The following is a 978539-nucleotide window of genomic DNA, read 5'->3' as shown; positions in this document are numbered from 1 at the left end:
GATCAGTTTTCTAAATCCCCACTATTGAAAATATGTAGTTTCTCAGTATCTATCATTTCAATATTTGTTGTGTTTATGAGAAATTTAAAGTAATCTTTGCCTTGAAAGAACTTAAAATATAAAAAGATCGTATCTGAGCACAGATAACTATTTAGAGAATCTTCTAATAACTTGCATAAAAGTGTCCAAGACAAATGCTTTAGGGTTTAGGAAAGATTACTGGTTTTTTGTTTTTGTTGTTGTTGGGAGGGAAGTCAGCCAAGAGACCCTTTGAGCTGCCACTTGAAGAGTAAGTACAATTTCAAGGGCAAAGAGTTGGAGAAAGGCATGAGGGAAAAAGTGTGTATTTAGAAAACTCTAGAATGTCATTCTAGAACAATGTGAGTACTCAAACCTTCCTGATGTTGGAGATCTTACTTAAAAAAAAAAAAAATCTGAGAATCACAAAGATTCCTTCATGATACAATTTGTGGATCCACTGTCTGCACAAGCACAGGAGCGTCCTTGCTCAGGAAGTACTTTGAAACAGTGCAGAGGTTCCCCTTCATGTAAATAAGATACATCCAAACCATTATTGAAAGTAATAACACTTTCTTTTAAAATCTCTCAAGAGAAGGACATTAGGCAAAAACTTCATTTGTATTATGTGACAGTGCCCCAGAGTTGCAAGCAATTTTTAATTGCCCAGTGTGTTTGAAAGCAAGGGGAATGATTTGTTGTCATTGAGGGCACTTCCAGTGGTGCCAAGCCACGCTGAAAGGGTGGCCGGTAAGACTAGCTCAATTTCAAACCTCCAGAATACCTTGGATTAATGATTGAAAAAGAGACGCTGATGCCTGAGGCAGAAAAGTGTCCTGAAGGCATGTTTATATCTCCTCACGTTTCTCTTTCTGACAAGGGGCTAACTGGGACTCTACCTATGTTGAGAAGATTCCAGAACCCTCAGGGCAACACAGCCTTTTTCTTCAAAACTGTTATTCTGTCATGAGGATGCATGGCCACTGGCATCAGGAAGGGATGACACTGCTTCCAGACAAGCCCTCAGCCCAGCTCCCACCTTAGCATCTACCTGCAAAGCTCTGCCCTCCCTCCTTCTCCAGCCCTCCTTTCCCAGTGTCACATTCTGTGCCCAGCCTGTGCAGGGACACTGAGGGCACAGGCTCAGCATTGGCTTTCACACAAAGGAGGTCAGAGAGAGAAGCAGTTCCTCAGTTTACCCCAGGAAAACCAGATGTGATGAGGCCATTGCAAAAACATCTGACTTTTTAGCCCACGGGCCCCAGGAATGAAACTAACCTTGAGAATGCCTCACGGAAGGAAGGGGTCATGGATACTTGAGAATGGTCAAGAATCCCATCTTGTAACCGTTAACTTTGCTGGCAGATGGAGCGGCTCCAGTGTATAAATGGGAAGAGAAAAGATAACAGGAAGCTATGCACATGGCTTGGCGGGCATGAGCTATCATGAGCAGTCTCCGGTTAACATGCTGGCCACTTCAAGGAAGAACAACGACAAAGCGCAGAAACAGTCTTAAAATGACTCCAGCGTATCTTCCTTTAGGAGGAGGCTACTTTTAGGCATATTCCAAGCATCTCAAAGCCAATTTTATTCCTAAAACGTTTAAGTGTTAGGAATAAGTTCTGACAGAGCACAGAAGGCAGATGGCTTAAGCCCATATTTGGCTCAAGCATTACGGTGCACCTGCTGTGTGCCGTGAACCAGGCAGGAAACAGAAAGTAGAGTCAGGAGAGCAGGTGTCGGGAAATCTGGAAAGAATCTCTTCCAGTTGCATCTTTAGGCCTGGAAAAAGCCATTTTTCTTAAGCAGTTTTCTGGCCAGTCCATTTATGTCTAAAAACGCCTTATTCTATCAATAGGCTTCTTTGAAAAATATATGCATTTCCCTATTCACTTTTTCATTCACCACAGTTACTCATTCACCTTTTCTCCCCCCATGTTTGTCAGCCCAACATCTCTCCCTGGCCACTTTGACACTGATTAACATCAGCACATGGCCATATGTGTTTCTGATGGTGGCTCTATGATGGGACACTGCTGCTCCCTTTTTTGAAAACCACCAATAGTACATAAAGATTGCTGAACCCTAAGCCAGAGAACTCACAGTCAAGTAAGTCCCCACTCTGCCTCTGGTTTGGCTGTGTGACCTTGAATCAGCCACTAACCCTCTTAGTCATAACTTTTTAGAAGTAACAATACCTCATCTAAATCAGTTGAGAAAGTATATATAAAAGTGCTTTATCTCACAATAACGTATTATTTGAAAGTAAAGCAAAGAAGAATATTTCTTTAATGCCTCCTCAACATCAGGCACTGAATTATAAGCATTTTATTTAATCCTCCCAGCAGCTCTGTAGCATGAAACATTAATCTCATTTTAGCAGATGATTTTTTTTTATTTTTTTTATTTATTTATTTTTTTTTTTTTTTGTCTTTTTGCCATTTTCTTGGGCCGCTCTCGCGGCATATGGAGGTTCCCAGGCTAGGGGTTGAATCGGAGCTGTAGCCACCGGCCTACGCCAGAGCCACAGCAACGCGGGATCCGAGCCATGTCTGCAACCTACACCACAGCTCCCGGCAACGCCGGATCATTAACCCACTGAGCAAGGGCAGGGACCGAACCCGCAACCTCATGGTTCCTAGTCGGGTTCGTTAACCACTGCGCCACAACGGGAACTCCTTAGCACATGATTTTAAAGGGCTTAGAGAACTTGCATTCAACTAATGCAACTAATCTAATACAGATTCAGAGTTCCCTGGTGGCTCAATGGGTTAAGGACCCAGTGTTGTCACTGCCGTGGCACAGGTTTGACCCCTGGCCCAGGAATTTGTGCATGTCACAGACGTGGGCAAAAAAAATACAGATTTGGCTGAAAAAAAAAACCTGCAGTATGAATCCAGATTTTTCTGTGTCTCAAACACAAATTCTTCCTACCCCATCATACTATTTTTGTTACATTACCAACTGGTTCTATGAAAAGAAATAACTTATGAAATGGTAGCTGGACACCAGTAATATGGGAGAGGTCACCAAGGGAACAAGACAGGATTTGCCTCAAGGACTGTGCAGGGTAGATCCGGAAGGACCTGGCTCCCATCTCCATACAGGTAACAGGTAGCCTATGAGCAGACATCCTGTACCTGCCCTACCTATGGAATCTGCCACAGCATTGGTTTTTTTTTTATATTAAAGTGTAGTTGATTTTCAATGTTGTGTGAGTTTCAGATATATGGCAAAGTGATTCAGGTTTTATGTTGTTTTTCACATTCTTTTCCCTTATAGGATATTACAAAATACTGAGCATAGTTCCCTGTGCTATGCAAGTAGGTCCTTGTTGGTCATCTATTTTATATATACCGTGGTGTGTAAATGTTAATCCTAAATCCTAATTTATGCTCCCCCCACCTCTTTCCTCTTTGGTAACCGTAAGTTTGTTTTGTATGTCTTTGGGTCTATTTCTGTTTCATGTATAAGTCCATTTGCATCATTTTTTAAGATTCTACATATAAGTGATACTCATATGGTATTTGTCTTTCTCTTTCTAACTTAGCTTAGTCTGATAATCTTTAGGTCCATTCATGTTGCTGCAGATGGCGAGACTTCATTCTTTTCATGGCTGAGTAGTATTCCATTGTGTATATGTACCACATCTTTATCCATTCATCTGTTGACGGGCATTTAGGTTGCTTCCATGTCTTGGTGATTGTCAACAGTGCACCACCGCATTTGATCCAAAGCCACACTCAATCCTTCAGCCCGGGCCAGTGACAGAGCATGGCAGGATGTGAGGGTCTGGCTGTTTCTACCCAAAGAAGCACTCCGTTCTGGGCAAACTTGACTCCAGGATGTGGGCTAGCCGAGAGACTTCCTTAGAACTGTGCTGTAGTAAGAGGCTTTTCCTGCCCAAGAGTCCTTCTTCCTGTCCTTTCATAGACACTGAACCCACACGGCAAGTCTGAAGGCTCTGCCTGCCTCCTTCCACTCCTTCACCCCTTGATCTTTCATAGGCATCACCTCCAACAGTTGTCTTGCACTTGTTCTAACTTTATCTTGGCATCTGCTTCCTAGAGGGCCTGGCTGACTGACAGAGAAGGATAATACATTTTAAACAACTGACTTACTCTTGCTTCATTTCTCAAATGACATAAGGTAGCTTAGGAAAAATGCACAGACTATAAAAGAAATACTGGAAGGAGTCAAGGAAGTTATGAAAGAAAATAAAAGCCAAAGTTAGAAGAGAGCATCCACTAAGTTTGGAGTTACTAGAGAAAAAGGCCATCAACTTTGCATTATGTTTCTTAGCTGACAAAGCAGGGCAAGAAGCATGTTCAGTTACAACTTAACAATGTCCATTTCCTGAAAAAGAGCAAAGCAAGGGAGTTCCTGTTGTGGCTCAGGGGGTTATGAACCTGACTAATATCCATGAGGATGCAGGTTCAACCCCTGGCCTTGCTCAGTGTGTTAAGGATCCGGCATTGCCGCGAGCTGTGGTATAGGTCACATACGTGGCTCAGATCCAGCGTTGCTGTGGCTGTGGCATAGGCTGGCAGCTGCAGCTCCGATTCGACACCTAGCCTGGAAACTTCCATATGCTGCACAGGTGTGGCCCTGAAAAGCAAAAGCAAAATAAAAGAGCGAAGCAGGTATTTGAGCCTAGTCTTAAAGGATGGACAGGTTTTGACAAGCACAAACCGAAAGAGCATTCCAGGGAAAGAGTGTAGCGAAACTAAGGTGCTGATGTGCTTCTCAGAAGTGTAAGTAAGCTGCTTTGCTTAATTAATTCATTTAATAAATAGTTGAGCACCTGTTCTATATCCACACTTGATGGGACATGCTCATGAGGGTGGGAACGATATGCCCAGTTGTTTAGTAACCATGACTTACAGGTGGAAGGTGCCTGATGGACAAACTGTACGAGTCAGTGAGTAAATACATGCCGCGCTCTGCTGCGTGCCCGAGATGAGACAGTCACAAAATACAAATACAGAGGCATCTAAGTAACACCATGTTGTCAAGAACGATAATCCAATTTTCTAATAGTAAAAGAGAACATGTGTTAAGGGCTCCCAGTGGCTCCCAGTAATACACGGGTGTGGTAGGCAGAATAACAGCCCCTCAGATATGCCCACATCCCAATCCCCAGCAGATGTGAGCATGTCACCTTACACGGCAAAAGGAACTTTGCAGATGTGATTAAGGGTACAGACCTTGAACTGGGGCGATATACCTGGATTAATCCGGTAGGCTCGATAGAACCACGAGAATCCTAACATGGGAAAGAGGAGGCGAGAAGTTCAGTCAGAGGAGATGTGATGACAGAAGCAGAGTTCAAAGATACGGCCTCGAAGACCCCATACTGTTGGATCTGAAGAGGAAGGAGGCAGCCAGGAACCAAGGGATGCAGGCAGCCCTGAGAAACTGGAAAAGGCAAGGCAAGGACTTCTCTGCTGGAGCCTCCGGAAGGCATGCAGCTCTACCATCATCTTGATTTTAGCACAAGTAGACTTCTGACCCCACCCCCTCCCCCAAACTGTGCAATGACAAAGTCCTGCTGTTTCAAGCCGCTGAGTCTGTGGTGACAGGAAACAAGTACAATGGGATTCATGTGCATTATGACATTTTCATCTTCCACAAACTTATGGAAACTTTTTTTTAAGGCCGCACTCACAGCCTATGGATGTTCCCAGGCCAGGGATTGAATCTGAGTTGTATCTGAGATCTATGCCACAGCTGTGGCAACACTGAGTCTCTAACCCACTGTACTGGGCCAGGGATAGAACTCATGCCTCCATAGCAACCCAAGCTGCTGCAGTCAGCTTCTTAGCCCACTTTGCCATAGCAGGAACTCCTCATTTTTCTTTTGCAGATGAGGCAACTGAGTCTCACAGAGGTTAAATAATTATTTCCAAAAAAAAAAAAAATTGCAAAGCCCCAGTATCAAAATACAAAGAATTTTAAATATCACAATTTTTTTAATTGCTCACATATAAAATGAATAATGTTTTGGGTATACTGAGTTAAAATGTTAAATATTAAAATTAATTCTGCCTATTTCTTTTTACCTTTTTAATGTGGATTCTAGAAATGTTTAACATATATATATATATATGGCTTATATGTATTTCTAAATGATTTTTTTTTTTTAGCAAGAGACACCCGCTTTAGGAAGGTAATGCAGGAAGCGACTAGAATGTGGTTTGAAAGACACTGCCCTTGGAGAAGCCCAGCTGGGAAGCTGTGACTGTGGTCTCAGGAAGAGTTGATAAAGGTTCTTGTCAGTCTTGAAACAGACTTCTTTCCTTTGAGGAGTCTACAGTCTAACCCTAGAGAGTTAAAATAGAAATTTATGGCCTAAAATGAAATAGTTCCCTTGGGCTACTTTGCCTGAGAGGGAGATGTATGTTGGAATAACTGAGGAGCGATGCAGCGTTGCCATAGAGACATGAGTCCTCAGTTGTAGAGCTGGAGCCAATAGTAATAATAAGAGCAATGGAGCTAACACTTACTGAGCATTTACATGCCTGCCACTGATTTACATGCTTTGCGTACATCAACTCATTCTTTTTTTTTTTTTTTTGCTTTTTAAGGCTGCACCCACGGCACATGGAAGTTCCCAGGCTAGGGGCGGAACGGGGGCTACAGCTGCTGGCCTACACCACAGCCACAGGCAGCAATGCAGGATCCAAGCCTCGTCTGCGACCTATACCACTGCTCACGACAACGCCAGATCCTTAACCCACCGAGCAAGGCCAGGGATTGAATCTGCAACCTCATGGTTCCTAGTCAGATTCATTTCTGCTTCACCACGATGGGAACTCCAACTCATTCATTTCTAATGGCAAATCTATGTGGTAGATATAATAATAATGATAATAATATTATTATTCCCATTTTACAGATGAGGAAAGTGAAGAAAAAAGAAATTTAGGAACTTGTCCATGCTCTCATATTCAGGAAAGACAGAACTAGGATCAAAACCTGAGGATCCTGCATTGCCACGAGCTGTGGTGTAGGTGGCAGACATGGCTCATATCTGGTGTTGCTGTGGCTGCAGCCCTAGAAAAAGCAACAACAACAACAGCAAAAGCTGCTAGCAAACAACTGAGTGGGTGTTCACGGCAGATTCCAATCCTGGGCAGGAGTTGAGCACAAGGACCTTCTAATTACGATTCTTTCATCTTACCAGCTCACAACCTGATGCTCTCCTTCCCATTTGAATGGATTGCCTGCCTCTCTTCTGCCCAATTCCAATATTTACTTCAAGATTTGATTCAAAACTGACCTTGATCAATGAATGAGCGCTCCCTGTCTGTCCCTCTTCTACTCTGTATCTCGTGCCCTCAGCTCTTCCGTGTATTTTATTAGGAACCTATTCATACATAGCTGTACAAGTGTTTTCTAATTTCCTCAGTGGATGTTATCCCTTCAGACAGTCATAGAAGGACACAGACCTTGTCTCTTTCCTCCTTTGCAACAATCAAGGGCTTTGTAGACAGTAGAAGAAAAAGAGGCGGGGGAGGAAGAAGAGGACCTTGGCAACTAGTTTCTTTCTCCTGTTCTTTTAACAGATTTCCTGTTTTCTGTGAGGAGGCTCCCTGCTCCTCATGGGACTTGTGCTATTATTGGTGAATCATAATAGCACAGGGTTCCTGGAGTTCCCGTCATGGTTCAGTGGTTAACGAATCCGACTAGGAACCATGGGTTCAATCCCTGGCCTTGCTCAGTGGGTTAAGGATCCGGCGTTGCCATGAGCTGTGGTGTAGGTCACGGATTCGGCTCAGATCCCGTGTTGCTGTGGCTCTGGCGTCGGCTGGTGGCTGCAGCTCCGATTCAACCCCTAGCCTGGGAACCTCCATATGCTGTGGGAGCGGCCCTAGAAAAGGCAAAAAGACAAAACAACAACAACAAACAAACAAACAAACAAAAAACCTCACAGGGTTCCTTGTATGATCTGGAGCCTCTGGTCCATAAGCAAACTCCCTTCTGCCCTCTTATCACCACCCCAGCCCCCTCTTAGGATTCTTCCTCCCCTGTAGCATTTATCTGCCCATCTTCTCCCCATGGTGGCATTTTAGTTGTAACATGGCTCAAATCCAGGACACTACACCATGTAATATAAACAGAAGTCTTGTCCTGCCCTGTTCTTTCACTCTTCAAAGGAACATTTACCCAGCCAAGAACTGTTCCAGGAACCTAGCATCTGTGAACAGACCAGACTAAGACTCAGGTTTTCATGGTGCTTATTATATCTGAGTTGGGACATTAAAAGCCAGGGGGCTCCAGAGTGTTATTGTCAGTGTTTTGTTCTGGTTTTGCTTATTTTTTGTTTTGGTAGTAATGTTGAATTCGATTAATTTTTTCTTTTTGAATTTTTGCACCAATTTTTCATAAAGGAAATAGGGGTTTCAGTTTTCTCATATTTTCTTTGGGAATCATGATGACACTAGCGTCATAAAATGACATGGGCAGCTTTTCCTCTTCATCATTTTTCAGCGGCAACTGTATAAAAAAGGATAACTCTTACTAGGAAGTCCAGGAGGGCTTGCTGGCAACTCCATTTGGGCCTAGGCTTATTTGGGAGGAAAGGGCTTTGCTAATTACTTCAATTGCTTATTAATTTGTTCAAATTCTTTCTTCCTGCCAGTTCTAGCATTTAATATTTTTCCCAGGCCTTTATTCAGAGCTTCCAACTTAATTAGCTAATAATTATTTACAATATACTTTCATTGGTTTAAATATCTATGGTGTCTACATTTGTTCCTCCTTTTAAAAAATTCTGTATTTTGTTAATTTGCAACATTTTTTCTTGACCAGTCTGACTAGCGTTTTATCTACCTTATTTGCTTTTATTTGAAACAGGTTTTATTCTTGATAATCCTCTTTTTGTAACTTAAATTTTATTGATTCTGGTCCTTGTCTTTATTATTTAATTCTCTGCCACCTGTCTATGTTTGTATGACCAACCACTCAGTGCTTACTGGATTGAAACAGGTGTTTATTATTGTCTCTCATGGTTCACTGGGTGTTGCTCCATGAGGGTTTGTTTTCTTTTAACATGGTGACTGGTTCTTTTGACACACCCTGAAGAGTAAGTGTTCCAAGACACCCAAATAAAAGCCACAAGGCTTCCTAAGACCTAGTCTCAGAAGTTTGTTTGTTTGTTTCTCATCTTTTGTCTTTTCAGGGCCGCACCCACAGCATATGGAGGTTCCCAGACTAGGGCTCGAATCAGAGCTACAGCTGCCGGCCTACACCACAGCCACAGCAGTGAGGGATCCAAGCCACGTCTGTGACCTACACCACAGCCACAGCAACGCCAGATCCAAGCCGCTTCTGCGACCTACACCACAGCTCATGGCAACACCAGAACCTTAACCCACTGAGCGAGGCCAGGGATCAAACTTGCATCCTCATGGATCCTAGTCGGGTTCATTAACCGCTGAGCCATAAAGGGAACTCCCTAGACATCATGTCCTAGAAGCAGCATCTGACTGCGAGAACGGGAAGAATAGATGGTAGCCATTTGTAAAAAACATTTTAGTATCCTTGATGTTTGGGATTTTTCTGTTGATTTTTTTTATGACTTATTGGGTTAAATATTTGGTTTTCGTCAAATTGTACTTGTTTCCGGGTAACAATATTGAAAATTATGAATATCACTCTAAGTGTTGGTATAGATGTTTCTCACAAATACTGATATAGAACATTTTCATTATCATACAAGAAAGTTTTTCTTTTCTTTTCTTTTTTTTTTTTTTTTGTCTTTTCTAGGGCTGCACCTGTGGCATATGGAGGTTCCCAGGCTAGGGGTTGAATTGGAGCTGTAGCTGCCGGCCTACACCACAGCCACAGCAACATGGGATCCAAGCCGTGTCTGTGACCTACACCACAGCAACACCGGATCCTTAACCCACTGAGCAAGGCCAGGGATCAAACCCACGACCTCATGGTCCCTAGTTGAATTCGTTAACCACTGAGCCACGACGGGAACCCCACAAGAAAATCTTTTTTAATCTCTTTTATGATTGACTTTATAACTTACGTTTTATTATAATTATGTTATTTAATATCCAAACAAATGGCATTTTTAGCTCTCCTTTTGTTAGTTATTTCTAACTTTATTGCATTCTTTTTTTTTTTTTTTTTTTTGCTATTTCTTGGGCCGCTCCTGCAGCATATGGAGGTTCCCAGGCTAGGGGTCGAATTGGAGCTGTAGCCACCAGCCTACGCCAGAGCCACAGCAATGCAGGATCCGAGCCATGTCTGCAACCTACACCACAGCTCACGGCAACGCCGGATCGTTAACCCACTGAGCAAGGGCAGGGACCGAACCCGCAACCTCATGGTTCCTAGTCGGATTCGTTAACCACTGCGCCACGACGGGAACTCCCCACTTTATTGCATTCTGTCTTACAAACACTGTATGATGGAATTTAAATTTCTTTTGTGGCCTAATTTATGGTCTATCTCCTAAAGTGTTTTGTTTTCTATAGTAATTTTCTGCAGTACAAAATTCTAGGAGTTCCCATCGTGGCGCAGAAGAAACAAATCTGACTAGGAACCATGAGGTTGCGGGTTCGATCCCTGCCCTTGCTCAGTGGGTTAACGATCCGGTGTTGCCGTGAGCTGTGGTGTAGGTTGCAGACTCGGCTTGGATTCGGCGTTGCTGTGGCTCTGGCGTAGGCCGGCAGCTGTAGCTCTGATTCGACCCCCAGTCTGGGAACATCCATATGCTGAGGGTGTGGCCCTAAAAAAAAAAAAAAAAAAAAGACCAAACGAAGAAAGGGATACATTTGGAGTGTGAAAGTTTTAATGTGATATATTAATATATACTGGTTATGTTTGCTGATTTGGTTTAATGTGGTTTGCTGATCATTTATTCTGTTAACATCCCTTTAAATAAATGGACCTGTATTTTCTTGTTTTTCTTCCTCTAATAATTATCACTGCCTGTCTTCCTATTGTCCTTTATCATCCAGTCACAGAGGCACCTAAACAATGTTGCAGTGCAGGTACAGCCACATTATTTTGTTTCTAGAAACTTCGTGCAGTTTGACTTGCTGATCAGACAGCCAAGCCCTAACAGAACAGCGGCATTTCCTCCCTTCCCCCCATTGAAGAGTACCATAAATTTTACACAAGGCTTCCTAGCTCAATCTGGGGAGGGGGGAGTCATAGAAGAGCGGGCATCACAGTCTTCCAGTCTCCTACACATGGGTCAGATATTCAAAAAGACATATTTGGATGGAAAACTACTTGCTTTATTTTCGAAGGAGAGAGGATGCATGACTCACGTTATGATTTTGCAACTAAGGACAGTTCTAACTTTAAGAAAACCTAGTATTCAAAAATTAAAACTTTAAAACAAACTAGGTAGCAGTTACACACATATCTCTGTTTACCAAAGGTTTCACCAGAGTTTTAAGCAGACATCTAGTCCTTTACACTTTCCTCATTGTGTTTCAGAAAGCTATTTATAAACTTCAGGAGTCTATTTACTTTATAAAGCTGTTTTTGTTGTTGTTTTTTCAGGGGCGGGCCCGCGGCATAGGGAAGTTCCCAGGCTAAGGGTCCAACCCGAGCTGCCACTGCTGGTCTACACCACAGCCACAGTAACCCCAGATAGCAGCAAGGGCTGCGACCTACACGCAGCTTACCACATCGCGGAATCCTTAACCCACTGAGCAGGCCAGGGGTGGAACCCGAGGGCTCATGGAAACTAGTCGGGTTCGAGTTACCGCTGAGCAACAGGGGAATTCCCTAAAGGCGATTGTTAAACAGTAATAACCCTGATGACAAAAATCATTTTTAGGAAAATTGAAAAAATAAAAATACTTTAAAATTTATAAATCATCATCATCAAAATCATCTGTAATCCCAACGTTAACACTGTCATCACTTTGCTTTAATTTCCCGCAGTTTATGAAAACACCGTATGTGTACACGATGTATATTATTATGACATACCCGTTAAGGGATACAAGGCGTGTATCATTAGAGCCCGTATTTTACCCACTTGGGTTACGCGGGGCGGGCGTGGCCTTCTGAGGCCCCGCCTGGCGCGCGGAGGTGTGTCAACTGCAGCAGCTGCTGTTTATCCCCCGAGCCCGGAACCAGCTGCTGGGCTAAGGCCGGCCCTAAAGACTCTCGCTCCTTTCTTCTTGCTGCTCCACCTCCTCAAACTTTCCGCTTTCCACCGTTGAAAGTCTCCTGGGCATCTAGCTGGCTCCAGCCCTCCCACATTCGCTGCAAGACGAAAAACCCTCTAAAAGCCGCAGTCTCATCAGAGAGAGGAAAGCAGCCGACACTCCGCCCGGAACCAGAAGGACGAAGCACCGAGGCGGGCGGGGTGGCGCGCGCTCCCGCTTGGGCGCGGCCCCCTCCAGCCCCCGACCCCGCCCTCCGCGGACGCGCCGCGGCGGACACGCGCCCGCCCCCCTCGACGGAGACGCGCCGGGGGAAGCGCGCGGCCGTCAGTCCGGGCGCCATTTTGGACTCGGTGTCTGGGCCCGCGGTGCAGGGGTAACTACGCGGGGCTCGCAGCTCGCTGAAGGCGGCTCTTGAGGGGACTGGGGGTCCCGGCAGAAGCACGCAGGCCGCGCGGGACTGAGAAGAGAGGCTTTTCCCTCGGCCGTCAGAGCCGCAAAGGTGGAGCCGAGTTGGCGCCCGCCCCGGGACCAGCGCCTCGGATGCGAGCGGAGCGCGGGGGGCGGCGGAGGCGGGAGCGCGAGGCGCGGGGCCCCGGGGGCCTCATGTGAGAGCCACGGGACCAGCCGCCCCCGGAGCCCGGGGTGCTGTGTTGGGGAAGCCGCCCCTGGCAGCAGGTAACGTTGGAGGGCCGGGGCCTTCGGACCTTGGCCCGCGCCGGGGCGGGCCGACAGGGAGAGGGGGTCCCGGGCGCGCGCCGGCCGCCCCTCGGGAGCGCGGGGCGGGGCGCGGCGCCCGGGCGGTGGAGCCTGCTCGGGGGCGTTGCCCCGTGTCTGCTTCAAAACAAGTCAAAAAGGCGTGGTGTGTGTGCGGCGGCCGCTTGCAGCCTTCCCGCGACAGCGCCGCCCCTGCCGTCGGCTTTGTTACCCTCGGCGGGGGCTGGGGACCGGCACCGTGGAGCTCTTGTTCTGCCAGGCTCTTCCCGGTGTCTGTTACGGCCGTGCTTGTAGCGTGAGAAAAGAGACTTTAAGGTGTCAAAACAGACTGCCCTGGGTAGGGCGCAGGAGAAATGTCTGGGAAAGCCTATTTTCGGGAGTGGCGCGGGAGGAGGGGACACCCCTGCGCGCGTCCCCGGGTGGAAAACTTGGTCAACTTGTGATGGGCTGCTTCCCGCCTGCTATGAGCGAGAGCAGCCCTTTCAGGTGGGATTGCAGACATGGAACAGGAGGCAACCCATTAAATGATGGGCCTGCACCTCCAAGCTAAGAGATGAGATGACTGTTATTTTCTGATCCTGTCCATTGCGGCCCAGATCTTTCAGAGTCTTCCTATCCCTGAAATCTTTACAAAAATGCCGTCAATTCCCAATTATCTACAAATGACCGCTAAACAGATTTTCACTACCACACTCTCTGATACCATTTATTTCTGAGTTAGTCTCTGCACTGTTTTATGTTTTACTCTTGTATTTCAGCCAAAGAATGCATACTAATTTTGATATTATGAAAGACTTTTTAGAGCTAAATACAAAAGGGCTTTTAAAATTACTGCAAGTGCAGGGTGCTAAAAGTGCCTAATACAATGAGGGACACATGGCTGAGTGTTCTCTTAGGCTCTTCATTTGATGAACAAGTTGACTGCTTCTTTCAGAGACTCCGGAAATGTGAGGAGTTAATTCTGTAACTCCCTGTGCTGCCCGACTAGGCCAGAAACTGTTAGTTCGCCTTTTTTTTTTTTTTTTTTTTTGTCTTTTTAGAGCCACACCCACAGCATATGGAAGTTCCCAGGCCAGGGGTTGAATCAGCTACAGCTGCCAGCCTACACCACAGCCACAGCAACGCAGGATCCAAACCACGTCTGCGACCTGCACCTTAGCTCATGACATCACCCTATAGTTAACCCAGTGAGCGGAGGCCAGTCATGGAACCCTCATCCTCATGGTTCCTAATGGAATTTGTTTCCACTGAACCACAATGGCAACTCCTTAGTTTACTTTTTGATGCTTCTTAGTAGCATCAGTCCCTCACCAAACACTTTTAGTGGCCGAAGTGGCATTAGTTGTTTGGAGCCGGGAAAAGTTGTAGTTTGAAGTGAACTCCCAGAGCCGTAAAGAGGCCAAGTATGCTAGGTGCTCTACAGAGGTGTAGGTGCTCCACAGAGTCTCTTAGACATTGATGGCGCAGCTTCTCTTCTGCACTCCTGTTCAAACGTAAGAGGTGTTTTCTGCACACAGAAGTTCCAGGGCCAGGGATTGAACCCACACCACAGCAGCAGCCCAAGCCATAGCAGTGACGATGCTGATATCCTTAACTCACTGAGCTATCCCGGAACTCCAAGAGGTGTTTTCATTTTGATTAAAAGTAGGAAATAAGTAGTCCATTGAGTTAATCCTTTGCAGACAGGTGGAGGCTCTGAATTGTTTAGCTTTCTATGTAGCAGAGATTCGTGTGTATAGAGATTTAATAAGAATACTTTTGAAAGCAGTGTACATTTTTGCATGAATAAGTGAAATCATCTTGGAATAGAATTTGACATTTAAAATTTTTCTTAGGCACCCACTATGATTGGTTACTTTTTATGCATAAATGAGGATAATACAAAGACCATTTTTATTAGCATTTAGTTTTACATTTTTTCTTTTGCTTAATAGACTATAATTCTGACATATTACAGTCCTCTATAACAATTTACTACTTGTTCAGCTAATCATAGTCTAGTAAGTGCTTAAATATACTTTGGTGATCATGTAGTCTTAGATATCTAGACCAAGACATACCGTACCTCAGTGTTGCATGCTTCTTTTTAATGTGTCAACTTTTTTCTTTCCTCAACTTGGAAAAGTATTGAAATATGCTTTATTTGAAATGGGGCTGCAGTAGACAAAAGAAAGTGTGTGTTATTAGGATCAAAAAAGCATTGTCAAAAGTAGTTGTGTAAATAAGGCTGTCGTTTTATTTTTGTATTTTCATTTGTATTTTCCACGTACTTTAGAGTAAAATGAATCATTCTCTTTTTAAGTTGAATAGTTCTCGTTTTAGAAGACTTCTCCAGAAACAGGAGATGAACATTCTGTAATAAGGAGTGGAAATTCTAAAGACAACTTCATTCTTTTTTGAATCTCTGTATCTCAGTAGTTTTAGGTAGTCAGAAGAGAAATTATAAGCCCTAGGTAGCAAACTCTTTGTTCTCTGACCCAAATTTTATATGCTAAAATTAAAGTAAGCCTTCAGGATAAGTTAAAGCAGAAAAATGGGTCATAATGACAGTGTTATCTTAACCTCTATTGGGGCATTATGCCTAGGAGAGAAATTATTTTAAAGAGGACAATGTAGATTATATTATCTTTTCTCTAAACATATTTAAAAAAATTAATTCTTAAATTCACATGTAAGTTTTAGCCTTCCATAAAACTACTCTCTTGCCATCACCCCGTCACTGTTTTCTTCCTTCCTCTTCCTCTGCTCAGTAGTATATACATCATTTACTTCACTTACAGTTGGAAGTAGGAGTAATGAAGAATAGCAGTGTATTGCACAGGTACTAAGACTTCTTGGGCTGGTTTTAATGGCATGAAAGCCAGGGTCCTGTGCCATTTTCCTTTAGCCCCAGTACTGTACAGTTTTTACTAGCTCCTGGATAGACAGTCTGCAGAGACGTATTTGGTTAAGAGCCATGCATGGGTACATCGTTTGCCCCACGCAGGAATCAGAATTCTTACAGGCTAATGTGCCAGAAGAAGGGAGTTGGAATCACAAGCAATCCTTTGCAAAAAAGCTGTAAGTCTAAATCCAAACCATTACCCTGCCAGAACTGCTGTCTAGAGACAAGTATTATAGGCTCTGAACTAAACTGGAGTACCAGTAAATGGTTTGGAATTACCCCCTTTAGTAGAGCCTGCAGTACTTATTTTTCCAAATAAATCAAAATTGGATCTTTTTATCTGATTACAGTGTAATTCACTGACATTAAATGTGTAGGCGTTCCCACTGTGGTGTGGTGGATTAAGGATCTGGCATTGTTTCTGTGGCAGTGTGGGTTCAATCCTGTACCTGGCACAGTGGGTTAAGGATCTGGCATTGCCACAGCTGTGGCTTGGATTCAGTCCCTGGTCTGGGAACTTCCATATGCCGCCGGTGCAGCCGAAAAAGAAAAAGAAAAAAGAAATATGCAAAATAGAAGCATGTTGGCCAAGAAAAAAAAAAAAAACCTATAATCCCACCACTATTGTTTTCCCACTATTATGAATATAATATTCTATAATCCCCAAGTTGCAGTTAGTTACTAGTGTGGTGAATCTACTTTTAATGTGTTTTTCACGTACGTAAGCTTGTGTTCTCACACTCTTTGTCACACACACTTCATTTTAAAACAAATCTAGGATCATTCTTTGCCTTCTGGTTGATAACTTCTGTTTTTAATGTGTCTTGCACTTTAATGTCTTTAATACTGGACTGCTTTACTGTACCTGAGTTCAACTGTCATGGATATCTCCTTTCAAAACCCTAATGTTACTTAATTCCTCACAAGAACCATGTGTGTTTCTCTTGTCCCCATTTTACAAACTGAAGCACAGGAAGGTCAAGTAATTTGTTAAAGGCCACATAACCAGTGAGAGGAACAGCCAGGAATTAAACCCAGGGAGCTTGATTCCAGAACCCATTCTCTTTAACCATACTACTGCTTTACAACAACAGCAAAAAACACTATTTCCAGAAATACAACTTCAGTAAAACATTGCAACAGCATGTGATGCGTTGAAAGAAAAAACCACATCCCAGATCGAACTATGCATAGTAGACATGAGTTGGCTCATTTTAAGCAAAGGTTGGGTCTGGCAGGAACACATATCGCAGGTCACTCAGTGTGGAAAGATTTTTTTCTTTTCTTTTTTTTTTGGTGTTTTTCTGGGGCTGCTCCCTCGGCATATGGAGGTTCCCAGGCTAGGGGTCTAATCAGAGTTGTAGTCATTGGCCTACGCCAGAGCCACAGCAACGCGGGATCCGAGCCGCGTCTGCAAACTACACCGTAGCTCATGGCAACACCGGATCCTTAACCCACTGAGCAAGGCCAGGGATGGAACCCTCAACCTTATGGTTCCTAGTCGGATTCGTTAACCACTGTGCCACGACGGGAACTCCGGAAAGATTTGTTGACTGCTTAATTCACATCCTTTCTGAAGGTTCCTGGGACTCTGCCTTGAATTCAGGAACTCAAATATAGTAGATATCCCTAGACAAATTTTAAGAAATCTTGAGTAAGTGTCACTGTAGGTTATCTTTTATATTTCTTTTAGTTGCCTATAACTTTTGAAATATAAATTCTTGTTTAGTTTCAAAATTAAGATAAACTTATCTCCCAGGTAGTACAGTACAAATACAAATGTTTTAAAAGCACCTGCCAAAGATGTAAGTTTGTAAAATGACAGTTGGTCTCTGTTGGCATTTTTTATTATATTTCGTTTTGATATTCTTCTTGAATTACTGTCCAGTTCTTCCTGCATGCTTGCATTTATATTTATAACTACATGTACACACACCTCAGTGACAGAAGAATGAATTTTGGATTTATTTATCTTGAAAAGTTAAGTATGAAAAAAAGATGATTTTACTTTTCTGAATAGGATGAAACGAGGAGGAGGAAGAGATAGTGACCATAATTCATCAGAAGAAGGTACCGCAGAGAAATCCAAGAAACTGAGGACTACAAGTGAGCCTTCTCAGACTTGTGATTGGGGTAATCTCCTTCAGGACATTATTCTTCAAGTATTTAAGTATTTGCCTCTTCTTGACCGGGCTCATGCTTCGCAAGTTTGCCGCAACTGGAACCAGGTATTTCACATGCCTGACTTGTGGAGATGTTTTGAATTTGAACTGAATCAGCCAGCTACATCTTATTTGAAAGCTACACATCCAGAGCTGATTAAACAGATTATTAAAAGACATTCAAACCATCTACAATATGTCAGCTTCAAGGTAATACTTTAAATCCTTTTGTTTAAAAATAAAGCATATTTAGTGGCTTTTGTATCATAAACCAGTACATATTGTCTTGTATTTAAACCATTGTCTTTTTAGGGAAAGTGCTTAAAGATTTAGAGTAATTGGGTACCTTAGAAGCTGTCACAAATAACTACATTGAGCTTCACTGTTCCATTTTATTATAAATTTTAGTTTCTTAAAAGAGCAGAAGGTGGCATTAAATAAGCATAAATCATGTACCAAAGCTGTCACATTGAATTGGTATGAACAAATTTGAGGCAGAAGAAATATCTGATAAAACTAAATATGTGGAGGAGTTCCTGTTGTGGCTCAGCACGCTAAGAATCTGACTACTACCTATGAAGATTCAATCCCTGGCCTCGTTCAGTGGGTTAAGGATCTGGCCTTGCAGCAAGCTGAGGCCTAGGTTGCAGACATGGCTCAGATCCTGTGTTGCTGTGGTGTAGGCTGGCAGCTGCAGCTTTGATTTGACCCCTAGCCTGGGAACTTCTATATACTGCAGGTGTGGCCCTAAAAAAAAAAAAAAAAAAACTACAAATGTGTAGATTTTCACTTATTTGCTATTTCTATCTAATAGGGACCGGGTTTTGGCTTATTGATGGCTTTATGATACAGGGTCTTTTAAAAAAAAAGGAGGTACAAAAACTTTATGTAAACTTGGTTTAGATGAATATATTTTAGATAGGAATAGAAATAGGCATATGGAAGAATGCCAGTGAGAACTGTTGTTTCTTTTCATTGCCAGCAGGAACATACTGGAAGTTAGGCAGTGATGAGATAAATGAAGTGGTGTGGCTTTTTGAGATGTGCAGCATAGTTTAAGGAATCATTTGTATGAGTACAGAGGCTTGTCATGTTTTGTTTTGGGAATGAATAATATGGGCATGTTTATTTACTAAATCCTTAACAAACTTGGTGACTATTGTTGGAAAGTAGTGCATGCATACCTGATTGGCTATATGTAGCTGTTGTTAAACAGGCAAGTTAAATCCAGGTGTAGCAGTGCTTCTTAACCCAAAGAGCCTTGCCAAAACTAAAGTCTTCTCCCAAGACTCAGTCCTTTTTAGGTGGAGATTACCTGTTTATTCGCCCATGTGTGTCTGAGGAGGAGGACAGACAGTGGTTTTGGGAATGGCTGGGTGTATTTAAGGCCATTTTCCTGGAATAATGCACAAAGTAGCCCCTTTAGGCCACTGAGTGTAGGATTGCTAGGTTTACACATAAAAAATAGAGGATGCCTAGTTAAATTTGAATTTCAGATAGTCACTGGATAATTTTTAGTATAACTATGTCCCTTACATTGTTGGGACATGCTTAATACTTAATTGGTTGTTCTGTATGTTAGGTGGCAGCCCTCACTGGGGGAAAGGTGGGGGAATGGTGGGAAAATAGAATAAACAAAAATCCAGGAACTCGTCTTGTGTTGTCCCTCTCTCAGCTGCCCATGAGGAGACCTGAAGAGTCTTCCCTTTGGTTTCAATCATCTTTGAGTTGTCTAAGTGTGTTCTAATGGTAAATCCTATAAACAGATGGGTAGAACACATTAATCTCATAGGTCTAAAGACCATTTCCATCCAGTGGATTGGCTGAGTCAGTGTTCAGCTGTATCCAACTTGTGTAACCTTTACAAAGCCATTTGTCTGGAGTTCCTGCTGTGGCATAGTGGGCTAAGGATCTGGTGTTGCCAGATCCCTGGCCTGGGAACTTCCATATGCTGTAGGTGTGGCAAAAAAAAAAGAAAAGAACAGAAAAACAAATCCCATTTGTCCTATAAATTTAAACATTTTCATTAGGGATTGTTTATGTTTCTGAGGAAATAATTTGCATTTTACAAAAACAGCCACATCCTAGGATTCTTTTGAGCTCTCCTGATAATATTTGTGTTTAATTCATCACTGACTATAGGCCCAAAGAGGCTTGTAGTCAGAGTTACTAGTGTAGAACAGTGGTTCTGAAACTTTATGTGCGTCAGAAATGCCTGGAGAGCTAATTAAGACAATTGCTGGGTGCCAGCTGCAGAGTTTCTGATTCAGATGCTCTGAACTGAGCATGAGAATTTGCATTTCTAACAAGTTCCCAGGTGATGTTGATGCTGCTGGTCCAGGACCACAATAGTTCTCAAAAGAACGACTGGTATAGGAAACTTAGCCAAAGGGTAGTATTAAAAGTAGTTCTGAAGCTGTAATATAAATCAGTACATTAAAAACAAGCTCTTTGGAACATTTTTGGGTTAAGGTACTGTACATCAATCTGGAAATTAAAGGAATGATATTACTTTTACCTATTTTAAGATGCCTTTTAGCCCAGGGGACAACTTTGTTTTTGATAGAAGAGCTCCCTCTTATAACTTTAGGGAGTGTTTTTGCCTTATTATCTTTACCCCGGCAAATGCCTATGCAGAAGATTGTGTGGGAGCAGCCACTTCTCATTTAGTTCAGATTTTCATGCTTCACCAGTTGGATGTCATCATTTTACTTCACATTCATTTTCCCATTAGTAACACTGATGATGAATCTCAGGTTGTGATTCACCTGAGTAAAGACTCATTCGTTCTGTTTTGAAGCATCTGTATCATAGGCACTGTCTTTACATGTATGATCTGATCCACTCCCAAATATATAATTCTTTTCAGAGCTTATAAATTCATGTCTCCATTAGGTTGTGTAGTCTGTTTGGAATAAATCTAGCTTAAAAGCCGAGTCCTTTCAGCGTTAAATGTATATATCTTAGTGAAAGTTAAGTCTTGGCAGTTGACCTTATAATTTTTCAGGGGGATTCAGAAAAGGCTGACATTGTATGTGAGGGTAGATAATTGAAAGGATACATATTAATTATTATAATACAGTAAATTAATAACTGTCTTTCTTGGTGTTGTGATGTTAAAATATGCACAGAGAATTGTGACTATATGCATGTGTTAAGGATTTTTTTCCCCCAGGTGGACAGTAGCAAAGAATCAGCTGAAGCAGCTTGTGATATATTATCACAACTTGTGAATTGCTCTTTAAAAACACTTGGGCTTATTTCAACTGCTCGGCCAAGCTTTATGGATTTACCAAAGGTATGATGGTTTTGTTTTTTTAGCTGTTACTGAGAAACTCATTGAAACCCTACCCATTTCTTGCACTGACAGTGGGAATATAAGAAAAGTGATATGTATGATGGAAAACAAGTTACTATTTAGGATGTTAAAGATGATATTTTAGAGAGATTTTCCCCTTTTTTTCATCATCCTGTGCTTCTTTATGGGATATATATGTATAGGTATATAGTAAAGGGAATGATATTAATTGATATATACATATGCTAAAAGTACATTAAATTATAATAGGTTTGAAAATATTGTAAGTTCCCTTCATGGTTCAGTGAGTTAAGAACCTGACTTAGTGTCCCTGAGGATGCAGGTTTGATCCCTGGCCTCACTCAGTGCTTAAGGATCTGGCTTTGCCATGTGCTACAGTGTAGGTTACAAATGCGGCTTGGATCCAGTGTTGCTGTGGCTGTGGTGTAGACCCGAAGTGAAGGAAAATACTATAGATAATTTAGCATATGTAAAGGAGTTCTGACTTTGGAATTTTATTTAGTTATGATTTTTATTATTTTAAAATCAAATTTTGTATATGCTTCCATACTCCAAATGAATCTGTCAAAACTTCTAGGTTGACTGTTAATTTTTGGTGCTTATGCTAATAATTATTACTATTTTTAGGGTCATTACTATCACTAAAAAAGAAAGCATTTCAGTGTTACAATACACTGGTGTAGGGTTTCCAGATAAGGTGATATGCGGTGTCTCAGAGGTATTTTCATTTTTTCCAGAATTCCTTTTTTACTTATCAATGATTGGTGTGATTAGAGACACACATCCTGAGGCTTGAAATCTTTTTTCTCCCTCAGGTAAAATGGCCCTTCTCAAAGATGGCCTATCTTTACCATATTCCCACAGTAGAGTGAGGGGCTGCTACCCAAACACAGTTGTGAAATGTATCGTTAAGGTTCCAGTGAACTATATGCTTAATATATGAAAAACCCTCAATTCTCATTTGTAAGAACTGAAACAATGTCTTAAATTTTGTGTTTTTCAGTCTCACTTTATCTCTGCACTGACAGTCGTGTTTGTAAACTCCAAATCCTTATCCTCGCTTAAGATAGATGATACCCCAGTAGATGATCCATCCCTCAAAGTACTAGTGGCCAACAACAGTGATACGCTCAAGCTGCTGAAAATGAGCAGCTGTCCTCATGTCTCTCCAGCAGGTTTGTTGCAATTCTTGCCAGATAACGTTTTAGTAAAATGTATTGATGTGTTTATCTAACAAAGGAGAGTTATGATCATTACTGTGAAGGTGGGTTCAAATGATTTCCTCTCTACTGTATACACATTTTTAAATGTCATAATACAATAGCATAAATTGTGTAGCACTCCTAGCCTAGACACTTATTTTCAAATCTTATTTGGCAGTTTGTGTCCAACCTGTGCTAGGAAACGGATAAATTAAAGGACAGTGTGAGGTTGGCCTGAGATGTAAGATAGGATTTTCTCTAATTGTGGTTGAGCTAACAGGGTTTTGAGTCAGAGCCATATCATAGTTGCTTTTCTTCCCACTATGTAGAGAAAGAAGGATTGTGCAGAAGTTGTTGCCTTAGATTTTGCAAGATAATGCTTTTCCTAAGTTGAGTTTTGGAGTCAAGAACCCATCAGATGGAGGAATAGCTTTATAAAAGTTCTTTCCAACTTTTCTTGTGTTTACTTTTCTAAGTGTTACTACATTATTGAATTTGAGATCATTTAAACTTTAAGTGGTTTGCACTGTGAAGCAAATATAAACCTACACTTCATATTAGTCTGTAGCTTCACTCCTGACTCACCCTCCCATTGTTGACCTCCCAACCCTTTGGCTGTGTTATTTGGGAAACCTGTTTTTTTTTTTTTTTTTTTTTTTTTTTTCTCTCCTGTCTTTTTAGGGCTGCACCCACGGCTTATGGAAGTTCCCAGGCTAAGGGTCGAATCGCAGCTGTAGCTACGGGCCTACACCACAGCCACAGCAACCCACTGAGGCCAGGGATCTAACCCACATCCTCATGGATGCTAGTCGGGTTCGTTAACTGCTGAGCCACGACAGAACTCCTGGGAAACCTGTTTTGATCTCTTTACGGAACATGTCCCACCTTCTTGTTAAATCTAAAGGCTGGCCTTTCCCCAGGAAAATGATTCCGTCTCAGATGGAGATTGCTCGCTGCCCTTCCATGTCTCCCACATGGAAGAGCTGGTGATGGGAATGTCGAGGTCGGCTGCAGTGTTTTCCTAGCTTTTCCTGCTTCCTCTAGATCATTAGTGAAGGTGATACACTAAATAAAACAGAGGCTTAGAAGAGTGGGCTTCAGCTCTTCCTTCTTATGTGACCTTGGTCACATTTTACTTTCTACTGTGTGGGTTTCCCATGAGAGTAAGGTTCATACTTCGTAGCTTGAGTGTACAAAGTTCTTTGTATCCTGACCTCCACCTATCTCTTTAATCTTGCTTGCTGTTTACTCACGTGCAGCTTTATTTGAGCCCTATGTAGTGACAGTTCTTTGTACATGTCTGTGGTCAGTACAGTTTATCTTGTGGAGTACCTTTAAGAATTTTTTTTTTTCCACTTCATCCATCTAACTCCAGTTCAGCCTTCAAAATTCAGTTCAAGTGTTCCAGTTTTGTTCCTCTTTCACCCTCCTCCCAGGTTTAGAACCCCTGCCTGTTTCCATAGCACCCTGAACATAACTTGTAGCACTTACCACACTGTATGAGAGCCTTTGGGGCTCTGATTTCTTTGTGAAATTGAGAGCTTATTTTTCTTTTTATCCTGGTACATCCAGTGTTCATTTATTTTTTTTAAATATACACATCAATTCTCATAGTATGTTAAGACCAACCTTGCTTGGTCTTAACAAGCTCTAATGGCATTTGGACTAGTTGTTTTGGGAACAGAAAAGAAAGAGCGCCTGTAATACTTTTTTAACATAAGGGTATAAACATAGAGGATTTTATTTTCAAATTTAACATTTGTTTGGAGTGTCTGTCATGGCTCAGCGGGTAAGAAACCCAACAGAGTGTCTGTGAGGATGTAGGTTCGATCCCTGGCCTCACTCAGTGGGTTAAAGGATCCAGCATTGCCCCCAGCTGCAGCATAGGTCGCAGATGTGGCTTGGGTCTGGTGTTGCTGTGGCTGTGGCTGTGGCATAGGCCTGGCAGCTGCAGCTCCCATTCAGCCTGTAGCCTGGAACTTCCATATGCTTCAGGTGTGGCCATAAAAGATAACAACAGCAAAAACCCCCAAGAATCTACTGTCTAGCACAGGAAAATCTACTCAATAGTTAGTAATAAACTATATGGGAAAAAAGAATGGATATTAAAAAAAATAAAATTAAACATTTGTATATTTTCTTTCTATCCATATTTTGCATATTTAGATGGTTTCTTTATCTAAGTTAAATTAAGGGCTACTTTCTGTTCTACCTTTTTTCCTATTTCATATAGTCCTTACAATTGACTGTCTATTACCAGACCACTAAGCACCATTTGACACTACTGACTATTATTATTTTTTTTTTTGGTCTTTTGTCTTTTTAGGGCTGCACCCAAGGCATATGGAGGTTCCCAGGCTAGGGGTCCAATCGGAGCCGTAGCCACCGCCTACGCCAGAGCCACAGCCACAAGGGATCTGAGCCGCGTCTGCAACCTACACCACAGCTCACGGCAACGCCAGATCCTTAACCCATGGAGCAAGGCCAGGGATCGAACCCACAACCTCATGTTTCCGCTGTGCCAGGATGGGAACTCCACTACTGACTATTCTTGATTTTCCTCCTCCTCTGATTTTTCCTACTCTATTTCCTTTTCTAGTTTCTCTTTTCATTGCTTAAATTTTTGTGTTTCACTGTGTTCTATTCTGGGCCCTTCATCATTTTATTCTGTAAACCTCTGGTCTATGTTATCTTCATCAGGGGCTTCAGTTATGTTCTCTGTGTTAACACCTACGTTGAGTGCTTCTGGAACTCCAGAGCTGTGTGTTGAGCTGATGATGGCCCAGCGCCTCTAGAATGTCTCACTGCTACTTCAGATTAATGAACATCCTTTTCCCTATTGAAATCTCTGGCTTCTCCCTTTTTTACTGTCTCAGTGAATGGTACCACCCATTTAGTTGCAGGGACCTGAGAGACATCCTTGACTCCTCCTACCCTTTGCATTCCTTCAATCACTGAGGTCTAGTGATTCTCTCACTGATTCATGCTCTGAATCTCTTTGCTGTGAACTGAATGTTTGCGTTGTTCTCTTCCACCCCTCACCCCCTGCCACGAGTCACATGTTGAGGCCCTACTCCCTAGTGTTGGTGTTTGAAAATGAGTTGGGAGGTATTAGGTCCTAAGGGAGAAACCCTCATAAATATTAGTGCCCTTCTAAGAAGGGGTAGGAAAGATGATTTGATCTCCTTTTCTGCCATGTAAAGACACAGTGAGAAGGTGGCCATGTGCAAGCCAGAAAGAGTTTTGGCCCTCACCAGAACCCAGCCTTGCTGGCATCCTCACCTTGGACTTGTAGCCCCCAGAACTCGGAGAAGTAACTGTTGTTTGAGCCATCCAGCCTGTGGTATTCTGTTGAGCAGTCGAAATTAACACACTCTGTCTTCATCACTGTTCTGGTCTAGCCCTATAATCTTTGTGAGTACCCTCTTAGCTGATTATCTAACTTGCCCTTCTCGAATTTGATTTCTATGGTATAGCCAGATTAATCTTTCTAAAACGTTAAGTCTGATTTTTTTCCCCCTTCAGTTTCCTTCAAAACTTCTCACTATGCTGTAGGTAAGATCCAAACTCCTTACTGAGGTTGACAATGCCCCATGTGATCTGGTCCTTGCCTGTCTATTGGATTTCAGCCTTTAAGGTACTCTTTTACTTACAGAGCTCCCTTCATTTCTTAGAACACTTGGTTTTTGTCCATGTCTGGTGTTCGGAGAGGAAATACTGTTTACTTTCCTTTTCTACTCTCCTTTTGCCCTAAGCTTGATCCTTCTAGTTCTGTAGGTCTGTGTTAGTTCTGGAAATTCTTCCTGATTCTCTTCCTGTGATTCCCAGAGTGTTTTTGTTTAATTATCTGTGGCTTCTATTAGGTTAAAGATGTCTTGTTCCTATTGACTCTTTACCATCATAGTACCAATGCTAAACATTGTTCATTAATTATCAGCTGAACTAATGAACATTTAGCTACTTAGTTTTCTTTCTTGCTGATAAACCAACATTTGCTTCATAGTTTTTTTACAGCTGAACATCTAACTTGTTTCCATATATTTGCTGTGATTAAAAAAATGAACTATTTGGGAACATAGTTTGCTTCTGATAATTTCTTCCTTGGGACAAATTATTAAGAAGTGGAAGAGCTAGGTGAAAACATTTGCATTCTTTTTATGCTTCTTGCTGTGTTTTTTCCAAAATGAGCTGTATGAATTTATGTGTCACCACCAATGGTTTTCTGTACCAGTTTTGTAACAGCTCTATTGAGATATAATTCATATATCATACAGTTCACAATTTATTGGTTTTTAGTGTATTGACACAGGTGCATCCATCACTACAATTTTAGAACACTTATACTAATCCAGAAAGGCTCCCATACCTCTTAGCTGTCACCTCCCAAGCCCTCATCTCAACCAGCCACAGGCAACTACTAATCTACTTTTTGTCTTTGTAGAGGCACCTATTCTGGACACTTCATGCAAATGGAATCATAGGTGGTCCTTTGTGACTGGCTTCTTTCATTTAGCATGATGTTTTGAAGGTTCATCCATATTGTAGCGTGTCTTTCATTTCTTTTTATTGCCAAATAATATTCCAGTGTGTGAATAATACCACATTTTTCTGGTGATCAGTTGATGGATATTTGGGTTGTTTCCACCCTTGGACTATTATGAATAATGCTGCTGTGAAAATTTATATACAGGTTTTTGTGTGGCTGTATGATTAATTTTTCTTGGGTGTATAACTAGGAGTGAAATCACTGAATTATGTAGTAACTCTGTTTAACCATTTGAAGAACTGCTTGACTATTTTCCAGAGCAGCTGAACCATTGTACATCTCCATTAGCAGTGTATGAAGGGTCCAACTTTTTTATATTCTCATCAACACTGTCCTTTGGATTATAGCCATCCTAGTGAATGTGAACTGGTATCTCATTGTGGTTTTGATTTGTATTTTGATGACTCAGATGTCTTATCATATGTTTACTGACTATTTGTATGTATATCTTCTTTGGAGAGATGTCTCTCTACATCCTTTGCCTATGTTTTAATTACGTAATGTCTTTTTATTATAAAGTTGGAATAATTTACTAGTTTTATATTTGTGACTATTTTCTGTTAAGTACTTGAACACTTGTAACTGTGTGTTAGTTTCCTGTTGCTGCATAACAAACAATTACACCTAGCAGCTTAAACTACCACCCATTTATTAACACCACAGTTCTGTAGGTCAGAGGTGGAGGCATGGCTCAGCTAGAGCCAGAGAAGCTCAGAATCTCTCTGGCTTCCTCTTCTGCAACCAGTCAGAGAAAAACCTGCTTTTTAGGGCTCCTGTGATTAGAGTAGGTGATTAGGATCCCTAGGTAATCTTGTTTTAAAGCTAACTGTGCTATCTATAGCACAGTATAATGGGTGTGATCATTTTATCACATTCACTGTTTCAGAGGTTAGGGAATGGGATCTTGGGGACAACTTAGAATTATGCCTGCCACAACTATTTTAGTAGTTACTATTAAGTGATTATCTTCCAAGTTTATTTTATTTGCATCTTTATCATTTACCGTGTGTTTGTTTTCCTTTTAATCAGGCTTTATGAGATTGCAAAGAACAGATGTGTTCAGGTTACAAAGTTGGATGATCTGGGTTTCTGAGTACATAACATGGAGAACAGAAACTTTGCAGACTGAATAGTGAAACACATGTCTTTTACTCCCCCTGCTGGTGACTCTTATACTAGTGATTCAGTTTATCTCTTCACTGATTCTATTTTCCTTCAGCTGCTATAATGCTTTGTCTTATTGGTGACCTTCACGTTGTCACTTCTTAGGCAGTAGGTGAGTGCATGAACTTAAGAGTCACTCAGGCTGTGTTTGAATTCCATCTGTGGCTTAGCTGCCCCGATTTCTAAATAGAAAAGATACTTATTTTTCTAGGTTTTTTTGAGTATTTGTGGGATAATACATCTAGCACCTGATATATTGTACAGTAAATAGCAGAAGTAAGATGTATGTTTTGCTGTTCCTATCTTTGTTTCTAAGCACAGGAAAAATGGTTTGAGTGGGTCATTTATCAAGTAGTAAGTATGAGAGTATCTCTTTGGAGCAGTTCTTACACCAGCGCTCTTTAGAGATCAGGTACTGACCTTTGGTAAAATCTGCTATAGCTAGGGGTTTGGGCAGTTTCGAAACACAGTAAGTGCCCAAAGTGTAAGGAACCATTTAAGGAATTGTTTTCTGGGTATGTTAGAGCTTTAAAAGGCATAATCATGTGTTTCCATCAATGTAAGTAGAGCAGTTCTCTTTTGACTCATTTATCTAGTGATATCTTGGAATTTTTTTAGAAATTTGACAGGCTTATTATTAGCAGTTAAACTGTGCTCATTTGATGGAAGCCTTTTTTAAGTTTTTCAAGTGATTTATTATATAAATTATATTTTATATGGTTTTACCTAAGTTTAGAATTTGAATTTCAAAAAATGTCTTTTAGTCTTTGTTGCAATGACCATGTAATTTTTCTTGCTTATAATGTTAGTAATCAGTTTTTTTAAAGACTGTGACACTGTCCAGCATTACTGAGATAAATCTTATTTAGTCATGGTATATTTTAAAATGATGGTGAATAATTTATGATTTTTCCAAGTTGGTAAATGAGCTTTATTTAAGGTGTCAGATTTAGAATTGGTCTCATTTTCTTATGTGCAGAATTGGTTAATAGATTTTTAAACATGTGACTTGCTGCTTTTTAATCAGTACAACTGAATTTTAAGTTGTATAGCTTTATGGTCAGGGAAATGTAAAATTTTATTGTAGGACATGTACTTGATTAATTTTTTGAACAGATGATGAACTTGTACAAAACTTGATAAAAATGGGTCTTTTTTCTTCCCAGGTATCCTCTGTGTGGCAGATCAGTGTCATGGCTTACGTGAGCTGGCCCTGAATTACCATTTGTTAAGTGACGAATTGCTGCTTGCTTTATCTTCTGAAAAACATGTTCGATTAGAACATTTGCGCATTGATGTGGTCAGTGAGAATCCTGGACAGACACACTTCCATACTATTCAGAAGAGCAGCTGGGATGCTTTCATCAGACATTCACCAAAAGTGAACTTAGTGATGTATTTTTTTTTATATGAAGAGGAATTTGATCCATTCTTTCGGTATGAAATACCTGCCACCCATCTTTACTTTGGGAGATCAGTAAGCAAAGATGTGCTTGGCCGTGTGGGAATGACATGCCCTAGACTAGTTGAACTAGTAGTGTGTGCTAATGGGTTACGGCCACTTGATGAAGAGTTAATTCGCATTGCAGAACGTTGCAAAAACTTGTCAGCTATCGGACTAGGGGAATGCGAAGTCTCATGTAGTGCCTTTGTTGAGTTTGTGAAGATGTGTGGCGGCCGCCTGTCTCAATTATCCATTATGGAAGAAGTATTAATTCCTGACCAAAAGTATAGTTTGGAGCAGATTCACTGGGAGGTGTCCAAGCATCTTGGTAGAGTATGGTTTCCAGACATGATGCCCACTTGGTAAAGACCAAATGACATAGGGCATGATGAGCAGCACCTTCACTTTAAGCGTATTGTATTATAATAGAAGTTTATTTCCTGTGCGTCTGATGTAATTCTACTATTTTGTGGCACAGAAATTTGGTATCTTCACTGAGTATATAAGGATTGTTTTTTGGAAGACCCATGGACCAGCTTTGGTCAGAAAACTTCATCTATTTCTTTAGCCTAATAGTCAAATCAAAAAAAGTGATTCAAATCTGAAAGGAATGACCAGTAATAAAGATTAAGCATTTTACAGTCTGAGGGAAATGAAACCTATATATTACAGTATCTAATTGAATAGTAATAGGTTTTCCAAAATGTTATGTTCTCTATGCATTTTTTAAAAATGTAAACTTGACATTTTAGGGTCTTCAGTTATACATACACACCTGTTATAAGGTGTTTAATATAGCTCAGGAAAGTGAGCATTTTGTGAGAAAAATGTAGGATATATCGTATCTAATGAAAAATACTGAATGTTCTAAAATGTTACAAAGCTGTTTTAAAGAGGTACATATAATTAATTGGAATACTTAAACTGATAAATGTCACATAGTATGTGAAGGATAATAAACAGAGCCAAGATCAAATTAAAAGAAAATGAATGGAATAGAAGGAAGGCAGTGTTTATTAGCTTTGTATAAACTTTTAGGATTGCTCTATAATCTGCTAAACTATCAGTTCTTTTCTGTGATACATTACTATGTATGTGGCACTTGGGGCATCATATATAAAGTAACGAATGGTTTACCAGTTCTCCTTGGGCTTATCTCTGTTTAAACTAGTTTTGAAGTATTATACTGTAATCGAAATGAGAAGTTTATCTGTTTTAAAAAGCCAAATTGAAATAATTAAAAGTAGAACTTCAAAATGTTTGTTTATAAGTTGTTTCCATGCAAGGATAGTAGTCTCCAGTAAATTTTAGTGATGGTTCATTTTTACATTTTGGAATTACAGTTATGTAAATAGAATTTTCAAAAATCCTAAAAGGAGCACCAGTGTACAGTTTAGCATAAACAGTAAATTTAAAAGAGTATATATTTAAGTTTATAATCAAATTTTTAAGTAAATATTCTTAGTGGACTGGAAAATTTTAATAGAAAAATGTCTGCAATTTTGTGATTGTTACTTTGGTTAAACTGATATTATTTAAGTAAGGTAGCATTTTTACTTTCATACATTGTAGAATCTGCAAAAATACTAAGTTTGGGGGTACATTTATTTTTTTTTGTTTTTTGATATTATATAAACTTTGATTCTGAGCACTAGTGCTAGTAGATAATTACCTCCTGAGGGAAATAAGAAGTGATTTACCCCCAGTGGAATATATTAATGCTTGAAGCTTAGAAAGCATCTTGGTAGATATGGAAGCTGATGTCTCATGGATCTAATCTATTTTTAAAAATAGATTACCTCCCTAAGAATTAATTAAAGGGTGATTTTTCTGTATAATTTATGCTTTCAAAAGTGATGGTATTCTGACCACATATAAATGAGAAGAAAAAAAAGCTGATCCAGACATGGAAATTAAAAGCAGTTATTGTAATGTTCCTTCCTCTTACTAAACAGTTAAAATCTTTTGATTGTACAAGAAATACCTGTGTTTGTGGATGAAGCTTTTTTCCCTTGAATAACTTTGGAAAATGGATTTGACAGTATGTAATCAGTTCTACTAACCAAATCTTAACTTGGAAATTTACTTTTTGTACAAATTGAATTATACAGTGCTTGAAATACTTGTAAGTCACTTTATAAGCAAAATGCATAGCACTTAATTTGTTTAAACTATAGAATATATGCTAAATGCTTTTATCAGTTTAAGAATAAAAATAGTTACTAATGCTGTTGTATTAGTTTTTAAAACTACCCTCATAAATGGACTTAAATTTTTTTAAAACAAACTTATAAATTTATGTTTTAGTTTCAAATCCATATTTGATGGAAATGTTTAATATTAAATAATGTTTATGGTAGACTTTTTTTAAGATACAAAATTTGGGAATTTCCGTTATGGCGCTGTGGAAATGAATCTGACTAGGAACCATGAGGTTGCAGGTTCAATCCCTGGCCTCGCTCAGTGGGTCAAGGATCCGGTGTTGCCGTGAGCTGTGGTGAAGGCTCATGTGAGGTACAGGTCGCAGATGCGGCTCAGATCTGGCGTTGCTGTGGCTGTGGTGTAGGCCAGCAGCTGGGGCTCTGATTAGACCCCTAGCCTGGGAACCTCCATATGCCGTGGGTGTGGCCCTTAAAAAAAAAAAAAAAGATTTAGCATTTAGAACAAGAATTTACAAAAGATTTTTTTAGGAATAGAATTCTTAAGATCCTTAAACCCAGCTAGCCTTTTTAGAGGAAAATGTCTTTATATAAATCCATTCAAACATAATAGTTTTTAAACTATTAAAATTATATGCATCTCCTGTTGTCAATTTACCTTGGTAATCTGGGCTACTTTATTAACAATATTATTAGAAAAAACAGTGAAAATTAAATCAATTTAACTGCATTCAAGGAGGAATTTTTATATTTATGGAAAAGCTTAGGATAGAAGGGGAGAGGTTGGTATGAAGAAGGCTCAGGCCTGAACTAGCTCCTTTAATAAGCTGTAAGTAATCTCTGTCTCATGAGTTGCTGGGAACTATCTTTGCACAGGTTCCAGCCTCAGTTTATTTGTGGGGCTGTTTTAAATGTTACCAAGCAGCTAGAAAGATAGTACCTACATGCTGATACCCAACTACCCAACTTTCCTCTTTTTTTTTTTTTTTTTTTTGCTTTTTAGGACCATGCTCGCTCACGGCAAAAAGAAGTTCCCACGCTAGGGGTCAAATCAGAGCTGTAGCTCCCAGCCTACACCACAGCCCCAGCAACACTGGGTCCGAGCCGCCTCTGTGACCCACACCACAGCTCATGGAAACGCTGGATCCTGAACCCACTGATCGGGGCCAGGGATCGAACCCACATCCTCATGGATACTAGTGGGATTCATTTCCACTGCGCCACAACAGGAACTCCCCCCAACTTTCCTTTGAAAAAGGACATGTTGTATGATACATAAAAAAGAATACAAAGCCTTTTACTCCAAAGTGAATTAAGAGCTTATCCTTAGAATTTAATCAGTCCAGTAAAAGAATATATGATTAACATATATTTTAAAGAGGGGAGAGAAGATGTGGTAGGTTTGAGGATCAGGAGGCTATTTGGACAGTAAAGGATAAATATGAGGAAGATGCTGGAAACAAACTTTGGTCAACTCATTTGCTGCGAGTAGGGAAAAGCACGTGTGTGGTTTTGAAACATTGCTCTTTCTATAACATACCAATAACTTCTTAAATAAAAATAAGATCATCATCTTAAAGGAACCATAGTCCCAGAGAATTCATTAAGTACCACCAAAGCAGATTATAAAACTGGATGAAACTTGCGAAGTTTTTTTTTTCTCTAATTTCTAATGATCCAGTAGTGATTGAGGGTTCTAAGTATATAACATTTAATAATCATTTTCGCCTTTTGACTATATTCCTGTGCCTACAAAATATGACACTTGTGGGTATACTTACCTAATATGGAGCCAGAATTAATGAATGAGGATGTACTTACTCTAAAGCCCTAATATAATTCAAACTTTAATAAGATGGTTTCTCTTAGAGGAAATTTTATACATTTATACATTTATTGAACAGAAAAACAGAAATCACATTTAAACTATAAAGTAGTTCAAAGGGAAACAAACTTGAACTGGCAAATTCCTGCCTGGCCCATGTTTTGGTTTCCCAGCTACCATTTTTAAAAGTTTGTTCCCGAATCTTCTCTACTTCAAAGCCCTACTTCATCTTCTAAGTACAGATAAAAGGTTGGATAAATTCTTAAGAAGTACTTACTGGAGTTCCCTTCATGGCTCTATGGTTAATGAACCCGATTAGGATCCTTGAGGATGCAGGTTCAATTCCTGGTCTCGCTCAGTGGATTAAGGATCCGGCTTTGCCGTGAGCTGTGGTGTAGGTCATATACTCGGTTCAGATCCTGCGTTGCTGTGACTCTGATGTAGGCTGGCAGCTGTAGCTCCGATTCGACCCCTAGCCTGGGAACCTCCATATGCTGTGAGTGTGGCCCTTAAAAAGAAAAAAAAAAAAAGAAGTACTTACTTATTTGAATACTGTACACTCTGTTATAGTCACCCGAGTCTAGGTACTTGCAAAGGATTTTCATTTATTAATGTTCTTAGGAACAGTGAAAAATCATGAATGCTTTTTAATATAACTACTAGAATCTTGCTTTAATATTCAAGTTTCATGTACAGATGTCCTCGTCTTCAATGTGGAACCAACTTCTGTGATTTACAGTTAACACAAACTTGTCACAGGAGTTTTTGTTTGTTACCCCAATGCAGTTCTGGAAATCCAAAATACTGTTTCCCCAGAGCAATTTTCCTAAGAATCTTGCTCCATTATAGCCACTAGATGGTGATAATGCAAAGGTCCAAGTTTTCTTGTGATACATTCTAAAGACAACCAGCAAGTCAGAGGCAACAGTGGTCAGAAATGTTTGGCACTATTAACATGAGTCGACAGGCTAAATGACGGGGTGAAAGCACGTTCTCCCTGTGCACACAAGACACCCTCTGTGTGGCAGGCATACTGGTGCAGTGCCTCTCAAGCTGTCTGGGTAAAATAGTGGATTTTTATTTTCAGATTGTGTTTTAGTGCCTGTAGTTTTGAAGAAGAAAATAAAAATAAACTCCTAGACAAAATAAAAGCAAAGACAAGGCACAAGCCCCAGTATTTTTTTATTAGATTCAACAGAAACAAAATTAGTCTCAAATTGCTTTAGAAGTACTTGTCTCCTCACAGACCAGTAACATAAGGTATTCGTAACATGTGGTCCAGGCACTGGTCTGAGGACCACAAAACTCTGAGCAGCGCTGAAACGCCTACATGATAATGCATCCCATTCAGTCAGCAGAACCCGACAAAATGTGGCTCCGTTCCCACTAGCTTTTAGCTGGGTAGCTGAGGAAAGGCTGCACAATCTATCTAAGCCTCAGTTCACTCATTTGAATCAGGTAAGTAAGGTCTATGCTTAGGCCTTTTTTGAGAGTTCAATGATAAAGTACTCGCCTCTTAGGAAGCACCCAAATGTGGGTAGAAACAGTAGAAGTGGTACATGTACATATTAAATACAGGCTTTTTCCTCTGATCTCCGCATCATCATTTTACTGACTGGTATTTTTTTCATGAAACAATGCGTTGAGGTGATCAGTAAACACTCGACCTTGAAGCCTTGTTTGATGGTCTGAACAGAAGCACAGCTACTTAGAAATCCTCAGTAAGAACGTGCCCTCTCTCTAGGAAGTGTACTCTCTCCCACTGTGGGCAGCTCGAGTGGGCGTCAGGAGGACTGCGTGAAGCAGTGGAGGAGGACGGGGCGCCCGTTCAGCCAGACGTATCTGCAGTCACCTACTTCCACGTCCCGTCTAAAGAGCTGCAGCGGCACTGTCCGCCCGCTCAAAGTCTAGGTCATCATTACAAAACCAGGGAGGGTTGGCACATAAACCACCTTAGGCAAGATCAAAACTGGCAGTTTTTTTCTTTGATTAATCACTGTTACCATTTATTGTGACATTATGAGGCCAAACTACAATGGCTTCAATCTTTACAACAATCCTAACAGGTGAGTCATTTTCGAGATAAGAACTAGGCTAAGGTTCAGAAATGTTAAGTTGCTTAAATCACAACATGCCAGTTACCAGCTAGGTCTAAAATGCTAGCCAGAAACCTATACTCTTTATCACTGTATTCACCACATCTGGCAGCATAACCACTCCAGCTATGATGTCCAAACTACTCTTTAAGGATACATTCCTGCTGTATAGCACTGGGAACTATATGTAGTCACTTATGATGGAGAATAATGTGAGAAAAAATGTACTCGGATGTGTGACTGGGTCACTTTGCTGTACAGTAGAAAAGTGACAAAACCCTATAAGCCAGCTATAATGGAAAAAATAAAAGTCACTTAAAAAAGTGTACAGAACAAAATTAAACTATTAGACCTGGTGCCAAAATTTACAAAGCCTGTAAAGTCAACTAAAACTACCAAAAAGTACCAAAATAAGAAAGCGTAACTACCATACCGGAAAAAAGTAGCTCCCACCATGAAAATGTCACTGATAGTAATTTAAAAGCCCTGGAACACCCTATCTATAATTTTAAATTGAGTCCAAACATCTTATATACCCGGTATGAACTATAATGCTCCATAATAACAAAGGCTGAAGATTGAAATCAAGAATCAAGATCACCTAATGGACTCACTTTGGCCAAAACAGAAGAGTTTTAAGCTTCCTTCCAAAAAAAATTCCTGAGAGGTTATTATGTGGTAACTCTGCCCATGTGTATTTTACCTCTCTGCCTCAAAGAAGAGAGGCCTAAGAAATCCACACATGTAAAACCACTCCATGGTAGAAAAAAAGCAGTAAAGGTTTTATAAACCAAAGTATGTTTTGTTTCTTTGAGGTAAAGGGATTTCTTCGTATGTTATTTTAATAAAAGGAAATTTCATAGGTAAAAACCAGTATTCAAAATTATAAAACAAATAAAACTGTCTATGTATAATCACTGCATCAAAAATTTGCAAGAGACTCAACAGAAACTCTTTGGTTGACAAATGTGGTTTAAAAGGGTAATAAAATCTTTTTATGGCTAAAGCAAGAGTCTTGTTTCCTGTTGGCCCAAAAACAGATGTTTCATTTCCCAAATAAGTAGGTTCTCCACTGTAAAGAAATATTCTTGTATAGTTGGTTTCTGTCTTCTTGAATTCGGCCCCAAGTTCAGCCAACTTCTCGTATGTCCTTAATACAAATTTGGAACAGTCGTAGGATTCAAACCATGTCTCTGCCCCCTTTTCTGGGCTGGCTTGAACAGTCCATGTCTCATAATAAATCCCTGTTTCATTGTCCTGTTTTACCCACTGTGCCATTTTGTTAAACATGTTTCCTAGTTGAAAAAACAAAAAACACTATATGAACATCAAAGCTAATCATGTTCGAGTGATATGTTCTAACCAGATTAAGGCCATGAGTACATGAATAAATCATAGCTTCTGAATTTCCAAACCTGCATCTCACAATAGGAATCCAAGTTGAGCCAATTTTTTTTCCATTTTTCAAGGCCCAAAGTATTTCTGAACTGTAAACACTGGATATGATAGGAGTATAAAGAGAAGTCTTACATACTAATTGTATAATCATTTAAGTTATAGTCAAAAGCTAAGTTATGCAGAAACCCTCTTTCTCTACCCCACTCAACAAATCTTGGATTTAGAGGCAACAGAGAAAAGGAAGCATGGGGAAAACTGGAAGAGGGAAGAGTGAATGGGGCAAAGACAGTGTCAGAAAACCTAGGAGAGCGAAACACGAAGCTTTTCTGGGCAGAGCATGATCTGCGCACAGTATGACAGCTGCCCGAGGACAGCTACTTGAGAAGGCGGCACCAAAACCCATCCACCTTGAGTATCTGGTGCTTCCCTTTGCTCCCTGTACCTGAACTACTTCTGTTCTACTTACAACCTTCTTACCTACCACACAAATTCTTCCAGTGAACTAAGCTGGAAATGCTTTTGGCCAAGTTCAGGGATTATACAGACTGCAGGACAGACAACACTCTCTCCCACCACCTTGTTCCAGACCAGAGGAACCTCTCCAAATGTTACCACTACTCTTCATGGTCACGACCTCATCTGGGCCTGAAAGAATTGGTCCCAGCATTTCACTTTGTCACTGTATTTGAGTCTTTCTTAGTTTACTCCACCTTGAGTCCATAAAATCAATACTTCGAGTCCTACAGAATGAATAGAATGGCTACCTTTATCAATTGTATGGTATTAAAATTGTGGAATAATGTAAATCCTGTTTTCTTAGTGTTCTTCAACTTTGAAAAGCCACTGCAGTAATGAAGAGCTAAGACTGCTTCGGAGACACCTGCAATCAATCAATCTTAAAAGGAGGCAAGACTATAAAATGCAAAAAAGTCTTTTCAGCAAGTGGTGCTGGGAAAACTGGAGAGCAGCATGTAAATCAATGAAACAAGAACATACTCTCATACCATACACAAAAATAAACTCAAAAGGCTTAAAGAGGCGTTCCCGTGTGGCGCAGCAGAAACCAATCCAACTAGGAATCATGAGGTTGTGGGTTCGATCCCTGGCCTCACTCAGTGGGTTAAGGATCTGGTGTTGCCATGAGCTGTAGTGTAGGCTGCAGATGCGGCTCAGATCTGGCATTGCTGTGGCTGTGGTGTAGGCCAGCAGCTGTAGCTCTGATTCGACCCCTAGTATGGAAACCTCCATATGCCACGAATGCGGGCCTAAAAAGCAAAGAAAGAAAAAAAGCTTAAAGACTTAAACACAAGACATGATACCATAACAGTCCTAGAAGACAACATAGGCAAAACATTCTCTGACATCAACTGTAGAAATGTTTTCTTAGGTCAGTCTCCCAAGGCAATAGAAATACAAACAAAAATAAACCAATGGGACCTAATCAAACTTACAAGTTTTGCACAGCACAGAAAACCATAAAAAACCAAAAAGACGAAGTTGTCGTTGTGGCTCAGTGGGTTAAGGATCCGACGTTGTCTCTGTGAGGATGTGGGTTTGATCCCTAGCCTGGTTCAGTGGGTTTTAAGGATCTGGCGATGCCAGAAGCTTTGGCGTAGGTTGCAGATGTGGTTTGGGTCTGTTGTTGCTGTAGCTGTGACACAGGCCAGCAGCTGCAGTTCCAATTTGATCCCTGGCCTGGGAACTTCCATGTGCTGCAGGTGCAGCCATAAAACAAAACACCCCAAAAAGACAACCTATGAAATGGGAGAAAATAGTTGGAAACAATGCAACTGACAAGGGCTTAATCTCCAAAATATACAAACAACCACTACAACTCAACAACAACAAAAAATAAACAACCCTATCAAATAAATAGGCAGAAGATCTAAATAGACATTTCTCCACAGAAGACATATGGATGGTCAGTAGGTACAAGAAAAAATGGTTTATATCACTTATTATTAGAGAAATGCAAATCAAAACTACAATGAGATACCACCACACACCAGTCACAATGGCCATCATTTATAAGTTCCCAAATAACAAATGCTGGAAAGGGTGAAGAGAAAAGGGAACCCTCCTGCACTGTTGGTGGGAAGGTAAACTGGTACAACCACTATGGAAAAGAGTATGGGGGTTCCTCGGAAAACTAAATATAGAACTACCATATGATCCAGCAATCCCACCCTGGGCATATATCCAGATAAAACTACAATTCAAAAAGATAAATGCACCCCTATGTTCAATGCAACACTATTCACAATAGCCAAGACACAGAAACAACATAAATGTCCACAGACAGACGACGGGATTAAGAAGATGTGGTACATATATAAAATGGAATACTACTCATCCATAGAAAGAATGAAATAATGCCATTTGCAGCAAGGTGGATGCAACTAGAGATTCTCATACTGAGAGAAATAAGTCAGAAAAAGACAAATACCATATGGTATCATTTCTATGTAGAATCTAAAATATGGTACAAACAATCCTATCTACAAAAACACAGTAGATTACAGACATGGAGAGCAGACTTGTGGTTACCAGTGGGAAGAAGGGAGGGAGTAGGATGGACAGGGAGTTTGGGGTTGGTAGATGCAAACTATTACACTTAGAACGGATAAACAATGGGGTCCTACCATCCAGCACAGAGTACTATGTCCAGGCTCTTGGAATAGATCATAATGGAAGATACTATGAAAAAAAGAATGTACATATATGTGCGACTGGGTCACCATGCTGTATAGCAGAAATTGGCAGACCATTGTAAATCAACTATACTTTAGTAAAAATAAATAAATTTTATTTTACCTTTGTCTTTTTAGGGCCACACTCACGGCACATGGAGGTTCCCAGGCTAGCGGTCTCATCGGAGCTGCAGCTGCCAGCCTATGCCAGAGCCACAGCAACGCAGGATCCAAGCCACGTCTGCAACCTACACCACAGCTCATGGCAATGCCAGATCCTTAACCCACTGAGCGAGGCCAGGGATTGAACCTGCAACCTCAGGGTTCCTAGTCAGATTCGTGCCACGACAGGAACTCCAAAAATAAATAAATTTTAAAAAGAATGCTTTGAAACACATTCCATGATGTGAAAAAAAGGCCAGTGAAGAGGATTAATCAATCACAAGGCAGATGGATAACTTAAAAGATTTAAGTGCTAGCATATGACCAACTTTTTTACAGAATATAATGATCATTTGTTCATATGATCCTATTTGATGTAGAAGGAAGAATTTACAGATAATGAGGTAGTTGGAAGCAGAGACAGGAGAGAAATGAACTGGCCTGGAATGAAAGAACATTTATTACAGCACTGTTAAAAGAAAAATGGACTTTTATATTGTTCAGATGGTTTGGGACACACTGATTAGAAAACAGGAAGAAAGATTAGAAAAAAGCATGATGTACAGTTAAAAGAGTCTCAGATTACATTTAGAAGACATCAATTCTACAAATCAAAACCACAAAGAGATAGGACCTCACACCCATCAGAATGGTTATTATTGAAAAGACAACAAATAACAAGTGTTGGTGAGGATATGGAGAAAAGAGAACCCTCATGCACTGTTGGTGGGAATGTAAACTGGTGCAGCCACTATGGAAAACAGTACAGTGGTTCCTCAAAAAATTAAAAACATAACTATCATAGGATCCAGCAACTCCACTTCTGAGTATTTACCTGAAGAAAACAATGCAATGCAACGTACACAGCACCATTATTTACAACACCTAAGATACAGAAGCAACCTAGGAATGCATCCATTGATAGACGAATGGGTAAAGAAGATGTGGTGTGTACACACGCACACACACATACACACACGCAGGAATATTACTCAGTCATAAACAAGAATGAACTCTTGTCATTTGTGACAACACGAATGGACCTAGAGGATATTATGTTTAGTGAATAATTCAGAAAGAGAAAGACAAATTACTGGATGATTTCATACAGTATATAGAATCGAAAAATAAAACAAATGAACAAACAAAATAAAATAAAACAGACCTATAGAGAGCAAACTGGTGATCATCAGAGGGGAGCAGAGTGGGTGCAGGTGGGAGAAAGAGGTGAAGGGAATCAAGAGATATAAACTTCCAGTTAAAAAATAATTAAGTCACAGGTTTTTAATGCAAAGCACAGGGAAATGTAATACTGTAATAACTTGGAATGGTGACAGAAGGTTACTAGACTTAAGGTGATAAGTTCCTAATGTATATAAATATTGAAGGTTGTATGCCTGACACTAACACAATATAGTATGTCAATTATACTTCAAGTTAAAAAAAAAAAGGAAAAAAAATTTAAAATAAAAAAGACACCAATTCTATCCAATTCTATTCCTGGTTCTACATTCAGCTCTGCAACCTTAAGAGAAGGTAAGTCACACAACCTGGCTGAGCCTCAATTCCTCATGGGTAAACGGAAGAAGAGTAACTCATTCTCCCGCTGAACTGTGAGATCACATCCTCAGAAATGCTCTGTAAAGAGCGGCATGAGTGGAAAGCATGCTAATTTCTTCATGGATTATGATCAAGGGGCCTCCAATGCGTAAGATCATATATGTTTTGGGAAGCAATGTGGTGAAGTGGTCGACTGGGAGTCTGGGGTTTATAGATGCAAACTATATATAGCACTTGGAGTAGATAAGCAATGAGATCCTGCTGTACGGCACAGGGAATTATTATCTAGTCCCTCAGGATGGAACATGATGGAGGAAAATGTGAGAAAAAGAGTGTGTGTGTACATATATATGTATGTCTGCCTGGGTCACTTTGCTGTACAGCAGAAAACAAACAAACACTGTAAACCAACTATAATGGAAAAAATTAAAATCATCAAAAAATAAATAAATAAATAAATAAAATGGTCAGTAGGGCCTGACTGCCAGGGTTGGAGTCCCACTTCACGTAGTTGTGTGACTTTTACCTCACTGTGCCTTGGTTTCCCCATCTGTAAAATGGTGAAAATCATAATGACTATCTCAGGGGTTGGGGTGAGGATAAATGCTGTGATATTCATGTTCACGAAAGCACTCAGAACACTGCCAGGCCCACATGAGTGGTAGTTATGACTATTTCTTGATATAAAAACATTTTAATTCATTATCACTAAAAGCCTTTTTCCAGTTACAGTTAACAGGTCCTTTAATCAATTATTTTTTTAGGCATTTTAGGGATTTACTTCTACTACTTTATTTAGAAAGTCCAACTGTAGGAAGCTTTTGATCATTTATTTTTACTGTGAGAATAAGGAAGATAATCTAGAGATAAGGCGAAGTTTTGCCAAGAGTAACAGTTTGGGTGAAAGGTTAATGCTTCCACAGTGCATTTTATAAGGTGAGCTCTCAAGAGCAGAACTGGAGTTCCCGTTGTGGTTCAGCAGTAATGAACCTGACTAGCAACCATGAGAATGCAGGTTCCATCCCTGGCCTCGGTCAGCGGGCTAAGGATCCGGCGTTGCCATGAGCTGTGGTGTAGGTCACAACAACCTCTCAGATCCTGTGTTGCTGTGGCTGTGGCACAGGCCAGCAGCTGTTTCTCCAGTTTGACCCGTAGCCTGGGAACCTCCGTATGCCACAGGTGCAGCCCTAAAAAGCAAAAATAAATACATAAGTAATAGAACTTGGTAAACTGCCTCAGTGAAATTAATTTCTATCATTTGGCTATTGATGAAACCATCAAATACTGCCATATTTTTTGAAACTTACCTGATATGGTTGCAACTAGCACTAATGTCCCATTTTCTTTCCAGTGATTGTCATCAATTCCTTCAAAAAAGCAGGCAGCTCCTTGATTACACCAGAAAGGGGCATTCATTTCAGGTCGGAGATGGGGAAACGTGCAGTTTCCAAGTTGGAAAAGTTCATACCATTCCATGGTGTAGTTCTTGTCAGTTAAAGTGCTTCTGAATCCAATGGCATCATGCATAATTTTCTGTGTAAAGATCAGACATGTATAAAGCACTGGGGCAGTAACCACTGTTTCAGGAGCCAGACGGGAGAAAATGTGGCATCACAACGGCGTATCAAGTAGGGCGGCTGTTTGTCTTCCCCGTTGCTATTCTCATGCCTACTCTGTAGCTCCTCAAACTCCCGGCCTTCATCTGCTCTGGTTTTGGCCACTGCAGCTCATCTCAGATAGGAAGGATGAAGGCTATGTGAGCACAGTCAGAATTTCCTTACAGCTTATTATGAGTGCAAGAAGCCTCCATGCCACAGATTCAGGAAGGATCTCAGCACCTTGAGGTCACGAGAGGCTCGAATGGTGAGCTAACCAAGGAAAAGTATGTACAACAGGGACTGGAAAGTGATTCTTTCTTTTCTCTTTCTTTGCTTTTTTTTTTCCCTTTCATTCATTCTTTCTTCCCTTGTTTTAGCTTTTTGGGGCCGCACCCAAGGCACATGGAGGTTCCCGGGCTAGGGGTCTAATTGGAGCTGTAGCTGCCGGCTTACACCACAGGCACAGCAACACCAGATCCGAGCCATGTCTGCAACCTACTCCACAGCTCATATCAACACTGGATCCTTAACCCACTGAGCAAGGCTAGGGATCGAACCCTAGTTCATGGTTCCTAGTCGGATTTGTTCTGCTGTACCACTAAAGGAACCCCCCCTTCCTTCCTTCCTTTCTCTTTTCCTTCCTTCCCTCCATCCCTTCCTTCCTTCTTTCCTTCCTCCCTTTTTCCCTTCCTGCCTCCTCCCTTCCTTCCTTCCTAGAATTTAGGTATAGGAGTTGGGTTTGGATTCAGAATATTAAGAGGGAATAAAGCAATTGCATTGATTACTGTCATAAACACAAAATCTGGTGATTTTTTTTTCACCATCCATTTTAAATTTGTTAAGAGGAACACCAATAAACATGCTCTAAAATGAGCCCTCTGGAGTTCCCTGGTGGCCCAGTGAATTAAGGATTCAGCATTGTCACTGCTGTGGCTCAGGCTGCTGCTGTGGAGTGCATTTGATCCCTGGCCCCAGAACGTCCAAATATCAGAGGCATAGCCAAAAAAATAAATAAATAAATAAATAAAAATAAGCCTTCTAAATAGTGATTATTCCCAAGTCCACCTAATAATCAAATCACTTATCTAACCCGTTACAGGATCAAGATGCAGCCTTACCAAGTGTCCCAGGAGGTCTCCATATTTAAATTCCCACACTGGGGCTTGTAACCGGAAGACTTCAATGACGTCATCATCCTTCATTACTGGAATGGGGGAGCCCGTGGGACAGAAAGTGTATTTAGCTTGACAATATGGATCTGGTTCTGGACGGAAAGAAAAGCGTCTAAAAAAAAAAAAGAAAGAAATCATCAATGTAGATTATAGCAGGAATTTGGCTCTTCTTGCAGATTTTAGAATCCATTTTTTTTTTAATTTCACTGTCAATAACATTTTTAGAGAAAATATTCAAGGCTCAGCCCACAGTGCATAAATACACCTTTTATTTGTTATCCTGTGAACAAACTTCAATGATGTTTTTAATAGCAAATAATACATTAAAAGCACTTTGATAACTGCATCCTTCCCAGGTCCCTACTCCCACGGGGAGTATTCTGAAGACGGGGACCAGATCTGAAAATGTTTATACCTCCACATCTTATTTAGCAGATATATTTACTGAATGCAGGAATATTTTTCTTTTCTTTTTTTCTTTTGTCTTTTTAGGGCATATGGAGGTTTCCAGGCTGCTGGCCTATGACAGAGCCACAGCAATGCCACATCCGAGCCGCATCTGTGACCTACACCACAGCTCACGGCAACACCGGATCCTTAACCCACTGAGTGCGGCCAAGGATCGAACACGAAACCTCATGGTTCCTAGTCAGATTCATTTCCACTGCACCACGATGGTAACTCCAGGAATATTTTTCAAATGATATTTAACTTCCCACATAATCCATGTTAAGATTATTAAAAAATAATCAAAATTAAATAAAACATATTTTATATATATATTTTTTTATGGTCGCACCTGTGGCATATGCAAATTCCCAGGCTAGGGGCTGAAACAGAGCTGCAACTGCTGGCCTACACCACAGCCACAGCAACGCCAAATCCAAGGAGCCACACTTGTGACCTATGCCACATCCTGTGGCAACACCAGATCCTTAGTGCACTGAGCGAGGTCAGGGATCAAACCTGCATCCTCATAATATTAGTCAAGTTCTTAACACGCTGAACCACAGTAAGAACTCTATTAAGAATTAGCCACGGAGATGGCATTATGAAGGTGGAATAGAAGGAGTGGAGCTCAACTTCTCTCCTAAAAACAAAATTTACAACCAATGCTGTGCGATCTTCAACCAAATGGACCGGAAACTTTCAAAAAGATATCCTACTCCGGAAGACAAAGAGGAGGCCACATCAAGAGGTAGAAGGAGCGATTACGTGATATAAGCAACCCCATACCTCCCAGGTGGGAAGGCCCACAGACTGGAAAGTAACTGGTTCACAGAGGTTCACCTACAGAAGTGAGAGTTCTAAGACCCACATCAAACTCCTACCAGTGGGGATCTGGCACTGGGAGAAAGAGCCCCCAGAGCATCTGGCATTGAAGGCCAGTGGGGCTTGTGTGCAGGAGTTCCACAGGACTGGGGGAAATGGAGACCCCGTTTTTAAAAGGTACACACAGACTTTCATGTGCACTGGGTCTCAGGGGAGAGCAAAGTCTCCATAGGAATCTGGGTCAAACCTGACTGAGGTTCTTGGAGAACCTCCCGGGAAAACAGGGGTGAATGTGGCTTGTTGTGGAGGAAACTTTTTTGAAACTTACCTGATATGGTTGCAACTAGCACTAATGTCCCATTTTCTGTCATAAACACAAAACCTGATGATTTTTTGGAAGCAAAGCTCTCAGGAGTATTCATCAGCATGTCTTTCTCTGGAGGTGGCTATTTTTGGAAAATCTGGTCCCAACTGTCAGTCTGTGCTGAGAAGCCCCAGGGCAAACAACAATCCAGGTGGATCACAGCCCCACCCATCAGTAAACAGGCTGCCTAAAGACCCCCCAGGCACACAGCTACCTCTAATCTCACCCAGAGAAAAAGCCCCACCCATCAGAGGGATGGGAATCAGCTCCACCTACAAGTGGGCAGGCATCAGTTCCTCCCAGCAGGAAGCCTGCAGCAAGCACCCCCCCCCACCCCTTACCAACTTCGGCCACAAGGGGGCCAGACACCAGAAGTAAGAAAGGCTACAACTCTATTATCTGTAAAAAGGTCACCACACCAAAAACCTATAAAAATGAAAATACAGAGAACTATAACGTAGATGAGAGAGAAAGAAAAAACCCAGAAAAATAGCCAAGTGATTAGGAGATTCTCAGCCTCCTGAGACTTTAGATTGTTGATGCTGAAGATGATGCAAGACATTGGAAATAAACTGGAGGCAAAGATGGAAAATTTACAGGAAACACTGAGCAAAGAGATACAAGACATAAAACATAAACAAGAAGAGATGCAAAATACAATAACTGAAATAAAAAAATTCACTAGAAGCAGCAAAGAGCAGAATACAGGAGGCAGAAGAAGGAAGAAGCGAGGTGGAGGACAGATTAGTGGAAATCACAGATGCGGAACAGAAAAAAGATTGAAAACAAATGAAAGAGAGTCTCAGAGAACTCTGGGACAATGTTAAATGCATCAACAACCATATTATAGGGGTGCCAGAAGGAGAAGAGAGAGAGAAGGGGACAGTAAAAATATTCCAAGAGATAATAGCTGAAAACTTCCCTAACATGGGAAAAGAACTACTCACTCAAATCCAGAAAGCACAAGTACCATATAAAATAAACCCAAAGAGGAATACACCGAGACACATGTTAATCAAACTGACCAAAATTAAAGACAAAGAGAAAATCTTGAAAGCAGCTAGGGTAAAGAAACAAATAACATACACGGGAACCCCGATAAGGTTATTGGCAGAAACTCTGCAGGCCAGAAGGGAGTGGCATGATATACTCATCGTGATAAAAGGAAAAAACCTCCAACCAAGATTACTTTTCCCAGCGGGCTCTCATTCTGATTTGAAGGAGACATCAAAACCTTCACAGATAAGCAAAAGCTAAGAGAATTCAGCAATACTAAACCAGCTTTACAACAAATAATAAAGGAACTTCTCTAGGCAGAAAAGAAAAGGGCTTGACAGAAACAAAAATACCACAGATGACAAGGCTAACCAATAAAGGTATATATACAGTAAAGACACAAAACCATCCATGTACAATTATGCCACCAAAATCAGAAATCGTGAGAAGAGGAGGGTACAAATGCAGGACACTGGAGATGCACTTGCAATTAAGAGCACACAACTTAAAACAATCTCTTATACATATAGACTCTTATATCAAAACTTCAGAATAACTGCAAACCAAAAATCTACAATTGATACACAAACAAATAAGAAAAATCAACACAAATACAACACTAAAGATAATCAATGAACCACAAGAGGAGAGAACAAGAGAAGGGAAGAAAAAAGAGCAACAAAAATAAATTCAAAACAATTAATAAAGTGGCAATAAGAACATACATATATCAATAATTACCTCAAATATTAATGGACTAAATGCCCCAGCCAAAAGACACAGACTGGCTGAATGAATACAAAAGCAATACCCATATATATGCTGTCTTCAAGGGACCCACTTCACTTCTACGGACACATACAAATTGAACATGTGAGGATGGAAGAAAATATTCCATGCAAATGGGAATCAAAAGAAAGCTGGAATAGCAATATTCGTATCAGACAAAATAGACTTTAAAAATGAAGAATATTTTAAGGGACAAGGAAGGTCACTACATAATGATCAAAGGATCAATCCGAGAAGATGTAAAAATTTTAAATACCTATGCACCCAACACAGGTTCACCACAATATATAAGGCAACTGCTAACAACCTTAAAAGGATGAACTGACAATAACACAATCATAGTGAGGGAATTTAACACCCCACTTACCGCAATGGACAGATCATCCAGACAGAAAATTAATAAGGAAACATAGGCCCTGAATGAAGCATTAGACCAGATGGACTTAATAGATATTTATAAGACATTCCATCCAAAAGCAACAGAATACACATGCTTCTCAAGTGCGCATGGAATGTTCTCTAAGATTGATCACATCCTGGGCTACAAATCAAATCTCGGTAACTTTAAGACAATTGAAATCATATCAAGCATCTTCTCTGATCACAATGCTACATGACTTGAAATCAACAACAAGAAAAAAACTGCAAAAAACACAAACACGTGGAGACTCAACAACATTGTACTAAACAACCAATGGATCACTGAAAAATCAAAGAGGAAATTAAAAAATACCTAGAAGCAAATGACAACAAAGATATGACACTCCAAAACCTATGGGATACAGCCAAAAATGTTCTAAGAGGAAAGTTTAGAGCAATACAAGCCCACATCAGGAAACAAGAAAAAGCTCAAATAAACAAGCTAACTTTACATCTAAAGCAGCTCGAGAGAGAAGAACAGACAAGATATAAAGTTAGAGAAGGAAAGAAATCATAAAGATCAGAGCAGAAATCAATGAAATAGAAACAAAGAAAACTATAGAAAAGGTCAATGAAACGAAAAGGTGGCTCTTTGAAAAGATCAACGAAATTGATAAACCCTTAGCCACACTCATCAAGCAAAAAAGAGAGAGGACTCAAATCAATAAAATTAGAAATGCAAAAGGAGAAGTAACAACACACATCACAGAAATACAAAGGATCATAAGAAACTACTATATGCAACTATACACCAATAAAACGGAAAACCTAGAAGAAATGGACAAATTCTTAGAAAAGCACAATCTTCCAAGACTAAACCAAGATGAAATAGAAAAGATGAATGGACCAATCACAAGAACTAAAATTGAAACTGTGACTGAAAAACTTCCAACAAACATAAGTCTAGGACCAGATGGCTTCACAGGAGAATTCTATCAAACATTTAGAGAAGAGATAACACCTATCCTTATGAAACTATTCCAAAAAATTGCAGAGGAAGGGACACTCCCAAACTCATTCTATGAGGCCACCATCACCCTGATACCAAAACCAGACAAAGATACCACAAAAAAAGAAAACTACGGGCCAATTTCACTGACAAACATAGATGCAAAAATCCTCAACAAATACTAGCAAACCACATCCAACAATACATTCAAAGGACTGTAGATCATGATCAAGTGGGATTTATCCCAGAGATGCAAGGATTCCTCAATATCTGCAAATCAATCAGTGTGATACACCACATTAACAAACTGAAGAATAAAAATCATATGATCCTCTCAATAGATGCGGAGAAAGCCTTTGACAAAATCCAACACCCATTTCTGATAAAAACCCTTCAGAAAGTGGGCATAGAGGGAAACTACCTCAACATAATAAAGGCCATATATGACAAACCCACAGCTGACTTCATTCTCAATGGTGAAAAGCTGAAACAATTCCCACTGAAATCAGGAATAAGACAAGGATGTCCTCTCTCACCACTACTATTCAACATAGTTTTCGAAGTCCTAGCCACAGCAATCAGAGAAGTAGGAGAGGTTAAAAAAAAAAAAATCTAAATTGGAAAGGAAGAAGTAAAACTATCCCTATTTGCAGATGATATGATACTGTACCTAGAGAATCCTAAAGACTCAACCAGAAAACTGTTAGAGATCATCAATGAATTTGGCAAAGTTGCAGGATACAAAATTAATACACAGAAATTGACTGCATTTCTATATACTAAAAATGAAAGATCAGAAAGGGAGATTAGGGAAGCAATCCCATTTACCATCGCATCCAAAATAATAAAATACCTAGGAGTAAACCTACCTAAAGTGACAAAAGACCTGTACTCTGAAAACTATAAGACACTGATAAAAGAAATCAAAGATGACAGAAATAGATGGAAAGACATACCATGCTCTTGGATTGGAAGAGTCACTATTATCAAAATGATGTTACTACCCAAGGCAATCTACAGATTCAATGCAATCCCTATCAAATTACCAAGGACATTTTTCACAGAACTTGAACAAAATATTTCAAAGTTTGGAAGCACAAAAGACCCAGAATAGCCAAAAACATCCTGAAAAAGAAAAATGGAGCTGGAGGAATCAGGCTCCCAGACATCAGACTATATATACTACAAAGTAACAGTCATCAAAACTGTATGGTACTGGCACAAAGACAGAAATATAGATCAGTGAAACAGGATAGAAATCCCAGAATTAAAACCACACACCTACAGCCAACTCATCTATAACAAAGAGAGAAGAATATACAATGGAGGAAAGACAGCCTGTTCAATAAATGGTGTTGGGAAAACTGGACAGCCACATGTAAAATAAATTAGAATACTTCCTAACATCATACACAAAAATAAAATAAAAATGCATTAAAGACCTAGATATAAGACCAGACACTATTAAACTCTTTGAGGAAAACAAAGTCCACTCTCTGACATAAACCACAGCAACATCTTCTCAGACCCACCTCCTAGAGTAATGACAATAAAAACAAAAATAAACAAATGGGACCTATTTCTGCACAGCAAAGGAAACCTTAAACAAGATGAAAAGACAACCCATAGAATGGGAGAAAATCTTTGCAAATAAATCAACTGATACAGGATTAATCTCCAAAATTTTACACTTTCTACAGCTCAATACCAAAAAACAACCCCATTAAAAAATGGGCAGAAGATCTAAACAGACAATTCTCCAAAGAAGACATACAGATGGCCAAAAAACACATGAAAAGATGTTCAACATCACTCATTATTAGAGAAATGCAAATCAAAACCACGATGAGGTACCACCTTACACCAGCCAGAATGGCCATCATCCAAAAGTCTACAAACAATCAGTGCTGGAGAGGGTGTGGAGAAAAAGGAACCCTAGTACACTCTTGGTGGGACTGTAAATTGGTGCAACCACTGTGGAAAACAGTATGGAGATGCCTCAGAAAACTAAAAATAGAACTACCATTGGATCCAGCAATCCCACTCCTGGGCATTTATCCAGAGAAAACCATGACTCAAAAAGACACATGTACTCCAGTGTTCACTGCAGCACTATATACAATAGCCAAGACATGGAAACAACCTAAATGTCCCTTGACAGAGGAGTGGATCAAGAAGAGGTGGTACATATACACAATGGAATATTACTCAGCCATTAAAAGGAATGAAATACAGCATTTTTAGCAACAAGGATGGACCTAGAAATTATCGTGCTAAATGAAGTCAGTCAGACAATGAGACACCAACATCAAATGCTTTCACTGACATGTGGAATCTGAAAAAAGGACAGACTGAACTTCTTTACAGAACGGACTCATAGACTTTGAAAAACTTATGGTTTCCAAAGGAGACATTTTGGGGGGTGGAGGGATGTGCTGGGTGTGTGGGATGGAAATCCTATAAAACTGGATTGTGATGATCATTGTACAACTATAAATGCAATAAATTCATTAAGCAATAAAAAAAGGGATATAAAAAAACAAAACAGGTGGTGCTGGACCATTTGGATATGCATATGAATAAAAAAAGGAAGATGCGGTATATATACACAACGGAATACTACTCAGCCATAAAAAAGAACAAAATAATGCCATTTGCAGCAACATGGATGGAACTAGAGACTCTCATCCTGAGTGAAGTCAGTCAGAATGGGAAAGACAAATACCATATGATATCACTTATATCTGGAATCTAATATACGGCACTAAATGAACCTTTCCACAGAAAAGAAAATCATGCACCTGGAGAATAGATTTGTGGTTACCAAGGGGGAAGGGAAGGGAGTGGGAGGGACTGGGAGCTTGGGGTAAATGGAGAATGCTGCCTTTGGGATGGATTAGCAATGGGATCCTGCTGTATAGCACTGGGGACTCTGTCTAGTCAACTATGATGGAACATGTAATGTGAGAAAAAAGAATATATAGAACATGCAATGTGAGAAAAAAGAATGTATACATGTAAGTGTAACTGGGCCACTATGCTATACAGTAGAAAAAATATATATATATAAATAAAAGATTTAAAAAAAGAAAAAAAGAAAAAAAAAGAATTAGCCAACATCTCCTTCAACCAGTATGTATGTATGTATTTTTAGGGCTGCACTTGCGGGGTTCCCAGGCCAGGGGCTGAATCAGAGCTGTAGACACTGGCCTACGCCACAGCCACAGCAATGCCAGATCCGGGACTTGTTTGTGACCTACACCACAGCTCACAGGAACGCTGGATCCTTAACCCACTGAATGAAGCCAGGGATCAAATCTGCATCCTCATGGATCCTAGTCAGATTCGTTTCTGCTGCGCCACGATAGGAACTCCATTGAGGATCTACTACTATAGCGGAAGGAGGGAAACAAAACTTAACATATTGCTCCCTTCCTCAAGGAGCTCTGGGGTGGAAGTTGAGGGGGGGGTCTGGCAAAACATTACATAAGCAGTGAAGTACAGTGTGGTAAGTACTAAACCAAAGGAATATACAAAATCCTGGGGGCACAAACCAGACAGAAACCATTTGTACCTGATGTGGGATGTGTGGGGGTGAGACGTGTAAGCAGAAAGGTTAGGGAGTTCCTGGAGAAAGAGAACCAGGAATGGTTTTCTTGACCGAAGAGAATCTATTTTAGCCTAAGCATTTTGTGATCTAAGCCTGCCTACAATGCTTAGAACAGGGTCTCAGTAATTAATGACTTTAAGCAAACAAAGGAAGGCAGAACACAGAAAAGGCCATCAAACAACAGTGCAGTGATAGAGCAGAGTCCTAGTTCCTTCAGCTCTTTGAGTCGTGCAGAACCTAAGGCCCTGGAGGATGAAATGGTGATGTTGACTCTCCTGACTTTAATCAGCTAAAGCTTGGACTCTCTGGACCTTTGTGCAGGCTCAAGCCCTTCATGAATATGCATGTACCCTTAGCTTAAAACTTCCCCAGTTTTGCTGTTCCAGGAGATACTGCTTTGGGAAAGCTTCCCGGTGGTGGTCTCCTTAGTTGCTGCAAGTAACAACTTCGTTCTCCTGCGCTTTGGCCTGGTTGTATCATTGGGTTCCACACCCACCAAGAGGTGAACCCAGTTTTTGGGTAACAGAAGCGCAAAGAAAGAGGTGAAGACCTGGCCTAGGTTTTTTAAATACTTTAGCAAGTTAGTACAGAAAAGGAGAGAAAACACTAAATATTTTAAGACAAGCATGGCATGCTAGAAGTGTCTCAAGTACGTAAAGAAGACTAGAATTCAGGCTTCAAGGCAGGACTGTCATCCTGCCCTAATGGCCTAATTTAGGCGCGCCTTGGAGAGAGTGTGGGTTTGATTCCTGACCACTGTAATAAATGGAATAACCTTAGAAAAAAAAGTCACATGAATTTTGTAGTTTCCCAATGCATATAAAAGTTATGTTGACACTGCACTGTGGCCTATTAAGTGTTCAGTATTATTACATCTAAAAAAACAATGTACATATCTTAATTTAAATACACTTGGGAGTTCCCGTTGTGGTTCAGTGGAAACGAATCTGACTAGCATCCATGAGGGCGCATGTCCAATCCCTGGCTTAACTCAGTGGGTCAAGGAGCTGGCGTTGCCATGAGCTGTGGTGTAGGTTGCAGACGCGGCCCTCACCTGGTGTGGCTGTGGCTCTGGTGTAAGGCCGGCAGCTGCAGCTCCATTTCAGCCCCTAGCCTGGGAACCTCCATATGCCATGGGTGCAGCCTTAAAAGGACAAAAAAAAAAAAAAAAAAGTTTTACTGCTAAAAAATGCTAACCATCACCTGACAACACAGGGTTGCCACACATTTTCAGTCTGTAAAAAATGCAGAATTTGAGAAGCGCAATAAAATGAGGTGTGCCTGGTAATGTGAAGGGCACCCAGCCGTTGAAGTCCCACAACTGGAAAGGGCTGAGCCTGGCACAGGGCTTCAGGGGTCTCAAGCAGCAGATGTGACAGAACTGAATTTGTTCTGAAATAAACCTTATTTTATGAATTAGAAGAGGGAGGGGAGAGAGGCTGAGAGGTCAGTAAGGTGGTCAGGGCAATAATGCAACAAGAGAAGAAGGGGCCTGAGGCCATGGCAATAGGACCGGGGGACTACGGTGAATTCAGGTGAGCAGCACCATGCCACGGCACCTCCCACATTTGGCACTGGGAGTGATGGATGGAAGAGAGAAAGAAGCTGCCTCTGTCTTCTCAGAGTCCTAGATCCCTAAGGCTCCTAGCCAGATCTACTGTTTTATAGTCCTAACACGAGGACAAAAATGTCTATTTTAAGAAGGTAACAAAATCTGGGTTTAGACAAAAATATTAACAACCCTCCTAAAAGTTTAAGAGAACTGGATCTACCTGTTTTATAGGTGCTTACCTGGTCTAAACAAGTAACTATATATAGGTTTCACCTGCCCACAGCAAACTATTTTACATCAAAGGTAATTTCAAAAGTATATACACACACAAAAAAACTTTACGTAAAAATAAAACTTGTATGTTACGTCAAAGGTAATTTCAAAAGTATATATGTATATATATACACACACACATACACACCCACACACAAAAACACATATACATATACATCTAAACAAATAAGTAACTATATATAGGTTTCACCTGCCCACAGCAAAATCTATTTTACGTCAAAGGTAATTTCAAAAGTATATATATGAGAAATAGCAACAATAACAACAACAACAACAACAAAAAAGACAAAAGACAAAAAAAAAAGAAAAAAAAAAAAAAGGAGTTCCCGTCGTGGCGCAGTGGTTAACGAATCCGACTAGGAACCATGAGGTCGTGGGTTCGGTCCCTGCCCTTGCTCAGTGGGTTGGCGATCCGGCGTTGCCATGAGCTGTGGTGTAGGTTGCAGATGCGGCTCGGATCCCGCGTTGCTGTGGCTCTGGCGTAGGCCGGTGGCTGCAGCTCCGATTCGACCCCTAGCCTGGGAACCTCCATATGCCACGGGAGCGGCCCAAGAAATAGCAACAATAACAACAACAACAACAACAACAAAGACAAAAGACAAAAAAAAAAAAAAAAAAAAAAAGTATATATATGTATATACATACACACACATACATGTGCCACGTCTTTGGCATGCAGGAGTTCCCTGGCCAGGGATTGAACCCTTGCCACAGCAACGACAATGCTGGATCCTTAACCCAATGAGCCACCAAGGAATGCCTCTAAAGTATGACATAAGTGTGAACTTAAAGTTAAAATTTTATTATGGGGATTAGATGAAGGCACTATTTAATACTTGAAAATTTAAAGAAACACAAGAAGTCATAGTCAATACTCTGCCCTTAAATCAAGTAGTTTTGGATTTCCAGTCTCTTCCTTGTTTTATTAAGTTTTACTTTTTCCTTAACATTTCATTAACATTTTCAAGAAAAGCAGGTTCAAGGAGTTCCCACCGTGGCACAGCGGAAACGAATCTGATTAGGAACCATGAGGTGGCGGGTTCGGATCCCTGGCCTCGCTCAGTGGGTTAAGGATCCAGCACTGCCATAAGCTGTGGTGTAGGTCGCAGAAGCGGCCTGGATCCCACGTGGCTGTGGTGTAGGCCAGCAGCTGTAACTTCGATTCGACCCCTAGCTTGGGAACCTCCGTATGCCTCGGGTGTGACCCTGAAAAGCCAAAAAAGGGGAAAAAATAATAAAAAATAAAGAAAAAGAAAGAAAAGCAGCTTCAAACTCAAAATTTCTCTTGGAGTTCCCATCGTGGCGCAGTGGTTAACGAATCCGACTAGGAACCATGAGGTTGCGGGTTCGGTCCCTGCCCTTGCTCAGTGGGTTAACGATCCGGCGTTGCCGTGAGCTGTGGTGTAGGTTGCAGACGCGGCTCGGATCCCGCGTTGCTGTGGCTCTGGCGTAGGCCGGTGGCTACAGCTCCGATTCAACCCCTAGCCTGGGAACCTCCATATGCCGCGGGAGCGGCCCAAGAAATAGCAACAACAACAACAAAAAAGACAAAAGACAAAAAAAAAAAATTTCTCTTTACACGTGTATCAAGGAAAACAAAGCACTGCAAGCTATTCAGTGAGCAGAAGACACTAATTTTGTATCCAGAATTGACAACAGCTGCCATTGACGAGATTTAATCTCCTCAACAAACCTGAAGTTATTTCTAACTTTCTGACTCAGACCTGTGGGCACAGAGATACTGAGTAACTTTCCCAAGGTCACACAGCTAGTGATGGTGGAGACTGACTTGATTCGCAGTGGTCAGAGTCCAGAACTCGCTCGCGACGACTAGGTTATCCTGCCTCCCAACTCACTATTTTGTCATCCAAAATAGTTGTGCGCTTTCAAAAGCTGCTGGCCTTTCCCCCGCCTGAGGTTGACACCAGGCTTTCGTTTTCTCTGTTTAGCCATCTCCGACAATACTCTTCTGGATCAAAGGCTCATATGTGCTTCATATGCCCTCTCTGTCCTCAGCTTATGACCAACGTCCTATCTCCAGGCTGAGGACAGTGGACAAACGAGGTCACCAACCGAGCGGGCGAGGGGATTCCCGAGACACCAGACTTTTCGTGCAAAAAAACGGGAAGTCCCAGCCAAACACAGACCAGCTGCGTAAGGTGGAAAGTGAGCATGCAAATGTTATGCAGTCAAGATAACTAATGAGTGCAAGACATAGCAATAACTGCGTTACTAAATGTCTCTCCAAATTATTCAGAGTCAGTTATTTGTGTCCGAAAGTCAGACCGCGAAATAACATTACTCCCCTTGTCTTTCACGATTCGGGACACTCAGAGCCTAGGTCTTCTGGTAACCGGCTCAAAGGTCCCGGGAGGAGAGGAGCCCCCAGGGCGCCGCGCAACCAGCAGCCGCGACTCGGGATTTCTCCACCTTCAGGGTGGCCGGGCGCTGCCCTGCACAACCGCGTGACTGGACCCAGAGCCACACAGCCACACCCCCACCTACACCCAGCCCGCCGCGCGCGCGCCCGCCCGCGCACTCACTTGTAGGGCACCGGCCACCGGCGCAGGGAGCGGCTGCCTGCTGTCGCTGCCACCGCGGCCACCAGCCAGAGCAGGGCCGTGCCCCAGCTCCAAGGCGCGCGCCCCAGGGCTACGCCCGCGCACCGCCGCACCCCGGCCCCGGGGCCGGTGCTCGTGGCGGGCACCATGAAGAGGCTTCGGCTGCTTCCGGTGCCTCCCGAACCGGGCGACGGCGGAGGGCAGGCGAGCTGAGCATGCGCAGGCGGCGGGGCCGCTCGCGGCCCCGCCCTCTGCGCCCGGCGTCCTGACAGAGGATGCGCTCCCCGCTGCTGGGGACGCCGCCTTGAGCGTCGGGGTGCGAGGACTCGGGTCTCCGCGCGGCCCGGTCTCCTCTCGGAGGCTGCTGGACTTGGGCGACCCGAAAAGCGCTTCGGGCGGGGCTCCCGCGAGCACCGATGCAGGCCGTGGGTCACCTTTTTCTCCACTGTTATTGCCCAGTTCTTTTGACCTCGCGTCTCAGTTTAAGGACGACCGCTTCTGTGGAGCCTTGGCTGACCTCCCTCCAACCACAGTCTCCAAAACCAAACCGAAAATCCAGCTGTGGGCACCTTTGGATTCTCTAGCCCTGAACTGTCACCTGGTCCCTCAGGGCCCAGACTAGGCGACAGCACACATTGAGTGAAGGAGACTTTTTGGGGGAGGTCAGTGCAGCGAGGAAGACAGTCATGGGGGAGTGACTGCTTCCCAGGAGACCAAGCCAGTGTGACAAAGGCCACACTCACAATTTACAGCCCAGGCTGCTACTCTCAGGCTGTCAATCCACCCCGCCCACCTTCCCCGAGGTCCTCCCTTGTTTGGATTTACAACTTCAGTTGAAAGAAGGTTCTACAGTACTGGTCTTCTTTGACCCTCCAACCACCTCAAGAAAACAGTGGGATCAACTGTTGTGCTTCTGAAGAGACCCTCATGGCCTGCCGTGTTCTCATACACAGAGTTTGACTGTGTCTAGAAACAGTACATTAAAGGCATGGCCACTTATAGTCACTCGTTTTCCAAGAGGGCGGCCTAGGTAACTCTTAGGCCGGGGCTTTCCAACGCCTTCACTTCACCCACAACACCAGTGAACCATCATAATATTTGTAAGTATATTATAATGAGTAGGGTGTCTGCAATGGCCAGAGGTGACCACCATGACCCTTGTGGGGTGGGGTCGGGGAGGGTTGGGAGCCTCACTGGCCTTCCCACTCCTGCCAGGCCTCCTGAGGGTTGATGACAATTGTTCCTCTCTACACACACACACACACACACACACACACACACACACACACCTTTGTCCACTTGCCCCACCATTTTGGGGAGTTCTGGGCAGGTTCAGGCAGGGCATCATTTATAAACACTCACCTAAGACTTTAGGTGGCACCAATCCTAGCCCTCTTCCATTTACTGTCACCACTTCAACATCACCAAGCTAAACTGGTTTCTCCAAAGACCCACTCAACATGAGAGGAAAACTCATCCTAGCAGTGAACAGACAGGTACTGTCTGATTTGAGGAGCACCTGGGGGATTCTGAGTGGGCCTCAACTCCAGCATGGCTTAAAACTAAATGAAGCAGCTCTCAAGAAATAGTATAGCTTTTATAAATGAGAGGACCAGACGCTAGTGGGCCACAGTGGAACTTTCGATTTCCCAGAGCTACAAAAACAAGCTTCAGGTTGACCTCTGTTAGTGGCGGGGATCTCCCCTCTTGGGTCTGCAGTCCCTTCACTCTGTGTGCAGGGAGCTCTAATGGTGAGAAAACGTTTCCTCATATTAGCCCTAACTCAGCCTCTCGGTAACTCCCATCTGCTCTGCTCTGGTTCTGCCTTCTGTTCCTCTTGGCTAGGACCCCAGCACCCCAGGCTAAGGATGTTTGTAGACTACTATTGCCTGATCCATCATTGGACTGGTTACTGCTCTCTAGTCTGAGATTTTTAAGCTTTGAGGACTCAACTACAGACTGAGTTTTAAACCACTGGTTTCCCTTTTCGAATTAGCCTAAGATCACCATAGTGGCACAGTACCATAGTCCACTAAAATCAGGCTAATCAACCATTGCTTTGTGATAGACTGCACACAGAGGAACTGTGTGACATCTCCCCAAACAATGGATAAGACAGAGTTTTCGGATTCTGAGGTAAGGTGGGATTTAGGTGAAATTTAAATGAGCAGTATTCTGGTAGACTCAAAGCAAAGTTGTGTGTCAACACACAGAGTCAATGCGCAGTCTAGGTGACAAAGTGGACCTAGGGTCCTATTTCCATGGCAACTAAGATGGAATTTTGTGTCTAGAAACCCCTTATTGGAAGCTCTGCACCTGGGCTGTAAAGGTTATAATTGAGGCTGCTCTTCTGTGTCAAGTGATTGAGAATCTCCAGACAAAAGTGAGGTATTTCATTCTTTTAAAAACTTTTTTACCTTTTATCAGTATAAATTTTTTTCATTTATAAAAGTTTTATTGAAGTAGAGTTGATTTACAAGGTTGTGATAATTCCTATTGTACAATAGAGTGATGCAGTTATACATGTACACACATGCATTCTCTTTCAGATTCTTTTCCCACATAGATTATCACAGAATATTGGGTAGAGTTCTCTGTGCTATACAGCAGGTGGGTGTATCATTCTTACTTATGTGATTTCCGACCAAAAAAAAAAACCTCTCAGTTTTTTTTTTTTTAATTTTATTTATTTATTTATTTATTTATTTTGCTTTTTAGGGCCACACCCGCATCATATGGAAGTTCTCAGGCTAGGGGTCCAGTTGGAGCTACAGCTGCTGGCCTACACCACAGCCACGCCAGATCTGAGCCGCATCTGTGACCTACACTGCAGCTCATGGCAACACCGGATCCTTAACCCACTGAACAAGGCCAGGGATTGAACCCTCATGGACACTAATCGGGTTCATTACTACTGGGCCACAACAGGAACACCAAGATTAATGATTTTAATCGTGGAAATCCAGATATGGGAAGAAGCCACAAGGAGAGACTGTGACCTGAACCATGACAGGTTAATAAAACAGGCAGTCCAGAGGCTTTTAGCTAGGGATAACAGGGCCTAGTTCAGTAGCAGCCTGTCAACAAAATCCTCACCTGACCTGGGAATGAGCATTCCTAGCACCTTTGGACAAATCAATCAAGAAATGCCTCCCAATCTTGGTTGAAAGTATTGCCTCCCTTGGCTGAAAGGAAAGGGATAGGAAAATAAAGAGTGTTGCCCACCAACCAGTTCTACAAGAATCAAGTCTTTAGCCACTCTAGTCACTGACCTAGAATATACCCTGATAGGAATTCAGGGCGGAGATCAGGATGAGACACTTTGTGCTCTGGGAAAACTGACAGAACTGACCCTCAGAGAATTCGACATTTCAGGAGAAAAATTTTATGAACCTGGATTCTTGCATCGTCCCATGCTTAGAAAAGCACTAAACCTACTCAGATACCTCTTTCTCATGACCAGCAGCAACTTTCTACCAAGGTGTATGCTTGACTGCATGTACCCACTTCCTTAAAGTCCTGTACATACTGACCTTCCTTCTTACCTCTTCAGAACGGTTCTCAGAGCTCTCGGAGAGACTGTCTCCTGAGTTACAATCCTCAGTTTGGCTTGGAAAAGATTTTCCATTTCTTTCTTGCATTGACTGTTGATTAATTTTTCCCACTGAGATTTATAATCCAGTCAATATTGTAAATCCAGTGCAATAAAATGTAAGTCTGAGAGGAAGTTTAACCAGGCTGCCGAAGAGGTTCATGGAACATGAAGAAAGGCTAAGGCCCCCTGCCCTGGACATGCTACTATTTGGCACTAATTTTAATGCAAGTGATTAATAGTCTCTTGATGTTAAAACATTAAGAGTTCCCCCCCAAAGCTTATGAAACTTGGATACATGTGTCTGCTTTATAGGTGCTTGACTGGCTTAAACAAGTAATCAACGTCTATATAGAAGCCCTATTTTCAGATTTTTATTAGCAGTATCTCTTATCTACAGCATAACTTATTTTAGGTCAAACAATTTAGTAGTATAATTTAGTGTGAATTTAATAAGGTTAGAAATTATGTTCACTTAAAGGAATTAGTGTCACATACTTAATATGTAACACTTTATAGCAAAAAAACTATGGAGCTATAGTTAACACCGCACCCTAATCCTAAATCCAATAATTTTGGACTTATACTCTTTTATTTGTTACAGCTTTTAAACAATTCTTTACAATTTTCTAGTTATTTATTGAATATATTTTTTACTTCTCTTGTGAACAGTTTGTTAATATTGTCAAGGAAGCCAGCTTCAGAACAAAAACTTCTCTTCTTTCACGTATATCAAACAAAAGGAAGCAGTGCCTACCCTTTGGTGAACAGAAATACACTATTATTAAGGTTTTGATGCAGCTGACATTTACTATATTTAGGCTTTCCAACAGCCCTATGCTAAAGGTGCTACTTCCTCTTTCAGATGAGGAAATGTAGATGAGATATTGAGTAACCTTCCCAGTATCACACAAGGTAAATCCCCAGCAGACAGACCTGGAACCTGCTCCCACCACCAGGATATGTTACTTCTCAATTTGACTGATGCTCTCCTCCTCCTTCTTCTTCTATTGCTCCTTATCCTCAATGACATGGGCAGATTCATAGGTATTTTCATAGGCAGCCGACCTTTCCCCTACCCGATGTTGGCGCCATGTACACTTCTTTCTAAATTCGAGCATCACTGATGGTCTTAGGCTATGAAAATGTCCTCCTGGGTCAGGGGTAGAATCAACCTCACGGGTATGCAATCTTCCATCTATGGCTTATGACCAGCATCTCACTTCCAGGCTAAGAAAGGTAGGTTTCTTCTTGAAAGTAGATATAGTGCTGTATTTAGCATATGGCACATAACAAGGGCTTAGTAAATTTTTATTGGAGGAAGATAGGGCTAATAATTTAAAGATCTAGTAGAGAAGTAGAGCTGTAATCTGTCAATATATGAAGTTGTATGAAGGAACACTCAGGGAGCACCCTAGCTAAACCAGGTTAACACATTCTTTGCTCTTTCTTCCCTGTGATTATAGAGGAAAACTAAGTTACACATAGGGATTTTGGACTTTCTAAAAACTTGGTACCTCTGTGAAACGCAAAATATCAGGAGGAACATTGTATCCTAGCCAAGACTGCCTTCTTTCACTGCCCTTAGTTACAGTCCACTCCACATTATATCTGGACACCAGTCTTTCCTTTTTTTTTTTTTTTGTTTGTTTGTCTTTTTGTCTTTTTCTAGGGCTGCAGCTGGAGCATATGGAGGTTCCCAGGCTAGGGGTCTAATCGGAGCTGTAGCTGCCAGCCTACGCCACAGGAACAGCAACTCGGGATCTGAGGCACGTCTGTGACCTACACCACAGCTCACGCCAACGCCGGATCCTTAACCCACTGAGCAAGGCCAGGGATCGAACCCTCAACCTCATGGTTCCTAGTCGGATTCGTTAACCACTAAGCCACGACGGGAACTCCAGTCTTTCCATTTTAAGTGTCCTAAGAAACGATTTGTCCTTCAGCTCTGATGCAGATAAAATGTGCAGTGGCATGTCTCATTCAGTTTCATCTGTCAAAAACACCAGTTAGGCTTCTAGCTTTGGAGCCCAGCAGTTAAAAAAACCTATTGTATAGGATGAAAAAGAAAAATTGTTTTCAACTGAAGTGTAATTTGTTTGCAATACTGTGTTAGTTTCAGGTGTACAGCAAAGCAATTCAGTTATGTATGTGTGTGCATGCTTATTTTCCATTTTGAATTATTACAAGATACTGAGTATAGTTCTCCGTGCTATGCAATAAGTCCTTGTTGCTTATCTATTTTACACATAATGCTTTGTATGTTAATCCTGCACTCCCAAATTATCCCTCTCCCCCTCTCTTTCCCCTTTGGTAATCATAAGTTTGTTTTCTATGTCCGTGAGCCTGTTTCTATTTGTTGTTGTTGTTTTTTCACCCTCAGCATGTGGAAGTTCCCAGGCTAGGGGTCGAATCTGGGCTGCAGCTACTGGCCTACACCACAGCTCACCGCAGCACTGGATACTAACCCACAGAGCGAGGCCAGGGATCAAACCCACATCCTCATGGATACTATTGAGGTTCCTTACCGCTGAGCCACCATGGGAACCCCTGTTTCTGTTTTGTATATAGATTCATTTGTATAAGTGAAATGTTTTAAATTTAATAATTGTGTGTATAAATACAGAGGTTCTCTTTTGAAATAAGTTGCCTGGAAGTTACTTTAGTCCAGCTAAAGATAGAATCCATTTTTTTTCCTTTTTAATTAAAGATAACTTTGAAAGTTACGGGTTAATGGTCAGTAAAATCTAGGTTGTCCCTTCCACACCTTCTCTTCTGTCCAACACAAAGGACAGAAGAGCTGCAGCCTTCTCAGATCAGGATGTGCAGCTTGAGCTGGCTTGCTGTCTCCTACTCCTGACTGGTGACCTCTGGGAACACCCTCTTTGTAGGACTGTGCATTTAGACCAATTCGCCGACAGGGGGCGCGTGGGTGCAGCCCGCCGACGCCACATCCCAGAGCTGGGCTCAGCGGTCCAGCCTTCCTCCTGGCGTCAGCAGCGTTTCTAGGGCTGCCAAGTGCATCAGATTTACCCGGGGCTGTGCACCTGAGGTGCTGGGACGAGGACGAGACAACCTGCGGGCGGAGTAGGGTGTGGCTTACTTCTTTCTACTTTGGCATTACATACTTTTCCATTGTCCCTTCCATTACTGAACTGTGCCTTAGACCAAAAATGGGTGTTCACCATCCAAGTGTGAAAGCAGGGCTTCCGTGGCTTTAGCGGCCCCCTTGCAGCAGCCTGAGAAACACACCCAAGGGGCTGCCCCTCGCCAACAGATGTTTTTTTGTTTTATTTTGGTAGTAAAATGTACATGATAAACTTTATCATTGTAAGCATTTTCAAATGTACAATTCAGTGGCTTTAGGTACTTTCACAATATTTTGCAACCATACCCCTATCCATTTCCAGGACTTTTTCATCCTCAAACTGAAAGTCTGTACCTTTTTGTGATATTGTCATTTACTATACATATCTATTTGGTCATCCTGCAGTTTTTTGTCTCAAAGCTCCTAAAACTTACAGAGTTTGATGCGACCATTAAATGTGTCTTTTGTTATGTTAAGGAGGTGCCTTTTAGATGCACCTAAAGGGGCTGATTACCAGGGGACCCAACCAGGTGGTTAGAGGATTGGAACTTTCAGTCCCAGCCCCCTGACATCTGGGTAAGAGGAGAGGGACTGGAGCTTGACCCCAAGCCAGTGGCCAATGACTGAATTAATCACGCCTATGAATGATGCCTCCTTAAATTCTCAAAAAGACAGGGTTGGGAGAGCTTCTGGGTTGGCGAACATATGGAGATTTGGGGAGAGCGGAGGGTTCAGAGAGGGCTTGGAGGCTCCGCAGCTTTCCCCATACCTTGTCCTATGCTTCTCTTCCATCTGACTCTTCCTGAGTTAAATCCTTTTATAGTAAACGGGTCATGTTTACTATAATTCATGTTGCTCTGAGGTGTTGCTCTAGCTGCTCTAGCAAATTAATCAAGTCCAAGGAGGGGATATTGGATTTTTTTGATCTATAGCTGGTTGGTCAGAAGCACAGGTGACAAGTTGGGCTTGTGATTGGTGCCTGAAGTGGGAGCAGTCTTGTAGGACAAAGTCCTTACCCTGTGGGATCGGAAGCTATTTCCGGGTAGAGAGTGTCAGAATTGAGGTGAATTTGTGGGACACCCAGCAGGTGTATGAGAATTGCTTGTTGGCTCAGGGGGGAAAAGCCACACACTAAAGGTGGTTGCAGAATCTTACCAGTAAACAATAATTCTCCATTCTGCTCTCTCCCCAGCCTCTGGTAACCTCTACTTTCTGTCTCCCTGAATTTCACTACTCTAGGTACCTGATATAAATGGAATCATACAATATTTGTCCTTTTGCGACTGGCTTATTTCACTTAATATAATTCCTTTAAGGCTCATCCAAGTTGTAGCATGTATCAAAATTCCATTCCTTTTTAAGGCTGAATAATATTCCCTTGCATGCATATATCACATCAGTTGTTCCATCCAGGATGTTTGGGTTGTTTTTACCTTTTGGCTGTACTGAATAATGCCACCATGAACATTGGTGTGGAAGTGTCTGCTGAGTCCCTGCTTTTCGTTCTTTTTGTATACATCTAGAAGTGGAATTTTTGGATTATAGGGTAATTCTATGTATAACCTTTTTTTTCGTCTTTTCGTCTTTTCTAGGGCCACACCTGAGGCATATGGAGGTTCCTAGGCTAGGGGTCTAATTGGAGCTGTAGCCGCCAGCCTACACCAGAGCTACAGTAGCAGGATCCGAGCCAAGTCTGCAACCTACACCACAGCTCACAGCAACTCCCGATCTATGTTTAACTTTTTGAGGACCCACTATACTGATTTCCACAGTAATGGCTACACCATTCTTTTAAATAATAATTTGAGATATACTACTCCATAATTTTTTTTTGGTCATTTTTGTCTTTTTAGGGCCGTGCCCATGGCATATATGGAGGTTCCCAGGCTAGGGGTCTAATGGGAGCCACAGCAATGCTGGATCCTAGCTGTGTCTGCAACCTACACAACAACTCATGGCAACGCCAGATCCTTAACCCACTGAATGAGGCCAGGGATTGAACCCGCAACCTATGGTTCCTAGTTGGATTCGTTTCCGCTGTGCCATGATGGGAACTCTGGCTCCATGATTTTTTGACTGTAGGACTTGAAGTTTGAAGACAAAGGACATACCTATTCCTACAGAACTCACTGAGTTTCCCCAGGAGGAAAAATGACTTATTCAAGGTCATTACGAGTTAGTGACAAAGCTTATTCTTTTAGAAGCTAGACATCCTCTAAAACTTAGGAAAAGAAACTATTTAACACCTGTTTAACTTGGAGGGTATTACAATTTATGTGGCTGATATTCACTCATTTGTTCAACAAGTAATTATTGACTTTCCTAGACGGTGAAGGGCAATGTCCTACCTGCTTGGGTTTGTTGTTGTTTCATGAGCCCAGGTGTCTGTCCTTGAGATGAAGTCCCTCAGATATAGAGGGATTTGTTTATCCTTTTTTTTTTTTCCTTTTTTTTTTAGGGCCACACTGCAGCATGTGGAGGTTCCCAGGCTAGGGGTCAAATCAGAGCTCTTGCTGCCAGCCTATGCCACAGCCACAGCAAAGCCAGATCCCAGCAGCATCTCTGACCTACACCACAGCTCAGGGCAATGCTGATCCTTAACCCACTGAGCGAGGCCAGGGATCGAACCTGTGTCCTCATGGATACTAGTTGGCTTCATTACTGCTGAGCCACAAGGAGAATTCCAAGGGACTTGTTTACTCTTGATTACAGTGCAGCACTTTTTTAAACAGTCCAAGGGACACGCAAGTGTTCCCACTTCCAAGTGTGTTTGATCTTTACCTCCACCTTCAGCAGGTGCATCCAATTCACTCCATAAAGCAACCATAGGCTGATCTCTTTCCAGAATTACGGGTTTAAAAACCAGTCTGGGCATCTGTCTGGACAAAACTCTACTTAAAAGAGACACATGCACCCGCATGTTCATTGCAGCACTATTCACAATAGCCAGGACATGGAAACAACCCAAATGTACATCGACAGATGATTGGATTCGGAAGAAGTGGTATATATACACAATGGACTACTACTCAGCCATAAAAAAGAATGACATAATGCCATTTGCAGCAACATGGATGGAACTAGAGAATCTCATCCTGAGTGAAATGAGCCAGAAAGACAAAGACAAATACCATATGATATCACTTATAACTGGAATCTAATATCCAGCACAAATGAACATCTCCTCAGAAAAGAAAATCATGGACTTGGAGAAGAGACTTGTGGCTGCCTGGTGGGAGGGATCGGGAGCTTGGGCTTATCAGACACAACTTAGAATAGATTTACAAGGAGATCCTGCTGAATAGCATTGAGAACTACGTCTAGATACTCATGTTGCAACAGAAGAAAGGGTGGGGGAAAAAATGTAATTGTAATGTATACATGTAAGGATAACCTGACCCCCTTGCTGTACAGTGGGAAAATAAAAAAAATATATATTAAAAAAAAAAAACCAGTTTGTGTTTGTTTGCAGCTGTCCTTCTTGCCCTTCAGAATATTCTAAGTCTTTTCACGAATAATGGGACCTGTGCATGCTTAGGATCTCCCTCATATATATCACAGATGGGAGATATTACTCAGTTTTGCAAAACCAAAACTATGGGGCAGAGAGAATGTTTAGATTATTAACATACATTTTAATCAAATACAGAGTTTATCACGGGAGGCTGAGACTCATGACCTTATGCTTTCTAGCCCTAATGATGCCCTCTCAGAGTCAGGGGACATTTGACTCAGACCAGCCTTGTCCACCTCCAGGTGAAGTGGACCTCCAGCTGGGGGTAGAGAAGAAGGCACTGAAGAAGTTATGACTCAAAGGCCACCCTCAGTATATGGCGTCTGCCCTGAGCTTTCTCTGTTGCCTCCAAAGCCTGTCTCCCCAGATCAGTGCCGCTGCAGGTTTGAAGAGTTGGGGGCAAGGGAATTGGAGTGATCCCTCCCCCTCCACATGTTTTTGATGGCAAACCAAGGGTGCTAATCCAGAGTTTGGTGGGGCTGGGTGTCTGGACGTGGGGCAAGTGAGCACTTCCAAATCTGCTTTGGGATCTTGGCATTAAAGCCCCTGGGATTTTAACCCAGAGACCCAAGGTTATGAGTTTTATCTCTCATTTGCTTTAGATCAGCAGTTGCCAACCCTGACAAGTGGTGAACTCCTAATACGAAGCCAGGGTTGGGAATCACTGCTTTGGAAATATTTCAAGGGCTAATTTCATCAATTCTCCCATGTTTTGGAGTCCTGTGTAAGTCCTATCTATAACATTGGATCATTTCTCTGTCTCTTTAAAAAGCACACACACGCAGAACACAAGCACACGTGTGTGTGCTTTTTATATATGCTTTTCATAAATATATATATACATATATACACACACATATAAATATAAATGCAACCAACCTTTCTTTCTGGAAACTAATTTATAGCTCTATTTTTTTTTTCTTCTAAAAGTCCCCTGCAGTTTCTTCCTTCTGGTTGAGCTGTAATATTTGCCATCGGTGTTGGCCCTGAAGGCATACAGAATTACGTAGTGGTTTTCGGACTTTCCTTTCTGGTTTAAGCTCTGAGATTGATTTGCTTGGTTGTTTTCATAGAGGCAATGACATCATTTGTTTTTATTTCTATTTTTGAAGGTGAAGATATTCGCTCCTAATGCTGAGCAGATGCACATCATTAATCACTTGAAAGAGAGCCCGACAGAAGAGAAGAGAAATGTGCTGGCGGAAGGTGCCAGGAGAGCCCGTGGGGATGCTCAAGACTTGGCAGACCTGAACTTCAGCGAGCTTGATGCTGTCAGGATACCTGGTGAGTTAGCTGAAAGCTGTGAGGCCAACTGTTCATTTTAATTAGTGCTCACTGACGTCCAAACCCTCTTCTTCCCAAAAGAGTGGTGTAGGCTCCGGTACCATTTTGAACCCCTGTCCCAGGCTCTAGGTCTGTGGCACTCGAGAATGATTTGGAGAGTTTTTTAGATGTCCTAACAGGAGTTCCCCTGTGACACAGCCAGTTAAGGATCTGGCATTTTCAGTGGCTCGAGTTGGGGATTCGGATCCCTGGCCCGTGCCAAGGACACAGCCAAAAACAAAAACAAAGCCTCCTAGTGCCTGGTCACACCTGAGACCAGTTACATGAGACTCTGGGGGTGGAAATAGACATTGATGCTCCCCAAGGTGATTCTACTGTGCGGCCAAGGTTGAAAACCAGCTCTACCCAGAGTGACTGGTGGTTCACAGACTTGGCTGCACCCAGAATCGCCTGGTGGGCTTCAAAACCATCAATGCCCATGGCCTGAATTTTGGAATTAAGATTCCCAAATGATTCTCATATGCAGGCAACTTTGGGAACCAGTCAGTGATTTTACCAACGTGTCTTAACTTTAATGAGTTGAGTATATGAGTCACCTGGAGATTTTGTTACACTGCAGATTCTGATTCAGCTCCTACGTGACAGGTGATCTATGGACTAGAGCCCACATTTTAAGGCCTCGAGACTCTGGGAATCACAATGGACAGTTGCCTGTTTCTGGACTTTTCTGTGCAGGAATCATTATGGATAGGTGATTGAAAGATAAAAGATTGATTTACAAGTGTAACTGACTTAGACATGTTTTATTTCTTTTCCTTTAGTCCCCTTCATAAGGAGCTCTACGTTATATTTTATTTTTCAAACAATTCAGTTTTAAGATTATTTTAAACACTCACAATATTCTTGATATTTTGGAGGGCAGTTTGGAGATGTCCCACAGTGAGAACTGGGAGTCATTGTATTGGATCAGGAGTGTATTGCTTGTGGATACTTGTACATATCTATTTAAATAGGTTGCTTACTGCTCTTTTACATATAGAGTTTTCCAGATGTCCGTAGCTGTATAATAAACGCCACCAAAATGTAGTGGCTTAAATAGTAATGTATGATCTTTCCTGTATCTGTAGGATGACTGGGCTTAGCTGGGTTTGCATAAGATCTCTCATGCAGTTGCAGTCAGATAGTGGCTGAAGCTGCAAACCTCTGAAGGCTCTGCTGGGTTGGAAAACACTACAATGATGTCCTCACTCTCATGTTTGGTGCCTGGGCGGAGAATGGCTGGAACAGTTGAGGGCTGGCTGTGTGGCCATGTGGGCATTCCAGGTGATAGTCTTGGGCTTCCTTATAACTCATAAACCTGGCATTGTCTGGAACAAGCATTCCAAGACACCCAGGCTTTCCTCTTACGGTCCAGCCACAGAAGTTCCTCAGCATCATTTCTGCTACATTCTGTTGATCAAAAGTGAGACCAGATTCAAGGAGAGGAGAGCATAAAAGGGCATGAATATCGGGAGGCATGGATCCTGGACACCATCCTTGCAGACTGCTGTACATCATGTGTACACCGAGTTTATTTTGTATGCAACACCCCGGTGGGAGAAGCTGAGGAAAATTTCTTGTATTTGGGCTGCTGGTGTTTTGACAGTTTACTGTTTTCTTTCATTGCAAATAGGTTTGCCATAATACAACTTTGTAAAAAATTATTGCCCTTTAGGTCTGATGCTAGAATTAGCGTTTGCATATCTAAGACAGTATTACTTGTCAATCAATACAAAAATTACTGCTATTAAAAAATCTTTTATTCTAGCACATAGGGAGAGGTTTTTGTTTTTAGGAGAAATGAAGTTATCTCAAATGCTTTAAAAATATACAGTCCTACTTTGTACTAAAATTGAAATGTTTAGCAAAAATTAGCATCATGGTGGGTTTCCCAGCTTGTGTCTTCGGAATGTCATACTGTCGATGCAAAATGTTGATTATTTCTATGATTATTAGGTTGCTGTAATGTCTTTATGTCTGTCTATACAGCCCACTTGCTGCAAGGACTACATCAAAGCCATGTAAAGGCCCTCATGATTGGGTCTGAGTTCTAGCATTTGGCACCAATTTTTTACAAAAACATCTCTGAGCCACTTTGACAAATATAGGTTGCTATCCTGACTTTAAATTAATGAATTAAAGTCATTATCCACTCTGGAAGATTTAAAGAAATGCTCTTTTTCTATTCGATTCACATGTGTTATTGCTCTTCTATGCCTTAATTCTTTGCTTAAGAATGAATTGTTCAGAAGTTCTTTTTGTCAGCTGCCTCACATCAGCCAGGGTCCCGTCTTTGCAGGTGGTTTTGGGGTGGCCCAGAACTGCCCTGTCTTCAGTTCTATAAAGGGCGCTTCCAGCCTTCCACTGTGCTAGGAAGCCCATCAGCTGGTGCTGCATTTCCCGGTGCTGGCAGCTGAAAGCTTCCTGCTTGTGAAGTCACAGTGGGTCAGGAAAATATTGTGGATGGAGGGGAAGAAAAGGATTGAAAAGCTTCCTGCCGGGTAAGCAACTTCTCCTGCGCGCCCTATCTTCCTTTCTGCAGATGAATGTAAGTGTGACTGCTTTTCCGATAGCTTAACAAATTATCTTCCATTATGGGGCTGCGGTATTTGGTGATTGGCATTAAGGTGGGGGTGGGCAGGGTAAGGGACTGTGGTTGAAAGGGATAAGACCAGGTGGCATTGAATCAGAGAGAGGATGTATTCTTAAAAAATACCCTGGCTTAGACTGTAAGAAAAAATATTTCAACATAACCCTTCTCTTGTATGATATCATTCAGCTACATGGGTCCAATTGTGCTTTAATTATTTCCTATTGATTCTAGTATGTATAGCCCTCGTTTCTCTTACTCATTGGCTGTTTCATTGAAGCTTCATGTTGGGACAGATTTCCTGTGTGCCAGTGCCTGGGAGCTTTGTTCTGATATTACAGTGTTTGCGAGGCCCCCGTGAGCTGATGATTCTAACTCTCTTCACAGTCGTCCTGTCAGGTGCCTAAGAAACGGTTTTTCCCACTTGGTTAGATCTCATCTTCTGATAGGTTTGTTGATGCCGACCCAGCCACTGCCACCCCCAGAAGCCTAGATGCAAACACAGCTGCAGCCAAGTGAGAGGATCCTGCCAGTTTCCTACCAACAAAATGATGCAGACCTGTGCCTTCAGGGCCTGGCCCTGAGCATGAAAATTGTGATGGAATAGGAAAAACGATGCGGGGTGTTTTATGATGTATTTGAAAAGTGATACTTTATAGTATGTTGAGGAAGTTATTCAAATAAAATAAATTTCAGCTCCAACCAAATGAATTACACACTCTGTCACTTGATGACAGGTGCTTTCAGAGGGATCTTGACTCTCAGACGAAATAACCTTCGTTGAATTATCCAGATATCCATGGTTACTAGACAGGCACACTGTCATTTCTATTTTTCATTTTTTTAAAGTCAGAAATAATGCTTTCATGCCATGTTTCAAACAGATGGGCATCAGCTGTTCCAAAGCCTTTTTCCTGAATCTCCAGGTTGGCTTCTCTGTGGGTACTGACTATAACTAGGGTAGGCTGACTTGTTTTTAGTAATAACTCCAACAAAAAGCAGGGAGAATTTTGAGACTTTTTAAATGCAACAACGATGTCTTGAGTGTTTATCTGCATTAACAACTGAATTACGTGACTAGACTGATTTTCATGATTTCTGTAAGGTATTTATTCTGTTTTGTATGATTCAGATAAAGCCAGGATACTTTAATCACGATATGTTCCTCTGAGGTGCTAGGCAGCTGTCAATGGGGCACCCAGGGTTTTATCAGGAACCACAGTAGTGGCTTCTGAAACCCTCACCTGCTTTGGATGTTTTTTGAGTGATTGCTGTCTATGAATTATCGCTATGCATTTTTTTTTTAAATGTAGGGTAGGAGATGGGAGGAACAGTGGAGCACTTTCACTAATGAGTAATAAAACCTGCAGTGGTGCAGATGGATTTCATTGGCGGGAAGAGAGCACACGTGTACCTGCACACGCAGTCACATGCCCGCACACACACATGCACCTCTGCTGGAAGGAGAGTGCTGTGGCTGGTCGTGGCTTTGCCCCCTTCCTTGGCTTCCTTGAAACTTTGCTCTGGGCAGGGAAGTCCCGCCAGGATTGACAGGGAAGCCACAGTCCTGCAGTTCCACACGTCCTTCGGTGTCACAGATTACATTCTTCCAGGAAGAGCTGGAAACCCTTGATTCTATTGAAGGAAGGTTCACATATATTGGGCATCCTGGTCCCTGAGCTCAGCTCGGCCTTCAGAAGCTCTCAGTCCCACCAGGGGAAGAATGAAGGAAGCACAGCTGGCCCAGAAGAGGTGCAGTGCGCTTTCGTTGTCCTACTTATTGACTCTGCTCACCCCTCTGCGCACTCTAGATTATAAACTCATGGCTCTAAGATTGTTGCCTAGTTTGTTCACTGTTCTACCACCTGCACCAAGAACGTCCTCTGCACACATTAAGCCTTCAGTTCACATTCGCCGAATTGAATAGATGCCCACCATTCACTCTGCGTCCCCAAAGAGGTTCTCCTGCATAAGCTGTTGCAGACATGAAGGTGATCTCCGTTTTCACAGGGGACCTACCTGTCTGTGATACCTTTTTTGACAGGACTTCTAAGTAAAGTTGTAAAAGATAATATATAAAAATTGCCTTTAAATGCATATTCTCATTTTAAGCACCTGGGTGAAAATCGTTACAGCTCTTTGGTCTGTGGCAGCTCTAAGCCTACTGGGGGTATCAGTTTTAGTTTATAGGATGACAAAACTTACCATTTACGGAGCTCAAATGCTATAGGGCAGAGACAATTCTTAAGGTGGAGGCCAAGTCTAATTTTTCTGTATCATTTTTCTACTACAAAGCTGCACAAACCAGAAAGGAAGGCATTTCAGGATGGGACAAGATGCGCCGAAAAGGGATAACAAAGCAGGCCGGAGGCCACTGTCTTTGTTAGAGCCTCTTTACAAGGTTGGTGCTTGGCTGGTGCCTGGGAACTTGGCACTTGACCCATTCCCTAACTGGTAAAAATGATCCCCTTCGCCTAGACTGTGCAAACAATGTGAATTATGCTGAACACCTGCTTTCCTTTCTGAGGTTTTGAATCATGACTGTTGCTGGGCTGAGGGCGCCTTCATGACCTGCTGTTTATAAAAGCCTTGGATAGTCAGTCTCTTCCCAGGGCAAAAACGTCATACACACTTTACTGAATTTTTCACTGCTGAAGAAAGGAGCGCCTTGTCTCTTCACTGGAGGGAGAGAGCATTGAAAGTCTCAGCAGGGGTTTCTTTAGACCTCTGCCTGTGCCTTTTTCTCCTGTTGATCCTGTCATTTATCGTGTCTCTCTAATAAACTTTAGGCATGAGCACAGCCAGATGTGGAGTCTCATGGGTTCTTTTGGTGCATGCGTGAATTGTGTGCATGGTCCTGGGGATACCCCAAATATGTCCTAGCACTAGGGCTCCTCAGAACTGGCAAAGATGTGTCTGGTGACTGAGGCACTTTGGCCCAAGGTCATGGAGGTGTGCTGAGGGTTCAGAAGTACAGAAAGGGAGCTGGGATAAACTTCTCTGTCAGCTGAAGCCTTTGTCCCAGTCTCAGTGGGTTTTCTCCCTGGCAATCTGGCCCAATCCATGCAGAGGACTCATTTGCCTACATGTCGGGCCTATCACACAATGACAGTGGGCTGAGCAGCATCCTCTGTTGCTGTCCCCAAGGAAGTAGAGGGGAAAAGCTGGCATTTGCCACAATGCCTGGACATCAGGTCAGAGCTGTCCGAGCCCCGTCTTGGGCCTTCTCAGGGTAGCTTACAAGTTGTCCTTGTTCCTTAGCCTCATGGACAGAAGAGCTGCAGGCTCAGCTTTAACTCTCTCCTTCCATCCAAAGTCTCCACTAGCACTGTGGCCCAAAGATGCCCTAGCTTTTGATCCTCATAGAAAGGAATCATCTAGAGGAGAATGTGGGGAGCCTATCTCTCTCTTTCCTACCTTTCTCCTTTTCTCCATGTTTTTGTATGTGGTCAGGTGAGGGGTGGCTGGTGTGTGGGGCTGACAGCGAAGAGGACCCTTCAGCTCCCCCAGAGGCCCATATTCCTGCCTTCAGTTGACTCTGTGGGTGTAATAACCAATATCAAGGTCACCTTGAGTACTTTTGTCTCCCTCAGGAGAGATTGTCTTCCCCAACACCTGCTGTTGGTCTGAAGCAAGCTTTAGGGGTGTCAGAGGATAAATTGAGTCATTTAAATGTTAAAGAGGGTTTAGTTGAGCAAAAATTGATTTGAATCATGCAGCACCCAATCTAGCAAGTAAAAAGGGGCTCCAAGAAGCAGTATGAAATGAATTTCATAGACAGAAGGGTGTGGGAACAAGGAAGTTATACTAGGAAAAAGAGTGGACTGGTCATTGCAAGGTTTCTTTCCTTTAGAGGATGGCTGGGGTCTACCAGGCTGATTAACTTAATAGTGCTAATCAGAGTTCTGATTGTCTGGTTTAAAATTCCACTCCTGGGAGAGCTAAAGTAGTAATTCAGTTAAGTCTCAATTTGGTGGATATGGGCTTAGCATAAACAACTTCATTTTGGGTCTGTTGTCTTGTTTTCAACAGGAGTTATGTGAGCTTATTATTAACGGCCCTTATATCTTGCCCCTAGAAACTTTTGAAATGTAGCAAGACAGGATAATTAAATTTAATCTCAAGGTCACAATAGAAACCATCTCTTCTCTCACTTCCCTTTCAAATCCATCAGCAGTAAAATGATGTGTCCTGCTGCACATTCCAGGTGCTAAAGATGCAGCAATAGAAAATTCTAAGTACTGCTTTTGCAGCATTCTACAAATTTTGATATGTGGTATTTTGTTACTGGTTAGTTAGAAATGCTTTATAATTTTCACTACAATTTATTCTGTGACCCAAGAGTTATTTATAGGAATGTTTATTTTTAAACGCTTCAGGCTTTCCTAATTATCTTTTTATATTGATTTTTACCTTGATTGCCCTGTGATTAGAGAAAATGATCTGTATGATCCATTGCTTTGAAAATTTGGGATTTTTTTTTTCTTTTTTGCTGTTTTTGGAGCTGCACCCACAGCATATGGAGGTTCCCAGTCTAAGGGTCTAATCGGAGCTACTGTTGCCAGCCTACGCCACAGCCACAGCAACACAGGATCCAAGCCACGTCTGTGACCTACACCATAGCTCACGGCAATGATGGATCCTTAACCCACTGAGGAAGACCAGAGATTGAACCTGCAACCTCATGGTTCCTAGTTGGATTCATTTTTGCTGCGCCATGATGGGAACTCTGAAAAGTTGAGATTTTACGTCTATGATTGATTTTTGCAAATGTTCTGTGAGATTTTTAAAAGATTGTGACTTCTCTGGTTGTTGAGTGCAGAGTTCTCTATGTGTCCATCAGGTAAGACATAGTGATTGTATTTAAACCTTGGAAGTGATTGTATAATGGAATTGTTAAGCACTAGATAGATTTTGAAACCATCTCTGATAGAGAGTGTTCTTTCAGAAGTGCAGTTAACACAGAACAGTCTTCCAGGTCTTCTAGGTTGTCCACTATCTTGATAAGCTTTTCTACTGTGTGACAGGACAATGCCTTGGTGGCATTGGCTCTGAACTTTTCCTGTAGGTCCCTCTGGCTCAGAGGCTTCCTCCAATGACCGTAGAAGGTATCAGAGCGTTCTGTGAAGATGGCTCCATCCTTGAGGACAATGCTTATCTCACAGTACATTGTGTCAAAGTTTGGTAGGTTGTCCTGAGGGTGCTCTAGCTCCACCTTACCAAGCAGCTCTCTCACTTGTGGCCTGTCAATCTGGCATTTGTGGAATGATGGGACAGCAATGGCACCATCGAGCAGGGTGGCACAGGCCACGTACTGGAAAGAGTGGCGTGCTTCATGCTCTGAGTCTGGGAAGGGCCTGTTCACATACTGGACATTTGGAATTCTAAGCACAATTCTCTCAATGTGATCAATGGGGAGCAGGGTGCTGTCTCTCACAAGGTGCTTTCTCACAGATGCTGCTGCTTCTGCCACCCAGTGGGTAGCCAAGTGTGCAGGGAAAATCTTGAAAGCCACATCCTGCTGGTCTAGCAGCCAAGTGTGTGAATCTGGGTCTGGAAGAACTTTTGGGGAATAGTTGGCATAGAAGGCCCCAAACCCTGTCTTCATGTCCAAGACTTGCTTGTTTCCTTGGAGGCCCAGCATTGCCAGAAAAACAGCTTCTATCCCATGCCTGGCAGCGTTGCCAATATGAAGAGGCTTGGTCTGGGTGGCCGCATTTGCCATGGGTGCCCCAGCATGAGAAACAGCAATAGCCAGAGCATCTTGACAATTTCTCATGCTGAGCCCCAAAAACTTTGATGCGGCAGCAGCACTTCCCAAAGTTCCTACCACTGATGGGGGATGAAATCTGAAAAGTAAAAGAGCAAAGAGTTGGAGACTTATAAACCATAAGGAGGCAATATAATGCAGTGATCAGGAGCTTAGATAATGGAGCCCTACCATCTAGGTTTAAATCTTGTCTCTTCTCTTATTAGCTGTGTGATCTTAGAGAAACATCTCTATGTCAGAAAGCTTCTCTGTACCTATTTCGGATTCTCTGTACCTGTTTTCCCTTATATAAAATAGTGATAATGATAGCATCTATCTCATAATGTTCTGTGAGTTTTGAATGAATTCACATGCTTATATAACATGTGGTATGTTATTTGTAAATGGTACTGTTACAGTTATTGCCAGAAAGGCAAAAGTTTTTAATTGCTGAAAGCCTATGTAAATAACTGTAAAAATTAAGGGCCTTGGAGTTCCCTGGTGGCTCAATGGGTTAGGGATCTGGTGTTGTCACTGCTGTGGCACAGGTGTGATCCCTGGCCTGGGAATCCACATGCTTTGGCTGTGGTAAAAAAAAAAAAAAATGAGGGCCTTGTAGAAATTGAAAATTCACTGGGGGAGTTCCCATTGTGGCTCAGCAGTATTGAGCCCAACTCTTATTCATGAGGATGCCAGTTTGATCCCTGGCCTCACTCAGTGGGTTAAGGACCAGCATTGCTCTGAGCTGTGGTGTAGGTCGCAGATTCGGCTAAGATTCCAAGTTGCTGTGGCTGTGGCTGTGTCGTAGGCTGGTGGCTGCAGCTCTGATTCAACCCCTAGCCTGGGAACCTCTATATGCTGTGGGCGTGACCCTAAAAAAGACAAAAAAATTAAAAATAAATAAAATTCACTTGGTATTCCAATTGAATAAATTGGAATTTATTCCTTCCTCCAGAAGGCTGGGTCACATGGCACAATAAATATTAGATTGAACCATATGATACAGTCAGCATTTGACTAATTTTGATCTATAGGTTGAGCAGTTGGGTTTATGGTATTCTGAATGTTCTCATTTGTCTGAAGGGCCTTAGCAAATATCGAAGGAGATTCTGCTTTGAGATGAGATGAGGGATACTCAGAGTATCCACGGAAGCCAGGATGTATATTATCACCCTGGGGTGAGAGGCTCCAGTTTAGTTCATGGTCCTGGTTGCTGAATGGTTGCTGAAGTCTCCTCTCTAAACCCAGAGGAGACTTTTCTCAGGCACTTCTGGGGTCACACCTTTGTGACTGGATATACAGTTGGATATGTGACCGGTGAGTTGGCTTATCTGCCAGCATTACTGTTTACATCTTCAACTGAGCCAACCTCTGTGTCAGAAAGCTCTACAGAGATGGCGACTAATGGACGAAGGGGAAAGTGGCACCTGTGCTGGGTGCCTTTTCTCCATACCTCTTTGGTATGTCATTAGCTTCCTTGGAGAAATGCATGAGTCGGCCTTGCACTTCAATACCAACATTGAAAGCCAGCAGCAGGTCAAGGCCAGAACACTTTGGACTTGGAGGCAGGGCTTCTGATAAAGCCATGAGGACAGGAAGGACAGCTCCAGAAGGGTGGGTGGCAGGGTACCACGTGTCATCAAAATCCATTGAGTGAATCTGTGTGAACAGAAAGACAAACAACAACCAAAACCAAAATGTATTTCCTTGAATGCAATGGCTTTTGGACCAGTAAGTGTTCAGATCAGTAATAACCTTGTTTGATGTGAGATTTTTAGATCTGATTCTCTCAAGATAAAATCTATGAACTGACTGAGATTAATCACATGGCTGGGCATGAGACATGCTGTCTTCTGGCTGGATCGGGTGGGACGTTGGGGAGCAGCTAGTGACCCCAAGGAGCTTGGGTCTTACTCAGAGTCTGCAGGTCCTGGAAAGATCTATATCCCCCTTATAAACAAAGCTGTAGAACTAGGTGGCTCCCTTCCTCCCACTTCCACCCTTCAAAAAAGTCACATTAAAAGGTTAATGTCATTTATTCCATATCAGGCCATATTTTTTGTACCCTTTTATTATGAAATAATTGCAAACTTGTGGAGAAGTTGCAGGAACTCTTGAATAAGATTAAGCTATATTTTTATTATTTATTTATTTATTTTGCATTTCCTTTTTTATATGAAATAGTTGTAATAGCCAGAAGTTCATTTAAAAATAGATTTTTGGAGTTCTTTCTGTGGCATAGTAGGTTAAGAATCTGACTGCAGCATCTCAGGTCACTGCAGAGCTCAGGGCTTGATCCCCAGCTTGGCGCAACCTTGGGTTAAAGAATCTGGCACTGTCGCCACCACAGCTCAGGATTCAATCCCTGGGCTGAGAACTTTCATATGCCGTGGGTACAGCCATAAAAAAATAGATTTTTATGTCTATTGGTTGTGGCTGGTGCCTTTCCCATTGCTTACTGGAACATACTCCTAAATGCACAATTAGGTTTGACTTTTAATATTCTGAGCTACTGTCCCCAAAGCCATAAAAATATCTCAGAAATCCCAACACGTTCATGTCCAAATTATATATATTGCCGATTGTCCCTAACATACTGAAAAACGTAAAAATTGTCAGATGAGAAGTGCTGATTTTTGGTTCAGAAAATATAAACACCATATGGCCATCGTTTCCTTCTCAATAAGCATCTGCTGAATGAATGAATGAATGAATGAATGAAAGGCAGGTTATTGGATAGAAACCAATACTGGCCACAAGAGAAGGAATTGAGTCTGGTTGTTTAATTTAGATTTGAGATACCTTAGGGGTGGTTTTATCTAAATACTTCCATTTTATTTCTCTACTTCTCAACTGAAAAGGATCAATTCACTGTAAAAACATGAAAACTGAAATTGCTACATAGGAGAGAAGGCAGGCCACTTCACCTCTTTTAACTTCAATGGTCTCGGCAATAAAATATGGAAACCGGGCAATTTCTGAGATATTTTCTGGCCCTGAAACTGTTATGATTATTGAACCATTGAAAAGACATGGAAACTGCCTTACAGCCACACCGTTAACAAAAGCAGCATATGTTGGTGGAAGCCTGAAGTCTGGCCGGCCCCAAACAGTGCTGGATACACTGGAACTGTAGATCTGGAACGAAAGAATATCAGTCAGTGATACAAAGTGTGAGCCCAGCATGCCAAGTCACCATTGCAAGGGTTGTTCTCCATCTTCGAAGGCCTTACTTTAATACTTCTTATTTGAACCTTTTATGCTGGACTGAAGCCCTCGTCACTGGATCTCTGCCTTCCTGGTTGAATATACAGCTTTCTCCATGGAATGGAGAGGAAATGCTAGTTGCTCCATCTGATCCCAGACGGTGATCCCATCCATAAGTGCTCCAGGGTGTAAAGTCCAGGGAATTACTGTCACTTATTCCTTGAGGGTACATACTGGGAAGGTAGACTGGTCATCTAGAGCATGTACATTCTATGGAGAGTGGATGCTACATCTCCCACATAAACACTCTGCCCAGGGCGCTGGCCCAGGCTTTTCTCCAGAGAATCTTATAGTCTTTGCATGAACAAATAAATGGTCTGGGACAGGTGCTACTGCCACCGAGATTCTTAGGTAAAAATGTGCTTTCAGTCGTAGTTGCAATAAACTTTGAAATATCGCTAGCCTTAAGATTAAAACTGGTCTTAAGATAAGTAAAGGATATGGATATTTAGTAAATACTTAGATAAACTTAGTAAAGGATATGGATGCTTGGTAAATACTTAGGCATACTTCGTAAAGGATATGGATGAATATTAAGACTTAGGTAATAAAGCATAGACAAGTACTAAACTATGTACAACAGTGCTATATACGCCACGCACGATCTCTGAAATGGAGAGGAGAGCAGTGGCATAGGACACAAATGCACACCCCTGGGTACACTCCTGGGTCCACCTTGTGAGCAGGTGTGTGTGCACACTTGGTTTTATCTCTGAAGTAGTCATTGAGCTTCTTACTTTACTGTATTCACCGGCTTTGTGAAACACTTCTGTACTGGTTCCCAGGAAGCCAACACCCAGGGTGTCCAGAATCATCCTCTTGCTCCTCTGAATGACGTGATCAGTCAGGTGTCCCACTTTCAAGCCGTGGATCACTTTGGCAAAGCTTTCTGTGACAGACTTTAAAGGGACGAGTGTTAGAACAGTGCTGCACTCACTCTGTATTCACACACTTCCTTTCTACCTGAGAACTCTGAGGTATTTTTATGCCAAGTTTACTCCACTGCAGGAAACCCATTTGGTCGAATTAGGTCCAATTCCTGAAAAATGATGTGTGTTAAACACATGTGTGAGGCAGAGGGGTGTGGACATGCACCGCAGCCAGTTTCTGTCTTCAGCTGAGTTGAGGACACAGCCTAGCAGGCAGGTGATGACCACAGAGCGTGCTAGGCTGTGGAGGAGGCTGGGAGGGATGTCTTGGCCATCACGCGGACATGCCTGGGCTGGGGGAGCATTCAGACAGCCAGGAGCTGTCACTAGCAGATGCGAGCCAGGATCTCCTTCATACACACAGGTCTCCAGGGAGGTCTCACGAGTCTCACTTTTCAGGTGAGGAGATCAAGACTATGAAAGGTGATGTCCCCAAGTCACACAGCTGTAACTTAGTTGAGTCTGGACACAGACCCCTGTAGATCTAACCCCTAAATCAGTGCATCTAGCTCTGAAGCCCCCATCTCCTGAAGTGTAGTCTGAGGAGCATGAACAGAAACCTGGGCTTTTTGCTGAAAAAATGAACATGTCTGGTTTTCCACCCCAGATCTCCAGAATGAGACCCTTCGTAGAACTAGAACATTTGGAAGCATAGCCCAGGGCTCTAGATTTCCCTTAAGCTCTCAAGGTGATTCCTAAGTGCTCTAGTGCTGTCGCATCCTATGCGGTGGGCACTCTCCATATGTGGCAATGGAAATGTGACTAGTCCAAACCGAGCCCTGTCACCAGAGGAGAAGAAAACATTGGGTTTTTAAGGCTTAGTAGGAAGAAAAGGAATATAAAGGATCTCATTAATGATACTGTTTGGAGTAGACAGTTAAATAAAATGTATTGTTAAAATTCATTTCATCAGTTTCTTCTTTTTAAAATATGGCTACTAGAAAATTAAAAATTACACTTGAGAACCACTGCCTGCTCTTTCTGTTGGTGGAGACTTCCTGGAGGTGTAGATACCTGAGCTGGTAATGCAGACTTAGCAGAGTCAGCCAGGTGAAGGTGCTGAGGATGAAGATGGGGTTTAAAGGCAAGAGGAGGTGGCCTGGGCTGGGCCTTGGAGATGTGAGGGGGTGCAGTGAGTTTGGCAAACTCCAGCTGCAGGGCTGCACACAGGAGGCAGAGAGGAGAGGGAGAATGGGTTTGCAGGCTAGGGCTGGATGGTGAAAGCTACATTCTGCTCTAGACTGTGACATCCACAGGGAGCCATAGCGCTGTCTTAAGAAAGGAAGAGGTATGATCAGAACTGTGTTTTGCAAAGATGCGTGTAGGTGGAGAATGGATGGAGAGGGTAGAGAGGGCAGGTGAGAGACTGCTGCAGTAGATTGTGGATGGGGAAACAGCAGTGCCATTTGCCATGAGAAGCCACACAGAAGAGAAGCAGACTTCTGGGCAACAAGGCTGGGCCCATCGCAAACTTGTTGAATGTGAAGTGCAGGTCGTCAGTCATCCTAGCGGAGGAGGCCTTCTGCTTCTACCCACAAACCAGTTAATGAAAACCTGCAGGATTATTTGTACTTCGTAAGCAGCAGAGTGCTTTGCATTTCCACTAAATATCAAGTTCCTTGATATTTGTTTGTTTTCTACATGTCTTTATAAGAGCGTGTCTGTTATTTATAGTTAAAAACATCTTCTCTTAAGTCATGTCTCACTATATGCCTAGAGCTTAGTAACACATTGTAAATGTTAGATTGCTTCCCTTCCCTGCTCTGATTATTGACTCATTGTACAGCTTCTTTGTCTCTCTCTCTCTCTGAGCATCAGATACCTCATTCTTTCTTTTCCTTTTTTTTTTCTTTTTTTCCTTTTTAGGGCCACATTCACAGCATAAGGAGGTTCCCAGGCTAGGGGTCTATTGGGAGACTTGTTTCTACAATCTTTTCTTAGCCTCTCTGTTTCTATTTTCTATGCTGAAAACTCCATCTTGTCCTGCTTTACTTTTACCCTATATTCCTGCTTGAAAAACAGTCGCAGTGCTGGTAAATGACTTGAGAACGAAGACCTAAAGGCATAAGTTATTCATGTGGTCAGGTGAATGAGGACATAATGCATTGGTCTAGGCATGCTGACCCGTGCAGATAGGCACGCTGTTTGCACAGCATGATATGTCCTGTTAAAATAAGAGGAAGAGGAGCCTCAAGGCCCTAGGGGGTTTATGAGGCATCGTTAGTGGCATATGCATCAGCAAGGAGAATGAGGTGCAAACCTAGGCATGCAGGGTTGCCACAGATAGGCACATGGCAGCACAATGGTGATTCTCTAGATGCTGTGCTTGGTCAGTTAATGCCAATCTTCCTCAATGCTAATGATTGTTAAATGCCTAAAGGTCAGAGTAAAAGCTTAACCAGCTACCAGCTACGTGACTTAAAAAAAAAAAAATAAAAAACTGTTCTGCACCTATAGCCCCCTCCTCACTGTTCTTTGTAATCCTAAAGAACACAATAAAAGCAATGTGGTTTCTTGAGGTGGCGCTTTATGTCCCTGAGACCTTGAGTTTCCCCGTTCCCACCTTTGACTAAGATAAATGTCTCTGTGTCTTGCTTTATGTTTACCTTTTCTTAAGTTTCACAGCACCTGTTCTTCAGCCCTCACCTGCTGAGCTGGTCTTGGCAGGGGTGGAATCAGAGCTATAGTTGCCAGCCTATGCTCATGGCAACACTGGATACTTAACCCACTGAGCGAGGCCAGAGATCGAACCCCTGTCCTCATGGATACTAGTCAGGTTCTAGTGATACCTCATTTTAAAACTGAAGGATGGATGGAGGGTTATTTTTTTGTTGTTGTTGTTGTTGTTGTTGTTGCTATTTCTTGGGCCGCTCCCGCGGCATATGGAGGTTCCCAGGCTAGGGGTTGAATCGGAGCTGTAGCCACCGGCCTACGCCAGAGCCACAGCAACGCGGGATCAGAGCCGCGTCTGCAACCTACACCACAGCTCACGGCAACGCCAGATCGTTAACCCACTGAGCAAGGGCAGGGACCGAACCCGCAACCTCATGGTTCCTAGTCGGATTCGTTAACCACTGCGCCACGACGGGAACTCCATGGATGGAGGGTTATTAGATAGAGGATCTGGGATGTCTGAGGCTCTCTGATGCTAAGCTTAGTGCCAGAGCGGAGGTACAAAGGTGGAACCAGTTCCCACCAATTAGTGCCATATTTTCAATTTCTAAATTATCCAGTCAGGGAAACCTTGCCATGTTCCAAACAATGGGCTGCCTTTTAAGTCTCTGAAGCTTTGATAGAATAATGAGGGGGGGCCAGAGTCAACCAGGAGAGAGGATGGCTGGAATGGGGAACGGGTGCTGGGATGGGGAGTTTGGGGTTAGGGTGGAGAATAACAATAACTTTGCTTTTCGTGTGCTAGAAATTTGGGTAAACATACGCAGGGACAGAGAAGGGGAGGGGAAGAGAACTGGCTTGATGATCTGCCAAGGGAAGCTTAGAGATTCAAGCGGTGGTTGGATCCCTTCTTAGAAGCAAAACTTGCTCTTTTTGACCTCTCTTCCCAGCCCTGCAGTTCCCGTTGAGGGCATTTAGTGATGGATGGTCTCTTCAGGGTTAGATCTGACCCAGGAGTGCCTTCTGGGGAAATGTGTTTCCCTGGGGAGCTTGTGTTGGCTGGGTGCCCACAGGGAGCGTGGGAGGTGATCAGCTATCCATCCGTACAGTCCCATAGCACTAATGACTTTGCAAGTAGGGCCCCACTGTCCCCTGACAAGTCCTGAACCCACCCTGTGTGCCAAAGAATAAATGGCCTCTTTCTGGCTCCTGAGGGAGAGAACACAAGGAAATAAACATGCAGCTGCTCAGCTGACTTTCGCCCTGTGCTCATTCGTTCCTAAAATGTCTTTTTGGTTGTTTTGATTTTCTCCTGGCATTTAAATCTGTTCTTAGTAAAATGCTACGACTAATGTATAAATTAAGGCAAAGTATACAATTATTTAATGAGTATTTCATGAGTTCGTGCCCTGTGCCAGGTGCCCTAGAATACCCAACCAAGATGCTATGGCTCCTGCCACAAGAAGCGTATCTTCTCCAGGGGCCTAAGGACAGTAAACAGACAACTAGAAATGCAGTCTGGCAATGCCCTAACGAATACACGCCACACCAGAAGGTTAAAACTCCATGAACTTATAATGATTCATTTTCTTCCTAATTTTATACCAGAGAATAACATCTTTTCTTGGTAAAACACTGATGAAAAACAAGATGCAGTTAAGTAGACCACCCAGAGGCTATGAGAAAAGTTAAAAGGCCTTTGTTGAAGTAGGAGTGGGTAGCTCTTAAAAGGAGAGGGCAACTGAAGAAATTGAGAAGGAAAGGAAAGCTAGAAAAACCAATTTAAATAAGCCACTTAAAAGGAAACAATACCTTGAGCTTCATGTTGTTCCAGAGAGGAGGTTTGCCTCAGGAATGAACTGGGGAGTAACTGCTGTGCAGCTGTCTTTATATCCTGTTCTCTGAAACCCATTCTCTTTCACTGTGTTCTATCTTAAAAATTTCCACCATTTCAACACCTCCCAACTAATCTTACTTCAACTTCCTCTGCAATGAGTTGTTTAACTTGCCAGTAAATAAGCTAGGAAATACAGTAGCGATGATTTTTCGCAGGCCTCAGAAAAGTACATTGAAGGCAAAACTAGTGTCTTGTTAGACGCCATACATCAAAATCAGAAAAATATTCACACTCTTTCATCTGGGTATTCTATTTCTGAAATCTATCTGAAGGAAATAGACATGGATGTATGGGGGGAAAATAGCAAAAAATAAAAGAAAATTCACAGACTGACTTCCAAGTTTAAAAATTGGAAAAAATCAAATATCCCGGGAGTTCCCATCATGGCTTAGTGGTTAACGAATCCAACTAGGAATCATGAGCTTGCGGGTTTGATCTCTGGCCTTGCTCAGTGTGTTGAGGATCCCGAGTTGCCGTGAGCTGTGGTGTAGGTTGCAGACGCGGCTTGGATCCTGCGTTGCTGTGGCTGTGGAGTAGACTGGTGGCTACAGCTCCAGTTAGACCCCTAGCCTGGGAACCTCCCTATGCCGCGGGAGTGGTCCTAGAAAAGGCAAAAATGTCCAAACCTTTTGCCTATTCTCAGTCATGGTGAAGTTGCTAGTCTGAACCTAGCTCTGGTCCTCTAGGGAACTGTTGCCCTTGGGTTGTCTGGTCCTGGCCAATTGGTTTGTACTTACAATGGGTACAAAAATCAGGTTATTTAAAATCTGAGCTTGTTGTTCCAGATGTAGTTGCAGAATTCTTCTTTGGGGGAGAATTGCTTTCAGTTTTGGAGGAAATCTCTGTGAGCCCTGCAGCTCTACCTCATCCTGTTACAGGAAGGAGAGTTGGAACAAAGAGGAACTAAATGGTTCTTCATAAAAAAATGCAAAAGCTTTCTAATGGTTGGGTGATATCTGTGGGAGAAGATGTTATAGTAGTTTGCTTCTCTTGGTTGGAGCCTGTGGGGAAAGAGTGTTGCCAGTCTGGAGGCAGGATTAGGGCAGGGTCAGTGGGAACCCCCATGGATTGATGTGATATTCTGGTTATAAGCCAGAACTACTCATGGCGGGGGGGGTGGGGTGGCTGGAGGTGGGGAGGTGGTCAGCAGGGAACCCCAAGTGAAACAGGCAGACAAATTTAAGAAGCAACAAAATCAAATACCTAAAGTTTCTCTGCAATAGAATAATTTGTTGTCACCCTCAGCAAAGTTTGTTATATACTTCAACCTAGTGTCAGCCATGCTTTGGGGAGTGAAGGCAGGGAGGTTGTTTGTATTTGGAGTAAAGAAGGCTAGAGGTACCGAGGGAGAAGCAGAGAGCAGCGACCTGGGGAAGGTACCCTGGTTATCCTAAGTAGTTAAGGAGCAGTCAGAGGAAGGGGGTCCAGTTGTACCCAGTTGGATGGTACAGCGAAGAGGGTCTTGGAAGGATGCATCTGGGGGATGTTTGGATTTTCTTCTTAAGCCAACTGCTGCCTGAAGTGGGCTTCCCAACTGGGGCCCAGACTGGGGAGAGCCAGAGCGAGGCTCAGTATTGGCACACACATTGTGGGCATCAGAATACCATTTCAGACCATCTATTTTATTTTATTTATTTATTTTTTTTAATTTTCATTTCTATTTATTTATTTATTTATTTGGTCTTTTTGCTGTTTCTTTGGGCCGCTCCCACGGCATGGTAGGGGTCCAATTGGAGCTGTAGCCACCAGCCTACGCCAGAGACACAGCAACGCGGGATCAGAGCCGCGTCTGCAACCTACACCACAGCTCACGGCAACGCCAGATCGTTAACCCACTGAGCAAGGGCAGGGACTGAACCCGCAACCTCATGGTTCCTAGTTGGATTCGTTAACCACTGCGCCACGACGGGAACTCCCAGACCATCTATTTTGTATCAGTGGACTCCCAAGGCAGCTTTCAGTGGAAGGGGAATTTCTGTGTCCAAAAATAAATTGAGTTATTTGGGGTTGGGGTGCAAGATGGGTATTTGAGGGCCATTTGGATAGATTCCAGCAAGGAAGAAAAATCACATTGTAAGATTTCGTGGCTTATTGCTGGATAGTAACAGAAATGCATGTGGATAGTAATCTCATCCAGTTGAAAGGAAATAGACATTTAGTTTGAAAAACACTTAAAATAGAATTCTCCAAGTATTATCTCAGTTGGGAGTTCTGGAGTTTTCAGCTTACTCAGATATTTAAAGACTCCTAAGACTGCTGCTTTTACATGAAGGTAAAGAATGGGCTTCACCCACCTCACTGTGGATAAAGTGATGATGAGCTTTATCAAGTCTGATGGACTTTAATGAAAGCGCTGTCATTTAGCTTCTCTGAGCTCTCTGCTTTTTCCACTCTTGAATTCAGAAGACAAGTTAGTTCAGTTATTTGCTTGCTTAATTACTTTGTGCCTTTATGGAACTGTGACCAATTTAAAGACTGAGGCTCTCTGTAATTAGAGTCACTTTCTAACTATCCAGGGGCTTAAATGGTAAATCATAGATTGACTGGGATCTCTCTAATCAAAACCAATTCCAGTCACCTTTTGCTTCTAGCTGTAGAAGCCACTTTGTTTTTAGGAGCAAATTTGATTTTCCATCGTGATCTGGAGAAAAAGCAGTGCCGAGAGCAGCTCCATGAAAGCCTTCGTGGGGAGGAGCTGAAGCCTCCTAACGGTGGGTTTGGGTGCAAGTGTTTCCACAGCAAGCCCTGTCTTCAGAGACACGGCCAGCAGCTTAGCCACAACCTCCTGAGAGAGCAACGCCTCCTAGCTGAGCTGCCCCAGGATACCTGACCCTCAGAAACTAAGATAATAAAGGTTTGTTCCTTTAAGTGGAAAAGTCTTGAAGGTAATTTGTTACACAGGAATAGATAATTCATACCAACTCTAACCTGTTAGTGTGCCTAACATGGGACCTTAGGACCTGGCCTGTGTTCTCTCTTCATTCTCACATTGGGTTTAGCATCTCCCTTAGAACCAAGGGGCGAGATCTTCTTGTCTTTGGGATCTTAGGGAACCTTCATGCCTTAGGGAATGAGTGATTCCCTTTCGCTTCTTGTACCTTCTCCCCACACCCCACAGCTTTCTTTTCCTCATCTTCCTTCTAAGTCAGTGGTTATTAGACAGAGATGAGTTTGTCCTCCAAGGGACGTTGGACAGTGTCTGGAGACATTCACCCCGTTGTAGCATCTAGTGGGTAGCGTCCTGGATGTTGCTAAACTTCCTACTGTGTGCAGGACAGCTCCCACAACGGTTTCAATTCATTGGTCGAAAATGTGAATAGCATCAAAGTTGAGAAAATGCCTGCCTAAATAAAGAGGAGGCCTCCCAAACATCCTAAGTTTAGGTTAAATGCCCACCTGTATAATTCCATGGGGCACAAATTTCCCTCTTTATATCCCTTATTAGATAGGAAAGTTCTGTTCAGGAAGGGAGCTGAACTACCCTGCCAATCACTACATTCAGAACCTCACACATAGCAGGTCTGACAACAAATAGGATACAGTGAACGGATCTTTCTCTTTATCTAAACAACAGCAAGTCCAGCTATAAGGGGTGGAATGTGAGCTATCAGAGTAAATCAGGAATATTTGAAACAACAAATCAGAAATGTGAGAATGCAGATTGTTCTATAAAGAAAAAACCCTTTAATCTGATCAGCTTTGCCCAGAAGAGCTGACTGGATGTATTCGAGTTTCAGTTTTCCTTTTTCTGCTTTTCCTTTCCCATGAAAAATCTGATGAGTCAATCACTGGACTGTAATTAGGAAGTTTCATTTTTTGAAATGAAACTTTTATTGGAAATAAAACTTATGTTTTATCAGAGAGCACAGTAACAACTGGGGTCTCTGTCCTTGATTAGTTCTTTGTTAATTCCTTTGGGATATTGAAACATACCATAAGGATGTTTTAGAAAAGAGAAAATTTGGGGGCAAAATATTTTTAATTTCCTTAAGACAGCAACAACACCACAGTAATAACAGCCATTAAAATCTCCACTGCATAGGCCATTATCTATCTGCCATTGTTCTGGTTTCATTTTCCCCAGACCCTAGACAAAAAGATAAAACCAGATTTTAACATGAAAATATCAAGAGAGGATATTTAAAGCAATATATAAGAGAGTCAATGGCTCTCCCCTCTGCCACCCTCCCTGCTTTTCTCTGTGTGAACTTTACCAACTTATTAAATTTTGGATGGAATCTTGAAAGTGTCAAGGAAGGAATTAGGTTCCTATCAAGTGAGGACTTTGACCTATTGAAGAAATGTGTGGCTGTAAAATCATTGCTTCACTATAATCGACTCATCATGTTTTATTGTGATGATATCTTACCATGTGTAGAAGCTCAGTATGGCTATGGTAGGGACAGAGTAAAGAGACAAAGTAAGTGATTAAATAGTTAATCCCACTAGGGGATTGTAAGTAGAAAGAAGTATGGGAGACCCCTGTAAGTTAATGATCACTCAAGAAAGCAGGCTGGCTTAGCACCAAAACCATGCAACAGAAGCATGAGCCATGCCCCCAAACAATAAAACAATGGTAGAATGAGAACCATATCCTGCCCAGTGAGGTTAGTTAATATTTCCTAGGACACGCTTCTCTGCATAGACTAAAAACAAAAATATAGGAAAAGGTGGACATTATACTGAAACCTGAGATGATTTACCATATTTTTCTATATGCTATCACCTTTATGCTCATTTCCATCGCATCACAACAAGCCCAGTTTGACCATGTAGGGACAGAAAGACTCCGCTGCCAGACGTAGAGAAGAGTCTACTCAAGAATGAGGAAGAAGGTGGTCTTCTCCCCTTCCCCATTCTTCTTTTGATGATTAAACTCTAGCCCACAAGTTCTGGGTATGGCACCCCCTTGCCCACTCACTTGTATTTCTCACAAGCATCCTATACTAATAAACTCTTTGCTTACCTGTCACTCTGCCTCTCGACGATGAATTCTCTCTGCACCAAGACAGAAGAACCTACACTTTGCTAAGTTCTGAGAATGTGTTCTGCTGGTTCCAATTATACTTTATGCTTTCAGGCACTCTAGCTCGAAGAAAAGGATTGTTTGTAGCTGTCCTTATCAGCACAGATAGTCTGCCAGTGTTAGTTAACTAGCAAATACTGAGTGATTATCCACTGGCCATATTGCCCCACATTGAATGTTGGCAAAAAGAATAAAAGGGTGGTTGCCTTATTTGAAGAAATGAGACATTTGAGAAATGGCAGACGTTTAAAAAATATTCCATGCAGGAAGTGTGTCTGCACATTTAGCAGACAGAATAGATTCTAGATAATTCCTCTTCTTTTGAAGCTTTATTTATAGAATTGTCTTGGATCATGAAAGGAATGTGGTTAAGCATTTCAGCAGCCATTTGATATTCCCATTTCATTTCACACCAGAGGCTCTTTTTAGATGATACAGTCTTTCTTCAGCTTAAGGAAATTTTCTTCTATTGTTTTCTTGATTCAGTTCCCTGTCTGTTCTCCTTCTGAGCACATATTGGGTAGACATTATTTCTCTTGCCTTTATCCTCTGCGTTGCCACTTGATTCTTGTAATTTCCACGTTTTTACATTTCTGTTTAATGCTCTGATAGGATTGCATAACTTGGTCTCCCAATCACTAATTTGGTCTTCAGTTGTGCCTGTTCTGCTATTCAGCTCTTTAAATGCGTTTCTTATTTTGGCAAGAATTGTTTTTTATTTTATTAGAACGTATTTTTATTTTTATTATTTTAATTTTCTTTGTTCTCTGGTTAATGTTTTCCATAATAGCATCTTCTACTTTTATGAATACTGTAATTTAATTTTCTATGAGAAAATTACTTTAAAATTAGAACATTTTTTCCTGTTTCTTCTGGAATCATTCACAATACTTCATCATCTGGTACCTTTCCTTGATGCTCTTGGTTTTCCTTATGTTTATTCATTATGAATTCCAGGTGAATCAGACTGGTCACAGTTATTGGGACATGACTCTTGACGGCAGTATCACTCTGTCTGCGGTGGATGCTCGTCTGTCCCCTCAATCCCCCAATCTAGATGATGACCCTTAGGCTTGGAGACCAAGGGGCCTCCTCCCTGGTCAGATCTTAAGGAAGCTCTTAAACTCAGCTTAGGTGAGAGGTACTGGTCAGGGTGTAAAAACAGGGCTAACATGGTCAGCCATGCTTGCATATTATAGTTTAAAGATTAAAAAAATGTATATATAGGCCACAGAACCTACAGAGAGAACTTCAAGTTTTTTCACTGACATCTCACTTCAGTAGAAATTTTGGATTAAATCACCACCAGACCACTGGTGGGCTCTAGATTGCTTTCCTTGGATCAATGTCCGTTGCTGGGCTAATCAGTCATGGTGGGGGTGGTGGGGTCTTGTGGGATCTGTGTGATCACTTAGTCAACAGAGGGGGACCACAAACTCGGGGACCACGAGTGTGCTGCACATTATTTGTCTTGGCTTATAAGGTGTGATGATCTTCTCCCAAGAATTATCATCATTGACTTTTATTTTTTTTTTTTTACTTATTTTTCATGTTCCATGTGGCTTTGACTGCTCTATTCCATTAAGCATAGAACATTAAGCAGGATATTTTACTGATGTCTCAATGATTTTATCCCCTGTCTTTCATTTGCACATATTCTTCCTGGCTGATAAACTAGAATTCTAAAACTTAACTTTATGAAATTAGCAGGAAGAGAGAGAACAAAGAGATACCAACTGAAAGTTGAGGCTGGGCCTCACAGAACCATCAGCTATGGGCCCCTATTGGTACTGAGCACATTCATAGGACTGGCTATCAGTTTTGCAGGTCTTGATTTTTATCGATGCATCCAAAGTTGACTAGAGTCTTGGGGACTGACTCTCACTAACCCAAATAATTTGAGAACAAAGAGTCAATCAGAATACTAATTTGTTTTTTTTGTTTGTTTTTTGTTTTTTTACTTATTTATTTATTTTTGTCTTTTTGCCATTTCTTGGGCCGCTTTGGCGGCATATGGAGGTTCCCAGGCTAGGGGTCGAATCGGAGCCGTAGCCACCAGCCTACGCCAGAGCCACAGCAATGCGGGATCCGAGCCGCGTCTGCGACCTACACCACAGCTCAGGGCAACGCCGGATCGTTAACCCACTGAGCAAGGGCAGGGATCGAACCCGCAACCTCATGGTTCCTAGTTGGATTCGTTAACCACTGCGCCACGACGGGAACTCCCAGAATGCTAATTTGTTAATTTACATTGATTAGAATTCCATAGAGTCTGCTACTCAAGCCCTTTTTCTCTGTCAAGAAGGCAAATTAGCGATGGTCATAGCAGAGGAGCAGGCTGAGAGCTGCTTTGCCCAGACTGTGGAAGCGCCACTGTCCTTGCCCCAGGAAATCTCCTATCTCCCTGGTACCCAGATGCCTGCATCCACCAGATGCTCTACTAGATGCATTTGACTATATTCGTATTTTGCTTTCCATAAATGACCTTTATGTCGTTGGCCTTTTAGCATTTGCTCTATGAAGACATGATGGTACCTTATAGCACAGGGTGATCAGACATCCCTGGGTTTTACATTTTAGGCTCCAAACACATCAGCCTTGTCAGTCGGGGGGGATGGATGAGCTCTGTACCCTCCAAGTTTACTACATGAAAAAAACATGGACTCTGGGTGTCAGCAGCATGACAACAAATAGGGGAACTCACTGTCGTCATGTTTCAGTGAGAGAAAAATTCCTGTCAGTTGAAATAGCTGTCATGATTCATTCAAAATATACACATTAGCCATGCATTTCAACATCTTAGTATTTCCTCAAAACATTGTTGGAAAAATATTTAGAATTAACATTACCTCTTCTGATTTTTCTGACACTTGGTATTTTCCTTATGACTACTTAGGTTCTGCTTTGTGGAATTCTTAGCCTTGCTCCTTTCCTTCCTCCCTCTGTAATTCACAAAGCACAGTCTCCTTTTTCTTCAGTTTAACATAACAAAATCTAATTTGCAAAGGTTTTAATACTCTCTGATTATAGCATCATTTCTGAATCAGTGGTATTCTTTTTTTCCACCAACTTAAATTTGTCTTGTTCTCAGATGGGTGAAAAATGGGAAAAGGAATGGTCAAAATCAAGAGTTCTGTGTGGAGGGGAGAAAAGTGCTCAGCAAGTTCCACAGAACAAGCAGGCCTTGGGCTTTGGTGAAGGGATTCAGATAACAGGGTAGGGGGAGGGAAGTCTGGCTCAGGGGCCCATGAGAGCCAGCTTCTCTTTCTCAGCTTCTCCCTGCCACCAAGGAAAGGGCAAGTCTTGGACCTCATGCTTTTTATGGCTTGCTCTGTGGTGGGAGTGGAGTCTTCCTACTGGCAAAAATTGGCAAGAGTAGGGGAGTTCCTGTCGTGGCGCAGTGGTTAATAAATCCGACTAGGAACCATGAGGTTGCGGGTTTGATCCCTGGCCTTGCTCAGTGGGTTGACGATTCGGCGTTGCCATGAGCTGTGGTGTAGGTTGCAGACAGGGCTCGGATCCCGTATTGCTGTGGCTCTGGCGTAGGCTGGTGGCTACAGCTCCGATTCGACCCCTAGCCTGGGAACCTCCATATGCTGCGGGAGCGGCCCAAGAAATAGCAAAAAGACAAAAAAAAAAAAAAAAAAAAAAAAAAAAAAAAAGAAATTGGCAAGAGTAGTAGGAGGGGGATTTGGAGGCCAGTGGGCTTAATTTCTCTCCCTCCCCCCTTCCCTCCCTCCCTCCTTCCTTCTTTCCCACCTGCCTTCTTTTCCAGCCAAGGAATCACTAACGCCTCTAGGTAGGTGTGCCTTCTGATCTGAGTTTTCTGAGGGAATCCAAAAGGCCTTGAAAATTTATTTGCATCTCCCTCCTCTGGAAGCTTCCTACCAAGGTTAGCAAGTCTGGTGGTAAAGAATTATAGGGAAGAGTTCACAGGCAACAGATTATTTTAGAAAACATCCTGCACTTTTTTCAATGATAAAAAACTGTGTGTGTGTGTGTGAGAGAGAGAGAGATGGTGGAGGTGGTTTTGGGGGCGAGATGATTAGGATGGAGGGGAATCTGGAAACAGCTCTATCTGGGTCTGTGGGACATAATGCACTATAAACCTATAATGGTTGGAATTCCCATCATGGCTCAGAGGAAAGGAATCTGACTAGTACCCGTGAGGACACAGGTTCAATCCCTGGCCTTGCTCTGTAGGCTAAGGATCCGGTGTTACCGTGAGCTGTGGTGTAGGTCACAGATGCAGCTTGGATCAGGCATTGCTGTGCCTGTGGTGTAGGCTGGCAGATGCAGCTCTGATTCAACCCGTAGCCTAGGAACCTCCATATGCCGTGGGTGTGGCCCTAAAAAGACAAAACAAACAAACAAACAAAACCAACAAAAAACCTATGGTGGTTAATGTTATGTGTCAACTTGGCTATGGTATCCAGTAGTTTGGTCAAACACCAATCTAGATGTTGCTTAGGAGGTATTTTTCAGATGTGATAACATTTAAGTCAGTGGACTTTGAGTAAAGCAGTTTACCCTCCATAATGGGCCTCAGCCAATCAGTTGGAAGCCTTAAGAGGAAAAAACTGAGATCACTCAAGGAGGAAGGAATTCTGCTCCAGACTGCTGTTCAAAATCAAGACTTCAACATCAGCTCTTCTTTGGGTCTCCAGCCTGCAGATTACACAGTTGCTAGCCTGAACTATCACATGACCAGCTCTGTAAAATCTCCCCCTCTCTCGTTTGTATTAATTCTAATCACACACACACACACACACACACACACCATTGATTCCGTTTCTCTGGGGAAGCCGGGTTAATACAAAGTGCCAAAGTGCAAAGGGCAGGGAGATTCCATATCTTTTGTCTTTGTATCTCCAGTACCTGTTTGTCCAGGATCTCCAGTCTCTGCCTCTTTGTGGACATTGTGTGAGTGAGCATGTGAGGGTGTGCATACCTGTGGACCTAGGTGAGTATGGTGGTACCATGTCCCTACCTTGTTCTGCTTTTTGACCAGCTGAGAAACTGCATTTTAGTCCTGGGGGTGACATTCTGCATGTATATCCTACAATGGACAGGGGGCACTTTCCTGAAAGACTCTGGAATTGCTCTGCAGCCATGGACTTCTGGCATGTTGGGGACCAGTTACCATTAGGAAGTAATGATGGGGAATATCAGGAGGCCAGCTGGCCACCTCAACAGGGTCTTCCTGGGAAAATGCCTTCATGAGGTCACCTGAGTGAACAGGCTCAATCCAGCCACGAGTACTGAGCTCCTCTGATATCTCACCCCTTGTAGGAAGCTGAAGCATGGACCAGAATGCCAGTGTTTCAGGTAATTTTTTAATATATTTGTATTTTGGCCATACTCATGGCATGCAGAAGTTCCTGGACCAGGAATCAAATAGCAGTGGCCTGAGCCACAGCAGTGATGTTGGATCCTTAACCTGCTGAGCCACCAGGGAACTCAGCTAGTGTGTCATTTTACACTCCAGATGCTCCTTCACATTACAAGGCTAGGTGTGTTCACTGTGTAGGGTCCTTCCCTATGGCATCATGGCTGGGAGATCAGATGAGTAATGGGATATTGCTTGCCGAGTATAAAACTGGAGAAAAAAAGTGAAAGAAATTTGAGGGATGTTTCCCAAGACTTTGGGAAAGCTCGAAGTCCTTGTTCCACACATTGGGTTCTTCTCTTTGATCTTCACTAAATGCAGGGTCTTGCCAGGACATGCTAATAAGAATTCTTTGCTTTTTTTTGTTCCTCTTTTAAAATCCCATATTGATCATCTTCCTGTTGTTGCAACACACAGACATATGACAGCACATTCTTGGTCTTTTTTTTTCTTTTTTGTCTTTTTGCCATTTCTTGGGCTGCTCCTGCAGCATATGGAGGTTCCCAGGCTAGGGGTCGAATCGGAGCCACAGCTGCCGGCCTACGCCAGAGGCACAGCAACTCTGGATCCGAGCTGCATTTGCAACCTACACCACAGCTCACAGCAACGCCGGATCCGCAACACACTAAGTAAGGCCAGGGGTTGAACCCGCAACCTCATGGTTCCTACTCAGATTTGTTAACCACTGAGCCACGACGGGAACTCCTCTGACAGCACATTCTTGTTTGGCCACCTTTTCAGTATAGTTCTAACAAAAGATTAAAATTGAGTTCATGGAGTTCCCATCGTAGTTCAGAAGTTAACGAACCCTACTAATATCCATGAGGACACGGATTCAGTCCATGGCCTTGCTCAGCGGGTTAAGGATCCCGTGTTGCCGTGAGCTGTGGTGTAATTTGCAGATGTGGCTTGGATCCCGAGTTGCTGTGGCTGTGGTATAGGCCAGCAGCTGTAGCTCCGATTCCACTCCTAGCCTGGGAACCTCCATATGCCACAGGTGTGGCCCTAAAAAGACAAAAAAAAAAAAAAAAAAACCCAAAAAAACCCAAAAAAACCCCCACCAAAAACCACAAAAAAACCCATGAAATTGAGTTCTTGTAACTAGGAACATGGCAGGTTACTTGTGGCACATCATGTCTCCTTGACATATCCTCGTGGTCCTGAGTTCCCGTTATAATCCTTAGAAATCTCTTGTTTCCTCTCATCCTTAGTCTAGGTCATTTGTATAGAACTCAGTCATTATATGTGGATTTGGCCAGGGTTATTCTGAATGCTCATCTGTGCATCCTAGTCTAGGGGGTGCCCTATGTAACCCCAGTATGCTAATAATTGGGATTATACCCACAACATTGTGAGGCTGATCATATCTGAAAGTATCAAAGTCTGAAGGTAAATAATTAATAAAAAGTTGGGGTGGAAGAAAGAAAATGATTAGGAATGAGATGATTGGAAAAATAATTCCAAATGCAAGTTTGCATAGGAGCCAACAAGGATAGGGGTAGGAGAACAAGATAAAAAAATGAGACACAATGCCCCAGGACACAGTTGTGCAGGTTGTGAACTGCTCAACGATGCCATACCTAACAGAGCTCTGTTCACATCATAGACATTGTAGTTTTGCACATTTATTATGATAGTTGCATGGTAGAGGACATAAGGTTATGTCCTTTATAGTTTTTTAATTCTAATAAAATCAGAATATTATAGTGATTTTTCAGACAGTGAAAATATTCTGGGAGATAATTCCCCTTGGGTCTCACATGTATCTTCACATTTTACTGGCAGAAGCACCGACTATTTATTCTGGATCACCTTTTCAAGGATGTATAGAGCAAATAGCCGCAGAAGGTTGAAATATTTTGTGTCTGGAGTAAAGGGTAGGCAGGCTTACTGCTCATTATAAAATATTTAGGTTCCTTAAATTCAGGATTGCTCTCCTGTAACAAAACCCACTGCATGTACAAATGTTACCTGGCCCTCTTTGCATCCTTGTGGGCAAGGGAGCTTAGGGAATTGGTGCAAGAAAAAGTGGATACTCTGGCTACTGCTATTTGTGTGAATGATAAAGTCTTTGTCTTTGGCCACCATCCATGAAACTGCGGCTGGTCAATGTCTTAGCTTGTGTGTGGAGTGATACCTCAGACCTTTCTGGGATCTTAACACATTCTCTTAAAGAAGCGGAACGTTTTTGTGAATTGAGAAAAGGTATTATGTAGTAGCCAAGGCGGAGGTATATCCAGAGCATAAATAGAAAAGAGGAGGGTATAAATAAGCAGGGATTGTGTTTTTTGAGGCATTTTGTTTCTCATTTACCTATATTTGAGCCCATCAAAACTTTCAGGATCAACAGTGATGAGCATAAAGGAGAGGAAGATGCTCAACCCTGGCTAATAAAGTCATTTAGGGAGATTTCAGAAATCTGATGCCCAGACTGATGAAACAGACTCTTGGGGTAAGACTCACACATGTCATTTTTAAAGCTCCTTGGGTGATTCCATTTGCAGCCAAGATGTGAGCCAGTGATCCAGCTTAAAGTTCTGAGGTTTACTGATGCTGTTACCCCCTCGTGGGTGGCCAGCACTCACAAGTGTCCTGGTTTGTGCTTCTCTTCCTGATATGAACTTGACACGCGGAGCCCCACGGTTTCTCTGGTTCTATCCTGCTCTTGCTGGGTCTTTCCTGGGACCCAAAGATCCCTCAAGATGCTGTATCTTTCTCCTTGCATTTCTGACTTTGATTTCTTTCAAGCTGTATTAGGCTCCATTGGGGGAACAAATGAATTCGTTGAAGACTCTAAGCACTGAAAAAAGAAATGTAGGGCTTTTCTGCTCTTTCCACCCACTTATTAATAAATGTTAATGTTTATTAATATTTATGAAGCACTTACTGTATACCAGGTGCTGTTCTAAGAGCTTTACACATGCTTTATTAATATAAAGTTTAATTCCCATGAAACATCACTGTCTCCACTTCACAGATGAGGCAACTGAGGCAGTGAGGGCTGAGTAACTTGCCCCAGATTACATAGCTGGTGTGTGGTGCAGCCAGGGTATAGGGTCAGGCAGTCTGACTCCAGAGACTCCACTAAGCCACTCGAAATGGTAAGATTAGTTCACAGAAGGTGAATAATGTGATGTCCCCACGAAGTCTACTTTGATGCATTTTTTTTTCAGAAATGTCGAATGCTTTCAGAATTTTTTTCTCATTCTTTTAGTGCCCCTGCTTGCAGATGCCTTAAACACATGCCTATTCCCCTGTTGGGCGATCTAGCACTGCTCAGTTAACTCATGTGAGGCTTCTCTGATGCTGAAAGCTCATGCCCATGCCACCTGAATATTTGCATGCAGAGAACATACCTGCTTCCATGAGGCTTCAGCCTGCAGCTGGCAGGGCCTGTCTCCCCAAAGCCCACTGGTCAGTGTGGGTGTGTCTGTTACGTGCTCCTTTCCTGCAGCTAACTGAACACTGGCTTGTCTGTTCTGGTTGTCTCAGCCCCAGCACAGTCTTGGTTCCCTTCCCCGTGGGAAACAACACGGTACGTGGTCCTCCTAGGCAAGCTTCCCAAACTTTGTGTGTATTAGAGTCACCTGGAAGGCTTGCTCAAACCCAGAAGACTTGTCAGAAATGCAAATCCTTGAGTCCCACCCCAGACTAGAGAAAGCCTGGGATGGTACCTGAGAATTTGCATTTCTGACAAGTTCCCAAGTGATGCTCATGCTGCTGGTGCAATGACCACACTCAGACCTGTTGCCTTAGACCCGGGCTGCTGCAGTGTGGTCCAAAGGTTGGCACCACTTGGGAACTTGCTAGAAAGGAAGAATTGCAGGCCACAGCTCAGGCCTCTAGGAATCAGAATCTGTGTTTAGTAAGTTTCTCAAAATGTGGTATGTATGCACATTACAGTTTGAGAGGCACTGGTTTCGATCACCTGCTTTGATTCCTTTGAGGACTTTTATTGTCAGTCGAAGATAAACCTTATTTGACAGCCATATCGAAATAGTTACAACATTAAAATAAATTCTGACCACAAAAAGGACCAAATAAGATTATATGGGTGGCTTGGAACAAATCTATCACCACTCACTCCATGTGGCTCAGCATCACGTCCTTCTAACAGAGGGAGGATCATGTGTTCAAAATGACAGCAATGTAAAAGGTTGTTAATACACACATGCTCAGTGCAGCCTGATGCCTGGGTGGGGGTGGGAAATGAACTTTTTAACTCCTTTTCTATCAGTAAAACAATGACATAAAATATACACTCAATTTAAAGGTTATTTAGAGTTTGAATACTTTGAAAATCAGTCAGAAATGAAACTGCTAGTTCTGGGTCACTGAGTGTAAGAGATGGGAAAAAGAGAAAGCTGTTTTCATTGTTAAAAAAAAAAAGATAGGCAGGCAAGATAAATGTCAAGTTTGTTCTTTAAAAAGTGGAGAAAATAGTTATTGAGATGATTGTTATTTCCCCTAAGTCTTGATAAAGATTTTTGGGTTTCAAAAGTCAAAGGAGAAATCAGATAAGTCTCTGACACAGTTAGAGAAAATAATTTGCATCTGTTGCTAGATTCTGACATGCTAGGTGAGAATAATAAAGCAGTATCAGCAAAGCTGCTACTTCAAATGAAAAATGTGGAAAAATGGAAGAATTTAATAAATGTTTCTGAAGTATAAAATCTAAGTGCTGCAAAAATCTGAAACTTAATAATCAAAATAGGAGTTCCTGTCGTGGCTCAGTGGAAATGAATCTGACTTGTGTCCATGAGGACGCAGGTTTGACTCCTGGCCTCGCTCAGTGGGTTAAGGATCTGGTGTTGCCGTGAGCTGTGGTGCAGATTGAAAATACAGCTTGGATCTGGCGTTGCTGTGGCTGTGATATAGGCCAGTGGCTATAGCTCCGATTGGACTTCTAGCCTGGGTACCTCCATGTGCCACGGGTGTGGCCCTAAAAAGATTAAAAAAAAAAAAAAAGATCTTTCTTTGGTGGTTACTGTGTACCAGCAATTAAGCCAGATGCTAAATTTATCTATGTTCTACATGATCTCATTAATCCTCACCAAAACCTTCTTCTATAGTGATTTGTATTTTGCAGATGAGGAAACTGAAGCTCAAGGAGGCTTAAGAATGGAGTTCCCGTTGTGACGCAGTGGTTACCGAATCTGACTAGGAACTATGAGGTTGTAGGTTCGACCCCTGGCCTTGCTCAGTGGGTTAAGGATCCGGCGTTGCTGTGACCTGTGGTGTAGGTCGCAGACACGGCTCGGATCCCGCCTTGCTGTGGCTCTGGTGTAGGCTGGTAGCTACAGCTCCGATTGGACCCCTAGCCTGGGAACCTCCATATGCCGAGGGAGCGGCCCTAGAAGAGGCAAAAAGACAAACAAACAAAAAGAGTGTGTATATATGCATGTTAATACGTGTAGTTATACGGGTACCAGACACTCTGCAAAACCTACCTCCCAAAGAAATAATTATTAGCCTATTTTGCCTGAATGTTGCTGGTAGGGGGAGAAAGAGGAAAACCTTCACAGATTTACTTAATTTGCCTTTAACTGGGATGAAGAATGCTTCCTGTGACAAGCTGTCTTGGATTTTTTTTCAGTGCTAAAATGAGAAAGTCTCGGGCAAATTGGGACAGCTGATCAGCCTACTCGGAATTTCAGGAAATTGAAGCATTGGAACCAAGCCTTTAAAAAGCAGATCACTCAAGCTTTTTTTGTTTTGGTTAACAAGTGGTCCTTATGACAAAAGTGAAGAACTAAAAGAACTAAAATTCCTGAAGGTCTATTCTTAACGGCTTAAAGAATGCTGAACCTGCTGTCACTTGAACTGGCTTTTTGTTTGTTTGTTTTGCTTTGTTATTCTTATTAGCGATGGGTGGCCGGGTGAAAGTCAGTCTGAAGTCAGGGAATTGAATACTGTGATTTGCCCCACTAAAGGAATACAGGGAAGAAATCAGCTTTGAAGGACCCTCACTATGGACTTGTCTCCAAGGTTTTGTGCCCTTTGACCTTTTTCAGCTGGCAAGGGAAATAGCCTCCCTTGTTGACTGTATACAAACATCCCCCCTCCCACCTGTGTTTTGTGGTTTGGGACTGCGAGCTTATCTTGAGGGAGTCTCTGCCGATAGACTTCCACAGTGGCTCGAGTTCAGGGTGTGACACCTCCCCACCCAGAGCAAGTTCGTATTTGCCTCTACTGGGAGTCTTGGGGTACCATGGTCCAGGGGACATTTCTTATACTCGTTTCTCACTTGGTAGATGAGGATCATGCATGCAGTATAAAATTGAATCATAAATCCATGTGAGGGCAGGCCCATGGCTGTTAGTTCTTGTGAGAATACACCCCGCTCTGGCCCAGAATGGGAGCCCGCGTGGAGATGGGCACGTATTCTTGTTGTCTTCCTCTTCTGCTGAGTAATTTGGGCGGCCAGATGAAATATAGAACTCCCAGTTAAATATGAATTTCAGATAAACAGCAAATAATTATCGATAAACAACAAATAGTTTTCTAGTTATGAGTGGATCCCAAATACTGCCCTGGATATGCTCGTATTACATATTTAGTTGTTGTTCATCGGCAATACCAATTTAACAGATGTCTTGTATTTGTATTTGTCTAATCTGGCAACCCCAAGTGTAACTTTCACTTAGGCTGAGGTCTTCTGAGAATTCTAGCTTTATTGGGGGACTCAGTGGTAACCCTAACAAGAAGGCACTTTCCTGCTTCCGTGAAGCCTTGGAAACCTGTGTCAGGGTTTTGCAATGCTGGCATTGAACCAGAAACCTCTCACCCACTTGACTGCTGCACGCTTGGTCTCTGGATTCCTGCTGCAGTTTTTAGTTTGTTTAACTTTTGGAGCTTTCTTTCTTTTTTTTTTTTTTTTTTTTTTTTTTTTTTTTTTTTTTTTGTCTTTTTGCCTTTTCTAGGGCCGCTCCCTCGGCATATGGAGGTTCCCAGGCTAGGGGTCCAATCAGAGCTGCAGCCACTGGCCTACACCACAGCTGCAGCAACCCCAGATCCAAGCTGCATCTGTGACCTACACCACAAGTCATGGCAATGCCGGATCCTTAACCCACTGAGCAAGGCCAGGGATTGAACCCGAAACCTCATGGTTCCTAGTCGGATTCGTTAACCACTGAGCCACAATGGGAGCTCCATGGAGCTTTCTTTTTTTAAAAATTTTTAAAAATGATTTTAATTTTTTCCATCATAGCTGCCATGGAGCTTTCTTGTCTTCTTCCAAACTTAGACAAACCTTGAAGAGAATGTTTCTTATGTTCTGTTCAGGATTTTCAGATGTTTTGAAGTGAAAAGGTTTCAGGTTATCTGGTCTACCCTATTGTAGGTGGTTATGACACAGGTTCTGTAGCAATCAGTTAAGGCCCCTGATATTATATTGGTGTTGGCAAAATTAATATGCTGTTAAAAAGTTAAAAGTCTCCAGACTTTCTGTGTTGTTAATAGGAGGGATTTATAATACATAATAAAGAATATTTGACTGAAGTATAACAAAGTCTGTGATATGCTGAGACACTTTGACATCAGGTTATTATAAAACAAACAATTTCAAATGTACCAAGGGTTAAGAATACATAGGAAGAAATAATTAAAGAGCACCTAACTAATTTAAGGACAGGTGACACAGTTCCTAGGGTAGTGTAAATAGATGGTATTACTGATAATCAGGTGGTCTGTTCCCTCCTTGCAGTGCCCCTCCCTGGGAGGGGTACACATTTCTTTCCTGGCCATGCGACTGACGTCTGGCTGGTGAAGCAGAAGTGCCAGCAAGTGATCTGTGGCTTGTCATACCTTGTTCCTCTTTGCCATGACAATCTTCTAGTGGATATGAGGTCCAGCTGGGCTCTAGCCTCTATGATGGATATGCAGCATGAGCAAGAAAAAAAAAACAAAAAAAAAACCTTTATTCTTAAGCTACTGTGGTTTTCAGGCTGTTTGTTACTGCAGCACAGCTTGGTCTGTCTTGACTGACACAGGTACCGTCACCCCTCAGGTGCGAAATCAGGCACTGAAGGTGTAATAGTGAGCAGATTAGGTTGGTCTTTCTTTTTTCTTTCTTTCTTTCTTCTTTTTTTTTTTTTTTTTTTTTTTTTTTTGTTTGCTTGTTTAGTGCTGCACTAAAAGCATATGGAGGTTTCCAGGCTAGGGGTCAAATTGCAGCTGTAGCTGCTGGCCTGTGCCACAGCCACAGCAAAGCAGGATCTGAGCCACGTCTGTGACCTATACCACAGTTCATGACAACGCTGGATCATTAATCCACTGAGCGAGGCCAGGGATCAAACCCTCAACCTCATGGTTTCTAGTCAGATTCATTTCTGCTGTGCCATGACAGGAACTCCAGATTAGGTTGGTCTTTCCTTCATGGAACTTAGGTTCTAAGAAAGGTGACAAAAATTATTCAAATGGAAAAAATTAACATAAAGTAAAAGTGAAACAAAAGTTTTGAAGGAAGCCAATTCTTGGTAAAATTAAAAGGCATTTTAAAAGTGATTCCCCCACCTATTTCCAGAAAAGCATGAAGTTGTTTACAAAATCAAACATAACGTAAGCCTTAGACCAGAGACACATTTACGTAGCAAAGGAATCAATGTCACAGGGCCTGTGCGATTAATCAGTTACTGCAGTGGGGCATAATAATTGTCTTCACTCTGGAGCAAAAAGGGAGAGAGTTGGGTAATACAATTCTTATTGTTTGACAGCAGAATGCAGGCTAGATCTTTGAGGAACTGAACTTTTTCTTGCCCTGAATCAAGAAGCAATTTATTAACTTGATCTTCATATGAGGGATATTTAAGAACTGAACAGGAAATAACTGTTAATTCGGCCTTGCAGAAGTCATGGGAACCTTGTTGAAGTGGATATTCCTGGTATAAACCCTCTTTAAAAGCTGAAGGCAACAAAAATCTTAATTAAAGGAAGCCATCTTTGCAGGGAGGTTAGGTAAAATAAGTCAGATTGGTTGCTTTCTGCTGTCTAGCCCAAGGCTGTGGTGGGGAAACGAGAGTGGTGCTGCTAGAAGAGGGACAAGGAAGTATACACTGAGACTCTCTACTGCTAGAGGCCTCATATGAGTCTATGGAAGGGGCTGCTTCGATTGACTGACTGATTGATTGATTGATTGCTGCACCTGCAGTGTATGGAAGTTCCCAGGCCAGGGATTGAATCTGAGCTACAGCTGAAACCTATGCCACAGCTGCAGCAACACCAGATCCTTAACCCACTGCACTGGGCCAGGGCCCAAACCTACTCCACAGTGACCCCAGCTGCTGCAGTGGGATTCTTAACCCACTGCACCACAGCGGGAACTCCAGGGCCACTTTTAAATTGGCTTGTGGTTGTTTTTGTTTTTTTTTTTCAAACTGGACCTTTAGCTATGTTCTGTTTTTGGCAAAAGAATCCATTTATCCACTCATTTAGGGTCCAGAAGGGGGCAGAATTTCCAATGCGCTATGGAAGTTCAAGAGCCTGTCTTCTGTCATATGGCAATCACACAGGGTCCTGTGGGAAGGATCCATATTTTCCTCAAAGAGGAGCACCAGCCTCTCCTGGTTCTCCCCTAGCCTCTCTAACCACACTTCCCTGTGACCTCTGTGGCTCCTCTTCCTCAGCCAGCCCACTTCACCTGGTGCTGTTGGAGCCCTGCCTTGCCTTTCTTCTTCTCATGCTGAACCCTCTCGCCAGGCACTCTTCGTAGGTCTCATGGACCCTGATTACCAGTCGAGGGCAGGTGACTCCTTGAACTGTCTCCTTGGCTCATTCTGCTCCCCCGAGCTTCAGGCTCAGACATTCCACTGCCTCTTAGCTGTCACCACTGGGATGCCTTTGGGCACCTAATGCATCACCTTTCCCCCTAAACTGACTTCTGTGTACTCCAGGTCTCATGTGGGCATCCATGCTGGAAAGCTAGGACTCATCTTTCCCTTCATCCACCAGTGTATTTAATCACCAAGTTTGGGGATTCATTTTTCCCTTGACTACTACTCTGGGTGGAGCCCTTATCATTTTTTACTTTGGCTGCTGAAAAAGCCTCTTAAGTGGTCTCTGCTTCCAGTCCCCTCCTCTTCAATGTCTCCTTTAAACCGGGAAAGTCATCTCTCCAAAACACAATTCTTTACTATTTGTTTGTGTAAATCCCTCAAAGGCTTCCTCCGGTCATTTTACAGAAGTGTTTCTTTAAAATGTAGTTCTTAGGCAAGATGCATCAGAGCCACATGAGAGTTTGTTAAAATGGAAGATTTCTGGCCCTTGTCCAGACCTATTAAATCAACACCTCTGGGGGTGCAGCGTAGGGATGTGTACTTTCATGATACTACCAGGCTGACGCCTAATCTGCCAACTGGATAAAATCTAAGCATCCTAACAGGACATGAATAGTCTGATCTCTGTTCCTCTCTCCATCCTTATCTTTTACCAGACTCTGAGCTTCCCCAAACTCCCAGCAGCTTGTATGTTCTACCCAACCCCACACACACATTACTCTTAGCAGACTTTCCACTGTCCCCTCTGCCTGGTCATTAACTACTCCTTCCATTGCCTGGCTCAGGTATCCTTTGGTCTCATTAGGCCTCCAATGCACCCTCTTTCCAAGCCCAGTAATCTGTGCCTCTTCTGTGTTTCCCCAACGCCCCCACTACCACCCCTGCATGTCTTTGTCCATCGTTGCTGTGCCATCCTGTTATCACATGCCATCCTGTGTCTAGTTTGCCAGCTTATTGACAGGAGACCCTCTGTGCCATTTATCTTTGTTTCCAGAACTGGACACAATGTCTGATCCATGCCAGATGCTCGATGCATTTTTGCTGAAGAAATAAATGAATGAGTATAAAATGTTAGTGCAGCAAAACAGGGCATGGCTAGAGCACTGAGGAACCCCTGAAGTAGGGGTTACAAGTTCGCCTTGGAAGACTGAGGTGGCTGCCACAGGGGAGGAGACATTTCATTAAGGTCTTAGGGGAAAAGGAGGAGAGATTTACTAGTAGAGCGAAGGGGAAAAGGGACTCGCTGGCAGAGGGGACTCTCAGGGTGAGCTGGGCACTGTGGCATGGCTGGACCCAGGGTGACCAGGGATCATGGCACCTTCCTGAAGAGGGCTCCGTGGCACCCTGACTGAGAAACCCAGGGGAGGCAGTGCCACCTATTGTGCCAGATGGTTTTCCAGCACCCCCTTGAGTGGGAAGAAGCTAGAAAGTCATTCATTATCTTGTCAACACAAGGAAAGTTTTAAGTTAAAATCCCTTATAAAAGTTAGAAAACCCAAGTGTATGATGTATAAAACACATTCACCAAATGATGTGTTATTCTACCTTGTGACATTTTCATGTATTCAACATTTTAAAAAAGGTCCTGTCTTTTTATTATTTTATGGAATGATCTCACTTACATGGTTTTCTCTTTATCTTTCTTAACATTTGCCTTCTAAAGTTATGTAAATATTGGAGATTTAATCGCTGCTGCTACTTTTAGTAACCTTCATTCACTGCTAAGATTTTTATTTCCATATAATTGTGACACACACTAAGAATTATATCACAATTATTGGTAGAGATAATAGGAATCCAGCTTTTTCAATATTACTTCTTTTATCAATAATGCTCAGAGTTCAAACAGTTACAATCTGTATAGAATCTGACATAGTTCTGAGCACCTCATGGGATGTTAGGTAAACTGCAGTGTGTAGAAAGAAAGCATTGCTTTCAATCAGTTTGACCTTGTGAACTACAAGTGTTGACACAGTGCTGTTTCAATTTAAGGCTTTTTCCTCCAAATTTTCAGAGTTAAGCCCTTGAGACTATTCTGGAGTGAAGAACAGGTGACTGTGTAGACCAGTTCACTGTCCAAGTCTTTCTGAAGAATCAGAAGTTCCCAAGGGCATCCCTTCTTTGCCATTCATTCTACTTCCATTCATTTGTTAAAATGAGTTGGTTCTATGAGTTGTACTTTTTAAGATTCCACATGTAAGTGAGATCATACTGTATTTCTATGTTTGGCTCATTTCACTTAGCACAACATCCTCTATGTTGTCACAAATAGCAGGATTTCCATCTATTTTTATGACTTGAATGTTATTCCCATGTCTATAACCAGAGAGTAGAATGGTTCTGTAAGTAGAACCACTTTTAGAACTAGAGAGTGGAATGGTGGTTGCCAGGGGTAGCAGGTTGGGGAGATGGGGAGATGTTGGTTACATAGGGTAAACTTTCAGTTGTAAGATGAATGATTTCTGGGGATGTGTGTTAAGGTGGCTGTAGTTAACACCATGTTGTATACTTGAAATTTGCTAAGAGAGTAGTTGTTCTCCCCATATACACACACACACACACACACAAATGGTAACTAGGTGAGGCGACAGATGTGTTAATTGACTTGATTATGGTAATCATTTCACAATGTATGTTAATGTGTATCAGGGCACTTAATCTAATCTCTTCTAGGTCAACTCAGTCCTGTTAGCAATTTCTCATACAAACTTCCTTTAACAGCTGAAGCTCCTGAGATCATGATGTGATGAGACAGGGGTCTTTCTGGGGCCATTTCTGCTGACATCAGCTAATGTGCAGACTCATCTGATCTTGGGGTTTGCTCCCCTTCTGATGGCACCTGCTGAAGTGTCCTTGATCCCCCTGGCCTCTGTGCCATCTGGGCCTGTGTGACCCTTTTGAGCCCACCCACCCTCAAAGTCCCATCTACCTTCACTTTCCTTTTGGGGTTCAGAGGCTCATGAAGCTGCCCTTGTTTCCCACCATCCCATCTCTCCTCTCCCTTGCCGAGGTGGCTTAGAGGAACCACAGGAAGCTCTCAGGGCAATGGCTCCCTTACGCTCAGACCCCAAACTCACACAAGCTCTCTACCATCTTTCTTACAGAGACTGCAGAGGTGGGAGTGGGTGCAGGAAACCTGCTTCCAGCTACTAAATATTTTTTCATAACTCCATGCAGGGAGTAACAGAAAAACAGATGCTCCCTCATTGTGTCTTTCCATCTCACACCCATTCTGGTCAAAATTGCCCTAAAGCCAGAAACTTGATAACTTTATTCTTGGATTCTTCCTGGTTTTCCACACAGGGGTGGGTTACATAGTTAAATCAAATTCAGGAGAACCTACATCAGCTTTGGTGAACTTCTCACAATTTTGCTAAGTGTTGTCATGGGAGCACGTGAGGTCACTTGAGCATGTGCTGTAGAGCAGTATTCCTCAAACTTTAGAGAGCGTCAGAATCACCTGGAGGGCTCATTAAAACACAGATAATGGTCTCACCCCCAGAATTTCAGTAGGACTGTAATAGGGACCAGTAATTTGCATTTGGGATGGCAAGATTTAGCAAATAAAAATACCAGATCCAATTAAATATGAATTTCAGATAAACAACAATTTTTTAAGGATAGATGGGTCCCAAATATTGCATGGGACACACTTATCCTGAATTTTTTTTATCATAAAGTTTATTCATTGCTTTTCTGAAATTCCAGTTTGGTCTAGAGAAAAGACAGTGGAACAGAAGGACTCAAGATCACCTCCTCTCACACCAAAATCACAACTAACTGCTGAACAACCATCGGCAAAATAGACTGGAAACTACCAAAAAAGATATCCTACACCAAAAGACAAAGAAGCCACAATGAGGGAGGCGCAAACACCAGAAGCAAGAGGGGGCCACAAGCCTGCAGCCTGTTGGAAAGGAGACCACATACACAGAAAGATAGACAAAATGTTACGGCCATGAAATTCCAGTGTAACTGGGTGTTCTATATTCTATCTGGCACCCAAATTTGCATTTTTTTTAAAGGGCTGCGCCCTTGGCATATGGAGGTTCCCAGGCTAGGGGTCAAGTTGGAGCTGTAGCCTATGCCACAGCCACAGCAACGCCAGATCTGAACCGCATCTGCAGCCTATACCAAAGCTCATGGCAATGCCAGATCCTTAACACTGAGGGAGGCCAGGGACTGAACCTTCATCCTCATGGATACTAGTCAGATTCCTTTCGCTGAGCCACCACAGGAACTCCCCCAATTTGCATTTCTACCTGAGGCCCTGGTGATGGGGATGTTGGGTCTGGAGACCACAGTTTGGACACATGTGCACACTAGCATGAGTGTGGAGCCCTGGGTAATATCAACATTTAACCAGCAAAAGAATCTGAGCAGAAAGGTAAGGGAGGCAGCAGAATCGAGTGTTTTCTCAGAACCCAACGGAGAAACAATTTCAAAGATGTGGAATGATCAACAGAGTCACATGTCACAGAGAGTTTGGCGGAAGCTGAGGATTGAAAAGAAATTAGATTTGGCAGTGAGGAGGCCTCTGGGGAATCTCTGTTATTTTCAGCGCATTAATAGGGGCAGGAGCAGCAGCGAGCAGTGAAGAAAGTGGGAGCAGCCGAGTAAGGATGACAGTTTACATATGATTGTTTGGGGGGGGGCTACTTTGTGAAGCAAAATAGAGGGGGCACTTGAGAGTATTATTTTGATGAAAAGAGACAAGGAATATTCTTATAGCCAGAGAAGAAGTCAGTAGAGAGGGAATATCTGAGGTTACAGAAGACAGAATAGCGAGTGGGATGCAAGACTGAGGGATCGCCAGCTGGGGAGCAGGGCGAAGATGGAAGAGGAGGCAAAGTGAGGGTCATAGCTGGACTGGGTGCAGACTCAGTATCCCAGCCCAGGGCAAACCCTCGGATGTCAGTAGTACAATTTGGCTCCTAAAGGAGAAAAATATCTGCTTAGAAAAATCTCTGCTGACCCTGAAGGTTACTATTGTAAAGTAGAAAAACGTGTGTGTGTGTGTGTGTGTGTGTGTGTGTGTGTGTGTGTGTAGGAATGCTGAATAATACTTTAAAAGAAATCTGTGTGCTTGAAAAACTTTTTTTTTTTTTGAAAATCATGGACTTGGAGAACAGACTTGCTGCCAAGGGGGAGGGGGAAGGAGTGGGATGGACTGGGAGTCTGGGGTTAATAGATGCAGACTGTTGCCTTTGGAATGGGTAGGCAATGAGATCCTGCTGTATAGCACTGGGAACTATATCTAATCACTTCTGATGAATCTCTGCATGTATGTGTAACCTGGTCAACATGCTGTATAGTAGAAAATTGACAGAACACTGTAAACCAGCTATAACGAAAAAAACAAAAACCTGAACACTTTTTTTTTTTTTTTTTGCTGTAATTTATCCTTTAAGTTTATCTTGCACTTGGTTTTATGAGGCCATATTCACAATTTTCCAAAATTCATTTTTCCTCCTCAGGGCTTCTTTTTTTCTCATGGACAAAGCCATTTTAATCTGTGTCTTGGGGCTGCAGCTTCTGATTTAGTTTGTGCCTCGTGTATTTCCTTCCAGGGCTGCGTTCCTCCCTGGCTGTGCTTTATCCACAAACATCCCCATGCAGCCTCACTTGTTTGTCTCTGATGCTTTTCATCCTTGCCTCTCCCAGTAATTTCTGTATTTAATTAAAAAGCATTGGTCTTATATACTCAACAACCTAAGTCCTATCTTTAAAGCATCGTTTTACTCTATCGTATTAAAACAATCTCAGGCTCAGTTTGCTTAAAATGTTGGAGTTTCTCAAATTGTAATCTTGGGAGCATCTGTCCCAGAATCATTTACTGAGTTAAGCTTTAGGTGGTGTCCAGAAGGGTGAATCTCTTATGAGCCACAGAATACCATTTTGAGAAATCCTGGAAGGAACAGGAGTCTTTGAGGCAGAGCCACCAGTCTCCTCCTCCCCTACTTTTGCTTGGTTGGCTGGTTCTCCGTGACTCCAGGAAAGAATACTTCTTGCTCTATTTCTTTCCCCTCTCTAAAGTGAGTTAGGTAGATGCGGTGATTAGAGCTCTAGCAGCCTTCTTGGACCATGAGGGGAATTAGAGGATGGAAGCTAGTGATACGACAGAACAGAAACAAATTATTGTTTTTTTATTTTTATTTTATTTATTTATTTATTTATTTTTTGCTATTTCTTTGGGCCGCTCCTGCGGCATATGGAGGTTCCCAGGCTAGGGGTCGAATCGGAGCTGTAGCCACTGGCCCACGCCAGAGCCACAGCAAGGCGGGATCCGAGCCGCGTCTGCAACCTACACCACAGCTCACGGCAACGCCAGATTGTTAACCCACTGAGCAAGGGCAGGGACCGAACCCGCAACCTCATGGTTCCTAGTCGGATTCGTTAACCACTGCGCCACGACAGGAACTCCCTATTGTTTTTTTAAATCAAAGTGTAATTGATTTACAACATTGAGTTTGTTTCGGTTTTATAGCAAAGTGATTGTTATGCGCACGCACATATACACATGTATATTCTTCTTCAGATTCTTTTCCATCATAGGTTATTATAAGATATTGAATATAGTTCCCTATGCCAATACAGTAAATCCTTGTTGTTTATCTATTTTATATATAGTAGTGTATATCTGTTAATTCAAACTCCCAATTTTTCTACACCCCTTTCCCCTTTGGTAATCATAAATTTGTTCTCTGAGTCTGTTTCCGTTTTGTAAATAAGTTCATTTCTGTCATTTTTTAAGATTCCACATAGAAGTGATACCATAGGATATTTGTCTTTCTCTGACTTACTTCACTCGGTATAATAATCTCTAGGTCAATCCATGTTGCTAATGACATTATTTCATTTTTTTTTATGGCTGAGTAATAATCCCTGTGTGTGTGTATACTCTATTTTTAGTTTTTTAAGGAACCTCCATACTGCTTTCCATCATTACGTCTTATTTTAAAAATGCAGTATGAGTCAGTTCTCTTTAGGTTGAAGAAACATGTCTCAAAGCAGATCTTGTCTCAACGAGATTTATGAGAGAAACAGGAACAGCAAACAGGAGCCAGGGACCTCAGTAACCAGAACAAGAAACTCGTGCCCTAGAGGCTCTTTCTCTTCTCCTCTCTCCTATTTTACTTCATTCTCTGCTGCGCCAAGTTTCTTATGGTTGGAGTATCCCCTCTGACAGCTGCCCATCAAAGGGGGAAAGAACAGATTCCTCTGCCAGCTCTGGTTCAAGATATCACTTCTGTAAGCTACACTTTCATTGGACAATCTGGGAATAATCCCAAAGGCCAGGGAGTGGGATACAGTGATTGGCCTGGCCTGTGTGTGTATGTGGCAGTGTGATGCCTGCCACTAGAAAAAGGAGCTTGGGGAATAAAAACAAAATAGGTGTAATGTGAATTTCACAATTCTTTTTACATCATGGTCTCAAAGACAGAAGACACATTAGTATGCTTACACTCCCACCAAGGGAATAAAATTTTAGTTGAATTTACATTTAATTTAGGAATGGAAGTATGCACAAATGCTTATTCACAATTTTTCCAATTATTTCTCTTTACCACTGTCATCATCAAACTGTAAGCTATATGATTAAAACTAGTTTCCACTATAAAAGTTTTTAAATGCTCAATTAAGTGAATGTACGCCCAAAGTGCATGAAATACTGTACAATGCTTATGACATCCATCACCGGAAGAAAAGAAAATTTGAGTAGCTGTTTACAGGTATCTTCAAGTTCTTGAAATACTCTCAGTGAAATACAACTTCTTGCTTAAGAAAGCAACAGTCTTTCGCTCAAATGTTAGTAGACTTAGATAAGTAATTATTAAATAAACTCTCAGTCTAAGAAATGTATTTTGTTTTAACCTTTCACATTTTACTATACATGCTTTGGGTATTTGTGAAAAGTTCAGAAAATTTCAAAAATATATTCAAGAATTTCTAAGTTCTTGGATACATTGATCATCTATACATTTTATTTGAAAGTATTTAAACACATTAAGTTGACTTAAATCTGTAACCATACATGATAAACACTCATCTCAGGAACTGAAGATGCCAGCTTTGGTGTTTTATGTGCCTGAAACCCTTCCTGGAAGCCCCTGGTGGGTGCAGCTCATACTTTCTACCACTAGGTGCTACTCTTCCTCCATCACATATGAATCTAGTGTCCCAAAAGCAGCCTTGTGGATGCAAAACCAACAAACTTCTCCATCTCCAGGCTACTCTTTAAACACAAGATACAACTTTACCTTGAATATTTCCCCTTTTTATAACCATACATTGTTTTGAAAGCATTGACCAAACACTCTACGCCACAGAAAGTGCAGTTTATTTCTGCCTGGTGTAGCATTGTCCGTCACCACATGTCAGGAAACTAGCAATATACCCTTGGTTGCTTTTAATTCTTCTTCCTCAAAGGAAGTGACAGGGTTATAATTTCATTAAAGAGACAGTCAACATGCTCATTTTTCTCCCTGAAAAGATGATATTTTAATATCTAAACAATTTTACATGTGAGATAATAAAATACAAAATTCTAAGTTATTGCTTATGTATTATCAATCACCCAAAGGAATTACTACTGATAATTCCTGTACATCCATGAAAGAGGGAAATGTATAGAATATGTTTATAGGTTCCTGCTAAATGTTTTGAGATGGAAGATAAGCAGCTGATAGGGATCCTCTTTGTTGAACTTATGTGGGAGCAATTCTCCTACCCTCTGGCCTATAAATGAACAGTACACATTTTTGAAGATGAAGAGGACTAAACCACTCTCATATTTATGTCCACTGGACCCTCTTGAGGAAACATGTATACATTTTACCAAAGCATATGATTTTAAATTCTGTAATTCTAAATATTGGAACTTAATTTTTTCTCCCCAATGGATCAACAAATATGAGGCAGGAAATAATTGAAACTAAGCAAATTGTGATTTAAAAATTAAAACAAGCTGACCAGGCAAATTAGATACTTGGATCATATTTATTTGCATCTTCCCTCAGATTCACTCATCCAGTTTAGCTGTTCATGCACTGTCTCATTCATTCATTTATTCACTGAACAGACTTTTAGTGGGTGAGCCCATGTATTTCAGATACAAAAATAAAATGAAATGGCCTCTATTTTGTGGAGGCTTAAAGTTTAGGGTACAGTGGGGATAACAAGGAGAAAGATTTGTTAATTTGTTAATTTGACAATTGACAAGTGACAGCTTATTTTATTTGGACATAACAACAGGATATGACCATAGAATCTTTTGATGGCTTTAACACAAGTGGATGAAAACGTTCCACCATCTGGGTAGATGTGTTGCTGGACCTGCTGGTGGCTTGCTGTCCATCACCTGATAGTCGTCCGGGTAGAACTGCTTCCACCTGCCCACTCTTGTTATGCTACTGCACTGGGTATGGTCACATGACTAAGTTTTAGCCAAAGAGACTGATATGAAAATGTTGGACAGCACCTCTGGGAAGGTGAAAGGCCAGGCATTGCCTACTTTCCTCTTGGCCACCAGCATGTGCCATGGTCAGGAGTAGTGAGATCTATTCCTATTCATTGTAATGGGGTCAAGCACTAGTTTTTGTTGTATTCAAATCTGTTGAGTCTAGTTTCCCTGATAAGAATCTATTTTGATTATAGGAATAAGCACCTACTTTTTGTTTTCACTTTGGAAATAGAACAATAATCTTAAACCAGACAGAAATAAAAGAGAAACAATATAATGATCAAAGCTGTTCAATCCCTTTCACACAAGCAAGAGTGCAAGTCACCAACAAAGGTTACTTTTGAAGGTGGAAGGAGAATTTAAGTGAAAGGAAAGTTGATTAATGCAGGAGAAGCTGGAAAGCCTCGCTCTGAGGGTGGACTTGGAGCTGCAGCCTTCAGACATGTGATGTTGATAAAGGAGGCAAAAGATACTGAGAGACTGAAAAGGCAAGAGGTGGGAAACGATCTTCCCTTTATCTCCTCTTGGTTAGAAACCCCATTATATGCTCTCCTGCCTCCCTGAACTCCTTATTTGAGGAGAAAAGAATTTCGAAGGCTACTCCCACGGCTTTTAAGTGCTATTTTGAGCAGGCCCTACTCATGGCTCCTTTCCCTTCTTGCACAAGTTGGATTCATTCTATCCTTTTAATCACTCCCTTGCCTACACCTTCATCTCCCTCCCTGGGTAAATCCAACTCTTAGCTTCACCTGAGTAGCTGGAAATAGCTGGAGGAAGAAAACATAGGCCTTTTGATGGTTCTGCAGAGGGTGCATTATTACGGCTTTATCCTGCTGGTAGGACAAAAAAAGAGTTCGCTCACTACTTCTCTGGATGGAATATCTGAAGGTTTGCTCAGAGTGTTTAAATACCTAACACACATTAGTATAAATTTCGCCACCCTAAAGTGTTCTGACAAAGCAAGCAGGGATAGTCATTTGGTCGGTTGAAGTTGCTGTCTAACTAGGAAAAATATTATTCTTAAGTTTAAAAAGAAGAGCTTATTTGAAACATTTGAAACATTAAATAAATGGTTATACCAATATTTTAAAGACATTCAGTTTAAGGAGGTTGAATATGCATACATTATTCTATAATATTATTTTTCTTAGTAAACTCTTTTAGGTGGTATAAAGGAAAAATTTAATTAAGTCCAGGTGATTTTTTTAATCAGTTGAGTTCTCATTCATTCAACCAATATTTGTTGAGTGTACATTATGGGATGTGATAAACATGGAGTTGCTTATTTACTGTAAAATTAGTTTATTGCCTGTCTGCATTCTCTGCTGAGAATAGGAACTCTGCCTGCCTTAGACAGAGCTGTCTCCCCACAACTCAACACAGTGCCTTACATGTGATGGGCATACAACAGCTCCTTCCACTGACTGAAAGAGCATCCCTGAATACCTAGGCAGTGTAGGATGGGTCAGTGTAACTTCTAGTTAGGTGGCTAGAAGGGTCATAAAGGTGATGAAGATTGTTTCAGGAAAAGGGACCAGATAATCCAAACATATATAAAATTCTTAATCATGGAAAAACTATCCCAACTGTTGTTGGGATATGTGAAGGACGCCCGGTTTATATTAAATTGGGTAAGATTAAGTTAAATTTCCAGATTGTGACAATATCATCCATTGGGACTGAATGAAACTGTTTCTTCATGTCTTTAGTATCTCTGTGGATGAGATATTTGTAAATGCAGGGCTGTAGAACGTTTGGGGGCATGGACCAAGGGTAAATGATCAGAGGGCTGATGATATTTTGACTGCTTCTTTTTTTAAAAAAAAATTAATAGATTTTATTTCTTAGGGAAGTTTTAGGTGTACAGAAAAATTGAGTAGAAATTGTAGTGTTTTCCCCCATGCTCCACTGTTTCTTCTATTGTTATAGCCTTGCATTGGTGTGGCACATTTGTTACAATTGATGAACCAATATGAATATGTTATTATTCACAAAAGTCCATATTTTACCTTAGGATTTACTCTGCATTGTACAATTCTGTGGATTTTGCCTATTGCATAATGGCTACTTCAGTTTTTATCTAGCATAATGGCTAAATCATCTGAGGTCTTGGTAGAATGAACAGGTGAGAAACCAATATAATTAAAAATCAATTTGTACGATAAAATGATTTAAATTATGTGGTTTGGTGCTATATTATTTAATAGGTTTTTACTTCCATTGTAATGTATTTACAAAAGCAGATTTTTATTAATATTCACTTGTTATACTTGGATTTATTAAAATAAATGAAAACAGATTATCAAACATTTTGGAAATATTTGATGATAATGAGAGTATTACCCTTGATTTAACAAGAAGAAGAAAATTATGCTGTTTTTCAAATCTGGATATCAAATAAGACAGGGCTTATTTGACTTATAACATCAAATAACAGATTATTGGCATGATTGGTCTACTGGTTGCCATATATCCTGACACACAGGGAGTGTCTAAGATGTATAAGATGTACCTCTATGATTACCATTATGAGTTCTCTAATATTAGAGGTGTTAAGTTTTTTCTTTTTTTTTTTTTTTTTTTTTTGTCTGTTTGCCTTTTCTTGGGCCGCTCCCCTGGCATATGGAGGTTTCCAGGCTAGGGGTTGAATCGGAGCTGTAGCCACCGGCCTACGCCAGAGCCACAGCAACGCGGGATCCGAGCCGCGTCTGCGACCTACACCACAGCTCACAGCAACGCTGGATCGTTAACCCACTGAGCAAGGGCAGGGATCAAACCCCCAACCTCATGGTTCCTAGTTGGATTCGTTAACCACTGCGTCACGACGGGAACTCCTTAATCAAGTTTTAAACCCTTTTTTTTTTTTTTTTTTTGCTATGCCTGTGGCATTTGAAAACTCCTGGGCCAGGGATTGACCCCTTGCCACAGCAGTGATTTGAGCCACAGCAATGATAGCAGTTGATCCTTAACCTACTGAGCCACCAGGGAACTCCAACAGCACCTATTTTTGCATAAGAAGGTGGTGAGGAAAGCTGTTCTCTGAAACTGTAGAATATTAGAAAGGAAGTAGAGATCACCTAGTGCAGCTTTTTAACCCATGTCATGAGTCCCTTCTCTGTTACTGGGTGGGTGTATAGCTTAGATGTACAGCAGAAACGGGAACCCACTCTTGTTGAAATCACCTTTCCCATCGGTGGGTTCTAGTGGGCACTTGCTATTCAAAATGTTTTTCTTAAGCTAAACTTGAATTTTTCCTTTTAATAACTTCTACCTATAAGCCTTAGTTTTCCCTTTAGTCTTGAAAAGACTACAGCTGCCATGCCACCTCTTACAGTATTCCCTTCTATGCTCTTCTACTACCTTCTAGGCTAAAATTAAAAAAAAAAAATCTCTTTCCATTTTACTGTTTTTGTTACATTGTTTTTAGATTCCTCACAACCTTACTTACACTCCTTGAAAATCCACTCTTGCATATTAAAATAATTTTTTCTTCACTTATTATTATTTGTGATGAGGACACTTAACATAAGACCTACCCTCTTAGCAAAACTTTTAGTATTCAAGTGTTGGGAAATATAGGCACTATGCTATGCTGTAGATTTCCAGGACTTATTCATCTTGTATAACTGAGATATTATGCCCTTTGACTAATATGTCCCCGTTTCCTCCTTCTCCCAGCCCTTGCTCTCTGCTTCCATGAGTTTGACTATTTCAAATTCCTCACCTCAGTGGTACTATGTAGTGTTTTTCTTCTGTGTATGGCTTATTTCACTTAGCATATTGTGCTCCAGGTTCATCAATATTGTCCCAAATGGCATGAGTTCTTTCTTTTTAAAGCTCAATTATATTCCATTGTATGTATATACCACATTTTCTTTATCCATTGATGAACATTTAGGTAATGAAAGCAAAAATAGACAAATGGGATTACATCAATCTAAAAAGCTTCTGCACAGCAGGGGAAGTCAATAAAATGAAAAGGAAACCAACAGAATGGGAGAAAATATTTGCAAACTGTTTATCTAATAAGAGGTTAATATCCAAAATATATGAGGAACTCCTTTCCTCAATAGCAAAAGAAGAAGCATCCTAACTAAAAAACAGGCAAAGAAATCAGACGTTTCTCCAAAGATCATCCAAATGGCCAAGTAGTATATGAAAAGGTGCTCAACATCACTAAGCATCAGAGAGATGCAAGGCACGGCCACAACAAGGTAACTCTGAAGAGTGCGATGTCTACATTAAAACATACAGGATGCAGGTTTACTATCAGTTATTGTATTTTTATCATTGCATGCCCAACTTTTCCCTGAAACATGAGGAATTTGACTTGAGTAATTTCTAAGGTCCTCTCTAGTTTTTTAAAAAGCTATTATATTTGGGTGTGTGTGCATGTGTTATGTTACATGCATGCCATCTTATTGGCTTCTTGAACTTGTAGTTGATGCAGAGTGCCAAGTAATTTTTTACCTGAACGTCTGCGAAGCTGCATCTTAAGCAACTGCATGACTTTACATTTATCCTTATTATAGCCTCTGTTGTTTGTTTCTCTGTGTTACTGAAGCCCATGTGGATGATTTTGAATGTTAATTCCCTATTTGTTGGATTAGATGCCCACATGTGCATTTAGTTTTTTATTTTAATTCATTTAATTGTTTTTTGAATTTATTTATTTATTCTGATTTATTAAAATACTGAGTTTATTTCACATGTTTTTAAAAATAATTCAGTGAATTTTATTGTATTTATAGTTGTACAGCCATCATTACAAAGTAATTTTAGAAGCTATCCATCCCAAACCTCCAGTCCACCCTTCCCTCCCCTCCACCTGTCCCCTTTGGTAACCAGAAGATTTTCAAAGTCTGTGAGTCTGTTTCTGTTCTGCAAATAAAGTCATTTGTATCCTTTTTTTTTTAGGTTCCACATATAAATGATATCATATGATGTTTGTCTCCCACTGTCCAGCTTCACTTAGTATGGTAATCTCTTTTGTCTCCTTTGTCTTCCAACACAACATTTTCCATTTTTTCATGTGCAAACTGTTTTTACCTATGTCAATTAAAAATTTTTTTATTACTTAATGAATTTTATTACATTTATAGTTGTACAGTTATCACAACCAAATTTTATAGCATTTCCATCCAAAATCCTCAGTGCATCCCTCCACCCCCAACCTGTCTCATTTGGAAACTATAAGTTTCAAAGTCTGTGAGTCAGTATCTGTTCATTCTGTCCTGTTTTTAGATTCCACATGTCAGTGACAGCATTTGATGTTTGCGTCTCATTGTCTGACTGACTTCACTTAGCATGATGATTTCTAGGTCCATCCATGTTGCTACAAATGCCAGTATTTTGTTCCTTTTAATGGCAGAGTAATATTCCATTGTGTATATGTACCACATCTTCTTGATCCACTCCTCTGTTGATGGACATTTAGGTTGTTTCCATGTCTTGGCTATTGTATATAGTCCTGCAATGAACATTGGAGTATGTGTGTCTTTTCCCATGGTGGACAGAATGAACTTCTTTGCAGAACAGATACTGACTCACAGACTTTGAAACTTACAGTTTCCAAATGAGACAGGTTCAGGGTTGGGGGATGCACTGAGGATGCCCAGGAGTGGGATTGCTAGATCCAATGGTAGTTCTACGTTTAGTTTTCTGAGGAATCTCCATACTGTTTTCCAGAGTAGTTGCACCAATTTACAATCCAACCAACAGTGTAATAGGGTTTCCTTTTCTCTACACCCTCTCCAGCACTTATTATTTGTAGACTTTTGGATGATGGCCATTCTGGCTGGTGTAAGGTGGTACCTCATTGTGGTTTTGATTTGTATTTCTCTAATAATGAGTGATGTTGAATATCTTTTCATGTGTTTTTTTGGCCATCTGTATGTCTTCTTTGGAGAACTGTCTGTCTAGATCTTCTGCCCATTTTTTGATGGGTTGTTTGTTTTTTCGGTGTTGAGCTGCAGAAGGTGTTTGTAAATTTTGGAGATTAATCCCTTGTCAGTGGCTTCATTTGCAAATATTTTCTCCCATTCCATGGGTTTTGTTTTGCTTTGTTTAGGGTTTCCTTTGCTGTGCAGAAACTTTTAAGTTAAGTCCTATTTGTTTATTTTTGTTTTTATTGTCATTACTCTAAGAGGTAGATCTGAGAAGATGTTGTTGTTTATGTCAGAGAGTGTTTGGCCTATGTTTTCCTCTAAGAGTTTTATAGTATCTTGTCTTATATCTAGGTCTTTAATCCATTTTGAGTTTATTTTTGTGTATGGTGTTAGAGAGTGTTTTAATTTCATTCTTTTCCGTGTGGCTGTCCAGTTTTCCCAGCACCACTTATTGAAGGGGCTGTCTTTCTTGCATTGTATATTCTTTCCTCCTTTGTCATAGATTAGTTGACTGTAGGTGAATTCATTTAATTGTTGATAAAATAAAAGGTCTGTAGAAAAGAGCTAAAGCAAACTCTTATTTCCAGCTTTTCTCTTCAGTTCAACATTGTTCCATTCATCAACAATCTTTGAATAGATCTGTCTTAACAATGTATCCTTTTTTTTTTTTTTTTTATGTCTTTTTACCTTTACTTGAGCCACTCCCATGGCATGTGGAGGTTCCCAGGCTAAGGGTCCTATCCGAGCTGTAGCTGCTGGCTTACGCCACAGCCACAGCAGCACGGGATCTGAGCCACGTCTGCGACCTACACCACAGCTCACGGCAATGCCAGATCCTTAACCCCCTGAGCAAGGCCAGGGATTGAACCTGCAACCTCATGGTTCCTAGTCAGATTCGTTAACCACTGTGCCACAAGGGGAACTCCCAACAATATATCCATCTTATTGATTACATTTCTTTAAAGTGTCCAAAAAGATATCAGGAATGATCTTTCAAATCCTTGCAAAAATATAATATACTGTGTCTACAGTATTACCATATTTTGTGAGGTTAACAATGCCATTCAAGAAGGGAGAGTGTTTTGTTTGACCTGACTTACCCAAGGTGAGCTCGTTATGTCTCTGGAAGGCAATTCTCTCTATCTCTCTCTCAGAAACACATCTATTTAATCATCCATTCTGGAATTTTTGTGGGGAGGAATGTTAAGTTGTCTAGTCTCTATTTTTTGGGAACCATCTTTTCTTTTCTCTTTCTTTGGAAAGCAGAATATTTGATTGTCTCATTATGAATAGAAAAGGTCATTGCTTTGATACCCCCTTCATATAGAGCCTAGAGATGGAAGACATGCAAAGGTATGTAGTGGGTGGGAAAAGTGATTTTTGGAGGGAATTTGTTTAGTTACAAAATGCTTTCTTTATGATTTCCTCATGCCTTTTTAATAGGGTTGTTAATAAATGATACATTGAAGATGAATAAATAATAGAGAACATCTTCATTAATGAGTGAGCATTTGTGTGCCTGGTGCACTGGATCCAAACCTGGTTTATCTCTCTGCTCATGGTACCATAGATACAGCAAAGGGTCTCCTCCACCCCCAAACCAACAAGGCTGAGAGTGGAACTACTATAGCTTCTCTGTCAAAAATAGCTTGGACTCCACAAGTCTGCCTGAAATTTGATCATAAATACAGGGGGACTAAGAAGACTAAACTTGCCCACAGATACTCTTACACTGTAATGAGTAGAGGTCAGTTCTTCATAGCTTATAAAGCTATGGCTTCTTACTAATGAACAGGCATCTTTCCTCAAAAGAAGCCGTTTTGCTTCTAATAAAACACTGGAAAGTATGATGGTTAATTTTATGTGTCACCTTAGCTAGTCTATGGTGCCTAGCTGTTTGGCAGCTAGTTTAGATGTTGTCATGAAAGTATTTTAAAGACATGATTCACACAATCAGTAAGCTTTAAGTAAAGGAGATTGTCCTTGATAATGCAGGTGGGCCTCATCCAGTCAATTGACAGTCATAAGGACAAAGAATTGAGGTTTCCCAGAGAAGAAGGAATTCAATGTCGATGTAGCATATGAATCCTGCCTGAGTTTCCATCCTCCCCACCGGCCCTGCAGATTTTAGACTTAAGGCTCTAACTTCAACTCTTGCTTGAATTTGCAGCCAGCTGGTTTGCCATACACACATCCAACTTACCAGCCCCCAATTTCGCAACTCAATTTAAGGAATTTAATCAATCTGTATATCTATCAATTAATAGGTATAGATAGATATAAATATAATGTATAGATACAGATATGCATCCTTTTGGTTCTGTTTCTGTAGAGAACACTGACTGGCAAGGAAGGTGACTTCCCTCTCTATGATCTTCACATGTGACATGTGGAACTCCTGATGGCTCCTGCCATTGCTGGCCATTCACTTTGCTTTCTCACACTTTCTTATAGATCATGGACCATCCTTGACTTCCAGCAAGAGCAGGAGCATAGTAGCCACTTCAAAAATGCTTGAAGGGATGTTGAGTGGAATTTTAAAGAGGAGCTAAACTTCCCCTGCACTGTTGATATTTCTTCCAGCAAAATCTGCTACAGTGATGCAGTCTACATGTGTGTCTTCCTCTTGTGCCTCATTGCAGCCTGGGAGCTACTGGGAAATGGCTGCAATAAGGCACAAGAGGAAGACACACATGTAGACTGCATCACTGTTGCCCTTTGGGGTGGCGTTTTTGCTGCTCTGCCCTCTTTTAGTCTTAGCTCTTCATCAACTCCTGGCATAGGCCTCCTTACAGCACCTCTGCCCATTTCTACCCAGGCTTTCTCTCTCAGGTGTTGCCATGGCTGAACTTGTAGTTAGAGATAAAACTAAGCTATGTTAGTAATTGGCACATGGGATGCAAAGTCTAGGATGAGAAATAAGCTCTAAAGTGCAGAGTTCCAAGCTGTCTAGATTTTTACTACAACTTCCAGCCAAAGAGCAAGTTTGTGAGAAACGAGTAACTCCTGGGAAGAATGAGGAACTGCCAATGAAATGCCATCGACTCTGCCCATTTTTGATGCTGCCAAAGAGGTGTCATCCATGAGAAAGAGCAGTAAAAGCTAGGAGGAGAGACTCAGCAAAGAACTGATTGGACTAATGAAGTCAGTGGAGAGAGAGGAGTGGGAGAGTGGAGGCAGAAACTTATGTTTATGATGTGTCCATTATGTGCTAGACACTATGAAATGAAATGCTTTATATCATCTCATTTAAACCCTTAGAGTCTGATGAAGTAGCGTTTTTGCTTCATTCTCAAAGAGCTGAAGTTCAGAATATATAAATAACTTTGTCTGATATCTTAGATTTTAAGCAACAAAGCCTTGAGTTCCCTGGTGGCCTAGTAGTCAGGGATCTGGTGTTGTCACTGCTGTGACATGAGTGAAATCCCTGGCCTGGGAACTTGTGCATGCTGTGGCTGGGGGCCAAAAAAAAAAAAGTAACAAAGCCATAAGAATAAGAGGTTCTTCCAACTCCAAAGGGTATGGCTTTTCTCATCTACATTTTACTGTAGGAAAAGAAACTGATTTTCTAAAAACAAATCATCTTGAGTAATATAAAATTTAGCATCGTTTGAGGCTATTTCCCTACTATGAAATATCATGCATATTTCTCCACTAACTGGAAAGCAAATTGGGGAAAGGTGTTTTTCCCCTCTTAATTATATCAAGCAAATGATCTTACAATTACATAAGTAGTTGCCCATTATTGTCTAGCCTGTAGCTTGGCTTCTTGTCCAAACCTCACAGTGAAATATGCAGACTTTCTGGAACCACATATTAAAATCTTTGCGGTTGAATCAGCCTTTCTTCTTTCTGAGTAACCTAAACTCAATGCTATTCAGCAGAGAATTCCGGGGATGAGAGTTTTAAAACCCAATGTCAAAAGGTGGTCACCTGATAATCGTTACTTTAGTTTCACACTCATGAAAACGGGCCTTGTCCTCATTATTCTCAAACATGTGGGTGTGTCCTGCAGTGTGGTGCCCTGCATTATACCCTTGTAAAGAGAGATCAACCTGAGATTTGGCATAAGTATAAATTAATGCAATGTTGTTCTTGTGAAACCTAGCCCTGAAGAAAATTCCTAAACAGATATGCCAAAAAACATGGGTGATTCTGATATCTCTCCAATAGGAATAGAGTCCCCAAGGTGATTATGTTGAACGACCACCTTCACTGGAGGTGTTAAGTTGAAGAGCACTGAATGCAGAGTCAGGAAGCACCCATTTGTGTGCCAGCACTGCCTCCCAGCATTCTGGTGCTGAGAGGCTATGTCGGTCACCTATCCTCTCTGAGCTTCTTTCTTCATTTGTGACATGGTTGAATAACACCTCTTGAAATTGTGATAATCAAGTGAACCTGAAGATATGAAAGTCCTCACATTAGTGAAGCACCAGAATAGAATGTGATAACTCATTCATGGTTAACTTTTAAGTTTAATAACACAATTTGAAACCAAAACCTTCAGATTCATAGGAAACACCGATGATGTTAATAATTAGCCTTGGTCAGAATTCCAGAATCACTTGTGTGTGACAGCCAGTTATTTTTGTGCTCAGATTGAAATCTAATGCCACAAGTAGAATACTTTGTTCAATTTTACAAGTCCCAGAAGACCAGTGGATGCTGCTTGCCTTTGAATAATGGAACCTAGGTCTCAACTCACTTTATGCTAGTCCAGAGAAAATGAGGTCAGAATAAAATATACTGAGAACCTGGTACTTTGCAAACCATAACGGTATTTTAGAGAGCCAGAAATAAAATCATATTTATTGTGTGTCGGACTCTGGTGAAGAATAGGACAATAGTGTGTCCATCCTGTCTGTGGGTTCAGTGCGTCCTTGTGGGTTCCTACCTGATGCAGGATTTTGCCATCAATAGAAGGAGAAATGAGAGCCAAGGATTTAACTCCTTCCTAATTCTAGTTCTTTCGCAGTAGCTACCTGGAGGTTCTGGTTATCAGTCCTGTAGGTCATAAGCCCATGAATGTTGGAATACCGTTCGTGTCCCTAGCAGGAATAAAGGGCTGCATTATCCTGGTCACATTTACCTTACCTCTCTTTGCCTTGGCCTTGTCATCTGTAAAGTGGGGGAAATTATAGAACCTGTTTCTTCCCTACATATAAGCCATTCATAGAAATGTTTATATATATATATATATAGTTATATACAGACAATGTTTAGAAGCAGATTCTAAAGTTAAACTGTCTTGGTTCAAATCCCAGCTCCATCAGTTATTTGCTCTTATAATCTAAAAATCAGGTAATAGGGAGTTCCCGTCGTGGCGCAGTGGTTAATGAATCTGACTAGGAATCATGAGGTTGCAGGTTAGATCCCTTGCCTTGGATCCCTGGCCTAAGGATCTGGCGTTGCCGTGAGCTGTGGTGTAGGTCACAGACACGGCTCGGATCTGGTGTTGCTGTGGCCCTGGTGTAGGCCAGTGGCTACAGCTCCGATTAGACCCCTCGCCTGGGAACCTCCATATGCTGCGGGAGCGGCCCTAGAAAAGGCAAAAGGACAAAAAAAAAAAAAAAAGTCAGATAATAATAACCTTATAGAGTTACTGTGAGAAATAAAGGTGCTAATACAGGTATAGTTCTATTAATTGGGCTGGCACATAGTAAGTATTATATAAATGCTCGCTATCACATTATTGTTTCCTGGAAAAGCTTCAAATACTGTTTATAAGGATGTAGAAGTGAAAAAATTTTAAATTTCCAACATCATTAACTTTTGTTTCTCAGTTTGGTTCTCAACTACAAAAAATCATATTATAGCAATGTTGGGATTTTCTATTAGACTTAATAATTTGGCAATGTCCCTCACATAACATTTTCTTTCTCTCTTTTTAAGATTAGCTATTGGGATATCTTTCATCAAATCTTCATTAAGATCATTTTATCCCCTGGTTCACTTAAACTTATTTAATCTCTCTGTATCCAATTCTTTTCTTTCCGTGAATGCAAAAAGTCAGTGATTTTTAAAGCCTGCATACAGATAAGATTCACACACATTGGGAGGATGATAAATGAGCTAAACATTCGTTTCGGACAATTTCTGATTCTGTCTCTTCTCCCCTTTCTGTACAGCATTCATTTTAATGTTTCTACCGTTCATTTATTCATTCAGTATTTACTGAGTAGACTTGTCAGGAAACATGATGGGTGTAGGAAATCATGATTCTGACACTTGAATGGTGTTTTATGGTTTACAGATTGTTGTCACATATATTAAATTCATTCAGTCCTCAGAGGGGCTCACTTCATTTCACCCCAGTTCTTTCTCCTCTTTTAACTTTATGTTTTTTCTTAATCTTCCTCATTCCGTTCTCAAATCTTTGATGTACAGAATATTTACTCTGTGCTTTTGGATGGGGTGGGGGGTGGGAAGCTGAGTGGAAGAAAAGGCAATAGGTGGGGAAAGAGCTACAAATCAGATGAGAACATAGGTTCAAAGATGTTTCCAATACCCTAAACTTTAGGATAAAAGGACAGAGCACTGCCTCTTATTTAGGAAAGTACATGACATGTGAGAAGGAACAATGACCATCAATGTATCCATCACTAGAAGGTGGATTGAGATGAGACACAGAGCTAGTGGCTTCCCAAATTCTCTCTTACCCTCTGACACTGAAGCATATTTAACATATTGAAGAAACTGAAGAGTTATGACCCTTCCTTCCCCCATCAACACGCAGGACCATAAGTCCCAGCATTAACATTCTCTATCTTACTTCTTCATGACTTTCCAGACACCAACCTGTAGGCAGGAAATAGAACATACAAAATTAACCAGAAAATTATTCCTTCAGTCTCATATCACCTGTTTCATTCATTATTATACCTCTCATGCACAACCTAGACTTTGGTAAGGAAATCCTGATGGTTTCCTGCAGTAGACCACTCTATGGAGGAAGAATATGTGAAGTGATGGAGAATGAAGGGAGGTAGCATCTAGGCACACAGTATCGCTCACATTTGAGCTTATATCTCTTCAGGGGCACGCTGACAATCACAGGATACAAGCAGATGATGCTGTGAGATGTCCCAAGCTCATTCCTAACCCAGACCCCTTTCACGTGCTTTGCCCTCAGCCTAGAATGCTCTTTCTCCAGAGCTTCCCATGTGGTCTTTCTTATTATTCAGCTCAAAGCCACTTTCATGGAGAGGCTCCCAGCCAGTGTGTATAAAGCAGTATCCCTGTACTCTGTCCCTCTATCCCATTTCACAATTTTATTTTATTCATGGTTTTTAATCTCCCTGAAGTGGATTACCTTATCTATGTATTTATTATATATCTCTCTCACAAGACTCTAAGCCCCAAGAGGGTAGAGATCATTTTTTTAAACATGTTGCTGGAACATAGTAGTAGACTTTTAATAAATATTGGTGGAATAAACAAGTGAGCAATTAGATATTTATCCAATGCCTATTATATACCAGTTATGTTCTAGGCACTGGGGATGTGGTGATGAATCAAGCTAACTCAAATCTATGACCTCTTAGACTTTGTATTCTTTAAAATTAAAAAAAAATTGTACACAGTTTTTAAAGGTTACTTTCCATTTAGTTATTACAAAATACATTCTTGAGCCTATCTTATACCCAATAGTTTGTACCTTCCACTCCCCCCTCCCTATGTTGCCCCTCCCCTTCCCTCTCCCCATTGGTAACCACAAGTTCTTTGTGAGTTTTCTTCCTTTTTGTTATATTAATTTGTTGTATCTTTTAGATTCCATATGTAAGTGATATCATACAATATGTGTCTGTCTGACTTATTTCACTTAGTGTAATGTCCCCCAAGTCCATCTCTGTTGCTGCAAATGGCAACATTTCACTCACTTTTATGGCTGAGTAATATCTGAACTTTATATTCTAATGCAGGGAAACAGTAAACAAAATGGGGAAAGGGACGCTGCTTGAGTGGGGCTGTATGTTAAATAGGGTGACCAAGGGAAAGTTTTGCTACAGAGACCCAAAGAAGGAGAGAAGGGAGGTACCTGAACAAGGTGAAGAGGATAAGATGGGGAGGAGAAATGAGTCTTTCAGCAAAGCCAGCAGGATGTGCAAAGGCCCTGAGAAAAGAGTAGGGCTGGAAACGTGGTTAAAGCAGTGAGCGCCTGAGATAGTGGCAGGGGATGGGTCTGAGAGGTCCTCAGGGGACAGCCCCAATCTCGTAGAGTTTTGTAGGCATTGGCGGTTTGGGTTTTACTCTTTTTTTTTTTTTTTTTTTTTTTTTGTCTTTTTGCCTTTTCTAGAGCCGCTCCCCTGGCATATGGAGGTTCCCAGGCTAGGGGTAGAATCAGAGCTGTAGCCACTGGCCTACGCCAGAGCCACAGCAATGCGGGATCCGAGCCGCGTCTGGGACCTACCACAGCTCACGGCAATGCTGGATCCTTAACCCACTGAGCAAGGCCAGGGATCGAACCCACAATCTCATGGTTCCTAGCTGGATTCTTGCGCCACGACAAGAACTCCTGGGTTTTACTCTTTGTTGAGATGAGATGCCAGTGAGGGGCTTTGAGCAGAGTGACATGATCTGACTTAGGTTATAATAGGATCCTTCTTTTTGTTCTGGTGATAAAACACTGTAGGAGGCAAAGGTGGAAGCAGGGTGGTGGTGAAACATGTGAATAGCCTGGAAGAATTCTGAAGGCAGAACTGACAGGATTTGCCGCTACAATGAAAAAAGTAATGGTACAAAATTATGTACAAAATTGATACAAAGAAGGCTTTTCTTGGATTTACAGAAAAGAGACTTTTTTTTTTCCCCCCAGGTCTGTGACACTGATATAACAAATAGTAGCACAGCCACCTAGGCATTCAGCATGGGAACTTGGAACTTTTGTGTCAGCTGTTATTATATCAAAGACAAAACCAACCAAACAAAAAAGCGTGGTCAAATAAATTCAGTACCAAAATCTGTACTTGCAATTAAGTGAGCTGGTTTGGGGCTTGATCTTAGTACACTGACATGAAATGAGATAATTGTTCAGCAGACGTAAACCTTTTAAGTGAAAATGACACATCCGTGAGGGGACTGTAAAGCTCATTGGGTAGTTATGTAAAAGGGGAAACATTTTTATCAAGAACAAAGATCTCGCCTGATATATACTGATTTGACAGTCTGTTTTTCAAACTTGATCTGATAATTCCTTAGATCTCTGACCCTTGCCTACCCGGTGACACTGATGGCGCTTTGGAGCCTACTCAGCCTTGCGTTCTTCTACCAGTGAGGCCACATAGCTGGTGCACAATAGATACTCATCGACTTGCTGATTAGACATCCTTCACCACCCACTCTTCCGTCCCCTTTCTGCGGTTCTCAGGAGCACTTTATTTACCAAAGTCAGAGATCAGATCATCACTCACAAATGCGAAATTTCAGAATGCGTGGGGGTTAGAGCAGGTGGAAGGAGCCATTCAAGGCCCCACCCGCCACGTGGTAACGGGCGAATGAGAATGTGGAGGGAGCAGGAGTTAGAAGACCACAAGGGATCTGGAGAGGGCCTTCCAGTGTTCGAGGACCCTGAGACTAGAAGGAATTTAGAGCGGGATGAACGGAGTGACCCAGGCCCGAGGGAGCAGGGGCACTGCACCTCTGGGAGGATAAAGACGCAGAGGTTGAAAGGGAGGTTCTCCAAATTACATTAGATCTTCTAACCCTCCAAGTCTCAGAACGCGATTCACCTGGGGCCACGGAGACGGAGCCTTCCCTTTAGGCCTCGGCAAACACGTCCCTTCAGGCTCAGCAGGAGGCAGCGTCCGCTACCTAGAGGGGAACGCGCCCCGAAGCCACTGCTTTAACTCACCCAAGTTCCCCCACTGCTATTTCAGCCCATTTCCTCCAATTTTGAGGTAGTCCCAACTAACGAGCTTGCGTCTTTACCCAGAAAATCCTGCAGCGGGATACCGAGGTTAACTTTTTGTTTGTAGGGATTTTTTTTTTTTTTTTTTTTTTCCCGAGGCTACACGTCCTAGCGAACAAAATCTAGCTGCCTCCGGGCTGAAGCGGGCCCACCCCAGCGGGCGGTCTTTCCATATTTTTGGTCTCTGGAACTTTCAGCAACGCGGCGATCGGCGTGTTTACGAAGAGGCACAGTTCCCGTGTTCAAAGCGGCTAGGTGGGGGGAGGAGGGGCGGTCAGGCACTTCCACTCTTCGGGTGAGGAGAGCCTGAAAGTTTACGTATTCCTTCCACTGGCCCCGGAGCGCTTAGGAGGGAAAGGGGCGTTCTGATTGCCTCTTCAAAGACGGCTCCTCTGCCGAAGCGCAGATCCCAGGCTCCGTCCACTCTGGAAGAGGATGAAAGTTGGGCGGGAGCGGGAAGGGGATGGAGCGCGGGTCGAGGAGGGGTGGGGAAGTCGGGGCGCCCGGGCGGCGCGCGAGCCGGGGTGGAGCCACCAGCTGGCCACGGCGTCAGCGTTTAAGATGCAAATCGATTCACCGCTCCACCGCCCCCTCCCGCCTAGGGAGCGAGGCTCGGCCGCTCCGCAGCCGCCCCCGCCTCCTGCGCGCAGCGGCGCTCGGGCGGGCGGCTCTACTTAAGCGGCGTGCGGGCCGCCACCCGGCACTCCCCTGGAGCGCGCGGGCGAGGCAGGCAGAGCGCAGCGGGGCTCGCGGGGGCGCACAGCGGCGCGCTCGCAGGGTGCGCTCGGCTCCGCGCGGCTCCCGGCGGCAGCGGCGGCAGTGGCCGGGGCGCAAGGCTGAACGAGCGTCCGGGAAAGCGGCGGCTTCGGCGCGCGGCCCGGCTCCTGGCCACTGCCCTAGCCCGGCCACCTCTTGGCCATGGCTCTGGCGGACAGCACTCGTGGATTACCCAACGGGGGCGGCGGCGGCGGCAGTGGCTCCTCGTCGTCCTCGGCGGAGCCGCCGCTGTTTCCTGACATCGTAGAGCTCAACGTGGGGGGCCAGGTGTATGTGACCCGGCGCTGCACGGTGGTGTCGGTGCCCGACTCGCTGCTTTGGCGCATGTTCACGCAGCAGCAGCCGCAGGAGCTGGCCCGGGACAGCAAAGGCCGCTTCTTTCTGGACCGAGACGGTTTCCTCTTCCGCTACATCTTGGATTACCTGCGGGACCTGCAGCTCGTGCTGCCCGACTACTTCCCAGAGCGCAGCCGGCTGCAGCGCGAGGCCGAGTACTTCGAGCTGCCCGAGCTCGTGCGCCGCCTCGGGGCGCCCCAGCAGCCCGGCCCCGGGCCGCCGCCGCCGCCGCACTCGCGGCGCGGGGTGCAGAAGGAGGGCTCTCTGGGTGACGAGCTGCTGCCTCTCGGCTATGCGGAGCCCGAGCTGCAGGAGGGCGCCTCTGCTGGGGCGCCGTCGCCCACCCTGGAGCTGTCTAGCCGCAGCCCGTCCGGGGGCGCGGCTGGCCCACTGCTCACGCCTTCCCAGTCGTTGGACGGCAGCCGGCGCTCGGGCTACATCACCATCGGCTACCGAGGCTCCTACACCATCGGGCGGGACGCGCAGGCCGACGCCAAGTTCCGGCGAGTGGCGCGCATCACCGTGTGCGGCAAGACTTCGCTGGCCAAGGAGGTGTTCGGGGACACCCTGAACGAGAGTCGGGACCCCGACCGGCCTCCGGAGCGCTACACCTCGCGCTATTACCTCAAGTTCAACTTCCTGGAGCAGGCCTTCGACAAGCTGTCCGAGGCGGGCTTCCACATGGTGGCGTGCAGTTCCACCGGCACCTGCGCTTTCGCCAGCAGCACCGACCAGAGCGAGGACAAGATCTGGACCAGCTACACCGAGTACGTCTTCTGCAGGGAGTGAGCTCCCCACACCCCTCGCGACTCCAACGCACCCATTCCCTCTCCTTCCTGGCCGGTAGAGGATTCTAGATTTTTCCTTCCCACCCCGTGTTCTCCCATCCCCCATTCCCACCTCCAGTAGCCGGGCCAGACCCACGATGCTCCCACCCCAAACGCGCGCGCGCGCGTACACACACACACACACACACACACACACACACACACACACACAAACACTTTAAGAACCTGCAGCCGCAGATCCTTTGGGCTTCTTCTCTGGACCCCATTAACCGAGAGAGCCCAGACGTTCCCCTCCACCCCAAGCTTCCTCTGCTCCCTGCCTCAAACCACCCCTCCCCCAGATTGTCCTTGAGTCTGGATCTAGTGGGGCAGTGTGGCCACAGAGTCACCGAGAACCTAGGAATGACTGAATCGTTCCGAACCTGATTGGACCCTGTCCAGTGTGTAGAAGATTCCTTGAAATCTTCTGAAGCCCTGATGACTCATTCGCGGTTTAGGAGATCAGAATCGATAGCACTGACTGAGAATAGTTAGTTTTAAAAGGTCATTCATTACACAGTCTTTTGACCCTCTTTAAAGGTAGGGTTTTAGAAGTGTAGATGGAAAACTCTGGAGCCGGAATTAGAATCCCGCGGAGGCAGCTGAGTGACTATAAATGAATAAAGTTCTGAAAAGTTACAGGTAGAGATAGGAGAAAATCTAGTGTTGGCGCAGTGAAGGAGCGTATGGTTTCCGTGCAGATTTAAAGGTCTTCGCCTGTGGATTAAACTTGTCGAAAGTTCCCCTCCTGCCTGAGGAGGCACCCTTTCTCCTGGGCTCACCGCCAGAAACCCTCGGTTCGACTGGTTGACATGGCAGCCATTGTTGGCAAGAGGGGAGAGAAAGCTGCCGAGGACAAGGGCAAGACAGCCCAGGTCACCAAGTACTGCGGGAGGTTACCTGGCTGTGACTGTAAATGCAGCTGGGTAGTAATGCACGTCGTGGGTATTCGGAAATCCCACTTTTTTGCAGTGAATGGCAGTAGGACCTTAGCTGTTAAGACTGGGGGGGGGGGGGGGAGGAAGGAGGGTAGGAGGGGGTGGGAAGGGAGGAGCAGACATACTCATTGATTATTTGAAAGTTGGAAGTTTGTGCCATCCATTTGAGTTCATGCACATTAACAAAATAGCACACGAAAACATGCAAAGCATTTTATAAAGATTAATCACAGATCTACTCTTACCTGGCAGTTTATTGAACTAACTGTTTTGAGTCCTAATCTTAAAGTTGCTGATGCTTATGTAACCTAACCAAAGAGTAACCCAGTAGGGTTTTAGTTTTTGAACTTTATTTTCGTGTTGATTATAAGCCTTGATTTTAAAGTCCATTTCCTTGAGCAAAATATGTTTGATTTGGATGACTTAAACTTAAATTCTCTCATTAAAAATCCTTCTTTTCTCGAAGCCCAGTCAATGTTGACTTCTGGGCAAGCCTGAAAATGCCACTTTCCTGCAGGTGGTTTGACATTAAGGTGGAATCTTTTCAAGTGACAGAGCTGCGGAGAAATAGATGTGCCAAAGGCTGCCATCTGTAGATAGCTGTAAAGTGGAATATTTTTAAGTGAAGGCAAATAAGTACTTAAAAGTGAGCTGAGCAATAAAATGGTGTTCCAGGTAAATGCAACAGAAACAGAAGGAGACCTGGTTGCCTTATACCTTTACTCTAACTTGGAATAAATCCCCACTGTATATCATATCTACACCGTAAATGAAGGGAAATGAATCCTTGTCTTTCAAACTGTGAGGATCCTTTGAATATTCTGTGATGATGGAGAAGACTTTCCTTTTTCATTTGTTTTAGCATCTTTCTCTGAAGTATGTTTTTAAAAGATTTTTGTAAGGGTCGTTTTTCAGTGTTTAAATTAGTGCTATTTTTTTCTTTTTAAAAATGAATCTTGTACTGTATCTTACTATGTCTATAACAGATGTTAAGAATTGGAACAGTTTTATTCTTAGACTCATGTGATCCAATCTGTATATACCATATATAAACATTTTACACGAATCATTTAGTTTTTTAATTCATTTACTAATGCTGTAAACTTCCCTATATTTACCCCCAGTAACTTGCATCAGATGGTGTATATGCTAAAGCAACATGTTTTAATGAGTTTCTTATATCCTTGTCTATGGGGAAATTGGGTTAGGGAAAAAACAAAAACAACATAATTATAAAGCTGAATTTGCTCCATACTTTTTTGCTTGGATATTTGTTGTATGCTAACATGTTGATTAAACTGTCCACTTAAATCAAGGTACCTGTATTTTTAATCCACTATTTCTTTTTTTTTTTCCTAATTGGGAAAGAGAAGGATTTGAGGTCTTTCATTGGAGTTACATTTTTAGAAAAGTAACATTAGCTTTATACACAAAGGCTGTAATTGTAAGGGAGGCGGAAGCAGAAATTCAGGAAGTTGTTATTTGCTTATGTGCATCATATTAGGTAATGCATCAGACTTCACTTTGGTTTGAGGCCTGAAATGCTTTAGGAATGTCGCTCACCAGCCAAAAGTGAGTGGCACAGAAATGTCTCCACCCCATGTAGTGTTCTGTTAGATGGTGCAACACAAAGCGCATAATTGAGAACATCTCGGGACAGATCAAAAGCACTGACAGACATATGGCAAGACTGAGATTCTGATTTTCTTTGTTACATCTGCTCAACTCCGGGAGTCATTGGAAACTGCTTAAGTTTTGTCTCTGCCACTCAAGTCTTAGAAGTTTTATCTTGTAAAACTATTCCACTGCTTTATGCACACATCTCGCTCCCCCCACATCATTGCTGCCCTGCAGTGCACCTCTGCCCCTTTTATTGTCCGAAGACCAGGAATTGAATGGTTAGATATAGTAAAGCAGCCTCTCTTTCTGTGATGACCATCTCCTCTAAAGTTGAAAGCTGATACATGAAAACATTCTACTTTCAGCCCAAAGTAAAGGCCGGGTAGGAAACTCATTTTTACATTGGGTAGATGGTACAGTTGAGGAAAGATGACTTGGCCTGGACACTTTGGGGTCCCTTCTCCACCAGGTGCTTTAGGCCACAGAAGGACCCTTAGTGGTCTGCCAAGTGGGCTGGAGTATTGGTTGTCATCTGTGAGCTTGGATGAGCTCTTGAGGGTCCGTTTGAGTAAGCCCTCCACAAATATTCAGTAACCTGGGAGGGTGTCATAAATTATTCAGAAATTATGACTGTATTAATCTGACTCAGAGTAGCATACATTTACATATATAATGGCTCTCATTACCATTTGGTTCATAAATACTACTGAGTGACATTAGATTTTAATAACAAATTTAGCTTTTTAAAAAGAATTGTTGACAGTGGTGGTTAAAAAAACAGGTACCATATTCAATGCTTTTGCACCAAGTGTTTGACAGGTTGTCTATTTTTTAATACACATCGGCTATGAACCACATTTGTTCTAATATTTCAAATTATATATTGTGGAAAATATTTCTTGAATGTGTGAGGCTTAAGTTTTTTTCTCTTTCAATATGATTTTTATTCTTGTGTCTTATTTGGTTTTTGCATTGATAGCAAAGTGATAATTTATAATACTAGCCAAAATTGACTTCTCTTTCAAACCAGATCCATGTATACATGGGGCTTGTTGCTTCTCTGGGTAAATGCTTTATCTGTGAATTTTCAGACAAAGTGGGCAACTGGCAATGCTCATAACATATTCCAATTTTTATTGGAATTTTCCATGGAATGTTATTATTACATTAAAGCTATGTAAGGTGAAGCTTTGATAATTTTTTACTTTTAAAATTATGATAAATTCTAATCTAATATTAAAAAAAATTTTTGTACTCCACATGAAAAATGCTAAATTATAGTGCAGGCATTTAGGAAAGTATTGAGGGATTGAATTCCTTAAGAATTTCTTTTCTAGTTCTGAGTCATAAATACTCAATTGACTTAAATTTCTAAAATTGTAAACTGAGTCTTTTTATTGTAAATCTACCATAGTAAAGCCTTTGGAATTTTTTTTCTGCTTTTTCCTTGTTACAACTCATTTAAAAACCGAATTAGTTTTCTTAGGTGACATAAACCTGTCTCTTGAGAAATAAATAAAACACTCTTGTGTTTCCAGTGGCTGTAGGACCTGAAATGTGTTTCCTAGAGACGGAAACACATTCTGTTGAAGTTAACTTTTCTTTGTCACAATTTTGGATAATAAACATCTAAAAGTATTAATGTTTAAAGACTTATATTCTCTACTGGGGCCCTTAAAATTTAGATGGAAGAAATCCAACCAGAATATTTATATTAGAGTATAATCTCATCTGGTAGGATGAACTAACTGACCATGAATACGTTTTTGTGATTTTTTTCCCCCCAGGTTGTCTTTTCTAACTTTAAATGTGTTCTGAGATATGCGAACATTAATTGTAATGTCAACTATTATACAACTGTCTTTGCAACTTTATAGGCAGGTGAATTTTGCTGTTACTAATGGCCATTCATTTATAATCTCTGAAATAGCGTTTGTGGCAGTTAATGACAAAAGTTAAAATGTCCATTATGGATGTTAATTTTGAAGAGCCAAATTACATGTTATTTAAATTTTTCTGGGCATCTGAAAAACTCATCTGCTAAACAACGTAAGTTTCCTCAGCGTCATCTAGGATTATGAAATTGTTGCAGATGTTATCAAAATTGAAGGAGAAAGGGGAAAAAAATCATTACACAATGATCAGACTTTTCTAACGAAACAGCCAAGGAAATAAAATCCTTCCATATTTCAAAAACTGATGAAGTCTTTTCAGACATATCTGAACTTTGAGAATTTCCTCAATCATCTAAATGCCCTAGAGATTTTGGTTCTCTCTGTTCACAACCAGTTGTATAACAAATGCTCAATAGTGTTTTCCTCCCTGTGTGTGAAGTAATGAATCATTGGTTATGTGACTTGTTATGTATTCTATTAAACACTAAAGAATAAAACATTCACTCCTTTGATTATTCCTCTTAGCTGGTGGGTGTGGATTGGTTCAAATGCTGGTTCAATTTCATTTAAGTGTTTCTCTAAATACTGAGAATGCTTCCTAAACTGTTGCGGGGCTAATGCCATTGGAAGGACTCCTTGCTAGGAATTGGCCAGTTGGGCCCGAGAGTGAAGGGTGCTCTTTCCCCAGAGTTTATTGTCAAGAATCCTGTTGTCAAGGGGGCTTGTCCTCCACGAGGAGGAAAAATCCTTCACAGACGTTTTCTATGACCTCAGTCGTTGCATCACATGTGAATAATTTTGAACACGGGGAATGTAGGTAGAGAAGACCTCTTCAGGTTTGTAGGGAAAAGGAAAAATAAGAGCTGGGAGCTAGGCCTTAATCAGAAGTACAATACATGAAGACAAAATTCTAAGGAATGTGGGGAGAGGCTCTGCGTTTTGGATATAGGAGTGCTTTCCTGAACCATCCCCAGGCAATGATGTCTCTCTCCTTGAAAGAAAGCCAGGGCCTCCGAGGTTGAGAAATCCCAGAGGTTGGGGCAGGCCACACCAGCCCCAGGCTGCCGGACTGCAGCACAGCAAGCTGGGAATCTGCTGGTGAGCCAGGAGGGCTTTACCCTTCCTCTTGGCTTTTGCTGTACTTCCCCTAGATAGCTTTTGTTTTAGTTTTTGAAAAGTTTATGGTGAAAGGTTCAGGCAGTATAAGAATGCATATCATAAAGAGGAGATCTCCGTCCTCCAGGAACCCCTAGGTTTTCCCAGGGGTAACCATTGGTGTATCTTTATAAAGACATTCCACATACATGAATGAATGAATACATGAATAAATTCATCCCCCCCCTTTTTTAATTCAGTTGGATTTATACCTGTTCCTTGCTGGCTTTCTTCTTTTAACAACTTATTCTGATGCTCTTGCAATGCATGCTTGTACATGTAGCAATGATCTGCCTCATCTTATTTGATGGCTACTTGATATTCTGCATGATATGCCATTGTCTAGATGTATTTTACCAATCTTATTTTTGATGGGCATTTACATTCCCAGGTTTTTCGGTCTTACTTCAAAGAATGCTGTATTGAGTACCTTTATACATATATTCAAGTATATCTGAGGTTTTTTTTTTTTTTTTTTTTTTTTTTTGGTATGAAGTGATGCCAAGAGAGAAAGCACCTAGAGGTACCTTTTTCTTCTTTATGGGCTATGGAAATAATAGGATTCATTGGAAACGCTCAAGGGAATGGGAATGATGACGGTGTGAGATAATTCTAGAATCATTAGGTATACAAGTGAGAAGTTTTATGTAGTTTTCATATTGAGGACAACCCCTCCCTGCAAATCATTTTTAAAAAAATTCTGGAGATGCTCTTCTTTTCATTTTTATTCTAGTTTTTCGTTTTCTTTCTCATTACTATGGCTAACAGCTGGTTTTTAGGACTGTTGTACATGAAGAGGAACATGATGTATCCCCTGCTTCTTAGTGAAGCACTTCTTAGGCATGAGCCTGCGCTTCTGCAGCAACCCATGCTGCTGCAGAGACAAGTGGATCCTTAACCTGCTATGCCACAGTGGGAACTCTGACAAAATCTTAAACATTAAAGACATTCTGAACTTGTAGAATTCCAGAAATGAGTTTACCCTCTTTTGCCCTGAAGAACTTGGAGGTGGTGGTGGTGATGGGGTTGAGAACTTCTGCTGGTAGCTGCTGGGCTTGTGTTTTTGTTCAGTAGTTTAGGGGGAATGTTAACTTTACTCTGCTCCCATTAGAAATTTCAAGGCCAGTGCTCCTTTGAGGCAAGAAAGAACCTCTCTTTCTACTCACAGATCTCCTAAGAGTGGCCTACAGGACTAAATAAAAAGGAGATATCAAAGGTCACTTTAGGCCCCTAGCTCTTGGCTCCTGCAACACTTCTCCATGTACAGCCATTCAGTAGTCATTGGTTCATTCAAAATCTCTTGAGTACCTACTGTGTGCCAGACTGTGCCAACCTGATAGGAAGACAGGAATGAAAAAGTTCTGAGAGTCAGTAAGGGAGCTGAATGAATAATGACAAGATTCCTTGCAAGGGCAGTGCTGGGATAGTCCAAATAATTACATGAGCGAGAAAGCAGGATGTCTAATTCACACCACCATAAGCTCTCTAGAGGAGAAGATGCCAGGACTGAGGCTTAAAAGTCAAGAAGAGAAAGTGGAGGAGCTTTCTAAGCACAGGCCAACTTAAAATGAAGAAAGACTCAGAGACAGAACTAAAAACTTATGGAGAAAAAAAGCCCCCCTCCTCCCCTGCCAGAACCGCCCCCCTCCCCAAAACCCACAACCAAAAGAGTCAACCAACCAAACCAAAAAACAGGTGGAGAAGCAGGAAGAGCCTCACATACCATGCTAGACAATTTCAGCATTATTTCTGAGGGATGAGGAATTTTAAGCAAAGTGTGAGATAGAGGGTTCCATATTGCAAAGACCACTTGAGGCTCTGTGGGGCATATGTTTGATGGGCATGGTGAGTTAGAAGCTAGTTAGGCAGCTGTTTGTGGGGTAAGGTCTATGTCCAATAAACCACAAGCAGAACACTTGGCTGCAGTGGCGGGGGGTAGGGTTTTGTTCACCTTTCTTCTCCTTTCAAACCTCTCCAGTCATGAGGTTTTACATGAGATTTGTTTGTAATAATATTGGAAACACCCTGTTTGCCTGAGGAAGTCTGTGTTAACTCCTAAATCTCATCATCAAGAGACATATTATGGAGTCTTGAGAGAAACGTAGCAGTTTATTTAGTATATAGTTTATCAAGCACCTGCTATATAATGTGTCGAGAATCCTGAAGTAGCAACTTATCTTTTCAGCTTTCAATGGCCATAACTGAACCCGTAATATATTTGAGACACAGGCATATCCTTTCAAGTATATTTTCCTGGAGTTTCCATTGTGGCTCAGCAGTAATGGTGTGGGTTCGATCCCTGGCCTCGCTCAGTGGGTTAGGAATCTGGTGATGCAGCGAGCTGTGGTGTAGATCCCAGACACAGCTAGGATCCTGTGTTGCTGTGACTGTGGCATAGGCTGGTGGCTATGGCTCCAGTTGGAACCCTTAGCCTGGGAATTTCCATATTGCATGGTTGTGGCCCAAAAAAGACACACAAAAAATTATGTTTTCCTTACCTTCAACAGAGAGCAAAATGGTGAACTGACCAGTTAAAGGGCCTTTATCTCTGGAACTTGCAGAAATCACAGAAAACTCAGCATTGTTGGGCCTCACACACTTTGCTCGTTTGGACTTTTATGAACACTGCCTCTCCCCTCACAATTAAAAAATACATTTAATAGCTTCTAAGAATGATACACCCTGTGCCCCTGCCCCCCATTTTTCAAAATGGAAAAGATGAAGCACAATAATTGCAGATTCTAAAATGATTGGGGCTTATCTTTTGTTATCATAACTGACAGCAATATCCCAAGTTATTTAGAAATTATCTCTCCTTAATTCATTATCTCTCTCCATTCTATTATTTTCTAGGTGGGTGAGCTAGAATCCATGGTAAGAGCGAGCCCTTATTTATGCATATAGAGGAAAAGGGCAGTAGCAGTATCTCCTTGTTCTGCTTTTATCTTTCCGCTTGGAAAAGCATTGAATAAAAGTCACAGGTTAGAATGAGAGGAATGTGAAGGAAAGGGAACTAGGAGTTTAGATGTCTAGGTGACTTGGATTGCTTGCTTCTACTTTATGATGTAGTCTTAATCTTTATTCATTCTTGACATCTATTTGCCCATTCATAGGAGGGGGAAAAATATTTATTATTTTATTTTCATTTCAGGGCTCCACGCTGCCTACACACAATAGATCATCAATAAAATTTGTTGAATAAATGAATAAATGTAGTAATTCACCCTTTTATATATTAGGGAGAAAAAGAATTAGCCTTTTACTATTTTCATAACACTACCAAGAATCAATTGGCCCTCTTTATACATATTTTTTGAGAAACTTATAACTGTAGTTTTCATTAGCAAATACATAAAAATGACTACATTTCTTTTTGACTTGAAAGGCACATTATGACGAGACCTAAAAACTGATTTGGGTATTTTTTCTCTGAATAAGTTTTTAGATGGCAGCTGCTCCAAAGCCCCAAACACTTGCCAGTGTTTCCATTTTATGATGGAAGTCAAGTTCACTGACAGCCGTGTTATAAGCTTTCCTCTGGGGCTATTATTTGTTACAGAGTTTTGAAAATCTTAACTGCAAAGTTTCAAGAGGTGCCTCTTAAGAGTTGTAGGAAAGAAATTTGACTTCCCTGAAATGTTGGAATATACTGTTGCAAATGTTCGGCTGGTGATTCTTATGGGTTTTTTAAATGACAGTTGCCAGGACTTTTAAAAAATAAGTGATCTGTGCACTGATGCTCTGACTTTACAATAGCAGATTTTTTTTCCCCCTCTCCTCAGACCCACTTGTATTCAAAGTATAAATTCTCTCCCTAAGTTAACATCAGAAACACAGCTATAAGGTCAAAGTTTTATCCGCAAGATCTAAGAGGGTTTCTTTTAAAATGTGAGCAAGAAACAACAGTGCTATGAGCTGAATGTTTATGTCCTCCCGAAATTCAGATGCTAAAATCCTACCCCTGGAGTTTCTGTTGTGGCTCAGTGGTTGATGAATCCAACTAGGAACCATGAGGTTGTGGGTTCGATCCTTGGCCTTGCTCAGTGGGTTAAGGATCCGGCATTGCCGTGACCTGTGGTGTAGGTCACAGATGCGGCTTGGATCTGGCATTGCTGTTGCTCTGGTTGTAGGCCGGTGGCTACAGCTCCGATTTGACCCCTAGCCTGGGAACCTTGCAGGAGTGGCCCTAGAAAAGGCAAAAAAAAAAAAAAAAAAAAAAAAAAAATCCTACCCCTCAATGTGATGGTGTTTGGAGGTGGGAACTTTAGGAAGTGATTAAGTCATGAGGGTGTATCCCTTATGCATGCGGTTAGTGCCCTTGTAAAAGAGACCCCAGAGAGACCTCCTCATCTCTCTCACCATGTGAAGACACAAGAAAACAGGTGTCCAGGGACCAGAAAGCAGCCCCTCATCAGACACCAAATATTCCATCTCCTTAGTCTTAGATTTCCCAACCTCCAGAACTATGAGAAGCAAATGTCTATTGTTTAAGCCAACCTGTTTATGGTATTTTTGTTACAGCAGCCCAAACTGACTCTAACTACGTTTCCCAACAGTGAAACTTCACTATGTTGTTGTTATATTTCTGTTATGCATAGTCCTCTTCTTCCAGTGTCTTAAAAGAATTCTCAAAATCTTCATGTTATTATCATCATATAGTTTAATTCTAGGTTTGAATCAATTTGGGGATAAATAAGGAAAGTCACTACTTTTATTTTAGTTTCTGGATCCAACAGATGAGAAGAGTCTTTGGTGCTTGAATCCTTTGACATTTGTCTTTAGTTCACTCTACTTCTTGAACCCACACATAATTGATAAAACTACTGGTGACTTCCCAGTTAAAAGGACAATATTAGCTTTCATTTAGCTATAGGAAGTTAACCAGAAATGATAATTATCCAAGAAAGAGCAGAAAGGAGGGAGTAACCATCTCTTAAAAACAGACTGAGTTAAAATTGCCTAACGCTATACTGAGGAACTATGGGTAACTCACTTCTTTAATTGTGACATGCTGTTTCCTTAGATGAAAACTTTAAAACTAGGGCTAGAGTCCTACAGGGAGTATTGTTAGCAGTTCTGTAAAGGAAATTATCTTGGCGATATGGTTAGTGTTTATCATTGCCATCCACTTCAGTCTTTGTCTCTCAAAAAAAAAAAAAAGAGAATTTCTGGGGTTCTAGTACAAAAACAATGTAGAAATATTTTCCTTAATTCCAAAGCTTAGAGTTTTGTGATAGTTGGATAGTGTTTTATGCTTCAAAGAAGTCTTCATGAAATAGGTACAGCTAAAAAAAATTATTAATAAAGCTAGGCCTATGGGAAGCTCAAATGAACTTTATTAATAGAGCTCTATGAAACTTCTGTCTTCCTTGATAATTAGTAGTTTGTTAATCCAAAAATGGTTTAGTCTAAACATTAAGGCCTTAAAAAAACTGGATGAGCATGCCTTTTCTTAATATCCTTTAACCGATATTTATAGTATCTTTTTAAGCAAAATGAAGTAGATTTGTTAAAAATAACTTTTCAATTTTGCAGGTACAAAAACATATTTGTGTGTCAACAACCCTGTACTCCGTCTACGTGCTGTTGAAGGCCACCAGAAACTGTTTGCACATGTTAAGTTCCCCTAGACTGTTGACAGGGAGATGGAGGAAGGATAAGATTAGTTAGGTGTCGAGTTGTGGAAATATATGAAGCATGATTATGAAAAGTCGAGAATTCTCTTTTGGTATAAGAAATTGAATTAATAAACCTATATAAATGCTCTCCTTCATTGGGTAGACTTTACACTTATTTCAATATTTCAGCTAGGAAATTAACTTAAAATGACATTTAGCAGATTATTAGTAGACAGAAGGGAGGGGGCATCTATTACAAACTGTTGTCGCTGGGAAAGATGAAAATGTTCTAGAGATGGATGGTGGTGATGTTTGTGTAACAATGTGAGTGTACTTAGTGACACAGAATTGTACACTTAAAAATGGTGAAAATGGTAAATTTTATGTTATTTATAGTTTACTGGAATAAAAGTAATGTAGGTTAATAAAGATAACATACAAATATAGAAAATTATAAAAAAAATAAAAAAAAATTTTTTAACCCTACCAAAAAGGTTGCCATTAAAATCACCTCCAATTATGATGAAGAACTATGGAAAGTCATTCCTCTGGTGGTGTTATGCCAGTAACATAATTCTCAAACATATTAGCAATTCTCCAGTTGGATGATTTATGAATCACACAATAAAATCAGTCTAAGAACTTTTAGTAACCTTTTAATTTCTGAAAATATGAGAATATGTATTTGTGTCCGTATGTACTTCAATTTGTATCATGTGAATTTTCTTTGCTAGGTGCTTCATCCCTCTCCATTAACTCAAATAATTGTGTTGATGGTCGAATTGGAATGAAATTCCACTCAATTTGGAATTTCAAAGGACTTTGCAAGAACATTGTAATTCTTATTCCACAAGGCAAAGGAAGGAATGGATAATTATTCAAGAAGGTGAGATTGTTTAGCTTCAGGAAACAACGTACCCTTCTAATGTTAAGAAAGAGTCTGATCTGTATTCCATTTACACTCTCATTTTTATGTGAATTAATTTAGTGTTTACAGGGTATATAGCATAAGAACAGTCTTTAGGGAACAGAGGTATGTAATGGAGAAATCATAGTTGCTCCTCTGCAGTGGGCAGGGTTAAGGATGACTAGCAGATGTGAGAATCTGTCTTAGCTGCTTTGGAGTTGGCATCACTTGGGGAGCTGAATCAAAGCTGAAGATTGCCAACTCAGGAGGAAGTAAATGCTTCAGAGTAATGGATTGTAAACTTGGGTGGAACTGAAACTGGGAAGGAAATATATACCAGATGGCAGAAGAACCAATTTTGTTGAAGTGGTTTGGGAGATGAGACCTATGGACAGATCAGTGGTTCTCCATGGAATGTGGGGCTTGAGGGGCAATTCTTCCCCCTTCCCAGGGGTCATTTGGCAATGTCTGGAGATGTTTTTGTTGTCACAAGTTGTGGGAAGGGTGCTATTGGCATCTAGTGAGAGAGACCCAGGATGCCGCTAAACATTCTATTTATATACAGGACAGCCTTCCACAATGAAGCCTGATTTGGCTTCACATGTGATAGTTCCGAGGTTGAGAAGCCCTGTGATATAAAGGAGAATGGGTTTGTGTACAGAGGAATGGTCGGGATAAGGTGTTTGTTGTTGGGTTCCAAGAGGAAAATGTTCTGTGGCTTGTCAGATTTGAGACGGGCTTCAGTGAGGGAGAGAAATGGCAGGTGGGCTGGTAGACTCCCGCTAAGGTGCTTTTGTTACCTTGCTGGTTGTTCCCTTGGCAAAAGCCAAGAGAAGCCAGGACCTGGAAAAGACATGAAAAGAAAGTCTCGCCAGGCTGTGTATCGAGTCTGGAGAAAAGCAAGACAGCATCATAGCAACAGGCAGCAAGACGAAGGTCACGAGGCCTTAGAGATTTGAGAAGAAGTGGGTAAATGTGGTGGATCTGGGTGGGCGAGTGTGGAAGAAAGTGTGGGCAAGATATGGATGGCAAAAAGGAACGGAAGCCAGCAAGGGAGAACAGTGATACTCAAACCTGTTCACGCACTCAAATCACTTATGGAAATTAAGAAACATACTGATGCCTGGGCCCCACCTCAGACCAGGGTGGGTTCTGGACTTCAAGAATGTTTATAGACATTTCCCAAATATTTCTAATGTGCAGTTAAGGCTGAGAACTGCTGTCCTAATAGGTCAGTAAAGTTAAAACAGGGTGACGAGAACAATACTCTGAGATAAACTGCCATCTGAGATTAAGGGCTGCCTGTCCTCGGTCGTGGTGTTTTGCTACCTGTCCTTCAAAGGGATGTGTGGGCTGTGGCTGGGGTGTACATGCCTGGAGTTTGAAGCTGGCTTTTACTTATAATTTGATAATAAGGAGCCAGAGCAGACAGCAGGAGCTCACTTCTTATTAGTGCTCAATGACTGAGCTCTGGGTTTAAGCTTCTAGTCTCCAAATTATTTTGTGATGAAAAGAATCCTCTTAGGGTAAAAATGATAGCAAATAAGTTACATGGACAATTAAAAATTATTTCATATTCTACATATAAAAATGGCATTATGAGAGAAGACATGAAAAGCCATCAAGCTGTGGCTATTATGGAAAAAGTGCATAATTTTCTCTCCTAGCAGCTGATGAAAGTAGCCTGAATTTTTTACTTCATTGCCTAAGGAAGGATGGTAAACTGGCCAGAGGGTACCTCTCAGGGCCTCCTTTTCAGAAGGTCATCCTTTATCTGCCTTTTCCAGATCTGAGAAAAACGTTCTTCTCTAGTGGAAAGGGAATCTGAATGAAACCGTTCTCAGTCTGCAGATTCCTGGGACATTTTCTAAGGGATTGAGTAAGTGACTGGTGGTGAGAAATCTGTTCCGATTTCATTTGTCTCTAGCTGGGCCTGGTGGCAATTTAATATTCCTTGTTATTATTTTACATGCAACTTCCTTCCTAGCTTATGATTCCTGTCGGGACTGTGTATTATTGCCCATTAGTCATTTTTCTTGGGTTAGCCTACGATGCTTCAAAGGAGGGCTGGTATATTTCAGTCATTTTGCTTACAATTTGATTTGCGTTCTCTAGAATCCCAATTTAGTTTCATCAGCACATTTCAACATACAACAGCTGGGCCCCTGGATGGGCTCATTTACATACATTAGCAGCTGAAAGCTAAGCACCAGTGAACCAGAAGCTGGCCTGATATTTTCCCAGAGCCTCACCTGACAGTTTTTGAAATAAACTCTGCCTCTCTATTTGTAACTATCAGTGTCATGACAATATCCTGTGAACAGCTTAAAAAAAAAAAAAAAAAAAAACACCTGTTGGTCTCTGGGTAACTTTTAAGCTAAAACACTTTGATCAAAAGCCTTAAAGGATAATCAGAGAACAGGTTCAGTCCTATTTTAGTATTACCTCTCCCATTACAATTGTCTTCGTTATCAGGCAAATCAGAGAGGAATCCGTTTCTTAATTGGTCAATGATTGCCTAAAAGTAGATAATCTGTTAATCCCAGAACATCATTGTGACTGAGACCCTGACACCTGATATCACACAGTCACGACATAATGTTTAAATTCTTGTATTGCAGTCTTGGTCTATGTGATAGGCTGAAAAATACCCTACCCCCCTCCCCCCGCAAAAAAGATATCTCCACCCAAATTCCTGGAACTTGTAATTCTGAGAAAGTGTCTTTGCAGATGTTGATTGAGCTAAGGATTTTGAGATCAGGATTTTGGGTTCTGTGGGGGGGGGTGTCCTTAAATGCCATCATGAGGGTGCTTATTAGAGAGGCAGAAGGAAATTGGACACAGACAAGAGAGGAGGAGGTCGTGGGACCATGAGGCAGAGATGGGAGTCCTGGGGCCGCAAGCCAAGGAATGCTGCAGCCGCCAGAAGCTGGAAGAGGCAGGGAAAAGATTCTCCCCAGAGACGCTGGAGGGAATGGAGCTGCCAAGAGCTCAATTTCAGCCCAGTGAATCTGATTTTGCACACTGGCCTCTGGACTGTGAGAGGATAAATTTCTGTTGCTTTAAACCTCCACGTGTGTAGTAACTTGTTCCAGCAGCCGTTGGAAACTACTTCAGTCTGTTAGAGTCTGTCTCATGGTTCTTGGACTGGCAGCTTATTTGTTCTAGGATGTCAATGTCAGTGTTTTTTCTGGAAATAAATTGTTAACTTTCTTGATGTTTTTCATTTGTTATTGTGTTCAGGATCCATTCATCCTTTCCACTGGGGCGAGTAGGACCCAGTAGGATGAGTTGATTTGCTGAAGAAATCCCCAGACGTGGACAACATGTTTGTGAGCGAGTCACCTGGAGGACTGATTATTCCAGGAAAGAGACAGGACCTTCTGTGATGTATATTGAATGTTTATCACTTTGCCATTTTACTTTCCTTCCTAGTGTCCATGAGATATGTAGACCCACTGTATTTGCTCACTATAAACTGGTGTGCTACCGTAGAACTGGAATTAGGTTCTGTGGAGTGGATATTGGTGTGAGTTACGGGCTGTTATTATTCCGGACTGAAGTGGGGAAGAGAGAACCACGGTGTCCTCATCCTGCTCAGTCACTGCCAGCCCTTGCTTCCCCTGTTGTTATTTGACATTGCAGTGGGGCCAGCTCATGACTTATGGGACCATATATTATAGGTGTCGCTGAGGATAATGCGGGCCCTTGGGGAGCCTATTTATACCTAAGTTGTGATGCCCAGTGAGAGGTTTCAGAAAAGCTAATGAACTTTTGTTTCAGCCAAAGATCCTGGAACCATGGCTGTAACACATTGCTAGCAACTTAAAAAATGTTCTTCATAAAAGCACTTCATGAATTCTTCTATTAAAAAGCCAGAGAAACGTAATTCTTTTTATAATCATCGACCCCCTCATGTGACAATAACTACTTCTTAAAAGGAACAGTCAAAACTTTGCAGTCAGGCTGGAAAAAATGAAATCGTTTTCTTTTTGCAAAGAATTTTAATCATGCTATGTGTGCCTATGTGTTTGCCAAAAGTTATCAAATAAGCAAGTATCTTTTGAAGACTTACAATTTTATGACAAAACTGTTAAGTAAATTCCCAGTTAAATGTAAATGATTCTATTTCCCTAAGTACCTTCCTGTTGGAAATGGGTGAACTCTTTGAAGATAGGTTTGAATCAAGGGTAGAGGAAATCTATACTTAAAGATTATTGTTATTATTTTTATTTTTGGTGGGCAAATAGCTAGGAGCTTATTGTTTTCATATGCTCTCCCTTCCTTTCATAATTCATTCCAAGGTGCCTCAGTAGATACTGGTCGAAGTAAATAAGACAGAGTCTTTACTGTTAAATGTTCCATCAAAGCCCTCATGAATTTTCAGATCCAAAGCAGTTGTGAACCAGGTGGGCCCAAGATCAGATTGAGAGGGGAAAAGTGGTTTACTTGTAGAATGGATCCCTTGAACCTCTAACAAAGCCCAAGAATAAGTTAAATTTCACTCAGTTGGGAAGTGGGTTATGCATGCATAATTTTTATTTGTAAAATAAACCTTTGATAATGGAAATGCTGGAGAATAATGACAGGCTTTGCTCTGAAGGGTCAGTCTGAGACTTGACCAGAGAGATGGCAGATGAATTATAAATTTTCTTTTCCACTGAAATCTCTTTTATCACAATTTCCTGAGAAATTTTACACCGTGCGTATTGAAGAGAATGAGAACTAATTTAACTATCCACTTTCTTTTGCTCATTATTAATCGATTTTTTAGTTAAAAGAAAACACTGAGTTTTTTTTTTGGCACAACTACCAATTTTGTTGAGTGAAACTATGATGAAAGCAGATCGAAATTTTTGTTATTCAGAATGTTCTAATCTACATAAGAGGTATATTTTCTTTGAGGCAATACAAATTGACTTACCTATCTTAATATACTAAAAATGTAAGAAGGTGGATAGTGAAATATCATCAGTGAAAGTTGAAATTTCCTAAGTGATTACTTGATTGACTTGTGGAAGGAGATCAAAAGAGCCAGAAAAATACTTTTTTGAATTTGGAGTAAAATGTCTTTTATATTTGGAGAAGTATACGAGGAGGGAAGGGAAGGGGGATTCAGTTGTGAGGAAGGTGAGAAATCAGAGCTTTAATACCAGGGTCCTTCCTTTGCTACACACTGAGTCCTGCTGCTGCTGAAGTCAGATTTCACAGTGTTGAGTCCTTGGCACTGGCACCGCCCAGCTCCCACACTTTGTGGGAAGCCATGGCCATGTAAGGATCGGTTTGGTGGAGCTGATTCTCATCTGATTGCCCAATAAATAAGGTATGAGAGAGTGGAAAACACAGGATTTGCACACAGGAGACCTGGTTTTGAATCCTGGTAGCTAACACTCATTAAGCTTGTGATCTTGCTGTCATTTCTTTCTTTTGTGCTTCAGTTTTCTCACTATAAAATAGAAGGACTGCATGGTTTTTGTCTAAGGACTACATAAAATAACATATATAAAAAAACAGCTAAAAGTGATTTGTAAGTAATAGTGACTCAATCTTTTTCTTCCTTTTTTTTTTTTTTTTTTTTTTTTCTTTTTAGGGCCACATCCGAGGCATATGGAAGTTCCCAGGAATAGGGGTCTAATTGGAGCTATAGCTGCTGGCCTATACCACAGCCACAGCAACGCAGGATCTGAGCCACATCTGTGAACTATACCACAGCTCACAGCAATGCTGGATCCTCAACCCACTGAGGGAGTCCAGGGATTGAACTCACATCCTCATGGATCCTAGTGGGGATCCTTAACCACTGAGCCACGAAGGGAACTCCCTTCCTCTTTTTTTGTAAAGAACACCTTGTTCAGCCAGCCATTGAAGTGCCTCCTCTGAGTGGTGGTGTAGATTCTAAAGGTTCCCTGGAGATATTTCACAAGTATTTTATTATTTTGAAATAATAAGTTAGCAGAAGAGTTAAGGACTTTATATGTGCATATGCATATGTTTATTTTCGAGGAGTCACCTTATATTTCCTTCCTTCTTTTTTCTATTTTTTTCTCAGACTGGACTAGTTCAAATGTGGATGTTTGTACAGAGGTGCTAAGAGGGGCCCTGGACAAAGTTTCACATTTTGTTTTGGTGGCAACTTTGTGGTATCCCTTCTCGTGTGAGCCGAGTCCACTCTTACTTCCTGCCGTTTTCCATTTCTGTCTCTCGGGTTGACCAGCGTATCAATGCTGCTTGTGGCAGTCGACCAGGCCATGTAACTCAAAGTTCCATTTCTGAAGAACTAGAAAATGAATTAGCTTTATGTTCCCTCAGAGGCATTTCTCAGTGTAAAGCCAAGTGTGTTAGCCCATTTGGGAGGACAAGCAGGGCTGGGGCAAGGCCTCTCCCACTCATTCCCTTTCTCCTAAGTGCAATCTCTTCCAGGATTTGCAGGTAGAAGAGAAGCATGAATTTGTAGATGTAGGTGACAGACATGATTTATTTGACTTGTACGAAAGTTTAAAAAATGAATTATCTGCAAATTTTTCAAATTCAGTGGATTTCCCACTCAAGTCTAGATTCAAGTTTCTCCTAAAAAAGATCTGTCAGAGTAAAGATTGATGAGTGACAGATAGCTGTCTTTGTAAGGTAAAATATTCCCGGTTCAGACAGCTCTCTCCTGCCTGGTGGCATTGCCTAAATTAGCTGTTTGGCCCTTGTGGCATTTGGATTTGCCGCACCCACTCTACACTTAGCCTTGCTCACCCACCTCTACCTCTTCTCAACCACATCTTCCCTCTTCCCACCCTGGCAACTACCCACACATATATGTTTTTCCAGTGGAGCCCATGGGCTCAGTAAAAACAAGAACTGGCTGTCAGAAAAAGAACGGTGTTTACGGTGGCAAACCAATGATATTCAAAACCACAAACCATAATTCCAGAAATGCTAGTTCTGTTTCTTGTTTCTTTTGAGAAGTGAATAATCTTATTTTGGAAGTTATAATATGCTATGTTCTATAATTAGAACATTACAGTGGTAATAGTATTATGGAATCATTTAAAAAGCAGTGGAAGTGTTCCTGCTGTGGTGCAGTGGATTAAGAATCTGACTTCAGTCGCTCAGGTATTGTAGAGGAGCAGATTGGGTCCCTAGCTTGGTGCAGTGGGTTAAAGGGTCCAGTGTTACCACAGCTGCAGTGTAGGTTGCAGCTGTGGCTCAGATTCAGTCCCTGGCCCAGGAACTTCCATATGCTGTGGGAGTGGTCATAAAAAAAAGCAGTGGAGATGATAAAGATTGGAATTAAAATTGGAAATTAATATTGGAATTAAAATGAAATAAAAAGATAAATCAGGAAAAAATCTCACCAAAGAAACAGCAATATTTTTATTAAAAAGTAGACTCTTAATGTAAAAAAACATTGCTAGAGATAAAGATAACTTGCTCAGTTCCCTTGAATGATGTAGCAATTTTAAAGTTTGATGCTCCAAATAATACAATTTCAAATGTGTAAAGCAAAATCAATAGACCTGTGAAAGGAAATAACTTTACAATCATAGTGGGAGATGTAACACATCTCTTTTAGGAAGTAACAGAACTAGTTAACAACAAAAATCAATGAGTAGAGAGAAAATTTCGAGCAACATATTAATAACTTTGATCAAATGGTCACATTTAGAACAACCAAGAAGTGAAGAATACATTTCTTTTTAAGAACAGATGGGCCATTTCTAAAAACTAATATATCCTATACCAAAATGGAAGTGTAAGCAAATTTAAAACAGTAAAATCATACACTACGTTTTCTTTTTTTTTCTTTTTCTTTTTTTTTTTTTTTTGTCTTTTTGCCATTTCTTGGGCTGCTCCCGCAGCATATGGAGGTTCCTAGGCTAGGGGTCTAATCGGAGCTGTAGCCACCGGCCTACGCCAGAGCCACAGCAACACGGGATCCAAGCCGTGTCTGCAACCTATACCACAGCTCACGGAACACCAGATCATTAACCCACCGGGCAAGGGTAGGGACAGAACCCACAACCTCATGGTTCCTAGTCAGATTCGTTAACCACTGCACCACGACGGGAACTCCATACACTACATGTTTTCTGACCACAAATACAATTAAGTTAAAAATCACTAACAAAAAGATAACTAGAAAAAAATTAATATGTTAAAAATCACTAACAAAAAGATAACTAGAAAAAAATTAATATAAGTTAAAATTAAGAAAGAATGTTCTAAATAACACATGGTTCAAAGAAGAAATGATAAAATAAATTAGAAAATATCAGAAACACACCTAAATAAAGATACTGCATATAAACACTCATGGGGTGCAACCAAAGCAGTGGATATAGGAGAATTTTTAGCCTTAAATTTATATTTCAGAAATTTTTTAGCTAATACATTTGAAAATATAGATGAATTCTTAGAAAAATATTACTCCCTAAAACTGACTCAAGAATAAATTAAAAAAAAAATCCTGCAAAGATCATTCTAGGTCTAGATAACTTTGCCAGAAGTTTTATAAATCTTTAAGAAACAGCTATACAATACTACACAAACTTAGAGAATTGAAAAAGGGGAGGGATGTCTAGGATAAAAATAACTCCTAGAATCAGTATACAAAAGACTGCCTCATAGAAAAAGAGGCAAAAACTTGAACATCTTCTCAAAAAGGACATTTTTTTGGTATTTTTGTGTGTGAGCTTTTTTTTTTTTTTTTTTTTTTTTTTGTCTTTTTACAACCTCATCCACGGCATATGGAGGTTCCCAGGCTAGGGGTTGAATCAGAGCTGTAGCCACTGGCCTACACCACAGCCACGGCAGTGTGGGATCTGAGTCACATCTGCGACCTACACCGCAGCTCACGGCAATTCTAGATCCCCAACCCACTGAGTGAGGCCAGGGATTGAAACTGCATCCTCATGGGTGCTAGTCAGATTCATTTCCACTGAGCCACTATGGGAACTCCTTTTTGTACTTTTAAGACAGCTTTATTGGGATATAATTGATATTCAAAAAGCTGGACATATTTAATGTATAAAATTTGGTGATTTTAGAGATATGCATATACCTGTGAAACCATCACTGTAATAAAGGCAATAAAATATCCATTACCTCTAAGTTTCTTCCTGCTCCCCCTTCCTTTTTTTTTTTTTTTTCTTTTGTGGTTAAGAACACCTAGCATGAGATCAATCCTCTTCACAAATTTTTAAGTGTATAATATTGAATCGTTAATGATAGGCACTCTGTTTAATAGTAGGTCTCATAAACAGATCCTCAACCTCAACCTCTCTTCTCTCCTCCCCTTCTTCTCTTTCAAACCCTTCTCTTTTCCAGGGATCTCAGTGGTCTTATTCATCAGCACATTCCCAAAGCATAGAAAATGGAACAGGATCTGGCTTGGAGTAGTCCTTCAATAAATATTGGTGTAAACTTGAAATAAATACGTATAGATAAAAACATCCAGATAGAGGAGAGAAAGCTCAAAGAGAAAGTAAATGGAGTAAAAACAGGAGGTTAGAGGTGAACCTTTCCAGAACACTAACCAGCAGGAGGTGGTAGAATTTGGAAGAGGGCCTGTAGAGTAGGCAGGATACGGAAGGAAGGTCAGGAGAGTATATCAGCCTCAACTAGGTTATCTTTTTTTTTTTTTTTTGTCTTTCTGTCTTTTCTAGTGCCACACCCACGGCATGTGGAGGTTCCCAGGCTAGGGGTCAAATCGGAGCGAGCTGTAGCCACCAGCCTATGCCAGAGCCACAGCAACGCCAGATCTGAGCTGCGTCTGTGACCTACACCACAGCTCACAGCAATGCTGGATCCCCAACCCACTGAGCGAGGCCAGGGATCGAACCCGCAACCTCATGGTTCCTAGTCGGATTCATTAACCACTGAGCCACGGCGGGAACTCCTCAACTAGGTTATCTTCAGCTGCAGGAACTGAACATCTAGCTGAATGGCTTAGAGAAGAGTGGCTTCTTATCTCACATAGTAGTCTGGAGCTAGGTAGTTCCAGGGTTGATTACTTCAGTATTTCTTTGATGTCCAGGCTCTGCATTAGCAGCTAGTGATTCTTCTGGTTTTCCTTTTATGGTCTCAAAATGGCTGTCACAGGGCCAAATGTCAAAAACTGACTTTAAAGACAGGACTCGTACATCAGGAGGAACTTATCCTCAGGGCCTCTTGACCAATACCGAGTCCTAAGCCTGAGTCCTAAGCTAATTACAACAAAGGGAAATGAGATTTCCTTGACGGGTCTAGCTCAATATGGTTCATGTCCTGGGGCTGGGGTAGGAGGTTACTTCCTCAGAGGGTGCTGCTGCCCGCGCCTAATGCAGCTGGCAGCATGCTGGCCAGGAAGCAGGTGTATATACATGTGAATGTGGGGTAATGTCTGCTGGGGAGACAACCACCAGTGTGTCTGTCATAGGATTCAAGGAAAGAGATGTTCGAGGAGGAAGTCAGTTGCCTCATTTGTGACCGAAGGGTCATTCGTGACTGAGAGGTCATTCAACTACAGGACAAGGACTGAATGTGACTTGGATTTGACAACAAAGGGAACATTGCTGGTGGTGGTGAGAGCAATTGCTGTGGAGCTGGGGGAGGGAACTAGGGGAAAGGGACCAGGTTATGGTGAGTTAAAGAGTAAATGGGGCACAGGGAACTCTATTCAATATCCTGTCTCAATCCATAATGGAAAACTATGAAAAAGAGTATGGTGAGTTAAAGAGTAAATGGGGCACAGGGAACTCTATTCAATATCCTGTCTCAATCCATAATGGAAAACTATGAAAAAGAGTATGTGTGTGTGTATGTATATATATATATACATATATATATATAACTGGCTCACTGTGCTGTACAGTAGAAATTAACCCAACATTGTAAATCAACTATACTTCAATAAAGTAAGTTAAAAACAAATAGAAAAAGAGTACACCCCTGTACAAGAGAGTAGAGGTAGGGAGAGAAAGCAAATTGCACAAGGGTCTTGGTTAGGTGAGAGTGGGAAGAAACGGAGCTGGCCCGGGTCGCTGTCCTTTCCTGGCTGGAAACCCTAGTCATTGTGCTCCCCAGCCAGGACCGTGTTGGCTGTGATGTTCCCTGCCTGCCTATTGCAGAACTTTTGGAATACTCCCCAGATCTGATGTTCGTTTATTATTGATCCTAGTTCCTTTTCTTTGACCCTTCTTAGTGCTAACCAACATTTTCTTCATCAGATGTGGCAATAAGAAGTACATATATGCTTTTGTTTAATTTAGACCTGACACTTTTCTGATTGTAAAAATGATATGTACTCATCATAAAAAATAAAAAAAATAAGATGCAGAAGGAAAAATAACAAATATATAACCCTAATCCACAGAGATCATCAGAGACAATATAGTGCTGTGTTTTTTAGCTCACCACATTCACATTTGTATTGATTTTTTTAAAATTGCATATCAAATCTATTTTTTAATTGTTCACAAATTAAAATAGTCAATTCTTGAAGAGTACAGTGCTACAGTATTATATGTAAAAATGGTATAATTACTGAATAAAACAGTCAATTATACTTATTTCATTTGGTATCTTTTGTCCTGTCTCAGCAGTGGTCCACACTCAGGTTTATTGTAATGATTATTGTGTGGATACAAGGGTAGTAATGACTATTCTGATACTGACATCTTGAACTGCTTACAGAATTTAATTTAAAAAAGCTATTAATAGTGAGAAATACTGGCTCTATCAGGACATTTCTATGATAAGATTTGTAATTAATAACTTCCTTTGGTTCTTAAAAACAATGATCAAAGTCAGTTGAAACCTATACATTTTTTTGAAATTTTATTTTATTTTTTTTACAGATTAAAATACATATATTTAAACACAATTACATTCACACAGATTATATCACGGATCTTAAGGAAGAGATTAAGTGACTCCCTCTGGAGAGGTGGAATGGAAAATATGCTGAGACAAATGGGAAATTTATTCTATACTTTATCCCATTTTGTATGGCTTTCATCTTTACTATTTAGTATTATCTATTACATTTCAATTTTTCTTTAAAAATTAGCATTATATTAAAATTGTGTATATTACGCAACTAAAATTTATAAAGAAAGCCTTATATACCATTAAATATTTTATATAGCATAATAGAAAGAATAACTTAACTGGTAAGAATAACAAAAATAATATACCCTCTGAAAATAAGTAAAATATAAAATGCATAAATTGGTTAAAAAACAGTGTAACTGTATAAATATGTCCTCACAATTTGTTACATCTTATTGATTCTTCAATATAGGCATTACACCATTCTAGGTTATGTGATAAACAAGACATTATAGACCTTACATTGTACCATGGAGAGAAATGGTTATTAATAATACAATTGTAGAACTGTATTATTTAATTATACAGTGGCATTATTTAATTATAATTATCATAAACTCTTTGATGGAGAGGAAATCAGAATCAGGTCTAAGAAAACTTCAGCATTCCAAGAATGATGTCAAATGACCCCCTTCATGCTCGATTATGCACTTATTTACTATGAGATATATTTCTTCTCCAGAGAGTTGTTTGTGTATCAACTGTAGATTTTTGGTTTGCAGTTATTCTGAAGTTTTGATATAAGAGTCTATATGTATATGAGATTGTTTTAAGTTATTGTTCTCTTCTGTATTGATTTTGTATGGTGAAATTCTATCTTGCTTTATAAGCTCATTTTTTCTTAATATTATGTGAGTTTCTCATTTCATTGAAATGTCCTTGATGAATACAGTTTTTTGACTGAAAAAATTCTATTGTATGAATAGGTCATGTAATATTCTTCAGTTAATGATCATTTACATTGTTTCTTTTTTCTTTTTATTTTTTTTGCTTTTTATGGCCATGCCTGCAGCATATGGAAGTTCTTAGTCTAGGGGTTGAAAGGGAGCTGCAGCTGCCGACCTACGCCACAGCCACAGCAATGTGGGATCTGAACCGTCTGCGACCTACACCATAGCCCACGGCAATGCCAGATCCTTAACCCACTGAGCAAGGCCATGGATTGAACCTGCAGCCTCATGGATCCTAGTTCAGGTTTGTTACCCCTGAGTCACAATGGGAACTCCCACATTGTTCCCAATTTTTGTTTGTTACATTGTGCTTGCCTAGGACATGTTATCTTGGGATAGGTTTGTAGCAATGGGGCTAGTGGGTCAAAAAGTGTAACTTAAAGGTTTTTGGCAGGACAGCAGTTTAGTAAATGTAGGCGCTCAGGGTCATGCTTGAGTTTCAACCCAGATTCTGCCATTTTTTAGATATGTGACTTTGTGCAAGTAACTGACCCAAGTCTTAGTTTCCTAATCTGTAAAATGTGGATCATAGCATCTACTTCCTAAGGCCCATAATAGGTTAAATAAAATAATTTGTGAAGAACTTTTAGCACAGTGTCTAACTTAATAAATGGAAACTATTACTAGAAATGATGCATCAATTTATAAGTCTAAGCAGGGTCAATTTTAGTTTTTATCTGCTATCTATAAAGTTTAGCACATGAGCTTTAAAAAAAAATCTGCAATGATGTATATGACTGATGTGTTCAAAGACATTTATCTTCATAAATTTGGGGTTAGTAAATCTTCAGCCTTTAGGGTTTTCCCTCAGGCTGGATATTTCAAGTTTAGAGGTAACGTTGTGTTGGCTACAGAATGTTCTCTAGAAAGTATTTATTTCACCCTTTGCTGAGTGTCTCTAGCTAGTGCAACCTGTGCAGATTATCTTACATTAATGAAAGCATTCGAATTGATGTGAGTGGTGTTTAGACTACTCATTTCTCAAAGGGCTTTCCGCACCTCTAACCTGCTTAGTTTCTATCACGTTTTATGCCACCAGGACTAAACAAAGATATAAATTGGCTTTAAATAAAAAGAATGCTTAGATCTGTAAAAAAGAAAAAAGCATGGATACCAAATATAACCTTTAGCCCTTCTGGAATCTCTCGGAACAGAGGAAAGGCAATCTAGTAACCTTGCTGAGTGCCAAAGGATTTTCAATAGCTAGTTAAGTGATCTATAGCTCTGATAGCCTCTGACTTTTTCACTTTCTGCCCTGAGGCTCAGTTCCAGCTCAGGGAAGTTTTCTGGCCCGTGAATTTGCTTTAGCCTGACAGTCATGGAGCCTGGAGCCCTAACCGCATAGTAATTGTGCCCAAGATTTGAGAATAATCTTTGGGAGGGTAGAATCAAGTGAGTTCACCTAGCCCTTTTATGTATCAGAAATAGCCCCTCCTGAATTTTTGATTACCGAATGTAAACTTACATGTTATTTTTTCACATGTAAGCTTATTTTCGATCTAGTTTTTCACTGTACGCTTATTTTCTTTTAACGATAATGCAAACTTCAAATAATTAGAATGATTTTTAAAAATTGTGTGTTTTATCCGCCCCCCCCCCCCGAACTTTAAACTGCTGTATCTCCCTGAGAAGGGTTTTGAAGTGATCTGCTGGAAATGGCTCATATTGGCTCATGAGGGCCAGTTATTACATTTTCACAAATTGGTTGAGGTATATCTATAGCTGGAAGTCATCCATGGTGTGGGTTTTTACACCATGGAAATCAGCAATGCTTCAAGGCCTGCCCCTACCCCCCACCCCTAGTTCCATAAGGCTGGTTGGTAACCATTTAACCAGCAGACTCTTGCTTTTCAGACTGTTTTAAAGATACTAGAAAATTTAACCAATCGGATTAAAGTTCCATATAATAAAGTCGAGGTAGAATAAAAAGTTTAGTTATCAGGTATTGCACATTCTACCAGTGGATGTTTGTGAAGTGCTATCGTTTACTAAAAAAATCGTCATTTAAAACATGACAGACAAATTGACTGTGGGAAGAAAGGAAACCACAAATAGAAGGCACACATTATAGTAAATGTAGAAAAATAGACAACGGAGGTCTTTTCCAACAGAGGTAGGAAAATAGAAAGCCAGAGGAAAAACATTCTTGAAGAGTGAAGGACAGAAAGAAGGCTGTGCAAAGGAAAACTGACACTAAAACTGAATCTGAGAAGTACAGAGAGGTTAAAAAAGGCATCAGAATGAAATAGTTTTGAAAGTGGTCAGCAATGCCAATTTGGTGAAGTAATGTCTTCCACCCAAGGTGACATTTGCTGAGATGGAAAGTGGCGCTAAAACCACGAGCCGCTGAAAAACAACGCATTTTGCCTTTGGCACGTTGGAACACATTTAGAGAATAGAATTATGGGTAGGGAACTATATATTTATGGTCCAAACTAGGACTTCTGTGAGCAAAGGGGAACTCTGATAATAATTATTTCAGAGCAGCAACATAAACCAGAGCCATGCAGGCAAACCGGGAGATATGTCCACACTAATTATAAGCTCTGCCATCGGCCACTCAGTTTCCAACCCAATAAGTTAAAAGAACTTGACTGATAAACCTTAGAATGAAAAGGTTCAAATAAATATTCTAAGAGTCCATGATGATATTAATTAGGTGTTTTCCCATTATGAGAAGGTTAAAAAAGTAAAAGGGGGTGATTAATAATACTGTTGAATAAACAACAAAAAATACACGAGGACCTGTAGAGCTCCATCTCGTCCTGGTCTCTCCTGACCTGGTTGAGAGGGGCAGGGTCCTGGAGTAACTGTCTTTGTAACTGACATTGCTGATCATTGATTGGCCCAGATGCTCTCCAACTTCCAGTTACTTATTAAGTCCTCCTCCTCATACTGCTTCCCATAATATTTCTAGCCTTTTTTCTGGGTGCTGCTTGAATGGTTATGTGTCTCAGTATCCAGACACCTGGGGTACGGATCCTCAGGGCTGTGTGAGAACATGGCTGCCTTCGAGAGAAGGGCTTGTAAACTCTATCAAATTCTATGATTTTCCTCCCTCAAACTTGTCTTTCCTCATGGTAGCTGATTGTTTCAGTCAGCTTTCAGAACTCTTTCTCAGAGGCCTGTATAGGATTTCTCTGGAAAACACCAACTTTCTGATATTTGGGGTTTCTCTAAAGGCTTTGCTGAATCACCTACCCACCTTGTGCCCCAGTATCTGGGCATGCCTATCTCACGATATGATGGCTCTGCACTTGGCACTGCAAAGGCGATTTCATGCTCTGGTGTTTTGGCCATATTTTATGGTGTATTCACTTTACTTTCTAGGAAATGGGTCAATTTTTAAAAATTCAGTATCTGAGGGAAGGGATTCAAACCTTGTTTTTCTTGAGACTCTCTATCTGGACTGTCCAGTGTAATAGCTGTTTGCTACATGTGGCTACTGAGTATTTGAAATGTGGCTAATATGACTGAGAACTCAATTTACAATTTAACTTAAGTCCGTTTAAGTGGAAATATCCACTTATAGTGAGTGGCTACTGTGTTAGGTAGTACAGCTGCATGCCAGCCCACTAGCTAGAAACTGTCTAATCAGGGATGCCCTCGTCACAGTTCTGTTCAGCGGTATTTCTAAGTGAGGAGTGATCTTTAAGGGTCTGCACTGATCTGACTGAGATCATTTAAAAGTCTTACTGTGATTTCCCACAGTATCAAGGAGCTGAAATGAAGAGGGGGCAGGTAGTCTATGGTGTATCTGAATATTGCACTGGAATTTGGACTATTCCTAGTCAAACCCTGTCTCCTCCAAAGATTGTAAATATTTCTGAAGGCTCTCCCATCTAGTGAAAGTACGATATAGGGCTCATGACAGTATTATGAACGCGATGAACACTGTTAATACTGTTCACAACAACAGTATGAATAATGTCATCATCTCTGACTCAATCTCATTTTTGTAACTTCCAAGTCTTCTTTGACCTTTTGTCTTTTTTTGGGGGGTGGGGCACACCCATGGCCTATGGAAGTTCCCAGGCTAGGGGTCGAATTGGAGCTGCAGCTGCCAGCCTACAACACAGGTGCAACAGCGAGGGATCTGAGCTGTATCCGTGACCTACACCACAGCTCACGGCAATGCTGGATCCTTAACCCACTGAGCAGGGCCAGGGTTTGGACCCAAGTCCTCATGGATACTAGTCATTAGTAACCCACCGAGTTACAAAGGGAACTCCTAGGTCTTCTTTGACCTTGATAGTGACCGAGTACAGCTCAGAAGTGGTCTGTGCTGCAGCCATTGATGATGCCAAATGCTACCTACTTGAGGGCCACTGAGAGCTCCTACCCTAGTCATCCTACTGTGACTGTTCCCTTTTCTGCCAATGCCGTTTTCCTCTTTTATAGGCATGTCATCAGGTACTCACAGCTCCTTCTAAGGGAAACTTCAATTTATTTTGTAAACAATTTTATTGAGATATAATTTGCATGCTATGTGATTTGCCAATTATTTATGTATTTATTTGTTTACTTATGGCCACACATGAGACATGTGGAAACTCCCAGGACAGCGATCAAACCCGCACCACCGCAGCAGTTCAAGCCGCTGCAGTGACAACGCTGGATCCTTAAGCCACTATGCCACAAGAGAACTCCCATGATTCACCAATTTAAATTGTAAAATTCAGTGGATTTTGTATATTCACAGAATTTTGAACCATCACCCACAATGCGTTTTTGAATATTTTCATTATTACAAAAGAAACATTATACCCATAGGTAGTCAGTTCCCATTTCTCTGCATCATTTGCCCAGTCCTAGATGAAAACTAATCTGTTTTCTGTCATGATAGCTCTACCTGTTCTGGAGATTTCACATAATCGAATGGTCTTCTGTGAGTGACTTCTTTCACTTAGCCTGAGTTTTTAAGGTTCATTAGCATTATAGCATGTTTCTGTACTTCATTGCTTTTCATTTCTAAATAATATTCCATTGCATAGATATGCCACATTTTAGTTTTTCATTCATTAATTGATGGACATTTGAATTCGTTCCACTTTTTGGCTATTATGAAAAATGCTGCACTGAACATTCATGTGCAAGTTTTGATATGGACAAATGTGTTCATTTCCCTTGGGTGTATCTAGGAGTGGAATATGGGCTCTTGTGGCGACACTAAGTTTAACATTTTTAAGGAATATATAAACTGTTTTCTAAAGCAGTAAGAGTCCTAATGATTTAAAGCCAAATTGTCTGCAGAAGAGAAAGCCTATGTGGCACTGTCTCAGGACAGCCATCTTACACCTCCTTCAGCCCATCCAAATGCATCACAGTGATTTAAAATGTTTTATCTTTGCCTTTCCTGAAGTTGTGTGTTCTTCCCCCACCCTCTGTAGTTTTACTGAGCAATAAATGACATGTATCATTGTATAAGTTTAAGGCATATAGCATCATAGTTTGACTTACATATATTTTGAAAGGATTGCCACAATAAATTCAGCTAATATCCATCTTCTCATATAGATACAATAAAAAAGAAAAGAAAGACAAAAAAGGATAAAATATTTTTCTAGAGATGAGAGCTCTCAGGATTTACTCTCTAAATAGCTTTCCTGTACGTCAAACAACGGTGTTAACTATAGCCATCATATATACAGATGGCCAACAAACACATGAAAAAATGCTCAACATCGCTGATTATAAGAGAAATGCAAATCAAAACTACCATGAGATACCACCTCACACCAGTCAGAATGGCCATCATTAATAAATCCACAAATAACAAGTGCTGGAGGGGCTGTGGAGAAAAGGGAACCCTCCTGCACTGCTGGTGGGAATGTAAACTGGTACAGCCACTATGGAGAACAGTTTGGAGATACCTTAGAAATCTATACATAGAACTTCCATATGACCCTGCAATCCCACTCTTGGGCATCTATCCGGACAAAGCTCTACTTAAAAGAGACACATGCACCCGCATGTTCATTGCAGCACTATTCACAATAGCCAGGACATGGAAACAATCCAAATGTACATCGACAGATGATTGGATTGGGAAAATGTGGTTTATATACACAATGGAATACTACTCAGCCATAAAAAAGGATGACATAATGCCATTTGCAGCAACATGGATGGAACTAGAAAATCTCATACTGAGTGAAATGAGCCAGAAAGACAAAGACAAATACCATATGATATCACTTATAAATGGAATCTAATATCCAGCACAAATGAACATTTCCACAGAAAAGAAAATCATGGACTTGGAGAAGAGACTTGTGGTTGCCTGATGGGAGGGGGAGGGAGTGGGAGGGATCGGGAGCTTGGGCTTATCAGACACAACTTAGAATAGATATACAAGGAGATCCCGCTGAATAGCATTGAGAACTATGTCTAGATACTCATGTCGCAACAGAAGAAAGGGTGGGGGATAAAATTGTAACTGCAATGTATACATGTAAGGATAACCTGACCCCCTTGCTGTACAGTGGGGAAAAAAAAAAAAAAAAGCTATAGCCATCATATTGTATATTGCCTCTCTAATACTTACTTAGAAGTGGAAGTTTGTGCCTTTTGACCGTCTTCCTCCATTTCTCCTCCCCACGCCCTATGCTTCTGGTAAAAAACGTCTGATCTTCTTTTCCTATAAATTTGACCTTTTTTTCTTTTAGATTTCACATGTAAGTGAGATCATATATTATTTGTCTTTCTCTGTCTTACTTAGCACAAAATCTTCAAGGTCCATTCATGTTGCAACACATGGTAAGATTTCCTCCTTTTTATAGCTGAATAATATTCCATTTGTTACTTCTTTATCCATTCATCCATTTGATGTACACTTTGTTTCCATCCTTGGCTATTGTAAATAATGTTGCTATGAACATGGGGGAGTGAAGATATCTTTTTAGGTTAGTGTTTTCATTTCCTTTGGGTATATTCCCAGGAGAGAAATTGCTGGTCATATGGTAGTTCTATTTTTAATATTTTAAGGATCCTCCAAGGGAAAAATTTTTATAGTTGCTCTGCAAGAAACAGTCTCAGATGGCTGTGCTAGCATCACATGGCTCTTGTCCCCAACTGTAGTTCATTATTCCAGAAATAGGTACTTGTCCCAAAGGCAGCTGATTCCCAACCTGGCCAGAGCCCTATACCATCAACTGGCCTCAAAAGATGAACTGTGCTAACTCAGTTCTCTCTATCAGGAATGTGATATGTGAATTGTAATGACAGGGAAGAAGTCAGCCCTGGAGCTGAAACTGAAAGACTACTTAGAGAAAAGCCACGGAATAGCATTGGCGCTTTGAGGATTGCAACAAACCAAAGTCATGAGGAAGCAGAAATAATGAGGAAGATAAAGAGTCACAAACTAATGAGTAAGCAGAAGATACAAGACAGGGAATAGATAAACAGACTAGCATATGGAGAGTCAATCTCTAGCTACTGGAGAATGACAGAGACATGAAGGAATAGCAGAGCTACATCGGTGGCAAAGCTTTAGAACAAGAAGTACAAGTCCTGCTGCTCAGACTCTTGCTTCGTAACTGGTCCTGGTCCCAGGAGCCTGATTCTATCTTCTCTTTTTTTGTGTAAGACAGGGCTATTGGCCTCTCTTGGGTTTTCTGGTATAGACCTATATTAGGTACGGTTTTCCAGAAAGACAGAACACACACACACACATATAAATTATGTATTTATATATTGTTATATTAGATGTGATTCTATATCATATAATCTGTGTTGTATATATAATATATTAAAAAATAGAGACAGAAAGAGAGGCAGAGAGAGAGACAAAGAGGGAGGGGTGGGAAGGAGGAAGAGAGATAGAAATAAAGTTATTTTTAGGAATTGGCTCACGTGATTGTAGGGACTGGAAAGTCTGAAATTTGAAATTCAGGTAAGAGTTGACACTGCAGTCTTGAGTCTGAATGCCTCAAGGCAGCAGGTTGGGAACTCAGGCAGTGTTTCTGTGTTGCAATTTTGGGAATTTCTTCCTCTTTGAAGTTCCTCTTAAGGTCTTTGAGTGATTGAATGAGTTCCACCCACCTTATGGAGGGTGATCTGCTTTACTCAGAGGTTACTGATTTAAATGTTAATTGCATGTAAAAAACACCTTTGATGCAACATGCAGACTGGTGTTTGACCAAACAGTTGGGTACCGTAGACTAGCCAAGCTGACACGTAAAATTAACCCTCACTAGTTCCTTACTAACAATCTCCTATTGATTAAGTGACTTTAATCTCTGTACTGTTCTCAAGTTTTTTTCAGCTAGTAGGTGTTGAGGAAGAATGTGAAGCCAGAAATCTGACTCAAAACTTGCATTTTTAACCATTAGGAATTTATATCATTTTGTCTTGATTGATATGTCTATCATTTACTTACTCATTTCTTTATTCAGGAATATTTATTGGGGACCTCTTAAATGGTTGGCATGGTGTTAGCTTCTGGGGAAACAGAGTAAATAATTAAAACATATAATGACATTTATTAAGTATGGTAATTAAATAAGATTAAATACAATGTCTTAGTTAATGCCTATATCAAATATCTTTTAAATATAATTAAAACATAAAGTATTTAAAATGTAAAATTATATCTACTGTGATAATAGATGGGGAAAGGCACAATGGGGAGGGGCAACTGCTGCTGCTGGGAGGTGAGTTTAGGGAAAGTTTCCACTGGGCAGCACTGGCTGTCAGATGTGAAGAATGAATCTGCATTAACTAGTCAGTAGAGGCTGGAGAAGCACAGGGCCTGAGAAAAAAAAATCACATAATTGAAATGTTAGCTGGATTTAAGTGTTTGAAATAATGATTTGTGTGACTTCCTTCTCTTTTCTTTTCTTTTCTTTTCTTTTCTTTTCTTTTCTTTTCTTTTCTTTTCTTTTCTTTTCTTTTCTTTTCTTTTCTTCCTTCCTTTTCATCCCTCTCCCTTAATTTCATCCAGCCCCAGACACTTTATTGAGATCTTATATATCCTACACTCTTTACAAAAATTATTGAATGAATGAATGACTAATGAGAAATATACGTTTTGTCTTGATAACCAAAGTCTTCCATAAGTCTAGTTGCTGCCTTCAGAGGCCGGAAAAAAAAAAAAAAAAGGAAAAAACCAAAAAACTGAGATCACAGGTCTCAGCTGGTATAATAATTATTATTTTTTCAAATAATTTTCCTTCGATGATTATATTTTAAATTATTGTTGCCCCTTCCCCTGCTTTCTTCTGGATGATCAAAGACTGGTTATGGCTGTGAACTAGGTAGGCAGAGAAAGAGCCTGAAGACTATATTGAAACTTAGGCTTAAGCCATGGAATGTTGCAGTTGACTGGGGGGAACAGCTGCCACAAACACCTCCTTCTGGCAGCCAGTAATTATGAAAGAGGAATCTTGAAGTTCAGTTTGGACATAACCAACAGGCCATCTGGAGGGCCAAGAGGCAAGGTGGTGAATCATGATGAATATTGCATGAAACAGTGTGTGTGCACCGTATGTGTGTGAACACACATGTAGTGTGTTAGGAATGTTTCGGCCATCAATTCTTTTTGCCTAAAGGGGTGTTGATAATAGAACAGTGACATGAGGAATTATTATCCTGGCTTAAATAGTTGTAAAATGTTTCTATATTTTCATTATATATTCTAAAATTTAGAAAGAACTGAGTGTACAGCTTAGAGGCAATCAGCTAGTATGTATATGTAAGTTTGTTTCCTTGTCCCAACAGCCCAGCACACGTGACATATACAGATATGTACATACCGTTAAGTCTGTGCAGAATGATGAAAATAGCTAGCCATAACTCCTAACTGTAACCTTATAGTAAAGAATAGTCCACAGTTTCATATGGGATTGAAAACTCTCTAAGCTCGGCACTACTATTGGCTACTTATGAATAAGTTCTTTAGCTTTTCTGAGCCCCAGTATATTCATCAGCAAATCAGTTGATCAAAGGAGTTGATTTTTCTAATTCATAAAATGTCATATTCATCAGAAGAGTTCATATTTTAAAAAGCACTTCGAAAAGTGTAAGATTTCATACAAATATAAGAAGTAGAGCTATCTTTAATTTTTTATTTAGTTAACATATGGAGCCTATTACACTGTTGATATTTGTATAGTTATATTTTATATACATATAACTATATTATATTATATGCTGGGTACTATGCTAATTGTTGAGGCCACATTGGTAACAAGGACAAATTTCTTTTTCTGTGTGGTCTGTATGGTCTCTTTGAAGTGAGCAAAGATAATTGGAAGAATCTTGTTTCTGTGTTATCCTTAATAGGTCTGTAATTTCAGTATAAAATGGAAGATTGTAATATCTTTCAGGACTGTATCATAGGATGGCTATGAGAATCAAATGTGGTAATTGCTATAAAATGTATAAAGTACTATACAAATGTGACCCAACTATGAAATATCAAGAAGAGATAGAAGAGAAATTGGAAGAAGTTTGAACCATGGAAACTTCCCCAACCTAAGGGTAGGGATAAAAGAAAGCACAATGAGAGGAAAATAGAATATTGACAAAGAGGGAGATAGAAAAATGAGAGGAGGTTGTACATGGGAAATATAAGCTAATTGTACCAAAAGGATTTTTCATATTTTACCTAGTTTAGTATATTAAATTCATAGGTCTTATTCCAGCAATATCTCCTTCAAAATTTGGGTGAAAAATACATTTTTACTTTTTAAAAAAAGTAAAAAAAAAAAACAAAACAAAATTCTCTGATTCTTGTATACAAATTCTAAATTAGTTTCTTTCTAGCTTAAAGAAAGGTCAATTCTACAAAATCAGTCTGCATTTGCCCTTTATCCTGAGCCTGTCTTTTCAGCTACTTTGCTCAAAAATATCTTTGCTCTGGACTTGGAGAAAGGGCAAATGGTGTTTTCAAAGAAAGAGTCTATCCAGTTGACCATAGACTTCTAGTTGTGTGTGGGAGCATGCTTCTGGCTAAGATCTGACACCAAAGAACAATTCTTGCTGGAATGGGTATTTCACTGGCTTTGTTGAAGAAGGCAGGCAAGATTAAATGCTTCACTGATGTAAGAATAAAGAAGCCAGGAGATCTGGCAAAGGTTGAGCAGTATATTTTTATTTATTTATTTATTTATTTTTATTTTTATTTCTTTAATTTTTTTATTTTCCCACTGTACAGCAAGGGGGTCAGGTTATCCTTACATGTATACATTACAATTACATTTTTCCCCCCACCCTTTGTTCTGTTGCAACATGAGTATCTAGACATAGTTCTCAATGCTATTTAGCAGGATCTCCTTGTATATCTATTCTAAGTTGTGTCTGATAAGCCCAAGCTCCCGATCCCTCCCACTCCCTCCCCCTCCCATCAGGCAACCACAAGTCTCTTCTCCAAGTCCATGATTTTCTTTTCTGTGGAAATGTTCATTTGTGCTGGATATTAGATTCCATTTATAAGTGATATCATATGGTATTTGTCTTTGTCTTTCTGGCTCATTTCACTCAGTATGAGATTTTCTAGTTCCATCCATGTTGCTGCAAATGGCATTATGTCATCCTTTTTTATGGCTGAGTAGTATTCCATTGTGTATATAAACCACATTTTCCCAATCCAATCATCTGTCGATGTACATTTGGATTGTTTCCATGTCCTGGCTATTGTGAATAGTGCTGCAATGAACATGCGGGTGCATGTGTCTCTTTTAAGTAGAGCTTTGTCCGGATAGATGCCCAAGAGTGGGATTGCAGGGTCATATGGAAGTTCTATGTATAGATTTCTAAGGTATCTCCAAACTGTTCTCCATAGTGGCTGTACCAGTTTACATTCCCACCAGCAGTGCAGGAGGGTTCCCTTTTCTCCACAGCCCCTCCAGCACTTGTTATTTGTGGATTTATTAATGATGGCCATTCTGACTGGTGTGAGGTGGTATCTCATGGTAGTTTTGATTTGCATTTCTCTTATAATCAGCGATGTGGAGCATTTTTTCATGTGTTTGTTGGCCATCTGTATATCTTCTTTGGAGAAATGTCTATTCAGGTCTTTTGCCCATTTTTCCATTGATTCATTGGTTTTTTGGCTGTTGGGTTGTATAAGTTGTTTATATATTCTAGAGATTAAGCCCTTGTCGGTTGCATCATTTGAAACTATTTTCTCCCATTCTGTAAGTTGTCTTTTTGTTTTCTTTTTGGTTTCCTTTGCTGTGCAAAAGCTTTTCAGTTTGATGAGGTCCCATGGGTTTATTTTTGCTCTGATTTCTATTGCTTTGGGAGACTGCCCTGAGAAAATATTCATGATGTTGACGTCAGAGAGTGTTTTGCCTATGTTTTCTTCTAGGAGTTTGATGGTGTCCTGTCGTATATTTAAGTCTTTCAGCCATTTGGAGTTTATTTTTGTGCATGGTGTGAGGGTGTGTTCTAATTTCATTGCTTTGCATGCAGCTGTCCAGGTTTCCCAGCAATGCTTGCTAAATAGACTTTCTTTTTCCCATTTTATGTTCTTGCCTCCCTTGTCAAGGATTAATTGACCATAGGTGTCAGGGTTTATTTCCGGATTGTCTATTCTGTTCCATTGGTCTGTCTGTCTGTTTTGATACCAGTACCACACTGTTTTGATGACTATGGCTTTGTAGTATTTCTTGAAGTCTGGGAGAGTTATACCTTCTGCTTGGTTTTTGTTTCTCAGGATTGCTTTGGTGATTCTGGGTCTTTTGTTGTTCCATATAAATGTTTGGATTGTTTGTTCTAGTTCTGTGAAAAATGTCATGGGTATTTTGATAGGGATTGCATTGAATCTGTAGATTGCTTTGGGTAGTATGGCCATTTTTACAATATTGATTTTTCCAATCCAGGAACATGGAATATCTTTCCATTTCTTTACATCTTCTTTGATTTCTTTGATTAAAGTTTTATAGTTCTTGGCATATAGGTCCTTTACCTCCTTGGTCAGGTGTATTCCGAGGTATTTGATTTTGTGAGGTGCAATTTTAAAAGGTATCGTATTTTTGTATTCCTTTTCTGATGTTTCATTGCTGGTATACAGAAATGCAACTGACTTCTGAATGTTAATCTTATATCCTGCTACTTTGCTGAATTTATGAATCAGTTCAAGTAGTTTTGGTGGTTGAGTCCTTAGGGTTTTCTATGTATATTATCATGTCATCTGCATACAGTGACAGTTTTATCTCTTCTCTTCCTATATGGATGCCTTTTATTTCTTTTGTTTGCCTAATTGCTGTGGCTAGGACTTCCAAAACTATGTTGAAGAGCAGTGGTGAGAGTGGGCATCCCTGTCTTGTTCCAGATTTGAGTGAGAAGGCTTTCAGTTTTTCCCCATTGAGTATTATATTTGCTGTGGGTTTATCATAAATGGCTTTGATTATATTCAGGAATATTCCCTCTATACCCACTTTGGCGAGGGTCTTGATCATGAATGGATGTTGGACTTTGTCAAATGCTTTTTCTGCATCTATTGAGATGATCATATGATTTTTGACTTTTTTTTTTTGTTAATGTGTTGTATGATGCTGATTGATTTGTGTTTGAGCAGTATATTTTTAAAGTAATACAATACCAATTTTTATGAGTCTGTTGGTCACATTTTGGTTGCAAATCTAATCTTGTTCGAAGACTAAAAAGATAATACCCTCTCAATAAAATATAAGGTTTTAAAGGCAAAACAATTTGATTATTTTCACTCTGACATGTTGAGACACTGTCATTTTAATCAACACCATGCATTAGTATGACCTTGCATTTGAAGCTTTTATAACGTAAAAAAACTTGTTTGTGAGTGGTTTTGCTGATATTTAGCATCATCTCCTTGGGTCTCCAGCATTTTGGCTAATGCTTTATTTAATTATTTGTTTGTTTGTCTTAAGGCTGCACCTGTGGCATGTGGAGGTTCCCAGGCTAGTGGGCGAGTTGGAGCTACAGCTGCCGACCTAGGCCACAGCCACAGCAACATGGGACCCAAACCACGTCTGCAACCTACACCACAGCTCACAGCAATGCTGGATCCTTAACCCACTGAGCAAGGCCAGGGATCAATCCCACACCCTCATGGACACTAGTCAGTATCATTACCACTAAGCTATGACGGGAACTCCTGGTTAATGCTTCATAGTCCTTTCCTTGATGTAAACTCTAATCTTTATCTACTTTGTGTTGCTTATAAATCACAAAATATCTTGCTGAAATTAGAATCTTTGATATTTAGGGCAAATTTTAATGATCTGTCTTCTTCTGAAGTGACTCATTTTAAAGGAAAAAGGGCCGAATCATATTTGCAATTTCCAGGCATGCATTATTTTGTTACAGGTTTTCTCTGAGCATAAAGAATGTCTTCGTAGAGTAAGAATTTAGAAGAACACAGGCACCAAAGCCAAGGCATCTGCAAGTGGATTGTCTACAAGGGGAACAGCTTATCTTAAATTTATACTGCAATCAAGAATAGGGATAGATAAAACCTTCTTACATTGTCACTGTAGGGAGGAAAAGCACAAATGAATACTTACTGCTTTGTATCTCTTCTTACATACCTTGCCAGAAAAAGATTTTCCTGGTCAAAGCTTCTTTGCTAAATTTATCTCCAGAGGGACACTGCTGTTCAATCAAATCTTTGCAAGATTTTTACCCTGGTGTTCCAAAAAGAAAAATTACTCAGTGTGATTTGTTTTATTATTTTCTTTTGAATAATTCCAGGAATAGGTCATAAAACATATCAGTCAGCAAGTGTTCCAAACTGAGGCTTAGAGATTAAGTTGTCAAATTAAAACAGAGAGGTTACAGAATCCTTGTCTGGGATGGTTTAACTGTTACTGTGTCAAGTTGAAAAGTAGCTTTATGTTAATTTATTTATTTCAGAGAATGAAACATGAAATAAAAAACAGTTTTGCTTGTGCTCAGCGTTCTCATTTTAAAGTGAGAAGATAAGCTTTTATGGAAAAATCTGAAAACTTTGAATTAATTCCCAAGACATGAGGTAGAGAGGTATGATTTTTTTTTTTCCTGTCACATACACACATTAACTCTTTCTTTAGTCTATTTTGTCCTGCTAAAAATATATACACCCACATGGTTTGGGTTTTTTGGGCACAGGTTTTTCCTCAATTTGTGAAGCTAATAGAAAAAAAAAATACCCATTGTCCCTTCAAATTTTCAGTGTGGAAAAAAAACTAGCTTACTTATATGTTACCCAGAAACTGATAGATAGTATCTGCGTCTCTTTAAGTTTTAAAAGAATAAAACAGAAAGGTCTTTGTGTATGTGTTTCTTTTTTTCCTCATTATTTTGCCTAATTTATTATTCATAATTTGAAAACCAAAACTTGTTTCAAATGTTAATATCAAAAGTTGACTTACCTATGAGACCCCAACAATGAAATTACTATTAATTTTTAAAGCTTTTGTGCTTTCAATTAAAGGTCTCACTCTCCACGTACAACATATGTGAGCAGGTTGAATAAACATTGGTTCTCAAGTGAAAAAAAATAATAAACCCAACCCAAGTTTAGCAGAGGGTGCTGCATAGAAAGACAAATGTTGATACATATATATATGTTTAGTTAAAAATTTTCCTGTCAAGAATCCTGGTTCTATCAGAACTATCGATGAAGATTCCCACTCTCCATGGTCCATTAGTAAGTATCTGTGATCTGTCCTCAGCAGAGGAAGTGGATAATGTCTGTTACTCTCCTCCCACATTCTCTGTTGGATGTTACATGAAGTATGGAACTCGAGGATGTCTGGTGGTCTGAGATATCAATGAGCAAGATGGGCAGAATTTCACTTGGTAGGAGAAATAAAAAGCCCATAGGTCAGTCATAGTTTGCTCAACCTATTTTTTTCCAACCTAATAGTTTATTTCTGAGCTTTTATAAACCTAGTGTATGAGTAATAATCAGAAAAAGTACTTGGGGATTATTTGTTGTGAAGCTTCTACTTTAACCAAAACTGCAAAGGACTTTTTCCTTGGATCAAGCGCTAGGGCCTCAAAGCAATGTCATCTAATTTGCCATTTTTTTAGTAGGCTTTCATCTGAACAAGTTGCAATTTTAAAAACAAAATTAGGCCTCTAATTTCACTATTATTTAATTATTTATCAAAGGAATCAGGACTGACAGAACACCTTTTGTGTTTCCATGCCTGAGTTTTTACTTTTGGTTTGATAATAGAACTTTGGTGCTTCAAGTCCATCTTCTTTGAATGGATATATTGAAACAGAATGCAATTCCAAGGAGAGTGATGGCTGGTACTAGGGAGGCTAGGTGATTGGAATTTTCCTATGACAGTCACTTTTATATAACAATTTGTTGTAGTTCCTATCCACTGCCCTAGCTGGAATCAATCTCATTTCCTTTCTTTTACCATTTTTCTTTTTGGTTATAGGTATCAAGAATTGTAATGATTTGTAAATAGCTTTCTAAACTAATGGAAGAAATAGTGTCAAATTCATTTTTTTTTTTGCACTTTATGTTTTAATAGTTATCCCCCAGCGTTCATTTTCTTGCCATGCTAAAGGCAATTCTAAGATGGGTTCTATTTCATTAGTATTGAAATATAAGATCTCTGAAATCACATGCTGTGGTACCATGTCACTTGACTGGTACTGTTACTGCCAGGGAACACTTTTTCATAACTTTCTTGGTGAAGCTAAATTTGATTTGTGAAATTAAGCAGAAAATTTAAACAGAGAAATCTTCTCTCTCCTACCTCAATCCTAGAAATGGAAAAGTTAAAGACAGTCTGGGTTTCTTTTTATTTTTGTCCTGTGTCTAATTTACTGTCCTAAATGAGCCACCACCATTCTCCCACCATTCTAAAAGAGGTTCCACCTTGGCACCTGGCTTCAGACCTGTGGGCCCTCAGCCTGCATCATATCCTAGATGATGTCAACACTTGTCCAAATGACACAGGCTCCCCAGGGCTTTGTGTTACTTACCCCAGCACCTTCACCATCGAGTCCTTCCTTTTCCATACTCTGGTCTTTTTCATCATTCATGTCTTCAGCACTGAAATTTTATATCCAGACTTTCCTCTCTTGACATAGCCTCTGACAAGCTTCATCCATTTCTTTGTCCCATTAGGCTCTCCAGACTCTAGATGCTTCTACACTTTCTTTCTCTGTTACCCATTTTCTATATTCATTCCCCAGTCCATTTAGATTTTATATTCTATCACTTCAGTTCCTCTTGGACATTATCAACTCTTTTGTCCCCAATTTCTTCTTTCACATTGGCTTAACAAAATCGCAAGCCTGGATGAATTCAGTCATCCGTCTTCCACACCTGAGCTTTGCTGATTAGAAAATCTTCTCTTGAGTAGATGCTCAAAGGTTGAGTAGGTGCTGCCAAAGGTTTGATGGATTCATCTAGGATCTTGGTATATTTGGCCTTGACTCCTTGCCACTCCCAGGAACATGGTATATATCTTCATCTATTTGAGCCTCCTTTAATGCCTCAGAGAAAGAAGTTGGGGCTTTTTGATACATGTGTTTGCACAGTTCTTCAGGTTCTTCTTTAGTATTGGTAGTTCAAATTGTGATGTTGAAAGATCCATGGTAAATTTTGGCCCCATCTCCAATGTGGTGAGAGATCCATGGGCAGTATGCTGATATTGAAAGTCTAAAGGGATGTAGTGTGGTGGTGCTTGGCATTCTTTCCGGTTTATGGCAGGATCCTAGGTAATAACTGAATAACAGGGGGATCTAGAAATGGGCTGGGAAAGTTGTCAGGGCCTCAGTTAAGTGTCTGGTCTTATGGAAGAGCTTCAACTCCAGTAAGACGATGGGAAGGCCCAGTCAAAATCTGAGAAGAAAGGCCATGTGCCAGTGTGCTCAGCAGTAGGGGAGGGTTAGCTCAGCTCTGGTTCCCTGGGCTCAGCCAGGCACACTAGATATTAGTGGTCTCACCCCAGGATTGGTTTAAGAACTTACCCACTGCCTCCTTCTTGAGGACTAGTTTTGAGATATGAGTAGAACTGAGAGTCTAAATAGGTAGGGCTGGTGAACCTCTAGGGGTGACAGTGGTGGAGTATCTTCAGAGACAAGAGAAGAGAAGTGAACTGGAGTCACCCTGTAGGAAGCTTTGTCTACCTGATAGAGAGCACTGGAGGAGAGTGACCCAATGGTAGAACCAAATTAAATGGAAATTGAATAAATAGGATAGTGTCAGTTGTAATTTTTTTATAGTATTATTTCATTTATATAAAAATAGGAGGGAATTTTTAAACCAAGGATCAACTCTTGGTTTTCCATTTGAGGACTGTACACTTTAAGGAAATCTTAGACCTGGGCATAGTTTTTGGGTCTGTGGTCTCCTGGCTCTCCCTTCTGCACGTTAATCTTTTGGTTTCCGTACATTCAGGGAAAATAAACTAATTTTAGTATTAGCCTAATCAAAGTACAGGAAGGCAGATCTGCTTTAATAACATAATAGAGTTTAATCCAAAGCTTAATATATTAGTTTCCTGCTGCAGGCAACTCTAATATGTTAATAGGTAGTTATAAAAATCAATTGAAGGATAGTTATTGGCTTTAAAAAATTTGATCATAAGGTTTCTGTAAAAAAACTCAATTTCCTTTGGGGAATTCAAAATCTGATTTGGTGTACTACAATTCTATTTGCACTCACATTTATCCTGATTAATAATCAAGTGAAACTTATTAATAGGGATAAACATACACTTTTGTGTTTAGACTTAATAATGATGTCAGTGTTAAGGATGGAGCTGAATGTACTGGCTTTGCAGCAGCTCACAAAGCTAGTTTTATTACCTGAAAGCTAAGTATAAGGCAGTAGGGTGACACTGATGCCAAAAAATGCGCGGGCCATCTAGCCTCAGTTAATAGAAATCAAGATCTGGAATGAGAGTGGCAGGTCCACTGCCATGTGGACCACATCTGAGTACTTCCCACCCCATTTTCTGGGGGAACCCAACAAACTCAGTGTCTGTAGAGGCAAGAGTGTGGGACAGTGAAGGATCTGGGGCCCTGTCAAAATCTCCAAGGATGAAGACATAGAGGAAGCTTGGCTTGAAGAAGAGAAGGCAATAATGGTTCCCAATTGTGATGGTTTGCCCTGTGGAAGGCGATTTGGATTTATTTGTTATAGTTTCAGATTTAGAATTCAAGGTGGGAATTGCAGGGAAGTTGTTTCCAGATTCCCCTTCTTCAGGTCAGAGTGTGGTGAGGTTTATTTTTTTATTTTTTATTTTTTAATAATTTTAAAAGGTTACACTGCATTTATTTTTTCTTAATGATTTTAATTTTTTTTCCATTATAGCTGGCTTAGAGTATTCTGTCAATTTTCTACTGTACAGCAAGGTGACCCAGTCACACACATACATACATTCTTTTTTCTCACATTATCATGCTCCATCATAAGTGACTAGATATAGTTCCCACTGCTATACAGCAGGATCTCATTGCTTATCCATTCCAAAGGCAGTAGTTTGCATCTATGAACCCCAAATTCCCAGTCCATCTCACTCCCTCCCCCTCCGCCTTGGCAACCACAACTCTGTTCTCCATGTCTGTGAGCCTGTTCCTGTTCTGAACATAGGTTCATTTGTGCCATATTTTAGATTCCACATGTAAGCAATGTCATATGGTATCTGTCTTTCTCTTTCTAACTTACTTGACTTGGTATGAGAATCTCTAGTTGAATCCATGTTGCTGCAAATGACATTTATTATTTTGTTCTTTTATATGGCTGTGTAGTATTGCATTGTGTATATGTACCACATCTTCTTAATCCATTCATTCTTTTTTAATGGCTGAATAGTATTCCATGGTATGTATATGTGTATGTATGCTCTGGCTTTTCAGAGCATATACATATCACATCTTCTTTGTCCATTTATATATTAGTGGACACTTAGATGGTTTCTATGTCTTGGCAATTGTAAATAATGCTGCTATGAACACTGGGGTACATATGATTTTTCAAATTAGTGTTTTGGGGATTTTTTTAGATATATACCCAGGAGTGGAATTGCTGGGTTATGTTTTTGGTTTTGTTTTTTTATTTGTGTTTTTAGAGGATTCTTATATGAGCTAAGAGTTTAAATTGGCAGCTTCCATAGCTTCTTCCACAGACTGCTTAGTTAAAATTTATCCCATCAGGCATTGGATAAGCTCTTCAGCTGTCATTTTTTTTGTTTATACTTATGTATCACTTATTACATGTTTGGGACTTTTCTAAACACTTAAAATACCAATTCACTTCACTTACTTTAACAACCATGCAATCTAGCTATTCCCTGAATTTTATAGATGTGGATACTGAGGCTCAGAGATGTTAAGTTAATTGCACAGAGTAACACAAGAGCCAGATCCGTACCCAGGCTATCTGCCTCTTTATTTTAGGAAGAGGTGCCTTGAGGATCACATTATGCCTGAATTATGTATGTGGTGACTCCATTCTTGCTGTATTATTGAGCTACTGCCTGAAAATGACTTTTATCTTCATCATTATTATTATGATTTAAAAATTTTTCTCATCTGGGAAGAGTTTCTGATTCACCTTGATACACATATATGTATGTTTTGCTGGAAAACAAAGAGAAATACTCTTTTGGGTTCCCTGCAGTCTGGATCCTTTTCAAATAGTAATTTGGATGATACTTTATCACCTCAGGCCTCTCTTATTTGTAAATTAGTGACGTTTAAAAAATGATATTTCTCACAATTGGTGCTCTTCACAGCCCATGTAATTTCTTTACAATCACAAGATCTTAGGTTCTATATCTGTGACTTGGAAGAATTGTTTTTTTTTTTTTCCCCAAATTTTAGCTCCCTATCAGGGGTAATCTCAGTACTGGAGGGTATATGGTTTATTAAACATAGAATGGTCTTTGCTGTTCCTTCTGCTCACAACCTCCAAAGCCTCATCTGTTAGCAGACAGCTGTAACACACCCATAACAGCCTTCCCAGTGTTTATGTTTAGTTCATGAAGCAGAAAATATGACAGGTTCTGTATCTTTCAAAACATCTTCTCCAAATGCTAGTTAATCCCCTGGCTTTCAAAGGCCCCCAAAAATTTATCTTTCTGCTGGCGGCAAGAATATAATTTTTTTCCTCAGTCTTTTGTAGATGCTATTTATTGACACTATTGTTTATCCAAGATGACTATCATTTTCATATGATATTAAACAGAGAAACTTTTGTCTCCAAAATATAAACTAAATTGTTGAAGAAGAAAATATCACGGAGTCCATGTTCTAGTTTTTTCTTTGTTATTGAAATGGTTGAATGATTTTAGATCTGAAGAAGTACTATCTTAAATACATCCATAGACACTTTAAAAATATTTTAATAATGTAATTACTTCAGTGAACAGGTTGATTGTCTAAACAACACTAATACAATATGACAATTGAAAAAGCTATTCACAAAGTGTATTGCTTTTACCAATTCTATTGTTTATACAGCCAAAGCTACACATTGTTAGAGAGCAGGGAGAAGCTGAGCTGTGTTTGGGCAGGAGGGCTTTTTGAGAACCACAGGGGAGTAGAAAAATTGGCCACAAAAATAAAACTGATACAGTAGAGAGAGGCAAGTGATGGGAAGGTGTCTGCCCCCATTACCAGGTGATACTAAGGAGAAGACTTATGAAGCCGGTATCTGGGGGAATGAGTAGCACCAGTATAAGGACACTGGTCATCCAGAATGTGGCTTCCTGGAAGCCTACAGCATGAGCAGCTGGAAGTGGGACCAACACCTGGAAGCAGGAAGACGATATGGGGACGACCTAGCAGAAGGGCTGGATGTATGCACCTGATGTGGGGAAAGGTGAAATGCTGAACACAGGAGGACAAGGACCAAGGACCTAGTTTTAGCCTAGGAAAAGAAATCAGGTGTCAGGGGTGATGGCTGAGAATGACTTCTGCAGACTGAAATCTCTTGGATGATCTCGAGAGCAATGTGGGGTCTATAAATACGTTGGTCAGGAATGCATGCATTAGAAAAGCCTACAATGATGTCTTAATTGAACAGGATTTTATTTTTTATACATGATGAAAAATCTGAGGGTGGGTTGTTGGCTCTGTTGAGGGGCACAGCAAGATTAGCACTGAAGGCTCTGATTTTGTTTGTTTGTTTGTTTGTTTGTTTGTTTTCCTCATTGGCCATTGATCATTACAGTAGGGAGAAGGGAGAAGTCTTTTCCTGTTGCACTGTGTCATGTGGACATTGCAAGCTGGAAGAGAAGCTAGGGGAGAGACTGGAAGAGAGGTTGGGTCATTCAATCAACAGTGTCTGCCACAGCATACTTTTCTGCTAAGTAATGTTTGTAATAGAATCTCTTGAGAAGAGTCTTTTTGTTTGTTTGTTTTTTCCGTCTTGTATTTCAAACTTCCCAAGATGTGCTGGAAAAGAAGAGGATGTGTGAATATGAAATCCCTGTGACATTCAATGAAAATATTTTCTGAAAATTGTGATGAATGGATATGGCACCTTATAATGATGATGAAGATGATGGTGATATTAATAACAGTCAGCACATATAACTTCTTATGTGCGAAGCTCTGATTTAAATGCTGTATATAAATTGCTGTTAAAAATCTTATTAATAGAGATTTCCTGTCATGGCTCGGTGGATAAGGAATCCGACTAGGAACCATGAGGTTGCGGGTTTGATCCCTGGCCTCGCTCAGTGGGTTAAGGATCCGGTGTTGCTGTGAGCTGTGGTGTAGGTTGCAGACACGGCTCGATCCCGAGTCGCAGTGGCTCTGGCGTAGGCCGGTGGCTACAGCTCCGATTGGACCCCTAGCCTGGGAACCTCCATATGCCGCAGGTGCGGCCCTAGAAAAAGACAAAAAAAAAAAAAATCTTATTAACAACATTATGAGATAGGAGTTAGCATTCGTATAACCATTTCACACACTGGATAACTGAGGCCTTTGAATGATTAAATGACCTATCCAAAGTCATCTAGCTAGTAGAAGTGGGGAAACCAAGAGTCACATCCTGCACTCTTGCTCCAGGGCCCATGTTGTTCACCACTGGTCTGCTTGCTGTTTAAATTTTAATTTTTTTTTAACTGTCACACTTACCTCTTTAATATTATTCTAAATGCATTATTTTTCTAATGATTGATTAATTCTATGGTCCTGAAAAGGCTAAAAATGTAGATATGGACATTTGCCCCATTTCCAAAAAATAGAATCACTGCTAGGAAAACAGTGCCTACACAGGTGAAGTGGAGAGATGAGATGTTGCATGCACGTATCATGAAATTGGCAAAAGATGGCTGAGTTAATCCTGTTTTATCCATTTTGAGAAGTCTGGCCCGGATTAGGAGCCACTGGAGGAAGCAGAGTGCAAGGTTCTGGTTGGCGACATGACGTATTTAAAAGGCAGGCAGTTAAATGATTCCAGCTTATATATAACTTTGGGTATAATGTATTTTGTCACCTAGCTGAGCCAAACAGAATATTTCCTGCTGGCATTTTTCTTCTGTGTTAATGCTTTTGAACACCCAGACTAAACAATTTATTTTTCATACTGAGGCAAAATTTCACAAAATGCCAACATTCAAATCAACCAGCTTCTCACCTATCAAAATTGAGTGAAAATCTGTGTGTGTGTGCATATCTAAGTATAAAGCAAATAATTTGAACTGGTTTGTTGCAAATGAAAAAATTATTAAATAATTTACATTAAAATGCTAAGAATAAAGAAATAATAATTTCTGTAATAATTTCATTTGCCTGACATAAGTGGAAAAAAATATGGTTTGCTGAAAAGAGAAGTTAGCTAGGAGTGAGAAGAAGCAGGTCCTATTCTATGGCACTTTTAATGCTCTTTGCATTTTGATATGTTAATAACACTGAGGTATTTGTCCTGTGGTTTGGTTTAGTGCCTTCAGATCTATGTTATAGGTCCCTAGTTTTCTTGGCCATTTAAAATCAGAAAATAGAATCTTGACGGGAAGGGATTTATCTCAGAAGTCATTTCCTCCCATACCCATCTGTAGAGATGATCGATGAAATGTTTGAATCAGAATCTAAGTTGCCATGTTGATGAGAATTCTATGGCATTTAGTGTAGTTGTGGTTCATCTAGAAATCGAAGTCATTTTTATTTGTTTGGATCTTGGAAGCTACACAAAGTCTTTCAAGCCTAGACATTCTCCATTTTTGCCTTTAGGGTAGAGTCCAAGGTCTTTTGCCTCCAAGCTGTCAACTAGCAAGTGGTCACTGCCTCTGAAGAGAAATACCTCATCACGTCTGGCCTCTTACAATGCGGAACTATCTAGGCTCCTTCCACATGCCATGTCATCAGTCACCTCTTCTCTGTCCTTACATACTTTCCCCTAACTGAAATGTCAGTTTTCATCTTTCACTTGTTTAATTTCTTTGACAACTCTTAAGTCTCAACTCGGGCATCACCACCTTCAAGAAGCCCACCTTGATTACTTCACGTTGAGTTAGGCCGCCCTTCTTTGTGTTCCCATAATGGCCTGTGGAAGTGTACTCTAATACTGCATGTTCTACATTAGGTTTAAATTATCTATTTATGCCTCTTCCCATTAAGACTGTGAGCAACTTGACACTAAGGACATGTCTTAGCCATCTCGTATTCCTGGTATCTGCTACAGGACATGTTGTTAAATTTCAATAATTCTTATGGACTTTACGAAAGGATAAAAAGAAAACACCCCTGAATATTCCTACCACAGTGTATGAGGTGATTCTCTTCAGGAATGGAATAGAACGAGTTTGGAGACTGCCTGTATCCAGGTAGACACAATTCCTGTAAGAAGCCGTGCATGCTTTTCTTTGCGTATCGTAGGCTGGAGTTGGCTGTCAATGCATTTTGGTCACTGGCAGCTGTTGGTAGCTAAGGGATTTTATTTGTTTAGTTGCCCTTAGTAACAATAATATGAAATGTTTCAACTTACATTGTTAGTTGATACCTGATATTATGTTGTCTTATTTTTGATATTTATTTTCTCCAATTATTTAAAAATAGTCTAGTATCTGTACAATATGCTATTTTGCAAACCTTGTGTTCGGCATACTGGAAGGCTTAATACCAGCAAAGCTTAGATGTTGTAAATTCTTTTCCTAGTTTCTAGACCCAGATTTATAGGTTTTTCTGTATTACAGAGTTTGCCGTCAGAGATACAGGTCGAGGCCAAACACCAAATATTGTGTTATTATGTGCAAAGACCCACGACAGGTGCAAAAACATGTGAGTGATGGACGAGCAGGAGACACTAAGCAGAAGTACTTGGAAAATTAAGGGCAAAATAAGGGTTAAATAATAAAACAAGAACAGCTACGATGCTGGATGAGTGTGTAGCTAGACAGGTGCTGTAAAATTAGAGGCAGGAAAAAACCCTCAGGCTGTGGAGATCTGCGAAGGTTTTGGAGTTGAGAGGCTCAACTGGGATTTTGAGAAATGAGAATGCTGCCTTTAGGCAAAAAGAAGGCGAGGGGGCTTCGCAGATGGCGGAGAAGGGGGTCGAGAGAGCAAAGGCCTGGGAGCTGGGGAAGTTTAATTTGGTGGGTGCATTTCATGGGGGGCGAAGACCTCAAGCAGAGAGCCTTGAAAGAAGTTATTCTAACACCAAGGCTAAAAGTAGTTTCCTGGGTTGTGCTTCTCAAACTGGAATGCAGCTGTGGGTTCTCCTGAGGATCTAGTTAAAACGTAGGGTCTGATTCAGTTGGTCTGGGGTGGGGTCTAAATTCTGCATTTCTACTATGATGCTACTCCATCTCACCTGAATGGCAGTGGATTGGAGGACCAAGTGAAAAGTTGTGAAGATTTAATTGAAAAAGTGGTTAACGACACTCTTATTATATATTATATAACCTGACTATTTCAGGGTTTCACAAAGCACTTTGGAGGCGTGAAAGAGTTACAGCTTCCAAAGGTACATACTACTCAAAGAGGGAGTCACATAGACAAAGTTTACATTCGGCACAGAATGCAGTTTTATGGAGGGGTCCTGAAAGAGAAGAAATTGGGTTGGTTTTTATAAAATACCTCTGCAAAATATGTACCTTACTGAATATTAGACAAATTAAAAAATCTGGAGGAATTACTTTTTTAAATTGGGATAACTTCTTCAGTATTTGTCTAAATTCGTCATTGAGCAAGAAATAATTTTCTGCATTTGCGAATGGGCTCAGTGCTCTGAATTTCTTGGGTTAGATCCTTGATTCATAACCCTGACTCACATGAACCACCTGCAGGGCTTAAAAAAACAATACTGCTATACCCTTGGCCAATGAAATCGGAATCTCTAGAGCTGGTGCCTGGGAGGGTTAGTCATTTTTAAAGGCTCCTAGGAGATTCAAACGTGCATTTAGGACTGAGATCCACTGAGTTATAACAGATCAGATTGTCTAACATTGAATTAAAATGCTGAAACTAAGGATTTTGACTAATATACTATGGGCTTGGCAGGATTGAAACTAGAGCTGTGAGTCAGGCTGTGATCCAAGCAGCAGAATCCAGGGATCCACCTCCGTAGGGTTCTAGGTGTTCAGGGGGAAGCTGCCAACAGACGGGTGGTGTCAAAGGTGTGTTTGGGGTTGGGAGCCCTGGTAGCTAGGGAAGCAGCAAGGTAACCAGAGGCCTGGGTGTGGGGCCAGTTGCTAGGGAGAGAGAGGCAAATGCATCCTGCCAGATGGTGCCTGCCATCTCCACAGCACCAAGCAGTTTTAATCAGGCAAGCTTGTTCTTGCAACTGCCATCCTAGGTCTGTGGTTCAGGGCACAGAGCCCTTCAGCGCAAACAGGCAAACATGAAGATGGGGTCAGTGGACAGAGAACCAAGAGAAACTTGCAAGGGATTCTACAAAATGTAGGAGGGTGCAAAATAGAAGGGGGCATCCAGGACACACTTCACATGTCTTCTAACCCTCCTTAGTTGGTGCTGTGATGAGGTCCCACAGTCAGTGTCCGAGGCTGTGCAGGTACATGGTCATTCCTAAGACTCGGATCCTGGTGACCAGATTCTTGCCATGTGTTTATATCAAACATGAACTGATGCTGCAAGGCCTTTGCCCAAGCTGTTGCTTAGGTTTTAATGAGCTTCCTATGAGAATATGCCAAGCTGAGTGATTTGGGGACAGAAACACGTACTTTCAGAACAAGCTAAAACTAGATGGCTTAGTTTAATTCTTTAATAAGATTTTTTTAGATGTAAAAAATCTTATTTCATATAGGAAGTAAGTCGTTTTTATTTTTCAAGAATTTATGGTGGCAAACATTTAACCATATTCACATCCCCTGGCCCCCACACTAGTGGCGTGAACATGAGGACCCAGCCCTGCTTCAGGCTGCACTGCACGTAGCAGTGATGATGACTCTGGCCCTATCGAAGTAAAGGGAGACAGGTGCTCGGAGCAGATTTGACATCTTGGCTCCCCTCTGGGGTCCTGAGTATAACAAACAAACTGGCCGAAAGATAAAGAAAAGCACTTTCAAGCCATGAAGGAGTTAGGCGAACACAAATAATTATCTGCTCTCAGTTGGAGACTGAAATAGGCACAAGGGAGACCATTCTTATTCTTGGCAAAATGTTCTGGATTGTAAAATGTGTTTTTCGCAGAGATTCATCTGAGCCCTCCTAGTATGAGACCCAAGCTCTGACATCTTTTAGGGCAGGAGGAAAAGATCAGCGATGACGGCTTGGGGGAAGATCTGTGGCCAGGAGCTGAGCTGCAGTGTCCCCTCCTTTCCTTGCCTTGGAATTTGGATGTGTAGGAGGGCTCGCAAGGGCTGGGTGGGATCCCAAGCCCCAAGCCCAGGCCTGCTGGGAGTGGGGTGTGAGTGTGCAGGCAGAGGTGGGCTGGGAACAGAACAGTTAGCCTTCAGTGGGGAGGCCAGTTCTGATGAAAAAATTTTGAGGATGGGAAGAAAAATGGGCCAGGCTTTGTCAAACCATCAGCCTCTAAGTTTTTTTTTTTTTTTTTTTTTTTTTTCTAGGTCTGCTCCCACAGCATATGGAGGTTCCCAGGCTAGGGGTCCAATTGGAGCTGTAGCCACCAGCCTACGCCAGAGCCACAGCAACACCGGATCCGAGCTGTGTCTGCTACCTACACCACAGGTCACAGCAACGCCAGATCCTTAACCCACTAAGCAAGGGCAGGGATTGAACCTGAAACCTCATGGTTCCTAGTCGGATTCATTAACCACTGAGCCATGATGGGAACTCCAGCCTCTAAGTTTGCAATTAAATTTAAGGCCAACTATAAACTCAATAGTTTCTTGGTTATGAGATCTTGGCTAATTTTTTTTTTTTTTTTTTTTTTTTTTTTTTTTAGTAAAATCTCCCACAATTGCAAAGAACATAGCCATTTACAACAGTTATTCAGCAAAATGTCTCAAAGTTAAAATTGATTGCTTTTTGGGGGGCCTAGTGTTTCCACCATACAGGCCCAGACAAAGCCGCCCGCAGAGGACATCTGCTGTCTCTCCCTCCCACTTTTATTCAGGTACCCTGGTTCTTCTTATTAAAATATGTTACCTGATGGAGTTCCCATCATGGCTCAGCAGCAACAACCCAACTAGTATCCATGAGGATGTAGCTTCCATCACTGGCCTCACTCAGTGGATCAGGGATCCGGCATTGCCATGAGCTATGGTGTAGTTTGCAGATGCGGCTTGGATTCTGCGTTAACTGTGGCTGTGCTGTAAGCTGGCAGCTGCAGCTCTGATTCGACCCTTAGCCTGGGAACTTCCATATGCTGCATCTGCAGCCCTAAGGGGGAAAAAAAGATAAAATATGTTACCTGGGAAAAGGAATGACTGACCGATAAGAACTTGAAATGTTCTCTCTCCAGGGATCACTTTTTTTTTTTTGTCTTTTTGCCTCTTCTAGGGCTGCTTCCCATGGTATATGGAGGTTCCCAGGCTAGGGGTCTAATCGGAGCTGTAGCCACCGGCCTATGCCAGAGCCACAGCAGCATGGGATCCCACCCACGTCTGTGACCTACATCACAGCTCATGGCAAAGCCAGATCCTTAACCCATTGAGCAAGGCAAGGGGATTGAACCCACAACCTCATGGTTCCTAGTCGGATTCGTTAACTACTGAGGTGGGAACTCCTGGGATCACTTTTAACAGGAATCCAACCTTGGGCCACAGATTAATTCCGACTCTGACTGGGGGGCTCTAGCTATGCTGGTTCCCCATTACCCTGAGTTGGAAAACTCCTCAAAGGGCAGGTGGAGGCTGGTGAGACCCATTGATGCTGTTGGGTTAAATGCTGGAGTCTCCGGAGTCTGCAGATTATCCGCCAGCCTCCTTTCGTCTTGTGCCAGTGGTGATCTCCCTTTTTCCTTCTTCTTCACCTCCAGTCCCTTGAGAGATTGGGATCTTTCTTGGAACAAGTCCAGCAACTCCTCTCCACCTAAGTGAGGTCATGCAGTCCTGTGGCCCATTGAGGACAGAGTCCATTTGTGGCTTCCAGGAGTTTGTAAACCCCTGAAATTTCAGGCAAATATGTTAGCTTATTTTTGAAATAAGATGATTGATTAGATTCATTAGATTCTCAGAAGGCTAAGCAACACCCCCACACCTCCTGCTACTACCCACCAGCATCCTAGATGCTCCAGGATGGCATTTCAGGCAGAAGGTAGCAGGTGGAGGAAACTAGCTGAGGGTCTCTGGGGTCTTCTTGGTGCCTGGGGTCAGGGATCAGGTCCTACAGGTATCTGCCAACACATGGTCCTCCATTCACGTCCTCCCACCTTGGTCCTCTGTTAAGTGAAGATTCAGCATTAACACGGTGAATCTCTTACTTGAGCCTCATGGCAGCCTGGGGGTCCTGAGATTGAGGTCTGAATTATTCAGCAGTCTTTCAGTTGCAGGTTTGCTTAAACAGAAAAGACTATTGGCTCACACAAATGGGATATTTGGGGGAGGAAGTGGATTTTAGAGATGATTCAGCTAATAGCATCAGGAATTGCTTTCTCTCTCAAAGATAAAGGTGCAACCTAGACCACTGGCTTTCATTCTGCTAGTTCTGTAGCCACAAAGTGAAGACTTTAATTCCTCCCTCCCTCCTTCTTTCCTTCCTTCTTTCCCTCCCTCCATCTCTCTCTGTTTCCCCTCTTATCTGATAGCTCCAGTGAAAGTCCTAGAATACTCTCTCATCAGCATTGTGCCATCCATGGTGTCTTCGCTGTGACCAGGGGAATGATGTATTCTGACTGGTTAATCTTGGGTGGTGTGTCCACTTCTGGAGCTGGAGGGAGTTGGCCCACTCTTCTTGAAACACGTGGACTGAGAATGGGAAAGAGGTGGTTCCACAAAGGAGAACAAGTGCTGTTAACAAAAGGAAAGGAAAGGGATGCATGGCGGGTGAAAGCAATGGCTGTCTACCATGATATCCTTGGTTTTTTTTTTTTTTTTTTTTTTTTTTTTTTTTTTGTCTTTTTGCTACTTCTTGGGCCACTCCTGCGGCATATGGAGATTCCCAGGCTAGGGGTCTAATCAGAGCTGCAGCCACCGGCCTACACCAGAGCCACAGCAACGCGGGATCCGAGCCGCATCTGCAACCTACACCACAGCTCACGGCAATGCCGGATCGTTAACCCACTGAGCAAGGGCAGGGACCGAACCCGCAACCTCATGGTTTCTAGTCAGATTCGTTAACCACTGCGCCACAACGGGAAATCCCATGATATCCTTCTAATTCAGGTACTTTCACCCTCTGAGAGGTGGATGGGCTCGTAGAACATCTTAGAGTTGAGAGATGTATGATTCCCTGAGCTTGTATGAAGAAAACAGTCTGGCACATATATAATATGCACCTAGCTTCAGGGAGAGGACCCATGGCTTTTACCAGCTTCTCAGATAAGAACCACTGGACTAAGAAGAACCCTTCATTTTTTCAGATGATGCGGTGAGGGCCCAAAACTCTAGGTGACTTGACCTTGGAGACACTGTGTCCAGCATCATCTATCCCCCAGGGTTTTCTAACAGGACACTAGCCTCTGGATACTGTGTTAAAAACAGGCTTCTCTGGTCAAAGACATTTGGGAAACTGCACAGAATCCATCTCTAGAGAGTAACAAAGCATTGAGGCATATTACAAGCTCTGAGAAATCTTATTCTAAAGAAGTGCATTTAACTGTATTTAACCCAGAAACCTATTTGAATACTCTTCAATACTCTTTTCACAAGCTGCCAGTAACACACTTCAGGAAACTGTGTTGCAGCACCTTGCTGCTCCTTTAGGCTGGGTGCTCTCCTATGGGCCTTTGCTGGGAATCTGGGACACCTATTTCCAGGGCTGTGGCCTCCCAGTTTATTTGGTTCAATTTCAGAGATTTCAGGACACGGTCACTTTATTCTATTTTATTTTTATTATTGTTAATATACACTGTCATATTCTATTCTAAGAGATTGGATATAGTTCCATATTCTATACAATAGGACTTCATTACTTATCCATTCTAAATGTAATAGTTTGTACCTACTTACCCCAAACTCCCCATCTATCCCACTTCCTCCCTTACCCCCTTGGCCACCACAAGTCTGTTTTCCATGTCCATGAGTCTATTTCTATATTGTATAGAGGATCATTTGTGCCTCATTTATTTATTTATTTGTTTATTTATTATTTATTTATCTTTTCATAGCTGCACTGTGGCTAATGGAAGTTCCCAGGCTAGGGGTCAAATTGGAGCTGTAGCTGCTGGCCTACACCATAGCCACAGCAAGGTGGGATCTGAGCTGCATCTGCAACCTACACCGCAGCTGATGGCCACGTTGGATCCCCAACCCCCTGAGTGAGGCCAGGGATCGAACCTGCATCCTTATGGATACTAGTCCAGTTTGTTACCACTGAGCCATGACAGGAACTCCAATTTGTGCCATGTTTTAGATTCCACATAGAAGTGATATCATATGGTATTTGTCTTTCTCTTTCTGACTTACTTCACTTAGTATGAGAGTTTCTAGCTCCATCCATGTTGCTGCAAATGGCGTTATCTTGCTCTTTTTATGGGTAAGTAGTACTCTATTGTATATATGTACCACACTTTCTCAATCTATTCATCTGTTGATGGACATTTAGACTGCTTTCATGTCTTGGCTATTGTGAATAGTGCTGCAATGAACATACAGGTGCATCTATATTTTTGAATGAAAATTTTGTCCAGATATACGCCCAGGAGCGGGATTGCTAGATCATATGGTAGTTCTATATTTAGTTTTCTGAGGTGCCGCCATACTGTTTTCTATAGTGTTTGTTTCACATTCCCACCAACAGTGTAGGAGGGTTCCCTTTTCTCCACACCCTCTCCAGTTATTTGTGTACTTGTTAATGATGACCACTCTGATCATCGTGGGTGGTACCTCATTGTAATTTTGATTTTCATTTCTCTAATAATTAGTGATGTTGAACATTTTTTTCTTTTGCCTACTAGCCATCCATATGTCTTCTTTGGAGAAATGTCTATTTAGGTCTTCTGCCCATTTTTTGATTGGGTTTGGTTTTTTGTTGTTGTTGTATTGTATGAGTTGTTTGTGTATTTTGGAGATTAGGCACTTGCCAGTTGTATCATTTGCAAGGTTTTCTCCCATCCTCTGGTTGGCTTTTCATTTTTTTTTAATGGGTTATTTTTTTGTGTGAAAGCTTTTGAGTATATTTTGTCCCATCAGTTAATATTTGTTTTTATTGCCATTATTCTAGGAGGCAGATCAAACAAGATATTGCTGTGATTTATGTCAAGCAGTATTCTTGCCTATGTTTTCCTCTAGGAGTTTTATAGTATCTGGCCTTTCATTTACGTCTTTGTTCCATTTTGAGTTTGTTTTTGTGTATGGCACTAGAGAATGTTCTGATTTCCTTCTTTTACACGTAGCTGTCCAGTTTTCCCAGCACTGCTTGTTGAAGAGACTCTCATTCCTCCACTGTATGTTCTTGCCTCCTTTGCCATAGATTAGTTGACCATAGGTGCTTGGGTTTATTTCTGGGCTTTCCATCCTATTCCACTGATCTGTATTTCTGTTTTTGTGCGAGTACCATACCACGATCACTTTCTAATGTATAGATCTCTCCACTGCCTGCGTTTTATCACCCTCACTGGTCACCTCAGGGCAGTGATATGCGTGCCTCTGGCTCAAGCCAAGAGGGAAAGGATGACCACAGTTAAGTGTAGGCCCTTAGCCGGGCCTTGGTCAGTGCCATGTGCCTGCGACATGGGTGCTGTCCGAAGGTTGCTCTACAGACTCTTTGGTGGTAGGAGGGGCTCATCTGTTCTCTTTCCCTTCCAGCCCAACACCCACTTCCTCCTAGGCCCTCCTAGTTGCATCACCCCATGTGGCCTTCCTGGTCTGGTTTTCTAGACCTTTCTCCTTTCCCATTGCTTATGTGTTTTCTCAGTCATTAATAATTATAATAATGCTAGTCAGTATTTACTGGGAGCTGACTATATGCTGGAAACTGTTCTAAGATTTTAGATGTATTAATCACCAATTCTTCACTAACTCTTCACAAAGACATTATATGATAGGTGCTATTCTGCCTCCACCTTATCGAGGTAGATGCCTATTCCGTTCTACATCCAGGGATTTGCAAAGCTCTGAGAAGATAGAGAACAAAACAAACCTATGTCTATGGTTGGCCTTATTCCCTTGGAATGGCTGTCTCAGGTGAGCCCTGGGGATACAATACCTCAGTGCTCATGAAAATATTAACAGGCACTAAGGGCACAGTGGATTCCTCTGTATCCAGAGGACATGTTCTGCTTTTATTCACTGTCTTGGGAAGATCAGATGTCTTTAACTTGAGAATGATCCTAATGAGGAGAGTTAGATCTTGAGCGAGGGATAGGAAGATGATTTTTTTCATGCAGGAATCTTTTATTCCCCCTTAAAGTAGACCATGCATGTAACTGCCTAAGTGGGACTGCTCCTACCGGCCGGCCGTCTCTTCATTCTTGTATTTGGGATTTCTAGAGTGGGAAAACAAGAGTGCTTGTAGTGGGGACACAGAGAGAGGCAATGCTTACAGAACCATTTTTGCCAAGACTTTAGGCCAATAACAAAACTTAGGGACCCCTCTCAATTACCTGTTTTTCCCTGGCTGGGACCAGTTTGATTATATTTTGATAGGTTTCTGTTCACATGCATATGCGTAATCTGTGCCTTTATGGTTTTCTTATTCCTCAGAAGAGCCCAGTGTCCTGATATGAATCCTACCCCTAAAAATCACATGAAGGAGTTAGTGGCCAAATGTATACCCTTCCCCAAATTTCTTACATGTCAAATAAGGACGTGGACATCAACATAGGATTGTGAAGGGCTTTCTTTCAGATGAACTAAAATGTCTTCTCACCATCTGGGCCATTTTTTATAGATTGCAAACCTGTTTGCAGAGTATAGAGATTTTAACACAGCTTATATATAGTTGTGGGTCTTTGGTTAAGGAATTGGGTTAAGAAAGAGGAAAAGAGAAAAGTACCTGGTGAGTTCAGGGCTGGTAATGAGAGGCAGGGATGGGAGAGGGTAGAGACCAGGAGAGGTTGGAGGGAGCAAGGCTGAGGATAACCATGGATGCCAGTGCCCAGAATAAGGGGGAAGGCAGAGGAGAGTTAAGAGGTTTCTAAGTTATGGACTTACCTGTGCTTGGCCTCAATGGGTGTATTATGGAAGCCCATATTCCAGAATCTGTGGAATGTGAAGATGGAGGCAGAGGGTAGAATTATGCTGCCACAAGCCGAGTCTGGGGCTACCAGCCGCTGGAAGGGACAAGGAAGGATTCTTCCTCTACAGGTTTCAGAGGCAGCATGGTCAAGCTCTCACGTTGATTTTGGACTTCTTGCCTACAGAACTGTGAGGCAATAAGCTTCTGATGTTCTAAGGCACCATGTTTGCGGTACTTTGTTGTGGCTGCCCTGGGAGACTAATATTAGGAAGAAGGTAATTACATTTGCTAAGGCTTCCTACGTGCCAGGCACTGTGAAAAGGGCATCATAGTCAGTGCTTCTCTTTATCTCCATGGCAACCTTGAGAGGTAGGCACTATTGTGATAACTGAGGTTAAGTAATTGCTCAAGAGGAGATAATGAGTACTCAGTGGAGCCTGGGGTTTCCAACCAAAGCCAGCTCCTCTCACCACACCACAACTCTCAAATCCCTGGGCACCAGTAATGGAATTGATGGCTAACCTGGGAGTTTTCAGTTTGAGGCCACCCTGGGGACTTGGTCTGAGGCTTCTCTTAGTTGTCACAGAGCTTACTGGTGTCTCCTAAAACTGTCACCCTCTGCTCTGTTATAGGAGTTTGAAAATGTCTGCTCGCCTTTAATATCATTTTCTGCATCCTGCTCCATCCGTCTCTCTGGGTTTAGTATCTCTTGGATCAGTTTCTAGCCTGGGACAGGCCATATGCATTTCAGGAAATGCCTAGGAAAAGGAACTTTTGTTTTGAGGAGCAATGTGATGAACTATTATTATCACAGTTCTCTCTAATAGCTTTGCTATTCTTTGTCCTACAATGGAAACTTCTAGAGGTCTTTTTTCAGTTGTAGGAAAGTCTAACCTGGGACAGAAGAACCTTGGATTATCATCCTCATTGTCTTCATCAGAAATAATTGGTCTACTGCATTGAGTCTGGTATTTTTCTGCATAGCAAGTTAAATAGGCATGACCCTCATTTTCATACACATTTCAATTGATGACTAGCCTTAAAATTCCACAAATAGTTTAGAGTAATGAAATCATACACACAATAAAATCGTGACATCTAAACTTAAACATAACAGATCCAAGGTGTAAAATTTTTTGAGTAGATGTCTGGGTAAGAAGAAAATATAAAATGCACATATGCTAAGTCCATCAGTTTGAAGCTGATCAGGAGGGAGAAACCACATAGTCATTTGGGCGTGGAAAGTTTAATATAAATAATTATTGACTGTAACAGGGAACTGAAGCAACAAGGGGTTGCCTGGGAAGAAGTAAAGAGAGGACAGTAGAACATCGGAAGAGGAGAGATGTGGAACAGATTGGAAGAGCAGCGATGGGGAGCAGACACAGCTCCCAGTGCTGTGATACAGTGGGAGGAGGATGCCCTCAGGGCTGAGACCCAGACTGGTTGGAGACAGAGCAGCTGGGGCTGATTGGATAGCAGAGCAGTCACTGTGATTCGGTGCTGTTAGAATTATCTAGAAATTCACCCCTACGAACTTGCTGGCAATCTGCCCTCTGGCGTGTTGGAGTAAGCTGTTCATAGGGAGGTGAACACGCAGATGTCTCAGTGGGAAAACTGCTATAAATCTGCCCAAAGGTGTGCTGGGGAAGTTGCTGGCTGCTGGGCAATGTTGACCACTGTGCTTTGCAGGAGTCAGACTCTGGGGAAACTGCTTCTGGGGCAGGTGCTGGGCACTGGGGAAGCCACATGTGCTGTCAGAGGACCCTAGAGAAGCTGTGCACCCTGCAGGAGTCTGGAGAGCAAGCACCAGCCCAGGAAACAAAATCCTTTCATCCTGAAATGTCTCTCCAGAGCCCACTGCTGATAAAGGTTAACCGTGCCAGCTGACAAAGAAAAAACATTTAAAGGGCCCATATCCATTTTCACAGAGCAGACAGATGGATAGAGCATTACATTGTTAACTGGCACACCAAGTCATAAAATTCTAAATGCCTTCAATTCTAGCTGTATCTAATATAGCTCTAAATAGAACTGGTCTGAAATTGGTGCTGAGTTTCCTGGTGGCCAAGGTGAAATAAAAAACATGATCAGTTTTCATCATCTATAAGATAATTGCTTTCAATTCCTCAAGAAAGGCAAAATATTTTGTAGAACAAATATTTAGAGACATCGTCTCATGTGGTACCTACTTTCAGAAGGCACTGGAAGATGGAGGGCACAACATTCCCATAGTAATATCCATCCAAAATAGGTTTTCTGTAATTTTATAGTTTTCCTCAATTAAAGCTGAAAATATAACATACTTACAGAGATCTTACTTTTTTTTTTCTTTTTAGGGTCACAGCCACAGCATATGGAAGTTTCCAGGCTAGGGGTCCAATCAGAGCTGCAGCTGGCAGCCTATGCCACAGCCACAGCAACATGGAATCTGAGCCACGTCTCTAACCTACATAGCAGCTCACGGCAACGCCAGACCCTTTACCCACTGAGCAAGGCCAGGGATTAAACCTGCAGCCTCATGGATAGTAGTCTGGTTTGTTACTGCTGAGCTACAGTGGGAACTCCCTGAGATCTTACTTTTTATTGGACACGGATATTTAGAAACTTACCATCTTATGTAGGAAATATTATGGTACTGAAAATAAAGTCAGTTTTACTTCTGATGAGAGAAGAAAGTCAAGTACCTAGCAAGAGAGTAACCAATAATATTCTCTCTGAGTGAACAGAGCATGATAGAATGAAAAAGAAGAAAGCAAAAAAGTGTTTTTGACTTGGGCCACTAGAAAATGTTAACCTTCCTGTATACCTATTGTTATAAATGTTTGAATAAGAGTATTTGAATAAGAGTATCTAGGATGTAGATACCCATCTATACCACACTCTTAGTATTTTCTTGAAAACTGAGGCTTTTGGAGTTTATTCTCAGACAGGCCTCAGATACTATGGTTAGCATACCATTAACTTGAAGAGGTAAAGTCAAGTTGGGTTTCCTCACAGATGTTTGTGAATGTATGAGAGGTTTCTAAGTGAATCTCCATGCCACAAAGAGGCAGCTGTTTCTCTCACTTGTTTTATCTGACTTGACTCTTTAGGGAGGGTAAGAGGAAGTGTTACCCTTTATCCTCCCTAAAGAGCATGTGTTCTCTAAAGTCCTCTCAAAGTTAGAAATATTGGTAAACTTTCTTTTGTTGAGCCATTCTCCATGTTAAAGCAAGATGTTTTATGAAAATTTACTTGAAAATCTTTTGGATATACTCCTTCTATAGAGACCATGCTTGAGTGTAACAACATGGAAGAAGGTATCTTAGTCACTGGCCAGTGGTTAAAAGCACTGTCTCTGGAGCCAGCTTGTCTGGGTTTAATTCTGGGCTCAAATCCTGTGTCTGTCTCTTATGTGTTGTGTGACCCTGGTTGAGATAGTGCCTGGCCCTCTAGGGATATGAAATGAACAACAAGGTGAAAGTACATGCTGAGCGGTAGGACGGGTTGGGGGAGCTCACCCATATGGCTGTGGCCAGGTAGAGAATTTTGGAAGGTATGTGGAGACATGCTGGAAGACAGACCAAGACCCTGTTGTGTTTGAATGGTGGTCTAAGGACTTTGCTCTGTTTCCTGAAGGATTTGGGGGTTTACATCATTGGCTTTTCATTGGTGCTACCACCAATGGGCATGTTCCATTCTTTATGGCTGCCCAGTATTCATAAAGAAGACCTATGAACATTGTGCCCATGATTGGAAAACTTCCCAAGGAGGAGATGTACCAAGTCCCTGTGGCTCGTACCCAGCGTCCCTCAATTAGGGCACAGGCATGTGACCTGGGTACCACCAGTCAGACTTTGAACTGGAAGCTGGTGAAGCCAGGGATGATGTGAGATCCATCTTGGCTGATGTCGTGGGAAGAGCATCCAGTTTCTGGAGTCGGTTGCGGCAGAGGATCTAGGGGAGCCAGGTGTACCCACGTTGGCAGGGTTGGTTGTGTATGCCTAGCTCTTTGTAACCACTGGGCTGATTGAATATGAATTGGGGCATTTTATTGGCTGCTTAGCCCCCAAGCCTACTAATAGTCTCTTCTAAATGTACAGTGAGTGAATTCATCTCCTTTTTTTTTTTTTTTTTCATGCTTAAACTATTTAGAATTGGTTTAGGATTGCCTAAAAGTGAACTAACAGGGCAGAGTGCTAAGGGGGCAGTGTGGGACAGGTGCTCTGTAGGGAAGAGCCACACTTTTGCATCTTTTATTTGAATATCTATGCCCTCTCTTCTTCCCCGATCTTCTGGACAATTTATGGACCTATGTGCCTTGATCTATAAATCAGTCTATATGATTTATAGGCCTTTTGGTGCCTTGGGTCAGCTGTCTTTGCCACCTTTATGAGCATAAATGATCACACATATCCCACTTATTTCATGCTATCTTATTTGACACATTTGATGCACTGCCTTGACCACATAGGATGTGGAGCCCAAACTCTGAACTCAGGATTCCTGATGATTTAGGACTTTCTAAAATGATAAAAATTATAGAGTGAGTGGACAGATGGGCAGGAAAGAAGATGGAAACAGAGAGAACGACAATTCTTTAGTGCCTGAAGCCAAGTGGAAAGAAGGGTGTTGTGATCAGGGGTCAGAAGCATGAGCAAAAGGAGAGAGAGAAGGAGGTACCAAAGGCACCCCCAGGCTTGCCTCCTGCCCCCGCCCTCTCCCATTTGTCCTCTTTGTTGTTAACACAGCATGGGAGTTTCTGTTGCGGCTCAGTGGGTTAAGGACCTGATTAGTCTCCATGAGGATGTGGGTTCCATCCCTGGCCTCACTCAGTGGGTTAAGGATCTGGTGTTGCCATAGCTGCAGTGTAGGTCACAGATGTGGCTCAGATCTGGTGTTGCTGTGGCTGTGGTGTAGGCTGAAGCTGCAGTTCTGATTAGACCCCTAGCCTGGGAACCTCCATGTACTGCAAGTGTGGCCATAAAACAAAAACAAAAACAAAAACAACACCACAAGGTGCATGACCCCGTGGGGGCCATCCCTCCATGGCACCCTCCTGCCAAAGATTCAGTGAGCTTCTCACCTATATTTTCTTTCCCACTCCATCAGCCTGGGAAGAAGCCTTTGAGGGAACAAGATGCCATTGGGCTACTTTTACCAAACAAGTTAACTTTCATTTAAAAAAAGAGAACTCCCAGTTAAAGGGGCCAAAGGACTGGAGTTTAAGAAGCTGCAGAGATCTGAGCTTTGTGGCCTTTGGTGGGAGTGGCTGGCTGGCTGGCTGGAAATGGCTGCTTTAAGAGGAAGTTCCCGTATGGAGTCTGAGAATTTTCCCTAAGCAGATGTTGGGAGAACAATTCTTAGGAAAAGCCCCGGAACCAGCCTGCAAGCCATATGGCTGAGCTAGGAGAAGCTGGGAGCTGTACTGACTTCATTAGGGATCTGGAGGCAGAGCTTGGACTTGGGGCACAAGAGCACATGGTCACAGGGAGAATCCTTATTTTAGTTACCCACCCGTCGGATATATTCTCTAAATAATGTATTTTTTATTGTGGTAGAATATGCATAAGATACAGTTTACTGTTTTCACCATTTTTAGGTGTACGCTTTAATGGCATTAAGTACATTCGCATTATTGTGTAATCATCACCACCATCCATTGCCAGAACCTCTTCTTTTCCCCACCCTGAAACTCTGCACTCATTAAACCTCACCTCTCCATTTCTCGCTCCTCCCAGTCCCTGGTAACCATCATTCTACTTTCTGTCTCTGTGTTTGATTACTCTAGTTACCTTATATAAGTGGAATCATAGAGTATTTGCATTTTTGTGACAGGCATATTTCTCTTAGTCTGTTGCCCTCAAGGTTCATCCGTGTTGTAGCGTGAGTCAGAATTTTCTTACTTTAAGGACCGAATAATATTCCAGTGTGAGCATATACCACATTTGTTTATCCATTCTCCCGTCGATGGACGTTTTGGTTGTTTCTACTGTTTGGCTATTGTGAATAGTACTGCTGTGAACATGGTGATGAAGAGGTCTGTTTGAGTCCCTCCTTTCAATTCTTTTGGGTATGTACCCAGAAGTGGAATTGCTCGCTCTTCACTTGTGGGTGTCAGAGAGAAGGAATGCTCAGAGTTCATCATCTTAGAAACTGGCGCACGTCTTTCCAGTCGACCTCAAGTGCAGAGACAGTGGTATCATTACTAATACTTACTCTAATATAAAAGACAACGTTCAATATTTATAGTGAGCCAAGGCCATTGATTTAAGCAGATGCCATGAATGATATGAGTGTTATTTATCTGTTGCAATACCACATGCAGGAAATGATGGGTATTTCTGCATTTAATTGTCATCCATCTGTCAGTGCCCCCCGTTTGCTACAGCTCATAACTCACGTAACCTTTTTCTTTCTGAATTGTATATAAATGTCTTCACTGTAGTGTGTCATCTTTACCTGCAGTTAATACAGACTAAGGATATGTGAGCCAAAAAGCATATTTTTAATTCTTTCCCAGTTTGCCATCTCATCTCCATGAGCTGTGGAGTAAAATAACAGAAATGGCAAGAAATATTGAAATATGAATCTGTGGGTTAATTTCTGTGTCCTACTTCTAAAGCCAGAGAGTATTTGTATTAAAGAAGACTTCATTTCCCCCCAAATGTACATTTTTTTAAAAAGATTACAAGCCATTGACATACATTTGCTTGTATATGTAAAATGATTTGAAAAGTAAAAGACTTCCAATTTATAAATTTCCTGTGCTATTCCTTCAAAGCCTTATTTATTCTCCCTAAAAGCACTCAGCAAACCACAAATGCAGTAAAAAAAAACATGTTCTAAAGGCAAGCTGGACTCAGGGCAGTGGCTTTTGATCTGGGATGTGTGATACATTGACTCAGTGTAGAACATAAGCAGTTTGTATCTTTTATTTACAATCACTTAAGTCTAACTGCTTTAGAAGCTGAAGGTAATTTTCGACTGATACAGAAAACCTGGGGGAGCAGTTTTGGAGAATTTGAAAAGATACTCGCAGCCAGGATCTGAGTGCCTTCCGGAGGAAGTCCCACCCCGGTTTGAGACCATCCCCTCTGATCTCCTCTCTATTCTTTTTGCCTTTGTTTTTTCCTCAGACCACAGTTATGGCTGTTACTGTTGGTGAGGGAGGCTCTGTGCTCTCACCCTGACTCCCCTCCGTGAGCTTGGCTGAGATGAAGAGCCTTCTTGGAAAAGACCCGACATGAAGCTGGCTCACTGGGAGACCAGCTCTCTTCTCCGGCTTCCCCGCTTTGAGTCATGCTCAGCAGGTTATCAGGGAAACCAGTATTCCATGCTCGGACGTGAAGGTTTTGTTGATTTCTTTTTCCAGCCTGTCATTTGGCTGTAAGCTTGGTGACTCAGGCACGGTCGGTTCCCTGTTGTGGGAACAGGTGATGCTTCTGTGTGCTAACAGGCACTCTTCCTGAGGCAGTCGCCTCCTGCAGCTTCCGAGCATCGTCTGCCCCCTTGTTCGGTGGCCTGGGAGAGAGGACACACTAAGCATTAGCTGGTACCTCTGGAGAAAACCAGTTCAGAGACTCCGCTTCCCATGTCTGCTGAGTCCCCTACTGCAGCCTGTTGGGAAAACTCTAGAGATAATATTGGTGACGCGCTCTGGCTCAGAGCCTCGCCATCATCGTCATCATCACCACCACCTCCATTTAAAGATCACTTTTATTAAACACTGGATCCTACAGGATTTTCTATTTAATATGGAGTCGAAAAAACAGCCTGGATTCCTTCGATTTAGGATTATAACCTAAGATAAACACACTGGTATGGGCACAGATGAATAGGTATGATAGAAAGATGAAACCCGCTGGCTCACAGCCAGCCTGGATCTTAAAAACTGGATCCCTGATTGGTATATAGGGAGGACTTTTATCTCAGAGAAAAGGGGGGTAGCTCACTTTTCTCTGGTTGATATTTAGAGGAACAGTGAAGCAGGGCTCATGTTGCCTGAGTCTTGGTGGTCCCGGAGAGTGTGGGCTGGGCGGGAGTATGGGGGGTTCTGGGTGCTCAGCTTTAAGGCATGTAGGACTGAGTGGATTAAGTGAGCTTTGCCCAGCTGCACCTGGGATGGCTGGAAGGCTCAACACAGTAGAGAAAGTCCAGGTTCCAGGCCCAGGCCCAGGGCCGGTTTTGAATCACAGCCCTGTTACCTGCTACAATTTGGGGCAAACCATGCAACGTGAAATCCTCAACCTCATTTTAGAATAGGAAAAAGAACCTGATGTATTTGAGGTCCCTGGTGTGGACCACAAAGAGTGACAACAGTTATCTTGGTACATAAGAAAGGACAAGTAATAATACCTGGAAGGAGTTCCCACTGTGGCTCAGTGGGTTACGAAGCCAACTAGTATCATGCAGACGCGGGTTTGATCCCTGGCCTCGCTCAGTGGGTTAAGGATCCAACGTTGCCGTGAGCTGCAGTGTAGATTGCAGACAGGGCTCGGATCCCGCATTGCTGTGGGTCTTCCAGGTGTGTGGTATAAGCTGGCAGCTGTAGCTTCCGTTTGACCCCTAGCCTGAGAACCTCCATATGCCTGAGGTTGGCCCTAAACAGAAAAACAAACACATACCTGGAAGACCCACATGAAAATCCCTGGAGCCTTGGATTTCGTCATGAGTATGCATTTCCTAAAGCTGGCGTGATCCCCTGCTTAAAATCTAGATTTTGTGATGTACAAAGATCCTCAATCTAAAGAAGACAAAACTGTGTTTTTTATTTTTAAACTCTCAAAGCCCTGTTTTAAAGTGAGTTAATGGGACAATTTCTGCCGCAGGCAGGGAAATTCACCTCCTTTCACACCGGCTTGCACACGGCGGCGCCTGTGGAGGTGGTAGGGTGGGGCCTCTGCAGCTGTGGGTTAGCTGCAAGCCCTCCACACTCCTTCTCTGCATTTTGGCTGCTAAGGCTGACCACAGCTTCCCTTTTCTAAGTTTCCTCATGTTTCCACTGTAGTTGCAGGCTGCCCAGCCTGCAAGAGAGAGGCCCCAGGATGCAGAGGGCACTTTGTCTGCACCCGGGGACTGAGCTGCACTCTGTGACTACTCCTCTGCATCCAGAGCTGGCACCAGGCCTCAAGGACCGGTCTTTGGAGCTGCCAGCCAGATGCCTTGTGAGGACTGGGGGCAGAACAGACGAAGCTGCGCAGTTTCTGATTCAAAAAATCCTTGGCTGGACCTTCTCAGTTTTTCCACTCCAGGACCGTCTCTACTTCCTTCCTCCTCTCATCCATTGCACAAGGAGACTGTGAGGAGGCGTGACAGAGAGTCAGCGGAGACTCAGATTCCAGCCCTGGCTCTGGCTTTGTGTAATGGTGGGTTCCCACCACCCCTCCAGGCTAGTTTTTTCATTAGTAATTGATGAAGGTAGACAGAGGGTCCTCTCTGTTGAAATGCCTGGATCTTGAACCCTGCATATTCTACCCCCTCCCGCCACCCTACCAGGGTGGCCCACACTTCTGGTGCACAAGACAGGGCTTTGCTTGTGTCTCTGCTCCTGGCTGTTCGCCACCTGCCTTCTGCATGGAGCAGAGGCTTGGGCAGGAAGTGAGAGGAGTCAGAGCCTGTTGCAAACCCTTGGTGGCTTGCTTTGGAGGGTGGGGAGGATGGGGCAGTGGAAAGTTTGTGCTCATTTCTATTTGCCTGATAGAAATTGAGCCAGGTAGCTGGGAGCCAGAAACCATCCAATAAACATGGTTTCCGGGGCAGGGGTCGGGGGGGCCCCCACTCCCTGAAAGTTCCACTGCTCTGCTTCAGGATTTTTGCATTAAACCTTTCAACACTTGAGTGCTTAGCTAAAGCTTGGCCCTGTTCCTCAACCGCTGGCTTTCCTGTCGGACTGGCCAGGCTGCCAAAAGTGGCTCATTGTGTTTGGGGCAGTGGGGTTGAGTGAAACCTATGATCTCATTCTCACACTTTCCTCCTCACAGTCTGCACTTGAGCAACACAAATCTAGTGCCTGAGATGGGGCTGAGGAAGCCGAATTAAAAGCTGGGTCAATACGTGAGAGGTGGAAGACTGGATTAAGAGAGATATTATAAGTACTATTTCATTAATGTGGCAATTTCGTTATCTGGATATTTCTGATGAGACCTCCAGAATGGCTTGCTCCTTTGAATATAGATACATCTAGAGACAGTGATATTTTATGACCCATGGTTTTCTCTGCCTGGTGCCCGACGATATGCTTAATGGAGGTAAAAATGCAGAGTATGGCTGCAGAAAAACCTTTTTCTAATGGTTTCTTGGAAATGACTGCCATCCGTGCCCCTTAGCATGTGAAACGTCAGAGGGGGTTGCATATTCCCCTTGGGAGTGAGGATGTGTCTAGAGATTTCTTTCTTACTCCAGTGCATTTGTTACTGAGACGTAGGAAGGCTCATGGAATTTGATGCCTTTGCTTATTACCGCTCCAGACTAAATTCAGCCCCAATTGCTTCTGTTAGAGAAGTGAACTTAGATGGTTCCTTTTATGAGGCAGGAAGGGGAAATTCCATTTTCTGCCTGAGCTCAGTGCAGCCTCCCCGAGGGCTGAGGGGTCCGGATGTGGAGCCAGAGATGGACTTGGATTCGAGAGGAGCAGAGTCAGCAGCTTTGACGGCAAAACCCTCACTTGGAAACAGATGCCATGAAAGCAGAACAGAATCCACTCTGAACAAGCTGCCACCACAGCTCGCATGGCTACCATCTGCTGTAGTAATGTCCCCACCATCATGGCTCCCCACTTCTTCTGGTACCCTTCCCATGGGAGGGGTGCTGCCTGGTTTGGGAAGCTGTAAGCTGTAAATAATGGCATTAGCATCACACTCAAGCCTGGAGCAGAGTTCTCCACTCTGGGATTGATCCTAGCAAGGGGGCAGTAGGTGGGTGCCTTCATCTGCCCTCCCCCTTCTCCTCCTTCCTTCCTCTTGTCACTGCTCTCCTCCCAATCCCCACCCTTCCTCTCCGCAGCATCTGTGCTCTCTGGCCTTGCCAGTTGCACCTAATAGGCCAGCTTGGAGCAGTGAGCTGTTGCCTCCCACTGGGTAGAGTTTGCAGTTTGAAAGAGAGCCCTGGGGAGTTCCTGTTGTGGCTCAGAGGTAATGAATCCGACTAGTATCCATGGGTGTGGGGATTCAATCCCAGGCCTCGCTCAGTGGGTCAAGGATCTGGAATTGCCATGAGCTGTGGTGTAGGTTGCAGATATGGCTGGGTTCCTACATTGCTGTGACTGTGGTGTAGGCAAACAGCTGTAGCTCCAATTAGACCCCTCATCTGGGAACTTCCATATGCTGCAGGTGTGCCCTAAAAAGACAAAAAAAAAAAAAAAAAAAAAAAAAAAGAGACAGAATGAGCAGGACTTGCTGCAGAAGAATGGTATTTGAGTGGTGGCTTAGCAGGTGCCCCAGTTCTAGCCCCTGGGCCAGGAAGGTTCTTCTGTACAAGGTGCCTCTGGATGCCTGTCCTCCACATTAGAGCATCTGGGTCATTTGCCATGCCTTCGGGGGTAGGTTTGGCACTGATGCAAATTAATTTCTAATCCTGCCTTCAGAGTAGCAGCACCCAAGAATGGGGACTGTTGGCATTCAGCTGACTGCACTGGGGACAGTTTCTTCAGACATTTCTATAGTTTCATTTGGCCTCTATTTTTAGCACAGGGTTCAGAGGTGGTACTAACTATAGGGCATCGGGTGTCTTAGCTCCGCTTGCTACAACCAAATACCACAGACTGGCCGGCTTAAACAATTATTTCTTAGCATTCTGGAGGCTGGAAGTCCAAGATCAAGGTGCTGGCTGATTTGTTCCATTAAGCGCTCAATGCCTGGATTGTGGACAGCTGCCTTCTTCTTGTGCTATGTCCTCACATGGCAGAGAGAGAAAGAGAGGAAGAGGGACAGGGACAGAGGAAGGAGGAGGGTGGGAGAGGGGGAGAGGAAGTCTTTCTTTGGTCTCTTCTTGTAAGGGCACTAATCCTATCATTAGGATGGGTAGTGGTCCCCCCCTCACGATGCCATTTAAACCTCATCATCTTCCAAAGGCCCTGCCTCCAAAGACCATCACCTTGAGGGTTAGATCTGTAACATATGAATTTGTGGGAACACAAATATTCAGTCTGTAACACTGGGCAAATCATTTAACATCTCTGGGTCTCAGTTTCTTTTTTTGTTTTTTTCGAGGGCCACACCCGTGGCATATGGAGGTTCCCAGACTAGGGATCCAGTTGGAGCTGTGGCCGCCGGCCTACACCACAGCCACAGCAATGCCAGATCTGAGCTGTGTCTGTAACCTACACCCCAGCTCACTGAGCGAGGCCAGGGATCGAACCTGCATCCTCACGGATGCTAGTCAGATTCGTTTCCGCTGAGCCATGATAGGAACTCTTGGGCCTCTGTTTCTTTATCTGAGAAACGCAGATGATGATAGAACCGTAGGGGGTTTTAGGGACTGGATGAACTGGTGTGTGCAAAACTCTTGAAACTTAGTAAAGATTCAGTCACTCGTAGCTCTTAGTTCTTCTCCCATCTTGGCAGCGTTGTTTAGTGTGTGTCAACTCTCTTGTATCTTAGAATCATAAGCATTTAGAATGGAAAGAAACCCTGGAAATGATCTCATCTAACTCTTTCACTTTTTAGATAAGGAACTGAGGCCAAAAGTGTGAAAACAAAGGTTTCCCAGGGCTTTGGTGGCTGTACATGGTTAAGAACCTGGGTATCTGAATTCCAGTCTATTGTTTTCGACACCATCCCTATGCCTCAGGTACCAGTTGTTATTCTAGTTACAAAATCTGCCATTTCAGACTTCCTTTGGCAAGGAATTTGTGCTATGAAGGTATTTTAATAAAAATAATATTTGTCTCTTAGAAGAAAGTTGAATACATAAGGATTTGCAGATGCCACCACCAAATGAGTAGCACTTGCATCAAAACCAGGCCAAACATTTTCTCTTCTAATGAAAAGTGAACACTAGTTCTAGGCAGAGGTGACAACTTGAATAAAAATATCACATGGTCCTTGAGATTGTGCATTGGCAGTATTAACCTTAGAAATAAAACATTTCTTTCCTTTCTTTTTTGGTAGCACCTATGGCATGCAGAAGTTCTCGAGCCAGAGATTGGACCTGAGCCACAGCAGTGACAACGGCAGATCTTTAACCCGCTGAGCCACCAGGGAACTCCGAAATAAAACATTTCACATGCAATCAACATGAAGCTCAAGACACTTGTTTGACCTCATCAGTATTGTGAAGAATGAGAAAGAGGCAGGGAATTAAGAGACGGAGATGCTGACACTAGCACTGACCATACAAGCTCTCTCCTGGGAGGACAGAGGGCCCCGTCTTCCCCAACTTGAGGCATTGACTCCTAGAGACAGGGGTGTGCCAGTCGTGGTGATGAATGGACCTGACATCATATAATCCAAATCCTCTGACTAGCTCGAGGCTAGACTCACAGCGTGAACTTCTGCTTTCAGTCTGTGTTCCATGTTGTGTTCATAATTGGAGAGGCTGGGCTGGCTGGAAGAGACACGAGAAAAGATCCCGAATGCTACATGGCCTGCAGTAAATGCATGTGCTGTCCTTTTCGTCGATCCCTCAATCTCCCCTGAGTTTAAATCTTTCAGAGGTGAATTCACTTGTGTGTGACAACAAGGTGAAATATCAGAGCCTACAAAGGAGGGCTCTTGGCCTTGACCAAGGGAGAAAGCACCAAGGAGAGAGAGCCCTTTGTGGGGTCACTTTTCCCAAAGCCTGGAAGCTCTCCTGGTGACACATCTAACCTTCTTTCAAACTTCTTTTGCTGTAATCAGGACAATTGTTTATATGCATACAGTGTAATTGAACTCCATTTTGTCCAGCTACATCAGAAGCTTAATTTCACCCCATTTCTTCCTCATTTCAGCTCTTGCTCTACCTTCTCCTCTCAATTCCTGTTTTTCATTTCAAACACTGCTTATGGGTCTACTCATGGTTGAAACAACTGGAGAACGTAAAATAGGACTCAGCACCTGCTAGTCTTACTTGCATGTGATAGTCTTTTCTTGGATGAACTGAAATGCTTCATTCCTCAATTTTCTAAGAAATGATTCATTTCTGGGTGTATTTCCAAGAGAGAGTCGATTTAATAATGAATGCATTTGTCTTTCTGTAATATTCAGTATAAGAATACTTGTCTTAATAATAGCATTTTACTTTACGGTCTTGCCTCATGCAAGGAAAGAATGTGACATAGGACCTTCAACCAGTTGAGGGGAAAGAATCCAAACCAGGAGAGTTCTGATAACAAAAGTAGGGAAGCTGGCTTCTGTGGTAGTAACAGTAACAACAATGATAGAATTCCTCCTGTCTGTATATCACTTCACAGTTTCCATGGTGTTTGACCTTCATGATGACTTTGTGAGGTGGCTGGGAAGGCTACATTGTTTGCCTTTAATTCTCTAAGTGGGAACTGGAGAAGGCTTGGTTTTGAATGAATGTTCTGTTGTGGTGGGGAGTGATGCCACATAGGCAGCGTAAGAGGCTTTGGAGATTCAGGCTACTGTTGATTTAGAATCTGTATTCTTTCACAGACCTGTCTGTTATATAGCAGCCACTGCCTCCCACCAATCCCCGTGACCGGAATCATGTCATCTACCTCCCAGGGAGAAATCAGTTTATTCGTTACTGTGGTTGAAGGCCTATTATGTGCAGGTCACCCTTCTAGATTCTGGAGAAAGATCTGTGGACACGATTCTTTCTTTGGAGGTCATAGTTAGAGAATAATATTAACGCCAAGGAGAGCTTCCTTTCGCTGAAGTAACCATCACCATTCTCAACATGGGTTAGGAAGATGAATTAGACATCATCCATATCTTCTGGGAACTCATGCTTGATGCTGAAGATAGAGGGATGAATAAGAAACTATTGCTGTACTTAGAGGGTACAATCAAGTAAAGGCTAATGAATATAAATAATAATAATGGCTTCTAGTTGTTGAGGATCTACTATGAACCAGGCACTGTGCTAAATGCTTTGATTCTGCTCCTTAAACATTACTCTTTGCAACTCTATCCTAACGTTTAATTGGGACTAGTGATCCTACTTATAGAGAAGGGTTTAGGGTCAGAGAGATAAAGTGAGTTGATATTGACCACCTGGGCAGAATACTGTGGAAATGGGATTAAGCCCCTCTGACTTCAAGGCTTGCCCTCTTTTCTCTGTACAATCATATGGAAGCCTATTGTTTAGGTAAAATTTTATCATCAGTAAGGAACAGGTTCTCTTACACCCTCTCTATTGTTTTCAGACGCTCTGGCAATAGTATAGGAGAGCACACAGCCCCCATGGTGGGCACCTCAGAAAGAAGGTACATATTAACTAAGCTAGAGTCATTGCTGCAACAAAGAAATTTAACTAAAGAATGTAGAATGGCCCAGATACAATAGAAGCTTACTTCTCACTTATATAACACCATCAAGGATTTGATTGGTGGCTCCTGGGGGTGACTCAGGGACCCAGGCTCCCTCTATCATGTGGCTTCCCAGGTGGTTGTGTCTGTTGCCTCAGACTAGTGGGCGGGGAGAGAGCATGGATTACTGTGCATGGGAGTGTCATGGCCAGACCTGTGAGTGCTGCCCGATCCTTAACATTCTGATAGTTAGAATTTAGACTTGTGGTTGCCAAGGGGGAGGTGGGGGGAGGGAGCGGGATGGACTGGGAATTTGGGGTTAATAGATGCAAACTATTGCGTTTGGAATGGATAAGCAATGAGATCCACATTATAGCACAGGGAACTATATCTAGTCACATGTGATGGAGCATGATGGAGGATAATGTGAGAAAAAGAATGTGTGTGTATATATGTGTGTGTGTGTGTGTGTGTGTGTGAGACTGGGTCCCTTTGCTGTACAGTAGAAAATTGACACAACATGTAAGCCAACTATAATGGAAAAAATAAAAATCATTGAAAAAGAAAGAATTCAGTCTCATGGCTGTGACTAACAGTGAGGGAGCTGGGGAGGAAGGTCCAGCTGTGTGCCCAGGAGAGAAGAGGCAAATGACAACCAGTCTCAGCCACAGGGTGGTCTTGCTCTACCTTAGTACTGAAAGGCAAAGCTAACTGGGCAGCACCAGCGTGGCCTGTGAAAGCGAATATCCATTTTGGCGACAGCCTTGGCTTAGTGTCCAGGAAGTTCTGGCTGGAGGATTCTGTGGAGAAAAGTAGGGAGCAGGTTTCTCAAGAAAGAGCAGTAAAGGTGAGGCCAGGAGAGAGCGGTTCAGCACCACTCACATTTCCAGAGTCTCCCCCCGCTCCCCCATCTATAGACACAGGAGGCTCTTACTGGCATTTAGTTGGTGATGCCCCTGCATCTGACCCAGCATCTCAGTGGGGTGCAGGGAGCGTCTTCTTGAGGAGATTTGCTGTGGACTGAGGGGGGAGGGGGAAGACCCGTGGGACCTGGGCTCTCACTTCATGGCCTAATGTTCACTTGGCCTTTTGGGACCAGGCACTCGGGACTCGGCAGTCAGCAGGTTAGAAAGGAAGAGGATGGCAGAAGGATGAAGAAGTGGACCACTGGAGCAAAAGCCAAACATTATTTTTCCTCTCTCCAAATTCTCTATTATTTCCTTCATTTCTCTTCATTGAACATGATTTTTCTCTGAGAGAATATTTGTGCAGATCTTGTACCTCATGGACCCCTCTCTGTCATCCAAGTTATAGAAAATGGCATCTAGGACATGCTGTAGGAAGCTCCCTGGGGAGCAGAGTCACAGGGCCAGCCCCCTGGCACAACTGCAAAGGGGTGACATTATTTTTGTCTCTTTGCTTTTCATTATGTGTCCTAGACAGGTGCCTTTCCTGAGTTTATTTCTCTCTTTCTAGGTTGGAAAAATATCTGATGAAGGAATCTCTATAAATTCTTAGCCGTTACATGTGGGTGGGTCTTGCATTATGCTGGGCAGCTCTTCACACATCTGCAGAACAGATTCCCCAATGACAGGATTTCTGGCTCCATGACAACTTGTTGGGGGTTGGAGCCTGGCAAAGCCTTCTAGGTGCTCTCCAGGAGCAATGGCTATATTCTTGAAATTCATATTCTTGAGATCTGTTTTTTATTTGCCGTGAATTGGGTGATTTTATCCCAGTCCTGAGTGGGGTTCATTTTCCTATATATGTGGAACAAATCCCTGAGTAGACTTGAAAAATTCTCTGCTACCTGAATCATTCCCTTCATAGGTCTGAACTTCCCATCTTTAGACAATGTAGTCAGTTAAGCAACTGGTGAATTATGATTCTTCAGTGGAAGAGGTGCTGGAGTTGGAGCATTTGATCTACACTTCATGAAAACAGAGGTTCTTAACATCATTGTGTTCTGGGCCATGAACAGATTGACAGCACGTTGCAGGAGAGCGCAGTGTAGTGATGGTTCCTGGTGTCTGGGAAAACCTTCCCCTTGCTTGCACTGCTCACCAGTTTGCTCCAGTGGTGTCCGTTTTGGTGGACCTATTGCTTGCCCTGAACTTCATCTCTCATATACTCACAAGGCAAAACGCTTGTGCGTTCCAGTGAACAGAAAATCTTTATGTGGATCTGGAAAGATTATATTCCTCCCTCTTATTCATGGCCAGTTGTCCTATACTTTGTAAAATTTTTGTTAAAACATGGTAGCACATACATGCAAGGCCCACTGAAAATCAGTTCAAGACAAGATTGAATATGCAAAGAGGAACATGGACCAGCTAGGCAGTAGCACAAGGCTACTTTGTCAGGGAGAGTGTTGTGGGTTAATTGTAATTGAAGTCTTAACCTCCAGTACCTGTGAATGTGACCTTATCAGAGAATAGGGCCATTGCCAATGTAATCAAGTTAAGACGAGTTCATCCTGGACTATGGCGGGGCCGTAACTCAATTAAGGGTTTCCTTACAAGAGGAGGCAAATTTGTCCCTGGGGACACAGAGACACACAAAGAGAGTGCCATCTGACAACAGAGGCACAGATTGGAGGGATGCAGTGGCAAGCCAAGGAACGCTAAGGAATGCCAGCAAGCACCGGAAGCCAGGAGAGAGGCATGGAACGGATCTTCCCTTAGAGACTCCAGAAGGAACCGGCACTGCCAGCCCCCTGATTTCAGACTTCTAGGCTCCAGGGCTGTGAAAGGAAAATATCCTCTTTTGTGAGCTACTCGGTCTGTTACGCTTTGTTATGACAGCCTTGTAGGAAACTAACACTTAGGGTAATGTCGAAATGTCTTCTCCTACGTTCTAGGTGTGCCTTGTGTTCATGGAGACCCTAGCAGTGTCTGCTGCTGGGAAAATTATTTCTGTGTAATATTGCTCCCTCTTGGAGCTAAGACAACTCTTTTTCTCTCTTCCCCCTTCCTCTTTCCTTCTCTATTTCTCCTAGCATCTTAAAAGATCACTCACTGGTAAAAGCATCACAGTGATACCTGTATTTTCTTTAAAAATATGTGTTGTCAGGGGCCTATGTTTTTCTCTTTCCTTTTCTAACGCCGAAATTTAGTGAGCCTTTCTTTTCAGTATCACAGGGCTTCAATCACCAAATAGTACTTGAAGTCTTTCAAAGACCTACAAGATTGAGAAAGATTCCAGCCTGTTAAAATGGGGGATAATAGGTTTCACATACCTTCCTCATTCCTATAAATATCTTTCCTTCCTTACTGGCTAAAATTGTGAAAGGGAAGGGAACCCGTATTCAGAGGAGAGGCGAGGGGGCTTGGCAGTTCAGGGTGGTGCAAAGGAGAGAAAGTGGTATTTTGTGGGTTAGGCTGATTTACTGATTATCCGGGAAGAGTCTGTTGACTCCAAGGAGCCTGTTAAACCCACCCCTGCAGTCCCATGGTTGCCTTTGATATTTAGAATTGAGGAGGTTGAGGTAAACCCAGTCCAATTAAGCATGTGGTACTTTAATCAAATAAGGATTAAGGGCAAGCAAATACAAAAATAGTTCCTTTACTGATTTCTGGGAGATAATTAAATCAGACTTACAACACAGGGAGAGAAAGGATATTATAAGCTTATAAGAGAGAAGACCTTAAATTCTGCAACATTAAGTTAATGCTCTGCATCCACAAAGCGAGGAAATCCCCTCTTTGCTGGCTGATGCGGGGGAATCAGGATAGTAAATAGCTATTTAAAAAGATCGCAAAGGGTGAACAATGAAATATCCTCAGCCATTTGTGTTAAATAAACTACACATATATTGTTTGGATGAAATGTTCTTTAAGCCTGCTGCGTAAAATATAAATTTTATAAAATATAAAATTTTTCAACACAGGGAGGTTGAAATTCCCCACTATTGAAATTCTCACTGAAAAACGCTGTTGCCAATTTTAATTAATATTCCATTGAAAGTACTAATGAATTTCAGAATATACCACTAGGGGTGTGTGTGTGTGTTTGTGTATATCATGCCTGAAAAAGATGTTTTCTCAGCTCCTGTCATTCCCCTGGAGAGGGCATATGGGAGCCTTCCCTCCTGGAAATTCAGGTTCCCTGCATCCTCTTTATTCACTGATCAACAGTATGCATCCACCCATATATACCAATTGCCCAGAATGTAAATAATATATTTAATATGTATTCTTAAAGTTTATTTCATCAGTAACTGTAATGGTCAGAGTCCTTGGGTTGTAGAAACAGAAACTGATTTGTGGCAATTTAAGAAGGGAACTCCTTGGAAATTGACCAGGAGCTCAGTGAATCAACTGGAAAGCTGAGAACAGGGCTTGGTAATAAGTGGTTACTTAAGGCTGCTCTGAAGGGCTAGGGATGTTTCCAGACCAGGAGCAATCATGTCAGGAAGCCACAGCTGGAAAGTATGATTTCAACAGCTTCCTCCATCCCAGCATCTCTCACATAAAATGCAAATCCTGGATGCACACGACTATCTACTGAAATAGTTTATATATTTACATTTGATTGCAATTTCTTTATATGTATTTATGTATGTACATAGATTTTGGCCACTTTTTAATGGTGTCTTGCAATGATAGTGCTTAATTAATACTTCATGATCAAAGTTTTTTTCAGATTTGTTGCAGATTTTTGAAGGCTATGAAACATTCTTTTGATGATTCTCTTCTGGAGATAATTTTCCCTAATTGGAATGGTTTCTTCTTTAGAGTCTAGCAGAGATGGAATGAGGGTAATGTGCTGAATCAAAAGCACATCTATTGATTTAGGGGGTGCTTCAAAAGTGACTTGGGGATTAACAGATCATTAATTTGATAATGTTGAAAAGGTGGATGGAAACACACAGAGAGAGGGGTTGAAATTACTGGACCACTGGCCTCTTAACCTATTTGGGACAGGGGTCTCTAGTGCTGAGAGGTCTGGCTCATGAGCTGAAGTAGGTGGTTGGAAAGGAAGAGGAGGATGAATATGAAATCATCTAGTCTAAGTCTTTTTTTTTCCTTTTAGGGCCAAATCTGCAGCATGTGGAAGTTCCCAGGCTAGGGATCCAATGGGAGCTATAGCCACTGACTTACACTGCAGCCACAGCAATGTTGGATCCGAGCCACATCCTGACCAACACCATAACTCATGGCAATGCCAGATCCTTAATCCACTGAGTGAGGCCAAGGATTGAACCTGAATCCTCATGGATTCTAGTTGGGTTCACTACCACTGAGCCACAACAGGAAATCCAGGTCGAGGTCATTTTTAAGACTTGTGAAGCTAAACTAAAAGTTAGATTTTACCCTTGATGAGTACATCTTTTGTCTTGACTTTGTTTCTAGAAGAAGGAGTTAGTTGTTATTTAGCAATATTTATATCCATATGGATAAACATCTTCATCAAATTTAATATAGTTGCTAAAATTTTATTTAAAAAGTAGGGTTATCACATTAAATTTATAGACAAATACAATTAAGAGGTCTCTTTTTAAAGAAGTGGTTACTAAAGGATATGCTAGCATTTTGAAAACACTGACATCTGTGATTTAAAAAAAAGAGTCTAAGTTGTTATATTTTGCATCCTGACTTTTTGTTAGCATCTTGACCTATTGCCCTAATCTACATTCTCTGCAAACTAAGGGCTTTCAGTAGAAGAGAGTGGGCATTTACTACTAGTAGAAGTTACTAATGTTATTTATTTAGGTAGACCAAAAGAAATGTGCTTTCCTCTGTGCAATTTCCTTTTAAATCCAGTAAAATTGTGGTTTTATTTTTTCACAATTCTGCCATGATGGTATTCAGTTGAAGTTAGTTTCTTTTGTTTCCTTAGTTCTCCAGGGGTGGGTATTATTTTATTCCCTCCAAGGCTGACTGTGTAAGAAGAGGGTTAGTAGATGCAAACTATCCCATTTAGAATGGATAAGCAATAAGGTCCTGCTGTATAGCACAGGGAACTATATCCACTCTCTTGTGATAGAACACGATGGAAGATAATATGAGAAAAAGAATGTGCAGACATACAGTTTTTGGAGGCATTAGCCCACCTTTGCTTGGCAAAGCAATAAAGCTATCCTTTTCTCCTTCGCCCCCCAAGAAAAACAAATGAACAAAAAACAATCACTAAACATTGGTTAAAAAAATAGAGCATTGGCAGCCATGCAAAAATGCCTTGCGTGTCATTTTGTGATCAACACCTTTCTTCCTACCTCAGAAAGAAAAATTAAACTGACTTATCCATAAAAAACAAGACTAATAAATGTTTGGATTAAAATACCCAAAAACTGTATTATAAAAGTTGAATTTGGAGGGAGTAATTTTCAAAGAAGTTACATCTGAGAATTTTCCAGAACTAATAAAAGGCATGAGTACTCTGAAAATGTGCAACAAAACCAAAGCCAAAGAAAAGAAATTGATACCCAGACATAAAATAGTGAAACTACAAGCAAGGATAAAGAGAAGACCTTAAAGGGAACTAAGGACAAAAGACAGACATATAAAGAATGACAATTGGCGTTCCCATTGTGGTGCAGTGGGAACGAATCCGGCTAGTATCCATGAGGAATGTGAGTTCGATCCCTGGCCTTGCTCAGTGGGTTAAGGATCCGGTATTGCTGTGAGCTGTGGTGTAGCTTGCAGACGTGGCTCAGATCTGGCATTGCTGTGGCTGTGGTGTAGGCCAGCAGCTATAACTCTGATTTGACTCCTTAGCCTGGAACTTCCATATGCTGCAGGTGGGGCCCTAAAAAGCAAAATAAATAAATAAAAGGAAGGAGAAGAAAAAGAATGTGTGTAAATATGTATGACTGGGTCACCTTGTTGTACAGCAGAAATTGACACAATGTTGTCAATAAACTATAATTAAAAAAAAAAAGAAAGAAAAAGAATGACAGGATAGCTTACCCTGGAGCTAGCTTTTGTCTGATTGATGTGGGGTTATACGAGCTTGTCAACCCTTTTAAACCTAAAACAGGAAGTGGATGGTAATGTATTTGGTCTCCCAGGTGAAAAGTCAACAGGTTCCACATTACTACAATTTCCTGAATATAAGAGTCTTTCTTCATGGCATTAACATATTTTATATAGTCCTGAAAGCAGCTATGCATGTGTAGAAATGAGGGAATCTCAAACAAAACCTTAAGCAAGTATTCTTAACCTGAGGACAGTAGTTACGTGGGACCTGTAGAAGGCCTGATGGAGAAACCATTGGACAAGAAGAAGAAATGGATTATAAAGGAGACTGTACTAGAGAAAGAGGAGGTGGGATGCTATACCTTAGGGAGCACTCCCTCTATGCTCCCTCCCACTCCTCACAAATCCCTTAGAAAACTTCTTCCATGGGGGTGGTTGCTATAGCTGAACTTAAAGGTTTTTCTTCTATTATTCTTACAAAATTTCCCTGGAGTAGGCTAATATTATCACCATTTTACAGATGAAGGAACATATGTCACTAGCCCACAATTATAAAGAAAATGGCAAAGCAGAGATTAGAAAATTGTTCTGCACTGTTACCTAAAAAAGATTCACGATATTCATATGATTAATCCCAAAGTGGTGTGAAGGTTCAGAAATATCTGGAAAATTGCACCCCCCCCCCCGAGAATTTTTTTCTTTTTTCTTTTCTAAAAAAGTTTCAGTGGGAAACTTCCCAATGATCTCAGAAAATAATAAAGAAAAATGTATGTTCTCCCCACATTAGAACATTTAAAAAAAAATAGGTTTTCAGACCTTAACCCAGAAAGAGTTGAAAATTTGGTTCTACTGTCTTGAGACCCAATATTTTGCAAGCTCCTGTAGATTTGCTGGAAATAGGTGTCTGGAGTCAGGTTTCTGCAGCAAGGAACAGAAGGAGGTGTGGCTACACCAGACACTAAGACCACCTTGCAGTGTTCGTGCATAATCAGAGAATATGATGGTTGTCATCACTGAACTCAAGATTAGGGTGGGCTGCGGGGCAGCATCCTGGGGAGGTATCCTTCAGGACACACGTTTGCAGTCTTTTTAGGATCCTTCTTCTCCTCTGACTTTTGTTTGTGTCACTTGTCCAAAATCTAGAGCAAGTAAAAGCAGAGGCTAATTTTGTAATGTTAGGTCTCAAAGAGCAGGGGCTACACTAAGCAGTGAAGACTGCTGCAATGAACACTTTAGTGTGGTATCCTGAACTAAGGATTGATTTCCTATTTTAACTCCCTCTGGCACTTATGTGAGTTTTGGCCAGTCATAAATCTCCAAGCCTCGGTTGACCTCATCTGTAAAATGGAGCCGTCTTTCTGGGTCTTGACAGGGTATTTTGAAGGATAACTGAGTTTACTGTACACAGTAGAGGCTGGGTCTATATGGAATACTTTGGTCTGGCCAGTGATTATAAGCCAAGTCTTTCAGATGAGGTCTGAATTCTAACTTTTGGAGTTCCAGATTAGAGCTTTCTAAATAACAATGTAAATGAGCAGACAGAGGAGCTAGTGTTTGGAACTCAGATCTGTGGTATTCCTATTTGGTCATTCCTTCAGTCTCTCCCAGTTTGTGTGATTGCCACAAAATTGCTACAAAATGGTATCTCCTGTTCTCTGTAAAAGCATCACTTACCCACCTAGGGCTTAATAAATGGAAAGTTTTAGTGCTTAGAAAATAATCAGGTGTTGAGAAGCACAAATTGTACTATCCTTTTCTGAAGGTTAATAGGCTTTTTCTCTTTCTGTTTTTTCCTCCACAGCATTACCATCTAACACGAGGCCGCTTCTCCAGATGAAGCAGAGATTGAAATGTCACACCAGCATGATCAATTAGATGATGTAGAATAGAGGCATTTGCTACCTGACCTTAATCTACTGGGCAAGAATGAATGAATGGTGAAGACTGAGTGCAGAGAGACTCAAAGGTGGGAGAAATCAGGAGGCTATCATTTAAAGAGACACAGAGCAGTATGAATGTTGACTCAAGACAAAATGGACATTCTCAGGGTAAATGCTTATTAGGATGTATACTGGCTCACTTATTCAATTATTCTGAGTGGCTACGAAATGATTATAAAAGCCATTAACAAAAGCAACATGGTAGAAGAGGAAGCAGATATGCTTTTCCAACCATCTAGATTTGTTTTTATCACTTAACTCGCTTAACCAAAGTGACAGGGAGAAAGATGATGCAAAATATATGCAAGCTGTTCTATGAAGAAGACAGAGAAGCTATGACTAAGATGGGAACATGATAGCTGTCTTCCTTTATTTAAAGGCTTGTCATTGGAAGAGGGATTAGACATGTTTTGATGGGAATGGCAGAGAGGAGGGGTGTAAGTACTTGACTTTGACTTAGTATAAGAAATGGCTTCCCAATAGTTGGAACTTGACAAGGGTCATTGGAGCAGCCCTGCTCAGCTTCCCATTGCTGGATCCATGGATAACCATGGTTATAGAGGGATTCTTGCCTTAAAGTAGCAGACCTCAATCACCCCTTTGTATGCCTGCTCCAGAGCTTTAAGTCACATTGGGGAAGACTAAAATGACTTTGAAGCTTCTTTAGGAGCAGAACTGAAGGAAATTTGGGGCTGCTCACCTTGATAGAATTAGTCCTTCTTAGCAGCATGTGTGTACGTTGTAGGCTGGGAATGGTTGCCGGTCTGTTTCAATTACAGACAGCTGGTGTTAGCTAAGGGATTTACTGGATTAGTCATCCCTAGTAACAGTGATATGAGGTGTTTCTCCCTGGATTATTAGGTAATATATGTTATGCTTAACCTTTCTATTTTATATTTATTTTTCTTTTCCATTTAAGCACAACTTAATATAAAAGCATTGTGGTGGAGATTGAGCTTCCCAAAATAAGCCACTTATTTTTTTTTCTAGAATGCATTGGTTGTTTCTATTTGTGGAGTTCAATGGTGAGACATCAATTTATCATAGCTGTGGAAAACTAACTGAAGGTCCAGAGAAAAGTCATGGAAATGATGACGAACAAGGAAAATGGAATTCAACCATGTATCCTGGAGAGGTAAGGTTGGGAATAACATTTACCCTTGTCTGCATCTTCTCTTCCTAGCACAGATGCTCAAATACATGTGTGCTGATCTGTTTGTGTACAACCAACTGTGGTCATGAAAGCTACTGTAGAGGATGTTTTCTGTTGAGACTCAGGCATGATCAAGATGGTCACATAGTAGGCAGCCTATGTTTTACAAACATTTATTGGATCCACTTGAGTTTAATGTTAGTTTCAATATAGGCATCATGCTGGTAGTGAAGCTCATTGAAATTTGCAGTGTGTTCCCAAAGAACCCAGTGGCATCTTCATTTGAGGGCATCATTTAGATTGGATAGCTAATTATCTGTTTAGAATAAAAGCAGAGGAAAAATTCTGAGAAGTTCTTAAGGACTCACACAGTTCTCGATTTCACTTGTGTGTTTGGCTTGTAAGCAGAGCACTAAGTTCATAACCCAGGGGTAAAAATAACACATCTTAAGATGACTGGGTAGAAAGATTCTTCTCATTTGAAATCTTGATTTTTCTCTCTATTCACAGAGTATGTGATAGTCCTAGTTCTGCAGTATCACATTTCCTAATAAAAGCCATTATCACATATATTTCTGAGAGTGCCCAATATGTATTGTAAACTTATTGCCCTGAGGAGAAAATTGATTCTGAGGAAGAGGAGATGGAATAAAAATTTGGCTTTTAAAAAAAGTAACTGCATGGAGGACATATTTTTCCAGAACAAATAGTGCCAATAGGAATTAAAAGTTTCAAGCTGGACTGTGATTAAAATTTTACTGTTGGACAAACTTTCTTTTCTTTTCTGGCTTATGAGTACTGTAGTAGGCATACTTGGTGTTCACCTCTCAGGTACCCACCCAGGAATTTTAGATGACACTGATCCTGCTTATACCTCCATGTATATAATCTGATGGCTCTGATTGGCTTAGTCTAATCTGCATATCTCAGTCTCACTGTACATAAAGGGAAGAGCATATAACTCAGCTACGCCAATGAGCATATGGAGTCCGGAAGGAAGCTTCTTTTTCTCTGAATGGCATGGGAAGGAGATGTAAGGACTGACACTACCACAGCCATTTCACTACTTGGAGGGAGAGTCAAGATGAAGCTGTCAAGATGAAGCTGACCAGCAACCTGTTCTTTGGTTTCCTCATCTTTAAAATAGGGATGATACAGTACCTTCCTCTACGTTTGTTGTGAAATTAAATTTCTTAACTTACGTAAGATGCTCAAAATAGGAAGCACTCAATAAATGATAGTTTTTATTGGTTACTTTAACAAAAAGCATCTTTCCCATTGAGGCCAATGTAATAATGGGGGGGGGGGGCTGAGCCTTCTAGTTAATTGTATTTAATTCCTTAAATTATTTTTTCCCCTCTTAAGTGAGCTCTATACTGAAGTGATCTCTGCACAGAATTGGTTTTGCCAGTAATAAATTGTCTATGTTGGCATTTAAAGAATGAAACCATGGAGTTCTCGTCGTGGCTCAGTGGTTAAGGAATCCAACTAGGAACCATGGGGTTGCGGGTTTGATCCCTGGCCTTGCTCAGTGAGCTGTGGTGTAGATTGCAGACGTGGCTCGGATCCTGCGCTGCTGTGGCTCTGGTGTAGGCTGGTGGCTACAGCTCCGATGAGACCCCTAGCCTGGTAATCTCCATATGCCGCCAAAGCGGCCCAAGAAATGGCAAAAAGACAAAAAAAAAAAAAAAAAAAAAAGAAAGAAACCTTAGGGACTGTTGTCTAAGCACCATCTCTGGATCAGGTATCAGCAAAGTACTTGGTCCTTCCTCTTGAACCCACAGCTCTGCCCGGGAATACAGAAGGAAGGATTGTGATGCTGTTTCCTAGCAGCACCCACAGGTGGGATGGGTTTCCAAATGGGCACTAAACTGGGGCATCTGCTGAGCTCAGTTAAGAGCCTGAGCTAATGAAGATTGGCATATGCCTGTGTTTGAGGGGCCGAAAGCTGCACACAGAGGCTTCTGTGCTATTCTTGCTGTCCTAGTAACATTTCTTCCTTTACTATTCATGTTCACATGCTTATTATTTTAAAGATAACAAGATTAGCAGGGATAGAGAATAATGGTCAGCATCAATTCTGGAAGCTATACATAATGGACTTTTTCTTCAAAAGCAACTATTCCAGTTTAGAAGAAATTTGTCAAGTTTATGATTAAATTTGACAGAACAAAGACTTGTGATATTTATAGATATTCTTGTAGTGCTTTGGGAGGAATGGATAGGAACCAGGTGAAGATGCATACATTTAAAACAAAAAGGGTCTAAAACAGGTGCCTGTTGGTAGTGGGGTGGGTGGGCAGAAGGTGAAACTTGAAGGAGAATCTCCTGTTTTTACTGTATGTACATCTGTATGGTTCGAATTTTATTTGATAGTGAATTTATGTTTCGTTTGTATAATTTTAAGAATTTAACTTTAGAATGTCAATAATTCTATCCTTAAGGGTTGTATCTTCTACAGCTAATTGTTGAGATCAGAGTATTGTAATCATCCCAGGTGTTTATACTTGAGTCACCCGAAGATCCAGGTGAATTCAGACTATGAAACTTAACTGTCGATTAAAGAGATAACTCCTTATTTATGTTTGGGACCGCATATAATTTAATGTTTTTCAAAGGCCTTCTTGCCCTTCTCTTTTCTGAGCCCTCTTCCACCCAGTACTGTTGATATTTGGGTCAAATTTACATTGACAATGAAGATTTTGCCCGAGAGATCTGCTCTGAGATAGAACAGCAAGTTGGATCTCTGGCATATCTAGGACGCTTGGCTTTTACCACTTCCAGTTGAGAATCCTTTGTTTTGTGAATGGAACTGTGCAGTAACCTCACATTTGTGGTGATGACAACTTCTTGCTGCAGTTGGATCTAGCAGCTCATGAAAAGGAGAAGTTTTGAGTGAGATGAGCCTTTAGGATTATCCAGCCCAACCTTGCAGTTCATATATGGGGAGAGTTTGGCCCAGGATGCTTGGGGATTTCCAAGGTCTCTGATTACTCTTAGGGGAAGGATGGGGACCAGGAGCCAGTCCTTCTGGCTCCTTTTGCTTCCTGACACTTGACGTGCTGAGGAGGCACCCAGAAATCAGCCTGCTTGCTTTGTTTGCATCCTGAAAGCCAGAAACAAAGATGAACCATGTGAGATAGGCAGCATCCAGATGATAGGACATGAAATTCGTGGAGTAGAACGTGGTGTAAATAAATAATAACATGCAGGTTTAAACTGAGGACTATCTTACTTCTGTGTAGCAGTTTAAAATGATTATTTTTTTCTGCTTATAAAAATAATACATGCTCAATTTTGTAAATTCTTGAAAGCATAAACAAGAAAATCAAAATGACTCTTAACCACCTTTTCAAGAAATGAACAAGAATAATATCTTGGAATCACACATACAGACCTATAAATAGTCAGATCAGATCATAGTGCCTATGCAATTTTGTATCCAGGTTTTTCATTTAATATTATATGATGAGCACTTTCTCATGGCATTGAATGTTCTGCAAAAATATGGTTTGTAAATGGCTAATATTCTCAGGTCTTTCTTTTTGATTTTTATTTTAAGTGATTTAGAATGATTGGAATAAATCCTAGTAGAGAATTAAAAGAAAGGGATGCTAAGATTTGGGGCTAGGATCTGAGGTGTCAGCATGGAGGGAAGGGTGACAGCGGCAGTTGAAAGCTGTCAGTCCTTTGCAAGCTGCAACATGAGGGTGTTTAGAGGCAGGTGACAGAAAGTCAGTTCAAAGACACACTGAAGACAATGTAATGTAATAGTTCTTATTTTGTCCTTCCCATCAGCATGCATCTTTAATGTAAAGCACCATTTAGGCCATACACTTGTCACTCTAGGCCACCATGAGATAAAACCCTCATCTTGGAAGTGCCTACACACAAAACTGACTCTTCAGAATTCAAGCACCTATTATCCAGCTCACTTTTTCCCCCTTAGGACACTTGGCTTTTAGACCCTGTCACTGCTCATTACTCTTCCATTAGAATCCCTGTTTCCTCAAATCCCTAGTATGCTGATCATTAGGAAGCTAATTGTACCTCTGTCCTAATGAATTGAGCAGAATTCAGATAGGGAGCACAGTATTTGTGGTGGAAAGAGTTTGTGTAATGATTCCAAGATATGTTCCTAAGACTGATACATACTCACAAGGTACTGAGAGCAATACAGATGCAGGGTATTTTGCTTGTTTTGTGTTTTCATTGCGGGTCGGGTTGATGATGAGTCTGTTGCCAGCAGGGTATGGTTTCCTCCTGTGCAGAAATGCCAAATTTGCAGCTCTTGGTGGGGGATAAGCTCAGAATGTGATTTCTTCCCTTCTCCAGCAATTTTCTGCCTGCATGCATGAAATGCTAATGAACATCTCACACATGACAGAGCAATGAGATGTATCCTTATTTTTACTATTTTGGGCAGATTCTGACTTTACAAAGTCTGGTAAGTCTTAACGTGACAGTGACAAGACATTTCTAGCAGACCCTTCCCCCACCTCCCTCAAATTTGTGCTCTGGGTGTTCCTCAAGTTTGCGCTGAGTTGATGTGTTGTATCTCTGATTTGAAGTAAGCGCTGTATTGCCACGGCATTTCTGCCTCCCATCTTTCCCCATCATACCTCTGTGCCTAAGTCTGGGAAAAGACTAGCTCCAGCAAAGTAAGTCTTGAACTTCAATCTCAGACCAAGTCAGATATTTGTTATTAGTTGTTAGCTAGTAACATCAAGCCAGATTTTATTTATTTATTATTTCAACTAGTTAGGCGTAGGATGGGGCACCAATAGGGTGTTGAACATGCTTATGAGCTGCAGGTTAAATGCTTAAATGATTTTATAATTATACCAGCATATAAATTTACTTGTGGGGGAACTGAAGTGAAAACAAAGCTTCTATTCAGGACGTGTCTGACTGATGGTGCCAGGGAAGAGCTTAGTTTGGGGCACATTGACCCTCTCTTGTGGGACTGATTGCTCTCATAGCCTCATCACATCTTCAGGACGGCCACTCACAGAGTCCATGAGTGACAGAAGCTTGTGTGGGCATGAGGCATGAAGGCTGGGACCTTGTGAACTGCAAAGACAAATGGAAATGCTGCTTTGGTGGAAGTCTTTTGGCAGCGTTGACTGATGAAGAGCCCAAACAAGAAACTGGGGTTTAGCCTGCTTCTTATTTGCAATCCAGGGCTGCCTGTGGCAGTTGGGCAAAATGTGTTTGATCTGTAGGAGAAGGAGAGAGACCAGAGAAGTAACAGATGAATTTTGTAAATGCAGTAAAATTTAAAAAGACCCAGGGCAGAGAAAAAGATGGGCTTTGGGGACAATGCCCAGGATGAATCCAGCTTATTTAGGGTCCCCTGGTTCTGAGATTTAATTTAAGCTCCGTGTCTCCTTATTTCTGTTCCATCTTCACCTTATGTTCTCATCATTCATCTTCTTTTTTTTTTTTTTTTTTTTTTTTGTCTTTTTGCCTTTTCTAGGGCCGTACCCACGGCATATGGAGGTTCCCAGACTAGGGGTCTAATTGGAGCTGTAGCTGCCGGCCTACGCCAGAGCCATAGCAACACAGGGTTCGAGCTGAGTCTGTGACCTACATCACAGCTCACGGCAATGCCGGATCCTTAACCCACTGAGCAAGGCCAGGGATAGAACCTGCAACCTCATGGTTCCTAGTCAGATTTTTTAACCACTGAGCCACGATGGGAACTCCTCATTCATCTTCTTAGTGAACTCAGAAATTCTAGTGTATGATATTAAATTCCTATCCAAAAGTCCATGGCTGCAAACTATGCCAGCCAGAAGCCCCTTTGATTGCTAATATATCCAAGAAAAGAGGTGTTTCCTCTTTTGTTCATCTTAGTTTCTGTCATATAGGGAAGAGACCAAAATATGCCAAACTGGATAAATAACTTGGAAATGCACTTGCTAGGCTATAGACCTGATATCAGAATAGTCTAGCGTGGTGATCTCAGAATAATTATAAGGACTAAGAAAGATGAGTTGGAAAGGTCTTTAATTTTTCTGAAAGAACTTCAGTATTTAGAAAAACTTAATAAATTAGCATTTGTGGTTAGAATAGCAAAAGCCAGGAAGGTTTGATTGAGCATTGTGAAAGTGTGAAGAATAGAGATTGGATTGACATGCATGAGCCCAGCCTAGCAACACCAGGCAGGAGGTCGAACTTGAAGCTTGTGAATCTATAGAATGTTTCTCACCGAGTATATAGAATTAGCCTTACAGAATAGGAAGGATATAATATAAACAGATTCACAGAAGCTTAGATAAATTATAACAATGTGTTATAAAGGAGTTGATGAGTACCTGGAGGGTGAGTTTCCATCTTTGTTTTTAATATTCTAAATATTATCTTAAACTAATTTAAAAACACATTCTTTTGGTAACAATTTGGGAAACATAAAAAGGAAGAAGATAAAGATTAATCATAATCTCATTCTGCAGACTTAACATTTTGATGTATTTGCTTTCACTTTTCCCACACTATTTTAAAATTATCTTACATAGTTGTGAGTTTGCAATTTTGTTTTCTTTTATATCTCTATTTAAGCCCAAAGTTTTCTCTATGTCTCCAGAAACTCTTTATTTTATTTTATTTTATTTTTGTCTTTTCTAGGGCCGCACTTGTGGCATACAGAAGTTCCCAGCCTAGGGGTCTAACTGGAGCTGTAGCCGCTGGCTTACACCAGAGCCAGCAATGCAGGATCCGAGCTGTGTCTGCGATCTACACCACAGCTCACGGCAACGCTAGATCCCTAACCCACTGAGCGAGGCCAGGGATCGAACCTGCAACCTCATGGTTCCTAGTCGGATTCGTTAACCACTGCACCATGATGGGCACTCCCGAAACTCTTTGTTTAAATGTGATTTTAAGATGCCGTTGATTGAAGGACACATTATTTTACATACAACTATGAAAGGAAAAAAATGTTTCCAATTAAATGATGACACAAAAGTGTTAACGATCCCCTGAAACACATTTGTTGCTTACACCAGCCTTTTGATGCTTTGACATTTCTTTCATCTATTCTAAGCATTTGGCAACTCTCTTGTCTTGAGGTACATTACTTAGCATGTAGGAGATGCTTCTTTTGCATATTGTTCAGAAAAGCAAAATGTAGCACCGTTTCGTCTATTTCCTATAGGTTCCATAAAACACATTTACAGAATTTTTTGTTTTGGAACAAAATATAGGCTCATGATTATCCCTCCTATGATGAATATTTGCCTCAGTAATATAAAATTTACCTGCTGCAGCTCTGTTTATATGTCTTTTTGTGTACACAATAACTTTTCATCTCAATACTGAATCACAGTGTTACTTTTGAGGACATTTTAAATAGTAGTGAGGAGTTCCTGTTGTGGCGCAGTGGTTAACGAATCCGACTAGGAACCATGAGGTTGCGGGTTCTGTCCCTGCCCTTGCTCAGTGGGTTAACGATCCCGCGTTGCCGTGAGCTGTGGTGTAGGTTGCAGACACGGCTCGGATCCCGCGTTGCTGTGGCTCTGGTGTAGGCCGGTGGCTACAGCTCCGATTGGACCCCTAGCCTGGGAACCTCCATGTGCCACGGGAGCGGCCCAGGAAATAGCAACAACAACAACAACAGCAAAAGACAAAAAGACCAAAAAATAAATAAATAAATAAATAAATAATAAATTAAATAGTAGTGAAATCGACATGTGTGGTACCAGCAATGTACATCATTCCATTGAGGTAATGACAAGATGAACATCTGTGACCAAAGTGATGCATGCCTGGCAATGACAGCTACTTTGTGCCTACTGTGTGGCTGAATAATAAGATGCCGGCTACTATAAGACACATTCCAATTTCATAGATATTAAAATGTGGAAAAAAGTGAATCTTGGTATCAATGAACATACTTGAGTTTAATTGACCATTTTGTTATTCTGGATCTTTTATTTATAAAAATTTACTTATTTATAAAAAATCAAACTTTTTTCCTCTTATAATAGTAAGAGGAAAAATAAATAATATATAATATGTAAAAATGATATACACATGTTTCCTTGCATTTGCGACTGTTTCTTTGGGATAGATTCTGAGAAAAGGAATTATTCAGTCAAAGGATAGACATATTTTAAAGGTATTTGACATGTATTTCCAATAGCTTTACAGAAATATAGTTGCAATTATATAGTCTTATGAACAATGTTATTTCAGCTTCCTAAACTTGATTTTTTGGAGGAAAGCTGTGGTAGGCAGCCTGCAGGGTGACAGCAAAGATTCAAAGCATTGGTGTGTGGCTTTGAGACTTGGTCTTACAAGATTGTAGCTCCTAACTTGCTCTTTTGGACCACATATTCTTCAGATGTAAACCAATATGAAACTTTCTGGATTCCATGAAGAAGGAGGAATGTCTACATTAAAATCCAGGTCAGGGATTTCCCATCATGGCTCAGCAGAAATGAATCTGACTAGTATCCATGAGGAAGCAGGTTTGATCCCTGGCCTCGCTCTTTGGGTTAAGGATCCGGTATTGCCGGGAGCTGTGGTGTAGGTCACAGATGCGGCTTGGATCCTGCGTTGCTATGGCTGTAGCGTAGGTTGGCAGCTACAGCTCTGATTTGACCCCTAGCCTGGGAACCTCCAGGTGTGGCCCTAAAAAGACAAAAAAAAAAAAAAAATCCAGGTCAGTATCATGTAACATTGCATCCCTCTACCAACATGAATTATCTTTTATATTAAACGGAATCATTTAAAATAATGCACATCCCTTTTGATGTGGAGTGTTTCCGTTTCCCTCGAGCCAATATATCTGATGTGCATGGCTTGCAGATGTTTAATGTGGGTGGGATCCAAATGCATGAGAAATGGAATATTCCTAGATGTTAAATAAGAGTTCAAGAGCAAAGGAGGGTCAATTATCTTTGCATTATGGATGAAGATCAAAGTAGCAATTGGATTGAATTCAATTCAAGAAACACTCGCTAAGAGTTAACCCAGCACATGCCAGGGGGTATGAGTAGAGTGGTCACTAAAATTGCTGGTCTTCCTGCCCTAGTTGAGCTTACAACCAAAGGGCAGCATGGTTCATCCCACCTTTCCTGATGTATCTTCATCTTCTGTTATAAAATGTAAATATTTGAGGTCTTCGAAAGGTGCAGAAGCTGGTAGTAGACTCCAAGATATTTTATCAGGAGAAGAGTTTTCTCTTTCTTTTATAGAGTTTTTCAGAATTCATTAATTGACTCATTTTTTTTTTTTTTACTCAATAATTTTGTTTTGTTTTTGTTGTTGTTTTTTTGAGTTCTATGGTGTATTGAGTACTGTTGGTTGGAAAGTCCTTGTCAGTTCCCATGACGTCTAGCTGAACAGGCTGCCAATATGATTTCCTAAGATTTTGAGAGTCAGACAGAATCTGTCTTCTTTAAATTATCCCTGGACCCCAGAAGTCTGTGTCTCCTTCTGAGAGTATAAACGTGTGTGTGTTTGCGTCTTGCTCCTCTTTGGTACCTTTTGTCTGCATATCATCCTGGGCACCCTCTGATGTGGTGTCATACAGTGGAAAGTTAAGGGAATTTGAAATTAGAAGAACTAGGTTGGAATCTGGTTCTTCCACTTCCTAGCTGTGTGTGGTCTTAGGAAAATTGCTTAATTTTTCTTTCTTATCATTTTCACAGCCACCTTATAATATAGAGACTATCAAGCCTATTTTGCATTTGAGAAAACAGAAGTTCATCAAGGTTAGGTAATTTTTCCACGAGCTAGGGTTCAAATACATGGGGTGTGACATTAGTGTCCATACTTAAGGGCTCCTTTATGTCAACAGAGCACAGTATTTGGTACATAGAAAATCCACAATGAAATATAGCCATGATTGTGGTTGTTATGACTCAGAACCGAGATAATAGGACTATTTACTAAAGATGGAAGCAAAGCCTCAGTGGTAGATCTGTGCTAGAGTTATTTAGGAGTGGAGAGCCATTCTCATTCAACCTCTGACCCCAACCACATGTAAGGCTAACCTTGATTAGAGTGGTAAATGTCATTTGTAATTGAAAGATCTAATTTTTATAATTCTTCTTCTGCTGTAAAGAAGAATTACGCTTTTGACATTTTACGTTAATGCTCTAGATAGCCCTAGATTGACATATGTGGTACAAGGAGCCTTAAACCAAGAGCTGAAATATGGAGATGAATCCTTAATCAATGAGTTATGGGTCCCGTTAAAAGGTTAAAGTTAAATTAAATATCCACAACTAGTGCTATTTTGAGGGGTTTAAAAATGTTCCTGTTCTACATGAATTAAAAAAAAAAAACAGGGCAAAATATATATAGATTTTCACATATGACAACATGTATAAAATTTTTGGCTAGTGATACACAATTATCTCTGGCTCTGCATGGAAAAATGAAGTCTAATTTCTTTATCTGTTCCTCCCTATCTTATTAGCATTTCAGAGGTTAATCCTCTGTTGACACATTTTCTCAGAGTGCTCTTGTTTTACACTCACAGGCTTTATTTATTTTTTTACCCACTCTAGAGAGATATTGTCCTCATCTTTTGTTGCATTTAGGTGGGGGATTGACGTTGTTCAAGCATCACGCTCAAGGATGTCTTTCCTGTCCTTTCACATCCCATGCTTTTTTTTCAAGTTTTCTGTTACATCTGAAATGGTCTCTGAGTTTCTGGAGAAGATTAAAAAAAATCATTTTGTAGTGACAAAAACTACTGCAGTTATTCTTCCTTCTTTGAAACAGAATCAAATCTCACTTTCCTATATAAATGTGACTGAAAGCATCTGGCACGGGTAGACAAACACAGCAGTGATTTGATCATGAACATATCCACCCTCACAAGTCCCTCGGGAGGGCGAAGACCAAAATGTGTGTTCTGTTTCATTTTCCACAGAACTGTTTAGGTCAACTCAAATAATACTCATTAATAGACTCATTAAAAAATTTTTTTTGGGGGGAAGGGGCCACACCTGCAGCATATGGAAGTTCCCAGGCTAGGAATCGAATCTGAGCTACAGCTACTGGCTTACACAACAGCCACAGCAACGCCAGATCCAGCCATGTCTGTGACTTACACCGCAGCTCACAGCAACGCTGGATTCTTAACCCACTGAGTGAAGCCAGGGATTGAACTCACAGCCTCATGGATACTAGTCAGGTTAATTACTACTGAGCTGCAATGGGAACTCCTTTAAAAAGTTTTTTTTTTTTTTTCAAACCTCCACCAAGTAAGGATAAACTTATTCAGAGGCTGCTGACCACACCTAGCTATGGCTTTGCAGATTTGCATCAGTGTCTTAAAAAGATTCCAAAGCATGGAAGGAAATGAAAAATGAAAATCTAAACCAAAATATTTCTGTTTTTGAAGGAAACGAAGAAGAAAATTCATTGTTTCACACTTACATAAACACTTATAAACATGCAAGAAAACCAGTTTTATTTCTAGAGTTTATGTCAGTTCTTTTGAGATGAGAAAAGTCAGACTTCAGGCCTGGGACCTAACTGGAATTATTTATTGTTAATGATTTAGTGTTTTATTTTTTTCACAGTTCATTACTCTTCAAGGTCAAAAAGAGTAATAATAAAAAAAACTAATGCAAATTGTAAATCAACTATGCTTCAATTAAAAAAATATTAATATGAAAAGAGAACTTTTCCCTTAATTTTACTCCACTGCAAATGAGACTGCACTGTGAATTTTGTCAAAAAGAAGTAAGTAAATTTAAGAACTTAAGACAGCCTACTCATCTGGATGGGTCCATTCTATCATCATCCTTTAAATATGTTTTCTAAGTAAATTTAGACAAATGAACAAATCCGAAATATTTTGCTTGGGAACTTGTCAAGAAAGTCCAAAGTTGTGTATTTATTGAAAATTGTAAGAGCCAAGAAAGGGGGAGTCAATTTTAGGATCCTGAGAATATGTAATTAAATCACTCTGCTCTTTTCCATAAAAGTGACTGAGGACTAACAGAATCCGTTTTCATTTCTAGTGTTACATTATTTGTGACAGAGACAATTCATATGATATAGAAGTTAACCTGCCTCATGAAAAAAATGTAAAAAATGTTGTTTCTGCTACTAAATCATAATCCTTTCAAATTCCTCTCCCTCTGTGCATTTATCCCCACTAGAGGACTCTATCAGGAACCTCCTATAATCTGTGTGTGTAGAAAGGTGTAAAAGTTCTGTGGAGTTATTAATAATGGGGGAGATAGAAGATTAACTTCTTTCTTCAAAACTGAAAGACTCTCACAACATGTCCTTTGATTCTACCCAGGTACAAGAGTCTGGAAAATGTCTCATTTAAATATACAGGTATTTTTATGGGGCTCTTAAATCTTTGTCGTGTACTGTAATTTCCTCCCATATGTTTATTGTCAAATCACAGCTGAGAACTGGTGAGTTGTGTGGAAATGTTTTCCAAAGCTGCAGTTCTTTTCTGACTGTTTCTTTTGTTTAAATCAAACTTCTTCTAAAAAAGAATAAGATTTATTTGAATAGTTTTTGTCTACAGAACAGGTCCAGTAAGGGTTGCTTTTGCATGATGTGAAACGGGGTGTTGTTAGATCCAGTTTCTTTTTTTGTAATTCTTAGAATGGACGTGACAAGCACATGCTTGTGTTTTGGGCAGTTCACTGGCCACCATGAGGGCAGTAAGGTGAGACTGGAAGCAGGATTGCGGGGGTGTAGGAGGGGATGGAGAAGAGGAAACAGAGTTCAGGTTCTAGGAGGTACATTTATTGGAAGGGACATTTATTGAGGGGGAGAGAGGATTTATTGTGACTCAAAATGTCTTCCTCGGATGATGATAAATAGCATTGATAGAGGCAGGGAATGCTGAGGAAAGATGCTGCCGCCACATTTTGGGATTGACTTGCCTTTGATACATTCGTGTGGTTCAGTTAGGAGCTGAGCTCAAAAGCGAAATCTGCGTCAGAGATTCGGAATTGGTGGTCTTCATCCATGTGACACTTGGGAGGGTGTAGTTTGAGAAGACAAGGGAAAGGAAAATGAGACAACCCAAACATGAAAGTGGGGATGGGGGGAGTAGAAGCAGAGAAGGTTGTAAAGAAGTGTCAGAGAAAGGAGGCAAGGATGCCTGAGACTGCTCACCATCACTCGTGGAATGCTTGGATGGATGAACGGCCGTGTTTGGCTCTAGGAAGAACAGATCCTTTCTTAGAGAGGGCTGGTGTGCCTTTCAGTCTTTTAAAAGAAGGGCTAGGTTCAGTCTGTGTTGCCCTTCCTGAGGGCACTGAAGAACTTTATGGAAGTCAATTCTGCTTTTGCTCATGGAGGCACTCTCAAAGAATAGAAATGCTCAACACAGAATGTAACTACCTTGGAGCATCCTTAGCTGCCTCCCCATCAGTCTAACTGCCCATCAGTGAAGAAGTCAGTCCTGATTGGAGAAGGCAGCGTGGGATCATAGACAACGTCTAAGATTCTCTGAAGTCTATGAGTCTGTAAAAAAATCTAAAAAAGTCATACTTTTTAGGAAACTGTTTTGCAAAATCTAAGCTCAGCTTTAAGGGGACAGTGCAGTGCTATAGTGACAAAGCAAACACACACACAGCGATGAGAAATGGCCTTTTCCCTTCATGTTCTTCTCAAATGGTTACACGTTAATCTCCCTTACCCGACAGTGTAATATTCAGGCTTAGAAATTACATGAATTAGCCATTTTGCAGAAAGAGCAGACAACTTTTCTTACATTGTTATCCTCTTTGTATTTGAAAATAAGGAAGTATGCTTATAGCAGTTTGTGGTCTGATAGTCAAATGATTAATATTGTTTTTCCAGCAAAGATATAATCTTTCATAAAACAGATTTGTTACCATGCTAATTCCACATCAGAACCTGAACATATCTTAGAAAGAATCACTCTTACTGTAGCACCATAAGGTTGTATCTGTTGTACCAAAGAAGACTCAGAAACATATACTGTTCGTGGGGAATCCTTGAGAATCCATTCAATAAAAATGACTGCAATAACCAATAAGTTGATCCTATTAAGCCAGGCAGATGTGGCAGGGTTAGGAAGGATATTATTCATTTCACAGAAACACACCTCTGATGGGACATGTATATTGAAGTTAGCATGTTGAGATTAGAACTAGGACTTGAATGGAATTCTGTTTGTTCATATAATTTCTCCCTCTCAGTCACATAGACTTTATTATACCAAATTACAATTTGCATCATTCAAATGCAAATGAATGTTCAAAGCCCTGTGTGGGCTTCATGTAATTCTTTTTGGGCAAGAGCTGCTCAATATTTTACATATTTGAAAAAATTCAGTGATGCAACTGATTCCAAGGGAAAAAAATATGAATTTAAAAGTGTTCTTCCTTTTGGAGGGTATGATATAATCACATCAAATTCACATCTGTTTTATTTTGCTATCTCTTCTCTTGACTTCCCTAAGTGTATAAGACTTATGAGATGTATTTCTTTACCTGACTTTTCTTTGGTTCTCAGAGTCTGAATCTACCCAGAATCATGATCCCACTTAAGTATTGACTATAAAAGTAAATAATGGAGTTCCCATCATGGCGCAGCAGAAATGAATCCAACTAGTATCCATGAGGATGCGGGTTCTATCCCTGGCTTTGATCAGCGGGTTAAGGATCCGTCATTGCCATGAGCTGTGGTATAGGTTGCAGACACGGCTTGGATCCTGAGTTGCTGTGGTTGGCAGCTGTAGCTCTGATTCAATCCCTAGCTTGGGAAGTTCCATATGCTATTTCTGCAGCCCTAAAAAGCAAAAAAAAAAAAAAAAAAAAAAAAGAACAGTGAGGAAAGTTCTGCAAAGCATAACAAGCTAATGATGTGATCATGGAGCTGTGGAAAGTCTTTCAATAGTAACACTTCATTTTTGGCCTTTATGAACCAATCTTGCCATCAACCAAACTGCTCATAATGCAGGACACTTCATAAGTCACCAAAGCTGCCTTGGCAGTTTAACATCTTTTGTTCTTGAGTGTAAAAAAATATTCACACAGCTTTTAATGCTCTCCAGCTGTTCATTGGTAAAGACCTCAACATGAGGCTTACAGGGAGACATTGTACTAGATTTAAATTATAAAAGCAACTCTAGGAACAGCCTGGCTCTCTTGGGCCTCTGCTCTCAGAAAATATATTTTCTCTCATCAGCCCCATGACACTTGTCCTGCTTCACAAGGCTTTTCAGTGGTGACTCTGAACCACCGGTTCAGGTTACTAAGTGACTCAGTGAACAACTAACTGGTGTGAACTTCTCTGTGGACCTTTATCCAAATTCTCCTAGGAGGAGAATGTGATGTAGTTCTGAAGAGGTCCTGTGGAGAGCTGATCACACAGGCTGCTTCACGGCTGAAAGGGTGCCTGGGACCAATCACACTGGGAAATGAATTTAGAGCTTCCAAGTAGAAAGGGCATATTAAAGGGTCTCAGAAAGTCTACAGTAAAGAATTCCTACTTACCATTTAACCCACTAGTAGATAACAGTATTGAAGAGCATCAGCTTTGAATATAGATAGATTTTACTGAAATCCTAGCCATGAAACTTGTGCAAGTTGCTTCTCTGTGCAATGGGAGTAACGAGTCCCAACTCAAGGCTTATTGTGGAGACGAAAGAAACACTCAGTAAAGTGCCAGGATCATAGTCCATACTCAGCTACTCATTTTCAGTATAATGTTATTATCTGGTATTTTTTTTTTTTGGCCATGCCTGAGCCACAGCAATGACAATGCCACCCCTAAACTGCCAGGCCACCAGGGAACACTGTTGTCTTGTTTGAGTGTATGACTCTTTCAGAACAACATACAAGAAACTACTCTTCTAAGGAAACGTGATGGGAAATACTGATCTGATAGACTGAGATGTATATCAGTACTTTTAAAGAACTGAGAGAGACCGTACCCTTTATATCATGAGAATTCTCTATTAAGCTGGCCGATACCTCTCTTCCAGTGTGGTATCATAGACAAAATATTTAGAAATTCAGATGAATAATGTGAAATTGACTTTGAAATATAACACCCAAAGGTTTTTTATAAACAAGGCTTCTTTTCTGTCCTGAATATCAAAAACTAAATCCTAGAATGCAAATGTCCAGAAGGAAGCCCCAAGAGGGTAAATGAAAAAGAAGGGAAATTTGTTTCCTTGCATAAAGAAGAAGTTAATGGAGAATTTGAACACCTGTGGGAGCAGGATTGGAGCCAGGTCATCTTTTAGAAGAGATGAGGGTGTAACAAGACTGATTATTAATAAGGCTCTAGTAGGTAATTGGTTTTAAAGCCCAAGTGAAATGTCGGAGAGGTTTTTATTCAACTCCAGTTGCTGCCCTCTTTAGTTTTCTTTTTTCCCCTCCGAGGTACCTCTTGCCCCTTTCTTAATTCCTCCTCGCCCTAGGCACCTTCTCAGACGAGATAAATCTCTACAAAACCTGTTCTTACTTAGCTCAACTTAGGAAAGGACCTGATCCTTAATTCACATGACAGTGTAAAGCGGGGTTTCTCAACCTCCTCACTATTGATATTTTGTATTGGGTAATTCTCTATTGTGGGGGGCTGTTCTGTGCATGGTAGGGTGTTTAACCAAATCTCTGGCATCTACCCAGTAGCTATCAGCACCCTTCACTCTAGTTGCAACACCAGCAGTGTCTCCAGATGTTGCCAAATGATTCCTGGGGCAAGGGGGTGGAGGGTATATCCCTCTCTCCCCTCACTGAAAACCACTGAGTACAAAGGTTTTACAGCAGGTAAAGCTGTACCATTCTCTCCTTTTTACTGCAGATAATTTCTCAATTACCCAAGACAGGACTTGCAAAAGAATATTCATTTCTAAGACACAGGTCAGGGAAGAGTGGTTTTGTACAATCACATTGAAGAGGTGGATGCCTCATTTATTTCAACCGCATAGTCCCAATCTGTTAGAGCAGGTAAACTCTCTTCCTCAGGTTAATGGCTTTGTCCACATCTGTATTAAAATTCGAGGCCTATTTTTCCACCCTTCACTCCAAATATTTTAAATGACTGAGTATTAAACCAAGAAAAGGGTCTCTCATAGTCTACCTGAGTTGGTCATGACTACAACAAAATAGCAAAATAGATTGCTCGTTTTTTGGTCCTCTGGTGACTGCATTAGGTTTATCATTCAACAGAGCCTATGGCAGAAGAGCACTTCTGACAAAAGCAGAAAATAAATTCTAAACTGGGGTTATTTCAGGATGTTTTTAAATACACATTTGGCACAGAATCCAAAAGAATACGGGCTGAAGTCCAAAGGGTGCGGTTTTTTCCTTAATTTGCATTTGGCTTTTGAGTCTGATCTATTGCTTGCATGTCTCTGCCCCACCCCCTTCTTCCTCCTCAGTTGCAGTTCTTCTCTGTGAACTTTTTGTTTAACAAAGAGGAACACGTACTGTGCAATGAAAACACGGGCAGTAAATCATTTCAGCTATAAAATGCGGCTGTTCGGAGCCCAGTAATTGGGCCTGTGGTTCTGAAAACAGGAAGGACAGCCAGCATCTGAATGTGTCAGTTAATTGGTCCACAGGGAGAGAGCCTGAGAGTGGCCAAAAGACTGTTTTTTTAAAAAACTTTTTATTATTCTATTTTTTTCCGTGGGACTCACAGTATTTCCTCGCTAGTCATTGACCACAACTAACTTTATTTTGTGTGATAAAATTCCATTGGTACCACGGAATTCAGAGCTCTGACACTAGGGCAGCATTTCAAAGTCTTGAATGCTTGACAGGCAAAAATATGTGTGCTCTGTAGATTCGGTGCAAAGTGAGTGGCAACATTTCTTTACGGCCACAGTGTGCTTTGGGCCACCAGCTGCAATGTTATCTGTGAAACCCAGGTTGGGAGCAACGCAAAGTCCTTGCTTTGGTCACAGAGCAAATAATTACCTAATTTATTTTAGATATTTAAAATGTCCTCAGAATTCTCATTGCTTCATGAAACCCCCAGTTGAAGAATAAGGATACATACGCTATATGCACGTGCAGTTCGGAGTAAAACTAGTCATTGCATCGAGTGACTTGCTATGTGTGTCAGTGATTTGTTTTCTGAGAATTGGGTATTGAGGAGATAATCTATGTTCTGAAGTTTGAGGCCGATGCATTCCCCGCACTGAAGAAGATTTAATCCTCTTTCCTTTTTCACCAAACCTGCGAGAATGTATTAAATTATATATACATTTGCACATCCTTCTTTTAACTCGTAAATATTAATCCCAAGACCCAGCAAGGTGGTTCCAGGGATGTTGGGAGTGTCCGTCCCAGAAACAAGGAGATTCTGGGGAAGGTCAAAGTTGAGGTGAGCTAATGGCTAAATGTTAACTTCTTTAAAGTGTGGTCCAATGTGACTTTCCTCTCCTGGGGTTTAGGGTCTGATCTCTCTAGCACTCATCATCACAGGGCACTCAATAAAGGGAGAGGGACATTTCCTAGGATGAACTGGTCAACAGTGGTCAGCCCCTTCATAGCGTTCCTTCTTGACTGACAGGTAGAGAGAGGAGGAATGTGGACAATGACAGGCAGGTGTGGTGGGTCAGTGTCATGGAGACTGGATCATAAAGAAGATTGACTCTTTGCAGGAAAGTAATTGAAACTGCATTTAAAGTAACTAAACAGAGGAGTTCCTGTCATGGCTCAGCGGTTAATGAAACGGACTAGAAACCATGAAGTTGAGGGTTCGATCCCCGGCCTTGCTCAGTGGGTTAAAGATTCGGTGTTGCCATGAGCTGTGGTATAGGTTCCAGATGCGGCTCGGATCCCGCGTTGTTGTGGCTGTGGTGTAGGCCGGATTAGACCCCTTGCCTGGGAACCCCCATATGCCACGGGAGCGGCCCTAGAAAAGGCAAAAAGACAAAAAAAAAAAAAAGTAACTAAACAGAGAGAGAAGAATTTATTAAATTCTGAGGAGTCTCACCACCCCAGAACACGAATTCAATCAAGACTCAGGAATTAATCAGAAACAAGGACTCTACCAGCAGACTTTTCTCTTCAATCCTTGATTCTGCTTATTTTGTTCAACTGCTCCTTCTTTTCTCTATTGGAATAGTAGCCTTCTCTGCCTCTCTTTTACCCATAACAAGAGATGTGGTAGATATCAAGAAATCAGCATCCAAACTGTATTTTTTTCTGTCTCAAGTCTGTGGGCGTTGAGTCTCAAAATGTTGGGGAAAGACTTCGCGGGCTGGGTTTGGATTAGAGATTCATTCTTTCTCCATGGACTAGAATCAGTGGCTGGATGTCATTCTTCCAATAGGGTGACTCAGGCATTAGCCAGGGACAGAGAGAGAGGGATATTTCCTAGCGAGAAGTACCAAAGTGATGGTACCGAAATTGTCCGCTGGTTTCAACAGAAACCAAATCATAAGTGGAAGAAGAGAAGAAAAAAGATTAGTGGCATGGAGGTCTACTATATATAAAGAGAAATGAAGAAATATATCAGTCACTTCATAGGAATTCATTAGGGGCTACTCTGTGCTGGTAGAGTCAGAAATGGCTTGTATGGGAAGGAAAGATTTGATTTTGGCCTGGCAGAATCCAGACTGGGGATGGATCTGGAGAGACAGAGAAGAGAAAAAGGCATTCTAGACAAGGACTCCACAAAAATTAGGCCAGGGCACTAATGTGCTTCACATTTGGTGACAGTGAGCACCAGCCAGATTATATGGAGATGTGCTTGTGGGGAATGTGTGAGATAAATTTGGAGAATGAGGGTGGCGTCAGATTGTAGAGGGCCTTGAAAGGTGGGCGGAGGGCTCAGATTTGGCAAGCAAGAATGTGCTAGTAAAGATTTTTGAAGAAAGAGTAATATGAAAAATGACAAGTTTTAGAAGGTGAATGTGGAGGCAGCATATAAGACAGACTCCATGACCCAGACACCTCAGACAAGCTTCCCAGGAGCTGCTTTGGCATTCAACACAAAACAGAGATTCTCAGACCTCATTCCTGCTATAGAGTCAGAATCTCTGGGGTTAGAGCTGGGAACTATGTTTGGAAGACTCAGCTAGCAAATGCCAAGGATATACCTAAATAATTACCAATCTGCTAGTTTTCAGCTTGGGCAGTGACACATGAAAACTCTTTGGGTAGCGTGACTATAATATCATCCTTTGAGAAGTACAGTTCATTCTTCATTAATTGGAGGAATGGGAGGGGACAGGAAAGTAAATAATCCTGAATCTTATCTAATTTAAGACTGAGGTCAACTCTTTAACCATCCAGTTTCCTGTCGCTTTTATTTATTTAATTGATTATTTATTCTATTGTTTTAAATCATGTAGTGATTACATTTGATCCATTAACCAAAACAAGAGCTGGGACCCTGGCTGTTAGTAAATCTATCCTGTTTCATACCTTCGTCCTAATGTCATTGTCTTGAATGTCTACCACTGAAGATAAACATCATCTTGGACCCCATGGTCGTCATTTTTCTTGCTTTTCTTTTGCTATAGTTTGTTATATGTGTCACTGTTAATTATATGTGCTATTGTAGTGTTCCTACAAAGTATATGCAGTTTTGTTTTAATTGTCCTGACTTTATATAAACGGTAGCATGCTGTAAGTGGTGTTTTGAAACTTACGTTTAAAGGTTAATATTAAATTGCTAAGATTCCTCTGTGTTGTTGGGTGTTGCTGTGGTGTAGGTGACTGAGCTTTTGGGGGAACCCGGAAAGGGGCACCAGAACCTGGGCTGAGCTTACCAATCACAGCAACAGTTAAGAAACACTGACTGTCTCCTTACCTGGCAGGAAGAGAGAAGCCATACCCTGGTGTCTTTTCAGGAAAAAAGGAGGTCAAGCCAATGGATTTCCTGTTCTTCAACCAGAGTAGCTCCTTCCTTTGTATACCTGCAATCCTATAGAGGTCAGTACTGAGATGAATTGGAATCTGAATGATCTGACAACAATTTTAAAGCAGACCCGTAAAGGTACTTTCCAGGGAATTACAAATCCTCTTGAAACAAATGAAAAATGAGGAGATTTCCAGAAAGAACTAGAAATTATTAAAAAGGGAACCAAATGGAAATTATAGAACTAAAATTATAATGACTAGTGTAAAAACTCCTTGGATGGGCTCAGGAGTAAAGTGGAAAATCTATGGATTTGAGGACAAATCAATAACTGTCCTCAATATGAATGGCAGAGAATGTAGGCAGGAAAAAGAGACCCTGGGCAAGTTACTGAAACCATCTGGATTTCACTTTCCTCATCTTTAAAATGAAAGGCATGTTTGTATCTATGTCAAAATCACATTATGACAATCGATTGAGATGTATGTAAAAGGCTTATTTGTCAAAGTGCCAGGCATATGGTAAGTTCTCAAGAAAAGTTAACTATTCCAATTATTACACCTGGGGTACAATAGCTGTGCGATTTCATCTCTTTGTACAGTTAATTCAATTCAACCTGTAATTCAAAATGATAAATGCTATTCTTAAGCATTAAGGGAGGGATTGGTGTGGGGAGAAGTTGGGTAGGGAGGTTTCTTGAATGAAAGTGTTTTTTAATCAGGGCTTGGAAGATGTCATGGGCTGGGATGAACAGGTCAAGCCTGGCACTTTCCTTACGAAAGAAGTAGGTTCCTAGAAATGAGAAAGACCTGGTTGGGAGGGAATAAGGGCTTCTGCTGGCATTCATTTTGCCTTCTTAAGCTAATAAGGATAAAAAGAACGGTGAAGAGACAGAGAGGCAGGCGGTTCTCAGCCTCTGGGAGACCGTTTAGGAAATGACTTTGGCACTGAATGTGGTTCTGGTCTAAGCAATCTCATAAGAGGGAAGTTGCTATGCTAATTAGCCTTTAAATATATCCATTCTTTCTCTCCTTCTAAGCAACACCTTACCATTTAGTTTATTAGAAGTGATCTACTGTTATCAACAGCTCTTGCATATGCTTACATGTGCCCACATGCACACACACACACTCACATTATACTTGTATATACACACATACATGTTTCATACATTGTCACACACACACTCACATACATGCACACACACCCACATACATCCACATTCATATCCACACATGGAGTTACATATATTCACAATTACACATCCCACAATCACATATACTCACATGCACTTTCACATGCATACTCACACACGATACACACATACACATCTATTCATAGGCACAACCACACACATCATGCACAACCATATATGTACACACTCAAGTCATACAGACATGCATAGACACACCACACATGTTCACACCTCCCACCAAACATACATGTCTAAACATACATGCACAAGCACCTGTGGAAACATCCTAACATATTTATTTTCATAATATGATATAATGTCACATGTAGACAGTTTTCACAAAATGCGCTAAAAACAGGTAATCTGCTATTTTAGTTAAGACTGTACCTCTATCAAGGACATATGGTGAATCACTTTTCTTTATGTGAGTTCTCAAGGTTTATTTTTGTAGGAAGACCCCCAAGATCCTAATAACTTCTTTTAATGGACAACAGAAAGGTAGTGTTAGTGGTTTTCAAAATTTGCTTTGGGTCACTGAAGTATTGAATAATAACATACATTCTGGCTTCTTAAATAAGTACATACACCTTCTTAAATAAGTGCCATTTTGTTTATCATATCCTTTCTACCTTCTCAGCACTAAATTTTATTCTACTTTCTGAAACAGCCATTTATTTTTCAATTGGTCTTGTGGGTTGTTTTTCTCAGAATCATCTTTTTGTAGTGGTTAAATTAATCCCCAAGCCTTTGGATTTTTTTTATCTTTGATCTTTAGAATCACTGAGACTTTTTCCCTTACAATCAATTACTTCATTTCATCCTCTTTCACCTCCACTTGTTTTTATAGAAGTATCCCTTTTCTGCTTTTTGGTATTGCCTTTAATGTTACGGCACACTGCTTTCTTCATTCTAGCTGTGAAGAGCCTGCACGGGTAGATAGAGAACTAAAACCCATGATGAAGAGCTGACATCATTTGCACAAGGTCCCACATATACATTTGTCATGCTGTGCACCTAATGGTTGCATCTATCACCAAAGCAATAAAGGGAGAATATTAAGCAGATATATTGGTGCTGAGAGTGGTTGCTTAGGAGAGTATAAAAAAGCACATTTCTCAAATAGATAAACACCACCTGAGTTCCCATCTTAGCAAAGACAACTGGGAGCCGTAATGATAGCCAGGAATTGCTTCTTTATAGGTTTCTTGGTTTTTAGTTAGGTAAAGAAGGGTCTGTAATTTAGATCAGGGCCATTGGCTCTATAATGCTCCAACAGGGACTAATAATGCCAGTTAAACAAGTAATATACCTCATCTCTGACCTGGGATGATATGATTCAGAATAAGAAAATACTTAGGTAACTAGGTATATTTAGCTTTCTTTAGGAAAAAAAAAAAAGTCCGTTAACCTAATCAGATAATTTTAGACTAGCTCAGTTGGAAAATTAGGTCAATGTGCTGTGACCCAGAAGTCAAACTGTGCCTTTCAGGTTAGCAGGGAGGACCAGGGTCTATACTGGTTTGCTTCAATGCTGTTTTCACACTCCGCCCTGCCCCCAAGTGACATGATTTAGGATGCTGTCAATTCTTAGGTGCACAGCCAAGCTGGCTGGCTTGTTCCATTGACAGAAACTAGTCCAGGCCTGGCATTCTTCAGTGTCATTTTTCATTTTTATTCTTCCCTTTGGCATTGGTGTCATTGTGGTTGTGGCAGGCATAGCTGTAACAGCCTTTTCTATGGCTCCTGGAAGTGTATAAGGTCTTTACATTAGTCACAACCATGTGAGGAAGTGTGACTCACCCTTTCCACTTGATCAATGAGAAAATGGTCTCAGAAAATTTGGATGACTTGTTCAACAACCATGCTCTTCCCACTCCTGGCAATATTTACTGGATATCCATGTTCTCTCTCACATGTACTAGGGCCTTTGTGAGAAGGGGAAACATTTAAGAGCTAGTGCTCTGTGGTCCCTCACTCTGAGGGTCTTTGTTGCCATGGTGATCTAGAAGCCACATCTTGAGATGTTGGAAGCCCAAGATGCAAGTGGACTCCATTCCTGATTCTCTGCTTGAGGGGAGCTGCCCTGGAGAACTTCCAGACTTTCCAGTGACTTTGCCAGAGCGAGAAATAAACCTTTGCTGTATTTAGTCACTGAGATTTTATTTCTTATTTATTACTGCCACATAGCTTAGTCTATCCTATCCATTACGGTGAAATGATCCTTATTTTTACCTAAGTATGTATGGTTTTAAAATATGTTTCTGTATAGGTCAAATGTAATCCCCACAAGAATTCTGAAAATTAAATATTATATTTATTTCTACTTGATCAGTATAATAACAATACCAGTGGGGTTCTTTTCTGGTTCTTTTCTGCTCTTTTAGGACTAGAAACCTTTCATACCTAGTATTTATCACAGCTGGGGTTACATATGTGCTTATGTAATTCTTTGATCAATGGCTGTGTAGAATGCAAGCTCCACAAGGATACTGTATTCTTAAACCGGAATTAGGTGGCTTGTGCTTGTTTGTTGACTTCAGTTAATATATGAGTGCTGGTATCAGCGCATGAGTGCGGCTTATCCCTGTGGACAAGCCACAAAGATTCCATTTAGAACCAGGCGAGTTAGTTGTGTGATTTGATAATCCACAAGGAACTTGATTAATTCGTCCTCATATGGGGGATATATCTACCCCTGAGACAGGATGAATTCTGCCCTTGGGCCAGAACATCCACTCTTCTGGCTGTTTGGATATGAGAAATACTGACTTCAGGCTCTTTATATTTTCATGTTAAAAGTGATCTATATTGGTGAACAGCCTTCATGCTCAGTTTATGAATATAATACATTCTGATGGCATGCTAAACTTTGCCACAATTACTCTGGAGGCAAAGCCAATTTCATTGCATTTTATGGTTTAAGACCTTAGAGGAAATCCATGGAGGCTTTGGTTGTGCTGATGTCATTAACTGTGTAAACCTCAGACTCTGATCTTTTGACACTGTAGCTATTAATTACAGATATTAGGTATTAGCACAGGTGCTAGCTTGGAGCTGTGTAAACACTAGGTGAAACGGCACTCTTAGTGGGATGCTTCTCTATTCAATGCCGCTGTTTTCACATGACAATGCCCATTATTTTGGGATAGATGCTTTGAATTGTTTCATCTCTTGGGATGGTGGATTTATGCTTAGTTGCATTTTCATAAGTTGGTCGTCTTGGTAACCTGGAGTCATTTCTGAGACAATTCACTAAGACTAGTATAGTCTGTGACATGGAGCTGAGTGACATTAACTGATAAATGAGTAGATTAATGGCTTTGATCTTATTAAAATAATGTGCTAATCATCTGAACTGAAGAACACTGACTTCAAAGAGAATGCTTAGAACCAAGGAAAGCCACAGGGATAAAAATGCAAAATGAGTATATGTTTTCTCTAGATTCAACAAGGAACACAAATCCTGCTCAGCTTTATGCCTCTGGCCACCACGGGCTTCTGGAGACCCATAATTAGGTAACCTAACCCTTCAATCTAATGAGGAAAATGCAGCAACGCTCTGCTGATTTGGACACAGCTCTTCTTACCTGCACCTTGAAGAGGCTGTGTGATAGCAAGAAGTTAAAGCAGTGGTTGAACTGTTGGCTGAAGGAAGGCAGTCTGCTCCACGCAAACAAGGGCACAGTCAAGGGCATGTGCGAGTCATTGACAGCACGGAGGTTGTGGCTCCAGACAGACCCTGCTGCGAAGTCATCTGAGAAGGGGCCGTCTTACTGGGGCAGAATCATGGGGCCCCCAGCTGTAAATAGCCCAATGTCTTTTATGTCAAATACAGACCAGACATCTGGAAAGAAAAGGCATGTAGGTACAAAAGCTGGTCTTTTAGTCAGACTGGTAAGTTGAGGGGAGTCACTGTGAGCCAGATATTAGGTCGTTCACCACAAAGGACCGGATCGCTTGTCTTCAAAGCTCACAGGAAGCAGGGAGCCTTATGATACCTCCTTAGGAAACCCCCTTCATCTCTGACCATGCAGGTGTTTAACCACTCGTCTGGTTTCCTTCATAATTTCCTGAGCAAATCCTTTGATTTGAAGTTGCAAAGGGCCGCAGCATTGTGAGTTATTGCAATGAATTATTTTGGAAGCGTGTAATTCAGGTGTTCCTGAAGCTGCAGGGAGCAGCATGCAGTTCTTGCCCATGTTACAAAATTTTCTCAGTGCACAAAGTAAGGAAAGAGTTAAGTGTGACTAGTTTAAAATTCATGGCTTGGGAAATAGATTCTGAATAAGGAAGATGAAGAGCCTCCTGAAAAAAGGAGGTAACATGGATGTTTCTATCAAGACATGTAGATTGTCAGTGGGTCCTGCAAGGAGATGGGATACATTGCTTAGCAGTCTAATTCTGCTAAGTCTCCGCAGTGGGAGTGAGATAAGCAAGGGATGCTGTTTTTTTTTTTTTTATTGGTACGTCCTCTTTCTTTTCCTTCTATGAAATTTCTTTTAAAAGAAGCCTAAGAAGCAGCATGCAAAGCATTCAGAATAGTGCAAATTTACTCTCAAATGCTGGTAAAGGTTAAACAGCTTTTTTTCCGTTTTGTTTTTGCATTTGAACAAAGTGCATTTTCTCCTACCATGGAAGTGCTTGTTTTGTGGTAGTTTGTGTCCTATTTCTCGCAGTAAGCAGACTTGAACCAGCTAGGCCATTTCTGAAAATGAAGCCCACGACATTTCTTTCAGAAATTTCCCGTTCAAGAATCTTTCTTTGTTTAGTGTCACGGAAAGAATTGTTAGTTGTGCAGAGGTCTTTTAAGGAAGAAAAAACACTGTAGAAATAGCAGGTATTACTAAATCAACCGAAATTCTCCACTCCATGAGGCAGAAAACAAGGTTTCTTGAAAACCAGTGTCACGAGATGTTTCTAGAATGACAGGAGTTTGAGAGTGGAGTTGGGGGAAGGGGAGGAAGCCCAGCTCCTCACTTCTTGCCAGGGCAGTGAGTAGGGTATTTAATAATCATGATAATAATAGCAAACACTTACTTAACACTTACCTTGTGTCGGTAACTTTTCTAAGCACTGCTTTCTGAATGTAGCTCAGGGAATCCTCTCACACCCCAAGAGGTAGGTATATTTTTAGCCCCTTTTGCACAACTTGGAAACTGAGGTACAGTGATGGTACTTGTCAGAGATCTCACAGGCCGTATGTGGCCTATAGTGAGTGGTTGGCCATCTTTGTTCATAGATCAAGATGACTCCTCAGGGGATACAATCCATGGTCTATAAGAAGGAGAGCCTCCGAGTCAAAAAATATTTCCACAATGTTCCCTGAGATTCTTGCATTTCCTTTTTCACATAGCTGAGGGAAAGGTGTTGGAAGGAGAAGTTAATTTGATGTGGGCTGTAGGGAGGGCAGTGAGGGTGGGCAGCCAAGGGGCAGTAACCTCGCCTCCCCCAGGGGAAGGGTGTAGGGAAAGGGAGAAGGGGCGGGAGGAGGCCGCACAGAGGGGTTTTAACAGTCAGGCTGACTTGGCTTTGAAACCCTCTCTACCACTTCCCAGGCTACTCACTTCACCTCTCTAAGCTTCAGTTTCCTCTTCTGTTACCTCTGCAGATGGTTTTAAACGTTGGTTGAATGAGATGATGAAGGTAACATTTTATTTTTTTATTTTTTATTTTTTTGCTTTTTAGGGCCACACCTGTGGCATATGGAAGTTCCCAGGCTAGGGGTCGAATCAGAGCTACAGCTGCCAGCCTACGCCACAGCCACAGCAACGAGGGATCTAAGCCGTGTCTGTGACCTACACCACAGCTCAATGCTGGATCCCTAAACCACCGAGTGAGGCCAGGGATCGAACCCGCGTCCTCATGGATCCTAGTCAGGTTCGTTAACTGCTGAGCCATGAAGGGAACTCCGAAGGTAAAATTTTAGCATAGACGTTAGCACAAAATGGAGAGGCAAAGTGAAGAACACAAATTCCATGAGCCAGGCTGCCCAGGTTCAAGTCCAGGGGCCTTCACTCATGGGTTGTGTGTCTTTGGACCTATTAGTAAAACCCCATGTGATCTGAGACCTATTGTAGTATCTACCTCCTAGTGTCGTCTGGAGGGGTTGATTACCTTATTATGTGTAAAGTGTTTAGCATAGTCCTTGGAATGTAATACATACTGTATAATTGGTGGTTATTTTCAGAACAAACCCTCAAAAAATAGCAACTGATATCAGTAAGTATAATTAGTTTCCTTGGAATTTTTTTCTAGCATGTCCGTCCATGCCATGCCTTGCTACCTGTCAGCCTGTTAACCAGCTCTTTTCCATGGCTTTGAGCTTTCTTATACCACTGCAAACTCTTTGCCTGTTGTTTCTGGTTAAATTTTATCTTTTACCAAATATAAGTTTGGTTCCGAAGTGTAATGCTGTGGGTAACGAGGTGAGATTTTGATCTTTTCAGCTTTGAGAAACAGTCGTTATAGGAATGATGGATTCCATCATCATATTTGGGTTGATAACCAAAGGATGGATGCGAATTGCATGTAGCCTTGTTGTCCAGGTTTTCTGTTCAGCTTCCTGAGCTGTGTGTACCAGTGTGACACTTCCAGCGATGCAGAAATTCAAGGCCTCTAGCTGGGTGGTCCAGTGCGCTGTTGATGAGCCCATTCACAAATACGTATTTGTCATTATTTCCTGGGGACATTTTTCAATGGTCTTTGGGCTTTGTTCTGACCTCCATTTCAATGTGCTCCGAATGGTACTCCACCCAGGGATGCTGTGAACAAACCTGAGATGCTGGCAACCCTATTTTTCTAGATAGTGACTGTTCACTCAGCTGTCCATCCATTCACTTAAAACATGTTCAGTGAGCACCGAACATGTGCCAGGAATTATTCTAGACACAGGATTAAGCGGTGAATAGAATAGACACAAACTTCTGCCCTTACGGTGCCTGGATTCTGATGGAGGGTGAGACATGAAGCATGTACATGTGTTAGGTGGTGATAATGGTCGGAAGAAGACTGATCAGGAGGTAGGGTGGCTAGGAAAGTCTCCCTGAGAAGGATGTTTGAATTCAGACCTGAGGATCGTGGGAATGAGATATGTGGGAAGCACATTCCGGGCAGAGGGAGCAGCAGATGTGAAACTGACAAGAGTGGAGGGCAGGGCAAGGGGGCTGTTGTCATGTCTGGAGAGGAGTGAGTGATGGAGAGAGTAATTGGTTTTGGTTTTGCTTTTTAGGGCCACAGGTGTGGCATATGGAAATTCCAGGCTAGGGGTCAAATCGGAGCTACAGCTGCTGGCCTACCCCACAGTCACAGCAACGCCAGATTCGAGCTGCATCTGTGACCTACACCGCAGCTCACGGGAACGCCTGATCCTTAACCCACTGAGTGAGGCTAGGGATGGAACCTACATCCTCATGGAGCCTAGTCAGGCCCTTTCTGCTGAGCTACAGAGGAAACTCCAGGAGAGAGTAACTGGAAATGAAATCTGAGAACAAGCACATTCTTCCGGTCATGGTAAGGAATCTGGCTTTTCTTGGCGTGGCCTGGGAAGCTACTGGAGGGTCTCAGGCAGAGGAGTAACCCAACCTGAACTTCATTTTACTAGGACCACTCTGGCTGCTGGACTGAAGGTAGACAGAGGAGGAAGGGAGAGAATACCAAGGAGAGGCAGCAGTTAAGGAGGCTGTTAAAATGACCTGGGGAGGGAGTTCCCGTTGTGGCTCAGCAGAAACGAATCCGACTAGTATCCATGAGGATGCATGTTCCATCCCTGGCCTCGCTCAGTGGGTTAAGGATCCAGTGTTGCGAGCTGTGGTGTAGGTTGCAGGTGTGGCTGGGATCTGGCATCGCTGTGGCTGTGGTGTAGGCCGGAAGCTGTAGCTCTGATTCAACTCCTCGCCTGGGAACCTTCATATGCCTCAGGTGTGGCCCTAAAAAGACCAAAAAATAAATAAAAATAAAAGTAAAGTGATCCAGGAGAGAGAGGGCATCAGCTCAGTTTGGATACTGGCCTGCTGGATGGATTCTGAAAACATCTTGAAAAAGAAAACATTACGGCCACTCTGGAGAATAGCTTGGCAGTTTCTAAAACAAAACAAATGCAACAAACAAACATAAAACCCTAAACATACATTTATCATACAGCCCAGCAATTGTACTCCTGGGCAGTTATCTCAGAGAAATAAATACTTATGCTCACACAAAAACCTGCACAGGATTATTCATAGCAGCTCTATTTGTTATAGTAAAAAACCACTGGAAACAACCAAAATGTCCTTCAACAAGTGAGCGGGTAAACAACTGCGGAACATCCATACCACAAAATGCTAGTTAGCAATAAAAAAGGAACAAATTATTGATACACACAATAGCTTCTAAGGCCTGCAGGGGCATTGTGCTGAGTGGAAAAAAAGCCAGTCTCAAAGGATCTCATACTATATGGCTCCATTTATATGACATTTAAAAAAAAGGCAAAAATGAAAGACGTGAAAAACAGTTTAGTGATTTGGAGGGGTTAAGGATGAGGGGAGGTAGATATTATAAAGGGGTAGCATGAGAAAGTTCTCTTTGGTGGTGGAATAGTTCTGTGTCTTGATTGCAGTGGTGGTTATAGGAATCTACATATATGGTTACCAGGCATGCAGCAATACCCACAGAAGGATATCAGTTTCCTGGTTTGAATAACATGCTGTAGTTATGTAAGATATAACGTCGATGGGAACTGGGTAAAGAAGACATGGGATCTCTGTAATATCATTGCAGCTTCCTGTGACTCTGTAATTATTTCCAAATAAAAAAAGCTAGCAATATCATTAGCTGATGTGGGGGTAGGGCAGAAGGATCGGAGAGGCAGGGCATGAGGGGGCTCTGAGGGTCAGGCAGAGTTGTTGTGGCTCTTTCCTGCAGTCTTCGTGTCCTGTGGCATTCTTGACAGCATCTGTGGTTCCTTTTGAATTGCTGTAGTTGTGTGAGGCTTAGAGCTTTTTAATAATAATAGAAGATGCTGATGAAAGCAGAAAATGAATGGAGTCTACAGAATTTGCTGACAGAACTGATGTAGGGTAAAGAGAAAAAGGAGCTACAGATGACTCCAAGAGTTTTGGCCGGAGCAAGGGAAAGAACTGCATCGCAGTTAACGTCAAAGGAGCTCATTTGAGGGTATCTATCAAGAGTTCAGGTTTAGATATGATGATTTTAAGATGCCTCTTCAACATCTTTGGAAGTCAGCAGCATGAAGACGGTATTTCAAGCTATAAATCTAGATAAGATTACCAGGGGAGTGAGTATAGATAGAGAATTTAGGGCTGAGCCTGAGATACTCCAAAGTGTATGGGTTTGAGAGATGAAGAAGGAACCAGAAAAGAAGATGGAATGTCCAGACAGGCAGGAGAAAAACCAGGAGAGTGAGGTGTCCTCATAGCCAGAGAGGGAGGTGACAGAAAAAGAGTCATCACATGCTGCTGAAATACCAGAGTGATGAAGACAGAGACTGGGCCACCACGTAGCAAAGCAGCATTGAGGACCTTGATGCAGTTTTGAGGGTCAAAGTATGACTGGAGTGGATTCAAGTCGCCACAGAAAGGATTAAGTTTAAAATACTTTTCATGACAGTTCCTGGGGGACCCTGCCATCAAGGGAAGGAGAAAATGTGGAAGTAACTGGGGGGAGAGGTTTTTTTGCTTGTTTTTTGTAAGATCAGTGGGAGAGAGTATGTCGTATTCTGATGGATGTATCCAGTGCAGGAAGGAAAAATTGATGCGGCACGGGATTGGAAAGAACAGCTAAAGGAACGTTCTAGAAGAGGCAAGAAGGGGTGGGGTCTAGTGCGCAGGTGGAAGTGTTTGCCTTTTCCTGGGGAGGGGGAGGATCCAGGGGTGCAAGTGTGGTTGGGTGGGGCATGTGTGTGGAGGTGGGAGCTTGCCTGAGTTCCCTTTGGGTGGAGTCTCTCTTTCCCGTGAAAGGGTAAGTGAGGTCACAGCGGCTGAGGCTGAGAATGAGGAGATGAGGCTGAGGGTTTGAGGAGAAAGGAGGAAGTGGGGAATCAAGAAGGGATGCACCAGGGGTGTCTGTGTGCTTCCTGGATGGCACCAAGTGCCCATGGGAATGAATGACCCTGAGCGTGGGGGTGTGCTTGTCAGGCTCACCTTTGTTCAGCTGCAGCATGGGTGTCGTACACAGTGAGCCTCTCTGCTAGTACTTCAGTGTGTCTGTTGCAAGAATTGTACTTCCTTTTTCCTTCCTTCCTTCCTTCCTTCCTTCCTTCCTTCCTTCCTTCCTTCCTTCCTTGTCTTTTTGTGTTTTCTGGGGCCACACCCGCGGCATATGGAGGTTCCCAGGCTAGGGGTCTAATTGGAGTTGTAACTGCCAGCCTATGCCAGAGCCACAGCAATGCGGGATCCGAGCCACGTCTGTGACCTGCACCACAGCTCATGGCAACGCCAGATCCTTAACCCACTGAGCAAGGCCAGGGATTGAACCTTCAACCTCATGGTTCCTAGTCGGATTGGTTAACCACTGAGCCATGATAGGAACTCCAAGAATTGTACTTCTTATTTGGCCAATGATTCGTAATTTGTGCCACTCCCATGACCTCAAGTCTCTTGACACTTGAGTTGAGAGGTTACTTTTGAAAATGTAGATTTTGGAAAAAGACAAAGAAGCAAGCGGACATCTCTTGAGAGGAAGTATGGAAATCAGAGTCAGGAGGTTAAAAAATAACACCGATGCTTCTTTCATCAGTTAAGGAACTCGTGGAAGAGTCACCAGTCTTGTGGACAGGCAGGCAATGGCCGTTGTGCCTCATGGCATAGGTGGGGGAGGTGGCTTCACCTGTGTAACATGCATTCAAACACATGCTTATTGAGGACCTACTATTGGATCGGGCACTATGATAGCTCCCAAGGATGTGAAAGTCGATGGTCACTGCTCTTGAGGTGCTCTGGGTGCTGGGGAAGAAGAAATGTAGAAAATGTGGTAAGTGCAAGGATGCCGAGATAGAAATTCACAGTTGGGAACCAAGAAGGGAGGCTCTTCAATTCCATCCAGCTGTGGGTGGGAGTGATTCAGAAAGATGCTGAGCTTGGGAGGCTGGAATTGAGATTTACAGGAGGAGGGAGGGATAGCCAGGTGACTGGATGGAAGGGGGAAGAAAAGCATTTCCTGCAGTGGGAGAGCACAAAGATGAGAAAGCAGGAGGGAAGAGAAACAGGGAACTAAGGGCTGCAGGGGAGAGTCTATATAGTCTAGTGTCAAAGAGCCTAGATGGAAAGGATGAGAACATAGAGGAAGTTGGGTGAGTGGGAAGAGAGGCACCCTCGCTGGAGAAGGGCTTTGACCCTGGGAACCTGCATTTTATTGCTTAAGCCATGTTACCGCTGTATCTTCTGCAAGCCTGGCTGGGACCTAGGAGAGGAAGAGGATAAGGAAATAAGGTGGGGACAGAAAACCATCAGCAACGGGTAGATGCAACTGGGCTAGTCCCCAACGAATGAGGCCCCAGAGCTGAGCCAGCCTTTCGCTCCTCATCCTGGATCAGATTGTGTGCAACTTGTCAGTAAGCTGGGGAGTCAGGGGAGAGGGCTGGGCTAGGCATCAGTGGGCCTGGGCTCTCGTCTCTGAGGAGAGCTCACAGAGCAAGTCATTTTCTCTGGGGTCCTCCTTTCCTCATCTGTGGAACCAGGAGATTGGCTCTGAAGATGAGCCCTTCCTAAAGAATGTTCTCTGGTACTAGACATTAAACCTTAGTGACTTCAAGGGTACCCTGTTTCATTCTTCACTCAACTCCCCACATAGTACTTAGCTTCTTTCACACTGGGGAACTATTCTAATTCAGGCTGCCAGTAGTGCATTTTTTTTTTTATCACATCTGTAGTTGTATAATGATCATAACAATCTGATTTCACAGGATTTCCATCCCACAGCCCAAGCACATCCCCCCACCCCCCAAACTGTCTCCTCCGGAGACCCTAAGTTTTTCAATGTCTGGGAGTCAGCATCTGTTCTGCAAAGAAGTTCAGTCTGTCCTTTTTTCAGATTCCACATGTCAGTGAAAGCTTTGGATGTTTGTATCTCATTGTATGGCTGACTTCACTTAGCATGATAGTTTCTAGGTCCATACATGTTGCTAAAAATGCTGGTATTCTGTTCTTTTTAATGGCCGAGTAATATTCCATTGTGTATATGTACCATATCTTCTTGATCCACTCCTCTGTCGATGGACATTTAGGTTGTTTCCATGTCTTGGCTATTGTAATAGTGCTGCACAGTAGTGCATTTGTGACCCTCTGCATTTGTCCTCTTATTCCCCTGGCACTTAGTGTTACTGGTGGCCAGAGAAGGAGATTTAGTACTTTCACAGAGAGCATGATGGACTGTCAAGCTTGCGGGTGGATGTTCTGGGAGGAGCGTGTGTAATGATGATGGGGATAATGATGAAGATGATGGTGAGGATAATGATGGTGATTCTAATAGCTATGTTTATTGATCACCTATTTATTTTTCACATATAGTGTCTCATTTAATGCTCACAACAAACCTTTGATGTCAGCATTTCCTTTATTTGCATTTAACAGATGAGGAAGCCGAGATACAGAGAGGTAAAGTAACTTTCTCAAGGTCACACAGCATTTGAATCCATGTGTTCTGACCATGGCCTGCGCTTTAGCATCACAGTAGGCTGCCTCCTGTGTACATGAAGGGCAGCTCTGTGCCAAGATCCAGAGCTCCATGGGAGGGCGTGAGTAGAGGAGGGAAAGGGAAAGAAGCGTGAAGGATGGGGAGTACATCGTTCTTGCGCTTCCAGGGCAGGCTCCCAAATGTCAGATGCTGCCAGGGGTTACCCTTTCTGTCAGTTGACTCTTATTGACAAAACAGAAATAGACTCATATTGAAAGGATTTATGGTTACCAAAGGGTAAAGGGGAGGGATAAATTAGGAGTTTGGGATTAACATATGCACACTACAATGCATAAAATAGATAAACAAGACCTATTTATAGGACAGGGAACGATACTCAGTATCTTATAATTTATAATGGCAAAGAATCTGAAAAATTATATATATAATTATATATATATTAATATATAATATGTATAATTTTACATATAGATTTATATATACACATACATATCATATATGTATAACTGAATCCCTTTGCTGTATACCTGAAACTAACACATTATAAATCAACCATACTTTAATTAAAAAAAATTTTTTTTTAAGGGTTAATATGCATAGCAAGAGGAAAATAGTGTTTATACCAGCAACGGAGGGACTTTCCAGGGACCAGGCTCTCCAGCTTGGTGGAAATGGCAGAGGGGAAGTTTGGAACCAGCCCCTCTTTCCGTCCTTTCCTCACCAGCTCTGAAAGGTACCTCCTTGTTACTTCAGCCTCTGGCCAGACAGGAAACTCACCAAGGCAAGACAATTTTTACCATGTGAGTAAACATACTTGGAAGCAATTAAAAGCTAATTTTGTAACCATTCTCGTTATAATAGGTAACCTGCATTTGTGTCATGCTTGGTGTTTGCAAAGTGCTCTCACATTCTAGTTAACATTTATTGAGCACCTACCGTGCTAGGCCATTTTTTTTTTTTTTTTTTTGGTCTTTTTGCCTTTTCTAGGGCCGCGCCCGAGGCCTATGGAGGTTCCCAAGCTAGGGGTCTAATTGGAGCTGTAGCCACTGGCCTACACCAGCACCACAGCAACTCGGAATCCGAGCCAAGTCTGCAACCTACACCACAGCTCACGGCAACGCTGGATCCTTAACCCACTGAGCAAGGCCAGGGATCGAACCTGCAAACTTATGGTTCCTAGTCGGATTCATTAGCCACTGAGCCATGACGGGAACTCCTGCGCTAGGCCATTTTACATGTGTTATTTTACTCAATCCTCACAGCAATGCTTTCAGACTGGTTTCACTGTTATCTCCATTTTACAAATGAGGAGATGGAGACAGAAAAGTTAAGTGAGCTGTTTAGAGTCACATGACTAGTATACTGAGAATTTGACTCAGACCCAAATGACCTGTTATAAAACAGGAATGCAAAGCTCTTGTTTGTTACAGGGACATTTTCTTTGTATGCCAAATTCAAGTTGTGGCACAAGGGCTGTTGTAAATATTCGGTTTTCCCAGTGACTAACTACAACCTGAATGATAACTTTTTCATTTATCAGGAATCAAAACCTCCTCTATTCAACAAAAAATCTTTAATAATTCTCTGATCTCTCCTCTTGCATGCTGTGAACCTTTTCTGTAAATAATTATTGCTTTGTTGCAAAAGTCCTGCAAAAGAGGTCAATGGGTGAAGGAAAGAAATGACACATTTCCAAAAAAATCTGCTTTCCTCTTTCAAGTTCTTTTCTGGCCACTTCTTTTTCCTGTTGTGTAATCAGGCAACTCTCGGTCTGATAAGGCAAGTCTGTCCTCTCCTGTTATGGGTTTTTGGTGGTTGGTCTTTTTGACATTTAGAAGCTGAAATCAGGCCGAGGGCCCACTGGGTCGCTTTAGTCTCTGCCAGACCCTTATGTACCATTGATGCTCAGTAAATGGCAGTGACGGTAACTAGGCAGATAAGATCAACTGTTCACAGGGTTCTGCTTCCCTCTTAGGGGAGGGGACAGACCAGCATGAAGCAGAAATAGTGGCCACTTCCTCCTTTAAAGCAAGGCTCTTTGGGCGTTGGTTGCCGCCGTCCATTACCATGTGAATAATCTATTGTATTAAGAATAAAGGAACTAATTTCATTTCTGCACTGCTGCTAGGATCTGCATGGACTCATCTTAGGATGTTACAGTTGCTTGCAATTGTCTTGCTAGAGAATGAAGACGTATTTGGAAAAACCTACTCCCTGGTGGTGATGCTCTCGTTCATATATTTTGTTTTTCTCTCTGCCAGATGACATTCCTCTCCCTTGGCCTCCAGGACTCTTTACAAAGCCTCTGTGTGTAAAAATGATGCTAACTGTAGGGAAATGAGTGCTCTACACACATCCCCCTTGTTCTCTTTGCAGTGCTTTCTGCCTCCTGATTTACTCTCTGGCTTCAGGGACCCAATTCATGTGACCTCTGAGTCTGGGAGGCATCTTATAGCTGCGTTTTTTCACTGCAGTCATTTCTTTTAGCAAAAACACCATGGAATGGGCTTATTTCTGAAATTAAGAATAAGCTTGGCGGAGTCAATGAACTTGTTTCCTGACATGTATAAATGTTGATATACTAAAAATGCCCACTTGTTAAGTAAAGTGATGCCAATCTAGGGATCTCTCAGTAACATTAGGATGTAATTTAAGAATAAATATTTGAGAGTGTTTTTGTTTGGATGTTCAAGAGACACAGCCTAATGATAGATTCCCATGTAGAAAAAAACAGAAAGAGAAAGACAGGACCCAGACTGGTGGGCACAGGTTAAATTTTCTCCCACAAGATCCCAACATTCTGGGTCCACAGTACTCTCACCTGGAAACCAAGGGTTATATTTTATCATGGCTTCTAATAATTCCTCTATCTTAGATTCTGTTACCCGAGCCCCTGACTGTCTCAACATACATTTAAGCAATTGAATATAATGTTTAGCTCACTGTGATTGATTCTGCCCCATTGTTATCCTGGTTTAAAGTTTCTACTTGCCTACTCACGGTCGCAACTCTGTCAAGTGCAAGGCTACCATCTCTGCTGTTTTTAGTGTCACTTTTTCCTGCTCATGGCAGACTTTCTCTTTTCTCTGCTCATGGAAGACCTTCTCTTCGTGCCCCACATTGGACGCCTTTACTAATGCTGCAAAAATTTGGTTGTAATGATTGTTGTATACCTATAAATGTAAAAAAATTCATTAAGTAATTAAAAAACATATGGAGTTCCCGTCGTGGCGCAGTGGTTGACGAATCCGACTAGGAACCATGAGGTTGCAAGTTCGATCCCTGCCCTTGCTTAGTGGGTTAAGGATCTGGCATTGCCGTGACTTGTGGTGTAGGTCGCAGACACGGCTTGGATCCCGCATTGCTGTGGCCCTGGCGTAGGCTGGTGGCTACAGCTCCAATTAGACCCCTAGCCTGGGAACCTCCATATGCCGCAGGAGTGGCCCTAGAAAAGGCAAAAAGACAAACAAACAAACAAAAAAAACCCATAAAGATAATCAATATTAAAAAAAAAGAGAGACACAGCCTAAAAGTATGTGACAGGTGGATTTTGTGACCATATCAACTGTTCAGTTCAATTCTTTTGGTGAGGTGAGGTATCAAGATCAAGGCAAGGGTTTAGGTAACGAGAACCCCACTGTCCATGTTCGGACAGGGGCTTATGCTCTGGAGAGGAGAGATCTGCCCCTGGAATCTTGGGGGGAAGGGTGGCGAAGAAGTCTCTGGACCTTTGGGATCTTTCACTGATGTTTGGGCTAAGACTATAGGTGGGAGGTGACTTTGTACTTACGGAGACTAGATCAGCTCCTAGGTTAAATGAACTTGGAGCATCCTAGGGAGAGACCTGTCTCCTTGGAACCTACTGTGGTTGATTTTATGTGTCAACTTGGCTAGGCCACGGTGCCAAGTCGTTTAGTCAAGCACATGCCAAGCTGTTGCTGTGAAGGTATTTTTCCAATTTAGTAAAAATTTAAGTCAGTGGACTTTGCATAAAACAGAGTACCTTCTGTAATGTGGGTAGGCTTCATCCAGTCAGTTGAAGACTGTCAGAGGAAGACTGAGGTCCCTGGAAGAGGACAGCCTTCTGTTGCCAGTCTGCTGTTGGACTCAGGACCACCACATTGACACGGCTGGAATTTCCACCTGCTAATCTGCCCTGTACAGTTTGGGCTTGCCAGCTCCTACAATCACCTGAGCCAGTTACTTAAAATAAGTCTATGTATATACATCCTATTGGTTCTGTTTCTTCAGAGAGCCCTGACTAATGCAGAAGCCCACTGGACCCTGGGTTGTGCCTTCAGCATGCATTCTTGGGACTGCTGGAAGAAGCCTCACTTGGAGCTATGGGCAGCCATGGAAATTCCAATTGTGGCCGCTGTTCCAAGCTGACCTCACGTCCCCAGTTCCCTGAGGCCCTGCCCAATGGTTCAGACTTCAGTGTCAGCAGACAGTGGTAGCTCGTGTGCCTTTGGCTTCTAAGTCTCCTGGGTCACTAATGGGTTGTTTATATTTACAGACTGGAATTGTGTTAGCCTACTCTGAATGTATGACAATGTCTGCATCTCTGTTTCCTGGCCCTAAAGGATTAGTAGCTATCTCGGCAAAGGTGGAGTGTCTGTTTGCTGGGGAAGATGTGGCAGGAAAAATAGAACATTTCAAGCTCTGAGGGTGTAGTATACTTTTAGGGGTCAGGATGGGGCTATTATTGAAGATGGAAATTAAATTAGGGCAAAGAGAGGCCAATAAGGAGAGAGGTGAAGACTGAAAGTCTCAAGAACTTGGAGGAAGGGGAGAGCTTCAAATAATGAGGCAGGGAGGGTGACGGGCATAGCGGTCAAAGGAAGCCTGGCTACATTGCATCCACAGCATTTTATCCTCCATATGCGCTAGAGGATGCCCTGTAAACTTGCAGAGCCACAATAGGTGATTAAAGTTTATACAAATGAGATTGAATCCTGTTTACTTTCCCCTTAGGGGCTATTTCCTCTTTACCTTTTTACAGTTTTTCATTCAGTTGACTTGCTTGCTTGTCCTTAGGTTTGGACAGACGTTTCACCTGACAACAAGCTTTATAAATACAGATTTAGGCAGATAATTTGGAGGTGCTGAGGTACATGTGTGTCGACCACTTTTAAAGTCTCATAGCTCCAGGGCTGGGCAAGTGAACTGCCCATACACATGGTAGATTTGCCTCTGGCACCACTAGAAATTTGTATCTTGGCTTTCAGCTCAGTGGGATGCAATTACTAACTTACTCTAGATAAACATTGCGGTATTATTTAAAAAACTAGTATGATTCTTGTTTTTCCCTCCTATATTTTATGAGATGTAAATGAGGGGCACTCTGGGTCATTCTCATTATATTGACACTGGAACTTTAGTCTAGTTTTCTCTATAAGAGCAAAGTTCTGTGGATTATTCCAAAGCTATCATCAGTAGCATATAAATGAAGGGGTGGTGGGGCATCTGGAAAGCTTTTGTGGAGCCAGAAAAGATCCTGCTTGTCTGTTTGAGAGGATGATGTTGGGGAACCGCAAACATTGACTGGTGTGGGGTCTCTGCCCATGTGGGAGATAGGGGCAGGTGTTAAGTCACTGGTGATGGAAAGGATTATATATGATGTGGTCTCTGTGGCTTCATGAGAAGAGCATATGCAGATGTGACAAGCTCATTTGATCTATAGAAAACATGTCACCCAGTTATTTTGTCATTTTTTCCTGAGCTGTAGGATATACATGAAATTTTCTGGGATCTGAATTGTAAATATGACTACACACTAGTCATTTCCACTCCTATTAACAGGCTAGTATGATTAGCTACTAGGGATGTCCCCACTTGTTCCCTGAAATCCCAGGCAACTTGGTCAATGGGAAGAGAGATGTGGAATCACCCTGAACGTGCAGGCACAGTGAAGGCTGTATTGTGACCCATCATCCCAGCTTCAGGCTTGAACCAGACATCAGATTAGTTCATGTGCTTAAAGATTCGCCCCAGGACTCAGGAAGGCTACATTCTCTTAGGTTACTTGGAGACAATTGCAAATTCTATGGAAAGTTCCAGAACCCTTTGTTCTTCAAGTATTAATTCTGTATTGGTTAGGGCTACATCTGGCTGTATATGGCAGAGAACTTAAATTTAAAGTTGTTTCAACACATGTGGTATTTTCTCTCATGTAAAAAGTTAAGAGGGAAGCCTTCATGCCTGGTAAGATGTATTGCAAAGTCATCAGGTGACCAGATGCCTTTCTGCTCTCCATTCTACAATTCCCAAGGCATAGCCTTTATTCATATGGTCCCTAATAGTTGTCACTGTTTGGCTATCACTTCTATGTTTTAGGCAGTGAGATGGAGGAAGGATAAAGAAGGATATGTCTCCTCTCTCTAAGGACATTTCTCAGAAGCCAGACACAACACCCCTGCTTACCCTCCACATCCAGAACTTAATCACCTGAGCATGCTGGGCTGCAAAAGAGCTGGAAAATACACCCTTTATTGTTGGTGGCCAGGAGCCCAGCTAAACGTCAGGGCTCAGTCACTAAGGAAGTAGGAGAGAAGGGATATTTTAGACACCTAGCAGTCCCTTCCTCTCTTCCACCACATGCTACTGGAGAGTACTTACATTTACATATGTTTAAATGCAGCAATTATTGAATGTGGAGAAAAACTAATACAATGTTATGTATCAATTATATTTCAATAAAACTGGGGGAATAAAAGGAGTAAGTGAAGGGAGGATAAGAAAAGAATTATTGAATGTCTACCTTGTACTGGGATGGGGTCAGGTCCTGTGGGGGAAAGAAATATGACTAAGACAGAAATTAAATATGACTAAGATAGATCAGAGAAATGGAGATGCTGTGAGTTGTGAAGTACATGTTTTATGTACCATTAAGGAATAAAACTACTGCCGGTTTTAATTGTAGTACTTTACATTGCCAGATAATCCATTGATTTCAGAGATGTTTAAATGTCAAAAATATGCCTCTTAGTATTAATGTGAACTAAGCAGTTCAGAGTTTGGATTCTAGTATCAGATTTTTGGAGCATCTTATTTAATCTCTCTAAACCTTAGCACCTCCACTTGAAAAATGAGCATAACAACAGTCCCTAACTTGAGGTACGTGAAAGGATTAAGTGAGGTAATTCCCATATAGCTCACAGCCCAATGCCAGACATATAGTAAGTCCTCATTAAATACTGGCTTTCAGTGGTTTTCTTTTATTTTAATTTTTTTAATTGAAGAGTAGTGTATTTACAATATTATATTAGTTTCATGTATACAATAAAGTGATTCATATATATATATTTCAGATTCTTTTCTAGTTATTATGAGATATTAAATATAGTTCCCTGTGCTATATAGTAAATCCTTGTTGCTTATCTATTTTAGGTAGAATGGTTTATATCTGTTAGTTCCATACTCCTAATTTATTCCTCCCCCAGCCCCTTTCCCCTTTGGTAACTGTAAGTCTGCTTTCTATGTCTTTGGGTCTGTTTCTCTTTTGTATATAGATTCATTTATTATTCTTTTAGATTCGACATGTGATATATTTATCTTTCTCTGTCTGACTTATTTCACTAAGTATAGTATTCTTTAGGTCCATTCCGGTTGCTGCAAATGGTAATATTTCATTCTTTCTTTGTGGTTGAGTAATATTCATACGTATATTCATACACACACACACTCATCTTTATTTCTTCTTCTGTTGATGGACACTTAGGTTGCCCCCATGTCTTAGCTGTTATAAATAGCACTGCTAAGAACATTGGGGTGCCTGTATCTTTTCGAATTAGAGTTTTCCTCTTTTCTGAATATATGCCTAGGAGTGGGATTGCTGGATCATTAAGTTCCTGCTTTCAAAATAGCTTAGTGGGAGACACAGTTAACATAAAAGAGCCAACAAGATAAGGGGATGAGTGGGAAAATTCCCTAGCCTGTGAGAAACTGCTATTTGGGTGAGGCTGCTTCTCAGCTACAGAGGCATGATTTGTTTAAAGAGGTCAATTGGAAGAGTCTTTTAAAAATAACTGAGGACAGCTAACATGTGTGGTACGTATCATGCCTATTTAAATGGTCTGAAGAAAATCTCCTTAAGTAGTGGGGAGAAATGTTAACAGTTCAGACAATTCCATTGCAATATGTCTCAGTTCTTCCCTAGGGTGGACCGATCTGGGAAGACTGCATAGAATTCCAGTCATGGGAAACACTTGAATATGGCTGAGGGTGTTAGAGGTTCCTCCTGAAAGGAGACTTACAGAGCATGTTCTTCTGGAAAGTTCTCACGTTTTCACCAATGACTGGACAGAAAAGTTCGCCAGTAAAATTGTCCCTTGGAGACAACTATCCCAAGCAGAGAGAGAAACTCCCATTTATTTTCAAGGAAATGTGGGCTGTTGCAAAAGAAAGGAATCATCTTCCCAGAAAAAAGCTGATTATAATAGGTTTTATAGTTCTTTGAGGAAGAATTCTTCCTCAATACCTTTTCTTTGCTACGTTTAATTTGGAACAGAAAGCCTCTCTTTCAAGTGTGTTTATTTCTTTTGACTAAGTGTTGCCTATGGCATTTATCACCTGGAAGAGTATAACGTATCAATTACATCTTAAAGAAACTAACCAACCTAAAGTCTACCAAGTTATCTCTTGAGACTTTTCGGTTTCTTAAAGGGCCTCATATGTTATATTATGTAGTTTAAGTTTGAACCTAAAGAGTCGAAAAGCCAAGATTTTTAAATATGTATCTCAATATAGTACTTTATTATGTTCAGGGACATTTAAAAAATGGATTAGTCTTGCTTAATAACATCTTTATTTCTTTTTTATTTTATTTTTTATTACTCAATGAACTTATTACATTTATAGTTGTACAATGATCATCACAATCCAGTTTTATAGGATTTCCATCCCACAACCCCAGCGCATCCCCCCATCCTCCCAAAACTGTCTCCTTTGGAAACCACATGTTTTTTCAAAGTCTGTGAGTCAGTATCTGTTTTGCAAAGAAGTTAATTCTGTCCTTTTTTCAGATTCCACATGTCAGTGAAAGCATTTGATGTTGGTGTCTCATTGTATGACTGACTTCACTTAGCATGATAATTTCCAGGTCCATTCATGTTGGTAAAAATGCCGGTATTTCATTCCTTTCAATGACTGAGTAATATTCAATTGTGTATATGTACCACATCTTTTTGATCCACTCCTCTGTTGATGGACATTTAGGTTGTTTCCATGCCTTGGCTATTGAAAATAGTGCTGCAATGAACATTGGAGTACATGTTTCTTTGCGAGTCATGGTTTTCTCTGGATTTCTAAATTTTATATTACTTAAGGCTGGCCTTGGGATATTATTACTTAATAACGACTCATACAAAATATTTTAATTTGTGTCTATAGAAATAGAATGTTTCTTAGGTTCCACCAGCTTGTAGAAGTCACCTGGTGGAAGTCACCTTTCATGGTAGTAGTCTTCTCATTCCATGGATCAACAACCCCTTCTGAGAGGCAGGCCCCGATTTGTCATGCCTACTGTGTTACCTGGGGACTCCTCTGGAAGACAGTGAAGGAGAGGGCAGACACTGGTGGTCTTGGTGTTTCTGGTTCTGTGGATTGGCTGCTGCTTCTTTTCTTCACCTGTAGAACTTGGTCTTGACCTCTAACAACCTGGAGTGTTTATCCTTTGCGTTGCCATAGAATTCTGTCTCCCAATCCAAGCCAAGTGGATGCTCAGTAGTGATGGGAAATTATGCTTAATTATGCAAGAATCCATTATATTCACAATATTGGGGATTATTGTGACACATTATTTAATATGTTTTTCCCATACTTGAGCTACTCACCATCCTCCCTGCACTCTGAAGCATTGTCAGTCTCTGAAGTGGGCAGGGGCACAGCCCACAAACCTTCTTGGCATTTGGTTAGAGTTACACTCCTTTCAAAGAGAGGACAAGAGATGTGAATAGTTTCCATGAGCTTGAACCTTAATAATGAGAACAAGTACATAGGATTGTGGATCATGCTTAAATTCTGAGTCTTGAATCACAAGAGACAGAGATGCCCAGGAGTTCCTTATTGAATTCCTTTTGTTTGGGTTAAGGGCTTAGGCACCATCAAGAGACTGAGCTTTATTTTTTATTTATTTTTATCTTTTGCTTTTTAGGGCCACACCTGTGGCATCTGGAAGTTCCAAGGCGAGGGAGTGAATCAGAGCTGCAACTGCCCACCTACACCACAGCCACAGCAACATGGGCTCCTTAATCCGCTGAGCAAGGTCAGGGATCGAACCCACATCCTCATGGCTACTAGATGAGTTCAGAACCCACTGAGCCACAAGGGGAACTCCAGAGACTGAGTTTTAAAGGATGGGTGTCGCATCTTTTTGATCTGTGCCAGCCAGCACTTGAGCTTTGGATACTTAGGTCTTGTGCTACTTCTCATCCACCACCCCAGATTCTCTCCTTATTTACAATGCTGCCCTTTTCTAGTTTCCTCTGCACTTTTCCAGAAGACATATTTCTAATGTATCTGAATATCACTCTTGTCACAGTTGAGTCCTGTCCATTTTTCCATGTCATTGAACATCCTGTGACAGTGAAAGATACTTTTTTCCCCTAGACTTTTAGGGAGGATCCTAAGTATTTCCAGGAGTGTTGCCTAAATCCACACAACCTCTGTACTAGCCTACAAAAAAGTATCCTGTTACATTTAAATTATTGTCTTTCTAGGAGTTCCCCCCTGGTGCAGCGGAAATGAATCCGACTAGGAACCATGAGGTTGTGGGTTTGATTCCTGGCCTTGCTCAGTGGGTTAAGGATCCGGCATTGCCATGAGCTGTGGTGTAGGTCACAGATGCAGATCAGATCCTGCATTGCTATGGCTGTGGTGTAGGCCAGCAGCTATAGCTCCTACTGGTCCCCTAGTGTGGTAACCTCCATATGCTGTGGGTGCAGCCCTAAAAAGCAAAAAAAAAAAAAAAAAAAAAAAAAAAAATTTGTTGTCTTTCTAAATAGTCTTTTCTCAACACTGGTGTGTCTAAACAATGACAAAATATTCCAGAGAGTTAGTGTGCTTTGAAAATAAGCAGGATATTGTTGAGAGAGCTCATTGCCCTTCTCCTTATTCTGTTGATCTTACTTCCTTGGAAGGGGTTGTCACCACCCAAATGTAAAAATAGAGGCCTTTGCTTCTTCCTGGGCAACACTTCTAGAGCTTGCAGTCTTTGACTTTTTTGAGGTCATTTTCTTAATTTTGACTATATGCATATATAGCAGAGCCCACACAGGTAATTAATGATTAAAATCCAGAATTTAGGAGCTCAGATTATCTTTTTTTAATTGAGATATAATTCACACATAACATTATATTGGTTTTATAAAGATTCAATATTTGTATATTTGTACACATTACCACATTATAATGATCATCACAATAAGCTTAGTTAACTTGTCACATAGTTGTAATTTTTTTCTTATGATGAGAACTTTTAAGATCTACTCTCTTAGCAACTTTCAAATATGCAATACAGTATTATTAACTACAGTCACCATACTCTTCATTATATATCCCCATGACTTAGTTATTTTATAACTGGATGTTTGTACCTTTTGACTCCCTTCACCCATTTCTCCCATCCTCGATTGCCCCTAGCAATTATCAATCTGCTCCCTGTTTCTATGAGTTCAAGATTTTTTTAGATCTAACTTATAAGTGAGATCAGACAGTATTTGTCTTTCTCTAACTTAGTTCTTTTAGCATAATGCCCTCAAGGTCCATCCATGTTCTTGCAAATGGCACAATTTTGTTCTTCTTTATGGCTGAATAATATTCCATTGTAGGTATATGCTATATTTTCCTTATTCATTCCTCCATTGATGGACACTTGGGCTACTTCCAAGTCTTGGCTATTATAAATAATGCTGCAATAAACATAGGGATGCTCCTATCTTTTAAGTTAATGTTTTCTCTTTCTTTGGATAAATACCCGAGTGGAATTGCTAGATGATAGTTGTTCTATTTTTGATTTTTTTAAAGGAAACTCCATACTGTTTTCCACAGTGGCTGTACCAATTCACATTCCCACCAATAGGGTTTCCTTCGCTCCACATCCTTGCCAACACTTTTAATTTCTTGTCTGTTTTGATAATAGCCATTCTGACAGACGTGAAGTGGTATTACATTGTGGTTTTGATTTGCATTTTAGTGGCTCAGATTATTTTTAGCTGAGACCAAGTATTGACTACCTAGGTATTGCTCATCAGTTCTGTATCTCTCATCAGTTTTAAACACTTTAATCTTAATACTTCTTCAGTTACCTTCTTGCTTCAGGATGATAGACAGGCCCTTTTGGCACCAGTACCAATTTGTCATTTCTGCCCTTAAGTGTTACACTCATACCCTTCTGTAGCCCTACTTCCCTTTACCTTTCTCTACCTTCCACACTGAAATTTACAGGATGCTTAAGGGCTGGCCTTGAATCCTGGCTCCATCATTTGCTAGAATGCGACTTTGGGGCATTGCCCAACCTATCTGTTTTCTTATTTATAAAATGGGGAGTATAATGCCAACCTCATAGGATGGTGGGTAAGATTGAATGAGATAATACAGGTAAAGCACTTAGCAGAGATCGGACATATGAAAGATACTAGTAAATGGTACCTATTGTTGCCTTCCCTTTTATTTGTCTTCAGATTGTTTCACAGCTTCACCTGAATATTGGTTCAACTGGAGAAGGAGAATTAAAGGGGAATTTCAAAGTTAGACAGCAGAACCATGAGTTTTACAATAACCTACAGTATATTATTTGAACACAGAAAAATAGGGTGCCTCCTCTGAGATATATAAAAAAGAAGGGGATTCCTTCATGGATGTTACCAAAGCCAAACAAAATAAATACTATCTTTCTCTGCAGGTATGATCTTTTGCACTAGTTCCACTTCCAGTGGAGTTGAAGTTAAGTAATTAATTGGATGTTATCTTGGAGTTCCTGAGGTTCCTGAAGTAGCTCAGTGGGTTAAAAACCCAACATAGTGTCTGTGAGGATGTGGATTTGATCTCTGGCCTTTCTCAGTGGGTTAAGGATCCAGCATTGTTGCAAGCTGTGGTGCAGGTTGCAGATGTGGCTCAGATCCAGCATTGCAGTAGCTGTGGCTGTGGCATAGGCCTTCAGCTGCAGCTCTGATTCAACCCCTAGCCTGGAAACTTCCATATGCTGCAGGCATGGCTGTTTAAAAACAAAACAAAACCCATTATCTGTACATAAATACTATCAAGCAAATCCTACCAAACCCCCCAAAGAGGAAAATTCAAACCCAGCCCATATGGGTCTCCTGCTTTCTTAGTCCTCCCCTGCCCTGCACCCAACTACTATTAGGCTGGCAGTAGGGTGGGCAGATGGTATGAGGGGCATGTACTGCCAACATGTGGTTTTTGTGGAAAAAAGGTGATACTTTTATTATCAAGGAGCACTACTTCTGGTTGTTCATTTAATTTACTACCAGAAAAAATTGTGCATTAAAGGAAATAGAACTTGAGATAAATGAGAAAAAAAATCTAATACAAGCATTGGATGTCCTATTGAGCAGAAAACCGACCCCTTCTCAGAGCTGAAATAACTGAAACTCTCTTTTAACATGTTAATTGGCTTCCTCTGCTTGCTCCCTCTTAGGCTTACTCAGTATTCCGGAAAATTCTCAAAGCCTCCCCTCCCTCAGGCCTTTAATGTTGCAATTCCCAGGCTGGGGTCCCCTCTATCTCTTCACCGATCCTAATAGTTCAAGGTCCTCCTGGCATTCCTCTTCCTCCTGAGACCTCCTTTCCTCTGCTTGCCTCTTCACTGCTTCTTGAGTTGTTTCAGTTAAATTTTATTTATTTATTTATTTATTTATTTATTTATTTATTGTCTTTTTAGGGCCGCACCCATGGCATGTGGAGGTTCCCAGGCTAGGGGTCGAATCGCCTCTGGCCTACGCCACAGCCACAGCAACCCGGGATCCAAGCCGTGTCTGTGACCTACACCACAGCTCATGGCAACGCTGGATCCTTAACCCATTGAGCGAGGCCAGGGATCAAACCCTCATCCTCATGGATTCTAGTCAGATTCGCTGACGGGAACTCCCATGTTTCAGTTAAATTTTAAGCCGTGTAGGAGCAAGGACCCTGCCTTGTATTTTAAAAATGTCACATCCCTTGCAGTGCCTGTGTATAGCTCAGGACACATAGTGGATGTAAATTGAATACATTTTATCTGATGGTTTGAAGACCTTCATTTTACTTGGCCTGAAAATCAGGCAGATTTGTCAAGACTTTTATCCCTTTCAAAATATGATTTATTAGTATTACTGACTTTGAGAAAAACTCTGCTGCTCTTATGTTTTAAAATTTCTCTGCTCATGTAAGTCTGTGAGGTTAATGCCGGGCAGCCTCCGATAGTGGTCATTAGGTGTGCTTTTATATACAATAGAGAAGGCAGGCAGAAGCAATTAAAACCCATCTGGAATCGGAAAGGTGGTAGAAACAAGCTAGAAAATAAATTCATAAACACTGTATACTTTGTTGTTACCCTGAAGAATCATCCCAGATGTACTAGATAACAGCTTCAAATTCCCATGACGTTAAACAAGCAGAGCTTCCAGAAAAGAATCATTTTTGTCTTGCCTGTTTTTCTTGATTCAACAAAAAAAAAACAACCTGGAAAAGGATCGAAGGGTAGTGGCCAAAGGAAAAAGGAAAACCCCAAACCCAGAAGGCCATGTGTGTGCAATGACCTTTTAATTCAATCTCTTTATCTGCCGCTGTTTGGGCTTCAGGAAAGAGGGTTCTTCGTGTTGTCTCTGCCAGATCTGCTGTAGCTTTTCTTTCTGTTTTTAAAAGTCTCTCAGCAGATGCTATCTTCTAAAAAAAAAAAAACAAAACAAAACAGCATAAACCCACAGAACTCCCCCCATCCCATCCCGAACCAGCCACACTCTGACATCAGGAAAGAACAATTCTTTTTTCTTTTTTCTTCTCCATGTCCAGTGGTAGCTTGGGTGTGTGCTTAGATTCAGAGTTTTTTTATTTCAGGGTATATACATTATGTTCTTTGCAAATCCTCATGGGTAATGTAGATAAGGTGGCTTTCTACTAATTACTGCATAAATCATTACAGTAGCTACATAATAGGGATTGTTGATAGATGAAATTCTTATTGAAAATGAAGTACGGTCACCATTCTCTATTCTCTTGGAAAGAATGGTACCTGTATGAGGCAAGTAGGCTTGGTTTGTCCTGTTTTCGATTTAATCCTTCCTTCTTTTCCTTCCTTCTTTCCTTGACTTCCATTTCTCCTTCCCTATTTTCAGCCTGCTATGCAGTGATTCTAAAGTATAATGACCTCTCGGTATCTTCTTATTTGCCCACTTCATATAGAAAGCAGCTGCCTTTTAGCTTATGTACACACAATCTGAATCTTTAAAAAGTTGGTCTCCCATGTTTAGCTCCACTCTGTGTGATCCTCTTTAACGTCTGTTTCATTGTGTCACATAGATTTTCCACATATTTTAACATGCATTTTCCTTCAGTCCTTGTTGAATTAAATCTCATTGCTCTGTAATTCTTGCTGATGATTCTTTTCAGGAATGCTGTCATATTAAATTTTAAAAAATACCTGGGAAATAATATAAGACATGTTTTGATTTTGCAAGAAAATGGATGTGATTTTTTTCCAATCTCTGCCCAACTATTTGAGAAAAATTGGAAAATGGAAGCTAAATAATGGCTAATATGTATTCCAGTAAGTAATGAGGCATATTAAACCATCACTCCTAAAGCCCCTGGCATTTCTCTATCATGATAGAGACCAGTGACAAATAATAGTGCATCTGTGATACTGTATCAATAACATTATGAATAATTAGCTGAAGTTGTGAATACCCTTGGTTTTGAAACCAGCTTTGAAACCCAAATGTAATAAGAATGGAACAATTAAGAGAGTGAAGAAAACACAGAATATGTCAAACTGGGAATGAGGGAAGGACCTAGGACTGTTTATCCTGCAGAAGAAGAGATCAAAATGAGATGTGAAAGAGGGTGCAGACTCTGTCCATATCGTCCCTCTGGGCTTTTTGGGTTTGCTGCCTTCTAGAAATAGTCTAGCAAGGTTGAGTGACTAAACTTCAGGAATGTGACAAACAATTCTTTCGCTGGGTGAGAGCACAGGGCAGATGGTATCTGTGGTCTGTGCGTTAGAAATGGGGAGAGTTCTGAGTTGCTAGCTGACAAAAAGGCAGGATGTTATTGGGATCATTGATGGAAGTCTTGCTTTGAACTCTTCTGATGGCTTGGGGCTGTGACCCCATCTCCTTTAGCAGGTTCCCCTGCTCCCTGTCTGCTATGAGTTGTGAGGCCTTTGTTGACTTTAAAAAAATGCACAAAAAAGTGCTCTGAAAGTTGAGAGGTAAGTTTTATTTGGGGCAAAATTAGGACTTAAGCCCGGGAGACAGCATCTCAGGTAGCCCTGAGATACTGCTTAGAGGAGGCGGGCGGCAGGGAGGAAGCTAGGATATATGAGTTTTTGCAAAAAAAAGAAGGTATTAGGAACAAAAGATTTACAGCGAAAGAGTTACAGAAAACCCCGTTGCTATGGGAAGATGTAAAGGTCTGGGCTTACTGGAATCACACCTCAGCTGTGGGCCAGTCTTCTTTGTGTCTTTCCTGAGTTCCCTCAGGGCTCACTGGCCCACCTTTGGGAGTGGCTGTTCTCACAGATGACTGCGACATCTTTTGTTTTGCCTACCTAACTACAGCCCAGGAGGCAGTATTTCAAATAGCTCTGCCCCAAAGAGGAAAGGGGAAATATCAAAATATACCTGATAACAGTGAAGGGGGAGGTGCATGCAGCCATGCACACATTCTACAGAAGTTTTCTGCTGATTTTGTGAAGGTTACTACGAGTCACAGACATCAGTCATCATTGAAGGATTTTAGTGTTTTTCTAGATATAAGGAGATGCAGGAATTGGGCTCACAAAATCCTCTCCTAAAAATATCTAACCATCTGAAGACCTGTTCTTCCAGTTTTCCCAGAGGAGAAAGGGTCTTACTCCTGGTCTCCACCCTGAGCTCCTCTCAAGGGGGCGCTGCGGGTCAGCAGTTGCAGTGAGTCATGTTTTACTTCACGTAGAGGCCGATGGCAAGTGCCAAACTCCAGTTCACACTGTGGTCCCTGGTGGCCGACAGGGAGCTCTGCGAGTCTGCACTGGAAAAGTGGGCAGCAGGAAGCCTAGGAGGGGCACCCAGGCGGGGCTCAGCCAATTGGGGTTGAACTTTTTGTTTAGTCAACTGATGAGGAAATTTATTGGTATTTGGCCTACATATTTCTTCCACTGGGATCACAAGAATTTTCCTCCCAGTAACTTTAAAGAAGTCGGGAAGGTGAAGGTCACGGCATTTGTAGAAGTTGTCAAAGAACACTCTTAGAAAAGCTCTAGGCCCTCTCAGGGAGACCCTGAGTGTGCTGTAAACATCAGTTGGGACCTGGCTGTCATGGAGACTTTCATTGTTTTGTCATCAATGAGACAAGGCATCATAGAAACATCTTTTCTTGTGGTGGCTTAGGTGTAGCAAGCTAATAATTAGGAAGAAAATAAAAGGCAAGTGTGGGCTTGGGAGAGTGAGAGAAATGGTATGAGAAATACATGGATGTATTGAGAGGAAAGGAGAGCAATCATTGTAGGATGGGAGTTTGAAATGTGGAAAGAAGGGAGAAAACATAGATGTTCTTTGGATGTTCACAGATCAAAGAACTAGAACTAGAAAATGAGACTGACTTCTAGAAACAGAATCATTTTGACGAAGTAAGAGAAGAAGCAATGGAGATAATTTTATGTCATCCTCCCTGTGACATAAGACTGTTCTTTGGTGAAAGCTGTATTTATCATCTGGCCTGTCCAAGCTCTAGAAGTAGGCATTTGTTATGGCCTTTTTTTTCAGTATAGGACCTGGGTGGGTCAGTCATAGTGATAACATACTTAAAGTAAACTTGATTTAAAAAAAAATCAGTTAAATAAGCACATGAAAAGATGCTCAACATCACTGATTATTAGAGAAATGCAAATCAAAACTACCATGAGATACCACCTCACACCAGTCAGACAGAATGGCCATCATTAACAAGTCCACAAATAACAAATGCTGGAGAGGGTGTGGAGAAAAGGGAACCCTCCTGCACTGTTGGTGGGAATGTAAGCTGGTACAACCACTATGGAGAATAGTATGGAGGTACCTTAGAAAACTATACATAGATCTACCATATGACCCAGCGACCCCACTCTTGGGCATATATCTGGACAAAACTTCCCTTGAAAAAGACACATGCATCTATCTGCATGTTCATTACAGCACTATTCACAATAACAAAGACATGGAAACAACCCAAAAGTCCATCAACAGATATTTGGATTAGGAAGATGTGGTATATATACACAATGGAATACTACTCAGCTATAAAAAAGAACAAAATAATGCCATTTGCAGCAATATGGATGGAGCTAGAGACTCATACTGAGTAAAGCAAGTCAGAAAGAGAAAGACGAATACCATATGATGTCACTTATATCTGGAATCTAATAAATGGCACAAATGAACCTTTCCACAAAAATGAAACTCATGGACTTGCAGAATAGACTTGTGGTTGCCAAGGGGGAGGGGGAGGGTGTGGGATGGATTGGGACCTTGGGGTTAATAGATGCAGCTATTGCCTTTGGAATGGATTAGCAATGGGATCCTGCTGTGTAGCACTGGGAACTATGTCTAGTCACTTATGTTGGAGCATGATAATGTGAGAAAAAAAGAATGTATATGTGTATGTGTGACTGGGTCACCATACTATACAGTAGAAAAATGTATTGGGGAAATAACAATCAATTCTTAATTGATTACAATTAAGAATACTTGATAAGAAAAAAAATTTTAAAACTATGTATTAAAAAAAGAAATAAAGGCTAATATGTCATATAAAAAATCAGTTAAAGATAGGTTTGCATCCCATCCCAAATTATTGTCACATTGGTAGAAATTGGAAAGCTTAAGAAGTCCATGAAAAGGTGAGCTTTTTTTTTTTCCTTTAATACAATTTGATTGGAAACACAAGAACCCAGAGGGGGTTTTAAAAACTGGTAGCGACAGTAGTAAAATACCTGTGAATGATACACTGGGGCAGAGCCATAGACCAGTGTAAGTCTCAAGTCTCCTGGAGAGGAGGAATGATGCTCAAATTTGTGGAAGGGAAAAGGGAAGTCATGCTTGTTGAGTACCAGCATTGTGTCAGGTACTAGGCTGAGTACTTTACATTCATGATCTCTTTTATTCATCACAACCCCAATATTTAGTATTATTATTATTATTACTATTTTGCAAAAGAGGATACTATGGTTCCATCACTTAGAAAAAAATATATTGATTGTAATTTTTAATTTTTATTTTATTTTAAAAAATTTTTGTCTTTTTAGGAGTTCCCTTCCTGGCTCAGCGGTTAACAAATCTGACTAGCATCCATGAGGATGCAGGTTCGATCCCTGGCCTTGCTCAGTGGGTTAAAGGATCAGGCATTGCCATGAGCTATGGTGTAGGTTCCAGAGGCAGCTTGGATCCCGCATTGCTGTGGCTGTTGTGTAGGCTAGCAGCTACAGCTCTGATTCGACCTCTAGCCTGGGAACCTCCATATGCCACAGGTGTGGCCCTGAAAAACAAAAAATAAAAATAAAAAACTTTTGTTTTTTTAGGGCGTCACCCACAGGATTGGAAGTTTCTAGGCTAGGGGACCAGTCAGAGCTACAGCTGCTGGCCTGCACCACAGCCATAGCAACACAGGAAGCAACCTACACTGTGGCTCACAGCAACGTCAGATCCTTAACCCACTTAGTGAGGCCAGGGATGGAACTCACGTCCTTATGGTTACTACCACTGAGAACTCCTAACAATAATTTTTTAAACTATATTTTCCATTCATTAAGTGTCTGGGATGTGGATTCAAATCTAAGTTTTGAGGGAGAACTCCTAACAATAATTTTTTAAACTATATTTTCCATTCATTAGGTGTCTGGGATGTGGATTCAAATCTAAGTTTTCTCTGGCTTGTCTTTCAAGTCCATGAGATTTCTTTTGAGAAATTGCCAGCTCCTCTTTTCTGTGAGAGTATATTGAAATCCTGCACTTCTACTGTTGCAGCCACTTAGCTCCTACTTACCTCAACTAAGATGGTAAGGAGGACCAGAGACCTCCAAGCCATGGTGCCCTGCCGTCCTGAAGCATCACCTGCAGCCCCCGATGGTAACACCTATTGCAACTTGGTTAAGCCTGTAGGCAGACAGTGTGACAACTCACCTGTCCTTCTACTGACTCAGTTTAGCAGATCTCACATTTGGGAGGAAGAATCCCAGGGGAAGCAGAATGGTCCTGATGTCTCTCCTCAAGGTCCCATCTCAGGATGTTGTTACAGACTGAATTGTATCCTCTTCCTGCCCCAGTTCATTTGTTGAAGCTATGACTCCCAATATGATTATTTTTGGAGATAGGGCCTATGAGGAAGTAATAAGGGATTGATGAATCATAAGAGTAGGTCCTCAATCCAATAGGACTCACGATTTTATAAGAGGAAAAGATAGCAGATCTGCCTGTCTGTCTCTCTGTCTGCCAGTACACAGAGAAGAGGCCATGTGAGGATATAGCGAGAAGGTGGCTGTCCACAACCCAGGAAGAGAGGCCTCACTAGACACCAACCTCATAACACCATGATTGTGGACTTTTAGTCTCAAGAACAGTGAGAAAATAAATTTCTGTTGTGTAAGCCACCCAGTCTGTGGTATTTTGTTATGGCAGCCTGAGCTGCCTAGTACAGGTGGCTTCAGTCAAAAGCTAAGCCCCAGACAAGGATTTGAGTACCAATCATTTCTGTGGGTTGGGGTCCCAGAGCCATTGTGAGATAGCGGGGGAATCAAAGAAGGGAGGGAAACCAATGAAGAGTGTGGTAATGAGTAGACTGGGGCTGTGCAGAATTGGGCCTCCCTTCTTGTGGGGGGCTTCTGAAGGACTGTGGAACGCATCTCAGAATCCTCCTACTGCAGAGTCCATATCCACCGACTCCTACCCCTCATCGTTTGAGGGTCCCTCCTTGGGCAGTTTTCAGGAGGGACCCAAACTTGTCCCACCATCAGAGATTGCCGGCACAGGCAGAGCAACACAAAAAGCCATTTAAGTATGAATAGTCTTTTAGTTATCTCTTGGCTAGGCAGGGGGTGACCTTACAAACAAATGGTTGACTTCTGTCTTAAAAAGAAATCACTGGCAATGAGATCTGTTGTATAGCACAGGCAACTATATAATCTAATCACTTGTGATAGAATGTGATAGAAGATAATGTGAGAAAAATAATGTATATGTATGTATGATTGGGTCACTTTGCTGCACAGCAGAAATTGACAGAACATTGTGATTCAATCATAATAAAAATTTTAAAAAATGACAATTATAAAACCTGTGAAAAGTATTATTTATATATGTATGTATAAAAATAAAATTTAAAAAACATAGGTATCATTCTTTATCTCAGTTGAGTCATCTACTATTTATCTGTTTCTAAGGAAATGGCCCAAGATTTTCTTGAAGCATATCACAGTAGATTAAAAGCTAATAAATAAAAGTAAAAAAAAAAAATCACTATACAACGTGTGTAGTAGATACCACACTCTATTTCTACGAGGTACCTTGTCCTGGATCCTTTTCCAATCATGGGCTTATCCCATACCTTATGAATTGCTCAGGTGTGGAGCAATATTTTGGAAGGGAGGGAAAGTTATAGATGTCCTCATGTTGGAACCATGCAGCCATAAAGTCCTACGCTGAAATAAAGAGCTTTGTTTCTAGCAAAGGGTTAGGGTTAAGCAAAGGATGGTCTTAACAAAGAGTTGGCAAGTACTTGCCTGAAAAGTGTAATTCAACTGAAATTCCCCTGACGAAAGAGTCCCTGCCAAGTCCCTAGCAATGGTTTGAGAAATTTTGACCTTTGGAATTTTCACTTATATATGAAAGCATTATGTTCACCAAAGGCTAACCAAATGCAAATTTTAAGGGAAGGAATGAGTAACCCAAGTGTACACTGGTGTCCATTAGCACCCATTGATCAGAGCAAAAGGAAGGAGAAGTACAGTTGGTTGTATTTGGGGGGAAGCAGAGCACAAGCTCTTCAGCATTCCTCGCTGTTGAGAGTGTAGCACTGGGGACTCTGGACAAAACTCACTTCCTGCCCATCTCTATCCCTGTTCTGCTCAGGACTCCATCCCTAGTGAAGTTGTCCTTTAGTGAATTTCCATGACGGTTCTTACTGGCTACAGCATGTTCAATACCTCCTCACTAATTGTTTAACATGTGTCATCCCCACCTCCTTTAAAGACCACACGTGGCTTGAGTGTATGCAGTGAAAATTTCCTCTTTCCATACCCTCCTTCCTCCTTTCTTTCTCCTCCTCCTGCTTCCTTCTCTCTGTACTTAAGTCATATAAAGAATATTGACATTATCTTTTTTTTAAAAAAAAATCATACTTGCTTACCATAAAAAACCAAGCAATGCTGAAAAGTACAAACCTAAAATTAAATATCTTCTTCAATTTTACCACCCAGAAATAACCAGTGGTTATTTCAGACACGTCTCTATGTATATTGGAAAGACAGATATATAGAGAAATAAACACTTAAAGAAAAATGGGGTTATTCTACGTGTGCTACTTGAAAATAATATGCATTAAGTTCTATTTTAATTTAACCAAAAAAAGAAGAAACAGAGTTAAAATGAAGCATTGCTGAAATTCAGATAAATTTTCACTGTGAGGCAAATTGGCTCTCAAGGAATCTTGCTAAAAGACAGAATGTAGTCATTTTTTAAAACTACAGTTTAAAATTTTAGACAGTATCTGTTGACTTCTTGCTCTGAAGATTAGAAAATTAGCACACTTTCTCTCTCCAGCTTTCACCTCTATGGTAGTTTTTTAGATTTTTTTTTTTCTTTGCTTTTTAGGACTGCACCCACAGCTTATGGAAGTTCCCAGGCTAGGGTTCAAATCAGAGCTACAGCCCCCAGCCTACACCACAGCCACAGCAACTCGGCATCTGAGCTGTGTCTGTGACCCATACAGTAGCAACAGCAGATCCTTAACCCACTGAGCAAGGGTGGGGATCGAACCTACATCCTCGTGGATTCTACTGTGTCACAACGGGAAGTCCTGTGGCAGTTTTTTAAATTATTCATATTATAATTTTCTATTTTCAAGATTTTTGAGATGCATATTTTGTTTAAGAATAGTTCTATGTACACATTGGTTCAATGTTTACCACCAGTCCTTTTCAAGGTAATTTATTTTGGTTCGCTTTTCAGTTGACTGGATTTTACCTTCTGGTAGTTTTTTAAGTTTTCTTTGCTCTTTTAGGTCTTATAGGTCATAGAGTCTCTAAGTTCTTGCCCACTTGAAGATATTTTTCTTTTGCTTTTGTTTTAGCTCTTGAGGAAATAATTGGCTGTACAAAAAATTCTTGGCTCAAACTTACTTTCGAGACTATAAATATTTCATCACTGTTTTCTAGAATTGAGAAATTTCATGGAGAAATGTGGGATCTACCTGATTGGTTACTTGCTTTTATAATTTATAATTTTATAAATTATAAAAGTTTATAATTTTTATAACAAATTAATGTTTGTTAATTTCCGGTGGCAATCGGTAACTTTGCAGGGTATACACTGCTGTTGATCATACTGATATTGTTTCTACAGCTATATATTGTGGTCTTACAGTTTGTATATAGAAGGATCTAGTTCCAGAAAATTGATTTATTTTTCTAAAATATCTTTGTATATTTTTTCTGTTCCAATTATTCCGTTTTATGCATATATTAATGTTTTTGGTCTGTCCTCCATATCTATCATTTTTTCTAGACATTTAAAATATATTATTCCTGGAGTTCCCGTCGTGGCGCAGTGGTTAATGATTCTGACTGGGAACCATGAGGTTGTGGGTTCGATCCCTGCCCTTGCTCAGTGGGTTAAGGATCCGGCATTGCCATGAGCTGTGGTATAGGTTGCAGACGTGGCTCGGATCCCACGTTGCTGTTGCTCTGGTGTAGGCCAGCGGCTACAGCTCTGATTAGACCCCTAGCCTGGGAACCTCCATATGCTGCAGGAGCGGCCCTAGAAAAGGCAAAAAGACAAAAATAAAATAAAATGAAATAAAATAAATAAAATATATTATTCCTTTCCATCTCATTTTGTTTAATTTTCTCAATCCTATTGTTACGTCCCCAATGATATTTTCAGTTGTACTTATTCCATTTTCTTGATTTCTTCTAGTGTAGCTCCTATCTCTGAAATGTTTTTATTTTTCTCTTCCATGTATTTCCTGAGCTCTGCTTACTTTCATGTGATATTATTCTATAATTTAACAAGTTTTTCTTTGAACTGTTTTCTCTGGGGGAGGTTACACTTCCACCTTCCTTCAGATAATTTTGCCCTTCATTCCTATGAGACGAAGGAGAGCTATTTTTCTATTTTTAGCTTTTTTCCTTCCCTTATTCATTCCTCATTTTAAAATTGAACCAACTTCTTACTGACAAATTGATGCATTTGTGTGTCAGAACTGGGAGTGGGATAGGGCAAGAAGGGACTTGGAGTGCAGAATTTAAGAAGGCAGCAGACTCTTAGGGTCTCCCTGGGCTCCTTGCTTGCCTCAGCTTACTCCTGGCCTGATGTGTGTGTGTATGTGTGTAGGGAAGGGGTGTTGGGGTGATGGTAATATTGAGGAGGTAGGATTAGCAGAGTAACTCACGGATATCCTCTGCCCCCTTAGGATTTCTTGCCTTGAAAACTTTCTCCCTCCCCAAAGTGACACTCCCCTTTCTGCCTAGGAATGCCATTTCTCTGTGTTTTTCAGTATACAGAGGATAATACAGTTAACAGCCAGCCAGTTGGATCACAGGCTCACTGTTCTCTGTCCATCAGTATTTCCTCTCCTTCCTCCACTCTGCTATACATATGGCCACTTCCCTTGGATAAGAGGCTGGATCATCCCATAGACAAGGCAAGATGACATGCTTTACTTTTAAGCTCCTTCTCCTTTCTCCAGTTTCATGATGTTGCTCTATGACTGTTTAGGAGCATTCCCTGCATCTCTCATCATCTGTCCTCATGCCAAGAACACATGGTTTTAGTTCAAAGGTGATTGGCTCTGCCTTTCACTTCTTGTGGGGGATGTCTTTATCCCACCTGATGTCTGAGGAACTGTGCACCCAGGCAATTCAGATTGCACAGAGCCTGGCAGGTTGGCCTTCAGCATATGTGGTTTGCGGTTGTGACACTGCATAGGTTTTGCGGAAGTGGGGGATTTTCCTCTGTATCTTTTGATATTTTTGTGGGTTTTTTTTTTTTTTTTTTTTTTTTTTTAGGGTAGCACACTGAACAAAAGGCTCTTATGCTATTTTCAACAACAGCATATTTCCAGGCACAAAGCAGATGTGTGGTAATTACTGATTAATTGTGGGTGTGAAGATCTGTGTTTTAAAAAAAGACTATATGGCACAAATGAACCTTTCCACAGAAAAGAAATGCATGGACTTGGAGAACAGACTTGTGATTGCCCAGGGGGAGGGAGAGGGAGTGGGATGGACAGGGAATCTGGGGTTACTACACGCAAACTATTGCATTTGCAGTGGATAAGCAATGAGATCCTGCTGAATAGTGCAGGGAACCATATCTAGTCACTTGTGATGGAACATGATGGAGGATAATGTGAAAAAAAGAACGTATATATGTGCGTGTGTGACTGGGTCACTTTGCTGTACAGCAGAAATTGACAGAACACTGTAAGCCAACTATAATGGGAAAAATAAAATTCATTTAAAAAAAAAAAAAAAAGGCCAAATGTGAAAGAAGATGGGGAGGATTCAGAAGGGGGCACTGTTGCTGTTGAGGCTGTGACTTCCACAAGGTACCAACTTTTCCCTTTTCTACAGCCTCCAAGCTGAAATTAGAGAAATTAGAGGAATTAAAGGGAGGGAGATTTCTTTTAGTTTTTCATCTTTGTTATAATAAGGAAGTTGGGCTGTCGAGGGCCTTTTCTAAACTGAGGTCTGAGGGCTGAAGATCCCAACTATAGATAGTGCACAGAGGTGTTAATTGCTGCTGCATTGCCATTTCCAAACATAGATAAGCTGTTGTGATTCACTAGGTGAGTCAGTTGCTTCATGGCTTCATAGTTTGCCCACAGCAGACACAGGTCTCCTTGGAGCCAGACTGGTGCTTCTCTGGCTCTTTCCCAGGCTCCTTCTTGAACCAGTTGGCCTCTTTACTTAATCTAAATACATTTTTTGAATTTAGGAAAATAGACTTATACTTTTTAATCAGAAAGAGAAAGCAACACAATAATATAATTTCAAGAGACAGTAATATTTAGGAAAAATGTCTTTTCCGAAAGTTGATTATTTTATTTTTATTGGTCCCATAATAGAGTTAAAAACAATTTTTCAGGGTGGTTGGGAACTGACTGATGGGTGTTTTCAAGACTGCTTGTAGCAGTTCCTTTTCTGAGCTTTGTAAGAAAAGGTTAAGTAGGAGTAACTTTTGTCTGGTTTGAAATTATTACTGTCTGGGGAATATGTGGATTTTTAGACAATTGCTTGATATTCTTTCCAGATCTATAATTCTAGAGTAAATCCCTCCAAGTTTTCCAATGTAAAAGTACTACTTATTGGAAAACTAGGAAAGGAAGAGTTATGATAAATATTTCCATGTCATATCTTTGGTGATCCTAGACCATGTCCCTTTTTATTTTCTTTAGCAACTCATTTGACATAGTGAGCGCCAAAACTTTTATTTTCTGTTAAAGACCTTTGTCTCACTTGTAAAACATGATATATGATGTTCATGAGCTCTCAGATAATTCTGTCATGTAAATAAATAACTTTTCTTTTAGGCTTAGGTGTTCTTGAATAAACTGCCTTTAAGCGTTCATCTAGACTTATAACATTTTAAGGGTCAGTACATTATTGAGATCATCTGTTGTCTTATTTAATATTTTCCATTTCCTCTTTTTGGTGTGTATTTAGTTTCAAACATGCATTATAGTTCTTTATAGTTTTGAGTAGCTATAATAACATCTTTGAGGTTTACTATTCATTTCTTCTTGCTTAAACCATTTCAATTGTCCTATCTGTTTTCAGCAACTTAAATATGAAATTTAAACATGCACTTTGCTTTGTAAGGAATCATTTTTTGTGCTTATGAGTGGTCCCCTCTGCTCCCCCTCCTTTTTTTTTTCATTCTCATTCTTTACTTCTGTCTACACTCCTCCTCTGAGTCAACACTTGTTCACTTTGAAGTAGTCATACAAATAAACTGCCTTGCTGCTAGTGGGATCGACCATATGGCTTCTAAATTTGGTCCTACAAAGGACCAACACTTTTCTTCTTCCCTTTTTGTCCACCCCACGTCCTATGAAGTTCCCTGGGCCAGGGATCAGACCCAAGCCATTGTCTCCACTAAGCCTCAGCTGTGGCAGTGCTGGATCCTTAACCCACTGTGCTGGGCTGGAGATGGAATATGCATCCCAGTGCTCCCAAGATGCCGCTGATTCCATTGTGCCACAGTGGGAATTCCTAGGCTGACACTTTTGATATAATCCAGACAGTACTATGAAACTGAATATGGGTCAAATAATGTTGGAAAATAATTAAGAATTAGTACTTACTAAAAAATCAATTTTTGCATGCTCAAATCATATTGCTTTTATTTGCTTTTATGACTCTTCTTTCTTTTTCCTTTCCTACATATTGCTTTGATCATTTTTTTTTTTATGGTTCCTCTTTCCCATAATCCTTTCTCAACAAGGATGAATGCTTAGCCCAGCACAGAGTTTCCGTTCTGTGAGTCTTAACTTTCATCAGGCTCTACCTTCATTCTTCTCAAGAGATGGACTGCAGAGGGGCAGATTTAAAATTCACTGCCTGCTCATGAATAAACATGGTAAAGAGAGCTGCTGAGGTAAAGTTAAATTACTCATGTTTGTTTAAAATACTCATCATTTTTCTCTCATGGAAATTTCTCTCTTAAATTTACTTTAGCAAATAATGACATCCATTAAAAAAAAGTCTACCCAAGGGCCTTAATAAAAAGGGAGAGCCAAAAAACAGCATTTTATGCCATGAAAATGGTAGTTCTGAAAAGTTCACAGGAAAACCCACTACTTTATGTTGACTTTAGCTGTTCAGTTTTCCAGGGCTTCTCTTCAAGTTCTGCACAAGTGCATGCGTGGAGGCGAGCTTATGCATGCATAAAGTACACACACTGATTAGAAGTTGGTTTATTGAGATTTCCTGATTGTTTTTGTCCATCTAAGTGCTTTTTTAAAGTAAATGAGATTGATGTCAGTGCACTGCCCTCTCATTCTGTCCTCCTCCCTAGTCTCTATTTCCAGTGTAGTAAGAGCTTGTTGTTCTTCCCAAATAGTTCAGCTGCAATTGGGAATGTTGTTTCTGAGTTGGTAGATTCTCACTGTGGCTCTGAGTAAAAAACAACTTTCTGCTATAATGGCTGGCACAGCCCCATGAAAATCACTGCTTGTTGTCTTGACTAAAAAACAAAAACAAACAAACAAACCAAAGAAAAACACACACACAAACCCCCAGAACATAACCTTGCTGCTCTCTTTCTGGCTTCTTTTGAACTCTTTCTAGCAAACTACTTTGAAGGGCAGAATAGCAGACCATTGACAAGCTGAGTTCTAGAGTTAGATCTGGGCTTAAATTCCTTTTTTTATATTTATTGAAGTATAGTTGTCAAGTGTACAATGAAGTGATTTGGTTATATGTAAACACATGTATGTATCTCTGTTCTTATTTCCTTTTTTGTCTTTTATCTTTTTAGGGCTGCACCCATGGCATATGGAGGTTCCCAGGCTAGGGGTCAAATTGGAGCTGTAGCTGCTGGCCTACACCAGGGCCATAGCAACGCCAGATCTGAGCTGTGTCTGCAACCTACACCACAGCTCATGGCAACGCCTGATCCTTAACCCACTGAGTGAGGCCAGGGATCGAACCCACAACCTCCTGGTTCCTAGACAGATTCGTTTCTGCTGCACCACAACAGGAACTCTTTTTTTCTATTCTTTTCCATTACAAGTTTATTACAAGGTATTGAGTATACTTCCCTGTGCAATACAATGAATCACTGTATCTATTTTATACATGGTAGTGTGCATCTGTTAATCTCCTACTCCCAGTTTATCCCTTCCTTCCCCTTTGGTTACCATAAGTTTGTTTTCTTTGTCTGTGAGTCTGTTTCTGCTTTGTAAAGTTCATTTGTACTATCTTTTTTAGATTCCTCTTGTAAGTGATATCATATAATATTTGTCTTTATCTGACTTACTTCACTTAGTGTGATAATCTCTAGATACATCCATGTTACTGCAAATGGCATTACTTTCTTTTTTATGGCTGGGTAGTATTCCATTGTGTGTGTATGTGTGTGTGTGTGTGTGTGTGTGTGTGTGTGTATACCACATCTTCTTTATCCATTTATCTGTTGATGGACATTTAGGTTGCTTCCATGTCTTGGCCATCGTAAATAGTGCTGCTATGAACATTGGGGTATGTGTATCTTTTTGAATTAGAATTTTAATTTTTTCTGGATATATACCCGGGAGTGGGATTGCTGGATCATGTGGTAACTCTGTTTTTTAGTTTGATAAGGAACCTCCTTACTATTTTCCATAGTGGCTGCTCCAATTTACATTCCCACCAGCAGTGTAGGAGGGTTCTCTTGGGGCTTAAATTTTACTACATGGCAGTGAGCAAATTATTTAAACTTTCTGTCTGTTTTCTCATATGTAAAATAGGTATTTGTGGAGACAAAATGAAATCATGCAGGGTCTAATTTCTATCACAGGATAAAACTTCAATAAAATATATCTCTTATTACTGTTGTTTTATAATACTAATGTGTGTTTGCAAGCCACTTTATCATTTTAAAAGTGTTTTTATACTCTTTATTCCCTCTAGACTCCTACCTTTGACGGAGTCTTAAAGAGCATTGCCATTATCTGCATTTAGCAATCACTGGTATTTTTTGAGCATTTGTAATTAAAACATTGAACTGGGATCTTTGGTTGTTACTAAAAAAATAGTGGAAGTATCCATTCATTTTCTTAATGTGCTAAATATCTGATCCAAACTAAATACCGTGGCTGGGGGATCCATTAGGGAGCAGGACTTCCTGGAGAGAGGGGGGTGCATTTAGAATTCTGAGAAGCAAGCAAAGTTCCCTGTCCTTGCAGACAATGGACCAGGAGTCCAAAGACCTGAGTTTTAGTTCCATCTCTGACACTAACTAGGTATCTTTTACTATTTTTAACCTGTTGGAATCTTAGTCTCTTTGTTGGTAAGTTTAGTTTTGCAAGAGATCTGCTTTAGTAATTTCTACTGTTTAAAGCCTCTCTCTTGCTCACTGAATTAAAGTCCAACTCTGTGCTTGGCATCTAGGGCCCACAGCTTGCTTTCCTGACCTGGTCTGCTGTGAAGCTGGTGCACGTAGCCCACGCTCTGTCCTAGGTGTCCCTGCTCCCTAGGGCTTCTCTTGCTCTTTTGTCTCCACCTGGACTGAATACCCTTCTCCATCCCTGCCGTGTTTTCCTACAGTGAACACATCGCTTCCTTCTCAGCTGCCGAAGGCAGAGGTCTAGCTCTTCCTTTTTACATTCCCTCAGCATCCCTCATCAATTGACCATTTTCCACCCAGTCCTATTAATCTCTGATTAAAATCTTTTTACACATTCCCTCTGTATTCCATACATCATGTTGAGCCTCTTTTATATTTTGCCTCAATTATTGCAGTAACCTGCTAATGCTTCTCTTCCTCCCATTAAATCTGTTCTCCATCCTAGTGGCTGGGTGATCTTTCTAAAATGCAGTTACAATCGTGTGTCACTCTGTATACATTCTTTCAATGCTTTCCCATTAGAGCATGGAAAGCAACCAAAAGCTTTTCATAGCCCACTTGGTATTGTAGTTACACGTGCTTTTGCTTTGTCTTTCCTCTTGATTATAAGCTATTAGCGAGCAAAGACTCAGCTTACTCAGCTTTGTATTTCCCAAAGCATCTAGCAGAGCAGCTCACATTTTAGGAAGTGTTCACGGCATGCCTGTACTGTGATTCTATCATATAGAACCCATATTATCAATTTTACCTTTTTTGAAGTAGATGTGATGATTGCATGAAGTATTATATAGAAGACCATCCATAAAATTAAATTGATCCCTCCTCAGCAATGGTATTTATTTATTTATTTATTTATTTTTTCTTTTTTTTTTTTTTTTTTTGTCTTTTGTCTTTTGTTGTTGTTGTTGTTGTTGCTATTTCTTGGGCCGCTCCCACGGCATATGGAGGTTCCCAGGCTAGGGGTCTAATCTGAGCTGTAGCCACCAGCCTAGCCAGAGCCACAGCAACGCGGGATCTGAGCCGCGTCTGCAACCTACACCACAGCTCACGGCAACGCCGGACCCTTAACCCACTGAGCAAGGGCAGGGACCGAACCCGAAACCTCATGGTTCCTAGTCAGATTCGTTAACCACTGCGCCACGATGGGAACTCCAGCAATGGTATTTAAAAAAGAAGCCGAGGTGAATTACATATTCATGAGTTCATCTGAAAACTTCATTTTTTCCTTATGGACTACTCAACAAAAACGCATCTTTACATTCTTTACATGATTGATATTGGAGCCATGATGAACTATTGCAAATCTCAAGAACATGGTCGAGCTCTATAGATAGAGACCCAAGACGGTTGAGGTGGAATGCAGTCTATCTATAGAGCTCTCAGCAATAAATAGGACTGCAGGACTTGATGAGGTTTAGGGCTCCCTAAAGACAGCCAACAAGCATTTAATGGGCATCCCAGAGTGGCTTAATGGTCTATACCGTCACTCAAGAACCTTTTTTTCTTGACCAAAATGACTTGGCTAAGAAAATCCACAAAGCCAAGTGGCCCATTGCTGGGGTTCAAATATTCTCTTTCTCTCTCATCAGTTCTGCCTTTCCCCTCCTAACTGCCAGGCAAGGAAATGAAGATAGGAGATGGTCTCATCCTGGTCCACTTTAAGCATTACTTCACCATAAAAACAACTCCTTGCTGCTTTTCCTATAAAGATGAAAACTCCTGTACTTAGAATTCAGTGACTCATCCCACTTGGACAAAACCACATTCTTTCTAGGGCGGAAACCCTGAATTCAAGTGCTGCTGGCCAAGTTGGGGAAAGAACTTTAAGCTGTTTCTGGGAAAGAACTTTAAGTCTCCTTACTGATGATGAGAAACAATTTTTACTCTTTGGAAAGAGTTAGAAACTTAAATGGGCTAGTGAATAATAATCTTGGACCTAGCCAAAGAATGTTTTGGGTGGTATTTTGATTACCTTAAGTTTGTGTGTTGTTTCATTTTGTTATGTTTTTCATTTAAACATCTTTGTTTCTGAATTCTTATGATAAATTTCATTTTGGAGACACATCTAAGGGGGAAGAAGTGCAAACAGGAGTAGAAATAGGGATGGGTTACCAGGTATTTGTCATAGCAAAGTGTCTATTCGCTAAACACTTTTGTAGTTAAAGCCAAGGTTCTCAGTGCTATATGTAACTGAGGCAAGCGGCCATATGTGATTGCTTATTACATTCTGGGATCTAAGCTAAGCACTCACCCTGCAAGATTTCATTTAATCCCTGCATGGACCCTCTATGATGAACAAACTGTAACTGCTAAACTGAATCTACGTTTGCCTGAGAGATGAGTGGGTATTTATTCAACACCCTAGTAGAACTATTTAGGGACTTAAATCTGTGACAAGGCAGGAAAGGTACAGTCCTGAGAAATGCAGTGTTTAATAACAGAATCCCAGTAAAGGAAGCGATGTTGAAGAAACAGGACAAAGGCTAAACTCCCTGGGACAGGTAATCATCTCTTCTAGCATTTATAAATCACAAAAGCTGTGTTGTAAATTTTCTGGTCCGCATATTTCTCTAGTCTGCTGAGTCCTCAAGGATCACTTAGCACCATGCTCTCATGCAGGTTGAAGGAAACCTAAAAATGATGTAATCAACCTCATTATTCAGCCTAAGACCTTGTGCAATGGGCCTAGGGGCTCTCCAGTGCCTGCTCTAATTTAAGGTCCCAGGGGCTGCATTTCAGTATCTAACCAAAGCCTTCTTTGGTGTATATCTTGCCAAAGTCCCTTAAGAGTATCTTTATAGCTTGGCAATTTTCAGGACAAATCCTTTTCAAGTGTAAAATAAACAGGGACTTAAAAATCTTTCCTTCTGTTTTGGCAGAATTCCAGCTGTCTGCTTCTTCCCTCCCTCCAACAAAAACAAAATGAGTGACTTGTATCCATTTACAATCCACAGAGTTTAATCTTCCTGCCCCCTTACAGGAAGTATTCCTTTTGCAGCATTTCCTACATCAGTGAGCTTTTCATCTTCTGTATCATCTCGGGGTCCCTCAGGGCTTCCCTACTCATTGTAACTCTGCTCATTCAAACCTTTATTAGTTTTCCTATTGCTATCACTTACTAATTTTTTGGTTCATTTTTCCAGGCTTACCCTTTTCCTGCTAACCCACGATGCTGCCATAGTTGCCTTTACAAAACATGCCACAGGTTTTATCTGCTTAAACCTGCTTAAAACTGGTGATAAGTCCCTACTGTTCCCGAAAGCCTATAGGATAAAGTACCAGCTCCCTGGTGTTGGAGTTTGAAGCAGAGCTTAGTTACTTACCTTTCATCCTTTCCAGATTCGGAATCAATTGTATGTTAGACACACAAGCCAGATGGGGATGAAAATGCAGTATCTGGTTTACTGCTGATCACACTGCATGGTGGCTCGAGCCAGAGGCAGACTTCCTGCATCCTTTCCTTGAACTTACCCAGAAAGTTCTGGAAGAGCTGCTGGAGAACTCTACCCCTTTTCCTTTTGGTGCAAGTTTGGGGGCCTGGGGACTGCCTCAGGAGTTGAGCAATCAATCACAAGCCTATTTGCAGGGCTTGCTGCATCTCTGGAAATAACACTTCCTTAAAACCTCAGAGGGAGGCTGGCTTATTTAATTTCTACAAATCCAGTGGGCTAGCAACTAAGACACAATCACATGGTCCCTGATTCCAACCTCGTTTTGCAGTTTCTGTCTCTTAGCCATGTCTTTACCAGCTTGCCTTTTGGTCCCTGTCCTCGGAACATTCTAGGACAATGAGGTGGGGCTCAGGCTCATGGGATGTCTCTCTAAAAAGGCAAAATTATGTCTTTTTGAGGTGGGAAGCATATGGCCAGAAGTGTTTGGTACGGAGTGGGGAAATTAGGTTTCCCCAGGGCTCTAGCTCTTCCTGCATCTTAATATTATCTCCTTTCAAAATAGAGATATCAGGTTTTGTGTCTTCATAAAGATTGCTGGAGAAAGAAATGATCTCTTTGGTGAGACCATATGGAGCCTTCCTTTCTGTTCTCAGAGGGCAAGCTTGGCTTGAATCTTTTAGGACTATGTTGAAGGTTGGCTAAACAGTCAACCCATTTTAACTTCATCAGAAGTGAACTGCATTGAATCCCAGGACACAGATAAGAAAAATCTGTCCAACTGCTTTGTTTCCACCTACAGAGTACTGTTGCCTTCCCAGGTAATGAAAGGCTGCTTTCACTGCCCCACATCCCACATGTTCTTAACCAAATCCACGTTGTCATGCCTGCCAATTCTAGTTCTTTACCAAATCCACGTCGTCATGCCTGCCAATTCTCACACCCCACTTCCAGCTACTGATCTTTGCCTTAGGCAGGATTCTTGTGGGTGCAAGCGAGAGAAACCCAGCTCAAGCTGGATTATTTTCAGATGAATGGAAACCCAAGTGGGGTCTCTGGCCTCAGGCTTGCCTGCTTCCAGGAGCTTCAGCTACCCTGTGACACTTTTCTCTCCATATCTTGGCTCTTCCCTCTGGTCGTCTCTAGTGTCAGACAGTCTATATTTTTATAACTGCTTCTAGTACCAGAGAAAGAAGACCTTTCTTTTCCCAGAGGTTGTATCTCAAATGTGATGGAGAATCTGATTAGCCCACTTGGAGCACGGGCCTCTCACTTGACCAATTACACTGCTCAGAGGGATGGGTTGCTCTTAGCAACCAGGTCTGAGTCATATGTCATAAACCTGCCTCTGGGGCCCACAGGGGAGGAGGTGTGGGACAAACCCCATCTGAACCATTCGGGAAGGAGGTTGGCATTTCCTGAAGGAAGAGAGCAGAGCAGACAAGAAAGTTATGCTCACTTCATGGACCTTATCACACTGTACCACAATCACGTTCATGTGTCTTGTGTAGCCTCCATGTTAGACTCAGAGCCACGGCATAGTGAAGATCACAGTTTGTCCCTCTCACAAAGTCAGAAGGAGATGGTGAAATCTGGATTTTACTCATTTAAAAAGGGAAGAAAAGAGAGTCCCCAAGCTCTGCAGCCTTGTAGCTGTGTGTTGCATCTTCTAACTACCCCAGTCGGCTTGCTCAGCACCCCTTCAGTCACACTGAGAGAGGATCCTGGCACAGCCACTTGCCCCACAGAGCCAGGCACCTCTCCTGCCAAAGCTGTTGCCTGGGAGGTCTGCAGAGACATGGCCCCGGCCAAGCCACCTGCTCTGGCTTTTCAGTTCCCATGTGCTGCCCAACTTTCCCAGGCCACAGGGGTTTCTGAATACAGGCTAGAGCATCCTCTGGGACTCAGGGATGCACCCAGTTAAGGGTGCTGCACACCACCAATGGCCTACACTCCAGAACTACAGGTTCTTTTTAGGATGTCCCTTCCAAATTCAACTTCTTGTTTTGAATTAATTTTAGTTTTACAGAAAAGTTGCAAAGATAGTAGGGTTCCCATATGTGCTTCACCTAACTTCTCCTCTTGTTGACATAACCATGATGATGTTTTCAGAGCTAGGTAATTAATATTACTCTTTTTTTTTTTTTTTTTTGTCTTTTTGCCATTTCTTGGGCCGCTCCTGCAGCATATGGGAGGTTCCCAGGCTAGGGGTCTAATCGGAGCTGTAGCCGCCAGCCTACGCCAGAGCCACAGCAACGCGGGATCTGAGCCGCGTCTGCAACCTACACCACAGCTCACGGCAACGCCGGATCGTTAACCCACTGAGCAAGGGCAGGGATCGAACCCGCAACCTCATGGTTCCTAGTCAGATTCGTTAACCACTGCGCCACGACGGGAACTCCCAAGAATTTTTTTTTTTTTTTTTTTTTTTTGTCTTTTGTCTTTTTAGGGCCACACCCGGGGCATATGGTAATTCCCAGGCTAGTGGTCTAATCAGAGCTGTTACTGCTGGCCCACAACACAGCTCACGGCGATGCGGGATCCTTAACCCTTTGAGCGAGGCCAGGGATTGAACCCGCAACCTCATGGTTCCTAGTCGGATTTGTTTCCGCTGAGCCACAATGGGAACTCCTAATATTACTCTTAACTAAAATACAGCCTTTGTTCAGATTTCAGCAGTTTTAGCAGTTTTCTCGCTAATATGTTTTTTTTTTTTTTTCCTTCCAGGATATTGCATTGCCTTTAACCAAGTTCTTTTGATTTACTCACAGAACTAATTCTTTTATACCAAATGCTGGTGGGTGTGGTAGATCAGTTGTCCTAATGGCCCTTGTTTATTACCCCTCCCTGTGACCATGCTCCTTGGGATGTGAAATTTTAGCATCTCCTATAAAGAAGTGCTCTACCTCCCCACTCTTGAGTCTGGGCTGACCTTGTGACTTGCTTTGAACAATAAAATGCAGAAGAGGAGTTTCCCCATGGTGTAATGGGATTGGCAGTGTCTTAGGAGTGCTGGGACACAGGTTTGATCCCTGGCCTGGTGCAGCGAGTTAAGGGTCTAGCATTGCTGCAGCTATGGCTTAGGTCTAGACTGTGGCTCAAATCTGATATCTGGCCTGGGAATTCCATATGCCTAGGGGCAGCCAAAAAAGAAAAAAAAAATGCAGAAGAGATGAAGATATGCCCATTCTGAGCCTGGGTCCCAAGAGGCCTTGGGTGCTACTGCTCCCTTTCTTGGACCCCAGCCTCCTTCATGAGCACAAGGCTGGACTAGGCTGCTGAATTGAGCAGCTATATGAATGACAGAGGAGCTGTCCCAACAGAATAATGATGCCATGCTAGACAGCCAGGTCCCTGCTGCCTGCCATCCCACAAGTGAGTCCTGCCAAGATCAGCTAAGCCTATCCCAGAGCAGCAAGATTACCTTATATAAGGCCTGTAGACGTGTGAGCAAAGTAAGTCTTTATGACTGAGCTGCTGAGGGTTTGTGGTTGTACTTATGCAACAGTGTTGTGGCGAGAGAACACTGATACAGCTGAGTCCAGATGGTGGCCCAAGTTTCACCGGCACCAAGTTGAGTTACATTTGCTGAATTTTTCCTATTGTTGGTCTTGGGACTGGTCTTAGACTTTTGTAACCAGGCTTAGTGAACACTTCTTTGTAGGATCCCTCTCTCTCGATCTGAGTGGATTTGAGTAGAAAATGCAAATGTGAAAAAATACTTCCCTTGTTACACTAGAGAACCCCAGTGTCATGGGCTTGTCCATTCTGACTGAAGTTATGGTCACTACAACATGTCCCTGGATTTCTTTCCATCTAATTCCAAGGATAGCAAATCTCCCTATACTTGTTCTAGATTTTTCTGCTTTGGATATTTCCCAAATAAACTGTCTGTGTTGGCAGGGTTTTCTGCTGACTACAGTGGGTACAAGTCTGAAATTTAAATTTGATGTCTTCAGGCATCTTAGATTAAAAAAAATGTTCCCCCTCTCCCAAGGTAGACAAAAAAATGCTCTCAAAACTGCGGGGTGCTGCTCTGAAGCAAAACCAGTAACAAAGGGGACATTCTATCATCTCATATAATGCCCATTAGACAACTTCACTTTCTCAGCCTTGGAGCCCAGTTCTGGTTCCCCCGGAGAAGGGTCTGTTTTTCTCCCTTACAAGATCTCTGTCTTTTCCATTCTCTTGGATTCCTCCAACTTCCTACTGGGATGGTGGCAGTTTTCCCAGGATTACAAAGATGCAGGCAGCAGCCCCAAGCTTTTTGTCCTCCCTCCAGAGCATATCTTACCCCTGACTCCCATGCAGGGTGGAGTTTCAATATCTTGTGGATGGGAAAGCAAGAGAGCAACTTGTTTCTGAGCTCCCGTCAGCAGCCATTGCCTGGACGCATCAGAAAAGGACTGGGATCTAGAGGTCCAGATCCCTCTCATAGGCTTGCAGCCACTTCTCCTGTTTGTGGTCCTCCACCCAACTTTTTCAGTCAGCTATGCTCCCCAGTGAGAATCTCTCTGGATTTTGAAATGAAGTGAGTTGCTTCATTAACTTACTCCTCCCTCTCTCCCAGCTAACTGGGGCACTTACTCAACTTTTGGTCCCTTCAACACTTTTCATCTTCCAAAAATGTGTTGTTGTGTTGTTGTTGTTTTTCATTTTGAAAGTTTGAAGTATAGTTGACTTACAATGTTATGACAATTTTTGCTGTACAACACAGTGACTCAGTTATACATACACACACATCTATTCCTTTTTGGATTCTTTTTTCATATAGGTTGTCACAGCCAAAAATGTGTTGACACCTCTTTTCCACTGCTATATCCTTTTACATTCCCCTGGTCCTTGTGAATTTATATCTTTTTTTTTAATGCATTGTTAATTCTTACTAAATTTGGAAAGCACACAGATGCTTGACATTAATTTTCCTGCCTTTTATGCCTAAACTATTTATAATGTAGAAACACAATTAAGACATTATTTACTATCATACCCATAAAGTTAATGATAAAAATGACACACATCAATATGAGAAATATTGAATAAATATAATAAATCTTATTAAAAATAAAATGAAAATACACACCCAGATGTAATTTGTATAAAACTTGATGCTACAGGGGTGTGTTTATATTACCTTGACTTGATTTTTTCACTCTTATTTTAGGGAGGCTTTGTAAAAGTTACATCACATTCCATCTGCTATGTCTAGCCTGAAGTCTTCAGACTTTTTAGATTTTTATGAACATCTATAAATTTTTTGTGCTCTAGCTCAATAATTGTCTTCTACAGGAATCTTGTCTTGCTTTTTTAAAAAGTCACATAATAAATTATCTTAAAAGAAGAAAGGGTTGGAACTAGAGAGTTTGGAATTTTAAAGCAAAATTATTTTTTACCTCTCAGGATTTGAGTAACTCTTTCAGTTATAAGAATAGCAACAAAACATAAACATTGCTGGGCACATCCAGCATTTGATTATATATAGTTTTGCTCAAGAGAATGGGTTTTCTTTTATCTCTGTTAGCACTCTCATTAACACAAAGCTCATATTCACTCTTATCATCTTAATCAGCCATTTTACCCATCATTATGATAAACAAAAGAGTTTTTCTGAAACACAAAGGAAGTATCTCTGGTGCTACAGCTTCTCTGTAAACTTGATGTTGGCCATGATAGGGATAATGTAATGCAATGACTGTTCCATAACATATTAGGGATATGACATTATGATCAAATACTACCTAAGCTTTCACAAATGCAAATATTATTTTAAAAAATAGATAAACTTGGAGTTCCTGTCATGATGCAGTGGTTAACGAATCAGACTAGGAACCATGAGGTTATGGGTTCGATCCCTGGCCTTGCTCAGTGGGTTAAAGATCCGGTGTTGCGTGAGCTGTGGTGTAGGTTGCAGATGCGGCTCGGACCTGGCATTGCTGTGGCTGTGGCATAGGCTGGTGGCAACAGCTCCGGCCTATGCCACAGCCTGGGAACCTCCATATGCCACAGGTGCAGCCCTAGAAAAGACAAAAAGACAAAAAAAAGAAAAAGATAAACTAGATCATAACACATTCACTGTTTTGCAGATTGGGAATTTCTCTTTATAGATTGTGAGCCTCTTCCATGTCAGTGCAGATAGAACTAACTCATTATTTTTTCTAAAATAGATTCTCAGACGGTTTTTACTTCAAAGCAATGTTGTATTAAACATCCTGTAATACACATTATGCTCGTTGTTTTATGTGTTTCCGTAATATTTTTTTCCCAGAAGTAAAATGGAGTCACCTGGCCAGCATTCATTACATTTTGATAGATAAGACCCAATTGCCTTTCAAAAAACTATCAATTTATGCTTTTGAAATAATGGTCAGAATGCCCATTTTTTTCATCCCCTCTTTAAAACTGTGTTTATTTTCTCCTTTTAACCTTTACCTGTCCGATGGGGGACAGTATTGTCTTAGTTCACGCTTCCGATGATCAGTGTGGCAATGTTCCTCTTTGCCCCAACTCCAGTCTCACACACAAGCAAGTACTTCTCTCTCACTTCTGATAAATGGTAGAAGAACAAGGTCAGCCCTGATGTTTTCAGCAAGTCCAGAGGCTTGTTCATTAAAGGGTAGCTGTCCTTGAGAACGTGAATGACCTGAATAGCTTATCTTGCTTACCTCCTAATTCTGCACTTTGGTAGCGTCTTAGAACTAGGTCGGGTCAGGACTTAAATGCTCTTTCCCTGGTGCTCTCTGAGAAGGGTTTGAACTCTCAGTAATAATTGTCTCTAGCCAGAGGGAGAAATATTTCTTTGACTCCCTTTCTTGGTGCTTTAGTTCCAATCTTTGGGAGCGTCATTCTGTATCAGTTCCTTGAGGAAGAAACTAGAGATCTATTTTGATTCTTTCTCTTTAGGCTTTTGAAAGATTTGTGCTCTTGTCTCCCTTCCTCCCCCACGAGATGTGGCCATGGGGTGCTTCCCCCTCACCTGAAGCCATTTGAGAAGGGTTCTAAGGAAGAAAAAGTAGGCTGATGTCTGCCTGCCTCATGCCTGGGAAAGAAGCAAACTGTTTAAAATTTTTTAGTCTATCTTCAGATTAAAGCAAGGAAGTGAATTGGATTCCTATTATCAATCTCTTTAAGTTCTCGAGGTTTCACTGCTTACTCCAGCCGTGTGGGGGCTTCAATCTATTTTGGGAAGTGAAATTGACTGTATCTTACCTCCAACTTCTTGCTCCTGGGTTGGGGTTTCTCTGAGGCTATGGCGTGAGATGCTGTAGGACCCCACTTGGCACTAACACACATGGCTCCTGGGCTTGTGTATGGGGGAGTTAACACCCTGGGGACAGCCTTGATCAGTAAGGGATGGGTGCTGCCAGATAATGTTGTCTTTTTCTTCCCCTAGGTGGGTGGTTCTGAAATGGATTTCATAAGACTATTTAGAAAAGTTCTATAGAAATGAATTGCCAATAGCAGTGTCCAGTGCATCTGTGGTAGGATGAAAAATGATACCCCCAAAACAGCCACATTCTTACCCTGAAATCTGTTAATATGATATCTTTTATGACATAAGAGACTTTTCAAACATGATTAAGTTAAGGATTTTGAGATGGGTTGACTATCCTGAGTTATCTGGATGGGCCAAATGTAATCCCAAGGATCTTTATAAGAAGGAGGCAGTAGAATTATAGATAATGGGAGGAATGATGATGGAAGCAAGAGGTTGGAGTTTTATGAGAAATAAAAAAACAAAAAGTCATGAGCTAAGGAAATACTGGAAGCATCTAGAATCTGAAAAAAAAAAAAAAAAGAAGGAATGGAGTCTACTTTCAGAGCCTCCAAAAGAAATCAGTGCTGCCAACACCTTAATTTGAGCCTGTAAGATGCATTTCGGGCTTATAACACCTTGATTTTAGCCCATAAGACCCATCATAGACTTCCGACCTCAGGACTGTAAGATAATAAATTTGTTTTAAGGTACAGCAGTAGTAGGACACTGATACAGCAGGAATAGGAAACTAATGTAGTACCACCACTATGGAAAACAGTATGGAGGTAACTCCAAAAACCAAATATAGAACTACCATTTGACCCAGCAGTCCCGCTCTTGGACACATATCTGGACAAAACTTTCATTGAAAGAGATACATGCACCCATTTGTTCATTGCAGCACTATTTGCAATAGCCAAGACATGGAAACAACCTAAATGTCCATCAACAGATAAATGAATTAAGAAGATGTAGTATACATAATACTCAGCCATAAAAAAGAACAAAATAATGCCATTTGCAGCAACATGGATGGAACTAGAGACTCATGCTAAGTGAAGTAAGTCAGAAAGAAAAAGACAAATATCATATGATGTCACATATATCTGGAATCTAATATCTGGCACAAATGAACCTTTCCACAGAAAAGAAATGTGTGGACTTGGAGAACAGACTTGTGGTTGCCAAGGGGGAGGGGGAGGGAAAAGGGAGGGGGATGGACTGGGAGTCTGGGGTTAATAGATGCAAAACTATTACATTTGGAGTGGATAAGTGATGAGATCCAGCTGTATAGCACAGGGAACTATATCTAGTCACTTGTGATGGAACATGATGGAGGATAATGTGAGAAAAAGAATGTATATATGTATCAGTGACTGGATCTCTTTTCTGTACAGTAGAAATTGACACAACACTGTAAACCAACTATAATGGAAAAATAAAAATCATAAAAGAAAAATAAAGGAACTAATATAGCATCCATATTTCATTCCCTCACCCCTCACTCTTATTCCTTGGCATCACATTCCCAAATTAAGTGTTTATACAGAAACTTTCATCTCTGTCTGATTTAAGGGAGCCCAGCTAAGACAAAAAATAATTCTACTTCCACTGACACTTTCTACAGTGTGTTTTTCCTGAGGATTAGATCTAGGACATGTGTAATTGATTTGTCTTAGATTCCATCTAAGATGGCCATTGGCAGGAAAAGGAGATCCCAACTGAAGGGTGCTCTAGTATCCCCAAGGACCAGGGAAGGAGGGAGAAGCTGCAAGCTGCAATACTCCCATGTCACGGCATTGAGGATGAGGTCCCCAGTATTGGAAGAGGCAGTGAGTATGTGTGTTGGAGTGTATCACCAGGGTCTAACTAGGAAAACAAACACCTTCAGTATTTACAGCTAAGGACACCTACTGCAGGGAATCATTTATTCAGGCTACAGAGGAGCTGAGAGCCACAAGGGGGATGGAGAGGTAACCAGAGACTGGAAAGAGCAGGAAGCCATTGCATCCTTGGGTTGGAGGACAAAGTAAGAGGTGTTACTGGCGCCCATGGGCTGAAACCACCAGAAAGAAGCTGGAATCAGGGTGGGGCTCTGCCTCCAGGGAAGCACAGCTGCTGCTGGAGAGGCCACTGGAGGTGAAGTGAGATGGGGAGAAGTACTGTGGCTTCTTCCTTCACCCCATTCCAGTCCCATGCAGCACCTCCAATTAGCCGAACCCAAAGAAGTTGGTAGTATAGTGGTGAGCATAGCTGCCTTCCAAAGAAGTCAGATCTGTTGAAATACAGGGCAGGTGGAAAAAGAATGGATCTGACAGCAAACAGACATGGGACTGGCATAGAGCATCCTTCCAAAGAGTCTATGAAAAGAGGTTTCTCATGAAACAATCCATTTTAAACACCCGTTAATCTCTGGAAACCAATTCCAGATTGGTGCTCATTTGGCATTTTTTTTCCCCTCCTACCTTTATTGCCTCTCCCTTTCCACACTCCAAGCCCTAAGAGATCAGAAGCTGTGGCCAGTAAGTAGGGCAGGTTCCTGGAGATGCTAACAGAACAAAGAAGGAAAAATCTGTCTTCTCCTTTTCCATTACTGGTTTCCCACACATCGTGAGCTTGAGCTGGGGGAGGGGAAAGCTTTGACTCTGAAAGAAATTTAAATTTTGGATTATTCCATAAAGCACACATTAATTACCCAAACAAGTCTGTTTTAGGCAGCACTGACATGACAGGGGACATCATCTGAGGGAAGCTGGATAACCGGTGGGGGCTGCCCTGGAGTTCACCAAAGTAGTAAGAATAAATAAGTCTTCTCTCTCCATGCTGAACAGCCATTCAAAGAAAGCTGCAAGAGAAGAACACAGTTTAGTTGAACCCTTCTCATCCCATCTGAGCATAGAAAGCTTTGTGACAGGTCCTGTTGAACCTTTTCTCACTTGACTCGAGGTTATAAGAAAGATGCCACACTCCTTCCTTTATACTCACTAGTGGGTAGGGGGTCAATGATTGCATAACTGTTTTTGTTTTTATTTTTTGTTTTAATTACCTCCACTGTAAGAAGTCAAATGTAGGAATGGCCGGCCTCCATTATTTTGGAGCTTCAGTCACAACTCGGACTATAATATTCTATTTTAACCTTCCTTGTATCTGCACTTGAAATGATTATGTTTTTAGCATCAGTGCGAAAAAAAAAAAAAGGAGTGTATGATATGTGTTTAGTTATGAAGGTATAAAGAAAGCTCTACCTCTGTACATTCATCTTTTGTGATTGCTGAAATTCATATCCTTTACATGTGGACACTTGTTGGAAAGTCTGAAGAGTGCTTACCCAAGAGCATGCAGCTTGGACCCAGATCCTAGTGAAGTGCTCACATCTTTCCATTAGAGAATCATACTTGTTTTCTAAGACCCTCTCCTTTAGCCCAGCATCACTGACCACACCCTGTTCCACCCAAGCCAGATTGCTCAACCTCAGATGTAGGCTTCCCTTGAGAGCGGATGAGCATCTGGTAGTGCTTGCTCAATAAGGGTGAGCTGCTGCTCTTACTTAAAGGCAGAGAGAAGTCTCAGATGAAACCCCGACACACTCTCCCACAGGTGTTTCCTCCTCCGCAGAGTCACTAGGTTCCATAAACCAATGTAATCCTAGTTGAGAACTGGAACAAGTCAGCTTGAAATCAGAGTAGCGACCCTAGGAGAAAAACAGTGTGCAGCAAGGAAGTAAATTCTCAGAGGTCCCTGCTGATTTTGGAAAGAGGCTAACCTAAGCCCATGACTGAGAGTATCACAGAAAGTGATGGGCATGGAAAGACCCCAACTGCAGACTACTGAATCTTTTCCTGAGGAGAGAATGAGAGAATGCTTTGCAATCTTAGATGAGAAGTATGGAGGCCTGGGACATAGTACGAGGGTCTTTGTTTTAAAGGGAGAGAGTCCATCCCCTGATTAGGCAAGGAAGATATTTTATTTTATTTTATTTTATGGAAGTACAGTTGATTTACAATGTTGTTTTATTCTCTGCTGTACAGCAGAGTGCTTCAGTTATTTATATATATGTGCATATATAAACATCAAGTTCTTCAGTTGTATGTATATATACACATAAAGCTTATAAAAATAATTTGTTTATATATATGCATGTGTGTGTGTGTATATGTGTGTATATATATATACACATTATGATTTACCACAGGATATTGAATATAGTTCCCTGTGCTATACTGTAGGACCTTGTTGCTTATCCATTCTGTATATAATAGTTTGGATCTGCTAACCCCAAATTCCTGGTCCATCCCTCTCCCCCTCCCCCTTGGCAACCACAAGTCTGTTCTTTTTGAGTCTGTTTTGCAGATATATTTATTTGTGTCATATGTTAGAGTCCACATATAAGTGATATCAAATGGTGTCTGTCTTTCTGTTTCTGATTTACTTAGTATGATAAGCTCTAGGTCCATCCATGTTGCTCCAGATGGCATTATTTCATTATTTTCAGAAGCAATTTTAAAGCTAGGGATTAGGATCCTAAAGCAGACTCAAGAGGTGTGTGTGTTGGGGGGGATGGTGTGGGCACAAGAGACAGTCCAGAAAGTGGGGACAAAACTGCTCAAACCAGGCCACCACACCTCAGAGACCTAGTGACTCTGCGGAGGAGGAAACACCTGTGGGAGAGTGTGTCGGGGTTTCATCTGAGACTTCTCTCTGCCTTTAAGTAAGAGCAGCAGCTCACCCTTATTGAGCAAGCACTACCAGATGCTCATCCGCTCTCAAGGGAAGCCTACATCTGAGGTTGAGCAATCTGGCTTGGGTGGAACAGGGTGTGTGGTCAGTGATGCTGGGCTAAAGGAGAGGGTCTTGAGAAAACAAGTATGATTCTCTAATGGAAAGATGTGAGCACTTCACTAGGATCTGGGTCCAAGCTGCATGCTCTTGGGTAGCCTACTGCTCTGAAGAAACAGATTCTAGTGGTTAACTTTGCAGGTTGTGCCGGGTGCACTCAGATGCCATCAAATGTCACTTACAGGAATGCAAAGCTAGTAAAGCTAGTCAAGGGGAGAAATGAGGTAGGATGACACACAGGTACACACTTAACAGGGAAGCAAATGGATGAAGAGCTTCAGCAGACTAGGTCAGGGTGGCCAGCGTTGGTGGGGGGTGCAGGAGGAGTATGCTAGGACCATAACACGTGAGGAGGTCTGAGGGCCATGCAATGAGAGGAGGAAGATTGCAGGGACCACACTGTGAAGGGCGGAGGAGTCCTGAGACTCTGCCAGCTCCTGCCTTGTGAACGCTGTTGAGGGCCTTGGCGGCATGTCGGTGCTTGGCCCTTTCCATCCATTGGCGTGTGCCTGCAATTTATGCAAACAAGCTACAGTAACGGTCCTTCTAGTGGATCTTTGGGGAGAGCGGATGTGATGAACAAAACTGATGACTGTTCAGCTCTGTCTGAAACCCTCAGCATGGATTTCCCTCTTGTAGTGACCTAGAACCCTTACATGTTCCAATGTCACTCTCAACTCCATCTACAGAATATAAATGAAACCAGAAATTTAGGCCCTTGACAAACAGGAGGGTGTGGGACATGGGAGAGAAAACCCTAGTGCCTTTCCTTGGTGTGACCAAAGAGGAACAACATGAGATTCTTTCCCAGAGCTGGGACACGTGGAAACATGGCCCTGTGTACCGTCTCTTTTATGTGAGCAACAAAATCACATTTTCTGAAGTCATCCCCCCATCCCATAGCTCATGTTGCTATTTTTAAAAATCCCAGTTAATACTCTATTTCAACTTTGGTTTCTAAAGAAGACCCCAAATATGGGTGTCTCCAAGACTTTGATCATTTGTGTTTCTCTTCAACGCTGTAGCACACATTATCTCCATAATCTCAGTAGCAGCAAATGTTATCTAGAAGATTATAGGTGGTGCTAAAACCGCAGCTTTCTGCTCCCATACCCTGGCTTGAACTATGGTTAGTAAGTAATCTCTAAACAAGCTTTTTGTCAGAGCTTGTCCTAATTTGAGTGATTCAGAAGTACACACAGAAGAAGTCAAAAGTTATTTGGTAATTATTAGCAATTTATGAATATTTAATATAATGCTACATTGGACATAGATTTGCTTTGCTGTTGTAAAAGCATTTTCATAGGCACAAGCCTAGAAATATACTTGACCCAATTCTGGAGAATATATACTGAAGACATTCGTGCATATAGCCCTGCAGTGGTTGAATTTAAATCCTGTCTTGATCAGGAGAGAGAAACACCTGCCTCCAGCTCGATCTGATATAGAAAATGTAGGTAAGTGGGGGTCTCTTCTGGGTAATTCCACAGATGACTCACTTTGTGTGTATTTAAGTGTCTCATGATTCACTAGGCTGGTAGTGAAAACATTAGGAAAATGCTGTGCTTGGAAACTTTATAGCTGCATGTTTTTGTTGCTTAAATAGGTAAAGCAGTTAGGCTGCTACTAAAGGTAACTGGCTTTCTAATTTCAATTTGCCACAATTAATCTCCTTTATGTTATACAAACATACACACAAATGTATGCTAAAATATTTTCAACTAACTTAAAAATTAGCTATCAATTTTTATTTTTTATTTTTTTATTTTTATTTTTTCTGCTGTACATCATGGGGACCAAGTTACACATACATGTATATATTCTTTTTCCTCCCATTGTTGGCTATCAATTTTTAAATTAATATTTTAAAACTAAAATTCCCCCAAGAGTGACTACAAAATTACAAATTAGGTCTTAAAGAGGATTTAAAAAAAAAAATCTCAGTGAGGTCTCAAACCACAAGAGATAATTTTTTAACCCCTCTCCCAATTCATCTAAGTCTTCTAAGCATAAATTTTTTTCTTTTGGGAATTTCCATATAAGACACTACTACCCTCATATTGTATGTTGTTTGTATTTTAGACACTGAATGGCAGATTTGGTGAAATATGAAAGAAACTAGATGTTTTTAAACTTTGCGTGAAAAGTTGTTTGTTTGTCTTTTTAGGGCCACACCCATGGCATATAGAAGTTCCCAGGCTAGGGGTGGGAATCACAGCTGCAGCTGCTGGCCTACACCACAGCCACAGCAATGCCAGATCTGAGCTGCATCTGTGACCTACACCACAGCTCATGGCAACGCTGGATCCGTAACCCACTGAGTGGGGCCAGGGGTCGAACATGCGGCCTCATTGATACCAGTTGGGTTTGTTACCACTGAGCCACAAGGGGAATTCCCTGAAAAATTTCTTGGGGTAAAAAGGAAAGGAATTTTAACGTTTAAGACCACTTTTAGATTTCCTTCAAATGTAGCTCAAAGATCACAGCGAGAACTGAACCTAACTGGAAACTCATGATAGCCTACTCTCTACAAGGAGATCAGTACCTCTCTTCCTGTGTTAGGGCACATTGGTTGCAAGCAACAGATACCAGCTTTTTCTAATTTAAGCATTTAAGGACTTGGTAGAAGGCTTCTGGAGAGCTCACACATTCCAAGGAATTGCTGAATCACCTTACTTCTGGAAGGACAGGAGCTGGAACATCTCCAGGGAATTGTCAAGAATCCCATGACAGTGTCTTTTCTGGACACTCCCCTTGAAAAAACTCAGCCCTAATGGCTTCCATCTGTTTGTCATGCTGTTGTAGGTAGATGAAGCCTTGCAGGAAAGAAAGTCCAATTAGTCTGGCTTGGGCCACATGCCTTTTTTTTCAAGTTCCCTGGAGATGGCGCCCCTGGGACCAAAAGAATGGGGAAGGGTTTGGTCTTTAAAGAGGAAAGCAGAGATTGTTGCCAAGAGAAGGAGGAGGGGAGGCTGGACCAGCATCCCCTGTAATGTGGTGAAGCAAAGCCTCAAAAGAAGTTTTCGGTCCTGCTGTCCCTTGAGTCTTATTGACTAACACAATGTCAACATGAGTGCAGGTACAAAGACAACATTCAGATTAAAAATCTGGTTCTTTGACATACTTTTAATGTTCTTCTTCTGATGTTTTTGTATGGGTTCTCAGTGGGACATTCTGATAGGAAAGGCTCTGAGCCGAAGGAAAGGTGTATATTAGGAAAGTTGGTCAAAGCCTGCTGAGCCGAAGGAAAGGTGTATATTAGGAAAGTTGGTCAAAGCCTGCTGGCAGTGAGATGACACCTTTTTTTTTTTTCTCAGACATGCATCCCTCATTGTTAGAATAATAATAATAAAGCCCAATCTACTTTGTTTATTTTACAGCCATAATTATAATAATAACATGCTCTATAATTCATGCAGATTATCTGAAAATCTTAATAAGAGTAACTGGAAACCAGTGCAATCAACATTCTATATATACTTACCTTGACACCAGGAATTACCATGTATTTAAATGTAATGACATAAACTGTTCCCATCTGATTATAGTAGCATAATGAGATGGTTTCTATATCAAACATGCATTTCATTAAAAGACTGGGTCAATGATGGGTATATAGGAAATGATTTAGGTAATAAGTGATAAACATTGATGTCACAAACTATTTTTATATATTCGCATCTTTTTTCCATTTTATCCAGAGTTCTGAGGTTCTATTCTAAAGAATAGTCTTGCACCATATTTGTATTTCTTTTAGGGAAAGTCTCCATAGCTTTACTGATTTGTAGGCAGAGGTGGATCTACTTTGAAGCAAATGAAGCTTTAGTTTCAGTTACCTTCACTTATCTGAGCACCTTCCGAGTCCCTGTATCTAACTTGGTATTTTCTGGAATTTTTTCCTTAAAAAATAATTTCTCAAATGTTATCACTTTAGGACCCAGAAAACCTGGATCTTCTCTGCTTTTAGATTTTATGCAGGTAACCAACCTGATGTTAGCCATCCTCTGAGCCATACCCTGATCCTGTTTCTGGCTGCATCAACCCAGATTTGGAACAGTGGCTATTCAGTGGTTATGTCAAGAAATTCAATAAGCATCAATAAACACGAATTCTTTGGGGGGGGTGTATATTTTGGAGCAATGTTTACTGAAGTATGGGGTGGAGAAACACAGTGAAAGGACTGAGTAGGAGTGGGTGCCCCGTATTGCATAACATAGAACATTAGAAATATATATCATACTAGATATATATGTTGACCCCATACAAGACACATATCTTGACTGGACTTCTTTCCTGCTTCTGCTGCTGTTTCATTGTTCGTGCCCCTGCTTCTCTGTATCCTCTTTCTTCTTCTGAATTTTCCCAGAGGTCTTCTATCTCTGCCCTCTGTTAAACAGACCCATCTGGCTCTCTCACTGCTCCTACCCCTGGCTTGCTTGCTCACCCATCATAGGACTTAAGAACATGTGACCACATTTAACAGGTTTTCAATATTTAGAAAACACTGGAATGAAAATCCTTTACTTCAGTGTGTCCTCTGGTGTCTCTGGTGTCTTGAACCAAGAGGAACATTGAGAACTGAAACATTCTCTACCTCCATCTTTTTACATGTTTATTTCCACATTTGAACTACATTTAACTGAAAAACACTTGGACTTGTATGATTTGCTGCCAGATTACTGTCTTGTCTCTCCATCGCTTGACCTAGCAGTAGTAGCTCATAATAGAGGCTCAGTAAATGATTGCTGAATGCTTATTGAATGAAATTATTTTAATAAGTAGTGGCATTATTGGGATCTGCTTCTTAATATAGCTTGATACAGAAGCTGCAGGAAGCACACATTGACTGGGCTTTCTCTCTAGAGTTTACAAAATTTGTATAAATTGGAAGAACAAAGAAAGGAAAAGAAAACCAAACCAGATCAATCTACTTACAACTTGTGATTAATAACAGAGACATTTTGAACTAGCTCTTACTATTGACATAAGTCTGCCTTCATATCACTTTATAAGCAATGCTTTATAGCTTTGGAATTTTCACAGAAAATAGTGACTATAGAAAAATAATCTAATTTTAGGGGCCTTTTTATATTACACATGAGAAAATACAGAGATGGAATATGTAAATGATAAAGAATAGACTTATAACAAAGACAAAAGCTAATAAGTCTCTGTTCATTTCAAATATTTTGAGAGGATAATGTGTAAAAAAGAATGTATATGTGTATGTGTGACTGGGTGACTTTACCGTACAGTAGAAAACTGACAGAACACTGTAAACCAACTATAATGGAAAAAATAAAAATCATTAAAAATATTTTGAATCTTACTGAACATTATCATACAGGGATAAGCAATTTTCAAAATAGCAACTGAAGAAGCAAAGTATTTTTATGTTTCTGAAATGGTTTTCCATGGTGTAGGGCTCCTGGCTTGAAATAAATTGTAACTTTTATTTCCCTTTTAATTAGTGCCAGTTCTGTTCTTAAAGAGGAGACATATTTTTCTAGTTCCACACAATGTGTCCCCTTAGTATCCTCTGCCATTGTTTTCTTATCCCTCGAACTGACTGAGACCAATTCTTAATTCTTAGTTCAGGTTAGTAAGAATGCACTGCTCAGGGAGGAAGCTCCTGATAGATGTGCCCTGGGATTCCGTCAGTCATGTCTTATGTGGGGTTTTGGCACACAGCCTCTTGATGAAGATGTTATTATCACACTGCTGGAAGACCTCAAGGAGGCTATTGAAGGAATGGTTAAATGGACCAACTTAGTATTTTAGTCAAAATCTTACCATCAACCATTTCCTTAAATAAGCTTCCAAGAAAAGTTATCTACTCTTAGAGCCCAGAATCATTATTTCAGAGAAACAACCTTAGCACCAGAATATCCCGTGATTACGTCATGGCTTGGGAACTTTTTTCGATTAGGCAGATGTCTGTCTTCCTTCCTTCCTTCCTTCCTTCCTTCCTTCCTTCCTTCCTTCCTTCCTTCCTTCCTTCTTTCCTTCCTTCCTTCTTTCCTTTCCTTTCCTTCCTTCCTTCCTTCCTTCTTACTTTCTTTCTTTCTTTCTTTCTTTCTTTCTTTCTTTCTTTCTTTCTTTCTTTCTTTCTTTCTTTCTTTCTTTCTTTTTCTTTCTTTCTTTCCTCCTTCCTTCCTTCCTTCCTTCTTTCTTTTTTTTTGCCTTTATTTTAGGGCCCACCCACGGCATATGGAGGTTCCCAGGCTAGGGGTCGAATCAGAGCTACAGCTGCTGGCCTACACCACAGCCACAGCAACGTGGGATCCTGGCCACGTCTGCAACCTACACTACAGCTCACAGCAACACCAGATCGCTGACCCACTGAGTGAGGCCAGGGATCAAACACATATCCTCATGGATACTGGTTGGATTCATTTCTGCTGTGTCACAAAGGGAACTCCCCAGCAGATCTTATATGGCAGGAGATTTAATAGAATACAATAGAGACTAAAGGAAAAATTTAGTCTTTACACATTTTTACACATTTTTCTTTCATTAACAGATTTCTGCAACACTGTGTATTGCAACTCCATGTCCCATTCCTCTTTTACAAAGTTTAGTCATCATACTTTTTCTTGGCATAGACAGGAACTGAAAATCTGAACCTAAAATATTTTTAAGGACAGATTGACAGGAACTGGATTTAGTATTAGCAGACATTGTTAGTTTGGGACAATATGTTCCTTTAAAAAGTACACATAGCCTGGGACTTCTGTAAGAATTCATTTTATAAATTCAAAGTAAATAAAGCAAACCTAAGAAAAATTTTTTTAATTCCTTGTTTTTTCCTAGTTATAAAAAAATGACAGCAGCCTCCATTAATCGCTTAACCTATTGATGTAAGCATAGTGGTCTCATTGATTTCCAATTTTCAGGAAAACTGTTCCTGCTGGTGGAAGCCCAAATCTATTAATTTATTGTGTGTATTCAAGGGAAGAAGATGAGCCCATTGATCCAGCGGTGCACCAGTTGTTAAATATTTAATGCTTATTCCCATAACTGAGCTTATTTCAAGTTTGAATATTTTATTTTTCTTTTTGTCTTTTTAGGGCCGCACCCATGGCATATGGAGGTTCCCAGGTGACAGGTCTAATTGGAGCCATAGCTGCCGGCCTACACCAGAGGCATAGCAACTCTGGATCCAAGCCGTGTCTTCGACCTACACCACAGCTCACGGCCACGCTGGATTCTTAACCCACTGAGTGAGGCCTAGGATCGAACTGGCAACCTCATGGTTCCTAGTTGGATCCATTTCCACTGCGCCACGATGAGAACTCCATCAAGTTTGAATATTGACAGTCACCCACATGCATGGACTAGTATTACCTGTAGTACATAACATGTGTCCAGAAGCCTCCAGTTCATTTCATCTTTGTAGATTGACTTACTTGTTGTGTAGAAGATTTGCAACATTATTTTCCAGATGGCTGTCCTGCAGTCCAGATGTAAATTTCAGTTACTCTTGATGTCTTTTGGTGGAAGGATTATGTGGAGGACACTTGATCTCTACTCTTCCTCAACATTGAACATTATTAAAGCTTTATTAAATTCCCAAATGTACTTGAGAATTATTGACCTTTATAATGATCATAACACCTTTGTCTTCTAGTGCTGTGTCTTACTAGAGGTACTTTGCTGCACCAAGAGAAAGATTCTGCTTTCAGATTTTCACCACAGCAAGAAATATTTTGCTCTAAGCCTCTAAGATTATATTCACATTTAAGTATTTAAATCTTGGCTTTTATTTTGAGATCCTTGGCGGTCTTTCCAGCCTCAGTCTTTAAAACCGTTGTCATCTTTCCACCATCATATAGCTTCTGGCTCCTTCATGGGTATTCACATACCCAGAAGTAGGGGAGATTGTTCTCTTGGAAACTCATGTCCTGTTGCACTGGTTCTGGTCAGCTCATTTTGACTTCAAGATCCTTTTTGTCCTTGTATTGATTCCTGCCTTTTACTCTTGGATTTAACACTTGGCTTCTCTCTCTTGGACCTTTGAACCTCATTTTTTCCCCCAGCATTAACAGTGTTTCTTAGTGTTAACTTTTTTAATTATTATTATTATTATTTAATTATTATTATTATTTTATTTTTAGTAGTTATTTCCCCAATATGATTTTTTTTCCTACTGTACAGCATGGTGACCCAGTTACATGTACATGTACGCATTCTATTTTTGTACATTATCTTGCTCCATCATAAGTGACTAGACATAGTTCCCAGTGCTACATAGCAGGATCTCATTGCTAATCCATTCCACAGGCCAGCTCTCTTTTTTTAAGCAAAGGTACTTTTCACCAAAGCTCCCTAGAAGACATCTTCATACTTTTCTTTGTTCTCAGTTGAGTCACGAGTTTGTTACCGACTCAGTCACTGACAAAGAAAGTGAGATTCCCCTTACATCATCAAAGACACCTTCTGGGTCTAAAGATAGGGTCAGCTTGCTTTGAGGGAGCAGGTACATTTTCCAAGATTATGTGAACAACCTCAATAACATAGAACTTCCTCAGAGGCTGGTGTTAAAATTATTAATGAGCAATCCATGCTCTTGGGAAATGTGTCATATTGACATCACTATGAGAAAAGCAGCAAGAAACAGGTATTCCTTGCTAACCCTTGGTAGGATTTTCAAAATCCTAATTTTTGTAGAATAAAGTTCGCTATGGAATTTTGACACTTGTCACATGTAAAATAATGTTGAATCTTCATCATCAATTTTTCAATTACATAATTCCAATTTAATATCCTTGAGCATTTCACAGTCTTTTTAAAAAACTTTTCTTATTATAGTTAATTTACATTGTTGTCAATTTCTGTTGTACAGTAAAGTGACTCAGTCACATATCTATACACATTCTCTTTCTCATATTATATGTCATCATGTTCCATCACAAGTGATTGGACATAGATTCCTGTGAAGTACAGCAGGAACTCAGTGCCTATCTATTTGTAATGTAACAGTTTGCATCTATTAACCCCAAACTCCCGACATTTCACGGTCTTTTGATCTGATCCTAAATATACCCATGTAGGAAGGCAGAGCAAATATAAATGCCTTTATTTCACAGATGTAACCAGAGACAGAAAGGTGAAGTGATGGTACTGAAGATGATCTTCCTGACACTGACCCCACGCCTTTTCATTATATCATGTATTAGGTATCTGTTATTTTCCTTGATGTCCTATCTCCTTAACTAGAGGATATTCTTTTTAAGGGAAATGACATAATGCAATAAAAATTCATATTTTAAGGAAATGACATAATGCAATAAAAATTCATATTTTAAGGCAAGACAAGAAAAATTTAAACATAAAAAAATGCTTTCTGCCCATTTCTCTGCCTCCTCCTCTCTAGTGTGCATTGTACATCTGCCTTATGTGTTAACCAGACCTCCCCAATGGGAGAAATACCTGCTCAACCACAAAGTTCATTTTTTTCTTCTTCTGACACCAACTGTGTAACTCCATAGAAGAGAACATTCCTTTCTCAATTCTGTAAGAGGTCACGATGGCCCACCACCCGTGCTGTAGGTACAGACATATTTGGTAAATTTTATGTACAATGCTAATATATTATTTCCCTTATAGGTAGAGTTTGATATGGAACTCACTGGACTGCATCTAGTGGAAGTTTTTCACGTAAATACTTACCTCTAGTCTTATTAATGTTACTAGCTATATTGCTTGTATCTGCCCATTTTATGAGATGATTATTTTTTTTTAGGGTCACACCCACAGTGTATGGAGGTTCCCAGGCTAGGGGTTGAATCGGAGATGTAGCTGCTGGCCCACACCAGAGCCACAGCAATGCCAGATCCAAGCCAAGTCTTCAACCTGCGCCACAGCTCATGGCAAAGCTGGATCCTTAACCCACTGAGCCACCAGGAATCGAACCTGCTTCCTCATGGATGTTAGTCAGATTTGTTTCTGCTGAGCCATGATGATTGTTTCTTGCATTACCAAATGTGTGACTGAGCCTCTGATAAAAATAATGATGAGTAGGTGACTTGAAATGATTAAGTATACAGTTCTATAGGATTAATGATTGTAATAGTGTAACTCTAGATATGAGAAGAAGCCATAAGGAGGCCCCATTTCTTGGAACATAATAGGCTAGTAAGACAGGTGGTCCAGAGGCTTGTGGTTACTATTAAGAAGGCCCAGTCCAACAACAGCACACTGAGTGATCCATCAATGAAATCCTCACCTGACCTGGGGATGCATGCTCCTAGCACCATGGGACAAACTGGTCATGAAATGCCCCCCAAACAGTCATTGAAATTAAGACTGAAAGGGAAGGGATAGGAAAATAAAGAATGTTGTTGGACATCTAGTTCTACAAGAATCAAGTCATTAGCCACTGCATTCACTGACCTACAATATACCCTGAAAGGAATTAGGGGTGAAAATCAGGATGAAGCACTTTGTGCTCTGGGAAAACTGGCAGAACTGGCCTTCAGAATTAGGTATTTTCAGGAGAAAATTTTATGAACCCAGTTTCTTGCATCTTCTCATACTTGAAAAAGCACTAAAACAATTAACTAAGATATCTGCTTTTTTTTTTTTTTTTTTTTTTTGAGAATAGCAGTAGCCTTCTACCAGGATGTGCACTCAATTGCACATAAAACCTTCACCAAAATCACATGCATACTGGCCTCTCTACTTACCTTTTTAAAATAGTCCTCAGGGCTTTCTGAAAGACCGACCCCCAGATTACAATCCTCAGGTTGGCTCAAATAAAATTCTGTGTTTCTTTCTTAGATTGACTATTAATTTTTTGTAGACAGATGTATCTTTTATGTATTCTGATGTCTAGTATTTTAGGATTCAGAAAATGCTCATTGATTATAAATTCTCTGCTGAACTAAGGCAAGATTAAAAATCTTGCACTTGAGTCTTTCCTTGACAGTAATATACCTCTGGACATTAATCTCTGCCTGGGTCAGTTTTAGAGGGTGTTTATTTAGATCCAAGTAAGCCCATTCTCCTGTGAAATAAAAAAAAGGCAGTTTGGTACTTAATTTCTTCTTTATTTTTTGTGGATACACCATAGAGTTTCTCACAAATTAGACTGTTATTATAAAGACATGAATCTGCTAACATATCTTAAACCATAAAGATTATAAAGTAAGTCAAGGATATATGTAAACAAAGCCAAAATCCAATCTGGCCAGAAGAAGCAAAAAAAGAAAAACAGAAACCATTCAGCAGAAGCAAACAGAATTACCAGCTGCCAAGCAGGGCTTTTCCAGGAGAGAAAAGTTCAGTCAATTGGAAACAGATCAATAACCTAATAAATGCAGTTCAGGATAAGATAACGGCATCAGCATCAACAAAATCTACCATAATTGAGTAGTTTAAGACATCTGAGACCAAACGCTTTTTGTCATAAATAAATTTGTCTTCATTAAATTATATTTAATCTAAGTATAACTTTCTAAATGAATTACATTGTACAGTGCTACATTTTCCATTTGCCTTTGAGCCTGGCGCTCTGGGGTATCCAGTGGAAACATGCATGCGTCTTGCTGCATCCTCGGGCTTAGTGGGGAGGACTTCTCCTTGAATGGCTCAAGGTGATGAGCCAGAGGCTAGAACTTAAACCCTGATGGATAAAGATGTGACACTGGACCACCATGTACCTGTTAGAGTCATTTGAAGAGTAGGCTAATTTGTACCTGGACCTCTTTCTCATTCCAGAATTTGGTTTTATCAGTGTTTTGATTACAACCAAAGTCAACAAGGTCATTTACATGGACAATGGCTGCTAAGATTCTTGTATGTAACAAATATTTTTATCTGTGGCATGTGGCCTACACACATTCACAGAAGAAAAACACTGACAAAAAATATATATATTGGCATTCAATCAGAACATGACACAAGTAATGTGTAATTAAAATGTAAAAATAAATTTTTTTCCCAGTTATTATTTAAAATAGACCATTTTAAATAATAGCTGGAGTGGAGTTCCCATCGTGGCTCAGCTGAAATGAATCTGACTGGCAACCATGAGGATGCAGGTTCGATCTCTGGCCATGCTCCAGTGGGTTAATGACCTGGCGTCGCTGTGAGCTGTGGTGTAGGTCACAGACTCGGCTAGGATCCCATGTGCTGTGGCTGTGGTGTAGGCCTGCAGCTACAGCTCCGATTTGACCTCTGGCCTGGGAACATCCATATGCCACGAGTATGGACCTAAAAAGACAAAAATAAAATAAAATAGGCTATTGTTTATTTAAATGTAGTATAATGTATGTTTTTATGAATGCTATTTGTATACAAAAAATAAATTTTATAAAGTCTTTTGCTGCCTGTGAGAGAGAAGTTTGGGGGCTAAAAAAAGTATACTGTTTTGGTTGTAGCACTGGTGCTTTTGATAGGAAAAAAAAAAGCATTTTTAAAACCAAAAATGAGCTATTTCCATTGTGATGAATTTTACATTATTCAGCAGTTGTGTATTGAATTCACAGCTTATCTAATTCCTTTATTTTCCCCTCCTTTTAAAAACTGGCCTTCATTTTAGTCACTCCATCAGATAAAATATAAAGATTAACAAAGAATGAACTAACTGTGATGGCTAAATGAAAAGATATTGTTTGAAATACCTTGTGGTAACCCATTCTGGCCTTGTCTTCTCATTTGTTCACTTCCAACCCTGAGTGTCATTACATTTTAATGATGCGCTGAACTTCTGTGTAGCCTCTCAGCGGTTTTGGTCTAGTATGGTGTGGCAGACCTGTTTTAACTGAGAGTGTTCTGTCCCAATTAACTGCAAACAACTCTGACAAGTTACTCTTCAGCCAGTACATTTTCAAAAACTATTTCTTCAGTCCAGGAGAAACTAAATTTGCAATTGTCCTTAAGGTAGAGGAAAGGTATTTGAAGGTCTTGATACAACTGCTAATTCCTTCTGGGAAACCTATTAGCTGTAGTTGCAGCAACACCATCTATTATTAATCTTCTTGCTGAATTATTACAGTATTTCTGAGGAAAACGGATTAATTTGTGAAATCTGACAGGTTCTCTTGATTTAAATGGTAGGTGGCTCTGTTAAGCACTAGGAAGTCCTTTAGTTATGTAAATCCTTAATAATACAGGCCTGAACTGTGGAAACTGAGAGATGTCCCCGAGGGACACAGTGGATTCTGGCAGGTGGAAGGGTGTGAGGAATGCTGTCTGTTTGTGATGGTTTGAATGTGTCCAGGTTGCAATCAGAGGAATGGGCTAAGTGACTTTAGAGGTTCCTTCTGGACCAAAGAGTGTTTCCTATAATTAACTGTTATTTGCTGCTCAGTAACAGCAATTTCAGTCTGTCTATCTATCTATCTATCTATCTATCTATCTATCTATCTATCTATCTATCTAGACATCTATTTTAGGGCTGCACCCTCGGCATATGCATGTTCCCAGGCTAGGGGTCAAATCGGAGCTACAGCTGCCCGTCTACACCACAGCCACAGCAATGCCAGATCCGAGCCATGTCTGCGACCTACACCACAGCTCAGAGCAATGCCAGATCCTTAACCTACTGAGCAAGGGCAGGGACTGAACCCTCAACCTCATGGTTCCTAGTCAGATTTATTTCCACTATGCCACGACAGGAACTCCTCAGTCTCCGTATTTAGATTCCTATATGCCCCTCTGCTTCTTTTCGTAGGTAGCCCAGATATGAAACAAAGCTTCTCGTGCTCCTGATGTCTAATTATTTTTTTCTCAGACCTTTGCTAAAATCATGGTTTTGGGAGTCTAGAGCTTGCCTCATAATTTCTGTTCATTTTCAGAGCTTTCATTCATACAGTGAAATACCTCTATTTTTCTGCCTCTCTTTTATCTCACATCAACTAAGAGTTCAAAATTATTTTCCTGCTTTTTTTCCAAAGGGATTTTCACTCCTTTCCCCTCCACCATCAAACCTACACACCTAAACTGGAAGAGAATTACCTCTTAGGGTAACTAGTCACTTTGGCAAGGCAGCAGTTTATTAGACATGTTATATTTGATTGTAATACCTCTCCTTTCCCAAATACCAGCTGTAAAAGAATTCCCTCCTTTTTCCTTTTACGGCCTCTCTTCCTTTAAAAGTATTTTTAAAACATTACTCCATGGCATAGCAACCCATCTGGAACTGTTTGGAGGTAGGCTGCCTCTGTTTATTCCAGAGTCAGCTCTGGTGTCAACTCTGTAACTTCTCCTGTTACATAGGATGTGGTCTGGGAAAGTGGGGCCAAAGTAAAATTCCAGCACAGATCTGTCCAACTGATGTTGATAAGCCCTGCTGTTTCTACCACATCTCTGTTAGGGGTAAAGATGCTAAAAACTAGCATATCAAGACAAATTAGAAATATAGGTGACCCAGGAGTTCCCGTCGTGGTGCAGTGGTTAATGAATCCGACTAGGAACCATGAGGTTGCGGGTTCGGTCCCTGCCCTTGCTCAGTGGGTTAATGATCCGGCGTTGCCGTGAGCTGTAGTGTAGGTTGCAGACGTGGCTCAGATCCCGCATTGCTGTGGCTCTGGTGTAGGCCAATGGCTACAGCTCCGATTCGACCCCTAGCCTGGGAACCTCCATATGCCGCGGAGCGGCCCAAGAAATAGCAAAAAGACGGAAAAAAAAAAAAAAAAGAAATATAGGTGACCTGAAGATATTGCCATTGCATTTCTCCCCACTGCACGTACAATCAAATCCTCATTAAGCCTCTGGGACCACCTGGTATTGCTACTTTGAAATATAAATTCAGTACAGATAATGAATCCAGCTGGGAATACTTAAGAAAACTCAAATGAATGCTTTTTAAAGTTTTTAATAAAAATAGGTTTTAATACACAAATGAAAATTTGTGCAAGATTTGGGTTTATTTGAATGCTGGTCTAAATTAAGATAAATGATAGTTGGATATTATCTGATAACTTAAGAAATGCTATTGAATGTCTTCTGATTGTTTTTCTAGCCACAGCTGAGTATAGTTTTTTTTTTGTTTTTTTTTTTTTTTTTTTTTTTCTGAGCATATTTGAGAGTTTGCAAAACTTGGCTTACAATAGGGACCTAAACAATTATAGGTTTGAATTCAGTTCGTAGGACTCTGAAGCAATTATGTATTTAGATCTTAGAAGCTCTGGTGTTTGCTTCAGCAATGTAGCAAATCTATAAATTTATCCTTCTTTTTTTTTTAAGCTTGCATTTACCTGCATGGTACACTCCCCTTTTTTTCCCTTGGAAAGTGTCTGTTTTCATTGTATTCTGAGATGTGTTTAATCTTCCTTTATTTTTTTTTCCATTTAATCCACGGATTAACTTTATTATCTCTTCTCTCTTTTTTCTTCCCTAAGAGCTGCAACATTTTCACGATGTTTTAAATCTTACAGCACTGAGTTGAATACAAATGGAATTCCAAACAAGCAAACGCATAATCTATCTCCCCTTTTTGGGATTGCTAATTATCAAAGAAAGTTTATTCTTTGCTGTCAGGGTTTTTACATAGACATTATTTTCACTTAGGCATTTAAAGTACTTTATTAAGTTTTAGTGTTTTCTGAGGCTCTTCTATTTTTATATAAACTGATATGTTAAGTAAGTAGAATGCCTCTCTTTTCCTATAGTTCTGCAATTGGACTTATCCAAAGAAGTATGTCCCTTTCTGAGGAAAAACACTCTAAGTGTGCTTGATTTGGAGTTGCAGGGCCAGCAGGAAATTATTCAATACTAGACTTTCCTAGTGAAAGGACCAATCCCCTCATTTTAGAGAATAGAAGCTGAGACTCATAGAAGAAAAGTGACTCATCAAAGTTGATGGGGGAACTCAGTGCTCCACCAGTACAACCTGCTGCCTCTCATCTAGAAAACTTTCCACATTCAATGGGCCCCTACTGTATGCCAAGACTGTATAGGGGACATTTTTTAATTGAATTTTTGGAGGTTTATTGATACATAATTGTTATATAACATCATGTATATTTAAGGTATACAGTGTATTTGATACATGTGTGTTTTGCAAAATGGCACCATGAGTAGGTTAGTTAACACATCCATCACCTCATACCATTGCAATATTTTTTGTGTGTATAGTAAGAACATTTAAGACCTACTGTCAGCAACTTTCAAGTATGTAATACAGTTTTGTTAGCTATAGTCAACATGCTGAATAGAAGATCCTCAGAATTTGTTCATTTTTATAACTGGAAGTTTGTACCATTTGACCAGCATCTATCCATTTTCTCCACTCCTACCCATCCCCCACCTTGACAATTAGCATTCTACTCTCTGTTTCTATGAGTTTAGATTTTTTTTAGATTCCACATATAAATGAAATCATACAAACCATACCGTATTTGTCTTTATCTGACGTGTGTTTCACTCAGCATGATGCCCTCAAGGTCCACCCATGTTATTGCATCATTTTATGGCTGAATAATATTATTTACCATATATAAAAATAATGTATAATATATATATATATACACACACACACACACCTATTTAAATTTTATTCATTCATCTGTTGATGGACACTTAGTTTGTTTCCATGTATTAATTGTTGTGAATGAACAGTATTGCAATGAACATAGGGGTGCAAATATCTTTTTGAGATCCTGATTTTATTTCCTTCAGATATGTACCCAGAAATGGGATTGCTGGATCATATGGTTCTTCTATGTCTAATTTTTAAAGGAATCTCCATACTCTTTTCCATAATAGCTATATCACCAACTGTGCACTAGGGTTCCCTTTTTTTCCACATCCTTGCCAATCCTCATTAGTTCTTTTTGTTTTGATAATTGTTGGAGGAGGTCATCAGGAGGTGGAGACTGCTGGCTGACCCATGAGCTGGACCAGGCAATCCAAATCTCTTCACCCCTTCCCTGGTCTTTAGAATGTACATTCTGTGGGTGGGTGTGGAGGTATACACCTAAGACACACTTCATATGTATGTTCCCTTGCTTATTAAACCTGCCACCTACCAAGCTAGAGTGGTCTGCCTCTTACTTCTGTTTCTCCTTGCCCTGCGTGTGTGGGGGCCAATTTTGTGAGCCAACAATAATGACTGAGATGAGCTTGAGCCAGTTCATGGGCCATTTCAAGGTTGGGATTGAGGTATTTGGGGCTTCTCCTGGGTCCCTTGGTGTATCAGGCAGGTGGCCATCACAAAGCCAAATGGGGCTGTGGCCATGTTGTCAGGGTACAGAGCTATTTTCATTTCTGCAGCCAAGACCACAGTTGGCAAGTCAGACAGAGGGTTGCAAGCCTGTCTTGCTCTCCTCAGTCTTAGACTGCCCTGGGCTTTCAGTCTTCCACCTGGATCCCAAATCTCCCACAAAGGCATGTTTGTCTGTAGAGGGATGCTAAATTATTGTTGAAGAAGGATATGTATGAGGAACATATTATTCAACCATTTTTCTCAGGATGCTGTTTTTACGTGGTATATATTTCTCCTTCATCTTTATGACTTTCCAAACTTCAGAGTATATATACTGTGAGAAGCACACTGATAGTTATCATTTAAATAAATTTTGTTTAAGAAATTAGACTTAAGCAAATCAAACAAATGATAGAAATAATTTACTTAAAAGAAGGACACTTAGGAGTTCCCATCGTGACTCAGTGGTTAATGAATCCAACTAGGAACCATGAGGTTGCGGGTTCGGTCCCTGGCCTTGCTCAGTGGGTTAAGGATCCAGTGTTGCCGTGAGCTGTGGTGTAGGTTATAGATGTGGCTTGGATCCCGTGTTGCTGTGGCTCTGGTGTAGGCTGGTGGCTACAGCTTCTATTAGACCCCTAGCCTGGGAATCTCCATGTGCTGCAGAAGCGGCCCTAGAAGAGGCAAAAAAAAAAAAAAAAAAAAAAAAAGAAGGACACTTAAATGCAAATAATAGGATTTGTTATTTCAGGATTAATGATTCCAGATAAGTGGTTTGACACACTGTTGATATACATTTTCTGATGAGAAGCCACAACATAAAAATCAAAAGATCATAGGCTGTGAAATCAGAGAGGCCCAGGTTCAAATCCCATCTCCATTATCTGTTGGTTGTTACTCATGGACAAGTAGCTTTGACCTGGCAGAAACCAACATACAAATAGAAATATGGACCCTGCAGAGCATATGCTCTCACTGGAACATGCGCAGGATGCTAAGAGAGCATGGAAAGGGGACCTCAGCAAGGCTGGAGGATGTTGAAGAAGTCAAACCTGACCCTCTGTAATTGAGAGGCTACTATTGAGATCTGTAGTGTAATTTGTGAGATGCAGAAAAACTCTCTTGTTCAAAAATGTCTCTGGGAATTCCTGTTGTGGCTCAGCATGTTAAAAACTCAATTAGTATCCATTAGGATGCGGATTTGATCCCTGACCTTACTCAGTGGGTTAAAGGATCTGGCATGGTAAGCTGTGGTGTAGGTTGTTGATGTGGCTCAGGTCTGGTGTTGCTGTGACTGTGGTGTAGGCAGGCAGCTACAGCTCTGATTCAGCCCCTAGCCTGGAAACCTCCATATGCCGTGGGTGTGGCCCTAAAAAGACAAAAAAAAGCCTCTTTCCATCTTTAACCATTACTCACAGTAACGTACTCCTGGAATGCTAAAATTGCTACTGTTGTAAATACCTTCTTTGGGATAAATCTTTTCTGTAAAGTGCCCCAATAAAACTATGTCGTGCAGCAGAAATTGACTCAACACTGTAAATGAGCTATATCCTAATGAAAAATAAATTAAAAAATACTAGTATGTCCGAAAAGTGGGATAACATATTCAGAATATATCCCCCCACTGCCCTTTCTTCTCTTTCCTGCTACCTGGAGGTAGGTCAGGGCTCTGGGGAAATGAACAAGGGTAAAGAGTTGTGGCAAAGAGTCTGGGGGAGTTTTGGCAAAAGGGTTGGGCCCCAGATGTTTGGGATGGCATCTGGGCACCTCTAGGGGAGGGAGGAGGGAGTGTGTAGTGGACATAAGTGGTTATAAGGACAAACTTTGCTCACCCTGATTATTTTTCAGAGGCCAACTGAGTCCCTCAAAGTGGACAGTGACCTTATATAAGACATTGACTCTGGAAACCTGAAACTGTCAAGGAAGGGTTTTCCTCTGCCTACAGCTTTTGCATATACATTCCATCCTAAAAGAAAAATGAGGGGAGAGTCAACATGTTTACAAATATGCAAAATACAGAATGTAGCTACTGTGAGGAAATTACCTTTCATATGAATAATATTATGTATTTGTCAAAGCCTAAATCCAGTGTTGAATGGGAACTGGAGTACAAGGAGAAACCTTTGGAAGAAAGTATCTAAATAACCCCGAAGCTGCAATTTTCAATGCATATGTCTCTGACACAGCTGGGTGGTAGGGAATCCTAGAATTTCCATGAGAGCTCCTAAGTGCAGCCAAGGATGCCTCAGGCCACTGTGTTTGGCTCCATGTGAGCACTTGGAAGGCCAAATAGCTGAAAGTTTACTTCATTTCTAGCATCCTGACATTTGTACTTTGAACAAGGTAAATTTGTTACCATTTCTTATCAACCACAACACATCAGTGGTATGAGTGTTGTGGGGGGTCATCATTAATATTTGACTTCACTTTCCAGTGGAGGTATGAGTGCTAGATAAATCTTGGAGCCAAATAATAGCCTTATGTGCTTTCCATGATGAAGTTCTACCAGATATCTGAAATCAAATGCACAGTAATAAAAGATAATTAGCAAAGTTGTTAGTTTTAAATAAAAACAGTGATGAAAAATTTAAAATAATTGAGTAGGGAAACAGAGCAGTAGTTACGATAATATTATGTGTCTTTTTTATTACTCAATGAATTTATTACATTTGTAGTTGTACAATGATCATCACATCCAATTTTTTTCTATTTTTTAAATTATTATTATTTTTAATAGTTATTTCCCAATACAATTTTTTTTCTACTGTACAACATGGTGACCCAGTTACACATACATGTACACATTCTATTTTTGCACATTATCATGCTCCGTCATAAGTGACTAGACATAGTTCCCAGTGCTACACAGCAGGATCTCATTGCTACTCCATTCCAAAGGCAATAGTTTGTATCTATTAACCCCAAGCTTCCCAACCACCCACTCCCTCCCCCTCTCCCTTGGCAACCACAAGTGTATTCTGTAAGTTCATGATTTTCTTTTCTGTGGAAAGGTTCATTTACAATCCAATTTTATAGGATTTCCATCCCACACCCCCAACACATCCCCCCACCCTCCCAAAACTGTCTCCTTTGGAAACATAAGTTTTTTCAAAGTCTGTGAGTCAGTATCTGTTCTGCAAAAAAGTTCATTGTGTCCTTTTTTCAGATTCCACATGTCAGTGATAACATTTGATGTTGGTGTCTCATTGTCTGACTGACTTCACTTAGCATGATAATTTCTAGGTCCATCCATGTTGCTAAAAATGCTGTTATTTTGTTCCTTTTAATGGCTGAGTAATATTCCATTGTGTATATGTACCACATCTTCTTTATCCACTCCCCTAACTTGGTAATTTTAGGAAGACTAGTATATAATTTTAGACATAATTTTTAGAAATTTAAATGATGCAAGACAGAATAAGAGGGAATAAATAATATAATTTAAACATTGTAGAATCATTTGGGATATTAGCATTCAAAAGTGTAAACAAAATGACTTCTAAGAATTGCACTTAATATTTATTTATTTATTTATTTATTTATTTATTTATTTATTTCCATTTGGGATGCCTTTCAAGCAAAAAAAGATTCTTTCTTCACATTTGTGAGGGGAATTAAAAGCAGAAGATCAATTGTGCCACCCCAAAATTTTTCAAAGCAAGAAAATCTTCAAAATTATGTACAACATCCACAAAAATCATCTCTGATCCAGATATAATGAAGGCTGTAAAGAATGCAAATAAGCAATTATTAGATGTTGTTAAGCTGAGTAGTTATAATGATAACTAAACATTCTCCTGAAGATTGATTAGCTGTGAGTTTATTGATGCTGGACATGATGTTGAAATATGCATTTGGCTAAGTCAGCCTTCTGAAGGCCAAGGGTGAAGCTGACTGGCAATTTTAGGGATGTCTGTGGCTGAAGTTAAACAATTTTTCATCTCCAAATTTGTGGCTGAAGTTAAACAAGTTTGCATCTCCAACTTTGCATCTCCAAATAAGGGCTGCCAGAGACACCATCATATCTGCAGAATTAATAATGGTAAGTCACATGATGAGTATGTGTGCCTGCCATTCAGAGTGGCCTTGAACAATTCTGAAGATGGAGAACCATCAGTGGATGTTTTATCCAGCTTAAGCATGTTAGTTAAAGTCACATATACGGGGGAACATAACCTGGTCTAGACATTCATAGGCCAAGACTTAACACACTTTGGGGCAGGTGGTCTTATTTTACACTGCTGCCAGAAGGAAAGTACCCAGATAAAATCAGGATCTTAATTTATACAATGCGATTGACCATATTCCAAACAAATATTTTCTCAAAATTTTTTTCCCTTTGTTAGTTCTAGTAGCTAGAAATCTGGTTATCAAAATCTAACCAGGCAGTATGATGGAGATCTTAGTTCCATGATCTTACTAAATCACTTGTGTAAACTGCCCAGAGAAACTCTAAAGTTCATGATTCCCTACTGTTGTGGAATGCTCTAATTCCAGAAAGTTTGATGAATGAAACAGACACAGAGCTAGGTGGTAGTGATTGGGGCATCCATAATATGTTCAATAACACTACTGATAAAGGAGATAGAGGAACCAAACTACAGATGGGTCTTTAGGTCAAGGCTGATGCAGTAACCCTAGCTATATTGCCATAGCCCTTCTATGGTGCCATCTTGTGTGCATGTACATCAGGAGGTTTGGCACCACCTGGTTCCTTATCAAGGCAGGTGGGTGGTATTTGTGTGAACTCTTGTTCCCGGGGTATAACCAATTCCTGGGTCTACGGCCATGACTTATGACAGATTTGAAGGTATTGGAGACCATGAATTTTCAGTGCCCCCTTCTCTTTAAGTGCATGACAGGCCTCTGATTTGTAGCCTGGTTTGGAGCAACATCTGGGAAGTCCAGGAAGACAGGTTTTATTTTCAGGACACAATTTATGGAGCTGAGCATGAGTCAAACGGCAGCACCCAAGGTAGAAATTGACTGATACCCTGACTGTCCAGTGATGTTTTCATCCAAAGCAAATAGGAGTGGGGTGAGAGAGAGGTGTCCAAGTATGAAGCCATAGGGCAAAGATAAAGTAAAAGAAGTTTATATTCACCCAGCAAATATTTATTCCATCCTATGTGCAGTAGGATATACTAGGCAGAGGTTTAGGCCTTCTAATCCTGTATGTATACCTAGCACATAGGCTTTATATGGCTTAAAAGAGTGGTAGAGGAGAACCTGAAGGAGCCTTTGTGCTAAAGAGCGTAGCACTGGCTGCTCTGTGCAGGCCTTCTGAAGCCCTGGGTTGAGCATCTTGGGATTAAAAGATCTGAGTGATGGGGTAATCCAATTTCCTTGGAATGATTTATAGTACCTTTCTTGATCTAGCTCTCCCATAACAATTTAGTCTCAACTATTTCCATGTCTGTTTCCAAAACAATCATTCTAGCCATAATGAACTGTTTGCTTTCTTATGACTATATCATGCTCTTTCTTGCCTCTGAAACAAAGAACCTGCTCTTCTCTCTGTTTTGAATAGTTCTGCCTCCTGATGTTCTCCTATCATGGATACTTATCTCTTGGCTAATTCCTATTCATTCATCCTTTCTAGGACAGATATCCCTTTCCTTGGGGAACTGTTCCCAGTTCCCAGGCCTAGGTAATGAGTCTATCTCATGTACTTCCATGGAATCCTGTACTTAACCATTGTCGGTATACAAAACATACTGAATTATAATTTCTGGTTGACTTTCTGTGTTGCCCACAATAATACCACTCATTATTTCAGGGATCCTGTGATGTTGCTATTATTTCCCCAGATCCCAGACCAATGGCTTAGACATGGCAGGCGCTCTAAAATATTTGTAGAATGTGTGTGTAGTTGACAATACCTAGGAGGAACAATCTTCAGTGAGCCAAATGGAAGGCAGAGAAAGTATTGTTCTGTATTACTTTAAGTTAACCAGGAGAAGTCATACATTCATTTATTCACACATTTACTTATTTTTCATTGCCAAGTTCATTTAGGGGAAACTGGAGGGATTGTTTCAGATGCATCTTTCACTCCAATAAATTGCATTTTTCCAAGTATGGCTGCACCAATATGCATCTCATCCCATATCCTCTTCAGAGAATATGACATTGACAGTATTCTATGCCCATTAGAACTAGATGTTTATTTACAACTGCCTTGACCAACAGAATGTGGCAGAAGGGATGCTGCATGACTTTCAAGTATAGGTTATAATTAGGTCCTATGATTCCACTTTGCTCTCTTTCTTTCTCTCTCTCCCAGCTTGTTCACTTTTAGAACACAGGCCACATGGTGAGGCTATGTGTATACGTCTCCATCCAAAAGCTCCATCTCAGGTCTTAGCCGGCAACTGGAATCAGGTGCCAGACTGTGAGTAAACAAGCCTTCAGATGACTCCAGGTGCCAGCCTTCAATCTTCTAGCTGAGGCTCCAGACCTGATGGGGTAGAGTCCAGCTACCCTGTGGTGCCCTGTATGAATTCCTGACCCACAAAAATCATGAGAGATAATAAATGACTATTGTTGCTTTAAGCCACTACACTTTGGAGTGATTATTATGCAGAGGCAGTATCAACACAGGCAGCAGAATATTTTTCCCACCTCTCATGCTTGCTGGCTTTTCCCACTGTGATCAGAACATGCTTCTTCATAAACAAAGTCAATAATCAAGTCTGTATAAAAGAAGAGGAAATGGAACCAGAGTTTCAGGAGGAGGCTAAAAAGGTGAAATGGTAATTTAAAAAGTGAAGCAATTGAGAATTAACAATGAAAATATTAAGAGAAATTACTTGATTAAGAATAAAACATAGAAGAAAAATTTCAAAAACTAAAGTAAAATTAAAAATAAAAGTTAGCGGTCATATAAATAAAATGAATAAAAAATGTTAAAGTGAGAAATTCCCTTTTGGTTTCCATGCTCCTTATTCCTATGCTGTTTCCTCTCCCCATCCCTCTCCATTCTCCCATTCTCCCTCTTTCCCTTCCTCCCTTCCTTCCTCTTCCTTTCAAAGAACCAATTTTCACATAAAACTTGTCCTTCTAAAAAAAATTAAATGTATGAAATGGCAATCAATTTTACCCACAGCTAAGACTTTCAAATTGAAATTTCAATTTTGTACATGTACGTGTATATACACACCCATACACTCACCTACGTATTTTGACTAAAGTCCATCTTTTATTCAGATTTCCTTACTTTTTACTGGATGTCTTTTGTGCTCCAGGATCCCATGCAGGACATCCCATTGCTCTTAGTTATCTGTCTCCTTACTTTCCTCTTGACTGTGGCATATGACAGTTTCTTGAATTTTCCTTGTTTTTGATGTCCTTGAAAGTTTTGAGGAGTACTGCAGACTATTTCTCCATTGGGACTGGGTTTTTTTCCCAAGGTTAGAAGAAGGTTGTCACTTTGTGGGGAGGAAGACCACAGAAGTAATTGATCCTTCTCATCCTACCATATCAACGGCACATCCTAGCGACATGATTTATCCCTGCTGATATTAGTCTTGATCACTGGGATGACATAAAGTTTGTCAGGTTTCTCTGTGAGAAAGGTATATATTTTCTAGGTTTCCACACTCTACTCTCCGGAAGGAAGTCACTGTGTGTATCCCACCTTTAAGGGGAGTTATACTCTACTTCCTTGAAGGCAGTGTATCTACACAATTTGGAATTTTTATTTGGAATTCTTCTGCATAGATTTGTATTTGCTCCCTCATTTATTTCTTATTCACTTATTTATTTATATCAATATGGATTCAAGTATTTATTTTATATCCTGGATTGTAATCCAAGGCTACCTTATTTATTTTGTTGCTCAAATTGTTCCATGTTTGGCTGCTCTGAGCTCAGTGACTTCAGTGTCCTTTTGACATATATCTATCATTGTTATTTTACTTTTTAAAAACAAAAACTTCCCTATTTTCTGGAACTTTAAGATACTCCAGGCTCATTTTGTATATTTGCTGCTCTGGTTCTGGAATTGGCCCTTTCTCCTTGGAATCCTAGTTTCTTTTATTGGAGAATGGTATTAGAAACTATGACCTGGCTGCTTGTTGCTACTGGGGTGTTATTGCTTCTTGGACCTTCCACCTGACAGAGCAGGGGAATCTAATGTTTGTACACTAATCTGTGCACATGCAGACATCTGTAAATAATCTGTGCACATGCAGACATCTGTAAATAATTCCATAATATATCCATCTGTATCTGTGTTAAGCTAGACATGAATTTATACCGATGTCTCCAACTTTCCACGTAGATCATTCTAGCCTCCTCCCCTTGCTTGTCTGTAGGCTCCCACTCTAGCAGTGAGAGATGGTTCCAACCATCCACCATCTACTTATTTGTTAACTTCCAGTGTACATGTGCAGTGGTTTCAGAATTGTTAACTAGCACTCCCATGGGAAATAATTTGTCAAATTAGAGTATAGTGCTTATCTACAATTCCTTTTGCCTTTGGTCTTACAGTCTCCACTCATTTCCAGAGTTACTTAGATCAGCACTTTTCCTCCCATTCCCTTCCATGAGGTTGCTTCATATATTTACTAAACAGATTCTTTTGTCACATAATATACTTTGTCATTCCATCCTGGGATTCCCTGACCTCCTAATTTTTTTTTTTTTTTTGACTTGCATACAGTAAAGTTTACTTTTGTGCTGAAAAGCATTATGGATTTTGTCTTTTTGCCTTTTCTAGGGCTGCTCCCGTGGCATATGGAGGTTCCCAGGCTAGGGGTCTAATCGGAGCTGTAGCTGCCGGTCTACGCCACAGCCACAGCAATGCGGGATCCGAGCCGCATCTGCAGCCTACACCACAGCTCATGGCAATGCCAGATCCTTAACCCACTGAGCAAGGGCTGGGATCGAACCCACAACCTCATGGTTCCTAGTTGGATTTGTTAACCACTGTGCCACGACGGGAACGCCAGCATTATGGATTTTAACAAATGTATAGTGTTATGTACCCGCCATTACAGTATAATAAAGAATAGACTCAGAGAGTGAGAGAGAGGGAGAGAGAGATTTATTACACGGAATTGGTTTATGCACTATTGAAGACTGGCTAGGCAAGTTCAAAATCTATCAGGCAGGCAAGGCTGGAACTCTTGGGCTTCTGAAGCTGAAGCCACTGTCTACATAAGCAATTTCTTCTATAGGAAATCTTAAGCCCTGTTCTTAAGGACTTTGAAATGATTGAGCAGGCCCATTCAGATTATCTAGGATAGTCTTCCTTACTTAAAGTCAACTGATTACAGTCTTTAATTACATCCACAAAATACTCTCACAGCTACACAGTCAGTTGTTTGACTAAACAACTGAAGACTGTAGCTCAGCCAACTTGGTACGTAAAACTGACCATCATGCCTTCATTTATCCCCCCCCCCCTTTTTTGTACTCTTCCTTTCTTAATGTAAATCCAAGTTCCTGACCAATATTCTTTTCCTTCTGCTAGTGGTCTGCTGGTGATGAGTCCCATGGTTTTTTTTGTTTTGTTTTGTTTTGTTTGTTTGTTTGTTTGTTTGTTTGTTTTTGTCTAAATAAGTCTTAGAAAGTCTTTACTTCGTTTTCATTTTTTTTAAAGATTATTTTACTGTAAATATAATTCTCGGTTAGGGGTTTTCATACAATAATTTACATATTTCACTATCATTCTCATGCTTGTTCCTCTAGAGCTAATGTGTTTATTCCCCCTCTAGCTTCTTGGATTCAAGTTTTTTTTTCTTTGCTTTTAATGTTCTGCAGTATATATATATGATATGACTAGGTCTTTTTTTTTTTTTTTAATCCTTCTTGATATTCTTTGAGTTTCCTGGATCTGTGGTTTTGTGTCTGTCATTAATTTTGGAAAGTTCTTCATCATTATTACTTAAAATATTTCTTCTGCTTTATTCTTTCCTTTCTTTCCTTCTGATACTCTAATTATGTATACTTAAATCTTTTCATATGGTCTCACAGTCCTTGAAAGGATGACAAAAATGTCAAAGAGGCTGAGAACATGACAGCATATATGAAATGCTGTTAATTATTGAACTCTTTCTAGAAATAAAAAGTTAAAACAGAAGTGTCTCCAAGTTGATTAAAGACATTTTGAAATATTTAGTTTGCCAAAAACTGAAGGGATAGAAAAACGTCTCTGGAAGAGTTATACTTATATATAGCATAAACAAATTAAATTTTGATAAAAATGGACTTTAGATAAATATGCCATTAGAGACATTAATAAGGCAATGAGTCCACTTATTTTCATGTATGATACGAAGAACTCTAAAGTTTAAAAGGTTGCAAATATCTATAGCACATATTCTAGTAAATGTAGCCCACCAAAGATCCCTTTTTTACTCCAGTAATGACTAAAAAGCTGTCATCAAAAATTCATTCTGGTGGATGGACTAAATTCTTTCTATGTTTGCAATCTCAGATCTGTCTCAGCATGCACAATATTGAGATCATCACACACCATTGTTTCAGTTCAATAAATATTCATTGAATATCCACAACGTGTTAGGCAGTACTGAAGCTTCTGTCTCTATGGAGCTCTATGAATTTGAGATTTTATGGGCAGTACCTTTATTTGCTCTGTCATTATCACTACAAAGTAAATGGGTCAAATTGAAAGGGTGAGATTGTTGTCAAAGTATGCATCTGAAATAGGCTGCTGAAAAAAATTTCGCAATGCAATAAGTTTCTTGTCTATCAACATACTTCTTAGTGGTCAGCATTAGCAGCCGTTTCTCATTCTCAAAAGTTTCCTCTCTTGTCTTGATTGAAAAAAAAATTCAAGAATAGCAAGCATTATATGAACATAATGGAGCTTTTTCTCTGCTCTAAATTCTGGCTTTTATGTGATACACATCCCTTGTGTTTTGCATCCATGCTGCTCTGTTGACATCTATTCTTCCTACTTATCAAGTTATTTACTTTTATTGCACTAGTTGATTTTTGTTAAAGATCATGAAACCAGACCGGGACAAAGAGTTTGTGTTATATAGGAAATTTTGTAGTGGGATGCCTTGCCCTCATTATGTTCATTAATTTCAACGGCATCTAATTTTATTATTTTTGTCTATATAACTGAAGTTGCATAGCAAGTAAAGCTATAAATCACAGTGTCACAGTTGCTGAAGTGACACTATATATGTTCAAATTTGTTGGTTCACCGCCCCTGTAGAATTTCAGTGCAAGGAGTCTGATTGTCTTTGTTACTGTGGACATGGTAGAGACATGGCCAAGTCCCCAGGCATTTAGCAAGCTGAAGCAGGCGATCATAGTCAGATTAGTTTTATTGCTGGTCCTTTCAGAATCTTGGCGTAGTTCATTGGTCTTTCAGTAACCGGGCATCACTGTTACTTCTCTGCATTCTTTTTATATCTAGGCATCCTGCCTAGGATTCCAGTTGCTCCATGAAAAAACTCTCTTGCTCATTGCAAATCTTCCCAAGTTTGAACCCTTCCTTCTCTTGTCTCTGAAGCCCAAACAGCAGGATTGTACTCCAGTTCTTTGGCCTGAGACTCTCTGCCTAATTTCCTCTATCTTTCCACTATCTTCTCCTACCTAGTGCCAGAGCCCCCTGAGGTCTCCTCCTTGGAATGGTGCTCTGCCTGCTGGGAATCTCCTCTTGGCTGTACATAGCACTGATTCTTCTGCAGCTCTAGCTTTTTCCATAGAGAAAGTGATAGGGATCTTTTCTCATCACCTGTCATTTCTACCCCATGGCCATGCCCAAAGCATGACATCAACTGCTATTTCCATATCTATAAGTAAAAGACAGAGGCAATCTTGAAAAAGATTTATTAGTTCCTTTAAATCTAGCAAATTACTTTATGAAATTCATGTTTACATCAAACACATCTGTAGTAAAAAGTGAACATGGCCTACCTTCTCTTTCATATGCTTTCGCTCCTGAAGAAACTAGTGACCAGTCTACCAAGGGTAGTTTTCAACTGTACTTGCCTGTTGGAATTATCAGAGGAGTTTAGGAAACTAAACCTGGTCTCCACTCAGTGGTGTGCAGCCATATTTAACTACTGGCTCTCTGGGGTGGTCATGGGGGGCAGTGGCAGGTTTGGAAGCCAGCATGGACCAGCTCCAGCACCCACCACCTCCTCCCTCATCCCATCTGACCCCACCAGAAGTGAATCAGAATCTCGGAGGATCAAGCCAAGCAAATCTGTCTCACGTAGAGCACCTATAAAGTAGTGCTTGGCTCCATGGGTTTGTAACCTATTTCTGTCATTTACTATCTATCTAACTTTTGGAAATTTATTATGCTTCCATTTTCTCCAGCTATAATATGGTGATATTAATTGCCCCTAACTCATAGGATAATTACAAAGATCAAAGGAGTTTATATGAGGCTCTTATGTGAATATCAGGCGTGTTAGCTCTTATTAGTCTCTCTTAGCTTAGTTTCTTCCTCTTCCTCTTGGGGCCTCTTGGAGAAGACTGCCTTGGAGAAAGACTTGAATGGTAATTTTTATGTATTGGCTTGTCCCAAATTGCTCAGGGATGTGTGTTGGAAAGAATTAAGGATGAGCCTAGATTAAAAATTTAGACTGAGGACAAATAAGATTTTAATTAAATAGACAACTAAAATTCATAGAATATTGTATTTCATTTCTTATCCCAGACTGAGTCAAAGAGGTTAGAGAACATTTGATCAGCTTGAAACATTTCCTGTGGACTCGCCCCGAAACTTTGAACCTGGGTTAAAAATGCATATTGCTTTGGCTGTGCACAACATGTAAAAGCATGCTCCTCTAAAAAAGCTTGCTTCCACGGAGTGAGAACAGGCTCAGGCTTTGATGAATAGCGAGAGCAGAAATCAGTCCCTTGAAATGAATTTCTGAAGAAGAGCTTAAGGGTTCAGATCTACTGCTCATATCATTAAAAAGCTGCCTCTCTTAAGGAAACCCCACTCACTTTAAAACATAGAAATTTGGAGCCAGAAGCACCTTAGAGATCATTCCTCATTCACCTAAAAGAGAAGAACTTGTTGCTAACTGGGTCAGAAGTTTAATAAGCAAGTTCTGAATAAGCCCCTGGCATTTTCTCAAGTGTTCTCGGGCTCTCGGTATTTTCCTCCCTCAACTGAGCCCTCTGAATGGAACTTTAAAATTTTGCTGCAAGTTCCTGTCAACTCCACTTTGCCAGGTCACTCTGGACAAAGGGACATTTACTAAATGAGAAAATAAAGGAAAATAATAAAAGGTTATTTCTAAGTAATGATGTTGGATCAGCTCATAATTTTTTCCCCCCAGCAGTGCAAGCTTTGCAGTTGTGTGTAGGATTCCATTCCACAGCAAGTTTTGGTCTATGTTAAGAGATAATGAAAGATCTATCCTGTCTAGGCGATCCACATTCCAACCACTTTTTGGATCTGAAAAACTGTTTACAGTGGAAGAAATAAGGTACCAGTAAGATACATTTACTATGTCAGCTGTCTAACAGAATAGCAGTTATGCTCCTAGCTTTGTTTTCTCTCTGTGGTCCCCAAATCTGGAATTTCATCTTTTTTAAAAGTGTTTTAAAATTCCATATATGATGTGAAATATCGGGGGCCGAGGTGGGGGAAGAAAAGAGAGGAAGCATTTTTAAAAGTTCTTATTTCACACGGAACACTGCAAGTTGTGGTTTTCATGTGTTCTCCCGTGAAACCTAACTTCCACTGCTGTCGTGAGATGGTGAAACCTAATGACAGTGGTGGAAGTTAGATTTCATAATGTATTAAAGTTGTAGGGTTAATACTTAGGGAAACTGCCCTGCACAGCTGGTTCTGACTCCAGACATCTTGGTCAGTGTTCTGAGATTCAAGCTGCTTTTGAAGATGCAGGAGGAATGCAGTGTTGCTGCAAGGGCGTTACCTGACTAGGCATTTGGTTTGCCTGCTCTTCTATCAGCTCCACTGAGGATAGAAACACTCTGTTATTCATCTTTACATCTCTCACCAAGCAGTGTCCCCTATACATAGAGGAACGCTCAAGATCTGCAATAACTGGAAAGACTGCAACGTTAATATATATTATATTATATAATTATAGGCCCTATCAGATTTTCAAAGTTCTTGATGGGAATTTAAATAGGACTTAACATACTGCCCTATCTCGGAACTGAATAGTGGCTAAATAAATGTGAACTTTCTTCTACCCCTTTATGCAGTCCTGGAGGTGGGACAAGGAAGGGTATGTGTAAGGAGGAGGTATGGTGCATAGGTGATTTGCTCTGACTTCTTGAGTATACATGAAGGTTTGCTACAATGGAAATGGTGCAGTTAGTGTCGAAAGGAATCAAACATGCTAATGACAATTGGAACCATTATTTAAATATCATTTATATCATCTCTATGAGAAAATTCATGGTATCCTAAATAAATGTTTGGATCTACACTAGTCCCTGTTTTTTCTGAACTGACATAGGACTCATATAAGCATTTCAGGTTAAATATGTTGAAATTACTCACAAAGAGAAGGTTTCCAGAGGAAACATTGAATAATTTTATCTTTCCACATTTACTATTTAGTATTCACATGGTAATATTTTCATGGCACTAGTTTACACAAGAAATATTATCAAGATGAAGAATGCCTAAGATTTCAGTTGAGAAGCATATACAAGATACTAGTCTGGAAGTGGTTGAAAATCCTACAATCTTGTGTGAGAAGCAGGGCTGGAGAACTTGCTCTTATTTAATAGTTGATCTTAAAACCTGGCTTAGAAAACATGTAGAAATTCCTTGCCCAAAAATGTTTATAGTTTCAAAAAAGGCATACAATCACCAGACTCACATCTGAAACAAGTAGGAAAGAATCAGCTTCTCCCACAGAAAGAACCCTGGTTGTGTATCCTGCAGGTCAGGCTGAGGTTGGAAGTCCATAGAGGGCATGTTCCATCTTGGAGCAGCAGCTGGGGAGATGCAGATCACAGAGAAGCTAGCAAATATGCTGAGGGGAGGTTCCCACTGACAAGCCTTTGAAGCCACAGGATTTCTTAAAAGCCTCCTTCTTTCAAGTGCCTGTTGGAAGACTGGGACTGATCAAACCCAGATGCAACCAGAGCCCTTCACCTTCTTCTCCCTACTCAGTTCTCCAGACAGCATTCTTGATGCCTTAAGTGTGGGATGAAGTGGCTCAGTGTGGCATCTGGATGATGAGAAAACTACAGTTTTTCTTTTGGGTGATCGAGATGTGGGAAGAAGCTATTGGAGGCATTCAAAACAAAACAGAACCCCAACAAAAACCCCAAATCAGGAGAAAAGGAAACAATCAGCCTGCTGACCTTGGAGAACCCTGTGAAAACCTGCTCAGACTTTGCTATTCTGTTTAAAATCTTGTTTCTGCCCAGTGTTGATAGGTTTTGACTCTTTATCCTACCTCTTTTATCTCTATATTTTTGACAGGTTTCATATTCCTGAGTCCATGATCTCTCATGCTGATGTCTTATTGGTGCTCATGTCAGTTATTTTTTTGTGGGTGAAAAGCAGGAGGTGCTTTGGGGCTCCCTAAATTAGTGATTGATTCTAATTCCAAATTCTAAAGTGAATTCCAGCCACTAGGTATATATTTAGAGATGAGAGTAAGGAATTATAGTTTGTAAGAACTGGAGAAGCCCTGTACTGGGAATAGCCAGGAAAAGGGGTCTTGAGTCAGACAAAAAATTTGGAGACTAGGTTAGGTTTATGTGCATATATATCTCAAAGAGCCTCCTGGTGAGGTGGACAGAGCTGGGCAGAAGGGATAGTAATAGCTTGGAATTTGAAAGAGAATGCAGACATCTTGGGATGTTCAAGGAAGCAGGATCTAACTCAAGAATAATTTGGTTTTTGGAATTTCTGCTGTGTCTCAGTGGGCTAAGAATCTGACGGCAGCCGCTCGGGTTATTACAAGAGGTGCAGGCTGGATCTCCATCCCAGTGTAGTGGGTTAAAAAGATCTGGCATTCCTGAAGCTCTGGCTTGGGTTGCAGCTGCTGCTCAGAGTCAGTCCCTGGCCAAGGAACTTCCATATGCCATGCATGTGTCCATAAAAAGAAAGAAATAAAAGAAAAAAAAAAAAGAATTTGGTTTCCAAGAAACAGCCAGGACCAAAGAATCTTCTAAGCAGAGTTTTTCCTCTGCAAGTCATCTTTCCTCTTGGATTCTAATTTCTCATCTATACATGATTCATGTGTCTTATTCCATATATTCATTTTAAGAGCAACTTAAAAATTTTCATCACATGATCATACATAGTACTGACCACCTTGTAATACAGTCGGTATATTATTTCTCTCTTGTGTGCTTCTCTCTGTCGGTTTCAATGGGCCATGTCCCACTTGTCTGTGATGTTCCAATGCGTACAACACATTGGGCGCTGAAGTATTTGTTGATGTACAATGCTGCATTGGTGTGATTGTGTTGTGGGAGTTGAGCTATAACCACTGGAAGGAAAAGAAAGACTTTGGATAAAGACAAGGGAGAAGGGAATATACTGAGGTAGTTCACCTGCCTTCTCCAAAATACAACAGGATTTCACTTACCTTCTCTTAGACCATAACTGAATAGTCTTTTTTTTTTTAATTTAAGGTATGATTGGAAATATAATCACTGAAGATTGAAATAAAATAGGGACAAGTTGACAAGGGCTATAAAGAAAGGCTCTGAAGTATTTATATAACAGTTTATCAGACCTGAATGACATGTGTTTAGAAAACTGTGGTCCCCTGTAGCAGACAAAAAAGTGTAGTCAATAAATTAAAATCTTGGGGGAAGATGGGAAGGTCCATAGGAGGTAGAGAAGCAAAGGCGGGCCAGAATTAATGGGACTTCCAGGAGGAGTTGAATTTGGTTAAAGATGCTGATCTGATTCTAATTGGACATCTAAAGATTTTCTTTATTGGTAAAAATGCACAGTATCTAGTAGAATAGAAACATTATACATTTCTCAGTAACTAATGATAGAGCTGATGGGATCATTGTGTGATTTCTCTAGCTGTCATATAAGAGCATTGATTTTTCATTGGCACATTTTAAGAATATAGTAACCAGTATTTCCTTCTCTCTGAAACATACAACAGTATTTAAAAATCCCAATCTAATATTGATGAGAGCATATTTACTTGCATTAAAAATAATTCATTTCAGAGTTTCTTTTAATGGACAGTTTCCTTTGTGTATCTAAAATAACATTGCTAATATACATATTTTCAGAAGGATTTTTAACTCATACTTGCGGTAACTCAACATTTGCTTCTTATCTAAAGGACTTATATAAGGGGGTAGAATTATTGGAGGAAAGATTACTCACTAGCTGTGAGATCTTGCAGCATCTTATTTAACTGTCCTGCTTTGATCTAATCTATAGATGGAAAGTGCTGAGATAAGTATTTCTACGATAGCTTCTAGTTATCTTCTCTGAGGTCTATAATTCTGCTTCATACAAGACAAAGTTTCCTAAATAATAAAATCCTCTTTCATGTTATTGTGCAAACGAGTTTCTGTGTGCTAGAAGATAACCTGGCCAAGGAGCGGAAGAGGCTTGTTTATCTGATTCTAACACCTCCCCTCTGGTTCCTCTTCCTGTAGCAGGCATGCCTTGTGGTGTGATGGGAAGCAAAGAAATCTGTAGAGCTATACCACTGTTCTCCCAGGTCCTTTTGTTCCAACAGAGTAGTTGCAAGTACCGTTCATCTTTTAAACTTTCCTTTCCACTCCGTTTTCCGATTCAAAAATCTTCATTTCTCCTCTTGAGTAAAACAGCCAACCAATCCTTAGGTAAAACTATCCTCCAGCAAACCATGAGGATCAATGTATATAAGAAAAGATTTTATAATGAACTAGTTAAGCATGCAAAAGGATGAAAAATGTATGCCTTACTGTAGCACTCTGTGCTCCTTTAATCTTTCTACTCATTATGCTTGCATGGTTCTGCAAGGCTAGGGGCTGTACTTATCCTATAAAATGAGTAAAACCATAAATGCCGGTGACTTAGAAGAAAACAGGATAGCATTTACATGATGTTCTTGTTTCCCCTCCTTGGATTTGAATTCCAAATTAGTCCTTTTTATTGGCCGTTTTTATTAGCGAGGCTACATCTCTGCTTCTCTACATTTTTCGGAGAAGGAAATTTATCTTTAGCTCAACTGTCCAATAGGCAGTCTTCTGTAATTCATGCTGTTTGTCTAAAAACTATACATTGCTGAGAAAAAAGGGAAAGAATGAATGAATGGCAACATAAAACCACTGTTGGCAGTTTCAAGAAGGCCAGCCCTCCTCTTTGTTCATCGGGCAAGGCTACTTTCTTCAGGATTCTGCTCCAAAGGCTTAGTCTCAGGTAGCTGATTACTTCTTGGTACTTCAAAATATGCTTTCACATAGTTCCCTCCAAGGATTTCATCTTTATTTTTTAATTTTTTTTTTTTTTTTTGCCTTTGAGAGCTGCACTCTCGACATATGGAGTTTCCCAAGCTAGGGGTTGAATCCAAGCTACAGCTCTCGGCCTATGCCACAGCCACAGCAACCTGGGATCCAAGCCGCATCTGCAACCTACACCACAGCTCATGGCAACACCAGATCCTTAACCCACTGATTGAGGCCAGGGATTGAACCTACAACCTCATGATTCCTAGTCAGATTTGTTTCCACTGCGCCACGACAGGAACTCCCCTCCAAGGATTTCAATATATATTACATTGAGGGGTTATCTCATCCTGTTTTGTTTTGTTTTGTTTGCTTTTTAAGGCCCCATCTGCAGCATATGGAGGTTCCCAGGCTAGGGGTCCAATCAGAGCTACAGCTGCCGGCCTACACCACAGCCACAACAATGCCAGATCCTAGCTGCATCTGTGAACTACACCACAGCTCACGGCTACACTGGATCCTTCACCCACTGATTGAGGCCAGGGATCGAACAAGCGACCTCATGGTTCCTGGTTGGATTTGTTTCCACTATGCCATAATGGGACTTCTCACCCTGTTTTAATTTTTTCATTTCCATATCTGTTTCCTACATTTCTCTGAATTTGTAGGAGGATACGATATCACGAATAAGTGAATGAAAGAAGAGACTGCAAACACATGGGGGGAAATAGCTCTGGAAGAGAATTAACAGAAATAATTCATTTCAAGAATGAGTAAGGAAAATGTGCTAAAACAGAAGAAATAGATAAGAGATAGCAGTCAAAAGGAAATCTAGGAGAGAAGAGTGAGAGAGAAGTCAAGGGAAGATTATATATCAGAAAGTGTGAGGTCAACAGGGTCAAATGCCCATTTAGAATCAGTCAACAGGTATTCTAGAAAATACTTGTTTTTTTTCCTAGAAAAGTATACTTTAATAAAGATTTATAATTACAAAATGTGTGCCCATTGAAATCAGTGAAACAACACAAAGATATCCTTAAAGATTTGTTTTCATTTCCTTTATTCCCGGTTGTTTCAAATGAATATGCTTGTTGGATGTTATGGTTCCATCACTTTCTTAGTGCTCATGCAAATGCATATACATTTATAGGATCTCATCTGCTCTTTTACCAAAAAATTATCATATTGTCCTTACTCACATGCAAATTAGCAGTGCATATTGCATGTCCCTGTAAGTGAATACTGATCTGTCTTTTCCTTGTCTTTCCTTTCCTTAATTAAAAATTTTATTTTACCACGATAAGAACACTTAACATGAGACCTGCCCTCTTAACAGATGTTTAAATGTGCAATATAATACTTTCGTCTGTAGGCCCAGCTTTGGATACCAGATCTCAGAACTTACTCATCTTGTATTATTGCAACTTTATACCTGTAGACTGGCACCCCTTGCTGTGTTTTCCTCTTCCTTTCTTTTCATTTTCAAGAGCCACATCTATAAAATGGTATTCCACAAACTTTTCACTATTTCTTTATTGATGACACTCCTTTATTCCAGAGTTTTTCCTTTTTATTTTTTATCTTCATTAAAATAGTTGCAATAATTATCCTTGTATTTATCATCATGCACTGATGCCTTTGTTTCTGTACTATGGAATTTCCAAAGCGAAATTGCTTGTTCAGGAGGTCTGTGTATTTTGAATGCTCATAGCAATTGCTGGACCACTTTAATGTTAGCTTACTGTAAGGAGCCTGAGTAACTCATAGTCCTGGCAATAAAATATGGGAGTGCCCATTTCCCCATATCTTCATCAAAACCAAATGCCAAAAATCTTTGCTGATATGGGTGAAAAATGACACTTTAATTTTGCTTTAGTTTCCACTCCTCTAGATACTGGTGAAGCCAAGCATCTTTTCACATTATTAGCCACTAAGTTTCATCTTGTGTGAATTGCCTGTTTACAGCTTTTGTCAATTTTTTTTTCTTTTTTTTTCCAAATTAGAGGTATTCTTTTTGTTTCTTAAAAGTAGTGGCCCTTTGTCACCTTAACTGCAACTGTTTTCTTAGTTTATCATTTTTATTTTGACTCTGTTTATAGTGAGCTTATCATATAATATGTTTTAATTTATGAAATCAAAATATGTCTCTCTTTTGTTTATGATTTCAGGCAATTATGTTTTGCATAGGAAGTTTTTCTCTACTTCAAGTTTATGAGAATATCTTAATTTTCTAATTTTTAAAACTTGAAAAATATTTTTACATTTAACTTTAATCCATCTGGAATTCATTTTGGCATATGGTGCGAGGTAGATGATCTAGCTTGTTTTCTTCCAGACAGATAGCCAATTTTGCCAGGATTATGTGTTAATAAACCAGTTATTTCCCACTGAATTAAAATGTCACTTTGTGGATTTATTTCTGGACTCTCAATTTTGTCCCACAAATATATTTATCTATTTCTGTCTTAGTGTCAGAGATTACAGTGACTTTACAGTAAATGTAAATATCTGGTAAGGTACATATTCTCCTTATCATTTTCTTTGATCATATTTTTTTCTACCACAGATACTTCTTTTATCTATAAATTTTAAAGCAATTTTATCAATCTCTCCCCCCAACAACAAATGGATCATCAAAATGAAGATTTTGATCAAAACCGCATTAAATTAATAAATTAATATTGGTTGAACAACATTTTCAGAAAAAGCTTCTATTTTTAATAAATGTTTTTTGGGGTATTTGTGCATTCATTAGACTATTTTTGCTTGCTCTCTTAAATGACTTTATAACATCGATTCTCCCCACCCTTCCCCAACACACACACAATTTGTTTTTTAACTAGCTGTAATTTTTATTGTGACAGATGTATGTGTATAAACATTAAAATATACAGGTTAGTGAATTATCACAATGGTATTATTATGGTATGATACATGCTCATTTCTGTCACTTTGGATTTATAGTGATATTGATTTATGATCTTATCTTGCATTGCCTTGATTACTTTGAGATGGACACTGTTCATAACTTTATTGGCCATTTGGTCATCCTTGTTGGTGAAATCCCTATATAAGCCTATAGATTTGTCTCTTCAATGCTGATTTGTAATAGCTCTTTAGTCTGTGTATGGGCCCTTTTTTGGTTATAATTGTTGCAAATATCTTTTCCATTTCTGTAACTTGCCTATTTACTTGTTTTATATTCAGTTCTCTCCATAGAGTTCTTAATTTCGTTTTTAACATACCAAACTCTTTCTTTCTTTCTTTCTTTTTTTGTCTTTTTAGGGCCACACCCACAGCATATGGAGGTTCCCAGGCCAGGAGTGGAATTTGAGCTGAAGCTGCCCACCCCACACCACAGCTAATGGCAACGCAGGATCCCTAACCCACTGAGCAAGGCCAGGGTATCAAACCCACATGCTCATGGATACCAGTCAGGTTTGTTAACTGCTGAGTGACAATGGGAACTTCCCAAACTTGTTCTTTATTACTAAGATTTCTCACATCGAGTCAAAACTACTTCAAGGTCCTGAAGATATAGAAAAACATTTTCTTGTAGAAACTTTGTCTGGCATTTCACATTTAAATATTCAATCCACTTAACATTGATTCTTCTATGTGACTTGAGGTAGGGATCTAGTTTCCTTTTTTTTCCAATTGGATATCCAGTTGACCTAGAACCATGTATTGAAAAACTCTCTTTTCCTTTAGTGCTCTACAGTGTTGTCTTTATCATAAATGGTGTCATCAAATATGTGTAAGTTTCTTTCTAGACTTTTTTTTTTTTTTTGTCTTTTTTTAGGACTGCACCCATGGCATATGGAAGTTCCTAGGCTAGGGGTCGAATCTGAGCTACAGCTGCTGGGAACTCGCTTTCTAGACTCTTTAGTTAGTTGTATTGGTCTATTTGTCTATCCTTAAGGAAATACCAGATGGTTTTACTTACTGCAGCTGTATATCTAGTTGAGTAAATACTCCCACTTTGCTCTTCATCTTGGTTATTCTTGGTCTTTTGTATTTTAATATGTAGCTTAGATTGCCCACTTCCACCAAAAGTTGTAGAAATGTGAATGCATAGACACATTTTGAACCAATTGACATCTTTATAACTTTGTTTTCTAATTCATAAAAATGATTATAGGCTTCCATTTATTTAATTTCTCTGTTGCTGGAGGACAGCTCCGGCGGCCAGGGAGTGTACACTTTTTCCCCATAGGAGAGGGACACGTGTCGGTGAATGTGCATACGGAGACAGCCTTGTCCCTTCTTTCAGGGCACTGGACTGCTCAAACTTTATTGGCAACAGTGATTGATTATATAGACAGTTTTTCATTACAGATTACACCACAGTATTAAAAGTACGTTGGTTAACTATTACATGGTATAGTAGCAATGCATCCTGTTTTAAGATCTCTGTCTTAACTAAACTTAGTGAGTACTTTGAAGAGGCCATAAAACACAAGAATTTGACATTTACAGACTTTGTTTGTAGACTGGTGCTTATCTTCAAAGCGTTGTGGCAGGGAGACAGTGTAAGTAAATATAAACCAACTTAATTAAACTAGCTATCACTAAAAAGCTTTTAAAATCAAAGACAAAACTCACAGCTAGGTTTTTTGGATAAGATATGGCTAACTTCTATGGACCTCATTAAAATTCTTACTCTAAAGTTTACTATATAACTAGTTAATAGATAAACACTATGTTTTAACTAAGTTGGATTTAAATCGGGGAAAAGTCCTTCAGGATGAAATTTTTATTATAGTATTGCTGTAATTTTGTTAAGTCACAAGTCACCACAGGAAAATAAAAATGGGAGATAAGAATAATAAGTAAATAAATAATCAGGAAAGACTGAGGAAAACTGAATAGCAAGTGAATAACAGAAAAGACTAAATCATCCATGGAACAATCTCCACTCAGCAACACAAAATGGAAATTATTTCCTGGGAAATTTAGTTTTCCACCTATGTCAGCAGGCGAGCCTTATTGTCTTCTGGAGCCTGTCCTCGGAATTGTACCATTCAGGCAGGCCTCCTTTTCTGATTAGGAGACTGCCCTCGGAATTGCACCGTTTAGGCACGCTCCCTTCCTCGGCTTCTTGTATCTTCTCGGCTCCCCGCATTTCTCTTAATAATGTTTTATAAGGTATTGATTTCCAAGTATCTGATATTTTGATGCTATTGTAAATGCTATTCTAAAAAAAACTTATCTACTATATAGAAACAAAATTGACTTTTGTATGTTGATATTCATACCCAGAACTATTCCTAGGATCATGTTAATTCTAATAATTTTTCTGTTTGTTTATAAATTTTTCTTCTTCATTTTTTTTGTCTTTTTAAGGCCACACCCACAGTATAAAGATGTTCCCAGGCTAGGGGGTCCAATTGGAACTATAGGTGCCAGCCTACGCCACAGCCACAGCAATGCCAGATCTGTGACCTACACCACAGCTCATGGCAACACCAGATCCTTAACCCACTGAGCCAGGCCAGGGATTGAACCTACAACCTCATGGTTCCTAGTCAGATTCGTTTCTGTTGTGCCATGATGGGAACTCCTGTTTATAAATTTTTCTTTGTATTGCAATCATACGATTCTGTGTGACTACTTTAGACAAGGGGGCCAGGGGAGATGTCTATGAGCAAGGAACAGACAGAAGAAATCTTGCTTCACCTTTTCAGTCTTTTCTCAAAATGAAAGTCAGAATATCCTTTAAAAATATCTCAGAGCATGTGATATATTTAATGTTATACCTTTTAAATTGATAATTACCATTTGTTTTTCTCTCTTCATTTCTCTACTTTTGTTGGCTTACTAAAATTTTCCTTTTTTTTCCCCTTTTATCTACTTGTCCATTTGGAGGTTCTATTATCCTTCTAAGTTTTGACAAATACATAAGCCTACCCCACCACAATAAAGATAATAGGACACTTCTATCACCACCCCCCCAAAAAAAGACGGTTTTCACATTCACTTGCAGTCTAGCTCCTAATTCCTCACTCCAGGCAACTACTGATTTGTTTTCTGAGTTAATTTTGCTTATTCTAACATTTTATATAAATGGACTCCTTTGGTATGTACTCTCTTGATTCTGTTATTTTGCTTAGCATAATGGTTTAGAGATTTAGCTATGTTGTTGCATGTATTAGTAATTCATTTTTTTAATTATTCAGTGGTACCCCATTGTATGGCTATACAACAATTTATCCTTTCATCTTTGAATATTTAAGGTTTTATAAACACACTTTTTTTTTTTTTTTTAAGTGCCACTCCTGCAGCATATGGAAGTTCCCAGGCTAGGGGTTGAATCAGAGCTATAGCTGCCAGCCTACACCACAACCACAGCAACGCCAGATCCAAGCCATGTCTGTGACCTACACCACAGCTCACGGGCAACACTGGATCCTTAACCCACTGAACGGGGCCAGGAATTGAACCTGCATCCTCATGGATACTAGTTGGGTTTGTTTCCACTGAGCCACAATGGGAACTCCTGTAAACACACATTTTTAGTTCTCTTTGATAAATAACTGACCGTGCAATTGCTGGGTCAAAGATTCTCCAGTGACTTCTCCAATATGATTGTATCATTTTACACTGCATAAATAATGTATAATAGTTCCAGTTGCTCCACATTCACATCAACAATTGGTACTATCATTCTCCTTAATGTTAACAATTGTAGTGGCTTATCACAGTATCTCATTATTTCAACTAGCTTTTCCCTGATGACTAAATATGTTGAGTACCCTTCCATATATTTATTAGCCATATATATGGGCTTGTTCTATAAAGTGTCTTTTCAGATCTTTTGCTCATGTTGTTTTTAAATTGAGTTATCTTCTTTTGAGTTATAAAGATTCTTTTTTTCCCAGTTAAATTATTTTTTTAAATTTTATTTATTTATTATTTTTTTAATTTCCCCAATACATTATTTTTTTTTTCTGCTGTAAATCATGGACTTGAAAATAGACTTGTGGTTGCCAAGGGGGAAGGTGAGGAAGTGGGATGGATTGGGAGTTTGGGGTTAATGGATGCAGACTATTGCCTTTGAAATGGATTAGCAACGAGATCTTGCTGTATTGCACTGGGAATTATGTTTAGTCATTTATGATGGAGCATGATAATGTGAGAAAAAAGAATGTATATATGTAAAGATTCTTTATATCTTGTGGACATAAGTCCTTTGCCAGCTATATGTATTGCAAAAAGTTTCCGACTCTTTGACTTGACTTTTCCACTTTCTTAGTGGTGTTTTCTGAGGAGCAAAAATTTTAACTTTTTAAAAATTCTAATTAATCACTTCCTTGAAATGGCTCATTTTCGTGTGTTCTATTTATAAAACCTTTGTCTTTCTCAAGGTTTGAAAGGGTTTCACTTATGTTTTTCTCTAGTAGTTTTTTTTAGTTTTAATGTGTGTATTCTGGTTTATGATCTATCTGGAATTGATTTTTGTCTGCTATGTGAAATAAGGGTCAAAGTTCATCTTTTTTTCCCACACTGGCATCCAATTGTTCAGTACCATTTGTTGAAAATATAATTATTTTCTCCTCAAATTACCTTGGTGACTTTATTAAAACAAAACAAAACAAAACAAAAACTTCCCCCCCAAACTCTCACTCACTGAAAAACCTCACCCTAAACTGAGCAAATACATGTGGGTCTGTATTTGGATTCTCCATTTTGTTCCTTTTTTTTATATGTCTATTTTTATGCTACTATTGCACTGTCTTCACAACTGTGGCTTTGTATATTAAGTGTTAAAATTGGGTGATTTAGATCTTCAGATTTTGTTCTTCATATTCAAAATTGTTTCAGCTCTTTTAGGCCCCTTCAATTTCCACATGATTACAAGAATCAGTTTATCAATTTAAGAAAGGCTTCTGGAATTTTTTTTTTCTGAAATTGCACTGAATTTATAGATCAATTTGGGGAGAATTGATATCTTAACCTTGCATCAGTCATTCCATGGACATGGTATATTTCTTCATATATTTGAGCTTCCGTTTGTTTTTTCAGCAATGTTTTGTAATTTTCAGTTTGGATGTCTTGTACATATGTTTTAAGTTTATCTCAGTATTTTACTATTAAATGTTATTTTAAATGGCATTTAAATTGTTTTCATTTTGCAATTACTTATTGGAATGTAAACATTGCTGTTGGTTTACAGAAATATGATTGTTTTTTACATTTGCCTTGTATCCTGTGACATGTATTAGTTCTGTATTAGTTCCTTCCTTCTTTCATCCTTCCTTCTTTCCATCTTTCCTTCCTTCCTTCCTTTCTTTTTCTTTTTTGGCCCACACCCACAGCATATAGGAGTCTTGGCCTATGCCACAGCTACAGCAATGCAGGATCTGAGCTGCATCTATGACCTTCACCACAGCTCATAGCAACGCGGGATCCTTTAAGCCACTGAGCAAGACCAGGGATTGAACCCACATCCTCATGGATAGTAGTTGCATTTGTTACTGCTGATCCACAATGGGAACTCTTTTTCTTTAGATTCCTTAGGATTTACTATGTACAAAATAATGTTATCTATGAACAAATAATGTTTTATTCCTTTCTTTCCCATTTGAATAGCTTTTCCTTTTCTTTTTTCTTGTTTTCTTTTTCTTCTTCTTCTTCTTTTTTTTTTTTTTTTTGTCTTTTCTAGGGCTGCACCCAGGGCATATGGAGGTTCCCAAGCTAAGGGTCTAATTGGAGCTGTAGCTGCCGGCCTATGCCACAGCCACAGCAACTCGGGATCCAAGCCATGTCTGAGACCCACACCACAGCTCATGGCAACACTGGATCCTTAACCCACTGAGCAAGGCCAGGGGTGAAACCTGCAACCTCATGGTTCTTATTCGGATTCAGTAACCACTGAGCCACGACAGGAACTCCCCTTTTACTTTTCTTGAGTTATAGCCAGACTGGCCAGGACTTTAAATATAATATTATATAGAGATGGAGAGAGCAGATATCCTTGCCTTGTTCTCACTGTATCACTTGTAATTAATTTTTATTCTCTTTGAATTTATACATATGTTCTCATTTTCTATAATAAACACATTATTTCTTATGTAAGAAATCATAAAAAACCAAAGGAAATGCTTATCTTGAATATGGGAACTAATATTTATAGATAATAATGTTGATTTTCAAGATTTTAGTTAATCAGACAAACTTAGAGTTCTTTTTCTTGAGATAAAACATGATAAAATATATAATAATTTTAAAATCTTGGATATCAGTATATGTCTTGGTTTTCTAAGTTGTAACTATGAAATTAAAATGTATACATACGGCAATGCTGAAGTAGTTTTGTTGGCCCTCTCAGGCATATATATGGCTCACTCAACAGTCAGTTCAGCCATGGATATTGCTTTGGCCATTAAGAGACTAAAACTTGTAGGATTTCTTATTCTTCTAGTAGCATTTAGTGCCTAAATATGGATAGTCAATATTTTTTATTGTGGCCATTTTCCCATTGGTTTTTTTAACTTGGGAACTAGAATTCACATCTATGAATGTTCCTCAATATTTAAATTAAACACGTAGAATTTTTATTGTGTTAAATGCATTGATTTAACAGCTGTATTTTAACAGTACCATCCTGAAAGAGGGTGATTTTTGGTGTAGTTTTGCCTATGACCCTTCTACAAATATGAAAGTGTTCTCAGGAATAACAGCCAACCTCATTGCAAATGGCCTTACAATTTCCTTTGATTTGCACAAAGTGGATTATTATGATTGGATTTTGATGCCTAAATTCTGTTTGTAGAACACCTGGTTCTCAAAATCACCTTTGATGCATGAGCTCTTGCTTAAGTTTTCTCAAATTAGTATGGTTGCTCATTCATATTTACTTTTGCTTCCCCTCCTCCTTCTTGGCATCTGTGGTTTCTTTCCAGATGCTCTAAGACCTATGAAAGCTACAAGACACCTGTATATAACCCCCATACAATGCTAAATCCTCCAGTCAGCCAACACAAAGTGGGAAAAAAGAATTAACTACTTGTATTTGCAAGTATATTAACTACTTGTTTAATTTCTGCCTGTCTTCATTAGTCTGGTTATTAATTTTCATTAATCTCATCCTAATTTCATTAAGATTCTGAGTATTTGCTTACAGAACTGCCTTATATTTTACATGAAGGTTTTTTTTTTTTTAAATGGATGTTATTTCCTGGAATGGTCTGTCTACTTTAAATTGATTACTAGCCCAGTGTTTTGAGAACCATCTGTGGAGTCAGGAGGTCTGGGCTTCTGTCCCTGTTCTGCTTCTAACTAGTTGTGTGACCCTGTGTAAAACTCTTACTCTTTCTGGGATTCAGTTGCCTCAGTTAGTTAGAAGAGCCTTGTCTAGATGTCTCTGAGATCCTTTGTGTTTCAATATCTCAGAATTATAAATTGATTAAAATTATCCCTTGGAAATTGTAGTCTCCAAATGGATTCCTGAAATGGAAGATTGTACATAGTTATTTGGTTTTTAGGTCAGATTTGTTCTGCATGGGTTTATTATACAAATGGTGTCAAATGGTTCTTTTAAAGAGTCCAAAATCAGTACATTTATAATAGCAGCTAGCATGATAGATGACAAATCATGCATGTGTCATGTCAGTAAAGGAGAAAGATAGCTATGCGGTTATGTTAAATCACTGTCATTGTATTTATTGTCTACCTAGAGTAAAACAAAGGCTATTTTGTCACATTACTGATTCCTAGATGGGAACGTTTTGCCATATGCTCTCTAAAACTGCGGAAGAGAAAATTATTTTTCTGGTTTCTAACAAATCTTTCAATAGTCTTCAATTGGTTCATGAAATCATTCCCTCAGAGCCACTAACTTTCATGTCTGCTAGAAAGCCTAATCTTGTATTTTAGGAATCTTTTGGAGCAGGTTTTATATGGGCTGAGTTATCACTGGTGCTGCTAGTTTAGCAAGCAGGATTGTCTATAAGAGAGAAAAAGGTGTTTATTGCTTCCCAGTTCTCACCTTTTATATCAGAAGCTAATTAAATGTTTCCTTGGACCTCTGGGGAGTTTGGATAGCTGGGTATAGGATGCCAAGAATAGTTGAAACTTCACCTTCCTGGGTATGATTGGCATCTACTTTCAACGTGTACACATGACTCCTTGACTCCCTTTCCAGATGAATCCCTTTCTATATTCTGTATTGTTAGAATTTGGAGACTTTTAGCAGACAGGTCCACAGCATTATTTATTTTGTCTGATAATAGCTATCATCTATTCAACTCTCCTAAGTTCCAGGTATTATATTATGTACTTTATAATATACAATGCCATTAAACTCTTACAACAATTAGATTATTGCCCTCTGAGGGACATGGGTGCTAAAAATTAGCAAGGTTAAATCATTTGCCCAAAGCCACACAGGAGGAGCAGGAGGATGATCTCAGCTCTTTAACTACAAAGCCTTTGCTCTCTCACTGGGTCTTAGGAATAGCATACAACACAGCACCATTTGTATGTTCACTCTCAATATGAAAGTTGTTCATAATGCTTATTGTATTAGGTTGGTTATAGATTAAGCAATGAGACTGCTGCTTCATCCTTCAGATTCCCTTTTCCTAGTTATTTGCATTATTTTCCCCCCTGATAATCATATTCTGTTAGAGTTATTTGCATCATGGTTTTACTTCCTGCTATTTGGCCCACTTCCTGCAAACAAGGCCACGGCCATTCTTGATGATCGCACAGACATGCAGGATAAGACCTTTAAATAAGCTTAGTCTTACTTCCAGCTGTGACTTCTGCTATTAAAAATTTTTAGCCTCTGATCCTGGGTTACAGAATCATAAAATAAGAAAAAAACTTTTGAGGTTATATGAAAGTAACCTTTCACTTAAGAGAACAGGAAAATAAGTCCCTTGAAAGGGTGAATATTGTTCAACATATTTATGCAGCTTGGGAAAGTTTTTTATTGCTTAAAGTTGGGGGAAAAAGGCATTCTCATTATTATGGCTAGGCGTACACAATGATATATAATCCAATTAATTTTGTCCTTAAGTCTTTCAATTTCTTGGCTATCCTATATATAACAGTCTATAAAATGGTTTTAAAATGATCTTCCCCAAAATCATCTTACCATGACCTATTTTCTGATTCCTAAAAATGCTCCTAATGTATGGCTACTTCATATTTTGCAAAAATATTATTATTCATACAATAAGGACATCTTTGTTAAGACGGAGTCTGTTTCATTGACCGAGCTTAGTGAGGTTTACAGAGGTTCATTTATGGTGTCTAAACACCAAAATTAAAAAAACAAACCACTGTCAGTTAATAAAAACACTAATTTTAAAAAAACTCAGTTATCCCATACAAATAAATAATTGATGATGCAAACATGCATTTTGTAAGGAATTAAGAATGAACTACGAGTAGAAGACACATCAACTAATTATTGAAGACCTGGATTCTGTTCCTTGATTTGCAGATTGTCGTTCTGGGCTTTGAGCAGTTGTTCTGCCATGTGCATACTTTTGTTGTACTTAAAGAAAGCTGCCTTGCATGCTGTCATGTAAATAATTAGCTAGGTATGCTATGCATCCACTCAGGAGAGAGCTAGCCATTTGCTTACTTCCCACCTGAAATTACTTAGTTTCATGGTTCAGCATTATAAACCCCAAACATCCCTAAAGCCCTTCATCTGTTCTGGGGTACTTGCCTACTTAAACACTATTATTTAGCACCCCAATGATGCTATCATATAGGGCAATCCTACTGTACACTCTTTGCAGATTTTATTTTTCTTTTTTCAAAACAATTTCAAACTCTTTTTTTAAACTTTCCCAAAATGCATACACACCCACTTCCCTCACTCTTAGTTGATGACCTTGTCTCATGTTTCACTATTGAAATAGAAGTAATCAAACAGAAACTTTCCAAGATCCAAACCTACCAACAAACCCATGTCTGTAGCCAACTCTGACTCATCCTCTGTTACTGTGGATAGAGTGTCCCTGCATCCATCAAGGGTCAAACCCCTCAATTGATCTGAGTCATAATTTTCCTTAATTTTTTAATGTCTTGATTCCGCTAGTTTCCTCCCTGTCTCTTGGGTCTTCTGTACTTCTCCACTGGATACTTTCCATCAATTTATAATGAAATTTCCTTTCTATCTTTAAACATCCTATGTTACAAAGGAAGAAAAACTCATTCCTCTGTGGTTATAGCCCCATTTCTCTGCTCCCCTTTGGAAAAAAAAATTTCTTCAAAACATTTTTTTTTTCACATGAGATTTATATTCTTTTTCTCAACAAATTCTAATTTGGCTTTTATCACCTTGACTAAACTGGAGTGGCTTCTGTCAAAATTACAAAATAACCTCTGGGAGTTCCTGTCCTGGCTCAGTGGTTAACGAATCCGACTAGGAACCATGAGGTTGCGGGTTCGATCCCTGCCCTTGCTCAGTGGGTTAATGATCTGGCGTTGCCGTGAGCTGTGGTGTAGGTCGCAGACGTGGCTCGGATCCCGAGTTGCTGTGGCTCTGACGTAGGCTGGCAGCTAGGCTCTGATTAGACCCCTAGCCTGGGAACCTCCTATGTGCCACGGGAGGGGCCCAAGAAATGGCAAAAAGACCAAAAGAAAAAAAAATTGTGGAAAACAGACCTTGAGGTCTTAAATTTAAAAAAAAAAAAAAAAAAAAAAAAAAATAACCTCTGGGCTGCTGATACAATGGTCATTTCTCTGTTTTTATCTTTATCAACAGCATTCAGCATTGGAATGCTCCTGGGACTCTTCTCCTCTCTCCCATTCTCCCTTGGTAATTTCATCCAGCCCCATCAAAAAAAAAAAAAAAAAAAAAAAAAGATCAGCGAAGCCAAAAACAATGTATACACCAATGACTCCGACTCTATGTCTTGATTTCTGATATTTCCCAATAATTCTAGACCACATAGCCAGTGCCTGCTGGGAACTCTCCATGCAGACCTCTAACTGATACTTTGAACTTGACATAACCAGATAGAGGTATTAATTCTACCATACCTGAACTCCCCTGATTTTTTTTTTAGTCTTTCTTGTGCTGGTAAATATTGTCACTATCTCTTCAAGTGTTCAATAAAAATTTGAGAAGTATCCCGCAGCTTGTGTGTTATCCCACTTGTTACATCCACTCTCCTAGTGAGTTTTTTGATCATATCTTGGATATATTGACCCCATTCATTTGTTTTCCTTTCTACCTCTACCCTGCTAATGCAATCTACTGTAACTCTCATGATCTACTGCATTAGCCTCCTCTTGGTCTTCTTGTTTCTACTTTTGTCTCCTGGGCTGGTAAATTTTTTTTTTTTTTTTTTTTTTTGTCTGCTCTCTTGTTCAGCTCCATGCCTCAGAGAACTAAATTTCTCAGTTTCCTTTGCCCTCTGGGCCAATAGAAGGGATTGATGGAAGACGGCTTTTTGTGATGTCTCTTACACCACATGTGTAACTTCAGCTCCTACCAACCAACTCTCCCAGGAAGCTTCTTCCATGCTAATGTCAGTCGGACGACTGCAGCATCTGGGTCCTGCTCACACTACCTCTTGCTTTGGTTCCTTCAGTCCTTAAAGTAGCAGTGGCTATGGTGAAGCTCACATTGCTTCATCATAACTTGTTTGAATTCTTCGGTCTTATGTCAGCTGTGCGCCCAGTTCCTAGTACTAAATAGTCTTTGTTTAAAAGGTCCTAAGTGATTTTTAAAGCATTTCTTTATTTAGCATTAATTAATATACTCCTACGCAGTTAGAATTTTCACACAGCATCCAGAGAAATAGTTTTTAAAACATAACTTGGATCCTGTCACCTCTTCTTTTCCAAACTCATTTGCATATTTCCCAAAACTTCCTTTCATCATGAGAATGTAATATACATTTCTTATACTGGCTGATAAAGCCCACCTGTTTCTGGTTCCAGTTTGTGACTTTGACCTCATTTATACCACTTTACCTTTCACTCTTTATGCTCCAGCCAGGCTGGCTTTTGTTCCATTCTTTCAATAAATCAACTTGTTCTGGCTTAAGGGCTTTTCCACAAAGTCTTCCCTTTTCCTGGAGTGCTCTTCTGTCTGATCCTCATGCTGTGGCTCCTTCCTGTCACTCAGATCTTAGCTTTTAATATCAACTCTTCAGTCAAGACTTTTATGATTCCCATTGTAAAGTGATCCCTTTTTACTCTCTTACATTAATCTATGTTAATTCTTTGCATATCATTTGTTAATATGTAATCATTTTTATTCCTCTCTCTGTCAGTTTTCTGATTTATTCGAGCATTCATTTTGTCTTCATCTTCTAAGCAGAGATCCTAACCTGTCTTATTGTAGTTTTTAGAGCAATGTTTATACATAGAAACCATAAATAAAATATTTGAATGAATGTATGAATGTATGAAAATCAGACTTCTGGTAAGGCAAGGATTGAATGGATAAGCACTAGAATCCCTAAATTAAGTAGTTAAATAATCACTTGGTATTCAGAAGGTAAGTTGAAAAATGTTGCTGAAGTGTTAAGTACTATGTATAAAAGAAGATTGTAGTGTAATATAAAAGAAGGTAAAATACTAGAGTCAAGTTCACTATTCTATGTCTGCAGGCTAAGCCTCAAATATACTCTCATGCCCTTAGCTGAGTGGGAAGAGGTTAAAAAGTGTCTGCAGGTTTCATCTGCCTGGAACTTCAACTTCTGGTAATGGCTGATAAGATAATTCAGTCAAGTTCTAATATTGAAAATAGCTTTAAAAGGTGGAAAAATATACTAAAAATACTGCTTGAAAACACTGGTAAGCTAATAATGTAGTAAAAAAATTATAGAATCAAAATCTGGAAGAAAAAAAAAACAGGTCCAGAGAAGTATGCCCAGCATTGGGGTCAGTTTTTCTCTAAGAATATATGCTGATTCTGAAAGACATAGCAGAAGAGGCTAAAAAGCACATTAGGGCTCTTGACAGCAACATGGGACCAAGGGAACAAGACTGGAATTGAACTGGTTTTCAGAATTGAACCAGACTGAAATAGAAGTAGATTGAAAGTGTATTTATATCCAGAGTATATTAAAAACTCATGCAAATCAATGAACTAAAGACAGGCAATAAAGTAGAAGCCCAAAGACTTGACCAGGCACTTCCCAAACAGGATGAACAAATGACCAATAACATGGAAAGTGTTCAACTGCATTGACCATAAGACAAATGCAAAGTAAAACCATAATGAATACCATTACACAACCATCAGAAAGGATCTAATCAATTGTTAATGAGGATGTAGAGCCACTGAAACTCCCATATATCTGGTAAGACTGTAAATTAATACAACAAACTTTGGAACACAGTTGGCATTATCTTCCAAAGTTGAAGTTATGTCATTCCAACAGAAATACATGTGCCTGTGCACATACAAGAGTATTACTACCAATATTACGTGTTATTTCGTTTCCTCTGCTCCTTTCTGTCTTCTCTTTCCAGTATTCTAATTATGCGTGTATTATATCTTTTATATTGTCCCACAGTTCCTGCGTTCTCTATTCTGTTTATTTTTTAATTCTTTTTTTCCCCTTTGAATTTCAATTTTGGAAGTTTCTATTGGCATATCTTGAAGCTCATTGATTCCTTCACTGGTCGTATCTAATACAGTGATGAGCCCAGTGAAATGATCCTTCATTTTTGTTATAGTACTTTTAGCTTATAGCATTTCCATTGGTTCTTTTAGAGTTTCTACCTCTCTATTTATATTACCTATTTGTCTTTGCATGTTGGCTACTTTTTATAACAGATAAAGGACAGAGTCCTTAACACACAGTTATTTTAAATTCCGTATCTGATAATTTTAACATCTATGTCATACCGATGTCAGGTTCTGAGGACTGTTTTGTCTCTTCAGACTGTATTTTTTTCTTTCCTTTCCATATGCCTGTAAATTTTTGTGGAAAGCTGAGCATGTTGTGTCAGGTAATAGGAGGTGTGATATGTTGGTTTTCATGTGAAAAATGTATGTTAATATGGCTAGCAGTTGGGTTGGGTTTAACGTTTGCTTTTACAATAGGTGCTAGGGGATCCAAATTCTTAGGCCAACCTTGGTTTTGTCTCCCCTCTTGACTGTGGGCTTTTCTAGTTACTCCTTCTCAAAAAGAGACCGTGTCTTGCAGCTCTTTCAACTGTAGTCCACTGTTATTATGCTAGAGCCCTGTTGATGTGGTGGTAAAATGTGGCAAAGGGAAGCATTTTATAATTTTCTGATTAAATTTCAGATTTTTAGTGGGGCATGTGTCTTGGTGCTGTGACCTCACAAGTGTTTCTGCAGCAGTGTAACTTTTTTCTCTTCTGTCTCCTATGTCATTCCCTGCAACATTCTTAATCTATGAAGCTCTGATTTCTGTTGACTGTGCTTTCTTCCTCCAATCAGATGAGACAGGCAGGCTGTAGGGGTGTGAGTGTGGATGAATTTTCTCTCCCCAGGTAGGAGAAGGCTCTGGTAATGTCCTTTTCCCTGCCTTTGCCATGGAGAAGGCTCTTTGTGTATTTCACAATGATTGTTCTTTCTTTACTCCCTGACAGAAATACCAGAAGATCTTTTTCAGTTCTGTACCATGAAAATCTGGTGAGATTTCTGAAGGAACAAAAGGGCGTCCTCCATAAGTTTCTTACTCTTGGGCTAATCCATGCTCAGTCTCCACAGTTTGTCAAAATTACCGTTAAATGTTTCTACCAGTTTATGACTCTAGTAGATTTTGTTCCAGAGGAGCAGACCTTGGATGTGACTTTCTATTTGTTCATGTCTCTTCAGATTTTGGAATGGTGTTTTGCTCTGTAACCTCTATTTTTTTGATGGTTCCAAGAAAAGTTGTTGATTTTTTGGTTTGTCTACCTTTTTCTTGTGTAAATATGGGAGAAACAATGTCAGAACTGAAACCAGAAGCTTCCTATATTATCTGTAATAGCAAAACACAATGAACCTAAATGACCTTCACAATATATGAAGTAAATACAATGGAATAACATTGTGTTATTCCATGGAATAACAATTAAGTACATAATACCTCCATCCCACAGTCATAGTATTGAACAACAAAAAGAAGAAGAAAAAAAATCACAAAAGGAAATCTATGGCATAGTCTTAGGATTACAGATATCAGTTCTCTTTAGGGACTAAGAAGGAAGTATTTACTCAGGGGTAGTATGAGGACTGTGTTCTATTTCTTGACTTTGGTCGTGGTTATGTAGGTGTTCACTTTGTGATATTTCTTGGGGTGTGGTTTTCTGCTAGTGTGTTATATTAATGAATAAAAATGTGTGAAAGGAGTGACTCCCATAACTTTGAGTGGCACATATTTTTTAAATACCTGGAGATCATTAGAAAAATAGTTTTCCCTTTTGTATACTAATAAAATTTTGGTTAAACATTTTGAACTTGCTCATAGGCTACTTGACTTTTACACATAAAATCAAAGTAAACCTTAGAAAATCAGTAGTGCTTCTGTTAAAAGGACAAGTTATGGTGGCATATTTTTGGGGGGTCTGAAATTTAATCATTTGGGTTGAAACTATATGATAGAGCTGGAGTCCATTTCAGAATGCAAACATGGAAGACAATAGCATAAAAAAGTTAATTAAAATGTTCTGTAACCTTAGGTGATGGGGATGATTTTAAGAAAGTAGAAAACTGACTCTGCATTCCTACCATGTGGCTCCACTGCTCATCATTCTTGCTCCAGTGGTAGCTCTGCAGGCTAAAGAGCATCTCGACTTATACCTCAGGCATGGAGTCCATTGCTTCCTCTTCTGGTTACTTTACCACTCAGGTTTCATCTTCTCTTTACCTCTTTTCCATCCCCTTCTACTATCACAGTACCTTTAATTATTTATTTTTCTTTACCTGTGGCTCACTCACGACTTCAATCTGTCATGACTACTGTTTATCACTTCTTTCCTGGGTGACTCCTTCCATTTCTGCTCTTGCCCGAAATGTGTTTTGCACTCCTAGTCCCTGGAAAGGCCTGCTCAGATTCCATGGACCTACACAAGTACAATGTTGTGCATTTGGCAGGATTCTTCTGCCTAATGCCCCATAGCAGCTGTTAGCTCTTTTCACATCTCACCTAGTGAAGAGGACATTTAGGTCAAGGATGATACCTGGACCCTGAGTCCCAGTAATCTATGCTCATGAGTTAATATTGTGGCTTTCAGAGAGTACTATGGATTGTCCCATATATGAGGTAAATGTTTGGCAGGGACTCTCATGCTGAAGGAAGAGTTGTTAAGTGCTTGGAAAGGTGTATAAAGACGGACAAACTGAGTTTAGACAGGAAATTATAGAATAGACTATCTGGAGATCAAGAGGAACTTCAGGAGTCCTAATTTTCTTAGAAAAATTCTGCACTGTTCATTTAGGTGCTTACATGGCTTCTGGGAAACCAAACATCCTTCTTTGAGACATAAGGGGAGATATAAGGAGGATTGGGAATTTGGAAGACAATGGTCAGGCCTCAGAGGTTTTACTCTAAACAAGTAGGGTAAAAAGGAACAAATTACTTTTAGTGAATATTTAGCAAATGCAGCAGCTATATACATCTGGTAGACCACTTGAGACAAGGTAATTCCCAAATGCACTAACTGTAGACAGGTTAACTCTTGTGTAATTCAGAGTCATCCTTCGGATTCTTCACAAATCTACTCTGAGCACTTTGGAACTATCTAAAGCCCTCCTGTTAATTGAATTATGTAGGTATCTTTCCAACTTCTGGTGATGCAACCCATGAAAAAGAAATTAGGGGCCTCTTCTGTATATAACACTTGGATTTTACTAGGACAGAGTAATAGCCACAATTCAGTCCACCAAAAGGAAGTAAGTCCTTTTAATTAAAAAAATATCCTGGAATTCCCGTCGTGGCGCAGTGGTTGACGAATCTGACTAGGAACCATGAGGTTGCGGGTTCGATCCCTGCCCTTGCTCAGTGAGTTAACGATCCGGCGTTGCCGTGAGCTGTGGTGTAGGTTGCAGACGCGGCTCGGATCCTGCGTTGCTGTGGCTCTGGCATAGGCTGGAAGCTACAGCTCCGATTCAACCCCTAGCCTGGGAACCTCCATATGCCGTGGGAGTGGCCCAAAGAAATAGCAAAAAGACCAAAAAAAAAAAAAAAAGAAAAAAGAAAAAAAGAAAAGAAAAGAAAATATCCTGAACCAAGGAAGAATTCAGTGGGTATGAAGTTTCCATTATGCAAGATGAATTAAATTCTGGAGATCTGTTATATAACAGTGTCTGTAGTTAACAATAGTTATTGTGCCCTTAAAAAAATTTAAGGTAGTTCTCATGTTTAATGGTTTTACCACACACATAAAAAGAAAATAAACAAAAAACTAAAGGACACAAGGAAATCTGGAGATGGTGGCTATGTCTATTACCTGAATTGAAAAGATGATTTCACATGCATATATCTTTACTCATCAAATACATGTGTTAAATATGCATAGTTTTGTATATCAATTATATCTTAATAGAGAATTTTAAAAATCAGTGTATCTGTGTTGTGCCTTGAGAGCAAAGAGGAAATAATCTGAAGGGGGGATGCTGGAGAAACTTAGAACACAGGATCTTTGAACTTCTTTGAAAGAGCTATAGTGTCAGTGTGGTAGGGAGAACTTCTTGATTAATCTTCAGGATTATACTTTTCCTAATCCCCGGAACCTGTGAATGTGATCAGCTACACTTCCTTGGTTGTGTTGTATGGTATCAGGTTGTTAGGACTGCTGTTAGCCACCCACCACAAGTTAGGTGGTTTAAAACAACAAAAATATATTGTCTCAGTTCTAGGAGCTAGATATCTGAAATCAAGGTGTTGTCAGGCACATGCTCCCTCTGCGACTCTGGGTAGAATCCTTCCTTGCCTCTTCCTGGCTTCTGGTGGGGGTGGGCATTCCTTGGTGTTCCTTAATGTACAGTTGCCTCAATCTATCTCTAGCTTCATGGGGTTTTTTTTGTTCTTTTTTTTTGTCTTTTTGCTATTTCTTGGGCCGCTCCCGTGGCATATGGAGATTCCCAGGCTAGGGGTCAAATCAGAGCTGTAGCCACCAGCCTACACCAGAGCCACAGCAACACGGGATCCGAGCCGCATCTGCAACCTACACCACAGCTCACGGCAACGCCGGATCGTTAACCCACTGAGCAAGGGCAGGGACCGAACCCGCAACCTCATGGTTCCTAGTCAGATATGTTGACCACTGCACCACGACGGGAACTCCTCTCTACCTTCATGTTTAAATGATACTTTCCTGTGTGTCTTCATATTATTTTTCCTTCTGTGCCAGTCTCTGTGTTCAAATTTGCCCTTTTTATAAGTATACCAATTATATTGAATTGGCGTTCACCCTAATGACCTTATTTTAACTTGATTATCTATTTAAAGACCCTATTTCCAAATAAGGTCACATGATGCAGTACTGGGAGGTAGGACTTGAACATATATTTTGGGGGGGGGAACAATTGAACCCATGATATAATGCAGAGTTGACCTTAGAAATGGGAGATTATTTAGATAAGTCTAGTATAATCACATAGTCCTTTGTTTATTTGTTTGTTTGCAAAGAACTTTCTCTGCCTGGTGGCAGAGGAAGTGAGAAAGATTTGAAGCATGAGTGGGATTGGATGTGCCATTGCCTTGGAGGTGGAGAGGGCCATGAATCAGGGACTGTGGACACCTTCTGGGATCTGAGGGTAGACTCTGGTTGGCAATCACCAAGGAAAGAGACCTCAGACATAGCACTACAAGGGAATGAGCATTCTGCCAACAACCTGAATGGTTTGAAAGTATATTCTTCTCCTATCCTTCAGATAAGAGTCAGGCAACATCTTGATTTTGGCCCCAGGAGAACTTAGCTGAGTCCACCTGGATTTCTGATCTACAGAACTGTGAAATAAATAGTTGTTGTTTTAGGTCACTAAGTTTATGGTAATGTTTATAGAGCAGTAAAGAAACTGACACAGTAAGGAACAGAGTGCTATGTTCCTAGAGTTTATGCTAAGAGAGCCACACTGGGATCCAGGACCATTCTTAAATGACTTAGTTCCCCCTTCCCTGCAAGGGCTGCTGACACAATCAGATTTAGGGTACAGACTATGACTAATTGTGGAAACAAATTCTGGAAGTTGCTATGGGACAATTCAAGAATTTGCTGTGCTTTTAAAGGGCTCCTGAAGCCACCATTGAACACCAGTGAGCACCGCTGAACTTCCTCCCAGGAGTGCCAGAGTTAATGTGTCCACAATAGCTATTCCTGCAAAGCAATAGAGACTGTTGTTGTTTTTTTTTAACTTTATTGAAGTATAGTGTATTTACAGTGTGTTCGTTTCTGCTGTACAGCAAAGTGACTCAGTCATACATACATACTCTTTTTCATATTTTTTCCATTATGGTTTAATCACAGGATATTGTGTATAGCTCCCTGTGCTGTACAGTAGAACCTTATTGTTTCCCCTTGGAGACCATTTTAATTGGAACCTTGTAGTCTTCTATATCAGTACTCTTTGAAATAGGAGATTGCCCCAAATTAGTTAAGTATTTCCCCAGACAAGCAGGTTGGAATTAAGGGCAAATTTTGGGTCAGTGGGGGAACTCAAGGAACAACTAGGAACAAAAGAAATCCTATCCCATGAATGGGGCACACATGGTAGGGTGTGCAGACATAAACTGGCAGCTTGAGCGCAAAGATATCTTCAAGCTCACATGGCAAAAACTGCCTCAAGGCAGCCAGACTAGAGGTAGAGCTAAGGCTCCTGTACCTGGTGGGACATGCTTATTAACAGAAAGCCTGGGTTGGGCAAGCAGTAGGGAAATCTTCAATCCTCACCCTGGGGTAGGAGCTTGGGCATGTAGGAGCTGACTGGATATGGTTAGAGACTGAGAAACCTTGATGAGATATCATATCAATGCAGAACCCTTGAATTGTAAATGATACTCATATTCTCAGCTTCCCGGGATATTATTTGGGCTTGGAAAAGGAATCCATACATGCCTATTTCCTTAGATCCTCTAATTTCTAAATCACTATTTTCCCTGGATGATGTATTTTTGTCCTTTACTTAATAAGAAGTATCCAGTGTTAACTGTTTCCATAGAAAGTAAAGTTTATATACTCCACTGTGAAATAGAATTTGGGTTTTTTTTAATATCCAGTTTAAAATTATGTACTGCTAACTTATGAAGTCAACATAATGTGAAGGAAACTTAAGAACTGCTTGGCCTCAGCTTCTATAATTCTTCTTTCCCTTCATCTGTGGTCACTTGCCCCCTCAGCGCAATGAGCCTGGTTCTAGTACCTGGACACAGCATCACCATGGCCAAGTTAAGTTTAAGGGCTGATGACTCAGCCTCAAGTCACTGATTCTGCTCAGCTGTCCTTGCCCTTGGTGCCTAGAATCTTCTCCTAGACTCAGCCCACCTCACCTCAGTAGACCAGTCCAGGTCCTGAGTGGCCCCAGTTTTAATCATTCAAACTTAGCATTTCTGCAGTTCTTCTGGGTGTCTTCCCCAGCCAGACTGCTGTGATTGACCCCTACTCCAAACCTCCTTAGTACTTGAAATCTGTAGTTATTCAACACAGTATAAACTACCTTGTTAAGGAATTTTTTAAAAATCTAAACTCATTCACATTTTAGAGCTATGAGAGCTCTAAGCAAGCATTTATTCTAATCTCTTCACTTTCAGAATATGAAACTGGCATTGAAGAGATTAAGTATTATACTAAAATCATATTAAGGAAGACCAAAGACTAGAATTGTATGAAATAACACTCCTTGTCTTACTGTTACTTCTGTACGACGATGCCATATTTATTTTGTATTCTCACCGGAGTATCAGCCCCTCGATGACCAAGGACATGTCTTTGTTTTCTCTACATAAGTAGTAGATAAAATATATTGATGTTACTAATGAGGAAGCTTACCCATAGGTATATTAGTCATCTTCATGGCTCTTTATTTTTTATTACTCAATGAATTTATTACATTTATAGTTGTACAATATATATCACAATCCAATTTTATAAGATTTCCATCCTACAACCCCAGCACATCCCCCCACCCCCCCGAACTGTCTCCTTTGCAAACCTTAAGTTTTTCAAAGTCTGTGAGTCAGTATCTATTCTGCAAAGTTCTTTGTTCATTTTTTTCAGATTCCACATATCAGTGAAGGCATTTCATGTTGGCATCTCATTGTCTGACTGACTTCACTTAGCATGATAATTTCTAGGTCCATCCATGTTGCTAAAAATGCCGGTATTTCATTCCTTCTAATGGCTGAGTAATAGTCCATTGTGTATATGTACCACATCTCCTTTATCCACTCCTCTGTCAATGGACATTTAGGTTGTTTCCATGTCTTGGCTATTGAAAATAGTGCTGCAATGAACATTGGAGTACACGTGTCTTTGTGAGTTGTGGTTTTCTCTGGGTAGATGCCTAGGAGTGGGATTGCTGGATCAAATGGTAGTTCTGTTTTTAGTTTTCTGAGAAATCTCCATACTGCTTTCCACAGTGGTTGCACCAATTTACAATCCCACCAACAGTGTACTAGGGTTCCTTTTTCTCCACACCCTCTTCAGCACTTATTGTTTGTAGACTTTTGAATGATGGCCATTCTGATGATGGTAAGGTGGTACCTCATAGTGGTTTTGATTTGCATTTCTCTAATAATGAGTGATGCTGAACATCTTTTCATGTGTTTTTTTGGCCATCTGATTGTATTCTTTGGGGAAATGTCTGTTTAGATCTTCGGCCCATTTTTTGATTGGGTTTTTTTTTTTGGTATGGTTTATAAATTTTGGAGATTAATCCCTTGTCAGTGGCTTCATTTGCAAAGATTTTCTCCCATTCTGTGGGTTGTCTTTTCATTTTGTTTAGGGTTTCCTTGGTTGTACAGAAACTTTTAAGTTTAATTAAGTCCCATTTGTTTATTTTTGTTTTTACTGTCATTACTCTAAGAGGTGGATCTGAGAAGATTTTGCTGTTGTTTGTGTCAGAGAGTGTTTGGCCTTTGTTTTCCTCTAAGAGTTTTATAGTGTCTGGTCTTATATCTAGGTCTTTAATCCATTTTGAGTTTATTTTTGTGTATGGTGTTAAGGAGTGTTCTAATTTCATTCTTTTACATGGGGCTGTCCAGTTTTCCCAACACCATTTATTGAACAGGCTGTCTTTTCTCCATTGTATACTCTTGCCTCCTTTGTCATAGATTAGTTGGCAGTAGATGTGTGGATTTAATTTTGGGCTTTCTATTCTGTTCCACTGATCTATATTTCTGTCTTTGTGCCAGTACCATATGGTTTTGACAACTTGCTTTGTATATAGTCTGAAGTCAGGGAACCTGATTGCTCCAGCTCCATTTTTCTTTCTCAGGATGTTTTTGGCTATTCTGGGTCTTTTGTGCTTCCAAACAAACTTTAAAATATTTTGTTCAAGTTTTGTGAAAAATGTCCTTGGTAACTTGATAGGGATTGCATTGAATCTGTAGATTGCCTTAGGTAGTATAGTCATTTTGATAATATTGACTCTTCCAATCCAAGAGCATGGTATGTCTTTCCATCTATTTGTGTCGTCTTTGATTTCTTTCATCAGTGTCTTATAGTTTTCAGAGTACAGGTCTTTTGTCTCTTTAGGTAGGTTTACTCCTAGGTATTTTATTCTTTTGGATATATATATAAGTTTTGATTTAAGGGTATATATATATATATGATTGTTTTAAGTTGTTGGTCTCTTAATTGCAAGTGCATCTCTGGTGTCCTGCATTTGTACCCTCCTCTTCTCATGATTTCTGATTTTGGTGGCATAATTATGTGTGGATGATTTCGTATCTTTACTGTATATATACCTATATATACTGTATATATACTGGTGGGCCTTGTCATTTGTGGTATTTTTGTTTCTGGTTGCAGTCTTTTCTTTTCTGTCTAGAGAAGTTCCTTTGGTATTTATTGTAAAGCTGGTTTAGTATTGCTGAATTCTCTTAGTATTTACTTATCTGTGAAGCTTTTGATTTCTCCTTCAAATCTAAATGAGAGCCTTGCTGGGCAGATTAATCTTGGTTGGAGATTTTTTCCTTTAATAACGTTAAGTATATCATGCCACTCCCTTCTGGCCTGCAGAGTTTCTGCTGAAAAATTTGCCGGTAACCTTATCAGGGTTTCCTTGTATGTTATTTGTTTCTTTTCCCTAGCTGCTTTCAATATTTTCTCTTTGTCTTTAATTTTGATCAGTTTGATTAATATGTGTCTTGGTGTATTCCTCCTTGGATTTATTTTATGTGGTACTCATTGTGCTTCCTGGATTTGAGTGAGTTCCTTTCCCACGTTAGTGAGGTATTCGGCTATTATCTCTTGGAATGGTTTTTCTGTCCCCTTCTCTCTCTCTTCTTCTTTCTGGCACCCCTGTAATACAGATGTTGGTGTGTTTAATGTTGTCCCAGAGTTCTCTGAGACTCTCTTCATTTGTTTTTGATCTTTTTTCTCTTTTCTGTTCTACATCCGTAATTTCCACTAATCTGTCCTCCACCTCACTTATTTGTTCTTCTGCCTCCTGTATTCTGCTGTTGGCTGCTTCTAGCAAATTTTTTATTTCAGTGATTGTATTTTGCATCTCTTCTTGTTTAAGTTTTATATCTTGTATCTCTTTGGTCAGTGTTTCCTGTAAGTTATCCATCTTTGCCTCCAGTTTATTTCCAATGTCTTGCATCATCTTCAGCATCAACAGTCTAAAGTCTTTTTCCAGGAGGCTGAGAATCTCCTGATCACGTGGCTATTTTTCTGGGTTTTTTTCTTTCTCCCTCATCTGCGTTATAGTTCTCTGTCTTTTCATTTTTATAGGTGAACTTTTTAGTGATAATAGTGTGGTGAACTTTTTACAGATAATAGAGCTGTAGCCTCTCTTACTTCTGGTGTCTGCCTCCCTTCTCCTCATGGCTCTTTAAAGGTCATAATGATTATGGCTGCCTTTATTTATACCATGAGGATTGACATCTGTTACATAAGTTGTTTCCTTATGGACATCATGTAGATATTGTTCAAATATTAGTTCTGTGTAAGTCAAATAGGAATCAGGCCTGTACTGAAATTCCATATGGGTAATGAGTTTGACAGAGGAATAGCATTAGCCAAAATACATTTTCTTAAAAGATAGGAGAAATGCCTAAAATATCATATATTAGTCCAGTTTTATCAGCTTCATTTTCATTGAGAACACATGCATACTTGAACTAGAAAGGTTAATGTCAGTACTAGAGATTTGATAATTGGATGGAATTTTTTGTTCTGATGTGTATTGACTCTGAGGCATTTGACCCCACATTTATTGTTGAATATAGTACATCATCATAATGTACATGTAGAGTGGCTTTTCTCCCCCCTCCCAGTAACCCTGGGAGCTATCTGCTTTCCTTTAATAAAAACTTTGCTTGAAAAATAATAATGTACGTGTAAAATGTTTTCTTATCTCTTTACTGTAAAACATATATTGCTATTTTCTTTCTTTCTTTTTCTCTCTTTCTTTCTTTGTCTTTTTAGGGCCACACCCAAGGCATATAGAGGTTCCCAGGCTAGGGGTCAAATTGGAGCTGTAGCCACCAGTCTAAACCACAGCCACAGCAATGCAGGATCCAGACCTCTTCTGCGACCTAAACCACAGCTCATGGCAATGCCAGATCCTTAATCTACTGAGAAAGACCAGGGCTTGAACCTGCATCCTCATGGTTGCTAGTCAGATTTGTTTCCACTGAGCCACAATGGGAACTCCATATATTGCTATTTTCTGGGTATGGTAATAAGACCTATTAATAAATTTTGTCATAAATCTAGATTTAATTGGCATACTTCAAATTGCTGGTGTTCTTTGATTCGAAAGGTTGTTTCTGGGGTCCCATTGTTAAGATAAAAAAAAGTAATAAATTTTACATGCATATTTATTTAAAGGAATATGAGTTATCTGTGCATGAGTTGAACATTTTTCTGCCAAGTTATTAGTGTCTGTTCTGCATCAAGGAACAGAATTTCACTTGGCAGTCCCCTTTTCCCTCTTACCTTTTTAAAATGACTACTATTCTGTGGCAGCTTACTGTATGAAATAGTAAGCAGTTGTTCAATATTCTTGATGAGGTTTTGTTGCAGGGTGGGGGGAGGTTAGTCATTGTGATTGCTGCCCCTCTCCTGCCCCCAATGTCTGAATGGTTGACATGGCTATGTAGAGTTTCCTCCATGCTCTTCAAGCCTGTGACTCCTAACCCACAATTAGACACACCAAGGATTCTGAAGGACAATTCATAAACTGTATCCTATTCTCCATCAAGTACCAGGGTTGATCCAAGCTGTTACTTTGGGATTACTGTTCATTGCAATTGTCTGTTCAGTCTTTCATTCCACAACCCAGCTGATGAGTTAGTTGAAATCTTACAAATAAATACTTTAACCCTGGAATATCTGTTGCCACATCAGTTGGCAAATTTGACAGTGATGCTGGACAGCAGGTTTTTTCTACTGATGCTCAATCTAAGCTAAAACAATGCTGTTTTTTTATTTCTTGGTATTAGCTTAATCAGCTATGTGGTTTTAAACTCAATTTACCCATAGAATTAAATATCCTGTAGTGAGGCATCACAGTATCTTAGAAGGTAGATGACCCTTTCAGGTCTGTGGCCAGTACACACACAGCTGGAATCAGGTCTGCATATTCCCAAACCAGGATATGCGAGCAGTGGCTGCTGTTACCCCTCACCAGGGAGACCCTGTGGCATCTTTTCCTTAAGGCCACGCAGGGCTTAGTATCATATTTGGTGTAATTCTGGAGAAATAAAACCAGAAGCATAAATACTTTTAGAAAATAGTCCATAACTCATAGTGAGCCATAGCAGAATAAGAATTTATTTCTAAGAAGGAGGAATGTTAATAATTTTACAATTTAATAGTTATAAAATGATATAAAATGTCATTATAAATAAATGCTACTGTTCTAGATAGAAGGATAAATGTAAGAACTGAAAGAGATCCATCAAGTTGTATGCTTGAAGTCTTTACTGGGGATCCTCCTGGGCTCCTGTTTTTTTCTCTCCCTGGGCAGAATTGACTGCTGGGTTTTTTTTCAGGCTTAGTCTTCCTACCTTGGGAAGTCTTCCTTCTCATCTTTAGTATCTTCCCAGTCAGGTGCATATTCATTGCTGTTCCTTGCTGTTGACAAAAAAATGTCCTTTGCAAAGGGAGTGCCCTGTGGGACTAAAATTTTTTGATAGAATGGTGGCGCATGATGGAGATAACTGGACAAATCATGATTTACAGCATCTAGCACACCTGTTGAACCTATGCTGATAACGATATGGTCACTTGGTATCTTGCTTGTGAAAATCCTGCTTGTGTCACTTTCCAAATGTGACTCACTAAGTGTCTTGAAGATTTAAAATTTTTTCCTGTACCTTAGTTTTTCTTGCTCCAAAATGAAGGAAAAAAGAAAAAGAAAATAAACAAAGCAAAACAGAAGCTCCCTGGTGGCTCAGTGGGTAAAGGATCTGGCATTGTCACTGCTGTGGTTTAGGTTGTTGCTATGGTGTGGGTTTGAGCCCTGGCCCAGGTGCTTCTGTGTATCACAGGTGCAGCAAAAAAAAAAAAAAAAAAAAAAAAAAAAAAAAAAAAATTCAATCAAACCTTACTTGAAAGGGTCTATTGAGCAGGCCAAAAATTCTATGTTGCTAAATAAAATAATTAGTAACAGGTGGCTAGTTAAATTCCATTGGCTATGATTGTGAAGACAAAGAGAACTTTCATGGTCAAGGTCAGGGTCTTCAACATCCTTTTGATGTGAATGGAAGCTTTGTAAGGGTAAGGAAGAAGAATACAGTGGAATACTGTCTCAGCAGAATGCTGTCAAATGCTAGGAAAACTAAAAAAAATATAGTCACTTTTAATTTTAGCAAGTACCTTACATTCCTTATACTAAATTTTTACTTATTTCTCACTTTTTACTCATAGATAAAAGGATTTTCATAATTAGAGAGAAGAACTATTTTCTTTACTAATTCTGAGATAATTGACAGCCAGAGTTAATGAAAATTATTTGGGGAAGCAAATTTTTTTACTTAAAGGAATGACATGTGTTGTTTAGGTATTCTGCAATGTGTCTTTGAAAAGAGTGAATTCATTTATTAATACATTTATTTTAATGCAACATTTACTTCTTGAAATCATGTTAGAGACAATGAGGCTAAGTATTACACTCGATATATAACTTGATTTATCAAGTTATACAGTTGTCAAGTTGATGGAAATAAATAGACCTTAAGCAAATTAGACAGATAAGTGTTAACTCCATATTTTAAAAAAGTCAGAGTAGGAGTTTCCATGAGGACTTTGTTGGCGTTTTCCCGTATTTGACTTTGGTTTCCATGTTACTAGTATTTATGCAGTAACTCTCCATAAATTTCACATTCTTGTCTCCTACTCTTAGTATTGTTGTAGGCGGAAATCAAAAGGAAATGTGCATGTACTCATCCTCTTACTGAAGATAGTGACCTATTTCTCCTTTTCAATTTATTGCCCTACTTCTTCAAAGATTATTTTATTGTGCCATTATATATTGTTCTCTGATTCCTTGGAATCTTATAGTAATAATAAATCATAGCAGCCAACATTCATACAGAGCTTCTGTCAAGCAGCGGTCTCAGCACTTTAGACATGTTAACTCATGTGATTCTCATGTCAGCTCTCTGAAGCAGATGCTATCATTGTCTCCATTTAAGAAATGTGGATGCTGAGGCAGAGAGAGAACAAATAATCACAGTTCTAGCAACTGTGTACCTAGGAGGCAGTTCCCCTCCAGAGTTAACAGGGCTGCCTCCCACTCAAGGTTTCTGTATCTCTTAATTACCTTATCACAGGACTTTTTTTTTTTTTTTGGTTCTGTTTTTTAGAAACTTGATATTACTCAGCCCTGGTAATCCTCATCTTTCTATCCTCTCTTGGATGCTCTGATCAGGCAGTCTTCTGGTTCTCCTAGTTTCCTGCTTTCTTCCCTTTTTCGTGGCTTTTTAAATACTGTTTACTATTTTTGTGTGCCCTATTCTCATACATTTACCAAGGCACTGTCTTCAGTCATCTTATTTACCCACTCTACTACCATTCCTCTGGAAATCTCTTCATCTCTTACCATGTTGTTTTGATGATTCTTGTGTCTTTATTGCCATCCCAAATCTCTGCCTGAACTACATGCTACATTTCTCTCTCTTCTGCAACATTTTATAGGGACTTTCAATGCAACAGGTCCCCAAATTTATTAACTCCACTGTCCCCTTCCCTGCCAAATTTAACCCTTCACCCTATGTCTGTATCTTAGTTCCCTTAATGGCACCACTTTCTTTCCATCCATCTAGGTTACGCACCATCAGAGTTATCCTCAGAAGGTCTCTTCCCCTCTCTTTTTGGGTATAGTCAGTTATAAAGAATTTTAGACAGATAGAACTATTTGAGGAAAGGATGGAGCTATAAATATTCTTGGCATGTTAGGGGAATGGTAGGTAGCAAAGAGGGTTAAAGAAGGAAGTGTGAACCTAGGAAAGAAATTATTAGAAAAAGTTGATTGAGTATAGTTTATTGACCTTCAAATGGAAATGTTTGGTGAGGCCAAAGTGTGTCATTGATTGGCTCTTCATCAGTGGGCTTCTCTTCTTTAGGGTACTTTAGCCTTGGTGAAGATACTGATGTCAGATCTGATATACATTCCTAAAGATCCAGGATGTTGGCATTAACAGTACCACTAGAGATCAAGAGACTCTCAGAGATGGACTGACATCAACCAGAACACCATCAGCCAGTCATAGAGACTAGAAGTAGAAATTAATCCTGGGAGAAGTGACATCCCTTTTCAGTGCTTCTGTCCCCTATTGAGGACACTTCCCCAAGCATGAAGCCACTTGGGAAGCCAATCCAGTTGTCAAAGCACCTTGTGAACCTGAAGAGAGAGTAAAGATAGAAAGCAGCCTGGAAGCATAGAGGGTAGTTTCTTCTCCACCTCTCTGCCCTGAGAATTGATGAATTACTAGTGACTAGCAGCTACTTCTCCTGCGCTATGCCAAGTATACCTGCTCTATGCCAAGTATACCTGTATCCCCATTTTTTCCATCTTCTTTCAAGTACACATTTTTGGGTAGGTTGATATCATGGGTTGGCTAGAGGCAAGGAGGCAGTTCCTTAGGTTATCTCTTTTACTCTGTCTCTATGTCTTTACTGCAAGATCAAGTCTTTCCTCAACTGAGGGGGATGGGATTAGGTAAATAAATGATATTTTCATGAGTCAGAATAGGCAAGAACTTTATCATCAATGGAAAATCTGTAATCTTCAATTAGGACAGTGAGCTGGCCTTAGTGGGGGCCTCTAGCTGATGCCAGACTTAACAGAACGCAATCTGGGGAGAGTATCTGGAGAGTTGAAGGAGGGGAAAGGGGAGTTGAAAGGAGAAATACTTGCTTACCAGCTTCATGAAAGTCTGTTTAGACTCTTACATACTAGGGCAGATTTGGGAGTTTCCTGGAGTTTTCTCATTTAAGAAATTTTTTTCTTGTTTTGATGTAACTAGAGTAAGAAAATATGTTCTTTAAAAATGCTCAGGAACCTATCAGCCTATCAGCTCCTTTTCACTGGTGTTTTTGTTTTTGTTTTTGTTTTTTTCTTTTTAGGGCCACACCCACAGCATGTGGAAGTTCCCAGGCTAGGGGTCCAATCGGATCTGTAGCCTCTGGCCTATACCACAGCCCCAGCAACATCAGATCTGAGCCATGTCTGCGACCTACACCACAGCTCATGGCAATGCCAGATCCTTAACCCACTGAGCAAGGCCAGGGATCAAGCCTGCATCCTCATGGATACAGGTCAGGTTCGTTAACCACTGAGCCACGATAGGAACTCCTCCTCACTGTTTTGTTTGAGAATGCCTTGTTTGCAAATTGAACAAGTCTCCTCCCACACTCACAAAACAGATATAAAACACAGAACTTTGCAGTCTGGTCACCTCTGAGTCATTGTCACCCCCCTTGAGTGTTCTAGGAGCTCATGTCATGAAAGTCCAAGACAAATCATACCTCTGTGTTGGAAGATATTTTGATATAGTATTTCTTTGGTCTAGTTTTCTTTGTTTTGGTTTCCTCACTATGGTTACTTTACACTTAGTCTGTTTTATAAATTGAGTTGGCAATTTGTCAGTGAACAGAAACCATAAACTGCTAACAAAAGGGGCGGGGGGAGGAAATAGAATTAGCAAAACATAGAAATCCGAACATATGGTCACCATATTTCCTACATGAAACACCAGTACACACTGTCTGACCAGTGTGTATCTATCTGGGGACAGTAACACCAAATATATTATATCCTGACAATTTGGCCATATGATTGCTACAGGACTTAGAAAAAGGAACCTCTTTGCACACTGCCCACTGCCAGCCACAGAGGACACAAATGGATCTTTGGAGGCTGCCAATTTAAGCCCCTCAGTTCTTGCTCTCAAGGGGATATTGACAGAGAAGGGATATTTATTCCTCCATCCCTGGGAAAGCATCAGCAGGCTTCAGGTAGAAAAATCTCTCACCAAACTTCAAATGTTTGATAGAACTGGCTTTTCTAATATGAAAAATCCAGGAAAGCATCAATCAGTTTATCAAGAACTCAAAATCGCATATCCTATCAACCTTACTATGCATTAAAATGTTGACTAAAATTAGACTTTTGTGCATGTGTGTGTGTTTATCTTTTTTTGCCTTTTCTTGGGCCATTCCCATGGCATATGGAGGTTCCCAGGCTAGGGGTTGAATCATAGATGTAGCTGCCGGCCTATGCTGCAGCCACAGCAATGTCAGATCTGAGCTGCGTCTGCAACCTACACCACAGCTCACAGCAATGCTGGATCTTTAACCCACTAAGCAAGGCCAGGGATCGAACCTACACCCTCATGGATCCTAGTCAGGTTTGTTAACTGCTGAGCCATGTTAACAAATTCCTTTAATTTTTTTTTATTTTTTAAAACTTTATAGTTGATTTACAATGTTGTGTTAATTTCTGCTGTACAGCAAAGTGATTCAGTTATACAGATACTCATATCCATTCCCATACAGGTTATCATAGAATATTGAGTAGATTTCCCTGTGCTGTACAGCAGGTCCTTGTTGACCATCCATTCTGTATACCACAGTGTGTATATGCCATCCCAAGCTCCCAGTCCTTCCTTCTGCCCACCCATCCCCCTTGGTAACCAGAGGCTTGATTCTTAATCGCATCATTGTACTCTTTCTATACATAAGAGATTCATGCAGAGCAATAGCTTTAAAGAGGGGTGTGTGTTTTTCTACAAAAAGATTTCCTCTTAACTCTAGGTTCATAGCTCCTTTCATAGCTTTACGTATCTGTGTACCTTTTTGTGTTCCAGTGGTTGGAAACATTTTTGCGACAATAAAAAATCTCTGTAAAGAGCAATCCAGTAAAAGCAGTCTCTCTATTTTAACTAGGATGACAATTTCAACTTTCATCCAGTCTGTGCTGGATAAGACTGGAATGAGTTTTGGGGTTTTTTTTTTTGTTGTTGTTGTTGTTTTTCTTTTTTTCTTTTTAGGGCCGCACCTGTGGCGTATGGAAGTTCCTAGTCTTGGGGTCAAATTGGAACTAGCTACTGGCCTATGCCACAGTCACAGCAACTTGGGATCTGAACTGTGTCTGTGACCTGCACCACAGCTCACAGCAGTGATGAATCCTTTACCCACTGAGCGAGGCCAGGGATGGAACCCACCCCCTCATGTATATGAGTTAGGTTCTTTACCACTGAGCCACGACAGGCATTCCAAGACTGGAGTGATACTGAATGACTAAGAATTGTGTTTCAGTATTTATATATTAGATAGATAGATAGGCAGGCCACATGCTCGTGTTTTTGCTCTTTTTATTTGAAAACATTAAAACCTGTTAAAACACATAAAAACATAGAATACTGTGGAGATGGGAAGCTTAGGTTTTGTGAATATGAAATAAAACATTCTTTGGTATATCTTCTCTTAAATGGTCATCTGAAGTTCATTCCTGGGGGGATATTTTGGCTTTGATGTTTTAATAGGTCTGGAAGTCATTTTGCAAATGCCAGCTTCCTCATTCTTTTTTCTTGATTCTATACCCTCCTCTAAAGCCATAACACTGATGGAAATTAAATGACAACCTTGGTCCAGGGGGAGGGACGAGGCCTTTCCCACACTTTGATCCCTGTCCTTCATTCCCCAAGCCTCCTCAATAGGGGAGCTAACATCCTATTTCTGCCAGTTGAAGTTATTATAAGGCAAAGAGGAACATTAATAACAAACCTTATTAGTTATTCCAAGCTAAAGCCAGGAATTATAAAGGACATTTTAGTCTCCAGGGTGAGGAATTCATTTTACTTTTAACTCAAGCAAGCCCCCTGAGAACTATTCTAATAGGGAGAAAAGATTCAATTCCCATACCACAAGAGGTTCCTGTTTATGGCCAAGAAATTTCACATGCTCCCTGTCCTTTCACCCCCTGCCCATGTCCCTAAATTCCTGCACTGTAGAAGTTCCTGCCAAGGTTTGGACTTCCAATGTCAAATACAACCCCAGGCTACACTTACTGCCAGAAAGTAAATTGGTAGGTTGTCATATTCCTACTCCATTTATTACCAAGTAGATAGACTTGGGAGCCTTGTTTTGTTAAGGCTCAATGTCTGGCCTCATCTCAGAGAAGCACTCTTTACTGCACTCTAACAGCTGTGCTCAAAGGTAGGCGATGGTCTCTTCCTTATAAAGAGCTTCCAAAGTGCCTCACGTATGTGTCAGCATATATTGTACTGTCTTCTGATATTCTCCTTCAAAATATTAGAACACAGAATCCCTTGGTCTTATTTCTATTTTACCACCTTTTCTACTGCACCCTCACAAATTTCCCGATGTAAAAATGGGTCTTCTTATTGACTCAGAAGGTGGACTTCTACATACAAAGAACTTTGAGAGTCCTGGCTGTGATGGGTAATTTTATGTATCAGCTTGACTGCCCTGAGGTATCAGCCCAGCCAGCTGGTAAACATTATTTATAGGTAGTTCCCTTCATGGCTCAGCAGTTAATGAACCCAACTAGGATCCAGGAGGATTTGGGTACGATCTCTGGCCTCACTCAGTGGGTCAAGGATTCAGAGTTGCCATGAGCTATGGTGTAGGTCACAGACAGGGCTCATATCCTGTGTTGCTGTGGCTGTGGTTTAAGCCAGAAGCTGTAGCTACAGTTCGACCCCTAGCCTGGGAACTTCCACATGCTGCAGGTGTGGCCCTGAAAAGCAAACAAAAAACATTATTTATAGATGCATCTGTTAGGGTTTCTCAGGAAGAGATTAGCATTTGAATCAGTGGATTGAGTGAAGAAGATGGCCCTTCCACAATGCAGGTGGATATCATCCAATTTATTAAGTGTCTGAGTAGAACAAAGAGGCAGAGGAAGGGCAATTTGCTCTCTGCTGTAGCTGGAACATCCATCTTCTTTGTCCTTAGACACTGGTGCTTTTGGTTCTCAGGTCTTCAGACTCAGACTGGTACTCACACCATTGGCTGCCCTGGTTCTCAGGCTGTCAGCTTTGGACTGGAACTGCATACTCCACTGGCTTCCTGAGCCTCCAGCCTGCAGTTGGCAGGCCTATCTTGGGACTTCTCCATCTCCATCATTTGCACGAGCCAAGCACTCATAATAAATCTCTTTATAGTTCTGTGTCTGTTGCTTCTGGGTCTTGGGAGAACCCTAACTGATACATTAAAATGTCATAATGCAAGTTCAATCTAGCCACTAGACTAAAGACCTGACTAGGCCTATGTAGGACAGTAGTTAAGAGAAGGCTCTGGAGTGTGAATCTTGGCTTTGCCACTCACATTACCTGTGTATATTGGGGAAGCTCTTTTTTTCCAAACTTCTTGGCTGTAAACTGAGAGTATAAATAGCAGTTACCTAATAAGATTTTTTTTGTACGTACCTGTAGGGGAGCAAAACTTGCCATCCCAAAGTGTCTCCTTGGCATGAGGATTATTTGAAGCTGAAAACAAATCAAAGCTCAGGAAGGAACTTTGACCTCTCCTATAACTGTCTAAAAGAATTTACATAGGAGTTCCTGTTGTGGCACAGTGGAAACAAATCCAACTATTATCCACAAGGATGTAGGTTCGATCCCTGGCCTCGCTCATTGGGTCGGGGATCCAGCATTGCTGTGAGCTGTGGTGTAGGTTGCAGACATGGCTTGGATGCCACGTTGCGGTGGTGATTCACCCCCTTGCCAGGGAACTTGCATATGCCACAAGTGCAGCCCTAAAAAGCAAAAAAAAAAAAAAAAAAAAAAAAAGAGAGAGAGAGAGACAGAGAGAGAGAGAAAGGAATAAAAGAAGGAAAGAAAAGAAAGAAAAAATTTATGTAGAGGGCCTGTTCCTAGAGTAGATCTTTGTAAAGATATCTGCAGAGTGTGGGCTTAGTGTAGCGGACCAGAGTCTACTTTGTCTCATTGACTCAGTGTGGCCCAGCAAACATTTATTTACCAAAGATAAGCTTTTCCATATTCATGTGAATTGTTTTCCTCCCTTTTGAAGTCCCAAACCACTACCCCCAACATCCTCTTTTGTCTTCAGCTGAAGACGGTATTGAAGGTGAGGGTTTTGGCCCTTTTGGTAAATTACTCTGTGTTCCTGGGTCTCTCTCATGCATATAAGCTATTAAATTTCTGTTTGATTTTCTCCTGTTAATCTATCTCTTGTCAATTTAATTCTCAGACCAGCCAGAAGAGTCCAGAACAATAAAGGAATTTTTTTTCCTCGCTGACATACTGTACAAGAGGGGCATGCAAGGTTTTGAGAATAGTCCTTGCCACGTATTACTCATTATTTTAAAATTTCCCATCTTCCCACTTGCTGCCATTTCTCTTTCCCCTTCCCTCTTTGACTCCATATGCCGGGTCTTCATACTCCTGACCAGGCAGGTCGCGTACATGCGGATGACAATGGCTTCTTCTCTGGACCCACCCTTCTTCTTGCCCACAACTGAAAACCTTGTGCAGTGGGCTCTCCACTTAAGATATAATAAAATAATTTATCCTAAGATGTTAAGGACTGAAAATGTTTATGCATGTTTTTTCCCTGTCTTTATATTTAAACAGGGCACAGGATCTTAATTGAAAGTATGAATTCATAAGGAGTAGGCTTTAAGACGGGTAAATTTCCATTGGCGTTTAGTGCTAGAATATTGATGACATCTTTCAAGTCATAGATAGAAGGCAGTGGTCAACTGTGGTCCCTTGCTCCTTTAGGACTTGCCACCATCACATCATCATCATTGTTGTTGTCATCATCTGAATAGTCATTTGAGCACTTTCCTTGGCATTTTACAAGATTGTCTGTATCCTGAAAATCTCTACAGGGTACAAATTTGTATTCCCTTTGAGAACCAAGACTCAGAGAAGTTGACCTGGCAAAGGCACACAAGTGGTCAATATTTGCTATTTGACCTCACATTGTGCTTCAAATTCCATCTGGTTCTGAAGGTAGTGCTTTAATACTTATAGAAGAAGAACGGACAGGCACCTGGTTTATGGCTTTCCTTCTTTGTGGCCAGTCATGGGACAGTAGGCTCGTGTCTGCCTTTTCCTATGATCACTCTCAGTTCCTAGCACAGTGCCTTGTGCAGAGGGTTCCACTATATTTGTGAAAAGAATAAACAGATGTGTGAAGGCACTCACTGAATCTGAATATTCCTCAAGGGATGTGACCAGTGACTCTGTTAGCTGGGTTTGTTAGTTTTCATATAACGAACGGCCTAAGAAGTATTTGGGAAGTAATCTACCACATCCACTATTCACAGACCATCTTAATAATGTTAGTAAGTCAGAAAAACCAGGTAGCTATATTACATTCATTTGCACCTTATGCAAACAGAACTGCCTATGATCACAAACAGTACCTGACAATTATACGATTTGATAGTTTGACTAAGAAGGAGAATAGTTCCTAGATCCATCTTAGAATTTAAATGAGCTCACTTAGACTGTCCCCCTGGTCTAAGTTAACTGATCTCTTGGATCCTTTACTCTCTTTGCGCTTTCTCTGCCCAACCACAGGCGGTCTATTCTATGGTTCTCAGTTGTGCTGTATTCTGAGTACGGTTCTACAGGCATCAATTTCATGGTGAGTGGAAATGTCTTTCTCATTGCACACTAAGGCTATTGCAAATAGCGTGGTGAAACCCTATAACTGCTTGCTGTGCTGAAAATGTGTCTCATCGTGTCCTATATTTTACTGCCCTATGAACCAAATTTCTGAGCAATATTGAAAATAGCAGTAACCAGAATCATAGATCCGGAGTCACTACAAATTCCTGCTCCAAAGATTAGCTTTCCATTTTTAAACAGAGAGATGGCATGTGAAACATATCTAGAGGTTTTCTTTTGATGTTTTGGACTTTCTGGTTTTTTTTTTTAAAGAACCCAGAAACATTGTATAATACTGGTAATGTTCAAATACAGTACAGAGCAGGTACATTCAAATGAGAGTATTTCTGTATCTCTCTTGAGTGATTTCTAACTTCAAAACAGCAAAACTTAATGGCAAAACTTAATGGCAAAAACTATATTTTATACCATGGCTCAGTTTTAAAATCTAAAGCACACATGTGGGGTTCAAATAAATTGCAAAAGCAAGACAGTTACCTAATGCTTTTTATATATTTAGAATTCAAAAATACTTTTGTCACTCAATTAAAACTGCACAAGAAGCAACTGATAATATGTGCAATTGCCTGGAGACATGCAAAAAATGCAACCAAATTAAAAAAATATTAATTGCATTGTTAAGAATTTGTGTGGTATTTTGTTTCCTATGTTTGTTTTCTTTCAAGATCTTCTTTATGTTCCCAGTGAAATAATTCTAAAGCTTTTTTTTAGTAAATAATCCCAGTGCATTCATAGAACAGATTAAAATTACTCCAAGAAAGGCAATTTAAGTCAAATAGATCTATAATCAGCCAGTAAAGTGGATCCAATAAAACTGTGTTTTCTTTTGATGAGTGATTGGGAGAAAAAAAATTACCATAATTTATTTTTTTTTACTCCAAATAGTAAAAAAAAAAAAAAATGCTTACTTTACTGGTCTCTGCTTTTGTGCACTGCTGATTGTGCTGATACACGAATTAGTTTCCATATATCGATTTTCTGTTGAAATGAGAATCTGCAAGGTGCTCTAAAATGGACGGGCAGGGTCTTAACATCTATAAAGTGGTGTGCTGGTACCGATTCAGGGAAACTTCGGTTTTCAGGCTGCATGTGTCACTTGGGAGGAAGTGGTTCCTCCCACAGACTGACTTTTGATGGTGCCAGAGGCTTTTGTGAACACCCTGGACAGCGACTCTCAACCCGCATTTCTGAGGTAAGGGAACCCTATGTATGGACTATGTACCTGTCACCAGTGCGATTGCTCAGGCCATTGAGATGCTGAGTTTGCTCCATGTATAATCCATCATGGCCACAGGGTCATCACAATGCTGAGGACGTGATGTTCACCAGCAAAATGAAATCTAGGACCTCTTGGGTCAAGCACCAGAAGAGAATCTCCAAAGAGAAGTTGGCATCTAGTGCCCTAACTTTTCTCTTTTATCTCTGAGAGTCCTCCCATTCTAATTCCTAGTACCATTAAGGATACACTCACGCCCTTGAAAAGACTTTGATTTTCTCATAGAACAACAGAGATAGACTACAGCTTTCGGAAAGGACTTTTTCAAAAACTAAAGGTAAACAAAGATATAAAATAAAGAAGTTATAGGTGGAAAATTATAGCCAACATATATAGTATTAGCTTTTTTTCCTGCTATGGCTAATCTTACCTTCATTCCTAAAAGAACACCTTTAGCTGGATTCCTCATTTTCTAGCTTCCCAAATGCATTTCAGGTCTTGCTTCTGGGAAAAAAAAAAATGCCTTTATTCACTTGGTCCCTTTGCTATGAAGTCAGTAAAGGATGTTTTTACTCTAATCCTTTCCTAAGGACTTCCAGTTCTTCTGAGGAAATTGGTATCTCATTGACCTGATTTGAGTCACATGCCTATTCCCAAACTGATGGCTGTTTCCTGGGAATTGCCATGATTTGTTGGCCTAAGCCTGGCTTCTTGATGCTTGTGTGAGTGAACAAATTTCCATCATTGGAAATTATACCTAGTACCCAGCCTGGAGTAGAGTCGATCCCCTGTGCAGCCCTGATGATACACAATGAGGAGTGGTTGGAGCAACTCAGGACTCTCAATTATGTGTGTGTCTGCCCCAAAAAATGATCAACAAAAGGTAATCAAAAGTCTACTCCATTATACTCTGACTTTTCAAACAATAGCACCCTTGCCTTCTTTATCGGGGGCTCAGTGAGCACTATCAGTGACTAAGATGACATGGAAATCTCTTTGATCTAATGGTTATCTTGAAACTCTGGGGTGTTCAAGGATATTTGGAGGAGAACAGAGATTCTGTCTTTTCTCTCACTAGTTTTACATTCATATTTACCTGGAAAGGGATATCTTAAGCTGGGTATATTCAGTTTCAGCTAATAGATGGACTTTCTGTTGTACCTCAGTTTTACCAGATGTCATACTTTTCATTCCTGTATAGACCTGGGCTTATGAGTTCCCTGGGACAAGAAGATTTTACATAGAAATGAGGTTGATAAAGACCAAGCAGAGCCTTGGGACTCTAATGAATATTGGTCATGCTTGCTGGTCAATAGCCATTGATCAGTTCCAGCTCTTGTGAAAGAGAGGTCCTCTCTGAACTCCAGTTGGAAGGATAACTAGCTCTTTGGTGCAAGCTCCACTCATGGAAGTGGAGACTGGATGGCTATGGGCTCTATTTCTGCACCTATGGTGTTTCTGGGTGTTAGCAATCTCCTAGACTTCTGGATGGAGGCTGGGCCATCTCTACACCTGACCTGGCTTCAATTTGCACAATCTCTTCACAGTGGAGGGTCTTTTCCCCAGGTGCCACCAGTTTCCACCTGTTCTCTTTTTGCTTCCTTAACACAGCCCAATGAATCCTGTTTAGACCTTGCTTATCACATGTTCCTTCAAATCTGTTGTTTTTTCCTTGAGTTGTTTCTTTCCTTCCTTAAGAGTTTTGCACCTTAAAAGCCAGGGAGAGACTCCTACTTTCAACCCTCTGTTTATACATGCATATTGATTGAACTATTTGTTTAACCCTCTTTCACAGAATCTAACCATTTTCCGTGCCTTAAATTTCAAGTCGGTCTCAATATTTATTCTTCTTTGAAAATTACATGCCCTCAGAGCCCTGAGAACTGGAATATTTTTTATAAGGTGAAATAATAAATCAATATGATACTGTGGGTCATTTATTTTACATTAATGGCTTTGAGCCAGCTAGATAGTAGATGAGATGACTCTTGGAGAATCTTTTTAACTTTCTGGAGGTAAACATCTTTTTATACTTGCTTCAAATTTTAGAGGATTTTTCAAAATCAAAAACATTCTATACCTGGTTTACAGGGATAGTCTAATATGATCAATTAATTTTTTTACATCAGTATCCTTATTTCTAAGACATTATTGATAAAGTTTTAATTAATAACACAATATTTTATGTATGTAATAATAATAATGACTGTTACTTAAAGTGCTTTTAGAGTGTTTTCTTACTTTTTAGCTCAATTATCTTCAACCTTGAAGGCAGGTATAATTATTTCTATTTTATAGAAAGTTTAAGCAACAAGCTCAAGGTCATCATGCAAAGTGGTAGAGCTAATCTGCTTCTAGAATCCACACTCTTTCTATTGGACCAAGCTACTTGTATTTGCCATGGGGAAAGCTCCTCTACCAAAATCTAAATTTTCCCTTAGCCTCCAAGACCTCTTTCTCTTTTTGCTTTGGAAATACAAGATGGATGCTAAGAAGACATTTCAATGCATTTGAATAATATGAAAAATTATTTTATAATCTCAAAGACAAAGGATTAAATGGATTTTGTTATTTTTGGAAGATACCCACTGCTACATAATATAGCTTGTTGACTCAGGGATTTATCTATCTCATTTTTGTTAGAGGACAACACTATTTTCTTAAAACTATAGGCTAATTAGTTTCTTAGCCACTCATTCTGAAAGGCAACTCAATGCAAATTACCTAATTGACATACTGCAGGCTTCATTTTCCCAGGCCTGCATTTTATGAGAAGAGAAGGAAAGGTTTAAGTTGAGAAAGAGAAAAATGCCCTCAACAGCTAGGAACTGGCCTGACACTAACATCCAGATATTGGTGTTGCTAGGAGCTGGCTTTGAGAAACTCACAGCAAACTCACAGTTGTCCATCTCACAGAGTACCAGCATCAGGCAAGGACACTCTGTGACTGTGAGATGAAGGGATGCATAAAATAGACTGCCTTGGAATCTTGCCTACACACAAACAAAGCAAGGTTACATGCAAACCACAATATACTATACATTCCCTGATCCTGATTGATATGAGTGACTGCTGCTTCTTTCCTCATCACAGCTTTAGCTTCATTCTATGCTCCCCTTCTTCTCTATAAGATACAGTTCTAAAATGACTCCTGTTTCCTGAAATCATTCAATCCAGAGCAAAGTTTTGCTGTGGAAACTTTGCCAAAGTCACGTAACCCAAGCCTGATGCCTGTAATAAGTTCATTCTAACATCCTCTTACCGAGACATCTCATGATTTTCCATGGTGTGTGTCTCTCTTATTGCAATGAGCAATAAACTTAACTTGTTTAAATACAAAGGTGTTCCTCTTGGTAGATTTTGGCTGGAGGCCATTGATAAAGCTTATTCAACAAGAGGAAAGATTTAAATGTATTCCATTATTCTTTTGGTTATACACTTTATTACCTTGGAGAAATGTTCTGGGAGTAATAGAAGGTTATTTGTGGTTGTTGTTGCCGTTGATAGGAGTAGTTTGTGGGTGATCAATATGATCTCCATAGAGACCACTCCCACTCAGTTATTGATAGTTATTTAAACTTGTACCTCAATGCAAGGTCAATAGTAAAGATCTTGGATTGTTCTTATGTCAGTTTGCAGGGGGTAAACTAGAGCTATGCCTTGAAGATATTTTTAGTAATCCAGCTACTCCTACTAGCTGGATGACTTTGGAAAAGGCATTTAACCATTTTTGAAGTAGGGATGATGACAGAACCTAATTCATAGGGAGGTTGTGAGGATTGAATGAGATGATAGTCATATATTAAGCACTCAACATATTTTAGCCATTATGATGATTTTCACTATTACCATGACCTAGGAGTGTTATATTAGTCTGCTCAGGTTGACATAACAAAATACCATACAGACGAGGCAGTTTAAACAATGGAAATTTATCTTTCAGCTCTGGAGACTGCCCACACAGTCAAGTTCTGTTGAGAACCCTCTTCCTGGCTTCCTTCTTGCTGTGTCCGAACATTGGGGTAGGGGTGGGAGAGAGAGAGGGGGAGAGAGAGGAGAGAAGGAGATAAGAAGAGAAGAATATGAATAAGCACAAGCTCTCCAGTCTCTTATAAGGGCACTAATCCTATCATGTAGGTCCTACCTTATGACTTTATTATCTTACAAAAGCCCATCTCCAAATACCATCATAATGGGTGTTAGGGCTCTACCATACGAATTTTGGGGGAACATATTTCAGTTCACAGCAAGTGGTCTTATCTTTTAACTCCTGAAAAAGGTACAAAATAACCATATTAAAACTCAAATAATAATTCTTGGTGTTCAATTTCCTCAATATTGGTTTATGGTTAATCATTTGATATAGTAATTTCTGTAGGCTATATCAAAAATTTATATGGTTCAAGGTTATACTTTCTATGAGTCCCTTATGAAGATTTTCATGACCTTTCCCATCTGTACCTCCTCCATCCTCTCCGGGTTGAGGCAGAGGAGCTTTCTATTAGGACTGAAACACTTATCAGACTTTGCAGCTTTTATAAGAGAATGGCAGTTCCACCCCCAGCTGGGCTGACTCAGAAAACAAGTGGCTTTGAATTTAACTGAAAAGATAGAATATTGAACTCCAGGTACTTATTGAGTATTATCTCAAACTCTCTGCCATTTACTGTTTATTAACAACTCAGTTTAGAGAACTAATACTTACATATTATGACCCACTTATTCCTCTATGCTTTCTAAAATCCATGCTAAATTTGTCAGAGCAGAGGATAGTTGAGTATCTTGATTGTATTATTTCAGCTCATGTAGGATTGCTTTTGTAAATTGTGTTTTATGACTATGCGATTAGCCTGCATTAGATATTTCAACCGAAGGTCTTCTGATGCTTGTGGCTAAATCTAGTGAGTGGTAGAGTGTCTGGAAAAACAATAAGTGCTCAATAAGTGTTTGTTGAGTGACTGAATAGATAAACAAATGAATAAATAATTACTTGAGTATTTGGTATTCATTACTATTTATTATACAACATTCATTAGAATGAAAGTTCTCAATGCATAAGATTAGAGCATCTTATTAGCATTTTTAAAATTTTGTTTTTAAATGAATATATAGCAAAATTTACTTTTTGGGAAGTGTACAGTTGGTAGAATGTTCAATCAGTAGGCGTACAAATAGAATTTTAACATATGCCTACTTTTAGGTAACCATCACCACAATAGGATACAGAATAGTTTCATTACCCCAATAAACTCCTTGTGCTTTTGTTGTGTAGTTTTACCTTACCCCTCCTCTTAATCTCTAGCCACTGATCTGTTGTCAGTCACTACAGTTTTGTATTTTTGAACAATATCATAAAAATAGAATCATACAATATGTAGTCTTTGAGACTCTCTTCCTTCATTTAGCACAATACCTTTGAGATCATCCAAGTTGCATTGTTAATTTATTTCTTTTTGTTGCCAAAGAGCATACCATATGTGAATGTAACATTATCTTCTTGCCCTTTGAAAAGCATTTTGGGTTGTTTCAGATTTTAGCTATTATCAACAAAGCTGCTATGATCATTCATGTACTATTTTGTGAGTATGGTTGTGGTTCTCTGTGTGTGTGTGTGTGTGTGTGTATAAGTTTCTGTTCCTCGGGGGAAATAACTAGAAGTGAGAATGTGGGATCATATGGTAAGTGTATGTATATCTGTGTACTAAACTTCCAAACTGCTTTCCAGGGCAGTGGTGCCATTTTATATTCCCATAGTGATATATGAGAGTTCTTGCCAACCCTGTGTATTGTCAGTTGTTTTGGACATTCTCATAGATATGTAACATGTTCAAATCCACAAACATGAGGTGACTCCTTTAAAGGTCTTCTTCAGGAGTTCCTGTCATGGCTCAGTGATTAATGAATCCAACTAGGAACCATGAGGTTGAGGGTTCGATCCCTGGCCTTGCTCAGTGGGTTAAGGATCCGGCGTTGCCTTGAGCTGTGGTGTAGGTCGTATATCATGTTGCTGTGGCTCTGGCATAGGCTGGTAGCTACAGCTCCGATTCGACCCCTAGCCTGGGAACCTCCATATGCCATGGGTGTGGCCCTAGAAAAGGCAAAAAGACAAAATAAGTAAATAAATAAAAATAAAGGTCTTCTTCAATGTCTTTCATTAGCATTTTGTAATTTCTAATACACCAGTTCTATATATATTTGGCTGGATTTACCTCTCTTTTTTCTTTTGGAGCTATTATAAATGGTATTTTTAAAAATTTTAGCTTCTACCTGTTCATCAGTGGTATAAACATAATTGATTATGATATATTGACTGCATCCTACATCCCTACCAAACTCACTCACTTGTCCTCAAAGATGTATTGCAGACTACATACGATATTCTAAGCAGACAATCATGATATCTATCAAGAGTATTATACCTTCCTTTCCAAAGTGGATGCATTTTTGTTCTTGTCCTATCTTGTTGTTCTAAGAATTCCAATGCAACTTTGAAAAGAAGAGGTGAAATGGATTTCCTGTGCCGTTCCTTATATTAGGGAGAAAGCATTTAGTCTTTCACTGTTTAGTGTGTTGTTAGCTGTAGATTGTAGAGGTCCTTTATCAGGCTGAGGAAGTTTTCTTCTGTTCTGACGTTGCTTAGAGTTTTTATCATGAATGGATTTGAATTTTGTCAAATGTCACCTCTGTATCAATTGACAGGATCATGTGGCATTTCTTCTTTAGAGTGTTAAAATATGGTAGGTACACTGACTGATTTTTAAATGTTAAACCAGTTTTGCATTTGTTGTGATGGGTCATGCTTTTTATATATTGCTGGATTGATTTGCCGATACTTTGTTAAGGATTATTACATTTGCAGTTTGTCCTGTGATTATTCTTCTTGTTCAGTCTTTGGTTGTCGTATGAGAGTAATGATGGCTTTATGAAATGACTTGGAGGTGTTCCTTCTCTTATGTATCTGAAAAAGATTGTGTAGAATTAACATTATTTCTTTTTTAAATGTTTGGTAGAACTCACCAATGCAACCATGTAAACCTGGAGATTCCTTTTCTAGAAGACGCTTAAAAAATGAATTCAGTTCTTTTAAATTTGTTGAGGATTTTTTTTAATAGTCCAGGATATGTCCTATCTTGATATATCTGTGGAAATTTGAAAACAATGTAATTCTTGCTATTGCTGGGTGGAGTGTTCATTAAATGTTGTTCCAGAGAAATACATACTAACTAAAATCATTGTTCTTATATAAGTAATGCATCATCTTTTTTTTTTTTTTTCTGTATGTTTTCAAGATACTTTCTTTGTGTTTAGCTTTTAAGAGTTTGATCATGATATGCCTGGACATGAATTTCTTTATCTTTATCTTATTTGGGATTCATTGCACTTTATGTATTCCATCAAATTTACTTAGTTTTCATCCATTACTTTTTCATATATTTTGTTCTGCATTATGCTCTTTCCTTTTTTATTCTGGACTTCTGATGACATAAATATGACATAAATATTAGGTCTTCTGGTATTATCCCATAGCTCCCTGAAGCTCTTTTTATTAAAAAAACACACACTATATTCCTCTGTGTTTTTCAGATTGGATAATTTCTGTTGATCTATTTTCAAGTTTATTGAACTTTTCCTCTGTCATTTCCATTTTTTTCTATTAAGCACATATTGTAAGATTTCTTATTTTGGGTTACTATGTTTTTTCAGTCTTCTATTTCTTTGCCCCAGTTTTCTAGCTCTCCATTTATCTCAGCTGTGTTCACAATTTCCTCTTAGTACATTTTTATAGTAGCTTCTTTGAAGTCTTTGTCAGATAATTTCAACATGTATGTCACCTTGGTAGTAATATCTATTTATTTTATTTTCCCATGTAAGTTAATATTTTCCTAGTTCTTCATATATTGACTTAATTTGGATTGTATTCTGGACTTTTTGTATATTATGAAACTGTATGTATTGTTTAAGTGCAGTGGAAGGTGTTGATATTTTTGTTTTAGGAGGCAATTAATCCAGTTGGGTTCAGCCTGCCCATTTTCACCGACTCTGCATTGGCTGTGGTTTCAATTTTCTTCCTTCTTTAAAGCCTTTTCAGTGCTATTCAGATCTGCCTCCCATGTGTGTCACCCAATGGCCAGTTCTGAGACCTGGGTGGTGGTCTGTACCTTAATTCAGTTCTCATAGTCTTTACTATGTTGTTTAGAATTAGATCTACACATGTGCAGACAAGGTGACTCTCCGTGGTCATAAACTCTTTTATGGTATGACTTCCCTGAGTTCTTCCCTCTCAGTGGTCTCACTGGTACTTTCCAGTTCTTTGGAGATACTCTTTTCAATCCTCTGGCCAGAAACTTAAGGTATTATTTACCTCACATTGGCATGTACACCCATGACGCCGCCCATGTCTGGGGCCAAGAGGTGAAAGGACAGAGAGAGAGAAAAAGCATCAAGCATTTATTCTCTTGGGAGCCAAGCTCCTCCAATGAGGGAAGAAGTTTCCAGTTCCATAGAGTTTTAGGTGCGTGGTGTTCCAGGTGTTGCTGATGTAGTGCCAGTAGAGGTAGACTTCTTCTCATTCCTTGAGCCTCAATAGTGGACCACTTCTGGGGCGCTCTCAGTTCTCATTAATGTCCTCGCCTGTGTTTCTTCTAAGTCCTGGCTGGAGCTACTGGAGAAAAACAGCAATAAACTCACCACTCGTTCAGCAATACTTTAGATTTTTAGCATGCTTTCCTAATATACCTGTGATGTTTTGGAGTCTTTAAATAGCTCTTCCTTGCATTCTGTTCAGATTTGATGGCTGCATTCAGTGGCAGAGACAGGGTGGTGAGTATTTATTACATACTGTCTAGAACAAGAACCCTCTTGCGGTTTGCATCTATATTCTGAACACAGTGACTCATGTAACTTACAGTTTATCTCACACTGCCTTTCAGAAATTTTAAAGCCAAGTTTTGGCTGACCTATGCCTGCACCCTCAGCCCAAGTTACTCTATGGTGTTTTAAACCTTTAGCCACCATGGCATGTCTCAGAGTTTTGAGAAAGAAATAGGTAATCTAGTTAAACATCATCTCCTAAACCTTACCTGTTTCCCATGCTGCTCCCTTGAATCACATATGCATTTGGGTGTGCATGTGTATGTGTTTTACACTCTGAAGAATTTTGTGATCTAGCTAGGTTGAAAGGAAAACACTTGTAAAACAAATGTGATTCATTCTTGCAAGATTCTTCACAGATTTTTCAATGTAGTGTGCTGTTTAATGCCTTCATGCTAGTCCCCATAGTGTTTTTTCTACCTAGAATGCTTTTGCATTCCTTTATAACAGGAAAATTCCTAGTCATCCTGCAAAGACCTTTAGAATGTGTTTTTATCTCTCCCAGCCTCTTTAATTGATCTGCTGCAGGCAAAGCTGGTTGCTTTTTAATGCTTCAAGAACACTTCATTCACACACCAATATTCTGATGTGGTTTGTTGCATTGTTTCGAGTTATCCTCCCCTTCCCTACCTTTGCCATGATGCCAAGTCGATGGTGTTTTTCTGTCCCATAGACAGGATGAGTCATATGACTTTCTTTGGGTGATAGAATGAGGGTGAACATGTGTCCTTTCAAACAGCAACTTATACATGCTGTGTGCTTTACTTCAGCCTTTTGTTCTTGCTCTCTGCCATGAGAACAAGATATCTAGGTGGGGGTTACTCTTTTAGCCAGTGTTCAGAATGAGAAGACCCATGGAGCAGAGACAAGCAGAGTCCCAGCTGACCTGCAGACCAATAAGTTCTCATTGTTGAGTAAACCACGGGATTTTCAGGTTTCTTCTTCTTATTATCACTATTAGTATTACTATTACAAAATTTGACTAAGAGAATGTCTGAGTCCCCAGCTATATCCGGTCAGAAACTGCATGGCCAGAGCTTGAAATTTGAGAGGTACTTGAGGAAGGCTATTGAGACCAAAAACCTAACAGGACAGTGGGATCAGTGAAGGTTTCATACATAGGAATCTCTGAGGCATTGGGGCTTCCAGCCTGAACCTCCTGGGGCAAATTCAGACCAAATGGGCAATGAACGGGTTGGTCCATCCTGAATATATACTTTGGAATGGTACTGATTTCCTGATTCTGACTGAGTCTAGGGGTAACCAAGTATGATCCACACAGGCATATACAAATATGATCCATGCTTCAGCAGGATTTGATCTAGGAATGAGATGGCTTAAATTAACTCAGAGACTGATAAACTGAATGACCTTGAGCAAATCACTAATTTCTCACCTCAGCCTCTTTTTTTTATCATCCATAAAAATGGAAGAGGCATAAGGGTAAATAAAAGTTAGTTTACCCATTTTCTAAGGTCTCTTTCTTTTTTTAGTGTCATTTTTGCTAATTATTTTTTACTTTTTTTTTTTTTTTCGCATGCCAAGATAGTTTAGATGTATCCATAGAAGGGGCCAAGTGGATATACAGAAGGTTCCTGTGTAAAAATACCATTTCAATTATTTGAGATTTTATTAAAAGATTGCAGATTGCATTGCTAAGCAGAACCATCAACAGATGAACTGGGTTTGTTGCCGGCCAGGCTTAGGGTATGCAGGCTTTCCTGAGGATTTTAGCATCTTGGCCTGGAGCCTCCTTCTTGGCTTGCTTTTCAGCTTTGCTTGGGCCCCTTGAACCACTCTCAACACCCAACCTATGGCTTCTTTGCCCTGACCCTGGCAAGGACAAAAGAGATTTGCCCTTCTTGGCTGTTTGCCGCTATTTCTACTCAAAAAGGAAGGTAAAGAAACTGTCTTTGTGGCTTTTCATGTGCCACTGAGGAAAAGTGCAGTTTGTCCCTTGCTGCTCAGGGTCCTAGGAGCTGTACCTAAAGACTCACAGAACAGTTGGGCTGGAGACGAGATCACCCAGTTCCATTAATTTAAAGATGAGGCATCAAAACCCAGAGATGTTGACTTGCTTAACTCAGCAAAGCTGTTTAGTGGGAAGTTTGGGGACAGAAATTGGATCTATGTCACTCTCCCTAAAAAGGAAAGATCGAAGCTTTGGGAATCTGAGGGAAAAATAAACTACATGATAAAATGCAAACTTACCCCTAAATTATACCAAGTTAGAAGCAGAAAAGAGATCTGAGTGTTCAGCTCCAGTCTCCTTAATTCTTATCCTTCTCTGCCCTTAAATATGTCATTTTGGTCAGACCACTTGACAACAATCCATCTTTAAAAAGTCCTTTGCATCAGCTTTTAAACAGCAACAACTAAAACACTGGGGAATAAAAGGAATGAAAATAAAAAAGAAAAAGAAAGTACAGCCAAAAAACCCACTAGGCTGTTGGTATTTTGAGGATCACAAGAAAATTGACAAATCACTTAGCCCTTAAGCCTTAGCTACTCTAGTTATCAATTGTATATCATAATTCTTGCTTGTAAAGTCCTTTGAAATATTCAGATAAGAGACTCTAAAGGGACAAAGTAATTAAGATGATTAGTTACAGAAGAAAAAATTTAAATCAATGGTCCATGTAGTGTCCTTCATATAACATTATTCATGTTTCTTATCCCCTTTGTTGCAAGTACAGGAGACTAAGAGACACAGAAAGGATGAGATTCAATGGGAGGGGGCAAAAACTAGTCCTTGCTCAGCATCTATTGAGCAAGATGTTACCTTATTCATATTGCCTCATTCTATATTACTAACAAGTCCTTCTAAAGAAATAAAGGTAAGAAAACTGAGGCTCAGAGAGAATACATTGCTCAAGATCACACAGAAAATAGACTTGAATGCAAACCTTTCTAACTCCAAAATCCATGCTCTTAAGATAGGTTGTTTTCTTCCTTTGCTTTGTGTATACATCTTCAAAGGAAGCAGGACAGGGTCATTTCCCACTGGGTTATGGATGTGACTAGTACCCATGAAGATGTGGGTTCAATACCTAGTCTCCCTCAGTGGGTTAGGGATCCCAAGTTTCTGTGAGCTATGGCATAGGTCACAGATGCGGCTCAGAACTGGTGTTGCTATGGCTGTGGCGTAGGCCGGCAGCTGAAGCTCCTATTTGACCCCTAACCTGGGAACTTCCATAGGCTACAGGTGCAGTATTAAAAAGCAGTCAATAAATAAATAAATAAATAAATAAATTAATTAAACAGGACAGTTGGACAAAGGGTGAGTAGTGAGGCAGGAAGTGGTATGTGAACACAATTGCCTTACTCTCTGTACACATTTGTTCCCTACCTTGCTCGCTGACTATTCTTGAGGAACTATCAGATAGAGATGAAGCTGGCACAAGGACCTTAGTATCTTGTAAGGGGAGGAATAATCACTAAACCACTTCAGGAAAGTGTTCTAAGTATTCAGACAGATGTGTAAGAGCAGAGGTAGTTCTAAAATTTCCATATGGGAGGGGCAGTTTGAGAAGGTCAGTTGGCTCTAAACATCCATTCCATCTCTTTCTACCCTGCCTGTGTTGCTAAAGGCTAGAAAGCAAAGGTCTAATTTTCTTAGACTCTCTTGAGGCTAGCATTCTCGGTGTAAAATAGGTCCTGCCAAGTAGATGCATATGCATTAGTCCTGGAAAGCAGGAGAGAGGCAGAGGTCATTTTCCTAACGCTCCTGCTGATAAGTTGGGCTCAGAATTGTGACTGTTGAGAGGCAGTCACAGCAGCTGAAACCAGTCTATCACCTGCATTTTGGGAGTCATAAGACAGTTGCAGTGGCTGCAGCAGTTAGGCTGATGGCATGGTCGTCTTTATTCCTCTGGTGGAATGTTCTTGAATCCAGTAGTTGCAAAGTCACCCCTGGCTCCTTCTCCTCCAGCCCTTCCAACAGTTTTGTAATCACTTAATCCTTGTAATCAATCTCCTTCTTATTTACATATGTAGAGTAGGATCTATTTCCTGCCCTAATGCTTGATGGATAGAAAGGGGCTTAGGGAGAGGAATTGGTTGGAAGGGGGAGGAAGTCAAGAATTTTTCTTGAAAAATCATTTGCATGGTAAGCACCTCATGTCTCTGTAATTGTTTGTTTATTTTGACTGGGTAAGGCAATCAAAAGTGTAAAAAATATTCTGCTTCTATTGGCAATGCATTTTATAATCATTTCTATGAAATGTGTTGTTTTTAATCAGATAAGCTAAAAAGTGAATTGGTTACATCCTTTGTATTTGTTAGCCTACCAGATAAGAATTTTGCCTGATGCTCTCCTAGTTTTTAATAAACACTTAATGGTTAAATGTCCTGCTTAAAAAAATTGAGAAAGTAGAAAATCCATCCCAAGCAATCTCTTGTACTGCCTTTCTCATTTCTAGTACAGTCTAGAGAGAATAATAAAGGTGCTAAGGTAATAATAATGCTGGCTTAGGAGGTGTGAGTTGAGAGGTAGGGTGGCCAGTCGGGGAAGACTTCAAAAAGGAGGCAATCTTTGAGTTGAGTCTTAGAAGATGGAAGTCCTTTGCCTGGCAGACGTGGGGAAGGGTGTGGTGCTCCAGATAGAGGAGCACAAAGATCAGAAGCCTGAAAGTAAAAGAAAGAATTGGGAATCCACAAAACTGCAAATTGCTCAATGTGACTAGAGCCCAGGGAATTGGCAGAGGAAAACCTAGAGAGCCCATCACTGGTCCAAACTTTCAGGGTAAGGGCCATTTCACTAGAGAGATTGCACTGGGGCAATGGAGATATTTTGATGGGTTTTAAGCCTAGAAATGACATGATTAGTTTAAATTTGGGGAGGAACACTTTGGCTACAGCAATGAGGATGGACAGTATTGGAGGCAGGAGGACACTTGGGAAATTCAGTGAGAGAAAATGTAAGATGACAGAGGTTGATTCTAGTGTGCTGAAGAGTGGAAAGTGAGGTTGTGTTACTGGAAGTACAGGTTGGTCCCCAGAAGAGCTTAATTGGGAAACAAAGAAAGGAAGGGGGACACTGACTAGAGAGAGCTATGAGGTCAAAAGTGCTTTTTGTTTATTTATTTGTTTGTCTAATGTGTGAGACTTCAGCAAGCCTACTGGTTAAATGGAAGAAATAAGAAAAGCACTAGAATACAAGAGAGTCAAGTTTATTAATTTTTAAATGAGGTTTAAATAAATTATATGCTATGCTGAAATAAAGTCCAGATTTTCCCAATTATAAAAATCAAAATCAGAGTTTCTGTTGTGGCTCAGCAGAAATGAATCCAACTAGTATCCCTGAGGATTCGGGTTCAATCCCTGGCCTGGCTGGCTCAGTGGGTTAAGAATCTGGTGTTGCCCTGAGCTGTGGATTCCCAATTCCTTCTTTTACTTTCAGGCTTCTGATCCTTGTGGTCCTCTGTCTGGAGCACCACGCCCTATAGGTTGAAGACTTGGCTAGGATCTGGCTCAGATCCTGCGTTGCTATGGCTGCGGTGTCGGCCAGCAGCTGTAGTTCCAATTTGACCCCTAGTCTGGACACATCCATATGCCACAGGTGTGGTCCTAAAAAGAAAAAAAAAAAAAAAAAGAGAGAGAGAGAAAAAAAGAAAAGGTCACAATACAGTAGAAGATAATGTAGGTAATGATGTTTACAATCTCTTGGTGGAAGAGTATGATAGACAGAATGGCCCCTCGAAGATGTCCTTGTCCCACTTTTTGAAGCCTGTCAGTATATTATTTTACAAAGCTAAAGAGAAAATTGATGAAGAGTGTCGAGTTGGGGAGATGCTTCCGGATTATTTGGAAAAATGCAATGTAATCATAAGGATGTTTATAAGAAGGAGGCAGGAAGGTCAGAGTCAGAGGTGGAGGTGGAAGGTGTGATGAAGGAAGCAGTGGTGTGTTTGTGCGAGTGTGTCTGTGTGTGTCAGAGAGGGAGATTTGAAGATGCGACATTGCTAGACTTAGAGATGGAGAAGGAAGGGGTGATGAGCCAAAGAATGCAAGTAGCCTTTAGAATCTGGAAAAGGAAAGGAAAGGAATTTTTTTCCTAGAGCCTCCAGAAGGAATGCAGCCCTGCTAACACCCTGATTGTTAGATTTCTGACTTCCTCAGGTACAAGCTAATAATTGGGTGTTGTCTTAAGTCACACGTTTGGAACAGTTGGTTAATATAAACAAATAGAAGACGGAAACCAAAAAAGTTGGGGAGGGATTGATATTCTTTTTTTTTTTTTTTTTTTTCTTGCCTTTTCTAGGGCCGCTTCCTGCTGCATATGGAGGTTCCCAGGCTAGGGGTCTAATCGGAGCTGTAGCTGCTGGAGGTTTTAATGTGGTAAAAGCTTTTTTTTTTTTTTTTTTCCTGGTACACTCATCTTTACTTATTTATTTTTATTTTTATTTTTATTTATTTTTTCCATTGTACAGCTAGAAAGCAATTTCGCTTTTATTACTTAAATGGTAACTGTACATACATTTTGATTTAGCATTTTAATTTCTAGGTTTTCATCCCTTTTTTTTTTTTTTTTTTTTTATCTTTTGTCCTTTCAGGGCTGCACCCGCAGCATATGAAGATTCCCAGGCTAGGAGTCTAATTGGAGCTGTTGTTGCCGGCCTACACCACAGCCACAGCAACACCAGATCTGAGCCGCATCTGCTACCTACACCACAGCTCATGGCAATGTCAGATTCTTAACCCACTGAGCAAAGCCAGGGATCGAACCCGCAAACTCATGGTGCCTAGTTGGATTTGTTTCTGCTGCGCCAGGGCAGGAACTCCAGTTTTCACTCTTTAAAAATGCTGACTCAAGTGAACAAAGATATGCATATAAGAGTGTTCATATTGGCATTGTTTATATAGAGAAAAATGGAAATAACCAAAAATGGGTAGAATTAGGAGAATGTTTGACTTTTGTCATATTCAAATAATGGACTACTATGTTGCCTTTTAAAGGATTGAGCTAGATAAGAGAAAATATTTTTAATTTATCTAAAACGAGTCAAAGAAAAATGTACATTCTGATTCTACTATAAAAATGTGTATATGTGTTATGTGTATGTACGTATTTGTGAATGACATGCACATATACTTTGCATAAGTATATACACAAAAAAAAATCTTTCAGAACTTATAAGCGGAGTTCCTGAGGTGGCTCAGTGGTAATGAAGTTGACTAGTGTCCATGAGGTCGTGGCTTTGATCCTTGACCTCACTCAGTGGCTTAAGGATCTGGCGTTGCCCTGATCTGTGGTGTAAGTCACAGATGTGGCTCAGATTCAGCATTGCTGTGGCTGTGGTGTAAGCCGGCAGCTGTAACTCTGATTGGACCCCTAGCCTGATTGGAACCTCCATATGCTGCAGGTATGGCCCTAAAAAAAGTAAAATAAAAATAGTAAATAAATTTTAAATTAAGAAAAAGAACTTATAAGCAAACATTTAATAAAGACTGTGATTACAGAAGACTTTTACCTATTTTATTTCTTCTTTTATCATTTGATTTTTTTATAACACATACATTTAATCCAGGAATTCAAAGCTTATACCACTGAAAATATATTTGTTAGATTTTTAATGACTCTTAAGTGACTCTTAATAGAGCACAATGAAGAATATTCTTCCCTTGGTAACAAATAACCTATCTGATTACATGTGGAAGAAAGAATCTAGTAAATTATTTTTGAAGAGTAGACAGCAAATAAATACTTGCTGAGTGAATAAATGACTAAGTAGAAGAAAGTTGACATGCTTTTGTGGCTAAGAAAGAAAGGGCTCTATAAATCTCCAACAGGAACCCACACTCATTTCATTGATGCTAGCCAAGAAAAGAAGTGTTCTAATATCTCTGCCCATTTCTTTCCTCCTTCTTTCAATTCCTGAAATTATCATATTCAGTGTCCTGATGTCAATTTGGAATCTTCATGTAATACAAGGTATGAACATACCCTATTAGGGAACTCAAGCACAGTATTTCCTGTTAAGTGTAACTTACCTCAAGAAGAAATTCCAGAGGAGATCATCTGTGGAGTCTAATGTTCTGAATCCTGTGAACCTAGAGGTAGCAATGAAATCAAGTAGGATTTTGAGCGGGATGTAAAGACCTTTTATTTTAAATGTGATTATGCTTAACTGCCCAACACTACTTAAAAACATAACATCAACCTTAACAGTTTTAAAAATATTTTGGCCATTAGCTACAATCATGAAGGTGAGTGAGGTTGAACATTCCCATAATCAATTTCAAATGGATAAATGAAGCCCAGTGATTGAAGTTGGCTTTGTTATCTAAGAGAGCTTGAAAAGGTCAGATCTTGCACTTGAAGTTTTAGAGCTGTTGTCCATTCACATGCCCCCAAGAAATTCCCTTCTCTAACCTTTTTAATTGTTTTCTCCACAGTTAGACAAGGCATAGACAACTGTTCTGTTCAGTGTCTCTGTCCAGGGAAACTGGAAATGGATCCAGGAGGCCAGTTCTTCTCTAGTTATGAGTGGATGTAACATTGAAAGTCAGGAGTGGTGGTCACTTCACATTTCTCTGAGTAGATGAACAGTAGGGAAAGCCTATTGGGAAGGAAGGAGGGTGGGGAGGGGAAGAAAACAGGAGAAGGAGGAGGAGGAAGGATGAGGAGGTGGAGGAGGAGGGAAGGTGTGGGAGAAACTAGATATGTAGAAGAAGCAGAGGCAAGAGACAGTAAGAGAGAGTACTGCCTGGGTCCCTGAGGGATTCACACTTCCAGTGCCTTCCTAGGTCTAAGTTACATTCCCATAAGCATTTGCACCTTTATCCTCGAGCTACCTTGACACGATTGATTGATCCTACCCACAGGGAAGGATTCCTAATTAGCAACAGAAGTAGTAGATATGCCTTTTGTCCAGAATTATTTCAATTAAATCTAGAAGTCAGACTCTGTCTAGGTGGTCAGAGCCCCCCTCCATCTGCTGGGGTCCACATCTCATTTCTTGTCTCCGGAGCTGATTAACTGTGGATCCACCACCCTCGCCTCAGACTGATTTGATTGTTCCTTCCAACACTTACCCAAGTGGAAGGAGGGGGTGGTTGGCTGCTTTGGGGGAATCACATCATTACAGAAGCTGTCCCTTCTCATTCCTTCATTACTGACCACAGATGCACACATCATAGAATATTGGAGCTGGAAGGAGCTCAGGAATCATCTGGTGCAACCCTTCATTTAATAGATAAGAAAACAGAGGTTCAAAGGGATGAAGAGGCTTATTCAACATTACATGACAAATTAGCGGCAGAGCCAGGACCAGAACCTTCCAATATTAGCCTCTTTCCTGTGTTCTGCCAGTTGAAGTGAGCATCTGTGTTGGGCTACAGCCAAGGAAAGAAAACCAGTGCTATGGGGAAATGGTGATAAATTTCATGAAAAGCAGCAATTTTCTTCAGCTCTCATCTTCTTGGGAGGCGGCTTAGAGTTCTCATTCCCTCTTGCAGAGCACAGTGTTCGGCCCTGCTCCCACAGCAAGAATAGCATTCAACTTTTCACAGCCTTCATTTTCAGGGTCAGTATAGTAAAGAAGAGGAAAGCTCTAGAGCTTAATTGGGACTTCTTTTGTAAAACAGAATGGAAGGGTCACTTAAATGTCAAAACATTTTCCAGCGATCTGGGCAACTTACCTTTCCCTAATGCAGTTGCCAAGTTTTTCAGCATGACATTTGCATTGTAGAAAGGCTTGCAGGGAATTAGAAAGTATACCAGGCCAGATTTTTTTTTTTTTTTAATCCTCTGCAATGATAGAAAAGGGGGAATTCCCACAGAGTTTTGCACATATTTTGTTTTTGTTTCTTTCAATTATTTGGGCGCTTAAAATTGGTTTCCAAAATTTTTTTTCCTTTTTCTTCCATGAACCGTACTTTCAGCTTCTGTTCAGTGGGTTAAGGATCCGGCATTTGTGGTATAGGTCGCAGATGCGGCTCAGATCCAACATTGCTGTGGCTGTTGTGTAAGCCTTCAGGTGCAGCTCAGATTTTGACCCAAGCCTGGGAACTTCCATATGCTCCAGGATAGCCGAAAAAAAAAAAAAGAAAAAGAAAAAGAAATCCTAGAATGCAAAATTCAACAAATTGGTGAGGTAAATTTTTTATCTTAAAACTGTCAAATATTCACTATCAATGAAATTAATACGAAAACTGACATCAAAGCCTTAATCATGGCAATGAGTATTGCCATGGCAATGTTTCAATGGATGTTAACACGTGCACTATTCATTTTGTTATTTTAGTTAACTGTCACTAGTAGCCACTTCTAACTTATCATCCTCGTGTTGTATATTGAAAGAGGACAATGAATTTAGTTGAACTCTACTGTTTGAGGACCTAATCATTCAGGACAATGCTATTTTGAGGTCTGAAGTTAAAACTTTTTTTTCATAAAGTAAATTTATAGTGCAAACAAGGTGTCAGGGAAAGCAGTTAAAATTCTTACTTTATTCTCTCATTTTCTTGTCAAAGCAATGATATAAGATAGGATTATTACCTACTGTAAACTCCTTTTACAATTGAGACAAGAGGCTGGCAGTAAGGTTGAGAAACTTAAGATCACACAGCTACTGTTTGGCTCAGCTGGAATGCGAACCCAAGTTTTCTGACTCCACAGCCTGTGCTATTTTTTTTTTTTGCCAAGAAGCATTCAACAACTATTCAGCAACAGTTTATTTATTCATTAATTAGCTTACTCATCAAGCATTTATTGAGTTCCTATAACACATGGACTAGGCAGGCTCCAGCAATACCAAAATAAACAAGATCCAGACCCTAGGCTGGGGGGCAGGAGGTGGAAATAGTCACAACAATATGGGCCCCTCTGTCACAGAACCCTGTAAACAAAGAAACCACTAAAAGACACATTTATTTGCTAATAAGAAATTTTACCTATGGCTCTACCAAAGCCATATTGTTGGCATTCTTTGAGTTGCTTTTAAGTAATTCAAGTAGTAGAACTAAATTCATTTCAATAGCTTTCCGTAGTTCAGATTATACTATTTAAGACTAATCATTTACCAAGTAGTGGTTAGGTTTTACCTTATTTACCTTGTTGATTTCTGAGCAAGGGATATTCTAAAAGATACAGCAAGCCAGGGTGACACTTCATCCAAGGGATGACCTAGGTTCTGAGTGTGAGTCAAGAAACTTTTTGTCTCATTCAGGAAATTAGGAAAGCAACATCCTTTCTACATCAGTATGTCACCATGTGTGTTATTCTCACAAACACTGGTCTTTGAAATCCCTTAAGATTTAACCTTAAAAGTGAATATTTTCTTCAGTTTTATATTTTTTTCTGGAAACATTTATTGACATTTTTCTAACTTTCATGTCCTGCTTTCATATACATTGGCATATGCAAAGGAGGAACATTTATTTGAGGAATGCCTGTTTCCACTCACTATAACAAGTCATTTTGTTATCTATAAATTGGAGATAAGAGCTTCACTGAATATTTAGGGTTGTAAATGGGATAAAATGATATAATATATGCAAAATTATTTTGGAAGCTCCGGAAGATAAAATCATAGCTCTTGTAAAAGTAAACTTATGTGCTCCAAAGTATATAGTTCGTAAATTGCAAAGTTTGTGGTGTGGTTTAGGTAGACTAAAGGATTTTATTGTCGAAACAAATTCTAATTGATTAAACATCTTAGTGGTGCAACTGACTTCCCCTAACACATTTGTTTTATGGGTTCAGGTGTTGAAATTTCTCTCAGAGCAAGCAGGACACATTTGCTCTTCTTTTATAAAGCACATCTACTTTAATGGACTTTTGTTGTATGTAGTACTTCTATTTCAATGCAGCTGTAAGCCAGTTTGATCACTATGTATTTGGTTTTCCTGGAACTTCAGTCTTTCTCAGATGACAACAAAAACAAGTGAAAGCTTTCAGCACAGCCAGATTCAAAGTCTGAAAGCTTTTTAAAATCAGGTCTTTAACTTTCTACAAAGCTGGACCTCTGGCTGTGAGAATAACCCTGATCAACAGTGTTGTCATAGTCCCAGATCTGTCATACTGTACTTAAATGCTGTTACACTTTGGTACAGAAAGTGCATCAGAATCAAATGATTAAATCTGAGCTTTGCCTGCTGTGAAAGTTTCAAACAACCACATTAAAAAAAGAGGCTTGTCAGCACCTACGAATGCAGCATGTAGGTGTTGAAGGTGTGGGTAATTAATGATCTTGGAGAGATTGGTGGACTGAGCAAAAAAAAAAAAAAAAAAAAAAAAAAAAAAAAAAAAAATTTCAGGGTGGGGCTGACCCTGTGGATGGAGCTAACTGGTGTTAGTGAAAGTTATAGCTGGACCTGTGGATTGCCTCTGGGAGCATGTCAATAGTTCTTCCTAATTCGAGTTACTACTTCCAAAGCCTATAAAAAAAGAGTCAATTTTGTGTGAGTCGCCTGAAAAAAAGAAAGTAAAACACCCAATGGGCAATTGATATTATAAAATTACCACACAGAATGCATTTAAGAATAAGAGGGGAAATAAGGGGTAGGGGAAACCTATTCTATTTCCAGATAAACGGCAGAGTCTGGCAATAAAATTTCATTGCTCATGAAGTTAGAGCGCCTTGCTATAGCAGTTCTGAGAGAGGGTTAGAATGCCCCAGATGAATTCTTTAAACCACAGGCACCATCCATGAGAATGCACTGGGGGCAGGAATTGATGGAAGGCAGGGAGAGAAATAATGGAAACTTAGTTAAGTTTGAAGATCAGTTCTACCACTCATCCTTCAATAGCTAACTTTGCTTCCATACTTTTTTTTTTTTGAGATTTTCATTTTGTCATCATATTATTTGTAAAATTCAAAGACCCTTTCTTCCCCCTCATCATTCTTATATGTATAGTTTTATGTTTTTATTTTGTAAATTAAGTATAGTTCTACCTTACCTCCCTGAGGATTTCAATCATATTTTATTCAAAGTTTCTCTCTTCCTACTGCAATATTTTTATTTCCCCTGAGTTATTTTTTACTTTTTGGTTAACTTCACTTCTCTCTTTTATGTTGGAGTCGTCCCTCAAATTACTAATAATCCTTGTCTTCCACTCATCTTTAAGAATGAGGCAATAAAAGGCTTATGAATCGCTGTATATAAATGGGAAGTGTTTATCAATGGATGGCTTCTTTATTGAAGGACCCCCCCCCCCCCACCTGTCAATACATGCAAGTCTTTCCTTTTGGTTTGGTCATTTCCCTATCAAGAAGTATAAGCCTTTCTACCAGCATTCCGGAGGAAGCAAGCAGGGATCTCACCATTTACCTAATGTCTAATGACACACTGACCCTCGGTTCTGCCTGATACACTGAGCTCAGCATCTATCTTCTTCACTCTTTTTAGAGAGTAAACCTTTGTCTTCTGTTGGGGTGGGAGAGGTTCCTGTGGTTCTATGAGCATTTATGCAGATTTACAATTTTTCCTCCTGTTTTAATAGTGCATCTGTACTCCCACTCTCATAAAATAGGATGCCTCCAATTCCTGAGCTTTTCCATGGATCAGCCTGGCTTCTTCCTGCTAATGGTGATAGGTCACTTTTCCCAGCTCTATGTCATCAATTACTTCTTATCCACCAGCTTTCTAGATTCCAAGGTTATTTTGCCTTTGTCTCTTTTCTTGTTCTTTTTTTTTTTTTTCTTAGGGGCTTATGCCCTTAAAAAATCTTTCTACTGTCATCTAGTGCAGTTTTGGAAAGGAACTGATAAACACTGTGTGTAAATGATCTCAGTGTTTTGTTTTCAACATTTCTTTAAAAAGGCTGATTGTAAAAGTAATGTGTGTTATTTTAGAAAACTTGTTAAATTATAAAGTATAATAAAATAATACAGAATCCTACTTTCGGTGGGTAATTAACATTTTGGTTATTTCCTTGAAGTCATTTCTTACCAGAATTAGTTTTTACAGAGTTGAGACCATTTTGTTGCTATAATGTTATATCTTTTATTTTTACTCAACATTATAGGGATTTACCCATGTTATTAAAACACTTCATAAACATAATTTTTAAATAGTTCCATTATATTGATTTCTATATACTGTAGCTAACTTAGCCATATTACAGGGCATTTTGAATATTTTCCTTTTTATTATATTAAAAATTTGGGGGATGAAAATCTGTACATAAAATCTTTTCTGTATTTTGAAATATTTTCAAGGACTAAATTCCAGTAAGTATAATTATTGAGTCAAAAATATGAACATCATTAAGGCCATTAACATATTAAAGCAAGCATTACATCTTTTTAGCATTTAGCAGAAATTAAATCAGCAGAATAGTGACTGGGATATTCACAATTATCCGATAGTCTCTTTTCTCCTACCATGTCATAAAGAAGCCAAAGTGTGGCTTATGGCTATGCCTGGCTTTGCCTCAATTCCCAGCCTCACAGCAGGATCCACTTTGACATTTTCAAGGCCTTGGGTCAAAGAATAAATGGGGTCTTAGACCACAGACCTCCCACCATCACTTCCTACACCCAGTTCTGGCTTAGAATGCATGTGTGTAGATGTCCCAGTCTGTCCATCCAAGGGAATCCACACTTTAAAAAGCTTCATCTTGGGCATCTCTCAGAATTAGTGGTGTCTATACTGGCAGCAAAGTCCATCTTCAGGAGGCAAGGTGGGATGGGGAATACTAGAAAGTAGGGAGGGTGTTAGGGTTATGAGGAGAAAAGAGATAAAGAGTAGTATCTTGTCATTTTTCCCAAAGAAGAAAAGATGGACTGATGATCTAACTCTAGTCCATGCGGTTCTCCTGTATATTAATGAAAAATATATTCCACTGAATATAATACTGTAATATATAAAAATATATTCCACCAAATAATTATGGCTCAAATGTAATAAGTCTCAATCCTTGGAACTTGTAAATGGTACCTTAAATGGAAATAGAGTCTTTGTAGATGCAATGTAATTAAGGACCTTGAGATGAGGAGATTACCCTGGGTTAACTGGATGGTCCCTAAGTGCCATCTCAAATTTCCTTGTTAGAGAAAGGCAAAGGGAGATAATACAGACAGAAGAGAAGATTATGTGGAGACAGAGCAGAGAGATGGCTGCAAGCTGAAGAATGCCAACAGGTGCCAGAAGCTGGAAGAGCCAAGGAAGGGTCTCTCCCCTAGAACTTCCAGAAGGAACATGGTCCTGCTGACACCTTGACTTTGGACTTCTGTCTCCAGAATTATGAGGAAAAAAACCTTTGTTGTTTTAAGTCACACAGTTTGTGGTTACCTGTTGTAGCAACCATGGGAAACTAATATAAGTACTTATTAAATGAAAACTATCATTATCACCTTCCATTCAATCCTTAATACATGAGTTTCAAGAAAAAGAAAACAAGTTCTTAGATCATGCTTTTGGCCAAGGATTTCATAGAACACTAGTTAACATTTTCATAATTTGGAGAAATTGACATTTAGGACAAAGACATACTATAATTTCTGAGATTGTTGCATATTACAAGAGATTAATCCCCCCTCCAGTTCTACTCCCCCAAACAACACAATATAAAGATTAAAGTTTTAAAATTACATCTGGATCAACTCTAGCTTTACCATTTACTAGATGTATAATTTTAGACATATCACCTAACCTCTTACCCTGCAACATTGGAGATAAATTTATCCTGGTACTATCTTCAGAGACAATTCAAAGGAACTATGTGTCCTTCTTGAAGTTCTCTCTTGATCAAGTTTAAGCTTCATATATGTATTCCTTTAATGCGGTCCAGGGTTCATAAACTCTGGGCATTCAGAAATTGTAGTGTGAAGAATGTAAATTTTTCAAAATTTGGATAATTTGGTTCATATTAAAATTTCAATGGTTTAACATGGTGTATTTTAAAACCAAAGGAAGGACTATCTAATGGTAGACATTTATACACTATGGCTGGCTCATGAAGGTGATTTTTTAGTCAGAATTGCATTTTATGTGTGAATTTCAAGAATTACCTATTGATAAATCAGCCCTCTGATATAAATATTTCTTTTTACCTCATTAGCACAATAGGGCAAAAGGAGTACAGTTTTAAAAATAATGAAAAAGTAGGATTCATCCTCTTTTATTATTGCAGCCTAGACAGATACTTAGAACAAGGCTTATATCCCTTTATGTGGGAAAGAAATCAACTGAAAACCACAAGGTATAAACAATCCCTGTTATATATATTAAAGAGTGGAGTTACGAACACTAAAATTTCCATGAAGAGCAGCAGACCATTCCTAACTTATCGCACTGGCTTGAAGCCAACATTCACAGCTGCTCTTTCTTCTCAACTTTGCAGAAGCAGCTTATCCGAGGAATTAGTCTTATTCTGTATTTCTTTGGGGTGATGCTCCTTTTGACTTAGTCTGGAATGAAATTATTCATTGCTAAATGCCCACTTTTAAATTTAATCTTTTAAAAGCATTTTATGCCTCCTTTTAGAGGATCTGTAGGTGGTGGGGTTGGGTTGCAGAATGATCATTGCAATAATTGCTGTCACTGCTGTAGGAGTATCATGAGTACTTAGGAGATGAATTCTCTGATGTGTGGACCAGATGTGTTCTTGGTGGGAGATATAACAGCTGATTTTATTTGTTTCATTGTTGTTTTGTAGCGGGAGTTTGGAGGGAGGAGAATGATTCCAAAATTGAAAGCACTGAGAAGCTGTAACTTAGTGATCAAGTGTCTGGTCACTTTAAGAAAGTGAAATGTCTGACTAAAAACAAAAACATTTTGGCTGGTGCAATAGGGCACCAGGGTCAGTGATATCCTGATAAGTGTCTAACATTCAGCTCTCTGGAAAAAGATCCTGATTTGTAGGGTGTGTGTGTGTGTGTGTGTGTGTGTGTGTGTGTGTGGTGGAATCCCTCATTATAAATGAAAGTGGTTTAGGTCTGAGATACAGACATGTGCACATTGGTCTTGGGGACATGTGCACATTGGGAGGTCAGGAAACTAGCATCTCTGGTCTGTCTTTGACTTACACATGCATTGTTGCAGGTAGTTAACATTCTGAGCATGTGTTGGTGGGTGCAAGGTCATTGTGAGTTTTGTTGACCATGTGAATTGCTCTGAGGACTGGCTCAGATGGCGTCAGGAATTATATGTCTCTGTAGCCAGTGACATTGTATATTGTGTCCTGTCCTTATAGAACAAGGTACCAACTTTTTTTGTGCTTCTAGGGACACCAGGAGGCACTCATATGCCTCCTACTGTTAAGCATTTGTTCAGTGGTAACATCACACTGCTTCTATTAGCTGCTATGGGGCTGTAGACCAATATTGGGATTTGCATCTAGATATGCTTGTGGTAATAAGCATATTACCTGCCTAATAAGCTACTTTTGTTTCTGAGAAAGAACATTTGTATGGCAATCTGTGGACAAAGGGTGAAACCTGACTGCCAGCACGCACTGAATTCTTAGGGTTCCTAAGCTGTTCAAGTGACAGAGGAAGGTCTTAACACTTGTTCAAGGAGCGCCAGGCTCCTTGGAAGAATGCCTCTATGCCTTAAAGGTGCTATCATTGGCCACAGGTGTTCCCATACACTGGAATTGACTGTGGGTGAGACCCATTTTTAGAGAAACAGGGTACAGAAGAGGCCATTCAAATTCCTGGATAGAATATTAAACGTGTCCATGCTGAGGGCAAACCAACGAGGAGCTTCATCAAAACCCACCACAAGTGTTTGCACTTATCCTTTAAAATAGAAAGTTTGGGAAACCATGACCTCCAGGTTCAAGCGAATCCCCCTTCCTGTTTTGGGTAAGTTTTACTGCAACTGGGCCATGCCCACTCATTTGCATATTGTCTATAGCTGATTCATGCTGCTACAACTTGTGACAGAGACTGTGTAGCCTGCAAAGCCAGCAACCCTTTCTTACTGATCCTTTACAGAAGGTTGTTTCAGAGTCCCTCCTGTTTCTCTGCTCCACTGTCCCACATTTTCCCTTTCCTGATTTTTCTACTTTTGCAGTGGCAATTATGCAGTGCAATAGTGGTGTTAGCTTACACTCAGGTAGGAATCACATCACAGTGTATAAATGCATCCAGTCAATGGATTGTACCCCTTAACTTTACAAAATGTTACATTTCAATTATATTTCAGTTAAAAAAAAATGGAAGGGACTGAATAGGATGTCTTGGAAGCCTATTTTCCTTGGGCTTTATCTCCAGTTTGGGATTTTCCATCAAGCTAATGAGTATAGAAGACCTCAAAAAATGATGAGTGATGATCAATGTGAAGTATGAAATCCTTTCCATATTTAAATTCTCTTTTGAAAAGGATGAGAACTTGGGTGGAGGGGGGAAAAGAAATATTAAAAGAATTTCATTAGTTCCAGTTTGGAAAAAACAACTGATTTTTCTTCCTGTTGAAATTTTCCCCTTTCCCAGAAATTGGGGGATAAACCACATGCTTCTGACTAAAGAACAGCCCCTCCCCTCCCTTTTCTTAGAGAAGATCTTTCTCAGCAGTTGTCACCAGGTATGTTCTTGACAAGGACATGGACATCCTCTACTTACTCCCACAGTTTCTAAGAGAGAAAAAAAAAAAAAAGTCTTCCACAAGTTCACCCAAAGAGCAAAAATGTCATAATTTGGACCTAACACACCCTTCAAATATTTGGATGAGGGCTGAACCAGCTGACGAAAGTGACTAAAGCATTAGTTTTCTAGAACCACTGTAATAACATACCACAGAGTGAGTGGCTTAGAGCAACAGGCATCTATTCTCTCACAGTTCTGGAGGCTAGAAGTCCACAATTAAGGTGTTGGCAGGGGACAAAGGAAGATCCTTCCTTGCCCCTTCCAGTTTCTGGTCGCCCCAGCATTCCATCTTCTGTGGAGGCTTAGCCCCAATCTCTGCCTGTCTTTACACGGCCATCTTCCCTCTGTGCTGTCCCCAAATTCCCCTCTTCTTACAAGGACACCAGTCATAGCGGATCAAAGGCCCACCCTAATGACCTCCTCTCAACTTGATTGCATTTGCAAAGACCCTGTTTCCAAATAAGTTCACACTCACAGGTACTGGAAGGGTTAAGACATCAACATAGCTTTGGGACAGACACATTTCAAGCCATAACATTGACCATATATTTATGAGCCATGACTGGACACAAAAGAATGAATTGAGACAACCACAGTCTCTATCTTGGGAATCTGAATTGAAAGAAAAATAGGAGGTTGGTTTTTTTTTGTTTGTTTGTTTTAAAGGATGTCATGGATCAGAACTGTAACTAGCCAAAGTTTCGTGCAAACTGAAATGACCGGGTAGCAGGAAAGATATAAGAAGATAGAAGAAGGTGGAAAGAGTAAAAGAGAGGTGATGTTTATAGTAAAATAGGGGTGAAGAGAGACAGATGGAAATTAAAGGAATATTTTGCATAGCATCATCCTGTTCCTCAGCCGGGCTTCCTTAAATTTAAGGTACCCCCTGCCTTGGGATAACCCAAGTGGCTTTTTGTTACTTGAAAACAAAAGAGCAAAACCCTAACAACTGCTCAAGAGCCACAAGATTCAAGCAGGGAGGCTCAGGTCAAGAGTTGGCAAGAGGCACAAGGAAGGAGAAAGTAAGGAATGAAAGCTTCCAACTTCCTACTTTCCCGTTTTGTTTATGCTTTATGCTTTGTTGCTTATCTTTGTTTTCTGACATGGATTCTCATAGGCAGCAGTTGTTTGTAAAATCACAAATGACCTTCAAATCCAGCTAGAACAAAGGATGAAAAACAGCTCTTATTGATATTACATCCCTTTAAGTCATATATTGCTCATTCTCCTGGGCTCAGCTTGACAAATAGAAAGAGGAGTAGATACACACACACACACACACACACACACACACACACACACACACACTCACACACACACTCCATCCTTTTTGTTTCTCAAATTCTCTCTTCAGTCTTGACTAAGATTTCCCTTTCAATGCATATTTTGTACAATAAATATGTATTGTTTGCTGGGTCAATAAAAAACAAAGTGTTGGAAAAAACCAAATGTCACACTTTTCTGAAGACATAAGCTGACACTTTCTATGTGGGAAGCATTGTCTCAAGTGTACCCCAGACAGGCTAGTTGGGGTAGAGAACACAGCCAGCTGATGGCTCAGGTGTATTATTCTTCCTTCAACTGGAGATGGGTGTCACTCTCTCCTAAAAATTCTGCATATTAATATTTTCAGTACTCTTTAATGCAGTATTCTTGTGCACTCATAGAGATGGCAAAAGAAATTGCGTGCAGGCTCAGTTTTTCTTCCTGGTCAATAGAACAAATCCTTTGGTTTTGAGCTTTCCAAGAAGTGGAATACTCTGTTCAATGAAAGTTTCCTATATCAACCTCTGGAAAATCAATGAAATTTTTCTGGAAAGAATTTTAGTTCTCATTAAGGCATTTGCGTTTTGGTGCTTTTAAACCTAAGTGAGAAATGTTTTTTATTGTTAACACCTTTCAGGATGGAAATTTTCATCCTTGCTCTGTGACGCTCTTGTGCATGGCTTTCATTTTGGGGTGCAGAGCCAAGTCGAATCCAAAAGTGTGTTTGCTACTTTCGACTTTGGCAAGCAATTTTCATCTGAATGCCTTTATCTCCCAATCTTTAACAGTCTTTATTTCAGGTGTAAGCGTGCTCCGTTTTATTGAGAAGCCTTCTACCAGTTGCCAGAGTTTCTTTTATGTGAACCTTGACATACATTACTAGCGTGGTCGTAAAATCTTTACAATCATGTTATCTGTCAGGATCTGAGAATGATGTATGAACGCTGTCAAGCAGAGGATACATGTTGCCAGAAAAACTATATCATGTGGTTGCCTGGCACATTTAAATCAGTAATGCTTGTTTTAACTCAAGGAAAACAGTGTCTGTGTTTGATAAAAGCAAATTATGTTATAAAATTCTGTATAACGTACTATGGAAAGTTCTCTCGTGTTCCTGCAAAATTTAGTTGAATTAGACATTATCAGATAAGGGAAAAAATCAGCTATGGTATCATCAGGAAGCACATGAATAAAGCCAGTGGAAAAATAACCACACCAGTAATGGTCTTCCTTTTAGAATATTTGATTTAGTCTTTACTTCTCTTTTGTGGTTTATTAACTTTATTGTGTTAAAGGTAAAGAAACTTACGGCAAAGTACACATACATTGGGAACATGCTGTGTTCCATTTAAAAGAAGAGAAGTGAAAGTGAAGAGCAGGCCATGATAATCCTCTCTAAAGAAACCTCCTTTGTTTCCTTTTTATGTGTATGTGCAGATTGGATGTTTCCATGTTAGGAGGGAAAGAGTCATTGCTACATAATTAAATTTGCTCTCTCAGGTGCCACTGTGAATTGATTTTGTTTTATCTTTTTAAAAGTTACTAGAAAATATCTCTAGTTCTTTCTTTTGAAAGGTAGTATAATAAATCAAGTACCACACCAAATATTTCTTTCATGCAGATGTCATGAATGCTAAGCTTTTGTTGTTGTTGTTGTTCATTTCCTTTGGTTTGGGGGAAAAACAGGATCTCTATTTAAAAAACAGATGAGTCGAAATTCTGGAGGCAGACTCCCTGGTTTCAAATCTTGGCTCTGCCACTTATTAGCTTTATGACTGAGGGCAGGCACATAATCTCTCTTTAACTCAGTTTCTTTATGTGTAAACTGAGAGAATAGTGTTCTTGTTCCCATAGAGTTAGAAGAGGACCAGGCAGAAGTGGGTGCTATGGAAGCATTGGCTCTTACTATTATTTGCATGATGGATGAATAGACAACCTGTTCCACACAGCGAACCTTTGATCATGCACACTTACCTGGTAAACTCATTTATCACCTGCTCTCCATGGAGCCACCATATTGCACAACATAGACTATAACAAGAATGACAGCCTTTGGGGCCCAGTCTTGTGTTCTCCGGGAATGATGTCTCCTGGTGTTGTGTGATTTGGTGGCCGGGTGGCCTTGATCCATCTGCTTCCATTTTATACCTCTCTATACAGACTATCAGCTTTTTTCAGAACTTCCAAACCACCACATTAAGAGGATGAATTTCCCCTCTATATTCCAGAAAAGGACAGAAAGAAAAATGCTTCTATTGTAGAAGAGAACAAATTAAAGAAACCTATCTACAGAGGTGTGACCAAATTGGACTAAGCAGTGTAGTCTGTTTGCTATCCTGTAATTCATCTAAAACAGGCAGATAATTCTGGGGAGACCTCACATTGCTGTGTGTTGCTCAGGTGATGTAAGGTGACACCCTCAGCGAACTGGTATAACCAAACATTTTGGTTTTATTATCAGGGCAATATTTCTAGTGGGTGTCGCCCAATAGATGTTGCTTTCAAAAATGAGTCTTTTGTAAGACAAGGAAGGATGAGGTATTCTGTTTCTTATACTTTATTCAGGGCTTTGAATATGTGATCCAGAGGACGAAGTCACTCACTGGATTAGCATTTCAGAGCTCACCCTTGGACATCAATACTCAAGAGACATTGATACTCAGTTGGACTAAATTCAAAAGAATACTTTGAACTTTAAGGTAGGGGAATATGTGCTTATTTTTCTGTTTCAAAATGATAACCACCTGCTGCCTTGCCAGAGTTTTGTTTCTTCTAGTCAAAATAATGTAGCTCTTAAAAATTCATTTTCTCTACTGAGAAGCAGAACATTAGGAGAAAATGTTCTCTTCTATTTCTTTAGTTTTTGTTTGTTCCCCAAGTTGATCACCAAACCCTGAGGATAAGGAAATTTAATTCAATCATCATAAATGTAGCATGAGGCCCATTTAGGAATTTTCTTGTCTGTAATCCAATCACATCATCATCATTTTCTGGCCAAAAAGAGACTGTTGTCAACAGTACAGAAAAGGCATCAGAAGTTTCCTTTTTTTTAACTTCACATGGATAACAAGCACTTGTAAAAATAAACTGTTCAAAATATGAAGTGCTTCTTCTTATCTCCTCAAAGAATTGTGAAATTACTATGTGCAAATGTTTGTAAAAGCTTTAATTAGCACCTTGGGATTTCATAGGGAGATCTGTAAATAAACAGCAGATTGAAATTTGAAAAGTACTTTTGAAACCCTTGCTGTATACAATACTTTTAATTAAAGCCTACCACCTCATCCTGACTATGTAATTTCTAGGAACTTCTGTAATCCTTTATCTTAGTTTCTGCTATTCCTTTCTGTCTATAATCTTCTTACTTTACACTTTTACAAACTGCCTTATTCTTATCAGCTTGCCAGTTCATCGTGGACTGACCGTGACTTCTCCCCAAGCTTCTGAATTTTCAACTTATATTTGAACACATTATCATCATCCATTTCAATAACACTTTTGTTTACCTATGCCCTTGACTTTCCTTCATATTTTTCATTTATTTATGTATTTAATTTGAATTAATTTTGGCCTACAACCTGAATTTTCTACATTCTCTGCTCTTGGGTTGCTGCAGAAAGTCATGCTGATTTAGGTGCTCTAAAAATTCATGGCAAATAACCTTTGCTGATCTCTCAGCGAACCCTGCCAGCCAATTGCCATGATGCAGAGCCATGGTCCTCGTAGCTGCCATTCCGCAGAATTTTTTTTCTCTCTTCAGACCTGGAAACCCATCCACAGCCCCTTTCATTTTCACTAAGATGGATAAGACCATTCAAAAACAGTCCAGCTCATTTCCCAACTCATATTTCCTTAGGTATTTTTCCCACCTTACATTTTCCTTATATTTTTACTTGTCATCTTCTTCTTAATTCTTATAAAGTCTTAATTCTTGTGGAGAAAGAACCATTTTCCTTCTCAAGGCCAGTGGTTTATTTTCTACTCACAATCCCATCCCTTTATTATACAGCTTCAAGTTCTTTCTTTCTTTCTTCCTCCCTCCCCCTCCCTCCTTCCCTCCTTCCCTCCCCTTCCTTCCTCCCCCTCCCTCCCCTCCCTCCCCCTTTCTTCCTTACTCCCTTCCTCCTTCTCCCTCTTCCTCCCTCCCTTCCTACTTTCCTTCCTTCCCTCCTTTCCTCCCCTTCCCTCCCTCCCTTCCTTCCTGCTTTCCCTCCTTCTTCCTCCCTCCCTTCCATCCTTTCTTCCCTCTTTCATTCTTCCAATTAATACATTTGTATCTTTCCTTTAAACTCCTTTCAATAGCATTCTATTCCCACTAGCTCCATTTTTTTAATAACTTGCTAATTCCATTAACACTTACAATTGGATACTAGCATTCTGTTGAGAGAAATACTCTCCTAAAGGCAAACTGCCTAGTTATAATTAATTATATAACAGCAGCCCCCAAATTTCTTGTTCTACAAACTCATACGTAGTTCTTTTCTTTTTAGTGCTGCAGGTGTAGCGTATGGAGATTCTCAGGCTAGGGGGCAAATCGGAGCTGCAGCTTCTGGCCTATACCCACAGCCACAGCAACGCTGGATCCTCCAACCACTGAGCGAGGCCAGGGTTCGAACCCGAATCCTCATAGGTACTAGTCAGATTCATTTCCACTGCACCACAATGGGAACTCTGACCTATTTCTTTTCTTACCCCTTCTCATTTCAGCATTCTTACCTGGGAAATTTCAGTACCATTTCCTAGCCTCCTTCCCTGCCTCGTATTCCATCCATCCTGCCCTGAGCTACCAGTACAGTCTTCATCTGAAACAAAAGTTCTGGTCACACAATTTTCAGAGCTTCTACTACCAACACACTAGAATTGTAGGAGTTTTGTGACTTGGCTCTAACTAGTCTTTATATTGCCGTATCCTTTAAAAAATCTCCTACATAATATTTATGTTCCAGGTAAACATTTTCCTAATATACCATATGGTTTTTATAAATATAAAGATAAATGCCTTCCTAATCCAGTTCTTCTTAAATTTCTTCTTCCCATAGCTATCTAACTCATCTGTCAGGATTTAATTCAAATGTTACCTCTTTCAGTAAGCTCTGCCAGAGCTCCCCAAAAGGAAGTGACCTCTTCCACCTCTAAATCTTCATAACATTTTGCACTCTTTTCATGGCATGCCTTATATCATGCACTTATTAAACATATTCTTTTTTTTTTGTAGTAACTTTTTCTATTTTTTTAATATAACGATTTTTGTTTTTTGGACAGTGTTCTGTCAACCAGCTATTAAACATGTTCTATGTATTTTTCTCTTGTTTACAAAATTATACATCATACGAGTATAGGAATATTATTTTTACGTCTTTTTATTTCCTTAGTGCTTAGCATGGCATCTTTTCCCTCGAGCTTTACTGAAGTATAATTGCATACAATGAAATCCACTTTAAGGGTACAATTTGATGAATTTTAATAGTTATATACAATTAACACACCATAATCAAGATATAAAATATTTCTAATACTGTAACATTTTCCAATGCATCTTTGAAATCCGTCCTCCCTCCTTTAAGACCTAGCTCTAAGTGATTACAGATCTTTCTGGAATTATAGTTTTGCTTTTTCCAGAATTTATATGAATAGAATCATACAGTCTTTTGTGTTTGACTGCTTTCATGTTGCATAATTTTTCATCTGTGATGTTTCATGTTTTTATTAATTCATGTATTAATAGTCCATTTTATTGCTGAATATGAATATACCACAGTTTGTTTATCCATTCACAAATTGATGGACATTTTGGTTATTTTCCGCTTTGGGGTATTACATGCAAAGCCACTATGAGCAGTTATATACAAACTTTGGTATGAACATATGCATTCATTTCTCTTAGCTGACTGGTGTGGTAGATATGTGTTTCACATTTAAGTAAACTTTAAGAACATTTTGAGAAGTTATGGAGAAGGCTTAGTAGAGTAGAGTATGGGGTCCCTGGAGGCAACATAGGTGTGCTGTTTAACATCTATAATCCAAAGAAAGCATGAGAAGAGCAGGAGGGAAGCCAGTCTAATAAAAATCATAGTCCTTTGCTCAGCTCTTGGACCTAAGCCAATGTTCAGAACTGGAACCCACTGACTAAAAGGTGCCCTCCTTTCTAGGAGGAAGGTCATAGCAGCTCTCTAGAAATTGTGTTTTGTAATGATTTCACAGTCCCTCACCAAAAGGACCTATATTCTTTACTAAGATGACTGCATACCAGGGAGAGGGAAATGCTTTGACATTTCAAGGATTATTGGACACAAGCAAGAGGTGACTTTGATGCTTTGGGAGCCAAAGCATCATCATGGCTCCCCTGCTAGAATCCTAGTTTATAAAGGTCATATGATACATGGAGTTCTGACTAAATTCCAGTTTCCAATGGGTTTCCGTGGATCTGCTCAGTGGCCATTTCCCAAATGTATGGTTGGGATGGACACACTTGCAGTTGGGATGATTCTTTCGCTGAGTCTTTGGCCTGTTAGGTAAGAGATGATATAGTGAGGATGGCCTCATAGAAACCTCTGAAACTTCCTCCATCCCTACTGGCTAACACATTCTGGGGCAAGAGTATAGTAGAGCATGGCAGAGGAAGAGAGGCAGTGGTTGCTTATCATTTCCTTATCACCTGTTAATTTGCTGGTCTAGCCTCCTCAGATACTGATGGGTCCTAGAGAATAATTGTAGATCAGTGCAAGCTCAAACCCATTGTAGCCCTATTTAAAACTGTTGTGCCAGATGTTTCATTGTTGCTGGAAGAGATATAGAAAGTTATGAGGACTCATAATAGAGTATGATGAGATATGGAGCCTATGGAACATCACGTGCATCCATCATCTCAATGGCCTTATGTTTGATTGGTCAAGATGAACAAGATGGGGCTAATACACTGGAGGCTCTGGATCCTACATCAGAGACCATCCTGTCCTCCTTTTCTCTTGGTCTCAATAGAAGTCTTTCTTTTCTTTAAGGCTAATTTATTTATCTGCCTCAAAAATCTTACGCTATTGATTATACTTTCTTTGTCTTGTATATTTAACATTGTCCTCTCAAAGAGATCCTTCTTATCAATTTGAATTTCTCCATTAAAACAAAATTCTGACAATCCTTCCTTTACTCCAAATTCCCATCTATACTTGCTTCCATCCCTTTACCCTTTCCCACCTTAAAATACAATTTTTCCAACTTGGTTTTAATACCCATCATGTAATTTTTAAAAAAGATCAAGAATGACCTCCCTGTTGCTGAATCTGGTCATTTGTTATTCAATCTTAGTTGACTTTTCAGCAGCACTTGATATTCTATTCCAGCTTTGCAATCCCCCTGAGTCACAGATTCACATTACTAACTGCCTACTTAAAATTTTTACTTGGGTGATTCAGAGTTACCTCAAACTCAACTTATTTAGATTGAAAGTCATGCTCTATTTGCTAATTCTACTCTTTTCCCCCAGTGGCCCCTGACTCAGTAGCTCCAAAAACAGTTAATCTTAACATTGCCCTCTCTTATTCTCAATCTCAGCTACCACTAGGAAGATGCTTTTATCCTCCCAATGCTTTTCCAACATGTCCCTTTTTCTCCTCTATTGCCTCAGAAATAAACCACCGTATTTCTCATCTGAAATATTTTAATTGTTTTCTAACAGATCTTCCCTTCATGTCAGTTGTCCTCTTCTAGTCTTTTCTCTACGCTATAGTCAGAGAAAGTTTTTTCCACTCCAAACAGAAACTTGATCAAATCCCCCCTTCCTTGTCACACTTTAGTGAAACTAAACCCCCAATATTTAATGTGACCAGACATGCCCTGTGTTATCTGTCCTCACTTTTTGCCACATTGCGCTTTAATCTTTTTCAACTCCCTCACCCCGTGCCCTTCACGTGGGGAGCTCTTGACATTTGATCAGCAGTCATGCAGGAAGGGCTTCTCTGGCCATCCCAGTCATTTATTTCTCCTATTAAATGCTCTCTATACCTGTACTTCCTTCTGTCCCCTTGTTTAGGAAGCATTCAACTAGAGGGTTACTTTGTGTCAAACATTATCATAGGCATCTAAAATATTAACTCAATTCATACCTAGAATGGTCCTATGAAATAGATACTTCAAAATTTCCGTTTTACATATCAGCAACCTAAGGGCAAAAAGTTACATAATATGGCCAGAGTCACACAGCTGATATGTGACAGAAGGGACCCATCCTGGGCATCAGTCTCCAGAGTCCATACTTTTTGCTTCCTTTTGCTGCCATTCTCCCTTAGTGACATTTTTCAAAGTCACACTTTACATTTATCTATTTTCCCACTGTAAGGATAATGATCTGTTTTACCCATTACTATGGTACATAATACAACTAGAAATGAAAAAATGAAAACTGAATGAATAAAATATTAAACTGTTTATTGACATCATTCTGCATTTTGAACGTTCACTTCCTCTCATATGTGTCCTGTGCTTTGGAGTCTCAGATTGCTAGATTAAATTATTTGCCCCCAAATCTGAAGGAGCATTGGCAGAAATATTTGAAATAGGGAATGAATATTTTCATGACATTACAACTTTAAAAATTGAGGATCTCAAGTAGAAAGATCAGCGTGTCAGAAATGCTAGGGAACATATTCATTTTTCATTCACATTGGAAGTTTCATGAACCAGAAAGTTTCATGAAGTTTCATTTCCCTTCATCCAATTAATTTTAAATTCAAACTCCTTGTCAAGCTGAAGCCAAGGGATAGTAAAAGAAGGGAACATTTTCCTGATTATAAAATAACACATGTTCATTACATGGAATTTCAGAAATGTACAAGATTTTTAAGAAGATATTAAGAAACAATTACTGCTAACTCTGCCAAGAAAAGAAAAACCCAGAATATTTCGGTGCATAAATCCTTTAACATCTGTATGCATAGATAGATGTATGAGATGTTATCCATCATGTCAAATACAGAGAATGTATATACATGTGTGTTGTGAGTGTGTTACTTTAAATGAATGCTTATTTAACTTACCTTTATATAAGAAGTATGTTTCACTATTATTGTTTTTCAAGAACATGGTATTTAATGTCTAGATAATATTCATCCTACGGATAAGCCATAACTTATTTTATAATTTGTTCTTATTTTCAGTATTTTTTAAAAATAAGATTCAATATTTCCCGGGAGTTCCCTTTGTGGCTCAGCGGAAACAAATCCAACTAAGAACCATGATTTTGTGGTTTGATCCCTGGCCCCGCTCAGTGGGTTAAGGATCTGGCATTGCTGTAAGCTGTGGTGTAGGTTGTAGATGGGGCTTGGATCCTGCATTGCTGTGGCTGTGGCGTAGGCTGGCAACTGTAGCTCTGATTCGACCCCTAGCTTGGGAACCTCCATATGCCACGGATGTGGCCCTAAAAGCAATAATAATAATGGTAATATTCAGTATTTCCTATGTATAAGCCTTTCTCCACATCTTTGAAGTTTTCCTCATGATAGATTCCCCAAAGTGGAGAGACTAAATTTTAAGTGTTCTCATCAGAAAATAGAAATAATAATTTTGTGAAGTGACAAAAGTGTCAGCAAATGCTACAGTGGTCATTATATTGCAAACTGTAAGTGCATTATATCAATATGGTGTATACATAATGTTATGTATCAATTGTACCTCAGTTTAAAATGTGAATTTAAATTTCTTGATTCATATTGCCTGATTGCTTCCCAGACATGTTGTAGGTAATTAAATGAAAGTATACAGGAGTAACTATATCATTAGATCTTTATCAACTTTAAATACTGCTCCTGGAAACAAAGTCTTTGATAATCAAAACCTTTGATAGTACTGTGTCAACGAGTATTTGAGAAATAGACGTTTTTGTATTTTGTGAATATGGGTAAAAATCGCTACAAACTGGAGCTCCCCCTGTACCTTGGGTTAAGAATCTGATAGTAATGACTCCAGTTCAGGTTGCTGTGGAGGTGTGGGTTCAAGCCCCTGTCCGGTGCAATGGGTTAAAGGATCCAGCATTGCTGCACCTGTGGCATTGGTCAGAGCTGCAGCTTGGATTCAGTCCCTGGCCTGGGAACTTCCATGTGCTGTGGAAGCAGCCATTTAAAAAAAAATTGCTACAAAGTATACAGCGGGAAATTTGCAAATGGCTGCTAAAATTTTCTTTCTCTTTTGGTAGCAATTTGGTTAGTTTCTCAAATTTCTTCAGATATATTCAAGCTTGTTCTCAGTCATGTGTACAAAAATATCTGTCACCCTTTGTTTGTAATAGCCAAAGGTTGCAAGCAACCCAACTACCCATTGAAAGGAAGTTGATTATATACATGTGGTATAGTCACACCATAGACTACTGGATTAATTAGAGTTCTTTTTTTTTTTGTCTTTTGTCTTTTTTGTTGTTGTTGTTGTTGTTATTGTTGCTATTTCTTGGGCCGCTCCCACGGCACATGGAGGTTCCCAGGCTAGGGGTTGAATCGGAGCCATAGCCACCGGCCTACGCCAGAGCCACAGCAACGCAGGATCCGAGCCGCGTCTGCAACCTACACCACAGCTCACGGCAACGCCGGATCGTTAACCCACTGAGCAAGGCCAGGGACCGAACCCGCAACCTCATGGTTCCTAGTCGGAACCACTGCGCCACGACGGGAACTCCTAATTAGAGTTCTTGATGCTGAAAATAACAGGAATCCAACAAAGTGGCTTACACTGTAAAAAAATCCCTTGGTGACTTGACAGTCCAGAGAAGAGTGAACTTCAGAGTGGCCTTAACCTCCTGGCCCTCACCATCCTCAAAGACCTAGTTTCTCTGCTCTGCCTTCCACGTTACCTGCTCCAACACGTGGCTGGTCTGGTTCCACTTGTGAATAAGATGCTCTGGGCTTCTTCATCTCATGGAGAGAGGGAGAAACCCCCCCCCCCAAATCATTTTTTTAAAAACCTAAGCTTCACTTTGATTGGCTCAAGATTGGTGATTTGACACTGACATAATCACTGGTGGTCAGGGACCACACCTACCCCTAGCGGTACATGTGGTATCAGTGTCACTCAAACTTTAGTGCAGTAACACAAAGGAGGTGGAAAAGTAGAGGAATGCTGGGAGGCAACCTCAATATCCACTACAATTTTGAGGAAGTGATTAATATATGAGGTAGTTTTATATGTGCTGATATAAAATAAACTCCCAGGATATAACTTAAGCCTAGGAGTTCCCGTCGTGGCGCAGTGGTTAACGAATCCGACTAGGAACCATGAGGTTGCGGGTTCGGTCCCTGCCCTTGCTCAGTGGGTTAATGATCCGGCGTTGCCGTGAGCTGTGGTGTAGGTTGCAGACGCGGCTCGGATCCAGCGTTGCTGTGGCTCTGGCGTAGGCCGGTGGCTATGGCTCCGATTCGACCCCTAGCCTGGGAACCTCCGTGTGCCGCGGGAGCAGCCCAAGAAATAGCAACAACAACAACAAAAAAGACAAAAAGACAAAATAAATAAATAAATAAATAACTTAAGCCTAAAAACAAGATGTTAATTATGAAGACACACACATACACACATATTTGCTTGTATATACAAGGAATCCTTCTAGAAAGGCACATAGGATCCAGTAGCATGAGTTGCTTCTGGAAAATGAAGTTTGGGATAGTGGAAGAGAGACTTTTCACTGTATTTTTGTAAGGTTTTGTTTGTTTGTATGTTTGTTTGCTTTGAGTTATCTATCTAATGCATGAAAATTACTACATCTTCGTCTACTTTCTATCTCTAAATAGTGAGATTGAAATTTTTAAAAATTGGCCATTTGTATTTATTCTTTTGTGAACTGCCCACTAATATCTTTGGCCACATTTTTTCTATTGGCATGTGCAGTTGTCATCCTCTAAGAGGGCCCCTAATATAATGTCCTTGAGAGAGCTCTCAGTCCAAGAAAAATTTCCCATCTTCAAAAAAAAAAAAAAAAAACTCAACAAAAAACCCATTAACTGAGGACCTGATCAAATAGCTGGAAGATGTAACTCACATTTGATTTTCAGCTGCCCATACATATACTTGCACGTAAACACTTTAATCTGCTGTAGAGTTTGTAGACTCTGAGGACTGCTGAGGATGTGCCTGGGTGGACAGTCTTGACAGGAGACAGGGCTTGTTAGCAAGACAGACAACTTGGATGATCTTGAGACATCTGACATGTAAATAAAATCACGACATGCTCTCCTCCATTTGTATAGAATTTTGTATAGAACACTCTGGAACACCAGGGCTGACTGATGAGGCCACGAGCCAGTGCTCACTGGCAAAACCTGAATATGTTATTCTGTGCCTCATTTCCCAGCCTGCCAAGCAGAATGTGATGGCCAGGATGATAGCTGACACCATGGGATGGTCGTGGGATTTCATTTACTTGTAAAACAAAGCCACAGAACTGCTTGGTGCGGCTGTGGGCAGTGTTTCTAACTCTCCTGTGGAAAAGGAAGGACCTTTTCAAATTGTTGCAGAAATCCAGAAGTCTGCTTTCAGACCTCCATGTTCTAATTATGCACTCTCCATGACCTTGAGCTCGTGACAAGCTCAAACACAGCCGAGCTTGTTTACCACCATCTGTAGACCACCCTGCCTCCCCAGTTTTATCCAGTCCTGATAGAGAGGAGAGTGGAGATGGTTTCTCCGAGAGAGTTGAATCCCTAGAGAAATATGTTTCCTAGCCCATCAGTATTCTCTCAATCTCCTTCTTTGGTGTTTCTCTACACTGAGACCTATTGCTTCTTCCTTATCAAGACCTCATAAGATTCAGCATGTTTATAGGAGTGGTTGGTCACTGATCTTTCTGGAATTATCTCTCTTTTTGTGATACTGTATCAGCAACTTCTTACCTAGCATGTGGCTTGGTTCCACATGCCATAGGAAGCTTGTGATTTTTGGTGTGCTAAGCTGACAACTTTCCTGGCCTCAAGCTATGCTACAGGCAGGTGCTCTTTCTCAAAAGTAACACAACACTAGACTGAAGCTCCATGAGGAGAGGTATGGTCGGTTTTGCTCATTGCTGTATCCTTAGCAACTCATATATGCCTCCAGCTGTGATTAGTCGTTAGTGACGAATGAACTAATGGTTCTCTTAGCAACCTCCTAAAGACTTCCCAGTCCCTACTGCTGCTTCCCGTCCACCTCTCCCAATGTTTTATCTCAAATGAAGTGGAAAGAAGAGGTTATATGCAAGTGCTAAACAAGCCCTCCATTGTGTTTTCTGGCATCTTTCTCCAAAACTACCCTACCCTTTGTCCTGAAAGTTCTCTGGTACTTCTTATTTTGACATTATGATTTCTCCCCTTTGCCCATCTTCTCTATTCTTTAGGTCTTTATTTTACAGAAACACTAGATTTTGGTTATTAGAATTCCAATTAGAACTAAATTAAACAAAAATGTGGGAATTTGTTGGCACACGTAACCAGAGGGTACAGCTGGACCCAGGAGCCGCTAAAACCAGGATTCAAATGATGCCAAAATTTTCTATGTGCCTGTGGTTTCTGCTTCTTTCTCAGGAAGTTTAATCTTCTCTGCTTCCACCAAAGATTCATTTTTCCCCATTGTGTGGGAAATGGCTGCCAATAGCTTTCAAGTCTTTTTTCTCAGAATCTCTATCCCAAAACTCAATATGAAGAATCTGAGGAGAGACTTAGGTTCACATGTTCTGGATTACATAGCCCCTGCATGGACCTCCCTGTGGTCAGAGGAGTAGAGTATTAGGATAAGAAACCCCTTTTGGTGAAGGAATAAAGTGATATCTCACATAAGCCAGTATAGTTTCCAGAAAAGAGTGGGTTATTACTCAGTGTCTGATAATAGACTAAGAGAAGATACCTTGAAAGTTGAGTTTATGTTAAGCCACAACATCCTTTCCATCATTGAAAATAGCTATGATAGTGATTCCTGTCTGCCGATTCTAATATCTAGGCCATCTTGGAGTCAGTCTCTGTTGATTAGCTTTCTGTTGAGAATGGGTTACATTTGCTATTTTTTTTTTTTATGTCTAGTGATTTTTGATTGTATCCTGAATATTGTGTTAGACTCTCTGGATTCTGTTCTATTCTTCTGAAGAGTGTTGATTTTATTGTTTTAGCAGGGAATTAAATGGATAGGCTAATACTGCCAACTTTCGATCTTAGCAGCAATTCTAATATCAATTTAGTTCTTTTATCTTCTGTTTTATGCATGCATGCCTCAGGGATTAAACAGAGATTTTGGCAGAATTTACAAATAAAATTTGGGATTCTCCTTTTCTAGGTCTCATTTTTCCAGTATTCCCCCACTCACTTTCCAGAGCCTGTGATTATTCCAAAATCCATCCTCAATTTCTTTAGGCCAGAAAGATTGTGACTTCTCTATCAGACTGTTAGATGTCCTTCATCTAAACTAGGACCTATGTTAATCTACATTAATATCACACTTTCAATCATTTAATTGATCCTAAAACACTGCAGCTGTAAAAAAGAGGCACCTTTTTTCAGAGAATAGTGGCAGGTAGGGAGATACGATCTTGAAACTCTAGCCAACAGCGGAGTGACCTTAGGCAAATCACCTCTTCCATCTGTGGTGTGATTTCCTCATTTGTGAGCATCTGCCTCAAAGTGCTTTAACACTTTGGCTCGGTGAGTTCTAAACTTGGTGATTTCCCTAATGGGATGAATAGTGGAAGTTTTCTCTCTTTAAAACAGCTGTATTGAGGTACAACGGGCACACTATAAACTGCACAGATTTTTTTTCATTTTTTGAAAGTTTTGATGTATGATTGATTTATAAGGTTGTGATAATTTCTGCTGCACAAAAAGGGTTTCATTTATACATGTACACACATCCGTTCTCTTTCAGATTCTTTTCCCACATAGATTACCACAGAATATTGGGTAAAGTTTTCTGCACTATATAGCAGGTCCCCGTTGGCCAATCATTCCATATACTTTAGTGAATTGCACAGATTTAACCTGAATAGTTTCATGTGCTTTGTGTGTGTGTGTGTGTGTGTGTGTGTGTGTGTGTGTGTGTGTCTTTTTAGGGCCACACCTGCAGCATATGGAAGTTCCTGGGCTGGGTTCAAATTGGAGCTACAGCTGCCAGCCTACATCACAGCCATGACAACGTGGGGTCCAAGCTGAATCTGTGTCCTACGCCACAGCTCCTGGCAATGCCAAATCTTTAACCCACTGAGCGAGGCCAGGGATAGAACTCAAATCCTCATGGATACTGGTCAGGTTCTTTACCACTGAGCCACGATGGGAACTCCTCATGTGCTTTGATTTGTGTAGACCCCTGGAAAACCATCACCACACACAAGGTAGTGAATGTATCCATCACTTCACAGGTTGACCAGTGTCCCTTTGTGATCCCCTTGCTTCAGCTCCTTCTCTCTAGCCAGGAAACCACTAATCTGCTTTTAGTCTCTAGAAATCACTATGTGGTAGTATCTCCTTGTGGTTATGACTTGAATTACCCTAATGACTAATGATACTGAATATCTTTTCATGGGCTTATTTGCCATTTAAATATCTTCTTCGGTACAGTGTCTTTCAAATGTTTTGCCTTACTTTTTATGGTTTTTTTTTTTTTTTTGCTTTTTTATTATTGGGTTTTCAGAGTTGGTAATATATTCTGGATACAAGTTCTTTACCAGATATATTAACGGTGTCTTTTAAAGAGCAGAAGTTATGTGGAGCCTGAATTTCTGATCCACATAAATACAGGATACCATAAAATGGTAGTTTTAAGTCACTAGGTTTTAGTGTGGTTTATTATACAGCAGTGTATCATCACAACATTCACCATGGGATCTTTCATCTTTAATTACCAAGGAATGAAGAAGGAGAGGAGCAGAAATGGAGTTAGCTAGCAGATACAATGGTTAAATCTGCTGTTTCCCCACCTAGAGTTTTTGTATTCACTCATTTGGAACTGGGTCTTTCCTTGGATTCTATAGTTTCGGGTCCTGATAAAAAAGAAACTTAAGCTTCTCTGCAGAAATGAAGTCACCTCCCTACCCTATTTTGGGAAATAAAACTTTGGTAACAAGTCCTTGAGACACCCTTGAAGTTGGTGGGTCCATGGCAAGAACCCATGGAGCAGGCTTAATGATCTTCAGTAAGTGTTTGAAGTGGGCTAGTCTTCCTCCAGTGTTCCTGGAGATCCATCCTCTAATAGGCTCCTCCTCCTTTTCTGCCAGGGGCCTCGTGCTGTCTCCATCCTCTTATCTGCTAAAACTTATCTGTTATTCCCCTTCCTTCCTTCCCTCCCTCTTTCTTTCCTTCCTTCCTTCTTTCCTCTCTCTCTCTCTCTCTTTCTTTCTTTCTTTCCTTTTTGGCTGCACCTGCTGCATGTGGAAGTTCCCAGGTCAGGGATCGAACACATGCCACAGCAGCAACCCAAGCTGCTGCAGTGACAATGCTAGATCCTTAGCCCACTGAGTCACAAAAGTCAGCCATTTATTTGTTATGAGGGCCTAATTTTGGGGTTAGGCTCTAACCCTAACCCTAACCCATATCTTATCCTGTGTAAATTCTTTTGTATAAAGATTCACCCTCTTTGAGGAATTTTATGGAACATCATTCATTTGTTCATTCATCCTTTTTTTTTTTTTTAAATTCACTTACACTATAGGTATCATCAAACGCACTGTATGTCCAATGCCGCGGACATAATGGAGCACAAGTTTTAGTGTCTGCTCTCAGGGGGGCTTGTAGAGAGGGATGTCATAGCCTCTATGGCCATCAGTGGGTATTGAATGGACCCAGGAGTTCTTCCTGAGGTACCTCTCATCTATCAGGACAATGCCTGGGTCTGACTGTAAAATATTTCCAGTGAACATATAACACTTTCTGTAAGAGCATGTCAGTCTGAGGGCTGCTAAGGTTCTTTCAGTTCAGAGGCAGACATTTCAGGTAACCTCTGCAGGAAATTATACCTTGTTTTTTCCACAGAAGGAAGTGGGGGAGGGGGTGTTAACTTTCTATATAAACAATATTCTCAGACTACCATTGATGGACAGTTACTTTTCTCAGTAGATATACCTTAGATACCTCAAGATGATAGTTTTGGAAGTCCTGAAATGTCATCTTCCTTTTCTGAAAATGAATTTGAAGGGGAATTCTTGGATGGATTTCCTACGCTAAATGGTACCTGAATGTTTGTAGACACAATGTCGTTAGGGTATTGCTTGATGCTTTAGAGGGTATGGATTGTCAAGAACTAGGGCAGTTCAATGTGGGGAAAAAAATCAATAAAAATATGAGTGAAAAAGGCAAAGGCAACAAAGTTGCTAATAAAGCTCCTTTTGGTTCTAAATGCAAGACGCAACATCCCAAAAGAAAATGGAAATATCTAAGCAGAACAAAAGTCTGAATGTCTTATGCGCTGAAGTCTCAAAGCTACACATAAAGGTAAGGATAGTTCTCAAAGCCTATACAGATGCTTCCTCTCTTAAGCTGAAATAGGCTTGTGTTAATGCTTAGTTTTGTTTGCTGTTGTTTTTGAAAAGAATTTGAGGCTCAATAAAGCAAACAACAGAGCTATAACAGTTAAATTATTTGAAGAGTCTGAAATGTCTTAGGTTATGTAAGAGTGCAATTAAAATTACTTGGGGGCACTTTTGTTATAATAATAATACATATTCATTGTTAGAAATCTTGAACAGAGAGATAAGCAAAGATTTCATCTCAACTATTTTGTGGTATAGCTTTTTAGTCTTTTTTTCTTTACTTGCTTTTATGCATTTGCCTTAATTATACACACAGTACAAATTAAATTCGTTATAAAATATAACAGAAAAGTACAGTTCGAATAGGAGAAAGTGCTTTGTCACCTAGATAATCACTGCCAAGAGTTTGTCACCTAGATAATCACTGCCAAGTTCTAGTCTTTTTTCTGTGCATATAGATTTACCAAAAATGGGATTCTGTTGTACATTCTGTTGTATGACCTACTGCTTGTCTAATCATGTATTAATTTTGTAAAATATTTTTTCACATCATCGTTTTTTATGGACTAGACTTAATGATTTAATTACTCAAACTCTTATTCATATTTAGGCTGTTTTAATGTTACGATCATCATGATTAGAAGAGTATTTTTATATAGCCTTAGGATAAATTGCTAGAGGGAGAATGTTGTATCAAATGACTACTGTACAGCACAGGGAAGTATATCTAATCTCTTGAGATAGACCATGATGGAAGATAGTATGAGAAGAAGAATGCATCTGTATGTTTGACTGACTGGGTGACTTTGCCATACAGCAGAAATTGCCACAACATTGTAAATCAACTGTATTTTAGTAATTTTTTTAAGGGCTGCATCTGAGGCATATGGAGGTTCCCCAGCTAGGGGTGGAGTCAGAACTGCAACTGCCGGCCTTTGCTACAGCCACAGCAATGCCATACCCCAGCCACATCTGCAACCTATGCCGCAGCTTGCAGAAACAACCCACTGAGCGAGGCCAGGGATCAAACCTGCATCCTCATGGATACTTGTTGGGTTCTTTACCCACTGAGCCAAACAGGAAGTCCTCAACTATACTTTAATTAAAAAGAAGGTTTTCTGAAATTTAAAATTTTCTCTTGAGATAAAAACAAACACCCCCGGGAGTTCCCATTGTGGTTCAGCCGTAACAAATCCGATTATGAGGATGAGGGTTCAATCCCTAGCCTTGCTTGATGGGTTAAGGATCCAGTGTTGCCATGAGCTGTGGTGCAGGTCACAGATGCTGCTCTGATCCTGCATTGCTGTGGCTGTGGTGTAGGCCAGCAGCTGTAGCTCTGATTCGACCCCCAGCCTGGGAACTTCCATATGCCATGAGTATGGCCCTAAAAAGCAAAACAAAACAAAAGAAAACAAAACACAAACACTGTCCTTCAGGAGAGTTTTACAAATTTAGAATTCTATCAGCAGAGTATGAGATGGCATTTTCCCCTTATTGTTGCCCATGTTGAGTAGTATTTTTTAATCTTCTCTAATCTGATTCTAAGACTATCTGATCATGTAACTTCTATTTCTTTCATTGCTGGGAGGATGTGGGTATGCAAGTTTCCAGCGTAGAGGAAAGCGTAAAGTGAATGTATTTTAGTATAGTCCCCGGGGCTTAGCTGGGTAACTTGGATCAATGTGATTCAAAGTGAGAAAGTCGCTGTTTAGCATTTTGTGAGCTGAAGTGAGATGTGCGGCAATAAGTAACTCGGAGGTCTCAGGCCAATGGCTTGACAACGTGTTTATTTCCCCTAAGAAGTGGCAGAGGGTGAGGTGCTCTGGGAGCAAAGATGGAACCAAAGAGGATCCTTGTGCGGGCTTCTTTCTTTTTCCTTTGGAAGAGTTTCTTGGTTTGGGGTTCCCTGGTGTCTCTACTTTTGACCCTCCATCCAACTTAAAAGTGGAGCAACCTCTATGTAGGGTTTTGTTTGTTCTGTAGGTGTTGTTGGAACCAGCCCATTTCAGCTAGCTGGCCTTTTTACCTGGACTTCATTCCGAATAACTATCCTCTCTCCTCTGCCTACTTCTACCCCTTACAGCCCATCGGTCCTGCCTGTGGAGTTTTCATGGCAATTCACACCCCTCTGCCCTCTCTGTCCCCTCAGACTGATTAAATTAGACTCTCTGGGCAATAGGATCTGGACACAGTGAGGTTTTAATAAAAGCTCCAGATATACATTAATGTACCTCCAGGCGAAAAACCCACTAGACTAATTTATTTCCAGCCTTTACTTATCATAGGACCCACTTCTCTTTACACTGTCCCCCTCCATGTACACACGTGTGTTTTTCTAGCCACCTCCAACTTGGACTTTATTTATTGAGAAGAGTCAGAACGATAATATGGTGAACAGTATACCATGTTACTACACAGGTGCATGGAAGCCTAAGTGTGAGAAGTATCACAAGGATGCCTTCTTGTTAAATCATCAGTCTCTCCTTCAGTATTTTATATGCATAGAATCAATTTTATAAATATAAAAATTTTTTTAAATGTATATACACCAGCAAATAAATCACTCCCCTAGCTTCAAGGAGATGGGTCTAGAGGTTCAGCCAGGGGCCTAGAAATAGATATACTGGTGTTCTGAAGTAGCCTATGAGTCTAGAGACGCTGTCCTATCTGATGCCCTGTCCTGACCTCTGGCAACGAGGCCACAATCCCAAGTCTGTCTTCTTTAATTTCTTGTTGACACCTCAGGTATAGACATTACCAAGCACACTGGCTAGCCAGACCCATGGCTCCCTCTATGGCATCTCTTTAGGCTGTCTCTCTTCAGGTTGGCTTTGATGCAGGACTCTGTAGTTTCTATCTAGTCTCTCAGTACTGGTCTGAAATGTTTATACTTCTCCATGCTTCTGAGAAGCCACAGAAAAGAACAACTCCAAGCCAAACAAAGAAGCCTGCTCCCCTGACAACAACTGTCTCCTTTTCCTATGGTCTTCTCCATTTCTGTCTTTGGAAAGCTTCCCCGTTCCCCAGAACAGTAGGCAAGAGACAAAAGTGGATATTTGACATGTAAAGACTATGCTTAGTATTCAAATAATACTATCCCAGCAGAAAAGTTCTTCTCAGCACTTTAAAATCCATTAACTCTTTTCTATTTCAAAACTTGTAGTTTTGCTCTCACTGGCTGCCTGGGGAAATGAAAATGCAGTTTACAGAAAATGAAATTGTGGTCAAAGACCTATGGGTGTGCCGAGTTTAGCAAGTTAAATCCTTCTGAGCTTTAATGTTCTCATCTGTAAACATTATAACACCTGCCCTGCCGGTCCCACAGGATTGTTACAGATGTGGTGATATATGGGAATACAGGATTTGAAAACTGTGAAGTGATAAACGTCTCTTTATTGAAGTTTAATTTATAAATAATATAATGCATGAAGTTCAGTATGTTTTTGCTGAATACATACACCTGTGTAAAGACACCCACAGAGAACTACAAAAGCTCACCATCATGTAGAAAGATCCCTCTTGCTCTTTTATGATTAATGCATACTACATGTCCCACCACCATACAGAAAAACCACCATTCTGATTTCTGTGGCCAGAGATTGACTTTCCCTGTCCTTTAATTTCAGATAAATGGGATCACACAATATGTATTTCCTGTGTGTTTGACCTTGTTCTCTCAAAAATGTCAGTGAGGAGTTCCCGTCGTGGCGCAGTGGTTAACGAATCCGACTAGGAACCATGAGGTTGCGGGTTCGATCCCTGCCCTTGCTCAGTGGGTTAACGATCCGGCATTGCCGTGAGCTGGTGTAGGTTGCAGACGCGGCTCGGATCCCGCGTTGCTGTGGCTCTGGCGTAGGCCGGTGGCTATAGCTCCAATTGGACCCCTAGCCTGGGAACCTCCATATGCCGAGGGAGCGGCCCAAGAAATAGCAAAAAGACAAAAAAAAAAAAAAAAAAAAAAAAAAAGTCAGTGAGAGACATATGCAAACATACATGGTATGTTTTGCATATCATTCCTTTCTATTGCATGAATATACCCCATTTTGTTTTTCCATACTCCAGTTAATGGATATTTGGGTTATTTCCAGTTTTAGCTATTATGAATAAAACTACTATGAACATTTTTGCATGTTCTCTTGTGGATATACAGATTCCTCTCCCTTGGGTATGTACTCAAATTCAAATTGCTAGATCATGGGGTAGGTACAGTTTTACCTTTATAAGAAGCACACTACTTTCCAAAGTATTTTTATAAGAATCCCAGATGCTTCACATCCTTGCAAATCCTTCCAGTCTCTTTAACTCCAGCCATTCTAGTAGGTTTCAGTCTGGCTTTAATTTGCATTTCCCTAATGACTAATGGTGCCAGTCATCTTTCACAGGCTTGTAGGTTATTTGCATCTCTTCTTTAGTGAAGTGTCAAGTCTTATCTATTTAAAAATTAGGTTATTACTGGATAGTCAAACCCATTTTTTGTTTCCATTCTTATAGGTAAAAATCTCTCTAAGGTTTCTCATCAAACACAACTGAGAACAAATTTAAGAACATAATTCCAAGCTAATAGCCAGTGTTTTTTGAAACCTAATGTTAATACAAGTCACCTGGCTATCCTAGTAACATGTTCTTTATGACTCAGTAGGCCTTGGGTATGGCCCAAGATCCTGAATTTCTTTCAAGGTGCTGTAAGATGTCAGTGCCGCTGGTCCAGTTACTACCAGTAGTGAAGTAATCGATGCTTCTTTGAGGATGGAGTCCCCAGTATTGGAAGGCCATTTTATATAGATGCCCCTATATGCATTGTAAATCACTGTTTTTGAGGAATCATAGCCTGAGAATGCTAAAGGTAGAAGTCTTCCAAAATAAGATGAAAAGTTATAGATTCTAGCATATTGATTTGACTAGTGGGCCCCAATTTTGCATCCTCATGTTTTCAAACCATTTGCCCCACAGCTCTGTTATGCCCTTTTACCACTACTCTGTGTCGGGCATGTGACTTGCTTTGTCCAGTGGGATGTTAGCAGCTTTGACAAAGCAGAGGCTCGCCCAGTGCTTGTGCACTTGGGTTTGCCATTGCTTGTTTCTCTGTCTTTACCCATTTCATCTCCTGAAGGATGAGAAAGACACATGGTGAAACAATTGGCCAATGTTTCCTTAGTGCCTACCATTTATCAAGCATGTACCATGGATTCAGCAACATGTGAGTCGATTACTTTTATTTTCTCAGTATACTACCCAGAATAACCCCATGTCATGCGTAGTACTATTGAGGATATTGAAACCTAGAGAAATTCAATGACCCAGAGGTAATATGCCCCAGAACTAGAGTTTAAATCCCTTTTTTTTTTTCCTGACTCAACATGAAGTTTTAGCACCCAAGGTTAGGCAGACTAAAGCCGTACCTGGAAATGGAGACAAGGACTCCAGCATGTTGAGAGAGGGAGTGGAAAAGATTTTCTTCCCTACCCTTAATGCCTCCTTTTATGCTGTTCTTTCTTCCATCAAGAGATCATCCATTATCTGTAGCCCCAATAACTCTGTTTCACAAACTACCCTAAAAACTTACCAACTTAAAACAGTAAGTATCTAGTTAGTTTAAAAGTTTACAAGTTAGCAATTTGGGTGGGGTGGGCGGGGCAGTTCTTCCTTTGTCCATCACCAGAGGGCCAAACATGTGCATAAGAAATTATACTTATTTATGGAGTTCCTGTTGTGGCTTAGCAGAAACAAACCTGAGTAGTATCCAGGAGGACATGGGTTTGATTCCTGGCCTCGCTTAGTGGGTTAAGAACCCAGCGTTGCTGTAAGCTGTGGTGTAGATCACAGACACAACTCAGATCCTGTGCTGCTGTGGCTGTGGCATAGGCTGGCAGCTGTAGCTCCAATTCAACCCCTAGCCTGGAAACCATATGCTGCAGGTACGGCCATAAAAAGAAAAAGAAAAGAAAAAAATATATAATTATTTTTATTCTTACCTAGATTTTACTTATTTTATTTTCAATATTTTTCTTTTCCATTAGATTTTATCACAGTATATTGAATATATTTCCCTGTGACACATAGGAATTTGTTGTTTATCCATTCTATATATAATAGTTTGCATTATATACAATAGTCTGCTAATCCAAAACTCCCAGTCTATCCCTCTCCTACCCCTTTCTTCCTTGGCAACCACAAGTCTGTTCTCTCTGTCTCTGTGTCTGTTTCTGTTTTGTAGATAAATTCATTTGTGTCATATTTTAGATTCCACAGATAAGTGATATCATATTATCTTTCTCTCTCTGACTTCACTTAGCATGATAATCTCTAGTTCCATCCATGTTTCTGCAAATGGCATTATTACATTATTTTTCATGGTTGAGTATTTATGTACCACATCTTCTTTATCCATTCATCTGTCAAACATTTAGGTTGTTTTCGTGTCTTGGCTATTGTGGATAGTGCTTCTATGAATATAAGGATGCATGTATCTCTTTGAATTATGATTTTTATCCAGACATATGCCTAGAAATGAGATTGCTGGTTCATATGGCAACTCTATTTTTAGTTTTTTGAGGAACCTCCATACTGTTTTCTGTAGTGGCTGGACCAATTTACATTCCCACCAATGGTGTAGAAGGGTTCCCTTTTCTCCATATCCTCTGCAGCATTTGTTATTTGTAGACATTTTAAAGATGACCATTCTGACAAGTATGAGATGGTACCTCACTGTAGTTTTGATTTGCATTTCTCAGATAACTAATGGTGTTGAGCATCTTTTCATGTACCTGTCGGTCATCTGCATGTCTTCTTTGGAGAAAATGTCTATTTAGGTCTTCTGTTCATTTTTTTGATTGGATTGGTTCTTTTGTTTGTTTGCTTTTGAATTGTTATGAGCTATTTGTATATTTCGGAAATTATGCCCCTGTTGGTCACAATGTTTGCAAATATTGTCTCCCAGTCCATACATTGTTTTTTCATTTTGTTTATGGTTTCCTTTGTTGTACATTAATATTTTTTAAAAAAAAGCAATGACAAACATCAGTATTCAGGATAATGTGTAAAAAATTTATCATACTATGTTCTGTTCCAGGCAGAGCATGCTATTCAAATAGTTGTATTAACTTTTATTGAAAAACCAAAATATTTTAGTTTTATGGGTAATAATTTTATCTATAATATTGATTTCCTAAACTCATTATGTGAGTTGGGCTGATAAATCTGTCTTCAAAGGATCTTAAATCTTTTCCTAAAAGTTAACTTTACATGTGACAGCCTACTCTTGGCAGCTATATCAAGGACTGTTTTCTTTAAGCTGAACCACAGCTTATTTCAGCTAAAAAAAAAAATGTAGCAACAATTCCCCATTCAATATGCTATTTGGAAGATTGCTTAACTTGGTAAGAAAGATAGACTTTCAGGGATTTGGGATAGTAGCTGAATAAAGCAGAATGATTAAAATGACACACACTATGTTACTAGAATCAATCTTCTTGTGTGCCTCCTTTATCTTGTGACCTTTACTTCTATTTAAAAAGAAAAAATTCAGCCTGTTGGACAATATATATTTCATGGTTTAGAGAAGACAACTACTTGTCTGTGATTCTCCCTATACTAAATAAAAGAACCTTGGGAGGAAAATATGTTAGTTTATTAGAGATAGTAAAAGGAAAAAATGTTCTTCATGGTTAAAATTATGAAGGAGAGCTAGGAGAGCTCTGTCTTTATGTATGTATGTATGCATGTATGTATTTTTGCTTTTTAGGGCCATATCTGCAGCATATAGAGCTTCCCAGGCTAGGGGTCAAATCAGAGCTGCAGCTGCCAGCCCACACCACAGCCACAGCAGCATGTTATACAAGCCACATCTGTTACCTACACCACAGCTCATGGCAATGCCAGATCCTTAACCCACTGAGCAAGGCCAGGGATCCAACCCACATCCTCATGAATGCTAGTCGGGTTCATAACCCACCAAGCCACAGTGGGAACTCCCAGAGTGTTGTGTCTTGAATCTGATTCTGTTGCTATATATTGGTAGTATCTGGAACAATAAAGACTGTTAGGAGTCAGGGGAGATGGAAAGGAGTTTGTCTAATGTTTCATTTATTATTTTCTCTCTGGGACAACTCATTCAGACATGAGGCTCCTGGAGAGATCTGAAACAGAAGAGGTTTATGTATGAATTGCCACGAATGACATGCACCTACACATTTAATGCTCAAAGTTCGGTACTTAAAACAAGTCTGCTGTTTGACTGGTCACTTGAGACATTATCTCAAGTATGGAAAATGAGAGTCTTCTCTTGGGTTTTAGGTTTGGATAGACAAAGGGAAAAAGATAATGAGTTTGGACTATATGTATATTGCTCACAGCCGTACATAAAGAAGACTATTCTCAGAGGGCAAGCAACAATAATAAATAATGGATTGTAAAATGTAAATCCAGAGAGAGGAGTTTTCTGCTGGGCTTTAATCTTGAAAGGTTCTTAAAGCCCTTAAAAAGTATGTAACTTTCTGCAGTCTTGTGCAAGAATGACAAACAGCTTAATTGTCAGTATACTGGGTTCAGGAGCAGCATAAGAGATAAATAGATGCAACTTACTAAGAAACAGGATGGAAATGAAACAAAATAAAACTCAGGTAGGAACAGAAGCTGCAGAATAGAATGCATCTGAGTTGAAGTTAAATCAAACCATTATTAATAATTAATTTTTGTCATATAGATAGTAGCCTTTCATTTGGCTGACGCTAAACATAAGGTGCTTTATTGGAGAGATGGCTGACAATAGTTATAGTTCATGAAATGAGAGTAAAATTAGGCATTCCCCAGCAAAGTTTTTCTTAATGTTTTCTTTTGATGTTTTAAAATATTTATTTCTGAAATAGTAAGAGAACATCCAAATGTTAGAGAAATATTTCTTCTTTTACTTGTTTCTTATCTATTAAATCTAGCTTCTAAGAGTCTATCTGGGTTAATTTGTATTAGTAGTAGTAGTATACATTTTATTAACTATGGCTCAATGGCAAACATTAAAATTCAGATCTCTCAAGAATCAGACAGGGAGTTCCCATCATGGCTCAGTGGTTAACGAATCTGACTAGTATCCATGAGGATGCAGGTTTGATCCCTGGCCTCCCTCAGTGGGTTAAGGATCTGGCATTGCTGTGAGCTCTGGTGTAGGTCGCAGACACAGCTTGGACCCCGCATTGCTGTGGCTGTGGTGCAGGCCAGCAGCTGTAGCTCCAATTAGACCCCTAGCCTGGGAACCTGCATATGCCATGGGTGCGGCCCTAAAAAGACAAAAAAAAAAAAAAATCAGACATATGTGGCCTATGTGACAAAGGACATGATGAGATAAAAAAAAGTTTCAGGCTGTTGCAATCAGGAGTGTCTTGTCATCCTTCTTCTACCCAAGGAAAGATCCCTTGCAGACAAGGCTAATATAGGAAATTTTTTTTCTTATCCCCAAAAGCAAGAATTAAAAAACAGAAACAAAAACTTTGCATGTCACAGTATAACCGCCTACATGACTCTCAACAAAGTAGAGTTTCAGTGCAAGACAAATGGGAAGAGGAGTCATTCTCTAAACTGAAGTAAATGGCAGCAGCATTTTTCTGAATCCTTTGGAGGATGAAAATGAGGACTTTGTCCTCTTTGAAGTCTGAACTTTGAGCGATTCCAGAGACACTCAGAATTTGCTCTATTTAGTTATAAGGGAAAAGAAATATGGGTGCAGTTGAATCCGTGCAAAGCAGACAGGGACAAGAGCAAGGAGGACACTCAGAAAGATGGAAACATGAAGGAACATAGAACATTAAAAATACTCCCCCAGCCTCATGATTCTTCATTGAATGGCAGAGGGGAGGCAGTTCATGATGAACCACTACTTTAGATCACTTATAGCTTGTGTTAACCCATACTTCTGTCAACTAAGATGTCTATAGCTCTAAATTTAAGAATGTTAAGTTAAGTCATTCCCAGTTCAGTTCTTGGTGTCTTTTTACCATCATGCATGAAAGAACTTCACATATTGTCGTGGACCTATATCTGAACCAGTTGGATTCCAACTGGCAGGATTCTGGTAGCTTAGATGAAATAAACAGTATCTCTTCTACCATGTTACATACTAAGACTCTCTTCTTCTCTGGGAGCAATATACATTATATACATACTTTGTGAGATACAACATTTGACCTCCAAAATGGAAATTAATATCGTGTTTCTGGTGGTGAGATAATTCAGTTTTGTCATACCACAAAAAGAATTAAAGTAATTTGCCTGCTTATGGGTACTTTATAAGCTACAAGCATTTTTATATCTATTTTCTTACTTTTTTATATCCTTGTTAGATATAGATTTTTAAAGATGAGAAATCTTGTTGAGGTAACTTAAATAACTAACTTGGGTCATGCTTCTAGTCAAAAGACCTATAGCTAAGGTTTTCTTTCTTTAAAAAAAAAAAAAGTCTTATAATTCTATTGCCTTGTCATTCTTTCCAGCATAAACTACTAGAGAGCCACATCCAGGTTATTACTAAAGTCTTTCTTAGGAAGGCTCTTTTTATAGACCATTTATCTGAACTTTTCTTTCTCATTCCAAAATTTGTTTTAACCACAATCTTATTTTATACATAATTTAGTCATTTTTGTTTTTAAAAAGTCCTTTTCTAACAATATTATATACTCTCCTGTTTAACTAAAAAACAATAAATAAGTCTATATTCTTTTAGAAGAGTACAGATGTATATTCTATAATAAGAAATGCCAATTCAAAATTCTCAATTGCTGGCTTCCAATCTGAGAATGGTAAAACAGACAGATTTGCTTTATGAAAAACGGTTTGCAAAGCCTTTAGTAAAATGAATGATGTATAAACAAAAGGCTCTGTAACTGCAAGGTACATAGGCATGAATAAACTGTGCTTTTATTCTGATAAAAATGAAAGAATTGACACATTTGTACCCTGTCATTCCTCACAAAGATTCATTAAATATAATCTACCAGCTTTTCCAAGGTGATCTTGAATATGAACAAAAGGCTATACTGTATCAAGGATAAAAAGCAGATATTTCAGTTTGTTTTTTTAAGAATTTTTTTTTATTTAGTAAATGTTATGGAGAAGAGAAAGTTAAGATAAATTCTGGGTTTTTTTTTTCTTTTTTTTCCAAAGCTACAGTAAATAATTCTAAATTCCCCACGTCTGTGTTAAAATGGCTGTCGTAGCTAAAAAGGAGCATTGACAAGCTTATGAAATTATAGAATCTTTAAAACTATGGAGAAAAGTAAATACCATATTGTCCAATCTGTAATTTTATCGATTCCTTTCCCTTCACTCTATTTTCTGAGACCTTAAATCCTAAAACTCAGCACCAATTCCATTCTTCCAGTCCCAGACTTTTAGTATGCTGGTTATATAACAATATCATATACTTCCTACTGTTAGAAAAGCAGTTAAAAAGTATGCTACAGATGAACTTATGTACAAAACAGAAAGAGAGTCATACACAGAAAACAAATTCATGGTTACCAAAGGGGGAAGGTGGGAGATTAATATATATATATACACTGCTCTATATAAAATGGATAAACAAGGACCTACTGTATAGCACAGGGAGATATATTCAGTATCTTGTAAAACAAAGTATGACACTTTTTAAGAAAATGCAAATTGATATACTGTAATAATACCTGTTTGTGCGCCTGAAGGTCGCTATCCTGAGCATATAAAGCACAAATTTCTCATAGTTTTACCTGACAGCATAATGTGTCATTCTCTTCATGGCTCTACACCTCCAGTTGGCATAACCATTTGTTTTACAGATGGAAGACAGGGAGACATTTTAGGTCATTTGTGTGGAGACAATGGTGTTTTCAGCTAGATTTCCCTTGTCAAAATTACAGCATGATCACAGAGTGTGTCAGATTTCCCATCAGAACTGGACAGGAAAGTTATAAGACTCTGGAAAGATCAGAAAGCAACTTGACACATCTGTACTTAGAAAGTGTCAAGTTGGGAAGCTGCTAAAAAAAAAACAAACAAACAAAAAAAAACAAGAAACCTGTTGGTTCCTCCAAGGAAACAGTCAAAGCAAAGGGCAAAAAGGACAAATGAGATGGAAAATATGCTCAGTGAAAGACTCACCCCTCAAAGCGAGCAGGTTCTAAAAGCAGCAGCACACCAAGCCCGGCCCAAACTATCCTGACATAGGGCTGCTCTGAGAAACGTAAAAGCCAGTGTAACAAAGAGCGAAAATAGACAAGACTAGATTTTCTCCTTTCCAGGATAATATAAGGACTTATTCAAACACTCTCTAGAACCAAAGCTGAAACTTGGTAATTTGAATCTGTCAAGACAATGGCATGACTGTTTTTCCTCTGCCCTCATACGTTTCTTGACTCTTCCAGGAGCAGAGAAGTCTCTTAATGGCCCATCCAGAGGTCACTGTTCCAAGGACTATCTGTATGTCATGGACCAACACCTGGCAACGAAAGCCCACTAATAGAGGAGGTGAAGCAAACTCGCAGACAGGCGCCGTAACGGTAGGGACTGAATCCTGGGATGTGTGTGTGTTTGTGTCTGTATGGGTTGGGCCTTTGCCCAAGAGCTTCATCTCAATAAGGGACTTAGTTTGGAACACCTCATCCCTGTCTCCAAAGAGACACTTGGCTTGGAATTGCCAAGTTAAGGACATTGCTGTCCTTTGAGACAGTGGAATACTGAAGCCTGGGGCTGCTTTTCTTAGGCTCTTCGCTGAGTATTCTGTATTTATTCAAACAATGCTGGGCACCAGGGTTGCCTGGCCCCTAAGAATAGGCTTTTACAGCAGAAAAGACTATGTTCTACCTGAAATATGCCAGCAAGTAAACTCTTTGAGGGCAGCACTCCCTTCTATGTTATATCCCCAGCATCTGGCACATAGCATGTGTGCAGTAAATGTTTGCCGGATGAATAAAATACAGCACTGTTTTGTCAGATTGAAGCCTTTTGTATGTAGGTATTATAAGTCTCATCTGCATTATTTTTATGGGAGTTGCAGGAGGATCATGACTGCTAGAGCAGAGTTTTGCCCCTCTATGGGAGCTGATAAATCAGTGCTGATAACTGATATTGAAGACAGCATAAAATCAATTTCCTTCCAGTTTGTCCATTCAGGTTTGCTCTTTTGTTCTATGATATTTCTCATCTGGGCTGAGTTAAGCAAAGAGGGTAGCTGGGAAACCACTCATGTCTGATGGGATTTGTACCACTGTTTGGTGAACTTAGTAGTTATGTCTTTGTTTTATGGGCTGGAAAGGGATGCTAGGGATTGTTCTGGCTTTTAGTGAGATAACTCTCAAAGCAATTAAAATATTTTGGACCCTGATTATGTAAGGCCCTAAGAGGAGTGGAAAGGAGATCAATAACACTTAATGGTTTGTCTCTGCCACTAAGAAGCGTAAATCCTAGTTGAGGGGCAGAGACATGTACATATCGACAGGGCTCACATCTTCATTTCATAGAGGACTTTCCTGAATCTTCTATCCCCTTACCTGAACTTATTTTGCTTTCTAGTTCTTATCACTTGTTTGTTCATTATTATCTCCTCCCACTGGAATATAAGCCTATAAAATAAAAGGGATTTGTTTATCTTGTTCATTGCTCAGTTTCCAGTGCCTTGTACAGTAGTGGGTACATAGTAACCCCTTCATAAATGTTTATTGTTGAATGAACTGTCAGTATCAGGTAACCTATAACTTACCCATTGATTTACGACTAGATAAACTGTGAGTCCTTCAATGATAACATTATATGGTCACCTATGGTCAAGGGCAAATGTCCAGCTAATCAATAAGAATTATAAGCAAAAGCCTGTTTTTATCTTACTCAGAAAAGAACTGTGGAATCTAGTGAATTCCACCTCTTTCAAACACATATTAAGACATTTTATTTTAAGCCAAGCATTTTTTTTTTTCTTTTTAGTTTATGATGTTTCTGTTAGAGTCACTTCTCTTTACCACTTCTGCTGCTAAAGTGACAAAAGTACAGATGGGCCTCCAAAATGTCTGATGGCATTTTATAGTATCCAGAATCTTATACTCACAGAAATAAAATTTTTATGGAAGTTAAGGTCTTTTGGGAAATTAAGGCCAAAGGATCTGAATTGATTACTTGAGAGGAAAAAAAGAATCAATACATAACTGCTTAATGTCTTCCAGACTCTAAATTGCAGAAAATTTTTGTCAAAACACAATGAAGTTATACTGTGCAATTCAATCACAGAGTAAATCATTCAGAGTTGGTTTTGCCCTAAAATCTATCAATAATAGCAATAATGCTTGGTAGAGAATGCAATTTTGAAGACTGATGTGAACTGTCTACTTAAATAACCATAACACCAATAAATTAAATTTTCTCACAGTCATTCCCCCACCCCCTTCTGTACATGGGTGTCTTGGAAAACACCTGATGATGACAACTAAGGAACTGTAATTCTGCTGCCTTAGCTTGACTTGTTTTTGCCTTAGGGAATGAGTAGGCATGTAAATTAGACCTGACTCATTTTAGTCACTTGTCAATCCAAAAATATTTGTGAGCAAGGTAGGCCAAAAATGATTGGCTGAGGATTGTAGAATTTGTTGTAATAGATTTCTTTCTTTAAAATATACTTTCTCTGATTGAATTAGGTTAGCTTCATGTAATTGACACATAGACAAACCTGAAGGATTGATTAATGGGAGGTGATAGCCTGAGGGTCAGGCTAAATTTGAAATCAGGAAAGCACTTACTGTTGGGCAAGGTGACCTTTAAGTTACCTTCCAACCAGACACTGTGATTTTAAGAAGTCATAACCCATCGTTGCATGCCTCCATCCAGCAATATCTTGCAGAGTAATAGCAGGAGGCTGAAATATCTGTAATAGAGTGGAAAATATAATTAACAAATTCATCAACCTGTATTGTCAAATAGTCTAACTGACATTTTCCAAGCTTCTTGGGTCTTAAGGCTCACTGGATAAGCTTGTTAAAAATAGTTGGTCTCAAGTTCCTCTCTTTCACTGAGCTCTGCATATTCTGTTGAAGTGGGCACAATTTGAACAAAATATGAAAACCTTCCTATAATCCTACCAGGAATTAGATGAATGTCACTTTACCTTTTCCCAATAACTAAATAAAATGACCAACTACACACACACACACACACGCACACACACACACACACATTTCTAATTATCTACATGTTTGTCTGATCCAGTGAATTATGAACTTAAATTTTATGTTACCAAGGACAGAAGTTTGATCACATCCAAATTTGATTAGTGTTTTACATATATACATACTTAATCAGCATTTTTTAAATTATATATATACTTACATACCATTAATCTTATAAAACAGTTATTTCTCTTTTCCTTCTGGAATTCCTATTATGTGTATACATGTATGTGTAACTGGGTCACCATGCTGTGCAGTAGAAAAAATATATATATAAAGAAATAAAAAAAACTTCAAAAAAACCCAGTTATTATACATATAATTATGTATGTTCTTGTTTTGAAATTATTGAATGGAAAAGAGATTGATCTTTTCTGCTCCTCATTTGTATTGCAGTATCAATTCTTGGGAAGAGAGGACTTGTCAAAGTTTTAAAATAGAGTGCAATTGCCAATCAGATGTTTTAGATTACAGTCTTAACACCCTATTCATCATGGAGAAAGTTATATGAAAGTGATGGGCACCCTGATACATGAACAACATCGTTAAAAATAAATAAGTTTTATGGCCTCATGTGTATGAACTGAGAGTCATTTAATTATAGACTCAAATAAATGACTCTCTCAAGAGAATTTTTTGCATATGTGTGTGTGGTTACTTTGGGAACAACATATGTATTTTTGGTAACTTTTAAAGTTCACTCTGTATAAAATAGTAGAAAACAGGTCCTTGGAATTAGGATAATAAAATCATTAATTAAAATATTTAACTCCATCCTGTAATGGAGCTGTCACCAGAAAAACACCGCATGACTATTTTTTCCATTAAGAAGATTTTCCATTAATTATACAGCACACTCATTGAAGGCACAAATGAAGTCATTTGCACTCATGAAGCTATGTGGACAAATGGACACATACTACCTGCACAACTAATTATTTTAAAGAAATCAACATTCATTGCTATATGCTTAAAGCTAATGAGAAATGGACCTTCTTAGACATTTTACAAGTTAAAACCAACATTGAAATATTCTCAAAAATTGCAGGGGAAATCAATATTTCTAATTTAAGGTAAGACTGAGGACTGGAGGGATGGATTAACATTGAAGTTATGGCCTTGGTGTCTGGGGGCATATTCTTCATACTTCACCTTCTTTACAGGATAAATTGCAATACTTTCTCTTAAAGTTGCAAAAATTCAATGAGTTCACAAATGTAAAATGCTTGGAAGAGTGCTCAGCAAATAATGATGTCCAATAATAAAAGCTATTATCATCAATAGATCTTAGCACAGGAAATACTCTCAAGGCATCCCAAGTTCAGGCAGCCTTCTGCAGCATTATAATCTCAGGTCTAAAATGAGGCAATGAGGAGAAGGTCTAGAACCTTGTAAATTAACTTTCCTTATATAGGCCCACAGAAATGTTTCCCAAGCTCTTCTCTGTTTCAAAAATGTTGTTGAGGAGTTCCCGTCGTGGTGCAGTGGTTAACGAATCCGACTAGGAACCATGAGGTTGCGGGTTCGGTCCCTGCCCTTGCTCAGTGGGTTAACGATCCAGCGTTGCCGTGAGCTGTGGTGTAGGTTGCAGACGTGGCTCGGATCCCGCGTTGCTGTGGCTCTGGTGTAGGCCGGTGGCTATGGCTCCGATTCGACCCCTAGCCTGGGAACCTCCATATGCCGTGGGAGCGGCCCAAGAAATAGCAAAAAAGACAAAAAAAAAAATGTTTTTGAAACATTTTCTGAGGCTGTATGCCTCAGCACCCCTTGAGTGCCCAGCCACTGTGAGACCTGGCCTCCACCCATTAGAGGGCCCAAGACCCGTACCTGCCCACCAGCACACCTGCACTAGCTCCTGGAAAACATCACCCTTCAGTGGCTAGCACTAGACCCAGGACATGGTCTCATCTACAAGTAGGAGGGCACAATCCAAAATTAGTAAAATATACATTCTTTTCAAGTACAAATGGAGTATTCTCCAGGATAGACCACACGCTAAGTCACAAAAAAAACTCAGTAAATTTGAGAAAATTGAAATTGTTATAAAGCATCTTTTCCAACCACAATGCTATGAGACTAGAAATCAACTATAAAAAACAAAACAAAACGCCCCCCCCCCAAAAAAAATCCAAAAAGACAAGCAAACAAACAAAAACGACCTTACAAAAAACACAAGCATGTGGAGGCTAAACAGTATGCTACTAAACAAGTAATGGACTACTAAAGAAATCAAAAAAGAAATAAAAGTGCCTGGAGACAAAAGAAAATGAAAACATAGTGCTCCAAAATCTATGGGAGATAGCAAAAGCAGTTCCAAGAAAGAAATTCATAATAATGCAAGCTTACCTCAGGAAACTAGAAAAATCTCAAATAGACAATCTAATCTTACACCTAAAGGAAGTAGAAAAGAAAAAAAAAAAAAAAACAGTAAGACAGAAACCATAAACATCAATGGATCTGAATCTAAAAAAAATATATACAGACAAGATCGATGAAACCAAAAGCTTATTCATTGGAAAGACAATCGCAGTTGAAAAACCTGTAGTCAGACTCATCAAGAAAAAAAGAGAGTCCAAATTAATAAAATCAGAAATTAAAGAGAAGTTAAAACCACCATTACAGAAATGCTAAAGATCATAAGAGATTACTATGAACAATTAAACACCAAAAAAAGAGGACAGACTAGAAGTTATGTATAAATTCCTAGAAACATACAATTCCCAAGACTGAGTCAGGATGAAATAGAAAATATGAACAGGCAGTTACCAGTAATGAACTTGAATCAGTAATTCTAAAAACTACTGAATACATTATTTCACAAAGAGTACATATTTAATAAATATTGAATGAATAAACATAATAAAAGCTTGACAATGAGATGCAAGACCAAAACAGTGGAGGTCTTGTTTCACATAGCTTTGAGCTAGTTGAGTTGGTAAGATTCAACTAAGGATGTTGAGTATGTGAAACTAACCTCTGATCTAATCATAGCACCAATTACATGAAAATCAGAAAGAAGGGTTCCTACTCTCCATGGTGTGTCCTCAAATCTTCTGATTCAAATTGACTGTAATAGGTCTCTATCAAGACTTTTGCCTTGACTTTTTAGCAGCGGCTCTGGGCTTATATAAATTTCACTTTGAGATGGTGATTAGAAAAGAAATGTGTGGCATGAGGCTGGTAGAAAGACCGATTAATTGACTTCGTTATATGAATGCTCCGAACAATAGTATGAACTCAAACAATATGGAACATTTCATTTATTTTTATGAAGAAGTAGCAGAAAGGAGTGTTATTGATGAGAGTTCTTTTAGAATAAACAGACAATATTAGAACATTCTTTGTCATTAAATTCATGACCTAGAAAATTCATTTTTTAAAATTTCTCTGTGATTTGAAAAACTGGAAATTAAAATTAATTATCTAATAGTTATCCCAGAAAAGGAAGAAGTGTAATAATATTCTCTCTTGTTATGGAGTACTGTGCACATACTATTCCAGAAATATCATATTATTAAGTAACATTATTCATATACACGTGAGATGGGATTTAGTATTAGCACTCTACATACAGTCAGACTCAGTAACCAAAACTTTACTGAGAGTACACATTTTTCTTTTGAGCCCAAATGGCTTTGCAAACATGCTCATCTTATCAAATAACATGAACCTTCTTATTTACCTTTCCTGGTTCCTTTCAGTTGCTCCCATGGATTCGTGTGGCTTAACAATACAATTATATACATATTGTTTTATACAGTTACTTTTTAAATAAGAAAAGGAAAACATCTCTTCTGAATAAGGATATGTTTTTCTACTTGGGCAGTCCTAAGAACTGCATTTAATCTCATCAGTCTTGTTCCTTGTATTTTATTTGTGCTGAATCAAAAGTTCAGATCCATGTTGTTCTCTTATACTGTGAACTTGTAGAAAGTCTGATTGTGTTCAGCAAGTAAGTAAATACGTGCCTACTGTGGAGTATAAGATGCCCATAAAATGTCTGTGACTTTTACCTTTACAGACTTTCTACTACTTTCTATTACCTTTTCTCAATAACCATGACACAACTTCCCTCACCTTAAAATGAGCTACAAGTCATATCTGAATAGATGACAGAAGATAGAAATGTAAATGGGGAAGAGAAGCATGGCTCCGTAGCCTTATATTTAGTGTGAAGTGCTAGCCCTACTCATTTATTCTCACTTTTTATTTTCCTTTTGATCATTCTTCCCTTCCTTTTTGGATCATTATCCAGAACCATTATCTCAGAATCCTGCTGCTCATTGGCTGCTGACAAGTAGCAGCTATTCTTCTTCTGTGAGGAGTCAGCTCTCCAGGTGTCTGGGGCTGCTAACACCTGCTATGGATTAGAGAGGAGTTAAGGATGAGCCATCAATTTTTTTTTTTCATAGACAACTAGTGAGAACCTGGCATACCGCCTGGGAAGAGGTATGTTAGTGAGAAGGGGATGAAATCTTGACTCTAACATTACCTGTTCTGGGTTCGTGTGTAGCTATCTCTTCAGATAAGCTTGGCATTATATATCCTGTTCAAATTATTGAGAGACAAAGTCTAATACAAAAGAATCTATTACTTTTTATTTTTTGGATTTTTAAAAATACTTTTTTCTTTTTAGGGCTGCACCTGTGGCATATGGAAGTTCCCAGGCTAAGGCTCTAATCAGAGCTGCAGCTGCCAGCCTACACCACAGCCACAGCAATGCTGGATCTGAGCTGCATCTGCAACCTATTCTGCAGCTCATGACAACGCCAGATCCTTAACCCACTGATGGAGGCCTGGGGTAGAACTTGCATCCTCACGGAGACTAGGTTGAGTTCGTAACCCACTGAGCCACAATGGGAAGTCCTACTTTTATTTCTTGAGCTATTATTTGCTTACAGTAAAATGTGTCCTTTTTTAGGTATCTTTTTTATTTTTGACAATTATATAAAATTGCATTAACCACCATGACAACCAAGATACAGTTCTTTTTTTTAAAATTATCTCAGAGAGTCTCTAGAGGCCCCCTTTTGGTGCATATCATTTACTTCCTCCTCTAATCTTTCTGGTAGCCATTGACATGATTTCTGTATGAGTAGTTTTGCCTTTGCTGGAATGCCCTACAAATAGGTTACATACTATGTAGCCTTTGGTATCTGACTTGTTGCATCTAGCCTGATGCCTTTGAGATTAATATTCATGCAGCTATAAAAAGTTTCTTTCTCTTGCCCAGTAGTATTCAATTATATCATATAGCACAATTTCATTAGTTTTTGGACATTTGGGTTGAGCCAATTTTTGAAAATTATGAGTAAAGCTGATATAAACTCCCATGTACAGTACTTTGTATGCACATATATTTTTATTTCTCTTGGGTAAATACTTAGGAGTGGCATTGTTGGGTTGAATGGTGAGTAAATGTTTAATATTATGAGAAACTGTTTGCCAAAGTAGCTCTCCCTAGCTATGCTGTGTTTGCAATCCCACCAGCAAAGCACTAGAGTTCCAATTGTTCCACATTCTTGCGGGCACATACTATTGCCAGTTGTTTTTTGATTTTTTTTTTTTAATTTAGCCATTCTAGTAGGCATGTAGTGATATCTCTTTCTGATTTTATTTAGCATTTCCCTATTGGCAAGTTATGTTGACCAACTTTTTACATGCTTATTTGCTGTTTGTTTCTCAAATTTGTTGAAGTATCTGTTCAAATTTCTTAGCTCATTTAAAAAAATTTTTGTTCGAAGTTCCCATTGTGGCTCAGTGGTTAACGAACCCCACTAGCATCCATGAGGACGTGGGTTCAATCCCTGGCCTCGCTCAGTGGGTTAGGGATCCAGCATTACTGTGAGCCGTGGTATAGGCCAGCAACTACAGCTCCTATTGGTCCCCTAACCTGGGAACCTCCATATACCGTGAGCGCATGGCCCTAAAAGACAAAAGACAACAACAACAAAAAAATTTGTGGAAGTTCCTGTTGTGGCTCAGCAGGTTATAAACCTGATTAATATCCGTGAGGATGGGAGTTCGATCCCTGGCCTCACTCAGTGTATAAGGATCTTGAGTTGCTGTGGCTGTGGTGTAGGCCAGCAGCTGTAGCTCTGATTTGACCCCTGGCCTAAGAACTTCCATATGTGGTGGGTATAATCCCCCCAAAAAAGCGAAAACAAATTTTTTTTGTTATTATTAGAAATTAGTTGTAAGAGTTCTTTAAACTACGTTTTAGATACAAGTTATCAGATTTTGCAAATATTTTTTCCCGGTGAGTGTGTGTCCTTTCATTTTCTTTTCTTTTGTTGTTTTTGTTTTTTTGTTTTTTGTTTTTCCTTTATTTTCTTAATAGCATCCTTAAAGAGCAGAAAATTATAATGTTTATGAAATCCAAGTTATCAATTTCTTTTTTTAATGGCACTTACTTTTTTGGTTCTAAGATTTTCTCTAACTCACTGTCATAAAGATTTTCTCATATTTTCTTCTGAAAGATGTATAGTTTCAGGTTTTACATTTAGGTCTATGATCGATTTGGAGTTATGCTTAAGGTGTCAGGTATAGATCAGCTTAATTTTTCATATGTGAATGTCCATATGCAGAAATATTTTTTGGAAAGACTATCACATGCCCATTGATCTGCTATAATAATTTTGTTGAAAATCAATTGACCATATGTATTGTGTAGGTGCATTTCTAAATTCTACTTGTTCATATTTTACACTGTCTTCATCATTACAGCGTTACTGTCAGTCTTAATCATGGTGTATAAGTCCCCTAAATTTTTTCTGCTTTTCAGAATTCTTTTAGCTGTATATAAAGTCAGTGTATGATTTCCACAAAAGAAGAACATTTTGGAATTTTGATTGGAATTGTGCTTAATCTATATATAAATTTATGGGTTAATAACAATATTAGTTATTTCAATCTATGGATATAACTCCCCTTTGTTTATATTTTACTAACTTTCCATTAACTTTCATAATTTCCAGCAGACTTTGCAATTATTTTTAAAGACTATATCCAGGAATTTCATTTTGTATGGTCCTACTGTAAATGGCACCATTTAAAATTTTTTAAATTTCTAATTGTGTGTTGGTAGTATATGGAAAACATTTGATTTTTTTCATATTGACATTTATCATTCAATCTTGCTAAAATACCTTATTATTTCTATAGATATTTTGGGGAGATTATTTGAGACTTTCTAGTTAGATGATTATGTCATCTGTGACTAAAAATTTTTATTTCTTTTTCTTTTCCATTTTTCTTTTTTTTTTTTTTTTTTTTTTTTTTTTTTCCTGCCTTTTAGGGCCACACCTGCGTCGTATGGAAGTTCCTAGGCTACGGGTCAAATTGCAGCTGCAGCTGCTGGCCTACACCACAGCCTCAGCAACATGGGATCTGAGCTGACCCTGTGGCCTACACAGGAACTCAGGACAATGCTGGATCCTTAACCCACTAAGCAAGGCCAGGGATCAAACCCACATCTTCATGAGTACTAGTTGGGTTTGTAATTCACTGAGCCATAACAGGAAACCCTAAAAACGCTTTTATTTCTTTACCCCTTCTCTGCTTTATGCCTTTTATTTTTTCTTGTCTTAATGCAAAGACTAGGGTCTCTAGTACGATGTTGAATGTAAGTCATAAGAGCAAAGATACTTTCCTTACTTCCTTTCCTTAATGTATTCAATTAAAAGTATGAAGATATTAAAAATTAGAGTGGCATCAGAAACTAAGTTCTAGTTCCATACCTACCATTTAACTCTTAATTGAGATACTATTTCCCTCTTTAATGAATATCTACAAACATGAAAAGTGTTTAATACCAAATTAAAAACCTATTTATTATAGTATGAAATAAAGTATAAGATTTCTTTGGATTTATATGAATGAAATAGAAAAATGCCTAAAACTTAATTAAACTTCCTGATCCATAGACATTTAGGGGTATATCCATATAGTTATATACCTGTTAATCAACAGTACTTGAATCTTATTGCTTAGTCTCATATTGGGTACACATTAAGTATTCAGATAATTATAAATTCAAAGTTAAAATAAGCTACACAAATATATTGTACGGCACAAGCACCATAGTCAATATTTTATAATAACTTAAAAATGGACTATAATCTTTAAAAATTATGAGGAATTCCCATCATGGCTCAGTGGTGATTAACCCAACTAGGATCCATGAGGACTTAGGTTAGTGGCCCTTGCCTTCTAAGATTTCTGTTGGTGGGTGACAAATAAGATACATATCACATTATACATTATAACATTAATTTTATGGCTTTGAAATTAACTTTTTGTGGGTTTAAATTTTGAAAATTAATTCATTCGGTCTGAATGCCTTTGGGTAAATACAATTAAAATTTTCTTAAATTTTGGACTTTCCACTGTGGCTGAATGTGTCTAGCATCCATGAGGATGCTAGTTCCATCCCTGGCCTTGCTCAGTGGGTTAAGGATCCGGTGTTGCAGTGAGCTGTGGTGTAGGTTGCAGATGAGGCTTGGATCTGGTGTTGCTGTGGCTGTGGTGTAGGCCAGCAGCTACAGCTCCAACTCGAACCCTAGCCTGGGAACCTCCATATGTCGTGGGTGTGGCCCTAAAAAGACAAAAATATAAAATAAAATAAAATTTTCTCAAATTCCTAAAGAGTGACTAGAAGCAGCCTTTAAATAATGGTGGTCCTACCCAGAGTATGTGCCTAATCATCATTATTTTTTAATAAAAGTTCTCTAAAACATTATTTCAGAAAGGAACTTTTAAAAAATGTGGTCTTCCTTTTTACATTTGCTTGAATTTGACCTCCTTTTCCTTTCAGCCAGAGGTATCTATTATCTTAGGAAGATAAGGATTATAATAATTTGAAATGTAAAATAGTCAATTTTAACTTTAGATTCACAAAATAGGATCTTAAAGCCCATAGACAGACAGTGGTTCTGAAAGCATTGCTATGTTGGAAGAAAAAACTTTCTAAATTCTAAAAGATTTTTTCTTTGTATCTCAAGAGTAAAACTTTGTGATTTGAACTGAGATTTTAACCTGCATGTGGTAAGAACTCAAGATATGCCCAGGTTAAAAGTAGAGTATTTATTTAAAAATATTTTTAATTAGAAATGTTTTAATTTTTTTATTTTTTAAAACTTTATCTATATAAAACAAAAAATATATATACATATGTATACACACACTTTTTTTTGTCTTCTTAGGGCCTCACCTGCGGCATATGGCAAATACACACACACACACACACACACACACACACACTTTTTGTTTTGGTTTTTGTCATTTTAGGGCTGCATCCGTGGCACATGGAGTTGAATTGGAGCTGTAGCTGCCAGCCTACACCACAGCCACAGCAACATAGGATCCAAGCTGCATCTACCCTACACCACAGCTCATGGCAATGCCGGATCCTTAACCCACTGAGCAAGGCCAGGGATTGAACCTGCTTCCTCATGGATGCCAGTCAGATTCATTTCTGCTGATCCATGACGGGAACTCCTGGATGAGAATATTTAAGTTCTACTCTCTTAGCAAATTTTTGGGAAGTTCCTTTATAACTGTAAATTGTGGAGAGAGCACAGACTCAGAGAAAATGAGACTTCCCTCGTGGGTCTGCTTTCTCTTCTCCAACCTCTATTCTTCAGTTTGCCTTGGGTGTGAGACTTGAAAACAAAGAATCTCCAGGTGGGAACTTCTAGATCTCAGGGCAGTGACCACTCAAGGTCTCTCCAACAGCCAACACGGAGCAGATGGAAGTGAAGGAAACTGTATTGCTGTGTGTTTAGGAGGAAAAAGGACCCCGAGTTATTGGAGTGGATGGATTCCAGAAATTCCTTGATAGCCTCAGAAGATTATAGAAAATCAGGGAGGATGAAAAGCTAGAGCTGCAGCGTGGACCCACAAAACAGCTTTAGCCACACGTAAGGAAATCTACAGGGCTCATGAGGGGAAGACTGGCCAACAGTGAGACGTGGTTGATGTCTTTGGAGGCAGTTCGCCCAGGCTGAAAAAGCAATTCACAATTTATATCAGTCATGGACACATCAGCATTAGAGGCAGATGCCCAAAGACAGACTGGACATGACATTCATTCAGGGGACAGCATTTGAACCTGTGATAATCCAATGCTATGAGAATATTAGCTTTTCTCTGTAACCAGGCACCGTCTTGGGAGGAAGCAGGGATGAGAGATCTCCTTGATGGGGAAGAAAGCCTGGGAGAGAGATTAAACTTTGACCTGCCCCAATATATCCAAAAGAGAATGAATTCCCTTTAGTTAGAAAGTTTAAATCATTTCTCTAAGCCTATCATCAGGAAAAAAGGCACTCAGGAACAAAACAGAGTATGTTTTAGACAATAAAGAAATGAACTTTTTTTTTTTTCTTCCCACTTTGGGAGTATGAGGTGTGAGTTCTTATCCTATTCCCCCTGTACAGATAAAAATAATGATTTTTCAGGACAGAAAATTTGCTTCATGCCTCTGTATGTGTCTGAGCCTTTCAGTGATAGTATTAAGCTGAACGCTTGACTTCCTGGCAAATACATGTACTGTGCCCCACCTCTTAGCTCTATATTATCAAATCTGGAGTTAGAAACTGAGAAAACTTTGAAATTTGACTCTACTTCCATGAAAAATTTATTTTGTGTACCAAAATGAATTAATTACCATCTGAATTTTTGAACAGTTAAACACGTTCGTTACAAAAACGTAATCTGTTACTGAAACAAAATTTTTAAAGTGAATACGCACTGGGATTTATATGGCTGTAATTTAGATGGTCAGCCTGAGATGATCCAATTGTACCTGCCAACAGCAGGGAAAAATAAAAGACTAGTAAGTTTAGGGATAATATTCTTGAAAGGCTGTATTGTCTATCTAGAAAGGAGAATTGTTTTCTCTTGATTGCAACAGCATCTTGCTTCCCCTGATGCTAAGTGAGTCTGTATCAAGAGCTTCTATACTTTGAATGTGGGGGTTTTCATCTGAGTCTCAAACTTTCCTCAATACCCATACCAATTTTAGTTTCAATATTTCAAAAGAAATTAGATAACATATCACTTATCTCTGGAATATAATATATGGCACAGATGAACCTTTCCACAGAAAAGAAACTCATGGACTTGGGGAACAGACTTGTGGTTGCCAGTGGGGAGAGGGAGGGAATGGGATGGACTGGGAGTTTGGGGTTAATAGATGCAAACTATTGCATTTGGACTGGGTAAGCAATGAGATCCTGCTGTATAGCACAGGAAATATATCTAGTCACTTGTGATGGAACATGATGGAGGATAATGTGAGAAAAAGAATATGTATATATATGTATGACTGGGTCACTTTGCTGTACAGTAGAAATTGACAGAACACTGTAAACCAATTATAATGGAAAAAATAAAAATCATTAAAAAATAAATTAGAGAGCATGTAGACAAGACTAATTCAGATGTACTACTCATTCTTAAAGTTTAGAACATGCATCTGATGGACTTAGGTTTAAAAGTAAGGATGAATCTCTTGCCTCTTGACAATCACTGACCTATAGCAATGATTCTTAAATTGCTGTCACTAGACCAGCAGCTTCACGTGAGACACTGCTATGGGAATTTATTAAAATTCTCAAGCTCTTCTCTAGGACCACTGAATCAGAAACTCTGGAGGTGAGGTTTGCATTTTACAAGACTTCCAGGTGATTCCAATGCATGTTAAAGGTTGAAAAGCATTAATCTATAGAATACTGCTAAAGAAAGATCATTTTTCCTGAAACCCTTTACAAATGAGCCACTACATATAGAAATTTCTGCTTTGGCAGAAATCTTTCCAAGAGTAGTTGGACCAAGAGTCTATTTAGTATTATTTTATCTACATGTATTAAAATGTTTAATTATAAATTTCTCAGAATGATATACATAGTGGTAGTTTCAGTTTGATACTTTTGACTGTAAACATACATGATATACAAAAATAGGGAAAGTCAATATATGAAAGTATTTAGAACAGTGCTAAGAACTGAGCCTAGCCATTTGCTGAATGCTATAAAAATGACAACACTTGAGAATCTCTTATGTGTAGGTAACATGCTAGCCAGTTTTATATCCATTATATTGTATAAATATTTAATCTTTATAACAAATATAAAATATTTTCCCAAATGCCAGCCAATTAGCAGGTGATAAGTCAGATGTAAATGATAAGTCTGTTCTTCAACTATAGCCTTACCTGCCTGGGTTAATTTACTTAAGGGCTACTATTCAAGCTAGAGATTAATTAATGACTATAATAGGATATTGTCTTGAAATACTAGTTTCTTAGTAATAATCACTGTGCAGATAATAGCATGTATTTTATTAATATGGCTATACATTGGGATAAAGCCTTTGTTAAGGAGGCCCATCAGCAGCAGCCTTATTACTTATGATGAGCTTAAATATCTCTTCCATCATTTATCTTTGGTATTAAATCCTCTATAATGTGAGCCCTTTAGTGCTATTCCTTTTCCCATGACTCTATTTTATATATCACTACTTAAAGAATAGTCCTCATAACTAGACCAAAAGAAGAACATGAAACAAGGATGGCATTTAAGTCAGTAATTTTCTAGATCAAAATTTTATTACATGATTAAAAAAAGAGTCTTTCCTCTGAAAACTTACATTCTATACTACATTACAGCTATCTCAAACATTTGTTTTATAAAGAGTAGTGATAAAATAAGCTGGAAAAATATCTTATCATGCTGTTATTTGTTATTCCACTCTGTATAAATACAGATTCAACATCAATGAAATGAAATCCAATTACCCATAACAATTAGGCATAACTAGCAATATCTTGAGGGGTGATGTTATAGGTGGAAGTAGAGAGAAGACATTTAGGAAACTGGAATTCAATAAAAAGCTATACATTTTTAGTTTATGGCCTCAGAGATCAAGAGAGCATTGCTATTACTCAATCAAACCATCAGGAGATCATAAGACTCTGGGGTCAGGTTAGACTATGGCTTTCTTACAAAGCTGCACTAAACCTAGAGCAGGTAGACCTGTTTACACTCTAGATTACCAATTTACTACAAAGGCTATGAATAATCACATGAAGAGATACGTTTGGTGAGGTCCCCCCAAAAAAAGGAGCTTCCATCTTCATGGATCTTTGGGTCTGGCAAGGTGGATTGTTTCCCAACCTGGAAGCTCTCTGAATCCCCTCCTTTTGGGTTTTTATGGAGACTTCTTTACAGGAATCTAAGCCAATGGTGGGAGTGGGGTTAGAGACCTGAGCTACCAGGGACAGATCTCTTGATATTTAAAATTTTTAATGTTGTGACAATATGATTTAAAGATGGGGCAATGTGGGAAGAAAGACTGGTTGTCAATAATAATATTACGAAAAGAGTTGCTTTTGACATTTCTTTTGTTAATGTGGTATTATGACGTTGATTGCTCTGCATATGTTGAACCATCCTTGTGAACCTGGGATGAATCCCACCTGGTTGTGGTGTACAATCTTTTTTATATGTTGTTGGATTCGGCTGGCTAAAATTTTGTTGAGAATTTTTGTGTCTATATTCATCAAAGATCACATGATCATCTCAGTAGATGCAGAGAAAGCATTTGACAAAATCCAACATCCATTCATGAGAAAAACTCTTACCAAAGTGGGTATAGAGGGAACATACCTTCACATAATAAAAGCCATTTATGAAAAACCCACAGCAAATATAATACTCAATGGAGAAAAGCTGAAAGCCTTCCCACTAAAATCTGGAACAAGACAGGGATGCCCACTTTCACCACAGTTATTCAACAGAGTATTGGATGTCCTAGCCACAGCAATCAGACAAACAAAAGAAATCAAAGGCATCCAAATAGGAAGACAAGAGGTAAAACTGTCACTGTATGCAGATGATATGATACTATATATAGAAAACCCCAAGGACTCAACCCCAAAACTACTTGAACTGATCAACAAATTCAGCAAAGTAGCAGGATATAAGATTAACTGATTCAGAAATCAGTTGCATTTCTGTATACTAACAATGAAATAGTAGAAAAGGAATACAAAAATACAATACCTTTTAAAATTGCACCACCAAAAATAAAAAAATAAAAAAAAATAACTGGAATCTAATATCCAGCACAAATGAACATCTCCTCAGAAAAGAAAATCATGGACTTGGAGAAGAGACTTGTGGCTGCCTGATGGGAGGGGGAGGGAGAGGGAGGGATCGGGAGCTTGGGCTTATCAGACACAACTTAGAATAGATTTACAAGGAGATCCTGCTGAATAGCATTGAGAACTTTGTCTAGATACTCATGTTGCAACAGAACAAATGGTGGGGGAAAAAATATAATTGTAATGTATACATGTAAGGATAACCTGACCCCCTTGCTGTACAGTGGGAAAATAAAAAAAAAATAAATAAAAATAAATAAATAAATAAAATAAAATTGCACCACCAAAAATCAAACCTGTGAATACACCTGACCAAGGAGATAAAAGACTTATATGCTGAGAACTATAAAACATTAATCAAGGAAATTTAAGAAGATGTAAAGAAATGGAAAGATATTCCATGCTCCTAGGTTAGGAAAATTAATATTGTAAAAATGGCCATACTACCCAAAGCAATCTACAGATTCAATGCAATCCCTATCAAATTACCCATTCTACATTTTTCACAGAACTGGAACAATCCAAAAATTTATATGGAACCACAAAAGATCCAGAATTGCCAAAGCAATCCTGAGGAACAAAAACCAAGCAGAAGGCAAAACTCTCCCAAACTTCAGGCAATATTACAAAGCCGCAGTCATCAAGACAGTGTGGTACTGGTACCAAAACAGACATACAGACCAATGGAACAAAATAGAGAACCCAGAAATAAACCCTGACACCTATGGGCAATTAATCATTGACAAAGGAGGCAAGAACATAAAATGGGGAAAAGACAGTCTTTTCAGAAAGTATTACTGGGAAACCTGGACAGCTGCATGCAAATCAATGAAACTAGAACACACCCTCACACCATGCACAAAAATAAACTCAAAATGGCTGAAAGACTTAAATAAGACAAGACACCATCAAACTCCTGGAAGAGAACACAGGCAAAACATTCTCTAACATCAGCCTTACAAATGTGTTCTCAGGTTAGTCTCCCAAAGCAACAGAAATAAAAGCAAAAATAAATCAGTGGGACCTAATCAAACTGACAAGCTTTTGCACAGCAAAGGAAAGCAAAAAGAAAACAAAAAGACAGAGTACAGAATGGGAGAAAATAGTTTCAAATGATGCAACTGACAAGGGCTTAATCTCTAAAACGTACAAGCAACTTACACAGCTCAACAGCAAAAAAGCCAACAATCCAATTGAAAAATGGGCAAAAGACCTGAATAGACATTTCTCAAAGGAAGATATACAGATGGCCAACAAGCATATGAAAAAATGCTGCACATCCTTGATTATTAGAGAAATGCAAATCAAAACTGCCATGAGATACCACCTCACACCAGTCAGAATGGCCATCATTAATAAGTCCACAAATAACAAATGCTGGAGAGGGTGTGGAGAAAAGGGAACCCTCCTGCACTATTATTGGTGGGAATGTAAGCTGGGACAACCACTATGGAGAACAGAATGGAGGTACCTTAGAAAACTTTACATGGATCTACCATATGACCCAGCAACTCCACTCTTGGACATATATCCAGACAAAACTTTTCTTAAAAAAGACCCATGTACCCGCATGTTCATTGCATCACTATTCACAATAGCCAAGACATGGAAACAAACTAAATGTCCACTGACAGATGATTGGATTAGGAAGATGTGGTGTATATATACACAATGGAATACTACTCAGACATCAAAAAGAACAAAATAATGCCATTTTGCAGCAACTGGATGGAACCAGAGACTCTCATACTGAGTGAAGTAAGTCAGAAAGATAAAGACAAATGCCATATGATATTACCTATATCTGGTATCTAATATATAGCACAAAGGAAGCTTTCTACAGAAAAGAAAATCATGGACTTGGAGAATAGAATTGTGGTTGGAAAGGGGGGGGAGGGAGTGGGATGGATTGGGAGCTTGGGGTTAATAGATGCAGACTATTGCCTTTGGAACGGATTAGCAATTAGATCCTGCTGTGTAGCATTAGGAACTAAGTCTAGTCACTTATGATGGAGCGTGATAATGTGAGAAAAAAGAGTGTGTACATGTGTGTGTAACTGGGTGACCATGCTATACAGTAGAAAAAAAATTGTATTGGGGAAATAACAATAAAAAAAAAGAGAGTTGCACCTTGGCGACAGTGTGATTGACAGGACTTAAAGAAAGTGAAGTCAAATTGGTAGAAGTTGGATTCCATGAAAATGTTTTCTGGTTAGAATAAGTTTGTAGGGAGAGGAACACCCAATTAATCCTAGCTGTTGAGGAATAGGAAGGTTAAAGACAACATTTGGCCACAGACAAGGAATTGCCAGTTCTGTTTAAGACTATAGAAAAGAGTCACCATATTTTACCTAAATGCAAAGTCTTTGAAACTTAATTTTAATTGTTAAAATCCATGGGTAATTTATTAAGTATATAATTTTTCTCCTTTGTCATAAATCTCTAAGTGATGTGGTGTTTTGCTTTTAAATATGTATGTATTGTTTGTAAAAAACCCACTTTGTACTTAAGTTCTTTTTTATGATAAATTAACTAATCACTTCTCATTTGAAAAATAATTGGTTATTCTGCTGTATTTCTACCTCAACTTTGAAAGACAGTGACCCTAATAGTAGCCATAAAATGAATGAATGCAAATTCTTTAGAGTTGTGGGGGAGGGAAAAGTTTCCTCCTATACCCTTCTTGAGACTATGGCTGGACTAATAATAAAATTGATATAAGACAGATTAACATGAGAGAAAGGAAAACATTTTATCTCATGCACATTGAGGTGTCATAGAAATGAGACCTAAGAAGTGGCCAAAGAAGGCAGGTTTTATACTGTTTTTAGACAAAGAAACAACACATTTGTGAGGAAAGAAACATATTTGGGGTGTTTAATTAGTGAGGAATCTGAACAGAATGTGGGCTTGTGGTGGTAAATTAAAGAAGGAGCAAGGTTTGTTTATACAGTTGTCTTAGCTTGAATTCCCCATCTCTGACTGTAAGGGTGTCCTTCTACCTTCAGATGCAGAGAGTACACTTTTCTCATATGAGAAATTTATTTTCTGCTTTCAAGGAAATATGTGTGTCTTAAATGTCCCAAATAGATAATGCTTGTGTAATTTAAGTTTGACATTACATTTACCAAAACCAATGGAGTTCATTTTAACTGGTAAACGTGATATTAAATAAAGGATCATGAATAAAGAAAAACAAGAATATTGCTCACCACTTAGTTCTACAAGAGTTAATTTGTAACTCACTGAGGTTGCTCACCAGCAGTGCATCCTGAAAGGAATTTTGGATGAAAAACAGAATGAGGTACTCTGTGATTTGGATAAATATGCCCTTAGTTAGATAAATATCTCAGGAAGAATTTCAATGACCCCAGATTCTTGCATCTTCCCATACGTGGAAAAGCACTAAAATCATTAACTCTATTTTGTTTTCATTTTTTAAGTTTTATTGAAGTATGGTTGGTTTCAATTATACAACAGAGTAATTCAGTTATATGTGTACACACATCCATTCTTGTTCAGACTCTTTTCCCATATAGATTATCAGAGTTCACTGTGCTATACAGCAGATCATGTCTGTTCCTTGTGATTAGCAGTAATCTTTTGCCAAGATGTACGCTTGACTGAATGTATTTTTGAGCCAAAGAAGTCATATATAAACTGGCTTCTCTCCCATCTCTCTCTTTGGAGCAGTTTCCTCAGAGCCACTGAGTGACTGTATCCCAGGCTATAGTCCTCAGTGGGCCCCCGAATAAAACTTAAACCCACAACTCTCATGTTGTGCATTTTTCTTTAGGTCAATACACCTTAAATTTCAAGGAATTGGCACATGTGGAGGAAAAAATTCAGTGTTTTGGTGTTTCACTTTCCTTTAGATAATAGTTCGAATACTAACTCTTTTTGTTCACAATGTCCTATTTTCAAACTATGTAGTTTAAAAAAGTGGATTTAGGTCAAGGGCTATTTTGAAAATCAAATAGGGCCACTAATTCCCTCAGAGAATTATAGCTAGTCGTGAAGTGAACCAGTTTTCCTAAATGCTGACTGGATAGTATGTATTACTTTAATTCGGGTATTGTAACAGTAAAGCTCCTTTGAGTTATGGATTATGTATATTTCAAAAAAAGATAGCATTACTTCACCTCCTAATTTAGTGTTGCTCTTTTTTTCTGACTTTTTTTTATGATTTTCTGAAGAGGCTAGTCTACATAAATCAGAAATTGAGACTATAATTTCTTCACCAGCTATTCAGTTAAATAAAAAATTTAAACTGAAAAAAATTTAGTTCCAAAGAATTTGGTGAATATCTATTCTAATGAAGAAATTATGATTATTGTGACAAAGATAACACAAATATATAACAATGTGTATAGATACAAAAACATAATGCATCCTAAAAAGGAGAAAGTACCAACTTTTTTACTACCAGATTTAAAAGGTAGAATTGTTTACCAAAATTTTTCCTGTGAAGATAAATGTTTCAAAGACTAATTATTTTAATCCCTACTTGTCAAATCCTATCTTCATTAAATATTAACACAAATGTGAAATTTTTGCAAATAGTAGTGATGCTGGGATCTACCATCACCTAAATAGGTTATTCTTTCTTTTGGAATCAGGGATGCATTTATTCTGATTAGTTTTTGCATTCTCATTGACTATGATCAACTGTTCCTTATGATCAGTGTTTCCTGGTGAAATGTTTGGAATTAGGTGGGCAGCATATAGGTGCAAACTAGTAATAACTAGCACTTATGTAGTACTTATGGTGCATGAGGCTCTTTGAAGCTGTTTATACATATTAATACAATTAATTCTCAGAACAACTGAATAAGATGTATACTGTTATTATCTCCATTTAACACAAAGAGATTGGGTAACTTGTCCAAGTTACTGTCCTCCAAGATTTTAAAGCAATAAATCTGTAGAGTTATTACCTACAGACTTATCATTAAAAATACTGATTATGGGGAGTTCCTATTGTGGCTCAGTGGTAACGAATCTGACTAGTATCCATGAGAATGCAAGTTTGATCCCTGGCCTTGCTCAGTGAGTTAAGGATCTGGCATTGCCATGAGCTGTGGTACAGGTCACAGATGCTACGCTGCTGTGGCTGTGGTGTAGGCTAGCAGCTGCAGCTCCAATTCGACTCCTAGCCTGGGAACTTCCATATGCCTTGGGTGTGGCCCTAAAAAACAAAACAAAACAAAAATTGATTATGCTATGTTGGAATAAGTATGAAAGTGGGGGGGGGCAAAGCTACTCTGATGAACTATGCAACTAAGGAAGTTTATCAAATTCACAGTCTTATATAACTCATCCAATGGCCTGCTCTATCATCTCTAGAACACTGGGACAACTGTAAAAATGGAAAGAAAGGAATAACTAGGAAGAGTTTCCTAAGACTCTGTTAAAACCATAAATGTCTTAAGTCAGGACAAAAGAGAAAAGTTCCTGGTTCTCTTTTGATCTTGGCTACAGAGGCACTTGGAGTAAACCATTTATGTTATAACCCAGAGTTGCTACAACTCAACTGCTTTCAGATCTCTCAGGTCAACTAAAGAATGAACATCATGGACAAGAATTAATAAATAGGTATATCTAGTGGTCAGTCATTACGAAGTGTCTGAAGAGCTGAAACAGCTGGTACTCTCATCCTGGACACACACACTGTGAGGCAACCATAACCAGTAAGTTTCGGTTAGCATGCCAGCTCCAGGGACTGGCTAGGGCTGCCCATGTGCCCTGGTAGCCTGGTCCTGGAGTTCTGAGATTCCATCCAGACATCAAAGGCAAAGAGGCAGTTACGATCAGCAGTTACGAGGGTATTTGTCTTCATTCCAGTAGTTATAAAGACTCCTGCAATTCAATATGCAGCACTAATCAAATTCTCCCTTTACCTCAGTTTGCCTTTCAGGGGCAGTAATTATTTACTTATACTACTCTACCTCTGTCGTTTGTCAGGACACAATATGTTTCTAATTTAAAGTATCTTAAATGAAAGTATTATGGATGTATAAAACATTTTAATTCTCTCGTTTAAGGTAGCATCATAAACCCAGTGAAGGAAATAAACAAATAAGGAAATATACCTCAAACACATTATTGCTTTTTACTTGCTGTTCTGAAGAAGTTTAAGTTCTGGAGCAAATTATTTATTTCTCCCAAGAAGCAAAGCATTGCTTATAATGTAAGTGCTTCTGGCACATGTACTTGAGAAAAAATCACCTGTTTGCAATAAAAACACTGAATCAGAATCTCACTACATATACACCACAGTCAAGATGATCACAGTCACCCTGCATGCAGCTACTTTTGCTGCAACTATTTGGACTTAGTAAGACCGTAAATTATCCTATGAGCAGGCTTCATGGTCACAGATTGCTTGCAAAGTGTTGGTATGAGAAACCATTAGTTATGAGTTAACTGTTAAAAATTATTCAGCATCTGGGCCTTGGGGCTGCCAAGAACTGTGGTGTGTTCTTGATTGTTGGCTGAAATTCTGGAGCAGATGAAGGAGGAAGAAGAAGAGCAGAATCCTGTGTTGACATCAGATGAGGCAGGTGTTGAAATGACTAATGGGATGCAGTCACATACAGTACCTTTAACTCAGCAAACAGTTCTGTTCCATAGTGATAACCAGAAAAGAGAGAAAAAAAAAAAAAAACCAGCAAATTTTGAAGTCTAATCTTTAAAAGTTCAACTGAAGATACTTTAGGCTAGAAGTTCAGAAGTTTCCTTATCTCAATATTGATACGTGATCATGTGAGCATTCCAGTTATTGTACATTTAATAGACAAGAGGAAGTTGCCTGGTTTGAATGTAAGGGGTAGTCTTAAATTTTGCTGATTTTCACAGGAAAGCACAGCAGCTTGGCTCAAATTATGTTAATTCTTCAGCCAGCACTATTTGTAGGTTTACTGATTGCTCTGTTTTGGTTCAGTTGTAACCATTGCTCCCCAAACACACCAGGGCTGTAGGGTGTTAAACAGGGTGATTCCTGGGCACCTTTCTTCCAGAGGGGACTCCAATATCACCATCCTCATTCAGCTTCTTCAAAGGTCAACCTACTGCAGTTCCTGTTGTGGCTCAGTGGAAACAAATCTGATGAGCATCCATGAGGACGCAGGTTTGATCCCTGGCCTCGCTCAGTGGGTTAAGGATCTGGTGAGCTGTGGTGTAGGTCACAGACATGGCTTGGATCTGGTGTTCCTGTGGCTGTGGTGCAGGCAAGCAGCTATAGCTCCAATTCGACCCCTACAGTGGGAACTTTCATATGCCGTGGGTGTGGCCCTAAAAAGACGGAAAAAAAAAAAAAGTTCAAGCTACCCCTCTCATACTTCTGTGCCTTTATATGCAATTTCCTTACCTGAAACATCCATCTTCCTTCCTCTTCAATAAAAATCTCATTAATCATTCAAAATACAGACTAATATTGCAAGGAAAACTGAAATAGAGACTTTTCTTCTAAATTTGACAACTACCTTTAGCATTCACATTTCTCCAGCTCTCAGCTGTCATGCAAACTTTATATAGATTAATTGTATTTGCTTAAATATGGATCTGGTGATTGAAAATTAATTTACTCCAAAGGAAAAAGGCAAAAAAAGAAAAATAAATAGCAGAATGTTTAAAAGCATATTTACTAGATATGTAATATGAGTGCACCATTTCCAGGAAAATCTTAATTACCTTCTCCATACAAATTGTGGTACTTAATGATTACCGCTTTTTATTAGCAGGTGAACTAAGATGAAACTTGATTTTAAAACAGTCTGTTTTCATATTTAATTCTACCATCAGATTGGAATTTTTCTCTCATAGCAGAAGGAGAGAGAAGGACATTTCAATGTGTTCTTCTGCACTCTGTAAGACTACAGCTCCTTTTCTATTAAACCATCTTGAAAATATAGGCCAAAATTTCAGCTTTATATTTTAAGGCATGACACACTTTTGTTAAGTGTGCCCTTGCCTTGGTGTCCTTCAGAGCATTGTTTAGGAAATTACTTTTACTGGCATATTTCCTCTTTCACAGCACTCTTGGGAATATTGCTGCATGGAAATGGGAGGGTAATGACCCAACCTCTTCTTAGAACTCTTAGAAAACGATTTTTGAAGACATTTAATTACAAAGAATTGCAACTCGTATACACAAATATTTCCTCAGTAAGCATTACTGTCCTTGGTGGTATGTTTATACCATTCCTAGACTTTGCAGGGGATGCAAAGCAGACCATGGGTCCTGGTCAAGGAGGAGAGCCACCGAGCCATCTTCTTCCTGTTGGGCCAGAATGGACTCCTGGGGGTTCTTCATTTTCAAGCTCATAACAGCTGGTGACTTGCTCTCAAGTTACAAGGAATTGTAAAAAGCAACTTTTTCCCCTGGCAAAACAGTCTTCTCTCTTCTGAAATATTTTTCTGAGCTTTTTTTTAAAAAAAAAATCTTAGGAATTCCCGTCGTGGCGCAGTGGTTAACGAATCCAACTAGGAACCATGAGGTTGCGGGTTCGGTCCCTGCCCTTGCTCAGTGGGTTAACGATCCGGCGTTGCCGTGAGCTGTGGTGTAGGTTGCAGACAAGGCTCGGATCCTGCGTTGCTGTGGCTCTGGCGTAGGCCGGTGGCTACAGCTCCGATTCAACCCCTAGCCTGGGAACCTCCATATGCCGCGGGAGCGGCCCAAGAAATAGCAGCAACAACAAGAACAACAACAAAAAGACAAAAGACAAAAAAAAAAAAAAATCTTAAATTTCTAAGAATGTCATATTGGAAAAATAGTGGTTGGGATTTTATAGATCACTTTATTATTTGCACAGCACATTCTCACATTTAAACCTCAGTAGCTCTCCTTATCAGGCAAACTGGTATTCACACTGTCCCTTCCAGTGGCCATGTCTTTACCAATCGTATCCCTCCCTTCAGAGAATGGCTTTCTTTTTTCCATCCCTTGACAAGGGTTCCAAATTATCCAGTTTTGTTTTTGTTTTTGTTTTTTTCTTCATGACTCTCTTTGGTTTAGCAATTGTTAATGGTTGGTCATGTGACCTGAGCCAAACTCCTTCCCTTGGAGTTTTATTTTAAATGTCAAGTGTATGCATGGTGAGCAGGTCAGTAAGTGGTTACCAAGTAAGCCTAGAGTTGCTGATGGCCATGGCCAGGTCCCAACAGTGTGGCATAGGGTGCTCTCAGAGAATGAAATTGACCTGCAGTGAGAGGCTGAGATAAACTTGGAAGGAAGAGAGAAATACTTCACCTGCAATTTGGTTACATGAGCCAGTAATTACCCTATGAATCCATCAATACAACTGAAGCGAGTTGATTTAATATGTATTCCCAACTTAAACTCAAGAAATTGACATCTTGTAAACATTTACTTCTACTTTACTGAGATGTTAAAATGTGTTCTGTTTTCTGCCCCCTTTAGAATTATTTCTATTGAACTGCTCTTTCATGTTAAGCCATTAGCACAAATTAAAGTAAGTTATAAGAATATAATTCTCATTTTGACTCAAGGCTCTTCTAACCTGTTCACTAACATTGTACAGTGCACCTGTAACTAGGGGAAGCTTGCCAGGAAGGTGTTTTCATACATGTTAAGATAAAGAAATAAGCTGATATAAGGGGAAAATGCAAATTATCCTCCATGAGAAGTCTCTTTGTATTTTGAAAACATTAAAATTTTTATTTTATTGATGTTATTTCCCTCTGTGTCTGGCTGGTGGAACAGAGAGATAAATTTTCAGCTTACCTATAGCAACTGCACAGAACTGTATAGTATATATTTTCTACTGTCTACCTCACCTCTAGCCTTATTAATTTTTGTGCATTTATTCCTTTGCCAAAAGTATTAACATCATTCCTTTTGCATTATATACATTTTTTGAAAATACACAAGTAAAAAAGTAAATGAAACAAAGAGAATTAATAACTAAATATATTAGTTGTATTGCAGTAGATTCATTTGGTATGCTTTCTTCCAAACTTCCATTAAACACTATTGAAGGCTAATAAATGTAGAAACTAGCAATAGCACCCTGAGTTAAAGGAAGATCATATGTGAGGTCTTCTTCCTTCCATGTACCAGAAGAACTTGCGTTAATAGTATATCCTTGAGAGGCATGTACAGAGATTCTTGGATAATATAGCACGTATTTTGCTCTCTCAGTAAGAATCACACAAATGATCACTGTTGCAATAGGAAAGGACTTTGGACCTCATGGTCTGCTGCCCTCATTTCTTATTAGAAATGGTGATTAGGAGAAACACGGAGGTGAAAAGCCAACAGCTAGTCCATAATTGCTCAATATCAATTTTCTGAGCCACTCAGCACTAGGATCACCCTTGTATCCAGGCTCTCTCCACCCACGTCCCAACACCTGGGATCATCAAGTAATATGGCAGAGTTGCATTGCATCTTGGGCTGCTTAGGGACCTGAAGAAGTGTCATTTCTTTGCCTTGCTCAGCTTTTCACAGTATATTTCTGCTGGTCACTGTCTAGACCAGGAAGGAGTAACTCTTGGATCACAAGTTGACCCCTGGTCCGAGTGACCAGATATTAAGGAAGGACATGCAGTGCCAGGCATTGCTCTGTTGTAGTTCACCTCATAGAGGCTATGGACATGGCAGGCACTCTGAAGATTGCCTAGTTCATTACAAAGGATTTTTCAGTTATTTCCTATTTTCTTCCTTTAAATCGTGAAATTCTCGAGCACAAGAATTTAACTCTTGCTGAGTTTGTCTATATCTTTCATGTTTTCATGTAAAGTATTCTCATTTTCAAAATACTATGTAATTATCATTTGACCTTCAACTTCGAGCTACTAATTCTTAGGAGGGTCTTTGAATCTTCTGTTGATTTATTTTCAGTTTCAACATTTGAGATTAATTTCCAGGTATTTTCATACTGTAATTAGAACATAGTCTGAAAATAAATATAGTTTTTAGACTTTCTTAGGATTCTTTTATGGTATAAAATAGGACTTTGGATAAATAATATATAATTTTTCCCATGATCTCTCATAGACTGAGAATGCTATGTTGAAATCATTTGCCTGTATTATGTTTTTACTCATTATTTTATAATTGTTATAGTTTTCCCCTCATATCTTATGCAGTGCTTTGTTGCATCCAAGTTTACATCAAATTTACTATTATCATGCACTATAACCTTTGATTGACATCAATTATCTTTATCCTATTTAATAATTTACCTTTGCATCAAATTCTACTTTGTTATTATTACCACTAATGTTCTAAGTACATACTTTTTTAATTCCTTTTTCTTTTAAACTTCTGAAACATTTTGTTTTAGGTGTTTCTCTCAAATAGCATGCAGTTGAAATATTTAGAAACTTAATCTTGGTATAGATTTTTCATAATAAACCTAAAACATTTTCATAATGAAGAAAATATTAATGAATATTTGCCCAATCCTTGACTGAGGAAGTAATCACTGAAAATAAAAATGATGAAGATAACTTCAAATGAAAGGAGTAAAATGTTAGGTTACCTAAACTTTAAAAAACATGTGCTGCAGAAATGTCACAAGCTCCTTGGAAACAGAGGAATCACTGACCAAGTGTGACCAAAGCAAAACCAATACTAACAGAAATATAAAACATTATGATAAAGAAAAATTACTTAGCTAGCAATGTGGAAAAGAGTCAAAAGAATTAGGGACACACAATGGATAACTTCATGGGAATAAATTTGAAAGTAGAGATGAAAAGGAGAGAGATAGAATGTCTCTGAGCAGTAGTATAAATGTGTTATACTCTTTCAAAATAATCTATACTTTTACTATAATTTCTATTGTGTACAATTATAAAGTGTTTTAAAACATCTAATGAAAAACATAAATCAGTAAAACAACCATAAACTTTTAAATTTTTTCCTTTGCTCATCAGTGTATGTGCAATGCAAAGAAAATCTGAACACAAAGCAAGTGCATGATAATTATTAGTTACACATATACATGGATAAGTAGGACTTACCCGTAATTAAAACATAGTAAAAAGGCACAGTAATTAAAACAGTATGGTGTTGGTTTTAAAGATGTATCTAAATTCTAAGTACGGACATTCAGTAGAATATGGAATAGGCTTATCAAACAGAATAGAATAGGATGGAATAGAATAGAAAATAGAATGGGACCGAATACATATTTAAAAAAATAAAACCTCTTTTTAGTATAGGAGGGGATCTATGAATTATTGATAAGAGACAAAGCAGTCAAAGGACATTTTATAGTATAATAATGACTACCATTAACAAGTCACTTACTGTATTTTAGGCATTTTCCTAGGTGTTTTTCTAAACTGGCATTAAAACCAACCATATGAAATAGTTTCTAAATTATGGATAAGAGAAGCTCTTACAGGTTAATTTATCTAAAAGTTTACAGATGAGATTTGAACCCAGGCAATTTTCCTCTAGGGTCCATACTTTTAACCACTTGGCTATATTTTGATGCGTGTGTGTGTGTGTGTGTGTGTGTGTGTGTGTGTCTGTGTTGAGGAATATAAATATATCCATTATATAAGGCAATGCATAAATAATACTATCTTGTAAAATATATGATAAACATTAACAGTGGTTGCCTCTTGCAAGAGAGGTTTTAGGGGAACCTTAACTCTACAGTGTTGAATTTTGTGCAAAGGACATGTGTATTGGAACTAAAAGCAAAATGTATATTCTTTTAGGGAAAAAAAAGAAAACCCTCTCTTTTTAACAAATGTGATTAAACAACTCAGTAGCCTTATGGGAGAAAATCAACCTCAAATCTTAACCCACATGATATACAAAAATACTATTTGGGGAGTTCCTGTTGTGGCTCAGAGAAAATGAGCTGACTAGTATCCATGAGGACACAGGTTTGATCTCTGACCTCACTCACTGGGTTAAGGATCTGGCACTGCCCTGAACTGTGATGTAGGTTGCAGATGTGGCTCAGATCCAGTGTTGCTGTGACTGTGGTGTAGGGCAGCAACTGTAGTTCCAATTTGACCCCTATCCTGGGAACTTCCATATGCCACACCTGTGGCCTTAAAAAAAAAAAAAAAAAGTTATTCAGACAGTAAGAAATGCAGCCCAAATTTCAAGCATCCAGAAGGTATTAAAAACAGTGTAGGCCTGGAGTCCAGGCAGAGAGGAGCCAGAGCTCATGCTAAGGGCTGCTCCTGATCTCAGAGAGCTAGCAGTAAGTGGTGGCTTGAAGCAAAATCTTAATTCTCTGCTCAGGAATTGAACCTGAGAAGCCTGGGTGAAAACCAGGAATCCTGGCCACTAGACCAGCTAGAGGTAGATAATTGCCCTGATTCTTACCCCCTGTTGAAAGCGAGAATGTATCAAGGAAGCAAAGATGGTAAAAACAGGTATAAAGTTTATTGTTAGAGTCACAGTACAACATGTGGCAGAGCACACAGAGAAGTAGTTTATTTGCATAAGTCAGAAGCAAAGAAGTAATACCCTAAAGAGGAGTGCGGGTGCCAGCACCCACCTGAGTGAGGAGCACACCAGAGAGGTAATTTAAATCACTTATATAGGACAGTTCTTCCGGGTCTTTGTTTTCCTTTGGCCAATTATCTTATTTCTTACATCTGACTAGACACAGGACCCTCCCTGATATGTGTGTGCATCTTTTGACAAAGATAGTTTCCAAAGCAAAGGATGCTGGGACAGTATCAGGACTTAGTAGGGCCTGGTGCCCCCTCCCTTTTTGACCCCTAGGAGTCTTACTTTGCATGTGTAATTGGGGAGGTCTCCTTGACCCCAGGAGTGATTGAAGTGGTCGTCTTATCTTTCTACTCCAGCAGAGCTCATCTCCTGCAGTTAACTTTTTCCTTCAAGTGTCAAAGAGAAAGAAGGCACAATTTACTCTTTCTAACAAGTCCCAGGTGTTCTCAGCCCAGGTGCCCATCTACCTCCTACCTCACTCCCAAGAGCCAGGTGAAAGGCAGATACCAGCCAAGAAGACAGGGGTTTTCAGGAATAAACAGAACCTCAGCATCTCTGTGGGGTCCCATGCAGCCACACCCCTTAGTAGACATACTTCTGAAATATACCAAGTCCTGTGCAACACCAGGTCAGCTTGAAAACCTTAATTTTATCACTTTTATTTGCTTAGTCCTGTGTCATTTCTATCACCTGGCTAGTGATATACTAATTACTGCACTTAATTCATCTTTTTTTAATGACTGATTTAGCCAATCAAAAGAATTTTGTGCTAGAATTATTTATTATTTATTTACTTTTTTTTTTTTTTTTTGGCTGTGCCCATGGTTTGTGGAAATTCCTGGGCCAGAGATCAAAGCCATGCTACAGCAGTGACCTGAGCCACAGCAGTGACAAATCCAGGTCCTTAACTCACTGAGCCACCAGGGAACTCCTCTGCTAGAATAATTTAACTTGGGGAACTCAGCGTTTGATTATACTTCAAAGAGAATTTTTTCCTCTACTTTCATCTTAAGTTTCTTTTCTTTCTTCATTTTCTCCAGACCTTGTCAGTGTGAGATGTCTATTTGTGGATTTGAAAGGAATCTTCACTGGAGCAGAAAAGATCTTTTTCTCCATAAGAGGAGAAAATGCACTCCTGGAAAGTGGACTGTCTCAGCACTATAATTTTATATGCTGTGATAGGACATAGAAAGTCAGGAAAACATCTGGAAATCCCTAAATAACCAGTTATATTTTCTACTTTGCTCCCTCCATACACTCCCTCTTATTAACAGATATTTATTGGCATTTATTTAAAATTATAAAATGAAGCTACTAGATTTTGCTCCTATTTTTTAAATGAGAGAGAAACCACCTCCTTTATTTTCCTGTGGGGGAAAATAGTAAGAAATTGGAGCTCAAAGTGTCATGAGAACAGTTATAATTTTGACTTACAATCAAATGTCACCAAGGGTAACTGCTCCAACTCTGAAAAATAATTTAAATCAGAGAAGGGCAAAGGAAAAAAGTTTTAGAATAATTAACTCGAAAGAGCAGAGAGAGAGAGGGAGAGAGAATTGGACTGACCCGTCATTAGTGAATATCAGGCAACCTCTGATATTCATTAGGTTCCATTTTTAGAAACCAATCAGAGTCCCCATAGTCAAGCATCAACTCAGCTCCACGGTAATGAATTGTGTGACTCTTGAAGAAATATACAAGAACATGTATATATATATATATATTTTAATGTGTACATATATATTTATAATAACACCTGAAAACAAAAATATATCTTTATAGATTGCTTTAGGAAGTCTACATTATGCAATTTCAGGGCTTGAGAAATCGCCACTAACAACCAAGAAAGTTTCCCCCCAAGTTTACTACATCTTGAAATTGGTTTTTGAGAGCACAGTGCTTAAATGAGAATTTCTGGGAAGAGGTATATTAGTAACTTAGGAAATACATGCCTGGTACTAATATTGTCATTACTAGAGGGTCAGAAGGTACAAGGAAAGACCAAAGAGCCCTCAGGGATAGTAAATCCAGAAAAGGAAACTTCACCTCCTTCATAATTTTGTACAGACCTGGACATGCATATTTTAAATTTATTTTAACTGTATGAGAGGAAGAAATAAAGATAGAATTTTCTTTACCTTTTTCTTCTAGTCTTTTTTAAAGAAGCTGCAATAAGCTATAAATTCTGCCATGAGAAAAAAATGTACATGTACACATTTATCCAAATGTTGGGGGAACAATTTCAGGGTTTCAAAGACTCTCTGAAATTCATCCAAGATGGCAGGTTGAGAACCACTGATCAAAGGGTTTGTTGGCATCACAAGAAGAATGGGGTGTTTGTTACAAGTCCTGAATGTGACGTGTGCTTTCATGTTAGTTGGAAGAGAAGGCATGAGAAAAGGTCTGGAAATAAAATTACTGAGTGGTGGGCAGAGTGAGTTAATTTGTCTGGACTAAAACGTGCAAATGGATAACATAGAAGGCAGAATTTTAAAATTATAACAGTACCCAGAACAAGTACAATTTGCAGGATGCAATTCCCAGAGCACATTTCTTTTCTTTTCTCACTAGTCTCTTGGTGCTCAGCGAGCTAGATTCCCCCATCTCTGCATGAAAAAAGGGCAGTTATCGGATGTTGTAGAACACATGCCAAAGATTAAGATCACTTTACATCACAAACTTGTCTGTTATTGAAACTTAAAATGTTCAGTCTTATATATGGAAGTTAATGCTTCCAGCATCTGCTGCAGGGTTGGAGGACATGGAGTACCTCCTGCTTGGACTCTCTTCCTCAACTCATTAATCCTGACTTCTGTCTGATCTCATGGCTCTGGGGTTGGAAAGTGGGGAGGAGGGGATGTAGGGGGATGGAAAAGTTCTTGCCTCCAAAAGTCATCTCCAAGCTTGGTCTGAGTCAGGTCTAGGTTCAAACCCACTTTTTGATTTCGAGATATGATGCTTCCCCATGGCTGGAGATCTTTTAACAGCAATTTCCTAGATGCAGATAGGGAAGATGCCTCTGGCTCCTCATAGTCTCTCCTTCCCCAGTCCCTATGAACTGCAGAGCTCTGTTCCCCAGAAGGCCTCCATGTGACCCATTCTTAGCTCTGGTCCCCATCCTGGCCTTCGAGAGTAGTTACACTTCCTTTTCTCTAATACACTTTTTTTGAGCTCAAGGCAACAGGTTCTTTTCTCACATTTGTTGCCAGAGGAACTAGCCAGCCTGTTTTCTGCCTTTTGTAATTTCCAGGCAGGATTCAAACTCAAGAAGAAATTAGTGAAATCCCCCACCTGAAGGAGACACTCCTATGGGTCCTGTGGAAGTTGAGTGAAGGAGGTCGCTCACCCCATCTGTCCCCCGGGTGGTAGTGGGTGGCTCACTGTGTACCATGGACACTTTCCTCAAGATCTTTCTCAGATTCTCTCTGGATCCTTTATATACTCAATGTCAAGGAAGTATTTAATATGATCTAAATGTTTGCAAGTTTTTGCCAGTTCTTTCACAACCCACTTTAGAATCAGATATTTATCAGCTTGAGGGAAAATTACATAAAACTTTCAACTTACAGAAAATAAGGAACATATATGTATAGTTTTACAGAAATGAAAACAAAATTAAAACATAATTTTAGGCGAAATAGTTATGAGTCAATTTCTAAAGGTTTTAATTTAGCAGACTTAATAAACACTATTACCACTTTTCCAAGCACTCTCCAGACTTAATCATTTAATCCTCATAATGAACAACTTTATGACGCAAGCACTGCTATTGTCATCCCCATTTTCAGATGATGCCCAGAGAGGCTCAGCAAATTGTTCAAGGTCACACAGCTGCTAAGTGGCAGGGCCAGGATTTAAGCCTATGCAATCTGGTTCCAGTATGATTGATCTTAGCCACTATGCTATCTTTCCTCTCAAGGTTACCGGAATCCCTAAGGAATTCTAAAAGGAGAAAGTAAACATTTTCTCAATCTGGATTCCAGAGTCTGTACTTCGAAGCACTCTGCAGCTACAACTCTCAAATTCTTTGTTTCCCTGTGGTTCTGTCCTCCATCACCTGGAAAATCAGATCATGTCAATTTCCTACTTAAAACCTTTAGTATTTTTTTTTATGACTCACCAAGACCACATGTCTTAGTGATGTATGAAAAGCCTTTCACATTCTCGTTTCTTTTAATCTCTCCAATCTCATTGCTGTCATTTCGCCAAACATTCTTTGCCATCATACTGACCTACTTGCCTGTGCCCTGAACATGCCAGAGCTATTTCATTTCTCAATACCTTGCTGTACACCTGGAAGCATCTCTTTCATGCATACCTTTATAGTCTTCCATCCACAGCCAATTGATTTTTCTTCTAAGAAGCCATCCTAGACCCTTCCATCCATGCATGCGTGCATTCAACATATATATTCACCAAGTGCCACAGGTCTTAGTATTCCAGGTGCTAGGATATTCCGGCAACCAGAGAAGATACAAATCTGCATTTCCTCCATGGTGCTTTTCTGAATCCCTGGGAATACATCCATTTCATTCCTTATCACATCATTTTGTAATAGTTTGTCTACATCTCTCTCCTGCACTATAATCTGAGATCCTTCAGGGCTCCTAGACAGATCTCTTGAACAGTATTATCTCCACTTCTCCAGACACGTAGCAGGGATCTTAACATATATATTTATTATTTATTAGTATATATTATTTATAATTATTCATTATGTGATGGATTATTGATTTATAAATGCACATGTTAATGAGAGATAAATCAATAGTTGAATATAAAGATATGCTTGCTAATTTTGTTTTTTTTGTTTTTTTTGTTTTTGGTGTAATAAGAAATTGTTACATGGGGAGTTCCTGTTGTGGCACAGCAGAAATGAATCCGACTAGGAACCATGAGGTTGCAGGTTCAGTCCCTGGCCTCGTTCAGTTGGTTAAGGATTTGGTATTGCCATGATCTGTGGTATAGGTCTCAGATTCAATCCCTGGCCTCACTCAGTTGGTTAAGGATCTGGCATTGCCGTGATCTGTGGTATAGGTCGGAGACGTGGCTCGGATTTGGTGTTGCTGTGGCTGTGGTGTAGGCCAGCAGCTACAGCTCCGACTGGACCCCTAGCCTGGGAACCTCCATATGCTGTGGGTCTGGCCCTAAAAATACAAAAAAGAAAAAAAAAAGAAATTGGAACATGGGAACTTAATAAGAAAGTTGTTTCTGGAGTCTAGAGTCAAGGATTTAGAGTCTAAATTACCTTCCTAAAGCTGTGGAAATAAATGTGGAGCCAGAAAAAAATTGGCCTCGATTGAAAGAACAAAAATGCAATCCACTCTGAAGGCAAAATGAATACAGACTTGCTCCGTTTTCCAGAAAACTTTTGAATTGACCTATATGGAAATTTCTAGCAAAGAAAGACAAAATTACAAGAAAAAGTCAAAAGTTTTCAAGAACTTACAGTTCCTTTTTTTTTTTTTTTTTTTTTCCTGTTAAAAACTAGGTTCTTTCCTTCCATTTCAAGGGATTCCAAGACAGGGCTTTAATATTTAAAGACAAAATAAGTGAGATACCCTACTGAGCTAAGTTGCCATCGTCTTCTCATGCAAAGTGACCTGAATACTCAAAGAAATTAAAGGGAAGGCATATTTAAGAAGTTCCTGCTTGCCCAACTGGGACATTCTGTATAGCACAGAGAACTCTACCAATATTCTGTGATAATCTACCTGGGAAAAGAATCTAAAAGAGGATGGTATATGTATGACTGAATCACTTTGTTGTACAGCAGAAATTATCACAACCTTGTAAATCAATTATACTTTAATAAAACTTAAAAAAAGATAAAACAGTTTTTTTTAAAAAAGAAGTTCCTTCTTAGTGAATGTGGGCCTCTGTTGGTGTGTGTGTTCAGTACTTGGATTGGCTTTCAGCACATTTTAAATTCATCATCCAGGCTTCCAGAGAATTATTAACAGCTCAAAGAAGAAATCCATCTTTTTGCTAGATCCTTTTATGCTTATCTAATAAAATAAATTAAATAATGGTTTCTTTGATGTCACTATATCAAGGATTACATTTCCTCCAAGGAAATTATTCATATCCCTTTCACAATATGGTGAAAACGCTGAGTCACCTGCCATTGACCTTCACATGTTTATGTGTACTTATCTAAACCACACATCTGCTCTTTATTTTCCAATAAAGAGACCATATGCCCCTTGACTCACATATAAGAGCATAATGTTCTAAAACAAACACACTAAAGTTAATTTAGGGGATAAAATGAACTTTGAAGAGGATTTACATTCCATGCTCTAGCTGTGAAAAATAGCAGAGTTTACTCCTAAACTCAAGAGTGGCATTTCATCTCTTCTTCCAAAATGCTCTGGTGAATAAAATAGCTTCATAAAATAACTTTTAAGAAAGCTAAAGAGTTAGAATCAATTTATAGGTAAGTTTTTAATGAAAAGTTATATAAAAACAGCTTTCACAGTTTTGATCCAGGTTCATAGCAAATATTTCATACCTTAGAATCATTAAAAATAAAAAATTCAAGCTTTATAGTTTACCTATTTAAGCCAGCCAATGGCAGTCTTAGAGATAAATAGCCATAGATCTAACACTTATAAAGTAATAATAAAAAAATTTCATATGTAACCTTGATTTTTTAGCAAACTTTTTTACATTGTTGACTTTCATTTGCTTCTTGTAACAATCTACTAAGATAGGAAGGATGATTATTATCTTGGTTCTACCAATGATAAAGCTCAAAAGCCTTGAGCAATCTGAAGTTCTAACAACCACCGAGAAGACAGATCTGGAACCCAGGTCCTCTGACAAATATAATGCTGAAAAATAGAGTGATGGTTCAGAAAAGTGGAAGGTGATGGTTTAAGTCACATGAAGTTGCTTATTCTCAGTTAAACACAAGGCAGAATCATTGAAGTATATATCCATTGATATTATCTTTCTATCTATCTAGATATATATTTTCTTAGATTCAGCCAAGCCACAGCAGAGTGGAAGATTTAATATATCTTTTTCAGAATTTAATGGCTGAAGTTAACAAATATAAAAGGCGCAGAGGAGTTTTAATATGGACATATTGATTCCAAATCCAAGAAATATACACTATTTTCAAATATTTATAGAAAACACACAAAAAGATATCACATACTAAAAAGATAGTAAATCCAATAGATATCAGAGTTTCCTACAGGTTGTAGTGAAAAGATAATCTCTTGGAAGTAATAATAAACAATACAGTCTCTAACTTGAATTAAAGTAGAAATAAAGATGAAATAAAAGACATTTTCAAATTAATATCAATGAAAATGTTATATGTCAAAACCCATAGGGCACTGCCAAATCTATAACCCAGAGGAAACCTTATGGTTTTAAAATGTATTTTAATGAATGAGAAATATTTAACAAACTAAAAATTAGATCTATAAATTAGAAAAGATGACAATAGAGATGAAAGAAGGAATTAGTAAATATAAAAAGATAAAGACAAAAGTAAATTAATGAATTAGTCAAGAAAAACCACCCCCACCTCTACAACAACACAAATCCATACAGTGCTGGTTCTTTAGACTGAAAAAAGAAGTAGATAAATCTTTCAATCATGTATGACTGAGAGAAATATTAAGGAGAAAAATATAAACACAAAACATCATTAATGAGAAACAAACTATAAAATGTAGACCAACAAAACAGATATTTTAAATGTTCTTTCCATAATATGAAGTTAACAGTATTAATTAGACAGAACTGTAGCTATGGACAGAAGAGAGGTTTTGACTAAGATCAACCCTTGTTCAATAGAAATTTATGCTGCATTTTTTTGAGAGAAGGAGTGTGTTAGAATGATGTATGTTCATATTTGGAACGAGGAAGAAGGCAGTCTTCACTGGATCTTAGCCAAAAGGCTGAGAAGCAATGAAGAAGGCAATTTTAATGGCTTGATTTCTTTCCTACTTTATTGGTTCAAAATATAACCTCTCATGAAGAAAAACCAACTCAACAATAGTGTTTATGCTAAAAAAAAAAAAGTCCCCTGAGAAAGTGCATAAAGAATAAAATCAAAGCACCAGTTTTCATAGCTAGAGAGTATATACTTTTATTATGAACATAAAATGCGAGTATATCTATACATATCTATCAATCAATAGATAGATGATAGATAGATAAATATCATCCCCCCCACACACACACACCAAGACTTTTGCAATAAGTTCTGTTGTTTCCTTCTTTCTTTTATTTTGGTGTTAATTAGAAATCAGGCACAAAATAAGATGAAAAGCAAAGTCTCATATAAAATCTGAAGGACGTATATGAAATTATCAACAGTGGTTAGCTTTTGGAACTGTGGCATGAAATTACAGAAGGCTTTCTACTTTTATACACATCTATAATATTTAAACTTATAAAAATCATACATTTTTATTAGCCAAAGTAAAAAAAGAAACTTCATATATTTTTATCCATAGTTCAAAGTGTAAGAGTCTCAAGGAAAACAGCCTAAAATTTATACTTGTGACTTCGTAATATTGAAAAAATTCTATATAACCCAAATATTCAACAACATAAAATAGTTATCTTAATTACAGCATTCTAAAACAGTAGATTATTCTTCAAACGAAATGGTTTCAGAAATGTTTAATAGCTGGGGAAATTTTCATAATTATATATATTTATCTTATACTTAGATTAAAACAAATAAATTTACACACTTAGGAAATGCAATATTTATAGTACCTAGCTGAAAAAGTGTTGAAATGGAAGTGCAGAAAAAAAGTCGCAGTGAAATTATAGAGGAGTTTAAATTTTTTTTTTTTTTCAGCCTGTTTCACTCCATATTTTTTTTTTTTAATTTTCCCACTGTACAGCAAGGGGGTCAGGTTATCCTTACATGTATACATTGCAATTACAGTTTTTCCCCCACCCTTTCTTCTGTTGCAACATGAGTATCTAGACATAGTTCTCAATGCTATTCAGCATGGAGTTCCCGTCGTGGCGCAGTGGAGTTTAAATTTTTTTAACTTTTTTTGCATTTTCCGAATATCCTATAATGATAGAGGTTAATTTTATAATTTGAAAAATACTATTTAAAATATACTTTTATACCTACTAAATATTTTTATTAAGATGTATTTAATCATTGAGTTGAGAGTTTATTTTAATAATCTACTTGAAGGCTTATTTCAGAGCTTGCTTTATATATATATATATATATATATATATATATATATATATATATGATTTTTATTTTTTTTCCATTATGGCTGGTTTACAGTGTTCTATCAATTTTCTACTATACAGCAAGGTGACCCAGTCACACATACATATATACACTCTTTATCTCACATTATCATGCTCCAACATAAGTAACTAGATACAGTTCCCACTGCTATACAGCAGGATCTCATTGCTTATCCATTCCAAAGGCAATAGTCTGCATCTATTAACCCTAAATTCCCAGTCCATCCCACTCCTTTCCCCTCTCCCTTGGAACCGCAAGTCTGTTCTCCATGTCCATGATTTTCTTTTCTGTGGAAAGGTTCATTTGTGCCATATATTAGATTCCAGATATAGGTAATATCATATGGTATTTGTCTTTCTCTTTCTAACTTAATTCACTTAGTGTGAGAGAATCTAGTTCCATCCATGCTGCTGCAAATGGCATTATTTTGTTCTTTTTATGGCCGAGTAGTATTCTATTGTGTATATATACCACATCTTCTTAATCCATTCATCTGTTGATGGACATTTAGTTTGTTTCCATGTCTTGGCTATTGTGAATAGTGCTGCAATGAACATGCAGGTGCATATGTCTTTTTTTTTTTTTTTTTTTTTTTTTTTTGTCTTTTTGCTATTTCTTGGGCTGCTCCCGCAGCATATGGAGGTTCCCAGGCTAGGAGTCGAATTGGAGCTGTAGCCACCAGCCTACGCCAGAGCCACAGCAACGCAGGATCCGAGCCACGTCTGCAACCTACACCACAGCTCACGGCAACGCAGGATCGTTAACCCACTGAGCAAGGGCAGGGACCGAACCCGCAACCTCATGGTTCCTAGTGGGATTCGTTAACCACTGCGCCATGACGGGAACTCCTGCATGTGTCTTTTTTAAGAAAAGTTTTGTCTGGATGTATGCCCAAGAGTGGGGTTGCTGGGTCATATGGTAGATCTATGTATAGTTTTCTAAGGTACCTCCATACTGTTTTCCATAGTGGTTGTACCAATTTACATTCCCACCAACAGTGCTGGAGGGTTCCCTTTTCTCCTTACCCTCTCCAGCATTTGTTATTTGTGGACTTATTAATGATGGCCATTCTGAATGGTGTGAGATGGTACCTCATAGTAGTTTTGAATTTCATTTCTCTAATAATCAGTGATGTTGAGCATTTTTTTCATGTGCTTGTTGGCCATCTGTATATCTTCTTTGGAGAAATGTCTCAGAGCTTGCTTTTTAATGTCTTGCCATTTGATATTTTTAAGCAACTTTCTTCATAGAAAAGGGCTTGAAACAAATTTATTAGAATTTTAACAGCAATTGTTTTGGTATCATGGGAAATTATTTGGTTCCTCTTTATTCTTTTTATATTTTACAAGTTTACTATGGTGAGCATGTGATTTCAATTTTATATGAATTACTCTACGACTCTTTTATAAGCAGAATCTAGTTAATTTTGCCCTTCACTAGACCTCAATCATCCCCTTGTGCTCTAAGATACAAATTAAACATATATCTGGATGATGGATAAATGGGTAGAAAAGAAGGCAGGAAGAACCCTCAACATTTCTCTGTGCATTATGGTATCACATTTAATCTTCACAACATTTCCATGCTACATATAAAAACACTGAGGTGCAGAGCACTTCAATCACTTGCCTTCTTCCTTTCTCTCCATCCATTCATTAGTCAACAAATATTTATTGAGTTCTTGCTATTTACCTGTGATGGGCATTGGGAACAGATGGACATGTGAGATAGACACACTTCCTGCCCTCAAGGATCTTAGAGTCCAGCATGTAATCAAGCATGGTATAATTAAAATAATTATTGCATACCTAACTAATTGCAATTATGAAAAGTATATAAAAGAAGAACTTAGGTAGGGAAAGAGATAAAACTAAGGTAAGGCTCAGCAATGAAGGAAAAAAGGATGTCTGAGGTTCATATAACAGGACACATTCTTCTATATCTCCTTTTCCACCTACTATGAAATTAAAAGTCAAGTACCTTTTGAGCTTGTACTTGATGCCAAAGAGGAAGCTATTTATACACTGTGGTGGACTTTATAATACAGGTCAGTGCGAGGAAGGAAACAGATGTTCCTAGCAAGAATAATGCAGAGGTTGCTCTTTTATAAAGGGCAGAGTCAAAGTCAAGTTATTGGGAGAAATTTTCCTTTCCTCAGAGAAGACTTGAGTGTTTGGTCTTCGTGAAAAATGCATGCTCACTTGGGTGGGGTGTGCTAAATTTTAATGAAGAAACAAGTACTAAACTAAGTTTACAGTTCAGTTATAATTGAGATTATAGTTCAGTTTAAACTAAACTGAAACCGGACTACCCATTTTTGTCCTAACATGGGACCGCAGTTCAATTCACCCCTTTAGGGATGAATGAGATCCATTAAACTCCATCAGTATTCAGTTGAAACCATTCATCTCAAAGAATTCAAGCAGGAACCAGGGAAATATGATTCCCAAATGAAGATGAGATAATTGATTGGGGGCCTTGGATGAGTAATATCCAGAAAAAAAGTGGGGGATTGAGGGGAGAGCGTCAGCAAAGACTGCCCAAGTGTTTCTGCTCATATAAATTGAGTCCCTTGTGAGTTGAATTACTAGAAGTCAGTCTGAAGAGGTGGATAAGTTTGGGATACTTTGATTAAAGAAAAGATTCTGAATTTGCAAACATCAGAACCCTACCACGGACTCTGATGAGTAAGTCAAGTTGTGACTACATTATGAGCTCCTTCCCAAGTTATTAGCCATCTTTCCTAGATGACTGACATACTGATTGATTGATCCATTGATTGACTGATTGTCTATCCACACACACTAGTTTCTATATAAAGCTAAAAGTATTTTCTAACATTTCCCTCTATCTTTTGTAGATACTTGACTTTGTTTCTTGAGTCATGGGGACTTGTTCCAATCAATTTCCATTTCAGGAGTGCATTTTTTATTAAAACTTTTATTGGGGGATAATTGTAGACCTGTTTGGGGCCTATTTTCATCATCTGTTACAATAAATAATATGCAGAGATGTCATGTATCTTTCACCTAGTTTCCCCCAATGATACTATCTTGTGAAACTTACAGTACAACATCAAAAACATTGAGATGAATGGTTTCAACTGAATACTGATGGAGTTTAATGGACCTCATTCATCCCTAAAGGGGCGAATTGAACTGCGGTCCCATGTTAGGACAAAAATGGGTAGTCTGGTTTCAGTTTAGTTTAAACTGAACTATAATCTCAATTATAACTGAACTGTAAACTTAGTTTAGTATTTGTTTCTTCATTAAAATTTAGTGTTATATTTTTAATCTTACACAGATTTTCCCAGTTTTACATGTGCTTGTGTCCGTGTATATTTCTTTCTATATGATTTTATCACATTTATAGATTTGTGTAATTCATGTAATAGAATGTCTTAAACGTTTTCTTTGTATTCATTGCGAACTACATTAGACTGTGCTATAATTTTTTTCAACTGTGAAATGCGATTGAGAAAGCTCAAGAGGGAAAAAGAATGTCAACTATATTCACCCATATTTTTACTTTCTCCATTGTTCTGTTCTTTCTATAGTTTCATGATTCCTTTTTACCATTTTTCTGCTAGAGATCTTTCTTCCTTTAGTCATTCTTTTATTGTATGTCTATCAGCAACTTATCCTTTAGTTGATAAGAATGCTTGATTTCTCCTTTCTTTCTGAAGGATATTTTTGCTGGATACAGAATTCTGTGCCAACAGTTCTTTTCTTTCAGATCTTGAAAATACCAAACAATGAGATCCTACTGCGTAGCACAGGGAGCTATATCCAGGGACAGACCATTATGGAAGATAATATGAGAAAAAGAATGTATATATGTATGACTGGGCTACTATGCAGTACAGCAGAAGTTGACTCAATGCTATAAATCAAATATACCTTGATAAAAAATAAATTAAAAAAGAAAATATCAAGCAACTTCTTTTTGGCCTCAGCGTTCTCCAAAGAGGAATGCACTTCTATCTCAATAGTTTTTCATCTATGGGTAATGTATCATTTCCTTCTTGCTACTTTCAAAATTTTTTTTTTTTTGGTTTGGCTTTTAGTTTTAAGAAGTTTGATCAGGATTTGTCTTGGTGTGAATTTCCTGTCCTTGTCTTTTTAATTTGGGGGCTTACTCAGCTTCTTGAGTCTGTAGATTTATGTCTTCTGGCAAATTTGGAAAGTTTGAGCACTTTTAACCTTTATCTTCCTTCTCTACTTCTTTTAGGATTCTAATAGCAAATGTTTAGATCTTTTGTTATAGTCTCACTGTTCACTGAGAATCTGTTCAGGTTTTTTTCAGTTTATTTTCTCTTTGTTTTACAGATTCAGGAATTTGTATTCTATATTAATGTTCTCTGATTTTTTTCCCCCTCTGTCCCCTCTATTTTACTGTTGAGATCACCTATTCATTTTTAAATTCAGGTGGTTATATTTTTCAGTTCTAAAGTTCCTACTTAGTTCTTTTTATGTTTTCTGTTTCCCTTCTTGATACTTTCTATTTTTCCATCTGTTTGAAATATGTTTATTATTCCTCATGAAAATATTTTTATGATACCTGCTTTAAAATTCTTGTCAGATAATTCTAATATCTGTATCATCTTGGTATTGGTATCTGTTATCTTTTTTCATTTAAGGTGAGATTTTCCTGGTTTTTGGTATGATGAATGATTTTCCATTGACACTTGGACACTTACAGAATTATGTTATGAGACTCTGGGTCTTGTTTCAGTTCTGTAGTTTAGCAGGCCTTATCTGAAACTGTTCTGATTGGAGATATAAAGTGCTGTTTCATTACGGCCAAGAAGGGGTGGAAGTCCAGGTTTGCCACTTAGCCTTTGAGACGCTGGTGCAGGAAAGAGCCCTATACTGGTGGGTGGGACCAGAAGTTCAGTCCTCAGCTGGTACCATTCTGTCTGGTTGCTTGGGGAGCCCTGCTCCCCATGTGGCCTTCACTAAAACTAGGAAGGTGTTATCACTGATAATAATCCCTCATTATCACATTATACTGAATAGTGGTAAAAGTCCAGATGTGCCTTTTCAAGGTAGGGCCACCTTGTTACTACCTGGTGAGAATATCACAGCTCCCAATTTGGCTTTTTTGCACCACCCTGCAGGGTGTTGGGGCACCTTGTTACAACCTGCTGAGAGTGGAAATTTAAAGCACCTCTGCCTACCATTGTTTTATTTTTTATCTTTGTTTGTTTGTTTGCACCTGGAACATGTGGAAGTTCCCAGGCCAGGGACTGAACCCATGCCGCATTTGTGACCTGTGTCATAGCTGCAGCAACAGCAAATCCTTAACCTGCTGCACCACAAGGGAGCTCCCTTCTTTTTTCATTTTTTCATCTCTGGCATTTGGCTAAAGAAGAGCAATTATTGTGTAAATGTGCTCTATCTTGCTAGGCTGCCTCTTCCTGGCTAGAAAGAATAGGCTCTTCTTTGTGTCTTTGTTTTTTTGGTTTTTTGTCTCTGCTGAGTGTTTCCAGGGTCCTGGCTTCTCTGGAACCCAGTCTGGGGTATATGAGGCAAAAAGAAAAATTTGGACACCACCAAGTCATTCCTTGGGCTCCAAATTTTCTTTTCTCCAACTTTGAGAAGCTCCTTATGCTTATTGTACATATACTTTTTAGTTGTACCTAGCCAAAGGAATAGGGAAAAGTATGTCTACTCCATCTTTTGAAACAGAAGTGGAATTCATTTTTAAAATGGAAAAGTGACCCTGGCTTGCAGGTGGTAGTGGTGATGGATTCATGGAAGGGAGCCAACCCTGAGGGAACTCTGCTTACTCCCAGGTGACTTATAGGACATCTCTGGGGCTACTGATTCTTGAAGAAAGAGGCTGGAAGTTTAACTTACCAATAATTTTCTTTACTATACTAAAAAGAAATAAAATAAAAAAGAGTCCTTGATATTCTTCTTTTTTTTTTTCAGAGAAGCAAATTTACTCTAAAGGTGAGAGAATAGAGGGAAAACTAGATTTGTCAAGAAGAAATGGCTATATTAATGAAGTAATAGGGAAAAGATGTAATACTAGTTAGAAATTAAGATTTGGGGTATTATATAAGAATATTTAGAGGCTTCTATCCTTAGAACCCTGAGTAGAAGGAAATCTCATTCCTGTGAGGACAATATGAGTTTCAAAAAGGAGCTATAGAAGATGGAGAGTGCAATTAACATGAAAGGAATAATAAGAAGCAAGCCACAGGCATGAGAAATCATATTCCGCAAAATAGAGTTTTCCTTCATCTTCCCAACTTTATTCTGTCCAGAAATTCAATCACAGTAATTTCCTACAACTATTGGAAAAGTATTTGCAGAGCTGATTCACCCAGAATTTCATGTTCTATTTTGTTCATTGATTTGAATGAGGGTAGGTGCATTTTCTGAAATGTAGGGGACAGAATTCTGAAATAAATCATCATGTTTAAGAGAGTCTCAAGTCAACTATACACCAATAAAATTTATTAAAAAAAAAACACCTGAAACTAACACAACTTTCTAAGCCAACCATACTCCAATAAAGTTTTTTTTTTTTTAATGAATTCCTCTGGGAATCTAAGATGATGGTTACATTATTTAGCAGTAATAAGGATGTGAATAGCAGTGGGAGTCAAAATGAACCTCTCAAATGTAAGTGAGAGCAAAACCTAGCCATATCCAAATGTGACAGGAAACTATTTCTGAGTGCTCAGCCACCAGTGGAGCCTGTTAAGTTAAAAGTAACTCTATGTAGCAAAAAACAGAGATTTATAAACTGCAATAATCATGACTGATGTTGTGATGAAGTCTATTTGATACCATACCATTCAGAAGTCTTCTGAATCATCACTCATCTGTTAAACAAGTAACTTAGTGAAGGTATCTTCAGTGTAATTTAAGTGTCAAAAGTATTTTATCATATCCTTATTCTTTCATCCTAGCATTTACAAGTTGCTATACTAGACTCTGTGATCCAAAATAAATTAAATGTAAAATAAATTAAATACAAGGCCCTTTCCAAAAGGTACTAGGCAGTAATTGAAACAAATTGAATTAGTTTTTGAAATGAGGGAGGTTATTTATTATAAGTAAGTTTGTCATGATTACACTAACCAGGGTACTCTACTAGTCAACCATGATATCTTACAAAGGTAGTTGTACTAGAATATATAAAAAATATCATGACGAATTCAACTATGAACTAGATATTTCACTCTACCCTGCAGTGGCATGACTACAAGAATCTCTACAGAGGGAACAACATGGAAGTAGAAAGAACAAGGTTGATTGGGTGAAAATATTGGCTCTAAAAATAATTGGATTTGCACAGGGTATTTGATTTCTTTAAGGCTTAGTCATTGACCCAACTTTGGAATCCTCAGTCCTAATTCAATCTGGATTCTTAAAATTTCACTGCATTTGAGAACCAAAACCATCAACACACATAAGCTTACTATCTACCTTCGGAAACCTGTACTGTTGAGCTGTTTTCACTGGGCCTCTGGCCTTGCTTCCTCACTTACTTCATCTCTTTGCACAAATATCCCAACCTCCAAGAGAATTTTTCCCTCTCACTCCATCTCCTTATCCTGCTTTAGTTTTCTTCTTAGTACTTAATATATCATGCCACAGCATTGGAGTTTTATTGCATTTTTTAAAATATTTATCTCCCCACTGAAATATAAACTTCATAAAAACAGGCTTCCCGCCTCCCCATTGATATTTTTATCCTTAACACTTAGAGTAATGTGTGGGACACACTGAGTGTCCAATATACATTTGTTGAGAGGAGAAAGGGATTGGACAGGCAGGACTCAGGGGTGGAAGCCAGTGTCACTCAGTGAAGGCTGGTCACTCAGCACAGTGGTCTTGGAAGCAGTGAGGAGTGCTTTCATGGTCAATGTGAGGCAGCTGAGCGGGGCACCCCTGAGGCCTGCCTGACTTGGCAGTGTGACAGATGGCAGGAGAGTAGCGCTCAACATCAGCATTGTGAGCCCAGATGCACCACAACTTCCCCAGGGGCTGAGACTGAAGACTTCCCTGGGTCACATCATCACAGGAGTCCTGGTACTGCCCAACACAAGGCAGGACACTGTGACCAGTGAATGATGTTAGACTCCTCATTGGCCTCAGCAAGTGGGCACTCAGAATTGAATTCAAAGTAGTGAAACAAGCAAATGTGGCATTCATTGCATGGTAACACCACGGGGAAATCGAAACACTCTCTAATGTCTAAGAGCCCTTTAACCTGATGCTTTTCTTTTTTTTCTTTTTTCTTTTTCTTTTCTTTCTTTTTCTTTCCTTTTCTTTATTTTTTATTTTTCTTAGGGCCGCACCTGTAGCATATAGAAATTCCCAGGCCAGGGCTCGAATCAGAACTACAGCTGCCAGCCACAGCCACAGCCACAGCAACGTCAGATCCTTAGCCCACTGAGTGAGGCCAGGGATTGAACACACATCCTCATGATACTAGTTGGGTTCATTTCCACTGAATCACAACCGGAACTCCTTGCTTTTCACTAATAAACAAACCTTGGTGGTGAAAAGGAAACGATGACAAGACAGTAATCAAGTGGAGATTTAATGACTTGTATTTCTATTTTGTTTTTTAAATAAGTTTTATTGTGTGCCTTTTATTATGTAGAGGTGTTTTTATTGTACGTGTAAAATGTGTCATATTATTAGATGAATTATATACAATTACACTCATCCAGTGCATTTAGCTTTATGATATCAGTTCTTGGAAATTTGTTTCACTGTAATGCTGTGACTTAACAATTTTACTTTTTGAATTTACATTTGATCATGCAATAAATGAAAAAGAATGCTAATTAGCTGTTTCAGATTTCTATACGCACACATACATATATATTGCATATATATATACACACACATACGTTCATGTATAAATACACACATATACATTCGAGTGTACATACACATATGTAATCAAGCTTGGTTGAAAACATAATTATTCATTATTTTAAAAAATTTTTTAAATTCTTTTCCATTATGGTTTATTATAGGATATTGAATATAGTTCTCTGTGCTGTACAATAGGGCTTTGTTTTTTATCTGCTCTATATATAATAGTTTGCAACTGCTAGTCCCAAACCCCCAATCCAACTTTATTTCTATTTTCTAAATTCAGGGTGATGTTATTTGGATGTGACACAGAGATGGGGAGCAGTAATGGACTGTGGGGGTTAAAAATGTGTGATCTGCAGCCAGATGGCCTGTGTTTGTACCCTGACACTAGAGCCACTTACAAAATGTGGCACTCTTGTCTACAGGGAAGCTCACTGTTGTTTCAAGGTCACAGAACTTAGTATTGATCTCTGCATGATGGACATAGCTATCCATCTTCTCTGTGCCTTAGTTTACCATTTTCTAAAATAGGCATCACAATAAGCTACTTCAGAAGATTATGAAACATTAAATTAGGTCACGCATAAAGCGCCTTGCTCAGTGGCTAATAAAAACTGACTGTACTTATTCATGACATTAACTAGATAACTAATTAAAACTCACTCAAGCAAGTCCCTATACACATAGGTCTCCTCTGAGATGGTTAAGGGATAGACCCAGCTATTTCTCGTAGCTTGGCTTAGAAGTGGTAATGCATCTCTTCTTTGCTCTGATCTTGCTCTATTCTTAACTTTATTTCAAGACCATCAAGGTGACACATGCATGCTGCTGATACTTACATTTTGATGCACACATACCCACATGCAGAATGTTAAACAGGCATTCCGGAGAAAAACCTAGGCCCCAGAGAAGAGTCTCTGTATCTGACAAACTCATCATCTTCCTAGGATGGTATTTTCATGGATTTGAACTTCCTTTCATGCCACCAGATTACTGAGCCACACAGAAAGCTTTCTAATAGGAAACAGTCATACCCAAAATTTGATTTGCCTTTTTTTTTTTTTTTTTTTTTGGCTGAAATATGAAATGCAGTTTCTGGATTGTACTACTTCAGAAACAGGTTGAAAATAGAGAGTTGTTTGTTTTGTTTTGCTTTTATAACCTAAATGTATTTCTTACCATCCCTATACCAAAGGATCAACCTAATAGAAGCAATGCAGCAGCTTCAGAATGGCCCAGATCCTCAGAACTGTTTTTTCATGTGTCCCATCTTAAAATTTTCTGGTCAAGATCTTTCTGAAAGGAATGCATCGCAGTGCTCGGCCCCTCCCTGAACCATGGAGGTCGGGTGCCCTAGGAGAACCGCCACCATGAGCTGAGGAGGCTAACTGTATTTATCCAGGTTCCTTCATGGGGTCAGTTCTGCTCTGTTAGAGGCCAACGGGCACACAGCATATTTAGAGGCAAAAGTCAATAATTCCATTGTCTGGAACTTTCAGAAAAGGAAGGGTATCTCCGCCCATCTGCCAGTAGACTTCTCATCTCCCTCCGTGACCATGTGACTGTTACACAAGCATTTCACACCAAGGAATCTCATCTTAAGCCAATCATTCTCCCCCCTGTGGCCTGGTGGAAGTGTGGCATATAAATATTCCAAGACCCATCAATTTCAATTATTCCTAAGAATCCTCCAGAGTGTTTCAGTGACCTCCAGGGGTCACTGAATGAGCATCTTTTGAAAGACAAACAATTTATTGAAGCCGGTGAATTGGTGTGTGAAGAACTGAATATGAGATATAATCACTGTTTTTAAGCCTTTCTTAGGTGACAGCCATCATGCGAGCACTTTTGACTGTGGTCTTAACTACCTTTATTTATAAAGTGAGTACTGTTATTTTTATTTTGCATGTGAGAATACTGAAGTGGAAAATGTCTAAAATAAGATGTTGCCATGCATGTTCAGTTGGGATTTGAAGCCGTGTCTAGGGCTCAACATGAACGTTTTTTGGTATAAACCACTTTGAGAATCATAGCATCAGTGAAGGAAAAATATGTCAAAGAAACAAATTTTGAAGGCACAGAAGAGTATATTTTATTTCAGAAATTTCTGGCCTTATAAAGTATAGAAAAATATGTGAAGGAAGTTCCTGTTGTGGCACAGCATAAATGAATCCAACTAATATCCATGAGGATGCAGGTTTGATCCCTGGCCTCGCTCAGTGGATCAGGGATCCAATGTTGCCATGAACTGCGGTGTAGGTCACAGATGCAGCTCGATCCCGTGTTGCTGTGGCTGTGGCACAGGCCAGCAGGTGTAGCTCCAATTTGACCCCTAGCCTGGGAACTTCCATGTGCCTCGAGTGCATCCCTAAAAAGCAAAACAAAACAAAACAAAAAAACATTGGAGATGTTCAGTATGTTGTTTTTTTTTTTTCCCAGAAATGAGATGTAGATAGTTTTGTGCTCAATTAAGTCGTCTTTTTTTTTTTTTTTTTTTTTTTTTTTTTTTGCCTTTTCTAGGGCTGCTCCCACGGCATATGGAGGTTCCCAGGCCAGGGGTCTAATCAGAGCTGTAGCCACCGGCCTACACCACAGCCGCAGCAATGCTGGATCCGAGCTTCATCTGCGACCTACACCACCACTCACGGCAACGCCAGAGCCTTGACCCACTGAGCAAGGCCAGGGATCGAACCCGCCACCTCATGGTTCCTAGTCAGATTTGTTAACCACTGCACCACAATGGGAACTCCTCAATTAAGTCTTCTTTGTATTATATGTTCATTTGGGAGTATAAAAAGTTTCTTTTTCCCTCCTTTTTTACCTTCAGTATAGACAAATTTTCATGAATAGAAACTGCTTTTAAATTTAGGACAACTTTTAAACAGGCTTCTCACATTAATACTATTGCAAGAAGTAAAGGCAAATGCAATGAAGAGATTTTGCCCATCACCCCGAGGGTTGGGGCTCAGCGCAGTCAGCATCCAGACAGGCCTGTTTCAGCAGCAGTGAGAGGGCAGAAGCAAACTCTACTCTTTCTGACTGGTAATTTCTCCTCTTCATTCCTTGAGTTCTTGTCTTCATACATTCTCCCCTTCTCTAGAGGCTTCAAAATCCGGTGAAGACTGGCATGAGAATGGTGTGTCTCAGGTTACAAAGTTTGACTTTTCTAGTCTATTGGTGGTGGTGCCATGTGGATTTGATACCTGGTGTAATTAACCATCAGTCAAGCATCTCATAGGATCCTCCACTCCTAGGCTTCACGTTTTCAGTGATGGGCTGGTTTCTGGACTCTCTTACTTTTTTGACTGTTAACTTTGGGCATGTAAGAATATGAATATGGGAAGACTCCCATACATAAAAAAAGAAGTTAAGTGGCCTGTTTACTTCATCATATATTTAGAGAACTCTTACTCTCAGGGTTTAGAACATGGACTTGAGAAAAGGTTATTAGAATTTGGATCCTGCCCCTGCTACTTTTTAGCTCTGCTCACCTGGGCAGGTTACTTAAACCTTATCTCAGTCTCACTTCTGATATGGAGAGGATGATACCTACTTGATGCAATTATGTTTAAAAAGTTAGGGAGTTCCCTGGTGTCCCAGTGGTTAAAGGACCTGGTGTTGTCACTGCTGTGGCTCAGGTCACTGCTGTGGCATGGGTATGATCCATGGCCTAGGAACTTCTGCATGCCATGGGCATGCCCCACCCCCTCCCCCAAATAAAGTTTTAGACTCAGGAGAAGTAAAGCATTAAAATCATGCCCGGCATACAGTAACTGTTAGCTGTTCTTATTAAGGATGCTTAATCATCCCGATAGCACTTCAGAGTGGAACTAAAGCATTTCAGTTCAAGAGTTGAACATCATTGACATTTTCACGTGAAAAAATTTTCATTCTCCAAAATTTATTTTTATTTATTAGCATTAAGTTTTATCCAAAATTGTAACCAAAGTCTTAATATACAGACCTGGGTGCTTCCTCCTATTTTGAACATGAGCACTCTTATTTTTCAAAATATATCTGCATTTCTATGAAATTTTAATCCAAGTACTCTGCCAGCTACATGCAGAAGCCAGAGAAAAATTACTATGAATGGTCAAAGACAACATACATGAAGGATTTTGTTAGGAAAGAAAAGTTGGCATTTTTGTAGCAGTACCTTCAGCTATAAAGTGTATGGATGGAGGGATTCTAGCAAATCTGCTGTCTGATCTTATCGGAAGTGTTTGGTATCAACAACCCCAAATGGGGAGTGATTTAAATACTAGGTAAATTCCCATAAAATGATTTTCATAGTGATAAAATATATATAGGCATTACCTTAAGATCGCTTTGCAGATTCAATTTCAGGTTAGTCTCTTGCAGATGAGAACACCATCATATGTTTGCAAGATCAAAGATGACAGCTGAGTTAAAAACTGTCATAAATTTGGCACAGGTGTTGGCGAACATATTCTGGGAAGTGTCTAAATTGGCAGTAGCCTCATCTGTCCAGCTTCTTAAGTAGCCCTCAGCTGGAACCAAGCACTGTGGTGCCAGAAAGTGCCAAAGACAATCAGTGTCACAAATAGAGAGTCCCCAACATGGTGTGATTAAAACAGTATTTAAAGCTCTCTTGCAAGGAGTTCCCTTCATGGCTCAGTGGTTAGGAACAAGACCAGCATCCATGAGGACTCGGGTTCCATCCCTGGGTTAAGGCTTCTGAGTTGCCATGAGCTGTGGTGTAGGTCGCAGACACTGCTCAGATCCAGCACTGCTATTGCTGTGGCATAGGCCTGCAGCTACAGCTGGGATTGGACCCCCGGCCTGGGAACCTCCCTATGCCAGGTGTGTGGCCCTAAAAAGACAAAAAAAAAAAAAAAAAAAAAAAGTAAAGCTCCCATACTTACCTGCTCATTAAGCTTATCAACACCCAGAGTTCCAGTCTGAGAAGGTCTTTTGATTTCAGTTCCATGTGTTCTGTTAAAAGAAAAGGCTGGTCCCAGCTCTGAACATGATTAACCTCAATGATGCCAAATCTACTGTACACTTTTGGTCTTCATTTTTCTTGATCGCAGAAGCATTTGACAAAATTGACCACATCCTCCTCTGATAGTCTGTTCTTGTGCTTCCTTGTGTGCTCTCTTTCTTTCTCTCTCTCCTCCCTCTCTGTCTTCTCTTTCTTCCTTTTCTTTCTTAGTTCTATCTAATCACTGCATATTGAATTTTTGAAGCCCACTTACTCTTTTCTCTCACTCTATGACCTTATCCACTCTTGGCACCTGAATTACCACTTCTTCCCTGATAACTGCTATCTCATCCTAGGTTCCTCCACAGTCAGATGACATGTAGCTAGTTTATTTGGAACGTTATCCCAGGTAGTGGCATAAAAGCCCGGGGCACATGAGGCAGGGACAGACAAAAAGCCAGCAGAAGGATATGTTATCAACTTGACCGCTTCTGCTGAGCTAACTGGTGCTGGATCCTTCCGAGATCTTCTGAGCAGCCTAATTAAATGTAGCTCAGATCTATCCACCTAGGGTAGAAGAAAAAAGAAGTATTTATTCATCAGCTTCTATGTCCCGTTGATCAAGGATGGCGTCACAGGAGTTTGCTCCTCACATTCCAGGGGGTACATATGCCAGCCTCAGGCAGCTATCAAAAGATATATAGCTAAGACCTAGGAGAGACGTTATCAAATTAGACCTGCGAGTATCTGGTAGGAATCTGGATGAGAGGGGATACTAGTGGAAGTTGTAGCAGCTTTTTGGTTGGAGGAAGAGGTGGGGTTAAAAGGCAGCTATGCGATGCATGAGAGGGACCTGATACAACTCCCAAGTATATTTCTCTAGCCCACACTTCATTCAACTCTGGACTCAGGTTACCAACCGAAATCATACTCTTTTCCACAAACTTCCCCCCCCCAAGTTTCCTGCCTTGGGAAAGAGATCTCGTTGCTCATGGCACAAAAGCTAGTCTTCATTCTTGACATTGCCCCCTCCTCAGTTCTCCATCTGAATGGCTCCCCAATTCCACCCCCTGGTGATGTACTTGCTTTCCCCAGACACCCCGGTAGCTGAAACCATCATCACCTCTTACTTTGACTCTAGGAGGAGGTACTCCACATTTGGTTTTGATTCTTTCATATCTGTTCTCCACTGTGATTTGGAAGAATCATTTTTAGGGAAAGTCTAAGTACACAATTCTCTTGTTGAATACCTTTACTACTTCTCATTGCTCTTACGATCAAGTCGAAACCCCCTATAGGTGGCCTGAGCTGAGTGCTGCCCATCTCTCCCCATCTTCTTCCTTGCTGCTAATGATGGTCTAGCTGCACAGAGCTTCTCTTCACGTGTCATATGCCACAGGTGCCCTCCTTCCTCTGTCCTGGACATACTCCTGCAGTAAACATATCCTTTTCTGTGAGATATTTTGGAAAAAGGCATTTTAATAGAGATATCTGGAACTTAGAAAAATAGCATGAGGCAAATGCAGGGGACAACCAGAGACAGGTAAATAGTTAAGAAAAAGGGAACTGGGGTCCGATTTAAACATTGACTATTTTACCATTTTTACTCAGGGCCCATGCACCTAAGCATTCAGTATTAACAGTTATATCAGTTATGGACTTAGTTTGTGCAAAACACTGTCCCAAGTGCTCTGAAGCATTAATTCACTTACTTAATGACTACTGTGTTTCAAAATAGAGGTGTGTTCCAGATTCTTGTTCCTTAATGTTGTCATGCTTATTGAACAACATGCTACACCTCTGGGAAGTCTGGTGATCTGGTGGAATGAGTGGATTAAACATTGAAATTAGATTATTACATGTCACGCACTTTGAGAAATACTTGACTTTAAAAGTCTTGCTTTTTCATATATATGTTTTTCTTTAATTCAGTCAATATTTGGTAAGAATTGTCTTTCTGTTAGGAGCTTTGCTACCACTGGTACGTGCTGCTGGAACCAGAGACTCTCTGTCCAAACCTGACCTTTCTTCCCCTTGCTGTTGTTCCCTGCCACCTGTCTCTCCATGTTTAGGGTAAATCTCTTCACAGCTACCTAAATCCTCTTGCAATAGAGGACTGATTTAATCTATTCCAAATTCCAGAGTTCCCGTCATGGCTCAATGGTTAACAAAGCCACTGGGAGCCATGAAGTTGCACGTCCGATCGCTGGCCTCACTCAGTGGGTTAAGGATCCTGCATTGCTGTGGCTGTGGCTGTGGTGTAGGCCGGCGCCTACAGCTCCAATTGGACCCCTAGCCTGGGAACCTCCATATGCTGCAGGTGCAGCTCTCGAAAAGACCAAAAAAAAAAAAAAAAAAAAAAAAAGTATTTAATCTATTCCAAATTCCTTAACTTGAAAGGAAAGAACTTTTACTATGCATGTGCAGCCCAGACCATGTCCCTGAGAGCTTGTTTCTAACCACCTTCCACACATCTCTCCCTCTGGCCATCCTGCCATTCCAGCAGGGGCATCTCAGGAGGACAGCCTTCTCTCACCGCCCCTTCTTGGCATTTTCCCTTTCTTCTACTTGCAAAGCCCTTTCACCTTTTATTGCCTTAGAGACTCCTCTCATTCTTAAACATCCAGATCAAATGTTGCATTCTATTAGGAAACTCATTTTGCAGAGAGGGACACTGTCTCCTCTGAATTCCCTCCTCATTTTGTGCATGTGTTTATTTTCCAAATAATATTTCATTTCCCCTGTTTGTAAAGTCCTGTTTCAGCTCTGAGCTTCTCACAAATCACATCTCCATTTTTCTTTTATCAGCTCTTTGAGAAGAGACTATCACCATCAAAACAACAGAGATAAGGTATCTAAGCATAAACCCAACTTAAAGATATCTGGACATTATATGCAGAGAATTTTAATATTTAAATAAAAGATATGAAGTAAGCCTTAAATAAAAGGAAGACTATACCCTGTGTTTAGATAGAAAAACAAAATTCCTACAGGAAAATTTCCCCAAATTAAATAATGTCATTTATATCTCAATTAAAATAATAATAGGTGTTTTTGTTTTTTTTTTTGGTCTTTTTGTCTTTTCTAGGGCCACTCTCACTGCATATGGAGATCCCCAGGTTAGGAGTCCGATCAGAGCTGTAGCCGCCAGCCTACACCAGAATCACAGCAACTCGGGATCTGAGCCACATCTGCAACCTATACCACAGCTCACAGCAACGCCAGATCCTTAACCCACTGAGAAAGGCCAGGGATCGAACCCACAACTTCATGGTTCCTAGTTGGATTCATTAACCACTGAGCCACGACAGGAATACCAGATTTTTTTTTACCTAGCAAAATTCTATGTAAAGTAATCAGCATGTAAGAATATCTTGGAATGTTCTAATAAAGAAAAGTAATTAGCATAAAGTCATTTTTATTGGCTTAAAAAGTATTTTGAAGGTACATTAAAGTAATTTGGTACAAATTTATAAATAGATCAAGGAAACAAAATCAGAAACAGACACAAAAATGTAATCAAGATATTGGTGAAGAGGATATTTAAAATTATTGAGGATCTGTTGGATTATTCAGATGTTTCTGTTGGGCCATTTGACTAGCTGTTTTTTAAAAACTAAAGCTAAATCCCTATTGGGAGTTTTATTCTAAAATAAATACAAGATATACATGCATTTAAATTAGAAAGAGAAATTCTAAAAGCACCAGAAGAAATATCCTTACTTTTTAAAACTTTAGAATGGGGAAAAAAAACCCTTTTTCTAACTTAGAAATTGAGAGAGGAAAGTCATAAATTGGACACATGAAAAAGTATAAATTTGATATTACAAAAACTTTCACAATGTCACAAGAAAAATGACAACCATGGAAAATATATGCAAAGTATAAAATCTATGCCAGACAAATGCCGTATTTTCTTATTACACAAAGAGTTCTCACAATATAAAAATGGGTAAAAACGAAGCAACATTTCACAGAAAAAATTATAAATAGTGAATAGCCAGTCACATGTTAAAATACTAAAGTTACTGATAACTGTACATTCAAATTTAAATAACATTGAGACACACACCATTTCCCCCTGTCTTATTGGAAACACTAAAATGTTTTACAATAGCCAGTGTTGGCTAGAATAAGTAAATACTCTCAAATCATGCTGAAATACATTTTAAAATACCAAGATTTCCTATGATCCAGAATCCTTCTCCCAGTAATTTATCTAACAGTTTATTTAAATGCAAAGATGTTCACTGGTACTCAAATCCAGAAACAGCACAAATGCTCATCAAAAAGAAAAGTATTGATAATATTTGTGTATTGTGTTATTTTGCGATTATGATTAGAAATGGGTAGATTTAATGATGCAAATGAATTTATCTACAAAACAGAAACAGATATAGAGAACAGACCTGTGGTTGCCAAGGGAGAAGGGACTCAGGGGAGAATGGATTAGGAGTTTGGGATTAGCAGATGCAAACTATTCTGTATAGTTTGGGTAACCAACAAGGTGCTACTGTGTAGCACAGGGAACTATATTCAATACCTGTGATAAACCATAATGGAAAGGAATATGAAAAAGAAAAACAATATATACATAAAACTGAATCACTGTGCTATACAGCAGAAACACATTGTAAATCAAATATACTTTAATAAAATAATTTTCAAAAAAAGAAATGGGTAGATTTAACTATTTACATGGAACATTGACCAACATATTGGTTAATTAAAAAAACGTAGAACACAAATATTTGTGTAAATGAAAGGATCATTTACATGCAGTATATACATATATCTTTCTGGTCATGAAGCCATCAAACTTAACATGGGAAATCTAGGAAAGAACAACCAAGGGAAAGGGGAGACGGCAAGGGAGCAGTATTACCTTCAACACTTCTGTGTCATTGGAATCCCATTTATAAACCTAACAAAGCATTGGTTTTTTAGATTTCTATTTTTTTTTTTCCCAAAATGACAGCTCTCCTTACTTCTACCACTTGAGGCTTAGAGTTATTCAGGAATTACTTGTTTATTCTAAGACCCTGAGTGTCTTCCTGGTAACTGATGGATCCAGAAATTGAAATATTTCTGCTCCCTGATGGTGACAAATCCCTTTTGGGGTTAATTTTTATATTTATAGTTTGCTCTGACAGGAGTGCTGAAATCTGCATGGTGTGTCACAGCGAGGATGTTTTTGGCACAAGCAGCGGCTCTTGCTGCTACAGCAGTGACAGGCGTGGCAGCACGCTGGCAATGAACAGCCTCATTTCTTTGGCATTGCGTGCATCATGCTTTCTTTGCTTTCTGCACATCCCTCCGAGTTTGGTAGAAAAATAGATTTCACGGTATTATTATTGTATCTGTTGATTCCTGATAAAAGAAGAGGAACAAACATTACCTTTCTGTGGGCTCTAATTGCTAAACATGGACACTTGGCTCACAATTATGTAACTACAGATACAACTAAGTAGATGAGTGACTCTTTGGATGACCATGTGGGATTTTTCACCCAATTCCAACGTGCAGGTTTCCCCACCACCACCACCAAGCAATTCTCTCACACCAACTGGGTGTCCTGCAATTGAACTCAATTCTGACACTATCTCCTGGGGATGGTACCAGATCCTACAGGACCACCCCCTACTTTCAGACACCAGTGGCAAGGACAAGTTGTCACCTGTGCTTCTGACCGACCAGCTGTAGAGCAGAATTTCCCTTAGCCCCCCATTGGGGCTTGATGAATTTGCCAGAGTGGCTCACAGAACTCAGGGAAATGGTTTCCTCACTAGAGCACTGGCTCATTGTAAAAGGATATAACTCAGAAACAGTCAGATGGAAGAGACATGCGGGGCAAGGTGTGGGGAAAGAGCTTTCACACCTCTTCCTCGCCACTCTCCCAGGATCTCCACGTGTTCACCCACTGGGACCCCATCCTCTTCGGGTTTTATGGATGCTTCATTACAAAGGCAGCTTGGTGAGCTCATTGGCCATTGGTGACTGAACTCAATCTCCGGCGCCTCTTGCCTCCCAGGAGATCAGTGGGTGAAACTGAAAGTTTCAACCTTCCAGTCACATCAATGGCACCACTGGCAGCCAGCTCCCACCCTGAAGGGACCTGGGGACTTTTGGGAAGTCACCTAGTTAACATAAAAGTGACACGTTTATCTCTCTCAGGAAATGTCAAGAGTTTTAAGAGCTCTGTGTGAGGAATGAAGACAAAATACATATTTTTTATTATGAATCACAGTGTTACACCATATTTGGTGAGGATTTTGGAAAGTTTGAGCATAGCAAATACAAATGAGAAGGAGTTCCCTGGTGGCCTAACAGTTAAGGATTTGGTGTCACTGCTGTGCCTTGGGTTCGATCCCTGGCCTAGGAACCTCTACATGCCGTGGGCACAGCCAAAATAACAAATGAGAAAACAAAATAAAAAGCATGGAGGGTTCCCTTCTTATTGTCCTTTTCTTCTGTAGGAGTCCTAGCCTCCAGGATTTCGGCTGATGCCACTTATTTAAGTCAAAAGTGTGGTGCTCAGCTTGCAACCTCTTCATGAAGAGGAGCAGGATAAATGCTGGTTGCTTTTAGCATATTCTGAGTTCCACATCATTAACTAGATATCAATTGTCCTCAAGTGGCAATAGTCTTTAAAAAACGTGATAATTTCTTAGAGCTGAATTTCTCAATAATATGTGTTCCTAGAGCCTTGTGTATGGTGATAACTCAAAAAAAATTGTTGGTCGCCACGCTTGCTTATTACTTACATAACAATAGAATGCAAAAAACAAATATTCTTCTAATTATAATACTCAGTATTTCTACTAAATTAGGAAAACAAAACTAGAGTCAAGAGCAAAAATTCAGTATTTAAAAATAAAAGTATTCAACTCTTTATTTCCTCAGACATGGGACAAAGTAATTCAGCACAGTGCATGGTCACTATCAGAATTCACTTCAGCCAGTTCATAGGAGCATGCGTCTTGCTCCTACAAAGTCATGCATACACTCTTTTTTAGTCTTTTTTGAAATTGTGGCTCATAAATCTTTTTATAAGGAACAACCACTAACTCCCATTTTGTGATTTCAATGCAAAACCATACTAGCTACTTATAACAAAAGGAAGGCCTGTGAGTACTGGAGCATGGGGAAGCCGTTTGCCTTTTAAGGTGAAATTTAGTTAATGTTATGGAACTTTTAATTTTATTATTAAAAATCATGCTCATTGAGGAGTTCCCCTCGTGGCTCAGTGGTTAACAAATCCGACTAGGAACCATGAGGTTGTGGGTTCGATCCTTCAGTGGGTTAAGGATCTGGCGTTGCCGTGAGCTATGGTGTAGGTTGCAGATGTGGCTCAGATCCCGCGTTGCTGTGGCTCTGGCCACAAAAAAACAAAACAAAAAAAAAAAAAAAAACATGCTCATTGAAAATACTTCAAAGCATACATAAAGTTATAGGGTGAAAAGTTATTGCTCCTTGCCTTACTTTCCAAAAAGCAATTGCTATATTCTTAATTCTATATTCCTTGTGATAGATTGGCTAAGACTTTCATTGGTTTCAAGAGAAGGTGTAATTTCTTTTATTTTTTGTCTTTTCTAGGGCTGCACCCTTGGCATATGGAGGTTCCCAGGCTAGGGGTCAAATTGGAGCTGTAGCCACCAGCCTACGCCAGAGCCACAACAACACGGGATCCGAGCTGTGTCTGCAACCTACACCACAGCTCATGGCAACGCCGGGTCCTTAACACATTGAGCAAGGCCCGGGATTGAACCCGCCACCTCAGGGTTCCTGGTCGGATTCATTAACCACTGGGCCACTACGGGAACTCTGAGAATGTGTAATTTCTTGTTGAAGCATTTTTATGAAGGATGCTTCATAAAAGGATCATCAAGGATTATCTTATTCATCTTGGTGTTGGCATTGGTTGATCATCTTTTCTTGGTATGATGTGTGATTTTTAATTGTATCAACCTTGTGATAATTATGTTAGGAGACTCTAGGTCCTATTTAAATTTATTTTAGCAGACAGTCACCTGCTTGGGTTGAGCCCACAGCTCCTGGCTTAACTCTGCAGACTGTGGTTCCAGCGACAATTAATTTTTTTTTTTTAACTGTACACTTCAGGGGGGTTTAGTATAATTACTGACACATGCAACCATCACCAAAGTCAATTTTAAAACATTTTCATCACAGAAATGAGAAATTCTGTACCCTTTAGGAATCATCTCCCTGTCTACTTTTGTGTCTATAGATTTGCTTATTCTAGAGATTTTACAGAAATGAAATTCAAACAACACATGACTTCACTTTCGCTTAGCATAGTGCTTTCAACTTTTAGAATGTTGTAGCATGTATAAGTACTTTATTACTTTTTGTGACTGAATGATTTTCCATTCTATGGATATGCTGCATTTTGTTTACCTGTTGATGGAGAACCAGTTGATGGACATTTGGGTTATTTCCACCCATTGGCTATTGTAAATAGTGCTGCTATGAACATCTGTGTACAAATGTTTGTCTGAATACCTGACTTCAGTTCTTTTGGGTGTATATATAGGAGTGGAATTGCCAAGTAATCCTATATTTTATGTTTTAATTCCATGTTTAACTTTTTGAGGAGCCATCAAAAAACCAGTTTTGCACAGTGGTTGCACCATTTTCCATCCTACCAGTCACATATGAGGGCCCTAATTTCTCCACATCCCCACTCACACTTGTTATTTTCTTTTTTCTTTTGGACAATTTAATTTTTAGAAACTTTAGAGTCCTAGTTATGCCTGCTTGGTTCATCTGGTGCCACTGGGGCTCCCATTGGACACTTCCAGTGCTTGGAGAGGAGGTAGGAGTCCCCAGAGCCGTGTGCCTCTAGGTGGTGGGAGTCTCCCCCTCCCTGCCAAGGACAGAGAGTTCCGCTGCGGGACACTCTTATTGTAGCTGGATCCTTTTTGCCACTGTTGCCCACTCACCCTGTCACCTCCCCTGAGGGAATGGAGTCTCAGGTTCACAGGGACAAAAGAGCCCTCTGGGCCTGGCTGCCTGCTGTGGCTCCCCATGGCAGGTGTCACCTGGCCTCCCAGTTTCTCTGGGTGGAAGAGGATCCTGAGCCTTGCCTGCTGATTTCCAGGGTGGGTCTTGATCTCTATTCCTTGCACACATTGCCCTGCATGCCTGGTGTTGTTCCCTGAATTCCTGTTTGACCCAGGGGAGGGATGAACCCGTTAGGGGTTCTCTTCTCATCTCTGATAGGAGATTCAGCACGTGAGGCTGGATAGCTTTTCTTTGCCAGGTGAAAGGTTGTAGGACCTCTGCCACTGTGTTTTTCCTTTAGTTTTGACATCACAAACCATTTCCCCTTCCTCTTTCCAGCATTCAGAGTTCTCCTCCCATTGCCTCTTGCATTATATCCAGGGTTTATTGTCATATTTGGTGAAGAGAAGCTGGGAGAAATGACTCTACACCCACTTGTCCAAACAAGAAGTCTCTAAGCATCTCTCAAATGGACATGTCTCCCCAACTAAACCTTGGGGGCTTCAGAAAAGGGACATGTCTTAACTTTGTGTCTTCAGTGTTGCATTCAGTTTCTGACACATAGCAGGCACTCATTACATAAGCGTTAATGAATTAATATACAGAATTTGCTCTACCAATATTTTACTATGGTGAGTGGGAGATTTTCTGTGCTGTGTTACTTCGCAGAGACAAAAAATCCAGATGAGGGCCCTGCTCAAAAATATAAAAGACTTTTTCCTCTGTGCTCAGATAACTGACTTCAGACCTGTCTTTTAGTGTTGTCTCCACTGCAGGCAACAAAAAGATGTCAGGAAAGAATAGCCATAATACTTGATGCCACGGTGTCATTAACCTCAGACGGTGTTTGAGTGGGCAAATAGTTTTCTCAAAGCCTTTTAGAAAATGGTCTCTATATAGCTATGCTGCTCAAGGGTTCTGTCAAGACAAGATAAAGAGAAGTTTTGCTCTTCTAACAACAGGTAAGCCTGTAAAAAAAAAAAAAAAAAAAAAGCACCCAGCATAGATGAAGGATAGTTATTTATTTATTTTTGTTTATTGCCATGGTTTAGTGGAATTCTGAGGCAAGAAGCTAAATGTAGGTTAAGATGTTTTAATAATAGTAAAACGGCCTCCTTTTTGTGTGTCTCCTTTTGTGAAGCTCTGAGCTACTCTCATTGCTTTTATTTCTCGTAAACTCCCTTGTCCACCCAGGCCAGTGTTATGAATTAGAGAAATTATATTGTCTAAAGTCAGACCTCTGTAAACAGTAGAGTAAGGATTCAAACTCAGGACTGTCAGACTCTCAAGCCTCCTCCCTTTTGTTGGTAGGTTATCTCTCAGAAAATGCAAATTTTCTAAAGGAAAGCATGAACGTGTAATGCAGGGCAAAATAAGATTTGATGAAAAAGAATCTTTTTCTTTATTTATTCCAAAGTGTCAGAGTAATAGCTTAGTTAATGCTACATGATGTTTTGTTGCAATGATAGCAACAACTGCCTTTTAACAAAATAATGCATTGTTATTAGCTTGTTGAACTGGGATGGAGAACATTGTTTCCAAAGGCAATGATGTCTTATAATACAGTGACTTCTGCCCTGCCCCCTACTGCGCTATTTTCTTTCCTCCACACTGACAAAGGCATTCAACAAAATGAGAAAATAGTGGAGGGCACAGCTGAATCAAATTTTGAAACAAACAGCCAAAGATAAGCATGTCACATGAGAATAGCTCTTAATTGTTCTGTGATAATTCACTCAAAATATAATGATGTTGTTAGAAAGAATGAACTACTTTCTTGCGGATTAAGAGAAAATCATTTGTAGAAGATGAAAGGGCATCTAGCATTTGAATAGCCAGAGAAAAGAATGGCAAGAACATGAAATTACTTTTTCTCCTGATAAGACATTTATCTGTGTTTCTCTAGCCTCATGCTAAATGAGGTCTAGAAGATAAAGTCCTTTGAAAGCAGAAACAGTATTAGGTTGGAATTCGGTTCAAACCACGCAGAAGAAAGACATAAATAAGCACTGCAGTGAGGCTGGTTACTAATAAGGAGGCCTCTCGCAAAAAGTCATCTTAACCAGCATTTTTCCCCCCTGCAAACTGCTCAGGGCTTTTTACCAAAAACTAAGGCTGCATTCTACTTATACAGGTGATAAGATGTATTAGTTGGGGAGCATTTGGAACCTAGAATATATTAGCTCAAATCATACTTCTAGTATTCACAAAGATTTCAAAGCCGATGGTCATAGTAATTTGCCTTTGAAGATAAGCCTAAAACCTTACCAATTCACTCGAATTTTTTAAACAATTTACCCTCCTGCTAGAGGAAGCCTGACAATATAAAACACTCTTCACTGAACTTATACTTGAGCTTCCTAACTGTCCTTTCCAATACAGAATCCTAGCCACATTTTATGATGAGCCCTCTCACTCTAAGTTGGACAATCAGTGTGTTTGACGGGAGTAGGAAGAACCTAGTCTTTGCGTCAGATAGTACAAGTGGGCTCTGAAGTGTTTTCAAACTAGAAATTCCTGGACACTTATTGGGGAACAAATTATTTTCAAGAGACTTTCCCAAGCCATCTGGAGCTATCTGGTACAACACAGAGGGACTAAGGCGTGGGGGGGTTGAGAACTGAAAGTGGAGGGGTTGGGGTCCAAGCAGTATGGTGTATGACTGATGATGGAGGACCCACCTACTTGATACAAGGAAATGATGCATAACTTATAATAAAGGATTTGTACATTTAATATACATATTTCTAGGTCCTTGAGGAAGTTAGAAACTAGAAGAGCAGGCAGTGGGGGACAAATACACATGGAAGTTGGAGTTGCTCTTGAGTAAATGCCCAAACCAACAATGGAATCAGGAAATTGGATATTAGGACCAATGTCAGGGCGTGAAGTTAATTCTGACACTTCTGATATAAGCTGGAATCCTCCAAGGGATCCATAGTACCTTTAGAGACAAATATTTTTGGAAGAAAGCATTCTGATTATAGTTTTTTAGAATCCATGAAATAAACTTAACTAAATATAAATGTAGATTTTAAAAATAATTTTTTAAAACTTAATAAAACAATTCACCATATGTGAGAGTCAACAAAATCAGCAAAAAAATTAGATCTATATACTTCGTATGTTGGAATTATTAGATTAAAAATATAAAGTAACTATGTATGAAATGTTTAAGAAGTGAAATATGTGCAAAAATGATTAAGGAAAAAGGAAATGGAGCCATGAAAAATAATCCCTAGCTTTGTTTATGGTATTTCCCAGTTATTTGTGTCAACTGTCCTGAAGAGGATAAGAAAAGCAAAACTGCAGATGTGTGTATGTGTGTGTGTATGTATATGTGTATAAGTATGTATGTGTATCAGTATGTATAGCTAGGAATGAGAGAATCAAAAAGGCAGGTAAGAATTCCTGGGCCAAGACCCAGGTGAAACATGAAGCTAAGAAAAATGGAAAAAGATAGAAGATGCAAATAACAACCAAGAGAAAGCTGATATAGCTATCAGAAAGTATTACTGGTAGCAAAGAAAGACAATCATAATTCAAGAAGATGTAACAATAATTTGAATAAACCTCCAAATATGCATGATCTCAAAATATTAGAGATGGAAGGTCAACAAACATTAACAGAATTAAAGTGGAAAAAAGACAAGTTCAGAGTGATAATGGGAGATAATTTTAGCACAAGCCATTCAATAATTAACAGAACAACCAGAGAACATTTAAGTGAAAAATTAAAATTTGAAATACTTATTAATAGACACACGCATACAACTCCACTCAACAACTATACTATACAGTTTTCAAGGACAAATGAAGCGGTTAAAACCTGTGTCATATGCTGCCTCACAAATCACATCTCAACAAATTTCGAAGAATCAAAATGATACAAGCTGGACTCTCCAATCACAGTATAATTTAAGCCAGAAATCTTGGACAAATCTATTTAGAAAATCCCCATGTGTTGAAAGCTAAGAAATATATTTCTAAGTTGCCCCTGGTCGTGGAGGGAATCACAATGGCAAAGAGAAAATATTTTTAATTGAATGTAAAGTAAAATGCTAGTTTCGAAACTCACAGGCTTTGTTAAAGTATGCTTAGAGGGAAACATGCATCCTTAAAAATGCATATGCTAAAGAAGATGAAAAACTGAAACTCCATCATCTAAGTCTCAGTTTAATAACTTAGAAGGAGAACAGCAAATTAAACCTAACAAATATAGAATACAGGAAATATTATAAGGCCATAAATAAAGAAATACAAAAAGATTAATAAAATGGATACATATTTGATAAGACTGGGTAAGAATGAAAAGAAAGAAGACAAAAATAACGAACAACAGAAATCAAAAAAGAAAACATAAGTTTTTGAAAATATAATAAGAATTTGGTTAAAGAAATAATCCAATGCATCCAGTAAAATAGACATTTCCAGAATGACATAACTTACCAAAATGTACATAAAAATGGAAAATATTTATAATTCTATACTTGTTAAGTATACATGTGATTTTAAATTTTCCCAAAAGAAAACTATTAGCTGGTTCAGATGCCTCCACTGGTGACTTATACCAAACATTAAAGTAGGAAATATTAATTTTACTCTTCCTGAAAAATAGAGGGAAAACACCTCAACTTAATCTTTGAAACCATAATAACAAGCATATGTGAAACAAACCTAAGAGAACTCTTGTAAGGAAATAACAATTGATATTAGAAAACTTGAATTCAGCAACACACAGATATTACTGAGGAAAGGATTAGTAAAACTAGAATATAGATGTAGGGAAATTACCCAAGTTGCAACACAGAAAAATAAAACCATGAAAAGTATTAATGCAATACAACATATTACTGTCCCCAAAAGAAAAATAGAATGAAGAAGTTGGTTGGTAATTTGCCAGAGCTGATGAAAGGTACAGATGCAAAAACACAGAGAGCACCACTTCTTCAAGGCAGAATAAATTTAAGAAGAAATATAGACTCAGTAAATTTGTAGAAAGCCTGGGGGAAAAGGTAGCCAGAGAGAAAGAACAAATTATTTACAAAGACCAACACTTTGTCACCAAACTTCTTAGCAAAAAATTGAAAGCCAGACCATAGAATAACATTTTTGAAGTGTTAATAGAAAATAACTGTTAACTAGAATTAAATATTCAGCAAACACGTCTTCCAAAATAAATAAATAGATAAATAAAAGGAGGGAGGTCTTGAAACAAATACATTTTCAGGTACAGAAAATGTGAGTTCATTTACCAATAACCAACTTCACTAAAAGAACATATGATTTTTATTTAAGAAGAAGAAAAATAATCTTACAAGGAAAGTACAAAATACAATTATGAGAAAAGAAATTGGTAAGTATCATACATTAGCTATCTAATACTGAGTAACAAATAAGTCCCAAAATAGAGGGCTTAAAACAAAAGCTCTTCTTTATCTCTTACAGTCTCTGTGAATCAGGAATCTGGGGGTGACTTGGGTAGATGGATCTAATCTGGGGTCCCTCATGAGGCTGCCATCATATGTCACCTGAGGCTGCAGTCAAACAAAGGCATAACTATAGCTGGGGGATATATTTCAAAGGTTACTGGTCACATGGCTTGCAAGTTGGTTCTGGAACAAACCCCTGTAATAGTTCTTAGGTGTCCTGACTTGGTAGCCAGTTTCTCTCAGAACCTGTGATTCAAGACATTAAGGTGAAAGTTAAAATGTCTTACTGACCTAGCCTTGGGTGGTCACACCTTATTGCTTATGCTATATCCAATTAGTCACATGGTCAGTTATGATTCAGTAAGAGAAAGGATTACATAAACATGCACACATATAGTTACAATCTGCAAACATTGTCTCCCCTAACATGGTAATAATGATGTATCAATTTTAAAAAGAAAAGCAAAATTAGAGGATAAAATTATCACTGGGAGAGACATGGCTGGAGTTAAATTGTTTAAATTCTTTAATATTTTTAAGAAGGAAGTAAGGAAACTAACTTACAATTTTGTGCCAGTGGCAACACTGTAACTGTTAAAAAAAAAATTGGGAGTTCCCGTCGTGGCGCAGTGGTTAACGAATCCGACTAGGAACCATGAGGTCGCGGGTTCGGTCCCTGCCCTTGCTCAGTGGGTTAACGATCCGGCGTTGCCGTGAGCTGTGGTGTAGGTTGCAGACGCGGCTCGGATCCCGCATTGCTGTGGCTCTGGCGTAGGCCGGTGGCTACAGCTCCGATTCAACCCCTAGCCTGGGAACCTCCATATGCCGTGGGAGCGGCCCAAGAAATAGCAACAACAACAACAACAAAAGACAAAAAGACAAAAGACAAAAAAAAAAAAAAAAATTGGAAGACTCTCTGTAAATCATGGATTGTATAGAAAAATAAAAGATGGAAAGAAGCAAACAAAAATAATAAAAAATAGAAATAAGATGCAAGAAGCATACAAAGAAAAGTTACTATGTGAAATTATGGATGCATTAACAGCATTTTAGTAATCATTTCACAAAGTATACATTAAGTCAAATTGTCATGGTGTACCCTTTAAATATATACAGTTTTATTTGCCAATTATACCTCAATAAAGCTAAAAAGCTTGAGGTCCCCTAAAAAAAAAAAAAAAAAAAAAATGGATCAACCAGAAAGCACAATGAAATATGGTAGAAATCAGTTCTGATAAATCGCTAATAACATTAAATGCAAGATGAATTAACTTGCTCTTTAGAAGACAGAGATTGCCACTTTGCATAAAATAAATCACATTTAACTGTAGAAAACACATAAAACATAAGGACATCCAAAGTTGAAAACAAACTATTAGAAATGTGTATATATATATATGTATATATATGTCGAGAAAATATAAAATGAATGAATTAAAAAATATGTAGTTATTTAACATCAAAATGTAGAGTAACCAAAAATCTTTTAAAAATGTAATAGAAGCACAACAAATTTATATATGTATTTGTTTGATGCAAAAAAACCCACAACTATTTACTGTAAAAGTTGACAAGTAGAGAAGTATGTCATATTACCATAAAGGAAAGTCCAATATCATAAGGATGTTTATTTCTCCACAGATTAATTTCATTGGTTTACGGAAATTGCAATCAAAATCCTAACAGATTTAATGTTTGAATATTGGCAAGCAGATTCTAATATTTCTTTGGTACGGAAAAACTGAAAAGCAGTCAAAGGGTTTCTAAAGAAGAATGTGGAAACATCCCTGGCACATTTCAAGACTCATTACAAAGCTCTCATATTGCCCCAGGAAGAGACATGCTATTTAACTGACCCTAAGAGAGAGGCCAGAAAGAGCTCACGAACATACAGAAATGACATATGACACATGGTATCAGAAACCACTGGAGAAAGAATAGACTAAACAATAAATGGGGCCAGGACATTTGTTTATCCCTCTAGGAAAAGGCAAAATTGGATCCCTACCTCGTATCATGTACTAAAATAAATTTCAGATGGATTAAAGACCCAAATATGAAAGACAAAACTTGAAAGCATTTGAAGCAAAGATTTAGGCAAATATTTTAAGATTTTGAGGTAGAGAAGAATTTTTAAACCAAGACTTCCGTAACAATAACACCGGGGAAGAACTAAAACAAAGGAAAATCCTGATGAATTATTTTTTATTCAAAATAACACCTACTTGTTTAGACACAGTGGAAGTGAAACATAAGCAGTGAAGCTGGAAGATGAAGCTTTGCAACGTCTATAGCTGATTACTTATATTACTTTCCAGAACACGTAGAGAATTTGTTTTGATTGAGAAATGTTGAAAAATCCTTTATTTTTATTTTTAGTTTTAGGTTTTTTTTGGTTTGTTTTTGTTTTTTTAGTTTTGTTGTGTATAAGAGATTAGGACACAGGAGACACTAGGGATTCCTACACACAGAGAAGGGGCCGTGTGAGGAAATGTGAGGTGTCCATCTGCAAGCCAAGGTGAGAGGCCTCCGGAGAAACCAAACCTGACAAACCTTGATCTCGAACTCGCAGCCACCAGAACAGTGAGAAAAGACAATTCTGTGATGTAAGCCGCCCACTCTGAGGTATGTTGTTATGGCAGACCCAACAAATGGATGTGCCCACTCTCTTCACAAAGGCCAAAATGTGAAAACAATCCAAGTATGCACCTACAGGAAAGTGCACTTTCTCTCTGAGGTATAACCTTTAATAGAACTCAGGGCAAGGGGGCCTTTGTCCCTGTGTTTTAGGATCCCAAGACCATCCCCCCACCCCCAACCCAGAAGAGCATCGCTTCCAATCCTGGCACACAGGCCGTGATTGCTCCTGGGTTGGCTGCAGGAGTTTGAAATGAAGCATATCCATCTGAGCTCCACTCTCTGGGCTTGTGAAATGGGTCCATCTAACCACCACTGTTATAGAAAGTAAATATTTTTCTTCTGATAAAAGCAGAGTGGACTTCTGGCAGAAATTCTCTAAGCCCCTTCTCTCCCTCTGTTGCGTTTTCTTCATCTGATCTTGGTTTAGGTCTCAAATTTCCAGAAGTGGGAAGGATGATGAGAATCAGGAAGTGTGTAGAGTGGTCAGATTTTAAAACCTGTGCTGTAGGGTTTGTTTTAATCTACTTAATGTCCTTACTCCCTTTGATAAATGGGAGCCTCTAGGCAGAAAAGCAAGACTTGAATGTTAGATTTCAGGGTTCTGTCTTGCAGGAATTTTGGAGGGTAGAGATTATTATAGAAAAGCTATCAGTCAAACTTTATAAGATTTGGTACTGAGGACTTTTTAATCTAATAAAGAAATCAGTAGAGTAAGGCAAAATTGGCTGTAGATGAGACAGCAATGAACTAATTTATCCAAGCTGGTCTTTTCTATTCACCCTAATTAATAAATGTTTGCACACTTACTATAAATAAAAGCATATAAGGAGCTACATTTGCACAATTTAGTAAAAACAATAGGCCAGAAACTATTAATTGTGGTTAAACATGTTACAATTTAAAAAAAACAAAACAAAACTGCTCAACCCTAATTTGCCTTGCTATGGGAAGTTATATTCTGTCTAATGACCATAGATAAAGAAAATTGTTTTAGCTAGAATGTGACAATAGAAGCAAATATTTGTATAAACAAAAGTGTTTCCAGAATTAAACTTGTGAAAGCAAACAAGAAGCACATTTCCTCATTGCAACAGTGCCCAAACTTCATAGAAATAACACTTAATTCTCCATAGAGAGGAAATGGACTCTATGGTGTAGTCTCTGTATCCATTCAACCAACGCTTCTTTACCTCTAATAAGTCCTGCACGATACCTGGAGGTGGAGATTTGAAAATTAAACAATGTATGTGTCACCGAGATACTCACTGTCCAATTGGGAGTGAACAGTTACCATCATTTAGTCAAGTCTGATCGAGTTACATGAAATCCAGTCACTAATAAGTGGGTTTAGATTCATGAATGAGGTATATCCCCATGGAGTCAGAAATGACTAGAGATTGACCAAGTGGTGACAAAAGAAAGGCTTGTAGGTAGATGAGAGGGGCTGTAAGAGTAGAACATTCTAGGCAGAGACGCTATAAAGTCATTCGTTAAATAAAGAAATTTAGTCCTGAAAATACACTGACATTGAGATTCACAAAGTAAAAAACTTATAGTTAGTCTGTTTGGTGCCTGGGAGAACGTGATCCTAACTTGCACTGACCTCAAAAACAGTCAAAAACTCGGCTGCCTCCTTTCCCTTTTTTTTTTTTTTTTTTTTTTTTAAATCTGTATCAGTGCTGTTCTTATTTATTTGCTTTCTACTCTAGTAATTTATTCTTAGTGTCTCTATATGTTGTTTAAACTCTGGACATTTTAATTCTTAGCAGTCATGGATCTTAAGATCTCTGAGAAGTATGTTGGACAGTTTTATTTTTTATTTTTATTTTTTTTATTTTCCCACTGTACAGCAAGGGGGTCAGGTTATCCTTACATGTATACATTGCAGTTACAGTTTTTTCCCCCACCCTTTCTTCTGTTGCGACATGAGTATCTAGACATAGTTCTCAATGCTATTCAGCAGGATCTCCTTGTAAATCTATTCTAGGTTGTGTCTGATAAGCCCAAGCTCCCGATCCCTCCCACTCCCTCCCCCTCCCATCAGGCAACCACAAGTCTCTTCTCCAAGTCCATGATTTTCTTTTCTGAGGAGATGTTCATTTGTGCTGGATATTAGATTCCAGTTATAAGTGATATCATATGGTATTTGTCTTTGTCTTTCTGGCTCATTTCACTTAGTGTGAGATTCTCTAGTTCCATCCATATTGCTGCAAATGGCATTATGTCATCCTTTTTTATGGCTGAGTAGTATTCCATTGTGTATATATACCACATTTTCCCAATCCAGTCATCTGTCAATGGACATTTGGGTTGTTTCCATGTCCTGGCTATTGTGAATAGTGCTGCAATGAACATGCGGGTGCATGTGTCTCTTTTAAGTAGAGCTTTGTCCGGATAGATGCCCAAGAGTGGGATTGCAGGGTCATATGGAAGTTCTATGTATAGATTTCTAAGGTATCTCCAAACTGTTCTCCATAGTGGCTGTACCGGTTTACATTCCCACCAGCAGTGCAGGAGGGTTCCCTTTTCTCCACAGCCCCTCCAGCACTTGTTATTTGTGGATTTCTTAATGATGGCCATTCTGACTGGTGTGAGGTGGTATCTCATGGTAGTTTTGATTTGCATTTCTCTTATAATCAGTGATGTTGAGCATTTTTTCATGTGTTTGTTGGCCATGGACAGTTTTAAAATTCTCCAAAACTTTTAGAACTTTCAAGAGAGGCAATAAAATAAATTGAATTTTCAGCATCCTAGAGATATTCATGTGTCAAAAGTACCCCCTTATAGCCCAAGGTTATACATCACAACACCTCCAATTTCACTGTAGTTTATTACAAAGAAAACACACACATGGTCCTGAGTGCATATTCAATTTATGAGCACCAAAGGAAGATAGACTTAGATACATTAAAATGTGGTTTCTATGTTTATAATGATATGCAGCCACATAAAGATAATGTACAGAACACCTTGTCCTACAAAACAGTTATGGGGATTTTTCTCTCACTAGAAATTGTCCCAGTTTGGGAACATTAGATTAGACACAAATGTAAATTCAAAATATTATTAATTTATTTGAAAGAGCTGAACATTTAAGAGGGCTGTTTCTACCAGTGGAAACAAAGATGGAAAACTGTCAAATAATCGCGAGTTGCTCGGAATTCTGCCTGGCTTCCAGAAATTAAATTGGGAACAGATGTCTGCCCACACAGTGAAAATGATCTTACTAGTAAATGTTTCTTTAAGTGAAACATACAATGACAAAAACGATTCTGTAGAAGACTCCCAGGCAAAGGGAAAGAATATTAGATAAGTTGGAAACTATACCCTCATCTTCAAATTTCAGAATTTGAGGCTAGCAATTTTGAGGCATTTTTCTGGGATGCTGAGGTAAAAAAACAAACAAACAAACTTTGCAATTCACTAATAATTCATTTTCTGTGAACATTTTGATGAACAAGAAGAAAGAGTTGATGACAGACAACTGAAAGAGGGCCCAGATTCCACCCTTCTTCATTTGGTTTCAAACCCTAGTACATTCACCTTTGGTTGGCTGGAAGCACCAAAACAGATTTTTACTAAAATAATTTAAGGAATTAAGTAGTATGTGGTTTCAAAAGAGAGAAATTCCATTAATTATAATAAAATGGTATGAATAATTTTATTTTAACCGTATTTATATTGATAAATATGAGGTTATTTTTGCTTGCTCTTCATTTGTCAAATTTTTCATGATAGGTTTGAGGTTAGGTATTTGGAGTCAGCTCCTCGACTATGTTTCTTACTATTTTTCTTGAATGCTAAAATAAAAATGAAGAAATATATCACATGGCATTGTGCCAAAATCCCTTACAATTCTTTTGATACTGTTAATTCTCAATATTTCTTGGTTTTATTGAAGAACTATGACTCCAGAGAGGGCTAAAGTACGTTTAGTAGTTACCACCAGGGGGCAGCAGAGGCTGCAGGATCTCAAGACGAGCAGTGGCTCTACCGGCTAAAATGGGTACAATGTTGTTTTCTTCCTCCATTTTTGCTGGGTTGCTGTTCTCAGCTGGGAGTGCACATCAGAGTGGTCCAAGGAATTTTGAATCCCAGTCTCCGAGGGAGTGTAGTTTTCAGAAGTTACTAGTTAGTCTCATGGGTAAGAACAGTAAGGAATGAGAAAGATAAGAAGGATGCCAAGATGAGTGCCTACTTTCCCAGGGGTTGACCTTAGGGAACCGAAAATATGGACCACAGATACAAGGTTTTCAGCAATTTATCTGGGGATATTTAGTCTCGCTATCATTTAATAGGAAGAAGGTTGAAACAGCCTGAAGAGAGGTCCTCTAAGGATTCAGACTTCAACTGGTAGGGAATATCCACTGAGGTGAAGTTCATTAGACTTTCCTGGGTGCTAAGTTGGCCCACAAAGACCTCTGATGATTCTTTTTTACTCTGGCTCAGTAACTGAAGTTGTTCCCATGCTTTTAACTTGATTAAGAAAGAACGAGAAAGAAAGAGAGAGAGAAAAGAAGAAAACAAGCTCTCTTCTTTTGTTGTCTGTTTGCTGAGCTCCTAGTATTTGCACTAGGATCCTGAATGGTGGTTTGAGTGAATAGTTCGGATTCTTTTGGATATACAGGGGTTTTTTTGAGGTTAAGTTTCTTGCAAATTACTGCTCCTCTCATCATGCCCAGCTCAGGAGTAGGTAAAATTTTCTTTTAGTTTTCCGAAATCAAATGTAAAAATGGTTTTTCCATTTGTATCCTGGAGCCGATTCTACCGTGCTTCAGCAAGAATTGACTAGAGACTGTGAAATAACAAAAGGGAATATAAACATGGACATTTTTATGTTTCTAGTTTAATATTTCTTACAAGATGGGGTCTATTTTCTGGGCTCCCAAACTTCATTTAGTCATGATAGACCCCGCGTATAAAGGACATGAGTAATGCATTCTCTTTTTGTGGTCAGTGTGTTCTTCTTCCAACTCCGAAGTATTGCAAGCTCCTCTCCCAATTAGGTGGAGAGTTTTGAAGTCTATTCTGTGTTGAGAAGCCTTTGGAAGGTTTTAACCAGGAAGGAGGGGGGTCAATTTGTGTTTAGAAGAGAGAAATCTGACTGTTCTGTGATAAACGGATGGTGAGAAGATGAAATGATAAGCAAGCTCAATTAGGAAACTAAATGGTGCTCCCAGAGAGATGATGGTCTCTGGACTATGAGAAGAGTGATGGAGGTGGAGAAAGTGAACATGCTTAGAACGTGCTTCAGAGATCCTAGATGAATGTATATGATAAGGTGGGGTGTATGTGTGGGGGGGGCACAGGGGTGATGACTTTGGAAAGGAATGGTAGGAAAATCTTCCCTTATTTCCTTGCAGTGTCCTCTCACTGTGTAATGCAGAGATAGGAAATGGCAGCCCAGGCAAGATAAAAGAGGCTGGTCAGAACTTGCTAGGCACACTGTGGTGCCCTGGGGTTGTTGCAGTGAGACATACCACTGAAAGTCTGTGCTGGAATCACACTCATCTAGATGTCAAGTGTGAAGCATAGATGTAGTCTGTTAGAACTTGGTCATCATAATATATACATTTTTAAATTTTTCTTTGGCATTTCATTCTTTCTAGGGAGGCCCTGACTTTTTTTTCTTTTTTCGCCTCATATGTGTAAGGGATTTTAAAAAAGAATGTTGAAGAATGTCCTCGTGAAGGCACTAGCCTGTGTGTCTGGATTTCTGTTGGTGAGATCGGCATCCCTTACCAAATAGCTGGGCAGATCACGCATCCTCCCTGGAGAAGTGTTTGTTATATGGGGAGTTTGACTCCACAAGCCCCAAATGCCTTCCAGCTGTCATAATCTGGAACTCTTATCTTTGAGGTCTGTGTGAGAATAGTGTTAATTCTTGATGCCATCGATGGGTTGACAGTTCTTGATTTAAATGAAAGAGGGTCAGCCATTGCATGGTATACCAGCAGTCTCAGAAAAAACACACATATATGAACTTTCAAAGCAAAGAGGAACATAATGACTATAGGCTGTTATGCCAGTCCCACTGGATATATTCATATTTCTTTGGGGGTTCATTGAATCCACTTTTGTGTTTTCTTGGGATTGTAATTATCTTCTTTCATTCATCTTTTTTTATTGAACATCATTTATTCTTTATTACCCTGGGCTAACAGTAATGTCTTCAGATTTATGATTTCTTTGTAATCCAATAATATAATTCAATGCCAATACAAATCAAGAATATTATTTAGATATTTGGTTAGCAAAAGGAGTTTCTCCCAGCTTGGTGTGGCCTAATAAAGTCAGAGTGAGCAAGATACCTTGGCTTAGAGAGGTAAGTGGACAATGAGTGGTTTCCTTCATGAGCCCAGAATTATCAGACAATTCTGCTGTCTCCCTCTTGTTACAGTGCTTCATTGGTCATAAAATACAATAAGAAGTTTAACGTTAGGCACTGTGACAGCTTGGAAGAGCTGCCAACTTCACTCAAGGTGTGTGAAGAGGATATTGGATGAAGGTCACCCCCTATCTTGTGAATTAGAAACAAACCAATTAATAGGCTGCTGGTTTTAGTCTTCTCCATTTGAATAAACTTAAGAATGTCCAGAATTTTGAAGAATAGAGTTGAGATTCTCAAGTAGCCTGCCTTAAGATCAAACAAGACTGCCGTTTCCTTGTGGATGTCTTGGTGTCAACTTGAATGAAATCTGTGAATGCTAAAACTGCTCATCTGCTCCTGCCCCTTTGGTTCAGCTCCTACTAAAAGTTACCGTTCTCACATCAGACTGGCTGTCAGTTGTCAATTTTTGCTATTGTTGAAGAGGCTGCTTTCCTACTGACCACTCGTCATGGTAAAAAGTCCATAAAGGTTTTGCATGTGGGACTGACACTAGGTAATAAATGGGCTATTTAGTCTGAACATGGTTTCTGTAAGCTAAGATAATGTCTTTATCACATTACAAAATCATTTTTAGGTTTTTATTTCATTTGCCTTAACGATATAAATGCATCTTGAAGTAGAGCTGAACCAAGATGTTATCCTCTGCCTACAAAAATCAAGAGTGATTGGCATTTCCTTCTGCTTCTACTCTTCTCTCTGCCCCATCCACACCATTCTCCTCTCCTAGGGCAGTCCTACAAAAGAAAGATTTATTTGATAGTGTGTGTTAAGGAAGGGAGAAGCACCAATCTATAAATTGGGGGATATGAACTGAAGCAGCAATAACTACAGAAAAACCCTTAAAGATGCCTCTTGCAGGTCCAAAAAATTGCAATGAACCTGAGATTTTCTGCAATTAGTGTGAAAGTTCTAATACAAAGAAAGGGTAATTCTACTATGATTTCGGGCGACATAGTGTGGCTCCTGGCTTGGAGCATGGAGCGGATGCCCGGAACAAAGCAGAAAAAGATGATGAAGACAATCCTGCAGGAGGAGTTTACTGACTTTACTCAGAAGATATTAAAGTTAAGATGAGACTCCCACTCCATCTTTAAATTTAAATAAAGTGCATGGTGTGGGTTAATTCACCTTCTGGGAGCCACAAGTTTTATAAAATCCAGAGCCCCAAAGCACCAGTTACAGTGCTGCTAAAAGAAGAAGGTGGCTTCAACCAACAATTGGAATCAGATTTTCATGCCCAGAATATGCTTCATCCACCCAGGCTGGTCTTTTATTGAATAAAGAATTTCGGTGTCCCTGTGTCTACCACAGTTAATTTATGGACATTCAAAAGCCAAGTTTTGGCAGACTCTTTGAGTTTTCCTTAGGAACATTTCATGCGCCAGAGCAATCGTTTTGAGGTCTAGATAAAAATACTCTATAAATATCTGATTAAATTTTCCCTTAGATACACAGGCTCAACTCTAGTTAAAATCATGAGTACTTGCAGCTGGGGGCGGGGGATGGGGCATAAGCATTTGGTTAGGATATACTCAAAGGAAAGTGGCAAAGCTAAGTCTGCTGTGTTTAGGACAGGAAGGATAAAGGAGATCATTTGGGATAAGGCCATATATTCTGAATAAATGGAAGAACTTACCACATTTGGAGCACTTTAAATTCCATGACACAAAGTCTGTCTTTCAAATGCTCTGTTAAAATGAAAAGGCAGAGTTGCAAGAAAATTTGGGGTATGGAATAAAGCTGTGATCTGAAGAGAAAAATGAAGGTTCTGGTAGAAATGTTAAGTGTTTTAGCCACATGAAAATATTTAATCCAACAATGAAATGATTTATTAAATAATTTCTAAAAAAAATGTTTCACTAAGATTGTTCTAGAGGGTATAGATTTTGATTATAATTTAAAAATTGCATATGTAGACATCTGACTTGGAGTTCTTTTCTAAAATTAATTGAAAATTAACATGGTCCCAGTGGAATGCAATTAGCAAAATCCAGAAGGTTGAAAAAAATCTTACAAAACAGATAATCTATTTTTTCTCTACAAAAATATTAAAATGAAGTTGGGGGAGAACCTATAAACTAAAAGAGATTTGTGATAAGTATCAGCCAATTTAATATATGGACCTTATTTTGAATTTGATTCAAACAAACCAAACTGAATCTATAAACAAAGTTGCACCGCATTTATAAGGAAATTTAGAAAATGTAAACACTGACAGGATATTCAATAATATTAAAGAATTATTGTTAATTTTATTCAGGTGTAATAATGTTTAAAACAAACAGTTCCAATCATTTGGAGTCACATGCTGAAATCTTTACCAAAAAAAAAGTTAACTTATTTGACTCACATTTTTTGGTTTTAGAAAGAAAGCCAATGGAAAACTTTTAAAACAGCAGAGTACTGGGTTTCGTAGCCTCTTGTCTAATTTAGAGTATTTTTTTTTAATTCCTATTGGAACTTTTTTTTTTTTAGTTTCTTTGTATTTACAGGAAATAACTCTTACCAATAAGAGAGTGAAGGAAAGAACCACACATGCATTTTGTGGAAGAAAATCCATTTTAGATATCCCTACGTTAAGTCAAGGCAGTCAGAACACGCCCAAGGTGGCCCATTTTTCCGTTTATGCCTGCTTCCCACCACCATCAAGTTCCAATAGACATTTCCTCTTCTCTAGGAGACACCCATTAACGAACCTTTCTAACTGCAGGGACCCTGGGCAGGGATGCCCTCTTTTATGTCTGGGAGACAGTAAGCTGTAGGTCCTAGGTAGGGTCCTGTGGGGTCATGCTGCCAGATGGATGTTTCTGCTGACACCTCCCCCCACAGCTCTTGATTGAAGAAGAGACTCAAGTTAGTCTGCAATTCCCCAGTGATGAACAAACAACATTCTCTCTACCTCAATCTCTTTCATGTGATTTTCCACATTTTATCTACTGGATAATGTACTCTGTAGGTAGCCTAGGTATATAGGTGTAACTTTAAAGGGTTAATTACTGATGGCTTAAAAGGGGATATCACTAGAAGAGACCCAATAAGAGTAAGAAATCAAAGGGAAGTGCAGAGATTTCACAGGAAAAAAACAAAAAAAAAACAAAGTCAGTAGAGATTGGGAACCAAATAGAAACAATACAGATAGAAGAGTTCAGCCAATTGCTTAGCTTATAGGTCTCAGAACACAAAATAAAAAAGACTTGGGAACCAGATAGAAGGATGGAAAGTCAACTGGAAATGAGGAGCTTGACAGAACTGCCCACATCATGGGACATTAGGAAGTGATGCTTCAGGGAGCATGTATAGATAGTCCTGGATCCATACATTCGTTCCTTTAGTAAAGATTATGACTTCCTGTGTACCATGAATTCTTCAAGGCACCAGGGATGCAGTGATGAACAGCGGTAGATCCCCTACTTGGGGTTTATATGTATCAGTTACTGCTGCATTCAAGGATAATTTGCGTATCTCTTGCAGGAATGGAGGTTTACTCTAAAGACTAGATATGAAGGAAAAAATCATACAAAATATGTACTGCTTGAGAGCTAAAAGAAGCACAAAAAGCAGACCCTTATCTGTAGTGAAAAGTCAATGGCGCTCTCTCCCCACATCCAGACATAACTCCTGGGATAACTCAGGCTAAGCTCCTTCCCATCACAGGAAATGCACAAGAAACATTCTAAATCCAGAAGTGGGAGTTGCAGATAGTACCTGGGAATGCTTTGCTTTTTCTCCTTTCCTTTTTTGGACACTCTCTCTCCCCTTTCCAATTGTTTCTCATAAAAAGTAGCCTTGGAGCAGCTCAGTTAGTTTCAGAATTTAAAAAAAAATCAGGCACAGAAAGTCCAGCAGAGAACAAATGCAAAAGAGACACATATCTGGAGTTCCCGTTGTGGCACAGCAGAAATGAATCCAACCATGGGGCTGCAGGTTCAGTCCCTGGCCTCGCTCAGTGGGTAAGGATCTGGCGTGTTGCTGTGAGCTGTGGTGTAGGTCCCAGACGCAGCTCGGATCCAGCATTGCTATGACTGTGGTGTAGGCTGGCAGCTGCAGCTCTGGTTCAACCCCTAGCCTGGGAACTTCCATGTGTGGCCCTAAAAAAAAAAAAAAAGAAAGAGAGAGAGAGAGACATGTATCTGAAGAAGAGATTTTTGCATGTTACCTGTGTTTAAAATCACTCGGGAATCTCCATAGATTTAGTAGGAAGTGAATATAACATCTAAGTTCAATGAAAGAAGCAGCCATTTCCATTTGTCTCCACTACTGGATTCTAGCACATTTTTTGGCAGTTGGTAATAAATATGAAGCAGCCATTTCCATTTGTCTCCACTACTGGATTCTAGCACATTTTTTGGCAGTTGGTAATAAATATTTATTGAATGAATGAATGAAAGAATGCAGTTGGCAAAACTTTGCTGGTAGCACGGAAAGTGAAGTGTAGGACGATGGTGATCCACCTTGCACTCTCGCATTCCTTAGGTCTACTTTCTCTTCTGTTTTAGCCCTAATGGCTACTTCTCTAGGGACTCATGCTTATTTGTGTTCTCAAGATAGTTTGAACTAGAAAGAACGTTTTTAGTCCATGACATGATCTAAGATGGTACTAGATATAAACATTTAATGTGCATCATATATCAGTAGGTTGTGTTCGATGCACACTTGGGATATTGAGTTGAGAAATGTTCCTTGCTTCCATTAGTAATGATTTAAAAATAAATCCAATGAGCATTCTGTCAACTCTCATTGATTCAAGGACTGGTTATCTATTCGGAGGATTATCAAGATTCTCTGCTGCTTTTCCTTTGGCTCCTTTGGGGATCAGTCTGAATTAACATAGCTCATTAAGCATGTAGACATAAAGTATACTGGTGTCCATAAGTTTATAAAGGGGCGTGGAATACGATGATGGGGAGGAAGAAGTAAAACACATTGGAAGGCTTTTTTGAAGGTTGCTGCCAGTCCCTTGGTGTCTCAAAAACTGAAATCATGTCAGCATTCCTTTATACTCCTTTTGACTTTCTTCTCTTACTGTGTACACCCTGGAATGGTGGTGATGATCATAGAATCATCCATGCATGGGTGGTAGATGGACCAAATAATTGTAGCATAATAAGAGAATCAGTTTTGAGGCAAACCTGAATTTCTCTCACCCAGAATCCCATGCGAGCACTGGGCAGAAGCAAACTCATATCACATGAAAGTCCAGCAGACGAGCACCATAGGCCAAACATTTAGATTCACATCTGATTCTCAAATATGATGCCACGTTGACTTTGAATTGGTTATTTAATCCAATTTTTAAACATTTATCTCCAATGAGGGTAATGATGCCAAACTTTTATAAACATGAGAATTTAATTCATTAATGCATTTAAACCTCCAGTATAGTATCTGGCTATTGTTAGGCTATAATAGATGTTACTATTATTTTTCATTTGATAGAAAATAATTATTTTGTTATAGTAAAATAATATAAATTACTTGTGATTGTGATTACCCTTCAGTTTTTTCCTCAGATATTTTATTTTATTTTAATTTTTTTGCATTTTGGGGCTGTACCCATGGCACATGGAAGTTCCGAGGCTAGAGAGCTGCAGCTGTTGGCCTATGCCACAACCACAGCAATGCAGGATCTGAGCTGAGTCCGTTACCTACACCACAGCTTAAAGCAATGCCAGATACTTAACCCACTGAGCAAGGCCAGGGATTGAGCAAGCATCCTTATGGATATTAGTTGGGTTTGTTACCACTGAAGCCACTGAGCCACAATAGGAACTTCCTTAGACGTTTTACTTTTCGCTAACTATTGAGCTTATCTTCATGTGGCATGCAGATGTAATGTTCTTTATCATTGGACTAGAAGATATTAATTTAAGAAAAATGATTATTGTGGGTGCTTAATATTGATTTAAAGGGATTTTTTTTTAATGGGCTATTTTCTGTATCTGTGAGAACAAACTTCTTACCAAAGAAGTACCAAAGTTACCAAAAGGGGGAGAGAAGGGGGAGGGACAAATCAGGGGTATGGGATTAACAGATACAAACCAGTATATATATAAAAAAGAGTTTAGCAACAAGGATATACTGTATTGTACAGGAAATTATAGCCATTATCTTATAATACCTTATAGTGGAGTATAATCAGAAAAAAAAATAGAGTCACTATGTTGGACTCCTAAAGCTAATGTAATATTGCAAATCAACTATACTTAAATTTAAAGAAAGAAATGATCAGATTTGCTGCTGTGGTGCAGCAGGTTAAGAATCTGACTACAGTGGCTCAGGTTGCTGAAGAGGCACAGGTTCAATCTGTGGCCTGGCGCAGGGGGTTAAAGGATCTGGCATTGCTGCAGCTGTGGTATAGGTCACAGCAGCAGCTCAGATTCAGTCCCTGAAACTTCATATGCTGTGGGTGCAGCCATAAAATTTTTTTAAAAAAATTAACAATGATCTGTTCAAACCTGTTGATTCCAGAGGTGGAATCAATCCTAACTGACGCTAATTGATTCCAAATTATGGTGAAGCAATGAGGCTAAATTGGTGACAGATGGTCACAGGTACCAGTTGGGGACAACTCTGATGACAGCTCCAGTCGCTACCACATGGTCCAGTTCTCTTTCCAGAGAAATGATAGCTTTGTGTAAACAAGTCCAGATTGGACCATGAAGCAGCTGGTGGGCTCAAGTTGGACTCATGAGCTTCTCTTTCCTATTAACATGAATCAGTGTTACATCTTGAGGTTGGTGGAACTAAGAGGGTATGTTGGGGACAGGAGGAGCATTGTGCTGCCCAGGCAGACACATTAGCAGAGAAAACCAGCCAACACAGGGAACAATATGGAATTGCAACCCTGTTGTCTCCCCCAAACTGCTCTTTTTTGCTTCTGCTAGTTGGAATGGGTTTCTGCTACTATAACCAAAAGAGCCTTAACAAGGACTAATGAATAATCATTTTCGTACAGATAAAATTGAAAAATAATTTCATATAAATGAAAAATCATACCTCATTAGTAGATGTTAATTAATTAAGGCAACGTGGAGTCGAATTTTATAAATGTGTTGGCATTTTAGATGTACTCTTGTCTTTCATAAAATAGAACCATCCTCTAAAAGCTCTGATCAAAGCATAAACCATGACTTAAACTAACATAGAGACTTTGAAATGGGAGTATGAAGACCAAGATTCTTTCATTTTCTAATTGCTCTTCCCTGCTATTGAAATTAACCAGCATTTCATCTTTAATGGGAGCAATTATGAAGAGAAACATTTGCTAGCTAATTTAAAGGTTAGCCACCATGGCATGACTAATATCTGTGGGAAAGAGAATCAGCAAATTGCTATATTGCAACGATTAGTATAATTGATTGTCCCTATGAATACCTGGGATGTTTAATTCCTCATTTTCTCCACTGGATCCTAATCATCAAAGTCTGCACAAAGTAGGAATCAGACACAATAAACGTTAGTTTCCTGCTTTTGCCTGATCAAATATATTTCTAATAACAGCAAGACCTTATCTTTCATTTAAAATATTTTGCTTTGGAGTTCCCATCATGGCTCAGTGGTTAATGAATCCGACTAGGAACCATGAGGTTGTGGGTTCGATCCCTGGCCTTGCTCAGTGCGTTAAGGAGCCGGTGTTGCCGTGAGCTGTGGTGTAGGTCACAGACGCGGCTCGGATCTGGTGTTGTTGTGGCTCTGGTGTAGGCCGGTGGAGTTATAGCTCCGATTAGACCCCTAGCCTGGGAACCTCCGTATGCCGCGGGTGTGGCCCTAGAAAAGGCAAAAAAAAAAATTATTTTTTCTTTGCTTTTAACAAAGAACAGTTTTCACTTTATCATTTTCACATCCCAGTAACTCTTTCTCATGGGCAGGTAGAAAGAGGGAAGGAACTGGAAATATGGGGGTTAGAACTTCATCATCACCAGCACCAATGTGCCCCCTGGAGACTGGGAAGTGCAGAATTCCTCACTGTTATCTATCAAGGACCTTCACCTGTCATCGCTCTGCTCTTTTCCAGGATATGTCCGCAGATGTAGAAGGAAGGGGAGCTTAAAAGTTAAGCTTGAAGAAATTAAGACTTTCCTTTCATACGACTAATTTTTTAAAAAATAAAACGGCTGATTTTTCAGGCTGAAAATGCAGTTCTTTAAAGAAACAACAGTCAACTTATCTATTCTTACCATGGCCACATAATAGCAAAGGATCTGATATGGTTTGTTGTTTCTCAAGCCAAAGCACATCTGTGCCCCCAGGATATCCTGATGCAAACACTGTGCCTTCCAGCCAAGTAGAATGTTCTGCCACTTGGCATAACAAAGCACCTTGAGAGACAGTAGGAACTTGAAGGGCTGGCTACATATTTGTCTCTGCCAACTAGTACTGATTCGTTTATTTTTACAAATTGCTTATTGAACTTTATGTATGCTCTCGCACTTGGAAGAGGGTTACCTTACCCTAGGAAGAAAGAAAATACTGTTTGTTCAGCTGCACTGTTTGGGACCTTATTATAATGATTCTGTTCTCGGATGGAATCTAGAGCCCTATCTCAAAACCTAGACCAGTGGCTCCATCCAGCCCACTCAAGCCGAAGGAGCAGGAGGAGGTCACCAATTTGATTTTGATTTTTATTTATTTTTTTTTATAATCTTTTTTTATTTTCCCACTGTACAGCAAGGGGGTCAGGTTATCCTTACATGTATACATTACAATTACATTTTTTCCCCCACCCTTTCTTCTGTTGCAACATGAGTATCTAGACAAAATTCTCAATGCTATTCAGCAGGATCTCCTTGTAAATCTGTTCTACCAATTTGATTTTTAAACGAGCTCTCCAGGTGGTTCTTAAGCAAAGCGAAGGTGCAGCTGACTTACTGGGCCTGTGAGAAGTCAGCCTCGCTTTGAAACACAATATGAGGCCATCCTCCTTGACCACCCAGGTCCTCCAACCTGTCTTTATGGTCTTAACTTCCTTCAGTGGGTTCCGACATGTGTTGGAGACAGGAATATCATTTATTGGGCAAGTTTGCACTTTCCAATACAAATACACACTCTTCTCTTCTTTTAGCCTAAGAGTAGGCCACTCATACCAGCTTATCCTGACTCAGTATCCATCATCCATGTCTGTCTGTCTCTCTCCTCCCTCTACCAGAGAACCACTGAGCATCTATGATGGGCAATGTACTAAGCAAAGCAGCAGTGGAAATACTAACAGCCATCCTTAAAGGAGGTTACCAATATTTGTGTGCCACGACATAAACAGATACAGTAAGGGTTTGGCATTGAGGTGACACTTAACAGGAGATGGATGAGGTACTAGGAGAGCTTAAAGTGTTGAACTTGGGACCCTTGGACACTGGTGAAGTTTGAGAGGTTACACTTGAATCCCTACAGGGTCATATGTGGCGTTCTAAAGCCTCTTAGGGGACAAAAGAACTGACACGAGGGAGGAAACCCTTTGTGTCTTGTATCAGGGATGAAATTGCACTATCGTTGAAGTGAGCTGAGCCAATCCAGAGCACTGGAGCTCTTCTTTTTGGTTCCATTATCCGTTTTTTTTTTTTTTTTTTTTCTTTTTCCTGTTTGAATGGAATCCAAATTAGTGGTTCCCCAACTGAAAGTGAGATGGTAATTGTAACAGACGATGGAAAGAATGCCAGACTGAATGCTTGCCAGTTGTTGTGGTTGAACTCTTCTCAGCTAGGAAATTCAGAGCAAGGAGGGGTTTGTGTGGGTTGAAGTGTCCCTTCAGGATCCACAAGAGTCTGCCTCTCACTCCTACTATTTTGGGGCAGGTTTCACCAAAGTCTCTAAATAGGAACCACTCCCTTTTTATCCTAAGGCAAAACAAATAGCAAATCTCCAGGGAAGGTACACATATTTCTTGGTTATAAATGATTTTTCAGTTTTATTACAAGTAATACATATACATGGCAAAACATTAGAAAACACATAGAGGAAGAAGAAAAAGAACTTTTTTAGTGTTTAATCCCTTATTATTTTCTGTCATACACGCTATGCATACACGTTCTTATTATTTACCACAAAAATAAAATTCTTCTGTATACAGTTTTAATGATTTCATTATTTAAAATTTAACTGTATATTCTAAACACCTTTCCCTAATGTTTAACATGCATCCTTAGCATCATTTTAACAGCAGATAATGGCTTATTACATATGAATGCAACATACTTTATATAAACATGTCTTTATTGCTGGATATTTAGGTTACTTCTAATTTTGTGTATCACCATATTGGTGAGTATAGCCAGATATAATTCCAGGTGTTACAATTTCCAGCCAGAAGTTCAAAAAGTTCCTTTAGAAACAGAGCCAGAGGCTATAAGGCGGCCAATGAACTTGAAGTCTTTGTACCTCAGTGGTGAAAAGCCTACCAAATTGTGGAATGTCGTAGAGATGATAATTCTAGGTTTTTAGTTGATGATAAAAATGTGTACTGATCCCCAAGCAGAGGGAATTATTCTAGCCTGCAAAGTGAACAAAGCAAATACGAAACCAGGCAGATTACTGGTTGGTGGGTAGAGGTTCAGGGACTCTAGCTTCATCTGGGCTTGATGGCCTCCAAGTAGAAAACAATAACTCCAGCAGGAGTTTAACAATCTTTTTTCTTTTTTTTTAATGGCCTCCTCTGTCCCATAAGTAAAACTTTTTCAATGCCCTTATTTTTAAGATGATTATATCAAATCATGTTATTTTTATTTTGGAAACTTGTAAAAGCTCTGAAAAGATTCGTTTAATACAACCTCTTTTCAGAAATCATAATCAGCATTTCTAACCAAAGAACAATGGTGGGAGGGAGAATTCTTTTCAGAAATACAAAGAACAATGCCAAGTTTCTGATTTTCAAAGAAGCTGTTAAATAAGGCACAGAAATGAACTGGGGGAAAGTAAAAACAAGTTAGGAAGTTTTCTCAAGTTTCTCTTAAGGCAAAGAGAGGGGACTGCAGAGTTTAATAGCATAAAAGTTAGGCTTGGATTTCTCAGGTCTGCCTGTTGAGATTATAAAACTCTATAAATCTTTATAGCAGGAGCCTCAATATTTAAAATATCTTATTTAACTGTGGGGGCCATGTTCAGTTGATTAAAATAAAGTCTTATGTTTACGCGAGTCTCATACCATGGATAAATCAATACAGACTCGCTCTTATAATTTATGAAAAGAAAAATGAAAGACTCCTCTTCCTCTCTGAAGTATATTTCTGAATGGCTTTCTTCCCTCCACAAGAGAGATTAAAACGTGTTTAGAACTAAAGCTTTTAAAAATGTTTTTAGTTTAAAATTATTCTGTCAAATTATGTTATTTTATTTTGAAAACTTAAAAGTGATGAGGAGTTCCCGTTGTGGCTCAGTGGTTAATGAGTCTGACTAGGAACCCTGAGGTTGCAGGTTCCATCTCTGGCCTCGCTCAGTGGGTTAAGGATCTGGCATTGCCTTGAGCTGTGATGTAGGTTTGCAAATGCGGCTCAGATCCGGCGTTGCTGTGGCTGTGGCGTAGGCTGGCGGCTACAGCTTCGATTGGACCCCTAGCCTGGGAACCTCCATATGCCAAGGGTGCGGCCCTAGAAAAGACAAAAAAAGACAAAAAAAGAAGTGATGAAAAGTACATTTAATAAGACCTCTTTAAAGAAATCTTAATTAGTATTTCTAACCAAAGAACAATAAAGCATATATATTATATATGCAAAATAGAATTTACACTTATATATGTGGATGGCTTCTCCAATGATTAATAAAAGAAACAGAGGTACTCCTTTTAAAAATTTTATTAAAGTATAGTTGCTTTACAATGTTCTTTCAATTTCTGCTGTACAGCATAGTAACCCAGCCGTTCATATATATATACATACATACACACACACACACACACACACACACACACACACACACACACATTCTTTTTCTCATACTATCTTCCAACATGCTCTGTTACAACTGATTGTGTATATTTCCCTATGCTATACAGCAGGACCTCATTGCTTATCCACTCCAAAGGCAATAGTTTGCATCTACTAACCCCAAACTCCCAGTCCATCTCCCCCCCCACTCCCGTGGCAACCACAAGTCTGCTCTCCATGTCTCTCAGACTCTCCGTGTCTTGAGTCTGGGAAACAGAAGCACTCTTTATATGTTATATTGTCTTAATTTAGAATTGCTTGACTTTAATATGTAATAATGAACAATGCATTTAAAAGAAGAATGTAACAACAAAAGGACAGTGATTTGTACAGCAAAAAATTCGAATGATTGACCTTTGAAAGTGTGTGTATGTCTTGCTCTTTGGAAAGATGCCAGATTTGGAGGAAATCTAGGACATATCTGTTCCTCAGACAGGGGTTCTGAATTCTTTCCTGGGAGCTGTTATTCTCATGTCATTTAGAAATAAGATAACAAATGCATAAAGAGGAGATGGTACAGCTTCTACCCACATTTCCTTATCCATTAAACAAAGCCATCTAGTGAGTAACTCCAGCCCCCTTGTCTTAGAACACTTTTCATTTATTCCTGGTACATATGGAATTCTGCTTTTGATACAGTCAGGGAGAAATATCTAAGTGTTAGGATGACTATGAAATCTGGCTCCTTAAGAGAAGATAGTGAGAATCATAAGGTTCTAAGGGTTCAGAAGGACAGGGTGGAAAGCAAAGAATGAATGATTTCAATGGCAAGCTACTGAACCCTAATTCTCTAGAAAATGTTCCCTGAATATGAGTGGTGATTGCATTCTGTTTGAGGGGCTGCATATGCGAGAATCCCTTGCTTCTGGAAGGGTACTTGTGACCTGTAGACATCTTAAGCCAGAGGTAGCTTTTGAGCAGCCCACCTAACCTGTGGCTGGGTGAGATCAAGATGCAGCCAATCTGATTTAAATCTGTCTTCCTTTTGCATTATCCCAGGACTCCCAAAGTCCAAGGCAATTAAAAAAGGTAGGATACTGGAAATGGGAACCACTCTGGATTAGCAAGTTAGATCACTATTCAGGATAACTTGTCTCCATTTCCTCCTGCTGTTTATCTCTGTCTTTACCCTACTGTGTGGGTTCCTTAACTTTATCTTCTCACTCTTTAACATTTTTTAAAACTTTCGTCGACTAGATGTATTTTTCCATAATTTTTTGTCTTTTAAAAACTGCATCATGTTTGCTTCATGAATTTAATCTTTTCTGTTTTTTCTAAGGATAAAAATTTCCTTTTTTTAAAGTTTTTTTTTTTTTTCTTCCGGCATTGTCTCTTTTACTTTGAGATATTGTCTCTTCACACTGTATATGGAGGGTGGTGTCTTTTTGTTTTAGTCTTTTCGTTAAAGTCTGTTAACAAATGTCTGTTGATTTCTGACTGGCTTAAAAGTGAAGCAGTGAAGGTGTGCGTCTGACAGGTCAGCTCTTCTATCAAGGGATCCCAATATCTGTAGTTTTCTTTTTACTCTATCCTCAATCTCCTGCCTTGATGGGCAGGCAGTCCACCAGCCAAGTTTGGCTGAGGGAAGAGGACTCACTCTTTGGAATATGCACTGTATCTCCCTGCCTGGTGTCCCTAAGCCAGGACCTTCCTGGACAGTTTCTACAGGGAATAAACCTCTTGTCTATTGCAGGGCCATGGGGGGGAGGAGGGCTGCTGCTTTGGTTGAATGGGTTATTGATCCTTGGGATTTTTCCATGTATAAAGTGTCAGACAGGGGAGTTCCTGTCCTGGCGCAGTGGTTAATGAATCCGACTAGGAACCATGAGGTTGCAGGTTTGATCCCTGGCCTTGCTCAGTGGGTTAAGGATCTGGCGTTGCTGTGAGCTGTGGTGTGAGTCACAGACGCGGCTGGGATGGCTCGGATCCGGTGACTACAGCTCTGATTAGACCCCTAGCCTGGGAACCTCCGTATGCCATGGGAGCGGCTCAAGAAAAGACAAAAATAAATAAATAAATAAATAAATAAAGTGTCTGCCAATCCCCTTTTCAGTCTCTCATGTCTTAAACCACTTTCCAGCACATCTTCTGCCTGCAGTCCTTAAAACTCCTGGGGTCCCAGGAGTGAGTCGTCTTGTGATGATGCATCCCTCAAGATGCTGGATCTCACTGAGCCTTCGGTCATGTTTGTGCACCCACCCAGCGTCTTTGGCTTCTGGTGGAGTGCCTTAAAACAGGCAAGGAAAGCTCGTCACCAGACCTGAGCAGCATCTCCGGGGCCACTTCCCTCTTTGATGAACTTGCTTCTTCCCATCCTGTCTTTAACACCAGGAGCACCCTAGCATGTCTATGCCTTGTTAGCCAGGCCATGCTGGCGCCACTCAGAAAAAGGAGGATGTGTGTCCTTGCCCCATGTCCTCATTTGCTGTCCTGATACTACTTTCCCTCCCACACAAAGGACATGATCCAGTCATGTGGTCCCCAAATTATACAACTGTCTGGCTTCACCACATGTCCTGGATTCTGAGTTATTACGTTCTACCACATGGAGGAGATCAGCAGCTCTGGATATACAGCTCCAAGCTGTATATTCAATTTCTTTTCAGTCTGTCCTTGGCAGTGGTTTAGAAACTTTGTGTCCAAAGTTAAAGCAGTGTCTCCCTTGTTCAAGACAAATGGTTAAGACAAAGGGCGAGAGTAACAATCAACAAAGTAAAAGTGACACCAATGACTTGTGGAGGAGATACAACCACTTTGGCTGAGAGAACTAGGAAAAACACTCCCTTTTTCTATCTTTTTTCCTTTTTCTTTCTTTATTTTTTAATTAAAAAACATCTTTTTTTTTTGACCACAGAGAACAAATAGTTTCCAGCTTCCCTTGGAGGAATTCTGCTGGCTTACAATTCTGATAGCCAAGAAGTTCTTCATTATGTCCAACATAAATTGCCTCTGACTTAATTTAATGCTATTTTATTTCATTCAATTCACCATGGAAAGGGAAAAAGTAATACATTTCAATTTCATAGAAACCCCTCATACATTTGAAGACTGTGATTAAGCCACTCCAAGGTTCCTTCTCCAGCCCAAACAGCCCTGACAAAAATCTTTCTGAAATGCTATTTTCAGATTGGGTTCCAGGGATGATGTTTCTTTCAGTAAAACAAGATCTGGACGGAAGCTTTCAGAATTCTCTCACCTCTTCTGCTTTTTCTGGCTATACTTTTTTATTTTTAACGAGGCATGTACTTCAATCACACTTTATAAACCTCCTTTACAACATTAGCACTTACATACTCAAAACATATAGGTCTTTAAAAACTGCAGCTTTACTCAAATAACCAAAGCAGATACCATGGTAATTCAAAAGTAAGTACCAAGTGACTTTGGTATTATGAAAACATAAACATTGCTCTCCTGGGCTAAATTTCCTCTTTCTCGTATAGTGTATGGTCACAATTTTGAGAACAGGCTGTGTAGACAGGAGTGTTATTGCCAGAGGCACTACTTGCAAGCAGCCTTAATTGCGTCAGTGCAGTTAGTTTAAGCTAAACAAAGAAACAGTAAAAGCACAGATTTAATCAAGTCCAGTTGAAAACACAGTCTTGGGGATTGTGTCTGTGATAAGAGAGATTATATTGGAAAGCAGCTTTCATTAAGTGTCTCTAAAAGCATGTAGGTATCTCAAAATTTTTGTTTTCAGTTAGAAAATATCCACCATAAAATGATTATAGCGGCCCATGGTATTTTGACACAATTGACCTTCACACTTAAGATACACAGTCCTGAAGGTCCCTGGTGGCACATCGAGTTAAGTGTTGCCACGGCTGTGGTGCGGGTTCGATCCCTAGTGTGGCAAAAAAAAAAAAAAAAAAAAAGAAAGAAAAAAGAAAAAAAAAGAAAGAAAAAATGTAGTCTTAACAGAGAAGGATTACTTAACAAAATTATTTAGTAGGGGTTAAGTCCTGAAAACAGAACCAGGTATTTAATCATCTGTAAAATATAGAAGGCTATTTATTCCATGACCCCTCAAATGGATAGGCTCTGTATGTCAAGATTCCCTTTTTCCTTTTTGGTAAGAAAGTCTCTTTTCCTAAGGAAATTCATTATGTGAGGTTTTGATGGAATGAACCCTCTCCCCCACTCCATGCCCCACCAGCATTAAGGGGTGGACACGTGATACAGGCCTTGCCTAGCTGAAGATACATGCCTCTGGCGGCAGGGACTATTAGTGGGCAGACATGATAGAAGCAGTGGTATTTTTGAGATTTTTTTTCAGCCAGTTAAAGATAAGGAAGATAGTATATAAGAAGTCTCCAGTGTGTAGAGAAGCAAGAACTCCCGTGGCGATAAATTCTGCCCCCAGCCACTTACATTTTTTTTTTTAGTTGGACTAGTTTTATTTCAATTTCTGTTGCAATTGAAAGTCCCAATCAATAGGATTGATCAGAAACACACCAAGGTGCATAAAATTAATTACTGAGATAGGTCAATTTATTATTTTTATTTTTTAAAAGCTTATTTATTTATTTATTGCTTTTCAGGGCCACACCTGTGGCACATGGAAGTTCCCAGGCTAGGGGTCGAATTGGAGCCGTAGCATCTGGCCTATGCCACAGCCATGGCAAAACAGAATCTGAATCGCATCTGTGACCTACACCACAGCCCATAAAAACACTGGATCCATAACCTACTGAGCAAGGCCAGAAATCAAACCTGCATCTTCATGGATGCTAGTCAGGTTCGTAACGTGCTGAACCACAACGGGAACTCTGATTTCTTATGTTTTAAATTAGCATGTTAAGTGTTTTTGTTTTCTTTTCTTTTTACTTTATGCGTGGTTCATTTTATGTTAATTACAACTTTTTTAAAAAAACAAAAAAAGGATGAGATACATGTATATTAGCAAATTCATACAAGGAAGGATGTCTATATGTATTAAGTGAAGAAAAAAATGGGAAACGGCGTGATTTTTTTTTTTTTTTTGTGAAATCCTTATAAGCAGAAAATGCTAACTTTGAGGGAACACAAAGAAACTTTCACTTTCAAATTTAAACATGACTGTAGTCTACAATGAGCATTTGTCAGAGTCAGGCTCCCAGATGGCTCCAGTGATCCCTGCTTCCTGGGATTCATGCCCTTGTAGATTGTGTGACCAATAGACTGTCTCAGAAATAATGGTCAGTTTATGTGACCAATAGAATATTTCAGAAATAATGATATGCTTAAAAGGCAACATGGCCTCTTTTTTTTTTTTTTTTTAAGGCCGCACCTGCAGCACATGGAGGTTCCCAGGCTAGGGGTTGAATCTGAGCTGCAGCTGCCAGCCTACACCACAGCCATAGCAACGCCAGATCTGAGCCTGGTCTGCGATCCATACCACAGCTCACAGCAACACCGGATCTTTAACCCACTGAGCGATGCCAGAGATCGAACCTGCATCCTCATGGATTCATTTCCACTGCACTATGACGGGAACTCCAGCATGGCCTCCTTTTTGTTCTCACCTGAATTGTTTGGTCTGAAGGATTTAGAGCAGCTTTAGGGTGGGGCACTCGTGAAGAGGCACTGAGGCCATCTGTCCATAGCCATGTAAAGTAAACCATCTTGAAAGAGCAACCTCCAGATGCAGCCCAACCTTCAGGTGACTGCAGCCCTGCCTGTCATCCTGTTTGCAACCTCATGAGATACTGTGAAAGAATCACCCAGCTAGGCAATTCCCACATTTGTGATGCCCAGAAATATTTGTTGTTTTAAGACATTAAAATTTGGGGAAATTTGTTACATAGCAATAGATAACCACTACAAGCATGTATTCTTTTCTTTTGGATGGCACCATATGCATGTGTATAGATGTGTATGTGTGTGTATTTAGTTATAATTAATATATATTAAAATGTACATAGTTAAAGAATGAATACACATTGGAAAGTTTTTATATATACAGTTGATCCTTGAACAATGGGAGGTTTAAGGGCATCAACCCTTCACCCAGCTGAAAAAAATCTGCATATAAATTTTAGTCAGAACCCTCATACATGGTTCTGTATCTGGGATTGCATATCTGTGGATGCAGTCACTCACCTGTTGATGGGATGTTGGGTTGTTTACAGTTTGGGGTATTCCAAATAAAGTTTCTATGAATATTTATGTACATGTATTTAATGGACATATTGTTTTATTACTCTTCTGTAAATACGTAGAAGGTGAATGACTGGGTTATATGGTATTTGTTTAACATTTTAAGAAACTGCCAAACTGTTTTCCAAAGCGCTTGTGTCATTTTGCATTGTTAGAGTGTTCCAGCTTTTTCATATCTTGGCCAAGACTTGTTATGGTAAGATTTCTTAATTTTCGTTTTTACAATAAATAGGTAGTTGCATGTTATTCTAAGTTTAGATTGTATTTTTAAATGACATAATCATGAACATCCTTTCATGAGATTCTGTTCAGTATTTTGCCCAGTTTTTTTTTTACTGCAGTGTTTGTTTTGTTGTTAGAATTTTGAGAATTCCTTATATATTCTTTACATGTTCTCTATAATATATGATTTGTAAATATTCCCTCCCAATCCCTAGTAGTGACTTCAACTGGAAAGAGCTTTAAATTTTGATGAAGTTCAATTTATCACTTCATTTTTAAAAATGGTTTACAATCATAGCAAATCTTTACCTAACCCAAGATCACAAAGTTTTTTTTTTCCCACAAAGTTGTCTTCTAGGAGTTTTATAATTTTAAATTTAATACCTAAAATCCACTTTGAGTTAATTTGTTGGAAAGGTGACCCTTTTCTACAGAAATGTCATTGTATTTTTGTCAAAAATTACTTGTAATGTGTACATTTAAGAGGAGAGGATTAGTTGATCCTCTGGGGAGAACTTCCAAATAAACACTGGTTCTTTTATTTGAAAATAAATGTTTAATAACAAAAGTTATATAGGAAACTGCAGAAAGTCACAGGAATATTAGAATAAATCATACTATCACTAGCCATAGATAACTAATGGTTTTCTAAGAATGCAATTTATCTTTTTACTTTTTTAATAGAAATGGGATCAGAATGTATTATTTTGAAATCTGTTTTACCTACCACTATATCACAAATGATTTTTATATTATTATACCTTCTATAATATATATAGATTTTAATGACCACAGAATTCATATAGTGGCAGAATATGTTCTTGTGTACCAAGCAAATTCAGAAAATTATTATTCAAAAAAATTAAAAACTGGATAATTGATGTTTAATTTGGAAGTTTTCTTTAAATTACTCAAAGTAGAGCAACATTAACTTGTGACTTTCTTGTTAGTTTTAGTCTGCATTTCTGGATTTGTTCCATGCTAACAATTTGCCTAAATTGTTCATTACTCTTTCTCTTTTACAGAAGACAAAATAATTTTGGTACGAAGGTTTTTTTTTTTTTTTTAATCATAGTGTAGCTTTTGATATTAACAAATACTTAGAATTCATATGAAGTCATTTTACAGGCGTCTGGAGCTGAAAATTAGGAGGTATAAATGGAAATTTGCAGCCTAAAGTTTTTGGATCTTGATTCTCATAGTGACTCAGAATGATGTTGCTGGAACCCATCCAGGATTATACAAACATCCAGGCTCATTGAAATACAGACAGATAATATATTTTGAAAACTGCATGAAGTCCATCTGTGAATAATCAAATTGAGCCTTTAAAGATGGAAAGCACTCTCTACAAGATTCAAATCAATTCCATGAGTGATTCAATAAAACTGACAGAGTTTCAGTTATCCAAAACCACCTAGCCAGTCTTGAAAACACGTTAATCTTCTTGTATAGAAATGTGACCCAAGAGAAATGAGGCTGTATTAATTTGGTTTGTTGCTAGGGGAAGTGCTAGCCAAGTTTTATAACTCATTCTCCCACTGTTGTAGTAGAAGGAAATGAAAATAGAGAGGCTATATATCAGCTCTGCTGGGCCAGTTCTGGAAAGGGGTTTTTTACACCATTTTCTAAGTCAAAAGGGGTACCGTCAACAGGGGCTACTGATTGAGAAAGTATTAATTTAGGATTTTGCAAATTGGGATCAGGGCATCCAGATGAGTCCACAGCAAGTTGAAAGTTAAGGAGTATTGATCAAACCTCAAATAAGTATGTGTATAATAGGTGTCTAATGGGACACTTCAATCTTAGGAATGATGCTAGTGGATATTTGGGTGAGACATTGTCTGTTGATAATGAGTACTATCCTTGCCCTTTTAAGATCTTCCTTATATCTACACTTCCCATACTCCTTTGCCATATGGTTTAAATTTAATTCTAACAAAAGGATTAGTGACAAGATTTTGAAGGACAGGCGAGATGTTCGCTCAACTGTAGACAGTTTTGCAGCATCTTCTGGGTGAGCTTCTTTTAATCACCTGCTTCAGTGCTGTAGGCATCTGAGAGATTCGGCACCATTTTCCTGAATTCCACACTTCCTGAGCTCCTGGAAGCCAGCAGTAGCACGCCCTGACCTTTATTTGCCCTTATATACAGCATTTTAAATATCCATTTCCTTCTGGTAAATCCCTCCCAATTAAAACAAGGAGCGTGGTTTTTGTTTTCCCACCAAAATGAATGGATAGATCGTTTAAATGCTAAAATTAGATAACAGAATTCTTGTCATTTGTGTATGGTGTACATGCTTAAAGTTTCAAATATAACTCCAATTTCTTCATAACTATATATTCTGGGCCAATGGTTGACAAGGAACATGAACAGTGTTTCACAACACAGTATCTTCCTGGGCATTTTGGAAAGAAATCTTTCATCTGAACACAAAATTTTATGGAACAAATGTGAAATAATTATCTAGATTATTTGATTATTTCAGGTAATGGTCTGGCACAACTATCTATGTTTAGATTCTTCAGAGGGAGGAAAAACAGAGAGGAAGCTAATTTGGGTTTACAATTCTCTTTTCCTATTCCAGTCAAGACTGTTTCAGAGAAATTTCCTATAGCAGCAACCGAGAGGCCAGAAGAAGACCAAATGTAAAAGAATCCTATTGCAAGTAAGTATAACTTCTTCCTCCAATACGTATTTACCATCAACAATGATAGAAAACACAGACAATTGTTTTTAAAAACAGGACCAATTTTTATCACTGCCCCGATTGACCCCTCATGGATATTTCATTAAGAAGACTCAATTTAAAAGAAATACTTAGGACTGCTAACACTGACAAGCAAAGTTTATTGTGTAGAATCAATTCACAAAAAAAACTACACATGTTAGGTGACATATTTCATTCAAAATTTTAATAGCTTTGTTGAGCCTTCTGGGGAAAAAGATATAGTCCTACAATTTAGATTATTTGCATTATGAATAAAGTAATGGAAATGAAAAAAGTTGACATCCCATTAAAACCATTAAAATAAAAACTGGAATTATTTCAGAAGTAGGAGCACAAAGACAGCCTTTTTGTGTGTGTGTGTGTGTGTGTGTGTGTGTGTGTGTGTGTGTGTGTGTGTGTGTGTGTCTTTTTAGGGCCACACCTGCAGCATGTGGAGGTTCCCAGGCTAGGGGCCTAATCGAAGCTACAGCTGCCAGCCTATGCCAGAGCTGCAGCAATGCCAGATCTGAACGGCATCTGTGAACTACACCACAGCTCATGGCAACGCCGGATCCTTAACCCACTGAGCGAGGCCAGGGATCGAACCTACAACCTCATGGTTCCTAGTCAGTCGGATTTATTTCTGGTGCGCCACGATGGGAACTCCCAAAGGCAGCTTTTTTGATTTTTTTTTTTAATCGAGAAATTGGGTTATGGACTGAATCATGAAACTTTCTGAGATACACATTAAGTACCCATTTATCATTGCTCATGTCTGACATTTAAGATTAAAAACCAAGAACTTTCTCAAAGGGCATAAAGTCAATCAAACAAACAACCTGAGCATGAGTGAGTGTGAAAGTATGCCATGTTCCTGCATGGTAAGACAACATTTTAAGATGCTAATTCACCCTCAGATTAATATCACCATTTTCTACCGTGTTAATCTCAAGGGGACATTTGTTTTTCTTTGACCTTTTAAAAATTATTCTAAAGTTCATGGGGAAAAATAAAGACAACATAGTCAAAATATTTTGAAGTTGTGCTCATCACAGAGTAGGTGCTGTCAAAGATGGGAGAAACAGTTGTGGGAGGGGGAATGTGTGGCCAGCATAGCCTGAGTCAATTATGCTGCATTCATGAAAGCGAATTCTCTGCAGCCATAAAAATAAACTGCTGTGTGTGTACTTCCCAAGAAGACGTTGGACATACATTGTTAACAGAGAAAAACAACTTACAGACCAACGTGTTTCATATGATTGTATAAAAACTGCACACACATTTATATGCAGGCATGCAAATGTCTGCATTAGCCTTAAAACACTTGGCAACACACCAGACTGCTAAAGTGGTCACATCTGAGACAGTGGGAGTTGAGGTTGACATTTGCTTCATATTTTGTGTGTGTGTGTGTGTATGTGCAAGCACATAGCATTTAAATGATGACCTTGTAACTTTCAACTTTTCTGCATCTTCAGAATTTTAATTCATATTAAGATGTGAAGAAATCCATCACGTATTGCTTTGTTAATGTAAATAGATATATGCATTCATGTACATGTACATTTATGCAAGAAAGAAACTTTGTAATTTATAAACATGACTGTCCTTCTTTGAGGATGTATCCTTTTTATAGAAATGGTGTGGGGTTTTTTTGTTTTGTTCGTTTGTTTAATGCCTGGATGTATGGCATATGGAAGTTCCTGAGCTAGGGATCAAATTGTAGCTGCAGCTGCTGGCCCATGCCACAGCCACAGCAATGCTGGATCTGAGCCACATCTATGACCTATGCTGTAGCTTGCGGCAACACCAGACCTTCAACCCATTAAGAGACTGTGGTGAGACCAGGAATTGAACCCCCATCCTCCTGGAGACAGGGTTGGGTTCTTAACCCACTGAGCCACTATGAGAACTCTGTTACACTGAAAATTTTTGATCATGTGTAGGCAAACTAGGTAGCAAGAAAGTGAGAGGCTTGAATTGTCTAACATGATAGAGAAAGGTTTGTGTGTAGGATGTTTGAGTTGGTTATTGTCAGTGGTATGATTTCAATATTGCCTCTGCTACTCCTACAAAATCCTGAATAAGGTCTATGTGGTCCACTGAAGCTTTGGTATAAGTGAATTCTCTTGATACAACTCAAGGGCCAATTGGGGTGCAATTCAAGGATGGAAGCAAAGATAATGGGGCTTGAAGGGAAAGGGGCTGTGGAAAGTAATATTCCACAAATTTCCAGATTTAGACAATATTTTGCATTTTCTTCAGGTATGGCTTTAGACAGTGCTATAAGGAGAAGATTCAAACGGCTTTACTTGTATTACTTGGAGTCTGTCCAGGAAAGCGCAGGCTGGGTCAAAGTGTGACAAAGCTTAAAAGTGAGAAGTCATAGCTGTCTAGTTATTCTGAAGGCTGAGTAAGGGAGAATAAATAGAGGGGTCAGGTTTTTTTTATTTTTATTTTTCCCATTATAGTTGACTTACAGTGTTCTGTCAATTTCTACTGTATAGCAAGGTAATCCAGTCATACATATATACACATATTCTTTTTTTCACATTATCCTCCATCATGTTATCCTGTTAGAAGTGAGTCAAGGAAACCAGGGGCTGGGACAGCAGAGATTTGTAGGTAGCATTGGGGAAAGATACTTTTCCCCCGCTCTAGAGTAGCTGCAGTGAGAGATTCCCAACAACAAAGGAATGCTGTCTGAAGAAACCACAACCACTCCCTAAGAAACAGAGTTACTCTTATTAGCCACCAAGCCCAGAAAGTACCCATGCCAGGTCAGTGCCAGAGTTAAGTAAGATGTTTCTTGTGCTGCAACTCTCTTCTTTTCTGCCACATAAACCTGGGAAGTGCCAGAGGCAACCTAACACATGGGGGAGTGGGAGGAGTGCTAGATGGGCCTTAAAGAAGGATGTGGATCTCAAGGTCCTGACTTCTACTTCTACAACAATATTTTTAAGAACATTCTCCCCTACCCCAACATGGACAAATCTGAGAACGAAAATGCAGAACTTACTCAAGATACAGTGGTTTAAAACATATATTGATAAGAAACTAATTTCTTTATTTTAAAATGTCTTATTGCTAAAATAAATACAATATATTTGCTTATTCAGCACTATTTATCGAGTACCAAGTTTGTGCCAGGTACACTTTTGGGCGCTGAGGAAATAAAGAACAGCATGAGAAAGTCTGGCCCTCAGGGAATTTATATTCCAGTTGGAGTGACCCAGAGTAAAGATGTAAGAGTAGAAGCTGCTTAGGAACAAATTCCATTCTGAAAAATAACTCAGCTAAGATGACAGAGTAACAGGACTGCTAATTTATATAGAGACATTGCTAATTTTGGCAGTATAAAATTTAGGTAAATTGAAAGATATCATGAAATGCGTCAAGGGATATCTTGGGGAAGAGCCAGGTGGCCAGTGAGAACATGGAGTGTAAAGAAAGGACTAAAGAGGGGACAGTATTGGGCAGGTTGAAAAGTTCAAGGAGGTCCCTGTGGTTAGACTGTAGTTAAGGTAATAAATTGATGTACCCCTTTTTTCAGATAGAACAACTTTCAGGGCGTGGGGCCTTGGAGAATCCAGCCTTTCCGTGGGCAGGACCTGGAAGGAGGGCCCTCTGGGCCTTTATCAAGAAGAGGGTCTGTTATAACCTACATCTTCCATGTGTATTTAGATCGTGCTCTGACTCACTACCACTTTCATGGCTGTCCATGAGCATTAATTTTTCTTTCTTTCTTTCTTCTTTTTTTTTGATCACACAGGAATGACTGTTCTTTGGATTGAGATATTCTCCAATAGGCAATACCTTCACAATAAATCCCAGGGGAGGAAGACACCAAATGCTCTCCCCTCTCCTCTGAAATCTTAGTTTCTAAAAAATAACTTGTTTGCTGCACACGCCCATTACATAGTTACATCACCTGAACAACACGACTCACTTTAAAACACACATGCACGTTTGCACATGAACTTGTGCAGACTTGCCTGAAGTGACAGGGACAGCCACCTCCTAGTGGGGGGAGTGTTCCTGGGGCCCCCTGCTGCTCAGTGCAGTGTTGGAGCAATGGCGGTATGAGCATGCTCCTGGGTCAAGGTCCCTCTTGACAGAGGTGTCACTCCTGAGTCACAGGGTCAATGGGAGTCCCTGAAACCACCCCTTGCAGAATTCTTGTTCACTGGATTGGCTTGTTTTCTTTATGAGTGAGAAAAGCAGCTCTGCACACCATATTTTAACAGCACTTGTAATATCTCACACATCTTAGAAAATGCAAGGTAAAACGCCTAACTGCAGGAAGATAACGACATTTGGCTTTTTCATGTCGCCATATGCCTTCCTTATTGGACAGTGACAATGATCAGAGCACCACCCAGATACTAGTGTGGGAAATCTGCCAACTGTGACTAGAAATATATAAAACTCTGCTTGCTGCAAGCAGCAGAGTTTGTGTAGGTTCCATGGATAGACTGTTGATACCGGTTCCAACCCCCAAATAAACAGTGCATTAACAAGTTCCAGCACGATGAGAGGGCCTCACAGAGAACTCTGGGTCGCCTTTCCAGGGTCTCATTTGAAGTCGCTTAAACTGCAAGCTGACGAAGGGGTTCATTCAGAGCATCGAGGGGAGCCCCCAGAGACCAACTTTATCCCTTCCCACGGCAGACTCCACTCACACATGGGCTTCTTACTCTTCAGCCACTGGATCTCCGTTTTGTCATTGCATATTGAACTGAAGTGGATTCAGAACATCCCTGCAGTGAAAGTGAAAAGACAGAGACCCTCAAGGCACAGAAAGATTAGCAGGATTATAGTTACAGGAGGCGAAATATCACTGCATTCAAACCACTGCCCACGTTTCCAGATGAACTGGAGCCCGCAAAGGACTAGCGTGGCGCTGATGACAGAGCTTTGTACCAAGTGAAGGGCACAAAAAACCCTCTGCTTCTTTCCTCCTACGCAATTGTGCACCCAGGGCAGTGCTGATATATTTCCCAATACCTCTTTTGCAAGTCCTGCAGTGCAGTGGGCATGCTGCGCTTGATACAGCGGCACTGTGGGTGCTTGTAGATCACTTCTTCCGGCTTCAGCTGCAAACTCTTCTACCTATTCTTTATTATCACCGCCTTTGGGGACTGCCTCTCAGGTAGGTGAGCAGGGTCCTTAACCGAGAGGCAAAGCGAACACCTCTTGCGTTAAAAAGACCTCGTGGACCCCCGAGTACCGGAAGTCCTTGGAGCGCAGGAGCGTGGCAATCCGCATTCGCGACCGGAAGCTACGTCATGAAGGCGCCGGTCTTGCTGCTGCTGTGAGGGTGAACCAGGCAGTAACAGCCACGTCGTCGGAGGAAGAGGCGGACCATTTTCATTTTCAGTCCAGAGAGAATGAAGTTCGACATGCCTGAGACTGTGTTCTGAAGACGGCATAGTTTCCTCGCGCACATCACAAATGATTTCTAAACATTACTAGAATATTTTGCGCCTTTTCTTCGGGATCTTAAGGTGCATACTGCCCTGTGTGATAGGATAACGAAGCACAGGTGAGGTCGCCACATGCTGCTATGCTGCTGTCCTGCCCGGGCAGTGGGGGCAGTGGGAAGGAGGCGGCCGCCTAGCAGACAGGAGAGCCGGGTCCAGCCTCCGTGAGCATTAATTAACGTGTGACTCAAATGACGGGCCTGCAGCAGTGAAGCTTTTGCCAAGGTGAGTTCATTGAAATCAATACTGCAATCTGTACTGAAATCTACCTGGGGAGGAATATCTGGTCATAAAGAATCTTCTTTCATGTGACCTTGATGTGTAATAAATAGGTTTTTTCTCTTTCTTCCCACAAGGGTCAAAGAGTGATTGAACAAAATGGATTAGCTAATGCAAATTAAAATAAATTGTCTAGAAATTAAGCCAGTCCTAAACCCTTGCCCCAGAGAAGAGATCGCTCATAGGGCTCCTTTATACATGAGTTGTCTAAAGTGCTTGTTACTGTTCATGGCATGTGCTCAGTATATGACAGTTACTATTATGTGGTAATAATAGTAGCCTGAGATCACCCCAATTAGTAGGTAATGACTAACTAATATAAATGAAGTTTCTACTGGTCATAAGCACATGGCTATGTATGTTGCATCACATACTCATAGCTCCACCAACCTGGCAAGAGGGATGTACACATCAGGATTATTTTAGGACAGCAGGACCCCCCACCTCCCTTTCTTCCTTCCTAAGCCTGGAGATGAGCAGCCCCTGAAGCATTTGGTTAAATACAAGTGAACTTCTGCACTCAGAGTTCTGTTAGGAAGGAGACAGGAGATATTGTTACCGAGTGGAAGCTCATATTGGCTCACTGCGGTGGCCAATAAATCCAGAGAGGAGGTGTTGGGGCAAGGAATAGCAGCTTTATTCAGAAAGGCAGCAGACCCATAAGATAGTGGACTTCTGTCCCAAAGGGTGATCTTACTGGTTAGAATTCAGGCTGCTTTTATACTAAAAGGGTGAGGCGGAATGTGTGTTTGGGGTGGCTGGTTGCTGCCAACGTCTTGATGCACAAATCCTTGTTCGTGCAGCTGTCCAGGTAGGACTGGTCACAGTTTTTTATTTTCTGTTCGGCAACTTTTTATCTCTATATGAAGGGGAAAAAGTGTCAAAACATGGAGAAGGAACTGTCAGGTATATTTCAGGCTCTAGGCAACATTCTTTTTGTACAAAAGATGGAGAGTTGGCATGATTAAGCACAGGCAGCAGTGCACAAGGATTAGAGTTAAAGGACTGGATCCAGTATGGAGTCAGGTTTGCTCTTTGTTATAATATGACTACCAGACAGCAACTAACAGTGTCTATCCTTACAGTTCTTAGCTTTGCCACCTCTTTTTCTGCTCCTCCTAGTGAATTCCATAGCCATATGGTTCTGAATTTAGTATATGTGTGATGAAGTGAGCATTGAATTTCCATACGGAAATATTTTCTCTTCTGTATGTATACTCCGTGCTCTTTTATGATTTTAGACTTTCATATTTGTTCTTGCTTCTGCTTATCATTCTTCTGCCTTTCTCATTGTATGTCATCATCATGATTTAACCAGTGTCCTTTCACCCATTTATTCATTCCATCTACAGCTCACAAATATCCAAAAATCCGTTAAAAGTCAGGCATATAGAAATTATGACAGCAAGTATAGACACAGCCTATGATGGAAGAGATGGAGACCTAAAGCAACAATTAAAACAGAGCAGGAGTTTCCGTCGTGGCGCAGTGGTTAACGAATCCGACTAGGAACCATGAGGTTGCGGGTTCGATCCCTGCCCTTGCTCAGTGGGTTAACGATCCGACGTTGCCATGAGCTGTGGTGTAGGTTGCAGACGCGGCTTGGATCCCGCGTTGCTGTGGCTCTGGCGTAGGCCGGTGGCTGCAGCTCCGATTCAACCCCTAGCCTGGGAACCTCCATATGCCACAGAAGCGGCCCAAGAAATAGCAAAAAAATAAAAGACAAAAATAAATAAATAAATAAAAACAGAGCATAGTTAGTGCTTATAAGAAGATACAAATCTGAGCTTCGAGTCACCAACCCCACCTGAGATAGGAAGTTGATCTTATTGGAGGAGGTAATGCTTAAGTGGTATCTGAAGGATGTCACTAAGGGAGGAGGGAAGAGTAGTCCTTCCAGTATGTGCAGAGTTGTGAGAGAATGTAATTTCTTGAGGAACATCAAATGGAAAGCCCGGGCACCATACAGTGGTTGCAGAGGAACTTCCTAACCTCCTCCATGGGATTTTATATCAGTCTGGGGAGGTTTGTTATATATGAAAGCTTTATAAGCTCAACAGACAAGTCAGTGAGTCATTGTATATCAGTGAAAGAAGCAGGGGATTAGAGTCTGACAGATGTGGATTTGAATTCTGATACTTCCTCACATTAGCTGTGTGACTTTGGGTAAGAAATTTCCCTCTTTTGAGTATGTTTCTTATCTGTAAGATGGGGATAATTTTGTTTTAATATTATGAGCATCAAAATAAGTTAGTACTTTCAAAACACCTGTAAGTGCCAGTATCATAATGAGTTTTTAACAAATATTACTCCTCTTCCTTCACCCCTGGTATTTAACTTCCTTCTTGAAATTCTCTCCTCCTTTGGCTCTCTCCCATTTCTCAGTTTTAACTTTATAACTGCTTGTTTTGGCCGTGAACATGAATTTCTCTTCACTGATGGATCTTATTTTCCGAAAATACTGGTTATCCCTAAGGATTTGTCTTACCCTCTTCCAACTCAATCTTTATGCACAAGCATCCTAATTTAAGGCAAACTCTACTTCTTGATATGCTTTTAAATTTCAGTGCCTTCATCTAGGCCCAGACCTGTATTTCAGCAGATCTATGGATAACAATATATTGTGTTTGTTATCTATTGCTGGGTATGGATTTACCCTAAATTAATGGTTCAAAGCAACATTTTTATTCCACAGTTTCTGTAGGCATGAATCTGGGTCTGGCTTACATGGGCCACGCGTCCCATGGCCTTTCACAAGAAGGCAAACAAAGTGTTAAACGGGATTGTAGTCTCATGTCTCCATATACACTTACATAGTTGGACCATGTTTCCCACTGGTGAGTGGAGTGAAAGTCTCAGTTCTTTACCAGCTGTTGGGTAGGACAACCCATAACATGGTAGCTGGTTTCCCTGAAAGCAAGTAGGAGAACGAGAAAAGCAAGATGGAATTCACTGTCCTTTGTAGTTTAATATCGGAAATAATGTCCTATTACATTGGCTACATTTTATTAGGAGTGAATTGTTACATCTGCCCACACTTGAGGGGAATAGATTACACAAGGATGTGAATACTAAGAGTCTTTTAAGAAACTACCTACCACACTTAAGACATTCCTATGAGGTAGATATTATCCTTGTTTTACAGATGAAAAATAGAGACACTAAGAGTTTAAATATGATACCAATACTTACTCATCATTTTTGGATCTGGCAATTGAAACTTTAAGGCTGTTTTTTATTTTGTATTTATTTATTTTTATTTTTGACAAATCAAAAATTGTATGTATTTAGATATACAGTATGTTTTGATATATATAATAATTGTAAAATTATTTCCTCCGTGGAACTAATATATCCATCACCTCCCAAATTTCCTTTTTTTTTCTTTCTATATAGTGAGGACCCTAGAGATCTTAGCAAATTAAAAGTTTCTAATACATTATTATTGACTATGATATACATAAAGTCTTTAGAACTTACTTGTCTTATAACTGAAAGTGATCAATAACTCTCCATTTCCCTACAGCCTCTGGTAAACACCGTTCTACTCTGTTACTATGAGTTTGACATTTTTTTTTTATTCCACAAACAAGTGAGATCATGCAGTATTTGTTATTCTCTGTCTGGATTATTTTACTTAGCATGATGTCTTTCAATTGCCTCTGGGTTGTGGCAAGTGGCAGAATTTTCTTCGTAATTGTGGCTCTAAAATATTCCATTGTATATAAATCTACCACATTTTCTTGATCCATTTATCTGTTGATGGATACTTAGGTTGTTTTCATATCTTGGCTGTTGTAAATAATGCTGCAATGAATTTGGGAATGCAGATTATCTCTCCGAGATACTGATTTAGTTTCCTTCAGATGTATACCCAGAAATAGGATTGTTGGATCATATGGTACTTCTATTTGTAATTTTTTGAGGAACCTCCATACTTTTTTCCACAGTGACTGTACCATTTACATTCTTAACAACACTACACAAAGATTCCCTTTGCTTCGCAATCTAACACTTGTTATCGTTTGACTTTTTGGTCATAGCAGTTCTAACAATTGTGAGGTGATAATTGCATTGTGGCTTTGATTTGCATTTTCATGGTGATTTATTATATTGAGTATCTTTTCATATACCTATTGGCCATTTGTGTGTCTTTGAAAAAATGTCTATTCAGGTTCTTTGCACATTTTTTAATTGAAATATTCTTTTGTTGTCTGTTGAATTGTATGACTTCTTTATATGTTTTGCATATTCTTATGTCAGATATATGGTTTGCATATATTTTTTACCATTCCACAGGCTGTCTGTAAATTGTGTTGATTGTTTCCTTCACTGTGCAGATAATTTTTTTGTTTCACATTTGTTTATTTTTGCTAGGGTTACCAGTGCTATTGGTGTCAATTCAAGAAAAAAAAAAAAAGAAAGAAAAGCAATGATAAGACTAATCAAGGCTATTTCCCCTATGCTTTCTTAGAGGAGTTTAACCATTTCATATCTTATATTTAAGTCTTTAATCCATTTTGAGTAGATTTTTGTGTATGCTGTAAGATAAAACTGATTTTTATTATTTCACACTAAGTAATGGCTTTTGAGATGTTTTAAAGTTATGTTATTTTCAAAGAGGTATTTTCTGTAGCATATCTATGCTTATTAATATATCTGCAAATGAAGCTAAACCAGAGTTTCATGCAAATATGGACATAAAAAGAAATCAATCTAGTCTTTGAATTATAAGTCTCATTTAACTGGAAGGCAACATAAAATATGTTTGAAGCCAGTAGCTGTTTTCTTTCTGGCTTTGATTCTCCCTCTTTTTTCCTTTTAAGTATTGTTAATGTAGACTTGGGGTGAGGCCCTGTCATGATGTTATGGATAGTACCATTTCCTTTTGACCAAAGCTCAATCCAGAGCCGTAATTTTCTGTCCCGTATCGCTTCTTCCAGCAACAGAATATGCTCCTGGATATTTCTGGTCTGGGATTTCATCTGAACTAAAGTGCCCTAGCAATTGCTTCATACCTATAGTTGCTTAGAAAAGTGTTCAGTTGTGTAAATTTCTGAGGTGAAAGAATCATCAATATGAAATTGCTTTATATACTATTTTTTACCTTGCCTATGGTAAGAGTATTCAATTGGAATAGTTCTTGGGACATTTTTTTCCCCCTGATTTTGTGCTTAATATTTAACTTCATTCTCTTATTATATTACTTTTATTTTTGTATTTTGTTATGTTTTAATATATGTTTTCGATTATGAGGTGTCTTCCATCATTTCTGAAAGTATTAAGGTTCTAAATTAGAGATTAATAAATATTAAATGACATAACATTAGTTTAAGGTTTATCTTAAAAATACTTAAAAATACCACAGAGTAGTGAATATGACAAAAAAGAAGCAGAATCACAGATATAGTGCACAAACTAGTGGTTACCAGTGGGGAGACGGGAAGAGAGAATATAGAGATGGGGATTGGGATGTACGAACTATTGGTGTAAGATAGATTCAAGGATGTACAACGTGGAGAATATAGCCAATATGTTGTAGTAACTGTAAATGGAAATTAGCCTTTAAAGATTACATACAGATGACCAAAAAGCACATAACGATATGCTCAACATCGCTAATTATTAGAGGAATGCATATTAAAACTACAATGAGGTCTTACCAGTCAGAATGGCCAATTATTAGCCATATAAAAGATTGAAATAATGGCATTAGCAGCAACATGGATGGACCTAGAGATTATCATACTAAGTGAAGAAAGTCAGACAAATATGATATCACTTACATGCAGAATCTAAAAAAATGATGCACATGAACTTACTTACAAAACAGAAACAGACTCACAGACTTTGAAAACAAACATGGTTACCAAAGGGGAAAGGTGGAGGGGAGGGATGGATTGGGGGTTTGGGACTGGCATGGGTACACTGCTGTTTATGGAATGGATGGTCAGCAGGGATCTGCTGTGCAGCACAGGGAAATCTACTCAGTATTCTGTGATCACCGACATGGGAGTGGACATGTTATGTGTATAACTGAATCACTTTGCTGTACAGTAGAAAATTATTTGATCACTCGTCCTGGAATAAGAAACAAGAAAAAAAGAGGCAAGAACCAGATTTTCAAACCTAAGTCAGAAGCAGAGAAATTTGCTTATTTAACAAATAGATCTAAGTATCATTGTTCATAATTTGGGAAAGTTTGAAGTATTAAATGGGAATTAAATGGCCAAATCTCCTCACAAGAAATGAATAGTATAATGCTACTGTTTCTTTGAATGGGTCTTTTCATAAACTGGTAAATTGGAGAATAGAATGCCGTGGCATGATAACATCATTTCACACAGTCAGATACTAAAGAGCATGAGATTATTTTCAACTCTCTGATGGGGCAGTTATCTGTTAAGGAGTACTTTTGAAAAACATCTTCTAGAATGAGTTTTGTTTTCTAGTATTTCTTTGGATACTCCCTATGTTCTGCTAGAACTTGGCCATGCTTGTTGAATGATAATACATAGTGTTGAGCCCCTTTATTAAAATCTTCTGGAGTTGAACATCTAATTCATCAATGGCAATTTAAAAGTTGGCCTACATCAAAGTCCACCCTTTGCATGTCTGCAGACTTAGATTTGATTCTTTGTGGCAAGAGCTTATTGGCTGTAAGAGGTCTCCTTTGTCAAAGTTGTGATGTTGTATTGTAATTGTTTATGGGCTCTTATCTGAACCAGTGGCTTTATGAAGTAACATTCTGAGGATTACAATGAGAGCCATTGTTTCAGCTTCCTTTGGGCTGAATTTTAAGAGGCCTTAGTCCTAACATGAAACTAAACTTCTTCAAAAGATGTGTCATGTGTTAGAACTCATTCATGTATTAGAATTTTTCACAGGATTTGAAAGATTCGGTAAGCTAATTTGATGGTCACTTTGGAACAAAGAGAGACTCCTGACAGCAAAGATCTCTTTCAGGAGAATGATGCTGTAGGATAGTGAAAATCCATTAGAAACTGTTCTCAGGAGTTCCCGCCGTGGCGCAGTGGTTAACGAATCCGACTAGGAACCATGAGGTTGCGGGTTCGATCCCTGCCCTTGCTCAGTGGGTTAATGATCCGGCGTTGCCGTGAGCTGTGGTGTAGGTTGCAGATGTGGCTCAGATCCCACGTTGCTGTGGCTCTGGCCTAGGCCGGTGGCTGCAGCTCCGATTGGACCCCTAGCCTGGGAACCTCCATATGCCGCGGGAGCGGCCCAAGAAATAGCAAATAAAGGCAAAAAAAAAAAAAAAAAAAGAAACTGTTCTCAGCCATTGTTGTCAGCAGCTTACCATCCTTATGCATCTCCTTGGATAAGCCAATCAAATCTCCTGAGTGTATTTTTTCATTTGTAATATAAGAAAGTGAGCTAGATCATTGTTAATGTGTGGGGGTCCTAATTTCCTGTGACTCAATTAAACAAAACAAAAAGAACAGAACATCAAGCTGTGTTTTGGTTAATACAGCCTATAGCCACCCACATATAAATATCACTATTTGATGTCACAAAAATTACATAAAAAATGACCTGAAAATTTTAGGGCCATTTAATTTATTAAAGAAGGTTTGTAAAGAAGCCCTATAACAATAAACATAAAAACAAACACAAAACATTGAGAAGTTAACTTTAATATTATTTCTAATCAGGAAAGGGCTTATCCATTCCACGTGAATTGTCAGAACTGAAGATCTAATTTCTCCGAACTAGGACAGACTGTATCTTGCCTTTCACTAAGGAATCATCTAAATGCAAATGGAAAGGCTTTTCCATATGATCCAAAGTGAAGTCAGGGAGAGGCAAGGAGGTATATTCAGATTTCCTGAACTTTAATTCTGTTCCCTCTATACTCAGGGTGTTTTCTTAACAAAGCTGTTCTTCAAGTCATTTCACAGTTTGAAAAATAAAAGAGAAAAAGATATCTTTCAAAAGTATCTAATGGCTAATTGTTTGGAACTATCAAACTGCTATGTGGTAGTCCTGATAAATGAAAGAAAAATAGATTTTAGCGGTTCCTCAGCTTCAGCAATATAAAACCATTCGTAATAGAATGTATCACTGCTTTCAATATACATATCAAGTTCTTAAAACTTCAATTTAGTTGCTCCTTTTGCGCAAAAGCCTAATTTTAATTCCACAATGAAATGGTTTGATTTTTGGAGTGCTTTTTGCTGAATGTTGTGAATCAGGAGTTTGTAAGCTGTAAACATCAAAACATGTTAGAAATGAAGAAATTTAGATCCTGTAATTTAAACTGAGACTTTTTTCACATTGTTAATTGAGATTTCATAGACAATAGCTCAAGGATATTGTCTATGGAACTCCCCCCCCCCGTCAACACGCACTCTGTCAGAAATGCTTCCAAGAATAAAACCTTTGTCATATTTTTTAGTTCATTAGCAAACACATATAACAATTTTAATCCTCTTTTACGTGCAGCAAGTAGTAATTAAAACTCAATGAGTAACCAACCATTACACAGCTGGTTTTCATCTCAGAGAGCTAGTCAAGCAGCCGTTTAATTTACATTGTGACATAAGTGGTCAAAAGTCAGCTTGTTGACAATCATATCATCCTATGCCGTTGGCTTCATTGCTAAGACTCTCTCCTGGGAAGTTGTGAAATACTTCCTGCTTAGAGTGAGGAAGAAAGTTCTGGCTTTGTATTTAAACTATAAAAAGAAACTAATTAGTGTTCTGAAAAGGGAAATAATTTTTAGGCTATCATTTTAAATATCTATATGTGCATATACACTATATATAGTTTTTGTGTGTGTGTGTATAGCCATTTATAGTGTATATATAATTATATACATATACATAATTATATAAACATATATAATGATTTTTCTATAAAAGTTGTTTTCTTCCATGCACACACATTCTATTGTGTACTATTTATCTCTACTGTTGAAAATCCCGTTTTACCAGAAAGGTGACATTTGAGATAAAGTATTTGAAGATGTTTGGTAAAATGTTTAATATTAAAGTCTTCTTGCCTTCATGATAAAATTTTCAAAAGTTCTATATCTCTTTTGGTCTTTTTTGTAAAGTGAAATTATAGCATGAGTTTATTTTGGTGGCAAATGCCTGCTTTCCATCATGCATACCCTCACATAGCACTGTGATAATGCCAAATTGCAAAATCCTGAAACTTACTGCAACAATCTTCCAAATTATTTTCTTGATTTTAGGTAGTGTGATATGTAGAAGTGAGAAAGCAAGCAGGCTAACATTGAGTACGGGGGGCGGGGGGAGGGAATAAAGCAAAAAACAGAAACAGGAGAACAAGAAGATAATAGTTCAAAGAGTTCCCATTGTGGTTCAGCAGCAACAAACCTGACGAGAATCCATGAGGATGCTGGTTTGATCCCTGGCTTTCCTCAGTGGGTTAATAAGGTTCAGGCATTGCTATGAGTTGTGGTGTACGTCACAGACGCGGCTTGGATCTCATGTGGCTGTGGCTATGGTATAGGCCAGGTGACTGCAGCTCTGATTTGACCCCTAGCCTGGGAACTTCCATACGCCACACATGTGGGCCTAAAACAAGCAGAAAGCAAATAAATAAGTAAATAATTGGAAACAGGAACAAATCAGGATAATGGGTTTTTAAGAGATACTCACTATGACCCTGCATCATCGTGGATCCCTCAGCTGAGAATGGGATTCAGAATTTCTGCCTTCTGGACCTTTCTCATTCTTTAAAACCTAGCTTATTCCTGAAGCTTTAGCTTCCCTAAAAGTATAATTTATCCCAGTACTTAATCCTGATGACGAGTTATATAATTGAGAAGAATATTGTGATCATTTCATTTCAGAGAAATCATAAAATACATAATAATTTCCTCTTTACCAATGTTGACAGTTACTGAAAATTCATTTTCTTATAAAACCTGAGAAAAGCATTAAAAAAAATTTCTTCTGAACTTCTGTAGAAATATGTTCACTATTCTAATTTGCTTTGGCTTTGAATTTGTTCTGATGAAGTTCTGTAAAATGGGTCATTATTTTAAAGGAAGCTAAACCTCATTAAAGTCAGAACAAGAAGTAGTCAATTTAAGTTGTCACATGGAATGCTTTGCTAAATATAAGTAGGAAAATACCCTAACTGTGGGTCTCTGGAGCAGCAAAGAAAAGGAAATTGCATGATTACCACTTCTGAAGACATTTAGAAATATTGATTATATAATTTAAGAATGTAATTGCTTTTGCATAGAAGCATGTAGTTAATGAATATATTTAGGGAAAGAGAGGAAATAACTTTTTGAAATTCATTTCATTGGTAGCGATTAAAGTTCATTTAATGAGTTGAAAAAATATTAGTTTTCCTTTCTATAAGTCAAAGGCTACTTAGTTTTTAAAAAATATTCCAAAAGCCTCAAATACATAAACATAGAATAGACTTAATTTGTTTCTTGTCCTGAAAACTATCTTGTCATTTCCTAATGTTACCACTGCCACTGGATATATAACTAGGATTTTTGCCATGGGCAGATTTCCAAGGACATCTCCAAAGTAAAGCTAGTGGATGGGCATCCTGAACCAATGCCAGACAGTAAATCCAACTGGAAGGCAACAGTGTTGCCTTACTGATTGCATTATACACACAATTGCTGACAAGTTACCACTTCTGAAGACATTTAAGTCTTTTAAGACATTTTTCCTGGTTCTAAACTTATTTAAGAGAATATTGATAATTTTACAATGATGTTGAGTCAGAGAATTAAAAGTGACCTTGGAGGATATTCATGCTTTTTACGTAGCCAATACTACAGTAATGAGAGTTTCAGAACAATATTTTGGAATAAACACCTTTTCATCTTCAAATCTTCAGTCAGTCTGGCAGGCAGGTCAAAAAAAGAATGAAGGAAAAAAGAAATAAAGGAGAGAAGGAACGATGGCAGGAAGAAAGGGAAGAAGGAAGGGAAAGAAGGAAGAAAGGGAAGAAAGAAGAGAAGGGACGGAGGGTGGAAGGAAGGGAGGAAGGGAATGAAGGAATTGTCTTATCACAGCACCGAATCCTAATGAGTCATTTGGTTCTTAATGGAACTAAAACTGAATTTTAGAGTTTTTCAGTCAGAGTCCGAGGATAAAAAGGAAAAGGATAAAATAAATCACTTTAAAAGATAAATACTTTTTTCTGGCTTGTCAAGATAAACAAATATTATGTAATTTTTTTTTAAAAAATTGGCTCCTTGCCAGTCTATTTTGCTAAACAGAAAGACCAAACAGACATTTTCTGCAAATGTAAGATTTTGAAGAGGAAAACAATACAAAAGCATATCCTTTGTTAGGACTGTTATATTTTATTGCATGTATTAACTAGATTTCTACAGATGGACTAAAGTTGGCTTTATAACTTTTGGTAGATCCTAGCAGGGTATTTTATCACATGAACTCTTAGACTTTCACATAAGTTGGGCTTTTAATTCTGTCCTTAAAATTTAAGGCATGATTTTCATTGGGATACTATTATACAACAAGACCTACCAATTGTTTTATAAGACAAAGTATAAAAGGGGAAAATTCCATTGCTAATATTTTACTATATTTAACTGTATTTGTTATATTTATTTTTAGGTACAATTTTTACGGAAAAATTACATTTATATATGTAAATTGTATAAAGTATAATTTATTTAAAGTGTTTAATAATTTGTGAGTTCACATCATATTAACTGAAAGGATTTAGAAAATCTTTGGTCTTCATTCTTTTTTTGTACAGATCTCATGTTTCTTTACCAAGTTTCCATCTGTGTGGACTGTTTTAGTCTTTTCTTCTTTTTAATGGCAAAGGGAAGGCCCTATTCCTGTCAAATGCTGATAACCCTTATTTTCTGACTTCTCTTCTTTGGCTGTTCCTCTCAATTTGCATATTCAGTCTATCTCATCCATGGGCTCTTCCCCAACAGCGTTCAAAACCAGCTCTGATAATTCATGTCTTCTTAAAAAGATAAAAACCAAAGCTTTCTTTGATTTCACATCCCTTTTACCCCTACTCTGTTTTTCTGTTTCTTTGTATAACCCAGAATCTCAGAAGCATCACCTCCTCTAGGGTTTCTACCTTCTTACCTACTTTCTACTTTTTTTTCCACACCACTTTGGATTCTCCCCTCACTTTTCCAAAGAAACAGAATATTCTCTATAGCCAAAGTACAATGGATCTCTTAGCCCTTAGTGTATTAAATCTTTCCTTTCTTTTCTTTCACACACTGTACTTCCTTGTCCTCTGTTGTCTTCCAGCCTGAGTTCTCCTCCCCATTTCTATTATTAACTGTTGCTTCCTACTCTAGGCAATTGCTTGGAGTTGGGAGTTCTACAGAGGTTGACCTTGGACTGTCTTCAGTTTTCATCTGAGATTTTCTCACTGGGTCATGGTTCTTATTTTCCTTGGTGTTCAGTGATAGTGGTGGCTCTCAAGTCTGTGCTCCCAACTCAGGCCACTCTTTTGATCTCTAGACTTTCATAGTCTCTTTGTTGACATCTCATAGATATCAGACAGGCAACTGAAATTCCTTAACATACCTAAAACTAAATTCTCCATCTTTGAGTCAAACTTAACCTTATTCTTGTCTTCTTCTTATAAGTAATTGGCATCAAACTACCCAGTTACTTGAGCCAGAGAAGTGGAAGCTCTCTGAGATCTCCCTTTGTCTCTCCTCACTTGACATATCAACTCAAAAAATGGTGCTTTTTTTCCCCCTCTGGTTCTGCCGCTTCCTCAAAAATATGTCTGGATTCCATATATTTTTCCCTACATCAGCTGCCTACTACTCTCTCATCTTGACTTAGCTGCTTCTGCTTTTTTTTCTTATCATCCATTCTTTCATAACAGTTCAGTTCACTTGTCTGACCCTCATTTTATGTACTTATAATATTAATACCCATTGGATTTAGAATAAGACTCAAAATTATAAAATCACTTGGCAGTGCCCTACATTATACCCTCGCCATGCTTTCCAACCTAATCTTATAACTCTTGATCATTATTTATATTCCAGTTATGTTGTACTTTAATTTTTTTGAAATTTGTCAAGCTCTTTCTTTAATGAATGTCTTCATCTCTCATTTCTTCTACCTAAATCCTTCCTTCCACTTGCTCCCGGCAAATGTCCCCTCATTCTTCAGGTATTAGCTCAAAGTTTACTTCTTGAGGTAACTCTTTCCATATCTCCCAATCTGAATTAAATAGTTAAGTTGCTTCTGTTTTCATATAGACTATTATTTTCATTAATAATTAATAGCAGACTTAAGGGCTTTTTTGTTTTTGTTTTTTGCTAATGCTTGTCTCTTGACTAGATTTTAAGATTCTGGGAGATCCAGCCCCTTTTCTCAACACCATGTATTTAACACCTAGCAAGCCCACTACTGGGCATAGAGTAGTTAATAAGTATAACTGAATTATTTTTAGTTACCTGGGTAGCCCACTTTTCGTCAGACTCAGTAATAGGATCATAGTAGCATTACTGTACTGACAGTTATTGTAAAAAGAGGCAGTTACCATTTTGTCATCCCCATCTCTTATCTTTCTGGCTCTAATACCAAGACTGACTTTTTTTTTTTGTCTTTTTAGGGCCGCACCCCCAGCATGTGGAGGTTCCCAGGCCTAGGGGTCGAATCGGAGCTCTAGCCACTGGCCTACACCAGAGCCACAGCAACGTGGGATCCGAGCCGCATCTGCAACCTACACCACAGCTCACGGCAATGCCGGATCCTTAACCCACTGAGCAGACCAGGGATCGAACCTGCAACCTCATGGTTCCTAGTCGGATTTGTTAACCACTGAGCCACGAAGGGAACTCTAAGACTGACATTTTTATTGATATCCAGTCACAAATCTTTATGTAAATCAGTTCTTGGTGACTTTCCTCATCAGAAAATTGTGTACATGTTGTGCAAAATTGTGCAGATATTTCTAAACTCCAGTTCGAAATATACCCAAACCCTGATACACCTACAGAAATATGAATGGGGATAGTTAGTGAATAATGCATTTATTTAAATAAGTCTGGGAGTTCTCTTGTGGCCAACAGGTTAACGATACAGTGTTGTTACTGCAGCAGCTGGGGTTGCTGCTATAGTGTGGGTTCGATCCCTGGCCTGGAAACTTACACATGCTGCAGGTGGGGGCAAAAAAAAATTAATTAATCTGACTTCTTGTTTGCTAATATTTTAGAGACATTATGACAAATACTCTTTTTTTTTTTTTTTTTTTTTGTCATTGTAGGGCTGTACCCGCAGCATATGGAGGTTCCCAGACTAGGGGTCAGGTTGGAGCTGTAGCTGCTGGCCTTTACCACAGCCACAGCAACGTGGGATCTGAGCTGCATCTGCAACCTACACCACAGCGCACAGCAATGCCAGATCCCTAACCCACTGAGTGAGGCCAGGGATCAAGCCTGTGTCGTCATGGATACTAGTCAGGTTCATTACCACTGGGCCACGACAGGAATTCCGGTGACAAATACCCCCCCCTTTTTTTTTTTTTGTCTTTTTGCCGTTTCTTGGGCCGCTCCTGCGGCATATGGAGGTTTCCAGGCTAGGGGTCCAATTGGAGCTGTAGCCGCCGGCCTACGCCACAGCCACAGCAACTCGGGATCCGAGCCGCGTCTGCAGCCTACACCACAGCTCATGGCAACACCGGATCCTTAACCCACTGAGTGAGGCCAGGGATCAAACCTGCAACCTCATGGTTCCTAGTCGAATTCGTTAACCACTGCGCCATGACGGGAACTCCCAAATGCTCTTAAAAATAACTCTCGTTGATATGGTTTACTTAAGTTTATGAAAGACACACATACTGCACTTTCTGATAAAATTCATTTCCTTTTAGGAAAAGCACACATGCTTTTTAAAACATTTGTCTGTAAAAGCATGTTAGAAAATAAGTCAAATTAAATAAGCTAAAGAAAGGTTCATTTAGAAAGAAAGTTTGGGAATTCCCGTTGTGCCTCAGCAGGTTACTGAACCCGACTGGTATTCATTAGGATTCGGATTCAATCCCTGGCCTCACTCAGTGAGTTAAGGATCTGGCATTTCCGTGAGCTGTGGTGTCGGTCACAGAAGTGCTTGGGTCTGGTGTTGCTGTGGCTGTGGTGTAGGCCAGTGGCTGCAGCTCCAGTTCAGCTCTGGTCTGGGAACTTCCGTATTCTGCAAGTGCGCCCCTAAAAAGCAAAAGGAAGAAAGAAAGGTCGATAGACAATATAAAGGAAAACATTTATCTAATCCAGAGCAGAACTAGAGTGAGTCTAAAGAGTTCAGAGAAGGGGAATAGCAAACACTAAAATGTATTTTAAAGCTTATAAGATACTTATTAGCTTAAAGTTCACTTCTTTAGGTAACCCTTGCCGTATCTCCCAAATCTGAATTAAGTTGTTTCTGTTTTCATAGAGACCAACTATTTTTATTTTCATTAATAATTCGTAGCATATTTAAGTTTTTGTTGTTGTTTTGCTTGGTTTGCTAATGTTTATATATTGACTAGATTTTAAGGAAACCCAGTGCAGAGTATTATAGAGGAGAAAGTCATGCATGTGAAGAAACTTCTAGTAAAAAGAACCACCTGAATTTATGACCTTGGCTTAGGCAGATATTTCTTAGAAACAACACCAAACGTACAACTGTAAATTAAAAATAACTCCCTAAATTAGACTTCATGAAAATTAAGACACTCTTTTAAGACTCTGTTCAGAGAATGAAAAGATAAACTTCATACTTGGAGAAGATATTTTGCATAGACACTTCACCTGAGAAGATATAGCAATGACGATAAAAGCAAATGCTTCATATCTTTAGCCTTTAGGAAAATTCAAATGAAAACCACAACAAGATAATACATAAAGGCTGGAATGTCTAAGCAGAAGAGCCAGAACTACCCTCCCCCCAAAAAAGAACACATGGTAAATAGTTCTATTTATATCAAACTCTAGAAAGTGCGAAATAAACTATAGTGATAGAAAGCAGATTGCCTGTTGCCTTGTGATGGGGAGGGTAGGACGTTTAGGCAGAAGGGATAACAAAGAGGCATGAGGACTTGGGGGAGGTGATGTATATGTTCATTACCTGGATTGTGGTGATGGTTTCCCAATGTGTCTGTCAAACCATTTCAATCGTACACTGTTAACATGTAGTTTATTGTAGATTTATTATATGTACCTGATAAAGCTGATTAAAGGAACAAAATAAAAATGTTGGTAGTTTAATTCCATTTATGTAAAAAAGTAATAGATAGCTAACCACAGAAACACAACAACAAAAATTTAAATACACTACAAATTATTCATGAAAATGATAACAGTCAGTCTCTGACAACAGAAACAATTCAGATTGGGAGATATGGCAAGGGTTACCTAAAGAAATAAAAATATGTTTGATTTTTAATAATGGCCACATGGGTGAACTTTTTTTCTTTATTATGTTGTTATTAAAGTGTTTGAAAAAGACAAATAACTTTAATATTCAGAAAAGGTAAAAATTTTATAAGTAAATAAGTGCTAAGTTTTAACTGTGTAGTAACTTTTCCCTCAAGTTTAAAGTATAACTAATTTTACTCTTTTTCTTTTTTTTTGGCCAGCCCATGGCATATGGAGTTCCTGGGTCAGGGATCAGACCTGAGCTGCAGTTGGGGCCCACACTGCAGCTGCAGCACTGCTGGGTCCTTTAAACCATTGTGCCAGGCCAGGGATCAGAATACATCTTCCTTTCTTCTCTTTCTTGCCTTGTTTTAAAATAGAAAGTCAGTAGTAATACACCTATCTGTAAGATAACCCCTTGCAAAGTCAAGCATGCAAAGAATGCTAAAACTATACATTTTCCATCAGATATGGGGAAACAAATAAAACTCTGGGTGTGAAACAACAACTCAATATGCTTCAGAGTATGCTGATGCTGTAGGATGAAAAGAAGCTCCTCTTTCAGCTTCCAAGGGCTCTGAAAAATTAAGATTCTCATCGTGTAGGCAGATCTATAAGAAAAAGGAAACTGGTCAAAGGAGACTAATTAGCCAGGTGGAAAATAAAAGAAAATATACCAAACAGAAACAGACTCACAGACATAGAGAACAGATTTGTGGTTGCCAAGGGGGAGGGAGTGGGATGGGCTGGGAATTTGGGGTTCGCAGATGCAAACTATTACATTTAGAATGGATAAACAGTAAGATCCTACTGTATAGCACAGGGAACTATATGCAGTCTCTTGGGATAGAGCATGATGGAAGATAGTCTGAGAAAAAGAATGTGAATATATGTATGACTGGGTCACTCTTGCTGTACAGCAGAAATTGGCAAAACTCAGTAAACCAACCATACTTTAATAAAAATGACAATAAAAATAAAAGAAAAGGGGAAAAAAAACATGAGAAGAGAGAAGAGGAGGCAGTAGAAGAGGCAGCAGTGGCTAGAAACTTGGAAAATAGAGATGCAGGAAACACACGGCTGACTTACTGCCTCCATGATACCTCTTCCATCCCCTTCCTTCCCTTCTTCCCTGTGTAGCACTAGGATAGGATTTAAAATCTATGTCTCTTTTCACAAGTCTATGTTTAAACCTTATCTTGACATTTCCCTTTTTTTCTAACTTTTTTTTTCATGTATTTCTACATATTTGATTATCCTACTATATATTTAGTTTTTCCAAGAACAGGGATTATGTTTTTTTAATCTTTGTAATTTACCATCCTTGTCCTGATTTTTCTTGTATGAATGCCTAAAAAATTGCTTTTCAAATAGTTGGGCTAATTAATAGATATTCAGAGTGCTTAATGTCAAGATAATCTTTCCATGAGTTCTGTGTAATGGGCTTTCTGTTCCTCTGCACAGTCCAAGTATCTCAGTCTGCAAAGGAGTGAGAGATACATGAAACAACGTTATTAGTGTGTTAAAAGCTAGTGGTATCTTTGCCTTTCAGCATCACATAGTGTTGGTAGTCATAAAAACCCAAGGCTATTCCCCATGTACTGCTTAAAAAAATAGTGAAAAGTAGTTTATTCTTATCTTTTGTAGCAAAAATGTTTAAATGCATAATTTAGAGAATTGACTTGTTTGAACTAGGCCATAGAGGCAACAGTGTCTAGAAACTTGGACACTTAAAAAGAGACAGAGATGGAAGAAATATGTGATTCAGATAATGCTTAACAACTGAGGCATTATTATACTCTTTCAGAAACAGAGATCCAATTGTTAGGATTCATTTGGAAGGAAGTTCAGTTCAGATTCATCCTTCAATACCAGTGCTTGTTAGGTAAGGGAGAACTCGATGTTAGAATTCTTTGTGTTTCTGCTGTAAGCTCTGAGAACCCTTTCATATGTCTGTGTGTCATTAAAACACAGTTTGAGGAAACTGCACTCTTCTTTTTTTCTTTTAATCAATCCGGACATTCAAATGGAGGCCATATGGTTCTTGTCTCTAACAGTTAAGACAAAATAAGGCATTTCATTTGGTCACAATTTATATTCACTACACTGATGTCATTCCTATTTAGTGGTGACTATGCTCTGGGTAAAATAGAAAACATTGAGGTGGAAGGCCTTCTCTATCTAGACACTCATGTGCTTAGAAATCATGAATACGAACATATCTCAGAAAATAAAACTTACTCTCTGGGGAGCAGTTTTTATAGCAGTCCCATTAATGTTTGAAGCAGAGCAATAGCAGATCATCTCTTGTGTAGTTTTTAATTATAATGTGAAAATTATAAAAAGTGGAATGATTCATTTCAGTTCAAAATATCACTAAAGAAATGTGAAAAAATATTTTAATTCAGTTCAGCTAAAATCTTACTCAGTTATAAGGTATTCAGCAAATAAATTGAGATTCATTCCGAACATTATTTGCAGAGTCCTATTTAAGGGCCTTCATTATGACACATAGTCAAGGATGTCTTGACATTTTGCCAGTTATGTAAAAGATTAAGTTGCCAAGGGAAACTGTCTGAAATGATTGGAGTAACTGGAATATCTAGATTCATATCATGAGGTAATACGAGCTTCTGGTGTAGGAGAAGATAGATATACTGAGGGAAGATAAGAAGGAAGTAGGACAAATAAGAATTAAATTACTGACAAAAGGAAAATGTTCAGGAGTTAGAAATGCTATAAAATATAATAGAGAGGAGATTTTGAAAAAAAATCAAAGATAATACCAGTACCAAAATTTAACTTAATGAAAGAAAATGTCTTACTCTCATTGATACATACCTGCAGAAGTAGTTTAAGAACCAAAATACACCACTTAATTTATATTTCCTAAACAGTGAGCGCCACTGTTATTTGTAAGGGTAAACTTTGGCAGTAGGAAACTTGTAGAAAATCTAACTTTTGTCAAAGGTATCCAATAAGACCTTTAACATTTTATTTTTGAATAAGAAATGAGAGGAAATGTACCAGGCCCACTTTTGTCAGTTGGTTAAGCAGGCAGAAATTTATTGCATTCAAAGCTTAGCTTTTATCACAATCTACTTTGTATTATACTGTATCTATCTCAGGAAACTATCAGATTCTAATGGGCAAGTGATGGGTTTTGTTCATCTTCTGTCCCCACAGTTCCTTGCACTTATGTAGAATATTGAATAGTCTTTTCTACAATATACTGCTGCCCAGTTTATTGACTGGCTCAAAAATATTTCTCTAGGCTTCATCCTAAAAAGTTACAGTGTAGAGGTAGGGATATATAGTTCACTGTCATTATTCATGGCAGTTAATGTTCTATAAAGTCTCTACAAAGACTAAATTAGTGAAACACTAAACCAGGACATACAGGATTAGGTTCCTGCAAGTCTCTGATAACAGCATTTTCATGAACATTTCTATACTATGTTTTACATGTGTTTCTGTTTAAAGATACTTCATTTAATACGTGTGGTTGATTCACTAACATTGAGCTCACAGCCAACAGCACTGTAAGTCATGCCTGAACACAGCTTATATAACACACACAGTTTCTTCCTAAGGCATCACACAGCTTAGGAACATAAGATGACACATTAGCACTGCACTTGAGGTATTTGAGAGAGCAAAATCACCAACAAAAGTGAGGAAAAAGAGTGGCAATAAGTAGGCTGTGAAAAGGACCCTTGTTTATGGTATGGTAGCTGAAATGAGAAGGCAGAGCTTTGCCTTGCTGAAAATCAGGTGAGGACATGCAAGTTGCAAAACTAAAATTTTTCAGTGCTCTGCAGATGACTACCAAAACACGACAGGTGTTGATTTTGTGGTTACAAATAAATTTTAGCACTAGGAAAATTCTCAAATATGGAATCTGTGAATAGTGAGGATTGACTATCTGAGGAAGCTTAGGGTAAGAGAAAATGAGCATAGGCAGGACTGCAGAACAAACCTGATCCATTTCAGCGTCTAAGTTTAGATTCAACTGCACACTCTTTTTTTCCCATTTTGCTCAAGTGCCACTTTACCAGGTTGGAAAGTTTGTGGTATACTTGTGGTTGCCAGCATAAGTCCAAAAATAAATAAATAAATAACCTATTTGTTTCTGGATTTGCTACCTCCTACCCTGCCAAACACTGACCTATAATTCCTCCCTGAGAAGGGAGTTGACATTTACTGAGAACTGAAGACATTTCAAGTCACTTGTCCTTTTGCTAATCCTTTTTTACTAACAAGACTCTGATTTTTGGAGGGGGGTCAGCCATATGCTCAATTAAAACAAAAACCAAAAACCTATGATGCCCCCAGGTCCCCTTTGAGAGATGTGGTTAAAAAAGTAAGATCTGATCAATGAGAAGCAAATAAAAATTGGCTTGGTCATCAGGGAAAATGGGAAAGATCAAAGTTAGAATGGATCTAGTTGGAATTTCCTCCCTTCTATTCACCTGAAATAAAGCTATAGAAGCTGAAGCATCATTTATCATGTGATGTAATTACCTTGATTTTGAATGATGGTCCCTCACTAAGGCTAGTGGAATAGAAAAATATAAAGAGCCCAGATTTCTGATTGTATAATCGAGGTTCCATACTAGCCTTACCTCCAGATTTTCCACTAGAAAGAAATAAAACTCAATATTTCCAAGGTTTGTTTGCTTCTTTTTGCAACTCTACGCTTGCTGCTGTCATCTTTCCCTATGCTTCTCTTATTGTTTAATAATTTCATTTCCAAGCTTTTTGGTTTTTGATTAATATTTTTCTTTCAAAGCTTCTATGCCTTCCTGTTTCTCAGTTTGTTCTTTGATCTACTTGCTAAAAATCGTTCTTGCAATGGCTCTTCTTCATTTGGGGTACTTGATGACCACTTCTGGATTCCTGAGTTGTTGAAATTAAAAAAAAAAACAAAAAAACACCAATAACATCCTGTTTCTCCTTGTATGGTGGATACTAAACACACTCATGTAATTTGCCCTCACCCATTTGTACACTGGGATTGGAGGGACATTTTTCTTCTAACTTTCTTTAACGTATTGTCCATAGATATTTTCCCTTGATATGGTATAGCTCTGTTTTAATGTGAGTATTTGAGTAGATTAAAATGTGATAGATAGGCTTTCTCATGAACTTGTCTCTCTTAGAAGGTTGATTTACATTCTGTCTAAAATAGCATAACCCAACAAGCAGGTGCTCTTTATGTATTCCTTTATGTCTCCTTCAAAAAACCTTTTGAGATAAGTGTTATTGCTAGTCACATTTTACGATGACAGAATGAAAGCCCAGAGAGGTTAAATAATTTTCCCAGAGTCACCAAGACAGAAGTGGATGTAACCTCCATTTGAAGTTGGCTCTGTTTGGCTCATTCCTATGTAAACCCTTTCAAAACGAATCTGAAAACACATTTTACAACTGTGCTCTTACAGAGAGATGCTGTGCCTGGCCCCAGGTCACAGGAAACCTCGTGATTTTGATGCTTAACTCATGGGTTAAAATCCATGTTAAAATAGATGGCTCAAGTTTTTAGGTGAAAAAGAATGTGGTAAAAGTTTTTTAAAAGAAACACAAGTATTGTATTTTTGTTTGGAAAAGTCCAGACAGATTCTGATTAGGACGTTTGTCCCCATGCTCATTCCCCACGCAGCACTGCAAATATAAGTATCTGAGATAAAGAGAACACCGTACTCCGTCTAATAGGATCATAACTGCTTGACGGTACAAATCAGCATTTTATTACAAGGGTAAATTACTCTAGTTCCTTTACTTCTTTACATAGGACTTTTCAGAGCAAAAATGCTTGTATCTCTCCTTTAAGCTTTTCCCAGATCTGTGCTCTGCTGCAAGAGTTTAACATTTCTGTGGGCACTGGCATGTATAAAGTAAAATTTTCTCTTTTGTCCAGTTTTCTCCCAGAATTGTTTTCCTTGGATGTTATTTTCCCCTTTGAACTATGAGGACAGAGAGAGGTAGCATGTTGAGTTAGAGAGAAGAGGAGGTAAGAAGGCAGGCAGCCTATGCCAGTTCCCAGAGCAGGTGCTTTCTGTTTAACATCGGAGCTCATCCTTGCATGGCTGTTCCCTGCACATGACAACAGTCTCACCCCAAATATTACCTCTGTAGATACCCTCTTCATGATTCCCATAGCTAAATCCAAAAGCCCTCTCCCTTTCGTCCTACCTGTCAATCAGGGCTCTCTTTTCTTTATAGCACTTTTTTTTTTTTCTTTGAAGTTATCTTATTTACTACTATGTTTACTTTCTCTTTTCTCACATTAGAAAGTATGCTCGTAGGACAGGGACTGAGTCTGATCTTTTCAGTCGTAAACCCAAGGTCCTAGACATTGCTAGACACATAATACTTCAATAAATATTTATTGAATAAACAAATGCTTAGATCAATAAAAGAACAAGAAATTCTGTGCAGTTAGAAGCCAGGATGTCAGTAGAACCAAAATGTTTATGAAGATAAAATCTTGAGCAAGAGAAGAAAAGACTGGCTAGAAAAAAATATATAGATGGAGCTGTGTTTACTTTGTTCCCTTCGAGGCAATGTACAGTGGATTTTAAAGTTAAAATAATTAGGCCTACATCTAGATTAACCAAACAAATAACAACTAGATTAAACAAATAGCCTGTCTTACATTTTCTGTAGGGTGACCTCTGCTATTTTCTTCCTTCTCAACAGATTATTAAACAGTTACTAACTAGATAGATACCTTGATCTCTTGAGACTAACTTTCTGGAAAAAGCCAGTCCCATGCCAAATAATAATTATGAATATCCTAAGGCAAGGCTCATTCCTACCTCATTTACTGTCTGATAAGCATAATTTAGCAAACTGACTTTGTTTGCTCAACTTACATTAACTTAGGTTAATTTGTTCACACTGGGGTTTGGATATAGTAAATTTATGCATTATCTAGTACTTATTGTTATGAGAGGGTCCACATTAATATTTTAAATTTTGCTTTGAGATGTGCTTTTATCTAAGCTTATTCCATGGCAGACTCAGACCTTACATTTTGAGTTTCCCAGTACTTCTTTTTTGAATTGTCTGGGATATTTTGTTACTCAGCTGTGCTAGTTTATAAAATAGAAGTATCAGCTACAATATGAAGGACACTTTACTCTCTCAATTTAGGTTGCAGTTTTGTTCGTCTGTGCAAGCAAAGATATGGGAATTGTTATATTTGCAATATCTGAATAATCAATTGAGTGTTCACAAATTTATGTGGTGTGATTTGTTTGTAAGACAACTGAAAATAATATATCTGATTTGTTTGATAATGTTGATATGGCCTATACTAAACATTTTAAGGCACCTAGAAAATTAATGCAGAATACCTATGAGAACTTTAATATATATGCTTCTAAATAATATATATGCTTCTAAAGTTAATCATTCCCATGTCACTCTCATAAACTTGGCATTAGGAATTCCCTTTCCAATCACATGATGAATAGTTTATTTAAACAAAGTACCCTTCTGAAAACAATCGTAAGTGTTTTATGAAATGTGTTTTTAAAAAATATATTAGTAGTTCCCATTGTGGCTCGATGGGTTTAGAACCTGACTACTGTCTGTGACAATGCGAGTTCAATCCCTGGCCTCGCTCAGTGGGTTAAGGATCCGGTGTTGCTGTGAGCTATGGTGTGGGTCGAAGACAAGGCAGGATACCGCATTGCTGTGGTTGTGGTGTTGTCTGGCAGCTGCAGCTCCAATAGGACCCCTAGCCTGGGAGCTTCCGTATGCCGTGGGTGGGGCCCTAAAAAGAAAAAAAATGTATTTTACAGTATTGACGCATTGACTCTAGAGCAAGGACTCATCAAGCTAAAGTATGGATAAGAGTGGGAAGAGATTCAGGTGAGCAGGGTTTTGTGACTTCACATTGCTGACAGCGTTGTAAACTTGGACATAGGTTTTGGTGGTTTTTAGAGCATGAAGGGAAAATTCTAACATGTAACACTGAACAGAGCTGACCAGTGCAGGGTGGGGGACATTATCTTGGGGAAGTTGTAATCACTAGAAATTCCTCCTCTGTACACATAGCTAAAATTTCCATCTCCTGGTTTTTCAAAAAAACCCTTTAAGCTGTGAATTTACAAGGAGGCAAAACAGTTTTTGTGTGTGTGGCGGCGCGGGGGGGGGGGGTTAACAACAGAAACAATAGACACAGAAATATAACCAAAAGGCTTCAACTACTGGAAGTGTCAAAAAAAGATAAAATCAATATTCTTGCCACATTGAAAAACTGAAAGCAATCAAGGAACATGTATTTACAAGAAAAAGTTATAGATTTTTTTTTAAAAAAGGAACTCCAGAGAACTATACCTAAAATACCTAATATTAGAAACAAAATATTAAAGCAAACAAAATTGTTTAAAGCAAACAAAATTGTTTAAAACAAATTTTTAAATTTTAAAACAAAATTTTTAATATAAAAATTGTATTAAAACAAATTAAAAACAAAATTGTTAAATATATTAACCATTTTGAAACACCTAAAAAAATTCATGAGGAAATTACCTGGAATGCCACATAGTGAGGCAAAGTGATAAAAATTAAAATATAAAATTTTATACATGTATAATCATAGTGTTAGAAGGATGAATAACTCCAAATACTTGAGAAGCCTAATGAATCCCCCAGATTTCCTTCAGAAGAAAAATTATGCCAATGCAAGAGCTTAGATGCAAGAAGAAATAAAGATTAAAAAATAAAACAGTAAATATTGGTTTCATCTTGATGAACTTTGGTTGTACAAAAGAATAGTAATTATGCCTCATGGGATTAAAAGGAGAGAGAAATAAACTATCAAATAATATTCTATAAGTCGGGAAGTGAATAAATGAGTTGTGGTAGGTTGGGACCTCAAGAGGCATATGTCAGGAAATTGAATGTGCAAGGGATTGATTAGCCATGAAGAATAAAGAGAGGAGAGAATAAATAAAGGGGACTGAAGTAGCGGCCTCCCACATGGGAAAAGAGAGGAGAAGGGTACATTGGGCAGGAAGAGGATCAGATTGCAGCATAGATAGAAGAATATTTCATCTAGGTCAAGGCTAGTTCTCAAGCAAAAGTTGTCCCATGGAGGAAACCTGCGCTGGGCATGAGCCTGACACTCTAGTCCTCGCTGGTCATTCTGGGGAAAGCATGAGAGCAGCCTAGGAGAAGCATGGTCTCTGCATGAGGCTGGTGGGGGATCCAGAGAGGCAGTCAGTCACAGGCTCCATTACAACAGAAGATCTGAGAAACACTGTTATTTCTAAGACTGCCACATGGAGTTAAATTTTCTAATGTCTTCATATTTTGGAAGAAAAAGACAAAAATATTGATGAATGTAGATTTTAGTAGGTTAAGTATGCACATTGTAATTTCCACATTATCCACTCACTAAAGTAATAAAAACAAGTGTATGACTTCCAAAGCAACAGAGGAAAGACAGTGGAATAATAAGAATTTCAGAGGAAGGCAAGAAGAGGGAAAGGGGACAAATAAAGTAAGACAAGTGGAGCAAGTAGAAACAATAAAATAACGTGATAGATATAGATATAAACAAAATATATCAATTTTATATTAATTGTAATGGATTACATGCTCTAGTTGGAAACATGGTTGTCAAAATTAATCCTAAAAAACAATCTGTGTACTTTATAAGAGACACATTTAGTCTCTTACTAGATTCTACTTCTTTTTAAAGTTTTCTTTTACAAATGTATTTTAGCATTTTCTTGCTCTGAGAAGGAACACAGAAACACCTAAATTTTCATAGGAGAAAAAGTCAATTTAGAATTTGAAACTTATTGACAGATACGTGTCGAACACTGGTGATTTTTCTTCAGTAAATTTGGGTGGGTAGGGAAAGGGCAAATATCCTGAAAATTCATGATAAAACAATAACTACTGTTTAAATTGCTTTTATTTTTGAAGAAATCAAAACACTTATAACTCCAAACATATTTAATTAGACCATTGACATCAAAACAGAAGTTAAAAGGTTTTATTTGGAGAGAATGGGTATAGTAAAACCAAATCATTAAGTTATGCCATTATTATGATTAATAGTAACCTGTGCAAGCAACAAAAGGAAATGTGAAGGATTATATTTTCCCTTTTTCAATAAAAGGGAGCATAACCTTTCTTGAAGAGTGACAGACTTTCCAAATGATTTTTTTTTTTTGCATAAAAAATGAATGTGTATTCAAGAAATACAAGTAATCTTATGGAATGTGTTAGAGCTGTTTATTAGAAGATGAAGGAATGACCTTAACGACATTTTTTTTAACAGGCCAATTTTTTTTTTTTTTTTTTTTAAATGCACTCGAGCAAAAACTAATGTATGATTTGATCAGTCCAGTTCCATTTTATGGCACAGCAAGGAAGGTTTAATGAACTCCACGAGCAAGTTTGCCACCTCACAAGCACATCTTCAATCTTAACTTTGATCTGTCTTCAGTTCCCTAATGTTTAAAACTCGACTTCAAAACAAGATTTATTTCTGATTTTTCTCTCGAATGGCTTTCCCGGCTGCTGTGGCCAGTCATTACACACCCCAGGCTGGCAGCTGACCACACTGATGTCTGTGTTACAGACTGAACCTGGCACTCTTCTCATCAGTGAAGCCAAACATCCAGGGGGAGTTAACAGCTGTTTATACATTCCTACTAACAAGATGCAATCTTATAAACCTTCCTTCATTGTGAAGCTCTAAATGGATATTCTGTTAGGAAAGGTTGTATTGATTGTGCAGCATCTTCCAGTCATATCTTATTTCCTGTTGTCCATATGTCATGGGCAACTTTTTTTAAAAGTATCCTAGGACCTTATACGCAATGCTTTTTATTCCTTTGGGCCACCTTTTGCTGTGCCTCTTTAGACAGGTGATGGAGCCAGGCAGCATTGTTCTTTTTCTCCTCTTCCTCCTCCTCCTCTTCCCCTCCCTCAGCCCCTCCAGATGTTTCCTTTCCAGTTCTCAGCAAAGCAAAGTTGGCTTTAAAACATTACTGATTTTTTTTTTTCTTTTAGTGAGGTGAAAAATTTGGGCTCTTTCATGACATAAAATTTTAGAAAAATTAATTTTATTGAACCCTTCATAATGATGCTGTTTCTACATGATTTTTTAAAAAATAAAAGGAGAAAAACTCTCAAATGACATTTGGCGATGTTCTGACAGGTAATGAGGGAGATGTCATCATGATGCTGAGGACGTTCCATGTCACTGAGGCTGATCTAGATTCTGACTGATTTTTAGTTTTTAAGGCTTCCTTTTTTTAAAAAGAGTACAGCTTGTTTTTGTATGATATTAAAATTCTATTGGCTGTCCAGAGAGATAGTTGAGAGTTGTCTAATCCATCCTTCTAGACAGGCCGAAAGATCCTTTTAGTCCTTTTGGAGAACATGAACAGTATAACATCCATCTATGAATCGGATATTTGCCATGGTGAAAGTAAAAGAATAGAGATTATTTTAAGTAGAATTACAAGAGAAAAGCTTTTTTTTTTGTTTGTTTGGCTTTGGTTTTTTAGTGCCTCTCTTGCGGCATATGGAAGTTCCCAGGCACTGGGGGTTGATTTGGAGCTGTAGCCACCGACCTACACCACAGTCATAGCAACACAGGATCCAAGCCTCATCTGCGCCCTACACCACAGCTCATGGCAATGCCCGATCCTTAACCCACTGAGCGAGGGTTCAAACCCACATCCTCATAGATATGAGGCAGGTTTGTAACCCAGTGAGCCACAACGGGAACTCCCGAGAAAAGCTTATTCATTTAAATTGCGTGAGATGCTATATGAAGTGGTTAGCACAAAGTTTGTTCATAGGAGTAATAAACACATGCAACCCGTGGATGGGAGATTCATTTTCGCCTCTGTTTGAAGATGGAGTACGCACTGCCACTTATCTATCTACTCTGCTAACCTATTTCTTAAAGTTGGTGAGTATTGCTGCTGCTGTTGCTTCTTCTAAATGGAACCCACAGGATACTTTGCACCAACTTTGACCAGTCTTCCACCAACCCATTGCTTCAGATGGTGGGGGCAGGACCCAAGGACAAGTGGGTCTTTAGAAGGGACAGGTGGACCTCCTGATTCCTTTGTGCATGGGTCTATAATTAGTTCCCAACGCACTATGGAGGTGGCTCTGAAATTTTGACAAAGTAATCTAAAACCTGACTTTGCTTTAGAACTCCAAACACTACCAATTATGAAAAAGAGCTGTAAATGGTATAAATCATGCAACCATCCTGGTCTGGTGATTTTGACTTACACATCTTGTGTGGTCTTTTTAGTTTTGAGTTTTCATCAGTTGAACAGTTTACACAGTTTTCATAGAACTGTCATTTAATTTGGGGAAATTAGTAATAGCCTTGAGCGTATTTATCTCGCTCGGTTCTTGACTTAAAGCTTCCTCTGTCCTTTTTTGGTGACATATCTGAGAATTCAGTTAGGCTTGTGTCTTGAGAAGAATTTCTTCATTAGCCTACCAATAACTGTTCTGTATGGTTCGAAAGATAATTTATGTTTAATGGTGTTTGTTTTAAAAATTACACTGTATAATTCTGTACTTTTTTCTTTAAGTCTTAAAAAGTACCTTAGGTAACATGCTTTCAAGGTATTTTTGAAAGAGCTGTGTTTCTGACAAAATAAGCAATAGCAGTCATAATGAGAGTAATGCCACTTGCACAAATACAGTGTCTTTATATTGATTTCAGCATCTTTCTCACCACTTTCATTAATCAACTTACAGTGACATTTTAACTGAATGTTTTTAAGGGCTGATATTAATAACACAACACCCTTTAAAATTTTCTTTCTTAAATAATTCTGTTTTCACACATATAAAACATGGTCAGTGCTTTACTTCCTTTCCAGGTTGACATTTAAATAATTTAGAGAGCTGTGAAATTGTTCTTTGTCTCCAGATTGACTGAAGACTCGTGTGACTGTGGATCGTGTGTATATATATATCAATTCAGTTTCATCCTTTGCTTTGTGGATTATGTTTGGAGCTAGTTTAGGGAGTCTGGATAGCTCAGTACTAGTTTGTCTTCCTTAAGTGATCAATTTCAGTTAAATTATTGCTGCTTTAAAAGATGGCCCTATGCTATTTCATGTTTCCAGTTACTGATGGTGGAGAAACATTGAGGGCTTTTTCAGGCTGTCACATAGCAACTTGATATTTTGTGCTATAGCTTCTGATTTTCCTTCTAAACCACACATAGGGGAAAAAACTGTACAAGTTCTTAGGATTTTATGATCATGCTTATTTGCCTTCTATTTATTTTTGTTTTGTTTTAAAAGGGCCCATCCACTACTCTTGGCTTTAGTCAGGAACCCTTTTATCTGTTCAACCTTGCTAGTAAGTACTTGTTCTTATTTTGTGTTCTACCATCTTCAAGTAACAGTCAAATATATATTTCAGGACTATTGTTGTGTATATTTTCTATGCAAGCCACAAATGCAGTGGCCAGGTGGTAATAAACACTCAACACAGTTTCTTCTATAAAGGATCTGTGAATTTTGTAAATCATGTGGTATCTGGTCATATATTAAGCACTCAGAGTATGTATTGAATAAATAAAGCTATAATATGGTCTTAGGTTTTTGTTACTTCGAGTTCATGTTAGTATTGTCTTGTATTCTTATAGTTACATACCCATAACTAACTCAGTAATATATCACCTCATTGCTTGACCTATTTACAACTTTAAATTTATGTTGGAAAAAAAAAAAGAATTGAAGGAAGAAAAGATGGCTTGGAAAATAACATTTTGGCTCTTCTCTCTCTTGGATTGGTAGGTTGACACTCCTGGCCATGGACTTAATATTTATTTTCCCCAAGAATTCATATGTTACAATATTAATCCCCAATGTAATGGTATTAGGAGGTGAGGCCATTGGGAGTTGATTAGGTCATGAGGGTGGAGGTCTCAAGAATGAGATTGGTGCCCTTGTGAGGAGAACCATGAAGAGCTTGCATCACCTGTTTGTTCTCCACCATGTGAAAATACAGGGAGAGGATGCAAGCTAGGAAGGGTGCTATCACCAGACACTGGATCTGCAGCCCCCTTAGTCTTGGACTTTATAGTTTCCAGAACTGTGAGAAATAAATGTTTGTTGTTTAAGCCAGCCAGTCTATGGTATTCTGGTACAGCAGCCTGAACTGACAGCACTTCATCATCTGTAAATTATCTCTGCAACTAAACTCCTTCATAGCAGAAATGCCCTTTAGAGAGTTTCAGGTGTCATAATTAAGCTCAAACTAGATGGCTATTTTTGCAGCTGCTACAAAATGGTATATGAGGCTTTTGCTCTTTCCTAAAGAATGAAATACAAAATTTAGCAACTTTGGGTATATGAAAGTAATATAAAAGAGACATGGAAAGGATGGAGGTGACTCAGTGAAATTTACTTCTACCCCATATTTTGATACCAACATGATGAGTTACTTTTTTAAAATTAGCATATAGTCAGGAGTTCCCATCATGGTGAAGTGGAAACAAGCAGGCTAGGAACCATGAGGTTACAGTTTCGATCCCTGGCCTCACTCACCCTGGGTTAAGGATCCGGGGTTGCCGTGAGCTGTGGTGTAGGTCACAGATGTGGCTTGGATCTGGCATTGCTGTGGCTGTGGTGTAGGCTGGCAGCTGTAGCTCTGATTCAACCCCTAGCCTGGGAACCTCCACATGCTGCGGGTGTGGCCCTTTTAAAAAGACAAAAAGACAAAAAAAAAAAAAAAAAAAATTAACATATAGTTGACTTGCAGCATTGTGCCAGTTTCTGTTGTACAATATAGTTACCTGTGTGTGTGTGTGTGTACACATATATATGTGTGTATATAAATATAAATATATATATATATATATATATGTTTCTCATACTACCTTATTTCATGTTCTATCCCAAGAAATTGGACACAGTTCCCTGTGTTATATAGTAGGACCTCATTGCTTATCCATTGTAAATGTTGGTTGCATCTACCAACCCCAAACTCCTTGTCCATCCCACTTCTTCTCCTCTCTCCCTTGGCAACCATGAGTCTGTTCTCTGTGTCCATGAGTCTGTTTCTGTCTTGTAAATAGATTTATTTGTGCCATATTTTAGATTCCACATATAAGTGATATCATGATATTTTGCTTTCTCTTTCTGAGACTCTTTACTTCACTTAGTCTAAGAGTCTCTAGTTGCATCCATGTTGCTGCAAATGGCATTATTTTGAGATTTTTTATGGCTGAGTAGTATTCCATTGTTTGTATGTATCACATTTTCTTAATCTATTCATCTGTAGATGGACAGCACACATAGGGGTGCATGGATCTTTTTGCATGAATTTTTTTTCTAGGTATATGCCCAGGAGTGGAATTGCTGGATCATATGACTTTTAAAACCAGTTCTGTTTATTAAAGTTTCTAGAGACTTTAGGCCAAGTAATTCTGAGGCCTGCATAGTAAAATACCACTTTGTGTTTAAAAAGGGCCATCTACCCTTTTCCTCCACACATATTATGGCACAGTTTAGGGATGCATAGCAGGCAATAGTAACAGGTAACAAGCTTCCCCAGGAAGCTGTGACAAGGTATCTTAACAAGTGGGCCAAAGTCAGAGAACAGGGAGAGATTTGTTCTTAAGCACATATGTCCCAGGACTCTATGGATAACCAAACATTACTGAGACAGTTTTGAAGACAGAATCTAAATTACTTTTGGGAGAAAGAAGCCATTAGAGACTGATATTAAAGACGGAGGGAATTTGGATCAAAACTGGATGAGGTTATAGAGTGATTCAGAGCTGCCACTGCTGTTTCCGAAATCAGTCTCCAAGGTGGCTGAGAAAGACAGGCTGATCTTACCAGGAAAACAGAATGATGCAGTGTTTGTATACTTGGTATAAAACATCTGACATTTAATATTTCTTCTGATAAGGAATTCTTATCAGAGGTGGTTTTGTAAAACACACACATGCAGACAGGTACACACATGAATATATTTTTTAAATTACTCAGATGTAGCAGAATATAAAAATAGGAAAATATTCACAGATGGTTACTGTTTAGAGAATTTTTTAAATGAACTTGAAAAAGAATTAAAAATAATTAAATTCACTAAAGAAAAGACAAGAAGTCCCAGAGGAATAATTTATCTGGTATCTAAGCCATATAAATTACATGTGCTCTGACTAAGAGAATCTAAAGGAGTTGGACTAGGTAGACTTTTTTTTTTTTTTGGTCTTTTTAGGGACACACCTGCAGCATATGGAGGTTCCCAGGCTAGGGAAGGCTAGGGGTCAAATTGGAGCTGTAGCAACCGGCCTACACCCAGCCACAGCAACGAGGGATCTGAGCTGTGTCTGCAACCTGTACCACAGCTCATGGCAGCACTGGATCCTTAACCCACTTAGCAAGGCTAGGAATCAAACCTGCGTCCTCATGAATGCTAGTCAGGTTTGTTTCCTCTGAGCCAGACTAGCTAGACTTTGAAATTTGGTGGCTTTTGTATGTTTATTATGTGAAACCAACCAACTCTGGGAAAATGGAAAATCACCTTTGTGCTCTTTACATCATGGATGCTTGCAATAATTGAAAATTTATTTTTGAGTACCAATATATGCCTGATTTTTTGGTATTATCAGAGAGCAAAGCAGACAGATAATCATTGCCCGTATGACTTTTACATACTGGCAGAGTAGCAGAAAATAAATGTCAAACAGTAAAACTAAACTCAGTGTAAACTGTATATCCTTTAGATGTCAACAAGTGCTATTAAAAAAATGAGTGTAGGGTAAGGGGATCAAGTTCACCAGGTAGCCTCATTGAGGTACTGTTTGAGCAAAAAATCAAAGAAACAGGATTTGGTGCATTAAATTCAAATAGCTCAAAGTAAACTCCAAAGATAATTCATAGTGTACTTGTACCAGTAGGTCCTCTTATTTCAAACTGCAGTTCTTAGGCTACTGTTATGAAAATAGCACAGCTTAAAAAGCAAAGTAAATACTTTCTATCATCCATCCTTCTTGAATCTTTCATGCAATGATGACTGTTTGGCAATATGCAAAGAAAACAGTTTCACATTGCTATGAGTGTCCTCTCATTTTTTGGAGGATGGTGTCTGTTAACCTGAAGAGTTCTCCAAAAAATAAGAATACTAAACTTCTCAGCTGGGCCTTAGTCAAAAATACGCAAGTTGGGATGATTATAAAGCAGAAACAAAATAATCTCCCTTTCAAAGAATAAAGATTATTAAATCTTAAATTCAGAAGCACAGGTAATAAGGATATAATTTCCCATTACTATGAAGTTAAAGATAAATCCTCTTCTACCACTAAAAAAAATTGAAAAAGGATAAGATTTCATTGGGTCTGGTTATGAGGTTAAATAAATGCAGAAGATTGCACATTTATTATGGATTTCCATTTACTTTCCTCCCTATTTTCTCATTTGCAGACCAGAATTCATATGCTTGATTATCAAGGCCATTGGAAAATATCTGGTCATTCTGTGAAATATGACAAAGATAGTCATCTTATAGATGTATGGTGATATTTAATGATTTTTCTCCTTAGACCTAAAACAGTGATGGTTAGTATTAATGAATTGCCTTATGTAGCATCTCCTTTGTAATTCTGGAATAAAGCCCACTTGATGTGTCATTTTCAAATGGATCATTTACTCCTGTTTGCTCTTTTTTAAATTTAGTATTTTTGCATTGATGCTCATATGTAAATTTGGGTTATAGTATTTTTCTTCTTTTTTGTTGAAATCTCAGGGTGTTTCTTCATAAAAGAAGTTTTCCTTCATTTCTGTATTCTGCAGTAGTTTAAGTAGTATTAGGATTATCTGATCTCTAAAGGTTCTGTAAAATTTTCTTCTATTCTGCAGCAATCGGTCTGTTTAGAATCTCTTTCTCTACTAGAGTCAAATTTAATAGGTCGTATTTTATAGGAAAGTATTTCAAATTTATTTGCACAATTATTCATTTAACTAACAATTCATATATTATGTTGATTTTTTAATGTTTATGACATTATTTTCTAAAATATAAAAAACATAAAAAATATATTTTATTGACTTTTTTTAGGTTTATGACTTTATTTTTTCTAACATGTTAAATTCTGGGGTTTTTTTAAATGATTCCTAAAATATACTTTCTTTTGGCATATTATATTTTGTCTTTCTAGGTTTTTGAATTGGAATTAATAAAAGTTTGATATATGTATTTTTAACTGATTTATTAACTGTTTACTGATTTATTAATTGTAAACATTTAACATTTAAATAAATGTTTATTTTTATTTTTAATTAAATTTTCTTTTTTGGCCTTTTTAGGGCTGCACCCATGGCATATGGAGGTTCCTAGGCTAGGGGTTGAATTGGAGCTACAGCTGCCATCCTATACCACAGCCACAGCAATGCCAGATCTGAGCCATGTCTGCAACCTATACCATAGCTCACAGCAACGTCAGATCCTTAACCCACTGAGTAGGGCCAGGGATTGAACGCACAACCTCATGGTTCCTAGTCGGTTTTGTTTCCACTCTGCCACAGTGGGAACTCCAAATGTTTTATTCTTCTTGATAGAGGTATTACATGTTATACAATTTCTCAAATAACTATTTAGGCTATATTCCAGAGAATTCTGATAACATCTTTTCCCACTACTATTTTCAACTATTTTGGCAATTTGGTTTTGAATTTTGTCTTTGATACAATAGTTATGCAATAGCATGTTTCAGATTTTTGGTGTAAAAAAGCCTTTTCTGTTTCTTGATTTTATTTTGTTCATATTTTTCAGTTCTTTGGAACTTATTAAGGTTTTATTTGTGCACTAAAGAAAGGTCAATATTTGCAAGTAATTGATGTATTTTTAAAAAGGTGTGGTTTCTATTTTTGAAGTTCATAATTTTATATATTTTTATGTAATATATTGTTTAAATCTTCTGTCTAATTTTTTTCTACTTAGATTGTCTTGTATTGACAAAGGGTATAAATATTCATGTTTTCTTGCATCTGTTTTATACTTTAATATATATTGTTGCTCTGTTGTAAGTTACATAAATATTAATGACTCTTAAATATATCATTTTAAGTGGGCTTATTTGTTTCTTTTAATGCTTTTTGTTGTGAATTTTACTTTGTCAGATACCACGATTTACATTCCCTTTTTCCTTTTTATTTCCTTTGTTCTTGTATATGTGTCTATCCTTTCATTTTTAACCATTTTGAGTCTCTTGACTTTAGATATACCCCTTTATACAGTGCGATGTTACATTTTGTTTTATATCCTATTTGAAGTATTTTTCTTAATAGTTTAATAATATAAGTTTAAACTTATTGATATTATAACATTTTTGACCTCTGTATTTTATGTACTACACATGCAAACATGTAGAAATATATAAATATTTATATATATAAATATTCACAAAACATGTACTTTAATACACACACCCTTATGTATACAAATATATGTTTGTAATACACATATTCACATACATATGTATGTATTTGCATTTTAGTCTGTTTACCTATGTATTTTCTTTGCTCCTTATTTTATAGGCCCTTGTGTTTTTGTTTCTTTTATACAATACTCATTAGTTATCAATGATTTCTTTCCTCAACCTTCCTCTTCAAAATAATACATTTTAAAATCCTAATTGGTGAAATTATTATTCTTTCCATCCATTCTCTTCATTCAGCAGATTAATTTACTGGAGTCCCTGTTTTGGCAAACAGAAATGAAACTGACTAGCATCCATGAGGCTGCGGGTTCCATCCCTGGCCTTGCTCAGTGGGTTAAGGATCCAGTGTTGCCATGAGCTGTGGTGTAGGTTGTAGTCATGGCTCAGATCCTATGTTGCTGTGGCTGTGGTGTAGGCCAGCAGCTGTAGCTCCAATTGTACCCCTAGCCTGGGAACCTCCTTATTCCACAAGTGCAGCCTTAAAAAGCAAAAAATAAAAAAATAAAAAAAATAAAAACAAAAATAAAGGGCAGATTAATTTACTATATCTACATTGCATATATCTGTAATACTTTTTCCTTTATAACCATTATTCAGTCTTGCCACATTTATACAATATTGATATCCCTCCAGTCATTTTGGTTTTGTGAAATTTATGCTCAGGTAGATATACTAGGAAGTGCTCGTTGAAACAAAAGTCTCTAAATTTCCTTATGTTTGTAACATATGTTGTTTCTTGGGAGCCTTTGAACTTGAAAAACATTTTGTCTGGCTATAAAACCTTATTTTCTTTCTTTAAGTATCTTAAATATGTCACCCTATTGTCCTCTGGCATAAAGTCTTGTTGTCAAAAAATAGTGTCAACCTGATATTCTTCCCTACAGTTACCTTTATAGTAGACACAAGATGTCTTTTAAGAAGCTAGTGCACCCATCCCCTGCAGCTATGAATGTTGGCTACTAAAGACTCACACTGTTATTTTCTCCAGAGGCCTGCTCTTAACGGGTGGGACTGTCTTGCTGGGAGAATGACCAACAACTAATGACTATCAGGTATGGGGCATGAAAAACTTGCCCGAAGGTAGAGACAACTCTGCTGTGCAGGTATCCTCCTCAAGACTTCCCCTTGCACGCCTTGGACCAGACCAAGGCTGACTTGACCTGAGGCCGTATCCTCTCTCAGATTTATCTCCTTTGTTATCCAGTTCCCCTCACTCCCTCATAGAGTTTGTTTCTTCTGAAGAACACGTCCTCAGTAAAAATCACATACACCCAGATCTCTCTTAGGCTCTGTTTCTAGGTAAGCTACTCTTTTTGAATCTTCCTTTTCTTCCTTATATTTCATTTTTGTTTCTGGTTTTATGTTATTCTTTTGTTGGCATTTTTTATTGCTGTTACTGTGGTATTGCTATTTTTATTTTTTATTACTGCTTTTAATGCTTTGTAAAATATCAGATTATTGTTACCAGCTAATGGGTATTCTTTCTGGATTACCTTCATGTCTGTAATATAACTATTCTGCTTCTTAGTTTATTTTTCCCTAATGTAATTCAGTATGAGCTTCAACAGAAATATTCCCCTTTGTTCATTTTTCAGTGAGATAAATATTTTTTTGATAATTTTAGGAGTTAGATGAACCAGGTTTTCCTATCTTCACAGCTCTTTTCTCTTCTTATATCATCACAGGGTAATAAAATCATGACCCTATAATTTCTGAGTTATGCTGGCCTCTTCCCTCCCAATTTTAGATAAAAACCTCTTGTTTGTTTTGTTTTGTTTTGTTTTGCTGATCTTCTTCTAGTCTACTTTTTGAGATTTCTCCAGGATATACATTATACCCTTAGCAGCTTTTTTCAGTGGGGCTCTATCCTGAAAGAGAACTGGGGTTGGTGTTCTGTGTTTCAGGGGCCCAGATTGAGTTCAGTGCCATCTGACCTCTCGTGGTTCCTGACTGTCTGTGAACTAGTGACTGTCTACCTCTCAGATCAGTTGCTCTTCTCCACTTGGCCCACTGAGGTTTCCAATGGGTACTTTTTTTTATGACAGGGGCTTCTTTTGTTTCCCAGTGGTTGTAATTATGTTACCTTTTCTTTGACTCTTCCTTCTCAGTTTCTGATTCCATGTGAGTTTTGTTTGCTATCAGGGGTTCATTTCTTTCTTTTGTTGACTCTGGGTTTTCAGTTTTGCTCTTCTAATGGCTCTCTGTAAGTACGATTTATGTAGATTTAAAAACTATCCCACCACAAGAGTTCCCATTGTGGCTCAGCAGAAACGAATTGGACAAGGAACCGTGAGGTTGTAGGTTCAATCCCTGGCGTTGCTCAGTGGGTTAAGGATCCGGCATTGCCATGAGCTGTGGTGTGGGTTGCAGACATGGCTCGGATCTGGCGTTGCTGTGGCTGTGGTGTAAGCAGGCAGCTGTAGCTCCAGTTCCACCCCTAGCCTGGGAACCTCCATGTGCTGTGGGCACGGCCCTAAAAAGCAAACAAACAAACAAAACTATCCCACCACTACCACCATCCTTCCAGACTGCTGAAGATTTATTAGTGAGTATTTAAGTTTAAGCAGGTGAAAAACCACAACCAAAGATAACACAAAGCAAACCCCAGACTTCTGAAGAAAGATGGAGTTAACAATTTGAATTGCCAGTTGGGAACTGATGCATTAGCTCTGTAGGACTGCAATAGATTTATGCACTGCTTGGCTTGCACGTGGTAAAATAAAGATAGATTCTCAGACTGTTTTATTACCTAATGCTCAATGCCCTTAGCTTTGTGTGTATTTTCTTTCTAAACTTTATGCCTTGCAAAACTAATGCTTCAGGCATGAAAAGGAGATTGGGCATTGCTGGTAACAGAAAAAAAAAAAATAAATCTGTACAACTCAAGTTCATTCAAGTGTGGCTTAATTTGTCTAATATCCAGAAGTCTTGGCTTCGTTCCAGATATTCTAGCCACTGTCATATGGTCAGTTTATTCAGTATATTTCTAAGAAGCTTTTTAAAATTTTGAATGTGTGTCCCTCAGAAGGTAACAGGGTGGGAGTATGTGTTAGCCCAGGTCAGGCGAATTTTCTAAAATATATCATTATAATGTATTATTTTGTGAAGGAAAATTAAAATCATACTAGGTTCAGATACTTAAACTGACTGTGCTTGGACACAGTTTTGGGTTAAAAATTATTTCCAGTAAGACCTCAAATTGTTTTAATGGTAAGTTATTAATAATATCTTACTCTCTAATGAGATAAAATCTTTAAGCTAGTAAAAATTAAATCCCTTCTCTGTAGATTAGGTGTGCAGAGAAAATAAACCTCTGCCTGTAATACGAGAATCTTGGGACAAAAAGGCCGAAGGGGATTGGGCCCTGCATACTCAGATGTAGTCTGCGCTATAGAAGTCATTTGCAGATGTCGTCTAGCCCTTTTCTTTGAATGATGTCTTGAGAACCAATCCATTTCTTCTAACTACTTTCTAGTCCCCATCTTTACCATAGGACAGGGGGCTGCAAACTTTTATTTTCAGGGACATATATAGTACATATTTTTTGTTTCACGGGGCCAAGTCTCTGTTGCATTTACTCAACTCAGCCAGTATAGTAAGAAAGCAACCATACACAAAACCAAAAAGAACCCTGGTTGTATTCCAGTTAAACTCTCTTTACAGAACCAGGCAGCAGGCCAGACAGGGTCTGCAGGGCCTCTTGTCAGCTCCTGCCCTAGAGCAAGATCATATTGAAGGGTAAGGCCTAGCCTTCACACAAAAGGAATATTTAATAAAAAGCCCATTATTGGCAACTTCCATTTAGGGGAAATGCCATTCACATCAGAGTAGCTTGCTTTGGGTCCACATATGGGGGAATGGGATTGAGGGTTATCAGTGGGATTGGGAAGAAGCTATTTCTGCAGTTTCTTTCTTTGTGTACTATTTATTTTAAAAAGTTCTTTCCTTTTACTTCTGGGCAGTAAAATGAAACTACATAGGCATATTAGAGAAAATACGGAGATTCTTTTGGCAAAGCTAACAAATGACAAATCTCGTGTAAGAATACCAAGGGAAATTGCTTGAAGTACACTATATGATGGAGAATAAGACTCAGGATCATTTTAGGTACTTTTTATGCATGAGATTTGCTAGATGTCTTAAGAATTCAGTCCATATGTTGGGAAAATGCAGGCCTGGTAAGTAGATTTTGATTCTATAGCACTTGGTTTAGAAAATAAAAGTGATAATTGAAGAAAATCAATTTTAAAACAATTATAATTTGCCCAGATTGAGAAAAAAATCTAATTATTAAGTTTGAGAGTAGCCCTCTTTGGTGTTTATGTTTCCATTTTACATTTTTACTTTATAATGAATAAGAACTATGTCTCCACACATGCTTTATTTATATAAATAAAAAATGTTATAGATAGAAGTCCAATTAGCAGAAAATATGTAGCACTTGTTGGGACATGAATTAAAACATGAAATAACACAGAGTGGGATGTTTGAATTATGAAAAGTTGATTTCTCACAGTTCTAGAGGCTAGAAGTCCAATATCAACGTGTTGGCAAGTTTGCTTTTTCCTGAGGCCTCTCTCCCTACCTCACAGAAGCCTGCCTTCTCTTAGTGTACTCATGTGGCCTTTTCTCATGTGCTCACACCTCTGGTGTTTTTCTTTTTATGAAGGTATCAGTCCTGTAAGATTAGAGCCCCACCCTTAATGCAGCATTTAAAATTAATTCTTTCTTTAAAGACCCTATCTTCAAATACAGTTCCATTAGGGGTTAAGACATTAACGTGTGAATTTTCAGGGTACACAATTCAGTCAATTACAGGGCAACATGTAGATGTTGAAAATGCTTCTGCTGGAGTTCCCGTCGTGGCGCAGTGGTTAACGAATCCGACTAGGAACCGTGAGGTTGCGGGTTTGGTCCCTGCCCTTGCTCAGTGGGTTAACGATCCGGCGTTGCCGTGAGCTGTGGTGTAGGTTGCAGACGCGGCTCGGATCCCGCGTTGCTGTGGCTCTGGCGTAGGCCGGTGGCTACAGCTCCGATTCAACCCCTAGCCTGGGAACCTCCATATGCCGTGGGAGCGGCCCAAAGAAATAGCAACAACAACAACAACAACAAAAAGACAAAAGACAAAAAAAAAAAAAAAAGAAAAAAGAAAAGAAAATGCTTCTGCTGCCAAAATTTTAATTTCTAGCATGATTGAAATGGTAATTGATATTGCAGATTATATAGACAAGGTAGATAAATACTTCTCCATGAATAACCAGTAATAACCAAAGAGCTTTGTGAACAATTTCATGTTAACATTTTTCAAATTGATTATCTTGAATAATAAAGTATTGTTTTCATAAAATAACATGTTCTGGTACATGTCCTCAAAAGAGCCACTATTGCATAAAACCAAAAACAAAGCAGACGATTTTAAACTTTTAATTAAAAGTTGGAAATTTAAATAGGATAATATATGAAGTATGTTTGGTACAAAATTTTCACAATTGAGTTTTGAAAAATACTGTATTATCCCTCTTTGAGCTGATGTTGCAGTTTTTTTTCTCTAGGAACAGAGAACCTTTCAGAGTAGATAAATTGGTTACTAGTTTCTACTTAATAATCCACAATTCCAGACCACTGACTCATTCTTCTGCCTCTGTGGTAGGGAATGACATTCTTCTGCAACACAAAGTAGAAAATGAATATTCTGTGCTGATGCAGAGATTGGTCAGAAAACACCACATGCAATAGTTCTCAGAAGCAAAGAACATATATTGGTCAAGTTCTCTGAAAAAGTTAACTTTGCATAATTCCTGTAAAAGTCAAAGACATGTGATCTTATTTGCATGAACCTTATAAAATTTTATGCCTCTTTAATGATCGCTTAAACTACATCTTTATTCCACTTAAATTATCCGGAAGTCTAAATATGAGGTGTATAATATTGGGATGAAGTAAGAAAAAATACTGTGAAATATTTTAGAAACCTTCTTCCTTTTGAAGTTTTTTCCTCCCCAAATCTTAATTTAGATCTAGAAAGAGGAAGTCAGAAAGTATAACTCTTACTCTGGCCTATCACAAATGTTTTGAAGTATTTACTATTTTTCTAAGATGATAAACAGTACAGAATTATTTCACTTTTAAAGAAAACTTCATAGTTTATTTTGAAATTCCTCAGAAAGAATTTTCCAAATACTGTACTTATTAACATGTGCTAATTTTTTTCAAGAAATAATAATTTCCAATTTGGAAACCGAATTCAGCAGACCATTTAATTCAGCAGGCACCTGTGTATCTGAAGTATTCATTTAATGCCACTTCCAATATTTCATTATTATATGAACATTTTTAGACAGGGCTCCAGGGGCTGTTAGCATTCAATTAAACCTATTTTTATAAGCCACATAGTTTTATCAATATACTATGTTTGTCTGGCTTATAGTGTATTGATATATTTCAGTCTTTTTGCAGATGCCTGGTACTGTTGTTCAAAGAATTATTAATATTCACAGAGTTTTAGAGTTCCACTTGCTGACAGAACACCCTTCAAATTAACTCTTAAATACTGATCTTGACAGTACATATATAAAGGTCTTCCCTCTCTCTTCCTAAACTTTGGAAAACCTATTAAACATTCCATCCATGTTATCAGCACTATTATATTTCTGCCTGCTCAATTATGTTAAAGTGAACTCTGATTTACTACAGATAAATTTCTATAACTCTGTTTAGATTGGTCTCAGTTATCTTTCCAATGTAATAAAAATCAAAATCCTTCCTATGTAAGAGAATCGTTGATTCTCTTTGAGAGCATTTGACACTAATTGACAGCCATACCACTTTTGCTCCATTGTTTGTTGATTGAAATTCTGTTAAGTTAATGGAAACAATGCATTCACACATGCATCATTTTAGTAGTTATTATTTTACTGCTTACAGAACTGTTCAATCAATCTATGAACTCATAAATAAAACCACATCTTTCTTACCTTTCTGATTGTCAACAACTGAAAAAAGCGCTGCTCTTTACAAATGAAATAGACTCATCATATTCCTTTAATAGTAAACACTATTTACCAACAAATAAATATTTTCAACTATGAATTTCAGGTTTCTTCCATTTTTTTCAGTATTTTTTTGTGAGATCATTTATCTGTAACAGTTCCGTCACAACATCCATTTTGACTCCAAAAGCAATCATTTCAAAAGTATATTACTTTTTCATGTGTTCTCATTTTCTAGGAATTCTTTTTTATTAGAAGCTTCTGGTTTCATTTCCAAATAATTATATCTGCCTAGAAAATATATCACAGTTATAACCCAGCTGGACAAAATGTCTAAATATTAAAGGAAAGAGGAAAGCAAACACAAAATGTTTCTAAGACATTTCATTTTGAAATGAATAAATAGGTTTGTATGGATAGGATGGTGCAATTAAAATATCATTGATTAATTGTGTTTTTTATTATTTTTGTTTGATTTTATTTTCTGTTTTGATGCAAAATTTGTCTATTTTGTACTGCCACAGAACAAATAAGATCATTGCTGTGTTTCTCGTAATTTATGTAACTATTAATTTGTAACATGTATGTATCTTTCCCTATGGAGAAAAACAGAAGCAAATGTTGGGGCCATAGAGGAGAACACAGTTATGATTTTGAGTGTCCTTTTGTTATTTGTTTGGTGATGAGACAGGGAGCCCAGTATTAGACTCCCCAGAACCTCTGTGTTGTGGCTTGAGATTAGCTGCCTTTCTAAGTCTTCAGTATCTCCCAGGTCTGCAGTGGAGTTGTCTGTTTCCAAATAGTCATTTCAATGAGTTTTATTATCTGCCAAGTCCTTCACACTGTGCTTATGTTCCACCATTAATCTGCAACAGGCAGTATGCGCAAAAACAACCACAACTTTATCAGAACAGAAAAGGAAAATTCAGGTGCTCTTCTCAGCTTTACAGTCTTATCTTTACTGTTATGTCTTGTTACCATGGTTTAAAATACAGCAAAGTAACATTTTCTTTATTGATTTATATCACCAGTGAAATATCCCCTTATTATCCCAAAGTTTGACTTAAAAGTCTTCAAATAATAGGCCATAGACTTCTGCTTTGAGTCTGGGTTAACAAGGACCAGATTTACCCATTTACCCAAAATAACCAAGATATGAACAAAACAAATGACACATTGGTTTTCAAGACACTGAATATCACTAACAAGGAAAGATGAGAATTCCTTAGAGATGGGAAATAAATTTGGTGAGCCTTTCAATTGCACCCAGCTTCCTGCCTAGAAAGAGTTTTCAGGCTGTGGTGCACGGAGGGGAAATTCAGACAGAGTCTGGTTGACAACACGAGTTGAAGAGATAGAGCTGGGAGTCCAAGAAGACTAAGGCAGATAGAATTTTCAGGGAAGAGCACTGCATAGGAGAGGAGAAATTTCTGGAATTCTGCAGAGGGCAAGATGTAAGAGACAAATACAGAATAAAACACAAATCGATATCTCCCCGAGGAACAGATTCTAAATATATAGTCTGAACATTCAGACATCTGTATGTGTTCCATTATAATTAAGATCCTAAGTAGAAAATGTAGGAAGCCCTCCAAGAAGCTTCATGGAGCAAAAGGTGTACATATGCTGGGCAAACACAGAGCTAAGGAGAGCCAGAACTGCAGTGCGGAACTGGCAATGTTAGGGTCGGTACTAGAGAAGTGAAGTAGAAATGTCATATTCTAACAAGGAATAAAGCCATCACCAGATGAAGTCAGGATTTAAAAAGAGATGAAAAAGGAAATCAAGAAGAGAAGTGTATGGGGAGGGGATATAGAAGCGAAACTTGTCAGAACCTATGACATATTTTTGCCCAAAAATCTGAATCAAAATCTAATCAAGAAAATGCATCTAAACTGGTTAATGGGAAAGCTGGGTCAATAGGACAGGTTAAATGGCACCACGAGAAGCAAACAGCTGAATTCGGAATATAGACCATTCTTTATAGTGTAAAAATAAAATCAAAATGTCTCTAATAAACCAATGACATGAAATTAAAAGGAAGGTGGTTTGTTATAGAATGAACAGTCCATGAGAGATATAAAAAAACAAATGCAATGTGTGGATCTTCTTTGAATTTCATTTCAAACAATCTGAATAAAGATAGTACTGAGATAAATCAGGAAATTTGAATAACAAGGAGTTTTTAAAATATTTGTTTGTGAAGATCACGGAATGGTCATTATAGTAAAAATTTCCTTAAAAATTATTGTGCATACTCATGTATTTATAAGCAAAATGAAATTATGTTTGAGAATTTCTTTAAAACAGCCAAAATAAAAAGAGATTGGGCAATACACAGAAAGAATTGGAAAAATATTGAAAATTGTTGAAGCTGGGTGGTAGGTATGTGCAAACTCATTAATTCTTCTATTTTTGTGTTTGAAATTTCCATAATAAGTTTTTTTTTGTTTGTTTATTTGCTTTTTAGGGCCACACCTGGGGCACATGGAGGTTTCCAGGCTAGGGGTTAAATTGGAGCTATACCTGCTTGCCTGCACCATAGCCACAGCAATGTGGGATCCAAGCCACATCTACAACCTATACCACAGTTCACAACAATGCCAGATACTTAATCCTCTGAGCAAGGCCAGGGATTGAACCAACATCTTTGTGGATATGCTGATCCACAATGGGAACTCCAAGATTTTTTTTAAAAAGAAAGAAAAGATGTGGCTATTGATTCAACAATTATCAGTGTGTACTTGAGCCAAACCTCAAAAGAGCATGGAAATGAAAATCAGAAGGCTTAGTTTGGGTTGTTTTTTAATTTAAGCAAGTCCTTCAACTCCTTTTAGACTCATGATTTCCTTGTCATAAAGTTGAAATCGTAATGATAGCTATCTGCCTCCAATGACACATAGGACCAGTATAATATATGCAAATGGGGGCTGTAACTAAGAAAGTATTGTTAATTATCTATCATTTATTTAGAAGCAATTTTAAGAGCTTTCTTTGTGCAAGGCCCTTTCACATGTGCTGCTCAGTTTTATCCTCCCATCTCACCTATGAAGTTAGCATTTGATACACGGGTTTAGTAAACGGAGAAACCAAAGTGGCTGGGTACCGTAGGATTCTCAGGGCCACAGGTCAAGTGAGCATTATTGCAGTGACTGGGCAGTCCTGGCTGGCTTCCACGCCAGGCTTCCTTCAGCCACTCAGGCACACTTCCCGGTTGAGCAGGAAAGTATGGGCATCCACCCAGGCCTTCTGAGTGAGCCCCTTGATGGATAATTTACAATCACAGACCTTCAGAAATTGTCAGAAGTAGGAAAACCGCAAAGTAGCCTCTAGTATCTTATGTAAAAATACTTGAAAAATACTGAAAGCCAAAGGACAACTAGAGAGAGTGAATACAAGTGCGATAGAACTAAATAAAACCTTGGAACAGACAGTGCCTTGCTTCCACTGTAGCTGAGGACAAAATGAAATTAATAGCCTTACCGGCTTTATGGTGAACTTGGTTCCCAAAGAAGCTGAACACTCAGGGAATAGACGGGCCGTTAGTAGTATCTTGAAATCTTAACAATGCTAATGAACTTTCCTGTGCATATAAGTGATGCCCCTAATGACACCCACACTGTGACATAGACCCTAGGAAAAATAGTGCTTTAGAAGCCAGGATTGCCTTAACAATGCCTTCCTCTAGAGACTAACATTTACTAAAGCTGTCATTAATTCCCAACATAACGAGTTAACGCACACAGTGCTGGGAATTACATCCAAATTGTGCTTAAAAAACAGGTCATGTGTAAATACAGCTAATGGTAAGAGGCAAAGTGCAGGAAACAATGCCAGCATCAGCAGCATCTTTGACTGCAAAGAATAACTACATGACACCAAGCTCAATTTAAGCCTTCACTCCCACAAGGGTAGTTCTGCATCACAAATGATCTAAGCTATCAGCTTGAGGGAGCGTCTAATAATGATAGAGGCTAATAATGATAGGGTGTAAGGGTTTATTATTTTTTATTAAATCAAATTTATTAAGTCAAGTTTTAGCAAATTATTAACAGCCTCAGCAGTAAAGAATTTGGAGGGAAGGAATGAGGGTTTCAGAATTTGTGAGACCTTTTGAGCTGTTGTATCCTGGAGCCCATCTTCACTGTTTGCACAGTTTGAGAGACATGTTGACCATGCATCTGGTCAACCCCATTATTTCCTATTGTGGGTCTTATGGAGTAGTCTGCTTACTATCTTTACTGTGCTAGCACCTACTCCTTATGATTAGGATTTCTTTCTTTCCTTGAGAAGAAAATACAGATTCAAAGATCCTGGAAAAAACACAGCTATGACTACAGAAGAAACAGTGGGATTACATAAGGGGATTAGGGGCCATGAACAGGTTGAATACAGGATGGGAGATCAGTTTTACTATTTGTGTGTTGTGAGTATGCATGGGGTATCACACTGTTTGGCATGGAGGGACTGTTGTAAAATGAGACATCCCTTAGAATCCACTTTACTATCTCATTTGACATACAGATAATTTGGACTTTTGTATTTTGGTGCCATTTTTTAGCTGATTTTATAAGGTACTTGTTCAGTAAGGCAGAGGCCACTGTGAAGGAATGTAATTTAAAAAAGAACACTGGGCTGAGAATTGAGAAGTCTGAGGCTTAACCCCTTTCTAAGCTTAAATCATTTATTTGAGCTTATCCTGTTTCCTCATATATTTAATGGAATGATTAGACCATAAATCATTATCGAGGGATTCCTGTGTTGAGTGAGATTCGTTGATTGATAAGGACCCTTCCATCTTTATATTGCTGTGGTTTAACACATTAAAAGCTAAATGAAATTTTAACTGTTGTTATATACTAACACTCAGCCTGTGTTTATATCACACTAGCGCAGATAATAAATCAACATGGCAACTCTCTGAAGAAAGCCAACTCAAATAACTGACTGAAATGTCTATTGAAAAAATTTTCCCTTTCTCATTTTTAATTTTAGACGTGCTGAACATCAGTGTTACTTGGCATTTAATCTAGAATGAGATAATTTAGACCACCCCCATGTGAATTATTCACTCACTAAATAATTAAATCCATTCTCTGACAATTTTTCATAGAAAACTTTTGTCATACAAAAATATGTCTTTTAAATTGTCACCCATCCTCCACCAATATTAATAGACATGGGTTGGACAGAACATAGGTCAAAGCAGTACTGGTTTCTTAAGAGCATTAAGTACAGCAAACCCATTTTTGCCTTTTGGAGTGGCCTGGTTGGGTGTGAACGCTTAAAAAGAAGGGATGAATTTACATAATTCAGACCCTGAAATCAGGTGATGGACAGAAAGAGGTGAAAAGCCTGGAAAGTGAATCCAGCTCTGTCACTTACAAGCTTTTGACTTTGTTCAACATATTAATCATTCTGAGCCTTAATTTCCTCACTTGTAAAATGGATACAGTAATCCAATGCAATAATACAATGTAATGAGAGTTAAATTAGTTAATGCATGGGAACATTTAGAATATTCCATGACATAGTAAATGTTCAGTGTATATTAAATAAGACTGTATAGGCCTATAAACCTTACATTTGTAATGTTTTATCACCTTTGAAATGAAGCCATTACTATTATTGTTCCTCAATGGTGTCCTCTGAGGTCTTGCTTAGTACTGGTTATGTTAAACTATCTTAACTATACATTTCTCCCTGTGTATTAGTGTTGACTTTCATATTCTGACAACTGTAAAGGAATTACCTGTGAGACAAATCTAGTCAACATTTATTTTCATGTAATTAATTTTAAAAGTATCATGCTTCAAATATGTAGGTTTTTCAGGATTTTTGGTTTTGGTTTTGGTTTTGTCTTTTAGGGCTGCACCCACGGCATGTGGAGGTTTCCAGGCTAGGGGTCTAATCGAAACTGTAGCTGCCGGCCTAAGCCAGAGCCACAGCAGTGCAGGATCCAAGCCGCATCTGTGACCTACACCACAGCTCATGGTAACGCCAGATCCTTAACCCACTGTGCGAGGCCAGGGATCGAACCCGCATCCTCATGGATGCTAGTTGGGTTCACTAAGCGCTGATCCATGATGGGAACTCCAGGTTTCTCAATAGCGCTGATCCATGATGGGAACTCCAGGTTTCTCAGTTTTAAGTGGTTGAATTTTCCATACTTTAAATTCTTAAAGTCTCGCCTTCACATTGGTTGCATGGACCTGTAGACTGTACACACACACACACACACACACACACACACACTGTACACACACACACACACCCCTACCTACCCACCCACACTCACCAAATTAAAGCAAGGTAAGTCCTCTGGCACATAATTAGTTACATCTGAGTAAACTATAAAGCACTGACTTTTTTTTCCTGAATCTTCTCACCTTATCATTCCCTTCTCTCTGTTATTTATACAACCTACTAAACTTCTAGAATTGAATCTTGGACAAACGAACTTGGACATTGTGCAATGTTTCACAATAGAGATGTGTTGCAGGGCCGTGTGAGTTTCCTTTGTGTCTATCAAGTGATCCTATTTTAAACACACATTCTTAGACAGCTGCTTTCTGCCTGTCCATGGACTAGCTTAGCTCCAGCCAAACAGGAAGGCATGGTAGGCTCAGGCACTGTGTTTTCGTCCACAGGACTTCTCCATAATGTTGTTGCCTGCAGAGACTCAAACAAAGCAATGGGTGACAGATAGAACAAACGTTTTGGAGACACAGAAAAGATGTAACATTTGTAGATCCTAACCAGATGTTTTATAGGCATTTATTTGTTCCCCCTTTTTCCTCTTCCTGCAAAAACAGTTTAAATTTAATTATACACAACAGACTATATAATTACAACAGATTCATTATATACAACAGATTCATTTATACAACAAAGTGTTGTCATGTGAGCCCTTGAACATTTTACCTAAGAGCCAAGAGGTTAGGTAACTGTTTGAATTCATAAGGAAAAACAGATGTGGTTTCAGGGTCTCACACTAATGGAATTCAGGCTTTGGGGAAGAGTTGGAAATCTTGCCTTTCTCTGAAGGTGCCACTCTTTGGTTTGCCTCCTAATCCAGAGGGCCTAGGCTGAGTGTCTTAGAAAAACAAGTCAAAGTTATTCATTCTTCCTGCTTAAAGTTATTTAGTGAATTTATAACAAAGTCAATAATGAATATTCTCATTTATTTGATAAATTCTATTTTGGTAATACTAGCTAGTAAACCCCAAAGCCATTATATATAAGAGTGATTATAAATAGTGGACGATAAATTTTTCATGAAGTATTTTTGCTTTTATCCAACGTACCAATAGTTGAATCAATTTATTCTATTAAAGATAAAAAAAATCACTATGGAAACTAGAATGTATGTGAACAAATTCTACATCATATCTCCTAATTATCCCTTGAAATGCTTTTCCTTCAATATTAACTTCAATGACAAGTTCCCAAACATGTCTGATTATTTGTAACTTGGGATATTTTATAGGAACTTGAGGTTTTTTTGTTTTTTTTTTGCCTTTTTTTAAATTTTAGGGCCACATCTGTGGAATATGGAGGTTCCTGGGCTAGGGGTCCAATTGGAGCTGTAGCTGCTAGCCTACATCATAGCCACAGCAACACGGGATCCGAGCCATGTCGGTGACCTACACCATAGCTCATGGCAACACCATATCCTCAACCCACTGAGCAAGGCCAGGGATTGAACCTGCATCCTCGTGGATGCTAGTCAAATTTGTTTCCACTGAGCCTCAATAGAAACTCTAGGAACTTGACTTCTTTGGACCACCTTAAACTTAGGACATCAGAATATTCAAGGATAGAGTATGAAAATAGTATTTTTAGAAATCTTCAAATGGTTTTGCTGATTATCCCATTTTTGGAATTACTGATCCACACAGGAGCTTTGTTAATTGGTTATTTGCATCAAGGCAAATCGTTCCTGATGCTTAATAGCAAAAAGCCAACACTTGATCCTAGGGTACCCAAGATTTTGTCTTGGGGCATGCATTCGCATTAGGTCTAAATAATTGACCACACTGGTAAGAGGCAAAGTTAGAACTCCAAGTTGTCCAGAAACTTGGTCAAAGCATTCATTTTCTGCCTCAACATTCTGAGGCCCAGAATGATGATGGAACATTTAAAATGAGCACATCTGGACTTAATTTCAGGAACACAGCATGAACTACATTTGTGGTCTCCAATGCCTTCTAGTGATTGCCAACTTTTTAATTATAAATCTGTACTGTGAAGAATCTACCCACATGCATATTACCATTTCCCTCAGTTTTCCTAACAAGGCTTCTCCTTGCCTATAGGGCCCTGACATCCCTTTCCTTAGAGCATTTGTGTTTGAAAACTCATAAATTATTTTTCTATCTGAAATGTAAATCTTTAAAAAAAGCTTCTTGCCAGTTTTGCAACTTTAAACTCTTTCTCAGGGACATGGGAGTCATCTTTTTGAAATATAATCCTCAAGAAGCAGAGTGTCCCAATTTCCCATCCTCTGTAGAAGGTTATGAACCTAACTTCCGAGGGTAACTCGCTGTGAGTTGTAAAACTTATTCCTACCATGAAGATGTGAAAACATTTAGTTTTCCTCTGGGCAAGGATAATTACTAAACCCAGGTGTCCTGTGTTCCCCACCTTCCCCAGCTCTTAAAAACTCTACAGCTCTTTGTTTCAGTGGAGTTTAGCTCAGACTGCATTCTAGTCTCTCTCCCCTATTGCAGTAGCATTGAATAAAATCTTCCTTGACTGTTTAACATTGTCTAATATAATTTGTGCTTTCACGCAGGTACTGGGTGTGTTATAGTAATAGTCACTCGTGTAGTATTCTAGTATATTTCATCTGTTTTCGAATAAGGACACAGTTTCCTGTTAGTCTTGTATCTATTTCTTGGAGGGCATATGTGCCATCTATCTAAAAGAGAAATGAGCATGCTGACTATATGTTAGAGTAATATACACTAACTGTATATGATAGTAATATATACTCACTATATGTAATTTTAAAATATATTAGCTATATATTACAGTATGCTAGATGATGGAAAGGGCTTTAGCTCCATAGGTCACTGCCAGGCTTTATACTAAGTAACTGGATAGAAGTTAATACTGCAAGGGTATTAAAATGTCTGTTACAACTGCAGAAGCCTGAGTTCTCTAGTCTTCATCTCTGATCAGAGAGGGAGGCTTAAAAATAAGAAATAAAGCAAAGCCCTTAGGCCTTATTAAATTCATGTACATATAGAGAGCATGACAAAATTGGTGAGCTCTTCATCAGTTTAAAATTGTTGAGGGAAAGTTTTTTTTCAGCCTTATTTTCCTGTTGAAGCCCAGAAAGTCACAACAGTAGATCTATTCAAATTGAAAAGAACAGAATATCATTCATTGATCTTTCTTGGTGCCCAGATGACTGTGGATATCCCAGACGCTAGCTCACAAAAGCAAAAGCATGCTAATAATAATAAAAGAAAGCTGTGTCTGGGGAGGAGGGGACAAACATTCAGAGCTAAGGGACACTTTAGAAACCTCATTAAATTACAGTCAAGGATGACGTGTGGTGAAATATTCCTTCTATAGAGGCATATTTTCTTTCTACATCAGTTTGGTAGGGCTGCTGGAACAAATTCCACAAAGAGTGGCTTAAAAAACAGAAATTTATTGTCACAAAGATCTGGATGCTAGAAGTCCAAGATTGAGATGTCAACAGGGAAAAAAAACATCAGCAGGCTTGGTTCCTTCCGAGGGTGTGGGAGAAAGTCTGCTCCCCGCTATCCTCTAGCTTATGGGTTTGCTGACAATCTTTGGTATTCTTTGGCTTGCAGAGGCATCATTTCTTTGCCTTCATCTTCATGGTGTTTCTCATGTGTATGTGTACCTTTGTATGTAAATTTCCCTTAAAAAAAAGATTTCTATATTATATATTATAGTTGATTTACAGTGTTCTGTCAGTTTCCGCAGTACAGCAGAGTGATCCAGTCTCTCTTTCTCTCTCTCTCTCACACACACACATGTACATTCTTTTTCTCACATTATCCTCCATCATGTTCCGTGAAATTTCCCCTTTTTTAGAAGGACACTAGTCATATTGGATTAGGGCCCACCCAAATGTCCTAATTTTAACTAATTAAATCTACAAAGACTTTATTTTGAAATAAGATCATATTCTGAGGTACTTGGGGTTAGAACTTTAACATATGAATTGGAGCAGGGCACAATTCAACACATAATACCTAGGGATTTATTTTTTAAAAAAAAGCCTTTTTTGTTCTGGTCATGTTAAGTTTTCAGTTAGACTATGAATGCAGCTCTTTTCTACTTAAAGTGTAGTCTGCATCATCCAGAAACTTGTTCAACTTGCAGTTTTTCTGGCCCAACTTTAGGCCTACTAAGCGGGAAGCTGTATTGAAACAAGATTTCTGGCTGATTCACATTCACACTCAAGTTGGAGAAGTGCTGCTGTAGCCTCATCGTGTTTCCTTTCCTGGCTGGTTTTGCAAATAGATATGAACTAAGCTTTACTCTCACTTGCAGCAATTTCTCTTTCTAAACCTTCTCTGTCACAGTTTTTCTCCTCTCATTCCTATTCCCTTTTGGTATGTGAATCTTATTTTTGTGTAAAATAAGTCTTATTCTGGTATGTGAGACTTATTTTTGTTAACAATTAGCTTTGTGTTTTATCACATCTCTTTAGAGATTATTATATCTGTTCTTTTATTTGAAATCACCTTCAGTCATTTTTTTTTTTTTTTCCTGTTTTTGGGCCGCACCTATGGCCTATGGAGGTCCTCAGGCTAGGGGGTCAAATTACAGCCATAGCTGCCAGCCTACACCACAGCCACAGCAACGCCAGAACCAAGCTGATCTGCGACCTACACCACAGCTTGCAGCAATGGACGCCAGATCCTTAACCCACTGAGCAAAGCCAGGGATCAAACCCACATGCTCATGGACACTATGTTAGGTTCTTAACCCACTGAGCTCCAATAGGAACTTCACCTTCAGTCACTTGTAGGAAGGGTACAGATTAGAGTCTGTCTTCCATCCCAGCTGTCTAATAATAAAGTCTCTTTCCCTTTCAAGGCCTCTGTGACCACTGCTAATATCAGCACTGCTCCTGGGCTACTAACTCCATACCACAGCACAGAGTTGGAGTGGGAATCTGGGTAGACATTGGCCATGTCTCCTGGGTTTTTTGAAACATTTTATTTAACTGTGGAGTGAGGAATTGGTCTTTTAAAATGGTATATTGTCTAGTAGTTTGATAATAAAAGATGTGAGTAGATGGTTGGTTAAATGTGTGTCTGGAGTTTTGATGCAGCAAGGAGAAAAATAAATAGTGGTATTCATTTTAAAAAGTAGTATAACCAGCAGAATCCTGTGGTTGGAAGAGATGCGTTTTGGGAGTCAAAGAGATCTGGGCTTGAATCAGAATAATCCATTCATTATGCTTATGACATGAGGTGAGATAGTCAATCCATCGAAGCCTCAGATTTCTCACCTGTAAAAAAAAAAAAAAAAAGGAATATCTACCAAGTAGAAATACCTGTAATGGAAACATTAAATTAAATAATATGTGTAAAACCACCTAGGACCAGTCCCTGGTACAGAAAAGCCAAAGAAATGGTCATTTTTAGTGTACAGGCTTTAACATGCTTTTTATTCATGAAAATCAGGTAAACTTCATATATCAGAGCCATTGCACAATGTATTTATATGACAAACTTCTCTGAAACTCATCGAACATTATGAAAAATAAAATATGTATAATTGGCCTAAAAATAAAATATGTATAATATATATAAGCTTGGAGGAATGTATGACTTTGGCATAGCAGTGGTATAGTATGGGTTACGCGTGTAGGGGAATGCTGGGTCCTGGATTTGCCAGAGGAAAGTAAAAATTGGAATTACATCATTGGTGGGAATGTGATGGAAGTTACGAAATAAAATAATTCAGAGTCCAAGATAGAATTTTAAAATGCTTACATTTAAGTCAGCCTTATGGATGAGGAAAGGAAGATGTAGAGGGTCAGTGGTAGGCTTTAGGTCTTCCTCCAGCCTGTAACATAAACACACCGTCAGGTATCATGCCAGTAAATCTCCACCCCACCCCCTTGCCAGCCAGGCTGCTGCTTCTGTAACTCTCTTAGGTGGCATTCCTGGAGATTCCCGTCAAGGTGATCACTGAAGAGCTGGGTCTGGAAAGCAAGTGTTTGACTCTTTATTTACCGATTTTCTTCTATGCCTTTTTGGGGGTTTTTGGTTTGTTTTTGTCTTTTTAGGGCCACACCTGTGGCATATGGAGGTTCCCAGGCTAGGGGTCGAATTAGAGCTATAGGTGCTGGCCTACACCACAGCCACAACAATGCAGGATCCAAGCCGTGTCTGCAGCCTACACCACAGCTCACGGCAATGCTGATCCTTAACCCACTGAGTGAGGCCAGGGATTGAACCCGCATCCTCATGGGACGGGAGCCACGACGGCAACTCCTATGCCATTCTGTTTTTAAGAAAACAGTGGTAGATAAAAAGAAGTTAAAGATGTGAAAATTGATGAAAACAGTAATGTAAAAGTGAGAAAATGGTACAAAATTTTCAGTCATGAAGTTGAGGAGCTCTAAAACACACACACACACACACATGTATATATATATATATATTTTTTTTTAGGGATATATATATATATTTTAGGGTTGCACCTGCAGCATATGGAAGTTCCCAGCCTAGGAGTTGAATTGGAGCTGCAGCTGCCAGCCTACACCACAGCTGCAGCAACACAGTATCTGAACCACATCTGCAACCTACCCCACAGCTCATGGCAACTCTGGATCGGTAACTCACTGAGGCCAGGGATCAGACGCATGTCCTCATGGATATTAGTCGGGTTCATTACTACTGAGCACAACAGAAACTCCCTCTTTTTAATTGTTTTTAAAATATTCTAAGCATAAGATGCATTCTACTTCTTTACTATCACCTTAATCAGATGGCAGCTGACTCTTGATGAGGCACTGAATTACAAAGATCTAGAATTGCTATCTCTTGGGCCCATGGGGTGTCTTAGATTACTGAATTGTGTCTTTAGAGCACCTGTAGAATTCATGAGGTCATAAAGTGGATGGCAAAAAAGATACCTGAAAACTCATCTTAAAAGGTGACTTTTTTTTTTTTTTTTGCTTTCATATATGAAATTCTATTTCCCTAAGTGATATAGAGTTATACTGATGCATTCTCTTTGAAGGACTAGCTCTCTAGCTTTTGAGAGAAAACTCAGATATGTATTTTAATCATTAAAACCTTAAAAGTTGGCTGTAAGTGGCAGAGGCATCAGGTTCCAAGCCCAAACTTTATTTCAATGACTGAATCCAGAGCAAATAAACCATATGCCATTATACTGCCTACAGTTTTAAAGTATGGGTGTCTAGAATGAACAACCAATGGAATCTCAGAGAAATTTAAAAAAAAATCTTTGAGGTATCCCAGTGTCCCCTGGGTACCTGCCAACAGCCTAAATCTCTGATGGACCGTTCTTGTTAAAAGTAAGAAAATCAGGAAGCATATCAACCAGGAGGGATTTTTACTTCAAGTGACAGAAGTTAGATCTACCACCAGCTTAAATAGATAAGGGCTTTTATTCCTTCAAAATAAGATGTGGCATCCTAGGTGTGGTGAAACTGCTCAAGGATGTCATTCAGAACACAGGCTCCTCTGTTCATCCCCCTCCACTAGTCCTCAGTGGGTGGTTTTCATGTCAGTATGTTTGCTACCCGTCTGGGCATTGTGTCTGCTCTCCAGCAAGAAGAAGGGGGAAAGGAAAAAGTCAATATGTTATTAGAGATGTCTGTTCTTATTTGAAAAGTTTCCCAGAGTCTTTCCCCAGTGACTCTTGCTTCACTCTCACCGCCTAGAATTGTGTCACCTGGACATGCCTCGCTGGAAGAGAGTCTGGATAAGCAAGCATTTGGGGTTTCCAGACTTTTTAATAGAGAAAGGAAAGAGAGGATGAAAGAATGGGTGATTTAGAGAAGCCAATCCTTGTAGGCTGTTGTAGCAAGTAATTATATCTCAACAAGGTGATGAAGCTGAAGGTGCAAATAGTTTATTTTCTAACTTTTTAAACTCTACCTCATTGTCTTTCTTGCCAAAAACTGTGACGCATTTTAATCCATATGCTCCTGAGTACTTCATTATGTTAATATACAGATTTCAGAACACTATTATTATGAATGGGTTAATAATGTAATGAAAGGGATAGTGTGTTTGTGTGAGAGAGAGACAATTTTCTCTATTCCTGAGTGCTTACTACGGGTAAGGCTCTAAAGTAGGAACTGGATCCTTTTATCATTTATACTACAAATCTGTGATACAGATGTTATTTGATGGTGAGGAAGCTGCAGCTCAGAGAAGCTGAGCAGGTAGTTCAAGGTTACACAGTCTAAATTCTGACATTTGAACATAGGAAAGCATGTGGCTTTTTCTCAGTCGCACTCGTGGCTGCATGTTGGACCTATACTCCCAGAAAAGATGAAGGTCCAGCAAAATGAGTTTGGGTATTTAGTAAAGAGACACCTAAATTACATCAAGAAAATTGCATCATCTGTATGGACTTTTTTCCCCTCTATAATTACTAGATTCATGATTGTTTCTTCATTCCTTTATTCAACCATGTTTATTACATTCTTTTCATGTGCCCAGCATTGTTCTGGGGCTTCAAGATAAAACAATATCAAGACACAGGCTTCTGCCTCCATGTAGCTTACTATCTGGTTAAGTGGGAAAGAGAAAGATTTTAAAGGCAAATAATTACAAATTAATATAAGGAAGTTCCTATTGTGGCACAATGGAAGCAAATCTGACTAGTAACCATGAGGTTGCGGGTTCAATCCCTCGCTCAGTGCATTAGGGATCCAGCGTTGCCTTGAGCTGTAGTGTGGTTTGAAGATGTGGCTTGGATCCTGTGTGGCTGTGGCTATGGCTGTGGTGTAGGCCAGCGGCTACAAATCCAATTGGGACCCTAGCCTGGGAAACTCTATGTGCCGTGGGTGCGGCCCTTAAAAAAAAAATTAACACAGGTTATGAAGAAAATAATTCAAGGAATTGAAATAACAGGAAGGAGGCACCTATATTAGGTTGTGATACCAGTAAGATGTCTGACCTAGAGAATGAGAAAGGTTCCGGTTGGTTGGTTTGTTTGGTGATGGGAGGGTGGAGAGACAGAGAATTCTAGAAGTGGGAATGGACCGATTTTTGTAACCAAAAACGTTACTTGAAAACCTAAAAGTGTACCAGTGTGGCTGGAGCACAGTGAGGAATGAAAAGTGGAAGAAATGAAGTTGGAAATCCAAGCAGGAGGCAAATTCATCAGGGTATTGTTGATACAGTAGAGTTTGCATTTAGACGGTGCAGTCTTGGCGCTCTGTGAATCCAGGGTAATAATGCTGTTCACCAGCCCTTATCATTTATGGAAGGACGTAATACATTCTGTGTCACCCATATCTAGGTGCACTTAAAAAAAAAAAAAAGGAGAGAGAGAGAGAAAGCAAAAAACAGAATCTCTCTCTCAGTCTGATCTCTTACTGAGCTCTGACTATCTCCCTGGATCTTCCATATCCTCTTACTACTTGTCTAAAATAAACTCACCATATTTTTTCAGAATTTACATGTCTTACATTCTTGATCTCAGTGAAAAAAGCCAACATCCACCTAATCACCAAAGACAAGACTCTATAGATGATTCATCTGTATCCTAAAATGCTCTCCAAACAGTCCATCAGTTCCCAGGTTCTGTAGATTCTGCATCCACTGCATCACTTATGGTGTATCCTCCTCAGCATCTTTACTCTATTGTCTTAATTCACATGCTCACCATTTCTTAGAATGATTTCCAGACAGGCTATTTTTCCTCATCTCTCACACTCTTCCTGTCTGCCTTCCTTACCATCACCACAGTGAGCTTCTAAAAACCCAAGTACATCTTCGCTGTTTAAAAATCTTTATGACATATTTTACTCTCGATGAAGTTTCTCTCTCTTTCTATTTTTTTTTTTTTAAGGGCCACACCTGCTGCATATGGAGGTTCCCATGCTAGGGGTCTAATCGGTGCTACAGATGCTGGTCTACCCCACAGCAATCAATGTCAGATCAGAGCCGTGTCTGTGACCTACACCACAGCTCATGGCAACGCCGGATCCTTAACCCACTGAGCAAGGACAGGGATTGAACCCACAATCTCATGGTTCCTATTCAGTTTCATTTCCATTGTGCCATGACAGGAACTCCTCTAATTATCTTTTACTTATCTTCTTATCTTTTACTGCATCATTTCTTGGACCTTTTATTCTAGTCCTGCAGAACTGCTTGCAGCACCCCTGACAAGCCTACCTTTTGAGTTTGCTCACTTTGCCTGGAAAGCTCTTCTGTTTCCCTCTGATTGATGGACAGAAAACAACTATCTAGAGGACTGACTCCCCTTTGAATAGAAGGATCTATCATTATGTACTCTGTGAAGGCTTCCTTTCCCACCTCATTGCACCAAGTCTGCATCTCTGATAATCCAGCACTTAATTGCTTAATTCCATTCCATAGCAATTTCCCAGAGGTTTGTGTTCACTAATTTTAGATAAAAATAAATTAGGAGCAGAGCTTTTCCTAGGAGAAGATTAGTTAGTTCTACAGATTTTAAAGGAGGAATGAACAGCATTTTACATATATTTAATATTTCTAACAGTAGGTACAGTTGTCCCCTGGTATCGACAGGGAATTGGTTCCAGGAGCCCTCAAGTATATCAAAATCTGAGGATGCTCAAGTCCCATACTTGACCCTCTGTATCTGAGGTTACACATTCTCGGATTCAACCAACCACGAATTGTGTAGTACTGTATATATTTATTTTAAAAACACCTGTGTATAAGTGAATCTTCAGAATTCAAATCCATTTGCCCACGTGTCAGTGGTATAGTTATATAAACTATTTTTCACTGTTATTCAGTTCTCTTAAACTGTTAAAATGTGTCCATGATGGTAATATGCTTTATATACTACTTAGAGAATACATCTTTCTAAGGGACTCATAGGATGCCGAGAATTTCCACATACTGACAGTGTGTGTATATATGATGCTACTGTGGAGGAATTGTCCATAATATTATTTAGTGTCTTGTTCTTTTCATCCTTGTCCAGCTCATTTTATTACTTGAACACAATTTTCTTTTTTGAGAAATCATTTAAATTATTTCTTATTTGTTCCATTACATTAAAATGGAACTTGGTAGCATGCAGTCACAGTGATAAGATTATGATTCTGGAATTTTAAAAAAAACCAACCTGAATGTTCAAAACAGCATGAAATTAGATATAATCATTTTAGTTTGCTTTTGACAGATGTGTTAAGCAATTTTATGCTATGTCATTTCCTTCCATCTAATACTATAAGAAATAAACCCTGCCAGTAATTAGTAACCTTTTGTGTTTATCTCACAGTTTTCTTCCAAGTGATATAGGTGTTTTCAAGTACATTATCTAATTAAGTGTTCTCTTATATGAATCCTACCAGTTCAATACTAAAGTATGGATAGATTTTAACTTATTTTCTATAATGAAAATCATAGTCAACTGTGGTTATGGCATGATAATCCTTATATATCCTGTGTTATTTAGGTTGAAGTTGTACATACCTACAAACCATTTTCCACCACTCATCATTTCTTTCTGCCCTTACATCCCCTTCTTGGGGCATATAGCAAAGCCTCTCTGGAGGCTTCTAGTGTCTTCGTATGGGAGGAGTGAGAGAGGGAAGGGGACAGAGAATGAAAAAGACCAAATATGTTTAGGATGTACCAAGCTAGTCTTACTTTATTGAGGTCTTTTTTTTTTTTTCATTAGTTTGTTTTTAATATTGAATGGTGGATTTTCCTAAATGTTCTAGCAACATATAAAGAAATTATTTTCTCCCTTATATTGTAGTGAATTATATCAATAAATTTCCTAGTATTAAAATAACCTTGCATTTATTTCATAAACTGAATCTGGTTGTGGTATTACTTCTTTCAATTAATTGATGTCTTTCAATTAGCTGATATTCATTGCTAAATTCTGTTTGTTTATAACTGAGATTTGTCTATAATTTTCTTTGGGGCACTATCCTTCTCAGTTTTTAATATTGTTTTTGTGCTCATGTCATTAAATAATAATTAGAAAGGTTTTCCTCATTAAAAGTGTGTAAATAGCATCAAAACAGAACAGTTTAAGTAGCATACCCATCATTTTGAAAAGGAAACTTTTTGGCAGTCTTCTAAATTCCTATACAGTATTCTTGCTTTAGATTTTCTATGTCGTCTTTGGAAAGTTTTGAAATTATAATTTCCTGGAAAAGTATCTACCTTCGTGTATATTTTCAACTTTATTTGTACATAATCGAATAACCTCATAAGTTTTTAATCTCGTAAGTTCTATCCATATGTGTTGTTTCTCATTATTTATTATATGTGCTTTCTCACCATTTTTCTGAGAAATTTTGATAAGTCTTTAGTCATTTCATTGTATTTTCTCTTACTGTCCATGTCTTTGATTTATTCAGTGGTTTTACCATCTTTCTCCTTGGTTTTTGATAGATTTCTGCTTGTTGTCTTTATTAATTTTCCTTCTCTTCTTAGCCCCTCTTTTATTCTTTTCAATGTCTTTTTCTAACTTCTTTTAGTTCAATGATTGATTTCCATTCTTTCTGGTGAATGTGTGTATTTAAGACTGTGGATTTTTCTGCTTTTCTTTGAACATTTCTTTTAATGCTTCTCAAATATTTTAATAAAGAACATTTTAGGAGTTCCCATCACGGCTCAGTGGTTAACGAATCCGACTAGGAACCAGGAGGTTGTGGATTCGATCCCTGGCCTTGCTCAGTGGGTTAAGGATCCGGTGTTCCCGTGAGCTGTGGCGTAGGTCGCAGACGCAGCTTGTATCCCGCATTGCTGTGGCCCTGTTGTACCTCTATATGCCCCTAGAGCGGCCCAAGAAATGGCAAAAAGAAAAAAAAAAGAACATTTTATGCTATTTTCTACCTATTCCTTATTTCCACAATCAATTATGTGAGTTATTTTTCTGCTTTGTGATCACAGAGTAGCGCTGGAATTTAATGATGTTTGCTTTGTAGCTGATTGCATGGTCAACATTTGTAAATGTTCCACGGATACTTCTGTTTTTAGGATATAGATTTAAATACATAATTGCTAGAATATATTTGTTTCTATTCAGGTCTCTCAGCCTTAGTTACTTTTATTTGCTTGAATTTTTATGGATCCGGAGAGGTGACATAGATTTTATTACTGCTAATATTTCATATAGTACTCCTAATTATGGCTGAAACTTTTTGTATTTATTTGGGGAAAAGTTTTATAATTATTTGGTTTTCATTATAGACTGCATCTTTTGTTGTTGTTGTCTTTTTAGCGCTGTACCTGAGACAAATAGATGTTCTCAGGCTTGGGTTCAAATGGGAGCTGCAGCTGCCAGCCTGTATCACAGCCACAGAAACTCTTTTATTTATTTATTTATTTTTTAGGGCCATGCCTGTGGCATGTCAAAATTCCCAGGCTAGGGGTCAAATCAGAGCTACAGCTGGTGGCCTACACCACAGCCACAGCCACAGAACCTGGGGTTGCAAGCCGTGTCTGCCACCTACACCATAGCTCATGGCAATGCTGAATCCTTAACTGAGCGAGGCCAGGGACTGAACCTGCATCCTCATGGATACTAGTTGGGTTCCTTACTGCTGAGCCATGATGGGAACTCCTTAATTATTATTTTATTTGTGCTTAGTTTTACTTTTTTATTTATTTTGTTTGCTCATGCTCTGATTTTCAACTTTTGTGAACTCCTTTTGATTTAGAGGTTGGAGAGTTCCTATAAACAGAAAATATTTGGTTTAGGCTTTACTATTCAAAAGTAAAAGTTTTAGCCTGTTTACCTTAATTGATATGATATACTTGTTATGTTTCAGTTAGCCTTTTTATATCATACTAATTTGTTTGTTTTAGTACATATTTTGTTTTTCAAGTTTAATTACATGGTGTGGTTTCCTTTACCTCTTAGTTTCCTGCTTTTAATTTGGCATGTTTATATCTTTATTATACTTTAGATACTCTTTTATATCTATATTTTTTTGTACTTAAACTTCTGTTTCTTTACCTAGAATGAACATTGATAAGTACATTTTCATTGTTTTTTCTCCTCTCTCCTTCCACTATTTAATAACATTTTTATATTATACTTAAGTCATTTCTTAGTATTTATCATTTTTACCTTTATATGTACTCATATCTCTATTCTTTTGTTTCCCCTACTGCTTTATTCTTGATTAACAGCTTGAATTTCTTGTGCCCCCTGATTCTTCCCAATGAAGAAAGCACAATACTTAGACCTTCTTCCACATTCTTTTCTTCCTTCTTTCTCAGTTTCTATTATTCATAGTTTATGTGTTGTTTCCTCTGTGACCAGAGGGAGGAAGAGAAGATAGAGTTGAAGAGAAAAATCATCCTAGAAGGTCCCCAGGTTTTATCAGAGATAGAAAGCTATTTCCTAACCCAACTCCAAGCCAGCTTTTGGGGCAACACTGTTAGAGAATGTGATAGGGAAGTCTGGCGTTTCCTTTCCAAGGCGACCCTTGGTTTAGGCAGCACAGGAAGATGGCAGAGGAGGAGATCATGCTTAGTGGAAAGAGAAGCCTGCTTTCTCTCAATCTCTGCTAGAACTGGTAAGGAGGCAAGTTATCCGGCACACCCAGGGCACTCTGGGAGGTAGCTGGGTTTGAGCTGTGTGGTTAGGCTTCCTCCAAGAAAGCTCTCTTCAGGTTGAGGGGATCCCAACTGTCAAGAAGCTGCTAAATATACGATGTTGTAAGAGGAGGTAGTAAAAGTTGAGCCATAGTGACTTATAAAACTCATGTATAACTTTTTATGGGTGAGCTAGCATGCAGACTCCTAAGGTGCAAAAGATAGCTATAGCGACTCAGTATGAGACAAAAAACACAACAAAGAAATGAGGATTACATCTGTGTCCCAGCAAATAAATGACAAGTGCCTTTCCCCCCTTTCCCTTCTGTCTACTCCCAATGCTGGAGTAGTTGGATCCAGAGGAGAGGGGGAGAGAAGGAGTGGTGTGTTCTTTGTTCCCACCCACCTCATTTCAGGTCCCTCCAGATCACATCTGATCTACTTTGGGTGGGAGGGAGGAGACCTTTAAGTTGAGTATCTGATTGAAATATTAATATTAGACTAAATTGTTGATGACTATCAGTGAAATTTATGAAATCTCCCCAAGGTATCTTTAAGGAACTTGAAAGGGAATTTGATATAGTATGGGCGAAGGCAGTGATTGAAGAAAAATAAAAACTGCTCAGCTTGACATTCCACAATGCTGAGAGTCCTCAAAACACTGGTTCCTGGGTCTTTGTATGAGTAATGCGCTGATTTCTTTGTGTTGAGTGCATGAAGTAAATTCTGTTAGTCGATTTTCTTCCTGTTATGGAGAAAGTTCTTTGGTATAATCCTGGGTGAGAATGTGAGGTGTTTTTATTTTCTCCACAGTCCACAAAAAAGACGTCTTAGTTTTGAACATGATCTCTCTCCTCCATCCTGTAAAGGTAGTCTCCTGTGTGTATCTTTATTCACCTGGTCTCTCCTCCTCTCCTTACTGGCACGAAGAGCCCAATGAACTTCCATCTGTTAGTACACGAATCCTGTTCTTTTATTCCCAGTAAAGAGACTTCATTCTACTTCCTTTACTTCAGCTTTTTATTTTGGAAAAAACTTGAAGCTACAAAAATTCACAGGGTTAACTTGTATGCAATTTTTACCTAGATTTCATATTTGATAGGTTTGTTTTCTGTCTCTCTGTATATTATAAACATGAATACATTTACAATGTGCATATATAAATATTATTTACTAAACCAGTTACATACTTCAAGATTCTTCACCCATAAATATGTATATCTTAAGAACATAAAATTATATGAGAAAATAACATGGGATTATTTATTAATTAATTTATTTAATGAGGCTGCACCCACAGCAGGCATATGGAGGATCCCAGGCTAGGGGTCGAATTGGAGCTGTAGCCGCTGGCCTAAACCACAGCCACAGCAATGCCAGATCCAAGCTGCGTCTGCGACCTATACCACAGCTCCCTGTAATGCCGGATCCTTAACCCACTGAGCAAGGCCAGGGATCGGACTTGTGTCTTCATGGATACTAGTCAGATTCATTTCTGCTGAGCCACGAGGGGAACTCCAAAAAATAACATGAAATTACTAAATTATGAAGTTCAGCATTGGTACAAAATAACTAAAATACGTCATTCATATTCATAATTTACCAGTCGTCCCAGTAATATACTTTAGAACATTTTTTTCTGATCCAGTTTTCATTTCAAAATCACACATTGAATTTAGTTGTTATGTCTCTTTAATCTTCTTTAATGTGGAACAGAGCTTTTGCCACTTTTTATTGACATTGTAAAAGAGTCTGGGCCAATTCTTCTGCAAAATGCCCCTCCGTACCCTCTTTTTTGTTTGTTGATAACTTTTCAGTCTCTACCTTTTCCCCTTCTGCTTTGCATCTGGGCAAGCTGATAGGAAAACTCAGGTTTTTCTCTTTGGGTACATTTAGAGGTTCAAACCATGCATTTCCTACCTAAGTGTGGGCAGGAGCCACCTGCCCTGGCCCCACCTCCTAATCAAGTAAAACCACCCAGCCAATTTCCTGTTCTCCTTTGAACTGCTTTTGGATGTTCTTGGGATCCGCTACATTTAACCCATAAAGCATCATTACGTGAGTTCTGACCTCCCCCTTATCATATGTGTGTGTGTGTGTGTGTGTGTGTGTGTGTGTGTGTGTGTGTGTGTCAGCATCAGTCTCAACACTAGATCCAAATTTGAGGTGAAGGTCTATTTCATTGCTGTTGGATGTCCATAACAGCCTCGGTTTAGATTGTATGATTGTTTACTCATGATTCATCTTAGGCTGTGCTTTTTAGGGAGTGAAAATGGGAATAAGTGATGTTGTGCCTTTCTCCAGAGTACCATGATGTCGACTTTTGCCATTAAAGTCGACATTAACTCTGATTACTTAGTTGAATTCATAAAACCTGCTTTGAAGAACGTCGTTCTGCCCCATTGCTTGAATTTCTAGCTTCAGGCATGCTTTCTCAGCATTTTCCCTCATCTTTATTTGACCTTCACTACATTTGGCAGTGTTTCTGCATACAGTCTAGTTCTAGTTACCAATGTCTCCTATTTTATTGAAGTGTGAGTTTGCACTTCTGTTTCTTGTTATCCTTGGTATTTTAGAGAGCAGAAGGAGACAGGGACATGCCTCCAACATTTGAAAAACCAAATCAGCCTAATGTATTTTGTTAAAAAGCTTCTGTGCCATGATCTATTGAAACAATTAAAATAAAACTAAAAATAAATTATTACTACCACAGAAATCATAAACCAAGGCTGATTTTAATTCTCTAAAGAGACCATGGTAGCAATTATAATTCCTAGGCTCCAAAAAAGAGAACACTGCTAAAAAAAGCAGTTCAGGTGGTTGAACCTTATTAAAATTCCCAATTTAGAACTTGGAAGTGGAATGGCTGTTTGATTAGCAACCACTCTCCAGTTAACTCACAGGCTCTGGAATATTTTGATTATTTGGAAGAGGCTGCCATGATTCACAAACTGAAATTTCTCCATTTTTATAAAGATGCCTTGATGAAATAAATGCCACCGGCTCTCCTTCTGTATCAAGGCTTCAGATTGATTGCTTCCCTGGAGATATTTTCTGCTTGCAGAGATGTGCTGCTGATATGTTTATTTGTCTTCTTCTCCCTGTAATATGATGAAAATCATTTTCCATCAAACATTGCCACACCTGGGGAAAATGGGGAGATACTGATCAATGGGTATGAATTTTCACTTATAAGTTGACTAAGGTCTGGAGACCTAGTATATAACATAGTGACTGTAGTTAGTTGAAATTTGCAAGAGAGTAGATCTGAGTTCTTCACACACACATGGACACAGACACACAGAGGCAGCTGTGTAAGGTGATGGATATGTTAATTACCTTGGTTTTAGTAATTTTTTGCGATGTATACTCATATCAAAACATCCGATTGCACACCTTAAACATATACGGTCTTATTTGTCAATCATACCTCAGTAAAGCTGCAACAAAAAGACTACCACATCTTAAACAACAAAGCTGAAAAGCCTTTCAGTGAAGTTCATTGTGCCACCTTTGTTTCCATATGATGCTATTCCTGTGAATTTTACTCATATTTCTCTTTTATTTTGAAGATACAGAAAAATTGAGGCCAAGTCAGAATCTGCCTTTCTTCGGGCCTGACTGGAGGCAATCACTAAGTAAAGGAGATCCTTATGCAGAAGTGGTTTATTTCTAAAATCTCAGTTTTCCTGGTCTTGTCCTGATCTTGTAGCTTCCTAAACCTTGGGAAGATGAGAAAGCCCTGAAGTTATTTACCTTAGGTTTTCAGTTGTTCAAGAGGGAATGGCTCAGAGAAGCTGCCACACTTTTATTTCTAGCTGTGGGAGGAAAAAAAAAAATACAACACTAACATAAAATATTACCAAGGATTATATTTTTTGTTTTTAAAAATCTCATTAAAAGGCTGTGCTTCAAAGGACAGCCTTGGTTAGATAGGTTTTATAATGACCCTACCATTAAGTGAAGATAGAGCAGAAGTGAGAAAGCGTAAGTGAAAGCAGAACGCATCATGGCTGTTGCTCAGTAGGAATCCAGGCATGATGAAAAGGTTAGGATGTTTTCAGCAACGATGCCTCTGCATTTCCCCACTGTGGCTTCTGGCCTTTACTGATAGGAACAAGCCTAATTTTAGCCACCAGATGTCCCTCACTAGGGTTTTAACCTTTTCAGGGATTTTTTTTTTTTTTTTTTTTTAATATTTAGGCAGAAGTTTTCGAACAAAATCTCATTTTAGCAAAAAGTTTCACAGATGGTCTGAGGCCCAGTCTTTTGATGGATGGATGACAGATGCTATCATTTTCAAAGTTCATTTTAGTGTCAGGAAAATGAATAAAGGACAGAGAGAAATAAAAATATTTCCAAAGCCTGCTCTGTGGGCAGTCTGAAGTATTCATGATGCCTTTCATGGGCACCTTACCCCAGTGCTCCTAGCAAAATTCCTGATCTTTATTATGAAACCTGGGCAAACAGAATTGCAATAATCGTAAATTCTATTTATATGGAAACGTCCTCAGAATCGAGTTGCAAGCATGAAAAGCATTTATCCATCATTCTCTCAATTTCATTTGGTGGGAAGGGGGTATAGCGTTTCTCTTTTAACAGAATCAAGAGAGGAGAGGTTACAGGGTTTGCAAATGTCATTTAATGAAATGGTCAGGATCATACTTAACCGCCTGGTAAATTGGGCCCCTGTTCATCCACTCCTTGACCTGGTTGTGTGTGTGCCCCGTTACCTTCTTCCTGGGACCACTGACGTGTTGGGCAGGGGGGTGGAGTGGGCAAGGTCCTCAGTAGACCTGGATTCCTAGGGATTTTCTTCCCTGTCCCCTGAGTTGGTCACCTTGTCCAAGCTTTATACACTCTCTAAAGGTAACAGCTAGTTCTTCTTGTCCTTTTCACTCCTTTCTCAACAGCAGTGATTTTCAGATTTCCTAGTGACATGGGAGAATGCATTTGGAATTTGGGGTGGAAAGCAGATAGACTGAGGGGATTATTTTGCAGGTGCAGAAACTAAATTGACTCACGATTCATTCATGGGCCAGGCCATGGTTTTCGTTATAATGCATAGTCAGGAGAGTATTCAGTCCTGTCTATGGCTTCTCAAACTCTAGCTTTTTTGGGACCTTAAGGCTGGAAAGCTACCTCCCATATGATTCTAGATTATTTTTATCAAAAGAAGCACCATCCCCCTTCAGTATCCCCCAAAATACCTTGCATACACGCCAACATACTTATTTCATTGTGTTACTCCAAACTCCCTTGCTTTATTGATCTAAAAATAAGAATATTTTCTGCCACTAGATATCTCTTCCTCTTCTTTTTGGTGATGCCCATAGTAATTGTATTTCATGTTTGATATTTCACATGAAAGAAGCCCAAAAAAATTCCTTCCTGGCCCTGCTTTTATTCTTAAGCCAGTGGAAATAGGAAAAGAATTAGTGGTTTTTTTGGAGTTGCCTAAGACTAACATATATTTTTCTCACATGTTTTCCATCCTAAAGAAATAGCCTTCATGATTTTGTTAATGATTAATGATTTTAGATTCTCCATTATGAAATCTCTGCCTAGAATTATGATTCCCATGGCTTTGAAAGAAAATACCAACTTCTTTTTCTGGTAGATAAGGTTATGGTGCGTTCAGTACAGTAAATCTTAAACTCTTAAATATTTTAAAGGGAATTTCCAACCATACTACATATATTCCCTGTTGCTAATAGTACTTTAATTTTAGTTAAAAAAAAATGACATATGCTAATGAGTGGGTTTATCGACAGTAATGTATAATCAGATTTTTTCATTAGCCCTTCATTCCACAGATGTAATACGGTTTCTAATCCAGTTAGTAGAATTTTGTGTACATTTTGATGCATTTTATGATGAAAAACAAAACATGAAATGATATGTTGAAGACTTGTAGACTTGAATTTAGAAAAGCATTTCATTTAAAAGATTTATTAATTTTTTTCATGTATAATTGATAGCAAAATTATTGGGTCGATTTATCTATTTAATGTCCACACATTTGGGACTCATTTACTGATGGCAGTTTTACTATTTTATACACTTCCGATGCAAATGAGATATCTGGACTTGGGTTTAGCCACTAGTTCAAAATAGGTCTTGAATTTAAAAGAAAAAGAATAAGCAGAAAACTTAGATGTGGCCCTAATCTTCCCCCAATCTCTCTCTCTCTCTGTCACACACACACGCACGCACGCACGCACGCACACACACCTATGTATGCATGCACAAACACTCATTCATGTTTTGGCATCATGAGGTTTTGGCCACTTTGGAAGATTTGGCTCAGAACACTAACAGTGGCAAAGAGAATTCATCTGGAAGTAAATGCTGGTGGAGACCTTGATGCTTAGTGGGAGATCACAGCTGCTCTGTAGACCATGGCCTTCTGTTCTACAAATAGACTGAAGATGTAGTTGACTAATTAGATTATTAATGGAGTAAGATTCTTAGGGAAATGGACTGTGAGTATCAAACTTAGATGGAAGAATTGAATCTGGTTATGAATGTGGATTTCTCTTTCTCTGAGAACTTAGGAAAGGAAATTAAGGCAGATGAGTCATTCAGATGTGGTTAACTTCTACTTTTTTTTTCTGGGAAGAGAAAGCAGTGTGAAAGTAAGTAGGGCAAAGGTGGAGCTGGAAGCTTGAAAATACCTACTGTGAGAAATGAGAGAAGTGATTTCCCAAAGGCTGAGGGTGAAGATGATGATTTAGGAATTGTGCTCAGTCATGCTGCTCTTAGCTTTCTCTGTTAGCAGTCAGGATATAGGAAAGAAGGTGGATGTCAGTGTTAATTCAGAGTAGGGATTTTGTAGAGCAGGTTTAAGTGATAAGACCAGAAGGTAAGTAACATAAGGTGGTGGGATAGAGTTATTTAAAGGATGGAAGAACTGGATTGGTGGGAGAAGAAAAAGAGGGAGAAATGAATTGGGAGTATGAGGTTCAAAGTAATGACTGGGGATTGGGAACGGGGGGAAAAAGGAAAGATTTGAGGAACTGAGTTTCTTGAGGTAGATGAGCCAATAAATTGGGAATAAAATAATACTAAAATTAGATAGTAAGTATGGTTACCAATTTAGAATTAAGGAAGTTATACATAACAAAGTCCTGGTTTAGGTTTGGGAAGGATAGCTAAACCTAAATAAAGACTTTGTGGAGTGGGTTGTTCAACTTCAGTTGAGAATTTGAGTCTTGATGGATCCTAGCATGAAGTGGGAAAAAGAAGATAATGGTGAACCAGATATCAAAGATGTAATGATCTTGAAAGTAGAGGAAAGAGAAGGAAGAAAGGAAATAGTGATGGAAATGGTAGGAAAGAACACCTATCAAAGCAAAAAGTAGAATTAGTGAAGGAAGCAAACACAGGGTGCAAAAAACAGAGCGAACACCAGAAGACTTCTTCCCTGAGGAAAGTACAGGGAAGAAATTTGGGTCTGACCAAGAGTTAACAGTAGAAATCTGTACATTTATGTGGCTTCCTAATGTAATTCAGAAACCTTACCATTTGTCAGTCTCAGGGAGAATATGTATACTTATCTAAAAATAAATGTAGTTGAAGTTTGCGTCGTGGCCCAGAGGAAACGAATCCGACTAGGGACCATGAAGTTGTGGGTTCAATCCCTGGCCTTACTCAGTGAGTTAAGGATCCAGCATTGTCATGAGCTGTGGCGTAGGTCATAGATGCGGCTCGGATCTGGCATTGCTGTGGCTGTGTGTAGGCCAGCAGCTGTAGCTCTGATTCAACCCCTAGCCTGGGAGCTATCATATGCTGTGGGCGTGGCCCTAAAAAGACTAAATAAATAAATAAATAAATGTAGTTTCCATTTCCCAATCCTTCCTTCCTTCCTTCCCTCCCTCCTTCCAGCACAACCATGCCATATGGAGGTTCCCAGGCTAGGGGTTGATTCGGAGCTATAGCCGCCAGCCTACACCAGAGCTACAGCAACACAGGATCTGAGCCTCGTCTGCGACCTGCACCACTGCTCACGGCAATGCCAGATCCTTAAACCACTGAGCAAGGCCAGAGATCCAACCCACAACCTCATGGTTCCTAGTCAGATTCATTTCTGTTGAGCCACGATAAGAACTCTCCAATTCCCTATTTCTACACACAGTTTTATAACACTGCTCTTGGTTTCTATGAGACTAAACTGTATCAAGATAAGACATTTTGTGCTCAGTGAACCTGAGGCATTAATGAATACTTAAGTCACTTTTGAAACTTTCTTCTGCCTTTTCAATGCTGAGTGTGAAAGGGACCATATCTATTTCCAATTCTCATACTGGTCTCAGCTGCCTGAATTTGAATCCCAGCTCTATTGGCTACTGGCTGGGTGGCAGATTACTTGAGTTTTATCTCACAGAATGATTCTGATGATTGAATGTGATAATCCATGTAAACATAAAGAACATAGGGTAGAAACTGATACGCAGTCAACCCTCAGTACATATCAGCTGTTTTACGATTTTTTTTTGTTCTGTTTTCTTTTTGTTTATATTTATTTTTTTTCCATTGCAACTGGTTTACAGTGTTCCATTGCAACTGGTTTACAGTGTCAATTTTCTACTGTACAGCAAGGTGACCCAGTCACACATACATATATATACATATATATATATATATATATATGTATATACACGTTCTTTTTTCTCACATTATCATGCTCCATCATAAGTGACTAGATATAGTTCTCATTGCTTATCCATTCCAAAGGCAAGAGTTTGTGCCTATTAACCCCAAATTCCCAGTCCATCGCATTCCCTCCCCCTTCCCCTTGGCAACCACAATTCTGTTCTCCATGTCCATGATTTTCTTTTCTGTGGAAAGGTTCATTTGTGCCATATGTTAGGTTCCAGATATAAGTGATATCATATGGTATTTGACTTTTTCTTTCTAACTTAATTCACTTAGTGTGAGAGAATCTAGTTCCATCCAGGTTGCTGCAAATGACATTATTTTGTTCTTCTTTATGGCTGAGTAGTATTCCATTGTGTATATATACCATGTCTTTTTAATCCTTTCATCTGGTGATGGACATTTAGGTTGTTTCCATGTCTTGGCTATTGTGGATAGTGCTGCAATGAACATACGGGTGCATGTGTCTTTTTCAAGGAAAGTTTTGTCCAGATATATGCTTAAGAGTGGGATTGCTGGGTCATATGGTAGTTCTACATATAGTTTTCTAAGGTACCTCCATACTGTTTTCCATAGTGGTTGTACCAATTTACATTACCACCAACAGTGCAAGAGGGTTCCCTTTTCTCCACACCCACTCCAGCATTTGTTATTTGTAGACTTATTAATGATGGCCATTCTGACTGTTGTGAGGTGGTACCTCGTAGTAGTTTTGATTTTCATTTCTCTAATAATCAGTGATGTTGAGCATTTTTTTCATGTGCTTGTTGGCCATCTGTAAATCTTCTTTGGAGAAAAGTCTATTCAGGTCTTTTGCCCATTTTTACATTGGATTGTTGCCTTTTTTGCTGTTGAGTTGTATAAGTTGTTTGTATATTTTAGAGATTAAGCCCTTAGTTGCTTCATTTGCAACTATTACCTCCTATTCTGTAAGTTGTCTTTTTGGTTTTTTATGGTTTCCTTTACTGTGAAAATCTTGTCAGTTTGATTAGGTCCTCTTGGTTTACTTATTTTTATTTTATTTTTTGTCTTTTTAGGGCTGCACCACCCATGGCATATGGAGATTCCCAGGCTAGGGGTATAATCAAGCTATACCTGCCAGCCTGTGCCACAGCCACAGCCACGCCATATCAGAGCTGTGTCTGTGACCTACACCACAGCTCACAGCAACGCTGTATCCTTAACCCACTGAGTGAGGCCAGGGATTGAACCCATTACCTCATGGTTCCTAGTTGGATTCGTTTCTGCTGCACCATGATGGGAATTCCTATTTTTGCTTTTATTTCTGTTGCATAGGGAGACTGGCCTGAGAAAACATTTGTAAGGTTGATGTCAGAGGATATTTTGCCTATGTTCTCTTCTAGGAGTTTGATGGTGATCGTGTCCTGTCTCACATTTAGGTCTTTAAGCCATTTTGAGTTTATTTTGTGCCTGGTGTGAGGATGTGTTCTAGTTTCATTGATTTTCATGTGGCTGTTCAGTTTTCCCAGCACCACCTGCTGAAAAGACTTTCTTTTCCCCATTTTATACTCTTGCCTCCTTTGACGAAGATTAATTGACTGTAGGTGTTTGGTCAACTATTGTGTTCCATTTGTCTGTATGTCTGTTTTGGTACCAGTACCACACTGTCTTGATGATTGTGACTTTGTAATATTGCCTTAAGTCTGGGAGAGTTATGCCTCCTGCTTGGTTTTTGTTCCTCAGGATTGCTTTGGTAATTCTGGATCTTCTGTGGTTCCATATAAATTTTTGGATTGTTTGTTCTAGTTCTGTGAAAAATGTCATGGGTAATTTGATAGGGATTGCATTGAATCTGTAATTGAATTGCTTTGGGTAGTGTGGCCATTTTTACAGTATTAATTTTTCAACCCAGGAACATGGAATAATCTTTCCATTTATTTGAATCCTCTTTAATTTCCTTGATTAATGCTTTCTAGTTCTCAGCAAAAAGTCTTTCACCTCCTTGGTCAGGTTCATTCCCAGGTATTTGATTTTTTGTGGGGTGCAATTTTAAAAGGTACTGTATTTTTGTATTCCTTTTCTAATATTTCATTGTTAGTTTACAGAAATGCAACTGATTTCTGAATGTTAATCTTATATCCTGCTACTTTGCTGAATTTGTTGATCAGCTCCAGTAGTTTGGGGGTTGGATCCTTAGGGTTTTGTATATATAGTATCATCTGAATATGGTGACAACTTTACCTCTTCTCTTCCAATTTGGATACGTTTTATTTCTTTTGTTTGACTGCTGTTGCAGTTACTTCCAATACTATATTGGATAAAAGTGGTGAGAGGGGGCATCCCTGTCTTGTTCCAGATTTTAGTGGGAAGGCTTTCAGCTTTTCTCCACTGAGTATTATATTTGCTGTGGGTTTGTCATAAATGGCTTTTACTATGTGAAGGTATGTTCCCGCTATACCCACTTTGGTAAGTTTTTATCATGAATGGATGTTGGACTATGTCAAATGCTTTTTCTGCATCTATTGAGATTAACCATGTGGTTTTTTACTTTTTTGTTAATGTGCTGTATACGTTGTTGATTGATTTGTGTATGTTGAACCATCCTTATGAACCTGGGATGAATCCCACTTGGTCATGGTGTATGACTTTATTTATATGTTGTTGGACTCAGTTGGATAAAGTTTTGTTGAGAATTTTTGTGTCTATATCCTATAGTTTTCTTTTTTGGTGTTATCTTTGCCTGGTTTTGGAATTAGGGTGATGATGGCATCATAGAATGTCTTTGGGAGTGTTCCATCTTGTACAACCTTGTGGAAAAGTTTAAGGAGAATGTGTATAAGTTCCTCTTTGTATGTTCAGTAGAATTCACCTGTGAAGCCATCTGGCCCTGGACTTTTATTTGTAGGGAGTGTTTTTATGACATATTCATCAGTTTCATTTCTAATGATCAGTCTCTTCAGTTGATATATTTCTTCTTGATTCAGTTTTGTCAGGCTGTAAGTCTCTAAAAAGTTGTCCATTTCTTCTAGGTTGTCAAATTTTTTGGCATATAATTGTTCAAAGTGTTCTCTTAGAGTTTCTGTATTTCCGCAGTACCTATTGAGATTTCTCCTTTTTCATTTCTTACTTTATTTGGGTTTTTTTCTCTCCTCTTCTTGGTGAGTCTGGCCGAAGGTTTACATCTTTTGAAAGAAGCAGCTCTTGGTTTTAGTGATTTCTGTCCTATTTTTTTTTCAATCTCTCTCTTTTATTGATTTTTTTCTCTGATCTTTATGATTTCCTTCCTTATGCTGACTTTAGGTTTTGTTTGTTCTTCTTTTTCTAAATCAAGGTGGTGGGTTAAGTTGTCTATTTGAGATTTTTTTTTCTTTTTTTGAGGAAGGCGTGTATTGCTATGAATTTCCCTCTAAGCACTGCTTTTGTGGCATCCCATAGATTTTGAATGGTTGTGCCTTCATTATCATTTTTCTCGAGGTATTTTTTTAATTTCTTTCTTGATTTCATTGACCCATTGGTTTTTCAGTAGCATGCTGTTTAGTCTCCATGTTTAGTTTTTTCTCATATCTTTTCCTTTGGTTGATTTCTACTTTCATGCCATTGTGGTCAGAGAAGATACTTGAAATAATTTCTGTACTCGTAAATATGTTGAGGTTAGCTTTGTGCCCCAGTATGTGTTCGGTCCTTGAGAATGTTCCATGTGCACTTGAGAAGAATGTATATTCTGATTTTATTGGATGTAATGTGCTGAAAATGTCAATTAAGTCTAACTTTTCTATTGTGTCATTTAGGATCTCTGTTGCTTTATTGATTTTCTGTGTAGAGGATATGTCCATTGATGTGAGTGGGGTATTAAAGTCTCCTACTATTATCGTATTCTCATCAATTTCTCCTTTTATGTCTGTTAGTATATGTTGTAGGTATCTGGGTGCTCCTATATTATGAGCATATATATTGGTGACTGTAATATCCTCTTCTTGAATGGATCCTTTTACAATTAATAAAGTCTGCTTTTGTCTGATATGAGTTTTCCAACTCCTGCTTTCCTGTCTTGTCCATTGGCATGAAATATCTTTTCCCATCTCCTTTCAATCTATATGTGTCCTTTGCCCAAAAGTGAGTCTCTTATAGATAGTAGATTGTAGGTTTTTGCTTGTAGGTTTTTTCTTTTTGATCCAAACTTCCACTCTGTGTCTTTTGATAATGTCCATACACATTTAAGATAATTATCAATAGATATGTACTTATTGACATTTTAAACTTTGTTTTCCAATTGATTCTCTGTTTCTCCTTTTTTTTGTTTGGATGATTTCCATTTATTTTATGCTTGTATACTTTTTAGTTTTTGTGAATATAATGTTTGATTTTGATTTGTGGTTGCCTGTTTTTTAAGTATGTTAACCACTTCCTGTATCTGCTTGCTTTAGCCTGATAGTCATATAGGCTCACATTATTTAAATTAAAAAAAAAGAATCTCAGTTTTCTGTGTTCCTTCCCCACAGTCTATGATTTTGAAGTCCTTTTTTAATATCTTCATGTAAGTTCTTTTGCTGTTCCTTGTGTTTATCATCACTTTTACAGTAGTTTTTTTTTTTTTCTCTTTTATATCTGTATGCTGGCTTATTTAAGTGATTGCTTTCCAATTGTGGTTTCCCCCATCCTATTTCTTCTTACTTATTTTTTTATTTAGAGAAGGCCTTTCAGTATTTCTTTTAGAATGGGTTTAGTATTGCTGAACTTTTTAAGCTTTTGTTTATTGGACAAATTCTTTATTTCCCCTCCTGTTTTAAATGATATTCTTGCTGGATAGAATGTTCTAAGTTGCACATTTTCCCCTTTCAGAACTTTAAACATATTTTGCCACTCCCTTCTGGCCTGTAGTGTTTCTTTAGAGAAGTCAGCTGATAGCCTTATGGGGGTCCCCTTATAATTAATGCTTTGCTTTTCTCTTGCTGCCTTTAGAATCCTCTAATTTTTGCCATTTTTATTATAATATGTCTTGGTGTGGTCCTATTTGGGTTCAACTTCTGTGGGGTCCTCTCTACCTTCTGTATCTTGATATCAGTTTCCATTAGATTTGGAAAGTTTTCAGCCATAATTTCTTCAAATATATTTTCAATCCGCTTTTCTTTTTTTTCTCCTTCTGGAATTCCTAGTATGTGTAGATTGGCCTGCTTTATATTGTCCCATAGATCTCTTATATTGCTTTGGTGTTTTTTCATTTAGTTTTCTCTCTGCTGTCCTGATTAGATGATTTCCATTATTCTATCTACAAAGTCACTAATTCGTTCCTCTGCATTATTCATTCTGCTCTTTAGTGCCTTTAGCTCAGTTTGCATCTCTGCAAATGAATTTTCTAGTTTTTCGATATTCCTCCTTATATTTTCTAGTTCTAATGTTATCTGCATTACTGTTCATATCTGCTCTTAATTCCTTGATATTAAACCTTAATTCCTTCAGTATTTTCATGATCTCCCTTTCGAACCCAATGCCTATCACACTACAGAGATCTGTTTCATTGTTTGCTGCTTTAGGTGAATCCTTCTGTTCTTTTAACTGGGGATAGTTCCTGAGCTGCTTCATCTTGCTTATGTTTTCTTTTTCTGTGAGTTTAGGGAAGCCAAACTATAGTCTTGGTGGGCTATTTCTATGCAAGAGCACCCCTTTGTATTTTGTCAGCAGTTGCTATTTGTTTGTGGTGTGGGAATTTGGATATTTGTTGTCTTTTTCTTCAGTGTGAGCAGGCTGTTTTCCCTAGGGTGCTGAGTGTGTTTCCAGGGAGGAGGCAGTGGGTGGGGTTAAAGTCAGTGCCTGGTTGCTGGACTCTTAATAGCAGCAAGGACCTGCAGGAAGAAGGTGCAGGCTACTCTGAGTTGCAGGGCCCTGGGAAGTGATAATGAGCCTTAGGCAGATTTACGAGGTGCCCAGAGCATTTGGCAGTGTCAGCAGCAGGATGTGTTAGTTCCCAGGGGAGTGAGAGCAACTACAGGTAGTGCTGCCTGTTCAGGGACCCCCCCCCGGTGGTAGTAGGCCATGCCCACTTCTGGAGTCAGAGATAACTGTAGTGGAAGCACCCTGTCCCTCTTTGCCCACGCAGGAGGTGCTGCATAGGCTGCTCCTAATTTCAGGGTCTTGGAAAGGGACACTAATCAAGCATCTGGGCACTGCCAGGGTGTTTGTCCGTGGCAACAGCAGGGAGAGTATGCTCCCAGGAGAGTGAGAGCAACAACAGGTGTTGTTCAGTCCCAATGCCCTCCTCTCTGGTGCCCTCTGAGGTGATTGGGGCTGCAAGTGGTACCTGTTCATGGACCCCTAGTGGTGGTGGGTCATGCCTACCTCTGAGTCAGAGATAGCTGGTGGTTTGCCCCTGCCACCTGTAGACCATGCAAGAAGTACCCCATCCTGCTTAGCCTGTACAGGAGGTACTGCACAGGCTACTCCTAGTTCCAGGGTCCTGGGAAGGGACAGTGATCAAGCATCCGGGCATTTCCCAGAGCATTTGGCAGTGGCAGCAGCAGGGTGGTATGTTCCCAGGTGAGTGCCTAAGTCTCAGCACCCAGCCCCTGCCGGAGCATCTCAGGCTGTGGTGTCTTGGTTACCAGGTGAGAACAATGACGTGTGGTGCTTAGTTGAAGTGCCCTCTTTTTTTTTTTTTTTTTTTTTTGACCCTTGAGGTGACTTGGCCCACAGGTGGAGCCCACTCACAGGCCCCCAGTGGTGGCAGGTCACACCTTCCTCTGGCCTCTGAGATGACCACTACAGTCCATTCCGGCCCTCTTAGGTCACACAAGAGGCACCAAGTCACACTTAGCCCCTCACTGCCCTCAGCCCACACAAGAGGTGCCCAGCCACCAGTAGTGCTCACTAGAAGCACCTGGTCTCCTATAGCCTCAGCAAGTGCCTTCTCGCTCCCTGTAGCCTTCCCCAGAGGCAACCTGCCCTCTGAGAGCCTTTCATGTGCAGGGAGATTCCTCTGGCAGTCTGCCCTTTCTGCTCTTGCCTTCGCGAACAATGGTGCCTTGCTTCTCCTGCAGGCCCAGACCTCCTCCCCAGTTCCTTCTGCCATGGTGTTCCTCTCCCCAGCCCATAGCACACTGCTCCCCTGCCCATGGCACACCACTCTTTAGCCCCTTAGGTTTTCCCCATACAGCCAACCCTAGTCCTCCCCCTGGAAATGACCTCCAAAGCCTAAGTCTTGGAGCCCAGCCCCCACCCAAGCATCTCAGGCTGTGGTGTCTGGGGTGGTGGTGCAGATGATCTGTGCATCTCTCACTCTACTTTGCCCTCCTCAGTCCAGCTTCTGCTCTTTTCTTGGTGATGTTGAGGTCCCTCTGTCTCGGCTGAAATCCCAGTCAGTTAGGTGGCTTCCCAGAGTGTGGTTCCTTTCCTTTTTCACAGCTCCCTCTCAGGAATACTAGTCCCATGGAGTTCCCATCGAGGCTCAGCAGAAATGAATCTGACTAGCATCCATGAGGACATGGATTCAATCCCTTGCCTTGCTCAGTGGCTTAAGGATCCAGCATTACCATGAGACAGTGTGGCAATAGACATGGCTTGGTTCCCACATTGCTGTGGCTGCAGTGTAGACCAGGAGCTATAGCTCCAATATGACCCCTAATCTGAGAACTTCCATAAACCAGGAGTGTGGTGAGAACTTCCATATACCAGGAGTGTGGCCCTAAAATAAAAAACAACTGGAGTGCTAGTCCCGTCCTGATCCATTTTCTTTCTTCTTAACTGTTCTACTCAGTTATGTCGAGAGTTTCTTGCCTTTTTTGGAGGTTTAAGTTCTGCCAGCATTCAGTAGATATTCTTTGCAAATGTTTTACATGTAGATTTGTGTGTGTGTGTGTGTGTGTGTGTGTGTGTGTTTGCCTTTTCTAGGGCTGCACCCGCGGCATATGGAGGTTCCCAGGGTAGGGGTCCAAACGGAGCTGTAGCCGCCAGCCTATGCCAGAGCCACAGCAACTCAGAATCCAAGCTATGTCTGCGAGCTACACCACAGCTCACGGCAACGCTGGATCGTTTAACACACTGAGCAAGGCCAAGGATCGAACCCTGGACCTCATGGTTCCTAGTCAGATTCGTTAACTGCTGAGCCACGATGGGACTGTCCCTCCATGTGTTTTGTTTTTTTGTTTGTTTGTTTTTTGATGTGTTTGTGGGAGAACATGAGTGTGACATCTTACTCCTCATCTTGATTCTTCCCCGTTATTGGTATTTTCATTGAGTAATCATTGAACCTTATAATGAAATTTTGTCATATATAAATGGACAGAGAACTGAAGTGCTGTGGTGTTTAAACATCCTAAAAGTACCTATGATCTTTGAGAAAAGTGGCATATGACAAAATTGTAACTAAATCAGTATGGTGCAGCTAGTTTGGGGCCCTTTGTAATTCATCCCAGGAATATCTCACTTCAGGGTGTTGTGATATAAATGTACTGTACCAGGAGTTGGAAGATCTGATTTCAGGTAATGACTATTTCTTCCTAAATATTTGTCCTTGAGCAAATTACTTCCTGAAGTCTCAGCTTCTTCATCTACACAATGAAAATACTCATAATACCTCTTTCCCTGGGTTGCTATAAATGTGTGAATGAAATCATTAGGTAAATCATGCAGCATAGCACCAAGTCCAGAGTTGGGACTTGAAAACGATTACTCCTCTCTCTACATCTCCCCAGATTCCAGTAGGCTTGGTCAGCTGATTTTCTAACTTGCAAGTTATTTGAAACAGCAAATTAAAGTGTGGGCAGCTGCTAGAACAAGTTTTATTGATTTTGATAAAAAATGACAGCTGGTAAACTTATGTGGCAGAAGCAATACAAGAAAAATTAAAAACACACATAAGATGTGAGAAAGCTGCGTAGAGATCTGGGGCATTTAATTTAGCCACAAACCGCCACAAACATCAAAAGGAATGAGGAATCACTATTATAATATAGCATAATAATCGGTGCTCTCAACAGGGATCTTGTGCTGTTGAAATTTGATCTGAGAACAGTCCCTGTTCATGTTCTTAGATTTAGATTTAACAGTAGTTAGGGGCATAAAGTGAAAAAGGAGCCAAACCCTGTGCACATATATTCACACGTTATATCACTAGTCCTCCCAGCAATACTAACAGGTAAGTAATTTTATTCTATCTCATAGAATAGAAAACCAAGGAACAGAAAAATTAAGTAACATGCCCCAGTCCACACATGAAAATGAATAGTCTTTGGTAAACATTTTTTTATCAAAAATAAAATGTTAGGAGTTCTGGCCATGGCTCAGCAGTAACAAACCCTACTAGTGTCTACAAGCATATCAGTTTGATCCGTGGCCTTGCTCAGTGGATTAAGGATCTGGTTTTTGTCGTGAGCTGTGGTGTAGGTTACTGATGTAGCTCAGATCATCCATTGCTGTGGCTGTGGTGTAGGCTGGCAACTGCAGCTCCAATTTGACCCCTAGCCTGGGAACCTCCATATGCCACAGGTGTGGCCCTTAAAAGAAAAATTTAAAAAAGAGGCAAAAATAAAGCATGTTTATAACTTAAAAAAATAATTAATAGGGACCTGTTTTCTTGGTTACTATAAAAAGAGGATCAAAAATGCATTGACTTAAAAACATTCATAAACTCAAGAGGTTCCAATTAGCTACCACAGAGAAGGAAAAAAGAACAAAATATAGTAAAATTAGTTGAGGAAAACACACATATTTTGAGGTTCATTGAGTTTCTGAAAATAATATTACATCATATGAATAAGCATTTGATAGGTATTAAAAACATCAAAGAAGAAATGAAACGACTATTGTGTTGAAATATCTGGCATAAATCCTGCTATGGAGTAAGTCAGGTTCTCTCCAAAATTCCCAACCCCTAGTACCTCAGATATAACCATAGTCATAGATAAGTGTTTTAAAGGAGATTAAAGGATGTGATTAGTATTGGCCCTAATGCCACTAAGACTGGGATCCTTATAAGAAAGAGAGAGATACCAGGGACCAAGGGTGTGGGCATTCAGAAGAAAAGCTATATGAGGACATAGAAGGCAAAGAGAGGTCTCAGGAGAAACTAAACCTGCCAACACTTTGATCTTGGGCTTTCAGCCTCCAGGTCTGTGCTAAAATAATTTTCTGTTAAGGTACCCATGTCCTGGAAAAGTACCCATGTACTCAGAACTGTGCTACTGAGATGCAGAATGCTGTATAACAAAAACATAAATCCATATAAATGACTTTGGAACCAGGTGATGTGTAAAATTGGAAGAATTTTCAACTGTTTGTTAGACAACAGCCTACATTGTCTTAAAGAGACTGTTGGCAGGAATATTGCTTTATAAGGTGATCTGATTAGGCTTCTATTAGGAACATATCATTGGAAACTGGAGAAAATGTGGTCCCTGTTGTAAACAGAGAACTCTGCTGAACTGTTTTCCAGTGTTTTGCAGAAGGTAGAACCTATGAATGATGACATTAGATATTTAGCTTAAGAGAATTCTACACCATGTGTTGACGGTGGAGCTGGTTTTCTTCTGCTGCTTATAGTAAATGTGAGAGGAGGGAGAGAGATCAAAGAAGGAATTATTGAGCAGAAAGAACCAGAATTTGAAGATATGGACATTCTCAGCCAGACCATATTGCCAAAAAATGAGAAAGGTTTAGAGAGAACACCAGTGGTATGGCTGGACCATTATTCCATAAAGAGATTATAGGTTTGACTCATTATTCTAAACAGGGGTCTCATCAGAAGAAAGGAACAGAAAGAGGTTTTAACCAGTGTAAACACTGCCAGCCTGGACTAAAGAGGATAAAGATGGGACAAAATGAAGGAAGGCTGTTGGATGTCTGGAATTTACAGGACTAAAGCTATTGAGCTGCAAACATGCATTATCTTTCAAAAAATGGAAGAATGACCCCAAAAGTGATCAGCATCAGGGATGCCACTGCCACCACAAATCTTGGGGGCAAGGCTGTCTCTTCCCAGGTTTCAGAGGTTAGAGCCACGTCCTTGTTTACAACAAGGTCAGACTTCTGCCACGTAGGGCTAAGGAGTTGGGGCTGCTGCCCAGGGCTGAGGGAGTGACACTTCCACCAGAATGGGCCCAGGCAGTAGGATGTCACCCCAGTGGACCCAGAGAACAGAATATTAAGTTGAAGAAGATTATTCTCAAGCCTTAAAATCATATGACATATGCCCTACTAAGTTTGGACTTGCTTGATCTTGTGATCTTGTTCTTCTTTTCAGTGCCTTCCTTTTGGAATGGAAATGTTTTCACTATGTCTATGCCACTTTTACATTTTGGAAGCAAGTAACTTCAGTTTCACAAGTTCACAACTGGAAAAGAGTTTGCCTCAGGACAAAATCATTTCTTAAATCTCGCCCACATGTGATTTTAGGTGACATTTAGATGAGATGTAGACTTAGAGTTGATACAGGAATAGGTTAAGACTTTGGGGATCAGGTGAATGTATTTTGCACATGAGAAGGTTATGAATTTTAAAGGTCCAGAGGGGAGGATGTCATGGCTTCTGACAACATCCAAATTCATAGTTGAAGTTTCAACCCCCTACTATATCAGAATGTAGCTATATTTAGAAATAAGGTCTTTAAAGAGAAGATTACAGAAATTGAGGCCATTGGAATGGGGCCCCAATCCAATAAGACTCATTTCATTACAGGGAGAGGAAGAGATAACAGGACTGTGGTGCACATGGAGACTAGGTATTGGGCATAGAAACAGGAAAAAGCACAATCATTGCTCAAAAGAACCTGATCATCTGTGAATAGAGAGGGATGCAAACAGAAAGGCACTGTGTGATGAATGAATCTACAGAGGCAAGTGCAATGCTGTAAAATGATAAACTCTGCTTTCTGGATGAAAGAAGGGGGCACAGTAGGGGAGATGCTTGAGCTCAGCCTTGAGATGAGCAGGGATTCATTTGCTTCATAAGGAGAAGAGTGTCAGAGTGGAAAACAGTAATTTCTTTACAAAGAACCCACAGACGGCATTTGATTGATGTTGACATGAGTTCAGTACTCATTTGCTTCCTTAATAGAGAAAAGGGATTTAAAGCATCTTATAAAACCATGGCAATGAAATTAAGTTTAAAAAAATCTGGAGGAGAGGAGGACAAGAGAGAAATCAAGTTTGGAAAATAGATAAAAGCCATGAGGACAAACAGGAGGGAAAATACAGCTATTACATTTGACCATAAAATTTAGCCACAAGTTTTCTGAGAGACATAAGGAAGAGATAAATATAAAAAGTTGCTCGAACTTGTATAAGGTTACAGTGAATACAAATGTATTTTTATCCAAAATCCAAGGGAAATATCCCATATTGGAAATTATAGAGAGATGTGGGAGGTATAATACATAGTGTTCTCACATATATCTTTAATAGCTAGCAGAAAAGTGAGTATAAATATTTTATTTTTTACCTATCTTACTTAAAATTTTATCTACACAGAAAAAGCACTGAAGCTTTCTAGAAGAAAAGCATTTAAGTACAGCATTAGAAAGAAAATAAAATCAGAAATTTAACATTCTCCTTTGAGAATAGTCTTTTTTAGGCAGTAAAGTTGTTTCCAGCTAGATTTTTAACACTATTAGGATTCACCTCAAAATTCTTCTCAAATACCTGACACCTTCAAAAAGATAATTTACTGGTGTTAATAAACTTAATGGTTTGACTTGTTACTCATATTGGACTGTTCCCCTTCTTTTTCTTGTTTGAATAGTGTAGTTGTTTCACATACTGAACAAGTGATAAATGATAGCTTAAAAAATTACCTGTTGTCTATTTCAGTGGATGGCCTCCTAAGATACTCATTTAGAGAGATATTTCACAGTTTTGTTCTACAAAGGAATTTTTTCAAAATAAGTTTTCTATGCATTTACTTTTTTCCCCTGAAACTTAAACAGAGGTCTGTGCTTTTTTATTTTGTAAACATTTACACCCATGTGTTTACCCTTGCTTTTTTAATTAGTTCACAGCCTCTATTTTATATGAGTTATATTTCATGTAAGGAGCACAGAGCACAAGAACCCAAGGCAACCTGGATTGGCCGGGTGTACTGGCAAACATCCAAAGTCTTTGAGGGTCATTCCCTCATTTTCTGCTTGAATTTAATAAATTGTCTTATTGACTTTCCTAAGTGTCTTGAAGTCAATTAATCAAAAAAGAAAATTGTGGGAGATGTGATTAAGATGGCATAATAGAAGAGCTGGAGCTCACCTTCTCTCATAAAAACAACAAAATCACAGCCAAATGCTGAACAATCTTCAACCAAATGGACTGGAAACTTTCAAAAGGTATCCTACTCCAAAAGACTAAGAGGAGGCCACATTGAGAGGTAGGAGGGGCGATTATGTGATATAAGCAACCTCATATCTGCCAGGCACGAAGCCCACAGACTGAAAATAACTGTATCACAGAGATTCACCTATAAGAGTGAGAGTTCTGAGCCCCCCATGTCAGGGGCCCGTGCCTGGGGATCTGGCATTGGAAGGAAGAGCCCCTGGAGCACATGGCATTGAAGGCCAGTGGGGCTTGTGGGAAGGAGCTCCACAGGACTAGGGGAAATGGAGACCTCATTCTAGAAAGGCACGCACAGGTTTTCATATGTACTGGGTCCCAGAGCAAAGCAGAGTTTCCATAGGAATCTGGATCAGACCTGACTGCAGTTCTTGGAGTTTCTCCTGGAAAAACAGGGGGTGGCTGTGGCTCAATGTGGGGGAAGGACATTGGAAGCAAAACTGTCAGGAATATTCATTAACGTGTTGGCCATTTGGGGAAAATCTAGCCCCATCCATCAGTGCTGAGAAGCCCCAGGCCAAACAATAATCCTGGTGTGATTGCAGCCGCACTCATCTTTGGACAAGAAGCTTAAAGATCCCCCCCCCTTCCATGCCCAGGTACAGAGCCATCTCTGATCTCACCCAGAAAGAAAGCCCTACCCACCAGAGGGATAAAAATAAGCCTCACCTACCAGTGGGCAGGCACCAGTCCCTCCCATCAGGAAGCCTAGAGCAAGCCCCCATACCAACTTCAGGCACAAAGGAGTCAGACATCAGAAGTAAGAGAGGCTACAACTCTATTGTATGCAAAAAGGACCCTACACAAAAAACCTATAAAACTGAAAAGGCAGAGAATTAAAACTCAGCTAAGGGAACAAGAAAAAAACACCAGAGAAACAGCTAAGTGATCTGGAAATTTTCAGCCTACAGGAAAAAGACTTTAGAGTGATGATGCTGAAGATGATGCAAGACAATGGAAATAAACTGGAGGCAATGCTTGATAATTTACATCAAACATTGAGCAAATAAATACAAGATTTAAAACTTAAGCAAGCAGAGATGCAAAATAAATAAAAAAATTCATTAGAAGCAACCAACAGCAGAATGCAGGAGGCAGAAGAATGAATAAGCGAGGTGGAGGTCAGATGAATGGAAATCACTGATGCAGAACAAAAAAGAGAAAAGATTGAGAAGAAATGAAGACAATCTAAGAGAACTCTGGGACAATGTTAAATGCACCAACATCTGTATTATTGGAGTGCCAGAAGGAGGAGAGAAAGGAACAGAAAAAATATTTGAACAGATTGCCGAAAAATTCCCTAACATGGGAAAGGAACCACTCACTCAAATCCAGGAAGCACAAGTACCATATAAAATAAACCCAAGGAGGAACACCCTGAGACACATTAATCAAACTGACCAAAATTAAAGACAAAAAAAAAAATATTGAAAGCAACTAGGGAAAAGAAACAACATGCAAGGGAACCATAATAAGGTTATCACTTTTCAGCAGAAACTCTGCAGGCCAGAAGAGAGTGGCATGATATACTTAATGTGATGAAAGGAAGAAATCTCCAACCAAGATTACTTTGTCCAGCAAGGCTCTCATTCAGATTTGAGGGAAAAATTAAAAGCTTCACAGATAAGCAAAGGCTAAAACAATTCAGAAACACTGAACCAGCTTTCCAACAAATACTAAAGGAACTTCTCTAGGCATAAGAGAAAAGGCCATACTAGGAATAAAAATACCACAAATGACAAGGTTCACCAATAAAGGCATATATACAGTAAAGGTAGGAAATCATCTACACACAAATATGCTACCAAAATCAGAAATCATGAGAAGAGGAGGGTACAATTGCAGGACACTGGAGATGCACTTGCAGTTAAGAGGCCAAACCTTAAAACAATCTCATATGTATGTATGTATGCATGATATACACCCCTATATCAAAACTTCAGGGCAACTGAAAACCAAAAATCTACAATTGATAAACATACAAAGAGGAAAAATCAACTCAAATACAACACTAAAGATAGTCATCAAACCACAAGAGGAGAGGAGGGAAGAAATAAGAGCAACAAAAGCAAATCCCAAACAGTTAGTAAAATGGCAAAAAGTACATATCAATAATTACTTTGAATGTTAATGGACTAAATGCTGCAGCAAAAAGACACAGACTGGCTGAGTGGATACAAAAATAAGACCCATATATATGCTATCTTCAAGAGACCAACTTCACTTCTAGGGACACGTACAAATTTAAAGTGAGAGGATGGGAGAAACTATTCCATGCAAATGGGTATCAAACATCTGGAGTAGCAATACCCTTATCGGACAAAATAGACCTTAAGATTAAGATTATTTTAAGAGACAAGGAAGGACATGACATAATGATCAAAGGATCGATCCAAGAAGAAGATACAATAATTTTAAATATCTATGCACCCAACGTAGGATCACCACAGTATATAAGGCAACTGCTAACAACCTTAAAAGGAGAAATTAACAATAACACAATAATAGCAGGGGGCTTTAACACCCACTTACAGCAATGGACAGTTCACCTGGACAGAAAATCGACGAGGAAATACAGGCCCTGAATAAAGCATTAGGCAAGATGGACTTAATAGATATTTATAGGACATTCCATCCAAAAGCAAAGGGATACGCATTCTTCTCAAGTGGACACAGAACATTCTCTAGGATTTATCACATCCTGGGCCACAAATAAAGCCTCATTAGCTTAAGAAAATTGAAATCGTATCAATCATCTTCCCAACCACAACACTATACAACTAGAAATCAACAACAGAAAAAAAACTGCAAAACAACACAAACGCGTGGAGACTAAACAACATGCTATTAAACAACCAATGGATCACTGAAGAAATCAAAGAGGAAATTAAAAAATACCTAGAAGCAAATGACAAAACAGATACAACACTGCAAAACCAAATGCAGCAAAAGCAGTTCTAAGAGGCAAGTTTATAGCAATACAAGCCTACCTCAAAAAAACAAGAAGCTCAAATAGGAGTTCCCATCTTGGTGCAGTGGTTAACAAATTCAACTAGGAACCATGAGGTGGCGGGTTCAATCCCTGGCCTTGCTCAGTGAGCCAAGGACCCGGTGTTGCTATAAGCTGTGGTGTAGGTTGCAGACGCAGCTCGGATCTGACGTTGCTGTGGCTGTGGTGTACGCTGGTGGCTACAGCTGTGATTAGACCCCTAGCCTGGGAACCTCCATATGCCACGGGAAGTAGCCCTAGAAAAGGAAAAAAAGACCAAAAAAAAAAAAAAAAAAAAGCTCAAATAAACAACCTAATTTTACATCTAAAGCAGCTAAACAATGAAGAACAGACAAGACCTAAAGTTAGCAGAAGGAAAGCAATCATAAAGATCAGAGCAGAAATCAATGAAATAGAAAAGAAGAAAACCATAGAAAAGATCAATGAAACTAAAAGCTGGTTCTTTGCAAATTTCAACAAAATTGATAAACCCTTAGCCAGACTTATCAAGAAATAGAGAGGACTCAACTCAATAAAAAATAGAAATGAAAAAGGAGATGTTACAAAGGACATCACAGAAATTCAAAGGATCCTAAGAGACTACTACATACAACTATATGCCAATAGAGGAAAACCTAGAAGAAATGGACAAATTCTTAGAGAAGTGCAGTGTTCCAAGACTAAACCAAGACAAAATAGAAAAGATGAATGTACAAATTACAAGTTCTTTAGTTGAAACTGTGATTTAAAAGCTTCCAAAAAACAAAAGTCCAGGACCAGATGGCTATTAATAGAATGCTAACACCTATCCTTCTGAAACCATTCCAAAAAATTGCAGAGCAAGGGACACTCCCAAACTCATTCTTTGAGGCCACCATCACCCTGATACCAAAACCAGACAGACAAAGATACCACAAAAAAGAAAATTACATTACAGGCAAATTTCACTGATGAACATAGATGCAAAAATCTTCAACAAAATACTAGCAAACCACATCCAACAATACATTGAAAGGATTGTACATCATGATCAAGTGGGATTTACCCCAGGGATGCAAGGATTCCTCAATATCCACAAATCAATCCGTGTGATATACCACATTAAAAAACTGAAGAATAAAAACCATATGATCCTCTCAATAGATGCAGAAAAGGCCTTTGACAAAATCCAACACCCATTTCTGATAAATACCCTTCAGAAACTGGGCATAGAGGGAACCTACCTCAACATGATAAAGGCCATGTATGATAAACCCACAGTTAACATCATTCTTAATGGTGAAAAGCTGAAAGAATTCCTGCTGAGATCAGGAACAAGACAAGGATATCCACTCTCACCACTACTCTTCAACATAGTTTTGGAAGTCCTAGCCACAGCAATCAGAAAAGTAAAAGAAATAAAAGGAATCACAATTGGAAAGGAAGAAGTAAAACTATCACTATTTGCAGATGACATGATACTATACCTAGAGAATCCTAAAGACTCTACCAGAAAACTTAGAACTCATCCATGAATTTGGCAAAGTTGAAGGATACAAAATTAATATACAGAAATTGACTACATCTCTATGTACTAACAACAAAAGATCCGAAAGAGAAATTAGGGAAACAATCCCATTTACTATCATATCAAAAAGAATAAAATACTTAGGAATAAACCTACCTAAAGAGACAAAAGTCCTGTACTCTGAAAACTTTAAGACACTGATGAAAGAAATCAAAGATGACACACAGATGGAAAGACAACACATGCTCTTGGATTGGAAGAATCAATATTATCAAAATGATTATACTACCCAAGGCAATCTACAGATTCACTGCAATCCTTATCAAATTACCAAGGACATTTTTTGCAGAACATGAACAAAATATCTTAAAGTTTGTTTGGAAGCCCAAAAGACCTAGAATAGCCAAAGGCATCCTGAGAAAGAAAAATGGAGCTGGAGGAATCAGGCTCCCAGACTTCAGACTATACTACAAAGCAACAATCATCAAAACCATGTGGTACCCGCACAAAAACAGAAATATAGATCAGTGGAACAGGATAGAAAGCCCAGAATTAAACCCATGCACCTACAATCAACTCATCTATGACAAAGGAGGCAAGAATATACGATGGAGAAAAGAGAGCCTGTTCAATAAATGGTGCTGGGAAAACTGGACAGCCACATGGAAAAAAATGAAATTAGAACACTTCCTAACACCATACACAAAAATAAACTCACAATGGATTAAAGACCTAGATATAAGACCAGACACTATAAAACTCTTAGAGGAAAACATAGGCCAAACACTCTTCAACATAAACCACAGCAGTATCTTCTCAGATCCACCTCCTAGAGTAATGACAATAAAAGCAAAAGTAGGAGTTCCCGTCATGGCGCAGTGGTTAATGAATCCAACTAGGAACCATGAGGTTGCGGGTTCAATCCCTGCCCTTGCTCAGTGGGTTAAGGATCCGGCGTTGCCGTGAACTGTGGTGTAGGTTGCAGACACGGCTCGGATCCCGTGTTGCTGTGGCTCTGGCATAGGCCGGCAGCTACAGCTCCAATTCAACCCCTAGTCTGGGAACCTCCATATGCCGCAGGGTGGCCCAAGAAATGGCAAAAAGACAAAAAAATAAATAAATAAATAAAAATAAACAAATGGGAATTAATTAAACTTAAAAGTTTCTGCACAGCCAAGGAAACCCTAAACAAAATGAAAAGAAAACCCACTGAATGGGCGAAAATATTTGCAAATGAAGCAACTGACAGGGAATTAATCTCCCAAATTTATAAACACCTCCTGCAGCTCTATACCAAAAAACAAACATCCCCATCAAAAAATAGGCGAAGATCGAAACAGACAATTATGCAAAGAAGACATATAGATGGCCACAAAACACATGAAAAGATGTTCAACATCAGTAATTATTAGAGAAATGCAAATCAAAACCACTATGAGGTACCACCTTACACCAGCCAGAATGGCCATCATCAAAAAGTCTACAAACAATAAATGCTGGAAAGAGTGTGGAAAAGAGGGAACCCTCTTATACTGTTAGTGGGAATGTAAATTGGTGCAACCACTGTGGAAAACAATATGGAGATGTCTCAGAAAACTAAAAATAGAATTACCATTTCACCCAGCAATCCCACTCCTGGGCATCTATCCAGAGAAAATCATGACATGAAAAGATATATGTACTCCAGTGTTCATTGCAACACTATATGCAATAGCCAAGACCTGTACAACTTAAATGCCCCTGACAGAGGAGTGGATAAAGAATATGTGGTATATATACACAATGGAATATTACTCAGCCATTAAAAGAAAAAAATTATGACATTTGCAGCAACATGGATGGACACAGAAATTACTATGATAAGTGAAGTTAGTCAGACAGCGAGACACCAACATTATATGGTATCACTTTCATATATGGAACCTCAAAAAAAGGACACAGCAAACTTCTTTGCAGAGCAGATACTGACTCACAGACTGAGAAACTTATGGTTTCCAAATGAGACGTGTTGAGGGGTGGAGGGATGTGCTGGGTGTTAGGGATAGAAATGCTATAATTTGGTTTTAATGATCATTGTACAACATAAATGTAATAAAATTCATTGAGTAAATAAAACAAAGAAGCAAAGGCACAAAAATGTAAAAAAAAAAGAAAATTGTGGGCACAAAATTTGGTCTGCCTTTACCCTCTTCCCAGAATGTAAGCAGTTTCTTATTTCTATTTGCTGTTCCTATCATCTGTCTAGGGGTTTCTACACAAGAATATATCAACATTATTTTTCCTCTGTAGCCCAGATGTTATGCCAATTTTCTGTCATTTCTTGTTTGTCCTTATTAATCATGAAATATGACATCATTGTAGAAGAAATAGTAAGAAACTGGGTGTGATGCTGCTGGCATTGAAAAAGCTTGCTGGGCAACCTGGGGTGCAAGCCAGATGTCAGGCAGCCAATTCGCTGAAGCCAGAGAGGAGAATAAATTTTTTTAAATGATGAATGAAAGGTATCACTCATGTGGGAGATATAGGTTTTCAGAGTCCAGATTAATGCAATGTGCTTTTTAACATAAAATTTCAAACACAGAGAAAAAAACGCTGAAGTTTTGAATTGTAAATGATGAAAAAGAAACCTGTCTATTAACTGCAAAAAAAAAAAAAAGATTACAACATTGTGATTTTTATAAAACTAAGTTCAAAGAATAATAGTGTTGCATCAGTCTTTTCCTGTTGATTTAGGTCATCTTGTTTTAATTAGTCATGATTTGCTTACAATTCTAAATCAAGGGTCAGGTCAGCAACCTTTTTTTATAAAAGCCCTGAGATTAAATAATTTTGGCTTGGCAAACTACCCAGGCTTTGTCTCATCTACTCAACTTTGCCATTTTAAGGCAAAAACAGCCATGGACAACATGCAGACAAATGAATGTTACTCTGTGCCAATGAAACGTTATTTAAGAAAACAGATCGTAGGTCATATTTGACCTACAGGCCACTGTAAGTCACTCTTACTGATTGTATAAATCATAAACTCAGGTACTCGGTTGAGAGATTCCTGTTGCAAAATTTAAAGATAAAATGAAGTTTCTGTGATATTAATATAGAAAATAAGGAAGTTACTGCATTCAACAAATATTTAGAGTCCTTGCTGTGTATCCAGCATAGGGCTAAGGGTTAGAGAATCAATGATGAACATGACAGTGTTTTTCCTCCACCCCCAGAAGCTTAGATAGAGAGGAAATGAGTAAATGAAGCAAATTAAAATGTATAATGTTAATAAATTCAATGATATCAGTAAATATATAGTTTTACAGAAACATATAGGAGGAAAAGCTGTAATAGCCATATATAAATCTCTATCTTTTTTCTTCTAAGGTCGTTAAAGCAGTAGTTCATGATTTTATAAAATCCTTTCTAAATATATAATCACATTATTTTATTCTCTTATTTCCTTTGTCTTTACTTTCATTCTTTTCAATTTCCACTTTCATACAATAACTTTTGTCCAAGTTAGTCTGTACGAGATGCTTCTTATCAAAATCATGTAACAAGAATGGGAAGAGATCCTTACATATCACCTAGTAGAGTCTCCATACATTTAAGTTGAAGATAATGAGACCTGGAACAACTAGATGATTTGGCCCTGTGGGAGGCCCCATGGGAGAAGTAGGATTAAATGTGAAATTTTTGGCTCTAGATGGGTTCAACTACTATACAATATCTTAAAGTCAGAAGCAACCTCATGGCCAATAAATAAGAAAATAAGAATGCAATCCATAACTTAAGAAAAGATGGTACCAGGACTTCCTGTTGTGGCTCAGCAGTAATGAGCCTGACTAGTATCCATGAGGATGTGGGTTTGATCCCTGGCCCCACTCAGTGGGTTAAGGATCCAGCATTGCCAAGAGCTGTGGTGTAGGTCACAGATGAGGCTCGGATCCAGTGTTACTATGGCTGTGGTGCAGGCTGGCAGATGCAGCTCTGATTTGATCCCTAGCCTGGGAACTTCCATATGCCAGGGTGCAACCCTAAAAAGAAATGAAAAGAAAAAATGGTACTTGCTGTGAGGAATACATCAAAAAATGCTTGATTTTTCTTTTTCTGAACTTCAAAAACATTTAAATCAGATTCTCCAAAAGTTCATTTTCTTCCTTACCAGTTAGGTAGCTATTCTTGTACACTTACTATTCTAATTAGAATTGTATGAAATGTTTTCCTGTTATTTTTTCAAAATCTTAAACTGTATTTAGCTAAATGGCTTCTAAGTAAAAACATTCAATGCCCATGCATGTTATGATCCCAAATCTGCCATTATAAAATTTCCTCCTGGAAATCTTGGGTTTTGATCTGGATAGTCACACTGCTTGAAGCTACCAAGCATTCTTGCAGGGCCTGAGAAGACTAATACTTAACAAGGTTTCAAAATTAATCAATTTTAAAGAGAAGAATTTAACAAGTGCAGGGAAAGTAGGGTCAATGGAAAGAGAATGTATGAACAAAGAGCTTTGGTTGTCACAGAAAGCCTCTTTTGTTTGAACAGTTGAGTTCACTTTTGAATAGTTCTTTAAAATACAGAATGGAGCAAGTTAATGACAAGACTGAAAGCAAATCTGTTCTTCCATCAAGTGTCATCAAGATAGCATTTAGCTGATCATCAATTTTTCAGCACAGTTCTGTTTGTAGAGCTGAATTTGTCGTTATAAATTTTTTAGGTCTAGAAAATATCATAGAAGTCAGAAAACATTTTCATGACATAACAGCGTGACATCTCTAAAACACTTTTTTTTCCTATATATTATGGCTGCAGGTACTTTAATTATCTCTTAAATGGCAATAATTTTGTAACATTGTACACAAAGAAAAGAAAAATGTAATCTTTCCTCTAACATATTTGATCCAAATTTGTTTTAATTATTGAAATATATAAAAAATGTTTTTGAAAAGGAGAGGGCACAGTTCATCTCATGAGAATAATGAGCAGAACTAAAGAAATATCTTTAAATTTTGGCACAAAATGAACAAAGTAACACAGGGTTTATTCCTATCCTCTTCCCTGTATCCCCTACACTTACAGTGCCCAAAGTTAGATAATAATGGTAACAATTTTTCTAGTAAAAATGTTACTTATAGAGAAGGGGCAGCGCATTTCGGCATCCAAGTGTTTAGTAGCTGAATAAACCTCTTTAATAAACAAACTGGATGTCTTCTTTTAAATAACATTTTTGTTGTTGAAAAGCTCAATCTTAAATGTAGGGCCTCCTTTCTCTTGTATACTGTGGATATTGCCTCACTGGCAGTGTTGAAAATATTCACCAGAGTCTGATAATCTCCCACACAGACTCCCTTCAAGCAAACAGAGAGGAACTCAGAGGGTATGTGACCAAGATACAAGTACTGAATCAGATGTGCTAGCTGACCTTATTGTGGTGCAATATATCCTAATATCGGGACATCACACTGTATATCTTGAACTTACACAATATGTTCATTGTATCTCAATAAAGCAGAGAGTTAAAAGATATGATATAAATCTTGGGTTGGATTATATCTAATGGACGGCACACCATGGGTTCTGGGCCTCCTACATCTAGATATAAAGTAAGTAGTTGACAGCAGGCTGTATGGATTCCATAGTGAGCTCAATGGCTTAACCAGCCCCCGCACCCCCCAATTCCTCCTGTCTGCCTGTACCCCCAGTCACTCCCTCACATCCTGTCACATGAACCATTCTCTTTTGGGCTCATGACTGGCTTCACTGCAGTTGCCTTGCTCCACAAACCAGAGACTCATTGGTAGTATCTTGGCTTCACTCTTGCTATATATTTTTTTGTAATAAAAATAACAAAACACAAAGAGTGAACCCAACTATAAACTATAGGTTTTACTTTATTATATTAATATATCAATACTGCCTCATCAATTGTAACACATGTATTCTACTAATACAAGATGTTAATAATAGAAAAACTGGGAGAAGAGAGTATATGAGAACTCTTTGTACTTTCTGCTCAATAAAACTAAAGCTGCTCAAATAAAATCTATTTTTTAAAATAACACTAAAGAAAAATATGCTCAGTCTCAAAATTATGTGGAATGTTTCAAGGTATCTGAAAATATTCTGAGTTCCAGAGCTCAGTTTTATCTTTTGCTCTTCTCACCACAGAGTTTCAGATTCATCAAATAAATAAATAATAAAAGAAGCATTTGGGAGCTCTTCTTACAGTTTCAGTTTTTAATATTTATCTCAACAAAGATGTGTCTGTTTGTAGTATCACTTTTATAATGGGTGAGACATTCCATTAAGGAAAAGAAAACACAGATGGATTTGAGGTAATTGTCAAAACCAGTTTGTTTATAATCTAATAAAGGGCATATTGCAAGTAATTATTTTAAATAATGAGATTAAGACAGGCGGTGTTGGAGGTTTTCATTATTTCTCTTTTCCCACACTCATAATGAAGTAGAGACATTGCAACTCTTGGATCTCATGGCACTCGTTTTAGTTCTCTTCTCCACTCACCCTCTCACCACCTTTGTTTTCTCTGAACTTTCTCCCCGATGACCCAACATTTAAAGAAGGCTTTCTGTAAAGACTCCCAGCTGTGAATTTCAAACTTCATTTTTTGTGCTGGCTTATATCCAAATAATTTGATGCTTTGACTCTCAGTTGTGGGCATAGTGCCTTGTCCTAAAACAGAATTTAAATTGCTCTGTAAGGTTTTGAATTCTTCGGCTTTTGCATTTTTCTGATGCTCCTGAAGGGACCTAAATACCAAAACAACTCCTACTAATAACAACTATAACAAAAATGACAATATTTGTATAATGTGAGTAAATGTGCAACTTGACTCATTTGAGAAGACTACCCATTGTTCACCAGTTCGTTTATCTTTAATTTTGTGCTAAAAAAGTTTTATGCTAGAGGATCCTGGAGTGCTTGGAACAGCACTTCCATACTTTATTTTACACCAATCTTAGTATCCAGAAAAGCAAAGCACTTCTTTACTTATACTCTTTTTTTTTTTTTTTTTTTGTCTTTTTGTCTCTTTAGAGCCACACCTGTGGCATATGGAGGTTCCCAGGCTAGAGGTCAAATCGGAGCTGTAGCTGCTGGCCTATGCCACAGCCACAGCAATGCGGGATCTGAGCCACATTTGCAGCCTACAGCACAGCTCATGGCAACACCGGATCCTTAACCCACTGAACCAGGCCAGGACTGAACCCTCATCCTCATGGATACTAGTCGGGTTTGTTACCACTGAGCCATGGTGGCAACTCCCTACTTATACATTTTAATAAGATACTTATTTGGAAAGGCTAGAACCTTGGAAATACATGTGGGAGTTCTCATTGTGGCACAGACGAAACAAATCTGACTAGTATCCATGAGGATATGGGTTCAATCCCTGGCCTTGCTCAGTGGGTTGGGGATCCAGCACTGCCATGAGCTGTGATATAGGTCACAGATGCGGCTTGGATCCCATGTTGCTGTGGCTGTAGTGTAGGCTGGCAGCCGTAGCTTGGATCTGACCTCTTGCCGGGAATGGCCACAGGTATGGCCCTAAGAAACAAAAACAAAAACAAAACAAACAAAACAAAACAAAAAAAGAATTAAAACAACTTCTCAGAGTTCCCCTTGTGGCTCAGTAAGTTAAGAATCTGACTAATCTCCATGAGGACATGGGTTTGATCCATGGCCTTGCTCAGTGGGCTGAGGATCCAGCATTGTTGCAAGCTGCAGCGTAGGTCGCAGATGCAGCTGGGATCTAGCATTGCTGTGGCTGTTGCATAGGCTGGCAACTGCAGCTCCAATTTGACTCCTAGCTTGGAAATTTCCATGTGCCCTGGGTGTGGCCCTAAAAAAGATAAAAACAAAAACCAAAAAAAGGAAATGCATGTAGCTTACAATCGAGACTTCCTTTCCTAGTAGTAAGTAAATCAAAAGAAACTCAGCAAACTACCCTGGATCCTAGATGATTTCTTGAAAACACACACACACACACACACACACACACGTCCTAAGAAAGCAAGGAGATTTTGTAATGCAGACCACCCTTCCCTTGCATATATACACACATGGAGTGTATCTTCATGGAATTAAGGTCTACAGGAGGAAGAGCAAATTTAGATGAAAGATGAAAGATTCTTGGACCTTTGGTTCAAGAGTCACAGATTCAGAGGTTAGGTTTCTCTTTTTCCTTTTTATAGGCTGGCTCCTACATGTCATCAATTTTTTAATTGAACTATACTTGATTTACAATGTTTTTGAGTTCTGGAGTGGCTCAGTGGGTTACAGATTGGGCATTGTCACTGCTGTGGCATGGGTTCGATCCCTGGCCTAAGGAACTTCCATGTACCACCGGTACGGCCAAAAACAAATGAAAATACAATATTGTATCACTTTCTGCTGTACAGCAAAGTGGCTCAATCATACATGTATATACATTCTTTTAAAAATTTTTTATTAAAGTATAGTTGCTTTACAATGTTGTGCCAATTTCTGCTATACAGCCAAGTGACTCAGTCATACATATATATACATTTTTTTATATTATTTCCATCATGGTCTACACCAGGAGATTGGATAAATTTCCCTGTTCTGTAGAGTAGGACTTCATTGCTTATCCATTCTAAATGTAATAGTTTACATCTTAACTCCAAACTCCCAGTCCCTCCCCACTCCCCCTTGGCAATCACAACTCTGTTCTCTATGTCTGTGAGTTTGTTTTTATTTTGTAGATAGGTTCATTGTGCCATATTTTAGATTCCATATGTAAGTAATATCATATGATATTTGTCCTTCTCTTTCTGATTTATTTCACTTAGTATGAGACTATCCAGTTGCATCCATATTGCTGTGAATGGCATTATTTTGTTCTTTTTATGGCTGAGTAATATTCCATTGTGTCTATGTACCATTCATCTGTCGATGGACATTTAGGTTGTTTCCATGTCCTGACTATTGTGAATAGTGCTGTTGTGAACATGCCATGCATGTATCTTTTTGAATTATAGTTTTATCTGGATCTATGCCCAGGAGTGGGATTGCTGGATCATATGGTAGTTCTGTATTTAGTTTTCTGAGGAACCTCCATACTGTTTTCCATAGTGATTTTACTAATATACATTCTTTTTCATATTCTCTAACATTATAGTTTATTTCAGGATATTGAATATAGTTCCCTCTATAAATCTTTTTACAGTGTGGAAATATTTAATTTGTGAATTCTCCCAGATTTCTCTGGTAATGTTTTGGAAGTCACCTAAGGATCCAGCCACCTTACAAACTTGTGAGGGATACATAGGCAGCGCCTCCATGGGGACAGCCCTACAGACCTAAGACAACAACTTCATAGGGGGAAACTGCCCCAGATAACCCAGGCAGGCTGAAATCCCACTTTCCTTCTCCTACAGCCCATGATTTCCTATGCCTGGAGAATCATTTATAAAACTCACCTGCACAGAGTCCATGGGTGATTGATGACTCTGGGGCCATGGCAAAGCACCCAGAGATTTGTCATTCTTGCATTAACCTTAGGAAAAATGAATTCCAGCCAAAGTTCAAAGTCAGAGTGTAGCATCCTCCAAGTGGCCTGAGAAATCTGGCCCTCTGGCTGCCATCATGTCTTCGCTTTTACCATAGATTAATCACACATTCTCTTTTGTCTCCCCTTTATATTGAAAGAAAATGTACTCCGTGGAATAATAAAAATATCTCAGCCTCCAGGTTATACCTTCTCCCCTCTCTCATTATTTCCATTCCTCTTTATCAAGAATTCCCTTTCTCTGCAATTACTTAGTGCTTCCTGTACACCTCTGTTCGGTGTCTTGTCTCTATTTCCTTAGGATTCTCAGTCTTTTCCTGTTGAATATTATCTCTTAATTTTTTAGCCTCCAAAGATTTTTTTTATTTCTCTTATCCCCATCATTCTTTCATTCTTTTCTCTTTATTTTTTCAATTACTTGCTTTGTCTTATTCACTGTTTTATCCCTTCTCTTTGTTTTATACTTCCATAGAAAATTGCTGTCTGTGGGAACTGACTATGACCCTAGAGAAGATTTTGGAAGGAATTCAGACTACTTTAATATAATCCTTCTTTTTTGACAGATGCACCAAATGGGATACTCAGTTCAGTCTTGGGGTCCAGGGAGTTAGAATAGATGCATTCCTAAATAAATTCACACATTGAATGGAAGAGGTCTCAGTAAATGTATGATAAAATAAAACAAATATGATTTGTCTGAATTTTTGGAAAGCCATGAAGCAAAATCTGAATATTCAGTGAAAACGAGGATAGGCTTGAGTATGGAGAAAATCCTAACAGAATTCTAAAAATTCACCTGACTTAGGAAATGGAATAGGTCTTAAGTAAATGCAGTATAAAGAGGCCTATTCTCTTTCTTCTTTGTTTCACCAGTGGAGCAGCAATAAACTGTGTGGGGGTGTATTTTCAGGGATGAGAAGGGACTTCATCTGTTTCTTCCAGGGTTATATCCTATAATCAAAACTTGTTACTTGAAATTGAACTTTTATCATTCTAGTGCACACTTATGCACAAAATAGTTGATTGACTTGGAAACCAAATCTTAGTATCTGTTGAGCATTTATTTAGCTGAGAAGTTGATGCCCTATGCGTGATTGGAGGATGCTTCATGAAAGGTTGCTGATGGAAATGCTCAACTTCTCCTCTATCCACAGCACTTTAATGCTGGCTTAGCTTTTGCAAAAACTCAAAAACCCTTCTCCTTGGAAGGGAGTTTAGCAACCATGTCTCCTGCAGAATCATATCCCCCTAAACATCAGTAAATTTTCTAACTCTTCCTTCAAGCCACATTCAGGACTCTTTCTGAGAGTTTTAATAAATAACCATTTCTCCCTTAGGCAGAAAAATGGCCTTCCTAAGACATCTGCATCCTAAGTCCTGGAACTTGTGAATGTGTCATGTTGCATGGCCTATCTGTGTGGGCCAGGTGTAATCATGAGGATCCTTAAAAGAGACAGAGGCAGAAGAAGAGAGAAGATTAATATGATGCAAGGTGAGGTGCACTTTACTGGCTTTTGCTGGTCACTAAGGTTGAACTGTGTCTCCCACTAAAATATGTAGAAAATTCTTAACCCCTAGTACCTCAGAATATGATCTTATTCAGAAACAGAGTTTTTAAAAATGTAATCAAGTTAAAATGAGGTCATTAGGGTGGACTTTAATCCAGTATCACTGATGTCTTTATAAAAAAGAAAATTGGGACACAGAGAGGCAAGCGCAGATGAAAATCCTATGTGAAGACACATAGGAATAATCTCATGTGAAGGTGGAAGGAATAATCTCATGTGAAGGTGGAAGGAATAATCTCATGTGAAGGTGGAAGGAATAATCTCATGTGAAGGTGGAAGGAATAATCTCATGTGAAGGTGGAAGAGGGAATGATGCACATGCAAGCCAAGAAATGCCAAAAATTGCCAACAAACTGTCAGAAGCCAGGAGAGAGGCATGGAATTGATTCCCTCTCACAACACTCAGAATGAATCAACTCTGCCAACACCTTGACTTCAAACTCCTAGCTTCCACAATCTTAAGACAATACACTTCTGATATTTTAAGACACTCATTTTGTGGCACTTTGTTATGGCAGCCCTAGGAAACCAACGCACTGACTTAAGAAGAAAGGTAGCGGGAAGCTGGGACCCAGTGAATGTCAGCAGCTTCTAGAAGCTGGAAAAGGGAAGGAAATGATTCTCCTCTTGAGTCTGAAGAAAGGAGTACAGTCCTGCTGACACCTTTGTGTCAGCTTTGTGTCATCAACACAATGTTTGTGTCACCCCTAAATACATGTTGTAGCTCTGCCTTACAGCGTGTGACTGTTTTGGGGGCGAAAGGGTCTGTCAGGAGATGATAAAGGTTAAATGAGGTCATAAAGGTGGGGCCACAGCACTTGCACCCTTATAAGAAGAAGAAGGGATATCAGCATGCTCTGTCTCTCCAGACCATGTAAGGGTACAGACAGAAGGCGGCCAACTGAAAGTTAAGGAGAGAGCTCTCACCAGAAATCAAATTAGCTAGAACCTTGATCTTGAGCTTTCCAGCCTCTGGAGCTGTGGGAAAACACATTTCTGTTGTTTGGGTCCCAGAGTCTGATATTTTGTTACGGCAGCCCAAGCTGACTGTGACTCCTAGCAAGATCTATATTGGACTTTTGACCTCCAGAACTGTAAGATATAAATCTGTGTTGTGATGAGCCCTACATTTTGGTAATTTGTTACAGCAGCAACAGGACACTCACACTTCCCTGTGTTAAATCTCTAGTGACATCTTAGCTACCATACAGAGTGGCGTCATGACCAGCTGTGCCTTAGTTCATCTTTTAATTATCTTAGCTTATGACATACTCTAACTAGAGCATCTATATAGACCTTAGGTGAGAAATGCAGAAAAAAGAGTGATGGCCAAGAATTATACACACAAGGCCATGCAGTTAAAGGCATAGCATTGCATAAGCATTATTGCCTTCATTTTATAAGTTCAGGTTTACTTATGTTGCTTTAAAAACATGCTTTTAGAAGATGATTATGAAATAATTCCCTTTATTAGAAGAACCTGTTGCTTTGGTAACTTAAAATTCTCTGAATATGATGTTTCAGGAAAAAAATGTCCAATGATATGGTGAATTATTGCTATTTGTGGAACATTTCACATCTATAATTTTATGTGAAGAGCTATAAATTTTTTTCTACTGCCCTTGAAGCATGCATAAAGCAGGGAATTAGCATTTTGAAGGAGACCAAGGTAAAAATATATCTTGACAAAAACTTAACAGAAATAACCAACGTCGAAAATGATGTGAACTAAAGTATACTTTACTATCAACTGATAGTTTTAGAGTATTCAGTAAACCCAAAAACTATGCACTCCTGGAATTCAGTAACTTGTAGGCTTAGAAAGTTTGTAGCTTAAATGTCCTTAGGTTTCTTCTAGTTCTGCCACTGAGTAGATTTGAGCAAATTTTAACTCTTTTCTAAATGTTAGCATCTTTAAACTTGTAAGTTAAATTTTCATTTTTATATTTTAACATTAAACTCATACTTATGTAAAAGTTCTATTTATGTTGTTTGATTTACCTATGTAAAGTATTTAGCACCATACTGACACAAAATGATCTTATTGCTTAGCTACTGTTATTATTATAACTTTAACCTTCTGGGAGGATAATACACAAAATATTCTGGCTTAAAATAATTTCTATTTATTCAGCTTAGGATTCTACAGCCTTCTGGGTGATGGTTTTTATCTCAGTCAGTTGAGCTGATTCTGCTGGGCTTGTATCTTTTGTCAGGAGGCGGCTTGATGGGGCTGGGTGAACTAGGCTTGCTTCATTCTTAGATCTGACAGGCTGTGTGCCAGGGCAATGGCAAAGACTGGATCAGTGGTTCCTTATCAGGTTTTCTTGGGCTTCATCATATGGCAAACAAAGTTCCTAAAAGGAGGCGGAGGGCCAGCCTCAATGCACATGTGTTTTTCAAACCTCTGTTGGCATCTTACTTGCCAATATCCCATTGGTCAGATCAGTGCCTAAAGTCAGTGTGAATGAGTGCTACCAAAGAACATGGTTGGGTAGCCGTAATTTGTGGCCATTTTTGCAACCAACCACAAGTTTGAGATCCACATGCTACATATTTCATTACCAACAGTCCCCCTTGAGATGTCTCACATGCACCATAACTTGATATGTAATATCTAGGGTGGAACCTGCTCATTCCTTAGGGTTCTATAACTTAGCAATGGACACTACTTTCCAGTGAATCACTTGTGCTGAACTGTTGGAGGTAACTCTGTTCTTTACTTTTGTTTAATATCTACTCTGTTACCAAATAATTTGGATTGTATCTTCTACAAATCCGTTGAATCCATCCACTTCCTCTGTCCCCACGGCTACACCCCAAATTCATGCCACCATCATCTCTTGCCTGGAGATAGAATTGTCTATTACAATGGTTACTTAAAACACTCTGCATTCCTTCTTATTCTCTTCATTGTGCTCCTCAGAATATGCCTATATGTCCCATAAAATGCAAATTGATTTATGTCACATTGCTGCTGAAAAATCTACACTGGGCTAAGGGGTTTGAAAAGCTGGGATCATGTATGGAGAAAATATAATCAAGACTAATTGTTCCAGAAGTAAGGTAGTGGTAAGTCTTGGGAACTGTGTATTTGTGTGGAGGTTGTTTTTGGATGAGAAGATATGAATGTGCTTGTAGGTAGAAATACTTGGAAATTACAGGAAGTGAGAACCAAGGGAACAAAGTCCAAGAGAAGGTGTAAGAGATGGAATTTAGAGGATAGTCTGGGGTCAGATGACACAGGCTAGCCCAATTATTTGGATCTTACTAAGCAGACAGTTAATACACAGTGTCTTGCAAATAGTATGTAAAACATGATTGTTGAATAAAAAAGGGTTTTGGTGTGGAAAATAACATAATATCATCTGCTTCCAAAAATAAATCTGATAGAAGGTATCAGGTAGAAGGTATAGAAAAGTGAGAGATCTGAGGTAGAGAAACTGTTGGGCAATATGTACATTATCTTGTATGAACAGTAACAAGGACCAAGACTAGGACTGGAGAAAGGGGAAGGAGTCATGCTATTAGGCAGACACTTCGGAGGGATGTGGCGACCTGCAAGGTTTGGTGACCACTTGAACTGGAAGCAAGACAGAGAGGTGTGAATTGCATTCAGACAGGCTGCAAAGTTTTTAGACCAGGAGTCTGTGCATATTATTAAGGGAAAAGAAATACATCTAAGGGTTATTGAAAAGAGGATGATCAACTTGGGTTTGGACTTACTGGGTCTGGAACCAGAGTGAGGCTCCATGTTCTGACACTTAGAAAATAGCTGGGAAAAGGTTTCCTTGCTTCCATTATCATTCCATCCCCTTTTCTTAGTCTAGAGTGCCTTTGCTCTACTCCAGTGATTTAAATCTTATTCAACCTTGAAGACATCTCCTAGGTTGCTTTCCTAATATACCTAGTTAGATTTTACCATTATTTCCAATTCCTTTTGACAACACTTGATTTATATCCTTTTTTAACCAGTTACCTTACAGTATTTTATATTATAGTGAGTTGATGCATGTTTATCTCTCATTAGACTGGAAACTACGTGAGGTGAGGGATGGCAGTTAGGAAGTTATCTCTTATTTAGCATTAGTTTCTGCAGTACTTCCACAACTATCTGAAATGCTAGCCTATAGAAAACATTTCACAAAAGCTGCTAAATGAATAGATACTAGCATCATTTAAAATTTTTCTCTTCTTCTGTGTGCTTGGCTCATAAATGAGAGAATGGATGTATTTTTTATAGGACCGAAGAGAACTAACTATGCGGGCAAATTAAATGTGTAGAGGGAAAAACTGTGAAGAAGAGGAATAATACATTTGCTATTGAAAATGCATTAAATCATTATTATCATTTATTCCCATGGTGAAATGAAGAAAAGCACTGAGTAGAAGTCATAAAAGCTGGGATTTAATCTGGCTCCCGGACTGTTTGGTTCTGTTACTTTCAGAAAGTCAATAAAAGTCTTTGAGCCTCCATTTTTCGTATCTACCAAATGATGTTGGATGGTTTCTAAGATCCTCAAGTACTCTTCACTTGCTACGCTTTGACTACTTACACAGGTAAAACAAAAGTATCCTGACTTAAAGGAATCAGAAGAAATATAGTACAGTCAGAAAGCACTGCATTGAAATGGCAACATTTTCCTAGGTCCCAGTGAAAACTTCTGGATCCTATAAAACATCATCCAGAAAGGCACAGTTGCAAATGATAACATTTGAACATACAGTACCCGTGCCTAACATTCAGGAAGCTTGATTACTCCCTCTCCACTCAGCCTTACATAACTGTGAAGCAGTCCTGCACATAGTCTAGGACAAGAGAGCACATATGCCAGGGCCCACCAAACCTGGCCATCAGATTTCAAGTGTAAATGTATACGTGTAGAGCTTCCCATCATGATGAGATGGGAGAATTCCTCTCTCCCTGATCCTCTGAGCTAAGTATAGCTATACACTCTGGAAATAAATCAATAGAAAAATCAAAGGAGAACTTTGAAAGTTGGAAGAGGAAGCGGTTAGAGAGCCCAAGACTGGAGGAATTGCACAGCAGGAGGGCATCTCGCAACCCCACACCCAGCAGGAGAAGGTGCCCTAGACCCAGTGTTTCTTGATTTCCAACTTAACAAGAAAGGGCATCCCGGATTAGCTTATTCCTACTACATCAAATGGGAGTACCTCTTACAACCCCAGGCAAACTCAGCAGACCCAGCAAAAGGGATCAGTTGGAAGTCTTGCTGATAATACGCATCTAGGGAAAGCACTCTCTTTCCCTACTGGTCCTATGACTCACCTTCTCCATCCAGAAACACCATGCATCCAAGGGACAAGGTGGATCCCACCACCCCAAGTACCCAGGAAGTGCCCACCGCCCCTGCCAGCTCTGACAGTCTCCTTTTCCCACTTAAAGACAGTACCAACCGTAGGCAGGGAGGAACCCACCATCACAAGTTCCTAGTCCAGGAAGCACTCTGTGCCATGAGCCTAAGAATGTCTTTACCCATCTAGAGAGACCAGGTAGCCAGGCTTTGGTAAGCTCCTTCAGATCCCTCAAGTAGCATCAGAAGTGATCAGTAGGTGGCCAAGTGGCATGAAATGAACCAAACACACCAACATACTACTACACACTCTCTGAAAATTAGATTGGAATTGGAATTACAAAATAGACCGGGACCTACATGTCAAGCCCATACAGTGTGTCTTCCTGTTAAAATAAGTTAAACAGGGCCCAGGGTCTTCAACGTAATATCCAAAATGTTCAGGATGTGATAGAAAAAAACCATCATCCTACCTAGAATCAGCGAAATCACAACCCGAATGAGAAAAGCCAATCAACTGATGCCAATATGCCTGATGCTGAAATGAGTAAGATGTTGGAATTATCTCACAAGGATTTTAAAGCAGCCATTGTAAAAGTGCTTTAAGAAATAATTATGAATTATTTTGAAATGAGAAAAATAAAGTCTTAGAAATGAAACAAAAGTTAAAAAACAGATTGTAGAACTGAAAAATACAACAGGCAGTTTTGAAAACTCAGTAAATGGGCTTAACACTAAAGTGGAGACACCATAAGATAGACTCTGAATCTGAAGCTGGAACAGTAGAACTTATCCAATCTGATCAACAGAGAATATAGACTGAAAAAAATAAACAGATCCTCAGAAACCTGTTGAAATAGTAACAAAAGTTCCAACATTCTTATCGTTGAAATCCCTGTAAGGAGAGAATAGAGGGAATGAAAAGGTATTTGAAGAAAAAAAGACTGAAGATATCTCAAATTTGGCAAAAGACACAAACCTACAGATTTACCAAGTTGGGAAACATATACCAAGACACATACATGATAATTATATTTCTGAAACTTTTAAAGCAATAAACAGAAGTGACACATTACCCGAGTCCATGATGAACATAGTGATGTCACACAATATTTTTCAAGAGCTACAAGTAAAGAATTATCAACCATGAGTTCTACATTCAGTGATAGATATAAAGCCCTCCTTTAGGATGAAAGGATGATAAAGACATTCTCAGATGAAAGAAAACTAAAAGGATTTGTCACTAGCTGACCTAAAGGTTGACTCGAGGGGCTGGTGCAATGCACAAAATACAGTTTATATCAGGTTCCATATAGCAACCTGCCCTCAAGAATTTCATATCCCAAGGGGAGAGGCCCTATTTACATAATTCTAGTAAAAAAGAGCCACTCACAGGGTGTTAGGGAGCCTATAAAATGGGGGGTCTTGGCCCAAAGTTGGAAAAGTCTTGCCCAAAGTCTTGGCCTGAGGGAGATAACATCCAAGCAAAGCTAGAACCAACTGCAGAAGGAAGCTTGAGGAAAAATCTTGGCAAAGGAAGAGAACTACAAGGTAGGGGGCTAGCAGTAAGCAGGGGTCTCCTGAACAGAGAACAAAGGCTCTGCTCAAGGCCAAAGCAAGGACAGAGCACAGGCTAACACTGGGCAGGGGGCTTAGAGAAGTAGCCTGGAGTGCTTTAGAGAAGGAATTTTTATGACAGAAAGAGGTAAAGGGAGGAATTCGTTACAGATCCTCTCTGTAATAACCAGAGTCTGGACAAATTACTAAATGGAAATGCAAACTCTAGGGGCTAATCAATTTTAATGGAAAAAGAAGACAGTGGTTTTGTCAAGCTATTGTCCCTAGTAGCAAAAAACATCAAAAAGCATCATTAGGATTCGCTGTAATTTTCTGCAAAGAGAAAGTTCTTAACTTCTCTCTAAAATAGCCTGATGGCCCCTCTTTCCTTTTTAGCATACGAGTGGTACATTTTTAAACTTAAGGAAAAAAAAAAGTTGCTTGAATAGTTTAGGATAACATTGTTTTCCATTAGTTTGAGTAGATTTGCATCCCCTTTTATGGAAAAAAAAATTATGTTTTATAGCAAATTTTTTTTGCAATTTAGCTACCAAGGGAATTTTTATCTTCTACACTAAAAATAGAACACAGTTTATAAAATTATTTTTTATGCACAAACATTTGTCTGCCATCAAAGTGAACATGCATCTGTCTGAAATATGTACAATAAAATATAATAAAAATATAATGGTTTACTAGAATTGCTGGTATATAATTTGTGGCACTTGAAGAGGTAACAGTGCCCATCGAGTGCTGCCAGAATCACAATAAAATAGAATGCCCTCCCAAATGGGCCCAAAGTTACCAGATCAGTAGTCAAGGGCAAGTCATCATGTTGTCAAGGTCATGTAGGTTTCCTTTGTGACACTGGGAGAAAGAATAGCGTTCAGCACTTCTTTTGTAAATAGTCTCATCCATCTCATTCCTACTGCTAAAATCACAGCCCATCCTCTGTCTCTCAGCTAACTAGCTGCTCACTGAATTTTTATCACCTCTTACTATCTCCCAAATCTACCCATCTCTCCACTCTATTGGCTTTATCGAATAACTGTCATTTCTCATGTTATCACAGTAAATTCCTGGCTGACCTCTGGGGCTCTAGTTTCATCCCTTCAGACCATCCTTCAAAGAACTAAAAAGCCCAAGGTCTTTATAAAACATGCACTTTATCGTATGTTCCCTCTGTTTAAAAGCCTTCACTGGTTTTTGGGATAAAATCCAAACCCCACAGCATGGAGTCAGTGCTTTTCCAGGATCACCCCTGACCGTCTTTCTTAGGTTTTCTCCTGATGGGATTTCTCTCACATCCCATGTTCTGCCAAGATGAACTTCTTGCATTTTGACCTTTCAACCCTGCTTCTTCATATCAGCCTGTCTTTGTGCAGACTCTTTCCTCATTATTAAACCGCCCCCCCCATACTTCCTTCATCATACTGATGACTTTTTATATATTTTAAGAGGGCGTATCATTTTGCTTGGGCTGCCATGACAAAGTACCACACACTGAGTGCCTTAAACAACAGAAATTTATTTCTCACATTTCTGGAAACAAGAAGTTCAACATGAAGATGTCAGCCTTCCTTCTGAGGACTATGAGGAAGAACCTGTTCTCTGCCACTCGGTGGTGGTCCTTGGTGTGTAGAATGTAATTTCTGCCTTCACTTTCACATGGCATTCTCCTTCTGTGCATGTCTGTGTCCACAGTTCCCTTTATATAGACACCAGTCATTGTGGATTAGGGCCCAACCTAATGACCCCATTTTAACTTAATCACCTCTGCAAATAACCTATCTTCACAGAATTTCACATTCTGAAGGGATTTAGGACTTCAGTATATGAATTTGGGGAGGGCACAGTTAAGCTCCTAACACCCAATTCAAAGGAAATCTCTATGACATTACCTGTAATTCTTCACTCACATAAAGGATCTTCTTTTTGCTTTTATTTGTTCACTGTATCTTTTAAACAGTCTTAATACCAATTACTGTGATTCATAATTACTGGTTTACATTTTTGTATACAACTGTGTACTATTGTATATTACAATTGCTAATATCCCCTACTATGTTGGGAATTTCTTTTTTTTAAAAAAAAAGAACATCTTTTTGTTTTTTATCCCCAGCACTTTCACAGAGTCTAGGTTATATATTAGGTGCTCAATAAATGTTTATTAGAGACATAAATGAAAGAATGAGTAAATTGATATGTTGTAATCTACTCAAGTTCAGAGGAAATTTTAATTTCTAAAAGTAAAAATGTTTAAAAATAGATTATGGTTGACTTCAAAATCAAATAAATTATTAAACTCATTTCATGAAATTAATGGATTTGTTTTTTAAATTCCAAATGTGAAACTTAGCAGCATGAGTGAACATGAGTGAAACATGAATTTTATTTAAGAACACTTATCAGTTGACACCATGTTTAAAAATTTCTAATTAAACTTGGACTTCTAGGCAAGAGTAGCCTGCCAATGCCAAAATTTGTGTGGTGTATTATATTTCATACTGTCTTCCTAGAAGCTTTCATATTTGATCCTCAGAACCACTTTATTCCATTGACAGTATTATCCCTATTACAAAATAAGAAAATTGGTGTTTTGAGGTTTTTAGACTTTTCCACGAATAAGAACTAAAATCCATATTTTATATCTTCTCTGTGTATAAAAAACTCATATAATTCCAAAAATAGATATTCATATTTTTCTACCATTATTGAACTGTACCTTTTAATAACTTTTAAAATAAAATTTAAGTAAGGATAATTGTGTGTACTCCGCTATATTCAAAAATTTCATAAGCTGAGGGGCAAAAAAAGTTTACTTTTGTTTTCTCCCTGAAACGTCTATGCTTCATGGAACTTTGACCTTTCTATTTATTGGAACATAGACCCTACTGCAGAACAATAGAATAAATGCTGATACAGATTGTTTTTTTCAAAAAATCAAATGAAAGTGCTCTCAGTAACAACCTGGTCTAGATCAGGAAGACTGTGGCAGAAATTAGAAGTGAACCAGAGACAGTTTAGAGGAGAACAAAACAATTTCACCAGGAATATAATCTATTTGTTCGTTTTTTCCTTTGAGCAGAAATGTTCCATTACAGGAAGAAAAATAAGAGAGAAATTAAAACATTTGGAATCCCTGTTATCTGTAAACCTCTAAGGTTGTGTTTACCTAATTGGATTATAATGAAACATAAACAATGGGGGTCTGGTCATGACACCTGGCAGATCTAGTAATCATCTGGGTTCCAGCTGCTGGGAAAATCTCCACCAGACACTTCCCAAGTTCACTCACAAGATGAAACTCTCCCTAGGGCCAGCAACACTTCTAAATAACAAATCAAAAGAAGATGAATTGTATTTCAAGGCTAACTCCAGCACAGTTCTCAGATTTGAGACAGAGAAACATGATCTATATTTAGAGCAGAAGATCTGGGTCCACCTCACTATTTTCAGCGTTCCCTTAATTCTGTTTACATTTAAGCACTTCTTTAAATCACACACCAACACAGTTATAAATATCTTCTAGCTTTTCCATGATGCCCAGTACAGTGTTAAGTATAAAGGAAGTGTTTAATGAATAAATATCAATGAATGTATCTGTTGAGGGTTTTTGCATTTCACTGTTTCAGGGGCAGAATAAAATGACCATAGTTTCCAAAGCACATTCAAATGTTTTATCCCATTTAAACTTCTTTACAGTGAAATCAAATAGGTATTATTAAACTTTAAAAATAAGGTTGTGTAGCTGGGAGTCCATTTAGAAAACAAAGGGCTTGGAGTTCCCGTCGTGGCGCAGTGGTTAACGAATCCGACTAGGAACCATGAGGTTGCGGGTTGGGTCCCTGCCCTTGTTCAGTGGGTTAACGATCTGGCGTTGCCGTGAGCTGTGGTGTAGGTTGCAGACGCAGCTCAGATCCTGCGTTGCTGTGGCTCTGGCGTAGGCCGGCGGCCACAGCTCCGATTCGACCCCTAGCCTGGGAACCTCCATATGCCGCAGAAGCAGCCCAAAGAAATAGCAAAAAAAAAAAAAAGAAAGAAAGAAAACAAAGGGCAGTCACCATCAGGGATTGAGGGCCCCCGGACTCTCAGCATTGCTGGAGGACTGTGGGGTTTATACTTCATAGAAGGTCGATTGGCTACTCATGAAGAGCCTTAGTCATTAAGAGAGGAGGTCTGGAGCAAGATGCTTTAGTCCACTTGTCTCCATTTCTATTGTTACTACGACCGCCTCCCCAATCTCCCTTAACCTTTTTTCTGAAGTTCTGTATTAGCTGCCTAACTAGTCTCCCTTCATTCGCTTAGCCCTTCACTCACCCAGGTGTGTTTTCTCCAGTGTTTCCGAGAGCAACCTTTTAAAAAACACACCTCTGATTTTGTCAGCCATCTGTTTGGGGGCGTCAAGTCTTTCCAAAGCTCTTACATAGCCCTGGACTGGTCAAGCCCTGCACATTTTGCCCCGCCCACTTCCTGTCCGTGCCCACGCCTCTTCCGCCATAGGCGTTCCGCATCCTGATGGTGGCTTGGGCCCTCGGCTCTGATTGCCAAGCTGGCAGCGATGGTTTCGTCCTCCACATCGCAGCTCAAGGTCACTTCCTTTCTTTTTTGTCTGGGTTAGGGCTTCCAGATTAGCTGCAGGTGCCCTCCCTGATAACTCTCAGCACATGTATATTTGCAGGTGTAATGATTTTTATCTCCACCCCCCAGCCTCCCCTCTTCTCCGGTTTAAGTCCCCAGTAGCAATCACATGCCTAACACTGAGTAGATGATTCATAAACATTGTTGAATTAAATCAGTCTCTTTTCACTGTTTCAACTCTACTGAGTTTTTCTTTGTTTGTTTTTTTTCTTTTTGGCCTTGCCTGTGGCCTGCAGAAATTCCCTGGCCAAGGATCACACCCTCATCCCAGCAGTAACACCACCAGATCCTTAACCCACTGAGCCACCAGGGAACTCCAGCTGAGCAATTTGTAATAACAAATTTTCCCATTACTTAGACACTTGCATATTCTGGACCCTTTTCTTACCCCTCTGCCCATGTTCATTTGCGTATTTGGGGCTGCATTAGAACCCAGTTTAAATGTCACTTTTTAAGAAAATGTTCACCTAAAACAAACTGCCATATATTTCTCCAGCAAAGATGGACTGATTCAGGATCAGCAGTGAATTACAATTGGGATCTGCAACCAAGGCCAGCCACCTGTAAAACCTTATCTTGCAAGCAAAGAAAAAAGCTTTCACAGAGAGGAAAAGGAAGTTGGGAGGAAAGCAAAGTACACATGGCTTTTCAATGGTTGAGTCCTTGCCAGGAGGAAGAGGAGTATGTCTTCTTCCTGCTGGGCTCTCAAGGCAGGGAGTGAGAGCGCCCCCTTCTGGTCTCACAATAGATTTAATTAAGGTTTCTGTTTGTTACAAACATATTTTTAATTTTTGATTTGATTTTTGAGACAGTAACTGAAAGTAAAAATATTGTGTCCCTGTATCATTAATGCTTATATATGATTGTAATATGTGATAATGGTGAAAATTACCTAAAACTAAAATATATTTGGAACATTAAACTTAAGAGTTTTCCCACAAAGGAGAACCTTTTCAAAATAGGTTGAGATGATGCATTTTCACACAGTAGGGTGACAAAATTCCAAAAAGAGTATTCTGGGCTAAATCTCATCAAATAAATAATAAACAGCTCTCAATAAGACACAATGTATAAAGTATTGAAACCGAGCAGGGCCCTATGGGGCTCCTGGGCACATAAGCCTTTCTGCATCCCCCAGGTCTTGTTTTTAGGGAATAAGCTTCAGCTTCCACGACCGTCCCTGAGTTCCAAAGGACAGGTTGAAACAGTTGCTAATCAGGGAAGGGAGGGGTTGCAGAGACCAGGGAGGGGAGGAGCAGTCCAGAAACAAAGAACCTATCCCTGAGTTCTGCAGAACCAAAACCCCCAACAAATGGAAGATGTTAATGAAGCATTCTTTGTGGAAAGACGACCACTGACCACCAGACCACTGAACACAATGCTTTGAAAAAGATGCAAGCTGGCCTCTACCCTGATCCTTATCTGTGGCCCTACTTTTCATTCTCCAAACTATAAAGTCACTTCCCAATCTCTCCTAAGGGGTGGGAGAGAACAGTCTTTAAGGCATTAGCCTGCTGTGGCCTCCTTTGCCTGGCAAAGCAATAAAGCTGTTTTTTTCTCCTTCACCCAAAAAACTGCCTCTGCATTTCTATTTAGCACTTGTGAGCAGAGGCTGAGTTTCGGCAACACTCCAGCATTAAGAGGATTTCTATGAATCTTTCTGGCAGAAAGCTGTAGTACAAACAGACAGGCCACTAATAAGATCTCACTAATTTTTAGTGACTCCTTGAATACTATTATGCTAACATCTTCTTAAATAAGGTTCACGTGCGTTTAAGAGTCTCATTTTCTTTGAATCACATTCTCAATTGTATACTCTTCCTCACAATATAAATGAGGTCCTATCGTCATTGAATCGATCCATGTAAGTATTTTACATTTTGAAGCAGTTTGACTTTATTAATCAAGGTAATGTAAAAAATTTAATGGAACATTTGGGAAACTTAAATGAGTGTAATAGAGAGAAGATCTATCTGGGAGATAGTGACAAACTAAGTAGCAATAAGAACTAGTGTATTATGAACAGTAGAACAGATGAGACATCATTTGATATTTTTAAAATAAGCTTTTTCCAGATTGAAGCAGTTATTCATGCTCAATGTAGACAAGAGAAAAGACTATGGAAATCTCTAATAATATCACCATGTATAGGTAATTCAATAGAATATTAAAATTGTGTAATATATATGTGTGTATGTATATAAGAAAAATCATGTATATGTATATACACATTTTCAAAATTATATTCATACATGATTTTCACTTTTAAAACTTTATCTCATTTAGTATTATTTCCTGGGCATGTTTTAAAAATCTTTTTTGAAATTTATACACAAAGCATATTTTTCTGTTGAAAGCAAACATGATTTTAATGCTACCATATATTCCAATTATGATTAACTTATTAATTCTCTAAGCATTGGATACTCAAGAAATTTCTCATGTTCTGAATATTATGAACAGCAAGCTCAATAACATTTGTGTACATGCTTGATTATTTTATTAGCTTGGATTGCTAAAAATGTAGTTACTGGATCACAATTTATATATATTTAAATGCTTTGAGATTATTGCCAAATTGCTTCCCTTAATGGTGTATAATTTAATCATTTCTTTCTCAAAATGCCATTTTTCAACTTATGCTCACTGGTGCTATTTCAAAACATTAAGCCAACTTCATTGTTTGAAAAGGTAAATCAAGGGATAAAGTCTTCATTGTGGTAAAATTTCCATCATATGTACTTAGACACCAGTAAAGCAATCTTAGAAATAAAAATTTGCAGAGAATGGTGAAAAGAATCTATAGTAACTTGTCTTCAAGGCAGGCTAGGGCTTTCTAACTTGACTGGGGAATGGCGTAAATCGCAATCTAAAATACCTCTAAATCCCCCAGGAAAAAAACAAAGGAAGCAAGGAAAGAAAGAAGCAAAGAGGGAAGTGAAACTGACAGCACTACCGGCCTGAACATAGCCAGAACACAGATTGAGACTTGAACCCACATGCTGGGACTCAAACCCAAACCAAAACCCAGACTAGGACTTGAACCCATGTGCCGGGACTTGAACCCAGCCTAAACCCAGATTGGGACCTGAACCCACAGTTTTAAATTAGGATTACTCACCCTTTGTCTGGACTCACTGAGATTCAGGTGCTTCATACCTCTGCGCAGAAGGAATTCAGCTGGAGACCAAGTGATAGGATATGATCCTTGTGAGAGGTGCAAGTGGACAGTCAAGGAAGCTCTGCCCAAGGATCTGTTGGGCCAGTTTTATCATCCAAGGGGCGTGGGGGTTGGAAAAGCCCGCCTCTTCCTTTCCGGGAATAGGGAGTAGTAGCTCCTCCTTAGTATTCCGAAAGGTGTGAATTCAAATCAGCTGAAGGGCGATCTTCAAACTCTTGCCCTTGGTCTGAATCTGAATACAGGCCTCATCCTATCCCCCACCCAGTGACCTGAGGCAATTCTTGCACTTCCACTAGTCAATTAAGCCTTCCTTGTTCTGAGGGCTTTCTCGAACTTACAGTGGTCTCCCAACATCCCCCAGGTTTCCCTCTTTATCTGTGATCCCCTATTGGGACTTCTACAACCACCTGTGCCTACTCCATCCCTATCAGAAGGAAAGAAAGAAAGGAGAGAGGGAGGGAGGGAAGGAAAGAAAGGAGAGAGGGAGGGAGTTTCTTCAAGTATTCTGATTTTGTTTATCTGATCTCAAACTTCACTCTTGGATCATTCATGAGGGTTGAGGAGTGGGGAGAGAGATACCAGCAGAAAACAGCTTTAAAAAATCTTGACTGGAAAGTAAAACAGCAGGAGTTCTCATTGTGGCGCAGCAGAAGTGAATCCAACTAGTATCTTTGAGGACGCATATTCCATCCCGGCCTCGCAGTGAGTTAAGGATTCAGCATTGCTGTGAGCTGTGATGTAAGTCACAGACGTGGCTCAGATCCTGTGTGGCTGTGGCGTAGGCCAACAGCTGTAGCTCTGATTCGACCCCTAGTCTGGGAGTTTCCATATGCCATGGGTGCAGACCTCAAAAAATAATAATAAGTAAAAAAAGAAACAAAATGAAACAAGGGAATATATGCCATTTATACATATGCGAAAAAGTGAACTCTGAGGATAATGACTACATCATTTCTTTCTGTATATAATTTCCTTTTCCAAGTAGCCTCCAGGAAAATCACTCTGTGCTGAACTAAATAAGAGCTACCCTATTTACAGATGTATAGCTGTAACACACACACACACACACACACACACACACACACACACACACACACACACACACATTCCGTTCCTGATGCAACTGTGTGAATTCAAATGTTTCAAGGATATCGGCTATAAAAACATGAAAACATACTTTTTGCACTCTACTTTTCCCGTTGTAAGAACAAGCTACTAATTATTTGAGTGTAACTGTCTTGTCATTGGAATACAGCATAGAATCTTGGGTTTGTATGTGTCAATAAAGGATAAAAACAAGGGAAGACATTTGTACCCATTCCATTTATTCCTCTGCCTGTTTAATAACAGAATTGATGTTTCTTCCTCTTCAATTCAATCATTGAGGATAAAATTGAAAGCTCTGCTAACTCTGCTCTGGTTATTCTAATGATGGCAAATGATGCAGCATTATCATAATAGCAAACAGCAAATATTTTACCTAAATAGAGGATGACTAAATATAATCATTTCCTTTAGAGATCTCAGTAGGAAATAGAAAATCAAATGTTGACACTTCAGTATGTATGTGGCCCAACAATGAGGAAGAATCAAGCATTTCTGTAATGAAAAAGCCAAGTATGTACTTACATATTCCCTGAATATGGTTCCTACAGGCTGCCCTGGAGGGCAACCAATTTGCTTGACCTAGGTCCAGGTGGACCTCAGGTGGCATCCAGGAGTGAGGTTGCTTTGCGGAGCTCAGGTGAGGAGAGCAGCATTTGGGAGTTGCTTCAAGGAGCAGATAAATCTTTAACATCAGTCCTACAACCTAAATTTCCCACACACCAAAATGTGTGGCTTTGAAAAGCACAATCTAATCTGCCCTGAACACAATGTTTTCCTTGAGTTCCCCAAAGAATTTTTGAGAGGTCTTATATTATGCAATAAAATGACAAGGTAATAAAAGGAAAAAATACAAGGGTGAGTGGGTGGGGTCGGTGAGAGGCAGTGTAAGAAGTTCTGCATAATGAAACTCAGAAACAATTCTCAAGCTTGTTCTTGAACATGATTTGTATTTGTATTTGAGTCAGAGACATTATTCCCATGAGGGTAATGGTTTAACAATTCATAAGTTCTTTTCTCTGTAATTGAAAACCTCTCAATTATACTGCTGTAAAGTGCAGAATCTGAGGAAAGGAGTGCTGAATATGCAAACCCAGATCAGAATAAAAGAAGTGAGCTATGTCTTCAAACCTTTGGTAACAGGTACAGTTAGAGTTGAACTTTTTAAGGAACAAGTTCTGTGTGTCTGAAAAGTGCCTTCATTATATAACTTTTGTACTTAAGAACAACAAACATCTTATGATGTCTAAATAGCCACAAAATTATTATGACCCTTTATTATATAATATTGTACTGATAGTACCAGAAAATAGAATTGAGAAATAATGAATTAAATGACTTGACTTAAAACAATAGCTCATTTTCTTGAGCATTTACTACTATAAAAATTAATAAAGAGAATCCTTAATTAAAATAGAATTAGAAGGCCAAAAAGGGGAGCTTTCATGCCTTATGGCAATAACAGAGCCCAACAGGAAGTAGAAATTTTTCCTCTTCTCACCTGGCAAGAGCTCAGCCAATGAGAGACTGTCAAAACTCAGCCAAGGAAAAGTCACTACACTTCAAACTCTTAATTCCGCCGATAGATTCTTAGTTTACTACATGCCTCCCAACTTCCTTTTCTTCTCTGTAAGAGTTCTCTCTTTGTTACCAGAGACTTGCACATAGTTGTAGTTGCAGACCCTAAATTGCAATTGTCTGTTGATCTTAAATAACAGACCTTTTTTTGCTGGAGAAATAATAAGCGGTCTCTTTGTTTTAGGTGAACACTTTGCTCACAGTGCTAAGTATTTATTTTTTAAAATTTTTAAAAATTTTTTCCCGGAGTTCCCGTCGTGGCGCAGTGGTTAACGAATCCGACTAGGAACCAGGAGGTTTCGGGTTCGATCCCTGGCCTCACTCATTGGGTTAAGGATCTGGCGTTGCCATGAGCTGTGGTGTAGGTCACAGACGCGGCTCGGATCTGGTGTTGCTGTGGCTGTGGAGTAGGCTGGCAGCTATAGCTCTGATTAGACCCCTAGCCTGGGAACCTCCATATGCCACAGGCGCAGCCCTAAAAGGACAAAAGACAAAAATAAATAAATAAATAAAGACGTACAGTTTGGGGGGGAAGTGTTCTTAAATTAAGCTTCCAATTTTAAGTGATTTAACATTTTAAAGAATTTCTTCATGAGAAAAGTAAGTTCTCCTGCTTGTTCTTTCTTATTTTGTAGAAGATATTAGTATGCTTAGCCTTTCAAGTTGTAGTCATCATGATCCAAACTGCTTCCATGTAAATACAAGTAAAATCATACTTATGGACTGTGGAGAGCCTCTGGTGCAATCATTGGTGCTTAAAATTTGGAAACAATTTACTTAGAGAAAAGCTTCATGGCCACTTCCTTCAGAATAACCAAGGATGTCTTGAGCAAGGCAAATCCTGGGTCTGTTGCAAAGCCAACTGTATTAGCATTTCTGAGGGTGGGAGCTCCATAATCTCTACTTTAGGAAAACAAATTAGTGATTTTTACACACAATAAAATCAGAAGGAAAGGCTTATTATCTTTGCTCTTGAGCTCAGGGCTGTGATTGGTTAGAGCCAGTGCACCTGACTGGGGAGTCACTACTTGTTGGCTGAGTCCATCTCCAGTAAGCAGTTCTTTGCTAAGATAATGCAGTCCTGGGCAAGGTCAAAACTCGAGGATCTCCTAGGTACCCTACCAGACCAATCCTCTTCCACCACTCATGCCTGGAGGGCAGGATTCTGCAAGGGGCCATGCATAAGATGGTGCTACCCCAAAACAGAAGGCATAGAACTGATACTCTGAAAACTAGACAAAAGCTTTATTTAATTACTGCCCTGGTGCCTCTCTGAACTATGAGGAATCAGTGTTTCTTGAATGATTAGTAAATGGAAATTTCTAATTAATTAATTAACACAGGCTTAAACAGAACCCTTTTTTGTGTGTTTCTATTTCTCTAATAGAGAGAAACTGGAAATCTTGCCTGAATCAATCAGCATTATCAAGCTGAATGCTAATGATTATCATTCAAGTCAATATACGGACAGGATGACATACCTCCTGGTTAGTCTGAGATGACTCTGATTTAATCCTGATCTTATGGATGAATCACGAATAGCATCTTCTCTCTCTCCGTAGTATCCTGGTTTGGATGATAGATTATATAGTCATCCAGTCTATAGATGCATCTGTATAGAAGATTGAGTAAACTGACATATTCTTGAATTTGTGGGTACATTTATTTGTATTTTTAAAATGTTTTTCTTTCACTTTTATTGAGATATAATTTACATAAGCACTATATACATTTAAGGTGTACTGCATGATTTGACTTAAATACATCATGCAATGATGATTACAAGTGAACATCATCTCATACAGATACAAAATTAAAGAAAAAGAAAAAAATATTTTTCCGGGAGTTCCCTTCATGGCTCAGCAGAAACAAATCCAACTAGGATCCATAAGGATGTGGGTTCCATCCCTGGCCGTGCTCAGTGAGTTAAAGATCTGCTGTTGCCTTGTGCTGTGGTGTAGGTTGCAGACATGGCTCGGATCCCGAGTTGCTGTGGCTGTGGCTCAGATTTGACCCCTAGCCTGGGAACTTCCATGTGCCGTGGGTGCGGCCCCACAAAGCAAAAGAAAAAAACATATTTTTCCGTGTGATGAGAACTCTTAGGATCTACTCTCTTAACAACCTCATATATAACATACAACCGTGTTAATTAATCATGCTGTACATTACACCTGAAGTACTTATGTTACAACTAGAATTGTATACCACTTCATCCAGTCCCCTCCTCCCCCGCTCCTGCCTCTGGAAACTACAAATCTGATGTCTCTTTCTGTGAGTTTGTCTGAAAAATAATTGACATACTACACTATGTTAGTTCCTAGAGCACAACTGAGTCAGTCAATATTTCTACACATTATAGAATGGTAGCCATGATGTCGGTTACCAGCTGCCACAGGCAAAGATATTACATATTACTGACTATATTCCCCATGCTGTGCATTTCTTCCCCTTATTTATTTTGTAACTGGAAGCTGGTACCTCTAATGAAGGTAGATTAACCTTCCTTTATTTCACTCATCCACCTGCCCCCTCACTGGAAACCACCTGTTTGTTCTCTCTGTCTAGGACTCTATTGCTGTATTTGTATGATTTCTTTATCCATTCCTCTATCAATGGACACTTCGGATGATTCCATATCTTGGTCATTGTAAATAATGCTGCAGTGAACATAGGGACACATATATCTCTTCATATTACTGTTTTTGTTTTCTTCAGAAAAATACCCAAAAGTGGAATTGGTAGTTTGTGTAGCAGTTTTATTTTTAATTTTTTGAGGAACCTGCATACTGTTTTCCATAGTGGCTGTACTATTTTACATTCCCCCTAACACTGCACGAGGGTCTCCTATTCTCCACATCCTTGTCAATATTTCTCATTTGTTGTCATTTTTTTTTTTTTTTTTTTTTTTTTTTTTGCTTTTTAGGCTGCGCCTGCAGCATATGGAGGTTCCCAGGCTACAGGATGAATTGGAGTTGTAGCCACTGGACTACACCACAGCCACAGCAATGCCGGATCCACTGGGCAAGGCCAGGGATCAAACCTTCGTCCTTATGGATCCTAGTTGGATTCATTTCTGCTGCGCCACAACAGGAACTCCATCATTCGTTGTCTTTTTGATACTAGCCATTGCGACAGGTATGATGTTGCATCTTTTGCTTTGCATTTCCCTGATGATTCCAATGTTGAGCATCTTTTCATGTGTCTCAGTCCTCTGTATATTTTTGAAAGAATGTCAATTCAGGTCCTCTGTATGTATATTTTTAAATCAAATGTATGATCTCTTTGTTTCATGAAAGCTGAATTGACAGGAAAAATGTTTTCTAGTTAACTGAGGTTTCTGATAATTTGACTTTTAATCTCTTGAAGTGTCCTTTTGATATATGTTGGGCCTTTTGCTTTAGACTTTTTAAACTTTCCAGTGACTGGTGAATCAGAAACACCTTATGAGTTATGTCCCCCAGGCACTGAGCTATAAAAGCAGGATCACTTCCTTACCCCTAATTGGGAACTAAAGTAGTTGGATTGTATTTAAAAGTCTTTTGGAAGGAATTGAATTGAAAAGTAGGTGAACCTAAGCACTCTGAAAGTGAGTGACAGAGAACAAAGGGCAGATAAAAAGACAAGCAAAATGATTTTGCTTCATACCGGGGAAGACATTTGGCACTTTCCATTTAAAAGGCTCTTTGTGACCATTAATTAGCTAATCCTAACAATCTCCTGGTGGAATACATCAGCATTATCATCACTTGGTGCAGATGCAAAACAGGAAATACTGTAAGATTCAGGGGCTTTGGCAAGAACTGAAAGGTAATGAAATGGCGTGGTAAGAATGAGAACTGGGTCTCTGTTGGGCAATTCTATTCAGAGTCCACCAGGCGGGAGTCTCTGGAGTGTAGCCACCCTAGTGCTCTGTGATTGCTCAAAGGCACCCTGAGGAATGCCTGACTCTGATAAGGAAAGATGAGCTCCATGCTGCTTTGAAAGCTGAACAGAATATGTGAATCGATGAAGCAGGGAGATGGAGATGCTATCTTTGCCCCAGACCTCCATGGAGAGAAAGACTTGGTTTAGTTTTCTCTGAAAGGGGACGCACACTAAGGAAAATTAGCAATTGGCCTTAGTAAGGGACGTTACGTTGTCTTTGCCTTACAACAGAGAGTAACAGAGCGGGACCAAGGGAATGAAGCCTGTGTGGGTTGGTTTTTGTTTTTGCTTTTTGTTTTTTGTCTTTTTAGGGCTGCACCTGCAGCATATGGACGTTCCCAGGCTAGGGGTCCATTCGGAACTATAGCTGCTGGCTTATGCCACAGCCACAGCAATGCCAGATCCAAGCCGCATCTGTGACCTACACCACAGCTCATGGCAACGCCAGATCCTCAACCCACCGAGCAAGGCCAGGGATCGAACCCGCAACCTCCTGGTTCTTAGTCAAATTCGTTTCCCCTGCTCCACGAAGGGAACTCCAAGCCTGTGTGTTTTGAACTGCAAATTTCCAGAATATGCTTTAAAACAACTCACTGGGATCATCAGAAGAAGAAAAAAAAAATCACTGAAGTTTGCCTAAAAAACTGAGATAAAAATCTGAGAAGGAGCTAGTTCACTTGAAAGAAGGCCAGAATTAGTTAACCATTTCCTCTTCTTCCTCACACTAGCCAGTCAATTTTCAGTCAATTTATTGAAGAAACAAAATGACAAAATGCTGTTAAACAGTTTGTAAAGAAATCAGATTAGATGACAGGCGGTTGTTTTTTTTTCCTGAAATTTGCAAATAGTCTGTAGTATTAAGTTCCCCTCTGACAGTCAAAAAGTTTTCCTATTATCAAGTTTGTAAAGAAACAAATGGACTCCTAACATTCTTACATCAAAAGAAATCCAGATATATTATAAATTTAAATGAAAAAAGAAAAGTACCAGAAGAAAATACATATGGCTAAATAATGTGGTGATGGAAAACATTCATTTAAGCTTGTCACATAGATAAATATGTGGAAAATTAATATATTTTCTATGTAAACATGAAAAACACTGTAAATAGTTAAGACAAAGGATAAACTTGGATGTGTGATGGGATGGAGGTGTTAGCTAATGCTATGGTTGTAATCACTTTGTAATATATAAATGTACCAAATAACTTCCTTGTATGCTTTAAACCTACACAGTGTTATAAAGTAAAGCTAAGCAAAAAATAAAAACAAAATAATTTGAAAGAAAAAAATAAAAAATAACTTGTAGAAGCATTTTTAGTGTATCATTAATATCACCAATGGATTTTCATCATTAATATACAAAGAGTTCCTAAAAATCAATGATAGATGAATATCAAATAGAAAAATTGACAAATAAAATTAATAACAAAAGAGGAAATATGATTGGTAAAATTTTTTAAATTCCTAACCTTATTAGTAATCAAAGAAGATTTCGTTAAAATGTATAATACAATAATTAGACTAACAAGGAAGAAAAATAGTACGACTAGTGTTAGCATGCATTTAAATAAAAAGTATATCCTAAAAATTGAATTGGTAGTTAATAACAAGTGTCTAGGAGGCAATATAGCAATAAACTCTAAAAATATACATGCCTTTTGGCACAGATATGCTATTGAAAGAAACAGATCTTGAGGGAAAAAAATCACAAAACACAGATCTATGTATAAAGATATTTAACAAAGCAGTGTTCATAATATCCCAAATAACGGAAACAATAGTCATTGATTGGCTAAGTTATTATACATTGTATAAGGAAGTACTACATAGCCATTAAGAAGAGGAGGAGGAGGGAGCAACAGTTCACTATCCTATAAACAACATTAGATTAGTTCTGCCAAAGATGCTGAGTCAATTCCCAGGGATCCATATAAATTGGCAAAAACTCTGTGGACCTGACAACCTAGTACTTATTTAGTCTACACTGAGAGAACTACTTGGTGGTTATTCTGAGGCAACATGCTTTGGGAAGAGCTTAAAGCTGCTGCCATCCTTGCTCCTTTGGCTATCCTCAGGCTCCAAGGCAAGATAATCCTGAAAATATTCATCTAACAAGTACTGACGAATTAATTTATATTTGGAGAATGAGAATCATCTTTATTGAAAGAACAGCATGTAAATATTGTATTCAGTAGTTTCCAACAGGTATGACCATGCCTTTTAGTCTTGCTCTAAAGTAGTAAATTGTGTAGGTACCTTTTCATATAAAACATATGAGACTCCTCTAAATACATACTTATATATAATATATATATAATACATATTTCAAATTTGTATAAGTAGAAACTCAAGGAAGTCATAGAATTTGCATAAGCAATATAGCTAGAAAAGCAAAAACATGGTGCTTGTGGAGACCACTGGACACAGCTCCATGTTTGCTGCCTTTTTCTTTTCATTCTGTAATCAACCATTCAAATACTATTGCAAGCAGCCCATTACATATTTGAACCTTAGTGGTATTCCAGAATTTCCAGAATTATGTCAGTATTATAGATAACAGTGATTATCTCAAGGGATACAGTAAATTCTCCACCTTTCAAAGATCAGATTTTTGTAGTTCTGTAATGTTTTGTTTTCTAAACAAAAACAACAAAGCATGTTTTGACGTAAAAAAGCAAAGCTCAGACACTTAGGAGAAAAATGAAAATGGAGGAGGCCAGGAGTAGTTGAGCTGAGGCTCCTCTGTTAGTGTGGAAATAACCAACATGAATGACATGTGACATGTTATTCAGTAACGGACTGGAGTGCAATGGCATTCTCCCTTTCCCTCTATCAAATCACTGTGTGTGTGTGTGTGTGTGTGTGTGTGTGTGTGTGTGTGTGTGTGTGTGCGTGCGCATGCGTGTATCTGGATGAGAACTGTTCACAATCAGTGTGCAATTTTAATCTCTAAAGCTGAACAATGAACATAATCATTACAGACTTCCTTTTGGATACAGTTGAAATGAGGAAAAGATTTATCATGCTTTTCTTCTTTGTGGTCACCAACATTCAAGTTTGTTTTTAATCTACATATTTCTAAAACTTCTCTGCAAATGCTCTCCCATTTCTAGAACACCAAAAGCTTGCCTCCTCATATCCTTCCTAACCATGCCCACTTGATCATCCTTCCTTCCTTACCCATCCCATCAGACACTTAATTGTTTAACGCACTGTAACTGATGCCTTCTTGTTCTATTTCAGGGATCATTTCTCTCATCATTCATTAAGCCTAGAAGTCTAATACTAGAAGAAACAATTTTTCCTCCTCTCGATTTCCTAGAGAAGGATTTTTGACACCCCTTTTGCGTCTCTCTATCCCTTTATTTAGTCTGCTTTCGCCTGAGTTCCCTGGAGCAATGTTTCTGTTTAAAACCATCTGGACAAGCTTTGTTCTCTTCGATCCATTCCTCTAGGGAGAAGGATACTTGCAGTGAGCGTTAGTTTTGCTGCTACTCCTAAGGGAAATGGTTCTTCACCAGGGAAGCTTCCACTATCTTTTGTTGCCTTGACTGGGTGATTAAATCTAACCACCCAGGATTAGAAAACCCTCTTTCTTAACAGCCCTGAAGCCATGTCTTCTAGTCTCACCTCTATGGGTAATAAAAGAGAAATTTTGCTTCATAACCTGAGTAGGGAAAAAAGATGCTCTTGATTGTGGCCTTCACAGATCCTGTTACCCAGCATAACTCTCATTTTAATTTCTATTCCTCTGGACTTTTTTGGATTTCATAGCATTTATAAATCCTTCTCAGGAGTTTCCTGGCAGTTTAGGGGTTAGGATTTGACATTTTCACTGCTAGGGTCTGGGTTCAATCTCTGGTTTGGGAACTGAGATCCCACTTGAAGCTGCTGCATGCCACAGCCAATAGTAGTAGTAGTAATAATAATAGTAATAATAATAATAATAATAATAATAAATCCTTCTCATCTCTCCTTTACCACACAAGGCTCATGGTTTTCATGCTCTATTATATGGGGATGCATGTGTAGCGATTTGTGTGATATTTTGTGGATGCATACATCTAACTTTCTTTTTTTTTTTTTTTTTTGGCTTTTTGGCTTTTTGCTATTTCTTTGGGCTGCTTCCGCGGCATATGGAGGTTCCCAGGCTAGGGGTCTAATCGGAGCTGTAGCCACCGGCCTACGCCAGAGCCACAGCAACGCAGGATCTGAGCTGCGTCTGCAACCTACACCACAGCTCACGGCAACGCCAGATCTTTAACCCACTGAGCAAGGGCAGGGACCGAACCTGCAACCTCATGGTTCCTAGTGGGATTCGTTAACCACTGTGCCACGACGGGAACTCCCACATCTAACTTTCTTTGTCTAGTTCCCTCTGGCTACTGCTTTCCATTTTCCTTTTTATTTCTCTGGGTTCTTTGCTTTCTTTCTTCTTCTTTTGGTGGCAACACCAGACTTTTTCTTTTTTTATTAATCTTGCCAAACTACAACACCTGTTTCCTCTACTTAGCTGTGGATTCCTGTGCCAAACCGGTGTATGATATCTAATACCAACAAAAGAGGTATTAGAAAAGAAGAGACAAGAAAGAAAACAACATTGATGATTAAATAGGATAATAAAGATACTATTTTAAATCTAAAATAAAAGCATATTAGTCAATAAGTGGGTTATGCCACTTGAGTAGACATCTGGAAAAAATAAATTGGATTTCTACATCACGCTTTACACAAAATAAACAAAGTAGGTTACATAATTAAAATAATAAGTTAAATAACACACACTATAAAAATAAATAAAATAATAAAACATCAAAATTCTCAAATGATAGATTTAAAGTTTGGACTTGAAAAAATTCTTTTAGTATGACTTGGGTCATACTAAAGCTCAAAAATCATAAACGAAAAGATTTTCTAAATTTAATTGTAATAAAATAATTTTAAAATTGTAATAGTAAAAGGTCTCAATTAATATCAGATATTTGACAATATTTTTCAAAAATGACAAGTGCATGCACCCTTCTTTATACCAGCCATTCTAATCCTAGGATTCTTTCCACAGGTATATATACTGGGATATATAAGATATGACACATCTAAAATTTTTTTCATGTATTTAAATGTGTCATTAAATGTGAACATTCATTTTAGCATGGTTTATATGTACAGTTGACACTTGACAACTTGAATTTGAACTGGGAAGGTCCATGTATGTGCAGATTTTTTTCAATAAAAATATACTATAGTACTCTACAGCCCGTGGTTGGTTGAATCTGCAGATGCAGAACCACAAATATGGAGAAACCATGGATGTGGAGGGCTGACTATAAGGTTATACTCAGATTTCATCTGTGTGACCGGTCAGTGCCCCAAGCCCCATGTTATTCAAGGATCAACCGTACAAAATATTGGAGAATGTAACTGTCCTTCGATAGAGGATTGATTCGATTTTAGTAAATAATTGGACATAAAAATAATTGTTCAAGAAACACCATGGCAAGTTAGTGTTTACTAACAGACTAATTCACATAAACTGATTTACAATATAAGTTTTGAATAATTTGTTTAAAAAAAATAGTTAAGTATAGAACAGGAGATGCAGCAGACTACCTTGTAGGTTAAAAAGGAAGATGACGGAAATAAAGGAAGAAAGGAAGGAAGGAAGGAAGGAGAGAGAGAGAGAGAGAGAGAGAAAGAAAGAAAAAGAAAGAAAGAAAGAAAGAAAAGAAAGAAAGAAAGAAAGAAAGAAAGAAAGAAAGAAAGAAAGAAAGAAAGAAAGAAAGGAAGGAAGGAAAGAAAGTTCTGTAAGAGTAAACAATAAATCAGTAATTGTGGCTCATCCCATGAGAGGAATGACTGAACCAGGGAACTGGAATGAGAGTGATATTTTTATCATACCATGCCTGAACACTAGAATTTTATTTATTGCATACATATTGTCTGCTAAAAGAAATGTTTTAAAAGGGTGATTCCCTCTGAAAACTCTATACAATTTTAAGCTTTCTTAGACTCATCTTCTCCATTTTCTCCCTCTTCCCAGGATTTGTTGAACATATATGGAGTTTTAGCTCTAGAATATTACTAACTTTACATTAAAAATACTTGCCATCATGCCTCCTATTAATAAAGGCTACATATTTTAATATTGTAAAGTGTCAGTTCTGTAATTATGAAGTGTGTATTCGTGGAAATATTAATTCTGGTTTTACCCCAGATTGCCGTTGCCAATAAGTGTGAGAGTAGCCCTGTTTGAACATAAGTACCTGGGGAGCATACGATCTAGAAATATTCCAGATAGAGGTTGAGAGAGAGAAAGTTGAAGGAGATATCGATTCAGGGAAGCCTTAGTAAACTTGCCAAAGTATTAATCATTACTTCTTAGTCTACAAACGCAGGACTCGAGTGGAAGCTACAGGGTAAATACACCAAGTCCTGCCAGTCTATATGACCTCATGTTACTTTACCCCCCTTTCGCGAGACACGTTTCTACAATATTTTCTTAGCCTCTTTGCTGAAAACTCCATCTTGTCCTGCTTTACTTTACCCCATCTTCCTGCTTGGAAAACAGTCGCAGTGCTGGTAAATGACTTAAGTTTAAGAACAAAGACCTAAAGGCATAAGTTATTCATAGGGTCAGCTGAAGGAGGACATAATGCTTGATCTAGGTGTGGACCTGTGCAGATTGGCACGCCGTTTGCACAGCATGATACGTCCTCTTAAGAATAAAAGAAAGATGGGGCCTCATGGCCCCAAGGGGTTTATGAGGGGTTGTTAGCAGGATACGCATTAGCAAGGAGAACCAGGCTGCAAACCTAGGCACGCTGGGTTGCTGCAGATAGGCGGGCTTTCTGCAGAAGCACAATGGTGATTCTCTAGATGCCATGCATAGATAGCTGATGCCACGCTTCCTCAAATGCTAATGATTGTTAAATGCGTACAGGTCAGAATAAGAGCTTAATCAGCAAATGGCTCTGTGACTTTTAAAATAACTTAAAAAAACCTGTATCCTGCACCTACAACCCCCTCCTCACTTGATGTAATCCTAAAAAACACAATAAAAGCAGTGTGGTTTCTTGAGGTGGCGCTCTTGGTCCCTGAGACCTTGAGTCCCCCGGTTCCCACCTTTACTTAAGATAAATATCTCTGTGTCTTGTTTTATGTTAACTTTTTTCCTTAAGTTTCACAGCACCTGTTCTTCAGCCCCACCCTGTAACCCCCCTTCCTGCCTATGCTCCTTCCTAAAGACTCGGTTTCCTGTTTTCCTCCCTGTTTCATAAGGTACAGTTATCCTCTACTTTTAAAAATTCATTTTACACCTCTTGACTTTTACAAAAGACCCGAATTAGTACCTGTTTTCGTTAACAGAAAGAAATCCAAAAAGATTTTCTCTTTTACAAAAAAAGGTGAAACACAAAAGTCACATTCAGCATTGGTTTTGCAGCTCCACTCAGCATCTCAGCATCAAGCCGCCACAGCTTTGAACTGGGTCTCTGAGCATCTGTGCTTTATATCCATTTATTTTGTGCATCCTTTTGGAAGATTGTCCTAAGGTAATTGCTTCTTCCCTTTATGCCATTTAGGCTTATGAAAGGTTTCATAGGAACACTCTACTTTCTGATAGCAGGGAAACTGTACCTCCACAAGGGAGTCTGTGTCACCTGCTGTGGTAGATTGCAAAAAAGAACACATGACTTTTTCGTTTGCCCCCAACCCCCATCAAGAGTTGGTTTGATTACTTCGGAATCCTGTGTCTAAGAGCTGCCTTGTGCTTTTGTTGACTGAGAGCATTGAATGGCAGTGATGTTATGCACATTTGTAGCCTACATTTCTTTTCTTTTTTTTTTTTTTTTTGTCTTTTTGCCATTTCTTGGACCACTCCCGCGGCATATGGAGGTTCCCTGGCTGGGGGTCGAATCAGAGCTGTAGCCGCAGCAAGGCCAAATCTGAGCCACGTCTTCAACCTACACCACAGCTCATGGCAACGCCAGATCGTTAACCCACTGAGCAAGGGCAGGGATCGAACCCAGCGACCTCATGGTTCCTAGTCGGATTCATTAACCACTGCACCACGACGGGAACTCCTTGTAGCCTACATTTCAAGAGACCCTTCCTCTCCTGCTACTAATGATCGTCTGTGAAATAATTACATGATCTTCACTGTCCCAGCAGATAACTGGTGAAAGTTCAGAAGAGCCATCTAGCTGACCAGTCCCTGAACATGGACACATGGTAAGTCTAGTCAAACCTACAGAATCACTCGGGTGAACCTGGTTCAAACTGAAGACCCACAGAATCATGATCTAATTCGATGGGTGTTGTTTTAAACCACTAAGATTTAGGGCAATTTGTTATGCGGTGCTCGCTCCATTATTCTCCTGGGATGGCCCCCTCACTGGTTTCTGACCTCCAGTGTCAGTAACTAATTATCACCCTGTTGAAAAATTTTTCTCAATACTCTTCAGCTACATATCTCAACTCTTAAACTTGAGTTTTGTCATCATGAGTAACTTTTTTTTTAAAAAGTCCTTCCTTACACCTTAACTCCAAGACTGTAGACACGAGTTTGTGCCACCTGATTCTCTGCGACCTTCTGCCCTGTAACAGGTTCCTTTCTATCAACACATGCTTCCTTATCACCAAGACACACGTCCATCATCGCTTCTCTCGGTTAGAATATAGATTACTAAACTACCTTGGAGTTGCTTACGTGTCGTAACAGTTTTTGAGACCCATTGAGCTCTGGGAACAGTACTGACCTTTGAAACACTAATAATTGTTCAGAAAGAAAAGGGTGGTTTGATCAAATACATCTGAGACATACTGGAGTAAGCAACGTATTTGTGTTTTTACATCTTAAACTCTTTTTTTATAGCAAGATAAGACTCGTTAACCACCAAGGAGATGTACCTGGTCCCAAATTAGCCATGGGGACATTAACATTTTACTGAACAGATTTTAGAAACTGTTACCGTTCTATCACTTTAAGCTTAAATACATTAAAAACCAGCTATTAAAACAACCTTCAGTCCTTTAATGCCTGTGTGAGAAAAACAAGAAAGAGAACTCAGTGATACGGTATTTAAAGAAGATTTTTAATTTTCCTTAAAATTCAGTACCATGAATTTCTTGGTTTGTTTGTTTGTTTCAGCCGACACCAGAGCCACAGCAACGCGGGATCCAAGCCGCATCTGCGACCTACACCACAGGTCACGGCAACACCAGATCCTTAACCCACTGCGTGAGGCCAGGGATCCAACCCAAAACCTCATGGTTCCTAGTCGGATTCATTAACCACTGAGCCACGACAGGAAATCCTTCTTTCTTTTAAATTTTTTAAGATTTTTATTTTTTCTCTATTATAATTGATTTGCAATGTTCTTTCAATTTCTGCTATATAGCTAAATGACCTAGTCATATATATATTCTTCTTCTCACATTATCCTCCATCATGGTCTGTCACAAGTGACTAGATATAGTTCCCTGTGCTAAACAGGATTCTCATTGCTCATCCACTCCGTTGCATATGTTTGCATCTACTAACCCCAAACACCCAGTCCATTCCACTCCCTCCACCTCCCCCTTGGCAACCACAAGTCTGTTCTCCAAGTCCATGAGTTTGTTTCTTTTCTGAAGATAGGTTTTTTTGTGCCATATATTAGATTCTAGATATAAGTGATATCATATAGTCTTTCTCTTTCTGACTTACTTCACCTAGTGTGAGATTCTTTAGTTCCAGCCATGTTCCTGCAAATGGCATTATTTTGTTCTTCTTTATGGCTGAGTAAAAAAGTATTTTTTTTCCCACTGTGTATATATACCACATCTTCTTAATCCATTCATCTGTCAATGGACATTTAGGTTGTTTCCATGTCTTGGCTATTGTGAAGAGAGCTGCAGTGAACATGCAGGTGCATGTATCTTTTTCAATGAAAGCTTTGTCTGGATATATGCCCAAGTGTGGGATTGCTGGCTCACATGGTAGTTCTATATTTAGTTTTCTAACATACCTCCATACTGTTTTCCATAGTACCATGAATTTCTAAACTATGAGAATTCCTTTAGGTATTGGATTATTCATATTTTATATTTATGTGTATTTTTATAATATTGCCTTTCTGGCTGAGATAGGTATCTTAAAAATATTGGGTAATCTCTAAGTCATCTCAAGAGCTCTCATATTTATTAGAATAAATGTAAACACATAATCATAGTTTTGTAAAATATTAATTTTATGCATGACAGACTCAAGTAAAGCTCCTCAACTGTGTGCCCTGGCACTCTCTTCAACACATATTGATTATAGGTTCACCAGCATATTGATCCTCCGATTGAATGGAGGGCCTGACAGCCAGGGTTCCAGGTCAGTGCTGGAGCCCATGTCAGCACTTTAGCTATTTACACAATATGCTGGGTAAATTGTGTCATATTCTACATGGGCTGTCAGAAAAAAACTTTTTGGAAACACTAATTCCCAAGCTTTAGTATGCATAAGGCTCACCTGAGAAACTTGTTTAAAGAGAGCCTCCATTCCTAGAATTTCTGATTCAGTCAATGGGCAGGTGAGACCAGAAATATATATTACTAGGAAGCACCTCAGATATTTCTTTTTTTTTTTTTTTTTTTTGCCTTTTTTCCTAGGGCCGCTCCCACACCATATGGAGGTTCCCAGGCTAGGGGTCTAATCGGAGCTGTAGCTGCCAGCCTATGCCAGAGCCACAGCAACGCGGGATCCAAGCCGCGTCTGCAACCTACACCACAGCTCACAGCAATGCTGGATCCCTAACCCACTGAGCAAGGCCAGGGATCGAACCTGCAACGTCATGATTCCTAGTTGGATTCGTTAACCACTGCGCCACAACAGGAACTCCCCCAAAGCACCTCAGATATTTCTGAGGCACACAGTGAAAGGACTTATGTTATAAAGGACTTGAATTTTTTTGGGGGGGGGGCACACCTGCATATGGAAGTTCCCAGGCTAGGGGTGGAATCAGACCTGCAGCTGCCGGCCTACGCCACAGCCATGGCAACGCCAGATCCGAGCCACATCTTCGATCTACACCACAGCTCACGATAACACCAGATCCTTAATCCACTGTGTGAGGTCAGGGATCAAACCCACATCCTCATGGATACTAGTCGGGCTCCTTACCACTGAGCCACAAGGGGAACTTCCAGGACTTCCTCTTTAAAAATCATTTTTGATTAATAGTCTCCATTAACAGGAGAAAGGGAAACTTTCCCCCCCCCCCCTTAGCAGCTTCTTTATAGATGTGAGAGCATCCCAGGAGTTCTCTTTGAATTTTTACTCCCTAGATGATTTACTTCTAGTGTCATGGTTTTAAATACCACCTATATGCTGGTGACTCCAAAGTTTATACCTCCCATCTGGACTTCTCCAGTGAACTCTGAACTTGATTCTTTTATTTACTGCTTGTCATCACCATTTGGATTTACAACAAGTAGCTTAAATTTGACAGGTCCAAAGCTGAATCTTCTCCCCTAGAAGTTCCCATTTTAATCAATGGCATCTCCATTCTACATTCTCAGTTGTTCTGGCCAGAAGTCTTAGTGTCATTCTTGTCATCATTCTCCCCACCCACCTCCAAAACATCAGAACAGTCCCCACCTTTACCTTCAAAATATAAAGTCTTTACAAAGTCCTAAGTGTCCCATCTTTTCCACTGCTACCTCCAGTCTAACCCACCACGCTTTCTCATCTAGACCATTGCAGTTGCCCCCTTTTTCCACTCCTGCCCCACTGACAATGGAATCTCTACACAGCATCCAAAGTGAGTCCTCTGGACTGAAAGTCTGCATCACCCCACATGCATATATTAAAACCTAGTCATGAATGAGATCAAATGTTCTCTGCTCATGAATGAGATCAAATGTTTCCGCTTCCTCCAGGTGAGGACACAGCAAAACACCACCAGACACTGAATCTGCTGGCCCCTTGATCTTGGATTTGCCAGCCTTCAGAACCATGATATACAAATTCCTGTTTGTTATAAGCCACCCAGTCTATGGTATTTTTGCTCTAGCAGCCAGAATGGACTAAGACAGGGAGGCTTTTAAAAATCTAAGTTCCATCCCCTTAGTCCTCCATGCCACCCTTCCAAGGGCTGCCATCTCACTCAGGGTAGGACCAGAGATTCATCATAGTCTATGAAATGGTCTATATTTTTTCTTTTTCCACCATCCCCTCCATTCTCTCCCTCCCTCACACCTCTCCCGACAGACTCATTTATTTTTCATTTAAACAATTTAAAAAATAGTCATGCTTCTTTATTGTCCATTTAATACTGCAAGCAGGCACCCACCTGAGGAACTTTGCACTCCCTCTTTCCTCAGTTAATGAGGTTTAATGTGACTTAATCCTCATTTCCTCCAGATCTTTGGTCAAACGTCACCTTCTCAGAAGGAAACTTCTCTAACCACACCCCCACCACTCTCTACTCCCCTTACCCTGTTTTTGGTCCCAGCTATGCATCACTTGACATTAACTTTTTCCTTGTCTACCTCTCTTCAAAAGACTCCATGAGAGCAGGAAATCTATCTGTACCTATATTATTCATTGCCATTTTCCCAGAATGTAGAACCATGTTTAGCTCCGAAGAGAAACTCAGTGTTTCCATCAGTAAGTGAATATATTGATATCATTTATATGCGAAGTCTAAAATAAATGAATCTGTCTACAACACAGAAACAGACACACAGACATAGAGAACAGACTTGTCGTTCCCAAGAGGGAGGGGGAGAGGAGGAGGGAATGGGATGGACTGGGAGTTTGGGGTTAGTAGATGCAAACAACTATGTCTAGAATGGATAAGCAATGAGGCCCTGCTGCATAGCATGGGGAACTCTATCCAATCCCTTGGGATAGAACATGATGGAAGATAATATAAAAAAGGGAAAGTATATATATGTATGGCTGGGTCACTTTGTGCACAGCAGAAGTTGGTACAACATAGTAAATCAACCATACTTGAATAAAAAAATAAGTGCATACATGAAAATATAATGTAAAATAGATGTTCAGTGACTATTAGAGTATCATTTAGTCACTTATTGAAAAAACTATTAGAAAGAACCTGTCTCACCATGCACACGATATCACAGGTGACCTGTGGAATGAACAAATATTAAGATAAATTAACACATTTTCTGAGCAATACTGAGAGTAACTAGGAAATATTAGCCATGGTTTACAGAGAGCTTTGTATTGTACTATAGGATCCTCACAAGTATACAGACAAGGATGAGTAATATCCCTTTTTACAGATGAGGAAGTGTTACCAGAGGGTTAACGTTCCTCCTCTTTGCTCAAACAAAATTATAGGGCAGGGTAATAGCAGGTGAGATTTACTGTGCTTTCGTGACATGCCTGGCTTTGCATAAGTGGTTCTCAGACATTAGGTCAATGAAATGCACAGAAACCCTTGCTGGAACCTGCTGTCATCACGTTGTGGCTGGAAAGGAAAACTGAGGTTGAATTACAGTTCGCTAAGGTACGATTCAAAAGTGGGCAGTCTGGAGTTCCTGCTGTGGCTCAGTGGTTAAAGAATCCGACTAGGAACTATGGGGTTGCGGGTTCGTTCCCTGGCCTTGCTCAGTGGGTTAAGGATCCGGCGTTGCCGTGAGCTGTGGTGTAGTTTGCAGACGCGGCTCGGATCCCACATTGCTGTGGCTCTAGTGTAGGCTGGTGGCTACAGCCCCGATTCGACCCCTAGCCTGGGAACCTCCATATGCCGCGGAGCGGCCCAAGAAACAGCAAAAAAGAAACAGGAGTTCCTGTTGTGGCTCAGCCGGTAACGAACCCAACTAGTATCCATGAGGTTACCAGTTCGATCTCTGACCTCCCCCAGGGGATTAAGGATCTAACGTTGCCTGGAGCTGTGGTGTAGGTCGCAGGCACAGCTCGGATTTGGCTGTGGCTGTGGCCGGCAGCTGCAGCTCCGATTTGACCCCACAGGTGCATCCCTTAAAAAAAAAAACTTAAAAAAAAAAAAAGAAACAAACAAACAAAAGTGGGCAGTCTGACCCCCGAGCTCATACTTCTTACCCGTGATCCTCCTGCTTCCCCCTGGCCCCCAGCACCCTCTGCTCTGCCGTCTGGTGTTTTTGCTGTCACCACTACAAATCGCTTCTGGGAGAAAAAAACTGTGTTCTGTTGGACATGTTCAAATGCACGCTTGAGGATCTTACATAAAAATATTAAAAATAGGTAGGCGTTCAACATTGAAGGTATTGCCCCCAAATAGATTTTTTTCAAATTGATACAAAGGTCAAGCAAGGCGCCATGAAGTAGAAATAGCCTCATACTCCAACACTTGATGTGGCAGAATTACCGATGATGTGAACATGTTAAAAAAAATTCTTACTTTTGACAATCAATTTTTTCCTTTTATTTAGTAACTGCAGGGAGCAGTTTAGTCTTATCTGAATGATTCCATCATACATTGAACACTATACATGCATCTGTAAACTGAACTATTCCAAAGCCATGTGGTATTAAATAGTGCAACATCAGAAATAATGTCATTTCGGTGGATATATTTATATGTATTTCTGAATCATTTTGCTGTACACCTGAAACTGACAACATTGTAAATCAACTATACTTCAATATGAAATAAAAATTAAGTTAATAATAATTTTAAAATGCAGTGAGTTAAAAACAAATAATATCATTTCCTAAATTCAGGCACACATTTGTTCTCCGGCAGTGATGAAAAGTTAGGTGGGAGGATTGGACTTGCTGTGTGATACTAATGAGGTTTTTCTGGACTGCAAATACTCCCTAGCAGAGTTTTATTTTTTTTAAAAGGTGATAAATTACTAAACATATGCTGTGTGACTCGAGTTGTTTGGTGAAGAGGGTGAATTGATGAGCCCAGATGGGTCTCTGCAGTGAAGACAGAAGCCTAAGATGGTTCAACTTTTAATTAGCTCTGCTAATAAGATGTACGTAGGGAAGAGGTAGATATATGAAATATCTAAATTTCTAAATTCCTTATAAATCATGCATTCATTCACACATACAGATTTCGTGCTTCTACGAGCAGGGTCAAGTCATGTACTGGAAACTAGGGATCCAGTGATCACTCAGTTCTGGCCCTCAAGGAACTTATCCTCTAATTATACTCAGGGCCTCCTAAATATTGATGCTTGCCTCAGTGAAATTTCATCAAATTCTGTACCACAGGGTAGAGCGCATATGATGGGGAGCACAATGTTGTCCCCGGCCTCTTTTGTCTTGGACTGAGCATCCGTAGTGGCATGGGTGGGAAGGGGACAGTGGTCAATACATTCCTACAACAAATTTTCCATCTGCTCTCAAATCTGTTTATCCCATGCAAGCAGCTGACATAGTGAAAAGTTCATCTGAATTACAGGTTAAATTGGCCTTGACAGTCTTTTATAGGTCATTTTCCAACTATTTCACTTAATCAATTACCAAAACCACTGACAAAATCAGAGTAAATTAATATATAGGGATCCCAAATCTTTGAAGGAACACTTTTATGGAAGCACAGAAAACTTATATGGAGAAATACAATTCAATTGTAATTATGTTAACTTTATATTAAATGGGGAGTTCCCATCGTGGCTCAGAGGAAATGAATCCATCTAGTATCCATGAGGACATGGGTTCAATCCCTGGCCTTGCTCAGTGGGTTAAGAGTCTGGCTTTGCTGTGACCTGTGGTGTAGGTTGTAGATGCAGCTCGTTGCTGTGGCTATGGCGTAGGTCAGCAGCTGCAGCTCTGATTCCATCCCTAGCCTGGGAACTTCCATATACCGCAGGGGCCTCCCTCCCCCCCAAAAAGACAAAAAAATACAAACAAGTTTATGTTAAATGGGAAGTTTGTTATCTTTAGTCTTAACAATTTTCTTTCTGAAAATACTTCAGTGTAATTTCTGAAGTCCTCCCTGAAAATCTCATGAAAATAAATAGTTATTTTAAAGGAAAATACAAACCCCTAGCGGTATGTCATGTATAGAGATTTAAAAACAAGAATGGTTTGGAATTTAGACATTGGTTGTGGATTAAAAGTATCTTTAGTTATGGTAGTCATAGAGTTTTTCCATATTTCAAGATGTATACCAATCCTAATTTGTAAGTGATTTTTTTTCATACATGCATAAACTACAGTAGCAAAAGAAATGATTGATTATATCATCAAATAGATAAATTTTTTAAAAGTAGCTCAACAGTTATTAAAACATCCATCAAGCATTATTTTGGGGAAAGGGAATTGGTAAACAAAATCAGAGATCACCCACACTGTTTTTGTCTTTGTAAATGATTTTTAGTCTCACTGCTTTGGTAAAGGTCCACCCTTTTGCCTTTGCTCTGGTCTCCCCTCCAAAGCAAAGTAGCTGGCATTATCTCCTGCCTCAGGGTTAAAATGGAAGCTATCAGAGGGCGGCACTTGTATTTGCATCTAGAGTCATCTTTTCCTAGTGAAGTTCCTTTTCACAGAAGCAAGTAATAATAACAATGATAATGATGACTAATAGAAACTAAGCAATTGTTAGGTGCCAGATTGTGTTAAGGGCTTTACAAGCAAGCATTATCCTAAGTAGTCTCTTCTCTTCATTTTTCAAATAATAAAGTCAACACTACGAGAAGTAAAGGAACTTGCCCTAAGTCACATAGCTAATAAAAGATGGAGGAGGTAGGTGAATCCAGATGAGTGGGTGCAGTGCTGAAACCTGTCCTGCTCCCACAGTGTGTCTCCCACCCTGTTCTAGATCTCATATACCATCCTGCCTCTCCAGACCCCTTGAGATAGGGCTGTTATTGCTCTGGCTTCTGAGCATTCATCAGGCGTTCTCTCTCCATACTCTCCTTCCTATTCACATGCAAGCATCTGCTTTAGGCAGAAGAGATGGGAGGAAGAAGGTCATGGAGAAGAAAACAGCATGAAAAGACAACCACACACATTTCTGTCTTACTGGAAAATATACCCTGACGATATCCTAACCAGCTGTGATTCCAAATTAATGATATTCTTTCTCATGAAACTGAAAAACTGAATACATTCTGCTAGGTCAGAATAGCCCTGATCTCCCTAATCCCCAAAGCCATGCTCTTCTCATACAATAAACATTTGCCTAAAATTTGTAGTATTTGACTATTTGGGGGAGGATATTGTGAATTGTTATTAGAAAATTCTATATATGTGTTTACAGATTCCTGAGCAAACTGGAATCTTAAGAGAAAGAGTCTCTATCATCTTCTAGGCGGTTCCCAATGAAAGTATCCTCCATGATGTTCATTTCTTGAGGATCAGCATTTGTATCTTCCACTCTGTCCCTGAGAGTGTGACACTGGCCATTGTTCCTTCCCCTCGCTCTGAAGCGCTTGATATCTTAATACTTGTTTGTGAATATATTTTCTTTTGGAATTCTTGGTGCTTTTGGAACTTAATTCTCATCTCATCTGAAGTTTTTCCAGTTTGCAGGATTATCTTTAAAACAACCATGCAAGTAATCAATCTGTTTTGCTTTCAGTCAATCAAGAGTAATTAATTTGGCTGGTCAGCAATGGACAGTGTTTCCTTCTAAATTTGCAGTATGTGAAATTCAAAAGCAAGAATGTAGAATTGTCTCTACCCCCAAGGTCAGCTCTGTGATGACCATATTATCTGGTGAACAGACTGCAAAGAATGGGGTATTCAAATCATAAATGGGTTGCAAATCATAAATAATACTTTCAGTTTGAAAACCCATAAAAATGTTTTTTACTAGTCTGCCTCTGACCAAAAATGAAATGATAATTCCTCATTTGTTTTGAAGGAAAGCTTGATCTGGTGACATGGTGAACAAACTCCTTGATTTCCCAATGTTTTGAATCTGATCAAAGCAATTATTTGATCTAATCATGTGGGGGGGAGGCGTGGGCCCAGTGGGGCGGGGTGAGGGGACGACTATGTATTCAAGAGGACCCCCTTAAGATTTTTTTCCCAAACATCCATGCTAGTAAATATTTATTATGTTAATAAACCATGGTTACTAGATGCTGTACGTGCTTTCAAGTGTAACTCAGTAATTATTACACCCAATATGTACCAATCTCCAAAGTAGAATCAGATTTTTGATCAGTTTTATCATTTGCCTTCATCAGACATCCCTATGGGAGGTTTCTAGTTAGTAGCACCAAAGTGCTTTTTCCAAGTGACAGCTTTTTTAAAAAAGAAAGCTAGAGACTATCTACTTGGTGATATTAGAAACATTTAACATTTAATATTTTGAATGTCATGATTTAGTTAGAAGTAGCCAGGGGATATAAATAGGTCAGTAGCACAGTGGTGCTGTTTATACAAAGGTGGAATATTTTGGTGTGAGGTATTTGGGGTAGTTATTTTCTTCCTTTAAATAAAACTAAATTTATTCTGGTTGGAATAATGGGAGGAAAACAAGGTAAAAGAGCCTCCTTCCTGGGACAGTGATAAAAACAATTCTCAAAATATAATTGGAAGTATGGTGCATGGCGGTAGAAACATAATCTTCTAGAAATAGTTGGAACACAGGACTCCCGGAGCCTCCCTAGATCTAATTACTGCTAAATTGATGAAAGGAGCTGGAATTACTTTGGATAGTGTTTTGTCCTGTGATTTTGATGTGTAATTTTATTAGTCCTGGGTGTTTTAAAGCTATGTGTATCCCAAGTTGTTTTCTCAGTATCATAAATAAAATTGCGAAAACTGCATTAGCAAAAAAAGACAAGGAGAGAAAGACATAGTGCCAGGGGGAAAGCAAGAGATTTGCCACTAATCCAGGTGGCCTATGAAGTCAGATGCACCATGCTTCTCACCCTGGTTTTCCCACCTACCAGCTATGTAGCCTTAAGCAGATTATTTTTTATGTCTGTTTGTCAGGAATACCAAGCTAATAGTGACCACATCATGAAACTATTGTGAAGAATGGGGTTTTTTTTAATTGGATGGAGAAGTTTAATGTTGTTCCTGTTAATTAGCAGATGCTTAATATTTTTTTAATTAATATATATTTCCTGCGACCACTCCTGATTATACCAAATATTCTTATTTACACAGTAGTTGCAGTCATATCTCTATCAGCACACTCTAATGACTTCCCAGAGTTTTTCCTTGCTCTGCATAACTCATGTGGCCCCATAAGTCATCATTACAAGTTCAAAATCAAATCAACATGGAGTTCCCATCATGGCTCAGTGGTAAGGAATCCAACTAGTATCCATGAGGACATGGGTTCAATCCCTGGCCTTGCTCAGTGGGTTAAGGATCTGTTGTTGCTGTGAGCTGTGGTGTAGGTTGCAGATGTGGCTTGGATCCCTCATTGCTGTAGGTGTGGCTGTAGTCAGCAGCTACAGCTCCAACTTGACTCCTAGCCTGGATCTTTGATATGCCACAGATGTGGCCCTAAAAAGACCAAAAAAAAAAAAAAAAAAAATCAAATTCATTATATCTTCTCTCAGCTGGTTCCTCCTTCCCTATCCTTCCTAACTTAATGGTGTGTCTCTGCCATGCTCTCCAGCCCCTAGAATCTCCCTAATTCCTCCCAGTCGCCCAGTCACCTGATGAATGTTAAGTATATTTCTAAAATAGGGTCCCCATTCATCCTCTCATCCTCACTTCTACTTGTCACTTTCTGTATTTTGTCACCTACTGGCAGGATTATTGAATTACCACCTGCCTGGTTTTACAGTCAGCAGACATTTTTCCCTAATGTTCAAAGGTTACCAGATCACCCTTCCTAGGGGAAAGTTGGGCTTTACCATTTATCTTCTCAAGGTCCATCCACACCCTCCCATGCCGGTTTACTGAATCAGATACAAACCCCTTGCCTGGGGCATCACATGCAAAGGCCATATTTTCTTTTCTGGCTTATATTCCATTACTCCTCTATAGAACACCTAAAATATTCATGCTTTATCCCAAACTATTTTATTCAAAATCATATCAACTGTATTTTAATTGAAAAAACAAAACAAAACAAAACATCCAAGTCGGGTGCGCATGTCTGTCTTTTATTTGGCACCTTCATGCCTTGGCTTAGGCTGTTCCTCTCCCTAGAACTCTCTTCCTTCCCATCTGCTCATCAAACATTAACATAATGTTTCCATATCCTCTTACTCATGAGATCTTTTTTAACCCTCTGGCTTAAATACTATCCTTTTGTTTTTGACTGTCATAAAGGTACACAGCACTATCAATGCTTTGCCACATATCGGTATGCTTATATATGACTTTATTTATAAAGTGGTGTATATTCTCTTCTCTGTTGCTTATTTGCATATTAATTGGTATTCTCGGTGATAATGATATTGTCCTAAAAAGCCTTTTTTTTTCTTTTTACATTATTGAAGTTTTATGAGTATGGTTTATTTCATTACTCAGAGAGCTAGTAAGAAGTTAGAAAAAACTAAAAGCAAAGAACACAGATTCTCAGTGTTCATTCAACACATTTTAAACACACACACACAACATACTTAGCTCTAGTCTGTGCTAGATGCTAGTTATACTAAAAAGGAATAAAAGAAATATTTAGAATTTTTTTTTTTTTTTTTTTTATGGCTGCACCTGCATCATATGGAGATTCCCAGGCCAGGGGTCAAATTGGAGCTGCAGCTGCTTGCCTACTCCACAGCCATGGCAACACTGGATCCGAGTCACCTACACCGCAGCTCATGATAATGCTAGATACTTAACCCACTGAGCCACAAGGAAAACTCCAATAAGCATTTATTTTACCTGAATAAATGCCTGTTACAGAAATGAGTATAATGAAGACACCATGGGAACAAGCATGATAGAAGATTAGACCAGAGAGAAATTGTTTTACGAGAGAAAAAACTATAAAGTTTTGAATAGAAAAAGGAAATTGCCAGAGAGAAAAATATTTACACAATGGTGCAGGTTTAAAATGCCCACAAGAATATTTAAGGTGTGATACAAAAAAGAGGGTTTGTGAATAATTCTGAGATTCTATGTCCATAGACGGATGAATGGACAAACAAAATGTAGCATATACATAAAATGAAATACTATTCATCCTTAAAATGGAAGGAAATCCTATTGGATGCTACAACATAGATGAACCTTGAGGATATTATGTTAAATAATTCAGTCACAGAAAGACAAAGATTGTATGATTCCAATTATATGAGGTATGTAAAGAAGTGAAATTCATAGAAACTAAAAGTAGAATGGTGGTGACCAGGGGCTGGGGGTGGGGAGGGTGAAAAGGGAAGTTGTTTAATGGGTCTAGAGTTTCAGATTTGCCAGAGGAAAACTCTGAAGGTATTTTTCACAACAGTGCAAATATACTGAATACTACTGCCCATTTAAACTATATGCATCTGTATCATCTTATAGCTAAGATGTAAATTTTGCTGTGTTTTTTAACTACAATAAAAAAAAAATTACCCAAGTCTTTAGTTTGGCCTATAAGGCCCAGTGCTACCTGTGTGACATCCTTTCTTACCAGTCTATCCCTTGGATGCTCCCTAAGGACCACGGTGCATCTGTATTGGTCTTCAGATACACCTAGCACACTCCTGCCCTGGGCCTTTACAATGGCTTTTCTGCTTTTCCCGATTTATTTGTATTAATTCATCCCTACTTCAAGTCCTGGTAAAATGTGACCTCCTCAGAAAGCTTTTCCCTGATCATCTAGTATTCAATCCCTTACCCTGGATGATTTTTCTTTGTGGCACTTCCCACCATCTGACATATAGATGTATTTGTTTATTTTCTTTTTTCCCAGTGGGAACATAGGTCTCATTAAAATAAGGGCTTTATCTGTTTTATTGCTTATTCATTGGTTTAGACCCAAGTTTGGTAGCAGTGCGTGGTATATGAGAGACATTTATTTAATATTTGTTAAATACATAGGTAAATGAAAAGTCATTTCTACACCTAGAATAGGCGATAATAATTGAGCCTTATAAATTGAAATGTTCTTCATAATTATTATGAATGTCTTGCATTGGAACCTCCAATTCTTTCATTTTCTACTGGTGTTCATAGTATGAGACTCACCACCATGCATTACGGTACCTATCTAGCTCTGCCAACAACAATTGCCTTAAAATCAGTTACCAAAACAATCCAGGAATGAACTGATATCTAGGTAATGGATTATGTCCACTGTGAGACGTGATGCAAATCCTCTCCTTCTCAGCCTCCCAATCTCCAACACCCCTTCTAACAAAATACCCTACAAAGGGAACAATGCTTTCATTCAAAACAATTGGGAATAAGATTTAATCTTGGAAGAGTCTTGGCCTTTAACTCACATTCACAAGAATGAGGGTAAGAGAAGACCAAGGATGAAGATAGGTTTGGATGGAAATATGAGACTTGCACTTAAACATTTTATAAGTGAAAATAGAGAGGTTCTAGTTTGAAAACAAAAGACAAGTTGGATTTTTTAAAATGTGTTTCACAGTTTCTAATAACTTCTCTTCTATAGAAATCTACTTTGAAAACCTAACATTGTTCTTAATATTCTTTATAATTTAAAAGTTGACATTAACAGATGTATTATAATAATCTTTTAAATGCAAGAGTAGCTGTATTTCTAAACTGAATGATTTGGAACATATTTTGCAGAAATAAATATTTGCTTTTGCTTTTGAACTCAAGTAAGTTCAATTCACTTTGCAAACCTCTTTCATGTTTCCAGTTCTTAGCTCTAGACATAATACCCTCCACAGATGGTGGATGTCATTTGATACTGGCCTTTTCTAGCAAATTCACATATGTCAGCAAATGAGCCTAAAACAACTCCAGGTTTCAAATGCAAAACATTTGTAAATTGCACTGATTCATAATCAGGACAACATAATAAACTACAATCTAGTCATTCTCAGTGGGCCTTATTCAGCAGAAAAAAAAAGCCATAGAATGGAAGCCAAGAGAGGATGTTGAGTTTGGCTCTTCCAATGCTAGGCTTTTGGAAATTCAATTACTTGCCTGTGGCAAGTACTGAAATGACAGCCTTGGAGAATAAAATCCCTCATCACGTTAGAACACAGAATAAAAGGCCAGACTTGCGTGTTATCACAAAGGCCCACCGAAATACTTAATTCCCAGGAACCTCCATTTTCTTACCAGAAATAAACACTTGGACGGTCAACACGCTATGGCTTCTGCCAACCCACTGCCCCCCCCCCCAGTTTGTCTTGGTAATTAAACATCAAGTACCATTCATATTTTAGTATCAATCAATTCAAATTGTGGTATAGGAAGGGTTGTATAAAGACAGAACATTTCTACTGCTGTCATTATTTTTAAGTATAAGGTTATTTCTTCTACCCTGAGAGAAGCGAGGGGACACAAAGTCATATAACCCAGAACCAGGATGGCACTTTAAAGAAGTTAGTTTAACTCAAATTTCGATGGGGTCTTGTTAAAAAAAAAAAAAAAGTCTGATCAGAAAAGAGCATAAACAAGGAAAAAGATTGATATGATTCTGAGACACTGTCATATGGAAATCATATACATGTGAAACATCAAATAAAATATTTAGGAAAATTAAAGTGCCTAAAACCTTGGATATTGTCTAGAGCCTTTTTTATTTTTTATTTTTTTGTCTTTTTGTCTTTTCTAGAGCCTTTTTTATATTTTCAGAGAATAACTCTCTGCTGTGTTCATTCTGGAGAAACAAACAGGTCAATCGGTTCTGCCATTGCCTTTTGAGAATTTAATTAGAGTAAAACCAAGCTAAAAACAAACGAAAAAAAAAGCCAATAACCTATTGAACACATCTGATGAATCTAAATCACGTAGAGTTAGACAATATCAAGTTGATATTTCACCCTTGGCAGTCATAAATGGTCTGCCAACAGAAGACATAAAGCTGTGAGTGACCATCTTTCCATAAAAGTAGAGGCTTTGTGATTTTATAAACCCCCAATCCCCAAGACTCTTCAATCCTAGGACTTTGTTTAGTGACCGCAAAAGCCTGAGGTATCCCTCTCTTCTGTTTTTATCTAACACCCTGCAATTCTGGGCTATCCTCTACAGTCTCTCAATTGCTGGATGATTTTTTTTTCCCCTGCAAAGTAAATGCAGATGTACTGCAGCTGCAAATATTACAGTCTGAGCATTTCCATCAAGAAACTTTTTTGAGTTCTAAAATACAAGCACCCCTGAAAATTTTATAAATAGGCGGGTTGACACATGAAAGACATAAGAAAAGACCCTATTCAGTGTGCAAATAGAAGTCTTTACTATTTTTTGTTTTATTCCATCCTGTGCACACCATGTCAATGTGTTTCTTTTTTTACATAAAATAAATTAAAAATTATTCCAATTTAACCATACCAGGCTTATTACTTAAGGTATCAATTTTCTAATCATTGCTTGAGAAAAAGAACTACAAGTGGAATAAATAATCTAAATAGTGTCAGTTTAATCTGATGAAACTGGGTAAATTTGACTTTGTGATATGTTAATCATTTTATATTTTAGATGATTTGTTTATACGCATCTTATTTTGGAATGATTTGAGGCAGGTAAAAAAAGATGCGGGCAATCTAGGAAGACAAACTTTTGTTAAAAAGTAAAAGAAACGTAATTGTGGGGAAATGAGCAGACAATTAAAATGAGTCTCAGCGTGATGGCCACAAATAACACAGGCAGTGAAACCCTATCCACTCATGGGAGAAGGGCCAGGATGTTGATCTCCGTCCCATGCTTGCTAATACGTGACAGGAACTAGAAATCAGAATCACAGTTTTTGAAAGTCAAAAGCAAACCAGTTGATTAAGACACACATAAATATCCCTTATAATGAGACAAGAGAGAAATTACTGTGTCTTTATAGAAAGATGCTGTCAAATCTATTAACAAAAGCCCCTTTTACCATCCTTCAGATAAACACAGTGGAATGTGTAATGGCACTGCCTCTATGTAACATACCCTTACATAAGGTGATGGCATTACAACAAAGCACAGTTGAGTAAAAACCATCTCTCCTCGGGATAGTATCTTGTAGTCCACACAGAATTCTCTTTGAGAGTCTGGCTTAATTCAGAGGGGGATTTTATTGCAAAGGCAACGCACAAGCAATAAATATATGTTTCATGGCATTTTTTTCTTCTTAGAAGCTAACACATATTAAAATTGAGCCTCTGATCGCATTCTAGGCTATAAGCTTCTTGTGAACAAAAACAAAACTGTGTCCTCAGTTCTACTAAAGCATCTGACACACAGTAGGGAAGTGAACATTTGTTCAATACTGAATGGAGGCATAATTTTCAGAAATTTCCACAATTATCACTCTTCTCACTCAAGCATTTCAGGATTTTCTCCCTGACCAGCACCTGGAGAGTGAGTAATATGTATGCTAGATCCATGTGGACTCTTTGCCTTTTCCTCTCTTAACTCTCTGATGCTGGCTGAGTTACTTCTCTGAAGCATGTGCACAATAATTCAAGCTTCTCATGGCTTCTATGGAGACTGAGATAAAGGCATCTAGAACTGTGCCAGAAACAGGTAGGCAATACATGTCAGCATCCTGTTTGTGTTCAGTTAATGTCTTTCCTCAGTGGCTTCATAACAAATGCCCATATGCTCCTGAAGCCTAGGAATGTGACGCGGAAGAACACATACTTCCTATGTAAAATTTCAATGCAACAGAATAATGTACGTGCTCTGCCATGAAGTTGGTCTTGTTTCTCTTTGCTTGATCCTTATGATACTCTGTAACTCATCAGTTCCTAAGTAGGACAAACATGGTAGATAAACATACCTGGTACCAAAAGATCATATAAAAACTTTCAGCAATTGAAGTTTGGGTGGAGGAAGTTGGGGGGTAGAGGGCAGGAAACGGTCTTAATATTAGTGTCCCCATTAGAAGAAAGCTACCCCTAATTTAGACAATTGATTCTCAGTTTGTAGTTTTTATCATATAAAAATTAAAATAAATTTTATAGAAATATTTGATGTTTTTCCACAATGAATGTCTCAATGGTCCATTTTTGTTCCCTTTTCTATATTGAGGTACTATTAAGCTGAACCTGCTTTGAAGTGTTCCTCAGAGATGATCAATGAGAAAATATCCCCTGTTGTGTGAAGTCAATCCTTTGACAGTTCTTGTTCACATACTTTTAATGTTAAATAGTGTATGCCAAATTTATTCAAATATACGTATCACTATCCTTATTTTCCTATTTTAGTTTCAGCTTTTTTTTAACTAAAAATAGTGCATTTCAAGGTTTTCTACTTAATTATGTGCTTTTTAAAGATGATAAAATATAATGTGCTTGAAATTATGCTATTTCCATGAATAGAGAACCTTTCTAAGGGTAGCTAAAACATCAAGCAATTGAAATAATGCCATCCCTCCACATCATTCGATGTCCTGTTAAAAGAACCTGGAAGCACAATCAAAGGAATCTTATTATTAGAAATCAGAAAAAAACATGGTCCTAGAACCTTAGATCAGTCATGCGTCACCCAATAACAAAGTCAAGGAAGGCATTACACATTGTCTACTGCAGGCTGAGCAATCAGGGAAGCAGACCCTACACTGAATATTAGTCTGGAGAATGATTATTAGGGAGACTTTCTCAGATTAGCACCTGCAGAGAGAAAGGGATACAAAGGAAACAGATTTTGGCAGAGAAAGATGTTGCTCTTGGATGCGGTCATAAGGAAAGCCTTAAGCAACCATGTGGGGGGCTTTGCACTGAGCATGGCCCTGGAGAGCTTTTAAGAATTTGAGTGAGGAAGCTGAGACTTTATGTCTCCATGTCAAGGGGGGCATGACTGTGGGCAAGATAATTCCTCTCAACTGAGGCAATTCTACAGAAGGCTGATGACTGTGAGCTGGATGTTGGAGGCACACCCAACAGCTGAAGGAGAATATCCTTTATTCCTCAAGGAGATCCTGGGCGGCATATCATAGCATCTACTACTATACTATTTTTTCCCTTACATTTTTGCTAAAGCCACTTTTTAATAAACATATTTATGTAAACCCTTAAAAACCATCATTAATATCTCTATGAAAGAAATGATAAAATAAGCTGTTTGCAAAACAAAGCCACAAGCATAGAATTACATTTTTTGAAGGCTTCAATGACTATAGGTAATTGCCCAGCCAAAATATTTAACAGATGGAGAGACTGAGGTATTAGAAAAAGGGTTTTGTCCTGAGTCACAGTGTTGGTTAGTAGAGACTCAGATCTCTCTGCTCCACCATTCTTTACCCTATACTATCCTATACCTAGTGTTTCCCATTTGCTCTATAATGAATCTGTTTCCTAGTAATCCTAAATTTAAATGATCTATACAAGTTGGGGGAAAATAAACATATATACAAAAACCTTAAATGTTTGAAAGATAGGATGCTATATTTTTATGAATTCCAAACCTTTCTAAGACTATATCCATGCCTTCCATCATCTTCCTTAATAAAGAGGGATATGTGATATTGGGGAAATTAGAATTTACCTCTTTTGGTTTCCCTGAGGTGTCAGAGCAGGAAAAGTGCTAGAACCACATTTATTAGTTCTTGTACATTGTACCAATCTAAGGAAATGCACTGTGAGGCCATGCTAGAGCCACATTTAACTGGATTATTAGATATGGAAGAAAACAGTAAGGTTGACCACACAATATTCCCTGTGGATTTAAGCCCCCTAGAAGTTCTACCACAGGAGTTGTTTCTGGGTATTGCATAAATGAATTACCCAGGACATCTAAGGATCTTTGCCAAAGAATACATTGTAGCGCACCTCATCTTAGCCTAAGTAATCAATTTAGTTCTACTTTTATATCTGGTTTCAGTCTCTGAAATCAAAACACTCAAGAAAAGAAATGGAGGTCTAATAATTACGGCTAGTCTAACCTTACCAAAAAGAAACCAAAAATTGAAAACAATTTCAGATCCCCCTGAAATTATGGAATTTGATCGAAAGTATTTTCACCATTGGCTGCTAACAAAGTTTCAGGATGAACCAGTTGGGAGATGGTAGGATGTTCATGGATTGTGTCCCATCCACTATATTGAACTCACCAGCCCATGTCTCCACTCAATCAAATAACAATGCGTGCTGATAACCAAAGGTCAGGATACTGTTGCCTGTGCTGGAACATAGAATACCTCCTATGCAGACAAGTACAGGTACTGTCAGTGACGATGCTGTTGCCTCTAATGGTGTCCACCACAGGTGATACTGACTAGCCGAAGGTGGAGCCAGAACCCATTCACACCAGAGAGCCTGACCAGTTACAACCTACAGAGCAGCTGGGAGAGAGAAGGAAAGTGTGAGTCTCTAATTTCTGTTTTTCCTTTAGAAAGTTAAGTACCACAGGCCTATGAAAATGTTTAGCCTTTTAAAAATTTGTTATGCATGTATTCTGAATCATTTTGACTACGAAAACTTAAATGTGGTATGAAAAATGTGAGGTAACGGTGCTCGCCCAGTCAAAAATCATTTAGGAAGGAGGTCCATGTTAATTCTAAGGCAGGGGTCAGTGTACCTAAATAGCTAAGTCCATCAGATTTTTCATGTGGAATGGTGAGGTAATTTTTATGTTGCCATCCAAGGTCAAAGACCAAGAAGCAAGATATCCAAGCAGTGTGCTGAGGCTGGAAGACTGCTTACACTGAAATCGCTTCCATTTTAGCTCCACAAATCCAGTCCCTTCTGCTAATTAATTACAAGGTCTTCCTTGGCAGGTGACACACTCACCATTATTCAGCACACTGCATGAATTCTATTGCCGTTTGGTGAGGCATCTCTCTGAGAGAGCAGTTAAAGTAAATGCATCTATTTCTGATACCGCTTCCACCAGAGACCCTTTCCACAAACTAGACTCAAGTGGGCCCCATCATATCCATTCAGCAGATATTCTGCTAATTAAATCTTCGAATGAGGTTGAAGAAAGCGAATATCAAGACTGATCCTTAATATCCCCCAGCCATCTCTCTGGCAGCTACATGAGCAGGAAGTTTAGTCAATTTATACTTACAGTCCTTAAATTCAACCTGTTGAGATAATTGACTCATGAGTGGAAGGAGACAGCATTTTACTACTGACGTCTTGATTCCCGTGAAGCCTAAGATTCGGGCTAAATCCTAATATTCCATCCCTGATTTGAGGCAGCTGGTCATTGAGAAAATACAATTAGAATATTAGAATTCTGACTTCCATGCAATAGTGTATCAGAAAATTCATGTCTACTTCAGTGCTTCATAAAGTGAAAATGTAAATATTAGGATGCTTTTCATATTGTAAAAAAAAGCACAATACCATCTAGATTTTATTCCCAAGTCTGTCCCCAAACTCTTCTATGACCTGGGAAACTCAGTTTTTAGTCTGAAAGATGAAAAAGAAGGATCATATGATAACTAGGACTCCCGACATCTAACTAGTTCAACCATTCTACAGAAATGAGGCAAGAGTGAAGTTTTGTTCCAGAGCTCTCCTAAAAAAGGTCATTATGGACTCACAAAAACAAGTATCTTTACACATATCAAGTAATGCAAAGCAAATTGTGTCTCCTTTGCATCGGAGATAAATTATAAGATTATAATATATACTTTAAATACATTTCCTATTCAAATTTATCATGGGATGCCTCCTTCTGTTATACTGAAGATTATTCACACACAAGATTTACTGATCTGTAGGATCTGAAAGAAAAACCCTTTAGTTTATCCTGTCATTTTAAGTTTTGAAGTGGAAGCAAGAAGGGGAGGCCACAAAAAATTTAGTTCTAATTCTCTTCATCCTTCTATTTTTCTTCTTTACTTTCTTCTTCTTGCCTTATCACTGATAGAAGAGATAAATAGTGTCAACTGAGTTGGTGGGATGAACAATGGAGAGAGAAAAGGAGGCAGAGAGAGTTTAGAACAGCTTGGATGTTTGGCTGTCAAGGGGGAGGCGGGAGGGAGGAAGATGGACTGGGGTGAATAGATGCAAACTATTACATTTGGAATGGAGAAACAACAAGGTCCTACCATACAGCACAGGTAACTATATCTAATCTCTTGGGATAGAACATAATGGAAAACAATTTTTTAAAAATACTTTTAAAAAGGATGTGTATATATATATGTATGACTGAATCACTTTGCTGTACAGCAGAAAGTGGCACGACATTGTAAATCAACTACATTTAAAATTTTTTAAAACATTTAAAAAGGATGGCAGGGAGTTCCCCGCATGGCTCAATGGAAATGAATCCCACTAGCAACCATGAAATTGTGGGTTCAATCCCTGGCCTCACTCTGTGGGTTAAGGATCTGGCATTGCCACGAGCTGTGGTGTAGGTCGCAGAGGCGGCTCAGATCTGGTGTTGCTGCGGCCGTGGTGTAGGCCAACAGCTGTAGCTCTGGGAATATCCATATGCTGTGGGTGTGGCCCTAAAAAGCAAAAATAAAAATAAAATAAATAAAAAGATTTATTGGATGTGGAAGATTTTTAGAAATCATACTCATCTTTTCAGCAGGAGTGTAATTAAGTTAAATACAAACCAAAAATAACTAGAACACCATTCTTACTTGTTCCAAACTATCGAGCCTCCTGTTGTGGAAAGCTAGGGGAGGAACAGTAGCCATGGAAATTGTGTCAAAGAGAACCAAACACAGCTTCTCCCAAGCACTTCTTTTATTCTGTCGTGACACCTAATATGGTCCTTTGTTCTACACGGCTGATATTGAAACAAGAGATTCATAAGTGATAAGTAAATATGCTTCATGAGGCAGGGTAGCGCCAAAAGAAGACAAAGTACAAAAACATATATGGGAAATGGAGTTGAATGAGAGGATAAACAAAGGAAGCATTGTGCCAAAACCTTTCATTCATGCATATCAAGTAAACAGTGTTTATGGTGAGCAGAACTTTCTATGGCAGTATCAGGTCACACATCCATTTGTCATGCTTAAAAGGAAGGTATGTATTTCTGGTTTTAAGTGATCAATCCCCAATACAAACTCTCCTAGCTTTTACTGAAAATACACTATATGCAGACGATGACAACAATATCATCAACACAAACACAGATACACACACATCTATGTGACTGTTAGGATTTTCATGCAATGTGTCATCAGAATAAGGAAGGAAACTTTAATGACAACATCAATTTAAAACAATTGACGCATTCAAAGAGTGAATTACCCCTTCTACAAGGCCAGCAAGATAATTCACTATCCATGTACAAGTAAATTCTTCACCCACTCAAGAGCCATGCTAATCAAAACACTGGTCACAAGTTCCAGCTTAGCAGCAATGAACCCGACTAGTACTCATGAGGATGTGGGTTCAATCCCTGGCCTCGCTCAGTGGGTTAAGGATCCTACAACGCAGATATCTGTGGTACAGGTAGCAGATGTGGCTCAGATCCCGCATTGCTGTGGCTGTGGCATAGACCAGCAGCAACAGCTCAGATTCAACCCCTAGCCTGGGAACTTCCATATGCCATTGGTGTGGCCCTAAAAAGCAAATAAATAAATATTTAAAAGAGCAGCAATGCTGGTCAGCTGTGCTACTATTGTCTGTGCTGTTTTTGATATTCCAGCATTTTAGATCCTCTCATCTGTATCTCCCATCAATATTTCCCATCAGTACTTGCACTCAGATAAGGAATCCTGATAGATATACTTTTGTACAGTTGAGTGCTACAGCTGAAAGTAGAGGCCAAAAGGTAAGAGAGTTGAAGATTCACCTTCTCTACAGGCATTATACGTTCACAGTGATGGAGAATCAAATCACGAGGATGGAAGAAGCTCTCCTATAGGTACAGGAGATCTCCACTGGAAAGGAAAAAACACACACACACAAACCAGACTGCCTCACGGTGGGAACTGGCTTGGAACCCCACCCACTGGTTTATCTTATGGCTCAATGTGACTGTTTTTTAAGTAACTAGAGAATGGGAGCCAAAAGCAATCTTTGTTTTCTGTCTATCAACCATGACAAATGTAGATAGAATTCTACTTATTTAAGGATGTATATAGAACAGAGAGAATAAAATTAGGCCTGTAAAACAAATACCAGCCATAACAAAGGAATAGAAGACCCTTCCTTTAGAATCAGCAATCAGTGTTAACTACTTATTTAGGAATAAAAGGTTCAAATTAGTAACTACTCATTGAGAAATTATTTAGGGAAAAAAAGCTGTAGAGTTTGACATCTACATTAGAAAGCAAGAAGACATGATGACTTCAATGCAATATGAATAGAAAGTTATATGGAAATAAGCTGAAATGAAAATATTGAATTTAAAGGGAGAGGAGGAAAATAAGGAAGCGTCATAAAGAGAAATAATAATACACTGTATTGCATTTAAATTTGCAAAGGCATCAAAGAAAAAGCTAAATACATAAATCATAGGAATAACTTGAAAAGCTGTTACTAAAAGCAAATAATAAGGGCAGGGAAAGGAAAAAGCAATGAGGTCATGCTTCTGAGAAGCCTGAGAAGGCTGAGGAATACGGACATTTGGAGTAGAAGAAATACTGAAAGATATAGCTGGGGAAGAAAAAAAGATCTAAATTAGAAAAATTTAAGGGATCTAAAGCAGGATCATAATGTTCCAGGTGAAATCAGTAAAAAGAAGCGTTGCCTGACCAGGATAAAAAAAAGCACATTAAAAAAAAAATCCTACAAGTTCCAGGCAGACAACCAGGCTCCTTTCAAAAACAAAATCTCAGACTCCTCTATCCGAAAGGAAAGAGTGGAAATGTGGCCATAATCCTTTGAGAAAATGACTTGGGACAAAGGAAATACTTGCATATTCAAATTGTCTTTCATTACTAAAAGAATCAGAAACGGATTCTCAAGCACATAAAACCTTAAAAAACATCACCATAAACCTCTGTGTGAAACCAAAGATATAAAGCCATTCCAGATGACTTAGAGATAAGACAAATTTAAGAACTCAAAGATACAGAAAGTTTTAGAATGATTAAGAATAATTATCGTTATTGAAGTTCCCATCGTGGTGCAGTGGAAATGAATCTGACTAGGAACCATGAGGTTGTGGGTTCGATTCCTGGCCTAGCTCAGTGGGTTAAGGATCCAGTGTTGCCATGAGCTGTGGGGGAAGTCGCAGACGCGGCTTGGATCTGGCGATGCTGTGGCTGTGGCGTAGGCCAGCAGCTGCAGCTCTGATTTGATCCCTAGCCTGGGATCCTCCATGTGCCATGCTTGCAGCCCTAAAAATACAAAAAGATGAAAAACAAATATATCATTATTTTTATGCACAATAATAGCAGTTAACACTTCCTGGGTGCTCAGTGTGTGCCCAGTACTTGTCATAAATTATCTCATCTTTGCAAATTACCTTTGATATAAACACTATTATCTCTCTCTACTTACATTAAGCACACTGAGACTTAGAGGTATTAAACATTTTTCATATTTCATTAGACATTTGCTACAAGTTATGAATGTCTTGCTTGAATCTAGACTGACAATTTTAATCATTACACTAAAGCCTTCCCTTCCCATGTTTGAACTGCCACACTAAGTCTACATTAATTAATTGCAGCCTAGTGTCTGTCGAAACCTGGTTCAGCTTTCTTTTCTATTTTCACTTCTTTGCTAGTCCCCAGCAAAGAGTTTTCCTATGTTCCCATCATATGCATAGTTCACAAATATCTCTTGCCATTTCCTTTAAAGAGGAAAGAAGATGCTGTTTTTCTCCGGAACTTACTAACCTGTATGAATCGACAGGCACTATTCTAAGCAGTTCACACATACTAACTCATTTACCCCCATTTTATCAAGGCAAACATGAAGCACAGAGTAAAGCTTTTGTCCAAGGGCACTCATCTTCCAAGTGGTGGAGGGAGGATTTGATCTGAACTCTATGTAATATTGTTTTCATTAAAATGGTTGGGATGCCACGAGAATTTCTCTTAACAAAGTCGGATTGTGTAGCGAATTATCATTTTCGTTTCCAAGGAAAATGAGAAATTATATTTCATCTTTTTAAATCTTATGTTGAATGATCTGATTCTTTTTCTTCTGTTTATCAAGAGAAACTAATAAATCAACCTAAGCAAAGAAATATCCTCTCCCAATAAGTTGTAGTGTATATCTTCTTCCATCAAAAATATCCCGCGAACTACCCTTCACAGTCAGAATATAAAAGAGGATGTCAATATACACAGGAAAAAAAAAAGAAAATAAGAAAACACATTAAAGTGTTAAGAGGCTATATCTGTTCATAGAATTCTGGATGCTTTCTTCTTTATCCTGTCTGTGTTTTCCAAATTTGATGGCTCTCCCTTTAAGTTCCTATAATCCTATGCATGTAATATGTAAACACAGCTGGGTAAAAAATGATGCCCAGAAATACTGAAAAGAAAGGTAGCAAATTTAGAGTGTTTATTCCCAGATGGTGAGGCTACAGATGCCTATTTCTTAATTATTCTTTTTCTGAATTGCTCAAACTATTCTTAACCAGAATATCTTATTTTTGTGATGGAAAATCCTTACTTTTAATAAAATTAATTACAGCCTATTATCACAAAAATGTACGCACTGTGGTTAATTTTCAGTAGAAGAGACTTCACACATGTCCACAGTTCAGAATCTTCTAAAGCTCTGCTCTGTGTCATGATGGTCTTCAGGTTTGTTTCTGTCTTTCTGTGGTTCACCCAGATGTTAAGCATTTACAGTGTCAAACCTCTTAGTACACCAAACCACATTAGTAAATTCTCCAGGGTTTACAAATCGCAAATGTGCCATTTTTGGACTGCATTCCATTTAAATCATCTTCCTCACAAATAAATAATCTTAACATTTTTTTTACAAAGGAAATAACTTATCAAAGCAAAATACTGAATACTATGTATTAATTTACATATTTAAAATATTTATTTAAATATTAAAACTACCCAGAGTAAAGTAGTTGCTGTAACATCTATGTTATTAATTCTGAGTAATTTGCCCAATCCACAGTGACAGACAACTAGAGCTTTACCTGAGTTTTTAGGATCACAATTATTTAACAAATATTTATTAATTATTTCTAGGTGTCAAGCACAGAGCTAAGGGAAGAGATAGATCTTATTTGCCATAATTCTATTAAGTGAAAAAAAAATAGCCTCATTCTTCTTTAATATTAATGAAAGGGAATGAAAAAGTACATATACATATTCTAAACAGTTCTAAATGCTAATATGCTATTTACTGAGGAAATTCCAGGAAGGATATTTAAATATTTGTGTTAAATAATATATCAAACGTACCTTTAATCACGTACCAGTAAACACTGGTTTCTCCTCCTTTTATCTTATCTCATAGTCATTACTTATTAGCTCAGAAATAATATCCTAGGGGATATTCTTTCATAACCCTGAATGTAGTAATCAGTCTGGCATTAAAGTGAAGCCTTAAGATGAAGAATCATCTAAATTTAGTTTCCAAGACCGTACAAATCCGTGGATAATCATCATTAGTCCTGAAGCAACTGGCATCGCTTGCCTTACATATTGTGAGTGATCTCACACGCTGCAGAGTCTTGCATAAGGCAATCTACATAATTTCATTCTAACACAAGATACAAATTAATGCATTGAGATTCTGAGACTAGGGTATGCCTTGAATCTTAATGATGAATTTGGACATTAGGAAGAAAAGGGAAGGCAGGGGAGAGAGAACGGAGTGGGAAAGAAGTCTGGTGGATAGAATATACTATTTATTTGATACGACTATTTATTTATTTATTTATTTGTCTATTTTTAAATGTTTTAGAAGCAGCTAGCACATGTCAGTGACGGGGAATGCAAAGATAAGCAGGGCAGCCAGGCTTCCAGTCCCAAAGCAATTCAAAATCTTCTACCTGGCAGATGTATAAAAGACAAGCCCTAGTTCCTTACCCCAATTCCTTTTACCTAAAACTGGAAATTACCAATTAAAGAGAGGGCACCTAGTTCTTTCGAGATGGCCTTGAAACCGTGGTCCTTCAAATGAATCCCTGCAAACAATCTAAGGAAAGTTTTATTCCAGTTACAGTGCTTTTTAGGATACAGCTCTTTTTAAAGAAGATTGTTCAGAAAAAGGAGAGATGGTGGGAGGAAACCTTTAGAGACATGGATACGTTTATGACATTGAGAGTGATAATGGTTTCACAGGTGTGCACTTTCCTCCAAACGCATCAAGTTAGATACACCAAATATCTATAGTTCTTTAGATACGGTTCTCAAGTGTCAATCCTACCTCAATAAAAAGCAGTTTTTTAAAAAAAGGAAGAAATAAAATTATTCTAACACTTGCATGTTGTGGAAAGATTTTAAAACGTATTTTAAATGTTTTTAAAAATTCACCAGAAGTGGAGATTTCCTTACCTGTTCTGAGTATTTCCTCCAATTTATTCTCCCCATTGCCAGCTCCATACCCATCTTCCAAATTACCTCCTCCAAGAAACCTTCTCTGAGTCACTAAACGGAATTAACTCCTTCTTTTGTCCTAATTCCTTGGGACATGATGTGGGCCTTCCTTCCTATTTTTTCCTCCTCCCTTCCTTCTTCCTTCCTTCCTCTCTTCTGCAAAACCTCATTGTACTTAGAATAAGTTCAGTTTCTTATCATAACTTATCTGATTGAATACTGTGGTTCAAACTGTGACCTCCTTCTAACCACTAGCATCTGACAAAAATAATAAGACAATCTCCATAAGGAACTTTGGCTGACATCTAGGGGCTAAGAGTGGCCCCAGGCAGCAAGAAAATGGGGACCCCAGTCCTACAAACACAAAGAATTGAAATCTGCAAGTATAGCCCTGTAAGACCAAGACCCTGAGCCCAGGACCCAGTTACACTATGCCCAGACTCCTAATTCATGGAAACTGTGAATTAGATAATAAACATATATTGTTTTAAGTCACTAATTTTACAGTAAGTTGTTATGCAGCAATAGAAAATGAATGCAATCTCTACAGCTTTTCCTGACCCTCTCCCCTTATATAACTTTGACCTGAACACTCAGGCCCTCTTTCTGGTCCTGACTTCAGAAATTGTGCATTTAGATCCCTCTGTTTGCAATGCTTTTTCTCACTCTCACCCACCCACTCAGATGGCTGGCTCCATCTCTCCATCTCAATCTTTGCCTCTTCATCTTCCTTTTTTTTTTTTTTTCTTTTTTAGAGCCACACCCATGGCATATAGAAGTTCCCAGGCTAGGGGTCAAATCGGAGCTACAGCTGCCGGCCTACACCACAGCCACAGCCATAGCAACGTGGGATCTGGGCCACATCTGGGACCTACACCACAGCTCAGAGCAACGCCGGATCCTTAACCCACCAAGCGAGGCCAGGGATCGAACCTGAATCCTCATGGTTCCTAGTTGGGTTCATTAACTGCTGAGCCACGAAGGGAACTCTGTCTTTGCATCTGGAGTGACCCCTTATTAGCTTATCCGGCTACCCCGTCTTAAATGGAGATTACTTCACCCCACTATGGTTTTGTTTCTTTGATATCGTTCATCAATGTATATTATAATTTCATTATTTATTTACTAAAATACTTATTTGTGGATCCTCCACCAGAATATTTTGTTTGTTGAACAAAAGCTTGTATGTCTTACTATTGTATATCTAGCATCTATCCAGGCATACAGTGAGTTATCAAAAATAGGTGTCAATTGGATGAGTAATGAAAGAGGTTAGGTCATGCAGATTCTTACAGGTAATGGTGAAAAGTTTGCATTTAAGCTGGAGGTGGACATGATTCAATATGCTTTTTAGAACACCTACTCTGGTGTTCCTAGAGTTCATAACTACAATCATGGTGGGACATGTTTAGATTTATTATTTTGGAGATAGAAGCCATGGAGAATGAAGGAATAAGAAGAATTTATTCATGTACAAATGTGAGAAGTAGGTAGCTAGGTAGGCAGATAGAAGAGGCTATGGAAAAGCAGGAGTAGATGGTGAAAGATACAGTTCACTGAATTTGGTGATTATTTTTGAAGTAGAAAATGGGAGGAAGTTGGTAAAATAATCTTCCAGGTTCATATCTTGGGTTCCTGAGAGGTAGAGGGTCCATTCACTAAAACTGAGAGTATAGGAAGAGGATGAGTCACCATCTTTCCATTTTATACGGAGCTATCTATGAGTTTATCTTTTCAACTCTTGCATGAGTTGTGAGAGGGCTATAATTTTTAGCACCTAGAACAGTGTTTTGTAAACAATGAATGTCTTAAATCATAGCAATGTTTTTTGGATCCATCTCCCAAACTAAAGAAAATAGAAGCAAAAATAAACAAATGAGACCTAATTAAACTCAAAAGCTTTTGCACAGCCAAGGAAACTAAACAAAATGAAAAACCTACAGACTGGGAGAAAGTGTTATGATAAAGGGTTAATAGCCACCATAATATAAATAGCTCATACAACTCAACATGAAAAAAACCTGATTTAAAAATGGGCAGAAGAACTGAGCAGACATTTTTCCAAAGAGGAAATGCAGATGGCCAACAGGCACATGGACGGATGCTCAGCATCACTAATCATCAAGTAAATGCAAAAGAAAACCACAACGAGACCTCACCTCACACCTGACAGAATGGCTAACATCAGAAAGAACACAAATGGCAAATACTGGTGAGGATGTGGAGAAAAGGGAACCCTCGTTGTTACGGGAATGTAAATTGGCCCAGCCATTCTGGAAAACAGTATGGAGGGTTCTCAAAATAAAACTATCACATGACCCAGCAATTCCTCTCCTGAGTATATATCCAAAACAAAAACAAAAACAAAAACACTAATTCAAAAAGATACATGCACTCAGTGTTCATAGCAGTATTATTTACAACTGCCAGGACATGGAAGCAAACTAAACGCCCATTAACAAATAAATGGATAAAGATAATGTGATAGGAGTTCCTGTTGTGGCTCAGCGGTAAGGAACCTGACTAGTATCCATGATGATACAGGTTTGATCCCGGGCTTCCCTCGGTGGATTAAAAATCCAGTGTAGCCATGAGCTGTGGCATAGGTTGCAGACATGGCTCAGATCCTGCATTGCTTTGGCTGTGATGTAGGCCAGCAGCTGCAGCTCTGATTCAACCCCCAGCCTGGGAATCTCCATATGCCACAGGTGCGGCCCTAAAAAAGACACACACACACACACAAAAGATGATGTGATTCGTACACATATATATGCATATATATACATATACAATATACATACATATATATATACGCATATATATACATATACAATATACATACATATATATATATACACAATAAATACACACATACAATACAATACTACTCAATCATAAGAAGAATGATATTTTGCCATTTGCAACAACATGGATGGACTTAGAGGGCATTATGTTACTATTAAATAAGTCAAACAGAGACAGACAAATACTGTATGGTATCATTTATGTGTGGAATCTAAAAATTACAATAAGCTGGAGTTCCCATCTTGGCTTAGTGGTTAAGGAACCCGACTAGTATCCATGCGGACACAGGTTCAATCCCTGGCCTCGCTTAGTGGGTTAAGGATGCAGTGTTGCTATGAGTTGTGGTGTAGGTGGCAGACGCTTCTTGGATCCCACGTTGCTGTGGCTGTGGTGTAGGCTGGCAGATGTAGCTCCAAGTCTACCTCTACCCTGGGAACCTCCATAGGCCTTGGGGGTGGCCCTAAAAAGACAAGAAAAAAAATAAAAATTACAATAAACTAGTGAATATAACAAAGAAGCTGACTCACAGGTATAGAGACCATCTAATGGTCATCAGTGGGGAGAGGGAAGGAGGTTGGGGCAACATGGGGGGGAGTGGAAGTTACAAACTATTATATATAAAATAAACGTCAAGGGTATATTATACAGTATGTGGACTACAGCCAATATTTTATAGGTATAAATAAAGCATAACCCTTAAAAATTGTGAGTCACTATATTGTATATCCATAACATAAAATTACTGTATATCAACTTGAATAAAAATAAACAAATAAGAATTTCTCAGTGGGAAAAAAAAAGTAAATTTCAAATAAATTTGTTTAATTTGAACTGTTGAATTAACTTTGTCTACTTTACCTTTAAATTTTTGAATACTTTGAATTATTTTAAAAATATTTTATTAGAATTGAGAAAAGTACTTGGCAGGAAAGAGAATTCAGAAAGAAAATAAAACAGAATAGCAAATTTGATCCAGTGCCAGGATGGCTTGGACTGCAGTGATAATATTTCTCTAATGCTCTTGCCTGCTTCTCTGCCCCAATGTTTACCTTGATTCCATTATTTGCTGTTAAAGTCTCCACACCATAATTTCTCATTTTATCGACATTAGTAAATACAAAAGCTATCAGGAAACACTAGGATTTATAAGGACTATAATAGATCAAGATTGAAAGTAAAATGTTTCGTAAATTACTCTGTGGATAGACATCTTCCCACAGTGCAATTGCAACAACGCCAAAATGGATGTGGTACAATTCTGACCTCTCTCCGAGACTTGCTGGTTTAACTAAAATAGACAACAGTCAGTTCCATGCTGACCTCTGATAATTACTAGTTCACAATCAATGAAACCAACTGCAATACACTGATACTCTACTATCTATACATATATATATCCTACAATGTTTTACGTATGTATGTATGTTTACACATGTATATGTGTATACATGATGTATATCATGCATATTTATATATTCACAGGGGACAGATAAACAGGTAGATAGATAAATACAGAGAGAGAGAGAGAGATCCTACAATATGCAAAGAATTGTGTGGGGGAGATTTGTGTGGCTTGTCAAGGAGTTTGGACCTAATCCTACAGGGAATGCAGACCTTGTAAAATGTGTCTGAAGAGACTCAGATGATCAATATTGTTTTCAATAGCTGGAAAGAGAGTGGAGAATATTTAAAACAAAATACATTTAAAAATTTTTAAAAATAGAGCATCTTATTTCTCAGCCACGCTGCCAACACCTGGTGATGTGCAGTGATCCATTTTGAGATGTATTTTTAGTAAACATTTCATTTTAATTAATTGCAGCAGAGTTAATGTTGTTCCCATGCTAACGACCTCTTCCCACCCTTGCTTGATGAAGCTCTTTCATGGCATGAAAATGAAGGTCCAGAAATTGCACATGAAACCTGCAAATGAATGTATCTTCGAAACCGAGGAAGGAAAGGAGATGAGTGATCTGGGAGATGTCGCATAGAGGGAATTGACAAAAACTGGAGAGAATAAAGTTTGAAAAGGAAGAGCTGTCAAGGAGGACAACCAGGTTTCCCATCTGAGAGACCAGGTAATGACTGAAACTCATGAACTGAGTAAATGATATTCTACTGGAGAGGGAGAGGGTAGAGAGATGAATTCAATTTTACTCATAACAAATGGCCAAGATTTCACTGCTGTAATACCAACACTATCTCACCTGAAATGATTTCACTATTTGGCTCCTAAAGATAGCAGTGCAAAAAGGTTCCAAATTTATTTGTGTATTTGAACAATTAAGCTGTTTTTTAAAAAAAAAATACACAAAGAATCATATTATGTAAAGGTAAAAGAACCAAAAAACAACATCACCTGAACGATTTATCTATAATGTATGGATCTTACCCTCAACATAAGCCCCAATGGAACATTTCGGCTCAATAAAATCAGGACACTCCAGACATAGTCTAATAATCCTTAGCTACTATCAGACTGTTATTAGCCTCAGGCTGAGCCCATAAATGCACAACAAAGTCAAGTATGGTAAATACAAAAGATAAGTCTAAGAAAAAGAAATCCCAAACATTCTGGCTCAATTATAAAATATTTCAGACAAAAGCAGAAGTCAAATATATTTCTTCTTGAGTGTCTCCCACAGAACACAGGTAAATAGATGACACTCTTGAAATACCGCTTGAATGTGTTTATGAATTATCTAGATAACTGATTGTTTTCATATTTATGCTGCTTACGTGAAATGTAGGTTATTAAAGTGTTCTGTGTGTGTATCTAAACAATATCACATGTTCGTGTCTCCTCACTATGGTCATTCACACATTTATGAATCTGTGAATCTATATATGACAATTAATGCTGACCCAGAAAGCTTTCCCTTTCTTGGCCCAAAGGGTACACTAATTCGATTCAAGGGATCTAATATGTTGCAGGAAACATTTTTGAAAAGATTTCTCAACATAATTTGTTGCTTTGGCTATCATCAGACTTGGTTAATCTAAATCTTAGTTTGCAATTTCATTCTCTTGTGCAAATGTGTCTAAAAACTCGAAATGTAATGCCACACTATTTTCAACTGTCTGGTTACTGTTTAAATATAGCAGGCAAGAAAGCCATGAAAATAGACCAATCAAACACAAATGAACAGAGTCTGACTAAATTCTTCATCTTTATTAAAATACATGTTTCATTATTTTCAAATGAACTTTTTTTGCTGTTAAAAGATATTTTGTGAAATTATTTATGATGTTTTCAGTGAAAGGATCTCCATTTTATACCTTCCACTTATAAAGAGCCTATATTACGCATAAAGTGAGGTTTATCTCAAGGTTACTTTCCCGCTGATAGACTGCTCACTGCTGACAACAGGTCAGTGACTCATGAAACTACTAGGCTAGTTTTCACTTAATACTCCAATTAAGCGAAACAATGCGATGCATCTACCTTGTTTTCATGTTCCATAATGATGCTAATATAGTGTGTGAAAATCCACTAACGAGATCCACCTGAAGAAATGACTACCTCCCACAAAAATGTCTGATCATGCCTTTAGTGATATTTTGTAAGCTTTAACGGATCCCCAGAATCCGACCCTGTAAATAGCCAACCTGCCACTCATTTACTGAGGAAAGTGGGTGAGAGTCAATCTTTGACAAAGATGAACAAAAAACAGCCAACTTCTTTTAGATGTGAAATGTATTTTTCCTTGAACTCCAACTCTTTCATAAATATTTCCTTTGACAGATTTTTTTTCATTCCCCTATATTTCTCTGTTTGTGGTTAATGGTGCAGAACTATCACTCTTTTAAATGTCAAATTATCATTTCTTATTCATACTTCTTGACAATTGCTACCCTCTAAATATATTATTTAGAATTATTTGCAGAGTGTAGCAAAATGGTATAGCTGCTATTCTGTTCAAAGTTTTATACAAAGATAAGTTTTCTTAAACCAATTTTTGTTCTCAGTATGGGGTACTGCATTATAACACACTGCTAGAAGATTATTATGAAATGTCAAACATCTATTAGAGCCTATATTGCTTTTCAAAATAATATATATTTGTTAAACATCTACTGTGAGTATTGCACTATATTATATATTATAGCAGTACATAGTCTGGAGAAGACAAGTTCCTGACCTTGAGGAGTCTGTCACCAATCTCCTAGCTGGATAACAATAAAGGCATAGTCTACTTAAAAAAAAAAAAAAAAAAAAGATGAAAAATGATAAATAAGATGCAAATAAATGGAAACAATGATTATTACGATGAAAAAAAATTATGATGCCCACGTTCCCTGCTGTCTAAAAAGAAGAAAGAATCATGTATCTTTATTTTTTTAATTAGAGTTTAGTCTCTTTTTTTTTTAATTAGACTAAATCTAGATCAGCTTCCAGTAACCCGGTTACTCAAAAATTCAGGCATATGTCTATACAAAAAAAAAAAAGGGATAATTTTAGAGAGAAATTCAGTTTGCCAGAATTAACCCTGGTAAGGCTGGGAGGATTAAATAGACAATTTTTCACAAAAGAAAGAAAGTGGTAAAGGAACCGATTCAAAAAAAATAGTGCCAGGGACAAATGATTTCACCAAAGAACACTACCAAACATTTAGGAACCAGTTAGCATGTAAATGATGGAAAAGCTTCAAGTTCATTTTATTAAGCAAGAATAATATTGATATATAACCTGATAAAGATATTGGGTAATAAAGAAATTACATACTAATATTTCTTATAAGCATTGCAATCATTCTAAATAAAATATCTGAATAGATTTCAATACCACTGATAAAGCACCATTCTTGCTACGGACTGAATGCTATGACCCTCCCCACCTCATTACTCAGACATTGAAGGCTTAACCCCCAAGTGATGGTGTCTGGAGATGGGGCTTCTATGGAAGTAATTAAGATTAAATGAAGTTATAAGGGCCCTGAACCAATAGGATTATTGTCCTTATAAAAAGAGACAACAGAGAGCTCGTTTGCTCTTTCCCTAGATTTAGTAAACTTTCCGCCACTTGGAAGGTTCTTCATTTTTTTTTTTTTTTTTAGGTAGCCACATCAACAAATACTCAGGAAAAAATTGATACAGGAATTACCACATGGAGTATGTATAGTGAACAAGTAAAGCCTTTCTGACAGGAGTTAACACTGTCAGAAAAAGCATAGGGATAGAGCCACTGCTAAGAGAAGTTTTGTGTGGAGCCCAAATCTAAAGGAGCAGAGAAAGAGGCCTGGGGGACCACTGGAGAGTGTGGCCAAAAGAGACATGCATATCTCTGTCAGTGAGATGTTGGGTCACAGACTTCCAGGGTTTAGAGATTTCTGAAGTATCTGGTAGAGTTCTCTATAAAGACAGAACAACTTATCTTGGAGCAAGCTCAATAAAGAAAATACAAATTGGAGGAGAGCCCATGAAAGCAATGAATGGTTTTCCCTAGCATTGTTTAACCTTCTACATCCTCAAGGACAATCCCACCTTTTTTCTTTTGGCCACTCCTGCAGCGTGTGGAAGTCCCTGGGCCAGGGATCAAACTCTGTGACACTGTGGGTCCTAACCCACTGAGCCACCAGGGACTTCCCAACCCCGCTTTTTGAGTCCACTGCCTTTGAGCTTTAGAGGCACTAGTCTCTCATTCGTTCCCTATAATCCATGGTTAAGTTTGAGAATGCTCTCTTTCCCAGTTTACTGTAGTAGGTTCTCACTCCAGCCCTTTGCTTGTACTGCACCTGGCTAGGTTGATCTCTGGGGCGAGTGAAAAACTGTACGCTCAATAATTTAGATTCAAGGGAGTTCCTGTCGTGGCTCAGTGGTTAATGAATCCGACTAGGAATCATGAGGTTGTGGGTTCGATCCCCAGCCTTGCTCAGTGGGTTAAGGGTCTGGCGTTGCCGTGAGCTGTGGTGTAGGTTGCAGATGCGGCTTGGATCCCACGTTGCTGTGGCTCTAGTGTAGGCTGGCAGCTGTAGCTTCAATTAGACCCCTAGCCTAGGAACCTCCATATGCTGCAGGAGTGGCCCTAGAAATTGCAAAAAGACAAAATAATAATAATAATAATAATAATTTAGATTCAAAACTACTGCATGAAATTCTAAATACTCTGTGTAACCAAGCCCCTGTGCTTTTGCTGTTATTATCGCAGTTAGTTCAACCATATGTGTTAAATCACACAACGCTGTCCTTGCTTCACTAATTTAACCTAGGGTCTTATTTACTAAATCATCCTAATGAAATTATGGTGATTTTTTGGTTGATGACCAATTCCTTGTAAATATGTGACTCTGTGATTTAGAACAAAAAAGTCCTACATAAACTTTATTCATTCATCCTTTTGGTGAGTCACTTATTCATTTAACAAACATCTTTTTGTTTCTAGCGGCCCTAGAAAAGGCAAAAAGACACACACAAAAAAAGCGCAATGACAAAAACGACATAGGTTAATTCATTGGAGAAGCACTGGGGGAAAGGGGCTATTTTACTCCCGTGCTTCTTTTTAATGGCCTAAAAAGTTGCCTCTGAAAGGGCAGTGCTGAGCTTAGAACTATCATTACGGGTCAAATATGTGACTGAGAATTGCAAAGGCAAAGACCCTAAAGTGGAAGAATTTTTTGGTTTAACATAGAACAGGAATGAGATCTGATACATAAGCAGCATCCGATTATAATGTTCCTTCTGATTTCTTTGTTTCCTGAATTTCGGTAGCCAGCAAGGATGTGGTATGCATGTTTGGTTCAACTAATGCAAATGTAAAGGGCTAGCTTTATAACTAAGAACCCTGCAGAAGAATGAGAAGAACTCAATTCAGGAGAATGTATGGATGTCTTGCAAAACGTAAAAATGTGTTATAGACATGAACAGACTTCCAGTTTTGCCCAGTGAGCACTGTTGCAGCCAATTAAGACACCTGACTGCTTTTTGTCATCATGTAATCAGTCTGCGCACATTTAAAGCAGCAGAAGAAACTTTCCCAAATTACTCCCCACGTTCACTTGAAATTGGTGCTTATTTTAAGTTGAAGCTTAGTGCTAGAAAAGGCTCCCTTGATCTCTATCACACAAAATTAAAGAAGACAGTTCACAAAGGTTAAAAAAAAAAAAAGAAAGTGTGTTTATCCATGGAATTCAGTTGACATAAAGATTCAATCTAGGTAATTCACATGAAAAGCTCAATCTCTCAAATTGCATGTGTAATTGTCACTTCTTCACTTGTCTGCAGATCCAACAAGCAGTTTATAGTTATTTCCAGTGGGAATATTCCATAGTTCTACCTATTCTCAAACAATTCATGGATTTTTTAAAATTTTTATTATTATTATTATTATTTTTGCTTTTTAGGGCCCCACTTGTGGCATATGGAAATTTCCTGGCTAGGGGGTCAAATCAGGGCTTCAGCTGCCAGCCCATGCCACAGCCACAGTAACACAGAATCAGAGCCTACACCACCACAGCTGACAGCAATGCTGGATCCTTAACCCACTGAGCAAGGGTTTGAACCGGCATCCTCATGGGTACTCACTGGGCTCATTACTGCTGAGCCACAACAAACTCCCAATTCATGGATTTTAATAAGTTTGATAGAATAGATTGAAAAGCAGCTCTTTTGCCCCTCCCTTTCCAGTTTATCCATTTCTGTCCCCCTCTAACCTTAAAAACCTAATTATAGAAATGAGATCACTAAACAACTGAAACTAACTCCTGACTTAGGCTCTCCTGCATGCACTCCATGCCTCATCTAACCTGTTGGTTCTTTTCCTAGATAAACACAAGTAAGAATGAGCAATTAAGTCCTTAAAAAATGATTAGATCTCTGCCCCCAACAACCTCCTAAAGAATCTAGCAGGCAGATCACCTCTGCAAGATAATATCTGAAAAGAGAGTCAGTCAGTCTCCATGCAACAGAGAAAGATGCAGAACTCAACCTCCTGCCTTGATGATTCACTGAGATTCTTCCTTCATTTTTCCTTTTAAAAACTGTCATGGCTGAGCAAAATCTTTGGTGTTGGTTTCTGGACAAGAGTCCAGCTTCTCCCCAGACTGCCATCTTTTATGATTAAAACACTTTTCCTTTCTACTGACACTTGCCCTTCAAATTACTGGCTTATGAGAGGTGAGCAGCCAAACTTGGGTTTAGTAACAGATTTTATACATATTTTGCCAAATAACAAAGTATTTAGAAATGCCTAAATGATAAGCTATATTTTTAGATACTGATTTTCACATCTGATAGCCTGTACTTATAACTTCATTGCCTTATGACATTAAACAGTGGCAATGATTGAGAAGTTAGTATCAAATACTACAAACTGCTAGTTATCTCCATAATCAAGAGAAGCTGCTATTGGCATCATAAAATGCCAACGTTACAATCTGAATGAATGCTCAGTTTACATGATGCTTGGAAACTTTGATAAAACAAGTGCTTTTAAAACCTACTTGAATAAATTACATTTCATGTTAACTTCAGTTTTTGTTTTGTTTTTTTTTTGTCTTTTTAGGGCCACACCTGCAGCATAAGGAGGTTCACAGGCTAAGGGTTAAATCAGAGCTTGGTTACTAGTCAGATTCATTTCTGCTGAGCCACGGCAGGAACTCCAACTTTTGGGTTTTATTTTCTCCCATTGATTCTATAGATCCAAAATCACCTAGTAATTTTCTTTTCTTTTCTTTCATGGTTAGGTTATTATTACTGAACGTTAAGCACAGAATTTAAAAGTAGACAGAAGAGTAAAATGAAACTCTCTGAGTTCCCGTCGTGGCGCAGCAGAGACGAATCCAACTAGGAACCATGAAGTTTCGGGTTTGACCCCTGGCCTCGCTCAGTGGGCTAAGGATCTGGCATTGCCGTGAGCTGTGGTAAAGGTGGCAGACACGGCTCGGAGCCCGCATTGTGGTGTAGGCCGGCAGCAACAGCTCTGATTAGATCCCTAGCCTGGGAACCTGCATGTGGCACGGGTGTGGCCCTAAAAGGACAGAAGACAAAAAAAAAAAAAGAAAGAAAGAAAAGAAACTCTCCCCCAATTTGCACAACAAAAAGTATGTGACAAAAGCTGTTTTATGTATATTTACACACATGTGTCCCTCCCACCCTCCACTGGGTTACTTTAAAACAAATCCCAGGAACTATATTAATGTATCTATAGATTTAACATTTTCCTTAAATTCCTGAATGATGCAAGAGGGGCCACTCCAGCAAGATGCAGGAATTTATGTTTCCCCCTGAATCCCTTTTAGTTTTTCTCCCTTGGTGGACTAGGCTGGATAAGACTTGGATAAGACTAATTCTATTCTAAAATCCATTCTCCTTTCCCTTAAATATTAGTCCAAAATTTCTCTCAGGTCCTCCTGGTCCCTTAGTCCTTTAGGAATAAAAATATTTTTGAATCATAAAGCAAAGCCAGCTCCAGTTCTTGGCACTCCCACAAGATGAGAGAAGAGAGAGAGAGAGAAGGTGAACCAATGGTCTCTTGTATCAAAAAATCACCAAGCTATGCCCCTTTCACATAGTTCAGCTTTACAGTTTCTGTTTCCCCAACCAAAGCTTCACCTTCCTACCCCAATTTCGTGAAACTAGAATTAGGAGAGGAGAATGGGATGACTAACCCTCTGTGAGTGGTTACTGAGTTCGGAGAAGGGTCTCAGTTCTTGGGGAAAAGTTCCCAGCCTTTTCATTTCTCTGGGGCCATTTTTACTTTGTATCCATTACATTTCCCTCATTCCAGCGAAGAGCATCCTTCCTGCAGAAATTCTGACTGGCAATAGGAGAAGTGAGGGAGAAAAGAGAAGGGTGCGAAGCCAACACCAGCTAACCAACCAGTAACCACACATGAGCACGTTTGAATTTTTCACCACCACTGAAAATGCAGGCAGGGGACCTCATATTGTGACATACAGGATATGGCATCAGAGTCTTATTTACACTAATAAGAAGTAGTTGAACCCAAAAGAGATTTACTTAAATAATAGTCTGTTATTGGATTACCAAGAAGAACAGGCACATCTATTTTTTTAAATTTTTTATTAAAGCATAGTTGATTTACAATGTTGCTCCAATTTCTGCTGTACAGCAAAGTGACCCAGCGCACACACGTGCCTGCACACACATTCTTATTATTTTTTTTTTCCGTACTATCTTCTATCATGTTCTAACCCAAGAGACTAGACACAGTTCCCTGTGCTGGACAGTAGGACCCCATTGTTTATCCATTCTAAATGTAATAGTTTGCATCGACCAACCCCAAACTCCCATCCATCCCCTTCTCTCCCTCCTCCCCCCTGGCAAACACAAGTGTGCTCTCCATGTCCATGATCTGTTTCTGTTTTGTAGGAAGGATCATTCAGGCACATCTATTTAAAATCAACTGTCCTCTTTTCAATCTTGTGTTCTCCAAGAAGTTATAAAACACGTCTACCTAAATGAGACACAACCTCCTCTAGGTAGCTTATACTAAGGTTCAGCACCCCTCTTACCTACAACCTCCTGGGCTTACTTGTTTTTTTAATTTCTTTTTTTGTTGTTATAGATTAGCTCTGTGACAGAAGCCAAACGCATTTGGGTTTTGTTCTATCACATAACTAACTTTTAAATACCTTTTCTGAATCTGTTACCTGCCATTATGCAGCAGTTTATAGGCATTCATCCAGCGCTCTTCTCATTTGATGGTCTCAATTAGCCCAATAAGGAAGGCAGGGGAGTTAGTCTTTTCTTGTAAACAATGTGAATATATTTATTTTTAAGAAGGAAAAAGTTACAAGAACCATATGAGGATAACAGAGAAACGCCCTCAAGAACTTGAGAACATGAGATAATGTCACTGGAGAAAGTCACTACACAATTGATAAGAAGAGAAATGAAGTCATTTAAGAGCTACATTTCAGGTATGTCATAGCAGGTTGCTCCCTGCCTGCAGACACCGACAGAACAAATAACTGTCTCGCAGAGTTCCCATCGTGGCTTGGTGGTAACAAACCCAGCTAGTAACCATGAGACAAGGGCTTGATCCCTGGTCTCTGTGGGTTAAGGATCCGGCGTTGCCTTGGCTGTGGTGTAGGTCAGAGATGTGGCTCAGACCCAGTGTTGCTGTAGCTGTGGTGTAGGCCAGCAGCTGTAGCTCCAATTTGACCCCTAGCCTGGGAACCTCCATATGCTGCAGGTGCAGCCTTAAAAAGACAAAAAAAAAGTGTCTCGCTAGGGGGCAGTGGGTCAGCATAAGATGGGTCAGTGTGGTAAACGCTGCTCTTGTGCACCCCGCATGGGCAAAAAGAGTGTTCTCAGGACAACTGGTCTACCCGGAGCAGCAATGGCTTCCCAACCCTGATAAGTGGAGTATAAGTCACATACCATCTCTTGTCCCTCTATCTAAGAATTGGTTCTCGACTTGTCCCCAAATCTGTAGCCTCAGCATGACCTGGAACTATTTAGAAATGCAGATTCTTGGCTCCTATCCCAGATCTACATGATCAGAAATTCAGAGTGGGATCCACCAGTGTGTGGACTTGAGCCCATCTTCTAGGTGATCCTGATTCACATCAAAATTTGACAACCATTGTTCTAGGGCCAGAGGACCATGTCCTACACACAAGATATTTAATCACCAAGATACGATTACTAAATAATTTCAGGTGATGCTGGACTTTTTCTCTAAGTCTCTAGGAAGCTGAGGTAGGGGTAAAAACTGCAATATGTCTTAAATGTCCTTTTCTGGGTTTAGTATAGAGAGAAAAACTTAAACAGTTTCACCTTGCAGATTCCACCAGCATCATTCCTTGCGTTTTAATTAAAAATCCCCCTGATAAGTAATCAAATCTTAGCACAATCTTTCTGTGGAGGATAGGAAGTTTCACTGTTGATAAATTGCTGTGTAGATAATCCATTATCAACAATAAAAAGTGAACTGTAGTTAAGAAAACAGTGATAAGAGTTGTTCCTATTCCTATATTAAGCCATTGCATTGTATTTAAATGTTGCTTTTAAAAAAAAAAGTCAGAGTTCCTCTTGCGGCTCAGTGGTTAACAAATCAGACTAGGAACCATGAGGTTGCAGGTTTGATCCCTGGCCTCACTCAGTGGGTTAAGGATCTGGCGTTGCTGTGAGCTGTGGTGTAGGTTACAGATGTGGCTCGTATCTGGCATTGCTGTTACTGTGGTGTAGGCTGGCAGTTCTGATTAGACCTCTAGCCTGAGAACCTCCATATGCTTCAGGTGTGGCCCTAGAAAAGACAAAAAATTTAAAAAAAATTTAATTAAAAAAAATCCCCTCATCTCTAATTAATTGACTTGTGCTTAAATAATTTAATTTTTTTTTTTTTTTGGCGTTTTAGGGTCACACCTGTGGCACACGGAAATTCCTAAACTAGGAGTCTAATCGGAGCTACAGCTGCCAGCCTACACCACAGCGACAGCAATGTGGCATCCAAGCCCCATCTGTGACCTAAACCACAACTCACGGCAACACTGGATCCTTAACCCACTGAGTAAGGTCAGGGATCAAACCTAGAACCTCATGGTTCCTAGTTGGATTGGTTTCTGCTGAGCTGCCAACAGGAATTCCAATTTGTGCTTAACTAATTTTTGATGTCACTCTTTTCAAAATGCAGTTATGCAAGAATATTACATCTGTATAGAGTTTTATCATTTTCCATGATAACCTTAGCAGGTAGCTCAGCAGAGACAAAACTACTTTCCCAAATTCACCAAGCTGGAAAGTGGAAGGGTTTGTGCAATACCAACAAATATGCAAATAATATAGTTTTCCTCCTAAGTTCAATATCACACAGATGCTACAGATGCTCTCTTTGAAAAAGAACCCAACCCTTTTTGAGGTGTAACTCTTGTCCGGGGATCTGACTTTTCTGAACTGCTTGCTTTGACTATATATGGTGTGGTCTCTGTGCTAAACAATTCATAACGCCCACTTCTAAAAGAAATATAAGATTCATTTTCAAATTTTGCAAATGGATTCCAGGGAGCCCTTTCTTTTGTGGGATTCCAAAGTCAGAGATGCCTGGATAGCAGCTAGTTTTTTATTTAGAGTTACTTGAACTAACATGAATTCCAGACACTAAATATAGACTTAGAACATGCAGACACAATTACTAACCTTTCCATAACAACCTTGGTTAAGATTTGCCACTGCAAATGTACCTCTTAATGAAATTTCTATTCCTCGTTGCAGACTCGGAAAATGTCTGCCTATCAAATGTTAATATTTTGTTTTCACTGGTACGTTCTCCTATCACCTCCAATTTCCACGATATGAGCATTTTGAAAAATCATTGCTGTGTTAGTTCTTAAGTGTTTTAAATGTTCTTGGATCATATTTCAGAAAACCAATATCATGATATCTAGTTATGAGTGAGTTTCAATTGAATGTTCCAGACCACAGCTTAAGAAGCCTGTAACCACTGCACAATCATAAAATAACCCCTAGTCATGCATGAGGTCATGAGGTTTTTCCTTATTTCTTGTTTCACTTTAGTTTCGATAATATCCCTCATTTTAACGAGACTTTCAGTCTTTTGGAAGCCACCAGAAAAAAAAAATATATATATACATATATTTTTATATATGTATATATATATATATACATTTTTTTTCCCACTGACATTTGGAGTTTTTTTTTTTTTTCAAATAAATACCCAAAACAGCACCAGAGCTTCTGAAACTACTACCCGGACTTGAATACAAATAAAGTCATATTTTAATTATACATATGGTATATGTTTATCTGACATGACCAGTAGATAAGCAAAAGATTATTACCCTTGATTTTGATAAGTATAACATAAATTTCCTTTTTAGTTATAGACTTCTTAGATTAGTATCAGAATTAGTTGGCTTTGCCTGTCAAACACATCAACTGACTGTGCAGAAAATATGTCAAGAAACATTCAGAACACCTGGAAAAAGGCAAACTTAGATTCTAAAAATAGTTACAGGTAATCCACCAAGAGTCATGAAAATACAATATAGAGTAGTAAGAGGCTGAAGGGATTATGAACGCTGCTGTTTCAATTTATAGGTGGCTGAACTGAGGCCCGTTAAACTAGATAACTTGCCCAAGGTCATAGGTGACTCTACAATTTCTTGGGTCATATTTCAGAAAACTTATGACTCTCTGACCTTGGGCAAGTTATCTACTTTAATGTCATAATATATTATCATAGGAGACTCAATTCTAGCAGTCCTGATGCTCAGGGAAAAAAAAAAAACAAAAAACAGGGCTCAAAATGGATCCATATGCCATGAACTGTGTTCTACCATTATCTTTTTTTGTGTTCTCAATTTCATCCTTTCAATTTATTTTCTTTTATTAATTAAAAAAAATAATAACCACAATAGGAATGGCCTAGCATTAAGCAGTATTATGTACCAGGCATTCTATGTACATTATTTCAATTTTTACTAATATGCTACAAGGTAGACATATCTGTTAATGAAATACAGCCACGCATGAAATATGTCAAATTAAAGAAGCCAGAAAGGAAAATGGCATAGTATGAAAATTTTTTCAGTATAATTAAATCTATAAAGGTGTAGAACTGCCAATCCCTGGGTGAATTACAGTGATAGGACAGAATGTAAATGCTATAAACCTCAAGAAAGGTTTATATAAAGTATGAGAAAGATGAGGGGGAAAATGGACATGAAAGTGAGTGTATTGCTTCATCTTTCATATTTCCGAGAAAAAGGAGTAAGTCGGAGACTTCATATTTCACATGTGAGAGGCAGTAGATCCCAGTTAATATTGATAAATTAAGAAACAGAAATGCAGGTGTATTATTTAAACTCATCTATATTATTCCCCGTGAACACTACTCAAAGCAGGGAAGAACAGCAAGTGATGGGTATGGTAGATTGGCTTGCTCAGCAATTTATACTGCTAAATGCCTCCCTATATTGCAGAGAACGGACAGCTAAAATCTGCACTTTTCCCAGACTTCCATGCGCTTGTCTTCCAGATGGTGTCAGGACCTACCGGACAGGTACATTCCCTGTGATTTGAACATGGAAGTAAGAAGGAGGAGGAGTACAAACCGTTCGTTTCCTAATAGAGATCACAGTGGCAGGCAGCACTGTGGCCCAGGAAAAAGCACCAGCCACAATGGGGATGGCGGTTTTCCTGATGGGACAAACAGAGGGCCACGGTCACATCTTTCTGCTTCAATAGGTTCCTGTAGACATGACCTCAAGCTTCTCGACCACACACATGGCTGAGCAGGGCAATCCTAAGAGAAAGGAGCTCTGCCTGGAGCCCATTCTCCCAGCCTTTCCAACAGTTTCACAAATTACTGAAGTACCTGCCTAGTAGTAAATCCTCTTCTGTTCAAATTATCTACAGTGGATTCTGCTATCTGCTGTTGGATTTTTCTCTTTCCTCTCTCTCTGTTTCTCTTTCTTTCTCTCCCTTCATTTCTCCTTCTCTCATATACAGACACACACACACAGACACACACACACACACACACACACACACACACATGCATCCCATAGAGCAAAAGATAGGTACAAAGAAAAATATCAAATAAAATGATGGTATTAAGGTTAAGGACAGTGAGTATAATAATGTAGGCCAATGTGATAAATTCACCTTGCATCGTATTAAATTTTAAATATTTGTTGAAAGAGATGCAATCATAACAAAGTGGCTCTACAAGGATAAAGATGTACCTGGAGAGATGCAAATAAAGAGATAACAGGAGTTGATACTATGGATAGCAGACACATTTAATGGAAAAACTTAAATTAAGACAAATAGTAGCTCTTCGAAATGATAAAAATTAAGTGCCACAGTCAACCTTTAAACATCAGGTAACAACCAAAAATGCCAGTACTGAAAATTGCTATAAGTTCAAGAAGAAAGTCGGAAACAAAATAATAACAAGAAATTGAATTTTGCCTCTCTAGACCAGAGAATTGGCCAATTTTTCTAGCAAGGGCCAGACAGTAAATGACTACCAAAGGCCACGGTTTCTGTCACAAACATACAACTCTGCCAGAGACATCGTGTAAAGAAATAGGTATGGCTGTGTTTCAGTATTACTTTATTTACAAAAACAGGTTGTGTGGGAGTTCCCGTGGTGGCACAGTGGTTAACGAATCCAACTAGGAACCATGAGGTTGCGGGTTCCATCCCTGCCCTTGCTAAGTGGGTTGATGATCCGGCGCTGCCGTGAGCTGTGGTGTAGGTTGCAGACGCAGCTCAGATCCCGAGTTGCTGTGGCTGTGGTGTAGGCCGGTGGCTACAGCTCTGACTGGACCCCTAGCCTGCTCCACATGCCGTGGGAGCGGCCCAAGAAATAGCAAAAAAAAAAAAAAAAAAAAAAGACAAACAACAACAACAACAAAACAAACACAGGTTGTGTGTAGGAGGGGAGGTGGGTAGGCGTTGACTGCTGCCTGTGATTTGCCGACTACTGCTCTAGACCACAAATGATCAACTAAGCTAGCAGATGGACAATCTGAACACTATAAGAGTGATCAAATTGACACAAATTGACCAAAATTCCATATAAAGAGTGAGTATGCTTTCTTTCAAGTTCCGTTGAATGTTCACAAAAATTTACAATGTGAAGCAGTTGCGACCATTTATCAAGAAGCTTGTCTGTGTTTGGCACCAAGAAATTCACATGTATCAATTCATATGATTTCATGGAGTAGGTACAATTATTTTTATGCCCATTTTACAGATAAGAAACCCTACGGTAGATTAAAAAAGTATCTCCTACTACTACTTGCTTTTTATATTCCACTTAAACAATTTTTCAATTATAGAAGGTTTGTGTCCCCATCAATTTACATTGCTGTTCCCTCTGCCTATGATGCCCTTTCCCTGCATTTTCACCATCAAATTCCACCCTTTATTCAAGATCCAGCTCAGTAATACCTCTTCTATGAAACTCTCCCTTTTCCTTTTTCCTCTTCTTTTCTTTCTTTTTTTCTTTCCCTCTTCCTTCCTTCCTTCCTTTCTTCTTTCTTCTTTTTAGGGCCACAACTGAGATACATGGAAGTTCCCAGACGAGGGGTCAAATGAGAGCTGTAGCTGCCAACATACGCCACAGCCACAGCAACTTGGGATCCAAGCCACGTCTGAGACCTACACCACAGCTCATGGCAATGCTGGATCCCTAACCCACTGAGCAAAGCCAGGGGTCCAACCCGCATCCTCATGGATACTAGTTGGGTTTGTAACCACTGAGCAACAACGGGAACTCCTCCCTTTTCCTTTTCAAACAAAGCAACCTCCATCCTCCTCCTACACATTCAGAGGGCTTTGTTTTTCTCTGATAACAGTTAGGTCACACTGTATCCTCTATACTGTTAGTTATGCACATGTGTTCTTTCTCCACCTTTTTGGGGAGCTTATTAGATTTGTAAATTTATCCTAATTATCCTAATTTTTAAATCGTTCATGTTATAACAGAAATACTACAGGCAAAGTAAACATTCATGTATAAGTTGAATTTACTATGTTGTTTTTCCCTTTCCACGTGACTCAAGTAGTTTATCAACCTTTATTTTATCAGATGATTATTTAGGGACATTTTTATGGTTCACTCAAAAGCAGGTAAGATTGATTAATCTATCAATCAGTTGACATATTCACCTGAGTATGAGTATATAATTATCATTGTGGCTAAGGATAATATTAAGAATAAGGACAATTACAGCTAAGGGTAGTTTTTCTATCGGGCATATTTGAATCTTCTATGACAAGTATCACAGCGGTTTCTGAAAGCCCAGTGATTGTGCATGTAATTTATCCCGTTGGGAAGAGGGATCCAGGAGCTACCAGTGACTTAGCTGAATTTAGTCATATGAGATAAGAGACATGCTTGGGTTGGGTTCCCTCTTGGGCCAGAACCTCCTCTTGAATGTTTTCCCATCAGAGACCTGAGTGGCTCACCCCAGAGCCTTGGTGATCACGCTAGAGAGTGAGCGCTGCTGTAGCCTTTATAGACCATAACTAATTCTCCACGTAGTCTGTCTGTGAGGCAGCCATACCAACAGATGTAGAAAGCTCTCTGTAAACAATTTCAGCAGTCGTGTGTAATCACAATGCATTATGTAACAGATGTGCCCATGAAGTTCAATCTGAGGAACGAGTAAGGATTTATTGAATTCAGTAGAATGGCTTTTGACTGAATGAGAGATTTCTACTTAGCTACCCAAAGTTTCTTCAAGAGGCGCATCCCTGTATATCTCCCAGACTTGCGGGTAAATGCAGTTCTTCTTTGATGAAAAAAGTTAATTAAAATATTTGCCTTATTGTTTTCTTGTCAATAGTGGCAGCTAGCGAGTCCTGCCTTGCATGCTGGAGCTTTCAGAACATTCCTTTTCTGTTACCAACCCCTCTTTGCCCTTATCAGTAAGAATTCTTGTCAGGAAGCACAAATTTAAAATTAATAATAAGACTAAGGATAACCTGACCCCCTTGCTGTACAGTGGGAAAATAAAAATAAATAAATAAATAAATAAAATTAATAATAAGAACTAGAGGGAATTCTCATTGTGGCTCAGCTGGTTACGAACCCAAATGACATCCACGAGGATGTGGGTTCAATCTCTGGCCCCACTCAGTGGGTGAAGGATCTGGTGTTGCCGTGAGCTGAGGTGTAGGTCACAGATGCTGCTCGGATCCTGCGTTGCTCTGGCTGTGGTGTAGGCTGGCAGCTGCAGCTCCAATTCGACCCCTAGTTGGGGAATTTCCCTATACTGCAGGAGTGGTCCTTAAAAGCAGAAAAAAAAAAAAAAAAAGAAAAAAGAAAAAAAAAAGGGAAGGAAGAAAGAAAGAGAAAGAAAGGAGAGAACTAGATCAAAAACTCACTCTTCCCTCCTCTCAAATATGAAAATGAAGCCTCTGGTAAATTGCAAGTTGTTCATACAGGCTTTCAAGAATCTCAGTGCTGAAAATGAACTCTAATGAGTGGGTCAGAAAAGGTTCACTTAAATTGAAGGGGTTCGGGTGAGTGGCTCTTTTTATCTCCTTTTTTCCTCGAGGCAGAGGAAAGCACTTCATAAACATTAGCTCATTAATCTTCACAGCACCTCCACGACACAGGTTTGATGAAAGACACCAATATCTTCCCTGCCTTTACAGAGAAAAATAGAACTCAAGCATTTCTTTCCCACAAGGAAAACTCTCTTGGCCACACTACGGTCCCAGAGGGAACGGCTATGCTTCTGGATGGAAAAACCAAGAACAGAGAACTTTGTTTTCTTCTAGAGAGTCATAGCCCTGAAGTGGAGTCAAGCGCTGCCTTACTCTCAGTCGACAGCACTCTGGCTGGAAAATGCTACACAGGCAGATTTTGAGCAAGGATTGGGCTAACAAGTATTTTAAGAGAATCCAATGAGAAATTGTGAGTAGAAGCCCATGGGCCCAGTAGGGACAAGGACATGCATCTTCTCTGTGCTCTTCATTTGTAAAGTAGAGACGGATGCAGCAGGAAAGGACTTGGCATCCTCCGAGGAAGACCGGTGGGTGGTACTTGCATACTAACTCTGAGTGATGGAAACCTGCTTATCTGAAAGAGTGTGACACGGGCTCTGGGGCCACAGCCAGCCTCAACAGGAACAGCAAAGCTGCCAGTGGAAAAGGAGAATGGACAGACGACGGAACAGAACGTGTCACGGCAGGAGCGAGGATGACAGAGAAGCTTGGATGAAGGTTGTGAAGTAAAAGATAGATTTTTCAATTTCAGCATTGAGACAGGTAGAAGGAAGCAGAAAATCATTCCGGGCAGAGAGAAGAGCATGTGGGCATGAAAATGTTTCTGGAAACTGCAAGTTATGTGGGCAGCGTGGCGCAAGCAGCTGTTGGCAGGAAAGAGCTCTCTGCAGGAGGCCCTACTGTCTTGTCACTAACCTTAAACCCGGCACCCCCTGCTCTACTCACCTCTGGCCCTAATACACCTTCCAAATCTTTTTTTTTTTTTTTTTTTTTTTTGGTCTTTTTGTCTTTTCCTGGGCCGTTCCTGAGGCACAAGGAGGTTCCCAGGCTAGGAGTCCAATCGGAGCCGGAGCCGTAGCCGCCAGCCTACACCACAGCCACAGCAACTCGGGATCCAAGCCGCGTCTGCAACCTACACCACAGTTCACGGCAACGCCAGATCCTTAACCCACTGAGCAAGGGCAGGAATGGAACCCACAACCTCATGGTTCCTAGTCAGATTTGTTAACCACTGAGCCACAACGGGAACTCCCACACCTTTCAAATCTTTTGATCACACAATACCTTGCCTGATCTGTTAGTTCTTTCTGTAGATCAAAGTAGAAATGCAGAATAAGTCATTAATGGATGATTAGATCTCTCTCCTAGCCTCTCCTTCCTTAATCTCACAAACACACTGTGTGATCAAACTGAACAAGAGAGCATGGAAAGAAAGATCACACATATATGACAAACCCGCACACAGTGGGAGATGGCCACGACGCTGACCTACTATCTCAGTTATTAATTGGGATCACTTCCCTTTGTCCCTTTAAAAAGTTTTTGGCTGAGCAGAATCTTTGGAGGTGGTTTCTGGGGGACACTGAGTCCACCATCTCCCCAGATGGCTGGCATTCTAATTAAGAGCAACTTTCTTGGGCATTCCCTTTGTGGCTCAGTGGTTAACACACCTGACTAGGATGGGTTTGATCCCTAGCCTTGCTCAGTGGGTTAAGGATTTCTTTTCCACGAGGAAAACTCTCTTGGCTGTGAGCTGGGGTGTAGTTCGCAGACACGGCTGGGATCCCGTGCGGCTGTGGCTCTGGCCTAGGCTGGTGGCTACAACTCCGATTCGACCCCTAGCCTGGGAACGTCCATATGCCTCGGGTGTGGCCATAAAAAGTAAAAAATAAAAATAAAAATAAATAATAATAAAATAAAAGCAACTCTCTTTTCTACCAACATTGGCTTCTCTCTTTGAGTGACAAGCAGGGGGACCTGATTTGGCAAAAGCACTGAGTGATGGGGGAGGGGCTTGTGGGAGACTTGAGGCGGGAAAGATAGGTTGAGGCCAAATCAAGATTCATGACAATAGCTAGAATTTTCTGAATACTTAATGATATTCACATCCAAGTACGTGTTTCAACTCATTTAACTTCTCAGCATCCATGTGAGTTCAGTGGTATTGCTATCCCCCTTTTGACAGATGAGGAAACTGAGGTGCAGGGAATTAAGTAGCTTGCCCAGGGTCCCTCTTTTAGGAAGGGGTTTGGCCTGGATTCAAACTAAGACTGGCTGGCTCCAGAGCTCTATTAGCTTCCATCCCGGGCTGAATTGCCCTATGATTGTGAATGGGAAGCTAGACTCCTCACTCAAGGTATCAGCTTTTCCATAACTTATGGGAACCTTTGTGGTCCTCAGTTTCACTAGCTGTAAAATAGAAAGATGCTAAGCCTCCTTCCATTCCAGGTTATATGATCCCTATATCAAAATTGCATTTGTTTTTGGCTTCAAAATAAAGAAATGCCTTTCTTCCATACATATATGATTATGGCCTGAGCTCTAAGGGTCAAATAAAGAGAATTTCCCCTCCCTGAAAGGGCCCCCCCCCCAGTCACTCTGTGACCAAGCATCAGTCCTTAGTGCCCTCGGGTGGTCACTGATGGACTGACCCCAGGGCTACTCTGCCCTCCCCTGGAGAAGGCTTCAAAGCCCTCCTCTTAGCCCATTAGAGGGAGCCCTGCTCCCCCTCTTCCAGGGAGCAGACTAGAGCCAAAACTATTGCATGTGGAGTGGACAGGCAATGAGACCCTGCTGTGTAGCACAGGGATCTGTATCCAGTCTCTTGGGATGGAACACGATGAAGGATAATGTGAGAAAAAGAAGGTATTTATAAGTATAAATGGGTCACTATGCTGTACTGCAAAAATTGACACAACACTGTAAATCAACTATACTTTAATACAAATAAAATAAAACCATTTTTTCTTAAATAAAAAAAAAACATCAGTCTGTGGCTTCTAAAGAGACTTTACTGGCGGTTTAGAGATATGAAGAGTATAACATGGACAGCAGCCTTCCTGGATGACAGAGCCACACCCAGTCCCTCAGTGGCTGCTGGACCTGCAGTTCAGGTCACAAACCCCTGTGATGCACCCTAGAGATAGCGGTTTCCTCTTACCCTGCATCCTGGGAATATCTGTTCTTTGAAGCTCTAATATGTAGGGGGTTTTTGTGTGGTTAGTTGGTTTTTTGTTTGTTTGTTTTTTACTCAATACAATATTTTTGGAGGGAGGCTTCAGCTCAGCCTACCATGTTTTGACATTCCCTGAATATGGTTTTAAGTTCAACCCCACACTCCACACACTGTTCAGAGGTGGGCAGCTTTAACGTCATTTCAGATTCTGCTGCATGAAATGCCAGTTCCTTCCACATGGATAAGGTTATTCGAAATCTATTGAAATACTTTAAAGTTATATTCAGCAATATTTTTCTTCCTCATCTACCCCTCTGCTTTGTTTTGAAAACATTCTCAATTTAAGATAGTCTGAAAAAAATAACAAGAGAAACATAAATGGTCCCTCCCAGTCAACCAGTCATGGCGACTCCAGCCCTTACCTCATGCCCAGCCCTCTGCAAATTCATCACTGTGTGTCAGTGACTTCTGGACCTTTCCACACACTGTCCACAGGGCTGGGTTGGGACACTGTCATACTGGACCTTGACTGAATCCACCCAGTCAAGAGAAATGAGTCAGACAGCAATTGTGAGCTTCAAATGTGATTTTTTGCCTTGTGGCTTTGGGCTTGGTTGGAAATAAATGATTTAGGGGTTGAACAAATGTAAGTTAAGCAGGGGGATTCTTTGACCTTCATCTGCTCTAAGTCTGTGACCATTTTAGCAGTTTTAGTTGGGGGAGAGAGAGAGAAAGGAAAAAACTCTGATGCCAGCTTTTTCCTCTGATTTCAAACAAGGAAAACCATCTATTGTTGTTGTGTTAACCTATTCTCAGTGTTCAGAAAACTCAAGCACCCGAGTTCTTGCAATGCTGAGGGCAAGCAAACACTCAGAGCGAATATGTTTTAAATAATTGCATTCAATGAGTTCTCATGGAGGGCCTTTTATGTGCTAGGCTCTGTGCGAATTGCTGAGAAAACTGATAGAAAAAGAGCCATCATTCCTTCCCTCATGGAGTTTGAGTCTGGTGTGAGAAACAGACCTATACCCAAATAACCATACAGATGGGCAACTTCCTTAGGAGCTAATTCATACACTTTGGTGCCTGTCAGAGAAAGCCATGATCATAGGCTCAGATCCAGAGGAGACCCTACCATTCACAAAAGGGAAATCAAATGTTTTTTCTGTCTTAAATTCTGAGTGTACAAATACAAAGGAAGAAAAAGAGAAAGCCAGAGTGGCAACAAATCTCTATTAAGTGGATTGGTTTTTGAAGCACATGTGCAAGAGAGAGCAAGAGAGGTCTACACCCAGGACCAAATATACAGGAGTATTAGGATCCTCTGAGCTCTGCCTGAGGAAGGTTAAAAACCCAGAATGAACTAAGACTTGAAAAGAATGGCTGAGAATTAAAAGGGTTTATTTTAGGAGTTTTCACTGTGGCACAGAGGAAATGAATCCGAAAGGAATCAGACGAGTATCCATGAGGATACAAGTTCGATCCCTGGCCTCGCTCAGTGGGTCAGGGATCCGGCGTTGCCACAAGCTGTGGTAGAGGTTGCAGACTCAGCTTGGATCCTGCGTTGCTGTGGCTGTGGTGTAGGCTGGCAGCTGTAGCTCCAATTCCACGTCTTGCCCGGGAACTTCCATATGCCATGGGTGTGGCCTTAAAAAAATAATAGCAATAAAATAAAAGGGCTTTATTTTAACTATATTTGGGGCAAGAAGAATACAAAAGGTATAACCACAGTGTTTGAAATAGATGGCCTAATTGCCATCGGATGATAGAAAGAAGACAAAAAAAAAAAAATTCTACATTTCTCTACCTAAGAGAAAAATCTTCACACTGGAAATGAATAACATAATAAATAGAGCGGAGAACACAACAGTTCAATGACAAGACTATCTAGGTATTTTATATGAATTTATATCAAGAAGCCACTTATATTTCAAGCTTTCCTGGCAATATTAAAGTAATGGTGTCAAGTGTGAAAATAGAGCAAGTATTCTACCTATTTGGAAAAAGCTAATTTAAGGAAAAATAGCTCATTTCAACTATAAGCAAAAGTGTGGACCAGGTTATCAGTGATTAACCAGAGGGACTGTGGGTACTAAAAAAAAGAATATGTTGGTAATTAAGGGCATTAATTTTGGCTTAGAAGGAACAGGTTATTTCAAAATAACCACGTTTCCCCCCCACACAGTTATGACACTGGTAAATCAGAGAAAGAGATGAGCATCTCTGCTGGCCCACTCGTGGGCCACTGGTGGGAGAAGCCAGGTCTCAGCCTGGCTGGCTGCATGGCCCTGAGAGTCCAGGGCCAGATGCAGGTCTGCTTGGGGGAGGGGCTGGGTTCCAGGCCCATGAAGGCTGCTGGCTCTGGGGTCCAGGGCACTCGGGGCCAGTGCCAGCCCACTGGTGGGTGGAGCAGGATCCCCACCTGGGTAGTTGTTCAGCCTAGAGGGGGGTCCCTGGGCTGATGCCAACCAGCTGATGGGCTGGTAAGTTCCCAGCACTAATGAGCTGGAGGGAGGACTCCCAAAATGGTGCTTGCCAGCACCAGTGCCCTCACGGTAAAACAAGCTGGTAAAACAGCCATTGGCATTGACCCTTGTGAACTGGAGTCTGGCACTGGTCATCTGCCCCTTCCCAGATTAAATCCTGAGCCACCGAAGCTGCAGACCTGCTGCACCCCTGAGCAGAGCACAGGGTGGAGACCAGGAGTGAGGCACTCTGCTCCGGGAAAGCTGGAAGAACAGATCTTCTGAGAGTGAGATATATTTTGGAGAAGCCTTGAGGAACCCAATTCTTGCATCTCCTCGTATCAAGAAAATCACTAAAATCCTTCCGTGATGGTTGATGTCTGTGACTAATAGTAACCTTCACGAGACCAGCAGCAAACTACCCCCACAGCTGAGGTGCATATCAAAGGAGTGATTCTAGTAAGCCCAGGCCTTTACATCTTCCCATGGAAGCTGGTTTTTTGCAAATCTAGTTATTGGTAAACCTTTTGTTGGTACTTACCTTCCCTTTGTTGCAAAAACTCATATATCCCAGCTTCCCTCCTCACCTTCTCTGAGCGGTTTCTCAGGGCTACCTGAGATGCTCTCTCCCTGGCTTAAGTCCTAATTTTGCCCCAAATAAAATTTAACTCTCAATGTCAGGTCGTGCTTTTTTTTTTTTTTTTTTTGGTCAACGACGTCCCCATGGTGAGTCCTAGTTGCCTCCTGACTCCCCAGGAGGCTCCGCAAGATCAGCAAGTGTTTCTGAATCAGGCTTCTTTCAAATTCCTGAGTCTCGGAGCATGTGAAACTTTGCATGGCCCCTTTGAACAGTGAACTCTCTTCCCCACAGCACTCCAGTTCTACCACATGCAAGCCCTGCTGGGTTTTCAAGCCAGAAGTTCTGGGCTTTCCTTCCTGGTGTAGAATTCCTGGACTGGGGAGCCCAATGAGGAGCTTGGACCTCTAGCTTTGGGGGAAGAAAGTCTGCAATTGTGAGTATCCTTTCATTTGTGTGTCTCCTACTCAGGGTGGAGGGGTGTGGAAAAGAGAATAGGGAGCTTGGCAAGAGCGAAGCCATCTGCTGCCACCATCCATCTTGGTGAACTTAAGGTGGCCCATACGAGGGCTCTGAGAAAAACAAAGTCATTCGGACCTGAGAAACTCCAGGCCCCAATTGTTCTTGAGATGTTCAAAAAATAGCTAGATTGTACTTGAGGTTAATCATTAAAGTAACAATATAAGATACTCTGTACAGCTAAACATCTTTTTGTATCCTGCATGTAACTCAAGGTTAATGTAGCATGTTAGACACAGAGCAAGCACTACAAATGTATCTCCCCCTTTCTGTTCGGGGTCCAGGATTGGGAAACGACTCCCCGTGGTCCTGCTGGCATAATAATACTATTCTCCATCTTCCTCGAGTGTCCTCCGAGGCGATGTCTGGGAATCCTATAACGAGGGTGTGGGTCTGGGCTGTCCTGCATCTCCACCCCTCCTGCCCATCTCCTTGTTGTTTCTTCTTTATAACTTTAGTTGTTGATAAGCCTTTCTGTTAAGCATCAGGTTGTTCTCATAGAAAGTGGCTCTGCAAGTTAGTGTAGTCTTTTTCCACGCAGGGGAGGAGGTAAACTCAGAGTCTTCCTACTCCATCATTCTGACCATCTGATTTGGTTGACTATCACGTTCAAGTTTACTCAGCTGGAGAAGTGGAGCAGAGGTTGAAACTGGGACTTTTATTTATTTATTTATTTATTTGTATTTTTAGTGCTGCACCCATGGCATATGGAGGTTCCCAGGTTAGGGGTCGAATTGAAGCTACAGCTGCTAGCCTATGCCACAGCCACAGCAATGAAGGATCTGAGCTGCATCTGTGACCTACACTGTAGCTTGTGGCAATGATGGATCCTTAACCCACTGAGCAAGGCCAGGGATCGAACCTGCAACCTCATGGTTCCTAGTCCAGATTCGTTTCTGCTGCACCACGATGGGAACTCCAAAACAGGGACTTCTGTCTGAAGCAAAAGCACCAATGATGGAAATTTCCCTCTTTCCCAATGTCATCCTGGGGAGAGACTGAATAGTAAAATGTGATTACTATAGAAATGGACCCTTCTTTGCTTTGTATGAACAGTTTTGGCTAGAATGAGCCACATGATAATTGAGTACATCCAGAGTCTGGATTTTGTCTGAGACAAAGAGGCACCTCCAATAGTTAGGCTCAGTATTTTATAGCAATATTTTATAACAACTTTTGGAAGTCCTGTCATGACTAGGATCCATGAGGACACAGGTTTGATCCCTGGCCTCGCTCAGTGGGTTAAGGATATGGAGCTGCCATGAGCTTTGGTGTAGGTCACGGATGCTGCTCAGATCCTGCATTATTGTGGCTGTGGCACAGGCCGGCAGCTGCAGCTCCATCGGGACTCCTAGCCTGGGAACTTCCATATGCCACAGGTGTGACCCTAAAAAGACAAGAAAAAAAATTATTTTCAGTTTTTAAATAAATCTTTTATCACCATGCCTGCCGCATGCAGAAGCTCCTGGGCCAGGGATCCAACCCTCACCGCAGCTGTATCCAGAACCACAGTGATAACCTGCTGAGCCATGAGGGACCTCCAAGGCATGCCTCCTTCTTCACAGAACGCTGCCCTCAAATATTTAGTCCTTGGTTTATTCCTTTCTTTTGTTTCTGAGGATTTTCTAGGCTTTTGGCAATTCTGAAATTCTAGTTTAACTCTGCTTATGTTGGCCTGGTGTTATTTTTCTTTCCAATTTGCAAGCAGCAGCTGCGTGGTGGTGAGTGTGCACGCTGACATTCTCCATTCCTACTTTCCAGCTCTGGCTAGCAGGCCCCCAAAACGATCCATCATTCATACAGAATGATCCCATTTCTATACTCTGACCCCTCTACACACACTTAAAATTAATTGTGTGAGTTATTTTAAGAGAACAGCAATCATAGATAGGCTTGGCATTTATCAAAGCCTTACAATAAATCTCTTAAGATCTAAATGACATAATCCTCATTACTGCTAAGACCTATCAAGGATCAAGTAAAATACATTACAGCACGCTGCATTCACTGTTGAGATCATTAGTCCGTGTTTCCAATGACTCTTTTCAATATACGTTTTCTTTGATGATCTAAACCAATTTTAAATTTAGTGTGTAGCCATCACGGAATGAGACCCCCCACTGTAGTAAAGAGGCTAAGACTACAGCCTTTTGTACTTAGGAGATCAGAATCTTTGCCCTGCTCAATTACAAACTGTAGGTCAAGTTTCCTTTTTTTCCCCAGGTCTCTATTTTCCTCTAACATCAGAGGATTTGGAGGGTTTGATGGGATAATGAAGCCAAAGGACCCAGTGTCTGGAGTGTTCCAGGGCTATTTTTTTTTTTTTTTGGCTCCTACTTTTCCATGTCTACCCATCTGTCCCCAGCCCATGGCATTCATATCATTTACCATCTGTTGATCCTAGAATTGATATCTCCTATCTGAGTTCGAGATTCACATATCAACCCCTACTGGAGATCTCTACTCTTGCTTTAAAGGGATATCTCAAATTAGATATTAAAACCAAACTGATTTCCAACCTGCACTCTCCACTGTGAATCCCCTTCCTCGCAATCTGCTAACTTAGCCTCCTGCAATCGTCCAGAAGAAGCCTGAGGATGCTCTAAAGGTGCCTGCGTTTGACCTCATGTATGATGTCGTGGCCCCCTGGTTCTCTCATTCCCCTACGGGACTCTCTGCAAAGAAGGAAATTCACCATCACTCAGAGCCAAATCCTGCAAATTATCCATAGCTTCTCTTTTTCCTTCCACCCCTCATTTAATTCCCTAGTAAACCCAGTGGGCATTACCTCTAATATATCCCTCATTCTGACCACTTCCCATTTGTTTCTGTTGCCTTGAGGAGTTGCAACAGCCACATAACTATTCTCCCCATCCCCCCACCCCTGAAGAAAAGAGAAGAAAGCTGCAATGGCATTAAGCCGCAGCATAGAGAACAACCAGCTCATTGTTGTGGCTTAGACCAGTGCTTCTCCAAGCGAGAAATGCTATATTTAAAGGTCTGGACCTACAGTATCTCCTGGTCACTAATAAAAAATGCAAATTCCTGAGCCAGCCTGGCTCTACTAAATGAGAAACTCTGAGGGTGGGGACCAGCAGTCCGAGTTGTAACAAACCTTGCAGGTAATTTGGTCCAATACGCGAACAGCCAGCTTAGGCTTAGTTTAGCACACCAGACAGGTCCCACTACCCTGGCAGAACAATGCCACAGAGAAGGTGCCACCCCAGAGCTACGTCGGCCTCTGTGCAGTAAAGTGTAATAGAGGGAAGGCCCTGACCCAGAGCACCTGCCCAGCCCTCTGCTCAATGTGGGAGAGCCTCTGAGCTCTCACCCTGGCCATGGGGACAGAGACCAGAAAAGGGACAGAACCCTGCCTGGGGCCACAGTGAGCATCTGCTTTCCACTCTCTGCATCATTAGCATTTTCAAGGGGAAAGCCACCAGGCAGGTTGGAAGAGAGTCATACATAGAAGCAGGAATGACATGCAACTCTCAGTTCACCATGATGAAGAAAACAGCTGGCAGGGTTGACAGCCGCCTTAAAAACTCTTCCTGAGCCCAACAAGCACCCCACTGGAGACAAAATTGTCTTGGGGAAGGCAAGAATTTCACCAGTTACTCTAGTTGAGACTGAAAGAGCAAAAAGTTATTTACCTGAGGATATAGCTTCCAGTGCTTCCCAAGGGCCCTGCATATTCTAACCCAAACATCTGCCACCCTTTCCCATGCCTCCTTTCCTATTTCTCTTTCCTCGCCATTCTCCCCTTTGTTTTCATTGCTCTGTGTCCTGCTCTCGTCTATCCTCCGAACAATCTATTGAAGGTTCTACTATGTCCTCGGCTGTTTTTGAGGATAGAAAGTGAACACCCATAGCTGAAAGTTGCTATTTCAGGGTTACCTCAGGATAACCCTGAAACCAAAAGGTTTATTTCCTATTGGCTTAATGGGAGAATTTTCCTTCTTTCTTTTTCTTTCTTTCCCTTTCTTCCTTCTGTCCTTCCTTCCTTCCTCTTCTTCTTCCTTCCTTCATTTCTTTCTCTCTTCCTTTCTTCCTTTCTTTCTCTTCCTTCTTTCTTTTTCTTTCCCTCTTTCTTTTCTTCCTTCCATCCTTTCTTTCCCTCTCTCTCCTTCCTCCCTTCCTCCCTTCTTTCTTTCCTTCCTTCCTTTTTCTGTGGTAAGAACATTTCAAGTCGATTTTTTTCTTTTTTTTTTTTGTCTTTTTGCCATCTCTTGGGCCATTCTCACGGCATATGGGGGTTCCCAGGCTAGGGGCCCAATTAGAGCTATAGCCACCGGTCTACACTAGAGCCACAGCAATGCGAAACCCAAACCGCACCTGCAACCTACACCACAGCTCACAGCAATGCCAGATCCTTAACCCACTGAGCAAGGCCAGGGATTGAACCCACAATCTCATGGTTCCTAGTCAGATTTGTTAACCACTGAGCCACGACAGGAACTCCAAGTTGATTTTTTTCAATATGTTTTCTATCCTAAGACTCAGTTGCATAGCCTATTGCAATTGTCCAGAAAAGCCGGAGGATGCTCCAACGGTGCCTCCATTTGACCTCACATATGATGTGGCTGCCCCCTGGTTCTCTCACTCTCCTACTGGACTCTTCCAGGAAAAGGATTAAGGCTTGTTTATCTCTGAATTTTTAGTCCAATTCCTGGCAAAGAGTCAAGACAATTCTGAACTTAATTAAACTTAGAGGTAGTTTTTAATAAATTCCAGAAGTAACTGATTGCCTAGGGGCAGGTGATTTGACTCCGTCCCCATTTTGTACCTTCTATTCCATCCACCCTCCTCAGCAAACACGGTGCTCATTTCCACTTCCCGACTTTCCTATATTTTTATTCCTATGCAAGGCATTTTTAATTTAATAGTCAAAAATACTTATAATTTTTCAAAGAAGAATGACTTTACATATATACTTAAATTTAATGTGATCTATATAATTTTTTTCACCATTTGAATTTGTTACAACAAAATAAGTAAGATCATAGTAAACAGCTAAACTTTCACATTGATTATATTTTATTAAAACAAACTCCTGTGGTAAAATGAATAGGATGCCTTATTTATTTTTTTTGCATTGTGAATCATTCAATACTTAGCAGTTTAAAACAATAACCATTTGTTATTTCACACAGTTTCTGAAAGTGAGACGTCTGGGAGGGGCTTAGATGAGTGTTTCTGACCCAGGATGTCACATGAAGTTACAGTCAAGATAATGGCCAAGGAGTTCCCCTTGTGGCACAGGGGAAGCGAATCTGAACAGGAACCATGAGGTTGCAGGTTCGATCTCTGCCCTCGCTCAGTGGGTTAAGGCGCTGGCGTTGCCATGAGCTGTGGTATAGGTTGTAGATGCGGCTTGGATCCCACATTGCCATGGGTGTGGCTGTGGTGTAGGCCGGCAGCTGTAGCTTCGATTAGACCCCTAGCCTGGGAACGTCCATATGCCGCAAATGTGGCCCTAAAAAGCAAAAAAAAAGATAGTGGCCAAGACTGCAGTCAGGTAAAATCTGATCTGCTTCCCCAGAAGGCTCCCTCACTGTGGCTAGCTGCTTCATTTCTTCACTCCTTTTTGGCAGGAGATCTAAGTTCCCTATCAGGTGGACTTCTCCATACGACTGCTTGAATGGCCTCATGACATGGCAAGTGACTTTCCCCAAAGTAAGTGATCCGAGAGAGAGAAAGCACAAAGAAAAGCCACAATGCTTTTCATGATCTGGCCTTGAAAACCACACTATCACTCCTGCCACATTTTATTTGATAGATGTGAGTCACCAAGTACCAGTCAAGATGGGATCATTAGATTCCACCTGCTAAAAGGAGGAGTATCTGAGAATTTATAGACCATTAGGATTGGTTCACCATTTTAACTGAACATGCAGTTCTTCGAAAAGAAACATTCTAACAAACAGAGTTCTCCTAATAATGCGGTGCAGCCTCAGGGTTGCAAGTCAGCAGCTGGGCAGAAAGAGTAAAACAGACATTTCTGAACAATATAGAATACTCTTTGTTGTTCTTGGTAATCAGGCTTCTCCAGAAACTTAACTCTAGGAATTCCCGTCGTGGCTCAGTGGTTAACGAATCCGACTAGGAACCATGAGGTTTCGGGTTCCATCCCTTGGCCTTGCTCAGTGGGTTAAGGATCTGGCGTTGCCGTGAGCTATGGTGTAGGTTGCAGATGCGGCTCGGATCCCTCCTTGCTGTGGCTCTGGCGTAGGCTGGCAGCTACAGCTCTGATTCAATCCCTACCCTGGGAACCTCCATATGCCGCCGGAGCAGCCCAAGAAATGGCGAAAAGACGAAAAAAAAAAAGAAACTTAACTCTATTACAATGAGACTCAGGATAGTATGGATTTAACTTCAAGTTATGATAATGGGTATGCAAACAAGTGAAGGAGCAAGAAAAAAGTTGCCGAGTTAGCTTACACAGTGTGTTCCATAGAAAGAGACAAGTAGACAAGTGTCAGAGGCAGTGAATTGCAAGAGGAGTGATAAGTAGAAGTGAAATCAAGGAATGAGAAGCGAGTCTGATGATACAGGAAGGACTTCAGATTTGACTTTGCATGCAGTAGAGAGCTATTGGAAAGTTTGGGGCAGAAAAGAACCAAGAAAAGAAGGCTAAAAGACAAGAACATTTAAATGATAAACAAAGGGAGAGAAGAAATCTAGGAAAAGGAAGTAGGAGAAGGATCAGAACAGACAGGTTTCAAAATCTGGCTTTTTACTAGATGATAGAAAATTAGGAGTTCCTGTCGTGGCTCAGTGGTGAATGAATCTGACTAGCATCCATGAGGACACAGGTCTGATCCCTGGCCTCACTCAGTGGGTTAAAGATCTGGCATTACCATGAGCTGTGGTGTAGGCTGCAGTTGTGTCTCGTATCCTGTGTTGCTGTGGCTGTGGCATAGGCCAATGGCTACAGCTCTGACTTGACCCCTAGCCTGGGAACTAAATGCCCCCTAGCCTGGGAACTAAATGCCATGGGTGTGTACTAAATAAATAAATAAATAAAAGCCTAAGGTGAGTTCAAGAGAATTATAAGGAAACCTTAAAAAAGAAAGAAAGAAAGAAAGAAAGAAAGAAAGAAAGAAAGAAAGAAAGAAAGAAAGAAAGAAAGAAAGAGATGAGTTTGATGAGCTTCCTGATGGTGCAGCCAGTTAAGGATCTGGCATTGTCAGTGCTGTGGTTCAGATCACTGCTGTGGTGCAGGTTCAATCCCTGGCCACAGAGACCTCTGCATACAGTGGGTGTGGCCAAAAAAAATTAGGTGAAAAGAAACTTGTTTTAAGGAATAAGTCAGCGGATAATTGAAAGGCGTCTCCCCACCTCCATTTTTTCACAACCTTTCCTTAGCAGAAGCTAAATCATCATTATTCTTTAGACATGAGGAAAGGCTCTCCTCGCCAGAGTATTTGGGCTATGACTTGTTCCATGTAGGGACCAGGTAGATTTCTGGGTTCTCTAGAATTGCTGTGTGGAATTTTGTCAGACCATATCAATTTAGCAAACCGGGAGGCCCCACTCTGCATCAGAGGATTGCACTTCAGCCTGTGTTAATCTTAAGAATCTTGCTAAAATTTTAAAAAATATAAAAAAATTTAAAAATCAAAATAAATAAATAGAAAAAGAGGAATCTTGCCAAAGGATTCTGACATGTCCGTGTGAACATTTACACATGATGGAATGCCACAGGCATTCAGTCTTAGCTGTACTTCTTATTTTGCAAAGACAAGTAATTTCACGTGCTGTAACATACTTTGAGTTATGGATTCAAACCTGATAAGATTCATTTTCAGGTTGTGTATATTGATGTGTAAACGTGGATATGTAATATTCCAGGAAAGGTCTGAAGCTATTGTTGGAGGGTAATAGGCAAAGCCAGCCTGTTTGGGGTCTAAAAGCACCATCTCTCTCAGGGTTCACAGTTTATTTTAAACTCTCATGTATTTCACATTTACTAAAACTGTTCTCTTGGAACTCCAGCTAAAAGGTACTTTTTGGATATATAAACAAATATGGGTTTAATCTGCAGTCAACCCTAAAATATCTGGAAAAGTCTTGTGAACTCTCCAGCAAGTCCCTAGACAACCAAACTGGTTCAAGTTAGAGCAATAAACATACTAAATTTATTCTTAAACCTAAAGTAAACTAAAAACCAAACCAAACCAAACCATACCCTGCATGTTTGTTATGTCATTACCATATGAACCATTGATAATTGTCTCCCTGATAAAAAGTGTGCCATAAGATAACTTTTTTTTTTTTTTGGTCTTTTTAGGGCCACACCCCCAGCATATGCAGGTTCCCAGGCTAGGGGTCCAATCGGAGCTACAGCTGCTGGCCTACACCATGGCCACCGCAATGCTGGATCCGAGCTGTGTCTGTGACCTACAACACAGTTCATGGCAACGCTGGATCTTTTAATAAACCCACTGAGCAAGGCCAGGGATCGAACCCGCAACCTCATGGTTCCTAGTACGACTCGCTAACCACTGAGCCACGACGGGAACTCCTAAAGTGTTAATGTTAGTCAACAGATATACACGTAACAGCAATTTAAGATGTTAGTGGCATTTATAATCAATAAATATAATATATTTTAAAGCACTACAGCCCATGGGAAAGATTTCTATTTTCAACTCACGGAAAACAAGCTTTTTAAGTATCAGGAAAAAAAGTTTAATTCATTGCCCTTGACATGAAGAAACTGAACATTTCTTTTTTTTTTTTTTAATCACTCTTATTTACTCAAGAGAATTAGTTGACCCTGAATTTCGCTCCATTTCTGGGTAGCTTCTCAACATCTAAGCATTTTCCTGACAATTGCACTGATTTTTCAAGACCAAATTTCTTGGAGTCGGCCGAGTTTCATCTGCACAGTCATAAGCATACAATTGAGATTCCCTTTTTACTGAATTTTGATGAAAAACAAAACATTTTTATGTGGAGACGTGAACTAAGCTGTCCCTACAATGTAGCTTTGCTAAATACAGTCTGTATTCTAGAGAATAATTTTATTCTTGATTAACACAAACAGCTGTCTGATTAGACTGGCTTCTGAAACTCTTGCCTCGATGGTAAGATACCACCAAAAATTTCAGAGCATACTGCACGTTTCCAGAGGGTAGGAGGAGGGTAGACAAGAAGCAGGAAACCCTAAATGTTGGATCCAGAACATGGCACCAAAGTGAGTTTACATACTTGTTTTCTTCAGTAGCTCCAGGAATGCTCTGCTATTTATAGGATGGAGCTCTAATTACTGTGCATGAACGTGAAGATCCTTCCCCTGACCTATCACTGGTTTAATGGTGCTGGTTTGGTTACATCCTTTACTGCTTTGCAGCTAATCTGCTTTGTCAGCTGCCAGAGCCCCAGAGGAGCAGCTCCCACTTGACAGTGTATTTATCTGCTTTTATGTCCATCACCCTGACCAGACTGAGATCTCCTGTAGAGGAAACCTGATCTTGCTCATGGTATACCCCCCAGGCCTGAGAGAGTTTACCTTGAGAAAAATCCCATAAATGCCTGTTAACAAGAGAACGTATGGATACGAACACAAATTGTGTTTGTGTGTGTGTCTGAATGTGTGTGTGTGAGCAAGAGGAGGATGGATATACACATATACACACATACACATACACATATTCATATATCACATTACAATCTGTGCCAATTTATTTATAATGGGATGTTAATATACAGAACTTTCTGACTCAGTTTTAGCTGAAACCTTAAGACACTGGCTGAGAACAATCTCCCAAAGCACCTTACCAGGACATTCCTAAACACTAATCAAATACTATAATTTTCTGATCATGGCCCCTTACAGCCACATTAAGGCTATTTAAGAATGAAAGTAGAAGAGTAGAGAAAAGCTGAAATGAAGGAGAGGTTTACTTTGGAGACAGCTGTAAAGGTTTTGCATCACCTCAGATGGGGAGGATGAGGGGAACTTTTCTCTCAAGGAAATCACTCTGAGAAGGGGCTCCATGGTGTCTAGATTTTGAGGACCCAGTGGAGGGATGTCTGACTCATGGGTGAGATGCCAAAGCAGAGAATTCTTGTTTGGGGACCAACAGCATCTCCACAACGGCAGGTCCAAGGTGTGTGTTGACTTGATGTGCAACCTGTAGGAGGAATGTCAGCTCCAGGCTGTTTTACAGAATACTCTCCAGGAGGGATTCCTGTGCAGAGCAGGGGGACATCAGCAAAAAGAGGCATAATATTCATCTTGGTGGGTCTCCTAATGCCAGCCAAAGGCACAGCACCTCTTATAACAAGGGTCTTGAACTCAGAAACACCAAAAGGGAACTTGACGGACCTTACCAACAAAGCTAAGTTTAAATATCGGTCATGGCCAAAGATACACAATTCCAGATTCATGGGTTTCAAGTTAAATCTATCCTAGCCAAGCTTTAACCAAGAAGGAGCCAGAGGCCGCCAAAGGCTGAACGAGGAGAGGGGGCAGCAGTACACAGTCGTCCAGGACTTACAGATGAACTTCCCAAGCTCTCCATCTCCCCTGAGGAAGTTCAGCCCGAAGCAAGCTCTACTCAGAGCAGGGAGAAACCTGAACTTGCAAGAAAGTTCAGCGTTCCAATTCTCACTCTAGACCACACATGTTAATTAATAAATTGAGACTAATTTTTTTTTTTGGCAACTGGTATAACAAGAGGACATACTTTTCCAGGAGGCCTCAAAAGTCATGGAACTGTTCCAAAAGTTTATATAAGAGGGAGAAAAAACCATCCCTCAGGGTAGGTTTTAACAGTTAATCGAAGAAAAATAAATTTATATTCTGACTGTATCCTATGAGTCCTATTTGTTCAGTGGAAACTTTATATTTATGACTCCCTCTCAATTTAACTGAGGAAATACATTCCTGAGTAGTACTAAAACATGGGAAATTTGCTTAAATTATTTCTTTTCCAAGAAGCTATTCAATAATTAAGTTGATCTGCTATCTCTCTATGAACAAACTGCTCTTGTGTTTGTATATGCATGCTTCTAAGCTTCTCGGGCACTATTATTCATCCATAGAGTCTACATGTGTGTTTACTTTATTCATAAATTAAATAATGTATTTTGTTTTAATGACTAAATGTTCAGTTCATTAGAGGGGCAGGACATTCTGTAACCAAAACCTTAATCCTCTTCATCCTCAGTAAGTGATGGCTTTAGATGACTGGAAATCTTTTGTAGATAAAACATTCAGGCTGAAGCACTCGCCACATAACTGTTTTCCTAGATTCTGGGTTCAAATTTCCTTATCACTCGTAATTGTCTCATGCTTTTTTTGGTTTGTTTTTAGCTTTTTAGGGCCACACTTGCAGCATATGGAAGTTCCCAGGCTAGGGGTCGAATCTGAGCTACAGCTGCCAGCCTACACCACAGCCACAGCAAGACAGGATCTAAGCACATCTGTGACTTACACCACAGCTCACAGCAAAGCCAGATCCTTAACCCACTGACTGAGGCAGGGATCAAACCTGCATCGCCATGGATACTAGTCAGATTTGTTTCTACTGCATCACAATGGGAACTCCCCTATGTTTTTTTTAAATTGTTATTCACACACTATCATTTAATGAAATAAATATATAACCCCAAAATATTTGAGATAAACCAAGTTGGTAATTCCAGAACATAAAAAAGTTTTTTGAATTTTAGGATTTAAGATGTAAATGTGGAGTTCCTGTCATGGCACAGCAGAAACAAATCTGACTAGGAACCATGAGTTTGTGGGTTTGATCCCTGGCTTTGCTCAGTGGGTTAAGGATCTGGTGTTGCTGTGAGCTGTGGTGTGGGTCACAGGTGCAGCTCGGATCTGGTGTTGCTGTGGCTCTGGTGTAGGCTAGTGGCAACAGCTTGGATTATACCCCTAGCCTGGGAACCTTCATGTGCCATGAGTGTGGGCTACAAAAGACAAAAGACAAAAAAAAAAAAAAGTAAATGTGATTTTAAGATATAAATTTTGATTCCTTGGGAGTTCCTGTTGTGGCACAGTGGAAATGAATCCAACTAGTATCCATGAGGATGCAGGTTTGATTCTTGGCCTCACCCAGTGGGTTAAGGATTCGACATTGCCATGAGCTGAGGTGTAGGTTACAGACATAGCTCAGATTCCTAGTTGCTGTTGCTGTGGTGTAGGCTGGCAGCTGTAATTCTGATTCAACCCCTAGCCTGGTAATCACCATATGCCACAGGTGCAGCCCTAAAAAGAAAAAAAAAATATTTCTCAGGGAACTCAGTCTGTAGGGCCAGGTACGTGAGCTCTCCATCCAGTGCCCATGAGCCAGTGAGACTAGACTCATCACAGTGGACAAGAAACAAACAGGAGAGGAAGAACAATTTATTGGTCATTAATTCAGAGCCAACAATGGCATCCTGCAAAAGACTATTCCAAATTTATAATGTGTGGACAGGACTGCAAGGGAACATGGGAAACTGAACATAATTGACAGAGACAAGATTCTGGATAGAAGGACTCAAGATCACCTCCTCTCACAAAAACACCAAAATTACAACTAACCATTGAACAACCATCAACAAAATAGACTGGAAGCTACCAAAAAAGATATCCTATATCCAAAGACAAGGAAGAAGTCACATCAAGTTGGTAGGAGGGGTGCTTTCGTGATATAAACAATCCCATAACTGCCCGGGGGAATGACCCACAGACTGGAAAATAACTACACTGCAGAAGCTCTCCCACAGGAGTGAGAGTTTGGAGCTCCAAGTCAGGTTCCATGCCTGGGGGGTTTGGCATTGAGAGGAGGAGCCCCCAGAACATTTGGCATTGAAGGCCAATGAGGCTTAAGCACAGGGGCTCCACAGGATTCGGAGACAGAGACTTCACTCTAGGAGGGCACACAGGGTTTCATGTGCACTGGATCATAGGGCAAAGCAAGGACTCTATAAGAATCTGGATCAAGCCCACCACGAGGTCTTGAAGTGTCTCCTGGGAGAGTGGGGGTGGCTGTGGCTCACTGTGGGGGCAGGACATTGGACACAGAGTTCCTGGGAATAATCATGAGTGTGACCTCCCCTGAGGCTGCCAGTTTGGAAAAATTTGGCCCCACGTATCAGGGCTAAGAAAGCCAGGTGGTGAACAGGGTGGGATCACAGCTCCACACATCAGCAAATAGGCTGCCCCTAATCATACCCAGAGACAAAGCCCCACCCACCAGAGGGATAAGAATCAGCTCCACCTACCAGTGGGCAGGCACTAGTCCCTCCCATCAGGAAGCCTATAACAAGCCCCTGTATCAATCACCTTCACCCACAAATAGACAGACACCCAAAGAAAGAGAGGCTACAACCCTCTAGACTGCAGAAAGGAGACCATACAAAAAGCTCTACAAAATGAAAAATCAGAGAAACATGAGTCAGATGAAGGAAAAAGACAAAACCCCAGAAGAACATCTAAGAGAAGTGGAAAGAGGAAACCTGTCTGAAAAAGACTTTAGAGTAATGCTAGTAAGGATGAGCCAAGATTTCCGAAAAAAAAAATAAAGGCAAAGATCGATGAATGAGAAGAAATGTTTACAAAGGAATAGAAAATTTAAAGATTCAACAAGCAGAGATGATCAACACAATAGCTAAAATAAAAAATTCACTAGAAGGAAACAATAGCAGCAAAATACATGGAAGACAGACTGGTAGAAATCACTGATGTGGAATGGAATGAAGAAAAAAGAATTAAAAGAATTGAGGACAGTCTAAAGGAACTTTGGGACAACTTTAAACACACCAACATTCATATTATAGGGGTGCCAGAAGGAGAAGAGAGAGATAAAGGGCCAGAGAAAATATCTGAAGAAACAATAGCTGAAAACTTCCCTAACATGGGAATGGAATCATTCACTCAAATCCAGGAAGCACAACAAATACCATATAGAATAAACCCAAGGAGGAACACACCAAGACATATATTAATCAAACTGACCAACATTAAAGGCAAAGAACAAATATTGAAAGCATCTCGGGAAAAGCAACAAATAACATACAAGGGAAGCCCAGTAAGGTTATCAGCTGATTTTTCCACAGAAACTCTGCAGGCCAGAAGGGAGTGGCACGATATATTTAAAGTGACAAAAGGAAAAAAACCTGCAACCAAGAATACTCTACCCAGCAAGACTTTCTTTCAGATTTGAAGGAGATATCAAAACCTTTACAGACAAGCAAAGGCTAAGAGAATTCAGCACCACCAAACCAGCTTTGCAGCAAATATTAAAGGAACTTCTCTAGGCAGAAAGAAAAGGCCACAACTAGAAAGAAGAAAATTACAAATGAGGAGGCTCACCAGTAAAGGCAAAGATTAGTAAAGGTAGGAAATCATCCACACATAAATATGCCACTGAAAGCAGCAATTGTGAGAAAAGGAGGGTACAAATGCAGAATCCTGGAGATGCATTTGCAATTAAAAGAGACCAGTAACTTAAAGCAATCTTGTGTGTGTGTGTGTGTGTGTGTGTGTGTGTGTGTGTGTGTGTGTGTATATAGACCCCTGTATCAAAACCTCATAGTTACCACAAACCAAAACCTCATGGTTACCACAAACCAAAATTCAAACACAACGCTAAAGATAGTCATCAAACCGCAAAAGGAGAGAACAAAAGGGAAGAAAAAAGGCCAAGAGATAAAGAGCCAGAGAAAATCGACAAAAACAAGTCCAAAATGATTAAGGGCAATAAGATAATTACCTTAATCTCAATAATTACCTTAAATGTACATGGACTAAATGCTCCAACCAAAAGACAGACTGGCTGAATGGATACAAAAACAAGACCCATATATATGCTGTATAAAGAAGATGTGTTTTACACACACACACACACACACACACACACACAATGGAATATCACTCAGCCATAAAAAGGAATAAAATAATGCCATTTGCAGCAACATGGATGGGACCTAGAGATACTAAGTGAATTTAGATAGTGAAAAACAAACATGATATCCCTTATATGTGAATCTAAAAAAAAGATACAAATGAACTTATTGCAGAACAGAAACAGACTCATAGACTTTGTAAACAAACCTATGGTTACCAAAGGAAACAGGTAGGGTGGGAGAGGGGTGAACTGGGGATTTGAGGTTGGCACATGCACACTGGATATTGAATGGCTGGCCAACGGGGACCTGCTGTGCAGCACAGAGAACTCTACCCAATCAATATTCTGTGATCATCTATATGGGAAAAGAATCTGAAAAAGAAGGGATGTGTGTATATGTGTAACTGAATCACTTTGTTGTATAGCAGAAATTATCACAACTTGTAAACCAACTATACTTCAATAAAATTTTTTAAAACGGGAAAAAAAAGTATTTCTCAAAGGATTGGTTTAATAAAGAAAACATCTACTTTGCATATAGTCTTAGCAAGGAGGAGTATCTATTTGCCCTGCGGAAATAATTCTAACATAAAATTTACTTTCAGACACGCAGTCCGTCTTTTAATTTAATCTTTCCGTTATCTGCCTTCTTGTAACCATGTAAATCAAGCTTCCCTGGTTTTATATCACTTGAATAACCTTACAAATGACTTTATAAAATTTGTCATCTCTACAAGCTTTCTCCAGCCATCGCTATTTATCTAGGCCACTTACTTCCCATTTCCAACTAAAGCGTAAAACTAAAAATACACAAAAACATATCTGCAAGCAGATACAAAAATAGTTTAACCATAAAAGAAATCCCCAACCTAAACAAATGGGTTAAATATTCTTGGAGAAGTGCTTATTACGATGCTAAAAATTTGCTCTAATTTCTTAGGGATTCAGGATCCATGCAATGTGTGGCTACACTAATGCACACAACAGATCTACACCTCTCAAATATCCTTAGGTTATATTGAATCTCTGAGTTTAAAAAATCATTCTTGCTCAATCTTTCAGTATATCTATACTGTTACTCTCAGTTATTAAAAACAATATGTATTCATGTGGGAAATAGTAAAGCTGTGGCTTTATTTTATGTATTCAGAGCTTAGCACAATGGCTGGCGTATAGTGGTATATTTTGTTGGATAAACTTTTGAAAATCAAAGGAAAACAAAACAGTGTAATAAAGAAAGTAAAGGCTCTCAAATCTCAACCACAAAGTAATCACTGTTATGTTTTGGAGAATTACCGTCTAGGCATCTCCTTATGTAGTTACAGGATATATGTAACATATACACATGTAACAAAGTATATATATTTTGTCTTTGGAGGGCTGCACCCACAGCAAATGGAAGTTCCCAGGCTAGGGGTCGAAACAGAGCTACAGCTGCCAGCCTACACCACAGCCACAGCAACGCTGGATCTGAGGTATGTCTACGACCTACACCACAGCTCATGGCGACACCGGATCCTTAACCCACTGAGCAAGGCCAGGGATCGAACCTGGTTATGGTTCATTACCTCTGAGCCATAACAGGAACTCCCTGATATGTATATTTTATATCACAGATAAGAATGAAATTTTAGGAACTATTTCTAGTTTCATCTAAATGGGACCACATTACACATGCAAGCCATTTTTCACTCAGTGATGGATGAAGTCCAAGTCTTTCATGTTTATGACACATGGTTGGGCCTAGGCAAAACTGTCAAGTAGACAAAGTTCCAATTTGATTTTTTTTTCTTGTCTTTCTGCCTTTTCTAGGGCCGCTCCCACGGCACATGGAGGTTCCCAGGCTAGGGGTCTAATTGGAGCTGTAGCCACCAGCCTACATCAGAGCCACAACTATGCGGGACCTGAGCCACGTCTGCAACCTGCACCACAGCTCACGGCAACGCCGGATGCTTAACCCACTGAGCAAGGCCAGGGATTGAACCTACAACCTCATAGTTCCTCGTCAGATTCGTTAACCACTGAGTTACAACAGGAGCTCCTTTTAAAAAAAAAAAAAAAAAAATTATTTTTTGGTCTTTTGGCTTTTTAGGGCCGCACCTTCAGCCTATGGAGGTTCCCAAACTAGGGGTCCAATCAAAGCTAAAGCCACTGGACTACGCCACAGCTCACAGCAACGCGGGATCCCCAACCCACCAGGCAAGCCCAGGGATCGAACCCGTGTCCTCATGGATACTAGTCAGGTTCACTCACCACTGAGCCATGACCAGACCTCCCCTAAATTTCTAATTAGATTTTTTAGCTTCTCTTTTTTTTTTTTCCCTTTCTCAACTGCCCACCTTAACCTACACACAGGAAAGGATCCAATGTGGCTGCTATTCCATTCTTGCTATTGCTTAGAAAAAAGAAGTAATGAAAATACTCCTTACATGATAAACAGTAAAATGCTTCCTTTATTTTATTTTATTTTTTGTTTTTTTGTCTTTTTAGGGCCACACCCATGGCATATGGGAGGTTCCCAGGCTAGGGGTCTAATCGGAGCTACAGTTGCCAGCCTACAACCACAGCCACAGCAATGCAGGATCCAAGCTGTGTCTGTGAACTACACCACAGCTCACGGCAACACCAGATCCTTAACCCACTGAGTGAGGCCAGGGATCAAACCTGCAACCTCATGGTTCCTAGTCAGATTTGTTTCCGCTGCACCACAATGGGACCTCCTAAAATGCCTCTGTGATACTTTCATTTCTTGGGCCTTCTCTATTTCTCATAGCCCATCATTTTTTATCTTCCAAGGTATTTGTAATATCCCTTCCTGATCTGTCTTTAGAGATGAGACCATAAGTTTGTTTAAGCAAATGAAGTTTCTAAGCAGAAAGTAATTTTATTTTTATTTATTTACTGTCTTTTTGCCATTTCTTGGGCTGCTCTGGCGGCATATGGAGGTTCCCAGGCTAGGGTCTAATTGGAGCTGTAGCCGCCGGCCTACACCACAGCCACAGCAACTCGGATCCGAACTGCGCCTGTGACCTACACCACAGTTCATGGCAACGCCTGATCCTTAACTCACTGAGCCAGGGACTGAACCCGAAACTTCATGGTTCCTAGTCGAATTTGTTAACCACTGAGCCACAATGGGAACTCCCAGAATGTCATTTTAAAAATGAGGTGTCCAGGAAAAATGAGACTGTTGTTGTCTCAGCAGTTATCAAACCCAACTAGCATCCATGCGGATGCGGGTTCAATCCCTGGCCTCACTCATCTGGTTAAGGATCCAGCATTGCTGTGAGCTATGGTGTAGGTCACAGACGCAGCTTGGATCCTGCATTGCTGTGGCTGTGGTGTAGGCCAGCGGCTATAGCTTTGATTGGACCCCTAGCCTGGGAACCTCCATATGCCGAGGGTGTGGCCCTAAAAAGACAGTAAATAAATAAATAAATAAATAAAAATGAGGTGTCCACATGCCTCACAGTCATTAAAAGCAAATAGAACAAATATGGGTCATCTGGCCTTTCGTCTGAGTCAAGTTAGTGTGTCTCTGTGACCCTGGACATTTGTGCTTTCAGCTGGATTTAATGACGGTATTAAAGTCTCCAACCACCTCCTCCCACCCCATTAAAGGAAGGTCAGGAAAGGGCAGCCTCTCTTCTCAGGACACGTGGTACCCTCACTGCTATGGCAGAACTGTCACACTGCATCGTGGCTTCATTCTGATTCTTTTCTGCCTTTGCCACAGCTCTTGATGGCAGAACTAAGGCCTTTGTCGTTTTGCTTCTCAGCACTAACACATGATCAGGTTCAAATCACATACCAAAAACGGTTTTGTTGAATGGATGAAATCACCTTAGGTGTACACATTTCAGGTATAAGGCTGATCATTTTCAATGAAGTGTATATGTTCTCCCATTATCTTAAGTCTGAACTTTTTTGCAAAACATGCTACTGTGTAGCACCTTCCACAGAGACTATAGGTATATTCCTTTTGAGAAACAGATGAGATAACAAGGTAACAGAATTTCTGCAATAATTTGAGAGTGATAAATATTCACAGAAAGCGGGGGAAAAAGTGATCCAGTAACAGAGGCAAATATGCCATGATTAAAGTGAAAGGCGAAGGTGATTTAAGGTAACCTGGGGGAAAACATGAGGCCTCAAAAAGAAGAAATTGATCTTTTCTGCAGTGAAGCTGAAAAATCAAAGGGACCTCTAGAAAGTTAGATGATTCAAAACCACAGCCATCCTGAAATAATCATCAAGCCAGAAATTCAGCTGCAGAAAAGAAAAAAGGTACACCATCGATTCTTCTGAACTTTAATTAGTGTCAGTGCGACCAACTCAGGAAAGGTATCTGTAGCATTTCTGTAACAGAAATGTATCCATAACTAAGACATTTTCACAAAAATGAGAAGTTGGGGTTCAGTTCTAAGAAATTCAAAATTAAAAACTTAACCATTTGCATGGGAGAGGAGAGGGGAAGGGATGAATTGGGAGTTTGGGGTTAGCGGATGCAAACTCTTATATACAGGATGGATAAACAAGCTTCTACTGTATAGCACAGGGAACCAGATTCAACATCCTGTGACCAATCATAATGGGAAAGAAAATGAAAAAGACTGTATGTATATGTATAACTGAGTCACTTCGTTATACAGTACACATTAACACAACATTATCAATTGACTATACTTCAACAAAATATTTTTTTTTTTGGTCTTTTTAGGACCACACCCACATCATATGGAGGGTCCCAGGCTAGGGGTCCAATCGGAGCTATAGCTCCTGGCCTACACCATGGCCACAGCAACTCGGGATCCGAGCCACGCATGGGACCTATACCACAGTTCACGGCAATATCGGACCCTTAACTCACTGAGCAAGGCCAGGGATGGAACCTGCATCTTCATGGATGCTAGTCAGATTCGTTTCCACTGAGCTATGATGGGAACTCCAATAAAATAATTTTTTTAAAAAAAGCTTGACCATTTGCACCTGCAGAATTGGCTGACCTGGAGGCAAGGGAGGCAAAGCTACTCCTAATGGACCATTCTCATATCTGGGACCTTCTCTTGGCTATTCTACATCTGAAATACAGCCATAGAGGCCTCCAGATTTAGCATCAATAAAAGGAATGATATTACACTTGAGAGTTTGCCCTCAACACACTATCTTCTCTAAATTAGGCCTTATCTTTTGAGACTTACTTGAAAAAGATTTTGTTTTTCACTTTAGACTTACTATTACCTATGCAAATCCACGTAGGCCAACAGGTTCCAAACTGACAGAAGTGAGAGGAGCTCTGACAAAATCAAATTATAGGAAAATCACTTTGTTTTAAATGACACCCAGGGCACTGAGAATGTACTTTTCCAAAATTCTCCGCTCTCTGCCAAGAAACGCGCCACGACGTGAACAATAAAAATGAATCATAAAAAGCCGTACATGATTTGCACATCAGTAACTATTTTCCTTCTCCAACTGATCGCTTCAGAAATTAAAAACAAGGCTGTTTAAAATCCACACCAACAGTAGCATTAAATTGGAATAGAAGCCAACCAGACACGGACCACGCTCATGGTGCTGCGTTTAGTGCTCTGAAGAGAAGCAATAACCGGGTCACCAGTTGTCACCATAGATGGCACGTGACTGCTTTGGAGGGTACCATGACAGACAGCAGGGACATTTCTTGGTTCACCCCAGGACAGCACCTTTTGGAGGTGCTAGGAGCCTAACACTTTGAGTGAGCATTTTCAAAGAGTTTGGAACTAAAAGGTAGAAGAGAGTTTTTGCTTAAGAGCAAGACTTTTCCTGTGATCCCCTTCACTATAATTTGATCAACCAGTTCAGCCAGGTCACGCTCCTAATGTTTTTCTGTGCCCAGGTGAGAAAAGGGCTTTGATGGCAGAGCTTATTTTCATCTTAGTAAGAGAGCCAAGAAGTATGCATAAGAGCTCTGCAAGGGGGGAATGGAAATGAAGGCCTTCTTGGAACAAACAGAAAAAACCCAGATCTGTTTTCACAATCATTTCATTGTCCTATGGACTTATAAAAGGAGAGCTATCCTCAACGGCTTTTCCCTGCATGTGTGTTTCAAACACACACCATATGCCATAAAGAACACTGCACACCTGCTCTTAAAGAGAAATGGCTTTAATCACTGAGCTGCTAATGGGGTGTTTTCTCCTGGAGAATTTCCACCCATCTGCACACTCTGATCATCACATCCTCTCAGACCTTGTCTACTTCTACCCTTTTCCCTAAATGATGATCATTGATCCTCTATGTGATTTCTCCAAATGTGGGCAATGGGTCTGGGGTAATGATGATGTCTCATTATGCTGCCATCTTCCCTTGAAAAATAAAAAAAAAGATGAAAATTTCAAACTTCTCCCCTGAGCAAGCAAACAGCAACAACAGCAGAAACAAATTTAAGAACCTGATGGGGAAAAAAAGTCTACCACCGGTTTAAAATTGTAATGAGGAGTTTATACGTGATAGAGAATTCTGTACTCTTGAGCGGATGTTTCCTGGAATAGAAGGAACTGCTCTGCAATTTGTGACAGCGAATTACATAAATAACCTACTCAAGGGAATCCTCTTTCTTCTTTTGGAACAGAGAGTACACAGGTCAAGGTAAAATAAACACTATTTTAAATTTGTTATAGCCTTACTTGCCCTAGCCTTAAACTTTACAGACCCATTGTGAATTCACTGGAGTTTGTGAAAGAAATAGGAGTTGTTTTTTTTTGTTTTTTTTTTTCTTTTTTTTTTTTTTTTTAAGAGGAAAGAAAAAAAGAAAAACATTTCTATCAGCTTCTCTCTGTATAGTTTTGTTTTTATCAGCTTCTCTCTGTATAGTTTTGTTGTTATGACAGTTTTTTTAATTTCATTTTTTTATTTTATGGCCACACCAGCAGCATATGGAAGTTCCTGGGCCAGGAGTTGAATCCAAGCCACATCTGTGACCTACACTGCAGCTGTGGCAATGATGGATCCTTTAACTCACTGTACCAGGCCATGGATCAAACCTGCACCTTTACAGCAACCCGAGCCACTGTAGTCAGGTTCTTAACCTACTGTGCCACAGAGGGAACTCCAGCAATTGTTAAAGTGAGACTATTTGGAGGGGGAATCATTCTGCTCATATGCAATTATCATCCAAAATAACATAATTTACTCTTTTGATAGTGAAAATGATACATTTACATGGCCAAAAAACAAAAAACAAAAAAAAAGAAGGAAAGAAAGAAAAGAAAATCAGACCACATGTATAACAAGATGGGGAAGAGAAAACACAAGCTGTTCTAATCATTCCAATGAGAAGGTATGTTGATGCAAAAATGTGAAGCTTACTTACTGTTGGAAGAGCTAAGGCAACAAGGCAGTGAAGCTCCTGTCACCGAGGCCAGCTGCCTGCAGCACCAAGGTGGATGACCTGGAAATTTCTGTGAACTTGACTTTCTGTTCACTCACCAGGCTCTTGGTAATTCTTACTGGAGAATAACTTCTCTACCTCCTTCCAAATCTCAGGAGAGTCTGTCTCACTGGCAAACTTTAAACCAAAAATTTGGGAAGAGATTCTGGTAAATGGAGATGCAAGTTCTTTCCCTGCAATCCAGAAAAGAACAGAAAAAGATTTGGCAGTCAGTATTTGTTGTGTAAATGTGTAAGTGGGTAAGTAAGTGAATAGAAGAATTCTGGTCTTAGTGGTTTAAAGCATTTCCAAGCTATATGGAAAATTAAAGTATAAATAGAATGAGAAGAGAGGAGTTAGCTGGATTATTTCAATGTTTAACAGCTGTAAAGCTAATATATACTGAATAGCTGACTTCATAAAAGAGTCCCCAGGACAATGAAACAAAACTGGTTGTAGCTTTAGCTATTTTGACCACGTCTCTTCTGATTGGCTAGTCTTCTTCTGAATTCTGTAGTGATATTGACTAGTTTTCCCCTTAACAAATTGAAGTCACAATCCAGTTTGCTTCCCTAAGATTGCTCCCCTTATCACTGTGATTGAAATTTTGACTTCCCAATCTTTTCAGTCATATATTCACATAGAACCTTTGGTCAGTTCTAGAGATGGCAAGTCACATTCCTGAGAACTGATCTTAGCAATTTAATGCAAACAGCAGCTTCATTCCTTTTTTTTTTTTTTTTTTTTTTTTTTTTTGGTTTTTAGGGCCGCATCCGCAGCATATGGAAGTTCCCAGGCTAGGGGTCCAGTTGGAGCTACATCTGCAGGCCTACACCACAGCCACAGCAACACAAGATTCGAGTCATGTCTGCAACCTACACCACAGCTCATGGCAACATCAGATTCTTAACACACTGAGTGAGGCCAGGGATCGAACCCACAACCTCATGGTACCTAGTCGGATTCATTTCTGTTGCGCCACAATGGAAATTCCAGAGCGGCTTGATTCTTATTTCTAAAATTATTGCTTCATGTGCATCAATATCTGCTGACTGGATTTGCGACATCCTTAATGTTTTCATTGGTTTTCTTAAATCAGCAATTATGCTCTTAAGACATTAGCAGCTAATATAGTCCATAGACGAAAAAAAAAAAGCTTTCTAGTTTTTTTTAATAAAAGTCGCACATTTTCTGGAATGATGATTAAAATATCCTGTCACCAACAGTGACAGTTCTAAAATATTATTGGAGTTAGTTGCTTTTTTTTTTAGAGTAAGAAAATATCATTGTTTTAATACTGTAATAATATTTCCATGGAAACTTCACTGTATATTTTATTGCTGTATAAATTTCAGCTAATATGGTGCTTAGGATGAAATATGACTGTACCATAATAATTAATTTCAAGTAGCTCTAATAGATACTGGAAGTTTCTTTTAAAAACTATAACCACTAATTAGTCAAATGACAACACTGTTGGCAGGAAAGCGGGTCATGGTGTGTCTGGGCACAGCCTGCTACTACTTGGTTCGAGCTCGTGATGGCACTCCATACCACTGGCTTTCCTTTGCCTGGCTAAAAGTCACATCGATACTCATGAACATAAGGCTCTGCCACAGGAACCTTGCTGATGTCCCCTGCACAAGAGCCTGAAGGTTCACAAGGTACAATATTGTGTGGCATTGTTCCTTGTCCAACCAACACCTTCCCTCCCTTTTTCCTTCAGCACATGGCAGGTACTGCGCTCCAAGAGGGTTCGTGAAATACAGAAGGAGATGGACGATAGCTCCTAATGAAAAAGGTTGTGTTTATTCTTTTTTAAAGCTTCCATTTATTTTTATAAATATTCTTTAAACCAGAATGCAATTTTTATGAGGATAAGAAAGGGCATCCAAGAGGTACTCATTTGAAAAATGTAGCCACTTATGTCCATTTATGAGCCACATGCATGTCTGCCAACATTTATATTTCTCACCGTGTGGTCACTTCTTTTATTGAAAGCATGCTCTTTAGGCTTCTGTTAAAGAAGTTCTCAAGGTCTCAGAAGAACAGATTGCTAGGAATTGGGATCCCTGAGGGAGCAGGACTGAGCAAGGGTGACGTTTAAAAGGTCTCTTAAGTGTCTCCGATGCTGGCCTGTGCTGGAGGACGCAAAGCTTGAGGGGTTCCCCAGAGTGAAGGAAGCCTGAGACCTAGGGTGCCCGGTTGAGCTGATTTAAGAGGAGACTGGAGGAAAATGAGGGCTGACGAAAAGAGCTGAATTTGGATTTCTACCTAGGGACCACTCAGGACAAAGAAACTATCGAAAACTAAGGTTGAGCAAAAAATGGAAAGGAACAGATGAATGTAACAAAGGGAAGGATATAAGAACAAGGCTATGCATGAAGAACCTGTGTTCCATTTTCTGGAGCCTCTCATTTATCCATATCATATTTGCAGATGTCAACCTGTGATTCAATGTTTGTGCCCATAGCAAGATTTCACAGTACATGGCTTGATGAAGTATTATTGTCCATCTGGTCCTGTTACCTAATAATAGTTTTAATGAAATAAATGACATTATTTTATCTATATCTTATTACATTTTGATGCATTTTTAGCTATAGAAAAGATTTGATTATGAGCATTATAGCTATGCCAGATAAATGGAAAGATAGATGTTCATATACATATGTATTCTTATCCAGAGTAAGATATATATATCAAGTGAGGATTGTTATTGACTAACTAGTTAAAATGCAATTAAGTTTCTATGCTTGCTAATTAATTATATTGATCAATATCTCATTAGCAGTTCCCACAGCAAGCAAGCACTCTTTTAGGAAGCAGAGTGGGGGAAGGGCATAGAGTGAGCATTAAACAGATAAACATCAAGACTTTGCCCAAGTAGAATAGATGATCTCTCAACAGGCAGCTGAGATGACCTAAGAGGAAAGGGCTTTTGTAAAAGGAAGAGTCAGGTCTTCCAAGAGTCTAGCCATTACCTAGCTTCCTGACTGGGGCACCTATTAAAGTAGTTGCCTCTGAATATTGCTTTAAATTATCTGGTAAAAGCTCAAGTTTCTTGGGGGTTAGGCTATATAAATATCCACAAATAAGCAAATAAATATATATCACATAATACGGATTGTGTTCCTTTAATCAATTCTTTGAATGTATGTCTTTATGAAATCTAAGGTGAAAAGAACTTGTAGATTCAGTTAAGGAGTCCTATTAACTGGGCGAGCCTGACCTTGACATTGAGTGATTGTCTTGATGCCCTAATTAGGTAAGCAAAATTTTTTAAATAGCACCTAAACTAGGACAGTTCCCACCTTAACTGACACAGCACTATTAAAAAGGCAACAACAAGAAAAATGAATGGGCAGAGTAATTGCCCAAACTTACAATTATGTTTTAAACAAATGAGTCATCACGACTGAACGTGATCCACTGGCCCTTCAATAAGATCTAGTCTCTAGACCAATAATCTGACCCACACCAGTCCGAGATCATCTGGTTAGCATCTCATAACTTCCTTCCGGCTTTCTGCAGATTCTCTTCCTTTACCTGAGAACCTCACACTGCCCCTGTCCCTCCCCAGGGCCTCAGCTTGGCCCTGTTCACCTGCACTGGTCACGCTTGGGTCCCTTCACAATCTCCTGGAAGATGATCATGATTCATTTCCAAGGTTTGGTGAGGTTATTTCCACTTCCGTGCTAGGAATTTCCTCATCTTAAATTCACACCAATACTAAAAAGGAAACTCCATTTTTGACAATCAGCTTTCAAGGACAGCATTGTTCTAGCATCTCATCACACTGGCATTACTTTTCAAAATATTTAATGTCATCATATTGTTGACTTTTCCAGCATTCAACAAAGGGACAGACATACATATATAACTGTCAAAGCTCACTTGTCCTTGATTTAACGTTATTTATGAGTGAAAGAATTATTACACTTTTGCAGTAATAAATCTGACCTGGCAATAGCACAGTACATATTAATTAGACAAAGCACAATATTGATTTAGATATTCTGCTCCTAACCACTTTTATTTTCCCTGCTACTTTGTCAGCATCTCAACTGTTTTGCTAGTCTAACTTCCAACACAACAGATTGCTTTGTAGAACAGAAAAAAAGATGCTACAATGCATTTATTGCCATTTAAGTAGCCCCTTTGTGATTTTTAAAAATTGGATTCAAACAGCAAGAAAATAATGATAGCTCTCTTCTAACTGGCTTCAGGTGCAGCATTTATTTAAACTTGAATGTCTTTGTATTCAACACAGTAATCTGTTATTTAAAGAAAAAAGTGGAATTATTACCCTGGTGGCTGTTTCATTTGGACACCCTTTTTAAAGGATAGTTTATCTTGGGTAATGCAGATACACCCAGCGGAAGTAGTCTGAAGCCAAACTCCTGTATCGTAAGGAAATCACAGACCGAACATTTAATTTCAGGACTGGATCCTAAAGTCATTGGCGGGTTTCATCTTCCAGCCCCTCCCAAGCAGAAGTGTTTAGTGAAAACTCCTCTATAATTATGAGCCACTTTAAAAGGCTGATATTCAAATACTTGGAGAATGACTGAGCCGGCCTAAGTGTTTTCTACTGTGCACACAGGAGCTCAGGGTGTTCAATCATTTTCTTCTCCAGTGTTCTTCTTCCATCAGGACCGGAAATCATTCATACTCACTCTTTCAGGCTTAGACACGTGTCCCAGGTACACATTGGGATAGTGATTTTTGCCTTCTTATAATATCCTCTCCTTAACTCCTTACCTTTCAAACCCCAAGGAAGCATCAATGCCCTTATTCCTCTTCTAGATAATATGACTAGAAGACAAGTGGCATTCCATTTTATATGATAATTCAGAAATACCCTCTCCATATGTAAGGGCTATTATGAAAAATCATACTTGAACTTTCTGTGAGTTGCTTCAGCGAAAAGATTACACTTTATGAAAATGCAAAGGGCAAGTTCTCATAGCAATATTAGGGTGAATACACTCTATCACATTAGAGGCTCTTTTTAGTACACTAATTAGTGTTGAAAATCTTATTACATGTGCAACGTGGGCGAGTTCATATTGCTAAGGGAAATTTAGCAATCATGCTTTCTGGACTTGCTTGGTTTGACATAAAGCAAAATTAACACAGAATCATACAAATTCACTTGGAGTTATTAGTTTAAGCTTTTACTTAACCAGTGGTTCCCATTAGCTCTCCTAAGCTTCAGGGAGATTCTCAAGGAGAGCTTTTTTTGTTTTCTCTGGATTTCTTTCTTTCTTTGTCTTTTTTAGGGTTGCACCTGGGGCAGATGGAGGTTCCCAGGCTGAGGGTCAAATCAGAGCTACAGCTACTGGCCTACACCACAGCTACAGCAACAACAGATCCGAGCCAGGTCTTCGACCTACACCACAACTCATGGCAACGGCAACGCTAGATCCTTAACCCACTGAGCGAGGCCAGGGATCGAACCTGCAACCTCATGGTTCCTAGGCGTATTCGCTTCTGCTGCACCATGACGGGAACTCTGAGATCATCTATGTTGAAATGTTGGGAAATATTGTTGGAATAGTTGCAATATGAGATCACTATTTATATGCCCAAATCATAAGCTTAGCTAGAGATTTTGAAAGATTAGATTTGCTTGTTTCCTTAAGGAAATGAATTCATAAAAAAGTGCTATTCAGGATAAGGAAATAGATTTTATAGTTGGAAAAGTTGGCTGGGGGATTGCAACAACCTGGCTGTGCATTGCTTTATTTGTTAACAAATTTTTCCCTGGATGTTTCATGCACAGATCCTACTTCCTCTCAACATAGTTTGTAATTATTTCAAGGACAGAGTCTTTAAATTTCCCATGATACCCAGCCTAATAAAATAAGTGCTTGCTTACAATAATAATTACATTTTGTATGTATTTTATGTACAATAAGTCATAAAATAAGTTCTTGCTTAGTACAGCAAAAATCAACTTTTAGAGAGGCCATAAATTCTATGACATTAACATCAGAGAGAAAGGATGACTATAAAGTAGGATGAAGATACATTCAACTTATTTAAAACTTTTTTTCTTCATGTCACCTCCTCAAAAGATGTGCTAGAACTGAGTTTGGCAAGATTGCGCTGGACTAAAAACGGTGGGACTAATGGAGTAAGTTGATTTGGAGAAAGTCAAGGTTTTCTTCTTTCCAAAGTGTCCTAATATCCTCAGGAATAGTATCGTCAATTCATCAGTTTATTTTCACAAATTCTAGAGAAGAAACTAGCAAAGTATGCAAATCGATCTATGTTGTCCTACCGCGAAACTTTCGAATTTTTAAAATTTTTTCTGTCTTCCTATTGACCTATAGGTATTCACGTTTCATCTTATTATGGAACGTTCTCCTTGCCAACCCAATCCATTCTTTTTTATTCAAAATTATCAAGAGGTCTTCCCTACTCCAATTTTTTAAAAAGTTCTATTCTGATTAAAGAGATGGGTAGTGTTAAGGAATAATCATTTTTTTCCGAAAGGCTTTGTACCAAAAAGACCCGGCTGTTGTCCATTACCCTGGGGAAAACCCCATCCGAGCGATCTTGGATGGAGAAGAATACATTTAAGGTTTTATCATCTTGACTCTTTCCTTCCTGACTTTCTTTATAGTTACTAAGTAAGAGAGGTCATATTAACAGTTCTTTATAGTGGGACAAAGAACTTTTATAATGGGACAGGCTGAATTGAAGCTCTTTTGTATATTCCGAGGAACACATATCATACACTTTTAATGTTCAATTTATTAAACTCATAAATCTAATACACTAAATGTTGCACGTTGCATTCTCTTGAGCAAATGCACTAATGAAAAATATGATTAATTAAATTCCGTTAATAAATTTAAACAGCAAAAGTAGATTTATTATGGCTGACCTTTTTGATCCCTTCAATGCCTTAATCAGGGTCCAAACATACAAAAACACAATACAGTTAAACTTTGAACAACATAGCTGAGGGGCAAAATGGAAAATCCAAGTGCAACTTATAGGGAGGTCCTCGGTGTCTATAGTTCTCCAGTACCAGGCTTCCTCTGCATCTGTCATTCCATATCCAGCAGATTCAACCAACTGGGGATTAACATTCAATCGTAGTATTATAGTGTTTACTGTTGAAGGAAAAACCCCTCATGAAAGTGGATCCACACAATTCAAACCCCTATTGTTCAAAGGTCAACAGTAATTTCCAAATATTTCATGTAAACTTAAGCTAAAACATGCACATTGTGTGTTTATTCTCTTTCTTCATTATTTACATACTTCTAAAATACCTTCCTATTTTTGTAGCTATTTTTTATTATATCTTCCTAGGGTTGGGGTTTAACAGTGTTGTCTGAATACCACACAAGGGTGGCAGAGTCTTATCAGACCCTGAGAAAAACAAAAGTTTTCAGGGCCTGAGGTTCTAGGTTTATTAAGAAGTAATTCTTGGAGTTCCCATCGTGGCTCAGTGGAAACGAATCTGACTAGTATCCATGAGGACTTAGGTTCAATCTCTGGCCTCGATCAGTGGGCTAAGGATCCGGTGTTGCCCATGAGCTGTGGTGTAAGTCAAAGATGCAGTTTGGATCTGTCATTTAGCTATAGTTGTAGCTGTGGTGTAGGCCTCCAGCTATAGCTCCAATTTGACCTCTAGCCTGGGAATTTCCACATGCTACAGATGGGGCCCTGATTTAAAAAAAAAAAAAAAAAAAAAGGAATTCTTGGTTGGTGTATAAGACATGATTGCTACTTCTTAGGTGAGTTTTTTGCAGTGGTATCTTCCCCTAAAATTACATAGAGTTTTAACCTCACTTTGAAAATCTGGTATAACCCATGGACTTATTAAGATTTATTGGGCCCTTTCTGTTAACATTTTTTTAAGATATGTATTCCTTATTAATATATTTTTATAAGTAGAAGGGTCATGTAGAGCTTTAATAAGCTAAGTGAAAGATGGGAACTGTGCAGTTAGCTCTTCTGTTCAGAATTCTCTTTTGCTCCAGGAATTAGATGCAGCCTTTGGCACTGATCAGTCCTGCCAGCTCTTCGTACAGGAATTTTCCAGATGTTTGGTTTTCACATAGTTTTTTTTTTTGTTTGTTTATTCTTTCCTGCTCTTGTAGACAGAAATAAGTACAAAAATATGAATTTAAATAATAGATTTAAGTATAATTGTATAAATCATTATATTATATTGTATATATTAATACTAGAAGAAAAAAATCTGTATGTGGCAACCAGAAACTACAAAATAAATTATAAATATATGCTATTATATTTGTCTTTTTTGCATAGTATCACTAACATTTCCTTTAATATATTTTTTTTTCATTATATGGCTGCACCTGCAGCATATGGAAATTCCTGGGTTGGGGCCAAATTGGAGCTACAGTTGCTGACCTATGCCACAGCCACAGAAACACAGGTTCTGAACCACATCTGTGACCTACACCACAGTTTGTGGCAATGCCGGATCCTTAACCCACTGAATGAAGCGAGGGATCAAACCCACATCCTCATGGACACTAGTCGGTGTCTTAACCCACTGCGCCTACAATGGGAACTCTGCAATATCATTTTTTAAAATAAATTTTGCAGAGATAACAGCAAGACTTTTTGATTAAAAACAGCTTTGCATGTGTTGTAATTCAGAAAAGGTTTTTTTCCTTAAATATATTTGAATATAATTTCTGTTCCACTTTCTCTGTGTCATTATGAAAATATTAGTTATATATGTATTGGATCTCTTTTGGCTCCATCTCTCTTTTTCTTCTGTATTTTGAATGCTTTCAAAATGAGTTAATCGAGGTGTTATAGTGACATACAATAAACTGTACTTCTGTAAAGTATATAATTTGATAACTTTTGATACATGTCAATTTAAAGCATAATCAAAATAATGAAAATACCCTTTACTCTCAATTTTTCTCATGTCGTTTTTAATCTTTCTTTTCCCTCATCTTTCCTTCTTCATGCCCAGGCAGCAACTGATCTCTTTCTATAATGATAGATTATGCATCTCCTATGGCTGAAATCACATAATACATACTCTTTTTTGTCTCGCTACTTAAACTCATCATGATCACTTTGAGATTCATTGTATATTGTTATGGATATCAATAGTTCAATCTTTTTTTATCACGAAGTAATATTTATTATTTACTTATTTACCTTTTTAGGGCTGCACCACAGCATATAGAAGTTCCCAGGCTAGGGGTTGAATCGGAGCTGCAGCTGCCGGCCTGTGCCATAGCCACAGCAATGCAGGATCTGAGACGCACCTGCAACCTACACCACAGCTCAAGGCAATGCGGGATCCTTAACCCACTGAGCAAGGTCAGGGATCCAACCTGCATCAGAGTCATTTCTGCTGAGCCACAATGGAAACTCCATGCTGAGTAATTTTTATTATATCAAGATACCACAATTATTCATTTAGCTATTGTCCAGGACTCACCATTAGCTCTGTTTGCATTGTACTCACAGTTCTGCTGCATATATAATAATCACTCCCAAATCTAATGCCATTGCCCAGGCCACTCTTCCTTGTCCCAAGCCCACAATTCCCATTGACTATTAAGCATCGCTGCTGGAATTTTTATTGGCCAGTCAAACCTTATATGACTTGGATCTCATCTTTCCTCTCAAACTGACTCCTCCCCTCTGTTCCTTTACATTGGATCAAGAAACTAACTGGCTTAAAATACTCCAAAGGCATCTCACTGTTACTGGACTAAAAATCCAAAGTTCTTACTCTTGGCTACAAGACTGTATAATCTAGACACTGTGTATATCCCTAGATCCATCATGTTTTAACTGCTTGCCTCCTTCTACACTTCCCGAACATCCTCAATGAAACACTATTTCTGGACCAATACAGCTGTCCTGCTGTTGCTGAAACTCAGCCTCTGCCCACTGACGCCAAAGAGAAACACAGAGACAGAGTTTTGGGTGAAAGAGAAAAAGATAGCTTTTACTGCTTTGCCAGGCAAAGGAAGCCACAGCAGGCTAATGGCTTAAAGACTGTGCTCCCCCATTGGGAATAACTGCGGGGAGTTTTATAATAAAAAGGAGAAAAACAGGATTCCAAATAGGAATCAGGGTTGAGGGCAAACAGGCATTCTTCTTTCTTGGGGGGAGTCTTAGTCATCAAAGCTGGTGTCAGGAGATCTCAGCATGACCGTGATGGTGATCTTCCGAGCTACTGCCAAGAATAACAATACTTGTAGAAAGGGCATATTGATCAGAACAAACTAAGGGCAGAGTTTCATAGGACAAACTATGAAAGTTCGTGAAAAATAACATGTGCTAATAATCTTTAACCCACAGGCAATTGTGCTCAGGGTGCCTAATCTTTAGCTTTCAGATGATTGTGTTTGGGGTGTAATTAAGCCAGGGAGAAGGATAAGGAAGGACTCTAAGCTGTTCAGTTTTAAAGTACTCATTTCTAAAAGAAGCATAAGGAATATAGCTTTTCTCTCAGGTGTATAAGATGCCTCCATTATGATGTGTATCCCTTGAGAAGGACCCAGGATCCTGCCCCAAGGCTGTGCTATTGTTTCTTGACTGTTCCTCCCTTGTTTGTCTCCCCTCCCTTCCCTGATCAGCCACTGTCTGAACTTGCCCCTGAACTCAGGGAAGGCCATGGAGGCTGAATGAGGCCCATTTCCTAAGAATAAGACATGGGGGACACAGAAAGGCTTTTGTGCCCAGGAGCCCTATAGGACCAGGCTCGGCTACACTACCTTGGGGGCTTTTGTCTTGTTTTCTTTGTCTCAATCCCTTTTCCAGTGGACCTTCCCAGGGCTGAGTTCTTCTCATCACTCAGTTTTAAGCTCATAAATTCCCTCATCAAATAGGTCTTCTTCACTGCTGCCCTCCCAACCAAAGTAAATATCCCCTTTACATTCTTAGCAGCCCGTTTCTCTAGTTGCACTTGCCACTGTAACCTTTGTTGAGTTACTTACTTCAGTCTAATGCTGTTTCCCTTCTTCAAGGTGTAAGTCCCTAAAGACAGAGATTATGGGCTGTTCAGTGTCACAGCCCAACCCTTTGAACAGTGTCTGGCACAGGAGAGCACCTGATGAATACGTGTGGCATGACTGAAGGTATGAGTAGGTCAGTATCACTCTACACCCAATAATCCTAGTCAGTGATCTTTCCCCTGCCCCCATATCTGCTTTGTCACCAATAGACTGAGTCATAAATTCTAATTCTTTAACATGTTCTATCAACCTCCGCTTCTTTCTCTCCACTATTCCTACCTTAAATTCAGGCCCTCTTCTCTCCAGAGTGCCTTAATTCAGGAATCTGCTAATGGATTTTTCTGATGCCATTTCAACTCCCTGCTGTCCTCTGCATGTTTTTAAGGTACAAAATGGATTAAGCTCTGTCCTACTTAGATTCATTCAAGGTATGTGCATATAACAGAGGTTAAAATTCAATTTTATTTCCATTATATACTGTTTCCCATCATGGTTATGTTTTCTGGCTACGCTTTCCCCCCGACTTGGAACTCTCCACGTAATTCATACATATAAGTACTTACACGCTGAAACCCCAAAAGTTTCTTTAATTCTCTGCTGACATTCTCCAGCAGCTTTCTCTTCCTGAATTGCACTTGTCAACTACGTTATCTAGAAAAAAAGGGAGTAGCTCATCTTGAAGATGCACACACATACACGCCATCAAGTCCTTGAGCCCAGTAATACAAGCTCTGCCCCAGGACCCAATAACTGTGGTTTATTCACAGTTCTAATAAGCTATGTGGTGCTCATTAAGATCCATATGCTCTCAGTACCTCAACTGCCTCTTCTGTAAACTATGAGTAAAAAGATCACCGGCTTCATGAGATAATAGCAAGCATTCCACCTGTGACAGTTGTTACGATTAAATGTGACCACTTCCTCCTTGTATCCCCTCCATATCGCCTTTCCTAGAACCGGAAGCATCTCCCCACATCATTTGCTCAACCTATAAGACAGCAAATGCTTCAAGACAGGCCTCCCATCTTGGTATCTCATTGTGAGGACATGCTCAATTAATACTTGTTAAATAAGTGCATGTGTTAATTAGCAATGAAATTGCTACCTAAATCCAACTGGTTTGATTCAGAGCACAGGAGTCCTTCTCCTCAAAGGGACTGTGTAAACTTTTGATTTTTCCAGGTAATCCCAATTATCTTGTCTATCCAAATAAAACCCATGAATCCATCTTGAGGAAACACAGTTAGCATGTTCTCACTCTACAGATAACCTAGAGGATATTTAATCCACGGAATTCCAAGCTATAGGGCTTCATACCCAAGCTTGCTTCATGAATAAATGTGACAAATGAAATGGGACTAATGGGGAGAGATGTCATTTCTTTCTCTACTTCCCCCCAAGTTTCTGCCTTGGCCCCTAGGGAGCCTGTGCTTGCTCTACACAGGGTGGGTGTTTGAGAAGTACATGGGACCCTCCTAGCTCCTAGGTCAGACCCAGCAACCACTGGATGCATTTATTTATGTTTTGTTTTGTTTTGTTTTTATTAAAGTATGATTTATAATAGTTCCTCAATTTCTGTTGTATGGCAAAGTGACCCAATCACAGTTTCCTGTGCTGTACAGTAGGGCCCCACTGCCCATCCATTCCAAATACAAAAGTTTACTTCCAAAAACCCCAAATTGCCTGTTCATGCTCCTCCCTTCTCCCTCTCCCGTGGGAACCACATGTCTGCTCTCCTTGGCCATGATCTATTTCTGTTTTGCAGATAGGATCATCTGTGCCATATTTTAGATTCCACAAGTAAATAATATCATATAGTATTTGTTTTCTTTCCAGCTTACTTCACTTAGTATGAGAATCTCTAGTTCATCCATGTTGCTGCAAATGGCATTATTTTGCTCTTTTTATGGCTAAGTAGTATTCCATCATATATATGTACCACATCTTCTTAATCCACTCATTTGTCAATGGACTTTTAGGTTGTTTCCATGTCTTGGCTATTGCTAATAGTGCTGCTCTTTCAATGAAAGTTTTGTCTGGATATATGCCCAGGAGCAGGATTGCTGAATCATATGGTAGTTCTACATTTAGTTTTCTGAGGGGCCTCCATACTGTTTTCTGTAGTGGTCGGACCAATTTGCATTCCCACCAACAGTGAAGGAGGGTAGCCTTTTCTCGACACCCACTCCAGCACTTGTTACTAACTTCTTAATGATGACCATTTTGACTGGTGCGAGGTGGATGCATTTAAATAGAGATCAGCTTCCCTTCATCTTACCTGCAGAGCCTGAAGCTGAACTCTCTCCTTCATTTGCAAGGCCCACATACAATGTGAAATTCACCTGGGCAGAAGCTGCTAAAGTCTTATTCCTGTTTCTGGTTCCTACTCCACCATAGGTGGCAGGGTAAGCTGTGGTAAAATACTGATTTTCAACATTTGCTTCATATTAGATCCTCCTGGAGAGTTTAAGAATTCCAAAGCAAAACATGCCACACCCACCCCAGGCTACTTCACAGTCTGTGTAAACAGAACACAGGCACCTGTAGTTTTTGGAACTCCTTGGGTGACTCTGATGTGTCGACAAGTATGAGAAATATGCCCTAAATGAGATGATGAGTTCTGGTTCTAACCATAAGGACCATTCAAGCATGGCAAATTAGCTCATAATTTAAAGATCGGGAATGGCTGAATATTGGATCCCCTAGCCATCTCTTGACCTTTCTTCTACTCTCCATTTACCTGGCTCCTCCAGGGACAAGACAGCCCCTGATAACTCTGGCTCTGCCTAGACTGGAAACAGCAATGTCTTCCCTCCAGCTTCTCCTAACACAGCCCAGGTGGGAAATGGTGGGAGAGCAGGAGGCAGAGAGAAAGCAGTATGGAGGTTCCTCGAGAAACCAAAAATACAAACCACTTGAGCCAGCAATCCCACTCCTAGGGAGATTCCTAAAATAATTGAAATTGGAATCTCAAAGAAATATTTGCGCCCCCATGTTCATTGCAGCATGATTTACAATAGTCAAGATGTGGAAGCAACCTAAGTGTCCATCAACGGATGAGTAAATGAAGAAAATGTGTCATATATACAATGGAATGTCATTCAGCCTTTGAAAAGAAGGAAACGCTCCCACTTGCAACAGCATGTCTGATTCTGGAGGACATGAGGCAAAGGGAGATAAACCAGACACAAAAGGACAAGTATTGCGTGATTCCACTTACACGGGGTATCTGAAATAGTCAAGCTTATAGAGACAGTAGAATGGTGGTTTTCAGGGACTGGGGGCAGGGGAAAGAGGAGTTTCTGTTCAATGAGTATAAAATTTTAGTTATACAAGAGGAAGAAGATCCAGAGTTCTGCTAAACAGCATAAGTGTGTATATTAACAATATTGCATCCACTTAAAAAAATTTTAGAGGGCAGATGTCAAGTGTTCTTAATCCCCTCAAATAAATAATTAAAAAAAATAAGTGTGTCCATCTATATGCTGTCTACTTGGATAACATAACGTTTGAAAGAGGAACATACAAAATTTGTTTAACAGAGGTTTGTTTTTGTTTATTTTTTTTTCCCAAAAAACTTAGAATAAATAAAATGCTGGCCCATTACTAAAAGAAAAAAATCTGGTGTTATCATTTACTCGGAGGGAACAAGCCTGAGAAATAAATGAGGAACAGCTGGGACAGACATGCTACGTTATCTGCTTTCTCTTTAAGATGCAGTTAGAACTACTAGGGGAAGGAAGCGGAGAAAATGTCTGGAGAAAGAGGGATTATACCGGGAGAGACAAAGAATCACTTGAGGGACTTCTGTGCTCAGAGCAGTAGCTGAAACGTGCTAATGATCAATTTAACACCTGCCATTTTAATTAGCGCCTCAGGATAAGGTGACATTGAGGGAAAGGGTTGGAAACCGTAAAATGGCCTCAGAAGCAGCCTGTGGTCAGAGGGAAAATAAAGAACCCCTGTCTATAGAAGGAGGTGATTACAGTGTATTAATCAGAGGGAGCACTATTCGCATTTAGGAGTTTTGTTCATCAGGGTGTCTTTATGATGTAAAATTTGGAACAGGCACTAATTTGTGAATTGTCTCGAGAAAATGAGGTTTGATGTAAACTTTAAAAAATGTTTCCTTGTAGCCTAGAGATTTTAAAGAATCAAAATAGCAAAGAGTATGTGAGACTCAGCCTAGTTTTTCAGGAGTCTTCCTATTAATTTGAAGTACTAGTGGTAGGAAAATACAAACTCCCATTACTTACAAACCCTGTGGCCAAATGTAGCAAAAATCAAATTTCAAATAAAATCTCTCATAAGGGATTATGTTTTGAGCCATAGAATCCGGGGTGGGGGGGATTCACACCATAAACATTCCCAATGTCACAGATTTTGAGCAATGTCTCATATTACTACCTACCTGAAGGACCTCATTTCCAACCAGTGGGGCTCTCCAGTCACCGGTTTGTTCCAATCCTCCAGGGTCCATGCAGTGTAGAACTACTCTGACCTGGTACCAAGTCTTTTCTCACCACTGTCAGGCCTTTTCATATGGAACTGTGTCTCTCTCAGGACACGTATCTGGCACCAGTATGAGTAAACCCATACTCAAGAAAGATCGGCAAAGCAACATCGTGGTTCTCAGCTTTTCCAAGATCATGAGAATGGCATTTAATCCCCAAGGGGGTTGACATTTTTGGACCAGGGGAGTGACCAAGTCAGAGGGACGATGTGGGAAGTTTCGGTTTAATATACATGATGGAAGAAATATAGGAAGCAGGGTGGCTACTCAGAGAACCTGTGTACAATGGTCCTGGAGAGAAATAGGAAGGAGCTAAAGGCAAGTGAAGGGTGTGGGAGAGGGAGAGGGAAAGGAGGAAACAAAGGTAGGAGGCGTTTCACGTGGAGCTGGTGACTAAAGTACACTTGAAGCCAAGAGGGGCGCAGTGGCTGACGTGGTGAGCCAAATGGTGGTGCCATGATTCTCAAAGCAACAAAGGCAGCCTAACAAACCTCTCCTGAGCATTTGCTGCACAGAAGACCCAGGACCTGTGCTGGGTTCTGGGCCCACAGAGATAAGTAAGACAACGCACAATGCACTCAGAGGGTTGGTAAATTCATGAAGGAGGAAAGCAAGTCTGTAGCTATTCCTACAATTTAAACTTCATCACAGCTTACCAGTCCAGAGAGTGATTTTTGTGGTGGAGCCTGGGGTGAGGAGTAGGAGCCAGAGATATGACTGAGGTGAAGGTCTGGGGAACATTCAGGAGGCATGGTGCAAAGAAAGAGGATTAGCTCAACAAGGAAAAAGGACTGAGCCAGACAGGTGGTGTGAAAAGTATAGGAGAAGAGAACAAGAAAGGGCTTTGAACTTTAGATGATATGGAAGGAGGAATGAGGAAATAGGATGTTGATAGAAAGACCAGGGGCAAAGAGGGTCCACATAAAAAGAGTAATGCCAAGTAGGCAGAATCCTGTTATTGAATGAGTATGCCATGGAAACCAGCCCAAGCTGGTTTCGTTTAGAATGATAATTGAAATGTGGGTCTTTATCTGCCTCTTCCCCTGCCCAGATGGTGAAGCTAAAGCCTTCAATTACTTCTGAGGGGCAGGGAGGAGATAAAGTATGGCAGTACAAGTCTCCAGTTTCTCCCTGTCATGTGCACAGGTCTCACTAGCTTCTTAGTATCCATGGCCGATGTGAAAAGATGCTTGTGTAAGTCTATCTTGTTGCAATCTGAATTATGATCATTGGGGTGGCATTTAACAATTGACAATAATTATGGAGATATTTAAAAGTGTAATTGTTTTGACAGCATTTAAAAACTATCTCCCCCAAGAATACAGGAAGATGACCTTGAATTGCATATCCACACCACGAAACGTAACGCAGTCACTGAAAAGAATGGATGAGATATCCACCGTTTGACTTGGAGTGAATGCCACCAAAAAATTGAAAACGAGCTCAAGAAGTATGACTAAGATGATGCTGGTTTTCTATACAACAAACTGATACAAAATTCCCTACATGACTATACTTGTATGTGCAAATTATGATTGCATGAGCTTGCAGAAAATATGGACCAGCACATACGAGATGCCTACAAGCATTCCTTTGAGTAGAGGGCTATGTGGATGCGAGGAAGACAGGGTGGCGGTGCAGCCAACATAAAAAGAAGAAAAAAAGGGACTGCACTTGAAAAACACGTTGCAACAATTACATTTATGAATGCATGTAAAGTTTTCCACATATGTGTAAGTGCACTTGGAATATATTTATATAGAAATTTGGTTTCATAAAAAGGTAAAAGCAAGAGCAAATTGAGTAAGAGGGTATATAGAATTTCAAACAAGATGAAGGGGGAGCAAAATCTGGATTCACTTTCAGTTTGTTACCCCACCAGGGACTATTTCTGTTTTTTCTTGTCCAAAGTCAAGGCTTTGGAAACTGAGCTCCCTGAACATGTCAGTGCTGTTTCAAGTATAACTTATTTCTGTGAAATCTCCTTTACACATCAGTTCCAATGGAGGAAAACCAGCTTTCTTCAACTATCCCGGAGTAATCTTTCAGGGGGGCCTGTCGTTTCTGACTAGTTCAATTGTTAATTACTTTCTGCCAGCATCTGAAAGGCAGAACTTTAGTTGTGGTCAACTTCCCTACTGAACTACAGATTTTCAAAGATTTCCTCCAAAACTGGATATTATAGCTGAGTTGTAGTCCTAGCTATGCTTCTGGGATACTGTAGAGCTTTCATGAATTTGCTTATTTCCAGCATTTACCAGTAAAGTAGCTAGAAGCATCAGACAGCATTAGTGAAGAATTCCCCTTGGTCTCTGCTGCCATGGCCAACCCAGGGCCCATCTATGGGAAGGGATGCTTAAGCAGAGTTAGGACAGCAGAGATGATGTGAATGAATGGCCAATAAACAAGCATTGTGGTAGAGTCCTGGGGCTCCTCTCTTTATACCCTTGCTCAGGTGCTAGAGTGCACTTTTCACCATCATTGCCTTTTCAGATCCTCCTCATTCCCAAGACTCAACTCCATGGCTTCTCTCACATTGCTCTCTAGCTTGAAGTAATCTTCAATCCTTCTGCCCTTTTCTGTCCTGCAGTAGAAATCAATCTGCGTTCTTTCGTCATGTACCACCGTCTACATTATATAACAATACAGTAGCTTGTTTTCTACATTTTTAGAGTTTCTTACAGAGTAGGTATCCCTTCCCATAATTGTGCTAAGCCACCAGGACACAGCTAACAGTCAGTACACGAACAGCTTTTGCTGATTGAATCATCGCTCAGCTAAGACAAATGCTGAGCCACTCAAGCTGCCGGTCTACACCACAGCCACAGCAACCCGGGATCTGAGCCGTGTCTGCGACCTACACTACAGCTCAGGGCAACGCCAGATCTCTCTCTAACTGGCTGAGCGAGGCCAGGGATCAAATCTGTATCCTCATGGATACTAGTCGGTTTCCTTACCGCTGAGCCACAATGGGAGCGCCCATTCAGAGATATTTTGGTTGGAACTTTTCTCTTGACCTTTGACCAATTCTACAAATGCAGAGACATTTTCAGAAAGAGCCCACTCCTCCCGCTCCTGGAGCAGAAGATGCTGTTCATGCTGTGTCTTTCCCAATTAAGCAGCATAATCAATGTTGAGTTCTTACACTCTGTTGGTATTCTAAAAAGGAGAACAATGACCTTTGTGTTAATTAGTTGATACAAGAGCCTGCTGGGTCTAGAAGAAGACTTAATGAAACATAAGATTAGAGATTCTAATCATAAATATGCAGGTAATAACTAATGTTGATGAAATCAAATGAACATGCATCCATACTAACATGCTTTTTAATCCTCCTCCTCTGATTAAGATGTTCTTAGGATCACCTAGCAATAAAACAAACATACTTAAGACCACCCCAAAAGTCTAGAAATATAAGGAAATACTTCCCTGTCCTTTTTTAGATGAGGAAAGAGATCACTGCTTTCAGTTTAGAGGTATGTTACTGAAAAGTTGTTTACAATTTGAAGGAAAGCATTTTGAGCATATTATTTAAAAATATGACAAACATACTTTCAAAACTAAGAAGAGCTCCTGCTTCTCAAGCTTTGGAGACCCTCTATTCTGGTGGCAGTCTGTGTTTTTGAAGAAGAAATAAATAGTGAAAGGATATAGGATCAGAGGGAAAGGGGGAGGTTTTATTTTAGGTCTGGTGTCTGGGAAAAGAAAGCAAATATAGGGTGTTTATATTCATAATACTTTTAGGGAGTTCCTTTTGTGGCGCAGCAGAAATGAATCCGACTAGTATCCATGAGGATGTGGGTCAGATCCCTGGCCTCGCTCAGTGGGTGGAGGATCCCTCCTTGCTGTGAGCTATGGTATAGGTGGCAGATGTGGCTCAGATCCTGTGTTGCTGTGGCTGTGGTGTAGGCTGGCAGCTGTCACTCCAGTTTGACCCTTAGCCTGGGAACTTCCATATGCCGCAGGGTGGCCCTAAAAAAAAAAAAAAAAAAAAAAAAATTATGCTTCTAGATTGCACCTGCTCTGATATCATACCAACTGTTATCAGAGGTATCTGATATCTCAAGGATTTCCTGTCCTGATCAGGCATCAAGGGTGGCTCACTCTCTCAGGGGTCTTGATCTAGGGTCCTTTAAACCTATCTTCAGCCCATCCAGAGGCCCCTGGGAATTGAGCAGTTTTCTCAGAAATATAAGAACATCAGGGAGTTCCCGTCATGGCTCAGTGGTTAATGAATCCGACTAGGAACCATGAGGTTGCGAGTTCGATCCCTGGCCTTGCTCAGTGGGTTAAAGATCCAGCGTTGCCCTGAGCTGTGGTGTAGGTCGCAGATGCGGCTCGGATCCCCAGTTGCTGTGGCTCTGGTGAAGGCCGGTGGCTAGAGCTCCAATTTGACCCCTAGCCTGGGAACCTCCATATGCCGTGGGAGCAGTCCAAGAAATGGCAAAAAGACAAAAAAAAAAAAAAAAAAGAAAGAAAAGAAACATAAGAACGTTAACGAAGCAGTGAACTAGATGATGAATTACTTGTTTTGCATCCTGTTGTATAAACAAGGCAGCACACACAGCAAGCCTTCTAGAACAACATCACTGGGAAATCATGGAGACAACAGGATGGAGAGGTGTTCCACTGCCTGCTGCATTCTGACAGCAGAGCAGGATGTCAGCCTCTAGGGTGGAAATGCAGCCGTTGTGTTGTTGGCTTTTAGCTGCAACGATTACGGGAGCACCAACACCCCCCAGTGTAATCAAAGTTTGGGGCTTGGGGTTAGGATCAGAGCCAAGTATCCTGGTACATCCTTGCACTCCAGCACTACCCTGTTACTACGTCCCTCATTTGTTGGGAGAGATCAGGAAGACTGATCCTCACTCCCATTCAGTCAGATGCACTCAGGGAGCCAGGATCCACGCCTTATGCTTGCGCCTATAACTGAACCATTGGCCTGAGCCACACCTACCAGCTACTGAGATGGGTTTAGAAAGAGCAGGGATGAAGTGGCAGGATGAGTGGCAAAACTCTGGTTCGCTGTTTCTCACTTAAGTTTAATACCTGGCTGGGAATGACTAGGCTTTGGGGGGGAACACAGATGGGTCAAGAAGTCATGTGCTGTCCCTCATTTCAGGTAAACACTGGTTGCCCTCCTTGCTCTCATTTAGATGCTGTACTGATCCAAGCATTCACACGGCTTTTTCTAGTCCCATAGTCACAGTTCCTAATGTCATCACCAAGGAAGCTGTTAATTATTTATTCATTTGCTTGGTGATGTTTGTTTATGTATGTCCTGGTTTTAGTTCCTGAGGACACTGTGGTGTCCCAAGGGAGCTACTGTGATAAGATCCAGCTTCCTAGCATCCATGTGTTCAGATGAAAAGAAGGAGAAGAGCTGAGAAAAGAATCAGGGGCTTCTGGAGAATGGCAGTGGGGAGCAGGATCCCAGGGGGCCTGGATGGTGGGGTGGTCACCATGTAACCCTGGCCCCATGCTCTTGGATTTGGTCTGTCACTTTGTTCACGTGCTAGTTGCTTCTTCTTCTTCTTTTTTTTTTTTAATGGCTGCACCCTTGGCATATGGAAGTTCCCAGGCCAGGGATTCTATCCAAGCTGCAGCTGCAACCTATACCACAGCTATGGCAACACGTGATCCTTGACCCACTGCACTGGGCAGGAGACTGAACCTTTGCCTCCACAGTGACCCAAGCTGCTGCCGTTGGATTCTTCATCCCCTGTGTCACAGCAGGAACTCCTAGGCACCCTCTTTTTAAAATATATAACTATCTGAAGGAAGGTTGAAGATCAACTCATTCTTATTTAGGTATGAATTAATTATGTCTCTCCCAACTTACAGATAAATTCAGGTGTGCACGTGGTTGGATTGGGAGCAAAAGGGAGGAGATTTGGGGTATGGAGGCTTCTGGGGTAGGGTAGCCCTGGGGTGGTTGGGAAGAGGAGAACACCAGCTGACTATTGCTCATCTGGTCCTCTGGATCGAGAAGCATGGGAGCTGGGAGCTGAATGATGAGAAGTGAAAAAACAAACCAAACTTATTTCAGAATTTCACGTGGGGCTGTACTGCCCCGTGACATCTAAAGGAATCTTCCGTTTCCTTCTCCTTCTTTACATCCTTCTCTTCAGCTGCTCCCATATGCTCTGCTCCCTCCTCTTCCACCCCCATCCTGGAACCACTCACCTCTACTAGATATTAGGGGAGAACTGTTGGTGCTGTAATCCTGCTACATTATTGAGCAAATAAAATCATTAATGTGTTAGCAATGGAAGGGGGAACTCGAGCGGATCAGCTCCCTCAAGTGGCAAAAAAGGAACATAAAGTCCCAAGAAGGGAAATCATCCAATTAGTCCAAGGTCATTCTGGGACTGGAAGCCACGTTTCCTGAGTCCCAGTGATGTGTTCTTTCTGCTTCACCACAGAATTCCCTAGATAAACAAAGAACTATACACCTCATATAATGTCACTTGACTCATGAAACAAACCATTTAATGCCGTTTTATGCCAACTTTATGCTGAAAACTGGAAATTAAGGTTAGTAGTATGACTTCGATTTTAAAAGGACTACCTACTGCTTTGTTCATATCCTTTAAAATTACAGACGCGATTATAACGTTTTCATTTTATAGCTCCAAGAAAAAAAAAAAAGAGATCGAGTACATTTCAGTTTGATGACCCAAAATACAATTGCAGGTTGGATGACCTGGATTTATTTTTCTATTTGAGTTTGCCTGTTCTTCATTCTATTTAAATCTCAAGAAGAACCAATCACACCTGCAAAAATGAAAATGCTGGAGGAAGAGACAAGCATACGAAATAGAAAAGCTTATTGCTAATTCCTGGAAATCATATGGTTGGACTTAATTATCCCATCTTTCTATCTTATATGAACTCTGGAGCCAAACAATAGCTGTACATAAAATGAAGCTAGGCTGAGATGTATAAATATAGAACAGGTGTTTCCTAGGCCACAGCAACCCCGGGTGTATAAAGCACAATAGCTAACATTAATAATGGTCAAAATATAGTATTTATTGGGCTCTATCCCCTCTTGCATTACATCCTCCCGGCAACCATAATTTCTCCCAAATATTTCCAGGATGAAGTGTTGGACTGGTTGAGGAGAGATAGCTAAGGTTTTACATGAGCTCCTAAACAAGTCTTTCTACATAATATGATGTGCTGACCCCATTTCTTCTGTCTGCTCAGATCAGTCATAAAGCTGCTGGAGGCAAAATTTACAGCTAGGTGAACAGTGCCCACCTGGCAGTGGGGCGCTGAGGCTGCCAGGGCTGTGTTAAGACCACTACATATCTGTGGTACTCACCAGAGCCTAACACCCTCCATCACCCAGGTCCACGGGATAGAAATTAGTATCTCTGTCTTCCAACTCAGAGAGTTTAAGTTATTTGGCCAAAATCACACAGCTCGTACCAGGGAAGGATTTTTAAGGAAGCCAGTCTGACTCCAGAGTCTGTTTCTTAATGTTACACCACATATTCTGGGTTTATGAGAAAAACTGGACAGCAACTCCTCTCTAGAACTAGCCTTCCTCTGGCAAACAGACTGCCTGGAGAAGGGCTGATGGAGCTAGAAAATTAGCATAGATGTAGATACGGGAAAACCTGACCAGCTTAAGCATAACTTTTTGTGACTGAGTGAGGCACTAATGAATAGAATTCTCCTCTACAGAAGAACAGCTAAGAGGGAGAGAAAATCTCCTTCGTACACAAGTTTGGGGCAAAAGGAGCTGACAAAGCCTCCGTTATATTGGTTTGGCAAGATAATACTGCTTGGCTTAGTAGACACATCTTTGTTCTACATAGAAAGAAAAAAAAAAAAAAGGATTTGAAAGAACTCTAATCACACGACAGACCCCAATTCAGTTTGGGCATGGTGCTTAAGAAAATACAGTACTGGAAAAGAAAGACGGCTGTTCTTTCCTCACCCCAAGCCCTCCAGCTTAAGCAAGTAGGAAAGCCCCACCAGATTTCTCATAAGTAGCCCCCAGTCCAGCTCCCCAGCCAGGAGACCTAGGAGCCTGGCAGGTTACTCCTGGCCTGTCTAGGGCTGGGACAGCCTTTCCCAGGCTCTGCAAGCATGCTCTTGGTGCTATGTCCATCAGAGGATGCAGAAGCCGGAAACCTTCCCTTAAATCCAACATCCCAACTGGTGAGTATGTGGCAGCCTGGAGTCTGACACAAGAAGCTTTGAACATTCATCTTAGGAGGTGAGGAATGATTTTTTAAGAATTCCTCTCCACCTCATCGCAGATACGCACATGTGTGTAATATCCAGCCACATCCAAAATCAAGGAAGCAAGGGTTCACATTTTCTAAAGTTTTTCACAACCTGGCAGATACTTGGCATCTCATCATCTCTTTATTCTGAAGCAAGGCGATTCTAAAAATAAACTCTCAGGTTGTAAATCTCATCGTACAGGTTACATCTTCCAAACATGGCTTCAGATCCTCTTTAGAACCGTAATGACATCGTCTACACACATGCTCTCTTCTACTCAGTTTGGGCAATAATTTTAATTTTGTCACCATCACCTCTGGGCCCTTTCTCAGGTGTGGCAGCAATCCCATTCTAGCCCAACTGTCACTGGCCCAGGCTTTTCGCCAGCAGCAAAAGCAGAGGTGCCATCTGCTCACACCCTGACATTAGGTTCCTCTGTAAGTATGGGTATTAAGCCTTTATAGATAATAAGAAGGAGCTTTAGCAAAGGGCAGAAAGGGGCGGGAGTCGCTGGCTCTTGCTGAAAGGAAGAATGTCCATGATTTCCAGCAGGAAGGCTATGTGGATGGGACCATGAACCCAGTGATTAGCTGACGCTGATGAGAAGGTTGGGACTTAGGATAGAGCCTGCAGGTCCTTTGTGGATGAGGGCACTAAGCTGCCTGGAAGAAGACAAAAGAAATGCAGATAAATAATTCTAGTCCTGCTGAAGGACCACTGTTCCCTTACAAGAGTCTGATGTTTTTTTGGTTCACTTCTCTAATGAGTAGTGATGACATTCAAATATCTTAATGAAAATTTAATTTGACAATAAGGTTTACAACTATAAAAGGACTTAATAAAATCTGGTTATCTTTAGTAAGGGAAATAGAAGCAGGCTCAGTCATTCATTGCACAGATTAAAGTTTTGAGAGACACTGAACTGTGTCCCCCTTTTTAGTGTAGTTGAATTTGAACTTGGATTTTAGAGTCAGGCTGACCTGGACTGGTTGTATGACCTCGAACAAACAATTTAACCTCTCTCAGCCTCAGTTTCCTCCTTCAGAATATGGGACCTGGTTAATATAACATCATGGACTAGTTAGGAAGATTAAATAAGACAGATTAGTAATTAACGCTCTTGGCAATATGTCCAATACCCTGTAGAAACTCAATAGATCCCTACTTACCTGTCCATCTTTTGAGATCTAAAGGTACCTATTAGTTCAGTGTACATAGTGTGTTCCCCAACTTTTCTACAGAGCTTAAGACATAATCAAGAACCTTATAAAATTAGAAACCTGGGAACAGGGAGAGGAAATGAATAGAGGAAGCTGCAATATGGTGGGAAGAGCCATAGACTATAGAGTCCTGGGCTACCATCCTGGCTTTGCTCCTTACCAGCTACGAGGTTTTGGAGACATTGCTTAATGTCTTAAAAAGTCTGATTTGGGGAGTTTCCTGGTGGCCTAGTGGTTAGGACTCAATGCTTTCACTGCTGTGACCTGGGTTCAATCCCTGGTCTGGGAACTGAGATCCCACATTAAGGCACTGAAAACTGAGGCAAAAAAAAAAAAAAAAAAAAAAAAAAAAAAGGCAGCTTTCTTATCTACTTCAAGGAGATAACAATATCTCCTGTATGGACAACTATGCACAGACATTGGCCTTGATATTAAATTTCCTAAAAAGATGAATAAGATACCTTTGGTGCCTTCAAAAGGCCTGCAGCATGTTGACAGAATTAGTCATGTGTCTACATGACAAAAGAACACTCACTGAATATAGGATCATCTCTTGAATTTCTTCTCGGAAACAACAGAAGATAAAAATGATAGGCACAGATTTATGCCAGTTAAAATTTTCAATCGTGGCTCTTCTACTTCTCAGCTATATGAACTTGGGCAAGTCATTTAACCTAATTTGGGGAATAAGGAAAATAGTGGAATCTTGTAAAGTTTAAACAAGATAATGTATGACTGGGTCACTTTGCTGTACAGCAGACATTGGTATGACATTATAAATCAACTGTACTTTAATAAAAAAATTCAAAAAGAAGATTAAACAAGATAGCATATGTAAATATGAAGGACAGAGTAAGCACTCAATAAAACATTCCCTCTTTCTAGTTTGCTCTAAGTATCCCCTGCAAAAGGGGAACAGGTGACAGGTTTGAGACCCCCCCCATTTATCTTTTGTGTCTCCTCACACCAATAATCCATGTAGGAACATCTCCTAGTCTCTGCTCTGAAAAACGGGATTAATTGTTTTGATAGTTTTGGTTATGTCTACAATTTCAAAAGTCTAGACTTTAACACAGAAACCTAATTTTTTGAAAGAACATAATGAGGCGTTTCCATCATGGCTCAGCAGAAACGAGTCTGACTAGCATCCACGAGGATGCAGGTTCAATCCCTGGCCCTGCTCAGTGGGTTAAGGATCTGGTGTTGCCATGAGCTGTGGTGTAGGTCGCAGATGCAGCTCAGATCCCGAGTTGCTGTGGTTATGGCTGTGGCTGTGGCCAGCAGCTACAGCTCTGATTCAACTCTTAGCCTGGGAACCTCCATGTGCAGTGAGTTTGGCCGTAAAAATGCAAAAAAAAAAAAAAAAAAAAAAAAAAGAACAAAATGATGAAAACTTTTTCTTTTCTGTTTTCGTGTAAATGATATCTTGCATAACTTATTTTGCCACTTTTTATTTTTAAGCGTCTTCCATTTCTCTTTAGGAGAGTTTCTATAAATTACCATGAAAAGCACAAACTTTATGGGCTACAAGGAAATTGTGAGACGGCAATGAACTCCAGGGAGAATGACCTGTAGGGGATCAAAATTTGCCATTCCAAAATGTTTCCCTGGCATGTGGGTTACTTTGAGCTGGAAACAACCAAGGCCCAGGAGACTCAGGAAGAAATTTTGACCTGCCCTCTAACTGCCTAAAAGAACACAGACAGAGGACCTATTCCAGAAAGGAAGCTATCACCACAGATACCTTGAGTATGAATTAGGCCTATAGACAGGGAAGAACCTAGTGTCAACTTAAAAAAAATATGCGCGACCTGAAAATTGAGAGTTAAGTTTACTTTGGGGCAAAATGAGGACTATAGCCTGGGAGACAGCATTTCAGATAGCTCTGAGATAGCACTCCAAAGAAGTAGTGGGGGGGATATCAGTATATGTGTGGTTTTGGTGACGGGGGAGGTACATTCAACCAAGCACACACTGGGCAGAAGTTTGCCTCTGGTCTCGTGAAGGTTACTGCTAGTTGTAAGGAGCAAACATCACCATAGAGGATTTTAGTGCTTTTCGAGATATGAGGAGATGCAAGAATTGGGCTCATAAAATCTTCTCCTGAAAATACCTAGCTATCTGAACAACTGTTCTGCCAGTTTTCCCAGAGCACAGAGGGCCTCACTCCTGATCTCCACCCTGAGCTCCTTTCAGGGGCAGTTGAGGGTTGGCAACTGCAGTGGCTCATGATTCAATACATGTAGAGGCAGATGGCAAGTGCCAATCTCCAGTTCACAGCAGCAAATTCTATTTGCTATAATTCCTCTCTATGTCCCCTTTACCCTGCATGGTTCAGCCAACATTTTTTTTTTTTTACTAAACATTTGCTTTCCTTATGTGAACTGAAGTTTGGCACTTGCCATCCGCCTCTACATGGAGTAAAACATGACTCACTGCAGCAGCGGGCCTGCAGCACCCCCTGAGTGGAGCTCAGGGTGGAGTCCAGGAGTGGGGCCCTCTGTGCTCTGGGAAAACTAGAAGAACAGGTCTTCAGATAGTTAGACGTTTTTAGAAGACTCCACGAGCCCAATTTTTTGCATGTCCTCATATCTAGAAAAACACTAAGATCCTTCGATGAAGATTGGTGTCTGTGACTAGCAGCAACCTTTACGAGACCATCAGCGAAATTCTGTAAGATGTGCGCATGGCACATGCACCTCCCTCTTCTACCTTCTCACTTACATCTTGCAATTTCCCGTCTCCTCTTTGGGGTGGTATTTCAGAGCTGCCTGAAATACTGCCTCCCGGGCTGTCTTTAAGTAGACTGAAACAAAAGATGTCACTGTCATCTGTGAGAACAGCCACTCCCAAGGGTGGGCCAGTGAGCCCTGAGGGAACTCAGGAAAGAAACAAAGAAGACTTGCCTACGCTGAGGTGCATATCAAAGGAGTGATTCCAGCAAGCCCAGGCCTTTACATCTTCCCCAGTGGAAATGGGTTTTCTGTAAATCTAGTTATCTGTAAATGGTTTTTGTTCCTACTGTTATATGCTTAATTAAAGTCCCCTTCAAGGTGATTAAACCTAAAGTCCTCTGGCCAAGAATCTTTGTAAGGCTCCCTCCCCAACCTTGACCCGCCTGGGATGCTCACTCCCTGCTAGAGAAGGAATGTCGCCCATTCCTCACCTGCAGGCCATATAACCTGTTCCCCATGCAAATAAGGTATCCTTCCTCAGACCAATGAGAATATCAAACTGGGGCTCCACTCAGGTTGCATTGTGGGATATAAGGACTAATGCAGAGTGAGTCAGGCCCTCTTTATTTTTTCTTTTTTGTCTTTTTAGGGCCACGCCCATGGCATATGGAAGTTCCCAGGCTAGGGGTTAAATCAGAGCTACAGCTGCTGGCCTACACCACAGCTACAGCAACGCCAGATCCGAGCTGTGTCTGCGACCTATGCCACAGCTCAAGGCAATGCCAGATCCCTAACCCACTGAACCACAGGCCACGGATCAAACCCGCAACCTCATGGTTCCTAGTCGGATTTGTTTCTGCTGCCCCAAGACAGGAACTCCACTAGGCCCTCTTTTTAACCTGTGTGCAGTTGAGCCCTCTCTCTCCCTCTCTGAAAATGTGCTTTCACTTTACTAAATTTGTAAAACATTGCTGTTCCATTGCTTTGTTTCTGTGAGACAGCGACCGAGGAAACTGACAGTATCACTACTCCCTTCCCTTTGTTGCAAAAACTCATAGCTTCCCCCCCTCACCTCCTCTGAGCAGTTTCTCAGGGCCACTTGAGATGCTGTCTCCTGGGCTTAAGTCCTCATTTCACCCCAAATAAAACTGAACTCTCAACTTTTGGGTTGTTTATTTTTTAAAAGTTGAGACTTCATGTGAATAGCTCTACTCCCCTTTGGGGTCCCAAACCATTATCCCCAACATCCTTTTTTCTTTTGCTGTAGAAGATGGTGTTTAAGGTCAGCGTTCTGGCCATTTTGGCGAGTTCCTTGGTTTTCCTGGGTCTCTTTCAAGCTAGCAAACTTTTGTGGATTTTCTCCCATTAATCTATCTCATGTCAATTTAAATCTTAGACTAGCAAGAACAATCTAGAAGGACAGAGGAAAAATTCTCCCTCCCCGACATACCATATGCAGAGGATCAGTGAGGAAAGGAAAACTGGAGTTCCTGTCATGGATCAGGGGAAACCAATCTGACGAGCATCCATGAGGATGCGGGTTCAATCCTTGGCCTCATTCAGTGGGTTAAGGATCCAGCAATGCAGTGAGCTGTGGTGTGGGCTGCAGATTCGGCTCAGATCTGGCATTGCTGTGACTGAGGTGCAGGCCAGTGGCTACAGCTCAATTTGACCCCTATCCTGGGAACCTCCATTTACTGTGGGATGGCCATTAAAAAAAAAAAAAAAAAAAAAAAGAAGAAAAAGGAAAAGGATAACTGTTCAGGATCCCATTTTCCAAGTCCTTGAAAAGAAAATCTCTTTCAAAGTAAGAGGAATTCTTTTCACAAAGGATAGTTTCAGTCTCTGAATCCCACTTAACCTAAGCCCTAGCTGTGTTAATTTTACTTCATGGAGTTCCCATCATGGCATAGCAGAAATGAATCCGACTAGGAACCATGAGGTTGCAGGTTTGATCCCTGGCCTCGCTCAGTGGGTTAAGGATCCGGCATTGCCGTGAACTGTGGTGTAGGTCGAAGACATGGCTCAGATCTGGCGTTGCTGTGGCTGTGGTGTAGGCTGGCAGCTATGGCTCTGATTCAACCCCTAGCCTGGGAACCCCCAAATGCCACGGGTGTGGCCCTAAAAAGACCAAAGACAAAAAAAAAAATTTACTTCATGTTCCCTCAAAGTGGAGATAAGTAAGGATGAAATACGGTGCATATGTAGCATCTTGATTCCAAGGAGTCCAATAGGCAAACATACCATCTCATTAACCTTCCTAGTGGTCTGAGAGAAGGACGTGACAAATGTAATATCCCCACTCTTGCAAATGAGGAAACCAAGGAGTGAGAAAAGGAAATGAAAGACCAAGAGCACAGTGGTGTGAGTGACAGAGCAGGAAAAAAGAAATTGGGTCTTAGAAACCGTGATTATTTCAAGGGCATATGAATACCCATGAATTATAAAGAGTAAGGTAAAACCCAACTGCTAATGGCTTAGAGTGTATTTACATCAAAGTATGGAACACATGCTTTTCAAGTATGCCCAAAAGACTCAAACTCCTTCAGGTACCTGGGTGATGCTGGCAGATGCCCCCCAGGGTTTCTTCTTTTTTTGGCCCCTACAATTGTGTGTCACTTTTCATACTGTGATAAATTGTCTGATATCTAGTGATTGGCTATAGATTTCCAACTCTAACTTCAGCGTTTTGTTTTTTCATTTTTATCTTCTCTCAAGTCAAACCAAATATCTATTTCTATGCTTCCCAAAGTCTACCTATATAAGGGATGATAAATGCCTGTCACTTTTCTTTAAATAAAAAAAAAGAAGATGAAAATTTCTCAATACAAGCATTGGTGAAATTGAATTAAATAAAGTATATAATCATCTAAAGCTATTTTTCATCAAAAGGGTATTTTTTTAATCTACTTGGAGTCATATTTATGGGTAAGAATATTGTTATAAATTGGTTGTTAGGAAAGTGGGAGTTAGAATTTTTATAAATCATCAGCTGGTTAAAAATGTCGTTACCTTTTAAAACAGTTTAAGAGAGCAGATGAGAAAATTACTTCGATATCAAAATCAAGTCCCCGAAACCCTCCTACACTGTTGGTGGGAATGTGAGTTGGTGCAGCCACTGCGGAAGAGTATGAAGATTCCTTAAAAAGCTAAAAATTGAGTTGGTATATGATCCAGGAATCCTACTCCTGGATATATATCCAGACAAAACTATAATTCAAAAAGATACGTGCACTTCTATGTTCATAGCAGCACTATTCACAATAGCCAAGACATGGAAACAATCTAAATGCCTGTTGACAGATGAATGGATAAAGATGATGTCATATATAGACCACAGAATACCACTCAGCCATAAAAAGAATCAAATAATGCCATTTGCAATAGCATGGATGGAATTAGATATTATGTCAGAAAGAGAAAGACAAATACCATATGATATCACTTATAGTGGAATCTAAAATAAGGCGCAAATGGGAGTTCCCATCGTGGCGCAGTGGTTAACGAACCCGACTAGGAACCCTGAGGTTGCGGGTTCGATCCCTGGCCTTGCTCAGTGGGTTAACGATCTGGCGCTGCCGTGAGCTGTGGTGTAGGTTGCAGACGCGGCTCGGATCCAGCATTGTTGTGGCTCTGGCGTAGGCTGGTGGCTATAGCTCCAATTCGACCCCTAGCCTGGGAATAGCTCCTATGTCATGGGAGCGGCCCAAGAAATAGCAAAAAGACAAAAATAAATAAATAAATAAATAAATAAATAAATAAAATAAGGCGCAAATGAACCTATCTGCGGAAAAAAAAAAAAACACCTCTGTATTCACAGACATAGAGAACAGACTTGTGGTTGGCAGGGTACGAGGGTGGGATAGACTGTGAGTTGGGGTTAGCAGATAGAAGTTATGTATACAGAATGGATAACAACACAGTCCTACTGTATAGCATAAGGAAATACATTCAATATCCTGTGCTAAGACCTAGTGGGATGGACATAACTGAATCACTTCACTGTACAGCAGAAATTAACACAACGTTGTAATCCACTATAGTTGAATTTAAAAAAATCAAGTCCCTGAGAGAAGAATGTGGGGTGGACTTAGGGGTGGACATAATAGGCAACAACTTACATAGAATGGGTGCAAAGATACTTGGAAGGAAGTTTTGCATTCAAGTTGCCTTGTTCATTCACCAGGGATCAAGAGGCTCAGACTAAGAAAAATAAATTTTTACATAGTTATCAAAAGGTATAACATGTCAACCATTCTGCAAGACAGCATTAAATTCATCTTGAGAGTGTTAACAGATGGAAAGGGGGGAAATACATTAGCACAGGTAAGTGCATTGAATGTCCACAGGTAACTTTTAGAGGCATCACAGTGTAGTTAAAAGCATGCAGAGTAATGAATACATTAACAGAGTCAAACCTAGTGCAGCCACTTTCTAGCTAAGGGGCCTTTCAAGGTTGTACAAGGGTTAATGGTAATGAAAGTAAATTCCTGGTATACAGTAGACCCACAATACTTAATATTTATTGAAGTTATTTTAGTCTACTGGATGTTTTCTCCTTCCCAAAATACACTTAGAAACTCTATCACCTCAAATTTTACCCAATTGTAATATTTCAGAGAGCATATGAATTAATTGAAATTTTGTTTTCAGTTAATATGAATTTGATATTTACAGCAGAAAAAGTATGGCCCAGTATCTTCATTTAAATGGGCTGTGGTTTGAGCAAGGTAGGAACAGTTGTTTTTATTATAGTACAAAATATCTAAGTGTTTGTTATTACTTGAACCTCATAGACCCTATTTTACTCATGTCTAACAATATGTCAAATATTGATAAAACAATCATAATCATCTTTATGCTATCATTTGGTCATTCTTTTTTTTTTTTTTTTTTGTCTTTTGTCTTTTTGTCTGTTGTTGTTGTTGCTGTTGTTGCTATTTCTTGGGCCGCTCCCGCGGCATATGGAGGTTCCCAGGCTAGGGGTTGAATCAGAGTTGTAGTCACCGGCCTACGCCAGAGCCACAGCAACGCGGGATCCGAGCCGCATCTGCAACCTACACCACAGCTCACGGCAACGCCGGATCGTTAACCTACTGAGCAAGGGCAGGGATCGAACCCGCAACCTCATGGTTCCTAGTCGGATTCGTTAACCACTGCGCCACGACGGGAACTCCCCTCATTTGGTCATTCTTAATTTATGCTTTTGTTTTATCACCCATATTTGGAAGCATTCTGTGAATAATGTGACCAGGCAACAAAATGTGGCAAAATGTAGACCATTATTGCCTATAACCTTGCTTGCCTGTGATGGCTACTGATATATCCACTTGCCTGAGCTGAACAACAGTACACAGGATTCCCTTTCTAATATATTACCGGCCAGGCTACAAGAGGCATATTTTCAAAAGAGCTGGAGGAAAGACAGGAGTAGCAGACACTTTATAGCATGATTGGTTATTCAAACATTAATCTTTGTGTTGCTGTGACGAGATTTTGCAGATGTGATTAAAGTTTCTAATCAGTTGATTTTAATTAAAAAGGAAATTATCTTGGACGACCTGGGCAGGCCAGATTTATTCATTTGGACGATCTTTAAAGAAAAGAGCTGAAGCTTTTCCTGAGTTGAGACCCTTGCCTGTGGACAAGCAAACTTTGGCTTGTGCTCACAAAGTCCCAACCTGCTCATGATCTCCCCTTCCTGACCTACAGACTTTGGATTTGCTTAAAAGCCCCCACAATTGTATAAGTCAATGCTTTATAATAAATTCAAATAGATGGATCATAGATAGATAGATAATTAGATAATCTCACTAATTCTGCTTTTCTAGTCAAACTCTGGTATCTTTCCATATCCTAATATCCCTGTAGAACCAAGTTCTACACCACATCTTGAACACGTGATGACCTCTTACTTGTTGATTTCCACCAACAGACTGGTGCTTTCATTTATTTATGCATTTAAAATGTATACATAATCGGAGTTCCCATTGTGGCTCAGTGGTTAACAAAATCCGACATGGAACCATGAGGTTGCGGGTTCGATCCCTGGCCCTGCTCAGTGGGTTGAGGATCCAGCATTGCCATGAGCTGTAGTGTAGGTCACAGACGCAGCTCGGATCCTGCGTTGCTGTGGCTCTGGCGTGGGCTGGCGGCTACAGCTCCAATTAGACCCTTAGCCTGGGAACCTGCATATGCCACAGGAGTCGTCCTAGAAAAGGCAAAAAGACAAAAAAAAATTATACATAATAAAAGCCATTTATGACAAACCCACATCCATATAATACTCAGTGGAGAAAAGCTGAAAGCCTTCCCATGAAAATTTGGAACAAGATAAGGATTCTGCTTTTATTCAACATAGTACTGGAAGTCTTAGCCACAGCAATCCAACAAACAAAAGAAATAAAAGGCATCCAAATTGGAAGAGAAAAGGTAAAATTGTCACTCTATGCAGATGACATTATACTATATAGAGAAAACCCTAAGGACTTCACACAAAAACTACTCACACTGATCAATGAGTTCAGCAAAGTGGCAGAATACATGATTAATATTCAGAAATCAGTTGCATGTATGTATATTAACAATTAAATATTAGAAAAGGAATATAAAAATACAATACCTTTTAAAAATCACACCCCAAAAAATTAAATACCTAGAAATAAACCTGACCAAGAAGGTGAAAGACTTACATGCTAAGAAGTATAAAACATTAATCAAGCAAATTAAAGAGGATGCAAAGAAATTGAAAGATATCTCATGCTCCTGGATTGGAAGAATTAATATCATTAAAATGGCCATACTACCTAAAGCAAGCTGCAGATTTAATCCAGTCCCTATCAAATTACCCACGACATTTTTCACAGAACTACAACAAACAATCCAAAAATTTATATGGAACCATAAAAAACCCAGAATTGCCAAAGCATTCCTGAGGAAAAAAACCAAGCAGGAGGCATAATTCTCCCAGATTTCAGATAATATTACAAATCTATAGTAATCCAGTGTGGTGCTGGTACAAAAACAGATATACAGACCAATGGAGCAGAACAGAGAGCCCAGAAATAAACCCAGACACTTGTGGTCAATTAATCTTTGATACTGGAGGCAAGAATATAAAATGGGAAAAACCAGTCTCTTCAGCAAATGGTGCTGGGAAAACAGGACAGCTGCATGTAAGTCAATTAAACTAGAACACACTCTCACAACATGCACAAAAATAAACTCAAAATGGCTGAAAGATTTAAACATAAGACACCATAAAATTCCTAGAAGTGAACACAGGCAAAATATCCTCTGGCATCAACTGTACATATGTTTTCTCAGGTCAGTCTCCCAAGGCAACAGAAATAAAAAGAAAATAAACTAAAGGGACCTAATCAAACTTACAAGCTTTTTCATAGCAAAGGAAATCATTAAAAAAACAAAAAGAAAAAAAAAAACCCTACAGAATGGGAGAAAATAGTTGTGGATGATAAAACCATAACTGACAAGGGCTTAATCTCCAACTCATACAACTGAACAGCAAAAAAACAAAATAAAACAAAACAAAAACAAACAAAAAAAACAAACCAAAACACAAAACAAAACAAAACAACAACCCAATTGAAAAATGGGCAGAGGACCTAAATAGACATTTCTCCACAAAAGACTTCTGGATAGCTACCAGGAACAAGAAAAAAACATTCAACTTCACTAATTATTAGAGAAATGCAAATCAAAAATAAAATGAGGTACCACCTCACACCAGTCAGGAGGGTCATCATTTATAACTCTACAAATAACGAATGCTGGAGAGGGTGTAGAGAAAAGGGAACCCTCCTGCACTATTGGTGGGAATGTAAGCTGGTACAGCCACTATGCAAAAGAGTATGGAGGTTCCTCAGAAACCACCATATGATCCAGCACTCCCACTCCTGGGCATATATCTAGAGAAAACTTTCATTCAAAAAGATACATGCACTCTATGTTCATTGTAGCATTATTCACAATAGCCAAGACATGGAAACGATGTAAATGTCTAGCAACAGATGAATGTACTATGAAGATGAGGGACACTGTATTCCAATATACAATGAAATACTACTCAGCCATAAAAAAGAACAAAATAATGCCATTTACAACAACATGGACACAACTAGAGATTCTCATACAAAGTCAGAAAGAGAAAGACAAACACCATATGATATCACTTATATGTGGAATCTATAATATAGCATAGATGAACCTTTCTACGGAACATAAGCAGACTCAGAGACACAGAGAACTGACGTCGGTGCCAAGGGGCAGTGGAACAGAGTGGGATGGACTTGGAGTTAGGGGTCAGTAGATGCAAACTATTACAGTTACAATGGATAAGCAAAGAGATCCTGTTGCATAGGGAACTATATCCACCTCTTGTGATAGAACATGATAGAAGAAAATATGAGAAAAAAGTATATTTATATGCATAACTGCATCACTTTCCTGTATAGCAAAAATATTGACAGAACATTATAAATCAACTATAATAAAAAATTTAAAAAAATAAAATATATAATCACCAACTCATTAAAGGAGTTAAGACAATTACTTTTTACTAAATCTTTTGTTGTTCTTCCTACTCATATTTACATAGGCTAGTCTTTCTAGATAAATGGCATCATAAAATGATCATCATGTACACACTTGTTGTTTTACCATGGACAAGTGATTAACTCCTTTGTGCCAATTCCATAAAAATGGAGATAATATTTCTCTCATTAGATTTTTGTAAGAAGGAAATTAATTAACTATAGAGTACCATGATTATAGTAAACCATATGCAAAAGTTACCTTTTATTATGATCCAAATTATTTTCATAATCTTTAATTTTTCCAAAATTTACTTATGGAGAAGGGTAACAGTAATGGTGACAACGATTTACATCAGCATTTTCAGAGGACATTTTATTTTTTTATTTTTATTTTTTTGGCTTTTTGCCATTTCTTGGGCCATTCCTGCTGCATATGGAGGTTCCCAGGCTAGGGGTCAAATTGGAGCTATAGCTGCTGGCCTACACCACAGCCACAGCAACGCGGGATCCGAGCCGCGTCTGCAACCTGCACCACAGCTCATGGCAACGCCGGATCGTTAACCCACTGAGCAAGGGCAGGGACCGAACCCGCAACATCATGGTTCCTGATACGACTCGCTAACCACTGAGCCACGACGGGAACTCCTTCAGGAAGTTTTTATCTAGGAAGGGCCGAGATTTTCTTCTACCAAGTAGAGAATTTGCATTGTTTCAGTGTATAAGATGTGCAAACCAAATTTTCCAACATCGGGAATCACGTTTCCTTTAAAAATAAGCTTTACTGGTAATGCATTGTTACGGGTTGAATTGGGTTTCCTAAAAAAAAAAAAAAAAAAAGATATGAAGTCCTTACTTCCTGCCCCCTTGGAAGATGACCTGATATTTGGAAAGCGGATCATTATAAAAATAATCAAGTTCCAATGAGATCATTAGGGAAGGCCTTAATCCAGTATGTCCTTATCAAGAGGGGGAATTTGGACACAAACATGCAAAGCGAGAAGGTGATATGAAGAGACAAACACAAAGAGGACACCATGTGAAGACAAAGGCGTGAGGTATCTCCAAGTTGAAGATCACCAGCAATCCACCGGAAGTCAGGAGAAAGGCCTGGAAAATCTTCTCCTTTACAGCTCTCAGAAAGAACCAAACCTGCTGATCTTAAACTTTTTTGTTACTTTATTACACAACCCTAGGAAACCATTACACACGTTAATAATGATTTAAATGACTAGTTTCTAGTATACATGAAAAAAAGTAATAGACTTGGGGTAAACATTCCAAATATCACTGTTTTTATTACAAACACAATCAATTGCATTTAGTCCCTCACAGAAAATATATTTATATTTGAGCAAATACTTCTATGTTTACATAGGTGATATTCATAATAGGAGATTCACCAAAATCTCTCTCAAACTACTTCTGCTGCAAACCATCATACATTAACTCTGTAATTAGCTTCTTAGCCTCTATGAATGAGTAATCCTTCTTGCAATAACTCCCAATGCCACAAGGATATCAATATCCAATTCAAACTACAGTGACGTCCATATCCTTATTTCTGAATTTTCTGTGGAGATGAAGGTCTACCCTAAGGAAAGCCACCTTCATTTTAATCTGTGACACCTCCCTTTTAGTATTAGCTATTCCCAGTTAAATCCAAATGGAAAGTCATTGATTGTGACTTATTTCAAAACTGGAAGCACTTTTGTCAACTGGGTAGCCAAATGGAATTCCTACCAGAAGAAATGCTTTCATTTGCTTACACATGTGCTCTCTTCTGAATAAAATGGGCTATTTCCACTATATAAGCATTTAGCCAATTTTTTTCCCTTGAGAGTAATAAGTGCATTACCAGAAGTATTGCCTGAATGATCCAAAGATGAGATTCAGATCCAAAGATGAGAATGTTAATTCTTCATTCTGAATGGTTTAATTTTCAATTTGTCTCACTATTGTTTCCCTTCCACAGGGCCAGGAAGGAGAAATTTATTTCCATCTTAATTCAGTCACAAGAGCAACTTTGTTGAGCCAGCCAGGGCCAATTACCATCGGGTGGGCAGTGTGTGTGACAGCTGAGTGAAACTGAAGGCATCTGACAGTGTTATGAAGAACTTTATTCAATCTCTTGCCAAACACTAAGAGTAACTGCTTGCCAGGGCGAGTTTTCCCCCCTAAATTTGAGATTGCAAAGAACTCTTTTTGCAAGAAACTTTGGCTTCAGTGAAGGTGCATGTGAGCCCATATTTTCTTTTCATTTTCTGTGGATATTTTTTCTATGTCTCTACCTTTCATGCATATTTGATTACTCTTTCCATCTGTTAAAAAAGTTCTGTTTCTTTTGGGCAAATACTGGCAACATTCTTCTACTTCTCATCATTTTCTAGACATATTGACTTGGCTGTAGCAAAAGTGAAGTTCTCTAGAGAGAAGAAAATGAATGATAAAATACTGAAAAGGGGACAATCAAAATTGAAACATTATTAGATCAAATCTATAATGTAAGCCAGATGAAAAATAGTTCATTTACAAGATGAATTACTGCATTTACATAATTTTTTAAATCCCAAAGATTCTGTTCTTGGTCCTATAAAATATATGAAATAATTGAAAACATAACACACAAACTACTTCTCTATTTTTCAGAAAAAAAATGTTTCTCCAATTCTTTCTAAAGTTTTCTAATCCACAATGCATAGCCACAAGCAATATAAATCAATCAATCTGAGAGCTGGGGGATGTTGTATATAAATTAGTAAGTGGTAAGAAGAGGACACAACCAAATTCCGGTCTCAGGTTGCAAATTGTATTGAAGTGATTGTATATTTCCATCAATCTGCTAAAATTAATTAGCCAGTACTATATACATTTGTAGCATAACACATACAAAGTTTTTTTTTTTTTTTTTTTTTTTTTTTTGGCTTTTTAGGGCTGCAACCCTGGCAGCTATGGAAGTCTATAGCTGCTGGAGTACTCCACAGCCACAGCAACTAGGGAGCCAAGGCTCATCTGCAACCTATACCACAGCTCACAGCAACAATGGATCCTTAACCCACTGAATGAGGCCAGGGATACAACCCACATCCTCGTGGATGCTAGTTGGATATCGTTACCACTGAGCCATGACGGGAACTCCAATATGACCATTATCTTGAAGTCTTTCTTATCAACTTGAAGTGCTGACTTCCTCCTTCCAGCCTAGTCAAGCTTTTATGACTCAGACATTTGGGAGAGGAAAAGTTCTATTGTTTACCCCTGGAAGAAGAGACACATTGTGGGGTTCACCAAGTTCCCACCAACGGGAGTTGCAGTGTAAAAGTGGCCTCTATTTACTAAGTTCGTTTCCAAGTACCCAAGTTCTCTTAAGAGAGAACATTACATTATTTGTAGATTTTTTATGATGACCATTCTGGTTGGTGTACCTCATAGTAGTTTCAATTTGCATTTCTCTAATAATTAGCGATGTTGAGCATTTTTTTCATGTGTTTTTTGGCCATCTGTATGTCTTCTTTGGAGAAATGCCTATTTAGATTTTCTGCCCAATTTTTTATTGGGTTGTTTTTTTTGATATTGAGCTGCAGAAGGTGTTTGTATATTTTGGAGATTAATCCCTTGTTTGCTTCATTTGCAAATATTTTCTCCCATTGTAGGGGTTGTCTTTTCATTTGCTTAGGGTTTCCTTTGCTGTGGAAAAACATGTAAGTTTAATTAGGTCCCATTTGTTTTTGTTTTTATTGTCATTACTCTAGGAGGTGGATCTGAGAAGATACTGCTGGAGAGATTGTGGAGAAAAGGGAACCTTTTTACACTGTTGGTGGGAATGTACATTAGTGCCATCACTACTGAAAACAGTTAAAAATAAAACTAACCTCCATACTGTTAATTTTTAAAAACTAAGAATAGAACTACCATATGATCCTACCATATGAACCTCCATACTGTTAGTTTTATTTTTAAAAACTAAAAATAGAACTACCATATGACCCAGCAATCTCACTCCTAGACATCCACCCAGAGAAAAACCATAATTCAAAAAGATATATGCACCCTGATGTTCACTGCAGCACTAATTACAATAGCCAAGACATGGAAGCAACCTAAATGTCCATCAACAGATGAATGGATAAAGAATATGAGGTACGTATATACAATGGAATGCTACACCACCATAAAAAAAGAGTGAAATAATGCCATTTGTAGCAAAATGGATGGATCTAGAAACTAGCATACTAAGTGAAGTTAGACAGTGAAAGACAAACACTATATGATGTCACCTATATGTGGAATCAAAAAAAAAAAAGGGATACAAATGAACTTATTTGCAGAACAGAAACAGACTCACAGATTGGTGGGCTTTAGCCAACTAAAACACATTAGTCATGTCTAGGCACCAGTGGGAATAAAGGAATATTATTTCCAAAATGTTCCAAAATGTTCTGATGAGATGACATATGTTTTGGAAGGTGAGACAAAAGAATACAAGTTGTTTAATAACTCACATGTCAGCATTTACTACTTCCCTTTGTAGCTGAGGGAGCCAATAAAACATGTGTGTCTTTCAAAAGCAGTAATTATTAGCAAGTACTTCATGCTAAACATAGCGCCAGGTGCTGGAGACAAAAATATAAAAGAAACAGATACCACCTCTTCCCTTGTGGGATTATAACCTAATAAGGATGGTAGGTCCTTTCAATATGTCACCCCGCTAAATATACAGTTATAAACTATGGAGGTGCTATAAAGACAAAGTAAAATTTGTAGCCAGGCAGCAGATAGCATGATTGGTTCTTCCTAATTTGCCTGGGGCCCTCCTAGCTTTGGCATTGAAAGTCCAACTTTTTAGGAAAAACCTCAGTTCTGGGCAAACCAGGAGAGTTGTTTACCCTAGAAATATAACCAGGAGTCTGAGAGCGCAGAGGTCAGAGGAAGCCTCTCTGAGAAGATGACCTCCGCGCTGGGGCTTGAAGAAAGAGCAGGAATTGGGCAAGCTCAGCATCAACAGAAGAGCATTCCTCCGCCCATGGTCTCTCTACTGTAAATAGGGTTACAATGAACATGGGGTGCATGTATCTTTTCAAATTATGGTTTTCTCCAGATAGATGCCCAGCAGTTGGATTGTTGGATCGTATGGTAGTTCTACATTTAGTTTTCAAAGGACCCTCCATACTGTTCTCCATGAGTATAGGTTTATATAGAACTGATTCAGTTTGCTGTATACCTGAAGTGAATACAACATTGCAAGTCAACTCAAGTCCAATAAAATATAAAAAAATAAACAAATGAAGGAGGAGAATAAGAAGGAGAAGGAGGAGGAGGGAAGGAAGAATGGCATTCCTGGTGATAGAGCAGCTATGGAAGGCCTGAGACGGGAGAGAGCTCAGGGAAAGAGGACCAGGGAGGAAAGTGAGCTCTGAGATGAGGATGGTAAGGCTGGTAGATTATGCTGAGCCTTGTAATGCATGTTAAGGTGCTGGGGGAGGTGGGGGGAGTAGATTCTACTTCAACAGCACCAGAAAGATCCTGAAAAGTTTGGGGCAGAGGCATACCCAGGCTGAAAAGTCCTATATAGGGCAGTTTGTATTTTAAGATGATCATTCTGGCTGCTATAGGGAGAAATGACACAAGGCAGGAAACAATGGCAGAACTGAGAGCAATTCTGATGTTTGAAGATCATGTGTTTTCCATCTCACGAAGGAGGAGATATTTGCCTGTGGTACTCAAAGTGTGGCCACAGTACCAGAAACCCCAGCTGGGGATTGGTTAGAAGGGCACTTTCTTGAGCTCCTGTGCAGACCTACTGAATCAGAAATTCTGGAGTTTTAAGATATTTCCCAGGTGATTAGGATGCAGAGCTAAAGTTTGAGAACCTCCACCTTAGGAAAACAAAATTGCTTCCGAGGCAAGACTCAGAAATGCATAGAAATATGGGTATAGAGTCACTCCACTTCAGGGTCAAGATTCTGGAAAATGAGAGTAGATGTACAAAGAGGACAGAGATGGATATTGTTTGCATTGGAAAAGCATAATTCAGGTTTTCCAAATTCCTTGTGACATCACGAAAAATGTACTCCCAAAGGGATAATTAGCAGCTTAAGGGAAAGGTATTGACACTGCAGTTTGAAAGGCAAAGACAAAAATAACAAGTTTAAAATTTCTTAGTAATTACTAGATAGAATAATGATTGTCAAATGAGAAGAAAAACCATAAATCAGTTTCCAGAACTACTAAAACCAAAATTCCTTCTGGTCCTGTATTTCTGTGATCTCATAGAGAGAATTTTAACCCTGCTTTGTAACTGTTTGGTATTCCGACCCAAATGACTATATTTGAATATATTTGAATATTCAAAATCCCAGGCCAAAACTGCTATCTCAATTTTAACCCAGGAAATACATGTAAATAGAGAGATATTACTGAGAATTGATGGGATATGGCTCGCGATGTACAGCAGTGAAAGGGCATAGCTTACCAAAAAGAAACAGGTGTAATAGGAAAAGGAAGAAGTTATATCCAGCATAAAATTCATAGTTGAGCATAGAAACATGGTAGAAAAAAATTTCCATGTCTTAAAGAAAACCAAATGTGAAAGTAACAATGAAAAAGTACAACAAACTTCCAGACCAGAGAAGACAGATGATGCTCTTCTTAAACAGATAAAATGCTTGGAGAGGGTCAAGATAGAGCAGTGACAGAGTCTCTAATTATCCTCACAGCTCTTGGAAGACATTCAATTCAACAACAGAATATAAAGTATGTTTTCTTGTCTTAATAGCAATTTTGTCCTTCAGACAGGAAAGGAAACCGCCTGGGAATCCATTCATCTGGGTCTAAGTTTGACTAACAGAGAAATGGTTTGTTATCAAAAACGTATTGAAACTTTGGGAGAGGCCACTTTGTTTTGGGGATTATAATAACGAAAGACTAGAAATATTTACAAAATATTCCTTGGAAGAGCATTTACTTTTGGATGTGGGTATTTACGCTATGTCACTCATCATTCTTGGAAGGTGCTTAGGGTAATAAAATACCATCTATGTCAACTACTTTATTCTGGTGATGAAGCTATTTCTTCATTCAGACAAGATGTGTATCTGACTGCTTGATCAGGTACCTTCTATTCAACTGAACTCTAACTGGGTGATGAATGGGGAGAGGTGGAAATGTTTGCCTCCAAATATCTACCTTAGCTGAGGCTTTCCCTAAAATGATGGTTCTCAAACTTCAGATTATATTAGAATGACCTACAAGACATTTACAACACAGAATTCTGGGCTCCATCTCCGGAGTTCCTGTTTCAGTAGGTCCATTCTTGGAGCCCGAAAATGTGTATTTCTAATTAGTTCCCAGCTGCTGATGCCCCAATCATTTTATAAACCTCAGATTTAATGAAAGAAACAATGTCATGTTGCAGCCCTTCTAACTCATGCTTTCCCACAGAGGAGGTGGAGTCAGAGGCTCAATCCCCCCTCTTTGCTCCTAAAAAGGAATCATCCCCTAGTTTCTCAACCCTGTCTACACATTAGGAGCCCCTCTGGGAAGTTTTAGAAACACCTGCATCCAGGCTTCCTCTGTCCCTGGTTCTGACTGAATGAATCAGCATTTAACTCTGATCATTTTAAGCAAGTGAAATTTTTTAAAAATGCAACACCTTTGTTTATCAAACCGTATTTTCCCTCGGTTTTGAAATCAATGAGACTGTTAATGCTACTTAAGTGTTTTGTAATCAGTACTCAGTATTGTTTTATCTGTGAAACCAATGATTGAATTGTTGCATATGGAAAAAAAATGGAGAAGTGATTTTTAATTTTATATTGTTCACTTGAACATGAGTTTCTTTCCTTATGTATATGTCATAGGGAAACATTTCTCAGATCAATGGACTAGCATACTAAGGACATGTTTATTATATCATTTTTCCTCGGGACCACCAAGAACAAACAGACAGAGAGTGATGGAATTGATTAGAAATGGATAATGTATTATCCATCTTCTCAATAATGAAGGAGTATCTTCATGATGGTTGAATGCATTATCAGTGATTAATTCATGAACAAGAAAGTGACATATTCATCCACCGAATTATTGTGAGCCTATCATATAGCTTTATTAAAACAATTGATCATATTTGCATCTATATTAAGGGAAATATATTAATTGAGATTTGTAACAGGAAATAGGCATTTTCACAACACTATGACAAATATTTAAATATATGTTCGCATCTAGATTAAGGGAATATATTAATTGATATTTGTAATGGGAAATAGGCGTTTTCATAACACTATGACAAATATTTAAATATATGTGACTAAATTGTCAAACCCAAGCTCTCAACATTTATTGCTTTAATCTGAGCATGTTTTCTTCAATTCAATAAAACACTTTCCCCAAAACACGTAATTTTATGCAAGAAATTTTGTGTGCTTCCTAAATATTCAACTTCAGCACTTAACAACAGAATCTAGAAATGCAGGAAAGAGTGCAGAAAAATCATCTGAGAAACTCAGGAATTTACTTACAGAGTGCTTGCTAAGTGTTACATTTCTTTCCAGAAGTATAGAAAATTCACCATTTAACAAGAGTATGAGCAATAACACAAAAGGCATTTTTAGAGTAACTAAAACATGAATTTTAAAAGGACAAAGGATGAAACCTTAATGAGATCTTGTGCAATTTGTGGCAATAGCAAAATTTTAAAAATGGTAAGCTAGACCCTTGCCCATTCATCTCCAAAAAGAGAGAATAAAATGCAATTAGCTTAAATACCTAATCAAACCATTAAGCGTGCAAAACCACACTCTAATTTTAGGGATTTTATTTGTCCACTTTAAGAATTACATTGGACTGACATTTTTTTTAGATATATATTTTTCCAGATATATAGGTAGACATAGATATATAGGTATAGGTTTAAAAAAAATAGCAAATATAGATACCAATTTTGGTTTTACTTTTAAGAATTATTTTCCAGTTTTTTCCTTGCTAAAATAATATAATTTGCCAGAAGGAGCACAAATTTAGATAGTCTGGACCCTAAAAATGAAGGCATACAATGAAATCTATTTATTTCTATAATACTAGCTCAAAGCAGCTGTATCAACAATATCAAGCACTGCAGAGCTGACTTTGAAAAGACAATTTAATGAGAGATATAAAGAAGTGATATATACATATATTTAAAGTATAGGAAGAAGAAGATGGTATAATGAATTGGTAGTAATTCTACAGCTCACTGTCCAAAAAAGCAAAAAAGGCAGCTGTCATGAGAGAGAAAACAGAGACGGAGTGGGACAGGATGACAGTTGTAAATGTCTTCATTTATGCACAGTTCTTGTCACAGAGCATGTGCTTGATAAAACTGTATTGAAGATGATGAGGGTCGCATTTATGGTATTACGATTTAAAATTTTTACGTCAATTAAAATAGCAAATAAGACTTTATACAGATACTAAACACAAGAAAAATTACACAACATAAAATATAAGTAATTTTAAAAACTACAAAATTGCTCATATTAATGATATCTGTTGCTCCTCACATCAAACCATATTCATTAAAATAGACAAAGGTGACTTTCCTGACTTATTTCCTCAACAAAGTCTTCCCTACATGCTCTGCCTTGTTCTTCAAAGTACTCATCTCCCAGAGTTCCCGTCGTGGCTCAGTGGTTAACAAATCTGACTAGGAACCATGAGGTTGTGGGTTCCATCCTTGGCCTTGCTCAGTGGGTTAAGGATCCGGCGTTGCCGTGAGCTGTGGTGTAGGCCCCAGATGGGGCTCAGATCCCACATTGCTGTGGCTCTGGCATAGGCCGGTGGCTCCAGCTCTGATTCGACCCCTAGCCTGGCAACCTCCATATGCCATGGGAGCAGCCCTAGAAAAGGCAAAAAGATTTTAAAAAATTAAAAAAGTACTCATCTTCTATAAAGTGGATTATTTTTTAAAAATAAATTAGCTCATGTCTGCTCCCATATTTATATTTTCCCAACAGTTTCACATTGTAATTCAAAAGCAAACTCTGTGTCATGAACTCATCCTCTCCTCTCTCCCAGTCCCATTGCACCAGAGCCTCTTCTCAGTTCCAGAAATACACCAAGCTGTTCCCCACCTCAAGGCCTCCAGGGGTGCAGCTCCTTCTGCCTGGAATCTCAGACTCCTCCTTCTTTGCCAGGGCTACTGCTCTGTTCCAGCTAACTGCCACCTCTACCAAGAGACTTGCTCTCAGGATCATGAGCATAAGTGGATTTCCTGGTGTTACGCTCCCCTCACTGTTCACTGCTGTCTCCCTGCCTAGTACTTATCACAGGTGGGAATTATATAATTGCTTATATGGCCATTGCCAGTCTCTCCTTTAGAGCGGGAACTCCGTGAGTGTGCAAAGGCTTCTGTTGGGTTCGCCACTCTCTACTCAGCACCTAGCAGAAAGCCTAACATCCTGTAGGTGCTCAGTATTTCTGAGATGAACTTGCAAACTACAGTAATAAGGTCAGGATTCCACCTAAACGATCTAGAGAAATTTTATTCTTTACTTTGTAAGTGAAATGGCAATTTCATAGCAAAGAAAAATTCAGTTCTACCTACATGCCCATAGAAAGCAAAAGTTACTACAAAAATCTCACAAATCTGTACAACTGGGACAACGAGAACAAATCTATATTGTGTTCTACACACGAAACCTTAAAGCCAGAGTGGGAGTAAGATATTTCACTTGTTTAATATTTTACATTTTATTTCCTTGTAGTAAGAAACAATTAATGTGACATTTACCCTCAATGAATTTTTAAATGTACAACAGAGTATTATTGACTATAGATCCAATGTTGGACAGATTTCTAGAGTTTACTCTTGTTTAACTGAAACTTTATGTCCTTGGATTAGGAGCATCCCAGTACCCTCTCCCCTTAGACCCCGACAACCACCTTTCTGCTCTATGATTCTATGAAGTTGAATATTTTGGATATCTCATATTAAGTGGAATGATGCAGTGTTTGTCTCTCTGTGACTGGCTTAATTCCCACAGCATAATGTGTTTAAGTTTTAACCATGTTGTTGACTATTTAAAAATATCCCTCTTTTTTTTTTCTTAAAGGTGATTGATAGTCCATTGTATTTTATAGCAATTTTTCTTTGTCCATCCGTTTTTGGTGGACATTTAGGTTATTTCCACATCATGGCTATTGTGAATAATGCTACAATGAACATAAGGGTGCTAATATCTCTTCAAGATCATGATTTCAATTCTTTTGGATAAATACCCAGAAGTGAGCTTGCTGGATCATACGGTAGTTCCATTTTTAGTCTTTTTGGTCTTTTTAGGGCCACATCCACGGCATATAGAGGTTCCCAGTCTAGGGGTCAAATCTGAGCTGTAGCCGCTGGTCTATGCCACAGCCACAGCAATGTGGGATCCAAGCTGCAGCTGCGACCTAAGCCACAACTCACTGCAATGCCAGGTCCTTAACCCACTGAGTGATGCCAGGGATTGAACCCGCATCAACATGGATGTTAGTCAGGTTTTAACCTCTGAGCCATGATTGGGAACTCCGTGACTTCTCAATTTTATATGCCCACCAACAGTGTGCAAGGGTTCCAATTCCTTCACAACTGCACAACCCATCATCTTTGTTTTTAAGTCTTGAGTTTTTAAAGTCTTCATGTTTATTAGATTCAATTGTAAATAATACTAAATCAAGCTCTCCATCTTTTAAAAATATTTACTGAAGAAATAAACTTACGTTCAGTCTCCTGTTCCAAGGTAACAGGTATAGTGATGATGATTTGATAAATAGCCAAGTGATGGTTGACACTTTCAAAAGGCCAGTGTCCCATGGTGAAGGAAAAGTAGTTCAAACACTTGCTGGGGACACAGTCATGATTTTTATTTTCAATTTTCAGTGTAGTGCTAAAGAAAAAAAAAACGTTCTGCAAGATTTTCTTTTCCTTTACAAAGACTGCTGTTTAAGGAGGTAAGGAAAATGGCAATTAAAAACTGTTTAACAAATACGGGCAAACAACCACACAAAATGGTAATAACCAGAAGCACAGAACTGTGTGGATTTGGGCTCACAGCGTGGTCTTTAAATGGTTGGAAAATTCAAGTGCTCTTGTCTGCTAGTCTGAAGTGCATTTGTATAAGTCAGGAATTGCAACGAGAAAATTGTTCTTGGCTGCATAAATACTTCCTATGAACTTTTGAAATCCAATCTGGTATCTTTACATACACAATTACCACAAGGATAATAACTACAGATGGTATGTGAACTCTCAATCTCTAGCCTTCTGGGATTTTTCATTCCTAATTTTTGTTATCATAAGCTTTTTACCAATATACCATGTAAACCGATTTCATTTTCAGATATTTTAAGATCAAAGGAAAATGTCCTATGTAATCTCGACTATCATAATCTTTTCCATTTACTTATCTAATAGAGAAATGTACTGTATGTTTAGGTATCTAAAGCTTTATTTTGGGGAGTTGATTATAAGAATAAAAAAATACAATGTTGTTTTTTTCTTGAAAGTTTCCATTTTCCTGCTTTGGGGAAGTGTCACAACAACTATAATATACAAAGAGGTTTTGTATTGTTCTCAAATTTCTTCCATGACATTTTGGATAGAATTTCCCAATGACCCCCAAATCAGGGACTTTCTAAGGAGATTAAAAGATGTCAGATCTGTAATGCCGATCAGTCCAAATAGTTTTTAAATAAAAGAAGTTTTAGATAGAGCCTGAATGCACATTGGAAACTAAACCAGCTCTAACCTACCTAGCGATGGAGATGGTGAGATAGACATAGAAAGAAACAGAGACAAATATATAGAGGTAGGGAGTTGTCTTGGTGCAGCGGAAACAAATCCAACTAGGAACCATGTGGTTGTGGGTTCGATCCCTGGCTTTGCTCAGTGGGTTAAGGATCTGGCATTGCCGTGAGCTGTGGTGTAGGTCACAGAGAAGGCTTGGATCTGGTGTTGCTGTGGCTGTGGCATAGGCCAGCAGCTGCAGCCCCGATTGGACCCCTAGCCTGGGAACCTCCATATGCCACGAGTGTGGCCCTAAAAAGCAAAAAAAAAAAAAAAAAGATATAGAGGTAGAGGTAAAGTCTCACGAACACAGCTGAAAGCATAGACCAAATATATATACATATATATATATATATATATATATATATATATATATAGATTATACAACACTCTTAAATTGTCTTGTCAGGTTAAGAGGATTTGGTGAGCCAAAAGTTACAAACAAGAGAAACATTTAAAATTAAGTGCTCTATTATTATTTATCTGCACGTATTTGCATGGGTCATAGCCTTCTGTTCTGGCAAACTAGCATTTTACGTATCTTCAGTGAGAATGCCATTATTTCCCAGTTGAAGAATTCAATATCAACACTTATATCAGCAACAAAGTGGAAGAACATACTCCTGATTTCTATATCTATTTCACTTTCTTTTCTTTCAACTCAGAGAAGTGTCCCTTCTCCACTTAAGACTAATTCTTTCATGTTTGATCTTTGTATGGTTTCTTCCCAACTTTATAAAAATAATACCCCAGCATTGATCCCTCTGTCTCCCGCTCCACTGTTGTCTCAAAGATGCTCAACCTCTCCCCCAGACCAATCTTTGAGAAGTCACTTTTCTTTCTTTTTTTATTTGCTAAAAAATTTCATTTGGTGCATTCCTCCTGCTTCCAGGTCCCAGACACTTGCTTTCCTTAAAAACTGGCTTTGCCTCTTTCCCAACTGAAGCTACTCTTTATAAAGTTTCCTTATAGCTAGGCAGCTAGCTAGCTAGATAATTGATAGAGAAATATATAGATATTAAAGTATAGCTGATTTACAATGTTGTGCCAATCTCTGCTGTACAGCAAAGTGGCTCATTATTTTTTATATTATTTTCCATCAGGGTCTATCTCAGGAGACTGGATAGAATTGCCTGTGCTACACAGAATGAACTTTTTGATTATCCATTCTAAATTTAATAGTTTATGCATGTCAGATTTTTTTAAAAGAGAGTTAAAAAAAACAAAGTTTCTTTTTTTATAAGCCATTCTGAACTAGTTAGTCTCATTAAAGACAAATCCATATTCTTCAATAACTTGTCCCTGAGTGTCACTGCCAAAGACAGATCATTGGGCAGCAGTGGACAGGATGCTGAATTCAGGAAAGAATTTATTTACTTAATCATTTTTTTTCATCCATTCAATGAGATGTTTTGGGCAACTTGTAAATACTAGAAGAATACTGTGAATGAGCATGTGCTATTAAAAAGATAGTATCTGTCTCCTTGCACATGGACCTCACAGTGTAGACAAGGATGACAAAATGTAAACAGCCATCACAGTGCAATGTGATAACTACTCCTGAGAGTTCTGATGCCAACAATTATTCCAACCTTATCCCTGTTCCATGCCTCAACTCTCCATGGACAGTAATTCTTGTGAAGCAGCCCAGTGCCAATGCCAACCAACAGGTGGCTTCTTAATGAAGAGAAAAGGCAGAATTCACAACTCTTCCTCTAGTTGCTTTGCTTCTAGACTCCAAGAGGAAATATTCCCCATCCAAGTGCCCAAACTTCCGAGTCTTGTTCACTGCTCAAATGCAAAGAGCTTTATAAAATACTGTTCTGACCTCTAATGTTTCTCATTTGTTAATTTAAAGCTCTCATCCATTCCTCTTAATATTCTATTAGATGAATAGTAATTAACTTTGGCTTATGCTTACTCCAACCTTGAGTAATTTGTGTATTAAGGTTAGAAACAGATATTAATAAGTGACACTGCAATTTAGGGAAGCTAAATAAGGGTTTACCTCAAAAGTGATATTCTATCATCTAACTGTTTCAATTTTTAGGTCAGGAGCATAACACATCAGAAATTATGAGACTCGTAACTATTATTAGTCACCTTCACACAAGGATTATATATCTGCTTTTAAAGAGTTTAGTTTTGTTGATTCCTTTCTTGCTTGTGGAACAATAGGAGACAACGTTTTCTTCTGTCCTTGCTTACTGATTTATTGCACTTGTTGCCATGGTGACAAATCCATAGTTCCCAGGAGATCACTGTTTTGAACTCTGAATCTTTTGACCCTCTGAAAGCATCAGTATAGAAAAGGTAGAAAAGCAAGCTCTAAAATCCCTCAAGTGGACCAATTTATGGAAATGCATGTTTTGCTGCTATTTTCCAAACTGTATCTGATGTAAATTTCCAGCATTTTAGAAGAGAAAAGTACCAATAGACTCTGTGCCTTGAATTATCAAACTACTGTGAGACTAGTTTTATGAAAAATTCTTTTAGAACCTATCCCCAGGCTTCCATGCATAACAACTTTGACCTTAGAAAAGGCATCATGATTAACGTTTTAGATACTTGGTTTTTGAATTTAAAAGCATGCAGAAGTGTGTATGAGAATAGGTCTTTTCCTATAGAAATCTTACAGTTGATTTACACAGTAAAATTTCTAAATAGAAAATACAGAAAAGAAAAACAAATATTGCCTATAAATAATTTTTTTTCTTTACTTAAAAGAGGGAATATCTTTTAAGGTTAAGGTACAGTTTAAGGTAAAAATGAACTGACCAGGACTCAGCATATTTCATTCATTTATGCATCTGTTTCTTAATTCACAAAGTATTTATGGAATGTCTATAATGTGCCCATATCCTTAGCACTGAAAACATAAAAATTATGAATTAGGTCAATTGTCTTTGTTCTTGTAAAGCTCATTCTGTAAGGCAGAGAAAAATTAAGCATATATATTTGATTACATATAAATACATAGAGAGATGTCATTATATATATATATATATATATATATATATACATTTACTTTACACACACACACACACACAAAAAAAATGTTAGATAGTAACTAGTGCCAGGGAAGAAATAAAACAGTGACATGACAGAGGTGACAGGAGACACATTCAGGAACAAACAAAAGGCAAGTGTATCTGCTAAATAGAGTGAGTAGGGGAGAGGGGAAATGGGGAGGGATGAGCCAGATCTTACAGAGTTTTTAAAGTATTTGAATGTATTCAGCGTATGGTGAGAAGTCACTGGAGAGCTTTAAGCAGGAGAGTAAACACAATTAGATTTGCATTTCTAAAAGTAGCTGCTGGATATTTTATTATTTACAGCACTAAGTTGATTATACATTTAGAAGTGGTCAAGCATTTAATTTTGCACAATTTTGCATGAATTGGTCATTAAAATGGACAGTGTGACAATGCATAATTCTAAAGATTGCCAGAACCAATTGCATGTCTAGATAGGACATCAGTATGAATTGCTTTAACTTTTGTGTGTCCTAAGCTTTGACTATTGCAATGCTTCTGCTGACAGCAATGATGATTTTAGTGCAACCACTACTAGTAGAAGAAACCATTTATTAAGAGCCTAACCATGTTTCAGAGGCCATACTGAATGATTTGTATAACACTACATTTAATCCCTACCAAAACCACATTCAATGCCCATTTTACAGATGAGTAAACAGTCTTGGGATGATTAAGTGACCTTCCTGACTTCAAGTAGATTAGGTAATGAATTAGGAGTTGATTCAAAAAGATCTATTTAACCCTATAAAGCAAACTCTTAGTTATTGTACTTTTCTGCCTTAAAATGAAATCTGATGATTCATTAAGGTTTCTTCCAGAAAATCTGAACCCAACTTTTTTTTTTAATTGTCACATTTTTGATAGATGCAAACCATTGCCTTTGGAATGGATAAGCAATGAGATCCTGTTGTATAGCACTGGGAACTTTATCTAGTCACTTACAATGGAGCATGATAATGTGAGGAAAAAAATGTATACATGTATGCATGCCTGGGTCACCTTACTGTACAGTAGAAAACTGACAGAACACTGTAAACCAGCTGTAATGGAAAAAATAAAAATCATTATTAAAAAATAAATGAAATAAATAAATCGTCACATTTTCCGCACTAAGTAGATATGACAGAAACCTTTGATTTTGAGGGAAAAAAAAAAACCTAGTAATCCATTAGCAGTCATTACTTTTTCTTTCTCAAAGATGTAAAATTAGAATAAAGTGCAGCAGTGACACGACCATTTCATCTACAAAGTTTTGGTCAAGAGTGTACTTGGAAGTTATTACTGATTCACTGAAATATGTTAATTTCCAAGTGTCCCTCAATAAACCAAATCCATTATTAAATCAATGGTATTTCAACTAATAAGAAAAAAAAAACAGAAAGAAACTAAACCTGCAGTAGTGTTTTCTGTCTTGATTTACATTGTACTGACAACCTATAAATGAGGGAGGGAGTGATTCACATTTTATCCATTCTCCAAATTCTAACAAGTTAAAATTCTTTTTTAAATAGCTGTCTTTTTCATTATTATTAAAGAATACTTATAATGTTTTTATACCTTCCCTTAATAACTAATTCATCTGTGCCTTTCACTCAGAATAACTGGGACCTGGAATACAGCCAGAAATAATTCAGTTTAGCTATTTGCTTTAGCACAAGCCTAAAGCCTTTTGGTGAACCTCCAGCCAGAACATCACAGAGACCTCTTCATTCTTTGCAGTTTGATTTTTACTTAGAATTTTTAAAATGTCTTTTAAAGATTGCTGTCTTCTTAGCAATAGTCATCTAATACTCACTACCAAAAAGTCTCTATTTTTAAAATTAAACCTAACTATCACCTATGATTTCTATATTCATGTCTTTCTCTTGGCTATCAGCTGACCCTTGATCAACACACCTTGGCATCACCCATCCACACACAATTGCTTTGGGGGGAAAAGTAAGAAAAGAAGAAAAAGAAAAAAAAAATCAAATGACTCTCCAGCCCTTGGATTCTCATTAGATTCTTTCTGATGACTCCTCTAATAGCACTGTGATTAGTTTAACATTTGGAAAAATGGCAATGAGATGTTGCCACTCTCATTTATGAGGATGAAGTTAGTTGTCACATAGCAGAAATGGAAATTCATGGCAAGCTTTCAAGATGTTTATTTTCAGCTCAAGGAAAATAAGGAATTCTTCCAAAACCTCTCTCTTACACCCCAAAACACATATAATATGGAAAGATAGGCTGTCAATCATTCTGGAGTGATTCATGATTCAGTTACTTTTGCACCTTTGCTCAAATATTATTTGACTAATTTCAACATGCTGTGGATCAAAAAGCCTCCTTTTGCAAGCAACTCCTTGCAAAACACAGATTCTAGGAGGAGGGAGATAATATGAGGCAAATACCACAGTACACGTCTGAATATAAGTTCATGAAGAGGGGTGCAAGGTTCTTTCCTACATCACAGAGTGAAGAGTCAGGAAAGCTTCAAGGAGAGTAACGTCTAATTATTTCAGGAAGGAAGGGCTTTCGACAGGCAGATTAGGGAAGGAGAGATTGTTGGGGAAAGTACATGGAAGTTCCTGGTCTAGGGAGCTAATCAGAGCTGCAGCCCCCAGGACTACATACACCACAGCCACAGCAACACAGGCTCCGAGCTGTGTCTGCGACCTACACCACAGCTCACAGCAACACCAGATCCCGTAACCCACCGAGCGAGGCCAGAGATCAAACCGGAATCCCATGAATACTAGTCTGATTCATAAACCACTGAGCCACAAGTGGGAATTCCCATGGGATTATTCTAGAGGGTACCAAAGACGCCTCCAAATCTTTATTTACCCATTGTTCTTTTATCTTTGTTTTTTTAAATTTCATAATTATAGTTGATCTACAATGTTCTGTCAATTTCTGCTGTACAGCAAAGTGACTGAGTTATACATACATATACATTCCTTTTCTCATAATATCTTCATCGTGTTCCATCACAAGTGACTGGATATAGTTCCCTGTGCTATACCAGCTGGACCTCATTGCTTAGCCATTCTAAATGTAATAGTTTGCATCTACTAATCCCAAACTCCCAGTCCATCCCACTCCCCTCCACTCATTTTAATTTCATTTGTTTAACTTAAGGTTTTCCTTCCAATTAAACTCAGAGGACACCTAAGTTTGTGAGTTAGGTAAGAGCATGTTTTGATATAGCAAAGAGAATTTCAAGGGACTAGAAGAGGTATAGGGTACCACTGAAAACTGAAAACAATAGAGACTGAGAAAACCAGAGTGCTTAAGACACAAATGGAGTTCCCATCGTGGCTCAGCAGTTAACAAACCTGACTAGCATCCATGAGGATGCAGGTTCGATCCCTGGCCTCGCTCAGGGGGTTAAGGATCTGGCATTGCCGTGAGCTGTGGTGTAGGTCACAGACAAAGCTCAGATCCCATGTTGCTGCGGCTCTGGTGTAGGCCAGTGCCCACAGCTCTGACTGGACCCCTAGGCTGGGAACCTCCACATGCCACAGGTGTGGTCCTAAAACGACAAACAAAAAAAAAAAGACACAATTGGCTCATTTCACAATCCCACAGAGGGTCAGACAAATGTATCCACTTACATACTGAGGACAGGGCGCACATTTGGAACTAGACTTTTTGATGGGTTAATTGCTAGGAATAATTTTATCTAGCATTTACATTTACAAAAAACTTTCAAATGATTTTTATTAGCAAGGATTTACAATAAATGTTGAAGGCATCAAACATCATACTGAACCTTAAACTTGAAGATGCCAATTCAAGTTCCTTCCCAATATATTGTAAAATTCAAAGTGAATGAACTAGCTTTAAATCATCAAGGAAATTTTTAGTGTTTGCTTGCTCTTTTTTTTTTTTTTTTTTTTTTTTTGTCTTTTCTAGGGCCACACCTGCAGCATATGAAGTTTCCTAGGCTAGGGGTCTAATTGGACCTATAGCCAATGGCCTACGCCAGAGCCACAGCAACTCGGAATCCAAGCTGTGTCTGCGACCTATACCACAGCTCATGGCAACTCTGGATCCCTAACCCACTGAGCCAGGCCAGGGATCGAACCTGCAACCTCATGGTTCCTAGTCAGATTAGTTAACCGCTAAGCCACGACGGGAACTCCCAATGTTTCCTTACTCTTGACTTAACAATCTCTCTCATTGCCTTTGAGCCAAGGATTGGCAGGTAGAATAGATCAGGGGAAATAACCTGTTATATTCTCTGCCTTCTCTTTGACTTCTTTTTAAATTTTATCCTGCAATGTTGGACAATATCACAGTCTTTCCTCTCACATTTTTAAATGACAACATCTGAATCAGTTTCCTGCATAATGAATTTTGTATCCTTTTTAAAAACTGAAAAAACAAATATGCATTTTAAGTATGTATTCTTGAACTCAGAGGAGCCTTTGGTATAATAAAGAGGCCATGGCTATACTGCCAATGGAAAATAATGTAATTCTTTTACCTTCCCTGATGTTAAAGTTGAGGAGCTGGGGAGACCATACTTAAATTTCAAATGCTTTAATGATTCTATGTGTAAGGAAGATCTAGCTCTGATAACATAATGGTTTATAGCTCTTAAGTGATTTGATTTTGCAAATTAGAAATGTGTTATATATTAAGGTATCATAATGGTCTATGGTTCCTGGGTGAATTTAGCAGGAAAAATATCTGCAAAAGGCAAACATTCTAAAACCCTCAGTTTTGTTTTCAGCAATCTAAAAATCTGCAAGCTGGGGGAAAAAAATGCTTTCACCAGACAGTCAATAAGTAGCTAATCTGCTTGGTAAACATTATTTAAAATAACCTACTTAACTAATCTAATCTTTGGGTCTGACTCTCCCTATCCCTCATTATCTAAGCAGCTCTTTATTATTGACATTTGACATGACATTAATGACAAGAAACTTGAGCTTAAAATAAAAAGGTAAAAGTTTGTGATTTTTTTTTTTTTAAGAATGAGAAACAAAGAATGGAGAGTCAGGACACCACATAGATTATTTTAAACCCAGCATCTTACATACACCTTTAAAAATCATCTAGGAAGTTCCTGATGTGATTCAGTGGTTTAAGAACCCAACTAGTATCCATGGGGATGTGGGTTCGATAGCAGCCTCACTCAGTAGGTTAGGATCTGGCGTTGCCACAAGCTGTGGCATAGGTCACAGATGCAGCTCTGATTTGGTTTTGTTGTGGCTATGGCATAGGCTAGCAGCTGCAGCTCCAATTCTATCCCTAGTCTGAAACCTTCCATGTGCCATGGGTGCAGCCTTGAAAAAAAAAAAAAAATCACCTAGAAACTCGTTAATAACTCTAGCAAGATCAAGTAAAGGTATTTATTAATCTTACTGAATATGTTATTTCTATTTTATGTAGGACCACGTTTTCTTCTTTTAATCAAGTCATTCATTTTTAATAGGATACATTTCTTTAATTCAGTAATAGTTTTAAAGGATAGATGTTTTAAGCTGTTTAAAAATTAAAACGTCATTCTTCTCTAATAGTTAAAACCTGAGTCAAAAATTAATTATGTTTAATTTCCCATTTCTCATCCTGGACTATTCGCTCTCTGAGTTTGACTACTCTAGATAACAATATGAGCGGAATCATACAGTAATTGTCTTTTTGTGGCTGGTTTATTTGACTTAGCATAATGTCACCAAGGTTCATCCATGTTGTAGCATGTGTCAGAATGTATCTTTTTTAAGGCTAAATAATATTCCATTGTGATATCTGTATACACACACACACCCCACATTTCTTTTTCCATTCACCCTTCTGTGGACATTGGGTTGCTTCCCCCTTCTTGGCTATTGTAAATAAGGCTGCACTTAATTTGGATGTGTAGATATCTCTTTATAATCCTGCTTCAGTGTTTTTGTTTGTTTGTTTCTTTTTCTTTTTTTTTTTTTTTGCTGCCCCGCAGCATATGGACTTCCCAGGCCAGAGATAAGATCTGCGCAACATTTGTGACCTAAGCTCAGCTGAGGCAATGCCAGATCATTAACCCACTGTGCCAGATGGGGGATTGAACCTGCGTCCCAGTGCTCCCAAGACATGATGGATCCCATTGCACAATAGTGGGAATGCCTTGCAATCCTGCTTCGAATTATTTTGGATATGTACCTAGAAGTGAGATGGGTGCGTCATATGGTATTTCTATTTTTAATTTTTTGAACAACTTCCACTCTGTTTTCTAAAATGACTACATCGTTTTTATATTCCCAGAAACAGTGCATAAGGGTCCTAGTTTTCAAAATCCTTAACATTTGTGATTTTCTGTTATTTCATAGTAGTCATGCTAGTGGGTGAAAAACAAGACAAATTTTTATTTATTTATTTTTGTCTTTTTTTTTTTTTGCTATTTCTTGGGCTACTCCCGTGGCATATGGAGGTTCCCAGGCTAGGGGTCAAATCGGAGTTGTAGCCGCTGGTCTATACCAGAGCCACAGCAACACGGGATCCGAGCCGCATGTGAGACCTACACCACAGCTCATGGCAACGCCGGATCCCCAACCCACTGAGCAAGGGCAGGGAACGAACCTGCAACCTCATGGTTCCTAGTTGTTTTCGTTAACCACTGAGCCACGACGGGAACTCCAAGACAAATTTTTAAATAGGAAAAGAGAGACGGAAAAGATCTGGCTTTCTGGTACTTAACACTTGTTGACCCCAAGTTTAATGTGAGCCAACAGCGTAAGGTTACTAGGATGTTGCTTTAATTTTAGGCTACATGAATGGAATTTTAGAGTTCTAATCATGGAGGGAAGATAAGACTCTCACTCTGCTCTGAAATGCTTAGATCATATTAGAACACTGTTTTCAATTTTGAGCATCATTTTATAAGGCACAAAACAGAATATGGTTTGAGAAATTTTATTGGGATAATTAGGGGTATGGGGAGATATATATACATATATATATATATACATACATATATGTGTGTGTGTCTGTATATATGTGTGTGTATGTATATATATATATATATATATGTTTTGTTTTGTTTTTGTTTTGTTTTTGGCTGTGCTCACAGCATACAAATTTCCCAGGCCAGGGATCAAACCTGTGCCACAGCATCAACCTGAGCAACATCTGTGACAGCCCCAGATCCTTAACCTGAGGGCCACCAGGGATCTTCAAGGGATTCTTTGATTAAGAGAAACAAATGAAGGAATCAGGAATCCTGGGCAGAAGAGAGGCCCACAGGGAGATATAATATTTATCCCAAATATGTCAGGATATTAAGCAGGAGACTATACGTTCTTGTTGCTCCAAAAATCAAGATGAAGACTGAAAGATGAAAAAACCTAAGAAATTTGTATCATTTAGAACTGCCCAATAATGAAATGGGCTCCTCTGCCATGCTGATTATAACCTTTTCAGTTGATGCTCCGAGGAGAGAGTCAATAGCAGTTCTCTAGGATATTGTACAGAGGAAATTATAACATCATGGACTCTAAACAACTTTTGTTCAATATACCATAATTACATTTTTAAATAGTGCAATAAAATAGTTCTGAATTTCATGAAATTAATTTCTTTCCCAGTTCTACAAAGGAGCACATATGTGCACACACCCACACTAGGGGATATTTTTTTTAAGTCTCCTAGTAACCAGTGTCAGTTCCCCTCCCCTCCAAATCTCTTTCCCTCTCTTCAGGTTAAACAATTATCTAAAATCATTTCCAAAATGATAAATGGAAAAGATTAAAAAGTCAACACTAGTGCCCATTAATATTGCTCACATTCTCAGCTTTTGAACGTTGACTGATCGTTTTTGTCACTTTCAAGATGTCTTTGTACAAGTTATCTTTGATAAACTGTGCTTTCCAAATGCGGCTGACATGCAGCGTATCGCAGTTAAAGTCTGCTGCTGGGAATGGCTGTTTTTTGTCCATCAGCTATTTAAAGTACGCACAGGTTTGGGCTTGGGCAGAACAAAAGGATTGTGTTCAATTTTTCTCAATATAAAGAAGGCCAAGCTAATGTCTTATATTTGATTTATAGCACTGAGAAGTATTACTGCAAAATCTCTTTCCAGTGTTTAACAATGTTAGGTCAACAGAAACCACTTATGAGGAATTTTGAAATGAAGCATATTTTACTAAGTGCTTCTCTTTGGGAATGAGCAGAATAAATGTATGTGGAACTAGTGATTCAAAAGCATCTAGTCTAGTCTCAATAGAGGAGATGAAATTAAGTCTTTAGGCTCCTTCCCTTAGGCATCTCTTTGGCCCTAGACAGATCACTGCTTGTACAAGTCAAAAAGTCAAATACCTATTAGGAGATTCGTTGATATTTCCTCTGTGTGGTCCAGGGAAGGGGCCACCATTTCCTCCAATACAGTGACATACAATCTATTAATATCTATCTGCTCCCTTTGTGTACAGTAGAAGAATTCAATTTCATAAGTGATTTGTTCGAGTCAAACGATTTGAGCGATTATTCCTGGCTAATTCGTGTTCTCAAAATATCACTGTAAGTTCATTACAACCTAAAGAACTTTTAATGAGAAATATTCATTTCATATCAGCACTGCAAACTGCAATTCATATTTATCCCGCCAGTTAGTTTTACTGGTTTGAGTAAAATCAAGGCATTTCTCCATATGAATCTGCACTTTGAAATTATGATTTTCCAAGAACTTTGGGCTTTTTTGATTCGAGTTGTTCATTGCTTTGAAGAAATCGTAAGCATGTATTTTTCCATCATAGCCTTAGTTAATTTTAGAAATCACATACTCATTTGTCGTTTGTTATCTTTGTTTTCATAATTCCAGTCTGTGGGGCTTCCGGTAGAAACTGAAAGTCACACTGTTTATACTCACTGAGGACAGTGAGACCAGAGGACACACTATGGAAATCCTAGAAAGGACCATCTGAGCAGCCAAAGGACAAAACAGAAAAAATGTATATACATTAAGCAACTAAAAATGCCCCATAAGAAAGAAAAATTGGCAGGGGAGTACACAAAAAAAAGAGCAATTTTGTTTTCAGTCATGTTCTAAAGGATGTTCATACCTTGAGTCTTTTATCTGATGTCTTGGCCTTCTAGATCTTTTCAGTGCAGTTCAAAATATCTCAGAATTTCTAATGGAGTCCAAGAGTTTATGATAAGTGTAAAGTAATCTGGGGCACAGTCTTTAAGGCATTAGCCTGCTGTGGCCCCCTTTGCCTGGCAAAGCAATAAAGCTATCTTTGTCTCCTTACCCCTCCCCTCAAAAAAGTATAATTTTTTGAAAAAAAAATTGAAGTGATTTTTATTGTAATATACTGACAGTTAAAATGTATTTGTTACAGGAGTTCCCATCATGGCTCAGTGGTTAACGAATCCGACTAGGAACCATGAGGTTGCAGGTTCGATCCCTGGCCTTGCTCAGTGGGTTAAGGATCTGGCATTGCCCTGAGCTGTGGTGTAGGTTGCAGACGCGGCTTGGATCCCACGTTGCTGTGGCTCTGGTGTAGGCTGGTGGATACAGCTCTGATTTGACCCCTAGCCTAGGAACCTCCACATGCCACGGGATCGGCTCAAGAAATGGCAAAAAAGACACCCCCCCCAAAAAAAAAGATGCCTTTGTTACAAAGGCATACTATTCAGCTACAAAAAGGAATAGAGTACTGAAATATGTTACAACATGGATGAAACTCAAAAATATTATGCTAAATGAAAGAACTCAGGCACAAAAGGCCATCTACTACAAGATTTCATGTATATGAAACATCTGGAATAGGTAAATCAAAAGATACAGGAAGCAGGTTACTTGTTGCCAAGGGTTTATGTGAGGGAGAATTTGAGTGACTGCTTAATGAGTACAGGGCTTCCTTGCAAGGTGTTGAAAGGGTTTTGGAACTAAATAGAACTAAAGGTTGTACAACACTGTGAAGGTACTAAATGCTCCTCAATTTAACATGATTAGTTTCCTGTTATGTGAGTTTCACCTCAACTTAAAAAAAAAAAACAAACAGAGCTGACTTGTCAGGTCATAAATTCTGGATATGCAGTAATGCCTTTTAAAGTATAAAATGACATATGAGATGTTCTTTATTCATAGGTTCCATATTTGTAAATTTACCTATTTGCTAAAACATGCTTGCAACCCCAAAATCAAAACTCATAAAACTTTCTTGGTCATTGAGGGACATGCACAGAAAGAGAGTGGCAAAAATTTTGAGTCACCTCATGAGAATGTTCCCAGCTGAGGTCAGACAAAGTGACACTGCCTGTTTGTTTCAGCTCTCATAATGTAAATACTCTCGGTCTACATAGGGTCATACTTTTTGCATTTTGGTGTTTTTTGTTGGTGCCTTAGCTGTTTAAATGGCTTTCAAAAGTAGTGCTAAATTACTCTCTAGCACAAGAAGGCTGTGATGTGCCTCATGGAGAAGACACCTGTATTGGATAAGCTTCCTTCAAGCATGAGTTATGATGCTGTTGGCCATGAATTCAATGTTAATGAATCAACAATATACAGGAGGATGTGGAGAAAAGGAGACCCTTCTACACTGTTGGGAAGATTAAAAACTGAAACAGGCATTATGGAAAACAGTATGGAGTGTCCTCAAAAAATTTAAAAAAGAACTACAATATGATCCAGAATTCCCACTTCTGCATATATATCTGAAGGAAGTAAAATCACTCTTTCAAAGAGATCTATTCACCCCCATGTTCACTGCAGCATTATTCCCAGTAGACAAGACATGGAAACAACCTCAGTGTCTATTAATTAATGTATGGATAAAGAAATTGTGGTATACGTGTCCAATAGAATATCATTCGATCATTAAAAAAAAAGGAGTTTGCCATTTGGGACAATATGGATGAACTCTGAGAGCATTATGCTAAGTGAGATCAGTCAGGCAGAGAAAGACAAATGCCATATAATCTCAAGCATACTGGAATCTGAAATAAGTCAAATTGATAGAAACAGAGAGTAAATTGATGGTTACCAGGGGCTGGACTCTGTAGGAATGGGGAGATACTGGTCAAAGGGTACAAGTATTCAGTCATAAGATAAATAAAATCTGGGGATCTAACATACAGCATGATAATTATAGTTAATAATGCTATCTTGTGTACCTGAAACTTGCTAAAAGAATCGATCTTAAATATCTCACACACACAATGAGTGAGATATATGAACTAACCTTGTGGCAATCATTTCACAACATTACATATATCAAATAATTGCACTGTATATCTTAAAGTTACACAGAAATTGACAAATGCCAATTATATTTTACTAATGCTAGTAAAATACATATATATATATAGATATAGATATACATATATATAAAATAAAGATACCCCTACACAGACACCGACATAAAGTTGTGGATTGATCAATTGATGCAAATGTGACAAAAGGCTCTCAGGTGTCTAAACCTGTATTTTACCTATGAAACATGGTTGAGTATTCACTTATTAAGTGTTCAAGCTGGCATCATAGAACATAACACCATGAATAATGAGAACCAATTACATATAGAACAAACATATAAGCATAAAAAATATTAATATATAATAGAAGCAAAACAACTTTCTTCTGAATAAATTCTAACATACTTAGGGTCCTGTTTAAAAATGGGACATCATTTTAGTAAAAAGCAAGTCACAATTTAAATTAATTTCTATATAGATAGACATTGAACATGCATAAAAACAAATGCTTCAGTACAAATGGTACAGAGCATATAGGAAACAATGAATTTGAAATATTTTAAATTTATGCTATTTTCTGCACTAAAATCCAATATTTCATATTTCTTTCAGTATTAATATATAGCAGGCAATGCACAAAAGAATAAATTCTAATATATACTGCTATTTCAATAAAATATCACTCTATATGTAAAAATGCATCTACCATAAAGTTTTTATAGCAATATTCAACCTCAGAACTTAGAAATCAGCATCTTCAAAGTCATGTAAATCATTATTCCCTATATTTCATATTCCAATGTCTCTGCTTGAATCCTATTTATTATCTTCATTGCCAACATCCACTGTACTAGAGACTGAGGCATTTCTATTCAAACAATAAATCCTGTTCAATATCTACAAGGGTATTAGCACTTACACGTCTTGGAAGTAACTGCTCCCTGGCTCTTGTTTTACAACATCCATTAAAATTTTAACTTAGATATGGGTTCCTCCTTCTGCTTATCAATGCCACTTAAAACTTATGAAGTCTATAATCAACACAAGTTCAACTCATCTGAATGCTTTAAAAAATTTTTTTATGAAAATATAGTTGATTTCCAATATTGTGTTAATTTCTGCTATACAGCAAAGTGACTCAGTAATAAATACACATTCATTCCCATATAGGTTATCACAGAATTTTGAGATTTCCCTGTACTATACAGGAGGTCCCAGATGACCATCCATTTCATGAGAGATAGTGTAAATATGCCAATCCCAAACTCCCCAAACATCCTTCTCCAACCTCCCTTTGGTAAGCATGTTTGTTTTCAAAGTATGTGAGTCTGTTTCTGTTTTGTAAATAAGTTCATTTGTACCAATTTTTAGGTTCCACAAACAAGTGATATCATACGATATTTCTTTTTATCTGATTTACTTCACTTAGTACGATAATCTCTATTTGCATCTATGTTGCTGCAAATAGCATTATTTCATTTTTATGGCTGAGTAATATTCCATTTTATATATGTACCACATCTTCTTTATCCATTCCTCTGTTAATGGACATTTAGGTTGCTTCCATGTCTTGGCCATTGTAAACAGTAGTGCAGTGAACATTGGGGTGGATGCATCTTTTCAAATTATGGTTTTCTCCAGATATACACCCAGGAGTGGGATTGCTGGACCATATGGTCGTTCTATTTTTAGTTTTTTGAGGAACCTCCATACTGTTTTCCACAGTGGTTGCAGCAATTTATATTCCCACCAACAGTGTAAGAGGATTCCCTTTTCTCCACATCCTCTCCAGCATGTACAGATTGTAGACTTTTGGATGGTGGCTTTTAAGTAGCTTGATATGGAGATGCCTAGAGGTTGCAACAGATTTATAGTCTCCTGGAATCAGAGCAAAGTGGGTTTTTAGTGGTTCAATGATCTTCATAACAAGTTCAGTTCTATGCACCTTAAAGGGAGCCAGGATCCAAGATAGCAATTTCTTGCTATACTTGTTCTTTTCCACATACATTTTAGATCATTTCTCCTTACAATTTAGAGGACCACAGTGCTGAGGAAAGAAAGTCAATACTCTGATGTTTACTCACAGGCTTAATTGGTGAATTGAAATTGCCAAGCTCTTAACTCTGACACCCACTTTGAAATTTTTCTTCCATTGTAGCCACTTTACAATTCTTCCAGTTACAGAGACATCAGGTTTGACATCTGTAACACCTTATAGATTCTTTTTTCCCCAAGTCTTTGGTATTTCTTAGTTCTGTAGTCCAATTTCCTCATCCTTCTATGAAGTCTTACCATTTGTCCTAACCTAATGCCTGGCAATGTCTCTGTGGTTTCCAGGCAGTGAGTAATGGTAGTATTAAATTTAAATCTTCTTTTTTTTTGCTTTTCAGGGCCACACTAGTGGCATATGGAAGTTCCCAGGCTAGGGGTTGCCTCAAATCATCTTGCAACATATCATTTCTAATTTTTCATAAAGAATGATGACTAATTATGGCCATTTTTTTCTTAGTTTTATCTTTTTAAATTTGGTTGCTATGCTCCAACAGTAGAGGGTAGCATTACTGCTATACATGAATATTTTCCCAGCTGAGTCTTACATTCATAACAACAGTGCAAGACAATTTTTAAATAAGGTTGATAAAGAGGGAGTTACCGGTGGCAATTGCTAAAATGTGTGAAATTAGGACATATTTTAAAAACTTTTAAGGTTGTAGTAGGAATAATACATGATAATGTTCACTGAAATGTTTTAAAATTGGTGTTTAATATACTACACAAATGAAAGTTATTTCCTTGACATGCTAAGATTTTTATCTTATATTTAATCATAAGGTAAAAAAAACAGTTCCACAGTGCTTCCCTGTCTGGTGTCCTCTTCACTCCATACCTTTGGGGCTTAACAATGTCAGTTCTCAGGATCAATTTAATCAGGATTTTGGCATTTGAACTTAAGCACTGGTATTTGTAAAAGCTCCACTGAAGCTGAGAGCACACCAAGACAGTTGAGAGTTGAGTTGAAAATCATTCATCAAGACCTTCTAGGACTCAGTCAACAGCAGCCAAGGCAAAAACCCTTGTCTTCTGTGTAAGTTTAATTAAAATTCTTTCACTGCTTCATTATAAATACAATAATAACCTATGATTTTTTTATATTCTCAAGTTATGAAAGCAGCCTTCTCTTCTTAATAAAGAACACTTCTTTATCCAGAATTGATATTATTTATTAAAAAATCAGGACTTCCATGTTCAATGTCTTACATTTTGTCCCATTTGATATATTTGTCTTGAATTTTATTTTGATATTTATCTTACATTTTATTTATATCAATATCTTACATATCCACACTATTACTTTTTAACATGTTAAATTATTTTGCCTTAAGTGTTTGTGAGTGGCATGAATTGTTAGACAATGGTATCTTAAAACATTGGGCTTGGAGTCTACAAACCTAAATTTGGATCATTTCTCTTAGAATTCCAATTATAAACTGTTATCACCTTGGGCAAGTAATTTAACCTTTCTAGAAATGAGATCTCTTATCTTTAAAATGGGGGTGATAGTACCTTGCCTCTCATAGAGTTGTTGTGAGGATTAAATAGAACGGTTTATTTAAAGGCAGTTTATAAACTGTAGAGTTCTTCGTAAGTGATAAAATGAGAGACATTTCACAAGTAGAAGAACTGGGACTAGAAACTAGGTCATCCAATTCTCAGAGCCATGTACTTCCCACCCAGGCTTATCACTTTAAGACCATATGCTAACGTAGACTTTGAGGAAGCCATGGACGTCTCTGTGGATTATAGATCAAGTCCATCCTTCAACAACGGCCAAAAAGAAAGAGGAAAAAAAAAACCCTGGAGAGCGGCAGTCATATTTTATTTATGTATACATTTGTTTCTCCATGAATTTGTCTTTCAATCCCTTCCTAAAGCCCAAACAAGCTAGAGGCAAGTTTCCTGTAGCCTCAACTGATTAGTGGAACAGAGAATATGAAACATTAGATAATGTCACTATGACAACCAGTGAGGCTATTTGGTTCTCATCCACATTGTATAAAGTGTATGATTGGTAAAAACTGACCTGTCATGCAGTTAGATTTTGAATTATGAATTCTACCCTCTTCCTAAACCAGTTTTCATTTCGTTTCCTGTAAGCCCCCTTTTTAACAGTTTAAAATTACACAAGAAATAGAAAAATGATTCCACTGCAGTACAATTAAGCATGGCAGAACTACAGAACATAAAAACAAATGCTTCTCTCCTCTTGGCCACGTCAAGATATTGCTTTCCTGGAGAAGCACCATTAAAATGCTCATGTAGATCCTTCTAGGACTTTCCTTAGGCATTTGAAATCATACATTAAAAACACATTTTATAACGAACTCTTATTATATGCATATGTGTATTCTTTATTATTTACTTATTTATTTCTATAAGATAACTTCCCCCAAATAGACTGCTAATGACAGCAACATATATGCATGGGGTTTTTTGAATTTAAAAAACATTAGCAGATTATTTTGCTAAAATGTAAAAAAAAAAAATCACACTAAGCATATGAGAGTTGAGTAGAATGGTCAAGAGGAGGAGAGAGGGGCAGAAAAGGAGAGACTGTTTCAATTCCTGGATTCAGAGGCCCCTTGAGAGTTTCCTTGAAGCCAAAACATATCTGCCTTTCTGCATTTATATAAGCCAATAAGCTAATTGACACATGGTTTTTGCACTTGCTGCTGAAATGGTTCTAACTAGTGACAATCTACAAGGAAATGAGGTAGAGCCTCTGGATCTAGGAAACCACAAGTGGCCTACTTGTCTCCTCCTTTCAGCTCCAGGTGCATTCTCTTGGTATTGTCCTTGAGATTGGGGAAGGCCTGTTCACCGCTGTACTATGTCCCACCATGAATATTACCTTTTCTTATTAAAGTGTGTGACTGCATCTCATGACATTAAAGCTGCCTGCTGGTTTGAGAATTCCTTCTAGAATGCTCTTCTAGTCACAACACCTTAGCGCTCACATTTTGTCACGAGCTACTACCCTGCTCTTTTAATCTTCATTAATGTTATAAATGCCAACCACTCTTTCAGTGTCTGCTCCTGGTCCCTCTCTCCCTGGGGCTTAGACCCATCTAGATGATGGATTTGTCCAGAGGACCAATAATAAATACAAAATTCTGTCCCCCCAAATTCCTACCATTGTTTTCCCAGGAGCCCTTCTTCCACTAAAGCCTTACTTCCTTCTTTTCAGAGATTTTTCAATCCCCAAACAAGTCTACTTGACACAAAACTTGTACATCACTTCAAAGTTTTTATTGTCAGAATAAATGTCACCAAACATATTTTCTCCAAACAGTGACCTTCAAAAAGAATGAGACTCATAGATCCATTATGTGTCATTCTCAAGAGTGAGACAATGACATTTGCCTAACAACATAAATGTTGATGACAGATTTATTCTGTCACAAGCACAAATACACACTAAGTTTATGTACTGATTCCAAATGATAACGACACAGCTGTGAGTAGGAGACACAAAGGCAAAAATAACCATTGGAGAAAGTAACCATAAAGGCTACTCCTATAAAAAAAAATTATGACTGACAAATATATTTAAGTAAGTGTAATTGTTACTCATTACTCGTTTTTGTATATGTGGCATGCTTTCAAAATACTTAATGCATTTTCTTCAGTATATGATTCATAACATGTGAAAACTATACCAATGTTATATTCACTTCTCCAATTTAATCTAATATCAACAAAAACTTGGGGAAATTTTCTGAAGTTAAAACAAGTCTAATTATATACCATGGCCATTGCTTCTTTCTAAAATATAGATGAGACCTTTTGGCTGTTAGAGGTCTTCTGTGGTTCCATAAAAATTTTAGGATTGTTTTTTCTACTTTTGTGAAGAATGCCTTTGGAATTTTCTCAAGGATTTCTAAGAGAGTAGATCCTAAGTGTTCTCACCACAAAAAAAAAAACAAAAAAAGTAATTGTGTAAGATAAATGGATGTAGGAAGTAACTTGACTGTGGTAAGTAACCATTTTACCATGTATACATATGTTAAATTGTCACAGTGCACACATTAGAAAAACTACATTGTGCAACCTAAATATACACAATTTTTATTTGTTAACCATACCTCAATAAATCCAGGAAAAAAAATAAAACATAGGTGAGATTCTACTTCTCTTCTCTCCTGATGTCAAAATATTTTAGGGGAAAATAACTGAATTACAATTCTGATGTTAAAATATCTGACTAGCTGCAATGGTGGCCAGGTATGGGGTATTTTCCTGGATAAAACCTGTGCCTGGTTTTGATCTCAGATAGATTTTGTGATTGGCTGGATCACAAATAAGAAGCTTGAATAAAACTGAATGTCAGAATTTTTGGTACTTCTGCCAGTATGGTACAGGGCTAAGAAGATCAAAATTGTAGAGATGCAGATGGATGCCGCACCATATTCTTTTCAGTCAACATATTGTGGTTGAGGAAGAAATATGTAATGATGTGGAAACAAGCTCATGCTAATTACAAACCAGAAAGTGATGAGCAAAAGAGATGTCTAAGAATAAACCAGAGAGTTCTCTGGTGGCTCAGTAGGTTAAAGATCCAGCATTGCTACTGTTCTGGCACAGATTGATACCTGGCCCAGGAACTTCCACATGCTGTGAGCACCACTGGAAAAGAAAAAAAGGGATCAGGATCTGTAAAACCAAGAGTCATTACAAGATATAAATATGGGATGTAGTCACTAGGGTAAAATAATTTTTATGGGTAATAAATATCTCTCATGTGGACAACCTCAGAACATCAGTTGTTCCACTGTGTTCAAAAGACTGTGTCTTTCAGTTTTTTGCCAAGCTCATGTGGAAGAATGTGATTTTGAGGATCCTAAAGAAGGAGTGCTAAAGAGACAAGTATTTCTAGGGTGATTTATTAAATTCTCAGAGAGTGAAATATACATAAAATGTTGAAAAGAAGATAACCCATTGCGGCATTGGAAACATAAAATATAGCAATAACACAAACAAGCACATGTCCATAGACATTTATATATCTATCCAAATATATATGTCTCTACTAATAGGTTTACTATAGAGTAAGACATAAGAATGACATTACCAGAAAAAAAAAAATCCCTTACAGGATTTCCACTTCTGGCAGAGACAGACCAATTTGTCTAGCTCAGTCCCTGTATCAACAAGAAAAGGAGAGAGATAAAATATAAAATCATCTGTCTGGAACATCAGGAAGCTGCCATGGCAGCCAGGATAGCTACCTGATGAAGAAAAAAGGGAAACTTACTGATGAAAAACATTCCACATTATTCTTCTCTACATTTTAAAAGCAGAAATTGAAAAATGAAAAAGTATCAGCAGTATCATAGATTGGGGGAAATAATATTGACTGCCAGGGCCTAACAAAGTTAAATGACCTAAATAAATACTTCAGCTTTAAGTAGGAACTCATAAAGGACAATAAATCATAAATATATCAAGTCTCACGAGTACTGAAAAGCAAGACTGACTCAATTCACTTCTTCTCCATCAACACCTAAAGGATGTCTACAGAAACAATATCATCCAGGGAGTTCCCTGGTGGCTCAGCAGGTTAAGGATGCAGTGTTATCACTGCTGTAGCCCAGGTTCAATCCCTGGCCATGGAACTTCCTCATGCCACAGGTGTGGACAAAAATAAAAAATAAAAAAAGAAGCAGTATCATCCAAAGCCTTTACAACTTTTATAAATTTAGCTGGCATTCAATTAAAAAAAATTACTAGAACACCAAATTGTTTGATGAAAAGGAGAAAAAGAAAATAGAGTCTAAGAAGTTATTTAGTCATTGGAGTTACTAGATATTAGACATGTAGACTTTTAAGCAGCTATAACTACATTTAAGAAGGTAAATAAGAACAAGAAAAATTTTATCAAAGATCTATAATTTTTAAAATAACTGAATGAAAATTCTTGAACATAAAAATAAACTACTGAAAATAAGAACTCAACAGATGAATTTCCCAACAGATTAAACAAAGATTGGTGGTGATCTGCAAGACAAGTCATTATCAAGCCAACTTGGAAACTCGAAGAAAGTGCAGAAACAAAAATAGAAAGAAAAAAAAGCTTAAAAGACAACGGGATAAGATGACTAAGTCTAATAGACATGAAACTGGCATTGGAAAAGGTGAGGAGAGAGAGTATAGATTGGAAGCCATTCTTGACGCGGTAATTTCTGAAAATTTTCTGAAAAACGAAGAGCCACAGATGTGAGAAACACTATGAAATCTGAACATGAGGAGACAGGAAAATGCATACATAATAGTCAAAGTGATAGAGAAAAAAAGATACATTTTCTTCAAAAGAACACTAAGATGTCTTAAAGCTGACATATAGACAAAAATTTTAGAAGCCCAAAAAACTGGAGTAACTGCCAACACAGTTACATAAATAGAAAAAAGTACATATTTGTGTGTGTGTATAGATAGATAGATAGATAGATAGATAGATAGATAGATCTATTAAAGGAATCAATCAAGAATTTTAAACTCTCCCATAGACTTCTGGTTTCAGTCAAGATGGAGTAAGCTCACTAAATCTAATCTTTCCCAATATTTGCAACTAAAAGCTCTGGACAGGATACAAAAAGGAACTACATGGGGGCTCTGAAAATTACACAGTAGTAAGAGAATTGGGATGGTAAGTCGAAATTTAAAGAACAATTGGTATCAATGTGAATTTACAGCATTTCTCTCCTTTATCTTTGAAGGAGCAAAACTGCATGTGAAGACAGCAAAAATTCTGAAAGAAATTCCCCTTTGACAGAAGAGGACCTCTGTGAACCAAAGAGTGTCCAAGTAACCCCTCATGTCTTTGTTTTCATTCTTCCTTCTCTCCCTCTGCTGAAAGCCCACCCCATACACGAAGCTACACTGCACTGAAGGAACACAGATATCTAAAATCTCAAGAAAAAAATCTTTCTGGCCAGAGAAACGAAGAGAGCCTGTGCTTCAAAGAATGTGGGAGAAATTCCTCCTAATTTTGTCTTTTTCTTGCCATTTTCCCCAAAGGTAAAAGTCATACAAAACTGCAGGAAACTAAAATTCCAAGTGAAACCCCAGCATTCCAGCTAGAGGGCAGGGGAAAATGTCCCTGGGCACTGGAAGAGCATGGAGAAAACTCTAGAGAGGATAGAGCTGGTGACAAAGATTGCCTACCTCTATCTATGAACTGACACAGGTGAGTCTTGGGCTCATCCTCATGCTGCACTTAGAGAGCAGATGCAAAATATAGCAGACCAAAGTCTTTGAGAACTAATCTATAATATAAAACAATGCTCAAGTCCCAAACTAAACTCTTTGTAGAGTACAGACCCAAACAGCAATGCAAAGGCTTTCAGAACTGAATTTATACTGGAACCACTGCCCACAGAAGGCTCGAAGGAATGTGCTCTGAACCAGGCCAAGTTGGTTGCCTAATATGACACAACGCACATACACAGAAACACACACACACACGTACATACACACAGAGTGACTCTACAGAGGATTTTAACAGAACCCAGACTCCACAGCATATTTTAAATGTCCAGGATGCACTCTAAATTTTCTAAATATATAAAGAGCCAGGAAAATATGACCAATTCTCAAGAAAAAAAAAAAAAGTAGTAGAGATGCCCATACTCAGATGAATGTTAAAATTATCAGACTCTAAAGCCACTCCCCACAAGTGTCTTGGTTTTATTTATTTTCTAAGGCTTTTTACAAATTATTGTTTCCATATAAATCAAGTATAAATAAATAATGAAAAAAGTATTCAGATGTTGTATAGGAGAGACTGGCCCTTTTATTTTCTCTTTCAGGGGTAATGACTTATTGAAAACCACCAACAAACCAATGTTTCTCAAACTTCAGTGTGCATGCAGTATACCTGGAATCCTGGTTAAAGTGTAGATCATCATCCAGAACGTCTGGGGTACAACCTGAGATTCTGCATTTCTTACAAGGTCCCAGGTTATGCCAGTGCTGTTGGTCCTCAAACCACACTTAGTAGGAATGTGATAAAGAACTTGGATTTGGACGGCTAAGTAGAAAATATTGAAGGTCATGCTATTATTGATACTTCTCAAATGACCCAAGGGCGTTGAGCCTTAAAGATTTTTAAGTATTGGTATTTCATCATCCAACAATTTCTATGTCTGAGGGAGCTAATGGAAGGGCTACTTATGTTATGTGTCTTCACTAAATGACAAAGAAATGAACATGCAAAATATTTAAAGATGGAAAGAAAAAGTCATATATGATTGTGTCCAGGATGTTTCCTACTTCCTTTAATACTCTGTTAAATGATTAACCTGATAACAATTCTTCATCAAAAAGTTAAATACACACACACACACACACACAGAGCAACCTACCAAACAACCACGATAATGTTTCGTATTAGAATATGAGATATGAGACATTTTATGGTGAAATATGAACATTACAAGTATGACACATTACAAGTCAATTTCCTTTACATATAAAATAAGAATTTTGTTAACATTTGTTAAATTTCAGGTAAGAAAATAGTAAAGTGTCTAGTAATTAGGTAGTTCAGTTTCTTCAAGTTTTCAGAAAAACATCAACAGAATTCAATCTGGAAATTTAAAATTATATAAAACACCTCAAATTTTACCTAGAAAGGAAAAAATATTAGAAAATGATAGCAGGTTATAAATGTTTCAAAAACATTTAAAACGTTTCTGGTCTAAAACCAGAAAGATCAAAACTGTGATTTAACCCCACTAATTCCAGGCGCCTCTTCAAATCTGTAAAAGCTAGGAAATCCTAGGGTTCCTTTGCAAACAATTTCGAAGTCATTGTGTTTTGTTTCAAAGTACAGAACAAATGAAGGGGGGAAAAAACTTCTGCAAAATGGCAATCCTGAAGAGAGACACTTTTCAGCACAGTATAGAGACTTTATGAATGATCTGGTATCCAAGGCAACACAGGTAATGACTAAATGGTAAATTTGAAATAAAGCACCACAGGAAAATGCAGAATCTTAAACTACAAGAAAGGGTCTACCTTAGGAAGCAATTATTTAGCTAACTCTAGAGTGTCTAACAACGTGTCCAAAATGTCAAAAATGTATTATAAAATATTTTTCTATTTCTAAATGTTTTATATAACAATCCATTATACATTTCTACACAAATTTAACCAGTAATCATTTTGTGAGTCTAGTTGTATGCATGCATGGTACACATGGTCAGTGCATTCTTAGAAGAAAAAAGATGCCTTTGAATTTTTTATGGGATTGCCCTTACTAGAAAAAATTTATGCATATCAAAATTCTATTTATGATTCAATGCAATTGTAATTTATAGGTATTATAATTATTCTGGCCTTCTTATAATTATCCTAGATATTGTCTCCATGGTTTTACTGCACTTAGGTTGTGTATTATTAATTGTTTCTCATATTTTGATAAGGTTTTGCTTATATGTCAACTTCTGTCACTACTTTATGAGCACTTTAAGGGCATGGATCATGTCTTTTTCATGTTTGCACCTCTCTACTAGCATCTGGTCCATGGAAGTTCCCCGAAAATGTTAAATGAATAATCACTTCAAAGTCTGGCTTTCTTTCATGATTAAAAATATGTTGAAGCCCATTGAAATGATTTTCAAATTCTTAGGATAAAGGTCAATTTTAATGTGGCCATCAGTGAGCTTGTTAATAGTTTTCACTTTAGGAATTAACAAGGCCCTGTGACCTTTCCTTACAGAAGTACTGATACAATCTCATAAAGCCAGACCTAATCTTATAGTCAGGAGAATTACACAACTGCCTACATGGACACCCCTTCTCATCTGCTGTCCAGCCTCTAATCAATTCCCACGGTGGCTCAGCAAGCGAGTTAAGGATTTGGCATTGTCTCTGAGGTGGGTGCTGGTTTTTCCCAGAACTAATTATCCCAATTTGCTAGGTACAGTGGATTAAAAGTATCCAGCATTGCCACAGCTGTGGCATAGGTCCAGCTGTGGATCAGATTGAATCCCTGTCCTGGAACTTCCATATGCCATGGATGCTGCCAAATATATATATATATTCTAATAAAAATATATTTTTAAGGATCTATTCTGTGCCCAGCACTGAGAAAATACATGAAGTAAAGGAAAACTTCAACTTTTTCACTATCCAGTTAAGAACAGATACACAACTAATCATTAAACAAAGAGCTATATCAAAAAGTGCTGCATCATGGAGTTCCCTTGTGGCTCAGTTGTTAACTAATCCGACTAGGAACCATGAAGTTTTGGGTTCAATCCCTGGCCTTACTCAGTGGGTTAAGGATCTGGCCTTGCTGTGAACTGTGGTGTAGGTCGCAGACGTGGCTTGGATCCCACGTTGCTGTGGCTCTGGTGTAGGCCTGTGGCTACAGCTCTGATTAGAGCCGTAGCCTGGGAACCTCCATATGCTGCGGGTGTGGCCCTAAAAAGACAGACATACATACATACATACATACATACATACATACATACATAAATACAATACAATACAATACAATACAATACAATACAATACAATAAAATAAAAATAAATAAAAAGTGCTGTATCTATACCCAGGAGTCATTTTTCTTGGGTTAACTGTCTATTTTTCTCCGGAACTAATTATCCACAATTTGCAGTTCCTCACTTTGCAAAGTTATTCCAACAATGCCATCACTGTCCAAATATAACTGAAATTCATCCTTTGGTATTATCATAATAAAAGTTTTAAAGCTATACACAGGAATCAGTCTAACTATTCTGTGATATCGGTGATCCAAATTTTAGTTGCATGTGTATTCACAACTCATGCAGCCTCTTCCCTTTAATATGTATCACTAGCCAAACTTAAATCAATCTAAGTGAATATTAATGTCAATAATATTTAATGACTATTTCTATTAAGATAGCTTGAGCCTCCATTCTACCTGTGAGGGAAACCCAGCCACTCAATATTTTTCTCATTTCTTCTACTTGTTTCTCACTCTCTTTGCTTCTAATAAATTATAATTTTCAGTTTTATCTTATCTCTATGGCTATTCCCTTCTGTTTGGCCACTGAAATCAACAAACAAGCAACACTATAGACACTGGTATGTCACAGCTCTATTGAAGCTTAGAGAATAAAACAAAGAGGTTGTTTCATAGCAAACAAAACTGAGAAGTCCACATTAGACCTGTTTTTTCAACGTTTCCTATTTTGACCACCAGAAATTTTTCAGTCAATTAATTTTGAAAAGGTAATATATTCTCAGTACAAAAGGTATAAGAAAGTATAGTGGAAAAGCAATTTCTCCCAACTCAGTATTTTAGTTTCTTTCCTGGTGGCAGTTACCATCGCTGATTTCTTATGTTAACCTCCAGAGACATTCCTCATTTGGGCGATTTTCACTGAGTAGTCCTTCACTTTGATAGCCAGTGGAAGGCTCCTTTTTCATCTCCCATAAATTTCTAAATATAATACAGGAGTAACTTTATTTCCCAAAAAATGGGAAGAAGATCTAAATAGACATTTCTCCAAAGAAGACATATAGATGGCCAACAGGCACATGAAAAAATGCTCAGTATCAGTAATTATTAGAAAAATGCAAATCAAAGCTACAGCGAGGTATTACCTCACTCTGATTAGAATGGCCATAATCAAAAAGTCTACAAACAATAAATGCTGGAGAGGGTGTGGATAAAAAGGAAACCTACACTGTTGATGAGAATGTAAATTGGTGCAGCCACTACGGAAAACAGTAGAAGTTCCTTTTAAATTAAAAATAGAGTCACCATTTGATCTTGCAATCCCACTCTGGGGCATATATCCAGAAAAAAACTCTCATTTAAAAAGATGCATACACCACAATGTTCATAGCAGCACTATTTACAATAGCCATGACAACGAAGCAAGATAAATGTCCATTGACAAGAGGAATGGATAAAGAAGATGTGGTACAAATATACAATGGAATATTATTTAGCCATAAAAAATGAAATAATACCATGTTCCACAATAATGTCACTCTCAGCATGGACCTAGACCTAGAATTTATCATTCTAAGTGAAATACATTAGATAGAGAAAGACAAATATATAATAATGCTTATACGTGATTCTAAAAAAATGATACAAATGAACTTATTTACAAAAACAGAAACAGACTCACAGACATAGAAAACAAACTTACAGTTACAAATGGGAAAAGTGGGGAGAGGGGTAAATTGGGAATTTAGAATTAACATATACACACTGCTATATATATATATACACACACACAATAGAAGACCAACAAGGACCTGCTATATAGCACAGGGAACTGTACTCAATATCTTACAATAACCTATAGTGGAAAAGAATCTAAAATAGAATACATACATACGGGTGTGTATGTATGTATGTGTGGGTAGAACTGAATCACTTTTCTGTATGCCTGAAATTAATATTGTAAATCTACTATATTTCAGTTCAAACAGCTGACAGGCGTCAGGAAAGGAATAAATGAAGGTTAAAAAAAACTGGGACTGTTTTAATTAAATTACAGGGGGTAAAATAGACCTCTCAAGACAAACCAGTATTCAGACTTAAAAAGCCATTTGCAAATTCAGCAATGATTTTCTTTTAATTTTGTTTATTATGTAAAAATAGATATAAAACAAAACTTACTATTTTAAAGTGTAAGTTCAGTGGCATTAGGTATATTCACAGTGTCATGCAAACACCACCACTGTCTAGTTTCAGAACTTTTTTAACACCCCAAACAGAAACCTCCTACTAATTTTTTTAATTTATTTTTTCTTAGAGTATAGTTGATTGACAATGTTAAGTCAATTTCTGCTTACACCATAGTGACCCAGTCATGCATATGAATACATTCCTTTTCTCACACTATATTCTATCATGGTCTATAGCAAAAAAACCTGGATATAATTTTCTGTGCGATACAGTAGGACCTCACTGCTTAACATTCTAAACGTAATAGTTTGCATCTGCCCAGTCCCAAACCCCCAGTCCATCCCACTTCTTCCCCCCACCCCATCCCCAACCTTTAGCAACCACAGTCTGTTCTCTAAATTCGTAAGTCCATTTCTGTTTCGTAGATAGGTTCATTTGTGCCATATTTTAGATTTCACATATAAATGATACCATATGATATTTGTCTTTCTGACTTACTTCACTTAGTATGAGAATCTCTAGTTGCATCCATGTTGCTGCTGCAAATGGCATCATTAAGCAATCTCTCCCCATTCTCCTCCTCACCAGCCCTTAGCAATCATTAGTCTACTTTCTGTCTCTATGGATTTGCCCATTCTGGATATTTCACACAAATGGAATCATACAATATTTGGCCTTTTATGTCTGCCTTCTTTTCCTTAGCATAATGTTTTCAAGGTTCATCTACGTCATAGCATGCATCTGTCCTTGATTCCTTTTAATAGCTAAATAATACTTCATTGTATGGATAGACCACATTTGGTTCACCCATGCATCCTTTTTTATTTGTTTGTTTTTGGCCATGCCCAGGGCACTTGGAAGTTCCCAGGCCAGGGATCAAACATGCACTACAGCAGCAAGCCAAGCAGTGACAACACCAGATCCTTAACCTGCTGTGCCACAAGAGAACTCCCACCTATGCATTCTTTGATGGACATTTGGGTTGTTTCTACTTTTGAGCTTTTGTGAACAGTGCTGCTCTAAACATTCATGTACAAGTTTTTTGTTTGAAAACTTGTTTCCAGTACTTTGGGGGTATATACATAGGGGTGTAATTGCTGGGTCACAACTATTCCTGAAATTGCTTCACTAGAAACATAGTCATTAAATCCATGACTCAAGTAATAATACTTAGTATCACTATTATTTAATATTATTTGGAGGCAATGAACAGTGCAGTAAGACATGAAGCAAAAATGAACTACGCAGAAAAGGAAAAGACAAAAATATGTTTACTTGCCAGTGATGTAATTGTGTTCCTAGAACTTGAGGGCAGCATTTAAAATTTTATTAATTAATAAAATAGTAGGGCAAGTGGGTAGTATAAGAACATACAACAACAGGAGTTCCCTTCGTGGTTCAGTGGTTAATGAACCCAACTAGGACCATGAGGATGCAGGTTTGATTCCTGGCCTTGCTCAGTGGGTCAAGGATATGGTGTTGCCGTGAGCTGTGGTGTAGGTTGCAGACATGGCTTGGATCCCAAGGTGCTGTGGCTGTGGCTGCAGTGTAGGCTGGCAGCTACAGCTCCAATTCGACCCCTAGCCTGGGAACCTCCATATCCTAAAATAGCAAAAAAAAAACAACAAAAAAAAAAAACAAAAAAAAAAAAAACCCACAACAGAAATCTCATTCTATTATATCAATTAATAAATCAATTAATAATTTCCTCGCTAGTGGGGTCATTGTGACCTATGCCCTGGTGTTAAATGGACGTTCTCCAAACAAAATTTTTTTTGGGGGGGTGTCACCTCAACATGGTACAAATTCAAATTTGTTTCATATAAAATTCTCTACCTAAAGACTCTTGCAAGAGTAAACTGATGATTGTGTTTCAGAAGCGATTATGCTGAAAAATCTCTTCTTACATTAACTTACTGTCATTTTGAAAGAAAATGTCATTATATCAGATAAAAAGGGAGTCATTCTAAAGTGCTGTTAACTTTTCAAGAGCCTTTGTGTGAAGAGTCACAAAATGAATGGTGGTGAGACATGAAGCAAACCCGGCCTTCTGCCACCAGCCCTGTCTTCCTGCCTCTCCCCGTCTGGAAGTGCACTGACTTCCCATTAGCCTTTAGTTTCACTTGTACATAATTCAATTGCATGGTAGTTAAAGAATTTGGCTTATCTGTTACAAATTATTTGAAATTTGGTGAAACTTGTTGCATCAACCTAGAGTGTGTTCAGTTTTTTGCAAACGTCTTGTTTGTGCTTCAGGAAAAAAAGACATGGTCTCTAATTTGATCATTTGATCACCCTTGGTAATTGTGACAAATTTCCAAAAACTATGCCAGATTTCTAAAAAGGGTTCATTATTTTTTTCACAAATCTGGAGGTTGTCTGCTGGTATCATTTTTTTTTCTGTTTCATGTGTTTTTTTCATTAAAACTACGGTCAGTTTCATCATTTTAAGTTTAATTATTTTTTAATTGATACCCTATTATACACAGTGCTTGAAGTTCTTGGTATTCTAAATATGCTTTCTTTTTTGTCTTCAGTGATGATAGCTAATCAATGACTGTTTCCTTTTGTATTTTTTAATTTTATATTGTAAACTCAAGTTTGGTGAAATTTCATCTGTCCCTGGAAAACTTAGGGGATCTGAGTGGAAATAAGTTCTCCAGAGAATTTACATTTACGTCTACCAAGTGTCTCATAAGTAGTGGCAATCAAGAACCATTTTTAAATTTTTGTTTTTATTTTTAGCTAAGATCACCTGGGTGCAGAGATCCCAAATCCATGTAAAGATAGGACTAGCGAAAAATTATCACAGTAGATTTTTTAATCCTTTCAAAGTATAAAACTGTACAGGCAAACTTGCCTGTCATCTTCCTTAGCCAACAGCAGATGTATTACATAGTGATGCAGTCCTTTAAGAATTTTGGAATTTGTGTCAAAACTACAATGAGTTATCACCTCACACCAGTCAGAATGGCCATCATCAAAAATCTGCAAATAATAAATACTGGAAAGGGTGGAGAGAAAGGGGAACCTTCTTACACTCTTAGTGGGGATGAAAATTAGTGCAGCCACTATGGAAAACAGTATGAAGGTTCCTCAAAAGCCTAAAAATAGAGCTATGATATGATCCAGTAAGCCCATTCCTGGGCATATATCCAGAAAAGACAAAAACTCTCTAATTCAAAAGATGCATGCACCCCAATATTTATAGCAGTGCTATTTACAACAGCCAAGACATGGAAGCAACCTAAGTGTCCATCAGATGAATGGATAAATATGAGATAGACAGATAAATAGCTAAAGAGATAGAAATATTACTCAGTCATTAAAAATGGAAATAATTTGGAGTTCCCATCATGGCACAGCAGAAACGAATCTGATTAGGAACCATGAGGTTGTGGCCTTGCTCAGTGGGTTAAGGATCTGGTGTTGCCAAGAGCTGTGGTGTAGCTTGCAGATGTGGCTCGGATCTGGCGTTACTGTGACTGTGGTGTAGGCCAGTAGCTGTAGCTCCAATTGGACCCCTAACCTTGGAACCTCCATATGCCATGGGTGTGGCCCTAAAAAGCAAAAAAAAAAAAAAAAAAGGAAATAATTTACAGCAACATGAATGGACTTATGGACCTAGAGATTATCATACTAAGTGAAGAAAGTCAAAGACAAATATTACATGATACCACTTAAATGTGGATTCTAAAAAATAGTACAAATGAACTTATTTACAAAACGGAAAAAGACTCACTGACATAGAAAACAAACTTATGGTTCCCAAAGGAGAAGAAGGGGGAGGGATACATTGGGAGGATGGGAATAACAGATAAACACCACTATATGTAAATTAGATAATCAAGGGTTTATTGTATAGCACAGGGAACTATATTAAATATCTTGTAATAACCAAAACAGAAAATCTGAAAAACATTATATACATATGTATGTAATATATGTGTGTATATATATCTAAAACCAAATATAATACACATATGTATAGAACTGAATCACTTTGCTCTACACTTGAAACTAACACAATATTGTAAATTAACTATGCTTAAAATTTTAAAAAAGAATTCTAGAATTTGTGAAGGTTTTAATTTGAACTCCCTTCTTGATAAAACCCTCAAACATCACCTCCCCCCACTTTCATGTAGTCATTACAACCTAAGCCCCCTGTCGCAAAATTCCCCAATGCTCCCGAAAACCCTGCAGAAAAGCCTAGATTCAGAGTTTCTTTCTATTCTTTTTTCAAGTTCCTCTTGATCATTGGCCCCTGAAAATCTATTTCGTTGCGGGTAAGTTATCCATTTAAAGAATGTAGGTTATATATCATCCAACACGTCCACATATTTTGTGTCAAGGCTATTTTAGGATATTTAATCAGCTGGTATTACTGGAAACACACCAAGCTTTATTTTCCTATATCTATTCTTCCTTTTTTCACATTTCTTTCTTGCCCACAAGAACCCCTGAGAATTCCTGACTGACCCTTTGCACCTGTGTTGATCACAAGTGCAGAGGAATCCTTGCAGAGGAATCCGCTTTTCCATCTGACCACAAATAAACACCTTCGTAAAAGAGGTTAATTAAACACAACCAAGAATTTCCTTTGTTTCTTTTAATCCTGCTCTAGCCTCTAATGTTATGAGAATAAGACACTTTGCCACTTTAAGCCCAAGGCTAATCCTAAAGTCCTCTGACCAGCTGAAGCGCAAACTCTTTTTGTGATAAGATCCCTTTTCACCAGACATATTTTAGGAGAATTCTTTGTCTTTGCCTACATTGCTATACAAGAGTCCTGCTGCTTCTTACTATCTCTAGTGCTCCATTTAGAAACTGAAAAAATACATGACTGTCATTTTTAAATGACGTACGTTTTTTGACAGTAAACAGTTGTAATCGGATGGCAGGATGTCCCATGGGAATAGAGAGAGCACGATGTACTTTGATTCCTGCTTCCCCCACACCACCTGGGCTGTGCTGTGCAAACAGTCAATGTCCAATAATAACTTGTTCATTAATTTACGAAATAATTATTCAACTGGCATCAACTCCCAAACACCTTCCATATGTCGATGTCTTCAGCTACCTAAAATACTGTTTACACTTTAGAAAAATGAAGTCAAGTGTTCACTAACACCACACATTTGCAAGGTGGTGATAAACCAAATTTGTCAGTTTAGTTTTTCCCTGGTGAGTTTCTAGATCATGTTATCTTTTGGCTTTGGAATTTTATACTTTCTGCAAACCTCTCTCCTTTGTTCTTGAATTATTGATGACTCCAATGGGGGAACTGTTTATGTGCTCTGAGCCTTTTACCAATGTAATAAACAAGTCCTTACTTTTAAGACCTTTCAAATCAAAGCAACAATGGAATAGAAAAGGACTCTTTCAAAAGTCTTGCTTTATTCAAGGAATAATGACTGAGAATGTTTTCTATTTCTATAATGTGTTGAAATACTCTTTTTTCCCACTGATCATCATAAGTTTTTCAACTTTATCTGAGGTCTCTCAGGCCCGTTTTCATCATCTGAAAACAGGTAGCAGTTATTCATCATCATCAAAAGAAAAGTGAATGGACCGTTTACTTATTCAGGGACTATTATCCATCAGCCTCACATTCCAGAATCAGGAAGTCAACCAAAGAGACTACTGAGTGGCCGAAATAGATGTTACTGAGTTCATGTGCTATCTGCAGAATAATGATGAGAAAAAGAACAAGAAGGAACTGGGAGGCTGCTGAAGGCTAGCATCAGGACAGAAGCAGAAGTGACAGCTGGGATTTTGACAGTGAGGAAGGAGACAGAAAATTCTGAAAATAAACACCTCAAAAACACACCAGTCTGAAATAAAATTGAGACAAATGAACTTACATATCTAAAAAGCAACAGAGAACATCCACCGATTACACAGTAACTGAGAATTACAATATCTATAGTCAACCAAAAGAGATTTGCTATTTGAAAAGCAAATAAAAGTTCAAACGATTGAATCTTATAAGATTATCGTATTTATTTTAGAAATATGTCTATCAAATTTGGTTAACTTCTAATAATCATTCCCAAACATAATTGAGTATGGACAAGATGCCCTTCTGTGCTGTACATAAATTAACAATAAATTAATCTTGACAATAAATGAATAGTTAATGTTTAATAGTTAATGTTTCACATTTTCAGATTAATTCATTTCAGTCAAGACTGCATTTTCAAGTGCCACATACATAAGAAAGATTTTCTCGGAGTTCCCGTCGTGGCGCAGTGGTCAACGTATCCGACTAGGAACCATGAGGTTGCGGGTTCGATCCCTGCCGTTGCTCAGTGGGTTAACGATCCAGCGTTGCCGTGAGCTGTGGTGTAGGTTGCAGACATGGCTCGGATCGCTCGGATCCTGCGTTGCTGCGGCTCTGGCGTAGGCCGGTGGCTACAGCTCCGATTCGACCCCTAGCCTGGGAACCTCCACATGCCATGGGAGCGGCCCAAGAAATAGCAAAAAGATAAAAAAAAAAAAAAAAAGAATGATTTTCTCTTGGTGTTAAAACATCCAACCAAAAAAGCTTAAAAAAAGATGAACATTATTAACATATATTATAATAAAATTCCTCTACCTCTACATAATGGGGGAAGGTCTAGTAGGAAGGTGAAATTTTCAACTATCCAATATTTCTGAATAAATGCAACTACATTTCTGTTAAATAATATATAATAATGAATATGTAAAAGTAAATACATATTTATATTTTGTAAAGTACATTTGCATATTTAATTACATAAGAACTAATATATGAGCAAATCAGTAAATATGTTAATGCTTCAAAAACATATTTAAAATAATCCCTAGAGAATAATGTTCATAAACATAAACCCCTTTAACATGAAGTAATTCATTGTTTGATACAGAACTTCAAGGCATCCTGAAAAGATAATATGTTTCTTAAGTTTAATTTTTTTATTGTGAACTCTCTTTCTTTAGAAAGGACAAGAGAAAATAACTTTAAAAATTATACTTGTGGGAGTTCCCATCATGGCGCAGCAGAAATGAATCTGACTAGGAAACATTAGGTTGAGGGTAGGATCCCTGGCCCCACACCATGGGTTAAGGATCCGGTGTTCCCAGGAGCTGTGGCATAGGCACAGATGTGCCTCAGATCTGGCATTGCTGTGGCTGTGGCACAAGCTGGAAGCTGTACCTCTGATTCGACCCATAGCCTGGGAACCTCCATATGCCGTGGGAGCAACCCTAAAAAGAAAAAAATACTACTAATAATAAAATAAATAAATTATGCTTGTAAAGGGTATGTGCAATATTTTCCAAGCATCAGATATGCAAAGTTAGTGGGATTACAGTAAAGACCCTAGAATCAAGCTCAAGCTACTTCAGCTGTGTTGGGGCTGCCTCAGAATTCATGAGTTTTTTTTTCATTGTTGCACACATCAGCGGAGGCTCTCTTTTTTTACATAGCTCCTCATTTTGGCTAATTTCCATCCGTTCTCATGTCTTGGCTACTCAGGACTCTCTCAGTGCAAGTGACAAAAATTTAACACAAACCTGCCTCACATGACTGAGAAGTCAGGTCTAGAGCTGGTCTCGCCAAACTTAGATTCAGGGGTCAGATAAACAAAAGGCTGGTCTCCTTTCTCTCTCCATAGGATGATCAGGAGGCCAAGTATGACCACAAACAATTTTAACTATCAACCCCAGAAACAAAGTAAAAGAGAAAAACTCTCTGTTATACCTCCCTGCTTCAGTGGTATATGTGTAGGGGAGGGGACAATGTATGTATAATAGGAGACTCTGACTCAGCTGTGGTAAGCCCCGAACCATAAGTCCATCCCTTTGGCTATAAAGACAATGTATCTTTATTTTCTGCTTCACTGGAATGGTGAGGACACAGGAATGTATGTGGGGCACTGCTGATACCAGACAAAGAGAATAAATCTTGTTAGATAGACATTAAAAATGTATGTCAACTACATCTATATGGTTTCTTACAAAAGCGACCTTACATCTCCCTTTTCTACCAGTAGACTTCTATATAAGGACTTCTCTGCAGATCGTGGACACTTTAAGATAAATCTCAGTTGTCTATACCCATTATGTAAGTAGACGCTACATGATGCTCTGTTTGAGAAGATGATTCAACCACCCTCCCAGCAGGCACCTTAAATGCTTGACTGAAGCCCTAAACCCCTTCACTGGAGAAGGGTTCTGAAGAGCAATCAAGATGTCCCAATATCTACTTTTGTGTAATTTTTATCTCTGACACCCAAACTTGGCCAAAAAATGCCAAGGCTGTTTCCAATTAAAATGGCTAACTTTGTCCCTTAAGGTCCCTACTGATTCTTCACTGTTAATGGGCAGAAAGGTGATTATAGGTTTGGGGGAAAATGCTCATCAGAGAGTGCTGGGAAATGAAGAACTGGACCAGGGTGGGGGGCCATAAATGGGCAATTTTCAGAAAGGTGTCTTCAAGTGCGAGTTTAAAACATGCACACAAAGAAGAAATGGCAATTCGCATAGAGAAAGCATCACCTAAAGCAAAGGAAATAAGCTCAGGTGGCCTGAGAGAGATGACTGGCAGGTAGCAGCAACTAGTGAACCTGACCAAGTAAGCTTGGCAGTAACTACAGTAAATGGAGCACATAGTTATCTTCAAGTCTTTGTACACTGGCTTCCATGTCTGGATTTCCTATGGATCTATGCCTATTTTCCATTGGTTTTTCCATAGTTTTTTGATCGTGTAATCTCATTTCCTCTCATGCTTGGCAACTTGTGATTAAAAGGCAGGAGTTTGTTACTTTATTTTATTTTATTTTTGTCTATTTAGGGCCACACCCATGGCATAGGGAGGTTCCTAGGCTAGGAGTCAAACCAGAGCTGCATCTGTTAGCCTACACCATAGCCACAGCAATGCCAGATGCGAGCCACGTCTGCAACCTGCACCACAGCTCACAGCGATGCTGGATCCTTAACCCAGTGAGTGAGGTCAGGGATCAAACCTGCGTCCTCATGGTTACTGGTCAGATTCATTTCTGCTGAGCCACGACAGGAACTCCACAAGGCAGGAATTTTGTATGAAAGTTTGTAAAGCTAATTTGAGTCCTGGATGAGCCCTCTGGCAGGCAGTTATGGTCAAGGTTTAATCTCTCTGGTATTGAACTGCTTTAAAGCAAAGCTTCAGGCTTGCTAAAGGCTGCTCATTTTAAAAATTCATTCTTATGCCAAGGGTATAATCTTCCACCAATACAAAGTAAAAGCCTTGGGTGTATACTAAGGCCTTCCTTCTTAAATAGTCCCTGGATTCTAGTTTCTAATCCTATAACTCTCCCTCTGCCCCCACCCAAGACTGATAGATTTTCCCAGCTTCTAAGTATCCCGGTGACCTACATTAAAATGGGCAAATGAATTAGAAGGAAAAGTGGTACCAAACATTAATTTTGCTTTATCCCTTTTCTTTGGGACTCTTGGCCTCTCAAGTCCTTGTTGACTTGGTAGCTCTCTAATACTTTTTGGGAGGAATTTTTCTTGAATTTTGTCTGGATTTTCCAGGTAAAGAGTGTTGGTTTATGACAAGCTAGCTCCACCATTATAATTTTAATGTCCTTGAACAGAACTCTTCTTTGATCTTTGAAAAGTTTTGATTTTTCACCCCCCAAGTTTATAATTTCATACTCAGTACACCTAAGATAATACTATTTATCTAAATTTTTGAAACATAAAATTTCTATCTTCCTCAGGTAGTTGCTATTACCCTAGAAGATAGGACTCAAATTGTACCTTTCAGATATGTCCCCTGAAGAGCTGAATGATTTGACAAGAACATTTGGTGTGAAACGCAGGAGAAAGTGAACTAAGCATTGAAAAGATTGGTTTTGATTTTCAGGAACAATCTGGTAAATCCTTCATAATCTCTTGTCCAGTATTTCCGTTCTTAGAAATCCATGCTTTAAACATTTCCACACATGCACAAAGATGTAAATGCATGTATAATAAGATACACTGACCATGCCCACAAAACGTTCATTGCAATTTTATCTTTGAAGTATTTTACTGATACATAATGTATAAATATGTGCATGTGATATGTCTGTCGTAATTCTTTGCAGTAAATAATACATATGCATTGGTAAATGGGTATTTGTATTTTTCCCATGCCTGTAGTTCTCAGTCAGGGAGAACTGGTGAGGCACATTCTACTGAGAATTCTAGCTGATATTATAAACGTCTCAGCCAAGAGTGTTCTACTATTTTATCCAGTGTTGAGGATATTCTGCAATAAGTGTTGTTTACTCAGCTGTGGCCTCTCTTTCTGCCATTTACTTTTGTTTTGGCAAACAGTGTTGACACTACTGGATGACAAAAGTATGCAAGGGATAACACTGGACTTCCTTTGAAGGAAAAAAAAAGGCAAGGGAAATGCATCAGAATGGAGGTGAAAGTACAAAGTTTATCACGATTTGAATTGCTTTCCAGAAACGATAGAGGACTTGGGAAGGTAAAGACTGACAAATGATTTGGGATTTGTGAAAGTCCTCTGATGGAATGAGGGGCATCATAAAATCCCTACAGCTGGGATAATTACTAAATATCTTATGGAACATCTTTGGAATAAAATAGGATGGAAGATAGGTTATGATTTCGGAGGACATGAAGAGGAAGAAATAAGGACTACAGTGTGAAATAAGAACATATATCCACAGAAATGAGGCTTCAAAGTCTCTCTGGTACCCTGAAATAATGATTTGACTGGTGCCTTCATTTGAATTTATGCTTCTCCATATCTTAATTCCTGTCAAGGACTGTGTATACAGAGATGCCCACTCCAGTGGCAGGAGATTTTAAAAACAGTGGTAATTTTAAAAACAAAAACTAGCACTTAAAATATATATATTAGCAAATATCATTGAAGATATATTTAAGTAACTTACTGTATAGCAGAGGAAACTATATTTAATATTTTGTAATAACCTATAAGGGAAAAGATTTTGAAAAAGAATATATATCTGAATTGCTGTGCTGTACATCTGAAACTAATATGATTTTGAAAATCAACTATACTTCGATAACCAATTTTTAATTTAAAAAAAACACATTTTAGTAAAGAAAACAATGTGCAGGAGAAGAGTTATATTGCGACCTCATATTCTTTTAAAATCCTAGAACTATGTAGCTCTATTTATATTTTCATCTATACCTATATGTATATGTTGTGAAAAAGTGCTAGAAGGATACATGCTAAATTTTAACAGGGGTTATATCTAAGGTAAGGAATAGATGGGGTAAAGTGGAAAAGTAAAATAAATTGTATTTTTAGCTTTTAGGTAAGTTTTGTTTGAATTTGTTTAGTAAGTTCATATTTAAATAGAGAAGTATATAGATTAAAAAGCTATAATCCTAATTTTTGATTGATGTATACCTTATGGACCTATCTAATATTAATTCAGATTTTACTTTAATAATCATATTCCTAACCTCAGAGTAAAATTCAATAGTGATATAATAACCATTACTATTTTATGGACTTGACAACATATGGCAAATGGTCTGTTTGCACAGAATGTGGTGCATGGTGGTAAGAAATTCATTTCTCAGCACCTAAACCATGCTCTTCTGGCTGAATTTCTGAAGAAAAGAAAACACTTGTTTAAAAAAAAGAAAGAGAAAGAAATGAAAAGGAAAATACAGATCCACTGAAGAGAACTTTTTTTTGTTTGCACTAGAAAAGTGAAAGCCTCATTATCAATATATTTCCAAACCTTTTATCAAATTATATAGCCCTGTGTAATATTGGCCAGTGAAGAAAATCAACCTCTGCCTCCAAGAATTAAGTTACTTTCCCCAAACTTGAGGTTAGATAAATATTTTTTATTTGTTTTTCTCCCCCTTTTTTTTGTCACAGTGTGGTGATGTGGGCAAACACAATTTTTCTTAAGTATCGAACAGAGAAAAAGCCATTTACAAACTGCAATAAGTGTATGATGGCAATAACCAAGTGTCAACAGCTGGAAAAATATAAAATATATTGCCTCTTCAATTGAGCATCGATACAAACAGAAGTTCATTTTTTTCAAGTCATCATGAAATTGACAGCAATATGAGATATTTCCTCAATCCAGAAAATAAAAAGTAGATATTTTTAAAACACTGGCAATCAAAGGTTCTATTTCACAAGGAGCAGCAAAAGGATAAATAAACATGAAGATGTAAAAAAAATGACATCAAAATCATAACATGTGGGGAAGGAAAGTAAGAAAATCTAGACTCTTCTTTTTTTTTAGAATGTGTTTGAGCCTGTATGACTATCAGGCTAAAGCAAGCAGGTATAGGAAGGGGTTAACATACTTGAAAAACAGGGCAACCATGAATCAAAACCAAACATTACATTCACAAAAACTAAATATCCAAATCGGAAGAGAAGAGGTAAAATTGTCACTCTGTGCAGATGACATGATATTGTATATAGAAAACCCTAAGGACTCCACACAAAAACTACTCAAACTGATCAAAAAATTCAGCAAAGTAGCAGGATACAGATTAACATTCAGAAATCAGTTGCATTTCTATATACTAACAATGAAATATGAGGAAAGGAATATTTAAAAAATCTTTTAAAATTGCACCAAAAAAATAAAATACCCAGGAATAAAGCTGACTAAGGAGGTGAAAGATTTATATGCTTAGAACTATAAAACATTAATCAAGGAAATTAAAAAGGATTCAAAGAAATGAATGATCCTGGATTGGAAGAATTAATATCATTAAAACAGCCATACTACCTAAAGCAATCTAAAGAGTTAATCCAATCCCTATCAAATTACCCATGACATTCTTAGCAGAACTAGAAGAAATAATCCAAAAATGTATATGGAACCATAAGACCCAGAATTGCCAAAGCAATCCTGAGGTTAAAAAAAAAAAAGTCAGCAGACATAACTCTCCCAGATTTCAGACAATATTATAAAGCTATGGTAATCCACAGTGTGGTATTAGAACAAAAACAGACATATGGATTAATGAAACCAAATAAGAGCCAAGAAACAACCCCAGACACTTACAGTTAATTAACGTTTGACAAAGGAGGCAAGAATGTAAATTGGGAAAAAGACAGTCTTCTCAGCAAATAGTTCTGGGAAAACTGGACAGCTGCATGAAACTAGAACACACCCTCACGCCATGCACAAAAATAAACTCAAAATGGCTTAAAGTCTTAAACATAAGACAAGACACCATAAAACTCTTGGAAGAGAACAGTCAAAACATTCTCTGACATAAACTATACAAATAGGTCAGTCTCCCAAGGCAGTAGAAATCAAAACAAAAATAAACAATTAGAATCTAATCAAACTTACGAACTTTTCACAGCAAGGGAAGCCATAAACAAATGAAAAGACAACCTTTGGATGGGAGAAAATAGTTGCAAACAATGAAACTGACAAGGATTTAATCTCCAAAGTATGCAACAACTCATACAACTCACAACAACAAAAAAAAAACAAACAATTCAATCAAAAAATGAGCAGAAGACCTAAATAGATATTTCTCCAAAGACAGACAGATGCCTAGTAGGCATGTAAAAAGATGCTCAACATGACGAATTTCTAGAGAAATACAAATCAAAACTACAATGTGGTACCACCTCACACCAGTAAGAATGGCCGTCATTAATAAGTCTACTAGTAACAAATGCTGGAGAGGGTGTGGAGAAAAGGGAACCCTCTTACACTGTTGTAGGAATATAAATTGGTATAGACATTATGGAGAACAGAATGGAGGTTCCTCAGAAAACTAAATATAGAACTATCATATGATCCAACAATCCCACTCCTGGGCATATATCCAGACAAAACTATAATTCAAAAAGATACATTAACCCTTATGTTCACAGAAGTTCTCTTTACAATAGCCAAGACATGGAAACAACCGAAATGTCCATCAACAGATGAACAGATTAAGAAGATGTGGTACATATACACAATGGAATACTACTCAGCCATAAAAAAGAATGAAATGATGTCATTTGCGGCAACATGGATGGAACTAGAGATTCTCATACTAAGTGAAATAAGTCAGAAGGAAAAAGACAAATGCCATACGATATTACTTATATGTGGAATCTAATAAATGGCACAAATGAATCTATCTACAGAAAAGAAACTCATGGACATGGAGAACAGACTTGTGGTTGCCAAGGGGGAGGGAGTGGGATGGACGGGGAATTTGGGGTAAATAGATGCAAACTATTACTTTAAGAATGGATAAGCAAGGAGGTCCTACTATATAGCACAGGGAACTCTGTCCAATCTCCTGGGCTAGACCATAATGGAAAGAATATAAAAAAGAATATATATATATACATATACATGAATATTAAGAGAACATTATATATAATATATATTATATATGTCACTTTGCTGTAAGGCAGAAATTAGCCCAATATTGGAAATCAGCTATGATTTAATTTTTTAAAAAGAATGATTAACATAAAAAAAAACTTCCCTTGCTTAAAGAGAGACCAAATCTCTTGAAATATCCTCTACCTACTTTACGGATTTATTGCAACACTGAGTTCTTTAATAAGTTTATTTAGCCTAAAATACATACATCCAAAATATAGCAACTTCTCAAAATATATTGTTATTAAAAACCCTCCAATGAAGTGAAGCGATCTTTATAAGCCAATGCATTTTTCATGAATGGTACTGTGTATTGTTTTTGTACTAATATTAATTTAATGAGCACTTCTGTTTGTTACAGATTGACTAATACATTTTTTATTTCCTATAGTTTAGGTCAGACCCCTAAGTAATTGGCCTCTAGACAATTTCATGCAATGCAGTTTTTTTTTTAATGGAGGTCTAGATAAAGTATGCTATTAAACAGTCTGCTTATGAAGGAAAATTTCTAATCTGATATCTGTCAGATGATGTACCCTGGAGGGTTGCCATCTGGTTCATGTATTTTTAATAATTTCAAGATTAGGTTGCTAGAGTTCAGATCTACAGTATTCTTTGTTTTATTTAGTAGAAAGTTAAAACGAGTTACCATGAAGCCATAATCAGTAATTCCATATGACTGAAAGGAGTGTGGGGTGAAGACACCCAATTTGCTTGCAATGGGAGCATGTCTTTAAAAACAACATTTACACCACTTGTTTCCTGAGATAAGATTGTATTGCTATAAACTTCCCTCTCAGAACTGCTTTTGCTGTGTCCCAAAGGTTTTGGACTGTCGATATCTTCACTGTCATTTGTCTCTAAGTATCTTTCGATTTCTTCTTGATTTCTCCAATGAGCCATTGGTTGTTTAGTAGTATATTGTGTAGCTTCTAGGTGTTTATGGTTTTCATTGTTTTTTTTTTTTTTATCGTAGTTGATTTCTAGTCTCATAGCATTATGGTTGGAGAAAATGCCTGAAATAATTTCATCTTTTTTAAAATTTACCAAGGCTTGATCTGTGGCCTAAGGTGTGATCTATCCTGGAAAATGTTCCATGTGCTCTTGAGAGGAATATATATTCTGCTGCTTTGGGATGGAAATGTTGCATCTCAAATGCAGGCTCAGTGGAAATCAACACAAATTCTTCTGCTTTTAAGAATTTGACACCTTGTGAGTTTTACAATATTGGGGCAGCTTTGATTGAGCCATATTGCTTTAAAAATATTTATTTAAAATGTAATTAAATCTTTGTTAAAATAAGGAAAAGTAGATAGGCTCAAAGTAATAGTCATGCTCCTCCTAGGAAACTGTGGGAGAGTGTATTAAACCTTCTAAGCGGGTCGGGCACACTGGGTGCATCTTTAACCCTTTTAGGTCACTAGACCTGTATTTCACTGAAGGACAGTGAAAGGACATCCTAATTGACTTAGAGAATTAGTGCTGCCAACAAAATGATTCTCTCCCAGCAGAGAGGGGAAAATACATAAAGAGTATGTTTTTGCAATCTTTTCATTTGTTTTCTGGGTAGAAATAGCAATTTTTTATTTACACTTTAAATGTCCTCCTTTCCCCATGATGTCTTTTCTTAACTCACTATAATTGGTAATAACAAATTGTATTTTGTGCTAGTGTAGTCCGATATTAGAAAAACATCTGACAAAATGTGTGTGCTGAAATTGCTAGGCACATCATCATTTAATATATCACCAGTGTAAAAATCAAAACTGTAATGTAACTGGGTCACCATGTTGTAGAGTAGAAAAAAATACTGTATTGGGGAAATAACAATTAAAAATAAATAAATTTTAAAAATAAAATATAATAAAATCCTAAATAGTGCTTTTGAGTATATTTTAATATTCTTGCTGAAGAGATATGTTTTCATTTCTACATTAGAGAATACATAAAAAAATGTAAAAACATTCCTACATTGACCCTCTGAGAAAATCCCTTAAGAGTGATCGATGTGGATATACTGTCTTTCATTTATATGTACATATAAATATATGTATGTAAAATATATATACTTACATAATTAAAATCATAATATACTTCTGGTAGACTGAGCTACATATTTTGTTCAGTTAACATTAACTGTTCTTTAATATGTCATTGTAAAGGGCCACATCATATGACATCTCATTGATATACTATAATTTATCGAACTTTCTATTGCTGTATATCTATGTTGCTTTCAGACATATTTATAGAAATATTTATTCAGCTATCTGAATGCATTTTCAGAATGAATCCTAAAAAGGCAGGGCAGTGGGGGGGAACACCACAATGGGCCCAAGGGACTCTTGGTACATATTGCTAAATAACTATTTTCCATAAAGTCTCTAACAATTTACCCTCTAACTAGCAATATAAATCTCACCCCTGACTCATCAACATTAAGCACACTACTATTTTTTTAGAAGTATGTTACTTTGGTGCTTGAAAAGTGATATTATGAATTTTTGTTACCTTGGTTACCAGTGAGCTTCAATACATTTCCACATGTTTGCTCATGTATTTCATGGATGCACAAAGTATAATTAATGTACTGAGAGATTCTGGCTGATTTTGTTCTGGCACTTAAGATTTGGCCTTATTTGTGGCCAATCTAACTGCACCTACAGCAGAAGGTTGCATAACAAAAACTGATTTGAACAGGACTCTGCCAAAAATGGCAATGCTACCAAGTTGATTAATGAGATTTTGGCAAAAACCCAATGAACTTTCAGTTCTAATGTGCTGATATTTAAAGAAGAGGGCTTAATAGCAGAAAGACAGATTACAGTAATTGAATCAAAGTTGCAATCAGCAAATGTTTACACTGGGAACCCACCTGGTTCTTGAACATTTCTGTCTGATTGATTCAATTGAGGTTTCCAAATCTACTGGTATTCTTAGGAGTTTTTACTCCTTCTTGCACAAAGAGAGCTGATAGATTACATCATGCATTTCCATTATAATTGTTTGGATCACTGTGTGCACAAGAATTCTAAGTAGACAATAGGGATCATCATTACAAGGATCATCGGGCTACGTCTGCTATGTGTCCAGGAGAAGAAAAGCAACAGCCAAGTGTTTGTCACATTTCTGTGTCATCACCAACAGTCAGAAAAGGGCATGCCAGAAACGGTGCTGATGAGCTCCAGAATGAATGAGGACCAGTAAGCCTTCCTGCCCTGTGGGCCTAGGAGTCTTACTTAACTATCCACCTTGTCCATGATCTTGATGCTTCCTTCCCATAAATAAATATTTATATATGAGTATAAATCTTATAATTTTCTTAATTATAATTTATAATTTTTATTACTTATGTATAAATATAAACTGTAAATCTCCTTTAAAAAGAATGACATTTCTATCTTACCTTTTCAGTTAGTTCCCTTTGTATATTTATATTAAAACCAGCCTCCAACACTCAAACATATGATACAGAGAAGAATTTACTTGGTCTCCTCCATTTCAGAGTGAGTTTAACTGATGTGAACAATCAGCATAGATATAACCACAGCAGTTAATTCATTTAACTTAAGCAGAAGTGCTGATAGTGACAGTTATAAAGTGCTAACTACTACGATCTGTTAAGGGAATAAAAATACAACCCCAAATGAAGAGCTGCATCTCTCAAGAAAAGTAACTTACAAACGAAATATAAATATATCCCTGAAATAACTTTCACATTTCTCAAGCAAAAGTAATTTATACTTTTTAAAACATGCAATTTACTAACAGCTCCTATAATCACAGCAATTCTCACATTAGCATAGAGCACATTCTCATAACTTCTCATAAGTCTGTAGTCTGGCAGTTCATTGAACCAATCATTTTGGTTGTTGCTATTTTGATCTTAGTTTTAATTCACATATATTCTAAAAGGACATGAGTGAATGAGTTTTATTCCTTGAAGTAGCTCATATTCAAGTCATTTATCCCTTTCAAAGTGAAATCCACCCATATACTACTATTTCCAGCACACATACTACAATTTTCAAGGTACATGTCAGACGCGAGGAAGAAAATAATTCCTTATGACGCCTGTAAAAATGGATCCTGAATCCGTTCACTCAGATATTTTCTGAATTTCAGATGCACATTTCCAACCCTCTTGTAGACTTCTGCATTGATATCTAATGTCCCCATTTTTATTAAAGCATTGCCAATTTTTAACCAGAAAACTCCTTAGTTTTTCATTCTCCCCTTTCCCATTTATCCCACATGTAATAAGTCACCAAGTTCTTTTCCATATTATTATACTTTTATTCCTCTCATTGCTGTAAAGTACCAGAATACTGACCCACCAGCAAATCAGGAGTTTGAATCCAATCATTAGCCCCAGTCTACACTCTCCAGAGTACAAAAAGCACAGGGTAACAGACGTTACCCTGGCAGGCTGCACTTAAGACTCCAAGTCAAAGTTATCTCATGAAACTGCTCTCATGATCCGGTGTCACACCTGGGACCTTGTTAATCTTGGAGGTCAAGGCTACGGGGAGATTGCAGAGATTCCAGGGTTACTGTCCTTCCTCCTTTTTCATTCATAAACTCACATGAGAAATTTTTCAATGGCAAAGGACTTTTCTCAATCCTGACGGTGCCTCTCTGGAAACGCCTTAAAATATGTGAATGCATAGTTTCTTCCACCACCAGCCTCCACCCTGGACAATGGTGTTAGAAAGGCAGTGATGAACAAAAGCTCTTAAGAGGGAGCCCACCTATTTTTAATCCTAGACTTAAAAATAATTGCCATTTGTCACATCTTGCAGCCAGATGTTGTGAAATACCTCCACATTCTCCAGGAAAAGGAATCAGTGCTTCTTGGAAGGGAAAGCAAATGGTTGATTCAAGGACTGGGGTGGTAAATGTAAGAGATGATCCTGGAGCAACTTGAGCTGCCAGAGAGAAAGGAAAGGCCAAAAAAAATCACAATGATGGAGACCTGTCAAAGGGAAAGAGGGGGCATCAGACGTGCAGGGCCAAGAGATGATGAGGGATGCTCAGATCCACGAGGTCACATCTGATGTGCAGATCTAAGAAGTGATGTGGACCACACAGTCTTCAATAAGCTACGTCAATAACTGTTGGTCTGGAATAAGACTGGGGTACATGATAGCTGTAGGAACCATCCTGGAAGGTGTCTGAGTATCACTATAGTCAAGTCACTTTTTTTTTTCTTTCTTTTTTTTCTTTTTTCTTTTTAGGACCGTACCTGTGGCATATGGAAGTTCCCACACTAGAAATCAAATTGAAGCTGCAGCTACAGGCCTACACCACAGCCACAGCAATGCCAGATCTGAGCCGTGTCTGTGACCTTGTGGCAATGCTGGATCCTTTACCCATTGAGTGAGGTCAGGGATCGAACCTGCATCCTCATGGACATTATGTCGGGTACTTAACCCACTGAGCTATAGCAGGAACTCCATATAGTCAAGTCACTCTTAACTTCAAGAAGAACAGAGAGGAGTCAGAGACTCTCATCCAAAACTGACCCAAGGTTTTAACTTAGAGTGATAGCTGCAAGTGATGGCAGAGACAAACTGGGCTTCCTGAATTATTCTGCTAAAGGTAGAATCTTTTTAGGGCCATTTTTATGTATGAAAGTCCCAATAACAGCTGATGTGAGAATGTAGGCAGAATATATATGGAGGTGATGTATATACCCCCATTCTATCATCTTAATCCAGCCCCTCTCAGTCCTCTGAACCAGCACATGCTTCTGACCTGAACAGTAAACTCTTTCTGCATTATGCAGGATTCACTGAGAAACCCAACACAAAGGTGCGCCCACATGGGCATCCTCTGCCTTGAATAAACAACAGACCACATAGTAACAAGAGTTAACTGTATTATGCTTCTAAAAATTCATGAGCAAATGAGTCTCTGCTTCCTAACTAGATGAGTTTGCATCTTACAATGATGTTGCAGTTCCTGCATAATTTTTTGACAAGGTTATGAGTTTTTAAAAGATTTACAAAGAAAGGGCCCTCTTTAGACTGCAGAGGGTGAGTAGTCTCTGCAGGAAGGGGCAGGTGATGTTTGATGCCATCGAACCAGGGAAGACGCAGGACCTCAGGAAAAAGCAAACAATAGATCATCATCCTTAACCTTTCTCATTCATCTGGAAGTTGAAGGATACAAATATCCAAAGGGAAGCTCTGATAGGATGGAACTAGTGAGATAGAGAACTTGTCAAGAGCTTATTTTGCCAATGGGAATGTACCGGGAGCTGGCCATTTAGAGAAGGTTGGCAAACTACAGCCTACAGGACCAACCTGGCCCTGCCTGCTGTTCTAAAACCTTATTGGAACACAGTCCATGTATTTACACACTGTCAGTGGCCACTCACAATCTACGACTGCAGAGATGAGCAGTGGCAATAGAGACAGCATAGTCCACAAGTCTAAAATATTTTACTGCCTAGCCCTTTACAGAAAGCTTGCCAATCTCTGAGGTAGGGATGCATCTAGTAGCTGGTTCCCTCCAAAGTTTCCCTCAGAATAGCTGGCGCTCTCACAGGAAACAGTTTTATCTGGTAAAGCGAATGATTAGAGGTCTTGGGGCTGAAACGATCTCAACCTATTCTCAAACTTTAAATGGGTAAGAAGCCCGGCTCGTTGGCGTGGGGCCGGGCGTGGAATGGGGGTGCCTAGTGGGCCACTTTTGGTAAGCAGAACTGGCACTGCAGGATGAATGGAATGCCAGGTTAAGGTGCCCGATGCAAGATGGATTATCTAGAAGATTCATAGTGCTCTTCTATGACTGTTTCCCTTTTATTGCTGATGTTTTGGTAATCAACATAGAAAAAATATTCCACCATGCTTCAGTTAAGCTATAGCAAAACAAAATCAAAATCCTTTCTCTAAATTAGTACCAGAGGAGTTCCCGTCATGGCTCAGTGGTTAACGAATCCAACTAGGAACCATGAGGTTGCGGGTTCGATCCCTGGCCTCACTCAGTGGGTTAAGGATCTGGTGTTGCCATGAGCTGTGGTGTAGGTTGCAGACATGGCTCAGATCCCAAGTTGCTGTGGCTCTGGTGAAGGCCAGCAGCCACGGCCCTGATTAGACCCCTAGCCTGGGAACCTCCATATGCCACGGGTGCAGCCCTAGAAAATACAAAAAATAAAATAAATAAATAAATAAATAAATAAATTAGTACCAGATAGTTAAAGGACTCCCCTGACAGTTATAATGGGGATAGCGCATAATCCCAAGGGGGTGGTTACAGCCTTGGGGTCCAGCTCTTCCAGGAAATTCAGATCATGAGATTCTCCAGTGCAAAACCTCATTTGGTAGTATTTCTTTTTCCTCATTCCCTTCCAAACAACAAAGATGTATTTTTTTTTTAATGTGTGTGTGTTTTCACTTTTAAAATCAGCTTTTTTGGTATAGAATTAACATATAATAAATGCCATTAATTTTGTGTGTATAGCCTTAAAGGTAAAATACAGTAGTGTCACCACCACACAATCATAGTGTTAGACATTTCCATCATCCTAAAAAGTTCACTCATATTCCTTTGCAGTCAATCCCTTCCTCCACTTCCTGGCCTTGGCAACCAGGGATCTGCTTTCTGTCATTAGAGCTTCGCTTTTCCTCATTTTTCACATAAATGGAATCATAAGATATAAATACCCTTTCTAATAAAAATTGTATGTATTTAAGGGGTACAACATGAAGATTTGAGACTATTTATGTACAATTACTACAGTATGCTAGGTATAATAAGCCAATACAGAAAGAAAAAAAAAACTGCATAATCTCACTTATATGTAGAATCTTAAAACATCAAATTCATAGAAGCAAAGAGTAGAACCCCCCTTTCAGGGACAAAGGGGAGGTGGGGGAAGTGGGGAGATGTTGATCAAAGCTGGAATTTTATAGGATAAGTCTAGAGATCTAAAGCATAGCATGATAACTATTGTTACTAACACTGCATTGAATACTGGAATTTACTGAGTGTAGATTTTAGGCATTCTCATCATTTAAAAAATCATAACTATGTGAGGAGATGATATTTTCATTAGCTTGACTGTAGTAATCATTTCACCATGCAAAAGGCAGTGTTTCTTTACATATTCTGCCGGTGCCTTTCTTTCATTATTTACAATATATTTCTAACCTGCTTACAAGAAAAAATAAATAAGGGAAGCTTACGTAATAGAACATGAGATAGAAACGTTTTTAAAGAAGGTTGTCGAAGAGATCCAAAATCACAGAATAACTTTTTATATTCCCAGTTGACCACATGTTTAGAACAAGCTCCATCTTCAACCACCGTTGCTAAGACTACATTAACGTACACAGGATGCAGCCTGCCACATGAAAACAGTATCAACAATCCCAGATTCTGTTATAAAATATGAATGGCCACCCTGTGCAGCACTCAGTAGAGTTAGCTCTCATTATCTCATTCTTCCTTTCTTCATTCATTCAACAAACATTCACGGAACCTTCCCTGTTTTGGCACTTGCATCCAAGTACAACTATAGCATAAGACAAGCTCTTTCTGAAATTCTCTCAGTCCATCTGGTGAGCTCCTATGGCAGGGCAGACGTTTTTCAAATGTGTATTAGATAAAACTATTGACAAGATGCTGGCATCTCTATTTTGTTAACATTGAAGAGCTCAGAGAAAAATCCCCCTGTATTCTCTGTCTTTTAGACACTGAGCTCAACCCCAACAAACAGAAGATGTTAACTACGTGATGAAGCATTCTTCACTCCAGAAAGAGGGTCACAGTGAGATAACTCCATGGAACCCCTCCAGGGACCACCTGATGTCAGCTCTGAAGAAGAAAGCAAGCTTGCATCTTACCCTGATCCTTATCTGAGGCTCTATTTTCCGCTCCTAAATTATAAGACCCCTTCCTTCTCTTTCTCAAGGGGTGGGCACAGTCTTGAGGGCATGAGCTTGTGGTGGTCTCCACTGCCTGGCAAAGCTACTCTTCTACTTGACCTGCCCTGCCCCCGAAAGAAAAATAAAAACAAACTCAGAGAGTAGAGCAAACATGAGCACTCAAAAAAATAAAAATAAAAATAAGGGAAAACAGTAGATTCTTGATATAGGAAATGGCTTCCAGTTTTGAGAGGGATGTGAGAGAAAAGGAAGAGACCTCAGTGGGGAAATCAGGGGAAGAATGCCTTGGCTAAAGGGCCAAAAAATGTTAGACTAGTGAATGGGAAATTAGTATTGAATCTACTCACTGTGTCTGGGGGAACATCATACAGAAAGTGCTTTTGCAGCATCTCCTGAAAAACAAGGAGAAATAAATCAGTAAGGGAAAGCTTCTGCCCCAAGGTTTCACCATTCCTTCAACAATTTGACAAGAGCAACATGACTGCTGTATCAAAGTGGATTAGAGCTCACTGATCTTTTTTTCTAGATCACTGCTGACTCCCCCTGGAAGTAGTTTCAAGTCAGGTGCCTTAACCTTTAGGGTAAGTGGACTCCGCACTTCACAGGATCCTTGGTTGAGACACACGAACACATTCAATGACATTATCCCTCAAAACATTCCATTAATATTTAATCATTTTTAAAGGAAATATTTACATTTCCTTGTAAAACCCCTGATGAAAATGAACATGAAAGCCCTTTGTTTGGAAAGCAGGACCTATTCAGATGTGCTATGCTAAGGCTGTCAAACATGTCCAGCTTTGCAGGAAGGAGGAACAGGAAGAGTTTGTGAGAACAAGAGTTGGTGTGTTTGTTGCCGTCTCCAAAGCAAACGAGAGCAAGAGGACAGAAAATTCTGGCCAAAGTGAATGCTTTTGAAAGGAAAGAAGAAAGAAGAATGACTGCCATGGAAATCATAAAATCTGAGTATTTGTTTAGATAAAAAGAAAGGAACTCTAACGAAATTTCTTTTTTTTTTTTTCTTACTGTTATAACTCATCTTTGGCTTTCCATTCAAAGCTTTCTAGTCAAGACCTGACCTGCAAAGCCAAATGCATTTAAACTTAAATGCTCAACTTTAATATAAAATTAGTCTCTATGTAATTACTGAAAAGACATGCTCCTAACAGTAAAAGAAACTACAAAACCCTTTAAAGCTCCTTCTATGCTGAGGATATATTTATTACTTCTAGGGTATCACTTTTTCAAATCCCTTACAGGCTTGCTAGATTTTTGTAGAGATTTTCATTGATAAAGAAAGGTTTCAAATGGTTTTGTGAGATTCTATAATTTGCTAGAGGATATATTTCTGATCGTTTATTCTTTTCCTGCTTCCAAATTACATTTCCATCCACATTGCATCACTCTGCAGTTTCCCCTCAAAGCAAGTAATGAGTGAACCATTTGCTCAGTAAATATTTATTGACTAGCCGTGATCAACAAAGAATCGGACAAATAGTTGATGTTAAATAAAATTAAAAAAAAATACTAGATGCACCTCAGGATGTGTTTATTCTGAGGGTATCTCTTAGCTTTGGGAGAATACAAAGTATATGAAATGTAGATTCTACCTTTAGATGGGGTCTTGGCAATAGAAACACCCATGAAAATGGTATGGAAAAGCATCATGGAAATTCAAAGAAGGAAGAACATTCCCTATTGGGGTTTCAGAGAAGTCCTTTGGAAAAAGGAAGCCTTTGAACTTGACCTAGAAAGATGTTCAGAATTTAGGTCTGTGGAGACAGAGGCCAAGGCCATCATGGGCCAAGGGAACACATAAAAAGCATAAGCACAGACTTGTGAAATTTATAAGGCACTTCAATTCCCAGCTCTAGATAAACAATTACAATATATGCTACTGAGAGTGAAGGAACGATTAACATAAAGGCAAGAGAAAAAATCATCAGCCCAATATTCAATTTAATATATTTTATTCCTTGAACTAAACTGTATTGAGCATCTAGTAAGTGCTTATTTGTAACTTGCATTGAGATCCAATAATGGATTAGGTAAGGACAAGTGAAACAAAATTTCTGCCCTTGAGTTTCTCACACTTTAAGAGTGAGACCAATACATAATTCAATGCTTTCAGTATAAGTACTATGATTTTTTAAAAAAGCAGGCACAGAAAAAAAAAAAAAAAAAAAAAAGCATCTAACTCTGGTTGGGGAGGAAGGTCAAGGAAGGCTTCCTGAGCAGACACAAATGAAACTCAACCTTCAAGGAGAAGAAGCAGTTAACAGGCAAGGGAGAGGTGTGAATCAAGGAGGCTCCTCAGACACAGGTAAGGAGCTGATGGGCAGGCAGTGAAGTAAGGTTGCCCACAATTAGATTTCAGCACGTGCCCCCAACATGGATTATTAACTGCAAACCCATTTAAACTTCACATTATTAGCACTTGATTTATAAACAGGCATTAAAATTTCATTCACTTGACAAATATTTATTGAACCAAGCTTGTCCACACAGTGTTTTCTGCTTAATTCCTCCCTGGCTTTTGCTCACGGGGTTTTCTTTGCCTGGCCTGTCAATCTTCTCTCCATCTTCACCCATCAGAGTTCTATCCAGCCACCAAGAAGGTATCTATTCAAAAGCCATCTTTTCTTTTTTTTTTTTTTTTTTGACTTTTTAGGGTTGCCCCTGTGGCATATGGAGGTTCCCAGGCCAGGGGTCGATTCAGAGCTACAGCTGCCAGCCACAGCCACAGCCACACCAGATCTGAGCCGTGCCTGTGGCATACACCACATCTCATAGCAACGCCAGATCCTTAACCCACGGAGCAAGGCCAGGGATTGAACCTGCATCCTCATGAGTACTACTCAGGTTTGCTACCGCTGAGCCATGACAGGAATTCCCCAAAGCCATTATTTTAGTGAAACTTTACTGATTATCTCAAATTCTTCCTACTTCTTTTAAGTACCCAATACACTTTCTTTGTACTATCTTGTTATGCCTACCCCATTTTGCCTTATGTAGTTGTGTTTATACCAAAATTTATGTAAGACCAAACAAATACTTTTATTACTCTTTTCTATTTTTAATTCTCTACAAGACTAGAATAATGTTTTGCATCACAACTTTTGCTGAAAGGAGTTGACATGGTTGTTCCAAGAATAAATCAAATACATGTGAGGAAAAATATTGTTCCTGTTTCCAGGGCTATGTATGTGTGCATATATTTGCATATATATTTCCTTGCATAAAAATCTATACATATGTAAAACCAATAACCACCTTCACCAAAGTTTCCTCTAGTATTTATATTACTTTTCTCCATAGTTACTCATCTATACCAAGAGTAAAGGTACTAGAGAAATGAAAACTTGGAGATGATTCCAGAAGGGTTTCAATACTATATGATTCCAATTATATGACATTATAGACAAGGTAAAATTATAGCAAAAAAAAGGTAGATGAGAGGTTCTGGGGTTTGTGAGTGGGTTGTGAAGTTCAACTGCAAAAGGATATTGAACTATTCTCTGGGGAGATCAATGTGTTCTAAACCTTGACTATGATGATGGCTGCAGGACTTCATATATTTACCAAAACTCATTGACTTTATTCATAAAGTGTGTTTTATAGTATATAACTTACACCTCAATAAAATTATCTTAAAACACTAGAAAACTGACAGAACACTGTAAACCAGCTATAGTGAAAAAAAAAAGATATTATATTAAAAAAACACATATTATACTAAAAAAAAAATACTTGACTTTAAGCCAGGTCCCTGAAAACTGAAAATTTTTGTGTTATACACCTTTTGTTAAACTGATGAAGGAATTATAACTTTGGTGAGGAAAGATGATATTAACTTTTACATTACATAGAAACAATCCAGACTCACAAGTACAATAATAAATATTTGATTGAAGTTGAAAATATTATGTAACATTTGTCGATTTTGCTAAAAACCCATATGCTTAAGACAAAAACTTCTGCATGACTTGGAAACAATAGACAGAGGTGATATAATCATTACAGCAGCCACATATGGAGAATTAGGTACAACATAAAAGGAGTGGAACTGAGAATATTTATATATCAAGAAACTTTTAGCTCCTCAAAAAAAAAAAAAAAAAAAACTGGGAGGAGAGGAAATCAAGATAGCAGGAAACCAGAAAATTGATCACTGGAATTTAAATTACCCTGGAACAAACTTCAATTCTGCTTTCCTAAATTGATGAAGAAAAAATACACATTTGAGGGAGGGTATGGACAGAACAGTTAAACAGTGGGACAGTTATAAAGCTGACGCACAGGAAATGACTTCAGGATATTAGAAATGGAAATATGCAAGGGAAGGACCCTCGGCTGCTCCCAGACACAAAGGTCAGATATTATGCAGGAATAGTCTAATATTAGTCTCCAGTTAAAATTCTATTTTCAAATCTCATTTCCAAAGAACTCCACAGTACATCCACTTTCTGTTGCAGAGAATTTCATTGCAGCGAATGTTCTATTCCCAGTCAACAGATACTGGAAAGCAAAGGCCATTCTAGGAGCTGCTGCGAATAAAGAAGGAGGGGAAAAAATCTGCAGAATCAGTTACTTACGTTTCAGGAAGGAATTATTTAAGGAGCTATTAGGTATTCCTCTCACCCTTTCTTAGTCATAAAATCTTGCATGTGTATTTTTTCTGTGCGATGGAAGATTGAATAGGTTTTCCTGAGCAGGTGACTGAGATGGCGAATTTTAGAGTTTGAAGTCAACTGTCTCCTAGTATTATACTCAGGGCGGCCCTGCTTTCTTTCCTGTCCTTGCCCACCCCGCTCCCCCATTTCATTATGTAACCACTCTAGAAGTTTCTGATACCATAAAGGAACACTATAAAGACTCTTTTCTTCATATGACGATTAATTTCTCATGTCACATTAATTTTTGTTAACTGACTTCAATCAGGTCTAACAGAAAATCAGAGATAAAGGAGAGATGAATTTTGGCAATGGCAGAAAAAGCTTTGAACTTGGAACCATAGACTTGATTCAAGTTCCACTGACTTCTGGACAATTTATAGAAATAAACATCCCATGTGTTTCCACAGCCACCTTGTGCATGCATTAAGCATAGTTCCATTCACTGCAGTGTAACCCACCTCTTTAGTCATGCTCCCCAAGCCCCAGGACCTTAAGTCCTTCAAAGGCAAAGTTTGTCTTTGTTACTGAATCCTTTCTACCCAAGAGAATGTCTGGCAAGACTGGGGGAATAAATAAGAGTAAACAAATCATTTCACCTTTCTGAGTTTTGTTTTCCCAAGTGTACATTAAAAGGAAAACAGCTTCTTTGCGGGTTATCATGGGGTTTAAGATACATACAACAAATAATGAAAAATTCAGTGCAAGGTAGAAAGTTACATGGCATCTCCTTATTACTTATATTCATCCAACACTTAAAAACAAAAGACTCTAGAGAAAAATCATTCAGTTCATGTTATAGTAAGTACCACCATAATGAAAATCTATGTACCAAAAAATAATCTCAAGTGCTATTGACCACCTCCGTATCTGAGCAATAGTTTAAGTAGACAAATCCAGGAAAAAATGTAGTTTGGATGACCTTTTTAAATCCATAATAACAGAAACTGCCTCGGATACAAAAGAAGATGTTGGCATTTATTTGTAGCCCCATGTTTCTAAGACCCAGGAGCAGAAGAAGCCAAATGCAAAGTGCATGTCCCCACCCACCCCCCAAAAATCAGGGTGTTTTTTTAAGATGGATGGTAAAGTGTGAGATAAAGAGGCATGTAAAACAGTCCTCAATTCATTCATCCATTCTTCCTTCTAGTCTATCTATTCAACCAAAAACCTTGAATATCCACTCAATAAATAATGCATTCTACATATAGGCTGTGAGCATCTACTAGATACAGAATTACTAGTGGAAAAAGTAACAAGTAAGCCATATTCTGTGCCTTAAAGTTACTTACAAGTAGGAGGTGGGGGGGAACATTCCAGAATTTGTGTGCAGGGGAGTCATGCTATTAATTTACTTTAGCATTTAGTATATGTGCTCTATAAATCACCGTAGAGAATTCTGAATGTTTGTTACAGTGCCTTATTTGCATGTGCAGAATTTGACAAGATCATAAAGATATTTTTTTAATAAGGGCCTTTTATGTCACATAAAAAGATGTTTTCTTTGAGAAATATTCCCATTGAAAAGTATATTCCTGAAAGACTTCATCTGTTCATTAAGTTATTACCCATTTATATAAAAGAGTGGATAAACATATTTTGGAAAATGAGTCAAGGATGAAAATAGGTATACATTTCGTTGCCAGATATAAGATACTTCACAGTTACTGAGGGTGTTAAATGGAAAGAATAATGGGAAGGATAATCCAGTAGGTTAGAGTAAATGACCATGTCTTATCTGTAGACCAATGTCTAGCCCAGGGCGGACACACAGTATATTGAAAAATGAATGAAGGAAGGAAAGAAGGAAGGAAGAATGGTGGGATGGTGTCAGCTGAAATTCAGAAGAGAGAACTAAATCAAATGGAAAGGAAATTAATAATCTAATTAGTCTTCCTTTCTTCCGTGACCCACTGCTTCTCATCCTCATCTGTGAATGTATGATAACATGAAATAAACTGGAATTTGGAGCTCAAATCTAGACTACTCCAACTGGGTAACTAATGTAACTCTTTGAAATTCTATTTATAAAATGAAGATAATATACATATATAATGTGTGGAGACATCTAGCACACACCGTTTCTGACACAGAATTACTGTTCTACATCTTTGAATTGACATTTTAGATTTAAATTTTTCTTGGAGCCAAAAAACCTGTTATTCCATAGCAATAATGTGCTAAGATTCTATCCAATGTCATTCATCTGGAACCCATTTTTATATCACTAATATTTTCTTTTTCTTTTTTTTCTCTAGGAAATTTTTTTTTATTACTCAATGAATTTATTACATTTATAGTTATACAATGATCATCACAATCCAATTTTATATAGTTTCCATTCCACAACCCCTGCACATCTCTCCCACCCCACCCCCCAAACTCTCTCTTTTGGAAACCATAAGTTTTTAAAGTCTGTGAGTCAGTATCTGTTCTGCAACGAAGTTCATTCTGTCCTTTTCTCAGATTCCACATGTCAGTGAAAGCATTTGATGTTGGTGTCTCATTGCATGGCTGACTTCACTTAGCATGATAATTTCTAGGTCCATCCATGTTGCTAAAAATGCTGGTATTTCACTCCTTTTAATGGCTGAGTAATATTCCACTGTGTATATGTACCACCTCTTCTTGCTCCACTCCTCTGTCCATGGACATTTAGGTTGTTTCCCCATCTTGACTATTGCAAATAGTGCTGCAATGAACATTGGAGTACATGTGTCTTTGCGAGTCATGGTTTTCTCTGGATAGATGCCCAGGAGCGGGATTGCTGGATCAAATGGGAATTCTATTTTTAGTTTTCTGAGGAATCTCCATACTGTTTTCCATAGTGGATGCACCAATTTGCAATCCCACCAACAGTATACTAGGGTTCCTTTTTGTCCACACCCTCTCCAGTTCTTATTGTTTGTAGACTTTTTGATGAGGGCCATTGTGGCTGGTGTAAGGTGGTACCTCATAGTGGTTTTGATTTGCATTTCTCTAATAATGAGTGTACATCACCAATATTTTCAAAGACACACATGAAGACAGGTAATTGTAGGAAAAAAAAAATATCCTCTGCTACCCTCTCTCAGTCAAGGGCTCCCAAACTCTCTTGATCATCAGTAGCCGTCTACATGGTATGATATGAAGGCTATGTAAAGTTATTCCTGGCTTGAAATACCTTTCTAACAGTCTGTCTGTGAACTAGAAAGCACATCTTTAGAATTACTTGTTTGAATTAAAGCAAAGGTCAATCCCAACTTCCAACCCACTTAGCTCTAAGTTCCTTCCATAACACAACCCTCCTGCTTGAAAAAAAAAAAAATGTCAGAAACAGATTAATATTAATAGATAAGAATGAGACAAAATTGTGCTCAGAAAAAGCTTAACATATGAGTGGATCGAATACAAAACAAAAGAGTAGACTTCAGATTGGGCTTCAAAGACTCCTGGACAAGAGGTAGGTGGTAATAAAAGGGAGTTCCTGGGGGACGATGACACTAAAAGATCTCTATATAAGGCAGGGGACAAGGCTCATGATCACTATTTGAAACCAGGGCTCTAATAGGACTCTCCTGTTCCATAAAAAGAGGCTGAGCATTCGTCAATCTGAGCAATTACTTTATGGGAAGCACTGAACATCAGGAGGCAGGTTGACAATGACATAGCTCACAACAAGAATCTGAGACAAGCCTATTTCTGGCTTTAGGGCTGGATTCCTAATGCTAACAGCATCATTGTGGGGGAAAAAAAAAGAAGTAAAATATCATTGTAAAACTGATCATGCACTAGCTCCCTGGGAGCAGACTGACAGCAACACAAAGCTTATGATGAATATGACAAGAGAGACAAAGGGAGAAAAAATTAGAATCCAATCTAAGTATGTACAAAAATAAATTTCAGAAAGGCCAAAGACCTAACTTAAACATAAAAATTAAAACTTTAAGAATATATAGAATATCGACAGAGGAGTAGATAAAGAAGATGTGGCACATATATGCAATGGAATATTACTCAGCCATTAAAAGGAAAGAAGTAATGATATTTGCAGCAGCATGGATGGACCTAGAAATTATCATGCTAAGTGAAGTTATACAGTGAGGCATGAATGTCACATGCTATCACTCACACATGGAATCTTAAAAAAAGGACACGATGGGAGTTCCCGTTGTGGCACAGTGGTTAATGAATCTGACTGGGAACCGTGAGGTTGCTCAGTGGGTTGGGGACCTGACGTTGCCATGAGCTGTGGTGAAGTTTGCAGACGCGGCTTGGATCCTGCGTTGCTATGGCTCTGGCATAGGCCAGTGGCTATAGTTCTGATGAGACCCCTAGCCTGGGAACCTCCATATGCCACAGGAGCAGCCCAAGAAAAGGCAAAAAGACAAAAAAAAAAAAAAAAAAAAAAAAAAAAGGACACGATGAACTTCTTTGAAAAACAGGTACTGATTCACAGGCTTTGAAAAACTTACGGTTTCCAAAGGAGTCAAGCTGGGGGTCCAGGAATGGGTTGGGGGTTTGAGATGGGAATGCTATAAAATTGGGTTGTGATGATTGCTGTACAACTATAAATGTGATACAATTTTAAAAAAATGGAAGTTAAAACAAAAAATATAGAGAGAATAGTTCAGTGAATTTCAGGTAGCATTGCACAACAATAAATGACTTAAAATGGGGTTAGGATATGATTTGAAAGTAGAGTCCACAGGTCTTGACGATGTATTGGGAAATGAGAGGAGTCAAGATGTCCCCAACATTTTTGACCTGAGCAACAGAAAAATAAAGTGCTAAATACTGCATCTGGGAAGAGAAGAGCAGCAGGCTAGGGAAGGAATGTTAGAAGTTACCTTTGGGTGTGTTAGAATTGAAGTGCCTGGTAGGCTTCCAAATAGAGGTGTGTAACAGCAGGTTGATTTGAGTCTGAGCTCTGGGGAGAAATCATATCTGGAAATTATAATCTGGCTATCAGAAGCTTCTGGTTATTATTTAGCATCATGGAAGTGGATAAGCTTTCTTAGGGAGAAAAAACACTCAGGGAAAAAAAAAATGGTAGAGGACTAAACCCTGAGGAATTCCATTACCTGGAGATTGGAGAGAGCAGAAAGAACCAGCACAGGAACCTGAGAATGAGTAGCCAGTAAGAGAAACGATCCCAGAAGATACTGGCCTAGAAGCCAACTAAATAATATTTCTAGAAGGAAAAATATCCCTAGATCAGAAGTTTCTGAGAAATCAAGTAAGAGCTAGAATTGATCCCAGGTTTGATGATATGGGGACTGGTTAGGGACCAGAAGGAGAAATTCCAGTGGCGTGACAGAGAGGCAAGTGTGACTGGAACAGTACAGAGGAGAGGAAATGAAGAAGACGAAGCAGCGTCTAGATAAAGTTTTCCAAATAAAGGCGAACAGAGAAATGAATCAATAGCTGAAAAGGAAGAATTTTTCTTCAAAGATAGGAAATGGAGCATTTTTAGACTAATGGATATATGGGATTAGAGAGGAAGAAGTCTATGATGAAAGAAAGAAAAAAAGAAATTATGGGAGTCAAGGACACAGAGGGAGAATAAACGCCCGTCCACAGGAGAGGCATCTGGCCTTATGGAGGAGGGAGCGGAACAACAGTGCTTCCATCGTGCATGTCTGCTTTGAATTATTTCATCTTTGTAGAAAGTCAGCATCTATTCTATTTTTTAGTTTTAAGATTAATATGATACCTAGTTGGGTCTTACAATATGTGCATCTCCATCAGACGCCCACATGTTTGGAAATTACACATACACCACACACCTGCAGTGTGTGCCTGGTTCACATCTGCAATATTTCTTTATTCATTTTTTTTCTTCTTCTTTTTTTTTAGGGCTGCACTTGCTGCATTTGGAGGTTCCCAGGCTAGGGGTCAAATCGGAGCTACAGTTGGCAGCCTACGCCACAGCCACAGTAACATCAGATCTAAGCCATGTCTGCGACCTACACCACAGCTTATGGCAACGCTGGATCCTTAACCCACTGAGCAAGGCCAGGGATCAAACTCGCATTCTCATGCATACTGGTCAGATTCGTTTCTGCTGCGCCACGACAGGAACTCCATATGTGCAATATTTAAATCAGGCAATCCTAGGAGGAATCACTTAATCTTTCAAGAAAGGAGTTCTTCAAATAGATTGCTTTCAGAAACTATTTTATAAAGTCACACACAACTCATAGTTCCCTAAGCAGAGTTCTCTGAGCTGAATTAAAATTTGATGCAAAGTGTGGAGGCTGGAGATTTCCCATGGAAAAAAAATTTTAGAAGGAAATATCACTGAGCTCAGCAAACTGAGTCTAGGGTCAAATATTGACTTGAGAAACTTTGATTTTTTTAACTTTTTAACTTTAATTTTTTTTTTATTTTGGAAAATCTTAAAAACTTTTCAGATATGAATGCAATGCTCCTATAGTAAGTTGGTGTAAAAGGTATTTCGGAGTTTCCAATTTCATATATTTCTCCAATCATTCTTTGCGTGAGCTATATATATGCAAAACATATTGCTATAGTTTGGAATAAATAAAATATTTTTGTGTTATTTCTAGAATGGCATGCTCCTGCTTTTACTTTCAGTTGAAATAGCATAAGAGTTTTCTAACAGTCTGCATTGATGTGATTGGAAAATTACCAAATGCTATAAAAACACTTTACACAGAACTCTGAAGAAAAAATTAAATTTGAAAATTAATTCATGCCACATTACTTTGAGGTTTTAAGACTGAGATTTTATTTGAAAGCCCAAAGCTTAAGAGTCACCAGTAATGATGGGCAATTCAACATCAATTATTTTCCTCAGAATTATTAAGGTTTAATTTAAGCAGCCTCAAAAGCTTAAAATGTTCGTTCTTTATATACAACACTCTAAGCTAATGAAGATGTGGTGATTTCAAATGCTGTTATATTTTCATTTCTGTGGCTCACTGTATAGGTCAGCTCAGACTGCCATGATGTAATACTATAGAGTGGTTGGCTTAAGTAACAGGAATTTTTATCTCGCAATTCTGGAAGCTGAGAGGTCCAAGATCAAGGTGCCAGCTAATTCAGTTCCTGGGGAGAGCTCTTCTCCTGGCACAAATGGAGAGCATACATGGCAGAAAGAGAGCAAGAGATCTGGTCTCTCTTCCTCTTATAATCCCATCTCTCTAAACCAAATAACCTCCCAAAGCTCAAATACCATCTCACTTGGTGGGGGCGGGGGTAGGAGTTCAGCATATGAATTTTGAGGGGACCTAAACATTCAGTACATTTCATACATCTTTTCATGAAATTAAGCAGAACTAAACACTGTATCACTTCTACGTCATGTGTGCGGTCAGATAATAATTGTCAAGAATTTTCTCACCACATATACGTCAATGCACTTCTGTCCAAGGGCCAAACTGAGCATCCATGAGCAAAGCATGGAGGCTCTTTCACAAAAACCACGGTACCCACTGGCCTCTAACCAAAAATTACTGAACCTAAAGCCAAATACTTCAGGACACATTTGAAGGATATTTTTAGCTGAGTTCTGTGGCTTTACAGTGCTTCAAAATATCTACAACCTGGCAATGAGTAGCTGGGGGTTTTATTTCCCCCCAGTTTAGCTTTCAAATTGGTAGTAAATGAATCCAAAGACTAAACATTACTTAGTAATTTCAGTAGGTTTGGGGGGTTGCTTATTTATTTGTTTTTTTTTTTGTTTTGTTTTGTTTGAATTGAGCAGGAAGGAAAAGACTTTGCTAAGGACAAATATAACATTCGGTTTAAGAGCTGGAGAAATAAATTTCGACCCACTGATGGCTGACTTTTCTTGTCATCATTTACAGGAGAGCTAATTCTTATCCCTGGCCATCTAAACCACAATTTTATTTTCAAGAGGCCCAAAGTCTTCAGAGTAAACAGAAGGGAAGTAAAATAAACTTTAAATAGTAATGACGGCATGCAGTGTTTGAGCAGAACAAATAACTGACAGGCAATTTCCAGATTTTACACCTCGTTCTAGAAGAGGCTCCCAAACAGCAGTTCAGTAGAGACTGCCTCTCTGTAATATTCATTGTTTTCACCTTTTTTTTTAAATTTATTTTTTATTTTTATTTCCCCCAACACACTTTTTTTTCCATTGTACACCATGGGGACCCAGTTACACATACATGTATACATAATTTTTTCTCGCATTGTCATGCTGTGTTGTATCTAGACATAGTTCTCTGTGCTACACAGGAGGATCTCATTCTTAATCCATTCCAAGAGCAATAGTTTGCATCCATTAACCCCAAGCTCCTTTTTGCTTATGTTTAGCTTGCATAGATACATATATAATGCAAGGAAAAACTCAGAGATTTAAATATGCAAAAGCTCTGCCACACATATAAGCAGATACGAGATACTTCACCTCAAAGGAAAGTATAAAAGACATAAGAAGAAATGGGGGTAGGGGACAATACTAGATTAGATTGTAACTAGCACATCAACAGAACCTAAAGTTATTTCCACATATCGTCACACTGAATCACATCTCTATTTGTCTCCGTCACTCTCTCCATGTTGACAAGTCAGCCCTGATTGCCATGATTAACCCTGGAATTTCTAGGCATTATCGAATTCAGTTGTGAGAAGGAAAGCAGTTGAAGATCTTCAAATCAATAAGTGAAACTGAAAATAGTGTTCGGTCTAGCAGTGGACTTTTCCCAATAGTAGAAATGAAGTCTCCCAGGGACATAGTTGCAGGGAAACTTGAAATTACAAAATATCTATGCCTTCAGAAAAATTAGAGAAAGGACACATCTAATGAAAAGACAAAGTTTCGAGAATGCAGTTTGCATTGTGAAGGATGCTAGAAAAGCCTCCATATGTACTTTTTTTGGCTTTTTAAGGCCATACCTGCAGCATATGGAGGTTCCCAGGTTAAGGGTCTACAGCCTACAGCACAGCCACAGCAACGCCAGATCCGAGCCACATTTGCAACCTACACCACAGCTCAAAACAACACCGGATCCTTAACCCACTGAGCGAGGGCAGGGATCAAACCCTCATCTTCATGGATGTTAGGTTCGTCAACCACTGAGCCATGACGGGAACTCCCATATTTACTTACTTTAAAAAAAAAAAAAGTTCAGATTTCCTAAATTTCATTGAATTGAGTGCCACATCTCAAAAAGCTCCAGCCAAGAGACAACTGATCCAACATTTAGCAGCACTTACTGGACCTTTGCCTATCTTGGGGCTGAAGACAGGTGAGGAAATGGCTCTTGAAGGACTAGGCTGCTGGAGCATAGCTACATACAGTCTCAAAGAGAAGCCAAATTAGCTTGTCTGGCTTAACACTGAAGAAGAAGTGGTGATGCCTTTGAGAAGAGGTATGGGGAGGTTAGCCCTCAGTCTACTCTCCATTTCTTAAAATATTGTTTAACTATAGCAGATAGTCAAAATTTGGTGAATTGTATTCAAAGAAATGGTAAATAAGAATTCCCTTTACCGATAAAGAAGATTCCATCCTTATCTATGGAATTAGATAGGTTTTTTGTTTGTTTGTTTTTGCTTCTTTTTAGGATCGCACCTACAGCACATGAAAGTTCCCAGGCCAGGGGTTGAATCAGAGCTACAGCTGCTGGCTTACACCACAGCCACAGCAACACAGTAGCTGAGCCACATCTGCGACCTACACCACAGCTCACAGCAACGCCTGATCCTTAACCAACTGAGCCAGGCCAGGGATGGAACCCGCATCCTCGTGGATCCTAGTCAGGTCTGTTAACCATGAAGCCATGAAGGCAACTCCTCAGAGTGGTTCAACGCTGGAAGGATCTGGCAAAAGACATGAAAACATCTTCCCTAGAGATTTCTAAGAAGAAAGAAGTTTCTTTTTTCTTTTTAATTTTTTTTATCTTTTGTCTTTTTAGGGCCACACCCATGGCATATGGAGGTTCCCAGGCTAGGGGTCTAATCAGAGCTGTAGCCCCTGGCCTATGCCAGAACCATAGCAACGCCAGATCCCAGTCACATCTGTGACCCACACCACAGCTCACAGCAACACCGGATCCTTAACCCACTGAGCAAGGCCAAGGATTGAACCCACAACCTCATGGTTCATTTCTGCTGAGCCATTACCGGACCTCCAAGAAGCTTCTGATCTGGAAGGCAGACTGTTGGACCCGACTATTTCCTCTTCTATCATTCATACTTATTTTTAAATTCATTTAAGAAGGTCTGGATCTGGGGAGTTCCCATTGCAGCTCGGCGGGCTATGAACCCTACTAGTATCCATGAGGATGGGGGTTTGATCCCTTGTCCCACTCAATGGGTTAAGGATCTGACGTTGCCATGAGTTGTGGTATAGGGTCAGAGCCATGTCTGCACCCTAGTCTAGGAATTTCCATATGCTGCAGGTGCAGCCCTAAAAAGCAAAAAAAAAAAAAAAAAAAAAAAGAGAAGGATGGGGAGGGAGATGGGAGGGGGAGGATGTCTGGTTCTGCATAAGATGCAGTAAGCTCACACCATCTTGTCTCCTCACTCTTATATACCTATTCTATGCAGCTGTAACATAATAACTGGAACAGGTATTTAGGACTCTAAAAAGAAAAGACTAGCAGGTGGATTGGGAAGAAGACCAGAGTTCAAAGTACCACCAAATTTTATGGTGAGTCGCTATCAATTTTTTTTCTCCTCTGATATCCCTCTCCTAGGATTCAGGGCAGCAAGAAACCCTGAGGTGAAGCAGTCCCCTGCTCTTTTTTGTCTGTCTGTTTAGAATTTGGGCATCCATGGCCATTTGCAGATATTGTGCATTAGATGCTAGGAACAAGCTGGCTATAATTGGTTTGGAGATCAGACAGGTTTAGTTTCAAACGGTACGTGTGCCACTCAGAGGTTCTATAACCTTGATGACTACTTAACCTCTCTGAGGGTCCTCTTCCTCATTAGCAAAATGATAAGAACACGTTATAGGTCTGGTATGCAAATCACACTTCTGTGTTGCTAAAAGTTTTCACTCCAGGAAAATGTACTGTTTCTGAATTCATGCCTCAAATGGAATTCAAGTTCTCCTGTAACTTCCTAATTTAAGGTGTCCATTATGCTAGTTCCTCTGTCAAACTGCATGGACAAAAGTTTTCAGAAAAATGTACAGATAGAATTCCCACTCCGGTTGCTCTAAGATTAATTCTCTAGGGTCCTTTTCTGTGCTCCCCAAAATAAGGTCAGAGACACAAGTTCCTTTGATGAAAATCTTTGCTTGTTCTTGGCATTCAAATTGGCTGAGACATTTTGGTTGCTTCAAAATTGCTCACGTAAAGGAAATTAATACCCCAGATAACTTGTTAATTTCCTTTTCAAAAAAACTTCCTAAAATAGTCCTTCATGTGGTTTCAAAGGAATGATTGCTCCAATTGGCAATTTAAGGGAATAGACTCAAAGGATTCTTCATGTCCCTTCCTGCTTCTGACGTTCTCTAATTCCTTGATTTGTAGGATTTTCAGAATATGGAAATATAGAAGAAACCTTTTCTCCCCTAGTGAACCCTAACTGGATAAGTAATCACTATTTTATGGGTATCTCAAGAGCAAGTTCTTTCACAATCAAATTGCGAACTTCTGAAGAATAAGGACCATATCTCTTAGTTCTTTTCTACTTCCCACAGCATATTCGGCACAAGTGTATGCTCAGATAATCACAACCAGTTCTTATTCCCAGGTAGTTGTAGTCTGGGCATTCTACAGGTTCAGCAGAATCATGTTAAACCTTGACTAGTACACCTGCGGATTTTAAAGTTTATTTTTTTATGATAAAGCAAAAGAGCATACCATAGCACACCACATAAAAGTTCGCTTCTTTTCTGTAACTGATTCAGGAAGCATCTAGGGAGACCCGTGAGTAAAGTGTTATTCAGGGAAACAAAAGCCTTTTTGATCAGTAGATAAATAAGAACCCTCTTCAGAACCACAAGTGATTGTCTTGGTCACATGTTTTCCTATATTTTCCTTATTATTTTCAACTCTCCATTCAACCTATTATATTTTGTATAAACTCCAAAGATGATTACAGTTTTCAATGAACATGATTTGAAACTTAGCAACGACCTCACTAAGAGAAGAATTCGGTGGAGAAAAAATATAGAAAGATTGAGCCAGTTTTGTCACTGTTCAAATGCACCCTTTTTTTAAAAGGAGATGTCAGCGTTCCCATTGGGGCTCACCAGTATTGAACTCGACTGGTATCCATGAGGATGCAGGCTCTGTCCCTGGCCCCGCTCAGTGGGTTAAGGATCCAGCATTGCTGTGAACTGTGGTGTAGTTTGCAGATGCAGCTCAGATCCTGCATTGCTGTGGCTGTGGCGTAGGCCGGCAGCTGCAGCTCTGATTCGACCCCTGGCCTGGAAACTTCCATGGCTGTGGATGCAGCCCTAAAAAAAAGCAAAAAAAAAGAAAAATAAATAAAAAGGAAATGTCTACCACTTCCGCCTCACTTAGTTTTGATGACCATCCATAGTGTGTTTGCTTAGGAATGATCATGAGGACATTGGCAATCTGACTGTTCATGACTGTCATACAACCTTCAGGGATGTCCCAAGACAGTCGAGTGAAGACTGTACAGCAGCTCCTTGTATCTGTTGGCCACGTGCCCATAGATCAATAAGCAAGATCAGCAGTACTGTCAAAGCCCATTGAAGAATTAGATTCAGATTATGTCACCATATATGCAAAAGATCTTGATAGAATGTCAGTCAACTCAGTATGTGTATACACACACACACACACACACACACACACACACACACACACACACTCCTGTCAACATATAGTCAGTCAATTCAGAAGCTACCATTGGTTTGAGAAGATACATACATACATACATACCTCCAAGCCAATTTTTTCAGGGATCTACAGCCTCCAATTTTGAATTTGGAGATGACCCTCTCAAAAATGTCATGTGCATAGAGCAACAACCAGAAAGCTTCTATTTCACTCATAAATACCTAGGAAGGAAAGTTGTATTTCACTCCAGTTTGAATAGTTGGATTTATCATACATGGTCACGGGTAACTGTTTATGAACATATTCATTCAACTCTTGCTTAATCTAGTTTTCCTTAGCAGTTGACAATGATACCTTACAGAAAAAAAATACTAAAAAATAAAGCCATGATATCTTCTTAATATTTTCATCTAAGTGTCTTACTCTTTTTTTTCCTTTTCTAGGGCCACTCCCGCAGCATATGGAGGTTCCCAGGCTAGGGGTCTAATTGGAACTGTAGCCACTGGCCTATGCCAGAGCCACAGCGACTCAGGATCCGAGCCACATCTGCGACCTGCATCATAGCTCACGGCAATGCCAGATCCTTAACCCACTGGGCAAGGCCAGGGATCAAACCCGAAACGTCATGGTTCCTAGTCGGATTCGTTAACCACTGCACCACAACGGGAACTCCTAAGTGTCTTGCTCTTTTAACCGAGGCTGCGCATTCACTCTTAAAGACTTTCAAACACATCAAGAAACTTACAAGGAACTTTTTTAGGAGTCATGCGGTCCATAAGAATTGTGAAGAGAGTAAATCTCAAATTTCTGCTCACTCTATTGAATGCACACAACCAAGATCAGTTGGCAATAATTTGGGGCATAGTGACAGGTTAAATTATAATGTGCCAGTAGAACAGAAAGGAAATGTCAGCAGTCAAAGCCACCCAATACCCCCAGCTCTACGTACCAGGAAAATGAAAAACAATTTTATGATTTGTGTGTTTTAGCAGGTACTTGTGTGTTTTAGCAAGTAAGGTGCTATTACTCTGAGAAGTGTGCAACCTAACAATTATAGTTATATTTTCAATGTCTACTGCATCACAGGTAACAGTTTTTAGATTTTTTTGTACTCCAGTGTTTCACACAGGCTACATACAGAATAGCTGGAGAAGTCAACCTCACTCTTCTCCCTGGCTCACCTCTCATACAGCCAGTGGGTTGAATGAGGTTTCCATCTTAATTAGCCAAGGAAACATCAATGTCTCAGAAGTGAGCTGGGCACAGGGAGCAGAAACAGAGTCTTGCTCAGCGGGGCTTTCCCCTGCTACTGGTTCTCCAATGGAAAGTTAAGCTGCCAGGAACACTGCACATGTAGCTCAAGCTATAAAATGAAGATAATATTGTCTCCATTAAGGAATCATGAAGATCTGATGAGAAAACCCATGAACAGGAGAGTCAGCTGTGCTTTAGTGAATCCCACACCAACTCAACTGTATTTCCTCAAGTGTTTCTCCTTCCTTCCATCTGCAATATTCCTGGCATGATCCAAGGAACTGAATATTCCTGTGGCACGATTTTGCTATGCCAAGACTTTTCTCATCAGAGCTTGTGATCATTCTGGTGGATATTCTACTAATTATCCAAGCACTTCCTTTTTTCAAAATGTGCAAATGTGGGGCTCTTGAACCTTGAAAAAACTCAAAAATCAGCATGGCTATACCCTTATCTGGAGGGAAAAAAAAAAATCAGTTGACTCCAGGGTCATCTCTTGGCTACAGCTGTGCCTCCTGCTCTTCAGCCTTCTGGAAAGCCCAGGTCCCTGCTTATGTCTAAATGAACTGAACAAATATTTACTAGGGACATGGTAGATGTTTAGGGCTGGGGTACCAAAAGTTAGCAACAGAGACATGTCCTTATTCAGGGGTTTGACAGTAAAATAGTGACACAACTAAGTATATAGCTCCAAATAGTGAAAAATAACATGAAGGGAAAACAGAGCATGGTGAGAAAATGTGTGTGTGTGTGTGTGTGTGTGTGTGTGTGTGTGTGTGTGTGTGTATCAAGTGGGGGTGATGAAGAATCTCTCTCAAGAATTTTGGAAAAGACCAGTTTGAGTTAAGTAAGCAAAAAAGAGGGATAAGAATATATCTGGGAAGTCTCTGAAATCGAAAGGGCTCCTACAGGGGAGCTTCAGCACGATTCTGGGTGAGGCTGGAGACAGGGCAGACCAGCCTGGCTTGAGGTTGTTCAGACAACCTGGCTTGATTCCAAAAGGCATTAAGGATTCTGACATTTTCCTGAGGTCACTAAGAACACGACTGAAGGGTTTAAGCAGAGGATGACAAGTTCTCGTTTATGGTAAGATAAGAGCTGTGCCAAGTGCACAGTGGCCTCAGTGTGGAGAACAGGCTGCAAAAGGGCACAGAAATGGAAGCACGGAGACCAGTTAAGATGCTATTGTACACGTCCACCTGAGAGATGGTAACCTCTCTCGGATTCTGGTGGTGACTGTGCAGATGGAGGGAACGGACAGATCTGAGATAGTCATGAAGTCGAAATAGATCAGTGACGGGTTATAAAGTCAAGAGAAATCAAGGGAATTCTCAACTTTCTGAGGTTCTAACTTAATCTGTATAACTACATGTTATAGATAATGTTAGGTATCATCTGATAGAGTCATCTGTGCATTTGACAAATATTTCTGGAGTTTCTGGCCCAGTGATTTAAAGTGCCAGTGACCTGACTTTGGCTACTGGTTCTGCCTCTGTGTGACCTTGAGCAAACTTCTTAACCATAAGAATGTGGAGCCTCAAACCCCACCCTGAACCACCTGTGACGTTTCTGAGACTCTAGAGGTTGTGGGAAGTTAGTGAGATGCACATCCCTGAGGCAGATCCTGCTCCTTAGCAGTCTGACCTTGCACCATTGGCGAAGAGAGAAGCATCCAATCCTAGTCCTAAGAAATGACTTTGCTCTTAGTGAAGCTCTACAAATGACTGTGTTGCCTGAGGATAAAACGCATTTCAGAGGCGTCTCCTTGAGCTCACAAATGACAAGGACTGCACTGACTACTTCTTTCCAGAGGTAGAGATGGCTACCACAGAGTTTTCAGTATCTATAGGGTAACAGGTGGGGTGGGGTGGGATGGAGTAGATCTAACATCGGAATGCTAACATTCCAATGTCATCTTATTCATTTTTTAACACTGCAAATGGGCACTCACTCTCAGCATGAGAAACACAATATGGAGCGACAGAGACTAAGGCTGGTGGCAGAGAACATGCCTGATTAAACAAGGAAGCTGATACTCATTTCCAGCTGTGTCTAGATTTTTAAAAAGGACCCAGAAATCAGGATTTTTATGAGATCTCTCCTAATGTTTAAATGTTGGCTCAATATTTAGAAAAAAAAATGATATGTGGGTCAAATAAAACACATCAAAGTGCAGGTGCAGCCCCTTGTACTCCAGGTGGGAATCTGGTTTACCACTACCCCCAACAGGCCCCCATGGGATCACGTATCCACAGGAATGAATTATCAGGATGGAATTTAGATGGTGACAGCAGAGCAGTGTGACGCTGACACAGACCTTTGCCTTACCAAATGAGCTTCACACGGATGAAGTGACATAGAACGTGACCGTGGGGGGAAAAAAGTGACACTAAAGGAGAGACAATTCAACCACTTCTTTATAGAACTAATTACAAGCTTCTACAGAGGAAGGACTTCTGTATATACATATACAGTCTATATATACATAGACTGTAGCACAATCTAAGTTTGCCAGATTAAAAATCAATTAATTCAGTTCTTTGATCTGCAACATGGAACTCCTTATAAGAAATCCAGCCAACTTTCTTCCACATTAAAAAAAAAAAAACGCTCTTGATAATGTTTCTTCTATTTAGTTTAAGGACTGAACAAACTCTGCTGGGCTATTAATCAGTATATGAATACTAAAAGCAATATAGTCTAAGGAGTTACTTAAGCAAGTAAGAATGAAATTCATAGTGTTTCTTTCTGAAATGGGTATTGAAGGGAGTTCCCATTGTGGCTCAGTGGTTAATGAATCCGACTAGGAACCATGAGGTTGCAGGTTTGATCCCTGGCCTTACCCAGTGGGTTGGGGATCCGGCACTGCCATGAGCTGTGGTGAGAGTCGCAGACACAGCTCAGATCCTGCGTTGCTGTGGCTCTGGTGTTAGGCTGGCGGCTGCAGATCCAATTAGACCCCTAGCCTGGGTACCTCCATGTGCCATGGGAGCAGCCCAAGAAATGGCAAAAATAAAATAAATAAAAAGACAAAATAAACAAACAAACAAATAAATAAAATGGGTATTGAAGGAACAGAAGCCATCATATATATTATCACTATATGCAATAGTGCTGAAATTTTGAGGTCTATGTTGAGAGAGAGAGATGGACTATTCAATATATACCTGGCAATGAGACTGTCCTCTTGTTTCCCAGCCCTGGAGTCTCTGTAGCAGAAGAAAGGAAGAGAGCCATCAGGAGAGAAAGCGTGATCTTTGCAAGAGCAGAAGGACAGAATGTGAATGGAAACAGAGAGCATGTAGAGACAGGCAAGGGAGGGCCTAGAACGAGCCACCATGGGGATTTTCTCAGCTCGGGCATCTGCAGGGTTCAGGAGTGAGGTGCAATGCTGGTAATCCACAAAACAGGGGCCATATGGTCTATCTCCATTTCTGGTCTTCCCTAGCCCACGTCTTAGGTCCTCTGCCCCGTGATGGAGAGGCCTGAGACTGGGGGAACACGTACCACCAGATGGCGCCATCCCTATTCTTTTCCATCTCAATAAAACAGATTCATCAAACTTACTTGGAATTTAGGGAACTGATTTCACTTTAACTGGTTGCAAAGTGGCTTAAGATGGTCCACTTCATTTTCTCCGTTCTCCCACCACCCTCGACTTCTAAAATGGCCAAACCAGACAATGGGCAATTAGGCGTTCTGCCTCTAAATAATTTCATCATAGATTCAAATCTACTCAGCACTCGCTATTGTGCTCTGGGGAGTACATTAGAAAAGAAAGAAAGAAAAAAAAAAAAAAACTCAAAAATAGCACCTGTCTCAGAGGTGCTTACATTCTAATGTGCGAGGTTTAGAGAAATAGTTGCCAATACAAGTACACTTGAGTAAGTGTAAAATGTGGAATTCACACGCATTCACACAAAATTGAACAAAATAAATTAGGAGGGCAGATGTGAGGACACCTCTGGATGTTTTTAAAGGAGGTGAGAGAGCTTGGACAATGGAAATAATGTTCTTTTTCTCCTTTTTAATTTTCTTTTATTTTTTTTTTTACCACAACTGTGGCATATGGACGTTCCCGGGGTAGGGGTAGAATCGGATCTGTAGCTGCAGGCCTACACCACAGCCACACAGGATCTGAGCTGCATCTGTAACCTATGCCTCAGACAGCAACAACACCAGATCTTTAACCCACTGAATGAGGTAGGGGATTGAACCAGCATCCTCATAGACAGGTTCTTAACCTGCTGAGCCACCGTGGGAACTCTGAGAATGTTATTTTTTAAAAGAGGTTTTTCCCAACATATGAAAAGAAGTTTGAGAATTTTAAAATTTTACCCTCTGTGCTTTATAATTTTGCTCAAGATCTGCCCTGCTTACCTTCCACTGTGGTGGTAAATAGACATTGCTTCTTAGGGTACTACATGCTGCTTGCAACAGAGCACAGGTGCAGTTGAGAAGGTGTGTTGCTGCTAAATCACTGTTTTCATCTCATTTTTCAGATATAATTTCCATCCCATCTACAAGAAACCCCTTCAACACATTGCAAAAAAAAAAAATTCACTTCTACAAATAAAGGTAAATGAGTTTTTCCTACTGGTATTTCAAGATACCTAAAAATGAAAACAATTATGCTGTGATTGTCTATTGCTCTTAAAATCCTCATTATATAAAACCTAGGAGGGCGCAGACTTTTAAAAGTTCTTACTTTCTCTTTTAGATATTTTACACTCCACCCTGACTGACAGCATTAGTTTATGAAACTTTCTTTTCTCAATTTTTACAGACAATGGCTGCTTCTTCACTGAGCTATACTGAACGAGTAGGAATCTGCTAAGATGATATATTATTAAAGGGTAGGTTTCAATCAAGTTGGTATTCTGGTTCATGTAGATTTCGATCAAGGCAGATGCTTATCTCGACTTATCCCAAAGTACTTTTTCTTTGCACAGTTGGGGAAGTCTTTAGCAACCAAAATTTCAGATATTCCAGCAGGTTTGAGCAATGCCAGAGAGCCTTTTCTTTATCACTTCTGTTGATGTACTCCAGAAAGGATAAAAGCATGGGAAACGTTCCAAACTCCAACACCATGAAGCTTTGTGACTTCAGCAATAATCCCAAAATAGAGCAAACTGTATCATTTCTGTTTGATGTACTTCCTGAGAATTTTCCAGCAGCATCAGATGAAGCCTAACCTAGGTATTCAGAGAGTAAGTAAAGTGTTTAATTCTTAGCAAAACAGTTTTGCTTGGAAAACCCAAGTAAAAGTCAACAGTGCTTAAAAATACCTTTGTGTTTCTCTTAAGGTTTTTTTTTTTTTTTTTTTTTTTTATCAGGGCTGAACGGTTTGGTGTAGAAATCTTACAAAACTAAAAAATTATAGAAAACTGATCATTTAAGTTTAGCTCAAGGCTATGACCAGGCATCTTGGTTTCTCAGAATTATTCAGATAGCACTGATTTTAGCAGTTTGGCCCTTTTTGCTCTGGGTCCTTTCTTTCAAGTCACTGGAATGTCTCACAGTGAAGGTACAGGATGCCTTTCCTCTGAATAAAGCATCTGAGTTTTTAAGGAAGCTCCTTAAAGAAATCTACCTAGCTTTTCTTAAACTTAGGGAAGAATTTCCCATTTCCCTGACTAACCCGTTTTACGGTCTCCTTCTTCAGAAAGGAAATTAGTAAAAATGAATAACTTCGGAGTAAGTGGATGTGTATAGCCTGAACCACAGACCTCACTGAAGCATGTAATTCCAAAAGTTGCCCATGCCACAGACTGACTGCTCTTCTCAAGAGTTTTCTGCATGAAAACATCCACAGTCCCTAACACACCTTGAGGAGGGCAGTGCACCCCCAACTGAGAACCACTGCTCTTATCCAAACCCCTTATGTTGCAGATAAAGAAATAAAGACCCAATAATTGAAACAATTGGTTTTCTTTTTTAAAGAATGAATTAAGGAGTTCTCACTGTGGCTCAGTGGGTTAAGAATCCAAGTCGTATCCATGAGCGATCACTGGTCTGGCTCAATGGATCCTTCCAGCATTGCTGAAAGCTGAGGCACAGGTCGCAGATATGGCTCGTATCTGGTGTTGCTGTGCCTGTGGTGTTGGCCTGAAGCTGCAGCTCTAATTCAACCCCTAGCCAGGAAACTTCCACATGGAGTGAGTGCAGGCGCAGCGCTTAAAAAAAAAAAAAAAAAAAAAAAAAGAATAAGTTAAGATCAGAAGTTAAAGTTCCTTGGCTTTAAGTTCATATTCTTTCCTAAGTTGGGCAGGTTCTTATTATTGCTATGATGTGATATAGAAAATGTTTTCATTATAAAAAAAAATGAAGGGAATCTATCAGATTCTCTTAGACTTGTTTAAACATTATCTTGAATTATTTTCTAGCACCTTCTTGAGCTCCTGTACACTTGCTGGCCGTTACCAGAGTAGTTATCCCAGAGGTCATGGGAAGATGCTGAACACACATCTCTCCCTCAAGAATCACACATGCAGCATTTGACTTATTTTGCTTCATTCATTTTAAATTCATGTGTTTCTTTGGAATTATTAACTTGATCAATAAATAAAGTCACCTATGAGAAATACATTTTTAATTATAAAAAGACAAGTATTAAGTATTTTCTTATCTGTATTTATAGTAACATTAGTATTTATTAATGTAGTATTACTATTGTTATCTTCTATTTTCATTGAAGTGTTTCATGAAGTTCAGCATTCCAAATGGCATATTTCAACTCTTATTTTTTCCCTTCGTAGAGTCCTTTGGACATAATTATTGATTTAATTTTTAACTGAATAATTTTGTTAATTATAGCTTTATCATACTGAATATTTCTTACTTTATCTGATCCTAGAGTCACTTTTTTCCCCAAGAGCTATTAAAATATGGGGCCTAAGTGCATTATTTGTTCATGTTAGTGTTTCCTAAGTTTTCCAGTTGTATTATTATTCATTTCTTATTTGTAAAGTGGTTTTTTGTTTGTTTGTTTGTTTGTTCTTTTGTCTTTTCTAGGGCCGCACCCTCGGCATATGGAGGTTCCAAGGCTGGGGTCTAATCGGAGCTATAGCCACCGGTCTACACCACAGCCACAGCAACGCAGAATCCAAGCCTCATCTGCGACCTACACCACAGCTCACGGCAATGCCGGATCTTTAGCCCACTGAGCGAGGCCAGGGATCGAATCCGCAACCTCATGGTTCCTAGTCGGATTCGTTAACCACTGCGCCACGACGGGAACGCCAAGTTTTTTGTTTTAAAGTCATCCATTAAATATGTAAACTTGGGCAAATGTAATACCTTTTCTGAAAGTCAGTTTCCTCATCTATAAATAGAAATAAAATATCTACCAAACAGTGTTGTTTTGAGAATTAAAAATAGAAGTGTTCTTGTCCCAGTCTTCCTTCCTCTAATTTATTTTTAGGTTACAAGGAATTTAAAATGATGTGGAAAAAATAAAATTAAGGGAAAAGGCCTAAACTATAATAATATGGTTTATATTTGTATAAATATGCCCTACACTCAGAAAATTAAATCCTTACTAACTTAAAGGTTTTCTTCTTACCAACAGGAATTGAAGTTCTTTGATCTAGTGGACAAAAAGAAAAGTAATAACTGCTCATCTCTTTCTAATAACTAAGAGGATCAAGAACAGGAGGACCAAATGCTCACAGAAAGTCTAAACATAAATGAAGTTCCCTGGTGGCTCAGTGGGTGAAGGATCCTGCATTGCCAGTGCTGTGGCTTGGGATACTGCTCTGGTGTGGGTTTGATCCCAGGCCTGAGAACTTTTGCCTGCCACAGACACAGGGAAAAAAAAATTTAGACGATAGATAGTTCGATAGATATATAGATTAAAGAAGATGACACCTTATTCTATATTAATAATGACAATGAACAATACCATTCAAAAATCAACTTACAGCTGACACATCACCTTGTTTTATACTATTTTGTGAAAAGCAAGTCAGTAGAACCGACCATATGTAACTCTATGAGAATGAGGGGTAGAGGTAGACGATTATATAAAACTATCATCAAGAACTTGACCAATAGCCTCAGAATACAATGTGCAACTTTATAAATAGGTGACGGCTGGGAGTGGCAGCTTATAGTTAAAGCTTAGATATGTTTTTTAAGTTATTAACGCTACATTTCTGTCAAATGGATTAAGGATGGAGCTTGTTTTCTTGCTGCATAAAGCAGAAGATGTCAGAGCTACAGCAACGTCTTCATTTCCAGGGAATCTGGATCAGATGATCTATCGTGTTCCCTCCAACTCCTGGATCCCAGGAATTGATGAGGAAAAGTGGCAAAAGAGTTTAAAGAGACAAAGGAGAATTAATATTTGACCAAGATTACTGACTAAGCAGAAGAGCTGAAACCTAAGAAATAAGTTAACCAGATTGCTACTTTTGGAGATACACCCTTTGAGAGTTTCAGAACTTGCACCCAAATTCAAAAAGGGTGATTTTTTTTTTTTTTTTACAAAATACCCACAATTATAACTACCATCTGAACAGTACATCAGGAACCCTTAGTTGCTTAAGAAGATAAGGAACTAATAACTTTTGCTATTGTTCTAGCAACTCGTTATAGCAGCAGCTATGTACCAGCCTAGCAACCGGTGTTTTTTTCAAAAACAAAATCACATCCAACCATTTTTCGAACCTGGATATCATTATTCTGCTCTACCAAGAGAGTCTCTGAAATTAGATTCTTTGTGCAGAAAGCATGTCCTGAAAATACTCCAAAGGAGGACTTCGGAGTTCAGATTGCGTGCTTGAGTGTGTGTAGCTGAAAATGAGGAGCAAAAAATACAGAAGATTGACAGCCATGGGGTAAATTGTCTTCACAGTGGAAAATTTGAGAGACTTTTCCACTGGCACAAAACCAGAAAACAGGAAGACTGTGAACACCCCAGGAATTTTTTAAATGCTTCACAGGTCTTTAAGAATGATAACAAACATCCTGATTTCTGGGATATGATTACAAAGTCCCATAACGGATACTTGGTTCAGCCTTTGGTTATCTTGCCACTGGCCACAACTTTTTAATGAGGTAACTAAAATTTATGTTAAGAGAGAATATCAAAATTGTCAACATTCTTTTTTTTTCTGTTTTTATTCACTGAATCATTTATTCCTACAACTCGAGTTGAACTTTAAAGTTGTTTCCGCATCTTCCTCAGAACATTTCTATTCCCTCAGGATTCAACTTCCCCGTTCAGATTCAGTTTTCACATTCATGGTCAGAACTACAGGGACTACAGATAAGAAGGAAGTATTGCAATGACAGGTAATTTTGTTACCTAATGAAAATGCAGTTAGTACTAATAAAGACATCATTTTAAAATATTTCTAGCTAGGTATTTCCCTGGCTTTTTATTTAGCAATTATTGCACAACTATTGTATTCCAGGCATTGTGATTCTTGGATTCTAAAGCACTGGGGATATGAAAATGTATAAAATATAGTCATGCCTGCAGAGAGAGTTCTTTACTTAGGAAGACAGCCTTGTATATAACTACTCTAAGAATAGACAAGATGCTGAGACAACCACAAAAGGGGAAAAGTCAAATTCCAGCCTCAATATGTTAAGTGCATATAAGCACATGATTGGAAAACATTTTAAAACAGCAAATATGCAGTATTATTCATCACATAGCATTGGTTCCACAGAAAATCAGATTCAGAATGATTAATTCTCATGGAATACTTTTCTAGGAATGTAATTGGTATTAATAAAACAACATTCACGTTACGAGTAAATATGACGTGTTTCTGTTCTGTGCCACTATCCTATTCCTTATTAAAAGTAAAATACATTCCACTTTCTTCAATTTCTGGAAGCCCCCCTAACGTCAATCCTTTGATCAACATTACTGTGCTAATCATATATCTTTGCTACCATTACCCAAAAATCAATGAGTATAAAGGGGGAAATAAGTTAAAAAAAAAAAAAACTGAGTTGTTGCATCCAGGAAAAAATACATAATGGTATCACAAATGAATGTAATCTTGGCCTTGCATCTTCACAGTTCAAGGTCTGGTTCTGATGCAGCGTGAGGTGGCCGGTGAGTGGTTGAGAAGTCCCTCCTACTGCACAATAACCATGCCTTACACTAGACCGATGTAGAAGGAAGGGGTGTTTCCAAGGACACACTCTCCCACTCCTCTGAAAAAGAAAAGTGGGGTCTGAGTAGAGGAAATTAAGATAAAACAGTGACACTGTTTCTACCCTATTGTGCCAATATTGCCACAGCATACATGCAATGACAGGTTGATGGCCATCTGTAACAGCAGAAGTGTATATAGTTCCAACAAAAGCCTCTTTGATCAGACTACAGACAGAATGAGTTCACAATTAAAACCAAGGCCACAGTGCAAGCCACTGTGAGTCACTGTTGATAGAAACAACAAACAGATCCCAAGGTCTACAGAAAGGCCATTATGCAATATAAATAAACAAACGAAACGATCACAAAGACAAGCACAGGAAAGAGACTATCCAGAATAAAAAAGCAGATCTGAAAAAAAGGAGATTAAAGGACTTCTAGTAATATTTGTGGAAATCATTTCTCTATCCCTTGTCTTAAGTGTTCGATTCATTTCTCTTTGTGGTGTATAGTTACAGATATAGCCAATGTTCTTTGGTTTAAAAGTAGACTTTTTTAAAAAACCATCACCACTGAATTACAGAAAGCAATAAAGGAGGAGATATTTTATAAGATGTAAAGAGACAGCTATGACTTTGTAAAGCATACTGTTTACAGCCAAGGGACCCATAGGATTTGGTGCTCAAGGTGGTGTTTTGAGCAGGTGCAGAAGTAAAGGGCATGACTGGGCATGAAAGGACCAGAATCAAGAATCTAAAAAAAAAAAAAAAAAAAAAAAAAAAAAGGAAAAAAAAGGCGTTCCCATCGTGGTACAGTGGTCATGAATCCGACTAAGAACCATGATGACACGGTTTGATCACTGGCCTTGCCCAGTTGGGTTAAGGATCTAGTGTTGCCGTGACCTGTGGTGTAGGTCACAGACGCAGCTCAGATCTGGCATTGCTGTGGCAGGGGTGTAGGCCAGCAGCTACAGCTCGGATTGTACCCCTAACCTGGGAACCTCCATATGCTGCAGGTGTAGCCCTAAAAAGAAAAAAAAAAAAAAAAAGAATCTAGCTGTGCAAGTTCCCATTGTGGCACAGCAGAAATGAATCCAACTAGCATCCATGAGGATCCAGGTTCGATTCTGGGCCTCATTCAGTAGGTTAAGGATCTGGCGTTACTGTGAACTCTGGTATATGTCACAGACATGGCTTAGATCCTGCATTGCTGTGGCTGGGGTGTAGGCCCACAGCTGTAGCTTCAATTGGACTTCTAGTCTGGGAAATTCCATATGCCACACATGTGGCCCTAAAAAGAAAAAAAAAAAAAATCTAGCCTTCCAGAACAAACAGCTGAAAGGAAGAACAGATGACCAAAGGGGTCTCACAATTCGGGACAAGATCAAAGTCACTACTTAGTTACAATAAACTAGAAACAAAGAAAGAAAGATAGAGCATACCACTTGTAAAAAGTTTTCCCAGCTGGTAGCACAGGGATAAGGCAAAGAGATTCAAAACACAGAAGGACTTGGCACAAGGGAGGTTTTCCATTGCTGAGATGAAATGGACCCTTCGAATGTTCTTTGAAGTGACCTCTGGGAGCTGAGAGAGGCTTCCTACTGACAGCCAGCAAGAAAATGGGGACCACAGTCCTACAACCACCAGGAACTGAATTCAGCCCACAACCTGAAGTGGATTCTCCCCTCAGGCTTAGAGATAAGATTCTAGCCCTACCATCACCTTGATTTTGGCCTTGGCGGGACCCTAAGCAGAGAACCTATCCAGAGGGCCCTCTCAGACTTCTGACCTACAAAACTGTGTTGTAATAAACGTGCACTCTTAAGCAATAAGTTTATGGTAGTTTATTACATAGCGATAAAAACCCAATATACTTCCTTTAAGTTTACATTTGAATTTAGATTTAAATCTTCCAAAAATTCAGATTTGATTATCTCTCTCTTTTTTTTTTTTCTTAAAGTTTTCACAGCCTTCCTGTTGAAGGGAAGTAAATTTTCTTTATCCCTCTCATGACATTCCAGACCCTCTGTAACTTGGTTCTTAGCGCTCCAGCTTCACCTACAGGGAACCACTCCCAGGTCCCAGGCTCCAGCTTGTCCTGGACCACTTCCCTGTCCTGAAACACAATGGTGGAGGCACAACAGATGGGTGCTCTCCACATCTCTTCCAATGTGTGTATTTTGGAACCTTGAGAACTAAAAACTGCATTCCATGCTGTGGGGAACCCATCCCAGAGAGCCACGCCTCTGTATAATCCTCCCTCGTCTGTCCAGCCAGAACCTAAGACTTGATTCTGACAAAGAGACTATGCCAAGAGTGGTGGAAAGTCACAGTCCTGGCCAACTTAAGTAAGACTCTCTTAGCAGGCTGGAGGGATTCTCTAGCACTTATCACAGCATATTAAAGTTGGAGGTTTTAGGTAGCTCCTTTTTTCTTCTCTACTAATTCAGCTTAAGGGGGCAAAAAACATGTGTTACTTATCTCCACAGCACTGGACTCTACCATATCTAATAACTCTCATTGAACAAAACTACGCAATGCTATTAATGCCAAATATTAGTTAAACATGACACTAATCAGAGAAGCATCTCATGTTCTGTCAACTCTGGTTTAGCAGGTGCCTGATCCTCTTCCTGCGGGCAACCCAGCCATACACACTGTTTAATTTTAAAGTTTCTACCCAAACAAGTGGCAAAATAAAATATCTACTTTCATGCTCTACAGAGCTATTCTTTGAACCTGCTCTCCTCCACTCTCCCAAAATATCCCTAAGTCTGCTTAGATAATAATGACCTCCCTAGATCAGGCACTTCTCTCAGTTTTCCTTAGCTACTCCCACACTTGAACATCTTGATAGATATTAGGCTGCTTGCCAAAAAAAAAAAAATTAGAGAATTTTTAAAAATGAAGCTAACAGCCAAAGCTGTTTTTATTTTAACCAAGTCATAAGATTCAATATTGATAATGTGAACTTTTCAATAATGCAGATCTAATTTGTCATCCCTTTTACAATGAAAAAGCTAAAAAGCTGTGATTTTTAATTTGGGAAAACACCTCTGAAAAGGTTCAGGCAGGTCATGAATTAGATATAAATAAAATATTAATTAGGGCTGGTGGTGGCAAGAAGGATTTTGATGAGTAGCTTTCAAGGGACTCTGGAGTCAATATTAAAAGCTTAAATAAATGTAAATCTTACTCATAATTTTAATTGCACGTATTTTTCTACCCAGGTAGGTTGTAAACTATTAAGCCACAGGGAGTATGATATATTTATTTGCATTTATCCCTATTAATAATTGTGTCTTGAAGAAAAGAGGTTTGCCCAAGATCCTCGACTCCCAGATTCTAACCCAACTGCTATTACAGCTATAAGATATTTCCTCCACATTCCACAAGAAAATACAAATAAATGTGGCTTCATAAAAATAAAAGTCTGTGCATCAAAAGACACCACCAAGAGGTGAAAATACAACCAGCATATTAGCAGAAAATATTTGCAAACATATTCTGACAAGGGATTTATGTTCAGAATATATAGAGAATTTTTATGACTCAGTTATAAAAAAGACATTACCCAATTCAAAAAAGGGCAAAAGAGTTCCCATCGTGGCTCAGCAGAAACAAATCTGACTAGCATCCATGAGGACGCAGGTTCGATCCCTGGCCTCCCTTAGCGGCTTAAAAATCCAGCATTGCTGTGAGCTGCAGTGTAGGTTGCAGGCACGGCTTGGATCCGACACTGCTGTAACTATGGTGTAGGCCGGCAGCTACAGCTCCAATTCGACCCCTAGCCTGGGAGCTTCCCTATGCTACAGGTGCAGCCCTAAAGTAAAAATAAATAAATAAATAAGGACAAAGGATTTGCCTAGACATTGTTCCAGAGAAAGTATGCAAATGACCAATAAGTACATGAAAAGATGCTCATCAAGCCATTATAAAAATTCTAAACTGGAAAACAGTTTGGCAATTCTCAAAAAGTTAAATACAGAATTACCATAAGATGTTGCAATTTTCCTCTTGATATATATCCATGAGAAATAAAAGCAAAAGTTTACATAAAAAATAGTACATGAATGTTCATAACAGCACTATTCCTAACAGCTAAAAAATGTAAACAACACAAAGTCCAACAACTAATGAAGGGGTGAATACACCATGATATGACTGTGCAATGGAATGTCATTCAAATGTACTAATAAGGATACAACCAGGATGAACCTTGCATCATATGCTAAGTGAAAGAGGACAATCTTTAAACCGTATTGTATGCTGTTTATTGCATTTAATTCCCAGAATAGATGACTGTAAAGAAAAAAAAATAAAGTAGTTGTTGCCCGCTATTGGTGGGGTCCCAGAAAAGTCAGAGTGACTATTAATAGGTATAGATTTGCGGGGCGGGGTGGGGGAGTGAAAGTAGCAAAACACTGATTATAGTGATAGCTGCACAACTCTGTGAATATATTAAAAATCACTGTAAAAAACAAATAAATAAAAAATAAAGAGTTCCCATCATGGCTCAGTGGTTAACAAACCTGACCAGTATCCATGAGGACGTGGGTTCATTCCCTGGCCTTGATCCCTGGGTTAAGGATTGGCATTGCCATGAGCTGTGGTGTAGGTTATAGACTCAGCTCGGATCCCGCATTGCTCTGATTGGACCCCTAGCCTGGGAACCTCCATATGTCCCAGATACGGTCCTGAAAAGACAAAACATAAAAATAAAAATAAGAATATACTATCTAATCTTGAGTCTGAGTTACTGCGCAGTACAAGCTGATCATTGTACTGTACACCTTCAACTTTGTTATATTAATTTTGGTGTGTGTGTTTAACTTCGGCAAAGGCAAACACATGGTATTTTAGGATATCAGAGGCCTTGTCTAAGAAGTGGTATTCTATTATTTTAGAAGCAGTCAGTTGTCAGTTACAATATGCAATACCTGCAGTACTGATGACCTGCATGGGAAAGCATTTAGGAGACACAAGGATGTAGGTTGGCCATCTGGTTGAGGCCAGAAATGCCTTGAATTAAAAGAGAGTGGAGGAGTTCCCGTCGTGGCGCAGGGGTTAATGAATCCGACTAGGAACCATGAGGTTGTGGGTTCAATCCCTGCCCTTGCTCCATGGGTTAACGATCCGGCGTTGCCCTGAGCTGTGGTGTAGGTTGCAGACGAGGCTCGGATCCAGCGTTGCTTTGGCTCTGGCGTAGGCCGGTGGCTACAGCTCCGATTGGACCCCTAGCCTGGGAACCTCCATATGCCGTGGGAGCGGCCCAAGAAATAGCAACAACAACAACAAAAAAGACAAAAGACAAAAAAAAAAAAAAAAGAGAGTGGAGGAGTTTTCTTATGGCACAGTGGGTTAAGAATCCAGTGTTGTCACTGCAGCAGCAGTTTGGGTCACTACTGTGACACGGGTTTGATCCCTGGCCTGGGAACTTCCATATGCCATGGGCAGAGCCAAAACAAATTAAATTAAATATATATATATACACATATATATATATAATCGTGACAGTAATCCTGGAACATATATATTTTAACCTTCTTTCTACATATGTAGAAACTGAAATTCCTAAGTTAAATAACATCCCAAGTCACACAAGCAATAAATTACAGGGTCAAAATTTTAATCCAAATGTAACGGAATCCAGAACCTGGGTTCTTCCTACTAACATTTCCATCACGTTCATGTAGTAAAAGCAAAAATTCTTGACAACATTAAAAAATTAACATCTGTAAACAGACAACCAGCAATCAATAAAAAGAGAGTAGTCTGGATTAAAATCCTGGTTTTTTGTTTTTGTTTTTTTTTTTTAGAAGTTACACTGCTTGTTGTTATTTCTGCTCAAATCTAGATTAGATTCAAAATGGGCTTTCAACAAGATGGAACTAAGTCACCTTACAGATTTATTTCCTTGTCTATGAAGAGCCCAACTTAGACTTGACCTACTAATCAGCTTCCGAGAATGCGCAGAAGAAATTTTAAATATCAGAGGCTTGGTATCCTTCCTCACAAACATCTGATAGGAAATTCCTCTACATTCAGTCACCAAGGTGACAGCTGGCTGTCCCTCCTCTAGTTGACCATCCTCTTCCCTGAAGGTACCCCTACTCTCTCCTCTTTGAGTAAACTGCTATTTAGTGGCACAGCAAGTGTCACTGAGGTCACTTTGTATTGAATGTCTGCAGAAATGTGGAAGGCAAATCTAAAATTTGAATTGCTGCTGTTTAAGCATGATTGGATGGGTAACACCAAGAGTCCAGGAAACGGAAATGAACTGCCTTTACCCAACAGACAAGAACTCAGCATGATTTAAAGGGAAAAGTGAGAGGTTAACTGGTGTCAACGATTTGCTATGTCTCCCAATACCCAGCCACAAAGGGCTGTGAGTATTGCTTAGGGCTAAAAATCACTCCAATTGAGAGCCAGCTTGGAAGGTCAAGTGTAGGCAAGAGCAGTAGATAACCCTTTCTGCATTTATTCCAATACTTCCATCTCATAATAAATATCATTTGTTTGGGGGTTTTTTATTTTGTTTAATCATTTTTAGTCTTAGTACAATCAGAAAAGTACAGCTCCTTTTTGAAATGTATATTTTAATTCCGATGTGTATATAAATTACAGAGCTATGCCAAACAGAGAAAGTAAGTTCTTCTCTAATGCAAACACAGTAAGTAGTACAGTTTTTAAAATCTTTGGAGCATGTTGGGTTATTCAAAGATTTTAACAGAGTCTCTTTCATTCAATAAATAAAAGTGAATTTGACTGTTCAAGCCATTAATGGTAATGATGGGTCTTATTACCAACAACCATTTTGTAGCTATTCTTAGAATAAATTTAGCTAAACTCAGCATGTCAATTAGAGCAAAGAATTTGATATGTTTTCTTCCTCTCTTCACATCATAATGACTTCTCCACTGTTCTTTACTTTGTGAAAAGGGTGACTGCAAAAAAATCAGAAATGTGCTTGGGTGTTATCCTTCCCTTGAAAAAGAGCACCCATGGGTTCAACCCCCAGCTTTAATGTCTGGGAAAATGCCAAGACTTTACTGCACATAGATCAATTCTATATCTCAAAGGATCTCAAAAGAACAGTAGAAAATATATGTGCTTTTGTATTATTCTGTTATTACTCAGTGACTCAGGGAGCCATTACAATAGTCATAAATATTTGGCACCAGATTTAGCACCCATCCAGTCAAAGCTTTACTTCACACACGAAATACCACAAGCCTTACCTGAAAAAACCAGACAATGTTGCTAGGCAAGTATATTACTTCGTAAATGATGTCAGGGAGCAGGAGTGAGGGACCAGGGAAAGAGTGATGGTAAAGCTATGTGTCTGCTTGACTGAGCCCCGGGATGCTTAGCCATCTTGTCAAACATTATTCTGGGTGTTTCTGCGAGGGTACTTTTGGATGACATTAACATTTAAGTCAGTAGCTCCAGTAAAGCAGATTGATTTCCTTAATTTTGGGCCTGAATCAATCAGTGGAAGGTCTGAATAAATAAGTCTGACGGCCACCTGCCCACCCCCCCATCCAGTAAAAGAGAATTCCTCCTTGAGTGCCTTCAGACTGGGATCTCACGTTTTTCCTGCCTTTGGACTCACATTACAATGTTGGTTTGTCCTGGGTCATGAGCCTGCAGACTCATCCTGTTGAATCACGTGATCCAGTTCCTTGTAATAAATGTATATACCTACATGCAAACACATGCTAAATATGCACATGTATTATGTACATAAACACACACATTCCACCCATCCTGCTTCTCTGGAGAATCTGACTGATACACAGGGTAAAAGAGACAAGGGAGACAAGTCTATATAAGGATGTGTTACTAAGTGGTAAACCAGTGCGGACAATTGCTGCTCAATCCACTGTGGATTAAACCAGCAGCTGAGCTGCTCCCTGTGGGTGTCAGGTGAACTCCCATAGTCATCCCATTTCTGCCTCCCATTCATCAGCGAAGCTCCAGAGTGAAAAAACACAAGACCAGCGTACCTACTTGAGTTAGCATGCTGTCAGCTTAAAGATGCTCAAATCAATATAATTGGAAACAGGAAATCAATAGAGAAAATCAACAAAACCAAAAGCCAATTCTTGGAAAAGATTAATAAAATCAAGAAGGCTCTAGCCCGGAGAACATTTTTTAAAAGGGCACAAATTACAAATTTCACATCGGAAATGAAAGAAGGGCCATCAGTACCATTCCCACTGACAGCAAAAGGACAATCAATGAAATACCTATTATGCCAAACTCTGCCAAAACTCGATAATCTAGATGACATGGACCAATTCCCAAGAAATATTTGCTGATCCATGAGGGACTCTAATTAGTTTGAAAAATTTTAATTGAGGAGTTCCCATTGTGGCACAGCAGAAACGAATCCGACCAGAAACCATGAGGATGCGGGTTAGATCCCTGGCCTCACTCAGTGGTTTAAGGATCCAGCATTGCTGTGAGCTGTGGTGTAGGCTGCAGATGCGGCTCAGATCTGACATTGCTATGGCTGTGGTGTAGGCTGGCAGCTGTTGCTCCTATTCGACACATAGCCTGAGAACTTCCATATGCTGCAGGTGCAGCCCTAAAAAGAAAAAAAAAAATTAACTGAAATGTCTGGTCCATAGATTTTACTGCTGAGGGAAAATTGATTGAAGATGAACTTTGCCACTGTGTGCCTTTTTCTTATGTCCTAGTCTGATCCCTTCCTGGGTCCCAGCAGCGTGGAACCTGCTGTGAGTTCACCAACAAGCCCTAAGCTCTCCTGCCTCGGGTCTGCAACAAGGTACTGCATCCCCCAATGCATCTGACGTCCTTTGCACCCCCACACCTGGCCCATTTCCATGTTATTTCAATGTTAAAATTCAATGAAGAAGTTGGTTTTCTCAGCTTGCTTATTCACAGTAATAAGTAGTGAAGCTGATGGAAAAAGTTTCCAAGTGGCCAGAGCTGGCAGCAAGAGCCGGCTCCCCCAACTTTCTCTCTAAAAACTAGAGGTAACATTGGGTTATGATCCTAGTAGAGATGATGTATGGTAAGCACATTCGTGCAATGCCCAACACATATTAGAGTAAAAATAATAATTTGCATTAAATTATTCTATGTTAGTTGTTACCACTGTGTATATGGGTCTATCTGTGTTCATCGACACAACCTCCTCATGTGAGAGTCAGCTTCTCTTTCTGCACTAGAATCAGGACTCTCTCATTCCCACCAGAAGACTAACATGCCAATGCGGTGATCTTGGCATTGATGCATTCCAGCATTTCTGATAGGCTCATATAAAATTATTATTGCCATTTTCCTTGGGCTATGTTCTTACTACCTATCACCTCATAAAAATAAATACATATATTCTCTCTACTGATGGCTGTTTGTCATTCTACCTCCCAAACATTTTTTCGAAAGATGTTATTTCCTCTATAGTATATTCTCTATCAGCATACATTTGCGTGCTCTTTTTTTTTTCACTTAACAATTATTAACTGGAAGTTCCCATGTGGCGCAGCACAAACAAATCCGACTAGGAACCATGAGGTTGTGGGTTCAATCCCTGGCCTCGCTCAGTGGGTTAAGGTTCTGGCATTGCTGTGAGCTGTGGTATAGGTTGCAGATGTGACTCAGATCCTGCGTTGCTGTGGCTGTGGTGTAGACCGGCAGCTATAGCTCCAATTGGACCCCTAGCCTGGGAACCTTCATGTGCCGTGGGTGCAGCCCTAAAAAGCAAAAAAGCAAAAAAAAAAAAAAAAAATTATTAAATAATTACTTTGAGGCATTCATTGTGAATACTGAAAAAAGAGGGAAATAGGTGAGGTTTCTCTGCTTTCTAGGAGTTTATTTCCTGTGTGAACAACAGAGGAGTAAAAGGGCAATTTTGATCAGAGGCTAAGTGTTCTTTATTAAAAGCTTAATACAGAGAGTGCAGGAACTACAGAAACAACCATTGACTCACTAGAACGTGAGTCCTAGAATGTCAGGACAGATTCCACGGAGGAACTGGAACTGAAGGTCAAGTGGAAATGAGTCAGGCACAGGGGACCCCAGGGTGTCGGGCACATCAGGGGATGTGTTGCAGACCCAAGGGTGAGAAAAGAGATCAGAGCAGGACACAAGTACCACACACAGCAATAACGTTCATTTCTCCGAACACTTTTCTTGGAAAAGTATAATCTATGGACTATTTCAGTTAAATTTTTCAAACTAATTGCAGTCATGTACACATCTGGAAGCTCTCCCGTTTCCTACAAGGCACTAGTCCCCCAAATACAATGGAGAATAAGCCAACATCCCTGCCCTCATTAAATCCATGTTCCAATGAAGGACACAGGCAGTAAGCAAGTCAATACATAATGCATTTATTAAAATTTTTATTGTTGTCATAAAGGAAATAAAAAAGCACTGTAGTAGAGAGAGAAAAAGAGTAGATGAGGGACTTCCCTGGTGGCCTAGTGGTTAAGGATCCAGCATTGTCATTGCTGTGGCTTGGGTTTGACCCCTGGCATGGAACGTCTGTGTGCTGTGTCATGGCCAAAAAAAAACAAAAAAACAAAAAAAGAGAAAGGGTAGATTGAAAAAGTCTATTTAGAGAGAGTGTTCAGGGAAGGCTTATTGTAGGTGAGAATGTTTAAGCCAAGTCAGGTAAAGAACCAGGAGACGAGCACATGAGTAGTGGAAAAAGTTGTGCTGTGTCAAGATCCAAGGGTGTTCCTGGAAACAAAAGACGACAGGGTTGATGGAGCATGGGATGCAGCAGAGAAAGAGGCATGAACGGAGGATGGCCAGAGACACGGGGTCATATCACTTGGGACCTTGAGAGCCAGTCTGGAGTTTATTCCAAGGGCACAGGGCAGCATCCAAAGGGTTTTCAGCAAAGAAGTGGCATGATCTGGTTTACATCTTAATAACTTTTCCCGAGAAGCTATTGAATGCCAATGATTGAATGCATACGGCTGTTATTGAGGGCTCGACATTTGTTGAGTCAGTGCATGATTAGTTCATCTGTTCCTTATTCTATAAACTGAAACTTTCCACCAAGAGTCACAGTTTTTGTTTGTTTTGGTTTTGCTTTTTTGGTTGTTTTTTTTTAAGGGAAAAGTATGTTCATGATTACATTTCCATGTCAAGCCTCTGGCCTTCCTATCTTGTTCCTTTCCTTTTTTTGTTGCCGCCACACTCTAGCTCTGGGCCTGTCCCTTGGCTCCTAAATTCCTTTTCCAAGCCCAATTCTAGAAGTGATGCTGTGGAAAACCTGATCAAGATTTTTACCTATTTTTACTACTTTGGGTCCCAAGCTATCCAAACTGGTTCTAAATTTATTTTATTTATTCACAGGAGTGTCTCGTGTCTGCAGCCTGTCTTGATTATTTATATATCTTACAGCCCAATGAGTATGACTCTTTATTCGTTTTTTTTTTTTTTTCCCCTAAAGACTGAAACTTCCATGTAAGAATATTGAAATACCCTTACAGAATTTCTCCCTTTGGACTGAAATAAATTTTTTAAATCTGAAAGAACTTTCCAGAAACAGACAAAGGTGAAATGTGTCCATTTTTACTGTTCCATGGTCACTATTTTGTCATGTTATACTCGCAGATGCAATTATTCATGTAATTTTCCTTTGTTTCCAATCCATTTTAGCCTGATTAAAGATTATGCAAAAACTTAATCATCTCTTCATTTGAAGATTTTATAAGTAAATTTGGCATTTACTGTTTACTAAATAAAGTAAAAAATTCCCAGGCATATCTAGCTATAGGCCACCTTACAGAGGAAATTCATAAATTATGTGTAGTATCTAATATTTGAACATACAGCCAATAATGTCAGTTATAAAATTAAGGTTATGGCTTTTCAAGTATACTTCCAGAATTCTAATTAACACAAGTTAATGAAGTGAGCACTGGGGCTAAGGACACCATTAGAGGAAAACTAATGAAAAGCCAACAGAACGTAATTATTTTTCAAAACAGAATTTGAAGTAATCACAGCTTTTTTTTTTTGCTTTTTAGGGCCATACCCTTGGCATATGGAGATTCCCAGGCTAGGGGTCTAATCGGAGCTGTAGCTGCCAGCCTACACCACAGCAACAGCAACGCCAGATCCAAGCTGTTTCTGCTACCTACACCACAGCCCACAGCAACGCCAGATCCTCAACCCATTGAGCAAGGCCAGGGATTGAACCCACAACCTCATGGTTCCCAGTCAGATTCGTTTCCACTGTGCCACAATAAGAACTCCAACCACTGGTATTTTTAAAGTGTGTGATTATGTGATCTCAAATACAGACATGATAACTCCATCAACTAAGAATGGTGCTACTGAATGAAAGCTTCCTGAGGGTGGGGAATTTTACTGCATTTGTTAATAATCTATGCCTTGAACAGTGCCGGACACTTAGTAGGTGCTTAACTATTTTTCTGAGTTCGTGAATAAGAAGTTAATGTACCAAATTCTATTAATTGACACTTTATAATAAGACCAATTAATTGCACTTTTATTCTATAGCACAACAAAAATCCGTTATTGGCATTATAACTCTGGAGCTTCACCGGACTCTAAAATGTCTTCTGGATTATCAAATTATCAAAACTACCACGGCATTCACATTAAACTACAATTTAGCAATCAACTGCATTTTATTGCCTTCTGATCCTTTGATCAGCAGCCAGGTCTTGAACCAGACAAAATTTTTGTAGACATTTTTCTCCCCGTTGTTTAAAAAAGTTCACAAACTTGTGTCCCTTAATATATAAGATATATCCACTTTGCAGATATATTTTATTTGGTCTTTACAGAATATATAGATGTGTGTGTGTGTGTGTGTGTGTGTGTAGAGAGAGAGAATAATATCTGACAATGCTGTGCTTAAATTCCCACACAGAATTAAGAGGCAGAAGCTGAATAACGCCTTTAAACAGAGCATGTGCTTTCTGTGTTGCCATATTTCCCACCAATTTCCTTCACCCTCCCAATCAGACACTGTTCATTATGGTGCTTCTTGGAGGAGAATTAAGCAAAACATGAAATACTTTACTTTGAACTCTTCACTCTTTAATATTATCTGCAGGAATTCAAGGTTGTAAGTCCTGGCCTAAAAGAAAGAGTAGCATCGCTATTTAAGGTAATTATTGATAGATGTGTATGTATTGCCATTTTAAACCTTGTTTTCCAGGTCATTCTATGTTTCGCCTTTCTTCCTTTCTTTTTTTGGTTGGATGAGTTCCATTTATGTTATGCTTGAGTACTTTGCTTTTTAGTTTTTGTGAATAATGGAAAAAACAAAAATCATTATTAAAAAAAAAGAAAGAGTAGCATTGCTTTAGCATGGCAGATCTAGCCTGTCATACTCCAACCCAAAGGAATAAATCCATCCTCATCTTCCCCCATGATTCTTCATGAGGCTTATTTGAAACAAAACTCATTTCTCCAATGGACCATAACAGTTCACTCCTGCCTGTCTTTATACAATCTAGATTTGGCTCATTTTCCTACCAGTGGATTTCTGCTAATTTTTTTCAAATGCTGTCCCCTCTCCCCAGGATGAACAAATGCTTTTTAAATGCATATATGCCAAAGCCTTCAATAGGTTCCATGGGATATGGAAGTAAACAAGGGACACAAGCCTACCATAATAGAGATTAACAAGGAAGTCTCTCTTGTTTATCATTACAAAAAATAATTGTAATAAAATGTGCTCTTGTCTGCTTTCCTGCTTGCAGATGGTTTGCTCAGGAAGGCATGTGGAGTGTGTCAAACAAACCAAAAATTTTTCAGTTTGAAAGAAATTTCACATACTGGGTATTTGAAAAGATCGCTCATAAATGCTTTCCCCCCTAAGAAGGGTGCCCTAAAGGAAGTTTCCTTATGGCACAGCATATTAAGGATCTAGATTTGCCACAGTTGTGGCATAGAACACATCACAGTTCAGGTTCAGTCCCTGGCCTGGGAATTTTCATATGCTGCAGGTATGGCCAAAAAAAAAAAAAAAAAAAGTGATGCACTAAAAACATGGAAACAAATTGAAATTCAGATGAGAAGGTAAATGGCAGGAAAATAAAATAATCTCTCTCTCTCTCTCTCTCTCTCTCTTTTTTTTTTTTTTTTTTTTTTTTTTTTTTTTGCCTTTTAGGGCCACATCCATGGCATATGAAACTTCCCAGGCTAGGGGTTGAATCTGAGCTACAGCTGCCAGCTCACACCACAGCCACAGCAATGCAGGATCTGAGCCATGTCTACAACATATACCACACCTCACAGCAATGCCAGATCCTTAATTCACTGAGTGAGGCTAGGGATCAAACCTGCAACCTCATGGTTACTAGTCAGATTTGTTTATGTTGAGCCACTACAGGAACTCCTAGAATAAAATAACCTTAAAATAACATATTAAAGGGTGGCAGTTAATTAAAAGGTGTCAGTACAGTCACCTGCCAGTGTCTCCTAATTTCTAGGTTAGAATATGAAAGTAATAAGGAAAAAACAAAGAATAAACATTGCAGAAGGCAATAAGAAAAAAACCTCAGCCAGCAGTTTTGGGTGGATTCTTTCATAGAACAGACATTGCTTTTCACAATTCTGGATAGTCAGGAAAATGAAGGAGGCAGATATGAGGAACCCAACCTGGTCTTGGCTAGTCAAGGAACCCAGGCTCAATTATAAACCTTATATACCATTCTGAAATCTCCTCTATTCTGCATTCTGCAGACAGCAATCATATCCTAAGACACCTTCCTGTCCAGGTTGCCAGAAGCCAGGAGAGGAACATGGATTTATAATTTTAAACTCTGATAACACCTTCAAACAAATGCCTTATTCTCCCCAAGAGACTTCCCAACTCTAAAATTTTCAATCTGAGAAGTCAAAAATTTGAAGGCACAGAATTTAAAAGTCTGCACTGGAGAAAAGGAGTTGACATTTCCTACACCTTCCTAGTGTGTCTTTCCTCACAACATCTGCACAGATGAAGACACAGAGGCTCAATCATTTAAATTTACATACAAAAAAATCAGAATATACATTCTTCTCAAGAGCACATGGATCATTCTCAAGAATTGATCACATACTGGGGCACAAAGCTAACCTCAACAAATTTAAAAGTATAGAAATTATTTCAAGTATCTTCTCTGACCACAATAGCGTGAAACTAGAAACCAACAACAGGAAAAGAAATGAGAAAAAAAACGACTACATGGAGACTAAATATGATACTAAAAAACCAATGGATCAATGAGGAAATCAAGAAGGAAACTAAAAAATACCTCAAGACAAATGATAATGAAGACACCACCACTCAAAATCTATAGGATGCCGCAAAAGCAGTACTCAGAGGGAAGTTCATAGCAATACAGGGCTTATGAAAAAAAAAAAAGAAAAATCTCAAATTGACAAATTAACCTACCACCTAAATGAATTAGAAAAAGAAGAAAAAAAAACAAAAAAAACAAAAAACTAAAGTCAGCAAAAGGAAGGAAATCATAAAGATCAAAGAGGAAATCAACAACATAGAGATTCAAAAAACAATAGACAAAATCAATCAAACCAAGAGCTGGTTCTTTGAAAAAGTAAACAAAATTGACAAACCTCTGGCTAGACTCACCAAGAAGAGGAGAGAAAAAACCCAAATAAACAAAATAAGAAATGAAAAAGGAGAGGTCACAACAGATACTACGGAAATAAAAAAAACCATGAGAGAATACTATGAACAATTGTATGCTAACAAATTTGACAACCTAGAAGAAATAGACAACTTTCTAGAGATTTATAGCCTGTCAAAACTGAATCAAGATGAAATAGATCAACTGACCAGACCGATCACTAGAAATGAAATTGAATATGTCATAAAAACACTCCCTACAAATAAAAGTCCAGGACCAGATGGCTTCACAGGTGAATTCCACCAAACATACAAAGCCCATCCTCCTTAAATTTTTTCAAAAGTTTGAAGAAGAAGGAACACTCTCAAAGACATTCTATGATGCCGCCATCACCCTAATCCCAAAATCAGACAAAGATAACCACCAAAAAAGAAAACTATCGGCCAATATCGTTGATGAGTATAGACGCAAAAATTCTCAACAAAATTTTAGCCAACCAAATCCAACAACATATAAAAAAGATCATACACCACAACCAGGTGGGATTCATCCCAGGTTCACAAGGATGGTTCAACACATGCAAATCAATCAACATCATACACCACTTTAACAAAAGAAAAGTCAAAAAACACATGATCATCTCAATAGATGCAGAAAAAGTATCTGACAAAGTCCAACATCCCTTCATGATCAAAACTCTTACCAAAGTGGATATAAAGGGAACATTCCTTAACATAATCAAAGCTATTTATGACAAACCCACAGCAAATATAATACTCAATGGAGAAAAATTTAAAGCCTTCCCACTAAAATCTGGAACAAGACAGGGATGCCCACTCTCACCACTGTTATTCAACACAGTATTGGATGTCCTAGCCACAGCAATCAGACAAACAAAAGAAATCAAAGGCATCCAAATAGGAAGACAAGAGGTAAAACTGTCACTGTATGCAGATGACATGATACTATATATAGAAAACCCCAAGGATTCAACCCCAGAACTACTTCAACTGATCAACAAATTCAGCAAAGTAGCAGGATATAAGATTAACATTCAGAATCAGTCACATTTCTGTATAGTAACAATGAAATATTAGAAAAGGAATACAAAAATACAATACCTTTTAAAATTGCACCCCAAAAAATCAAATACCTGGGAATACACCTGACCAAGGAGGTAAAAGACTTATATGCTGAGAACTATAAAACATTAATCAAGGAACTTAAAGAAGATGTAAAGAAATGGAAAGATACCTCATGCTCCTGGGTTGGAAAAATTAATATGGTAAAAATGGCCATACTACCCAAAGCAATTCAATTACAGATTCAATGCAATCCCTATCAAATTACCCATGGCATTTTTCACAGAACTAGAACAAACAACCCAAAAATTTATATGGAACCACAAAAGATCCAGAATTGCCAAAGCAATCCTGAGGAACAAAAACCAAGCAGAAGGCAAAACTCTCCCAGACTTCAGGCAATATTACAAAGCCACAGTCATCAAGACAGTGTAGTACTTGTACCAAAACAGACAGACAGACCAATGGAATAGAACAGAGAACACAGAAATAAACCCCAACACCTATGGTCAATTAATCTTTGACAAAGGAGGCAAGAACATAAACGGGGAAAATACTTCTTTTCAGCAAGTATTACTGGGAAACCTGGACAGCTATATGCAAATCAGTGAAACTAGAACACACCCTCACACCATGCACAAAAATAAACTCAAAATGGCTGAAAGACTTAAATATAAGACAAGACACCATCAAACTCCTAGAAGAAAACATAGGCAAAACACTCTCTGACATCAACCTTACAAATGTGTTCTCAGGTCAGTCTCCCAAAGCAACAGAAATAACAGCAAAAATAAACCAGTGGGACCTAATCAAACTGACAAGCTTTTGCACAGCAAAGGAAACCAAAAAGAAAACAAAAAGACAACTTACAGAATGGGGAGAAAATTGTTTCAAATGATGCCACTGACAAGGGCTTAATCTCTAGAATATACAAGCAACTTATACAACTCAACAGCAAAAAAGCCAACCACCCAATGGAAAAATGGGCAAAAGACCTGAATAAACATTTCTCCAAAGAAGATATACAGACAGCCAACAAGCACATGAAAAAATGCTCAACATCACTGATTATTAGAGAAATGCAAATCAAAACTACCACAAGATACCACCTCACACCAGTCAGAATGGCCCTCATTAATAAGTCCACAAATAACAAATGCTGGAGGGGGTGTAGAGAAAAGGGACCCCTCCTGCACTGTTGGTGGGAATGTAAGCTGGTACAACCACTATGGAGAACAGTATGGAGGTACCTTAGAAATCTATACATAGAATTACCATATGAGCCAGCAATCCCACTCTTGGGCATATATTCGGACAAAACTTTCCTTGAAAAAGACACATGCACACTCACATTCACTGCAACACTATTCACAATAGCCAAGACATGGAAACAACTCAAATGTCCATCGACAGATGAGTGGATTAGGAAGATGTTGTATAGGTACACAATGGAATACTACTCAGTCATCAAAAAGAACAAAATAATGCCATGTGTGGCAACATGGATGGAACTAGAGACTCTCATACTGAGTGAAGTAAGTCAGAAAGAGAAAGACAGATATCATACGACATCACTTATATCTGGAATCTAATATACAGCACAAAGGAACCTTTCCACAGAAAAGAAAATCATGGACTTGGAGAAGAGACTTGTGCTTGCCAAAAGGTCGGGGGAGGGAGTGGGATGGATTGGGTACTTGGGGTTAATAGATGCAGAATATTGTCTTTGGAATGGATTAGCAATGACATCCTGCTGTGTAGCACTGGGAACTATGTCTAGTCACTTAAGATAGAGCATGATAATGTGAGAAAAAAGAATGTATATATGTATGTGTGACTGGGTCACCTTCCATACAGTAGAAAATTGACAGAACACTATAAACCAGGTACAATGGAAAAAAATAAAAATCATTATATAAAAATAAATATAAATAAATAAATAAATTCAGTTGAAAAGCCCACTGTTACGATACTTTACTTTCTAAAGAGAAAACAATAGAACAACATTTGCTGAGGTAAGTTGAACTGTACATATTTAACACAGTTTGAAATAAAAAGCATGACAGTAGCATTTGCTTAATGACACCTTATCAGTATCTGCATTAAGATATTGTTTCCACTGCTTAAAGAATTAGAATTTGAAAATGCAGGTGGAAGTAAGGAGGGAGTTGGGAACAAAGGAATTCAGCAAACGGGAGTGTGTAGAATTGAAGTGTTACGAAAAAAACCAGTGAATAAAAAATATTCTTAAATTATGTTGACTGTAATATGCTCTGCTCAGAGACTGAGATATATATATGTATGAGTGTATATGTATGTGTATATATATGTGCGTGAGTGTGTGTTTTTGTGTTTATATTTAAATATATTTAAATATATTTAAGGGCTCATATAGATATAGATTATAAAAAGAATTTCTAGAACAGTATCTTTATGAAAACATTTCCACAAAAAGTGAATATTGTAAAGGTCCTGGTCACTGACTGTTAAAGTGAACACACACAGATCATGAAGACAATACATTTGCAGACATACGTGTCAGTTTTTTTTTTTTTTTGTCTTTTTGCGTTTTCAAGGGCCACTTCCCAGGGCATATAGAGGTTCCCAGGCTAGAGCTCTAATCGGAGCTGTAGACACCGGCCTACACCAGAGCCACGGCAACGCGGGATCCGAGCTGCGTCTGCAACCTACACCACAGCTCACGGCAACGCCGGATCCTTAACCCACTGAGCAAGGCCAGGGATCGAACCTGCAACCTCATGGTTCTTAGTCAGATTTGTTAACCACTGCGCCATGACGGGAACTCCCATACGTGTCAGTTTTACTTGCTTTTCCATTGTGATCACGACAGGAAAAACTGACAGAGAACTAAAGGCCAACACTGCCCACCACAGACCTTGGAGACTTGAACTGAATTGATCAGGACCAGACTACACTCTCCTGAATGGAACTGAAGTGATCTGAATTACCACCACCAGCAATGAAGCAATGCTTTTAAACTCTCAACTAATGAGGTTTTTTTTTTTTTTTTAACAACATGGAAAAAAATGAGTTGCACCGTGGTTACAACAAGCCATGAGAGAGAACACGGTGCATTAGGCTTTTACTATGATTTCAGCTCACTGTTCTGTCAGATAATGTTTACAATGGAGACCGAGATGGAAGCACTGGTTGTGTCCAGGGAAGGGCAGAAGCCTTTGTGACACTAGAACATAACTTAGAAACTAACTTTTAACTAAAGACCTTATCTTAATACATTTACTCTACACATATCCCTTTTTTCCTAGGATAATTTTTAGAAAAATAAGACTATAATTATTAGTTCCCTGTCCAACCTACCAACTAAATGAGAGCTCAGCACTGGAAAAGTCAATGCTTCATTCATTTTGTAACTACAATTTCCAACACAGTGTATATCACAAGTAGTAGATATAAAATCAATATCTCCTGACTCACCTCATAAAATTATTATGTACCACATGCACCTAAATGAGAGAATCTAAATATTTGAAGGTTTCCAGTTAGCTAGCTTCAGATTGATGAAAATTTTACTAGTCACACATGTCCCCAGAGCTTGTGTGCAGGAACCAATAAACTAATGTGGTTTCCATATGATGAAGCATAAACTGGAAATAAAGCACTAAACCCTAGTCTATCCCATAAATAGGCATTAACGAAATTTTTGAAAGGTAAATTATGCAAATATGTATTTAAGACATTTAGACATCATGGATCATTGACCTGTTGGGCCTCAACAACTTTCTCAAAACCATTAGCATCTATTATGTAAATTCATATTTACAAAGCTAATAAACTGCACATTAGTCACTCAACAGCTGGATAACTTAGCTTGTGGTGGCCTCATGTTTATATAGCCAGGTTTATTTTGCTTTTAGGAAAAATAGCCAGAATATAATAACTGGAGAGCTGAAACTTGAATACAAGCAGGGAGGTTTTTGTCTCTTTCATTTTTAATACCTTTAGACTTTTCAACTGGGCTGACACAATTCAGAGTAATTGATGGGTTTTCTTATAATGTAAACAACCAAAGTCAGAATATCTAATATAACTGCACTGCTCCTGAAATATGCATGACTTTCCATTGTTTTTAATATATAAAACTTATGACTTTAAGATGAACTGGAAGTTATGTAGCAAAACAGTTTGTAGAAACAAATGGAAATGAAGTAAAAATAATCTTACTGTTACAACTCAACTACAAATTCATTGTCATATTTAATTCACATGAATAATGTCATCTCAAAATAGTCTATTATTTCAAAAGAAATTTAGCAGTGGCATAGCACTGTTAAGAGACCATTTTCAAAGCTCTGGATTAGCAGTCTGGAGTCTCAGCTTTCTATTATTGTGCTGTCCTTCCAACAACAACAACAACAACAGAGATAGAAAGGCCGATTTTCATTCTGTTACAATTTATTATTTTTTGAGCTTTTTATTATGTATTTAAAAATCAAGTAGTATATTAATTTAAAAATTATACTGTATTAAAAACTTATAAACTATATCAGAACTACCAAAGATACGACAGGGCTTTTTCTGCAAATTCTCTAATTCACAAATTATTGGACTCAAAAATGTAGTATATGAAATGCCTCTAATAAATGAAATGAGATTATTTTGAAGCATCTTCTTTGGAATATTAGATTTAGCCTAGTAACCTAAAAAACACTCTGGTTTTCTGCATCAGGCATCTCAGCTTCTTCCTTACATCCATGACACAACTCCTGCTTCCTTTTTTCACCCTCCAAAAAATCACTGCATCTCCTCGCAAGGGGTATATTCACATGAAAAACTCTTTTAGGGGCTCTTAAGTGACTTCTGAGTACTCTAACTAGCACAGTGGCTGGTCAAAACTGTGTCCAGTAAATACTTGTGAAATCCAACGAATAACTCAAAGTAATGTGGCTTTAATGGCAGACAACGAGCCTTGGTAGGACAGTGACAAAAAGATACATACAACTGGAGAGAGCCACAGAACTCTTTGACTTACAAACTTGAGCAACGGCTATTCATAGGCTAGACCTACCTGAAAGGACTAATTTACCAAATTACGTGAATATTTTGACCACCATTTATTACTAGAACCTCACTGATACCTGACAAGTTTTAGATGAATATTAAGCAAGTTTCAGTGACTAAATACTTAGGTTCTTTTGATGCCATTTCTACCTTTATCTTCAGTGTCTAGCCTTATTATACATTTAACAGGTGCTCAAATATACTTTTTTAACAGATAAGTTCTGGGTTGATAAATCACTTTAGATGAACTGAGTAGTCAAAATACGTATTTTTTTCATTCAGGCAAAATGCTCCAAAAGTTTGAGCATTTAAAGCTATTTAAGGCTGCTTTTCTTTTTGATGGGTGGGGTCAGGGACATTAAACACAATACTTCACTTCCCAGCTGAAATCCCAAACTAGGAGTTCCCATTGTGGCTCAGTGGGTTGAGAACTCAGCACAGCGTCCATGAGGATGTGGGTTCAATCCCTGGCCTGGCTCAGTGGGTTAAGGATCCGGCATTGCCGTGAGTTGTGATGTGGGTCACAGATGGGGCTCGGATCCAGTATTGCTGTGGCTGTGGCATAGGCTGGCAGCTGTGTCTTCAATTCTACCCCTAGCTGGTGAACTTTCATATGCCTCAGGTGCAGCCATAAAAGGAAAAAAAAAAAAAAGAAAAAAGAAAAAGGAAAAAAAATCATAAACTACTAAACAAATCCATCCAAATTATTTAATCAAAAAGAAATATTTATTATACTCAAACTATATCCTGGGCAATATATCCAATAGATAAAATATGCTATTTAGGCCTTCTGAAAGCAATGAATGGAAAGCTAGTTTTATACAAACCTGTCAGTAATCCCAATTTGAGAGTAAACCCATTGAGGATCAGGTTATGTCATTTCTCCCCACAGCACCTTGCAGATGACAGGCTTCACGAAAGTGAAGAATGAATGAGTGAGAGAATGAAGATTTTATAAAACTATTTCCTCAGGCCCTGATTAAATGATGCTAATTTTTAAAGTAAATTTATATTTTTACTTAGCACTTAAATTGAAGGTAAAATTCAGAAAACTATTACATCTCCATTTATGAAACACGAAACAATCTCTCACACACACATACACAAATATGCTATTCTTGGTGTTTCATGATTGAGTAAAATGAGATATGTCCACGTTCAAAATGGATTCAATGGCTTTGGTAATGCCACTCAGCTTACACGATAAAATTGTTAGGTTTGTTCCATATGATTTCTAAACTGCATTCCTACTGAAATATCATCTAAATGTTTATGTCAAAATTCTCGTACATCTGTAAGATGAGAAAACTGTTACTATTCCTATGTCCCTTGTTTGGTAACAATCACAGGGTTCAGAATTCGTTATAATGACAAAATAGCACCTGATGGAAAAAATATATAATCGATCTCTCTTTACTGTGATTATCAGTAAAAAGAAAACCCTCAATACTTTACCAGAACAATGGACAAAAATATGCATCTGAAATATTATTATTGTAAAAATGGAAGCAAGAGAATTCCTCCTATATAAAAGCAGAGAAAATCAGATTAGAATTTTATTTTCAGTGTGATAACTTTTTTTTTTTTTTTTTTTTTTTTTTGCTTTTTAGGGCTGCACCCACAGCATGTGCAGGTTTCCAGGGGCTAGAGCTCAAATCAGAGCTACAACTGCTGGCCTACACCACAGCCACAGCAACATGGGATCTGAGTCACATCTGCAGCCTACACCACAGCTCACGGCAACACCGGATACCCAACCCACTGAGCAGGGCCAGGGATCAAATCCGCAACCTCATGGTTCCTAGTCAGATTTGTTTCCGCTGCACCACGACGGGAACTTCTCAGTGTGATAACATTTGCAAATTTTTTATTTTAATGATCAAATTAAACATCACTTCTCCAGTTTTTCTTTCCTCGCATGCACCTCTTCCCCAAGCTCACAAAAAAAAAGAGAGAGAAAAGGAAGTACAATTTCCTTCAAACTATTTCCTCTCTAATCTCTTAATCTTTGGGCCAATTTCTGAGCTCATTTAGACCTGCTCTTAAAGCCCTTCTGTTCTTGCCTGACATGCATCAAGCTTGCCCTTACTAAACTTGGTGGAGCAGGCAAAATGGAGAACAGAAGAGGAAGTTGTGGGAGCTGAAATAGACCAATCTCCTGATGCTCTTTCTGGTTTTATCTTTTCTAGTCTGTTCTTGCTATAAACTGAGGTAGAATGCAAAAAGGTGTCAGTTTTTCTAAGAGGAATGTTCTCATACACTGTTGATGAAAAAAAACAGAGATTCAACCGAGCTCAAGGCAGACTCCAGAGTGCCTGAAATCTTGTGAAAAGAAAAAGCCACCTAGGGTTCGGGTTCTCAAAGCAATGGGTTGGAGGAGATGCAAACAAAGGGAAGTTTTAAGCTACCGAAGGGAGAATTAAAATGAAAATAGGCTGCACCTTATTTTGATGATAATTGACATACAAATTGTTTGATTTCAGCACAAATTCAGTTCAGCATTTTGTTTTTCAGTCAAATGTGGATAGTTTCCAAAATATGTTAAGACAAAACTGGTTCTAAAATAATTTTTTGCTTAGGTCTGCCTATACCCTACATAACCCTCCCAACTAATTCACAGTGGTGTCTAATGTATTCTTATCCCAACTTGTCAAGATTCAAATGTATTAAAGCCCAAACTTAAGATGAGATGTATGGTATTGCAACCAATAATATGGAATAAGATGAGATGTATGGCATTGCAACCATTGCCCAAGAATGCCTCAACTTAGCTCAAGGTTCCTGAGACATGTAGAAACACATACACATAAAATAACCAATGTGAAAAAAATACCATTTTTCCATAATTTGAGTCCTATCTTAATGCCCTAATACTGAGCTAATTGGTAGAAGATGGTTTAGTGTCCACAGCTCAGGCCAGCAGGAACTTTACCTTGTCTTAAGTCAGGATTTCAATTCTTTGGCCATCCCCATGGTAAATAAGCTCAGGGTGAGGAGCAGCTAACTCAGAAGCATCAAGAAAGAGCAAATTAAATTAAATTAAATTAAATTAAATTAAATTAAATTAATAGAAAATTTATCTTTTGCCACACCCACGGCATACGGAGGTTCCCAGGCTAGGGGTTGAATCGGAGCTGCAGCTGCCAGCCTACACCACAGCCACAGCAATGCGGGATCTGAGCCACGCCTGCGACCTACACCACAGCTCATGGCAATGCCGAATTCTTAACCCACTAAGCGAGGCCAGGGATTGAACCCACATCCTCATGGGTGCTAGTTGGGTTTGTTAACTGCTGAGCCAGACGGGAACTCCAAGAAAGAGAAAATTTAAACAACTAGCTTATCCCTGAAACTTTGCCTGATTCATAACACAGAGTCATCCTTCAGTATCCATGTGGGATTGGTTCCAGAACAATCCCACATGGATATCAAAATCTTCAATATAAAATGGTAGAGTATTTGAATATAACTTATGCATATTCACCCATACACTTTAAGTCATCTCTAGATTACTTATAATACCTAATATAATATTAATGCTATGTAAACAGATGTTGTAGGTAGCAGATTCAAGTTTTGCTGTTTGGAACTTTCCAGTATTTTTAAAAACATTTTCAGTCTGCAGTTGGTTGAATCCATGGATGTGGAATCCATGGATATGGAAGGTTGACCATATGCCTCTAGCTCCTGGAAGCAATGGACTTGCAGAGAAGAAGGGGGATAGGGTCCTGCTTCTGATCACAAAGTGGTCTCACCCGTCAGTAAACAGAGCCTGATCAAAGTCTCAAGCTAGGTTTGCTCATCATTCAACAGACTTTGAGCATCTACCAAAGTCCAAGCACTGTTCTAGAGAACAGAGATATAAATTATCAATTCCTCCTATGGAGAAGTGGAGCTCATATAGAGAAAGTTGAAGCAATGGCCCTTTTACCTATTACAGGCAAGTTATTATTTCAGTGATGAAGAGCACTCACCTATGATTAAGAATGTACAATCTAATTAGAAAAAAACATCTTCCATATATATGCAAGTGTGGGATGTTAGGGGTAGCAGAGGTAAGCTATTATATATAAAATGGATAAACAATTAGGTCCTACTGTATAGCACAGGAAACTATATTCAATATCTTATGATAAATCATAATGGAAAAGAATCATCATCTCCACATTTAGACCTACTGCCTTTTTAAAAAGTTTAACCAGTAGCTTTGTCACCAACTTTAACTAAAGTATCATTTTCTTCTCAGTCTCTCCCATACCAAACATTGTGGGAACCTCAGTTTCACCATCTGGCTCACAGAATAGCTTCCTGTGCTGCAGCAGGAAAAAACCCTATTCTCTGAGTCCAAATCCTTGGATTTACGTCCCAGCTCTTGCCCAAGATCTGTGATCTTGTGTAAAACACCTGACTACTCTGAACATCAATATCTTTGACTACAAATTGAAAAAACTAATTTTCACCCTCCCAAGAATGTTGGTATAAGCTTAAAGAAAACCACAATATAATACAATAAAATACACACGAAACCTTTGATATCATATATAGTGAAATCTGAAAGAACTGACACCTTCCAGAGAGGAGGGAATCCCTTCTCCAATTCCCACATTACCCTAACCCACCTGTGAATTGCTGTGAATAACCTTATACCATTAACCTCATGATGTTAAACATTATTACGCTGACATTATTAATCCCCTCAACAATATAAGCCAGCCAGGTACCATTCTCTCTCATCTATCTCATTCCCATACTATTGTCTATTTACTCTTTCATAAGCAGTCTCCCTTACCAAAATTTTTCTTGTGCCACCTAAACTCTCTATTCCCTAGGAAACTCTTATATCTCCACTATCTTGCCTCCATCCTCTCCTCTACAATTTATTTTGAATGCCTTACGTATTTCAGTGTCAGGGGATAATGTCTCATCAGTGCTACTTTCCAATCATTATTCTTTTCCCACCTATAAAAATCTGAAATTCTTTGATACTTATGCCACTGAATGACAGTATCTAATAGAATGGCCTCATTACTGCCAATGCCAGCAGATTTTTTAGGACCATCTTACTGGTCCTCTCTGTTGAATTCCTTACTGTTTACCATGTTTTCATTAAAACAGCTGGTTCCCTTGACTTTGATAGCATTCCTTCCTCCTAATGCTTCCCACATGGCTCTGGTCATCCTTTATATGTCCATCGCTTTCACAAGGCTCTACCTGCCCTCCACGTCAGGGCTCCATCTTTATCCCACTCTTATTCTTCACACATTTATCTTGGATGATATTACCCATCATCATTGTTTCACCAATTTCCCTATGAGGATTCCTGTACGTCTAAATCCACCTCTGAACATCAGGTTCCTAAAATTCAATGTTTGTAGCATACGCCTAATTAAATGACTCACAAGTACCAAAGTCACACTTAAAATTCATAATCCATTATGTTCCCTGACCAAATGTGCTTTTCTTCCTACATTCTTCATTTTAAGAAATGGCCCCCTCATTCATCAAGATACTCAGAAACCTTGGAATCATTCAAGATTTTTCTCTCAACCCACAGAAGTTCTACTAGTTTATCAAAACTAAAGAGTGACTATTCAACGGAATGTATTATTTTCCAGGTGATCTTCTAAGCATTCTTACACACTTATCTAATCTTTATAACAGAAATAGTATTACTTCCTTTTTACATATGAGTAAACTGAGATAAATGGGTATTAAAACACTTGTCCAAGATTGTACAGAGCCAGAATTCAAACTCAGGGAGTCTGGCTTGACAAACCATGTTTCTCATTTACTAAGACATGCTCCCTCTTCAGTTCCAAAAGTTAAACTAGCTAACACAAATTCTCCAGGAACTGATCACTACCAGCATGCCACATATAATCTCCCAATACTTCCTGCCCTGCACTCTATGCTTTCTGAATACCAAACATTTGTAGTTCATAGCCGCTACAGATCTCTTCCTCTATCTTTGTTCATGCTTTTCCTGCTACTTAGAAGATTCCTCTCATCTTTTCCACCTCCATGCCCTGCTAACATTTAATAACTCAATATTAAATTTGCTCAGATTTCTCTCAACCAAAAGCACTCTTTAAATACCCACATTGGATTGCAGGTGTCTTTTCCATATCTGTATAGTCCCCAGTTTACTGTTCTCTTTTTATCCACTATAGTCTATTAATAACATCTATTTACTGATAAACCACAGGATTTTAAAGAACAAAGAACAGAGGTTTTTAAAAAAATTTTATCTTCAATCTCCAAGGATCTATTTAAATGTATGACAGATAAAAGTCTATATATAGAGAGAGCTCTTGAAATTTGGCTATAGATTCTTGCTGATAGGGTTAAAATTCCATCTCCATCGCTTCCCTATATATGACTTTAAGCAAGATATTTATTCTCTAGAATGCTACTAACCTAGAAAATTGTTGTTACATATTTTCCTATGACCACTATGTTGTTGACAAAAAGGCAGAAAAATAAGTAAACTTCATCCTATTCAACAGAGTACTAATGACATTTATCTTGTTCTAAGAAACTGTTTCCTAGATTTATGAAAAGACATATAGCCCACAATACAGCACAGTCAATCTAAGCCATTAACCTAAGAATTAATGAGAAAAAATATTCAAAATGCCAATGGATATTGGACCGATACTGAAGATCCCATAACAAATCTGTATTCCCTGGGGTACTAATTAAGGGTCTTTTCATTGCAGTCAACAGATAGCAGATACTGACTCTGACTAGATTAACTATAAGGGAGAATTTATTGGAAGAGTTCTGCTATACTTCAAGATGTTGCAGAAAGAATCGAACAAAAAATTTTAGGACAGGAACAAAAAATTTTAGGACAGGAAGAAATTTAAGGAATCTCAGCACTGGATTTCAAGAATATGCTTATTGCTAGAAAACTACCACTCAAGTGATTCAACTCTAATCATAGAGTCATAATCATTTACTCTGTTTTTTCATATTCCAATTTTTTAAAGAGAATGTGTAGCACAGTTTGTATCAGTGGCTCTGGTCAAAGATCAGTGTCATATATTATAGAAACCAATCCTAGAGAAAGGAGAACATGTCCGAAAAGTGTCTTATGTAACTAAGTTTTTTAGCATTAAAAAAAGTACTTCTGGAGTTCCCGTCGTGGCCCAGTGGTTAACGAATCCGACTAGGAACCATGAGGTTGCGGGTTCGGTCCCTGCCCTTGCTCAGTGGGTTAACGATCCGGCGTTGCCGTGCGCTGTGGTGTAGGTTGCAGACGCGGCTTGGATCCCGAGTTGCTGTGGCTCTGGCGGAGGCCGGTGGCTACAGCTCCGATTCAACCCCTAGCCTGGAACCTCCATATGCCGCGAAAGCGGCCCAAGAGATAGCAGAAAGACAAAAAGAATAAAAAATAAATAAATAAATAAATAAAGTATTTCTTTTATATTTAATACAATAAGACCCCAAATAATTGTTCTACTTATTGAATGAGAGACAACCCAAATGATTAAAAAGAGAAAGAAAAACATCTTCCTTGGTGTCAGTAAAGTGAAGCCTTTCAAAGATACAAAGAATTCTGAAATAAGTATTTTTTGATACTAAAGGCTGAAGTCATATCACAGAAAAATAGCCCAATGTGGCAGATAATTTCTGCTTCCCCAAAAATGTGGCAGAAAGGAACAGCCATCTATGAGGATTATTTTTCTTTCTCTTCCACGTTAGAGTTGATGCATGGAAGCCATAGCCATAGACTACATTTCCCAGGAGCACTTGCATATATCTAGATGGAGCCTCTGTCTTTAGTTCTTACCAATAGAGAGTGCTTGAAATAGTGTGTTACTATCTATACAGACTTTTAAACACATGAGTCTTCTCCATGTGTTTTTCCCTTTTCTACTGGTTGGTTCTGAAAATGGCAGTGCCCATGGAAGGAGCCAAAATTTCTGAAATATTTCATGGAGGAAAGCCTCCCATCAGCCAGGAACTATTCCATGAATAAGAAATAAGTCACTAAGAGGTGGGGGTCCATTTATCACTGCAGATAGCATTAATCTAGAATCTGATTCCAGAAGAAGTTGAAAAAACCAGAAGGAGATATAGTTTTGGATGACAACTGCTGGATTTTGCAAGATTTTACAGAGATGAACTCAGGCAAAAGTTAGCTGGTTTGAGAAGCAAGGAAAATATTTATAAAATCTGACTGCTTCCAGATCATGATGGAAGGTAATATAAGAGGAATGTGTGTGTGTGTGTGTATGTGTGTGTGTGTGTGTGTGTGTGTGTGTGTTTGTGTGGATGACTGGGTCATTTTGCTATATAGCAGAAATTGGCACAACATTGTAACCCAACTACACTTTAATTAAAATTTTTTAATTAAAAATTAAAATTAAATAAAATGTAAAATAAAATCTGACCACTTCCAGACCTCAAATAAGTGGATAGGTGGAGATGAAATTTAAAAGTACTTGGAGCAAAAACAAAAACAATAACAAAAACAAAAAACCTGTTAAGACTGATCAGTTAAATACAGTTTAGCCTTATGAAAAGAAATCTTTAGGGATGCTGCATTTTTAGTCAAAACTATTATTTCAGACTGGCTTTGAGACAGCAATCATTACGTCAGAAAAACAAATAAGAACTAAGAGTCAAATAAATAATGTATATTAGAGAACTATATCTAGGAAATTACACGACGGGGGCACGGGAGGCAGGGGGAAGGTGAATCCTGACAGTGGAACTGGCTGGAAACAAATAAAGCAGATGTTTGGTGAGAGTAATCACAAGTATATCTTCAAAAAGCCTTTGACTGTTAAGATTTTCAAACAACTCTCTAAGTGTTCCCCTGAAAACTTGCGTAAGCAAAAAGTGGCTGAAAACCTGAGCAGATACAAGCATATTACACACCAACACCCCCTTCAGGCGTGCCAATGGAAGACAATGGGCAAGATGGTGCCAGTGGCCATGGAGAGCCATGAACAGAAGGGTACCTTCCAGAGTTACACCAAGCACCTAAATAAGGAACTTCTTCTGGCAGAATCTAGCCCACCAGGCTACTGCTACAGACCAGTGATGGTATCTTTTAGGTCTTTCTTTTCTAGACTCGATGCCTGTACTCCACCACTGTATACTGCGTATGTGTGTGCTCAGCAGGGTGTCAGGAAAAAAAGAAACTCGTCTTTAGTCTCTAGGTTGCCAGATTTTCAGGCACCACATCTGGATCTGATAGAAGGGACTGACATTGTCCAGGGATACTGGGTTTTGAAATGGATAAAGAATAAAGTTGGGAATTTAGGCTATCTTCCTCAAAGAGGGAGTAAATGCAGAAAGAAGGGCACCAGTGTACAAATGGATATCTGGTAGCCAGAAGGGAAGATTCTGGCAGAGGTGGTGAGCAAAACAGTGTGTTTCTCCAGCAGGCAACAGTTCCTGTTCCTTCCCTTTTTATGTGGCAATTTCTTACAAATGGAATGAGAGGAGAAACAATGCCTGTGACTTTCAGTCCAGCATTTTGAAGAAGCAGATATGTATTCTTAATGTTTTATTTTGCTTCAGCCAGCTTGATACAAAGTTAAGGAATTGCCAGGGTATGGATGAACCATAAAATGGGAGGCATCTCGGCCACTGGATTATTTCATGGTGGAAAGATACACAGAATCAGGACCACTACTTGGGCAATTACAGGAGAGAGAAAAATCATCATCTATTGCGTTAATTGCTAAAATCTGAGGAATGGAGATTTGGTTTTTAATTTTAATCATCTAGAAGTTGCTAACTATAATTTATGCTTCAACATGAAATGGAAAACATACAGATTTACTCTATTGCCCCAGAAAACACTCTACTAAAAATGACAGAAGGGGAAAAATAAATATAAACACAAAGAGAACATAGTAAATGACAAAGGAAAGTAATGTCAATGACATTTGGAAAACTGGAAAATATATAACTTAGCAAAGTTGATGAATTATCAAGAAAATCAATGCCATAGAGCTTAGATGGATTTAGGAATTGGAGACCAAAGATACTTCTGAACATGGATATGAGAGAGATTGATGATGGAAGAGTTTATTGAAAATCTATAAAGAGCAGCTAGACCTCTAGAGCCCCACAGAGTCCAGCTGCCTCTTTCTTAGGAAGGTAGAAACTGTGGGTCAACCAAAGCGATTCAGGAAACAGGCACAGCAGGAGAGAGGGATGTCAATCTTCAAAGAGAATTGAACAATGAGATCCCTTTCTACCACCCAACCTCTTTTCTCTGACTCAGCTCTGAGGGTCAAGTCATGACCTAGTTTGCTCCCATGTCCTCTGACCCATGCCAGTCAGAAACTGGAGGAGAGGAAACTGACCTCTGATAAGGTAAGGCTCTCATCTGTACTAATACTTCTGGATTCCTCAGAGGAATATTTGGGTTTGAGGCAGCCACAAAATAACTCTCAAAAAGTCCTACTGATACACAAAGAACATCCAATCAGTTGTGGGGTTGTTTGTTTGTTTGTTTTTAGGGCCACACCTGTGGCATATGGAAGTTCCCAGGCTAGAGGGTAAAATGGGAATGATACCTGCCAGCCTATGCCACAGCCATAGCAACATGGGATCCAAGCCACTCTGAGACCTACACTACAGCTCACAGCAACACTGGATCCTTAACCCACTGAGCAAGGTGAAAGATCGAACCACAGTCCTCATGGATATTAATCAGGTCCATTACTGCAGAGCCACAACGGGAACTCCCTCCAATCAGTTTCTAAGACCGCCATCTTAAATATGAATGGATATCCAAGGTTCACTGGACATTTTAGGAAAGGCTTCAATATGAATGAGAAGGACCAAGACAAACTACAGTAGCCTCACCTTATCTGCTAGTTTCACTTTCCATGGATTTAGTTGCCTGCAGTAAACTGCTATCTGAAAATATTAAATGGAAAAATTCATAAACAATTTATTAAGTTTAAAATTGCTCTCTATTCTGAGGGGCCTAAAGAAATCCCTTGCTGTTGTGCTCTAATCTGCCCAGGATCCCCAGCCACATCTCCTGACACCCAACTATAAACACTGTCCTTGCCTGATTACTCAGAATCACTGGAAGCAGATGCCCCTCCCTTTGAACTACTGTCAGAAAATCAACAGTAGTCTAACTCTACATCACAATGCCTATATTATTCACCTTACTTCATCTCATCACATAGGCATTTTATTATTCCCATCACAGGAAGAAGGGTGAGTAAGAGAACAAGAAGATATTTTTAGAGAGAGTCCACAGTCACAATTTTAATTACAGTGTATTGTTGCAGTTGTTCTATTTTATTATTTATTGTTGTTAACCTCTTATTGTGCCTAATTTATAAATTAAACCTTATCATAGGAGTTCCTGTTGTGGATCAGTAGGTTAAAAACCCAACACAGTGCCTGTGAGGATGCGAGTTCAATCTCTGGCCTTCCTCCATGGGTTAAGCATCCAGTGTTGCTGTAAGTTGCAGCATTGGTCTCAGATGTAACTCGGATCCTGTGTTCCTGTGGCTGTGGTGTAGGCCAATAGCTGCAACTCCAATTCAACCCCTAACCTGGAACTTCTTTATGCTACAGATATGGCCATAAAAAGAAAAGAAAACAAACAAACAAAAAACCTTATCATAGGTATATGTGACAGGGAAAAACATAATATATATATATTATGTTTATAATATGTGTATATATATAGGTTCTGATATTATCTGAGGTTTCAGACATCCACTAGGGGTCTTGGAAGGTATCCACATGGATAAGAGGAAACTACTTTAACAGCTATAAGGAACACAAAAGAAAAGGAAAAAACCCAGCAAACAAACAAACAAAAAATCCAGCAAACAAAAAATCGAATTGAGGATTTCAGGAAGATAAAAACATACAGTGCATCTATGAAAAAGTATAGCAGAGTCCAAAAGAGACCTTTCATGGAACAGAATAAGACTCCTGGATGTTAAAAATGTGATGACAGGAATAAAGAATCCAATGGCACGATTAGGGTATAAAGTTGAAGAGATATCCCAGAAAGTTAAAGAAACAGAAAAGGAAAATGGGAGGCAAAATATAGGAAAATTAGAGAATCAGTACAAAAGGTCTAACATCTAATTGATAAGTGTTTCAGCAAAAGAGAAATCAGAGAGAACAGTGGGGAGAAAGTTGTAAAGAACATAAAAGACAAATCTGAAAAAACGGAAGAGAATGAACCTCCAGTTCAACTGGCACAATATAAATAAATAAATAAATGTTTTAAAACACCCCACAGTGCATTTTTCAGCACTCTAGGAATACAGAGAAAATCTTTAAGCTTTTAGAGAGAAAAATGCTCACACGCAAAGATGCAAGAATCAGAATAGCACTTGGTGTGTCAGCAGAAAAACAGACCTTAAAGGACCATGGAGAAATGCTTTCAAAATTCTGAGGCCCAAATGTATTTTCAACTAGAATTATGAAAGCAATCAATCAGTTAAGAATGAGAATAAAACAAAGTCATTTTCAGATATGCAGGTACTCAATTTTCACTCTCCATGCATTTTTTTTTTTTTAAATAAGACCTCCTGGAGAATATGTTCCAACAAATGAGGGATTAGGCCAAGGAAAAGAAAACACGGGATAAAAGGCATGGAGAAGCCGACACAAAAGAAAATAGAGAAGAAAACTGAAATATTAAAAGGCAATAAATGGTCCTAGAGAACAATCTACTAAAAAATCTGTAAGAAAAATACTTGAAGTCAGCCTTTCTGAAATTGGCATGTAAGGCTGGAGGACAAACAGAACAAGAAGTAAAAGTTTTCTTTGTGTAAGAGTTGGAAAGGATGTGAAATATCTTCTACCATTTCATTATACAGGTGAGAGAACCAAGATTTAAAACTACTAAGTTACCTCCTTTTGTTTCATATTCAGTCCACTTCTACTAGAAGCCCTTGCGAAGAAAGTTGGTTGCACATAATTAAGGAGGAGTAAAGGCTGCACTCAGGAATGTAGAGAACCATCTTTATTTAATTTTTATAGTTTTACTTTTGAATTTTGATTATACTTGATTTACAATGTTCTGTCAATTTCTACTGTACAGCAAGGTGACCCATATATACATACATACATTCTTTTTCTCACATTATCCTCCATCATGTTCCATCACAAGTGACTGAATATAGTTCCCTGTGCTATACAGCAGGATCTCATTGCTAATCCATTACAAAGGCAATAGTTTGCCTCTGCTAACCCCAAACTCCCAGTCCACCTCACTTCCTCCCCCTACCCATACCCCTCAACAATGACAAGTCTGTTCTCCATGCCCATGAGTTTATTTTCTGTAGATAGGTTCATTTGTGCCATATATTAGATTCCAGATATGTGATATCATATGGTATTTGTCTTTCTCTTTCTGACTTACTTCACTCAGTATGAGAATCTCTAGTTCCATCCATGTTGCTACAAATGGCATTATTTTGTTCTTTTTTATGGCTGAGTACTATTTCATGCATAAATATATATCACATCTTTTAATCCATTCATCTGTTGATGGACATTTAGGTTGTTTCCATGTCTTGGCTATTGAAAATAGTGCTGCAATGAACACAGGGGTGTGTGTATCGTTTTGAATGAAAGTTTAGTCCAGATATATGCCCAGAAGTGGGATTGCTGGATCATAGGGTAGTTCTATATTTAGTTTTCTGACATACCTACATATGGTTTTACATAGTGTTTGTTTAGTTTACATTCATATCAACAGTGTAGGAGGGTTCCCTTTTCTCCAGACCCTCTCCAGCATTTATTATTGGTAGATTTATTAATGATAGCCATTCTGACCTGTGTGAGGTGGTACCTCATTTTAGTTTTGATTTGCATTTCTCTAATAATTAGTGATGTTGAGCATTTTTTCCTGTACCTGTTGGCCATCCACATGTTTTCTTTGGAGAAATGTCTTTTTAGGTTTTCTTCCCATTTTTCAACTGGGTTGTTTGTTTTTTTGCTGTTAAGTCGATGGGTTGTTTGTATATTTGGGAGATTAATGCCTTCTCATTCACACTGTTTGCAACAATTTTCTCCCATTCCATAGGTTATCTTTGTTGTTGTTGTTGTTGTTGTTGTTGTTTTATGGTTTCCTTTGCTATGCAAAAGCTTGTAAATTTGATTAGGTCTCTCTGGTTTATGTTCATTTTTATTTCTCTTGCCTTGGGAAACTGATCTGAGAAAACATTTGTGCAGGTTATGTCAGACAATGCTTTGCCTATGTTCTCTTCTAGTAGTTTTATGGTATCCTGTCTTATGTTTAAGTCTCTAAGCCATTCTGAGTTTACTTTGTGCATGGTGTGAGGATGTGTTCTGGTTTCATTGATTTACATGCAGCTGTCCAGTTTTCCCACCACAAATTGCTGAAGAGACTGTCTTCTTTCCTATTTTATATTCTTCCCTCCTGTGTCAAAGATTAATTGACCGTAAGTGTCTTGGTTTATTTCTGGGTTCTCTATTCTGCTCCATTGGTCTTTTTGTCTGTTTTTGTTTGAGTACCACACTGTCTTGATTACTATAGCTTTATAATATTGTCAAATCTGGGAGAATTTTGCCTCCTGCTTGGTTTTGTTCCTCAGGAATGCTTTTGCAATGCTGGGTCTCTATGGTTCCATATAACTTTTTGCATTGTTTGTTCTAGTTCTGTGAACAATGTCATGGGTAATTTGACAAAGATTGAATTAAATCTGTAAATTGCTTTAGATATTGTGGCCATTTTAACAATATTAATTCTTCTAATCTCGGAGCATGGAATATCTTTCCATTTCTTTGTATCCTCTTTAATTTCTTTGATTAATGTTTTATAGTTCTAGGCATATAAGTCTTTCACTTAGTTGGTCAGGTTTATTCCTATGTATTTAATTTTGGGGGGTGCAGTTTTAAAAGATATTATATTTTTATATTCTTCTAATATTTCACTGATAGCATACAGAAATGCAACCAATTTCTGAATATTAATCTTTTTTTTTTTTTTTTGTCTTTTTGCCTTTTCTACGGCCGCTTCTGTGGCATATGGAGGTTCCCAGGCTAGGGGTTTAATCAGAGCCATAGCCACCGGCCTATGCCAGAACAACAGCAACGCAGGATCTGAGCCACGTCTGCGACCTACACCACAGCTCACAGCAATGCCAGATCCTTAACCCACTGAGCAAGGCCAGGGATTGAACCCGCAATCTCATGGTTCCTATTTGGATTCATTAACCACTGTGCCATGATGGGAACTCCTCTGAATATTAATCTTGTATCCTGCTACTCTGCTAAATTTGATGATCACCTTGAGTAGTTTTTGTGTGGAGTCCTTAGGGTTTTCTATATATAGTATCATGTCATCTACATAGTGATAATTTTACCTCTTCGCTTCCAATTTGGATACATTTTATTTCTTCTGTTTGTCTGGTTGCTGTGGCTAGGACTGCCAATAGTATATTAGATAAAAGTGCTGAGAGTGGGCATCCTTGTCTTGTTCGGGATTTTAGCAGGAAGGCTTTCAGCTTCTCTCCATTGAGTATTATATTGGCTGTGGGTTTGTCATAAATGGCTTTTATTATATTAAGATATATTCCCTCTAGACCCACTTTGATGAGAGTTTTTGTGATGAATGGATGTTGGATTTTGTCTAATGCTTTTTCAGAATCTGAAATGATCATGTGGTTTCTGACTTTTCTTTTGTTAATGTGGTATATGATGTTGATTGATTTGCATATGTTGAACCATCCTTGTGAACTTGAATCCCACTTGGTCATGGTATATGATATTTTTTATATGTTGTTGGATACAGTTGGCTAAAATTTTGTGCCAAAATTCATCAAAGATATTGGCCTATAACTTTCTCTTTTGGGAGTATCCTTGTCTGATTTTGGTATTAGAATGAAGGTGGCTTCCCAGAATGCCTTTGGGACATTCTTTGCTCATTCTTCTTCTGCCTTTTAGAAAAGTTTAAGAAGGATGAGTATAAGTTCCTCTTTTTATGTTGGGTAGAATTTGCCTGTGAATCTTTCTGGCCACGGACTTCTGTTTGCAAGAAGTCTTTATTACACATTCAATTTCATTTCTACTGATTAGTCTGTTCAATTAAACTATTTCTTCTTGGAGTTCCCATTGTAGCTCAGTGGTTAACGAATCCGACTAGGAACCATGAGGTTGCGGGTTAGATCCCTGGTCTTGCTCGGAGGGTTAAGGATCTGGTGTTGCTGTGAGCTGTGGTGTAGGTTGCAGACATGGCTCGGATTCCATGTTGCTGTGGCTGTGGTGTAGGCTGGTGGTTACAGCTCCAATTAGACCCCTAGCCTGGGAACCTCCATATGGCACAGGAGTGGCCCTAGAAAAGACAAAACTAAATAAATAAAAATGAATTATTTCTTCTTGATTCAGTTTTGGTGGGCTTTATGTTTCTAGAAAATTATCCATTTCTTCTAGGTTATCAAATTTGTTGACATATAGCTGTTTGTAGTATTTTCTTATGGTTTTTTGTATTTCTGCAGTATCCATTGAGATTCCTCCTTATTCATTTATTGTTTATTTGAGTTCTTCTCTCCTTTTCTGGGTAAGCCTGGCCAGAGGTTTGTCAATTTTGTTTACCCTTTCAAAGAACCAGCTCTTGGTTATATTTATTTTTTCTGGTTTTTGAATCTCTATTTTATTGATTTCCTTTCTGATCTTTATGATTTCCTTCCTTCTGCTGACTTTTATTTTATTTTATTTTATTTTTATTTTTCTAATTACTTTAGGGGATAGGTTGAGTTATTGATTTGAGGATTTTCTTTTTTATGGAAGGCCTGTATTGCTATGAACTTCCCTCTGAGCACTGCTTTTGCAGCATCCCATAGATTTTGAATGGTTGTGTTTTCATTGTCATTTGTCTGAAATTATTTTTAAATTTTCCTTTGATTTCCTCACTGACCCATCAGATTTTTAGTAGCAGGTTGTTTAGTCTCCATCTAGTCAGTTTTTTCTCATTTCTTTTCCTGTGGTTGGTTTCTAGTATCATGCCACTGTGGTCAGGGAAGATGCTTGAAATAATTTCTATACTCTTAAATTTGTTGAGGTTAGTTTTATGCCCCAGTATGTGGTTAATCCTTGACAACGTTCCATGTGCACTTGAAGAGAACGTATATTCTGATTTTTTTTAATGTAATGTCCTGAAAATATCAATTGAGTCTAACTTTTCCTTTTTTATGTGTGTCTTTTTGCTATTTCTTGGGCCACTCCTGCGGCATATGGAGGTTCCCAGGCTAGGGGCCCAATCAGAGCTGCAGGCGCCGGCCTACGCCAGAGCCACAGCAACGCAGGATCTGAGCCCTGTCTGCAACCTACACCACAGCTGACGGCAATGCCGGATCGTCAACCCACTGAGCTAGGGCAGGGATCAAACCCACAACCTCCTGGTTCCTAGTCAGATTCATTAACCACTGCACCACGACAGGAACTCCCGAGTCTAACTTTTCTATTGTGTCATCTAAGGTCTCTATTGCTTTACTGATTTTCTGTCTAGAGGACCTGTCCATTGACGTGAGTGCGGTGTTAAAATTTCTTACTATTATTGTATACCCATCAATTTCTCCTTTTATGTCTGTTAGTATTTTTTGTATGTATTTGGGTGCTCCTATATTAGGGGCATATGTGTTGATGAGTGTAATATTCTCTTCTTGAATTGAGCCTTTTATCATTAAATAGTGTTCTTCTTTGTCTTTATGCCCTTCATTTTAGTCTATTTTGTCTGATATAAGTACTGCAACTCCCACTTTCCTGTCTTTTCCATTCACATGAAATATCTTCCTCCATCCCCTCGCTTTAAATTTATATGTGTCCTTTGCCCTAAGGTTGATTCTCTTGTAGGCAGCATATTATAGGCTCTGGTTTTTTTATCCAGTCTACCACTCTGTCTTTTGATTGGAGCATTCAGTTCATTGACATTTAAGGTAATTATTGGTAAATGTGTATTTACTGACATTTTAAACCTTATTTTCCACTTGATTCTATCTTTATTTGTTCCTTTTTGTGGTTTGATTATTTCCTTTTATTTTATGCTTGTGTCCTTTTTTTTTAGTTTTTGTGACTGTATTATTTGGATTTGATTTGTGGTTGTTCTGTTTTTCAAGTATATTAACCCCTTCCTATATCTGCATGCTTTAACCTGATAGTCATATAGATTCAAACACATTCTAAAAAAAAAAAAAATCTAGATATTCTTACCTTCCTTCCCCACATTTTATGATTTTGATGTCCTTTTTTTACATCATGTTTATACTTTTGATGTTCCTTGTGTTTATCATCACTTTTACAATATTTTTTCCCTTTAGATCTGTATACTGGCTCATTTAAGTGATTACTTTCCAATTTTGATTTCTTCCATCCTTTCCTTTTCTTATTTCTTTACTATTTAGAGGAGACCTTTCATTATTTCTTTTAGAATGGGTATAGCATTGCTGTATTCTTTTAGTTTTTGTTTATTGGAGAAATTCTTTATCTCTCCTTCTATTTTAAATTATATTCTTGCTAGGTAGAGTATTCTAGCCTCAAATTTTTCCTATTTAGAACTTTGAATATATCTTGCCACTCTCTTCTGGCCTGTAGTGTTTCTGTAGAGAAATCAGCTGATAGCCTTATGGGGGTTCCCTTATAATTAATGCTTTGTTTTTCTCTTGCTGCCTTAAGAATCCTCTTCTTAACTTTGCCATTTTTATATGTTCTTGGTTTGGATCTGTTTGGTTGCAACTCGTTTGGAGTCCTCTGTGCTTCCTCTATCTTAATATCTGTTCCCTTTAGATTTGGAAAGTTTTCAGACAAAATTTCTTCAAATATATTTCCAATCTCCTTTTCTTTCTCTTCTCCTTCTGGAATCTCTATTATGCATAGATTGGCCTGCTTTATATTATCCCATAGATCTCTTAAGTTGCTTTCATGTTTTTTTCATTTGAGTTTCTGCCTACTGTCCTGATTGAGTGACTTCCATTATTCTATCTTCCAAGTCACTAATTTGTTCCTCTGCCTTATTCATTCTGCTCTTCAATGCATTTAACTCAGTTTGCTTCTCTGCAAATGAATTTTCTAATTTTTCTTGCCTTTCCTTACATTTTCTAGTTCCTTTCTAAAGTAATCGACATTACTGTTCTTATCTACTCTCAGTATCTTCATATTTGCTCTTAATTCCTTCAGTATTTTCACTATGTCCTTTTTGAACTCAATGCCTGTTAGACTGCAGAGGTCTGTTTCATTGCTGCTTCAGGTAAAATCTCCTGTTCTTTTAACTGGGAATGATTCCTGAGCTTCTTCATTTGCGGGTGTGTGTGTGTGTGTGTGTGTGTGTGTGCATGCGCATGTGCACGTGTGTGTGTATACACATCTCTTTTGTAGGGCCGCACTTGCAGCATATGGAAGTTCCCAGCCTAGGAGTTGAGTTGGAGCTGCATCTGCCAGCCTACACCACATCCATGCCAGATCTAAGCCATGTCTGTGAGCTACACCACAACTCACAGCATTGCTGGATTCTTAACCCACTGAGCAAGGCCAGAGACCAAACCTATGTCCTCATGGATACAAGTCAGATTTGTTTCAGCTGTGCCACAATGGGCACTCCTTGCTTATATTTTTCTTATTCTGAGAGTTTAGGGAAAACAACTACTGTAGTCTTGGAATTATATGGGAGAGCACCCCTGTGTGTTTTGTGAAGGCTTTTTTTTTTTTTTTTTTTTTTTTTGGCGTGTGGGCTGCTTTTGGTTTGGATGCTTGGTACTGTCTCTTTCCTCAGTGTGTGCAGGTTTATACCCTTGATAGGGGTTGTGCTTGGTATACGTCCTGCATGCACTTGCAGGGAGATGGAAGCAATGGGCAGGGCTAGTAGCCAGTGCCTGGTTGCTGGGCCCTTGACAGTGGTGAGGACCTGTGGGTAGGTAGCGCAGGATGCTCCTGGTTGCAGGGCCCTGGGATGTGCCAGTGACCCTCAGGCGGGTGTGGGTTCCATCCAAAGCATTTGTCAGTGGAAGCAGTAGGGTGTGTGCATTCCCAGGGGAGTGAGAGCAGTAACAGGTGGTGCTTGGTTGCAGTGCTCTCTTCTACACTGTTCCCTGAGGCAACGGAGTTGAAGGTGGTACCTGTTCACATACTTCCAGTGGTGGCGGGCCATGCCCACCTCTGTAGTCTAAGATGGCTATGGTGTTTTGCCCCCATAGCCTTCACAAGAAGTGCCCCACCACCCATAGCCTGTGCAAGAGGTTCTCTGCTGCCCAAAAGCCCACGTGTGCATAAAGATATTCCTATGGTGGTCCTGCCCTTTCTTCTCTCACTCTCCCCAACAATGGCACCTTGCTTCTCCTACAGACCAGACCTATCTCCAGGGTTCCCTTGGCTACAGCATTCTGCTCCCCAGCCCATGGTACACTGCTCCCTAGCCCCTCAGGCTGTCTCCACACAGCCAACCCTAGTCCTCCCCCCAAAACTGACTTCCAGAGCCCGAGTCTTGGCACCCAGCCCCACTGACCATCTCAGGCGGTGGTCTCTAACAGTAGTGTATCAATGGTTCCTGCAGCTCTCTCTCTCTGCTTGGCCTTCCGCAGTCCAGTTGCTGCACTTTTCTCTAAGGCTTTGAGGTCCCGCTATCTTAGCTGATCTCCTGTTAGTTTGGTGGCTTCCCAGGGTGTGGGTTCCTTTTCCTCTCAGGAGTACTGGTCCTGTCCTGAGTCCTTTTTTTTTTTTTTTTTCCCTCTTCTGTCTCTTTTTTTTTTCCTTTTGTTCCACCCAGTTATGTGGAGGGTTTCTTGCCCTTTTTCGAGATTTAGGGTCTTCTGCCAGCATTCAATAGATGTTCTGTGTGAATCGTTCTACATGTAGCAGTCCTATGTGTTTGTGGGATAAGGTGAGCACCACATCTTACTCCTCCACCATCTCTATCTTGCCTCCCCCTCTTCTTATCCAGTTTTAAAGTTTATACTCTATGTATGCTTATTATGAAATATTGGCTTTATTCCTTATGTTGTGCAATACATCCTTGTAGCTTATATTATATATTACTATATTAATACATATTACATTATTACCAATAGTTTGGACCATTCATAAGCACTAGTTTGTTCTCTATATCTGTAATTTGACTTCTTTTCTGTTCACTAAGTTGTTGCATTTTTTAGATTCCACATATAAGTGATACTATACAGTATTTGTCTTTCTCTGTCTCACTCAGCATAATGCCTTCCAAGCCCATTCATGTTGCTACAAATGGTCAAATTTCTTAAAGCATGATTTTCTCCCTTTTTTATATTTAGTGCAGTTTGGATCTCAGCCAAAACATTCCCATTTTCAAGAGCAAAGATATACTTTGCAGTTTATTTCTGTCCATTTCCTCTGGCATCAGATGATTTGCTTTTAGCTAAACTACTTTATAATCACATTGCTTTTACTGCACAGCTTTTGCAGCAGTGGCTATAAACTTTGGGCAAATTTTTATTGTCCTTTCAAAAAAATAATTGGCTTCTCTCAGTTTACAATGAATTCTATTTTTATCCTAAAGAATTGTATCACCCACAACATATACGCAGCTCTGGAGAGAATGCAAAGATTTGTTGCAGACTGATAAACTCTTTCATCTGCCTTTTGTTTGTGATTGTTTGCTTTGTACTGCATAAATCCCGAGTCATAATCTCAACTTTTTAAATTTTAAAACTAATATTTTCTTCTTGTTTCAATTCTACCTGAGTTACTCCCTTCATGAATCTTCCTCTTCAAGGAAGTGTTGGTACCTAATGAGAAGATTCTGTTCTGTGCTAAGATTCTATACATGAGACACCTTCATATATACTGGTGGTCGGATGGATTATTTATTCCTTCATTAATTATTTAATTTCATATTTCACCTGCTCGGAAAGGCCTATTTAAAAAAAAGACAAGGTGACTCTGTTGTTGGCTATTTCCATATTTCATTTTTAAACTTTTGTGTTAACTTTTGCTCTTCATTTTATTTTTTCAAGTTAAGAGTACACTTAGAATATATATAGGTTCTTACAGTGGATTATGCCTGTTGTTTCACTTCTTTTACAAATCTCTGTGAGACAATCATATGATTTATTAACATCCTATAACGTTGTACTTATTTTGAAAAGATATGTTTCTATCATAGCTTGATTATTTAAAGACAATTGACTCACATGCAAAAGGAAGCATCACTTTTGGGAGCAGAAGATGATGATTAAGACCTACGGATAAAATCTTCCCAATGAAGTCATCTTAACCTAAATTAACATACGCTCTCACATTTCTATAGTGATTCAGTTTTTAAGGTATTTTCAGGTATGTCATCTCATTTGATCTTCACAACTACCCTATCAAGTAGATACAAGTGAGACTGATATCTCCATCCTGCAACTCAAAAGCCTGACCTACTTCAACCAATACCACACAGTGAATAAGCCACAGAGCTGGACCTTGAAATCAAAATCTTGATTATTCATTCCAATATAAGATTGTTAGAATGAAACAGAACCCTTATGTTAGAAATCTTTGGGAGCTTCATAAACAGCCATTAAAAATCTTTGTGAATTAGGATAAATTGTTAAACATTTCACCACCTGACTAAAGCAAACACCCTGAGGAAAAAAATTATAAAGGGATAGATTTATTGCCTAAAATAAAAGCATGACACATAATTATATTTCTAACAGGTTTCCCTTTTATAAATATAAAAACATTTCAAAACATTGAGGAATATTTTCACTGAAAAATGAATAACTCCTTTTCTCACTGGCCCAGCATAATTAATTGGTTTTATTTTTGCAAATTTTGATTTTGACTTATTCACTTCCATAAACAGTTTACATTGCCTAATCATAGTCAACAAACCATTTCATGTTCTTATTTAATGTGATATTGTATATATTTCCAAGTTATTCTTCTATCATCATAACCAGTATTATAATGCTCATATTTGATAGAACACTATAAATCAACTATAATGAAAAAACTAAAAATCATAAAAATAATGCTCATATTTATAAACATCTTTTCCCTTTATTGAAAGAAAATCAAAATAGAACTAGTTGTTCAAGAACTATGAATATTTAAAGGCTTATGATACAAGTTAATGTCTTGCTTCTCAAAAAGACTGTGAATTTGTCATTAGCAATGTAAGATGCCACCTCTTTCATCACAACTTGCTTTCAGTTGCTTCAGCCAAAAACCTCAAAGTCATTGTGACTCCTCTCTTTCTCTTCAGCAAATCTTATTGGATGTACCATCAAAATGTATCAGGAATCTGACGCCTTCTCACCACCTCTACTGCCATCCAACCTCTTGTTAGGTTTCCCTGCTTTCATTCTTATGTCTATTTTTTTATATTGCTCAGTGAATTTATTACATTTATAGTTGTACAATGATCATCACAATCCAATTTTATGTCATTTCCATCCAATACCCCCAGCACATACCCCCAACCCCCAACCTCTCTCCTTTGGAAACCATAAGTTTTTCAAAGTTTGTGAGTCAGTATCTGTTCTGCAAAGAAGTTCAGTCTGTCCTTTTTTCAGATTCCACATATAAGTGATAGCATTGGATGTTGGTGTCTCATCGACTGACTGACCTCACTTCGCATGATAATTTCTAGGTCCATTCATGTTGCTAAAAATGCTGGTATTTTGTTCTTTTTAATGGCTGAGTAATATTCCATTGTGTATATGTACCACCTCTTCTTGATCCACTCCTCTGTCCATGGACATTTAGGTTGTTTCCACGTTTGGGCTATTGTAAACAGTGCTGCAATGAACATCGGAGTACATGTGTCTTTGCAAGTTGTGGTTTTCTCTGGATAGATGCCCAGAAGTGGGATTGCTGGATCAAATGGGGTTCTATTTTTAGTTTTCTGAGGCATCTCCATACTGCTTTCCACAGTGGTTGCACCAATTTACAATCTCACCAACAGTGTACTAGGGTTCCTTTTTCTCCACACCCTCTCCAGCACTTATTGTTTGTAGACTTTTGGATGATGGCCATTCTGGCTGGTGTAAGGTGGTATCTCATCATGGTTTTGATTTGCATTTCTATAATAATGAGTGATGTTGAACATCTTTTCATGTGTTTTTTTGGTCATCCATATGTCTTCTTTGGAGAATTGTCTGTTTAGATCTTCTGCCCATTTTCTGATGGGGTTGTTTGTTTGTTTTTTTGTTGTTGAGCTGCAGAAGGTATTAAAATTTTAGAGATTAATCCCTTGTCAGTTGATTCATTTGCAAAGATTTTCTCCCATTCTGTGGGTTGTCTTTTCATGTTGTTTAGGGTTTCCTTTGCTGTGCAGAAACTTTGAAGTTTAATTAGGTCCCATTTGTTTATTTTTGTTTTTACTGTCAATACTCTAAGGGGTGGATCTGAGAAGATGTTGCTGTCGTTTATGTTGGGGGGTATTTGGCCTTCGTTTTCCTGTAAGAGTTTTATAGTGTCTGGTCTTAGAGCTAGGCCTTTAATCCATTTGGAGTTTATTTTTGTGTGTGGTGTTAGGGAGTGTTCTAATTTTATTCTTTTACATGCGGCTGTCCAGTTTTCCCAGCACTACTTACTGAACAAGCTGTCCTTTCTCCATTGTATATCTTTGCCTCCTTTGTCATAGATTAGTTGGCCGTAGGTGCATGGGTTGAATTCTGGGCTTTCTATCCTGTTCCACTGATCGTTATTTCTGTCTTTGTGCCAGTACCATACGGTTTTGATGATTGTTGCTTTGTAGTATAGCCTGAAATCCGGGAGCCTGATGCCTCCAGCTCCATTTTTCTTTTTCAGGATGTCTTTGGCTATTCTGGGTCTTTTGTGCTTCCAAACAAACTTTAAAATATTTTGTTCGAGTTCTGTGAAAAATGTCCTTGGTAACTTGATAGGGATTGCACTGAATCTGTAGATTGCCTTAGGTAGCATAGTCATTTTGATAATATTGACTCTTCCAATCCAAGAGCATGGTATGTCTTTCCATCTATTTGTGTCGTCTTTGATTTCTTTCATCAGTGTCTTATAGTTTATAGAATACAGGTCTTTTGTCTCTTTAGGTAGGTTTACTCCTAGGTATGTTATTCTTTTGGATGAGATGGTAAACGGGATTGCTTCCCTAATTTCTCTTTCTGATCTTTCATTGTTAGCATATAGAAATAGCATCAATTTCTGTGTATTAATTTTTTATCCTGAGACTGTGCCATATTCATGGATGAGCTCTAACAGTTTTCCGGTAGTCTTTGGGATTCTCTAGGTATAGTATCATGTCATCTGCAAATAGGGATAGTTTTACTTCTTCCTTTCCAATTTGGATTCCTTTTATTTCTTTTTCTTCTCTGAATGCTGTGGCTAGGAATTCTAAAACTATGTTGAATAGTAGTGGCTACAGTGGACATCCTTGTCTTGTTCCTGATCTCAGTGGGAATTCTTTCAGCTTTTCACCATTGAGAATGATGTTAGCTCTGGGTTTGCCATATATGGCCTTTATCATGTTGAGGTATATTCCCGTTATGCCCACTTTCTGAAGGGTTTTTATCAGAAATGGGTGTTGGATTTTGTCAAAGGCTTTTTCTGCATCTATTGAGAGGATCATATGGTTTTTATTCTTCAGTTTGTTAATGTGGTGTATCGCACTGATGGATCTTCAGATACTGAAGAACCCTTGCATCCCTGGGATAAATCCCACTTGATCATGATGTACAATCCTTTGAATGTATTGTTGGATGTGGTTTGCTAGTATTTTGTTGAAGATTTTTGCATCAATGTTCACCAGTGAAATTGGCCTGTCTCTTAGACTCTGTTTTCATTTTGTTCATTCTCCACTGTTCTCACCAAATGAATAGGGGGAAAGAATCAGAAAGACCAATTATGATGCTACTGTAATAATTCAGTGAGAGATGATGGTGGCTACAGACCAGAGTGAGTGGACTGGAGGTGGTGATGAGTGATCAGATTCTGCATATACTGAACATATTTTCAAAATAACATCAAAATAATATCCTAATGGATGGAATTAAGATGTAAGAAAAAAGTCTACTTTATGGAAGTACATTTGGGAGTTGACATTTAGAGAGTATTTAAAAAAAAACCATGAGACTGGGTATCAGTGAGGGAGAGAATCATGAACTAAACTCCATTATTAGGGTTCAGGGAACAGTGTGGAAACCAGACAGGAGCTCAAAAAGGAGCCACCTGTAAGGTAAAAATAAAATCAAGTGAGTCTGGTGTTCTGGAAGCCAGGTGAAGAAAAGACCAAGTGATCAAATGTGAACAAATACTTATAAGGGGTTGCATAATATGAGGCTGAGAATTGAGCAGTGGATTTACTAAGGTGACCTTAAGACCTTGACAAAAGCAATTTTAGTGGAGTGGTCAATATGGGACCCTGATTGAGATAAATGTAGAAGAGAATCAATGAGTGAAAGCAACGTTTATGTAGAATTCTGCTGCAAAGCAGAGCAAAGGAATGAATTGATAATGGAAGGGGTATTAAAGGAAGATGCTTTTTTTTTGCTTTTGTTGTTGTTTTTAATGAAGGCAACAACCACATATTAATGAGTGTGTTCTAGAAGGGAGGGAAAGAAAATAATTCTTTGATGTGCTTGATAGGTGATAGAAATGGCATCCAGTGTACAAAGTGGTGGTATAGGCTTCAGATAGGAGCATTAATATTTATCTCTGGTTGCAGGCAAGAAAGCACAACATATTGTGGCAGATATTGGTGGTAGGTAGATGGGTGGAATCCATGGAGGGTATTCTGACTTTCTAATTAATTTAGTAAGACAGAAAAAAAGAGAAACATGGAGAAAATATGTTGGAGGTTTGAGGCAGGAAAAGAAGGTGATGACTCATCTAGGACAGAGGGAGTGTGAACGACCACTCATGGGAATATATGTCCTGGTATGATTGCCCAGAGATATTAAGAATGCAATTTGAGGTTCATGGTCATGAATTCAAAGTCCATGAAGATGTGTTTTTCCTTCCTGCTACATTTAGCAGTTCAGGTGTGGAGTATGGGGATTGGAATATAACCAGGATCATGATGTTGCCAAGCAACTACAAAGAAAAAAAGATGGTCAAGGAACTTTCAGGTGCAGGCAATGGAGTGATTGTAGCAACTGACCATAGGATCTCACTAGGCTACAAAGTAAGGAGAAGACATCAAGGGGAAAGGGAAAAGAGAAAGGAGCTGATATTGATGAACGGAGGTCCTGGTCAGATCAAAGAATCATTGAAGTTGGGTGTCTAGAGGAAGTGTACCAAAGAGGTGGTAGTCAGAGTGGGATGCATTAAACTGAGTTTGTGGAAGGGTTGTAGTTAGTTGGCAACAACAAGAACTTCAACACACCCTGCATCTGATCAATAACCTCCAGTCGGTTGTCTTTGCAAATAAAAGCTTCAGCCCTTAGGTTAGTTTCAAGACTCTACTCACATTACTTCTCATTGTTTTCCCCTGAACCCCCACTTTCCTACTTTTCCATTCTCATCCCTTAAAATTCCCTAACTCATTCCACTTCTGCCATTCTGACCTCTAGACTGCTCTTTGAGACATGCTTTGAAGTCTTGATGTTGGTTGTTGCCCCAGATTCTCCCTTCCTCTCCTTCAAAGTCTTTGCCCAACTGCCATTCCTCCTATGATACTTTCCCTGACCATCCAAATTAAATGTATACCCCAACTCAGGTCCTAACACTCCCTGCCCACCTTCTCTGCTTTCTTTTCTCCATAACATTTGCCATTTCCCAGTCCTATTACAACAACTTATTTTGTCTATTTTCTATCTTTCCCTATAGGACTATATGATTTTCATGAAAAGAGATTTTTCTTTGTTTTAATTACAATTGTTTTCTCAGCATAGAGTAGGAACTTAAAATACATTGAATGAATTACTTTTATTCATTGTCATTATTTAATTTTTGCTATGTTAGGTGTTAATGTCACTATGTTCTTATTTTAACTCTCTGACAGAATTTTTGTTTTAAGAATTGCCTGCATATGTTTGGACTTAAAAAAAAAACGCCACACTATGACCCTGGGGAAAAAATCAGCCTTAGAAATTACAACTGGTACAAATAATTTAGAGGAAGATATCAAATAATATAAATACAGAGATACAATATAGATACAGAGATATATAATATAGATTAATATCCACTATTTTGAAAGTCTCCCAAGGAGCTGAGTTCTGGGCAGTGAATGTTGGGGTAATTTTTAACTTATTAATTCTATAATTAAGACCTAAAATGTCCGTGATGGTATGAGTTTTCCCTTCCTACTTAATATGCTGCTCTGAGGCTTCAGAGAAATAACGATTTTTGAGCTGATACTAGGAAAAATCAGGAAGTTATGCCAAAGGGTCTACTTCCAATCGTGAAACAAGCAAACTTGGGAAAATCTTTTTTCTTCTTTCAGAATGCAAGCATCTTTGTTATCTGCAGACAGTTTTCACATGCCCATGTCCTAGTGATAATTTTACTATGGAAATCTATCAGAGTGATAATTATCTCAACAATAGCTGATATTGGAGAAGGTCACTTTGAAAACTAAATTTGAGTAGAAATTAAAAGTATTATTAAAATAAGCCTAGATTCTAAAGAAAAAAAAACTATAGACAAATATTGTGATGTAGTTAATAAATGTGTTCCTCACAGAGGTATTAATTAGCTACTCTGAAACTACTTTCTATGTCTACTAGGACTGAACAAATTATTCAATATATTGTCAGTGATGGAGACCACATTTCTTACTGTCTGGGGAGGAAGTTACAATTAAGAAGAGGGGAGAGGGACCCTATTATGTTAGATCTGAAATGAGAGGTATCAGTATACACTTAAGAATTTCAATATTTTTATACAGATATGGAAATAAATATAGCTACACATGTATACGTGAGTGAGTATATACACATATAATCTCCTAGTTATGTCCATTGAAAAGTCCTGGAAGCAATGATATCCAAATAGCAATTAGAATACCTAGATCCCAGGTAGGCTGGTTTCTAAATATCATTCTCCAGTAAAGTAGATCAGGATTCTTCAGAGAAGTGATGGGTTCCAGGGCTGGGATGAGGAAAATATAAGCCTAGATGCAAAGAGCTTCTAATGGCCAATTGTTTTTAACGAGCAATAAAATAAGTAATTATTAAATTGAATTAAAATCCATGGGGTAAAATAATTATAAACTTACAATTTAACTTATAATTAAATATTAAACTTATGTTTAAAAGTTGAATAAATAGATAAATGAGAGAGCGGCTACTTTTCTTTCTTGCTTCATATACAACCACTGTCACAGTCTGTCTTCCTTGAGAGAGCATGCACTATCTTCAGGGACTCTTGCTTCCCAGAGTTACTTAAAATTCTGCCACAGAAATTTGGAAAGTCTAAGAAAAATCTCTTTCAGCTCTGTGCCCAGAGTCCTGTCTTCTCTCCTTGTAATGGGCTAGCTCTGCTTCCCCAATTGAATAAGGCATTCCAAGGAACCATGAGCTGGGTTTTTTGTTTGCTTTGTTTTTTGGGGGGGGTTAAATTATTTTAATTAATTTTTTATTGCAGTATAGTTGATTTATAATATTATGTTAATTTCAGGTGTACAGCACAGTGATTCATGTGTGTGTGTGTATATATATATAGTCTACATATGTATACTTTTTCAGAATCTTTTTATGTGTTATTATAAAATATTGAGTATATTTCCTTGTGCTCCATAGTAGGCCCTTGTTGGTTATTGATGGTTTAATCTGTCTCCTTCTTATCCAAGCAGCATGAGCAGAATTTATGGAGACAATCCACGACGAGGCATGACCGGAACAAGAGAAAAGGAGAACAGAGATCCTTGCTCCCATGGCTCATGGTTTGTGTGGTGCCATCCCCTCTTGTGCTATGGTTTTCCACCAAGCCTGCAAAATTGCTTCAGTCTCCATTGGATTTTTCTCTTATCCTTCCCTATATCCTGGTCTTACCCACTTATTCGTTTTCCGCCATCTCACAGATCCTACAGCATCGTCAAGGATTGCCCTGATGGGATCCCCCCATTGCTCCTCCGAGGGCCAGAATCTATCTCAGCTTGAGATTCTCACAGAGGTCACCTCCACCCAGATCTTCTCTGGGGGAGGAACAGCTTATCATGGGGATACCTCAGGATGCACATAATTTATCAGAGCAGACACAGAAAACTAGGGCATGGTGTCCAATCAGGGGGGTTAATGGTATAAAGAAAAACGGCCATGAACTAATGAGCTTGAGGAAGTCCAGAGAATGTGAGCTGCAATCCCCAAACTCCAGCAAGGCCACAGGGCAGAAAGGGAGTCTTTTTTGGTTATGCTTCAAAGGATGGCAAGCTGATTACTTGGAAGCAAAAAACCAGCCTTCCATGTGAATATAGATTTTAGTCAGCACTGAATGGCTGGCATTAACTCAATCCCAGAGCAAGAGCCAGAAATAACAGATAGTCCCAATAGCCACCCAAGACTTTTAGCCAAAAATGAGAACCAGCGGCTCGGTTCTCATTTTCTCTCTAATCAGACAACATATTAAAATACTTCAGCAAAAGTAAGGGGGTCGTCTCTGAAAAAGAATCATTGTTTCTACTTTTCATTGCACCTAGTGTCCTATCAAGCATTATAAAACTCTTCTACCTTGGGAGGAAGTGGTTGGAACACTTCCTTTTCCCTGTGCAGGTTGAATGTATCGTCCATGTTTACAGAGCCCTCCCTATGTGGATGCAGGGCTATAACAGCTCATCCTTGGGTTCCTGGTCCATTGCTACGTTTAACACTAAGTTCATCATTTGCCAAGGAAAGAAGCACTGATTTCATTCCAATATTCAAGAATATAGCATTTTTTTAAAGAGCTGGCCACATCCAATGTAATATAGCGATCAGCTACATTTTGCCTCTTCTACAGCGTCATTATTTTTCTAAGGTCTCTCATAAAATTACTAATCTAAAATGTTCAGCTTCATGTTGAATTTTAATGATGGAAATTCTAAAATGCTGTGGTGTTTCAGACTCCTGACAGCTGGTTCTTTTGTCTATTACCTAATGTCTACTGGCTGGATGGGCACTGGGGTAGATTTCACCCCACCATCAGTCATGTCATAAGGCATCTGGTCTTCAAGAGTATAAAGGGATTTGGGTCTTCATTTTATGCTTGCTCAACCATGTTGTACAGAGGTAGGCAGATGGTCTTTTACAGCAAAATGACCACATACCTATACGGTGTCTTCTGTTATCAGACATTTTATTCCTTGTCATACGATGAAAATAATAAAAACTGTTAACAGATGAATGTTCTCGTCCCCCTAATATACAATCCGATCAGAATGGCATTGCTTTTTGATAAACTTCCAAATCAGAGAAGAGATAACATATAAGCTTCCAAATTAGTATCAAGTTAGATTATGTTTCCAAGCATGAAAATGGCATTTCTAGTCTGGTTACACTTATGGCTTTATCAGACAGATAAATACAGCTCCACAGCACAGCACTATTGGTGTGAGATGACTTATGTTCCAAGTGTTCCTTCAGAGCAGATGCTATGTCTTATTCTGCTTGGAGGGTCCAAGTCCTAGCATCCCTAATGCAAATGTCTGTTGTTAGATACATTTTTTTTTTTGCTCAGATGGTACAAAATAGAATACTAGTGCATTTATAAATATAGTTGCATCAAGAAAAAAAATCTTCAAGAATGTCACTTCTTACTTCTTTAGGGAAATTGTGTCCTGTCATAATGAATTCTCAGACCGTCTCTCTTTGCCAGGGGTCATTTCTTACATCTTCCATTTCTGATTTGTAACAGCAGAATAATTTTGCATATCCCTGGGTGCTTCTTGGCAGTGGCCTTTCAGTTCTTTTTCTATATCACTATCATCTTCCTCCCAAGACACTAATTATGTGCAAGAAGGAAAATTCACAGATTCTATCTCTGACTCAAGATCCCGCCAAAATAGTCTAATATACAATTTCTCACAGACTAGCCAGTAAATATTAAAGTATTGTTCCTACACTTCAAAATTTCTTCTTTCTCCCTACTTTTCAGCCTTAGTACTTAAGTAAGGATGATTGACATTTTTCTTTCCCTCTTAGAAAATCAAATTTTAGGGATGTCTCTATGTTGATAATAGTAATTTTACCACTACCGTTGTTTTTATTACTATTATACGAATGTTTAATATGTGCACAATAATAAACCAAGCACTTTGCAAAGATTATGTAATATAATACAAAGAAAGTCTTAATATTATTCCAAGTTTGCAAATGAAGAAACTAAGACTTACCAAAATTTCAAAGTTTGCAAAGATAATACCATGGTTATGGCCCAGCTGTGCCCAAATCCAGAATTCCATAATACACCACACTGCCCTTCTTTAGTCCTCTCCTGTCAGCTTCTCATCCTGCTGTTCTTGGTACCTTGAGTACCACGGCCCCAGGAAGCTGGCATCATTTTAGTGAATGCCTCTTTTCTACCTCCCCAAACTGCCGTGAATGCATCATTACCTGACTTCTCTGTCTCTAGGGTGGAGACAATGTATATACAGGTGCTCCCTTCTGACTACAATTCTCCCTGTGTTTCTGCTCCATTGTCCAACCACGGCTCTACTTATCTCAGGTCTTGTGCAATGCCGCTCTCTGAAAGAGCCTACAGTCTGCCCACAACCACTAAGGGCCTCAGGGGAGTAATGACCCTCACTCTGCTGGGCTCATGTCTGGGATTTGCACCATTTTGCTCCCATATCTGGTTCTCAGTCATTGAAAAAAAAACAGAACTAAACGCCAAAAAAGAAACTTCTTCAGATATTCAGCCTTGAAGAGGGATAATTCCACAGCAAAGAAACATGAATGTCTGTCTACCAGAGTCCTTTTGTCATACCTTTGTCATACCTACAGTGAGACAGCAATCTGGGGGTGCTATGCGTGGTCAAGTGTACCTTGCACTACACTTGGAATCCTGCTGATTCTGGCTTTCCATTATGATTCTTGGCACACTCTTATCATTTTTCTCTCAAGAATTATTCTGCCCCTTCCTGTTCTTTGGCTTTGGTGGGTAGCATCTCAATCCCTCAGTGATATCTATATACACCTAAATTCCAATTTTATTCAAGGCCGTAGTAAACCAGAGACATGTTACTGTCTTTTCTCTGAGAATTTCTTAGCTGTTAAGCACCATCTCCCCAGGGTAGACAGAGGGGCTCTAGGACGAGTGTGACAACTACCTTCATGTGCCTACATGAATCTCAACCAAAATACCCTCCTTCACTTCAAGTTACTAACGGTGCCTATAGGGAAGCTTTTCATTCACAAATATTACTTTGAGACAGACATGTCATTAATAAATCATCAAAACCTTTTTTCTTTGGGATTTGAGATATATTTTTCTCAGGAAAAACACATATACCCAAAGAGTATTTAAGAGGCTAGAGAGATATAATAACTCATATTCATGCACACATCCTGTCAGATGCAATCATCAAAATTCCTGGTACATCTCCATAAAATTGTTGATAAGTGATTTGGCTAAGAGTGGAGCTGGAAATAATCTGCAAATGTTTCCTCATGTTCCCTCTTCACCAGTAACAAGAGGAGGCTGTGTACCTTACTTTTGAGGATTTAGTGCAGTGCATTAAAGTTAATTATTCATACTTCTACTTCTGGCTATGGTAGGCCAACCCACTGACTGAGTATAACTAGAAATTCTGGACCAAAAATTGGTTGAAGGCATCAGACCACTAAGCCACGAAGAGAAGGTAGCAGAAGAAATAAACCCAGGTTGTCAAACCTGGCATTTGAGGCACATTTCCACCAGGAGTATCTGCCAATTTCTAGAAGAGGGGCTGAGAGTCAGATTGCTAAATTCTTCTTTCAGAACCAAATATAAATTGTTTTTAGTAGATGATAACAATATCCCAGATTGCAAAATTAGTTAAAAATTTTATATACACGGGAGTTCCCATTGTGGTGCAGTGATTAACGAATCCAACCAGAAACCATGAGGTTGCAGGTTCGATCCCTGGCCTCACTCAGTGGATTAAGGATCCAGCATTGCCATGAGCTATGGTGTAGGTCACAGACGTGGCTCAGATCCTGTGTTGCTGTGGCTGTGGTGTAAGCCAGCAGCTATGGCTCTGATTAGACCCCTAGCCTGGGAACCTCCATATGTCACGAGTGCAGCCCAGAAAAGACAAAAAAAAAAGCCAAAGAAAGAAAAAAGAAAAAAATTTTTATACACAACATCCATTATTCAATAGAAAATAATCTGGCCCATGAGTAACAAAGCAATGTGAGTGAAACCAAGGAAATGCAAACCGACAAAAGGAACAGACATATGGACTATCCAAATAATGGAGCTATCACTAAGACTTTATATACAGTTATCATAGCCATGAAGATAAAAGATAAGACTGAGGATTTTTCTGGAGTAAACTAAAAGTAACAAATAAAAACCAAATAGAAATGCTAAGATTAAAAGAACTAATAATAGTTGATAAAGTGCATAGTAGATTAGACACAGTTGAAAGGAGAATAAATGAAGTAGGAAATCCATCAGAAAAATACATAGTTTGCAACAATGAAGAAAATGAATAAAAAATAATGGGATAGTCATAAAGGTTACCATGCAAAAGTCCACTATGTATGCACTGAAGTTCTATTTTAAAATAAGGAGAGGAAAAATTGGAAAGGAGTGATTTTAAAAAATCAAGGCACAATTTCAAGAAAACTTACAAACCACAAACTATATCAATACAAAGAGGACGACACACAGATGCAAAAACTGCTATAATCCAAAGACAAAAAGGCAAACTTAAAAGCACCCACAGAAAAAAAATATTGACATATAACCATGAAATAAGCAGGAATTCATCCCTGAAGGTGACGTCAAAACACAAGCAGGAGTTCCCATTGTGGCTCAAATCTGACCCATCCATGAGGATGCAGGTTTGGTCCCTGGCCTCTCTCAGTGGGTTAAGGATCCAGCATTGCTGTGAGCTGTGGTATAGGTCGCAGATGCAGCTCAGATCCAGAGTTGCCGTGGCTCTGGTGTAGGCCGGCAGCTGTAGCTCTGAATAGACCCCTAGCCTGGACTCTCCATATGCCATGGGTATGGCCCTAAAAAAGACCAAAAAAGAAAAAAAAAAAGCAATAGAAGCCTCAAAGTGTTAAAAGAAAACAACTTCCAACAGGGATTTCTATACACACACAAAAAATGAATGAAGTTGAAATTTTAAAATTTTCAGAGAAATATAAATTAAGAGTATCACCAATGGGCCGTACTACAGAATAGAGTTAAGGCAGTTTTCTAGGCAGAAGGAAATGTTTCCAAATGAAAGACTGGACATGCTAGGAAAAAGGAAAAGTAACTTTAGGAAAGGGTAAAAATCGGATAAATCTAAATGCATATTGTCTGTATAAAGCAATAATCATAATAGAGTTGTTTGTTTTGCTTTTTAGAGCCACAGGTACAGCATATGGAAGTTCCCAGACTAAGGATTGAATCAGAGCTACAGCTTCTGGCCTACACCACAGCCATAGCAACAAAGAATCCTTAACCCAATGAGCGAGGCCAGGGATTGAACCTGCATCCTCCTGGATACTAGTTGGGTTTGTTTCTGCTGATCCACAATGGGAACTCCTGAGTTTCGATTTACCTAATAAACACAACGAAACTATACTAAAACATTTGCATTAAAAATATGTACTATGATAAAAATAAGCATTATATGCATGAAATTTTAAAACAGAGGAGAGTGGCTAATTCACTCATTTCTCATTTAAAAGAGCTTGAAAAGTCATTATGAAGAACATAACATTTGGGGAGCTCCCTGATGGCTCAGCTGGTTAAGAATCTGCCATTGTCCCTGCCATGGCTCAGGTTGCTGCTGTAGGGTAGATTCGATCCATGGTCCAGGAACTTTTGCATGCTGCATTCCACATGCCATGGGCATGGCCAAAAAGAAAAAGAAAAACAAACAAACAAAAAGCCCCATAACATTTGAACTTGGTCTGGAAGGGGTAGAGGTAGGAGGACTTTTCAGGCAGGGGCAGTAATGTGAGCAAAGGACATGGACAAGAAATAATCTGAAATGTGAGTGAACTACATGCAGAAGAGTGTGACTACAGCAAAGGGCTAGAGGGGGTCAAGGTTGGAAATAAAGTGAGGAGCCAGGGTATGGAGTGCCATTGCCTTCCACCAAGAGATTTTGGCCTTATACTGTACTGGCATGTAATCTACAGCCTATCCATCCTATTCAGTCTTCACAATAAAAGACTGCTTTTCACAAGGCATGTAAGTGAATGTCACCTTTAGATCTGTGGTCAAGTTATTCTTGAACCACCATTAGCTTTGTGTTTCATAAAGGTTTCCCAGCATACAGATGAAGCATACATCCATTGCAGGGATGGAAAGCTAGATCTAGTAACATATCAATTAAAAGACTATCACAAGGGTCTGGGTGAGAGATAAGGAAGAACTATGGGGAGAGAATCCAAATTGCTATGAATCCTCTGTTGGACTGTGTTGAACACACACACACACACACCACCACCACCACAACCCAGGAGCACTAGGAGACTACGACACTGATGGAGAAAACAGAAAACACAAGCTCCCAGGAGGGAAGGTGTCCACTCACAAAAACCATCACAGGGCCTTCAGCCTTTGCCTTCAGTAGAGACCCACCTCCTGGCCCATGAAAATTTCCCAATTTAATATGTAATAAAGAAGAATCAAGGACAGCCAGAACTTTCAGTTTTCAGAAACACTAATAACTCCCCTGGCTCAAATCCCATCTTCGGGATGCTGATCCTGTTTGTTTCCACCATTCCATAGCAACCAGGGCTTCTTCTAGCTCACTGCTGAGCCCGCTTCTAACTTGTCATTGCCTGAAGAGGCTGCTGGCCACCTGACACACACAGAATATGATTCAGAATCCAAAGAGCAGGGCCAAGAGGCACCATTTGGGAAACAATCCAAATTAGTGACACCATCTGTCTCTTCTTCTACTAATGTCATACCACCCACCCTGCATTTTTAAAAGATGGGAAAAAAATGTAGGCCATTTAAAAATACAGAGGTAATTGGTCCCATTAGACTTCTACTTCCCCCATTCAGCAACACTGGCATCCACCTTCCACTGGTCACGCCAGCCCATAACTGAAAGCCATGAACTCTGGCTAGAAATCAGAGTGATTTCCCAAGACCCACCATCAACTTCTTCAGCTTTGCTTGTTTCTGAATTGGCCATTAATCCAACAAGATTTAAACTTTGAACAACTCCAATTTCAATTTCTTTCTCTGCCACCTCCAATTTTGCTGTTCATGAATTTTGCCTCTAATCATATCTTTGGACTCTGGTTCTCTAAGCTCCTGTCTACCATCTTCCTTGGGCAAAAACCACTGAACTTGGTAAAGGCCAAGAGGAGCCTAGCCCACTCCTGTTCCGTTTTGGCAAGTGATTAAGAAGTTTGACTAATTTGAGGCAAAATATAATAATGCTAAAGAATATATGATTTGGGATTTTCCCCCTTTTCATAAGGGAAGACAGAAGAATGAAATATCACTTTTAGCTGCAGGCATCAAGTTTCATGGAGCTGGTGGCATTTGTATTATGTTTTCTATTTTTCTAATAGAAAAATAGAAAACATTAATAGAGAGACATTGACTTAAGAGAAAAGAATTATGAGAACCAAACCTTTTGAGCCAGAGGGTGACTTGATCAAGTTCTGTGCACCTGTATGTGTAGGAGAATTCAGGAAGTGACATGAGAAAAAGAGAAGGGTACTTGGCTAGAAGAATAAGAAAATCTTCTAGAGATGTTGGGTCATAGTTATGGATATGGCACCAATAATTATAGTACTAAATGAATAAAATAAATTAGAAAAGTAAAAAACATTTCATTGTGAAAAAATACTACTACTGAAAAATATGGCAATTTCAGTCATGAACATTATTGATATAAATTTATTAAATCAGCAAAGTAACCCAATCGCCCATACACACACTTTTTTTTATTTTCCATCATGTTCTAAATCAAAAGACCAGAAAGTGAAGAAATGTTGTAAATCAGCTATACTTTAATAAAAAATTTAAATAAATGCTGTTATAAATTTCCAAAAATTAAATAAATATATTAAATCATTCTTTTTAATTTTTAAGGGATTCTTGAAAAGAAAAAAAAAAGATGGAGTGTGAGATTTGGCATGTGCTTGACTGAAAGTCCAAATTTTAATCTGGAAATAAGGTGGTTATTGAAACTGCCTGGAAAACATTTTGTTTCCCAAGCTTATGTTTGCATAAAGAAAACCTAGAGCAAATAGAAGAATAATCCTCTAGGTATGGTAAATATTATAGAAGATAATAAAAGACTGGACATAAAAGGCTCCACTGCCAAGAAAGATGGTGTAAGATATTATGCCAGAAAAAAATATTTGAGAAATATGCCATATCAACATGTATAGCATGGTCACTGCAACCCCGTGATTTAGCGTGGCCTAGAAATTTGAGTGCCTTCAAATGTACACATAAATATGGCAAATATAAAATTTTGATATAAATATAAAAATGACTGCCATGAGAAGAGTATGAATGGCAGGTTCCTATTTAGTAAATCACTGAATCAGTATATCAGGTTCAATGGCATGTCTTCTAAGATCTCTCCATTTAGTCAAATGAAACAAAACAATAATATCAAGCAAAACTACTCTTTACAGCACACTTACTGCCAGACACTATGCATGTGAGTCTTTCACGGGAGTTATCTCATTCATTCCTGTCAATATCCTCAGGAGGTTCCCCGTTAACAATGAGAAAGCTGAGACACAGAAAGATAAAGCTAGATATAGAGCAAAGAATAAAACAAGAATTGTTCCATAACCTGTGCTAAGCCTTCCACTACACTGCCCATGTTATATTGCTGTCTGGTCTCCTGTGAGATTGACAACAAAGAGTGAGAATGGCAAGAATAGGACAGAAGCATAAGGAAGTATATTAATCAGGATTAAATTTGACTCATAAGAGAGAACCCAAAACAGGGTTGTTGTTTAAAGAAATTTTTAAAAAATGCATTTTTCTTTCATGTGAGAGAAATTCAGAGTTAAACAGTCTGGGGCTGGGAAAGCAGCTCCGCAATGGCCAACCACCAGTCTCCTATCCTGCTGCTCTATTGTCCTTAGTATGTTGCTTCATATATCAAAACGGCTGCTTGAGCACCAGCCAGGGAGTACATAGGAGGAAGGGACAAAAAATATATAGCAAAGGCACTCATATTTTCTTTTAAGACTCTTCCTAGAAGTTGCTGCATAGCACTTCCACTTCCACTTCATTTTTCAGAACTAAGACATAGAAACATAGCTAGAACTGTAAGGAAGTACCAGAGATGTAGTCTTTATTTTGCACAACCACATATCCAATCAAAAAGTAGGTTTCATTACTGAGATAATAGAAGAGAGCAGATGTGGGGGAAGCAGCATGGCAAGATATGAGTTGATCAATGACCAGACATAGAGGTAAAAGAAGGGGAGGAGCCAGTGAGGCCCCTGGTGTTCTGATTCTTCCTGATTAGTGAGCAGAAAGGGAGTAATGCCTTAAGAATAGATGGGGTAGAAAGGAGAAAAAATAGACTGGGGAACAGCATAGAGGAAAGATGTTCTATGAATGAATATGATTTGAGTTATAGTACAGCAGAATTATGAACAGAAATTGAATCTTTAAAACAATGCTTTTTTTCATTACTGTAACTGTAAAAATCCAAGAGTAATTCTGAATCTATTTGAACATATAAATGTTAAGCATTCAAAGAAATTTAAGTATTTTTCCACTGGAGCACTTTTTAAAAATGTAAGTCATTCAAAGCATTAATAAGTATTCCAACCATTATTCTTCAGGCTTAACAATTACTACATTAACAAAAGAAATTCTGGTTCTTTAGTGAATATTGGGAAGATGGTTTCACACTGGGAGGAGGTTTTGAAAAGAAGAAAAATGAGCATTCTTAGAATCTAGGGTATCAAGCCCAGAGTCACTGAAGTCAGCAAAATAAAAGCCTGAATGCCATTTACCCAAGTTCAAGATCTTTCAAGGAGACCCAGAGGGGTAACATGAGCATGGAATGATTAACCAGCTTTAACGATTGGTGAACTGAGATTCCATGTGTTTCGCTCTAGCTTCACTTGGATACAGAAAAGAACCTATTAGAGAATGACCTTCGGCCAAATGCACAGCGTGTTGCTCTCTTCCAAAAGAAGCAGGAAATAAAAAGATGCTAAGTCAGATTTTTCTCCAACAGCTAAGACCATTTTTCAGGGCAGGAGTCATGTCCTTTCATATTTCTGCCACCCTTCTGCTTGACTCAGCAGCTATTACAGGGAAGTTTCTCAGTATAAGCGTGTTGAGAAGTATCCACTGAAGTGTTTTGCTCCAATCAGAATTTTGCTTTGTTTTAAGGACCTGAAGAGCACCCCATCAGCATCTGTATTTCTGGACCTGAAGGGGAAGAGGATGTAAAGTTCCTCAGATCCTGCCTACTCAGACACAATCATCCTTCAATGCCACTTCTGCATTTGAGGCTTCCAGGACTGCATCTATCTTTCCATCTTCTGAATGAATGCCTCATGTTTTTTTTGTTTGTTTTTTGTTTTGGTTTTGGTTTTGGTTCTGGTTTGTTTTTTTGGGGTTTTTTTTGTTGTTGTTTGGTCTTTTTAGGGTTGCACCCAGGGCATATAGAAGGTCCCAGGCTATGGATCGAATCAAAGCTACAGCTGCCCATCACAGCCACAGTCACAGGAACTCGGGATCCAAGCCGTGTCTGCAACCTATGCCACAGCTCATGGCAACACAGGATCCTTAACCCATTGAGCGGGGCCAGGGATCAAACCCACATTCTCATGCATCCTAGTCAGGTTCATTACCACTGAGCCACAATGGGAACTCCTGAATGCCTTAAGATTAACACACCTTTGGACCATGTAAGGCATTCATGACTCATCATTCAGCAGCTCTAGTCCAGAGTCAGTTTCACACTGGCTGGACAATCCATTGTGAAAATCAAACGTAGGCTGAAGATTATGTCATATCTTTAGTACTATGAAAAAAGTACGGAGAGCCACTCCTGTGACAATTTCACATTGAGTTAACTGTTCCTCATTTGCTAGTCTTGTTTCATTATCTAAATTGCAAGCTCCGTTAGGACCCACAGTGAGTCTCAAGTCTCTTGGCTTCCCCCACCCAGGGCCTAGCCCAGGGCTGTGTGCAAGGAAGTCTCTCTGTAAACACAATAACTGTGGAGGGCAGTCACTACAGTGGGAACAATCACCATAGTGGTTTCTTATTAAAAGGCTAAAGACCTGGTGGTTTCCAGAGGTGGTTGCCTGACCCAACATGCAGGCAATCTTTCATTTCTCTTCCCATGTACATTCATTTTTAGAGCAGGGCAAAGAAAAGCATCCTGGCCAGATTCTTCAGCAGCAAAGTTCATAAGGCAGCACAGACAACTGAGAGGAAGAGAAATCTAACCCCATGTGATTCCTGGAGCAGCGCTACCTGGAAGGAACTGGTCTGTCATTTAGCCCTTGTGCCTTTGTTTGTACTCTTTTGTTTCCTTTATTTGAAAAGGAAAGAATAATACTGATCAAAGTCGAACGGCACTGAATTTCTATCAAACTAACTTTAAGCCTGCCCTACACTATTAGGTGTAAATTGTTTCATATTCTTTACGATTACATATACTCCACACTTGGATATTCCGCTATTTCTGGATAAATGGGATCTACATGTTTTAGGAGGGGCGCTTCACTACTGAATTAATGTTTAATCCAGTAGTGTTACCAAGTTCTACGATATTTCACAAAGCCACTGTAGCCTCAGTAGTTGGTAGGCAGCTCATAAAAGAGAAACTTGGCAGAAGGGCCGTAGACACAAGCTGTGCCAGGGCAGGATGGTGAGAAGTATGGGAGCGGCCAAACCATCCTATGAGGAAGATGGAATGCATTTATAGCTTCTGCAGATACTGCCTCTGTAGGTGCTCCCTGGCTGACTCCTCCTCCACATTCCACTATCACTCCCCTAGTTCAGGATGGGTGCCTGGTGTTTAGGATGTGCATGAAAGGCTGGGAGGCAGGGAGGATGGAAAGGAGAAAAGACAGTAGCAGGTGTTGGAAAGAAAGCTTGGGGTCAGAATGGGAACACCCACAATGACACCGTACGGAGTTGGCAGCCTCCTCCTTCTCCAAATCATCCTTCATCCCGCCACCAAAGTTGTCTTTCCAGAATTCATGTTGGATCTTACTTCATCACTCTCCTAAACCCTTGACAAGCTCTCCATTGCTTAGTGGATACAGTCCAAACTCAACAATCAATACAATGCCCTGTACATTCTGACCCCAAGCTTTCTTTCCAACACCTGCTACTGTCTTTTCTCCTTTCCATCCTCCCTGCCTCCCAGCCTTTCATGCACATCCTAAACACCAGGCACCCAATTACATTTCCCCCAAGCACACCCCCTTTCTTGAAAATTTATTTCCACCAGCCTAGAATACTTCACATTCTTTTTGAGCATTCTACATGCCAGGAATTGGGCATTTAGCATTTAGCATTGATTCTCTGATATGAAAAAAAGAAGAACAATAAAATCCTACTTCTTATTTCAGGATACCAAATATCCTCTATGACCGCTTCCTCTGTCCTCTCACTCCTCAGGTTAGAATTAATTGAGCCTCTGTTTGGACCGCCACAGTATTTTACCTATCTACTCTACGATACTGACCTCAGCCTGACCAGAGGTAATTATTTCCTGAAAACTTTTACACTCTCTTTCCCATGCCAGCCAGAAGATTTTCTTTGCATTTAATAACTCTGCTCGCCTATTCTATTTTGATTTTTTAAACAGCATGTTATAAACACTTTGGTTTCAAGTCTTCCAGACTTACTTCTAAGCACATGAAAAATATACATGTTTGAGGGAGAGTGTGTATAAACAGACATATATTTTAACAAAACTGAGATAATATTCTTTAATGTTCACTATAAAAAATTTTTAAGTAAATTATTTAATTATATCATAAATTTGTAAAATGTGTAATATTTATTTGTAAGTTAATACTCTTCCGGAGTTCCCATCGTGGTGCAGTGGTTAACGAATCCGACTAGGAACCATGAGGTTGCGGGTTCGATCCCTGGCCTCGTTCAGTGGGTCAAGGATTCAGCATTGCCATGAGCTGTGGTGTAGGTTGCAGACGAGGCTCAGATCCCACGCTGCTGTGGCTCTGGTGTAGGCCAGCGGCTACAGCTCTGATTCGACCCCTAGCCTGGGAACCTCCACATGCTGCTGCGGGAGTGGCCCAAGAAAAGGCAAAAAAAGACAAAAAAAAAAAAATGCTCTTCCTTTTTACTTCAGTGTACCTTGAGGGCATTTCTACATTACAGGAACACAAAGAGCTACCTCTCTCTATTCATGGTTGCATAATACATATATATATATATATATATATATATATATATATACACACACACACACAAAATGTGTATATGCATATATGCCACAATTAATTTAACTGATCTCTTTTTTATAGACTAAATGTTTTCACTTAGAGTGAATTACAGAGAGTATTGCAATTAACCTCTTACATACAAGTATATCTTTGTGTGAAGTGGAATTTCTGGGTTAACCAGTTGGCACGTTTAATATTTTATACCCTTGCTAAATTTCTTGCCAAACATGTAGGGCTCATCTCTGTTCTACTTAACAGTCTAAAGAAAGACTTATGTCTGCTTTTTCTTAAACTTTGACAGTGCAACACATAAAAAAAAAATCATAACCTCAATGTGATTATAAATTCTCATTTTTCTACTTGAGAAACTGACCATAAACTCCTAAGTTGAGTGTTCATGCCCTTCTTTCTTCTTTTAACGGACTTTGATGTGCTTTACTCATTTTATATTGACTTTTACCTTTTAAAAATATTAATCCCTAAGATTTCTTTAAATAGCCCTTATTTGTCAGTTAGGGTACAAAAATTTTCAAGCTGTCACCTATTATTTTCTCTATATTTCTCTTATATGAATGTTTTTAATGTAATCTTTTTTATTTTTCTTTATGCTTCAGAATATTTTGTTATTCTTTGAGATGTTTTAGGTTATAAAATTTTTCAAGGTTCTCTTGTCCTTCTAATGCTTATTTTTTATCTTAATATAAACATTAAACTATTTGAATTTTATGTTTATACTGTGAAGTGGTGATATTATTTGCATATTTTTTTCCAAAACTATCAATAATGGCCCCTAAATTATAAAAAAAAAATAGTAGATTTTTACCCATTTGTTCGAATTTCCACCCTTATCCTATACTAGATTGTCACATATCTGTTTTTGGAGTTTCACTGTCCAAGAGAACAATTCTAAGGATGAACACTTCTATATCTATGCTGTTAATGTGGTGGCCACATGTAGCTATTGAGTACCTGAAATGTGATATGACTAAAACCTGAATTTTTTTTATCTTAGTTTTAATTAATTTAAGTATAAATAGCCACATGTGGCTAGTGGCTACCGTATTTGGATGGTGCAGATACAAACTATCTAGTCCTCAAACAGGACTCGATTTCTTCCATTACTAAAACTTTATTGTTGGATTTGGTTTATAGTAAAACAAACACCATCATTATTCTTCTTGTATCTTTAATTTTTTTTTTTGATTTTCTGGTGCCTTTGGTTTTCCAATCAAAGTTTAAAATTAGCTTCCTAAATTATCAAAAGGGGGGGCAGAAAGCATTTGTCACACTGGAATTAAGTAGATAAATTAGTTTGGGAAGAACTGACAATATGATATTAACTCTCATCTGGCATATAACGCATCTCTCCTTTAGGAAGATTTATAAAACCATCAGGGAGATTTTTATAGTTTTCTTCCCAGAAGTTTGTGAGGTAGAATGATGAATTTAGGAGACTATACCTAAATCCCTTGAACCTTACAGTCTGACCCATCTTTGCTGGGCACCCATTTACATGTCCCCTTAAGAACAATTTGCAAAGAAAATGGTCATGAGATTAACTTCATTGCACTCATGAAGGGGTGCTTTAAATGGAAATTAACTTCCACAGGAACACACTATAGATGACGCCAAGCAGGACACCCAGTGGTAATTGCACGGCACCTCCCATTTTTGAGGAAACTGTGATGTCCCAGGCCCTGTTTTAAGGGTTTTATGTGTATTAACTTATTTAATACACATAACAACCTTTTAAATAAAGGTAATTATTATCTTCATTTAACAGATGAGACAATTAGGAACGGAACTTGCCCTATGTTTAACCTACTACATCTTGAAGCTGGGCTTCAAATCTAGGCAGCCTCCCTCCAGAATGAAGTGTGCTCTCACCACCCAGCTTCCTGGCTCTCTGAGGATACCTGTTTTTTTGTTTTGTTTTGTTTTGTTTTTAACTTAGGGCCACACATGTTGCATATGGAGGTTCCCAGGCTAGAGGTCTAATGGGAGCCACAGTCACAGCCACACCAGATCTGAGCTACGTCTGTGACCTACACCACAGCTCACAGCAGCCGGATCCTTAACCCACTGAGCAGGGCCAGGGATGGAACCCACAACCTCCAGAATACTAGTTGGGCTCATTACCACTGAGCTACAACCGGAATTCATAAGGATGCCTTTGAAGTGGGATTTTGAGAATTGCCTGGGCTTGGTACCATTGAGTAGCTTTCCCCAAGCAGTAAGGAGCCTCTCTGGTTTAAAACTAAAGGGTGCAGCTAACATCAAAATAAAAGATTTCTCCATTTTATTTTTTATCATTATTTCTTACTATTCCCAAGCATTTTTCTATGATGGGTTAGAATTTTTTTATTATGTTTTCTAACAAGTTATTTCTGGTACAAGGGAATACTGCTGGTTTTTATATATGAATCTTATATTTACTAAAATCTTTTTTTATGTCTAATGGTTTTTCATGTCATCTGTGATAAAATCGCTATTTTAACTTATTAAAAATAGTTAACTTTGATGTCATATGTAATAAATAAAATTCTCTTCCTTTCCAGTATATATATGGCTTATTGATTTTTTCCACCCTTCTCAGGTTGACTAAAAATGCCAGAAAAATACTGAATACTAATCATCCTGTGTGTGCAAGAGTGGAAGGAAGGGTCATTTGAAATTATCCAAATAAATAACTTGTTCCTTAAGTCTATCTGTTTGGTGAATGTACATACACTTCTTCCTCCAGGAACCGCAAAGGACAAAATCAACAAACTCTAGGTACATGAGCACTGTCAGATTGCAAACTCTACAAAGATGGGGTTTCCATTCGAGGTCCCATTATTCTTTTGACCAAAGACTATGATGGAACTTCTCTGCAAAGACTGTGCATAAAACAAACAGAGCTCCAGCCTGGGGATGCTCAGTCTTAACACATAAAACCAGGAGGGAGCATTTTTACTCTTCTTTGGAAATTCTCTATGACCACCAGCCATATCAGTGCAATTGCAGGCTTCCCTCTGGATGAAACAAACACATAGCGAGCAGCAGCGCAGCCCATACTCGCCGGTGAGTTGGCACGTGGAAGACTGGGAGTTGAGGAAGGCATAATTCTTATCTTCAAGTTACTATCTACTAATAATAACCAACATAATGTCGGATAGGCTAAAACTTTACATGCTTTTCTCATCTCATTCTCAAAACAACACAACTTTATGCCCATTTTTACAATTAAGAACTTAAGTCTGTTCCTCATGGCCTTCCACCTGCCCAGTGATATAAAGCGGAAATGCAGTGACTTTTAATTATATCCTTTGAATATAATCCCTTTTAATTTAGAAACATGTATAATATTCCCTTTAGTCAACATGTTCTGAAATTTCATGGTAATGTGCATAGATTTCCCCCCACCCCACCCCATCCCCTTTTGTTTTTGTCTTTTTAGGGCTACACCTGCAGCATATGGAAGTTCTCAGGCTAGCAGGTGAATTGGAGCTACAGCTGCTGGCCTACGCCACAGCCACAGCAACATGGGATCCTTAACCCACTAGGCGTGGCCAGAGATGAAATTTGAATCCCCATGGATATTAGTTGGGTTCATTACCGCCGAGCCATGACAGGAATTCCTTTTCTCCCCTTTTATTGAAAGAGGGACATTCACTGGGCATTCGAGTAATTTTCTCAACCTGGAAATTCATGTCTTTTGATTCTGGGAATTTTTAAAAAATTCTTTATTTGATGATTTTCCTCCCTTATTTCTCTTCTCTTTCTTTCTGAAACTTTATTTATATACTTGGCCTCTTATACTGATCCTTTAATCTTTTTTTATTACTTATTTCCAACCTCTGTCTTTAGTCTACTTTTTGGGAAATTTTATCAACTGTGTTTTCCAAACTTTTGTCAAATTTTTGATTGCTATATATATTTGGTTTCCAAAAGCCATTTATCTGCTTCTTTTTTGATGCACCCAGTTCTTTTTCCATGGAAACAGTATCTTCTTTCCTCTGAAGATATCAATGATACTTCTCCGAGGTTTTCTTTAGCTTTGTGCATTGTCTCTTTCATCTGAATTCCTTACTTTGCTTGTTTTTTCCTAGAAACTTTCCATAAAGCCCTAAAAAGCTGTGTATGTCAACTGGCATCCTTCATTTCAGCATTACTGGGCTGAGCCATTTCCTGGAAAGACATAGTGTTCAGTACCTCTAAGTTCTCTGGTCAGCTTGCCCAGAAGAAAATTCTAATGTCCTGTCTTAGCTACATAAACTTGGCTGCCTGATTTCTCCAAAGCAAGTGGAATCAGCTGGATGAGGTTATTACCATTCAGTGTCTAGACCCTCAGGGCACCCTTTGCTGTTAGGATGATCACCCAAAGCCAGCTGTGCATGGAGTCCTCAAGCCCTGAGTTCCTCTGATTCAACCTCTCCAGGGAGCAAACAACCAGTCTTCTGCTTGGGTTAAGGGGGAAGCAGTGAGCCAGCTTTGCGGAATGGAATACAGCTTCTGGGGCTCCAAACTGCTCCCCATGCAGACCAGTGTTCTGGACCAATCTTCCTATACTCAACCCCTTCCTATCTGTGACCTCCATGACCCTCACTTTCAGTGGTGCCTTAATACATCAACTCCTGGGACTTCCTGGGGTTCTGTTGCATCTCAGCTAAAGGCACAAGATGTCCATCTGCCACTAATTAGTGTTGCTAATTATGACCACCAGGTCACAGCGCTGTCCAGCTTCTGCACAGCACAGGTGCAACATAAGCAATGTGTGAGGAAACAACTGAAACCATGCAATTATCTTGCTTCTTCACAAACTTTCCCCTCAAGCCGTAACTTTCATTGATAATTTTCATTTGAATAACTCTCTTTTATTTTACTTTTGCTTTTTAGGGCCGCACCGGTAGCATATGAAGTTCCCAGGCTAGGGGTCAAATCAGAGCTGTAATTGCCAGCCACAGCAACTCGGGATCCAAGCCATGTCTCTGACCTACACCACAACTCACAGCAATGCCAGATCCTGAACCCACTGAGTGAGGCCAGGGATTGAACACACATCCTCACGGATTCTAGTTGAAATTGTTAACCACTGACCCACTAAGGGAACTCCCTGAATAACCCTTTTAATGTAATGGTTTCAAAGTAATTTTTTAACTTTACCACTTCCTCCACATTTTGATTTTTATTCCAGTATATTGTATGAGCAATAGATCCAAATTTATACTTTTTCAAATGGTTATTCATTTGTTTTAACACCATTTATTTAAAAGGCTCATCTTTGCACCAGTGATTTAATACATCACCTTTGCAGACAGTTAATTTCCACAGGAAGTTGGTTCTGCTTGTGGAATTTGCATTCCAATGGTCTATTTATGCACCAATACCACACACATTTAATTATATATCTTGATTTTCAAAGTCATCCTAGCTATTCTTGCAAGTTATTTTTTTATAAACTTTAGTATCAACATGCTTAGCTCTAGAAAAAAAACTTTGGTTCTTTTATTGAGTACATTAAATTTATATCATCTTAGAGAGAACTGACATCTTAATGATGTTAAGACATTCTAACCAAGGACAAAGGATTTTTTACATTTATTCCAGCATCCTTTTGAATTTTCCAGGAGTGTTTCATAGAGGTTTGAATATTTGTTAAGTTTACTCTTAACATCTATTACCTTTTTGTCACTGTTGTGAGATTTTCTCTTCCATTATATCGTCCAACTAGTTATTACTGGTGTACACATCCCCTGTTGACTTTTGCATATTAATTTTATATTTTGCCACTAAATTATTTTGTTGTTTGAGTCAGGTTTACTTTGATTCTCCAGAATTTTTCAAGTATATTATTATGTTGTCTACAAATAAAGGATAGGTGGAGAAATTCAAGTTTATCTAGTCACCAATATTTTCCAGATGCAGAAAACCCAAAAGTGTGGTTTGGATAATTTACTAAAAGCAACAAAACAATAATTCTGGATGTTATTTCTCATACACGCGTGCACATACACACACACAAACATTTTCTTGAGATAAAACAGTTCTGAAAAGAAAGGCAAATGAGAGTGTTATTAATACAATCTTGTTAAGAAAATGATGGCTCATAAGTTCAATATGGCTTCCTACAACTCCAGAATTCTGGAACAAGTTAAAGAATGTGGGAGTTCCCCTTGTGGTGCAGCAGAGCGAATCCAACGAGTAACATGAGGTTGCAGGTTCGATCCCTGGCCTCACTCAGTGGGTTAAGGATCCAGTATTGCCATGAGCTGTGGTGTAGTTCTCAGACACGGCTCGGACCCCACATTGCTGTGGCCCTGGCATAGGCCAGCAGCTACAGCTCCATTTCAACCCCCTAGCCTGGGAATCTCCATATGCCATGGGTACAGCCCTAAAAAAAAGAAAGAGATACCTTAGAAATCTATACATAGAACTTCCATATGACCCTGCAATCCCACTCTTGGGCATCTATCCGGACAAAGCTCTACTCAAAAGAGACACATGCACCCGCATGTTCATTGCAGCCCTATTCACAATAGCCAGGACATGGAAACAATCCAAATGTCCATCGACAGATGATTGGATTCGGAAGATGTGGTCTATATACACAATGGAATACTACTCAGCCATAAAAAAGGATGACATAATGCCATTTGCAGCAACATGGATGGAACTAGAGAATCTCATACTGAGTGAAATGAGCCAGAAAGACAAAGACAAATACCATATGATATCACTTATAACTGGAATCTAATATCCAGCACAAATGAACATCTCCTCAGAAGAGAAAATCATGGACTTGGAGAAGAGACTTGTGGTTGCCTGATGGGAGGGGGAGGGAGTGGGAGGGATCGGGAGCTTGGGCTTATCAGACACAACCTAGAATAGATTTATAAGGAGATCCTGCTGAATAGCATTGAGAACTATGTCTAGATACTCATGTTGCAACAGAAGAAAGGGTGGGGGAAAAAACTGTAACTGCAATGTATACATCTAAGGATGACCTGACCCCCTTGCTGTACAGTGGGAAAATAATAATAAAAAAAAAAGGCAAAAAAAAAAAAAAGAAAGAAAAAATGTCTAGTTTAGCAGTACTCATAGCTATAAGGTGAATGTATCCATGATAGAGTTATAGAAAAATGGGAAGAAAGCAATTGATGACATTTTGGCTAATGTACCAGCTAGTGGGAAAATTCCCCATCAAGTAAGAGCTGAAACTATACATTGTATGAATAACTTCACAAATGCATTTACTACCACGTGCCTCATAGGATATTTGCATAGTTTTCTTACTTACTCAACTGCCTACCTATCAAACCACTCATCCTCACATCAGCAGTCAACCATCTTTCCACTTTTACAGAGCGTGGCATCGGCTTATGATATAAGAACTCATGAAGAGCTTAAAGAAAATGCACATATAGGTCAGTATCTTTTCTTGCACTCCACGTCAGAAACTTCACTGATATTTATAATTTGAAAGACTCTTGCAAAATCTCAGGATAGATCCCTTAAATGTCAATCATCCTTTTTTTTTTCATCTTATATCTACCATTTTTAAGCTTCACAGAAAAACCTCATTCCTAGTATCTTGAAACTTGGGATGACCTGTTTTATCTTTACCCTCTCCATATAATTCATGGATGTTGATGACAATCTCCTTAAGCCTTTTTTTCTCCAATGTGGAAATTTCTCCTTCAGAGACCTTTCTCAGACAGTAATAAGATGAAATTAGAAGGGACCAGAGCTAAGGTACTTACAAAATTAAAGGATAATCCATCAGGGAGAAAAATATAAAGAGATAAAAGAAAAATGAGGAAGAGACTTAAAGTGAAAGGATTAGGAAATAAAGATTTTTAAACTGGAGGAGAAGGGTTTTCCTGCTAGTTTCTCGGTCACATCAATGATTTCCTTTACTTTCTCATTTCTAGAAATAAGTGCTGCTGCTTTCATGTGGGTACTTCACTAGTTACTTTCCTAAAACAGACTGCGACAGAGAACAATTACTCACACATTGCTGCAGACAACCCTGGAGGCTCAACCTCTGGTGAGGTCTCTTGCCAACATGCCAGACACCATCTCTTCTGCCTGTGGTCACATTATTTACATCCCTAACCAGCTCGGAAAAGGCCGCTTCTGGCTGTTTGACAGATGTGTATGTTGCAGACGCACATTCCCAGCAGAAGCGCATTATTTGATAATGCAACCCTCTCTGTCCATTACGACCTGTCACTGAAAACGGATGGCCCCCTTCGGTACAAAACTCATGTTCAATTCATTAGCATAAAAGGAACAGCAACCGCTGATATCAAACCATCTGAGGAAGTCAGAGGCAACACAGAACTGGGATGGGTGGCTATGGAATAAACTAGGCAGGTCCTTAAACAAGTAAGATTCTTTTTAGGAAATCCCATGAATGGCGCATGATGGTTTCAGACTTTTCTGAGACAGAAATGACATCTTCCTTTGGTTCAGCACTGACCCCATGGTCAATCTTTGTACATTATCATCACGCATTCCGATCCATTCTAAAACCCAAAGCACAGAGGCCAGTCTCTTACAGGTAGGTACCATAACTTAACATCTTTCTGCTTGCTCATTTCCTACAACCATGGCACCGATTCCTTGATGTCATGAAGGGCTCTGGTCTCCTTAAACTTCTCTCCCAAGCTGTTATCTTTTTGGCATTGAACATGCTTCTAACCGTACCTGGCCAAATGACAACAAAAAGTGTTTTGTGGCATTGAATTTATTTTATAGCTACATTTTGTTTATGATGCTAAAAATGATACCGCATTTATATTTAGAAAAATGACATACAATTTCTAAACAAACTTAAGTGAAAAAAGGTAATTATAAAAAAAATTGTAAGGAAATAGTAGCTAGGTGTTATGTGGGTATGGAAAAAGTTGTGGGAGTTCCCGTTGTGGCTCAGCAGAAACGAAAGTGACTAGTAACCATGAAGTGGCGGGTTCGATCCCTGGCTTCGCTCAGTGGGTTAAGGATCTAGCGTTAGGTCGAAGACACGGCTCGGATTCTGCATTGCTGTGGCTGAGGTGTAGGCTGGGAGCTGTAGCTCTGATTCGACCCTCAGCCTGGGAACCTCCATGTGCTGAAGGTCCCTAAAAAGCATAAAAAAAAAAAAAAAAGGAAAGAAAGAAAAAAGAAGTCATGAAGGCTGTACTCAATGGCAGATACTTTGAGAACACCTGGCTATTGGAAAGAGCTGCGTACTGATGTTAGAAAACCAGATTTCTAGTTCAGGCTCCGTCATTTGCTACACAGAAGATATCAGAAAAGTCATGTAACTTCTGTGTACTTCAGTTGCTTCACCACAAAAAAAGAGGAAGTTGGACTTCAACAATCTTTCAGTAAATAGTAATAGCCACCGCCAACGCAGTGCATATTTTCATGGGCTGGGCTGTGTGGCACTCTCACTTGATTTTACCCTCACAATGACCTTGCAAAGGAGACACTGTCCCTCTCGTTTCACAGATCGGAAAACAGACTCAGAGAAATGAAGTAACATTCCCAACATTGCGTTACTTGGACTCAAGCCCAGGTTTGTCTGACTCCTAAGCTGTGTTTCCAACTTCCAGAGGGTAGCACACATCATGAGCCCAATCACAGCTCTAATGGCCACTACTGTCCTGCAAAATCTCCCAAAGGGACTCAATTCAGATGTTCCTGGAGCTATATTAACAACAAAAAAAATTACAAAGGGCAATATAGGTTTTTTTTCTTCTTTTTAGGGCCACAGGTGCGGCATATGGAAATTCCCAGACTAGGGGGTCAAATTGGAGCTGCAGCTGCCAGCCTACACCACAGCCACAGCAATGCCAGATACTTAACCCACTGAGTGAGGCCAGGGATTGAACCCACATCCTCATGGACACTATGTCAGGTTCTTAACCAGCCAAGCCACAGCAGGAACTCCAGCTTTATATTATTTTTTAAAGACAAATCTAGAATTGAAAAAGTAACATAGTTATGATACAAAATACAGGGAGTACAGAAAAGTATAAAGAAGAAACAAAACATCACTTCTAATCTGACCACCATAAATTCCTCTTTGAATATATTTCTTCTCCATCCTTGTCCCATGAATGAATGTTCAACTGCCCAGCTCAGTCCCTGCAGCAGTGGGTCCTCAGTAAAGGATGAAGACTATTCTAGCTGATATCTTTAGCCTTCCTACTCTCCCTTCTGCCCCTTTAACTAATAGAATAGCAAGGGTACATTTTCTTGAGCACCTACTATATTAAGGTGTGTTGCTGGATCATTTCATTCACATGACATCTTTGTGAGACAAATACAATTTTTTTTTTTGTCTTTTTAGTGCCATACCCATGGCCTATGGAGATTCCCAGGCTAGGGGTCAAATCAGAACTGTAGCCACTGGCCTACAACACAGCCACAGCAACATAGGATCTGAGCTGTGTCTGCAACCTACACCAGAGCTCAATGCAATGCCAAATCCTTAACCCACTGAGCGAGGCCAGGGATTGAACCTGCGTCCCCATGGATGCTAGTCAGATTCGTTTCTGCTGAGCCATGATGGGGACTCCAAATACAATTTTTTCATTATTAATGTTATTTATATTTTTATCAGGAAGGAGACTGTGTCTTAAACAGTAAAGCAGTCATCTTGCCCAAGGTCATCCCACTAGCACACAAACTCAGATCAACACCATGACGCAGCCTAGAATCTCTAGTGAGTACTGCTTGCATGGAAGTAACTAATTTTAGGGTGAGTACTCACAGTCCCTAAAAAGGACTCCCAAAATTTCATAGTGCTGTCCAAACCCAGCTAATTCAGAACCTTGGCAAAATTTCCAAATTATTTTTCTCCTAATTCTTACTAGAGAATTCTAAGCAACCCCCCTACACACACACACACACACACACACACACACACACACACACACACACACACGTAGCAGTTGACTCCTAGGGAAAAAAAAACCTTGAAAACCAGAAGTTCCCATGTTGGGATGAGGAAACTAAACTCTAAAGGTGACATTGGACTAGTTTCACATAAGGAAGACTAGAAAAATGTGTACAACAGAAAGAAAAACTAGGAAAATTACACCTCAAAAAAGGGGTCCCAAGGAAACATCAGAATCCGGTTCCAGCTTTGTTGTCATAAATACAATGATATTTTAATTTGGTTGTTTTGGTTTTTCAACTGTAGAATATCACTAACAAAATACAAAAGTGGGTCTCTTCGTTTAAACTGGCCTTCTATCTACAAGTAGATTGAATCAACGCATAGACACAGAAAATCCATCACTGTGCGGTGATGGTTAATAAACTCTTCAGTATGAACAGTTGCTGCAACAGTGCAGCTGATTACACTGAAGCTGAATGTCAGAAAAAAATACATCAAGGCATGTTGAGTCAGTCCAGCATCTATGAAGAACAGGTTGCTCGGACAACCAGTATAAACCACCAAACGATCTAAAAGTCGTCGTTAAAATTTTACAGAAAAATTTTATATAAACATAATTTTATAAATCATATATATATAATTTTATATATCTCATTCTCAACACTAGGCATTTTTAACTACATATAGTATGGATTAGTCTAATCACTTAATCCAATGTGGAATTCAGTTTGGGTTTTTTAATTTTAATTTTTTTATTAAAGTATAGTTGATCTACAGTACTCTATAAAGTTCTGCTATACATCAAAGTGACCCAGTTATACATATATATACATTTTTTCCTCATATTATCTTCAATCAGCCTGGGTTTCAATATATGGTGAAATTGAGGAGAAGAAAACTGATTTTTATCAATATCCTAGGAATTAGTTTAACGCTTGCCTGATTCTATCAATGAATAAGTTACTTAAAAATTAGCTGTCTCTGGGAATTCCCATCATGGCTCAACGGAAATGAATCCAACTAGTAACCATGAGGTTTTGAGTTCGGTCCCTAGCCTCGCTCAGTGGGTTAAGGATCTGGCGTTGCCATAAGCTGTGGTGTAGGTCACAGATGAGGCTCAGATCCCGTGTTTATGTGGCTGTGGTGTAGGCCAGCAGCTACAGCTCCAAATGGACCCCTAGCCTGGAAACCTCCATATGCCACAGGTGCAGCCCTAAAAAGATACACACACAAAAAAAAGATCAGTTGTCTCTGAAAAATGGAAAGTTACTCTGAACATTTCATGAAATGGTCCATGTGAAAGTAAATACAATTCAGATACATTGATATTTGGACACAAATGATTGTCAGTGAATTGGTGGTCTGTCCTCATTCCAAATAAAGGCCCTCAATATTTCTGAGGATTAAATTTACCTTAAAAGCCATTCAATAAATGATTTAAAGAAAATCTTCCAACATTCTCCAATGTAAGTATTATACAGACAGGTCAATAAATCAACAGTGAGCAGGCAAAGATTTTCTGTTAAGCATCTCTCTTCAATAAGAAACTCCTATGTATTTTTTAAATGAATCCAGTTTAAGTTTTAGTTTGCTCAGTATAAAACACACAAAGTTCCTAAGCTGGCCTTGCTTTCTCAAAAGGAAAAATGTTTATCTCTAAGATTTAACTGTGGAAAAAAATGTGGTCACACATGGAACAATAAAGTGCAGGAGGAAAAAATTTGCAGGCTTTTTTTCAAACTTCCCCATCAGATCTCATTGTGATTTGAAGGTGGTTTTAACTTCTCAACAGTCTGATTACTGTTAAACCAATTGGATTGTCTGTCAGATTCTGAAAGCTGTCACCAAACAGGACAGAGTTGTCATCACTCAAGGATTTCAACTTTTCAAGTCTCATCAGAGTATCAGAACAATCCTAAAAGGGGAAGAAAGCCTATGGTTGCATGGTTTAAAAGTCAAGTAAATTCTTTAAATGCTATGTCAGAATAAATGATGTGAGTTAGGAATGAAGAGGACCTGGACCCAGCTAAAATTTCAATGTCAAAGAAATATGTGCCATTTAATTCAAATTACATGACCTGTCCAGGTGCATATCTAATTGAATATTAATTGACTTGGATGCCAGGCTGAGATTAAGCACCCTGGTGTATCATAACTCAGTAAAGCATTTCATGGTCTTACCTTCCCATTAACAAATGCCTGCTTTGGGGAAGATGTGCACTAAGAATGTGTAGAAGTACTGCGATCAGTTCAAATCCTCTGTACCATTTCACCCCATGGGACCTTGGGTAATATACTCAACCCTCTTAAGCTTTTTGAAGTCTCTGACTGTGGCTTTGTAAAATAGCAATTTGAGGAATCTACTTTATAAAGGGGTTGTGAGGAATATGAATTAAATACACAATATAAATGTTCATTTTCATTAGGAAATTGCATTGATTTATGAAATTTCAACTGGATGTTAGAAACCATAATATTCATGGTCTAATCCCACTTCCATTTACTATCTATACAGCCTTGGGCAAAACACGTCAGCTCTACAAGTGTATTTTCTCACTTCTAAATTGAGAATAGTAGTTTCCGTCTTGCCTGTATCTCAAGACTGCTGTGAGAATCAAATAAAAAAAATATATATATGAAAGTCCCCTATAGATAATAAGATTAACCATAAGATTTTTTTAAACATGAAAGCTAAGAATAAAGTCTTAAAATGTAGTATCAAGTAACCAAATGCAAGAGAGAAAAGTTTCAAGGGCCTCTCCTTCCCAGACTTTCCTCCCCACCATGCCAAAAGATTTGGGGTCACTTTAGAAGCTTTTCAAAACATTGACTCAGAGCATGAAACCAAGGAATCCTTGATTACTCCTCCGTGTTACAGCCAAAAATAAATTTTAACCAAACTATAACCTAAAGAAAAGGCAAACGCAGCATCTTTATGTCCTCAGAGCTCAACATCCATCTCCCTGAATCACAAGCTTCAGAGCAGTTGGTTAGACCTGTACCCTCCCTCAGAGACATAAACAAATCATGTTTCTCCTCTTCTGATGCTGTAATTTTATTAGTGACCAAAATCTTTCTAAAGAAGGAAAATAAGCAGAAATGACAAGAGAAGAGCCTGTTAGACGTGTCAGAAATGTAATGAAAAACATAGCATCCATGAGGACATGGGTTTGATCCTTACTCAATGGACCTGGCACAAGCTCTGGTGTAGGTCACAGATGCAGCTCAGATCTGGCATTGCTGTGGCAACTCCAATTTGACTCCTTCCCTGGGAACTTCCAAATGCTGCAGGGGCAGCCACTGAAAGAGAAAAAAAAAAAAAAAAACAAAGTCAGAATACACAAAATGTGGAGTTCCCGTCGTGGCGCAGTGGTTAACGAATCCAACTAGGAACCATGAGGTTGCGGGTTCGGTCCCTGCCCTTGCTCAGTGGGTTAAGGATCCGGCGTGAGCTGTGGTGTAGGTTGCAGACACGGCTCGGATCCCGCGTTGCTGTGGCTCTGGCGTCGGCCGGTGGCTACAGCTCCGATTCGACCTCTAGCCTGGGAACCTCCATATGCCGCGGGAGCGGCCCAAGAAATAGCTAAAAAAAAAAAAAAAAAAAAAAAAAAAAAAAGAATACACAAAATGTTAAATTAGTGAAGGGAGGAAAACAAATGATCATGCTGCTTCAGTGGAGGACAGAATGGGAGAGTGGTTCAAAGTACTGGTTTTGGAGTCAAATCCATTTGAATTTATATTAAGATCCACATCTTATTAGAACAGATTCGACCTCACCAGTTCTCAGTCTCTTAATCTGTACATCAAAGAAAAGACTGCCAAAATACCAAAGTGACTATGAGGATTAAGTCAGATACAACATGACACTCACACTTAACCCAGTGCCAGGAACACATAGGGTGCCCAGTGTATTGACGCTATTACAACAAAGGTGAGGATGACGAAAAATCAGAAAAGGTATTTAGTCCCCATATTAGTTTCCTAGGCTTCCATAACAGATTGTCACAAAGTGTGTGGCTTAACATAACAGCAAGTTAGTACCTGACAGTTCTGGAAATTAGAATGTTGAAATCAGCAGGGCCCTGCTCTTTCTGAAGGCTCTAGTGGGAGAATCTGTTCCTCATCTTCCTCTTCGCTTCTGGGGTTCCCAGCGCTCCTTGCTGTTCTGTGGTTTGAGAACCTACTACTCCAATCCCTACCTATCATGATGGGGTATTCTCCCTATGGGTTTTTCTCTCTGTCTCTTCCTTTCTTATAAGGACACAAATCATTTCAGATGGCGGGCCCCTCCTACTCCAATACAGCCTCATCTTAACTTGACTGCACCTGCAAAAACCCTACTGCCAAACAACATCACATTCACAGAGACCAAGGGTTAGGACTTCCACTTAGCTTTTCACCCACTAGAGTGCCTAAGGAAGAAGACAGAAATGAAGGATGCACACACAAGCTTTTTCCTACCCACATTCTATGTGGAAATAGAATAAGGATTCTATTGCATCTGGTTCTGGAAAGCTCCTAACCACAAGTAAGTAAATCATTCATAATAAAACCCAAAACAATTCAGGAAGTAAAAAAAGCTGGCTAATAAAGAAATCTAGCAAGAGTGAAATAAGTGCGTTGGGTAATCAAACTCCACAGAGAAAGAGTGAGAAGTTTGGATCAGTCCAGAAATCCAGAGAGTGAGACAGTATTCAGAAAGAGGATGCAATTAAGTGAGCAGATGATTTGGGGTGAGTAGCAGGTAATTTGTAAGGCTAAGAACAGTTCTAATGAATGATAGACAGAGGAAGACGGGAGAGTACGAGTTAGCCTTTAAAAATAGGGAACATGGCATAGGAATTAACTATGGCTCAGCAAGCTAAAGACATTTATCAATTCCCTGCTTTTACATACACTTGCTATAAAGGGAAATCCAAGTGATGCATAAACGAGCTGGGTCTTCCACACCATTGATCTGGGTGCAGGAGCCCTCATCCCATCTTCATGATGAAGAGGAGAGCTGGAGTGATGTGATAAGAAGTGGAGTGACGCACCCTCACACCATGCATTAAAATAAACTCAAAAAGGCTTAAAGGAACCCTATCGCATTGTTGGTGGGAATGTGAATTGGTGCAACCACTGTGGAAAGCAGTATGGAGAGTCCTCATAAAACTAAAAATAGAACTACCATTTGATCCAGCAATCCCACTCCTGGGCATCTATCCAGAGAAAACCATGACTCAAAAAGAAACATGTACTCCAATGTTCATAGCAGCACCATATACAATAGCCAAGACATGGAAACAAGCTAAATGTCCATCAACAGAGGAGTGGATAAAAAAGATGTGGTACATATACACAATGGAATATTACTCAGCCATTAAAAGGAAAGGAATAATGGCATTTCCAGCAACAAGAATGGACCTAGATTATCATGCTAAATGAAATCAGTCAGATAATGAGACACCAACATCAAATGCTATCACTTACATGTGGAATCTAAAAAAAGGACACAATGAACTTCTTAGCAGAATAGATACTGACTCAGACTTTGAAAAACTTTTGGTTTCCAAATGAGACAGGTTGGGGGGTGGGGTAATACATTTAGGGCTTGGGATGGAAACACTATAAAATTTGGTTGTGATGATTATTGTAGGCCTCTAAATGTAACAAAATTCATTGAGTAATTTTTAAAAAAGACTTAAACATAAGACATGACACCATAAAACTCTTAGAACATAGGCAAAACATTCTCAGATGTAAACCATGTAAATGTTTTCTTAGGTTAGTTTCCCAAGGCAATAGAAATAAAACCAAAAATAAAAAAATGGAACCTAATCAAGCTTACAAGCTTTTGCATAGCAAAGGAAACCATTTTTTCAAAAAAATGAAAAGACAACGTAGAGAATGGGGAAAAAATAGTTGCAAAGGATGCAACCAACGAGGGCTTAATCTCCAAAATACACGTGAAGTAGAGTGAGAATCGTTCGCCTCTCCCTCCATCCACTGTCTTCTAGATCTCACCAGGACACTAGCTCCATACACTGGCTCCATCACCAACGCCTCATACTTAAAAAGAGGATAATATAATACCTACTTTTGCAGGGTTTTCTGAGAGCAGTGAATCATTCCACATAAAATCCTTAGCATGGTGGCAGGTACATGGTGAGTTCTCCATAAATGACAGCTATCAGCTCAGACTGTCATCTTTATTTTCAAAGTGTATGCTGGTTTTCTTTCTTGTGACAAAGGAAGCCAGCTCTTCTATGCATCAATCAAGCAGGACAGGTTTTGTAGAGGACATGCTATGTCAACCAGGAGACTTACTACGTGCCCAGCACAGGGCTGGGCTGAATTAGAGATTTAAAAAGAAGCATCGTGAGACCTCTTCCATCTCAGAAAATCTGCCTCTATTCTATACCGTGCTACAATTCCAGCCACTAGAGGTTAATTTTATTGCTTTTGCTTATGGTTCAACATAGCCTTAAAAATACGTTTTTCTGGTTTGGGCAAATTACCCCATCTCAGTAAACAAAGCAGTGCTGGGAACATACTGTAATCCACCTCCCTCACAATAAGCTCAACTGAGTTCAACCAAAGGGTCTGGAGTCATGAGCGTAAGGTCAGCTGTCTCCCACCTGGAACACCTCCAGTGGCGGATCCCTCTGCAGTGGCACTGAACGTACTTCTATGTGTAGGGTACATGGGAAAGGTCAGGAAGAAGGTTTGAGGGAGGGAACACGCTCCCTTTATTGGTTCAAAATCTCAAGGAACTTCCCAGGTGAAATCTGAAACTGGTCCTTGTACAATGAGGGCAAGAAAGAGACCAAAGAGAGAGGCAGACCTCTCCAGATGGTTCAGTGGCAGTTTTAACAAGCAAGAGAACTCACTTATGAGGCTTGTCTCAGGCAGCTATAAGATGAATAGATCCTCCCACCCACCAGCCAGAATCATAAGAGTTTGTTTGTTTGTTTATTGTCTTTTTAGGGCCACACCTGTGGCATATGGAGGTTCCTGGGCCAGGGGTCCAATCAGAGCTGTTACTGCCAGCCTACGCCACAGCCACAGCAATGCCAGATCCGAGCTGCGTCTGTGACCTACACCACAGCTCACAGCAATGCTGGACCCTTAACCCACTGAGCCAGGCCAGGGATCGAACCCGCAACCTCACGGTTCCTAGTTGGATTAGTTTCTGCTGCACCAAGACAGGAACTCCCAAGAATCGTAAGAGTTTATATAGAGACCTGAACTGGGTTCGGTTGGGTAGACCAGATGGTCTCAACACATTGCTCTCTCCAATCTGCTTTCTCCAAGTGACTCCAGTGGGTGGAGCCTACATTCCAAGGACAGGGGACAGAGTGAGGACTCTCTGATTGCCCTGGTCCAGCTTGCCAGTCAACCAGTGATCACATCCTCTCAATAACCTCCCCCAACACTCTTGCAGAAAAAGTTTGTCAGAGACCACTCTCTTTACAGGCAGCCCTCCACTGCCACAGAGGGCAGGAAAAAACAGTACAAGTTTTGGATTTGATTCCTAATTTAGCACTATGACTGATTTGACCTTGGGCAGACTATTAACCCTATTTTAACCACAATTTCCTCATAAAAAAATATCTCACAGTAAGCATCTAAAACAGATAACTATTAGGTAGGTGGTTGTCTTCAAGCAATTCTGACTTAATTAGGAAAAGACATCTACATGGTAGAGAAATTGGTACAGAGGAAATTTCTAAGAGACATCACCCGTTTTCTAATTCTGCTTCCTGTAAAGAGAGGATAAAGGCAGGAATATCTTCAATTCTTAACATTTCCCAACAAGTAAAATTCCTTTTAAGAACCCATTCAAATAGCATGAATACATGAGCTTTACTTTTTTTCCTCAAATCCCTGAATAACAATAACATAAATTTGGTTGCATAAAATAACTGTGATCAGTTTGAATGAAACCAGAAATAGAACAATACAGTTAATCTCTATTCTCTGGATAGAATAATGAAGTCTGCTAACTTCTGAGACAGTGCAAAGAAAGATCTGTACATAATGGCAATTAGAGGAAACTACATGTATTCCAAAAAGGCACACACAAAAAAGATTACTATTTCTCAAAAGAGTTATAGATTTTTCTAAGAGATTACAGTGATTTACCTTTTTTTGAAGTTCTGCAATTTAAAAGGATAGACTTTGTTAAACAAATACTGTTTTATTCTCTTTTATTCCTTCTCTTCACATTTCATTTCTCATCCCTACCATAATTCATATTGAGAATCTAGCATGTATCTTTCCATATTGTTATCAAAGACCATAAAATCATATGCACACATATGTACATACACAATTCATATTTCTATGCTCTAATTATATCATATAATTTCATACAATGATAAAAACTCTCCTACATGGAAAGCATTCTATCCCTACTTTTTTTTTAATTTTATCATCCTGATTCACGCACATAGGAAAAAAAAATTATATAGCACTGAATTTTAAACGAAAAACAATATTCACTTTCCTATTCTTCCTTAATCATCAAGTATGCTAGGCAAAAGCAAGTTTTTCTAGAAGTTATTTCCACATTTTTAAATAATAGATTTATATTACTATTTTTTTGATTTATCAATTTTAGATGCCATCAGTTATTGACTCTGGTTATGATTAGTGATTAGTTCTCTCACACTGACCTCTTACCTTCTGTTCTCACCCTTCCAAATTGATATATTATTTTAGTTAATTCAATAAGTAATCATTATAACTGTATATATACTTTTCACTATGAAGTAATGTTGTATGAATATTTTGCATACCTTTGGAGTTTTCTGACTTTCATTTTTTCTGGAGTTTCTAATTGCCATTTTTTTCTGGGCTTTTTCTCCCTCTCCCTGTCCTTTTTTTAACACGTTTTTAATTCTGTCCAACCACACCAACACATCTGCTATTCTATTACTTACCCCTTTCCTTGGAAATCCACTTCCTGAAATCGTCTGTCCATTGATTCCAATCAAGTCTTCGGGTACTAGGGTTGAGGCAGTTTCTCTCCTGAGGTTCTTTTATTACCCTCCTGGGTTTGTTTTCTGAGTTCTTTCTCTTCCTCCTTCTTTCTTTATTCCTTTATTTTTCCGGATCACACCCCCAAATAGTTTCCTAAGAAAGAGTTAACCCACTGAGCAAGGCCAGGGATCGAACCTGCAACCTCCCTGAAAATACCTAAATTCTTCTTCAAACCTTAGTAAATGCTTGGTTAATGGGATAATTCTCAGTAGAAAATTATTTCCTTTCTAACTGTGAATGCTCTATTCCACTATATTATAGTATGCAGTTGTAGCTGCTAAAATCTCTCATACATTCTAATTCTCAGAATTTATATTAACCTCTTTACCTCCATGAAAGATTTAATGATTCTGGAGCTCCCATCGTGGCTCAGTGGTTAACGAATCCGACTAGGAACCATGAGGTTGCAGGTTCAATCCCTGGCCTTGCTCAGTGGGTTAAGGATCCGGCATTGCCGTGAGCTATGGTGTGGGTCGCGGACACGGCTCGGATCCCACATTGCTGTGGCTCTGGTGTAGGCCAGTGGCTCCAGCTCGGATTAGACCCCTAGCCTGGGAACCTCCATATGCTGCGGGTGCAGCCCTAGAAAAGGCAAAAGAGACCAAAAAAAAAAAAAAAGATTTAATGTTTCTTCTTCATCACTAGAGCTTTAAAATTACAGTAAGATCTTTGGGTCCCTTTCAGGCTCAAAAGTTTTCTTTTGCCATTTGTCTGCAGTGTCATTCTTTTATTTTCTCTTTCTCTTTTTGGAGCTTCTTTGCCCTAGCATGTTAAAACTCTTGGATTCATTCTCATGGATATTTTATCTTTCTTTTCCTCCTTTATGCTCTACTTTTTAAGAAACTGGATCAACTTCCATTCTAAACCTTCTGGAAATTCTATTTTGATTTCTGATATTCTTTTAATTGCTTTAATCATTTTCTAGTCAATCTGTTCATATTATATAGTTATATTTTTCATACTTCTCTATTTTGAGTTTTGTGATTATTGCTGCTGGCCCGTTTTTCTTCTGTTCCCTATTGTATCTCTGATTAATGCGCATTTGCTTTTCTCTGTTTGCTTACTTATATCTCTCTTCTGTATCTGAAGTATTCTACAAATATGTCATGATCATAGATTGTTCAAATATAAGTGATTATAAGCTCTAAGCATTAGAGCAGGGCTTCATTTAAGATGATTAGATGAGGGATAGCTATTTTAATAAGGGGACACTTGATGACATTTTGTAAAGATTTTGATTTCTTTCCACCCTAGGACCATGCAGTTATAGAGAAGAACTTTACAATCTTCTATCTGTATGATGTAAGTAGGGGGATTTCAGAGGCAACCAATGACTGACAATGGCCATCAGCCCACTCTGTGTATTTTTGTAATTTAGAAAAAGGCCCACCTTCCTCAAAACAATTTATATCCATTGTTGGAAAATTTTCATAACAACCTGATTTGGTTAAAGAAGTCACTTTAATATCATCTACTGCAAATTATCATAGATAAGAATTCAGTATTATGATGTGAATGGCAGCTCCTAGGGTTGAACCCAACCTGCATGGCAGGCTCACTCCTGGTATTTTGAATTTAGGGCTTCCAGGAAGAGAAAGAGAGACAGTAGATAAAGACTTCCAGTTAATTTTTCCTGTTTAGCCCCATGCCCAGTGTTCTCTGCTGAATCTCCAGGTCCCACACTTCTGCAGTCTGAATTTCCTTGGGAAGTAACTTCTGCTCTGCTTAAGCAGATAGAAAACGGGCACTGTTCTGACTGCATAGGCAGGGGAAGAATAGTAAGAGGAGATGACTCTTGGCTCAGTGACTTTCAGTCAGATCCCCTGTTTTTATTCCTTTACTCTCCATTCTCCCCCTGTGTCCAAATCCCAATGCTCTCTGAATTTAGGAGGGAAAATTTTTCTTTCCTTAAAAAAATGTATCTTCCTACATACATTTCAGAGTGTGGTTTCTCCACCCATCTCCCGTCAGTTGTCCTCCTCTATCTGATTTCTGGTTTTAAAAATGTTAAAATGACTATTCTCACTGATGTCTGTTCTCCTGTTCTGTTTGTCATTGTAATTTTTTTCACCCACGAACTATCCTATTAGTGAGGACTGGAAAAATAAAAGGAGATAAACACATTGATAAATCTACCTTCTTAAATCATCAGGTAACCAATGACTTTTATAAATGTGATTAATAGCAAATTAAACCAGAAGTGGAGGCAACAACCAAGAGCCCACAACTGTTCACTGAATAAATGTTGTGTGCCAGGCCTACCATACCCAGTATCTCTTTTGATCATCATATGATAAAAAATATGTGATAAAACATACTACTATTTATATTTTAAGACGAAGAAACTGAGGCTACTTAGGAATAGTAAGTAAATTCCCACAGACTTACACAATGGTAGGTGATGAACAAAAATGTATAGTTAGGGATTTCAGGCCCCATATTTGATGCATGTCCCACTAAATCACACTGCTGCTTTTTCCCTTAGGTATATCCTGAAGTCACTCTTAAATTTAATGCATAATTTGTCTCAATTTTTAGTGCTTTAAAATGATACCTGAAATTTTTAAGTATAACCATGAGACACTGAGTAAGCCGCACTGTTAAAAATGTAACACAGTGATATAAAATAAAACAACTCCCAAAAAACCGATTTCAACAACTTTCCTTATATTAGGGAAGAAAAATAACGCAATGATTTTCAGCAGAAAGTTTGAAACTAGCCTCATCAATTTAATCTTTCATTATAACAAGAGAACTCAATTAACCAGAACATTTAACTAACCAAGAGTTCTGACAATAAAGCTTTAGCTGTAATTTTGTAGTTTGTAATTCTTTAGAAATAAGATCGAACTATCTGGAGGCATTCAAGTGAAAAATGATTATAACTGATATAAAGCAGGAATGAGAACATAATTTAATAAGTCATCTCAGAAGGCTTTTTTATTTTTCCCCCAACTCCAGTGCTAACATGGAAAGTATCAAAATCATCACAATCAGGTATGATGATTCCTACTGTGACTAGAATTATTTTTTTATATATAATGATTTTTTTTTTTCATTATAGCTGGTTTACAGTGTTCTGTCAATTTTCTACTGTACAGCATGGTGACCCAGTTACACTTACATGTATACATTCTTTTTTTTCACATTATCATGCTCCACCATAAGTGACTAGATATAGTTCCTAGTGCTACACAGCAGGAACTCATTTCTTATCCATTCCAAAGGTATGACTAGAATTATTATAGAATAATATAATAACATGATTCAATGCTGATAACTGTCTATTTGCCCATGAATTTGGAGTCTTTTGAATCTGTTCCCTCTTTTGAGTAGTTCATAAAGCAAAGATTTTGGAGCCCCCATAATTGTATCTGGCTAGAACAATTCCTGACACATAGTAGGTGCTCAAAATAAATGCTTATGGACGAATGAATGGTTCTTACAACATATACTAGCCAGAGGACTAACATGTTTTTCAAAACTCCATAAGTAAATAGAACCTCAAGACAAATATAGTTTAATCTTAACAGACTCTTTTAATGGGAATAGCAAAATCACAAGCTAAAAAAGGTAATGAGAGAAGAAAAGAATTGGGAGTGATGGGATACCTTTTGGAATTCATCAGACAGGCATCTTCACCTTCTGTCCTAGGGCAGATCACTTTTCTCACAAACACTAATCATTTTTTTTTAGGTAATATATTGAGTAATTTTTTCAATAGTTATTTCCCAATACAATTTTTTTTCTACTGTACAACATGGTGACCCAGTTACACATACATGTACACATTCTATTTTCACACATTATCATGCTCCATCATAAGTGACTAGACAGAGTTCCTAGTGCTACACAGAAGCATCTCATTGCTAATCCATTCCAAAGGCAATAGTTTGCAGACAGACACTAATCTTAAGGACGACAAAGGGGAAATGTGATACAAATTTGAACCTGAGCTGAACATAAGTGTTTCGTGTATCCTCCTTTAGCAGAGGAGTTTCTCAGAGGACTAGGAATGGTCTAGACCAAGCTGAGTTCCTCATAACAAACCTATGATCTGAGTAAGAATTACTGCTTTCTCCATTTACAAACAAAGAAACTGAGCCATGGAGAGGTTCAGAGTTGGCCGCAGAGCTAATAAGCCGTCTAATCTGGATTCCAACCAAGGAAGACTGACCCCCACTCCAAGATTTGTCAATCAAGTGGTCAAAGCACAAAATGCAGCTGAGCCTGGAGGGGGATGTTGAGAGAAAGTATCTGGGGACCAAACTCAAGTGCCCTTGGTTGTAACATAGGATTGTGGTTAATTCCACATGAAAGGCTTAGCTAAGGAGAAATGTTTGAACACATGGGAGATCATAGGCCATGTTGAGCCACCCCCTTTCTGCATCATTATTATGACGAATAAGAGCAGGCTCCTTTGGCCAGGTCAGATACAGTTTGTCCCCCTAAATTTCAGGAACTCTTCTCTTTCTTCCTCTCCTCTCTGGGCTATTGAAGCATAGAAAATTACACTGTGATGAAGGCTTAAATATTAATGCAACTTCTGCTTAAAAATGCATAAAGCTATAAGGCAACATCTTCCCCCCCACACACACACCACAAAACTGGAAAAGTTCTGGTAGTCTACAGAATCACACATCATCCTAAGGCCAGCAGAGAGCTGAGGTTGCAAGGCCCCGAACAAAATACAACAGGTGAGAAGCTTCTTGGCAGAGCCTGGAAGAGTTGGCCACCAAGAAATCAGGCAAGGAAAAGGTCGTTAAAATATTAATGCATTCTCAAAGGTCAAAGGCAGACCACCATTTAGAAATGGTAGTCAAATGCAGGTCAACTGCAGGAACCCACTTAGAACAAAAGCTGGAAAGGACTTAGGGAGAGCCAGGAAATCTCCCCACCCTCAAGGACCAGGTAAAATCTGCTGGTGTTCAGGAGAAGTAGAGGCAAAAGTCGCTCATCCCTGGGGGAGGAACAGGTCCTTTCTGCTCCACACTGACCCTTGCACTGAGGATAAAGCAATAGGCATCTGCAGCCAGGGTAGAGGCAGGGAGGAGGGAGACAAAAAAGAAGCAAAAGCTTTTGGCTTGGGGGAGGGGAAGGGGGAGGACGCTAGGCTCCAAGATGCCACATTGATTGAAGACAGAGAAGTGTTACCAGTGAGACATGAAAGAACAGTCTCCCACCCACCCAAGACCCCCATGGATACGAGGCAGTGTTGGGATGTCAACTGTTTTTGAACTGCAACTTAGCCTATCCAAACGTATTAATCCTTGTCCTCACCTGAATCAACATTATGAAAAAAGGGGGAACATGCTGCCAATCATGGAAAGAAGTATCAGCTCTGTATTAGCTTATGAAATACAGATCAGGCCAACTGTTTCTATCAAGGATTCGGGGCTGAGCATTCATGGTGCAATTTCAGTTCCTGACTTCATTCCTATGATCCTATCAGTATTCTGATCTGTTGACTCCCATGGAAAAACATTCTAAATATTAATCAAATTTTTTAGTAATTTTAAGAGTCTGCTTTTTGTTTTGTTGGGGGCAAAACTCACCCTCTAAACATCTGTTGCATAACATTAGAAGAGTTTTACCTAATGGAAATGGTTCCATTTGAGAGTTCTTGGGAAGCTCCCTGGAACAAATCACTCCCATGGTCATGTTCTCCTCTTCTGGCTGCTGGTTTTTGCTTTATGACTTTTCCTTAACCTCAACCTAGAGGACTATGAGACAGGGTATGAGGAAAGATGGAGAAACCCAAGGGGACTTTGCCAAGATCTTCCAAGCTCCTAGCCTCAGACTCACCAGCTGACAGCCTCAGTGAGAAGAGACAGCTAATCTACTGCTGCCATCTCAGGGGCAGCCAGGGTTCAGAGCCACCCCCCAACCAATACCTACTGCCCGATCCTCAGGATAAGGATAAAATAGGACAATTACACCGGTGGTTGTAGAAGTCCCAGTAGGGGACCATAGAGAGGGAAACCTAGGGAAATTTGGGAGACCAGTTTAAGTTAGTATAAGAGCTCATGAAAGCCATCAGAACATCTATGGAACAAAGCAGGTTTGCTTAACTATAAAACTATAAATAAAAGCATGAGATATGCCTTAGATCATTAAGTGAAAGAAAATGAATCCTGCATTCAAGTTCAGCTAGATCTTTAGGACCAAGAACATGAATTTAAGGGAAAATCAACATTCCAAAGTAGGAGACCCTCCAAAAACAAACAAACAGGAGTTCCCATTGTGGCTCAGTGGTAATGAACCCAACTAGTATCCATGAGGATGCAGGTTCCATCCCTGGCCTCACTCAGGTGCCATCAGCTGTGGTGTAGTTCCCAGATGCGACCTGGATCCAGCGCTGCTGTGGCTGTGACATAGACCAGCAGCTACAGCTCGGATTCAAACCCTAGCTGGGGACCTTCCATGTGCCACAGATGTGGCCCTAAAAAGAAAAAAAAGTAGAAGAACATCATTATACAGAAATCTGAGATGACTCAATGTATTTTAGCATGTTACCATCCTTCCGCTGATTTGAATAAGCGCCATGGCAGTCTTAGTTTGACCATACAGGATCAAATACTCTCTTACCAAATACAAAGGAAGAGCTAATGATGTAAGCCTGAAGTCTGCTCAAAGAATTAAGAAGTAGGCGGTCTTTTCCCTCTCCCTACTTTGAATTATAAACTGTAGCCCACCTAATCCTCAGGGCAGAGCCTCTTTGCCTGCCCGTTTGCCTCTCTCTTAAGCATTCGATCTTAATAAATCTATTTCTTGCCAATTTATCGCTCACTGAATTCCTTCTGCACTGAGACACAAAGAACCTGAAACTCAGTAAGTCCAGACACCATGCAAGTGATCCTAATTAAAGAAAAAAAAAAATGCATTCAAGTCCCAATATGGGTTCTGGCTAGGCTCGAGTCACAGGTGTTTTTGGTTTCACTCATACCCCTGACATTTTCAAAGAAAGTAGCCCACCTATTTGTCTGTAGTACAAATTCAGCCAGTTTTTGTTCCTTGACCAGCAGCAAAGTATAATTTTCCCTTTCCTTTCCTGAAACTTAAAAAAGGCTTAGCAAACATTAATAGGGTATCTTCTATATTTGATTCAGCAAAGTATTTTTAAATGCGATATTTTTAATAGATTTAACAGATCCTTATGTAGTACAGACAGTCCTTGACTTAGGATGGTTCAACTTACGGTTTTTCGACTTTACTGTCGATGTGAAAGTGAGACAGGCTGGGCTCCGGTACCTGGGACCCTTCACTGCCGGGCTTGTTTGCACCAGGAAGGACAAACTTCTCCTCAAGCAGCAAAATACCAAGAACTATAAGGCACTAAAAATGACTGTGTACATGAGTGGTAGGGACAATTTATGAACCAAATAAGAAAAGGTCAAAAAACCCAACTGCGGCTTCTGGGAGGCCTCGACGGTAAGAGTGGTACTGCGCATGATCCCTGCACACAGCCCCGCCAAGGGGCTGGGCAGACCTGATAAGCCACGCCTCTGGTCCCACTCACGGGTCTGCCCCTTCCCCACATTTAAGGGACTAGCTTCCTGCCTCTCCTATCCCTCTCTGGGAGCAAGCAAGGGAACCTCAAGTGAGTCCAAGAATCTGAGTTGGTATGAAAAGCAATACACATTTCAGAGAAACCATACTTGGAATTTTGAATTTTGATCTCTTTCCAGGCTAGCTAGGTGTAACACAATACTCTCTCCCTTGATGCTGGGCTACAGCAAAATACCCACTGCTCCTAGGCAGTTGCAGAATCATCAGGGTTAAAAAAAAAAAAAAAAAAAAAAAAGATACAGGAGTTCCCACTGTGACTCAGCGGAAATGAATCTGACTGGCACCCATGAGGACACAGGTTTGATCCCTGGCCTCACTCAGTGGGTTAAGGATCCAGCATTGCCATGAGGAAATGCGGCTGGGAATCCCTGTTGCCTGTGGCTGTGGCTGTGGCCACCAGCTATTGCTCGGATTCAACCCCCTAGCCTGGGAACCTCCATATGCCTATGCTGTGAGTGCGGCCTTAAAATGACACACACATTGAAAAAAAAAAACAAAAAACTAATACACTCATAACCATTCTGTACCCAGACAACCATTCTGTTTTTCACTTTCCACACAGTAGTCAATAAGTGACATGAGATATTCAACACAAAACAGACTCTGTGTTAGATAATTTGGCTCAAGTGAAAGCTAATGCAAATACCTCTAAGGTGGGCTAAGCTAAGCTCACGTTCACTAGCCCAGGTGTATTAAATGCATTTTCGACCTACATTTGGTTTTATCTGGATGTAACCCCCATCTTAAGTGGAGGAAGATCTGTGCTATAAATTCACCATTTAACCCTCCTAACAACTGAAGGCAGGAAATAAATTATTCCTTATTTTACCAATGAGTAGAGTATCAGAGAGGCAAAGTAACTTTCTCAAGGTCACACATTGAGTAAATAGGAAAATCAGGATTCATAGTCAGGCCATCTGGCCCCAGAGTCTCTGCATGATTATAGGAAGGAGGTAAACATAGAGGCTTTGCTCGGAGAAATTGCCTCTTTCAACGCCTTTGCAGGAAAATCAATGAGAGTCATAATAATATTAATATATTCAAGAAGCAAAGCCAAAGGAGTCTTAATTTCTGGGAAAACTTAACTCCAAAGACCTATGGCTTCGCTTAGATCTCTGTATTTGCAATTATTCGTTGAAGAAGAGGTATGCAGACACACTAGTGGGAGATAAGTATTTCTTGAGATTTAGACATAAATATGTCAAACTTTTCAGTCTATGTATGTGTATAATTTATTTTCAGATGAGATGGAAGATAAACTCACTATGATTTTTTTTTTTTCTTTTTAGGGCCACGAGTGCGGCGTATGGAAGTTCCCAGGCAAGGGGTCCAATTGGAGCTGCATCTGCCGGCCTGTGCCACAGCCATAGCAATGCCAGATCTAAGTCGCATCTATAACCTGCAGTACAGCTTGTGGCAGCACTGGATCCTTAACCCACTGAGCAAGGCCAGGGATCAAACCCACATCCTCATGGATACTAGTCATGTTCTTAACCCACTGAGCCAGAGCAGGAACTCCCTAGACTTATAGACAAATAGTGAAGACATCCACTTGCAGAGAAAATTCTATTTATTCCTGATTTCCTTACAATCTAAGGTGGCCATGTCCAGTCTGGAGAAGGAAGGAGACTGTTGTGTGTTTTACTGACCACTCAACACCAGCACGTCTTCCTGTGAAAGAGGAAGGCATTCCCTGATGACTTTGGCCTGTGGCAATTCTAACAACATGGAGTTTCTCAACATAGTCTTATCTCCACATGTTATAAATAATCAAACTAATAAATTTTAATGAGTATTCTATATAAATATGAATTTATATTAATACTCATTTAAATATATTATATAATAATAATTACATATTGAGATCCATAATCAAAACTCACACATAGGAACTCTCAATGAGCACAAGAAAGTCAAAAGTTTTGAGAAATTTAAAATGAATCATGTTTGTTCCTAGTCCCCCAAATTATGCACAGCTTTCGGTCTGTCAACAGCTAATTCACTGAATGACCTGCAGCTAATTCTAATTAATGACTCTTAATTACCAAGAAGCACTTTAAAAACATGAAGAGCTGTATAAATGTTAAGGATATTATCTTCAAAAGTCTCTCTAGTGCTTTCTTACAGGCAGGGCAAATAGCTTTCGCTCCCATATGCCTTTGCGTTTCTTTTTGCTCACCATGAACAATTCATTCTTGCCTGTAATCTTACTTTCCTATTTTTGCAACTCAGAACTAATTCCATCTAGAACTAATTCTCCAGAAGGGGAATTAGTCCACACTACAGGGGACTGTTTTGACAGCTTACCAAAGCCATTGATTGTGCTTTGAAAAAGTCACAGAACACACAATTCATTAGATAGAGCAAGAGATTATCCACAAACGGTATTATCTGCCAACAGGTTATCAACCAGCTTAGCCCTCTTTGGGGGAGCTGTATGAGATACCACACAGAAAGGAAAAGATAAAATCATAAGCAAGGCAAAATAAAATAAACACTCTAAATATAAACTGCAGTACTCTAAATTATAAAAATATGGAGGTTATTATTTAATCTAAATTATTGTCACACTTATCACTCTAGAATGCAGATGCTTCCTGACCCAGTGTATCCCCACCTTCAACCCAACTTTGACCCAAACACAGAAAGACATCTTCTCAAATTTCCTCAAATGAATCCATTTATAGTCCCTAGTACCTCTTCACACCAGTCACAATGGCCATCGTTAATAAGACTACAAATGACAAATGTTGGAGAGGGTGTGGAGAAAAAGAAACCCTACTACACTGTTGGTAGGAATTTAAATTTGTACAACCACTATGGAAAACAGAATGGAGGTTCCTCAGAAAACTAAAGAACTACCATATGCTCTAGCAGTCCCATTCTTGGGCATATATCCAGACAAAACTATAATTCAAAAAGATACATGCACCCCTATGTTCATTGCAGCATTATTCACAATAGCCAAGGCATGGAAGCAACCTAAATGACCATAGACAGATAAATGGATTAAGAAGATGTTATACATATATACAATGGAATATTACGTGGCCATAAAAAAGAATGAAATAATGCCACTTGCAGCAACATGGATGCAACTAGAGATTCTCATACTAAATGAAGTCAGAAGGACAAATACCATATGATTTCACTTATAGGTGGAATCTAATATATGGTACAAATGAACCTATCTGCAAAACAGAAACAGACTGATAGACATAGAGAACAGACTTGTGGTTGCCAAGGGAGTAGGGTGTACTGAGAGTTTGGGGTTAGCAGATGCAAACAATTACATTTAGAATGGATTTACAATAAGCTCCTACTGTATAGCACAGGGAACTCTATCCAATCTCCTTGGATAGATCATGATAAAAAACAATATTAGAAAAAAGAATGTGTACAATATAGCAGAAATCGGCATAACATCGTAAATCAACTATACTTTAATTTTAAAAATCTACTTATACTCCCTAAAAAAGAGGAGAAATGTCCATTTCACTGAAGATTATTGTTGAGAGTCCAAGGGAAAAAGCTGAGAGGAGAAAGTTGGCAGAGCACAACTGAAAACCATCTTAAATGAAAATCTATATATACTGGCAAATATATAGTAACTATTGCACAAAGTTGAAATAAAATTCGAGTAGATATAGTACTATTGATATTGTAAAATTGTGTAAACTTTTCAAAAACAAGGTAATATGTGATGATATTCATAAAGACCTCACTCCATGGAGTTTATTATATGGTTGCAATTCAATGGAATCCAAAATATTTAATGCATGCAAATGTTCATCAATGTACAGTCTATTGTTAAAAGGGAAGAAAAAAGACCAGAATCACTGGAGTGCACAATATTAATAAAATGGTGCACTGTAACATCGAAAAAAAATCACAGACTGCATTTTTTCCCCAAAATTGCCTCCAGCTATGCTGCCCCAGGAGCTCCCAGTTCTAGCTCTCCCCACCCTTGACCCCCATTTTGCAGACAAATTCCCTTTCTCATTTACATGATGTGGTGAAGGGATCATTGTCTTCCTGGACCTGCCCTTCGAGTCTCACTCTCCATCCACAGCAATTCACTAAAAGTCCCCCAACACACAGAGCGCTCTCCCCAAAAGAAATTCTGGCAAATTAACTTTTCTTCATCTTGTCACACTTTTGTTGTTGTTAAGCCGAGACTATCTTGGGTATACTTCGACTTGTTTCCATGAGGCTGAAAAGATGTTGGACCCCTATAATATTATTTCTAAAACAGGGATTATGTCTGCCTTGTGCAGCCCTCACTGCTCTCCCTCCTTCCATTTCCCAATCAGTGAAATGTGGGCAAAGAACCGCTATGGAAGAAAACCTAGGCAGCTTGGGTAAAGAGCAAGGGAAGTGGGTCCACTTCTACCCCTTGTCCTTGACGTCAGAAGAGCCTTATTTTAAGGACATGCTTTCCCCATGCGGACTTAAAGGAAGATTGCTGCACTGCTGGTTTCAGAGAATCATTACGGAAGAGTGTTACTCTGAAGCAAATATCAGATATTATCAGATTGTGATCCCAGCATTCCAGTGGGCAGGACAAATCACTTTCATTTGACAGTTGTCAAAGCAGATGGGAAATTACCCATGAGTCTTTACTTCCACTTGTGCATCACTCCGTTTAGCCTTCATAGTGAATCCACAACTGGCTCAAATGCACTTCAAACTACAGCCAGGTATTACACACACACACACACACACACACGGTGCAGGAGAGCCTCTCTCTGACTAGCTATGGGCAAGTTACTTAATCTTGCTGCTCCTTTTCCCTTCCACCAATAGACATATTACTATTAAATTCATAAGGTTGTACTAGAGATATAAAATGTGACGCTGTACAAAAAACACTTAACAGTTGCCCCCCAAACATAGTGGTGGCTACTCAGTGAATACCAGGTGTTTTATTTTATTACCATTGCTAACAAATGACTCCTTCCAGTCTCAATTACAGAGTAAAAAAGGCCATGGGAGAATTGCTCCACCAACTCTCCCCCAAAATCCTATCCCCTGAGAAACAGCAATGGCCCATCTACCCCAACCTGTCTTCCTCCCTCTCCTTCCAGAAATGATCATTAAGGTCTTAGCTCTGAAGAACTGCTATCCCTGCTATCAGTCATAAAGAATTGCAGACAAATAACATCTGAGCATTATAGAAATGCCTTGACGTTCCCCCCACCCACCCAGTTGTAAACCAAAAGGACCCACGCAAAGTCAGAAAGAACCTGTTTCAAGACAAAATTCTCTGTGGAAACCAGCTTACCTAGTTTCGCACACTCAGAACCTTGTAGGCACCCATGAAACTCAGATGTCTTTATTTGTAACAAAACCCAGAGATGTTTCTTTAGCTCTCAGATGTTCTTAGAGTTGACTTGAGAATGAGTCCACATCCCTGATAATGTGTATTTTACTACGTGTCATTATAAGACATGATTTTCAATAAGGCATAGAAAATTTGATATTAGTTGATACTTTCTCCTTATGATGAATTGAGATAATGTTTTTATTTTAAATCTACTTTAGCTTGAATTCTTTTTTTAATTGAAATATAGTTGATTTACCATGTGTTTAGTTTCGGGTGTATAGCACAGTGATTCAGTTTATACATATATATTCTTTTTTAGATTCTTTTCCCTTTATATGTTATTACAAAACATCGAGTCGAGTTCCCTGTGCTATATAATAGGTCCTCGTTGGTTATCTTTTTTTTTTTTTTTTTTTTTTTTTTTGTCTTTTTAGGGCTGAACTCGCAGCGTATGGAAGTTCTCAGGCTGGGGTGGAACCAGAGCTTCAGCTTCTAGCCTATGTACACCACAGCCGCAGCAACGCCAGATCCTTACCCACTGAGCAAGAACCAGAGATCTAACCCACACCCTCATGGATACTAGTCGGGTTCCTTACTACTGAGCCGCAACAGGAACTCCTGGTTATCTATTTTAAATACACTAGTGTGTATCTGCTAATCCCAACCATTCTTAATTAGGTCTCAGATGGTTCTTGTCCCATGCATCCATGTTGGGACATGTTGTATCCAGTTCTGCTTCTGAATCTCAGACCCTTATTACTAAATAGCATCTTCATATAAGCCTTGACTCAGAGTACTGAGCTTATGAATTGATTTCTGCATATAAAGGTATGAACTGCTGCAGAGAAGTGGTTATAAACATAAGGGCATATAACATATAACATATAAACATAAGGGCATCACAGCTATTAACAGCTCATACCAAACGTGGCTTAAGCCTCTTCTTATCGGCAAAGCTGGTATCTTCTTGGCATTGTCCCCTCCACTTGAGTAGACAAAGAACTCTAGGCAGTCAAAAGTGAGAGGTCAGCCTGACTTCTGCACACATATGTGAAGAGTCAGAAAATCAATGGGTTACTGCCACTGCTTCTCCCTGACACAAAGAGCCTGGTCCCCTTCTGACTTGGAAATCCATGAGGGTCATCAGAGGGTAATTCCACTGACGAGTTCCTTCCACAAATATTCATTGAGTGCCTCTAGGTAGGGGGGAAATAGTGGTGAAAACGACAGCATCATCCTTGCCTCCCTGGTACTGACAGATGGCAAGCAGAGCGCACCCATGAAGCCCTGGTATCCAGACCTCAGTCACCAGGGCCAATACTTCTAGAAAAAGCCATCTTCGATCTCATGTCGTCTCTCTTGATAGTCCTCTGGCACTTTTCCTAGATTGATTTTTATCATATTTTATTTAATTTTATTTATTCTCTTCTCTTCTATTGTGGTAAGAACACATGAAATGTGCCCTCTCAAAGTTTTAAGTGTGTAATACAGTATTATTGACACAGTGTGGTATGGCAGATTTCTGGAGTTTATTCTTTTTTTCTTTTTTCAGGGCGACATCTGTGGCATATAGATGTTCCCAGGCTAGGTGTCTCCTCGGAGCTACAGCTGCTGGCTACGCCACTGCCAAACAAGCCCAGTCAGGAACTCTGGCATTTATTCATCTTGTCAGTTGATTAGCAACTTCCCATTTCTCCCTCCCCCACCGGCTCCCCTCCCCCACTCCCCCCTCCCACATCTCTCCCCCACCATTTCACTCTTTAATTCTATGGATTTGACTATTTTAGATACGTCATAAGAGAGGAATCTTGCAGTATACATGGCCCTGACCACACCCAATCTCATCTGGTTCTTTTTTTTTTATTATTTAATTTACTTAATCTAGTTTTTGCACACACACCTGAGGTTTGTTTTTTTTTTTTTTTAATCACGACTATTGAAAAACAGGACACATCTGCCTCACCCAAGTTTACAATGCATTTTGCTGTCACTAAGAAAAGAACTATTGCCCACTGCAGAGAAGAATTTGGAAGCATTCAAGCCTAGCAGGTCACCGCTGGCCTCAGCTTATGAAGGTTTTCAGTTTCAGCCACGTGGCCTTCCTCTTTGTGGCTTATTCTACCCAGACTCAGCAAGAACACAGGAAGATCAATAGAATCTTGGTGGGTAGGAGTGGGACAGGGGCTGAGCTTCAGAGCTGGCAGGGATTCTCTGCAATCCCATGCCCCACTTAGAACATGATTTCATGCCCGTGTGGCTTTAAACTCAGAATCTGATCTCATCCAAAGAGCCAATGCCTCTTGCTCAACAGCGCAGGTGTATGAAGGGTAATTATACTGAAAGGCAGCAGCTCCCCTGGGCTCTGGAAGCCATGGTGGTTTTTAACTCATCTCACACCCACTGTCCTGGGAAGAACAGAGCAGCAGAGCCGGGGGGTTGTGGGGTCGGGGGGGTGGTGGGAGTGGTACCCAGCCTGCCCACCATGGACCCTGGGAGCAGCACTGCACACTGTCTGCCCGCACCATTTGGGAAGCCAGCTGGGGAAGGGACCCTGAGGCTTTGCCTTGGCTGCTCTGACCTTGCCCTTCCGCCAGGTTAGGTTCTGTGGGAGGCAAAGAGCCTTCCCTTCCCGGTAGAGAGCCGGCCTCAGGAATGCATCTGTTTCACCAGCCAGCTCAGTAGGGCAGCAGGACCGGAGAGAAATATATTGGCAAACAGGGTAACAGCTGCTGTTTCCACGTAGGGACACAGCAGTGCTTGAGTAACGAGAATACATTACGGGGACTTGGAAAATCAAGAGTCGTAATTGCAGAGGCTGGTGGTGTGAAGAGGGAGGGCCAGCCTTAGAGAGGTGAGCTCAAGAGCTCCCCTTTTCCGGTATTGAATAAGGGTCTTTTCCTCCCAGGAAGCTTTGAAGAGGCAGAGCCACAGGAAGGCCCAGGTCTTTTCTCTCTGCCCACAGCCAGACAGGATAGGCTGCCAGCAGGTGCCAGGGCTGCGGGCAGGGGCAGAGGAAGGGGATGAAAGGCCCTTCTCTCCGAATCCCAAAATAAGCCTTTACATGCATGTAGCGCTTAGGCAAGTTCATTTCTTCTGAACGTTTGCTTTCCATTTCAAGTCAACTCCCACATCCCTGCAGAAATGTGCAATCTCTCTTCAAAAGGCAGCGTTCACTCAGAAGGAAGCTTCCACATGGACAGATCAATACAGTAGGGTTTTCACCTCTGAAGCCAATTAAATAGACTGATGGAGTTCAGGGTGTACAACCTAAAAAAAGAAGTTGTGGTGGGTGTGTGTACGTAGGTACGTGAGTGTGTGCACACAAGTGCCTACATGCACGTGGGTTCATGAGTATACCCCTTCTCTTTGTATTGAAGCCAAAGAAATACTTAGCTATTCAGATCACTGATAAAGTATTGACACTCTCTTGTTGAGAGGGATGGCTGTTAATTTCATTCATTATAGATCCTGAGTTTCCAGCCCAAGTTTCAGAATGGAAAGTTCCAGAAGCCCTTCAGTCTGTCCAGTGCCCCCACAGAATGGCTTCCAAGCTGTTCCCCAGGATATTACAGGCTCCTTCCTTGGAAAGCTTCTTTTTGGAGGCTGATGACTTTTCTTTGGGAATTATAGTACAGTGGCCAGGGGCCCCTCTTGCAAACCCTCTACTCCTTTTGAACCACTCCTCTGGAAGGTTCATCACCTCTTGTCCCTTCCTTCTTCCTGAAATTTCACCTCATCAACAATTTACCTGACCTCTCCTGGCCTTGACTTGAAACACCAGGGAGGCTGGTTTGTCTCAGAAGTAGTTTTATTCACTGACACCTACCAGTTATAGTGAGACCTGTCACCTCTGTCATCGCTAATTCTCAGAATCAGACAGACAATAAAGAGGTTAAAAACACAGGCCTTAGAATCACTTTTCCCGGGTTCATAATCCCAATTTCTCTGTTAGCTATATGTGCGAATTGGTATATGTAGCTTCATTTTATATGCCTCTGTTTCTTTATCTGTAAAATGGGAATAAAAACAGTACCTTCCTCATTAAAGTTAGGTGAAGATGCAATGAATTAACACAATGCAAGATGATTAGAAAGAGCCAGGCCCATAGTAAGTGTTCAAGAAACGTTACCTTTTATTATCCACCTGACAATTTTGCAAGGTGCGCATTATCCTCACCACCACCCCCTCCCCCCCGCCGCCCGCCTCCCCGTGCTAAATGAGGAAGCTGAGCCTGGAGAAGTAAGGCCACACAGAGAGTAAATGGCAAAGCTCCATTTTAAAATCAGAATTATCATTCTTCAGAGCCTATGCTCAGCTCTGTGCACTCACAGCTGGAATTTGTTCTAAATCTTTCTTTGTTGCTGTCG

At 39.3% G+C, this 978539-nt stretch overlaps 5 protein-coding genes, 3 long non-coding RNA genes and 2 pseudogenes across 16 annotated transcripts; 4 read left to right on the top strand and 6 right to left on the bottom strand.

The window, feature by feature from the left end:
- The first annotated feature begins 12493 nt into the window (after nucleotides 1-12493).
- On the top strand, nucleotides 12494-31828 carry FBXL3 (F-box and leucine rich repeat protein 3). Its single transcript, XM_003357868.5, has 5 exons — nucleotides 12494-12842; nucleotides 17786-18137; nucleotides 21103-21225; nucleotides 22250-22421; nucleotides 29325-31828. The coding sequence occupies exons 2-5, from the start codon at nucleotides 17787-17789 to the stop codon at nucleotides 29966-29968; spliced, it is 1290 nt and encodes a 429-aa protein (XP_003357916.1). The 5' UTR covers nucleotides 12494-12842; nucleotide 17786; the 3' UTR covers nucleotides 29969-31828.
- A 1808-nt stretch (nucleotides 31829-33636) lies between these two features.
- Nucleotides 33637-57294, bottom strand: CLN5 (CLN5 intracellular trafficking protein). 3 transcript variants are annotated; one of them, XM_084981998.1, is made up of 4 exons: nucleotides 57052-57294; nucleotides 44209-44374; nucleotides 42800-43025; nucleotides 33637-34094 (listed from the first exon to the last, which is right to left on the bottom strand). In XM_084981998.1, the coding sequence occupies exons 1-4, from the start codon at nucleotides 57216-57218 to the stop codon at nucleotides 33925-33927; spliced, it is 729 nt and encodes a 242-aa protein (XP_084838124.1). In that variant the 5' UTR covers nucleotides 57219-57294; the 3' UTR covers nucleotides 33637-33924. The 3 variants fall into 3 exon arrangements, 2 of the variants coding, with proteins under 2 accessions (XP_084838124.1, XP_005668529.2); XM_005668472.3 differs by lacking the exon at nucleotides 33637-34094 and adding an exon at nucleotides 34733-36977; XR_014819645.1 differs by lacking the exon at nucleotides 33637-34094 and adding an exon at nucleotides 36443-39940 and having other exon boundaries at nucleotides 42670-43025.
- A 45-nt stretch (nucleotides 57295-57339) lies between these two features.
- LOC110255830 (glutamine amidotransferase-like class 1 domain-containing protein 3, mitochondrial) lies at nucleotides 57340-71194 on the top strand (annotated as a pseudogene). Its single transcript, XR_002336699.2, has 3 exons — nucleotides 57340-58169; nucleotides 68376-68547; nucleotides 70886-71194. The product of XR_002336699.2 is annotated as a glutamine amidotransferase-like class 1 domain-containing protein 3, mitochondrial (transcript).
- A 4287-nt stretch (nucleotides 71195-75481) lies between these two features.
- Nucleotides 75482-85701, bottom strand: ACOD1 (aconitate decarboxylase 1). Of its 2 annotated transcripts, none has more exons than XM_005658444.4 (5): nucleotides 85547-85701; nucleotides 80930-81091; nucleotides 79974-80063; nucleotides 78379-78584; nucleotides 75482-77025 (listed from the first exon to the last, which is right to left on the bottom strand). In XM_005658444.4, exons 1-5 carry the CDS (start codon nucleotides 85556-85558, stop codon nucleotides 76080-76082), a joined length of 1416 nt encoding a protein of 471 aa, XP_005658501.2. In that variant the 5' UTR covers nucleotides 85559-85701; the 3' UTR covers nucleotides 75482-76079. The 2 variants fall into 2 exon arrangements, with proteins under 2 accessions (XP_005658501.2, XP_020921388.1); XM_021065729.2 differs by having other exon boundaries at nucleotides 79982-80063; nucleotides 85547-85595.
- A 46078-nt stretch (nucleotides 85702-131779) lies between these two features.
- On the top strand, nucleotides 131780-137967 carry KCTD12 (potassium channel tetramerization domain containing 12). Its single transcript, XM_021065731.2, has one exon. It carries the CDS (start codon nucleotides 131996-131998, stop codon nucleotides 132977-132979), a length of 984 nt encoding a protein of 327 aa, XP_020921390.2. The 5' UTR covers nucleotides 131780-131995; the 3' UTR covers nucleotides 132980-137967.
- Nucleotides 137968-185127: 47160 nt separating this feature from the next.
- Nucleotides 185128-192877, bottom strand: LOC146398638 (uncharacterized). Its single transcript, XR_014819650.1, has 5 exons — nucleotides 192528-192877; nucleotides 188044-188222; nucleotides 187491-187654; nucleotides 187092-187379; nucleotides 185128-185347 (listed from the first exon to the last, which is right to left on the bottom strand). It is a non-coding gene; the product is annotated as an uncharacterized LOC146398638 (long non-coding RNA).
- Nucleotides 192878-216683: 23806 nt separating this feature from the next.
- Nucleotides 216684-713831, top strand: LOC110255829 (uncharacterized). Of its 2 annotated transcripts, XM_084982000.1 has the most exons (9): nucleotides 216684-216835; nucleotides 217800-217944; nucleotides 433030-433164; nucleotides 530836-530916; nucleotides 534731-536666; nucleotides 700190-700390; nucleotides 709053-709192; nucleotides 710635-710792; nucleotides 713275-713831. In XM_084982000.1, the coding sequence occupies exons 1-4, from the start codon at nucleotides 216804-216806 to the stop codon at nucleotides 530863-530865; spliced, it is 342 nt and encodes a 113-aa protein (XP_084838126.1). In that variant the 5' UTR covers nucleotides 216684-216803; the 3' UTR covers nucleotides 530866-530916; nucleotides 534731-536666; nucleotides 700190-700390; nucleotides 709053-709192; nucleotides 710635-710792; nucleotides 713275-713831. The 2 variants fall into 2 exon arrangements, with proteins under 2 accessions (XP_084838126.1, XP_084838125.1); XM_084981999.1 differs by lacking the exons at nucleotides 700190-700390; nucleotides 709053-709192; nucleotides 710635-710792; nucleotides 713275-713831 and adding an exon at nucleotides 637622-639828.
- LOC110255778 (palmitoyltransferase ZDHHC7 pseudogene) lies at nucleotides 535472-536390 on the bottom strand (annotated as a pseudogene).
- Nucleotides 601331-746462, bottom strand: LOC146398637 (uncharacterized). The gene is made up of 3 exons (XR_014819651.1): nucleotides 746212-746462; nucleotides 604083-604144; nucleotides 601331-603427 (listed from the first exon to the last, which is right to left on the bottom strand). It is a non-coding gene; the product is annotated as an uncharacterized LOC146398637 (long non-coding RNA).
- Nucleotides 746463-814754: 68292 nt separating this feature from the next.
- LOC110255828 (uncharacterized) lies at nucleotides 814755-968724 on the bottom strand. 4 transcript variants are annotated; one of them, XR_014819646.1, is made up of 7 exons: nucleotides 968476-968724; nucleotides 961178-961370; nucleotides 869281-869322; nucleotides 866041-866222; nucleotides 864962-865080; nucleotides 847797-847841; nucleotides 816397-820153 (listed from the first exon to the last, which is right to left on the bottom strand). It is a non-coding gene; the product is annotated as an uncharacterized LOC110255828 (long non-coding RNA). The 4 variants fall into 4 exon arrangements; XR_014819648.1 differs by lacking the exons at nucleotides 816397-820153; nucleotides 864962-865080; nucleotides 866041-866222; nucleotides 869281-869322 and adding an exon at nucleotides 814755-816153; XR_014819647.1 differs by lacking the exons at nucleotides 816397-820153; nucleotides 847797-847841; nucleotides 864962-865080; nucleotides 866041-866222; nucleotides 869281-869322 and adding an exon at nucleotides 872691-876289.
- Nucleotides 968725-978539: the final 9815 nt, after the last annotated feature.

This window comes from Sus scrofa, chromosome 11 (assembly GCF_054392235.1).
Source record: "Sus scrofa isolate SSC_HxYL_T2T_F1_AM1 chromosome 11, Sscrofa_HxYL_maternal_Yorkshire_Landrace_v2.0, whole genome shotgun sequence".
NCBI lineage: Eukaryota > Metazoa > Chordata > Mammalia > Artiodactyla > Suidae > Sus > Sus scrofa.
The sequence above is the reverse complement of the archived record's forward strand: the minus strand, read 5'-3'. Positions and strand labels throughout refer to the sequence as shown.

Coding starts and splice junctions, on each gene's coding strand:
- FBXL3 (XM_003357868.5), top strand. CDS start 17,787: ATGAAACGAGGAGGAGGAAGAGATAGTGACCATAATTCATCAGAAGAA. Junction 18,138..21,102: donor TACAATATGTCAGCTTCAAG/GTAATACTTTAA, acceptor TTTTTCCCCCAG/GTGGACAGTAGCAAAGAATC. Junction 22,422..29,324: donor TCCTCATGTCTCTCCAGCAG/GTTTGTTGCAAT, acceptor TTTTCTTCCCAG/GTATCCTCTGTGTGGCAGAT.
- CLN5 (XM_005668472.3), bottom strand. CDS start 57,218: ATGGTGCCCGCCACGAGCACCGGCCCCGGGGCCGGGGTGCGGCGGTGC. Junction 44,375..57,051: donor CGGTGGCCGGTGCCCTACAA/GTGAGTGCGCGG, acceptor TTTTTTTTTTAG/ACGCTTTTCTTTCCGTCCAG. Junction 36,978..42,799: donor GCTAGTTGCAACCATATCAG/GTAAGTTTCAAA, acceptor TTTTTCAACTAG/GAAACATGTTTAACAAAATG.
- ACOD1 (XM_005658444.4), bottom strand. Junction 80,064..80,929: donor AAGCCGGTGAATACAGTAAA/GTAAGAAGCTCA, acceptor CTTTCGTTCCAG/ATCTACAGTTCCAGTGTATC. Junction 78,585..79,973: donor CTTTTGTTAACGGTGTGGCT/GTAAGGCAGTTT, acceptor CTGTTCACACAG/ATTCACTCAATGGATTTTGA.
- KCTD12 (XM_021065731.2), top strand. CDS start 131,996: ATGGCTCTGGCGGACAGCACTCGTGGATTACCCAACGGGGGCGGCGGC.
- LOC110255829 (XM_084982000.1), top strand. CDS start 216,804: ATGGTGAAGACTGAGTGCAGAGAGACTCAAAG. Junction 217,945..433,029: donor CAACCATGTATCCTGGAGAG/GTAAGGTTGGGA, acceptor TGACTCTTCCAG/GAGCAGAGAAGTCTCTTAAT. Junction 433,165..530,835: donor CGCAGACAGGCGCCGTAACG/GTAGGGACTGAA, acceptor TTCCTATTCCAG/TCAAGACTGTTTCAGAGAAA.